The sequence below is a fragment of the Anas acuta genome, chromosome 4, assembly GCF_963932015.1.
Source record: "Anas acuta chromosome 4, bAnaAcu1.1, whole genome shotgun sequence".
NCBI lineage: Eukaryota > Metazoa > Chordata > Aves > Anseriformes > Anatidae > Anas > Anas acuta.
The window spans coordinates 39,585,456-40,434,156 of record NC_088982.1 but is presented as its reverse complement, the minus strand read 5'-3'; the positions used below and the strand labels follow the sequence as shown (position 1 = coordinate 40,434,156).

Below are 848,701 nucleotides of genomic sequence, written 5' to 3'. Positions count from 1 at the left end.
ATAAAAATCATGCGTGTCGGTACCTATTATGCTGCAATAGGGTGGCAATACCACCTGTAGTCCCTCAACATTTTTTTTCTTGTTTGTTTTCTTAAATACAAAAAAGTGCACTTCCTAATTACATAAGGGATATTTTATAGCCATCTAAATATTACTAGTCATATCAAGGTGTTTATTTATAGCATAAATAATTATTATAGTATCCTACAAGCAAAATATCCCCTTCTAATTTATGCAACTTTCATTTATGGTGGACAAAGTGAAAAAGAATGTGAATAACTTACATGATGTGAACAGTAAAGTGAAAACATATATGCATGTAATTTTGAAAATACAATGACGTAACTGAAAATTCAAACATGACCATCCCGATTTGAAGCAACATAATCAAAAATTTTTGTGGCTTCACAATAGCTAACAAGAAGTTTGGTTTTCTTGTATTCTTAAAAGTTTGCCCATAGACTCACAAAATTAATTTCTTTGAAATTGATGTTACTTCTGTACACCCGGGGAGCAAAATGGATCCCCAAGAATCACTACAGGAGAAAAAGTGAAGTGGGAAGGAAGAAGGCTCTTCTAGAGCAATGAGGTGTTGTGGTAACACAGGAATGCTGGATTTTTTGGAGGTAGTCTTGAAAAAAGGCTGTTCTTGCAGAGCCAAATCATTCCAGCAAGGTGCCCAACCAACTCATCTTATACCCAGCTTTCTTCTGTAAATTTCCAAATGGTTAAAGATGAGACTTCACCTTTCTTTTCTCACATACTGTCTCGGTATAAGATCTTTTCAAAGAACAGTCTTGAAATGAAAGCCTTCTGATAAGAAATCTGCATTGATAAGAGTTATTGAAGCATAACAATTATTATTTAAACTGAATTCAAAAATGTTTAGAATCCCTGAAAACAAATGTACAGGCAGATACAAAGGACAATATTTTCAATTTGAATAGTGTCTCTTCCTGCTGTGCTTGATTTTTTACTGGAGGGCTGAACTGCCATTCCTTCAATTATCAGCCTCATAAATTACCGCACAGGAAAATGAGAGATCTATTGTTTTCTTCCTCTAGGTGCAAGAATGGATATAAGGAGCTGATAAGCAGGTACAATTTTAGCTCCCCCCACTCTCACTGTGGCAGCCAGTGGAGCTAACTAAGGAGAAAACAGATTTCTGCCTCTGAGGAGTCACATCCCAGTTGTATCACTGGTGTTCATTGCTGTATACCAAGAGCTGGGGCATTTGAGCCGAGGTGAGTTTTGATCTCAGTGATAGTAGCTAGTAACAAAGTGCATAATTTCTGAATAAGAGAGGACAGTGGGGAACTTGTGTGATGAGGGACTTATGTAAATCTCTCTGGTATATGCTAGGAAGGTGCATTTCTGTAAATTACAATCTTTTCAACAAATTATACACAAAACTGAATTTGGGAACTGTCCTGCCCCAGTTCTGTAACAACACATAAACCAACATGCAAGTCTGAAATAACTATATGGCAGAGTTATGGCTGTAACAGATCACGTCATATACTAAACATGTTACTAGGTGGGCATTGTGTGCCTTCTGAAAATTTAGGCATTTCTTCTTCATGGTTAGTATAGCACTTCAGATAATCTGTCTCTTTTTTATTATAATACAGTACAGTATGGTACATTGCATTACGTTATAATGTGTCCTAAATTATAGACTCTTCAGTTTAGTTATTAAAAAAAAATCTAGCATCTCAAAAATGCTATTTAATTTCTAGACACATCTGGAGAAAGATTAATATTCCAGCTTTCAGAAGCATGCATAGTATTTTGGGCAAGTTATAATTTATCAACTATTGCCATTTAATATGAGCTACTCCTATTTGAAGAGATAGTGTTTCCAAGCAAAATCATATCAATTGCTAAGTTAGGAAAACTAAAACAAAAGATGTTTAAAGCTTAAAAATGAGTAGGAATATGTTTCTGAATCTGTGAATAAAGCTATCATAGAGTGGAGCACAGTGGAGTTTCAGCTTTTAGCTTTTTTTAGCTTTTTTTTTTTTTTTTTGGATTTGTGTGTGGAACCTCAGATCTTAAGTGTTATGTGTAGTGCTCTGCAAACAGACACAATTCTATTTAGACTGCATGCTTGAGTATTGCAGCCTAAAAGTTTTCCAGGATCCAGGATTAAGAGTTGCTCCTTAAATTGCATGACAAATACAGAAAATCCTACTCAAATAAAGCAAGTATGTGAATAAAGCTGCCTAACATCCCCAAAGGCATATCCTCATTGTAATGGTTCTCTTAAGTTACATTTGTGTTTTTTTTTCCTTGAGTTAAGCAACACTAAGTACAGCAACTAGACCACAAAAATCTCATGGTCCACACTGCCTCTATGGTCACTGATGTAGGAATACCACATGCCAAACACATAAAACTGTTAAAGAATCTATTCCTTATTTAAGCTCTCAGCTAGTTAGCATAGGAATAATTCTCTACTTAAATGCTTCTTTGAAGGGAGGTGTTGTGCCAGCTGACTTTAGATGACTAGGCATTTTCTGACCTAGGTAGCTGTAGTCCTGTACAGCACCTTGAGAGACATCCTGAGTTTGGTGCTTTCTAAATAAGCCAATTAGCAGAGCTCAGAAAAGCCTTTTTTTGGGTTTATCCCTGGCTGCACTGGACATGCCTCCAGCCAGGATCCTTATCTGAAAGCAGTGTCATTCTTAAGTTTAAAGCACACCAAAGTGTGTTTTTTGTGTGTTTTTGTGTGTTTGTTTGCTTCTTTGTTTTTAATAGACAAGCAATTTATAAATGTTTCTCATCAGAAATTCCAGAACAGTGAATTGAAGAATCAAACATTACAAGAATGAAACCAAATCACTTTGATGATTTGGGAGCAGGGTGGGAGGAATTCTTGTCTTCAAAGCAAATAGTTTGGCAAAACAATTTGCTCAGGTCTATCAATCTTAGTCTGTGAAGACAACATCTCTGAGGTTAACAGCCTGCTTTGCCATTTTTATTAGATCATTTAGAAGTGCAAGGAAATTAGATTCTAACCCATATGGTGATGCAAATAAGTAAGTTCTAATAAAAAGAAATGTAGTCAAATAGTCATGGCCATGTTCTTCTTTTTCTTCATTAACATGAAATAACCATGACACGTGTACCATACTTCTCATTTAATATTACTGTTTTATAGTTTCATTGTATTGTAATATATCAGCCTCTTTAATGCTTATAGTTTTTGTGACAAAGGTAGAAATCGCTCAGTGGAAAGCAGTTGCTATATAAATGGAGGGAACAAGATGTTTAGCTTCCATGTGGATGGACTGGAAACTTAAACAACAACAACAACAAATTCTGTGTAACGTCCTGTAATTACACACAAAAAAGGATTTTTTTCAAAGTAGTTTAACTTAAAATTGGTTGTTCCGAATTCAATGTTATCTTTAGTTTTGTCATATTGTGTCCAGGTTACTAGGGTATACGAAGAGCTTTTTCATATATTATGACATGCTTCTATACAGTTGAACTCCTGCATCACCACAATAGAGTGCTCACTCTTTTACATGAGGAAAAAGAAAAAAAAAGGGCTTTCTCTAGAGGATCTTAATATGTGACATACTATGAAAAGAAAGGATGCATGCAATGGGAGTTATCAAAACCTTGTATTGCTAATGAAAAGACAGTGTTGTGAAAATTACCACCAATAGTTAGTCATTTATCATTTCAGTCCTGGTTGTTGTTTTTTTTTTTTTTTTTGTTTGTTTGTTTTTGATAGCTTATTGTTCTCAGATCAGCAATTTTTCTTGTCTTTTTTTTTTCTTATATTTCCCCAGAGCATCTGTTATTCAGAAGAAACAGCTCCCTCTGAATGGCATGCTATTGTTTTCACTGGCAATGCATGGGACACAGAAATGCTTAGTATACAGAAGAATAGAGATTCACTATTTTTAACTTCTACTGCTCACTCTGAACCCTTCTGTCCTCTGTCTTAGGACTGTCTAGCCAAAGTCACAGAATTTCCTTGTAGGAAATCACAGAATCACATGTAGAAATGAAATGTGCAGGGAATTTCCAGTCTCAGGATGCATGAAGTGTGTATTTCATGCATCCTGAAAATAGCAAAAGAAAGGATATTTATGGACACAATTTCCAGTATCGGGCCATTCAACTCTTTGTCTAGTGTGCAGTTCAGATGAATCTTCTATATCAACGTCCATAATGGGATTGACTCATAGATTCAAGCAGTGGTCCATGTAAGCAGAGACCGTGAGGGTGACATGGCTGCTACTCAGACCCACGGCCAGTCCAGGCCCATCCGGAGGGAAGTAGAAAGGTCCACGGTTCTGTATGGAAGTGACTTTTAGCTGTGTGGAAATTTCAGTATGTTCCTTACCTCTGATTTATTACTTCCATTTTTAGTTACTGTCCAAGGGGATACTCAAGCTGTAGAGATCGGCAAAATACAGAAAAAACAAAGACTGACTTCTGCTTTGTGTCTTAGCACAGAGTGCAAAGCAGCAGCAGCCCTTTACATTGCAGCTGCAACAAAGTGCTTTTGAACTGGGGAAACTGACAATGAGCCAAAACTTGTCAGTATATTAGAGATGTGACACTGTGACATTTCTTGTCACTTTACGAATATAGAAATTACTGGCAACTTGTAGTTTGCTTGTTTTACCTCAGGATTCCTTCTGAATCCCACTGGATTTACCAAAGATTGTCTACTTTTGTGTAGCTCCCACTGTAACTTATTTCCTTTCTTCAAAATGTATGTTGTGTGGCTTAGCGGAGGGATAGAACTGGGGTCCTGCTGCTGTTGCAAACTACTTTCTTTAAACCCTTCCATGTGCTTATACCAGTGGAGTCTCTGTGATTACCTAGATTTACACTACATACAGCGGGTACATACAGATTGCATGTATTACTTTATTCATCCCTGGGTGCCTGTATCAAATCAGTTTTAATCTACTCTGATACACATATCAACAGAAACTTAGACCTAAGATACTGATAAAAACAGTTGTCTTTTTGTATCCCAGAGCAGCAAGAGATCCATTTAATCTTCAGCAAAGGGAAGGACTTTGTCTTTGCAATAAATTTATGAAAAAGTGATTTGAGGTTTTGCTGATGGTGCAAGTTCATAGTACCCTAAACCACAAGGTCTTGAAAGCTTTTTCCATCATCAGTCACCCAAATAAGCCTTTGGCTATATTGACCAGCATTGTTTAAAAAAAAACTGTGTGCTCTACTTCAGCTTAGAAATGTAAGGTTTAGCTTAAAATGACTTTTTTTTTCTATTTTTTTTTTTCTGATTTGTACAGGGTGAATCTATGAAACTGGTGACCTCAAGGCTGACTAGGGAATGTAAATGTCCACCGTGTGACTGCTGAAGGACAGGAAGTGTAACTCGAGGATTGAGAAATAATGGAAACATAAATATAATTCATGTTCATTTAAAAATAGTTACTTCCTCACCTGAGAAGAGCTGACTTGCTGTGCTCATTCACGCTGTGATTTCTGTTTGTGTGTTAAGGGGTGGGGTGGGGGGGCTCTCTCTGTTGTTTTTTTTTCTTATGCTTTGTTTTGTTTCTGGTGATTACTGAAGACCTGTTCACATTAATAGGAAGCTCTTATAGCACTAATCTCTACCTACTTTTTCTCTACCAAAGAAAATTTTAGATTTCATGGTCCCATTGACCCATTCTGTGTCTTTTGAAGAAGTGTGCTGCTGCCTTAAGGAGGCAATTTCACTCTCCATAAACTTTGATCAGGAGCAGAAAGCTTCCTGTGCAAGTAATTCAAGAGGTAATGCTGGATGTTGTCTCTGTCCAAAAATGTTTGTTAGGATCTGAGCTTTTACCAAGGACTCGATTATTTACTTGCTTTCCTCCCACCTCAGCAGTGGCTGTCCTCTCCAGAAGGTGGTCTATGGCTGGTTATGCCCAAGCAATATTTGAGCGCCTGAGTATGCAGATTTTCACTCAGCCTTTCTGTGCTGTAGTTTGGGCCACTTCTCCATTTTTTCAAGGTTATTTTGCTGTCTGCTCTTTCCTTCCAAAAATGTTACATTCCTTTTATTTCATACTTTCTGAGATTTCATCAGCACGATATTCATTTGATTGTTGTGTTGTGAGAGAAAATGCTTAAATAGTATTGGGTGACCCACCTGTATTCATTCCTTTATACTACAGTAGTTTCTCTGTGAGCAGCACTTCCAAATCCAGCCTTCCAACCTGTAGTGCCCACTCATGCTGGCAAATTTGTTACTTGCTTATATTAATTACATATGACAGCATGTCAGAAGTCTTACTGGAGTCAAGGCGACACGACAGCTATTGCTTCTCCTCTGTCATTTAGACTTGTTATCCTGTCACAAAAGGAAGGATAATTTGGCATAATTTCTCCATAGCAAAATGTGTTGGGTTCTTGCTCACTGTGTTCCCATTTTCTCCAAGTGTTTCTTCTGGTAGTTTTTCAAGAGTGGGAGATTATGTCTAGACATAATCTAGACAGACACGCTGTGCCTATTTTTCTACCAGTCTGGAGCCTTGCACATCAGTCAGAGTTTCTTAAAGAGAAGGAGATGGGAAGCCCACACTCAGCCAAACCAGCACTCTGTTAGCCCAGAATTCAACCTGCCTACCGTGCACTGGACAGAAGCACCAGGGGAGAGCAGGAGAGGAGAGCAAGGATAATGGAACCCTTCCCAGGTGGTACCCTTGTGTCCTCCACAGGTCTCTCAGGTCTTCTTTCAGGCAGTACAATTCTGCAAGCTATCACATCGATTTGCATCAGATCTTAAATATGGGCTCTGCATGGTTTGTAGTTCCTACTTGTTCACTACTTGTTCTCTACACTTTTTCTGCTAATAAGAATGTGCATCTGAATTTTTTTTGGTGACATGATCCATTCTTTGTCATAAACTTAAACTTTAAAATTTTATCACAGAAGCTCTGAGTGATTTTCAGTTGTGACATCTTGATAAGTCAAATTAGATATTGTTTTTGAAATACTAGTGTACCTAAAAAATATGATAATGCCTCTTTTTGTGTCTGGTAGTAAATGCAGTATGTCTCTTCTACAATATTTCCATGGGGTTGGAAAATAACAACTGTTTCATTATATCAGTGCCCAGTTTGGCCCCAGGTGAGGGTACGTTTGGCTCGTGAGCCAATCTGTGCTTCTTTTTCAGAAACAACAAACCTTTCTGTGTAAATATTTGGATATTTGGGACTGGATTTTTCAATAAGGTGAAGGACGTTGCTTGACAGACTGGCTAGTCTAGTCCTGTAAGGTGTTGTACTAAATGTCTATGTTTCGTTTACCCTCATGTAAATCGTTTGTTCACACTTCAGGTCTTGACGTGGTCTATTGCTATAAATTTGTAGATTAGATGAAAATTATATTAGATGAAAATTAGATTAGATTAGATTAGATTAGATTAGATTAGATTAGATTAGATTAGATTAGATTAGAAAAATTAAATGGAGAATAAATAGAAAGTATTGTCTGATGATGAAGTATACCCTTCATTTTGTATCCCAAATGGAGGTTCTAAAGAAATAAGAGGTAATAGTAATTTGTTTGTATACATATATATATACATACAGTGTGTACTGGATACTATTAAGTATATGCAACTTCAGGATTTTTTTTTAATTAAGCTTTGAAAAACTTTCAACATGTTTTTGTATTCTAGACATTAAGCTTTCTTCTGTGGTTTCTATGATCCATGTGTCAGGTAAGGGAACATCAGCTAGTATAAACTAATACTTCCTCTAGTTTTGCTGCTACATGATCACTGTCTTCCCGTACAAACAATTTTGAAATTTTCACTTCCACAGAAATTACCCCAAACTCTACCCAAAGCAAAATATTATATGGCTTTCTTTTCAGCTGATATAGTGGCTCATGGTGCTATAACAAATAAACAACAGAATGCTAATTGGCATCTATGGAATAGATATTTATAGGAAAGGTCAGTTTTCTAAGATAATTTTTCATTTGGAAAAAGTTCACGTTTGCATTACTGTCATGTAGAAAGATAAAAGTATTTTAAAGAATGAATGTCAGGATTAGAAATCATGATCCTGTGGATGAAACCATCAGCACAGAATTCTTGATGAGAATTTATGGAAGACCTTAATATCTAGGAATTACAAGGACAGAAGAAAGCTCTGACTTTAAAGATTAGACAATTCCATGTGTCAGATTGGCCGTGGGGGTTAGCAGATATGCAGATATGCTTTAAGGCTTTAAAAAGATTTGTGTTCCAAAAGATACAACCAACTTAATTGGTTTTCTAGAACCTTTGACTCTGTTCAGTGTGGGACAGTATGAAATAATAGACTGCTATAGTAAAGTATACAAGCATTATTGCAAAATAGAAGAGAGGTCAAAGGAACATGTTGAAAAGAAATAGAAACAGATTATTTCTAAATTGAAAAAAAAAAAAAAAGATAAACACTGAGAGGAGCTCAGTAGTAATTTCATGTTTCAGGATAGTTCACTAAAGTTTGTAAGTTTTTAGACAAGATCCAGTTCAATAAAGCCCCAGTTCAATAAAGGTTATCTTAAATTCTCTTAGCCAGATAGTCCGGTATCTAGTATCCCAATTAAAATGGATTTTCGGGTGGGATGTAGTTTTTTTTGCAATTAAAATAGTCAAGTGTTTGTTTTTTCTCATCCTATTTTTTTTTCACACCTCTTAGAAGCTAAAGAGATGGAGACACTCCAGTCTGTAAGCTTTAAACCAAAATGTTATTTTGCAGTTGGTACAGAAGTTGTATGTCATAAAATATTTTGCTATTTGTGAACACATCTTGACATTGTTAAGATTTATTTCTTTCATGTATTTAGAATAAGTACTGCAACTTCAGGTGTTTTCTTTGTCTCATGTGGAATTGAAAAGTACAATATATAGTCCAGAAATTAATATTTGTTTGCTGTATGCTATTCCTAGTAAGTAGTATGTGAAACTATGTGGTAATGTTTGTTCCTTGTTTACATGAGCTAACCAGTATAAGCTTCCTGTTCTTGACTAAACAAATCTTACAGTTCAGTTTCCCTTTGCCTGTAAAGGAAACCATTGTTGAATGAAGGATCTTAATGAATACTAGACCAAAAAGGTGCATAGTTGAAGAATTCACTTATTTGACAACCATGTGTCAGCGAACATGTGACATAATGCTTATAATCCCGCGTAGCCCTAAACTTGCTGAAAAGTGCCTTGTCTGACAGAAAGCTAACTGGACAGAATCTTTGCTACTACTGTAGCTAAGCGTGTAGTGCACGTGTTTTCTGGACTGCGCATAAGTCAACTTCTTTCAGACAACTAAAGCAACCTGCAGCAGAAAAGAAACAGGATTGATCAATTCAAATAAAACCTTATCTTCTTACTATCAGTAGCATAACTGAACTGATACTTCACTTTGAGGTATAGATGAGAAGTATTTGATTTCTAGTCTGTTGAAACAAGCAGTGTTTTTTCCCCACTGGCTTTGAGGAGCATCAATACTCAATCACAAAATATAATTGTTTGAATGGCACGTTCTGCTTTTGCTACCGATTTTAGGAAGATATATTTAGGTTATACATAGTGGCGTGAATATAATGAATATATGTATATATTTGTATTTTTATTTCCATCAACAATCAAAAAGTGTCTTAGGTAAGTCTGAACAGGTCATAACAACTTCGATGTTAATCCTTGTAAGAACTTCTCTACTCAGGGAGATTAAGAAAACTAAGACAAAGCAATTATAACAATATGCAAAAGTGAAAAGTGTAAAACACCTATGGCTTCCCATTTGGGAATTAAGTTACTTTAGCTCAAACAACTTGAGCTAAAGTAAGCTAAGGTATACATTTCCATTCTAGGGGATTGCAGGTGAGAAATGTATATACCAGCCACAGGTTTTCACCTTTTGATGGGATGTCATCTTGGGAACTGCTGAAATAATATAATTCTTATCCTGCAAAGTGCAGTGTCTTTCAGAGTTCAATATGATCGTTTTGTTGCTATTTTAACACTTTCATTCTGTCCATATCACTGAGTATGGACAAAGCGTAAAATTCTTGCTTTACCAACTACTGTGAAGCAAGGATTGTATAAAGAGGTTTTTAGTTGAAGGGTGTTAATGTTTTCAATCCTGGCAAAGGAGTACTTGCTGTAACATTTTCTTTTAGCCACAATGATTACTGTGAAAAAAAGATTTGAATATGAAGAAATTTAAATTTCTGAGTCAACAAATACAAAATGAACCTTGTATTTATTTAAACCATCTTTCCCTCCAAATTGCCTTTATCCAACTTTGTTTCTCTTGCTGTCTCTTCAGGTGTTTTTGCTTTTCTTGTTTCCCACTATATATACTTGTGTTGGTTTGAAGATGTGTTTTGATGATTTGTTTGGATGGATCAATTAAGGATGAAATATATATTTATCTAGAAATATTTGTTTGTAGAGGCAGAGGAAACTGTGTAATTTTTCATATGTATATTCAGTAGATTGCCTGTTGTTTATGGTACTGTTTTATATCATAATTTAGAAGTCTGAATTGTCAGATCTGACCACCCAAACTTCTTTTTCTTGATGAAAACTGAGCCTTTCTGTAAAATTCTTGTGAACTGGAATTCTTTTCAAGGTCTTCTCAGCAAATCAGTCCAGTGCAATTCGAAGTGCTTATTATTATTTTCTTCTTTCCTTTTTGTAGTCACACCTTTATTCTGATATCATATTTTCTCATCTAGTAGTCGCTGGTTAAGTAAAAAAATTCTCTTCATTTTTGGTCTTAAGTTTTTAATTGTCACTTTCCCTCTTAGATTTCATATGATCTCCTGAAATGTAGGCATATATTGCCTCTACAATTCCATTCTAGCAGTCTGGGTTGTTATATGGTGTACTTCATATTCTTTTCAAGCCTATATGTTTGTCTATTTGCAGTCTCCGGTAAAACAACATAAATTTATTTGAATATGCTAAGCCTTTTGAGATTATATTTCTCTATCTTTTTGAAAGACTGGTCTTTTTACTCAGTCCTTCAAGTTGATGAGTTTAACAGATCAACCTGTCTTGTAATGTTTCAGAAACCAGCCAGAAGCAAAGATCTGTCACAAGTCTACTTAATTAATTGTCTTACTAACCAATTATCTGTGCATTATGGAAGAGTCTGTAATATCAAAGTGCTGCTCTGTAGAGCCTTTCTGACTGAAAGTAATATCAGTTATTAATAATTGGACTCAGGACAAAGGGGACTTCTGGTTACATGCTTAAACCCAAACCTCAAAATGTAGTTTTCATATTCAAAAAGTGCTATTTTTTTGGCAACAGAATGAAACGTAAACCATGCCCAGTGAGAAGGGTATCTAATACCTGTTCAACTCTAATATCTTTTAATAAAACTCTCACTTTGAAGCCAGTAAGAATATTAGGTTGACTGTGGACACATCCAAGCTCTTCTGGAACAAGGTATCTTAAACCACCATGAGACACTCCTGTACTTCATTCCTTTTAACTCCTTTTATGTTTTTCGTTATGATCTTCCTGTTACTGAGAGCTCTTCAACCTTCCTGCCCTGAAAGTGATGACAAACTGCTATGCAAGGGACAGTCTCCTAGATCTGAGCCAGCACCACTCCATCTGCAGTTTAGCAAGGGTTCATGGAAAAGTAGCTGGACCGGAAATTATTATTAAAAGTTGATTATGTCATCTATTTCTGAGAAATCATTTCATTTATGCATAAAATTGCATTAGCCAGACTTAACAGGACTTTTATTTTCCAACAGCATGGAATTTTATTTTTTTTTAATAATGATGAATCCCAAAGGTGTCTTTTTATAGCTGCAGTGCATTGTCTGCCTGCAGTCATGGGCCTTCCCCCAACTTTGATCATTGTCTTATCAAACAATGCTACTTTTGTGAACTCTATGCAGAATTTTAGTATGGCAAAATTTCTCAGAGGACACATTTTATAGCTAATCTTTGGTAATCGTCACTTAATTTAATTGAAGAAGAGGGTGAGAGGGCAAGAGGCTTTATTACTGCTGTGTGGTCGGAGCATTGTATCATCAGCAGCTAAAGTGCTGTATAATTTGTTTGTAGAGTTTTACCTTGTAATATCTCTAATTGTGTGATATCTCTAACTAGTTTTCCATGTATGTTTGCAAATTTTATTGTTAATAACAATCCTAATATGGTATTCATTAGCCTGTTAATTACATTGTCATTTAGAAACCCTTGCTTCCAATTAGCTTTAATGACAACATCAGAGTCATTTTTCTGTGCTGCCATTTTTGCACAACACTTTCCCATTTAAACTGCCTGCTGTTCTATCTTAATTAAATTTAATAACAGCAGTGGTAGTTTATAGGGGACTTTTTAACCTCATTTAATGTCAGACCATTTATACTAGTTTGAAGTAGGCACTGAAAACGTTTGCATTAATCCAATTACTTTGAAAATGAGCAGACTTCACTTGTGTCAGATGATTTTATTACAGGCAAAATCCCCACAAAAGGTCAAACTTGCTACCTGTGCAAATATGTAGAAAAATCAGAGTTTCTTCTAAGTACACTGAACATAAAGTTAAAAATCAACAACAGAAAGAAGGAGTACATATTTTTTTTAATAGCAGAGGAAAAGGATGAAAAAGCTGTCAGTGTCAGTAATAACTCAATGTTGCCATTCAGGCCGTACTCCAAGTAGAAACCAGTTTGCAGTTTTGTTTTCTTTGTTTAAACATGGGATTGCTCCACAGGGTCTGAATGATACACTTAGCATTATGAGGCACCCTTGAAGTTACACAGTGAGACTACAGTTGTGGCTCTTATTAAAAATAGTCTTTTTAGTCTGCACATATTTAAAGTCCTTTGCATATGTTTATCCATGAACTGGTAGGAAATCACAGAAAAGCAAGATTGAAAGAGATACTAGAGGTCAGCTAGTCCATCCTCTTCCTCAAGCAGGGTGTTTAAACCACTACCATTTCTGAAGAAAAGTTTGTTAGACCTTACAGTCCTACTTTCAGAAAGATTTTGCACCTTCTATGATGGGCTCTGATTGTACAGTCAAATGCTGTTATGAAGACTGCTCCAATACTGACTGTCTCTGAATTTGGAGGTGATTGCAGGCACCTTTACCCTAGAATATTATTTGACTGTATAGAGGCGTTAAGCTTGACCGTGATCTGGAAAAATCCTATGGTCCTCTCAAGATGTTGCCTAGAGCTCAGACTTTGTGTGCAGAGTATGATAAAGAAGAAAGTGGAAGTATTTCAGTGATCTGTCAAAGACGGTAGCTGCCAGCTTGGCATTTTGAACTTGTGAGATACAGCAAAGCCAAAGAGGGATGCAGTTCCTCAGTTAGAGGTGAGAGGGAAAACCCAGCTGTAACTACAAGATGAGACACAGGCAGGGATGATGACTGTAATGGAAAAAGTCTGTGCCTAAGAGGCTGAAGGAGCAAAATCCTTGACAGTATCATAGGACTATTGTATCCCAACTGGTAAGTAAAGTAAGAAAACTCCAAGACGGTAATAAGACAGAGGCAGAAACTTGTCTCTAGGGGCTTCCTTCTCTGTAGCAAGCATAACTCTTGGAGATTTCAGGAGAAGGAAGAGGAAAGTGTATATTTCCTTCTCAGAGCACTGTTTAGGTCTTGCTTACCTCTCTTTTATTACACACCACAGTGGTGTAACAGGCAGCTTTCTGCTCAGCCTGATGAACTCTACAAATCCTGCTGTTAGGCTCATAAGTCACCCCTAGATCTGGCCAACAGTTTCAAGGATGTTAAAGTCCTGATTGGGTCTCCTTAGTACCAGATATAAACAATACAAGGGTAGTATATGCTCTAGTATTTCCTGCAGGTAATTTAAAGTATCTTTCATGGCTGAATTAAAAAACAAACAATAGTAACAAAAAAAAAAAACACTTATCTCCCTTTGACCTAAGTGATTAGTATTAGTAGCTTCCTAGGATTGCTTCTGGGATGAAGACAGATGACTCAAAGTTAGGCTTTATCTGGGGTGTATTTTTGTTGGATAAACCAATTTACATCCAGTCCTATTTCTCTGAACATCCCTAATAGCTTCTCTTGCTTTCCTGATATGCCATGCCACAAACCCCCTGTCTTACAGGTATTGCCACAGGTCCAACTTCTCAGCTTTACACATTTAATTAATTTCCTGCTTGGATGAAAAACGATAGCTTCCCCTTGTGTTTGCAGCTTGTGTATCTTAGCTGTGATGGGTTAAGTACCTCACACCTGTGTTCCATTGCTTACAGCCGCTTCTGTTACAGAAAGGAGCTTGCTGTTTGCACTCACTGAATTGGAACAAGTACTTTACTGCTACTCTGGTTTCAGCTAGATCTACGCTTCTTCTTGAGAACATGAAGAACTCCCATTAATAATAGATGCAACTTACTGGGGCTAACAAGATTTTTTCACCATGTATGTCTGCATGATATATGCTTTGTCTTTTATAAAATAAAATGCTCCCATCTGATTTTTTTTTTTTGTTAGTAACTTGCAGAAAAACACAGGAAAATAGATTTACTGTTTTTTGTCTTTTATAAAATTGATACTAAAGGAATAATTTGTCTGTGCTAACATAATAGTACTTTGCACTGCATAGGCCCACCTGGAATGCAAGTGATCTCTGGGGAGCCTTCCTTGCACTGAAGTTGCACAGTCATGTCAGGGCCATAGATCTTGATAGCCCGAGCCACAGTGTCATGTGGAGAAAGGGCCAGATGTAGTACAGGAGATGCTGTTACCCTATCAGTTTATACAGGAGTGTCCAGAGACAAAGAAGAGACCATCCTGCACCACCCAGCAAAACATTTTGTGAATATGGTCCATGCAGTAATTTCAGTAGATACCTCAGGGAACAATGGTCCATCTGGTCAGCAGCTCCTCAGTTACTACTAATACGCACTGACACACTTATTGGATAACAATTTTTTTTTAATGTAGTAACCACACTTTTGCTCTTTGTAGAGTACATATAACAATTGGGGTCATCCGAATGACTACCATGAAAGAATTAATAGTATTATAAATGCTGAAATAATAAGGATATCTTAAAATAACATAACCTAAAAGTTAAATGTAGATAATGGGAAGAGTGTCTTCTAAGTTTGATACCTTGCAGTCCTAGCTTGAAACTGTTAAAGTTTCCTTTATATGTGCCTGCAAACAGGCAAATGGAAAAGGGCTGAGAGGAAGTATCCTCAGTACTAGTGTTACTGGCTGTTAAATGGAGGATGCTATTTATTAACCTTGACAGTAAGGCAGAGAAGAATATGGCTGTGTGGTGCAAATGCAGATCCCTGAGCTTAAAAAGTTAACTCGTACCAAACAAAATTATCCTGGAGCTCTCCCTAGGCTCATTTTATCTGTCTGGGAAGTTAGCACAGCTACATCATTCCTGTTAGATTTTGAAGGCCAGCTGAAGTATCATTGCACCATGTTCTTTTCTACAGGGAGTTTTCCTCATCGCTTTCTGTCTACTTTCAGGCAAGCTGAGCATTCATCTGTGTCCTTATCCCTCTGCAAGTGACTGTACAGGGATCTGAGAGGGTGAAAATTAGTAGCCAGACTTGCACGTAACCTAGCTGTCCAGAGCTAAGAGTGTGAATGAATATCCTTTGTGTGCTTGCCTGTGTAGCTGCAGCAGGACTGCAATATCAAAAAACAGATCATCACTCCCACACTTCCATGCCTATCCTTAAATAGGTATTCCTGTGGTTTTTTTCTTCCCTCCTCTTACTCAATGTTTTCTCTTCATTCTATTATCAGTTTTCATTTCAGCAGATTTGCTCTCCAGACTCTTGGTTTATTAATTTTTGATCTAATATTTATAAAAAAAATAAATTAAAATTATACAATTTATTTATGGAAATATCAGTCTCACCCTGGTGCCTTTTCCCAGTAGGTCTCTCATGTTATGGCTTTGAGCTTTGTCCTGACTTTAGGTACTGTGATGAAGACAACGCGTATCTGCAGCAGATCGTGTGGGTAATGAACAGCCTAGCGAAGAATTTCCACAACATCTTCAAGGGATGCATTAAAAAGTATCCTAAATGATTATGTGTGTCTTGTGCCCATTTGCCACATTAACTGGGATTCATACATTGGCAAAGAAGGTGGGGGGCAATTTTAAGAAGTGGGAAAGAGTTAGCTCCTGCGTGTCCAGCAAAAGCTCATGGGGAGTAGCTTTGTGTCTGCAGCCAGTTCTCAGTGTACTTGTAGGTGCTGTTGGTATCTTGCAAAGCTGAGTTCCCTCAAGAGGCAAATAGAATTGCAGAAGGCTTTGCTGGGATCAGACGACAAGAATGTGCTTTGAGGCACGTTGAAATGAAGAGAGGAGGTGAAAGTTAAAGGCAGATAGAAGTTGGGATGAAATTTAAATAATATAAAAGCAATAAAAATAATCCTCAGTGTGGCTCAAAAGCAAATAAAAAGGATACTTCGGAATTACAAATGACACATAGGAAGAAAGGTGGATTGGTGAAAAGGAGGGCAGGTAAGAAAAACCCTGCAAGCTGATGTCTATTTGATATATACGTATCTATTAAGCCTGTCTGAATTCAATAGCAAAAAAATAGAGTAGTTTGATCCACGCCAGTTTTACAAACCAGTTTTATTGCTCAAAACTTCTAAAATAAAAGGTGAAGATGGATCACTTGCATGTTTGGTGATGTTAAATCTGTGCCTTGTGTATAGTTGAAGGTCTTTTTTGTCCAGTTTAGGAATCCTGTGGTATTTGTTGCCCACCTGTCAAAATAGCTTTTCAGATGGATTTTTTTTATTACCAAAATGAAAAGGGAATGTATACAAATATATAGCTTGAGAGTGAACAGAGTTAAAGGAGTTGGAAGTAACGGATGTAAATTAACATAACATGCCCCAGAAATAACAACTAGAGTTGTGAAAATGTGCAGTAGACACTCAGACATTTTCTAGTTGGTGTGCAGAACACTGAAGCATAAACCAGCTACAGGCAGGGGAAGCAAGCAGGCAGAGGTTTGGAGAGTACACATTTAATGTGGGAAATCCTTCCTGGATAATTTGTCTATTTGTGAAATTTATTGTAGTGCCTCTTCCCTTGTTCCTTAACATGGAGTGTCCCCAGAAGGAGCATTATTTAACTGATCATTTAACTAGGTATTTAGAGTGTAATTTGAAGGTGACATAGATTATATGCGCTCTTTCAGACGGGAATTGACTTTCAGACATTAAGGGAATTGACACTTGTAAAACCAGGTATTTCAAGGTGTTGAGCACCCTAAATTCCATTTAATGACGTGATAGCCAAGGACAGTGAGGACCGTGCAATGCGATATCTGTTTTCATCCCTTACTGATGCGATGCCCTGTAGAGGCATTCTAACTAACTAGGCACCCAACAGCAGGGTTTTCTGTCTCTCTTATGGAGAACTTCCTTGGTTACCAACAGGAATACTGAGGACATGGAAATGGCTTAAATCTGTTTCAGGATATACAAACATAACTAAATACAGGCTCACATCTGCCCTTCTCATGAGCACAGCTGGTTTTTTTTATTCTCTCTTCTGAATGAATATTGGCATGCCACTGACCATGAACATGTTTTCTATACACTGTTGCTACTACAAAGACGCCTCTTTTAACACAAGCTAGAAGAGATTTTTCTCTGCTCCTTTTGACTTCTAAGTATAACTAGCAGAATAAATCAGCAGAAAACGTCCTCTCTAATATTTTTTTTTTAAACGTGAATTTTGCTATATACTGCAAGATCTTTCTAACTGCCAGATAAATGATATTCATTTCAGATGAAAAATGTAATTAATTGGGAAGCTTAAAGGATCAATTAACAGAAGAAACTGTATGAAAGCATCTAATTGCCTTGAGACTAACTTACCATTTCTTCTGAATTTCTTCCTGTGTTGGGAGTGCATAGCAAGGTTGTCCTCAAAGCTCTGGTGCTGGTTTTGGGGAAACAAGTGTACTGAAATTTGCGTTGGCACTCTGTGCAGTTTGTAACAAAACTTTCCACTAATAACTTGTCCTTCATTTTTAAGGTATAAATAAGTCTGTCCATGTTTGAATAACTTCTGAAAATGAGAGGAATGTTTTTATATGTGCCACTGTTCTGTTGTTGTTGTTATTTGTAACAGGATTTTAACTGCCTGGCTTTTCCGGCCCTTGGGATTCCTCTGCTTGTCAGCACTGTGTGCCTGTCCTTTCCCACAGTCTGCTTCCACTGACTTTCTCTGTTTTGTTAATTTTGCTGTTTTATATCTCCTATCTTTACATTTCTTTCAGTTATGAAGCTTTTTGCTAAAGATTCAGACAGGCTTATTCAAACTTTTCAAAACAATAATTGCAGTTCAAATCCAATAATTCTGGAACTTGCCAGAGGACAAATTTTACCTTTAGTTTCTGGAGCCAGCAGGGAAAACTGCCCAGTGGCACTGACTGCAGGACTTCTATTGCTGCACTTACTGCTACTGTTCTTTGATGTGTTCTGAGAATTTTTGTAATGAACTTTCTTTCCCATTCCTTTAATTATCTGAGGTTCTTCACACCACTTATTTCTTCTACCTTTGAAACCTCCAAAAAGTGATATGCTACTAAGTCAGAGCAATAAAACAATAAAACATATGGAGACAACTTTGGGCAGTATGAAGCTAGCTGGCTAAAAAGATTTTAGGAAATATATCTTTTTTGCTTGGGAAAAAAAAAAAAAAAAAAAAAAAAAAAAAGGAAAAGCTTGATGGAAAGTATTTGAAAGGATTAAAAACAAATCCAGATATTAAAAATAAAAGACATTGCTTATATCAGTCTGTGATTCCCAGCTGTTATCTGAGCCAAATACCTGATTTTAACACAAATCACATATAGGTATTTTGTTAATGATCCTGGGTTCCTTGAAGTTAACTTTTTTTTTTTTTCTTTCACTATCTTTAGTGATCTTGATATGAAGTCTTATTTGATTTGTTGCTTAATATTCCATATATCTTTGGATATCCTAAGGGATTTTTTTTTTCAGAACACTCACTGAATGCAGCCATATGAGGTGTGTGTGTGTGTTTTTTGATTGTTTTATAAGACAAATTATTTTTAGTGGTTCTAGATCCTTTTCTACCTACAAGGTTTACAGCAATATCTGCATGTGTTTTGATTACATGGAAAATTAGAACCCTTTTTTTCCTAAACATAGGCACAGAAACTGTGTCTGTCACTGATAAACCTGCAAGTTTTCTTCTGGCTACAACAAATGCCATCTTGATTTATTTATTTATTTTTCCAGTAGTCTTACAAGCTGACTGGTCATAAATTTCTATGCAATGATATTCCAGTGTCACTTGACAACCTGCTTGTTTGAGACAGAATAATGGTAGCACAGATTTCTCAGCAAGTTTTGGCTTAGCATCCTTACTTCTGTCACCATACCTAGCCTAGTAACTTCTGTGCTTTTTGGTATTTGTATTTTTAGCAAGCATAGAACTACTCCTGTTGCAGATTAGTGACCCAAGCAGCTCTTTGCAATGCAGCCTTCATCTAGGAGTCCTGAGGTGGGATTTTAAGAATTCACACATAACATATTGCTTCTACTAAATAAGCTTCCCATGGGAGATATTCCTTCTGCTTTCTCAAAATGGATGATAATTTAATGGTTTTGAATGATAGCTGTCAAGCACTCATCAAAATTTTGACAAACAGTATTTCTTCTTTTTGATGATTTCTAGGCAATTACAGCCATACTTATGCAGTACTATTTACAGGGTAATGGTTCTATGGTTTATTTGTTTGTTTCAGAAAATAAAATTATGAATGCTGACCCACTTATTTCTTCTCTGAACAATTTCTGGAAGACTTTTTGCAGTCTGTGCTTTTCCACAGGAAATAGTCATTTGAAAACTTTTATCTTGCATTTTCATTATTTAAAAAGTAGAAATGAAAAAGTAAAATGAAAAAATATTTAACATTTTTTCTACAATTGGATCTAATTGCTGAGATTGCCACAAATAATATGGGGGTTAGTCAACCAGATTTCAAGGTGATCTATTCTAAACATGCTTCAATACCATAATACTACTTTCCTGGTATTTAGAAAGTTTTATTTTATTTATTTTGATTAGATCAAAATGAGTTATCCCTTTGATTCTGTAATCATGGCCTGCTAAAACAGACTGTAATTAAAAATCACGTAATGAGCTTATGTGCTTAAATCAGTGATAGCAGTTGTTCAATTTTATTGCATAATTAATGTCGAAACACTTATTAAAAATTATTTACATTTGCATATATGAATCAATAACGTTAAATATTCCTTTTAATAATTTTAACTTCCTGGGTACTGTGAAACATGCCTTTTCTTACCATTTTCCCTCTCTGTTCGGAACTCTTGTCTCAGAATGAAAAGCAAAATCCCCTCTTAGACCTGCTGCTACAGGCAAAAGGAATGGGCAAGCTTCCAGACACTCACTCACTTCTGAAGCAGAGGCAAGCTGCAGTCTAGTAGAGATTAGAAACAGCTGTCCTGAGTTGCTGAAGAGGAAGCCCTTTATGGGAAAAGTGTACTTTGCACTTGTGGAGAAGTGGTGGATAATAGAAAGGAAGTAAGAAATACAGTGCTAGGACACCTTGGCTCTAACGACTCTAGTGCTACAGCATTTCTTGATTAGAGTCTTGATCCTAAAGCACTTCCATTACTTTCTCAGAAACAATGAGATCCGGCAGCAGAACAGAGAAAATACTGCACTAGAAATAGTGTCAGAACCCTACTTTTAGCATCAGATTTCCTTTTTGCACCAAGAAGCCACCTCTCATCTTATCTTTGTTATTTGTTGCACTGAATGTTTCTAGAACTCATCTACTGGCCAGAAACATGCTCAGGAAGACTGTCTCACCAAAGTACCTGGCAATAAGAAAGCACAGAACTGTATGGCATGGCAGTTCAGTGATGATACATTAGAGCAATAAATCATCAAAATGAGACTTTCCAATGATACATTACTGAAAAGACCATGTAGGCCAGAAGTAGATTAATTTTAATCATGCAATCTCCCCAGCAAAGGCACACATGGTGGAAGTGGGTGACATAAGGCTATTAAAAAGGAAAGAAAATGGGATCATAATTACTGTCCCTCTGTATTCACCACAGAATACAGAGTTTGTTTCTTTTCCTACTTTTTGTCCTTAATTTACTTTATCCTGCTGATGGATTTTTGTGATTGAATTAAGTTTACCAAGATCTGACAAAGCTGAACAGTCTCTTGCAATCGAGTGACAATGTTTCTGGGTATAGGCTTTGAAATGACTAATATGGTAAGGTATGGTTCATGCTATTTGCAGCCATTCTCAGCTAATGGCCTAGAATCTTTTTTGGGGATGTTATTTCACTCTTTTGCTATTTTATTGTTCATGCATAGCTTAAAGAGTTCTGAGACTTAGTTTTCCTTACATAGTAATCACTTAGCAAGATTTCAGAAGATGCAAAAGACGTTAGAAGTGAATAGACGCTAAGCTGGTGCAGCCTGTATAGCTCCAGTGATCAGTAGATCTGCATCTCAGAATTTGAATTTCAGGAATATTCCAAGTATCAGCATTTTCATCTGTAATCTATCTTACTTAATGTTTTTTTCAGGCAGTTTCATGCTGCATATTTACTACAGCTTTCTTCAGCCTGGCTTAAGTGTTTTGAGGGAAGATGATTCAGCAATATCCTTCTTCATAGGTGTTCTGTGGTATAGGTGGTCTTGCCATTCACTAATTGCATAGCTTGGATAGTTGAAAAAATAAAATACTTTACAGAATTAGCTGCAGATCTAAGTGGGTCATGCCATGAAAATGTCTTTGATTAAAAGCACCAGAGATACTTCTGTATTTGTAAAAAGCACTTCAAACACAAGTACTAGAACTGTGAGTGTTAGAATATAATAAACACTTTTCTACCCAAGTACATGTGCTGAGCAAATGCCAACAAGGAAAGGGTTAGCTGAATGAATCAAGAGATTAAATATCTGTACCTTCAAAACAGAACTGAAGTATAATATGGTTTATTTTCATGAAGAAAAAAAAAGGGGGAGAAAAAAAAAAAGCTGATCTTCATTTTCAGGTACCTAAGGAGTACTGAGAGTGTATATTATTACATCGCCAGCTGCTCTGAATTTACAGATTTAGATAATCAGAGGACTGGAGCATTTTTCTTATGAAGACAGGTTGAGGGAGTGGGAGTTGTTCAGCCTGGATAAGGGAAGGCTCAGGCGAGACCTTACAGTGGCCTTTCAGTACCTGACAGGGGCCTACAGGAAAGCTGGGGAGGGACTCTTTGTTGGGTAGTGTAGTAACAGGACAAGAAGGAATGGCTTTAAACTAAAAGAAAGTAGGTTTAGATTAGATATGAGGAATAAATTCTGTACTCAGAGAGTGGTGAGGCACTGGAACAGGTTGCGCAGAGAAGCTTTGGATGCCCCATCCCTGGAGGTGTTCAAAGCAAAGCTGGATGGGGCTTGGGCAGCTTGCTCTAATGGAAGGTGTCCCTGCCAAAAATAGCAAGGGGGTCAGAATTCTATGATCTTTAAGGTCCCTTCCAACCCAAATCAACCACTAACTGCTCTTGTGGTTGTAGCACTAGTGAGTACAACTCACTAGGCTGTAGCAACCTTGCCGGAGTTACAAGACAACAGAAACAGTTTAGAAACACAAACAAAAAATAATTGTTAAAGCTCTGCAAATGAGGGGTTCTGATGTACAGCAGAGGGTTCTCTGTAACACTTCTGTCAGCTGGTTATACCGAACTGTGTATCATAGTGGCCTACAGGCTTACCTACCACAGGAGTAAAACAAGGTCTATAGGTTTGGTTATGAAATACTGAGAGAAGAAAATAAATTGTGAAAATTTCAGCATGCCAGTCCCTCAAAGAGTACAGTTTCCTTCTTTCTTTCTTTATTTATTTCTTTGCTGCACTGCTTGTAATGAAAGTGTCCACATTTAAGAATCAAAAGGACAGATTTTCTGTGGCCATGATAGCCTAAGAAAAATATTTCTAAAGAGAGGCAGTCTTGGCTGTTTCTTTTATATGCTGATCTACTGTGGAAGCAAAAAAATGCGAATCTGGGGGAAGCCTTTTCAAGCCCAGAACAGAAGAAAACATCAAGGAAATAAACTGAAAACTGTTGCTGTATGTTTAAGTTAATTGTCTCCCTGGTGAAGATAATCTAAGGGGAGTGGTGTGGGAGAGGGAAGTGTCTAGCTTTACAGAAAGAAGGGAATCTCCTACAGCACTGGAAATAAGTTCATTATGCCCCGTGAGATAAGGATATGGGTAATTATCAGCAGTAGAATAGCGGGAGGCTGACAAGAGGAGGGAAGGAGGAACCTAGTATTGTCCTGGAAAGCCAGCATCTCTTAGCTCCACAGCTCTTATTCTGGGTAGTGTTACCGGCTAACCCCTATGCTCAACCTGCAGGTTGTTTGCAGGTTGCCGTGGAGGATCTGACTAAGCAGCAATGGTGGTGTTGTTTCACAAAAACAGTGCAAAAATAACGTGGTGGGATGTGACCTCTATTGCCTGGGAGAGCTCAGATTAGCGCATGCTGGTTCTCTAATTTTCCATGGGTAGTTCCTATGAGGACACAATGTGCTGGATGAAATATCTTACAATTTGAATTTCTGTAATATTTGCTGTGGGAAATATATTGACAAATTGAGTGTTTTTGTCTCTGAGTGATCTGGTTCTCATGATGTACAGTGACCTAAAGGAAATCTGCTACTGGTGATCAAGTAAGCCAAATCTCTGAACTTTACTTAAAAGCTAGGAGAGAGGTTCCTGGGTAAAGTTTTTGCAAAATATTATGACACTGTAATACTTAAGTCTTTTTTTTTTTTCCTTCACTATACTTTCAGTTTAGGGTAGAATATGGCAATCAGATACATATTTAGTGCCAGTTTATCTTTTGCATCATTTAAAGTTTTTTCTGCAGTAGTCAAATGACTTTTTCAAAGGCTCATTCATCCTCCAGAGCAGAGTTCTTACTGACTTCCCTTTAGATGGACAAGGTGAGCTTTATGAGTATTTCTCAGTGCTTATGAGAAAAATAGTGACATGAGGTAGCTAGTGGTAATTCCCTTATACTTGTCCGTGATTTTGTTGTAAAATGATGTGGATTGTTCTTTAGATTTCCTCTTCAGGAGCAGCATTCTTTATTTTCCTTTCAATTTCCAGTTGTCTGTTATTCTTTGTGTTGTCGCATATGTTGTAATATGAGAACAGCACAGTCATTGTGTTATTTGCTGCAATTGCTGTCACATTTTCTCCCGTGTATTGGAATTCAATTAGCATGTGTTTTCACTTTGCTGATGTCACTGATATTAGCAGCTATTTTCCTACCAGTGTGTGTTACATCTCATGCTGGTTAGTGAGAATATAAGCATATCCCAGGATAGCAGGTAATGGGCAAATCTAATGGATTAAATTAATGCCTGTTGTAGTCTGAACAGCTTCAGCTAGAATTATCTCAGGAATTAGCTTGACCCAATATGTGAGTAGAACTGTTATTATCAAGAGTACTAGTGATAGTTTCTCTCTTACTTCTACTGTCAGAACTAAATGCAAATTTTAGTCCTTGTGGGAGTGATCAAGGAGAAATCAGCCCTCACTGAAATGAGTGTTGGATGTATTCCTCACACATACAACCAGATCCTTGGCTGGCATTAGCAGCCCAGTTATTTCAATGCATCTGCAGAATCAAACATCATTCTCTAATGACCTCCAAGAAACCAATATTACAGTAGGTTTTCCACTATGTTTTTAGCACATGTAGCACACTATTTAATGGATAATCTATTGTTTTATGCCGTACAGGCCAGAATGGAAGCTAAGTGTTAGGCTGCCTTGCAGATGGTATGAAGCCAAAATTAGTCCTGATGCTGTGCCTCTGAGGTTAGTAAGAGCAGCAGAATTGCTCAACAACTGGTTAGTAGTTAAATGCATGTCATTCTTTCTGCTTGATGAGATGCCTGCCTTTTTTGAGGACATATTCATTCTAGTTATGAAGAACTTCAGGTTTTTTAGTTTGTTTTGTGACTATTGTGACTATCACATTATGAGAACTCTGTCTCTTGACAATCAAATATGTCAGGTGGTTTGCTGCCATCAGGTTCTTAACAATCATCTTAAAGACTTTGTGGTGGTTTTCTGAAGCACATGGACTTATCTTTCTGATATTTCCTGAGCTGTGAGTTGCTATTTTACAACTGTTGCTGTTGTATTACATTTTGTTAATTAATTGCCATGGTATGAAGATTGATGAGTTAAGTAAAGTAACTACACTTTTACTCACATTTTTTCAGAGCACAAATATGGATTTTATTTTTTTTCCCAATCAGTGCAATGTAGCTTGTTGTCTGAAGAAGGGAGTTGGAGAAGAAGCACTGTGATAGTATGAGAGAGAATATTCATTTCTGCAGAAAATCTACTGTGCTCTAAAGACCTTATATTACTACAATCTTTTTATGTTTTTCAGACTAATAGAGTTACTGCTAATGTGATCTCAAAGAGAGTAGAAACAATATATGAACATTTTTTTGCAATTTTTTCCTGCTTAACAGCTCTTTCACTTTCCTGGTTAGTCTACCATACCTGTAACCATCTTCAAAATCTGGCAATAATGCAGGTGTCAAAACTGGCTTGATGTTTCAGTAAGAAGTTATCCCTAAAAGAGAAAAACATTCAATGAAAAACTATTTAAAAAAAAAAAAGTGTCAACATTGACTGACTCATAACAACAGAACTGGCATGTGAGCCCTACAAATCTTACTCTCTTTAATCTCATTCCAGGAAAAACAAGCAAACAAATACACACACACCCTGTACCCACCCCCCCACCCCCACCCCCCAAATCAACATGGGGCCTGGCTTTCAAAACTGTTTTTTGTTTGCTTGGATTTTATTTATTTATTTACTTATTTATTGGGGGGGGGGGGGGGGGGGGGGGGGGAAATACATATATATATTCTATATTAGGACAACATTTCTCTTGTTCTTTAGTGTAAAAAGGCTAATGAAGAAGATAATGTTTTGTTTTCCTGAAGTGGAACATTCTGCAGTCTACTGTGCTGTGTATTTCAATAAGCTTCTTTCTAATTGCATATCAGCTGTCAGGTAACACCCTTCCTTCCAAGGGAGGCAGTGTATTTGCTTAAAGCTCTGAAGTATTTAGATGTTTCCCCAAAAGGGTATTTTAAGATAATCTTCAGAAACCAGCAGCTGTCCACGGTGTGTAAGAGGAACACAGATAAGACTTAAGACAGATTCTTGCAGTCACTGGATCTTTTCATGCCCTTTGAAAATTAAGCCATTCAGAGAGGGAGCCTTTTCCTGGGGCATTTTCCTAATGTTTTCCAAATGTTGCCTCATATCAGCCAAATGGCCGGAGCCTCCCAAGAATCCTATTACAGAAGTACAATTTTTTTGTTCACTTCCAGTGTATTTAGCTGTATTCCTGATGAAGCTGTAACTGACAGTGTCTGTTAAAGGCTTTGCTTATAGACTTCACAGTTGAAACTCAAACCATTTTCTTTCAAGGTGTATTAGAAACCGAATGTTTCCAAGTGTTACTGCTGCTGGTTGCTTTGTGTTGCAAACGGTTAATCTGGTTTACGTGACACATTCCTTAATCAGCAAGGAAGCGTGCTTTCTTCATACCCTTATACTAAATTCAGCAGGTGTTCAATGAATTACAATTCAGCTGCTGAAGCATAGCTAGCTAGGGCTTCTTTGGATATCTATATTTCACTTATTCCACTATCCATTTTATTATCCACTACACTTGACCAAAACTATGAAGAAAACAGGAAAATGGAAGGAGGGGAGAATTCAACAGTTCTGTAAGACTAGGAGTGATAGCCAAAACCAGCTATGATAGAAGTTAAAAATGGATATACTTAAACCAAATTGAAGCCTGTGCATGTGTGTTGAACATATGCTGAACTTTCCATCTGAGGGTCTCGATCATTTATACAAATGATCTGAATGAACATAGGAGTTCACTGTGTACTACATGCCTGTTTACAAAGGTGCTTCAGACATAGTTTGTAGGTCCAAGTAAGTAGTGTATAATTTATTGAGATTTCTTCTCAATCTTTACCCTTTCTTTCTCCACCTCCTGTTGCCCCTGTCTTTGCAGCTTCTTTGTTGACAAGTTTGCTTGATTTTTGTATTTTTTTCCTTGTACCATCTATGCCCTTCCTTGCTGGGATGAGCGTTTTGTGGACAGTTGTGTAAGGAACCTGAGTTTTGTTGCCAGGCCACTGAAGCTTATGTAGCCTTGTTGTTGTGTTGGGAAACATGATTCTGTTCTCTCTTCCAAGGGCATGGGTAAATGATGTCTGAAGGAAAAACTGTTCTTCCATAACAAAACTGGCAGTAACAGCAACCAGTAAAAAATTTAAATGGGTCACTAGTGAAACACAGCTGATTTTGTTCACTTGGAACAAGAAGTCACTTGGCGATAAGAAGTGATACATTATCAAGGAAGAAAAAAATCATTTGGAACCACTCCACCCATAAAGCTTTGTAGTATTAAACCCATTTTCCTGGTGTACAATGTGTTCATGTTTCCAACATTAACTTCCATAAATATTGATAAGAAAAACACCCACAAATTTGATAACCTGGATAATGCATAGCTACAATTCATTAATTAAGCATTATTTCATAAATCTTTTCCCTTTTGAGGCAACCCAGGAAGGCAACTGTAGTTTCTACACACCTTTCCCCAGAAGTAGTGGCAGCCTGTTAGTCTGTTGTACAAGCAGATCCACATAACAGCTAATCCAAGTGTATGCATTTATACCGTGGGAAAGCTTCTAACAATAGTATAATTAATCAGTGTATGTATATTTGCATAATAAGTCAACGTACATGTAGTCAAGACACCGTGTATTGCCTTATCCATTCGAAATATTATACACACCTGTTCAGAAATTCCATTTTTATAAAAGAGCTAAAAATATTAGAACACATTGTTCAAGGGACTCTTTAAAGCTAAGTCCCCATTCCAGACTTTGTTGCTATCAGTGACTGATGAATTTGTTTTGTGAGCAATACCCTATCAAAATACCAGTGAAATTTGAGGGAGTTAGCATCACCACAGGTGGGACCTGCACAGCCTGCAACGCGCTGCCCAGAGGTCCACTTGGTACTGCATCATATCAGAGTTTCCAGCACCAGGGGGGCATAAGATTTCCATAACATGCTAGACAATTACAAGAGACATTTTAACACACTCTTAATTTTCTTTTCTTTTCTAGGCAGCCTTTGCACTCCAAGCCTAGAAACTGCTGTTCTGAAAGCAAATGTTCTTGCCTTTGTGCCCAGGTTGGGTATAGATGGTTTGCTCTGGCTTAAATTGCAAGACTGCCCATACCACATAAGCAAAATATCTGCCTCTTTACCATATCATTAGTTCTTATTCATCTCTTTCTCTCTCTGTCCATCACTGCAAAGCACTCTGGAAGTGGTGGAGGGGCTCCATACTCCAGATGTCTCAAGGGCAAAGAGCTTTGCTTTCATTTTTGTCCTCAGGCACCAAACTTAAGCAAGGCTCCTATTACAAGATAGTGGCAGAGATTCATACTAAACATAAAAGTTTCCAGAGAGACTATTAAATCAGTGCTGACCTGATTTTAATAGCACATAATATTTCCATGGATTGCAAACAAGTAAACAGTCTTTGACAAGTATTGTGCATAAATTCACTTAAACATAGAAAAGATCAATAAAGAGTCAGAAAGTATGCAGAGGCTATTTTTTAGAGGTGGGGGGGAATAAATGTTTTGTAGAATCACTTTACTGAGTTAGAAGCTTTTTGCATCACTAATGAGCCATTCCATGTCTTGGACAGCTCTGCTATAAAATGCTATTGGGAAAGCTTTTTAAAAACCTTAGTGTCATACATAGTCAGGATCAACTGGGACAAATGTACTTCAAAAATCATGTAAGTGACCTGAAAGGACAGTAGAAAGTTTGGCTTGGATTTAGTCCTCTTTCGGATGTGATAATGCCTATCCACAACTGCTAAAATTGAAATACTGCATATTACTCTTTTGTAGAAGGTCACAATAAATACAGGAGGTAAATGGGTGTACCTCTTGTAGTAAATTGTGTTTGAGATTACACTGAACTTAAAACAACAAAGAACTGGCAATACAGCAGTACTATCTAAATATTTTGCTCATTTGGGAAGAATTACTAGCTAGTTTGGAGTCCAGTGTTGCTGGTGACATGCCTAAAAGTGGCTGGTGTCCCAGATGGAAAGTAACCAAGCCATAATTTGCTGGACTTTTCTTTATTCTTTTCAACTAAATCTTACCTTGTTTAGACAACTACTTACTCCTCAGAGAGCAGTCTCTATGGCACTTGTTCCTGACAAGCATGGGCAGCTCTAGAGTGTGTTTTGGCTCAGTGAAAACCCGATGGAGAGAGATCGTTGTGTGCTGACAGAACATTTACAGGTCTGCAGAGACTTTAGCAGTGTATCTAGGTGTACTGCCTGCCCCTGCAAACAGTGCCTGCTATGCACATCTGCCACAGTCAGTGAATTGCCTGATCATCATTGTGCTATATCCAGTGCTATGATAAGCAGCAGGATGTTTTGTTGTGAGCAGACCATGGATCCACTTTGTGTTACAAAAGATTTGCTTCGTGCATAAGAGCAGAGACTATACCTCATTTTCCATCCATACACATTTATGTGCACGTGTCTACTCACTTACCCTATAAATCATTAGTTTTACATCAGCTCTGCTGTTCCCAGGCTGCCTTTTGGGGTACAAAACTGTTGCTGTAATGGTTGTACAAGGATGTAATATTTCAGAATTGGTGTGTTGTTCACAATGATTTTACATTGGTTTTCAGATTTCAGTTCTTGAGTCTAACTATTCTCACAACATTCATTGTAAACCAATTTATTTGTTTTAAGCTTCACAAGTTCTGGGAGTCTTATACAGTAGCTGAAGTCTTGTGAGTATACCTCTAATGGTTCTTAGTTCCTCAAAGGATATCTGATATTTAAAGGACATCTGTTTTCTTCAGCTACAACCTGTAAATCCTTGGTTAACATTTCCACATCCAGCACTTTTAATATTTATCATACCATGGTGATTTCTTTCTTGTCCTCTCCTAATTTTAGGTGGGAGGGTTGCGTTATTTAAGACAATGAGCCTGTCTGGATCCCATTCAGTTGACATGGAGTCCTTTGACAGGCAACTAAGGTCCTGTCTTCCATTAATAGTTGTACCTGGTGATGTGGCAAAGGTTTGATTGTCTGATTTCTATCTTCTGTCATGGTAGAAACCCTGATGGTTATCATAGTATATAAAGTAGGAATGCTTGTTTGAGCATGCCTGGTGATCTCAGTTATTTACAGTATTCTTCTGCTCAGAGGCTTCGGGTTGACATCAGTTTTGAAGATGTTACGATGCATTTGCTCCTCATTTCCATGGTTCTTCTCTGCAGCTCTGCTTGGGTTTAACCAACTTCCATGTTGTGAATCCTGTGCTTGGGCAGGCTGGGATGGGCTGACTGATACGTACAGAGGGGTCTGCTTCTAAGCTCAGTTTCCTGTCCTGGAGACCCTCTCCTTGAAATGATAGTAGCTATTTAGAAGGAGATCTACTTTGAGAGAAGAGAGAAACTTCCTGATAACTATTCTTCCCCACCTTGTCTGTCAAATGCAATCTGATACCTAATGCAATATTTAAGCCCGTAGTTTGCCCTGCCCTGCACTCCAGCCACATTTGATATTCTGCACATCAGCCATAATATGTTTTAAATGACAACATGACTTGCTGTCTTGACTCTTCTTATTGGAAACTGCATTTGTTCTTTAGCTTCAAAATTAGGCTAATTTTTCCATCCAATTATTGAGTCTAATACTGCTGCTTTACCCGTGCTCCTGAGATTACACATCAGCTGCAATCAACTGCCCATTGTTTATATGCCTTGGCTGCAAGGATGGCAGCCAGCTTCTGTAGCCTGTGAGTGTGTGAACTGAGTATCTCTACAAGCATTTGTCACACCCCAGAAAACCTCCCCTTCATTAGCATTGCTTCATGACATGAATTACTGCTTTTTTTTCTTGAGGTAGCTGTGGCAACAGGTCCTAGAACTGCTGTTTCTCATAACTCTTTCATCATTGCCTCTTAGCTGCATATTTATCTTCCTACGTGGCATGATGTTTCCACAGAATATTTCCTGGCCCTCAACACTTCCCTCATCACTGTGTCCATGTTTTTTACTAGATCTATTTTAGCTTTAGCCTGTGTAAATGTTCCATCTCAGTGGTCCTTGCTAGAAAAAAGAGAAGATGCACCACAAATAGCATCTAAACAAGCCCAGGGACAGAAGTTAAATGCTATAAGAACATCAGTAATGGGTTTAGCCATATGCTCATCCTTTTTCACCCTACTGGGATATTGTCTACTGCTGAAGAAAGAGGGAGAAGGGCTAGGGAAATTCCAGCTGACATTGAAATACACTTCTCTACTGATGTAGTTAGTGGCAGGGTACCAGGTGGTGTGCAATGCACTGAGCAGATTCATTTTTAGGAGTTCAGCTGAGGCCATCTGTTGACTGTATAGTAAATCCAACTTCAGAGTTTCTAGGATGGGATCAGAGAGGTTCTGCCAAATGGCAAACAGCAGTGATCCAATGCAAACTCACATGGGCAATTTGGATTTGTTTAAAAGCAGTAGGTTTATCAGGTTAATGTTGTATTAGCATGTTCTATGTCAGATCAGGTATTGCATATTCTCACAAAGCCACTATAAAACACACTCTGTGGTGTATATTCTGGCTAATGTGCCAGATACACTATGGCTGATCAAGATTAATTAATACTGCTGGGTGATTGTGCACAACCCTGCCCCTAATGACAGCGGACCAGCAGTGACAAATAACACTAAGAGCACTTGAGCTCTTGGCAGAGCTCATGATGTAGGTGTGGCTATTCAGTTCTCCTGAGCCATGTCTAATGTCATGTAGGGAAGCTGGAAAACCACAAAAACCTTTAAGCCCACAGAATTAGCATCTTTCTTCTTCAGGCTTAGCCAGAGGACTGTTTTGGCTTTGGCCTCTGTGGGAAATAGTTCCCACATGTTTTTTTGATGTTTCTGTAGCTTTGCTTCCAGCATTCAAAGGCAAGAAGTTCACCCCGAGTCATGAGGATGCCCATGGTAGATTCCTGTTGTAAGGCTCTTTTCCCTGCAGCTTTTTATGGACATGTAAGAGGACCAAAGTTAAACTGAGATTCTTACCCTATCCATGTGGCAATGCAGAATATCTCAAGACAAAATAGTGAAAGGCAAAATTGCTTAGGCATTGCCATTTCTCATCCACACATTACAGAATTCCCTTTTGAATGCTTGTGTGCTGCTGGATCTGTTACAAAAACAAAGAGCTATATTTCTCAAGGGTAAATGTCCTCTGACCATATCCTTTGAGAAGAAAAGATGTTTTTTTTTCTGATAAATTGCCAGCTTGTCTGGGGTCATCACTCAGAGTAGCTCAGTCTGGGGAACCGGATTTTTGTTTGTTTCTTTTAAAGAAAAAGCCATACCCTACAACCTGTTCTCTGGTCAAAATTCTGTTTTGCATGGGCTAATAGTCATTGGATGTTATTGATGGGAGTTATAATTAGAATGCCACTGCAGAATGAAAATGTAGGCACCATCCAGTCTCTGCCTCTTCTGCTGTTTAGCAAGCACTGGGTGTCAGCAAGAGATATTTGAATCCATAGGATTTAGCCACCTTGATCAGTTAATGTCACAAACCCCATAGTTTAGGCTCTGCATTATTAAGTATTATTTCTCTGCACATCTGCTTTTAACCTGTGTGCATTAAAACTGATTTGGACTGTTTCCTGATCAGAGCACACTACTGTGTTTCTTTCATGCAGTTCAAATGCCACAGGGCAGTGTCAGAGCAGCTCTGCTGGCTGAGTCCCACTGACTGAAGGAGACAGGGAGTAACCCTGCCTGAGATCCCTGCTGCATATTGAGCTGGGCTGTCTCCTACAGAGCCATGTCCTTGTCTTTCTCTAGGCACTCCAAGGAACAGAGATCTGTGTAGAGGTGCTCTCAGTACCCGACTTAGAGGCTCAGAAAGGATGGCCTTTGAGTTTGAAAGCTGGTCTTGCAATTGCTCAAACAATTGCATGAGCAATGGATATGATTCATCCCATTTTATTTGGGGTGGACCTATCTCAGACACTTTCCAACTCTGCCTTTTCTTAGGATCCAGAATAGTTCTGAACATCATGAAGCATGGGAACATTTTGTGTTGGATCTGCCAATACAAGCAGTTAAAAAGAATCTGTCTGGGACACAGTTGTCTTGTCTGCCGGTAAAGCTTTGAATCCCCCAGAACAGTTTTGTGGCTTAACCAGGCAGACAGCTGAACACCGTGCAGCTGTTCACTTACCAACCCCCCTGCAGTGGGTTAGGGGAGAAAATTGGAAAGTGCAAAAACTGGTGGGTTGAGGTAAGGACAGTTTACTAAGAAAGAAGAAAAAGAAACAAACACAAGCAACAACAAAAAGAATAAACAAAGCAAATGACACACGTTGCAATTGCTCACTACTAGCCAGCTGATGCCCAGCCAGTTCTCGAGCAGCAGAAGCCCCCCCTGGCCAACTCCCCTGGTTTTATAGCTGAGCACAATGCCATACAGTGTGGGACATCCCTTTGGCCAGCCTGGGCCAGCTGTCCTGGCTGCGTCCCCTCCCATCTCCTGGTGCACCCCCAGCTTCCTCGCTGGCCGAGCAGCACGCGAGGCTGAGAAGTCCTTGGCTCTGTCCAAGCGCTGCTTTGCAACAACTAAAACAGTCTAAATCTAAAGCACAGCACCATACCAGCTACTAGGAAGAAAATTAATGCTATCCCAGATGAAACCACAGCAAACAGTTAAAACCCACATCCCGAGCAAATTGAAGAGGCTGTTTAGTTCTCCCCAGGCTGTGTGTTGGTGCTTCATCCTTGTTGCATTAAGCAGTAGTGCAGGCTTTTTTCTTTTTTTTTCTTTTTTTTTTTCTTTTTCTGGCAATGTGCAAGCCAGAACATGCTTCTGGGCTCTTCTTTAGCCACTGAATTCCCATTTGTGTGCATAAAGAAGGAACTTCATCTGTTTATCTGGTCAGGACCACGGTCAAAGGGGTGAGTAAAAAGTGGGGCAGAAGTGATATTCTTTAATTTCATTTCTACATTCACTTGCTGTTGCACTTTTTGGGTCAGGAAAGACTCTCAGACAGTCCCCAGGTCTTGATATTTCCCAATGCTCAGTCTTGTATGAGACTGACACCCGCCTTTAATCATTGTATCCCTTAACAACCTCCTAGATAGCTCCAGGGGACAATTTGGAGTGCACGGGTTATACCATATTAGAGTGCATCTGTACTATTAAGACACCTGTCCTGGGTGACAGGCAAAATCACAAAGCATGAGGAAAACATTGCTCAGATGGGCTTCATTTAAGCAGTTTGTGTCACTACTGGGTTTGTGCAGCTGATCTTTTTTACTGCCGTCTGCCTTTTGGCTATTCAGAGAATTAAAGAGCACACAGTAGTACATTACAGAGGTATATTATATCTTCCTGTACGAAAACACCACCCTAATGGTAGCCACATTTTGAAATGGAGCCCTTGCTGCAGTTCAGCTGTTTAAGAAGGAAAAAAAAAAAAAAAAAAAAAAAAAAAAAAAAGAGCTCTGATTTTGAGAAAGGTATGCCAAGCTAAATGCAGTCATTCAAGGTACCAGATAAAAGTGGGATGAACTGTCAGTAATGCTGGAGACCTCAGTCTGGGTCATTCAGCAGAGGGAGTGCTGGAGGTCTCCTCTGGCTAACAGAACAGTTGACAAAAGGTGGGCTTGACCCAAGTGACACCAAAATTTGCCCAAGCATGGCTCCTTATTTTATGTGGAACGCTTCAGAAGCACAGCTGCAGATTCTGCTCTCCGTGGAAGATAAAGGAGGAAATCTACTTGCTACGCAGAGCCCAACACTCACAGCCTGCCTGGGACCCACGGTGTGCATCCAGGCATTGACCCTCGGACTGCCCTGGCTACAGCTCTCAGGGTGTGCCTTGGGCAGCTGTGCACGAGCCGATGATGCCATGAGCTGCCCCTTGAACTGCAGTGTGAAGCACACGTGGATGCTTTCTGTGCTGGGTGTTAACCTTAGAGCACCATCGTCGTAATCTGCTCTGAAAATGGAAGGGATTGCACTGACCAGGCCCTGGGTGTTCAGCTCTATTTTCCAAGGCACCCAGCTTTTCAAGGAGTGAGGGGAAGACTGCACTTTTAAAATAAGTAAATAAATACATAAATAAAACCTGAAATATTCTTTGCTAAAGGCTTTGGAAAATTTACAGGCAACATTATGTTGTTTATTTCAACAGAAAACGAAAGAAGTATCTTCAGAAATTCCGGTTAAACGTGGAAGGAAAAACTAACCTTAAAGAGTATGTGGGAAAGGAGCTTTCTGTAACCAAATGCTTTTCCATATACTACCTGTTCACAACATTTGGACCAATTTCATGAAGTGCCATAGCACTGTGATTTGATTAGTATTTGGATCATTGAAAGCAGCAGATTTGTGGGAAGTGATAATAACAACCAGGCCAGACATTTGGAAAGAGGGAAACTTCTTGTAATGAGTTATTAAATGTGTTTTCAAATTCAATACTACAGAGGTGTACTTAGAATCCGTATTTTCTGGGCATGTCATATTACAAGGTCTTTGTTTTTCCTCCATATCATGTGCATCCTCACATTTTTTCCTGTATCAGTTTTCTCACAGTTACTTTGAGTGATCTCTCTGTGCAACTATTTTTGATTAAACCTATATTTGTATTACTTACAGATGCCTTTGTATTATTCCCAAGAAGTTTTTTATGTTGACATCTTTATTTGTTGTAGTTTATGTTTTGCTTTCATGGGTGGCTATGGTTTTCCTGAAACGACATCCAATTTTAACATAGCAATATAATGTCAGTGTTAAAATGGTCATAAAAAAGAAATGCTCTTTGATCATTTAAGCTTCAGAAAACAAAGAGGAGGCTATTGTAAATGAAATGTCTCCTTGGAGCTCAGGCAGGATTTGGCACTCCAAGGTCTTGCTCCCACCGCCTCTGCTCACCCTGAGCAGCCCCAGGTTTCCAAGAGGCAGCACTCTTTCAGGTAACTCGGGCTGCTCACCTGGTGAAAGACTGTTCATCAGGGAAAAGGGGAGATGAATCTAAGGGTCCACCACCTAGAATTCTTCTGCAAAGATCAATTACTACATAAAAGAGCCCAGTAATGAAAAATGAAGTTGCTTTTGTCCGGGCCATAGGGTCCTGAATGGTCATTCCCATTCTCCAGGGCTAATCTCTGAAGTAAATGGTTTTCTTTTTGTTGACTGTCAGTAGCGTGCCACTGTGCAGTGACCTGGCTGTGTGAGTGTTCTGGGCCTTGTGGCCTCTGCCAAACCCATACACGGTGCATCTCCTGCTGACATGCAGTGGGTGAACATGGGTGAATGCTCCCTGCCATCAGTTCCTTTCAGTCTGAAAGGAGATCAGCTCTGGGCAAGCTGGGATTGAGCATTTTGTCACTGCTTCTTGAGAAGTGGCTTTAGGTGCCTGATGGCCAAATCATTTCTTGCTGGACTTCCTATTCTTACTTCTGAACCTCTTTTTCGTTTTAGCAACAATCCTTTGCTCCACTCCTTCTCCTGCCTTTTTTTCTTTTTTCTTTATTTTTTTTTTCTCCTCTCCTTACCTCTTCCTCTGTTCACAGGATATGGCTTTACAAGCATGTGTGCACACAAACACAGGGAATATAAGTAGTCTGCATCTTATGACCTACATTCTTCCAGTAGGCACCTACAGACATTGTCATTTACCCAATTCCTCCCAATTTCAGTGCTGTATAGCCTGCTCTCAATCCCTGACTAGTTACAATGATGTTGACATCTGAGCAGTGTGCACACACACTTTCTAGTATTTTTGTCTTCAGTGGCACATATTTAGTATTACATTTCTAAAAGACATCAGGCTGCTTTCCAAGGCACTGTTTCTTTGAAAATTACTGGTGTCAGTGAACGATGTATGAGTAGGGATTGTCTGTGCAGTCATGCCGAGTCTTCCCCAAATAATGATCAGAATGGCTAAAGTAAAAACCTGGAATGTTATTAGAAAGCTTGCCCTGGTCAAGTGACAACTTTCATGTGGTGGCATGAAATTTTTAATTTACATGCACATTGACAATCAGCCCCTAATGTGTGCCCCAAAAGACTGGAAAGACAGTGAAGGGAGGAATCAAGGCTACCCAGAAGTCCAGTCCTTCCTACCCTGCAGAAGCTGTTCTTTGCTCTTGCTGTCACACTGCACAGCATGGCCATCTCCTTCGTCACAAGGCTGCTGACTGCAGTTTGGCTCTGGAGAAGAAAACCAGTTGCACAGACTCTGTTCTGTGTACAGCTACACAAGTTGTTGTTCTGTGACAATTCTTCATGAATAAAAAGGTGCAATGAGCAGGTTCTCACTGCAACAAACCCTGCAATGCTTTGGCAGTGTTTTCACACCTTATGGCTGGAGGCAGTCAAAAGGAATCATACCTTGGGTGTGTCTGACTAATAAAGCAGAAGGGAAGGCAGCACTGTTGCTGTTTCTCCCTGGTCCTTTTAGGGACTTTTATTTCTTTCTTGCAGAACAGCCCAGAAGCATATCAGATGGTGACTGCTTACAGAGCTAATCTAGAGTATCACAAGAGATAACCCAGGGTATCACAGTGATCATATCCCTGAGGCAGTTGGCCAGGCAGCAAACCACTTTATCCTAGTTGAAGGGAAGAGCCAGGGATGTTTTCAAAACTTCATATAGTCTCAGTACTCTCTTGGGTGCATCAGGAAGCTGGGTTTCACCCACATGTGTCTGAGGCTTCACATGGGACAAGGTCTTGGGCACAAACCTCTGAGAAGCTTAACCTTTCATCTTGTAGTGGAGTGTTTCTAGAGAGGTCACACTCTTTAGGAAAAAAAGCCCAGCCTGCACCTTGTAGATCTTGTAACCTGAGCACCTGCTAAGAACATGAGCAGGTGCAAAACCAAAGGGAGTGTCCAGCTGAGACTGAGAGTTAGGAATAAGCAAAAAGGGAGTGACCACAGAAGAGGGTAATGAGTCGCTGTCAGGTGTCATGTGCATGGGCAGGCATCAGTAAGTCTTAAGGAGGAAGTTAAAGTGACTTTGCAGATTTTCTTTATGGGAGGCTTTTCCTTTACAAAAGGAACATGATAAAAGAGGAAGGGGCTGTGCTAGGGAGCACCAGCAGCTGGTGCTTCTTGGTCAGCTGCAAGCAAGTACTGACCAGTATATGCTTTAAGAGAGGCGGGCAATATGAGGTACAGAGCTTGTCTGATGCAGTAGGAGAAGGAAAAGGTAGATGAGGGATGTGTAGTAAGTAAAAATACAATAGAAGTGATAAGTCAAGATAATTTTTATTGTGATGTGTTAAATGGTTTAGCAGGGAAAGCAAGTAGATTTGTTGAAACCAGAAAGAGGAAGCTTCAGCTGTCGACATGCAAGCCAATGAAGATCTGAATAAGAGCTTTAGCAAATAAAAATGGGCTGGGTCTTCAAGGTAGTAAGCAGGAAGAAATGAATCAGCTTAGTGTTAAACAGGTTGCTTCTTCTCTTGCCAGCTGTGCATGTTGAAGAGAATGCTTTTTGCCATTCACAGGTAATTCCTCTTACAAAATTACTGAACGTTTCCATGCCTGTGGATATTTAGACATGGTTACAGTTAAGCTAATCTAATTATTTCAGCTCCCTCTGTTTTGGTTCCTCTTGTTGTTGGAATTAGTTCCTCTGCTACAATCTGCAAGCTTTTGCAACTTTTGTTTCAGTCATTATACCCAAGTAATCATTATGTCAGCATGAATGTCCTCCCAGCTTGCACGGTTTTTCTCTGTAGTTCAGTCTTAGGCCATATAAACTGAAATCCTGTGAGAAGTTTTTTGTTTAAGAGCTCAAAGCTTTAAGACTGCCTAAGCTGTGTTCCTCAGTTGTCTTCTTGTTTATTTCAAAAGCTTATGCAACTCTTTGCCTTTTAAAATCAACCCTAGGAATACTTAGATTAGTGTCAGTGGGGCTGATCTGAGTAAAGTTAAAGCCTTGATAGTACAGAGCTTACTTCAAGAATCCTAAAAATTGGCATAATATGAGCAAAGACCAATTCTTCTTGTAAACCATAATGATGATTTTGGTAAGGGACACTCTTCAAAAATAAATAAATAAATAAATAAATAATAGTATTTATGTTCATTCAGCTAATATCAAGGTTTGCTGGAAAAGATTTCTCTCTGGAACCATGAGAAACTGCTTAAACTCTCAGCTACAGAACCACAATATTACCGTATAGTATGGAAGAGCGATTTCAGTTACAGAATATGTTACTGGGGATCTTCCAAGTGTAGTTTTTGTGATCTTTGTTTCACATAAGCTGTTGGATTCATCCTTATTATATGTAACTTACAGTGAAAGAAATAACCCAAGGTCTGAAAGCACAAGAGAGGTGGTAGGACACACCACACCAGAGGAAAATGATTAGCCTGAGGAACTGTTAACACCAAAGCCAGTTGTCTCTCCTGGTAGACATCAGTCTGAGAGGAACTGACACCCAAGTTGCTGTAGGGAAGAAAGGTATGATGCCTTTGGCTTTTCTTTGGTTTAGCAGTTTGTTTTCGTAGCAAGGTGGGAACAGAAGTCAGCTTTGGGCCAGAAGAAAAAAGAACATTTTGTATTGCTTTTTATTCTCAGACAGAAAGAAAACTTTACAAGCTGTGTTAATGCTTTTGTTGATGGAAAGTACAGAGGAGGAAGCATGACCATGGGGGAAATGGGAAGAAGGTACAGATGTTACAAGACAGCCCTGCTCCTCCTCTTGCTGCAGGGCCTGAGACTGAGGATCCAACATATGATCATATGATGCTACTCACAGAAGTTTTTTAATGACACATGGGGCTGTGGAAGTCAGGCTAACATGTAAAGGCGTGCCTTCAAGCTACAGTCTGCAATTTCCCTCATCTTTACAAGATGATACAAGTCTGGAGAACGTGAACAAGGCTGATGCTGTGGTTCTGCAGTCGCTCTGTCCTGATACAAGCACAGACTGCTGCCAAAGAGATGGAGCTGGAGGTTTAACAATAGTCTCCTCTTACATTTGCTCAGGGTAATGATAAAGTTATGGTTCCAGTGAATTCAGATTCATTTGGAGGTGTAGCTGGAAACAACTTCTGTGCTCTGTGACTTGTTCTGAGACATCCTACTCGCAGGGCTGCAGGGAGATATAAGGTCCTGAGGCGCAGCGTGCATGCAGCTGAGGTGCAGACTTGTACTGGGGCTGGCACAGATGTGTCCATGGTTTCCTTAGTTCTCAGTAGGATCCGGCTGTCTGACGGGCTCCAGCCTTTCTTGCCTTGGTACAGACTGCAGGAAGTAGGGATGTGGAGTCTCAGCTCCCTTCACTGCTGCTGCCTCTCAGGATATGTCCTGTCACTGTGCTGCCTATTAAAGGTCACCTCTTGGTGGAAATGGGGCTGCCAGTTTAGCCAGATGCAGACTTCAGGACAGGTACAGAAAATAAGTATTTCATAGTTATCAGAAGAGAGGTACAAATCTAGAGAAACCATACAAAACCACCTCAGATTTGCAAATACAATACACAGGAGAACTGTATGTACGTAGGTGATCCCCAATCTTGGTTGCTGACTTGGTGAGGTTTCAACAAGAAGGGAAGCAGCAATTTTCTGTCTCTTTAGCTGTACTTTATTACGTGATTATGGTATTCCACCTACAAAGGAAAACAAAATGATTTCACCCCCCTTTAACATTTCTTTTGTGGTGATGCTTGAAAAAACGCTGATAATAGGCTGTGTACTATGGTACTGCCTACCCTACTGATCACTGCTGTCTCTCATTCTCACCACCTGTTGATTTGTGTTTTATAAAATATGAAAAGTAGAGATTGTCTGTGTACAAAATCCAGCAGAGTACAGCTTTGATCTGTGACCAGCTCTAGTTATCAAACTCATTAAAAATAACATCAAGGTCCTTGAGCATTTTTTTGTGCAATCATGTCCCCACTGTCAGTTACTACATATTTTCCCCAGTGTCTAAAGAATTCTGTCACTCAACAGGTGCACAAATAGCATTCCTCTGTTCTTTCTGACTACTTCTGTGAACCATGTTGAAAGATAACATACTAGAGACCTTTCTTTTTCTGTCAAACTGAATTGCAGATGGCCAGAGGTTCAGAATTACAAAGGTAGGAACTGAGAAAAACCAGAACAATGATTTGTGTTTTACCTTAAGATCAGCCAGACTAAAACTGGGCTGCCTTATTGTCAATTAAGGAAAAGCAGAACTGGGATGATACCATGGCATACTAGGCTGTAGGTTTAGCGCTATCCCAAGGTGTGTGACTTCTTTTTTATGAGTGCAGGGATTGTGACTGTTGGAATTTTATTTTATTTTTTAAGTCCTAGGATGTGGGCACCATTTCAGCTTTCCTGCACAGTGTAATGCATTGCCAGTAATGCATTATATAATGCATATCTGCCTACAGAGGGGAATGTAGCACAGTGAACATGCACCTATGAAACTTACTGTTCTGTAAGTGTTAATTCAAGTTATTTCCCATTTGCTTCATCATGCTAAATCAGTCTATGTTCCTGGAATTCTCATGCTTCATATAAAATCTTAATGTATCTATAGCCAAATCTGTGATCAAGATATCCAAAATCACAGTCCTCACGAAAAGCAATCCACACCAAGTCACTGTCTTCATACTGAGTTCCCTTGGAAGAAAAATATAGAGGAGAAAAAAAAAAAAGTGATCTCACCGTCTCCGTTTTTTTTCCCTAGCTTCTCAGAAATAGTTCTATCAGAACAGAATAATTTCAGTAATATAAAACCTGGTATTGGAAGTTGCTGAAGAATTTGCTTTGCTTCATGTTCTTCGTGCAGAGATGGGGGGGGAAAAAGTCATGCTGCCTCTTAGTCTGCAATGCTGACTGAGTAAATGAGGGGGAGACAGGCCAGCATTTTGTGTTTTCTGGCTGGCTAACTGGTGATGGGATAGCCAATCAGGTAAAAAATAGCAATAACATTTTTTAATCTTTGTTAGATGATTTTGGATTTGGTAGACGTTACTTAGAAAGCATCTGACCATAATCCCTCTGTAAGTGCACAGCAGCCTATAAGTACACATATTCACATTCTGCACACTGGATGAGAGAATCACATTTGTCATCGCTACTGCAGTGCTTCTGCCAACAGCAACCGCAGCTCTTTTCGCTCTACAGCAGTTGCAGTGTATGCTGCAACAGCAGCCAGCAGCACTGTAACATAAATGTGTCAAAAATCATACTTCAATTTAATTGCCTATAAAACTTATTCTATAAAAGAGAGGGAAAGTATTCACTATTGCTTTTTTTAAATAGATCAAATTTCAGCAATAATCCTGAAAGTTGCTTTACCTTTGATTTAAAGGATGCAGGATAGGCCTGGATAGTCTCTAAATCAGCTGTCCACTGGTAGAAAGAGCTTGGTCCCACAGCAAAGATTCAATGCTGTAATAAAAAAGTCTCAAGATAGTAGATTTTTCTGCTATAAAAATAGAATGTCTGTTTGCCTCGCAATTATGATGTTATCTTGACTCTTGTCTCATATATCACAGCCATATGGAAATTAATTTTGTGTGAAATTTAGGATGTGTTCATTTATACTGTCCTCTTTTGAGAAGGCAAGAGTAAAAGAGCATTGACCTTTTAAAGGTCCTAAAACTTGTTTCCAGTGCTTTCATATTGTGCCCTTGTTTTTGACTTCTTTTTATCCCCATCAGAAAAAAAAAAAAAAAAAATGCATCCGGCTTTCTTACTTTCTTTAAGAATTGTATTCCTGTAGGAGCTACAAAGGACTTAAAATCTCTACTTATGCTACAAGTTAGTCCAATTTTCTGTCTGTAGGGCTTTACACCACTGCCTTTATTTTCTCTGTGCAACCTACTTCAGGTAGGCTTCCATTTCAAAAGAACCTCTTCCACTTGAAAGCACAGTTTCTTTTCTATCCTTCTAAATAATTCTTGGAGATCATATTTCCAAATTATGTAGGCAAACCTCCACAAAAAGTAGATCCTGTCAAAAATCAAAGTTATGAAAATGACGTTCTCTGGCTAGTAGTGTCTGGGCATGTTACTAGGAAATATAAAGGCAAGAAGGTAATACAGTCCCAAGTACTTAGGAAGTCCTGTTGAGAAGAATGGCAGAACTAAAGAATAGAGAAGCCATTTGATGAATGTGTTTTCAGCAGCAACTTGCAGTACAAAATTCTCTTGCTGTGTATCTTCTTTTCAAGGTCCATTTTATGGAGATAGTGTATGTGTATCTCACATGTACCAATTACTGCCTAGCCCAATACCATACAAATTTATATATATGTATATTTTACGTATTTAACAGATATATATATATATATATTATGTTTTTTTACACATATACACATAAATTTGTATGGTATTGGGCTAGGCAGTAATTGCTACATGATGACTTGGCAGTAATGAATAGTGAGATTCCATAAATGAGCATTTATGAAAGTATTTTCTCTCCTTTGTGAGCAAAGCTCCCTTTTTTAATTAAAAGAGAGAGGGCCTTTTGTAAAGAATAGAAACCACCCAGGTTAAACTCCTCTTCTGAATTGCCTTTCAGAGGAACTCTTTCATACCTACCAAGAGACCAGCCTCCTGGTTTTGACATCACGATTAAGTCTCCAATATTGGAATACGCCAAGATAAACATCTGTATAAACAGACATTTATGTGCATAAGCCTGTGTGTGTTGAAACTAATTTTGAAAACAAACTCTCCAGAAGCAGACGTTTCTTTTTGTGAGGCTTATTTCACACTTCACAGTTCATTTCACCTGAAACCACCTTTTCACACCTTCTGTGTGGTTGTTATTCACAGACTACAGAACCAGGCTATATCTGAATTTGGGCATGGTCCCATGCTCGCGGATTTGAGTTCACATCCCCACTTATGTCAGTTTAGAGAAAGTGAATTCATAGTTTATTCTGATGTAGAGATTTTGGGAATTACTTTGCTAATATTTTTAGTCAGACATAACTTGATCTCCATTATAATATCTCAAAAGAAATAGTAAATACTGCTTTCATTAAATACGGAGTTATTAGACTGCTATTTTTTCCATGTAAATTCTTTTTTTTAGCTTATTTAAATGTTTTGTTTGGAAGAAAGAATCTCCACTTGCTAGCCACTGAATTTTCAAGGAGCTTATTACCTCCAATGAGATGAGCAATGGTGTGGAATAATTAAACTTACCTCCTGCTAGCAAATGGGAAATCTTTCTATCCTATTCCTTTTGATTTGACCTCTGACTAAACATATTTCTCTTTGCTACATGGATAGAATTTCATCCCCTGTATGCAATGTCATGCTTTATCCTGGAGGATGCAGTGATTTCTGTGGCATTTTTTTCAAGACTACGTTTGCAAGAAAGGAAATGTGATCTTTTCTATTGTTAAATGAAGAATTTCAGCTGTGCAAATCCTTGTTAGATGGCAATAAGATCTGATTTTTATGCCGGTGTGAATTGATTTCCATAATAGAATTTCATTATTAATGGTTTTTAATGAAGATGTGTTGCTTTGCTTATGAGTGTTGTGTTTAATCATATAAGAAGTCTAAATCAAGCTTTCTGGTGGTGTAACCCACCGTATAAAGATAGCTCTTGGGAAGCTTCACGGAGTGTTAATTCAGACTGAAATGAAGATGGATAAAGCTTCTATTATAAATTCTACCTTAGTAACCAGGAAGAAAAAATCCACTACCTAAAAACAAAACAACAAACAAACCTGTCAAATAAAAAGGTTGCCTATCAAAGTGAGCCATAGCCTAGTTACAGTATGACATAAGTTTGATTTAGTGGTATCCAGTTATTGCCTGTAGGTAACTGGCAGTCTTCTACAGCAATTCTTCTTTCTTCTATTTTTACATCATTTGAATGCTTTTGAATATTGGCACCCCATAGACCTAAATAGATTTGTAGATTTATAGGACCTGTGATTCTGTGTGAGAAAAACTGCATGGGAACCAACAGAACGCACTTTCTCACACCATCCTTATAACATTGTCCAACTGGGTTTGATCAGAAAGAAAAACAAAGAGAATGTATTTCCTCAAAATGCTAGGGGCCTTTCTCTAAGGACCTCTTGTTCTTTTTCCCTGATCTGCTTATGCAATTATAGTTTAATGCCAGTAAAAACAGTCTTACTGTAGAGTGTCCCCACCACTAGGCAGGAAAGTCATTTCCCTGTCTTGATTTGTCATTCTGACCCTTGTTCCTTTTCATTTTCATCTTCTTCAGTAGAGAAACTTGTCTGGCAGGGATAACAGAGGAGAACGTGTGGGCTCAGGTCCCCCTGTGGTAGAGAAGGCAGGATTAAATGAGGGTCTCCTTGATCCTGAGGGCATTATCTCACCCAGCTCTGATAGGAACACCACTCTGGGATTCTCTGCCCCCAGCCAAAAGAGGACTTGTTCTCTGCTCAGTTTTTGAAAGAAAGAGACTGCCACCTTTCCCCTTGAGAAGAAGGATGGAGGTATCTCCCTGAAAATCCCTGAGGAAAATCCCACCTCTCCATGCCAGCTTTGCTTTCTGACTCCCACAGGCACCGACCTCCCTGGGGAGTGTGAAGCACCATGCTCAGGGCTGCCTAACTGAGATCAGGTTGCCTCCCTGTGCACTTTGGAGACTGCTTGCACAAAAGAAAGCTGTCTGTGCCCTGTCTGGGTTCTGCTTCCTCTATTGCTGAAGAGAATGCATCAGCCAGCGAAGAGTCACCTCCTTGTCAGGTGGGTGTAAAAAAGTGTTACAGAGCCAAGCACTTCAGGCTGAGTCTCTGGATCCTTCATCACCACTTACTGAGGACAGCCCAAACAGCCCCCTGGGTTCTTCCGTGGCATTGGGCCATAGAAACAGATCTGGCATCAGCACATTCTGCAGTGCAAGTGAGCTGCCCCATGTAGGGCCCTTCCAAGGAGATCTCATTCGAGTCTGAAACAGCAAAACCCATTGGACTTTGCCTTTTTCTCCTGTTGGCTTCACTGAGCTGAAAATTTACAAGGTTGACAGGGTCTAGCTTTCGTCTACTGTGATATCACTATTAGACTGTGATGATAAATGAGGTGTTCTTCCTTGGAGAAGTTAACTTTTGCAGCTAGCCTTTGCTACCATTTTTTTTTTCTCATGCCAGGCCAAATGCCCTCTTGTTTGTGTCCTCAGACTTCTTGGAAATACCTAAAGACCTTGTGCTCCTCTAGTTCCACTGCAGATGAGAGAATAATCAAGAAAACAATGAAGGACAAAGATGTGGAAGTTCTACCACAATGAAAAATCATCTTCTCTGACTTATTTACTCAGCGGCTGTTTTTTGTTAGAAAATAGATGTCCTTTTGTTTAAAACTAACCTTGAATAAGCTTGAATAAGATTTCTGCCTTAAATAATCTTTAAGATTTTGGTGCATGTTTTCAAATATAACTGCAAGGCTTTTGTGTTTCTTCTTGGTAACAAGAAAAAGCACAAGGTCAGAGAGAGTGTTTTATTCTCATTGCTGTAATATCATTTACAATCGAAAAAAGGTCTTAGGGCATTTCATTGGTTGATTTGTCTCCAAATTTTCTTGTATTTAAATGATTCCAGCTTGCATACATCTTCATTGCTTGCAAAATAAATCTCAATTGAATTCCGAAATGCTATTGGCAGGGGGCAGTTTTTACTTCAGTGCTCTTGGCTCAAACACCATTCTTGCACACTAGGGGATTTATTTGTAATATACTTCTTCTACTACCCTTGGCCTTCCAGAAATGACATGGTAAATGACAAATACATTATCTCCCAGATATCAACGATGTTTCCTTAAAATTTGAGCCAAGGCCTGCTTTTCAGTGAACAGCAGGACAGAGATATGCAGAAAAGCAGGATTTTGAATAATTTTAATGAGGCTCATTCTGCCCCAAATGCTTCTTTTTGTTGTTTTGTTTTTTTTTCTCAACTTTGTGCCACTGAATATTTTCAAATCGTCATTTCTAGACCATTAAAACATAAAAGAAAACAGCCGATGCAGCTAACTACAGAGGGATTTGTGAAATAATGAGTCAAGATGGACTGCAAGAGCCTTTTAACTAAACAAAGCTTAGACATGTAAGCATCCATTGACTACACAGGTGAGCTATGAGCAATGTAAAGAGGACTTAACACACTACCGACATGTTTGAGCTGCTCCTAAGTTTCAAGACTCTCTCATTGAAATATCAGAGCTGGGACTTCAAAATGTTCTGGTCTCAGTGAAGTCCCAGCATGTTTTCTCTCCATTTCTGGCTTTCATGGCTGTACTTTAGAAAAATGCAGCACTGAGTCTAAAGGAAACTCAAGGAAAGAACCTTATGAACCCCAATTCTCGAAATATCACGAAAGTATACTTAATTTTGAAGCTTGAAAATTGAAGGTTGACTTTCTGAGAGAGGTCTAAAAACCTTAAAAATACTGAGGTGCAGTAATAACCTTAAAAGACTGTAAAAGGGAAAAAGCTCAGGTGAAGCAGTATGACTATGAAAGACAGTTCTCGCACAGAAATTCTTGCAGAATATTGAGAAACTGCTGACATGAACAGCTGGCAAGGTATTTAGCCAATTTCTATCTAATATGCTCCTTCTGCCAGGAAAAAATTTGCCATTTGTTATTTTTCAGTAGTAACAGTTCTGAACTGTATAAAAAGAGGAGTAGTCATAATTCATAAATATGTGAGCTTAAAAATGAAGATAAAGCTCCAACTACTGGTAACATATATATGTAACATTGACTTGAATACACATTTATGTATACAAAGAGTTTCCCAATTTCTAAAGATGAGTTCCAAAGCACATTAAAAGATATAACTAAAAGTAGAGCTGACTGCTAGGCAATAAAACTGAGGTAAAGGCAGCTAGTGACATATCAGTACAAAACAGACTGAAACAACCTGGTAAATTGGACAGTGGTGAATAACAGAATTCAGAGGAGAGGTTAAGGATGAAATATCCAACTTGCTAACAGAACAAAACAAAAGCTTTATGTGCAATCCTGCTACAGATATATAACATTTACTTAAGTATTTAGAGTTCTTTTGTTGAGCTTTCATTAGTCACTGTAAATTGGAGATCAGTGAGCCTTGCTTCAATATAAAATGAGTTAGATACAATGATAATTAAATTTAGAGTTTTAAATAATGTAATCCTGAGCTATAGTGGCTTTTTAATGGAAAGGGAAAAAAAAAAAAAAACTCAAAACATGAGTTAAAAATGTAAGAGGAAGTAATCTTATGGGAAACAAAAAGCACATAATTGACCTCTGACATATGCTCAGTATTCAAAAAGATATGGATTAACTTAGTTTACTAAATACTTAAACTCCCTTGCGTCAGAGTTAAGCCCAGTATCTAATGAATGGGACAAAGAGAAACTTCTCCTGTATGTACCTGACATTTCTTTGTTGCCAATAAGTTAAGTTCTTGGGGTTTTTCTCCTGCACTAGCTTCTGTCAGGAGCAGATTGCTGGAGCTGATTCTGGCTGGTAATTCAAGATATACTTCTGCTGTGCAAGTAAGTGAAAGGTGAAGCAGAAATGGTGCAGAAAGAGAAGAGAGGGGTAAAGGAAGCAGAAATATTTCCCCCCCTCTGAGAAACTGGTTACAGCACATGCATGCCTTTGAGAAAACCTTTGTATCCCTGCTGCCCCGTCTTAGTTCAGTCACCAGAAAGAAGACACGTCCCAGGTGACCCATTAGCCAAAAAAAAAAAAAAAAATAGGATCCCACAGGCCCTCTTATATTTTTGTGCTCTACACAGGATTCACATCAAAGGGAGTTTTGCTTTAAAAATATGTTTCTTGTTTCTATGGCACCTTCTTTGTGAGAATGCTAATGTTCTTTTTATAGCCAGGAAACGATTTTTTCAAGCCTTGGCCAATGATCCAGTTTTTTTCAGTTCCATTCCAATAAAGTTAGTTCTTCTGAAGTCCCCACGAGCACAAACAAGATAGATTGTAGAAGACTCTAACAGCAGACTCTCATTTCGCTGGAGTCACAAGCAATGCTTTTTTATCCATATATCCAGCAGCAAAAGTCTCTGATATGGTAATTTTTACATCCTTTAATTCCTATTCTCCTCCTTCCTTTGTATTCACCTCAATTTATTTAAAACGAGGGATGCGCAGCTGTGTATGTGCTTTTCTACTGGAGTGCCAAAAGGCAATATACTGCACCCACCAAAGAACACTGGAGGCTGAGGCTGGCTTAGGATACACACAGGCCAGTCTGAGGGATTGGGAACAGTGGCTAAGAAGGGAACCCATTAAGAGAGGAGCAGTCAGGCTGCTCTTGGCAGGGTGGATTGCTGGATCAGGTTTGCTGTTACCACCTTTTTTATCTCATCCTTGCCTTATAAAAGGCACCCACAGCTGCCATGGACCCCTTGTAGTCAGCTGAATAAGCACAGCTTCTAGTCTTTAATGATTCCTTTCATAGCTTTTGATTTTTCCTGTCAACTCAGAATTACTGTTTTGGTAATACTTTCACATGCTGTCTTCCAGGGGTTCATACCCATTTATTTTTTCAAAAGCTATTGAAACAAACTGAAACAGATTTTTGGTTCCCTGGTACCTAGGTTGTTCTTGAAAACTTTAAGCTGTAACACATCAAAATTAAGTAAAGAAATAAATAAAAAGTTCATATGTGCCATTTTAACAAAAAAAAAATAAAATATATATATATATATATATATTGTTGAAGTTGCAAGCTTTGACATTCATCCTGCTCAAAGCAGCAGGATTACAGCATGAATGTAACTAAGGTCTGTGTTAAGCATCACGATCAGAACAGGCAGCTCTTTGTAGTTCAATCACAGTTACAGTACAGAAAATTTCATCTCAAGAAAGGGAATATTGAAGAAAATATTTTAATTTTATAATACTTCATGTAAGAGAGAAGCAGCCTAGAATGCACATCTGAGACTGCATAATCTGGGAATTAGGTGGAAAGACAATAGAAGTAAAGATGCTTTAATTCTGAAAGCTGAGTGCTCAAACCACACAAAAGACACTAAGAAAGTGCTACAGAAGATAAAGTGAACAAACTGCAGGCCACATAATTATTTTCGCAGCAGACTCATTAAACAGCTACCAGCATGCCCTCCTGCCTCGTCTGGGGATGTTTTGACTAAATCTAACAAAATAATGGCAGCAGTCATCTCCTTTTATAGTCACTTGTGATACAAATTGGATGTGGTTTCAAGTCCATGAAGGAATTGATGGTTCTCATCAGTGGTATTTGACTGTCAGATGCAAACCACCTGGCAGAGATGCAATCCTTTTGAAAGCAACTGGAAAAAACATCAATTTTTTCCTAGACTGAGAAATCCTCAGGGAGGAAGCATGCTGAAATGTGCATGTTTGATATGTTTCTTTTTAAGAAGAAAGGGATTTTTTTTTTTTTTTTTATCATTTCAGGTTGATTTAGAAAAAGGTACCAATGCTTTTGGAAATTTCTCAAGCAAATCACTCAATGCACTCTTCCCTAGCCGAGACATCATCAGGAAGCAGTAAGGTGAGCAATGCTAACTTTGGGAGCTGTTTCAAGGCACTTTTCCATTCACTATTTCTTTTATTCCTCACCATAAATATTTATTGTTTTTAAAACTTGCTTACAAAAGTCAATTAGAACTCAAAACTTAATTATCACAGGTCTTTACATGAAAATGATTCTCAATTTTAACGTGTCTAGTTTAGGCTAGTACTGCTAATATAAATGTTTCTTTCATCCTCTCCATAACCATCTACAGAAAGTAACCTGGAGCCAGAGCTTCACAGTTAGGTCTGTTGCACCCATTGGCTGCACAGCACAGTTTTGATTACTATAGTCATGTTTTATGTCCGTGTAGCATACAGCAATGGGTGCAATTTTAGCAACTTGTAGGTTTTAACTGTAGGAAAAAGCTGTAACATCTCCCAGAAGAATAACCGTGTGATAAAGTTGCAAAGTGAGGTGAGATTTCTCTGTATGCTTTTTGTATGCTATTGAACAAAAACATAAAGCAGTCTTCCTACTCCTTTAGGTTATAAGAAATTGTGAAGGAATATTTAGTTCCCCTCCCTGACGTACAGAAGTCTGTTGGTCTCTGCTAATAATCAGGAGTGTGAGTTCACAGAAATCTTAGTTGGATTTTCTGGATTTAAATCAGGAATATCTTTGAAATCTGCTTTTATTTTTGGATGTGAGCTTTGGAGTACCTCACCCTTGTTGTCCCAAATGCATAGCTACATACCTACCCCTTAGGGGAGAGGAGGAGGCATCACCTAGAATATCTGAGTAGGATCATGGTGGTCATGATAGAAAATGGATCTAATGTTACAAGGAAGCTGCGAGCCTACAGTAAGCATCCATGGGACCTCTGGGTAGAACTAAGAGGAGCTCCCATTTAGCTTTGGATAGCTGTAGCAGGAGACATTAACACCAGTGTACTACAAACATGTCCACCACTGGAGATTTCTGCTCATGTTGGATAGCTAGCAAAATACATTTGTCCCTCACCTTCTACAGACAAGGAGCTGAAGCAGTTGCTGGCATAAGTCAAGATGGTGCTGTTGAAAGCTGTTTCTGCTGAGAGAAAAAAACAAGATTCCCACTGTGTGCAATATCTATGTCTTGTCACACTTTTGTGAGGGAGAAAAGTTTTGAATCTCCTGGTGTTTCTGATCGCTTCGCAAATTTATGTCCTTTAAGGTGAGGAAGGACCATTATTCTCTGACCATGCCTCATGTGGGTCACAGACTCTCAAGAAGTTAACAGTGCAGTGAGGCATGTACCTTGCAAGTTAGGAATAAGGACAAAATAAATCAGCCAGAATGAAAGCCCTGGAGTGTTTCTCCTGCTGAAGCCATGGAGGGCAGGAGGGGTGTGCTTGGTGCCCGGCCAGGCGGCACTGACAATGAGCCTGCTCCTCAGCCAGCCCAGGCTAAAGGCCCTGTCTGTCCCGTTCTAGGGAGGGATGGAGGCAGCAGTGCTACCAGAAATATTTGCTTGTGACAAGGTTATAAAGTGGAAAATGTGATCTTAATAAGCTCGTTAGGTCACCAAATTCTAGTGGAGCAGAATCTTTCAGTTTTGTTCTGTATTTTTTTCCTTGATGCTACATGGTTTGCAAGCTTAGGGTAGCTGAAAAATCCAACTTTAGAGAAGCCTGTTTTCACTGGTGGCAATTCAAAATGTTAGACTTATTCAAAATGACATTTGCATGTCTAAGTGGATAGATCAGTTTCAGTGTGTGAGATAGAAAGTCTGCTCTCATCTGTCACTGAGTTTATGGAAGTGTATCTTCTTGGAACCGGCATCTTTTTTTTTTTTTTTTAAGATCCTTACAAGTTTCTCCATCTCCAGTTAAAAAAAAAAAAAAATCAATATTCTGTTGACACAGTTTACCATGTTTTTTAGTCTTTAGAGTAGTTTGTTGGACAATGGCTGATTTGCTGTAGATTTCACTCTAAGATTATGTTAACAACAGGTCATCCAGACTATTCCTCCTTTATGCTATACCAAGAATTGCAAATATTCTTTGTGTACTAACCTGCAAATATAAATATAAGCCCTGACCTTTGTGAAGCTGAATGCTGGATGTGATAGCTGGCAATGTCCTGCATCTTACAGAAAAATTCCTTTTCTTCTTCAGTCCTTAAGAGATCTGTCTTCCTTGCCTTGTCTGCCCCACTGCCTTTTCCCGCATGTTTGCAATGTAAGGGCTGCTTCTGTTTCCACTGTTGCCTCTTTTGTTCTGGATCTAATGGAGTCAGCCCTGAGACTGAATTAACTTGAGTGTGTGGCCTGGGTCTGAGCTAGCATGACTGCGCCACAATCCCAGCACTTTTTTGGCTGTCTCTGCAGCTACTGCCACTGCATTCAGTGGAGCTGGCAGATGCTCTTGCCGCTCAGTCCCCAGAAACTTGTGTCTGTCGATATTGACATCAAGGGTTCAGCTGGGACAGTTTCTTGCGTCAGGATGGTCAGGAGCACAGGTTACAGTAGCTATGAAGGGCACAGCAAGACAGCTCCTTGCCACCTTCCTCACACTCGTGGGGACCCAGCCCCTCTCCTCTCTGCCCTCTGCAGCTGAAGGCAGATCGATCCCTCCATGCCTCCAGCCTTATCGTCATTCCCCTCAAGTCCCAGAGGCACTGACCCACTGTTTTATCTGAAAACTTCTGGTTTAAGATGTGGTCTAAGGAAAAAAGAACATTCCTTTTCTTTGGGGTATATATTTCCCCCTACACATCTCATTACAGCCTGCTCTGTTTAAACATCAAAAGTGCTTGTGTAAATATATACAACGAGGCTAAGTGATTAGAATAATCTAATGCAAATTTCAAAGACTCAGAGCAGATCTGAGAAATCAGCGCTGTCATAAGTTTTATTTCCACAGCTTGAATGGAAATAATATAACTAAAGTACAGGTCGTACTTCAAAGAGAAGCGGTGTTGAAATTCTAGTCAGTAAGACAATTGCTTGGAGGTGGGAAGGGGAGCATGGGGCACGGGGGAAATACTCTTTTTTCCCCAGCAGTAGATGCATTTTATTTGCTCGTAAACACCTTAGGAAGTAATAACGTATCCGCGAGCGACGAGGCACTCTTTTCCATCAACTTCTGCTGTGTGCTGCTTTCACACACCCTCATTTGTCCTTCAGGACTGAGTCCTGCTTCACCCACGGCCCCCAGGCTGACGCTCGGCCTGGTCCCTCAGAAGGTGCCTGTGGGGGCGGCCGCCACCAGGAGAGGAAGGGAGACGTCTAATGGCACCCTGGGTCCTCCAGGCACACGGATACATAGGAGCTCAGCCACCAGCTTGACCAAGGTGGGTGTCCCTGTTCTGCAAAAGTAAGCCCAGTGTGTCAGCAAAAGGCCATTTCCCAGAAGTGCTGGGCGGATTCCCTGCACTCAGGAGGAAGGGCTGGCACATCCAAGCCCTGGAAGCCACTTCCTATAGTACAGCAGCAGTCCTGCAGTGCCTATGGGCTGAGTGTCCATCCTGCCCCCTCACCTCCTTGTGGCTGAGGGGAGGGTGCAGAAGGAGTGAAGGTGTAGAGGCACCACATCTCCTGTCTGGCGGGGACACGAGGGATCCTCATTGAAAGGCCTGGCTCAAACTCAGTCTTTCACAAGGCTGCTCAGCGTTCTCCCCAGCAGCAAGCAGCAAGCTGAAAGCAAGCTTCATGGCTGTGGAGCTGTCAATGGCTGCCTTCCCCTCAGGGAAGTATAGTGTGGAGCTGATGGTGCTGCTGGCCCTGAGCTGGGCCTGAGCTGCCCACCTCCTGCCCCCCAGCTTATCCACAAGCAGAGGGGGCAGCCCTGTGTCCCAAAGTGCTCCTTTCCTTCTTGGCCATCATTTCCACCCAAAGTGCAACTGGTCAGGGAGCTGGTGGAGAGGTGACACTTCAGGGCTGGAAGGAAGTCTGTTTCTCATCCTGGGGACAAGGCATTTTCACACACACCAAAAGAAAAGGGGGGCGGGGGGGAGGGGGGCACATTTTTAGACCAGTATTAGTCAAACAGTTCAGAAGTGAAAGCCTTTCCCTTAGAAATGCAAATCATCTGGACTGCTCTAACGTCACAGGGCTCTAATGATCTTAAAGCACTGTCTTTATGCTGTCTGTAAAACAACCATAGCCTGAACTGTGAAGGACAATTTCAAGCAACGTGGGGAAGCAATAAATATTTGAAGACAAAATGGAAAGAAATATTTATTTAAACACTCATGACATTATTTTTATTTGCATCACACAGAGCATTGACCAGTTCTGTGTAACCTTTCTACTCCCTAGAAATTGTGATGTTCCACTGTAGCAAATGCACAGAGTTTAAGGTCAATGTCAAGTCATAAAACAGCTACAAGTGCAATTTAAGCATTTGCAATTATGGGCAAAACAAGAAAAAAGGTACATTATGCTCCATCTGGAATTCTACTCACTCTGTAAACAGTGTTAATAAAATACAGATGCAACTCAGGCCAGTGGTAATCGAAAGTCATTAACATCAGAAGCTGCTCAGTGGCCTGTATGAATTGTATTTTGTTGGTCTTAGACCAGTGCCCGTTAGACAGACATCTACATTAGAGCCAGCGCCTTTGTGTCATTGGCAGGGACCAAGGGCTGTAATGTGTTTTCCCTCTGAATTCCCCTCTTGGAAACAGATCTAATCACTTTTGGACAACGCAGGGTCCTTTCTCCCTGACACTGCTGGTGCTCACGCCAGTACATGATCTTTGAGGGCAGGACATCCATCTGTGGGGCTGCTGGGCCAGTAGTAAAATGCAAACATTCGTGGGCCAAACGAGGGAGCCACAGCTGCCCAAAATGCAGCAAGTAAAAACTGTCAGACCCCATTTTACATGGAGAGAGGTGGTACCTCTAGCCCACCTGCCCAGCCAGAATCAGTCCCAAATGCTAAATGCAGCCAAATGCATCACTGTGGGAAGAAAAAAAAAAAAAAAAAAAAAAAAAAAAAAAAAAAAAAAAACAAGACAAAAGCAAAAAAAAAAAATATTGTGCCTGCAAAGCAGCTCTCTGGGTGCACAACACCCAGCATGGCCAGGGCTTTGCTGTCAAGAACAAAAACTGTGCATATTCCGCTTTTGCCATTGGTCTTTGGCCTTGCACAAGGAACTTCTGTGTCTGCTTTTTGCCCCTTTTAGAGCTTTGTAAAGTCCTTGGGGCAGTGTTTGTCTGCTCTGATGCCCAATATGAAGTACAGCAAGGCTTTGCAGGAAGCCTCTGTAATTAAATGAAAAAGATTTGTAAACACATCTCTTCTTTGCTGTGCAACTTTTCCCTAACCTACCTGTGATTTTAACCCATGGGAGGCTGCTAACTTCAGACCTTAATACTGAGGCAGCATCGCCCATACCACTCCCTCTGGTTTCTCCTCTCACAATAAACCAGCCTTCACGTGCAGCTAGCATGAGGAAGTCTCCATTTCCAGCCCACGTTCTGCAGGATCACCCCTGTGGAGAAACATGGTCATCTGCTACCAGCTGAGTGTGCCTTACCCCTCCTCCCAGCCTGGCTTTCAAGCCTCGTTGGATCCATATGCTTTGAATGATCAGACTGATTTTTCTCCTGGTTTCTGCATGGGTATAACTTGTGGCTGTCTCATCCATGCAAGGAAAGCCATATGCTCTTGAGTACCAGCAGGAACAAGACAGGACAGATTATGATCTTCAGAGAACTGCATCTGCCACCAAAACAGTATGGCACCTATAAGAGCTTTGAGTTTTCCTGTTAAGACTCATGTTCTTCTGTGACATGCCCTTTTGCACTCAGATTTGTCATGCATCGTACAAGTTGGGAATCATATCCTGAGCCATTAAATCCTCCAGTCATATCTTGAATAATATGCTTTGTAGAAAAAAATTCTTGAAGACATTTCTGTGAAAATACAAGTAAATTTGTTTAAAGCCGTAAGAGTCCGGAAATATGTATTCATTCACTGGGATGCTTCAAAAAGAGTACAAGGCTTAGCAAGTGAAAATAAAATAGGTCTGATTTATACAGTAATACAGTAAAAAGACTGTGCAAGAAAAATGCAAACAATCATTTTATATGTGTTTATGCACATTAACTCTCTAAGTGATTATACAGTCTCTAACATCTAGGTTTTCACGGGATTTTGTAATGCTTCAAAGGAATATAGCTGCAAATAGACAAGTATATGTTTCATTTTGGTAACAGCAAATGCATATTTTTGCTTGCAGAACCTGCCTCTTCTGTCAGTTGTACTTACACTTTTGTCTGCTTTTATGCTGATAAAATGCCACTGACGTCAGCTACAGCAAACCTTCATGCTTGATATATGTGCGAGCAAGAAGAGAATCAGGGCCATATTAAACAAACAAATGTCAGTCATCAAGGAGTAAGTGCTCAGAGAAAAGGTGAGTGAAAGGGGCTTGGTGGAGCTCTCCCTACATGTTCAAAGGTAATACGTGGTTGGGTTTATATAAATAAAAGTCAGGGGGTTGCTTTCTTTTTTCCTTGTGTGCTCTTGGAGGAAATGTTTTGAAAGGCTAAAGCCACTGACATTTTGGTGTTGTGAGAGTGAGAATGTAAGTTAGAAATTAATGGAAGTGCTCCCCTAAGTATATGATCCATTAAGTTGTTTTGCAACACTGAGAAATGAAGCATGGAGTATTTTGCTGAAGGCAATATCCCATGGGGATGAAAGCAAGATTAGGATCTTTCACAGCAACAGGCCAAGCTCTACCAGTAAGTACACAGCTACAAGTCCAGAATATCTCCAGTCAAGCTCTGCCAGTAAGTACACAGGTACAAATCCAGAATATCTCCAGTCAAGCTCTGCCAGTAAGCACACAGGTACAAATCCAGAATATCTCCAGTTTAGTTAAAGGGATTGACTGACTTTACACGGATGTAATCAAGGACAAACCCAGGGCCTGTCCCCCCAGTTTGGATGTCTGTGGGCCCATGTACCAAATGCTCTGAAGCAGCCTATGGCATCTCCCTGGCCTGTATGCACAGAATGTCAGTCAGATACAGGGGCAATGCAGCAAATCAGGGACTTCTCCTGAATGGCTGCCTGATCTCAGGTGAGGGATGCCTTGCTCAGGATTAGGGTTAACTGCAACTTTCTGAGTGGGTTTTGGTTAATTCAGACTGCACCCTCTGAACAAAAAGAGATAACTATGTACCGGAGAAAGGGCACTGCATTATCATTCTGCAAACAGCGTTCGTAACAGTCAGTCATTAACGCTCTGCCTGCAGCTCCAGCACTGAAGGACGGCATTTCAGCCTGTCCTGGCAGAACAGATCAATTACCAGTTTTCCCTGGGATGCGTCTTGATGTTGCTGCCTTTCTCCTACAGCTGCCGACTGCCCGTGTGGTAGCTGCACTGCTCAGCAGTTCCTGCTCTCTCTGCCAGGCGTTTAGCTATTCAGCTGGTGTTCCAGTGTATTTGCTTCTGCCTTGCCTACAGACCTGAAGGGCAGGAAGAGAGCCTGCCAGGCTTGGCCCGAGATGGGTCTGGACGGCTGTTTTTGGGGCTGCTCAGCTGCAGGATTGTGTTTCAACTTGGAGGATGGAACAAAGAGGAATAACTCTCAGGGGTGTTTCTTTACACTGGATACCTGAATCCTGAATGCAAAGAGAAACCGAGCATTAAAAAATGCCAGGTTCAAAAAGCTGTTGGCACTGAGCACGGCTGATCAATGGTGTTTTGTTGCTACAACAGGAGATTTCACTAAAGCTCTTTTCCCTTGGTCTGCTGCCAGAGACCGCAGAAGAGGTCTCCGAGGAGCTCAGAAGGGAAGGTAAAGGAGCCTGGAGGAGAAATTCCTTTGTGACAGTGACTACAGACCAAGAGAAACCTCTCAGCTGTGTGCTGCAGATACATTTTTTACAGACAAAAGCTCAGTAAACAATAAAAGCAGACAGTAAGCTGTTGAAAAGAAAGGTAACTCAACCCTCAAATATGCTTTTCATAGCATCCCATCTTCACATTTTGTAAAATGACAGGGGAGATGAAACACATCTAAAGACAGTTAGGTACCCCTCCACCTTTCCCTCCACACTGGGCATAGTGGGATCTAAAAAGCAGATGAATTATTAAGCAACAGTGGCCCATGGTATGGGCTCTCTCCTCATTGTCAGTTCAAAAAGAGATGCGATGGAGCAGGAGTTTTACCCTACTGAGGAGTCTTACCCAAGCCCAGCAAGGAGCTTGTAGATCATTGTGCTTCAGCCTGGCAGAGACCCAGGTGACCACCACGTTAGAGGTGCAGCAAGTCTGATACTTCCATAAACTGATGCATGCAAGGCATTCCTGGAAGGCAGTCGTACGGTCCTGCTCAAAGACCAACATTCCCAGGGTGCAGCAACCTCCCTCCTCTCCCACTGGGACTGAGGCACAGCAAGTCCAGCACAGACTGGCCTTTTTTGTGGGAGGCATTGGATCCAGCTGTCAATAGATGCCAGACTTACAACATCAGGCCAGACGTTGAGAGATGATGTTGGCCTTACTGTGCACAACACAGTCTGTGCAGAAGTACTGTGCCCTCTATCAGCAACAGATTCACCAGCTATTCAGAAATCCCAGGCAAATAAAGCAATTCCTCAGAGTCCAGCTGGATAAAGTTTGGAGCAGAATGAAAGAACATACCTGGGGATAAAATGGACTCTACTTCTATTCCCCCACCCCTGTGAAATCCATGAAGGATGTTGTCTATTCAGGAATGCCATTGGAAAGCACCACATCTGACCGCTGAACAGCCATAGGCAGCTCTTTTACAGCAATTTCTCCTGCACAGGTCTCCAAGTGCTCTACACAGAGGCTCGGCCCTGCCCATCACCTCTTCTTCAGAGGCTGGAGAAGCAGCAGCATGGTGAGGAGACTAGTGGGCCCCTTGACATGTCAGGGCTGGATCTCAGCTTGCCACATGCAGGGGTAAGACACCCTTACTGCATCAAACATTGCAGAGATATGAGTCAGGAGCCCATCAGCTTTGGGTACCCCAGGCCCCTACAAGACATACCCAAAGGGGCTTCCACCCACCTGGCCTGCTGCTGCCTGCTGCTGAGGTACCAGGGGCTTGGGAAGACAGGGGCTCATCTGCTGGCCATAGAGGGTCTTGTTCTCACTTTCCAGCTTGACCAGGTTCATTTGCACAAGTGGAAACCACACGCATAAGCTGTGTGGTTGACGATCTCCAGCCGTGCCTCTGGTGCAGTAAGGGAGCTGTTGGGGGCAGCAGGGCATGAGCAGCAGCCCCCTTCAGTGAGGGGAGAGCTGGGCCCCCTGCCGTTCCACAGGCTTCAAGTAACCCTGTCTTCACAAGTGTGTCATGCGTGTTTTGAGGTGATTTTATGTTCATTTCTCTTCTGGAAATAAAACAGATGCTTTTAATAAACAGGCAGAGCCCTTGGGTGCTGCATCTTTTAAACCAGATCAGAGGGTGGCTAGAAAACATCTCTTGTTATGAAAACTTTCACCTTACCTCTAAAGAAATACATTTGCCTGATCTATCAAATATAAAAATACATCTTAAAATGTCTATATTTTGTTTTTCTGATATTTACTACATCTTCAGACCGTTATTCTGCCCTAAGCTGCAAAATATAATTTTAGTTAATAAACCTCTCTTTCACCTTACAGTGCAGCCCCATTGAGATCCCTCTCCTTTAAAAGAAAATGATTTGATTTTTTGGCTGCTGGGGGTGAGGGAGAGGAGAAACTGTTCGGAGAGGAAGCAGGATTGCTTTTGTGTTTTGCCTTCCTTTCTGGGCACGTAAAATGGAGACAATGAGTAAACCTTTCCCATCTGTGACTGTATGCAGAAGGAGGTTACATTGCCTAGAGCAACTGCAATAACTCACTTGCCACTTTTATAGAACTCTCTGCTTTATTAGGTTTATGCTGATAACTTTATAGTTACTTTCCAGGCATATAAAAAGTAGGTAATTGAAATCACAAAGGTAGCTTAATACCTGAGTTATCATGTAATCGCTTGGGTGCATTTGAAACTAGATTAACGCTGTGCTAGCTCTTTCAACTGGCCAGAGACACAGTTTATGTACCAAGTAACTGTTTGCCCTGAAAATTGGACAAGTGACAGCAGCGGCTTTTTTCCTCCCAGTGTAAGTTCTGTAATATTTAGGAGCATAAATCATAAATCTGCTGATTAAGGTGCAATGGGATAAGCCTGGAAACCTCTTGTCTGGATTAGTGGCACTGGTAAAAGCAGAAAATTCTGCGAATCTGCTGGATCTTGAAATCAGGCTTATTTATATCAAAACTTAGTGCTTTCATGGCTTACAAGCACAGATGGAAAAACAGCTTTCAGCCTTTCGGCCATGATGAAACATTTCACGGTGGCTAACAGAATGCAAGAGTGAAATGAAAGACTCTCCGTCCATGGCAGGAATAAGAATAAAGACCAGGGACCTCTGGTGCAGTCCCATTTAGGATTAATCCATGTGACTGTGAAAAGTACACACTTCCCACACCTCACCATGTATCGCACTATACAGCGGACCTGGGAAATCCTTCCCCTGGCACCCCTCCTTTATCTCTCACATCGCTAAAAGGCCTTCCTTCCACCAAGTCTTGTATCAGTTCCCTCTCCCCTGCAGAACATGGCTGCAGCAGCAAACAGCTCAGCCAGGCTGCCAGAAATGTCCGATGAAGATGACAATAGAGGGCAGCTGAGTGTGGAAGAACTGCTTCCAGACTGGGCACTTAGAACTGATATATTTTGTTGTTCGTGAAGTAACGGTTGGAAGATACTTGATATCTTGATCGCATTTCGAACTTTCCCACATTAATTGCACAATTTCCTTCATTTAAAGGACAGGTGGTTGTCATTTACTTCTTCCCCGCACTAAACACAGAGACTATCTGACCAGAAACTTAAGTGAGGTTTTTTTAAACCATGGCCTGCTGATTCTATCTTTGTGCATATTCAATGATTTTGAATCTCAGGATGTGACAAGTTCTGTTTTTTGTTAAAAGAAACCCAGAGCATGCAAATGGCTTTCTGTGCTCGTCTTTCTGTTCAGCTTCAGAGAGAAAAACAGTGTGCCATTCGCTTTGGTGCGTGAGGCTCTGTGCAGAGGTGCTGCTTGAGGGAGTGCAAGCTCTGTGAGCAGCAGGAGCGTGTGCTCTCTGCCTCGGTCCCTGATTAGACCCCATCCTTCAGGCAGAAATGGCTCCTGGAAGCCAGCCACTGGTGCTGGGCTGAGCCTGCCGAGATAGGAATCGCCTTCTGCCGTTCCAAGCTGCCAGCAATGTGTAAATAAAAGTAAGCTCTATTTGGACTCTGCGTCACTTAACCACAGCACAAAATCAACTTACGGGGCTTCACGTATTGGATCTCATGTGCTAAGAGATTGCTGTTGGTGCCAGAAGGAGCACTGACATGCCAGAAAGGGGAACGCAACAGTGTGGCCCCTGCTGCAGCTGAGGGGTGTCCGAGCCCCAGCTGGGAGCCAGCAGACACCCCAGCAGGTCCTGATGGCCCAGCCAAAGAGGAGGTTGCCCAAAGACCATGTTCACCCAGTCCACAAGCTGCATTTCAGTGACACCCAGCTCATCTGAACACAGCCAAGGCTTACTGGGAAGCAGGTAGCTGTCCAACTGAACCTAATGGGGAGTAGGCGGCGGTGGGGTCTTTGGCAGCAGGCGAAAGTGCAGGGATGGGATCAGGACTGAAGTCTACGGAGTGCCACAGGGCAGGGAGCTGGTGGGCTGCAATGGACAGGTTCATGAAAACCTACACAATACCCATCCTGCAAATTTATTAAATGTGGTTTTACAATATTTCTTGTAACTCAAAATGCAGACGCTACAATTAGTCCAGTAAAGAACACGACAGATCATCTGGCTTTTGTTTTCTCTTTAGGATATTTCACCAAAGGACCTGAGCCTGGATGGAAAAAGAATACCATGCCCTGTGGCTTCGCGGGTCAGATCCCTGATTGGTGCGAATGGCACTTCTGTGTCAGCTCCTGCAGCGCCTGTCGCCCCAGGATGTGCTCTCCTACTGGGCTGCAGCTTACAAGACCAGCAACAGAGCAAGTGGGAAGACCTCTTAACTTTCTGTATGAAGCTGGAAGCAAGCTGATTATGTGAGAACCAAAAATCTCCAACAGGGCAAAGATTTTCAGATATGTTTAAATGGCACTATAGGGGCTGTGGCTCATTTTTTGCTGTTAATAATTTGATACAGCTGTAACGTTTATTTTAATAATACCCAAAGACAAATTACAGTATCTAAAAAGACCAGGGTTACATTTTAGTTTTCTAAAAACTGAGATAGTCTTATTAGTATATTATAAAGGTATTGTATCAAGAGTGCTAGTATTTTAATGATAAAACACCTAGGGTCAGTAGAAAATATAGGTAATCTGTAAATTCATTTTAGATACAATGAAATAGCATAGTGTAAGGGGTCTGTCACATTTTAAATAGGACAAACATTATTTATACTTCATGCTGCAACACTTTTTCTTCTGAGGTAAGAAGCAGCAGGAAGGTGCAGCAGGACTCTTATTTGATCACACAGCATCTGCAAATGTGCAGGGGGGCCACAGCAGCTCATCTGACAGCAACAGGCAAAGGCTGTGGTAATTACGGTGCTTGCTGATGCTGAAGGCAAGCTGCAGAGCAGCCATGCTCACCTGGCCCATCAGAGCGGGGCTGGTGGGGACCTGCTAAAGGGCCACAGCTGGAGGGGAAGGTTATAAACAGGGGAGTGGGCAATAGGGGAGCCACCAGCCCTCTGGTGCAGAGGGGCATTGGCTGGGATACTGCTCCAGAGCTGTTTTCCCCATGGTGAGTGCTGTTTTAGCTCCATCTATAGGGGGAATATGATGGTCGGGTGCAGCTGGTGGCAATAAGCGGAGGTGTTTCATGGGCATGGAGAGCAGGGGGAAAGCCAGCAGTGGAGAGTGCTCTCCCCTGGCAGCGAGCTCTGCGCTCCGAGGACAGCTGTGTGGGACTGTGTGAGGTTACTGTTTCTGTGTCTGGCATCCCAGAGCTGAGCTTGGGGTGAGGTTTGAGCATCCTGTGGTGCAGCAGCCCCAGAGGAGCCCAGGAATAGCAGGCATACGTTTGCACTCTAGTATCAGCACTGCTTTGGACACGGGGCCACCCTCAGTTCCTTAAACCATAGTCAAAAATGCTGCTTGCTGGAAAGGTTTCTTCAACTGTTAATTTGTTGATGGCTTTGTGAATTCTTTGATAAAACAGGAGCTGTGTCCCTCTGAAGATGTGATAAGCCTAGATAGTACCTGCTCTGATTTATGTTGGCACTATCTGGTTAGAAACCAGTTCTGATGGCAGATCAGAGGAGTGTTTTTGTGCAGCATTAGCGGTAAATGTCATGACGGGATCTTACTTTGAAATATTTGTAATGTCAAGCAAGTGGGGAAAATATGCAAGGAATGTAATTCATCATCTAGCTTCAAAATCATTATTTACGTTCCAAATCCAATTGTAGTGCTTGTCTGCATTAAGTGTCTCATAAGAAACTGGATAATGCTCCTTGTGAATTTCTCGTGGAACTGCTAGTGCTTTGGCAAACAAAAGCCCCAAGGTTAAGCTCTGTGTAATGCTCCCTTGGCCTCTGTTTCCAGACTTAAGAGGATGGTGCAGGAGAAGCCAATTGCAAGCATATGGTATTGTCTCTGCATCCCTCTGTTCCCAAGCGCTCAGCAGCACGGCTTTGGTTTTCAGCTGTTGATATTGTAACATCTTTATTTACCTTCTTGTTGCTGTTTCTTTTTCTCACATAAATCCACACTCAACAGATTTTTATTTTTTTTTTCAATAAGGAAAAAGCATTGATAATGACTTCTTTATAAACCTGCAGATGCGGTCTGTTGTCCCTAAGGCAGAAGCAGAGTGAAAAATACCATTTTTGTAGGATTCAGCTCTGTAGGAACTGTTTTTCCAGCCAAGACACATTAAAAGGCAGGTAGAGGCTGCAGCACTTGGGTTTCTGCTGGCTTCCAGAGCAGTCTAGTGAAAGGTCACATTCCAGTTGTTACTGCCACAAACCAGCAGGAGAGCACAGTGTTTTGAATTGATGCTGCCATCAAGGGTGAGGTCCTTTGCGCATCTCTCCTTCTGGTGGGAAAATCTCAAAGGGGTTCATCTTCTCTCTGCTGTCAGAATAAGGTGCTGAATTTAAATCAGGTTGGAGGCAGTCCAAGGGTTATGTGCCTGACTAACAGTGATTCGCTTTCAAAAGAATTAACCTCTTTATGCCAAAAATAAAACAGCAGGAAGAGCATTGGGCAACTATAGCAGGAAAATGTTTGTAGTACCTGCTGAAGAAATTTTGTGGGTCTCTGACATTCCAACCCTGCAATAAAAAATTAAAATAAAATTTACTCAGTGGTTTTGTAAGGTGAAAATCAATCTGAAAACTTATGGTAGATGTCATGTAACATCATGATGAAGTTGAGATTACTTAGACCCTGTAGGTATTCACTACGTCTTATTTCAGAAAGAAACAGAAGTGAATTTCCAATTCCTGTTAAGTTTGTGAATAGTGTGGAGGAATCACTCTGGCTTCAAAACAGGAGTTAAGAAGAATGCAGCAAACATTTTAGTGTGTGTTTTTGTTGAAGAAGGATGGGTGTACATAGATACAAAAGGCTTTCTCTTGCTTCATAGTTGTTTCTCTTCAGAAAACATTCAGTGTGGTACTCAAAAATTAGATGATTGTAAACTAACAGCAAAACTGTGTGCTTATTGGTAGCTTCATTTGTTGAGAGGCTGAAATGTGATTTTATTTTTTCCCTCCATATTGCATCAGTATCTAATCAAGTAAATTGCTGCAGAAGATAAAGTACAGGCTTGTGAGCCTATCATTTGTTCAACAAAGGGAAACTAATGGCTTTTTCATGAAATGATTCTCATGTCTATGACATTATCTTGCTGATTCTTTTTTGTCTATTCTGGCTATGAAAGCTAAAAGAAAACGAGGCCCTGCTTCAAAATTCAGATGTGTGGTAGCTAATTGCAGTACACACAAATTTAATAAAGAGGTGTCATTAGTTGTAAAATATCTTTACTCTAGTGTTTTCTGGGTAGGAGATGGAGAGGCCAAGCTGCAGAGGACTATTGCCAACTGGATCACTTGGGCTGATTTTGTTAATTACTGTAGTGTGTTTTTTCTTTGCATACCTACAAAGCAGAGACGATAAAATTTTTCCCATAATTGCCTTGAGCTTTTAGCAAATATTTATGGAATACATGTAGACTTCCAGATGAATAATTAAATTTCTACATCTTGTTAAATGCTTTGCAGAATTGTATCTCTTCCTGCTTCAAACAGCTTTCTCTTTCAATCTTGAAAAGACCTTACATAAGAATTGTTGAAGTTTAGGGCTAACATTTTTATGCTAACGATACTACATTATCCTCCTGTTAAGCATTGTTCCATCTTCCTCATTTAAGCTTATCCTTGTGTTTTGTTCCATACCACCTCTTGACAATTTAAGATGAACTGCAGATATTAAAGAGTACTAAATTGCTCCCACTTGGATAAATGAGAGCTTTGCTATTGGTTCCTCTGGAGATAGGATCAGGACCTTGATAGATGCATGTAATGTCTTGTAAGACATGCTAATATGCTTTCTGCCTCAACAAATAAGACTCTAAGCACTTCTGAAGCTTGTCATCTGGTTCTCTGCAGCATGCATGCTACTACCCTATCAGCTGGCAATTGAAATTGTTCAGCACATAAAATGATCTTCACATTAATTTGCTGGAAACAAAGACAGCATCCCTGCAACAGGATGGACCAAATGACTCCCAGTCACAGGTACTAAATCACACCTGAGTACAAATGGAAATGCATTAAATCCACATAAATAGCCAATGAATTCATAATGAGCTGGTGCTGTCACCATTACAGCAGACTAACACCAGGAAACAGCTTACAGATGTGGCCAGAGCCCTTGTTTTTTTAGGTCCGTAGGCACGGATAATAATAATATGTCTTTGGCTGAAAGTCTAGTTATGCTTTATTTAAATGGTCATTGAGGATGTGGAGAAAACTGAAGTGTAAGACTTTATGAAGCTCTTGATTTTCTGGAGTAGCATATGTAACTCTCAAGTATTCCTGATTACGTATTTAAATACTACCCTCCTCTCAGCTCAGGATTTCCCTTGACCAGTGACATTGTTTTCAAATGAAAAAGTCTCGTACAATCTCAGGACTGTATTTACCTGCGTCTTGCCCCACCAGGAAGCGCACTTGGCATTACCGCAGCCCTAAATACGTGCAGCCACGCGTGGTTGGTTGTGTGTGCCCAGGCACTAAGTTCTGGGCTGAAGTCACTTGAAGAAATAATCTCTTTGACAAAAGCAGCTCAGCAGTAGCCTGAAAACACTTGGTGGATTGTGGCAGTGCCTGAACTAGCTTGAGATCATGTGAGATGTAAAATGTATGCCACCAGTACCACAGCATCCTCACCTTAAGGTTTAGCGACAGCTAACTTGGCTACTGACTTTGAAAGAACAAATAAATGGAGCACTAATTTATCTGTTAGATGTGGAGATGGCCTACAGCCCCATCAGTGCCCTACTAGCATTTCTCCAACATACTTCAAAGTAATCGCAGTGAAGAAAGGCACGTTCGTTCTTTGTTTCATCCTTTACCTGCATTTTACCATAAGACAACTAAAATGATGCAGTTCCTGTGAGCGCAAGCTCTGAGTTACTATTTTAGCTTCACTGAGTAAGCGAAGGAGGATGAGAAAGTGCAACCTGTAGCAGCATATCCTGCCTGTCATAAATTTACCGACCCCATCAGCAGAAAGCATGGTCATGTTTGTCTTTTCCGGCTTGAGTCCACCAGATCACTTCAAAGCAGCTTAGACTTGATTGTTCTAACCCCTCAAAGGCCAGCCATCACGAGTCTAAAACCTTGGCCCTGTTTCCAGCCAGGTTCCAAGTTCAGTGGTATGAAGACCAGAATGAAGAGAAAAAGCAAATAAATGCCTCTGTCCACTGAGCAGTGACCCTCTAAATTACAGCAGATATCCTGAGCATCTGTGTAGGCAGTGCTGTGGCCTTCTACTGCAGTGTGCTAGGAACATGCATTAGCTCTGGAGGATTGATCTTGCAACCAAACCATCAGTGCAAGGACATTTCAATGAGAAAATGAATAATTCTTTACTCTGATTATGATGATTAATTCTGTTACGTCAGCAGCCTTTGGCACAAACAGTGACAGCAGCAGATTTCACATGAGGGGGAAAAAATCTAATTCAAGAGCCAAGAACCTTAAAGGGGAATTTTGTGTAGTTAAGTAATAATATTAACAAATGACACACAAGCAGTTGTAATTTAAGTATGTCCAGAATAGCACATTTTTTCCTCAATCCTATATAAGACTTTATAATGACATGTAATTGTTTTGTGCTCGATATATTAACCAAGATAAAAATTGATTGTTCCTGGAATTGACCACTGACAGATGGACTCAACTGTGAAGTTTTTGGACCACGTGAAGCTCAGCACAAATTCTATCACAGGTGCCAATTTCACAAATCAGTAATCACTGCTGGACTGGCAGGCATCCTACTTCCCTCACTTCAAGTTTGGTTATGCAAAAGACTAATCAAGACATCTGTCAGGTACAGAATTTAAGATGGATAGGTCTTCGCTAGCATTTAAAGCTAGTTGTCCTTAGAGTTTTGTTTTTTGAAAGGGATTTGACTTTCAGAAATTTTTAACTGAGTTCTTTTCTGATTTGGAAGGCAAGCACTTAAAATGCACTCATAAGGTCATCTTACTCTCCAGTGCAGTTTGTTTCCTGCAGTTGTCATAACCAAGTTGCCCAGTTTGTCAATTTGTTTTTGTCTTGAATGAATTCCAGCTCATGTCTTTTATGCATTTGGTATGAGAGGCATTTAGGAGACAACTATCAAGGCCAGATTCCTTGCTCCTGTTTTGTTAGTGAATACTTGTTTGGCAGTCCTAGCATCATTAAAAATTATCCTCAAATGGGATATGCTCTGCCAACATATGACCCTAATCTGCTTGAGCAACAATAGAAAAAGCATTACAAAAGTACATAATTCTACAATCAGTTCAGGTATTTGATGGATTACAAGATATAGCTCTCTTATAATTAAACGTGGCATTTAGAAAACTGGAGTAATACTTCAGGTGACTGTCCTTATATCTTGGGCTGTCTGCTGTTAGTCACTATCTTTCCAATGTTCCCCTACAGAAGGAAACTGAATGCTATTACCTACATTTGTAGATTGGTAATGAGTATGTAGTTTCAAATCAAGAATCATTTCCTACACTTCTGCAAGCATCACCACCTCCGCTCAGGTGTGCTGATGACTTGCCTTGTACCAGTGCATTTGCGCAGAACAGTGTCTGAACCCAGCATACCTGTATTTTCCTTACCTTGTCAATTCATACACAGGGTTTTTTTCCTAATGTTTTTTTTATTATTTTTATATTATATGCAAAGAGAAGAGTTGTATGCTTGGCATGGAATAAACCTGTCTTCTTTTGATCTAATGAGAAATTAATAGATTTTAGTGGGAGAGAAGATACACCGACATTTGTGTTGAAATAATAATTTTGGCTATCTGGGGGTGCATTTTTAATAATTATATATAGCCCCAATTATTAATATCTTGTACTAAAAATTGCCAGAAGGATAACGTTCAAGTACAGAGAGAACTACATTGATCCGCCTTACCCACGTAGAATAGGAAGTTATTTTAATGCCAATTTACACTGTGTGCAAGCTGCTTTCCAACTATTCGGAAGTCATCAATAGTTATCTCAATTCATTTGAGAATGCAGTTGACTTTTATTGTGCAGAAAAAAATAGTCTACAATCCACCAATACATTAATCTTATGAAATCAGTTAACAATTATTGTAAAAATAACTTAATTTCTGATGAGCAAATGGAAACAAGTTGTACAGCCCTCCCACATTCCTATGTTGATAGAGGTAAACAGCATTAAACTGTTCCACTCAGTAGCTGAAGGACAATACCACTTCAGCTGGTTAGGGGAATAAAAATATTCCCATTTTCTCTCCCAAGTCGCAAACCCAAGAGCGGTTTATACCAACAAATGTCACTTGGAGTTACTAGAGATGTCCCACACTCTTCACTCTCAAACTGTGATATGTAAGTACCTGATAAAACTATCCTACTGGCATGTATACAACTCATAAGTGAAACACCTGCTTGGCTCCTTCCCTATCTTTTTTAGCCCACTAGCATGCTGAGATTAATCTTCAGGTTCCTCATAATGTGCATACCCACTAGCATAAGTCCTTCCTAAACTCAAGTTGCTGAATACATCCACGGTCTCTGTATCAGAATCCTTCCCTCCCTCATCATTGTCATCTTCATCATCCTCTTCTGCTTCGTATTCATCATATTCATCCTCACGATCGCCTGCATCTCCAGCCTTGCTGGAGGAGAGGTTCTTCCAGTAGGCATCATAACCAGAAGCTCCATCTGCATCTTCACCTCCAGTCTGGCGGCCGAACTTCAAAGAGCGTGCTGCAGGTAGAGAAAAACCATCATGCTCTCACTCCTCAATACCAATTTGAGCAGTGTCTTGACACTTCTTTTCCGTCCAGGTTTACTATCCAACTAAGAGCACACAATGCCTGTCAACCTTTGTCTAAATCTGACATTTTCAGATTAAATCCATCCTCCAACAGAACCTTTCCACTACATGCAGTCTCCCTCCATGCAGCAATGTTTATATAATCAATAACTGCTTCCAGAGTACAATTTAGATTTTAGGATATACCCCCAGTACTCCAGCCAAGAAAACCTGTAATTGGATGTGCTCCACGAACACAGTACTTATTCTAATTTATTAAAGAGTAGTTAAGAAATAGATTCTACATGTGTCATCAAATGACACTTCTAAATTCATTAGCCTGTTGTTTATAACTGAAATTAAGGCTTAAGCGGGGATCTAAAATCTCAAGCTAAACAGAAACTTTTACTGTGTTAGAATCAACTAACAATTAAGAATGACTGCTCAATTCTAGAGACATTTCTTTTTCTCATAACAAACACAACAAAACTTTGTAAAACAGCTGAAAGTAACCAGATTTTTCTCAGTGTTTCCATGCAGAAAAGTAGTCACCAGTGATACCTATACAGCTTGTTAGCTAGAGAAGCAGGCTTACTTGACATGCTCAGGTCCTTTGTCTGCTGAGTTTCGTGGCCGCATTTAGGGCAAGGAGGCTCTTTTCCCTTTTCCTGCTTAAAAACCTTACTTCGCACGTGATCGTCACAGAAACAAGCCTGTGGGGTGAAAAGAGAATGAAAAGGCTAAATGTTCTAATCATAGAATCTTCAGGAAGAAGCAGGCAAAAATGTGTCTAACAGCAGCAAAATTTTCTGGTTGGGATTAAACTTTAATGAGCTCTTATCTGCAGTGGAACTGGAATCTGCACACTACTTAGGAGCTGAACTGCCGTGTTAAATGTCGTTTCATGGTTACCTGGGGTAGAGACTGCAAAAAGGTGCCGATAAACAGGTAGAAATAGTAACATGTTCAAGGACTGGATTACATTGCTGCCCACAAGGAGCCTGGCACTTCCTGGTTTACCTTGGCAAGCTTAAATAAAATACAATCAGATACGCACACCAGAACATAAATATGCAGCGACCCGAAGGCAAGAATTAAATTGAAACTTCATGTGTTGAGCACCAGGGTGCCAGTGAAGATATATGGAGAAAGAAATAATTTGAATACAAAATTGATGCTATGGTGACTCTGGAGGAAAAAGAAAAAAATGGAGGGCAAGAAAAATAAGAGCAGGCAATGAACCAGTACCTGGAGAAATCTGGGCAATGCTGATGGTGAAGCAGGTGGTACTTTTTATACAACATTACTCCTGACTGTGTAAAAACAAAAACCTGTTTTTAACAAATTAGCCTGTGCATGTGTAAAACTGGAGATAATTCTTTTTGGATTCATGCTGCAGTGTTTTCTGGTCAGATCATCACTTGACTGTTTGCAAAAACTTTTAAAATTCTCTTAGCTTTATGATAGACCAAAACATATTCCAAGCCTTGGATTCTGTTTAAGAACATAGATTTGTCTTTCTGAAAAGGTCCAAAAATGGTACAGCCCCAGTTTAAACACAGAGCCAAAGTCAAGATCACCTTACCTGGTATGAGGATGCACAACAACAGCTTGTGGTAACAAGCAAACAAATAAAAGACTTGCATAAGTCTATGCCCAAGCTTCAGAAACTAATACAAAAACTGAGTGTTTTTGAATAATCCAGAGGAAATCATGACAAGATTTGGTACTGGCCTTGGAAGTTAAGGAAAACAAGTCTACAATCATAGCTACTTGCAACTGTCTTTACTCTTTACCTTACAACGCAGGCATGAATGCTGCCCAAGCCTGTTACAGGAAACACCTGCAGGAGAAAATCAACATGTAAAACTCATTACTTGGAAACTGCAGATCTGTAATTTTTGTTAACATTCTGTAGAAAAAATATGTAACAATGCAACAATTTGGGGCATTTGTTTTTAACTCCCTGAAAAAGTACACTTTGGAAAAATGAATCAGTTATTTTACCATCCAATACCTCCTTGATTCTATTTTACTAGATCTTTCAAATCTAAGCCTCTGTGCAATAAAGCAATTTGATACAAAGTACAAGTTGAAGAAGGAGAAAGTGTAATCGCTCTTGAGTTTTCACATTTTTAAAAACAGAAGTTCCAGATTCAGTTTGTTAAGAGATTTTCTTGCTTTTTCTTGTACCAGAGTGTCACAAGGAGGAGCACTATCATGTTACAGGCATCTAAAAAAATGCTCCAGCAGCCTTTATCTCATTTAAATGAAACTTGAGGGCACTTAAAGCTTGCAAATTTCAAACCTAGTAATGTTATTTTGTTCTGTATTTTCAGTCACATCCTCAGTAAATGTACTTTATTGCATACAACTTCATATAAAAAAAAATTTGCATCTGTGTTAACGAATGACAGCTGGTACATGAATTGTAAAGAGTGGAATCAGCATTTGCAAAATCTAACTTGTCTTGAAGCTTCAAACTGGTTTCTTCATTCCACTAGAGGGAGTATAGTAAAGGCAACTACACAGGAATTGCTAGCAGCATGAGGCTGGGGAAGAGTTCTTCCTCAACAAGCACCAATACATATCTTGTCGTGAGTCTCTGTGCACATACTCAATCTCTCCACCTCACCTTACACCTATGATCAAAAAGCTTTTGAATCTGAAGTAAAAGAACTGAGTTTTCCACATGAGCAGGATAGCTGTGCGAGTCAGGACTCTGTCATGCATTGAAAGATAAAATTGCAAATGCTAATGCATATATATTTAAAAATTTCTAGAGCATCTCTGCATTTAAAAAAATTGTGTTGTAAAGTAACAGATTTTTTTTCATAGCCAGAATGGGTTTTAGACTACAATTGTATGACCACATTTAAAGTTCACATGATTTATGAAAGGTCATGTCTTATATTTCTGCCTCTATCAAGACTGCATGGTGCCACAAGATGCAGAACACAGTGAAAACCCTCAAAAAGGACTTTCTCCATTCAGGGTGTGACATCACCTCTGTGAATTAAAAGCTTCTAACAATCAGTGAAAAAATATTCTTGTGGAACAGCTGTTGTTGCTTCAATATTGCTATGCAGGAAGACATTCTAGCAGAATACATCAAGGAAGTCAGTCATGAAAATAGTTGGCAGACAGAAAAGGATGAGAGAGAAAAAGGAGATAAGAAATTTCTAAAGACAGACTGTAAAACTGAAATTCCCAAATATTCTGAGTTGGGAGAATCAATTAGGCCAAGAGACAAGAAGTCTTAAACTACCTGTTTTTTACTCAGTAAAAGTGTTCATGCGTCAACATTTGATGAATCTGCTGACATACGTGTCCACAGTCCACTGGTCAGAGAAGAAACTAGCAATGAGTTCAGGCTTTGGATAAACGTGATTTTGTCCCCTCTATGCTCACTCTGTCCCAGTAAACCTGGTGATCACTGCCTCCTGAGTCATGGCCTTCCTTGGGACTTGTTGCTTTTGCAAAATCAACAGGTGCCAACTTTTCACCAACATACAGACCATCCTTTTGTACATCCAGAGCAATCTGGGATGTTTTAGCCAGGCTAGATACAGATGGCAGGACATTAGGACAGCTGCTTTTTTTTGAGAAACAGGTATCTAGAAAATAGCTCATCATACAGTGAGAATTGTGGAAAAGAGCTCCTTCTTGCCTGCAGAGCTTTCAGGACTAAAAAATCAGCATTAGCTGGTCCAGGTGGTCAGATGTAGTCCTGGCCACTGTAAGAGGGTAACTTTAGACTGCCACCTATGATCTAACAGTGAGAAAGGTCACAGAACAATAGCCTAGTCTAGATATCATGAGCAAGCACTTAAGAAATGAAAGCTGTTTCCTCCAGAGCAAAAAGCAGGCTATTTAGAAAAGGCTCTGGAGAGCATTCTGGAACACAGAGGAAGTGATTTGAGGGTCTGTTTAGCTTGGGAGAAAGGGACTGCAAACTACTAACTTACATTTAAATGTCTCTGCTTCCAAAACTTGGCAGCTGGCTTGATGTTCAAACTGATCATCTTCACAGAGGAAATTGTGGCAAAAAGAACAGGCAAACATTCTGCCTCCTAAAAGATTTATCAAGGCAAATTAATCAGCAACAGGCATAGGCTCCAAGTTCTGCTCCACAAACAATTTAGGCAATTCTATGTAGTTTTGACTGAAGCCTAGTTCTCCCCTCCATCACGGGCTTCAACAAAAACTTCTAAATTAGACGCTAGCATCCATTATTACACTGAAAAATACTACGTTTCCTACAAGACAGGATAACATAAATACAAAACAAGTATTACTCCTAGTCTTTTTTTATTCAACTATGACATTTGAGTATTCTTAAATGGTATCAGACATTCTCTCATCCACAGTCTCCTTCCCTTCCATTCCCTCACCTCTGATGCCCACTAAGATACACATTTTAAAGGATTCCACAAATGGAGGTTAGTATGGTTTGCCAAGCAACTGGGAATCCAAATACCTGAACTAGTGCAGATGAAAGGATTGAGAATGGCAGCAAATTGCATGTTGACAACCAGATGCAGTGCTTAATTATGTGAAGCATTCAGCTGATAGGACAGTTAATTACATAAGTGTCCCTGATTTAAGCACTGTGTGTTCTCGGGCACATTATTTACATTCCCCACTGCATGAGGTCTGTTTTTCAACTGGGGAGAATGCTTTGCTTTGATCAAATGTACTCAGCAGTGAAGATTAAAAATGCTATGTTAGGGATATGGGTGCAGTAACTTAAGCAATGTGAGGGAAAAGTATAGGTTAGTTTAAGTGTAAGCTACCTACCATGATCCCAGACAGTTCTTTCACACTCAATACATTCTGCATCTGCAAGAGGGCAGATGCACGCATGTGTGCTGAGACACTTCCTCCCGTGACACACCCAAGCCTCACAGAAATCACAGATTGCACCCTGCAATTACAGAAAGATAATTGGGACTTTTACAATATCTAGAGAAACACTTATTCTATAGCCCTGAATGCATTCAAGTATCTGTTCTCTCAGTGGGTTCATTTCAGGTGAGCAAGAGAGTATGAAACAATCAGTATTGCAATCAAGCCACTCCAGGGTTCATCTTCTTTTGTTTGATGTTCATTTGTGCACAACTAAATATAACAAGAAAAAAACGCTTTTTCCCCTTTTGTTTTTGCTTTTTAAATTTCCTAATTTAAATCTTATATGTGAAAATTGTCTTCTAGCTGAACCCTGAGATTCATAAATTATAGCAATATTCTTTGCAAAAATACAATTTCAAAAATAAAGCCCTATATTCGGATAGCTGAAATCACTTGTTCAGATTTTAAACCATGCTATATTAGAACACAAACTCCACAAAGTTCAAATTACTCATCAGAAATGAAATCATATTTTTTCACTTTAATTAAACTAAGATCTACAGCTAAATACTACAGTTTTGTATAGTTGAAGAAACCTCATATGTAATGAACTACCATGTACATGCACACACACAAAACTAACAAAACAATAGTGAATCCAAACTGATGAGGTTGAGTTTCCAGCATAACTGAAAAATCAGCTTGTAATGGTAAGATAAGAGAAAAATCTTCACGTGGTACATGCTATCATTGCATAAATTTGTTATATCTTATTTTAGAAAGATTTGAATAAAGAACCCCATACTGCAAAAAAAGGCTGTCATTTTGTATACGTACCACCATTGCTAGTCCAGTACTGTACACACCAGCATGTTTTATGACACAGTCTGAAGACTTCATCATGCATTTGGTTTTTCCTGTTTAAAAAAAGAGGTAAACAACCAGGAGAAGGGTATATAAAAAAATCAAGAAATTAGAAAGAATATTCACATAAGAGCAGCAATTAAATCAAACACCAGTACTTAATTCTGTATCTAGGTAAAAATAACACAAATGTTTGCGAACTGTAACCTAACCTTGTATCACCTTTAGATCAAATTAATTATGTTTTGTTTTCAGCCAAAATCTCTTGCCCCAGTGCTGAGATGAGGCAATCAGTTGTCTTGCTGTATATTTTGAGCTATGCTGAATATATTGGCAAGAATTTTAAATGTCAAAACAAAAAACAAAATAAAGGTGCAAGTCAAGCAACAATATCTCAAAAAGTTGCATTTAAAATTACTGCCAGCTTTATCCCTCCATAAAAGTGATGTGGCCATAGCTGAATATTTAGATACTTTCTTTTTGTGTGTGTGTGTATGATCTTTTTTTGAAACATATGAGATGAATTCCTGGCAAAATAATTCTCTTTACGTGCAGGGATTGGATGGGACTAAAAGCCACAGTCTGCACTTCGAAGTCATTCTGATACACGCAACCAACTAGGGTGACAACATTTCCTTAATCCTTGCTTCTGATGTAAGTAGCTCTACCACAAAGATCCATACTCCGTATGTAGTTATGCACGCAAAAAAAAAAAATGTAATTAGCTCAGGTTATTGCACTGGGATTTTTATCACGGGTTTAAGATGAGCTGCTGCAGACCCCTTTGGTGTCTCTGTTATTTCCTCCTTAGAGGAATCAACAAAAGGATGTTCCCTGCAAACCTACTGAAGAGCTAACAAATCAAAATTCTACTCTGCAAATGCAATTAAATCCCAGTATGCAGCATCAGCAGCAGAGTTTTGATTTAATCGTGTCTCAGATGCCAAATGGCACTGAGGGATGTCCAGATCAGATCACCAGTGATCAACATGAGGTGGTGGGGATATTGCTGGGTCTGGGCCAGTGCAATATAGCTACCATGCTCCCATCCCTCAGGGACTTCTCTAGGAAAGATAATGTTTGTTTATGGGGCCTGTCAACAACACTTGATTAAGCACCAAACGGTTCTAATAGTCTTTGTCCTGGCAAACCCTAGAGGACCCAGCATTGTTTTGTGGTTATTAAAAATGCTTTTGTTTCAGAAACATCCTGCAGATTAAGATAAATTCAACATATGGGAGTCAACTTCAGATGTATAATAGACTGTAAAATACACAACGTGTTTTTAGTACTTCACTACGTGATGACAGAAGGAAGACTTATGAAGGGTGGTGCGCTGCCATTGCACACAGTCAGCCTGGCTTCCAGACACGCTCAGTATCTGCAGGTTCCAACAAAGGCACTGGAAGCTGCAAATGTCAGCAGCTCTGAGCTGAGCATCAGACTACAAAACAGCCAAATTGCTTAATGACAAATTGAAAATCTCTGAGGATGTGTTGAAACAGTAAAACAACAACAATCACTTCAAAGTCTAAAATGATTATTAACTCCCCGCAAGCAAACAGTTGTTTACGTAAATGGGCAGTTTAGCATGATTCAGAACCCAGTTCTATCACAAGTAGACTTTCTCTTTCTTCTAGCACATAGAGTTAACACAAACAGCTTATGTTACAAAACCATGTAAGGAGAATAATGCACTGTTGTTTTAATTGATATCAATGATATTATCCCCAAAATGCCATATGTATTAGTGCCTTTTTGGCAGTCAGCTTTTTTTAATCTTTGTTGTCACTAGGAAACAATACTGTATATAGTAAATCTAGGGAAAAAGTCAGATGTTCTCAGTCCCAAAAGGCAGTGAGACAAGTTCTTCTAAATATCAAATACTGAAGACAAGCCCATGGCCCAGACTTGCAAACCCTGGAGGGTCAGAGGTATATGCATTAGTTTGCATGATGAAGCAAGAGCGTCTTCTCAAGGAGGATATTCACATTTGGAGCAGGTTTAAAAGAACCTGCTCCAAAAATTGCAAACATATTTTAAGACAAAGGTGCTATAACTGCTAAGAGTTTAAAAACACAAAAGGGACTGTGAAATAGTATGTTTACCTTCACTATTTCCACTTACCACACTGTGCACAAATGGGTAATTTTTGAACAGAGTTACAGAAGTAGCAAAAAGCTCTATTCTTCTGTCGTCTAGGCACATGGAAAAAAAAAAAAAAAGCATTAAACAAGACTTGCAAAATGTTTGAAACCAGTTAATGCTAAACTGATGGTTTTAGAAAGGGAAAATATTTACCTTTGGCACTTATCACATTCCTAAAAAGAAAAAAAAAAAATACTAATAATTATTTTTATTCTGTATGAGCATAAAATGTACAGACCCCTCAGAAACTCTGAATTAAATTCTGATTAGAAACCAAACTTTTTATTCAAGTATTATACTTCTGATGCAAATGTAATCTTAAATGTAGAGGAGGAATGGTATTCCAGAGGTATTAAATACAGTTAATGTACTATCACTGGTTTTATGTAATATAAAATCAAGTATTGTAATATAAAATTTTAAGTTATTTTACCATTGAAGCATTACAAGGATGTTTGGCTAAATCTATGTTGGCTTTTGAAGCCCTTATCTGCTTTTCACGTTCACGACGGTTCTCAGCTTTCTTACGCGCTCCAGTCTTCTTTTTAGGCATTTTTCACCGTCTGTGGGATAGAAAAAGGTATGTAGTGAACACACGCAACATGTACAATATACAATACATGTTAATGCACAGATATAGATGACACATCCAGCACAAAACCTGAATCTTGGAGTTACCATCTGTTAATTATGTTTCATCTCCATTCGCTTCCTTTTCAGAGTTTCTTTTCAAATGTAGAATAAGGGTCCAGTCCCTTGGAAGAATCATGTGTTGAACCATGAAGAACCTTGTGATCTGAAAAGAACTTTTGCTGTCCTGCCCTTTGTGCTTAATTGTCTTTGAAGTGCTTTGCCTTTGAAATGTTATGCTTTGTATAACTGTTTGCAATGGGCCTCTGTTTTAAGATCACCTTGTTGCCTGTTTAATAAGGACAATATTCAGCTCATTCTTGCTTCTCTCTTCTCATACTCACTAACTACTTAAATCAGTTAAAAAGCATTCTTCAGGTGAGTGAGTCACAGTGTACTGCAAACATGCAAATTTCAAGCTTTGTGAAAGCTTAGGAAGCAAAATGTCACTATTCTAGACTTAAGAGCTATGACAAAGGGATGTTTGAACTGCAAATTTATCATTCTAGCACATTAGTAATAATGAGATGAGCATGCACTGCTCTAAAGATGCCACTGATTCCCAAGAAGGGTTTATGCTAATTTAATTGCATCTCATCGGATGTGTCTGTTTTAACTTTCCAGGAGGGAACCAAGGCAATGCAGTGGTGAGACTGTTGGTAAGTCGATCAGACCGCGGTGCTCGTCATCTCCACAGTGAACTCTGTGGACTTGCAGTGATAGAAGGAGAGGCAACTCCAACTTGTCATCTCAAAACCTTCATTTCCACTTATGGAATTTTAAGAAAATCGCTATAGATTTTGGGCTTGGCAGCAATCGGCCCACATGATGGGACAGCTCTGTCAAAGCAAAGTTCTGCTGATTCCAGTAGGTCTCCAGGTGGCTACAAGGGCCACTGGTGTGAGAGGGAACCGGAGGTACCTGCTCTCCCCAGCCTCATCCCTACCTCCCATGTAGGCATGTGTGCTGGCATCTGCAAGGACAGCTGCAGCATCAACAGGCAGTGAACTGTAGCAGCTTAAACTTAGAAGAAAAATTGGTATCTTTTCAAAAGGTCTTATGAAATAAACCCAACAATCCTAACTTTCCGGAACAAAGAAATATATAGTCCTGACCAAATATTAAGATTTGTTTTTGATGGCACACATAAATCAGTTTGCTCAGCTGTAGCATTCCGCGCCCCGTTTATGTTCTATTAGTGTCATATTATGTAGTCAAAATGGTATTGCTAAGCTGCCTGCTGGCAACTGTCATTATTCTGGAGCATGACATTTCTGACACTGGGAGTCCAATATGAGGTTGCACGCTAATTTTCAAGCTGCTTGAATGCTGATTTAACAATAGAATTGAATTGTTAGTATTTATACCTTTACTTCTTCACATTACCTCGTAATCGAAAGCACTGAGAAGACAAACCACCTTCATAAGAAACAGTCCCTCAATGACTACTGAGGACACAGATTATGAGAAATGTCAAAGACAGGAGTTCTTTAGAAAGCCGTGCTATCAACAACAAAAATGCAATGTCAGGTTCTTTTAACAAAGCTATTAAATTAATCCAGGCTCTCGAACACCAAACAATAAACACCACCACCCCACAGATCAATATTCTATCACTCTTTCCCTCTGAGCTTCCATGTAAGATGTTTGTCTTTGCCCTAAATTATAGATTTTTAGGGAACTGGCCATCTTTTAATTTTCTGACTACAGCACTATAGTGCTATGATGTCAAAAATTACGATAGTAAAAAATGTTGTTTACCTGCAATTCCTTTCCAATCAGGGTATTGCACCTTTCAAAAGTGTTGATTAGTATTTAAAGTTCCTACGCAGGGTGTTGTGCCTACGGTTTTGACCATCCTGTAATCTGAGGCCGGTGGATGACCCAAAAATATATTTAGGCACCACTGCACTGTTCCCTGATGTTTGGACTGGAAATGAGAAACGCACAGCACTACCTGCCACGCTGTGTGTGTGTGTACCCTGCTTCTTTCCACCTACACAGATACCAGAGCAACCACCCAGGACACAGCAGGTCCGTGCCTGGATGCCCCTTCAGTCCAAGAAGGCACGAACCTGCTGACCTACAGAGCTCCTGACCCACGACCAGGTCCTGAACCCCCGCTCCGTCTCTCAGGGCAGCACCCGCAGGCCCCGGCCGGGCAGGGCGCCCCAGCAGCACGCCTCCCCCCGGGGCAACGCCGCCCGGAGCTGCCCCGCACGCCCCGCACCCGGCCCCCGCCCGCCGCCCGCTGCCCACCTGCGCCTGGGCGCCGCCCGGCAGCCGCTGCCCGCTGCTCCCCCGGCTCCCGGCGGCGGCCCCCGGCAGCGGGAGGAAGCCGGCAGCGCTCCTCGGCCCGGCCCGGCCCCGCGCCGAGGCACGAAGGTTCCGCTCCAGCCGCCGTTAGGGCCGTTAGGGCGGTTGGTGGGGGCCGTTGGGGCCCAGCCTGCCTCAGGGCCGCGTAACGCCGCTTCCCCGGGCTTGCGCCTCCTCGGACACACGCACATGCACACAAAGAGCTGCTGCCTCCACATGGGTGTCCGGGTCCTGAAGAGAAATGAGGAAAAAAAAACCACGTCTTAAAAGAGGGTTGCTTTTTTTGCCGGCCCTATGTAACGTAACGTTTCTCCTCCCTGAGAACGTTCCCTCGGCATTCCGGCGGCTTCCTCCTCGCTGGGGATGTGCTCGGGGTGTAGCTGCGGGTGGCATTGCTCGGTGTCACCCCATCACTGCTGCCTGTGCGCTTCATGGCAGTTGTCCTTACACTTTCACTGAAGAAAGACCAACTGTTAGGACACGCTAATTGCAACCATGACTTGTGACTGTAACCCCTTAAGGATGGCACCTGAAGAGTTCTCTCTGAAAACCTTCATTAGTAGCTCCATATTTTCTCAAAATAAAGCCTTGCCTAATCTAACAGTAGGCATACAACACAGCAAGCAGGGATGTGATCAATCCCATTACCACCAAAGCCCTTGCTGCAGACCAGCCTGCCTTTGGGGTCTGGATCTGGGTCTGTTCCTCAGCGTTTTCCACTCCTGTCCTCACTGAGCTGCCCGGAGGCCTGTGACCTTCTGGTGCCTGCTTGATTTCTGCCACCACGGCCAGCTCTGGAGCTTGCTTTGGCTGGAGCACCTGGAAGATGTCTGCCCAAGGTGAGAAGGGTACAAAGTTTGGGGTGAGGATGGCTCTGTGGGCTTGCTGCACCCCTTTCTTTTTATGTACCATGAGGCTTTGCTGAACTCCTCATTGCAAACAGCATACGACGCAGTAGAAACAGAAAGGACCAAGGATGTCTTTGATTCCTTTTAATATTGTAAGTTCTTCCTACATGCATATTTATTGTTCTTGTGCATTTTGCCTAGAAACCCCTTGTGGAAATCATTACACGATGTATCTGATAGTTATTTAAATGAAGACGAGTGGAAGGATCAGAGAGCAGTTACACTGCAATATAATTCATTTATAGCCTTTTGCCTAGGATGAGAAGGGTATGGTACATATTTCATATGCATTAGTCTTAGGGCACTGGTGTATTTCTAGCGTGCTTTGATCATCCGTTCAGGTGGGTTAGTTGAATTGCTCCACACTGGGCTTGGTCATGCATTTCTTGCTGGACGTTGGCTGCTAGTTAGGTATGTGATCTTGGCTTAAAGAGAGAGACAGGTATTTGGTGGGCACCACTGCCTTCCCATCGAGATTCTTGTAACTTTGGGGAGCTCAGGGTTGTATCACATAACAATTTATGTGCTTGTCACGCTTTTCCAATAACACCAGGTTATTGGGATGCACAGAAAACTGTGTTATTGTTTAAGATAAAAATTCATTATGATCACTTAACTGGACATTTCTCATTATAAGAAAGTGTACGGAGAAATATTTTTTAATTATTGTCAGTAACCATGGCTGCATACTATTTAATTAACACCTTAAGCAGAAAATGTGATCTCTTGCAAGGCCTTAGAGCTTTTCGTGTCTTTCTCACTTTTCTAATGAATGCCCTCACTTTTCTTAATGAATGCCATGAATCATTAGTATACTTTTATTCTGGTTGTGACCATTCCAGTTTGTTTTAAGCAGCCATGGATGCAAGAACACAGTGAGAATAACTAATAAAGCATTGGGGAGGGGAAAAAAAAAAAAAGACAAAGTTTTAATCTCTTTTAGAATAACTATTCTAGGCTGCTAATCCACTTTCATGAATGAGTGGAGCTGCTGAAGAAAAGACTTGCAGATACATCCGTGGAAATTACAGTTGTCCTTCCATTTGAATGTGCATTTTTTATATAAGCAAACATATGAATGAAAAGGAAGAAAAAAGCTAGGGAGAAAAAAAAAAAAAAAAAGGAAACATAACAGGGAGGTACACTGCCACTAAGATTTCTATGTTAGTTTCATGTAAGTGGCTTTTAAGTAGCTTTATTTTATCCTGGGAAACTGTTACCTGTCTTGCTTATGTTTCACGAACCACCCTCTAGATGGCAGGAGTCGGTCACTTCAATCATGAATGGTAAAACATCTTATTTTCAGACCAGGTAGAAATGGCCCAGGGCTGTAATACAAGTGAATAAGAGAAAATTAGATGAGGATAGCCAATTTAGAGCTCACGCAATTTCCATTAGCAATACTGGGCTACTCTCTAGGGAACTTGCATGTAATAAAATAATATGTGAGAATATTGCAGACTTTTTTTTTTCCAAAGATATGTGCAGAAAGTAGTGAGTCACCCCCATATTAAAAGGTGTTTTCAGTGACTTCTGTGTGAGCAGCCACAGAAGGAGAGTGTGCATCTGTCTGAACTAAACATCTTCATTCCGTGTTATCCTACAGAGAATCAAAATACATAGATTACTTTGTCATACATCAGTTAGCAGCTACTGCCTGTCTAGCTGGCAAAATAGGACAATACTCTGTGAGGGCCTCCCTGCGTTGCCTGACACAGGTATTTCTGCAGTCTAGAGCTTGCGGGACAATACAAGTGATAGTGACTGCCTTAACCCTAGGCTGAGTCCTATTACCTGCAGAGTAAACGCTAGTGAAAATGTGCAGAGGAAGTCACTCTGGTAAACTAAATGATGCAGGGACAGCACAGCTGGTCCTGGTTGGTATTAACCTGTTAAAGGTGTCCCGGCAGCATCCATTGTTTTTCACTTCTGTTTTCCCTACTACAGTGCCATGCATCTCAAAAAGATATTTTAACCTATGCAAAAGGCCACAGCGTGCTAGCAAATCAGAATCCCTGCAAGAATAAATTCTGTCCGGAGTGCAGAACAGCCAAATTTTAGACAATTTCTTCCTATCTTGCTCTCTTTTCCATTTACCTTTTTGAAGTCTGGCAGGGCAGAGCAAAATGTGGTTTTCATACTGACTGTTGGTCAGATTAATGTTTTTTTTGCCAGTAAATTCACAAATTTCAAACTGGAATAATTCAGCAAAAATTAAAAAGTAAGTGCTGGGAACTGTTGGCTGGGGGAAGGTGGGAGTTGCTTTTTGCGTAGATGAAGCTGGGTAGCACCACTGCAGCATGGTGATGGTGTACCAACTTCAGAACTGCCATCGCTCCCTCATCTACTCTTCTCATAAAACTCATGTCTCTCCAGTGAGAGCTGTTTTTGGGGATGAATGCTTATTTATTTCATAAGCTACTCAGGTAATAACAAAGGGTTCCTGCCATCTTGCTTCGACTATTGAAAATTATTGAGATCAGAGAGGAAAATCAGGAAATGAAGTGCTTGTACAGCCTGTATCAGGGTAGCAATATTCTGGGGGAGATAGGACCTTTGTATGCAGAGACGCTGGACTGTGGCTTGGTGAGAATGAAAGATTTTTACTGCGTTTTGCTGTAATATTTCAGTCCCTTTAAAGATACAATAATGCACATTAACTATCGACTTGAAATAAATACTGACCTGAATTGTTGTAATTTACTTTTACTTTAATGCACTGTGATTTCTTTTTCCTCTAAATAACATGCTTGTTGTGATCTAATTAAGCCCCTATTACCTACCTACCTATTACCCTAATTATCTTCATTATCACAATGTCTCCTTGCAGCATTCAATATGTTCGCTTCCCTGGGGGTTGCGTTGTAAAATGGGTGCAGCCTATACCTTTCTAACTGACCTTTGAAACAGCATACATCAGATTTAATTTGTTTTTGAATCCTGGCCTCGCAGCAACTGACCTTAAAAGTCACGTCAATATTTGTTTGATCTAAGATAGTTTTGTCTGTAGATATGTATCCATGCTGATTTAACTATATAAAGAAAAAGGAAACAAATAAAAGAGCTTGAGGCAAAAATTTTTACTGATGTAGAGTGAATTGGCATGTTCAAATACCATATTTTAAAACAGGCCTTCCAGATTCAGGTGCTGGAAAGACTTTTTTGTAAGTGTTCCACTCCCCTGCCCCTTCTGTTGTACCTGATACTTATAATCATTAATCTTACCCCTGCAAAAATTATTTCCCAATAAGTTTTCTAAATGGTTATTTTGTCTGGTCAAATTTGAAATTTAATGGGGAGAAAAAAGGAAGAAAAAAAAAACATGAGAGAAAAGACAAAGAGACTTTGCTGTTAAATGATTAGCATCCTTGTTCAGGGAGCCCACTCAGCTGTCACTTCTTTATTAAAATCTATTAATCTTTCCTATGATAGTCAAGTTGCACACTTCCACATTTCTCAGATCACTTCAACATATAACTGAACGGCATTTTATCATGGTAGTTTGTTGGTTTCTTTTTCCTTTTTTTCTTTTTTTTTTTTTTTTTTCTTTTTGAATATGAAGGTAATGAAGTAAAGCTTAACTTGCTGGGATTTCTGTAAAACATTTAATGTGGTATCATATGTTAATTATCATAGGTTAATTAACATTGGGGTGAGGGAATAGTGCAATACTAATCAGTTACCCATTTTCTAACAAAAGGGGTAAGCAATAATAATTTGTGATGGGATATGAACTTGGCTGGTGGCAAGTTATTAGTATTGTTTCTCTGATGAGATTGTAATGCCATAAATAATCTTGCTTCTCTTCCATCTGACCCCATCTAAAGGCTGGCACATGATGATGAATTTTCTGCATATGTGATTCCAAGGGGCTTTGGGAGTGAAGAAGAGGAGGGAGATACCTGTTAGAAATAAACAGGAGCACCTGTGTGACAGAAATGGGAGAAGTGAAATAAAAATTCAAGGTCAGGCTGGATGACTAATGACAGGAATTTCTGCCTTGGTGCTGGAGGCTTGTAAGATGGAAGTGACAGAGGAAAATGAAGGATGTGAATGTTTTAATTGGTCACAGGATATGAGATTAATTCACCTTGCTTCAGCTGTCTAATGATGAGCTCGCCAGTCTGAGCTTGTTGCCCAGGCTCTCCCGCTAATCGGCAGAAAAAGATGGGCACCTGAAGGAGGTCAGTCATTTCTCTAAGGATGGGACGATGGCTCTGTTCAGACAGCTAAAGCTAGAGCCTGTGAAACCTGTCTAGGGTGCCTACTGGCTGCTGGTGCTAAAGAAAGTAAGGTCCTAGGGCGTGCTGAAGGTGGTGTTTCCAACAGACCTAGGGAAGAGTTAGTGGTATTAAAAATGTCTTACAAGACGTTATCTATAATCTCTAATACTGTTATGTACCATTGTTCAGCCCTGATCTAAAATGGAGATAAGATAAAAGATGTGTTGCACTGTTGGATGCTGAAGCAGAGAAGAAAGAGGGACTCAAGTTTCTGTAGGCCTCCCGTAAGTCTCACTGTGCGTGTGTACCAGCTAATATCCATTTATCCTCCGTCGAGAAAAAGAATTCATATGGACAAGTGGAAGGAAACTTTGCCAAGGTGATCAAGCAGTTAAGAAGCATGTCACATGGGAGGAGGCTAAAAAAATGTCCTGTACCTTGCAAAATGCAAGGTCAAAATGGGGTAGGGTGGCTTGTAATCCATCAGTCAATGCCCCAAGTAAGGGGGAGGGAGCAAAAAACCTGTTCTGTCACGAGAACAAATGGGTATGAAACTTTACAGCCTGGGATCACACGGTACAAGAGACAAAACAACAATGGGAGAGTGTCAAAATTCAAGGACTGTAGTGTGTGATGTATGAAGACATTGGAGGTTGTTTAATCTGGGGAAGGGAAGGCTGAAAATATCTAACTGCTGTCTTCAAGGACCTAAGAGAATTTGTAGATAAGACAGACTCTTCTCAAGGGTAAGCTGTGAGAGCACGAGAGGCAATGGTCACAAGCTGCAGCATGGGAAGTTATAACTGGTGTATGGAAAAAATTGCTCAGAGTGATGGTGGTTAAGCGTTGGAAAACCTGTGCTGTAGCCTCACATCTTGATGACAAGAAACTCTCTTCTCATTTAGAATGGATGTTATTAGAATAATAGAAGAAATGAGATTGGAAAGGACCTCTGGAGGTCACCCACTCAACTCTCCTGCTGAAAATTTCCACATCAAATAAGGTTGGCCAGGCCTTGTCTTGCTGAGCCTTAAACATTGTTAAGGGTGGAGATTGCACAACCGCTTCGGGCAGCCTTTTCCCAGGCTTAACAATTCTCCTTGCAAGGACCCAGTGTCCACTGAATAGGAGGATCCTGCTGACTTCAAAGGCAGTTTGACTATGGCTTAGATGAGGCAGAGTATTTCTTTTTGCCATTTGTTGCCATGCTTCTGAAAAACTGGTGGTAAAAAAAAAAATAAAAAAAATCAGCATTTCAGCTGTTCCACATTTTCCCTCAGTTATCAAGCTGCATGACATTTTCCCCTCTCGTGTCACTTCCTACAAGATAGCAATCTTTCTCCTTTAATTGTGCCTTTTCCTCGTTCAGCAGCATTCAGTTGTAGAAAACTTATGCAAATACGAAGTGAATAGTGTTGCTGTCTAATTATAGCTCTATTTAGATGAGCCTAATATCAGTGGTACTGAGCACTGGCTGAATTAAATACTGAATATATTCAGCTAATGAAAACTGAAGGACTGGTTGTTCACTTTATGGTATACAACGCGGGGGGGGGGTTAGCTGTTGATCTATCTATGGGACTGAAAGAGACCCTTTGCATCACCAGTTCCATTCCCTGATATCATAGGGAGCTCCCATGATTTCTTTCATAAACTTAACCAGGTCCTTTCTTATTTTTCCTGACTGAGTTTTTGAAAAACATTATGGCTAAAGAACAGAATTGCACCCAGTGTTTTTAACAGCATCGTGCACCAATTCATCATAAAGCCTGTTTGAGGGAGCATAAGGGGGAATTGAAGGGTTTGTCTCAAGTATTTTGCTGCATTTATGTATTATTGAAAGCACTGCTGGAAAACGGCAACAATGATGTACCTGAGGTAAAACTACAGAAGAAGGACTACAAAGAAAAACAAGCAGGTTCTGAAAATAACATCCTGGATTGGCATCCAGTTTCTTTACCAATTTCTCCTAGGTTATTGCCCTCTTTGACAAAAGGAAATTCCCTCTAAGTCATTGTGCCTGTGCATTCCTTGTGCTGAGTGCAGTGTTAGTATCATCAGGGTGTCTGAGGGGTGGTTGTCTTATTATCCCTATTGCTACTCTCATACCACTGGCCAGCCTGGGAATCTGGGCAACTACCCAATGATGATGCCATCTTCAGCCGAGATGTGGTTCTGTGTTTTATGTGAAGTTAAATATTTGTCTACAAGGAATGGGGCCTCCAGGCTGAGTTTGCTATTTGCCTGATGACAAGCGAGTGAAGTTAGACAGCAATAACTTTCGGTCACTGCCAGCTTCTCTTGGGCTGACCCACTCCAGGTTGAAGACCTTCCAGGCATGCCACAAAAGCTAGTTGTGTAACAGATTTGGGCTGGAGGATGGATGAGTTGCCCCTGGCAGTCAGTGTGTTTCTAAACCACTTCCATTTGTATCGTTAGCTGGCTGAAGTAAAATGTTCTTTCTGTTTGGTGGGGTTGGATTTTTGTTTGGTTGTTTTGTTTTTTCAAGTGGCTGCCTGGTGAAATTTATTTGCATGGTGGTATTTTTGTCACCGGTCAGTTCACTTTAAATCTAATTAGTTTCAGAGAACTCAGACCGTTTAAGTGAGCACACCTTTTTTCCATTGTTAAATCCAGCTAAAACAGCCTAGAATAAATTGGAGCACTGGCCTAGAAAGGAAAGGCTTCACAGCCCATTACCAGTCCCCTGAGCCTTCTCATCCCTCTGACTGTCATATAATGTTTGTTTAATGTAAAATTTCCATATAAACCAAAACAGAATAAAAATCAAAAAGCAGAACAGCAGCTCCTTGGCGCTGAGACGTTAAAATGTGAAGGTAGTGAAAATGAGATCTTCTTTCAGAAGTGCATTAGTGACGTTAGGGAACCCTCAGCAGGGAAATGCCACAGTGGTGAGAAAAGGCAGGGCTAAGAGAAGGAGGTGGGTGAGTGCGTTTGGCAGCGTGGGCTGGAGCCGCTGGGGAGTTTTGCTTTCAGCTGCGAGGAAGAGGAGGCCCTTGTGGAAGCCCTCGAGGATTTCTAAAATAAGTGCTGTGGGCCAGGCTGTTGCTGTGCATGTCACTGAGTGTGTCCGGGCAGGAGTGTGGCAGCGTGTGAGTTCCTGAGGATCGCTATGCATAAGTAAGCACGTCATTTTGTGAGCTGCTGAGGATCTCTACGCATGAGTGACTGTTTCTGTGCCTCAATATGAATAAATAACATCCAGAGCCTCCAGTCATTCTAAAAAGGTTTAATCAAGGCTATCAAATAACTGGATTATCAAAAAAACATAGCTTGCTTAATTTATTCATGAGACGTCAGGGACTGAAGTAAATTCAGTGTCCCAACAGCTTCTCACAGGTCTTTTAAAGTTCGCAGGAAAATCAAAGAGACTCCTAATTAAGATCCTTTAAAAAAAAAAAAATGAGATCAGCTGTGTGAAAGGTAGAAATGATGCACTTGGAGTCCTGAACGCACAACCCCTGTTGTGGGTGCTCTGAAGCTCAGCAAGTGTCTCTGTGGCCACTGGTGGACTTGTCTAGCTTCGCACTGCATCAGGCGCTGGCTGTAACATTCAGCCATTGCTGGGGTGGGGATTGGAGGTGCTTGGCAATGAGGACAGTACATGTAAGGTAGGAGTGACAGCCTGCAAATATTTGCTGAAGGTACTGGGAGAATGCAAGGGAGAGAGTTCACTCGTTGAGCATGTGTTAACATTGCGCTCCACCTAGCTGCGTTTTCATGCAGCCCTGCCGAGTCTGGCACTTCCAGCGAGATGCTCCCAGGGTCTGCCCCTGCGTCCTACTGGGACCCAGGGGTTCATCTGTGTCACTGTCTGCCCACGTGCAGGTCTATCCTTTCTTCTCCTTCTCTTGGATGTGATCACTCCCACTTACCAAGGTCTGGCCTGAAGGGGGTCCTGAAAGTTAAAGAAATGATAAATTCTTTCTTTTCGGTAACCTCGATCTGCCATTACATCAGACTTCCTTGGATTCAACTTCACTGGTTGCTTTTCAGCCTGGTGCTGATCTCATCCACGCATTTGAGGGCTGGCAGATGGCACTGTTTGCATCAGAGGTGAAGCTGATGTAAAGTTTGGAGTCATTTTCTTACTGTTTATATTTTATGCTTGCTGTGTAGCCATGGAGAGGCTTGCAGGGAACTCTACGTAGCACAGCCCATCTAAGAACAAAGCAGTTACTGAAAGCTAGTCAAATACTATCAGGAGAGAGTTTGCTGCCCTATCTCTGTTGCGCAGCTCTCTCTCTTGTGGAGCAGCTGCAGCTAACAAATAGCATGTGGGAATACTACAGGCATCTTCAGAAAATAAGGATGCGGAGATATATGCAGATAAACATGAAATACAATTACCCAGCTTGGAAATGGGTTGCAACACTTTTTTTTTTTCCCTTTCATTTTGGGAATTTTACAGAAATAGGCCTTCCACTTCCATCCTCTGACAGAAGATATCCCCTCCTATAGCCTAATGCTCATCAGCAGCACTCAAAAGCTTTTACTTATTATTGACTGAAAGATACCATCCTTGCTGCCTGCTGACTGATGTGGCTGTGAGGTTTTCCCTAGCTGAGGCTTGTTGGCAGTTGATTGATGAGCAAAACCTCTCAGCCAGCCCAGGGGTGTCATCGGGGGGTGTCCCTGCTGTGGCTGGCACCCAGGAGTCTTTCCTCCTGCAGGGCCTCCTCTGGCTAGGCAGCTGCTTGAGCTTGTGGTGGCTGTGCCATGCTGTTGGCTGGCATCCCAGCTTCTGTCCTGAGCTTGTGGGACTTGGACATGAGCTCAGTCTCTGCTTCTGGCTGTGGGTCCATGGCCATGTAACCTTGCTCCAGCCCTTGGCCGGAACGAGTGGGCAAGGTTGCTTGCACGGCCTAAGGGTGGCACTCTCATCTCCTCTCAGCCCACAGAGTTGCAGCATTGCAGTGGCCCTGGAAATCACCAGTCATTTGTTGGTCTGTAAAACTTGTCTATTTTCTGCATTTCCAGCTGTGTTTGCCTTGCAGCTTTTCATGCCTTCCATGCTGATCTCAGAGATGAGTCCTGCAACCAGGAGAAAAAGTCAAATTGCAATTCTTCCTATGCAAGATATTCCAGTTGCTGAATATGTCATATTATTATTTGTTTGCTTGGAAGCAGTAACTCGTTCAACAAAACTGAGCAAAAGCAGCTCTGTGGGCGAGAGAGAAGGAAGGCCACAGAATATGGTGGGTGTGGGGGTGCTTCCCTAAGGAGGAACTGTGTTGAGAGAAGAGGGCGAGGTGTGCAGTCCCCTGTCATCTCGAGAAAACAAACTTGGCCTCATATCATGAAGTGAATGATAATGAACTTTGAACTACCTACAAGGGCCTGGATTCACCACTGATTGCAGAGCTGTGTGGGAGCCATCTGGGCATAAAAAAAATTGATTCAGCAGAGTTAAGAAAGCTAGTGTAGCTTTGTAATACTCGAGCATTAATTAACAAGATCTGTGATATGAATATTACTTAGCAGACAGTGTTCAGCTGATGGAAGTGAAAGATATGAAACTTTACGTTAAAGCTAATATTACATATAAGAATTGAGAGCATTTTGCCTGCTCAAGGTATGTTGAAGTTTTCATGTGAAATACAGTTCAGATGTAAACAATTGGAGCTGGTTTTGTTACACTACAAGGAGTAGCTCTAAAAAGTTAGAAAATTATAGATGCTATACTTTTTTTTCTTAATATAACAAAAATGTATTTCATTAGCTCTAGTAATGTAGGCAGAATATTCAGAGTACTTGAACGTTAGACTATGAATCACAGTGTGAAAAAATAGCAGACACTAAATGAGGAGAAAGTCATCCGTTTGATAAAGCTACTCATTGCACTGCTGATTTCAAATTAAATCCACAATACTGTACTTTTCTCATATATTGCATAAAATTATTCAGAATATCTAACACATTTTGCCTGCATTGCAACTTAAATGTATATCAGCTGTACATTTATTTCTCCAACATAATTCTTTTTCAATTTGAATCTCTATTTCTCAAATGTTAGTTGAGAGCAATACCAGATAGAAAAATTGTGGGCTATTATGGATAAAATCAGAAATGAATATTAATTTGGGAATTCTTTATTTAAAAATCATCTTAACATACAACAACAAATGCACTCTATACTTAGAAACTTTGCATGTAGAAATATATCCATGAAACTAATGAAGTAGCTTTCTTCCCTTTCAGGGCATCTGTGCTGCAAGCTTTTAGTGTTTCAATAAACTGTAAATTTTCCTAGCTGCTCATGAGAGTAGCATGACACTGGTGCTAATTGAATGGTACTGGATTCTTAGCTTTGATCTGTGATGAGGTTTCCATGGCGATATCACCAGATGAGACTATGACCACTACAATAATTTCTTTATGCTGATGTGATTCTGATCTGCCTACCTAGCCAAGGATAAAATCCCAGCTTTACTGAAAATGAATGGGATCTTGATTTTTGGTTTCAGTGAATTTGATGTTGTCTCTATCATGACTGGATTTGGAAACATGCTCTGGAGCCATGTAGGTCCCAGATGGACTTTGCTGACATTCAGACCCATTCCCAGACTTCCCATGTCTCCACAATAAATAAGTTATGCAAGCCATTTCCCTCATAACTCAGACGCTTAATCCATGCCGATTTGATTTCATTGCATAGGAGCCCTTAGAATGGAGTTGGACCCTGCTGCGTGAGGGATCACAACAGTATGGAAGATGGTTCCCTCTAAAAGAGCTTGCAGCTGGATACATGTGACCTTGCGAGAAGGAGTGGGAAAGAATGCGGTAAGAACTGGCAGTGGCCAAAGCATATTGGTTGCCTTTCTTCATCAAGTTGGATATTTTGCAATTTTAGTAACTGCCATTGGGTTTAAGAAGGCTTTTGAGTGAAAACAAAGTGATACGCTCTTCTGCATGAAGCAGGTGGAAAAAAGTGTGTCAGTGCTTTTTGGTGACTGAGTGAGTGGGCAGCACAGGCTAGCAGCATGGGCAGAGGGGTGGCAAGGTGGCTGAGGATGCTGCTGTGGCAAACCTGAGATGCCCCTCAAGGAGAAGTTGTTAGCAATGATTTGGTATAACCAGGAAGGGAGACCTGGCAGAGGGATATAAGAAAAAAGTGGAGAAAGGGGCAAGATAAGATGATGATCCTTCTTATCACAGTACTCTAAACTGACCTAAATGTGGCAATATTGCTTTTGCCAGAACAAGACAAAAGGAAGCTCCTGTAAAAACATGAGATGGGCAAGGTTCCTGTTATGACATGAGGTGTGTGCCTACATAAGAATTTTTAGGTGCAGGTGTGGGTAAGAAAGTCTATAATTTTCAAAATGTTATGCAAAATGTAATTGGCAAGATTCAGATGTAATCAGGGTAAGAGAATCTGTGCAGGGTTCTGATTATAAAATGGTTTTCAAACTTTTCTACATCCTTATGCTAGTGGCACAGCTTTGTATCAGATTACAAAGTAGAGAGAGAAACACTTCTGTGATATTTTAACTTTTTTTTTTAATTATTATTATTGGTATTGTTTGTTTTCACGTTGAGAATGGGACAAAGGACAGTGGTCAAAAGGTCTTAAGTGTGTGTGCTGTGATCTTATCATCTTTTCTTATTGAAAAAAAAAAGACGACAAAATAATCTCAGTTTTGTGTTTAGCTCTTTGACTTGTTTAAGTATGGAGTAAATCAAATGCACGTGTAGAAACAATGTTTTTCACCCTAGACTGCTCAAAACCTGTTCTCATGGAGCAATGATGACCTCTTGTGGTCGCATGGTTGAGCTTCACGTTTGTCCTACATACGGAGTTCGAATTTTTACTGAATTTGTGCAACCCCAAAATTGTGACACTGTGCTAGTCTACAGAAAAGTGCCATATTTTCACTGTCTGTGCCGACTGAAGTACAGGGACTAAAAGTTCTGCATTAGTTGGTTGGTGAAAAATGTATTTCTAAAATACTCTCTTGTAAATATTCTAATTCACACTGGCTAGCATTTTTAACAAAACTGCATGGTTTGAATGTTCCCTTAGGGTTACAAAATCCTCTTTAATCATATAAAAAGCTTGTAATTTTTAAGTTGAAATTGTGTTCAACTGAAAGTCTGAAAGTTAAGAAAAATATTTTGACTGACTTGAATTGTGGTTTAAACTCTCAGTGGGTATCAGGAAGGAAACTTTTGTATAGTATCAAAATCATAGCTAGTATTCCTTTCTGCCTCTTCTAGGCAGAAAAATTCTAATCTCAAAAATTTCTAATCTCAATGTGTCAGTAAAGAAGCACATCTAAGACTCTCAATATTCTTGGGAAGAAACTCTGGGTTAGAAGCATACATCATCCAGACTTCATTACCATGAGATGTCACTGTAACTGTGGGTATTGCAAAACTCAGAGACTGGACTGTGAGGTATTTCAAGTCACCTCTTTCTGGTGGCTGATGCTAGCACAAAACAAAGGTCTTGGGCTTCAATATGTAAGCCTTCCCTTATGGAAGGCAGTATAATATAAGCTGGAGGCAACAAAGAGAGGAAAAGTCACCCCACACTGGCTTATCGTAGGGCTTTTTGTAGTACGTTACCATTCACAAGTGGGATGCTTTTCCACATAGACTGTATGGTAGCTAAAATACATCCATTTCCAAGGTCCCATAAGTAAATCACTATGTTGCGTATCAGAAAAAAATGAACAGATTGAACTATCTATGGCATTGCAGCACACCATATGTTTATTTTCCACTTACCCTCATGGCTGTATCTCCATGTCTAGTGGGCACAATAATCTAGTGGCATTACCCAGCCTGCCATCCAAGGCTAATTAAGGTGCACAGGACACCAGAAGGTCTGCAAGAAAAATGAATTTGTAAACAACTGCACATGGACATTACTACACAGTCAACCAGGTATGAAGCAGTGGCTACATGAAAGCGTGGTCATTGTCTATTCCTAATCTATGTCAAGGCCAGGCACTTGTCCATTGTCCTGACTTTCAGGTGCTCAACAGACATTGAGCACAAATGATGGGATTTCCTTTCTTCTTTTTTCTTTTTCCTCCCAGGGGTCAGTAGCCCTCCAGTTCAGAAAGGCAGAGAAATGCTGTTCTGTGGTTAGTTCTTGTAGGCTCCCAGCTTACTTTAAAACATTGTGAGCAAACAAATATTGGTCAGATCTCTGGGGCCAGGTAAAGCAGCCTGAAACAACTTATGTGAACAGCCAGTTCTTCAGGGGGCTGACCCACAGCCACGGATTAGCTCTGAGGATGTCTAGCAAATACTTCCTTGTACAGAGGGATTGGCTAGCTACCAGGTACCACATAATTGCCCTAAAAGCATTAAATATATTTACAGAGTAAGTGGAGCATTTTCATGTTGTTAGATTTTTCCTTATGCTTTAAAAAATAGAGAGGATATAAAGGTGATTCCTGCTCAAAGAGAGGACACTCATCCAGATGACCTTTTAGTAACACAAAAACTGCCAAATGAACCTCCTGATCCTAAGATATTGGAATAAAAAGAAAATAAAACAAATGGTAGAACGATGGCAGAAAATTCACAAGTATAGCTACCTCTATGGAAAATTACACACAGATCACCAGGCATACAGTCTTCTACCACTCTTAAGAGTGTAAAGTAATTTTTCTTGGTCATGGACTTGCTTTGCTCCCTTTGCACCTGAGAGTTGAGGAGAGGCTGTGAGGTTTCTCCTGCCTCAGGCTGGAGAGAAGGTCTCTGCTTTCTCTGAGGACTTTGGAGGTCCTAACAAATTGAAGGGTTGGGGGCTTCCTGACAAATCATTTCAGCCTCTTGTCTTTCAAAAACATGTCTAAAGGCTCATTTTCCAATAGCTGGTTTTCTATGACCTGGACTGTGAAAAGCTTGATGTCAGATAAATACAACAGAATATTTCTCCTAGATGTCTCCAGACCATTCGGAAGCAAACATGCATTTGGGGAGAAAACTTGTTCTGTTTGATGCCTTATGTGTGTCAGACTCACAAACTGGTAGTTTTAATCAATTACTAAACCAGACACTCTGTTTAGGACAAAAACGTTCAAGGTAAAGAAAACAGAATAAGGCTGCGCCTATGAAAAAACTAGGGTTCTTCTACAAAGGCATATTTTGCAGTTAGATGTTTTTGTCATCTACAACCTCAGCAGAGCAGCCTTACCACCTATCAAAACATTTTGCTAATTTTTGTTGATAGATTGAATAGTAAGAGGCAAATGATTTGTAATTGAAGTAATATTTGCCTATGTCCATGGGGAGCTTTGGAGTCAACTAATGCGTACAAATCTACTTTGAAGACCAAAAAATATTTTTTTAAGTTTTAGAAGTATAATGGAGTAGAACTCCAATGCAAATTCGTGAAGTGCTAACAATTCGAAAAAAAAGGTTTTATTTTTTAATGGCTTATAAAACATGGACTTAGGAATGATATTTAATATTAAAAACAATATTAACAATTCAAAAGGTTAACGATATCATTAGTGTTATAGAAGATCAGATTAGGTGATCATAATGGACCCTCTTACAGGAATCCTAATTAGACTTGTCTGCAACAAACACAAACAAACCCATACTGACTCCAGAAAAGCCTTTTACTCTCCCAAGATGATGTTATAACGAACCATTACATTGACTCGTGTGACAACAGAACTTTTAGTCTCTTTGCACAAAAAAGCTTTTAGACCAGATATTGACCAAGGCATATGCCAAATAAAGGTGCAATGTAATAAAGGGATTTGAGCAATTTGAGTTTAAATTGTGTCACACAACAGGCAGTATAATTTCAAACTGTTGTGCTCAATTTTATATTAAAAAAAAAAAAAAGGAAAGAACTAGAACTTGATGAGCAAACTTCCTTGAACTACTTCTTTGCTAAAAGTACTTATAAATCATTCATCAGTTCTTACCCTACATGGACCACTTCTCTGTCATTCTAATTGTAGTGATAAACAGCCTATAAATGTATGAGATAAGAGAATATGATACAATGGCTAGGGCTATTATCTAAACTCTAAATGAAATGTCTGAACTATGAGTGTTGAATTCAGAACACTCAGTTTTTAAAGACCAGTCTTATAGGAGGAAACATATCTAAAGTACAAAGGGGATGAGAAGTGATAGCCCAAAATTAATAAAACCAACCTCAGCTCTATCAAATTTTAAATAACATCTATATGTACTTTTTCTTTAATTGTGTGTTCAAAGCATTCATGGGCTGCATCTCAATCTAGGTAAGGAATACACTTCCACTGAATTTAAAGAAAAACTAGGGAGAAAATGAGAAAAGATGGCAAATTTCCAGTCTTTCATCCTTTTCATGTGCTTGGCATCCTTAGGATTCAGCTCAATTTTCATTCAAGCCAGTGACAAAAACACCATTTCAAGAAGAATTTATTATCTACACTTGAAAATGCTTCCTCTGAAGACTTCTAAGAACCTATTTACCTGCAGATTTGAGCAGCAAACATTAATGGCATATGCAGGAACATAATAAAATATGCTAAGTATGACACAGCTACACAGCATTTCGGCCATAACCTGTAAAGATGAAAGTCTGGGCATAGTGCATGTATAAAACTGTGACAGCACCATCTGGTGTCTTTCAGTATTACTTAGGCTGCTTTTAGGGGAGGAAAAGAGAAGAAAAAAATCCTGTCAACTTTTGAATTAAGTTTGGATGTAGTCAGAGTCAGAAGTCCTGGATCATCTAGTCCAAGCCCTGCTATTGCATGCGATCATTTAATAATTCCCTCACATCTGTTTATCATGCTGTCTTTAATACCACTGTTATAAGTTTAGTAATTAGTAAATAGAGTTAGTATAGGATTCGTATTTTGTAAAGGTAATTAGAAATTTTCTTGCCTTTTTTGTTGTTGTTGTTGTTTTTTGTTTTGTGTGTGTGTATTCTTTTATATATGATCAATTTACAGGCTGTTTTTCTGCTGTGTTTAGCCCTCTGGATGTACTACCAGATAGCAGCTGTAGTCCCTTTGGTTTTCCCCTGCTGTGAAGTCTTAAACTTTCTTCCAAAAACAATTTTTCATTCCCTTGCTCTCCTGGTCACCCTTTTATGTATCTTCTCCAACTGCAGTTCCTTGTAGGCAGACCAGCACGGGTGACATCTGGCAGGTTTTTGAGAGGGCCACGTGTGAGGTGATTTGTATCCTCATCACTGCTCAGACTGTCTCCTAATGCATGTTAAGGCCTTTAAGGCATTTGAGGTTTTTTGTTTTTTTTTTTGTTTTTTTAATGGAGTCTTTGTGATATTGCTGTCCTAATAAACCAGTATCCCAACCACCGAGCTTCCAGTTAAGAGCAGAAATTTGTAGTTTTAGTCTGTAAATTCATGACCTGGCATTACACATTATTGAATTTCATTGCATTTCTCTCTCAGTCCAATCAATATAATTATTCTGTATTCCATACATGACTTTCTCGCTATTGCCAATGGCACCTTATTTTATGTCATCAATAAATTTCATTAGCATTTTCCTGTTTTGTTTGCATGCACCGCAGCCATTAGTGATAATATTAAAGATGATCAATCCCAGGACTCACTCTTGAAAAAACGCCATTAGTAACCCCACGCATCTTTTTCAGCACAGCATATTACTATCTTCGATTTAGCCAAATATCTATATTTGCTCTAAAAATCTTTTTTTTTTTTCCCCTAGCAGAGACCTGTGTGGCATTGTGTAAATGCTCTCTATAAGTTCAGTAGCAAGGAATATCCATATGGAAACATGTCCAATTAATCCAGGTATGTGCCACCTCGCTTTCAAGTGAGATTGGGAATCTCTGCATATGTCTGAGTTGAGACATAAACTTTCCCACAGTTATCCTGGGTATACTATTCTTCATTATTCCATTCAGAGGTTTGTAGGTGGGAGTCTTAACAAACAGGAACTACTCGGTGTCACTGGGTATGCTCAACTTTTGGTCTAAGTGTGCTAACTTTATCAAAATGTAAAACTAAAAGGAGTGTCACTTGTATGATCTTGCGATTTCTGAGTCATAGCTAGGATGTGCACATGTAGCCTGTCCCCTCAGTGCTGGCAATTAAAAGCTTCATTTCAGCAAAGGTAGAAGAATTTTAGAAGTGTCCTTTCAAAAGCTGGGCCTCCTACTAGAAAAATCTTTCACAGTCGCTATCCCACCCAGAGCTTGTGGTGTGGCACTGCTGAGATGAACGTTGCATGTTCATCTGCACTCTCTTCTACTGTTGATTGCCAAAGGAGCAAGACGTCTGTGAGAATAACTTTGACTGTTTGTGTACATATTACTTCTTCTGCAGCACATTCACTGAAATGTTTGTCAGTTTCTAAAACATTGCTAAGCAGAAATCTGCTATTCATTGAAAAATGCCTTAATATTTAATATATGCTGTCCACAGTAGTCAAGATCAGTGTTTTCCTGCACAGAGACTGAACTGAGTATTTCTTTTAGTCATTAGAGGATGGCATATAGCTGGCAACTTGTACTTCCAAGATTTATCATTATACAATGCAAGTTATGAGCCACCTAATTAGCATTTAGCATGACTCTCTTTATTCAGATATTCAGAAGAACAGATAATCTCTAATCACACATTTCTATGCAGCCTCTAGAGCAAATTCCACTCTTTTATGCAGTTTTGGCTAATATGTTTCCAGTTTGATTTTTTGGGAGGAATTTTTTTGGAAAGAATCTGTATTATAAATTACACCTGCTTATAGGTTCTTTGCATTATTTCCCCTGGACGATTATTAAAACACTAGGAACTGGCACCATTTTGGAGCCTGAATTTGTGTGTGTGAAGAAATTCTGCCTCTGCAGGACTGCATTTCATTCTCTGCACACCTGTCAGCACTAGACCAGTTAGCACAGATGCAGATAAAAACTTGATCCTTATCCCCAGACAAGCTAAAGGCTGCCTCCAGTCAACGTGGCTGACTATTCAGAAAGAAGATGAAGGTACATAGATCTAATGCAGTCCCTGCCCATCTGCCTATGCTGAAGGTGGTAAGCTTAATAACAGTAGCTTTTTAGGAGAAAAGGAGCAGTAGCATGAACACTTGAAATCAAGAGGTTTCTGGTGCAGTGCAGGAGTAACCAGCCAGTTGGGATGGCAGGCAATGCCAGCCCAGTGCTAACACCAGGGCTACTCTGCAAAGCAGGGGCTGGGTTATGTCAGTTCACTTTTTCTCTGCGTGATTCGCTGAAATGACTCCCTTTCAAGGAGAGCAAGGAAAATAACCTAGTAGATGAAGAAAGCTAACCTTTTGATATTTTCACATTGTAAAGGAAAAGACAGTATTTTGTCTGAGGGCTGAGTAAGCCTGTACATTAAATTAATGATAAACAAGAAAAATACTGAAAGTTTAAGGGAGGTGAGTGAGCTATCATGGAAGAGAAAGAAATGGCACAAAAGAGACATGTTTCTTTCAAATGTTTTTATTTTAAAGAGGCTATAACTGAAGAAGGAACAGGCAGAATGGTGTTCATCAGCAGCAATCTCCTGGGTTCTTGTAGTTTACAAAAAATATCTATAACAAAAGCAGACACTAAACAAATGTGATAAGACATGGCAATTTTGCCTCTGGGACACAAGGAGCACCATCTCACTATGAAAACTTAATAAGGATCAAACAAGATAAAGCTCCCTTCAACACTTTTCATAATTTTTAAATGAAAATGTCACTTTCCCTATAAATTCTACTAAACCTTTCCTATAGCAGCAGTGAGTTTATCTGTCTGGAACACTTTTTTTTTTCCCCCCTCTGGAGCTTTACTTTGAATATTTCTTTAGAGCATCAGAATGTTATGAAAAATATTAAATTGACCTAAGTAAATGAAACCAGAACTCCAGTAACTAGTATAGTAATTCAAACGATTTTGCAGAATAATGAAGGAGCATTCAAATCTAAGGCAGGATTCTGTGACAAGCAATATAGCTATTAGCGTATGAATAGGAAGATGGATGGAGTATTAACAGTGTCAATTAGGTCATGAAAAGATATATTGCTCAATTAACTCTCTTAATGAAAAAATGTGTTGTTTTCTGTAATGCAAAGTATAGTATTAGCAGCAAACGGGTGAGGCGAAGGTATCACTTTACCTTTTGTGTGGCTTCCCAGTGTTAACATCTCTTCTGTGCTTCTCCAGCTGTAAGCAAGAATCAATTTCGGTTTCATAGCTAGGGAAGGAGAAAGGCCTCATTTTCCTGAGCACCTGTAGAGATCATGTTTCAGTCAACTCTTCCAGCTGTCCATCAGCATCAAAATGCCTTCAGGCTGCCTTGGAGTTAGCTCTAACCCCAAGTCTCTCTGAGCCCACACCTGTTGGGGTCCTACCCCTGTGAGGGCTCACTGTGTTGAATGCGGGGGGAACAGAGCTGCCCCCCGATGGGACTTCCCCCCTACCCTGCAGTGTCTGTTTTCTGTGGGTTTGCTTTTGCCTGCGTCCGGGTCAAAACAGAATCGCCAACATTTGGGTGCATCTAGGTCCTGTATTCAATAAGGCATCATGTTTGCATGCTCTGAATTGCTTGCTGAAGGTGCTTGCCACTAATGATAAAGGGAGCCAAAGCACCTAATTTAGGTGCCAGCACACCCTTAAAAATAGCTGGCAATGCTACCTCAGGTATAGCCCAGTCATTCTTCTGCATTAAGATGCTGAAATTCCAGGTAAATCCCTTCTTTATCAGAATTTAGACAGCCTAACCTTACTTTAAACCTTCACCATTTTAACTCTTGACAATGATTGTCCAAACAGGCTGAGACAAAGGTCCACAAAACTCCATGGGATCCCCTAACAGAGGGGCGACAGCCTAATAGCCTGGAGGAGATTCCTCTCCTTTAACAGAAGCAATTTCTAGCCATTCCCTTTCAGACAGCTTGAAATTTTTGTAACAGATACAGTCTAGCATAATGTAAATGTAACAAGTTCTCTTCTGAACCAAAAAGAGATACAAACTAATGAATTTTACATTGTGAAAGGGTAAATTAACAATGTATTTATTTCAGTACATAATAGAGGTAGTCATGTAGTGAATTTCAGTTTGTCATTTACTCATAATCAGCTGTTACCTAAAGCCATCTTCTGTGTTCTGTATGTCATGAATCTGGAGTTCTCCTGGAAACAGTCTTTTGAGAGAAAGGATTGTCCTTCTGCATACAATTGATACCCTTATATACATGTGAAAAAAGAATAGAAATAACATTGCAAGAACTGTCCAGATTATTCATAGGAAACTGGAAGAACATCAGAGGAACCAAACAAGATAGAAAGTTATCTAACAACACAGCAAATGTAATTCACTGTAACCAAAGCGTGGAAAGCACACAGAAAAGCAGCTGATCACACATTGCTAAATTCCAAATTAGTTGGGCCCATTCAGAGAGAAGGCTCAGGCAGAGGTGAGCTTAGTGTCAGTATCTCAGTCAAGGGGTGATTCCTTGAAGTCTCTACAAATCCTGAGTTTTTAAAAAAAAAAAAAAAAAAAAAAGTGTTACAGATCCTGTAAAATGTTTTTCAATAGTGCGTAAACATAGAGATTGTGCTTTTCACTGTTATCCAGGCTAGGTGATGTGTGATCATGCTGGATGAGTGCCTTTTATGTGTCTGCAGAGGCCGGGGGGAGCAAAAGTCTCAGGGTTTGGGTTTGTTTTGTTTTGTTTTTCTGAAGAAGAGCATAGACTAGGGTAAGGTGGTGCCAAAAGTCGTGGGGGACTAAGAGGAAACATGTTACGGCTGCTTGGATGTTTATCCAGAGTATGGTGTTCTTGTGCTGGGCCAGACAGGCTCTCTGAGGGGCAAGGCAAGGGGAGAACCTCAGATGTTCCTATGGACAGAAACAAAAAATAGGGAAGGACCATCAGCAGCCGTCTGTGTGACTGGAAATCAGTGGGTTAACCTAGTTAATTGTACTTTGGCTTTTGGCAACAAAAGTAATTAAATAGTCTGTTGTTTTGATTCATTTTAAAGTGAGAAGCAACCACTAGATTGTAGATTCACTCTGAAGAATTTCATACTTGCACTTCAATCAAGTGTTCCTTCCAGGGGTACCTTTTGTGTTTGATTTGAACTTGTCTTTCAATTCCCAGGACAGTCTCACTTCAGAGTTTTCTCCAATGGACAACCACCTTGATCAGCTACCTTGGCTATAAGTTACATTGTCTAGTTTAAAATTGGGGTTCTTGTTATGCCTTTACCCCCTAGCTTGAAGAGCCTGTTAGTACCTGCTGTTATATGCCTGTGATGGTACTTCCATAATGTGATCATATTGCCTTTTTTCTTGAAAAGCTGAATAGATTGGGCACCTGAAATCTCTCCCTGGAGAGGAATTATTTAAAATCATTTTTAGGTTTCCTTTCTTAACCTTCTCTGGTATTTCAATATCCTTTGAAAAATGCAGATACCAAGACTGGGCAGCTTCTAGTATCTGTCTCAGTGATGCATCATGCAGAGAGAAAATTGCTTCTCTACTCCTACTTGTTACTCCTCTGGAACATCTGAGGATTGCTGCATCCTTTTCAGGCCCTTTCTTTCCTTTCCTTAGGAGTAAAGCACAAATCCTTCCCACTCTGTGTGCAGGATAACACACACACACCAGTTCTGCTCCCAAGAGGGTGGTGGTTTCATTAATATTTTTGTATTGAGTTATACTTCAACTAAGCTCATCTTACCTGCTTCTTCATGTGTTACATATGTAATAAGAATGTCATGTGTTGTTACATAGCACACCTTTCAAAAATCTGTTATGACCATGGCTGTGTAACTTAACTAACCACACAGATATTTCCTCTCAAAAATATAAATCATGTTTTCTTAAAACAAACAAATACACACTGTCTGGCATCTACACAACTGATTTTTTTCTATCTTATTTTCCTTGGGATTTGTTAACACTGGACTGACCAGTCTGTAACTAAGTGGCCACCATAATTTGGTTTTCTGGATCTTTTCAGGAAACTAAGCAGTCAATCTTTCAAGATTTTCCTGTTATGACAAGATTTATTTCAAGTAGTGTCGGAGAGCTGGGTATTTTCTCCACCCCCTGCCCACTCGTTTGGGATTCATGTGTACCGTTTTTCTGGGTTGGCTGGTTTTTGTATGTTCTTAGGAGTTGCTTCTTAATCTCTATTTTATGAGTCAATGATCTGAGAAATACATTCTCCTTTTCTTTCCAGATATAAAACTGAAATATTTATTACCCATTTATACCTCTTCTGCCTTCTCCTAACAGTACTTCTTACTCTTCCAAATACACAAATGCTTTATTGCCCCTAGCCCTGCCAGACATGGATTTTTCCCTGCTGGATTTTGCTGCCTTTATGAAATCTCAACACTTCTTAATTAATGTTGATTGCCCTCTACTTTGCTTTCTCAACATTAGTTTTACATGGTAAGTTTTTCATCTTAATTGCTGACTTCACTTCTCCAGGAATGGGCTTTCAAGCAAAATTGTCCTCTTGATTCTTGGTAGATTTGCAGCTTTTTGGTAACCCATTATACTTCCGTATACATTTCTCTATTTTATTCCCATATTTGTAACTCTTCCTCAGAAAATCACTTCTTTTTTTTTTTTTTTTTTTAACTTTGGGGAAATAACCTATTCAAAGCACCGTGTGTGTAAAACGTGGTTAAGTCTGTCGACCAAAGCCAGCTTAGATCAACGGCAGCTATGAACGTGAACTGGAAACGGGAAAATATTGCCACTAGCGAGATACTTATGCATCTCATCTCAGCCAAAAAGTTTGCCATTTCTAGCACCACATTTTAAAAACAAGGTAGCTAAAATAGGTGATATGTGTTAATCTTGTGAGATGTCCTTCTGTTACTGAAGGTAGTTACGGAAAAGCAGAACTTTTGCTGCTCACTTGCACTAAGAAGGACAGAGTCAGTTGCTACCTGACCTTGTTTTATATCGATATGAAGGGCATTTAAGTCTTGGCCAAAAGTCTTTTTTGGGTGTTTTAAGTGTTAAAATCCACAAATCTGGGCTTTCTCTGAGCTAGGATTAAGCTTATTCTCTTCTGCCCGTATCTGTTGAGTGTTTCCAGATTGCTGCTTTGTCATTTTTGGAAGCATTAGATGTTGTGCTCATGCTGGTAGCTCACCTGATTTTGGTGAACGTGCTCGTCTGTGATGTTCACAGTAAGTTAGTCTGTCTGTATTTTATAACCTGTATGCATGCATTTAAATCTATGTAACTTTGGAAGAGACACCAGTGACTATCCCTCTCTGGGGGAAAAACCTGGTGGGTTTTGCTGCTGTACATGACAAGGTTCGCGTTTGCAAGAGCAACAGCAGTGCCCTCAGGACGTTTCTGTCTTTAGATCTGTCTTTAGGATCTGTCTTCAGGAGGAACCGGGCTGGGGGCGCCCCGCCCGCCGCCGCCTCAGGGCCCCGCGCTCCCCCTCAGCCCCGTCCCCAGCGGCCGCGCTGCGCGGGGCCCCCGCCAGGTGCCGCTGCCGGGCCGCTCCCCGGCCCCCGGCGCCCCGTTCCCCGGGGGGGCCGGGCCCGGCGCCGGCTGGAAGCCCTCCTCCCCTTCTCCCCTCCTCCCCTCCCTCCTTCCCTCCGCTCCCCACCGCCGCCACAGCCCCGCTCCTGCCCGCAGCGGGGAGGGGACGGAGGGGAAGGAGAGCGGGGGCGGCCCTTGGAAATCAAACGGCCCCGCTATGAATTAGGCAGCGGGCTGCGAGAGGGGAGGGAGGGAGGGAGGGAGGGAAGGAGGGGGCCCCCCGCCCTCCCCCGCACGGCGCCCGGCGGGAGCAGCGCCGCCCCGCTCGGGGCACACACACACCATACACACACACCACACACTCACGCCATACACACACACCACAGACACCGCACACACACCGGGAGCAGGCGGCGGGGGCGGGCCGGCCGGCTGCCGGGGGGGGCGGGCGGGTGGGGGGGGCCGGCAGATGAAGATGGCAATGTCTGTGATCCAAGCGTGCCGCAGCCTGGCTCTCTCAACATGGCTGCTGTCCTTTTGTTTCGTGCATCTGCTGTGCCTGGACTTCACCGTGGCCGAGAAGGAGGAGTGGTACACGGCCTTCGTCAACATCACCTACGCCGACCCGGCGGGCGGCAGCGCCGAGCTCCGCAGCGAGAAGAGCGAGTGCGGGCGCTACGGCGACCAGTCGCCCAAGCAGGACGCCCGCGGGCAGGTGGCCCTCTCCGCATCGCCCGCAGACCGCTACGCCTGCGACCCCGGCACCCGCTTCAACGCCCCGGCGCCGGGCAAGAGCTGGGTGGCCCTCATCCCGCGGGGCAACTGCACCTACAAGGACAAGATCCGCCACGCCGCCGCCCAGAACGCCTCGGCCGTCGTCATCTACAACGTGGGCTCCAGCAACGCCAACGAGACCATCACCATGCCCTACGCAGGTGAGGCTTCGCCCCGGTCGCAGGGAAGGTGGCCTCGCACCTCCCGGATGGTGGCACGCTGGGCTGCAGGCCTTGCCGGGCAGTGGGTGCCCATGGTGAGCGATGGGTGTGCTGCCGGCACGGCTCCAGGGGAGAAAAGTTTGGGAGATGCAAAGTTTGGGTTGACTGGAGGGACGGATGGGACCCCGAGCCCGCCACGGGGCTCCCGTGTTTTGTTGGGTCCTCCGGCAGGTGCCCTGTGGGAGTGGGACCTCCTGAAGAGGAGAGCGGTGGTGTTTGTGGTGTGTGTGTAGCAGGAGGTGCAATAAAGTAGGGGCACAGTGTTCACTGTCTCACCTGTGACAGCGTAAAAGCCATGGGATCAGGCAGGAAAGCCAAGTATTCAAGTATTTGATTTGGTGACAATGTGGGATGTTTTGTCCAGGACTTGGGGGGCTTCAATCGCCAGGTGAGCCCTCTGGTGGGGTGCTCACAGTGCCAGCACACCGGTACTTGGGTCCCAAAGTGTGCTCCTCAACTAACGCAGCAGAAATCCAGTTGTCGGAAACAACACGAACCTCTGGTTTTGCCCACAAACAAACCCACTGTTTTTGTAACAGCATTGGAGCTGAAATAGCATAGATTTAAAAACAGATCACCGGATTTATATTTAGGGACGGTGTTTTGTGCCAGGGGTCACTGCTCTTTTATACCAGCAGCCTGTTCTGTGAGGACTGAAATGCCACCTATTGTGAAATTTCAGTTTGGTTTGCATCCAGTAACTAATCATGCCCAGCTGCTTCATGCCAGTTGAATCTTAGCAGAGTTGGGGGTAAATTGAAACACAGAAAGGCTGCAAAATAGGCTCTTATTCTAATGACATTTCAAAGTCTGTTAGCAAAGTAGCTAGCACAGATGTGCTGAAAAACAATTTGTTGCCTGACTAACGCTACAATACTGCTGATGCAAAAGCAGTGCTTTTCCTTTTGGAAGGAACCCCTTGCGTGCCGCCTCCTGAAGAGATTAACTGTTTATTTGGGCACGTTCTTTTTTCTTTGATTGGATCGGTGGAAGATTTTCTTTAGCATTTTCCATTGGCTTTGTAAGACAAGGAACTCCTAACCTCTTGAGCTTCTTAAAACTGTGCTTTATAACCTGCATGCGGTTTAGTAGCCGTTCAGATAATAGTTCTTGCTACTTTAAGTATGACAGATTATTTACTAAGCAGTATAACATAGTAGGAACTTGGCATACTTTCGCACCCTTAAAGTAAAGCTTGGGCTGTTTCAAAACTTCAGATGCGTCGCTTGTGCTTGTCCAGTAAATTTCTCTAAAACTGCCAACATGTTGGATCAATTAATGGTTTGCCTGTTTTTAAAGTATGCACTAAGCTGTTTTCCCACACAAATGGTGTTTTATTAAGGAACAGTGGGAGTAAAAAATGTCTAACCTTTTAAATGTTAGAGCTTTTGTTTATTTTAAAATCTAAAATGAAGTAAGCAAGGAATCTTTCTTAGTGAAAGTGGCCTCAGCTTTCTAAAATCCAACCGCTGTATAACTTATCTCGGGGGCAGCTTCTTTTATATCATATGACTGCTCACAGCTTATTCTGAGAATCCTTTCTCAGTACCGAATTGATACCCAGCAGTGTGATTGATTGTACAGTTGCTGAGGCTGAAATGAACAGAAACTTGCAGAAAATAATCTGGACTTGTTGAACACTATCAGACTGAAGGGCTTTGCTGACTGATTGTAGGAGTTTGTCTTCATTTTAAGGATTTTTGTTCTGCAAACTTGGAAAAACAGTTGGTGGTCTTGTGTTAGTGAAAACCTGCCCTCTGCATACAGTCAAAATTGAGGGGAATTTTGGAGCTTAAGTTTGCTGGAACAGAAGGAAAAATAAGTATTCTTGAACAAATAATGGACAAACATACAGAGATTCAGAGCTGGATTTACCTTTACTCTTCTTTTTGTACCACCATTGTGCTGGGGCAAATTTAACATACAAGCTGTGTAAAACTGTCTTTCTGACTTGCAGCCTTTGACGTTTGCTCAGACCCAGTCTAAATGATAGCACAGGATTCAAGGAAAGAATGAATCAGGTTTCTGGTTTCTGAGTTCAGCAGCATCTGTGGTGCTCTGCCCACGCCAAATCCTGGAGTGGGAAGAAGAAAATTCCATCCTGGAAAATACTTGTAGGGGGAGGGGGGGGGTGAAATATGACCTAAAAAGCGATTTAAAAGTTGAAAGAAATATGTTACTCTTTTTTTTTTTTCCTCCCACAGATTTTTTTATTGAGGCTTCAAGTAAGCTTTAATAAACTCCTTGTTATATAGAAAATGCTATGTCCTGTTGCATAACAATGTGGCTCCCATTCTCATGAAGAACTGCTGGTCCTCCAGAGACAGATGTCTCTTTTCCTCATGTACATCTTTCTCTTTTATGTGTTCTGCCTTCTTTCTTTTACCGTCATTTTATCTCCTTGTGTTTCTCTTTCTGTTTCTCTCTCCCCACGTTTATTTCTTCATATCTACTCCTATGCTTCATTCCCCCTTTTGAGCACGTTCACCTATTATTTCGTAAGCTATTGCCCTTGCTGCCTTTTCCCCAAAGCTCTCTTTCTCCTGCCAAAGATTTTTACTTAACAGCTGTATCTTCAATTATATTTCCTGTTTTCAGCTACAATGAATCTTTGCTAAAATACACCTTCTGATCTTAAAATCTGCAGGAATCTGCAGCAAGATACTTTTCTTCAATTTGAAGGACTGTAGGTGGTTGTCCCTTTGCCCCTTAAGCCCCCCACCCCCTCAAATGGAAACCAAGGTGGTATTATACACAAGTCCGTCATGCAAAATCTTTAGCTACAACTTCCCAGGATTAATTTATAGTGCACCAGATGGAACAAACCAAGTGCTCAATCTGAAACAGTTCGTTCACCGTGCTGAAAGCCTTTGCTCTCTTGGAGTCTCTTAGATCGCTGCTTGCACATCCAGATGAAGAGCTGTAACGTCTGTGTTCACAGGGAATGCAGAGCTCTCTGGTTTTCATGCTTGGACACACTTAGGTTCTGCATCATAAGATTACAGCCTTTGCGAATCTTTATTTTTACAGGCTTGAAGTATGGTATAGGAGCTTTGGGTTCAACTGTGTTTGCTTTTTGACTAAGTAGGTTTTAACCAGAGGAGGAACGAAAACATCTAGGATTTCTCTTTCAGATCCTTTTTTGTTTCTCCTGCATCAATTTTTCTAATAATAAAGAAGAGATGTTCTTTTTATTCCAGGAAAATAATCCATAATGTCATTCAGGGCTCTGATTGGCATTTTTTCTTATTTGGAACAAATTAGCTGTCATTTAGGTTTGAAAAGGCTCTAGCAACTGTGTCTACATTTAATAACGTATTAATTGGAAGTGTGCTCGCTACCTGTCTTAGCAGATGCCCTCTGTGCTCTATGGAGACACGAATGGGGGGCAATTTGAGAAGATAGCTGAAGGTGGGAGACTCCCTCTCTCCAGCTGTCATTAGCTATGGAGGGAACCTAGGCTGACCACCTCTAATGTAGGTACCTAAGTCAGGTGCTTGGGTCTAGGGAGAGATGTTAGCTGTGCCTGGTACACAGTTCATATGTGGGTAAAAGTCAGATCTGCGTTAATCGATACCACGTGTAACATTCAGTTTGAGTTCTGGAGTGCATCAGAGTATCTCACAAACTGGATATGATTAGTATATGAAGTAAATTGCATCTTAAGGACTTTGGACCACAGTCAGATGCGAGTCAGGCAGTTGTGCATTCTCTGTGTTCCGCTCTTGCAGTGCGTGCCATCATAAATTCGCAGTCGCATGCTGCATGTACGGCAGGCTGTTCTCAATGAGAGGCAGATGCCTTGCTGTTTTTTTGTGACGGCTCATACATACTGTCAGCAACTGTCAGATGCAGCTCTGAGACATGAATCTCCTGTGTGGTCTAAGATGGCTCTGACTTCTTCCCTTCCTCCTTGGCCCTGAAGTGCAGCATGTGTGCACCAGATTGCATGAGGGGAGCATGGCCATCCCATTACAAAACCCAGCGTGTCCTTCCACACATGGCCAGCCTTGATCCATGCCTGTTGAGTTCAATAACAGCCTCTTCCTTTGTACTCAGACTTTTGTTCCCTGATCAATGACTAGTCTTGCTTTTTACATATTTGGGGATTTGGTGTTAGTAGTTTGGGCTTTGGGCTCCTCTGTAGCTGTACAACTTGTACTCATGTGCAAATTAAACACTGAAGTTGAAGATTTTTCTCTTTACAGGCATAATCCAATGCTGTAGCTCCCTCATTTGTTCTTTTACTAAAACAATTGCTTTCTTAAACTTTTGTTGGATTCTAATGAGGAAAATGTGCTGATAGCATTCATACTGAATTTATTTATGGATCATTGTGAAGTAATCAAGTGTTGGAGATATTGGGCTTCCAGGGCCTGCCATAATGTTCTGTTCAGGCACCAGGATTCAATCCTAATAGAAACTAACTAAATCAGGGAGGGAGGTCGGTCTCAGAGACGTACTGATGTCTATTGATCAGGGCACGGTTGAGGTGTGCAGCCATCCCTAGGGACTTGGAGGATCTCCTGGATCCATCATGTAAGCCTGGCTTTTAGCAGGTTTTGTAAATCCACTTCTTGATAGTTATCAAAATTGGAGTTTTATAATGTTGACTAGAGCCAGCAGCAGTGCTGACAAGCTGTCCCACTGCGTTCACTAGTGAGTCACGCTTCTGCCTACTAGTTCTGCTCTGCTTTAGTGCTGGACCAGTGCTAAACTGGGAGGAGCTGTTGACTCCCTCAAGAGTAGAGAGGCCTTGCAGAGACATCTTGACAGACAACAGGGCTTGGCAATCACCAGTAATATGAAGTTTAACAAGAGCAAGTGATGGATTCTGCACCAAAGACAAAGCAACCCTGGCTGTATGTACAGACTGGGGGATAAGAGGCCAGAGGGCAGCCCTGCAGAAAGGGACCTGGGTGTTCTGGTTGATGACAAGTCAAATGCGAGCCAGCAGGGTGTCCTGGCAGCCAGAAGGGCCAACCATACCCTGGGTGCCGAGAGAAGGGATTGTCCTGCTCTGCTCTGTGCTGGTGCAGCCTCACCTTGAGTACTGTGTGCAGTTCTGGGTGCTACAGTATAAAAAGGACATAAAACTAGTAGAGAGTGTCAAAAGGAGGGCTACAAAGATGGTGAAGGCTCTAGAGGGGAAGATGTATGAGGAGTGGCTAAAGTCACTTGGATTGTTCAGTCCAGAGAAGAGGAAACACCTTATCGCAGCCTACAGTTTCCTCAAAAGGGGGAGAAGAGGGGCAGGCGCCAATATCTGCTCTCTCGTGACCAGCATTAGGACCCAAGGGAACGGCATGGAGCTGGGACAGGGGAGGGTCAGGCTGGGTGTTAAGAAAAGATTCTGCATCCAGAGGGAGGTCAGGCACTGGGACAGGCTCCCCAGGGCAGTGGTCATGGCACCAAGCCTGCTGGAGTTCAAGAAGCATTTGGACAATGCTCTCAGACATAGGGTCAGATTTTTGGGTGGTTCTGCGTGGAGCCGGGAGGTGATCCTTGTGGGTCCCTTCTAACTTGGGATGTTGCATGGTTCTATGGATTTCTCTATTGCAGATGTCTTCAGATATGCCAAGTTGTTGGGGGCTTTGTGATGTTGGGTGACTTGTTTAGCTTTAGATGAGTTTGAAAGAATGAATGTGGGGAGACCAGACAGGGACTACAGGAACAAAATACTATGTGGGGCAGCTGTTTCAGTTCTGGGCCACTGATTTTGGTCACTAGATGATACACCTTTTGCCTTGTTGCATCTTGCATCTTCTTTCAACCTTATGGCTGGCTTATCCATGTGTGTCTCCTTCAGAGCCAGTTGCAGTCAGTGGGAACACAGCAAATCCACTGAGCTTTGGGTCAAATTGTAAGATACAGCCTTCCCTCCAAACCATTGAAGTATTGGTTCTTTGAAAACGTGTTGATCCTCCAAGGGTACTGATTGCAAAAACAGTTAGATTTCTGTGTGCCATTTGATTACCTGCAGCATTTGTTCACAATGATTTTCATATAAGAGTTGTTTTCAGCTCTCTGCAGTGAAGTGACATGGCAAGAAGAAAAATTTCCGTAGAAAAGGATCTATATCAGCATTGATTCTAACTGCTGCCTGTTAATCTGGAGCATCTCCTTTTGGTATATTGTCCTCAGGAGAACGGTTTGCCCTTGGTGAAGTGATGTTTTGTCTCTGTTTGCTGGGTATTTGGGCTTTAAAATGGCATTTGTTAACTTGGGTTATTAGCGTACTGTGGCAGTCTGTGGCTGGTGTGTTAACTCTATTGTAGCTCGCTGATTCATGCAGATACATTTCCGTGCTGTCATGCTCCATGATAGTCACAGAGCACACGACCACTTGCAGCAAAAGGGGAGAGAAACCTGCAGTTAGTTCAGCGGTGTCTTTTCCTGGTTAGAGAAGGGAACGCTTTCTACTTTTCTCATGTAAGCAGAGGACTGAAAGAACCCACTATTATGCCAGATTTATTTGATGGAACTCATCGCGCGTTGTCATGTGAGATGACTGAGTTTCGAGTAACCTCTGCCTCCTAGCACCACAAGCTGGGCTGATGAAGAGTCAGATCTTTATGAAGGGGTAGTCCAATGACATCTCCACTTCCCAATAACTTCTGCATAGCTGGCCTGCACAGAAACAGCATTCATTTCAAGACAAGCCTCACTTCTGCCCTTTCAGTTGCATTTGAGTACTAGTCACTTGATGACTTCTTTGATACAGAAGGGAGGAAACAATACAATCATTGACTCGTAGAAATTGGATATGGAAGAGACTGAGTAGTCCATGTAATCTGTCACCTTACTAATGCAGGACTGCTTTCTGCAGTATTGCCAGATACAGTGGTTTTGTGTGTTGTTTTTTTTTTTTTGCATAGCATCTTGCTAAAGGAGTCTTGGGATGTACCAGAACCAAACGCAGTCTCTGAGCAGCTGCATGGTGCTGAGGCAAGAGAAGTAATGTGTAGGAGGATATTAAATAACAATGCTGTATCTTGCAATAATATTTAAATCTCATTGCTGAGATGACTGTGGAAATTGAGGCATAACAACTATAACGTAAGGTTTAAGGCCAACCTTAACCATCATACCGTACAATTTCAGGGAAGTACATGGCAATTGCACGAAGAAAGACAAGGCACAGTGTTTTGGTTTCTCCGAGAAAGATACCTAGGTGGACAGGGCTCGTCAGCCACTGCACAGTTTGACTGGGTCTTGAATGTGAATGAGCAGGGGTCAATGAGTTCTCTGGCTACCCTGCTTGTGCACAAGTGCTTTTAGATGTTGTGTCTCAAAAGGTAATTCTATTGAGAGCTAGGTTCTCGGTTTTCTGGAGGAGAAAACTCAAATCACTCAGATGAAATCTCAGCTTTTAAAATCTACTGTATTAAATCGACCAGCTTTACCATCTGACTGACTGTCTATATTAGTGGTTCCCACGCATTATAAATCTACGTGTTGGCTAATGAAGTTGGTGTGAAATCAAGCCCATCAGCAATAGAATTACCATTCTTCAACACATTTTGTGGACCCATTAGAAATAAATCTCCAGCTGGGAGAGGGTGAAAATCACTGATTTAGGTGAACTTACTATCCTGATGGAAATAATACTTTTTAGTTCAGAAATGAGCATGTGGAAATATCTCTTCTTACAACAGGTCTAGTAGATGGAGAAAGGTTGTGAAGGTTGATTTTCCTATGAAACAGTAACACTGTGCAGCTGTGTTTTACAAGAGAGGCTTAACAAGGGCATTATTTATATTTTGGCTCCTCTTCAATAAACTCTGAGAGAAACCTTAGGAAACTGAACTGAGGAGAGCTGAAGGAGATGATGAAAAGATTAACCTGTTTGTTTTACTGCTATTTTACACGGAAATATGAAAAGCTAGCATCTTTTATTCTTTGCTACTTACAGATAAAATAGCTTTTTCAAATAATTATTCATTTCTTTCCCTTCTCAAGAGTGACTAACAAATAACATCAATAAGTTGAAGTGCCCGTTCATTTATTTCTGACAGTATAATCATAGTGATATTCAATTATACTGCTAGACCTAAGGGTCTGTCAGAGTTTTGATCTCCAATTTGATGTTTAACTGTGTGTGTGTATCTAATATTCCCTGCTGTAAATTGGGAAGGTAGCCCATTTGTTTTAACCTGTAATTTATTTTCAGTTGAAGACAAAACTGAAGGAAGAAATGTTTGTTTTTCTGGTTCCCAAAACACAGAAACATAACTTCTGACCTGGTTTGAGTTTATCTTGTGTACTTCTTAAGCACAGATAGAAGCATTACATCTGCATAGGAACATAATTTCTCGAGGGATATGTGGAATAGGTTGGTGAGTGGTCCCTTGTGCTATACACTTAACGAGACATAGCTTTTAAAAGTGAATTTATAATCCATAGTGTCTAGAAGCCTATATCATGAGAGAAGACCCCTGGTGCTGGGTAACGTGTCAGTTTGCAATATGAGGTCACACAGCAGGTGAATTCAGAGTGAGGGAGAAGCCAAGAGGCAGCAGAGCTTAGCATAGCAGGCAGCGGTACTGGCGCTCCATAACAAAGCAGTTCTCTGTATCCTTTTCTACCAAGTAAGCTCCCTGCTACTGACGTACTTGTCTACGAACCATCACCATTTGTCCCTGAACATTGGCTTAATGATATGGAATATTATTTTTTTTCTCATAATTTGTTTTATACCTTGGGCTTTCTGCCTTTTAATACATTCTTTGGTTTGGCTCTTACTGTTTGCATCTCCTTGCAAGGCACTTCTTTTCTGCAAGTCATTGTAAGAATCTCTCTAGATGATGTATGAGGAGAATTATGCATCACATTAATCCGTAGCTTCCATTGTTGTAAATCACACATCATTAAACTGTGCTCTTGTGTTTACTGCTTGATCTTGCAATCCTAGTCAAAGTATTCATTTCTAGTGCAGTCGCTGCTACAGTGTGTTGAATGTGTCTGATGTTATACAGCAGCACTAAGACTGGACTCGAGCCTTGTAGATGGATTCATCTTCAGTTAACACTTCTCATCGTCACATTACTGTAAAATATATAGCTGTCAGTTTAACAAGTGTTGTGGGTTGCCTGGGTTCAGACCAAGTACAATAAGCTTTATGGTTTCATTCTTCTGCTTAAATTGGTTTGTTCACATAAGAAGCTTTTGCACCTAGTTTTTACTCTCATTTTAGCGAAATAATTCTATTTCCTCATGATCAAAGCCCAGGGTGTCTAACAAGCTTCACTGTAAAAGATTTCTTGGATTTTCCTGTTATACAAGAGTTCGATAACAATATCTGATAAAGATCTTCCTGGCTTTACATCCTGCAAAGCTGGCTAAAATGTTAGTGTTCCTTTTTCCTTTTCCATTTCAGTATTTTCTGTTAAAAGATGGAAATGCACTTCTGCTTCTCCTTCGGCCTTTCAGTAATCTCTGTGTTAGAGAACGTTAAATCTGTGGCCATGTCTCTGGGGCATGTCTGTTGGTACTGAAATAAATAAATAAATCTTTGAAACAGAACAGTCTGAGGCTGCAGTCTCATTCGTGAATTCAAGATTTCTGCTTATACTTGTACAGAATATGCTTTCCCCTCTTGTGAATTTTTAAGCTTTTATGATGCGTTTGCTGTCTCCTAGTTTTACCTGCCAGTATCGTGCTCCTTGACTGAGGCAGCTTTTGCAAGATTGTGTAATCTTGGTGCCTGGTCTCCTATCGCTCTTTATATGTCTATGTGTTTAAAGCACCATCTGGTTGTCCCTGAAACCTGTACCTTTAATAAATACTATACCAAGGCTCCTTATGCTGGAATTCGAGGAGCTGAGTGAAATCACTTATGTCTTGCTATGATACTGTCTTTGAAGTCTTTCTTTTGTCTTATTTTTCCTTCAATCCTCTTCATTTTCTACTTATTTTTCCTTTGTTAGTGCGTGTGTTTGTTTTTTTTTTCTTTACTTTCCCTGGTTACAATAAGTCTTTCCCTTGGTCTTTGCATGTATTTCTTTAAACCTTTTTTCTTTTTTTTTTCTTCTTACCTTTTTTTTAAACTTTTTTGTTTTATTTTGTTTTACATCCCTCCCTTTTTTTTTTTTCCCAACCTTACCTTTTACCCCATTCTCCCAGGTTGACAAAAATACCCAAAGGCCATAAAGGAAAGCAGAGCAGGACTATGCACTTTCAGTTGCTTTTGCTTTGCAGCTGGCTCTGGGTTTAAAGAGCATCTGCTGGCTGCTGCTCAGGGTTGGTCTGGAGGAGTGCGACACCAGCGGTCAGGAGGTGCGGCAGTGCTGCTTTGGAATGGAAGACTACCAGTAAGACACAACACATTTGCTATGCATAGAATGGCTTTGTGCTGAACACTCATAAGTCTTTTTCTTGAATTCTTAAAAGACTAAATTCTGCTCCTCTATGAACCGAGGAGGCATATCCTGTTCTTTCATGCTTTTATGGAAGAAGATGAAGTTTCTCCTGTTGGGTGCTAGGAAAACTAACTGGGACTTTTTCCGGCAGAATGTTTTTTCTTTAGTAGTGAAATGGACTTTCAATTTATTTAAAAAAAAAAAAAAAAAAAAAAAAAAACTTGCTTTGGAAAGATTTTGCTCTCCAGAAAAGATCTTACAGTTCTAAATTTGAAGAAAGATTTCATTTTAGTAAATACTTGGTGTCTAAGAAATTCAGGTTCGGATATGGTTTGGTTTTCCTTTCCTTTTTTTGATGATATGTTACATTTTTAATCAGCTTTTCTCAGAGAAGAAGTCATGTTGATGGGAAAATAGCCATCCAAGTAGCTTGTCACCTCTGTAAGATCTTCAGAGGTGAGATATTCTTCCACTCAGAGGGCGTGTAACTTATTTGACCAGTCAGCGTATCTTCATCCCCTTTTCAGCTCTGCACAGATTCACATTTCTCACTGGTACTGCCCCCATCTTTGACATGTTCTTGTTTGCTGCCTTGTTGCTGTTTGTCCCTGCTGCCTTGACAGGTGCTGTGAATGTTTCCTGAGATGATGAGGATCTTGGTTGCCTTGTGCTTGTATATCTTCTAGTTGCCATTCTCAGTTTTGCTCGTTGCCTGGTGTTTGAGGATTGCGTATTGTATTGATCATAGACTACTGCCCAGCTGGATCCATAAGTGAGTTGGGGAAAGCTACCAAAGAGCTTGACAGTAGGGGAAAGTAATAAGTTACACCTAAGGCAGGCAGGATCTGCTAGTGCATGCTGATTCTTCAGGGAACTCATCTTTCCTTTCCACTCAGGGCCTGCTAACCCCTGCTTACGAAACCACGTAAGAATTTTTGTTGTTGTTGTTGTTTTTTCTTTTTTTTTTTTCTTTTTCTCTTGAGATGTTCTCTTGTCTTTATCTAAGTCCCAGACAGCCTTTGTGGTCGGTTGGTTGTTTGTTTTTTTTTTCAGTCTTACTCTACTAACCAGAACCTACTGAAATGGAAATTATGAGGGAGGCCATGACCTATTCTTAAAAGAAAAATGGGACTGTATAATTATTTTTTCTGAATTTATAATTTCTAATGGTTGGTAGTTCGAGAAAATTTTTGGTAAGGGAATTGATATTATCTGGTCTCTAAATATGCATGACCTTTCAGTTCTTTTTATAATTAAGGGACATGAAACCCTTAATTAAGGGTTTCATTCCCATTAGCTGATTTATATAGCCTTCTTTCTGCTATTAGACTTACAAAAACTAATGAAGCAAGCGCTGAATTTTTAGTATAGATTTTTGATTATCTTGTACATTTGACACAAATTTGTTCTTAGTCCTGAAGCAATGAAGTGCTGGATCAGCACAATGATGTTGGTCCTTTCTGGACAATTTACTTGATGTCAGTAGTCCAGAAATATTTTTCATCAATCCCAAGATAACTGCTAATTCTGTCAGAAAGCTGTTGGCTTTGGCATTGCCTAGCCAGATCTATATTTGGATTAGCCTGCAGAACATGGATACTGTGCATATGTAAAACAACAGACACTTTAGTAGTAATGTTAGCAGGGCAGAAAGTGTAACTGTGTCTCACCCCATACATAGATCAATATGACAACTTCTAAAACCTCTTATTCACAAATGAGACATACTTAAAAATCACTTCTCACTTTGCTAAGATGGTGATTTTGCTGTCATAAAACTCACTGGTAGCTATTTTAAAATTTAGCAAAGACATTATTTCTGATACCTACATTACATTAAGGTAATTTGGAGAAGACTTCATGTCCCAATTGAGGACAAGGTTTACATAAATGCTTATCACTAAGCTTGCATTTAGTTCTTGCAAAGAACAAGCCAGAAGTTGAGCACCTTGACTAAGTGTGGCTGAAAGTGGTTTTATGGGAAAATGTCACCTGTGAAATTGGCAGAAGTGTCTGATGTAGCCCAGAGGTTTGTTACTAAGAGCAATACTGGGGTAATCTTGTGGTTCTTAATGCCTCCTGTAACGCTGCATTGTGAATAGTCAACGGCCTTACAACAGAATATTTTTTTAAATAATATGTACATGTGAAATATGTAAGAAGCAGGTGTTTTATAAACACCTAATAAAACGGATGTTTTAATTACTTTTCATTTCTCCACATTGATTAGTTTCTGCTTTCTGGGTTATCACATGTCTGCATCACCCTGAGAAGCAGAGGTGCCTCCCAGCTTCCAGTGGCACTCTTTCCCTTCCGACTGGGGAAGAGTTGGCCACCCAAACTCTTCAGAACCTGGTTGCTGTCTCTTCTTAACTCCATTTTTATTTGATGTCTGTTACCAGTGCACGCAGAGGAACAATCTTAGTTGTGAGAAGTGTAGACAGCTTCTTAGGTATTTGCAGATTGCTTAGAGATTTACATTAACCAATCAATTCTACTGGCTAGTTGAACTAGAGAGAGAAGCTTGTGTAATTTAGGATAGCCACACGTATTTCTTGCTAGTCAGGGAGTTGCCTAATTTGCAACTACATGCATATCTGAGGCCTATCGGATACACTGCAGCTCCATACCCTATGCCTATTCCAGTTTGGGAATAATTATTGCAATGTTTTACAGATTTGGTTCCAGTAGATAAAGTTCTTCATCCTCCCTTGTGGCCTTATCAGTCTGTCAGCTTCATTTTGTTTTGAGAAACTCAGGAGAGCTTTCTTACTGTTCCCAATGGTACATGTCAATTTTGAACAGCACTCACAGCCACTTGCACGATTGTTTAGGATAGGGTAAGAGGATGGGAAACTGTAACTGCTGAGGAAGAAAGTGTAAAATTAACAGATATTCCTAACAAGTTAAGTGCCATTTTTAGTTACAGAGATCTGTCCTGAAATAATACAGTCTTAAAAAATTAATAATTCTTAATAACCTTTAAATAAGTAAGGGTGTTCCAAGACAACTGTTCTACCAGCAGTTTAAGGCTTGCTGGGCCCAACAAATATTCACATATAGTATACATGTATTAATGAATACCAGAGGTGACTCAGTAGTGTGTTCAGTGCTTTGCAAATCTGTATTCATCAGCACAAGCCTCAAACACGCTCAGTTACCTCAATGTGAATGGACATCGGTAGCAGTGGGGCTGGTTGTGTCTGTCTGTGGGTGCTATGCTTTTCACTGGCCTGGGCCTTAGTTTAACTTCTCATGCTTCTCCTTGTCTAAAACAGCAGAATTGTAATCCACCCAGCAGAGACTTATTGCAGGCTTGATTGATTTTAAAATAAGGCTGACGTTGATGCTATTATCCAACAGTCATCTCCACCTACTGGCACAGGCAAACTTTTGGGATCTGAGAATGCGTTAGGTTTTTAGTCAAGTACACAATATTCAGACAGCTGAAAAAAATCATTTTTGTTTTCCATCTTTAATAATGATAATTACCCTATTATTAAAAGGAATAATATACACAGCATTTAAGCACATGCAGGCTCTCACAGTAAAGAGATTGTGCCTTTTTCTTGTGGAAAGATGTTATACTGTGCAGACTTGGTGTCACTGAAACTGTAATAATGTATGAAGTTTATAACTACTCTAACTACTTTGAAGAAGCACACTGCTTGGCTGGAAAACTTACAGGAAGTTCACAGGAAAAAAAATCTCCAACATCAATATGATGGTTTCTATAATTCTTAGTTGGGGTTTTGGGATTAGATTGGGCTTCAAACTGAATTTTTACAAGCCATATTTTGTGTATGCAGACTGCTTTTAGGCCAGCTCAGATGTGGGTTTCCAAACTTTTAGGTTAGCTACTATCCCTTTAAAAGTCTCCCAAGTCCCCATTCCATTTTATTACTTTCTTGAAATGTTATGAAGAGAAAGCCAATAGCCACCCTGTAAAATTCCAACCCCCAAATATTTCCTTTAGAAAAAGCATTGTAAGTTAGCTGATCGCCAGCAGTGCACTTACCTATGCCATTAATTTGTAACTTCTGCTTCTGAAATCCTAACCCTGCTGAAGTCAGTGCCAAAACTTCTGAAGGATTTCATTTCTAAGTAGTTAAAGCAAGAAAATAAATATCTGAACTCATGATGTATCTTCTGCTGCTTCTATAGTCTTTAACACATTGTTGTCAAGTGCAGCAAAATGCCTTTTATCATGACCCGACTGAAATAACACCAGTCTTGCAGCAGCAGCCTGGGTTAGGAAGAAATGCTCTGTATTTCATATGATCTGCACACATCACTTGGATCCCAGCAGCCCAGCAAACAATACTGGGGCTTCATTAAGGTCATGTTGTAATTGAGTAAGATTGCAGGCCAGCCTGAGAGTGTCTTGAAGCTGGAAGTATTACTTTCCATGCTCTGGCTCATTTAATGAAAGGTCCCCCTATCCTCGAGTGATTGTGTAAATTGTCGAGCCATTGTTACATTTATGGCATAGGTAGAAGTTTAATTTTCTTGACTTCTGAAGTGCTTGAGAATATCTTACATATATTTCTGACAGTGAACTTCAAGACTAATTTTTTTGAAACCTACTGACAGCTAACATTTAGTTCTTGCAAGTCTCAGGGCTTTTGCATGAAATGGAAGGAATCAAGGGAGGGTGTGTGTGTGTGTGTGCTAGAGCTGTGCTGCTGGAAGAGGCTAAAAAGCTTGGTTTGCAATCCTGGTAGCAGGATTCAGATGGCTGCTAGCTGATCTCCAAGAGAAGGGATCAGCCGAGCTCCCGACAGCTGCAAGAGATGTTACTGCTTGCCGAAAGTCATAGTTCAAATACAAGCTTCTGAATCTCAAGCAGGTACTGGCTGGATGCACTGCAAAAAGACCTGTCCTATGCCAGGAGGGTGAGAGCAGTATCGTTTTCACACCTTTCTTCACTAACTGGTATGCTAAGAAGGAATGGGAATGGTGACAGCTTTGTCACGGGAGGAATGCTTCAGTGATTGTTAGGTTGTTAGGAGAAGGCTCAAAATTAGTATTTGCAGTCTCCAGGGAAGGAATAGAATCCGCATTTTATGCCACCCATCTGTATGCTGAATAAATGTGGACTGTTGCCACAGAAATACAGAAACAAATCTATCCACATTAAGCCGAGCAAAGTAAGCAATTCCTTACTTGTTTCCAATCTGACCACGTTAAGATGGCATTTAGTGCAGGCCGAGTTTGTTCCAAACAGAAGATTGGAGTAGTTGTAAGATCTCAGAATATGTGACTGGTTGGTTGGTGACTTTTTCCTTTTTTTCTTTATTGTCCTGGAAATAATGTTCAGCTGCGGATGCCACAATGCAGGAAATACTGCATGGCACTTTCAGCACCTTTCTTCTAACATGCATCTTGTGTTTCGAGTGATGCTGATCTGTTTTGAGAGCTTGCGGGATTTTCAAAACCACTGCTATGTTAATCTCATTTGGCTCCTATAACATGCTTCAGATCATTCTCTGTTTTCAGGGTCTGATGACAAAATATTGAATGGTGTGATTTGTACTGTAAATGGTTTATTTTCAGTGTTCACTATAGCTTCGTTTTGGAAGCCTGTGGTTATTTAACCCCTTTGCAAGTCTTCAGCATGCCTTGTGGTGAATCTGCTAATAGAGATGTTTGCTAATGCGAAAAGCTCTCTCTTTCAGTTAATGTAGGCTTTGCTGTATCCTAAACATGCTTTGCCTTTTGATCTCTTTGATACAAATTAATTGTAGGTGGCTAAATGCAGGCAGAGATATCAAATGCACAGCTATGCCTAAGAGAAATGTAACTATTACATAAAATTATTAGAAATCAAAGGAGAGATCCTGATAGGTGATTCAGCATGGAAATAACAGGGTAGCTGGAGTTCATGGTTTAAGCTGGTAGCTCTGATCTGCTGATACTCAGGCACTGAGTCATCCAAGGCACGAAAGCTAAATGAAGAGAGAGAGAGCATAAGCTGTGGTGCAAGAACCAGGGTAAAGGGAATTACCCTCCTTTTGTGTCCTCTCACGTATAGGAAGAATTGGTCTCTGATGCAGTCTGAGCATAGAAATATATGGGCAGCAGGGATATTACTGGCGGAAGGAAATTGCCAATAGCTACCACTAGGATTTGTCCCTGGGAGGCTAGATGTGGTTTTTTATTTGTGTATTTGGGGGGTGGAGAGGAAGTTTTTTTTTTTTTTTTTTTCTTAAAGGGGAGCAACTAGGCATATCATATCATGTAAATGTCCGAAACAGTATGGCACTGCATCTGAGTTACATATTCAGAGAATAACTAGGAATTGTGTTAACAGCTTAATATAAGCCTTGGACTCACCTGCATAACTTAATTACATCTCCTTCACATCTTCAGCTGTGTCTCTGTAATACAGTTTGATAAATTTGCTGCAAGGTTTGGTTTCAGATCACCTTAGATTTGAAGTCTTTCATACCAAATTCTTGTTTCAAGTCACGTAAAGAGTTGTGAAATTCCCATTTGATCTAAAATTCTAATTGGAAATTTCTGGCCCTGGTACATCCTCAGATAATCAGTTTTTGGTAGAGGAATACAGCACTTACCCTATCTGTCATAGATACAGCATGGAAAACCCTTATAATCAGCAGGTACTATAAAGAGACCTGCCCTGGCATTCAAATATTGAAAATAAGAGATCTAATTAGCAATGTACTGTGATATCAGCATTATGTTAAGTGCAGTTGTTTCCATCCTCCTCAGAGCCTGCCTAAATCTCAAAGAGAAATGGTAGAGATGGTGTAATGAACCATGTAACACCATTGGTCACAGCTGTACGAAATGTAACGTGGGCAAAAATGGACTGTTCTGTGAAGCCTGCAAACGGTGAGAGGGAACTGCCAAATGCTTTGTTTTAGAAATATGAGCACCTGCAGCATGCTCCGAAGAGATCATTTCAGTAGAGCATCAGGAATTTGCCTGACAAGTATGTGCTAAGAGGAATTTATTTGTGGCTGAATGGTATTGCCATGTTCCTATAAAAGGAACAGTACAGGGGAAGAACTCTGCCTGCTTAAAACAGGTTTCGACTTATTTAAGCATACAACTTCCATTTAGGCATCTAAATACCGTTTCTGGGAGTCAGTAGCATGAAACCTTTGTCCGTAGATGAGGGTGAGAGTGTAAATCTAGGTGTTCTTATTCACACACCCACTTATATTTATAAATAGTAGCTTCTTCCAGGGAGATTGACTACAATAGATAACATGCATCTGATCTTGAACACACAGATGAGTCAAGGTTTGTGGACATCTGATGTAGTTATTTTGCCAATGGGTGATCAACGTAGACAGAAACAGCCCTATTGCATGTCCATACAGGATGGTGGTAGTACTCCTGCTGGTTGCTTTGGGATTCATTTCAGCTGCAGTTGTGTAGAACATGAGAAAAAACGGAAAAAGAAAAAAAAAATTGTTTTAATTTTCTAAACTGCTTTCTCAAAGCTGCTTTTCTGTGCTCTTTTCTGGGTTTGGGGGCAGGGAGGGGAGAGAGAGGAAGAAAAACTGACTAAATTATCTCTGGTCCTTAACCTTGCAGGTCTTAGAATTTAAATAAAACGTGTTATACAGTCAACTTACAATGCTGTCCAGACCTGCAGCTTGTATATACAGAGGTGTCACAGAATGGGGATGGGAATTTGCCTTCTATTAGCATTTCAGAGTACTAGAAGCAAGAGACTCCATCTGGAGATGAGTTTCTCATAATTTCTGGGTACAAAAATGAAATAAATGTTGCTACCGTATTGTTCCAACTGCTTGATTAGAAATGAGTCAGAGTGGTCTCTGTGTTCTTCTCCATCTGGATATATATATTCCATCACAAAGCTCAGATAGAAAATTTAAGAATTCTGTTAAAGTGCTTAGCTTCTCAACTCAAAAGACACGGTTGTTTGTAGGAAATCTACTGTAGAGATTGGTTTTACAGTCTTAGGCCCTCATGCTGAAAATGCTCATGCAGGCAAGTACCTCATGCATGTAATGAACTTGCTTGATCTATTTATACCTTTACTCCGTGGATGTTTGTACCCAGATGGTGCTCCTTAAATTTCAGTGGGCTGTGTGTATGAGCAGCAGTTCACACTGCGGATCACAATGTAGGACAAGAAAGCAGGTAGCAAACAAATACACTTAATTAAATAGGTGTGACAATTAGTTAATGCAGTACTTATGACTTTTTTTTTTATTGGTGTCTCTCTGCAAGAAAGATCTGTAGCTGATATAACTTGAAAAATAATACATAATTACACTTTTTAAAAAATTGTATGTCTTTCTTTACAAGGATAAATAAATAGCCTCCATTTTTAATAATGGCGAAACTGACCCAAAGGGTGGAGTGGCCAAATTATGTGGTGGATCAGGAGCAGAATCCAACTTTCCAGACTCCCCTTCTCTTGGTAGCAATAGATCACTCTTGTCCCTGCAGCACCTTGTTTCTCCAGGCCTTTTCTTTGCCAGCTTTGGTTCGCTTTGCTTACACTTTCCATATGCTTAAACTCACACCAGGGTTGATTTGGATTTCTTTTACAGGCAAGATTCTCTGAAATTTTCCTTGATGTGTAACTGGAGTCCATTTGTATTCATTTCTTCCATGAGCTATTCTTGTGATTCTATTTAAAACGTGTGTGTATGTGTGTATATATATATATATATATATATATATATATATATATATATATATATATATATAATTTATATGTATATTCTGTAATTCTACTACGGATTGTTTTCAAGCTACTACCTTATAGTTCTATAAGTCTCCTAAAGATCTCACTGTAGCTGTGAAAGGGAAGCATAAGCCAGGCAAATAATGCTTACGTTAAGCTATAGTTGGACCAAATGCATTTCCTCGTGCATCTCTACTCCAATTGAAGTAATTGATTTCATTTTAAATGTAAAATTTGACTAATACACTTTTCTTAGATGCTTTTAGCTAATGAGTGGCATTTCATCTGCTGATATCCTGATACTTGCGAAGGGTATCTGGTACATATGAACACACCTAGGGTGGCTAATTTTAAAACGTACATAGGCAGATACTATGAATATGTGTAAGGATGTCTGCAGCTGTCTTTGGAGGGTTACAAATGAAAACTCCCTTTGAGTCCAGGCTATAAATGTTTTGGGTTTTTGCTTTTTATTTATTTATTTTTTCCTCCTGTGCAGCAAGCAGTAGGAGGCTGGCTTCCCTTGTGCAGTTTGTCACTTTCAAAAATGTTTGAAAATGTAAATGTAATGATTTATTTGGGCACAGTGATTTTCATTTATTTTCTATTACTTTTAACAGGACAAATTACTAGATTAGGATTACATCAAAGGAACTGTAAGATTTATTAGCATTACAAATCTGCTTCTTGATCAGAAGTATTCAGCACATCAATTCAGCATATCACGTTTATGGTGATGAGGTGAATATATTTCTGTAGCGTGAATGAACATCTCAGGTTTTAATGCAGCATCTTGTACACTGCTAAGAACTTGATTCAGTAAGTAGCCAGATGAGGTGCCAGTTGTAAGCTAATAGTAATTTACTAATAGTAACTCACTAGCTGTAACTCAGGAGTTGTTAAAAGCTATAAGGCACCAGAGGAGAATGGAATAATTCCTCTTGGGGCATAACACTCACAGCAGTGGCTTTGTCTTTACTGTCTTTACATTTGTCATATAACCTTTATTTTAGAAAACGTTTTTCCACTGTTCTGAGGAGACAGTTGAAATGGAAAATATCCTTTGAAAAAAATGTGCAAGATCGTTTTAATGGATTTTTTAATTTTTCCAAGACATTCATACAGATTATGGGCTTTAAGAATGTTAGAAGTTTTACACCAGTCTACTCAGCCTTTCTTGCTCTTCTGTCCATGGCACTGTCTGCTTTATTGTGTTTATGAACACTTCAGATAGGCAGATCTGCAGATTGTCTGTGGAAGGACTGAGACAACAGGAGAATTAATTACCCAGTGTAATTAAATTTCTTCAGAAGCATAGATGCCTTAGCAGTCTCTCCCCATCCTCTCTTACTCACTTCCTTGCTTGTCTTTCTCCAAGCTATATATTTCTCTCTCACATATTGCAGTTTTATGCCCTTTCAGCTGTTCCAAAATGAGCATGGCTTAAAACAAAAAAAAAATAATTGTTTTTAGGTCACATCAGACTTGCAGCCCGTTAGTACTGTGTTGGCCCCACTGAACAATAGGTGAGTGGTATCGCTGCAGCAGAAACAAACAGCTGCTGCTGAAGAGCGCCAGGAACTTCAAAAAATGGCTTTGTTCCCAAAACAAATGCATAGTGGAACTGCATATGGATTACATCTTGAGTTGAGCATCAAGTGCAGCTGTGTTTATTACACTGCCTACAAAATAGAGCAGTAATGTGCAGGCAAAGCTCAAAAGCCCCTTAGCGGCTTCCTAATCTGAGGTCAGTTGAGAAAGGATTCCCCTGTTTCTGGTTTCAACTTCCAGCTTAGAGGAAGGCCCCTGCATAAATCTGCTGTATATTCAGATGTCATTGGAAGTGCTTTGGGCTATAGAAAAACAGCTGATAGCTTTGTTAGAGGAACAGGGGAGGGGAATTTGTGTAAATAACATACGCGTTACGTGTGGGTGTAGGACTGTGTCCATTTAGGGTATATGCCCCAGCTTCCCAATGTCAGGCAGCTGGCATAGTCCTTCCCTACTGTATATACACCCTTAGGCTGTTCATGCTGTTTGTGTCTGACGGCACTTCTATCACACCAGCTGCAGCTTCCCTCTGCCCAGATCTTGGCACGCCCTGCAGTTTGGCTAGCTTGATGATATTCCCTATGCCAGCAGAGCTGTCTCTTCCTCTAGAACATTTATCATACCCTTGATGACCTCCTGTCCCGTTACCAGTTCATCCTTGCTTTCAGTCTCTTTTCTGACTGTGATTTTGTCGTGTGCCACACTGTTGCTAGGCATGAATTTGCTTTTTCTTAGCTGTGTGCATGCCTGATCATGCTTAATCGATGTTTTTCCTAAGGGTGGTTTCTAATCTTCTTAAAGAGTTTTAGTAGCTGCAGCTTGTTGAAACAGCTATGATGTTCTGCCATACAGTAGAGCTATATGTAAACTGTCTACCTTTTTATCCAAAACATTGGGGGATGGAGATCTATTTTCAAAGAAAGGTAGCTTAGTCCAGGGAAGGGCAGTTATGCTGGAAAACGTATGAATGCATCCAAGGTAAATCTGTCTGTCTCTTTTTGGTGGTGGTGGTGGTGTTAGTTCCAGATATTGTGTATAAACGACGTGTTCATGCTCATGCTTCATGTGACATGGCTGCCTGTCAGGTTATCTCCTATCCATACCGCAGTCAGATGTGGAGGAGCTGTGAATGAGCTGTATAGTAAGCACAACTCTTCCAAAGTAAGCTTTTCCCATCAAAGTAAAAAGTGTCTTATCTTGCCCTGTTGGCATCTTCCTTCTGTCCTTTATGACTTCAGTGAAAAATCAGGATCAGTTGTCTTCAGTGTTTCTTTTGTGTATGTAACAACTTGCTTCCCCAATGAAGCTTCAGGGAACCATTCTGGTTTTTTTGCTCCAATCCCCTATAGTCACCAGCCTTTATTTATAGATCATCAGATGCTCTTCAGACCTACCAGAAGTTTGCTTAGATAGCAGAAAGTGAACTTTGCGAATCAAGTCACGATCTTGAAAAGCTGCCTGAAAGTCTGAGTCCAGGTCAGTCGTGACCTGGTATTGATGGCTGGCTGTATTGCACAGACCTGAACTGGCATGGGTATAGTGCAGGCTTACTTTAAAATCAACGTAGACCTTATTTTACAGGGGTACGTCTGATCAGCCTCAAACACGAGTAACCAGCTGCACACCTCTTGCTGATGGCAGTGAATTATCTGATTACATTTTTGTCCATATTGCACTGGCTTGGTAGTACACAGCTTCTCTCCTTTTTTCACGTCTCTATTTATGAGTTGTAAATTTACAGAACTAATATTAAATGTTCACAAATGAAAAATAAATCTTGTTCTAAAGCAACATCCAATTTTGAATAAGACAGTGAATAAATCTGTCTTTAAGATTCTGGACACACTTAGAATGCATTTTAAATGATTAAAATCTTTTTTAGGCTGTATCTTTACTGCTGTGATGTCTCCCTGTCACAGATGTGCTATTGATTCATTAATGTGATTTTCTCTGTAATTTTGTTAGCAAGCTTGGTGAAAATTTGTGGTGATTGAAAAGAGAAGATAAAAAGTGAAGGTTTTCGCTAACCACAACCAAGAGTGGGCAATATTTTGTCTCAGCAAATGAAAAGTATTTTATTTTATTTTATTCTGCAGAGGGGATATGTAATATACTAAAAATGCAGCTTAATATGCTTCCACATCTCTTTTGAAGAGACATCAAGCAAAGCAGAAGATCTGTACAGCATCAATGTACTTGGCCTCGGTATTGTGTAAACATGGATTATTATTTTTTGGCTCTTTTGGTCTCCCACAGAGTCCAGGACATACTTTAGATTTAAAATATGTGCTTGTGCTGCACTTGAGATGGGCTCTTTGTTTATTAGGGAAAAGGAACCTAGGTATTTTTTCATTTACCAAAAGGTCTCTGGTAGACAGCAGAGAACAGCAGCTGCCTTCATTAAATATTGTTTTTAATATATCAAATGCTGCAAATTAGGTACAGATTAGGAGAAAAATACTTTACCTTTTAGGTCAGTGAGGATAGATGAAGGGTTAAAAAGCTGGTACTAAACTCTTATGTAAGTATAGGCTTATTGTGAGGCTTTCTATCACCAGATAGAAATCAGTGCTACTAAAAAATACACCAACTATCACAAAATCTTGTTATGAAGCATATAACCAGCCTGCAATAATTATATCTTAATGTAAGAAGAATGCACTCTCCTTTTCTTCTCGATCCAAAACCAAAACTAGTTACCACATTAAAAGACAAGAGGTGAGTGTAATTAAAATTTAGTGTGATCTTACTCCCCTTCTGCTTCCAGTATTAGTTTTCTCAGTGCCATATGCACCAAAGGCATTACGTACAGTGCTAGTAGTGCTGATAACTGCTGGCAGGAGAGCAGTGTATGACCTCAGGCATTTGTTTATTTTGTGTGATGAAACATAATCAGTAACACAGCTGAGTGTCCAATGCATACCTCACCTCAGGCTACCTATGGAGCAGCAAACTTTGAGCACCTCAGTTGTCCTGTCTGAAGTCAGAGGAGCCAACTTGTTTCTAAGGTTGGGCATGTAGTCAAGTGCCCTGTTGTACCAGGGTCTATGACAAGGAGCCTTCTGAAAGAAGCTGATAACAAATTTCCAGGTTTCCTTCTTTGTCTCCAAATTGCATGTGCTGTGCCATCGTTTCACACAGTTTCATTGACTCATCAGAGGCTGGTTGCCAACACTGTGCTTCATCTGTTACTGCCAGGAGAAGGATCTTGTGAAAAGGCAGGCGTGTATGCTACGGGGCTATTCAGAGCTCCAAACAGGAGGAGTGCTGAGGAGGAGGAAATAGAAACAGAAATGACAAAAAGCTACAGATGTTTGGAGAACCAGAAGACTAATGCAGGATGCCAGGAAAGACCAGATAATAGCAAAAGTAAGTAGAAGAGAAATACGCGGGGGTGTGCAGTTGTAGAAAATCCTTAAGAAGGAAAAAGAAGGTTTGAAATATTAGTCAAGATAAGAATTTTCACCAGGCCTTGAGTAGATTATGGCGTTTCCTAAGGTCATTTCTGTTCCTCCAATGTTTGGTGGTTTGATTATATTTGATAAGGTGATTTTTACTTCCTGTTTATACTCATTTTCCCAGCTAAATGCTCATAAGCTAGCAGAAGTGTCACAGGTTTATAGCCTTATATGCGATTATCTTACTGTAATATTTGGTAGCATTCAGTAGAAAAGAAAAGCTGGTAGTCCAGCATATTTGAAACACAAAAAGTATTTAAAATGTTTGTTTATCAATATTCTGAAAAGAAGTATCTGTTCTTCCCTTGAGGAATGAAGTCCCCCTCTGCACTTGTGGCCACAAGGCTAACATAACGAACGCAGGATGATAAATTGGGACCGAGCTTTGTCCCGTGAGCTAGCTTAGGACGTGCTCACCTGGAAAAGAGGGGCACCAGCTGGAGCCAAGCCTGACGAGCAGGAAGCATCATGTCATGTTGCTGCAGAGACCTAGCCTTGGGCAAGCTCTGTAGCTTGCCCCAGTGTGGGTGGCTGAAGACAGCTGCTCCAGCAGCCAAGGAGAGCCGGAGGGCGCAGGTCTCCCTTAGCCACCCCGCTTGCTCCCTGATCCTCACTCTGTTGCTTCACGCCAGGAAATGGTTCCTCAGGTAGGCAGTAAAGCCAGAGCAAGGCAAAGCCACTCACAGACTCCTTGTTTTCTGCAGTGCTTTTAGATACAGCGTCCATGTGTTAGTAAGAAGAAAATGAGTTTGAATTTCCCTATGAAATATGAAAAGAAGGTAATCACACAATGCTTCAGAGGTGCGGGGCTCTGAGATATGTTCTAATGCTACAGCTGTCAGCCCCTCTGTACACACAAATACCACACTGTCAGAATTTAAGAGGGTGAAATAGGTTCTCATTTTAGGTGAACAAGAACTCCAATTATAACCTCTCGCCATTCCAGTTACTGTAATCTGGGTGAATGTGTTTAACAGCAATTGGGTATGTGGCACAAAAAAAGCTCCTCTGCCTTTGGGGTAGAATTACAGCGCTAAATACAACATCACGCTAGCTGTGCGAAAGGGCAGAAAAGACCCTTCTGTTAGCCACCCTGTAGTTCAGTTTTTATAACTTTCTTTTAATGTGTTTTTTAAGGTTCAATTTGTCATTCTTATTCTTAGTCCAATCAATTTCTCATTGACAATTGGTCAAAGTCCTACCCAGCTTATTGACAGCTCCCCTGTTTTTTAAAAAGGAGGGCTTATCATTAGCTAAAGAAAAATAGCCATGTTTCAATGTGCCTGAAATTTGGGAGATTAGAGCACGTGAAATCATGAAAGTATTTTGATATCCACAATTGCAAGCATAAAACTTCAGCTGGCATTTTTATTTCTGAAGGCAATTGCTTTCCTGAAAAAATTATTTAATTGGTAGCAGGGTCAGCAAACTGTTTCCTAAATTGTAGATGGGATCCTGAAAAATCTGTTTTGCAAATAGGTCCTCACAAGAGAACATTCATATATTGAAGCTAATAAAACTCTTCCCCGGCTTGATGGATCTCATTGCATACAGAGATAAAAATCACAGTTCAAAATTGTAAATAATTAATTTCTTTAAAACAAATCATTTGCATTTTAATTCCTTTTTGAGATAGTTTGACATCACAATTAACATTGGTTATAAATTTGTATTTACAACCTGCTGCAAATTTCTGTACTACTTGTATAAAAACAACATTGCCTTGTAGCAAGATGGGCTAATTTTTTGCATTCAAATCTATGCAATTTTAAGATACTATTTATGTCTCCATTTGCACATAATCCCAAGATTTAGAAAGTGCCAATAGGCCCTGGAAATATACAGGTGCCTGGAGTGGAACAGTAGGTGTCTGAGGCAAGATGGAAGAAAAGGTATGCAATTTTACTTTTCAAGGGGAGCCTCTTATCAGGAAAAGTAACTTTGGTGTGTATCATCTTATACCAAAGACATCCACCCTTTATGGAATCAAATGAATTCATGCTTATGGTAATTTTCTCTATGATTTTGGAAGGTCAAGATAGCTGATGGTTACTACCTGTTAGTAATAAGCTCCTGCAGCTCCTCTGTGCTTAAGCCTGTCCCTATTTTAGTGGTGCTGAATGGTTGTCCACATGAAGACTGGAGAGTACTGAAAGTTTACCAGTGGTTAGTGCTTAGAACAAAGCTTGACTTGTATGTGTGCTTATTTTCTAAATATAGGATCTATTTTGACCTGTTGATTAAGAACATTTAATATGCAAGTTATTAAAAAGCACCAGTTACATTTTCATGGGTCTCAATTCTCTAAAATCCCTTGTAGAACAAAACTGTCTATAAAAAAGAGCCTGCTGCTGCAGTTAGTAGTGATGAGTATTATTATATACTTCACTTGTAGCAGCAACAGAAAGCAATTTGTTTAAAAACATAAAAACCTGTGTGCCTACTATGGGCTTGTGTTTGGTAAAGCCTAGCAGTCTTGTGTGTTTGTGTTGGTCTGTGGTTCTTTTTTTTTTTTGTTCCTTTATTTTCTTTTAAAGGTCAGCATTGTTTATTTCATACAATATCTGTTTCACGATCTAATAACTTTTTTTAAAATACATGAGATGCAATACCTATAAAATAATACACCTCTAGAGTAACTCTAATACACTCGCATATTTTAATCTATCAGTCATTTCATCAAATTCAGACTTGAAAAAATAATCCATATCTGGGCTTTGTGATAAAAATAACAGCGGGATATATTTTGATCATGAACTAAAATGAAATTCAGCAGTCTGTCAACACTGTTGATATATTTCTGAATGCCATTTAATCTGGTAATGAAAGACACAGTATCTTTTTTTTTTTTTCTGCCATGCTTAACGGGAATAATTTTTCAGGTGCTAAGCACCTGTGGCTCCAAATCAAACTGTAAGTGCCTTGTCTAGCATAAATTGAGAATTCTGCTTCAATCAGAAATGCTCTTCAACAAGTCCTTTTTATTGCTGAGATGACTGTCTGCCCTTGTAAGCTCTTGACAGTGCTATTTTGGGATAGTTTCACTAGTTAGCTATGGAATGATTGGAACACATCTTAACAGCAACAAAAAACCTGACCTAAAACAAGTACAGTTAACTCTAGCACTGATGTGCTGGTAGACGATTAAAAATCACGTTGTATTTGCTTCAGAGGAAAAAAAAATCAGAGAAAATAATGTGGATGAACAGCAGAAGTGGCATTTACAGCACGCTTGCAGACTTAATTCCGGATTAAGCTTTACTGTCTGAATGCCAGTGCACTCACTTCCTTACCATAAAAAGATCCTGTCTGTCTCTTTGCTTTTGATTGCTGTAATGTAGAGAAAATGCTCGCTGATGGAGTAAGATAGAAAATAGTGTTGCAGATTAGAGCAGTCAGAATGTGGAATGCCTGATGGCTTCTCTGTCTGAGAAATTATTCCTTTATGCATTAAAATTGGGCTTGGGGAATTTTTTGCTGTTTGTTTGTTCTAATGGCTGCATTCTCGTTATTGATAGAGAAATACATATATGAGAGCAAGGTTTGTTTTCCCACAAAATGAGTGCTTAACTTGTCCCCCAGTAATTGATGACTGATGTGACTGTGTTGTGCTCACATCCAGCCTAAAATTATCAGGAGAAATGCAAGTGGAGCTGACAGCAGAAACTTTTGCATACTTGCCCTTTTCCTTCCACCCGCCACTGCAGCTCTCAACTTGAGGAACAAACAGACTTGGAGAATTTGAACAAGAAATTACATTAAAGGAAAAGCCAAGCAAATACTGTGTGTGTCACAGAGTAGGTTGAGAAAACTGATGCTGTCTTTTTGGAACATCTAAAATCTAGTAAGTTATCTCAGCATAGCTTCAAGAGGGGGAAAAAAAAAAAGGATCTGTACCGTATACTTTGTGCCATAAATGTATTTTTTTTTCTAGTTATACAGTAGGTTTTTGTAGATGCACTTTTGCACCAACTCTCATTGAAGCAGCAGCCTACTCGTGAATCTTACAGAGTGTGGTGAGTCAGCCAGGACATGCTGTTCTGAATGGATGCTGCAGTGCTCATCTCTCATCACTTAGGATATGCAGTAAGATGCACGCAGCACAGCCTCTCACCACAGGTGACAAAATGGCACGTTTTGGGGGGCCAAACCTGCTTATACTGATAATAGATGCTATTTTTGTTCAGCGCTGAACTCAGTCATCAGGCATACTCTCTTTTGCCAAACTGCTCTGTCCTATGGAGCAGAAATTTAGTAATGAGGTCTTTGGATTAGCTTGTTTTTGCTGTGGCCAAGTTCAGATTAAAAGTTTGGCAGTTTTCTCTGTGTTGTGTTTCCAGCATTGTCTAAAATACAAATTTTAAAATACACGTTTTGTATGTGTGTTCTTTTTGCATAGGTGTGAATTTTCATTTGCTTGCTTTAAGCACGTTGAGCCGTAGTAAATTTGTTCTCCTGCATACCGCTGCTCCAGGTTGTTTCAGTTTTAATGAGATGATTGACATTATTATGCATGCTATAATTTGATTGAAAGCTGTAACAGCTATGTCCTTTCATGATTCAACTTTCCCTATGAGCATGATTTTTTTTTTGAGATGCTTAGCACTTGCAACCTTTTTTTTTTTTTTTTTTTTTTTAGTGGAAACAGTGAATTTTCAGGCCTTTTGAAAGGCAGCTCACAGATTACTCAAAAGTAGCTGTGATCCTCAGAAGCCAATTTCTTGCCATAATTCAAAACTATTGACAAAATAAAGGTGATTATCTCCATGCAAATTCTCCAGTGTACAATTAGGAGCATCGAGTTTTGAGTGCTTCAACAATCAGAGTGATTGTGACCATGGAAAAAGCTATAGCACACCCCAGCCTGCTTTCTCCCAGAAAGCATCACCTTCAGTTTAATAATGTCAAACCTTGAGCAACAAAAGCATTTTAAACTGGACATTTTTCTAGCTAGTCCTTTGCACCATTTGTATTGAATGGCTCCTTTTTCCCATCCCTAAGTTTATTTTCCTCATCACTACTTATTTATAATGATGTGCTCAGTGATTCAGGCCTATTAAGGAGATTATTACAGCAATGGAATAGTTTTCATTTCAGCTTGCTCAGAGAAGAATACAAATACCTATAAATAAGCAAAATTCATCTATTATTGCAGAGGCACTTAAAAGCCAAAGATACAAACAAAAGCAGTTGATGATATGCAGACAAAAGATGTTTTTATTTATTCCAAGTCATGAGATTCTGCTCCACAGAACATAGAAGATTAAAAAAAAAAAAAAAAAAAAAGCTTTGGAAAAAAAAGAGTGGAGTTAGCAGAAGACCAGTTTGGGTGGAGAAAGTTGGAAAAGGAACATGATGAGTTGCATGTCACTGTCACTGGTGGAAAGTTGGAAAGTTGCTGTAGTCACCAAGTTTTGGACTCTCTGCATCTTTGGATTGTCCCTTTTTAAAACTGTAACATTGACCAAATGACCTTTAGCAGTTCCAAGGGACATGAAGTCCTTATTATTTCTGAGTGTTGTGTATGTTTGTTTGTTTGTTTAAGGTGTAACAAGGCTTGTTGGTATGGAGACCTGGAGATCTAGATACTAAGAACACTTGTAACATCCTAGCAGTGGTAATGAATTGATCTGCCTTCCGTTCAGGGTGGACTGAATACCAGGAGCTTCTCAATGTTTATTGATTCGGTTTTGGAGAATTTCCAGTGTGATAGCTTTGCAGCAGAAAGTACTCTAAAATGGGACATACTGAGGACTTGAGTTAAATGTAAAGTGCCTAAGTGACTGCAGGCCACAGTGGGATAAAATTAAAACCTCATAAGGTTCTTTGATACCCATTCATTTTGCCTGATGGTATTTCCTCTGAAAAGTTCGGGCAGCACAGCAGTGGCCTGTAATCAGTAGCTCACAGAGCACCAAAAGTCAGGGAGATGCAGACCCAGGGGAGCACTGAGGGCAGCTGGTATTCCCCGTTTCCAGATGTGCTCCATGCACTCTCCATGTGCTAGGGGTGAGTGTGCAGGAGTGGTGGCCAGTGGGAGGAAAACCAGAGGCGTTCTGCATTGCTTTGAGTTTGTTGGTTGGTTTAATTCACATTTAAGTTTAAAAGAAAATCGCTGCTGTTTGTATTATTGACAAATAATGCTGCGTATGAATCAGTTGGAGCTAAGTGCTGCTTAGCTCATGGGATCTGAATATTTTGGGAGGATGCGCACATAGGCAAATAAGGGATTGCAGCTGTAGTTTCAGGAATTAGGCAGGTTTGCAGTCCAAAAATCCAATTTGGGTAACATTTGTAAAGTGGCAGCTCTCACACTGGACCTCTGCTTTCATGTGACTGTTCACAGACTTCCACAGAGTTTCTGATCCAGTCAGGAGTCTTTCCTAGCAGATTGTGTTGTGGAACTGGGACATCAGTCTTAAATGTTGGCTGTGGTTGGTCTCCATGTCTGTGCCAGGGCTTCTGTGCGGTTGGGAAATGTTTGGATTTCATTGTCTATTCAGCAATTAGGTAGTGGATGGAATATTTCTTAAATCACCCTTTAAAGACCTCCTTTTCAGTCTTCCCTTCGCCCGTTCTATGAAACAGATATGGTATTTTAAGCCATGCCTGGCTTTTGGATTCTTGTAAAGGGGTTTTTGGTTGAAGAAGGCACTGCTTTTCCATGAAAAAGACATTCTCTTTGAATGAATGTTTAGTCTGAGTTGATGGAATTCAGCAGAGGTTATGTAGTGCTGCTCAATGACCAAAGGTGCATGGGGCAGGTGTAAAGGCAAAGTACTGGTCTGTTTTTTGGAAACTTATTTCGGATCCAGCTCCTCCAGTTCAGTGTTAAAGATGGGCTGGCAGTGAGCTGTAGCTAAGTCATACAGAGAGACAGAGTTGCGTGATGGAAGCATCTGTATGTGTGTACGAGCGCAACAGGAAGGAAGGAGGGATTTTAGCTTGTTTAGAAAATAAAATGCATCGTTAATCTAAATATGACAGTAGCATAAGCTGTGAGAACTGCCTTCCAAACAGCGTGCCATGAGCCTGCTTTGTTTGCTGCTCTCTGCCAGCTGCAGTCACATTTTTGCCTAGCTGCTGGGTTGTTTCCTGGCACCTGAAGGGACCCACTGCAGGGGCAGAGAGGTGCTAGTTCTTCCCCATTCCCAGCCATACTGAACACTGTGGAGAGACCTCATGCCCTCTGCTTGGAGTCTTAGAAAGAGACGTGTGAGCTGTGTATTGGCATGGCAAAGCTAGCAGAAGAGGATTTGGTAAGAAAAGCCTGACTACTAAAGCTGGTTTTGTTTCATTCGTATTCTTGTTGGGAGTGATCTGTGGAATGGTCATCTTTCTTTTCTGCTTCTCTTCTTCAAAAACTAGAGACAAAGATAGTTACAGGAAAGAATATGAACACCTGATAATTTCAGGTATTTGTCATGCGCTGCTTTGCATACATGGCAGTTTCCCCCCTTCCAGGAATAGATGTTTCTCCTTTAAACACTCTGCAAGTATTTCATTTCAAACAACAAACAGGGCATGGGCGAGAGAGTGCAAAAGCTAAAAAAACCTAAAGCAAACAACAGTTACGCACAAGGAATGCATGGAGCCATATACATAGATACACAGGAAGTTTTTAAATAAACCAAATATAAATACAGAGGAAGCAGCAAAGGGTGAACTGCTGCCAGGAGGTTGCTTATATAATTGATGTGCCTGTCTGTGAGGCTGCTTTTTCTGTGGTTTGATATATAGCTCCACTAATGAGGCAGGTCTCAGTCCCAGAATTTGGTCTCCTGTTCAATGTGTAAGATTTAGATAAACAGCTCCATGAGGAATATGCCTGCAGCCTTTTGGAAACGAAACGCAGCTCTTCTAGGCAGTGTTCACTGTTTCTTGCTGGTTTCTGGGCCACGCTATCTGCCACTCCCCATTCAGGGAAGGATGGCAGTGCAAGTTGGTACAAACAGAAAATTAAAGTCCTGTTGTGCACACAGTGATTCTCCTCTCTGCTCCAGCGGGAGTCATTATGTTTATTTCTAGGTATTTCCTCATTGCTTTTGTAACCAAGTTCTCATTGTGCCTTTGCAAAGAAATTGTTTTCTTCATCTCATGCCTAAGTAGGAACTTGGGCCCTGATCTCACAGGCAGGTCGATGTGCTGATGAAGTCCATGAAGGTCTGAAGAAAGAATGAGGCTCATAGCTGTGTGACTGGAAGAATCAGGCTGTTTTGCAGTTGTGCCAAGCCATGGTACTGGTGTTTGAAAAATAAGTGAGAAGGAGGCTAAGCTGAATAATACATTACCTGGGGCCAGTGAGATTACTGGTTGAAAGCAGACTTTACTGTTGTATTTTGTTTGAAGATTATCAGGTTATTCTTTTTTGTTGTTGTTGTTCTCTTATTTTTCTGATGTCTGAATTCTCTGAGTCTTTGTGCTTTCCTTGTAAAGTTGTCCCCTTCTTGCACACACGTGCATACACACACATGCAGGCTCTTCTCATAGGACTGTTGTGAAATGCTGAAGTTCTAGAACTCCATCATTCCCTTTCAGAGGGGCAGAAAGACGAGAAGATCCTTAGGATTTCTGCTTCCTCTTTTGCCTCTATTTCCATCTTTCCATTTCTTGTCCCAGACAAGAATCTCACAAAGCAGTATATCTCTGCTCATGGTCACTACTACCTCAGAAGACATTAGGATTGCAGCAGCCCATTCATGAGGGAAAGAATCTGTCAGGCCCTGCCAGTCAATGAGCGATTTGTCCCCACCACAGTCCCAGGGTCTAACACAAACAGATGTGTTTTGATGAGCTTTTTTAAATACAGTTCTTAAGAGAAAAATATCTACTGGTAACTAATAGCAGACCTCTAATATACTCTTGTTTCCTAGCACTCTGTCTTGGATTCGTGTCTATTTGTTTGCTAATTTATGGTCTTGAGTGAAAATTAGGAGGCTTCAGATCTGGAAATGCTGCGCTTTAATCAGTAAGTTTGAAATAATTACAAGTGTTTTGCAGTTGGCGTGCTTTAGACAGAAACACAAAACTAGTTTAGAGATACAGACCCAAGGCTCCAGATGGATATCCGGAGTTAGGCATGACTGTGAAATACATACCTGAAAAAGAGATCCCAGTGGGATGGGACAGCATCTGTTTGTGGAGCCAAGAGGACTTGCTTTTGTGCTCTGCCAGACTTTGCTTTGCCACTTCATATCAAAGCTGGCATTTAAGCCTTTACCTGAGGTATGATTCCCTAGTATTGGAAAGGCACAGACAGTGAAAAAAACAGGTGCCAAGCCGTTAGAAGGACATGGTACTTCCAGAAAAGATGGGTTATATGCATGCACTCTCAGGTGCAAAGTATACCAGAAATGTGAATTAAGTCTTCACTGTCTAGAATAAAACCAGACAAATTTTGGAGCAGGATTCAGTCACTTCAACACAGATCTCCAGTACCATTTTAGGCATTGTAGTGTGTCCTGCTGCCTAGTGGTGCTCGGGGCTCCCGGAGGCCCTGCATCAAGCCTGCTGGCCCTCTGTGGGTTTTTCTTACACCCTGAGGAGTCTAAAGTGGCACAGGGCTCCTCTCTTTGAGCCCTTAGACTTGGTGGCAAAAGGAAGCTTCTGGTGGGGAGCTGTTGGAAGAAATGCCAGGAGTGTTGGGCAGAGCTGAGAGCGCAGCCAGAGCACGTGACGAGGGGAGCGCGTGTAAGGCAAATAAAAAGAAGAGTGTAGGTGCTGAGGAACAGGCAGATAATTAAAGAAACTTAAAATATAGTAGCCTGGTTTTTAGGAATTGACGTGTTTCTTGACAGAGTCACATTAACTGCTCTCCTCCTGCAGCAACAGAGAAGTAGTGCAGGCTGGCTTTGTCTTGCAGGAGTTCTTCTCCTGTGTACAGCCTGCTGTTCTGTGGGGAAGGTTTGTTGGCAAAATTCATCTCCTCCAAAGGGCTCGCGGTCTGTAAGCTCACATATTTGTCAATACCGTATGTGGCTTATATGAACCGAGTTGATGGTTCAAAAGTGTTTTGAAGTAGATTGGTCTTGGCATAAGGAGATATTTTCAAGGAAATATAAAGCCAAAAATAGAGGTAAAGAAAATAGATGCGGCAGAGCTATGACTGGGGAGTCATTAGCAATGATGTCACTAACTAGGCCACGCTTTAAAAAAAAAAAAAAAAATCCAAATGGAAAGAAATCTAGCATATGTATGCTGCAGTGGGAAGCGAGATCTGCATAAGCTACTGAGAAGCGAGTGCCAGGATTGTGAATTTCAATAAAAAGTTCATGCATTTAAACTACTGGCCGTAGGCAGAACAGTTTGGGAGCACATCAGCTTGCTGGCCAGCAGCTGCGTGGTGAGGAGCTGCCACGACGGGAGGTCCCGTGCTTGGCTGCACGTCCCCGCGGGCTACAGCTCGCTGTGCTCTGCCCTGCCCTGGCCTGGTGCTGTCTCTGGCAGGCTGTCAGCGTGCCCAGAGCTGGCTCCCAGGTATCAAGTGAAGGACTGCTATGTGTGGTCAGTACGTCTGTGTTACTGTTTTAAGCTTTGTAAAGAAAGATGACCACTGAGTACGTTGTTTAAGCTGTGTTTCTGCTGGTGGTAAAAATAAATTTCCTGCTTAGCACAGCCATGTCCCTTAATGTCCCCCTTTACCTCTTTGGTATTTTTTTCTTGTTATTCCATTGATTACAAAATAACATACCTGAAGCTTTGCGGCTTTTTCACAAAAATGGTGATTTCTGTCGCCAAGGGCTACCATCACACAGGGAACAGAGTCCTCCTACTCTGGCAGTGAGGAAGAATAGACTCATTTAGTTCTGTGAGTGGCCCCGGCTGTTCGCAGCCAGGTGCTGCAGGATATGCCCAGGAGCAGGTGCCTCAGTGCCTCACAAGGTGCCACATCCAGGACCGTCGTGTGCTAGCAGCCACGCACCTAGGAGGTGAGTGGGCACAGGGCAGCTGCATGGGAGGTTGCTGAGCGGCTGGGAGCTCTCCAGAGCTCCCCAAGTCTGCATCTGGGTCCAGCCCTCTGCAGCCAGCATCTTTGTTGGCTCTTGTCAAACATATCAATCATTCTGGGTGTAGCTAGTGCAATGCTTGTGCTTATGCTCCCAAATATGCTTATGCAAGGCCCTGGTGTCATTTTTTTCTTTTCCTAGGTCTATATCCGTGCATATCCTTTTCGCTGGTTACCTTTGCTTCCCTGCTTTGAGAAACGCTTGCAGAGGAGCTCAGTGCCACAGCCACTGCTGCTCCGCTCTGTCATTTGTAAAGTTCAAGTTCTTTTCCTTGACTAATATTTCGGTCATGAGTAAATATCATTTACAAATTCTGTGTCTGTCCTTGACAAGGTGAAGTTATTAAGACTCATTTACAGACCATAAGAGGAGATGTCTGGAGATGAAGTCTAGCACTACTAAAACATTAGTATTATCTCTGTCTGCTTGCTGCTGATCAGTGCTGTAGGGTGAGAAGACCTGTGATATATGTTCCTATCTCATCATCTAAGAATTTATTCACATGAGTTTTACGAGCATTAGTCTGAGCTGGAAGGAGGAGAGAGACAGAATGAAGACATGCCTGAGAAGTTTATGTTGCAATTAGACATATGAAAGAAAAAACAAACCATGAATACTAATGGTAGGGAAGCATGCAGATAGGTTAAGTAAACATTCAGCTGCCCAGTTTCCACATGGAGAAATGTGAGTGTTGAGAAATTTAAGTGTTGCTTAGAGGATGTTTTCCTTGTGTTTTCCTTCTTTTTGTTGTCGTTTTATTATTTTGGTTAATGTATTTTTTACTCTGTTCACACCAGTTTTGAACTTTCCATTTCAGTGCTTTACAGAAGCTTTTTTTCATCCTCATCACTGCTGAGGGAAACTACTGTAACATGACTTTTGTAAAGTAGCATTTGTGTTGCAGAGGACAAAACTGTTGGGACAGTCAGTCTTCTGAGTTTTTAGGGCTGAAAAATCTCCCCAAACAGAAGAAATAGTTGTGATATTACATAATCCTCCTTAAAATACATTAAGAGTTCTGATTCCCATATAGTTAAGTTTTTTTTGTTTTTTTTTTTAAGGGAATAGATACAATTTTTTACATAAATTTGAGTAAGATTATTACTCTTATTTGTCTAAATATGTATCTGTGCGCATAGCATTGCTTATGCATGGAAAACAACTGCAGGATATCAGAAAGCAAAAGGAGAAAAAGTGAAAAGCCTTTTCTTTGATGTTCCCCTCTTCCCTACGCACCCTATTTCAGTCTCCTGGTATGAATTTTATTGTAAGTATCCTTTTCAAAAATGTCTTTTACCTACGTTACCTACTCTGTCCTCATATATTTGACTTGAGGCCTCCAGGTCTTTGAAAGTGCAGTGTTTTCAGCACTCAGCATTCAAATTCTATCAGTTAAGCTTCCCGTTCCCACCCACAAGCTGAGAGAAAAAAAGTGCTATAGGTTCTTTCTTTGTCACTTTCTCGTGCAAGACTTGAAAGTGCAGTCATTTAAGCTTTCTCATTTTTTCTTAAGGCTTATTTTCTTCTTTCTGCCCAGAAAAAGCTCTACGCTCCAGAAACATCTTTTAAAGAGAGATGAGGTTCATACATAATCACTTAATTTTTTCCCTCCTGAACAGTGTCCTCTCAGCCCTTTGGCACTTCCATTTAGCTGCCTGACATTCAGATCAACTTTAATGTGAGGACTTGATTTCAGGGGAAAGATGGATGGCTTCCCGTCTGCCCCATCACTACCTCTGAACCAACCCTATGCCCTCGGCACTGTAAGAGGTTGCTGCAGTGTCCTGCACCCACTGAGTGCTTTGTCAGCTGTCCTACACAGAGCTTCAACAAGGTGCAAGAATGCACAGCTTCTGAAGCAGGATGCTAAACAGATGATGCTATATTTCAGGAAAGACTTGCAGAGCTGTGTGTCTTCTAGCTTAATTTGTGATGATGTTTGCAGGTAGAAAGCATGGGCATATACAAAAGTGAGGAGGGAGAAAGCAAAACCACCAACTTGTTAAATATTTTCATGAGTTTTTCAACCCCGATCAGGCCTCCCATTGCAGTCAGGTTTTCCAGCTATGTATATGAGAAGTTAATCAAGCCCAGTACATGGAAATTGTGGGTACAGTCAGGTTTTTCATTCTTTTTCCACAATGTGATTCCAGCTCATAAAATTAACTATACTTGCTACAGAGTCTTAAGAGAAATTTAAGACTGTAGCTGTACTGTATTGTCAGCCTTGTCATTTTCCTCTCAGTCATTTCATGTGTTTCTTTGAAGCTTTTCTTTTTTAAGCCATTTCTTACACTGTGGAAATGAAACTTTCACATTAAGTGTGAAATAGTCTCTTTGTCAACCAATAACTCATTACAGTTCTGCTGTGCTGTGGATGGATGTGTTCTTTGAAAGATGAGCTGTTGTTTTTGCTCTGCAAACTTATTCTTTCACACTTTATACTTGTTAGAGAAAAGGTACAAGATTTTTTCTTTTCTTCCTCTTCTTCCCCAGTGGATTATTAATGAATTATTCATCCATAGCTCTGATAAGAGGGGAAAAAAAAAAAAAAAAAAAAAGAGTACCTGAATTCCCCAAGACTTTCATTTTGTACTGCTTTTCACTATGAAGTGTTGCATACATCCAGACCTGGGAACAAGCACCACTGACTATACAATACACGATACACGATTCTGGAAAGATCTGTAAGTGTGTTTTAAGTGCAGAAGCCATTGACTCCAAAAGCACAGTTACTGGTAATAAACATCCTGCATGAAGGATGGTGAATTCTTCATGTGAATATATGCACATGATGAATATAAAAGAGCAAGGTTCCATGAAAAGAAGCTGGGCTCTTTTTTTTATTTTACCAGCCTATAGTTCACTTTCTCTTGATTTATTCCCTTATTTGTCTTCATTTTTTCCTCATTCTCTGCTTTGTGTGCCTGCATATAGAAACCTGTGATACTTAATGATGGTAATAGAGAGAAAGGCAATAACTATGCACACTTCAAATCTCTGTTGTGCTGCTGGGACCAGCCTTTCCAACACAGCATTCATTTCAAAAGAGCTTCCTTTATGACAGAGAAGTCTTTTAGAAAATTTCTTAAGAGACTTTGTGCTTTGCTGTGTCACTGATGCCTTGTATTTTTATGCTATGTTAAAATGGGGAAAAAAAAAATAGGGCAATTGGAAAAAAAACGACCTGAAAGGTTTTTATTTCTTGCTGTAAGGTAGCATTTCTGATGGTATCCTGACTTATCGTTTAGTCTAAAGAATGATAATGGAAGGAAAGTCATAACTGAAAACGAAATACATTGTGATCCAAGATTCAAGCAAGATATTCTGCCACCAGAGAACCATTGTTCTGTGTTGAACCATTTTTTTTATATTTAACATGGAGTATAATATGTCAATTGTGAGTAGTTACCATTAGAATTATAGTACAGTTCCCATAATTGTTTTCTTTTACATACAACAGATGTGGATTGGTTTCTTTACGAAAATGCATGGAAATGGCAGAACACTGTCAACATTTTCATAGGTCTCATTTTTTATTCTCCAGCAAAGTTTAGTTAATATTTTAACATAAATATACAGTTTTTTTAATTCTATATTAATGTGGGTGACTTACTCTACAGGAAACAAATTTTTGGTTGATGTCTCTGATTTTCTTTATTAGATCCATGAATCCTTGTACCAGATTTCTCTTACTTTTTAGTTAGAGAGGAGTGCAGAGTGCTGTTGTGAGCAGACAGCTCTAATGATGGTGTTAGAAGTTCTGACCAATTTTCTGAGATGAGCTGTAATGAAGTTACTCGTGTTTAAATGCAGTACGCACATTAACATCAAACAAAAGCAAAATTACCAATACTTGAAAACTCCTTAGGAGAAAAATTGCTGTTTTCACTTGAATATGCCGGTGTTTTCCATTAATATGGAATGTCATTCTGATGTAAGGTAATGCTAATGCAGTGTAATTTGTACCAGTAGCTGGGTTAGGGATTGCGTGCTGTCAGCTTGTTGGTACAGTAATGCCCACCAAATGTGTGAAGGTTTTCTTTCTCCTGTACTCTTTCATGGATGCAGTATCCCTACCAAGCAGCCTTGCTGTGTAAATGGACTGCAGGCCCGGATAGCACCAAAATGTTTGGTTTATGCTTAGTCCCAGCAGACAAAACAGGCCTGTTAAGTCGACCTTGCCCATAACAGGATGGAGGGATGAACGTAGGTGGAGAAATGGGAAGTGTTCAGCCCCTCTTTGTTCATTGTTTACTGAATGTTGGAAAGCTGACTTCTGTTGTTTGTGTGGTAAGTCCAAGAAAATAGAAGGCATACAGAGCTATCTTCCATTTCTAGTTAACAATAGTGGCAGGCTGAGAAGCACAAAGGTAGAAGAAATTCTTACTTACTAGTCATAAAATGTCATATTTTGCCACCTGCTTCATGCTCAACAGTTATTCATCCTGTCAGGTTCCTGACAGAGCACAGCAGAGGTGGCAGGATTAGGCCCAAAGTTTGAGTGACAACCTTATGCTCTGTTTAGCTGCAACATTATGATTTAAATGGAAGCTGATTGGTTTGGTATTTTCAGCCTACATCAGAAGCTTTTCCTTGCAAACTGTTTGTTATGGGAAAGAATAATTAGACTGTCTACTTTAATACAGGATTGCAATTGAAAACTGCACCAAATACATGTGCAGTTATGGAGCAGAACAGGTCTATCGATAGTGGCCAAATTGACCTGACGTCAAGGTCATCTATCAAACTAACTTGGGAAAGGCTTTCCTGGGTATAGTGCTTGGGCTTTGCACACTGTAGGGAATGGTGGGCCTGCTGAATACCGTATTCCTAAATAGCGCAGTAAGAAGCTTTGAAAAGTGAAACACAGAAAACCATAGAATATTTTCAGTGGCTGTTTTTGGAGAGCATAATGTAATACAGTGCAGGATGGTGTGATGAAAAATGTCATTGAATGCATCTTTTGCAAGTCTGTAACAAAATGCAGCTTTTCTACCTTTGAACTTCTGCCACCCTTCCATTTCCTGACTTTAACAAAATTTAATTTATTGACACATGCTCTTTGTAGATTTACTGGGCACACAAGCAACAACACCCTTCCTTCCTTTTTTTTTCTCCTCCCCCATGCATTTATTAACTGAAGTACCTTATGAGGAGGATCCACAAAAGATGATGGTGAGACGTTTGGTACAACGTGCTGTCCAAATCCTTCAGTCCAGCTGCCTTCAGTGTAGACAGGAGGAGGAAACTGAAGAATTAGGTTGAGAAGCTAACCAGGCTGCTCCCAAATTCTCTGTTCTTCTGAACCTGTGCCCTCAGAGTGAGGGCCTTGAACACTTTTCCTTGAGAGCTCATTAAAGGGACACACTTCTTTGCTATCTGGTTTTGCCTCTTCCATTGGTTTACATTATGTACAAGGAGCCTCTGCATTGAAATGATTTTTATAGCATGTTAAAAAGGAAAGGTAACTTTATATGAGGAATGAAGAATCACATGCAGTAAATCTCTGTAGCTTAAAAGAAAGGAGGATGGCAATTTTTTTTATCTGTGGCAGTGCTAATTTTTTGTTGTGAGTGTTTTGGCTGATTTACCACTTTACAAACTGAAAAAAAATGCTGTTCCTTAACCAGTATCTGAGAAGTTGTATGCTAATGTTTTGAAGAAAAACTACTGTGGGAAACCTTGAAGGCCACACACATACACACACAGAAGCGGGGGAGTAAAAGCTCAACCTCTGTTTTTTGGCAATGGCAACATACACATGGATCATAAAATACAGAATGCCTGAACATGCACGCCTGAGGCATGATATGTGAAATAGTAGATATGCAATAGAGGTTTATGCAGGTTTTCTCCTATTTTAGGCTGAAATTAGTGTAAAAAATCTCTCATAACCAAGAAAACATTGGATCAGAAACCCAGCTAAAATTTTGTGGTCTACAGATAAGTCTAAAATGTCCTAAGAACATCTTTACTACAGAAGACATTTGACCATAAGAAAGACTGTTTGGGACATTTTTTTAAAAAATATTATTTATTTATTCTGTTGGGGGTATCTTTGGAAATCTTGCCCTGTTGGGTATCATCTTTGTTTTCCTTAGATAACAAACATAGTCCTCAGAGGTTTGTTGTGTTCAGATCCAAAGACCTGGCTTTGGATTTTGTGTTTTAACAACACAGAAGTGCATGAATTTCTGAAAGTTCTTTGCAGCCAGGAACAACTGAAGTGCATGCTTATGGAGAAAACAGCCAGGCTTCTGCTAGCTGAACTGCACTGGAAGAAATTTGTACACGTGGAACTCGATTCTGTCTCCACTGAAGTTGATGCATTTTTGTTCCAAAAAGAATGGGATCTGCTTTGTTTTTCCTTTCAAAATTGGAAACGAGTCTCTTACAGACTTTGAACTCTGTGAAGCATTGTTAGAGACTTTTTTTCCATTTAGTATAATCTCTGCTTCCACTTTCTGAATCTTTTTCTTTGCTTGTTTGAAATGGTTAGTGGTATAGCTAGAAAAAATATGTGCTACATGGGTTGGGGGGAGATTGTGTTAATTTTTAAAGAGCTGTTTAGTTGCCTGACATAATTGCAAGAGTACATTTCTAAATCAGTAAAGGCATCAGACTGAAAATGATTCACGCAACTTTAGCTAGAACTAAAAAGAACTAAAGAGAACGTTACTATGATTTCAGAGCTGTTTTATGGCAGTATAAATTCATGGCTTTCCAAAAAAATAATAATAATAATTCTGAAACAGTATTGTTTCATTGAATGTTGCCTGTAATTTTTGTATGGCAAAGAACCAAAACATCCCTAGGAAGCTGTATGTTTGTTTGTCTTTTTGTTAACAAGCTGTTGGCTAAATAAAGTTCCATTGTTGAATGACTAAGACAGTCAAATATTTACGATACAGACATAGAGCAGTTCCTCTTAAAAGCTGTGTAAGAAACATCTGGCCAAATGACTGAACGTCTTCTGTAACAGGGTCTTTCTGGGATTAATGGTCAAGGATTCTGACTAATTGTAGGCAGTAACTCTTAATGAGTGCCAAATGTGCACCTGTTCACCTCCCTCTCTAGGCTCTCCATACATATGTTGCACGGATGATGTGCTGGCGGGTGGTTGTTTTGTACTGCAGCTTGAAGGTCATTTCTCCTGCAGCTCCGTTTTATCTTATTTCACACATCTGGGCTCATCATGAACAGAACAGGATACCAGAGCTGTTCAGCTGTAGTATAGTGGTCCAATGTATAGACTAAATCAATTCCTTAGGCTCTGCTTAGAAATTCCTCTGTACTAGACAGTGTAGCCAGCTGTTCTGTCAGTTTTTCAAAACTTCGGTGATTCCATTCTGAGACGCCTTCCATACCATCCAGCATGTGATGTTACAGCCTAAACAAAGGAAAAAGAGTTTGCACTGAAGATTTAAGGTCTGGATTCTTTTCTTGTTTTAAATGGATTTTATGCCACTGCAAGGAAGCACGCTTGGGGAGAAGGTGCTCTGCAACCCACAGTCCACATGTAGCAAAACTTGCAAAGAGTAGGCCTCAAATACCCTTTCCAAGCCCACTCAGAGCAGATCTCATTCCTTTAACTAATTGCTAAGGTAGCTGTGTTAAGCCTTGTCTTTGTTCCTAGGGTGATAAACGTGCTTACAGAGTGAAATTCCCTCACCTGCACAGTCCCTATGGGCCAATTTAGGGCCTTCCTAGGTGTTTGGGAGACTTTGAGCACGCAGGTTTGTTGCATGGAGAACCCACGTCACATATGCAAGTGAACGTTGCTGCCCAGGGAGAGGCAAGTGTCACCCTGCACATGCAGTGCAGGCTCCTGTGTACCTGCATAGCAATGTATCTCCTGGCTATAGGGATCTCCTAAAGCTGGAGCGCAGGGATATAGGACTGTGAAGACATCAGTGCTTGAGTTCCCAGGACAGAGATCAAATTGGGCAGAATCTCTTACTGACAGCTTTCTTCAAGTGCAAAGAAGCAATGAAGGCAGTCCTTTGAAAAAAAAAAAAAAATTGGCTTCAGTATTGTAATGCAGATATTCCACACGGTTAAAAAGTGAAACAGAACAACCTAGAAAATAAAACCTAGAAAGAAATTGCCTACAGGTTTCGGGAGCTAAAAGTAGTGGCCCTTACCCTCAGTTCAGTATTATGAAAACTGAGTTGTTAAAAGAAAAGTCAGTAGGGTAAAAGTTTGATTTAAATAGTTCTCTAATGACTGCTTTAATCCATAAAAAAATTCCCGTTCTGAAAGGTGGCATGGGACAGTCTGGGATATGAATTTCAGAATCATGTATTTCCTCGTACCTCTGCATATATCTCCTTTCCCTTTTGCGCTTAAGAGCATAAACCTTAGAGTCCTTTACAATGCTTATAAAACACTTAGTCACATAAAATAATGGTTTTGTTTTGGAAGCCCCGACAAAGCAAATCAAGATTCTTTGCACCAGTGTAGTGTGTAAAGGGATAAATCACAGAAAGCAAATTCAAGTCCTAATTTTGAAAAGCCAGTGTAATGCTGTGATGTTTTCAGCTTGTTGCTGTCCAGCTGCTCTGGAAAAGCAGCAGCTGCTATGCTCCGTTGCCTGGTTCTTTCCTGGAAGGTGCTTTATGATTTAAATCACTTCTTCAGATGGAGAAAAGCAGATCTTTAATTCAGCAACAGCCGTTTACATTGACTTGACACCAAGAAGTAAAACCAAATGGAAAGGATCACTGCAAAGATAGAGAAGAATAGACTTAATTAATAAAAAAAAAACTGCTGAAGGCAAAATAAAAAAGACGACATGCTGGGGTTTAGCAGTCTACTTTAGGACATAAAAAACATAAGTTCAGTTGTTTTATGCAATCAAAGGAAAAACGGCTGTTTTTTTAACTTGCAGTGTTTAGCACTGTAGAATAATCTTGTAAATCAGAGAGCAGCATCCGTGTGCTACGTGGTATCTCAGGGAAAGAGCTGTCGCCATATGAAATCCTTTTGCCTTTTTTGGCTGGAGAAGAAATGCTTCCAAACTTGGTGCAAGGCAATAGGAGGACCAGGGTGTGCAGCCTTGTATTTGTGACTTTTTACACCGTGTGCTCTTAGCAGCATGTGGCATGGCTGCTGGGTAGCCTTCCCCCCCTCCCCAAATCAGATTATCTAACAGTTAATCTGTTGTGTTGGTTCCGGGAGGGAGCTGAGCGACAGCAGCTCATTCAGGAGTAGGCTCAGGGAAGGAGGGGGGAGCACTTCTAAGAGCAAGCTGTTTGAAGCAAACATTTTCCTTTTAGCGATTCGTGGGATTAAATTTCAGGCTGATGTCTATGGAATTTGGCAAGAGCAGCCAACACGTTCATCCCGTTAGTTTTTCTCCTTAATTTCTCTTATGGAAAAAAAAAAAAAAAAAAAAAGAGCCATGCTTTATCACTTTATCACTATGACACTCCTCCTTTGACCAGCTTATAATTCTGTGATTACTCTTCTTCATTACCTTTTAATGCTGACCAAAGCCTATGTATTTAGATTCACAGTTCCATCACCTGTCTTGTGTGTGTGTTTCTTCTGAAATGAGCTTGTGTGCTACTTTTAACTTCTTTTCTTTCTCCATAAACGATGATTATTTCTCAGCCTATGCGACCATGCACATGGAAGCTATGTAACAAGTCTATTTCATCCTGACTTAGGGGAGAGGTGGGAATACGTCTTGTAATGAACACATGCTTATTACGTCGGCTTTCCCTTGTTTCAGTTAAGTCCATTGGTCTGGAGGTCTTGATATGAGTCCTGAGTAACAGTGCATGTGGTGCTGATAGTTCGTGTAATGTCTGAATACTGAAGCCTCCTGTACTTGTCTGCCTTTCTTTCCAAGATACAAAGGAGGGCAGGGAAGATCTAAGTCTAATTAGAGTGAATGAATCTGTGCGTTGTCAGAGGCTTTGCTGTCTCTTATCCATATTACTGCCACAGCTGAGGAGCGCATCACAAGGGCACCCTGGTGCGGACCCTGAGTGCTTTATCTATATAGATTACTGCAGCCTATTTGCACAGGGCGAAGCCAGACTGCAGCTTCAGCTTTCAGGAAGCCTCCTCACAAGGGGAAAACAAATTATGTTAGCTAACACGTAGCAAGTGTCGGGAGGTAAAAGCATAACGAAATTAAGACAATGTGCAGCTCTCACAGGCTGCAGCAAGTGGGAAACTGAGAGATAATCAGAGCCTGGTAACAAGCATTCAAACTATAGATACCTTGCCTTTTCCAGAGCTGCCTTTCACTGTAGTCTCTGAGTTGAATGGTGTAAGAATGTCCTTTGCCATCACAGAGTTGAGGTTTCAACCAGTAGAGACAGGGCTGAACTAATAACAGCGCAGAGGACAAGCCAGGGACTATACAATCTTGCCAGGATAACAGGAAACCTCAGCATGGAGTCATAGGGTCACAGTGCGTGTACTTTATTTGGGAGTGCTGTGTTTACTTAGCTGGACCTGCCAAACTTGTCCTAACCGCTGTAGGGAATTGGCCTGTCTCACACACCTGTGTAACTTGCGTCTGGGTATTTCTGCCCGTGGTGAGTGTATAAATTGCATGGTACTTCTCACCGTGGTGTTTAGAAGATCCTGAAGGCAATAGATTGAGAAGTGCCACGTGCCCTTTCTTTCAAAAGAAAGGACTTGGTAGCACAAAACTCTGGGTACAGCCGCGATTCTGGTAGGGAAGGAGAGGGCAGGGTGTCCATTTATGAATGCGATGGCTTTCAGGATTTTCCAGGGCTCTGAGTAATCTGGGAGCTGACACAGTCACTAAAGAGGCCCCTTGGGAAACCGACTTGATACAGGTGGATTTTTAGCTTCTAGGTAAGTAGCTAGGTGTGTCACAACTGAGCCTTCTCTGTCTGCTCTCAAAGGTGGTGGTCCTTCATCACCTCTGCAGTTTTTTTCCAAAGGATGGCAGACATCGGCAGCTAGAGCAGTCAAGGTCCTTCAGTCTTCTTTTTTTTTTCATCCTGAATTCACTTTTTTCCATTTTTTTTCCTGGCCCACCCTATGTATGACTCTATTCCTGCCCTGTTATAAGTGTAGCCCTTTCACCCTTCTTTCATTATCATAGTTAATCAGTTTCTTTCGAAGTCAGCAGCTGTCATTCTGAGGGGCTCAGCATGGAGAGAAACCTCAGAAAGTGCCACGAGGTCTCCAGCTGCACCCCCAGCCCTCATTGCCTCTGATTCAGCAAGCTGCGCTGAAGACCCCACCAAAACAAAGTGCCTGCTTGGCCATCTGAAGTTCAGGCAGCAATTTTGTTTCATTTTGAAGCCCACCATCAGCCTCCGTTGGCCCAAGATACAGGACTACAAAAGTCGTCTTTCTTTACAGTTCCAGATTTGTGCCTTTTTTGGGTCAATTTCTCCAGCTTCTTCAAACTGGACTCGTGTAACTCCAACAAAACCAGTAAGGTTTTGCCAGTGGAGCATTTGGCTAATACTGTACACCAAGCAAAGACATTTTGAAGATTAATGATCTGCATGTCATGAGTATGTAAATACTTATTATTTGCTCACATAACAGGTTTTTTTAAAGTGGTGGCTTTTGACGGATACAGTTCAATTTTCCAACTGTTTATTTCTAAAAATGAAGAAAATGTAGGGCGGCAAAGGGTAAAACTGATGCTTTGTAATGTAACCGAGTTGGTTTTAGGGGAGTTACGGAATTAAGCAGCTACTGCAAGATGTAGAAAGTATTGTGTTAGTGACTAGAAATGTTAAGTCATGCATAATTCAAGACCAAATCCCCTAGGAAGAGTTCACATAACATACATAAACTGTTGAGGGTTTAATAAACAAGGAAACTGAAAAGGGCAGCATTTGCTGTAATCCAGATGTCTTGTTACTGCACACAGGTATTTCCAGCCAAGTGCAGAATGCTGCATTTAATGCTGAAGTATAGCTGAGTGAGAAACAAGATGGGGAATCGGTAATATCTCAGTGGTTAAGCACGTTAATAATACACCAGTCCTCTGTTCCTAAACCACAAAAAAAAAAAAAAAAACTTTATCAAATCTATGCAACCTTTTTGGATTTGCTTTTCCACTCTGGAGTAGTGATAAGAGAATTTCAGAACTGAATGTCTTAACTCCCTGTGCTCCAGCTGAGCAGCGTGTGTTAGCAGCGTGTGTTAATAACTACAGGAGGCCTTGCCCGTGTACAACCTGCTGGTGTTTGCCTTATTTTCTACTGACGCTGTAGGCCCCCCACATGAAAATAGCGATATGAGAATTTTAATTCATTCTATAATGACTTCTTCCCAAGAGCTTGGAGAAATGGACATTTCTACAAACTTTACATCGTGAAAAGCTGTAGTGAACCGCAGGTTGCTCCAAGTTAAAGAGGAACTAATCTGAAGTAATACCATTGATCCAGGGAAGTTGCTTTGCATTATTTGGCCCAGGTGTTACTTTTGTTTTTTTCCACAGCTAAATCACACGTGGGAATAACCAGTCACTAAATGTAGATCTTCAATGTGGTAGGTGAACTGAATTCTTCCTGTGTTTTTTTTTTTTTTTTTGGGGGGGGGGGTCATTCTGCTCTTTAGCATTTTTGGTAATACTCTCAGACAAGTTTTATGCAGCAGCTATCATCAACTTGCATAGGCTACTGCTTCCAGTCAGAAACAGGACTCTGTATTTTTGGGGATAACTTATCTGCCCCCCTTCTCTGGTGTTAGGTGGAAGTCAGCTTTGTTTGTCTCTTTGTGCTGCTCTGTTTTGTGCTAATCTGCCTGAAATAGAACTGATTTAAAAGCTACCCACAGTATGTTCTACTAGAACAAGTCTGAAGATACCGCACAGAGTCAACTGAAGAGTACCTTAAATGTTTGCAAGAGTTTTTTGGGTGTTTCTGGATGTCTCTGAACCTCCACACATATGGGGAATGAAAATATAAAGGACTGACAGATTTCAAACCTCCAGGTCATTGCAGCTTACTGAGATAATTGCCTAGTGACCTCCCTTTTGGATCCTTGACAAAGACTGTCTTTTTAACAACATGCACTTCTGCTATGACCTCTGATTAAGGAGATTAAAAAAAAAAAAAAAAAGAGAGAGAAAAAGAAAAAAGAAAACTATTCCACTCATGGTCTTTCTCGCATTCCTTCATTCCTTGTAAACAAGTATGTTGCTAAGGTGGTCATTCTTCTTCCCTAAGGGTTTTCTGTAACCACTTTTTACAAATTACTGTAAACTGAAATGAACAGCTTTGTGGTTAGGAGCAGCCTTTGGTGTGTGGAGATCAAGTTCCTCTATCTTCTGCAGATTTTGGTTAATGAAAGTGTATGAATTGCCTTGGAGGGGATTCATCCTTTTTTTTTTTTTTTTTTTTTTTTAAACCCAGTTTGCCTGAAGGCAAGGCCACAAATCTGAATGAGTCAGGTGAGATCCATTTATCATTGAAGAAGAGAGCAGGATATTTGCAAAGGGTGAATATTTAATCTTTTTGAACTGCAAGAAGAGCCTTGAGATGGTTAGCTTGTTACCAGCTGGGTTGAGGTGACATTAATTCCATGTTAGGATTTTAAATCAGACTACTCATTGATTTCAATGGGAGCACACCTGAGCACCCTTTTAATTCTGTTTCTGGGCATGGACTCATCCAACCTACATGTATGTTTAGAGTATTAAGTTTAACTTCTCTGTGTTTTTCTCGTCTTTCTTCTAAGATTTAAATTGCCATGTTCAGATTTTGAGATGAAACTCGCAAGCAACTGATCTGTAAAATGCAGAATGCATTGTTTCTATGGTTTTCTACATTTTTTTTTTTTTTGCAAGTACATACCAGCTGAATATTTTTAGGAATTACCATGATGCCTGTAAGTGCTACAAAGTAGTAACTGAGAGAATCTTGTAAAAATAGCATTGAAAGTAGACCTCAGAAAGTCATTTAGGCCATCTCTCTACATTTTAAGGCAGAAGCGACTATAACCATTGTCCTTATAGGGTACAAGGTCGGTTTGTGTTTTTGTTAACATGAGTGCTCTTCCTCACCACACCAGTGCCCTTTCTGTAGTGGTTTAAATGCTCTTCAAAATGCACCAGGATTTTAAAAAGGCATGGCACTTACTGAGCTAGGTGTACTTTGTTTTGCTTGCACATGTGATGTACAACTGTCTGAAACCATTTCTCCTTATGCATGATGCTCCGTCTTAGGTTGTTAGTAACCTGACAGTGCTTCATAGAGCTAAACAGCAGCCCATCAGCGAGGAGGAAAGGAAGTCTAGAAGAATTTACTAACAAATCTGAAGTCTTTGTGCATGCACTTTGTTGGTTATTTCATTGCTGTGTGTGTTAAAAGAGTGTTAAAAATATAACCACTGGATTGGAGAAGACCTTCATTTGTTTGGGGGTCCTTTTGTTCTTTCTATTCTGACTTCCGGAAGTGTCTGTACAAATTTCAATGTTTCAAGTATATTTTTGGAGTAGAAGAACTATGCATGTTGACATTTAACGTACCAATGTCTGAGGCTACCAGGCTCACCTTCTGGGGGTAATTTTACGTAAATTGTGGCTTAGTAACATAGTGTGTTACTTACTGACTACATTCTTTTCAAATTTTGGTATTTCCCTCTTTTATTTCTGAACTTCCTTCATTTTGTGTCATAAATAACATTAAATTTGCTGAATTGCTGCCCTTGAATTACTTCAAGATGGGGTGAGCAGAAACAAAAAGAGAAGTGAGAGGGGATTTATTCAAACTTAACTCAAAGCAAGTGGCAATGTGAGAGGTACTGCCCTAAACACTAAGACTTCTAAAACATTTACAAGAAATAAGGAACTGAAGTTCTACTTTAAAGCCATGCTGAACATAAGCAGAATCAGAAAATTTAGGAGGAAAACCATGGTATAACAGTGCTGCTGTCCCATGACACAGAGATTTAAACACCCAAGCACAAAGACAGCAGCATTATTATTGTTAAATGTGTACATAATGCAGCGAGTTTGCATTTAAAAAAAAAAGCAATGTACGTCATTGTATTCTCAGAATTACCATCCTTTGGGAACAGGGTCTCTTGGGAAATCATTTTTCCCTTCCACGAGCTTTGGCACCTGATGCAGGCACAGCTTTGATGCAAAGAGGCTGTGTGCTCTTTGTTTCTGCTGCCCTTTCCTTCTGTCATGCCTTGCATACGTGTTACCCAGTTCTGCCTGCTTTGCATTCACGCTGTGCTCCTGTGTGTCATAAAAGCCCCAGACCCATATTTTTGAGCCTTCTGCTGCATTCACTGTAAGAATAATGCTGAGGTTTTTCCTAGGCCCAGAGGATTACTGCAGAACTTTGTTTTACGTTTCCAGATCAAGTACAGACAAAATGTCTATGTTCTTTGGAAATCTTACGGCTTTTCAAGTACAACACAAGGTGCAGGCCTTCCCTTTGTGTGATGGTGACTCTCCTCATGAAACCAGGATGCTCCCTGGAGAGCAGATAGGGGTGATACAACAACTGTCTGGTCAGTCCAGAGTACTCCCCATGGGGCAGGACACGATGCTTTATTTCTCTATTTTGTTTGCAGCCTTATTGCAGTAAATATCTCTAGAATATAGATGTATAAAGACGATTCCAGAAGAAATGTACTAAAGCTGTTTGCAAAGAAAAATGCCTGAAATAAAATTGTTGGCTGATATGAGGGAGATTACTCTTCACTACCCTCATGTTATAAATAGCGGTTTTAAGAAACACGAGATTTTCATTGCCTAATGTGGCACATACCCACCAGAAACATGCAGTTGTGTGTAGATGCTGCATAACCTGGAATGTCCAGAGGGCTCCCTCCATGTGAATCGTGTGTTTTCTTAAGCCTGCATTTCCAGTCAGGATACTTGAAAGGCTAAGAAGCATTGCGTATAAGCATAAAGAAGATTAATTTCTCTGTATCATTCAGTTACGAAACACAGGATTTGATAACGGTAACATAAAAATAATGGTGTCTTTAAAGAGAAATAGAGACGTTGTATCTGAAAGGCACATCAGAGCTATAACCTTTTTCTTCTCATCATGCCTGTGTTTGACAGCGGAAAAAGGATAATACCCTGAGCAGATGAAGAGGGATTTCTTTGTCTGTGGGGGGTTTATTCTTCAATAATTATAACTTCTTCTAAGTAACTCTTTGGGAATAACATCTCTGAAATGAGATTGTGGAGTTGTTTTAGCCAGGTAGTATCTGGTAGTGATGCATTCAGCCACTGTTTAAAATGGCATTTCGTGAAGCCTGCAGCTCTGCTTCGCTGACAATGACAAGCTGTAAAACGCCGAGACGTTCTGTAGCGTGTTAAGAAAATGTTTTGCTCTTGCACCTGCCAGGACATTTGGGGCCCTGTTCCCTTTCTCCAGGATGTCTGTAACTTCCATACATAATCAATAGGAATTGCTCATATCCTGTGCTAGGAAAATAAGGCCTGTAAGCCAGTCTGTTAAAACCTGTTGTCTAAAGGGCAATGCATAAATAATAATGCCCAGCTTTTTTGTTTGTTTGTTTGTTTTTCAGTAGCAGTGTATGTTTTTCCTTCTCTTCAGTACCTGACATAATTGGCCTTACATATTAAAGGTCTGGTCCTGCATCATTATAAGCCAACGGGGGATTTAGCTTTCATTTCATTGTGGGGAAAAGGTGCGTGACTTCTGAATGGTAATACATAGCTGTCTTCCCTGGTTGTAATGGGGGAAAACAGGTTTCTAAGGTGTTTGCTTTTCATGTATTATAAGTGTGCTTTTGAGATGCTTATATTACTGTCATAGCTAGGCGTGCATTATAAAGATTTTTAAAAGAAACTATGTATCCAAGCTCCACATAAATTTAATAAGTGTAAGATCCCAGAGCATAATTGTTTCTCTGTATTGCATTAGAAAGCATTCCCACAACTTTCTCCATGTGAAATCAGGATAGAGAAACATTTTGCCTCTATAGAAGGATAAATATTTTTCTCTGGGACATTTAGACTTTCACATGCTGTTGAGGGTTGTTTTTCTTTTTTCTCCTGTGAGGAGGCCTGCTTATTCCAAACATTTTCAGGCCTGATGTGTAGTTTTAGCGAAGGGCGGGTGTATCTTGCAGAGCTTGAGGTTTCGTTACCACTGCCAACTATTCCCCGGTTCACATGGTTCATTTGTCTAGTTCAAGCCTGAAAAAACACTTCTCCTGTATTTCAGTTGTAGAGTTTTTTTTTCTCTTTTCAGTTTGTTTTTGTTTGTTTTGTTTCTTGTCCTGAATCAGGATTTCTGCTGTGTGCTGGAGTTGGAACATCACCTTACAAGAGGGTGTACGTGTTTGGTAGCACGCTGCTTGTCGTGCCTCTGGTCTTGCCTCCGGAGCCAAGGAGGACCAGCTCTATGACTATTATGAATTCTGTAGTGAGACTGCTGCATGAGAATGGCAATCTTTGGGGAACTTCCTATCAAATATGCTCATCTCAGCACTCAAGTTACTTTAAGCCCAAAAGCCATTGGGGCTTACAGTTCCAATGGCAGGTGTTGGTGACTGCCCTGAATCCAAGTACTTCCTCAGCGCTTCCTTGGACTTTTGTCCATGTGGAAAGAAACCCAGAACTGTTCATATTTTGTCAAATTTTCTTCTTGCAGTAGCTGAGTGTGTTTGAAACTAGACCTCCTAAGCTTGCCACCTCAAGGTTGCCAACCTTCTGAGAAGCTGGGGTACGTGTTTAGAAAATTGCAGAGGAATTTTTAGATTTTTATAATCTGATCTGTTTAGTACAGATCGTCAAGTGGCAGCCAGTTTCTCCTGTACTAGCTGAACATATTATTCAGCTCAGAGGACATGCTCAGTAAATAAATAAATCATTTCTCCCTGTTTAATCACTCTCACAGTTGAACATTTTGTGATTTATTTATGATTTGAAAAGCACGCCTTAAGACTCCAGCTGTTGACTCTCTGCCTTTTTTCTGGGTAGTCGAAGGCCCTATTGCTACCCATTATTTTCTGTCACTGAGGGCACGTGCACAGATATGTTAATGGATACATATAATCAAGTCACCTCCTGGTCCTGTTTTCAATAAATGGAGCTCTCACATGCTTCAGGCCTCCCTGCAGCTGTGAACAGTCACATTATTCTTATTTTACTCTCAGTGGCTCTTTGCTTCTGCTTACTATTTCCTGTTTATAAATCCCAGGATCATACTTCTTTGCCACAAGGTTATCCTTGAACTCCATCCTGATGTGGTGCTTTTATTTCTTTGGTTGGCTGTCCAGTCAGAATAACTGCTTTCCGTATTTCAGCCTCTTTTTTTTGTTGTTGTTTTTTCTTTTTCTATTTTTCTCCCCTCTCAATTGTTTGCCTACCCTGCCTTCCTGGTTCCTAGAAACAGCACCTTGGTTGTAGGCAAATGCTTGGCAGTGTGTATCGCCCAGACCATCAGGTGAGCTGTGGCACATTTCCCCTGCAGTCAGTCTGCTTTGTTACACTATTTCCTATAAGAAACAAGCTCTGCGTGGCTTGTGGCTGCATTTTGTTCAGGAACGTTGATAGGTGTGTTCTGGGAATCACACAAGGTAAATTCAGGAGCTGAGGTATCAGAAAAATGTGCCTTATTTTGCAGTGTAAGTCCTTGGTAGGTGGGGCTGCTCTGCTTTGTGTTTATGTGGAAGAAAGGGATTCATAGACCTGCACGTGGGTGAGCTGGGAAGCCAGAGCTGTGTTCCCAGCTCTGCTACTGACTTTCCCTGTGACTTGGACACCTTGCCCTACTCTAAGCTGATAAAGTTTACGTGATGTATTACAGCCACTGGAGAAGACGGCAGTGTTACAGCTACAGGGAATGACCTCCAGCCTTTCGGTGGAATCAGAAGATCGTTTCTAGACAGGGTCAAATGCAGAAAAGCAGAATCTGTGGCACCAGACAATTTAGTTCAACTCATCAGTGTACTGATAAAGACTGGCATAGACAGAGCTCAGCACACAAGGTGGTAAGCAGAGAATTTTAGCTTCTGCTTCATATTCTTCGGCTATGTGAGGCAGGGCTTGGGTTGGTTACTTATTTAGATTGAACAGACACAGACGTGGTTAAATCAGCCCTATGCTAGGCTACAGAGCTGGCAGTTGAATCAGTCAAGTATTAGCAACTTCCAGATAGCTTAGTTGGGGTAGGAATAAACAAACAACAACCAGTAAAAATAATGCAGGAGTCCATTTAAGCAAACATCCCCTTCCCCCATCCATGTTTTTAGATGTCTTGTTCTCAATTTTGTGTCAGTTGTTCTCAATTACATCTCTATTCATGTTCTTTTTTATCATGTAAACCAAACCAAATGAGTTGTGTCTTCAGAAAACCCCGATACCATAGTTAAAAATGGAGTTTGTTGCCTGTGAGACCTTATCCCCGATGTATGAAGCAGCACTGGAAGTTTGTTGTACTCTTATGTTCTCAGAAGTTGATATTCTTACAAATGATTTTAAACTGGTTTGCCCTAGAGAATTAAACTATATCAATTGTAAATCCAATTTTATTTAAGCTTATGCCTGTTCATAATGCAGGAAAGACCTAACATTTATCTTCTGCTTGTTGTTTTTTTTCCTTTTTACATTAGACATTTTAAGTGTTGTTTACCTAAGGGGTTGTATGGACAGCTGGAGAATTGCAAAACTAATGGTATTAGGGAGACTAATGAAATAAAAATTGATTTCTTGAGGAGGGATGTGAATTTCATTCAGTCTGAATAATATGTCTTAGCCATGATTTTTGTTTTATTTTTACTAGTTCTACCTTTTTGATTTCAGTATATGGAACAGGTCCCTTGTTTTAAGATGCCTTTAACCATAACACCCAAAAAGAAAGGTCCAAAGATTCATCAGGGTGGCAGGTTTCTTTTGCAAGGCTCTCAAGCAAACAACATCTCTCCAGCAAAAACAAGGCAGACTTTATTGCTCTTGATTCTATCTGACGTAAAGCAAAATAAGACATGTCCCTCTCTATTTTGAGGTGTGTGTTTGATTTTTATTTACTTAATCCAGAAATTTGCAGACTTTAAAAAATAGCTCATAAATAACCAGGGGTTACAAATTCCCCCGTAATTGGTTTATGGCCTTGACCAGGCTGGGGCCAGTGGAAAAAGCTGCGACTGTGTCAGGGGACATTTCAAGGGAGGCAGCTGACAGCATTGCACGTTTCCCCTCCTTTCCTTCCCCTGCTCCGCATCCCTCGGTACACACAGGGTGACTTCTTTCCCGTTCACTACAGACCTGGAAGAGGTACGCAGCTGGCTCCTTGTCAGGGTCCTTTCTCGGTGTGGCTCCTTGCCACCCATGGCATCAACACCGAGTGTGAGAGGAGATCTTCCTCCACGGTAACACTGAACTTTCTGAGGGGTTTTTCAACTTCTGTCCAGCCTTCAGGAGGTCTGATGGGAGAGTGCGCTGGCTGCCACATCAGCAGTGCAATACAGCTGGTGTTTGGGGAAGTGTCTGAGGCCACAGCAGCCCAGTGAGCTGAGATTTGACATGGCATAGTGTACAGGAGGGCCTGCCCTGGGACCTGGTGCCCTGTCGGTCTGCCTCCCATGGCTGGCCTGCAGGAAGGTCGCTGTGCAGGTCCCACGTCAAACTTGCTGGGTCCCTAGGAGCACATGTTTGTCCAAGGGTGGGCAAGGACTACTTGAACTGAGAAATAAGGAAGCTTCAATGTTGCTTTGTAGTTTTCAGAATGATTTTGTTGACAGGGATTAAAAAGAAATGTGGGCTAATTCTCCATGAAAGCTAGACACCCGCCTTTGCAGAAGGCACAAAGTCTCGTGGCATCAGTTAGCCCAGTGACACTAACGTGAGGTGACAAAGATGAAGGCTCCGTGACTTACACGGAGCATAATGACTGAAGACTTTTTCTTCTTGGGAAAGTTTGTCTTTAAGATGGCAGCAACTAGAAAAAGTGTTGGCAAACCTGCCACTATAAATCAAACCTATCCATCCCCTATATGGAAAAGTATGTCCGAAGGTATGGAACGGCTTCCATATGAGGAGCGAGTGAGTGAGACGGGGCTCATTCAAAGAGATGACTAAGGGCTCCTATCACAGAAGTCTGCAAAACTCCCACAAAAATCCAATGATAATGAGAGATGTTCAACTGCTTTTGGAGGCTTTGGCAATGTGTCAACGATAGTCTGGCTCAGATTTGGCTTATTTGTCCTTTTGTTCCACTTTTACAAGTCATTTCCAACATTTTCTTCTTTTGCTCCATTTTCATTCACTGTTCTTATCGGTTATTTTTAATCCCATCACTCTGCACAGAGTGATAAAAGCAGTTAGTGCTTTTACACCTCTGGGGAACTTTTATCTGAGTAAGGAGAGAGAAAATCCCCTGCGGCAATTTCACAAAGTTCCAGGATTGCTGCTACGAACCTGTTCCTTGCCCAGCTGATTAGGGGTCACTTGAACTGGAACTTGCCCAGCAGTGATGCTCAGAACCACACCAAATTTACAGTGTTGTTTCCTAGCTCTTTGCTCTTTCCGTCACCTGTGCTTTTAAAATGGCAAACAGCTCTAGCCCACTTGGAGCCAGCTGAGCTATAGCATGTGGCTTCAGTCACAGTTGTCTCAATGTCTTGGTTTGCAGGGTTTCTGTGTCGGATTAGTAGGTGAGGGATTCTGAGGGCTGCTTTTGTGCAATTTTGTCTTCTCTGCAGAAGGAAGTGTTAGTGTCCTGTGAAGCTGCTCTGATGGTCAGGTTTGACAGTGCAGGCAGAAAATGTGCTGGACTTCAACTGGGAGCTGATGTAGTCCTGGTCATGGGGACCAGTGATGAGAGACAGTGATTAAAAAACATTCATCTGGTCCCCCTATCTATTTCCTATAATGAATAGTTTTCAACCAGAGTTGTAGATGAGCCGTCATGGACTTTTCAGACATGTTAAAATTGCGTGAAACATCATTTTAGAACTCAGGCATTTCAGCTGAAATGAGATTTTTTTGCAGACATGTCTCTCTCCCTCTTCCCCCTTCCCTCCCCTTCTTCCCTCTTTCTCTTTTCTCCTTTTTAATGGTTTAGAAAGTTTCTAATGATATTTTACTCTCCAGGGTCAAGTTTTGTTTATTTCGCATATGGCAATAGTAATTTTTTTAACATCTCTGATGTTAGGAGTAAATGAGCAGGATTTGTCACTGCATCCAAAAAATCACTGATTCTGTCTCTAAATTTAGAAGAAAAGCTGTTATTAATCTGCATAGTAATGGCTACTTTTGTCTGTGTATAGTCTCGTGGTTATTTCCCAACTTTACATGTGTTTTCAATAGTCTTTGCTCATGAAGTTCACAAAGCACAAGCAGAACGTAACTCTATTAGCAGGACATAATTCCACATAGGTTAGTTAATTACGCTATCAGCAGCTCCAGTTACTTCCAGCACCATTTATTTCTTTCCCCCGTTTTATCTCAGTACTCCACGGATCTTCGCATGCCCATAGGTTTTGTTTTTACCAAATGTGTTCACGTACTGTCAAGGTATGGGCTCAAAGAAAGAGGAATTCCAGGTCCGTGCTGCAGCTAGCTGTGCTGGAGGTGGCTGGCCGAGTGTTTGCAGTGGGAAGCTGTGCTTCTGGCCATGTTTCACCAACTCACACCCCTCTCAGCCTCTGGCACATCCCTGTGCAGTGTGATGTGGCCTTGAGCGGTCACAAATGGGTAAGGCAACAAACTCAGCATGCATTTCCCCATGAAGGGGCAGGACGATGGCAGCATCCAGCAGCTCCTGCCAAAGTGCCCTGCTGTTGAAGGAGAGGGCACCAGGGGCAGGCAGGGCAGTGCCCAGGAGGATGGGAGCAGCCCCAGCTGTTCTGCTTACTCCTCTTTCCTTCCTGGCAGAGTGTCTGGGATGTGGCTGGGATCTGGATGCTCTGCACTTATCTTCAGGGAGCCTTTGTCAAGTCACTCGACGTGTTTGCTCTAGCTTCCCCATCTGTATATTTATACCTGCTCTGAGAGCGCCAGGCACAGTGACTGGCTTGTGTTTGCACTGCACTCCATCCTGACTACTTCAGATGCTATTTAAGACGTATTTGCTTTTGGCGTAAGTCCACCGGAGATAGCAAAGCAGATTCTCTTTGGTAGTGGGCGTGTTTTGAAACAACCCTGAAAAGGTTGTGTTTTGCTAATAAATTATCCCTGCAGTGTGTTTTGCTATGAGTTGGAGCCTATCCTAGCTGTAAGACCTTGCCTGAAGGATTCTGTCTGGCCACCTTGCACATGAAAAAAACACAAAGCATTGCAAGGCAAGTCCCAGAACAGAGAATTTATAGCAAATGACACGTGTCATTAAAACCATACAACGTCTGGAAAACAGCGGGGATTTCTGGAGACATCTTCAGTGCAAATGATTAGCAGCTATAATGAAACTTTCCTGGCCACGATAGCAAAGTCTTGAAAGCATGTGCCTTGATTTGGGCTGGGGTCTGGGGAAACCTCTCGGAGAACCACCCGTTTTCTGTAATTAAGTGTGAATAAAGAACAACACGTTGATTAATTAGCATTGGTTAGCTCAGCAGACTGATGAGCTGACGCTGTGGGAACCGAGCCCAGGAAAAATGCAACTATCATGCTGTTTGATTTTGTAAGTTTTATAGCTCTTTACTTCTTTTTCCTTTGCTGCAGTTTCTGCATAAAATTAGAGGAAGTCAATATATTCTGAGCTCTTACAGCCTTGGCAAGATCAGCATTGATTACAAAAACATGAACAGAAATTTCTTTGTCCCTAAACAGTAATAAACAGTGGCTGCGACTGCTTTTTGCTGGAAAGATCACAGCCAGAAGCATCTTGCCTCTCCTGGTTTTAGCATCAAAAGAAATGAAGCGAGAGCAGCTCGGCTGGAGGTTATTGTTGTTCACCTCAGGATGAAAGCGAAAACTTTCCTATCAGTTATTTAAATACTGTAGCCAGTCATTAACATCAGCGGGTCTTTTTTCTTTACAGGTCACTTAACTATCCTATTAGATACTTGCACTTCTGCAGTGAAAAGTGATTCGTGACCAGATTGTCTAAGGAAAAAAAGAAGAGTTTGTGTCAAACTTTCTTCTGGTAACATGGAAAAGGAAAGGCTGGAAGGAAAAGGTGTCACTCCTCTTTCCAGCAGGCGCTCCCTTTTCCTTAGACTTTTAAGGAGCTCTGATTTACAGTTAAATGTTTTGGGAGATGGGTGAGGGACCAAGGAAGGCCCCAGCAGTGCCAAGAGGAAGCAAGAAATGAGGCAGAGGAGAAGTTGAAGGAATATCCGTCTGCTTTTAAACGGAGAGATAGGAAACCAATGTAGAATGGGGGCGGGAGGAGATGAAAGCACCCACATCGCTGCAAAGCAAGGGCTCTAGAGTAATTAGGAAAATAGAGCATAGGGTGAAAACTCGTGTTTTCATGCATGTTCACCAAAACGGGGTTGCATGCAGGAGGCATGATGCAGCCCCAGGTCAGCCTTGCATCCTGCCTTGCTGCTGCTGCTTTCTGCTTTGCTCCGGTGTTCCTGGGCCCTGGCAGCAGCTGAACACTAAATGCTCACAGGTAGTGCCCAGCCCCCAGCCCACCCCACTGCCTCCGTACCTGAAACACACCCAGACCCAGGACCGTCTGGCCCGTGGTCCTGTTTCTAATAAAAGAAAACAGTAGAGCTGTCTGGAGAAGTGTATAAGCGGGGTGAATGTTTAGTCCTGGCTCCCCAGCCTCCAGCATTATATGGTTCCTGGGTATCTCTGCCATTTGGTAGCTCTCAATTTTGCAACACCAAGACACTGTCTCTTAACTCCTTGTTTTTGCATGTGAGGGCCTTCCCATTTTATTCAGAGCTGCCTTTCTTCTTTAAGAGCCTTTGGTGAGAAACCTCACTGAATAACTTTGCAGTACTTGGTCCGTAGTTGTCCATTTCTGTTATGAAACCTCATTAGAAATTGGTGTCCTTTCTAGTCCTCTGGCACTGAGACAGCTTTATGCAAGAGGTTGTAGATCACAGTTTGTAGTCATTCCACCTATGATATATGCTGGGGTATTACTGCTACTTACTGGGTCTTGCTCTTTTCTTTGCCATTTTTTTCTATAGTCCCATTTTCTGATACTTCAATTTGAGACCAATGCCTTGAATGCCCCATAAAAGAGAGTTCCTGCAGGGAATTATCCTTTTACCCAGTTTGATTTCTTATAGGTAATGCTTCACGGTTAGCCTTTGTAAAATTCCGGGACGTTGTTTAAATGGTGTCTGTGCTGCTGCTTTTCTGAAACAGCTGAAGCTCAGAAATGAGTGTTTGTTTTTTTCCCGAAAATATTGTTTTGGTTTCCAATTACAAAATGTAATTTCAGCCTATGTTTATTGTTAAAGGAAAAAGAAAACATGGATCAGCTGATATTCTGATCAATTTATAATCGTACCATAAAGAACAGAAAAGCTAGGATTGAACTCTCATTGGATCGTCTCTGAGACTTGTTACTCTTGTTGCAACTATGAAAATATTAGTAAAATTTATTTAGTGTTAACATTCCATCGAAATGCCATCCGATTAACCTGTATACTATTTCCTGTGTAATTTAACCGTGAAGAAACCAAACGAGATTGTAAAGCAATGTTATTTTCAATGAGAACAAAGTCAGTAGCAAAAGGTAGTGTCTTATACTAGTCCAACAGACCAGTCTTGGTTATATGCTCAGACAGTCACTACAGCACTGTTACCATGGGTTATCATTCTCTTTGATACTAGGCTGAGCTGTTTATTGTTCTGGAGAAAAAAACAATACTGTTCTTAAAGTCTATGCTTTGCTTTACGTTTGCTTTAAAATGTTACACATAATCCAGATTGTATTGTAAAATCCATTCACACAGATGCCACCAGCAACAGGGATATGGCAGGAAAGCAAGCCCATGGTTGGCAGCACATGAAGTCCTTGTGCAGAGAGCAAGCACTGCTGAGCTCACTGGGAAGTATGACAGCCGAAATGGCTCGAGCTGCACGGGGCTGCCAGGACCCCCAGACCCTTGCTGAGCCCTGGGAGGGTGCTCCAGAGCTGGGCACTTCCAGTCTGTCACATTGTTCAGGTTTGCAGGTACAAAATCTGTGAAAGGAAATACTTCAGATATTTAGATTTTGATGTACAACGTAAGAGAAATCCATATTTACACATTGATAGGATATCTTGGAGAAGAGCTATGTCCCTCCCAAATTGGAATTCTATTCAAATAATTCAATTAATTACTTTTCTGACTGACTTCTGGCTGTTGCCAAGCATGAAGAATTGTATCTTCCAGGATGTGTCAGAAACATGCCACTTCTCAGAGCTTCAATCAAAACTTGACAAAGCATTAAAGAAGCAACCATCCCCCGGCTGGGCCTGACTGCTAATTAGATGAGTAGAGGACCGGTTTTAGTATCACCCTGAAGCTCTCAGAGGAGAATCAAGAAATGTCATATGTTTCTCAGCAAAGCCTGTGGTAGCCAAGGTAGAAAATCTTACATTCATCTTCTGTTCATGAAATCTGTCCATTTCTTGAAATGTGAGTGCTACAGAAGCCACTGTTACAGAACTGAGGTCTTTCTTTTCGCTGTCACCACTGAATAGATTGTTACACTTGAAAAAGTTTGCAACTTGGCATAAAAAACATCCCAGCTGAACTGTATTTCGCAGCCAAGTGCTGTGGGGAGAAAGAAGGTTTGGAGAGGCTTTTCCAGGTATTTTTCTTAGCTGCACATCTTGCCATTGAAAACACAGACTTCATCGCTGCCTTCCTCCTCTGCTGTGCACCGTCACATGCAGGTGGCAGAGGATGGCTGGAGCTTGCTGCAGGCTCCCTCTCCCTCTCTCCTTGCTGTGCGGTTCCTCCTGTCGTTGGCCCATGGCAAGCTGCTGCTCCTTGGCGTGCAGGCTGGGGTGAGGAAGAGTTCAGGATGAGCCTCGCAGGATGGTGTAGTGCCTGGGTGATTCAGTGTCATTGCCAGAGCAACTCTTGTTAAGTGAACAAAGCAGACGCAGCTTGGTAGGACTGTTCTGCCATTGATGGATTAGTCACAGGGTTACCAGTTTGTCCCAGTGACAGGGAAATAAGCTGGGCCTGTACGTGGCACTTCAGCACCGTCCTGCTGAGCCAGCAGTGCCTAGGCCTGTCAGGCCCCCATGGGTATCATGCCAACAGTGGTCCTGCCGAGTGCATGGGGTGCTGAGCACGGAACCTGAATAGCTGCACGTCTTCTCCAGCCAGAAACATTTGGTTAGGTGAATGTGCTTCAGCAAGTTGAGGTGAGTTAAAACATCCCAAGTGCAGGCGAGTTCTATTTTATTTGTTTTGTTATTGGCACGTAAGGAGAGAGCATTGACATGTTTAATGTTTCTTAAGCCAGAGAAGAAGAAAATCCATTCACTACAGCCTGAATACCTCTGGTTTATGAGCCTTTGATTCATCCTGACAACTATTTAAAAATTAATTTCAACCTCTGCATTAATCTTGGCCAGAAAAAGAAAAGAAATGTGTTAGGTAACGAGTGCCACAAAGTGCAGTTACCATTGTGGATGTGTGCAATGAAAGGCACAGTTAGCATTTAACTCACAAGAGAACCATTAGCACATATTACCAGATACTTGAAGTCCATTGAATAAATGTGTACATGGGCATAGAAATGCATCTCTAATATTATTTCTTCTCTTTCATATGTATAGTTTTCCTCTGTGTCAGAGCATCCCATGTGTCATTAGATACTGAAACCAAGGTACTACAGACATTTTGTTATGTGAGGGGAGAAAGGGATGTAAATTACTTTTTTTTTTCTTCACAATATTGGTCATATTTTAGATTAAAAAATTAGATTAATGACTTGATTGATCAAATAGCACTCTCTATAATGCCTTGGAGAAATTATTATAAACTCACTAAAGGGCTAAAAATAAAAACACCATCCAGATTATTATTTGTTGCTGATTTGGTTATTTTTTTCCAAGAATGCTTCATTACAAATGGTAATGTTTTGCAAGAAAATAACCAGATAGCCTGCAATTTGAATATATTAAGTATTTGAATAAATAAAAGCAGCTGCTTGCCTCTTGCAATAGCTGTCTTCTGACTTTGCATTTCTAAACGCCTTTTTGTTTAGCATATACACTTGGCCATGTCTTTTCTTAGTATCTTGCATTTTGTAATATCTTGTAAAACGCCCTAGGCCAAAGGTGTCAAAAGATCATCCTAACAGTGAGATGGAAGGAGGAGAAAGAGAGAGAGAGAGAAGGTAGGCATGTGGTTGCACTCCTGTTCGACTCCAGTGATGTTTCCATCATGAGTTGAAGACAGAAAGCTGCACTATAGCTTGATCAGAAAGTGCACGCGATGAAGAACAGGAATGAGGTTAAATTTATCCAGGAGATGATAATTTTTTTCTCCCTCTTTTTCATTACTTTAATATTAAAGAAAGAAGATGAGACACTGTGGGATCCTTGTTTTATTATTACAAAAAAGATTAATTCCATCATCAGTTGAATCAGTTGAATGTAATTCTTCATTTGTAGCATGTCATATCTGGCCTTTGTCCATTATATCTGGTTGTCCAGAAATATACTGAGCTATATTCAGCTGTATTAGACATAATTAAAGATACTAAAAGCATGTTTTTAAAGACATTTTAGATTGAAGGTAAGTAAGCAGTTAAGATAGTACCTGTATTTTCTAGTGGAAATATTTTTGTCTGTCTCTCCTTTTTGTAGGGGCTTTCATGTCTTTCATACAGTGTCCCAGCTCATACTGCAGATAATGCTAGGTGGCCATACTGGACAAGTGAGTGATTAGAGTGGTGGCTTTTGAGAGGAGCGATGGATTTCATTTCAGGATTTCTGGTTGTGGGATTTTTCACTGGGGGTTCTTTGTGGTTGTGTGTGAGGTGGTTGCTTTGCTTTTCTCATTGAGTGATTTGAAATTGTTATTTTTCTTCAAGAAGGGAAAGAGAACAAAATAAGGCATTTGAACAGCTGTGAAAAACGTAAGCACTGCTCCACACAATTTATCTTATTGACTCTAGTAAATTGACTGGCATGGCACATCATCAGTGCCCTTCTCAGCCACTTTGAGACTTGGCAGATTCTCCCTAGGCTGTTAGGGTAATGTTTGCATTAGCCCTTGGTAATAATCCGAAGTGTTGCAAAGGCAGGTTTATTTTCCCTGCTGAAGGTGAACCCTTACTTAGACACCCCCCCACCCCACCCCACCCCCCCCCAAAAAAAAAAAAAAAATCAGAAAATGATAAAAGCTTTACAGCCAAGTATCTCCAGGAGGGTTAAATTTCCTATCACGGCTATCTAAAATTCTTTTGACGCAGCTAAACCAGTGATTCCACCCAGCTCATTGACTGGCCTATTCATAATCGGGGAAGTATTCCTCTCCGGAGACTTCCCATCGTAAATGTGGTGCAATTTGCACTTCTGCTCCAAGACTTGAGAAAGGAGGGTTTGGTTCCCAGCTTTGCGGCATATTTTGTGTGTGAGTAGCAACAGTCTGTCACAGCTATTTCAGTACTTCCAGGCAATCCAGGCACCCAGCAGAACTGGAAAGAAATTCCAGCACAGTTAGCATTTTCCACTGAATGCCACCCGCCTGTCCACTTCAATAAGTCTGAAATTCTTAGACTCCTCCTGCAAGCTCTTGGTACCTAAATGCCTTTGAAAAGCTGGTTTATACCTCCCGGGGGATTTGGTGGAGAAACATCTGAGCCAGACCACAGGACCTGGGGCACAGTGCTGCTCTGGGGGAGGCTGGATTGGGTCTCAGCCTGGAGGAGGATGCTGTCAGAAATGCAGTCTCTGTTCATGGCCAGGCAATCCTGTCCCACCTCAGTGAGTGTGGCAAGGCAGGCAGCTTTTTGTCCTCCTGCCACAGTCAAAATGCAGGTAGCAGTGGGGTTTACGACATGCCAACTGATCTTCTGGGATTTCAGCTGATGAAACACTCACCTTAGCATCATCTCTCTGACTTGAAACACCCCCAGTTTGTACCTTCTTTTCTAAATTCCAGTTCATGATCATTGTGTATGCTATCATATCTGGCGTGTTTCTACATTAAAGTCTATCTTCTTTGTCCTTAGCTGCTTAGTACAATTGAGGATTTGACCACTGCAAAACATGGGTTAGCTGTAAAAACAATATACCCTTTTTTTTTTTTGAAGTGAAAGAAAAATATCCCTAATATTAAACCATAAAGGAGTGAGCTTATATATAAAGCCAGAAGAGACATCTAATAAGCTGCCCCATCCCAGAGAATTTCAGACTGAATTTGTTGTTTACATAGGGCACATAAAAGAAAGAAAAGTAGTTTCAATAGCATTTAATGCAAATAAAATGAAAACAGTACTGTACACAAAGAAAAACTGATGCAGAGAAAAGGCTTGATAGATCACTGAAGGGCCTGATTTCTCAGGCCATGGCTTCAAAAGGGGTAACAGGATGGTAGGAAGTCCCTGCCCCGTCCTATTGATGGGCACTCCTTTGCCACCTCAGCTGTATGGGGCTGATAAGTATATGGCTGTTTGCCACCTCAGCTATGCCAGGGGCTGATCTGTGCTGCAGTAACATTTATTTTTTTTTGTAAATTAAAATGATGCTGTTGACTTTCAATGTGGGTATAGCTCTTGTCCCTGCAGCCTTCTCCCATCACTCATCCTGGGTGTAAACAGCAATGCTTTGGTGCATTCAGCATGAAACCATGTGGGGATCTGTGATTGAAAGAGTTCCTGGACTGAGCAGGGGTTTGGAGGGGCTTCTCTGACTCTGTCAGAGCTGTGGCCATGCAAAATGGGCTATGATAAGTGCTTGGGGTGTTGGAGGGAAGGATGCTGGCTACAACACATCTCCCTTTCTGCAGTGGTTACAGCAATATTCCTCTAGGTGAGCCTCAGCAGAACTGGGAACCTGTGTTTGTCAAACTGTGAAACACATTTTAATTAACTCACAGAGGTGAGTTTATAGAAATACACTGTGTAACTGGTTCCAGTTGAAAACTTCACCAGATTCATCCAACTTACCTTTGGATGAAAATCAGGAGGAGAAAATGGAACTTTTTGATACTGATTTGCTTTTTTTTCCACTTGCCTCATCATCTTATCATTTTCTTTTATTATACTCACCTGTTCTAATTAAAGCTTCTTTTCTCTCTCCTATACGACAGGCCTAGATGATGTTGTAGCAATAATGATTCCTGAACCCAAAGGAAAAGAGATAGTGAGCCTCCTGGAGAGGAACATCACTGTGATGATGTACATAACCATCGGGACACGCAACTTGCAGAAGTACGTCAGCCGGACCTCCGTGGTGTTCGTCTCCATCTCCTTCATTGTGCTGATGATCATTTCGCTGGCATGGCTGGTCTTCTACTACATCCAGCGATTCCGCTACGCAAATGCCAGAGACAGAAATCAGGTAAGAAGGGCTGGAATGGCTCTTGTTTCCAAAAAATTCACGGTGGAATTCAGCTTTAAATAACTTTAAAGTAAAATTTGGGGAAAATAAATGTGTGGTTTTAAAAGAAAAAGAAAAAAAAAAAAAGAAGAAACAGTGAAAAGAAGGGGGGTTTAAAAATGCTTATGTATGGGAAAAGCCAAGACTTCTATCAATACAGATGGGACTGAGGAAAAAAGAAATTAATGACTATAAAGTGTATGTATTATGGGTTGTTGTTTTTTTTTGCTTGCACAAAACACACAGGAAGCAGCCAGAAAGAGTCATGATGTTTATTACCAAAAAGATTCCTTTGGTACACACAGCCAAGTGACATAGAAATGTATATAAATTAACTAGCAATCCGTAAGATCAAAATGATGTGAAAAATATACTGTGGTATGTGAATGTCTGTGTGGGAAACAAGGGCTCACAGTAAGCAGAGAGATTAAAAAGAACAGGAAGTGTTTTCATTTTCATGCTTCTTCAGAAAGGCCTTGAGCTTGAAAGGGAGTGTTCCTGTTCATTTGACAATTGTCCCTGAATGGAACAATTAATTAATGCTGTAGTGATAGCCACTAATATTAGTAAATCTTTGCTTTTGGTTTTGGCATCTTGTCTGTGTCCCCCTGCTCCACAGAAGAGACAGAAACTTAGAGAGCTGGAGAGAAGTCAGCAGTATTCTGTGGGAATGGGTGCTAGGTCCTGAGGCTCTCTCAATTTATAAAGCACCATGCATCTTTATGGTTGTTCAGCAGTGAATAATAATAGCAATGTTAATAACAAATTTAATCTTTTCTGGACTGGATCCAACTATCTTGGCATCAGCAGAACTGTGAAGCTGAGGCTTCTACATTTCATTCTAATGGTACAGTAGAAAATATTATCAGTGTATGAAATCTGAGGAGATAACCGTTTTACTGCAGGAAAAATAATGCGCTTTAATTCAGAGATGTTTCTGGACCCTTAATAAATTCCTGTTGGGGCAGGGGGAGGGCTGGCTTGCTTGCTCTGCAGAAAGAAGTAAAAGAGAGTGTTAATCATCTTGTAGAAGAAAGTACTGCTGCACTCTAAAATATCCTGAATGTATAGGGATCCCTCACTACCCCCATTGAAATTCAGGCGTCTTCTGAGATAGGGAGCAGCTGCTCTGTATTTACACACAGAAAGAATGTATTTTACTTTTAAATGTACACCATGAAATTTTGGATAGTAAGAATGAGACTATCCCAGCTGGAATTTGAACATCACTGGCAGCAGAATCACTGTGACTGTAGCGGCTGTGATAATTTTTAGATGCTTTGGCTGCAAAAGCACATGTGTGCCTAATTTATGTACGTGAGTACTGTAAGCGTGCTTTCAATCAAGTAATTGTGCAGGCAGATTAGCAGAGTAAATAGACATACATAAACATGAAACCCAGCAAAATAAGAAGCTCCCTTCAGGTAATATGCGGTAGTTTGGAATGGACTGGTTTATGTGTTCAAGCAGACTTCCTATTCAGTCTTTTCTTTCCAAGGTTTGAATGAGATTAATTTGTGTACAACCAATTGTCCTGTGCGGAGATTTTAATAACTTTGTAATTAATACCAATTCTGTTCTGGAGAAGAATAAGAAAATAGGCCTCCTAGGCAATTATTTATTAGTTATTTTTTGCCAAAGCTTTATTAATGATACAGGGCAAACCAGAATTTCTTTATGCAGTTTATTCACATGATTTTGCCTGACATCTCCTCTAATTAGCTCTTACTTTTGTTAAGAAAAATGGTGTATGATACATTTGGATAAATCTCAACCATTTGTGCTGGTGAGCTTTTTAATCCTGGCTATGGACTAGAGTAATGTAAGTAGCTGTCAGAAGAGCTCAACTTGCTCTTGCCCTTTCCATGAGGGTCCTCTCTGCTTCCTCTAAAGTTCTGCTTTTTTTTTTCTTTGACACGTTTTCTTGTAGCACAAGGATGGGAGCACAAAGTCCTTGGATATTCATATAAATACAAGAGAAACATTTTTTATTGCTTTTTGGGGATATAGTTTAGAACATGGTTCTTTTGTCATTTTGCTCAAAAGCTTTTGCCATTCTAACTTGCATGTGTCTGAGTAAAGGTATTGAGCTTACTTGTTGGAAAGCCTTGCAGGTGTTTTAAGGCCCTTCATTGCTGGCCAACTTTAGGAAAGATGCTTCCTTCTATTTATATTTGATAAACTCTGGATAAAGTTTATCTGATGGGTGAGGTTGAAATGTTTGTACAAACAGTTTCAAATGAAGAGGGACCCAGCTGGCCTATTTAGTGAAAGCAGCGCTATCAGTTGCTACCCCACGGCACAATAAAGTCTTACTGTGCTTACTGCCCATCTCTCTAACTGCAAAAAACTGATTTATTAGATTTCTGTTTTAAAAATAAAAAGGAGGTTAAATTCATTTTGACATCTGAATGATTTTAAATCCTGCAGTTTTAAAGCAAGGTCTTGTGAGGGTCAGTGTTGTCTGTGTCAAAGCAGAACCTCTGCTTACCTCTTTGTTTACCTCCATCACGCATGCCCTTCCTGGGGCTGTTTTATAGCCAGGCTGCTACCCAGAGCAGGTCAGGCTCCTCTGAATTTGTAGTTTTGGCACTGTGCTGAGGGAATGGGACAGGGTGGCTGACTGCTAAATACAATCTGCAGAAAAAGTCATTATCTGCAAGTAGGAGGGGTGTTGCAGCACTGCTGAGCAAGGTTTCTGAATATCTTCCATTGATCATTCCAAGCCTCTCCCTAAGTCATCTTCCAAGCCTCTTCCAAGCTGACCCACTTTAACGATGTCTTGCTTTCCTGCAAAATATGGTGCATCCTTTGGTCAAGCCTCATAACCACATCTGCCTCCTTGTCTTTTCCTATATGGTCACCCTCCTTTCTAGGTCCACTTCCCATCTTATACACAGCTTAAGTTGTTGATCAGGCAGTAATTCCAGAAGGAGCTGACTTAATTGCCCATCTAGAAAGTGGTAGGTCCTGCTAATGAGACAGGCAGCTAGAAAGACTGAAGAATCTCCTGGATTCCACCTGTGATTCCCCAGTGAAGTGAAACCTGGACATACACCTTGTACATCTTCACCCATCACTCTTTCACCACATGTGCAAAATCCAGGTTCATGTGCCAGAAGGGAGACCCAGCTCACTTCAGCTAGGTGCTTGGTTTAAGCGTATGGAGAACCAGGTCTGCAAGGCCTGGTGTCCTGATCTGTTCATGTAAATGTTAGTGGGGAATTTCTGTAGTGGATTCCAAAACTGTCTTCCATTATGGGCTTGTGCACCTGTAGCGTGTCAGCTACAGCTACAGTCACACTTCCTACAGTCATAGAAAATATGGTTACATTTCAATTTTGATTTTAATGTGTTCAATTTTTAGCACAGACAGTCTTTAGCACAGACAACTCTGTGGTTACATATGAAAGTGAAAGGTAGGTAGTAATATTCACATGGCTGAAAAAAACAACTTGTTCTCCTCTTTTCTCACCTAAGAAGATGGCCAGCAAGTAGGTGGCTGCCCTGATGTTACATTCTTTTGGTATTATGACGATGAATTTGTGAAAGGAAAGCATAGCCAACATGCTTCCTCAGCAGCATGTTCCTGAAGCCCTCCTGAAAATGTGAGAGTATGTCCACGAAAGACTGTGGGACTTGTTTGCATCAAGCAACATCCGGTTACAGAGCTAATTGAAGGTGCTTTGGAATTACATGACAGGGTAATTCAGCAAACTGTGACTTGTTGTCTCAGCCCTGTAACAGTCAGGACACAGACTTAAAAAATAAAATAAAATAAATCTTTCTGTTGTCAGGCAACCACAACATAGGAAGACAGCAAGAGGGAGATGTTTAAGGTCCAGACCTGTTTGCAGGATTTCTTCCATGTTGTTTCTTCCCATTAGCTTCTTGTTAAGTAGTTTCCTCTAAAAACATTTTGAAACCAGGTGGGCTTCATGCTTTTTGCAGGATGGCAAAAGCCAAAGCAGGAAGTTGTCCCACTAGGGCTGTGGAAGGACCTGTGCATCCTGGTTTAGGGTAACAATAACCTCCAAGAAAGGATCATAGGATATATGACAGGCATTGTATGGAGGGTCAAGCAGTTCTCTGAGAAAGAAGACCGGTGGTCATGGCTTTGCATGAGGGTTTGGGGCCATTGAAGAGAGAGATGAAATCTTTGAAGCGGGCTTGGGAAGATGCTTCCCATGATGAAGTCTGCTAACTTGATCTGCGGTACAGGAAATGTCTTATACCTCATCCTGATGGTATAGCTCATTCTTCTCGAGGCACAAAGTGATCTCCTTCCTCCAAAGGTAATAGTTTAGTAAGGCCATTAAGAGAGGAGCACCTGTAATTTCTCTTCCACAGCACCTGCTGTCATTTCCTTCCTCAGGAATAGACAAGTGATGCTTTCCATGCTACTGTCCTTTCTTTTTAAATAGCAGTGCCATCTCCACAAGACCACTGCATCTTGTATGCTTAACTCCTTCCAGTCCAGTATTGAATGTTGCAGCCTTGGTAATGAGATTATGGGATTTATGATTATAAATCTCTAAGCTTCACTTTAAACCCATAAACTATTGTAATGCCTCTTATCTTCTAGGGACAATGATTGGTTAGTGATAGCATGCTTTGCCTTTCATTCAGATAGAAGAATCCTTGAAAGTATGACTTTACTCCAAGATATTCCTGTTCTTTCAAAAATTAAATAATTCTCATTTGCATTTAAGTCATGAACTTGTCTATTTAAGCTAGACAAGAGAAAACAAACATGAAAACAAGCAGATCAAAGATGTACATGAGTCTTTAATCTTGTCCTATGCCCTTGAAGAATGTGCAAAAAAAAAAAGAGCTGAGACATTTCATTAGTTTAAGTAATAATAATGATAAAAAGGAATCACAAGCAATTCCTGAAGGAGGACGCAATGGCTCTTGTCTCGCTGCATGTTATCAGTCTTTCTTTGATTTACATTAAAGAAACAAATAGCTGGCAAGAAATGTTTCCAGCTCTTGTCTGATCTGTTTATTGAAGGGAGACTGTGAGCAAAAATGTACCACAGAAAAGATGTTGTGCAACTACAAAAAACTCCCTTACATGTAATAATTAGCTGTGCCGAAATGCTCGTATGTGAATCTCATATGATAGCCAAGATCATTTTCACCTCTTTAGCCAGCCCTGAAATTGCTCACTGCTGTCGGTATTGCACGCGTTTTGTCAGTCTTCCATGTCTCCAATCTAATAAGCTTAGCCTCTAAATTAAATTCGGCGATTTTAATTGAACCCAAAGAACAACGTGGTAATTTATTAATCATATCTGGGTGATGATTAGCTCCCAATTTACAAACAGCATCCAGCTTCCTTCCAGTTTTGGCTCCGTGCTCTCCCCCCCTCCAGCTGGAAGCCCTTGCCGCTGACAGGCCCCTCTGAACTCTGGCACAGGCAATGTTCCCGGCCCAAAAAGTTGAACGTCTTCTGAGTCACCGGAGCTCCCGAATCTCCCTCCTAACTAACAGCACATGGCTGGAAACATGGACGGGGGCCAGGGGAGGTGAAAAGAAGAGTTTGTCATCGGTGGCACCTCGGGGTGCACTGTGTCATAAACTGTTATAAAACTGACAGGAAGGCATCAGGGTAGGTGTTGCTGTGTGATCCTCTGTAAGATAAGAAGAAATGGGAGAGAGCCCAATGGGAGAGGTCACCAGTATGGTCTGGGGACAGGAGCATGCAGTAAACGAGGAGAGGTGGAGGGAACTGGGCTTACTAAGCTGGGCGGAGAGGAGGCGGAGGGGCTCTGCCTGCGGCCCTCGGCAGCATGAGGCATGAGGCAGCATTGGGCTCTTCTCGGCGGTGCACAGAGAAAGTGTAACAGTCACAGACTGCAACAAGGGAAATCCCCTTTATATGATGATAATTAAAAAGGCTGTGAGAGCGGTGAAGCACTGGAACAAATTATCCCCAGACGTTGTGAAATCTCCCTTCCTGGAGATAGCCAGGACTTGACTGGACACAGCTCTGACTTTGAAGTTGACCCAGCCTTGAGCAGGGGGTGGAAGCACATAACCTCTGGGAGACCTTTACAGCTTGTGAGTCTGTCTGCAGCTCTCCTTGTTGCGTTAGCACAAGCGAGCAGCCAAGTCCTGAGAGTCTGTGTCTGTTCTGATACAGGCACAGGCTCCACAGCACGGGCTGCAGAGGTAGCTCCACAGGGTGGAGGACAGGGTGTTTTACATCAGGCTGTTGTTCCCTGCTTTAGTCCTGAGTGGCAGTGACCCTGTCAGCACAGTAACAGTGTTTGGGAAATACGTGAGAACAATCGGAAATGTCACATGGTAAGCAATTCACAGGCTGCTGGAGGGGAAGATAGAGTGGAAAAGAAGTGAATGGTTGTGTATGGATAGGATGTTACTGCAGGACTACGTAGTACTTTACCTGTAAGAAACTGCAGGTGCTTTAGCCTCCTTTTTTTGCTTGCATTACTCCTGTAAAGTAAGCAAGCTCTGTATTGCAGGAAAACGAACCAGCAGAGAAGATGATTCATGTTTTTCATGGTTAACAAGTTATCACCTCAGTTGCAGCACTTAAATTTTGCTGGTGATCATGAACCAGACCTGGTATAAAGACCTCCTGAATCTTAAGTGTAGCGTTCATTCTGCTTACCAGCCCAGGCCTTGTTTATTAATGTGTTTTTTATAAGTATAATTAAAAAAAAGGAGAGGGGAAAAAGTAGGATTCCCAAGCAGCAGACTTGTTACATACAATTCTATTGACTTAAATAGTATAGGTGCCATAGCCGTCACAATGGGCTCATGCAGTCTCCTCTGGAACTCCATTAGCATAGCTTTGCCTCATCAGCCCTGGGTTACCAACAAGCCTAGAATACCTACTGTGCGCTTACTCTGAGTAACAGCGTGACTGACCTCATCTGTTTACATTTATACGGCACTGTCCTGTTTCATGTGCAGTTGCTTCAGATTATTAAGAAATCTAGTGGAAAAAAAAGCGATGAATTCTGCATGAAGAGATACTCTTTGCTTAAGAACCAATTTTCTATTACAGCGCCGGCTTGGAGATGCTGCAAAGAAAGCAATCAGCAAGCTGCAAGTCAGAACAATCAGGAAAGGTGATAAGGTAATTTTTCAAATTGCTCATTACCAAATGAATGTCTGCATCGAGTATTCCTTCAGACCACTGGGACAAAGAGGCAGAAGAGAAATGGCAATTGCTTATTAAGCTTGTGCGTATTCTCCAGGTGGTGGAGCAATACTGGTAAGCAATTTATGGATGGAATGAGGTAGGGAGAGGAAGAGGTGAAATTATCTGAAGATGCAGAAAATCCTGAAAGTGCAAACATGCTACCTAAATCTGTGTGCTTTTCAAACTGGATGTGTGTTGAAAGTCTGACATACTTTTCTTGAAATGTATGATTGATTTTGCAGCATGCATCAGTGACTGTTTTACTTTGTCACATAAGCTCTTGTATGAAGAGATTAGCTAACAAAATAAAAAAATGAAAATGATGAATGTTCTCTTTCCTGTAGGAAACTGAGCCAGACTTTGATAACTGTGCTGTTTGTATTGAAGGCTACAAACCCAATGACGTTGTCAGAATTTTACCTTGTAGGTAAGTTAAAGGCTGAAGATGCCTTAAGCTCTGATAGTGTCTCTGCTTCAAAAGATGGCCTCTGTTCTCAGAGTATCGCTCTGAGATTGTCTGAGAGCTTGGTGGAAAAAAGGAGAGTTTATTGTTATGATTTATTCCAAATCTATTCTATAAAGACATCTGAAATGCCTATTTATTCTACTTGAAATTAAGGTAGCGTTAGTGGTGGTGAAAACCTGAGTTTAGCATGATGGTCAGAATTTTTATCTGATCTGGATATCTAACAAAGTTTTCAGTAAGATTTTTAAACTGAAGAGTTTGATTCTTCTATTTTTCTCAACAGTTTAATAATAATCTAAAATAACACCTTTAGAAGAACTTGCCACTGACTTCAAGGTGAGTCCTGGGCTGAGCAGCCAGAGATAGAGTGGGCTAACTGCTCCCCATGGAAAGAAACTAGCACTACATTTGCTGTCCTGTGTCGTGACCAGGTGTCCGGAGAGGGATGACTTCTATCAAAATAAATAAATAAATAAAGTTAAGTAGAAGCAATAAACCAAAAGGAAATGTGAAAAAGACCATGTTATCTATTGCTGCCATGAAAATATTCGTAGGCATTTAGGACATAGAGGACATAGAGGTGACAAGAGCTTATTACAGTTGTTCTTTCTAATTTCTTCCCTTCACGTGACCATGCCCAGTGCTGCACGCACACTCACAGTGATGTCATGCAGGAGTGCAGCCTTTTGCCACCTATAACAGCTGTATTCACCTCTCTGTGTCATTTTATTGTCATCCATGGAGTGTTAGCTAACAAAATATTTCTCTAAATAAATCAATTTCTTAGGAAATTTCCTAGGAACAGTGGTTCTCCCAAGAGAGCAAGGACAAGTGCTTTTTACCCTAGAAAGAGTGATCTCAAATGCAGTATATATAGAGCATAGATTTTTATGGAGTTTCTTCTATTGGATACATGTTCATTGGCTTGAGAAACTGAAATATTTTTTTCTTTTCCTGCTATGTTTTTCCCTAGTAGATATTTGAATGTTACAAGCTGTCCATTTCTGTTCATTCATATGACTCATTAATCTGTTTACCGCCATCACTAAATGGCAAACAAAAAGCAACAGATTAATCATAAATTTGACCTACTCTAAATCCCCCACAATGACAAATTGCATACGAACTCTTGTTTTTCTGCAAACACACACTTCATGAAGCAGAAATACAGACAAAAATGAGAAATTATCAGAAAATGTGAACCTTGCATTGGCATCAAGCCTGTTTTCATAGAAGCATAATAAAGTTTGGAAATTGTACATGATAGAGACAGGCAGTTTTCAGAGGCAGTTATACAACAGCAAAAAAAAAAAAAGTCTACTCTCTAGCTTTCATTTGTGTCTCTCCTCATAATTCAGTGAGGCTCCAGTCAGATTTTGTCATGCACAGTGTTGAGTCAAGCAGAGTGAATAGGAAACACATAGTTAACAGGTGATGTTCAGTTCTTGGCTGACTTAAAAGGTCGCTTAGAAAATGACTCATGCTAAAAGGTTAGCAGCAGCAGATCTGTCTTGTAAAATACTCACAGTTTGAGCCTAAGCAGTTTTGAATTATAAAAACTAAAAGATCTTTCTCAAGCCACTACTTCACAGACTTCAACAGGCTTTACTGTTGCCCAGATTGTGAGGGCATTATCTTAAACATTAATTCATATCGGGTTGGACTTCTGAAACTGATTCTTTCTGCTGCTGTCAGACTTTTCTCCTAAAAAACAAACAAACAAAAGCACTTTCCATCTCTGTTAAGTGAGTAGGAGAGTGTTATATCGTTATATCTTGATAAAGACCTACAGACACTGTAGGTTTCTTCCTCCAGCATCCTCAGTTAAACCGTTTGTAGTTTTTAGTAAGGGAACTGCATTAGTCAGCCGTCTGTAATGAGAGGCTGGCATTTCACTGAGCCTTACAGAAGCCAACACCATGACACGAGTGCTGGCTGACCTTAGTTTGTCGTCTATCCAGGAGCTGCTCAAGATGTAGAACTTTTAACCTGCATAGCCAAATGTGCTTCAAGATCTGCAAATGAAAGAGGATGCTTTATCCCATAGGCTGTGCTGGGAAAACCACTGCTAGCAGACACGCTCAGCATGAAGCCCTGTACATTTTCAGTTTTTTTTGTTTATTGGTTTGTTTTGTTGTTGTTTTTTAAGGCTGCTGAGTCCTGAGTCTAACTAAGAAACTGGTACCAGAATCCACCGGCCAGTATTTCAGCATATGAGCTCTGAATTCATATAGACAGATGTTTACTAGCACTTAAGCTGTTTCCCCAAAGCTCCTCTTTTTGCAGTTGGCAGAGAGCTGGCACTGGGGTAGCCTGTTGTGAATATAGCCCACGCTGGAGGGTGGAGAGGAGAATTCTAGTTAACTCATACTTCTGCGCTTTCATCTTTGGAAGTCATCTCCCCCAGCTGACCATATGAATAAACTTCGCTCTACAGAGTGTATTAAATAAACATATACTGACACTTGATGGTGAGGGAAGTGTTGGCTTGCAGCTGGTTTTATGTTTAATGGTAGCAAGCATCACTGAAGTTATCTATGAGGGCGCTGACACAACATCAAATGTAAACAAGTTCACTGTTCCCATAGTGACACATCTTGCCATAGCCCTACTTCCTTCCGCTTGTTCTCCATCTCCAGCTTCAAAATTCTTTCATCTTTTCTGTACGTTCTTTGGAGAAGTTCCTGATAGTGGCAGACCTTTTGTCTGCCTTTTACTTAACTTCTCCTAACTTTACTAAACTTCCACAGAGAGGCAAGACAATTCTTTCAACGTCATCTCTACTGAGAACTTTGTTTCTTCATACCCTCTTTTTCAGATTGTTCCATTTCTGTCACCAACAAATGGTCGTTCTGACTCTGTTTGAGCTTGCACAGCTCCTCTGAACCGCTGCTGAACAACTGTGATTTCACAGAGTGCTCCACTCCTTCCCTCTCTTTTCATTGGCCTCCTGTGAAAGTCATTTCATCACAACACTTCTTCCCTTTTATTCCATTTTCCCACTTACCCTCATCATCATGTTCCTTTGTCCTTCCTTCTTCTGCCTTAAAAACAAACAAATAGTAGCACATACGCATCCTCTAAAGCCCAGACCTTCTTGTAAGGTACTGCTCAGCCTCATACCAAAACTCTTCTCAGTCCTGTGCTGCTGTCCCATCTCTAATCCAAGCAACGGATGCTTTTAGTCTGGGTCCCTGGGAATGTATTTTTCTTTCTGCTTTTGCCTCCTTTTGTCTAAGCTTGCATTTTTCTTCTGGAGAAAAAAAAAAAAAAAGTGTGACTGCTAGGTTTGTTTGCGTGCAGTTCAGAAAGTTGGAACTAGGACTGGAAGGTGGGAGGAGAGCAGTTCCCCTTACCCTGGAAAAAAAAAGCTTCTCATAATTGTTAGCAAGTCAAAAGTTTTACAAGAGTTTTACAAAGATAAAATTATTATTATTATTTTTGGGCTGAGCCCAAAATAAATCTTTTTTTGTTGTATGTTTAAAATTGCAGCTTTAAAGAACATTGAAATGCATTTCAGACAAAAGTAATCTCCCGTTAAAAAATATTAAGTGCTAATTAGATAACACCAAATGAAATGCTCTGGGATTTTGAGATTCTTTTCCTTACTTTGTGACTCTGAGTTTTACACAGCCCTGTGCAGTAACAACCACAGAGAAGTGCAGGAGGGATCCCAAGAGGCCACCACCCCCATGGTGCGGGGGCATTGGCTGTGCACGTGTCATTCTTGGGAGTTATTTTTCCAACACACTCTGCAACCTCTGAGGATGAAGACTTTGCAAATTCCCCTGATAATTTATTGCAGTGCTTTGCCACCCTGACAGCGGTGAAGCTTTTCCTATTGTGTAACCTGAATCTCACTTGCTGCAGTTTGAACACATCATCGTGTCTGTTAGCCCTAGGAGAGGTGAAGAACAGTTTGTTTCCTTTCTGCTTATGGAAAACTTTGTCTTGTATGAGGATTGTTACAACATCTCTCTTCTTGCCTTCCTCTTTCTCAACTAATCAATTATAGTTCTTTTGAGAAACTTTTCAACCCATCCAAATCAACATAGTTTTGCAATGCATGTGGTTGCACACAACAGGAAAAAAAAAAAAAGGCACATATTTTCTTCAGCTATGACTTTCATCAAAGCCATGTTCCAAGCTTGTGTCTGAAACATCTTTCTTGCTGTCTCCCTGCATGGATCATTACTTCTGAACTCATCCGTGGTGCTTCTACCCTGTCCTTCCTTTTAAAACTTGAATCAGTCAGAAATGTAGAGAGAGAAGGATTTTTTTTTCAGTTGATCTTTTTACATCTTTGTCTTAGTGTGTGACTGAAATATCATTGTTGCACTCTCATTTTATTTTGTGCTGACCCTTATTTTAGCTGAATTTAGATGGTAAGCTTATCAGAACATTGATCAGTCAAGGATTTGTTGAAAGCCATGTAGATAGTGTTATAGCTAATAAAGAGTAAAATAAACCTTCAAATCCTAATCTGCAAAACCTGCAACGCTGCTTTTCCATACAAAATGCTTACATGTATGGAAATAGATAATATGAGCTCTCTAATTGTATAATGTGGTACAAAACTTTTAAAATTGAAATCTTTATCTGATTTTCAGTAGCATTCCATTTTTGTGTTGATTTTTGTCTAATAATCAACATCCTTTCATTGTACATATTAAATCTAAAATTAATAGAGCCATAATACACTGTGACAGTGTAGTATTGGGAAGTGCCAAGTGATGTGATCTGTCATGTATTTAAATTACTCAGCAGTGGTAGGGTCTTTACAAGATTGTTTTTTGAAGCCAACTTTAAAAATGCTAACCTTCAGTTTTTGAAGTCTTTAAGCCATGAAAATTCCAAGCTTTTGGTGATTAACAAGCATGATGAAATGCTTTAATATGAACCACAACTTGACTGAGGCTTGCAAAGCTACAACTTGAAAACAAGAAGGGACCTTCTTGTACAGTAACCTGGCTCGATAGAAGTTACTTTTTTTTTTTTTTTTATCTGAAACAGATTTTGTTATCCATTTTTTAATATCTTAGGATTTTGGATTTTGGCACAATGAGCTTCACGTGTTTGCAGTTAAGCATATTTGTTTATGGATGTGAGTAGATGATAGCAATTAGTTTTCTTTGTGTAAGAATTGTGTAGTTATTTCAAATAGCTGAAAAGGAAGACATTGACTTTCAGTACTCTTCAGGAACTAACACATTCAGTTTCTGTTGGTTAGACTTCTAAATGTAAAATTGCACATCATTGTACTTTCACCTATTCAAAATGCTTGCCTGATGATGCGCTGAATATGTGCCTCCTGAGATAAAAGGAAGGCTTATGCAGGACAGAGATGGAAATTTAGCGCACTGTGTTTTTCTCAGGTCAGACCAGCCTTGTTTGGAGGAGGGTTGTGAACTGTAGTAGCCTTAGTAGAGTAGTGATTTGAACTTAAAATATCACAATGCTTCGTTTGCATCAATCATGTTGACATGCAGGATCAGATGTGGTGTGACAAAGTTTGGTATCACAGCCAACCGATATAATTAGAGTAGGTCAAACTTCCAAGAACAGATCTGCCCTTTCCCATAGTTGTGTGAAGTCAGACCAAGTACAGCAATGTCACAATTTGCCACGTAGCTTTGTTTCTCAAAGAATCTGCTTCTTCTAGAAGTAGTGAGAAAAATATTCAAATGAAAAGAATAAAATTCTGAGATTTCACTTAGTTTTGGCTTTGAATTTCTAACATTATTTAGGACTGAAGCCAGCTAGTATGCCAGCCAGCTAGTACGTGGGCTGATACCACATTAGTAAGAGCTGAGGTTGCAAATCGATATTGATAAAAGTGCACCTCAGTATCTTCCATCCAAAGTTGAAAGGCTATGTGTATCTTGTTATGAGAGAGACGCTGTGACAGGGTACAGCAGCCAGCCCATTCAGCTGAATATGTTCCACTTAAATATTTAAAATTATTTTGGTACATTAACTGTGATTCTGGCTCGCTCAGAGATTGCATTTCCTAGTGGAGGCTGGCATATGCTGCGATATGCCCGCTCCAGGTGGAGCGTTGGGCTGCTGTGAGCTGTGCCCACCTGCTGTTACCTGCTGGGTTTGCGTGGCTTGGCTGTGCAAGCAGTGCAAATGGGTCAGTGACAGCACAGGGAAACAGAAGCTGGAGATGGCTCAAATGTGAAAGTTCAAACAGACTGAAATGTGACTTTCAGGCGCTGCCAAGTAAAATGTGGGACACCTGTTGCCTTAGGAAAGTCAGAGCTGATCTATATGTTGTTTCAAAACAAGTCTGAGTGTTCACCTTTCGGGGCAAGTTTGTGTGTATAAACCCTCATTTTCCAGAATACAGTACCCTATTTCCATTTTGCTTAGGTTATTAATTGTTTAGAAAAGATTTATTTTAAAAATGTTTTAAAATATGCTTTTTTTTTTTTTTTTTTTTTTTTTTTTTTTTACCAATTTTCCAACATATTAATATAGTTTCTGAGGCTATGAGTATGGTAGGAAATTTTCCCTTTTCTTCAGAAGGAGGGGAGCCAGCCAAAAGCAAACTATTCCAAGCCGCAGAACACAGAAGTAGAGAGCAGGTGCATTGCCTACAAGATAAGCCAATGGTGCACTACTGTAAGCCCATTTATGCCACCTGTGGATTAAGGAAAAGAGAAAGAAGCAAGAGAGAGGAACTTCTCTGCCTTAGGCTGAGCCTTAGCTTCTTCATTTGACCTCTTCACCAGCATTTCTTAAATCCTGAGCCCCACATTCCTGCATTTTTGCAACATTCCCCCTCTACAACCATAGGATAACAGAATATGCTCAGAAGAGAAAATACAGCTGTCAGTCAGGTTTGTACACTGAATACTTCCATGTTCAGTCTTACCTTGTGTCAGGCCAAGGTAGGTAAGTTTTCAGTTCCTCTGCCTGGGCAATGTGTAAGAAAAGTGGCCCAGCAGCCACATGGCTCAGGTAGTTCCTCAGTGGTCACTTCACATGGAGCATGGGATTAGCAACAACCCCTTAAGGGCTGGAATTGTTTAGGAGCTCACTTTGACGGGCAAGTTCTAAAGAAGGGAAGGTCAGGGATTTCAATTTTATTTAGGATTTATATTGAAATACAAATTGTTGAAATTATATAGGATTTCAACTTTAAAAATGTTACCTTGATTTTCCCATTTAAATGAAGAGTAGCTTTTTCTTTTTTTCTTTTTCTTTCTTTTTTTTTTTTTTAATTTTTTTACTTGCTTTCCTTATGTGTGCATCCTTAAAAATAAAAGCAGAACTCCAATGGCTTCACCTTTGTGTAAAGTGTAATCCCATTTGTCTGCAGAACCATCAAGAAACAGTAATGTGATTTCACCAGCAAGTAGGTTCTGTTTACTGACAGCCTTTAACATTTAAAGAATATGGGTTTTGCTACTGCATTTTGTTTATTTTTCCTAATTCTTTTTATGTGTACATCTTCTTTTCCAAACTCAATTGAGTAATACTGTGTATTAGCACTTGACATGCTGCAGAAATCATTTTAAAGCTTTGTCTGCATAGGATATGGACTTGCTGTCCTTGCAGAGGTCACAAACCACACCATTTGAAATGCTTGCACTTCACTGAATACAGAAGTGTCTGGTACTAAGTGATAAATTGTGCTGTGGTGGATTTGAATTAAAATGTCTTGTTTCTCATTGCAGGCACCTTTTTCACAAGTCCTGTGTAGACCCCTGGCTGCTAGACCATCGTACCTGCCCTATGTGTAAAATGAATATTTTAAAAGCTCTAGGGATCCCGGTAAGCATGTTGCATAGGAGCTGGTTGGGGGAGAAGGGAAACACCAGCCACTTGGTTGCATCCCCAGTCCTTTGCCATTCTTCTCTTCCTGCCACATTATTGATTTGTTAATTAATTTCCTAAGGGTAATAGAAGCTGAAATGTGTGACTCTACCTCTCTCCTGCATCCCACTTTTATTAGCAAAAAAGGATGTGTGTTGGGTGTTGGGGTTTGTGTGTCTGTGACTGCCCAGCCCGGCTTATCGAGCAGGGGATTGCTTACTGGGGTTTCAGATTTATACATTGTTTTGTACAGCTTTTGTTTGTGTTTTAAATCAGGGCTGGTTTGTGTTTTTTGTTTTTGTTTTTTTTTGGTTTGTTTGTTTGTTTTGTTTTTTTAATTCCACACTCAATTCAAATATCGAAGCAGAAGGTCTACAGATAAAAATTTCCCTGATATACCAGGTGAGAACAGCTAATTGCTCATTTTAGGGAGCCAAATCTCTTTTCTGTCAGATTTGTCTTAAAGTCTATCTGTAGCAAGCTCTGTGCTACTAATTCCAATTAGGAAGATGTCTACCGGTAACTAAGCACATGGCAGACCCCATGCTAAAAGAGAAATGGTTAAGCTCTTTGTACTTGATACAATTAGGTATGGTTAGAACTTGTTAAAAATAAATCTTTTTAGGTTGCTTGTTTCTATCCAGATCGTGTATGTCCTGTCTGCTGTAGTTTCCTACCAGCACTTATCGCAGAGAACAGGGGCTTCTCCAGGAAGAAGTGAGTCACTTCTCACAGCGCGAGGCGTGCCATGTGCTAGTGAAGTTCAGTACTGAAACCCTGGTCAGTACATGAACAGGTGCTGTAAATGCCCTCCCCAGTTACAGATGGTGACACGCCAGCTCACATATGAGAGAGCTGTATACAATAAAATAGATTGCAGAATCACAGAATGGCTGAGGTTGGAAGGGACCTCTGGAGATCATCTAGTCTACATGTTAAGGTCTTCCAGCAAGTTTAGTACCATCTATCAGTATTTACATCCAGAATATGGCTCTCAGACTTAACTGGCAGCTGCTGAAGGCTAAGCATGTATGCAAATCAAACAGGTTGTCTGAGGCTGGGTACATCAAGGGGACGAAAAACATGCCTACAGACATTGTGCAGAAGTTTTGATTTGCAAGACTGGCTTTACTATACATCAACAGCTCTGTAGCAGCAGGTATAGAATCTAATTGCCATGGTTAGGAGTTAAAGCATCGTTCAGTTTCCTCAGCCTTCGTTTTAGCTCTCACAGCCCCTGGTGTTCTCTCTGTGCTGTGTGGCAGAAGGGGGATCCTTTCTGCTTCCTCAGTGAGAACTTTCCACACGGAGATTCAGTGGAAATAGCTGTGCTGATCTTGTAATTAAGGATACTGTTGTAACCCACATACACAACTGGGTCAAATTAAGATTTCGGAGTCAGCCTCAGCACTGGTCTGTCTTAACATCCAAGTGTTTGATTTTTAGTGTTAATGTTCCACTAGCCAAGTTTGTTCAAAGGATTTTATTTTATTAATTTCTGTAAAAATTTTCCTAGCATGTTCTAAGATGACAAACTGAAAACAGCCCGCTCCATCATTTGGAGAAAGCATACTGGCTGCCACGTGCATGAGGCATTGGTTAAAGTTAGGGAGGGAGAGGGAAGAGCTGCGTGTTAGCTTTACCCCTTGAGGTGAATTACAGTAGGAACGGTTGTCCATGGGAACTGGGAACATATGGTAGCCTTCATGTCAAGGGTTTCTTCTGGATGACAGCAAAAGGAACAGGAGTCTGAGAGCATCAGGTAGCTTGGGGGTTTAAAATTCTTGTACTGCTATCAGTTCCTGCTCTGTTCTCTCTGCTTTCTCTTTTTAAAATCTGCCTTAACTTCAGCTGCTGCTTCTCCTATCTTGTCTCCTGTCCCTGCTTCTTCTCTGCATAGCCCCCTCCTGCCTGGTGTCACTGCCCATGCTTCTGCTCCCCGCTCATCTCACAGGACCTCTTCTCCACCTGCACAGACACTGAGCATCCTCACCCTTCTCCTTGCCCCATGGCAGCAGCTTAGGGCAGCTTGGGAGGGTGTTGGTCCTGTGCAGTGGTTTCTGGTGGCACAGCCAGCTTCCTGGCACCACACAAAGCCCTGTTCTCATTGGAGACTGCAGTTGCCAGTCCCTAATAAGCCACCAGGCTCCATCAGCACACATGAACTGATTTTTTCAGAGGCTCATAATTTAGCCAGATGTCAGTGGGCTGTTGTGGGAAAAGACATTTCCCGGGAAGAAGCTGTAAAGCTCTAGGGCTTCTCAGCAAGAGGTGGCAAACGCTTCTGTAGAGTGGATAAAGCAGAATGCCATTCCCTAACCACATTCTTGAGCCTTGCTGAGCCATCTTAGCTGAAATTTCCACACAGAGAAAAGAAGCCTTAGGCAGGCAGCAGTCTCTGATGGGAAGCTTGAGCACCAATTTGCCAAGGATCTTTGCAGATTTTACAATGGGAGGAATGAGGAAATCTTACCATCAGCAGGACTATTAGTTTTTCTACTGCCAGCTGAATGCTTGTCCTATGGTTCTCGTTAAAGAGCTGGCTTGTGCAACTGTAGATAGATTGTGCTTCATTTAGCAGGAAGACCTGGGATTTTCCAGGAAATGATTGGTTAAAAAAGAAATTTCTAAATATTTCAAGTCACTTCACATCTAAACTCTCCATTTAATTTGTAACAACGACTTCAGATTATCTGCCCTAAAACCAGGATCTGCAGGCTGCAGTGAGGCACTAAACTGTCTGCGCTGATTTTCACGGTAGCTGAGCATCCTAACATCCCAGCCTTTCACCGTGGCACTCTGCAGCTCCAGAGGATAATTAACTGAATATATATCAGCAAATGTTTGGAGTAACCTTTTCCACCGTCTCTGTGCTGGTGAATCCAGCTCACAGACTTTACCTCTTTTGGCTGTAATATTTGAAGTGAATTATCAGTGCAAGTGACTTTCACTTTCAAAGACCTACATTGCTTTTGGGAAGATCATATCGCATAAAATAGTTTCCTTCTGCTTCTCCCTCTTTTCTGCAAGTATCTGCTGGATAAGCAGACAGCTGCATTTTTGGCAGCAGATTGGATGACTTGAAGCTATTCACTAAGAGCCTTAGCCAAGCGCTCAGAAGTCAATACAAAGCCTTCCCTTGACTTTAGTGGAATTGTGCCCTCAAAGCACTTACATGCAGGGAATGAGTGAAACCAATATAATTAAACTTAGCAAATGTATCTGGGTCACCCTGACAGCAAAAAACTTAATGTAGTTTTTTCGATCAGTATTTTATATCGTTAGTTTTATAGTATGCTGCCTAATTTGCGATATTTTTCCAACTAAAATGATTCAGGAGTAAAGAGATTAATTATATCAAGCAATGTTATTTTAGCATCTTTTTTATGTTTGGTTTGGATTTCAATTATTTTTAAACATTTAAAAGTTAGTGATAAAGCCCCATTCTAGGAATAACTGGAATCAGAGCAAAGGACAGACAACTGATCCCCTGAAAAAAAAAATCAAAATAATTTTTCTTAGAGTACAAAATAAAAAAGCAGGTCTTTTTTCTTTAAGATAGACTGTCCTCAAAGTCAAATGTAATTTTAAAATGAAATTCTGAAGGCATTTGTTATAACAGCTGAGGGTGAGGGAAAGAACGGTAGATCTAATGAATGATTTGGATCCAAGGCCTACAGATAAATAATTGGTGTTTCACTCAGAAAAGTACAAGTTTGGTGGGCTTCATTAAAGTCACATGTAGCTGGATGTGCCTTTATCCCGGTTGTGAGGAGCTCTCACTGCCTGGGGATTAGGTTGGAACCAAACAATGGCAATTATAATTTTTATCCCAAACTTCAGCTTGTGGATACAAGTCATATGAGGATTGTGTAAAGTTCACGTCTTTTTCATTAGGAACGTTTGTGAAAAAATACTCAGGAGATGGCAGCAATCAGACAGGGAATATATGGGAAAAGAGAAAACATAGTAAGGTCCTACTTCTGCAAAAAATGCAAGCATATGGTAACCTCCAGAGTTCAAAGGGATTACCCTTGTGCTTAAAGCTAAGCCTCTGTTTATGTCTTTGCTGTATATTTTGCTTACTTTCTAGATGGCTGCTGTTGGAGGCAGACAGGTTCTGAAAATTTTCAGAAATGCCTTAACAAGTGAGACACCTGAGCGTAGCAAAAATCAGATCCACAGAGCAGGTTCATCACCTCTGACTTTAGCCATCCAGATACTGGATTTCCAGCCTAGCAGCTTAAGCCCCTCTCTGTTTAGTGGTGAGCAGTAGGAAGGTAGAAAGGGCAATTCATAGCACTTAACCATAGGGCGGGATGAATCACACAGCAAAATTATCTCAGACTATTGAAATTAGAGGAAGCCCAACTGACTGATCCAGATTAGCCTTCTGACTCCTGGACAATAATGATAAATGTGAACAACATACATCTATGTTTCCTAGCTTAACAATGTATCTACGTCATTGCAGCTCAACCTTGCAATGCCCCTTTGTCATTTTGGGCCTGCCAAACAGTATCCTCGTTTCTGAATTATCCTTGCTTTTTGTTATGGTACATTAAAACTTCAAGTCCAGATCTTGAAATAGTTACGCAAAAAAGTTTTCTCCATGCCTTGGGGAGAACTAGACCCAGCTGTGTGGGATAATGGCACAAGAATCTGTTTCCTCTGAGAGCAAAAAGAACCTTTTACTCCTGTTTTACACCAGTGTTTATGGGGAGCTCCATAGAAGTCACTGCTGTGTGAAGGGGAGCATCAGACTTTTAAACAGGTCTAGAGAAATCAGGGGTAGAAATTAGTTGACTTCTTAATCACCCAGCTTGAATGTAGTTGTCTTGCTGGACAAACGGTCCTCCCTATCCACTTGAATGCTCAGTGTTCTCCCCAAATAGGTGCTTTAACATTAAGGATGCAGTGCAAAAGGTGCACGCTAAAACACCCTCTCATTGCTTCCCCGTAAGCTCGGTAGAAAGGCAGGCACCTGACTTGAAAAGCTTGGATCGTTCTGTAGGGGTAGTCATGTTCACTATAAAACTGCAAGAAAGAAGAAATTACAGAGAACTTGCATCCATGCTGTCTGAATCGCAAACCAAAGAGGAGTCTGATCCACATAAAACTCTTCAATTTTCCAATATTGTTTGTTTGTTTCTTTTCTCATCATTTTATTTATGCAGGAAATACAGCATTAGCAAAGAAAAAGATCTTTTCATGTTAAAATACTGTCTTATCAACAGTTTTAGCTTCTATTTTCGCACCCCACTCATAGATGCGCCCACAGGCAGTTCCGTGAATTCCTATTTCTGAAAGCTCTGATATCAGCTCAATAAAATGTATATTGAGATAAATGATAATCATCCCCCTTCAGCTACTGTCTGTGTTTACATTCGTAATCTGACTCAGCAATCTGCCTGTGTTGAGCAGATCATACCAATAAGTGAACTATTTTTTCAATTTACATGCTCCCAAAACCTTTAAGAAGTAAAAATAAGGATATTTAGAGATTGTAAGTGACAGTCTAGCACTGCATATTTCCAATGCATGCTTTGGATCTCTCTTCCAACAGATTGCATTAATAGGTTTTAAGCAAGCAAACTGTGCGTGTTTATTCATCTTATGTTGCCATTTTCAGTACTTGTTCATAAGCTGTTCCATGGGAATCAAGAAAATGACAATAGGAGCAGTGGGTTTAAGAGAAAATGAAAAAGCCTAAAAAAAGTAGGAGCAAGTAAATGAAGTGTTTTTATAAAATCAAAGCTCAATTTTCTTCTTTCTCTTCCCATTAGCCAAACGCGGATTGCATGGATGATATACCTCCGGACTTGGAAGCATCCATAGGAGGACCTCCAACCAACCAGATAACAGGAGCCAGCGATATAACAGTGAATGAGAGCTCTGTTGCTCTGGATCCCCCGGTGCGGACTGTGGGAGTGCTACAAGTCATCCAAGATGTAGACTCCTTTCCCCAGGCTGGGGAGAGTAACTTCACAACAAGCAGTAAGTTCCTCTTTCTGGCAGAATTTGCACTGACAGAAATTATTAAAAACCTGAATCACAAACCGATATTTAATGGGGGAAAATGGCCTTTGAGGCCTTTTTTACTGGAGCAGTGACCTTACCTTAAGCCAAGTGGAAATCTACAAGGTAAGTAGATGTAAATATCATGTCATTCTGCTGCACTGCAAACACTCCCAGCCTGTGTCCGAATCTGTGTGTAGGATAACAAACTCTAGTTGGAGTCCCCCACATGGACAGAAGAACAAGCTATTCCATTCAATACAAAGAAGTACAAAGTTTTGGTCACCTTCAGGTATTGTTTACATGTCCTTTGGCCTGCCTTTCTTCACGGGGCTACAAGACCATATGGAAGTTATTACCTGCATATGATAAAATAAATAGTAAATGCAGCAATCGCTTCCACTGCCTTTGGTCAAGAAAAAAAGAATGTTGAATTCTGTTCTTGCCTTTCTCTCTATCTTCTTACGCCAGCTGAAGCTTGTCTGATTATTTATTCATACTTGAATTTCTCATTTCATAAGGATTGATGGTCCTGTACTTGAAAACTTGAGTACGGTGAAATAATGCTGCCGATTTGTACTAAAAAGGAGAAAATTGGAGGTTTTCAGTGTAGTTTTTGCTTGTTCAAGAGGTGCCATTTGAGCTAGTAACCCACAAAATGTCTACATGGCTCTGTTTCTAATGTTTCTGATGTTCATTGTTGAAAATCTACTTCTGACAGTTTGAAAAGAATGGTTGTCAGCTGTTTTGAGTGAGGATTGTTTAAAATTCTCGCTTTTAGGTAAAATAGCAGATCAGTAGAAAATACATATCTGTTTGATACCAGTTGGTGCGTTAGTATTGACAAGAATATTGTAGAAAATCATAAGATATACTTGAAGGGAGGTAGGAGAGTGTGATAAAATACAGGCTTGTATATGTAACCAACACAGCTTCTGGAAAAAAAACAATACTTTCAAGCATTTTTACGTACTACTCTGACCCTGGGTGTGACACCAAAAAAAACGTGATGTGTAAAAGATTGGAGAGACATGAGAGGGCTAGGCTGAAATGATCATATTTTCCTTCATGTTGCAGCCACTGTCATGGCAGTGAAAATAACTTCTGGAAATACCGGACTTGTGACCTTAGGCATAAGTGACCCAGGAGTGGATTTTTAAACTCGTCTTTTGTGGATTAGGTACTTGGTTCAGTTTGGGTCCTTTTATGGTCAAAATACTGGATCCAGCAAAGGGTGTGAGCAACAAGGTTATAGACCCAGCTGTGATCCGTGGCCAGCCTGTCAGCTGGTGGGATATGACTTTCTCAAGCCTCCTTGGGTGCTGGCAAGGGCTGTTCAAAACAAGATGTTATTTTGTTCCTTCCAGTAATTGTTTTTAAATACATTTGAGGCTGATTTAAACTGTGAGAGAAAGATTTTGCCACAATGCTACTAAAGGCTGAGATAGACTCTGGTCTCAATGCTCGTGAGGCCAGCAGCTCCCCTGGCAGATAACTACCCTTGTCCCACTGTTCTTTACGAGGTCCAGTACTGAGGTAGGGAAGAAAGGCCATGGTGTGTCCTTTACACCCACAGCTGTTTGGCCCAAATTGAGAAAAGCCAGCAGCCCGGTGTAAAGTCCAACATCAGGGGCAGTTCATGCTTTTCATCCCAGTATCTTGGCATGCCAAGAAGCAGTTCTTTTGGTCTGTCGTCAGTGGTAACAATGGTGTCGAGGCAGCCAGGGAACACAAGAGCTCAGTAACTCTCCAGCCGTGGTCTCCCCCTCCAGGTTTGTTTTGAGAGTTTGCAAAAGTGTTAGTGTCCATCCAAACACATTTGTTCTTCATTTTCCATGTTGCCAGCTAAGTAACTGGTTGAAAAGTTGCTTTGAGCCAGAGGAGCACAACAGGGCTGCAGATGCTTTATTTTGCCTTCATGCCCTCCCTTTTTTCCATTGCCTTTGATGACACTGGGCAACAGTCCCTAACACCAGGCAATCCTGAGGGCTGACAGCAGAGTCCATAGATGAGAAACTTGCACCAAGGCCAGAGGGTCTGTCCCGACACTCAGGTAATGAGGCAACAAACCACAGAGCTCCCAGAGCTCACTCACACATCATTGGTATGTTGTAGCCAGGAATCTTCGTCTGGATTTCTCATCTCACAGTGGAATACAGAACTTGAATATTAGTCAGTTGTAGGTGTGGAAGTTTACATGCTGTCATCACCACATCCAAAGTGGTGCAATTTGCAGTAGTTCCCAGCAGCAGAGCCATTTGGTCTCTTTTTGTAGTGGAGCTCACAGTAAAGATGAGTTCCTTGGAATCAGCCCCCAGCTTCCAACCATCAGTGCTGGGAATTTGTACCTCTAGCTGGCATATGTGGCTTTGAGGCTGTTCAGGCACTCTGAAAAGTAGAGCTTAGCATCTCAGGCAGCCTGAACTCTAAGCCAGTGAAAGCAGGCATCCAGAACCACCATCTAGTTGTGGTATGAAACCAAATGCTAACTAAATCAGAGGGCAGCTGTAGCCTAAATAGCTGGGTCATAGCTTTCATATAGTTGGGACCTAATAGGCATTGCGGCTGCATATTGTATTCAGGCTTTGTATTTCTTATTTCCAGAATCCTCATAGTTGCACAAGGCTAAGCGTGCCCTTTCTGTGAACTATCCTGCCTGGGAATTCATACGTGCTGACGCTGATTGCTCCTAGGAATTTTTGCTGAAGTTACTAGATTCTGGCCTCTTTACATAGCATTGGTGACGGAAACATACTCCAAGGCTGAATCTGTGCTAAATGTTTTTCTTCCTCTTGTTTCTGAATCTCTGTAGACTGCCTCCAATGCAGTCTTGACGTGGCAGCCTTTACCCAGCACCGCAAGCACCCATCTTTGCATCCCTTCTTTTTCCTGGCAAAGTTCAGTGGTCCATGATATAAGGGACTTGCTGCCTCTTCCCACCCATTTCTGCAATACTTTTTGCTTAATTGCTGTTGCATCCTTTTGGTTTGTTGATTAATCATTCTGGTATTGTTTTCTTGGTTTGGTTTTAATTTCCCTTTCCAGCAAGCGTTCAGAGCCAGAAGGGCTCCCACAGTGTGTCTGGAGGGAGGATATTTCCAGAGTACTGTTCACATCGGGTGAAATTCTGTCTCCATTGAAATCTGGTGGCAAAGCTCCCACCTACTTCAGTGGGAACGGTTTTTCATTTCTGGAACTCGAACGGTGCTTTTCTTTTTCTTTCTGTGAGTGTGCTCAGCAGACATTTCCTCTTCTCTCCCTCCCTTTTTCTCCCCGTGCTCCTGAACAGATGATGGCTTCCAAAGGACCCTTGGCAATGCAGTGTGCTGCAAACATCTGGATGGTCTTCACATGGGGGGGGGCCTGTCCCTGGGGTTCTTTGCTAAACCAAACTTCTCCGGTGTAATAGCACTGAGCACTAAAAAAATGGACAAGCAGTACCTCTCAGCTGGCTTCTACCGAGATCCAAGCCCTCATGGGCATGTCTACAGGCCAAAGGCAGTTCAGTATGTAGTCTTAGTGACTGCCTTGTGGTGGGATTTCATGCAGGATCCTGGGATAGCGTCTTAAAATGTGGTATTTCTGTAATCAGTTGCTGAAAATGGATGGATGGGAAAAATGAAAAACTGGAATTGGGGGGAAAAAAGGAGCATGAAAAAAATGAGTGAAATACATAAGAGTTCATCTCAGCAGAGTTTCCTGCTTTGACCTATTAGAGCAGGTCCAGAGGAGGGCAAGAAAAATTACCAGAGGACTGGAACACCTCTCCTATGGAGAGAGGCTGAGAGACTCATGGCTGTTTGGCCTAGAGAAGAGAAGACTGGGGAGAACTTCTTGCAGCCTTTCACTATATAAAGGGCACCTACAAGAAAGATGGAGAGAGACCCTTGGGTATGTAGTAACAGGGATAATGGTTTTAAACTAGAAGAAGGTAGACTTAGATGATGTATAAGGAAGAAGTGCTTTACTGTGAGGGTGAGGCCCTGGCACAGGCTGCCCAGAGAAGCTGTGGATGCCCCATCCCTGGAGGTGCTCAAGGCCAGGCTGGATGGGCTTTGAGCAACCTGGTCTGGTGGGAGGCGTCCCTGCCCATGGCAGGGAAGATAGAACTAGACGGTCTATAAGGTCCCTTCCAACTTAAACCATTTGATAATTCTATGAGTCTATTAATGTTCAACTTTCAAGATGGTACGAAAGAAGATAATGTAGATATTTTTCCCCAGTAATGCATCATAGCAATTTGTGCTGCCCAATTTTTTAGTACTGAGTTATACAAAATGTCAATATGACATCTTTGAAAAATCCAGCACGGGTGAAATTTCCTGCTTTACAGACATCGTGAGTGTGAGCTAGACTAAGGCTTAACTTGGCTAAGGTCTGAACTTGAAGAAGTTCTGAGCTGCACCAACTTTGGCAGAGTGGAAGGTGGATTTGGGATTTGATACTTGGCAATATTATCTGGGTCAGGCTCAGCCGGGGTTGAATGATATGGTTTAAAAATGTAGTTCACTGGGAAAGTAGCGTCTAAATGCTTTAAAAGTTGTGTGATGCTTGCAAGAGAAAAAGGAGATATTTTTTTCATCTTTTATAGCATCTATGATCATTAATGTCCCTCAGCCTATGTAGTATTTTATAATCTCTGCAGTAGATAATAGGCACTGACTGAGTCTTTGCTCTGTGTTGGTAAATACCCCTAGATTTTCAATTTAGACAAGCTTTTATCCTCTCTTCAGTGTGATGTCCTGTCATTACTGCATGAGGCCTCAGAAATCCCACCAGTACTGTCTCTGTAGCTGGAGTAAAATTCATAAATAATTCTACTGCAAAGACGGGCAGAGGTTTTAATATGAAAAACCACAAACTCTCCCCAAAGGTGTCTCATTACCTGCAAAGTCTGCTGAGTTTGGCAGGCTGTAGAACAGCATTGGCAGTCCAGGGAATATCAGCAGTTCCTTTTCTGCCTCCCATTTTGTTCCTTCCTTAAAACCCTGCCAACAAGTAGCTTGTCATGACTGTTAGGACACTTTCAAGTGTCTTCGATAGCTCTTCATTAAATCTATTAATATAGCTTCTCAAGTAATTATTTTGATCTGTGTATGTCTAAAATGTCTTTGTGAAGAATAATCAACCTTTGGAAGAGGATGAAAGTGCATGATAAGAGTCTGATCCACTGTTGTCTTGTCACCACTTGACTGTTCTTCTTTGCTATTAATAGTGTTTTTTTTTAAGCAGAAGTAAAGGGGGAGGAAAAGGTGGGAAAAGTCCCGAGACAGTAGTTAATACGGAAAGTTATTAACACTTGCATTAGCACCTAACATGGTCCTGGAGACAGAATGCAGGAGGGACCTAGTTAAAGACTGAGCAGATTGGGTCCCATGTGTCTGATGTATGACATAAGTCCTGGTGGCTCTATTAAAAGCTTGTGCGGATGTTGCACTGAATAGTTATCATGGACTGAAAATGCCAGTGAGCTGAGGTCCTACATTCATTTTGAGACTCGCACCAGTGCCAACATAGCACTGGTGGTTTGGAAGGCCAGCAGTGGTTTGAAAGGGTCACTGGGTGAAATATAGCAGGCATTAAAAATGTTTTCTGCATTGTTACGTATACCTTAAAGACTCCTGCCAGGCTGTGTGAGTGGATAGTTTTTTGGTTATAAAACTGCTCTTCTTCTCCATATGTTGAGACGTGAAATTCAAAGTGTTTCTGTACAGCAAATAGCAGAAAGATGTTCAAAATGCTGTGAAACAAGGACCAAATTAAAATCTTTTTTTTCGTTGTTGGTGTTTTTTGTTTGGTTTTCTGTTTCACATCTGCTATATGCATTGTCATTGGATATAGAGCAAGCAGGAAACTATGTTTTTTTATCAAATGTGTCTTATTCCCCTTAAACACGCTGAGCTGTCCCTGTGGCGTTATCAGGGTGTACAGTAAGTACATGTGATAGTGACTGCATCTCAGCCTACAAGACTTGTGCTTCTCTCCTGCAGAAAGCCACGGGGCAGTGGTAGAGGAAGATGCTGGCCTAGACTTGGTTTCTGGAAGAGGGCGATGGTCTTTGCCTAGTGGTTTAGACATAATTGTGAGAAAAATCAGCATCCCATCATGATGTCTATGAAATTCTGGGGCAACAAGTTTTTAAATCATTGCAAAAACAGATCTGTGGCAGCCATGCAGCCAAGGCTGGGAAGCGTAAGAAGTAAGTAACGTACTTCAGTAGTGAAGGCTCCCATTTATATGTCTCTGCATACCATTGCTGTGGCAGCTACCAGCTTGCCTCTCTCTGTCACAGATTACTTACTCCTGTCTCTGTGTTACCCTTCTGGTGTGCGCCTATGTTACGAGCCCAATCCAGAAGCTAACCATTTTTTCCTGGGTTATTTTCCATTTGGATCAGTTCCCTGATGCAGAAGTAGTTGTGGCAGTACAACAGGAGGAAAGAAATGTGGAGTACAAGAGAGGAGGGTCAAATAAGCCAGCTTTAACAATGTTATTGCCTAAAACAAGCTCAGTATCTCAGAAGTACAGCTAGACCCTACACAGCTGTCTGTTTTGCCCAGAAATCAGAGTAAACAAGAAGTTTCAAATTTCATTTGAATAATCACACCAGAGTATACAATCATCTTGTTAATAGTCTCTGAATATGAAAGACATAAGGGATTTATTATCTATTATGATGAAACTCAATTAGTAAGGAAAAGTGCCATTGTAAAAATTGTGATGGCACACAAATATGTCCCTAGAAATACCATTTCCAGTTGTTCTGCTCGTGCATTATATATGTACAGGGGAAAAGGGGACCTGAGGACTGGGATCAGGGTGAGGTAGCTTACATCTTTATTTATACTTCGCTGTCTCAGGCAGGCATCTAGATAAAGCATTGAACAACAACGTGTTTAAAGAAAAATCGACAAACAATGTAGAGTCAAATACAAATCTGAACTGCAGAGAGATGACTTAATACTAGTTGTTCTCTTTGATTTATTCTTGGAGAATGAAAGCCTTGCCTTGCAAGAGATGTTCGGCATTTTACTTGCAAGCTGCTTGATTATTTGGGATTCAATCTCACATCTCTAATGTCTGTGGAGTTTTTGTTCTCATCAGTTTTTACACAAAAGCCTCCACTGAAGTCATCAGGAAGAGCTTTTTAAGTTACAATGTGCTACAGAGATTCTCAATCTTTTTTCTGATCAATTCAGGAACAAAGACAAATGGGAGACACAAGGGACCAGCTGGGATCAGCACCTGAAAGTAAGAATTAAGAAGTCAGACCAAGCAGCAGCCCTGTAGCTGGGCAGGCAGAGAAAAGGCAGGCTTCCAGGGTCAGTCCTGCTGGTTGCTGCCGTTGTTTCAGGCAGATAAGCAAAGCAAAATTAATGCTTGAATGTACTGCACAGACCCCAGAAGCCCCTGTCAGGATCTACTGTAGCAGTCATTATATATACAGATAGTAAAGGATGGAGCCACTTCTGAAAAATTCATGGGTAATAGCACATACAGAAAGCAAACAAATCTAATAAATTTAGTGGGGAAAGGAACGACAGTGAAAAGCCAGCTGTGCCTATGGGAGGGTGAAAGCGTGAGGCTGAAATACTGGAGTTGCTCGTAGAAAGTAGTGCCGTATTTGCCGCAGTCATCTTTGATGCTGCTTGCATCGCTTCATAATGGAGCATACATTTGCTTCAGCACTCTCATAGTGTCACGACAAGTTTGAAGGTGACTCAAATGAAGAAGTAAGCCAGGCAAAAGCTCTACTGTTGTGCTATTTCTAGTCATGTTTTTTTTCTCCTTATTCATCAAGGCTAGTCAGTGAACATGGGAGAAAATCATTTTGCGCCTGGAAACCATCTGGTTTCTCACAAGCATTTAAGGGACCACAAGCGTGCTTACACATGCATTTCATGTGTCGTAACCAGCAGGTCTGAGTTGCCTTTAGAAACAGAGTAAGTGAAAGAGCTGTGTGTGTGCCTGTGTGGTTTTGTTTGACAGATAAATAATCTTTCAGGAGATTTCTGGCCTGCAAGAAACATCCAAAAGTGATGTTCTTTAAGTTTTCTCCAGATTCTTGTGGGACAGCAAAAAAGAAAAGGTAGTCATATTTGCTCATGGAAGGAGACCAGTCATGTCCTAGCGTGGTTTTGAGACAGCTCGTTCTTTTGTTACTTACCTCCAACTCCAGCTGAATTCAGGGTGCTTCAGAGATGCTTGAGGGTGACCCCAGCAACCAGTCAGTTCACCTAGATGAGAGAGTTCTCACTAAATCTTCAGGAACTTGACTCATCTTCTTGTGCCGGGCGTGGGCAGTTTTAACCGAAGATAGCTCCTGAAGCTGATGCTTTGAAACTGATAGGCCAGGTGGAGAAACTGGCTTATGGGTGTTTTTGGAGAACATGAATGACCAGAAGAAATGTAGGTAACAGGCAAAGCCCAACATCCAAAAGGAAATATCCCAGCTACTGACCTGAGTATTAGGAATGGATTTTCTCCTGCCTCAGAGTCTGGGGAGATGAGGGAGGTGGGTAGGCCTTCACATTCTCAGATGCCGAAAATAGGGCCCACACACTTGTGTTTTAGCCCAACTAGATGCCATTTTTGCCACTCCACTGACCAGGTCAATATCCTGAGGAATATACTCAGGCTGTACTCAGCATAGTGCACAGGGGCATCAGAGCTGCATTAATGAATATCTAGGCTTCCGGAGTGCTCACGGAATATATGATGGAATATCCACTCAACTCGGTATGTTATTGTGACTGTCTTTTGCAAGTGCAGACCTGTGACTGTTCTTTTCATTGTAATTCATATCAAACATATCTATCTGAGGCACTCAGAGAGCAGACAAGAACATACACTCTGTTTTGACAATAATTAAAGCCTATGTTAATACAGATATTAACGTGCAAAACAACTTATCTGCAGATCTCTGTGGTGAATTTCTGTTATGTTTGCCACTATCTCGGTACCATAGTGCTGTAAGACAGTGAAGAGCCATATTCCTTCAGGGAGAATGCATTGAAAATGTGTAGAACAAAGATACTACTAGCAAAGTCAGAGAAGCATAGCAGAATATGAAAAGCACTTAGCTAAAATAGCTTTATTAGATTGCAACATCTCAGTGGAAAAAAAAAAAAATCACCCAAAAAAGGTTTCAGATCTGCCAGTTCCTTTTGCAGTTAGGTAAATACGGCAATATTTTCAGCTGCTAATATTTCTTTGGAAGGCAGCCTCCAAATGTGATGTCAGGTACATACGACAAACCTTGCTTCAGGTTTTGCCTCTTGTGCAAGGGATATTGAAGATGAGACATCGCTAAACTTTATTACTCCTTTATAATTGCTTTTTGAAAAGGTAGTGGCACCAGAAAATTGTCTTTCTACGCATGAAAAGCTATCAGTCTGTAAGGCCAAAATAGTCTCAGAGTAGGATACTTTAGAAAAATGACCCTCTGCAACCTGCTCTGGGAGATGTAATGTGCATTCCCAGATGCTGAGCAGCCTGCAGCCTAAAGGTACACTTTTAAAAGAAACACTTTTTCAGAAAAGCTGTGATAGGAAGACTATATTTTCAGTTGTTCACCCTCAAAAGTGCCTTGTTAAACTACCATATTGGCTGCATATTCCACAGGGTGGAAACAATTACATTTGTGTACAGTAATTTCTTCTTCTGTCTTTCTTAAATGAATCCTAAAGTTTCTTTGTGATTGTGATTGAAACATGCAAGTTCACTTTTCTTGGAGAAACAGAAAATACACTGTAAATTCATATTCAGCTTCTACCAGTCCTCTTTTCAGACTACGTAAATAATGTAACAGTATTTTACCTTTAGTTTACAAAACTCTCAAGGTCTAAATAGTCTTCTGGAACCACCACTGCTTGAAGAGTGGAGTTGAAATTGAAGAATTTGGATGGAAAAGAAGGGCAGAAGGGGTTAAAACTGAACTTAATTTCATGAAATGTTGATTCTGACTGCAGTAGTGTTCCCAAGAGAACTAATGAATCAGTGCAGAGGCATTTTAATTCTTTGAAGTTCTATGGTTGGTTTCCAGGTTTTAAGACAGCTTTGGTATTTTAACTTTTCCTGGTACCTGTCAGTGCATATCTCTTTCTTCTACATCTCTGAAGAGTGTGAACACTCACAACTCAAAAGAAGCTGGAATAGGAGTATATATTCACAGCAAGATTGAAATGGACAAAATCTATTCATACAGGGAAACAGTGTTTGAAAATAGCTCTGTTCCAATTTGAAGATGTACTTGTGGAGAGTTAGGGAGGTCTTGATCTCCAAGTGGCCTGATGACCATATTTTATTGTAATATTCCAGCTGCAATTTGTCAGAACTTAAATTGACCTTCCCTTCCACTGGTCAAAGAAGAAACTCCAGAAGTGGATGTCTCTGTCTTGGCCTTTTTCTTGTTCTCTTGAGCATTTCAGTAAAAATCCATGATGAAACCAAGGAAGGGGGGTTCTGATGCCAGAAGCTGCTCACCTGAAACTACATTGTGACTGTAAGCTTATTTGAAGGAAAATTTTAAATGGGCCTAGGTTTATGTAACCTAAGACCAGTTTCCTATTGATGTTCCTACTGGGTTTCCTGCTAGCCAGCCCCAGGCCTTCAGGGACACTTGGCCACTGACAAGTCAGACTGGGTGCTAGGACTGAGGTGCCCTTGAGGCTGGATCTAGTGGCATTTGGGTGAGACCGTGTTAGTCTTGCTGCTTATTGGCATGGTTGCCTCTCTCTGGGTTTTAATTGTCACATCTTGCATTTTGGAAGTGGCTAAGCAGAGCTAGCTTTGTTGTGATGCTACTTGTGTGAACTGAGAGCAAGAAAAGCAAAGAGGAGCTGGTCGAAAAAGGAGAGGGAGTTTGCTTTTACCCATGCTTCAGGGTGATGAGACAAAACAGTTGGCCACACATGTCAGGGAGTCAGATCAAGTTAAATTGTGCCATATCCTTGTTCATAAAGGTTCATTTGGGTGAGGAAAGGGAGATGGGCAGGAAGGAGAAAGGGGGTTAATTAAATTAATTAAAAATCTTTAACTCAATATGCTCGTTAGTTTGGTTTCAGTTTATGTAAAGGCTGACTTTTTTCTTTAAATAAGTGATTTTTTGTGGATGCATTTTCAGACAAGATTCGAATGTAGCAGGCCTGGCCTGGCAGATCTAAGATTTATTTTTTAATAGGAAAAAACAAACATGTTGAGCTACTGCAGCGTTGTCAAAGAAATGAAACTGTTGACCTTTTTCTTTATGAACACTTTTCTCAGTTGTTGTTCTGTACTCATATGCTTTTATATGAAAGTGCATTAATATACACAGCCTAGCTTGTCGGGATGTTATCTGGTACACTAACCCTGCTAAGAGAAGAGAACATTTTGGATGTTTCTTTTCCAAGTAGATGGTAATTCTCTACATCTCTTAGCCATATTTTAATCCACACTTCATGTGCCTGTGATGAGTTTAAATATGCTTGGTTTTCTTTCCTTATAGAATGCTTTTGGTTACATCAAAAATATTGCTAAATCCTTTAAGCAACCTGTGAAAGCACCTTAAAGGAGACACAACAGTCCTTAGATGTTACTTGTCCAAAAATAGTAGGTTTGATACGGTCTCCATACCTTTTTTTTTTTTTTCTGATTCCTAAACTAATGGAAAGGGCCACATTTCTCCCAAAGACAGCTCTGTATATACAAATTAAATGAGATTCAATTATTTAGGCTGACAGGCAGTCCTGGCAAGCATTTCTGCTGGATACTCTGGACTGTTTTCAGCTATGTAAGTCTACTATTCTCATCCTACTAGTACTCAGTCTCAGTTATACAAGATTTATAGATTAAACCACCGCTGAGAGTGTCATACCCCGCCTGTCAGTCCAGGTGTCCACAACAATTTGAGCCATTTTGCATCCCATGCTAAGTGCCAGCCCACGGCCTGGCACAAGTCACGTGCTGCTTACAAGTGCCCTGTGCCACACAGGGACCTTCATGGTATGTAAACCATCTGAACAGTGGAAAGCTCTTGTTTTAGGAAGTATGGAGTGCAAAAGTTCACATTTTGATGGGGAGAATGCAGTCTGTGACCAGGGTCAAATTCAGTCCTCAGTCAGAGCAGAGATGGCCACAGCCATGGGTGGAAACTTGCTGATAGCAAAACTATTGAGTAGGCAGCAGGAAGAATCAGAGCTGGAATAATTTCTGTTCAAAAACTGTATAATTACACCAGAATCTAATACGTGTTGCAAGGTTTGATAGGTTTGTGAGGTTTAAAAGAAAGGAGTGTTAGCAGCTGAACTCATCTGTCATCAGAGGATGTAAAAAAAAAAAAGTTTAATCTCTGTGGGTTGATGTTACATGACGGGTTCTTTTGAAAAGTAGGTGTGATAGCTTTTAACTGACATCTGGCTGCAGTTCTGCACTGACAAAGAGATGAAGTAAGAGGCTGGGGAGCTCATACAGTGAATGATACTAATTCCTAGCCAATCTGAAAGGGATTATATTGTGCAGCCACTACAATAGTGGAGAGTAGGCTCAACTACCCAGGACGTCCCTTGCAGAGTAAGTCTCCTAAGGCTTCGTCTTTAAGTTAAGAGAAATATTCCACATTTAAAAAAATAATAATAATAATAAGTTGTTCTACTGTAGCTGTTTTGAAGCATGATTTCTGTGCTATCTGCCCTTTCTTGCTATTATTTTATTAAAACAACATCGTCACTTAGACTCCAGAGAAGATGAAAAATCTGAAAACAGTGAAGCATTTCACATTGCTTTAAAGGAGACATTTATGGAAGCTCCAGCAGTTGGTACTGACTCATCTGCAGTATTTGCCAGTGTTCAGTGAAGGACAGGGCTGTGCTCTCCATGTGTGCACGAGGGAGGACAGGATACATGTACCTATCAAGAATGCATCTGAACACAGCGCGCAAGAAATTAAGTTGAGACTGTTCTCAGTTAGGGTAAAATTTCCCTATCTAAGGATTCTGTGAAACTGAATGTTAAAGCTTTCTGGTGGAGTATTTAAGTAGTCCTTAGGGCCTCAAAAGTGTATAAAGGCTGTAAGAAACTTGTAGGAAGGAAATTCAAATTAGAAGAATATGTTACTTTGAAAACATCTAGAATTTATTTAAAAAAAAAACTACTGCAATTTAAATGAAATTAAGGGCTGACACTTTTGCATGTCACGTTATTTTTCTTCATTAAGAATGCACATATAAATGGATGAAATTGTTTCTTCTGTATGGAAGGCTGAATGTTCATGTTTTATTTAATCGATCATCCTATTAATTCTTTAGTGTTCTGTGCAGGCAAAAGCACTCGGTTAATCAATTGGATTGGCCTCCTCGTGTATTCAGAAGAACGTCTGTTTACCTGCGAGCCCACCGCAGCATTGCAGAAATAGTATGGCTATGGGGTATGGCTGTAGTCATCTGTTCAGGTTCTTAATTTGTTCCAGTACCTGTGTCAGAGGTAGCTGCAGGACGTGGCATTGCTGCTGATGCCCTGTCTTCAGAAATGACTACGTCTTCCAGTACATGGTGGGGCAGGGAGCTGGGCCAGACACTCTCCAGAGGTCCTCCCAACCTCAACCACTCTCTGAAGCTGGTGAGACTGGAAAGCGCTCTCATTGCTTTTAGACAGGGGACCTCTTACAGAGTCACCGAGACACTGTGCAGTTGAGGCTCCATGGTTCTGTTCTGGTTTTTTCTCAAGAGATTTCTTGCACAGCCAAAGTGCACTTAAATCAATGTTTATCTTTTGAGCTACAGTAAGTAGATAAGCCATGGCCTCTAACAAAACATATAATTGAGCTGTCCAATTCAAATCAGGTTAGACTGTCCTGTAGAGTTCAAGAACATATTTTCACTGGGTTGTTTTGCTGTTCCTGTGATGTGTTCTCCATTTTTATGGACTTATAGAATTGATCTTTAACCTGAGCAAAATACTTTGGTCAAATGTGTCCCAGTGTTTTGGGGGCATGTGTCTGACAGTCCTACAGGGGCATGAGCACATGGTGGGAGACTGGAGATGGTCAAATCCTGCAAGTCCACGTGTGGCTGGTGGAAGGCAAAACACTGCTTTCACTGCGTGGTGTCAGAGGAAAAGGCAGCAGCAGAAGAAGCGTGACACAAAACGTTACAGTCTCTGTGTTTGTCTGCTGTTTGTGGGCAGCCCTTGGGTAGTGCAGAGGTGCTGGACCTTGTGGGCGGATGCCCACTGAATGCCATCCTAATCTGCCTGGACTTGGCAGGCAGAGCAGTCCCACAGCTGTGCCCTGCCTTAGGCACTGGAGCTGTTGCTGCAGCAGAGCCATCCCCATTCTCAGGTGTGTTGTTCCCTTATACTAGGCAGGAAGGAAGACTCTTTCCCCTTAAGGTACAACTTATACTGTTAAAAGCTGTATTCTGTGTAAGAGTAAAGATGACATCCCATACATTGGTTCTTCCACCATGACTGTGTTTTGTTGGTGCTTTTTTTTCTCTTTTGGCTTCATTACCATGTGGATTTTTCCATATTTAATGAGAAGATGTCCCTGGGTGGAGTTTTTATTATGGACGTTTCTAATGGGTTGAAATTTCAGCCAAGGATCATCATCACCAACATGGATGGTGAGAAAGTGATCTGTACTGACACACACAAAATTCAAGAGCCTGAGAAGTGCTGGGCTAATGACTTGACCCTTTATCCTTGAAATGTCCTGAGATCCCAGGTGGAACCTGTTGGAAAGAAGGCAGGAGAGACAGTAGGAAAGATGATGTGCATGCATTTTGTTCAAGTAACCTCACCACTGCTGGGCTTTTCAGCAATCTCCTTGTGTGTGTTTTCTCATTAAATCCTCTAATATACATGCACAGCCATTTTTGTGATGCCTTTGCACAGGGCTGTTTGTTGTAACTACTCTTGAAAGTTCAGTCTATGATTCATCAGTGTGATGGTTTGCTAGTGGCCTCGCGTTTTGGAGAGCTTATGCAGTAAATGGTATTTAAAGAGGCAGATTTGAAAATCGCACACGTGCTACCATGGTGAGCAAGCTCAGCCAGACTCGCATGAGCTTGTTGAACCCCCTCATTCAAGAATTAACAGGAGTTCACTTTAAAGCAAGCTGTTGTTTTCTCTTACAGCTGTGTGCATACTTGTAGTTGAGGAAGCAGTTCATGGTGATTAAGCAGAAATGTTTTTTTTCTGCTTGTCACAGCAGCCTACGTTTGACAACAGGTTCTCACAATTAATTGCCCCCATGCAGATTTTTGCTGGCTAGTAGCCACCTTGTACATGAGCTGAAGTGAGAGTGAGAAGCTCCTGGCGTCCTTGAAGAAAAGCTGCAATAAACTGATCTCTCTTAAAACAGCCTCACCAGATCTGGATCTGCAGGCCCCCTTCGATGCTGTAGTCTTGTGCCTATGGTTTGCTTCTCCAGGCCCTAAACCCCACTGCTTGCGTTCACCTGAGTCCCAGAGGTGGCATTCCCAGGCATGCCATGTCTCTGGCTGTCTTTGCAGGATCCAGCAGTGCCGAAACCATCAGGCACAGCTCGTAGCAATAGGCTACAATTTCCCCCAGGTCCATCTGGACCAGCAGATGCTGCGGAGCCCCAGCCAACACCCATCTCTACAGGCGCTGTGGGACAGGCTCTTCAGCTGCTGCAGCAGGGAGGAGGGTGCCCGTGGGGCGAGTATCCCTTCCCTCACTCCTTCCAGCCAGGAGCAGGGCACAGAGCAGCAGAGCACAGCAGAGCTGCTGTGCAGGTGTGCTCAGCAGGGACCAGCAATGAGAAGGAACGACCTCAGCTCTGTGCAGCCACAGCTGCCAAGGAGTCCCCCAAGGAGATGTCACAATCAGACCAAGAAAAAGGTTTTGGAAACCCCTAGCTCACATTGAGCCTTCTGCTTTGATATTGTATCGTGCCTGGGGGGACTGCAATACCTCTGTGGTGTGGGATTTGTGTGGCGTTGGCCAGGATGTCTCTATATCACTCTGAAAGGATGTTTCCTCCTTGTGCTCGTTAAGAAAAGAACAGAACTGAAGTTTCTCTTACCATTAGGTGCTTGTTCATTGAATCTAGTGCATTATGCGTCTGAGTCAGACTGTAATTTCCTTCTGCTTTCAGGCTTGCAGGAAGCAGAGTGCACTGCTGACATGTGCTCTTAAAATATAAACAGAAAAGTTCAGTGACAGCAGCAGTCACCAGTATATAGCCCATGGAAACTGTGATATACAGTTAGATTGTGTGATTATGCTTCTTGTATGTAAAATCCCTTTATTATGCCAGCCTGCCAATAGGCCGTAGAGCATGTAGCACATGCTGGTGTTACGCACTTCTCACCTCAGCTACTGGAAAAGTCCTTGCAATATTTCTTATGTCCTATTGACACAAACAAGCATGATCATTTTTAACTTCATCACTTAATGCTGTTTGTTTTGCAGCATCACTGAGGAGCCCTGGTCATTCAGCAGCTGCCAAGAAACAAAGTAAAAAAGTGGTCTCCAGGGCTCACCTGGCAGTTTATAGGTTTAGCGTTGCGGTGCAGCAGGGACAGCCTGCAGATGTTGAAAGGCAGGGAGCGCCCCTTCCCGTCTCTACCTCAGTATGATTCTCTCCTGAAGTTGGCTGCAATACTTGCCCTGTGTCTGAGCCAGCCTCTTCAGCTGCTAACCTACAAAACCTTTTGTTAAGTTAATTTTCAGTCATTTTTGTAAATTAACTTCCTGGCCAAGACTTCCTGGCCAAGCAAAGGAATGGCAGGGCTGACTTCAGGGTAGGTGTCAGGAGGGCAAACTAAGGCAGGGGAGCTGAGCCTTGCTGCTCAGATCTGCCATGCTGCTGGTACACAAAGCTATAGTTCAGCTACCTCAGAAACTAGGTCTGCATGCAGAGAAATGAAACAGAAGAGTAACAGAAATGATCAAAGAAAAATGCCTGCACGTGATGTATTCATAGCGGTGCTTGGGAGTGTGTGATAATAGGGAGTATAGTTCAGTCTGGGCCTAAGAGACTTCTTGTAATTTGGTCAAGAGTTGAATTAGGCTTTTTGTTTAAAGTGAAATGGAAAATTTAATTTAATGTTTCTTAAGATTCTTAGAGAAGTGTAGGAGATGTCAGGATGTTACCAAAAGCAGCTAAAATCTTTCACGATTGAAAACCTTTAAGTCACTAAGGTCCTTAAGATCAAAACTGCCATGTGGTTGCAGCACAGTTCTTTGGTATTTCTGAATCTTTTTTTTTTTTAATGAGATCTTATTTTCTGATTTTGAATCAATGCCTGAATAATTTCATGTGTTCTAAATAATAATTATTTTTAACATTTATTTCTCAAATTTACCGTGGTCATCAGATGAACATGCTCTCCTGACCAGAGTTACAGCTGGTGTGGCATGTTGGCACTGACAGTGTCTGGTGGCAAATGGTAAGAAGGGCGTGCAGCAGCATCCCACTGCTGCTCTCACCTTCCAGACAGCAGGAGGGTTCAAGGAGGAAGGGAAAAGCAGCTTTGAAGAAGGTATAAGAGGCTGGACACCCTGCTGCAAAGGAAGCAGCATGGGTCTTGTCTGGCAATCAAACATGGGGATTAGCTGGTATGAGAGAATAGAGGGCAGTGCAAGGGACCTTAGCGTGATGACTGCATCAACTGTTCAGATAATTTCTCTTATTATATTTTGACTGAGTTTCCAAGCGACAAGAGGAAAGACCCAAGGCATGGGGAGAGAGAAAATGATATTGCAGTAACTAGGCCACAGAAGGAGTTTCCCTGCTGGTCCAAGGGCAGGAACATAATGAGCATGACCTGTTAAGAGTAAGGAGAAAGAGGAAAGCATACCAGAAGCAAAAATTCTAGGTTTTCCTGTGTCGTACTTGGCAGAGGCATGTTCATTGTACCACAAAGAGGGCTGGCAGCTCCCCTCTGAGACAGCTGATCAAGAGTTCCCAAAATGTCAGCCAGTTTCTTATAGGCAGAAGACAAATCACCAGTGTTGACTCCTAAAATGATTTTACTATGTGCTGTGAATTTCAAAGACTTGTATATTGATTCACAGACAAAATACCAGAGAGGTAGTATGTGCTCATTAAAATGTATATACGTATATAAAATTAAAAAAAAAAAAAAATCCAGCCTATCAGGTCCAAGTGTCACCATGCAATAACATCTGGTATGTGTTCTGCCCCTTCTGCTCAGCTAGAAAGCAAATGTGTTTGCTATCTGTTCCATGTGTTTTATATCATCTGTCTTTATTTATTTATTTATTTATTTTCCCTTTTTGGATAGAACATTTGGGTGGTGATACTTTCCATGCTGTTTATTAAAGTGAGTTTCCTGGTCTTGCCAACACACAAGATGTCTCCTCAGGTAACTGGTATTAAAGTTTATTGCCAAAGTATAACATGTTCCAAATTTAGGCTTCAGAAAATTGGTTACGTTACTAATAACATGCCCCCCACCTTTTTTTGTTTGTTTTGATGCTTGACTTGAGATACCTGGATACGATTTCCAGAAGTGCTGAGTACTTACAGCTGTACCTGAAGGTCGCAGAAGATATGCCTGGGGCATACAATGTGCAGGTTAATGCTGTAGCTGAAAATCAGTTGTAGCATGTTTCGTTTGAGCACCCAGAGTTGGTGAATACTTTGAACAGTGATGCTTCTACCTCTCAGTAGCTCATCTCTAGAATGATGACGATGCTACCCCTTCATACCCATGGTGTTTGAAGATGAGGAACTGCATCTTTGGCTGTTTTCCATGAAAAGATGCTGTATTTTCTCCAAAGATGTATCTCCCATGGAAAGATTAAAGAAAGCTTGTTACCCTTACACTCATTAACATAACACAAGTTGCCTTTGCAAATGATATTTGTGTTTTATGTCACGTCTAGGCCCACCTATGAAGGCCCTCAGCTGCTTAGATCCAGTTAAACAGATTCTTGAAACGATTTCTTACTGAATCTTGCCAGGTCACAGCGTTTGGTTCTTTCTGGTGTGCTGACGTTTGGATAGTCTTTGCAATGTGCTTCAGATGCTGTCTGCATTATCCTCAGGATGAAGCAATGTTGCCATTAGTACAGTCACAGAGCTCTGGCTTGTTGTCTGTGGAACAGACTCTAACCTTTTCTTCCAAAAAGACTTACTATGCTCAAGTACTTTTCCCCTTGCTGTGCAGATAAGTTTGTCTGCAGTGCTAGGGAATACCAATAAAACACTTCCCCAGGACTATGTTCTCAGCTGCAGCCAGCCAGACTTCTTCATCCATTTTATTAGCCTCTGTGTACAAAAGAACCGTGTTAGTAACAGGTTTTTTATAACCCTCTCCACTCAAACATAATCCCACTGCTTCTTTTGCATTAGAGATTTTATAGGCATTTTTAGTGCCTTTTATTTCAGTTGTTTTGTTGGTGCTGTTATGGCCTGATCTAAAGTGTTATGATTATCAGGATGATATGGAAGGAATTTGGCACTTATTTTATAAAATGATCCAATAAAAAGTGTTGGATGATTAATTCGGGAATAATTTTAAGAATCAATAGTGTTTTTACAGAAGACGGTCGTAGCAATAAAAGAAGTATGATTGGTACTGTTGTGGAACTAGTTGCCATTTGAGGTGCTAACTTAATAGGACCGTGCTCTTTTTTTTGGTGGATCATAAGCAGCAAAGCGATGCTGTGGCAAGGTCGTGCTGAGGGGGAGCAATAAGCTCTGTAATAGTGAAGTGCGTGCTTGGGCAAAGAAAAATGAGGGCTCTAGAAATGTCTCCTCTCTCCTGTCATAACTCAAATGTGATGGATAGCGTGTTCGGGTTGTTACACTGGAAGCAAAGTCTGAAAACCACTGCTTGCCTTGGCAGGTCACTGTGGCGTTGTCCTGACCAGAATCTGTTTTTGTAAAGGTCCCTTATCGATGCCTCTACTGACCCTGGATGCATTTTCTTCTCGTGTCCTCAGAGCTACAACTGATGGTCACATTCCTGTGTTCTTCTGGAGCAAAATGCTTCGAGACACATCTGACTGGGGACAATGTTTTTTTAATAGAAATGAGCACCAGACTAGGATAAGGTTTATGCCACCACATAAATTTTAGATATTTTTCTATACCTGAGGGCTAACCTGTCACCCAAGATTGTGTGAATTGGCTTGGTTCTACCTTCAGAAGATGAAGTGGTATGAAATTGGATATATTTCACAGTAGTGAAAGTGTGAAATGAGTAATGAAATAAAGCCTATTTTTTGCCATATATTTATTGTCAGAACCAGGTTTTGGAGTCCCATTGTCTGCTCTGCAATTTCGGCCACCTAGAGATGAGGTAATAACTAATAATATATTTTTTTTCAAAGTATTTAATTAGATGAAGAAATCAATAATTGTTCATTTCTCCTCAAAGCTGGGTATCTACTGTCAGGAATGGAAGGTCTGGGGAGAAATAAGACTTGTGCTAAATGCTCAGCATTAAAGACAGGCAAATAGGTTACACCTCAGTCAGTAGCACGATAGAAGCTTTTTTGTGCTCTCTGGTTCCTGACATAAGATGAAGAAAATCATTAGCAGCTGCGCCGCTCTGTGCAGTGGTTTAATTGCATGCAGCGCAAGACTGAGCTCTTAGTATGCTGAATTAGTTCACGGAGCGCTGATAATAGATGAGGGAAGGGAGGCTGACTCCCAGCTGAATAGTTCATTGCTGTGGCCCATGTTTTTAATCCACAAGAATAGGAGATTGCTGCCTTTAGTTACACTTTCAGTAGATGAATTACACATTTGGTGACAGCTCTCATTTGACATGTAATAATCAATACTTCCCTACTTACTCCCCAAAGGATGTAATAGCAGAGAGCTACCTGGAGGTCCAGAGGAGGAAAGAAGTCTGTCATCTTAGGCAAACCTTACAAGCATTCAATGCTGAGCAGCTTTAGCTGAATAACATTTTATTGTATTTTTTTTTCTGTCGATTTCCTGGATGCAGATTGTTTGCAGACCTCTTAGCCCAGCCAGCGGGTTCTGCAGCTTTACCAGCCCTGTGAGCATGTAGGGAATCTCAGCATCTGGGGCAAGGAAGAGCAATTTTAGGAGAGCCCCACTGCACAGCCCATGTCCTAGGGATGTCAGAGTGCAATCAGATGCAGCCTCTTTGGAAGGAGTACAGTGGGGAGCAGGAGTGAGGCCTCAGTAAGTGCAAAACCCACCACAGTTTCAATGATGTGCTCCTCTTCCTTGCTTAAGTCATTACAATTACATCTCGGTTTGTGCTAATGCCTGTATGTTTACGTGCAGCATGTGGCATTTTTGTAAATGCACTTTTCACTCAGTGCTGAATGCTTAAGTCCTTCCCAAGACTCTTGCAAATAGTGTCAAATTCTTAGAAACTACAGCCTAACTTTTTTCTTTTGGCATATTCATTAGTCTGTGACAGCTACACACTTACTCAGCGTCAGGAGTAGCAGCAGCAGTAGATAACCATTACTAGTGTGTAGTCTTACTAGTGTGAAGTCTTACTGTTTTAAAGCACCCGGGTAATTTGCTATTTTCATCCTTGTTTGATTGCAGTTATACTCCAATATAAACATTCCTTAATGAACTTTGCAGCAAGTGAGGCTTTACTACTGTTGCATAGGGCAGTTCCACATCTATGGGGTAACATTCTTCCCATGTTAGCAAAAATAAGTTTGAAGTAACATTGACTAGAGAAAGAGTTTGCTTTATTGTGCCTCTCTCAAATGAATGTGTGTCAAGGAATGTAAGTAAGTGGAAAAAGTCTGTCTGGAAGTAGGCAGCATGCTGTGGTGTATTGCGTTTCGCTGACATGAGAGGAATGTGGCAGGGAGGTCTACAGTTGCTGGCTGTAGGCACTAGCGCTCAGACTGAGAAGCAGATTGGGATGTGCCTTTTGCTTCATTAAGCAAAAGGCTTTATGCCTCTGGCGTGAAATGCTATAAAACACGGTGGAAGTATTATATAGTATTTGTTATTAGGCAGGGCTGTCAATATTAAATATCCAAAATCACAAGTGATACAAAATAAAAATGTGTAAATATTTGGAATTAAAAGTTTAATAAATAAATTCCTTTTTGCTTCTCAAGATTTCTTTTTAAGTGAAAGCTGAGACCTTCACTGAAAAAGTTGAGATCCTCACCTTACTTCAGAGCTCCAAGACAGACAATAAATTTTACAAAACTAGTAAAAATGTGATAAAAGTTCTCAACAGTGAGGCAGGCATGCCCTGGAGAAGCTGTGCGACTGTGTAAGCTTTGTCACTGTAAATGGGAGCCAAAAGCCAGGGATGCAAAATGCAGGCCAAGCTCCTGGCACTTGCAGTTTGCTTACCTTTAACAAAGGTCCCTAACTGTGCTGGCTCACGTTACTGAGCAGCTGGCCAACAAAAACCCTCTCACCGGTCTAGAAAGGCTGTGCTGTGTGGGGGAGGCAGAGCAGAGCAGTTTGAAGACTTGCAGCCAGATCTGCACCCAAAGATCCCAGCAGATGGTGTAACCTCAGCAGCCTCCCTGAGATCCGTCATGTGCGTGTTGCGGTCAGTAGTAGGACTCTATTTACAGGACCGAGCACGTAATGCTGAGGGATGCATTAATTTCCTTGTCTTGCCTGCATCTGCCAAAGAAATGTCAGCGTTGATTCTGCAGAAGGGAAAGGAGTGAGGAGTGGTGATGTCCAAGTTTTCCTCCTCGCTCTGCTGAAGCAGCGGGCTGCAGCTTTAGGATGTTGAACAACTGTACTGTTAACAAGTGAGGGAGATGGAGCGTCCACGTTTCTGGGCACTTCTGCAGAACTGGAGAAGCAATGCCAGCACGTGGACATTTTTAGGATCCTTTGTTCATTTTTCTTACTGACCTGCACTTCAGTCCCAAAGAAAATAAACTGCAAAGCCTGTAGGAGTAAGAAGGAAGAGTTGCTGTAATTATATAAAGTTTTTAATGTAAAATTCAAGTTTGCTATTTTGAAAAGCTTGTGCTTCTGTACTTAGGTGGGTTAGAAAGTTGGTAGGCGAGCTGTAGATCTGCTTTGTTCTGTCCAGTTTGAAGGCAGTTGAGATCTTTTTCTGCTGTGCAGCCCAGGAAGGAATGGCAAATCTTGTAGTAACGTTTCAGTACCACAAACACTTCTCCCTTGGCTCTGTGACACTTGGTGTTGGGCACTTGGACTGCCCATTCAGCATGCACGTGCCTCGCTCCCACCATTCAGCCCATTCTTTCCTGCATAGCTCTCATTCAGATGAAAATCACCTTTCTCTCTAAACGCTCCGAGCAGCGATTTAACACTGCCATGCCTTGGGGACGCTGTCAGGAGATTGTCAACTTTCTCTTGGGTCAACATTTAAACCACTATTGTCATTGTTTTTTAAGAATTGTATTAGTTATACTGACAAATTCCAGTTCATCACCGCTGGTTCCGGTGGTCTGGAATCAGATGGTTCTGGCTCAGGGAGCTGTGACCACTGCACTCGGTGCTCTAGGCTGTGGTGTTGTACTTCTGCACTCTTGGGTCTAGCAGTTCACCCAACGGGTCCATGTCATTGGAGCCCACTGAGGTCTGTGTGATGTACCATTCAGTTTGTAAGGACCTACTCCACCCCCAGGAGAAATATTTATAGTCTGAAGCAATGCCTTGAAGCGTTTTGCTACTGTCATATTGATGGGGGGAAAAAATGCACAGTTATAGAGAGGCTGTATGTATTAATTATTTATCTTGCAATCAAGAAAGTATAAAAATAATCCAGGGTGAAAAATGGGGAGGGTTCTAAAGGAACACGCTGGTTCTTTCAGTTTGAATAATGCAGACCTCACTGAAGCTTTCTCTCCAGAACATGAGGTCTAATCACAGCACAAATAAATAAATGCTTTTTCTCTGGAACTGACTTAAAAATCATGTAGCTCTTGAGAGAAGACTAATTGTGCTCACTTAACTTCAAGTGAATACATAAACTGTGAGGAGTTATTGTTTTCGTGGCTTCCCTGTAATCTTTCATATTTGTTATTTTTTAGATATTCAACTTCTAGACTTTTTAGCATCAGTCAAGCTCTGCTTCTATTGTCTGAAAAATAAATATGCAAAGGAAAAACTGCCACAGATTTTAATACCTTGTATTGTTACGGTGTAAGTACCATCGTTGTAATTAAACTGCTTGAACACAGAAACCATCAACTTCTTCTCTCAGGGACTCAGCCACCCAGGTGATTTTTGTGCCTTTGAAAATCTCCCCAGAGATCCAATGCACTCTGCTTCTCCTGAGTGTTCTTGAAATAAAATTAGCTTTTAGTCCTTTAAAATCTGTTGCTTTTATCTGCTACTAAATACATACAGAGTAAGCGCTGCAGGATCAAAACAAAAATAAGTTATTCCTCCCACACTTGTAGTTTTGATGGGATTTTCAGTTTCGCAAAAGTCAATAATCTGATTCTTTCTGTATTCGGGATCGTGGCGAATTAAGGTAGGCCCCTTTGGACTGGATCAGGAACCTACAAGGTGCCTGGAAATCAACGCAGAGGGTGGGCAGAAAAGGGGCCTGAAAATGAGAGAGAAGGCACCAGAGGGGGCAAGTAGCCTGGTCTCATGTGCTGGGGCAGAACTAATGACTCCCATGTTGGTCCTTCCAGCAATTTGCCTAGCAACCTTGTGAAAGCCTCTGAGAACATAATTTATCACCTAGTGAGGGTCTGGGCAGATTTTTTTCCGACTAGAAATTTTCCCGATGACCAACCCGTTCCACTGTTCCCATGACTTTGTCCTTACCTTGTTGCCTCTGGGGGAGAGAGTAGGATGATGGCAGGACAGGGAGGGGGAAGAAGGTGAGGGAAGTGCGCAGGTGTGTGAGAGGAGGGTCATGGGGATGAAAGGCCTGAACAGAGAGCCCTGGGAGGATGAGGAAGGGCAGAAAGTACTACTCATCCAGGCTCCTTGTCATCATGTTTCTCTCTACAGATGGGGTCGAATCTGTGATGTTTTTGAAATGTTTTAGATATTGAGTAAGAGCAAAGTTTGGAAACTGAGCACAACCTCAGCTGTGGAGAAACCTGGATCTGCCTTTGGGTCCTATCTGCAAACCTGAAAAATGGTAATCCTTTGACATGTAAGCAAGATGTGAACATAATGCCTTTTTCCTGTCTTTTCTACCCTCACAGATGAACAGGAGCCAGCAGTCAGCAGTGATTCAGATATTTCACTGATTATGGCAATGGAGGTTGGACTCTCCGATGTGGAGCTTTCTACTGATCAAGACTGCGAAGAGGTGAAGTCTTGAAAAACAAACAGAGCTCCGACACTAAACTACAGGGGAGGGTCACAGGGAGGGACCGAGTCAGCTTCCTAGGATTTGGACCAGTCATGCACATGCCTCCAGAGCACTGTCACTCCTGCACACTCCATTCTGAGATGGTCACGAAAAGCAATAGCAACAGTTGTGTCTGCCTGGATGCAGTTCCGTCATCTTACATACGTTTGGTTTGTTCACATGGGAGATGAACACTTCCAGTTTACCCACGTGCTTGAGAGCAGTCATGTAACTCTTCATGGCTCATAAATACGCAACTGAAATGACAGCTTGAGTGTTTTCTACACTTGTTCGCTCGGGTTTTTGTTTCCTTTTTTTTTGGGGGGGGGGGAAGACGTACGTTTGTTACATTTGTTTGTTTATAGTTTGTTATGGATAGACACACCGTTTTTGTTGACTGACGCCCAGCTTTTTCAAGAGTTCGATCCAGAAACCTGAATTCCTGTTCACTGGTCACTTCGTGATCCAACTCCAGGATGTGTCATTGCCTGTTGCTTCTTCATGAAGTACACAGGGCTTCAGAAGGATGGTGCACCAGCACCCTGTAATAATGTGAAGCCTGCTTTCATTAAGTGGAGCCTTTGAAACTGTGTATTCTGAAGGCCTTTATCTGTAAGAGAGCTCTGAAATAACAAAGATTGCAGAGATTTGGTTTAAAACAGCATTATGTTGACTTTTACATAGAGCTCTATTTGAGACAAGTATGGTGCAGTGTGGAGGGAAGGAAAGAAAAGCATTAAGCTTCACCCTATGCTAGATGTATACTACCAGTAGCGGTCAGTACATTGACAGCCTTCCTTCAAGTTACAGGGCTACAGCAGGAAAAGATCTAGTGTAACATCGCATCTTTGCTTAACTTTGCAGACCAGATCTGCCCAGTAGATCAGATTCTGGAAGAGTGTCTGAGGGATTTCCAGAGGGTGCTTGTTAACAGCTGTGCATTATGCAGACAAAAAAAATGTTCTTAGAAGGGGTCTAGAGATGCTGATATCAGTGTCAGAAGTTGTTGATGAAGCAGGAGGCAGCCGGATGAAATGTTTACTTACCGCTTTGTTTTTGTTTTTTTCTTTCTGCGTTTCTCCTTTTTTTTTTTTTTTTTTTTTTTTTTTAACTGCAGCTTTTGCCTGCTTGTTACCCAACACAAGAGTTCAGGTGGTTCATTGCCCTCCAGAGTCCCTGTTAACATTGCTGCAAGCATAACAGAATACTTGCAATTTATATAAGTATGTATACCAAAACATTTCGGGTAGGGAGGAAGGAATTTGTAAATAAGGAGAAGTAACGCAAATCAAAATGTCTAAATAATAATGACCTGTGATTATTATTAGTCCATACTGAATTTTCCAGGAAAAAAAGCTTTTTTTTACTTGTTCAACCTATGATTTCATTTTTCAAAATATTCAACTGTGAAAAAGCACTCTTAGCTAACTGTTTTACAAGAGTAAATGCTTTCTGTTGACAGTCAGATGATTTGAATCACATTACTGGCTCCTGAGTAGGTCAGCAGAATCAATGATTTGTCTTATATCGAAATTTCATGGAGAGGTCAAACATCTTCGCTTGAGTCACAGCAGCATCTCAAAATGCAACTGTTAGCGTTCTTGCTATATTTAATCTTCCTTGTAGATTTATTCATTAGCTGTGGAAAACAGCTCCCACCCAAAATTCATTTTATCAGAGCTTATTCAGGAACAAATGCAGTTAGAACCATCCCTAACATTTTGGACAACTTGCATTTTTATTACAGGAAGAAGGAAGAATTATCCTCCATACTTTTGGTTCAGTTCATTTTATAGCTTGTTTTTTGTGATGTTCTTAGTCCCTGAATTGCGGGGTATGTTTGAGGCTTCAAAACCATGATCCAGACATGTGCTGTTACATTTTTATATGCCATTCAAAAGAACATCTCTTTTTAATTAAAGAGATGCAAGCAGCTGGAAATCTGTTGTAAAAAGGAAGTTAGAGACTGTTCCGGAGGGTGCGGCTGAGTCACTCTCGCCAATAGTTGTGGTTCTGTTATCACATTTTCCTTATTCTTTAATACCTCCTCTGTTCCCTGCCACTCTGGGAAAGGCCCACACTGTCAGGGGAACCGATGCTGAAATCTACCCCTTCACAAGAGTTCACACAAGGTACCAATCACATCAGCTCCACTTAAGCTCTGGAAGTAATGCTGAAGTAGGATTTAAGTGGTGCTTATACCTCATACTGGCCCTCCACATAGGAGGGAAATTCATTGTGAGTGACTTCAGGGGAAAGAGAAGCTGCTTATATACCCAGTCAGGGCTCCCTACGGAAAGAACACACACCGGCACAGTTTCTTCCCTAGCGCTGGAGCCTGGGTGCTACATGTCACAGGAACATCACGAACACGATGTCCAAGTTGTCAGTGATCCTCTAACATCTGCCTGCAGCACCCAGCACGCAAACAGAACTCCTGGCTGAGTCATTTGGGTTGCAGAGGACCTGTCACAAAGTCTTCATTTTATTTTACAAGCTGAATTAACTTAATGGACAAAATGACAGAGTCCCCCACAGCACAGCAGAGCAAGCGAGGTCTGCATTTGCACAAGAGGCTGGAGGAAAAAAAAAAAAAAAAAAAGCAAAAAGAAAAAAAGCAAGGCAGGAGGTGATGCTGAAGTGGGTCATTTGCAGGCAAAATCCGTAAAGGGAGCTGTGCGCAACAGGACAGCACACAGACTGTAACTGCAACCCTCCCCATATCTCTAGAAGCTGGGAAAGGGTTTTGGGGAGGGATCACACTCTGCATGCTCTTTCTGTAAGTATCCCATCCTAGACCTGGTCCTTAAGGGGCCAAGGCTGGCCAGGAACAGGGTGCTAGGCTGGGTGAGATGATTTTGTGCACCACCATATTATGGTCTTTCAGAAGAGTCATCCTAGCAAATCTGGGTCAGGAGACTTTCAGCTTTTGTTTTCCAAATTCTGCAGTTTTGCTCAGGAAAGATGTTTCTGTCTCTCTCCTCAGGTGTTGTGTAGCTCTGAGTGCTGTTATGTGATAACAAGTGCAAGGCCAGGTTACACAGCACTGAGGGCAGAACTTAGAAAAGCACTTAAGTAAATGTTTTAATCCGTCCTTGTTCAGAAAAGCACTTAAGGCTAATGCTGGACTTGCTCTGAAATCACATTATTTTCAACAGGTCTTCTATAGCATATTTAAGACTGAGTCAAGTGGAAATGTTTTCCTAAAGCAGGTCCTGGCTCAAATGTCCTTTGTGTATATAACCTGTGAAATGCCTTGGCAATTTGAGGTGCTTCATGAATATTAAGACCCCAGAGGTATGTTTGTAACACATGTGAAAGCCTTAATTCTGCAGACCCTCATGCCCATGCAGTTTTGCCTACGTGAATCCCTCCCCTGTGATTCCTCTTAGGGTAAAACTAAATCTCCTCATCAGCAGGTTTGGGCACGATCGATCCCTTCCTGAATGTTTTGTGATTCCTCTGTACTGCTGCCCGCCACACCAGGGCTCTGGCATTAAATAGGTGGGATTTGGATGCTGTGGGCACAGCCCTGCCTGCTCAGAACAGAGAGCAGCCTTTAGCATGCAGCCAGGAGGAAAAAAAAAAAAAGTGCTCAGGTGTGTAATTCTGCACACTCGTGCCATGATGTGGATGGCTTTGCTTGCAGCAGCCACTGCCTGACAGCACAGCTGGGATGGGGGACGCCTCCTGCACGGGGCTGGTGGCCAGAAGGAAGCACAGCTCTGAGAAATGTTCTTGTCACTAGGCTCATTGTGTGTCTGTGTAAACTCTTCCTGTTCCTGTCACCTGAGGCTCTTTTCTCTTATTTCCCGTTGGTGAGCACAGTGCGGAAAAAGCGCCAGCTTGTCTTCACTCTGGCTGGGTTGCAGGAGGAAAGCTGGACAGGCAGAGCCTGAGTTCCCTTTGGTTTTCATGGGTTTCACTGAACTGCTTTCCCAAAGGCCCGTTCAATAGGTAGAAGACGTAAAAAGTTGCATGGGCAGAGTTTTGTGCTCAAAACCAATCTCATGTGTGCATGTTGATGTACAAGACACCAGTTCTGCTGCTTCCCTTCCTCAGCTCACCCATTCTGCTGCAGGCACAGGTCTGGCACTTGCTGAGAGTTCGAGGTTTGTTTTTTTCCCGACTGCATCAAAGCCTCAAAAACAGGACAGGGACAATGGTAGCATGCAGTTTGTTCTTAAAGCAGTCTATAGAATTAAAATTCCACATACACATATACAAGTACATTGATACAGCTATGGAAACTGCATTGTAGTGAAAACAGAAGCTGCTGCCATATTTAGAGTGTTTCCATATGTGAGAGAAGCTGGCAATAAAGAAAAAGGCTTTATAGAAGTAACTTGAAAAAAATACTGAGATCGTATACTATGAGAGGTCCCTAGGATCTCACTGCTTTAATTTAGTGACGTCTGGGTCAGGTCCAGAGAATGCTGTTGCAAGAAAGTCCATACTTTGTCTCTTGTTGAATGCCCAGTTTGTGATACCTCCTTACTTTGTTAACAAAATTAACCCAAGCACTTGGAGACAGATCTAGCTCAGAATTCAATGTTTCACAAGGAATATGCATTTTGTGATCCGAAGTCTTTGTTGTTGCACCTGTTAATCCACCCTCTCTTCCCCTTTGCTAAATAAAAAGAAACGCTTGTCCAACTTGAAAAATGTTGAGCTCAGAAGACGTTTGCATACAGAAGAATTGCCATGGCAGGTATCTGCAGATCACTTAACACCTCTACGTGCTTTTAGTCATCAGTACACAGTGACAGATTTTCTGTAAAACATGTTACATTTCCCATTCTGGTTAAACCTGGAGTGCAGTCATCATATGAATTTTCCATTTTTTTGCCTTACAAACTTTTTCCTCTGAATGTATGCTGCAGCCCCTTGAGGGGATTCAGTGCTTAACGGGCAAAGATGAGGGCACGAGCCTTCGTGGATAATCTCCAGGCTGCAAGCCCTTATTGTGACGATTGGTCTGTACTGAAACAACAACACAGGTTATGTTCAGCAGCGGGAGATGCCTTTCAGCCTGGGCAGCGGGCAGCTCCTAGGTTGTGTTTGTAAGAGGCTTGTTCCTTCCTGGTCATTGTCCATAGAAAGCTGATGAGCATAGAGTGTGAAATAAGCCAGGAGTGCGAGTTTACAGTCTGTGCAAACCAAGAAAACAGATAGTCATTTATGGCCTTCTAATTCACTAGCAATAATGGAGATTTTTTATTTTTTTTAACCCATTGTTCTTGTAGAGCCCGGTTGTAGGTTGAAAGGTTGAAAGTTACTGGTCTGCTAAAGCTGTGGGCCAGGATGAGTCCAAACAGAAGCAGGAGGACGTGGTTTGCTCTTGCGATGCATCCGTTTTGCAGGACTGAAGCAGCAGAGAAAAGCAGCCTGTTTCTTGCCAGCCCCAGGCACGAAGGATTGCGCTAACGTGAGCCTTGGCTGCAGGGAAGGGAAACAGTGGGATCAAACTAAGGCTGTGCAGATCCTACCTTCGCCCCTCTCTGGTAACTTCACACTGACCTCGCGTAGCGCCCAGCCGGAGGGAGGCAGCCGCAGTGCAGAGGATCAGCGCCCTCGGGTGCACCCTGTGCATCATCCTGGTAGCATAGAAGGGCTCACCGATAAATGTCCTGCAGTATGGCTCAGCGTGGGGGCTGAGGAAGAGGCAGGCCCTGGGCTTCGGGCAGATTCAGGGGAACCCAACCACTTCGTAAGCGGGGCTGCTGCTTCACTGAGGAGCACTGAGTGCAAACAGGCTCGTTTGGTTTACAGATGCAGCATTTGAGCGTATATGGGGCAACCAGTCTGACAGATAGAAATCAATTCAGTTCAAGCAGCAGCAAACACCAACATAAGGAAATATTTTAGGAGAAAGGGAAAATGAGGGTGGAGGTGTTTTAGCAGACTTTTTGAATAGGGACAATTGATCCAAGACAAGCAGTCCTTTCCTTCAGACAAGCCCTTACCTGAACTAATTGATAGCTCCACAGCTGGCAGGGGAGCCAGGTGGGCTTGCGGCTGCGGGTGCAGCAGCTGGGGACGCCGAGCGAGGGCCAAGGGTGCCCTCTGCTGCGCAGCTGCCACCTACCAGGCAGGAGCAGCTCCCAGCGCTTTATCTTCCCTGGCACTTCTGTTCTGTGGAGAAAAAAAATAATAAATAAAAATAAATAAATAAAAGCTTTCTGAGCACAAGCTGTATTTCAAAGAGAGAAACAGAGGAGATGAGAGGAATGAAAGGCGTTGTGGAGTTTGAATGGAAAGTCAACGGATGAGTTTTCCATCTGAAATTAATCTTGCCCCTCCCAACTATTTTAATTGTGAATTGGTGGAAGTTTGTTCTTTCTGGAGTGAATGCCAAAAAAAAAAAAAAAAAAAAGACAAAAAGAAGAAACAGAATTTTCCCTTTTTATTTCCTGATTTTTCAGTCCTATGTAGTGTTAAAAATAACAAGATCAAGGCGCTTGGTTGCTCTGAATGTATACGGTTATTATAGATGTCAATATCTAAATGTTTTGTATGTATGTAATACCACCCTCACTTCTTGTTTCATGTTTAGGAACCTGAAATGACTGTACCGTTTTGTAACTAGAAATGTAAAGAGGGGATGGGGTGGGAGGGTCTGTTATTTTTATAGCAAGATGTTCCTTGTATTTAGCGAGCATTTAAAATGGTTTTGTACTTGTCCAGATATACATTCCATCCATTTCCAGAAGAGAATTATTTTTATTTAGAGTAGTTTATAAGCAAACCAAAAAAAAAATAATAAAATAAAATACAATGTCCCATTTGTACACAGTTCATGAACATAGCAGAAATATTCTGTTTTCCAGTGATGGCTCCAAAGTTTTTCCAACAATGTCTTCTCTCACACACTGCACAGCCATACCAGCAAATGCCAATATTAAAAAGGGAAGGAAAAAAAAAAAAAAGAACAAAATAAATACCATATGCATCAGCATACAGCTTACCAAAATAATTTCCAGTTAGGAGACAATGTTCTGTATCAGTGAAATTCTCCCAGGCTGCTGTCGGTCCAGCTGCGGACACCGGGAGCGGCTCTGCTTCAGCCCTGCCCCTGCCCAGTGGGGCTGACAGCCCAAGGAAGCTGGGGGGATGTGGCAGGGTTGTTGCATACATGCACACACACACATATGTGAACTCACTGGCACGCCGCATCTTCTGTTGTCTGCAGGTCCGTCAGGACCGGGGCCTGTTCTTGGCTGAAGCTCTTGCTGGTACTGCCGGCGCTTTCTGTAGCCTGACCGTGTTGTGCTGTTTGTGACGGTGGGAACTACCCTTCAGCTCCACGAATAAAATAAAGTTCCTTTCTTCAGGTTGCTACACTTCGGTGTAGGAAACACCTAGAGAAAGACCAGGGCAAAATCATACTGTAGCATTTGCATAGGCAGTTCTTTTCCTTAGCTTTTTTTTTCCTGCTACCTGTGAATTTGCTGCCAAAACAGAGCAGTAGCAGTTTGTGAAGCAAGCCTTTTTTTCTGTACAGCATTGCACATATAGTTTAACTCTTTGCTGATACTTTGTAATGTGTACATCTTCCCTTTCAATGCACTTTATCTCTTGAAAAATGTGGGAGTCAGAGAGCTACCACCTTAAAGGGATTTGCCTGAAATCATGGGGCACACACTTTTTTTTTTTCATCTTGCTTTGTTATATACTGTAAATGCTAAAGAGCATGGACAGTGACTCAGCTGGGGGAAGTACCAAAATGTTAAGGCTAATATTTGAAGCGTTATTCAGTAGTACAATACGGCTATTTTTGTTATATAGAAGATTATAATGTAAATATGTGAGACTGTGTTATTATGTACTAGTAAAATATTGCAACTATCAAAGTTAAGATTGTGAATTCTGAGGAATTTTATTGCAAGTTTTTTAATAAAACGAATCTGATTACTGTGTCATACGTATTTTCTAACAGACAGTAAAGCTGGCATTTCCTGATGCGTCAAAGTCGCTGATTGTTTCTCACTGAACATGGCTGCTGCTGCCTTTGGCACCGATGCAAAGCAGAAGCTCTGGCCAGGAGGGACCCAAGCTGCAGCCTGGCCTCCAGCCGCAGCTGCTGCCCTCACTCTCCCCATCCTTCAGCTGCTTTTGGTCAGAAAGCTGTGGCTGGGCAGGAGGTGAGCACCTCCGCATCCTGGAGGAAGAGCTGGGGTCACCCTTGGCCCTGGGCAGCATGTGCTAAAATAGCTTTAAGGTGCGACGGCTCTGCCGTGCCACAGAAAGCATTGAACCGCCCGTGCAAGGAGTTGTCTGGCTGCTCTTCCCTGTCCCACTCGTCCCCAAAGGTGTCCCCTGGGCTGGGGGCAGAGGGCAATTTGAGGTATCACCAGCCCAGGATCCTGGTCTGTGCTTTTCTCCCTATGACCACGTAGTTGCCGGGCGGCCACAGGAGGGAGCAGGCCCGGTTCGCTCGGCAGGCAGCGGAGCGAGTTGCTGTGGGATCTGCACACACAACGCAGCTGCTGCCAGTGCTGCAGATCGCGTGGGCACAGCATGCTCGGGTATCGCAGCAGAAGTAACCCAGTGCGCGGCTGCTGGGAATGGCAGCAGGGCTATAAATAACGAGGAGTGTGCGGCAATTAATTCCAGGATGCAGGCACATACTTACGGCTGGGGTGACATCACTCTTCGCCACTGCGTATGGGCTCTGTCTCTACTCAAAGTGCAGCAATAAAGCTATGCTGCTCTGTGCTTTTTTTTTTTTCCTCCAAAGTCAAATTGTTCTCGCTCCTGTGATTGCAGGAGGTGACCTTCAGACCTGTCACAGCCAGTGGAGAGGACTCAGGACTCAAAAGAAATTATCCAGATTTGTACTGTGCCAGCCAACCCAGGGTCCCTCCTGTCCCGTGATACCCAAAATGTGCTAGGAAAGCAAGCACGCTTTGTGCTGCAACGCTGAGGGTGCCCTAAGGGATGCTGCATTTCCTGCACCGAGTCTTGGGGACTCCCAGGAAAACAGCTCCAAGAAAGCAGCAATGCCACACGGGGTGAGCAGGTCTGGGGGAGGCCCATGGGGAATAAGAGGATTTATGGTCCAAAAGAAATCAGATGGGTTGGTGCATTCATATCTACCATAGATCAGCCACAAGAAGCCAGTGCTCAGTCAGGGAGGGTGCAGTTTTGCAGCACACTCGTTCCTCAGCCTCAGCGCCCCATGCAAAATGAGCAGAGGGCAAGCCCTGGCCACGGCTGAAGCAGGGGACACATCACCACCTTCACGTGCCGGGGCCACCCTGTGCTGCAGGCCACCACCACGCTCCTCTGGCCATGCTGCTGGACGTCTGCCCCTCAGCACCCTGCCTTCGCAGTCCAGCCTGCCCCCTGACAGGTCGCAAGGAGAGGCTTGTGCAGGGGGGCCGGCAGCGGCAGCTGAAGCCCAGGCAGCTGTCCTCCTGTTCTAGCTAGGAGCATGGTAGCTCCTGGCAGAGAGACAGAGCAGACATCTGGGAGTGGTAACGCCTCAGTCGTGTTGGCCGAGCCCCAGAGCTCATCTGTCAGAGCCCAGAGCTCAGGCGAGGTTGTTCCTCTGCCCTGCTTGGGGCAGCCGTGCTGGCTCTGGCCCACAGCCCTGGCCTGCATCTGACTCTGAGCAGACGCCCATGAAGGCACAGCACCAAAGCAGTCGCCCCCTCTGAGTTGCTCCTGGCTTTCCAGACATCCTGCACGTCCCAGCTGCAGGGGCCAGGCTCGCTCAGTCATGTTTTGTGTGGACAGGACACGGGCACATCCTCACCACTTTTCTCCAAGCCCCGTGGGCCCCTCTGGAATTGCGTGGCGTGGCCAGAAAGAGGAAGGTTCAGGGTGCAGGCACAGTAGTGCCCAGGCTGGGGGCAAGGCCTGTGGTATTTGATGTTTCCTGCAAGCCCTCAGCTTCTGGTGGCAGAGGGGAGGCAGTGCCGTGTGGGGCTGCAGCCTTAGCGACTGAGAAGTGTTGAAAAAATTGGGCGGTAAAAGCCCCAACCACATCAGGCCTCGCTCAGCCCTGTTCTCTCTGCGAGGAGCTCCTCACACGGACACGTCCCCGTCCCTGCGAAACAGGAGTGCTCTTCCCCAACAGGAGGCTCCCTCGCCCTGCAAATGCATCTCCCAGCCCCGCACACCGTGTGCCGAGCCGCAGCCATCGCCTCAGCTGCAGTCCGGTGGTGGCGGTGGGTCGCTGTGCTCCTGTCTGCTGGGACTCCGGTGGGCTTTTCCCCAAATCAGCAGCCCAGCCTGGCTGCCTGCATGCAGAAAATGCCACCTCTTGACTAGGCTTTAACCAAGGAGTGTTTAAGAAGCAAATCGGTTGAACTTCTGTGGGTGCACACGCTCGTATCCATGTAGGAGCGGGTTATTTTGGCGTGGCTTTGGTTGACAGAGGCTCACAAGAATTGCCCGGGCTGCCCCGTACAGGGAATCCCACTCAGACCTGAGTGGGGAAAAACCCATATCCAAGCGTGGCGCACTTTGTGGGGGCCCATGTCTCACATCCCACTCCAGCCCCATATCAGAAGCCCTGGGCTGTATGCAGACACCTTCACCTGGGCACAACCCAGCCAAAATTCAGGCGCACATCAGTGTCACCTTCACCCAGCATCTGCCCCATGCTCAGGCCAAATTTCAAGCCCACAAGGTAAAACACAAGCTGTCAGCACAGCCTCAGCACATGGACTACTTCATTGTACCTCTGGTGTCCTGTTCTCAGTGTGGCTTGGGCCTCAGAGCCAGAAAAATACCCAAAAATGGAAGAGAAAAATCACACAAGAATGTGTTATTTTGATGAGGGTGGTGGTTTGGGATTTTTTATTTGTGTGTAATAATTGCCCCAAAGGCATAGAGAAGGGGGATTTTCTTATGGAGGACTGACACTGAATTTCACAGCCTTTCAGCTAGAAAAGTGCTCTGAAACAGCTCATCAGCACTGGGAAAAAAAAAAAAAAAAAAACATTTCTCCTTGCCTGCACTCAGTGGGGTCCTAAACAGAAGCAGCTGGCAGGGCTCCCCGATGCAGGTGCATGCAAGGCATCGTTAGCAATGGCCAGCACGGGTCAGCTGTGCTGCTGGGCTGTGCGGAGGGGGAAGGCCAGCGTGCTGGGAAGGCGTCTGCAGGACCTGTGGGCTGAAGGTATAAAGCAGCCCTAGTGATACTGTAGAAGGAATTTGTTTGTTGTAGGGGCTCCTTTTGCCTCTGTTCTGGGGGAAGACAAGGGTTCAGCGCAGCACCAGGGAGAGGTTCTCTGGGATGACAATGAAGGATTCGCTTGTGCTTTGGCTGGTAGGAAGCTGGGCTTTTTTTTCCTTGGTAGGCTGTCACCTGTTGGAGCAATCAGCCCAAGTTGCTCTTTGTGTGCTTCTGGTGTGCTGCTACCTAGTGCCCTTGGCCTCGCCTGGGCTCAAGGCATGCTACTTACTAAAATGTGACTTTTTTCCCCAAATACCTGGGGGTGGGAACTCCCTGCTGGCTGCCTTGTCCCTGGGAGCCCCTGCAGAGGAAGGATCCTGGGGCGCAGGTGTGAGAGCCAGGACACTGCTTGTCATGGGTATAGCAGCATTATAAGGCCCTGAGGATGTCAAATCCACCTCAATTTGTGGTCTGTAGGACCTCAGGCAAACATATTATTGCTGTTTGTTCACTCAAGAGAAGCTGTCACTGACTGAGAGCATCCTCAGATGAGGGGCACGTAAGCAGTAAATTGCCTGGTGTTTTGATAGCTATTGCTTGAGCTTTGCACGCCTGTTTTGTCAGGCTTCATAAGTGGTGAAGCAGCTCCATCTGACCGTGAGAGATTCTCTCTTTTGTGCTGGAGATAATTTTATGCAGCTGTGAGATCATCTCCCTGGAGAGTAGGTCTGGCCAGCAAAGGAGCAAATCCACGCTACTGCATCTCACTCCTCATGTGTCTGAGAGGTTAAGCAGAGCAATTCAGAACTGCACTTGGCCGTCTCCAGGATGTGAAGTCTGACTTTGCACAAAAGGCACATTAAATCCAAACCGTGTGGTGTGTAAATATAATTTTTTTTCTTTCTAGCAATACGGTGTCAGCTTGCTCTTGTTAGCCCTTGATTGTAATACCAGAAACCTTCCTAAGTACTGTTATTCTTGCTGTTATTAGGTTATATTATCTTTTCTGTCCATTCTCTTCTTTGGATGGAAATAGAGATTAGCCTTGCTCTCTAGATTTTGTAAAGCTTGCTGGTAGTCAGGGACTTGAATGCTTTTCTTTTGTCTTAAAATACTTTGCAGGAAATATGGTCATTCTGATTTCTCCTTTCTCCCTCACTTTGTTGCATCCTTTGTAAGGTTCGTGGTCCTCTGCTGCCAAATAGGACATGCACAAACTGTAGTTCAGAGCTTGTATGAAGGTTGTTCAAGCTCAAACAGCATTCCTGCTTCCGTTTAACCTTTTTCAGGAAGGTGACATTGACCTTCATTTTCTTTTTACTTTTTTTTATAAGGAAAAAAAAAGCTCCCTTTGCAAGGCCAAATGTAAAAATACTTATTTTTTTATAAAGATCTTTGGTACTGAGCTTGCTGGAGGAGGATGCAGTGCTGTGCATACTGTATGTGGCTTTGGGAGCTTCTCTGTTTTTTTTTTTTATGGAAACCAGTGGAGCTGGGAATCTGGGAATTAATGACCTGGGGCCACTTGTGTGAGCTGGGATGGGGTTGGTGAAGGAATTTTCTGCTTGTCTCCTCTGCCACAAGCCTCATTCAAACCTGTCCAACAGGGCTTGTCAGGCACTGTGTGGGCCTCCCAAAGCCTTTCCCAGTCCCTTTTAGTCTGCTGGGAGCAGCCATCTGAAAGCACTTCAGGTGGTACATCAAACCTGAGGGCAGGAGCCCTCTCTGCCTGTCCCTCTGAGGTCTCCTATCGGAGAGCTTGCAGCAGGTCACTGGCACAGGGCAGCATGGTTACTTTGGTGCATTTTGCTGTTGCTTTTGTCTCTCCTTTTAGTGTAAGCTTTCAGACATTCTCTTTCTGGTCATAAATGAGGTTATTTTCCATAGCAATACCTTTCTGTGTTGGTTATGCTCACAACCCTATCCTGGTTTTTGTTCATCACAAAAAAAAAAGGAAGCAGAAGAGATGATTATGCTGTGTTTGGAGCTCATATATGAATGAGCTTGAAGGCTATCAGGCATATCCTGTGCATGAGTTGTTTTTCTTGGTTTATGGGTTTCTTTGACAGGAAAACTTTTTTTTTTGGATGTGACAAGTCTGTAATCTCTTTTCAGTTCATGTCTACAGAAGTTCAGACCTGGTAGCCACCTGTCTCCTGCACTAATAGGTGTCACCCAGCTCCATTTATCATCTGCTTGTGTGCTTGCTCAGAGTACTGGAAACCAAGGTTACTGGGCAATGTGATGGCAGGGGAAATTTGTTCTGTACAATAAGCATAATACAACAGGCATGCTGGCAATGAATATTAGGGAAGGTGATCACTGTACTTTCAGGGCTGTGCCTCCTGTGGCCTGTTTTTGGGAGCCCCTGGTGCTGGAAATAGCACCAGGATTCACATTAGTTGGTGTGAAGTCTTGTGTCTGCAGTTCTCTGGTCACCTCTTGTCAGAACTCAGAAAACCTGAAGCTTTCTGTGAAAAGCACCCCGAGAGCTGCAAGCTTTGTAGGCCACAAAGCACTTCCCCCACCCTATCGCTGCCATTAAGGGTGGATATGAAAACTTGTTGTATGGTTTGTACAGGAAGCTTGTACAGGAGATGTGTAAAATTCTGTTGTAGAAAGCAATCATGTAGTTATTCACTCCTGTCTGAAATGAGGGCATGAAAGAGATGAAACCTAAGAGCAATGAAAGGCAATACTATAATGCAGTGCCCTATCGATCTGTGGATTTCACTGCTGCTTAGGATGACTGGCCCACAAATAACATTGTAGCTTTACTAATTAGAACTTAAATCTTCATAAGATGAAACCAAACCAAAACACAAGCTCCTTACACTTAAATATTTCTACTGCTTGTTTCTTGGCTGGTGGGGTCCTGAAGAAATGCTTGCTGTGATTCATGCACTTTGCTGCGGTGCCCAGTTACATGCATTATGAATGTTTTATGTCTCACTCTGATGTAAATCGATGTAGTACGACTGACTTCAGAGGTGGGCTGCCTCTGCTGTGGGCTCAGCCCACTCCCACCCATGTTCTCAGACTCATGTTTGGGGCAGGAGCACTGGCAGGGATCTTGTTCAGGCAGTAAGATTGAAAGACATCTAAGAAACAGGGTAATAAATGGAGGAAAATGGCTTCTAGGGAGAATAAACCAGATGAGAATCTCAAAGCAATAGGGGAGCTGGCCCTGAAGCCTCAACTCCCACAAAGTGTCAGGGCAGGCTGGAAGGGCTCTGGCAGGGCAGCAGGAGGGACGGGGTTTTTAGCAGCCCTCCTCCTGCTGGTGCCTCCACTCCTAGCAGGCAGGCTGGCTGTGATGGCTTAGAGCTGCCTCTGCTTCTGCAGGTGTCACCAATTTGCAGGCAGTCAGGGCAGCTGGTGGCACCATGGCACTAAGTAAATGACTAATTTTAATTATGATCTGCTACAGAGCTGTAGTTAAAAGCACTTTTCTTAATTTCAAACCCTAGTTAATACATTGATGTGTAATACCCAGCCCAGCAAAACCCAGATGAGAGATTAGCAGGCCGAGCAAGAATGAGAGTTGGGGGATGAGAGATGGAAAGGTGACAGACACATGCTCGGGGCATTTGTGCCAAGCAATGGGTGACTGCTCAGATGACTTCTTCCCACTACAAAGCCAGAGTTTCCATTGCACTTCAGACCAAATATACTTCTCCTGTCTGTTATCAGAAAGGGAAATAACTAAAAATAAAACCCAGGAACTTCAGGAGGCAGGGACTGGATTCTTGGGAAGTTTTTAACTACTTTCAGCTCATTAAAGCTGATTGATGGAGGCTCAGGTACTGATCATTTTTTTCTGGAGAGAAACCCCATGCCAAGGAACTGCTTCTACTCCAGCTGTGTGCTGCTCGAACAGGCAGGCCCTAGAGATAGCACAGTGATGTAAACCTGCAGAAAACCTATCTGCTAAGGGCATCCCAATCAGCCCTTTCTGAAATGATGCATACCAAAGCTGTGGATGAGAACAAACCAGTTCACAAGACGGCCTTCTCTAGCACCTGCTTTCCCTCTCCCCACACCCAATAGCTCCTCTATTCTTGGACCCTGCTGAACAAAGTGTGGGGGGTTTCTCTCCATGGCAGCCACTCTCAGGGAGGCCAGGTGAGGAATGAGGTGAGACAAGCAGTGGACTCCACTACACACAGGATGCAGGGGATTCAATTACCCATAGGACTGGGTGAAAATTCAACATTTTCTCTTCTGGGTTTTCAGTCACTTCTGGAAACAGCATTCACAAGGCTCCATTTTGCTTCTACCAGGTCACTGATGCATTATGAAAACATTTCTGTGACAGCCACGTAGAAAGGTTTCCCTTCTAGTTGCTAGTACCCCACTTCCTCACCGTAACGCCTTGCTTTCCGTGTTTACTTTTCCCCAAGAAAGCCCTGAAGGTGTGTGAACAAAGCCTTTGCCCTCTTTGACTTCCTTTCCCTTCTTGCACGATGCTTCGGTGCAGCTCTGAGAGGCTGTGGTATCAGCCTACAGGGATCCTGCAGGCTCGGTAGCACAGCGTCTGAGTCATGCTCTAAAAATAGCCAGGAAAATGTCAGCCTCGCCAAAGTCATCGGCTGATTAACAGTGGAGATGCGTGATCCCAGCTACCTCCAGACAGATTCCTGATATTAACTAGATATCTGAGCAGTTCTAATTATAAATATATAGGTAGGTGCTTCATGTTGAAAGTACTATAAATGAAGGAGGTAATGCAGAAATAGATTTTCCTATCATAACGAAGCAGCCGTACTTAGTGCTGTCGTGCTGCTTCTTGGTGAATCTGGGGTGCTTTCAGTGTAGGAACTGGGGAAACTGCTGTGTTTCTTGGGTGAGCTTTCCCATTTTGCAGGGGCACAGAGGTAAACTGATGTGCATTATTGCACACCGTGTTGAGGTGGTGGCTGCAGATTTCCTGATTCGGTCCATCCATCACCGGGGTTTCTCCAGCAGCATGTGCAAGGAAGGCTGTCACTGTGTCCCCAGGACACAACTGAAGCAAACAGCTACTGGCTGCTTAGTCTGAAGTGATCGTTTCAAAACTGGCTGGTACTGTGCTGTCCAAGGGTACACCTGCATGACATCTGGTGCAGCCAGGAAGGTATGAGTGACAGGGTGGTCGGGTGGAAAAGGGCTAGAGGGGCTGGCCAGCTGGAAGTGTGGCACATCCTTCCCAGCAAGCCCATCAGCAGTGCTGTGCCCAAGCTAGTTATCCTGGGAGCAAATACTGCCTGTAGCAGTGCAAGTATGAACGGGCATGTTCTGCCCCTGAATGGGGGCCTTAAGTCAACCCATCAAGGAAATGGGTTTTGCAGATTATTTTTAGGCAGTATGTTAAGTTATATGAAAGACGTCTACCTTGGGTGAATAGCTAAACAGAATAGCCATTAATGGCAGGAAGGAAAAACAAAAAGCTTTTAACCTGCTATTTCCAAGGAGCTTTTCTTCAGAGGAGGAGGGAGATGCAACTCCCCACCAGACTTCCAGACTTTCATGCCTGATGCAGCACAGCAGGATGCTCTCTGCAGATGCACACTGCAAATAGCTTTTCCACCTCATACATTATCACCTTTCCCTTGCACATCACAGGTCTGGCAGGCCAACGAGCTTGAAACCATGGAGAAGAAACCATGCTGGGTGACCCCCCTCCGAGGCCCTGGTGCCAAGCAGTTGCTGGGGGGAAGAGCTGCTGATGCCCCAGCATCAATCCCACAGCACTTGTTTTTTAGGGATGGACCTGCAGCGTTGCCTGAGCCAGTGGCTGGGAGGGCTGGGTTGTACCCATAGAGGGCAGGGTCAGGCTTGCTACGTGCTGGTGCTGCAGAGGTGTCCTGGCAAGGCCAGAGCAATTGGGCTGCCAGCCCTTACACAAGTGCCACTGTCCCTCAGGAGCTTCATGTTGCCCTGAGCTCACTGCCTTGCTCTTCTGACTTATGGGCGCTGGCTCACGGAGGAGCTACCTGCTTGTTGGTGTTGGCTTTCGAAGACCCATGGGTGGACCAGCACGGCCTCCAAGGCTGATGCTCAGTGCGTTCAGCACGTGAGACAATGGGGATGAGAGACTTGCACTCCTGGGCCTCTCTGTTCCAAGCTGATCATTTCCATTTCTTGTAGAGGAAGCCTGACTCTTGTCCAAAAGTACCTACCTCTCTTGGCAAACCATGAAAAATTGTCTGTGTCCCAGCAGGGCTCAGTGGAGCTTATTCTGAGGCTTTACATCTGTACCCATCACTTGCAGTACTGTTTTAAAGCTCTCTGCAGCAACCTCAATTTTTTTGAGTTCCTATCCAGGCCTAGGGGTGATGAGAGGTGGAAGGGCCAGAGAGCAGCTATGTGCTACACAGAAGAGATGGGTGGGGAGAGAGGGGACTGCTTGATGCCCTCTGAAATCTAGATGCTGCTGGAGCAAGGCGAGGCTGGGGATCTGGATCTAGCAGTACCAGAAAGCCTGTGGAAGTGACCTGGCTGGTATCTGAGCTAGTGTAATTATTAGGAAGAGGTTTAAATGCTCAAAGAGATTAAATGTTTAAATCTTCTATTGTTACTACTTACCAGTGAAGTGCATAGTATGAAAAAAAATATTTCTGCCGAGGGACTTGTAAATAAGTATTCTTCCATGACCTCTGAGCTTTAGTAGATGCACTTTTATAAGCTGAATAAATGCAAATTAGCAATAATATTCCCCTGCCTCAGCAGCCTTCAGTCTTGCATGGAGGACAATGAAGGTGTGGCAGATAATGGAGCGTGTTTATGTATGCCAGGAGAGGCCTGTCCCTTCTCAATAATCACAGAATAATTTTGCATGCTATCTTGGTATGGTAATATACTTTCACTGTCTATCAGTTTTCCTCTCCAATGTAACCCCCTCTGTCATCCCTCATAAATAACTCTGAAAGATTTGATTGGTTAAGCAGGCGGTGCTGCTTCATCAAATAAATATTTCATGGGCACAGATAAGAGAGGAGGAGGGAGAGGAAATCTCCCCTGTGCTGGGCCTTGCCGTCCTGTCTGCTCTTGGTCTAATTTCAAGCAAAACCATGCTGGTGAACATCTAGATATGAATGTGAGGGGGGCAACTGGCTACCCAGGCTGCCAGTATGAAGGCAGACCAGCCAAGTTGGCATGCATGGGAGCGAAATATCCAGTAATTAAATATGTATCACAATAATCCAGAGAAGCATCTGAAATACAACAGCATAAGCCTGATATGCTGATTTGCAGCAGGCAAAAGCTGCGGCTGCCTCCGTGTTCTCACTCCTGTCTTACCCTGGTCTGCTTCTGTTGAACTAAGTGACAATTAGTGAACAATGGAAAATGGACTGATGCATCAGGCCCAAGCCTCCAAATTATCAGTGCTGCCATGGTCATTAACTAAGACACAGCAACTACAGAATCACTTGGAAGTATAACAGCAATCATTTTAAATTTTGTCCTGCTACAAAGTACAGGTCCACATATGTACATTAACATAAGCTATGAATTTATTGTGTGATATTATATCTGAATGGTTCCCTGCAGTATCCCTTCTGAGGGGAAAAAAGAGTTCCTTAGACCAGATCAATATAATTTACTTTCAAATTTATGAAAGTGAAATTGTTGTTAAATGCATTTCTGAACGTGGACTTATTTTGGAATGATTACACAGGTTGTTCATTACATTCCTGTTTCTTTTAACAGATAACTCAGATCCTCTGATTTTTTTTCTCTTCTCCCCCATGCTACTCTTTCTCCTTCTCCAATTACTCTTACACTGAGCTGCTAAAGAGCACACAGGAAATACTGAGACATTAACTTACAGCTGGCTGCCAGCCCATGAAAAGCTCACTAGGTCATAACATTTTTTTGTTAGCATTGCTTCCTTTGCTTTTTTTGTTTTTGATTAGTAGTGGTATTTTATTATCAAGACTATCTGAAGGTAAAGGACTCTACAATTCAGCATTTTTTTTCTTACAGGAAAAGTAGAGGAAACGGGTACGTGAGGTGTGTGAATATTTTGAACACTCTCTAGCTGTGATTGGAACTGTTTCATATATACATTAAATGTCATGGATTGCCTATACTACTCATTATCCTGATGAGGGCCTGTATGGAAGAGCACTCTTGAGGTCCCTTTGCATTAAGAATGTGCAGTTCTGCATCTGCCAGACTAAGTGAGACAACTAAGTTTAAACTGAATTTACCTTATTGGTAATCACCTATTACAGGAAATGACCAACAAGGGTGGTGATCATTCATGTTATTGCTCTGTCTTGTGTTTGTCTCCTGTCTCAAAACATGAGAAGTTCCCTTTGTGTTTCTTGGGACACTTAATGTCGGATTCAGACCTAAAGCAAGACCAAAACCATGTCCAGCATAAATGGTGCATTTAGCATTATAGAGGTTGTAGAAAGGAATTTCAGATGATACCATGGGACAAGAAAACACTCTGAAAAAAATAACATGGAAGGACAGTGATTGCTTTGCTGGAACTTGTGTGCAACAACAGGATGTTCAGCTGCACAAAGTTACTGTGTGCATGTGTGTGAGCCAGTGTTCATCCTCTATAGGAACTTGCTTCAGTTTCAAGTTTTCTTCCTTATCTTTTCTTGCAATTTAAAAAGAAAGCCTAATCAAGATACATGTGACTTTCAAGTCTCTGAAATGTTCAATGTCTGTTCTTGCCTGGAGAAATTACAACTCATCTTCTCAGAGCAAAACACAAATAAAACAAGTCACAAGGCCATACGAAGAATCAAATGTATTACTTGTGGCTTCGTCTTTCAGATCACAACAAACTTACTTCTGAGGGTGTTTTCCACTATATAAATACATATATATAAATATATTCAAAACTTATATTCTGTATAAAAACCTATTGAGGTTATATATGCACCTTTTGAAATATCTGTTAGGACTGTACCTAGTTTAAGGATTATTTTATGTAAAAATAAATCTTTTTTTTTTTTGTGAAGTGGATTTGCCATTTTGATGTGTTTGCTGCATGTGAACAGGACAGAGTGGGGGAGAGGCATTGTCTTCCCTCTTCCTGGCCCATGCAAACAGCAGGCTGATTATATAGACTGGGTTATAAGCAACCCCACGGATGTGTGTGAGGGTCAGAGTTACAGAGAAGGTAAAGATGCTCTAGAAACAAAACTGCATGTAGGGGCTGTGCATCAGTCACGTTAGTGATTTATTTCTTAAAATCTGCCTCTGAATGGTGCTCTCTTCTGTTAATCACAGAGGCATAGACTGAGCCAGCTGTGCAAATTGCAGAAACTGGGAGTGCAAAGGCCAATCTCCCATCCCTACAAGTGGGTGCCAAAAGGATATTGTGCTGTGGATCAGTGTACATCACCTGCACTCCCACTGCTCTCTTGGTGACACAGTCTGTCCTTTCACTCCCAGAACACAGAAAATGGGGACAGGAGTGCCTCTAGGTTATCCATGGTGTCTAGTTAAAGGACTGCATAAGCTACTTAAGGAAAAAAGTCCATGGTCAGCAGGTATTTCACTAATATTTGGCATCTCCCAGAAGGGGACAATAACAGCATCTGTTGTACAAAGCTGTTAGTAATGTGTACATTTATATTTCTCTACAGAGTTAATTTTATATTATGTGTAAATCAATGGATTTTATCAGTAAGGGATTTTAGAATATAATAGTTATTTCAGAATTTCAGAGTTTGTGGTAAAAATATTATTAATTAAAAGCTGTGGACTTCTTTAATAGAAAACTTTAATGTTTTGCACCCATATTTATTTCACTTTGGAGTTAGTCTAAACTAGAGTATAAATTACTTAGAAAGGAGATTTACCTGTTCCAATGTTGGCATGAGATACTTTATGGACTAATACTTCTAAACAAAGATTATAGCCTAAAGATATGCTTAACTACTCAGCATAGCTGAAGGCTAAGTAACAAGTGTTGTTTTACCTGTTGTAAAATAATTTTGTGCTTAGTCATACCTAGAAAAATGAATGAAAGTGGTGCAAGTGGTTTCCTGTTGTGGTTATGTACCACTAAAAACTGTTTCCTGGATGCTGTAGAGAGAAAGTATGTTGCTTCAGTCTGATTTCTTCCAAATCTCTTTGAATTCTTCTCCACTTTCTTCCATCTACTTTCATTAGGTTCTTTTCAGCTTCTCTGCTTTTGTTTACACCTCTTTTGTCCTTAAACTACTTCTGTCTGTGTTCTCCCCCTTCTATTTCTTCCATCTTTCTTTCACTTTCATTTGTCCATATCCAAGAATGGGCTGAAGAACGATGCATCTTCCTCTTAGCCTCTTGCAAAGATACTGGACTGGCTCAAAAGCAAAGTTTTGCCCTGAGCTCAAGCAGTGATATATGAGGATGTCACCAGCAGCAGTAAAAATTTTTGTATACTTGCATCCAAACAGGGTATGAGCCTCCACCAAACACAGCTGTGTTGGTTTTAAGTGTTTGCTGTTTCTGCATGTGTGTATGGGAATACGTAACATGGCGTTTTGTACTGATGTATTCTAATCTAAAGCCACAAATACAGGGAAGCTTGTCTTTGCTTGAGGGGAGACTGGGGGAAGATGTAAGGATGCCTGAAAAGCAGGCGAGTACTGAGTTGGATTAACCTGGAACCTAGGTCACATTACAGCTTACAGTTATTTAGGCTAGCTCTAGCTCAAAATACTTCTCAAATCAGAGGCAGTCTGTGTGATGGTGAGGAGACTGGTTTAGAAGCTGGCCAGTTTCCCAGAATAGCTCTGCAGTCAGTAAAACCAGGCATCTTGTGCAGAGAAAAACTCTGATCCCAGATTTTAAGCAGCTGCTTGGTGGACAGCCAGGAGTGGGATGGAGGAAGAGCAGCAGCCGGGAGTCTGCCAAAGAGATGCTTTTGTCTTCAGTGCTATATTTGTGTGTGACTTACTGCAGCTTAATTAACAAGGAAACAAAGATGAAGACAGGCTCTCTGTAGCTGTGCCCATGTGGCATCTGGGTCACATCAACTAACCTTCTCCATCATCAGAAACAACAGTGGGAGCTGGCTTTTCCTAGGGTGGCAGGGTAAGGTAGCAAAGACTAATATTGTGATGAATGTAAACAGGACAAAATAACAGATGTTAGCCTTTTAATTGGATACTACCCTAAAATAAGATATTTAATTTTACCTTTTGAGGTATCTCAGTGGCATATAAGGCTTGGAATTCCCCAAATCTTTTAGTTCTTACATGTGAACTTTGACTCTCCTGTTCACCTTATTTTTGAGACATTTAAAACTGCACCTGAACTGCATCACTAAAGTGCAATTTGAATTAACACCAGATTTTTTTGGGTAGAAGTTTATGTTGAATAAAGCTCTTATTCCTGAATACTGTTTTCTAATGTGGCTCTCATGGTGTTTTGGTATGTTCATTTTCTTTTTGAATTAAAAATATCTATGTATATGTGCATGCATTCTTCTATGTTTCAGAGCTAAATACACTACTATTGCCTACGTAGACTAGGTAATCTGTGAAACTGAGAAATATGACAATGTGATCTAGGTCAGTATTTATTTACGCAGTCTACTCAGGAAATTAGCACAAACAAATTTGAGTTTGGTTTTATGAGGTTATGTGGATCAACTGCTATGGCAAACCTGTCCTCCAGGGTTACCCAGAGCATGATATTGCAGGGGACTTGAATATGTTCAGCTGGAACTGATGTGAAGCTTTCAAAGCAAGTAAGCTCTGCAGATTTTAGTATCTTAACTCACATTGGTGTTTGTTATTTTCAATAACGAGGCAAATAACTGGTAAACAGTTAATAAAGCAAAAAGAAAAAGCCCCCCCAGCTGTTTACACACAGTCTTTGTACAGGCTAATCCCCACCCACAAACTGTCACCACCTCTATGCCAGCATTTGACAAATTAATGTGTTGTTGACTCCCTCCATAACCACATGGGATTATTTGCTAAGGAATAAAAGGCATTACAATTAAACACAGGAATTGCAATCACTGTAATACATTATTGTGACTCTTATTTATTGACTCAGTTTGCAAGCTAAACGAGAGGGGAAAATTCTACAGTCTGCTCCATGATGTCTCCCTACCCAGCTATGCTTATGAGATTTCTGAGTCACTTTTCAGGTTTCTGCTTTCAGCAACCAGAGCAACTGCTGAAGATCCCAGACTTTCCCAGAGTAATGCTGAGGAAAGCTCTAGAGTAAGCTAACTACAGATTCAATTAACTATGCAAAGTATTCACTACACAAGTGAGTAAATGGATTGACTAGCACCTCAGCCTCCTGGTTTTCTACAGATCTAACTCAGGTTCAGTCCTTATTTCTTATCAAAAGATGTTTCTCTAAATAATTTGCACTCCATTTTAGCATAACTCAGATAACAAAATGTACAAAAAAGCAAGGGATGTCATTGGAGGGTAAACAAAATTTACATTGAATGTAAGGATAAACAAACCTAACTAGTTTATGACTGAGCAAAATTAAGTCTTATGGCATAGAATAAAGTATTCAAATTCAGGTGCTTAGCATAAGTAGCTCATGAAGAGGTTTAAGGTAAGTAATCACTGAGCATTAACACTCTTAAAACCAAATTAAGTCCAGCAGTTTCTCTGTTGTCCAACATAAATTGTCCCTCAGGAAATCTATCATCTCCACCAGGAACAAGTTATAATCGCATGCTCTTGTAATTCACACCACCAAAATTTTCAGAATAAATTTAATTCCTTACCAGTGCAGTTCTGAGCTTTCTCACTCCTCTCACTCTGAAGAAACAGCACCAATGAAGCTTCTTGCTGAGCTGGTTCAGTGACTGACTGCTTGCTCCTTAAGGTGCTAACAGGAAGGTGCAAAATGAAGTTGGATTGCTGAACCTGAAACAAAGAGGCAGATTGTGCTGTTACCAAAATGTGTCCCACCCTTTTTTCTAGTATCTCACTGAAGTATGGCAACAGTGCCTTTTTTCAGGACAGTTGCTTTTAAAAATATCATCTGGTGTCAAATCTTTGTTGGTTTTCCTCTTAGTTTAGTAACATTATCTCAACTGTGTGCAACCTCCTAAGGCCTATTCAAATAGGCTGTTTTTCTTCTCAACTTTATGATTGTCAGATTTGTTTGGTTGTAGTAAACCTCAATAATGTCTTCAGAATTTTAGTTGTTGGGTTTATTTAACCTATTTCCATTCCACTGGAAGATGGCTGATGTTGAAATTTTGATACTCATCTGTATACTGAGGTAGTTCCCACATTTCAAAAGAACAAGCTTTGGTTAGAGTGCTAGATCTAACAAACCATGGATTAGTTAGTCTATCGCTGAACTTTGTTGCAATGAGGGAATGATTTATCTGGGATAATATTAAGAAATATTTACAGGAAGGGAATATAACTTTTTTTTTTTTTGAACAGTAGATGGGTGGTCTCATCAAATTAAGTCCAGTCAAATAAAGCTTGCTTCTTTTTGGCAGGATAAAAGCTTCAGCCAATAGAGATAGAGTTGAAAAATGTCTGGATTTTGCCAAAGCAATTCTAATTGTAAAGACATACAAGCAATTAACTTGGTCTGAACAACTGGGTACGAAATGAACCCACAGATTTTAGAACAAGGGGATAATACTGAGTGGGATGGTTTGTAGCAGTCCATGTATCACTTTAATAATCTAAATGATGAGGATTGTACTAAAGGATTTTTACTGACAATGTTTATGATTGACACAGGGATAAGCAGGATAATAACTACTGGTGTAAGGTCATTGCTATAACAAGTCACAGATCGCTCCACTACAGTCCAGCACTGAAGTCCATAAACCAAATGTAAGGCAAAGAGCACCAGTTATATCCAAAACATGGGTGGTTGCTTTAGAAAGCCCTTCCTGGGTGAAGGTTTAGAATAAAGCACTTCGTGTGTTCTCAGTGTAGTGCTATGTCAAAGCAAGGCGTTCCAGAAAGAATTTCTCAAAAGCAGCAAGGATCTTATTTCATTTTGTTTAAAAAAAAAAAGGTAAAGCTTTGTTAAAATACTGTGTCCAATTCTGATATCTACTCTTCAAAAACTGTCAGAGTTCAAAGGATAGAATAGATATGGCAGGAGAGCTGGTAAGTCTTATCTGATGCACATCACCAAGCGAGGTAGGCCACAATCCGACATGTGGGTTGTGGGCAGATGGCTACCTCAGCTGTGAAGAGCCTAGTATACAGCAGTGCTTTACAAAGATTGAAGCAGTTGTTACTGTACCTAACAGCAGAGTTAAATACAATGCCTTGCCAAAAAAATAAATAAATCTTGTTTTTTATCAATAAACTGCATGTTTTCTGTGGGAGACCAGCAGAATCTAACAAAAAACTGGCCTAAAAAAAACTTTCATTCAAAATGAGAGCAAAGAGTAGTGAGTGGCATACACAAGAATAGTTGTTATGGTTATAGGGAAGTGTAAAAATGCATCACAGAACGTGAAACTGCTTTAATTGGCCTTCCTTGGAAATCTAGATTCTTCATTCAGACTGAAAGCTGGAAAGTTTGTCCTGAATTTGACAGTCTTTCCAGGCAATGAAAATATGCTGGGAAGAGAAGAGACAGCTGGGTATTATCTTCAGAGTTGGTGTTTCCTGTCAGATATGCAAACGTAGAAGAATCTAGCTGTAACAGAACAGACCTCCTGGTGTGATGCCTTTAGGAAGGCATATCTAGTCAAAATAAAAAATAGTTCCTGTCTGAATCTCCTGACAGAGGGTCAGGTGCTCTCCCTGCTGCCTTGCTGTGTGCCTGAGACCCTCTGAAGTCAACACTGCTTTTCTGTTCAACCTCTGTTGTCACAAATTCAAAATGAACCACTACAGCTTGGTGAAGATCCACCGTGACACTCTGTGGGTACCTGGAAGAAATGCTGGATGTTTCCTTTGTAAGAATCACCACATCATTAAGAACAAAACACCCTGCTGCTAGTCTGTTACTTTGAAATCACTTTCAGCTCAAGCAAAATAAATAGGGAAGCCAATAAATGTTTTTGTTTATGGCATATGAGGCCAGGTAAGAAAGGTTACAGAGGACAACCTTTTTTTTTTTTAAAAAAAAAAAGTGTCCTTGTTCTTCAGCAAATTAACAAATCATAAAATCTTTTTTTGGCATCCTTTAATGAGATGCAGATGTTTATCTAGCCTCTGCAGTGAGGGTATATGTTGTCTTCCCAGATTGCTTTCATGCTGGTGAATGTACCCTCTGTTTTTGCTGAAAAACTCCAGGGACTTGTTTGGGTTACTTTCTAATACCTTTGCTCTATTTCACCTTGAAATGCTTTGTTTCCAGATTTCCTTGGGACATTTATTGATGCTGTCTTCCTGGTGTACTACCTGCCTAACCCTGGTATGGGATAGTAAATGGTACTTTTGGTGGCCTGGTACTGAATAGATACCAAAATCCTACAGAAAGTAACTCTTTTCTATCAGGCAGGTTGTGTTCCAGTTGGCTGCAATATTTCACACGTGCTGAGTGTTATACTTCATAAAAAAAAAAAGGTACATCTTACAGCAGGTGCTCAGCAATTCAATCAGTCCATTAATGGCTCTTGAGACTAGACCCAAGGATTACAAAATTATTTTGGAGTGATAAAGGGCCTGAGAGTGAGTGGCCCTGGTTCTGAGTCTGAAGGACACTTATCAGAGCTGGGAAGTGGAAAACTGCAGATAGTGGATGCTGAGATTTGAGTACTTTTACTCACATCCTTGCAACAGACTTCCTGGATGACCTGAAGCAAGAATTATTTCCTATGATTCAGTCTCATCTGTAGAAGTGCCTGTAATATGTACTTGTAGGAGCATGGTAAAAGTGCTATCATTATTTTTGAATGCTTCTAGTTGCTTCAATAAACGGTGTTACAGGCATATAAACACGAAGTTTTGTGGCAGGTGAGTTGACCATGCACTAAGAAATCTCAGATCCTTTTCTTTCTTATGTCCTGTTTCATTCCACATAGTAACTAACACAATGCCCTCTGGCTTTTTAAACCTTTGGCAACATTTATAAAGTAAAACACATGTCACAAAAAGCTCAACACCAGCTGTCTCCATGTATAAATAAGGTGTTGATTTATAGCAGTCCAAGGAGCTAAGTTTCCAGATAGTGATGACTAGGTGCTTTCCTGTGCTTAGGTATGCCCTTGTACAGGACCTGTATGGCTATTGTTCCAAGCTGAACAGTGTGTACATTTATCAAAGATAAGTTTTTACGTGATATTTTATCTTTGCTCCTAGCCAGCTAAATGGCTGTCTTGTGCCACTCACAAATGCCAGTTAGCTACATTTAAAAAAGAGGCCAATTGTAAGGAGGTGTTCGGGGGAATAAATAGCAAAATGCCTGCTTTACTTTATCTTTTTTCCTAGTCGGGTACTGTTATTGTCCATTAACCTGATGACAATGCACAGAACGGCTAGCATCATGTTTATTTTCTTCTCCAAGGTGTTTATAACATAATATTATAAGAAGTAACTAATTGTTTTGTATTAATATCTGTTCCTGATTTAACCATTCCTTTAATACATTCTTCCAGATTGAAGGGCATGTGTTGAAGTTTTAAATCTAATGGCACAGCGACTTTCAAATACTCCTAGTTAGTATTAAAACCACACGTAGGTTCCAACCTGATATAGTTTTGTTTGTTCCTAACACAATATTGCAATACTAGCTGGGTCAATTATTCAAATGCTGACTTTTCTGTTTTCCATTTTGCATTTACGATTTAAAAAAAAAAGTCAATTTTAAAGTCCATTTTAAAAAGTCCATTTTTAGTCTATCCTAATTCTTTATTTTGTTCCCAGACTACTGGATAGAAACTTGTTAATGGGCAACTAAAATCCATAAAAAAAAAACGTGTAGATAAGTATTTTACATGAGGGATAAAAATGCATGTTTGGCATATAGGAGATAATATTTGCATTAGCTTTAAGAGAAAGGTCAGCCATGATGGCGTAACAACTGTTTTTTCATTACTGTGAAAGCGGCTCAAATTTCTATTTAAAAATGCTTTGATGCTATCTACAACACAGCAACAAAGCAACGAAAAGACGCAGTATAGCATAATTTTAAATGTCATTACTTGAGGGATGACATCTTGCTTCTTTCCAAATTTATTAAAATATTGCAGAGCGCTTAACAGAAATAAATATAAAGGACATTAAAAACTATGGTTTTGGTGTTCTTTATGCCATTAATGTACGTCATTGTAGTCAGATGTAAAACAGACTAATTGGTGCTATTAAGGCCTGGCAGTTGTTTTCAGTGCTCACAGTTCTGCATACGTAACTGTCTGTGCCCAAGTTAGGCATGGGAGACAGGAGGGCTTCCTAACACCTGCAACTGATTTTTTCCTTCTCAAGGAAACACCAGATTAACTCCATTGCTGGCTCTGGCTGCAGCAGAATTACTCAGTTATTCTTCAGGTTTGGTTATCCACTGACCTAAAATGCTAGTGCTGTCATAGTAATTCTACTACATGTTGTTGGCAGTGATGAAAGTACAAGAATGTAATGCCATCCGTGCTTCTGTGACAACACAAACATTTACGAGCCATTTGTGTGTGACATCCTGCCTTTAGTAAAGGAAGTTACTAAGAATTTTTGCTATTACTTTTTGCCAGGTTAGACTGAAAGTTAAATTTTACTTGTTATATTACAGCATCATTAAGGTTGGAAGAGATCTCCAAGATCATTTGGTCCAACCATCCCCATACCACCACTGTCACCCACTAACCCATGTCCCCAAGCACCACGTCCAGCCTTTCCTTAAACACCCACAGGGAGGGTGACTCCACCACCTCCCTGGGCAATCTATTCTAATGCCTGACTGCTCTTTCTAAGAAATATGTCTTAGATAGAGCTGGTCAAAACAAAAACAAAGCGAAAATTGAAATTTCTTTCTGAAGTTATAAGAAATTTGGTCAGTTTTTCTTAAATTCTCCTCCTCATTGTCCAGTGAAAAGGGTGAGGTCGTTTCACCAACGTTAGAATTCCAACTAATACGATTCTACCATAAATTCTGGAAGGCTGGAGAAGCCTTTCTGCGCTCCTATTGGGATCATATTTCCCTGCCTTAGTGACACCAGCAAGCATTTACCGTGGCACGGTGCGAATGTGAGGAGCGCTCCTCAGCCCGCCGCCTCAGGTGGCAGTCACCTCTCCGTGACAAGGCACCAGCTGCAGGACGCCCCTACTGTAAAACCAAGGGCTCTGTGGAAAGTTTGTGGCTGGATCACGCCGCGTTCGTGATTTAGAGACTTAATGTAGTCGGTATCTCGAGCTGCTCGGCTAGGAGCGGCGGTTGGGCGGGCCGTTGCGGCCGTTGGGCGGGCCGTTGGGCGGTGCGCGGCGGCCGTTGATGTCACCGCTGCCCTGGGCGCTGCGGCGGCTGCTGCCGGGGCCGCCCCTCCGCGCCCGGCGGCGGCAGCAGCGCCGAGGGCATGCGGCTGCCGCCTCTTCCCCATCCTCCTCCTCCCCGTCCCCGCCGTTGCTCGGCGGCCGGGCATGGTGGCGTCTGAGGCGGCCGCCGCTGCTGCTGCTGTGCGTGAGGCCCCGCGGGGCGCACGCCCTTTGTCCGCGGCGGGAGCATGTGGGTGAACCCCGAGGAGGTGCTGCTGGCCAACGCGCTGTGGGTGACGGAGCGGGCCAACCCCTACTTCATCCTGCAGAGGAGGAAGGGGCACGGCGGCGATGGAGGCGGCGGGGGACTGGCGGGTAAGGCCGGCGGCGGGGCAGGGCCCTGCGGCGTCCCTGGGCGCTGAGGGGATGCTCTGGGGCTGGCCCTAAGGGTTACGGGCGCGGAGCTGCCGCGAAGGCGTTGTGAGGGTGGGTGCCAGCGCTGGCCGTGCCCTGCTGCGTGAGGGTGTGACTTGTGAGGTTCTCGGTGATTTGGTGCTCCTTAAAACGAGACCGAGGTGTAAGTCGTAGGTACGTGCTAATATAACGCATTGACTTTGGCTTCTCTCTATTCTTGAGGATGTCCTTGTAAAGCCTCTTCCACAAATGCTTTGTTTTCAGCCACTGTCAACTGGAAACACTTTTGTAGGTGTCTGGCTCCTACGTATGTTGGTCGCCTGACAACTGCAAACACGACAACTGCATACACCCATTATTGTAGACCTCTAGTCATTTTTAGGTAACGTGTACACGTTTCCATAAAACCTGAGATACGGAACCCAGCGGTGTTACCATTGGTCCTTCTTGACTTGGTAGGAAATGCTCAAGCTCCTTTGCTGAAAACTGGTTTCTTCCTTCCCCGCTTGCATTGAAACCAGTTACTTAGGTTAATCAAAATAAGCACATGGACGGCATCGATGCCTGCTTCAAGGTCCTGGGTATATTTACCAGAAGATTAAGTGTTTCTTCAACCTCTGAATACTCTATGGACCTGCAAACAATTTATAATCTAAACTAATGCATCACTCCAAAGTGTTTTTTCATGTAGGCCCTTGAGATCTTCAGTGTCAAAGGTTAATCAAGCCCACCTTGTCCTTGTGTAGAAAGTGACCAGCAGTCGTTTTGCATTGGCTGTAGATTTCTGTTGTTTTCCTGTATTTTTTTTTTTTTTAATCTTTGAAATTATGGGCAGTGTTGACAAATCCACTTAAATATTTCTTGCCTCAAAACTTTACCCCTGCTGTGTTTACTGAGGAACTGTTTGCAGACACTCCTTCCTTGGATTGCTTACTGGCCTCCAAGGTCTTTTTCTTCTGTTTTAGTGGAGGTGGTTTGAGTAGGCGCTCCTGTACCTCTCTGACTTTGTCACCTCTGAATTAGAGATTGTTTGAAAAACCCAGACAATCTTCCAAACACTTCAGTTCCTGGGAAGCGTTTTGAGAATTTTATGTTCTTTTCAACATATTTGCAGTGTGTGTATATCAAGGCCATGTTGCAGCAGTACACGTGGTGTGATAGATGATACCCCTGTACAGACAGAGATTGCTTTGAAGATCTTCTCCTTTGAGTGAGAACAAGATTCATAAATGCATGCTCCTTGTTTGTGAAGCTTAAATAAGCTGACAGCATTTAGCAGCAGTTCAGAATATAGAAACAGTTCTATCTTTGTTTCTGCATTTTTCCCCCTTGATATTTCAGTTTTTGTCCACCGCATCTGCTATTTTAGCATGTGAATGCTCTCTGTGTAGTGAATATTGATTTAGAAGGCACAAGTTCTAAGCACGTTTTGAAGATGGCTTTCCAAGTAGCTTTTTTAGGGTCTATCTGCATGGTGTTGCAGCTGCAATCGGATTGAGGTAATGGCAACAAGTAGCTAAATAATTCCTACGTGTTTTGTTTGCATGTTTATATGATGCCTGGGGGGAAGAGCTGGAGATTTTTTTAGTATGTTGCCAGAACCATAGCTAAACAAGCACCCAGCACTAACGTGTGGGAGTTATCAGCGCTGGCAGTATCGAAAGCCTCTATGGGACCTTGTCAGACCTTGCCACGTTAGTGCGTGGATTTGTGATACAGTGGTGTATAAAAGGTAGGTGAGGAAGAAAGAAACGGCTGTAGAATAGCCAGACCACTCCCAGCTTGGTAGGCATGATAAGAAGAGGAACTTATGGTTATTTTTTTTCCCTGGAAATACCAATCCTGGAATTTTGTGCTGGTTGCTCTAACAGCTGTGGTTGGCCCACTGAGGGCCAGTGCAGGCAAAGAAAGCAAGTGGCTCAGTCTTGATAGACAAGGCTAGCTAAAGGCAGAAGTTTAGGGGGACCTAACTGATCCCGAGAGTTCAAAACAACAACAACAAAAACTTCTGAATAATTAATGGGATATATAGTTTCTAACAATGATAGCACTTAGGATGACACTGTGGGAAATTCTGTAGATAATAATGATATAGCTCCAGTGACGGATTTTGGAGGTTATTAGGTCTACGTTAGAGAAACAGGGGGAAAAAAAAAGGACCTTTTCATTTTTTTCTTAATTTACTTTTCCTTATTTTTCCATTCTGTAGTGATACAGTGCAGAATTTTTTTCAGATAACAGCCTAAAAAGGCATCTACCCATGAATGTTGTGTAAAACTTGGCTCATTGCTTTGTGGGAAACAAGATCACGTGTCCCTGAATTTGATTAAAAATATTGTATATAAAATCTTCATTGTGGTTCAGAGTGGTCTGAATTTATGCATTCAAGAGAAGATGCAGGTACAGCTGTCACCTTTTTTTTTTCCTTGTAATCTAAGTTCTGCTGACTTGTGCTCCCTCATTATTGACTGAAGGCATTTGTCTTAAATCGTAGAATGATAATTGACTTTCAAATTGATGGGAATGTGGGCTCGATGACATGAGATGGCTTCCCTATGTAACTTAAACCGTAGTTCAACAACGAGAAGCATTGATTTTCTGGCATTGCCTTCAAGTCCAGGGTTGCTGTGAAAATAACCAGTAGGCAGACAGAGCTGGACTAAGTGTAACGCCCTTCTCTCCGTCTGTCTGACTTCAAAGAACATAAATTGGGGCTGCACCGCGGTGCCATTGTGTAGGTAAAGCTGAAGGAAGAGGTAGAGTGCTTTCCGAGGTGGCTGGGAATGAGGGGGAAGCCGGTGCAGACTTCTTGAGACAGCGCTGTGGTTGGATGCTGTGACTGCAGAAATGTGTCTAAAGGCTGCCAGGTCTCAGTGTTACCCCTCCTGCTGTGCAGGGAGGTTACCATCACCAGAGCTAAGTCCAGAGGAACGCATCTTTCAGGTTTTTTCACACACTGTAGTCTAAAAACAAGTAGTTTATATAGCCTGGGGGGTGGGTGAAAGTAATTCTTATGACTTTGAAGAAGAAGAAGAAGAGCAGTACTCACATTACCTGTTCTTCTGGATCTACTCCGAGTGCAGCAATCCTTTGCTGGAAAGGTAGTATCAGTCACTCAGGGATACGTGGTGAAATCTCAGCCCTTTCTGCACAGATCCTTCTTTCTTGGCCTCCATTTACGTAAACTAGTAGAACAGAGAAATCCATCTTACCTCAACACTCAGCTGGACATTAGAAGCATTTTCTGCACTTACTTGTATATTGGATTGTAGCATGTTAGAAGCATGATGATCGTCTTGTTCTGTGTCAGGGCAGTGCCTAATTATTGAGTCTGAAGAAGTCATCTCTGCTAACAAGATGTCTGAATAGTCAGTCTGCTTAAGAGCTACAGCTTTTTTACTAAGCTGTGGTAAGCCATTTTAGACTGAATTAGGGCCTGGACACTTTTAAATGATTGTGTATGTGTCAGCAGCAGCCACTTCACTGCAACTTTCCTTTGTAAGCATGCCTTAAGTGAAGGGCTGGTTAGGTTTTGTTTTCAGTTCTTTGGACTAAGAACTACAGGAAAGACTTGTAAATCGGATTTATTTATTTTTTTTTTCCTTTTTTCATTGCTGTTCTGCGAACTTGCATTATCTTACATGCCGCAATAATCTTCCAGGACAAGACTGAAAAATGTACTTCCCTACTTTAAAAATGTTTGATGGTTGATGAGCGCTCTCCATCACTAAATTGTTTTGTGCCTTGCAAGTAGTTCCTTTATCTTGTTTCTGGGTGACGCTCATTCAGGAGTTTCAGCTTCCTTTTGTTGACCGACAGGGAAAAATTATTTTCTTTCCTCTTTTGAGTTTTCTCAAAGGTGACAGCTGTTTTTAACCCTCTTCCTCATAACTATTTTGCTTCCTGGTGGTCAGCTACCTTCCCTCTATAGGCCCGTTCTTTCTTGAGAGGGGGTCCAGTGTGTCATAGGGCAGCCTGTATCAGCTGGACAGAACGTGAAGCCACCTCCCTGCCATCATTTGGGCATTGTGCACTGTATGGCCGTGCTACTTTCGTGGATGTGAGGGTCTTGAACATGTCATAAAGTTTATGAATAACTAAAAGGCTCATTTTTTTTTGTATGTGCATGTAAGTGCATGTGGCATACTGATACAACAAAAAGGTAAAAAAAACATTATCTGCTTTCTGCTATCGTGTGGTAATGCTTGCCAAAGGCTTTTATGTGGGAACAGCATTGCAAGGAATTAGTGCAACTAATAATTGACAGCAAAGCAGCATGTTCACAGCTTACAGGAAGAGACAGGGTGTGGTATGGTTAATTTGTGGAACTGCTGTGTGCTTTTTGCCTGTGTACATTTCTGTGTGAAATGGACATGAAATTCTCATTAATTTTCTTTAACATCTTGTTACTATAAAATCCCTTTGAATCCGAAGGCAAATAAATTGTTTATCTTAGTTTGCAAGAACTGTTTTTAGGAATGAATTATTTTGCAGATACGGCATTTATGCTTACAGCTGGGACAGTGCATGTGTGAGAGATTCAGCACAAGTTTGTAAGTCTGGGAGATGTTGCCAAAGATGATTCAAATGCTTAAGCAGAAGAGAGCAGATGGAAATTTGCTGACTGCTGGTGGTAAAAGAAATTGATGAAGTACTATCTTTCTCACCAGCTATTTTTGCAGAAGAGGTTATCGTGTAATTTCCTCGTTGGAAAGTCAGAAAGGAGAGGTTCTGAGCTCAGCTGACTAGCGCAAGGCATCAACGTTGAATCTGATGTCATTTTTAATCCTGTGCAGTTTTCTAAGTCAGAACGTTTTCCTGCACCCTCACTAGACATGGCAATTAGTAGCTCAGATTTGGAGAAGAAATTCTGTCATGCTCTCAACCTCCCAACTCAGAGGTTTGAGGAAGGACTTACTTAAAAAATTGTTTATGCCTGACATTAGAAAAGCTTTTGACCGGTGTATCATCTTTGTGATGAGAAGATGGTATGTGCTGTAATAAACGTGTTGCTTTCTGTCCTCATTGACTCAAGTAGTTAGGATTTTACATGTCAAACTTGATGCAACTCGCTAGAAAATCTGCTTTCCAATGTTTGAAATGGCTATCAAAATACACACAGCAGCACTTATGTAGGTGGTCAGTCTGTCTGTTAGCTTTCCATGTCCGTTTGGCTCTGTTATCTGGTGTTGCATCAAATCTCCTCTCCCACTGTTGAGGTTTCTTACAAGGATTTGCCATGGGTATATCTGCTTCTTCATACTAGTAGATTTCTACTTCAGGAAATCCAGATGTCAAAGAGCTGAATTCCTTTTGGTTCTCTGGATTGACTCACTGATCTTTCTGCTGAATCCCTAGGTGTTTTCACAGGTGCTTAATTGGAAGGTGTCTCATTTCCTGTTTAATGCTTCTGTTGATCTCTGGTTCTTACAGACGATGTGCTCTTTGCATAGATACAGCGCCTGGGATGAAAATTCTCAGTGTTCCTTGGTGCTTGTGCAGCTCAGGTTTCTCTACCAAAATGCTTCTTGGCCCAAGACTTTCCCTGATGTCACTTCATTTTTTACACTTTGAGTAATGTGACCCATCAAGGCCTCTGAGCTGTCACTTGCCATTTTTGCCTTCTGACATCATTTTTTTTTCTTGACAAACAAATTCAGTAATGTTTTCTGGACTGCTATTTCTCCTGAGATCTGTTTGTGTGAAACCCTGTTGGAAATGTCACACAGGACCTTGATGTAATAGGCAATGTCAAGGTCTCTTGGTAAATTTTCTGCATTATACCAAAGTTTGTATTGTTTAGATGCAGAATCTATATGCACATATTTGCTATATGCAGAATCTGCTCAGTTCTCTGTGTTCTTAAAACTTGCAACCTCTACTTCTTTCAGTCCTTCATAGCATCGCACTGTAGTATAGCTTTGACCTGTAATAGGCAGGGGTTGTTGCTGTCACTGACCTTACTATAGTATAAAGACACAAGACATGTAAAGGCCTTTAAGCATCCCATTGATGTTTTCTCCAGCTTTCTGATTACCTGTCATACTTCTGATGTCTGGTCAATGCTGACATTCAATAAACTACACTTGCATTTGGCTTTCAAATCTGGTGCTGAGGTGGGTTTAGATTTTGGAGCACTTCTTGAAAATCTTCTGTCTTTTACTTTCTTTAAAAAAAAAAAAATAAAGGTTTTAAGTATTTCTAGATGTAACTTACAAGTCTGAAGCCTTTCCAACTTAGAGGTCTGTACCAAGCAGCAGCCTTAATTTAAGCTTATTAAAATCAAGTTCTTAAAATTTTTTTAGTTCTTTTCTCACTGGTGTTCAGTCAGAGCAGTTTTTGGTCTTACTTTAGGCAAAACTTGGTTTTCTTTAGATTTAACGGGTATTTGATCATGCTTGCTTCAGGATTGTTCCAAAGTTCAAGGTGAGTTTACTGTGCACACTTCAGTTGTTGATCTATACCACTGATTTTGTTGGCTAGATTCAGTTTACAATGTTTATTCTTCTTAGTTTGGCAGTATTTAATTGCTTGTACTTAGTTGATTTGTTCTTGAGGCTTATGTCTTGAGGTGCAGATGCAGTTGATTTAAGTTTTGCTGTTGGGTGAAATCTGTTTAATTTGCTTATGCTACTCAGAGTGGGGTGCTATGTAAGAGCTAGTTTTGAGTGAAATTCAGTGACTTCTGTGCTGTTTTGGTCAATGGTTGTTGGTCATGCTTTTCCTAAGTTGTTTATTTTGCTTGTTAAAACAAACTCATAAGGAGTAAATTTTGGTATTTTTTTTAATCAAACGTTGAAAGCAATTGTTGACTCTATCTGTATTCTTAAAGTTTCTCCATCGCTTCATAGCCTGGTGTGATTGACAAGATAAAAACAAACTTCTTTTGTTCATGTGTGTGAGATTTTTGTTTGTTTTGGTGCAAATGTCAGTTTTCACAGAGCAGTAAGCCATCACACACCTGAAGCTGTCACGCATGGCCTGTTCCTGCTCATCTCTCCACCCAGCCTATGCTTGGGCTAGGATTTCCTTTCAGTTCAAATCTAGTGGGTTTGTTTCTGGGAACTTCTTCGTTGGATGTATTAGAGTGAGTTACTGTACTTGGACCTTTAATCGTTTGTAAACTTGGCTTCAGTGTAAACAACGGCAATTATTTCACTGTGTGTATATGCATCCATATCTTTATGTAGCAGTTGGTATAGATTATAATGCATATTCTGTTTTATCTTCTCTGGTGAGGAGAAAAGCAGCCAACTAACTTTTACAATGCTAATTTTTTTTTAATGATGCTTAGGAGATTACACTGATAAATGTAATTACATCTGATGATTTAGGGTGCTTCAGCTTACCATACAAATTTACAAAAAAATCTGAAAGCAGGAAGTTGAAAAAACAGTCAAATTGGGAATAGAAGCAAGATTCAGGTTTTTACAGGGATGGTCATCAGTTGTTCGGACACCTTGACAAGTACTGAACTGGACATCCAAGTGCTGATCACTTTAAGATAGCTAGAAGAAAATCTGTTTCGATGACAATTGTGAAACTTGAAGGGAGGATGAAAGCTTTTTCCTTTAACTGTCTAAAACTGTAGTAGTCAAGCTAGGTCACCACATTGGCCCTACACAAGCCTTTTTTAAAAAAAGGTGATATTTTCAGTCTTGTCTCATCAGTATTCATCATCCTGAAGACAGAAGCAAGTACCATGTTTGCTGCTTGTCTTGCTAAATGTCACCGGAGTGACAGAACTTCCTCAGTGTCTGTTTCACTGATATTTGAAAACTTCTGTGAAGTTCAGTGGTAGAAGTGGGCAACAAAGTCAGAAGTTGAGGAAAACTTAGCGGATCATAGATTTTGGTTCCAGAGGAAGAGTGTTTTGTGTTTTTTTTTTTTTTTTTGTTATACATTACATGTTCATATAAGTCAATGCTATATAACCCATATGGAAGTCAGCAATCAAGTATTTAGGTACTGTTTTGCTTTAGTTGGTATGAATTTTACGCATACAATGCAAAACTGATAAACCTTCCTGATGTTTCAAGTGTGGTGTTCACAGTGAAGATGTTTTCATGCTTTTGAGGATACTATTACTAGGATGGGAAGCTTAATATTGTAGTTTATTTGAGTGGTGTATAATACTTACTGTTCATTTAGTCTATTCCATGAAATGAAATCAATTAGCTTTGTCCCTCCCCATTTAACAGGATTTGTCCATAATATTACCTGTGGAGTTCAGATTGTTGCTGTAGGCTGAGTTTCGACTGTCAAGTAATTGGATGACCTCCTCCCATAATAACAAATGAGTGAGCTAATTATGTAAACACGTGGACTGCCTTGAAAAAAATGGAAAATGATTCATATAGTGTCTAGGCAAAACAATAGCTTGTACTGTACATCTTAGCTATGTATTCTCATGAATAATTGTTTTTACAGTCCAGGAAGTAATATTTAAACTTTAGGAAGAACTTTTTTTTTTTTTGTCCATGATTTTGATATGAAACTGAATGCTCTGGGTGAAAATATGGCTGAAGCAGGCCTAGTTGAATGGGGCTTTCTCAGAAATCGTCCAACGTCTACAATCCAAATAGGTCCCTTGGATGTTTCAGATTTATGGCCAGACCTGGTTATGTGTCCATCTTACATTAGTGGAGAGAGAAGGGGTCATCAGCAGACAGCAAGTAAGGGAATCATTTAAGCGGTATTTCTTTTGTTTACCTGGAATGTCGCTATGCCTGTTTTGAAAACTTCTTACTAATGGCACGTGTCTTTGCCATCTTTCCTACTTGCGGTGTTGAGCTCATATATGAGTAGGCTGCTAATATCCATGGGACTCATTGAGTAATAACCCATGAGCATGACTCCAAGTCACTGTGTGACCTGTAAGAAATCTTAGTTCTGTTCAGTACACTTCTGTTTTTCTCTAGGTGCTAAAAAGATGAACATGTGTGGTTTGTTTAGGTGTTTAAGAAGTGTTTATTTTTAACAGAAGATGTCCTGGGAGGCTGTCAGGCTGTTGATTATGTTAGTAATGGTTTGTCAGCAGTCTTCTCTTGTAAACAGTTTGTGTAAAATTTTCCGTAATAATGATGATGAGTGATGTGATGCTTTTTTTTGATTGTTTTAGGCTATGTGATGGTGTTATTAGCACAGCAAAAAGAGATGCATTAAGTGAAAATGTATCATTTCAGGCTGCTTCCACAAAGGAAAACAGCCAGGCAAGGTGATAAAATTCAGACCTCCGACAGACTCAACAAGGGCAACACACAGGGTATCTCTGTAAGTGGGAAGCCAAGTGGCAGCAAATACGCCTTGGTTTCTGCTGTCCCCACCCCCGGCTCAGTCCATAGCAGTGGCAGCTGAAAGGGTACAAAAAAGGGGAGCAGGGAATAATAAGTAGGAGGCAGCTGGTGCTCCTCTGCCCTGCATACATGCTGAGTGCTGTGACTGCGTAGTTCTTCAACCTCCCCTCCCATTCTGCCTCCACTGGGACTCCTGAGAGCTATTGACTAACCCCTTTTGAGCATCTTTGCATCTGCTGGATTCTTGGATTTTTTTACGGTGTTTGTGGCTAGTAGTAGTGCAGGGAGAAGGATGTAACAGCAATGGGGGCAGGGTAGGGCTCAGCTTTGGGAGCCAGGGAACGACACATGGTTGTCATCTGGCTAACTGGAGGAGAGGAGGGTGTTTTCCTGGGTGGCGGCAGCAGGCACAGCAGTTGCACCAACTGCAGAGTGACCTCATTCCAGCTCTAGGCAAGATTTGATGCAGGTTGCCTGTGACTCTGAAGAGTGGATGTGTTACAGATTTCTGCTGTGCGCTGAAAGCACCTGAAATTTAAGGACCGCAAGGTTAAAGCTGAATGGGAAGTGTCACTGTCAGTTATTGTCCTGAGCTTTTTGATAGGTGGTGCTTTCTGGGCAAGAAAGCCACAGCTGCTGGTGGTTTTTATGGTCTGAATGGTCACTGTATATTGTTGTTCATAAACAGTAGCTAAATTGGTTTTGGTGTTTTAAGAAGGTGCACTGGAGGTAATACATAATCTAGGTCTTCACTCTTGAATATGTAACCCAATTTACTTTGAGAGCCTTGTTTTTAGCAGGTAAAATGTGGGGGCACACACATAATTATTAGATTGGTGTTGGAGGGGTGGTAGAAAGGTGATAAAGAACACTTGATTTGTGTGTTTTATTTAAAATAAAGCATAACTGTTGATAATACAGGGCTACTGTTTGTCAGGAAGACAATCCTGCTGTAACAGCAACAAAAAAAAATTTATAGGGTGCATAAACGTGCTTTTCCTTTTAATGTAAAAACACCAGTAATTGAAAGAAAGAAAAAAAAAAAAAAGCACCCTTGTGGATTCTTGTGAGGTTAAAAAAAAAAAAAAAAAGTAATCACTAGTTACATTTTTAGACATAAGAAGGAGGAGAAACATACCTGCAGCAAATATCTGTGCTGTAGTCATCAAGCACAGCAATATGTTATGTAAATATTCAAACTGTAAACACATTACTCTGCATGGTTTGGGTACCACAATGTAAGAAGGACATAAAACTATAAGAGAACCCCAAAAGGAGAGCTGCAAAGATGGTGAAAGATTTAGAGGAGAAGACAGGAGTGGCTGAGGTCCCTTGGTTTGTTCAGCCCACATCAGGCTGAGGGGAGGCCTCCTGGCGGCCTGCAGCTCCCTCACAGGGGAGCGGAGGGGCAGGCGCTGAGCTCTGCTCTCTGGGGACAGCGACAGGACCCGAGGGAACGGCATGGAGCTGGGACAGGGGAGGGTCAGGCTGGGGGTTAGGGAAAGGGTCTGCACCCAGAGGGTGGTCAGGCACTGGGACAGGCTCCCCAGGGCAGTGGGCATGGCACTGAGCTGCCAGAGTTCAAGAAGCGTTTGGACAACGCTCTCAGACACAGGGTCTGAGTTTTGGGTGGTCCTGTGTAGAGCCAGGGGTTGGACAAAGTGTTCCCTGTGGGTCCCTTCCAGTTCAGGATGTTCTGTGACATTGTGACTTAGACAGCTGTTTGTGTTCATCTACTATAAAGTGTGTGTGTTTTCCGTGGTGGTGGTTTACAGTGTACCAAGTTTCTACTGCAGAACATCCATTGATTTCATGACAGTTTGTTGATCATTTGTAAGCAGTCTGGACTGTAAGCTGTCTGGGATGTTGGTTCCCAGAGAGAGGAGAGTGCAGAGCAGTGGTGCTTGGAAGAGGCTGTCTGAATCAATTGTGCTGGCCTTGAAATGAAGATAACCTGCCTCTCTGGGAAATAGTTTGGTCAGATAGGAATCATTTGGCTTAAAGGGGTCCATGTTATACAGGAGGTCAGGCTTCATGTGGTAATAAATGCTTCTAGTGAAAAACACTTCAGAAAGTGGTTGCCCGTGTAAGGATGCAAGCACAGTAAGTCATAAGGTAATGCACAATACAGACACTAATCTCTGCACTTTGAGGGGGAGTTATAATCATTAACACAGCTCAAGACTAAATGTGAGGTACAGTGGTCAGATAAATAAAATACGGTACAATTTCTTCCTTCGGCGTGAGTTGCATGGGGTAACCAAACCACTTTTCAGTAACACCCGCTAGTGCACTGTATGTCCTTCCAGTAATGTGACGCAAGAGCAACTGCCCAGGCTTGCTAGCCAGTTGTGGCTGTGGCTTCCCTGGTTTCAGATGTTACATGTCACCGCTTCGTATTTTACAGAAAAGAAAGAAAATATTGAATGGTTTTCTGGTCTTTTGTGGAGAGTACAAGTATGCAAAAGACAAAGCTGATTTTATTCAAAAAGTTCTCTCAAACAAAATGAGGATATTATCCCTCCCTTTTCTTCCCCCTTCTGCCCCATGCCTAGGTATAGCTACTCTAGAAATGTGGCCTGTGTGATGGGACCACTGCTCGATATAAGGTTACTTGTGCTGGAGTGCCTTCAGGGTCGGGGCTGTCACCAGTCAGTCAGGCGCTAATCCCACAAACTTCAACATGTGCTTTAGATCATTGCCCATGAAACTGCTCCCTTGAACAAGGGCTTGCAGGTTCAATGTTATTACGTTGGAAATTCCTTCCCTTACCTCATTGTAGTCAGAAAACTGATGAAACCACGGGGAAAAACCTTGCAATCAGTGTAATCACGTGATGTGATGCCTGCATAATTCATTGGCTCGTGCCCAAGGACCAGTCCAATCTAAATATGATTCTTTGTTGCTTGTTTCATTTTTATGTGAACTTTCAGTTATTAATCATATTTCAAAAGGTTCTTTCTGTATGGGGAGTTACTGAGCAATATTAAAATAAATTCATATTCTTTTTATTATAATGGTGATCATTTCAAGTAGAAATTCCTCTGATTATTTGAACTGCTGTTTCTTTCAGTTTGGTTGTGTCATGTGTCTGCCTTGAAAACAAACAAAAACCTGACCTCCTGTGCAAAGTGGGACAGTTCCTGAAGGATAACAATCAGGGATAATTGTATAATGACAACAATAAATATTAATTGACTTTCATATATAATAATGCATAAATTATTTTGAAGTATCACATTTATCATCTATCAAAATAACTATTTCATTATGTAAGTAAGATTTTACTGATAAACTCTGTTGCAATTGACTGGTAAGCTGGACTTTGAATTTTCCATGGGGTCTTTTGGAGTTCAGTGAATTTTCTTCCTTTAACCGTTCTTCAGGGATATTTCTACAGCCTGTTCCTATTCCTGAAAAGGGACTGGGCAACTCCTCCATATTTCATCTTTTTTTTTCCCTCTTGTTCCATGTATAACATCTCTCTGTTTCAGTGCTGCGTAGTCCTATTTTTGTTCATGTGGCTCTCTCCACCTTTCCTGAATATGTAGCTCTATCTCACATTGTTTCTGTTTGGTGGGGCAGGGGAGTGTTCCTGTCCTTCTATCTCCAGTAATGAGGGAGGAGGAGATAGGATGGGGCACTTCTTTTAACTTGATGTCACTGCGCAAGTCAGGTTTATTCTAGCTCTAACCTCAGCTTTGTATCCCTGATTTTACAGCTGCAGCACCCCGAGAGATCTAGTGATGGAATCAGTAGGGCCACCCTCAGACCAACATGCTTGGAAATACAGTACAAGGAAAGAAACAAGCATGTTTTTAAAGATCAGAGTGACTTAACAGTGTATCTGTACCTCAGAAGATTACATTTGGTCAGTAGATGACTTTATGTAGATGCTGCATCAGGCTTTTTGTGTGTTCAGTACTGTCAGTAGACACGTGAAGCTGCAAAGCATGAAGAATCTTTGGCACAAGCCCTGCTATGAGTTTGCAGCAAACCCAGCGGATATGTTCAGTGTAGTGTTTGGCTTGGTCTGTGATCCAGTTGAGAAATGCTGTTAAGCTCACGACTAGCTTTAAGCATTTGAGACATTTGCTTGTAGTTGAAAGTGTGTATGCACGTGCTTTCTGGAGCAGAGCCACACTGTGTCTGTGAAGGCTGAATGGAGAGGGTGAATGTAACAACAAATTGCAAAATGCTGGAAGGTGAAAGGAATGTTTTAACCTGCTTCAGTCTGCTGAGTTTGAAAGGAGTCAAGATGCAACTAGGAAGGCTGGTGGCAGATTGATCAAAGGCAGCTTGTCAGCGTACACCAATAATCAAAAGACATGAGAGATGCAGTAGTAACAACTAAAGCTAGCTTGACTAATGAACACTGGGATATTTTATATTGTGTTATATTCATATCCTATAACAAGCACACAACTTTCTAGTATTGCTTGCTAATGACCGATAGCGTGTCCAGGCTTGTTTCTCATTATTACAGAATTTGTGAATTAAAACATGGTGAGTATCAGTGCATCAGGCAGGAATAGGTTATATTTGATCTGGCCTCTGAAGATCAATGTATAAGATTTGTTTTCCTGAACAAATAAAAAATAAAATGGGGGAATCCCACATCACTGATAGGTGGGGTATTTCCAAATGTCAGTTGCAGTTCTAATTTTTTGGATTTGCTAAAATGGAAAATGGGTAGTGCTTTTATACCTTTATAATGCATAAAACAAAACTGAAAGAGGAATAGCTAGGGAAGCAGTCTTCTATTCCAGTCATGACAATACAGAATGGGGAACTAGTACAACTATAATGGGAAGAGATGAAAACAGTTGAAACGAAAAGAGGATTTTAGCATCAATGTTTTAAAATGTTTTTGGTATGTGCAGTTTATTTCAGCTATTTAAAATATTTTCTGCCCTAATAAATACTTGCAGAAAAAAAATCTTGGAAAGTTCATCCATCTGTTCTTAGGATGTGAATTTGCTGAGAATTTACTACCCACATCTCTGCAGGGAAGATGAAAATTCTATGTGGAGGTGAAAAGGGAGAAATCTTTTGCATCTTTCAAGAATAAATAAGGCATCTGGTGGGAGAGGGTTTTGATGGGGTTAAAATTACGTTTTGTATGTGATTTCTTATTAAAATACCATTTAGAATTTACAGAAATATTGTCAGGAGTTATTGGTAGCTCTTGGTATGCAACTGTTGATTGCCCCTTACTAGCAAAGAATTTTCAAAGCTACTTTGGGAAAACAGTATGGCTTTGTCTTTCATCAGTATCCTTTCAGCTGAAAACCAGCTTGACTGTTAGGCATTTTGATCCTTTCTACCCTAAAAAAAGCAGACCATTAAATAGCATAATTATCTTTGCTGGAAGTCTTAGTTTTCAAAATTCAGATGTCAGCTAGAAAACTCTTCTAGGGTGTATTATCTGGGTTTTTCTTTTCCTTTTTTTTTTTCCCCCTCCAAGGCTCTGAAAGTAAAAGAAGCAGAAAAGACGTAAATAACTTTTAAATACAGTTTTATAAAACATATCTTCTTTGCTTCAATTTGTCTGACATCATACTAGGATTGATGTATGTTTAGAAGATGAAATCTTGTTGAAACTGAAGATGTTTTCTCTGAGTCGTTCTTTAGAATGCAAGGGAACAAGTGTGGGGATGAATACATAGGTTTGCCTTTAGTTGTGAATGGTGGATCAAGGTGTTAGGAGCATGTGAAGCCCCTTCCTTTGGGGTCTTAGAAGATTAATCGCTGTGTATTTATGAGAATTTCCCTTTCTGTAGGTCTCCTTGTGGGTACTCTTGATGTCGTGTTGGACTCCAGCGCCAGAGTGGCACCCTATCGAATCCTCTATCAAGCACCAGACTCCCTGGTCTATTGGACTATTGCCTGTGGTAAGGACAAACATAGTGACATGTGGATTTTCATTCTTCCTGGGTACTGTGCCACATAACTAACAGCATCCTGCCTGCTGTGCACAGTCAGTTTAGGACAAAGAAATAGGTCAGGATGAAAACCTGCTCTAGTGGTTAAATTAGGAAGTTCCAGAGCATCTAATATTCAGACCTGGATTGTCAGCATGTGTGTATTTGTTATGCTCGACACTGACTAAGTAAAAACAGAAATGGTAATGGAGCACGGAGAGTTGTCTTGTTATTTCCCACCCTTCGTCTCCCAAATGCTTTCTCAGGGAAGCAGTCTACTGTCCGTGCCTCCTCCATGCCCATGGCTTAGTCCTGCAGCACTTTTGAAATGCGGCGTTCCTGGGTGATGGGTGTCTCTAAAATGTACAATAGGAGGAGTGCCTGGGCTGTGGCTCCCAAATTAGCTGGGCACCTGGCTTCCCTTGAAACGGAAACTAGGAAGGTAGTAAAAACCCAGCTCTCACCTAAATGCTGAATATGGGTATGGCATTTCCTGGATCGCAGCCTCCTACAGGTTAAATACCGTCTAGATCGCAGGGATGCTCACCTTCTGGACAGTTAGTTCAGACAGTGTTGTCCTTCTAGCTATGTATTTAATTTCAACCAGGCAGTAGCTAGATTAGAGTTAAATACAGAAGTGTATATTCGTAGAAGGATGTGAAAACCCTATAAAGAGTTTTTGGTAGTCGGGGCTCAAACTTTGACATATCTAGCCTTAAGACCATTTCTTCTGTCATTATCATAGTTGGTAAATCAACGAAGTTGCGGTTTTCATAAACTAGGATATTTGTGTACATCAGACCCTGTAAATACTAAATGCTTATTTCTGGGGTCAGGTACATATTGCAAGTAGTGTGAAGTAGCCTGTGGTTAGTCTCTGCTTCTGGCTGCCAGCTATAAAAATAGTGCCTGAAGCTGAATACAGAAAGTCAAGGTTTTTTTAGCCCTGATTCACTAAACCTGTAAGGTCAGATCTCTCAGTTTGATATTATTGCTTTGTCAGTCTTAGAAAATGAAAATTTTTGAATGCAACACCTGTATTTTTGAAGTTTCAAACAGTATTCTAGGCAGCAGCCCAAACTGTTCATTTGAAAGAAAATGGAGAAAGAGGACAGTTGAGGAATGCACACATGCCGGTCATTTCTTTAATAGACTGTCAGCTCCTAGCATCCCCAGTGCTGCCTGACATTCAAAATACTGGTTAATGAGGCTGTAGAGTTCTGGCCTAACACTGCCCGCTCCTTTGTGCCTATTATCTCAGTAAAATGTGACATGGACATACTCTGTGTGACTGTTCCTCCAGACAAACCCTCTCTCTTGGGAAAGGAAGAAGAGGAATGGGTGAAGCTTTGCCATAGATCTAAAAATGATAGCAGATCAAAGCAGAGTCTGCTCTTGGAAGCATGAGACTCGTGTATCTGACAAAGGTGGTATCACAGCTGTGTTGTATTCTGTATCCAATAAGAAATTTTTGAATAGCTTGTCTTAACACAATTATTTCTTGAAACTTTCAATAGTGTAAGACCTGACAGAGGGCATCAATTTAAACAGATGTTTTTCCCTTTACGCCTACAAGTATCAACCCCGTGATGATTTTAACTTGTATAAAGTAATTTGCCTTTAATGGCAGCTAATAGTAAAAGCAGATATTAATGAAATAGTCTGTTATGAAGGTTGTTTCTGAATCTTCATTTAACTGTTTGCTTTGTACTGTCAGCTACTTTGCTGTGACTGTAATTGATGAGACATTGCAGTTCAGCTTTCCTGGGATCTCAGTCATGAGAAAGAAGGGTAAAAGTGCTTGCCAGTAAGTCTATTTACACTATTTGTGCACAAGCAGAGCTAGTTACAGATGTATGTGAGTTTTCATCCTCCTTTCACCAGAGTATCAGTGCACAGCCATGAGTAAGCACCTCTGTCCCAGAACCTTGAAAGGGAACAACTGAAGACACAAATTTCCTCACTGTTTGTAGGCTCCCCTCCAAAGAAAATAATGTGTCACTCTCTAAGGAGCCTTTCTTCAAAGGTGTTCATACCATGCACATATTCAAAAATTAATTTTTGAGATTTTTGGAAATAGACCATGTAACTTTTCTTTAAGCATGTTCGCATATTTTGTTGCATGACACCTACAGATCATTATTTTTTATCAACAATGTGTGTCCTCAGGTTACAAGGGGCTCAAAATGGAAGGTGGATGAGTTGTGGCCCCAAAATAAACAAATATACCATACGTGTAGAAACTTATGCTACTGAACTGTGAGGGATTTTCGTTTCTTTTCTGTGACAGATCTTGCAGTTTTGAAATGTAGAAATATGGTACTCAGTTAACATTTAAGCTGTTTTTAATAAAAATGCCCTTCAATTTTGAATCTGAACCCTAACTGAAATTGCTAACCAAGTAGTTAATATATCTGTTTCCATTTTTTGTGGACAGTTTCTTGAATTTTTAACCTTATAATACCAGGCTGTGTGATTGGCTTCATTATTTTTGTTTTGTATTTTTGTAAGACTGCAGTAGCTCAGGCTTATCCCCTGAAGGGAATAGCGTGACTCTTAATGGGAGGTAAAATTTTACAGAGCAAATCGTTTATCTCTGCAGCCTTGATGCTGAGCGGCCCAACGTTGCCTAAGGCTCTGCACTGTGATTATTTTATGAACTCACAACTACAGCAATTCCTTCTGAACTGATCAAGGGTTGTTACCATTATACAGGGCATTAAGGGATTTTGCTGCATTTACCTATGCGAGTGATTTGTCCTACATTGTATAGCTGTCCCTCCCTGTTCCCTAGGGGTAGACTGCCATTTACTTGGTACTTGTAATCTCTTATTTTTACGGAGATTTGTCCTATTCTCCTATGCCTTCCACAAAGCAATAATCTCTGCCTTCAGTGAGTAGCTGTACAGAATGACTGGAACAAATGTGATTGCTTCCTGGTTCATTCATACCACATGACATTTGATCTTGTTCTGTACAAGACTCTTCTGGGGGAAAAATAATCCAAGGGGTTTTGTTTGCTCTGAAGTGACTTAAAGTGATGTTTGGAACCTAGATTTGTTCATTTTGTGTAGGAATAGGAATTTGCTTTGGTATTAACTCTATGTATATAGGCTGTATGAGAATGCTAGCTGGTTAGATCTGAGGCTTTGTAGCTCTGTAAGTGGGCTTGTTTACAGCACTTCTCCAGTGCAGTGTGATGTTGAACGTGTCTGCTACAGCTTATAGTTCTGTCTATTGAACTAGACTGGAAAGATGATATGAAAGATGTTATTGATGTCTTTGCAAGAGCAATTTAAGACACACAAATTTTGTAACAGTCTAGAAGTTGAAAACATTGTACATGATCAGCCTTGTATATTTTAATAGCCCTTCTGTGCTACGTTCCCATCCCAAATCTGCTAGTCCTTAATTTCAGGGAAAGGGTGATAGTATGTACGTATACCCTGTTCGAAAACAAACAAGTTTTTTAGTTCCTATTCCAACTGTAAAATTAGTCATCCTTACTATGGCTTTGTATATTTCAAGTGTAGAATCATTGCTGTAGGTTTTTCATGGTAGTGGAATTTTACGTGCATTTCCATACAAGTTTCTAAATCCATATTTCATATGTGGAAAACAGAACATGGATTATTGTAAAGCACCAATCTTGAAACTGCATTATATGCATTGGGAAAGGTCCACATGTTCTGGTAAACAAAGAGTTACAAGTTTTAGAGTGTATATATATACATAATACACGTGTGTGTGTGTGTGTATTGTCTCTGTATATTGAGCTTTAAATGTTTTCTCCTCCTGCTCTGCACAAACTGAGGTTTCTGCCATTCCATTCCTGAACCTGCTGTTACTGGCAAGAACAATTTTAGGCTCCCTGAAGTGTTACAGTTTCTCTTGTAGTGCCTTCTGTAAATTGCAGCAGTTCAGGTTGACTAATAAGCATTTCAGGTAAGTATGTACTTGGGAGAGAAGACTGGACATGACACATTAATTTTCTTCTCAGTCCTGAATATAGTCATGTCTCCTCTGTACCTTCACATCTTACATTTGAAGGGTTCTGTTGCAAAGTGGTGTAACTGTTGAATGTTTGTTTTCTTTTTTTTTTCTATTTTTCTTTCCCTCAGATTTAGAGGTATTGCTTGATTTACCTGAAAGGCCAATGATGGTAAAATATTGAACGCTTCTAACGTGCTAAGATGGGCAAAGGCTTGCCAGTAGCAGAGTTAAGAGACCTAGAGTTTAAAATATCACAGTGAAAATATTTCTTTAATCCTTAGTAAATAAAGCAAGGAAAAAGGTCTAGACTGTGAGGAGAAACGGGCTAGAAATTTTCTGTATCATATCTTGATTTTGGCTTGCTTGCACAATCTTCTGTAGATGAAACTGTCTGGGAGAGTTCTGGAGACAAAAATCAGAATGGAGATGAGAAATGTAGGCAATGAGATAGGAGGTTACAGGTTCAGGATGCTAACCATAGCTGTTCAATCACAGAATGGTTTGGGTTGGAAGGGACCCTAAAGCCCACCCAGTTCCAACCCCCTGCCATGGGCAGGGACACCTCCCACCAGACCAGGTTGCCCAAAGCCCCATCCAGCCTGGCCTTGAACGTTTCCAGGGATGGGGCAGCCACAGCTTCTCGGGGCAGCCTGTGCCAGTGCCTCACCACCCTCTGAGTGAAGAATTTCTTCTGAATATCTAATATAAATCTGCCTTCTTTTAGTTTAAAACCATTACTCCTTGTCACTATACTCCCTGACAAAGAGTCTCTCTCCTGCTTTCCTGTAGGCCCCCTTCAGGTATGGGAAGGCTGCTATAAGGTCTCCCCAGAGCCTTCTCATCTGCAGGCTGAGCAACCCTAGCTCCCTCAACCTGTCCTCATAGGAGAGGTGTTCCTGCCTCTTGATCATCTTTGTGGTCCTCCTCTGGACTTGTCCTCTGATTGTATTCCAGAAACACTATTTTTTTCTTCATTACTTATTGCTGAGTGACACGGAAAACAATTGTTTGTGTATTCAAGATTACATTGCATTCTTCTATAAACAGCAGAAACATTTATGTTAAAATAGTATAGCACCAGCATGGATGATTTGTGCCTAGTTAAGTTGGAGAGTTTATCAGCAACAGCTAGTTGTAGTTGTCACCATTTTCTAACAGTTGTTGCATGTGAGCAGCTATGCTTTCCTGCATTCTGTAGGTGTTAGTTAGCACATAGATACATTTACTTCCTAGTTCTGAGTAAAATGAACTGAGACTGTGATTGAACAGAACTGATGAGGTATTGATCTGATTTCCTAGTTGGATTGACATGTTTTTGTCAAGTTTCATATGTAGATGTAAACATGCAATGTTTGTTTTCCTGAAAATACTCCTGAAAGTCTCTATTTTGACACAATTACCTCAACCTTCTCTTTTGGTGGAGTCTTTTTTTTTGAGTGCCCAAATTTATTTTTAATTTGAGATGGTCAAAGAGAGATACTGAAGAGCACCAACAACTTTATTCTGCAAGTTATTGAGAACAGAGGGACAAAATGGAAGTTATGTTTATTAAAATCACATCTCAAGAAAAAAAAAAGGCAAAAGTTTGCATGTGTTAGCTCTAGCTCATACCAGAAGCTTTTTCTCATTCTTGTTCAGAACATCTTTACAGACTACATGTATATTGCTTCATCAATATCAGAGATCTCATTTGGCCCCTTTTGGTTTGCTGAGAAAAATTGAAATTTAGTTTATTCTTTCACCTTGAAAAATAAACTACCTTTGACAATCCTCCCACCCCTAAAAAGAAATAGCTTTCTTGGAGGTCTTTCAGCACCCTTCTTTTTATGAAGAGCCATCATAATAGACTTAGAATGGAAAAACAATAGAAAAACGGTCCTTTTGAGCATTGCTGTTGTGATTTCATCATTGGCTTGTAGTTTGTATGTAGTGTTGAGGAGTTAAGAATCAAATGTAGAATATACAACAGTTGTTTTTTGTCAGTTCCCAATAGATGTGAGTAATACCTTTGCCAACTCTTCAGTGTGATGCTGTGCAGCACAGCATCGTTACTATGTTTGGAATTCTAAATTTAGGATTTTCTTGCTCATGATACTGACATAGGCAGTTTGTGCTTGTCAGAGTATCTTGAAGATTGCCATCTACTTACTATGAAGTTAGAGGACCATAGGGAAGAATTTTGTAATTTCCAAGGATACAGCATTTGTTATATGGCAACTGCTGTTACTGGCAAGTTTTATTTAAGCCATTTATTTATTTATTAAGAGGACATAGACATTGCTTTCTTATTTTGTGATTTTTTGTTTGTTTTATATACAGGTTGCTCAAGGAAGGAAATCACTGAACACTGGGAATGGCTTGAACAGAATTTGTTGCAAACTCTTTCTATCTTTGAAAATGAGAATGACATAAATACATTTGTCAGAGGAAAAATACAGGTAGCTGTATTATTGTAAATATTGCTAATGATAGATGTGATCGCGGATGGAAGACTATTATGACTTCTAAAGAAATATGACCTAGTATTTCCAAGACTGCTCCATATTGTTGAAAGCAAAAGCAGATTCCAAATAGCAACATGTTAGTAAATATAAAGGAAATTGGCATTAGTGCACATTACTACAGCAGTACAATAAAAACAATATTATGTGCAGGGCTGTGAACATTAAAGCATTCTAAAAAAATTAATCACACTGTTGTTTCTGTCTTAAGTTTTCTGAGTAACTGTCATTGCAAAGCTTTGACTTCCTTTTATGTGTGTGTATTGTATAATACCTTCTCTTCTGTGCAGTTAAATCCCTTAGCATTGGCATTTGTGATAGTGTTGGGAGATGTTGATTGTTTTGGATTTACCATTATATCTTTTCCTCCTTATAGGAGAGAAAATATCTATGCTGATAAATGTACTTCATTCACACTAAGAACTGCATAAAAATAAGTAGTTTGGTAAAAGATTGATTATAAGCAAAATCACTGTACTTAATTTTTGTGTATTTTTAAGCATTGACTTTGTTAAATTCTTCTTTTATAATTTCAGGTATTAGGTCAACTGTTTTAAGAATTTCATAGTTGGTAGTTTGGTTTACTACTTGATCAGGTATTAGGACTATAGATGCTCATGGAAACAACCTATGCTAGAAGTCATTTGTGAAATGTAATCCTTTAAGGAAATTGTTACTTCTTACACTTTTAGAATATTTTCATACTTTATAGAACATTAAAAATTTGTCCAACAAATGAATGATGGTTCACTGTCTTGTATTACACTTTCCATGTAAATGGACCTAGTTGAAGGCAAACAGTATCTTTTCTTTTTATCTCTAACATAGAGGGCAATTAAAAAAAAAAAAAAAAAGGAAAATAAGCGAGTAGAGCAGAACTTCAATATATAGCACAGAAACAACTGTAGTCATTGAGGTATCAAAAAGCAGATTTTCACTGGACAGCTGCCACTTCAGATTTGATTAAGATCTTCTGCACCTAGAAGTGTGAATGGTTTTCCATCCTGATGGTTATCCTAATCTAATATTTCTTTTCTTCTACTTCCTTCTGCTCAAGATCTTAAAAGGGATCATTCATTAGGAAAATTATCAAGTAACTTTTAAAACAGATTCTTTTTTCCTTCTTCTTAGAAAAAAAAATATCTAGTGAAATCCTATCCCTGTCTCCTCAAGGAACATGTTTGTCTGAAAGGGGAAAAGTTGACAAATCACAGGTGCTTTAAAGAGTAGTTAGGATTAAAGATAAATTTGTTAATTTTAAACAGGATCCTAGCAAAGCAGCTAAGTGGTTGATGTTTGATTACTTCTGGCATAGGCATGGTGGGGAGCAAGGTAATCAGAAGACAGCCTTGAATAAGGTAAATAACTATATAGGCAGAAGGATAAGTGAAATACTTTGACATCACAGTTAACTCTTGTGGCTTTTGCCCCTGACAGCCATGGTAATAAGGATATCTGATACCCTATAGCACCTAACATGCTTTGTACGTCTTTCGCTGCCTTCTAGGGCATTATTGCTGAGTACAACAAAATCAATGGCATCAAGGAGGATGATGATACAGAAAAATTTAAGGAAGCTATAGTGAAGTTTCACAAGCTGTTTGGGATGCCAGAAGAGGAGAAACTAGTAAACTACTACTCCTGCAGTTACTGGAAGGGGAAAGTTCCCCGTCAGGGCTGGGTCTATCTCAGCATTAATCACCTTTGCTTTTATTCTTTCCTCATGGGAAGAGAAGGTATGTTTTGCAGTGAAATGTCTGTGCATCTAAGAATTGTTAGGAAGTCTTCTGTAGTTTGTTGCTGTTAGCTTGTTGACCCACTTGAGATGTCATTGCTGTAATGTTTGAAATATTTTGATGTATAAAAATAAAACACTAGAGGATCCAGGTGATAAACTGTACAAATCTTTTAAACTTCAGCCAGTGTTTTGACAAATTGGAGGTCCACGTAGGAGAAATACTTAGCTTCTTGCACAGAGGTTTGAACTTTTTTTTAATACTGCGTTGTATCCTGATTGTTGTAGTATTGGCAGAAGGATTCCGAAATGCTTGTGGTTGTACGCTGTGACATGAAATAAAAACCTAATTCTCTCCCAAACATATTGAATATGACATCTGTGCAATACTTTAAAAGACAAATACCTATGAAACAACATTGGGCAGCATTTGCTTGAGCAGTCTGTGTAGTAGGAAAGTCTGACTAAATGCCTAGACATTGGCAATATTAAATCTATCATCCCTGAACAGACTGATCTTGTATACACAAACCCTTTCATGATTCTTGTCTGGTTGCTCAAGTTCTTGATTTTTTTAATGAAGTGTGATGCAATATTTTGATTAAATTAGGGCTTTTACAAAATACTTTTGTAAGTGATAAACAAACTGTGAAACAGTTAATTGTATTGTGGAGTAGTGAGAAGCCTGTCTGATGTGTTCAGACTACATTTCTTTGCTTTCTTAGGAAAAAGGATATCAGAGTATGAGCAAGTACTGTAACAGTGATAAGTTATGTTAGCCCAGCTAGCTTTGTAGTGCTTATGTGTGATATTCTGTACAGAACTAAATGGCATTTAAACTCTTACGTACTGTGTGTCAGGTGATCATAGTTTGTTTATAAAAGCTGTGTCTATTTGTGCTGTCCTCCCAACTTTTTAAGATGCGATAAAATTTGAGTTGAATCCATTTTATAGAAAATGGAAGATAAATGCTTTCAAATATGCTATTTTTTTCACTGAGTCTTTTTTGTTTGCTTCTGTTCAGCAAAGTTAGTTATCCGCTGGGTTGATATTACTCAACTTGAGAAGAATGCTACTTTGCTCTTCCCCGATATGATCAAAGTGAGCACAAGGTCCAGTGAACACTTTTTCTCAGTATTCCTTAATATCAATGAGACATTTAAACTAATGGAACAGCTTGCCAATATTGCTATGCGACAACTTTTGGACAATGAAGGGTTTGAACAAGACAGGTCATTACCCAAGCTAAAAAAGAAATCCCCAAAAAAAGTATCTGCACTGAAACGGTAGGTAGCACTGGCTCTTAGTCATTTGCTTCTTCTTATTCCTTTTACTTACAGCATTTTGTTTAGAAGTTTTCTAATGTTGTTGCTATATAGTGTTATTCCAAAAAGAAATGATTGGTTCTAGGTGATGACAAAAGGTGAGGAAGTATTTAGGTATGATTAATTAGTCTTCTGTTGAAGTAGGAACAGAAAAATATGCAAATATGCAAAATGAGACACATTTGAGTCACATTCTCACTTGTTCAGCAGCTTTTATGCATCTCTTGACACTGGCTGCATTAGATACCTGTTGTAAGGCTTCTTTAAGAAACATGCCTAACATTCATACTTGGCCCTATAACTGCAATTAAAAAATTACTCTAGATGATGAATTCCATCTAGAACTTATTTAAAGTAGTCAAGCTACAAGCAATGAAATGAAATTCTAGGGCATGAAATATAGTCTGGAATCTACTTCTTTCTATGGATATCATACTGCAATTTAATAGTTTCTTGTTAATTTTTTCATTGTATGGTTCACTAACATGATCAGCATATAACAGGCTGTAGTCAGTTTTTGTCAGTAGTTCTCATTACTTGGTGATATCTGACATGCATTTAATCACTTAGGTTTGTCTAATGTTTTGTAGTACAGACCCATTGCTGTTCAGTGTTCTGCACTGATTGCATTAGCAAGACTAAATCCTGAAATTAGTAACAGATTCTAGCCCTAAGGATTCCATTGTGTTCATAAATCCACATCAAAGAAACATTTTTTTTTGCATAATATTATGTGATCTCTTGTATTTTTTTAATGATTGTAAAATCATTTAGGTTGGAAAAGACTCTTAACATCAAGTCTAACCATACACCTAACACTCCAAATCTACTGCTAGATCATTTCCCTAAACAGCACATCCACAAGTCTCCTAAATACCTCCATGGATGGCAACTCCAGTCTACCAGGGCAGCCCGTTCCAATTCATAACCTGCCTTTCCACGAATAAATTCTTACTGATATCCAGTCTAAACCTCCCCTGGCGCAACTTAAGGCCATTGCCTTGCATCCTGTTGCTGGATTCACTGTGTGCACTTGCAGAAAATAGGACCAAACGTCAAAAAATCACCTGGTCTGTTCCCTCAGAGAATTCAGGGTCATTGTATCCAAGTCATTTGTGGCAGATATTTTTTTTCATGTAGTCTTAAAGTCTTCCAGCAGGGGAGATTATACATCCTTTACAAATAATTTCTACCATGTATTGTATGCTCAGTGTTTAACCGACTTGTATGTTGTAGGTAACTTGCAATGGCTTGTATAAAAATACACCTTAAGATGTATTATGTACAGCTGCCTTAAAACAGAAGGCAGCTTTTTGTGGTGTGTTTTTTGTTGTGTGGTTTTGTTTTTTTTTAGGGATCTTGATGCCAGAGCAAAGAGTGAGAGATACCGTGCATTGTTTCGACTTCCCAAAGATGAGAAATTAGATGGACATACAGACTGTACTCTGTGGACTCCATTCAACAAAATGCATATTTTGGGTCAGATGTTTGTTTCTACAAACTACATTTGCTTTACTAGTAAAGAAGAGAACTTGTGCAGCCTTATTATCCCTCTTCGAGAGGTAAATACTTGTATATGTAGACTGATAGGGCAAAAAATAAAGCAATACTGTATTGGAAATTTCATCCTAGTTCTTTTCCCCATACTTCTTTCTCTCACATAATTTGTTATTTACGTTTCTGTGGTATATTTTTTGTGTCTCGTAGAGAGGGACGATAAGACTTCCTAGATAGATTAGTGGAACTTCTATTAAAGAATCTATCAGATAAAATTTGCTTCTGTCAGATGTAAAGACTTATAATACTAATGAATTGAATTGTCTCTTCATGCAGACAAACTTGCAGTCATTTATTCCTGTATATGGAAAATACTTGCCAGCATTTAAGAAATGCTTTTGTGCTGCCCTTTTAAAAGTTGTTTGCTTAAAATACGTGTTCAGTAAAAATAATTAAAGTTTGAGGCAACAAAATGAAATGTACTGGGGAGATTTTGTATGATTGATTTGCTTTGTGGTTTGATGGAAAAATGCGTAAAGTCTTGGGAATAATTGCAGAGCTCAGGTAAACGAGGACAGTTCAGTTTATCTGATGAACCATGGCATATTTAAAACACTTTTTTTCCATATGTCATTAGGAGTAAACACAAATAGTATTTGTTTGGAAACCTTGAAGTACAGCTTCTCCAAGGTGTGTTGCAGTGACCTTGGTTGCTTGAGGGGAGACACTTAGTTATGATTGTGCTATTGTGCTATTTGTCTGGAATTCCGAGGAAGCAACAGTCCGTTGAGTGTTAGAGAAGGACTGCATTTAACTGGACTTCTTTCCCTGGATACAAATTCAACAACTATTTTTGATAATAATATGCAGTAGTATGGGGTTCAAAGCTTTAAGAAATAATTGAAGGAGTAAGTGTTTTTCTTCTGAACAGGTAAAGTCTCAGCACCAGCAAGGAGAATGGTAACACGCAGGATAATGCCAGCCATTGGAACAACAGAGCAGTACCGTTAATAGTTATAAGGGGAGCTTTCTATTTAATTAAAGTGTTGGTTCAGACCCTAATTCCAGTGTTCTGGAACATCCTGGAGATGTTTTGACAGATAAGGCAATAACAAAGCATTGATTAAGAAATGATGATTGGAAAAGATTTTTCAGCAGCTGCCTGCACTATTCACTGCTCCTAGTAGGTGCAGGCTCCAAGATCAGCACTTCAGATACTTGTGTGTCTCTACTTGAATAGGCAATAAGCAGTTTTCAGCTCTCGTTATAGCAGAGCATGCTTGCTATAATGCTTGTCCCATGCCTCTTTAAATTCTTCTTTTTGTGCCAATTATGCTCAAACAGTTTTGAAGTGAAATAGAAAAACAACATAGGAACACTCTTTAGCTAATTACGCTGTTGGTGAAGGTCCTTAAAGTCCATGAAGAACTAACGTATTTGCAGTTAAGAGAAAAATAAATGGAAGTTGACAGGACAGAGAAGTGATTTAGGACCTGAGCTTTTCATTGAGGTCTTTAAATATATCTTCACAGGAAATGTGTGAAAAACAGTTATCTTATCCTTTTAGCTAGAGAAATGTGAATATTACCACACTAATGTCTCACCATTGATCCCTACTTTAAATTTAAAAAAAAAAAAAAGAAGAAAAGACACTTCGGGTGAGCCAAAATGTGCCCTCTTCTATTCCAAAGGCAGTAAGACAGTTATTGTTGCCTGGGAAATTGTTTAAAGCCATAGAAGTTAAAAGTGCTTTGAATTATGCCTTGTTTTCTTCAAAGTATGAACTGCACAAACTGGATTAATTTGTTTTTAAGGCTAATAATTGGTAACGCTTAGAACACACAGCTGTTACAGAATTTGTTCATAGTGTATGACTTTTCCCTGAGATTTCTTGGTGTAAACGCTTTACTAAACGTTCAGGGAACTTGTGCCCTGTATTTGGTAGATTGCAGTGTGAGTACTATTTACAGGCTGGAGTTCACTTAGATTAGCGACCAGACCACTAACAATTGAAGGTCAAACAGGAACCTTCACGTCACAGATTGGATGCCTTCCTTTGTAAGGAAAGGTACGGGGTTAGTTTCCCTTAGTTGCAAGTTTCTATGTGTCATGAAAATGGAGTTGCAGTAACAGTTGTTATTAGAGTATGCAGCTATAACATAGTAGAACAGGAGTGTTACTTAAAAAAAAAAAAAAAATCACGTATGTTAGCAATAAAAAGTAAGCAAGTAAGTTTACTTTGAAAACAAAGCCTGAAGAAAATAGACTAAGCAGTGCAAAGGAGTTTTGCTGGAGAATATGCAGAAGACAGTTGTAGGGGGATGACAGTCTTCATCCTCAGACTTGTGAGCAGTTGAATCCATACCCTGTTTTCCAGTAGGGGGATGTTCACGATCATTTGATATAGGAGAGGAAGGGACAAGAGTTTATTGTCCTTAGTTTCTTAAACCAAGCAAGTTGCTTAAAGATCTTAAGCTATAGCTAACTGTTTCTTCCTAGGTGACAATAGTGGAAAAAGCAGACAGCTCCAGTGTGTTGCCCAGCCCGTTATCAATCAGCACTAAAAACAGAATGACGTTCCTGTTTGCCAACCTGAAAGACCGAGACTTTCTTGTACAGAGGATCTCAGATTTTCTGCAACAAACAACTTCAAAAATATACTTGGAAAAAAATATTTCTGGAAGTTGCATGAGCTCTGATGATGAGGTATGTGGAGGGGAACGGGAATCGTTTTCTAAAAGGGAGTTTCAATTGGTGTGATAAGACAGAAGACAAAAACCTTTAAGTGCTATACCTTTGTACAGACAAACTTTTATACTTTGTACTGCTGTTAACTTCCCCTAAGCTGTACAGTTAAAATGTTATGACTAGAATGTCTTTTTCATGTTAGAAATCATTGTTGAAGTGGAAGAGTTACTTTAACTCCTGCTGCCACGTTCTGACACCAAAGTGTATCTTTTTTGAAAAATAGCATGGTTAACTATCTGGTTAATTGAATAATACTGTTTAATAATACTTGCCCAAGTCAAAATATAATTGTACAATTCTAGTATTTAAAACAAACAAACAAAAAAACACAAAACAAAAAAAAACAAACAGTTAATATAAAGCTATTTTAATGCAAGTCAAACTGCTGAATTGGATACTTTGATTCTTCAGAGAAAGATGCGTGAGATCATAAATACACTGTTCCTGAACTTCAGAACATTTGAAGTAAAATCAATCCTCTTCTGGACAACAGGTGGTCCTGTTCTGAAATTCTTTCCTATTTGCCTATGCAAAGTAAATAGTTTATAAAGTGGTGGTTAGATGAATGTTTCTCAGATGCTCTGAATATCAAGGCTTCTGTTTGAATTCTTAGGTTTTATGTGTGAATTTAGGTGCTTCATATCACAGCCTCATCAGATCTGTTTAACCCAGCAAAGCTTAGCAGTTCAGGTCTCTAAACAGACAAGGTTTTTGTGCTGTATCATTTTGATTTTATGTAGGTAGACCTCATGTTCCAACTCTGTACTAAACCATACCTTAGTATTGCAATGAATAGCCCTACCCTGCTGGCCATATAAATCTGAAAAGTCAGTTTTTGACATGCTTTATTGGTGGTAAGGTAATAATCTGTGTGTTGTTGTTGCATTCCAAGGCACATATGCATGTATGCATAATGCTGAAACTTCTTGCCTTTTCCCTAAGTGGAACTTCTTTCTCTACCTGCGGAATTACAAGCACAAATTAATAATTGCAATCATTATTACAGTTAGTAATATGACTACATATGTAGACAAGCATGACTGCTAATTTCAATTTTAGGCATGTAATGTGAATTGCTGTATGAGATCTTGACTGTAGTAAAAGTTTTCAAAGCTGTTTGAGAAGTTAGAGTCCTTTTTCTCCAAAATATATTTCTTCCAAATCACAGTCTGACAGTGTTCAACTCAAATTTTTTTCAAGTGAGGAAAGCAAAATAATTGAGGAAACTGCAATTAGTTTTATTATTTTATACCGGTTTAAATTATGCTTTGTTCTTACTCTGATTGTATGTGGGTGACTTAATTTGTTCAGTCTGAGTTAGCTGTTAGCATACAGAAACTTTGAAGAGAAAAAGAAAGGAAAGGAAAGAAAGGAAAAAGTCCAGACTGATTCAACTCTATGCCTGTGTTGTTCATGACTGATTTCTGCAGGTGTTTACAAGATCAAATAGTATCATTTCTGCCAGCACACATAAAAGCCTCAGCTCTGAGTCGGAAGGGGAGCGACAGTTCAATCTCAATGGCAATGGCATTCCAACAGCAACTCAAGCTTTAATGACTATGTATCGGCGGAGGTCACCTGAGGAGTTCAACCCCAAGCTGGTAAAATATGTCTGAGTGCTGTACTGACTGAAAAAAGTTGTTAAATTATGTGATCTTTAAAATGCATCCTTTTGACCCAGCAGAGTTTCAGTCTGCCACAGACCTGTCTCTACAAGTGGCAATCTTTTTTTTAAAAACAAAACATTTCACATGTGAGAGTTTGTATGCCTGTTCTCAAGTACCACTGCTCTAATAGTATTATTTTAACAGTTAGAATACTGGAATAGAAATTAAGAAATGGGAGGAGGCAACCCATTAAGAAGGGAATTGGACTGTAGCCATGTTATTTCTTGCTCCCTTGGAAAGTTAGAACATTACAGGCTTTTAGCACTTCTCTTTCAAACGCTACTAAAAATGCTAAGCCCCATCTTTATGCATGTCTTTCATTGCTGTTAGGCTAAAGAGTTTTTGAAAGAACAAGCCTGGAAGATTCACTTTGCTGAATATGGCCAAGGAGTCTGTATGTATCGTACCGAGAAGACGAGAGACCTTGTGCTGAAAGGCATTCCAGAAAGCATGAGAGGGGAACTTTGGCTTCTGTTTTCAGGTAAGTATTAATTCAGAACATGACTGTGGGATATAAGCAAAAGCATGAGGGGAGAGAGGATTTCAGAAGTATTTAAGGGTGTAGTTAATAAGCATACAAAAATATTTGGAGCAAGTAAGGCTGTGTGTTAACAGGCACAAGACCGGTTTAGACAAGTTCTGTCTAGATGAGAAGACATCCTTTCTCAAACAAGGCTCAGATAACTAGGGAAGAATATAAAAAAGCAGAGTGTATACTCTGTTACCGGAAGTCAGCAGTGTAGGGGCTTCTAGATGTTCAAAAACTACCAGCAGGCCTACTTTGCATTTGTTTAATCATTTCTGAATCCAGTTAGTCTTGTGGCCTTCACAATAAGTTCTTGCAGGGAATTCCAAAATTTAAGCTTGTTGCTGTGCTCCCAGTATGTGAAAAATAGTGAGAAAATATTTTCTGTCCGTCCATCTTTTCTATGCTGTTGAGGATTCTCTACATCTGTGTCCCCTGAGGGCATTTTTTCAAAGCTGAAGGGATTTATTCATTTTGTTACAACTTAAATGGATATCAGTCTATACCACAGGTTTTCTTCCTACCTTTCTGCTGCCTGTATGCTTTCTCTAGCTCCATCCCTTCATGAGATAGTTACCACAGCTACCTACGACAATTAAGATACGAGCACACCAAGGACTTTATATGATGACATAAGGATACTTTTTGTTTTGTTTTCCATTTCGTTGCTAAAAATGTTTGATCTTAAGTCATCTTCTTGCTGCTTGGCATGAAACAGATGTTTTCAGACAATATACACAAGATGCACAGATCTGTCCTGCATCTGGCTAATAGTTTGGACTAGTTTTCACGGTATAGTTATAATCAGTCTTTTTCAATGTGCGTTACTGTATGCTGGCACTTGATTTCTTTTGTTGCTGAGACTGTCATTTCCAGGTAAGTTTTGAAGTTGCCAGTGAAATCTTTTAGTGGCCCTGTGAGTGTGTGATAGTAACCCTAAAACAGACTAAGTGCCATGCCCAAGATGACAGAGACATTTTCAGAAGAAGGAACAGACCTCAAGAGTTCCCGTCTCTCGCTTTTGGCTGAGATACTGTACTTTCTGCAACCAAACATAATCTACTCCCTCCTCAGGGCAAGTAGCTTTCTCAGATGCATGTTCTGAGTTATTTAGGATAATCAAACCCACAGCTAGATGCATAGGAAGCTCATGATACCATGTGATTGCACAGCTTTTTTTGTTTTTCATGGGGTCTCTTTCATCCTGGATGAAGAAGAGAGGCTTTATTTTTTTATTATTATTATTTTTCAAAACCTTAATATAAAATCTCTCTAGAGGAGAAGACAAGATCATTTAAGCATTATACTCTTTAAAAAAAAAAAAAAAACCATGTTTACAAAACTAATGTTTCACATTTGTTTCAAAGTGTGGATTGGATTTTAAAACTGATGTTTGAGATGAAAGGAGAGCAGAAGATAATCATGTTGAGATATTGTATCTGCTAAGCCTTTCTTTTTCTTGTGGTTTTAATACCATTCTCCCACTCCCAGGAGCCATTAATGAAATGGCCACTCATCCTGGCTATTATGAGGACCTAGTGGAGAGATCGATGGGGAAGTATAACCTTGCTACAGAAGAGATAGAGAGGGATCTGCATCGCTCCCTCCCAGAACACCCTGCTTTCCAGAATGAGATGGGTATTGCTGCTCTAAGGAGAGTGTTGACAGCTTATGCTTTTAGAAATCCAAACATAGGATATTGTCAGGTAATTGAAATACCTTGGCATTCTTTCAATTTCTGGAATTCCAGTTCTTTCCTCTTATTCCTGCTTCTTCAGCTGTGCACTTTTGGGTATCTGGCCATGTAAGTACACTGATGCTGGTATAATGCTGTGAAGAGAAGCCTCAGCACTGCAGAATTACAGTAGTGCTGAGGTCAGAGGGATTTGACACAGGGGCCTATTCTAACATAAGTATTAGCAGTACATGCAGAGATGTGCATAGTATTCTGTAGGTATATTTTCTGCCTCTAAATCTAGAAGCTGGGCAGAAGATAACTACAGAACTGTCCTGAAGTGTATCTACAGAAAAAAAAAAAAAATGATCCACAAAGGAAGGGTTCTTCAGGAACTCTGTTAAGCAGAAGGAAAAGAAAAAAAAATCTAATTACTCAGCCTTAAGTTTTGGCCTTCTTACTGAATTATATTAGATATAACAACCCTCCAAAACCTCCTCTACTTTTTTCAATGATGCAGTTCAATCAGGCAAAACAAAACAAATGTAAAACAACACTCTAGAGCATATCAGTGTACATTGCAACCATATACTGGTACAGTTAATGCTGAACAGTACATCATTTTAGAGTTTTTATGCCTGTGATGCAAGTCAAGTTTCCAGTCCCAAATCATTCTTTCTCTCTACATAACTTTCAGTAGTCACCTGGGGCCATTTTTTGCCTTTTTTTTCTTCAAATTTTACCTGTTTTAGTATAAAGGAAACTTGAATTCATAAGTATTAAGAAGCCTACCTAATGTCTGACTGTTAATACTGCCAGATGCAATATGAGTAAGTGGAAGTATAAGCAATTCTTACAGACACCATCATAAATTATTTAATAGCAAATATAACACTAATACAATACAATACCATTTTTTTAAAGGTTGCTTAACAGAGGATCAGTAGAAAGACACTGTTTCTAGTTCCTAAACCTGCCATGGTAATTTTTAAGAGCCTTGAGACCTGGTCCATGGCATTGAGAATACTGATTCATGGTTACAGTGAGAATTCAGGCACTGAAGTGTTTCATACACGGTAGACAAGATAAAAGGAAGTAAGACTTTGACAAAGTTGTAATGTTGTTCTGAATCTAAGTTGAACATTAATTGTGTTTCAAAATAGGTTTCAAATTCAAAAAAAAAAAAAAAAAAAGGAAACAAAATGTGTTTCAAAAAAAATGTTAATGAGTCAGGATCTGAAATGAGACAAACTGAGAAGAAAATGGTACTGAAATACTTCAATTTCGTCAGGCTAGCAGAAGTCTGAGCAAACAATTCAGAGGTCATTGTACGATGTTGTGATATTGGAAATGGAGGGAAACATCTAGAAAAAACTGTCAGGTGAACCGTTGAACATGGAGAGTGAACAACAAGAGACTTATGTTTCACTACGCTGTGTTTGTTTGTGACTGACACTATTAACAGACAGTTGTCTCAGTCCGTAATTTTTATGTACTTTGCACTGGCAGAAAGCATGGGGAGTGCAAACTACCTCTGCGAGTTCAGTGGTCATCATCAGTGCTCTAGGAGGCATTTTGTCAGTATTGGACTCAGATTCCCTAAGAGCAACAACTGGCAGAATATCAGTAGCAGTGAAACTGGATGCTTGCAGACCTCAGTAGAGCCCTAATTACACAAACAAATCTTGTGTGGTTGTTAGTTGTTTTTGTTATTTTTTAAAACTAATTTTTGTGGTTTATTTAATGCTTTCTCAAGCTGTTCTGTGAGCACTGGGAAAAGTTGGGGGTCTGCAAGGGGATATTTAGCTAATTTCCTAACTACAGTAAGCACTTATTTGCCCACTTAACTGTGTTAGATATTGAAGAAATGGGTCTAGCAAATTGTATTTCTTTCCTTTTAGGCTATGAATATTGTCACTTCAGTACTTCTCCTTTATGCAAAGGAAGAGGAAGCTTTCTGGTTGCTGGTGGCTTTGTGTGAACGTATGCTACCTGATTACTACAACACAAGAGTTGTTGGTATGTTATGAAGAAATCTTCTAAAATGGCAATACAGAATTACCTGAGTTGATACTTCTCCTATTGAAACAAATGTTTGTGTAGATCCATTTGTGACATAGAAACAATTATGAACGCTCACGGTAAAACAGCATGCTCAGCAAGGATAGAAGCAATTTCCTAAACAGATACTGTGCTAGTTAAATTTTTCACTTACTTAGGATTAGATGCAATTCTAAAATGGGCTTAAGCAGGGTAAATCCAAAAGAGATGAGAGGCTAAAATTGGACTTCTAGATGATCCAGGTATCTAGCTAAGGTGGAAACAGGAGCTTTGACAAGTTACAGTAGAAACCTTTGTGTCTGTTCACATCTGATTCGAAAGAGTGACAGTACCTGAAAGCTGTTGTTTGTCAGATAGCAGATGCCTTGTGTATGTGAAAGTAGAAGTTTTCTTTACTGTAGCTTATCAGTGTTTGAGATATTCATACAGTTTTAGAAATTACTCTTCTTGGCCTGCTTAAGATACTGATGTTATGGCTTAGATATGTTTCACAGAGGGTTCTTTTTTAAAAATTAATCCATACCCTCACAGGCACGTCATTTTGGCTGCATTGAATAGGTATTGCTGAAAAGTATTATTCTGTTGGCAGTATTAAATACTGAGACATAATATGCTCTAGGACCTATAGAAATTATGTTTGACAATTTGTTGGTTCTTAGTTGAGTGTGTAATTAAAACAACAAAAAACTTACTACAGTTCGATTTGCATGTACAGCTTAATAGTGAAGTAGAATTTGATACTTAACCTGAAAGCAATAAATTCATATAAGAATCATGTAGAATATTCTTTTTTGTATCAAGAGATGGGGAAAAAAATACATTTTTTCCCCTAAATGACGTGGTGTTCAGTTCCCAAATTGATGGACGTTTAACCTTATTTGTTTTCAACAGGAGCATTGGTGGATCAGGGTGTCTTTGAAGAGTTGGCTCGTGACTATGTTCCACAGCTTTATGACTGTATGCAGGACTTGGGTGTAATATCCACTATTTCCCTGTCCTGGTTCCTCACTCTTTTTCTCAGCGTAATGCCATTTGAGAGTGCTGTGGTGGTTGTGGATTGTTTCTTCTGTGAAGGAATAAAGGTGATATTTCAGTTGGCACTCGCTGTCCTCGATGCTAATGTAGATAAGCTGCTCAACTGTAAAGATGATGGAGAAGCCATGACAGTTTTGGGAAGGTATATATTACAGAAAATAAAGTTTCTTCTTTTTTTTTCGCTTGCTTTTCTGATTTGTGTTCAGCTACATTGAAATACTCAAACCAGTGCACTAAATGTAAATCTTCCACGTCTTGAAGTCCTTTTCCACCCATATACAGTGCTCTTCACATCATCTTAAAATAATGTTTAGTGACCAATAAAATAAATTCTTCTGTCAAGATGTTCAAATAAACTTCCCAAACCTAGTTATAGAAACTTATTTTGGTTGATTACATAGTTTTTATTACATCATATTTTACTTGCTATCACATAAATGCTGCTAAGAAAAAGGCTTACTCTCAAGGGAAATTGTTTTGAGAATGAAATAAACAGAACTCAGACACGTTAGGTAGGCATAAATGCATTTTAGTGAAACAGGAGGCCAATACACAGGCTTGGTTGAGTCATTTAATGTGAACTGCTACTGCTGTAGGTAACCTCCAATTTCTTGACATGCACTGATGTCAAAAATCATGTAAATTCATTCAATTTACATGATGGTTTTTACATTTAGTTGGTATGTAACCCGTATTCTACCAGCCCTCAGAAATGAATCTTAATTTTCTTTTTCTCACCAGGTATTTGGACAGTGTAACTAATAAGGACAGCACTCTTCCACCCATTCCTCACCTTCACTCATTGCTCAGTGATGATGTAGAGCCTTATCCCGAGGTGGATATCTTCAGACTAATCCGATCTTCCTATGAGGTAGGATAGGATTTCTCAAGGGAACTTGCCAACCTGCAATAGTTCTGCTTTATAGAGGATTTTTGGTTCTTTGTAGTTTGGCTTTGCTTGGAATTGGAAGGACGTGAAAGAAATACTCGTCTCAGAAGGCCAAAATAGGCTGGGGAGTTAGCCTTTTTTTTTTCTTTTAACTTTTTCAGCTGTCTTGCATAGAAGCATACTGCATCACAGGAGAGCAGCTTGTGACCAAAAAGTAACTTACAAACAAAAGGCTGAACTTGTAATTCACAAACTGTTAATTTTATTTTAAGTTTTTTCATGTCTTTCCCAACTGGAATGTCAGTGAAATCAGTGGGACTTCACTAGACCTTGCCATTATCAGTGGAACTTTGTTCTTTTTAAGTTTTCAGCTAGTGCTGATTGGTGATAATAGAGAAGTTAGTGACCCAGTGTCACAAAGATAAAATATTTTCAAGTGAAATGAGCTGGTAATAACTAATACCTGTAAAGCACAGAAAAAAGCTTACAAGAAAACTAAAACTTGTAAATGAGTTTCATTGGCCTTAAATTAAAAAAAAAAAAAAATCAATTAAAATATCCCTGATGATTACACTGATGTTGTTTTTTATTTAAAAAAAAAAAAAGAAGTAACTTAAAGGAGTAATTCTTAATTTCCTTTTTTCCTTTCCTGTATTGACATACAGACTTACCTACATCTTGAGCTGAAAACACTAGTTATGTGTTAACAATATGACAAGTGTTTCAGAAGCACTTCCTATGCCCCTAAACCTTCCATGCTTTATTAATGTGGTTGTTTGTCGTTCAGCATAGAATATACTGAGGAACGTTTTACTCTTGAGACAAGAATATGAGTAACAAATACATTCTACTATGCCAGTGATTTCTTTATTTATTGAAAAAACTTTTTTGTAAGTGATTTTGTATGTTTTCTTTGAATTTGGTAATCAATTCAGGAGCCTAGTATTGTGATAATTACAGTAGAAGTGACTGAAATAGTGCAAAATTACTGCAGAGTTAGAAGCCTGTGCATTGTTCACTAGCTGTCGGTGGACTGTAAATTCGGATTTTCAGAGTTGTCATGTGCTTAATTCCTCTTATTCCTCCAAAACAGAGAATTCTGCCTGATTACTGGTATAGATGTGATTTCAGGGGCACAAAAAGCCTCTTTTTTTCAAGGTTTTATGACCTCTTTGGTACTTGATGTCTTGGATGTTTATCATTTTTTCAGAAGACCTTTTTATTTTAAAAATATTCCAAGCACATAAACATCTTTTTACTCCTCAAGGTACATGATAAAGGTGCAAGTAGCATCACAACTTCAGTGCTAACTTGGCCACACAAGAATGTGCTAGATGCAATTGAATTGGCAAAATATAAATCCATCTTGCCACAACCCCTCTTAGTTTTACAGGTAGCATTATTGGTTTTGGTGCTCTTCTGTGCATTTCTAAGTGTGTTACAGGTGTTTTCTTGGTGGCAAAAAAACCTTATAATTCATAAAAAGAATGTTAGACAGTAGTTATTTCTCTGTATATGAGAGCATGGAATGTTATTCCCAGTAGGCTTTTGTCTAGGATGCTTCTGTAGTGTTTCTAGGAGCTCCCTGAGACTTGGGAGGGGAGCATTGCAGGGGCAGGGGGGAAACCTTCTGAAAGTAAGACTTAGGCACTTTTGAGAATCTTCTTCCTAATGGAAGTTGCATTCCTGTTGCTTAGTTTCAGATGCTTTGGAAAGTAATGAACTGCTATACTGTCCTGTAATAGCTGTTACAGATCCAGTTAGTCTGAATATCTTCTTTGTGTTGTGGCAAATAAAAGATGTTCCAGGGTAAGCTGAAATAAAACCCTTCAGAAGGAGTTGTGAAACGATTTGTTCACAGCAATTTGCCATGGAAATTTCTAACTACTGAGATAGAAATGTGACGATTTGTAACTTAATAAAGTACTTTCAAAATAAAATAAGGTATTTGGGAAAAATAGAATCTAGTGACAAATTTATGAAGTTTTCATAACTTCATCATGTGTTAGAAAACAGAAATAGCTTAGTGCCTTAGCAGCAGTTTGAACTGTACCACTTACGATCCTTCACAAAATTAAATTAATATATTGAATACATCAAAGTAAAGCCTAGTACTAATACCCAAGCTATTCTGTCCTCCTTTTCTTTTTCTTTTTGTCTTAAGAAATTTGGAAGTATCCGAGCAGATTTGATTGAACAAATGAGATTCAAACAAAGACTGAAAGTTATTCAAACCCTTGAAGATACTACAAAGCGCAATGTGGTAAGTACAGAAGTAACACTCTTGACAAAGATTAAGATCTGTCAGTTTCTGAAATGAAATTAGCTTTTCATGATACATGGGTTTCAAATCTCTATCTGTTAATGTTATGTTTCAAAAGGTACGAACTATTGTGACGGAGACTTCTTTTACTATTGATGAATTGGAGGAACTGTATGCTCTTTTCAAGGTAAAGCTGAAGTGACCCTGTGCTTGCAGGAAAAGCAAATGTTTAAACCTGATATGGGATTGGGTATTTTAGGTTTCTCAAGGCCAGGCTGAGGGTGTGAAGTTACCATCAGATGTCTTAATGCAAACTTGAGTTAGCTGCTAAATTGCTGAATATACAAAAAACAAACAAAACAAAAACAGGTTTTAAAAGCTCAGGAAAGAAATAATGCACTAAGTGATTTGCCTAAGGGAGGAAAAAAAAAGGAATATGCTGATGTAAACTAATATTACAAAAAAGTGAATATAGAGGTTTCTGATCAGTTTTTAGAAACTTATGTATGTCTCTCTATGCCTAAGTTTTAGAATTGATCATGGAAACGTTTTATTCTATTACTGATACTTTCATGTCACACTAGCTGATTTTTGTCATTGTTAATGCTTTAACGTATTGTATGGAGATATAGTGGCACATAGTGATATCTTAGTAATTGGTTGTACATACTGGTTTACATATTCTATGGAAGTAAAGATTTCATGAGACTTCCCCTCTTCCTGACTTTGTGTGGTGAGGTTGAAAGGGGTGACTGAGCATGACGTGCCTGTGTATATGCATAAGTCACAGTTGCTTACTGCTCAGTTCAAAACAGGTATTTCATGTTTCATCCATACGTGAGGCAGAAAAACTTTTACTTTATCTTTTTATCTTTTTTCTTTTTTTTTTTTTTTTTTTTTTGTAGAGGGAAGTGACTTTGTGCTGGTTAGAGGAGAAATCTCTTTTGCAGAATTGCAAGGGCTATGTAGATGGAAATACATCTGCTAGTCTTGTGTTAAGAGGGTGCATGTAAGAGATCTGTTCTTTTATCATTGCTAAGTGATGAGTTGTTTACAGAGGTGATGAGAATCTCACAGCGTTTGCCTTGTGTCCAGGCAGAACATCTGACTAGCTGCTACTGGGGAGGAAACAGCAATGCTATTGACCGGCATGATCCCAGCCTGCCTTATCTGGAGCAGTACCGTATTGATTTTGAACAGTTCAAGGGGATGTTTGCTCTTCTCTTTCCTTGGGCATGTGGAACTCATTCAGATGTATTAGCTGCACGCTTATTCAGGCTTCTGGATGAAAATGGAGACTTGCTCATCAACTTCCGTGAATTCGTGTCTGGGCTAAGTAAGGAGAATTCATAGCACTCTTGAAATAATATGACCAAATCAGTTGGTTTCTAAAGGGGATCCAGTCTGTCACAAACAGATGTTTTATTAGTCATCCGATAACGAGTTTGTTTGACATATGCCAGTTTGCATAAGTGAGTCCACCTGTGCTTTAAGAGCTGTGCATGCTACTGCGGAGTTAACTTGATCATGCCTGTGGCAGTGGTTCCCACAGAGGTTCAGGTTGGACTCAGTAGGTGCATCTAAATTAGGCAGTGGTGTATTGCTCTGGGAGAATAACTGCACATGAACAAGAACTACATACCCACTGGGATCCAATGCCCACACTGTGCATTTCACTGTGGTTCTCTGCGCACCCACGGTGTGATGGTCACAGCCTCATGCCTGTACACCGTATGTGGTTCAAGTGAGGTTCACAGCTCTCCCAGGAAGCCTAGCTGAGAGCTCAGCTGTAGGTCTCCCTTAAATTCCTAAGGGAGTGCTTCACTTAGAACCTTATGAATCCAAAGAAGAAAATTCTGGTAGTCTGCGCCTGTAACAAAAAGTGTCTCTCTCTGGATTCTAAAAACAGCTAATTCATATGAATTGGCAGCTAAACCATTTGTCGTTAGGAGGTCCGAAACCTCCTTTCTGTTGTGGAGGTATCTCTGGGCTGTTGCCCACAGAATATTTCTCAGGATTATCTCAGAAGGAAAGTAATGACTAGCTTCTCCTTTCGTGATTTTTCTATACTCAGTGGGTGCTGGTGAGAACAGACAGAAAACAAAAACTTCAAAAAGGATGGTGGTGTCTTTCTGTGTTGTGATTGGTAAGACTTGCCTACTTTTCCACTTGATTCCTCAGCTTCTGGTGGAAAGTGATACCTTACGTGACCATTTTAGCTGTGTTCTTTCTGCTTGCCACTGAAGTACATGTGCATCTAAAAGACCTAATCCAAGAAGAGGATGCTTGTGGGACATCATCAGTGCCAACATACCGAAGTGCTTTGTGGCTTAATTGGAGCCCTTTACAGCCTCTGTCCAGCCTGCAACTGACTTGTTTTTGCTGTAGCTTTATTCCACCTTGATGCAGCCTTTTGTAGGTGGGCATGGTTCTGAAGAAGGGCTAGCAATTCAAGATACCATCTGAAGGAAGTGGTGATGCATGAAAGATGAATTCTCAGAGCGAACTTCTAACTTTGTAGAAGTTCACTTTTGACTGCATTTTATAGTTAAAGGTGAAATGAAAAAAAAAAACACTACTTCACAAAATACTACTGTCATATATTTTCTGTGCACACCTGTCTGGATTTCTCTGATAACTGACTCACAAAAATGTCCTGCAGCTTGCGTGCTTAATGGTGTGGTTACTTCTAATCAAAGTATTTTCTTTTGGGAAGTCTTTTTTTTTTCTCAAAAAACAACAACAACAAAAAAATTTCTGTTGGTCTTTGAGTTATATTGCACTCTGTCATTTGCTCCTTAAACTTTTTCAGAAATTCGGAAGTGTGTACCTTTTTGCCAGAAAACTGCACACCGTGATCTCACTTGCCCGTTTAACACTTTTACTACCTTTTTTTTTTTTTTTTTTTCTGAATAAATCAGGAGGTGTTACTCCCTGATAGTGACTAACAAACATCTCAGCCCAGTCCTGGCTGATTTCAAGGCAGCCTGTTGTTTGCCCTAGCTTTACTTTTCTTTACTTTTTTTTTTTTTTTTTAAGTGTGTGAGAACATTAAAGCATTAGTGCTGCAAATGCAGCCTTGCAATAAAACCTCTTTACAGCAGTGGTAATACCTGTTCTTTTGTGGCTGCAGAATATAGCTATGTGATAGTAAAACTAATTGCACACAAAAACCAGTGCACCATGATGCATTTCTGAATTGTATTTGAGAGACTGCCAGGTAGCCCTAATGGCCTTCTGAGACATGACCCATGGTTAGTGCTTGCAGGATGCTGTTAGTAACAATCAGCCTGTTACTGGTTCAGACAGAATTTTTTGAACAAATAATGAGTAATGAGAACAAGGAACAATATTGAACATTGTGAACAGAAATAAACATAAGCCAACATGACTGAACTAAAACCTTTGATGGGCAAAGCAGACAAAACTGCTTTTTTAACAAAAACACAGTTTTCAGGAAATCAAGCCCAGTGTGGCATATGTTGAAATTTAAAAATCAACCTCAACCCCACCCCTTTTTTTCCATAAAGCAACACATTCATGGTGACAAAGAAAACGGTCAATAAAAACAGCAGGGGATTTGTTTGAGTTTATTTTTCCATGTCCAGGGACTTAAACTTCTGCTAACAACAGCTGCTTCAGTCTGCCTCATCCACCTAATATGCCTGGGCTAGGAGAGTTACCCAAATATGGGGTAGCATCTGCTGGAGGAAGGCTCATCATCTCAACAGAGGACCGTGTGGCCTTTCTTTGTCACTGCCCTGGAGAGTGTACTCAGAGGGATGGGTATTCTGAAGGTGACCTGTGGCAGGATCCTATCTTATTGTTATTTCCAAACAGCACTATCTGACTCTGGCACTGCTTCGTTGAGTTCCTCTTTCCTAAACAAACATCCTATTCATGTGCTTCCTAGTCCTGGACCATGTTGGAGGATGCTTATTGCCTGCTGACGCAACCCTGGCTTCTGACGCATTTCCTTTTCACTACTGTTTTTCAATGGCTTTAACACATGTAGCCACAAGGATTTGCTCCCTAAAAGCCTCTCTTTGTTGCTACTGACTCCTTCCAGCAGCTACATGAAACATAAATAAGAAGGGCTGTTCTATGTGCTAGCACAAGCACATGGTTCTTTCTTCCACATCAGCATGAAACCCTTGGGGTATGAGAGAGTTGTAATTATAACTGGGAATCCTTTTCATAAACCTTGCAGTGAACAGCTCAAGAACCTCCTACTTCAGGTGCTTCTAAGGCCTCAGCTGAGCAAAGATGAAAAAAACTAGCATTTCTTGCTGTACATTTACCCTGTATCATGTTATTGGAAGTTCAGACAAAAAAAGGTGTCTTGATGAGTTTGCTGTAGGAGGTGTGCTGCTCAGAAACAGCTGTCATCATTAGTTATGAGCAGTTTGGGATATTCACTCATGAAGAAGCTCACCTGCAACCCCATACCACGCTGGATTGTAACTCATCTGTTGTTGACTCAGCATCCCAGTAAACTAGGGAGATTTCCATGTGGACTCAAAGTGGCCCCCTACCTCCCATCAAGTGGTTGGTTCTGTGTAATACTCCCTTCTTGGAGCATGTGGCCATTCCAGCTTTTCGGTAACTGCTGGTTCTTGCGGCTCTTGCTGATCTCACAAAGAAGTCAGCACCAAGAAAAATGTGTCTCAAGGAGTACCTGAGTGTATTTTATTTTTTCTGAAAAGCTTTTCATGAAGTGTTTGTGGCAGGAGAATGCTGAGAAAGCAGTGTGTTAACCTCACCACTCCTCCAATGAGCCTTGTGTCAGCTAACTGCTGTACAAGTACCCTGCGCCCTCTACATGTGTTCATGAGAGGGACAACTAAGGCTGACGTTTGTATATTGCTACTCGTTTTTATATTGACAGAATAAAGTTCTAACCTGTTTAATTACTTTGCTAATGCTCTCAAAGAAGACAGAAAATCTGTGCACATATGACATGTGCAGAAAGGACTTGACACCTGCATAGTGTAACAGAAGGAGACGAGCCAGTCAGCTGTTCTTCCCTCTGCAAAGTCTTTCTGACCTATTCCCAGGAGAGACCCAGAGGATTATCTCTAAGAGCATCCAGATGGTATCTTGTCCTGCACTGTGTTGTCTTTATTCACGTACATTTTGAGGAGAAAAAGGGCCTAATATTAGGAAGCACACATGGATCCATTTGAGGAAAAAAGAAAAAAAGCAATGACACTTGAGCTTTTTCAATTCTCATCACACCTGACGATAGGGAGAAGAAAAAGCCAACAGATGTCACAAGATACCCTGTGCCCTGAATCCTACATGTATTTTGCTGAATGCATCCCTAGCCACTGCTGGAGGACTCAGACCTGCAGCCTGTTCTGTGCTTGGGTTATTTCATGTAACCTTTGCCAGTGCAGCACGTCACATGGTACCTGTGTGCATAACCTAAGGCATTGTTTCACCAGAAGAGAAAACATCATCTGCACAGTGTGGTATACCAGATATGAACATAAGGAGGTTTTGCACTTAGAAAAGGCACCAGGTTACAAGCAAAATGGCTAATGTAGATCACAGAATCACAGAATTTCTAGGTTGGAAGAGACATCAAGATCATCAAGTCCAACCTCTGACCTAACACTAACAGACCCCACTAAACCATATCCCTAAGCTCTACATCTAAACGTCTTTTGAAGACTTCCAGGGATGCAACTATTTCTTCAGCCTAAAGTATATTTATTGCAATCATAAGCTTTTCTATAGACTGGGATTGTACAATCCATATTTTGTTGTAGTTTGCACAGCAGAGGTTGGTTGACACTGTAAGGTAAAATAAGTCTCTGCTTAACCTTGTTAATGAATGTTATTTCATTAATTTATTTATGACTTGTATGTCATTAAAAGTATGATTTATGAAGAAGTCTTGTTATAGGTCATTTCAGTACTTTCAAAGTAACTACCATCAACTTAATTAATACAATAGTCTGCAACAAACTGCTTGGATTTCATATAGCTAATTTTAGTGTAGGCCAGAAAGAAAGGATTTGAAGTGGATGTTTTGATAGAGGGTATTGTGTAAACATCAGTTCAGCTCCTGGATGATGAGTAGTGTTTGCTTGAATTTCTTTTTTTTTCTTTTTCCTCATAAACATTAAGTCATGTGATGTTGTTATTGGATCCTCACATTATGAAGATTAAGTCCACACAAAAATGTCTTCTTAACTTTTAGCTGGAGGCCTTTCTTAGTAGTAATATGATGACCATGGGATATTTTTAAGAGTTACAATGTAGACATTTAATGAAGAACCTAAGGTTGAAGTACAAAATTCAAAGTAAGTTGGTCTGTGTTTTCTTGGTATTTCTACCACAGGCTGTATGATCTTAGAATTCAAATGATTGCTTTATGATCTGTCTTGGGCTGTAAAGGGAGTATAGCACTTGCCAGAGTAAACGTAGTAGTTTGTAAATGCAATACTGTAGCAATAATAAATAGAATGGTATTGAATATTGAATACTAACATATTGTATATAATACTGTTTAGGTGCAGCATGCCATGGAGATCTTACAGAAAAGCTAAAGCTGCTGTATAAAATGCATGTTTTGCCTGGTAAGTAAATTATATTAAAATAGCTTGCTTTTTGGTGAGAATTGAAATTTGGAGCAGAGTTGTGAACAACCATCTGTCCCAATTAAAATTAATTTGTATAAATTATTTTATTTGTTTATGCAGTAGTAAGAGATCTGTTGCCTTAGTCAGAAATGGATTTAGAAAGTCTGAAGGCACCATGCATTCCTCTACTGCTCCTGTCACAAAATGGCCATTTGTATGGATTTCTTTCAAGTTTACCTGGGCTTGGTGACTTCGATACAACAAATACAGTGTTCTTTAGGGTTCATTACCATAATACACTTTCTTTGACAGTAAAGGTAGCTTAAAGCATTCCTGTGTGCCCTGGTTACTTGTTTCTGTCCCCAGCCCTTCTAGCATTCCCCACTGGGCTGGTCCAAATGTTTTCAGAAAGAGACTGTTTTAAAATCCAGATAATTTCACAGGTGAGTTCACTCCTTGTGCTTTGATTGCTCACAGCTGGGTTTGCTGGAGGTAGGCTTGAGTGATTCACTAGTTTGATTAGAAACAAACAAAAATTTGTGGAGCAGAAGAGGTCCATTTCTAAGAATGTCTGTTCTGGCATTCAGGAGCTGGTAAGCTCATACCAAATCACAATAGACTGTTGCCAGCTAGGAAAGGGTTCACATCCTTTTTAGGACATGCTGAGCTGTGCAGAAGAATGTAATGAAAGTTAGACTTGGGAAGATAAGCAAGCCAGCCTCTGAAGGCAAAGAGTTAGTAATGAGTCAGACAGAGATGGATTTGGGGGTAGTGGAGCAACGACAACAAGGTAGCAGTAGATCCAGTTGATTCATTTCCCATGAGTTGAATAAGGATGATCCCCAACCTTTCACATCCTCACTCTATTACTTCTAGAAAATGAAATTCTGAAGTCTTATCAATAGGAATATGTTCTAGTTTTTAATTAAAGTGTTGAGTTTTTAATGAAATAGAGTTTTATGATATTGTTTAGATCCATCCCCTGAGCAAGAAGAGCCAGACTCTGCTTTTGAAGCCACACAGTACTTTTTTGAAGACATTACACCAGAATGTACGCATGGTAGGCATCTTTTGTTTTGGACCTGAAAAGAACAAAATGTATTTCAAACACCATGCCTTCTTAAAAAGCTACTTTTTTTTATTGTGTTATACACTGTAAATGAACTTTTTTCTGTAAAAAGAAGTATGTGGCCTTTGTATGTAGTTTGGTATCCTTAGAGGTGTGTGTGTATGCTAAGGGGTCCCCTGGGTTGTGCTTTGGAGAAGTGCTCTCAGAATAATGTCATCAGTGTGTTACTGTGGAGTTAATTTTGTGATAACTTCTGCGTAATATTTCTTGATGGAGAATGGCAATAAATATATTGGCTTTCATGATATATTTGGATCACAGAACTCAGGAAATTAAAAACTGGAGGCAACAGATATACCAAAATGTAATTCAGTTGATTCTCCTTAGGTGCTGTTTGGGTTGTGGTAACACAAGCTAATAATCTTTGTACTACACAAACAAAACCCAAGAGGGTCCCTGTATTAGTATTTATATTATGATAAGGGATTTGTGAGCACACTTTAGAATAAGCAAAAATTTTGGTTTAGTCTCATCATTTTCACTCTGCGTTTTCTGTAGTGTGAACATTTTATTTTGCACTGTACACATGAAATGTATGTATGCAGCTAAGACTACACTGATCTCTCTCTCTCCCCACCTAGTCGTTGGCCTAGACAGCAGGAACAAACAGGGAGTAGATGATGGGTTTGTTACAGTGAGTCTGAAAACAGACAAAGGTATGCATACATCTTTCATTTCTTGACAAAACGCTCCTTTTGAAAATGGAAAAAAGTATTAATATAAGGTTTCTTCATGGACTTTTCTGCATCTCTGGTTATGTTGTACAGTAGGCAAGAAGAGTTCACAAGAGAATCGGAACTACCTGAGAATGTGGAGCCAAGAGAATAAATCCAAAGCAAAAAACTCAAAGGACTTGCCCAGGCTGAATCAGGTACTTCTGCAGACACATATTTTTAATGAACTTTAAACTTTTTTTTTTTTTTGCATACCTACAAATATTCATACATTCATGTTAATTAAAGGTTTTATTTTGAGGCAGATGCTTTTTTTTTTTAAAACAACAACAACAACAACAACAACAAAAAAAAAAAAAAACACAGCAGTCAGCTGAATGTAGACGTTAGTTGTCTTCAACATACTGGCATTCAGCTCCCAAAACATCCTAAAAGTGAGATGCACAGATAGGAATGATAATTTTTTATTTAGATCTCCAGACAAAGGGTAATAGGACACAGAGTATTACCAGCTACCACATGATGTCTAATACACATTACATGCAAGAAGCATTTTGCATTTTGTAATTCATACTGTCAGTCTTTTTCGCATTAGATTTATTGCAGTGAAGGAGGATAAAGACCCATTGGGACAGCTGTTCCTTACAGAGCATATAGGGAAGGTGTACTCCTAGAACAATACTTCTTACTTCAGGTAGCCCTAAGCAAATCTCCTTCCTATTAGTCAGTTTTGAATTTTGAAAGGCTTGCATTGAACTGAGTTACCACTGCCAATTAAGAGAGTACTGCCGGTCACTTCCTTCATTTCTCATTACTTGTCATTAGTTTTATCAAGCCATTAGTTATACTTAGTATTCCTCCAACAAGAAAAGCCACCAAAATTAATGCTGTGTCTCACTGCTCACCCTCTGTTGCCCTCCTGTGGCTGCAGAGAGATATATTTGTCATATATTGTAAGGAACAACCAGCAGTTTATTGTAAATAGCTGAGACAGGCAGGCAGCAGCACATCTGGCTGTCTAATCATAGAAAGTGCTTTCTAGACTATACACCGAGTGTTTTCAATTTCAGTTTAATCATATAAACAATTGTGTCTTGCCTCCATTCAAAACTTCTTTTAAACTGATATACTAGATCTCAAAAGCTGAATTTGTTTTCTGCTCTCTCATTAATGTTCTCTCCCTCTGTGTTTAGGGACAGTTCATTGAACTGTGCAAGACAATGTATAATATGTTCAGTGAAGACCCCAATGAACAAGATCTGTACCACGCTACTGCTGCTGTGACAAGCTTGCTTTTGGAGATAGGTGAAGTTGGTAAGCTCTTCACGGTGCAGCCCACAAAAGAGACAGACAGCAGCAGTAACAATTGCAGCAAAACTATGCAGAGCGAGCTGTTTCAGAAAAAAGACAGCCAGCAGTATCCCCTTGAGCAGCACAAGCCATTCCAAGGCAGCCTTGCTACCAACGATGAGGAGGTAGTTTGCACCGACAGCACCCTGGGCATGCAGATGGAAGACATTAAGCTCGAAGACTCTTCTCCCAGGGACAACGGAGCCTGCTCTTCCATGCTCATTTCTGATGACGATACAAAAGATGATAGTTCGATGTCCTCCTACTCGGTACTGAGTGCAGGTTCACACGAAGAAGAAAAGCTGCACTGCGAGGACATCGGTGAAGACACCGTTTTAGTACGGAGCAACCACACCACTTCTCTTCGTAGAAGCACTAGCATTGACAGAGACTGGGCCATCACCTTTGAACAATTTTTAGCCTCCCTTTTGACTGAGCCAGCACTGGTTAGGTACTTTGACAAGCCTGTGTCCATGATGGCTAGGATTACTAATGCTAAAAATGTGAGGATGATGGGTAAACCAATAACCTCGGCCAGTGACTATGAAATCTCTACTATGTCGGGATAAAAGGCAGTTGGGTTTTTTATTTATTTTTTTTATTATGTATTTATTAGTACCTGGCACAGGCCCTGGTATTTTCAAAATATAATTGTTTTCACTAATGTGAAAATGTTGGGGTGCAAACTTAATTATCTTGAAATATAATCACTCTTTCTGTGGGAAATATTACACGAATGCAAATTTTATTCAAAGTACAGAAAAAAATAAGTTGTCAGTGAAGTGTGTGTATTATTAACCTTGCTGTCAATATAAAATGGTAAAGATTAGTTCTTAACTTCTATATATAAACTTAATGCCGATATTTATGTGTATTTTTAAAATACACATATATAGAGATCTGATTATTGGGAGAAAAACAAAACAAAACAAAAACAGAAAGTACCTAAAATTTAAAGGGACACTGTCAACCTGAATAGGACTTCGGGGTGAAATAAAGTTCCAGGCAGCATTCCAGAAGTATAACTTTATTTCATACAACTATTTTTTTTTAAGAGGGTAACATTTTTTAATGCATGCTTCAATTTTATTTTTTGAATACATGAAAAATCACTTCACTGATACCTGCCTGGATCATAATTTTCCCTGCATGAGAATGGTACATTCAGAAATGAGAAGTGCATTCCAAGTCCAGCTGACATGTCAGGCAAATGTGGTTAAATGTGATGATTTTTGCTCCAACAGGACTCAGAGCCCATTTGCCTATCTCTGGGTTCAGCCACCTCCAGCTTTACCAAACCCAGCAGAGGGAAAGTCCTTCCCCAGCAGTGGCCACCAAGGGAAATTCTCCAGCATGACCATGCCTGGAGCTGTCTGTATTCCTAACAAGTAGACTTGGAAGCCTTGCTGTTGTGCTCCAAATACAGTGTATGCAGGTACCTAAACAGATCGGTGGAGTCCCTTTTAAAAAAATGAAAGATGTTTTTAAAAAAATAAATCTATAGCTGAATCTACAGCAAAAATAGCTTAGCTCTTAAAACTAACCTTTACCACCAACCTATTATATCCTTGTTAGATTAAGAAGTTAAAAACCTGTATTGCATAAGTCTTCATTTACAACGGTGTAAAGTAGAAATAAGGTAAAAAATCTGCAAGATAATGTAACTGAATGTTTAAGTCTTACTGAGAACACTGTCACTTTATATAAAATAAATAGTATCCTGTATCAGCTTACTGAATAATATGTTAAAATGAAAACGGGAGCACCTGCACTTTGAATCCTTGCTTCTTTTATACAGATATTCAGGATTTTTTTTTATTATTATTTTGTTAGCTGTTTTATAATTCATATTTGTTCAGTTCTGGATCATGCCTATATGCCTAATCTTTGTTTGCTGTTTTGAGAATATTTTCTGTAGAATACTGTTGATTTTTTATACTCCTGTATATTGCATCCATGTAACTTGCAGATTTTTAGCTGAAGCTGTGTTTAATTCTTTTGTTTTAAAAGAATGCTTTTAAACTGTCAGATAAAGTGGTTTTTAACCACAAATAGGGTAATGTGAACAAATAAAATACACTGCACAGATGTGATTTTTAACTATTAAAGTCATGCTAGAGGGAAAATAGGTGATTGGGTTTTATTACAGAGGCAAATGATTTTGAATCTTCAACACCAGTTTTCAGAACAAAAACATTTGTTGTTTCCATGCCTTGGTTTGTTTGTTTAACACTTGAACATGTTTAATTCCATCTGCAACAAGCAACCCATGTAGAGGCCTCTCACGCTGCCCAACTTCTTGAAACATTTTTGTGTTATGCTCACATTTGGTGAAAACAGTTGTTAATACTTTTTAAGACCCACAGGTATTCTATAAACCACCTGTGTTTTGCTGTAGCTTACTAGACATGCTTTTAAGTTTTTATATATTAGAATGTTTTTCACAGGGTAAGCTGTCAGCCTCTTAACCATGACAGTTAAAGAACTGGTAATATATATCTATTCAGTAAACAGATTTATTTTTTAATTTTACCATCTCATTCTCTGTATGTGTATAAAGTTAATTTGGAAAAAAAAAAAAAAAAGTTAATCTGTTAACTTCTGAGCACTTTGAGTTAATGGCTGTGCTCACATATTCTTGCCTCGATCATTTTACTTTTCATTTCTTGCGAGTAAGTTGGTTTACATGCATATCAAATCGTGACATTCATTTGAAGCTGCAATCACTGTTCTGAAGAATATGACTTTGGGTGCTTTAATTTCATATGCCAGAACAGGGTGCTTGACTGTAAATGCCTGGCAGCTAATAAGTTATCACAGAAATCTTCAACACTTCCTTAAGCAGGCTGAACCTTTTTCAGTTTGCAGACCCCCAAAATATATCAGCAGTCTCCCACACAGCCCTAGAGGTGCACAGATCACGGCTTTTATCCTGAAGTTCTGTTGCTGTTACAGCTTCTGTTAAGGAGAGGCATCCACAAAGATCTCTGGTGTTACAATGTGGTTTATTTTGTGGAAGATTTCCTTGCCATGCTAGCGCAACTGTCTCAGCAAGGTTTTTAAATGTAAGCCACATCATCTTGTAAGTGTTACTTTGCTAGAGGAAGCAGCCACGTGAGCTGATTTTCTCCAGATACTTTGTAAGGCTGTTCAGCTGGCCAAGAGCACACCCAACGGCCACCTGGTAGTTGGCTGTTTGATGGCAAGGTCTGCTGCAAGCTGGTGAGAAGAAAGTTGCTAGAGTTCATTTGACCAGTACACAGTCACATGAAGGCCTTCAAGAAAACGTGAGTGAACATTTAAAGTCTTACTTGTATGCGTGGGCATGCTGTGGAAGCAAATCAGCTGTTTGATATGCTTTGAGATAGAGACTGGTTTTAGTCTGTGAATTATAGAGTTTAGTTAAGGTTGTTAATCTTGTAGATAGAAGAAAAAAGAGAGGATAAGATCTCCTTCCTTTTTTGGAACTGAAACTTGTGACTGGATGCTGATAAACTCTGCTTGTCTGATCTGGGGGGGAGCCAGGTGGTCAAGGGGGTGCTGCCTGCAAAGAGACAGCAAGTGATGGGGAGTGGGAGGTTGTTTTATAAAGCTCTACTTTAAAGGGAGGGGGAGAAAAAGTCACTAAGAATCTACCCTTCAAGTTATTTCACCATAGTGTATGAAAGTTGAATGGTACCTCTTTCCTTTATCATAGTACAGTACCTGAATTCTGGACATTACAGGTAAAGGTTGTGTTTGGGGGCATGTAAAGGCTTATGTCATGTAACTTCTTAGCAAGCAGATGGAAAGTGTGTGTGTTGGATTTAAACCTACTGAAAAGTTGATGTCTAATAACTCAAAAGAGAAAAGCATCTTCAGGGGACCAATAGAGTGGCACTGGAGCTTGTATTACAGTGGACGTTACGTTTCAGGTACTGCACCATTAATGAAGATAGCAGAGGATATATGGTGTGTAGGTCGGCTATGGGAGCAAAAGGGAATAGTCTTAGTGCAGTTGGTTGAACTAAGAGAGAATGCTTTTGGTTGGTAAGCTGTGTGCCGTGCTTGGTGTTCTGTAAGCTTCTGGATCCCTCCTATCACAGATTTTCTATTACTTGTAGTTTTGCAGCAGCATTTTAAGACTATGGTAATCGGGCCTCCTGGCAGTAGGTGCAGTACAGAAACAAACAAGAAACAAAATCAAGGCAGTGTACAAGCACCTTAAACCTACAACCTGCCTAGATGAAGAAGCAATAGATCAGAGAAGGCACCTGTAGCTGCATATCCATGCCTGACAGGTAGGGAGCACAGCTCACCATTTCTTTTCCCATTTAGCTTGTAGTTGTGTTGATGAGCTCCAATGGTGTTACTCTGCTGCTATCCCTGTCAGTTTATTCTCATATGTTCTTGGTAATTCAGTAATGTGACTATACGCTGTAATTAGAAGATGCCTTTATCAGAAATGTCATATTAACTGCATTTAGAAAAAAACAAAAAACAAAAAACAAACTACTACCACCTTGATGCTGTTGCATCCATTTTTGTAAGAAAAATTTGAGTAGTCGGGCTTAGACTAAAACCTCTTGAAACTGAGATAATACGGAGTAGTGTAGGAGTTGGTAGGCTAGCTCACCTGTGGAGAGTGCCTCAGTATCCTAGCCTTTTGCATCAGATTACAATATGCTGGGCTTTCTTTTTGGCCTGAGACATCAATGTCTAAGGCTGGTCTGGAACAAAAGCTTGCCAGTTCAGATACATGTGGAGGCGTAAGTTTGTAGCAAGAATGAAACTGAAGCAGTTGCATTTATTACTGAGCCTTAGCCCATAGTTCAAAGAAAAGATTTTTCTTTCCACTAGAAAATAGCACTACAAGTCCAACCATTGTAACTTTTTAACGGTCAGTTTAAATGGTGGTTTATTCAGTGTATATATAAAAAAAGAATAGTTCAGTATGACAGATTCAGTGAAAATATAGATTAGCATGAGGGCAAACAATTAGAACAAAATATGGCGTAAACAGTAAAATAGAATGTGGCTAGTAATAAAAAATGTGTTACATGCTTGTACCAGCAGTGTCATTGCATAAGAGTGTTTCAGTGCTGGAAATAGAATGAATGAAACATGGAAAGTAAGTTATTTTTAAGTGCAATGAAAGATGCTCTCAAAAAGTGCTGGAAGGTAATCTCCCAGAGCATGTCCTATTAGAAGAGAATATACCACAGGTTCTTCTTTTCTAGCATGCTCCATCTGTTTAAGCTTCCTGAATGCCTGCTTCCTCATCCCTTTTTCTAAAACAACTGGTATTTACATAACTGACCAACTGTACGTTTGGGGTTTTGTTCGTCTTGGGGGTGGGGGAGTGGGATGTTTCTGCAGTGCAAGGCTTGTTCTATGCTTCTGAAGCAGTGTGGGGGGAGTCCTACAGGTAAAATCTTGCAATTCTTGTGTAGTGGCAGTTTAGTACACTGATAGAAGCATGTGGTCTCTAAAATTTGCAAGTAGAAACAAAAGCCCCATGAGAAATACAAATAGAATTTGAAAACTAAGTAAATATTTTAACATAGCCTGTATGAAGATGAGTGCATGGTGGAAGGGGTAAAGGAAGTAAAAGATCCTTTCTTGGTTTGGGGAGAGGGAACAGCCAGACAACCAAAATACATGTAAATCAGGGTTTCCCGTTTTCTCTGGAAAAGTTTGCCGGAGTTCCAGCTGTCAAAGTTTGTTCCTGAGCTTTGCTCTCCTGAACAAAAATCCTTGCGCACTTAATGCAGAGAAGGCTTGTCCTAGCCATTCAAACAAAACCCTTTTGTTTTTATTGTTCTGTTTTGCACACGATTATCAAATGGTACTGGAGACACCTGGTGACAGGTAGGAGCTGTAATAACCACCTACTGCCAGGTTCTGCTGCAAGTAGGGCATGGCAGTCTACCTGTGTAATATTGTCTTATATTCTATAACCTTATTTGTGCTGTCCCCCTAAAGCTACCAATGTAGTCCTGTAGCTACAGAGACTCAGCAGAACAACTCTTTGCTTCCTCCCAATCCAGTATGTTTTTTGTGTATAATATATATCAAGGAAGCAAGGCTTGCTTTTATTGGTGTGGACCAAAAGAATTTCGAAAGAGAGAAAGGGATGCCAGTCTTTTGAGTCAGGTGTAGAACAAAGTGAAGGAGATACCCGGAGAAGCCCCTTAGCTAATAAAGCAAAAAGCATTTCCTTTCAGTTCAGTGTCGTTAGTCTCAGCAACATGCTGTAGCCATGACTTTGGCTAAGAAAAACATGTTTCATGTTCATGAAGAGGGAGGGAGGAAGTGTTTAAAGGTCACAACACACAGAAATTTATCAGATGTGTCAAACTGACTTGCCTATTTCACAATTTTCTGTTAAAACAGATACGAGATTTCAAGCAGAGTTGCGTGTAAGAATTTCTCTATAGCACCAGAAGGATCTTGAGAGTTTGTGTAGATCTGATTTACTGTTCCAGTTCCTTTCTTCTGGTGTTTGATTTTTAAATGCCTATCTTGGATTCTGATTTTTAAACTAGAAAATGTGAGACAACTACCTTTTGTTCTTGCTGTTGATTTTTGCCAGTTCAGCTTCCACACACACAAATGTTCCCCTGTATACCACTTCTACAACTTGTGGTACAGGGCTACTAGGAAAGACAAAAATGCAAACCCAGTAGAAGAACCTTAGAGAACTCTAAAATGAGTTGTCAGAACTGAAGAGGGGATTAGAAGAGCGTGATAAAGCCTTCCCTCATGTCGCAGTATGTGCTGAGAGCATGGCCAACTGTACACTGCAAATTTTCTAACAACCATAGCCATAACACGCAAACGTTGACAATGTTATAGAATAACTCATTCTTTATTTGCTACCATTGTAAACATCTTTCCATTACACAGACATCACCGTTTACATTATTGCTTTTATATTGTGGTCAACAGAAATTCTAATTAGTATGCAGCTATCTAAGCACAGTGTGATAAGAAGAAACTGCCCACAAGCAGTCTTGTCGTCTTCCTCTCCCCTCTCTGCCCCGCAAAAGACAACATATAAACTGGCACAAAAACATCAGTCCAAAGACCGATCACCTTTCTACTACAGCAACACAAAACAGGTATGAACAAAAAAAATATTTACTAGCTGTATTTTCAATAATACTGACTACTGAACTCCCACGTAACTAAATACAAATGTTTCTGTTACAATAATTCCTAAGACAAGGTTAACCAATGGGATTTTTGTTTTCCATCCTAGTTCAAAAACATTTTTTTCTCGAAGAGTGAAAATCCAAAACTATTTATGTGAGGTGCTTAAATTGGCCCCTTTTCTATAGGCAAAATGTCGTATTTTTACAGTATCAGATGACAGAAGCACAACTAGTTTAAAAACATTCTTGTTTCTTCTTAAGTAGCATTGTCTTCAAATCATGCTTTCCAGTTAGTCGGTTACTTAAGAAGCAATGTGCTTGTTTATTGAAAGGCTACATTCTATTGTTATTTATAATAAGCTTCTACTTCAGATTAATTTACTCATGGAGTGGCACCACATTTCAGACATATGCTGGAACAACAGGAAGGGAGGTAGTCTGTTAAACAGTTGCTACAGGTACAAGAAAAATAGAGAACTGTGTTGTCTTAAGTTTTATTATTTTCTAAAATATTACTGCTGCATATAAACAATGTAGTGAATGCTTTGACGATGCAGCACATAACAGTATGTACAAGTTCTAATAAGGAAAACACGACAGTTAATAAATAACAGCAAGAGAATTCAACAAGGTTTTAATTTACAAGAATCTTAGAATAAACTACAAGCAGTAAGTTCTGATGTTCAACAAATTGATTCTATCAACTTGCAGAAAGGTGGCCTACCTCCATTGTGAATCTTAGGATTGTCATTCTGTAAGAGAGTTAGTACAAAATACCACTGACAAGTAAAATACTGTTCTAAACACTCTCTTTTCCCTTCCCTAAACACAGCTTCACTTTCCCCCCTCCCATATTCTAGTTACCACCATAATACAATTACCCTACCACTGGTGCAAAACAGGGAGACCTGGTACTACTCTACAAAGAGTGACTTAAACAGAAGGACTGGGGTATTTTATCACACAAAACTACATGCAAATTCTAACCGTTTACTGGGAAAGTGTAGTGGAGCCTAACAAATACTCATCTTAAACAATTACTACACACAAACTAATACGTTCCCATATATCTCACTCATTTTTTGATAGTTGGGTTTACTTTTTTTTCCCTCGTATGCTGACACAGTTTAATCCCAGGTCACTTTTTGATTTAAAAAATAAAAAGCTAATGAAGATGCATTTCATGTAGGGCTCAACCTATGTTCTACACTAAGATGTCTTAGCTGGACAGGAAACCTAAAACTTGATGCTCAAAAAGCCTCAGTAGTAGTTACGTAGCAGTCTCCTTATGACCAAGGAGCTGAATACAAATTTCAAGACTGGTAAGACTGGTGTGGAGATTGTTAGAAACCGTTGAGGGGGAAAGAAAAAAAAAAAAAAAAAAAGCTTGCAGACTCCACAGGAGAGGCTTGTTTTTTTCTGGAGATGGCTCAATCAGTTTTGTTAATTGTTAGCAAGTGGTAGGGGGAAGTAAACGGGATTCTGGGATTCCCTTCCTGTTGCTGCTAGACATCTTGGGGTCACTTCTGAAATTCAAAAGAGTCGTCTCATATTGCTTGCAATGGAGATTTACAAGCAATACCAAAATTATTAAAGATAAACACGAAGGAAGCTGGGCCTAGGAAGTAGTAATTAACTAACTTTCTAGCTGCAGAGAGTTTCCTTTCTGCTCCCTTCCTAAGCCAGCTGTTAGGAATGTTCATTTTCTGCAGGGGGTCAGAGAAACAGAGCTGCAACACAGGTTCTGAATCCCAGAATGCTCTCTCCAGGATCTCAGCTCTTCCTTTGGTAAGAATTACAGAACTCCAAGTTCGCAGGAACAGCAAAAGAACCAGGCTTCTTGTGCACAGCTCTGTTACCTGAGAATCACAGAGTGGTTTGGGTTGGAAGGGACTGTAAAAACCACCCAGTTCCAACTCCCTAGCCATTGGCAGGGACACCTCCCACTCGACCAGGTTGCCCAAAGCCCCATCCAGCCTGGCCTCGAACACTTCCTGGAACAGCTTCTCTGGGCAACCTGTACCACTGCCTCACCACCCTCCAAGTGAAGAATTTCTTCCTAATATCTGATCTCAGTCCACCCTCTTCTAGTTTAAAACCATTACCCCTTATCCTGTCACTACACTCCCTGACAGAGTCCTTCCCCAGCTTTCCTGTAGGCCCCCAGTAGGCTTACAGGTTGCTGTAAGGTCTCCCCAGATCCTCTTCCTCTTCTCCAGGCTGAACAAACCCAGCTCCCTCAGTCTGTCTTCAGAGGAGAAATGCACCAGTCCCTTGATCATCCTCATGGAAATCTATCTGCTTAAAAGCCAAAGCATAACCATAAATATATCCTACAAGCATCTTCGCATTACTTTTTTTTTTTTTTAGTAGAATAGTGTTAGTCCAACATAGGTGAGATGAACCTCTCTCCACCCTGTGCATGGTAAACTCAAAAACTGTTTGTTACTATACCTAAGGCATCATAAAAAAGTAAACAGAGCTGCTCTACCACCTCCATAAATATATAGTATACAGTGACCAGGTGCTTTCCCACAAACAGAGAACACCAACATTTAAGGGACCAAGAGTAATTGGGTGCACGCAGTGCAAAAAGTCACTATTTATACAAGACAGAATTACCGAGGTGGGAAGGCGCCTCTGGGGACCACATGGTCCAACCCTTGCTCAAAGCAGGGTCACCTAGAGCAGGCTGCACAGGACCTTGTCCAGTTAGGCTTTTAATCTCTCCAGGGAGACGTAATATTTTATATTAAGAAATGTATTATTTATGTAGTGTAACATCACTCATTACAAAAAAGGGGTTCATCCCTTTCCTCTCCTGTTCAGTATTTGTATTCTTCAGGACCCTCTTCATGATTAGTCATTGACTGTAAGTTAACTAATTTACCTGAGATGATTTAAAAATAAAAGATGAACCATGAACACTTGTATTAGCATACAAGTTTTGTGCCAGTGTGCTATTTATATACTGAAAGAGTTTTTCCCAAACAACTTGAGCTTCTAAGGCTATGATCTGGTTACAGAACCAAAATAAAACACTGATTGAATAAAGCAGAAGGCACTTATTTAATAGTAGGTTTTGGAAAATGAAGTGATGGTTGTACCAAATCTGTTTAAAGCTGCTTTAAGCAATAGTTAGACAAAATATAGATATGAAGTCCTATTGATTAGATTGTCTGAGGATGCCATGATTAAGGAATGTGTCACAGTTGCACTTACCCATGCAAAGTGCACTTTTATTAGAGGCCAGTATTAATTTTCAAAACATAGGGGCTGCATCTGCAATATTTATTTATTTTTTTTAAATGAGTGAACTCACTCTTGTACTTCCCAATGGGAATTTCTCATTAGCTGATAAAAGAAAGGGCTGACAACAAAGTCAAGCAGTCTGAGCAGCTGAAGTCAGATCAGAAAGAACGGAAAACTTTTATAGCAGCAGTATTTTTAGAAAGAGTAGCTTTACTCTGCGGATCAGATCCTCACACCGTTGACTTATGGGTCTTTTTTTGTTTTTGTTTGTTTGTTTGCAAATTAAGCTTTTTTCCAAGCATAGCAACTTGCTGGTACAAATCCACAGACAGAAACTTCCTTAGCCAGAAGTAATTTGTAGTAAGTACATAGTAGCATGTAGTATGTTGATGGATTTAAGTCTCTTTCCGAAACTGTGACTAATACATCCCCTTCATCAACCTCTTCATTATGGAAACTTAACATTGACAAGTGGACTACTGACTATGCATACAGAATGAGGACGCAAAAAGCTTTAAACCAGGAACATTTCAAATAGAAAAAGTTTTAAAAGACAATTAACAGATAAACCTATTAATGAAATGCACGATGCAGAATAAATATCTGCTTTGTGTTCCTGCACCAAGAAGTATAAAAAAAGAGAGCAAGTGATCCAGGGATCTTCAGACTTTTGGGTTAAAAAACAAACAAACCAACACAAATAATAACCCTGTCCTTTGGAGAGTAGCATATAAAGAGCTGTAAACAGAGGTTGATTGTCCAAGCTTTCTTAACTGAACTGAAACTTTTTTATGTAAAAAAGTTCTATTGTTATACAGTTTTTGGTGAAACTTACAAAACTTTCAGCCAAATGAGTAATTCTGTTGTTAATGCAGAACCTGATATATTGCAGAGGAGTTAAGGTTTCTTTTTATCTCCCAAGGTTAATACCGCATCATAATCCAGTAGAAGACCCTTAATTTTTTCATGGAATTTTTCTCTGTACTGGTTGAAGTGCATAATACTTTCTGGTTCTTCTTCAAACCAGAACTTGTCAAACTCATAAACCAGATAACCTAGAAAAAAAAATAAAATACAGATCTACAAAAGTGAGCTCCACAATTTTCTGCCTTGAGCTAGTTAGATCTACAATGATCCTTTAGACTTTGTCCAATTCCTAAAACAGTAAGTGTTTTATCCTGGTCAGCAGCAACCTTTTGCACGGTATAATAATAAATCTGCAAGTACTGTATTTTCAGACTGCAGATACAGAAATTCACCTAAATTTATTACTGAAATGTACATTTCTGTAGCACAGTGGTTAAATAGTGGTTACATTTCAAGTACCTGGTCCTGAAGGTAAACAGCTTGCTGTGGGGCTAAAGAGAAAAAAGCAGAGGTGTACTCCAAAAATAAATCGACCAACCAAACAACACTTTATGTTGTAGGCATACCCCCAGTAATCAGTACTAGAAAATCCACAGATACTTACAGTAAAATTGATGGAAATGTTCCATTTGTGGCAATCCAGAGACTACGTTGTACAGATGAGGTTTTAAATCACCACTCTTAAGTAAGCTGTATGCCATTTCAGTCAGATTAATTCCAACAATTGCATAAGAATATCTGCAACAGTGATCAATCATAGTTCATGTTTTTACCTTATGGATTGAAGGACTTTTAAAAGCTTCCCAGAAACAGTTGGCATTAGGATAACTGTAAGAATCAATTTTTCCTATAATACTTGTCAACAAGCCAACTCTGGCCTACAGACCCCTTTTTCAGTTTGCTGGTGTAGCTAACCCTGTGAAAGTTAGTTATTAAAAAACCCTCTAATTTCCTATACAGTAGTATGGTAAATGCCTCTGTTAAGCAATGATGAGATGGAAAGGGTAATCAATATTGACCCAATATTGCTCAATTGAAATCATTACATCTTCTGGAATATCAAAAATAGGGCATCAAAAAAACTATTGAAATATCAATAGAATGGTCATCTCAACTTATTTCTTCGTATCAAAAAATCTGTTTTTCTGCTGCACAGTTAGAAAGTATCACATCACAGATTGCTGAAGGACTATTGAAACAAGTGTTTAAAAAAAGATGAATTTATTTCAGTGATGTATGTATTTAATTGATGGAAGTATCTTATTCATGATCTAGTTGCATACGATTAATATTCTTTAGAGTTGAAGTCAAGGAAGTTTCCTTCTCTTGGTAGGTGATTGAGCTAACTGGGGACTAGATGGATCAGATGACACATACAGATTTACTGGCTCTCTATCTTTGTATCTGACTTGTTTTAAAATATCTTTTCCTGTAAAATGAGTGAAGCATTTTAATACATAGTGTTCAAAGATGAAGTAAAATGCTGAAACGAGCAAAACATCTACTTGTATTTACTTATTACAGAAGTCTAGAAAAAAGATTAGATTAAAAGGTAATTTATGCCATCCCTACACAGGATCAATAAGAAAGTGAAAAATACATATTCACTTCTAAATCTATTAAAAACACAGCTATGATGTTATGTGTTTGTGTTAACCAGAGTCAAAATTTTTGTCCCAACAAGTCTGTTCGGAAAAAAATTGCAAAGTTATCAACCTGAAAATGATCTGTTCCGTTTCTCAAGCCTTTCTACTTTTTTTTCCATCCTTAAGTGGAAGAAACACGAATATTTTCCTTTTTATTTTCAGAAACAGTACTTGACAATTCTCATGTGCTCTTCTACAGAAGAAGTGAAAAAGAGTCATGACTTACCCCAGCTTTGGGTGATTTGAACGAGAGAGGATCTGACGAGCTTCATTGGTGTAATGCTTACTAAAATACCTGTAAGTGTGAAACAAGACCTTTCATTATTTTTAAGTTCATACAAAAAAAAAAAAATTATGAAAACATATAACTATAAACTAGAGCTGAATACTACTCTGTACTAAAAAGGTCACAATGTGAAAACAAAGGAAAAGTATTTTCTTAAAAAATTAAATTCTATTCAGCTTATGCAATTAAAAAACAAGCAATCTGAACATCAAACAGGAAGTTTACCTGAGTCTACAAATTAGCTTAGCAGAGGTATGCAAATGTGTTTATTTTTCAATGCAGTAATAAATTCAGAAATTTAAAAAGCTTTCAACAAGTTACTCTCCAAGTCATAGCCTATCGAATTGATCATATGGTGACAAAAAATAAGGTGTCTGGGGCAACTTTGTTTCTCCCCTCACCTCTTGTCTCTACCCAACTACACATTTACAGAAGTGTAGCTGCTAGAAACATTCGACTTATTAACAAATATTGTTTTTCACTGTACCTAAGCCACCATTTGTATTTGCTTTTATTCAGTCTTTATTAAAAATAGCATTAACTAATGAGAATTCATAGATACTGAACATTAGTTACAGCTGAACCACCATAGTTCTTTTCACTTACACCAGATTCACTAATCCCAGCAGGCCCATCCCTCTGAAGTCTGTTTTGGGGTCATCACCTTGGAAGCCGATGTCACACCACTGCTTGGTGATTCTGGCCTTCAGATTTTCATGAGGCATCAGCAAATTCCAAAGCTGCACAAATATGCTACCATGTCATGCATAGCTACTGAAGTATTCTAAGTCACATAATTCAGAGCACTTGCTGCTGCACACTAGAAACCATTCACCACACGATAGGATACAGCCTGCACGCTCTTTTCTGTCAGTGGCAATCTGGAGTCATGCTACAATAGCTTAGTCAAGAGGTTATGAAAATGATTACATCTAACATTAAAAGTGATAATTTCCATTTGTTGGCAAAGCCATTATACTGACACTGTAAAAGCCAAGACCTGTTGCATTTCAGAAAATAATTGATGCATCGTATTCCAACTGGACAGCTGTAAACTGAAATACAAATTCACAAAAAATGTTTGTGTGCCCATCATGCTGTTGTCTGTAGGGATTTGACACCTACGGACAGCAATGCAATGTGGGGATTTGTATGGCAAGTTGGAGGAGTTATGAAATGCTAAGAAAATAACATGCTAATATATTTATGAAGTAGAAGTTATTTAAAATAGACTCGAGCAGAATTACCTTTGCTATTATTTATACTGATAACTGAATACTGACAGATTGAAACTATCCTCTTTGACGTTGACTAGGATGTAGTAATAAGAAAACACGAGTGGTGTTTTTTTTTAAAGTAATTATTAATTAAGAAACTTACAGAAGTCTGCACAAGGTTAAATATCTTTTTAGTTAAAATCCTTCAGTAACCTGTTATAAAAAGTGTTTTGCTGACTGTTAGGTCTGCTTTACATAACATACATGTAATCCCAGTACAAGCAACACTAGTTTACTAATTGGTTTCGCTTTGACATTTTATTTTAATCAGCCACTTCTATAATGACTTGGCGGTTCACAAGTAGAAAAGAGCTTTAACTAGGGCATCTGTTAATAATGCAAAGAATTTCATTTATTAGTAGTAACTATTGGACTTGACAGTGGGGAATGGGGAACAGCTTTTGTATTTAAAAGATTTTTTTTACCTCAATTAACTGTTCCTCATGTTCTTCATTATCTGAATCATACGGGACCTTCCTCAGATTTTCCACATTCAAGTAAAGTTTTTTATAACCTGTTATCTGTAGCAAGGATATATGCAAATTTGTCTTAAACCTGAAATAATAACAAATAATAGAAAATACTGAGGCATCGTTAGCTATAAATTCTTGCTTGAACAAGGAAAGTTCTATCAGGTAAACACAATATAATACTTAGAATTAGAAAGTGCTTTATGATTACATCTTAAAATTCACCATATTGGTTAAGCATACTGCTTTAGGGGTCTTACTTCTAATTCTGAGTTTACAACTGCAAAGTCAGGCCCTATTCACTTAAATATATGGGGGAACATACCCTTACTAAAATCTGTGGTGACACAGAAAAACTCCTTGTATCATCCTGACTACTGTACCCACAAACATCTGCCCACAAACTTTTTATAAGCCTCAAAACCAAACTTTGTCAGAAATCTTATACCTTCAAAATGTTTCATTGAACTAAAATTTTGATGATTCATAGTTTTCCTCTCAATCATTCATTACTTCTGCAGAGAAATGCAAACCTCAATCTGCTATCACTATACTCTCAAAAATATCTAAACAACTACATAGTTCATGTCTCAACTTCTGTAATACTTCTTAAAAGCAAGGAATAACAAGTGACCTGTGAGATACAGAGGCAGTTATCTCAAATCCATTGCAATTTAAACTTTGCAATGCATTTCCTAGAACTGAAGAGGACATAGCCAGACCTTATTTTCTAGCTTCATTCTAAAGACTTGAATTGCTCAAGTATTGTATCTGACTAAACAACAGCAAAAACACGCTACGAAGTGAGAATTATCTGCCTTGAAGAACCTTTGTTAGAGTTCCAAACATACCTGATATCCTTTTGTTCAATTTTCTTTTCTTTCATTACATCTTTGACACACTTCTCCACTTCGGCTTCATCAACATGTAGAGCATTTCTTAAAACCTAAGAAGTTAACATAGTCAAAGTCCTCATGATGAATGCAGAAACCTACTTGTCACCTACTTGACTCTTGCTGTTTCTCATTGTCTGGATGCCTGGCCCAAGTGTATTCCTTCAATAAATTGACTGTTCTCCCTTTTATATCTTTTTAAATGCTTATAATAATTATGCTCAAATCACTTTTAAAGATCTGTGTAATTAGATAAATGCATTATTTGTAACTACCAACTATAAATATTGTTTTTCTGTATCAGACCCGCTTTTAAAAAAAAAGTTCAAGTTTAGGTTCTTGTTTGCTTTCAAATGCTGAATTGAAAGATGTTCTTCCTAACCTAATTGAAACAAATGCATACTGTGCTCTACTGTAACAAAAATACTAATTCTCTCTAAAAATCACGTTGCAGTGATTAGCTAGAAAAGGAAGAATGCTCCGTCACCTCACTACCTAGAATGGAAAAGTTTCGTTCAAGATGCACAGATGTGAGGGCTTAAAGCGTTAACTACAATGTCTAACTGCCACGGAACAATCGGCAGGAGTTTGTTAGTTAAAAGTCTACCTGCAAACATGCATTACGTTTTTTCCCCCAATTAACTGAGATGCTGTTGTATATACTCCATATAATTTGCTTTATCTGTATCATTTACCTGTACTGCGTTTCTGGTTTCTACAAAGCCAGCAAAGAAGACTGCTGTGACAGGGAGAACTGACTCTCAAGAACACAAACTCAGTACCATGACTTGTCTGACTCTGCTACAGAGCAGGTAATCTTTCAGAGGAAAAAAAGTGAACAAATGTTTGGAGTGATATAATGTTATTCTTGAAAAACCCTGACTAATCCTAGCATGCAGAACCCAAAATGTTGTTCTTTTCTTTCTGTCTCTTGTTCCTCGGCTTTTTCCTTCCCCCAAAAAGCATGTATTCCTTTCAGGCACCTGTCTCTGAAATACATGTAGTTTGTAATACAGCTGAGTCTTCATGTATTACCTTGTTCTTTGATGATCCCAGTGAATGCTCTGCAATAACAATAATTTAAAGAAAATTAAAAACAAATTCCGATGGAAGTGTATTTTTAAGTAATTGACAATAGGTGTTCTTGTAAGTATCATAAAACGTTGAGTAACTTTTTGATTACATGTATCGAATACTTAAATTAACCTTTATCAAGCAACTGAAAGGCGTAATTTACGTAGATTTTCGATCATCCTTGAGTGCAACACCGAAAACAGGCTCATTATTCAAACCAGCGGTCAGCAGGATTTACTAAAAAAGAAGAGGTGTCAAGACAGAAATATCTCTGCACATTTTTCCATTCTTCGAAACGCCTTCTTGTTTACGACTGAGGAATAAGGAAGCAGAGCAGGTTTCATTATTTATTTTTTTTTTAGAAAAAGAGCTACTTTTGTGTGAGAAAAGCTGCGTTAGGGGGGTTTCGAGGTCCCAGCCGTGCAACCCCGCAGCCCCCAGCGTTATCGTTACCGATGCCGAGCGTCCTCCGCGCCCCCTCCTTCTGGCCGTGCAGGACGCGCTGCAGCTCGCACTTGCCGGTGAGCAGCCTCACGACCCACTTGAGCCAGAACCGCACGTAGCTGCTGTACAGGAGCCCCCACAGCTGCAACAACATCTGCGTGGAGAAAGCTCCGCGTTAACCCCCCGCGGCCGCCCGCTGCCCGCCGCCCCCCTCCCCGCTCCCCAGCCACGGCCGCGGCGCCCACCGTGCAGCCGCCCTCCGGAAGCCGCCCGCCGCCTTCCCTGACCTGGAAGTGATGGCGGGGGACGACGGAAGCGGCTGCCGGCCGGGCCCTTGTCGTTACCGGCCGTGTCCCTGCCGCTACCGGGCGGGTGCCTGCTGGCAGCTGCCCGGCCGGGGTCGTGAGGCGAGGCGAGCGCCCACAGCGCAAGGCAGGGCGCTGGAGGGGGCTGCTGGCACCCCCGGTCCGTGCCTGGTCATGGAGTAACAGCCATTAATGTTGTAAAAGCCCTCCAAGATCATCAGTTCCAGCCACCTGCCACCGCTGTCACCCACTAAACCATGTCCCCAAGCACCACATCCAACCTCTCCTCAAACACCCCCAGGGACGGTGACGCCGCCACCTCCCTGGGCAACCCAACGCCTGACCGCTCTCTGAGGAGAAATGTCTCCTCATTCCAGCCTAGCGTTGCTCGGGGCCGCTTGTCTGTGTCTGAGGGCAAAGTGAGCGGTGTGCTTGTCCCTCTGGTTAGGGTTACATGTATGTTCTGAAATGTGATCGGGAAGGAGGTGTGGGTGTAGTCAGGCGAGGTGCTTGTGAGGAGGGTGCTGGCCGTGGATCCTGCTCTGCCGCTGTTGCACATAGGTGCAGCCCCAGTGTTTCAGTTAGCCCCGGTAGGCACCTCCATTGTACAATAATTAGTGATTATTTTAAGCACGCTTGGCTCAAACAGTTCTGTGGATGGCAGCAGGAAGAATTCTTTTTCTTCTGTGCTGCACTCAGAGCTTGAGGGGCTGGAAGGGATCTGGCAGGCTTGCTGGGCCATGGGCAGGTACCTCTCCGAAGGGAGGAAATGGAAGTACCTTTCACACAGCATGAAGGGCCTGGTGGCCTGCGTCCCACGGGATTTCGGAGGGTGGGCCAACACATCTATTGTTTTACCATTCAGATCGGTGCACTTACAGGGGTGAGGAGTTTCACATGAGGGAGTCACTGATCTGAGAAATTCAGGTGTTTGACCTCAGCTCTGATTCCAGCTCCTGAAAACTGTGGGGACGGGTGGTGCTAACAGGCAGCAGGCACTCAATCACTCTTTCCAGAGTGTGGCTTCATAAATGAGCAATCTGAGTCATAAAACATTGGTGTGCTACAGGATAAAAATAAACTAAGAGGTGTTTCTCTCTATTAAAAAGTAAATTTACTGGGTGGCAGGAGGGCGTGATGGCTATTGTCAGGAGATTCCTGGTGTCAGCAGCAGTGGGGTGTTACGGCTTGACTTTGGGATGATGGAGGAATTGCGACAACATGAGGAAATGCTGGTAAGAAATCCAAGGGCAGTCAGGTCCTTCTGGTCAGTCTTCGTGCCCACACGCTGATTGCTCCGAGATAGCTGACGAGGAGCTGACGAGAAGCTACCAGAATTGCTTGGAAAGTCCTGCAGGTGCATCCTTTAAGTGAGGGGCTGTGCAAACAACACTGAGGGAACTTTCTAGCTGATGGCTACCAAAATAATGCCTTAATACTGTCTCATTCAAGCGTTCAGCTTTGTTACATCTTTTATTTAATTAAACAGCTTTTTAACGATTTGGATGCTTTTTTATTTTATTACTTATTTATTTAGACTTAAATAGAACTTCCTTTTTGCATAGATTCTTAAGAACCAAAGCAACATTTTTTTGTACCACAGGTTCTGGAAGTTGTTCCACTTTGTTTTACAATAATCTTTAACAGTAAACATGCATAGTACACTATTGTTTTCTCAGTTGATTCTTACTGTTTCCAGTCTCTACGATGGATGTGAAAAATATTTGGCATTGACAATACATTGTAAAATACTTTTTGTGTTGTCATTAAACTTGCTGGGGTAAGCTTGAAAATTTTGTAGGTCTTGTTTTACTTGAAGTGCTTCTGAAATGCAAGAACTTCATAGAGGCAAGTTTTAATCTAGCTTATAACTTTCTCACTCATACGATGTACTTAAATCTGTGTTTTTGAAATGTAAATTCCATAACCAATTATTGCTTTAAAAATAAAGCTTACATTTTTGACATTTTTTTCACAGCTCTGTATAAGTTATTAAAAGGATACAGAGCCTAATTACTGTAAATATGACAAAAGATAAAGGTGTTTATATATAAATCAGTGATTTTGGGTGCATTAATTTCATGTTGAGTTCCAAACTTGATCTTGATCATCTTTTTGGTGTACAACAAGCAAGTGAAAACTCTTGACTTAAACCTTCTTTACACAACTGAGTGATCCAGTAGAGAATGTGGCCAATTTACCCAAATGTTACTACTTGACTCATGCAAGACCCTGCTGTATCATCATGTTCAGTCAATTCATCATTTTTATTAGGACGTTCAAAAACATAAGGGGGTAGCTTAAAAAAAAAAAAAAAAAAAAAAAGTTCTAGCTTAAGTTCTAGCTTATTCCTTTTGTGTTCAGTGGTTGCCTTCCAAGGCTACCTTCGCAGAGACTTTGAGGGAAAGATAATGAACTATTGTTTACCTTTTAAAGTTACCTTTCTTAAATGATAGCAGGGCAAATAAAAGGGGACTTTAACCAGCAATATCAGCTGGATCTCTGCACTATCAGAAAACTTTCCATGGCAGTGACTATCACCTATTGTTACCAGTAGCTATGCTTTGTTCGTGTACCCTGTAGATGAAGGACAGCTACAACTTACACGCAGAATAATCCAATAGTTGTTTCACCCATGAGTGTTTATTTTGTCAAATATTTATTTTAATCTTTCTTATCTCTATGTTTGCATACACAGAGATGTGTGAAAACAACACTGAAAATGCAAGACACTCAAGTTACATAGCAATGTACAAGAAAGGATTTTCATTTAAAAAGCATGAGGACAAGCATAGAAACCTTGTCTTGCAGGTAAGCTGTCTCAATGGAACTAGCCCACTGAATGACTGACTTGCTTAGCAGGTGGTAGGGGTTCCCCAGTGTGATGTTCTATACAGTTGTTTATTTTTTAAGGTTATTAGTTTGCCAGAAATGCTGCTGGGAGGTAAAACTGGTCTGAGCTGTTTAGCCCCCTCCAAAAACAAACAAAAATACTGCACATTTTATTTATTTATTTATTAGTTATTTCTTGAGTATATAAAATAACATATGATGAGAACACTGGGAGGAAGATTTTAGGAAAACATGAAGCAAATAAGAGGGCTTCTTTGCAAGTAGGTCCCAAGGCAGTGGAAGTTCATTATGTTTCCAGTGATCTGGTATTTTGATTTTTTAGAGGAACAGTTAATGTACTACCTCATCAAAAGTTAATACACCAGTCTAAGTCAGCATTAAGTAAATGATCACCACAATTCAGCATGGCTGAGTAGTAACTGTGTCTGCTTTAGAGTCAGCCTCAATAAATAACATCTAATGCATTCAGTGCCAGTCTCCACAGATGTTTCCTGTACAGTATGTAGTTTCTACAAGTGTGTGATGAAAATATTTTTCTTACTGGCTCTGAAAATGGACTAAATTAAGTGTGTGTTAGCTTTCTGTTATTCATATCTTTGGTATCCCTCCTGCTTGACAACATCAAATACTGGTTCACATTGGCTCTGTAACAAACACACACCGGCCAGTCAATTAACAGGTATTTAATTCATTACATATGACATACTTAATATTTACTTGTTCCTCTCAGGTCTGAATCTCTACTTTACTAAAAATGTGCCAAAACTTACATTGATCTTCCTTTAAGGGTATTGTCTTGGTCTTTTAATGTGTTAACTTGGAGAGAGCAATGCTGATGAGCAGGCAATAGAGCATAAGAGCACTGAGTTGTAATTATGTTGGTTAATAACAAGAACTGTAAACATTTTTAAAGTAAGTGTAGTTTAGAAGATTTTTCAGTAAAAATATCAAAGCAAGATACAGTCAGTAACAGAAGGAAAGGGGAAGTTTAGTTTAGTGAATGAGGACAGATCAGGAATAGGGAAGCCTAACTCCAGGTTTCCTAGTGATTCAAGGAGCTGTGCTGAGATTTGTAGCTCTCCATTTGTATCCTGATGCAGGCTACTTAGCACTCTCCTGCATTATTAATGAGTAACATTCACAATTCAAAGTAATTGTTAAAGGGAGAAGTAAACCCATCCACGTAAAAGTTCAAACATGGGAAGGTTACGCTAACTAGCCAGAGCAGCGATGGGAATTTTGATAGTCTAAGATTAGCTTTCAAAAGACGGTGTACTTATAATGTTAGTGTAGTAATAAAGAGTGGAGCATAGAGGCAGTGATCACGTTAGGGCTCCAGCATAGTTGTGTCCGGACACCAAACAGTGCTGCAGGTTTGGGGTTTGCTTTACACAACACTGTTCCAAGTGATTCAGTGTTTTGGTTTAAGATGAGATGCAGTTGTTAAGTAAGCTTAGAGAAAAGGAGCTATTGTGTTAATAATACAAGCGTATTTTTATAAAGCAAACGATAGAAAATACTACATCATTTAGGTAAAAAAAGGTGATGAGTAATATACGGTGGCAATAAGGAAACAGCAGATAGTAAATTACTGCTCTTATCAGCTAACAAAGTCCAGTATGATTTCTCAATTGGTCCTTTATGTCTTTGTGATACCAATCTGGAAATTATGTTTTTTGTTTTTTTTTTTTTAAATCCCCAATTTGAGTGGCTTTGCGAGCAGTTGGTGCAGGTGTCCCAGCAAAGGAAAGGCAGGGAGAGGAGGGCTTTTTTCACGTAAAGCTGGGATGCGGCTCTGAAATCTGCATCCCCCCCCGGCGTTACAGCCGCCCTGTGGCCAGCTCCTTGTCCCCACGCGTTGCCTGCCATCAGGGGCACGACGGCAGCCGCCGGCACGTTAAGGCTCAGCCGTGCAGGCAGGAATCCCGTTAGGTTCGGTGCTGCGGGAGCCCCCCGGGCGCCCCTCATCCCCAGTGCCCCCCGCCCCGAGCACCTGAGGCGCCGCCGCCTCGTCCCGCTCCCGCTCCCGGTCCCGCTCCCGGTCCCCGTCCCCTCGGCGGCTCCTCCCCGGCGCTGCCCGGCCCCGTGGGCGCTGAGGGCGGCGCGGCCCCGCCCGGCGGCTGCTGCCCGGGCTGTGCCGGGGCTGTGCCGGGGCTGCGGGAGCTCCCCGCCGGGAGATGCGGCTCCGGCAGGGCCCGCTGCTGGCCGCGCTGTGCCTGGGCGCCGCCGGCTCCCTGCTGTGGTACGCGGCGTGGCCGGGGGGGACAGGTGAGAGCTGCCAAGGGGGCTGGAGAGGCGAGGGGGGCGCTGCCGGGGCTCCGCGGCCGGGCGTGGGCGCAGGGGACACGAAAAATCCTGTCCTGTGCCCCTAACTGAGCTCTTCTCCTAGGGTTAGGATGGGGAGGGGGCGAGCGCCGCGGTTTTGTTTGTGGTGGTACTCGAGGAGGACAGAGCAGCGCTACCCGTGGTGTTTGTGCCTCACCTGCAGGCGCTTCCAGCGCTACGAGGGATTGCTCAGTCCGCAGAGAGGCACCTGACCCTTGTTTCTGTTTATAAGCGGTGCGCCTTTTAAATGGGCTATGTAAGTGGCACCTGCCAGATCACCTTAAGGTCCTCTGAGCCGGCGCAGGAAAGGTGAAGTTGATGTTATTTTCCAAAAAATAAATTGATAGTCTCTCCCAGTAACGCCTTGAAGGCTGGCAGACAGCTCGTTAATGTGGCAGTTTGCTTGGGATGGGGCAGAAAGAATGGGTTTTGAAGAGTTTCCTACATACGCGTTCAAAAAGGTCTGGCTTTATGGATGCAGAAGAATTAAGCCAATCAGTAATGGCTGGGATGAAGACAGAACTTGTGCTAGCTGTTAGATTTTGCTTATATTGGTAGGTTTTGTGAGCGACTGAGGTGCCAGTAGAGCCCTCAGCCTCGTAGTGCAGTGTTGAATGGAGCTGAGGCAATGCCGACCCTCCTGCCTTCGTTGTTTCTCCTCAGCTAGGCAGCTGTCGATCTTACAGCACTTGACACTTTTTTAAAGTGGCATTTCTGCTACGAGCAGGGAATGATAAGCAAAGAAAAAATAGGGTGTGTCTTAAGAAACTAAGATCTGAAAGATAATAGAAAGAGAGGGTTTGTCCCAGCCACAGCCTACATCCATGTATCACCATGTTCTTTCGTGACTTCTATTTTATGGCTAATTTGCTGAAGTACCATTTTCAATCACCTTTCTTTTTGACCTTTCTCTGCTGGTGTTCCGTGTCTATGGCTTTGTTTGTTTGTTCCTTTTTTTTTTTTTTTTTTTTTTTGGGGGTGGGGGGGTGGGGATGGTGGTGGTGATGTTTCCTTCTCTGTGTGTATTGACTTAACTTTTGTCATTCCACAGATGTCTCCTTCTCCACAACAGAGTAACTAATTCTTCTCAAACGATGTATTTTTCTATTTATTTTAGCACCTTTTTTTAATTAACAAACTTTTAACCGTTATTAATGTTAATTTACAGTGTTCAACGAAGAGTAGATAATTGTAAGTAAAGGTGCATGTGGTAAATGACTTTGTATTAAGTTTATTTCACTGGAAAAGTGCAATTTTTGTTCTTGAGGGGTGCTAGAACACAGAAATGTCCTACCTATATCAAGAAAACCCCCAAGAACCATCCTATGTTGTTACTTTTTTCCACAAAGAGGAGAATTGGGAGCAAACCGAATGCTGCTCCATCATTATGACTAAGACATGACAATATCTAAGGAGCTGAAACAAATCTCTTTCCCCCACAGCAGGCATATAGCTCTGCTTAGGTATTGTTAAACTTCTTCCCGTCCTCCCTGCTGAACTTACCCCTCTAGCAACATGCCTAGAGCAGTGCTGGAGTTCCTACTTTTCTCACACCTCAAATGTGATCCATTTGTTTTCTTTTCTAAAGCCTTTTTCACTTATCTCACCTGTTACTGAGACGTCAAGTACTGTCTCTAATGCTTATCAGCTCCCACTTCTTTTACCTGTTTGTCAGAAGTTCTTCTCTGTCTCATTTTCTTCTACACATTTGTGCGATTTGCAGTTACTCCAGTTTGCTTCTCTGACTTACCTATCAAAACGTGCCAGCTGGTCTTGATCTTTGAAATCAGTTTCACACTCAGCAGTTGCAGTCTGTAGTGTACACTTTGGTTTCTAGACATTTATTGTTTCTTGGATTGCGTTGATACTGGGATCGTAAAAAAAAAAAAATAAATTTAATTTGTTTTACAGCTATGACAGGGCATCCTAGCTTCATACTCTAATATGTGAAGTATATAATAGCCCTGTAAACCAGTGTTTGATTTGTCTGCTGTCTTAGAGCCTTTCAGCCCTTCGGTGTTAGCCTGAAGTGTAAATCACATATTAGCTCTGTCCTGATTTCAGTGTGTGGGGAAAAACAAAACACAGAGACCTTTAGATGCCTTATAGTAAGGGGCTAGCTAGCTTGAGAGATTATAATTGAAATTTTGAGACTTAATTCAACAACAGGTAACTTGAACTGGCACAGCAAGGAAGATGTTCATGCATAACTTACGCACTTTAAATGAAAGTACAGAATCTGACAGTCATTAAACTTCAGCTATTTTGGACTCTGATACTGTCTTATTATAAACGTTTTAGCTATCCTTAAAAAGCTGTGTATTCATTGTTTCCATTGCTTAATAAATATGTACGAGCAGAGGTTTCAGTTTCAATAGGCTGACTATTTTGTGGCAGAAAAAGTAATTACAGAGACAATTGGTAGTCACCACATCTTCAGCAAATCTTGATACTGCATCTAGGCTTGTATGGTGATTCCTTTAGCATCCTCTAGAGTGCTTGTAAACACAGGCTGCTGTTAGCCAGTACTCGGTTTGACTGATGTAGCAATACCTGCTCCACATCCTGCATGGTTTTGCCATGAGCTTCTTGGTCCCTCCCCAGGCCCTAAGCAAAACCTGTCTGAAGCAAGCACTTTGCAACTGAGGATAGGAAAGGCTGTTATCAGGATGATGCAGATGTTCCTACTGTTATGCAACCGAATTACAATCCACTTGTTAGTTCACCTGACCAAAAGTATTTGCTCTCATGTAAATACTCTTTATATACATTTGTAGTTATAGCAACTAGTAAATAACTTATAATTTGTGTAGTGATTTTCTCACATGGTTTTATCCATGGAAGTATTAATCAACACAAAATATAATAGGTATAAAAAAAAGTAGTAAGGAGGTAGCAATTTTTTTTTCTCCATTTTATAAACAGTAAAGAAGGCAAGAGTGCATTCTCATTATGAATTTACATGAAGTTTCTTCTCTGGAAAGACTATTCCCAAATAAAAACTTAGAATCATTAAGCCCTCCAAGATCATCTGGTCCAACCATCCCCCTACTACTAACGTCACCCACTAAACCATGTCCCCAAGCACCACATCCAACCTTTCCTTGAACGCCCCCAGGGACGGTGACTCCACCACCTCCCTGGGCAAACCCGTTCCAGTGCCTGACTGCTCTTTCTGAGGAGAAATGTCTCAATTTCTAACCTAAACCTCCCCTGGTAGAACTTGAGACCATTTCCTCTAGTCCTAGTCTAGTCAACTTCAGTGACTTGACTGAATAACAGTGACTTATTTATTTATTTATTTACTTGTCACAGCAGCAAGGTAAATAGAATCATCTCATGGGGCAGTGCTTCTTAATGTTGCCTGTAAAGGTAACAGGATTAGATCCCTTAGAATTGATTTATATGGTGTTGATGCCCTCTTCACCTAAATTTGTGGGACGCTTAATCCAAGTAAATTAAGATTAAGGTTTGTCTGGAAGTTAGGAGACAGCAACACTAAAATATGATGTCACATGTAAGCATGTTAATATAAATGTCCAAGCTTCTTAGTATGTATGGTTTGAGACAAACATTGTGAAACCTGTGTTTCTCTATGTATCTCTTTAAGGTTGGGGAAAGAAAAAGGGAGCTGTTCATGTTTAATCACACTCACAGAAGTATACTTAAGGTTTATCGAATTGTCTAATATAGTAAATGTTTCATTATTTCACAAGGCTTAACATATCAGCAAGAAGGGGTGCAAAGGGTTACAAAGAAGTTTCTAATGAATGCCAGTTGTTTGCAGTTGAAATAATGTAATGTACGTGCCAGTACAAACAGCAGGCTACATGTTTCTTTCCTTTATTTCCACTAACCTTCTGTACGTGGTGTGACATTGCTGCTGCTGGCCAGCCCCTGCTGTGCACCCAAGTGGAGCTCCCTGTGTGATCGTCATTTGTGACAGAGCTCTTTGTGGGTTTCCTATCCAGACCCAACTGGCACGCTGTGGCCTAAAGCTTCAATTAAGTAGTGGCAAATTGATGGGCTGATAAGGAGTCTTGAATTACACCGATCTCATTTCAGCCAATACAGCTTGTTCGGTTTTATGAACAAGCAGAAAAGAGTTTTCCTGTCTTCTCTAGGCCTGTTAGGCAGTTTCCAGGCACCAAGCCCGGGCACACAGTTGTCCAGATCAGAGGCTTGAATGATGGTCTACATCATCCCTCCTGTCTTTGCATCCGTTTCCTTCCAGTGGAACCAAAAGCATACAGAAGTTAATACACAGCCTGGTATTGCCCCAGCACACAGTTGGGATGTGACCAAAATGCACAGTGGGCATTATTTGGTTTCTTTACGTGGTTCTCCATTTCAGTCTTTAAAAAACAAACAAAACAAAAAACAAAACAAAACAAAAAAAACAACTACAACAACTTCAGATGGAACTTGAGACTGAGTATTCACTGGTCCCAAATTTTATACCAAAATTTGTTTCCAACACTTACAAAAGCTGTATGGCTTTACTGGCTTCTAAATGTGTCATTTACTAAACTAAGAAACTGCTGCTTTTTGCAGTTAATTTAGGTGGAATAGTGGCTGCCTTGTCTTCAGAAGTAGAGGAATTGAGTTATAAATTCTAAAAAGATTCAGGTAAAAACTGAAACTAGTTAATGTTTTTTTTGTTTTGTTTTGTTGAGGAAGGAATAAGGAAAATTTCTGACCACTCTTTGTTTGCTGCACAGTGTATTATCACGACCTCTACTTAAACAAGTGTAAACATGACCTTCATGCTTTCCTAACGTTGTACACTCAGTCTTGAGAAACACTTTTATCTAGAAATAATTTAGTTAGTTGATAGGCATTTAATTAAACGTGTGTATAAACGTGTGATTGTTGCTACATCAGGCAGAACAGTAAAAATATATAAAATGCTAACCGCAAAGAAGCAATAACCATTTAATTGTCTGAAGTGAATGAGTACTTCTTATTTATCTGATAAAGACCATATTCAAATCAGAATTTTCCACTGCTAATAAGAACCTTTATTGTGTCCATAACATTGCTATGATAAAACCAAAGGATACTAATTATGGGCAAACACCAAAGTATAGCTATTCAATTCATACATTTCTCCACTTATTTTAATAATGCTTTCTACATAGAAATGTTTTGGCTGAATGTTTTAAAATCCCTGTTCACTAGGTTCTCATACAGGAAAAGACATAGCTATAGAAAAAGGACTGTTTGTCAGTGTTTTAGAAAATATTATCAGAACTCTAGTTGTTTTTTCTCTAAAATAAGTTTGTTTCCATCTCTATTTTCAGTTAGATACAGAGTGTAAATGGGGTTAGTAAAATTGATTCTGTGCTAAAACCAGTAGCGACTCTTTGCTCTTTATGGAATTTCATGTATATTTAATATTCAGTTATTGACTTTGATCTGTTTTAACTTCATGAAGTTTCTGTTTGTTTTGTCTTGTTTGTTCATTTTAGTATTGGAAAGTGATTCTGATTCGATTCTCTTCCTAGTTGCTGTGTGGAGGAACCCTAGCTTCCCACCAAAAACTGCTGGCACAGTCTTTACTGGATGTCACTGTGTTAATAAAACGTTGCCCTGCTGGCCTCCGCTCTCCTGAAGCTCTTGATGTGGAGACTGTCAAAGACAAGTAGACTGACTGGGAGAGCATACTGCTGCCTGGTTACTCGGCCTAGCTAGACGCCTGTAGAGCAAGCTGTAAAAACACGGTGAGAGAACCCTCACTGCATGTTAAGCCCCATAGTTTGGCCTGCCAAGCTTGCATGTTTGACGCTACTGCATCATAGTGGGGCAAAGGTTTCAACCAGCCAGCTGAGGCATGTGCCTTAATTTTTCTCCTCCTTCTACTTCTGGACTCCACCATACACTGTAGCCATAGCCTCTGTAGCCCACTTGCTATCAGGGGGCAGACAAAACATGAACACTGACTGACTTCAGAGGCTCCTGAAAGTTTAAGATATGCATTAGGACCTGCTGTGTCCTCTAGTTAAGGCTCAGCAATTGAGGCTACCCCAGTTTTGGCTCAGACTATTCTTAAGGGATAAATGTACCTAGTGCAGGTGACGCTGCTTCTGGCTTCATGGTAGTTTCTCTTGGTTATCTCTAGCCTTCTGGCAGGGACAAGTCACTATGCTGTAATGCTATAAACAATGTATTTAACAGTCATACACAATTTCAGGGAGGTGTCCTTATCGAGGAGGGTGCTTAAATACCCTTAGACTTTAGCACATTGTTGAATCAAAGTGTTTGCGTAAGAACGGGCTGTTCGGAACTAAGACAGACGCATTGTTTGGGGATTTTTTTCTCCTCATTCTGAAAGAACAACACTCAACTCGTTATATGTCTTACGAGATTTAGAAGTCATGTTATTCTATTCTATTTTAGATCGGTTACAGGAAGACAATAAACCTCCACAGTTATTAACGCAACGCATGCCTCAGTGGTTTAATATGCTTCATTAACCCGAGCAGTGGTTCCAAGTGCAGTGTATGACAAGATCTTTTGCAGTTGCTTTATATAGTTTTCCTTAAAGAGGGCATTAACCAAAATTCAATTTCCAGAAGGAAGTGTCCATAGGTATGGTAGAGAATGTAGCTTGTCATCAAGAAATAGGAGCAAGGGTAACTGCTAGACTATGGGGAGGGAAGTTCTTCTACCCTTTCTGTCATCCCCAGTTTTCCTTTTTTTTTTCCCCTCCTTGAATATTAGAAGGGGGTTTTGATGATTGTTCCAGAGCTCCTTACATATTCCTGGAAATCTATTGTTAATAAGACTGGAAGCATTTATGATAATAGGAAATATGTGTGTGTGGAGCTAAGCAAAATAATTGTCTGAATTTCAGAATCAGTATTTGTTTTAGAGATTAGTATTGTTTCTAAACAACTTCAGTTTCCAGTGCAGAAAGTTATATTTATGTATATATGAGGAGATAACACAAGATTACAGTTAAAACCGCTTCAAGTATTACCATTTTAGAACTACAGCACCCAAAAATATATATGACAGTGTGTGAAGGGTCAGAAGAAATGTAGCAGAGCTGAAGATTCATTGCAAAAGCTTTAAATGCTGCCTCTGATTCTTGTTGTTTTTCACCTCGGCTTTTAGCTAGTATAACCCCATTGACGTTTCCTGGTAGGATTTTCTTAGCCCATCACAGTGATTAATCCTCAGCTCTCCAAGGGGAAATAAAGCCTTTATCTTCAGTTATTTTTTGTAGTTTTGCCATGGGTCTTCATCTGTCTTTTTCTCCTGACAGTCCCAGTTGCAGAAAGAAGTCTTCCGAGAGGTGTTGCTAAGTAAGGCTATCACTGAGGACAGACAGAGTGCTTTGTGATACATCTGAGGCTCCTTCGTCCTGGCTCTCCCAGCTTTGCTAGAGTTATATTTGTGGAAATGCTCCGTCTGGTTCTTTCTAAGCAAGCTAATGGAAGGCATTGTTTTGGTTCTGTGTACATCTGTAGAAATTTAAGGAGCAACACTTTCCACACACATACTAAAATCTATCTAAGCTTAATGACCATTTAAATATTTAGGGTATTGAGCTTTGTAAATGCTTCTAATTTTATCTTCTTAGTTTGATAAAATTATGTCAGTAATAAATACTGATTATGGCAGTTTCTTCTTATAAAGCAAAATACAAAAAGTTTAGTACTGCATTCCAAACATACATTTTATTTTTTGCCAAAGGTTAAAATTACAATTACTGTATCTTTAATTTACATACTGATATTAATGTTGACTTTTTAACTGAGACCACTAATAAAAATAATAATAACAGTAATGCAGATCATGTTTACTATTAAAATACTTTTCCCTAACTGCTTCCTTCCTATATCTCTTCAGATTTTATCTTCTAATTTATTGATTGACTATTTGAGTTAATGCAAATGGAATTACTGTTTAGCTAAAAATCAAAATCATTTCTGATTGAAAGGCCTCTGCAAACAGTCACCAATTTGTATTACGTGCACATTTTGCCCTTAGTCTCTTCAGCAGGCTAGACTCCCTGGGAACTCACTCTGCTTGGAGACAAGAGTAGGTCCTAGAAAGACACTCCTGCCAAGGTTCGGACTCAGCACAGTCCATGAATAGAATGGCAGTGTCTGTATAAAAACATTTAACTTAAAACTACTACCAACAAAGAACCAGCTTTAATTATAAAACATTGTAAAGTGGAGATCCTATTCTTCACTGTTTGTTTGTTTGTTTGTTTTTTCAAAGCACTTTTTTTTTCTCTGTTAAAACTCTCACAAAATCCTTAATTTGCCTGAAATTTTAGTGCTTTTTCTGATGCGTATCAGTAGCAAAAGTTATTTTTAAATAGTTGACCTTGTAAAGTTGTTTCTGGCAGCAGAGAATCTTTTCATATTAAGTTGCATGTCATTATATTGTCAAACAGTAAAATAACTCTTTGGTTATTACCGTGACGTTTGATTTGCATGCGAGCATGCCTGCAGAAATAACATAGCTTTGAACAGCAATGCTCTGAAATTTCACCTATTCTTTTGATACTATTTTTTCATGGGGTTCAGTTCCTCAGCTGAGTACACAAGCGTGTTTTTTTCCAGGTGGACCTACACTAACCCAAGTTTGAAAATTTGGTTTACCTAGCCTGTCAGTTGTATGGAAGCAATATCTATTTTATTTTTGTTTGCTAAAGACAGTAACTGCTTTCTTTCTCTCCCAATGTTAACCATGCCATCTAATGCTCTCTACTTTCTTTGCTTTCTAAGTGAGTAGTATTATTGAAATGTTTCCTTACATTAATTTTAACAAGTCTTACAATCTTTGTTTACATCGAGATGAGGCAGCAAAGGGTTATGGGTCTTGTACGTCATCTGTGACAACTGAGAAGTCCTGTGTATGCAATTAACAGTACTTGCTTCTTATGAATGTGGATCCTGCCTAAACATAACCTTGACATCATCTGAAATGATGGAGAACAGCAAAGGCATCTGTTAACTATTACAGAGAGTAAAGTGTTTCTAATAATCAGTATGATTTGAGGGTATTTAGTTAGAGGCGGGCTATAAATTATGAAGACATCTTTCAATCCAGAGCACAATTTCAGTTGTTATCTAGAGAATTAAATATATCAATATCATTATATATAGCTCATATAGTATATATCGATATATATATATAGTTCAAATAACCATCTCTACTAATAGTTTGTATACTCCAGACACTTTTAAATCATAAGTGAAGACTGAATACCTTAATATATTTTTTTTCAATCTTACTAATGTTTTATACAAAGTAAGACACTACATAATTACACTCTTAAGTGTGACAAGGGGTCATCTGCATTAGATACCAAAAATGTTGGGTTTACTGGATAGTGCCTTTACTTGAAACTCATAGTCTGGCATTTATTATTTTTCCTTGTTACAAATGTCATACTCTAGTTCTTGGCTTCAATTCCAAACCTTTACCCAGCAGTGGTGCCTAAACTCCCTACTTCTGAATGCTCTTCCAGGCTTCTTCGTTCTGTGAGTAAAAAATTGAGTGATTTCATACAGTCTTACAGTCTTGGTCATGCATTCTTTTGGACTATCTCCTATTCTTCAACTTTCACTTTATACCATCATGTATATTGTATGCTCACTTCTCTGAAAAGAAGTTATGTTCTCATTGCAGACAATGACCTCGCCATGTATCGAAGCCAGTTTCTGGAACTCCGGCAAAGACTGCTGTATGCTGAAAAAGAAAATAATAAAAGATCCCATGAACTGAGCAGTGCCCTGGATGAAATTAAACGTATAGTTGCAAAAAGAATGAACTCGACAACAAATCATACAGGTTTGTATGCATGAAAATCTACTGTGTTAAAATTTCTGGTTTTGTGTGCTCATGTTTCTTTATCATTGGTGTGAGGAGAAAAAGTAATGCTTTGTTGATAGCAATATTAGGTAAAAGTTTCTATGGAATGAAACCAAAAAGGTGGTAAAGGAACCTGTAACCCATCTTTAAATAGTATCAGTTGATAATTTAAAAATAAGGGGAAAAAATAAAAGGAACTGACTGCAGTGGTGTCATAGGGGCAAGCACAAGTCAAACATGTAATATTGTTAGTTAATCTAGCTTTTTACAGTGTTTGAACTCTGTTACTGACAACTACAGAACACTGAATAAGCTATTTTTTCTAGCTTTTACTATACCACCACACGCTGATAATATTAAGACCTAATCTGGAAGGCAGGTACACCTCCTCGTGTGTTGCACAATCCTGGATCCCTCCTCTCCAGGTGAGGGATGTTTTTGCCACGAGTACTTTGCCATCCTCTCTTGTGCTGGGTTTCCTTCTGGTAAACCCAAGGCACAGCGTTGTGCATGGCGGATGCACAGTCTCATCCCCGCTGGCAGACTGCATGCAGCTGCGTGTTTGCCTGAACCCAGGGGCTGAGAAGTCCTGTGAGGTCCTGCTGGCTAGGTATAGCCTAGGAATCTTCCTTCCAGAAATTATGTTTATCTTGCAAGTAGTTCGTTAACAGGAAAATGTAAACGAATGACTTTTTTTCCTTTTCCTTTTTTTATATATTTATTTATTTTTTATTAAAATGAACAAGGAAGGCCACTGCTTATAAGTGAAGCCTGTTTAAGAGATGAAACACAAACCTGTGAAGGGGAATTTCTGTGCCTTTTTCGTGTGTGAGAGGAACACCAAAATGCAATCAAATTCACTGTAGTGATCTGGCTTCTTCCCATCATTTAATTAAAAGTTCACATTTATTTGAAAAACATATTATATCTTTGCCTTACGGGCTATTGTACATTTTTACCTATCTGCACCCTGGTAGTTTCATACAACAGATCAGTCAATGCAATTCTGTTCCCTAAAAGAAATGATGTAGTAGTGCAGGATCTACCTTCCTCCCTGTTTAGACTGCAAGACCTACTTCTCTGGGGAGAGAAGGAAACCCAGAAGGGGGTGTCTCTGCCCTGAAAGCATTCCACAGCACACTCAGACTTAAAAAAAAAGTCTGGATGCTACTGAAAACTGCTACTTTAAAAACCTTGTTTGCATTCAGTACAGCAGGGTGGTATCTGATTAGAATAGAGAATTAACCAGGACTGTTGGAGAGGGAAAAAAAAAAAAAAAAAAACAAACAACAAGGTGCATTCTGGTTTGGGGTAGTTAGCTTTTCTTTTTTTTTAATCCTGGTCTTCCCTGCCTCTCTTTGTTTGTTTATTCAATATTCAGTGGGACTGTTCAGATAAGTACAAGCAAATGTTTAACTGTGGGGTAGGCCTTCTAAGTGTTAGACTGGAGAGTGCATTGTCAGCCACCAGTAGTGTCGCATGCTGTAGACAAAGAGTTATTGCCTAATGTACAATAGCAGCAGAGGAAGGAGAATGCAAGTCTTTCCTCTCTGCTTTTTACCCTTACTGAAAACAGCTGAATGTGAGGAAATGTTTAAGTTTTTGCTTCATAGGGTTCAAAGCAGAAATTTGTTAAAATTGCTTAATGTTTTTTCTTTTTATTTAATTTATTTTGTATACTTTTATTGTATGCAATAAAGGCAAAGTCCTCCACAATAAAGCCCAGCCCTTGATAGATACTACTTTCTAATAAGAATTGAAGTCCCTAGAAAGTTGCAAAGGTGTCTAAATGGGGGGAAAAATGCCTCTGTGCAGCAAAATTTGAGTACATTTAATGACAAATCACCCTGAAAGTCTGTTAACACAATTTTGTTGGCTGAAACTAATTGAGGTGTTGTTCTGATACCATGTAGTGTGCCAGCCTCTTTGCACAACTGATAGTATCTGGAGGAGGCAACCACTGAAGTAGGAATGACTCCCTAGATAAATTCATAGGAGCTGTATTTTCTTTCAGTTTTTCTGTATTTTCATGCACGTTGTAGGTAGCTAGTAAAGTCAGTAGCAGAGAATGACTGCCAGAATCCTAGTGTGGGAGCCATATGTCATGAAAGAGAGATTTCAGCCTTAAGGCAACTGGTAGAATAAAGCCTGGAGTGACCTTCGGTTCTGTTTCCAGGAAGTTTACTTAAAGATAAGAAAGGCCATTTTTTATTCTTCCTACAATGAAATGTAGTCTTCATTTTAATCCATTCAATTATTTTTTTTTAATTGACTTGTGCACATCTTTTCTGATTCTATGGGTATCTTACATTATGTTTTTTGCTTTTTTGAAATTGAATATATAATTTTATAATTGAATTTTTATTGATTAAAGAATCAAGTTGTTCAAGCTTTCAGTAAATTTATTTTAAAGAATTTTCACTACTACTGGAGCACTGGGAATGTGTATATCAAGGAAGAGAAACTAGTAAATGATTGGTGTCTGGTTTTCATATGGCTTTTTAAAAAATAGATATATTACTTTTATAAGGTCACACTTCAGTTATTTCAGCATGAATAAACTAATTATTTTCACCTTCAGTTTACTCTAGTGAACCAAAATAAATATTCCTTATTTTTCTCCAAGCTAAACAGTCTTTTGTTTCTCATGTTGGTTTTTTTTTTGTTTGTTTTGATTTTTTGTTTTGTTTTTGTTTTTTTTAAAGGCCTGAATCTTGTTGTCTCTTTTACCATAGGACTTTTTATAACCTGGGAACTTCTGATTGAACTCTGAAAACCACTGTGCATTAAATTCTGTGGAAAGCACTTAACTTTCTTAAACAATTAAGAAAGTTATTAATTAGAATATATATTTGTTTAAAACTTCTGTAAACAACGTGTGCAAAAATTGGATTTATTTTTTTTATTTCCCCACTGCTTTTAAAATAACTGTTCACTTGATTTTAAGATGGCCCAGTTCTGCAACTGTTTAGGCACAGAGAAATGCAGGCGGAGCTCCCAGGACATTCTGGCATGGAGCTTTGCATGATCTCCTGTGTGGTGGGTTCGTACTGTGCCATCCTCAGTTTATCTTCCACAGGAGGGGCTCAGGCTGACTGCAGCACATACGTGCTGCAGCATTACTGTAAACTCTCCTGTGAGATCTTGTCAGGCCCATTTCTGAGACAGACAGGAGAAACTAGGACAGTGGCATTAGACTGAAACAAGACTTGACCACCAGGCAGGGTAATTATTAATCGTTATGAACTATGTGGCATATAGTCATTTTTGATGAATGGTTCTGATTGAATAACCTTGTCTGTGGTAATCTGCTAATATTGAATTGAGGAAAACAGCTATAGTAATAGCTAGTTAAAATAGGTAAAGCAATGGCTAACAGCTTCTTATTTTATGTTTCTTTAAGATGATGAGAAAGTATTAAACCTCACCAGAAAACTTCCCCTGCACCTTACAAACATGTACTACTACCTACCTCATCTTCGAGAATATGAAGATGCCATTTTTCCAAATGTTATTGTTGGGCAGCAGAGAACTGGAGGTAGGAAATAAAATTCAATTTATATTTAATGCATGTTTTTATATTGTATTAAATTCTAGCATATTCAAAGTTGGGTTGGGAGGGTCCAGATGCACAGGTAAGCAAGCAAAAAAAAAAAAAAGTTGGAAGAAAAGTAATAAGTACTGAAAGAACACACCATGTTTAATTTGTAATGTATTGGTAAATGAAAATCACAATAGCAAGACCACGCTTTAGAAAGTACAGGTTGACCTTCAGCGTGTAAGAACAAAAAAAACCCCAGTGGTTTAGCAAGTTACGTGCTGGAAAAGAACATTGGAACTTCTGTATTTTCGAGTTGACACTGGCACTGATGATAAAGTCTGGAGCAAGTCACTAACTGCACCTATTCTTCAAAATCTTTTGCTTCCTTACCAGCCTCCTAAGCTTGTTGTGAATGGGAATAGTCTGTAAGGACTAAGTATCGCATAGGTTTTTTGAGCCATATGTGGTCACTGAATTCAGTAATGCTCTCTCCGATGAAAAAAGAATGGTCCTGCTTACCAGCTAATGATATTAACAGTAGCACTGTCTTTGCCAGAGTCAATTTAATTTCCTTTCTTCTTAATACTGATTATGCACGCATTTCTTTGTTCTTATTGACTGTGTTAAAGCCATTGGTTCCTGTCAGTTTAACTGCTCAGAAGGATTTTTGAGTTAGATTCCTTTCTGAGATACTCTGCACTCTTGTCCTGTGAGAACTTCCTCACTTCAGCAGCATTGTTTTAACTCTTAATACTCTTAAATCTCCAACTCCATACCAAGAGCTAGTATTTGTTTTGCAATACCCACTTCTGAAACTCAGTAGCAGATACATCTGTGTTTACCAGAAGTAATATCTGAGTTCCCAGATATTTACCATCTACCTAGTGTAGACTGGTGCTTGTAACACAGACACAGGTATCTGTAACCTAAATCTGCCTGAATATCTTCCAGGTAGTAAGTCAAATGCTGTCATAGTCAGAATATGGGAATATGCTGACTAATTTTTCTGTATCCTTATAGGAATATTAACTGTCACCAAGTGAACTAATTAATGAATGTTCATGGTAGCAATTATTTTCTAATGTGATAGTCCCATTCAGATGTTTCCAGTCATGTCAAATCAAAATTAAAATGGAATTAAAGTTTCCCTTTACCTGACTTAAGACGATGTGGCTTTTCTTTTCTTTCTTTGCAGTCTCACTGGTGATGGGTATTCCTACTGTGAAAAGGGAAAAACAAAGTTACCTGATGACCACACTGCATTCCTTGTTCTATGAACTTTCTGAAGAGCAAAAGAATGACTGTGTAATAATCATCTTTGTAGCAGAGGTAAGTTTTTGCAGAGAGGGAAAGCATACTAGTAGAAATACAACATGGAAATTCATGTCTTAGTATAATATTGTAGGAGATGCTGCAGTATACCAGGCCTTTGTGAGGGGTTTCTTCAGTGCTGGAGGAGATACCACTTAATGTCTTGGTCTTTGTATGTGGAGAAAACTGTGCAACTCAGATGGCTGAAGGGGGGAGGGAAAGTCATATTACGTATATAAATACAGTTGTTGGAGTCAGATTTTGATATAAAATCATATGAACTTACTATTTCTGAAAGTTGTGCTCTACTGAAAGAATGAAAAGTAAGTCCTTCACAGAAAAGTTTCATAGACTCTGAAAAAAGTAAACTTATTCTGTCTAACAAAAATATGGATTTTTTATCTGCCATTTTGAAATCATATATCTTGCAAAGTACCTTGACATATTGGAGACTATTGTGAAAAAGAAAATCATTTTAAATCATTCAGAAATATGAATATTCCATGTTTGGAAAAGTAAACATTTCTCAAGGTAGAATATTAGAGGTAAATTAAATTTTCCTCCATATTTAAATTAAATTTTAAATTAAATTTTAAATTAAATTCAAAAATGTCTTGAGCGCATTGGAAAAAGCTACAGAAGAGAATTAGCTGTTCGTACTTACTTGCAGGTGAAAGACTGTGCAAGTATTTAAAACTCATGTTTATTCTTCATTATTTCTTTGTGCTTCCATAAACAGCATTAAATTTCACCAATGAATTGAATGTATGCTTAATGAATATATTCTTAGTGAAAATATGAAGATATTTATTAGGAGTTAAAGCTTGCTTTTTTAGTTGAATCACTACTTAAAACAACTTTTGCAATTCTAACACTATCAAACAGACCGTAGTTCACTTTAATAAATTCGGTCATGACTTTCAGGTTTCTGTTTGGATAACATGATAATTAGGTCTGATTTTACTGTCTCTGTTTCCTCCTAAGTGTAATTTTCAGAAGATGAACTTACATTATCGTTGTTTATTTCCTAGTGAAGAGTCCTGGCACTGTGAGCTTTGCCTAGCTGCCATTTGGATAAACCTTCTATTACAGTCCTTTAGAGAGTTCTTTGACTGGGGGTTAACTTCTGAATTTGTACAGTTTCCCACTGTGGACAGTTATAAACTGCACTTTTAACAAACAGCCTAAGTTTTATTAGCAGTCCAATTCAGCCAATTCAGGATTAAAATGCTGCTGTAAGAATGTCTCTGCCCTTTCTATCATCCTCAAAATCACGTTCATGCAGCCTTCATTTTTCAGCCATGCAGTAAAATTAGAACAGGGTGATTGTGCTGATATGGGAAGTGATAAGAACACATAGTTATGGGAAAAGTGCAGGCGTGTTCATTGATCATGATAGGACACCTTTCTTTTTCCCACAAAGCTTTAGAAGATTAAGGTAATTGTTTACATTATGAGTTAAGTCAGAGTAATTTATTGTCTGGAAGTGATTAACAAAGTTTCTGGTATTTTTTCTTGCCACAGTTCTTTACGTGTCACATCACTTTTATACATATATATATATATATATAAATATATTACAATTTTATTGTATAATTGGTAATGATTACTTGTGTGTTAAAAAAAATAATAAAAAAAATCTTAATTTCCAAGACAGGTATTATATTGCTCTGGAAATCACACATCCATTAAACTCACAATTGCTTAATGTTGTTAACAGAAGTGTTTTCCACACTAAAATCATTAAATTTATGAAACATGAGCAATGAATATGTCCTCCCAGACTAGGAGTCCTAGGTTTGTTACCTTAGGAAGAAACTCTCTGTAAATGTTTTAGGTATTGTTAGCTTTAGAAAATTTTGCTTAGGTGGCTTTTGTCTACAGTCACAGGCCTCTTTTGTGACTTTTTGGATGATTAACCCAAAACAGTTCGTTTTAGTTACAATTATACAACTGTGCTTTTCTGGCATAAGTGAAAGCTGTAGAATAGTTTATGCAGAAAATGGCTTGGCCACCTGCAGAGGTAATAAAAAAGCAAAATGCCATACTGTCCTGTAATAGAAATGCTACTGTAACATATTGCTCTTGCCTGGAATGAAATGAATTAGAAAATAAAAATGAAGTATTTGTATGTAAATATTTCCTACAAAATGTTGCTTAATGCTTAATACAGACATGGGTGACTTGAAAACTCGCTTCTTTTCTTTAGGTCAATGAAGAATACGTTAACAGTGTTGCAGAAAGTGTTAAAAGCAGGTAAGTCCTATACAGTGTAACTTTCAAAAGCTAATAAACACCTTTTGAGCTTTTATGGAAAGAATTAGAGCATTTCAGCAATAAATTACAACTCCACCACACTGAAATGGAAATGCTAAGAAATGAGGCAGAGGTGCTCTCTTAGTATGTGTGAACACAAGGATTCAGAACTCAACTATATATATCAGTTTATTTTCCTTTTTCTTTTCATAAATATGCTTTAGCTAATCAGATGAGGTTTCAGCTTAAGCATCTGATAAATATTTTCTTGAACCTAAGCCTTTTCCCTGTGAAATTAATGATGCAATGTAAAGCACCTGGGGCTACATCCGTGTATTAGGTCTCTTCTGACTTCACAGCCCTACAATGTATTCTGATGTTTATCATGTTTTCCGTGTGTTCTTTTTTTCCTTGTTTGCCTCTTTTTCATGAAGGAAGCAGACTTTGGGCAGTAATCAGATTATAATAAATGTGAAACACTATTAAATGATGGGTAACACGAGATGGATATTCTTTGCCATGCAAAATTAATGTCAGTTATCAAATGAAGGTTTGGATCCCGATGCAGTTTTGCTTGCTCTTACCATTCTTTCACATAGATATTTACAACATGTGAAAACCCTTAAGTACTTTGAGAAGAACACTACTAAATTAAAGTGCTGAGGTAAAAGAATACATTTGTTGGTGGATTCATTTGATCTTATGAAAGCTGCTTTCTAAGAAATGGCACAGTGTAGCTAACAGTCACAAAACAGATAAGGCTAAGGCCCTGAAGCACAGTTGAGTGATAGAAAGCAAGATAATATCTGCATTGTGTTGCAGTGCTCACGTTGCTAGTTTCTGTGGTGCTCAAGCTGCTTTGTGAGTTAGTTACTCTGACAGAGCCCCAAGTTGGCCAGCATTTGAAGTTAAACAGCCTTTTCCCCTCTGTCCTTTAAAATGACTGCATCAGTGCTCTCAATCTAACAGTGCTTTCTTAGAATACTAACAAGAAAGCAAACAGGTGAACAAGCTCCCCAGAGGGGTTGCCCTTTTCCTTCATTTTGGGGGTTTTGCTCCTCCTGTTCCACCCAGGTTTCCCAGACTGCATTGACTGTATAGTTTTCTCCCCAAGCTGAGCCTACTGGCTAAGTAGTATCATTAGCTTCCTCCCTCCAGACGGTTTAGCTCAGCTAGGAGTACTGCAATTTGGACAAGATCAAGATGCAGTCCTCCTCAGTACTGTTTAGGACCACAAAGTAAGATATGTACAACAACTTCAGCACTTGCATCATTTTATGCTGTCCTTGTGGTTATTAAAAATAGTTTTGCGAAGTGTTGTTTAACACTTTGTCAGTGTTATATGGTAAGATTGAGACTGCTTTTCATAAACATGCTTGTGCTGTAATGCACTTATTTTTTAATGTTAGCCTTTTTTAATTAATTACAGAGAATGGGGTACTCAGTTCTGAGAACTCCTTATTTCAGTGATCCTATAACAATTAAAAACTATTTGTTTTTTATCATATTATAAAGGTAAGGTATACTTGATTTACAGGTCTGGCTCCCTAAATTACGTGTTTTTTCAATTACTTATAAAATGGAAAATGTACGATTTGGAGCTGAGACCCAGACTCCATATACCAATCCCCCTTGTTCCAAAACAGCATCATTTTGGCTGGAAGGTAGAATTAGAGCAAGAGGAAAGAACATGGTGGCTCTCACGCAGTTGCGTATAATTCTAGATAGCGGGTTTGCTTTCATGAATTACTGCTGTACTTTGGCAGAATTTCTGATTCACTTCTCTAGTTTTTCTGTGACTTGTATGAGTCACTGTCTTGCCTGTTCTGATGCTTGTCAGGGATCCCTTCTTGGTTCCAAATGTCCCTAATTGGCAATACATGTGAAAATGTTATTTTCTAGTTGTAAATTCTGCTTCTGGAAGAGCAGACCTAATTTTTGGGAGCTGCTGTCTGTGGTTGCAGTCAAACATCTTTTTTGAGGAATGGGGTCTCACTAAACTTTTCTTCACAGTTTCCCCAAAGAAATCCAGTCTGGTGTCCTAGAGATCATTTCTCCTCCTGCTTCTTATTATCCAGATTTTTCCAATCTGAGGAAAACATTAGGAGATTCAGAGGACAGAGTAAGGTAAGATAGCTGCATAAAACCTAAGAATTCTTTTCTAGTAGTATAAAAATGGAGAATGCTGTGGAAGTTAATGTTGTTTGAGGTGATAATGATCTTTGCATTTCAGAGCTAATGGACTTCAAGTGCACTCTTATTTATTTATTTATAACTATTATGCAAGGAGCTCTTGAGAAAGGTGCTGCACATCAGCTTCAAGTTGTCTCTGGGCATCTCACAGGTTTTAAAGAAGATGGATAATGTGTAGAGATGATAGACTAGATGATCTGGTGAGAAAGGAAAAATAGGAAACTATTTTACCGAACAGATAAGGGAGAAGCTTTAAGAACACACAAAGGAAGCCCTATGTGTCTCCTTAACTAACTCGTCAACTAATGTGGGTTTAATGACCTAACTCGTGGTGATTATGGACATGTCATAGTACTGTAGATGGTATATCCTAACTTCTGGTGATTTCATCCAAATTCACAAAGACAGGTTATACCTTAACAGAGTTGATTATTGGAGGAAAATCAATTTATTTGGAGGAAAATAAATTTATTGGAGGAAAAAAAAATATTTTGACCAACAATAACTGTAATTTATCAGAAGAAAAAATGTCTCTGGGAGCTACACAAACAGTGCCATCAAGGAAGCTGAAGTGAAATCAGCAAGTGTATTTATGCACGTATAATTTATAGATAAGCCCTGTACCTTCTAGAGCATAAACATGCATACATACTGTATACTTAAGGTATGATTTGATTTTAATCAGATACATTGTGAATACAATCTTACGTTAATTGTTTTATATAACATTAAAACAAATTAAAAATAATTGTTTTATGTATAAATAACTATCTCAAGTCTTAGCATTGAGTATTAAATGTCACCTTCATCCTTTGGTAAAATGAGATATTGTACTTCATAGAGAAAAATCTGTGCTTACATTTAAATGAAAAAATGAAGTGTATCAACTAGTTTCTGTGTTGTTGATCGGTAAAAACATTCAGCTTTATAATGTTGTGAATCACCTTTAAATAATCATTGTGTATTAGTTTCTACTGTTCATAATATAGTGAGTAGACTCTTAATAATTTGACATGAATATGCTTATTAAACATTTTATTTCAGTAGAGTTGATACAGATTGGAATGTCTTGCTTAGTTAACATTAACTTTTATGGGAAAGTCAAATTATTTACTAATGTTTACACTGATTACAGAGGAAATTTTAGATCAAAAATACCACTTGAGTACCTCTTCATTTTTTTCTCTTAACAAGGAGTTAGAATACTCAACCTTATGATTTTACTGTTCTAATGTTTTTATTATACAAATAACTCTTGGAATCCACCAAAGAAGATTTTCAGAATTTGCTGCTTATATTTAGGTGGAGAACAAAACAGAATTTGGATTATAGCTTTTTAATGCTATATGCCCAACCTAAGGGAACATTTTATTTACAGGTATGTTCACATTATCATTAACTTGCTGCAATACATCTGTACTGCTTATTAGCTTTGGCAATTTTAATTTGTTCCTAAGGCCTCAAAAGAAAAAAAAATACCATTTTCCATGTATTTTGCCTGTACTCTTTACAAGCACCCATACTATTTCTGTGTTTATATACATCTTGCAGCTAGGTATTTGAATAAATCTATCCACGTTCCTTCCTGACATTTGTGATGCCAAAGGTAATTGAAGCATTAAACCCTTATTTCTTTAGGTTAAGCGAGTCAGAGGTCAACGTGTTTTCACTCGGTGCATAAAGACAGGATAGTGATGGTAGGTCCATGCTATAGCCTGGATCGTCATGAAGCAAAATACCATCAAGAACTTTTCCAGATAGGGAAGTGTACCAGTATAGTGACACTGGAGTCAAGGATATACTGCAAATTGGTACGGATCCTAAATTCTCCAGATGATTTAAGATTTTAAGAAGATCCCCAAGCATTCAGGGTTAGATTTAGCCATCATTCTAGATTTGTTATAATTTGCACTCCATAATGATGAAGTTTCAGAACACTATTGTGACTTGGGCAGCTTGGTAGAACCCATGTGATAAAAGGAACAGTGGCAATTCTGGGAAGTGAGTTTTCAACTCATTTTCAAGAAAATCAGGTAAAGAAATGTCTGGTTTGGTTTCAGTATAATTTAAACCAGAAGGCACCTGGTGCAGAAATCTGACAATGTTATTTTTTTTTTTCTCCTGAACTGAGATGAAATTTGAATCAGAATATGGAATTTTTCTTTCATCAGAATTTTCAAAAATTATCATGATTGTTTAATAATAGAACCGTACCGTTTCTCATAGCTCATGAATGTCAGCAGTTTTTAAAAAGCTCAGAACAGCATTTTGCTTAGTTCTTAATTTTTTCCTGAGTCTTCTGCAGCTCAAACAGTCCTCAGGCTCTGTATCACATAGGTACTTCACAAAATTCCCAGAAGCAGAAGAGGAAACCGCAAGAGCAGGAATCTTGTACAATTCTTTTCAGAAGTTAGCAAAAGCACATTTGGGCTGGGCTACTCGAGAGTCTATGGTCCACTTTCAAATTAGGTACAGGTACTAAGAAGACAAAGAGACAAAAAACAAAGAGAGATGTTGTCTGCTAAACACATGAGAGTTACTAGAAGATAAGGTATTTTCCTGGGATTTTTGTATATTTAAGAACCCTACCCAGGTTTAGTAAGTGCGCCTAGCGTATTAATGCCTAGGCAACATGGTGAAGACAAATGTTAAGCATGCTGGCAGACACATATTATCTCTTTCTGTTACCAATGTTGTAGAATTATGAAGTTTCTAAGCATTCATATTTGCCTGGAAATGACCCCTGTATTCTCAAATTCCTTTAAAAAAAAAAAAAAAAAGAATGCGTGTTTTCTTACCTGGGACATCATATAAGGACTGAAGTATGTCATTTGGAGTAAAGCCTGGGTTGTAATGGTTTGGCGATAGTTATTGCTGCATCTCTTCACCTTTATTGTCATTTTTTGTGTCTCTCTCTAGTGGTTTTAAGGCCTGAGCAAAAGCTCAATTAAGTCATTAGGACTCTTTTTATTGATATGTTTTTCCCAGTAGACTGTAAGTTAAGCCTTCTATTTAGTAGAACTCTAGAAGGAATAACTTTCATGAAAGTGCATTTTTATCTGAAAAATTCTTTATATACGACGAAAAATAAAAAGGATTTTAATGGAATGAGCTAGTAGAGGTTTGTTGTCTGTGGAAAATGAGAGAATAAGATTTTTCATTCACAGATTTGTCAAACACTGATTCAAAACAGAAAAATATACTAGTATAGAAAGGAAGATGTGTTCCTGTCTGATGCCTGCACTTCCACTGTATGCTACCACTTTTTTGTCACTTCTTTATTCTGCCTTCTCTATGGAGATAGTACACACACCAAAAAAAAAAAAAAAAAAAAAAAAAGAGAGAGAGAGAAAAAGAAAGACATTAGTTGCCTGTCTTCTAGGAAACTGACACGGCTTGCTATTGTGTATGTATCTTTTTTTCATGAAAAAGCACTGATGAGTAAAGGGAAATTAGCTGTGGCCACATGTTCTGCTGGTCTTTAGAAGGCAATTGGGCTAATGGACTAGACAGTTCTTATCATAAATTTCCTGAGCAAGCTGTGCACAGCCACTGCATAACTTCCTTTAGCAGATAAGAGCATATAAAGAACAAGTGGCTGTAAGCTGAAACCAGAAAAATTCCAAGTGGGTACAGTGTATTGAATGTTAATGGTAGCTGCACACAGTGTAACTTACTGAAAAATACCCGATACTGAAATCCCCAAGCGATGGCAAATGTTCTTCAAGAAGCTATGCTTTAGCTGAATGCAAATCATGAGGCTTAGCACAGGGCTCATTAAATTACTTTGCATGGCCTTGTTGCATTTGTCTGCTCCAGAAGAGACCATTTCAGACTTCTTAGTCAAAACTACGTGCAGGCTGTGAGCGTGGCTCTGAACGTCAGAACCTCTATGTTTGTCATCCCTGGAACCTTTGTATGCTTTCTTTTAGTGTTTCTTTGTACAGTAGTTTCACCAAATGTTTAAGATACTGCGCGCTCTGTTTTTCCTCCTTTTTTTGGGTGTCCCCTCAACTTCTCTGAGGGTTCTCTGAAACTCTTCCTGATTCTTTACCTTCTCCCTTTACATGTAGCCCCTGGATAATCCTCTTAGCTCATATAATTCTATGCAACACTTCTTGCAAGTTGTTGGTTTTTTTGTTTGTTTGTTTGTTTTGCTGTTCTCTTCTGCTTAACTGTCTTCTCAACTCAAGCCTCAGATCTCAGAGTCTGGTAAGAACAGTTCATCTTGATATCAGTTCATCTCCATTTTTTGATATCTTACTGTCAGCAAGCTGCTGTCAGCAAGCTAACAAATCTCTTAATCATGTCTTTGAATTTTGTTCTACTTCCTCCTTGTTTCAGTGTTGACACTTCTCCCCCACCAGCCTTACACTTACATGCTTGTAATGGCCAAATTCGGCTAAAAGCTGTAGGCCTGCTCCCTCAAACTGCTCTTGCTGACACTGCACTGAATCTGTTGAGGGTGTAAAACTTGCAGGAAACCATGCATTTTTTCCCCATAGCATTTGTTTTCTACCTATTTAGCTCCCTGACCTAGATTCCAATGCCATCAGACAAGCACCAGGGCCAATAAAGTACAGCGGTTAGATCAAATTAACTGTATTGTTTTGCTGTACCCCAACAACATTTTCTGAAGGCTTAGACTCCTCTTCCTGCGTTTTTCACCTCCATACCAAATTCAAACCCTGTACTACTTGCTCCTTAGTTATTTCTGGAATCTGTTTATTTGTGTGATTGATTTTAAACTCCTTGTTTGGAATTGTTATCCACAGCATTGGTAACTGGCATAGCTTCTGGCTTTTCATATCCCCCATTCTTCTCTGAAAACTGTGCAAAAACGCTGCCAAGTCCTTTCCCATTTCCTTGATGGATATCACTCTCCTTCTCTGACTGTCCTTTAGTTGGCTTTACTGTCGAGTTTGGTTTCAGCCTTTACAATGTGTTGAGCTCTATGTATTTCTCTTCTTCAGTGTTTCACAGCGTGTTTCTTCTTCCATGACTAGTATTCCCTGAAACATCTTGCTTTCCGCTAGCCCCTCTCAGTAATCATCCCCAGTTCTTCTCCTCTGTCACTTTTTAGGTATGATAGAGTCTGCCCAGGCTAATCTGCAGAGCCTCTGACCATCTGCTTTAGGCGCCTTTCTTTCCGAAGAATTAGCTCCTGCTGCTTATCAGTGCTTATATAACTTCAGTACAAAATGTCTATCATCTTCCTTAACCTCTGTCTTTTCACTTAAAGTTTTCTTGTATGTGGTAGCCCTATAAGGTAGGGAGAAAAAATGAGAACATGGTGTTGTAGTCAATCATGTAAATAAATATTTAATGAATGATACTGGAACAGAGAGATATGTAGAAGCTAAATAGCAATCCACTGCAGTTTGGCACAGCTTCAGTACAAACTGTGCAGCAGTCATGCACAGTGCGGTTATCACTCATGTAGCAACATCGCCACCTCTTCTGCAAGCAAAGCCACCAGCTGCCTTTTGTTGTTGTTGTTTTTCCCAGTTGGAAGATGATATTATAGCCAAACCTGATTATATTCAAAGTATAAAAAAGTTTGCGGCTCAACAGTCCCAAGAGTGGATGATTCTTGAGTTTTCCCAGCTTGGATTTATTGGTAAGTACTAAGGCCTCAGGAGGGTCAATTGATTTGGAGCTATGTAAGTAGAGTAGGTCTCATTCAGAATTACAGTTCATACATGGAAGGACTTGCATATCAAAACTTCCCTGGCTCTTCAGCAAAACTCCCACTGCAAGCCCTTTACTTTCTGTGCTCTTTGGCACTGTCTTTTTAACAGAATATAGGATCTATAGTTGGGTTCCCATAAGAAGCTAATTGTTCCACATCAAGGTACTACATGCTCCTGCAACACGTAGCCTTCCTTTCAAGAGTAGAATTTGCACAGTTTATAAAATGTTTCCTTTCTTTTCTGGAGAGCATGCATCCCATATTGGTAGTGTGTGTGTGTGTGTATATATATATATATACACACATTTATTTATTTATTTTTACTATTTTTATAATAGTTTCCTATTATATTTTTTCTTAGGTTATAACGCAATTTACAGGTGATATTGACTTGTGATAACACCTTATATGTGTTAAGTTAAACAAAAAATCTAACAAGATCTGCTAATAAAAATAGCAAGAGAAGTAAATTAATAGTGATAGTGTTTTAAAGGCAAAGTATTTTATATCTAGGTCTTAAATATATTCAGTATACTATTACCATTGAAACTGTATGCTTAGCATTTTGAGAGATTGTTCAGACTTTGTTTAATCTGACGCACTGATACAAGTGATGGGCAGACTTGTGTTTGAACTAGGACATAATTGCATGCTTGATTACTCAGCTGGTTGACTGTGTGAGAATATCTCCAAGTATGGGATGGAAATCTTTTCAAAATTACAGCAAGTTGGAGAACAAGCAACTAAGTACCAAAGCTGAAGTCTATGTAAAATTTCCACTAAATATCAGAATTGCATCTGTGTATTTAAGGCTGAAATAAAGATAAAATGGTGATTACTGTGCAGCAATAAACATATTTGAATATGCACCTTCTTGTCTTGCTTTCAGGAAAACTGTTTAAATCAGAAGACTTGCCGCTCATAGTGGAATTTTTTCTCATGTTCTATGAAGATAAGCCCATAGACTGGCTTCTGGACCACCTGCTCTGGGTCAAAGTGTGCAATCCAGAAAAGGATGCAGTAAGTATCTCTATGAATTTATGAATACAGATAACATTCAAGCAGTCTCTGTGACCAAAAAGAAACCCCACAACATTTTGAAAAAGTGGAATCAAAATCTCTCAGATGACTCAAGAGCTGATATAGACCTTCACAGTGTGTAACTTTGTTGGAACCCACTGGGACGTATGGAGAGATCTGACTCACAGAAATTCAAGTTTCCACATCAGAGCTGTTTTACATCTGTCAGCTCAGAACAAGGTCAAGTGCAAGTGCTCATCTTCCTGCAACTAGTCATTTTATGCAATCCTGAAGCATCAAAGAAAATTTTGAATATATAAACCTGTATGGGACTGGCACTTCTCATAACCTTTTACTGACCTTCTAATATGAAAGCTTGTAAAGCATACAATCTTAAGATCAGAGTTATGAATTTTACATATCATTTCCTTTCTTTCAGGAAGCAGAACTTTTGTTTTGTTTTAAATCATTTACTGTCTGGGAAAAAAATCTCAATTCTTTGCTTAAAAAAGAAAAGAGGGAAATATGTAGACTGAAAGGATGAAATGATACTTTTTACTGAAAATGAAAGAGAGGCTTGTGTTGAATTGTAAAAAAACAAACAAACAAACAAAAAAAACACATTTGTAGCATTGTAGGTGAACCCGATGACATGTTGACATGTTAAGGATTACTTTATATCCCTTTGACTTCTTTAACTAGCTTTTGGTGATGGTCACTACGCAGTCTTGCTGTATAACAGGCTGTGCCACAGAGGAACTACCAGAGTTTCTCTCCTCATTTTTTAAGGTTCAAGAGGTTTTTTTTTGATTAGCGTAGTGAGTTCCCACACCAGTTGTTTGCATTTGTGTTATTTTTGTGTTGATAAGGAGGAGGAGACAGATAGGAGTTCTGCAGAGCAGGAGAGTTGAACAAAAGGGGCCTCCTCTGCTACAAATGTGTAGTGGAGGTAACTCCTGGGGACCGCAGAAGTTGCCTGGTTTTACACTTCAGTAACGTCACTGAAGAGTCTCCATTCCCAATTCATGCAGATAGGATTAAGCTTTGAAATTATACTTTTCTGAGGCTGGTTTATAGGAGTTAGTGATCCATAAGTACCTCTATTTTATGCTCTTGCCCACCTGCAATAACTTTAAAAAACAAAAGTTAATATCACCCCTTCCAGATCTGTCTCACGTGTGCCAACCTCAACTCCTGTCTATTAAACATTCTACTTTCATTTTTAAATGACTGTACTAGTTTATTTCATATATAAATCATATCTGAATCATATCTAAAACAATGTGGTGTTCCTGAAAGGCAGGCAGGTGGATTGCGCGAGCCTGCCCTGGCCAAACCAAAGCGGACTAGTACCAGCAAGTTTCTAGTGAGTTTCACTTCTGCAATTGCAATTTCAATTGCTGTGGGTAGTAAACAAACATTGATTCAAGCCAGCCTTGTGTTTTTCACTGGGAAAGAATGACCAGGGACAGAAACCTACTAGAGCTGCTCGTAAGGGTACAGAAAACAGGGGCTGGGAGAAGGACAAGGATCGCTGCTGATCTTCTTCCCATATAGATTAAAGAAATGATTTGAAAGCTGGGGTTTCCTATAGAAAGGTGAGATGACAGAGGTCCACGTGCTTTCCCTCTTCCAAGCAACTGAGCATGTCACGGAGTGATTGCACAATATGCCTCATGGGAGAGTCAGTGGGTACCTGTTCACAGCTTTTATATGCTGTTCCATAATGATGGGTGTCTGGCACATTTTCAGCTTGGACTGAATATTCACATCTCAAGATCCAGCCACTTCTGTCCACCAAGTTGAAAGATGATTCCTCAGATCTCTGTGTGGTTCAACAACTTTATCATGTGTACCTCCTGTGAACAATCATCTGCCAGTTTGACTAGCAGTGGCATATCTCTACCCAGTGGAGCACAGGGACTAGCGGGCTGCAAAGATGAGAGCCGTGGCTCATCCAGGAGCCTTGTTTCATTTTCTGTACAAGTGACTACAATGGGTCATCCCGTTGTACTAAGTGTGCTCGGCTGCTGCCGTGGCATGAAAAGAGATGTATTAGAGACTACATTATTTTAGAGGATGAACCGGCAACCCAGTCAGGAGAAAGACTAAATTTTTTTTTCATAGCAGATATACAGCACTTTTTCCAAAGAAAAAGCTGCCAGTAAGTCAATTTTCATGTGTTGTGTTCTTATGTTGTTTTGCTGAACATCTGCTGTGGACAAATATAAAAATACTTAGTTCTGCTGAGATCCTTCTTCCAGGTGGTTTTGTACTTTTAGTTAGCACTTCTGTGAGAACCATAAATCCCCTATGAATTTTGCTATTTAAGCCAGCTGAGTGAAGATTATCACTTCTAGCTTTAGAAGGCATTGATATAGTTATGTAACATTTTTCTTTATAGAACTGGAAGTGTGTTATTGAAGACATAAACACGTTACCCTCTAAAATCTGAAGATGTGAAACCTGTGATATAAGAGGTTAAACGATCTTCCAAACTCATGCAATTATTCTGTGGCAGAACCAAGAGTCTCAGGGAGTCTAATTTTTACTCTGCACTCTTCTGTGCCATTATGCCTCATTATGTCTTATAATACGTCTTATAATTATGTCATTATATCTTATAATATGTCTTATTCACATAAAACATAATTCGCATTATGTCTTATATGAACAAGACATAATATAGTATAATATTGTAGTGTGTTTGCTTCATTGTATCTAACATTGATGCTCTATGCATATAAAGCAAAAATTGCATTTAAAGAAATTATTTGCTATCATACAAAAAGAAGGAAACCCCCAAGTACCAAGTATAGTTATTTAATTCTTTGGTGTATATATACTGTCACAAAGTGTATATAAACCAGAAAATGGGGATATAAATACAGTATCTAGGGGATTTACTTAGTTTTAGGGTACAATATATGTAACATATAATATGGTACTGTATATTATATTATAACCTTCTCAAACATAGCAGAAAGAGCCAAATGATAAAGATGGATTCTGGTTACACTCCTATCTCAAGACAGCGAGTTTTGGTCAAAATAGAATGATATGGCAAGGCCAAAACTTGAAATTAAATTTGACAGAAACAGGAAAAAAAAAAACACAAAGCACACACACAAAAAAGTCACTTTCAGATCTGAAGTGCATTTTTGTTGTTCCAAATGCAATTGATGATGGGCACAGCACAGAAATCCCTGAATTGGTGGTGGTTGAGCCTGAAAGTCTACATAGCACCATGAGTGGAATTATGAGCTTTTGTCTGGAAACTGTATGTGAAATAAGGTGTCTGTTAATCTAAGGATTACTCATGTAAATATGGGTTAAAAACCTGGCCCATACCCTCAATGACATAATGAAATCACCTGATTTGTTTTCATCTCCTTTATTAAAATAAAATTTCACCCTTTTTTCTTTCTTTCCAGGCACATTGTGAAAAGGAAAAGGCAAAGATACGTATCCGTGCTAAACCATCTCTCTTTCAGCATATGGGAATTCATTCATCATTGTCTGGGAAGATACAGAATTTGAAAGTATGGATAAGAAATTACTGTTGTATTTCTAAATTATATGCTTTTGTTCTGGCTTGTTTCTCATATCGGTATCAAGCATTTCATCTTTGGCATTAGTTGGCACTTGCATTTCCAAGAAATGCTGGCTTACAGATTGGTATGTGTGTATGTGTGTAGTATCGATCTAACGTCTGAGTTACAGATAGGACAGACTGCTTCTGCAGAAACATCTTTGAATCTCTGATCTGAACAATTGCACTAGTTGCAGTAGCATTTCATGGTGTGTAGGAATCCTCCGCACAGTGCAAGGTTTTGTGTGCCATGCACCATACAAACACGAAGGGTTATGATGGTCTGTTTTGGCTGAATAGTCCATGATACCAACAAGGAGGATTACTAATAAGAAAAAGTTAGTGGTAAGATATGGGTATAGCTCTGCTGATGGCAGTAGGTTGTTAGAGTTTGGAGGGCAAGCAGTAGATCTGCCAAGTATCTGATAAGTTAAAGAGCAGTGAAGCACCAGATTTCAGGGATGTTCTGTTAGTGCCATTTAGACCACTCGTGAGATAATTAGAAATGCACCATTGGATCAGACTGGGTGTTCAAGTTGCCTCTAGCAGAGGCTAATATTGGATGTTCTGGCAGGAGGTATAGGAGACAACCACAAAATAGTCTACCCTGGAGATGTTTCTTTTTCAATCTAGACAGCTGAGAAATAATCAGTACAGCTCAGCGTACAAACTATAACACTGAGTTTCAGTGATAACACTGAAATGAATATCCTATTTCTATCAGAAATAGATGGTATATTTTTTGACACTTTTGACAAGTACGTGTTTTCTGGAATAGTTACCTGTAATAATTCCAAGATACTGGAGCACTTCTTTTTATTGTATTTTTATGAGTGTACTTGCATTTCTTTGTATCCAACAGGATAAAGATTTTGGCAGTAATGTGCTATATAAAGCACATAATAATCCGCCTGCAAAAGTGTATACAAGCCTAAAAGCATACCAGCAATATACCTTGGAAAAAATTTATGAAGGAAAAGATTATTTTTGGGCTTCGGCTCCAGTGGCTGGGGACTATATCAGATTCACCTTTTTAAAACCACTTAAGGTAGAAAAGTAAGTATTGCTTGGTATGGAATATGGTAGCTTACATGTATTCACTTTGGAAATGACTGAGTCTGTTCAAAATCACTAGTGCTCAACTGCTTGCGTAAAGCGTGGCCTGGTTACTGAGGAGTTGCTATGATTTGCTATGTACCTACTCCCCTTCTTGAATTCCACTCCTCAAATACATTTCTTCCATGGTAATTAGACGGCTTTTTTTTTTTCTCCTTTTATTTCTTCATTAAAATATTAAATAGCTTACAATAGCTCTCAAATGAATTTGGTTTTAACTAACGAGTTTCATCAATGAAGCCAGTGAAAGCTTTGTTTGTAGAGTTGCCAACAGAAAGGCTGTTGGCATAATGTTAGCTCAAAGGTCACGTCCCAGGCACTTCCCAGTGCAGGTGAAAGCACAGAGCAAGTGTGGGGAAACAGTGAAGAGTAAATTAATAAAGGTGGAATTCAGTTGCAGATTCAGAAACATGAATGTAGTATCTACAGCAGAGATGTCTATGTAAGGTCGGTGCATAAGCTCCCACTGTACGTGATGGAGAGCAATCTGCTTGATACAGCCAGTGGAAGCAAGACAGATATTCATCTTATCCATTTGGTCATCTGAGTCATTTGCTGGACTTCACTGACTATTTTGAGTGTATTTGTATTGCCTATGAACACATAAACATTTGGGTCACGGCCAGACATCTAACTTTGAGTTAGGTGTTTGTAACTGTAGCTAAGTTCCACCTTAAACATTTTCTCATTCAAAGAGATCTACCCCCATGACTAACCTGTGAAAATGTACAGCTAATCTTATAATACTTGGTGGATTTCTTAGGTCTCCATTGTTTGATTCATACTGAAGGAGGAAGGTTAATGCTTCACATTTCTGTAGCTCTTTTCAGACAAAAACTAAGAACTCTAATGCCAGAAAATCAAAACCAAATTGATTTTTTAATCTCACAGGTGTTTTTGCTCAATGTTAATAATTCAAGTCATTCTTTGACATTGCTGTTGCTCATTGGCAACAATTGGAGTTCATTTAGAGCTCCTGAACTGATCAGTATTGATAAAGAGGGGGAGTCTCTTGGCATGTAGCATATAATCTTCTAAAGACAGGTATTTTTTCTGTCACTGTATTTCAGAATCCCATCTTACCTAGGCCTTAGGATGATAGGAGTGAGTTGTAGAGTGGATCTTCCATAGCCATTTAAACCTGGACAAAGTAATTGTTTTGGATTTTGAGCACTGAAAGGGAGGAATGCTTATGTCCATCGTTCCAGAGAAAGATGACTTTAATGCTTGTTTCAGTTAAAACAAAAAGGTTTTAATGTGGTTTGGTCACACACATCAATGCCTACTTATGTTCTTTGTAGCCCACAACTGATTAAAGTGAAGATGTTTAAAAGTTTCCTTCAGAAAAGGAAATACCTGCAAATAATATACCTTTTTTCATCAGGTACTTCTTTAGAAGTGGAAACATAGAGCACCCTGGTGATATACTACATGACACTACTGTGGAAGTGTTGCTAGCTGATGTAAGTCTCTTATTTCTACCTGCAACACAACGCTATTTCAGTTTAAGAATGATATTTGGCATGAAAGGTCACGTCCCAGAAAACACTGCTGAGTATTGTTTTCTTTGTTACAGGAAGCTGAAAGAGAAGGATTGCTTGACAATGGAAGTGAATTTAACTATCCAGCAACCAAAGACGGATATTTAAAGATAGGTAATTTGCTTATTGTCACTTCAAAACCAGAAATTTTGATTTTCCATGTAAAATGCTTCTGTGTTTGAGAATTTCATTAACCCTGTAATAAATGCACCATTGCAATGTAGTAACTAGCAAAGAAAACAAATATTTTGCACTGCTGCTTGTTGTAGTATGTGGTTTGACCATTGATGATCCTATTTTGTTTTAAATAATGAAAAACCCCAATGCTGGTGGCAAAAGTCAGGACATCTTATGACAGGAAAAACTTGGCCTCTGCAAGGTTTTAATAGGGTGATTGATTCTGGTTTAGATTTTGCGGCCTTAGCTAAAGAAAATGATTCCTTATTGATTATGACAGACTTAACTTGTGCTCCCCCCTGAAATCAAGAGATAAAACATAACACAATGCATTTTTGCCCAACCCCAGCTTCCCTTTCTTCCTTCCTCAGGGTAGCAATTGACTTCTGTAAGTGAACTGCAGATTCTCCACAAACCTGCCAAAGCTTGTTGTCTACTGTAACCTAAACTAAAATATCATTACGTGAATAAAAATGAACTATTGGGAGATCTGCTTTGCTTGCCACTTTTCTTCTGTCTCTTCTATCACATAATTGCTCTTTTTCCCCCAATGAGCCACTTTCAGCTCACCATCACTTCTTGCTTGCTTTAATTTACCCCCACCTCCTCTTGGCTGTTTTGTTCTAGAGATCGAAAACCAAATGTTGTTAACTCCAAGTTGTATGTGCAAGTTCTTAGGAAATGAATATCGGATGCAATGAGTGTTTTTCTTTTGTCTGTGCTGATTTTATGCCAGTTTGACAAGGGTACCTAACAAGCGTAGAACTAGTGAAGGAATATATTAGAATTGATCCATGATCCCTTATATCTCTTTTTGAAATAGTTGTACGTATCAGAAAAGCTCTTCTGAATTCTTTAACGTGACCCGTGGGTCAGACGTGTATTGTCAGTACTAACGTATTTATTTTCTAACATTTGTAGCTGCAGGTTCCTTATTTACTTGTGCTCTTCTCCAGTTCCTAATTGTTTTAGCTGAATAAATGAATCCTCATGTACAGCAGAAATTATCTTGTTTATACCTTTGTTTTTCAGCAGCTACAGTTTGAACTTTTTCAAATGACTTTTTTCCTCTACTGTTGCATCCCTGGTGTTAATTTATAATTTGTAATTTAGAACTTTCACTAAGTTCACCTGGAAGTATATTTCATCCTAATATAGACTTGTACTGACGTTGTTTTATTTTTCACTTAGGGGCTTTTGTAAATGGAATTGCAGAAGGCAGCATCAACCTGCCAAAAAAGATACAGGCTATTCGTTTGTCAGTCAATTCTGATTCTCCTGTGTGGGTAATACTTAATGAGGTAAGCATGTTAATAAAAGGATTTTAATAAAAGCTTTATTAAATCGGTTTTAGTTCCTCCTATCATATAGGAATTGATGGTCATATTTTTTTATCTAATTTTAGTGGGATTCTGTGTGGGGAAAAAAAGTACCCAAGTGGAAAAGTATATTAATTACTAAAGGGAGGAGAATTTACTTATTTTCTTCATACAAAAAGTGTTGAAAATGCTTAAATGGGATAATTCTCCAGTTTTTGCAATGCTGTAAATATGGCCAGTAGAATTTGGGTCATGATATATCAACCAACTGAAGGAGGATTTTCTAGCATTTTTCAGTCACCATTTTGGATATTAATTACTATATGCAAACAGATGACTTTTTTTCTTTCAAGTATGAATGAAATGCCTGAATGTGTGTGAACCCATAAATAGAAAACATTCAGCAGAAATCACTGAAGAGAATTACTGTAGTCATACTTGGAAGGAAGGAAAAGCTAATGACTTAGGAAACATTTCTGCACATTTTAGAAAATAATATATATGTATTTTTTGGTATTTTTTTTTCCCAGGTACTTATTGAGACATCTGAAAACTGAAAACTGGAAAAAAATATATTTTTGACATGTCACTTGTTAATGGACTTGCTTGAAACCAGGCTAACAGCAACAAAAACCTGAGTGGGTACAAAGAACAAATCCAGACCCATTTTATTCTTAATACTGTGTATTGGGAAAGAGTGGAGATAACTGTTAAATATTTCTATAATATAAAGAATATTAAAAGCTGTGAAAAAAATGATCACATTAGAAAGTTCCATAAACTGTTATTGACTAAGCTGTTAATTTATATACATATAAAAAATAAATCCCATCTTAGTTTAGCAACATTGATTATGTATTACTATAAACAATTGATAAGGCATTACAGGTTGTCTCAGGGACTAAAACATAAAAGTAGGACAAGTTTCACTAGAACTAAACATGTGGGCATTTGGGGAAAATATTAAGGACATGGTTTGTAACTCCAGGAAGAACACTGGTTAGTTTTGTAAAAAAAAAGTTGTCCATATTCCTTGCAAGTACTTAGAGCAGTCCACCGGAGAAAGGAACAATTTAACAACATGAAAACGTATCCCAAAGTTACCATGTGTTTCAGCCTTAATGTAGCATAACAGATACTTAATATATTTCTTTAAACGGGAAGTGCCTACAAGTTACCATTTGCATAACTTGAAAATTAAATACGTATTGTTGAAAGGAGTGTAAAACTTTTATGTGAATCGTGCATTGAATTAACTAAAGGAAATAATCAGGGTATCACATGTAACTATATTTTTGTAGAAAGAAAATCTATTTAAATAAAATTTTGGATCCTGTTATTTGATCGGTCTGTCCTGATACTTCAATCCTGCTCACGAGCCAAAACTCAATACAAGTTTGAAAAAACAGCTAAACCACTGTAGCCTCATTTGAAGTGTTGCTGGGAAATTGCGCCTTGGATGTCTACCTGTGATGTGCAGCATTCCGGTATTGCTTCCTCAGCACTTGAGGCACGAGTGCGCCCTCATTCGCCAGCACAAGCATTGCATCCCTAACGTTATAAACTGCACTGTACGCTTTGTATGGGTTTGTGTTAAATGGGTAAAATTAATGCATAACAGTATTTTTAATATTAGAGTATTTCATTTAGAATAATATAGAATGAGTTCTCTTGCATACATTAAAACAGTTCAGAGGGGAAGTTTTTTAAAAGACCATCTCCAATAATAGTTTGATAATTTACAATACTTAACATATATGCTGTGATGCTATATATGTGTGTATATGTGTAAATACATGTGTTATTTCTTGGATCAAATATTGCAGCCTTCACTTGGATAAGAATTTAACACAGGTTAAGAATTATTGTAGTAATGTGAGGTGCTTGAAGATGCACAGAGACACCTTTATTATCCATAAGTATTTAAAAGTAAAGGGAAGGTTGAATAACACTGAGAACACTGGATCATTAAAATGCACTAGCTAAAACTACAGCTAGGGATTGAAGGGAAACAGGTGGCTCTGCATAGGGCTACATGGCACACGAAGGGCAGAGCTCTGACCAGGATCAAAATAGCCTTTATGATTTTTATTTTTTTTTCTCTGCTGATACAGGAGTCAGAATGGCATATAACTGTGAAAACTTGTATTAGGGAATAAAACACAACTTACGTTACACTAAGGGGAAATAAATGATTTTTGAAGTCATTCTTGTCTTAACCTGAAATGCTTTAGCATCTTTGGGGAAGAACAAACTGACCTGAATAGGGTTTACCCCTATTTATTACCCTCTTATAAGGCATGATGCACCTGTTATCAACATATGAAAGAAGTAGAAATCGAACTGCAAGGAGCATTTATTGTTGAACATCTTGCTAATTAAGTACTATATGTAGTAGAAACTTAAATCTTTTGCTATTGCTTTCACTGGAACAGTCATAGGCTGGGAGCAATGTCTACATTTGGACTGTCTAGCAGCCAGTCATTACAGGTAAGAGATATTGTATAGGATGAAATTTCAGGTCAATTATTAATCAATGAAAACACAAAGTACAGAGGTAAAAGATTTTGTTACCAAAGCCTTTTATTTTCACAGTGAAATGAAATTTGTAACTGTTGAAGGATAATTCCAAAGAGCTTATCGGAGTACCTGAAATTATATTAGGAAGTGACTGGACATTTGTATACTTTTTTTTTTTTCATTCTGTACATCCTGCTATGTACTTCATTTATGCTGTTTCAGTTTTTACTTATTTTACCTAATCATTGCAATCCTCGAATACGCTTTGATGTAAATGAGCTTTACAGATGTTGAAAGAGTAAATAACAAATGCTCGCTTATGCACGGTTGAGTCAAATTTTGCGTAGTCCCCATTCTTCCTGGTGCTTTATGGAGTGCAGAGGTTTTTTGGCCAGTCTGTAGAACCTCAGCTCCTCTACAAAACTGAAGGAACCTTGTGAGACGAACTCTGGATTTTCACTGAAGAATTGATAACTAAGTTATGAGTGCTACAGCCCTAGTAATTTTGAGAGAACAGTGTAACAGAAGTATACTTACGTACTTTTGCATGTTAATGTCAACAATTAGCTCTGGGTGTTCATAACAATCTCTGTTATGCATGGAGTGGTTATATTTATATAGCCTTTTGATCCTGAAAGGAAGCTCCTATCTCTGGTTTTCCATTTAATAAGCTCTACTGAACCTGCACGCACCTTCCCACACCACGTCTCTAAGGCCATATTAAGGGCTCCTCAAGAGAATTTTCAGTTCAGGTAACTGACCTATGGGATACAGAACATTCTCTCACTTTGCAGGTGACTGTTTTTGTGCCATAGGCGTTCTGATTAACTTACAAAACAAAGACAGTAAGTTAAAAAAACAACTCTCTTAAGAGGCATTCCAGGTTCCCTACCAGATCACTGACCTCTTTCATTAGGGTATTCTACTTCAGTATTTGCATGTGGTTTAATACACAGTCTCCAAAATATTGGCTACCTCATTTTACATGTTCATAATTAGGTTAAATGCATATGTGGGAAGAAAGCCCATTTTGCAAGCTAATTCAATACTAATGATGATTTATTGTACCCATTTTGATTTCCACTGAAGTGAAGTTATTAATTTCTCTGAGCAGTGTGACTCTATTCTTGTCTTAAATCCTTTGAGGGACTTTTGAAAGGGAACTGGTAACATTTGTTTGTGATACAAAAGGCAATTATGAACTTGGCTTTACTGATCTTTTTTAATGTTTTTATTTCCATTAATTATCTGAGCCCTAATCTCATCAGTGTTATTGTGACTCTTTGTGCAGCTAAATACAACTACACATCTCCTCTAAATGCAAATGGAGGATAGATTTACACTGGGAAGAGACTAGGCTCAACAGGAATATCTATTAAAATTAATTAGGGGAGATTTAATTTAAAGTTGAAGATGGATTTGCTTACTGAATTTGAAATTTTCTCTCCCATTTGCATGAATGTTGAGTGGATAGCATCCCATACACAAGGATCTTAATTTTCCCCAATGTTTACTTTTTGCATTAATCTGTCACACATCTGTTAGCTGTCCTATTGGTTACACAAACTGTGTTCTCTGAGATTCCTGTTTCGGGTTGTTTATAAATATTATTTATTTTCATGAGTGGAAAATTGCAGATGTATCTTTCATAGATGTCTTACAATGAACAGTAGGAATATTAGAAACGAATTATGCAGTGAGCAGAATTCTTGAATTCTCCAATTACTTCTAAAAGGACGTACACGTATGTGTATCTCAAGCTGCAGTGATAGTTTTCATCTGTCTTTTTTCATGATGGAATGCACAAGAACACTCCCCACTTCCTGTTGAGCTGGAGGTGTCTGAAGATTGAAGATTCTGTGGGAGTATGGTGCTGTTTCAGAGAAGTACATTAAATAAGGATTTGAATTGAGGCTTAAAAAATCCTTCTGATCAGTATTAGCTACACCTTTACAAGAGAAGAAATGGTGTGGCTTTTCTATGACATTAGTATACACTGTTTAAGTTGTGATATTTACATTGATCTTTAGAGCTCATAATTGAAATTATCTATAGCGGTCATAAGTTTTGATAATGTTGTCAAAGAAGAAATCAAGTTTGAAGCTTTTGCATTAGCTTACACTGAACTTATAATGCTTGAAAAGTGGAATATCAAAAAAAAAAAAAAAGTTCAAATTACATGTTCTAGTGTTAATTCCAAACAGTTCTGAGTTATTTATTTAGGCTAGTTAGCAAACTAGTATGTGGTAGAAAAAGCAAGTAGAGACATCTATAAAAATTACCTCAAGTTATAAAGTATTTTATGTGGGCCATAACTGTTACATCCGTAAGACTGTGGTAAGAATCAAATAATGTAAAACGGAACCGGTACAGCTTTTGGCGAGGAGGCCTTCTTTGATGATGTGAATTGAATGACGCAACGTTACATGGAAACACCGTCAACCCTGATCTGGTTTGTCACTAGCTGCACAGCTCTGGTGCCAAGAAGTTCCTAGTGGTCTCTCAAGGAACTGCTTTTCTCTGTGCCATCTCCACATTTTGCATACTGCTGCCATGTGTCGTGTTGTAAATTCTCTCAATTTGTGCAGTGTCCAGAATCACAGGGCAGTCCCTCTGCTTTACTATTCCTGGAATCTGTGTTGGATTGCTTGACTGAGTCTTCACGTCAGTAAAGGGTTTTGTTAATTTGACCTAAATCGTTTCAATTAGCAACGGAACAAGGGCTGGGCTTTGAACAGCCTGCTAAATGCTCAGAGGTGCGTGGTTACCACAGCGAGTACATCTAAAATCCCAGTGACTACGATGGCGGCTGACCTTGGAAAGCCCACAGCGGAGCACGCATTTACTGTTTTAAACACCAATTTGACGGAATCCGCCGTTCCTCCTAACACCTCCCCCCAGGCAGGGCAGAGCACCTTACGGAGCTTCCCCTCTCCCCTCAGCCGCTTCCCGCGCGCCGCCGCCATCTTGCCGGCCTTTTATACCTGCCGGTGGCCCCGCCCCGCGACCCGGCCGCCGCGAGCCGCGGCACCTGCTGCCGGCCGCCCGCGAGGGGAGCCCGGGAGGGCGCATGCGCGGCCGGGGATGCGCTGGGGGACGGCGGCGGGGCTCGGAGGGGAGCCGGGAACCGGGAACCGGCCGCGGGCACGCGCCCACCGGTAGGGCCCGGCGGCGCGGGGACGCGCTTTGTAACTGGGGCGGGGGGGGGGCTGCGGCCGTGAGGGGGGGGCGCGCGCGTGTGGGGTGTGGGGGGGCTCCTCGCGCGCCGGCCGTTGGGGACCGTTGGGGACCGTTGGGGACCGTTGGGGACCGTTGGGGACCGTTGGGGATCGTTGGGCTCCTCCCTGGCTGTTGCCCCGTGTGGAGCTGGTAGGTGGCCGCCCTGCGCTGCTGGGGCTGGGTGAGGAGGGTGCTCAGGGCAGCCTTGCTGCCTGCTGCTTGAGGAGGTGGTTGCAGGGAGGCTTGGCCCTCTTCTAAGTGCGAGTTCCCAGTCATATTAAAGATCCTGGCTGTTATTTAGTTCCGCATCGAGTGGGATAATAACCTGCGATGCCATTAATTTGACAGCGCACGTAGAGTACTGTAAAGACCATGGCACAAACTGCCATGCTTGTGCCTGCTGTAGAAATCAGACCAGGTGCTCACAGCAGGGCCAGCTCCTCAGGCTGAGCGCTCGGGGCTTTATCCCCTCCGTGCTGGAGAGCACCAAGGGCTGAGGCTGCATCCGAGGCAGCCTGACCCACTGCCTGGCTGCTCTCATTAGGAACAGAAATGCCAATACCCCATCAGAACCTTCCATCCTTCGGTTTGTGCCTGTTGTCCTGGACCGTTGTCTAGCACGCGTCCCACAGACAGTGGCTGATTACTTCAGAGGCAATAATATTGCAGCACTGCTGCCGGTCCCAGGAGCCTGCTCTACAGCAGTACCCTGGGCTCGAGTGTCTCTCCTGATGCATAGAAGCGCTGTTGTTAGCCGTGTTCCCATAGTGAGGAGACCAAGCTATACAAAATAGCTTAAAATTACAAGTGTGAAGATTTTCATGGATGTTCGTGTGCTAATTAATCTTTAAAATCTAGTGGACTTTCTTATTAAATGTGTAATATTTTGAGTCCAGAAGCTCTTTAGGCGTAAAGATTTATCATTGTAAGACTGTGGTTATGAACAATTCACAAAAATTAAAACATTTAATGGTTTTGTTTGGGTTTGTCCCTATCCGGCAATTAAGCAATAACTTAATTGTTCATGGTATTAGATTTCAGTGTTTCTGGAATATCTTAATTTGGGATGAGTCAAAGAAGTATGCTTTCCCTGGTTGAAGGGAAAATAAGAGATGTGATTGAAGACTGAATGACATTAGGAGTGTCCTTGGCTAGGATCAGGGAGTTGCTATGTAGTAGGCTTGAGTGACTTGAAAAAGTGCAGTGTGTTGAAGGCTTCAGGAGTTTTAGAAGGGAACTGTGTGGAAAGGTAGTTTCTTGGATGCCCTCACTTGTCTGTGTATGAAAATAACAGAGGGAGGCTAGTTGTAATAAATTACAGCTATGGAAGTGGGAGTAGGCATTTTGCTTCATACATAAAATGCAACTGAAATGTGTTGATGAACACGTGTCTGCTTTTTATTTTCATCTGCTTTAGGAGAAGAGGAGCAGAACTGCATGACAAACTACCTTAAGTAAGGTAGGGCAAGTTCATGCAAAAAGTTAATTATAATACCTGACTAATACATGCTGTTGTAGTGGAGTGAAACAGTAATGTGTAATGTGATATCCCTTAACTGTTTGTCCCAATGTGATGGTTAAGAACAAGAAAATGGGCATGGTAAAACTGAGTGCAATAGCCTCCAGACAGAGGTCTTCTAAATTTGTTAATTCATAGACCTCCCTGGCCAGTTCTAGAACTTGAAATATTCGTGTCCTGAAGATTTAAAGTCATTCAGCTTGTTGCATGTAAACATGCAACCTCATGGCACGCTTTAGAAGCAACGCCTTACAGCAACAGGCTAAATGTCACTGTTTGTCTTTCTTTTTAAGCTTTCTGTGGATAGAAATTAACAATCAAAGGATAAACACCTACACAATGGTATCTGGAGTCTGTCTTCCTTCTGTTTCCAAATTCAGACAAAAGCAAGTTCAGAAAGAAGCACGTTTGGCAAGACCTTTAAGAAGACTTGCGTAGGCACATGCTTGGAATTGCATTGCTCCAAACTATTGCGTACTTCGATATAAAACTGCATTTGCATGTATTTTAGCTTATGGATGTGAAGCAAATGCATCTGGGCAACAATGTTTTCTTTTTCATAGCAGTACAGATTGAGAGGTTGAGTTAGTTACCTGCTGTTGATATTCATACTTTTGTTAATATTTACAGATCAGTGATTTGCATGTTTCCCTGAAATTAGAAGGGTACTTTCCCCTCACTATAGGAGGGATACTGAGTTGCTGGAATCTATTTAGAGAAGCGCAACAGAGCAGGTGAAGGGACCAGGAGACAAGGCTTAGCAGGAGCAGCTGAGGGACCTGGGGCTGTTTAGCCTAGAGAGAAGGAGGCTGATGGGAGGCCCATCGCTCTCAACAGCTATCTGAAGGGAGGTTGCAGTGAGGAGGGTTTTGGTCTCTTGCTCAGGCGACAATTAATAGAACTGGAAATGGCTTCAAGTGGTGCCAGGGAAGGTGTAGATGAGACAGTAGGAAGAATTTCTTCACAGAAGGGGTGAAGGGGTCAGGCATTGGCACAGGCTGCCCAGGGAAATGATGGAGTTGCCATCCTGCATGTATTTGACATGGTGCTTAGGGACTTGGTTTAGTGGTGGACTTGGCAGTGTTAGGTGATGGTTGGGCTTGATAATCTTAAGGGTCTTTTCCAGGCTAAATGACTCTATAATTCCAAGTTTAGACTTCAGAGCTTACTGGATAATTAGTAACAGAAGAAGTTCTCTGAAACAGTCGTGTATCTTCTTTTGACGCTTAAAAGTTGGAGTTAATATCAACTCTGCGTTCCTTTAAATGTGTACAGTGGGAGAAGGGCCAGTAAGTAATGATCATCATTTCTTATTTTTTTTCTTTCCTAGATAAAATCATGCGTAAGATTGAACTAATATTGATAATATTCCACCAACAATAATTGTAATTTAAAACTTTCAGTTCTTCAGATAAACCAGGATGCATTTCCAGTGGGACTGGCTGTGCTTGGGTGTCCTGATAATTGGCTCAGTAACTGCAGAAATCGAAAATGAAGAAATTTTGGGTGCAGATGTTGAAGTGGAGGATTTTGACAAACAGTCTCAAGAAGCTGATGTTGACGAAGATGAATCTTCCTTAGGGGTAAAATTATAGATGCCTTTAGCTAAAGCTTGTGTACTTTTAAGTTATGTAGTTGTAACTAGTAGAAGAATCGGTGCACAAATTTATTTTAAAAAGAGCAAGTCAATATACAGTTGACAACTTGGTGAGTGTCAAACTCACCAGAATGAGTTTTTTATTTGTTGTGTGTGCCTTAAGGATCCTCCTGTATCAAACTGTAACCTGTGGTCAGTAGTCATGAAGAAGGTCTTGCTAGTCTTTCAATCTAGGTATGGAACCTTGTGTCTAAAGCCCTCCTTGATAGATAACATACCCTGTAGCCTAACATGCTGTTGCTAGAGAAGAAAGCACCTTATGCTTAATGACATTTTTCATTTAGGTTGTTTTCTTAATGTCATCAGTCACATCTGCCTTTTAACACAGTCTTTGTTCCTAGAAAATCTTTGTGCATTTGTCATGCTGTGCTTCATAATAGGTTTGCACAGTAGTCATAGATCGTTTTTTTCTTTTTTTTTTTTTTTTAACGGTGTAGCCCAACTGTAATGTGCCAAGTAGATAGGAAAACAAAAAAATCGAATTGTGTATTAAAAAATAGGAAGCAGAGAACTGGTGCAAGTTGTGTAAATTTTCTGTGTTTTCATGTTACGCACAAGATGTGTAACGGTACTTCAGTTATGAGGTTTGACCACAGAAAGCAAATTTTTAAGCTGTATCTATGCTTTTATCATAGTATCTGAAACTCTCTGCAGGTGCTTTCAAAGATGGTAAGCTGCTAGGGCACAAAAACAGAGATGAAACAACTACTCATAACCGCATATGCATTTGAGCTCTGTACTGTGTTTAGTAGGAGGACCACTATTTACTTTTCAAAAAACTGGGGAAAAGTGTTTTTCTGATACCTGAAAGTGAGTCTAATACTAACCTAACAGTCTCTTTAACCATCATAAACATACCACTAGAAATGAAACCATGAGATCCTCCTGCCTTTTAAGAGCTCTTAATCATAGTCTTGATTTGTTTCTGTGCTATTCATCGCTGTCCCCTGGTCGCACGATGCTTCACAGATATGAAATTGCACACTGTTAGAGGAATGCACCCAAACTGTAGAAATGAGAGGGCCCCAGGGAAAGAGTGTTTTATTCCCTTAAGTGTAACTCTGGTGGTCTGGCTGGGTGGGCTGCTTCTCAAGGTATGATAGTGTATTTCAATTGAAAAATAGAAATTACTGAAAAAAAATGAATTTATGATATGTTATATTTGTAAATGTCTTTTAGATTGTGTACCAGACGCCAAAGCCAACTGGGGAAGTGTATTTTACAGAAACCTTCGATGGAGTATTGACAGGGTAAGCTGCACCTTAAATTTACAAACTTTTCACTTCAGCAACTTAACTCACAGTGGCAGGACTTATTTTATATTCATTTTTCTGCTAGTACATTAAAAAAAAAAAAGTTCAGAGTTTAGAATTGAGAAGGGTGGTCATACTTGCTCCAAATTCTTCATAAGCTTAAGCTAAACAGTTGACGTTTCAGGCATGTAGCTATATTTTGTGATATAATGAAACCTGTAATAGACTCTGGATTTATGGACGTTAAAAAGTAATGCAATGCCACTTGAATTAAAAGTGAACTGCAAGGTGAGGCGCATTGCACTGCAGTAGCTTACGGAGTCAGAAATTGTTAGCGAACTATTTCTTCTTCTTCATGTATACTTAGATTATGTGCAAGAAGGAGGCAGCACTTTTCTACATTACAGATTAAAAACTCTGTTGGGGAGGACTGTATTTAATTTATGGTACTGCTTCCCGTTGTGCTTTTATACTATCGAGGGGAATTAGATATTTATATGATTGCTGAAATGTTCCTAGGTAGTTTGACCACACTGCACTGATATTTCAGAAAAATATTAAGGTTTAGGTCAACAATTCTTAAGCCAGAAATATTCAAGTTGTCTGCATTTTCTGTTCCCCCCGCCCACCAGTACAGCAATGTAAGGTGTAACTGCTACTTGGTGGGTGGACAAAATACCTTGTTTTGCAAGTGATCATGAAAAAGGTATATTTGTATGTTACTAAAATTAAAAGAACAAAAACCAGCTCTCATGAAGTGGCAGCCAGCCAGAGGTGAAAGGAGATGCAGTAAGATGCATCTTTATCATAGAACTTAAAGCTGCTTATTTTTGTCTTCCTGTGAAAAGACTGAGAAGCAACAGCTGTAGGTGTGAGGTAAGCTATCATAAGACACCTGTCTGATGAGGATGTACAGCATGAACTTGAAACCTGGTACCTGGTAGCAGGCACCAGAAACTTTCACAATATTGAATCTTACTCCCTTTTTCCAATTGTTCCTACTGTTCTCTTCTGCAGGGTTACGAGGAACTTCAGGCCACTGAACATGGATTTGTCATTTTTCACATTATGTTCTTCGATTTATTTTTCATTTTTGTTACATATTTAGACCACATGTAGAAGGAAAATAATTTTCTATAAAATTTTCATCTTCAGCATGTCACTTCTAAATGTTAAGAAGCGCAATACAAAAGCAGTACCAGTGATGGTAGGAAAAATGATTAAAAAGAAAAGGTGAAAATGGTGGTTTAAAAAAAAACACAACAAAACAACAAACAACTGGAAACTTTGATTAGTATTAGTTATTTTAGCATTGGGCTTTCCAGAGGAAGACCAAGGATCTAGCTTGCCATTTATACTGTGGTGCTTTTCTACCATCTCTATTAACACAGATATGGCTGAAATTCAAGCAGGAAAGATAAAGTATTCATCCCTGACATACTCCATGCAGAGAGTCATTCAGAATGAATGAAATTAGTTCTCTACAGAAGTCACTATGATAATATAGCATTGTAGTTGATACAAGGAAGAGTTCAGCAACACTGTTGGCTTAAGATATTCCTGTGCGTGGCTCAGGATAGAACCACTGTATGACTGAATGAGGCTGGATTGCCTTTTCTTTTTTCTCCAAATGAACATTTTGTACAGGGTGTGTGCATATCTTTATTTTTGGTGAGCTGATTTTGGTAAGCTGCATCCTCCTTGTTCAAGGAGATCTGTCAAGGAGATCAGGAGTTTGTCCTGTTATAATCCCCGTGTGCGATAAAATTTGAGTCTGCTTACTGTGTAATTGCACTTGTCATTTGGAAACTTTTATTTCTTCCCTCCCTCCTCTTCTGTGCACTGCTACTGTTAATATCAGATAGCGTTAAGGTTTTAGTGATTTTTTGTTGTTCTTTATCACATTGAAGGCTTTACACATGAACTTTGCTATTTTCAAGTATTACTTCAAGTGTTATTTCAAGTGACATGCTCAAGTAATAGTCTTTCATCGTCAGCCTCAGCTTGAAGATAAAACTGAAGATTATTCAGAGTAAATGTGAATTACTTTAGAGTTATAATTGTATATTCATTTAGATTCTTAGGAAATATTTCAAAATCGATGTTGTGTTAGACTAACACTTAAATTTTTGTTTCACATTCTTTAAATTACACAAAGTTCCATAATGCTGACTGTCAAAATCGGTGTCACAGATTCACATCCTAGCAGCTAAATCTGTTTTTCCTGTGCTTGCTGAATAATAGAGCTTTGCATATGTAGTTAAATGACTAGTACCATTCTTGTTTTAGGTGGATATTGTCTAAAACCAAGAAAGAAGACACAGATGATAACATTGCTAAATATGATGGTAAGCCTTTTTAGTGTTTACTTTCACTACATAGTTTCTGATGTTCTGTTGCTTTTTGAGAAATAACTATCCCTTACACTGAACTTACCTTTGAAAACCTAGATGACGTGGATCAACAGTATGTTACTTTGTATAATGACTGTTACCCTGAAACTGAGATATGAAAGGTTGCTGGTTTGGTTACTTACCATGGAGATAAATATTTCTGTCATCGCAATAATTTTACTGTGATGTGCTAGAACACATTCTGACATCTGAATATTCAGGATTAATTGTTTATGAACAGTGCCTCTTGAAAACTACGTTTTCCCGAAATTGTCAGATATTTACCACTTCAATTTCAGTTGTAAAGCACATTTCTAAAGTAGCCTGTTCTATGTCTTTGTATCTCCTACTGATGCAGCAGTTGATCTCAAAGCTTAGCCTCTGAACCAAAAATAATTGAAACTGAATGAATGTTGTTTTTTTTGAATACTTTTGTCAGACTGTGCTTGAGTGTAGGATTCTCCAGTGTTTCTTGTACAGTTTATTCTTACAGTTTTCTAAAGAAAATAAAAAATAATTGGAAAGTGAAAATGAGGAAGTTGTTTGGATGATTTTTGTCATTTGGGCTTGTATTTGACTTGTACGTTCCTGGGCTGGAAGTAGCAAGGAATATGTGTGCTACACATTTACAATCTCCAAAATGCTGAAAGCTGATGTTATCTTAACTGGCTAGAAGCAATACCTTTTTGGTGAAATGAGAGCGTGGGCTTCTCTGTGTAGAGCTATATATATCCAAAATGTAGGTCTCTCTCTATCTAAACTGTATTCTTGATTCCTTTGTACAGTATTGCAATTAACCAGAAGTTCAATGGATATTCACACATGCTAAGGATTGTATAATAAAAAAATAAATTTGGGGATGTAAAAATATCCTATGTTAAATGTATAAGTTATTCTATTTAATTTCATTGTTACGTAGTGGATTATGGTAAGGACTTAGGTAAGGTAAATCTTAAGGTACGGAAAGGTAAATCTTTCTTCCCTACCTTGGGGTACGTGGCCAGCTTTTTTTATTCAAAAATTTGTATTACGTGTGAAATTGAGGTTTTGATAGCTTTCTTTCATTTGGTTATAGCAGTTATGGAAGGGTGTTATGTTTTCTGTGTTGGAAACGTCTACTTGAAAGCAGAACCTTGTCATTTCTTGTTGCTTGTTCTACTTGCCATATTCCTTACAGTCTTTATCCCTAAGCTTTCTTCCTTCCTTGCTGTCTGAACCAAACCATTTCGTTAAATGGATCTCATTTTATGGTCTTAACTGTGAATTGGAATTCTAATGGTTTCTAATTCTTGAAAAGTACTGCCTAAAACACCGGATCAGTGTTTCAGTAGAAAGGTGTGAGCATCAGATTTGTGTGCCATAAACATTCTTTTTGTATGTAGTTTATTAATGTTTAGAGCGGTTAAAGTCTGGAGATGGGTGGGCTGAGCATGTATAATTGTTTGTATCCAGAGTAGAATTATTAGTATTGAATTGGATGATTATTATTTAACTTCTAACTTTGACATCAAATGTCAAGATGACTTCTTTACTTTTGACAATTAGTCTTATATGCTATAACTTTTTACTTACTACAAGGCTACAGTTTCTTGACTTCTGATTTTTTTTTCAAAGACTGTATGTTTGTTTGTTTTAGGAAGATGGGAAGTAGAAGAGCTGAAAGAAAACACAGTACGTGGAGACAGAGGATTAGTGTTAAAATCAGTGGCAAAGCATCACGCAATATCAACTATGTTAACAAAGGCATTTATTTTTGATAATAAACCTTTGATTGTTCAGTAAGTATTCTCTCAGACTTTTTACTTAATTTTTATTATGCATTAAGTCAAGAAAATAACGTAAATCCTTGTAAAAAAAAAAATACTGTCTTTCATGTAGCATTGGCTTCATATCCAGAGCTACCAGAACTGTAAGTATGAATGATATAATAATCAAGTAAAATTGTAATACAAGCGTTAAGAAGTAGTATTTAAACTGTTATAGAATATTTTGGACAGAAATTAATACTTTGTGAAATTTCTTTAAGAGCTAATCAATTTTCAGTCTTAGATCTAAAAGATCTAAATCATGTAATTTGAGTACAGTGTTTTTACATTTGCAGAGTATTTCTGTGTAGATCAGTAAAACTCGCATCTTGCAAGTATTATAGCAGTATTAGTGATGAAGAGTGTCATGACAATAGGACTTTTTTTTCTGACAACAGACTAGATTTGTTGTATTTACAGACATATCCAGATAACTCCTCAGCTAAATTCAGTGTGTTATATGGGCCATTTCAAAGATAGCACAAACGTTTTAGAACTATTCCTGATTTCTGCTTCACTTGGGTGTTTTGCACGTTGGTCAATACCACTTTGAAACTTTTCTTACTGGTGATGCCAACAGTATCTAATGTTACTGTGGCTTTTTTTGGCTGACACCACTGCTGTGTTAGTTTGTGTGGCAACTAAAACCTGTTTGGTCATGTAGAAACGTTTTGACAGTAATGACTAATAAAAAAAAATGAAGTGGCTAGTTGATGATATTAATGTATTCTTCTCATTCTGGAGATCAGAATTGAATTTGTATTTGTCTGATGTGGAATGTTTTTTTAACTTGCTCTTTGCTCAGATACGAAGTGAATTTTCAAGAAGGCATTGACTGTGGTGGTGCATATATTAAACTTCTCTCCAGTAGTAATGACTTGAATCTGGTATGTCCTCTTACTTAATGTTTACTGTTGATTGCTCATCTGAGGAATTCATAATTGTTCTTGTGCAGTGTCATTAGGAGATTGGGCAAGATAATCATATATATATATATTATAGTTTATATATATTACAAAGCCTTCATAGTTGTGCATTTTACTGGAATATTTGATAACATTATTCTTGTTAAAATTAGCATTTATTTTAATGAAAAATGCGGGTAGTCTGAAATTTAAAGTACATTGTTAAAATCTGTGTTCACACAAAAAATCTCAAAATGTGAGTTTCCAAAGATCAGAGAGAGCAGTGTATGGATTAACATATTCCTCTTAGTTCTGTACGAGTGATACTACGTTAGCTATTAGTCTTATATCTAGGACAATGGAGTTTTGTATCTGTTTAGTCTGCCTTTTTGCAATAACACAAGCCATAGAATTTCAACTCATAACTTGTGAAACAATTTTTTTACTGCATGGCATACAGACTGTCACCTCAGAGAGGGATAGAATGTGGATTTAGAAACTGCAAGTAATGAAGTGTCTCTGTATGGGGAAGAATTTTTCTTACCAGGGACGCTCTCAGTGATCAGGTGTAAAGTTGATGCTTTGCTATACATAGCAGCAGTTACAGAATAGTTTTACATATTTGGATAGACTTGAAATGACCAGTCAGGATTCAAAAATGGGAAGGGTACTTCCAGTCATGAAGCACATTGCTCTGGCCATTCAAAAGCTGACTACCCTAGCTCCTACGCTACAGTTTGGAAGCTAATTGGTGGTGTTGACCCAACATTCAGTACTAGACAACATTCAGACAGAAGTTGATGAGGCAATCACAGTTACAGCTAGTACTGGCTTTAGAAATTGTTGGTCTTGAGATGCATCAAGCTATCCTGTTTGCTCAATAAGATTTGGTAAGGTGGAAAGGCAAGTTAATGGAAAAAGAAAAAATAGAGACTAGTCTTAAAAAAAACTTGGAAACAGAAGTGTGGGCAGAACTCATAATTTCCTCCCTGGGTGAGATTTTCCATCTGTGCTTTTATTCCTGAGCTCTCTGAACATATCTACCATTGCTGCCATGACCCACGAAGCTACAACATTGTAAGTACTGAGCAGAACAGCATTGTAGTTGCTTATTGAGCAAACTTAAAAGGATAGAATTGCTAGCTTGAGGGGAGGTGGCATCATCAGCAACCTGTTTGGATGCTGGATTACCCAATACTGTATTGCAGTGAAGTGTGATGCCTTGTTTATGTGCAAAAGGAAGGGAAAGTTGCTTGGACAGGCTCAAGGCATTGCTTGTCCTCACCTGCAACTCAGCAGTCAGAAGGAACCTCTTAACACTGGGATTTTTTGTGATGTATAAGGGGTAATATGTGCGCCTGCAAGAGTCTAAGAGATGATGGCATGTATAAGAAGTTTCTTGTAAGCATTCGTGAAATATTTAAGTAAAAGCTTTAAAGCAACTTCCAAATGCTTTTCCTTTTTTCTCAGATTTGTATGCCAGCGTGAGTTGTACTCAAACTTAAGTACTAATAGATCTGTATTAAAAATACAGATGGTAGGAAAACTAGTAGAGGTAGGGCATCTTTCATGATGGAAAGATATGTAAATGATACTAAAACTGAAAAATCTTACTTTGTAAAAGAAGTTGTGAGACCAAGACACTCTGCTCAGTTACACATGAAACTGAAATTCTCCAACATCTGTTGTCTTATTCTAGAAAGTGAACAAAAAGACTGCAAATGCAAATTTTATCTTTTTATGACCTGGCTCATGGTTCATCCTATACATTTTTGGGTTTTTTTTGGTAGGTTTGAGTCAACATTTTCTCTTTCATGTCCTTTTAACTTCAAAATTGAACATACTGGAATAATCAATTAATTCTTGTTAATTCTTAACAGCGACATTTTCAAATGAGGATGAAAGTTATAGAAAAGGACCGAACTTAAAATGCGTTCATTTCTGTAGTGCTTATATCTAAACTGAAAATGTTTAACTTTGTATTCAATAACTGCTGCATACTTGAAAATACAGATTCATTGCAAACAATACATCTCTGTTAGAATATTTCTTGAAAGACTAAAAGTTTCAGAAATCGTGATATTTCATCAAGCAGTTGCGTAAGAATATAGCACGATACTGTGTATTCCAACTACAAAAATCATCTAGTTAAAAATAAAATCCGAACACCTTAATGCACCATACTCTGAAGGAAACTATATCTGGTGTTTTCAGGGTTATTTATTGTTAGTGTGGAGCAAGAAAACAGTGCTGAAATACTGGATAATACCCTGTTTACAGTCTTTATTGAAATGTAAATTGCTATGAAGAGCAATAGTTCCCTTCTGGCTTTTAGTGTAGTGTATGAAGAAGGGTATAGATATTTGGATGCCTTGATTTGTGGCAGGGATTTCCACATGATGTGTAAGAATAAGGCCTAAGTAAGCATATTCTTCTTCCCTGAAGAAGCTTCAGTGATCTCTGTGGTTAGACTGCTCCCTGAGAATGGAAAGCATCTAACAACATGTGGGGGGTGTTCATTTCCTTTCATGATTTACCCTACCAGTTGTCAATGTTAGAGCCGATGCTTCATGAAACAGCTTTTAGAAAAGGGGAATTATGATGTGTATATGCTACAGTATCGAGGAAAATAGTACCTAAAATGACTTCGTAAAATGTACGGTGTAACGCATGCTCAGCTTTTTTGCTTCTACAGGAATACTTTTTTGACAAAACACCTTATACTATTATGTTTGGACCAGATAAATGTGGAGAAGATTACAAACTACACTTTATCTTCAGACATAAGAATCCTAAAACTGGAGAATATGATGAAAAACATGCAAAACGCCCTGATGTAGACCTAAAAAAGTTCTATTTGGACAAGAAGACTCATCTGTACACGCTTGGTATTGTTTAAAATCTTACAAGTTTAAATCAGAAAACAGATTAAAAATTAGTTTCTGAACTTAGTTCACTGAAGCTTTGTATTTGACTCTGCTTTTTGTTTGTAATAGTCTGTTAATTCTGGGGGATGGTTGCTTAATGATTTGGGCTTAAATGATTTAATGACTGAGCTTAACTGCAGGGCATAAGTGGCTTTGAAATGCTGCTGTTTAATATTCAATTACGGGAAAAAGCATTACCAGCCTTGGCTAGCCTTTAACCTGAAGAACTGATTAATACTTTCAGTACATACTATGATAAAAAAAATCTGTTAAGAAAGGTATATGTGTGTATGTATGCACACACACACACACATTATACACACACACACACACATATATATATATATATAAATATATATAAAAGTCCAGTATTCTAGGAAAGGATCACGAGTTTACTGGAGTTCAGTGAGATCTGCAGCACATTGAACACCACTCTCCTCTGTGCATTGAATTCCCACTAATGCCTGCATCAGCAGAGGTGTGCATGAAGATAGGTTGCTGCTTTCACTGGAGATAAAAAAGATGAAATTTGGTCTGGTTTTAATCCATGTGACATCTGTTTCTGTTCTAATGAACAGTATAGCAGCAATGGAAGTTTAATTTCTTATTTTTTTCCCCCCTTGTTCTAATTTCTGAAAAAGAACAAGCAGTCAGAGAAAATGGGCTAATCTGTGGTATACTGCAAATCCAGCCAAATTGACTAGACTTTAGAACTTCCATTGAATAATAGTAATGGAATAATAATGGAAGATGTGCTCGACTGCCGTGCCATGGAAAAATGTATTGTTCTTAAAATAACTGACAGTAGAGTGCTACAACAAACCGTCACTTTTAGATCATAAGAAACAAAGCAATAGAACCAAAGAAAACACAAAAATCCTTCCCACCGTCCTATTCTTACAGTAAAGGAATGAATGTGTTCCTGTATTTGGGCTGTTCATTAGAGATGATGATTAAAGATATTTAAATTGCATTTATTCTATTATAATTGCTCAGCTAGACCTCGGTACAGCTTTGTACCATCTAATGCATTTGTGACCGATAACATAAGTAGAAAAATCAATTAATTTTATTGTATCTAAAATCAATGGGGTTTTAATTTTTGCATTTGTTGATGTTTTAATACAATTAAAAATTTTAAGCTGCAAGAGCTTAGTTAGGTATTAACAAATCGTCACTATAGGTGTGTTACTCTGGTTTTCATCACCCATCTTCATAAAACTGGAATAGTATTCAAATTAGTAATCTTGCTTGTATTGAATGGACATTTAAATATACTTGTTAAGTGCTAATAATGTGCTCACCAGTTATTAGACATGGATCTGGATCCAGTTTCTGTTATTGAGTCTGACACTGCTCAATTCTTTGACCATTATTTATCAGGTTCTTGCTAAAATTTTTAAAAATTTGAAGAGAAATTTCTCTATTCACCGTCTGGCAATTAAGGGAACTGGCTGTCAGATATTTGAGTCGGAAAGAAAATACTGTTTTCATGATCCTTCAGCTGTGATATTTACACAGTTCTGGTGTTTTCACGCTTTCAAGTGTGGACTTGTAACTTGTTAGCAGAGATGATTTTGAGGTTGAAAGTTTGTCTTTTATTGTCTTTGGGAGGAAGAAAAAGAAAGCAGAATTTTGACTAAGTGGTAGGTGTTTGAAAAACTGTTAGCATGTGTTTTGAGGTGTTTCAACAATTGATTTGCAGAAGGTATCATTTTTCTAGTCCTGATACTGGTCATGACATTGCTACAGTGGGAACTTTATTGTGTCCAAATCCAGTACCTGAATGGAGTGAGGAGTCTGTCTGCTCTTATTTGTCTATGCATATTATATAGGTGTTGGTTAAAGGTAAATTAATTTGTAAAATTAATGTTTCCCTTATTTCTTAAATACTTTTTTTTTTTTTTAATTTAGTGCTAAAACCAGATGATACATTTGAAATGTTAATCGACCAAACAGTTGTCAGTAAAGGAAGTCTCCTTGAGGATATGGTTCCTCCAGTAAACCCTCCTAGAGAAATAGAGGATCCTGCTGACAAGAAACCTGATGATTGGGATGAAAGACCAAAAATACCTGATCCCAACGCTGTCAAACCAGATGACTGGTAGGGGCAAAAATTTATCTGTACAGCAGGTTATTCTTCTGTAAGACTTGACTGGCTTTTTTTGCTAATGACAGCTAGGATATGTTTCACTACTAAAAGTACTAATACTTCCAAAATGTAATTGAGATAGGAGTACAAGGATCTGGTCATCTTTTAAGGAAAGAAATAATAACTACGCTTTTTGCTGATTTGTACCCTTTGTTGTTGTAGTTAGTAACAAAGATTACAATACTTGAAAGATTAGAAAGAGTTGTGTTTTGTTTTTTTTTTTGTGTTTTGTTTTTTTTTCCCACTATTATATAAGTACTTCCTCCTGTGTCAAGTAGTGTTCATAGAGCATCTCAGAGGAGGGAAAAAATTAAAGGGGGAGACCCGATTGACACCTGCTAGTTGATGGTAGCAATTTCTGGGCTAACTAATGCCGTGCAACAAAGTAAACATAGTTTCAAAATTTATAAACAATTAATCAGATACCTAATTCTCATTATAGGTGTGTCTAATTCTGTTGTGCCATTGAATATCATTCCTTTCATGCCAGTTGCAGTCCTCTGAACAGAATACTGTTTTAAAGTCAAGCTGATGTATTTTCTAACATTAATCTGTAATTGAAGGGATGAAGATGAACCTTCCAAAATAGAAGATCTTGATGCTGTTAAGCCTAAGGGATGGCTTGATGATGAACCACAATATGTTCCAGACCCTAATGCAAAAAAACCAAAGGACTGGTAAGAACTTGATTAACTAAGTGCAGTTTTGTTAATGTATTTTGCAGATAAGCCCACCTATTCTCTGGCAAATTATGAGTTGATTAGAGCTTAACTCAAATGTCATTGTATTTTAATGTAGTAAGTTGAAACATACAAGGTATGGCCAAATATTTGTTGATTTGGGGAGCTGCTTTTAGAAAAACACACAAATGTCAATAATTGCTAATTGCCTTGTATTCTGAAGATTTGTAAACAAAAACAAAGTATTAAGGAACCTGATGAAAGGACTGAAACTGTTTCATGGCTTACCAAACTGTTTCATGGTATCAACATTATAAATTGATACATGAAGTTATATTGTGGTCTGAAAGCATGTTGTAGTGAAGTGTTGCAAGCTGTTTGCACCTGCAGGAGTATAATTACATACAGTTATGCTGTATTTACAAACATGTGGCTTTAGCACATTTTATTTTCAGTACTCTGGAAATACACTTTTTTTATTTTTGTTTTTTTTATTGAAGCATTATGCTGTTGGGTAAACTTCTATGGGCTGATCTAATAAATTCGGAGGTTGTTAGAGCAAAATGTATGGAACCTAACTTTAGACTGAAAGTTAGTGTTCAGATCAGTCTGAAATCAGTTGTTTGTAACTTTCTTTCTGTAGGGATGAAGAAATGGATGGGGAGTGGGAAGCTCCTCAGATCCCTAATCCAAAGTGTGAGACCGCACCTGGTTGCGGAATCTGGGTGCGTCCCATGAAGAATAACCCAAAGTATAAAGGAAAATGGAAAGCACCTATGATAGATAATCCTAATTATCAGGTACTAGCAATATTGTAGGTTATTGATAAGGAGGTACAGAGTTCAACCAAGCAGGCAAATCAAAGTAGTGTATTTATTTGGTATTTCATACAGTATATTTATTTTTTACAGTGTGTCTGAACACCCTCAGCAAACATTTTCAGTTTTTTATGTATTCACCTATAATTTTTTTTTTATTTAGGTATACTGTTAGACAGAAATACTTCCTGTATTAAAACAATCTCTTTTAAAAGTTGGTACCGCACATTTAGTATGCTCTATAGCATTTCATTTAGAATAAAGTTGTCATGTAATGAACTAGTTTATTTTTTACTGGGTTTTAAGTGTGAAAGTTATAAATTAATACATTTTATTTGATAAAATAAAAATGAAACCCTGCAGTAAGCAGATTAACTTATTAATTCTATTTTAGTGGAAGCATCAATTTTGGATAATTAAATTATCCCCTCCAGATATAAGAGCAAAGCTGGGTATTAGAAAGAGTTACTTTGTATTAATTACAGTTGGGGACAACTTGAATCTGATTTATTTTAGCTTAAGATCTTAAGCAGGTTTGTAAACCAAAAAGCATATGGCTTTAACTAATTTGCACAGGTATCATAAGGCTGAGTTTTTCTTCCCTAAAATTTTCCCTAATGTTTCTGGTTACAGTAGTTGTCAATTTATATGAATATACTAGTGTAATAAACTTACTTACTTATGCATACCTGAAGGGACTGCGTGGGTCACAGGGTGTAGTTCCTCTGCAATCTTAGGTAACCAGACAATAGAGACTTAGCTCAGAAGAGCCCATTTCCGGCCACAAAATGTTGACCAGTGAGTGCACTTAGAAAAATGTATATGCTATATTGATGAACAAAAGCCAAAACTATATTATACGAGGAGATGTTAGAGGAAGAAGTAATACCAGTGTCTTATTTTCCTGCAGTATTAGGAAATTAATAGATTTATTCTTGAAAGTTCACAAAGACTATGCTCGGCATTTCCACTACAAGGTAGAACAGAGGTGCTTTGTGCAGTCAGTTAACTACTGTAACCCCATGTGGACAAAAAGTTTTGAATTTAAGAAGTCTGCCCTAAGCCTGAAATCAGAGACCTATCTGCCAAAATCCTATAGGCTGTTTTCAGCTCAGTTTTCCTGAAGGTCAGAGACTACTCCATCTCTTTTTAAAATCATGCATTTAAAAGAACCAGAAAGCCTTAATTACTTTAAAATGTATTTCACGGTGTTGGTGTTGTTTGTTTTGTTTTGTTTTATTTTTTAAATGGTTTTGGGGAATAGATAAAGTGATTGTATTTTTTTTCTTAAAAGGGAATCTGGAGTCCTCGGAAAATACCTAACCCAGACTATTTTGAAGATTCTCACCCATTTGAGATGACAGCTGTCAGTGCTATTGGTTTAGAACTCTGGTCTATGACATCTGATATCTACTTTGATAACTTCATTATATGTTCAGAAAAAGAAGTAGCTGATCGTTGGGCAGCAGATGGCTGGGGCTTGAAGAAATTAGTAGCAAGTGCTAATGAGGTATAAACTTCATTATGTTTGTCACTACTTTTGCCTACCAAGGAGGAGTGCTGTTGGAAGAATTTTCTATCAGTTAATGCTGACACAATAGAATTTACTGGCAATTAGTAATCTTAAATCATGGCTATTCAGTTTTTTTGTCAAGTTTGTCTGATTTAGTTTTCACAGATCTCTTTTCTCCTGAAGTTAAAAGGGTACAATGTTTTCCTCAAGCACTTAGCAAGTGTCTATAACTTGATCTTAATGAGTCTTCCACTCTTAATGGTGGTACTAGAATTCAGTATGTCAGCAAATGAAAGTTGAATTATTTGCTCAAAAAGACCTTTTATTTTTTAACTTCTCACTTTTGGACAACTCCTTTATATATGTTTTTAGATGTGTTTCCCTATTATCAGGAATGGATGATAGTCATGTTTTTTGTGTTTAATACTCTTAGGACTTTGGCTGCTCAGATGTATATTATGCAGCTGTGACAGTAATGTGCATATGTATATGGAGCTGCATGTGTTCTTTTGTCTCTATGTGTATCCCCTTTTTTTTTGTATACCGCAGTTAGCCAGCCACCAGCTTTTCTAGATCTCTACCCTGTCGTAGGATGAGTTTGTCCTAACATACGGGATCATGAGCCCCTCTAGCGGCCGCCTTTAATGACTGCAGTTTAGAGAGAGTAGTTCAGTTGGAAGGGACCTAAAAAAGATCATCTAGTCCAACTGTCTGACCACTTCACAGCTAACTAAAAGTTCAAGCCTATCAATGAGGGCATTGTCCAAATATCTCTTGAACTCAGACAGCCAAGGGGCATGAACCACCTTTCAAAATATACATAGGTAGATGTACCCTTTTCAGAGTCTAACTAGACTAGGCACTCTACCTCCCTACCTTCTTCTACTATATAAGTCAGAACTTGGTTGGGAAGACATTTTACTCCCTGAATAATTGGCTGTTGGAGGAGACAGTGTGGTAGTACACACAGAGCAAGGCATTGCTCTTCAGGTTGCTTGCAGCTCCTGTGAGGTTCTTGATGCTTTGGGAGACTTCAGCTGAATTAGCACAGCATGGGGAAAGAGCAGAATAGTCGGGGAGGGTGGAAAGTGTGAGGTTGTGGAGACAAGTGTCACTTCACAGAATTGAGTAGGGGGCAGCCTAGTAGTTTTGGAGTACCAGCTTTGTTGGTTCTTTCTTACTATATGCTGTTTGCTAGGACTTGCATATGGGCAGTCTGACAAGTGGTTGCTTTCTGAAGTTGGAATCCAATACTTCGTAATTAAAAAAAAAAAAAAACAAAAGGAAAAAATGTTTTTCTTTAGGCAACATAAAATTTAAAATACATACTTTATAAGCTTACCAAGGTGTTCAGAGGGATGTAAATGCCTTTTTTTTTTTTTCCTTTTTAAATGTAGCCTGGAATGTTTAGTCAACTGGTGACAGCTGCAGAAGACCACCCGTGGCTCTGGGTTCTTTACGTCTTGACTTTAGCACTCCCCATTGGTCTAGGTGTGTTGTTCTGCTGGCCAGCAAAGGTTAGAGAAACTCGGTGCATTTTTATTCATTTTGATTCTTAATACTTTATATAAAACTCTTAATACATGTGAAACAGTATGCTCTTTTCCTGGGCCATTAATATTAGTTAGCCTACAGTGGCTGTTGTGTTTAATTCTTAATCTGAGTTTCAGTATAAATTAATTTTTAATTTCTTGTAGAAAACAGATGAAGATATTGAGTTCAAAAAACCTGCTATATCTAAGGCAATTACAAAAGGAGAAATAAAACAAGACAGAGAAGAGTTAGAAGATGATGAAATAGATTTAGAAGAAGAAAAAGACAATGAAGATATTGTTGAAGATGGTAAGATGAGCAAGCCAGTCTGCAGTTCAATAAATATCAAGACATGAATAGGAATAGGTCATGGATTGTATTGCAATAATTGCAACCAGTTGTCTTAAGACTATGCAAAATCTGTTGTCTTCTCTTTAGTGATTGGCATTCCATGGTAATAGTGTTTTGATAAATACAAGCTGAAAGTAAGGTTCTCCTCAGCATTTCTTCACTCTCAAGAAATTAAAGTGCTTTTGGCAGACATAAGTCTTTTCACTTATTCCTCTGTGGGAATATATAATAACCTTGAACTATTTTGTTGGCCACTAATTTTTAGTAACTCTTGTTGAAGTCTGAAAATATGGTGGATGTGAAATACTAATGTCTACTGCTTGCTTTGTATTGCTATCTAGGAATGCATTGCTAGCCTGCAGAGGCCTGTCCTGCTCTTCCAAGGGAGAAATGAATGATTAGTAGGTTAAGATGCACTTTGGCATTCAAAGATTGACAAAATCATCTTTCATTACTGTATCAAATACAACTGGTACTATTCAGCTATGGCTTTGATGTTGTGTTAGCATTTTCCAAAGTCTCTAGTTAATGAATGGAAAGTGAATCACGTAACTTATAGTGTATTATTCTGACTTCTATGAGAAAATCCTTAGCCTCAGACCTCTGCAAGATTCTGCCTCTTATCTCACTCTTCTTTGGTAAAAACAAAAATGTTGTAAGTGACTGGCATCAAAAGTTAGAAACCTAGCAGACATTCATGCTTTTTTGTTAGTAGATAACTCATTTTGTATTACTGATTGGAACTTGGAGATTTTTGTCCATCTCTGCACTGTATGTCATGAGTATTGATGGCGTTTACCTGTATGACTTAATATTTAATTAATTAACATTTATTTAAAATGTTCCCGTACTTACAGAATTGAGTGCTTTGGCATAATGCTTTACCACACCAAATTTAGCTCATCTGCCTTACCATTAGAGAGCCTTACCTAGGCATTAACTATTATAGTTATGCTAAATTTATTTTTTACATTAATCATGAGTTGCAGGTACAGCACTCCAGCATTGTTATCTTCCTACATTTTCTCTTTGATCTTGTTCTACTTTACATGCTCTTTGCCTATGAATTGAAGAATCTTTTTTCTTTTGCCCAGTCTTGATGGCTTGATAGGTACTTCTTGTGCTTAATGTACTACTGTCAGCAAGGCTGTATGAGATAGCTGTATTCCAAAATTATTCTGTCAGACCACTTCAGAAGATGCTGTTGGCTCCCATCCCATCTTAGCCCTTTCTGCATCCTTTACCCTGTTCTGCTGGGTGTTTGACACTCACTGTTACTGCATTAAGTATTTGCCTGCCTTTTTAATCTTTTAAGAACTTCCAGTTAGATGTGTTTTTTATTATTTTATTTTTATTTTTTAATGTGGGTACATATGCATCTTATTCTGTGCTGTGTATTTCCTACCTTTTCCTCATTTCTTCAAGCTAACTTTTGCATTAATGGAAGGATAGGAGAAAGGATCATTCTTATGTCAAAATATGGCCCCAAACTTACAGGCCTCTAACATCATAGACCTCATTCTTAACCAATGTTCTGGTGTAAAGTGGGAGCAGAAGGAAGTTTGATACATCAGTTATCCCCTCAAAATGTCACCTGCTGTAGTTTCCATTGTAACCTGTAGAAATGACTGGTCTCAAGCATCTAGCAGTCCAAGGAGAGCATCATACATTCCTTAAGCTACAGACAATTTCTTTATGCAAGAAGACTTGATTAGATCACCATTTTTTCCCTTAGTTTTTAGTATAGAGTTTGGCTTGAGAAGGAGGGGAACTTCAAATTGTCAGGGGGTGTGGAGACTTAGTTCTTATATCTCCGCTTACCTAGTTGAGTAAAATCAGTGCATGTCATGTCGTATGTTAAACGGTACATTTGAAAGTTAGATATAAGGCCTAGGCAATCAGAGAGGAAAACTTCAGCTCCCACATTTTTAAAATTCCACCTGGAACAGTGTTCATGTTATTTCAGAAGTACATTCCATTTTAGAGCTTTACTTCTGGTTACTAACCTGAATACAGAGCAAAACTAGCATAGCTAGCTTTTGTATGACTCTTCCAAGATTTTCAAGTAAATTCCAGGCTTCAAAGAGGAAAGGGTTATACTTTGCTGTCAGGTGACTTTCTGGGTTTTTGTGTCTTCAAAAAGAATTGCTTAGCTTCCCTTAGCTTTCTGTCTCCTCTTACGTTTGCAGGTTGAATTCTTCCTTTTTTTCTTTCCATCACTCTCTTGCCTCCTCGTATCTCAAAGCATAGAGTATTTGTCTTCTGTCTTCTATGATTCTTTTTGCTACAGAGAGAAGAGAACCAGAGGAGACAAAAGGAGAGTTGGTAAAGGATACACAGAAGATGGAAAGGGAGGCTTCTCCTTCAGGTACTGGGAAAGGGAAGTAGTTTGGGCCCAGACTTGAGAACGGTCTGTCCTTTCTCTTTTTTCTCTGCTTCATTGCTGATGGTAGAACTTCAAGCTGGTGGATGCCAGCCTTCATCAGATATGGATGTGAGTTTCCTGTGAGATCTCTTGACATGGTACCTGTAGTCATCAATATTTTTGTACTAGTTTCTTCGTTTGGATCCTAATCACTTTTGCAATTCATTTGTATTCATCTGCTTCTTTGTTTTCTGTAGTTGAAGATAACTGGCTTTGAGCCATGAAACACTGGATGATTTGAGAGACATTTTTTCACAGGGACTTTAACAGCATGGCACAATTGCAAGTTTCACAAACACTTGTAGATTTCTTTGGCTCCAGTAAGAATGAATTGCTGGCAGAGTGCTTCTTGAAGGGCACTGTCCGTGGGACTGAATTGTATATTGTGTTCTATGTTAATTTTTGTGGCATAGCTAAAAGATGATCTGCTCTTGACTTGTCCAGTAATCCGTATTATTCTCCTGGCATTCCTTACCCTCTAGAAAAACATCCCAGGGAGTAAAAGAAAATTTCAGGAGCATAGTCTGAGCCTTATTTATTAAGTTACAGACATTAAATTATATAAAATACTGATTAAATTAGAATATATAATCGTTAATACTATATTTATCCCATTTGGGCTTTTAGTACTTTTGATGTCTGAACTTTTCTTTTTCCACTCTACTGAAATGAATGCTTACAGGAGGTTCTGGATTTGTATCACTTGAAATTTCTAACTGCTTGACCAGAATATGAGCAAAGGCTTTGTGATTTTTTTTTTTTTTTTTCCATGCTTCTTCCTTAAGAATTTATTTTTAGAACAGAAATCTTTGTCTACATTTCTCGAAGACTGTGGACTCCACTTTTTGGTCATATTTCTACTTTTGATGCCAATAGTAGAGTTGTATTAGTGTAGACATGTATCAGGTGTTCTTAAAGGTGGGAAAACTCTTAGACCTTAATTAATTGTGCTCAACTGATTGGCTCAATTTACTAGTATACTGTGAGCAAAGGTTTTTGGTATCTGTATGCTTTTGTTTGGTCATTACTGAGCTAAGCAGTGCAGATATTTATTTATTTTTTACATTGAAGTAGTGTTTATGAGATGGGGCATGACACGAGAAAGGTAGATAGAATTGAGCGATGTTTGGGGTAGTCATCCTTTACAGCTGTTTTATTACTATTTTTAATTGTGCCTGTTCCATTGTAATATGCCATCTCATATCCTTGTTGTCAGGTGTAGCTGTGATTTCTTGTTTACTCTTTGATAGAACATATTGCAAACAGGTCTCAGTTTCTGGGAATTCTCACTTTGAGTTCTCAGTTTGAAGTAAAGGAAGAGAAATGCCAAACCCACGTAACATTTATTTGAATCGTGCTGTGGTTGCTGAGTTCCAGTTCTTGTAACGAACATAGATAGCTAAAATGTAGGCGTGGGAGTGTCAGCTTGTAAGTACTGAGGCCCAAAGTGGAAATCAGAACATTTGGGTGCCTGGTCACCTTCTCAAAATGTATGGAATATAGATAACCCCAGAAGAGTAACTTGTGTTAATCAGAGAGCAGCTTAGAATTTGCACTGTGTGGTGCATTCATTGCTCCCTTTAGTTCAGTGCAGTGACGCAGGTTCAGTAAGAAAGTAGAAGGCAGTTCTGCTTTGTTTTAGCCCATAGTTTATCCAGGGAATTGTTGGAGAGTAGAAAGCTATTCCCCTCCTCCCCACCCCAGTCCTCTTCAATTCATAGATCTACCTGACGGCAGGTCTCGCAGAAAGCTGGCAGCTTTTTGTCAATGGTTTTGTCCTAGTAGTACAAGCTGGACATACTTGAGCTACAGGGAAGTACAGTGCTTTTCTGGCTAGTTTTTGCTTTGGAACAATACATAAATTTGGAGTAAGTGCTATGCTGCTTAGCCCTCAACAGCTGTACAAAACAGTATGCCAAAGGAACTCCATGCTGACGAGGAAGATCCCTTAGGATGTGGGTATCCCCTGAGGTGGGTGACTGATGACTGTAGTATGTACTTGGCTATTTGAGTCAGAATTAAATCAGATTTGGGATATTCATGTTGTCCTATTTCATCTGGTCCTATGTCTGCTCTTAGAACTGTCTAATGTGACAAATAGAAGGACTTCCCTAAAGGAAATCAACTGTACGGCAGAGTGTATACTATTGTGAAAAGAGACTAGGCTGAAAATTTTAAATTTAGAGATCAAATTGGACAGTGATAGATTTATACCAATTCATAAGAATTCTATTCTCTTTATCACTCATGTTTGTATGGGTTATTGCAAACAAGCAGTTCATTCTAAAACTGAAACTGTCTTCTTTTTCTTACTAGTGTGTCTGCAGTGATCATTCTATGATTCCATGATTCTTTTTCTTACTAGTGTGTCTGCAGTTCATATTTATATAGTTCTGTTTACAAAGTAAAATTAATTTGTCCTGCAGAAGATGAGGGTGAAGGTGTTGAAGATATTGATGAGGAGGAAGAAAATGGAGTTGCAGATGGAGGTCAAGAAGAAGGTGATAAGTCAAATAAATCTGGTTCAGAAGATGAGGTGAGTTCTTTTCCCCTGTTTTCTTCTTGCCTCTTTCCATCATCACAATTCTAACAAAGCACAGTTAACCTACAAGAAGTTTTTTGTCTGTTGAGCCATATAAGATATTATGCGATGGGAATGTGTTCTTACTTGAATTTCACACCTCCTGTACTCTGTATAGGCTTGTGACGTAAGTCTCTTTCTGTGTCATTTTGGCCAGGAGGTGGTATTTATTCTCAAATACAGCTATAGTATAGGAGTGATCTTGCAGGTCTCTAAACTTGAACTATTGCTACAAGTATGTAGTTTTTACAGGATTGAGGTTTTTAAGAGGTTGGTAACTGAATTGTAGTTTGAAAAATCAGATGACAAGGTAAGTGTCCAGTCTTTTTTATCAGGCTACTTAATTGCTTGGACATTTGCTTCCAACAGAATAGCCCTTCTGTGAGATCTAGAAAAGCCATAAGCCTTCAGTTATCTGTTTTAATCATCATTATTATTCCAAAATAAGGTTTTAGGCTGAACAAGATAAGTGGTTTTGAATTCAGCACCTGCAGTTTCATTTTTCTTTTGCAGGTTAATTCAGTGACCAGATAGTCTGATTATTAATTTTATTTTCTGGAAAAAAAAAAAATAATAATAGAATGGAGTTTGTCTTTTTTTTTTTTTTTTTGCTAATCAGGCACTCATCATACTTCCATTTAGAAACTATAGTATGTCTAAAACGCTTTATATTCACTCACAGTATTTCTGTTGGTCATCTTCTTGTGCTTTTGACTCCCTAGGTAATTGTCTTCCCGGATGACGGGAGTTGCTTAATGTAATGTTAAATCCTTTTTATATAAAACTTCTCTGAGAGTGTACGTTGTATGAGATTGCATTGCTTCAGCACTGAAATTCTTCATTACTTAGCCATTACTCAGTACTTCCTCTTGTTCCCATAGGAAGCTCATTTTTCTTGTGCATTACCTAGGAATACAGTCTGATGAACCCATTAAGATGCGTGTGATTCTTTATGAAAGTAGTAACACAATCTGAACATGTATATTCCATTACACAGTATCAATCACAGTGAGCTTATGGCTTGCTCTTATCTGGGCATTTGCAGGGTGTACAAGTTTCTATCACTTAGCTAGTGACCTACTTTGGAGATGTCATGTGTGCCATGTTGTCACTCAGGAAGTGCTGCCTTCTGAATGAGGTGCTTGCCCTTGGGAGGTGCAGGAAAGTGAGGAAGCAATGCATTGTCTCTGAATGGAGCTCCTGTAGGAAGGGCTTTTTGTGGACCTTTCTAAGCCAATCACTCCAAAGAACAAACACCTGATTTAAGAACAGTTTGTTCTATTTGTACCTCTCCAAGGCAGGCAGTTAGAATGTTTTAAATGCTTCTTGCTTAAGAAGTGGAAATTAAAATTAGCATAAGATTAGCACTTCAAGGAAATTGCTATAGTCATTAAAAAGTCCATGCTTTTAAACTGTTGAGTAAAGGAACAAAACCAAATTTCTGATGTCAGTTTAGATGCACTATTCTCTTCCTTCTGAATATAAAAAGGAAAAGCCTTTTACCCAGTTTATTTATCACTAGGGTAATATTGCAGGGGGAAAAAAAAATCCATCATTTAAGTGTAGTAGCAGGTGATACTATGATTGGGGGGGGGGGGGAATAAAGTAATATGCCAGTTTCAATAATTAAATTCAAATTGCTTTAAGATGCTAGTGCTGAAGTGGTCTTTTTTTTTCCTTCAGATGAAAGAAGATGATGAAAGCATAAGTTCTGGAGATGGTCCACTGAAATCAGTGCGCAAAAGAAGAGTACGAAAGGACTGAGTTATTTCCAGCTAGTATTTTTAGGTCTAGATAATAGTAACTTCTGGCATGTCACTGCAGCAGGCCTGACAGCCTGCAGGTTCCTGAGATTTGAAGGGAGAAATGAGACTCATTGCGACTTAACCTCTTTTAAAGCCCTAACCTGTTTTAACCTTCCCAAACGTCGATTCCCTTTTTTAAGAGGAAATACCATCTGTGATGAGTTAGCTGATGCTTCAAATCTAGAATAAAAGTGAAATTGATTTAAAAGTTAAGATTCTTAAGATTTGAGGATTCTTAGAAATTAGTATTAGTTGGAGATAAACTTTTACTCTAAATATTTTTAAAAACATGAATAAATTATAATATTTTTGCAGCTCTAGCACACATTTTAGCTGTTGACACATTTCAGCTAAAAGAGGATTGTGGTATAGATGTAGCATCTACAGCAGTTCACACTGCTAAGAGAAAAGATGTTTTTTTTCCTGTGCAGAGCTAAATGCAATAATTGTTTTTGTATGATGATTTAGTGCTGGTAACAATTTTTATTGTACATTATTTATTTCCGTTGATACTGTTACATGGGTAGTCATCTGTTCACTTTAGACATTGGTTACAGTATTTTAAGAGCTATTTCAAAATAGAATACTCATAGAACAAGTGGTTAACTAATGTGACTTGTTTTGCTTTTTTGAATGCAGATATCAAATCTACAGAACTGAAATACAAATGATTTTTTTCAAACTTTTATAGCTCTCATGTTCCAAGACAGAACGGTATAGGCTTTGTTTATAGAATACTTGCTAAGTGTACATTACATCCTGAAAATATTTAATAATTCTTGCTTAACATGGAATTTATTAACATAGATACAAATTTTTGATGGATTGTTTTTTTTTTGTTTTTTTTTTTTACAGATGTGAGTACCTGGGTATTCTCTTAATATAGTTTAAATAAACTGCGTATCATAAGAAAAACTTTGTTTTGTTACTGTGTTCAACTGTATATTGAAATAGTTCAACTGTATATTAAAACAAACAATAAAACCAGTTACTGGAATCCTCTCGCTGCTTGGCAGCTGCCTATACTGGTGGTATGTAAACTGCTAGCAAAAGCAGTCATGTGCTGAAACCAGAGAAATACATTAGTTTATATTCAACCTGACGAATTTTCTTGTGACTGGCAAGAAGTCCATTCACTTAAAAAGAAATATCTTCTCAGCATATGAAGTCAACAACAATTTCATAGTTTTGTTTGCTCTGATATTACTTGATAAGATATCTTTAACAAATGAATGCTTTTTAACAAACCTGGATGAAGAAGCCAGCCAACACAAATACTTGTGTTGAAGTGTTCACACGAAACAGAATCCAGTATTCTTGGCTTTTGGAGAAATACATGGAAGGACGTGGCAAAGTGCAACGCTTTCATCTCCTTCATTTATAGTCTACATGCAAAAGGTACGTAATGACTCCAGATTCCCCCTTCTGCCTGTGACTTTTCAATAATAAATAGAAGCTGTTACCAGTGAGGTGTCCTGTTGGCAACAAAAGGACCCTGAGCAGTGAGTATGGACTGCTGATTACTGTGACCTGTCAGGGAGCATTTCAGCACTGAATTTGATTGAATTCTGTCTGAGCCTGGCAAAAGTCCTGCGGTGTTGCTACAGCATTTGGGTTTGGGCTTTGGGATTGTTTGGGTTGTTTTTGTTTTTAAATCACTGCACATTGATTTCTTGGTAATGATACAGTTACTTCGGGGATTGGTCACCTTATAGGGGATGCTAGTCTTCCCTTAAGTTCTTGAACTCGGATTTGTCTTCATTGATGCCGTATCAGTATCTTTTGTATCTTATTTCAAGAAGGACAGACTCATTTATTACAGGTAAAATTGTTTTAGGAGGTCATGATTCGAGAGTGCTCTTTGCAACAGTACTGGCTTTGTAAGGCCTATCTCACTCTTTAATACTGGCTTAATGACTTCCATTACCTGGAACCTGCAGATAAAAGACATCCTCATGCACATCAGTTTACTTGGATCTAGTCTTACGCTAATAATTAGGGGAGAAATATCAGAGCTTAGGAGACTTGAGGCTCTAGATGAGAAAAAAGGCAAAAGAGGAACCCTTCTGTTGATGCTTTTAACTCTGAGATTTCATCCTGTAGTTTCTGAGTGTAGCTCATTTATCACCAAACACATTTCAAGAAAAGTACTTGATCCTGGTTGCTTGAAATTAATCAACTAATGGTAACCCTCTTACAGGGTGCCTTGCTATTAAAGCTGTCAGTCATCTTTGGAACCACATGAGCAGCCGACCTCTACAGCCTGCATTCCCAGCAGCTATGCCACAGCTGAGTCAGGCAGCCTTACAGACAGCAGCAAGGCCCAGATGGAGAATCTTTACATTCACGGGAGGCTATGTAGGACTGGGGGAACATGGGAGGTTGGTTTCTTCCAACTTGATTTCCTCCTGTTAGCTTCCCCTGTCATAAAGGCATGGTGAAATAAGAATTCCAGTTTCTGTCTAATGTTAGAGCTAGCTAACTATATAGGAAAAGGTAAAATCTTCTAATTTAAAGTTAACCCACATAAAGATTAGCAAGTTTTAGTTTTGAGAACAGTGGATGCTGTCTGCCAAGCCTTTTGTTTTGTTTTGTTTCCTTTTAGTTTGAACAGCAAAGTATACTAAGATTCATGGGTGGAAATACCAAGTGAGTCAGGAACTGGAAGCTTATGGAAAACGGTAATTAACCCAGTTTTAATCTCAACTCTTGATAATTACATCTCATCTCTCAGACACTTCAACTGTGTAGAAACAATTAAGATAATAGCAAACCTACTTTTCCACCTTCTGACTACAGATAGTTGCAGGAAGTTTTAGGGTTTATAAATACTGAACCAAAGTGAGACAAATCAAGTTTTTATTTAGTGTAAAGTCAGAAATACAACATCTTTAAAATGCTCATAAGTTAAATGAAGGCCACAGCAGTGGGATGTAAAATGGTATATAGATGAAATGACTACTATATACAGACCGATAGATAAAATATCACTATCCAATCTTACAATACACAACTGTGATTTTAAGATTACGTGATCTTGGGAGAATTGCTGAAGTCTAACAAAGTGCATGCTCTGTCGCCACTTGGTGTTTGTGAGTATCTCCTACAGTGCAGATGGAGATGTGGAAGTGACACAGCTTTAAAGCTAGGATGGCTATAATGAAATAAAATTTTTAGAAGTCAAGTGCTTGGGTGTTGTTTTTTTTTTTTTTTTTTTTTTAATGCTCAAACCCTGGACTAGCCATGCAATTTATTCTATCTGCTAGAAGTTCTTGGACGTATTCAAATTTTCATATTGGCAGTAAAGTGACAAAGCAGTCCAGAGACATTTACAAGTAATGTTAGATGGTTACAGGACCCTGTGACAAAAACAGTATCAGCTACTTGTGCCTTGGCAGGTAAAACTTTCTTCATAATCTGATTTCTTGACACAGACTCGTAAGCAGCCTTTGAGACAAACTGTTAGTGCTTTGTTCGCAGTCATTTGACTCTGCTGACACTCCAGTGAGTGCTATACCAACCTGTATGGGAGGACTCTCCTTTGGGAGGGGGAGACCTCACACTATCAGCTTACAGTTGAGAAATAGCAGCACTTAGCTGCCAAGAAGTGTGTTTTGAGATGGACTTATTCTGCCGTGACATCCACTGATTCACTTCCTGCAGCTTTATTTTACAGGATCCATCACAACAAAGTTGAATGGCTTCCTCTTTTTAAAAGCTAAAGTAAAACAGCTTCATTACGAGACAGACCTCAGCTTTAGGTAACATCCGTAAACAGGTCTGCCGTGGTGCTATATGGCAAGGTGAAACATGCAACCGAGTACTGACCTAAAACTTACGTTTTGTATTTCAGCTTCTGCTCTTCCTTAATACTGATGATGCTAGACATACCCCTCTATGGGAAGTGCTGGTGCCCAGAATCTGGGCTGAGCTCCTTTCCAAAACCTTCTAGCAAAACCAAGCCAGTGAAAAACAGGATACCTTGATGCTAGGCATTGCTCAGAGCAGCACAGATTTAAGGCAACAGCCGCTGCTGCCTCTTGTGCCTTGGATGTTTTTGTGCTGCGCCTCAAGAGGTGCTTCACAAGCTCCAGCTAGCTCTGAGTCAGGTAAACAGCTGCTCTAAGGCCTGAAGCGAAGACAAGTTTGGCACTTCAGGAACAAAGTAAGAAGGTGGTAAGGAAAGACTTGTTCTTATTACCTCTCTGCACATTGTTCACAATGAGCATGAGGACGAACACTGCTGGCTTTCTATTTCTGTCAAGCTTATTACTTAGTATATTTTTTTTTGTAACTGTTAACTACACAACTGGAAAACTTCAGGAAGATTACACATTATGATGCAAATGATCATTCTTTGATGAAACAAAGAAATAAAAATGGTTTGAAGGGTAGATCTTGCAAATGAGACACATTAATATTGCATCAATTTGGTATTTACCTGATGCTCATTGCTTATTCTTGTTCCCCTTCCCTTACCTTCGTCCTTCCAAAAAAATCTTGTAACTTTGTATGCAAACCCTGCAAATTATGTCATATTGTTTCTACTTCACAGAAATTCCTAACTGGTTTATAGGCTTCTGTTTAAAGTTACTTTGCAGAGATATGGACAGTACTATACAGTAATCTAACTATACTCGAGGTGAAAAAGGTGATGCCATTAGACTTGGAATAGTTTTATCAAGTAAGTTTTCAACACCATTTTATAACTATTATTTTGCTAGTCAAGAACACTACCCTAAGACCTCAAAGAGAGCCAACATACACATGTTTAACCTGACAAACTGAATCCAGTTTTTAACAAGATATGCTCATTTAAAACAAATATGAAAATCTAGTAAGTCTCTATACTATATTTGCACATTGCTTAATCTTAACAATATACAAACTTATGTCTCCTGTTCATGATGATGTTCTTAATTCTGCTTATCACTGAAGTTTATGCTTTTCAGGTATCCAGTAAAGCCACAAACTAAGGTATTTTAGCTCATGAAGCCTATGCCAATTAAAACAAAAAAAGACAGCAGCAATACAATGACATCATTTGTGAGTCAACCCTTACTTCCTTTTGCTTTTTGTGTCAGTGGTTTGGAAAACACTAGATGCTGACATCAGATTTTCTATATACTGTCCAAGAACTTGGTTTTCTGATTTCAGTTTCAAGTTTTCTTCCTTAACAGCATCTACTCGTGCTGAGAGATCTGCAAAGGTGATATTATAAGAAAAAAAGTTAGACAGTATTGCATATAATAACAAATATATTTTATGTTCCTACATCAAACCATTCACATCTCTTAATATGTGAAACACTGCTTTAAGGTATTACCTTGAATACCTTAAGGTATTACCCGTGTTACTCCCAGGTTTTATCTAAAACCCATTTTCCCTGAATTACATTGTAGTATAGTATTTTATGACAAGCGTGTCACACAAACTAATTGCTAATCTGTGTTCTCTTGACTTTTTGAATTAAGTTACTGCAAACTGAGCTATTTGGAAATGGAAGTCCAGTGACGAGCAGACTTGAGGACTGTGTATTACCAGAATCAAGCAAATAATACATTGCAGAAAGAGGAGGGGGGGGAAGTGGCTGGCATCACTAAGACTTCTGAGACCTTGTCTATGTACCTTCAGACACGTAAGTGACACACATCCAGACAGCAGCACTCAGCCTAGGCCAGGGCAGAACAGCAAGGTTCTCCTCTTCTGCTTAACATCATGCTTATCAAAAACCTGAGCTGCCAAACTGCTAACCTTCGAGCGTGTGCTGCAGTTCCAAAACCTGGTTAATAAGCCGCGTTTTCTCTTCCAGCTCCACCTGATTCTCAGCCTCCACAGCTGCAACAAATCACAGGAGCTTTAATGCAACCTCTGGCAGCGCTGGGCGCCACGCGAAGCAGACAGGGCGCCGGAGAGGCCCCCAGCGCGCCGTTACCGTCCATCTCCGCGTTCATCCCCGCAGCTCGGGCTCTCCCCGCGGCCGGCCGGCGTCGTCCCGAGCGGCGCTCTGCGGGGGGAGAAGCGGAGAGGGGCGGTGAGCAGCTCCCGGCCCCAGCCAGCGAGGCCGGGCTCGGCGCGGATCCTTCTGGAAGCGCCTCCCGGGCCCCCCCGTTAAATAACGCCCCCCCCCGGGCACGCTTCGGCCCCGTCTCCCCCCTCCCCTCAGCCCCGCAGCCTCCACCCCTGCGCCCCGCGGCCGCGCCCCACCTCAGGCTCCCCGCGGGCCGCCCCGCGCACACAGCCCCCGGCACGGCCCGGCCCGGCCGCAGCCCTGCGCCGAGCTCCGCAACGCGCCTGCGCGGGGAGGGGCGGGAAGGGGAGAGCCGCCTCAGCGGGGCCGGGCTCCCCTCAGCACCGCTCTGTGCCCCCGCCTGCGGAGGGGGCGTTACAATGAATAATTTGTTTGTTCTTGGAGCATGGCGAGCCTTGCCTAGGGACTTCATACGCTTCACAGGAGAGCTGTATTTGCCCCTTCCGTTGATTAATTTGTCCGAACAGCAGTGCTGCCCCTGGCTCTTGTCTATGCCCTCACATAAAGCACCATCTCAAAGCCTAGGATGGAGGGGCAGCAGTACTGGGTTAAATGCTGATTACGCACAGGCTTGTGCCAGTTGGGTCACTTTACTCGGCAAAGTGATTTGGCATAACCTGTGTTCACAGAGCTCTTCTGCTTTGTTTTTGTTTATGAACTTACTGCTTTCTACTTCAGAGGAAATATTCAGTCTAAAGAAAATGAAACGATATTAACAAACTCTGGAAATTAACTGTTTTCTCTTGTGGAGCAACGTGACTCCATACTAACACCCAGTGTGCAGTTTTGAGAAGAATTAAGAGGATTCTCTTTATTGGTGGAACATCTGAGCGCTGCCCTCAGTAATGCTCTGCTGGTGAGTTTATTAAACTGTTTGTGCGCTTACACACTAGGTCACTTGCTTCAGGTAAGTGGGTTGCTGACTGAAGAGTTACAAAGAAAGCTTGTAATTTTTACCAGTGTGTCAGAGCCCTTGAAGTCAAATCTGAACCGATCAAGATCCAGTGCTAATCCCTTTCTGTCTTACTAATTCATTTTGTATCTTCTAAGGCATTTTGTCAAAGCCAGGGGGCATTCATGGTGTTGTCACTTATATTACGTTCAATTTAGAAGAACAGCACCTCTCACTTTACAAATGTAATTATCTATACTTACACATATCAAAAGTTCCAATTAAGATTTCCTAAAACTAGTTGACGTTGCTGGCAAAAGGAATTAATTTACTCAATTTCACTGCAAAACCTTTTTTTGTTTAAAATAGCACCAATCTCCCTAGGAGATGAGGCATCGTTAATCGTTACCCTCAATGCGTGTATCTGCACGGTTACAAAGCTACAGGAGGTTTCACTCACACCGTCAATCTCATTGCCCTGGACTCCAATTCCAATAGTCCTTGCTGCTAATGACAAACATTTTTCAGATGTTTCGTTTCTAAAAGTCTGGTGTATGTCCTGTTTTTCCATGGTACACAGTGCAAACCAACAAGCCTTTCACTTCCTTTTTGGCACCGTTACAGGCACCGAAGGCGCCTGCGTAAACCGGCTGGTGACAGAGGCTTCACTGTTCACCATTAGAATAGAAACGTATTCTCCTTTTCATTAACAGAAGAAGTTATTGTACATATTTCTAAGATGTTTTCTATTTGAGCTGTACTTTTTTCTCCTTTAATATTTCCACAAAGAAAAAGATGAAAAGGATGACAATTGGCTTCATACTTTTTCCCTGCCACACCCTTTGCGTCAAATCTTCATTTTTTTTCTCTGCAGAAATGACAGCCTCTGAGGATTTTTTTTTTGTCATCTTGCTCTACGCTAGAATTCTGTGCAGTTATTGTTACTTTTTCCCAGCACCCTCAAAAGGCTTTTGTAGTACAGAACATCCTTGTACAAATTTACATGTACAGCTTGAAGAAAGACTTCTGTCAGATGCAGAATATGAGTAGTTCTTAGTTTGCGCTTTTTCCAACCAAATCAAATTATAAAAAAGAACAGCTATTTTGGCTTACATTGGTCTAAGTATCATCTCTGTCCCTATTTATTGACCAGGCTTTGGCTGTTCTTTAGGCCCCATATGAGAATGGATCCTTGCCAGGTGAAGTAACCTGTGTGCATTCAGTTGGGGGGAAAAAATCCATTTTCTTTAGAAAAGCCTACAGAAAGGAAGCCTAGAAGGCCTTATTTTCTCTTTAATGCTGAAGGGGTCCTCCTTCCAATGAAACTGCATCCTGACTTCTGCAAGGTTGTGCAGGAGTGCAGAAGTTTCCATTTTTACGCTAACTCCACCAAAATGCATTTCTAAACAGAATGGAGAACTGAACTCCTTGCAGTGTTAGGCTGTGAACACCAACGTGCCTGACATAATGTTGGCCTGTGAACTGTCTGATCTTCCTTGTAATCATCAGCTGCAGGTTTGGTACAAATGGTTGTGGAAGGACTTTTAGTGAGGTTCCACAAAGCTTTACAGGTACCTTGGAGATGAAAAACTATTTTGCATTTCTTTAAGCTAGGCCTGAAAATTTAGGGGGTCGTTTCTGCTTTTTAAGAGGGTTATGTGTAAGAAATGCAGTCATTAAAAATGGCTTTCTGGAAACTGTATTTGGAGGGGAAAAAATAAGAAAGATAATTTTGGGGTTCCTTGCAATGAACAGAAACTTGACTTACTGAGCGTTGGTGAGAAGAGCAATGCAGAAATCTTTGCAGCTGTTGGGTGTCATCTCCCTGCTTTGTTTTATTTCTGGTTTGATTTCCTCTGTTGCTGTGCTTTTCTTTTGAGGGAATGCTATCAAATGCTGAGTTTCTTACTGAAAAAGGTATTACTTTCACTAAAGATTAAAATATTTTCACCTTTTAAAAAGTGCTGTTAATGAATGCTTTCCCTTGTTTCAAGTGCTCTTGATATTGCTATTCAAATATTGATTGAGAAGTTTTTGTCTTGCTGCCCTTTTATGTTCTTCTTGATTTACATGAGAATGATTTTTTTTTCTTTTTTTTTTTCTTTTTTTTTTTCTTTTTTTTTTTAATACCTGTATATTTAACAACTAGAAAAAGGCTGCTGTTTTGGAAGAACAATAGCTATGAAACATTCATGGATTGCACTCAGTTAATCAGGCTCAGTAACCCCTGTTGCTTTTCCACAACAGCTTTTCAGTGTGCTAAAGGATCTTTGATATGAAGGCTGTTTTCCGATTAGGTTATCAGACTGTGCATACATAGCGTGTTGCTCTGCTTGTCCTTGTGTAGTATTTTTGTCAGTATGCTCCAAGAGATGGGGGAAAGCCTTATGTTAGTCCTGTTTCTTTAGTCCTTGTTTGAGATTCTGTTGTCCACCTTAAGGAAACATGTTCTGTCTCACTGTATAAAACTTTTTGTTGTCCTCCCTGCTCTTGTGAAATCAATCTTCTTCTCCAGGCAGGCAGTTACAGCAGCGAGACCCATTCTGTTTGTTAGCCTCTGTGCTCCGAAGTCATGGTAATTGGTTGTGACTTCAGGTGGGAGAGGAAAGGAAGACTGCTTGCTAGAAAGCATATAACAGTCTCTTCCTGATATAGATTAAAAAAATTTTTACACCTGTCTTTCTGGCCTCTAGGTGTTGCCCTCTGGCAGAAAAAATGGAGCAGGGCTATCGTATTCACCCCATGTCTTACTGTATTCTGTCTATATGCCTTCACGTTAGAAGCTTGCTTGAAAACACCACTTATTCTCAGTTACCCTGAATTTCTTTCTGTACTTGTGAGTGACTCTCCCCACCTCATTTCTCTTGGGAGTGGTGGAAGCTCTGGTATTAGTATCAGATCTTGCATAAAGAAGCTTTGTTTGTGTCCTAACGAGAGAGGTTTTAATTTTCTGCCCGTGTTTTCTCATGCGTGTTAACATTTTCCAACCTGCAAGGGTGCTGAGGTTAGAGAAGAGAGGAGGCTTGGGGGAGAGACCGAGCAAGCAACACAGCAAAAAAAAAACAGCTGAGACCAGGCAGATTCAAGCTCATGCAGCATTGTGGCTGCCACGCGAAGCCTCGACAAGCTTGTGTGCTGCCCCTCATCTCTTCCTGCCACGCTACCGGCTGTGTGGCGAGTCATGAAGCCATGCGGTAGGGCAGCTTTCCCTCACCGTTCCGCTCCTCCTCACACAGAAAGAGCCAGACCTGCAGAAGCAGAGGGCTCTCCCGACAGCACAGCTTGTGGCAGCGTCTGCAGACTAGCCTCATGACATCAGCACGGGGCTATGCACTGGATGAGCTTATTGCATTTTAAAGATCAGCTCTGAGGTTTTTTAAAATACATGGTAAAGGCAGCAAGTACACTGAATTCATTAAGCTAAAACAACCAGGCAAAGCAAAACAGTCCTCTGTTTGAAAAATAAAACATAAAGGACTTGTAGCATTCATTAATCAGCAATCCAAATTTCTAGCTGGTGTAAATTAGCACAGCTGCATGATGGCCGATGATATGATCAAGTTGATACTCTGGCCGCACCTTTCTAAGTAAATTATTGTCAATTAACTCAATTTTTTCCAGTATGTAGAGCTATCGTACTTCCCATTCCAAATCATTTCTGTTCCACAAACTGGAAGGGCAAGGGGAGGTAATCTTTGCTTTTTGTAGTTTCCTTTAAAATGGTTACTGCTTAATAGTTGGGGTTCAAGTGGATCTGCTCATTTCAGTTACCACTTAATTTGCATTGCTTCTTGTGAACTCTCACTAGAGTATGTCGGAGATCATCACTATGTTCAGGTGGAAGGGCCAGCAACATCTGTATTTTCTTTGAAAGAGGTAACTACTGTTAACATTTCTGTAACTTTATATACCGTGAAAGGCTATATATTGTCCCATGGTGCATGTATTACCATACGTTATTATAGCAAAACTCTGGCAGGCCCCACCTCCCCCGAAATCTCAAGTCTTAATTAATCAAAAGGCTTATTCAACTGCAGAATTAGAAAAGTTGCCATGAGGGTATTTTCTAAAGACACATTGTACCTCATAACTGGGATCTACAGATTGGTGTGCTCGCACGGTATTGTTACCTGGACCATGGAATTTGTATTGTATCAGTAGGTAACCAGAGCTTCTTACCTGAATCATCTGCCAAAGAAATGTTGGTGAAAGTGCCGTCCTCCTCGTCCAAGGGTAAATCCATTTTGCTTCCTTCTCTCGAAGTTTTCTGGGAAGTGCATTAAGCATGGCCGTTTGCAGCCATTTTTCAGTGCGCACGTGACTTCTCCTGTTAAATCCTTAATGAGTCCACCACGGAGGTGTTACCCGATCCTGCTGGCAACTACACACGTCGTGCTGTGCGATATCTCGGCTGAACCTTGAGCTCCTTTCCGGAAATTGTTCAGCCAGAAGGCTGAAGAGCTGTAGCAGCTTCGTCAGATATGTGCTGAGCAAACGCTATTATTGCACACTCTTTCTGTGAAGGAGCTGTGCCTTCACCTGAATTGGGTTTTTGTTGGTTTTGTTGTTTTTTTTTTTTTTTAGGGCTGCGTGTGGTGATTCGCTGTTTTTTTTATCTTTTGATAAGAAAAGATGGAAAGTCTTAACATTAAATGTTCAAAAATGTTACTCGTGGCCCAAGCAAACGCAATGAACAGATTTTGGAGCCACCATTTTAAAATATAATCTTCAAATACTTAGGAATGTGAGTAATTTCACTTGAACAGTCACATCAAAACCAATTGGCTGAAGTGTACAAGTTAGTTATATGTGAGCATGTGGTGTTCTCTGATAGTAGGTGGGAGGAAGGAAGAGAAAATGAGATCAAAGAAAACCCCGCTTGTGAGGGCAGTTTGTTTTCGCTTCTTAAAGAAAACTGAACATGGTTTGAACATGTATTTAAAAAAAAAAAAAAAAAAGAAGAAGAAATACATATACATAAAATAGCTTCCTTTTGCACTCATGGAATAGAATATTTGTTTGCAATTAATTTAAAAGTATAAATGGCCCTGGTCTTGATTAAAGGGTGTAGTGAACGGTGGAACCACTTCCTGCTCAGGGGGTTGCATGTTCAGAGTCCACCTGACTTGGATCTTTTTTAATCAAAATTTGTATTCAGAAAAAGACCAAGTTTAGGATGTTGACAATTTTTTCTTAATTGGGAACATCTCTGGAGTCTTGCTGAAAAATGAACTTAGTTTTGTGAAGCATTGCCCAACTTACAGAAATGGTAAATGCAATGCTGTTTGGTTTTTCTTCTGATCCTTTAACTGCTTGTGCGTGTGGTTTTAGTTTTGATAAAGCTTTTCTGTTGATGTCGGTGAAGGCACTGAAGACTGATTTCAGAGATTACTGAAAATCAAGCATGTCTTGCATTTTCAGAGTAATGGTGAGTGTTACTCAAACTTAGTTCTTCTCCAAGTGAAGCTAAAAATTTCCCTTACTGAGCCTGAACAGTCAGTACGTTGTGTGCTCAATCAGTTCCGCTGGTAAAAGTTGGAGTGCATGGTCCTTCCTGTATGATTTTCTGTACAGTTTTAAATTAACTTGTAAATCCCAAATGAGAAGAATGGGAGAAAGGAGAAAATGGGCAATTAATGCAATCTTCCACAGGTCCAGTGGGGGTTCAGCTGTTGTTCACTGCTCTGCTCTTGGCCACTGCTGGTTGCAGCTGCTTTAATCCTTATTTGTCGTTGTGTTGAAATTTGATTGTTTTTGCTCTGGTGGAAAGGATTCCATATCATTTTTCCTCCTCCACTGTGATGCAATAGCATGCTTCAGAGCCCTCCCATTAAAGGTAGGAAGCATTTTGTTCTTTTGTCTTTGTCCTTTATGCTTCTCAGACATGTTTTGTATGGTTGAAGCGTTTCAACAACTCTGCTTGGAAGGGCATATCCTACAAGCTCCTGCAATTATACATTCTGTACCTCTGAATTTTGTAAAATCATACAGGTGTAGAACTGAACGTATTGTGTCTTGTCTGAACTGTGTAACTCTCATCTAAAATGTTTAATTAGCTTCTCTCGCCTGTGTCAATATTGTTCTGTTGTATTGGCCGTACAGCCTCCCTCTGGTAGGTGCAATTTCCAGGTAAATCATTAGCAGGTTTTGGACACGGGCTCTCGCAGTAGCGTAGTGAATATGGATGTTGTGCAGCTGCTGTTCGTGCCTAGATCAAAGTCATCAGTGGAAGCGCTGCAGAGTAAGAGCTGTGTTTTAACAGGAGCGAGTAAGAGAGGCTCCTCAGGGGGAAGGTGGGTATGGTTCATGGAGCGGTTTGGCTGCCTCATGTGGGCTGCTCTGATCCATGCAGCTTCTGGAGCCAGAAACAAGGTTTTTCACGTTTCACACACACACCTGCATTTTCTGTGATGTTAAAGGCACTGCAGTTACAGCTGGAGCTTGTTTGGCTCCATGAGTGCCGTGGTCAGGAAACTTTCTTTGGTTGGGGCCTGCTGCTTAGCAAAATAAGGTCTTTGGATAGGAGAAGCCATGCAAACGTGAGGTAGAAGCACCCCTTCCTTGCTGTCCTCACGCTTGTTTCGTGAGGAAGAGCGGAAAGGAGCAGCTGCAGGCAGAGGGGCTGACCAACGCCGAGCTGTGTGGTGGGCTTCGCCGTCAGCACCAAGAGTTTGGCCATTTCCACCTTCACTGGAGAATGGTGGGCAGAAATGTGAAAGTTACTTTGGTTATAACATTTCAGTTCCTCTTTCTGGGGGTGTCAGTACCACATTGAGTAGGGGCCGGGGAGTACCTGGCAGCTGCGTGGCTGCCCTCGGTCAGAGGAAGCTGAGGGCCGGAGCAGGACGGGGACAGCCAGTCCTGGGCATCGGCACCAGCACAGCCCTGTGTGGGGCCTGTCGTGGTGAGTACCAACAGCAGGCACACGAGCAGGTTGCTGCCTGCCTGAAAGCAACAGATCAATGCCCAAGGACACCTTCAGCTTTGGCCCTGCAATGATTCTCCAAGCTCAGGATTGTGTAATTGGTAAGGCCCCCTGTGTAAAATTGCAGGAGGCTCCTGGTCCTCCTGTGTAAAACCTGTGTTTAGATGTGCCTGGTTGTGGCTTGTTCACGTTTTTAATTCTGTAAGTGGCATGTAACTAATTTGCTCATTGGAATGATTTAATGGTGACCTGAAAAGGAAGCTGGCTGAGAGTTAAGCACAGATGTGTGAACGCTGAGCTGAAACACAGCGTGCGCCGTGCCCCCTGTTTCTGCTAAGAGTGTAACAGTGCTTGTATCTCGGTCGAGGTAGATTTCAATAGGGCTTAACCTGTTTAGGGCCCAGCACTAATTCGCTCTTATGAACTGAGCTATAACATTGCAACTTTCAGAAAGCCCCTCCGCCTCCCACAGTTGTTTCCTGTCACAGTGCTGCTCTGTTATCTCTGGGAGTCCCCAGCTGGGGTACCTGGCGGAAACACTTCTCAGGGCTTCTCTTTCAAATATTTTGCTAGCTTGGAAAGCCAAGAGGAAAGAGTGGGGTCAGAGACAGGAGGTTGGTCAGCCAAGAGATGTTTTTGCTGTGTACCACTCAGCAGACCTCCTGACCCCCTGTTCCAAAGGTGTAATTGCACAGAGATGCCTGGTGCTGCTCTGATGCTTTTTCGCTGTCAGTAATAGAAAAGATTTTTTTTAGTGAAGTCACAGAAACGCTGAAGGCATGGGTTTATGTTAATTTCAGAGAATAGTGGGACATCACCTCCGGGCAGGGGAGATCCGTGTTGTAACGCAGCTTGTGGCTGACGTTCTGGTGGGCTCTGCTGATTTGAACAGGAGTCCAAGATAAAAGCAAGTTCTGCAAACGTGGATGTGTACGAGGTAAGCGGCACAATGTATGGAGTGAGTAAGTAGGGGATTCTGCAGTAGGAAAAGGATTTTTATATCCTTAGGAGATACACTATCCTGCTTTTATCCTGTTTAAAAACATGGTATTTGTTTCTAGTAAGAATTTGTGAGTGAAGGGGAGAACCCAGCTCTGACTGCATTATGTGCAATACACATTTGTATAAATTTGCCAGTATTTTCTTGCATACAACAAAGTGTTTGGAGTTATTTTTCTTACACAAAACGTTCTAAAAACGCATCCACTTCATCAGTTACACACAGTCTATAAAACACAACATTTTAAAAATATGTGCCTTGTTAGGAAGTGACAGCTGCCAGTGCCTTTCTGTCTTGATGAACTTAGAAAGGCACCGTGGCACGTGTTTAGTGCATGCTAATAAAGCAGTGCTAGTGCTAGGAAATTCACAGCATGCGCCAAGCTCGTCTGACTGACACCGTGTGACAGTAACCTACTTGCAGAACAGCAGTTTACTAGGGCGGTGACAGAAGTAAGTGTATTAAATGTGTCATTTGCAGATTTAACCAGTAAGCTGAGGTGCACTAATGCTTGTCGGCAAGTCTCCTCATTGTATGTGCCCTTCCCCTCCTGCCTCAGCACTTACCCCAGTTTAGGATACTCACGAGCTATGTTGTGTAAGTCTTGCAAATTTGGAGATGCACTCCGAGGGCATGTGATGCAAATGAGTATCAGCATTGGCAAATGCTGCTTCTGAAGCTGCGCTGACAGCTGGCCACCTGGAAACCAGCCATGACAACTGCCCACTCGCATTCAGACCCGCTCACTTATTATGTTTAATTTTGATAAATGTGTACATGATGTTTTCTGCCTGATTTTTTTTTTTTTTTTTAAGTTGGATCTAGACCTCTGCTGTCTGAAAATGAGTGACTTGTTCATAACATCTGGAATGTGTGTCTTAAAATAGACCCACTTTCCTTCACACTTGTCCATTCTACTCTCAGATTTCCTGTCATGCGTCTGTCTAGACTTGGGGAACATTTGCCCACTAAATTAAAAATAAAAAATGTGCTTCTCCAGAGTACTTCAAATACTCCTTGAAGTTTTAATCTATTACAATTCCTGTAAAACTAGACAGTGAATGGGCAGTTATTGAGCCGATCTATATTTTGCTAGTGTGTGAATTATAGCTGTGTGTTCCATTTCCCTCTCCTTTCTCTTTCATTTGATACAGCTTTTCATAATTCTTAACTAGGTGACTCGGCACGTGCAACATGCAGCAGAACAGGACTTTTCATTGGACTTTGGGAACAGCTAGGGATCATCAGTCTGCTTTTCTCTGAACGAAAGCCCATTCTGCTTCACTCCTGTAGTTCTGGAGATGGAACTAATTCAGGAACAGAGCTGGCTCAGGTAAATTCTCCGTATGTAATAATTGTTTCATTGTGTTCATTAAAGATACTAGGAAATTAGTAGTTAGCTCACTGGAGAGTACCAGTTTAGAAACTGACAATAAGCATTTTTTTTCTTTCATCACTCTACAGTCATGCTAAATGTTTCTTCCACCACCTTGCAATACATTGATGCAGAAAAATGGGCAGCACATAACACTGTTCCAGGGTATCTGTTCCTTAGGCTTTTGATGGTTCCTTACACTTTTCTCTGGTGTGGTTGACCATTACAATCCTTCTGAAGCGAATGTGGCCCATTAGAGCATAGGAACTTTTCCCTCTTCTCAGTCCTTCCTGGAGTCCTCCAGGTCTCTAACCAGCTAACCTGTGCACTTCCTCTGTTCCACAGGGCAGTTAAATGGAAAATACTAAAATACTTCAGATTTTAAACATGTGGCCATTAAAATCGCCATCGTTAAATGGGTGAGGGAGATCTAATCAGTTCATGAATTTAATTGTTGGTTAAACAACAAACTAATAATAGATTTTACTGTGCAAGAGAATTACAAAATTGGGTAGATCTCGATACAGAAACTGGCTTCAGAAGTACTGCTAGCTGCAGAAGCACAAGAAGTTGGCTTTTACTAAGCTCTGTGCTGCAGTGGCAAGACAGATACCAGCTTGCATTCCAATAGTGTGTCAGCACGTAGGCTCCTCTGTATCTTCTTCATGAATCTTAGCACTTAGCGGGGGAAAATAAGGAAGTTTGAAGTATTTTGCCATTTCAAACTTACTTTGAAAAATCCAGCTGTGGTCTGTGGCCTAAATTCTGTCTGCCTGGGGCTTGATCAGCTTCGCTGCAAGTACTCTAACTGGGATGCCTGCTGTTGCTGCAGGCTTTTAAAGAGATGGTCATGTGGAACAGCATATGCTGGCCTTGCTGACTTTGTGCACCGAGGGAATTTTGTCATTTGTCAGTTTTTCTGCTGCTGTCTGCCTCCTGGCCTGCCACATACCTGAAGCACTTGCCAAGGCAAGTAAACAGGCTGCCACGCTTTGCCTGCAGAGCTGCCAGCGGAGCACTGCAGAGTGAGGTGTCAGTCATTCAGCAGTCAGATTTGGTCATTCAGCAGTCAGATACTGAGTGACAATGAGAAGGACAAATTCTTTCATTGTGTATCTTTGTTGTTGTTGTTTTGCAAGGTCACATATTCTACAAATGTTATTGACATTCTCCTACTGATGCCTCATTTGAAGGTCTCTCATTTCCTGTTGTTGCATATCTGGTCTTTAAAACTCTGAGATTATTTAATGCTCTTCACAGAAATCCCCAGTATACTGCAATCATGTGACACGGCTGCTCAACCATTTTTGTCTTGCTTGTTCCTGAATGTTGTCTATTTAAGCTGCAGCTATGCTGGTTTTTCTTTAGTACAAGTCTCCTGGAAGGTTATTGCTGATGGCATCTGTGGCTGAAGCTAGGCTAGAGAGATGAATTATTTAAAGTGACAAATGTTTTTAATGGACTTTGATGATCAATAATGCTTATAATAATACAATAGCAGAGAAATCACAGCAGAGAGAGACCTCATGCATGGGAGAAAAAGCACAGTTTCTAGAAGAGATCTTTTGATACATTTTAGCCCCTATAAAACAGGCTGTATCCCAGTGACTTTAATAGAGTTGTGTTCAGTGTCATCCAGCATTATTGCCAGAGCTTAGTTTTATTGCAAGTCTTGCAATAGTTGGTGTTTTCTTAAAAAGTTCAGCTCCTGAAATTAAAATAATCTTATATTTCATTTTTAAAAATGCAAGACTTGTGATAAAAAACTTTAAAACTGTAAACCCTGGCAGAATCTGAACACAACTGAGAAATATCAGGAAGTATTAAGGAAAAAATCTGTTATTTTAAGCCATATTTCATGAGTCATAACACTTAAATGGCTGTGGGCTTACTTTGTTCCTGTATCTCAGTGTTTGAAAAATACTTTATTAAGGTTCTTTCTTTTATCTGAAAGTTAATTCTTTTGAGACTGTGGAAGAGGTTGTTATGAGGTGGTGACTTTTATATGTATGTTTTGGGTTTTGGGGCAGTTCCTTTGTGAGCTTTCCTGGGTGGGGAGCCTGTCACAGTGGAATGAAGGTTTCCAGTTTTGATTTGGGAAAGCTGGAAGTAGAAGGGGGAAGGAGACAACAGTGTGTATGAACAAGCTCAATTTCCATGCCAAGTAAATTATTTAAGAAGGAAAGAATGAAGCTGTGATAGTATTGCCAAACCCAAAGATTCAAAAATGCTATTCTGTAAATGATTTAGCTTCAAAAAATAATAAATATTGGGATTGTTTTATTAGCCTTTGCATTCTTCAACTATGAGCATTAGTGCCTCTAAGATCTCTTCAGACCTGAGCAAATCCTTTTTTATAGAGAGTCAAAGCAAAGATATGAAAGCATCCCAGATCGGGACTGGATACTGGAAGAAATGTCCCACTGTATTAATGCAGTCCAAGATGAAATTGTGATGTGTCATTTACTGAGAGCTAGCTGCAGGGCCTGTGCAATAGTAACTACGTGCTGTATGCAAATGTCTTGCTATCCAAACATTCACCGAAAGCCAAGAGATGGAATAGTTGTTTTCAGACATTGCACGTCTAGTGGTGGAATTTCGGACCAAAAAGTTTACCAGGTGAAGCAGCAGCAGCAGAAAGCCTTGCTTGGTCTGTGCCCCAGCTGAAGCTCCTCTATGACGTGGGGTGGATCTGAAAGCTGTTCTCTCACAGTAAAGAGACGGGGAGCACGGCAATAACACAGCTGTTCCTGTGGGGTTGGCTCTGCTCTGTTTCACTTGAGGAGATGCAGTTTTAGCTGCTGAGGGGGATCAGACCTTTAATGCAGTTTCACAGGATTAGTCACAGAACTTTTTACCTAGCCAAATACAGGGCAACCCTAAACACCCCTGGTTTTGTGTGACTTAGGGAAGAATGTTTCTGTGGACTAAAGCAGAGCTGTGACATTTGTTTCGCCCTTCCTCCCCTCGTTATATTGCACACTTCTCTGTATCCCAGTTCCGTGCTTACCCCCACCTGTGCTTCTCTCTCTCTGAGTACCTTTACCTTTTCTTTCCCTCTCAGCCCTCTTTACCTGACCCTGTTTCTGTCATCAGTCACTTAGTGCAAGTCCTGACTCCTGCCGAGTTCTGGAGGCACAGTGTAGTAGTCTGCTTCCCACGGGGGCAAATTATTATCATCCGATGGGCAGCAGCTCACCCCTATGCCGTGGTTCACAGCTCCCTGCTCTTTGATCATAAATACGAGGCAAGAGTCTGGTACTTGCTCCTGGGGGAGGGAAGGGAGAATTTGGCTGTGTATTTAGGGAAATTATACCGGACAACTTAACATGAAATGCTGCCTTTGTAGTGGAGGATAAAGAATCACTTTGTAATTAGATTAGGAGTTCTGTCCTTTGGTAATGAAATGCAGCAACTTTAGAGATGGCATCCAGCAAAGCAATTTCAGACAGAAAGTGAAGATTGAGCCTGCCTGTGCAAGAAATTAATGGATAAACAAGTTCCCTAAGGTCTGTGGATTGTTTGTAAGGAGGGTTTGTTAGTTCTCTACATCCAGCCCCTGTATGAAGAGCCAGATCTTGAGGTGCCTACTCAATTTAGCCTTTGACAAACTCTGAGGAAGAACTGTGCAAAAATGAAGCAGTTTCTCAGAATGTGACTCTAACAGCACTTTTTTCTCATTAGTCAGATCAAACTGTCAGAGGGTGTCTTTGCCTGACAAAGGGAAAAAGAAACATATTTTTTCTCTTAATGCTTTTTTTTCACAGAAGGTCCCCTTCATCTTTGACTTTCCCACTAGACTTCAGTCCCTTCCGTGCATTAGTTCCCGGCGGAGTGACTCCCACGCTCCTCCAGCAGCCTTCCAAATCAACAGCCTGTCCTCAGTGATGAGTTTGACATTCATTTATGCTAATTATTCATGCTCTGTGTGTTGTATACTTCACATGTGTATGGAAACCAGATCTCTACAGCTATTTTGTTTCATTAGCTGAGAGGGATACCTACATGTTTTCTGAAGTCCACTGCTTTGTATGCAAATTATCCCCTCTATTTAAAGTAGGGATGACATTGCCAAGCCTTTTAGTGATGTCCAAAAATGTCTAAAGTGTGCCCATTCTTTCAGTTTGGGGCTGGTTCCAAAGACCACTGCATAGTGTTGAATTCAATAAATAATTCTGTCTACAGGTCCATGGCAAACATTGCATGAGATTATTTTATTTTATAGAGGGTATTATCTTTTAGATAAGATTTTAAACCTGTGTTGTTTTTTTTTGTTTTGTTTTGTTTTTTCTGAATTTTGATCACTGATGGTGCTCAGACTTCTAATTCGATTAATTATGGTTTATCTAGCTTCCAGCTTTCACCTGTTTTTTACACCTTACATAAGCTGTGTTTATATACATCTAGAAATAACAGGCAAAACTTTTATACTGTTTTATAAAGCTACCTACTGTTTTTTTTCTTTCAGTATGTTTCAGCTTTGTGAGGGGTATTAAAATGGTTCTCTGTATCTTACAGAAGGAAACTAGAAAGCTTTCACCTTGTGATTTATAGTACAATTGTACTCTGGTATATTAAACCAAAACATGGTGCGCAGTTTGTAAGGCGTTTGCAAGATGGACCTTACATAGGAATCAGCTAAAGGATGCGATGCTTTGCTGTCAGACATCGACCCTCCAGACGCAGATTTTGCTGTTATATTCTGAGCTAGCTGAAGAGTGTTGATGTCTGGTCCAAAGGAGGGCAGTGTTTTCATTTTTTTAAAAAGGAATGTGTTTCTAGCAGTTCGTTTGGAAAAGAAGTCTGATTGAGAGACTGTTCTACTTTTTTTTCTTTTTTTTTTTTTTTTTTTTTCTTTTTAAATTGAAGATGCAGTGACAGTTCTTGCTTGGGTCATCAGAGAGCAGGGTTAGCTCCCATTACCAGCAGTAAATGGAGAAGTACGTTTTACTAATCTGTTGCCCTGATATTATGTCATTGATTTTAAATTATGAATGAGGCAATGAGTATTTCCATACGCTCAGAGGGTAGTTCACAAAGGTGAGTTAAGCGAACACGTTCTGCGGTGTAGTCATGGCACACTAGGAATGCATCTGTCAGCACCCAGTACTTAAGGGCGACCTCCAGGAAAGATGATGAGGGATTCTTTATCAGGCAATGCAGTGATAGGGCAAAGGTTATTGGTATTAAACTAAATGAAGGTAGATTTATGTTAGATATTAGAAAGAAATTCTTTACTATGAGGGTGGTGAGGCACTGGACTGGGTTGCCCAGAGAAGCTGTGGATGCCCCATCCCTGGAGGTGTTCAAGGCCAGGCTGGATGGGGCTTTGGGCAACCTGCTCTGGTGGGAGGTGTCCCTGCCCATGGCAGGGGGGTGGAACTGGGTGGGCTTTAGGGTCCCTTCCAACCCCCAAACCATGCTGTGTTTCTATGATCAGTTACTGCAGGTGAGCCAGTGAAGTTCAAGTGTAGTTCAGTTGCTTTTTATCCTGGTAATACACCTAATATTTATATAACGTTTTTGTAGATATAATTAAACCACTTTTTTGTTTTGTTTTAAGAGAATGTATTTCTGAGCAGAATAGAAAGGGGAACTAAACCAATTGATAAAAGCTCCTGATTTTGGAGGGAATGTTTGGTTGGCTCCAGGAGTGTCAGAGTAATAAAACTCAGCAATGAATTCTTACTTATGCAGAGTCAAGAAAGTCAAACCTCAGCATTTCTAGCGCTGCTTTTTGTTGTTTACCTCTAATTAATGTTAGCATTTAGCATCTTATGAACTTAGTATCTATCGTGTTTGTATTTGGAGATAGGTCGGTTGCTATTCAGTCACATAAGGTCACTGTATTCAGGACTCTTAGTGTGGTGCAGACTTGAGGCAATCCTTGCAGTTATTCTCTGGTAGCTCAAGCATGTGGGCATTCATTAAATATGGGGGTAATTAATGCAAAAATCTTACAAATGCCATGTCTTTAACATAGTTTTACTGTGACCTCTTTTTAGGAGGGCTTGAGCTTTCTTCTCTATATGTTGGCAGTTGCACTGTATGCAGCTTCACTAGCTACGTATCGCATGTAATGCAGCAATCGGACTTATTTATGTTTTGGAAACAATTTTAGTGGTGTTTGGAGTTATAAGTCATTTGGGATAGTATAATTAAAAGGGTGATTTTTTACAGTTTTCTTCATTTCCTGAAAAAAAAAAAAAAAGTATGGTGAAATTAACATTGCACCTGTTAAGAGTGGGATGAGAACAGAGCCCAGTAACCTGGCTGATGAGCTGCTCTGGTTAGAGAGCCACCCTTTCTAACTCAGCGCGGTAACTCAGGGAGAGAAAGGCATTCTGAATGCCTTGGTACTTCCAGGTACTTCAGTTTGTTCTGCTGCATGAAAACAGGCAGTGACAAGGTGTGTGTGTGGGGGGGGAGGAAATAGGAATGCAGGAAGACTAGTGAGAGGTAAGGAGAAGAGCCATGATACATCTTGGAAAGCCCCACAGTATCACATATAAGATAGAAAGCCGCTGAAATTAGCAAGGGATTTGGAAGGAAGGTATTTGGATTTACAGATTTTTTTTCTGATTTCTATGTCTTCCAAAGCTTATTGAGAAATGTATTCAGTTGACTTTGAATTGTTTTCTCAGCTAATATGCCTTAGTAGACAAGATTTAAATTCATGGCAAAGGGATATACTTAGTTACTAAATAGTTTATTCTTGTAGCAAAAAGGTAAAACAAACAAATAAAGAACACTTAAGATACTTCTAAGTTATTTAAAATTTAAAGAAACTAGAAACATACAAGAAAGTGTAGTCATACAGCAGGCTTTCTTTTAAGCATAAATAGAGATGATCATCACTTCTTTGTACAAAATGGTCCTTTCCAGCCTGGGCTTTTGAGTGGAATTATGGAAATAATAATGAGAAGCCAATTCAATACAAATGTTTAAAAAAAAATATATCAGAAATTTTATTAATTTTCTGCTGTTTCGATATTTTTGTAATAATGTGCCCAAACTAAAGTTAAAGATTATAGAAAAGAGAAGCAGTATTGTTATTGATGATATTTCCCCATACCTCAAACTACATTTTTTATTCAAATACCATCATTCAGTACAAGGTGCTTTACGAAACAACCTGATACTGTTGACAGAAAGGGACGTAGTGAATAACTTCTTAAGCTGAAGTCTGGAGTAGAACGGGGAATGCTTCATGAGTAGGACATTTTCCCATGTTCTAGTCAGTACTATGTACAATAAGAAATACAGCTTCAGAAGAAATATTATTTATGAGCAGTGATTAGAGGGATTTTACAGCTCTACCTTCTGGATATTTGGACTAGGCAAGTAGCAAGGATGGAGGAGAGTTATGTGGTATGCTGAAAGCAAAGGGATGAAATTTAAAGGGGGTAAAATTTAATTCAGATCAGGCTGTTTTGACTGCAAAACAACTGTAGTCGGGTTTTAACAAGCATGTATGTCTGCTACATTGCTAGAAGCTCACAGAACCCAGACAGTGAAATGCTAGGAAATGTGCTGCTGGTGAGCATTAGACTGGGTTGCATAACTGGATCTATTAGATTAAGTCATGTGGGACAAAGGATAAAGAAAAGTTCTGCAGATGGACAGGTGAGCTCTATATCTCAAATACTTCACCTCATGGGACAACGTTAAAAACTTTTTTTTCTAAAAGTTTCCCACTACCATATTTGCTGTCAGAGTAAAATTTACCTCTGGATTTGAGCTAGAGTGCGGTAATTAGTGAGGTTTGTTCTTATAACTCTGCCAACAGTCTTGAGAATACGTTGGGGGATTTTTTCCTCATTTTTAACTCTAAAATAGAGATGTTTTGGCAAAACCCAGATATGACGTTTTTCCTGAAATAGTACCTAGAAGTATTTTGATGTCCTTTAGAAATGAGGGGGTGTGCCAGCACCATTTACATAAATGTAGCCCACTGTACAGATATGACTTGAGCTTGCTGGCAGCTCCTACAGGAGTTTCTCAAAGAACCTCTCAGCCTTTTCAGATTTGTTATTGTTGATATTTATGTTGTGTACCTGATCCATGGATAGGTATTTCTGTGTTTGCTGCTATACCAATACAGAACCAAAAGGTTCTGTATTGGCTCCAAAGAGGGTGCAGGTAAGACAAACTAAAATGAGGAGGACTCAAGAAGAAGCAGTGGGATGGATAATGCTGACAACGTGCCAGGGGGTATTTGCAGCATGCTGATAGTCTGACCATTGTCAAAGCTTTTCTTTTGGTCACCAAGGGGGGAGAGCCTTCTGAAGGGAATTGTGGAGAAAGGTAGCGGGGTAATATTGCTGATACCTTGCAACTATCTTTGGAGATCTCCTAGTCACCAGGGGAAGCAAGCTCAGGAATATATCGAGTAGGTAGGCAGTTTTGCATCGTGGTGCGACCAGTACTGAGCACCTTGGCGAGGCACAAGAAGAGGAGGCAGGAAGAGAACTGGGAAACCTCAGAAATCGAAATGGGCAGGTTGTGTTGGTAGCCGAGAAGCAGCTGCTCTTTGAAAGTTCTTTTTACAATAAAAAGGCTGGCCTAAATGCGTGGCTCGTTCTGTTCTTGAAGAGCACTGGGTGATGTAAGCAGGAGGAGCAGACAGGGAGATGCTCTGTGGGACGCAGAGGGGTGGAAGGCAGCAATGGCAGCTGTTTGGCTGAGTTACTTCTCTCTGGGTCAGTCACTGCAGCACAGCTGCGATGTCCCAGCAGTGAGGTACCCGCTGTTGCTTCTGTCTTCTGTGGCACTCTGCGTCACACCTGGTATCTCACAGTCCTGTCTCCAGGAAATAGTTTAACAGCTGGAAGTATCACTGAGACTAGCAGTCCTGTGTCTTTTCGTAGGATATTTCCCATTTCTCAGGGCAAGTTTGACTTTGCTGACTGTTACCATGTCTAGCATCTGTTGCTAAAACAAATTAGCTCCAGGAAGTAAAGATACAGATCTTAAAAACCAGCTTCAATAAATGCCTCTGACTGCTTTGTGAAAATTTCTGCCTGTAGTGCTGCCTTTATGAGGAGCCCTGTATATACACAGCGCTCCCCAAATGTAGATGAGTAATTTTTAAAAGAGATGGATGGCATTTAATTCCCTTGTTCCCAGCAACTGTAGGCAAACAGCCTTTTACTTCGTGTCCATTTTCCTGTTGTTCATGGCAGTCAGGAAAGCCAGGACACCCATGACTTCATGTGAGGAAAGACTTTGCCCTGGAGTACCTGCCCTACCCAGTCGCTGTCTGCAGAATGCTTCTCGGAGCTTCAGAACTTCTGCTCTCATTTGGACACACAAAATCATCTAACCTGCCAAGCAAGGTTATAGATTACACAATAACCTATTTTCTGTTACCTGGCTAAGTTTTTTCAATTCCAGGAATCAGGTGAGGTCTCCTGCAGTCATTAGAGAAGGAGCAATTCCTTTCCTGTCGGATGCGTTACATCAGATTAACGTGCTGTTCTCAAATATTTTCAAGGACCTCAGGTTCCTATACGTTGCTTAGACAGCTTGTGGAAAAAAAAAAAAAACACTGAAACATTCAAGAAATAATGCTTTGTTAGTTAAAATAATCCATTGCTTCTCGAGTGGCCCATTAATTTCACCCATAGTTCCAACGCTAATTGAGAGACTTCACTAGCATTTGACTCTTGAATTATGTTGGGGTTATTTTATACCTGGGTTTCATATTTCAATAAAAATTTTATCAGGAACAGCAATGTTCAAGTGTACGTGCATTACACTTTTCTCTCTGTGGGGTTACTGCCATGGCCATCTGCCTCAGGACCCAGGATTTGCCATTTGTTACTCATTACCAGAGAGCCATTCCTCTTTGACCAAAAGCGATTCAAAACTTTCCCATATGTATATTTTAAATATGTTGTTTTATTGCCAGCTAAAATATGTTGTTTATATTGTTGAAGCACAATTGTTTGCCTACAGATAGATAGTCAGTAAAAACAATCACATTTTTATACTATATAGTTATGTCTGTGTATCAGAACATGAAGTGGACCAGTGTTGAGGGCTTCTGCAAATCCAGTTTGAACTAAATTTTCTTGCTAGTTTCTGTAGTATTTGCTGCTTTTGCACAGAAGGTGTGAAAACGGATTCAGGAGTCTCTCTTCCACTGCCTGGCTTATGCTCTAACAATGCAGTTGGGTTGTAAAATAACTCCTTTCCCCTCCCTGAGTTGAAAAGCCAGCTCAAAGTCTGCTTGAAAACGTGAGCAGGCTTCTTGCCCTGAGTGATGTTTAACCATTAGAAGGTGACTTGTTTACGGTCAGTATTGAGCTGTGATTTGAAGAGGTGCATCAGTAGTTGTTGTTTTTTTTTTTTTTTTTTTTTTTCCAATACAATCATAGGACAGAGTAACACCAACAGTGACAAAATGATGGTTTGGATATGACTTCAGGTAGATACACCCAGTACGGATCTCTGGATGGATCTCGTGTGTGTTACTTTCATGTGATGGCTGGAGTGCTGGAATGTTTTGCCCAGATGGAACATTTTGAGAGCTAGTACAAAGAAACAAAAACATCAGTGTGCTTGTTTGTTGAAATGCTCCTCGAGGTTTTTTTGTTGCTTTTTATTTTATTTTATTTTATTTTTTAAAGTGCACATGTGTGCCTGGGGACATTGTCACAGCTGGTAACCTTCTGTAAACATGGGGATACCAGATGAATGCTTTCTATTTGTGTCTTGCACTGTTTGGCATAACAGTAATATGACTAATTATGTAATAAGGTAATGATTTGCTTTAAGACTCGCTTTGGGCAGGGAGGAAGATGTATGACATCCTAGGCTTCTCTCTCTCTTTCTTTTTCTCTCTCCTGCTTTCATCCTGGCAGCTGAGGAGCCGCACAAGATTTTCCCCCTCATTCTGCTGTCTGCCAGCCCCTTGGGTGCTCTTTTAAACCTACCTCAAAGTCATGATCTAGTTAAATGAAAGCTGGTGAGATCAGAAAATGGGCAGATACAATGAGAAGCGCCACTGCACGCAAAGATGTCTGGTGTAATTTCAGTACCTCTGCTGATGTAAACTGTAGCCTTAGCCTGCTGCTGGCTGCATTACAGGTCATTGTTGTCTTGCCATACTAGAATTGTGGTGGCAAAAATAATATTCTTTGCTATTTATTTCTTTTGATCAGTGCTATTCTGGGGGCAGGAGAATGGGAATGCTTCCTAGGGAATAAGAGAGTAGAAAATCGGAAGACAAATTCAAACCGCTTCCCTGATAAAAATAATAATAATAATAATAATGTTTAGTATGAGTTTGGGCAAGGTCATTAGTGGATCTTGTCCTCTTTTCCCTTTCTCTGATTTGGGAACATGCTTTCTCCTATCATGTGTCTGGTGCATCTGTTCAGACCTCTCTGTAGATCTGTTTGTTATTGTACATTTGTACAATACCAATTTTATTTGGGGTTAATCCATCCCATTACTCATCTGTGTTTGTTCTCATGTAAGTACTGCAACAGGAAGAGCATCTAAACATTATCAAATACTCATTTGCATTTGTTTAAAAAATCTTCCCACTTGCAAGAGAATATCTGTTTGATTATCATATATTAACAAAGTTTGAGCACACTTTTCTTCAGCATCTCATTTCCTTGACAACAGATAGTCTTCCATTTTAAAAAACAGGTGTCTTATAATTTGGAGGGCTATAGCACAATACTGTAAATCAGACCTTAGCTGAAAAGTCTCTACCCATTATTGTGTGGCTTCCAGGGTTTTTAGACCTTCAGATTTTCAAGAAATGTTTAAAAAGTAAAGAAAAAAAATAAAACAGCCACCTCCACCTATTTGCCTATGTTTTCTACTTGTTTATCTTCAGATTATGGCATTTTTGGTTCTTTAAAGCTAAATTCAACTGTGTGGTTATTCTTTTGGAAATAGATTGTAAATGTTTAGTCCATTGATCTTTTGTTTTGTTAGTTCAACATACAAACTATAAACCCATCTAGCTGCTTTTCCAAAGATGCAAGCCTTCTGAAGCCAGCTGCCTGCATCCTCAGTTTAATGTTGCTACTAGTTTTTATCGTTATCTTCTGCATTTCCTCGTAAGACAGAATGCTCATTGGTGCATTTTCACCATGCCAGGTTTTGTGTTCTTCCTCATTCTGTTGCATCGTCCTTTTTTTTTTTTTTTTTTTTTTTTTTTTTTTTTTTTTCTCCTTCTTCCTCAGTATGATCTCTTTTAAAATGGATGTTTCTCGGTTTATGAGATCCTCATCTTCTTGCAATCATCTAACCCAGCTGACTGCATTGTTCAAGATACGGTGATTCTAACGTGATTTCAGCCTATCTCTGGAGACTAGTTTGGCAGATAACTTATAATATCTTGGTTTCTTTCTACTGTTTGTATTCTAAGCAGAAGAATTTAGGAATTTCACCTCAAGGTAAAGTTTCACAAAACAACAAGGGTTACAGATTAATTTAAATGGATGATGGTGTGTACCAATCTCTTGGATTTTTTGCAATAACTACTGAAACTGATCTTATGGCTTTATTACAAAGAATAGGAGGTGTCTTATGTCAACAGTTGGCTCTAGGAAGTTTTGGTGGTTTCTGTTTTTTTTTTTGTTGTTGTAGTTTTTGGACAACATAAAGCAGCACTTTGTGGCTGGAGAACATCCAGAAAGTTAAGTAAGTTGTTTATATTTACAAAATATATTTTAAAACAGGGTTTTGTTGATGTAGACAATACCAGGTGAAGACTGGCAATGAAAAACTTATCGTTAGTTTGAGTAGAAAATTTTGGTTTGATGGCATTTTTGTGATCATGTGACAGGAGAGGAACTTATTGTAGACAATACAAGGCAAAGGGAAAGCATTTCTCTGAGTGAAGAACCTTTGTTTTCTAGAAAACTTGTGTTGGGTCCTACAGCTCTTTTCTCACCTCTTCTGGAGACAAATGTATGTGACTTTTGCTCCAGATCTGGTCGTTTAGCAATTATTAATGCTTCGGCAAGCAGTAGTAGCCTTGGTACTAACAGGTAATCAGTACATCTTTGGCCACTGGAGAGCATGACAACTCAAATTAAAGAAGTGAGTTGATTCTAATCATTGTATGTTAGGACATGAAAATACTGTGGCTTATTTCTTCTGAACACTATTCCTTTTCTCTCCTTAGAAATAATGTCAGGCGGTGTACATAATCTGATGCTTTCTTGTTTAACAATTGTATTTTTCAAACAAATGATGCCTACAAGAATGGTTTAAAGATGCATAGAACATGCATTATTTTTCTTTCAATTATTTTTATTCTTAATGTCTACTCAACTATATTCTGATCAGACAAGTTATTTATGCTTACGTAAGTAACCAAAGAAAACTTGCACGTTATTTACAAAGGCTGTGTGGTAACTTGGTATCTTGACAATTTGCTTTTGTTTTATTTGCCTGCCTGTGACTTTTGCATGAGCAGCATGCTTCTAAAACACTTATTTGCAGATGTCACTTTAAATATTATTTTCCAAGAGTTTATTTTTCTTAGAAAACAGATGTCTGTAATTATCTTCTTTGACCTTCGAGACTTATCAAAGTCAAATAGGTAATCATCCAATCAGACGGGCTATCATTATCAGAAGAAAAGTAATTATAATCTGAATATGTTTGAACATGATTATTACAAGCCTTAAACAGTTACACTTCTGATTGGGGCAGAACTAAAGACATTATCACTTCATAATTCACATGATGTAACTTCACTTATCCTTGTAATTTTGGAGTATGAAGAGCTGAATTTACTGAACAGTGCGGTTCTTTAAACTTGAAAAAAATTATGTAATACCCTCTCTAAAGCCAGAAGAAGGATTCTCAAGATCTTTATGCTGAAATTAAGGAAAGCTCTATTTAAGAACACAAGAACTAAAACACGGTATTGGAGAAGTCTCTAAAAGAGCGGAGGAGTGCAGCGTGTGTTTGTGTATGAAAATGCACTTGGAATAAAATGTTTTGCTACTCTGGGTCCAATTTAACAAAACACTGAGAGTTTCCGTGGTTCTAAGCATTTATATGATAGCTTTGTGTCTCCTGGGGTCAAACCCAAAGCTAGCATATCTCCTCCAGTGCGTATCATCTCTTAGGGGACTGAGAGCTGAGGAATGCTTTGCTGAGCACAGCTTGAAGGACACGGTCCTTGGGCTGTGCTTGGCTGAGGTCAGTGAAAGGAGGACCGTGCCAGTCCACAGGGGCTGGCAAGTTCACCCTGGGCTGGTGGGAGCTGCTGCTGGGGAGGAGGGAGTTAGACTGCTGTAAGCCTTGTAAGTGCAGTTGTAGGGGAAGACAGAAGCAGATTTTCATCTGATTCCTGATAGTTTGGCAAATTGTGCAGATAGGGAGATTTGTTCTTAAAGATGAGAAAGCACAGATATGTGAAAAAATGAAGTGAAGCAGAATAAATGGTGATAACTGAAGGATGAAGGGAAGAAGGGGAGAGGGAAAGCTCTTAAATATACAGGGCTGCCCATAGTGAATGTTTTGATTGCTAGGGTGGGAGATCTGACAGGTGACAGCTCAAGCCTCAGAAGTTACAATGGATTCATGGTGAGAGAGAAGATTTATTTTAAGAAGAAAAATCCTCAAGGGACTGCACCTGCTGAAGTTTGTGTAGGTCTGAGCGGCACCAGGATTGTGTTCAGTTGCTGAATATCCCTGCACTGCAAGAAGTAACTGTGATGGCTGACTTCACGAAATGTGAGCCAGCAGAGCTAGCACCAGCTGGCAGAAAAATGCTCATCTGGAGACGGTCATGGGTCTGTTCGGTGTACTTCAGCACCGTGCTGAATGCTCAGGTGAGGTGCAACACGATGGTCCGGGCCCTTCTGCTTGGGAATCAGAATGATTTTTCCCCAGCACAACAAAGATGTGAGTAGTGTTATGCTGGGCCTGCACAAACTGGGTATGTGGAGCAGGGGCTGGCTAATTAAACAGCTGCAAAGAGGGCAGAAGCTTTTCAGATCACTGGGGAAATCTGTCAGAATAATGTAACTGCACTGTCGGACGTTTCTGGAGTCTTGCACATCTCTGGGAAAAATTATCAGCCTTAGATTCTCTGTGGACCATTGAAGATCAAATCATTTTAAAGGATGAAGAAATAGATTCTTTCACAGCGGGATATGGCCTGTGGCAATATTAATATTTTTTGGCTTGGGCCATGCTTCAGAGGTTCATACAGACTTGGAAGGAGCCTTTTTACAGCTAGGAGATGTCTTGGTGCTCAGCACTCCTCTGAAAAGGTATCAGTACGCTGACAGATGATGATTTAGGACAACCTGAAGGCTACCAATCTGAAATGAAAACAAAATAAATGGCAGTTATTCTGTAAGAGAGAAACTACCCTCCGCACACCCAACGCGACAAGAATTCACTTGGATGAAAAGGGGTTGCAGGGGCCTGAAATTCTGCAGAACTAGCTCCCCCCAAACTCACAGGTCTGCAGACATTTTAAAGGGCTTCATTCCCATTACAGGAGGTTTATCTGTAAGCTTACCCATATTTCAAAACGACTGCACAGGCCGGATGAAAAAGGGAAACCATTCCAGGAGTCAACAGCATGATTTAACATTTTTCAGCACTGAGAAGGGAATTTGTGGCTCTTTCAGCTCACTCATGTTTCAGAGCCCTTCTGATCCGGGACTCCACATGTACAACTTAGAGACTGACATTGGACACAGCGATGTTGCCAGCTTGCTGCAAGAGAGATCTGAACTCTCCATGGAGAAATTAGTTGCACTATCTGCAGTTTATAGCAGTCAGTTTTCAGCAGTAGGTGAGTGAAGGAAATTCTGTAGGCAGGAGATGAAGTGCCATCACCGTGGTGGGGTCTCTGGATGCAGGAACTCTCAGGACATACCACTGTGTGACTGGGAACATCAGGGGTGTGATGAGCTGCTGTGATTAGCTCTGGGCTTAAGCAAAATAATGCTCGTGGTGTCTGCAGACAGCATTGTGAGTGCTTTGTTATCTTTCCATGTAGGAGAGCAGGGAAATGGCTGTGAAATATAGCTGCTGATAAAAGCATGGTGGTCATATTTCCTCCTTGCTTTTCAGAACTAGAAAAATCCTCATCCCCTGGAAGGAGGAACACAGAGATCACAATTAGTCTCTAGTGCAGTTCAAAGTTTCTGTGATAGCAGAATAATGTATGATTTGCAAACTTAGTTTCTAGTAATGAATCAGAACAAAATGTTCATGTTCTAGTCTAGCCAGTCCACATTATGAATGAAAGAGAAATACCCTCTCCTGAGCTGCTGAAAGAAAACTGGGAGAGAAGAGGAGGTGAAAAAAAGCTATAGAGTGACTTGGATGTGGTGGAAATCTGCTTGGGTTTGGATCGTGAAAATGTTCTGATAAAAATTCGGTATGTATATGAGTTCTACAAGTCAGCTGTTGAATTGTTTAATTTTATCCTGCGGGGATAAGTCACTCTCAGAACTGGCTTTTGGGGACCTCACCAGGGGGTGTGTCTGAAATCCCAGCCAGTCATAGGTAAATCATTGGGATTGCAAAACGATGTTTTCCTCAGCCTTATGGAATGAGTTCCTTTCAGCAGTATGAGGATCGAAATACTAGAAGCTGCAACCTGTGGTAGCATGGCCCTCATGGCAAAGACCTGTGAAAAAAACGGCACGGGAGATGAGAGATTTACCTGTTGCTGACTGCTGATGTTGAATCTAAGGCACTGAATGACAGATGTGAGTGACGGTACTTCAGACATAGAAACTGAGAACACCAGTGAAGTGCATGCTATTTGTGAGAGGTAAGAGAGCTCATTAGAGCACAAGATTGATTAAAAGGCAGGCTAGGATTTCTGAACAAGACCGATAGATTTTTTATTTTTATTTTTTAATATGATTCTGGTGTATTCACAGAATTGCAACTTCATTTTTTAGCAGAGAAATCTGTCCTCCCATAGAAGTATTCAAGCTATCACGTTGCTCTCTGCAGTTTGGCCCTCCCTGAAGGGGCAATGATGTGTTTAATCAATCAGTCTCCCCTGGTTTATTCTCCTGGATTTGCAGTAATCTTGACATTGCTTTCCTAACACCATCACATAGCAAGGACAGCCTGATGTAAGCCTGGAGAGCAAGATTTCTTCAAGATTTATCACAGGATTGCTAAAAGCTTCAATCAATAAAGTTTGGCTGTTCCTTCTAATTTCTTTCCTATCTATATTTCAATTCACTTTAAAGACAGTCTGTAAGAGTCCTGGGTGAAAAGGTCTCCCTGGGCTTTTTCACTTTCCACAAATAACTGAAACCCATGTTAACAAGTTATTATACAATGAAGAATTTCCTGTGCACTGTCCTTTCCTCAGCCACCTAACTCCCTGATCAAGGTAGAAAGTCAAAAACAGATGGAACACCTCCCTCCAGAAGCCTATTCATAAACTCTCCTTACATCATCTTTTACAGAGTTGGAGCTACTCATTTCTATTTTACAGTTTGATTAACCTTCACCAATTAAAGCAATGGAGTGCATATGAAGACAACTAATTATTGATTATTTCAAGGTTCAGTTTTATCTTCTTCAGGGCCTTTCTACAGTTCTTTCAAAGCTCTTGAATATTTAGATGAAGGAAGAAAATATTTGGGTTGTGATTGAGTACATGGAAATTATTTTACTGACAGTTCTTTAAATTCTTCTTTATTTTTTTAACAAACTCAGTACTTGTTCTTGCCAGTTGTTCAGGCATTTTAAATTTGCTTCATGGGTAATTTCTTCCCTTCCTTCTCATTTTTTATTGAATTAAATCACAAAAGTCCCTTCCCGCAGACTCACCTTGACAACTCACTGCAGTTTGTGGCTTTTGTTACTGCTCAGCCTCACTACATGCCATAAATTCATGCATCTGAACAGGCAGTCATCTTTCTGGAGAAATCAGTCCTTCCTTTCCTTTTGATTTCATTGTCTTGCATTACAGCTGCTTACCAAGGATTTTTTTTTCACAGGAAGTTACTTTTATCTGGTCTGAAACATTCTACTGTTTTTATCATCTTCACTGCTCCGTCTTGCCCCAGAGCTACCTGTGGCCACACATTTCCTTTTCTTATGTTTCTCAAGGAATGTAACTTCAAAGATTTACTTGAAACAGCACTGTAATTGGTAGTGACTCCTGTTTTGAATATATGGGATACGGTCCATTCTCTAAACTACTTAAGTTACAGATTATACAAACCAAATAACTGAGATCCCCTCTTGATGTTCATCCTAACAGTTCTGAGCCCTGCATTGTGACTGCACACTGCTGTTTGTAGACAGTCAAGTGTGTACTCGTGGAGCTGTTAATTGGGTAATAAAACTAGTGTGTGTCTCCCAGTTCAAAAGCATTAATTCTTTGAAGCCAGCAGCACTCAGCCTCAGTCAGCCCTTAAATGCAGTAGCAGGGCCTGACATGGCTGGAGCAGTGTGCACGTGGTCCTCTAACTTACAATAATCTAGCATCTCTAACTCAGAACGACCTAACATTCAAACACATTTAGATTCAGCAATGGTGGGTTTCCTACAGGATTCTTTAATCATCAAGAGAAGAGTATTCCATGCTCAAAGTCTCCAGCAGCTAACAGCAGCAGCAGTTTTGTGAGATAACTTCTCTGGAGGGAAATTACTGGGGTAGGAGAAGTTGCACCTAAGTATGATTTTATGTAGGTGCAAGCTGAACTAGAATTTGTCCTACAGCTTTTATAATCCAAGTCTTGCACAAAACAATTGGTGCTCTCTGAGAAAGTTACTTTCTAGTTCTTATTTATCATATTTTTACTTCCCTTTTGTGTTTTGTCATAAGCTGTCTAACCTAGCCTTGTAAAGTGCCCTTTGAAAAATCAAGTGCCTTTTCCCTTTAATTTCCCATATTCTGTCTCATTTACCATTTTTTCCTTAGAACTTTTTCCACGTTATTTGTGAATAAAATATAGATACTCTACTTCTGTGATGATCTTAAATCAGGGCTGCATTTATATTTGTGTTGTTCAGACCATGAATGCACCGATCACCCCCGCTTGCTGGGCTTTTTGTTCAAGTCATGCATGGTTCACTCGGAGTGTACAAACTCGCTTCCTTTGGGATGAAACGAAACCAGCTGTGCACTGAGGCGTCAGTGTACTCCAGGCACTAAATGGCATCTGGTCCATAGGAGCTCGTGTCCTGCACTGGCGGGGGAGAGAGCGAGCTGCTGCAGGGTTCCTTCTGGATTGCAATAAGAAAGGCCTGTCAACAAACAGTGTGCTGAAATACTGTTTTAATAAGATAGTGGGTACATCTGATGTCCCTTCAGATGCTGAGCATCCTGCATTTGTGCATTTGGACGGACCTGGGATGGATTTTTCTTATGGCAGGCTGCACAGATCCGTCAGTGTAGAGGGGCTCTTCCCACCTGTATCACGGTGCCTCCTATTTTGTTCAAATCATGGTTCCAGCAATCTTCTCCTGACAGCCTGGAAACGTTACCTGTGTTATAATATCCACCAGCTCACAGCACAGGCTGGCCCAGAGCACACCATCGTTACGGAGGCTACTCCATGCTAATGCACAGGCCTCTCGAGCCTCAAGTACAAGGCCCAGGGGAGCAGACACAGCTCAAGGTCAATTACTCCTTCAGTACAGTGTCTTCTGCAAGGCTCCCAGCACAGCTAGTCAAAAGTAAAAAATACTCTGAGGTGTATATGATGTAGCTGTCAGATTCTCGGTGCCAAATCTTTCATTTTATGTGTTCCTATCAGTCCGTGCTGCTAGACAATGGAGGCAACAGCCTTGATGTATTAAAAAGGATCTATAGTTCTCATTTCTGGTTTTGCAGAGGTATTGTAGAGTCGTGTATCATAGAAACTTCCTCATGTTGTCTAAAAAGTAATTTGTCTTGGGATGGGGGACAGAAATTACAGCAGTTGTATTTGCATTGGGTGTCTGTAGCTCTCAGAAGTAAGAAATGATTTTGGAACTTTTTTAGTTGCTTTTATCAGAAGTTGTTGACCTTTCTGTATCTTACTGAAATTAATCATAATTTACTAATTCTAAATGTTTCTTTCTGTTATCATAAGAGACATTCTTTTTCACCTTTCCTTCTAATTTTAGCATTGACTCGACACTGTGCATGTCTGCTTCTCCTATTGCAGAATTCGTTACTTGGTTTTAAACAACCTCCTAAGCTTTTCTAAGGAATCTAAATTCACTCAATTAATTAAGTAGCTTATCTAATTGTGCTTCAAAAGTTCATCTGTTCTGCATCACAGCTAATCTTGAAACTTGGCATGAAACTATGCACAACTTATTTTTGCATTATCACGCTGTATTCTTCAGAAAGTGTGACAGGAAGGTTAGTGTGCCCATAAAAGTTACTGGGCACATTATTGAAAGATGGGGGACTGGGAACTAGTAAGCCTTTAACGTTGACTCTTGGAAATCCCTGAACTACAAATGGTTTATAGAGATAGCAAGTCGATAGTGATACTCACCCTCTGCATCCTTTGGGGCTGCTGCTGGAGACAGGATACTGGGCTGAATGGAATTTTTGTTAGATCCCTTATGGCTGTTCTGATGTGTTATATCAAACAACCTGCGTCCTTTTAAGTGTGTTTGCATCATTACATATTTGTGCTTCCAGACGTCTTCATCTTTCACTAATTGGACAGAGTACCTTCTCTTGTGACCAAATTTGGGACAACAAGAACTTGAACCTGTTAAATATTCTAGTAACAACAGCCCTGTATTTTCTGTGATATTTGCTGACAGTTCTTCAACTTAATGAGGATTAATGGCCTGTTTTAAGGAGGCTTTTTTGCTCTAATATGTCTCACTGACAAATAAAACAGTCGGTTGCTTCTGAATCATTTTCAGCTTTGAGAACGGTCAATATTTAGTAAATTATCATTAACAATTCTAACAGTTATTCAAACTAAAAGTATTTTTCTCATAATGCAATATAAAGACGTAAGGACACTGACTAGTGAAATTATTATTGAAAAACATTCTTAAAAACAAGTGCATTGAGCATACAGTTTCTATTGACACTCATGTATGAGAATTTTTATGTGTCTGTCCATACTCTACCTGCACACAACTGTGTTGCATTAACCCTACTATGATTGCAAAGTCAAGTATACTGAATTGAGGAGCATCTCAATCAATACCTTATATTAATTTTATCAGTTTTGTTTGTTCATTGTGGCATGCAATTTGAATACCACTGTATTCCCCTCCTCCCCCCCATTTGTCTCATTGTCTAGAATGGACAGTGTTACACAGAAATAAATCTTCCATCAAGATGTGAGTTTGTAACCCAAAAGGTACAGGTACCTCTGCCAGTGGTGTGCCCAGCATCCCTACAAGGTTTGTACAATCCAGCACTGAGCCCTCTGCCACGTTTTCATGGCTACAGAACCAATCCATCAGGGTTATGGAAGTGCTCGTCTGTGATACAGCCTCTCCTTTTGCTACAGAGACTTACTGAATGTTTTTAAAATGTTTTGACTGTTTATGTGTTCAGCGTGTGGCCTGAGGCCTTCCTTACAGGTATGTATCCGTAGCACACCTGAGTGTTATGGAGCATAGGAGTTTGTATCAGAGGATGCAGGGAGGTTGCTTTCAGGGATGCTTGCTGGGCAGGATTCCCATGTGTGAATGAACTAACACGGTTTTATGGAGAAAAAATGAGGTGTAAAAATGCTAAAACTACCCATTAATTGCAAGCACCTAATTTAATGTGCAAAAGGTCTGAGATTTAGAGTACTTAATGTATAGCACTTCCGTAAGTTGAATGCCCAAGTGCCACCGGCTGCACCAAACCGTGAATGAATACACAGTGTGACAGCAAAACAGATGACAGCCAACTGAAACTGGAATTACAGGGAATATGTGGGGCAGGAAGAAAAGCACAGGCTTTACCAGGGTATTCTTCAGGTGTCTTAATTGCAACATACTCCTTTCTCTTCCTGCTCCACATGCTGTTTTCTATTTCCAGTGACAAATGAAGCAGAAGGGAAACGGAGAATAGCTATTTGTGCTATAGAGCTTAGTTTATCACCAGAGCTGCTCTATTTAAACAAGAGGATTGTGGAAAAATTAGCACATGATCATATAATTAGTGTCATAATGCATACCCAAAAAAAAGGCTGCATGGTAACTGTAGTTCTGGCGTTTGCTAATATTTGAGCACATAATATGGCAAAACTTCTCATTGTCTTTGGATGATGCTATTCTGTACTCATCACATAGTGTTATTATATTATACTATCACGTATACACATCATCCACATTTTTTTTTTAACTTTAGATCTCTTACAAGAACTTGAATTTATTATGGTACATGCTAAGGGGTGTGCATTCACTCTTTGCCCACTTCCTAATACTGCTCTTGCTTCCTAATACTTACTGCTTTTGGATGCCATCTCCTTCCTTTGGACATTTTGTACAGTTTTGCTTTCTCCCTCTCCTTCCAACAGAGGAACTCTCATAGATATTCTAGCATCTCATCACATCTAAACGCAGCTCTTCCTGCTGGATTGCAGGTGCTGTTCCTTCACCTAGTGCAGTTACCCTAATGAACCAGTTCCATGCTCACATTTAATTTCCATCTCTGGAAACTGCTTGTCAGGATAGTCCTTGTCTGTTTTCTTCCCTACTCCAGTTTTCAGACTGATCCTACCCCCAGACAAGCTCCTTTTTCAAAATTAGAGTCATTCTAGCCTTGTTCTTAACCAATCTGTAGCTGATTGAAGAAGTAAGCCTAACTCCAGTTTGTGTCTGTGATCTGAAGACTTCGATTAGGTGCAAATTACAAATTTTGGGTAGAACTTACAAACTTGTTTTATTGTTGAATTGTACTATTACGTGGTGTTAACATGCAAGAAAGTATCACAAGCTCTAACTGTGAGCAAATGAAGAACTGTTGATGTAAAGGGCTCTGCGAAACAAGGAATGTTACTGAACAATAAGTTAACAGAAGTCAAGGAGAACTGACTCCCACAAATTTTCCCTCTGAGGGATTTTGAAGAAGGTTGAAGCATTTTCCCAGGAACAGAAGAGATAAGGCAGTGATAGTGCTGCCACTTGAAATCTTAGAGACTCGCTCACAGTCTCTTCTGAATACAGATTCCAGCAACTCTATCAAATACGAAATTCTTATTCTGAAGACAGGAAAGATTTAGAGGGTATCTACAAAGACTCCGAATTCCATAACACAGGCAGAGGACTAGTTTTTGTTAGCCTTGGTTTTGGAATGGCTGTGTTGGGGGGCTGAAACTCACATTCAGAAATCTTTAGTTTAAGTTGTTAAAAATTTTGCATGAGATAGAAGTTGAAAATAATTATTGCCAAGTATTCAGCAACTCTACTGATAATATATTTGATTGTCTCTTCACAGCTTTTGCTTATCATTGTGAGTGGTGTGGGGTTATTTTTGTTTTGTTTTTGCTTTCAATATCAAAGGCTATATATGATACATCTCGCAGAGGAGGTCTTTGCTAAGCTCGAGTGAACTAACTGCCTGACTTTCTTTGAATCCCTACATGTTATAATCATTCTGCACATATCTGATGATGTTTTTGCAAAACTTTTCTCTGCATCTTCAAATATACTAGTACAGCATAGAGAGCAAAGTAATTCCAATTCTGTGTAGGACTCTAGTTGTTAAAATAATATAAACATGCTTTTAATTGTCTTCTGTAATGTTTGTCTTTAGCTTTAATAAATGAGAAGTAATCACTTTAAAAGCAGTGCTTTATGAAAAGGAGCAATGGAATGTAGCAGCAGATCTGATGTGATGTCTTTGTAATGATTTTTTTTTAGGAGAGAATGTTGATTGCAATGGGTTTTGACTTAAGCTAGGTAAGAATTAGGGATTTTGTGCTTCTATAACTGCTACCAAATGCAAAAAGTCTCCTGAGAGCTCAAGAACTTGCAAAGTATTAGTGACTTAATTGTCTCAGCAGCTGGTATGCTAAAAGGAAATTATTTTTCAAATTACTTTTCCAGGATTGTGTTCTTAAACATTCAAATGCAGATGCACACGTGAGGAACAATGTACATGTAAATAATGCCAGTCGCGTTAGTAAGTGATACGTGTATACGTGTGCTCAGGAAAAATATATGTCAAACTGGACCTGAAAGTGCTATTTGATAGTGCAAACAGCAGGCGTGAGGATTAAGTTCCTGCTGAGGGCCAGGGAGGGTTTTCCAGCATCTTTTGATAGGCACTGATGTGTACCATAGCCACGCTTGTGCCTCCTGCACTGGCCCTCTTTGTTTTCCCTGTGCAGGGTTTCTCTCCAACACTCTCACCATCCTCTTATGATAGGGAAGTTGGGCTGTGAGAGATGGCACTGGTTGCTGGAGATGCCAGGGGGTTGGAAGAGCAGGACCCTGCTGTGGCAAGGAGGGGCAGGATTTGTTTTGCATGTTGTTGCAGAAATCTGCAACAAGGAAGTGTTTGCATTAAGATGATTAAGAAGAAGTGTTTGAATAACACTTTTAAAATTTATTTTAATTTGGAATCAGTGTGTTTAGTGGACCTGAACTGCAGGTATCTGTCTGGATTGTACAGTATACCATGTTTACCAGATTTTTCTTCTTTAAATATAAACTATTTTAACAAAAAAAAGAATGTTTTAAAGTCCTAGTGAACATAAGCCATTGTTGCATTTCAGAAGGAAAGTAAATAAGGAGGTACTTCAGCTATGCTTTAGCTGGACAGGTCTTACAAATACTCACTGCTCCTGTTGACAGTATGTGTTCAATAATTGTTTTGAGGAGCTAGATTTTTTTTTTCTTTTTTTTTTTTCTTTTCTTCAGGAGGTCTTTCAATGTGTGTAAGTGAGCTGGCAGGATCATTGTTTCTGAAGCAGAAATTTCTTCTGGTAAATTTCACACAATGAAAGAAACTTGCAGTAGGACAAAATGTAATAGTTAGACTTTTATTTATTTATTTATTTTAAACCCAGGGACATTTTTCAACCCCAGTATTCTACTGAACTGCAGCTCTGTTGTGTTCCTCATTGGAAAGAGCTGTACTTCTCTTCCAGGCAGAGATCACGGTGTGTTTGGCCTATAAACTTTGAGAAGAAGGGAAAACAAATCACGCTAGTCAAAGCAGCGCAAGTATGAAAAAGAAACTGAAGGTCTGGAAATATTTTACATTTGCATACCACCTCCTTTCCCAGCATCCACAAGGTTACAATAATGCATTACAGACTCACTTCATAAATTGTGTATTGCTACCTCCGTTTTATTGACGGGGAGCTGAGATGCAAAAATACTTTGTGGCTTCTTAATTCATGCAGTAAGCCAGTAAGAAAACTGGAAATAGTACCTCCCTACCCCCTTCTGATCCCTAACTGCGTTTTAAGCAAAACAGCATTTTTTTCTGTCATAAAATAGTAGGAAAAAAATGGAAAGGATCTCTGGCAGTCGTAAAAGTTCATCCCCATTAAGAGTTCCACTGTGTTTATGTCAGTCTTGAAACATTTGTTTAACCTCTTCTCTTGTGACAAATATACCACAACCTCTCCTGGCAGTCTTCCGACATCTCTCTGTGTTTATCATTTTAAAAGTTTGCTGCAATTTAAATCTATTACTATTTGTTCATGATGGGCATGGAGAACAAATTACCCCCTTTCTCTTGAAAACCGTGACTACACTTGTGAGTCTTCGCGCCTTGAGATGAAGCAATTGCGGTTCTTTTGAGCTTTCAGTGTAAGTCATGTTTTCTAGCCCTCTGATCATGCTCCTTGTTCCCTGCTGCTCTCTCCAGCCATCTCGATCCAACTGTGCTTGTTGTGCCTTCCCTGCAGGATGACATTGCTTATTCGTGCTGCTCGGCCTGTGGTGGAAGCCCCTTTTCCTGCAGAAGGGGCGCCCACCCTCAGTCCCCAGCCTGTGTGGCAGCCTGCTGGTTGTCACGCAGCTGATTCGGGGCTCTTCCCGTCTCATTCCTGTTTTGTGCATCCCATCCACCAGCGGAGAGCACTCGGAAGACCCTTGGTTTGCTGGGGTACAGCTGGCCTGGCTCTGTATTGGAGGTGTAGAGGTGAGGAGCATACAAAACAGAGATGGGGCACTACTACTGCAGACACTGTCCTAAAACAATTCATTTTATAAATTCTTCCATCTCAAGCGTAAGTGTGAGGCCCTACAAAAAGAAGAACTGAATCAGTTTGTCTCCAAACACGCTGTGTGAAGCCCTGCCCAGGTGGGGGCCGGCTCGGCGCAGTGCTGCTGCTCGGCCCCCAGATGGCGGCCGGGGCCGGGGCCGGGGCCTGGCTGTGAGGCGAGGCGAGGCGAGGCCGGGGGGCTCCAAATGTGCCCCAGGGCAGGCCGAGGCTGTGGCTAAAGCTCCGTGGTGGTGGTTTGGGGTGTGAGCTGCCAGGCTAGGTGCTGCACCGCGAAGAAATGCAGCCTTTGGCAGAGTTTTCCTGAGGTTGCCAGTGTGCCGCTTCCTGCCGTGAGGATCCCGGGTGTAAGGCAGGAGCAGCACGCCACAGGGGCTCGCTGCAGGAGGATGGGAGCTTGCACACTTTCCCTTGGTGTGTGTGTTCTCCGACGCCCTGTTTCTCCTTGTATTTTTAGGGTTTAAAGTGTGTTGAGGTATCATGCCAACTCAGAAGCAACATGTGTTTAAACAACACTTCAAGTCGGGGCAGCAGCACGGGTGCTCACTGTGGGGGCCTGGCACATGCTGCCTGCAGCCAGGAGGGCGCTCCCTCTGCAGCGGCCTCTTGGCTCAGGTGCTGAACCCTTCACACCCCTTCGGTCCCCTCCCAGCGAGGTTTGTTCCACTGCTGGAGCTGTCTCAGCACAGCCTTCCTGGGCCACGGGCTGTACAGGGAATCTAGTTGGTGCTGAGGACAGTGCTGCCTGCGTTTCAGGATGCTTTGCGGTGTACTGGCGCTGATCAGGAGCAGTGGACTGAATACTTACTTGGTTGTGGCTGGAACATACCTTCCAGTTTAGCTTCGTTCAAAAATAATCCAGTGTCAGACTGCGACATGAACCAGCCATCACAGAGTGATCAGGAGAAATCTCTTTAAAAAGCACATTCATGACATGAAGTGAAACTAACACAGATGTACCCTGTGCATGTTTTTCTGGACACTTTGTCCTCCAGTCCTACAACCCTTACTCATTTCCAGCACCCTTTATGTAATTCACCTATTCCATGAAGTTTAGAGGAACTGCTGGGCCAATCCTTGGAACTCAGCTGTGATCAGCTGCGATGGAACAAGAGCTTTCGAAGAACAGTATGTCTTTGTGGATTTCAGAAGGGCAGATAACTGCAGCTTTCTTTCCAAACCTGAGATCAAGACCAGGTAGTGGTTATTTTAAGTGAAGAGGATAAGATTTTTCAGATGTCTGTATGTAAAATATACCCCCTTTTTTTTTCTTTATTCCCTCAGTGTCAGATAGAGGCGGGGAAAAAAAAGTAAGAAAGGTGTAAGCCTGTCTTTGAAAGTTCATAGAATCTGATTCTATCCCTCTTCTTCATGCTGAGCAATATTGTAACAGTATCTACAAAATCTACCTCAATTAAACAGTATCTGTACAATTTCCATTCAGTATTTGGAAATTTTAATGTGAGTACCCACGTTGAGCACATCTGATCCTTGCTAGAGGTACATACACAATGCCTGTTCACACTTTTAATGGGTTTTATTCTTATTATAGAGTATATGTATTCAAATAAAAAGAACCTATCTGTTTTCATTTCTGAAGAGCATTTGCATTCTGTGCTGTGGTAAAGAGGTAAGTTATTCTACAGCATTTGCATTTAGTAGGGGATTCTTACAGCTGATGCTGGATTGTTGTATTTTGTACTAGAACTGGCCAGTGGAATTACCAGTGAATCACTGAAAGCAGAGATGGAAAAGCCCAATTAGATCATCTAGCCTTTCTCCTTCCTGGTATAAGATTATTGTGTACCAGATACTTCAGTGCTTTTTCCAGTGTAGTTTTAAAAGTCTCCAGGGATGTGCCTTGTGTCTCTTCCTTCAGGCAAATATTCCATAACCTTCTGCACTTCACCGTTAGAAATCTTTTCCTGAGATTTGACCTAAATTTCTCCTTTCTTAAGTACATTCCATTTGCTGAAGATTTATTACCTTGAACCATTCTAAGTAATTCCAGTCACTCTTTGATATTGACATCTCTAACAGGCTGTGTTCTTTCTTAATGCTTTGTCCCTTAATCAGAACAGCTCTCCCTGCTTAGCCTGTCTTTACAGCCCTACACCGCCTCTACTTTAGCCTGTGGGCTAGTAAGGATTTTTTCTATATTCATTGCGCTTCCATCTTATGTTCATTTTCTCGAGGCTGACTTTTATGACAGTGACTTTTTCATGATTAACATGCCTGAAATTGCAGTTTTTCTCTGAAAGAAAATTGTAAAAATGCTGTCATTGGGCACTAGGTTATTATCTTCTGAAGATGTACAGATAGAAATAAAAGATTATCTCTAATTACCAGGCCTGCAAATTTAGCCAGAAACTGTCTCCTGCATCACACTAATACATTCTGATTTCAGGGTAAGTTAATAATGGCTCATGATGCAAAAGGAGCATAAAAAAATCTTTCCTACTCTGCTGTGCCAAAACTAGGATAGCAGTTTCACTTTTCTCTGCTAGTTTTTGCTCTTAGCAAAGAGTTAGCCAAGACCAAATTCTCAGTGAATATGTGGTAAACAGTTCTGTCGAGTTTGAAGGTAGCAAAGAAAAACATGCTTTCAAGTAGAAATCCTTGTCATGATTACCACTGGGACATTTTCTCCAGAAATTAATTTGAAGGCAGGGGAGTGGGGATATGGGGGGGGGGGGGGAGTTTTGTAAGTTGTGAAGTTCTGACTTCTAACACTCCATCAGCCTTTACAAGCTTTTAATTGTCAGGTTTTTGGGGGAAAGGGTAAGAGGCCCCAAACCTGCAATTGCATTTTCTCTTTTATGAAGGTTGGATTTAGCGATCAAATCACATTTGTTGAAATAAGATACTCGTTATTTTTCTAAAGTCTGACAACACTGTTGACAATTATTGCTAGACTGTCTGGAGAGACTTGCTGGTACATGTATAAATCTTGATAGAAATTTACCTTTTGTTCCTTTGCTAAAAATGAGCAACTCCCTAGTTCATATCACACTTAAAATAACATTTTTGCTGCTTTTACCAAATTCTCAAAAAGATAGTTTGCTGGCTGATTCATGGTCCTGAGAGTTCTGCAGCTTGACTTTAGCTGGGGTTGGACTCGCTTGTTTCACACACTAAAATAAAACAGGAGAAGGAGTTTTTGGTTGGTGTATTTGTAACTGGAAAACAACTTAGTTGCTATCAAATTATCCCAGTGATTACTGTGCAGAGGAACATACAGAATATACGAGTACATGTAAAACACACAAACAGTCCTGACTGAAGCAGCTATAGTATGAATCTGCAACTTTAAATGTATTGAAAGCAAAATGGAAATGGGACGTATTTTTGCGTATGAAAAACTGAAATGGAGACCTTTTGTGTTTCAGGCTTGTATTCATAGACCCGTTGTGGAGTTTCCATCCTTGGAGGTTTTCAAAACCCAACTGAACACAGCTCTGAGCTCGTGGCTCAGAGCTGGGGCTTGGGGTAGGTCATCTCCAGAGGTTCCTCCTGACCTCAACTAGTCTGTGATTCTGTGCTTTGGTTGGCAAGGTACTGATGTGATACCAGCAGTATGACAATTATGTGACAAGGTCCTCTGAGTTTGCACAGTCAGTGCTTTATGTTAGTGGTGTGAGAGTCTAGACATGATAACCAAACATTTTTGTTTATATTTTACGGCTATTTATAGTCAAGAGCCTAAAAATTTTCCCATAGCAAATCCTATAGCTAAGGCACTGAGAGCTGCAAATTGCCATAAATTAAAAGGTCAGCTGAGCCCTTTCTTGCTGAAGATAACATTCAGAATGAAAAATCAGGATTAGAATTTTATTTGAGACGTATGAGCCCAGCCTTGATGGTGGAAAAAATGGAAATGTGGATTAATCTTAAAGAACGCTAATAAGTAATTAAGTTTCATGAGGCTATCAGAAATTGAGAAGGCAGAACAAAGAAGTGGGCACTCCAGCTGTGTATGTTTATGCCTCTATGGCCTCTCCTGCTGCTTCACCACTTCCCTTACTTATCACTGACACCGGGTCACAGTGAGTACAAAATGCTGCCAAAGTGGCATTGTTCGCGCATGCACTTTCCCCTTACTACCCTGTGCCTTTCATAAATTACAACAGCCTTCATGGCAGTAAGAAGCAGGCTCTTGTGTAGCATAGAGCACCTCTTCCTCCAGTTCTTTCAAGTATGCTTCCTTGTATACCTTTGCATACCTCAATCCCTTGGGTTTGTATTTTATTCTTCCTCTATTGCTGTAGATAGTGTATGTGCCCTGCCTAGTGCGGTGTGCATTTCTCTTTCCTCCATTCTTTCTTCCTTTCCCAGTTGCCTTGACTTAAAATGGAGCTTACAGAGTCTGGACTGCAACTCTTTCACAGCCCACTTTATCGTTTTTCATCCCTTTTTCAGTGAACCGACTTTCCTACACTCCCCTTTTCAGTGTTTTAGTGCTGTTGTTTTGTACTTTGTCTTAAATGAGACCCGAGGATCTTTGACCTAACTTGTGTGGTAGCTATAGCTAAGTAATATTCTTCCTTTTCCCTTTCTCAGCCACCTGGATTTGACCTGTATTTGTCTTGGCACAGGACAAACAAGCATGCCTGGCATCTCCACAGCTCGATCTTATGGCCCCGGGAAGGCACATCAGTGGCCAGCTTTTAGATTTCTTAGCCAAAAAGTGAACTTAAGCTAGGCCTTAGATCAGTTCATCTCATGTAAACTTTAAAGTCTTCAAATCCTGGGGTGTAGGGCATATATAGTCTCTAAATTTCCTGGTTCAACTGAATCCCTCTGAAGAAAACAGTTCTTATTTTTAGTACTGCAGATCATATGTGGGGAATCTCACTGTGGGATTCCTGGTAGATGTAAGACCATCTTCATTATCAGCTTGTCGTAATTCTTGAGCTTCGTGGTCCTTTTACTACTGGTCTTTGCTCTGAAGCTCATTCACAAAGACACAAGTCTTATTTGTCCATTGCCCAGCAAGGAGGGAGAGGAAGCATCAGTTAGTAGTAACAGATCTTTGCCCTGATTTATGTTGCTTTTCCCATAAATGCTTTGTTTCTTTTTCTCTGGCAGGGTCTCCTGGTAGGCTCATCCCACTTTCAGCCAGTATGGTAGTGTAGCTACCATATAGCCAGTACAACATTCTTCTCCAGCAATGGGTTTGTGACTCTTTCTCCCCCAAATGTTGAGTTTTGCACGTGTGATATGAGGAGTTTTGTCTCCCTGGCTGAAAAATGACCGGTTTCCACTGCTTAAAGGTCACAGCAGTTTCTGACCTCACACATTTAGACAGGGTCTTGGACTACATCACGGCATTCAACAAAAAGGGTGTCATTGCTTCCAGTGGAGTTTGTGCTGTCAGAGAGCAGGCAGCAGTGTCGGCCTCCCTTCGGAGCACCTCTCCTTTTCCAGGCCGCCACCTGGAGCTCTTCTACCAAGTGTTAGACCAGCATAAAGGATTGTAGTGCATACGTTGTATTTGGTAAACGAGTCCTTCCAGTCAGTGTTCTCTGCTTAAGGCTCTGACACACAGCTCCAGGGTTCTTGTTGCCACTTGGAAATCATGTGAAGTGGAATATGTATAATAGAGAGACGCATTTGAGGGAGAAAAGTTGATTTACCAATAACTGAGCTCTCTGAGAGCATTTTTTCCTTGCGCATTTTCCAACAGTAAAGATGGTTTCATGTTTACCACTCTCCTCTCCTTCCATCTGCTCATTTCTGCTCATTCATTCCTCCTTTTACCGCAATTTACCACCGTTTGCTTCCCTCTTTTGCCAGTGTTATTTGGATCAGCTGGAATGGGATCAGTGAAATGAATTGGGATAAACACACTTTTTTAACCTGCAGCCATTCAGCCTGACAAGCAGAGGAGGGCGATTTCTTAAGTCTGTTTTAGTGCCAAAGCCAACATGCAGAACTACGGTCAGGGAAGTTGGGAGGATGCACAGCTCTTGCTGCCTGCCGCCCTGGTGTTGCAATAATAAGCAGAGAAAGGTCAGTGTGTGTGCTCTACAGGCAACACCAGTGCTAAAGCAAAATACAGCATGAAAGCTGGGGTGTCCGAGGTGTGCTTACACCCACAGGGAGAGTGCAAACAGCGAACCTGACAGGATTCCCGTACAGCTACGTAACTTTATCATGGCATAAAAAACATCATGACTTTGGAATGACAATTTCATTTACTGTGCTGGCTTTGCTTCTCTACCCTGGAGGAAAATTAAAGTGCTCTTATCTAATTTTTATACATTCAGAGTGTGAAATGCATTCTGAGACTGCACCACGCTCCTAAATCACTTGGGCACTTGTTGTATTTCCATGTACTGCTATCAGCCATTGCATGTGGATGGGGCTGATGCTGATGTGCTACCCAAATGTGCTACCCAAGAGCCCTGATCACATATGGCATGTTTATGGAGCTCCTTTTGCAGGAATTACCACTTGTGACATTGGTGACTCCTTACCAGGAGCTTTGGCACAGGAGCAAGGATTCTCCTTTCCACGGATAAAATTCTGCGCTGCAGCTGAACCTCCAGGTGCTACCAAGTGCAGCTCAGAAAGAGTCTTAATTTGGGGCTGCTGCCTGGGCAGGAAGGTGCTGCCTGTGCTGCTGCGAGCAGCCCCAGCAGCTGGTTGTAATTATGCACTGCAGCTTCAGAGGAAGTTGCTGGCTGTGGGGAGCGTGCAGTGCTTGGCTGCAGATCCGCTGCTTTTAAGGACACAATGGAGGTGGAGAGAGTGAAAACAGTGGCACAGAGCGGAGGGGAGGGCGAAAGCCTAATTATCCCCCGCTTGAACTAGCTGCCTTTTTGAATCAATACATAGTTGTGAAAGTCCCTTGGTAGATGTAGACCCTAAGTGAAGTCAGATGAGGGAATGGGCACGTTCTCATGCCAGGAACTCCTGTCACAAAGGACTAAAACTTTAATAACAGAAAACCCTCTAAAACTATCTGGAAAGAGATTTATTATTTATTTTTACTACTCTACAAAAAAAAAAAAAAGTTTAGACTGATTTACGTCTCTTGGAAAGAAAAATTACATTGAGCTGACATATTGCAATGACTATTTTTGGTCTTACCATTTAAAATTATGGAGTTATAAATAGAGCTGTGCAAAATGCAGCTATTTTGATTCTCACTGGGGTTCACACAAACATTGTCTTTGGTTTCAATCATTGGATTCAGCCCTCCATTCAGTGCTGATTCCGCTTTGAATGCAGAGGATTCCTTACTTTTAATTTTTAAACAGCCAGATAACTTTGGAGTTGAGCAGTGTTTGCAGACTCCGGACCTTAAGGTATGTATTGTTCCAACGCCACCTAGTAATTGTCTCAAGCTCACCAAAAGAATTGCAAAAATTTGTGTGAGGCTGGCTATAGTCCTGGTTTTGCAATGAAACCCACAATGAGGCAAGTTTTGTCTGGCGTTGGGCTTTGTAACAAAAGCTGTGGGTTATAAATCTCAGGAAAAGAAGATTTGTAATGGAAGTGGCCAGTGAATCCTAAATAGCAACAGAACGTGTTGCTATGAAATGTGTATACCTAGAGGGGGGAAAAACTGATCCTGCTCTTGATAGAAAAGCAGCAGCTCACTCGGAGCTATTCTCAGATGTCAGAGTCAGTCATCAACTCCCCGGCCTGTGGCTGCATCCTTCTAAATTTTGACCCCTCTAGGCAGCCATGATTTATGTCATTAGCAGATAAAGCAGCCAAGGTGCATAGTAGAGAAAAGATGTAAAGGTGGGCAAGATTTTCTGCTGTGCCAGATAATATCTGGGGCTACATCAGAGCTTGGACCAGTAATTTTCTTTTTTGTTTCCAAGATGGAGATGCTTCCTGGGGCCACCCAGCTGAATGATCTTACCTCTTGAAGTGTCTGATTGTTTCAGGTGCTGCATAAGTGCATCAGCAGTTCTTAATTCCCTTGACAAGCTTGTGCTGTTCTTCATACCTCATTCCTCAGAGTGCAGTGTGTGGATGCTGTGTGTGGCTGGGCAGCTGCACGGAGGCAGAAGGCAGGGCTGCAGGGATCAGCTAATGTGTTGTTTGCAGGTGCTCTGTGTCCATTGCTGCTGTTCTATACAGTAAGTGGAATGGATTTTCCCATACCGTTTTTCTGTGTTTATGTTGTCCAGTTGTTGCAGAAAGGTCAGATAATCTAAGAAGCCAGTGGAAAACACCAACAGAACAGAAATCTGAAAAGATTAGCTCATAGGATTTCTTCCCAAGACATAGCAGTGTAGGAGGCTTACTAGTAAGGGTTTGGGGTGCTTTGATGGTCCCAAAACTTCCTAGAGGACCACCTGTAACAGGTGAAGGTAAGAGCAGCCCCATCTTGCTATGGACATGTTTTCATGCAGCTATCTCATACAGATGTATTGAGTAACTTTTTTTTTTTGTTCCATAATTTATTATAAATTCCCACTGATATTTTCCCCAAACAGAATTATGAGGTTAAAGAAAATAGCTTTCAGTTTCTTAAAAATTCCTTGCCAGTTTTTAAAGACCTTGACATTTTAACGTAAGTAATGATTACCATAAAAAGGCTGTTTTTGTGGAGCCTGTAGCTCTAGTAGCTTGACAGAAAACAATGACTGCTGTGCAGTTATGACTTGGAGCTGGTGACCCAACTGCTTGTGAGGAAGTACCAGTATCTGGTACTTAAGAAACAAGCTCAACTGCTCCAGTTTCCTCCTATAACCCTTAATGATCATCTGAAGCTGTTCTTTTCAGTAGCTGTAAAAGAGTCCACTGCTGGAAAAAAGTTGTGATATTAAAGCTATTGGGAACATCTCTGTAAGGATTTGCACGAGTGACAGACAGACAGCAACCAACCTTCTAAAGGCCCCGTATTGCACAAGCAATTCACACAACACTTGAGATCAGATTCATAGAGGCATGATGCTCTTCAATAGTTAAGCTGTCCTCAGACCTTTAAGGCAAAGCTCTAAGTACTTCTGGATGTGCTTTCAGGCATCTTTTTGTATTCCACCATTGAGCAAATACACAAAACGGTGTGTTATGGTGTTTCTAGTTCACAGTTATTGCATGCCTCCTAGTTTCTAATGCGTTGAGCCTTGCTGGACACTTGTGAGGCAAGTGGGGAGTTACAACTTGAGCTAACTTTAGAGGTTTGTGGTGAGTGCAGGGGTCTGCGGTCAGGAGGTGGACTGAACCATCGTAGTGCCAAGCTATTGTGACATTGTTTTGCACTTTCGCTCATAGAATATGTAAGAATGAGTATTTTGTACTGCTGAGAGCCCAAAGTCTGCTTTAATTTACTCAGTTATATATATGTGTCAACACACAAGAATAACTTCACAGCTTTCAGTAGAATTGCTCCAGAGAAGTAGGCTTCCAGAAGAAGCCTAACTCCAAAGCCCATCGTGTCCCTAGATATTTCTTAAGGTCGTGCTAGATCCTGTCTCCTAATTAGCCTGCCCAAAAGCTTGCTGCTATTCCCATCTGAGCATGCATTAGGTTTCTGTGGAAACCAGCCTGTAGAGGGAGCAGGCTGACATCAACATTGAGTGCAGATTTGGTCAAGACCTGGTAACTCAGAAACATCAAACATCTCCCAGTTTACGTGTAGTCAAGGTTACTTGTGGAGGTGAGAGGTAAAGAGAGACAATCTGTAGCTTGTAAATCTGTATTGACTTAGCTGAATCAGTAGTCTAATTGCTGGAGATAACTGTATCTGCATAGCAGAGCAACAAGCATTATTTTATGGGAGGGCCATAAGCGTGCCTTCTTGGTACTTAGCTCAGGCATATAGTATTATGGACAGTTTGACCCAGAGGCATCACCTGTTTGCTGGTGGAGTTGTTTTGTTTGGTTTTGGTTTTGCCATGAAAAAATTGCTTTTAATAACATTTCCCAGACAGTAAAAATGAAAAGGTACATATTTACTAGCTGATATGTTGAAAGAAATTAACACACAACTTACATTCTTTCTGAGTTAGTAAAGTGCAAAAAAAAAACCCTGAAACTACAAAACCTCTTTGGCACCCAAGAACTTAAAAAGAAGTGGGGCTTTTTGCCACTTTAAAAAAAAAAAAAAAAAAAAAAAAAAAAGTGCTTCTGGGCTGAAACGTTTCTACTAGAGCACATTCTTAGGGCTTTTAAAACTGCTAAAAAAAAGTTACTCTAAATGGAAGCAGTGACAGATTTTTAAGTATAAGGAGTAGCATGAATGCTGACAGAGGTTTATGAAGTCTGGGGATGAGTTTTGTTTAGGGGTAAATGTAATAATTGAAGATGCAGGAGAGATTCTCTTAATGGCAGAAGTAATACTGGTGGAGAAATGGTCTGAATTTATTTTATGTAATACTTTTTTTAATAACAATGTCTATTAAAGACATCTGTTGAAAGTCTGTAATGCTGATTTAATAGGGAGAAAGAATAACAAAGTTCTTTAGCAATCCTGTCTTCAGTTTAATATTATGGACTGTTAAAAGAGGGTTTATGTGTGCAACATTATTAACTGAAATTCTGCTCAAATTGAAATCAGGCCCACAAACCCTGCTTTCTTTCAGTACCTGCTTGGGTTTTAAAACAAGTATTTGAAACTATACAAGAGAATTAGTGTGCTCTTACTTCGTTTAGGATTTGTAAAGGCAGTCAGGGTAGGTAGGTAGATTTGTAAACACCTGTACTCTCGCTTCTGCTATGTCACTTCTTTCTGGCAATGTCAGAGTGCAACAAAAAATTATCGATTTCCTGTACTAAGTCATTACTCTAACTAGAGAGAGAAAATCCACCTCCAAAGTGACTGAATTATCATTAGTAATAAAACACCCAGTGTTTTATACTGGCTTTGTCGGGGCTAAAAGATACGTGCCTTAGTTATGAGAGAGATGGGGCAGGCGGCAGTGGGGATGGAGTCCCAAAGGCCATGGTCTAGAAGAGGCCTATTTACAGAAATTAAATACTGAGTTTAAAGTAATCATGTCACTATGTTTAACACTGTTATTTTTTAAAAAACTGAAATGATAAAGATTAAAATAAAGTAATAAAGCACGCTGTGTTTTTATCGCTTGAATTTGGAGAGGCCTCACGTTTTCCATGCCTGTAGCCTTGATGATTCTTTTGGCAGCTCTGCCAGCGATAAAAGGAATAACTCACCACTGTCAGGGAATTTGGCTGTTTCATCACTGACATGAGAGGCCAGCATAACTCCATGGTGATTGCTGTCTAAATGACTTATGTAGTTTCTTCATATACTTTTTGATTGAAGAGTGATAACTCAGGCAATGAGTTATTTGGCATCAGCCTCAGAGACAATCTGTTTTCTTTTTATAAATCCTGAGGCACCTTTCAGCCACCCATTTTTAAATAAGACTATGGTGGATCAAGTTCTAATGTGCCTGGCAGACTTAGCCAGAGGACGGTTAAATTAGGCTTTGCTGTCATTATTTTTGCTTTGTTTATTTCCTTATTTTGTTAAATGAGTGTTTGAGAAGTAGTGTTGAGAAAAATGAGAAGTGGGCTAAAAGATTGTGTTTATGTTACAACGTAGGGGTATGGCCAGGCATCTCATTCCTGGTGGCAGTGGCCACCAAAAGCAGACTGCATCATCTGAGAGCCCAACGAGGGAAACATGCACCAACACCAGCCTAACTCCATAGCCTGGGATGTGGAAGGCACATCCAAGAGCAGGGAAAGGTGTAATTGACATCTTTAAAAATACAGCTGAATACAAATCACAGCTCAATGTCCTTTTTAAAGGTCTAAATGTAGAGTACCATTATGCAAGATAGCAAGTTGCTGTGCATTAGATTCAGTATAAAACAGGTTGATTTAAGCTGTGAATCTGACAGGATTTCATGCAAGGTTTTGCCAGTCATTTGTTGGAAACAGAAACAGTTTCCTTGCTGCGTAACAAAGATGGTTAGCTTTGATGGAGTTTTGTTTGCAGGGTTCTTAATGTGACCGTGGAGGGCTAAATATAATCTGAAGGGCTGCAGAGGTGATGAGTGTTTAGACTTCACCTTTGTTAATGTCTGCTGTATGCGTGCTGTTACTGCTTTCATTAAAGTGAGCCAGTTAAATCTTACAGAAAGGGTTGTGGTTAATATTTACGTGAAACCAGTCAACCTCTTGTGTTTCCCTCTCTTCTTCTTCGCTTTGGCTCTTTAGTTTAGACAGCAGTAGGTGATAGGTATAAGTGAGCTTTGCAGTATTTATATTACAGTAATGCACAGGGCTCCAGCCAGGATTGGTATCCCTTTATAGTAGATGTTATGCGCAGATACATGGACGTGATTTCTTCTTGAAAGTGTGTACAATACAAGAAACATCTTCATCAGGCATGTGTCACTATTTGGGTAATGAGAGAAAAGATACCATCTTTTTTTCAGATTTGTTTATGCTTTGAAGTGACAGTGCATCATTGTATAGTTACTTTCAAAGGCTTCTAACTATGCAAAGGTCAGTATTTGTCAAAGGAAAGAAAAGAAATTGAATGATACATAAGGTGAAAAAGCTAATGACAGAGCAGTTATATGTACAAATGGAGTCCTATCCATTTACCTTAATGAGGAAGTCCTTTGAATTTCACCTTGGTTCATTTCATATGGGAGGTTCAATTTTGGGTCTAAAAGTAGCCACTCAAAGCAAGTGAGGAGAGAATTGACAGACAAAGGGTTGTCATTCTTACCTCTCTCTCACTCTTGTTTTTATCCTTTTCTATTTTTTTTCCCTTTCATGTTTGTTCATAGGCTTTTATTTGTATTCCTTATTGTTTGGGAAGTGTTTCTTCGTGGCAAAGGGACTCAGGGCCTTCCTCACTGTCCAGAAACAGACTGTTAGCTTTTTGATTCTGAGCAGTGCTCCAGAACTCATAGCAATCAATAACAATTCCCAAAACATAGGGCATGTTTTGAGACACAAAACAGTCCATCTGTACTACCTATACCATGTGGACAGTAACGAGAGCACCTCCTGTGGATAAGAAGACATCATTAAGTCTGAGAAGTAGAGGTCAGGAGCAGTCAGTCCATTGGTATGCAACCATCCAACTCACAGGACTGTTTCAGTGAGTGCTCGCTCCATTGATGCCATACTTACCTACACGGTGCTTACAGTAGATCCTACATTCTGTTCCTCCTTGGTTCTGTCTATGTGCGGGTTGCACAGAGGTCCAGACTTTCAAATCTGAATTTGCTTTCAGTGATTCTGACATTCAGATTATTGACATTTGATTTTTCAACCTGACAAAAACTCTTTTTTTTTTTAATTCATGTCCATTCTTTCTTCACAGCAAAATCTGCCAATCATGGCAAATTACATGAATGATTCTGTGGAGGCTGACACAAGATTGCTGAACTCATTTTCATGCATGGCTAAACAGAGAATTGAACCTTGTGCTCCAGAAGTGAAAGGTTAGTGATTTTAGATAATTTTAAAATGATTGTATAGGAGTTGATACAGCTACTGTCAGTCTACCATAATCCTGTTCTTTGTTGAATTTGCCCTTGCGGAGGCACTGCTTTCTGCCAGTAATTAAGGGGAGACGTTGCTTTCAGAGATGCTGATTCAGCAGAGCTAAGAGTCAGTAAATTAGCAATGTCTGTAAGGGAATTTTAAATATTGGTAGAGTACCAAACTTCTATTGTTACAGTGTCTTGGACGTCTAACTCCAATTAAGTTACTGCACCAGGCAACGTGGGAGAGATGACAGTTCTCTTTTTGAGTCCCAATGAAGAAAAATGGGGAAACTGTATCCAGTTTTTGGCTCCTTAGTGTCACTGCTATGAAACTATGTTGAAGGACCATGAAAGAATAACTAAGTCTGTATAGTTAGTATACATTATACTGGGCTGTTCAGTCAGTAACAAAACGATGTAGACTCCAAAAGAACAATCCATTCTGCTGATTTAGTATCCTAGCTATTTATGGAGTGATAGTCCTCTTCAGGTGGCTTCCTGGCTTTTTCCTGTCTGCATAAAGTTAGATGATTTCCTAACTATGGTATTCAATTTCATTAATCTTCACGGGTCATGAGATGTCTTTTATGCGCATAAAGGTGCCTAATCCATACAGTAACTGAATGCTGTGAAACTAACATAGCAATTAAAGAGGAATCACACTATTAAACACCAAAGAAACCCATATTTTGGTACAAAACAGGTAAGATGGAATTAAATGGAGTAACTCTGGGGTATACCAGCTTGAGATGATACACAATGCGAAGCTTGACTTAGTATCAAAGCATTACTAAATAAAGCTCCATTTAGTGTGTGAGAGTGCTAGAAAAGCTGACAAAACACGACCCACTGGGTAGTCTATAGTACAACTCTTTCTTCTATATGGAGGTAAAGTCTGTGACCCTGCATTAACTGACAATTAGCAATGTCTGATATTGGTTGCATGTCTCATAGGATAAAGAACAGGCAAAAATATATGTATAATAGGTTTCCATGTTACACCACAGAAAGGTTAAAAGTGCTGTTATTTGCTTCTTCTTTTAAGGGCTGCTGTTTATAGACTGTGTATTTATGCAAAGGTGGTGCTTTGGTATTCTTGGTCTGTGGTGCTAGATTTCTCCAGGGTATTTACTGCATACATCATAGGAGCATCGGGCTTTGTGTCTGCATTACCTTACTTGATCAGGGTGCTGTGTTGAACTAAGAAATGTAAACCAAGCTGAAGCAACTTACAAGTGAGTTTAAATTATCTATTGTGTGAAAATCATGCTTGTTATATTGCTACAACACAAATACCGGTTACATGTAGACAAAAAAGGCTGAAAACAAACATGTAAATGCCTCATCTGGTCATGCTTACTACAGTAAAATTAACTATAATTATGATAGCATGATTTGAAAGCAATACCTCCAATAGTCTGCGAAGTTAGTGGTTCCTGGTAAATAAAGGCGATACCAATATAGGTAGCAGATTGAAATGAAGAATCATAGATACTGTCTCGTCTTTGTCACTTCTTTGTTCTGTGGCTCATAATTGCTGTGCAAAGAAGGATAATAATGCTTAGAAGGATTTGAGAGCTGCATGAAATAAATGCTAATTATTATCAGCGTTCGTTTTAGGCAAAATCTGAAATGAGATCAAATCCAAATGAACCCTCGCTCGTGTCTGGTTATATTCACAAAGAACCAGACGTTCTTTCACGGTTGCTTCCCCATTTAACAGCCACATCCGCCCTATATTGCAATTTGTGTGATTATATATAATGAACACATCTATATACATGCGTGTATATCCATATATGTGTCTTGCTAAATATTAAAACCACTCTTTAAGAATACCTGTAACACTCTCGGATTTAGTATCTTTCGGGAGCTACAGAGGCCAAAATAGCTGCTGCTGTGTTCATTTCAATATGAGGAGACTTACCAAGAATAAACAAAGAGTTGTGCCCAAGACAATTAAATCTGTGAAGGGATCATGAAGACTACGAACAGGACACCAAACAGGAAGCACAGTGCTAATGCACATGATTTGCTGGACATCCATGAGAGAGTTAAAAGAAGCCGTCGTGGCCAAACTGCAAAGAGAAGCTGTTAGAAAGAAGGTGAGAAGCTGAAGACGCAACTAAATGAAGAAGACTGAAAGGATCATAAGCAATGACAGATACAGTATTAACAATAGTATTAGGCGGCCCACAGATGAGGCCAAAACCTAGCTTGCTTAAAGAATCAAAAGTAGTTCAATGTCATTCTTCCAGCGCATCAGGAGAGGAAAATGTTGTCAGTGGGACTGGATATGATAATGGTATAAAGTGAACTCTTAGGGAGGAAAAAGTCACTGGGGAGAAGCTGAGCTCTCTGCATCCTTGTTCACTGTGGAAGAAATCAGGGAAATTCTTCAACCAGAATTCTCCAACCCTTTCAGGGCATTCAGGAAACTCAGCAGAGAATTCCTCTAAAAAGAGGCAATGATACTAAAGATAGATGAGTCTCCAGGATCAGAAGAATTCACCCAAGAATTCTTTAAGAACTCAGGCGTGAAATATCTAACAGCAGCATGTAACCTCTTCCGTCAATATTCCTCTGTACATGAAAATCAGGTATCAAATGTGGTGTCAGGCGTTAAGAAAGGTTCCATGGCTGTCCAGCAAACCTAAACTTGACATCTGTTTCAGGTGAATGAGTAGATGTTGTAATAAGAGTTTGAATTAGTGTCTACTTGAATAAATACGATCCAATTATAATGAGAGTTAACAAAACCCTCAGATTTCTTTGAAGGGGTCAGTGACGTGAATGTGGAGTCAACTTGAATTTACAAAAGACTTCTGACAGAACTTCTTATCGAAGTGTTTCAGGAAAACCAAGCAACATAAGGCTGTTGCTTGCATAAGAAAGAAGGCCCTGGAATGGATGACAACGTGATTTACAAGACTTAAACACTGGATAGACCATCACTGGATGGAAGTAAATGGTCACTCCTTGCAGAGGAAGGAGATCACTTGTGACGTTCATACGGTATATGTGTTGGGACCTGTACTGCTCAGTATAGTCTTAAATCATAGAATGGCTTGGGTTGGAAGGGACCTTTAAGATCACCCAGATCCAACCCCCTGCCATGGGCAGGGACACCTCCCACCAGACCAGGTTGCCCAAAGCCCCATCCAGCCTGGCCTTGAACACCTCCAGGGATGGGGCATCCACAGCTTCTCTGGGCAATCTGTTCCAGTGCCTCACCACCCTCGTCATGAAGAATTTCTTATATCTAATCTGTGCCTACCTTTTTTTTAGTTTATAGCGGTTACCCCTTGTGCTATTAATGACCAGGAGAAGGGAAGCGATTGGTGAGGTGGCAAAGCTTTGCTGGTGATTGATAGGAGGCTATGCAAGGTTGTAAGGACAAGGACAGATTATATGGACAGTAGAAAGATCTTGTAAGACTGTACAGTAAAAGGATAGGTGCAATTCAGTGCAGATGAATGTAGAGTGACACACTTGGGGAAAAACAACCATAACTTCAGATTTTGGGTCATTTCTAAGCTGGACCAAATTTCTTCAGGAACCAGACCTTTGGGTTACTGTAGACAGTTCCATGAAAATACTGGCTTAGTAGAAAAAGGAAAAAGAAGAAAAAGGTAATAGGTAATGAATTATTAAGAAGCAAATAGAGAACAAACCATAAAGGATCATTATGCTGCTGTTGAAGTCCTTGTGGTACATAAAAAATCCAACGTTTGTACACTTGAATGATGCATGAAGTTTCATCTTGGAGAGAACATACTAGAACCGAAAAATATTCAGAGATGACAGGGATGATCAGACATACACTGTGATGTCCATGCAGTACTTAAGGAGCACCATACATGGAATAGCCAAGGATCTTTGTTCTGAAGAGACGTGATTGGGAGGATGTAAGAAGACACATACAGAACTGAGAGGTCTGGAGAGCAGTGGAAGGGGCTGGGCTTTTCACCCTCTCTTCTAATACAAGAATGAGAGATATCAAAAGAAGCTTGTAGGAACAAACCCAAGGAACTGGTTCTTCAGGCAACCCACGTGGGTCAGTGGCAGTACTCTTCAAAGAACCTTATGGATTGAGGAGTTTGTGGAAATACAAGGAAATACAAGGAAACTGGGTAGAACCTTGGAAGAGGTGCTGAAGAGGCTGCTAACTAGATGATCACATAACCTACTCTGAGCATGTTTGAAGGCTGGGAGGCAGCATGTGCTCACCCTGTGCTTATTTTCCCCAAGTGTCCATTCAGAGTTTTGTGATAGATGCGCCTGTGGGCTGAACCAATGCAGAAGTTCATACGTAACCTCCATACACCAAAGTCAGGATTAAATAAATAAAGTTATTAACAGCTTAAATACATGTATAACTTTCAAACTCCCTAAGTAATCATAATGTTTCAAAAAGTTAGGGCTGGAAGGGACCTAAGGAGTCACCTAATCCCTTCCCCTGTTCCATGGATGGCAAAATCGATTACATCTGTGTCCTTAGTGACAAATTTGTCTACCCTGCTCCTGCAGCTTTCAATGATGGAGACTCAACAGCCTCCATAAGGCATCTATTTAAAGTCTCACTATTCATACTATGAGAGGGATTTTTCTCCAGTCTAACTGGAATCTAATCAGCTGTTGTTTGCTGTAAACCATTAGTTAACTGCAAGCCTGAGCTAAGATGGGAGGCGTCCTAGACTTCTGATGAATGTTGTCTAGTGACTTTGGTGGCTCTGGAAATAGCCTGGACGCAGGCTTGGTTTTCAATGTAGCTAGTAGTTACTGGCTTATTGTACTCTGGTTAATATGACCGAGTGTGAATGGGGATTCCTTCTGTATGCTTTTAGGGATTTTCAGGTTATTTTAATGTCTTGCCTCTTTAGCATTTTTCTAGCTTCAGGGAAACTTTCTCTGAGCAGTGCTTTCTAAACACAGCATGTTTTGACTTAACTTCAGCAAAGGCTGCTTGAAAGGTGTGTCTGCAGAAAGAGTGGGACAAGAAGACTTTTAAAAGATTACTGAAAAACAACGTGGTTTTTTTTTTTTTTTTTTTTTTTTCCCTGTAAGGCCTTGATTTCTGGTTTTGCCAATAAATTTACTGAACTTGTGAGTTTGAGATGGAATGTTTGAACTGTCTTACGCGATGCTGCTCAGTTCACTTAAACACTCCTTCCTGCGGGTGATCACTTACTCTGTTCCTCATCTTGTAGGTACCTGACTTGAGAAGGAGGTTTTGACCAACAGAAATGCTAGACACCTTCAAATCCAACTGAAGTTGATGTGGGCTGTTCTTATAATACACAGTGTACTTTAAGTTGTTTAAGTCTCTTAAAAAATCAGCTCAAATTAAGCATTTTAGCAAACTGTTTAAGCTTGATTTCTATGTTTCAGTTTCCAGTGTCTAATATGATTAAGAGTCCTGTCCTCTCACTTGCAGTAAATTGTGGAAAATCAGTTTATCGATATGTGAAGCACTCAGGAGCAGTAGTGGTGGTCATTCCGAGGAAATGAATGTCTGCGAACAGGGGCTTGGATTAGTAAATAGACATGAGGTCATATGCAGAACAAAAAGGGAAAAAAATGCATTAAATAGCTGTTTGCTGGTGAGCGCTGACAATTCTGTGTACAGAATGAAGCAAACATCCTGTGGAAAAATAGTTGGTAGGGGTGTATCTGAAAACTTCATCATACTGTGGATTACACAAGGAAGCCAAATAAAGATTGCACAAGCGCTTTGATTTTGGTGGTTTTAAGCTCATTGACTGCAAAACTGCAACCTCAGTGATGTACTTTTAATACAATATTTTATGTGTGCCATATATATTTGTAGACTGCAAACTATAGCTGTTCCACTGTCTGGGGAGCCATCTGAAGTGGTCCAAAATGTTATATAGCACCCTGCGGCCGCATCTCTTGCATCAGAGACATTTAAAAATATTAAAAATCATGTATATTTGTAGATTGTAAACTCTAGCAGTTGCAGTGAAACAATGGCAATAGCAGCCAGCACATTGGCATGGGGAGGAATGTAAAGTATTTCTCTCTCTTAACAATAACTCTAACAAGAGTTGCGAATTTCTGTATGGATTGTATGTAGGGTAGCTGCCCAGAGGCTGGGTGAGAAATAGGTGCAGAAGGGATGGACTGGCCCTCAAGGTTTTGTATATACTTATTTAGCTCTGCTGTTAAAGACGAGTGAAAGCCTGTGGGCTGCCCTCTGTGCACGAATAACGAACAAACAGAACACAACGCTTGATATTTCTGTTCACGTGCCTTAAGCACAGACCTATAGTTTGTATTCTTCGTAGGACTATTACCATCAATATAAAGTCCAAAGTAGTTTTTGAACTTGGGCTAGAAGGTTGAGAGGAAAATTCTCTTTTATTATGCGTGAGGCTGTCTGCTGAGCCTATAGCTACCAAACCAGTGAGGTTTATCAAAGAGAAAAATTTACAGTTAAGCTCTGCCTTCTCAAAGCTTGAGGAAGTTCTGTTAGCACCGAATACCTTTCTGGACGTAGAGGCATTTACAGTCTGGAACCTCATTCAGATTTTTCTACTCTTAGAGCACCTGCGAAAGCTTTGCCATGATGGGTTGTTCCTCCCCTGGCTGGAGGAGACATCTACTTGTTTATGTCTTGGCTTTTTCTTACTGGTGGCCTGGAAACTTGCTTGAGTATGTAAATCTGTTTATATAGCTGGTGATAACATACGTGGAGTGAGTCACAACGCAAGTTGGTTTGCTGAATTTTGCATGCATATTTATAATCACGTAGTCATGTGTTACGCTATCACTGGATAATCGAATACTAGGTTCCCCAAAAGCTGGGGCAACACTACACAGGCATAGCCCCTGCTGCGAAGGGTTAGATACTGAGGTGCTTGGGGAACAAATCTTGCCAAGTGCCAACTTCTAGAATTTTTCTTGTACTTCCCTTGCAAGAGTGGCCCATGCTGCAAAACAGAAGAGAATTGAAGTAAGAAGCTTCCTTTAAGCAAAACATAGGTGTCTAATCACAAACTTACTGTTTTTGCAGTCTTGTGACCTATCTGTAATCATAACAGGAGGGAAGGAGCATGCAGGTCAGGTCCTTTCCCCATGTTTCAGCCCAGATTCAGTGGAGTACGTGTGCGTCCAATCTGTGTGTCTGTCCTGCTGTAATACCTTGCTGAACTGGAGCTTTCGCTTTTGCTTACAGCTTGAAAGATTTTGTAAAAATTCTGACTTGGATTCCCCCTGTTCTACAACATGAATCTTATAGGCTGGCAGGCACATAGTTTTCAGGGTGTTTTGTGTATATATATTTTTTTGTATTTACACACAGTGATCGTTCCACTTCCTGCAGTCTGTCTTAGAGTTCTGACTTCTGCAATTTTAACTGGCTTTTTGATTTTCTTTGTTGCTTCCCCTTCCCCCCTTCACTGTTTTGCCCTTCTGTTCCTTTTCAACCTCGGTGACTTTTCCCTTAACTATTTAGAGCAGCTTCTTTTGCTCCAGACGCGGTTCATCTCTTGGAGAATTCCTGCAGCTCTGGATCTTCTGACGACCATAGCTCGTGGCCACCCCAGCTGTCATGAGAATTTTAGCCATGCTGCTATGCCGTAGCTGGATTTCACAGGCTCATTCGTGGAGGCTGTGTTGTGTTTGGTTTTGTTGTGTTTTGAATCAGCCCGCCACGATGTGGCTTTTCTTTTAACTGCTCTGGAGAGGACAGTGTTATTCTCTTTTGACTACAGGTGCATTAGGCAACATGCACTTCGGTAGCTTACGGGAGTAACTCTGAAGTACACCTGATTTGCTCGCTTACATAGCACTGCACCCAAGGGAACCTTCAGCAGAAATCTTTTGAAACCCTTTTTATTGTGTAAGGATGCTTCGTCCAGACCCAGGAGGTGTCTGTCAGCTGGCTTTCCAAGTTCCATTCAGTGAACACGCTGAGCTGTGGAGGCCGGGTTAGGCTTCCAGCAGACACCCGTGTCACCGTGCCGTGCATCGATTTAGACATAAACCGTTTAATTAGAGTTGGAGCTTTCAGAAAGGTTTCTACCCAGGTGGCCACTCAGAAGGTTAATCTGCTGCCCGAGATGGTTTGAACCTTGCTGCCACAAAACCTGCAGCTTCCAACCTGAGTGGCAGCACCAGGAATTAAATCTCTGATTCCTGATACGGTGGGATCCATGTTTATCCTCCTGGTATTTTTAGTGTTGCCCATCTAGTGGATAACCCCTAGCTCAGCTGACAAAGGGGAAGTGGTTTCAGTGTGTTGCTCTGCAAAGACTTATTTTCTATATTACTTCTGGAGCTCCTCCCACTAATATGACTAACTAGATTATCTGTAAGGCTGTACTTGTTCTGAAGCCACTATTGATTAAATGCTGAGATGATTTTTTTTTTTTTTAGAAGCTGTCACTGGAACATGCTTAGGCTGCATTTGCTGTCAGCTTAACAGTCATGTTTCTGTGTCTTCCTCTAAATTCCTCTCCCAGCTGGGCTCTTTCATATCTTAGCATTAAAATAGATTCTTCCTAATTAGACAGATCTCTGTCATGATAATCATCTTGAGAACGTATGCTGTATTTTCATACTGCGTATCTTTTCACAGATCGGGCCTGCACTTTATAATTTTTCAAACTCGTAACTCACTGAATAGATCCTTTACCAAGCAATCATCTCCTGTAACCAGCAATTAGCGTCCCGTCAGCTGATACTGGTAGGCATTTAGTGTTCAACTGCTGGCATCAGCAAGTTCATCTTATATCACTTGGAACTCCGATGTATGTGATTCCTTTGAAATTCCAGTCGTGACGGTCGTTTCCTAAAGCTGATGCTCGGGAAGAAAAGAGCGTAGAGCAAGTGCAAATATTTCCACGTGCAAGGTGAACTGCTGCATAACAAGGTGAGTGCTCACAAGACCATGGTCATGGATATAAGTGCACACATCTATCACGAGTGAGTCTGTGCGTGTGTCTGATTGCAGAGTTGTTTGGTCAAGGCTGCAAGGAACATCTGTTTGGATGACAAGAGGCAGTAGCAGAACAGCACTGAAGTCTCTCTCTTCCTTGCCTTGTCCAGGCTACAACCTGACATCTTTTTTCAGCTTATATTTATTCAGACTCGCTGGCTTAGCAGAAACGTTGTCCTTTGCAAAAATTGAATTTAAATAGTTCCCTAAATAGCAGTTTTTGGCCCCGTTTCTTCAGAAGCTGGTAATTGTTTGTGTAAGTATCCTTAAAATAAAAGCGACGCAAAAACGAACTGTGAAATCTCATCTCTATTATGCTGCTTTACAATTGCCATTGAGGACTTGGTTTTAAAAGAAAACTCTCCTGTTGGATGAAAATTGTTACTTGTAGCTCCTGGATTCTGAATGACAACTGCAAAATGACACAGGAAATGGACACTTTTATGAAGTGCTAATTCTGTTGATCGTCTTGGGACATGGGGATACTGCCCTGTCTTCTGCAAGGTTGTGCCATGGACTAATGCCAGTGTCACCACTTCTGCTGTTAACATGAATGGGGAAACAGAGGGCTACAAGTTTGCTCTGCTTTGTTTCAACCTCAGCCAGTTCAAACCTATCTTTTGATCAGCATCAACCGTTTTTAGAACGTATTCGGATGTTTTTCACAGACCCGATGCTGCATCTGTTTGCAAGGCTTCAAACATTAAGCAGGGGTTCCTACCAAACTGTTGCTCGAATCATCATCCCCTGGTGGAAGCAAAAGCGGGAGATGAGAGACTTTAAGAAAAAAAAGTCTAAATTCGGAATATGCTGGGATTTAATTCCCTAACGATGCAGCAGGCACTTAAGCAGCGTGTGGTGCTTGCTGCCCGAGCGCTGCGCTGGAAGTTTAGGGTGTGTTACTCCGTGCGGGCTGAGAAGTGGCGCTGGCCTTAGGCGTAAGGAAAACAAGACAATGCCTGGGCCGTGCCGCAGGGAGCAGCCCCTACAAGCAGCAGTAAGAGCACAGGGCTCACCGGCAGCCTTTCGGCGTGCACCTGCGTGTGCCGGGGCTGCGCGGCGCGTTTCGGTGCGCGGGCGGAGCTGTGCTGGGAGCAGCGCTGCAGCGAGCTGCGGGCTGCAGGGGGCACTGCGGAGGAGCCCAAAAACTCCTTGGAAGTTCAACCTGAGCGCAGCCGGCCGAGGCGCTGGCCTGCCGGCGCTCCGTTGCCATCAAAACGAGCGAGACAGCCCCCGGCTCTCCCCGCTGCCTCCCGCACTCGCTGCTCTCGCTCTGCGTCGCTGTCGCGACGGGGACGAGGTGACAAGCAGCCGTCCCCGTCGCGACAGCGGCTGGAGCAGACAAAGCCGGCTGCGGAGCAGTGCCCCGCACGCTGTGCTCCCCGCTTCCTGCCCCCCTGGGGACACCGGGGGGGTGTCCCCGCGGGCAGGAGCCCCCGGCCCCGGGGGAGCCCTCCGGGCCGGGTGCGGGGAGCAGTGCGGGGGGAGCCGTCCGCTCCTGCCGGGCGGCTCCGCGCCGGGTTTTGCACCGCGTCCCCGGGTCTGCCGGCCCGGGGGAGCCGCCGCCGTCCTGCTAGCGCTGCGCGGGCACGGCGGGAGGAGGAGGAGGAGGAGGAGGAGGAGGAGGGCGCTCGATCATTGTGATGGTGGCAGGAGCGGCGGCAGGAGCAGCAGCAGCAGCAGCAGCAGCAGGGCGCAGAGCGGAGCGGAGCGGCGCGGGCTCGGCGCTGGGGCAGCGCCCCGGAGCCTCGCTGCTGCTGCTGCCCCCCCCGGCCCCGACCCCGGCCCCAGCCCCGGCCCCGCGGCCGCTCGCCGGGCTCCCCCCCGCCGGCATGCGGCCGGCCGGGCAGCGGGCGCGGCGCGGCGGCGGCCCCAAAACTTTTCTCTAGGCGGGGGAGCCCCGCTGCCGGCCCCCCCCCGCCCCGCTCCGCTCCGCTCCATGCCGGGGGGGCGCGCGGCGCGTGCCCGGCGGAGAAGCGGGGGTGGGGGGGGCGCGCGTGCCCGCGGCCCCGCGCGCGTGCATGCGGCTCGCTCCCCGGCGGCGGCGGAGCGGTGTCCGGGGGCAGGAGGCGGTCCCGCGGCGATGGGCGATGGGGGGCAGGCAGCGGCCCCGTAGCGCCCGGGGGCGGCCGCCCCAGCAGCAGCAGCAGCCCCAGCAGCAGGAGCAGCAGCAGCGGCACCGGGAGCAGCAGCAGCAGCAGCAGCAGCAGCACAGCTGGCCGTGCGGGTGGCCGCGCCGCCGGCGATAACCTCCCGGCACCTCCGCTCGCCGCCTTCCTCCCTCCCTCCCTCTCTCCCTCCTCCTCCTCCTCCCTCCTCTCCTCCTCCTCCTCCTCCTCCTGCTCTCCCCCCCCCCGCCGCCGCTCGCTCCCCGCTTGATGTTTTGGAGAGCCTGGAGGGGGATCGGCTGGGGGCGCGGAGGGACGCTCGCCGGGGCTCGCCGCTTGCCCGCTACATGCCGGCGCCCCCTCCTCCCCCCGGCGGCCCCGTGAAAAGTATCCCGCCGGGACCCCGCAGGAGGCTGCGTGCGCGCCGGGGGCAGGCTCCAAACTTCTTCCAAAATAGTGCGCGCGGGGCAGGCGATGGGGGATTTCGCGGCCCCCGCCGCCGCCTCCAACGGCGGGGGCATCTGCATCAACAATAACCTGGGCGGCGGGCTCGGCGGGGCCGCTCTCGGGGTCGCCGGCGCCCCCCACGGCCCGCCCGCCGCCGCCCCCGGGAACAATGCTGCCGGCGGCGGCGTCCCCAAGCACAGCACGGTGGTGGAGCGGCTGCGGCAGCGCATCGAGGGCTGCCGGCGGCACCATGTCAGCTGTGAGAGCAGGTACCAGCAAGCCCAGGCGGAGCAGCTGGAGCTGGAGCGCAGGGACACGGTGAGCCTCTACCAGAGGACGCTGGAGCAGAGGGCCAAGAAGACGGGCGCCAAGCAGCAGCAGCAGCAGCAGCAGCAGCAGGGCAAGCAGCAGCAGGATGCCGAGCCCGCCGCGGCGGAGCAGAGGAACCACACGCTGATCATGGTAAGGGCAGGGGGCGGCCCGGGCCCCCCACCGGAGGGGAGGGAGACTCGGCCTCGGGCACGGAGCGTGTGTGTGTTTGGGGGGGGTGTTCGCGCAACTTGCATGGAGCCAGCAAACTTTTTGTTGTGTTTTTTATATTATTTTTTTTTTGAGGAGGGGGGAGCGGGGCCGTGGGGTGCGTGATTTGGGGCTCCCCGCCGCCGGGGGAGGCCGGCAGCCGGCGCCCCAAGCGAGAGCAGGCTGCGCTGAGCCGCTTCCTAAACTTTGCTCGGGTTTTAAGGAGCTCGGCGAGCGGCGGGGGGGTTGGGGGGGGGCAGGGGGCGGGGGCTGAGCCGCACGGAGCGGAGCCGCGAGTAGGAAGCGGAGTTTCCCACTCCCAGCCCGCTCCCATGATGAATAATCAAAGGCGGCGCGGGGGGAGCCAGCGCCGGCCTTATTTATAGCAGGTCGCGGCCGGCGGCACGGCTCGGCACGGCGGAGGGGGGGGTCCCGGAGCCGCCCCCAACCTCGTTCTCTGCCGGGCAGGGGGCAGCCGGGGCCTCGCCGTCTGCAGGGCGCACAATGGGCGGCGGAGCCCGGCGGGGAGGAGGAGGAGGAGGAGGAGGAGGAGGAGGAGAGGAGGCGTGTGGTTTCCAAGCCCCGCACGTCCCTCCCTCGCTCCCTCCCCTGCCGCGCGGGGGGGTCCCGCAGGGCGGCAGCTGCCGCCGGCCCCCGCGGGGGGAACCGTGACGGAGCGGCGGGGGGCGGCCTCCCCAGCCCGTCCCATCCCGTCCCATCCCATCTCCAGCCCGTCCCATCCCCGTCCCGTCCCCTTCATCCCCGGCTCGCTGCCGGCCGCTTTGTCCGCCCCGGGCGGGGAGGTGGGGACGGGGCCGGCCGGCGGCAGACAAAAGCTGGGCGCTGCGTGTGTGTGTGTGTGCGCCCCTAATCCCCCCCAGCATCCCGGCCAGCAGGAAGCGGAGCAGCCTCCCTGACATCTCGCCGCCTTCCTGGCGGCTCCTCCGCCTCCTCCGGGGCTCTCCCGGGGAAGAGCCGGGCGGCCCCGGCCGAGCCGAGCCGGTCGCTGCCCCCCTCCCTTTCCCCTTCCCCTTCTCCTCCGGGGGGGATGCGCAAGGTGCCAAAGTTGGAGGAGCGAAGTGGGCAGAGGAGGGCTCCGCGGTGGGGGAAGCCCGGCTGCAGGGGAGGGCAGGGGAACGGGAACGGCGGGGCTGGGGCTGAGCTGGCAGCCCGCACGCCATTTATCTCTGCTCCGTGTGCACGGCACTCCGAGCTTAAAGAGAAACCCCGGCGCTGTATCGGGAAGGACCCTTTGCCACCAAGCACTGCCTTACTGAGACCACTTGCAAGAAGCGTTGTAGCAAAAATTGGAAGTGTGATCTGCGCCGTTTCACCTGTAGAGCGTCGATTACAACCTGGGAACAGGAGGGTGGCTGCATAGGCACGTGAAAGTTGTATTTAAAACCTGGGAAACTGCTCCTTTCAAAGCAACTGGAGGGTATTCTCTTTGGGACTTTTATGGTACGAACAAAGTTCTTCACTTCTGGCAAGCACGAGTTTGCTAAGTTTCATAGTTTAAATGCATCGTGATTTCCATTTACTGAAACAGTTCAACTTTATATAATACTTTATTCCGGCTTGAGAAAACACTAAACTACGTTGCGGTTTTCTCCCTTTCTCTATTCTCTGGTGACCTCCAGCTGAGAGGTTCACAGTGACACAATCCCACGGGTCTGCTAGCGCGTTACTCCTCGCACAAAACCGGCGTTAAATCCTTCCCTCCCATTATCAGAGCGCGCGTTCTGGAGTGGAGGCAGTCGGTTAGGACTCACGACAACAAATGCAGTGAGAAAACACCGTCTGCGATGCTTTTTCATCAGGAGGGCAAGGCAAATCCAAGGAAAGTATTACCGGAGCGTGTGTGTGTGTCCCTCCAAATTCAGAGACGTGGGGCTGGGCAGCGAGGTGCCCAGCAGACCCTCCCAGAAAGTGGGTAAAAGGTGTCTGGAGGAGGTGATCGTCACTGAAAGACATGCGCTCTGATTTTCTTCATTGGACGGAGTAGGAACTCTCTGGCACATACAGTGCTCCTTGTCACCACCCCCACGCGGTGCACCCTCTCTCCCTGAGTTCATGAAAGGGATTGTGCAGTTTCCACTGTTTAGGACTCCGTGTCAACTGACAGGCAGTTATCAATGGGAGCCTTTTGTTGAAAAGGCACGTAGGAGCACAGGCTCGCCTGTACTTCGCGAAGTGCTGAGCTACGCTGAATTTGGGTCTTGATACAGAGCGAGCTTTCACTGGCTGAATTTTGGAGTATCTCAATTTATAGCTAATTTAGCCTATCCTACTTGGGGAGAACAGGGGGTTTCAACTCTAGTTTGCTCCCATGCAGGCATCGATTGGGATGTGCACAAAAATTAAAATTATTTATAAATAGCTGGGAGGACTTTTTTTTTTTCCAGTCCAACCTGGCAAAAGCCAAAGTTGTTTTCCGTGCTTTTGAGCTGGATTATTAGAATGCTGTACCAGCTAGGCTTTCAAAAGAAGTGTGGGGAAAAATTGCAGGCCATCCAAAACTCTGCTGCTCATCTTCGGACTGGTTCCAGGAAACATCAGCGCATTATTTCAGTGCTTTGGTTCTTTGTGAGCTAATCTGCCCTCTCAGTTCCTGCTTTAAGTGCAGGAGTTTTCTGGCTCTCCATCCCTGGTATTGCGTGAGCGTGGTTCCGAGGTGATATATGTGTGTCCGTATAATATAAATAATAAATATTTAGTGTATAATAGCGTATATAACATACATATTGCCAAGTGAAATCGCCTCTCTGTCTTATCCCCGACGCTGCTCTTCTTATTGGGTGTTCTTGCTGATTTTTTGCCCAGTGAAACGCTACTTCTGTAATTATCACATTGACCTTCTGATGCACGTTGATTTGCATCTCAGCTCTACTGTAACTTAAAAAGGGTCTGGAGATAATTTTTCCTATTTTAAAAGCTCTTCAACTCTTTTCTTATTTAGCATCACTACGGGCTTGATAGCCACTGTCAAACTGACCATTCCTAACCCTAAAACTAGCCCTTAGGAAACTGAGTTTTAAACACCATAAAATGTTATTTAGATCATAGAAATTAGTGACGGAAGTCAAATGACCTATTAGATCATCTTTTCTGTTCCCCTGCCAAGGCGTAACTATGCCAATTCGGAATTAGTTTAGAGTTAGAGAAAACACGGCTGGCAAACACAGTATTTTCCAATACTGCTTTTTATCCATCCCGGGCTAACGCGCTGCCTCGTGGAAGTCAATGGTCACGTTGCTCTACCTGAGGGAAGGGAGATGGGCAGGCCGGTCCCTTCAGCCTGCTTTGCCTTGGGACAGAATGGCACGCTGAGAATTACCGAAATCCGGCTGTGTCGCCTCCTCGTTGGCAATGCTCCAGCACAGGGAAGTAGTTTCCCCCTTCCTTTCTCCTTTTTCTTGGAAAAGGTATCCCCAGTGGCATGCATAACTTCTTGGTTTCCCTCAGTGACTCATGGCTAATTTTATTCAAGATATCGAGTGTTGAATAATGCTGTCCGTCTTGCAAGCGTTTTTTTAAAGCGTACACCTGCTGTGTTGATGGTGCACCTTGCTGTAGTTATTGTGTGCCTTCATACACCTGAGCACAGCTCTGGTGCTCTTCCTCAGGTGGTGTCGTGGTGTAACTCACTCAGGCGTTTATCGGTTACATGGTAGGAAAGGTCTATTTCTCTAGGATTGCAAGGATGAAAAGGAAAAATGGTATTTTGGATACTTTTTATTTTCCAGAAGAGGTCGGGTGCTGCAGTCCTTACTCATGCCTGATGACTAAATAGGCTGAAACATCTCTTCAGTTTGTAAGCTGTGTCTGATCTTGTTCGCGCTGGGGTAAAGTCAATAGTTAATGCAAAACTGGGATGATACCAGAATTAAATCCCAGGCCAACAACGCTTCTTATTTTTCATATGCCTCACAGAAGGAGTCATCGTGCAACCCTTTTTATTTTGCTCTTCCTCTAAGGGTGGATCTTTCTTATTCCACAGCCTCTCCCATTTTTCTTCTCCTTTTCATACCAACTCATGCCTGATGCTCCCGTGCGATCGCTCTCCTCTAGGACAAGGAGTTCTTGCGTTGACCTCCTTTTGCAGCTCGTCAGCACAATAGATTCCAGCTTAGCAAATGGAAAGGAATGGAGAGACTCTTCGCTTCAAGCACTACTAGTCCCTCATGACCTTCGTGTGCCCCGACTGAAAGTGTCTCTCTAAAAGATAGTGGGCTGGGTCATTACGAGCCGGAGCCGGAGCAGGAAAAGTTGTGTTTTGACATACTGTAGCCAGCCCCGGTGAAATCCACGCTTCAGCCTGACAAACAGCACGTGTTACAAGTCCCGGAGTGAAGTTTTAGGCGTTGTGAAGTTCAGGAAGAATGACTCTGGCTGGAAGGTGGCCAAAACTCATTCTGCTAATGCAGAGCCAAAAATATTAACACGTGATTGTGTAGGGACAATTGGTCGCTCGCATGTAGGTTAACCTAAATTTGTGGTAACTTGACCTATAGCTTAAGGTTTCACAAGTGGCTTAAGCTGGTGTAAATCTGAGCTGCCGCCACCGAGGAAGTCTCATCTTTCATGCTCTTGTCAGTGGCCGCGTTTTCTTGCCGCCTCCCTTTGCCAGCTCTGTCAGCTGGCTCAACCTACCGAGCGGGTAGGGAGGACGGAAACATTTTTTTTTTTTTCCCTTTTCTTCTGGGTTAGTGTTCAGCTGGGTCAGAGCCATGGTTTGTTTGACTGTCCCTCCCATGGGCAGCACAGTCTTACAACACCTTAATCCTGTTGTGAAACTTCACCCTTATCCCAGGACAGACGTATCGAACGTGTGACCTGAAACATGCTTGCCTGCTGCCGTACTTTTTTTTTTTATTTGAGCTGAGTAACGCCGGGGTAGGTGGATGCGATTCTCCTGTCCCTTAATTCAGGCACTGGCACAGGAAAGGCCGCGAGAAGCAGCAAAAGTCAGAGTTCATTTTTCTTTAAACACTCGCGTGCACATGCCATTTGCTTGCATATTACTCCAGTATGTATAATTCATGGGAGAGATGTGCTTGGATTAGCAGAGGTTTAAGGACAGGTCTGACAGCCAGGAAGTGCTGACTGGAATCCTTCAAGCACACTGTTTTCTGCATTGAAATGTGAAGTACAGTCTCAGGCTGAAGTTTTGAACCTGCAATCAGTTTTCCAGTCAGGGATCTCGCAGGCTGTTCAGATAAGGAACATACTTGTACGTGCAGTGGGAATTGGGGAGGCTTAGCAATCTGAAGTATTTATTTTCCTAGTTTGTCTAAGATGGTGAATCATAAAACCATTTAATTTTGATCACTCTTTTGCTTCCCCCTCACGTGCTTCAGTTCCACAGTGTTTGTAGTCTGCTGTTGTTTGCTTTCTGAATGCTGGAAACCCGCTTTTACAGGGGGTGAGAGAAATTGTCTTTTTAAACTGGCAGTGGCTAATGAGATAGCAGCGGCTGATTTTTTTCTTTTGCCTACAGGAAGGGGCTGAGCTGCTTTCTTTCGAGACTTCCCTCTTTCACATCGATTTTGTTTGCCACCACATACAGTGTAATTGGTAAGAAGATATGAATACTTTATTGTTTAGTTGACCTGAGGGAAGAGACAAGTCTGCCCGTAGTCTCCGTGCGTTTTCCGTAGATGTCTGTGACTGTTCAGGCCGCTGGCAGTGGGGATGATGGGTTGGTTTGCTTGTCAGTTCTGCACAACCACAGCATGCATGGAGCACAAAAGAGGGTTGAAGTTATGACTTTCAGAATAACTAAGCTAATAAACAGAAAGACCAACAGTTCCCATGCTTTCTTTCCCATATTTTTTTTTATCAGGGCTGCTTTTTGTAAGGTGTTTGTATAGGGCTCTGTCCTGCAAGGTCCTCAGCAATTGAAGCTTGGTGGAGTTGATTTTTAACTGGTTGCAGGTGGGGCTGCTGGGCTCTGCCTCGTGCCCTCCTCCCTTCTTCACACTAGGGGCTCCTCCCTGCATTGCTTTAACTTTGTGCTGTGCAGGGGCTTGAATAAGGCAACTCCAGCTTCATTTTCCTCAGGCGTGGGGATTCGGACAAGCAGCCATAAATACCTCCGCGCAGGGGTACCTTTCCTGCCTTGTCTCCGTGCTGCTTCTGAAGGATCTCCGGCCTGTTCAGAGAGCCCTGGGATGCTGCACGCCTAGGTAAGGAACAGAGAATTGGTCCCTGGCTTGGCTCTGACCCTGGGCCTTAGCACAACAAGCAGCCACCGTGCCCACATAGCTATATTTATATAGACCAGTAGATGTGCGTGTGGACTGGCTTTTACACCGTGCTGTACATGACACAGTGAAGGATTTGTGATTAGTGTTGGCGGTGGAGGGGGATGTACTGAAATGATAAGTTTAAGATCCACAGATTTGTATCCATTTCCTGTATTTTCAGCTTCCTTTCTTTTTCCTTTGGGTTGTACCTAATCCACGGTGATCTTATAGCACTTGTTCATTGTGTTTAATCTAAGGGAGGAAGGGAGTTGGTTATGGCAGATGAAAGAGTGGAAGAATTATGAAAAGTAGTGGAGGTGTTTGCTTTTTTTTTTTTTTCCAATCGTTTAAGGCATTTCCTTAAGGAGGATAGAGCAGCACTTAGCCAAGAGAGAAACCGTAGCGTTTCCTATCACTTCTGTTTATGCAGAGTATTGTGGTTACAGATGCTCTAGTATTTGAGAAAATGACTTTAAAATATATCTTAGCTGGCAGTAGTTGTCCTTGGACTGCTAAAAAGATTGTTACATTTCAGATGTGATTTTTGCTGTTGTTCATTTCGGTCCCAGCAGCCGGTGGCTGTTGTTGTGATTGCTCTGGGTTGCATTCCAGGGCATAAGGGAGGCTGCACGGGGAAAACTGCTGCAAACATTAAACAACCAACTTTTAATGATGTTTTTGGCAAGCGTTATCTTTATTTGTTCAACATAGCTTTGGTTCTCAGTGAAGCAGTAGCCTTGAAGACTTCAGTGGACTCATACTTTGGCTGTAGGCTGAACGGCAGCCGCCCTGAGCTCCAAAGGGGCTGGAGTGCTCTGGCGTGTAATCCTTCACTGGATGGGGAGTAATGGTGCAAAATTGTTTGTGAGTCCTTGCACTGCAGCAAGTTTCTGGGCTGAGCTTGTGATCTTTGCATTCCAGTGAAAGCGGAGATGCCGTGCGGAGGTTACAGTGCTATCTGTCTTCATTCCTTGATGACATAAATAACTCTTAGCCTACAAACTTGTTAGCATGAGATTATTCAAGGTCTGGATTGCTGCAGCTTTGAAAATTACCCTTAGAGAATTTGGCTTTGTTTTTTTTTTTTGTTTTTGTTTTTTTTTTCATCGGGCTTATTTTTTTCTAACATGTTTAAATGTATATTCTATGTAATGCAAAATAAGGGAAAAATTTTATTTTCTCTCCTTCATTTTGCTTCTTAAACATTTTCTGCCTTGGTATCTACACCAGAGTTCGCTGCCCTTCTCAGTAACACTTCTGTGGTGGGAAATGGCAGCAGCGGGTAGTGACAATGGAGACTTGTGAGTGTGGGATAGCAAAACCAAAACTGATCTGGAGGAGCGAAGTCACAGGCTTCCCCTCAGCAGTTGCTGTGGTGAATCGTGCGGCAGCCTTACCGCCGGAGAGGGGCTCTAGGAAGCTGGCACAGGCCCTCTCTCTCCAAAGTTGCTATGGATATTGAACACATGAAATGCACTGTTTTGTTCCTTCATTTTGCATCCAAATACCTGCTATCTTGAGAAAGTGATTCCTCGGGGATGGCGAATCTGTCTTGTATGGCCTTCTTGCTGTGAAATCCCACGCTGCTTAAAGCTGGCGGTGGGGCCGTGTGTGGTACCCGCTGGAAACCTGGTGGTTGTGTGCAGCTGTGGTTAGCCTGGCAGTGAAAGGTTTCAGCAGTGCCTGGAGCGCCCAGCAGGGCTCTTGCAGAAGGTTTTTGGGAGTGCTGCTACCTGCAAGGGTGGTGTGGTGACCCAGAGCTGTGAGAGGGCTGAGGGGCACGGCCTGTCTCTGAAGCAGGCGTCCACGGCACTTGCATCGGGTAGGTCGTCCCTCTTCTTCCTGTGAGGGAAAAAGTAGTGTTTGTATGTCATTTCCTGGTTTCCTTCCCTAAAACTGACCAACTTTGCTCTCTGATAAAACGAGGAGAGACAGTGTTTTGTTTACCTCTGCAGTGTGATACAGGCTGCTCGATGCACTTCTGCTCATTTATAGTTCCACATAGAATAATAAACAGGGTGAAATAATTATGAAAGGCCTGCGTAGATGGTATTGCAGTTCACAGAACGTGGTGTCTTGACGTACTTATGGGATTAAGGTGATATTTAGGTGAGATGGCAAGTCCAAGGTAGAGCATCTCGTCTCATGCATAGTTCTGTCTGCCTTCTGAGTCCCGTTCTGGGCAATATGACAAAGGTTTTTATTCAAGTGCTCCAGGAGAAAAAAATCACAAAGTATGTAGCTTTCTAATACAAGAATTAGTAAAGATGATGTCAAGTATAATTTTCTGAATGGATTTTTTCATGAAACTTTAGTTTGGATGCTGACTGGAATAGGTGATTTGGTGATACAGTAAGTTAGGGATAGGTGATTCGGGAGTGTACTTCTGTTCATTCTCCCCCTCCTTTCTTGGATGCTTTATTTCAGAATTAACTTGCTCACCAGAACCCAACTCGTTAGCACAGCAGGTAGACAACAGCATTAGGGATAGTGGTATTTCTGATTCAGTGTGTTTCAAATGTTGAGTTCTGCTGGTAGTTACTTGAGAAGATGTGGTTCTGGTTTCAGAACTGTTTCCTCCCCAGATCTGTGATGTGTGTTGTGGATGGCGATCTCATAATGAGCATATGTCAGAACGCCACGTAAAGAGTTAACGTGGATTGGCTCACCTGCTCAGAAAGGTCGTGGCAGGAGTGAGTTGTGCTGGGCAGATCAAGTACCGGTAGGATATGGCAGAAACTCCACCAAAGTGCTTCACCTCAAAATTCCCCCCCCTGCTTTTGGAATGCTTTTAATTTATTTTTATTTTTTTTTAAGGTAAAAGAAACTCTTCTGAGCTCTTCATTTACAAACTTAGATGTCTGTAAAGGCAGGAAGATGGCCAATTAAGGGAGAAATAGTGATTGTCATATGCATGGGGCTCTGTAGAGGAAAGTAGCATAAATGAACTTGTAAGAAAAAAATCATTATTTCAGAGATGCATTTTTAAAAAATATACAGTTCTTACATGTCTCAAGATTCAAGATGTAAGCTGAAAATCAAATGTCTTTCTTGTTTTGAAGGCAGGAAACAAAATGTTCGAAGCTGTTTAAATATGTGATCAGTTTTATTAGAGCAGTATCTGTGTGATATCAAAAATATTTTTTTTCTTAGACAAGATCCATATACACTTAATATTCCAATACACAAGGGCAGAAATCTTGCAAAAATTTAATAATTCTTGCTTTTGGTTTAATTGTGGTTGTTTTTGTGTGCGTATTTTAGCAAAGCTGCCTGTTTCTGGTTTAAAAAGGTATAACATCCAGGATAGTTGTCTTACAGTCATCCTAGCAGAGATGGATTAGTAGCCTGAGTGCAGATGAGCAAGTCAAATGCATATGGTGCTGCAGTTTATCACAGAGCTCTGCAGCTCTCTGGGTACTAATGCAGCCGCTGTGCTCACAGGTGGATCATGGTGAGGCTGTCTTCCATAAAGACCATATAGTGCTTTCAAAAACAAACAAAACAAACAACAAAAAAAGTGTGTATGTATATATCCTATTTGTATATGTATATATGTATCCATCCTGTTCTTAGTTGTATCATATTTTCAAAGCCGGTTTCGCTTAGAAACTTGCGGAGAAATTTGCCTAGAATGGTTTACATCCTTAATCTGAGGATGAAATTAGGGAAAAACACAGTTTGCTCTGTTTTTTTCTTGGAAGTTCTTGAAGCCATTGCAATGAGGAACTTCAGTGCATTTGAGTTACACGTCATGATCTGCCATTTGCGGTCTCTCTCCCAGCAGTGGGAATGGGGAGGATAGGGAAATTAAGCGCTTTATTACCTGTGGAAAATGGTGCACTTCCCACGTGCTTAGCCGTGTCTTGCTGCTGCGTGCTGAAGGTTTCATCCGCACTGAGCACGGTCTGCCTCCCTGTAGCCTGCTCCGCCGACAGGAGCACAGTGACGGGGACATGTGGCATGTCCCTGCTCCTGTGTTTCCAGGACTGCTGTCTCATTCATCATAGGAGCAGTAGGTACAGGAGTTTGCCCTTGCTGTCCTGCCGCATGCTTCCCATTTGCAAAGAAGCAGGAAGGCGCTGCACCAGAAGTGCAGAGACCCAAGGAAGTGGGTTTTAAATCCACGAGGGCATTACAGCATGTTGTGCTACATGATTTTCTGCACTCCGGTTAAATTAGGTGGTGACGGATGTTTTGGTTTTGCTCTGATCTGAGGAATTCAGAGCAGTTTGCAGTGGCACGGGTAATGAATTTGTATGACAAAGTTACTCAGCAAATGTAAACCCGCAGACAGCAGGCTTGCTTCTCGTAGTTACCTGTTACGTATGTCTTGGAGGCTGCCAACAGGCTGAAGCAGTTCACGTGAAAGCTATTGCCCAAGTGACCTCTTACACATTAGCAATGAACACATGTGTGTATTTTAGGTCCTTCATGTCCAAATCCTATTTGCATACTTCTGAAGTTGGTTAAGTGGGATGGTATGTTTTTTTTTTTTCCCCAATGGATTTGCTTTGTCTTGATAAAACAAGCTAAATTTCAATATATATATATATTTTTCTCCCCAGATGTATCCATTCATTGCTAACGTAAACCAGTTTCTGAACTTGATTGCTGTGGGAGGTAGGAGGTGATGCGTGTTTCTCAAACCAGTGGAACAAGTGGAAAGTATTTCAGGTAGTTCACAGTGGTTCAGAGGCTGGCTGTGTTCCTGTTTTCTGGTGGATCTGGAGAGAAATGCTGAGGAGTGCACTGCAGGCCTTGTTTTACTGAACAGCTATGAGAGATTTCCTTTCCCTTGGGTGGTAGTGCCTCTTATTTTTGGAAGGGAGAGGATGAGCTTCCCTCCCTGAGGTCAGACTGCGCTACCGAGCAGCGAGGGTTTTCAGGAAGATTTACAGATTTGACAGGGCAATAAGCCATAGACACAATCGTATCCTTTCGTTGGCTGAGCTATCCTGCCTGTGCCATGGTGTGTGAAGCAGGTGGTTAGCACTTCGTGTCATCGGGGTGGCTAATTTAGATGCATACTGTTAAACAGGTGAGCTTGAAAATTAATACCATGTTTCATCAGACCTACTTGGACCTGCACAACCTGGGCCATTACTGTATCAGGCAAAGCAACTGAAATTTTTCCGTAAGAATGTCTCAAAAGCTCTTCAGAGAGTGCTTTGTAATAGGATTTGTATGATCCAGAAAGGTGCCTTTTCCAGGTTTAGAAATAACTTTATTAGCATTTGGATAGATGACAAAAATGAGTTCTATCTGCAGTACTTTTTTGTTTCAGCCATAATACTGAGCTGACAACTTCACTTAATTACTGAACTACATAATGCTGGAACTTCAGTAAGGCACCTTATGCCACAGAGCTACCTCTCCTCGTCCCAGAGGGTGCCAGAAAGTGCTGGAGATACATATTCAGCTACGTATGTCAGTGTGTTACCTGTATGGGAAGTATTTGTGCTCAGATAAGGCAAATTTGACTTGCCTTCATCACAACAGTTTGAGTTTTTACCTTGAGGTAAAAACAAAGAAAGCTGTAGATGCATATTGTTGGAAGAGCATGGGAGAAGACATTGAGTTACACACCTAAGACGTAGGATGCACCATCCCACAAGTGAGACCCATTTCTTTCCCCCAGAGAGAACAGAGGGTCTCAGGTATTTTGGTAATAGTAAGTAATAGTGTACTTATTTGCCTCTCCGTTATTGACAGCAGTGTTTTTATGTATTGCTTCAGTTCCTTTTGTTGTTCTGTAAATATCGATATAAATCAATCTCTTATTCTTCGTTGTGTTGTGAAGGGATTGTTTGTATAATGGGGTATTAAAAGGGCCATTTAACTTCATTTAGCTCATCTCTGAGAGACAGGGCTTGTGAGGAGAGGGAGAGTAAAAGATACCCGTGGAGATGTTCAGTCCAGAGAAGATTACAGAAGTGCAAGCACGGTGGTAATATTTGGAACAAATCTTGGGAGATGTCTTGGGAAGTTACTACTGACAGGCCCAATCCAATACTTGCATAAAGAGCTATGCTAGTTCTTGTAATAAAGTGATTTTTGGCAAGCTTTTAAAAAAAAAAAAAAAAAAAAGGTTAATTGCTTATATTTGAGTGTTTGTAAAGATGATTTTATTTGTAACACTTTTTCTTGATCTGATGTCAACAAGTGCTGGCTCTGCTTTCCCAAACTCCCTATCTGTAGTTTTTATTTTAGAATTTAGAAATCTAGAGCTGTCATTTCTAACACACAGCCTGCACGCCGCTGGGATCGTGTGACACTGAGTGGCAGTTAAGAAAAGCAATTTGAGTAAGGGAAATTTCTGAAAGTTATCTGCATCTTTGCTGGGAAACCCCCCGCTCCCTCTCTGAGTGCTAAAGATCCACAAATTGTAAGCTTTTCAAAACTCCTGATACAGGCATTAAAAGCTGCATGGTGATTGTAAGGTGATATTGCAAGTTTGGGAAAGATTGGATTCAAATGATTGTTGAGGTGTGTGGCCTGGGCTCTGACTGAAAGAAAGAGGATAAAGGATTCAGGAGTGCAAACCAGAGCACTGCTTTTGGCTCCAGTGGCAGAGACCTGTGGCTGTCCTGCAAGGGGAGGAGACCCAAATCTTCATGGTTCTCGGTGTTCATGTGTGAATTTTATTTGTCTGGGTGGTAGAAATGCCAAAAAACCACATAAACACTGCATTTCTAATTCCTCACAGTGAACCTGAATGTACATTTCATAAATATACATACGTTTATGTGCAGCTGCTATCTGACTGGTTTCAGTGGGCACAGATGATGTCCACTGATGGTTCAATTTTTATTAAGAAAACATATTTTCACAAGTGCTTTATAATAATAAACATGTCACATTGCTCAAAGGCTATCATTCTTTGTAGCAGAGGATGTTGTATTTGGTTTTTAAGTATCGGAGAAGAGACGTACAGCTAGTCTCTACCGTGTGGTAGCCTCAAACCAAAATTGCTCATAAGACAGGATAATTCATATAGGGAGAACCTTGCAGTGACTAATGGGTTTATTTATGGTAAATGTGTGTTTTGACAACTGGGACCATATTTTTAATTTCCGTTTGTAAGGTGGAAGTTTGAAGAATTGGAGGGCCCTGTCACTTCAAGAAAATTATGTGATTGGAAAAAGTCTTCATTTCCTCCAAAATCATTTTTCTGCAGAGGCCTTTCATCCTGGCACGACTAAGTTTAATTCTTCCTAAGGTGGTGGTGGAACAAAAAAGAACAAAAAAAAAAAAAAAACAAAACAGCACATCTCTCACTGTGCAACAGGGTTTTTCTGGCTGCTTCAGTTCAGTATCCCCTATAACCACCACGTGGGTTCATCTCAATAATGGCTCAATTGCATATGGGAGATGAAATTTCAGAACTAGGCTGAATTTTAAATATTTTTAGTGATGGCTTTCTTCTCTCTGGCTGAAGCCTCTGTGAGGTGGACCACTGCTTTTGTGAATACTGGGCTGCGATCTGGACGTCTCATTGAGCAGGGTGTGTGGGAATGGAGGAAGGGCAGTCTCTTTCCAGTGGTGGTTCCTGAAGCTTTCTTCACTTGGTGCGCTGTTAGAGGTATATTCTGAACCATGCAGCAATGAAGGTGAACTCTCTGGGAGAGGACATCCCTCTGGAAGAGAATTCAGACTTGACTACTCAGCAGAGGTGGCACAGCCCTCTTCCAGAAAGTGATTTGATCCTGTAATGGTTGATAAACCTGAGCCAGAACGCCTGAGGGGATTTTTTTTTTCCCCCAGCCAACTTTAGTATGGATTCCAGAGGGTTTGTCATTCATTGCATAATTCAGCCCCTTGCTGTGAGGGCAAGTCCAGAGAGGCTGCTCTGTCAGAACTGGTGCTGAAGGGCTCGAGGAGTTGTTAAGGGCCCCTGTTTGTGGGTGAGTTTTGGCCCAGCTCATTGCTGCAGAGCTGCCTGCTGATCCTGGTCACCTCGGGCACAGCAGTGCCAGCTGTGTGGTTTTGGGGCAGTAACACCTGTTTGTGTTAGTGAGTGATTAAGCACTGGGAAAAGGAGCGTTTGTCTGCCAGACTAGCACATACTAGTTTAGTATGTTGGTACGAGCGAGTACTTCAGGTGCCTTGAGGAATTAACCAAAACAGCTATGAAAACTGAGAATTAAAAGTCTGTTCTTAAATTGTTGCTGCTGTGATCCAAGCTCAGGGAAGTCTGATCCGGAGTTACTGACTGCTGTGGGATTAAAACTCTTGCAAGGTGCAGGACTGTAATGGATAATAGTTGGAGTCCATTCCCACAAGTTAGAAAAAAACACATGTCCTTGGGATTGCTACGGTGAGCAGGGGGAAGCCTTGGCGAGAAGCCCTGAGCTCTGCCCAGGCTGCAGGGGCTCGGGCAGCGGGAGGTGTGCGCTGCCCGTGCTACCCCTTGCTTGCTGTGCTGTCAGTAGCCCCGAGCGAGAGATGGGTTTTACGTAAAAGGAAGTCGCTTTAATTTGAGGGGAGGTTTTATGTTAACTCTTTTTTGTTCTCTAGCTTGGGTATTTATTTAGCTTTTACCCACTGCTAGAAATCCAGCCGGTCGAGAGAGAGCGCAAACTTCTCTGAAAGCTGTAGGAGACAGAAAACAGCCGAGAGGTCGTCCTGGCTGCCGTCCAGCCTGTGGGAGTCCTGTGAAGCTACCGGTAACACGCGGGGTTGTGTAACCACCGGCACTGATGGCCGCCAGGCAGATCTGTTTCGCTTCGGCCAGGCCCTTTTTCCTTTGTGCCCGTGCCGTTGTGTCACGGGAGCTGCAGGAGGGAGCCCGGCTGCATCCAGGGGAGCTGCTGGCGGGGCTCAGCACGGTGCTGCTGGGACTGAGCCTTGAAGTGCCTTCCAGCTCGGCTGTCACGTCAGGAGCGTGATGGTTTTTATGCGAATTGCCTTGCTTTTGTCTGCTTCTGTAGGGACTAGGTGGTTTGGAGTGCGTAACTTCTCGAATTTGGGATTAGCGATTGGAATTTGTCTTTACAAAATAACACATGCTGTTGGTGACCATCAAGCTGAGAGCTGTTCCAGATGTTTTAATGTGATTGGTAAAATCACAGCGATGGCCAAAGTACTAGTTCCTTCTGGGGCTAAACCACTTGTACAAAATGCATGTCCCTTTCATACTCCACCTCTGATATTCTGATTTTATTTCTTTGACCCCATAATTTTCCGGGGTGGCTTCTTTCAGTGGGCAGCACTCGGTGCAGTGAGAGAGCTTCAACACCAGCTGTAAACCAACCAACATAATGTAGTATTTGTGCGTGTGTTTGTTTATGTTTTGGCACAGCCTGAGGGGTGACAAAGGCTTGCAGATTCCCGGCGTGCTTTAGCCTTTGGCCACTTCTGCATGCACGTGTAACTGACCACGCTGTACTATGCCCTGCTCGCTCAGCCTCTGCTCCAGAAAGTAGGCTGACAGAGGCAGTGAGGGAAGAAGTCACATCTAAGACAGAGGAAGGGATTATGCTGGTAATAGTAGCAATTACTCTGTGTCTTTTTCCAAAGAACTGCTGCCATACTTAGTAAAATAGATTAGCCCAGATAAAGGAAGAATTTGACTTCTTTTTCTGCAGTCACAAATGATCCTGTTCCTTGCAAGCTGAAGGAGGAGACAGGGAGGCTAAAATTGAGTCATATCTGTTGATCACTACAGAGCTGTCTGAAGGGTTTCTTTCCTATTTCCAGTAGCACCATCCCTGTCACAGTGAAGAAGCAGTCCTGGCAGCATCGCTGCCCCCCGCATGCGCTTTCTGTCTTCATTTTCATGCAGTGCACCTGCTTAAAATGTCTTGTCTTACTACTTGGATTCCTTCTGAAACAAGACAGATACGGGGTATCGTACCCTAATGCTCCTTTTCCTCAGGTCCACACAGCACCCTTCCTCCCCCAGTGTTGGAGGTCGTGCTGTTGTCGCTCTGTTGCATTCCAAAGAGATAGTTCAGAACTGACCAGAATAAACCGATGGATAGGGATTAGTATTTCATTTGTCAGCTGCAGTTACTCCTTAGAGTTGCTGTGTTTATGCTCATCTGCAAAGGGCTTCATTTCTACTGCCCTGCTTGGGCCCTCGTTGGACACGTGTGTGTGGGGGTAGGGTTTTAGTTTTTGGTTTTTGTCTGTCCCACCCCTCAAATGAGGATGGATAAACATCAGTAACCTGAATCACCCGGTTCTCAGTAACTCAGATTTATGAGGTCAGTTAATACATTAAATATATTTATTTATTTATTTATTTATTTATTTAACACAATTTAGATGTGTAAATAAGAGAGCTTATGTGTAAATGTGCTGTCACCTGTTAAAATGATTCAGGCATAAAAAAGCAGCTAAGTGCTATATTTGTACTGAAATTTTAAAGGAAATCAAACCAGCAAAGGCTAACATCTAGGAAAAAATCTGGAACAAGATTGTTTTAAAATACCTAAGCAAGAAAATAAGAACCTACTGGGCTGATATGGTGTCTTTGTGAGCTTATTCTGTTCAATTAGTGCCTTTAAGCCTGAAAACTGGTTCTTGGGAGAGCAGGAAGAGACTTCTGCTTCCCACTTACATACTGGAATAGGGCAAAATACAAGGTATCCACTAATTTTAAATTTCTTTAAATACAGAGTAAAGCCAGTTTGAACTCCTCTTCTTACATAACAGGTACACCAAAGGTATTTTTAAAATTAATTTAAAAAAGAAAAGGTGGTTTGCTGTGCTTTAATAGAATTTCACTTTGTAGCAATCGCCATCAGAAAGTTCAAAAGAGAAAGAAACTGTCTTGCAAGAAGTATAGCCTTTGTGCAGCTGCATAGTCCTTCCATGTTTCAAGAAAATGTATCATACTTAATGCAGAGGACATATGGGGTTGTCAAGTTACATGTTTTAATAGTTACCAACCAGGCAGTATTGACCGTTCCCTAGGAAAAATAATTATATATTAAAAAAAAAAAAGACTGATTTATTCCGTTCAGGGTTTCCTGCCTGGTAATTTCAATCCTGATTAAAATCAGCAATTTAAATCACCTTGATTTATATCAGGCATTCTGTCTTCAAAGTAAGTGGGAACAGGATGGGGCTTTAAAACCTCCACCATTTAGTGCTGCACTTATTCTGTCCTCCTAACCTGAGTCATTTACCCTGCCTATGTGATATCTATATCTGCTTCCTTTGCTGTGCTCATCAGTCCAGATATCTACCTTTAACTTCTTTTTGGTGAAGCTTATATCAGAATAAGGAGTTTAACATTATAATTCAGATTGTAACGAAGCACAAAGATGTAATTTATGCAGATGTAAATATTTTGTATTGTAAGGAAACTTATTTCTGTACAGCTTATTTCTTTTAAGTTTTTACTGTTTTCAGTTCTGTTCTTTTAATTTTTACTGGGCTAAAATTCAGGGAGACCTTGCTGAGATTATTTTTTTTCCTAACGAAGGACATCAAGATCTGGCCTCCACTGTCCCGTTTCCCTCAGCATGAAATCATAGGAGCAAATGGGGCTTTTCATGCTCCCTCCTCCAGATCAGATAGGCTTTGTCCATGCTCAGATGCCAGGTGGTGAAGGTGTGCATAGCAGTCTTTAGAGCAAACAGACTTAATGAATGCTCTGTTCTGCTAACCAGGGTAAATTGATTAGTTTTATTTAGCTAAGTTAACTCTGTTTTGTAAGCTATCATAATAAAAAAAAAAAAATCACTTGCCAGCTGCAAGTTCAGAATCATTTGTTGTTTTACATATCAAAAACATGGAAGAAAGATAAAAGCGTGAAGTAAAACACAGCAGTTGAAGTGTGAATTGTTAAGTAGTGGTCTGCTGTGTTAGTAGGTGTTAGAGGGCAAACTTGTTTTGGTGGAGGATTCTGGAAAGCACTTTTTTTTTCTTCCTCCTGAATAACTACTGTGCGGACATCGTAACAAAAATATATATATTTGTGTTTAAATTCAAAAATAATGCCCCAGATTTCATTCCACAATGTTTACTTTAGAGTTAATTAGCAGGTGGCTTTGAGGGTTGTGAAATGCTGATATCTTCTCCAGAGTCTTAGTTTCAGTGCCAAGAGAGTTAAGGGCATGAAAACTAGCCATTTAAAGAGGAAAAAATCAAATGTAATCAGGAAAGTTTGAAGTACCAGTAGATAGCTTCAAGTTGTGATGTTCAGCTACTGTTCGGTGTCTGTTAGCCGGTTTCGTTGAAATACATCTTTTTATCTAGTGTCTTCGTTATTATCATCTCTTATCTGTGTATTACAATAAAACTGTCAGTACAGATCGAGGTATTTTTCGTTCACCAGTAAGTGTAAAATCTGTGTTGGATTTGCTGGGAACTTTTTGCTGATAGCTGTCTATCCTTAGATGGACACGGGTGAGAAATATGAGTGTGTTTGGAAGTAAAACTCCTTGCGGAAAAGCATGTATGTGGGGATTAAAAGAAAGAAAATATTTGGCGGATATTTTGCTTTTTTTGATGGTGTAGTTCTTGCTGTAGTAGAAAGCAGAGAGGCAGTGGTGAGGCTTTAACCTTTCCTAGAGAGTTCTGGTACAGGGAGGCTGTGACTATGTTTGGGAAGCACCTCGCACACCTGGGATGCAACATGGATCAGAACGAATAAGAAGCGCGGTTCGTTGTGGTTTTAATCAATAAGATTTTCACTGTGCTGCAAGGAGGTGTGCAGAGGCAAAGACGAAACATAAAATTTGAGGTTGCATTTAACAGAAGCGACTGAAATGAACAGAGTTTAAAGGTTATGTAATAATATATAGCACGATACACAGTTTTGCCAAAAATGCTAATGTAAGTCTATGTTTATCTAATGAAAATGTAATTGGTACTGCTGCCAGTTCAGCACTCTGTCGAGATCATCTAGCAAATGCTATTTTCTATGGACAGAACCAACCTTTGTATTTTGGGAATAATTTCAGGGTGGTTTGCTCAATGTAATGTCATGGGCCATATTGGAAAGTGCTTAGCTGGAGGCTGCTGGAATACCAGGCCCACTTTTAATTTGTAAATGCATATATAAGAGAACTTATTTTCTCTTTTGCTCTTTGGAGTTAGGTATTAAGTGCAAAACAATAAAATATCTTTGCATATATTTCCCCTGGCCCCCTGAATCTATGATTAGGAAAAAATTAGCAAATCTTAGTGACCAACCTTTCCTTTCTGACCATGGAAAAAGATCAAAATCTAGGAGACTAAATATAGAATTTCTAAAATGGGACTGTGGGAAAAATGGGAAAATGATGACATGCAACAGATTAATGTAGAAACATGCGTGTGGCCTGCTCTCCTTTTCCTGGTTACATTTGTACTGTAGCCAGATCCAGACCTTTTCTCTGCAGGCTCACATTGCATCAATATTCTACATAAAATGAAGTCGAGAAAAATGAGTCGCCATTGGATTTTTTTTTTTGTAGGAATAAAAATGCGTACATAATGGAGTAGCATAAGAAATGACCTGCCAAGCGTCACGGTTGTTAAGAAATACCTGTAGGTTTTATTTCTGTATTTAATGACATCTGGAGCACTGGCAGTCCTCCTGTGGCCCAAATCCAACTGGTATTCACAGTTGGTTCAAAAGATCTTGCCTGTCTATGAAGTCTGGGCTAGATCTTTTCTATCTCAGATAGCTAGAGCATAGATTTACTCCACCACAACTAATATTAATTATTTTATTTAGTTGCTGTAACTGAAAGAGACAATAATAGAAAAAAAAATTCAAACTCCCCCACCCCCAGTGAAAAATGATTTCCATATTTGCTAGAAAATACTTCAACTGCAGTTAAACGTAGAGTTTTCTCTTGGCACTGGTAGGCGCGGTAACTCCCAGCTAATCTGGGCTGAGGGCCTGATCCAGCAGAGACCTGGAGCAGGTTTTGTGGGCCAGCAGAAGGTGTTCCAGGCAGAGATTAGATTCGGCACTCTCACCTCTGCAGGATTAGGGTTTAACATGAGATGTGTTAATGAGGAATATGAAAATTCACTACGAGGGCAATCTATTAAGGAAGCAGGAGAGGAGGAAAGCCATGGCTCCTGCGACTATGGTGTCTAACTGTTCATGAAACCAGGGTGGAAAGAGAAATTAAACAAGCAGATTTAGCTATGAACATTTAGGGTCATAGCTTTACAAACGGTGGCTCACTAGGAAAGAATAAAAGAAGGTATATTTCTAGAGGAGTTTGAAGCAGTACTGATTTACAGAGAATGCATTGTTGGTTTCTTCAGAGCTGGTAGCTTGTTGCGTAAGTCTTCACCTTCGGTAAAAGCTGGGCTTTTCCAGGGGAGGTGTCTGGCAGCCTGTAATTTAATACCTCTCATTACTCATTAGCAAAGGCATCCAGGTTCACATTGTAGGTGTTTCCCTTTAGACAGGCTTCACTTCAAAAGACACAGTTGGTTGTGATTTGTGGCTTTCTTTAGAACTAATATTAGTTTACTTGTTGACATACAGGAATGGTCACTGCTGAGAATTTGTGATTGTGAAATAGTCTGCTTTCATCGGTCACATCTGTTAATTGGTGTATCTTAGAAAAGGAAACATTTTTATTAATCCTTCTCACGTATATTCTTTAGGATTGGTCTGATGTCTGCCGTAGGGAGATAGGGCAGGAATGCCTTGGCTTGCCTTTCAGGAAGGTGAAGATCTATTAGGGGATTTCTTTTGTTTATTTCTGCAGAAAGACTGAGCGTTGATTCAAAGTTACGTGGGGGTTGGAGGCTCACCAGGCTGTGTACAAGTACCAGATCTCCAAAACAGTCGGTTAATGAATACACTTCTTATATTGCAGTTGGCAAAACCATCCTTCACGCACATCTGAGAAAGAAGTAGAAAGGGAATTTCAGTCCTGTAAGTCCTTATCTATCAGTCATACTGCAAAAGAAGCCTTCTTAGGACAGGTCTCACTGAAGTAAGGAAGTTTCTTGGCTTCAGCAGGAGGCCAGCAGTGTGAGAAGCACATGCTTATGGTGAAATGAACTAGGAAAGTGTTGGTGGGATTAGTCCCAGCTGCTGCAAAGCACTGGTTCTGCATGCTGCATCAAGCTGGCAAGCCCACACACCCCTGGACTTGTGAGGTTTTGATATATGCAGAAAACTGCAGTGTAAGAGGTTAAACTTAGTCCTATTGTTTAATTAAAAAAAGAAAAAGTCCCTCAGACTAAGGTTGATGTTGGGTTGATGTGAAGCCTAGCAGACCAGTGTGGTTATGAGCACAGGATGTTGCATCTGTATGGAAATGAATCTGAATAAATTAAGCCTGGGAGGCTAATAAATAAATACCAGAACAAAAATGCAGTTAGGTACTCATTAACACGTGCATTGACAATGAGGCTGGGGATGGCTAACTGACGTGTCCAGTTGGACGTGACTGTCCGGTTGAACATCTGACTCGCTGTTTATGAGCGTGGTGGCTTGTTAATACAGAACCAGTCACTGCGTGCACGTACTAAATGTGCAGATACATCCGTATCTGGTGTTTTTTGCCTGAAAACACCTCATTTGGCAAAGCAGGTGCCGAGTACCATCTCTCTCCTCTTCAGTGTGTTACCAGCTACAGCAGTGGCCTGCAGCTGCTCTGAACTGCCTGCTGAAGATGCCCGTGCTTACGGAGGAGCAGCGTGGTAGATGAGGAAGTGCATGATGTATAGGTGTGGGTCTCTTCGGTCACTGATGTCCTTTCTCTGGTGATTCCCCCATTTCTGAGTATGATTCACATTTCTGTGTTGTTTCTTTTTTTTTTTTCTACTGTTTTCATCCTATAAAGGCTACTGGAAGCCAGAATATATAAATAGGTATACATATTGTGTGTGTGTGTGTGTGTATATGTATATATATACATATAGTATATATATAAAGAGAAGTTATATACAATTTCCAGAGCAGCGTGGTTTGACTGGTGGGATGTTGCTCTTGTGCAGGCTAGAGGCTCCTTGGGTCATAGTGCTTTCCACATGGGTTTAAATCTATGGCTGTTCTCTGCGGGAGTGAGAGTGAGGGTTTTAACAGGCCAAATGCCTCAGAAGAGTACGAGAGGAGCGGTTCTGCTGTCTGGCGTTTGTATTTCTGGTGTTTGTGCACTGGGTCGCCGCTGCCAGGCCAGCAGCCTGCCTTCTCCATCTGGCCCTTCCCGCTGGCTCCTCGCCAGCGAGCCGCAGCGTGAAGCTGTTGTCCGTGGCCACATAGAGCGAGGACGGCGTCTCTGGTGTGTGCACGAGATCCCAGCCAAAGCAGCGCCTGCAGGGGTCCCTCTGCCCTCCCCTCCCCCTGTGCCGCACATGACAGGGATCGGGATCCTTGTGGCCTGCCCAGCTGCTGCTCCTCGTGCAGGGCCATGGGGTGCCAGGGTGGCAGGGTTGGAGCAGAGGTAGGCTCAGGACCTTTCCTGGCCTGTTCCCCGTGCGACTTCTCGCTCCGGGCCAGTTGTTTGCAGTGCTGGCCAAGATCCTGGCTGGTGGCAGCGTGTGGCTGTCCCGCTGCCTCCTGGCCTGTCCCCAAGCACGGGCCTGGAAGTGTGGAGATGTGCTGCTTCGGCGCTGCCTCTCGCCTCGTGGTGTCCTTGGTTTTCAGACTCTGCTGGAACTTGCTAGGCGAGATGTCTGCTGACCACATCAAGCTCCAGCGACGCATGCTGGTGTGGCCCTTGGCTGGCCGGCCATTCCTCAGCTCCTCACAGGGAGAGTACTCGGCTAGTCATGAATGGAACAGTTTATTCTTTCAAGCTATTAAAAAGATCATTAATTCTGATTTCCCCCCCCCATGTTTTCTGGCTGTAGATTCTTAACTGTGACCAGAGCTTGTATTTCATTGCAAATTTGTAATAATTAGAAAAATTCTTGCATAATAAAAATTGGAGCATGAAGAAAAGGGAACCTAATCCTTATATTTAGCTGAACTGGTGCTGTGGTTTACTGGATTATTCTTTTAGTTTTGGCAGTGGCTGTGGATACCTATTCATTTGCCGACCATTTCATTAACAATGGCAGGTGGGTTCTGTCAGACGAATTCAACTTCTTTGTCTTCCTTCTGGACAGCATGCCTGTTGTGTATTCTGCACAGGGATATTTATCTCAGATTAGCATTGACGGATAGAGCCGGCGTGCTTCTGTGAGAGAGAGAGAATTGGTTTGCAGGCTCTACCTATTGGTTATGCATCCCCGTATGAATTAATAGGGCTTTAGCAAGATTAAAAACAGGAAGCGGCGCCTCACTTCTAATACCTCTTCAGAGGTCAGATGTCACACACGCAGGAACTCCAAAAGACATGAATCTGTGGCTTGTACAAGGGTGAAAATCTGTTCCTTGCCTTGATCCTTCCCATGGAAGGGAGGAAAAGGAATTTGGGGCATAAGCTTGAGGGGCTGGGGCCAAATCTTCTCTGAAGAAGTTCTGAAGTGAAGCATGTGTGATGCGCTACCTAACCACTGTTTTTTTAAGCTAATGTGGTGTTTTTGATAGTACTGACATGCAAGTGTCGTAGTAGAGGAAAATAGTAAGACGCAAAGGGAATAAAGATGAGGAATCTGTCTGAGACACCATATTTCTGGATCTGCGAAGTAAAAAACAGCTTGAGGACAAGTTCTACCTCCTGGTCATGGAAGAATCAGCCAGCTTCCATTTCAGGTGGCTGGACCTGCTTAATTCTTCGTTGGGAGACATCCAAGCAAAGCCATGGTGCTGGAGGAAGAGTTGTTCGCAGTGCTGTAGGTGGCACCCTTCCCTTTGAGATAGTGCTGAACCAGTGCCAGAAGGAAGGGGTAGGGGGCACTGCCGATAGCAGCCCTGGCCCAGAGGCTCTGCTGGTGCAAGTCCGCCGAGGGGCCTGCTTTAGGCCGGCGGCGAAGTCTGTCCCGCTGTCTGAAGAGTGTGGGGTGAAAGCGGGGCTCTGGCTCCTCGCTGTCAGCAGAGACCCCACAGCCCATGCTCTGTGGGCTCTGCTGTGTGGGCTGAGCCCCCTAGCAGGCCTGCTGCCCCTTCCAAAGCCACCCCGTGGTTGGCATGGGCAGCGTTGGCTCTGGTGCTCAGCCGCAGGATGGCTGCCTCTATGGGCAGGTAGAGGGTGCGTGCTGGCATAGTCTTCCTGCCGTGCTTGGGAAGGGAGAAGCAGCTCCACAGGAGCGTGGAGATGGTATTGCATGCCTTGGTTATAGCGCTTGGTTTGGATCACGTGTTAAAAAGGTGCTCGTGAAGTCTCAGCCTTGCTCCTCCTGAAGTTTGCCATGACTGCTAGAGGTAACACCAGCATCCAGGGGCGTGCTGGGACTGCGCTGGGGCTGAGGGTCCTCAGGCCTCTTTGTGTTCTTGTAAGTCCAGACCAAAAAAGACTGGCTTTTTATTTACCTTGTGGCTCGGGAGCTGGGAGTTAGGAGCCGGGGGCCCAGGCGCACAGTCGCGTTACTGTGTGCCGGCCGACCCATGGCAACAGCGCGCGGCGGGCGCACGTAGGGCCTGAATGGGGCATTCAGCTCCCGGCGCTGACGCTGCGGCCTAAAGCATCCAGCTAAAAATACGGCTCTAAAATGGGCGGTCAGCTGACATTTCTATTTACTAGTGTGGTTTGGACACTGGTGGATGAAACTTTCTAATAAATGACTGCATCCTTTTGTCTGTCTGGCTCTGATTTATGGTCATTTACTAACCCAGGAGGCATTGCATGCCTATTGAACCGGGGCTTTGACATTTTGACTGATCTGTGTGAAGGTGCTTGGAGGAGCAGGAAGGATTGGGACAGGGAGCATCAAGCACAAGGCAAACCTCCTCTCATTTATTACGATTATGACCTGGTCCTCCAGGAATAAGCTCTGCCAGAAGGTGTTGCATTCATATCCAGCATGGGATGAGGAGCCAGGGCACGTGCTCCCCGACATCTACCATGGTTCAAAGCAGGTGCTGCAGGCATTTGCCACTGGCACGTTGCAGTCTGTAATGTGGCACTCCTCTCAGTTCCCTATGAGGCAGTTATGTCCCCCTTCTGCAGGTGCAAAGTGAATCTCATTTTCCCCTGACCTCCTGTGCTGGGGCAAAGTGCTTGATCAGTCCATCCTAATTATGGCTGCGGCCATGGCTAAAGGAATAACATTTTGGCATTCTCCACTGGAAATGGAAAGCACACGGTGATCTTTTAGGGATGGCAATCAGGAGGCACGCAACTGCGAGGCTATTCCCTGCACGTCTGCTTTCAAAGTGAAAATGTGTGGGTAGCTGGGAATTTTGTCAAAGAGGTGAAGTGGGGAGGAGGAGCTCCACTGGGCTGTCCCTGGCACAGGGTTCCCTGTCCCACTGACTGGTGCTCATCGGAGGAGCCATGCTGCTCAGCGACGCTGCTGCTCGGTGCGCTATGGGGCTCGGTTGCTTTGATAGGAAGAAGTTTCCCAGGAAGGGGAGGGGAAAAAGAGGACAGCTGATATCTCCTCTTCACCTTCGGTGCAAAGCCAAGAGGATCTTAAGTGATGCTCTACGAATAGAAGAGAGATTTTCATTTATCCCTCCCGGTGGTTGGTTCGTTCCTCTCCTTCTGATTAGTCCTTAACACTGCAAAGAGACAGTTTGCTCACACTGCTACATTTTTGTATCAGTCACAGCCTCTCTCTTCTCTCCTCCTCTCCCTCCACCCCTCGCTCCCTCCCAAACCCACTCCAGGCTTCTTTCGTTACGCTTTGGGTGTGGTTTATTTATTATTATTATTATTATTTTTTGCGAAGCAGCCATGTGAGAGGAATAAAATAATTCTGAAGAGCATTACATGGCGAGAATTTTGACAATGAGTGGAAGATTGTAATTACTCTCTTCCATTAGACTCAGTGGCTTTGGGCAGATAAGCCGTATTGAAACGTGTGACCAGGGCATGGGATCATGGATTGTCTTTCCGTGTTGTCATGGCGACAGTGATGCAGGTGGCCTATAACTGCCTGCCTGTCAGATCTTATACATCAAACTGCTGCTAAGTGAAAATATGTTGGAGGCACGGGGGGGGGGGACGACTGCCGGCAGTGTTTATAGGATCAGGTGGAAGGGAGCTGGGCAGCTTTAAAAGCAGCTTTTTGTGAGCGCTGGAGATGGCTCGGGGACGGTTCTTTGGAGTGTTTATGCCTTCTCATGAGCAAAAACAATTTGAAAGGGGAAAATATATACAAATATCCGTCTTCGTTCTGTCTCTGCCTCTTTCTCAAAGTCAGGATGATGATAGCGTTAGGCTTAGATGGAAAAGAAACGGGCAGCAAGGCAAATGCTTCCAGCTGACAGCTGGATGAGACGCCAGGACCCGAGCGGTAACGGAGGGAAATGCGGCGCGACTGCTGGCGGAAGGCTGCCCAGGTGGAGAGAGATTAAAGGGATATGAAAAGCTAAACTGAGAAATAGCATCTTAAACTCGAGATGTCTTACAGAAATCGTCTATTAGATTTGCAGCGAAGTAATTTCTCTCTCAGAGCAGTTATCTGTCTAATGGGTTTGTAGTCTCGTTCTGTGAAGTTGCAGATAGCTTGTGACTCTCGCCCCTTCCCTTTCCAGCCGGTAGCGCCTCTCCAAGTGCTGAGATCTCTAGTAGCTCCTGACATTAAAATTAGTTAATCTGTGTAATTTTGCTAAGTGTCTCTGCCTTGTACTAGATATTGACCTGCCTCCCTCCATTCTCTAATGGAGACAAAGTCTTTGCAAAGAGAACAATGAAAATGGTGGTCTAAAAAAAAAAAGTTAAACTCGTGCTCTAATCAATTGTGAAGTACTTGTTTACTGTAATACTGGGTCCACGGGAACTTAGTTGGGTGCCTTTGAGGTGATTTTGGTCTTGGTAGTTTATTCTGATCTGAGGTGGAAATAGTATGGGAGATCCTATGGAAGATGTGCCTGCCGCTGTTGTTCGATGAAGTCTGCTATGTATTACTTCAGATATGCTACTGATGGTCTATCCGAAGCATAAATTTGTGTCCTCTTCACTCTTTTGACTAAACTGTACATGGAAAAATCAGCATTGCCTCAGAGAGCACACAGAATAGGATTTGGTTTCCAACATTAGATCCTACGTTTCATTTACTCTGATACCAGCTGTCCAACACAGCAAGGAGGAAAGTGGCTTCTTCTCTGAGGTAGCAAATGCTTGACAAACCCCACTCAGCTACTCATCGTGCCCCAAAAAGGTATGCCTCACAATCTCAAATGCAGCAGGAAGCGTTTTTGAGGAAAAAGAACCCAAACCTCTCAGCAACTGGAAGTACTGAAGATTTAAAACTGCTTGAAAAAGTAAAGTTGAAAAGTAAGGCAGGCATTTGGAAGAATGCATCTGATTATGCACTTGGCTAAGCATTGTGGTTTTTGTATCACCACCCTTGGAATCACATCACCTTTCTCAATATCATGAACAGAAAAACACAAAAACCATCATAATTGAGATGAACAGTTCTTAGGGTAAGCATAGTGGTCAGCAGTGAGGTTGGCATTGCTGAGGCGTGGAATTGTGAATCAGAAAACATCAGCCAACTGTTATAAATATCTTGGTTTTATCAGTTGGAAAGCACGATCAATCTGTGGCTATAATTTTCAAGTTTTAAAAAATATATTTTTTTTAAAACTTCCTGGTTTGGTGCTTTAAAAAAAATATATAAAATACAATGAATCTGCAAAAAGGAAAACAAGGTCTGGCAAAGTTGCATTATATAAAGGAAAGTGGAGGGCCTCCTGGGTTCTTTCCCTTTTTGGTAACTGATTTTTCACCATGCATGTTCCTTGACCAAGGTTAGGCCTGTGCCTTGGTTCTAAAGTTTCAGTGTTTTAGATGAAAGTGAAGGATAGGGTGGCACAAGGAGGTCCTTCAGTTCATTGTGTGGCTCTGGGCATGCAACGTATTCTTCCTTTTCTTTAATCTTGGCTACTACATTTGCAAGGGGAGTGGTGTGTGTGTGTGTGGTTTTTTAAATACAGAATTGAGGGAGTATTCCTGATGGCTCAAGCATGTGAAAAAGAGTTGAGCACTAATGTTTCTGTTCCCAGCTTCGCCACTGAGCAGTGCACCGTGGAGAACATGAAGCCCTTTGAGCTTTGGTTTCCTGCACTTTAAAAGTGAGATGAAACGAGGACTGTAAAGATGAATTAGTGTTAATAAATGTTAAGATCTTTGCTTCAGAAGCATTGTGGAAGTACATCCTTGCCACTGCTTAAGTACTTTAAGGACTGAAAGCATATTTAAAGCAGTGATGTTTTTTACCATGTGCCGACTGTTGGGTAATGGTACTTGCGTAACTCAATAAGCATCCCAGTAAGCCATGAGGTTGCCTTCAGCATAGGTTTGCTGATAGAGAGCATCTTAACGGAGATTTTGGCTTCATCTGTGGTTCTCTTCAAAAGTACGCCGGTGTCTTTAACTTCATTCATGCCCCAAATGCATTAGATTATCCTGTATAAAGACCTGCATCTTTAATATCGTTTTGAGATCATCGAGAGCAAAAAAGCCCCAGATGTATATACAAGGGTTTTCTAGCTCGAGAAGAAAAGAGCGTATTTTAAGATGATGCCTTAATTCATGTGCTTGAGGTGCTTCATTGTTTTTTTAATCATAGGTTGTTGGTACCAAATTAGCATTTGTAATAGTTTTAGCATTAGTATTCAGGAAAAGTCTGGGTAGGAGGGGGTTGTTTTTGTTGTTTTTTTAGTGGTTTTTGTTGTTCTTTTTCTCTTGAAGCTGGAACATAGAGATGGTTTGATGTGTATGTTTACAGTAGCTGCACACAACTTTAAAGAACAAAAATAAGTGCAGAAATGTAGCTGCTATAACCATTTCCTGACAAACAAGATGGTCTGGCTGCTGAACTAGAGTCTTGTTTCTGGCGTTGTGAATCTGATAATGCAGTTTGGATGTTAATTTGGAAGTAACCACGGAGGCTGTAGGCTGGGCAGAGTTATTACCTCATTATCCATTGCTCAGGGTTAGCTGTAAGGTTTTGACCATCTGTGCTCATGCAGAGAGGAGGAGGGAAATGGACAACACAGATTACAGATTCCAGTCTGATAGGGATCCTGATCAAGTTTGCTGTTCATTGCGGAATGACAGATCCCCCTGGTTTTCTGTCATCTTTTCAGCTCAGAATAGTGGCTGCAGCAAGTGCTTGGTAGAGAATGTGCCTCGTAAAAGGCATCGGATAGGGGTGCTTTCTGTTTTGAACATCAGCAGTGTGTTTTTTTCTGAAAAATCAGAGTCCTGGCTCTCGAAAACAATTTAATCACACTCTAGGGCAAAATAACTAAATAAAAACACTATTATTCCATCCTCAGGTTTTGGGATACAATGCTGGATGTAAATAATTAATAGGAAACCACTCCGCCATCAATCCCAGCACCAACAGGCTGTAGCAGCCCTGTGGTTGTCGCGCTTACAACAGCACACGTTGTTCCACAGCATTAGTAAAAAGAAACCAGGACCCGTGCGGTGGAGCATCGTGAGTCTCGTGCCGTCCTGCTTGCTGCGTTAACCCACAGGAAATATTCTCTACGATACCTTGTTCACTGACTGTGCTGTGGATTAAAAAAAAAAAAAGGGTACTTGCAGCACCTTTTGACTCGCTAAGCATCCCTGAGATGTTTCCTGCGAAATGAGGGAAGCCGGCAAGGAGAGCATGGGTGGCTGCCGCTCGCAGTCCCTGCTGCAGAGCGGGGTGGGGGAGCTTCCTGTGGCAACAACAAAGCCAGCAGTCATCAGGATGCTTGTCTGCCATGGAGGAGTGTCTGTGTTTGGGTGTGAGCTGCGTTTCCTGCCTCCCTGGGAATCAAGAATCATTTATTTTGGATCTCGGAGGGTTTCTTCCCCTCCCCGCTCTGCTTAAAGCCTCCCTCCCCCTCCTTCCTGCCACCCCCAAACACGCTGCTCAGTGGGCAGGCTTTATGTAATGAAATCATGTGCCGAAGAACAATGGCATTTGCAGGAGTCAGTGGTGCAGTTTTAGTTCAGCTGATGAAGATGTCTCTCGGTGTGGTAGCGCCCGGATGAATGCAGTGTGATACCTGTTTTGGTGGGGTGGATAGGAGTAAGTTTGGGCTCTGGCATTGTGCAGGCAGAGACCCAAGTGGCACATCAGCCTGCTCTCTGCGTCTCCTCAGTTTGTGCACGGCTTGGAGTGAAGATGCAGCCTTTTGTCTGCCTGGAAATGCTCCTTGCGTGTTAGATAGTGCTGGAAGTAAGGGCACGTCAGGGGTGTCTGAAGATGAGGCTTTACAAAGGCCATTCTGCGTGCTTGGGGATGGGGTGAGGAGCAGAAGGGATATTTAGTTCCCTAATGTGCATTTTCAGCCTGTGAAATAACTGAATATGTTGCTGTATTGGAGCAGATGTGATATCCTGCGTTAAACACAGTGTCACATGCAGTGTGCCTGCCTGTCCTCTCACAGCTGCTTAGCGTGAGCCTTAGTGCTAAGCCATGTGCCACTTAAACCAAGTGACTGTGCCAGGAGCCTTAAATCCCCTCCTGGTCAGTGCGCTTCCCTGCGCACTTAGCTCAGCCTGGTTTAGCTCGTTTGCAAGAGATAAAACAACGCAACGTGCACCTCGCTTAGGCTGCACCGACATGGGAAAGGAGCCCCTGGTCAGTCTCCATTAGTCAGAGCCATGCTCTCATGCACGAAGCAGTGAGGAAAGACTGCTTTTTAGGAGTGGTGAGCCCTCAGCTTCACGGATGTCAGATGGGCGGTCTTCTTTCAAAAGTACTCCTGCCCCAGTTGCATCCTTTCCCCAAGTTTGATTTTTATTTTTTCCCCACTGTGCATCTTCAGAAGCCCAGCCAGGTCTCCCTCTCCGTGTCAGCCTTTGTCTCCTTTGTTCTGCCAGCGATGCCAACGTGGACACGCTGTCAGCCCGAGCACGGCCGTGCCACGAGACAAAGGGGATCGGCACGTGTGCTTCCAAGTGCGTGCTCCTGCTGGTCAGCACGGGTGCTGGGCCAGCCAGAGGACAGCCAGAGCTATTCACATGTTAACAAGAAGCTGTCATTGCTGTACAGGCTAGCGTGATTTATCCTGGCTTCAATATAGCTAGCAAAGGTAAAAATTGCAATGAAGACGCAGCAGTCACAGAGCCCATTGCCGGGGCTGACACTGTTCAGTGTCTGAGTTTCTGCTCCCTTCAAACATGCAAACGGAGGCTGGGGCTTCAGTGGGCAGTTTGCTCACTAGCTTGAGGGGTCCTTCATATGCCTTTGGGTTATCATCTGCTGGGGTCGGCAGCTCTTCGTTCCTGTCTGTTTGGGAATAAACCTTGCACAGTCCAGGAAATTATAAATATACTGAAGAATTAAACGCACCTGCCCTCGGGGAGCAGGGCGAAGAAATCCAGCAGCAGAGTTTTCCCTTTCCTTCTAGCAGCAAGAGAAGAAAGGTTAAGAAGGCCTCTGCCCAGGTGGTACAGGAGGTGATGGTGATGAGTGCTGAAGCTTTTGTGCAGCTATCTTTTGATGAAGGCCCACACAGATAACAGGCCTCACGTATGCTCCCACAAGGTAATGCTGTAACTGTTCAAACCTATTAAACCTTGCTGCTGCTGCTCTTGACTTCCTTGTATTATTAGGGCACTAAGAGCTTAGCCAAAGCCCCGGACTCTTACGCTGTAGGAGCAGTACAAAAAGACAGTTGTTGCAGGTATGAAAAGAGACAACAGATGGATAGCAGGCGGAGAGCAAAGTGGCGGTGACAGGACACGGAACAACATTACAGCACTGGCCTCGCTGCGTGGGCAGCTTAGCGTTCAGGGCTGCCGCAATGCTGGGGAAGAGAGGCTATGAAATAGTCTTCCATAGGAAGAGAAGTAGCTTCCTAGACAGAGGAGAGCTGGAGAACAGTGAATGTGATCTGCGACACAGTCAGACCAACCAAACAAAAACACAGTGCCACCTTGTAGAGCATTTGTGATGGTTGTTGCGGAGCCAGGCTGCTTGGCAAGGCAAGAGAAAGGAATGCTGAGCTTTGTTGCCTCTTCGCTGCCAAAGGTGAACGCTTCTCCAGGCAAATTCTTGTTTTGTTTAAGTGTCCAAGTGCACTTCAGGGAACTTCTGGAGTCTGACTTCTAGGCACCAGGTTTGAAAATGAATAACAGTGCTGGAATTGTTCCTCCACAATGGTTGGTGCACCAACCACTGTAGACTGGGAAATTCTTCCAGACTTCTATCTGCTAGGAACAAATAATTTCCCTGAGTTTCTTTGAGACAGTAGGTGATGAAGAACAGGAGCATTGTCTCTGAATTATATGTTTTGGGACGACAAAAATAAGAGTCTTTAAAGAGGTGTACTTGGTGCATTTACAGCCTCAGAGATACAGCAACCAATTTGTATGTGAAGGTGAAAAATTGCATTGAGCCAAGGTTTGACTTTACATCCTTAATTTTCTTTTAATAGAGTTTGCATTGTACCGTTTAGTGCTTCTTTGCTTTTGGGAATCGGAGTTGTTAAGCCATCTCTTCTGCATTTGTCAGTATTCATGAACTGTTGGGACTTAAGAGATGTTTTATCTGCTACGTGTAATAAGCATTGCTTGAGTGGAACACGCTGGCAGTGAGGGAGTTGAAGCATGTAGCAGAGACTTCTGTTTGGTGCCCCTTTTGTCTTCGCAGCCTGTGTGTGCTCCCAAAGCATCGCCATCTTCCACCTTCACCTAATCCTCTTTCTGCAGAACTGGAGCAACAGGTGAAAGAAGCTTTAATTAGAGACCAACATTCAGAGTGTCTTCATTGCCGCCGAGGTCACCATTACCCGTATTCTCAGTTGCTGACTCCTCCGAGGGTGGCCTAGTTCTTGTCAGCGCTACATTGCAAAACATTATTCCAGTCCATTGAAGTGTACAGAGTAATAGCAGTGGATAGCCAGATCGTCACTGCGCGTTTAGTCTGAGTGTTTGTAACAGACACTTATGCCTGCGACTTTGGTCCAGATAGCTTGGGTAAAGAGAGCACTTTGCTCAAGCTGGAGTCCTCCATCAATCATATATAATCAAGCTGTGTTAGTTACATTTTACAGCTTATCTTCATTTTAGCGTAGCTTAAGGTTTCAACAGTAGATGGTAAGTGGGAAACGGAGAGCAGACGTAGAAGAGCAGAAAATGGTGGTGTGGAACTTGAAGCAAAAGAAGCTGGTAACCCACAAAATAAGAGACTGATGGCAGGGAGAGGTCTCTTTTCCAAGAGACCAAGTCTGAAACTGAAATATAGCCCCGCAGGTGCCAGGTACCCGAGCTTCAATTAGGTTCCAAGATAGGTGAGTGCTGGCTGCCTCTGGAAATCTGATTGCTGTCAAGATGTAAGTTATAGGCAGGTTTCCTCTGCCTGCTGGAACAATTACTGATTGCTGTTAATTAAATTAACTGACCAGTGGGAGGAAAAATGAGACGTATGCATTCTCAGCTGTTTCAGATGATATGTGCCTGCATGAGAAAGGGCTCTGCCTCTGATGCAACACTAAATTACAGTCCCCAAAGAACAGTGCTTTGTCCTGCATGAATTGAACAAAAATAAACAAACGAGACCTGTATTTTTTGTTGCGATTCTGCCTGTGTTTTTCTTATTTTGGACTTCTAGAAGACTATATTCATTATTCACCCCAGAGCTGGGAGTTTCGTGCTGTCTGACTCGTATTTGTTCAGGGACATGGGGCAGGCAGAAAGGAAGCTGTCTGTGTTTGTTGTGCATTCCATGGTCCAGGATTTCAGCGCAGTTTGTCTTGCTTTCTGTAGTTTAGCATTCAAATAATTAGTGCCACTCAGCCAAGGCCATAGTCTATCTCAGTTGGGAGTACCCAGCACAGCCCTCATAACCTAACCAGTGAAGCAATTGTTTTGTCTATTGTTCCTGCTGTCTGCTGTTCAGATAGCATAATTCTCTGAGAATTCAGCATAAAGGGGGATTGTGTATGTGAAGATGGTGGTGCTAGATACTAAAACAATTAATTAGGCTGGCTAAGAGAAGATCTAACGTCCTTCCAGAAAAGTACAAGCGGAGGGTGTTGTGTGCCTGTTGGTACGTGACGGGCAGATGCTGTGCCTTGTTGAGGGAGCAGCCGTCGCTGGCTGGGATGGGAGCACGTACATCCCTCTGGTTGTATGGCAGGGATGCTGGCAAGGGAGAGCAGCAGCCACAGGGTTTAGTCAAAGCTCCAGGAGATGCGATAGAGGCTGCCAAAAATGTGCGTGAATTCAGGTGCTGTGCTGATGGGTGCTGGGCACTCCATACCCAAAATCTTTTAGGTATCTGAGAGTTGGCTGGGCACGGTTAACAGGGTAAGGCTGGAGCAAAGGGTATGGGCAGAGTCACCTGGAGCCAGCCTTGGTCTTCAGCTCCTGCCCGGCTTGTCTTGCTGCGCCACTTGGAGAAGCAGTGGCAGTCAGCGGATCCATCCCAGGTGATTCCAGCAGGCATTTCTTCCCCAGCTGTCATTCAACCTGTCGGAAGAAATTCCCTCTGTGGAACTTCTCCTCCACCGAAGAGCTTTGCTGCCCGGATCAGACCACAGTTCTGCTTTTCAACGAGCAGAGAAAATGCCTGTGTCTCAAGTGCAGATTTAGACGTGGGCAGGACTGGATTGGTAGACGATGAAACAAAAGGCTGTGTTACAGTTTGCAGCAGAACAAGCTATACTTTAGTAACATGGAATTGCAGAGGACCATGGGGTCAGCCAAGCCAACGTGAAGGAGCGTGCTCGGCGTGGCGGTGGCACTCTGGAGAACGCCTGAGTCAGGAGTTGTGCGGGTGTGTGTGGTGGTGGTGGGAGGGTTTGTGCCAGGGACCCTGCTTCAGAGCCTGGTTTGCCGTCTGGCTTAGCATTTTTGTGCCTGGTGATAAATGGAAGGTTCCAAATCACCATTGTGTTGGGAGTTAGTGCAGGGGGAGGGGAGAACTTATTCCCCATAAAAGTTTCTTTTGTCTCCGAGCCAAAAGGAAAAAAGAGCAGTCTGCTGGCTCAATTTAGCAGATAGGGAGCCAGTAACTGATCAGCTTATTAATACAGAGGGTTTCAAATTATACAGTCCGTCAAAAAAAACAAAAAAAAAGGCATTTAAAAACACTTCAAAAAGAAACAAAGGAAAGGGCAAATTACTTCTGTGTTGACCTTCAGTTAAGCATAGTTCTGCTTTGGCTGCTTAGGGTGTAGAAGCTGCTTTGGCTTGTTTAAGTATCCTTTCCTTTTTCTCCAAGGAGAGAGGTCCTGATGGTAGTGAAAAATAAGCTGTGTGTATGTGCAAGCCTTACATGCGTGTGCTTTTCCTAATTGGGAGCAGCAATGTAGGTGCGAGCAAATCTGTCTTCCATTGCTTTTCTGGCGTCTAGTTAAGAAGAAAAGACACATGATGTATTTTTGTTTTGGTCTGTTTTTAGTTCTGGTTTCCTTGAGTTAGCATTGAGCAGAGCGCTCCCCAGCTCCGCTATGGAGAGTTGATAGCCCTATGATTGCAGCTCATCGGTGACAAACAACCGAGCCCTAACACAGTCTCAAGTAGGAGGTAGCATTTGTTCTGCACTAGCTGGCTATTTGTATCCCACTCCATTTGGGCAGTGGGTGGACAGTCTGAGTTGCCCACGGAATTATTTTCTCTGTCACTCATGGGAAAACCCATGGACATGCATCTTGTCAGCAAATAAAGCCGATGGGTCCATACATCAGATTCTTTCCGTCTGCAGAAATCCAAAGAAATCCTGTTTCAGTCACAGAGGCCGTGTTGAATGAGATCTGGCTGGAGTGGCTCTTCCCTCTCCTCAGGGGTAGCGGCTGTGCCTCATGCGGTGATGAGATGTCAGGGAGCGGGCTGACGAATGGAGGCAGCGCTCACTTCCCTGTCAGCTCGGAAGACTGATCCCTGAGCTCAGATATGAGTAAGAGCACGGGCTGTTTGAAGTGCCGAGGCTCCTCTAAAGCCGGGTGGCAAATTTCAGTTGTGATGCTTTGCCAGTAGGCAGGGTTTAACCTTTCGGGAAGGGGATCCATTAAGTACTGATGAACTTGCACAATACTGGCTTCAGCTGCACGGCCTGGGAAGCAAAGCAGCGGGTGTGGAAGGTGGAAATGCTGTGCTGCCATCTCCCTGAGTGTGCCCTCTGGATTCCCAGCCCCACTGGTTGCACCCTAGAGCTGTTCCATCCTCTTTCCTCCTTGCCCAAGCAAATACCTCCAACATGCCAACGTGTGCTTTTTGTTTCCCAGTAGGGCTTCCTTTGTCTCCCGTGACTCTGCCTACCCCTTGTTCTTTCTCCCTCTGTGACTGTGTTTTTTTGAATCTGTGCTTTAGCAAAACCTCTTCATTCCACTTGAGCTTCCCGTGGAGCTATCCTTTATCTCTCGCTGCACTTTGTGTCAGGGCAATAACGTGTGCAGGAAAACAAAACTCAGCCGCTGTCCCTAGAGCATGACTTGCACGTCTGCTTGTTTGTGATAGATCCACATCCTTTTCTTCCGAGTTAAAATTTTGGCCTTTAATTCTGGCATCTTTCATGGCAGTGGCTTAGACACAGCCTGTAGTTTCCCTGTAAGACGACGGAGCTGATGTATTACCACGTCCTGAAGAAACACACCCAGCGTCTGGACATCTCAAAAAGCAATTGCTGAGTCTCATAATGTCACTTCTGAATTTCTGTGACATACTTTTCTCTGCCATTGCCCCTTCCTGTGTAGAGTGCAGCAATAAGAACAGATATATTTGGGGTTTTCATTCCGTTCCTTTGAACGTGTGATTGATGTTTTGAATACCTTCCCTGGGTGCTCCCTGTGCTGTTTGCATCCTGCACAGAATAATTGCTATTACAGCTAAGGTCCTTCCCGGCCATGTCCTTGCCATCTTCAAGGTTGTGTCCCCCATCTACTGGGCCCACACAGCAGGCTCCGCTCCTCACTTGTTGCATTTCCAGGAAAGGGCCTTTTGTTGTCATCCTCTGCGATCTTTCCCGTAGTGGCAAAGCCAACTTGGTGCTCTCCTTGGTGGAGAGCAGTGGGCTCTGGGGCTGCTGACGGCACACGGGGCGACACAAATGGCAGCAGTAATTGGTGACAGATAGAGACCGGGTGGCGGGGAGCGAAGTGCCGAAGGGACAATTACTGCAGGCATCCTCCAGCGGCCCGAGCAGCAGCCCCCTTTGGTCTCCGCTTTAACGGAGCTGCAGCGCGTTAATTGGAGTGCTTCTCCGTTAACACGTCTCGCTCAGCTTCTTGTCTGATTCTGCTTAGTGGGGAGGTGGGGGAAGGCTCCTCTTTGTTGAGGTGGCTGTTTATTGTTAAATCCTATTGAAACGTGTGTCATTTGTCATGTCTTCTCCTAAGATTGACTAGCTGCTTTTTTTTTTCCTCCTCTTAAATGTAGGAGCTGTTAGGAGACAAATAATACAAGGTAGATGTAGCATTAGCTGCAAGTTACAAATGGGTTTTAGTATTCCTGATAAGCTGTAGATCCTGATGCTTTCAAATTAAAAATACACTGGTCTTTGTGAAATGTACAGGGAATGACGTATTTTCCGAATATCTGAAGAGCAATTGTGGCAGTGATCTGTTACATTGATAGACTACTCAGGCTAAACATGTATATCTTCTATTTTCTTGTGTATTACAATTTATCCTTGATTTGCCAATTATTTTTGTTGTTAGAGATTCAACAGATTTATATAGTGCTGACTAACCTGAGGTATAGTGTGGAAGACTGACTGGTATCCTCGGTGTGTTTCCATCCTGACTTGCCGGATGAAAATACTTGGCTCGCTGTGGCCGTAAGTGACAACCAAAACTTCTTTGTCTAGGTTTTAAAGACTGAGACTAAAGAAGAGAGTCCATGAGCAAGAGACTGATGCTACTGCAGGGTAGGCTGAGCTGACACGTCTGAGACGCAGGCAGTGCGAGCAGTCAGTGCTGTAATACTGGCTCATAACAAACTCCATAGAAAACACAGGTTGGATTTACACGTGGAAAAGTGATGCACTGCATAAAAGATTCCAGGAGCTCCCTTGCAGGAGAGTTTCAGCGCGAAGGGCTATAAAGCAGAGAAATGGCAGGGATAAAAGTTCCAGGACAGACCATAAAGCTGCAGCAGTAAGTAGTGTGCTGTCAGTCTCTGGATCAAAGTGGTGACAGCAAGTACAGCATCTCAAGAGGAGTGTAAAGAGCCAGCAAAACCAGCCAGGAGGGCAATAATGGCCCCATCCGCCTCCTAACATAAACAGGTTGTAAATGACCCAGGACATAGCGTGTAGGGGTGGGTGAGGAATCTGTGAGGGCTCCAAGCAATGACCTTTTGGATTGGGGTTGTTTTTGTTTTCTGAGGTACTCAAAGGAAAGGCTGCCTTGAGTTTTAATGAGGGATTCCATTCCAGAAGTTAGCGTGGCTGGCCCATTTCTATGGCTTGTTTTATGTCTTCCCTTTCTGAAGATAGCTTCTGGATGTGGTTACACCGTCCTGTCTTGTCTCGTCTTTTAATTGCTAGGTTGGGCAGGACACTGTTGGTGGGAGACAGCTAATATGACCAATTGTAGGGGGAGAGTGACAATTGTACTGAAAAACATGACACTGTTACAAAGCTTAACACTTGGGTACCTATGGCTTAAACACGTTGTGTCCAAGTGTTCTAGCATTAACTTCACCATGAAGAATAGAGGTAAAGGATAGTTTATACAGAGCTTCTGTTTTTAAGAAAGATACAGGATGGAGCAGAATAAAACCACTCTTGCATGGTCCTGATCTTGGGCTGATTTGCAGCTTGAAGCAACTTCAGCATTGTTTATGCAGCTGAGTGGCACGATGTGCATGTAGAGATGACTTCCATTAGGATAACTGGTCAAGACCCTGATCCTGTCCTACCTGGCCTGTTTGCTACACTGCTTCTGCATGGATAGCTGAGGTAGTAGCTAGCCCATGATGCTTTTCCTAGAAAAAGGGTGTTGATGATGATGTCTAGCCCAATTCCAGGTGCAATAATTGCATTTTGTTCAAGTAAATTCTCTCCATGATGTCACTTTGCAACTCGCATTCTGTTGTACACCATGTTTCCATGTGCAGATAAACAACTTCTGTATATCCTCCTCTTGTTTGTGGCTGATTCACCTCTGTGAATGAAACCCTGTATAGTTTCCAAAGCTCCTTGGGATCCTTCAGTGTACATAGCATCTTTTAGATAAATGTTATTAACCTTAATGTGATGCCCAGCATTGAGAAGGGCTTTTTTTCAAGAAACAACTGACAAAACATCAAGTTGCCACTGCCAGAATAGAAAACTGCAGAAACTAATTGAAAAGAGCTTGAAACAAAAAGTTAAGATGGAGTAATCTGTTGACTATTAATACAGGGAAGACCAGCTTCTCTCTTAGTGTTTGGCTGCGCTGAACTGCTCTGCTTTATCCCATTCTGAGGATCTGTCCGAGGAGGGGGAAAAAAACCAACCAACCAAACAAAAAAACCTTATTTGTTAACTCCATGGTTGCAGGGCATCTCTGCATCCGTCGGTTTGGTATTACTAAATGTGATTAGATGTTTGTATGAAGAAAAGCCTCATGCAGAATGATGACACATCTTTACAGTGAATAGAAGAGAAAGGAGAATTAGAGAAAATAAAATTAAAAAAATACTTAAATGCTAAGGGACGAATATTCAGCCTAGAGAAATCACTTGCGGGGGGGTGTAAACTCAGCACAAGTCATGCTGTAGAGTGAAGTGCATGGTTTTGTAGGAAAGCTAGAGACCAAGATGGATGAAAGGAAGTTAAGGACAATTTATCTTTTTTTTTTTTCTCTCTCTCCAAGAAGAGAGCAATTTCTTCCAGAGTTATATTAGGAAATCCACTGGAGAGCTGATGAGCCTGAATAGCTCAGGAGACTCGAGGGACAATCAAGAAGAGCAAATTAGAATGTAAAATATTTTTTTACACTGGCCTTCCACACGGAGGATACCTCTTGAGCCGAACATTACTTTTGGTACAAGTAAAGAGTTGGCAGGAGTGAATATACCATAAGATCTTCTTGAATCACACGATTTAGCAGGCAATAATAAAAATACGGATAATTGAACTCTGCTGGTAGTTTGGCCCCTTTATGCCCTGGTCTATGCTTCTTTTTCCCTGTCTTCAAAATGGAACTTCTATTTAATGGCATCCTTTTTGAGACTGGGCAATACCTGTATGTAAATGTAGAGCTTATCAGTATTTTTAATATTTGGACTGTATTAATGTATGAAGTTGGTAGTTAATTTCTTTAGCGTTAGTTGGATTACCTCCCAGAAAAAAAAAAAAAAGGCAAGCCATAAATAAATGCGATTTAATTTACCATTACAGCTGCGATGAGAAGAATCTGGAGGATTGCCAATGTTCTTACGGAGGTGGGAAATGATAAGGGTGGTCCAGAGAGTTATAAACTCACGACCCTCGTTTAAGTGCCTAAGAAAATTGTTGAGAAAGTCATTACAGCTGCCATTAAAAAGTACCCGAGGCACAAGCCACTGTAGCTTTAAGTAACTGTAAACTTTGGCTAATGTATTAGAATTCTTTGAAGAAGTTAAAATGGTGAATAATGAAAGAAATGCTAGAGCCACTGTAACTGAGGCTCCTGGAAGGGTTTTGGTAAAGTTTCTCCAAAGAGGCTGTTAGGGAAAGCTGGTGATCATGAGGTGAGGAGAGTCTTGCAGTCATACCACAAGTTTAAATGATATTTCAGGTGGGAAACAAAATGTGGAAATTTTTACCAGGGGAAAAGGCTTGTTTGACATCCTGGGAAAAGAGCAGAGCACCTTGGGGGCTGTGCTACTGTGCTGAATGACAACAGCACTAATCATCTGCAGGAGGGGCTACCAGCACTTCAGAGGCATACAGCGGTGTCTTTGTCAGGCAGTCCTGTGTAGAAGAGCTCAGAAACCTACCTGGAGTTGCCAAAGAGCTGAGTGAGTCCTGCTGAACCCGCAGCGTGGGGCAACTCCCACTGAAATGTAAGGACTCTGACAGCGGTGCCCAAAGATAAAGTAAAACCAGACATAAATATTGGGCACTATGTGCAGGTATCTGTGGTACAGTTTGTCATAGTCAGTGGTCAAGGTGGTTGTTCTTTTCTTCCTTTTTCCTTAAGTACAAACAAGAATCCAACAGATGGATTTGCTGTCTATTAATGCCTATTAACTTGCTTTAACCCCTGCCTGAGCCCACTTGTGATGTTGGTCAGCACCCACCAGTTTTCCGCAGCTGTGAAGTTGCACAGTAAGCAGCCTTTTCTGTTGTCTTCAAACCTCCTCTGAAAGGCTCAGAGATGGCTTGCTGAAAAATGGGGCAAGACAAACATTGCTCTTATGTTCAGGTTTCCCTCTCCTCCACTTCCAGCTTCTCCCTTGCCTGCTCTCTGCATCCCAGCCTTTTTGTCTATCGTTAGGCCATCTCAGGAGCTTTTTTCCCACTGCTTGTAAGAGTATTTTCTTAAACTCCCTAAAACGCTTCACTCAGCTTTCCACCCTTTTTTGGGGGAACCACTCCCTATGGTTGTAAACTGTCCCACTCATGAGATGTGTTTCAGAAACTGGAGGATTTCTAAAGCGTGCGTGCAGTTCATAAGAAAACAGGAGAGGTGCTGAAAGCCCCTAGTAAGAGTCTCTCCGTTTGGTACTTCAGCTGTGTGGCTTCCCCTGCCTCTTACAGGGGGTGCCTCCGGATGCCTGCCTGTCCATGGATCTGCTTTTTTCCTTGGGCAAGAAACGGGGGCTTAGAGGCTGACAAAGCGCGGCTGAACCCATGCCTCCAGATGTGAAAAGCTAATGCATTCAGAAACTGGTGTAGTGAACACTCCTGCATATAAAGGAGACACGTTGGGGGGAACACAGCAGGAATTCTTTATCTGCTGCAGCTCCCCAGCCTGCTCCTTACACTTGCGCAGCAAATCCCATTGGCCAGCAGCTCTCAGGCTATGTTTTTTTCCCTCTGGGAGCAGTCACTTCAGCTTATCCCTTTGTTGCCATGGCTTCTGTCTTAACTTTACTGCCCCTCTCCATTTGTCGGAGTGGGCCTTCAAAGCAAAACTTGCCATTTCGGAGAAGGGCACCTGGCAATAAATTAGGTGAGGGCTAGGGTGGGAAGCATAAATCTGAGAGCGGGAGCAGGAGTTTAAACAACTTCAGCCCCATTCCTGAGGAGCTTTGATGATGCTCTGCCCTGTTTGTCGAGGTGGAGAAGGGCACACACTGGGACTGTGGAAAATATACCTGTATTTTAGGCTACTGTTCAGGTGAATTGGCAAATACAGGCTGTGCTTACTGGGGCACTGATGAAATCTGGTCTGCCTGGATTTGGTGCGCCTGGCTACGAGGCAGAAGCAGGGTTGACTCGATCCCTGATCTGCTGTGGCGCTCTCTGCCTTGGTCCAAGCACCAAAATGTAGCCTCAGAGCGGGGTGGTGCAGCCTTCAGGTCGGAACAGTTCTCTTTCAGTCTGTAAATATTTTAATGAGTTGCGTTTTTTTTTTATTATTTTATTTTATTCAGATGTTTTCTGGGGGGGTGGAAGTTGGTTTTGTTTGTTTTAACACATGCCTCTTACTAGGATCGCTTCACACAACCAGGAAGAAAAGTCAGCCCTAAAAATTCAAACCTAATGCTTAAAAGTGCTTAAGAATTCAGTCCTAATGCTTAAAGCCTTTTTATTTTTTTTTATTTATTTATTTTTTTGCAATTCTAGTAACAAAGTAGGCTCCAGCCACTTAAGTGGTCGATGTAGAAGTTGTTAAGCCAGAGGACAAACAAGCTGACAACCACGGCCCTCAAGAGGACAGAGCTGATGTGAAATCTTGTGAATTAAACTAAAAAAAAAAAAAAAAAAAAAAGGCAATAAGAAATAGTAAAAGTTTTGGAGACTGTGCTTTGCCCAAACTTGCCTGCCAGTTAGGGTTTTGTAACCACGGTGTCGCTGTGTTATAGCTGGCTCTTTCCGTGCAGTGAGTCTGTAGTACTGGTAGAAGTTGACTGTATTAGCACCGTGAAACTGGCAGTTCTTGAAACAAAAAGGCATTCTGGAAAAAAAAAAGTGTTTTTTTTTCCTCATCCCTAATGTATTTCCATTATGGTGCTTATAAATGTTAATTGTCTGAATAGCAAGTGTGAAATAGAAAAAAGAAACAAGGGAACATGGCTCATGGCTCTTCAAAGGGAAAGAAAAGCCTACCTCTAATTAGGTACAACTCGTGTCAGAGTTTTGCCTGATTAAAGCCAGAAAGCCGAGGAGCATTGTTTTCCGAGTTACTTCGCTCTGCTGTATCTCATTCTTCAGCTTTATAATTCATATTCAGATTTACCTGGGAAGTAAATGAAGCGTGATTTTGAGGCACTAGGCTAAATTCACCCTGCTACAATCCTAGCAGAATCGTGCCGAGGATGAATTTGGCCCAGGCTTTCTGTGCTTACTGAGAGAAAAATCACAGCCTAATTGGGAAGGGAAGCATGGAAAAATATCTGAAATAGCACACCAGCAGCCTTTCTGAAGCACTTTTATTTGTATTCCCTTCCCATCATTTTATGTTGATTATATTTGTGTTAATTACACACATTCCCTTCTTCTTCCTTGCAAGCTAGCCATTGCAGGGGAAATGTATTTGCACATAAATATCCTTACAGTATAAAAATTTTGATTATAGTCTTGTTTAATGAAAAAGCTAAACATCGCTTGCAACTACAGTTGTACGCTATTTAATCAGATCTTTAACACTTGTAAACTGAAAGGAGAAATTTGGATTGCTAAATTTGCTCTCCGAATAGGGAAGAAATAATAGAAATAATTTGGTGGGTTGGTTTGGGGTTTTTGCGTGGAGCTGATGGTGAGAAGTTCAGATAACTCCTGTCTTCCCTAAGAGATGTGGCATCTCTCTACTGGCTCTTAAAGGCTTGGGTGTGCCATTTAAAATGGTTCTTGGTGCATCAGGTCGTATGGTCAATGCGATCTGTAGGATGAATACAGATTTATCACGTGTCCCTGTCCTCAGGGGCATGCACAGAGGTGCTCCGGAGCTACTGCAGCGTGACAGAGAAAAAGCCGATCTGCTGGGCACTGCTGGTGTCATTTCTCCAAGCACGAGAGCTTTTATGCCTCCATGCAAGTTCGCCAGGTAATGGCAGTGTGAAGGCAGTGTTGCAAGAGGAGCTGCTGCCTGGCAGTGTGTGTGTGCTCCGGGCTGGCCCGCCAGCGCTGAGGGCAGGCGAGCCGGAGCAGAGCCGGGATGGCAGCGGCCGCCCTGCTGCTGCCGCCCCAGCCCTGACCAAAGCCGGCGTCCTCCTAGCAGGTTCAACTGCACTCGCCAGTGCGGGCGGTTCTCCAGCCAGAAAATAGCCCACACCGAGGAAAAAAAATGAAAACCAACAAAGTAAAGGTAGACTTCTGAAGTAAAATGTTGGAGTAGTAAAATCTCATTCTTCTTTACCTCTTCAAAAGCACAAAAATGCATATTCCTGTGTCAGTAACTGAACATAATGGAAATTACATCTGCTAATAAGAGGTTAGCCGTGCAAGGAACTGGTGGTTTGGGGAAACTTCTCAGTAGAAGAAGTTTCTCTCTTAAACTATCATCCAGATTAGCGAAGCTGAATCGAGCTGGATCAGGATATTCTTGTTCCACCACGGAGGGGTACCCACAACTGCTGTTCTTCAGGATCCATGGCTGTGCTGCAGTTTCACGTCCTACCTTAATCTGAATTAATGTTCAAGTTCAGGCAGGTTCTTTCGCTGGAGGAAGCAGGCTGTGTTAAAGTAGACAGAAAACTGACTATTTGCTGCATGTGATTAAACTTAAATTAATTTCAACATAAATACACCCACACATGGATCTTCCTGTTACACAAAGCTCCTAAGAGTTATCATTAGAAAGTGGAAATGTTGCCATCCCAGCCCTGCTAATGGAGGGACAGGGCTTCGTGTCTCAGCCTGATCCCAGCCCTACCCTCCCTCATGACCACAGCCAAACCTTGGCAACGAGCGTGGCACCAGGGCATCGCTTCTGGCCGCAGCAGCTAGAGGCATGACAGCCCGGGATTCTGCTCCCGTAGCTGCCCCCTCTCTGCTGCTCACCCCACCGAAATTTGCCCTGTGCCTTGCTGTTACTGAATGCGCAAGTGGGCCCGCTCCTGCAGCTGCTCGCCTCTAGCTGAAACTCTCTCTCCCTCTCCCCCTCAATAACAGCACCCGAGCAAGCTGCAACGCTGCTCTGAACTTGTTCTGGCCAGTTTACCCAGCCAGCCTTTTCCTAGAGATACATTCCTGTGGCTGCCTCAAGCTTCACAGGAGGAAAAACCTTCTTGAGCTTCCCCCGCCTCCCCAGGCTGTGCGTGGGGAAAGGTCAGATCATCTTTTCTCCTCTTGCTTGCTCCCTGGTCTCGGTCTCTTTCTTCTGATACAGCTCAGGGAGAAGAAGAAAAACAAAACACCCCTCCCTCCCCCCCCCACGCACACACCCTTTTAAGTGTGTAAACCCAGTGTGTTTATAGGAGAAGCTGTGGGATGAGAAAGGACAGAATTTGTCTTCCAAACTTTTAAATTTAAAAGAAAAAAAGGCATTTCCTTTCCTCTCTCTCCTGCTCAAATTAAACACGTTTACACAACAAAAACAAATGGTTGTAGGAATGGAGGAAGAGGCAAGCTGAAGATTGTGCAACTCAATCTCTATAACTTCATTCTCAAATTCCCAAATGCAGAATTTCTTTGGAGTTTCACTCTGTGGAGAGCTTTGCTAACTGGGGTTGCTGATGGAAGTGCATTTACAGCACCTGATCCAGGTTAAGCAGATGATGGCCCCGTTAACTGGCAGCATAAATGGCCCGTGAGAGCCCTAACCAACAAGGGGTCATCTTTGTGAGCTCTCTGGAGAAGAGTTGGTGGAGGAGGTAAGGCTGACCAGGTTGGTCTGTGTGCTAGGGCTGGTGCAATATGGTCTTGTCCTTCACTCCTCGTTGTTTTGGGGCATTAATGTAATGAAAAATCTCCCCTCCTTCCTCCATGCAAAGGTAATTATTTTGGTGTGTTCCCATGCAACTGCTTACCCTCTGTTTGTGATGGCTGCTGAAAATGTGTGCATGCAGAGACGTGCTGACTGGGCAGGCCTTGCTCGGCGCAGATGATTGGGGAGGTTATGTACCATTCGCAGCCCCATGGCAATGAGCTGCTGGGGGCTCCAGGGCAGTGTCACCACCCAGGGCAGGCTGTCCCAGGGCTGCCGTGGTCTCTGGAGCTAGGCACTAGAGGGAGATGTGAAGATGTGATCTCGCCTGCGTGCCCAGGTACCTGGGAATCCCCTGCCAAACCGTCCCTGGGAGCTCCAGTAGCACGAGAAGGGTCATTTGGTAATTAACTGTGAACGCTTGCCTGTTCAGACATAAGCTTGGCAGCATCTGGCTCAGAAACCTTCATTATCGAGTGTTTTTAACGTTTTGGCTGTAAGGACATAACTCAGGGACTGTAACAGGCCTTCTCTTTCCGGGTGATGTCTGCCCTGCTGTATTTACCCCCTGTCTGTGCGTGAATGCCTGCTCTACAACACAGAGGGCGGTCTGTTTTCTTGAAAAGACAATAAGATTGGCCACTAGCTCATATTTTGGTGAGATTTCAGACCAGTTAACAGCTTTTTCAAAGCTACTGCACCCCAGAGATCAGCAAGCAGGTACTGAAAAGCAGAGCCCACTTCACCACCAGGCTCCTCACAGCGAGGAGGAGCATCATGCAAGCACGTGGCCCGTGCTCTTTCAAGGAATGGGACCGAGATGTCAAAGCAAGTTGCCCTTTCGGTATAAACCACATGCCTTGGGTCTCACCTTTGAGGAGGCCTGATAACGTGCAGAGCAGCACAATGTCCCCAGCGGGTGTACCTCTGCCCTTCTGCGGGATGCGTGCTGTCCTTCTTGGTGCTGGCAACGCGGGGAAGCGGGTTGAGTGGTTCTGTCCTGAGGCCGTGGTAGACCAGCCCTGGAAACAACTCAACCGCAGTGACTAAAAGTTTCCCCAGGAAACAGATTGAATCCTTAGCAGGCAGGTGTTTTATGGGCTGATAAAAATGATCTCAAAGGCCAGGAATCAAGCTCGCGAGCAGAGAGAGCAGAAATGATCGGTGGCTGTTGCTCCTGCTGTTGGGAGTCAGAAATCAAACTGAGGGTTTAGTGCAAAGAGGGTTAAAACACCAGTAATTCAGTGCCTACCAGCTGGGAAGAATAATAAAGCCTGCATTTCTGTGTTGGTACAGGGAGAATGCTGCAGAAACAGGAATTTTATTACATAATTATGCCTCCTACATAAAGCTTTAGAGGGGGGGAAGCTGGCAGGGCAGTGCATCATTAAAATGACACAAAACATGCTGCCACAATCAGAGTCCTGCGTGTGCTCCAGCCCATACAAGGCGCACGTATCCTTCCCATCCTTGTGGCATTCCTGGATTTCGGTGGGCTGACTTCAGAGCCATAGAAGCTGCAGGTGGAGGGGGTGCTTTGTGCAGTTTGCTGTTGTTTTACAACCCATTTAATTAGGTGAGTGAAAGGCAGGGGAGTGAGACTGCAATTCTGAACTCAGGAACTGCTGACTTGAGCACCCTCCCCTTAAGGGCAGCAGGGCTCGGGCGTGCTGCAGGGTCCGTACAGTCCTCCAGTCTCATCTGCAGTCGCTTTGTGGGAAGCCCTTTGCCGCCTGTAGGAGCGTGGCTCACGGGCTGGTGGAAGGTGCTGTTGTCAGGAGGTGGCCCACCCACAGCAGGAGGCCATGAACAGCACTGGGAGACTGAGGAAAAAAATGGCTTTGGTAATTTTAGTATAGGCACATAGAGAACTTGATCCCAAAGCACTGGGCAAGCCAGAAATCATACTGCTGTCTTTCTGACTGGAGGGAGTGGTGCTTTCCCTGTTCTCCAGGTGAAGACGCTGATGTTGAATGATTGCAGTTCTGCTCCAGAAGTGGCAGCTCCATGGATTTTCTCCGTGCACGTGCTCAGGGGTCTGTCTGATGAGATTTGTAAGTGTTTTCTGGTGCCTGCTCCTTCCTTAACACCCAAAGCACAGAGTTTGGAGGCAGCGAGAGGATGTTTCCTTTTTGTGTGCGCTGTCAGCAAGCCGCGGATGCAGCCGTGAAGAGCATTCTTTTATCTGGTTTTTCAATTCTGCCTAAGCCAAGACTAAAGCACGTTTTCTGTCCTGAAAAGCTTACAGTTAAAGGGTTTCATTCAGAAAAGTATTTAAGCCATCTGTATTAACGACAGCGTTTAAGTAGGCATTTAAGTACATGTTTGGACTGTATCCTAATAAGGATGCTTTGTTGAATGGGGCTGCCATAGACAAACTGAAGACAAGGTACAGAATGTACGTTAAACACCTGGGGATGCCTGGCAAGCGTTTTGCTGCTTCCATTCCACTCTGTATTCCGTTTTGTTTTAATTGATCCAATTTTTAGTGTTTAGTGGGTCAGATGGAGCTGGAGGGAGGCTCGCACTCCTAGCACCAGTGGCATAGGGAAGACTGAGGGAGCACGGGGTGCTCCTCTGGGCCCCCCGCTTCTTCGAGAGGCTGTGGGAGCACCTCCTCCTCTATTTGCTGTGGCAAAAGGCAACAGTTGTTGTGCTGTCTTTGTTTAGGACCCCTTTTATTTTCCTGTGTGTACCCCAAACCCCAGAAATCGGTACATCAGAGCAATGCGCAAGGCTTCCAGTCTAGCATACAGCTGGTCCCGAGGTGAAACCACCTCATCAATTCCCTCTGGTTCAAGAGGTCTTTTTCTGGCACCTCTGGTAAGTCCTTACTACTCATTTCAGTGACACAACCAAGATTATTTCTCTGTTGGAGCAGTAAGGCTGAGTCTATTCTCTGAGGAGGCCCTAGCACAGCACAGTCCTGGGCAGTGACCGTGACACAAGAGGCAGAGGGAAGCAGACCCCACGGTGGGGGTTGAAGAGGGATGAAGATGGAGCTGAATAGGCCACACACCACACTGTATTTGCTGCCCAGCTATACCCAGTTCCAGTCAAATGTAGCTTGCTTGCAGGCAGGCCATGTCCTGTGCTCTGTCTGATACTGCTGTGCTGGTATGCACGGCACAGCTTCTAGGTACAGCCCAGCAGTGAGCTGTTGTGAAGCTCTAATTTCGCCTTCGGTGAGTAATAAGTGAGTCGCCAGTCTTTCAAGTGACTGACTTTTCCAGTAGTGAACATGTTCTCTTCCCCTGAATTATGAAACGAGAGCAAAGTTTGTGACACAAATACGAAGGAGTGGAGGAGGGTGAGCAGGTCTGTGTTTTGTAAGAGATGGTGCCCTAGTACTTCCAACAGTGAGAGCAGAGTTGAGAGATCTTCACTCAATGTGGGGCAAGGTAACTTTGAACTCCACTTGTCTTCATGCCCAGCACTGCTGGCTTTCTGTTACTCTTCAGCACGTTAAAAAAAAAAAAAAAAAAAGTGTAAAGAGTCTGTTTCTGTTTCCATCCCTTCCACAGTTCTCTGCTGGCCAGGATGCAGCTGATCTCCTGAAGTGCTCTTGAGGGGATAGGATAGGGCAGATAGGAAATCCCTATTATAGGATTATGGTAGACAAGTCATAGAAATCACAGTGGGCAGAAAGAGCAGGCCCAAGTTCATGGCTTTCACAAACCAGAGTTGCCCCTGAAGTTGAAAAGTGGGGGCTCTGTTTAGCAGCATCACCACCCGCTGTTTGCAAAGATGTTCCGCTTTGCTCAGCGGCCTCCCTATTGCTGTAGCTATAAATAAGTACCTGTCTTTGTGTGATGTTCATGTTTAAGCTTATATATAGCCCTTCAGCTTAAATATAACAGGGCTCTATTGAAGGAGACAAAATCCTCGTTATTCTGTTCGTGTCCTATCGCAGTATAACTTTGATGTTGGTGTGCACGGGTGTGTGTGCACGCAGCCGTACGGTAACACGAGCAGACACAGGGTAAAAGACCATGTGGATATCCTACCCTGTTTCTGTACTTGGGTGTTGGTGTAATTAACTTTCATGATGTAAACAGAGTAATTTTTGTACGGTTGGAGTAGCAGCATGGCAAAGCCCCATCTGTTTGCACAAAGAGACTACAATATATGCGTGTGTGTTGCTAACTTTGGTCATTCCAGATTCGCTTTAGGAATCGCAATTTCTAGACCTCGCAAAGTGCTTCTGAAGCTGGTTTCCACTTGGCATTTAGTATGTAACCATATTTTAGCTCCAGCAAGCTTCACAGTATTTTTTTTTTTTTTTCTAACTGGATGGTTTCACTATGATCGCTGTATAGAGTGGCTGTGTTTTTCTGGGCATGGGAAGGCGGTCAACTATATAAAGTTGACCAAGACCAAGGAAAGTAGCTAACCTTTATGGCGGTGGTTTAAAATAAATAAATAAAAAGGAAGAGGGAGTAATTGGCATGGGAGCTGGCAAATATTTAGACGCTGTGGATCACTTGCCAAAAACAAGTGTGATTCTGGGTGCCCATCCTTTGCGCAGAAAAGGCTGCTTTGGAAACTTGCCAGGATCTGAGGGGTGTTCCCCACTTGCTGATTGTGGAGCAGGTTAATGATTTAAGTCTGTAGCACTTGTGGTTGCTTTTGCTGGTTACAAAGAGCCCAACACATGTTTTGGAGTGTAGTTTCCTCATTGCTCTTGTTCTCTGCAGGCTCTTGAGAGAGCAAACAAAACTGGTTAGGAGCTGGGCATCTGCTGCTGCCAAATTGTTGGGGAGCACCAGCACTCACCCCGCAAAGAGGCCATGTGAGCTCCCTGCCACGCTGCGTGGAGGTGGCTACCAGCGAGGGATTTTCACAGGGCGGGTGCTTTTGCCCGCAGACATGGGGTTAGTGATTAGCACTCAGGGGTCCTGCGCCTCGGGGAAATCCGGGGCTTTGCACGTTACCTGGCCTCAGCCGAACAGTGAAATGGCTGTGCAGGCGCTTAGGAAATACCAGGTACAGTGCGTTGGTTTATACCTTGGTGGGAAAGTTGTGAGTTAATGAGGCTTTGCCTCATATTTGCAATGATGTAGGAATGCACAAACAATTACTTACTGTGGCTCATCTGAGTCCCGGTAATTTGTTACGCTTGTAAACTTGGCTACTTCTGTGAGCTTGCAGACGAGTGAAATCCACAGCCTGCCTTATTCTGTAGATCTTTAAATATCTTTGTTGTTATTATTATTATTTATTTTAGCCGATTTGACACCTGCCTGTTAATCAAATGGATATGTTTTTTAGGTTGGTGAGAACGCTCTACTGTTGGATTAGCTGTTTTCAGAGAAAATTATTATTTTTCTTAGATACTCGCTGAACCCAGGCAAGGAGTCTGTTATTTCTCTTTTCTCTGAAGTCATAGGTAGCAAATGCTTTTTGTACTGGGCATAAATAATAGCTGGTTTCAGTCCTGCTTGCACGGAGGAGTCCCATTCCGTGGGAAGCGTTGGTGTTTCTGGAGTCGAAATGGCAGAGAGAGGAGTCTTAGCCCCTGTATATTTGCACAGCACTGGGTTTCCAGGGGTGTTTCTTTCTGTCGGTGCTGTTTGCTCGTCTGTTTTAAGCGAACAAGAGCAGAGGGGTGGGAGAACAGCATCCAGAACAGAATCCACCGCCACCAGGCGCTCGGTGGCACGAGGCGGAGGAGCAACAAGGAAGCTGGCTCGCGAACGTGCTGCGAGGGATCAGCTGAAGGCGGCCGGGCTTTCAGCATGCTGACCGAGTGTCAAGGCTGCAAATGGGATTACAAAGCAGTGACAACTGTGGTGGCTGTTGTTCCGGGGACACCTGTTCCCCCAGTGCTGGATGCAGGCTAGCGGCCGCTCAGGATGCCGAGCAGTCACCAGATGGCAATGGCTTTCAGTCACCGTGCGCTTTTTCTGGATTGGATCCAGCAGGGTAGAAGGGATGCTCTTTGCTAGCAAAACAGCTCTACAAGGGACATTTAGCTCTCAAAGGGGTCCAAATAAAGAGGTTTGTTAATGAATCACAAAACTCTCTGCGTGGAACAAGGATTGTCCCCAAAGGTTAACCAGGTGCCAGGGTCTAAAACAACCACTTGGAAACAAATGGTTCCACCGCCCAGTTGTTAATGGGAGCTGCTGCATGACGAGGAAGCTGGCCATAAAAGTTGAGACCAAAATGTTTCTAGCGTCCAAGTAACTTAGGATGGGTCAGTGCGTTTGTTCCTGGTAGAAAGTTTCCAGTTGGATATGGAGAAATTTCTTCCCCCTGTAAGTAGTATGGTTGTATGGCTTCCTGCAGGACACTGAACTGCCCGATGTTTGGGAAGTCCCAGGGCCCAAACCTGTGAATGGAATGGGGAGGGTGGAGTGGAAAGGGAGTCCCTCGAGTGGCCTAGACTTAGCAGAGCTCCTCCGAAGTCACTGGAGCAGGCCCTTTGCTGGCACAAGCAGCTCTGGCTTCATCAACATCATACGCCCTTATCCTCAGAAATGTAAATCAGCAGAGCTCCCTTGGCCCTGAGAGTGTTTTAGACCACTGTGAAATCCAGAACGCTTCTGAAATGGTGAAGAGGCAGTGATTTATCATAGCCCAAACATCCTCCCACTGATGCCTGTGCTGCCCATAAATCTGCGCTTCCTAGGTAGGACGGTAACACTTCTGCTCTGTCTCTCTGTTCTTCAGATTGTTCCATTTGGCACGCGGTTCACAATAATTCTCTTGAACACATTACCGTTTCTGGTGACACCATAAATCCTTTTTTAATTCTGGCCATTTGTTGCCTTCCCAGTCCTGTTTCAGACTTTTTTTTCAGATTTCTCATGGTTTTAATCACAGATTGCTGCTGGGATGGCTCTATTTCCTGGTGCCAAGTGATTAGCACATTAAGGTGGATATCTGCCGTGATTTACTCCCAAACTGTCCGAAGGATTTGTCATATGGGGAAAGTGTTCCTCCTTCTAAACATCTTACCAACTTTTATTGTTCTTAATTACTGCATTATTTTCTTCATTTGGACATCCGTATTTGCAGATGCCATTTTAAACTCCTCCATCACATCACCTGCTTGATGCAGGAGGTTCTCAGGACCTTGATAAGAAAACGTTGGGTTGTTTGACTCTCACACGCAGCATCCACACTGCAGTCATGCTTCTCCTTTATCTGAGTATTTTAGAGAAAGGGTTAACGGCTGTACTTGTGTGGCTAACGAGAATTACAGGCCTGGCTGCTAATTATCTCCTCTGGAGGGTCAGTCTTTCCAAGAATCAGGTTATTAAAATGAGATATCTCTCTGTCTCTCTCTCTCTCACATGCTTTTTTTTTTTTTTTTTTCCCTAGAAAAAAATTGTGCAGGGCATGAAAAATCCGGTATATTGTTTGAAGTGGAAGAGCAGTTTTTGATTATAGGTACAAAAAATGTTGGGTGAATTTCTCTGTGGGGAGTTTAAACAGTAGTTTTTACCCGTATAGCTAAAATATAAGAGTCTTTCCTGGACTTCTTTTTTTTCTCTCTTTCTTCATTTTATTTTTGCTGGAGAGGGAAGTCCTCTCCTCTCCCTACCTGGGACAGTTCTCAGCTAATGATACACGTGCAAGGTGTTTGAGCCCATCAGTAGTCCCCTGGGCAATGTGGCTTTCTTGCTTGTGCCTCTGTTATCTCCGTTTGATTGTAAACAGCGAGAGGAAGCTTTCTCCTTCAGTAAGCTGCTGTGACTGTGATACTGCTAGGTAGCAGGGGGCAGGGGGATTGAAGTTGATTTTTTTTTTTTTGTGTATTTATGAATGCAGCTGCTCTGCGCACTTTGATATGTAGTATTTGTTTTAGATATCCCCGTTTCAACTGCTGCTAGACCTAGAGTAGGGAATGTGCAGTTGGAAATGCTCTTTTTGGGTGCCCTTGTCAGCACCTGCCTTTCCAAACTTAAAAGGGGGACTGCTGAATTGCTGGAATTTGGCTTTTAATTGTCACGAGAATGACACGTAGGGCTCGCAGGAAGACACCCCGTCTGCCTGCTTGTAAGCCTTTATCTCTTAGCAGCTGTTTGCCATCAGCAGCCATCATTTTGCTCCACTGGAAGCTGATTTGGGGACATGTCTGTCCGCATGCTGCGGGTGCCAGGGCTCGGGGCTGGTTTCCCAGTGGGGCAGGACCCTGGCAGCCAGCCCCGGGCTCAGGTGGGCACAGCCGCCTCTCGGGTGGCAGAGGACATCACGCTTGTCTAGGGCCCTGACCGACTGCTTCGGCTCCCCGGCAGTCCTCGGGCTGTTTCACATCCTGACTTTTATTATCTGAGGATTATTATCAGCAACAGATAATTTCCCTCAGTCACAGAGACGGCTTTTAATTCATGCTTTCTTGGGCTCGAGACGGGGTTATTCCGTGCTATCTGCTTCTGCTCTTCCCCTCCTGTAAGCAAAATCTAAAAGGCGCGGGGAGGCTGATGCCCAAAATCAGCTTTTCAGAGCAGGGAAAGTCTTCAGCGCTCTCTGTTCAGCGGTGTGTCAGTTGTAAACTCTTCACAGTGATTTATAAAGCTTTGCATGGCCTTCGACTGTCTGATGAAACTGTCTTGATAACCACCTACTGCTGCTGCCTTACTGACTGTCTGTGGGACTGGATTTCGCTCTGCCAGTCACAGAGCGTTTTGCCATTATTCTTCTGCCTTGTGAAATTCTCTCGCCGTGATAAGAGCCATCATTCCGCGGAGGCTTTGAACAAGAAATGAAAGTCTGGGTTTTGGTGGAGCCACTTGACACCGGCAGCGAGTTTCGCAGCCGGCGGTGTGTTGCCAGGGATGGAGTGACACGAAGCAGCACTCCCACCAAATGGTTTGGCATTGCTTGTAAATGGGTTTTTATGATAATTTTATATGACTTTTTTTTTTTTTTTAACAAACAATTCATGGTGTAATTAGAATGAATTGAAGGCCAGAGGTCGACTGGTGGGGCTTTTCATTGTCACGCTGCTATTTACGTACTGTCTGGTTTAGCAGAGTTATCTCAGCTGCCTCGGGTTTCATATCTAGGAGAGAAGGGAGTATCCTTCCAAGTCCTCTGCCCCACATGTGCCATGAGTGTGCTGTGAGGATTAGTCACAGCAAAACACTTCGGAGTACACAGGGCCTGGTGACCTACACCCAAAGGAGGGTGTGACCCCACTGAAACTTAGAGAGCTGTTGGGATACAATGAGGCAGAGAAAAGGCTCCAATGAAGAAGCTAAGAGGTCCATTACAAAAGCAGTAAGTCAGAAAGCCCTGTTTTGGTGCCAGGTCATATTTACACATGTAAGTCCTCAGTGGTAGTGTATAGGGTGTGCCTGTTAGCAAGATCACATGGCAATGTTTCGGCTACCAGCTGTGTCTTTCAGCAAAATACAGTCATTCTGTGTATTGGCTCAATTTCTGTTATCAAAACCAGTATGGACCTCTTAAAAGCAGGCTTTTGCTTAAAGAGAATCCATATAAAGCGTAAGTAATAAGCAGACCTCAGTTGTAGAAGCGGTGGGAAATTCCTTTGACTGCTAGGAATTCCCCATTATTAGCACTATGAAAATCCTCATGTAAGCCTTCCCATTTAGTTTACAGAAACAGTTGCTAAAACGAGTGGCATGGAAAGGTGGGAGTTCAGAGCTAGCTGTTATGTGTAGACAGAGAGAAAGGTGACACTGGCGGTATGGTGTGGGCATGAACCAGGCTAGGGGCTGGTTGGTAGGTGGTTTCTTACTCCTGTCCCACCAAAAAGAAACACAAACAACAAGGCAAAACAGCAACAACAACAAACCCACAGAACTGAAATCAGATCATACGCAGAGGGAGGATGCGCATTTCGGTTGCTTCTACGTTGACATCTGGCTGGCTTGAGCCGAGTTCCTTCACTGCTCAGGAAGAAGAGAAGCTGGAGCTGGGTTTTTGCAGAAATCCAGGCTGTTTCCCAGCGCTTTTGTCATGTGGTTTCTTCTTGCTCTCAGCATGCATTTCTATTTTTCCTTCAATGTGTTGAAAGGAGCAAGTTTCTTTATGAAAATCTTGTCTACGAAGAAAAATCCTTCCCTCTAGTGTGCTTAGCTTTATCAACAAAACAGCAACTAGACAAAAGGAAGGTGTTTTTCTTCTAAAGAAGTATATATTGTTTTCATTAAGGCAAATCCCTTACTCTCCCTTACCAAATGAGAATCTTTAACTCCAAAGAGAAGAGTATTGATTTGCCTCCTAGAGTGAAATTGCTGAAGCTTATAGGAAATGTGATGTTTGTGTTGTTTAAAAAAAAATAATAATAAAAAAAATCACTTAATGACTCCCTTCCCCCCCTACTTATTCCGGTAACTTAAAGCACAAATTAACAGGTGGGCTGTTAGCAGAAACAGCTTTTCCTCGGGTCATGCCAATTCAGAGCCAGACGTGCAAGCTTTTAAATGGTGACCGTGCATGGGGAAGCTGTGGGACACCCCTGAGTCTGCGCAGATGCCCCGGGATGCTGCTCTTTGCAGGTTGCTGTGCAGGTGGCTGAGGGAGAATGGCTCACTGCAATCAAAATACATTTGGGAATCAAACGCTGAGGGAAAAGGCCCCAGACATGCTGACAGGCTGAGTGTCCCAGTGCTGCAGAGCAGGGACCCCCGGTATCTCAGCTCCATTTTTTTTGTCTTCTCTGCTTAAAGCACAGTGTGCAGACATGAAAACGGGATGTTGGAAGCCTAAAGGTGTTATTGGGTCCATGCCTTCATTTCTGTTAACTGCATTGATCTCCTGAACAGACTTGATGCTCGTGAGATGATGGCAGTGATGACCTTGACTTCATGAACGTATCCCACTAGAAATCCTCAAAGCACCTAATGCCGAAGTTTCCATCTTCAGTCAGTTCTTTCAGCACTAGCAGCAGGCTGAATTGACATGCTTCAAGTAACTTCCCTGCCAAAAAGTGTTGAAAAGCACCTTCTGAAACGTGCATCTAACTCCCAGATAGACTTTTTTTTTTTCCAGTCCTCAGATCCCTGGAGCTGGGCAGGTTTCCCCTTCATGCTATGCAGCCGTGCATGCCCAGAGCAGTTCTGCAGAGAGCAAGCCGGGCAAACCCCTGGTGAAATCAGCAGCTACCCCTGTCATCGGCGAGGCGATGACAGGCTGCAGCCCTAGGCGTAGGTGGTGCTGCAGAGCCGAGGGAGAACTGCCCAGGAGAGTTGGAGGAGAAGGGACAGCCAATCCTCCAGGTGTCCTTTGCATGCAGGTCATCCCATTTGTGTGACAGCAGACCAACACAAAGTGAGTTTTAGACACACAGGGCATCTTCTGGTGCCCTGGAAAGCAACCACTTTGCCGCTCGTTGTGTTACCCCGCCTGGGTGAGCTGCTCCATCAGCTATTTCTTGTTCGTTTGTGTCTTGCCACTGGGCTGCTCCTGGCAGCCAGCTTGTCCCAGCTCTGCCCGGTTGCTGCACGCTCCAGGCCTTGCTGGTAAGGTGAAGCCATACAGAGGGAATAAAAGGAGAACAGTGCCCGCAACTCACAGTGCGGTCCTGTTCCTTGAAAAATATAGGTTCCCCTTTAACAATCGCATATACGTTTCGGATATATTGAATCTAAGGAAGTACCATTTCCTCTCCTTTATTGCATATCCATTGTATCCTTGAATCTAAGGAAAACGTAATAGAATTGTCACACAAAAGAGGTGAAAAGGATAAAACAACACACTTGGTTGCTTTTAAGCCCCCCATTCTCAATAGCAAGAGGCTCCCGGTTGTTTTTTTACCTTGTCTTTTTAGAGCTGTAGAAAACTGAGGAAGCTTTTCAGCCGCTGCGTTTCAGCAGCCAGTGGCACTTTGCAGAGCGGGTTTGATCTGAGAGGCTGGGTGTTCAGACTTGGAAAGACTTAACGGTGATCCCTTCCACCCAGAGAAGAAGTTAAATTTAGTTTTAGAAGTCGAGTTGAACAGAAATGCTGGGAAAAGTTGGGAAGAAGAACCGGGTCAGTTATATTGGCTCCAGGACTAATTTCTTTGGGGTGGGGTGGGGAAGAAGGAGATGTGCCTTACGTAGAAGGGAAGGCTGCCGTCCCCAGTGCGTGCTCAGAGCTCTTCCACAGCATGGGCAGGAAGGAAAACAGCCGGTGCCATGGGAGGGCTGTGGGCTGGGTGCTCCCTGGGGATGGATCTGCACCAAGTCTCCTACATCTCCGAACGGCAGCGTGAAATAATCTCTCTGCTCACTCATTTCCCAACGCAGGGGCTCACGGGTCTCTTGGGTTTCATAAAGGGACTAAGATCTGTGAAATACATATTTCTCTCGTCTACACCTCTCTCTGCTGCTGCTTTCCCTTCTCAGGAAGAAAACTGCTGGTTAGAAGTAGCTGGGACAGAAGCTCGTCCTTCTGGAGGCTGAGTAACCCCACAGGCAGCGTCCTACTGGACTTGGTCAAGCTTTGGATTTTTTTTCCCCTAATAGCCATTAGGAGAAAAGGGAGATGAAAGTAAACAACACATTTGTCCTTCCCATGTAACCTTAGAGTGGCTTCATTCCTCTCCCATCCTTTTTTTCCTTCTAACACATCACCCTTTATACCTTTATTATTTCAAGCACAGCAGATGCTCCTTACACCTCGCGTTAAACCCGGGCTTTATTGCAATGGCCTGTTGCCGTTCAGAGGCTCTAATTAAGCCTCTAGATTAGAAACACAGCAAGCCGAGCCTGATCTGCTGGTGGGAGCTGGTGGGACAGGGATCCCCCGTGCTGTCCCTGCCCTCCCTGGAGGCAGGCAGCGCTTCCCGGGGGGACCCTGGTTGGCGGTGGCAGAGCACATCCCGCACACCTTGCTCGCTCAGGCGCACGCACACATCGCTGGATAGTTTTGCTGTCTGCCTCCTCTGCTTGCTGTTGCTAAGTGAACAGCTCTGGCTCGCACACGGAGCGGAGCCAATAGCATCCTGACCTCCGCAGGCTGGTAAAAGCTGAAGAAAGGGAATCCAGCGGCGCTGTCTTTTCTTTGCTCCCCCCCTGCTTTCGCCGGGAAGGGGGAGGGAAGAACACAGGATGGTGGAGATAATTCATAATAGCCATTCATGTTCTGGAGATAAATGCAGCAATACCTGGGGAAAGGAAGAGAATGTGATGCTCCTCTGTATTTATAGGCGCGCACACAGGCAAAAATGTTTTTCCGTGCGCTGTGAGCTCCAAGCTGTGATTAAGAAATGAGTTAACGCAGCGAAGTTATTCTGCTGTGGTCTTCAGTGCTGTTAATCTCCTGCTAATCACTGGTACCACAATTTTGGGGGAGACTCATCTCTCCCTCAGCCAGAGAAACACCGAGGGGACTTTGTCCTTCCCCCCACTAATTATGACATGTGTATCACATAACTCCTGCTTCCCTGCTCCCCTTTATGACTTGCTGGGGTGGGGGGTGTTGTACAGCACCCTGCAGGCACTTGCTGGGTTGTTGCAGTCCCGCTGAGCAGCCAGCCTCACGGTGAGTAGCTATAGGAATCGACCACCCTGTAGTCATATTTCGTGAAAAAAAGAAATAGGTTATGGCTCACTTGCTTACAAACAGAGCACAGGATTTCTGTGGTTGAAGTGCTAAGCTAAAGCATGTGCTTGGTAGCTTAACGTTCAGTGCTAACCTGCTGTGTAGCCTCCTTGTAGGTTATTTTTCTTGTATTTGAAGTTCTCCCTATTTAAATATATTTGCATCTTGATCACGGCTCTCCAGGCACAGCAAAGAAGTGAGCACGTCTTATCTGTAAGCCGACAGTGCCGGTGACAAAGGGCTGCTGAGAGGTGCGTGCTGTGCTCAGGCGGGTGGCTGCAGGTATCTCTGAGCCTGAAAGGGAAGGAGGTAACCCTCGTGTTAAGGTGCAAATGAGAGGCAGTGTGAGTCTCGTTTGGGTGCTGTGGCCACCGAGTTTCCCTGGCTGTGAAACCCGGGGGAAATATTGGGCAGGCAGACTGCAGGGGCTGGGTGCCCCCCAGAGCTGGTGGTTGCAGCCAGTGTGCAGCGTAAGCCTGTGAAACTCAGACATGCCATAAAGAAATGGGATCTCTCACAGAGATTCACCCTTAAATTGATCCTTTAAGCCGCGTCGTGACCATTAGCAGAAGGTTCATTGATGGCTCTGATCAGCAGCAGCGAAGGGCTTCCCGATAGCCGAAAAGGATGAGCTCAGGCTTCTCTTTTCTTCGTCTGCCAGTGACAGATGAGCAGAGAGCGAGTTCCGCAGCATGTCACAGCGCATAACGTAACCTGCAGGCTGTAGGGAATGCAAGAAAGCACGTGGACTGGACCCCAGCAGGGTTCAGCTTTCCACGTGGTGCTGGAGTGGCTCTGCTCAGGCATCTCCCCCTGGAGCAGGGATGCGCAGGCAGGGCAGCGTTTGGTGAGGATGCCAAGGGCAAGGCAGGGACGTGGGGTGGAGGCTGGTCTCCTGTCGAAGGAAGAGAAGCCCGAACTGTGAATCAGTCCAGGTGATGCCACCGTTTCACAAGAGGCCAGCGGTGCTTTGCTGGGTGTTCTTCAAAGCAGAGGTGGCTGTGCCTCAGCCAGGTACTGTGTGAACCACTCGGGTCTCTTGTGCTGTGATTGTGACCACCGTGACCCTGGCCTTTTCGAGCACAGAAGCTGTCTGTAAGAAAGTAGCTGGCAAATTTGTTTAGTGCTTTGCAGAGCTAATGCCGGGCTTGCCTCTTTAACCCCGCTGACTGCCGTAAAGGAGTGATAAAACTCTGAAGATCTTGCCACAGTCAATAATTCTGCATTGTGCGATGAAATATAATGTTACAGCTGTCACTTACCTTTAATTAGCAGATGACACATTGTCAATCCACACTTGTCAGTCCCGTTTTAATTCCCAGTTTTGCACACCTCCCTTTGCAACACTACCAAATTAACTGCCCTTACGTAAAAAATAACTCGCAGAAAGGCGCAGGGAAGTGCACTTCATTTGAAAAACAGTTCTCACCTGCAAGTTTCCCGAAAATGAAGGAAAGGCCTCTGGATAAATTCCCGTTGGTGTGTCTGCTCAGTGACTTGCCCTCTGAGATACCTTCTGCCCTGCCTGCCTGGCGGGGGATCGCTGGTGCCCTGTCCCTAGGCAAACATGAAGATTTCCCCCTCCCCCTCTGCAGATTTGTTTTAATTCTCCTGTACAAAATGCGCTGTGTTCAGATCCATTTGTCTGCCTCAGCTGCCGCGCTGTGTGCCGTTCCCAACGTGCCTATCACCATGGCATCGAGGCGCTTTTTAATACGTTCCCTCTGAAATTTGCCACATGTTTCAGGCTCCAGCTTAACAAAGCCGGGGTGTAAGGACGGGCTGAGGTCTGGGATGGTAGTTAGAGGAGAAAAATAGGTGTAGACACCAGCATGGTTACGTTACTGCCGGCCTGCCTCCTCCGCAGAGGGCTTACACCAGTGACGTTTTGGTTTGCAAACCGAGGCTGACTTTTTGCCCGTTCAATTTACCCTCTGAACCTGGAACTTATCGATTGCCCTGTCACTTCCCATGACTGCACCACCCGCTAATCTCTTCAGCCTTCCCCCTCCGTTTCCCCCTCTGACACATCTTGCTGGGGTTTTGTTTGTGTTAGGCGAGTGTGAGCGTAAATAAATTGCCGTATCAATTGCTGCCCCATTGTCGTCGGCTCCTGCGAGCGCTGCTCTGGCACACCAGGAAGCTCAAATTGTTTAAGTTGATTTGGCAATTAACTCAAATTCAGCTAATCGGGAATATAACCTTGCAACGTGCCAATTTAAAGACTTTCTGCGGTGTGACTAAAATAACTAAATCAATTCGGGTACCGGTATTTTATTTTTCTTTCCCCCTTTCCGTAGCATCAATACGCTGTCGTGCAGTGCAGCAGCATGGAGATGTGGGCTTGGAAACGCAGTGTCAGGATGTATGCTGGCTGAGCTTGGGATGCAAGAGTTTGGCAGTGGCCCTCCTGGAGCCTGGGGGACAAGCAGCAGCTCGGGGTGGCTGCTGGGACACTTTGTGCACGGGTGTCCCCACGGTGTCCCCATGTCCCCTCCTTGCTGGTGCTGTGCTCCAGCTGAGCTGAGGTTATGCCTTTGCTTTGTGATGGATACAGAGGGCTTAGGGTGTGATCCTACTGAGAGCAGGGCACATCTGAACAGATTCTTGTACATGTGCGTGTGTTCGTGCTGAAGTGCTCTCTGTCCCCAAAATCTTTCTGGGAAAAACAAATATTGACGTCCCCTTGCCTTGCGCGTTACGCAGGTGTTTGTTTCTGACCTGCCGGGCTGGAAGTTAAAGCCACTTTCTGTAGGTTCAAAAGGATACAGCTGAGGTGAAAGGAGGTGGAGAAATGGCGTGGTTTTGCCCTCCTGTGTCGCTCTGTAACCGCTGCTCGGGGTTACCTGAATTTACACAATTCCTCTCGTCTGGCGAGTTCCAGCGCTTGAAAACCTGTCCTTGCTGCAGGAGAGCAAATTTCAAGGCACAAAATAAGTGTACGTAACATAATATAATACAAAATGGTCTGTGGCTCTTGAAATATTTAGCAGTGTGAAGTGGATCCCCCCCCCCCCGACGTTACACCAGCGCGCAGGATTCCTGTAGTGCCACGGGATCGCCATCAATCACGCAGATAGGGCTGTCAGCTCCGTGGGCTCCACCAGAATTGCTAAGGTGCCCTCTGCAGAAGATACTGTGGCTAATGTCCTCATTACCAGCTAATTGGCTAAAGAGACTTCTCGCACATTGCATTTAGTCTGATTGATAGTTTTCTATCACCTGATGGGTGGAATGGACAGCCAGAGCAATTATCACAGCAAAGCCTGCGCCATACCCCGAGAGTTCAGGCAGAGACAAAAGGCCCTTATAAGATTACGTCTAGTCAGTGCCAGCTGGGATTTTGTTAGACTGTTAAATGATTTTTTTTTTTGAAAAGCACGATTGAGAATGGCTTGAACCTTGTGCAAGCCAGGCGAGCCCCCTGGATGCGCAGGGCTCAACGCGGACAGAGGCAGCTCGAGGTGCCAGCAGGCAGGGATCTGTGCCTGGAGGAGCCTTGTGATTCCCACCCTGCCGGGTATGCGCTGTTTAGATAGCAACCCGTAGACACGGGGCATTATTCAAATTCTTCTGGTGCTTATTTTTCCTTTCATGTAGCTCTAACAGTTTTGCAGGAATGTTTGTGCAGTAATTGAGATGGAAAGTGTTTTCTTTGTAGTTAGCGCTTTTAGTTCTGGAGCCTTTCCTTGAAACGAGGAGGCAGCTTTCTGGGGAAGGGGAAGGACACGTTGTGCAATTCCCTTCCAGGGCTTTGGGAACGCTGGCAGCGTCTCCAGCACCCGCAGCAAGCCTGGCATCCCCTGGCTTTCCACCAGGCCTCTGGACGTGGCCTCGGCTCCGCAGCCAGCCGGTGCCCCTCAGCAGGACGGGCAGCACGGCACGGAGCCATCCCTCACGTGGTCTCCTTTTGGCTGCTTCTGCAGGAATTTGGCTTGAAAAGGTTGAAGAGGAGGGCGGGAGGACTGCTGGGCATGGACAGCCAGCACAGCCCTCCTGGCAGAGCAGCCGTGCCCAGCCTGTCTCCGCTCCTTGTCCTGTCCTGCCCAGCCCTGCAGCCCCCCAGTGCCACGCTGCTGCTCATTTGTAGTGGAATGACTTAAAATAAGCTTCATTAAAACTATAATGAGGACTGGAAGAAAAGACATTTCTCAAGTAAGGGCGTTTGACACATTAAGGAGGGTTTGGCTTCCTTTTCTTACACAGAAAGCACGCGTGTGCCATCCTTCCCCCTTGTCCACTAACCTTTAGCATACATCCTTCTGCCTTCACAAAGGATGTCAGGAGGAGAGGTTGGGCTCTGTCCCCGGGACCTGGCAGTCCGAAGGGACTGGGAGGAAAAAGGAGATGGGTGAAAGGGCAGAGGGAAAGAAAGGAGAGAGCCCCCGTCTGATAATCAGGTGGCTGTGTGCATGCAAACACCTGGCTTGTGTGTTTAGTTATGGAGAGCGTATAACCTGATGCTCTTCCTGAGCACTCCAGGAGGGCTGAGTGGAGTTAAGGGAAAAAGTGCTGGAGCAGTGAATCTGCTTTAAATCTCCTCGTGTACTCGGGCTGTGCCTGGCTGGCCCACAAATTATATCTTTGGGCTGCTGCGATGGCGAAGCAAAAGAAGCACCGGGCAGTGCTGACCCGCAGCTATTTTGAGCCAGACAAGTTTGAAGCTGAGCTCTTCTTTCATCCTTGTTTGTTAGCAGCTGACGAGGCCGATGGAAGCTGTACACATCCCTGCGCCGTTTTTTGGGCAGCACTAGCATCGTGGCGAGCCTGCAGCCTCACACAGCCTGGTGAAAGCCAGGCAATGTGTAACTCAGCGTGACACAGGGCTTGTTTGTGTTGCAGGATGTGTCCTCCTGCATTAGGATGTAGATTAATTGCGGGCCAGCCTAGGAAACACCACGAATGTGCATGCCAAGTGTTGGTGCTTTGTTTTTTGATGAATGCACCAAGCCAAGTGGGCCGGCGGGTAGGTGCAGTTGGTAGCCCCAAGAGCAACCAAATGCTGCTCCCTCACAGTGACAAAGCACTCAGCAATGCAGCAGGCCTCATCTCCTAATGTCCTATGCAGTTGGTTCCCTTGCATAGACGGGCTTTGTTTCTTGCTCCAAAGTTCATTTCAGTTCATTCTTGAATATAATGCGGCTCCTCATCGGCTGCTCGGTGATAAATACATCAGAATAAAACTTTAATGAAAAAAAAAAGATAGTGTTCTGATCAGAATTAGACCAAAGCGTTTGCTTTCGAACTCAAACGGGGGACGTTTGGTGTAACTTTGTTGTTCTATTAGCATTTTAATGGAAAGACTTCCCAGGCCTTCCCTAAAGGTGAGGGGATGAGCTGCCTTTTAGAAGCTGTGCTGGAGCAAGGGATGCAACCCAAGATGCAGTAATGCGTGCTGCCTGCCTGCCCTAAGGGGACTATCACTGGTTTCACTTGTCAACTGCCTTGCAGCTAAGTGCATGAACTTTGTGTCCTCTCCGAGACATATGGGGCCTGATTCACACCTGCTAACTCTGCCACTTATTGCACTATATCCAGCTTGTACTGGATCGAGCCTTGCTTTGAAAGTAAGTTCATCAGCGACTTGATTTTGACGTGTTTACTTTTACCAGAACAGCCATAGGGCTTGCAGGTGCTGTAGGACGGGGTCCTGTGTTTCGGGTGCCTGTGCCAAATACCGAACGCTCTCGGAGCAATGTGCAAACGCCTGTCCTTGGGATGCACGGCTACATCTTCAGGAGGCTCACTGAGAGCAAATATCAGCCTTGATTATTTAGTCAAATCAGGTGAAAAAAGACCCAGCAGATGTAGGCACACAGAGAGCTAAAACACACTAGCACAAGGAATGACTTTAAAATAATTCTCTGTTTCAAAATATTTAGGTAGGAATTAGATTACCCTCCCCTCACATTTGCAGTCAGACTTTGCTGTCCTTCCGCAGGAATTTACAGCAGCATCCGCAACCACGAGGCAGGTTCCTCGGCCTTTGGGCTGCAGTTGCTGTCTCCCTTTTGTCTAGCACAAAGCTGCACTGCTGCCAATGCTGGGGGTCCCACGTACAGACACTTGTTCCTGCTGCTTCCAAATTTCCTACAGCCGTGCAGTCAGCTGGCTGGTAGAGCTGATCTACCATTGTGCTGTCGTGAGCTGAAGGATGCTGCGAGGAACAGGCAGCAGTGGCAGGAGGTAAATCCGAAATGAGGGCAGCGTTGTGGTCCAGGCACCCCTCTGGCAACGCAGCCTGTAGCTCGGGAGAGTTAAAGCAGCCTCTGCAGCGCAAAGCGGGTGCAGGAGGGGGTATGGCAGTGCTTGTGGCTGCAGTGGAACACGCCTCAGAGTCCAGACAAGGTCTTCAAAGTTTGGGCTGAGAAAGATTCAAGCAGGATTTTGGCAACTGGACAAAAGCATGGGATCTTCAGAACTGTTTTTAAAGTAGCAGACAGCAAGGGATGGATGTGGAAAGGAAGGCTGTAGCAAAAACACAGCATTTATCAATTGATAAACGATCATTTGTCAGTAGAGGAGGACTCCTGTTCTTAGCAGCTCCTCTGTGGGAGGTTGTCACTTGTGTGCTCAGATGTTTTCAAATCCGTAGTGACACCATGCCTTGAATGCTGCCCCTGCTTGGCTACCTGGCTGTATCTCTACCAGGGGAATCGTGTGAAGAGGAATGGAAAAGAAGTATTGGAGTGTCGGGGGGGCTTCTGCACAGCTATTTCCAACAGTTTCTGCTGCTGTAACAGTTTTTCAAAAAGTTTACTCCAGAGCAGATTATACTTTGTGCCTGGCTTAAACTTCTAAAAGCACAGACAGCAAAATTATATGTGGTAAGGGAGAATATTTAGACCACATCTCTGGCAAACTGAAATCTATGGAAGCAAAACAGGACCTCTAAGGATCTATGCTTGGGCTGCTTGATTTGGAAAAGGTATCTGGCTGCTCCACGCCTCCAGCTCCTTCTCCGTGTTGTCTGAAGACAAAGCCAGTGGTTTGTAAAGCTCCCTGATGCCTCTAGGGAATGGAAGCGTGTTTCCAGCAGCGATGAGATAGAAAAGGAAAGCAAGCTGATCTTACCAGCAAGGGAAGGACAGAAGGAGGAGGAGGATAACAGGGGTGCACGGATGGGAGAATAGGTCCAGAACAAGAGTGTTATAACACGGTCTTACCAAGCAAGTTAAACAAACCTTTTTAACGTCACTTCTCTCTCTGAGCATCCTTAGAATAGGCAGAACGAGGGAGGAAAAGCTCCCGAAAAGAAGGAAGAGAAGGGGAAATGGATGCTCATGCTATTCCAAGGAAATAGGAATTCTGGGTTAAAAACCAAATCTGTCGCAAAAGAGGAATTTAGATTGATTTCTCTGTCTGTAATTTACAGAAAATAATAAATTGGTGGTTTGCTTATTGCATTTTGTGATGAACACACACAACTGTTGGGCTAATGTAAAAATGGCATTTCAGTAATAATTATGGATATCTTGCTTCAGCCTCATTTAGAAACATGTAATTGAAGTGATAGATAGATGTGGCGCTTATAAATAGTTTAGGTTTGCTAATGTAATAATGAGCACTTCTTTCATTCTCGCTTTCTCTAGTTTTCACTTTCTCCTACGTGGTTTTGCTTCTGAGGCGTGCATATATATACATTTATGTGTATATATGTGTGTGTGTATGTGTTTGTACCTACCAAAAGAGGTTGTTGGGGACAGGTCAGCATTTGAGGTCCAACTAATCGGGTCCAGTCAGTGTGACTTGTTTCCCTCAAGCTGGGAAGAAAATCCCTTCTTCTCCTGGCTTCAGAGCAAGCTGAATAGGTTTCCTGATGTCTCCCCAGACCAGAATTACCAGTGAGAGGTTATAGGTGGGAAAGGAGGGTAAAACTCAGCATTTTAAATGGCAGGAAGGCGGAAATGTAAATGTTAGGGGCAGATGTCTGGCCACAAGGATATTGTGGTGTTATCCAGGGGAAACACCTTGGTGCTGAGGCACAACTCGCCTGCCTGCAACTGTGGCACCTTTGTATACCCCTGATGAAGCATTGCCTACCTGAAAGCGCTGGCTCTGTGGTGTGTTTCGGGGGATTTTATAAAACATACCCAGTAATGGGAATAGCTGTCCACTGCACCTTCCCTTTCTGGGTGATGTCCCAGCCCCCTGCAGCCTGCCGCCAAGCCCTTGGCAGTGCAGCAGCGTGGTGATGCTGCTCGTGGAGCTGGTCGGTCACTCCCGGTGCCCACTACAGCAGCTAAAATAAAACCCATTAGGGTGTGCATGGGGTACGGTGAGCTTTGAATCCCGAGGATGTGCCGTAAGAAACTTTGAGCGGCTTTCCCTCTCTGTGGCAGCAGATAAGGAAATTTACATTTCCACTGTGTGTAAGAAACCAAAAAGATGAATCCCTGCAGCACGGAGTGAGGAGCATTGTTCCCTTTGTCTGCTGAGAAGTAGCTGCTATTTATCTGTGAGAGGGATCCACAAGTCCTCTCCAAAGGTGAAATCCTCCGTATTTCTTGAAGATGGAAATAAGCATTCAGTGACTGACAAACAGCTGAGTTCTCTACAACACCGATTTTTCTTTTCCCTCCTTTGTTTTCCAGCTTGGTTCTTCCAAGCAGTGTGAAAATACCTTTGTCCCCCTTTCCCTGCTCCTGGGATGCATTATTCTTCCCAGAGGCCAGGCGGGTGTTTGTAGAAAGCCACTTCTGTGGGCAGATCGTGCCTGCTGAAGTAGGGCTTTGGCTGAGATAGCCCAGGCCTCGTTAATACTTAACGTGGAGTAAACACGGCAGGTCGTACCCAGCACTGTTAACCCAGCCCCGCAAACCCAGCGCCAGCATCTTTAGCTGGCAGAGGTCAAGTGAAAACAGGGCTGCTGTCTGAGAGAAGGTTTTACTTTTTTTTCTGTAAAAGAGGCAGAAACCCGAGATTCCCAAACTGTTGAGGGTTATTTTTGGGCTGAGCAGAGCACGTTGCCTTGCAGAGAGGCTGGACGTACCAATTCCCTGTTAAACTGGGAAGCCCAGGTGCCACCGTTCCTTCTGGAGCCTAAACTCAGAGGTATTTGGAGGGGGAGAAGCAAGAGGGTGGCCTGATGAGAGTTGTTTGGAGTCCTGTTTGTTTTATTTTTACGGTACAGTTGCTTCTTTACAGGCCATCCCTTTTCCCAGTGCATGGCATTATTTCTTTGTTTTGTTACCTCTTGGGTAAGGTTGCTGCACCTTGGCATCACTTGCCTCCTGGAAATGTCAGCCCTTTGTTGTCGCACTCGCGGAGTTTGTGACAGCTGCTTGAAAGGGAACTTTGCAGGATAAACTCAAACAGCCGCAAGAACTTAAAGTATCTCCAGTGAAGCACCTTGAATTGTTTGCTGTGTTATTCAGCTTGGCACGTGGAAAAACATGTCTCTCCAAAGCTGTCCTGGGTTTCCATTAGCACAATCCAGCCTCACTCAGCAGAACCCACTAAAAAGACAAAGCATCTGCTTGCTCCATCACACCAAACCGTCCCAAAGGGAACCAAGCACCAACCCCTCAACCAGTTTTGTCCAGGCTATGGGGAAAATCAGTGAGGAAACAGAGTCCCATCACCAAGCCCCTTGCAGAAACCATTCCCCTAGTGTAAACCTCCCAGGTCACAGAGGAGAAGCGTGACACCTGCAGAAATAGGAAGGTTACGTTAAGGTGGGACCCCAGCCAGGTGGTGTTTATAAACTAGAGAGATCCGGTGACCTGAGGTGAGCTCATGGGACCACACAGATTTTACCTTCATGTCCTTTTTGAGCTGAAACACCTGCCAGCATTTCCAGTCCTGAAAGTGCCTGGTGCAGAGCAGGTGTCGGCCACGTCACCTTCACCAGGACCTCACCTGTGCCCAGAGCTGAAGCCCTGCTCTCTGCTGTCAACTGCTGGCTGGTGGGAAAACTCTCAGCGTAGGTGTTTAGGACCTACTCTTGTAGGTGTGCTGCTTTTTCCAACTTGTAGGACTATCAAGGGAGAGAGGGTGCCCGGCAATACGCGTGTGCTGGATGCAGCCTCAGCCTAGTAGGGTCCTTTGAGATAAAGGATGCCACGCATGATGATGCCGATTTGTTTGAGTTCTGCCTAAATACAGCTAAAGCAGCACCGTAACCAGGAGGTGGGCTGGGCTGGCTTGCAGGTTTTCAGCAGGCTGCTTACTGTGTTTTTCGGCATGGTTTAAGAGGCGCTCCCCAGCTTGTGGCTATGAACATCGCCTTCCCAGCGCGCGTGCAATCTGAATTGGCGCAGAGCAACTTGTCAGAGTCTGCACCCAGTCTGCAGCAGGAGCTCCGGGAGAGATGTGAACTGCCTTTGTTCTTTGCAGTGGGGGTGTTAACTCTGAAGTTTATGATAATGTACTTGCCAGCATTGTTAATTATTCCACTGCAAGGAAGGAGCTGGAGAGCCTGCACGGTTTGCTCTCGGGAAGGGTCTTGTTTCGGCGAGCCCTGCTGCCTTGGGGAGGAGTCTCCTCAGTCCCTCACCTGTGGCCTTCCCGTTCCTCTTTGATACAGACAGGACTCTTTGGAAACCTGTGTTAGCAGGCTCTCCATGCTTATCATGTTAAAGAAATGACTATTTTTTTTCTTCCAGTGGATCCGCACGATTGTGGAGCTCATTAACCTGAATGGCTCAATTAGCCAAATGCTAACCTGCTGCCATCACTGCTGCTGCTGTCGCTGTTGCCACTTCAGAAATCGTGTGTTTCTTGCCTTTGCTTTAAATGTGCCACTTCTCTTCATCTCTGGGGGAAAATATCTGGCGTGTGCATTAAATACATAGAGAGGTGCAGATATCTGTCACTGCAGCAGCGACTGCCATGCCACGAACTGCATGCAGCTCGAACAAGGATGCGCTCCCCGAGTAGCTGGAGGGAGAACTTTCCCTGTAGGGCGAGCAGATCACCGCAATGAGTGTGAGATTCACATGCTCCTCCTTGTCGTGGTGTTAACGAACGTTTTGATTTTATCTGAATATTTTAAAGCGCCTTTTGGGATGGCTGTGCAGCAGGCGGGGTGAAAACGGGCTGGCTTCACCCGATTATCTCCCCGGCGCTGCATCCCAGCCCTCAGCTGCGGTGCCACGTCTGGTCTGTGGCTCTGGGGCAGCGGGGCTGCAGCTGGCCGTGGAGAGCAGGCAGTGATCAGCACGGGGCCTTCTGATCCTTCTGATACCCGATTTCACAACGGGATTTTGGTTATGGGAGGCTGGGCAGTGATCAGCGCTGAGAAACGGCCTGACACGCCGCTTGCTTTAGGTTATTCAGCCACACTGGCTCGTGTTTCAGCTCTCAGAAGGCACGCCTCATGCTTTGGATGTCTGACATGTGACTTCTCCCTAACTGACCGGCAAGGCAGAACGCATGGTTTGTTTGGATTAGCTTTTCCTCTCTTTTTCTTAGGAGAATAAATAAAGCCACCCCCTTTTTGTACCTCAGGACCGCTTTGTGTCACCGGCCCCTTCTCCAGGAGCTCCCTCAGTGCAAGCTTTTGTTTTAGAAAGTAAAATAAAAATGGGAAATAGAGTTTATATTCCTTTGGTTATGAAAACAAGAGTCTAAATGTCAGTTGCCGCGCTGATTTTTCCTAAACATGCAGCATGTGCCTGCGCAAGGAGCAGAGGTCACGCAGTGCCTGACTCATGCTGGATGAAATTGGGTTTTGGAGAACAGAGGGAGAGGGCTTACCTTCCAAGTTACTGTCAGCCCGTGGCTTTGGGGTGCTGGGTGAGTTTCTAGCCTTTCTGAAGCTGATTGCTTCAGGCGGGCAGAGCTGGGTGTCTGAGAGACTTCACCCAAGGGCGTGCGCTCAGTCTGAGAAATATAGACTGGCTTGCTCTGGGAAATGGTGCAGAAAAGTAAGTAAAAAAAACGCAGGAAGGGAGGGGTGCTCTGTGCTCCTCAGCCTCCCTGTCCTGATGCCCACTCTTGTCATTGCACAGGGGCAGCAGCCCGCCAGGGGCTGGGGCTTCCAGGTCGCTCCTCTCTCGAGCCAGGGCGCTGTGCAGCAGGGTGCGTGTGGAGCAGCCCGCTGGGTGCTGATCTCCCTTTGTTCCTTTACGCCAGGCATGTCATTTAGATTCACCTCCATCCCACACAAACCAGGTCTTGGAATTATCACACTGCGTTATTACAGAAAATGATTTGCATCGGCAATGCTTGAGCTTAAGCAAAGGATAGAACAGGCTTTTACGATGTGCCGAAGTGCGGCACTTCATGGCAGCCTCCCTTGGCTGCTCCTGTCCTAGGGGATGTTTTACTTGGGCCCTTCATCACGTGTAGCAGGGGCAGCAGCAGCGGGATGGGCTCCTGGCTGCTGAGCAGTGACCTGGGCCGTTGCAGGAGCTGGTGCGGTCACAGTGGTAAGGGCAGAATGAAACCCTATTTCTGATCTCTCTTGGTCCTGTGTTTTGGTTTTTGGTCGCAAGGGACCCGTTTTGTGGGGCAGGGTGGAATTTAGTGGCTTGATTACGGTCACGCTGCCTTCCCTTCCCTTCAGCTCTGCTCATGGCTGGTGTATGGGCCACTCGTGCTTACTTTTTCCACGTTTATAAGTTGGAAGAAACACGTCAGGGATTTCTTGCTACATCCCTATCTTGAGTTTGCTGCCTTGAAGCCCTTTACTTCGTATTTCCTGAACAAAGGGGGAAAGCCATGTCTAGAGCAGAGCTCTGAACGTTACCTATCCAGCCCGGTGAAATAAAGGCAGGCAAATGCCCCCCCCTCCCCGAACTTTAGGTTAAAAATTGAACTACAGCAAATGAGTTAATTCCTTGTCTGGTGGACAGCTCTGATTTGTCGTAGGGCTGTGCACAGAAACGTTGCAGCTAGGAGCGTGCCAGGCTTTATTTGCTGGTTGGTTGGATATTTATGTCAGGTTGCCAGGCAAATTCCTCTACTGCTGTGCTGCAGGCAAGGTCTTGGGGGTGGGGGAGACGGGTAAACATCTTAGAAAGATCTAAAGGTGTAGGAAGAGGTTTGGAGGAACAGAATGAAGAGCTGGGTTCGCAAGTTGTAGAAGTTGCATCTATTTTTGTCCTCTGTTGCTGGAGCAGAGGGATGCAGGACCGAGCCAGGTTAGCAGCTACGCTCTCCTCTACCTCTGTGCCGTGAGCAGGCAGCATCTAATGCAAAACTTCACAAGCCAGGCAGTCCCTGCAGTATGATTCGAGTTTATGTCTCCGCCTGGACATTTGCATGTTTATGGAGTCCTGCGTACTCAAAAACCTATAATAATTTCACTTAAAGTCTCTGTTCTGCCAGTGCAAACCACCCAAAGTAATTAAACAGACAATAAATCTATCTGCGCTCTGTGCAACAGTTCCCTTTTCCACCCTCGGCTGCTGCTTTCTGCAGACTGCGTGTCACTCATCAGCTTCAGCCCTGTAGTTTATGGTGCTGGAGGATCCTCTAATCACCGCCGGAGTGCTTGGGAAAAGCTGGAGGCTTCCTCTGGGTTTGTGAGCCCGTGCTGTGATTTACTGGGAGACAGCGCGTGCAAGCCAAAGCAGGAATGTTCTCAACTGAAAGTTAAATCGAGACATGGAAATAAAGGCCAATATCCATCTTTTATACACGTAGTTACCAAACGGCATCTCCTTTGTCGGCAGCACATGCGACAACAAACTAGGCATGTCCCTAGCTTTTAGCTACCATACATGCCGGGGCATTCTGCCCTGCCAGACGTGCTCAGAAATAGCTGAAGTGATTAGAAATGTGTTTGAGCAAACAGAAGCTTTTTTTTTTGTAGCAAATGTAATTGCTAGATAAACTTGGGGGTTGCAAAATGCTGAGGTTTAGCACTTCTCTGGACAAGCTGTGCGCATTTGTGAGACACCCAGCACATGGGAGGCTGTCAGCGAACCACTACCAGAGGCGGTCGTGACTCACCGGGGTTGAGAGTCCTGAAGGGAAATCGTCTTAGGTAATCACAGCCTTGCCACGTCAGGAAGGCATGTTCCCCTGGTGCTGCTCGTTCCTCCTTTTTCAGACTTGGTCGAAAATTGGGTTTATTTCAATCTGTTCTACCTAAGAAACGATAAATTTGTGTGTTCGATCTACTGATAATTTTATTTCTCTTTTGGAGAAAGGCAATAGGAATTAATTCAGAAGGTGGGTTGTGTATCTTTCATGTTTCCTTAATTATGTCAGAACCGATCCTCGTGCTTTGTTTAAAGTTGTGATAAGCAAGCAAGTTGGATCCCTGCAGTTACTGAGCAGCTCCTTGTAGGCAGCTAGAGCAGGTACAGGGAGCTGCTGTGCTTGCGGCAGAAAGAAAAGTTGTGGGAAGATTTGAAGAGCAGGAATTTTTACTGAAACAACTTCTGGAAATGGCCGGCCCAGGAGAGAGGTAGCTCCCGGTTTATTTATGGAAGCTGATAATGAAATGGTAGATAACAAGCTAGCATGATGTACAATCGGGAGGGATGAACCTGTGCTGGAGATTTGACAACACTACTCTTAAAAATATTTACTGCTGCAATTTAAGTGGAGAGTACCACGAGAAGCGATGCTTTATTTCTGTCAGATGGCCTTCAGTATTACATAAAAACAAGTAATTTAAATAGTAAAGGTTCCAGTAACCATCATGCACATTGATATTGGACTTGGTGCTTACCCAGACTGTGCCTAACCCTTCTGCCTTTGCTTTGGCCGGGAGCCTGGCCACGTGTAGCCCTGCACTGCGGTTTTATTTTCCTTTCCTACAGCCCCTAGCAGGAACTGCAGTGACCCTCCTTGACATCTAGGGGGGATGTCACTGCTTGTATTCATTAACAGCCTCGGTGGCTTCGGAGCAGGGTTGTTCTGCAGCTGGACACGATGGTTCCTGGTATCGTCACTCTGAAATACGTGCAGTTGCCCAGAGGTATTTCTGAGAAGGCAGGACTTGCTGTTAAAGCCCAGCGGGCTTGTCTGGTTGGTTGGGTTTTGTGTGTTTTCTTGGGTTTTGTTTTTAATTTCTTTTGAAGACGGTGGTAAGATTCATCATTTGAATCAGTCTCCTTCGTTTTAAGCTGCTGATAAAGTGGTAGCACAAGGCAAGAGGGTATTTGGTGGTGTGTCCATGTGTTGGGAAGCAGAGAGGGAGTAGGGCATCCCTCCCTGTAGGGCCAGTTCAGCAAGACATTTTGTCAGGCTGCATCCCTTTGTTTGCACCTACATAAGCAAAGGAATCTCCTAGGAATCTCCCAGAATGAAATGCTGCGTGTTCTGAAAGCACTGCTCTTGAGGAAGGATGCCCAGCACTTCTTTAAGTAAAATTGGGCTTGGAACAAATTGCAATGCAGTCAGGTGAAGAAGACCCATCACATGTGGAGGAGGAAACCTAGAAATTGCTGTAAACCAAATAGCCCTGCAGTCAGACTCGGCAACGGGCCTGATTTTGGATCCTCCCTTCTAGGACCTTCCAGCTTTCCAAGGCAGAGAGAAGCTTTTCCACAGGGAAGGATCTTCCCACCGCGGTCCTGACGGGATTGCCCGGCAGCTGCATGGGGTTACTAAAAATCCATTGTACCAGTCATTGAACCAGGAGTTCAAATCATGCTTTGTGCTTGTTTTAAAGCATGGCTGAAGCTCAGGTGTGAATTCGGTCCCTCCCCAGCAGGCAGATTGACAGCACTTTGAACTCGCCTCTGTCCAGGACTCCTGTCATGCCCACTCCCTCATCCTTCCTTGTAGAGCTTAGGGATATGGTTTAGTGGGGACTGTTAGTGTTAGGTTAGAGATTGGACTCGATGATCTTGAGGTCTCTTCCAACCTAGAAATTCTGTGATTCTGTGATTCTGTGTTGGACGGGTTGCGGAGGTGCTCGTACTTCATCATTGACCCTGCTGTGTGTCTCACATGTACAACTGAAAGGGAACTCTGTTTGGTTTGCCTTGGTTATTGCTGATAATTCAATTTAGAGCAACACTGCATCTCTGCTGCAAAGTTAAGTGCTAGCTTCTGGTTTAATCCCATGGTGCCAGCGTTTCTGTCCCAGCCTTCGTCGTTCCCTGGTGAGCACTGGGTGTTCTTTGTCTGCGGTTGCTTTCTTGTGGCGCAGACCTGCTATTTTCATTCACTTTCTAATTCCTTGCTCTCTCTTTCTTCTGCCTGTCTCCCTCCAAATCTGTGGTAGGTGATGCATGTGTGCAGGAGGGGCTGTTCCTAATGAGCTCCCAGGCAGAGAGAAGGCAAGATAGATCACTTCTAAAATTGAAAGAGAAGGGTGGGGGTGGGGGTTTACACTGAGGGGCACTGTATTTTTTAATAGATTCTTATTTAATTAAGAACACTTCTGGAGGGATGAGGGATGATGGTGTCTTTAGGAACGCATTAGAGAACGGCAGAGCAGTTGTTTAGATATTTTTCCCACAGCATCCTGGGATTTTTGGCTCTGGGAACTGCCTTTGTGCTTTTCCTTCAGGTGCTCTGGTTAATAAAGAGAAGAGCACAACCGTAAACCCATTGTCAAGTACCCGTGTCGTCTGAAACACGTTGAAATGAGCTCTTTTTGTTGCACGTGTGAAGTCTGGTTCCTATGTGAATAGGCACTAAACGTGGGGAAGAGCTTCTAGGCTTACTCAGCTGGGTCAAATTGACTCGGTTTGAGAAAGAGAAGGCATTTTTAATCAAAAATTCACAAACAGCAAAGCAGTATCACCTAAAAGTAAGAAGAATCGCCATTATAAGAGATGCAACTGAAGCATCACTTTGCCATAAGAAGGATTTCAGTGCAGGTTATGATTTAAGACAGAGAGAAAAATGGTCAAACTTGAGGAAAATCCTGATCCCCCCCTAGGACAGCTGCGGGACTGATGTGACATTCAGTGCCAGGAGTTCGCCCTCAGTGTCCAGCGTGATTTTGCAGGGTGGGTGAGTAGACAAGCTCCTTTTATTTGTGAGCCACCCAGAAGTGAGTAAGCTGAAATAAGACCTACTTTACCCATCTAGGAACCAGTTAAAACAGCGCTTGCAACTTCAGGCACATCACGTAGCCTTCGTGGTGGCAGCAAGGTTTTAAGAGTAGATAACAGCAAAGGCTTGAAGAGGAACTGGTTGTGTTTCCAAAAGGAACAGCCAAGCACTCCGAACAGCCTTGTCTTACCCTTTGGTTGTGCTTTCTACAAGGATGGGCCAAGCAGGCTGCTTTTATACCATCTTGTATTGCATATGCACAGCTCTGCATGTCTGTAGTAAATTTGGGGATGGTAAAGAGGCAGAGGGTTGGCTTATGGTTCGTGTTGTCTCTATACAAAATACACAAACCTTTTCCAATCCGTGTGATAGATGAATGAAAGAAATTTGGAGCCATACACAGACCCAGCAAGTGCAAGCTCAAGGTAGGGGTAGGTTCTTCAAGGAAATGCATTGATGGCCAAGTTGCTCCCTGCTGCCTGGCATGCATGTGAAGCCTTGCAGGAGATGAGCTCCTCTGCCAGTTTGTGCTGGCACTGCTCACGTGCACAGTCCTTCATCCACTTCAGTCCAAAGCAGCTGGCTTCAGTCAGCTGAGCAAAGTGTTTGCTATTTGCAAAGCACAGAGTGGCGTTAACTGCAGCAAGGTTAGGGAGCCCTGCAGCGAGCTCGCTGCTGGTGCCAGAGGGGCTGCCAGCCCCCGGTGCCTCGCTGAGCCCATCCCTGCTTGGTGCAGCATTTTCCAGGACCGAGCAGTGAGTTTCTGTGCCATCCTATCTGCCTGGAAGCTAGCCACAGTGGTTATTAAACCTACATTTATTTTTTCGAATATATATCTGCCCTCTATCCTCATTATCAGTTGTGATTTTGCTGACTTCCCTGCCTTGTTTTCCCTTTCTAAAAATCAGAGCAGACCCTTCCCACCCTCCATCGGGGCTGTGCTAAGTGTCAGTGCAAACCAGAGGCCATCTGAGAGCAGCAGCAAGCGTGCCCATCGCAGGCTGCTGCCTGAGCCCTCTCCAGCACCACGGCACGCAGCGGGCCGGCTGCTCACGGGGACATCTCAGCACAGGCTGGGTAAGCAGATGCAGTCCATCTAAAATATAGGGAGTTCCTTGTAATCGCTTCAGAAGAACAGGAGTTTGTTTATTTTTGAAGCAGTGTTATTAGCTCCAGGTCCCGTTGTATCCTAGCAATTTGGCTGTGTCAGAGATATGATTAAGCTGCAGCAATGGGACTCAAGTAAAACTGCCAGATCCCATTAGTAATATAATTGGGGTTTGCACAGCAGCCATTTCCAGCTTTTTCTACTTAAGGGGCTGTCGCAGATTCAGTTTTGAGTCCTCGCTCCTTTTCATTGCAGGGACACAAGGGGTTATAAATCGGTAGTTACAATTTGTTTTAGCTGGAGTTGAGGGATTAAGAAGTAATTCTGACCATCGGCGTTGGTGTTTGGGCTGTGGCTGACAGCAAACGGGGTTGGGGCTGGGTGTGCTCTGCTCTCCGTGAGCCCCAGCTTTGAGCTTGGCTGTACGTGTGGCTGAGCTGCTGGATGTAGCATCTGTGCTCCGTGGAAATCCCCTGCAGAAAGCTGTCCCTTAAAGGTGTGGTCTGCACCGAAGGTGTCCAGCTGTAGTTCCAGGGGTGCTTTTGGAGCAGCACATAGGGCAGGATGTTTTTCGGTGAAAGTGAGGTCCAAACCGCCACGTTTCCCTCATCTCTGAAAGGATCCTTCTCCTGTCTGGGACCAAAATGTTCTCTCTCTCTGGTATTTAAGCGGCTTTTTCCTGTTGATTATTTTTGTTAAAAAATTAAAAAGTGCAGTGGAATCTAGTTTGTTTAAAGACGTTGGTCCAGATCCACTAAGCACAGCAGTAACTGCATCCAAGTCCGCTCTGACATTTGCCTGAGACAAGTCATAGTTTCTTTTCAGCCTTTTACCTTTAAGCCTCCCAGCCCGGCGCTTGCTGCCTTGCAGAGAAGCTGTTTTTATGATTTGCATTCTTGACCGTGAAGAATTGCATGATTTTTATTAAGCAGCTCGAGAGATGTCATAAAGAAAAAAAATATTAGCAGGCGCTACTTAGCCACATGTTTTGTTTCGGTCGGTCCCACAAGTGCTAAATTCTGGGTTTAATTTCATTACTGAAATTACAGGGCCTTGTAAAGATCTGGCTGCGCTCCCAAAATGGCCTCTTGAAAAATACCTCTGGAGCTGCGGCCGCGCCAAGCAACCTGCTGCAGACAAAGGTCTCGAGGTACCGCTGGCAGCACGCGGGGCTTCGGACTTGCACAGGCAGTGCCTGGCTTAGTGTTGGCTTCCTCGGGAGATGCAGGCAGGCCCCAGTCTCCTAGCCAGCCCCGTGGCAATGAGGTGGGTGAAGCATCCAGAGAGACCCGGGATGCTGGCAAAGCCTCAGAGACACCTGGAGATCTGGCAGGTGCTGTCCCCACTTGGTTTTCTCACTTGTGAAGACAAACCGTAGTAGCAAGGCTTAGCGCCTGTGCGTGCCTGCCTGTGCATACACACACGCAGGGGCTGGTAAGAGCTGAACAACTCGTCCTGATTTGTACAAACCCTGACCCAGAGCGCCATCCTCCTTGGAGGGATGCAGAAATGTGAAGAGCACTGTTAGCAGGCACTGCTGGGTGTCGCGCTCCCTGGCCACCAGCTGACGGCACCCAGCTGAAAGGCTGACGCCAAGCCCGACGTGCCTCAGGTCTGAAGCACCAGGGGAGCAAGGAGCTGCTTTCCAGGGAGCTCTCTATCAAGCTGTGCCTTTTCTCTCAGCTCTTCCTAGGAGCTCGGGCTGAGAAGTGCTCCTGGAGTGAGTCAGGTTGCTTTTGTGAGTCCTTTTTGGCTACCGTGTCCTGCATTTAGCTTGGAGAACTGAACATCAGCTTCCAGAGTCGGATTTAGATGTCACGACAGGAGCCCCAGACCAATACAGGATTCTGGTTTAAGCTTAACTCAAATTCCTTAGTTTGTTTCTTTTACACTTAAAAAAAAAAAAAAGTTTCTAGACTTGAGCACCTGCAGAAGCTTAGGAGCAAAAGCCATGCAATTTTTCAGAAGCACTGAAGTTATATCGCTGCTGATTTCTAATTTGTTTTCCTCAAATAAATAATTCCCATGGTGACCAGGAGCAATGAAAAGGCGAGAAGGTGCTGGATGCTGGTGGTAAAGTGCACCTACCCAAAGCCACCGTGTACCAACCGCATTTTCAAAGCTACCCATGGTAATTTTCAGTCCCTGGCTCCCATGTGAGTTATTTTTGACAGATTCTGCCAACTGCATCCTTTGACATCTGAGAATGAGGGCAGTCTGTCAGTACCTTTTGAAAGAACATTTATCCTCATCAGAAAGATAAAACTGTCAAAGGAACCCGGAGACATTTGTGGAAATAAATAATGATTCAATATGCAAAACTAGTTTTCGAGTCCCCGCAAAAGGTAGGAGAGGCAAGTGTCTGAGAGTGGCATTGAGCCTTCAGATGAACAAGGGCAGGGAGAATAGGGAATGACACGGTGAATTAAATATTCCGGAGGACTTAAAAAGATAGGAATTATTTTATTTCCGAAACGTTTACTTAAAATACCAATTTATCAAGGATAATCTCTTTGTGGCATTTAGGCACTTCAGTATGCACCTTCGGTGGCCGATGCCAATACAGTGGAATAAACGCTGATGGTCTTGGTGTTGTATTTTGGAGGAGCCGGGAGAATGGGCAGGCTGCGAGTGTCACAGGAAAGAATTAGTTTATTGGATTTTTAGAGATCTGAACTATATAATGGGATGGAATCATGAGTTACTAGTAATTGCCTCAAAGCAGCCCTTAGATGGAGCAGGCGATGAGACTGAGAATAATGCAAGTTGCATGAAAGCAGCGAGCTCTCTGGTGTCTTCTCAGAAGTTCGTGGCCAGCAGACTCGCTGGGAAATCATTCCAGCTTGCAGAACACGAAGCTCTCTGCTTTCACGGCTGTTCGCAGGGGAACGGGATTTGCTTCCCTGTTTTCTGCCTCTCACTGCACTTCAATTGAACGTAGGGTTGGTTTTTTTCCTTGTATGTTTTAAGGTAAGCACTGGAGTGCATTTCATGCTAGAAAAAAGCACCTGACTAACATCCAAGCTACAAGTGCTTGTGGAAGTGCTTGCAAGCCCTGGCCACATGTCAGGATCCACTACAACACTTGAATCCTTCAGTATTCACAAGTGAATGAGTTGAATATTGGTAATGAAGGTGCCTGTTTCTCCATTCTCACCCGGCAGTGCTCCTCTGTTCTGCTCTACTCCAGGGCTAAACAGCAGGGCTGGAGAAGAAACCCCCAGGGTTGTGGAGGTCTTTCTCCCAGAGCTGGCACTGTGGGGTGGGGAGGATTGAGCTGAAGCTGTGGAGGCTCAGAGGAGGGTAAGCTGCGCCGGCTTGTCAAGGGCCATGCTCTGTCAGGCTTTGATATCTCTGAGGATGGAAAACCCACGGCTTCTCTGGGCAGCCTGCTGCAGGGCTGGACTCCGCTCACATTGAAAATCTTTCCTGATCTGTAAGTGCAGTTTCCTGTTTTGCAGTTGGTGTCTGTTGCCCCTCTGTCTGCTATTATACAGGCTGCAAGGAGACAGGCTACACCCTCCCACTAGCAGAAGACAGCAAGAAAGCCTGCTATTTTTAGGGCTGAACAAGCTCTGTCTGTCTCCTTACTGTAGGCAGCCATGGGGAGGACGAGGTGACGGCTGGAGCTGTGGGCACTCGTGCTGTCCCTGCTGCTGCACAAGGAGATTTCGTGCAGACCGAGGTGCTTTTACCCCTAGCAGCCTTGCTTTGTGGCATGGTTCTTCTTCTCATTCTATGCAACGAGCACATTTTGGCTAAAAATCCCCAGAGCGACTGCCTTCTGCCCTCTGGAGCAGGCGCGGCACTGCCGCGTGCCGGTGAGGTAGCCCCGGGACGGAGAGGAGCAATCCCAACACACGGCCTGCAGGAACATCTGGGTGGCACAGGTCTGCAGGGCAGCCACTTGCTGGGTTGTTATTGTCTGAAAATGAAGGATTTTCTGCTGTTAATATCCTGCATTCGGGGAAAGGGCTGCCAGGGAACGTACAGTCCTCTGCAGGCCTGCTGCAAGCTCCCTTCAGCCAGCTCTGTTTGGTGATTCCTTCAGAATTTATTTTTCTTTCGGTGAGTGAGCGTAGTATGGGTGAGAAGGCATTTCTGAGCGCCCTCCATTTTTCCTGCTGATCCCCGTGGTCAGTCCAGGCGCTGTGTGCCATGCGGCACGAGGAAAGGGGTTCCCAAGGGAAGAAGAGCTGGGGTTAGGTGCCTGGACTTCCAGCTGTGGGGGCCGAGAGCAAAGCCCCAGCTGGGGCACAGGCCTGTGCGAGCTCCCTGCTCACCACTCAGAGAAGGGATTTCCTCTGTCAGATACAGCAATACTTTTTCACCCCCTTAAGGAAAGGGTGTAATCTCCTTAAAGAAAGGGTATAATCTCAGGTATGTGTAGCTGCCTCGTATCACTGTGCAATTAATTTTTTATTTTTTTTTTTTTACTTCTGCACAGGAATAGGGAATGAATACCCTGCACAGTTAATGCAGTAGATTTGTGTGTGTGTGTGTATGAACAAGGCATTAGTTATTTTAAAACAAACAAGCAACAACAACAAAACCACCACTACCATCCTTATAAGAGGGAGCTGTGGTTTAGCCTGTCTGAGACAGGAACGTTTGCCCTGATCCTGCGCTCTCTGAAAGCAGGGACTAATTTTTTTGCTTGTAAAAGCTGGAAAGAGGTCAACGTCTTGAGCTAATGGTAGCGATGAGGAAGGCAAATCACCCTGGATCATAGGTCAAGCCTGGGAAGTCACGTCAGGAGCTGGGTGGCCTGTCACACAGCCCTCTGGAAGCAAGCTCCTGTGGTGGCAATACATTTTTTTTTTTCCTGTTACCAGGCAGTCTTCAGGCAGTGGTGTGGCTCCTCCAGGTGAACATCTGGCCCCAGCCTTTCCCAGATGGCTGTAGCATCTGTAAATTGTCTTATGGGAAGGATGGTGCTTATTCCTAAGCAAGTGGGGTTTTTAATTACTGGGCAGGAGGTGCTGAGGGGGTGCGGGGTGAATTTCCACGTTGACTTTGCGGATTTTGCTGGTGTTAGGCTCTTGTCTCATCTCGCCTGTGGGCAGCTCCCATGTTTTCAGTGTCAGGATTGTAGCCCTCGAGCTGCTGAGTGCTAAGTGCATTTGATCAGTATCATTAGCAGCCCCAAGTAATTGATTATTGTCCGTAGCTGAGGATTCAGAGTGAGCGCACAACCAATGGCAGCCACTTAATCTGTCATGCCTGCATGTTCTTGTCCTCCCGAGATCTATCAGCTGTGCAGCATCTGACCCCATCAGGAAAATCATCGATGGCTGCTTTGTATTTCCAGCCTGCAGTGTGCCCATTATGTCTCTGGGATTAGCCACCTGAACTGGCTGCAGCGTACGCAGGAAAGGAATGCGTGCTGGGGACGGCAGAGTTTGGAGATCTTGCTTCAGTCTGCCTTTTCATGCAAATCTGAGCTTGGGTTTTTGTGGGAAGAGGGGGTGGTCTTTAAATGTACACTGTTCAATTATTTTTCTGGTGTTAGTATTAATTGCAAGACTCAAAATAGGTTGATTAGAATAAGACCTCACAGAGGTGTTTATAATTCAGATTTTAGAGATGTGACTAATGAATAACAACCACAGCTAATCAGTTCTCAAAACTGATGGTAATGAGCAGAAAAGGGGGAGGAAGCCAAGCTCTCGCTCTGCTAATGCATTTTTTCAGTGCTGCAGCGGAGGGTGGCGAGATCTCTTAACAAGTGTTTGACTTGGATGGAGTTCTTGATTTTTTCACAGGAAAAACCGTTTTCGTTAAAGCAGTGCCTAAAGGTTAATTTTAAATAACCAGTTGCCAATTGCAGCCTTTAAAGTTAGGATAGTATTTAATTGCTCGAGCTGTTGAGAGATTTGAGGCTTGTTAGGGCATCGTTGGGCCCTTTTATTTATAAGTTGGGTTTTTCTGCATTCACAACGGTTACAGAAAATGACAGCAGTGAACACTGGCGTCCTTTATTCACAGAACTGGCACCACGGGGGCGTTGGCAGTGCATTTTTCTCTCCGTTTCCAATATTTTTGACCTTGGTCAAGGTCACTTCTTAAAGACGAGAGGGCACAGCAAATCTCTTGCTGCATCCAGCCAGTCCTTTGCTGATGTGCATGTTTATATTTAACAGGGTTCTGAATTTACTGCCTGGAATAGGAATGAACCTGAAAACGCATCAGGTTTTCTTCAACTGGAAGCTCAGGCAAAAATGATCCACGCTGGAACCAGGGTAGTGATAACCTTCATCTTTAAAAGCCTGTTTAAAGAATGCCTCTGAAATGAAGGGCAGACTGCTTCGCCTCAGCTCTCTGTGTTCCTGCCACGTGCTGGAGTCTTGAAGGAGAGAATTTCCTACCCAGCCTTCAGGTCGTGCATTGCTTCTTTTACTTTTTTGGTTCGTTTTTCTGATGCTGAAGGGCACGTTTTTAATCAGAGTGCGTTCTCTGCAGTTGAGCAAATAATTTCACTGGTGCCAGCGAGGCTGTGTATGGAAGGCAAGAGAAGAAACTGGCCCAGGTTGGTGAGGTACTTGTACGCATTTCAGAGCCTTTGGGGAGGCTCTGCTGATGCCCATCGCCAAAAATAAATAAATAAACACACTAAAAATTCAGGAGCCCAGTTTTGTCACTTGACATACAGCTGAGCTGCCAGTTTGTGCATTTTGTCCTTAGATAATACCACAGAACACAGCTCGGTGTGGGCATGATGATGAGGTTCCTCTTTCAGCCGCAAGCAGTGCGGTTTCTAAATAAAGCTAATGGTGGAAATTAGTTGTATTTAGTACTTCGAGTACTGGGGCAAAGCGTACCCTCCGGCCAAGGTTATTCCAGTCACTTATGTCCGGCACGAGGCTTTGGTGAAGCAAAACTGGCGGCTCTGTCTGTCTGCTGCCCTTCGCGCCGTGCTCTCGCAGTGGATGTGCCGGCAGCGGCGTTTGTGGGAGCTGGCTGGGAAATGAGGCAGCTGAGAACTGCTGGTTGGGGGCAGCAGGAAGGAATCAGGGGGCTCTCTGGTGTGCAACTGGGTGAACGTTGCTCCTGAGGTGAGGAAAGGTACAGGAAAGAGCTGCTGGGAGAGGTGCAGGGTGCATGTCAAATGGCCAGCTAGAAATAAGTGAGTATGTTGATGTGTGGGCATACGAGTGTTTATGCTTGAGAAACAGAGCAGTCATCTTAGCAAAATTTCCATTTTAAATTAACTTTTCAACTCCAGAGGCATTTTTATGAATAACTTCAGCTCTGTGCCCAAAGCTGAGACTCTCGTTGCACAAACAGTAGTAGGCACCTGTCTGTAAAGTCTCTCTGAGTCACTTCACACATGCAAATGTGCATGTATCATCAATCGCTCTGCCATGCAGATGCAGAATATTCTTGTCATGCGCAGCTTTGCAGAAGCCTACAGTTGTCTGTGATCTTCTGAACTCAGCTGAAGTTCCAGCTGACACGAATGACACCGGCCACTGCAGCAGCTCAGTTTTTGCCCGATGTTAATGACTCCCGCTGGCCATTGAACTCTGCTGGATGCTTCCTGACACCTGATGGACATTATATCGGTCTTGCAGGATTTCAGAGTTTATTTTTTTGTAGAGTTCTGCCTGTTGCTAGCATTATTGCACTCAACTATGTTTCAGGGGTCCTAAAGCTGCCTTACTGCACTGGCACCAGTCCCAGCTTCGCTTCCTCTGGGTGGGCTGGCCTCGTGGGCAACCCTTGTGTGCCCTCTGCTCTGGAGGCTGCGGCACAAGCACAGGCCCAGCAGCACTGGCATCCTTCCTGGCTGACGTTTTTCGTGAGAAACCAACTTTTCTTTCTAAAGGCTGCTGAAGGCCACTTTGGTTCCTGGGCAGTGCTTGCTACAAAGAAATGCTTGAGCATGGTCATCAAGTCTCATGAGCTGTAGAGAAAGGAAGGTAGGTGTTGGGAGCAAGGAGGAAGGAAGCCTTAAACAGTGCGTCCTCCTTTGCTTCAGCTGGCAGTGCTCTGAGGAGGAGAAGGCCTTTCTCCATTGATTCAGCCTCCCAATTTATTTGCTGTCTGCCTTGACAGCATAAAAATAGCTGGGTTTTCCTTCCCGTAAGTTCACTTGGGGTTTATGGTTATGGCTGTTGATTTATTGGCTAAAGTTGTCTATTGTGAGGTGCCTGGGTCCATTACATACACCAGGGGTCTTCCAAGGGAAAAAATAAAAAAAAAATTAAAGAAAATATTGAGGGTAGGGAAGATATTGGTTGTGTCTGTCTGTATTAACTGCAGTTAAAATTGTAGGTAACTGAAGCGACGTGGAGTTTTGCATAGACCTGTAACTCCTGTTACTATGGTCTGTTGCCTGGTGGCAATTTGCTGCCTGTGTTTGAATTCCAGCAATCGCCACTGTCTTTAAATCCAAGGGAAGAGGATGTTTTTAACGTGTTGTAGGCATGCCCATGGTTAAGCATGGAGACTCATATCTTAGCACGCAAGTCAGAGGCTGGCTGTGTGAACGATCCATGTAAATGAGTAATAAAAGGTGACATGAAAGACAGTTTATGTGCCTACAAATAGCTTTCGGCCTGAGTCTGGTAACAAAATAGAGCTCCTTTTATTCAGCCTTATTTGAGGCCTCCTTAGCGAAGGTGTTGGCAACAGCATGTCAGGCTGTAACATTTACTTGGCCTGATAGTATTGTGTGAGAGGGGCTAACGTGCGTCTATATTGGCACTAAAGTGGGATAATCAATCGAGTTAAGGCACTTCACTGGAAACAGCATCTTTTCCCTCGTCTGAACAGTCCCAGGGGAGATTTCCTGAAGTTCAGCGCCTGACACTGTGCTCTCGAAATGGAGGCAGCACAATCCTGTCTTATTTTTGCTTCTTTTCCGAGCATGCCATGGAAGCAGGTTAAATTTGGCCACGCGGGCTGGCCAGGCGAACCAGCTGTAAATAACACCGGGGTGCGAAGGGTTTCCTTCTGCAGAGCTGTGCCACGCTGGAAAGGGTCCACGGGGCACCGATGGGCTCGTGGCCAGCCGAAACAGCCAGCCAAGGGAGCAGAGGCTGCATAAAGCAATCTTGGGATGGTAGCTATCTAATCCACTGAAGTGGATTTTTGTTTTGTGTGCTTCTGGTTAGGTAGCCGGGTAGGTACTCAGATGACAGGAGTGCAGGAATACCTAAATTGAACAGAAAGAGGCATTTAGGCTTCTAAAAGCATGTAAACCTTCGCAGTTGGAGTACACCTGGGCTGCAGTTGCTATTAATGTGTCTAATAGGGGCCGAGCAAAGTCCCAGGGCTCTGAGGCAGCAATTCACCGCACTGCGGCTCTGAGAAAGTTTTGCCTCTATATAAACAGAAACCCGAGGAACCTTTCTGAAATATTTTGGCTCTACAGCATGACTAGCAAAGAAATTCTATCATTAGGATAAATTTTGCTGGAAATGGCAAATTTGTTCATGCAAATAGTGAGCTCACCTTTCAGAGTCCCTGTTGAACTGCAGTGATCCCAATGAATTCCAGAGGTACCCAGGAAACAGCGAAGCAGCGATGTGGCCTCTTGTTCTTAGCAGTGCTTCCCTCCTTCTTTTTTTCATTTTATTTCCAGCAGAAGAGCAGATAAAAATCAGAGTGTACTGTGAAATGCTAGTGGGCTGACTGTTAGTAGACCCTTATATATCCTCGGAATAAGCTTGCTCTTCCTAAATAGGAAGCACCAGTAGATTTAGTTGGGTTTACACCAGGATGGAAGAGACAAAAACTTGGGCTTGTATTGTTACAGGAAAAGGCAACTCTACACGAATGTGAACAAATGCACTTAATTACCTTTTACATATTCCTGGCATTCAGAGCACCAAAACTACTATGGACGATAATGCTGCTCCGGGAAGATTTATTTGTCAGCCTTTTAGTAGCATGCTTATAATGAAAAATCTATTTATTTCTCTTGTCCATCAAAATATGACTTGCCTTGAGCGGACGAGTAAAATTTTGCAACTCGGCATTAAAGTAATGTAATTCCCTACACAGCCCCAGCATCAGTCAGCTCCTGTCTTAATGCAACTTGTGCTGGGGGAGGCGGCTTGTTTGTGCTCTGGTTTATTGCTTTTAGCTGGTGTGAGCAGCAGAAAGACACCAAAGCAATACCCTGATTTACGCAGTATGGCTTGTGTTGTTCCTGTTCCCCCGCAGGGTGTTTCCCAGGCCTCCCTTCACCTCCCACCCTTGTGCTGCACCTCTTTGGCTGCAAGTCACCTAGGTTGGAAGAGACCTCCAAGCTCAGCTGGTTCAACCACCAACATCACCCACTAAGCCATGTCCCCAAGCACCACGTCCAACCTTTCCTTGAACACCCCCGGGGACGGTGACTCCACCACCTCCCTGGGCAACCCGTCCCAGTGCCTGACTGCTCTTTCTGAGGAGAAATGTCTCCTCATTTCCAACCTGAACCTGCCCTGTGTTGTTCTGGCCAAAGTGCAGGACCCTCCGCTCCTGGTCTCTGAGCCTTGTTGCAGGGCCGAGCTGCCTCTCTGCCTGCAGGAAGGCGCAGCCAGCTGGCTGCTATCCACAGAAGTTTAGGTATTGACTGCCACCTTTCTGGTCTCTGGGGCAGCCCTGGCTGCTCGAGAGCGGGTGGCAGGAGCCCCAGCGTGCAGCCTCTTTGCAGGACAAGGCCCTGCTGCCTTGATGCGATCAGCTCGGGCCTAAAAGCCCTCAAATTGGGCAGAGGGGAAGTGATAAACGACAGCAACGAGCACTTGGGCCAAGGATATGAAGGATTTGCGGTGGGAAGCAATCAGTAATGTTAAAAGCAAACAAACAGGCAAGCCTCACAGTGTTTTGGATCGCTGTGTGTTATGAGAAATTCCTTAGGCCAAGCAGCTTCATTTGTACATTCTCGTTGTAATTGCACAAACCACGAGACTATAATTTAAAAAACAAAAACAAAACAAAAAGCCAGCGGGGGGCTTCTTTACTGCTGGGGAAAGAGGAGTCGACTCTACACTTTTGTTCCCTTGCAACAATACGTAGGGTCTGTGCAGCGCTGAGCTGCCTTGCCTGAATGTTAAATTATAACACTTGTTTTACGCTTTATTTCTGTGTGTTGCGTGATGCAGTTTGTACCAGCAACATCTGAATGCTTTGGCTTCCTTTGAAAGACTAGGAGAGTTAAGGGTCTTTCATGAAATAAAAGAAAATCCCCAAAATAGCCTTCTGCAATTTCTGAATTGTATTCTTAGCTGCATTAGCATATAGCTGTAGTTAATTCATTTGCATTAGTGAAAAAGTCAAAGTGAGAGCAGAACGAGGCCCGCTTGCGAATCGAGCTGCGATCGCATCTGATGCAGCTCAGCCTCAGCTCTGTGCTGGGGGCTGGCGTGTTGCTCGTGGTCACTTTGGCTTCACCCTGAGCAGTACCTGTGTCACCATCACCACAGCTCACAGCAGTGCTCTGGGCACCTGGCTCCCATGGATCTGGGGAGGAGCTGGGTGCTTCACTTGTGTAGGTGCTTCTGAGGTCCCGAAGGATGATTTAGTGAGGTCTCCAAGGAGAATTTTTTTCCCCTACCTTGTTATCACAGTTATCTTTTGGCCAGAGCAGGACTGATAACCCATAAAAACTCACAGCAAAACTGTAAATCTCTTGCTATGAACGTGATTTTTTTGTTTTAATCTTTCAGAGACCTTTATCTCAACAAGGCACTGAGCTACTTTTTTTTTTTTTAAGCATGCTGCCCTTTAACTGTAGTTCCCATGAAATGGCTGGGTCCTCATTTTCCTTCTGGTTAAGGAAAAAAAAAAAAAGATTAAAGGACATGTATGCATTTCAGGGACCTTCCTTAAACCATGTGTTATTTGACATACTTTCTATTGTGTCAGTCCTGACCTCAGATCTCTCTAAACTTAATAGTTCCAATCTTCTAAATCCTTCCTCAGATAGGAACTTCTCTGTGGCTGTAACAAGTTTTGTCCTTCTGTATCCTTTCTGAAATGAGTTAGTGAGCACTTGAGCTCGAGAGCGCACGAAGGCTTTACATAGGGCTTTAAATTGTTTTCTTTTCCTGTGTTAACACATTCTCTCACCCTGCTGTCTCGTTGCTTCGCTAGTTCTTTGCCATTCTGTGCAGAGCAGGTGTTGTTGCTGAACCGTCTGCATGCTGCCCGAGTGTTTCCCAGAGCAGTGAGAGTTAAGCTAACCTCCACCGGTGCGTACAAGCGAGCTGCTGCTCTTTATGTGCAGTACCTTGCGTTTGTCTGTGCTGAATTTCAGCCGATCGGGGAGTATTTCCTCAACATCTTTGGAAATTACATAGTCATTGACTGAGGGGGAGAGAGAGGATAGAAATTAAACGGTCACAACATTTGCTGAATATTTACTGGTGGAGAGGGAGGGCTCCTCTGAAGTGAGCCCAGTTTCTCACAATCTCGTTTCTCTGTGCCGCCCTCTGTCTCTCCATATCGAGTGACAGGATTAGGGAAGGCATGAAAGACATTTCCTTTAGTTGTCTTCATTTTGGGATGACCGGGCAGCGTGAAGGTTGTGCTGCTGGAGTTGTGGGCAGGGACTGTTCCAGGACACACATTACCCACAAGTACAACCTCTCTGTCCTGATGCAGGGGAAAAAAAATTACTGTTCCCTTCCGCAGACGCATGCTTGCATCCCGTTAGGAGAGGCACTGCTCTGTCACCTGATGCAGTGGCATCAGGGGCACCCATCCTGGGCAAAGGCTGCCTTCTTGGATCGCAGAACCAAAGGGGAAACTCTAACACCTGTTGGTTTGGGCTGCCTCTAGTTCGTAGACAGCCAATTTTGAGTCTTCATGATTTTGCACAGTGAAAAGCACTACCAAGGAAGCTTGTTTCTGTTTTGATTTCTACCAGCCAGAATTCAGATAGATTTTTCCTTCTCAAACACCAGAAGCTTTGTAGTTGTCACCACTTGCCTCTCCGTACCACAGTTCCACTGTGTTGACTTATTGACCAGGAAGCAGCAGGGCATGCGAAAGTTCATCTTCTGGGAAGATTTATACGTAGTCTTGCTGCAACTTAATTGATATTGTGGATTTATGTAAGTGAGTGCATATGTATTTAGGGTATGTGTCTGTAAACTTCCTAGGCAGCCTGTGGCAAATGAAAACAGAATGTTTCCAATGTGTTTCTGCCTGTGAAGACCAAACACACCAGCTGAGCCATCTCCAGCTCCCGGTGCCATCCAAGCCCCAAACTCCGCGTGCTCAATGAGTTGGGGCGAGACGGGCTTGAGCACCACCTTTAGCTGCAGGGTTGGCATACCAAGTGTCATTTATGTTGCGTGGGCTACTTTTAAGCCAAACTCTCTGCGTTCTTCAAAGCAAGTTTCTGTCATTCCATGCCGGCTGTTCCTGTGTTTGATGCGGCACCAGAAGGTAATGCAGCACACTTTTACAAGCATCTTTCTCGCAAGTGTGCAGTTTTGTTCCTGCTCCCGCTCCTTCCTGTGCACCCATCTGCTGTGGGGCTTGTAACTGCACAAATCCCTCCGCAAGCAAGCAGCAGCCAGGGAAAAGAGCCCGTGGCTGATGGTGAGATCAGTGCACGTGCAGAGAGGAAGGCTGGCTTGGCCCCTCTCCATGGAAAAGACCAGCTTGTCAGAGACCTGTGGATTTCAGTTATGGCCTTTACTCTGACGTTGAATTTCTCAGGCTTTGGGGAAAACCTAAACACTGTAGTGTCATGATTTCATTACATCTGCTTTCCCTTTCTCCCTACAGATTTAATTCTGAGCCTTTTCTCCCTTCCTCCCCGCCCCCCCTTTTTTTTCCTCCAAGAGCACCCTCTCTTTCATGATGTGCCTTCTCTCGTTACTTTTCTAAGATGCCCTCTGAACCAGCGTTATAGATCGGCATGTCCTGAGGCCTCCCTGCGTGGTACTAAAGTAGTGTGCTGTGCATAAAGTCATCACCAAAGGTCCTGCCATAGCCTGTTGCAAGATGGGTGTTTGGAAGGCGGTTGGTTCCTTCTTATTTTCATCAGGAAAAGATGAACCGTGTTCAATGTTGGATTGCTATTTGAAGAGAAATCACTGAGATGCCATAATGGGAATACCCAAATCATAGGCTGAGCTCTTCCTCCCGGGGTCCCAGTGCAACTTTGATACACAGACTCTGTCAAAAGGTTTTGAAGGCAGGCAGCCTGCCAGGGGAAGATGAGCAGCAGGAAGTGGGGGAAGATCAAGGTATCAAAGGGGATGGTACTGACTGAGGAGAGGGCTGCAGCGCTGGAGCTCCCCTGGATCTTTTCCTTTCTCCTTGCCGGGATTCAAGAGCTGTCTTCCCCCAGTAGAAATCCGAAGGCAAAGCAGCAGGCATTAATGCTTCCTGCTCTGTCAAGATGTGAGCAGCCCACCAGAGCCCAGGGAGGAGGGAAGAGAGAGGGAGGTGTAATTTACTTCTTTCTTACAGGCTTCAGTGAACTTGGCTCACCATGGGTCCCTCTCTTGTACTTGTAAAATGCATCTGAATTGGGTAGCCGTATAAATGGGATGAATTCCTGCTCTGTCTTGAAGGGCGCAGAGTGGTGCTGGCTTGCTCTCGGGCTTGCTCAGATATACATTTCATATATCACTTACCTACCACGCGGGGTGGTTATAAGGATTAATTAGTTAATGTTTGTACAGCACTTTAAAGATGTAATGCACTATTAGGCTCCAGTCTCTGCTTGATGCATGAGTAGAACAGCCATTAATGCTAATGGAGGCTGCTTGCATTTCTCAAGCAGGGAATACATAAATGCGAAATATAATTGTGATCATTATTGCATTTCACAATATTACTTGATCAGCCTTTTGTAATTTAACTTAATTTTTTAAATATATAACTTGCAGAAATAATAAAAAAAAATGTTCTTAATCTCGCTTTCAACAGCAAACTCTTTCAGCCTGAAATCAGCAAGCATCCTTCGTGCCTCACGTTTCATTGTTTTCTTCTCCCCTTTGTATCTTGTGTATCATCTGACCGGAGGTGGCTGTCTGCGTTCTGCAATTGGCAGAGGTATCTCGCTAGCTAAAGAAGCAAACTCCCAACACCTAGCACAAATAGTATTTGATTACTGCTAATTACAGTGCTGTCACATAGACAGGGGGAAAGAACGACGGCTGGCTTTGTCAAATAGCAATGAAATAACCCGCTGTCTGTCTACTGACTTAATGGCTTTAATTGCCAGCGCATAATCAAGATCTGGTGAATTTGTTTGAACATATCAGCAGGCACCAAATATTTCAATTAAGATCAAGTTGTATAACTAGTGTTGCTCTAGCTAGAGCAGAATTCTGGCAAATTCGGATTTTTGAGGCTCACAAAAGGGTACCCGTTGGCAAGAGCCTGCCAGCAAACCGACAGCTGGATTTTTTTCAGAGTTTGAGTAACCTTCTCCTCTGTTGATGCTCCTGGAGCCTTGTAGGTGGTTCTCTTTTATTTATTATTTTTTTTCAGCCTGGTTTCTGTCTCAGGCTGACGTCCAGCAGCAGAGCCCATGCACTATGGGCTTTGTACCGTGACCTCTTTCCCCAGCACACCCCAGGCACAAGGTGTGAGGTCTGGGCCGTGCTGTTGTGCCACGGGGACAACTGCTGTGTCCCAGAGGGACGTCTGTCCCAGGCTCCAGGAGCAGCATGAAGCACAAGGCAATCCAAATTTTCCCCACAAAAAATCTGTGGCCTAGCACACCAAAGGTGGTCATTTTCTTCCATGGAAGTGCTAGAGCTTTTTTGCTTCTGTCCCTCTGGCCAGAGCAGTCTTTCTCAAGAAATCAGTGGATGTTACAAGAGAAGGGGTTTGGGGTGAATGCTTGAATTACGTTCAGCTTTGACAGCTGAATTTGTCCCAAAATATCACGAACCACTTTATTTACATCAAAGCCTCAATCAAAGATTTTTGCTCTATCTTTGAAGGAACCTTCCTTCAGGGATTCACGCCCATTCAACCAGATCATTAGCAGCTGCTTAGGCACAGGAGAACAGGTCCTTGTGATCAAATCTGCAAGACCGTGACCCAGACTTGCCTTTGCTCTTTCATTAACCAAGGCAATGGGAATCTTGCACCTCTCCAAGGCTTTTGAGTGCTGTGTTGTATAGACCGCCCTTCCCTGTCCTGCTCATACATGATCAGCTTTGTTCACACGCTGTTCAATCCAGCTTTGCTTGACCCCAAGATGTAGCTATGGCTGATCTTCTCCCTGCCCCTGTGGAGCCTGTATTTTAGGGGTCATGTTCAGCAGGCATGAGCTCAAAAGCAGGTACACAGAAAATCCCAATCCCTCTCTGTTTGCTCTGAAGGACCTTCAGAAAGTTGTACCCACCTCCTGCCTAGTTCTGGCAAAGTTAGAGTCAGTCGTGCGTGTGTTCAGTGGGAGCTGTCAGCACCCTACAACTCTCCAGATCAGACCTGGAGCCTGAGAGCTTTTTTTTTGCCTTTTTTTTTTCAAGTTGAAGAGGAGGAGCTCAGACAATGAAACTCTTTGGTGTTTTGCTGCTTCTGGATGTGTGTGTGTACGTGTTTCAATGAATTTCCAGTCTGAATGGGCTCTGGATGTGGGTCAGTTAAAGATACAGATAAGCTGATATTGTAATAGCAGGGTAAGGCAGAGATGCCAAGCAAGGTCAGTGGGCTCGTGTATTGAGGAGGCCAAAGAGTGGGAGTGCTGAGGAGGGCCTGTGTTCTGAGTGCTCTTTGTGCTCACTACCCTTGAGTCTAAATTTAACTGAATTCAGGAAACCTTAATCACAAAGGAATCTTTTTTTATTTTATTTTTTTTAATATCAGATTTTCCTTTTTTTTTTTCCCTTTCCTTTTCCAGCTACTGGATTTTATTGTCCAACTAAAATAACTTTGATACCAGTCACAGTTGTATTGCTCTGAATGATACCACCCAGAACTCTGTTACCTGCTTTCCATCCCTACCAGCACAGATGCTGGGACAGCAGCTGCCAAACCATTGCGCAGAAAAGCCACGATTTTGATGGATAGGGAACAGTCAGAGTTCCCAATTCCTAGGGGGAAAGTATCCGAAGTAAACAGAGGCTTTGCTCGGTGCTCTTTTGCTAGCGTGCTTTTCGTTTTCTGTGTCTTAGCAGTTCTGTTGCACACGGGTAGCCCCGTAACAGCTTCCCCGTTATTAAGTGCATCTCCATTCCCGACTAGACGCACACCCACCCTTCGGAGGATGCTGTTTCTCTTGGTGCTTGGCGGTAGGCATGGGCTCTTGGATTATAGGCCAGATGCTTGGGAGGGTAAATTAGCACAGCAAGCAGCTGCTTCCACTTACACCACCCGAGGACACATCATTTTAATTTTATATCTACCTTTTGTGCATTTTGTAGCTCCACGCAAACTTTGTTAATATCGTTATTGGGAACTGTATCTTCATTAGTTTGTCTCGCCTATCATTTTTCCAGCATTCCTGTCTTGTTTACTTCTGCTCAAAAGCTGTGAGCTTTGGTAACTTTCCAAGTTGTCATCTTAAGCTTCCAAAATCACCAGATTTCTTTCGTTTGCGAAAGTACAGTCTTTGAAGTGTCTTGTACTTCCTGGCAAGGAGGTTACAATGAGCTTTTTAAAAAAACTTCCAACTCATTTTTCCTCCTAATTATTCTCCCCCGCCTGAATTAGTCTGTACCGATGTGTAAAGCTGCACGTCCTTGGGAGCTCTGCTAAGGAGAGGTGCAGTTCAGCATCCTGCTCTCAGCTCATGTCACTTTTTAATATTAATGAGGTGTAGGCATTGCCTGGATAGCAGCTGTGTGAAATCCTGAGGGTTTTTGCATTCCCTTTTAAATTTGGGGGAAAAATGCCTTCCTGAAGTGGTCCTACTGTAAGGAGTTGTTGGGGATGTGTGTGTCCGTACCGAGAGAGATGCTGAGGGTCGTAGCAGAGAGCTTGCAACAAGTGATGCCGCACAGAGCACGGGGAGGAGTGGCCGATGGCTGGCTCTTCACGGCTCCCTCCAGTATTTTGATTACTTCTCTAATTCTTATTTTATTTTTGCTGATAGAACTTTTGTTGGATGCCCTTCCAGAGAAAACTTGGTAATTTTCCTACGTAGTTAATATTCAGATATAAAAAAAAAAAGAAACACAACACTATTGCAGTTTAAATGATGAATAGATGCTAATTTATACATATATACTTATACTCAGAATGCGTAATTAATGATCTTCTGTGTCAGTCACGGCTATGCAAATGACTGCATTTTGCGACTCCTGCCATAATCGCCTTGCCCCGTCTGCCTGCAGTTTGGGGGAATGTTTGTGCTGCAGTTTAGCAGGGGTCACAAAGAGGCTAAGCAAGGAAACAACCCGCAGCCGGCTAACGTCTCACCACTGCAGCTGATGTGGCATTTGGGTCGTGCCTGTAGTCCTAGAAGAAGGAATGGGAAGGGCACGACTGCTTTCTAGCCACGCTGATGAATCCAAGCCGTGTAGATCCTGCTGGCTTCTGTGTGTGCTAATGGTAGGCATACGAAGCAAAATCCCTTCCTTCTCGTGCCCAAGGGGCCAGGGTTCAGAGGCTGGCACCCTCTGAGGCACATTTAGGGCAGGAGCCAGGCTGGAGGATCCGGGCAGCTCCCCGGGGAGCTCACCCATCCCCACCCACTGCATGGGGCGTGCGCCGTGCCGCAGCAGTGCCCGAGGTGTGGGTGCTCATCCCGAAGCCGTAAATTCTCATCTTCTTCTTTAAAAACTGCCTGCATCCATGGCAAAGATTCATAATGTATTTTATTAGGGCTTCTGGGTAGATTTTGCTACATAAATAATTTTACCTCCCGTAATTACAGAGGACATTAATAAAAGTGGTGATTTTTCTACTGAGATACGTATTGGCATTGAAGCTAGTCCAAATTTGCAGTTCTTGGGATTTGGACAAAGGAAAATGATCAGGGTCAGTTATTTTTATTGCTGTCTTTCTGGTTTCTTGGACTGAAAACAGCTGTGAGGAGGGGGAAAAAAAAGTCTAAACCTGACAAATTTCATGCAGTTACGGGCCTTGAAAAAGAAATTTTAAGGAATGAATCCAGGGGAGCTTCTCTGGCTGCCCAGCGCTCGTGTCAGGGTGATAAATGGCCTGGGGGTTTCCTCACCCACAAGTTACGACCATCATGATGTGGGCACCCAGCAGCCCCGTGACACCAAGGGCTTCATCACCGCTGGCTGACAGCCGGCTCTCGGCACAGGCAGGGGCGAACTTTGGGTGAGGAGGATCCAGGTGGTAACCCCCAGGGAGATGGAGCACGTGGTACGTGCATTCATCTTAGATAAACCGACCCCGGGACTTTTAGTTCTGGTGTATGTGTGCCTGTTAGTGTTGGAAATACTATCATTGTAGGAAAAAACAGGGAAGTTTCATACCAAGCAGGGCTTTAAAGTGCAATCAGCAGCTTGTTTCTTAGGTTTTCCTTGAATTTGGGGTACTCAGCGTCCATCACCTGTAACATTACCCATACGTGACACTGGAGAAAGTCTAAATTTCAGGAGAAATGGAAACTTCTGCTAAATGGGCAGCTCGTTGTGTGTATTGTTACAAGTTACTATAGAGAAGCTTTCCCACACAGATGGGCAATTTCCAGCGGAATGGTAAGAAAATCTTCATTTGGTTCTTTCCATTTTCTAAAAAAAAATAATACAAAAACAAAACAAAAACACAACAGCTCTGCATCAGCTTGGGAATTATAGGGAACAACAGCCCATGTGGCTTTGTTCTGCTTCTTCCATCTGCTGCTCTAGAAGAAAGAGCATCCTGGGGAGAAGGGCTTGACAAGTTCTGCCTGCGAAACCAGGAGCAAGTTGTTACAGAAGCTCGGATTTAAGAGGTGCATTTAGTGCCTGGGCTGGTGCATTAATATTTTTCCTTTTGCACAGGGTGTTTTAAAATTCAGGTAGGGGTATTTACATATCTGAATGTATGATTTTAGGTTCCGGTACCTCAGAGGCATGGCAAACCCAACTTTGTGGTGGTTTTATAAAGTCTTTATTGATCATTCCCAGGCACTGCATTGTTCACCTTGCTTTCAATTGCTGCCTAGAAATAAGCAAATAGGAAACAAAAGTTGCTCTCGGAGTTAAAACCGGGGAGGAGAAGTTCATGAAGCTGCTGGAAAAACAGCCCAGGCACCCTGAGCGAGCCAATCGCAGGGAAAGAAATACAACACTTGGAGTGCGAGAGGCGCTCTCCTTCGCTCTTCGCATGCGTCAGCCACAAAAATAGAAACCTCAGGAACAAAGCTCCGTTGGCTGAGGAGAAAGGAGGAAAAAGGTGAGGCTGCTCCAAGTCGTGCTGATCACATTCCTCCCTGCGATAGCCAGGTTACCTTGGGAGTTACCGCGGCTGGAGCGCAAAGTTTGAGCCTGCACCTCCTGACGTTCCTACTCCTGTTTCTTCCCCTTGCCGGCTCGCGTTGGCTTTGTGGTCACTTTTAGCTGTGTCAGCACGTTGGAAATTGCTGACAGTAAACAGTGAAGGCATGCATGCACGCTACTGAAAAAACCACAAGGAAAACAGCCTTGGGTAAATGGTGGATTTGCTCCCTGTTACATGTTCACAGCTCCCAGGCACTGTCTGGAGCCTCCTGCAGAACAGTGTTTGGAAGCTTTTATTCCCAATTTTTACAGGGAGTTGATGCAGGCTACGCAGTAGCTTGCCTTTCCGTGTGAGTTTTGGTACGTGCAGTAGGGGAGAGGTTTATACGGATTAAATACCGGGCTGGAGAGGGCAGAAAGGGAGGTACAGCTGTGTTTGGGGTTGTCTGGGACAGTGCAGACCAGGGCACGAGGCTTCTCTTGTGCACCAGCCCTCGGTGGTAGCACCGTGCTATCCCCACATTTCTCCACCCACCTCTGGGTTCAGCGTGGCCAGGCTGGTCAGTGTGCCTGGAGCCGAGGGGCTCTGAGACCTGCTGGCTCAGAGCTCTGAGAAATGCTGGCTTCTGTCCATGCCGAGCTCACCTAGGTGCTGCACCACTACATGGAAGTGCACACAGCCCCCCGAGCCCTGCTCGGAGCTGCCAGAGGCTCAGCTCAGCTTACAGAGTGCAGAGAAGGGCTAGGCTGGACTCAATCAAAAATGGATTTTGCTGGGAGCCTGTTTCTATTTTTATAGGAGTTTACCCAGCTGCTTCGGAGCCACTGCAGCTGTCTGAAGCAGTTGCAGCGCGCACCTTGCTGGAAATGCTTGTTCTGCCCCGTGCCATGTCACCAGCAAGCCAAGTCTACCTCCGTAACAGCTCTTGCCCAAGGAGCTCCTGCAGCATGGGCATCGCTGTGGAGGATGAGCCAGGAGCTTCTGTCCTCTTCCCTTCCCACTGCAGAGGTGGCGCAGGACTCGGGATGAGGTCTGCAACCTGAACCAGAGAAACAGAGATAAAACATGGTCTCATTGCTCTGGAATTGCAGGATGGTTTCTTTGTGGAATTCAGCAGTTATTCTGCCATCATCTGATGCAGCTAGGACCAGGATTTGGGCTTGATCTATTTCAACAACTTCTGTTTAAGAACCTGGTTTCCAAACTCAGTTTAAACTTGGTCTCACGCTGCATTTTAGGATGAACTAGCTTGAGCTGGCTTAAATCTCTGCTTTAGACTGAATTAAACAAAGACAACCCAAAGCTGATGGGGTCTTAGCTGGGTTGCTAGCTACAGGGAAAATGCCATGTGAAACAGCTCCTGAAAGCTGGGAGGAGAGATCGATGCTCAGGGAAAAGCCAAGGGATTTGTCTGCCCTTGATGCTCGGTGTGCTCTTCTGTCTGCTCACACCGTCAGTTCTGCCCTTGTGTAGTGCCTGCCCTCCTGCAAGGGCTGTGTAGGTAGCAGCAAACCCAAATAATTTGTTTCCTGACACTAGAGATTGCCTTCAATCCCTGCTGTAAAGCTCCCGACATTAAAACCCCCAATATTTTTTCAAGAATTCCTAGGAGGCTGCTGGCACATAATGACTAATTTTGTAAATCTTGCATTAAAAAGGGGGCTGTACATCGGAGAGGCTTCTGCTATATTTAGAACAAAACTTCATGCTCCCACTGTCAGGATGTGAGCTTAATTACAGCATGCTGCAAACTTTGCTTTTGTGAAGGATATTTTTCTGCGCTGCTTGCTTCAAAAAGCACAGTTTTGCTGCTATTTTTATGATGCTTTTGTAACAGCAGCAGGAGTTGAAACGGGTTCGGTGAAACTGGAGACGGATCCTCTGACACACCAGCAGTGATAGCAGCCGTGCGGTTCCCAGCTCGTAACTTCTCACCAGCTGAAATGAATCAATGGCAGGAGGAAGGCGTAGCCCGATACTGGTTGGGTTTTCTTTTTTACTCCTGTAACTCGTAATTCACTTTTCTGTTACACCCCAAAATTATCTGTTAGGATTTTGATACGGATCCACTTCTGCTGCTGTGTTTGTGCTTGGGTAACTGCTGGAGGATTACAGCAGAAAAAATAAAACTGGTAAGTTAGCAAGTTGTCTAGCCAAGGCCATTGAAAAGGTACATGCGATTCAGGCCCCTGTGCGTTTCTCCTGCTGGGGTGGCGTGGAGGCAGTGAGAGGGAAATTGCCAGGCAAGGCCGCAGGGTGCTGGGCAGGCAGGCTGCAAGCAACTGGGCCACCGGGAGCTGTGGTGTGTGGTCAAAGGGGTTTGCAGGTCCACGGGCAGCCTGCACCTGAGAAATGAGCCCTTAAAGAAGCAGCATAATGCAAAGGCAGCAGCGTCTGCTTTGCTCTTCTGGTATTTTGATTTTTTTTTATGTTGCTTGGACCCGTCTTTTTTTTTTTTTTAAATAATGGTAGTGGAGAAGTTTTCTGCAAAATATTTAATTTGTCAGCACGTTACACTAAAAGTAAATATGACATAACTTACTGGAAAAAAAAAAACACATTATTTTCAGTTTTGCAAATAGTAATGTAAATGTTAAATCCACTTTTCTTTTTCCCCGTTGGTTTTTAAAAGGAAAATAAAATAATTGGCCAGATGTCTTTGAGATTTGATGATAGATTATGCAGTACAGAAGCTTGACACCCGGTAGAAACGCTCCTTTCTGCAAAGCTTTTATAATGTAACAATATAAATTCATGTATCTCAGGTAAACTGTTTTCCTGCCCCCATGGGATTCGCACAAATTTCCCCTATTAGCATGGTGCAAGGACTCTGTTGAGACTGCTCACCTGATGAGCAGGAATCGACACAAGTGGCATTTGCACAATCCCAGCAGAGAGAGACGCTGGCTGCATAAAACAATAACTGAAAGCATTTTTAATTTAGGCAGGGCCGTGCTCAAAGCCATTCCAGCACCTCACTAGAAAACAGCCGTACTGCCAGAGCAATAAACAGCGCCGATGGCTGGGGGTGGGTGACATAATCCGAGACCATGAGGTGGTGTTGTGTCTATGCTCGGTGTCTCGTGGCTTAGTTTAACATGGCCTGGCAGCCCTGCCCTCAGAAGGTGCTCGTTTCTGAGGTGCAGGGCGAGAAGCCCCCTCGCCGCCTCAAGCACTGCGTGTCTCTCGGTTCCCAGAAACTTTCTCAAGCAGCACCGCTATCAGTGAGTCGAGCAAATAAACCTCGCTCGTCCTTGGTTTCTCTGGGATTTCAGGCTGCTGGCTCAAACGGTGCTTCTCACAGGACAGGAAAGAATTCGCTGGGCTGAATTTATCAATTATGGGCCAAATATTGACATTTTAATTCTCTGCTTACCTCTTCTAAGACAATACAAAAACAGAGCCAAGACCTTTATAATTCCTTTTTTGTTTTATTGACGGTACGCCAGAGCCAAAGTGGCATCATGTGGGAAAGTAAAATGAATATTTTGCCCAGAACAACTTTGGTGTATTTATCTGTTTCTTTAAACCTAATCTAAGACATTAAAAAGAAGCTTTCTGTCCCTGGGATCTGAGCAGTAGTCTCCAGACAATTCTCACCGCAATTAAGACTTACATAACTATCCGATTGTTAGGAGTCACAATAACAAACCAGTGAGGGTGAATGTTTGGATGGGAAGAGAGAGAGTGAGAGTCTTGTCTTTCCATGGGCTGTTTAGAGGAAAAACTCTTCCACAGAGGCACAAAGCTTTTGGGTGAGAAGGGGTTGAACTGGAGATTTAACACAGCTACACAGAACAAATGTTTTGCCTAATACCTTGCTCAGGACATTGTGGAAATGGCAAGGCAGAGCATTTCTTTGCTAAATGCCATTCTGTTTGCACAAAGGTCTTTTCCTCCACAAATTGAGCTTGGCTGATACTGAGAAATACTGACTTATTCAGGCAGACCGCGCAGAGGGTTTAGTAAGTAGAGCAGTTTTACCTACTGTTGGTCTCTCTCCATTCCCTCCGTTCCTTAAAGAACATCTCTGCAGAAGAGGTAATTTTAAGTGAGAAAGCTATAGTGTGTGTTTGTTTTTTTTTTAATTTTTTTAAATTTTTGTCCTGAAAATTAAATCTCCTTACTCCTAGTCCCAGAACAAAGTCTGTTACTTCAGGGACAGCCGTATTAGTGCTATTTGTTGTCTCTTTAACGTGTTGCTGCTTCACTGCATGGTTCCAGCTGGCACCCCAGAGCTTGGTGTGGCAGGGGTGGCCAAGGGGACCATGGGCACCCTGAGACCCTCTGACCTCCAGCTCCCCGGGGAAGTGCAGGTGTGTGGAAAGGAAGAGCAGGGAAGCTCTGGAGGGAGCGATGTTCTGCCTGCCTCCTTCCTCCCGTACACAGCAGGGATTAAGTCTTTCCATCACAGACCAAAAGCATACCAGGTCCGAGCTGAAGGTCACTTCTGTTGCTTTCTCTGTCCAGCCCCTGGCACGGTGACAGCAAGGTTCTGGTTTCAAAACACACCCAGAGGGACCTCGGGAAGCAGCAGCACATAAAGGTCAAGAGCTGCGTGTCACTACAGTGCATTTATCAGACCCCACGTTGGACTGGCCTTGCAAGCGACACGGGCAAGAGCAGAAGAGAGCATTCCCCTTTCCCTGCTTTCTTAAAATGAGTGCTGGGCAATGCTTCTGTTGTTTCTGAAACCTCCCAGAAATAAACATCAACACTAGCCACAGAAGCAGAGCTAGCAGAAGCACAGCCTGTGTGTACGTTTGCTCCATGGGGTTTCCTCTCCCCTCCTGTCAATTATTCTTCGGAGGAGACTTTTCTGACTGAAACAATAGCAGGCTCCTCTGCCACTGGCTCTGCTTGTGTCAGCCCACCAGCAGGGATGCTTTGTAAGCCAGAATGAAGACCAAGTCCCGGAAGACCAAGAAATCAAAATGAGAGGGTCTGCCCACAAAGCACGGCTCAAGTTTTCTCTAATTTCGTGGCGTTCCCAGCTGGGTTGTGGTCACGGCTGGCACAAGACAACGGGCTCCTGGTGGATCCCAGCCTTCGCCGCCGCGTGTTGCTTGTCCAAAGTGCAAACCAAATAATCTTGTATTGGAAAGGCTTACAGTGAGGGTCTTGAACTGTTTCTTTCAATCTGGACAACTACTGCTGCTAGGATCTGTGCGTGCTTCTGAGGGAGAACAGCAGAAAACCCACCACGCATACAGTGCAAACCTTGGCATTTCCGCGGGCAGAAGAACTGTCAGCCTGGCCGCTGGTACAAAAGTGCCCAGAGGAGCATTATGTTTGCCTGGTTTGGGGTTTTGTTTCCTACTTCCTACAACACCTCCTTGTGCAGAACAGATGCAAGGCAAAAGTGCAGCTGAACAGATGCAAATCAGGTAACTTGGAAAGACCTAAAACGTGTAGTGACCTTTCTCACACACCCATATGCTTCACCACGTACTGGGAGGGAGGGAGGGAAGGAGGGAGGAGACTTAGAAGCAAAGAAGTAATGTAGTGGTGTTTCCTATATAAAAAGAGCATCCCAGCAGCATGTAATCTGATTTTGATGTTGATCTCTGGGTCCCTACAAAGCTCCCATGGCCACCTACCAGAATTGCACTACTCGGAGCAGTTCACACCAGGGTCTCGTGGTTTGAAATGTCTGACAGGGCTCTCACAGGCCCCGTGCTACTTTCAGCTAGATCGCTTTGAGGCTTTCTAAGGTAAACCTAGTACACTTCCCAGTGTGTTGTAAACGCTGTGCCATGAGTTGCAGGGATTTTAGGGAGATGACTGCGGTGCAGCACGAGTGTGGGACCAAATGACCAACAGCGGGCACGGTTTCAACTGTTTGAAACAAAACTAATCCTCCCTGTGTGTTGGTGAAGCTCCTCGATCGCTGTGTGCCTCTCCCAATTCCGCTCCCTGGGCCGCTGTCGGGGTGTTGTGCGAAGTGCTGTTTGCAGGATATGAATAGCATCCAATTTGCCTCTATTCTTCAGGCTTCTTAAAGCCTGAAAACAAACGTAGTCAGCAGCTTCTGCTGTGAGTTTATTAATGCTCGGGCATAGAATAACATCCCCATTAGATATCTGCTGTGGAATAAAGTGCAACTGCTGACTGCTCTGCCATTTCTGGGCACCATTATGTGGTAGATCCGTGTGGTTAGTGACAGTAAATGCCAGTCTAACGTTGCTGATTTCGAGGCAGTAGCTATTGATGTGAGCCAGCAGGAGCAGGAAGCATTTCCCAAAGCGTCTTTCAGCTTTGGGGTACCTGTATGTTCAGAGGCCTGGTGCTCAGAGATCTGATACTTGGCATTTTTCAAAATCCGACTCCTTGATACGTGTAGGTGAGGCAGCCTTAGTATATCAATTGTTCTGGAAATGAAAAGGTAGGGGTTGTGTGTTGATTTTTCTCTCCTGTTTCTGTGACTGACAACCTGAAATTCACCTTCCTTGGCCAGCAACCTTGTCTTGTGCTGAGGGACCTACGCTTGCCTCCTGAGGGCCTAGAAACCAGGAGTGGAGGTGACAGCCACCGCTGTCACTCCTCTCCTCACTGCTGTCCCTTGTTCCTCTTCCACATCCTGCTCCTCCTCCGTGGAGGCCGAGCTGCCCACCCGCTGCAGGGTCCTTCCCTGGGAGTTTGGGAATGGCAGACCTAGCGTTTAGTCTGCATCTACTTGTTTGGATTTCTAATCTGATGAAACCTTGCTCCAGACTCCTCTCTGGAGGAAATGAAGGAGGAAATGGTATTTTCTCCATTTCCTTTACCTCGGTGTCGCCCTGTGCATCACCTGATGAGCAGATACTATGCTTGAGAAACACTTAGAGGATTTTTTTCCCCATTTTTTTTTCCTGACAAATGTAGACTCTGTCGATCCTTCCATTTCCCTTGAAAGTGTGAGTTATAACGATGTTCAGGGTTTTTAATCTAAGCAGATTACAGGCACTGGATGTACGGACATCAATTTATTACATTTTTCTTCCATAATATTGATTAATGGGAAATTTTCTGTGTTGTGTAGGCCTAGCTTCTGGAAAAGTCTATTTTATTCTTGGGAATGATTCACTCGTACTGTAAGCGTATAGCTATGCTATCATGGCACATTTTGTTCAAAGGGGACGGGAAGGAGGAAATACTTGCTGCTCTAAACCTCGCTGTGGTTTTTTTTTTGCATATCTCCATGGGCCAGATCTCAAGGATGGAAAGCAGTCAGTCCTTTCTGAGGATCATTTTAAATCAAAGGGGGAAAATACATTTTAGGCGAGTAAGAAGTATGCAGCGTATGCCTTCAGGTGACTGAACCTCCAAAGTTGGGTAACCACTTCCTCCTGAAATGGAGCTTTCCATGGGACTTCATCTGCAGCGGCCCTGTCCGTGTGGCTGCTTTGTTGATTGTGCTGCTCCATGTCCCAGAGCTCGGTGGCATCAGGAGGCAGGAAAGCTGGTTGTGGTGTTAAGGAAGGGTGGTAAATCATCTAAAACAAGGAAGAGAAGAACCGTGACCCACATATAGGGGATATTGAGAGTGCAAAGCTCTTCTCCGGCTGCAGCAAGAGCTGATCCTTGCGGGGTGCTGCGTCTGCCCCTTCCTGCAGGACTCAGCCTGCAACTTCCTCCCGGTACTGCATGCAAGCAGGCAAGTGGGACGTCTGCCTTTCCTGTCAATCACAGCCCCCCAAGCAGCAGCAGAAGGACAAAATTGGCAGGATTCTTGTCAGTTTTGCTGCTGCCCATAGGGTACTGATTATCATTAATGAGTCTTATTGATTTCACTGTGCAGCTTCTTGGGAACAACAGGAGCAGCCTGCCTGCAGACTCAGAAACACAGCATGCCAGTAGGTCGTGTTTGGAAAGTTATCTGTGCAATCGCAAGGGCTGTTTTTTTTTTTTTTTTTTTTCTTCTGTTTTGTTTAGTTCAAATTAAAGGCTAGATTCTGCAGAAGCTGATGATTTCGAGAGCCACATCCTTCCCCAGTCGCATCAGGAAATCATTCCACTTACCACTGGTGAGTAGGTGAGTGGGCTCCTCAGGCTCTCAAAGAAGCAGCGCTCTCAGCTTCGAGAGAGGAAAGGACTTGTAATGTGACAAGGGTCTCTCGGGGACCTCTGTGCATAATGCTTTCAGGCCAGCCTGGTTCTCGTTTTGGTACTGGCTGGCCGTGACTGCTGCACTGCTCCTCCCATGAGGATGATGCTCTTTGCCCCGTCTTAGCAGCAATCCCTGTTGTAAGGTGCTTTCCTGTGGAAATTAAATCTTCAGGGTCAAAGCCCCGGCTGAAGCACAGTGCGTGGAGGGATTCCCCCTTTACCTAGACATTATGTCTCCAGCTCGTCCTCCCCCAGCTCTGGGAAGCAATGCCAACAAAAACAACTGCTGTTTGCCTGCCTGCCTCTTTGTCTTTTGCCATAAAACTGAAAATAGGACAGTTACTGTGCCCCCTCTCCTTTTATTATTATTATTTTTTAAGTAACAAAACAGCTGTTTCCCAACAAGTTCTCCTCTGGGTTGAAAGCCCCAAATTTCTGCCAAAGCAGCCGCCAGGCAGTCTCTAACTAGCCACGCTCAGGCCGGTGGCATCCTGTTGCCTGCCCGGTGCTGGGACCCACAGGGGGGTTGCCATTAACTCCATCCTCTCCCCGTGAGTTGTTCTCTCGCGCTGTGAAAGCAGCTGAGGAAACAGCCTCCCCCCACGTGCCCTTTTATTAAATCAGCCGGCGCTTCCTCCCGCTGCCCCCCTTGTTTTAGCGGTGCGAGTGGCAGCGTGTCCAGGCGGGAGGGACGGCCGCCGGGTGACATTTATCCGCCCGTAATCAGCTCTCTGGAGCAGCCCTCTGCCTGCCAGCCCGCGCTGCTTAGGATCACAGCGGATTTCTGACCTGCCAGAGCTTCGCTCGGAAGGGACAGCTTGAGCCTTAAGCCCATTAGCCAGGGGCTGGCCCTCGGCGCTGCGGTGACGGGTGGCTCTCAGCCTTGCTGAGATGGATGAGCTGGGAGGGCAGGTTCCTCTTCCCAGGTGCTTCCCCAGCTCCCAGCTGCATGCACGATCCCTGTGCTGTGGAAGTAGGGACTTCAGCCCCGTCAAGGTTTTGGGGCACAGCCGTGGGTATGGGGCCGAGCCAAATGGCTCAGTGGTGTGACCCGGCAAGGCAAACCCCCTTTCCCTACAGTCCCGACGGTGGCTGTGGCCATGGCCGTGGCAAGTGTTTAGAAAACTTTCCTCAGCACTCGCAAAGCTGCCCTTGGAGCAAGGCCATCTTATAGAGTCTGCTTAAAATTAAAAAATAATAAAAAATAAAAAGAATAAAATGGAAACATTCCCTCCCGCCCCCATCTCCTCATCTCGCACTTAAAAGCAAAGGAAGTAGAACATTTTAAAGAGGCTTTGTTTCTATGGATTAAATGAATTGAAATACAGCTGCTTCCTCCCTTGATTTTCTGCCCTCGCCCAGGTAAAGAGCTGATCCATTGAAATATTGACTATCATTAGTCTGAGGTCTGGGGTTTTTTCATCTCTCGATGAAGCACAGATCTTTTTTTGGTTGCCGTCAACCTTCTATCGTGGCTGTTCCCGTGTAACACTTCCCCTTTGATATGACAATGACTTTGCACAGGGAAAGGACCTTTCCCAGAAGAAGAATTGTTTCAAGAACTGATGAAGGGTGAAAAGAAATTGGCAGCATATCATTAAAAAAGCTGAAAGAAAGACAGCGCACCTTGGCATATAGGAGAAGGGGGAGGGAGGAGGCTCTGAAGGCACTGCTAAGAGGCCAGCTTAAAGCCCTCTTAACAATGTGCAGTCGCTCTCCCCGGCTCGCCCATTGATTTCCTCCTGCCCTCCACAGGCCTGGCTGCAGTTAAACCTTGTGTCCTCCACGTGATGCCGAACCGAATCAGATTCTGCTTTTAGTTGTTCGATCAAATTTTCCTTCCTTGAGCTTAGAAGGCACACTTGGGACTTCATAGTAATTGCCTCCCCACGCTGAACTGCTGATACCTTTATTGGATTGGCGTAGGGTTTCAGAGGACTGTGTTTAACATGCAGTGAGCCGCAGCAATGCAAACAGCTCCAGTGTTTAAACAAGCATCCATTAGGCCAGGAAACAAGACAGTGCCAGCCCATTTGGTGCTCTTTAGTGCTGGCAGCTTGAGGTGAGCGGTGCAGCAGGGCTTGCAGGATGGGGGAGACACGAGTGCAGCGTCAGGAAAACAAGCAGAGCATCTCTGTAGGGCTGTGAGAAGCCAGCGAGGGGGGGGGGAGGAACTGTTGCGACTGGGGACATGTGCAAAGCTCATTAATATCTCATTATGTTCGAATCGCAGTCTCCCAGCAGATTGGCATTAACATGTGATGTGCTGGAGGAAGGGGCTACAGGAGAGCGGCAGGGATATTTTAAGCAAGCTGGTTTATTTTATTTTATTTTTATTTTTCCCTTTACATTGAAGAAGCGGAAAAAATAGCGTGCACGAGGCAAGGTGCCAGCAGACCACGATGTTTTGTGCATCAGCCCAACGCAGTACGCTCCACCAAACAAGAACCGTGCTCCGCTGGGCTTATCGTAGTCCCCACCAGCATCACGCAGTATTTCTAATAAACCTCCTTTCTTTTCAGGAGTGCTTAACTCAGCTGTAAAATTTGGCTCAGCGGGAAACTTCCAGCATTCAGGAGCTAAGCCCAGGATTAATTCCCCCTACCCCAACCGGACGGATTGGGAGTGCTGGGGGTGCTGTGACATTTTGCTTCCCTCTGTAAGTCCGTAGAGAGAATGATGTTGGAAATACTTTTTTTTTTTTTTCTCATGCTCTTATACTGAAATAGCTTTTGTTTTATCCTTAACTGGAGCATTGCAGTCATTAGCTTATCAGCTGATAAGCTGCAGTCATTAGCTTATCAGCTGACATCAGTGCCCATACTGGCTTCTGCAGACCACATACATTTTTCTGATAAGATCTTGGCTGCCATGTTACCAGGCAAATAACCATTCGTTTTCAGGCCGGTTATTCCTTGATTCTCTAGACCCGAACCTATAAATCCTCCTAGGAAATGAAAGACAACTCCCAACAACGGCTCGCCCAAGGAAGAAAAAGCGTTCGGGGACTTTTTATAGCAGGCTCTCCTCCCTGTGCTCACAGTTACTAATTGCCTGATTTATCTCGGGAAACTCTCATTGAGAAGACTCCAGGCAGGAGAGGGACGGAAAATGAAGTGCTGTTGTGCTCTGCAGCACCGGGCTTTCAGGCAGGAGGCTGTTTTACTGACACGTACCAATGAAATCTATGTTTTTTGCTCCTCTGCAGACAGATAATCATTCTACTATTGCATACAAAAATCATTTTAATAGGTGCTCTATTTGAGGAGACATTTATAGCCAAACTGTAAGAAAATCATTCTCGTTCAATTCCTTTTGTGCTACGAGAGCACAGCAACGGTTAAATTAGCTCTGACTCTTACAAAATGCTTGCAAGCCCATAGATCTTGGTTCAGACTGCATATTATGTTTGAACTTCATTGCCCAGGCTATTTGTTATGTGTTTATCCTTCTTGGTAAACTTTCTTGTACTTTTATGGAACAATATTGGAGCCCTCCAGTGGCCAAACTAATCATTCTGAGGAATGGAGTTCAAGTTCTGCCAGGGAGGTCGATTATTTTTCTCTATTAAAAAATTAATATTGTGATGTTTTTGTATGCAAAATTTACCGAGAGTTTATTCAAGTCACAGCGGCTGATGTGAAGAGTGAGGAAAGCTAGGAAAAAGAACGAGTAGTCTCTTTGCATATCTAGGATCTCCATGTATTTATTCTTCCATATTTTCAGGAATTTAATGAGCTGATTGTTTAAATAAATTCAGTTAGATTACATTTTCTGAGAGGGCTCCTTTGTGCATATAAAGCAGAGAAAACACATTTGGGGTAGCATGACAATTGATGTTTCCTTTCCTCTCTGTGCTGTGGCTGTGTGGCAGGTCTGTTGTCTGGGCACGACATCGTTCCTATGAGGGGCAGCAGGATGAAGATTTTGGCTTTAAGGCTCCCTTGTTGGCTGCTCCCGTTCCCTTTCTGCCCATGATACCCACTGTAGGTGTGAAATAATAGATTTTATTTATACTGTATGCCATGGACACTAGTAAGAAGGCTACGTTATCAGTTCTCCTTGTGAAGAATGTTGAGGTGTCCCCTGGCAAAGCTGGCAGCTAAAATTGCCCACGTGTGCCTGCTCTCAGTTGGTGTGACAGCTATCACAGCTATTCCTTTCCAGCACCGAGCACCCGGTGATGCTCCCTGGGAACCCCAAATCGGATAGGTAGGTCACGGTAACGTTGGACTTTGGGGAGGAAGCAAGAGGTGACCAGGGGATGAGGAGGAAGGGTGTTCATTTGTTTGTTCCTTGATAGGATGACCAGGGTCGGACATTCAGCCCGTGTCCAAAAAGCAGGTAAGCAAGCTGAGCGCCCGAGGTTGTTATTCCTGCACTGCCTCATCTTTACTCAGGGGTCACTGGAAATGGGTTTGTACCACTCGGTGTTACAGAGCTGCAGCTTTACAAAATCGTGTACTGCCACCAAAACGCTTCAGGATGAGAACACTCGAGAGCTGGCAGAAAGGGGTTTCTGTTTGCTGTGTAGCGAAAAGCTTCTAAGTGGGTTTTCTTCTGCAGGCACTGTAGATAGGAGAACAATTGTAGCAGAGCATTTAGCCCAGTATCCTCCCTGCAACCTGGACCAGGAGGCAGTGTGTAAGGAGCGGAGCAGGCACAGCCTTCCCCAGCATGCCTGCCCCTCTTCCCCCAGCACCGCTGTAAGACCCACTGGGTGAGCCCAGCTGTCAGCAGTTGAAGGTTTCTTTTTATTCTTACAGGGTGGGGTGAAAGTGAGGGAAGCCAAGCAGCTGAGCTGCAGCAGGAACCTGTTGCTTACGCTGCAGATGGGGGCAGGTTGTGCAATTTCCTTGGGCTGGCAGGCGCTGGGATTCCTGGAGCAGCTTGCGGCATCGTTTCGCCTTTCATGTTTTGTGTGCGAGTCTGAGAACTGCTGCAGGAGATGGTTGCCCAGCTCCAATTGACTTTTTGAGGGAGCTGCTAATGAGGTCAGTTTTTCTCATGGCTTTTCCAGGACCTGTGAGCACCAGCAGAGCAGGGAAGAAAGTGCTGGATAGCTGGGGAGAGGCTGAGCGCAGAGCACACGCTGAGGCTGGGAGCAAGAGGTGGCCTCGGAGCTGTCGGAAGGAGGCTAATGCTTTGCTTTCTGCAGTCATGTAGCTATGTGTGAGGCACAAGCTGTGAAAATATGGGAAATTTTGACAGGAGAGGAGGGTTGATGGGAGCAAGCGCTCCCCCGCCTGCCTGGTGCACCTTTCAAACCCATCTCCAAAGCCTCCCATCACCACCTGGAGCTGCCGCCACAGCTGCTGGCTTTTTGTAGCCTCCTCTGATGGAGCCACCACCCAGACCAGAGCTTCAGGGGTCCGGCAGAGCTGCAGGAAGGCGGAGGAGGCAGGCAGGCGGCGTAGCTCTTAGCTCCTCATGGGGCAGCAGCTCCAGAGCAGCGTTATCCCCAGGGGCTCCCGCCTGTCCGGAGCGGCGCTGCGTGGGAGCTGGGGAAGCTGGCGTGCACGGGCTGTGTCTGGCAGCCCTGCTGTGCCGGGACCGCCAGGCCAGCCTGCACCGTGCTGGGGCTGAGCCTGCAGCTCTGTGGTTTGAGCTTCTGCTGGGCAGTGGCTGCCTCGGGAGGCGGCGTTCCCAAGGAGGGCACCATGCGCTGCTGCGGGACCTGTCCCATCCCTGCGGCTCCTCAGGGAGCCTCTCACCCAGTGTCTGTGAGTTATCTCGCTGCCTGGTAAGGTTCCCAGGTCCTCTACTGAGAGAGCAGCCTCGGGTAGTTTGTGCTGCTGCGGGGAACACTGGAAGGGGAAGAATATCTGCTGGAGGTGTGAGAAAAATCTCCAGTAATTTTCTTCAGACAGGATCTTCTCTGAAGCTGTTTTATTCGCGATTGCAATGCTGAGCACCCTGTCAATCAGGAATGCAATTTAGTAACCAAATCCTAACCTTTTATTCCCCATTACCCGATGCCTGATCACCTCCCGTGTTTCCTCACTGCATGAGCACTACAGGTTCATGAGCTACTCAACGCTCCTCTACACCCTATATGTACAATTTTTCTGTTTTTTCAACCCTTTAATTTCTCCTTTCTTATGTTTTAAGAACTTGTGATCTTTGTTTTACTGCTCCCACACTGCTCATCCTGTTTTTCTCCAGCTCCTACCTTATTTTGGAACAGTGAGGCCTTCTGCTGTCCGCTTATCTACTGAGCATTTCTCCTTATTGTGACTACACAGCTACCTTGGGATACAGAAAAGTGATTCTCTCCTGCAAAAACACAACTGTTTCTCACAGTAGGTTCAGGCATGGCAGCGCTTTCTCGCTAGCAGGGAGAGGAGAAGGCTGCCACCACTTTCCTGATGAGTCAGGGAAATCCACTCCGCCTGCAGTGGTGAGTGCTTCGTGTATGGTTGTTGCGGTTCGGAGCCCGGGGTCTGGCAGTACCAGGCAGCTTTGGGTTTGGCAAAAAAAAAAAAGAACAAACAAAAAAGTGACTTCTGTCCCCAGGCGTACCGAGACCACGGTCTCCTGCAAATCCTTGCTGCAGCCACCAGGACCCAGGACATTCAGGGTCGGTTCTCGGCTTGGTGTCTTCCACCTGGCCTTGAAAAAAGTCACTCTGGAGCAGCTGTGGGTTGGGAAGCTGGGCCCTTAATGTAATTCTGAAATATGCTAATTGCCAGGCTTTTGTTTTCATTTGACAGTTTTGAAAAGCTTAGAAGAAAGGAGGAAAAATAAAAGAGCATTGTAAATAGCCCTAGGAAAAACCTCAACCTGCTGCCCATGTAATTTCCTTTATAAACAAACTCTCATACTAGGGGCGGCTTTATCACCCAGCAGATTTGTGCACCATTCTGCATGCCTGATACCTAGTCGATTTTCCATCTTTTCTCGAGCATGCCTGCTCATTGTTGAAGTTGTTACTAAGGTTACTGCCGCTGTTATTAAATAAGGAAGAAGTGCTTGCTTATCCCAAAGCTTGTATATATTTCTCTGCTATCTGTGTGTCTAATTAAGCATAGTTTTTCTCTCTCTCCAGACTGTGCTTAGACCATCGTGGTTATAAGGCTGCTATTTATCTGTAATTTAAACTCCCGGTCCCTCCTGCTACCTCTCCCTTTATCTCTGCCTCTTTTAAATAGTCCAGAAGTGATTAAGCATGTAGATAACGAAGCAAGAACTTGGACCTGCACAACTTTTTTTCTCCCTTGGCATTGCAAGAAAATAAGCGTCTTTCCAAGAGTGCATGTAATACCATAATTACAGGCCAAACTATGAAGATTTCTTTTTTTTTTTTCTTAGAGTTTGGTGGGACAAAACTTAAGCCTCTGGAAATGAAACTGGAGGAAGGACTTGACACCACACAGACAGAAATCTTAATTAAACACAGATGTCAACAGCAGCAACATGTAATTAGTGCCCTAATTGTGACTGGGCACGTCATCTTGGTGGCTTGGGGAGGATCCAGATGCAGGCATCTGACTGTGGATGCCTCCCTTTGAGCTAGCTACCGGGGCTGCCTTTAAGGTCGGTGAAAAGAAAGACACTTCTAGAGCATGGCTTATGTCACTCCTACCCCAGCTGGGCATAGAGGATATGAATCGTGGCCTTAAGACTCCAAGGAATCAACTCGTTCTTGCCTGCAGCTTTCTTATGGTGCCTGCAGGACTTTGGGGGCTCTTGCTGTCATGGCTGTAGTATGTTTGTTTGTTTGTGCTTTGAGGAAATGCAAGACATTTTATATTCCCATTGGCTGGGCACAGAATTGGAGAGATTTTAATTGAGTTTTAGGCATGCTGCTGAGTTCATACACAACTTCAGGCAAGCTCCCTGCTCTCTGAAGTCAAATGCAGAGGTTTAATCTGGGTTTACATCTGAATGGCAGACGCCATTTAAGTGCTAAGTGATGGTTTGCATTTCTTTAGGCATACAAATGATTTTTTTTTTAAATTTTAGATTTAGCCCAGCTCAGTTCTTCTCTGAGACCCAACTCCACTTAATCCTGGTAGTAGCCCAAGAGCACTTTATCAGCAGACTAAGGAATTGGAAGTGCCCTGGTCCGAGGTGGCTTGTCACTGCTAGGCCAGAAGAAAAAGTTGGGAATGCAAAGTCTTTTCAGAAGGAAAAATAAGATGAGAGGAAGCCCAGTAGGTGAATGCACAGCTGGTTTATGGTGCATTTCTGTGGCTTATCTAACAACAAACTATAATGCCTTGTGCTTCAGACCTCTGAGGGGTTTAGTAAAGAACCGTGGTGTTCTCCGTGACTCAGCCTTGGATCTTATTTACCTAGAGCATCTAACAATAGAAAATGTTCCTTTGTCTTTGTTTATTTGACACTGTTAGAGACACAAGCTCTCAGAGGTGAACAGGGCTTGAAATCTAACTTTTGTTTGGATTAACTGCTAATAAGTGCTTAGTACCCATGGATGGCTGTGACACAAGACCATAAGAATGTCATGGCAGCAACTGCATGCATATGTGTGCTCGTGTGGAGAATACAGGGATTATTTTTCTCAGCCATCCGATGAAAAAGGTTAAAAAAAATAAGTGTTGTGCACAATGGCCATGCACATAGCTGCAGTTTCTTCCTTTGGAGGGCTGTTTTCAAAACACACAGATTAAAACAAATATCTGTTGGTATGTGGGTGCATGGCCACAAGTAACTGGGAATTTGTCCTGTTTAGCAGACCACTGCCCACCTCTCTTTTTGTCAGCTTTTCGGTTTGTGAGGAGGCATCGTGAAGCATTGTACACCCTCGGGATTTTTGCAAACTTTTCTAGCTATTGCTCCAACTGAGTTCAGCTTCAGAGCAGCGAGCAGCTTGGGGAATTGCCCTGCAGGCGGGCTGCTGTGCTTAGGGACGCTGTGTTGCTTGAGACAAGCTGCGAGTAGAACTGAGCACCTATATGTATATACGTACCTGTATGGCTTAAGAAGGTAGAAATGTGGTTTTCCCTCAATAATAGCTAACATTTTTTCAGAAACGTTCAGTGATGAGCTACCCTGGCGATGCGGTACCTGCAAAACTTCACAGAGCAGCTTTAGGAGGAGGGCAGAGCAGCAAACGCGAGACTCCTGTTCACAAGACTGGCTCCTGCTGAGGTGCTCAACATCAAGCAGCAGGTCACATCCAGCCTGTGGGCTCTTCCCCGCCTGTCAGAGTAGTTTATTTAGATTGGGCACAGGCACCTTTCTTCTTGATGTCCTTCAGACATCAACAGCGAAGCGTGCTCTAGGCCAGATGATTTCACAGGCGCTGCTGGCATTTGCTGCAGGCAGCTGCCTTTTCCGGATGCCTCACAGCCCGTTCCCCAACACCGGTCAGGTGCCACCACATCTGTGCCCATGCTGGGCATCATTATCACGTGGCAAGCCAATGTGCATTCACGCTGCTGAGGAAGCTGCTGGGGGCACTGGGAGACGTGGTCCACACCGCTCACTGTATGGGCATGAACAGCCAGGAGCAAACACTGAGTCACTTGGGCAGATTTCCTGCAGCTGCTCTCTTCCCTAGGTGCTCCAGGTGCGTGCAGGGAGAGGAGAGAGACACCACATTGTGAAAGAGCGCATCCTTTTCAGCATCTGCCCTTTAGGAAGCACAAAGCCAGTGCATATATGCAAATCAACAGCACTGTGCACGTATTTTCAGCCTAGGAAGGGGATGGGATTTATGCTGGGGTGAAGATGGCTGTTACAGAGGAAATAAGGAAGATAAGACCCAAGCAAAGGTCTCAGATGGCATTGTTGGTTGCATAAATTGTTCTTTATATTTTAGATTGCTTAGGGTGCACAAGGAGAAGCATGCGCTTAAATGCTTCGCTGAATCAGAGCCTTGATTTGTTTAAAATCTCTTTTCTTCTTCTTTATACTTCTTCAGCAGACGTAAATGGTGCATTTGCAGTTCACCCCGCACAGCAGGTCCAGCCTTGGGAGTCTGTGACTGATAATCGCCGGGATCTGGGAGACCAGACGAGTACTTTTCCATTAGTTGTTGTTGCGTGCCTTTGTGAGACTCAAGGTCAGCTGGAGGTGAAGGCATTGAGGCAACAAAGAAGTAAAGTTTGTGTGGTTTGCTTGGCCATATTTAGGGCAAAACTGCTATTCACTTTTTTTTTCTGGCCTTTAGCCCGTGGCAAATAGCTCTCAAACAGTGCTCAGAATAATTCAGAAAGTGTCTAGGGCATCTTGTGCAATTCTCTTACCCCTTTAGTCTTCACAGATCTTCAAGGATCCTGCAAATTTTTTTACAGTGCTGGCTATAACTTGTACTGAAAGGAAAAGGGAATGTAAAGATTTGTTTCATCAGAGTTAGTGTCCAGCTCTGAAGAAATTTTGGTGCAGAAGAAATGATCTTACCAACTGGACCCTCAGCTCCCAGTGAACTTCACAGGAGCTGAGGGCTTCAGCACATTGCATGAGTGGGCTATGTAAGACCCCAAAGGTTTTGTAAAGGAGTCTTACAAAGCTGCTGCGTGCATTCTAAATAGATATGCGAAGGCAAGGTAAACAGGCTGGTCTAGCATTACTCTTTCCTAGAGATGGATCGAGCTGGGTGTACTGATGAGGGAAGTGTTGGCGTGAAGGGAAAAAGAAGAAATCCATTTTGGATTTTTCCAACGCCCAGTTTGTTGTTGTTGTTTAATGGCCTGTACCTTAGCACACTTCTGCTTTCTGGCCCATCTGGCCCATGTTTCTTCTTTTTCTTTCTTTTTCCTGAAGGACATGGCTCAGGAGCATAATGAGAATTAGGGCTTGGAAGAATTGTGGTATTACCTCATCAGCATGCCAGAGATTTTCCCCCTTGCCCCCATCATGGCTGGATCTCCTTTGCAAGGCCTACTGCCCTGTTAACTTCTTTAACCTGTACATAGGTAACCTACAGTCCTTAAAAGTATTTCTCCTCACAAAGAAGTCATCAGGTCACCTATGTCCTCAGACAAGCTGCACAGGCCAGGCACAGGGGATGGCTGGGGAAGAGGAGACAGGCTTGTGGAGAGAAATTCTGGGATAAATTAGCCACTTTGTTTGCAGCTGTCCTGGTTTCAGTTAGCACAGAATTAATTTTCTTCCTAGTAGCTGGTGGAATGCTGTGTTTTGGCTTAGAAGAGTTCTGATAACACCCCGATGCTTTAATTGTTGCAGAGCAGTGCTTATACTAAGCCAAGGACATCTCAGCCTTTTGCTCTGTCCTGCCAACGGACAGGCTGGGGGTGCAGTAAGAGCTGGGAGGGGACAGACCCAGGACAGGTGACCCAAACTAGCCAAAGGGGTATTCCATACCATCTGACGTCATGCTAAACAATATATAGGGGTGGCTAGCCGGGGGGAGGGGTCCGGACTGCTCGGGGTTAGGCTGGGCATCGGTCAGCGAGTGGTGAGCAATTGCATTGTGCATCACTTGTTTGTACATATTATTATTATTTCCCTATTATCACCATATTATTATTATTGTTATTATTGTTATTATTGTTATTATTGTTATTATTATTTTGTTATTATTATTTTCCTGTCTTATTAAACTGTCTTTATCTCAACTCATGGGCTTCACTTTCCATTTCTCTCCCCCGTCCCAGAGAGGGAGGGGGGAGGGTGAGCGAACGGCTGCGTGGTGTTTAGCTGCCGGCCGGGTTAAACCACGACAGCAGCATAGTATCTAACTTGGCCTGTTGTTGATTCACAAGATTTTTCTTTTATATGTGATGGTTGTGGAAATCTGTTAGTTATGATCCTAATGCATTTTCCACTGGAAGATTTTTTTTTACGGTGGTGGAACCCAAAAAGGTGACTAACGTGTGGGCTTGAACAGGTACTGTATGTAGACTACTTGGCATTCATTCCCATCCTTTGCTGAGGGTATCGAACATTTTGCTTAGAAAACCATGAATTGAACTTAGTGGTGTGGAAGAATCCCTGCAATTACTTATCCCACGTTGTTTTGAGGAACCCCCGATGCTCCTTCATGCAACTATGGCATAAGTAACCATGTGGAGGTGAGGTGGTGCTTGTTGGGAGTTAACATAGCTGCAAAATGAATGGGAGACAACTGCACGGGGCGAGTTCAGCCTTCTGGTAGCTTGCTGAGAGTCTTCTGCACATCATATGCTAGACTGGCTTCTGCAATGAAGGAGGTTGAATAGGAGCTCACGGTCCTCAGAAACCAACAGGGTGATAGGAGGAGTGGTGGCGTGCCTCCCTCCACCATCCCGCATCTCTTCTGTTTGCTTCCTCGGCATTTCGCTGCGAATATTCTTGATAAGTATGTTATGCATGTAGATTGCACCATGGCGGTACTTTGCATGCAACTGGAAGGTAAATTGCTTGCTCTAAACATAGAAGGGGCTCTTTCCTCAAGCGCCTAGACAAGATTTCAGTCTCTTGATGCTGAAGTCATAATCAGAGTTCGTATCTACCACTGCCTTTTAATGACAAATGGAAGCACAGGCAGGGGCAGAGAGCTGCTGCTCCTTCACAGAGCACGGCAATGGTTTTCTGTCCCGAATGCCCCTTCACTTGGCAGGCAGGGTGGCACAAGCGCCCTGCACTAGCTTGCCAGGACTTGTGCCCATTCCCAGGATGATCCAGGGCAAGATTTTCCCCAGGAGACAGTTTGTGGTGTCGCATAGCAGGTTAAAGAACTAGTGAGTAGGGACTGAGCAGCCGTGGTGCAAAACCAAGCACGTGCAACGCCGCTGGTTGTGCTGCTTTGCTGCTGCTCAGTTTAAAACACGAGCTTCCTGCGTTTCTTTTGTACCCTCATTTGCAGATCTTCAGGAGGTACAGCTTTAATAATCCGCAGGCTCTGCTTTTTATCATTAGTTTTTCTCCTGTCCAGATACAAAGCAGATTGGGTATGTTTTCAAAGGGTGGAGATTTATCAGCACAGCTCCCAGACAAGTCAATTAGAGGCTGCCTGGCTAAATCCTCGTAACACGCTTTGAAAGCGTGGCTCCTGCCGTCTGCGAGGGCAATGCCGGCAGAGCGCAGCTCAGCCGTGCGGTGTGAGAGACAGGAGCAGGCCCTGCCAGCTAAGTAGTTTAGCACTCAGGCTCTTAGCACCTTCATTAAGACTTTTGCACAAACAGAGGAGTGCTGGCACTCCGTACGTGACGAGGTTGCTGCTTCGCCAGTGTTTACCCAGTTGGGCTAAAGCAGGATTAGGTTGGACGGACCTAAAGAGGAGCAAGCCATGCAGATCGTGCGCTCAGGCTGGAAGGCTGCTGACAATGATGACAGCATTTCATCCATGAAATAATTTGTGCTCTGAAGTCCAGTTAAACTTGCCAATAATTCCGCATTGAGAAAATTAATTGCATCCATTGCCTGTGTTTTACTCAACAGCTTCCCCGGGGACCCTGTACTCCAAATCTCCTCAAAGCGTGTCATTGAGCGTCTCTGCATTCGTATTTAAGTTGGAGTTGTGTGGTGGGAGAGAGGGAAATTACAAAGGGAAAATATTTTAAAGGCAAACTGGAATTGATACATAAGATACGTGCACATATGTCTTCAGAAAGAGCACAGCTGTTTTTTTTTTCCCAGCCTGTTGTAGACGTACACGATTTGAGCAGCGAAGTTGGATGTTTTGTATATATTTCTCCACTACTTCGTGTATACATTTCTCCACCCCTGCGTGCCTCGTTAGTGAGGCACTCTCCACTCTGTTAATTCCTACAGCAAAAAATGCCTGTCTCCCAGCAGCGCAATGGGGCGGTTTAGAAGAGTGCAGTAAACACCGGTGAAGACGTTTGTCTTGATTATTTTGCTGAAATTAATATGCACGGGGCTGGAAGCCCTCTGTTATCCCACAGCTCGAGCAATGGAAGCACAAAACTTTGCACAGCGATCGGGCAGAACTGAGCCTAGGGGGAGGCACAGATGCAGGCCTCTCTGTCTCCTCCACAGAAACGTGTCTCCTTCCCTTCTCTTGCTCTTCCCTCTCTGGAAGCGCTGATGAAACTCCTGCTGCTTCTTGCTTTTCTCTGCCTATTCCAGCCCCTGTGAGCATCCCCACCCCGCTGACAGCCAGGCCGGCAGCTCCGGTGAGGGCCCTGCTGCTGCCTGCCTCCCATCCAGGTGGCCACTGGAAACAGGAGCTCCTCCTGTCCCACAGACCCGGCTACCAAGCGAGGAAATGGACGGGGTTCCTCACTGCTGGCTCGTTCAGGCTTCTGAAAGGCTGTCGTGCTCTCCCCAGCATGACACCTGCAGCAAGGTTAATTAAGATTATTAAGAGGCCGCTGTGGAGCTGAAGGACCTCAGACGCCGGTCAGGAGAGGTGGCTGCGGTGCCCTTTGGCACTGATGACTCCTTAATGTCCCTCTGAAGTGGCCCAGCAGGGGCGGGGGAGCAGGAGATGAGGAATGCTTTCGGGTGCCGAAGCTGGATCTGGGGCGTGCAAATGGCGGTGCTGCTTATTCCTTCTTGATCTCAGGTGGGGTGGTTATGCCTCTGCTTAGGAGAGCTGTCAGGTCAAATCCAATTGCTTAGTGTCACCTGCCAGCAACCCCTGGGACGTACCGCACTGCCGGTACCATCTGAGAGCAGCACAAGATGCTCAGGGGTGAATTGCTGCAGCTTTTGGGGTGCGGGCTGGAGGCGGCGTGCTTGGCGGAGCCCCTGGCGAGCTCGAGGGGAGGAAGGGAGCAGAAAGATGGGGCAAGCTGAGGAAAACCTGGGAGAAGAGGTGCTGAGGTGGGCAGACTGATGGGAGGGCAAGCAGAAATCTTGCTGGGAGGGCCCAGGGTGGGTCTCAGCTCTCGGCACCACTGCCCAGCTGCTGGGTGAGAGCACCTGCACGGGCAGCCCCAGCCTCCTGCTCTGCGGGCTCACAGACCCTCCGGCCATCAGCTGGATGTGGAGCTGTGCTAGGCACTGCTGGCTGTGCTCAGCCTCGACAAGCAGACAGAGGATTTAGTCTCTGCGCCTTTTTTTCCCTTTCTTCTTTTTTTTTTTTTTAATTTTTGAAAGAGCAATAAAAGGACTAAACAGCCGCCGTCCTGGTCACTCCCCATACATAATTGAAATAGCTGCCCACTGAAGTCAGCGTGAGCAGGGGGATGGGGCCGGGTAAGTGGCTCTGACTGTTGCTATAACAACAGCACCTTGGTCTAATTTCTTTTGAAAAATGAATTGCTGCTGGTGGGATGAAGCGAAGCAGCTTCTCCCAGCAGACGAAAGCTCTGCCGACAGCCTCGCCGCTCCCCTGTTTGCGTGTTGGGAATGCTGTGGCATGGCCCAGCCACTCTGCCCAAAACTTCAGGACAGGTCAGATGAGACCTTTTGGGTCCACGTGTGCCTGTGTGCTTGCGTGCACAGCCTCCGTCCTCCTCCATCCCCCCCCAGTCGAGTCATTTAACAAGTCAACACACTAAAGTTTGACCTTTTCCTGCTCTGCAACAGGAGTTTCTCCAAAGGCATATAAATAACAGCCAGTCCTGCTTCACCCTGTCTTCCGCTCTGGGACAGAAACCCGCTGTGAAATGCGGTTCCATCGGCCAAATATTTTGTGTAAAGAAGGCTAAAGGCCTATGAACCTGGCAAGGATTTTATTTGTATTTTATTTTATTCATTGAGAGTCTTGTCCTAGACACAGATCTCTAAGGTGCTGCTAATATCTTCACGATGCATGCTGTCAATTACTTGCACGAGCCATATTCTACTTCTTAGAAGGAAGTGGAAGACGCTTTACAGGAGAATATTTTACTTCAGGTTTCATTTTTGCAGAGGGAAGGGGAAGTGCTGGGATTTTTTTCCCAGACACTGCAATCCTGATGCAGTAAGCTGTTTGCCAGAGTATGCTCAGCGTACGATATTCAAGCCAGCCAGTAGTTGACATGGTTGTCAGGAGTGAAATCAGGATATGAAAATGAACACATGCATTGAAATAAGTTGAGAATATTTGTGTGGTACCTAAAAGAGATGCATCTATTGCTAAGGCCCCCGACCCCTCCAAAATGCTGGAGCTAAGATGCTTCACCAGCTGCAAAGTTTGTTTACAGCATGTTCCCTTCAAATAACCCTGTTTATTATGTTTCTGCCTACCTACACTTGTTTGGTGAAGAAAGAGATCAGATTTTTCTAGTGTTTGCTAGCCCCCAGTATCCTAAAAAAATCTGAAGGAGAACAACGCGGAGCAAGAAGCTTAGAAAAATAGGGTTCATTTTGTTTTTGTTTGCAACACGGCAAGATTTCTGTACGTCTGATATTTGATGGAAAATAGTTTCCATCTTGAAGCTGCTTCTTGTTGTAATACATAATAAACACAGTTACTAATATTTATATACTAAGCCTGCTTTTACTTTTGCTAAAGTCCTTGTATATTTGTACAGGGGGACATCCAAGTTTCAGAGCATGACTAAATCTTCAGGAGCTGGTATTTTTAGGGCTGGTTATTTGCCACTAGATAGTTCTGATTCTCTTGGTAAACATTCATGTACAAATAAGGTGATGGATGCAGGATAAATTAACAAAAGATATAAAACCTGAAAACATATCGCTCCCACCCATATTTTGTAAGGGATACCTTCAAACCAATGTGAAATGCACGGAGTCAATTTTGTAATATTTCTCAGGAAATAGCCACTCTTACTAATCCCTGGTGTGTTATTAAGACAAGTGAAGGTTTTTCTTTCTTGTGTGAACTGTTCTTTGTGTCCTGAAGTCTGTCCCAGGTCCTTTGGTATGAGCATTCAGCATTTTGCCAGTATGGTCTCGGGGCCAAGCTTTGGACGTTTCTTTGAACCCTGTTTTAGCGCATACGTGCCACTGAACTTAGCAGCCGTTCAGTGGCTGCTTTGCTGACATGGAAGCAAAGAGGGACAGCGCCTTCTTCATGAGACTGCTTGGGACCAGAGTGAGGACGGTGGAGAACTGTTAATTGGGTGAGAGGCCCACAAGGTACCCCACTTAGATATGCCATTGTAAGCCATTATACCAGCTGCATTACCACACACCTGCACCTGAAGGCAGCTTTTCTTCCCTTGTTCTGAAGAAAGGGAATTTGGAAGCAACTCTGCTCTCCTGTCCATGAAGTGGTACTGCTCCACACCCACACTGTCCTATCCTTGTCCCCGGGGTGTGAGCCAGGGCCAGGCACAGCTCAGTAAAACAAGCTCGGGGGCTTGGTGGAAGTTTTCTGCCGCACGCCAGCGATGCTGGTTAAAAAGCAGCAGGGAGCTGCAGTGCTGCACAGCGGTGTTCAGCTTAACACAGGTCTTCAGGGGAGGGGATGGAGGAGGTGAGAGTTGTATTATAAGCCCCCATGTGGGATTTGATGTTTCTCCTTCACACTAGTCTTTGGGTGTTGCCTTACCTTCTGCATCACTGTTAGCTGGCACAGCCTGCCCACGGGTGGTAATTGCCTTATGAGGTTGCTGTTCCCATGGGATGGAGAGAAGGGAAAGAGATGGCTCTGGCTGTGCGGCTGCGTGCTGTGCAGCCTGGTGTGCTCGCACCATTTCTGACTGAGGTGGCTTTGTTAGGAAGGCCACATCTGTACGGAGGACCAGCACAGGGCTTAGCATCCCTCAAGTGCACAGCTGGGACCATAGCCACGTGTGCACAGGCTGTGTCCTTCTGCATCGTACCACAAACAGTGCACACAGGACCGAGAGGAAAGAGAAGGGTGCAGCCTTCTCACAGACTCCCCTCTGAATGAGGATGAGATGATGAGATAGGGATTTGCTTGCCTGTTCTACTCACGGGATGAAAGGGGGGGAGCTGGCTCTCTGGGATGGGAGAAATAAATGGGATCTGGGTTGTGGGAAGAAAGAAGGTTGAGGACCTCTAGGTTAGGGCAGGGGTGGGAGCTGAGTGTCTGGGATTTTCATACCAGTAAAAATACTTTAAAAAATTGATAAAATCTCATTTTTTTTTGTCCTCTATTGTTCTAGTATCAAGGATGCAAGTGTGTCCTGAAGGAGCTCGCTAGAGCTATGACCTCTTTGCTTCCTCTCCTCCCCACTATTGTTTTTTGCCTTAGCTAAAGAGGGCTGCTTTTTTTAGCCTGGTACATAAGCAGAGAACTTAACTTTTGGTGTGGTAGAAGACTGTAACGTTGCTTTGGAGTTCTTTTAACCTAAAGTAAAGCTTGTATTAACACATTATTTTTTATAATATTCATACAGCTAATTTGGTTGCTTTCCGGGACTTGCCTTGCTTTGTTATCATTTCTATTAGTTATTTGTCTTGTATGTTAGCTCCTAGCTTCTCTTCTTTGCTGGCCTTTTTTGTGATTTGATTGCGTTAGCATCGTGCAAACTGCCTGCTATTTTTTAGAGTAGATTTTTTTTTCCTCATTTAAAACTGATTCTCAATATGTTTGCAGCCAAAGAACAGAGAGCTAATCAAATGAAACGATGTTAATGAATTTTCTCCAAAAATTTTAGTGTCAGCAACACACGTTTCAATACAAGTAGTCAATCAGTTGTATTGCAGGTATTTTTCAATAAATAAATAAATAAATTACAAAATTAAAAAAAAAAATCAGAGTAAATAGTAAATTCTAGTGCTTTATTTCTTCTATACATCTAATTTGAGACTCCTTTAAGGAGTCAAACCGTCAGAAGACATTACTGAGTGTTTTGTGAAAGCAAAAGTTTCACGACTGTATTAGGCACCAAAAAGTTGGAATGCTTGATTTGTTCTCTAAAATTTGGGTAGTTTGGAGAGTACAGACGTGTTTTACAGTTCTGTGACTGTGGGCCTGTGCTCTCCTGTTCAAGGCCAGGGTGTGTTGGGGTTTGGGGTTGGGTGTTGGTTTGTTGGTGTTTTGTTTTCATCTGTCTTCTCAAATTGATCAAGGCATAAAAATGAAATCAAAGAAACTTCCTAATTAGTTTTTAAAACTTGCTGTCTCGCAGTCGTCTGAGTGACAAGCACCTGTCACAAAGCTCATCAGCAGTATTTTTTTGTCTCTGCAGCTGGTTAATATTTTTTTCTCTTCTTTTCTTTTAAGCTTCAAGAGACAGTGAAAAGGAAGTTGGAAGGTGCACGTTCACCCATCAATGGGGAGCAACAGAATGGAGTTTGTGATGGCAGCTTTTCTCCAACCAGCAAGCGGATACGGAAGGATGTACCAGGCATCGAGGCAATCAACAGCTTGCCTAATAATTTGCCTTTGCCTGCTGTTTCTCCTCTTCACCAGCTTGACATGAAAGCGTCCCTGCCCCTGCAGAACAGTGGAACTCACGGTAGTGGGCTAGAAGACTTGGGTAAAAACGGCGGGCTTTCGGAGATAAAGCTCCCCGTTAATGGTTGCAATGAGCTAGACGATGGTTTTAATATCCTGCAGAACAAGGAGCTAAAGCAAGAGCCTTTGGATGACCCTACCTGCATAGACACTTCAGAAACATCTCTTTCAAATCAGAATAAGCTTTTCTCGGACATTAATCTGAATGATCAGGAGTGGCAGGAGCTAATAGATGAACTAGCGAACACTGTTCCGGAAGACGACATACAGGATTTGTTCAATGAAGACTTCGAAGAGAAGAAGGAGCCAGAATTCCCCAGGCCTGCCACAGAGACTCAAGAGAGTGCGAGTGTTAAAAGTGATCCATCTCATTCCCCATTTGCTCATGTTCCACTGGGATCTCCCCAGGTGAGGCCTTCGTCTTCTGGTCCTCCGTTCTCAAATGTTTCCACAGCCTCTAGTATAACTTCCGTATCCAGCGCTCCACCAGCTCCAATCCAGGCGGGCTCACCAGCAAACTGTGTTGTTCAATCACCTCAAACTCCCAACCAGGCCCTCACGCCAGGCCAAACTCAGACGCGGTCTGGAAATGGCTATCTTATGAACCCAGCAGGAGCAACTGTGGCAGGATCAGGGCCTGGGCCTGTGAATATGCCAACTGCAGACTTGTCTCCAGCTGAGCAGCTTAAGCAAATGGCTGCACAGCAGCAGCAGAGGGCCAAGCTCATGCAGCAGAAGCAGCAGCAGCAGCAGCATCCAAATCAAGCCTCAAGCTGGTCACCTGTCGGCCCTCCATCTAGTCCCTATGGAGGACCTTTCAGTGCAGACAAACCAAATAGTCCAATGATGTATCCCCAAGCCTTTAACAACCAAAACCCAATAGTGCCTCCTATGGCAAACAATCCACAGAAGACCACAATTAATAACTACCTCCCTCAGAATCACATGAATATGATCAATCAGCAGCCAAATAACCTGGGCACAAACTCCTTAAGCAAACAGCCCAGTATGCTTTCTTATGGCAACACCAAACCTCTGACCCACTTCAATGCTGAGCTGAGCCAGAGGATGACCCCGCCGATGGCAAATCCCAGCAAGAACCCCATGATGCCATACATACAGCAGCAGCAGTCCCAGCAGCCCCAGATGCAAGCTCAGATGGCGCACCTGAGCGAGGAGCAGAAACGCATGCTCATCATGAAGCAGAAAGGAATGATGAACCAGCCCATGGCATATGCAACACTTCCTTCCCTCGGTCAGGTAAGCGTGAATATGCGATATGCAGACAACCAAAACGGTCGAATACAAAGGTTTAATAACTCTTTGTATGGTCTCCTCGTCTTCTTTCTGTTGGAAAGTATGGGATGTCATTGCAGATGCTTCTTGGATTTTCATGTGATATTGGAGCTTGATCATTTTATGAAATGACTGAAATGATGTTGTGTTATATTTAAGAAATGTTAAATGACCGTTTTTCTGAACCAGCACTGTTTCCCTGTGCTTCTACTGATGAGTGCATAGGGCCACTTTGGGAAGCTTTGGTTCTGAAGTTATTCACCTCCTTGGGGAGTTTGTTTCCTTTTCTTGTTATGTAAGATTTGATGATTTTGGATCCCAAACCACTGTATAGCTTAGCTTCCACAGTGTAGCTACCATTGTAACACAAAGATGGAATAATTGGCCCCTTCCTCTTGGGGTGAGGATCTAGCCTTTTTTAAACAGTGTATTTGGCATTTTGGTTCAGGTAATAAAGGAAGGACATTGTGGGTGCTGAACGTCTTTGGTTTCCATTGGAAAAAGTAAACATAACTGAATGCTTTTAGTGGTGCTTGAACCATGCCTGAAATTAGATGATTTATTTCAGGACTTTCAAGAAGTCTTTAGCAACCTCAAGTATTATAATGTTGTGAATCTGTACAGTCTTCTGACTTACATTCATCAAGAGGCTAACATGGCATCTGTCTGGCTTGTATTCCATGCTGACCTCTGGTGTAGCAGCTGCTAGGCTTGTGGAATAGTTTGGAATGAGTTAATAATTGGTTTGAATAATAGTTATAGTAACACCAGGCAGCCCTATCACCACCTAGGTCATCTGGGTATTCTTGCTTGAGCAGGCTCTGTAAAGATCTGCACGCTGGTGTAATGGAGAAGCTAGAGAATAAATCTTCTGAATGTTGTTTTAAGGTTTTTAGGAAAGAATTAAAGTTAATAATCAGTTCACAAAGTAGGTGATGCCTTCGCAGAAGTTATGTGCCACCAAAACATGTCAGGAATTCGGATATAATAGTACGCTAATAGAGTTGTTGGTTGATAGTTTTAGTGTAACATCATTTTACAAATTCCGCTGTTTCCACGCCACCTACAAGGAGTACTTCCTTCTGAGCATGGTTTAACTGTGACTCACGCTGTAATGCATGTAGAAGTACAGAAAAAAATGTCGTTTCTTCAGGCCATAGTTTGGGAATCTACCAATAGGAGGAGCAGGAGCTTTGCCAGGTCAGAGGCCATCTCATATTATTTGAAACGAATTGCAAAATCCTCCTGTTTATGGTTCAGGATGTGTTGTGACAGCTCAAAGGTTCATATTTCTATTTTAATTCGGCTTGCCTGCTGCTTTAGAAATCGCCAGTCTGAAGCCTCTTCCTTTTGTGATGACTTATCTAGAGAAATGCTGTGATAATGACACAAAACTCACTGTAATCTGAGCTACAGATTTGTCAGGTTGTAATTGAGAGGCATGTAATGTTTGGCCAGGCGGTCTAATGCTTTATAGTTTCTTTTCTTTGTTTTTGTTAAATCTGTTGAAGTCAAAGATCATCAAACAGTTGAGAGGAGGAACTGCCTATGTGAAAGAGTTAATGTCATCCCCTCCATTTCATAAGTTGAGAAATTCATGTTACTATCTCGCTGCAGTTCTCCAGTGTGAACAGGAAGTTGAGATTTCATATATCTAATCTCACTCAGTTCCTTTTTTTAATGTAGGAAAAAGCGAGATGTTTGGATAAAACTAGACTTTCTTCCAAAGCCAAGACCAGATATTAAGTCATTTCTCTTTCTCGTAAAGAAGAAATAAAAGACAAAACCCCATTTTGTTATATAATATGTGCAGTGTACATTTCATGACCCAGTAGGGATGAAGGAGCCTCTTGCTTTATGTAGATACAGTAAGGTCCCTTCACTACTTGTGAAACCCACTTGTCTACCCAGAAGGGATTTTGTTTGGTGAGGAAAGTTGAAAAAATGGATTTCTAACTAATAAAGTATTTCTTCATTCCTTCCCTTCCTGCTTCCCCAAAAAGCATTTCTCTGGAAAATTGGAATGCGTTATTGTTGCGAGATGTGCTTGGTAGAAACTGATTGTTTTTGCAAAGGTGGCAAAAAGATGTGCTGATATTCTTGCGTTGAATCCAGACGGATGCAGATTATCTGATCCTACTACTTGCTGCAGGACGTGGACGGTCAGAGTTGCCAGATCATGTACAGAAAATAAGGAGATTGCACCCTTCAGTTTAAAACACATTTCTGAGCATAAGGGGAATGTATCTCTCAGTGAGTTGATCGTTTCTGCTTTTGTTGTAGTTTTGGTCTTTGACACAGAATTGCAAAAGAGTGTGTGTGTTAAATAATCATGAGGATTTAACAAATGGCATTCCAGGGGGAAAAAAGTTCCAGCTATTCTGTTGTATGGTTAGCACTGACTGTGTGTTTCTGACAGGTGACCGCTGCAGGGGCATGCTCAGGGCCCGAAAGGTGATTTAGGAACATGAGGCACGTGTGAAAGACAACGCCTGGTCTTATTTTCTGTGGTCCGCAAAATCCGAGCATGGCTGCGTTGTGTGTTTGCATACACATGCACGACATACGTTAATTAAACTCGCATCCATTTTGGCCGTTCTGCTGCTAATGAGCAGTAATGTTAGTCAGCCATGGCTCCGATCATGTAGCGTGCTTCAGAGGGACGCCATTTTGTCAGCTCAGCTTGCGGACACGCTGTGGAGGTCACTAGCCTGTGGCTGTCCTGTGAACGTGTCTGTGAGTGACTGGTGGTGGGGTTTGTGTCCTGGGGTTGCTGAGCCAGAAGCTCTCGTAAGGAAAGGTGGCATCTGGAGAGGAAGCCATTTAGCTTGGTGTCGGTGCGAGTGGCCAGACAGGCAGAGTGCTCACTGAGCAGCCTCGCTGGCAAAAGCTTGTGCTTGGAAATCCCCACTCCTAGCCCTGCCCCACATAACTCTGATCTGCCCTAGAACTGGGTATTAGCTTGTGAGGAGGCAGCAAGTGTTGCCCCTTAGCCTCGTCCTTATCCTGGGTGCTTCCTGCATTCTTGCTTAGCTGGGGCTACAGGATAAAACATCAAGCACAGATTTTTCCTGGGGCTGGAAACTTCTAAGGTATTTGAGGACTTGAGGTCTTCTGCTGTTCGGTGCTTCCTGTGTGGTAGTGAAAGGAACTGGTTTCACACCAAGGTGCAACAGGGGCTTTCTTAGACTTGTATGTGATTTAAGAAATAAAAGCAAGCCTAAAACAACCTTCTCTCTAAACATTTAGACCTTTGTTTAACCTAAATTGTTCCATTTAGTTTTTGAAGGTATTTGTAAGGTTTAATGGTAGTCTTTTTTTTTTTCTTCCTTTTCTTTTTTTTTTTTTTCTTTTTTAAACCAAAAGTAGTTTCAAACTGGGGAAAAGTGAAAACATTTTCTTTGGAAAAATTCAGAATCATTAATTGTGCCTGTTCTTGGTTCCAGCTGTTCAATATGTATGCATAATGGTAAGAGAAGAAAGCAGCCAAATGGAATAGATGTTGAATGGCTGAGCGAGAATTTGATGTTTGGAGCCAAGTGAGGGAGGGAGAGTAATGAGAGGTCGAAACAAAACAGAATTCTCTGTGGGTGTAAGAAAAATAAAACTAGACTGCAGCTCTTTGCCTGCATGCGACTGTGAGGATGCTGCAATTATCGTTCTTATTGAAACCACTAGTTATGTTGTTTGAAATTGGAGGGATGTGAATGAAGAGGAGAAATGACACCATACTGGAAGAGCTACCTTCAAATTCTCTTTTCTGTCTTTTGTTTTAGTCTTATAAATTGAAGAAGCGTCATCTGTTCAGTCTGTTTTTGCATGTGAAGGATGAAGGGAGATCTGTGTCCAGAGAACATTTCTGAAATGTTATAGTCTTCGTCCTTTCCAAGTGAAAAGGTGTGTTTCTTGCTGGAATAGTAAAAGACATTTTATGCTTTCCTGAAGGTTATCTTTGGGATAGTGAGAAAAAAAGATTAATGTTCTGGGATTTGCCTTTTTTTTAAAGCCTACCTGAAAGTAAAGAAGAAAGGCTACAGATCCGTATTCACTGCATGAAAGTGTAGCAGAAACGGAACCATCTTACTAGATTTTAGGGGGAAACAAGCTGGAATGGAAATAATGACTGACACTTTGAGGATCACTTGCTGAACAACTTACAGAGACATAGTGAATGCCTGTCGTTGCTGTGTTTGACTTATAAACATTATTTTCTTCAAAAGATTTGCACTGGAGTTCAAATGCAGTGCCAATTTATAAAGACTGGCCTGGCCTTCTAGTACTTCCCTTTCCAGTACCATCTGCCCATTTTCTTGGGAAGGAGGTCATATTAGCAGAAATCACAAGAAACAAATATTGGACAGTATTTGGCTAAGATCAGATCTCCATAGCACAATCCTAAAAACAAACAGAGAAAAAACCTTTTAGCTTGCTGATATTTCCTCGTTAACTATCTTTCAGAACCTGTGTGTATGTACTTTTTAACCCAATACACCGTTTGTTCATTCCATATACCTACTGTTTTTCTCTAATACCAAGTTCTTCTCTAGTCTAAGCCTTGTAAAATCACAGGATAACTGCACTGCTACCATGTCCCAACTGGATAAATAATCTTACCGTAAGAAAGCCATGGCTCTTTGTTGTGAAACCTACTTTTCTGAAACCATGCTGACCGGTATTCCTGTTTTATCCTCTGAGTCACTTCTGATAGAGAGCTGAAAGAAATTGTTGCATTGTTTTGCTGGAGATGTGTCAGAATAAGCAACCTTTTCCTCATTTTGAATATCGCAATTGTAGCGGCAAGTCTTCAATTCTTAGAAATTTCTACATTTTTCCAAGATTTGTTAAAATACGTTGCTGTGTGATTGGCTTCTGGTCTAGTTTCACAAAGACTGAGAGCGTGAGTTATTCTTGTCCATAAATAAGTTGTCCTACCTTACTTCTAGAAGCAGAAATTGTCTATTTCTGACTGTACAAGGAGCATATTTGATATCCTCTACTTTGGAGTCACCAGAATAGCATATTACTTATCCCTACACAGTCTGGATTGCAGCATAAAGAGCAGTTTGCTCTGTTGTTCAGCTAGGCCTGTAAGTCTGGCGACACAACACGTGCCAACCAACACTCCTGAAGTTTCATTAGCTACAACTGTAATCTCAAAGCATGCTGATTTCGAAACATCCATAGCCAGTATTATTTTTACTTAAAATGCTACCCCTTCCTGCTTCTTTTTTGCTACTTTTTCTTAGAGTGCAAGTTGTCATCATCCATTTAAGTTTTCCAGTCTTGTAACCCATTCCACATGCTTTCAGCAATACCAGCCACCATCCATTTCTAACTGTTCACAAGCCTCTCTAATTCTTCATCTCTTTTATCCAGAGTCTAAGGTTTCCATCCTGGGCAGGTCATGTTATCTGCTTAGTGTTAAACAATACAGAAGTGTCTACTTTCAGTTAAACAATATTTGTCCTTGTGTCATTTCTCTAAGACTGTGACGGTCCCTAGCTTTACATTTTCCTGGAGGCTAGACTTACAGAGTACTTTTTGTTCATTTATTTTTATTTTCCTTCCGTAATTCCCAGGTTTGCCAGCTAGCTTCTCAACATCTCAGAAATATTTACTAGACCTTTATTTTAGAGGAGTCTGTGTTCCTATGTTTACTTTCATGAATATATAAATCCAAATGTCTCTAAAAAGTCGGTTTGTGCCCTATAACACTGCTGGTACTAACTACTCAGAAATTGTAAAATTGCTTTAAAATCGTGGGCTCTTTCTAGTAATACATATTGAGGGTGGTTGGAGCAATAGTCCTCCAGATTTCCAAACTGTTAGGATCCTTGTTTTCCTACCGTTCTTTACCCATACAGGACAGATACACTTTTTAAAGTAAAGCTTTGATTCTCCTATACCACCTTGACTCAAGGAAGTGAAACTTAAAGGAAAAATATGTCAAATCTTACAGTAACATTGCAAGGTAATGTAATACTTAGGATTTTCCTTACCCTTGGTTCAGTGTCCCCTGTTCTCATGCTGCCCAGCCGGACAGCTAAGGTGATGGTGTCCATCTCTTGTCCACCCCTTGTCTGCCTCTCCTGCTCTTTTTGTCCTCCCCCACGATCCACCAGTGTAAACCTCTTTCCTGGAAGCTTCTCCTCAGCCATGTTTGTATTTCTAGCACGTGTCACGCAGCCCTTTTAGAAAAGACACCTCGCAGGAACGAATCACATTGGTTCCAAGCGGCTGTCGGCGGCGAGGACGCGGGTGAAGTAATTGCTCGGCACAAAGAGCGTGTTTATAAACGGCTTCATCTGCCACCAACAAGGAAGCCGTGCACGCGTTTCTGTGTGTACTGGCTTTATTAGACATTGCAGCTAACAGGAGTAATAAAATCATCACCAGCTCCTGGCCAGATGTAACAGCACAGCCGCGGCTCTAGGGAGGCCTCCACGTCGTCCCCATGCCAGGAGCACGAGGAAGATCTCACCTTCCCTTCTCATGCTAACCGCTGCCGAGGTGGGTGGCTGGCTTTCCCTTGCCAGTGGTGGCAGGCAGACAAGCCTCGGCACTAATTTGGGAATAGAAAGGGCTTTGCTGGAAGGCCAGGGGCCGTTTGCAGCTGTCCGCCCATTTCCTGTGCAGCAGGCGATTCAGGAGAGCGATACCTTGTGAATAAGCCAGCCGTGAGCAGCAGCAAACACCCTGTGCTGTGCTTCACAATGGCCTTCTGCCTGCTTTGGCTGTTGGGTTTGGGCTCTGAAGGTACCCAAACATACCATCTTTCCACAGAAGATCCATTTAAAGTGTCTTTTTTTTTTTTTTTTCCCCGCTACCATTTTTAAAGATGCATTTATAAATAACAAAGTGATTAGTCTTCATTAGGCACGTGGCAGTGAGCCTTACATCGGTGATGCTGGGCACTTAGAGCTCGCTGTGCTGATTGTAAGGGGTTACCTGCACCGCCTTCAGCCTGCATTTCCACCCCGACCCATGCTTCCACACCTGAGGGTCATTTTGTGTCTCTCAGCTTTGTTAAATTCAGAACTGCCTCTGGACTCCGCTGTCTGGCAGGGAACAAACTGTTAGGGAAGTCCTTTGCTATAGGAAAGCCTCTTCCAGATAGTCTGGAGCTTGTTCTTCAGTGTAAGTATATTGCTCTCGCCTTTCCCAGCCTTTGTAAAGAAAACTGGAAACTGGATTTAAAATTAACTCTCTTTCTTTCTCTTTCCATCTCTTTTTCCATCTCCGTCCCACAGTAGGGGTCTATATGAACCGAGCTTTTATTCCAAGCAAACTTGTAAATTTTTTATTAGCATCAGAAGAAGAGGCTCACTTTGCACACAGAGAGATTCTTCCGACCAGAATGGCTCTCGAGTACGCAGTACCGTCCCCTCGCTCCCTTTGCTGCAGGGATGGGAGGACTCTGCCACGTGCGTTTCCTTTGGTTTTTCTGCCACAGACAGTGGTGGTCTCCCAGCCCCCAGCCTGCTTTTTTTTCAGGGACCCAGTCCCTGCAGCCTGACCCTGAGGCAATGTCTGCCTCTTAAGGAGCTTGCAGCAAGCAAAACTGTTTATCAGACGATGGATCAATAAGGGTTCAGAGGGTACAGGGTATCCTGTAATTAAAAAGCCTATTTGGAACTATTAATAGATTGTGGTTACCTTAAAAACAAGCTCCATCCTGTTCTTTTTTTTTTTTTTTTCCACGTTTCAGCCTGCCTTGTTTTTTTCCATGCCATGTAGGCTCCTTCCCTCTGCCCGTAGCTCTGCTCTTGGGAGAGGCGCTGAGAGGAGGGCTGGGGAGCTCCCGAGGCTGAGCATCGGGCCAGATGGGGAGCAGGGGATGACACCACTGCCATCCCTCCCGATTACACACACTGACAGCTTCGTTTTGGGTAACACGGTGAAGTGCTCAGAATACCAGAAATGCCACAACTGAAGTTGTCCGCAGCTATCTGCGCTACCCTGGAAGCTGCAAGAAGTGGCAGGAGATGAAAAAGGATGCAGGAAGAGGAGCTAAAACATACAGATATCGTACGGGAGGCTGAGCACTGCCAGAAAGAGCGAATTCCCTGCTGTATCATAATCCCCGGGCTCCTTAAGTGTTCCCAGCGATGCTGAAACAGGCTGTTTATCCAAACACATGAATGCAGTTCAGCTCTTTTGCCTGAGGAGGAGGACATCAGTAAATACCGATTAATGTTCCAGCCAGGAGCTTAGGTCCAAATAATACTTTTCAGAAGAAAAGTAATCGGCTGAGCTTTGGTGGCTCATTGTCACTCATCTTTGTTTACTGCAGTTCATGGCTTTCAGCCTGTTAGCAGTCCGAAATTGTGTAATACCTCTTGAAAGATAGCCCCAGTAAGTGGTTAAGAGCGCAGCTTTGGAGGCCTGCGTTCAGGAGGTTCTGCCAAATCCCAGCTGATGCATCTCATTTGCTAAAGAATGCGGCTTCTGCGCTCTCAGCAAAGATTTCATTCCTCATGGGCAGTGGGAAACCTGCCCTTGCTCTGTTATTGTTCAGCAGCTTAGCAGTAAGTCCGGGACAGCCAACTTTGTTACTATGGAGAGAAGCCGGTCTGTTGGCTCCTCGGTTCCTCGTCCTCGCCTCGTGCTTGCATGCATGTATTCCTGGGCCCTCCTGCCCTTGCTTAGCTGCTTCCCCTGTGTGTGAGGAACACTTTGCGTGTATCAGCCTGCAAGCCTATCTTACACCTCGTGAAGAAAGCACCCATCCTGTGTCAACACCTCGTGCCAACAGGTGGCTTGCTCATTTACACCCGGTGGGAGCTTGTTAGCAGCTCTTACTCTGCGGTGAGAGTGGGAGCTGCCGAGGCAAGGTCAAGTATCTGGTAAGAAGGCAAGCCCACGTCCAGCAGCACTGTCACAAAATCATGTTTTAATGTTTTACCTCGCTCTTTTTCACTTCTGTTTCACACTTGTGCAATATTAAAGTCTACTCCTCGCTCCAGAATCTCAGTCGTTGGCTGCTCATGCTAGCAGCCTGCTGTAAAACCTGCTCTGCCAAGTTCCTCCCCGCTAGCTAAAAGCTCTGTTTGTTAAAAATAGAGGCATACCTGTAACCTGCCGTTTGTTGCCTTATGCTGTTTGGAGAAATTGAGGGGGAAATAAAGAAAAGAAGGAAAAAGAAAAAGAAACAATTTTCAAAGGGTCGGCCTAGAAAGCATTTAGGGTCTGCCCTGAGAAGATACCTCCTCATCCGATGTGACTTTCCTTACAGGCTTGAGAGTTAACCTTCTCAAAAGAATCTGCATTTTAAATTGCTTTTGGTGCATAGTATTGCCTAGAGAAAGGAAAATTCATGAGATTGCCCAATAGGCATGGTCTAGGGAATTATTTTTCCAGTGTGTGCTTCTCTCCCTCTAAGTCCGGCAGTTCTTTTTAAGATCTGCCCTACATTACGTTTGCTCCTTTTCTCTCCCCCTGCTACTCCACGAGCCATTTTTCTCTCTCTCCCTCTAACCTCCCCCCTCAAGCTTGCCCTCTGTTTCCCCTCATTCAGCTTCTGCTTCTCTGCCTCCCCTTCTTGTCTGCTTAATAGCACGGGGCTGGGTTTTGGTATTGTCACAGCGTGCAGGAAATCGCTGAAGACACCGTGGCTTTGTGTGGCCTGTGTACCTCTGGCTGATGGAAATAGGATGAAATATTTGTTGTCATATTAAATGTTTTTTTAACCAGTCATGAGACAGATGAAGGACTGGGGGATCTTCGATATAATCTCGCTAATGTGGTGGCACCGTCCCTGTGATAAATCTGGCCGCTCCACCTTCAGTCTGCCCACTAATCCATCTCGACCAGGACTTCAGCGTTCAAAGCTATGGAGCAGCCCTGCTGGATTAAGGTTGCTTGTAGCATACCCTTATTGTAGATGGCTAAAACAAGCAAAAAATGTGTGTAGGAGTTTTCTATTGTTGCATTGCTAGTGGCAGGCAGTTTCCCACACCCTGAGGTTTTGTTCCTGGCAGTAAATTAGTTTTATAAGCCTTGATATTCTTATAGATGGAAAAGTAATTTCAAGTGATTTTTGTTGTGACTTTTAAGCTGTGTTAATGATACCTTCTCCCGCCCTTCTCGTGGCGTGAAACTGTTCTCATCGTTTGAGGATAGCTTCAGTGCTCCCACAAAGTGATGTGTAAAACAGAAATATTTAAGGCCTTTCAAGACCTTTTCAATATGTATGTCACAAAGTACCTAACATGCTATATGGATATATAGTGAAATTTACTGTACGTGGGGTTTTTTGGGTGGTATTTACCTGCCTCATGTTACCACGTAGGGGTCATTAGGCCAGAGGCAGGTGTGCAGGATGGTACCGGGCAGCCTGCAGGCCTCGGGCAGAGGAGGCTCTGAATTTCACCTGGAGATTTCAGAGATGAGAGAGGTCTCTGGGTCTGCTGAAGCAGAAGTTTGTTTGCTCTCACCCAGTTCCTGCACCTCGTTTGCAGGGGGGTGGCGTCCTTGGCACAGTCCCTGACTCTGGTTGCATACAGGGTGGGCTGCGAGGGTACTGCTGAAGGGACACAGGTGTCACCTACAGACAGGCTCACAGTTTGCAGGAACGTCGGGAGACCTCAAGAGAGCTCCTGGCACCGTGACCATGACCTTTGTGCGGGCTCCAGCATTGCAGGTTAGGGCTCTACTTTCCTCTCCTCGCGCTCAGGACCCCTGCTCTGGGCACAGCGTGCTGTGTCAACAAAATGCAAAGCACTGATGTCGACAAATGAGCCGGTTTGTTCACGCTCATGAGGAGCACGTTCCTCTGGATGAAGCGTGGCCATTTGGAAAATCCTCCTAAGCAGCCCTGAAATCCAGGTCCTGCTGAGGAGGCAGAGCCGTGGGGCACCGTGTTGTTTTTAAGGCGGTCTTTTATCACCTCGCAGATTTTTTCAAAGCCAAAAATGCAGGTTAGTGCGATCGATTTTCAATTAATTGAGAGTCACATGGCCTCTCTCTCGCCTTCCTTTTCTTTACCTCTTGCACCCCTTTTATTTTCCTGTTAATAGACCATGTGCTGCCTTTTCAACTTGGCAAGAGCTTCCTCACCTCCACAGCCCCCGTCAATGGGGGCGCTTCCCCAGGGCTTGCACGGCCTGCCCCCTGTGTGGTAATGAAACTGGGGAAAGGGGGTGGGTTTTCTTCTAGTTCTTGAGGATTAGATTCTTCTTTTTCAAAGGCTTTTTTGGCCTCACAAAATTAGATCACTGCTACGCGAAAAAACAGCCCACTGTGATCATGGCTTAATAGCACAATGCCAGAGCTCCCTTGAATGTTGTTCCCATCTCTTCGAGATTAAGTGAGATCCAGTGGGCTGGACCTTTCATCTGCATGATAAAGGCCAGCGAGGCAGCTTGTAAATCCTTTCTTTCCATCTTTACGCCCTGCAGTTTGGGACCTGAAGGCCTGAAATAATTTTTGCTTGCTAAGAAGAAACTTTCTGTAATCCATGAGGAGATGCCATTATGCTAATTAGCGCTGTTAGGGACAATCAATGCGTGCGTGTCATCCAACAGCAAGCGCCGATCCCCTCACAATCAGCAATTTATCATGCCTTGCCAATGCAGGAGGGCTGGCACTATTTTATCCAGATAAATTTCTCATTCATTTAGTCAGTAAATCATGGTGCACTTCATGAGAGTCATTTTTAATGTGATTGCGTTTTGTTAAGTTTTAATCACGCATAATGGATTTTATCTGGCAACGAGGTCAACTGGTAGTCTCTGCCTCTGCCGTTTGTGTCCTACCCTCCCTGCATGGAGAAGTGCGCGGCCGTACCCGGGCCATAGGATCATTGAGGCCGGAAAAGACCTCTCAGTACCAGGCTGGGGGGAGACAGGGAAATCCAGGAGGCTCGGGGAGATGAGCTCTTGAGAGTGGTTTCAAGCAGCCGATGCTCAGCTGGGCATTTACCCGAGGTGGCCCGTGCAGTGTGGGTGTGAGGCCTGGAGCCGTGGGGGTTTTCTGAGAGATGGGCTCTTTGCCTTGGCGTCTTCATCTTGAGTCCAAACGCTGTGTTCTGCTGCACCTTGCTTGTTCTTCAGCTGATGGAAACAGACCTGTTGCCTTCAGCTGCAGAAGGAAAGTGCCCTGGATCCCCCTTGCAGTTTCAATGCAACGCTGTTGTTCTTGCTCATTTTCTCTGACTGGCTGTGGAGAGTTTCCACCTGCTTCTCGTGTGTGGTTTGATTTTTGAAGCAGGCCACGATGGCCTTTTTTCATGCTTTTCTCTTTTGGTGGTCATTGACCGAGTCATCAACCTTTTTTCCTTGCCACCCTTCATGCTAGGAGTTTTACATTTTGTGAACCAAAAAGTCGTTTTTTGGGGGGTGTCATCAGACAGCTCCTGATCAGCTGCTTGGGCTGGGTTGCTCGTCCGGGTGTGGGGAAGAACCATATCAGTCCTCACTGGCTGCGTTCTCTGCCTTCCTTCAGAGGACTTCATGTAAGATCGGTGTATCGTTCAGAAAGCTGCTCGGGTTCTTCTGGGATGAAAGGTACTGTAAGAGTATAAACCCCTTTTCATGCCCCAGAAGGCCAGCCATCAATCATGGGACAGCCATTTCAGTCCTTCCTTCGGATTCCTGATCTCCTTCTTTTGTTGCTCTGCTGAGAGCGTGACAATTTGGAGACTGATGACCCTTCCTCGTACCGCAGCACTGGAGGGGAGAGAGGCAGAATTAATTGTCCGTGACTTTCGCGGGAGCTTTTTCCTGCTGTACCAACCTACAGGGACACCTTGTGGGCCCTAACACTGTGATTGTCCGCCCTGCTCTGACTTCCCTGCAGAGCCCGCCGTGCTCCTCAAGGTCTGCTTCTCTCTGCTTACACTGCTGCATCTCAGGCACACTCGCTGAAGTTTTGCAGAAGTCACGTCAGAAAAGAGCTGGGTCTTTTGTTTGGTAAATGGATGTTGAATAAACCTCCTCTGTTTTTTTGTTAATATTTAAGAGAAGAGCACCCCGAAGACATTTTATATCTTAACAGGTTTGTAGTGTATCTTTCTGTCTTTGCCCGTCTCTCTAATGCAACTTTGCCTACAGCCCCATGCGTTAGCAATGCAAAGCAGATTTTGAAAGCCAAGGGAATCCAAGCCTTTCCAGATGAACACTGTGATTTACAAAAAAAAAAAAAAAATCTAGAAAGAATAAAGGTTGTCCAAGTGGCATATGGCATGACAGTGACCCTGCTGTAAGGACAGACGTACAGAGCTAATGGTAATCCTATACTGGAGCCAGATAACATCCTGAGGTTAGGAAATCAAAGCCCCATGCTTTGGCTTAGCGGAGAATTAGCATGTGGAGCTTGCCTTAGCTCTGCAAACAGGGCAGTTTGCTTCTTCCTCATGCTGCGTTTGGGGCTTGCAGCCTTGGCAGCAGCGAGATCCTGCCCTAGCTTGTGCAGGAAAATCAGACCCACGGGTCTGAGCGGGGAACCGAGCACATCGAGCGAGGCTGGGGCGGTTGGGTGGGCTCAGGGATAAGGTGTGAGTCCACTAGGAGCTGTGCGGGACCATTTCATGGGGTCGAGCGCAGTGCAAAGGCACATTTGTCTTCCAGGGAGAAGCATGTGACATAATTATTTCCCTGCCTAGTAGCACGCAGGCATGGCTTGGCAGCAAGTGAGCGAACCGCTTGTTACATAAATGCTGTGCCCTCCTTCAAAACACCAACTTGCAGTCAGGCAGTAATAAAAACCAAAGTTTTTTTTGCATTTTCTCACCAACTGCCTCTACCTTGCCCCCAGCTCACCTCTCAGCCCCACTGCATGTAATTTTGTTTTTTCCCTCTTTCTTCAGGTTTTAGAAGATATTTATCAGTGTGATCTTTCTTAGTCATTTTCGGAAAGAAAGTAGGTCACATCTTCACATGTACTCAATATTGGTATCAGTGCTTGGAAGAATGGACACACAAATCCCTTGGATAGGACCGTCATTTTTGGGGGTGCAGTTTTGGATGTCTTGGTGGCATTTGGGTAGGGTTGATTCTTTTACAAGGCAAGACAATCCTGGTTGTAACAAGTGTCAACAAAAAAGATATTTTGAGCATATTTATAATATTTCTTTTTATATTTACTTTTATTGTACTACAAAGGAAGGATTTGGGTACAGAAAAAGCACATATCGCTGTCTAAAAGCAACATACGGTTTAAGAACAACAAAAAAGTGCTTATTTTGGATGGAAATCTCCTGGCTCAGTTGCAGAAGGTGGACAAGGGTCTGAAGAATATCTTGTCGTTATTCTTAAGCATATGCACGTGTTTTGTATTGGATGATCAGTGGTCAGGAATGGGGCTCCCTCCTACTTTTTTCTATTGCATATACAATGACGTCTAAAGAACTTGTCCCCATAGTATCTGAACTTCATCTACAAAATTAAGATTATGACAAAATTAAGGTATCTCAGTCACTCCAAAGGTGAACTCTTTTATCTACGTAAAAGGCACACATCAGATTTTTTATTTTTTTAATGTAAGTTTTTGAAAGAATTTGGGTTTTATTCCTTCTTTTAGAAATGAGTTGTAGTGTTTCTTGTTGTTTCTCTTTGCATTTTGCATTCGAATTGTGTTGTTAAAAAAATTCTTTCTTTCTCTGCTTTTGTTTTGCGTAATCTGCTGCTTTTTTTTTTTTTTTCCTCTGTATGTAGAGTTGCATTCTCTTACTTGGAATAATGTGTGAGGGGGGAAAAGATGAAACTCATTGAAATATTCAAGCAGGAAAGAGTCCACTTATACCATCCCCTCTTGTTTTTGACATTGTCGCTGGAAGCAGGAGCGCCGAGGTGGCCATTTCTGCACACACAGGCAAACAGCCATCGTGAATATTTAAAATCCAGGCTGCTAGCAGAGTAGCCACATCATATTTGTTGCAAGTGATCGATCACTAACAGTTGGAAACTCAGGGACTGGGAGCTTCTATTGTACATTGAAGAGGATTATTTCATGTAGTTGAGAATCCCTGTCAGAATATAGAAGTGTATTAGCAGAGAAGGCGTTGCACACCCTAGGGTTCCTTGCAATATCCAATTCACTAAACACACACACTAAGCAGAAATCAGACTGAACAGCCAAGATTTTAGCTCTCTGTTGCTTCTTTTGGATCAAGCACGTGAACAAAAAACACGACATGATACTTGCCCTGCCCTTCTGATCCCTGCACAGGTTCTTCTTTGTGAAATGTGTTTTGTTTCAGCTCCTGATAAAGCTGTTTGTAATATGGACAGGTTGCTCAGTAATGGCGTTGTGAAAAGTCTTTTAATTGCTGTATGTAATTGTTTATCGATGTTCATGTCGAAGAAGGTCTTCGACAGTACTTCACAGTACTTCTGGTGGGAGTGCTAAAAATTAATGTTAATAGAGTCGTAAGAGCGGAGCCAATCCATCTGTTCTCGTCCCCTTCTCTGGGCCCTAGGTACAGCACCTCAGTGCACACTACTTACCGTGTTCTCCAAGGGAAGTTTTTAAAAGGGCAGTGATGCCCCAAATCCTACAGAAAGCGCAGGTTGGTGCCCTAATCTCATTTCATCTTTTAAAAAATGTTTCTCTGCGCGTCCATCACTTTTCTCTTCCAAAACCTGGCTAGACAAGAGCGCTCTCCTCTCCCCAGCATCAGCTGATGCTGAAGGGACAATGCACGGGGTGGTGTGTGCTGCCTCGCCTTCCACTGCATGGTCACTGCTGGCTGCCTGATGCTGTGTGCAGAGGGCGTGCTTTGGGGCAGCTTTATTCCTACCTTAGCCCGAGCAGGCAGGTACGGCTGCTGCAGTGCCTGGAGCTTTTGCTCCTTGCTACAAAAACAAGACCATATTCCTGTTGCACCGATCAGACACTTGGATATCTACATATTTTTACCATTTCCCGGTAGGCCAGTTTCTGGAAACTCCACTATCGCTGTGTTATTTAACTCCATCCCCATTCCAAACACTGTACGAGATTTTTCCTAAAACACAGCTTTCTTAAATCTAGTCCAAATTCGCAGTGGCAACAACGGCATCTGAGCTTTGTCCACAAGGAGAGTTTATATGTAAAGATAACGTCTCATAAACAGGGTCTACATCACTTGAAGATATTATTTTGTGAAGACCTTCAGCGGGCGTTCGGTTTGCTTAAGGAATCTTCATGGCCAGTCTCATCAGAAGCACCGACAGATAAATATAATCCCTGCTGCTCTTCTCATATTTCGGGTCTCACAGACACTGTCTGTTAGCCTCCGAGATTATCAGTGCCAAATTCAGAATATGGAGGGAGGGGGAAAAAAAAACAAGAAACATAATAAATGTTTCGTTTCACCTACTCTTCACCTTGTTTCTCTCACAGTTGTGCCAAAGGGGCTGTTGCTCCCGATGCTGCCTCTCCACAGTCTGCGTCAGGACCTGATGTAGCACTGGCGTGTTGGAAAATTCCTGTGCCCCTGGGGTCTTCAAGATGAGACCCAGGAACCATGGCACTTCGGCTCAAATCACTGCTCTTACTAGAGAAAGCTAGATGTGCTCGGAAACGAGGGTGTAACTTTTTAGAGAAAGACTGGCAACCAGCAGAGGGTTGCAGCTGGAGAAGATGGTTGGTTTTGTTTTTTTTTTCCTGGAACAGATCAGCACTTTTTGGTCATCTGAGTAGGGCAGGAAGGCTCCTGAGTAGCAGTGCTGTCTTAGCAGTGTGTTGTCAGTCACAGAGTAGAACTGCTTGGGACCCTTCTGAATTTCTCAGGCATGGCCCCTCTTTGGTTTGGAGGTTTTCCTCCAGGTTAGTGCATGTCCTTGGCCTCCTGCCTCTCAGCCCTGGCTAAGCGTTTGCTCCTTTACTCTGCCTGACAAAAGCACAGCAAATGGAGGGGAGACCGAGGCATGCTCAGATGACGTGGAAACCTTACAAAATTCCTGTGTTCTCCATTATTCTCATACCGATGAGGAGTGGAAGTCAGTTCCCCTCTGGTTGAGCAAATAGGTGATCATGGAGATGTGTGTCTTGCTATAGACCCTTTTGATTTCATAGCCCTCATTTCCAATGCAGCTGCTTTGGCTCATTCTTAAATCTTAGACTCCTTCCTCTCCACACTGGCTAATTTTTGCAAAGAACTAAAAGAAAATGAGATAGATAAATGAGCCAAGGACTAGAATCCATCTGAGGTGGCAAATACTGCAGTACTCATCAAACCCTACCTGAGGAGGAAGATGCCTTTTGCTGCCTCATCTGTGGATGTCCAAGGCGTGATGCCTCCAATCTCCTTGGCCTTACCCGTGATGATTGCATGTCTTTTTCACTTCCAGAATCATCTTGCTTTAGGAAAGAGGAAATTTGGTCCTGACAAGCTGGGAGACTGGTAAACAGCTGAGAGCATGTAGGAGGTGTCTTCAAATGTATATTTCTACAGACACAGGGAATTTCTAGGCTTTCTTATTTGTGAGCTAGGATATTCTCAAACGTAGCATTATTGGCAACTTCATATCAAAATGGATTGAAATACAGAGTTTCCTCTTGGGCTTGCATCAATCCACCCCACATAAAAAAACAAAACACTGTCCCCACAAACAAAGCAACAACAGCTTGAGCTGGACAGCTTTAAATTTAGCTTAAAGATTTTGGGAGAGTGTAGGCTTTCTTGGATACAGGGATTCCACTTTTCAGTGTAAGGAGAGGCTGCTCTGTGTGGTCTGATCGGCAGAAGAGAGCAGCAGCAGGAATTAGAGTGAATTTCCCCTCATCTGTGGAGAGATCGCATTCGAATTCCACCTTGTTAAATGGCTGGCTGAAATTGGGCATGATTAATGGGCAAAATGAAAATTAGATTATGTGTCTTTACTCTTCCTGTGACCTCTACTTTCTCCTGTATCAATTGCAAGCGATCTGTTTAAAAAAAAAATAATAATAATCCTGCATAAATATCCTGAAGAGATGGGGAGAGGAGAGGAGAGGCTCGTCACCCCCGGGTAAATCTCATGCTGCCCCCGCAAGGCACAGCCTCCAAGGCTGCATCCAGCAGTATCGAAGCCTGAGGAAGGAGTCACAACGTGGAACAAACCCCAAAGTTTCAGGCCACCTGTCAGCAGTCACCACATATGGCAGTCGCCCATGTGGAACTGCATCCTGTGGGGGATTTGGTTTCCCTGCTCCAGCTGCATGCAGGAGCTGACCTGTGGCTCGGGTACAGGCAGCCCTTGTGAACAGATGCCTCCCTCCTCCTTGAGGGAGCCAGGGGTGTGTAGCCTATCTTTGGACTTTTGCATGGGCAATAAATTTGAAGACACAGGTCCTAAAGGCAGAGGCAAATCACTGCTCACCCAGAATGCTTGCCTGGGGTTCTTGGGCAGTTTTGACATCCCTCAGTGCTGCCTCATGATCTGAATGTGGTTCCCTGCACCCATTTGGGGCACCTGCGCGTGTGGAGGCACCGCCAGCCTCTCCTCCTGTCAGCCTCCAACATGCCAGAAAGCACAAGCTTTTCATTTTCGGTGCGGACCACTTGGGCTGTGTCCTCTACATTTCCATTCCTGGAGGGAGCAATGCACGCGTGAATCCTGCATTCACCCCAGAGAACTGAAAATCACCATTGTGCGAATTGCTACCCGAGTAACCTCAAGGGAAGGGCCAGAAGGGATGCATGCCTTCTTGCTACCAACACCATAAAACTAAGAACAGGGTCTGACACCAGACTGTGAAACCGCTAATTCTCGTCTTTTTCTGTGCGGCACCATTGGTTTTGGGATCTCAGGCAACATGGTTTCATTTGAAGAGATTTAGGTGCAAAACCTCCAGGGGACTTCTGCTTGCTCCTGGGGCTCAGAAGGGCTGATGAGTGAGTGGGCACCGTGGTTTGAGCTGCAGGGCACAATCCAGGTTTTCCAGTGTGGATATTGGGTGTCTTCTTTGGAAGGCCTCAGGTCCTAGTGTCCCAACTTCTGTAAGAATCTTATTTTTTGTGTTTAAAAATAAGTGTTATTTAGCAAGGGAAAGCTTGAACCTGGCACCTGCAACAATAGGCAGATGGGAAAAACACAAAACTTAAAGCTGATGATACTAAATGATGCTATACCCTAGCATAAGGGTAAGAAAAATGCTATGAGAAACCTCAGGGTTTCCCATGGGAAACAGTAAGTAGGTCATGGGCACGCTTGGCATGGAGGTACATAGAGTTTCCTTTAAACTGAGCTGAGAATCAGAGGCTTAAAGAGGAGGCGGTTCTGAGCAGAAGTCCTTTTTCAGGGCTGGTATGTTTATCCTCGCTTTAATGAAGTTGTTTGCCCACCCTTAAGGGAAATGAACCATTTGTGCTGCTCCTGTCCCATTCCTGTTCTCACCTGGCACTGACCCGAAGCCGGGCAGTACAGCATCGAGGTGAGCAATGATACCCTCAGTGTGGACCCAACGTGGCCTCTTTCTGCCCAACACGACGCGATTCTCAGCAGGTTTGTTGGGGAGCCTCCTGCCTAATTAATAAATCCCAAACCTGCTGCAGGACTGCTCAGCCGGCACTCCAAAAGCCTCTGCTCTGCTGATGCGGGCTGTGGCGTGAGGCCCTCTCTGTGGTGCCGTGCTGCAGGGCTCGGAAGGGACAGAGGACACCGCAGTGCTTGTCCTTTGGCTCTTTCATGCCATTTTCCCCTCAGTTTCCGTGTTGGAGGTCTTTGTGCATATCTTGTTGTCTTCTAATGGTTCTTGTACGGGGGGAGCCCTCTTTGTGTGTGTGTCTGCTAGAGCTGCCTGCTCCTGCAGTGAGAGCCCTACCCAAGTGACCCTCCTCTGTAGGATCGTAGTGGGAGGCCAAGCGCTGCAGCTTTTATCTTGGTGTCATGAGTCAAGGTCAGCCTGGTCCCCGAGGAAACTACCTGTCTCCTCCTCCTGCTGTGGTTTTGCAGGGGCTTGCCATCCGTGGTTGAGCTCTCTTTCTGCAAAAACAGCCTCGTGTTTAGAGGGGAGGTAGAGGGGAATTGCGGAAAACAGTGGCCCGCATCTCACATGAGGTTTTGAAGCCTGTTCTGTAAAGGCTCCCATTTTCTTATGACTCAATTGCTTGAAACGGCAAGTTTAAAGCTCTTTGTACAGGTGCAGGTGTGCTTGATAGGTGAATGAGAGTTGAATGCAGGTATAATTGGGCCCACATTTCTACGCAGGTATTTTGGCCAGACAGTCAGCTAATAGCTCCAAATACGATACTCTGCCCTCTTACATCAGTTCATCTGCCAGTCAGACATGCTTAACAAGACGTATGCTGCTTTTTATGCACATAGCCCTGCTTAATGCTAAGGATCATTATATGTGGAGAGCTGTCCTTGCTACATCCTTTTGGAATATCCTCTCTGAGGAGAGAAAGTTGCTGCCCATGTAACGTGGCTGTCCAGAAGCGCTTGCAAATCTAACACTTCAATTTGCTTTTTAGGCAGGGGGTGGGACACTCAGTTTGCCACTATCCCCTAGTAAGGGAGTAGGTGTCTGGAAACCCTAAGTTTGCTTCTAGCCGGTAACACAGCCGGCCGCACGGCACTCAGCGAGCCACTTAACTTCTCTCTTTCTTCTTTCCATAGTTGTGGAACAGTTTCCCAGCATATCTCGTCTTTTATGTTGTCCATCTGTTCGCTTCTGTGCTTTTTTGGCCCAGGATTTCCATTATCCCTCTATCAAGGCATGTTGTCAGGGCAGAAGGCGTAGCGAGTAGCGACTGCCTGCTCAACATATAGCAAACACGGGCGAAGAAAAGCCGCGCTTTATTTACACAACAGCTTCAGTCTGTGCCACGGCGCTATATTAAATGCGCAGGAGGCTCGCAGCGGCGCCGCTACACATGTTCGGTAATATGCGTGCTCCATGTGTTGTTTTCTAGCCTCCTGGGAGAGCTTGCCTGCTAAAGTTCTGCAGTCTGGATCTGCTGTGTGTTCGGCGTTATTTTGGTACCAGCTGATAGCATAAAGACTGAATAAATTTGCTGCACGTTAGACGTGGCCCTGTGCAAATAAATGTGCATGTTAAGAAACCCCTCCATGACATAATTAGTTGTCTGTAAGCCGCGGTGTCATTGTGCGGAGTAATTAGTTCTGTTTATTTAAAGGAGCCCTGGAAAGCTATTAGCAGTTGCCAGTGGACCAACACGAAGAAGAAGAAAAGATAAAAACCCGTGTGTGGTGGTTATTAGTCTCTTCATCATCCTAATGGACAGCTTGTAAGAAATTGGGCTCCCTATCACTGGCAGCGAGTCACGCCGATCGTACAGGGGCATGGTTTCCTCTTGCTGGTGATCAGGGCGCCTGGCGGAGGGCTTTGGTAGGATGCTCATTTTTATCTGCTAAGTACACGATGCTTGTAAAAACAGCGGTGGCCTTGTTACCACTTGACTTGACACTAGTTTTAGCTGTTTACATTGACACGCCACTACACTTCTGAAGCTTCAGCCTGGGGTCGGATTCATTAGAGTACTTCAGAAACGTTGCCGATGCAGCATCTGCTCTGATTTCTTCGTGCTCCCTGCGTCAGGCAAGGGGGACAGAAGTAGCGTAACCTACGGGGTGATCTTCACTCTCCTGTCCCTTCCGGGGGGGAATAGCCCAAGGCCTTTGGAAAAGCACATGAGGTCTACTTGCCTGTAGTGGGGTGCTTAGAGAGGGAAGGGAACCCCGTCTGTTAACACCTCGAGGGAGGAACTGGAAACTGGCTCCAGCATCCGTGGCACAGAACTGGTTGGCAGGTCCATGTCGTAGCGTGAACATCTCTGAGAGAGGTGGCTCAACTCTTACACAGACGTCAGCCAGCTGAATTGGACAGGGTTAAAAAGAGTTGCAGCTACAGCAGTAACTTCTGAAACCTGGAAAATTTAGTATTTTGTGGTTCTTTCCTACCAGATTTCTAAACCACCTTATACAGGCTATTAGTGAATTATTTCCCTATTCCGTAATTCTCTAACTTGGCTTATAAATTTTACAGAGAGGTTATTAGCTATTAAGGCTTGTGACAAATGACCTGGGAGAAAGAGAGAAACTTGGTTCAACTTTTCTTCCCCTCCCCCTGGATTTAGCAGCTGTGCCAAGTCTCACCTTTCTGGCCAGCGTGCTCTAGGCTTTTGTAAAGATGCAGGACCCCACAGAGCAATCCCAGGCTCCAAGGAAATGGTCCCTCTCCTGAGGGGGAGAAAATCATCTGCTACTCCCCACTGAGGCTGCAGTAACCCTTACGTGACGAGCCTCTCCAGTTAGCTAAAATAGAGGATAGAAGTGAGATAGGAGCCTTGGCCTGAGCTGCAGTTCTGCAAGTGCGTCGCTTTGCTACCATCAGTGAATGTGCAAGCTGGAAGGATTTTGGTGGGAGCAAAGCTGCCTCTCCCAGACCCCACTGGCTTTTGCAAGAGGACATTGCTGCCTGCAAAAAGGAAAGGGTTAGTCTTTAAAAAGTGTTGGAAAACCTCTGGCAGTGGTGCATGACTATAATCCATCTAATATCTGTCAGGGCTCCTTTGTCTGAGTTCCTGCAGAAGCCCATTTTTGGATCTCTGTTCTTCAAGGTGTCCTGGGCAATTTCTGTTCACAAAACAAACTGAAATAAAACCCCATTAGATAAATAAGCAAATCCCATCTTCTCAGTACCCTCCGATTTGGGTAGTAGGTCACGTTATGTGTCAGAAGCTGTCCCTTAGCTGATCTTTTGCTTCTGGATGCTGTCACTTCTGCATATCGTGTGATATAAATCATACCACGAGGAATCTGAAAGCAGCAGCTCTCTATAGCAAAATTGCTGTATTGTTCTCTGAATTCACGCTGCCGGTTCTGCTGCTTTTGGCTTGCATCCTGACCACCTTTGCATGTGGCCATCCTGTCCTGTTCAGAAATCAGCCGTGCTCTAGGATTGCTGCATGCGTGATGCATCTGTAATCATTCCGCCTGAAGGTGTGGGGGAAGGTAGCCAGCAAAACATATGAGTAAGATTTTTGCAAGCATCCTTTAGTCATTTGTCGTGAGTTGCTTGTTTCCATGGGAATTAGCAAGTGAGAGAAGACACAAGTGAATCTTATTCCTGGCTTTAGCCTTCTCTTGCCTCCAGTCGGACTGCATCAACCTGCAGGACCTATAATTTAGACCCTGGGGCAACTGAGAGGGCTCGTTTTCCTTTTTAATTATTATTGCAGCGAACAGATAGTGACCTATCAAGGGAGGAGAGGAATCGTGTGCTTACTTGTTAGCATAGCACACTGCTGCAGCCCCAACTTCCTCGTGCGGCTGTAAATATGCCAGGCCTGTCTTTGTGGTGAACCACAGATGCTCTCAGACTTTTGAGGAGCCTGGGGAGATGATTCCAGATCCTGAGGAAGAACAATTCATCTCTTTCCCCATCCCCCTATACATACATACACCATCCCCTTGTCTCTTTTTAGGTCATTTATAATCAGCAGTCATGGAGCACTGGCCTCATTAGTGATATAGCCATTCCTTCAGTGCTTCAGAAATAATCATTTAGAAAAAATGCGCGGTTTTCTTCCCTTGAGAGCCCATGAGTGATGAATTTATTTCAGTCTGGCTGTCTTGCTCTGCCTTATTTCCATATTTATTTCAACAAATAATGTACTAGGGGAACAACAAAACGCTCTCTGTGAGGCAGGCAGGGAACCTGGCGGGGAGGGGTTAACCGGGGAGATGGCATCCCAAAGCTGGGGCTCAGAGGGAGACATTTTTATTCTGGGTCATTTTGTAGTGTATATACTGCCTGAGTGTTTGTGTTCGTAAAGGTTTAGACGCCCTGGGATTTGGAGGTTGATTTATTCAGGGGCACCGGTTAGAGAGCAGCCATTGTCCCCCAGTGGTCCCAGCCAGTGACCTTCCTCCTGACAGGACCGTCCCTTTTGTAACGGTGGGCAGGTGATTAACTTCCCGTTCTGGCTAATGACTCGGGTCTCTCACAAGCAAGAGATGCTAATTGTGGCCAGAGCGGTGCTAATTGTGAACCACCAGACGAGGCGGGGAGCAGGCCCAGGGCACTCACAGTCCAGCCCTGTGTGTGCTGCACCTCCGGGAAGGGGAGCCTGCAGCTCCTGGAAACTGGCCTCATGGAGGGACCCAAAGAGATGATTTTTATTCTGGCAGCACACGTTTTGGTGATCGAGTGTTACACTCTGGAAGCCCGAGCACTAAGGCCAGAGGCCAAGGGCTGGAGGCAGAGCTCCCGTCCCTTCCTGCCAGTGCCACCTTGGAGGCCCCGCACAGCCCAGCAGTGCCACCACCTCCTGGTGTACGGATCAGAACTAAGCGCAGGCCATGCCTCCGAGCTACCTCAGGGCATGTTGAATTCCTTGAAACGTGCTTTCTAAGGACAGACCTTCCCAATGGGCTTCCTGCTAGCCCTCTTAGCGCCCCTGCTGCTGACCAAATGAATCCAAGTACGTGGCATCACTTGGTGCCGTGTGGTGGCAGGCCCAAGCCAGATGGCACACCATGTGTGGTATTTATGGTGTGTTTTCATGGGTACTTCGGAAGGGGAAGGCTCAGCCTGCCCTCTGTCAGACTACAGCCCCTCTTCTTCCCTGCCCCCCTCAGCCCCGGCGCAGGGCCCACAGGCTCACACACGAGGTGTTATTTCTGCTACAGCTCTGTGTGTGCATTTCGTTTGTTTCCTGGGAGAGCTCTTCTGAAGCTTCTGGAACTTGTCGCTTTTGCATGTATCTGTGAAGTATGTGCAATTTGCCTTGCTCCGTGCTTTCAATTCAGATTTACTTGCAGGTAGCATTTCTGCACAGAAGGCCTAGCACTTGGCTGCAGAGATCCGAGCTGTTGTGCAAGTAGCAGCCCCGTATATTTTGTGTACGTGCACACATGTTCTTAATGCCTCTTCCAGGTTTTGTTTTTCTTAGTTAGCATCACATTCATGTCCCTAAAACTGTTCCTCTTTTGGCTTGTTAATTGATAGCTATTCCCAGAGTTTTCTTTTCTTCCCTGTCCTTTTCACACCAAACTTCCAGAGGCCCAAGCTAACTGGTTCTCTACCAGCATTACTCTGTTGGGTGAGGGACTAATATTTAAAAGGCAGTTCAAATGCTGCTTGTGTCAACCTTCAAATTTAAAGACAAATACCCCCTCCAGTCCTTTTCTTTAAGGCAAAGCGATTGTTTTCCTCTTTTCATCCAGCCTCTTAATGCACTGCTCTCCGATCACCTTGGCAGCAACACTACAGCCAGGCAACAGGGAAGAAGCAGCAGTTGGTTTACTGCCTTCTCCCCCAAGAAAAGATCAGAGCATACATCTGTCTTGCTTTGGGGACAAGTGTCAGCAGCTCAGGAGCTCTGAGGAGGGTGTAACCGGGAAGCCTGTTAACGGCAGCACCTCCCTGTAAGAAATGGATGCTCTCAGGGGAGGAATTTAGCACTTTGGTCTTCCCAGCTGCCTGTTGGGAATGCTTTCAGCTTTTGCACAGTCATACCTCCCTTGTCTTTGAAGAATTTACCTAAGAGGAAGCATAGAGCTGTGTCTTTAATACCCTTAGCTGGTCACCTTTATTTTATAGTTGGGAAAAATGGCTTGAAAAGCTTTCACATCAGGCAACTGTAGGGGGAGAAGGATGGATTCTCAAAGAGAGCAGGTGTATTTTACTTTGCCTTATAGGTCTCAAGAATATCTCTGCTTTCTGACAGAGAAGCTCCTGAAAGTCTCAGAGACATTTTTTCATCTTTATTGAAGAGCTGGAAGCTTTGCATTTACAGAACAGATGTCCTTTGTTACAAATTTTTCATTCCTTATTGAAATAGATATGAGCAAGAATTCACACTACACAAACTCAGGGGGAAGCAGCATTTTAAATGGGATGATTAAAAACCCTTCCTTCTCCCATTGCTTCATTTTTCACTTTTGACTCCTGTGATGTCACCCATGTGCTCTCCTCCAGTTGTTGTAGCTTTTGCCGGAGAAGAGAGGAAAAGCTCACCTTGGGTGTCCATATACAATGTGAAAGGCAAGTGAAAAATAAAACAGAGGAGGGGGATATACCTTTTAATCTTTTCAGATCAGAATGAACTCAGGATCAACCCTGGGCCTCCACCCAATGCGCTTTCTTGATTCTCATTAAGTTGAACTTGCGATAACCTACTGTAAAACATTTAGTGCTTCAGACACCAGAGCAGGCTAAGACGCTGTGAAGAAGATAAGAAGATCATGTGCAGATGAATGATCAGAAGCTATAGGTCAATACATACAACAAAAACAAGGCTGACGCTAAGTTCATCATTAAGGCAGTGTGGGGAGGAGGTTCCAGCTGCACAGGCAGGGAAGGAAGACCGTAATTGAGGTCTCTGGATCTTACACCTAACGTGTTAGCCAACTAAATCACAGTTTACACCAAAAGGCTGCGAGCATCTGTGAGCTATATGGCTGCTGGTGATATTAATTTACTATAAATCCTTCCTTGTAAGCTCTTTGTAGAGTTACACACTGTGAGCTTCTTTTTTTCTGCTAAGCTTTTCTTTTGTGAGGGTGAGTTTAGGGCTGGTGAGGAGAGGCAGCCTGATGTCCATGGAAAATGAAATCCTGTATTTATCCATAGACTAAGCGCCAGCTGTTACGGCAGAAGAACCCACCGCAAGATTGAATTCAGCTCACTCAGCCCTCTCCTTCCCCTTGGTTTGCCTTCTCTGGTTGCCTGTTGTGCAGTGAAATTGGTAAGATGGATGTATCATCCATTCCGAGTTAGACTGACACCATTCAGTTCCCCAGATGCATTTTAATTGCTTTCCAGGTTTTGTCAAGCACAGGGATATCGAGCCCCTTGCTTTAATTCTGTCAGTCAAATCGGGTGCTCCTGAAGAGCTTGGCAGAGTTTTGCCAACTGGGGTACGTGCCAACTGCTCGCAGGGCTCAGAGGGGAATCTGCATCTACCCACGGAGAAACCCTTCAAAACCCTGGCCAGCTGCCCTGGCCGCTCTGAAGACAGCACAGGGCTAAGGTGCTGCTGCTCGTGGAGGAAAAAGAGGGAGGTCCGGAGGCACCACTCACCTCCCACAGCCAGAGCTGCCCCAGGCAAAGCTCGGGGCTCTCTGCGAGGCCCTGCTGGAGGGTCCCCGCCTGCCCACGGCCAGATGGTACAAGCCCCGTGCACAGGTTACTGCCAGAGAGGCTGTGACCTGCGATTCACGAATGAGGCGACGATAAATATTCATTCTGGCCCTAAGAAGCACCGAAGCCTTTGTCAGGAAAGGAGGATTGAAACAGAAACCACAGAATGCAGACCAAAAATTGGAGGAAGTGGTGAGCATTTTAATGAAAAATCCATTAATTTTTCCAGTTGCTTTTACTCCCAACCTGGCAGGAACACTAGGTCCCAATGCTTTTTTTCCCTGTTATGTTGGTTTGCCAACATCTACAGAGGCTAGTTTTAAAGTTGAAGCAAAAACATCACGCTTGCGCTACTTTTCCTGGTGTTTCAGCCTCAGGTGGTTTTGCTTTAAGCTGTGAACACAAACCAGCTGCCTGCAGTGCTTCCCTTTTTCTGCATCTGTTTGTGTATCGTGCAAGGGAACGGAGATTAATTGTATTTTTCTTCCCCTCTAGATCTGACCATCTTGAATGGCTGTAACACCTGCAGGATATGGTGCGGTCAGGGATTTAGATGGATTAATATGTCCCTCTTAGCCTGTAACCAAATGCAGGAAGAAATCTCGTCCCAAAGCATCCTAGCTCTCTTTAGTTTGGCTGCTGCAATTCTGTTTCTAGACACCATTGGATTTCTACAGCTTCAGCTTGTAGGTGATACAAACAGTATCAAGCAGTCCTCCTTACCTTCCTTCCCTGTGCACGGCACTTAGTTTTACTTCAATTTTGGGAGTGAGCAATTCATCACACTGAGCAAATTCTGCCCTAATCCACAGGTTTCATTGTATTAGCAGTTAAGGTGAGGCTTTCACGGGGAAGTCCTGGAACAAAAGCAGTGCCTCTGGTTAGGGGGCTGATCGGCTGTCACTGAGCAGCCAGTCTTTGTTTCTAGTCTGCCCTCCTCTCTTAACCACCTAGCCATTTATTTGAATTGCCACCGCACCAGTTTGGCAGGCTGCTTACACCACCTCGGTGTTCTGTTGGGCTGGGCCACCAAAGCATCCCAGAGAAGCGCTGCAGGGATGTGGCTGCACGCGGGATCAGAATTAGCTGCGGGTAGAGATGTTCTCACGAGAGCTCTGCTCTAGTGTCAAGCCAAGCCACTGCTCCCCCAGCAAAACCACTTTCAAACCTTTGCAGCCTTTGCCTCATTTGACATTTAACCCAGCTTCGCTGAAAAGTTTGTAGGTTTTTTTTTGCCAGGACCTACTATGATCAGGATTTAACCCTTGTTAGCTAGCACGGTGCTGAACGCTGTCCCTTGGGTTGCGTACTCAAAGCCTTGATATCTGATTTGTGTTGTGTTATCTGAGCGGATTGCAGTCGTGCTGGAGCACAGGGCCCATTTTGGTATGCGGAAAAGTAGAGACGAGATTTATTTTCTTGCAGCTTCCTTCAGATTTCTAAAAAAATCTGTGGGAGGTGGTGGGAGATGAGAAGTCCTTGTTTTTAATTCATCCAAGGCTAAAATTAAATTGGTGTAGGGGATAATAGCCTCTAACAAAGCTGTCAGACCAGCAGGTAAGGGAGATACAAACAGCGATGGCAGAGGGGCTGCAGAAACCTGCAGGAAAAGTGCACTGCTGCGCGCCTGCTGGCACCGCCACGCTCCCTCAGCAAAGGCAACGCTGGGGAGAGGAATTTGGGGCAGAGCAGGCATCACGGCCCGGCATAAGTATGGCAGCATTGCGTTAGGGTCTGCCTTTTGGAGTGACTTTCCTTTTCCTTTTCCTGACCGACAGCACCGTGGCCGCAGAGGCGCTGGGTACGTCCTTGGGTTCCTCCTGCGCCTCTCTCCCGGCCCCCTCTCCATCCTTCCCCCCCTTCCCCGCTCCCAGCACTCCTCGTACTCCCCACTGCCCGCACCGAACATGTACAGATTTTACGGTTCACTGGAGAATAAGTGGCTGTCATTTCACAGACGGGCCAGGATGTAATTAGCCACAATGCATCCAAGTAATGGAACAGATGTCTCTTTGTAAACCCCGTTTGCTGTTGCACACTGTGTGTGTGTGACCTGCCGGCTGCTCGGGGCGATTCCTCCCAGCCCCCTCCTCCTCCTCCTCCTCCTCTTCCTCCTCCCCTGCTCCATGCTGCTGCTGCTGCTGCTGCTGAGCCCCGGGCTGGCTGGCACGGCGCGCTCGTCTCTTTGCTGCTTGTTTTTCTCTCCTTCTCGTGCTCTCGTCTCTCCCGCTGCAAGGCCACTGATTATGTGACGGAGTGTTAGCAAGCAGAGCCTGCGTTTATCGATGGAGTCATTCAAAATAGAAAAGGTGATACCCCTCTTATGAGATAATTGGCAGTTTCAAGTTGCTCTTATTACCCGATGATAATACACCAGGAAAATCATAAATTACTGTTATGATGCCAGCCTCCTCCTCTCTCTCTCTTTTTTTTTTAAACCGAAAATAAAATAGCTGTGTTCTCCCTGAACCCTCAAATTAGTATTTACATTTTAGATAAGAGATGGGATATTGGACTGATTACAATGCGATAATGCACACAGGCTGACGGCAAAGCAGGCAGTCTCAGAAGGATGCCTGGCTGACTCGGCGAGGCTCTGCGATCCAAACACCCTCACGAAACTTAAAAGGGGGCAAATCCTGGACCTCATTTCCAGGTTCTCATTTTCTAGCGCAAGCTCATCTCTGTAGGATGCTGGATAACTCTCTGGTCCGTGGCGTTTTTTCTCCTTCAGATTTCTGAGACACCTTTTCAGGCCATATTTATGCAGGTTTTCATTCTCTTAGCTCACCGTGTCTGTGCAGCTCCTGACCCCCCTGTACCTTTCCAGCCAGCACCCCGTGCCATGGGGGGGAACAAAGGGAACTCACAGCTCAGCCAGGCCACAGAGGAGCAAAACACCACCAGCAGGCACCGGCTTCCAGGGGGAGACACCTAATGACAGCACGAACAGGGAGAGCACTTAGATGTGCTTGTGTTCCTGGTGCCCCGGGTGCTTTCTTTGTACAGATACGTTTGTGTGTCGGGGTGCTCACGGTCAAATTGTTTATGCAACCCCTGTGTGTGTGTGTTTTGTGCTTGCATGTATTTGTGGTTTATTCTCACGCAGATTTCCTGAAGAGGAAAGAAGGCAAGCCTCGTGCCCACCAGGGAGGACTTCCCCGAGCCACCCGTGGCCAGTTTGTTGTGTTTTTTTTCTTTTTGCTGCTCTAGTCAAATGCTGATCCCACCTGCGTGGATGGGAACGAGCATTAACCTACATTAGTGGGAAACAAAAGCCTGTCATTTGTAAGATTTTTTTTAAATTTGTTTTAAAAATGATCTTGTATGTTCCTTGGGCTTCGGTCAACGTTGTAGTCTGTGTGGTTGTTCTGTGATGAGGGTGATATGTGAACAGGATTTGGGACTGCTTTCATCTGGTCCCTGCCTTTCAGGAGACAAAACTTAGGGGTTTTAACTCTGCAACACAGTAAGATTTCAAAGCAGATGTGATGGATCGATCGAGCTTTGTCTTTGCCTTGTCTCAGAAGAAACAAGCCTGGTGCTGCAAAATGCAGGATGGGCTCGTGTCAGGGGGCAGGGAGAGTTTCTGTCGGGGTCTAAACAAAGGTGCTCTCTGCAGCCTGAACTGGAGGTGTCCTGAGGGTCCCTCGACAGCAGGCACTCACACAGCTGCAGGCACTGGTGACAGCGAGTTATCCCCAGTAAACCCTCTTTAAAGTACATCCAGTTGATTTGGTGAGAAGTCGTATTTTGCAGCGTGAAGAAGGACTTTTACTCCCAAAGCCCTTTCCTGCTGACCCAGGAGAAGGGCTGAGCTGACACCGTGAGAGCAGCTGACTCACAGCACCTCGCGTTCGTGTTCCTCGATTTCAGACAAGCAGCAGGTTATCACCAACACGCACGAACGTCTTTAAACACGTTTAAAGCATGCCTCTAAGTCCGAGGGTATGAGAACAGGGCTCCTTTTTCCTCTTTTTTTTCTTTCCCACTTGCCTTGAAGTAACCATCTGTATGGAGGCCAGTGACACGACAAAAGCTGTTTGTGTGTTACTACCTACAGCTGGAAATCGTCTTTCCATCTCCCCCTGAATGGCAGGGCACTGCTGGAGCCTTCTTGTGCTTCCATAGCTTCTGCCGGGGCTGCTTGCATTTTGGGGCCGGAGCACGTGCAGCATCCCTCTGCCTGCGCCCAGAGGAGGACGAGGGGAGGGCCACAGGACGTGGAGTTATCCCCAGCCATCCGGAGCAGGCATCACCGGTGCTGCTAAATCCTGCCCGCTAAGGAGCCGGGGCTTTTTAATATGCAAGTGCTCAGTCAAAGAAAGTAAACAGACATCTCCTTCTGCAGGGAATTACTAGACAAACGTCTCCCTCCCCTCAGCCTCCTTCCTTCCTCCTCCCTTCCATTTAAGCGTAGGAAATTCTGCTTGCTTTATTTGATAAAGAGGAGGAGGGGAAGGGCCATGTACTGAATCATGGTTAAGCTGCTGTCTTCTACCCCAAGACCTTTCAGTCTGGATGTGCTTCATTAGTTTGATAAGCAGACACCAAAAAGGGGGAGGGGTGCGGGGCTTGCGCGAGGGGATCTGCCTAGGGGCTGCCTGGAGGTTTAAGACGATGAACTGCTAATGATGTTGAAGCCCTACCTTTTGGGGACCTGGGCTCCTGCAGGAGAAGCGGGCCCGCTGCACTAATTGTGCCGCGCTCGGGAGCGTGATGGAAGGGGACTCGCCAGGCAGCGCCGAGGGACGAAGGCAGGCTGGGCTCTTCCCCCGAGCAGCCCCTCGCCGCTCCTCCCCCAGCCCGCCGCGCTTCCCTGCGGCAGGATATCTGGCATGAAGTCATCCCAAATACCAGGAGATAGCGTTGGGAGACGAGATGAATTCGCTGGGTCATTTATTGGAACAGCCTCGCAAACTACACACAGATTTTAATGACCGCTGTCCGCGCTGGCAGCGCGCGTTTTGGTGGACGGCTACCGGGAGCACCAGCCCTGCTCGTGGGGGGTTCCTGCTTGGGGACCTTGCTGCCTTCCGCGCTGGTGGGACTGCAAACCCCTTCTGCTCCCGCTCGCCGTGCCCTCTTGTCATTGCTGTTGACTCATCAGGCTGAAGTGTCTGAGCTTAATTGAAGCAGTAACAATGCAATCAACATTTCTCGCTATTTTTATCTGCCTCTCCCCCTCCCCGCTGGTTTTTTCGGCTGCCTGACGCGCTATTTCTGGGGCTGAGAGCTTGGCAGCCGTGCCAAGCCTCGCACGGGGGGGACTGACCCGCGGGGGGAACAGAGCCCACCCAGGGCAGCTGGGGCTCTCGGCGATGCTGGGCTCCCCGCATGGCACTCCTCATCCTCGCCGTGCTCCCCGTGTGGCACCGGCAAGCAGCCCCACCACAGGGCCGTGCGGGTGAGCCAAATTGGCATATCATTAGCTTAACCCCCTTCCTGGAACAGGCAGCGGCCAGCTCCCAGGCGATAAATGTGGCCAGGGACGGGGAGGAGCAGCTGGGCTTGGTGAAATCTTCACCAAGCTGATGGCGAAGGCACTGCCTTGGTCCTTGAACGCCAGAGCTCTCACCCCTGGTGCCAGGAGGGGGGCACGGGGCAGCCGAATGCTTTTCCTGAGGCTGTGCTAAGGAAGGATCTGCAGCAGTCAACTTCTGCTGGTTTCCAACACTGGTTTTGTTTCCCTCTTCTCCCTGTAAGCACCCAGAACATCCTGGCTGTGTCACTTCTTTACACGCTGCTACCCCGCTACACAGGGCCCTCCGTGCCAGCTCGGAGCCGCACTCGGGGCCTGCCGTGGTGCGGGGATGGAGGCTCGGCACTGGGGGAGGCAAAGCTGCGGCCTGGGTGGCTGCAGCCGAGTGCCATGAAGCGCTGCTCGGAGCTGCCGGGAGCGGGGGGCGCTCTCAGATGTCGGCTCCTTAAAAATGGCCTCGCTTGAAACGTGCACGGGGAGAGGGAAATGGTTTTATTTTCTCTTGCAGGAGGGGCTGCTGCCCTCTGCTCGCTGTGGCGTCCCCCCCTCGTTCCGGGCGGCGCCCCGAAGGGAAGGTCTTTAAAAACAAAACAAAAGGCAGCTGTCAGTTTAATCCGGGCTCCCTGATAAAATTCCAGCAGAGTCCCTTTTTTTTTTTTTTTTCCCGAGATGAAATAAGAACCCTGGCAGGCCCTCTCGACTGGCCATATAAATCATCCGCGGTAATTGCTGGGAGAAAGACGAGAGCCTCGTGGGCGCGGGGAGGGGGAGAAGCCCGCTCCCACCCCAGCCAGCACCCGCACCCCGCTGCCGGGGGGACCTGGCCCCTGCCCGGGGAGTTACCTGGGGCCAGATAAATAACAGGGCTTCCTGCCGCCCTCCCTTTCTTGTCCGTCCTGCTTTTATCACCCTGGAGGGTGCTCACAGCTGGCAGAAGCCTCCCCCCCGGTTTGCCTGTTACTTGCTCTACAGGCACCCCCTCCGCAAAAAGCTGGGGTGAGCACAGCACAATTGGGAACAGCGAGGAGCTGACCAGCTCTGTGTGAGCACCGCGTGCCGTTTCGCAGCTCCGGCATTCAGTTTGCTGTGCCATCTATTCTCCCGACTCCCTTTATTTTTCCCTTTCTGTTCTTACCACTACTGAAAAGCATATTAAACTACATTTCCCGCTGTTTAAAATGAAACCGGGGTCTAAAAGCGCCTTGCCTGTGAGAGGAGGATGCTAAAAATCATAAAACAGAATTAAAGTGCCTGCGCCCTGTGGCACAGAGCCTGCAGTTCCCCTGGGGGCTGGCACTACAGGGGTTAGTGCAGCAATGTGCACACGTTGGGTGTAATGCACAGCCTCGTGTGATCGGGGGCGTTTTGGGAGTGCCAGGAGTAATTCCCCTTCTGGTGAGGAGTTGCTCTTGTGCCACTTCACCCTTTCCTTTTTGACTTCAGGAAGCCCTTACTGCACCTGGAGGCTTGGCTGAGGTGTCACAGCTCAGCCAGAGCAGCCAGATTTGGGGGAAGACGCCTGCTTGCTGGCAGAGAGCAGGACGCGTGCCCTGCTCTCCGACACAAGCTCTGCTCATGTACGAGCTGCTGTGATGAGGCTGCAGCCCCTTTCTGCCAACTGGCCGTGTGCTCTAAGCCAAAAGAGGTGAAACCTTACAGTCAACACGTCCACCCTGCTGAGGTGGACATGTTGGGAGGACACCCAGGACAGCCACTGTCCCCAGCTCTCCAGGAGGAGGCAGAAACGTGGGCACCGAGATGATGGAGAGGCTCGGAGCTCGCTGCCTTTTGTGGCTGCAGGGCGATGAGCAGCCATCCCATGCAGGCTGCCCCATTTTGCCTTAAAACCTGTCGCTCCCCAGAGGCTTTTTTCCACCTCCCTGGGAAAGACATTTGCCTCCAGTCACTTCTTCCAGGCAGATCCCATCACCGTTAAGAGGCCTGTTACCAGTCAGCTGTTGACAGCAGGGGCTTTTTGCAGGTGGGGCTTGTCTGCGAAACACATTTGTTTCCACTTAGCCATCTGAAACATCTACCTTGGGTGAAACAGGCAGGGATGCTTTCTGCTCCTGAGCCCTAGAGGTAAAGATTTGCAAGGGCTGCTGGCATCCCATAGGGGTAACCACCCCTAGTGTAATGATATTAAGGCGAGCAAGCTTCCTAGGCAGAAGCTGGAAGCCACCCCCAGAGCACAGGGTGGGATTTCTGATAGCAAAAACCAGCACCTTCTGGCCCTGCAGAGAGCCTGTACAGGTAAGGCCCAGTTGTGGGGGCTCCCTGATTTTTCCTGGGTAGCACAGAAGGAGGAATAGAGAGGAAACGTTACAGAAGATAACATTATGTGTGCGTGGGGTCAGGCAGAGGCGTTGTACTGGCATTAACCCAAACCCCAGTATGGTTTTTAACCTCTGCTGTGCGAAATGCATAATCCAGGGTTATCTTCTAGTTAAATGTAAGCAGTTGCAAAGTTTCCAGCTGTGAGCGCAGCATGCCCCGTGGCTGCGGTGCCTGGATGTTGGCAGATGTGTGCGTTACCAGCTGCCACTCGGGGAGCAGGATTGATGGGCTCAAATAGCAGCACAGAGCTGTGTCTGAAGGGTCGTGGGGGCTCCTCACAGCATCTCTTCGGGTCAGGCTGTCAGTTCTGCCTTGTGAGCATGTCTGGGAGGTGGTGGTACAGGTATGTGTAGATGCAATGTGGCAGAATTGCAGTTTGTTTTTTTATTATTATTTTGCAGTTATATTAGAATAAAGTTTAAGGCTTGTTTCAATCCATTATGTAAGGTCATCTATAAGCTACAGATCCGAGAGCAGCTCGGTTAGTTCAGGATGATATACTGGCACTTCTGGCCCCTCCTCTGAGGCTGTGTGAGGTATTAAAGCAGAAAGCCTCGGAATCTAAATGGTGTTTCAGCACAATATATTTCACTCTATTTTCCCTGGAATGCCTTTTTAATGACAGTACAGAAATCTCTGCGAGGTGTACTTCCACCCCTATCTCCATACTCCGGTCTCCTGCATTTGTACTCACGAGGTGCATCCACTTTGTTCTCCCTCGCTTAGATCAAGCAGATTTTATTTCAGCACATCTCTGGCTACGCTGTGCCTTACACCTGAATAATCATGAACTGAATTCCCAATTAGCCTGCCTTGTGCAACTAAAACCCTGTTGATTTCAACAGTGTAGTCTGGTTTAAAATACACAGTGAAACCGCTCTCCAAGTACATCCCAGGGGGACCTTGTAATCTTATTAGATGCACCTGCTGCCATTTTATTTTAACCTCTCAGTTTTTCCCTGCAGTGTAATGAATTCAATATCCCTCTGCCACGGAGAGCCATCCCGAATGAGCTTTGCTGTCATTGTTAGGAGGAGCAGCCCCACTCACAGCGCCTCCCTCCTGCTCCGGCAGCCCCTCGGTGGACCCCAGGCAGGTGGGTGCCCCACGAGCATCCCCCAGCGTGGTTTTGGCCCAGGTGGATGCCAAAAGTGCCCTCTGTGGGGCCCGGCATCTGGCACAGAGCTGGGCGACCCTCACAGGCTGCAGGAGCTTGGCTCTAAATCTTCTCCCGTGGCTGTTAGGTCAGTAATGAAGCAGGACACAGAGCGCTGCTGCAGTTTCTGGGATGTCAGGCCTCTCGGCTGCCGGCTGCACAGCTGGTACTCCTAATCAGCTGGGCAGGCACCGTGCAAGTGTCAATTTTAATAAACAGGCTTTCATTTCAAATGGGATGTGTGTTTTACACGCGGCCAGGGGGCTTCCGACCTGGTGAGCTGCCCTGTCGTGGCCCCTCGCTGCCCACCTGTGGGGGGGCCTGTAGGGACCAACCTGGGTGGGAGCCAACATCCCGTCCTGCATAAAGCCCCCAGGGGGAACAGGACTGCAGACCTCTGCCCGGGAGGTTCTCCAAGCTTTCAGCTCAGGGACTTTGTGAACTACCTGCCTTTAATTAGAGGCATCCAATTAGCAGTGGGTTGGTTTGGGTTGTACCCAGCTCCAAGACAGGATCGGGAAGGGTCAGGACTGTAGGGCAGCTGCTTTGGGAATAAGCAGGGGGCCTGTGGCCTGGCTGGCATCCTGCCAGGAGCCTGGCTCCTGTGGTCCTGCCATCCCTGCCAGCTGGGTGTGTTGTCTGTTGAAGGTGGGAGGATTAAAGGCAGAAGAGGAATAACGCTGATCTTGACACGCTTCAGTCGCTGATGCGGAGTTACGGGCGCAAATCCATTCCCAGGAAGCCACCAGTCGGATCTGTAAAAGGGCAGGAGATGAAGTATTCCCAGCAAGAGCAAGTAAATCACACTGGGAAGGAGACAGGAGGAGAGGGAAGGCCCCCTGAGCCCCATGCAGATGCTGCCTGCTCTGTGCCAGGGCCGGCAGCGATGCAGGGACCAAGGCGATGCTCGTGGCACCGCCTGTGGGGCATCAGCGTGCTGCCCTGTGTGTGCCTTCGTGTGTGTAGGGTTTTGTGTTGGCCCCATGTTACTGGGCTTCTGTGAAGCCGGGGGTCGCTGCTTGGACACATTTTCCCCCCTAGCAATCCCTCATTGTCGGGGCTTCGATATTTTCTGGAAACGTGCAATGTGTGCCTGGCCATTTCCCTCTGTTGAGGGGAATCGACGTGTGGGTTGTAATATGTATTAATTCCCCGGGGGGACATTGAACTGTTTCCTCTGCCCAGGTGGAAAGGGATAAACACAGCCACTGACATGCTGTTTAGTCTGAAAATAGCCCGCTGAATGCATAATGAAGAGCCTCCCGAGGAGTTACTCTGCATGTTAAAATGGTGTTCAGCAGCCTGTGCTGTCACACAACATAATTTGAAGATGAATGTGCATCCAATCAGCCTGCCGGTGGCTGACTGTCACCGTCTGGCCATGAGCACTACCTGCCCGTTCGGCAGCAGCTCCATGAAGCACGGAGTTTGTCGGTCCCCAAATTACGCCTCGTGCGCGAGCAAGACAAACGAGGAGCTCTGTGCTCAGCACCCGCTCCATCCTCAGCAGCCGCTCGGCTTTCACCAGCGAGGACAAAGGAAAATGAGCATTTTTCTGCAGCAGGGGGGAAGCACACCCCCAAATTTAAGCCTGACAGCCCAGGTTTCTTGGGGCAGGCGCCGCATCCTCCCGTGCGGGCGGTCCCCGCCTGCGCCGCGGTGGAAATTGTCAGCCTTGATCCTGTAAAGCGTGAGCCGGCGCCTGAGCAAAACGGCTCACGCCGGAGTCAATTGACAAGTGGCTTCTGCTGTTTAATTCACAGCCCGGCAACAACACTTGCATGAATGATATGTAGACACCACTTTTGTCTGTGAGCGTTTGACAGCAATTAGGGCTTCACTCCAGGGGCAGGCCATCACGCTAACGCTGGAGTGCTGCAGGAGGAGGTGAGGGTAAAGAAATTAGCCATCTGTCTGGTGGAGCCTGTATCCTCCAGGAGGCAGTTAGATGTCAACAACAGGCGAAATGTTTCCATTCGCATTGTCCTGCACTCCAGCCTCGCACAATGGCATGAAAGGCGCACACAAACCCCATTCACAGCCAGCCGCACAGCGGGCTGCCGCCAGCCACCCTGACAAACGCTCCCCAGGCATTGTAGGCAGCGGCAGCTGAGAGCCTGCTCCCCCTGTGCCTCTTGCAAAGGTGCCTGGCAGTGCTGGATGTCCTGCGGTGGAAGGCCAGGAGGGAGGCACGTAGGTGTTTAGCCCTGGAAAGCGGGGACTGACTGCTAAACGAGGACGCGAGCTGGCTTTTAGACACCTCTGCTCCACCTGCTGCGTGGCGTCTGTGGGCTGAGTTTGGATGAGCCTGGTTCTTCCTGGTAGGAAGATGTGGCCAGTGGTGGAGAAAGTATCCTTTATTTTATATAATACTATAAATATTATATGTTATATGTATTTAATATTATATATATAGTGTATATATATAAATATCTATATATAGAGATATATATCTATATCTATTATATATAAATATAGTATTATAAATCTATTATATATGAATACAATATGATATTATCTTTATATATAAATATTTTTTATTTTAAATATAAGAGCAGCTCCACTGCTGTCTCAAAATGAATCAGCTTTTGCCAGGAAGCTCTGGAGGCTGCCTTTGAGAAGCGCTCAGCACGTGCTGGTTGGTTTGCGCTGGGGTACTTGTGCTGGGTGTGTGTACAGTGATCTGCCAAGTGAAACGGGGAGCCACCAGCAAAGCCTCTCGCTCTGGTCTGACAGCTGCCTTCAGGAGAGCGTCACTGGACAAAAATTGGTGTTGAGTGTTGCTGGAATGAGTACGTAGGTCTTTCTTCTCTAGAAAATAGTGTCTTGTCTGGAAAAACATGGAACGTTTTTGCTGAACATAGGAAGATGTCTGACAGGTTCAGTTTTATAAGTGCTTTTCTCCCCAAGTATTTGGCAAAACTATTATTTTTTCCCTCAAAAGAAGAACCTGTTGTGATGACTGCTATGCAGTCGAAATGGTGATTTTTCTGGGGAAAATGAACTTTTTACCCAGTCCCAGTATTTAAGTGACAACTCTGTGTTAGGTTGTGCCCATCAGTGGAAGCACGTTGTGAGGCCGCAGTTGAGAAGTGATGTCCCCGTTTCCCCAGCCAACAAGACCGCACGTGGCCTTTCCAGCACCACAAGCAGCGTCCAGTCAGTGGCCGGAGGTGGTCAGAGCTAATTGCTCGTTTTCCCTCAAGAAGTAAGCTGGCAGCCTGGGGGCCGCTTCTTACCGCGGCTGTTTGGGAACAAAGCTCCGTCAGGCAGCCCTGAGCGTTGATCAGAGGGCTGTTCCTGTGTCATGTACGGCAGTCACAGACGTGGTATTTCAGTCACTGAAGGGCCCTGCTGAGCCCTTCTCTTGAAACTCACTTCTCAAGTCAAATTTGGAGAGGGGGCAAGCAGCAAGATGGCTGTGTCTCGGGACAGGGGCAGCCTCTGATAGCAGACAGATCCATCTTTCTCTTATGCTTTCCTTTGCTCTTTCAGCAACGTTTTCAGACCAAGTAAGTGTTTTATCCTGCCGTGCTTCTCCCTCGGAGCTGCAGGGTGCATGGTCCACGTGGATGTTTGTTGTGGTGTGAGGGGTGGCCAGCCAGAGCGCACCGCAGCGCGACCTTCCTGGCATCCCATGGGACCAGCCAAGGAAAAGCCACTTGTCAGCAGGCTGGGGGAGCTGCAGGAGGAGTCGGATGGCATCGTCGTGTGCGTTCTTCCTTCAGGCACTGTTTTACTTGTGCTGCTCGGCCCTGCGACGTCAGGGGTGATAGAGAGAAGAATAATAAACTAAATCGGCGTCCGGGGGTGTTGGTATGCTGAATAACATTTATCTGAGGAGGAATTTATCATCCTTATCCCGGATGGGCTCGAAGGGCCTCAGATCTGCAGAAAAGCAAGAGCAGAGGTTGGTGGGGGCACCTTCTCCTTACCCAGTCGTTAGGATTTAATTATGTATTCCAGTAACAGTCAGTACCTAAAATAAGCAGAGGGCTGGCACGGCGAAATCCTCTGACCCTTTAGAGACCTCCGCATTCCTCGGCAGAAAGAAAGAAGGGAAACAAAAGATAAAGTGGACAACAACAGCAGCAAAACCCCTGGTAAAAAATGGGACAAGAAATTAGAAGAGAAGGAGAGGAATAGATATGACTTGTTTCCTTTTGTGCTGTGGATTGGTTTTGGATGTCTCCCTGCAGCTGCCGCTATTGCTGCTGCTGCCACCGTTATTTATTATTCATTATTTCAGCACAGCCAAGGAGCAGGAGTTGAAATGAACTCAGGAATGTGACATCTGATAACAGATGATTTTGAAGACTGCCCCCCAAAATAAAGTTACAAATCCACATTTCAAAGGATAGTGATAGAAGATCCCACTGCAGACGAAAATCAAATCAAACCAGTGGGTATGTGGATCTGTAAATAAATGCTGGTGCTCTTTTTCTTTTTTTTTTCTTTTTTTTTTTTTTTCCCTTAACCAAGCTGACTGCTGCACCTTCAGTAACCTTGGCATGATCGCCGTGCTGCACAGGTCCATCCCCTGGCACACGTACTGGCTGCAAGGCCCCGACACCAAACCAGTGGCTGGGGACGTGCACAGACATGAGTAATGAGCGGGGCTTCTGTTTCAGAAAGGAAAGGGCAGAGGTGGCCCCATACTGTACGCAGGGTTTTGAGCTGTCTCATCCTTCCGGGCACCCCAAATTCTGAAATGGCTTCTGGGAAACTAGAGAAAAACGCGTTGGTTGTTGGTGTAAAAGATTAACAAATGCTGAGCATCAAAAACCTACTGAAGTGATGTTCATGGTATTGAAATGACGAGTAGAGGTTTCCTGAGAGGCCTTTTTGGTGAGGGTGCAGATGTTTTGGTGATGGCACTGGTTGTATGTTACTGGGCCATTTGCCAACTTCTTTCTGGTTGAGATCTCTGGTGTCTAAAACGGACAAGTTTGTTGGTGTTTGTCCTGACTGGATCCTACAGGACAGGAGAGGTCTACAAGGAGAGGTCCATGCATGTGACCGCATGTTGCATTTGCGAAAAGAGCAGTTTCTGTAGCAGAGAAACAACCATAAGAAAAAAAAATGAAACCTTTCTCCTGGAGCTTGGTGCAAAGCCTCCCTGCTCTCCCGAGTGAGTCCTCAGAGTTTCCACAGAGTGTGCGTGTGGTCGAGGGAAACGCTCGCCCTTTGCTGTGTGGCAGCAGGGTGGTTCCCTGTGCCCTTGGAAAGAGGCCTTTGCTGAAAACCAAACAGCAACAAAAACCTTCCCGTCAGTAAGCCAGAGCCCGCTTTTCTGAAAGCATACGTGCACATCCATTGCTTTTGGCACAGTCTTTGTGCAGGCGTCCAAGAACAAATTTTGCCCTGAACACGGTGTAATGTGTGTGGAAGAAGTACCAGTGCTTTGCACACGCGTGTCCTGGGGGTCTCAGCATGCCCCAAGTGTTACCCCTCGTACAGGTACGTTCAGGATCCAGCAGTGGGTTAGCAGCCACCGAAGGGCTGCGTGTGTTTCCTGACTTCCAGCGCACCAGGTAACTACTTTAACATTGAAAAAAAAAATCTTAAGATAAGGTATTAAACAAACTGCAAATCCTATCTTTCATTTCTAAACATAACTAAATACCATCATAACTAAATATTTAGTTATGTTGGCAACACTAGAAACGAAGTTTTAATAGCTTTCTACATCAATTTACTTCATGTTTCTGGGTTTCCAGGCTTTGTTACTGAACATGGTGTGTCTCTGAGCAGCACAGTCTCCCTTGCTGGCCCTAGCCATGTATAAGCACGGTGGTAATGTTGTCGCATCTCGGGATTTTATCTGCTGGTTTTTTGTCTGGAGACTTTGATTCCTGGAGTCAGGTGATGGGATGTCTCACCTCAGCTTTTTTATTTTTTTAAGCAAGTTTCTGTAGTCATGGATGTGAAGTTTTAGGTATCCAGAGAGGCATCTGGAGCCAAAACAGCTGCACGTGTGTTGTTAATGACCCCAAGCTGCACCAGGGGAGGTCGAGGTTGGACTTTAGGAAGAGCTTCTCCACAAAGAGGGTGGTGAGGCATTAGGAGGGGCTGCCCGGGGGAGTCCCCATCCCTAGTGGTGTGTAAGTGTGGACGTGGCACTAAGGGAGGTGGTTTGGTGATGGGACCTGTGGCATGTGGTCCCCTGTTGTCAAATGGCACAGCAACTTAACCCCAGGTCAGGCTCCGCTCACTGCAGCTGTGCAAATGAAAGACCACAGGTAAAGCCTGCTGCGAAAAACACCCACCACGTTTTTCCTTTCTAACTACTTTTACTTCTTTCAGATGCAAAAGAAAGAGCTGACAGGGAATGCTTTCCCTTCCCGTAAATGATATTTCAATACCCGAAATAGCTGACGGTGTCCCTCTGTACCTCACATCCTGACACCGTGGAAGGCTTGAGCTTAACCCCGGTAGTTAAGCTGTAATTGTCTGAGCTGAGCCGGGGGGAAGCTGCTGAGAAGTGACACACGTCTTTTTTTTTTTCTGAAATGTCACTCATCCAATTGGCTTTTAACAAGAAGGCTCTCCGGGCCCTCTCTAGGAGGACCTGTCTGCTAAGGGGCATATATCACAAACTTCTTGATCACCTCCTCTTCCAGGCCTTTCATTGTTGGTTAAGGAGCACTGATGTGCTCCCAGATCCCCTCGTCACAGCAATTCCTGCACGTTGGGCTAAAAGGTCCTCCAGGGAGCAATCCTGTGCAGGCGCAGGCTGAGAGACGGGCTGGGTGATTGCCTCTATCTCTGCCTGCTGTGATTGTGCTGCTGGTGCTCTCTGCTGCACGTGACGCCCCTCCAAGCAGCGCCCTGGGAGAGCACTCCTGGCAGCAAAGCTCAAAACGCGGGGATTATCCGAGGAGAGCCTTTCTAGCTCGACGTGCATCATGGAACAGAAAGTGCAGGCACTTGAACCAAAGCAGCAGTTTAACCTGAGCACCTGGCGTGTGCTCCAGGGACCACGGCTCGAATCCCAGCATCTGCCAGCCAGGTCACAACTGGGCCCGGTGAGTTTTGGGAGCTGTCACCATCCCAAAGAGCCGCCCCAGGAGAGGGCTCCTGGGCCAGGAGCATTCACGCTCCTGGAGCAGTGCCTGCAGGCAGAGGGCTCCGCATGGGCTTGTGCTTCTTTCTCCAAGAGGTCTCATGGCACAGCTTCGATCCTGCAGGGGTTCAGTGTTGGCAGCACCGTGCTGTGCCAACGGCGAGCCTCAGCATCGGCCCTTAAATCTCCTGGTGGCACGGAGCCTTGCACAGGCGGCTGTAAGCAGGGGCCGAACGTGCGCCTGGTGCCGTGCAGCACTCAAATTACACCTGACAAAGAGGAAACAGATTGTCGGAGGGGGAGCGCGCAGCTGTCAGCTCCCAACAGCCGTGACAGATCTGCGGGGCTCTGCTGCTCGGGCTCACCGAGCTCTGGAGACAGGGACGGGCTCATGTCAGGATGCAGGGAGCTGGCGCTGCCTGGGACACAGCAAATCCCTCCTCGCTGGCTGGGCGGCCTGCCTGCCTTCTCCGGCCTGGTCCTGGCTGTCCACCGAGCCCCATCCTTACAACTAGCCTTCTCCCGTGCGGGGTTAACACAAACAATTCCTGCACACTTTGTAAGACTCATCCCACCCGTCTACTCCCTCTGGCTGAGTTAACGACCTGTCTGGAGGCGAAGAAACTCGCCTGTTCTTGTGGGATGGGTCAGCTGCAGGCAGCGTGGCATCAGCCCCTTTTAGCTTGCAAGAAAACAGGTTAATCTTATTTAGATTAACAGAGTTGCTTTTTTTGGTATCAGCAGCCTGCAGGACTCCAAGGGCCGCGGCACTTCCTTCAGCAGCTATTGACAGAACACTTTGTATCCTGAGGAGCTGGCCCAAGAGGGGCTGCTTGTTTACATTTCCTCCTTTTTGATTTTGCTTCATGAACACACCCGGCTGTCCTGCCACTGAGCAGAGGGAGGTGTGCTCCGGGTCGCTCGCGTTGCTTGGACCGGGCAAAGCCTTCCCCAAGCCGAGATGAAATGCAACCTGCCAGCCCTTACTCGAGAGAAAATGATAAGGTGGAGAAAGAAAGCACTTATGAACAGAGAGCGAGAGCTGGCTTTACATCCTGTCCCTTCTTTATCTCTGCAGAGAAGGGTCTGCAAATGAGGACCCTCCTGGGCATGGGAAGGGGCTGGATCGCTTCGGGACTATCCCAGCAGGAGAAGAGCCACCTCTGCTGCTCTTCTGAGCCCGGCGGGTGCACCCTGCCTGCCGTGAGCCCGGCACAGAGGGCTGTTTAATTCGGCCTCCCCGCCCGTTTGAAAGCGGGCTGCCGAGCGCTCTGACCGCCGCGGCTCCGCTTGTACAGCTGGCCGTAAATTTCCGAGCGCGCGGCGATATCTTTAGCTTCGACTCCAGAGATTTCCTGTTGAGCTGCAAGATGCAGTCCTGCGAGCACACTGAGGCTAAATATACCCTCCCGGGCTGACACGCAGCCAAATAAACAAGGGCAGTGTCAACACGAGCTTTTTCCAGTGCTGAACGGGTCGAGTTATGCTCAGAGAGGTGGGGCCTCCCTCGATTAATTAGGCAACTCAGTTTGTTTTGGCATTTAAATGATCTTCGGATCTCTTTTTTTGCACTGGTGTTATTTGTGTTCTCCTAGAAAAGATGGTAAAACTGATGCTGCAGCCCTGAGCTTTAGCTATTGAGTCAATGATGGATGAAAGCTTTCATCTTATAACTGTGGCTTCAGGAAAATGCGGTGGCTTGCCACCTGCACTAGCCAGCATGGCCACAGCCTTTAAGAAAGAAGAGGAGATTGATTCTGAAGCTGTCTGATATTGGCGAGGGAAAATAATGGAGAAGACATGGAAAAGGGGGGCACAACACTGGGTTGCTTTTGAGTAAAGCCTTGGGAACAGGAATTCCTTTGGTCCTGGATCTTTAGAGGTGGTTTTATTATAATGTGGCTGTTAACAGTCTACATACTCATCTTAATTTTGCCTAAGATACCAGATGTATTTTTAGGCCCTAAGAGATCGTTTTGAGGGGAAGGAAAAAGTGAATTAGTCCTTCAGCTTGCATACCTTGCTTTTGCTGTTGTAAATCCTGGGTCATTTCCCTTTGTAAGCACGTGTCCGTGCCCAGCACCTGGTGAAGACGCAGCAGCCCTTCCTCTTCTGCAGCTGCATTTTGTTGTCAGTCTGAGCAAACTTGGTGCTGCTTGGTTTTCGGAAGGCCTCCAACTCTCAGGTGAGCTGAACCTGGGCTGCTGCTGCCTCTCGCAGCCACTGCTGAGAGCCATGAAATAGGGGGCCCAGCGCTGCAGTGAGGAGCAGCAACGGGAGGGCAGGGAAAAAGGAGAAGCTTTGAAGACCTGGGGCTCTGCCTTGTGTCTTCGCTGATTTTGAGTGACTGGTCAAAGGAGCTGGAGTTTGCTGCAGGATCATTGCTGAAAAGTCACAGGGAGGAAGAATGGGTTTTATTTATGGTGGTCTGTTTCTTGCTGGACATCACCACCACATTGTTTTTCAGGTGGTGCTTTTGGAGAGAGAAATGTCTCATCAGAAGCAGCGAGAAAACACGCTACCTCAGCTCAGAGTCATGGATTATTTTGGAAGAAAGCCAGCAAAGAAAACATGCCACTTACAGTTAAATAAAGATAATAATGCTAATTGATAAATGTAAGGCAACAATACGCATCACTAATGTGTTGTGCCTGCTGAGGAGCTGAGTTGTTTTCCGTGGTGACAAACCAAATGCAGATCTGCAGGTTCTGCTACGAGTCAAAGTTGTTTGACAAAGTCATTGCCACACTGGTTGAGAATCACAAGCCTCTTCATAAAGCTGAGCTGCCCTTGTTAGGGTGCACAGCCACTGGGATAACGGTACAGGGACACGTGAGCGCTGCGGTGATGCTGCTGGAGATGTCCGTGGCGTGTAAGCTGCACAGCACTCAGGAGTCCTGACACTTCTGCCAGTGGTGTGGCCTTCCTGCTGTGGCTCTGGGTTTCCCACAAAGGAAATTCCCCAGATCACGCCCTGACTGCTGGCCCTCTCCAGCAGTCCCTAAGCTGTCTCGGAGAAGAGGTCTGACAGTTTTGGAAAGCACTGGAGTTAGCCCACTGAATGCACTCATTGAACAGTAGGTGTGCATTTTTGTAAATACAAAACCCTGCGCGTTTAATGTGCAGATAAATCATCAGTAGAGTCTTTCTGACTTTGTGCCTGTCTGTGATAACGCTCCCTGATCAGCATCATCTGCTACCTATCTCCCAGCACTTGTTGGTAGCTGGTCCCTTTTGGTGAAGTGCAGGAAGATGCCAGCACGGGGAGGGACGGTGAGTGTTGGTCTGGTGGGCACTGCAGTGGCCAGTCTACATTGCAGGTGATATCTCGGTGCTACACGTGTTCTCATGCATAGTATCTAGGAAATCAGCTTTGGCATCGCTAGGTTCAAGCCCAGTGAAAATTCAGCAAAACGTTGCCACCCAAAAGGCACAGCTCACCGTTTTGGGGGCCTTCCACCCGTCCTGGTTTTTAGGGGAATATTTGATGACTGAGTTAGCTAACTAAGCAACTGCGCTGCTGCAAGCAGTGACCAGCCCTGTTAAACTCGTCTTAAGTAAGACTGGTGATTCATTAGGTGCTTCCTAGTCTGTTCCCAGCTTATTGTAGTGTTGTAGGTGGTTTTGGAGGAAAAGAGTTTTAAGATGCTAATGACAGAATTACAGCTACAACCTAAGGGGAGGGGGAGGCAAACAAAAGAAGGATTCATTAGAGAACAAAAGAAGCACTGGAGGCTTTGAACCTAGGAGTCTCCCACACATTAACTAGGTGTACTGCCAATGTGCTACAGATGTGCATTACATGAACACATAAGGTAATGATACGTCTACAAAGGGCTGAATGTATCTGTTTGATGTTTTGTAGTGAATTATAGTCAAGCAGGTGGGAAGCTGCAAACTCCCCAGTCCCTCCATATGTCAGAAATAAGATCCTGAGAGGTCCAAAGATATCCTCTGCGGGTTTTGTAGCACTGCAGCTTGCACTGGGACTGGCGTGCCCTCCGGAGCAGCGGGGATGTGCGGCACGCAGAGCCAGCAGCCAGCCCTTGCTTCGCTGGGTGGCACTGAATCAGCAGGAGCCAGGATGTGAACAGCACCCGCGTCTAAACAAGGAGAAAAACGTGCAGTCCTACCCAAAATAATTGGGCAATTACTGAATGCGGTCACAGGAATGTGGCTGCTGTGCCTCCAACCCCGGGTGTGGCAACAGGGAGCCCAAGCTGAGCTACTGTCATTAAAAAAGGGGATGTGTGAGTTTGCCCAGCAGTCTGGTTTGTGCTCCGCGGCTGGGAATGTGATGGCATCCGTGCCTGGGAGTTTCTCTGGTGCTCTCTGAGCAGAGCAGGGAGCTGTGGCTTTTGCTAATGGTTTCTGCAGCCGTGAGGTTGGACTCCTGGTAGGGCTGGGCCAAGAAGATCCAAAGGGAAGGAAGAAAGGGGATGGGAGTCTTGGAGCTGCAGAAAGATCGGGGTGCGAATGAACGTACGGTGCAGATACCTACTGGTCTGCAGAGGTGCAACCAAATTACTGCACAAAGATCACATTTTTCAGATGTAGATTTATTTAGATCTCAGCACGCACCTACACAGGGTTGGGTGTTCTGGTTCTCTTCCATCCCCAGCTATTGTACTTTGGTCTCTCGTGGAGCATTTGTTACTGGGGCTGGCTAGGAAGGTCTTTAATTGCAGGTTTCTCCCTTTCTCACTGTACATTATGAAAAAATACAGTAAGAGCATGTGGATGTTGGACTAGAGGAGGTCACCAATAATCTATGCACCTGCCAATCCCATTAGCTCCTTTGGATTTTGCACTGTGGGGGCCTGGAGGAAATATGGCCTAAAAATAGCAGTCCCATCTTTATGAAAAGGAATCAGGCAAACCTTCCTTCAGCTGAGCCGCAGCTGCCGGAGCGCTGCGAGCAGCGGTAATAGAAAGCTGCAGCATGGAAGCACTTTTCTGTTCTCGGGAGGCTTGATTTTACAAAGGATAAAGAGTGATGGATGAGAGATCGGCCCTGTTTTAAGTTAAATAACTTCGATTACCACCTCAGAGGAAGCAGAGAGATTCTGTCACCCCATCAACATTTCAGCTGCGTGCGGAGCACAGCCCTGGTTTGGTGGCTGGGATTTTCAGAGTCCCCAGTGCTCTGCCACTTCCTGCTGTTTTTTCAGCTCAACATTTAGCTTTGGCACTCAGGGACACGGTCAAATTCACTGCGATGGGAGGGCCAGTGGTTATGTTAATGAAGGGCACCGTTCTTTGCAAACAGCTTTTTCTTAAGAACTTCAGCCGAGCTTCTCTGAGGTTTGCATTTTTCCATTATTTTTTTAAGGTATCGAGATAATGAAATTACAAAGATGAAAGTGGGGGTGGGGGGAAGCCCAACCCAAAGCCTGTGAAATAATTGCTGCATTTTTTCAAAAAAAAAAAAAAAAAAAAGTCTGCAGTCTTCATTCACATTACTGATAGCTCAAACAAGGCGCCGCATTTGAGTGGCAACTGCACCAATTAGCACCGCTGCCGCTGGTTTGTGAATTGCATGTGAAATGTAGAATTTGTCCAGAAGTGCTAATGCAAATTGCTCAACAAAAATGTGCCCTCTGTGTCAAGTCTTTTCACTTGTTCTGACACACTGATGTCTGCCCAGATTTCTCTGATCGGCAGATCCCTCTCTCTGCTGACAGCTACCAGAGCTCATAAAGCAATGGAAATATTTCTTGTTGCCATTAGCTGTGTTTCTGCAGAGCGGGTTACAAGCTACTGCTGGGACTGGCTACTCGCAGCACAGCATAATTTTGACTTGTATTTGTAAGGCATCGGACTCCGAATTTCTACAATTAAGTGCTAAAAGCTCATTAAATGCCCAAGATTTTACCTGCCCAGGAGTTCAAAGACCTGGTGCCTGCCACGGCGGTAATTTGGTCACTTTGCATGAGTTCAGCATCCTCTCTTGTTGTATGGTGATAACCTTTGTGCCTTGCCACATGAGGCTGAGTTACAATTGCCATGGGAGCAGTAACTTAGCATTTCCTGACTTTTTCAGCCTACGATATCTCATCCTAATATTGTATCCTTTAAAAGGAGAAGTGGAGCAAGGGCACATTGAAATTTTGGTGTTCTCACACCCACAGAATATAAAATAGCACACCTAGCTGTACGCGGACCTTCAGCTCTGTTGGTAACTGCCTGTGCTGTGCTGCTGTGCTCCTGAGCCCAGGAGCCCCATTGTGCAGGGCTCCCTGCAGATGCAGGATGTAAATATGTTTCCTTCCCCCCAAGTGCTTCCAACCTGAGTGCAAGATGGGAGATAACGCAGGGAGACAAACACACCAGGGAGAGCAAGGAAGCAGAAGAGGCCGGCGGGCATCGTGGAGACAGGAACTTCTGCAAAACTCCTACGAATCTGACGGTGCTGGGGGCAGAGGTCGGGGTCAGATCTGTGTGATTCCGAGACTCTCCCAGAAATGAAGAGGAAAGCGTGAAGGCACTTCTATCTAGAACATAACACGTGGAAAAGAGGTGGCTGTGATGAGGTGGGCTCAAACTCTCAGCAGTGAACGAGTGTGCGAGGCAGGATAAGCTGCAACTGGGTTTGAAAGCAGAGAAGGGAGCTAAAATCCAAAAGGAAGGGAAGCCAAGAGAGGCTTGCAAAGAGAGGGATGGCACAGCCAAGACAACAGGCAAAGAAAACACCCTGGGCAGCAGCACTCTGGCTGCAAGCAGAGTAAGATTGCAAGCACCAGGGTGCGAGGTGATGGGAGCCTGGCTGTGGGGCTCAGCAAAGACAACAGGTTATGTGCTGGGTGACAGGAGAGTGGTGGCGTTGTCCACGGGGACTGAAGCAGGGAGGGGAGACAGAGGGAGCAGGATTAGAGCCTGCTTGGAGAGCGAGCTTGCTCAGAGATCCTGGCAAGAAGGAGGGGAGAAGAGGGACGAGGGCGCAGACCTGCAGAGCGGCGGTGGGAGGGTGAGCAGCGACCGACGGGTCTGAGTAACGCTGAGTAAGGGACGGAAGGTGTGGGAGACGAGTGGGAGCGCTGGGGAGGGAGCAGGGTTCAGGGGGGGCTTGGTCAGCAGCGCTGGAAGGAGTTGACAGGCGATGGCAGCCAGCCTGGAGTAATTGCGCAGAGCCTCAGCCAGACAAAGGCTATTAGAGACTCTGTGATACTGGTTTCTGTGACAGGCAAGAAGCAAAAGCCTCTTCGGAAAAGAATCTATGTTGGAGATGGAGACTAAATTCAGTCCAAATCATATAAATCATAGGCAGCGCATTCGATAGGCTTGGAGATGACAGTGAGAAGACAGATAGGGTGGGAGCTGGAGAGGCACTTGGAGTCAAGCATAGTTTAGATATTTCTTTTTTTTTTAAAGCAGAAAGATATAGCATGCTTGTATGGTGAGGGGAAGGAGAGTGAAATCTTAAAGAATAAGGAGGCAGATGGGGGCAGGGGAGATGAGAAGGCAGGAGAAGCAGGAGGGCTGGGGAGCAGCAGCAAGGCTGCTGGAAGGAGGGGAGAGCTGGGCAGGAGGTGGAAGAAAGCAAGCGGAGGGGAGGGAAGGAGGCAGACCATGTCTTGATGCTGAGTTTCTCGTGGGAGAAATCAGCACCATCCTGCTCAGGGACATAACTTCGGCAAAGGCAGGGGAAGGCAAGGCCTGGGGAGCGACCTGAGGGCTGCAGAAAGGCAGCTGGGACTGCGTGTGAGGGCTGGCTGGGCTGGCAAACCTGAGTAAGCGTTAGGAAAAAGCACTCATGGTGTGCAGGAAGCTTTAAAAAAAAAAAAAGTTTTAAGCTTAACAAATAGGTAATTGTCTCAGAAGAGGTATTAAGGATATTCAGAAAGCCTCAGAAGTAGTGAATAAGGGCTTAATCAGCAAAGGAAGCCATGCCTTAGAGACCTCGAAGTCTGGGGACTGCCTAAAGCCAAGCTGAGTCAGAGCTTGCAAAAGAAATTAATTCTAGAGTAGGGGTTTCCTTTGCCGGATACATGAAGGAGACCTCAGAGAGCAGGGAGGAACCGTGCAGCGAGGAGCATGTCGAGGCTGAAGCCCAGGCACAGCCCAGGTCAGAATTGCTCGGCTCAGTTTTCATGAGGGCGAGCGAGGCTGGATGTCAGAACAGGGGCCGGGTGGCTAGTGGAAGCACAAAGAGCACGTCCAAGGTGGAAGAGAAATCAAAAGGGCTTCGAGTGCTGGCACTGGGTGAAGGGCAGCTTCGATTCAAGGACGTTGAAAGCACGAGCTCGTGAAATCACAAGCCTGGCACGCCACCCCAGCCACCTCGCCTTATCAGCTGCTGGTGTTCTGAAACCACAGCAAAGACGGCGAGGCATCGCTCGGCAGCTGCAGCAGAAGACCACTTCCCTTGGCCTTGCCAGCTACCTTTTGGAAACATTTGGCCTTCAGTTTTAGGCTGAAATACCTGCAGAAAGGCTGCACGGACAAGTGCCTGCAGCGACAGGGGAGTTACTCCAGCTCTTTGAAGCTGGTGTCTGACAGGGGAAGATCGTGGAATTTGTGCAGGAATCTGTACGTTTACAGTGCTCATCACAAGCACTACTGGGGCTGCTTTGGTGCTTTCAGCAGTCACACACCGCAGCGGTACCGCGAGCACTAGGGATGTGGCACATGCGCTCCCTGACCCCGTCTCTGCCAGGACAGAAGCCAGAGACAGAGTCACTGACAGGGCAGAAAGGTCCCCAGCGGCACGGAGGGAGCTACTTTGTGAGAGTCCCGAACCTCTGAGCTGAATTTTTGTGAGGATTTTTTGTGTTGCCTTGGCAGAAGCAGCGATACGGGGCAATTGCAGCCTCGTAGCGATTTTTGAGGTAAGTCGCCTTCTGCATACGGGAAGGAGAGCATATGGCCCAGTGTGTTTATTTCTCAGCCAGGATTCTTTCGGGCTTGGCAAATTACACGCTTCTCGCCGAGGATCAACACAAGTGCCAAGTTTGTTTTTTCTAAAAATGAAAGGGATTTCATTTATCACAGCACAGGGGAAAGGATCTGAGAAACGTCCTTAAGCGCGAAAAATACCTTTTGTTTATCCTCAAACAAAACACCCAAGGGGGAAATTGAACAAAAATTTCACTGAGTGGAAAAAAAAAAAAAAAACACCACACAAACCAAACCTCTGCAGCCATCCGCAGGAGATGTCGGTCAGACAGCTGTGGTGCGGGCCCAGGCCATCAGAAGGAAAGGGATGGCCTGGTAATAGTTTGGTGTTTGCTGCTGGAGCATCTTTTCCTGGTACCTGTGCTTTCCCCAGGCCCCCAGTTTTTCCCTGTACATAGTAGAAGTTTCTCTTTCTCTCACAGCCTTTATTTTTATTGTGTCCTTTCCCCTCCGTTCCCCTTTTCACTGGCCCCGTGTGGCTGTTTATTTAAACCATTTGCCTGCTTTCATCTTCCGCTTTTCTTCTCTCCCCCTTCTCAGGGGCTCTCTCGCCGTGATTATCCTCGCACCTCACATCTTTTCCTCCCTTCCTCTGCCCTATGGACTCGCAGGGGGCACTGGTTAAAGCTGCAGCCTTTGGCACTGCCATTTCCAGCAGGCACCGGCCTCAGGGCCTGGTGTCTCTGCGGGCTCGGCCCTCACCCGGTGCTGCTGCCAGAGCACCTCATGAAGGCCTGGTAAATGTGCTGAGGGATCGCCTCTGGTGCCCCGGGGACATGGCAGTGCCTCTGGAGGGCCTCGCCCCCAAAAACAAAACTGGAAAGCGGGAGCGATCTCCCCTGCAAAGGGGAGAAAGCACCGGGGCTGTTACTTGTAAAAGAGGAAACGAGCCTGTTCTAATTAATCTGGTCGAAGCTCGGTAGCATTTCTGAGTCCCTCCAGGATTTGCAGGCTGCAGATGCCCTGCTGGGGCAGAAGTCGGTGCTCCCAAACAGTGGTGGTGGAGTGACGAGACGCTCGGCCCTGTGCACTGTGAGATCAACTCCGGGCAGACTTTAGCTCCGAAATGGTGTCGAGGAAACACTCGCTCATTTTCAAATCCTTTCTTATGTACTTTGTCCCCAGAAGTAAAGAAATCAGTCCCTCTGATGAACCCACACAATCCCAGAAGTAGCAGCCTGACAGACAGTGTTTGTTCTGCGGGAAGAGTAAACTGCAGCGAAAAGATGGGGAGGAGAGATGCAGGGGAAGGGAGGGCAGAGGAAAACAAATTGGCTGCATGCAGAGGTTTAGCGTCAAACGTCAGAGGGATCTTGTTCGCTCAGATACTATATGAAAGACCATGGCAACCGGGGGCCCAGAGAGAGGAGAGATTTGTAGCTGCTCCCCGGACTGGATGACAGAGGAAATAGGTGAAGCAATCCACCCTGCAAAGCCCGCTGGGGGCTGCGGAGTCATAAAACAGCCTAGCTGTCCCTTCACCCTGTACACGGGCTCGTTCGAGGCAAAAAAAAAAAAAAAAAAAAGAAGTCTGAAGTGAATGAATTTGTAATTCAGTCAGATGGGACCATGCTGCTGAGGGCGGCTTTGCTGTGGGCAGCCAGATTTAGAAAGAGGGATTAAGATCCCTGCCGGACACAACAAGTAGCAACATTACAAGGAGTTTACGGGGAATGTTTTTAGGGGAATATAGGAGGGCGCATTTATGTCGCTCTGAAAACACCGGGTGAGATTATGGTTCATTGTACATGGAAATGCAGTAATATTTTTGATCCCAGTAGTAGATTGGCACCCCCCTTTTTTTACACCTTGGGTACTGTGTTCAGCTTTGGGCCCCTCACTACAAGAAGGACACCGAGGCCCTGGAGCGTGCCCAGAGCAGGGCTACGAAGCTGGTGAAGGGCCTGGAGCACAAGGCCTGTGAGGAGCGGCTGAGGGAGCTGGGGGTGTTTGGGCTGGGGAAGAGGAGGCTCAGGGGAGACCTCACTGCTCTCTACAACTGCCTGAGAGGAAGGTGTGGGGAGCTGGGGGGCGGCCTCTTCTCACAGGTAACTAGTGACAGGACTAGAGGGAATGGCCTCAAGTTGCACCAGGGGAGGTTCAGGTTGGCAATGAGGAGACATTTCTGCTCAGAAAGAGCAGTCAGGCACTGGGATGGGTTTGCCCAGGGAGGTGGTGGAGTCACCATCCCTGGGGGCATTCAAGGAAAGGTTGGACGTGGTGCTTGGGGACATGGGTTAGTGGGTAACAGTGGTGGTGGGAGGATGGTTGGACCAGATGATTTTGGAGGTCTTTTCCAACCTTATCGATTCTGTGCTTCTGTGATCTACATGTAGATATACACATGCACAAGCTGTGACGAGATCCCCATGAGGAAGGGGCAGTGACTGCCAGAGAGGCAGCAGCGCGGTGCAGCAGTGCCAGCTGCCTCTGGTGCCAGGGAGCAGCAGCTCGGAGCTGTGCAGAGGTGAGGGCAGGCAGCGCTGCGATGTCTCGTACATCACAGGCAGGTCGGCTGCACCACTAAGTTGGGTTTATCCAGAAAGGCTGTCGTCTCTGAAGACATCAGAAAGTGGAGATCTGCCATTTCTGGTGGGTAATGAAATCACGGCGTAAAAATGTGATTCTTCTTTCTGATTTGAATCTGTCTTTGGCTTCCAGCCCTTGTATCTGGTTTTGCCTTCTTCACTAGATAAAAGAACTCTTTAAAGGATTTCTTCCCTCGTGAAGGTATTTTTATATGCCATGGTCAAAGCGTCTCTCAGCTTTCTTTGAGGTAAGCTAAATGATTGAGCTCTTTAAGTCTCTCACTGGAAGACGCTTTCTGCCTCAAATCATTTTTGTGTCTTCTTTTTCTGCTCTGGCTCTGAAATGTAGGTGCCTGACTGTACACATTTTTTCTAGCATCGTTCTTCTAATGCAGTATGCAGGATAAGCCACCTCCTGGCTTCTGTTTGCTCTTCTGCTCTCTGTATATTCAGGGGTTGCATTACTTCACATCATACCACAGAACGGCACAGCGAAGCTCGTGTTCAACTGTCTGTTTTGCACGTTAAGATGCTGCTTTAAAGTCCTTGTTTTTTTGGAAAACACCTTGTCCCTCGAGGTGGCATACCCACCCCTGATGGTTTCTGGTCCCTGGGGTCCCACTCTGATCCCTGGGCCTCCAGCAGAAGTGGTGTGAGCTGACAACATCTGAGGGAGGAGGAGGCACGTGTAAGATTAGAGACAAAGAGGAAAATACCTTTTTTCCTTCCCCTTTGTCCTCTTTTTGAAGTCACTTGTGTTTGGTGTGCGTAACTGTACACACACCACCCTGAACTCTGAGGAGGACCCCTCACTGCAGCAGATCCTTAGAAATAACGTGGGCAGAGGCGCTGATGAAGCAGCTAGGTCCCTACAGAAGTTTGCCTTACTGGGTGCTCTACAGCTACGAAAACCTGCCCAGACGTGTCACACAGACCATTTGGAAATTCTGCCTCTTTCTTGGCTCCACGAATGGAAGCTCGACTCTGCCTAAATCCGGTCTTACTACCAGGTGCAGAGCACTCGATCCTGTCCCTGGGCTGCATTGGAAGGGGGTCGCTGAGACTGTGGGGAGCACGGGGGTCCCAGTGGGTTTGGACTCGGGCACGGCTGCCACGCAGCAGCAGGTGAGGAGCTCTGCTCCCGGACACCAGGGAGCATTTTCCTGCTGGCAGGGGCTTTCTGCCCAGGCTGCGCTCCTGTTTTCGGGACACACAACCCAGGGCTGCTCCCGGTGATGTCAGCGGGGCCTTTCATCATTGTTTGGGAAGAGCTTTGGCCAAAAATAATGGAAAGGAGCAGAAATATTCCGGGTGGGAGGGTGGTGTTCTGGCTTGATGAAGAACGCCTGGCCTTAGATCTGTTATTAAAGCTGGAAACAGGAAACTTTTGCTGTGAATAGGCAAACTCCTGTACCCAAGAACGGCTGAGCGCACCGCTCTGGAAATGACACCCCCGTGCTAATCTTCGTGTTTCCTCCAGCTGCCGCACGGGTTCGTGTCAGCTGGCGGGCCTTCCTTCGGGGCTTTCTTCCCTTCCCAACCCCGCAGCTTGCAGCGTAACGCCCTGTGGGACCGAGCTGCGGCGGCACCGCGGGACGGGTTCGTGCCTGCGCTGCTTCCGTGTGCGCACGCAGCGAGCCAGGACACAAGTCACAGAATTTCTAGGTTGGAAGAGACCTCAAGATCATCGAGTCCTGCAGCAAGGCTTTTTTGAGGCAGATTCAGCCAGGTTTGGGGCTGCAGCCCCGGCAGCAGCTGCGCACAGAGGGTTGGGGGAGCCCCTGCGGGTGCCACCTCCGGCTCCCGTTCCCCCCCCCCCCCGGTTCCTTTCCCTTGCAGTAGCTGCAGCAAAGGCTCCGTGACTTGGCAGCGCGGCCTCGCTGCTGCCTATAAATGGAAGCAGTTGGCTGGTTTCCCAGTATCACACGAGATAGCCCTGTGCAGCCTTATGCAATCCCCGGCCTGATGACTTCATCGGGAGCTGGGGGGGACGGGGTAGGAGGGATCCTCAGAAGGGTGCTGCGTGTCCCCCCGGGCCCCACGGGATGGGGATGGTGGCAGGGTGAGGGCAGCGAGGGGAGCGTCAGGCCACGAGCCTACAAAATGTGGTGTGAAGAAGGAAAGTGGGGGTTGTGGGAAGGCTGTTGGGGTGGGAAGGAAACTTTCAGACCAGGGGGACGTGTACATTGGGAAGGGAAAGCAGCCGAGCACCGGAGAGCTGCCTCTCAGCGGGGAGCCCTTCGGGAACTACCGGTGCAAAGTAGAGATGTGGACAAATTGTATTTTCTTGTTATTACCTCAAAAGGGTCCTTGAAAACCTGACCTTTGTGACCCTGAGCCGAGCCAAGCCGTGCTGCCCCGGTCTGGCAGCGTCCCCTGGTGCTGATCTGAGCCGTGCCGAGCCGGGCAGCATGGGGAGATGCGGGGGAAACGCGGGCTGGGGGAGGAAGATCCAAAGGAGAGGGCTTCCACAGAGACTCTGGCATCCTTGCTCCCATCTCTTTTTCTTTTCCCAGCACTAAAAGACAGCAAGTTGCATTGGGAGCACAAAGAGAAAGCAGGGGGGGTAGGAGAAGGTACCCGTGGCATCGCAGATGCTTGTGTCCTCCCAGTGACGAGCTTTTGGTCCTTAGCTGTGGGGTGGAAATCATAAATAAACACGCTGTGTGCGTAAATCCTGAGCTTCTGGTGCAATATAGGGGGAATTAGGGCTCTTCACTGTGCCTGCCTACAGCCTCAGCTCCTGAACACAGAGGCCTGCGTGATAATGCTGGCGTGGGGAAAGGGAAGGATGTGGGAAGGGAGAGAAACGAGGTTTATTATCCCCATGATGACAGAGGAAAACCTTGGAAAAACATCTCTCTCAGGTTACTTAGCCTGAGTGATAATAAACCTAGTGCCCAATTCTGGTATCGTATTATTAGCGAATTGTCAAGTGCTCTTGCTTTATCTGGGGGGCCTCTGAACTCCGGGTTACGACGTGAGAGCCAAGGAACCTGCCACCTGCAGCAGACAGCGTGAGGCACAAGCAAGGACTCTTACTTTCTTCCAGCTCCAGTCCTCGCCCACAGACTCGAGGCATATTGTTAACCAACCATGATTTCCCCAGCCCGCGAGCGCCCTCAGTAACCAGGCTCTCTCTCTGTTTGTGCAGGAGCAGCACCAAGTGGGATTGTCTCGGACCACAGCACCTATGCAGCCTTCCGTCCCACCGGGCTCCAGCAGCGTGGTCACAGGCACGAGCTCCGGGGGTCCCTTCCTGGGAAACCAACCGCAAGCAGCCATCATGAAGCAGATGCTGATCGAGCAGAGAGCCCAGCTCCATGTGATGGAGCAGCAGAAACAGCAGTTTCTCCGAGAGCAGAGGCAGCAGCAGCAGCAGCAGATCCTAGCAGAGCAGGTACAACATCTGTTTGCCTCGAGCTCTGCAGCACGTGCTGGTATGGCAGCATGGGCACTACAGGCAGTACAACACCAGCCCTTCCTTTTACAGTCAGAAATTCTCTCTCTGTGGCTTACATCATGTTTTTTTCAGCAGTGGTTATCAAAGAAGAGGCATGTGCCTCAGTCCTGCCATGACCTTGGCAAATACTACACCTTTTCCTAGCTGTGGACATGGCAATTGCATGGGGTTTTAGACACTGGGAAAGTTAGCTCTTAACCTACTATCTCATGATGTATTTAGTCTGAAGCAGACTGGTACGGTGAGAGTTGCTGCTGCTCTCCCCTGTAATCGGGCTCTGCATTAACTGGAGTTAGAACTTGCACATGTTGTATAGCCGTAGGAGTACTGATAGCCTTCCCCTCGTTGCGTGGTCCATATGAGAAACAGAAAAATTCTCCCCCAGTGAACAGGAAGGATGCTCCTAGAAATACTCAGATGCATGAATTGGTCCAGGGGTGAACAAATGCATTGTGAGGATGCAGCAATGATCCCCCCACGTGCATCAGGCCCATTCAAGTGCATTCACCCAGGAGCCAGTCACTGAGACGACAAGTCTAAAAGTCAGTCCTTAAGCTCTTGGCTTTCAGGTGTGTGCCCAGTGAGATTTCCTTTATCTTTTTGATCATTTGTAGCACATGTTTACGAACACAGGGATTAGTACTTGCTTCTTTCCCATCTTTGCCATTCTCTTACCTTTATTACTCAGCTTTGGTTTTGAACAAAGCATTTGTACAGCTTTAGATGAAGCAAAAAGATACGCCATTCTAGTAACTGCTTAGTCAAGTATACTCTAGGCTTTGAAAGCTCTGAAAGCTTGTTGTTGTTGTTGTTGTTGTTGTTGTTTTTAAATAGCCCTTAATTCTGTTTTAGATGCATGAGTATTCATAGAAAACAACCACAGATGACCAGTGTGATCTGGATCAAGCGATAGAGGCATTTTGCAATTGCCAGCTCCCCAAATATCATTCACTAAAATAGTGGAGGAAATGTGCCTTAGTAGCCATTTCTGGTTTGGCTAGGTAATGGTCGTAGGACATGGTTCTCAGATGAGGATGCAGTATTGCTTGCAGCTGAGTGCAGGTGGGCTGCAGTCTGTTACCATGAATAAATACATGCAGACCCTGTCAGGGCTGGGGAAAGGAAAGGGTGTGTGGATACAGCTGCACTTAGACCTAGGTGAACGCAGATATCTCATATCCCTCCCTCTCTTTTCAGCGCGAAGACAGTCCCGTTTGCACTTTAGAGGTCAAGATGAAGTGCTTGTAAGCAAGGAGAGTTGATGTTAGCCTCAGTGCTTATTCCTTTCTGAACCAGAAGGAGTCCATGTGCTGAGTAGCCCAAGTACTCTCAGGAGCACTCTTCAGTTGACTCTGCTTGTCTCCAGAACAGCTTGCTAGATAAGAAACACTGCAGTTCTGCTGCCGTACTCTTGTCACCAGCCCCTTTCCAGCTCTCTAATTAATTAATCATCTTTTTCTCTTCTGCTTTCTTTCCCTTGTTCATTTTCAGCAGTTGCAGCAGCAGTCACATTTGCCTCGGCAGCACCTGCAGCAACAGCGGAGCCCGTATCCAGTGCAACAGGTCAATCAGTTCCAAGGTAAAAGTCACGCTCTTTTTCCTAGATTGGAGACAAAGTATGTCCCTGCAGCGGGCATTTGAAAGTTCATGTGTTTTGTGAGGACATTTTGTGTTTTGTTAAGCAGTGTGCCAGAACAGCAAGGCAGGCTGTTGCACACTTGCGCATAGTGCATATTTTACAAAAGGGAAATGACCAGTTTTGAATATTTAGTTATGTTTCTAATTTCCTTTCTGCTCCACTCAGCAAAAGCTGCATTTTTCATTTGACATCAGTTTTGTCTCCTTGATTCCTGTGTTCTATGGATTCATCTTGTTTGACTTCACTCATCCTACATTTTTTTCAGCTATTGTCTCTCCCTGTATCCTGGTTTTACTCCTCTTCATTTCCCACTTTGTTTAATTTGATGAGCAGGGACTTTCAGAGAGGTCATCTTTATCTAGAGAATGACCAAAAGAAATGTCTGATAAACGCCAGGTGTGGAAAATATAGAGAAATATCTGAGATGAAAATGGAGATTTTTGTAATGAACACAAAAAAGCAAGTATTATTTCGGTGTGCTCATAAGTAATTGAAGAATGCATGGGCAATCATTTTGGTTTAGGAAAAAAAAAGTTAATTCTGAGCTTCTTAAGTGCAAAACATCAGCTGAATGTCTTCACTGACCATGGATTCTAAATAAATGTGGAAGTAACATGTTCAGTGTTGTGTATTCATGACAGTTTCACTTAACTGCAACAGAAAACAAGGGAGGCAAGCATACTGCAGTTCTAGTGTTCAGGAAGTGAACAGGCAGCCAAATCCTCTGCTGATATATAACAGGGTGGCTCTTTCTAATTGCCTTCTGATTCTTGTCTTTGGCAGCATAAATTCTATATGAAATGATTTTTTTTTCCCCAATAATTAATTTGCAAAATCAAAGTGTATGTGTGTGCACCGTCATGCATTATTTGAGAAGCATATGTAAAATCTTTCTATACTAATGCTTCTTTGAAACCTTGCCTTCATATGTATTATTTAAAAGAAATGCAGAAGAGAGTTCAGGCTAATGTGTGACAGAGCAGGAATTCATTTTCATAAACGAACTCATTTAAATACAAATATTTCACCATTTTTTCTGTTTAGTCACGGGAACGCAATCCAGTGCAGTAGGTTATGTGTAAGTGAGACCAGAAGGTGGCCCAACATCTTAAAATCTGTTACATCTCTCTTTTAACTGCTTCTTGTCTGAACTCCTGCCTCTTATGCAGAGCACAGTAGTGTAATGTGAACCACCTGCTGGTAGTGAGTCCCTTGGAGGTTTTCAACGCCAATTTCAATTTAAAAGTAGCTAGAGAGACATTAAATACATTTTTACCATTATCTGTACACTTCAGCACTTGATGAAATCACTGTACAAAAAGACATCTTCTAACCTTGGAGGAAGGAGATGATCTAAATTTAAAAAAATATAAAATCAAGGGGACCCCAGTGCCAATCACTAAAAAAACATCTTATTTGCAACATAGATAAAATAAAAGCTGCCAACACATTTGCCCTGTGCAAGTGAGATCAAGATGGACTCCCTTCATGCTAAAAAAAGGTTTGTTTGTCTATATGTTGGAGAGTTGAGCTAACAACATCCTCCAGAAGCTTGCCCTGCTGCAAGAAAAAGGAGGTGTAGCCATCCACTGCATGATGTGTGTGAAACTATGGGAATGACACTTCCTTTCTTTGTACCCATTTCTCATGGTAACCCAGCCAACATAAATAGCAGGGCCTAGTATCCTCTGCTCTCCACAGACATTCAGGTATGTTGTCTGCTACAGCAGCTAGGGCTGATTTAAGAGCATCCTGATTTTTTGTACAGTTTCTGACTCTTGCAGCAACTTTTTAACATCTACGTTTTGCATGTACTAATATTTGAGCCAGGAGTAATTGCGTGCATCATGCTGTTGGAGTATACCTGCAGAGTATTTTATTTAGTTCGGTATGGTATTGACTCAAAACCACAATGAACCCATGGCATCATCAGAGCTCCGGTAATTGTTTTTAAATAAAGGTAGTAAATACAGAAGCATATTGGCTTCCCAGAAATCGATAGCTTCCCTCACCCCTCAAAGGAAGACACAAGCATAGTTCAGTTATCTGCCATGGTGTGGAATTTAACAAGGTTAGGATTTTCTGGTTTCCCATCACTGGCTGAAGGTGGACTAAAATGTGCTTATAATATCGATTCACTAATACACTCTCCCTGCTTTAAATGTCCACAAAAAACAATTTTTCTTCTTTCCAAAGATTTAATCAGTAACAATGATATAGAAAATCCATTCATTTATGCCTCCTGAGCTATTAAAAAATTGATTGGCCTTCTGAGTCTGACATTTCCATTTTCAAGGCTTACTTTTGAAAGACAATGGATATATTTAAAAGAGAGCTTCAAACAGTTAACTGAAGTTCAGCTCTTTTGCTTCCATTGAATGCAAATGAAAGTTTTTGCATTTGCTCAGTAGAAGCTGATTTAGGTTTATCTGAAGAAGATTGAGTGCTACCAAATGACAGTGTGCATGCAACTTTTGAAAGTCTTAGGAACTAATTTTTGCCCAGAGGAATGTGCCTGTTGTTACTCACCCTGAGGAAAAGAAAAACACCACCAAAAAAAAGAAAGACTCATATTTACTTTTGAAAGGGAACTTCTACTTCTAGGTCAATCAAAAATAAATAAATCAATTTTTGGTGACAGGTAACAGAAAGACAGGCCTATTTTACCCCTTCAGCACCAGTGTCTTTATAGCGTAAGTACCTATTATCAGGAGAGCAACCATGGCTGTAATCACATACCAGATATGGAATCACGTTGCCTTGATTCTTCTACAATTCCCTTTGGGTACGAATCCCAAAACAGCCATAACTGAGAATTACTCAGTGAGTACATCATTGGCCTTTTGACCTTGCCAGCCTTACGGGAAATTAGGCTGCCCGTCTGTATCGACAGTACTCTGCTGAGCAGTGTCCCACCTAACACACTGAATGCATGACACCATCGGTGATTCCTGTTTAGGGTAGCACTCAAGCTGTGTTGCCTCTCACTCCCAAGAAGGGGCTTGGTGGGTCAGCACTGAGGCTGTAGCCACAGTGATGTGGAGGATGCGTAATCTCCAAAATGCAGCTAACAGCAGGCAGCAAGTGTGTCTCCCAAGGACAGTTAACCTAGTTCTCTGCTAAACTTCACATGAAACAATATCCACTCCAAAAGCACAGCAACCTGAAATCCTTCTGTGATGCAGGAGGCTCCTACGGATTCTCTCTTATGCAAAGGTGTGTTGATTTGTATAAGTTTTACAGGATTGTGGTTCTTTCTTAACCTTGCTCCCTTTTTGGTGTAGGTTCTCCCCAGGATATAGCAGCTGTGAGAAACCAAGCAGCACTCCAGAGCATGAGGACATCCCGAATGATGGCCCAGAATGCGAGCATGATGGCAATGGGTCCTTCCCAGAACCCGAGCACGCTGCCCACCACGGCAGGCCAGTCAGACATGAGCATGGCTCCCTACAGCAACGCCTCTTCCAGCCAGCCAGGAATGTACAGTATGAGCACAGGGATGAGCCAAATGTTGCAGCACCCAAACCAAAGTGGCATGAACATGGCACATAACGCAGGCCAGGGAACAAGGCAGCCTGCCTCCGGACAAGCGGTGGGAATGGTCAGCAATTTTGGTCAGAACATGCTGGTAAACTCTGCTCTTCCCCAGCATCAGCAGCAGATGAAAGGACCGGTGGGCCAGGTCTTACCCAGGCCACAGGCACCACGACTTCAAAACCTGATGGGGACTGTCCCACAAGGAACACAAAACTGGCAGCAGCGAGGCTTGCAAGGCATACCTGGAAGGACTAGCAGCGAAATCGGGCCTTTCAATAATGGCACAACGTACCCGATGCAGCCCGGGCAGCCAAGGCTGTCCAAGCAGCATTTCCCGCAGGGACTTAACCAGACAGTTGTGGACACAAGTGGGACAGTGAGAGCCCTGAACCCTGCGATGGGGAGGCAGCTGCTGCAACCACTACCAGGGCAACAAGGAGCCAGCCAGGCCAGGCCGATGGTAATGCCTGCAATAAGCCAAGGGGTCCCCACGATGTCGGGTTTTAGTCAGCCTCCGACGCAGCAATTGCCAGGTGGTAACTTTGCTCAGAGCGGCCAAGGCCAGGCCTACGAGAGGAATCCCACTCAGGACATCTCTTACAGTTACAGTAACGAAGGAGCAGGGGGGTCCTTCTCCAGTTTAGCAGAGGGTGCAGACCTCGTGGACTCCATCATTAAGAGCGGACCGGGGGATGAGTGGATACAAGAACTTGACGAGTTGTTCGGAAACCCCCAGTGAGTGGGCTTGTATAGTCTGGAGCTTTGGTTGTTACGTTTGGAAAAAAAACAGAGTCAGATGTGCTCCCCATCCTTGGATTGTTGGTTTTTTTGTTTGAATTGGTTTGGCTTGGGGTTATTTTGTTTGTTTTCTTTTGTTTCTAATCGTGCAAACCGAGCTGATCTGTAGCCAACGTTGGAAGATTCAGGTGACGATGGAAACATCGGTATCACAAGACTTCCACGAGCAATCTCCGTTGCACGGCAGCACCCGCTGCACGGGTGTGGGGCAGGATGGGGAAACTGGAAAAGCCAGCGGATGCCTCGGGTAGGGAAAACTTGGTCTTTCCCGACTGAAGTGAGGCTTCATTGCACAATGGTGTGGGGTGGTCCCAATATCTCCCACCTCATGTAGCTGTAAAGGCCGCAACTTTCAGAGTAGCAGTTGAGAGCGGCCAGGAGCAAAGCCTAAAGAAGCCCACAGGCGATTGCACAGGCCCCGGTCAGAAACGGGCTTAGCGCTGGGTGTAAAAGGCCTCAGAGAGCCACAGATGGGCTCTGGGCTGTCAGAGAGGACACGCAGCACACAGGTGACAGACCGAAACAGTCACAGAGAGGTCACCGTTTTCACTGCAGAGCGATAAAAATCCAATAGAGGTGTAGCAGAACATAAACTTGGCAGTACAGTGAGGACAGTCTGATCACAGGCTGGAGATGGCTTCGGTGGGTGGGTTAACGTAAGGAGCTATGTGGTCCCCTTGGGACTGGCAGTAGCACGTCCCTGTCAGAGCACTTTGCTCTGCTGTATCTGCTGTATCTGTGCCTGCTGCCTGGGACAGCAGAACAGCAGCTGAGTGCTGTTAAAGGGCTACAAGGAACCAGCGAAGGTCTTAAGCAGGTCCCTGTCTCTCCTCCCTCTCCCATATGTTTTCATATGTTCCCCTCCTGTCCTTCAGTGTAAAACAAGGTAAGCTCACTGCGCTTTTTCTCAGGTGAGCAACAAACACCACAAAGGGGCAGGGAGCAGAGGAGAAGACAGGAAGGAGGGAACGTACAGGGAGGGCCTGGCAGGCAGAAATGAATTTCTTCTCTCTTGAAAAGTGCAAGATTGGCAGGTACTGTTACCGTGGGGTGTCTGGGCTTTCGATTTGACATTATGTGCTACCCGGTCTTCTGTTTTAAGCAGGTGCTTGGCCTAATCTCCCTGGTTTGCTGGAATAAAATTCAGTGCGGTATTTGAAAAATGGGAACTAAGGAGGGACTACAGCAAAGAGCATTCATGAATGGGTAAAATAGTTGATTTAGGTATTAAAAACACCGGGTCTGCCCAAATATGCTTTTAAGCCACAGAGATGTATCACTGTCTCCACTGTCTATCTCCACTGTGTGGACCGGCGCTGAGCAGCGCTGCAGTGAAGCGGTGATGTGGCTTCCAGGGACGCCGGCCATTCTGAATGCCTAAGGCAGCAGTTCCCAAGCCATGGTCTGAGGGCGAGGGAAGCTGTCCTCAGAAACCTGCCATCTTTTCAGATGGGAGCTGGCCACCAGGGTATGTGGCGGTGTTAAAAAAATGGTAACAGCAGTCCGCAGCCCGAAAAGTTTGGGAACTGATGCTGGCCTCCAAGAGCACATTATGTGCTCTGTGGTGAGAACATCTGCAGTGTACACATGCCGAAGGCCACAGGAGCGAGGGGCTCGGTACCTGGCACCTCTGTGTCCTCCCTTCCCCTGCGGGGTATCACTGTGCATCGCTTGCAGGAGCGGGGCCAGGCGGGCCTGGGGCCACCCCAGCACCTGGGTACGTTCCCTGCGGTGCAGCGACCCCTCACAGGGCCTACCCAGACACGGGTTAAATGCTGTACTGTAGACAGGACAAGCTGTGTTTTTAACTTGGACTAGCTGGCCAGGGCGAGCTGTCAGTTCAGCTTGCCTTGACCACCGATTTTTTTAAAAAATCCTTTAGTTACCATTCTTTTATCTAACCCCTTTTTAAAACACAGCGCGAGGCCCCATCCCAGTTCCTGCTGAAGATGACAGGGCTTTGCCTGGCCACAGCTTCAGCTGGAGCTGGGCCGGGCCCTAACACAGCACAGGACAGCACCAGCCACAATTTGCAGTCCACAACCACCTTGTGGGCTTGTAGCAGGACGAGCCTGAAGGAAGGGGCAGCAAGCAGAGAGCCGGGCACACAGCGGCCAGGGGTCTGGGGATGCACAGCCACCACCCCGCAGCCCCGACCAGGCATTCCCGTGCATTAGGCAGATGCAGGCTTTGGTGAATGAACGCTGGTGAACGCCGAGCCTCTGTTGTTGTAAAGCTTCCTCCAAATACTCCGTACTGGGACCAAGTACTAGAGAGGTAGATTTTAATAGATTTGGGGTTTTGTTTCTTTCTTTTTTTTTTTTTTCTTACTATGGTGCTGATGTATATGTAATGTTAAAAAAAAAAAGTTATTTGTAAATATGTTTTTACAATTCTACAGATATCACTGGGTCTACTATCTGTAAAATATATACATATAAAAATATATATATATACTGTTTGTTTAAAATAGAGTATTTTTATTTCATTCCTTAACTCATCCTTACTGCAGTGGTATTGCACTTCAGATGACGTCTAATTACTAATTTGTACTGTATCCCTGATGGCAACTTGCTCCATTTTATTCAGATTTTTCTAGTTTTCTGTTTTTACTTTGTACATTAAGCATTGCTTATTTCCTTTTAAGACCTGTACAGAGCTCTGAAAATGTAGAAAAAAACTGATGTTAACATACCACTTTTAAAGAAAAAAAAGAAAAATGAGAAAAAAAAAATCAACAAACAACAAACAAATAAAAGATGGTTATCTGAGTCTTATATAAGGCTGGTGTGTGGGATTATGTCAGCCCTGGTAGTCCTGCAGGCTACCCTGGGGAGAAGGAAAGGGGCCCCCAAAGGCTGTGCCAGCAGTGGAGCTACGGCACCTCGGTGGCACCCCTACGTCCCTGAAGGTTGGTGGGTGCCCACGGGGCGTGCTGGAGGCAGCAGCCACAGGTGACTGCAGTTAGCTGCCAGGTGGTTAAGTGCACAGCCAGGTGTAGGCCATTCCTCTGAGGTCATTTTACCTCAGCGAGGTGTGCTATAAAAGCCCTTGGGTGGGGGTGAGGCCAGGCCTATGCTTGGGCAATTGTTATGGGGGATCCTCTGGCTTCCTTGGAAATCTCCCCAGGTCTCTGCCTTTGCTCAGCCAGTGCCATGCAGTGGGGAACCACTTTCAGGGGAGGGTGTAGAGTCTTGTGGCTGCAATCTGGAAAGGTGAGGTGGGCTGTTCAAGGTAAATCCAGGTGGGTTTCAAGACCCTACACCAGTATCTCCATGTTTCCACCCTACTGGAGAGTCCTGGCAGATGGGGTGCTGGACCTCTACACGCAGCTTGCAGAGACCGGCTGGTTTGGGCAGTGTGTATGGCTGGGCTCCAAGTAAAGACTTCAAGGTGAGGTTCCCCTTCTCTTTCCTGTCAGTCCTTTGCTGTTTTAATGCATCTCCTAGCAGGTGAGGCTCCCGTTGATCCTGTTGCACTCCAGCTTTGTGCTGCTAGATGACACCTTGTGGCCTTACCCCATGGTTTTGGGCATGTGAAATTGTCTGTGTGACAACAGCTTATTCCTTTCTGTGGCGTAGATGGGTTGTGGGAAGCTATCTATAAACATGGCAGGCATTATAACAGGTAAGCTTTGAATGGAATAGTGCTCAGATGTCTGCTTCTGAAGCTATCAGCAACTTCTGGGCCTCCTGTGATCTGTGTTTCAGGCCTGTTGGGCGACTTGGAGCTTTGTCCTGGTTTTCCTTAAGGTGGCAGCGCTGCCTGCTGCCTGTCACTGTCTGAGGCCTCACTGGCAGGAGGGTTTGCTGCCTTTCTGCCCGTGGGAGGACAGTAAATGGAAGCATTCCCAGTGATCGCTGTGGTTGTTAAACTTGGTCCTGTTTTGCTTTTTCCCTGTACCCAAATGCCAGTGAGCTGCCTGTTCACTGCTGTGACCTGCTCTCCCCTCAACAGCCCGTACTGCCCCCCAGTCTTACACCTATCTACTTGTTTCCTTTGTTGTTTCTAATGCTACTTTGGCCTTTACCACACGCAGGTACTAAATTATGCCCCTTAATCATGTTAGAGTGGCTGTGACGTGCTAGCTTCTGCACATGCAATGTGTCTACTTTTTTTTCATGTGGAAGATTATTAGGAACCTGATCCCACACTCAATTATTTTGGGCTTGGGTTATCAACCCTTGCAGATTTTCCGAAAGACTGTGTTCTCCGTACAGGCCTGCCTGAATAGAGCTGTAAACGTGGTTAGCGTTTTTGGTCAAATTCTATATTCAGAGGCATAGCAGGGAAGGCTTCAGCTTGCTGGCTGTAGCTGGCATGAGTATATTCAGCATTCCCTGTGTAGTTTGAATTATCAGGAGCTACCAAGACAGTCAGTTATGGTCTTTGCATCTCTGTTCTTCTACACAGTTTAAATTTGTCATCAGCACACTTTAAGCCCTTGGTGCTAAGCCATGACTTCCCCCCCTCTCTTAGCAGAAAGCTGTTTTCATAGTCAGTTTGCTTTTCATTGTCACTTTGTTTCCTAGGACTTCGGCCATGCTGGGACATTGGTTTAATCTTTCCCACACCCCAGCCATCTGTGCCCTCCTGGGAGACAATGAAGGAGACCCAATTGTTAGCTGAGCATCTGTGCCTTCTCTTTGTCTGGGCTGGGTCTCCCTCCTGCAAGTGGCACATTGTGGGGATGGCCTGTCTTGAGAGGCTTTGTGTGAGAGCTGGGATCTGCCTACAGGAGGGCCCCACTTCTACCAGAACAGTGTTTGAGCATGTGCTGAACTGTAAATGTGTGTATAAAATCAAAAGGCCTTTGCAGAAGTGTAGGGTCAAGTGCAGCTTTCAATGTCTTTCTGAAGAAAGCAGTGTTTCAGTATATGCTTAAGCAGCCTCCTGCAGTGGGATTGGATATACTTGCAAAGCTGAGACCTTGCAGCGGCATAATGCATCAAATCATTTTCTTACGTTTGTGCAGAATGGATGGCGCTGCTGGTGAAAATGAAGAGGAGTGAAGGAGGACTACACTGGAGGCACTGAGAAGGCCGAAGGATGCTGGGTAAGATGGGCTGTTGCTTGCAGTGCCAGTTGGAACTAAGTTTCTGAGAGCTAAAACCATAAATTCCCTATGTAATTTGTTTAGGGTTTACAATACTGTATGGGGAATCAGAGCATTAAGTTGAAAATGCAGATGTGACATGCCAATCTGTCTTTATGACTCTTCTTCAGCAGCACAGGGAAGAAAGAAAGCATAAACAGCTCAGAAAAAGCATACATTTTACACTGCAATGTGGTGCTAGTACAGAGTTGTGATACTTTATTCACATGCACCTTATCTTTGTTGTGTCCAGGGAAACCATCTGCATTATCTTCTTATCTTCTTTTTAAAATAGTCTTCAGAACATTTTTCTTAATTTCTTCATGATTCTGAAGTTCAGGTATTCATCCAGAAAGCTGTTGACAATCCCAGCTGCACCCAGGGTTACCAAGCAAGTCAGAACTATCAAACTCAAATAAAAACCTGTTAACCTAGAAGTAGAAAGTAGAAAAGTAGTGTTACAAACTGTACATGGTCTGTTTACAGTGAAACTTGCTGCTTGCCCAGCTCAGTTAAGAAAAGCTCTTTACACTCAGAGAGGATCACTACTTTAACTTTGAGTGTTTTGGTAATTAACCTTTCCCACGTGTGACTTCTCCTAGGGGAAGACTCCTAATAATGTCTACAGGGAAGCTCTTCCCCCAGTGTTTCTACATATTCATGTGAAGTTGGGATCTTCTTCCATGAAGACCTACCTCATCACATAATGTGAGCACCTATAGGGAGAACCACAAGCAAGCATGAGCACCTCACTGCAGCATTAGATTTAGGAGTGTCGGGAAGGAAGATGTCAGGGCTGGAGGAGAAAGAGGTGTGCATGTCTCTTGTATCAGCACCTGTCGGTCAGATACTCTCCACTGAGCTGGGAGGTCTGGTTTGGTTATCACTCTGCCTTGAAGATGGCTTTTTGAACAGGGAAGGAAGGGTGTGATCCTGAAACTTGGCTATTAGGACACTCATTGGGTATGGGGGTCAGATTAATTTATCTTTACCAAAATAACTTCTTCAAAAGAAGCCTGACCAGCAGGTTGAGGGGAGATGAGTCCCTTCTTCTATTCTTCTCTTGAGACACTCCCACCCCACCTGGAGCACTGCATCCAGGTTTGGGGCCCCCAGCACAAGAAAGAAGCAGACCTGTTACAGCAGATCCAGAATAGAGACACGAAGATGGTCAGAGGGCTGGAGCGCCTCTCCTACAAAGACAGGCTGAGGGAATTGGGGTTGTTCAGCCTGGAGATGAGAAGGTTCTGGGGAAACCTTATAGTGGCCTTCTGGTACTTCAAGGGGCTTTGTAAGAAGGATGGGGTGGGAGTTCTTTTAAAAGGGCTTGCAGTGATAGGACAAGGGGTAGGGGTTTTAAAGTGGAAAGAGGGTGGATTTAGATTAGATATAAGGAAGAAATTCTGAGGGTGGTGAGGTACTGGACCAGGTTGCCCAGAGAAGCTGTGGATGCCCCATCACGGGGCTTGGAACAACCCGGTCTAGTCGGAGGTGACCCTGCCCATGGCGGGGGTTGGAACTGGGTGGGCTTTAAGCTCCCTTCAATCCAAACTGTTCTATGACTCTGAAATGTAAAACTACCCCACAGGAGTCTGGGAGAGCACCTCAGCCCTGAAGCAGAGGTGTTGACAGGCACACGACAACAGGAACCTTCCTCTGCACGCTCTGTTGGGCTCAGTCTTAGCTGCCTTGGTGCAGGCTCTGGTCCAGCAGATATGTTATGGGAGTTGCTGCTGGACTGGCCTCTGCAGGCAAGGAAAGGTCTATGGTGACAATCCCATCTCATAAGTGTAGGTCAGAGGAACTCATCAGCCTTCTGTTTAGAGCTCCCTATACCCATGCCCACTAAATCTCACTGGTGCCTAAAGACATGACGTGTAGCTTTTCAGTACATGCAGTGTTTAAATGAATGAGAAAATGGTGAAGTATGAGATGTTTTCAGTGTCAGAAGAGCATGAAAAAAGTCTTGAGCTTAGCCTTCTAATCATCTCTTGGAGCCAGCTGGAGGGAAGGAAAGGGATGCAGCTCACTGGTGAGGGCCTCTCCAGCGCAGAAACAGAGTAGAAGGTGCACTTAGCTCACGTGTGCTTAGAAATCCAGCCCTGGCAAAACTGAACTGCAATTCTTGTAGCCTGGTGCACTTACATGTGTCGTAACCAGCTCCTTCAGCTCAGGCCACGTGGGCAGGTTTGTCTTTAACTGCCACGCCTGCAGTTGGTGATTGCAGTTGAGATTTGGTGTGCAGGCTGATTACCTTTGTGCCTCCAGGAGGCCTTGTAGCACGTGGTGTGTGCTGGGGCACAGCCCTGCACGCCTGACTGGTGTAGAAGCACCTGCTGGGGGTTAGCACAAGCAAAGCCATTTCCCAGGGCTGCCACACTGACTGTCAGCACCTTCTGTCCAATGCAAAGAAATCAGAGTTTCACCAAAGTGTCAAGGCTGTCTAATAATGAAGCCAACCACTGTTCTTAGGCTTCCTTGGCAGGATGAATCTCTAGGCCTGAGAGTAATGAAATGAATAATGGGAAAGATTTCTTAAAGCTTTTTTTAAACAAAGGACTTCTTATCTTCTTGATTTATGTAATCCCTTCTGCTGTCTTTTTCCCACTTATTTTGAGGGCTCTGTTCCCCAAATTTCCTTGATAGTTGCTGGTCTTCTGGTTGGTGCTCACTGCATCTCTTACTAGGAGATAAAGTTATCTCTGTATATTAAAAAAAAAAAAGCTCTGGAAAACAGCTTCATTCTGAAGTAACAGCTCCTCAAAAGAGGATAAGGGATTGGTGGAGGCTGTCATGAAGAGACTGACAACATCTGTATACAAACTGTGGAAAGTAGCCCCACAGCCCAGCCTTTGCTGCTGCAGGGCTACTCACTACCCAAAAAGTGCTGTTTGCAGTCTGATTGTTTTGCATCTTTCTCTAGAAGCATAGAGCCCAAGACTTTTATGACAAGCATGTATTGTGCTAGCCTCTTCTCATGATTGTTATGTGTTGTAAGAGGAGCCTTAGGTCTGAACACATAAGGCGGGACAGAGGCTTCCATGAAACACGAAATAAATCGTGTTTGTATGTGTGCTTGTGCACTGGAGGGCTGTTCTGCCAGTGTCTGTTGTAGCAGGGTCCATAGTACCAGATGCTGTACACTTACACTCATTAACTTATGTTTATCGGGAGCTGTGTCTCTTATCTGTGTGGTGAAAGTTCATCAGCCTACAAGGGCAGATATTTGCTTCATTTAGTGCAATTGTGTGGCTAGAGTAAAGGTCTTAATGTGACAACTTGAGGAAAATGAAAACAGCAGGCAGGCTGCTACTGTGTGTGCCTTGCCCGAGCAGTCTCCCCTTCCCACATCCATCCTGAGCTGCAAAACTGCTCCTGTTTTCAACCTTCTCTGAGCCCAGGTGCCAACACGCTCAGCACAAAGCAGGCACCCACGAGGCAGGCATCAAACCTTTCCCCTTGTGACCTGGAGCATGTGCACCTCTTAACCTAGGCTCCGGCTGTAACAGCCAGCCTGCTTCCCCCAGGGTCTGCGCCTCAGAGCTCTTGCTGGCACTTTACACATGTTGCATTCAATTACAGTCACTTTTCTCTGCCAGTCCTTGGCTCCCCGCCCAGCTTCAGAGCGCAGCCCGGGGCTGTCGACCTGCCGGCGAGGTGATCCTTACCTTCCCTTCACTGACTGCGCGTAACCGTGGAAGTACTTGTAGCGGGCGAACATGTACAACAGGCCCAGAACTGCGGCTACTTCTAAGAAAGAAAAGATTAACGGGAAAGAAAATGAGGATCACAGACAGTTGCTTTGCTTATGTTTTCTACTCGCACGTCCCTGGGGACTCTTCATCGCTCCTCATACCCCAGGAAGCCATGCTGAGGAAAAGCATTTGAAGGAGATGCGAGTATTCAACATTCACTGCAGGAGGCTTTTGTCAGGGGGTTGCTTGTAGGGGTGGGCTGCAGGCCTGTCCAAAAAATCTGACAGCATTCCCTATAAATGGCTCTGAAGACCTGACAGGAATGTTACCCCCAGCCCAGCTCGGTGGCTGTCCCAGGGGCAGAACAGTGTCGGAGCAGGAGCACCGTGGCTTGACCCGGCTGTCATCCTGTATTGTTATGGCAGTTCATGTTTAAGGGGAGTATTTGTTTTGGAGAAGAGTTTCTTATTTATGTTGTTAATAACCTGCTTTGCATTTATATAGCAGCTTTTATCCAAGGACACGAGAGAAAGCTGTAGTGAATGTTAGCTTTCTGACCTCCCTGTGGGAAAAGCATGAAGCTACCTCCGCCTGATAGATGCAGCGGGGTGTGCGGGTCACTCGCCTTATCCAGGACTAAGCAGTGCTGGCGAAGCTGCTTATGTCCTCTCAAACTGCCTAAGTGTTACAGAGGACAGCTGTTACTCTGGTCTGGATTAGCTCCTCTTAGTGTACCTATGGGAGATGCCCAGCTGAAAAAATTACTTAAAAGGGTGACTAATGCAGTCCTCTTCTTACATTCTTTAGATGTAGAGCTTAGGGATATGGTTTAGTGGGGACTGTTAGTGTTAGGTCAGAGGTTGGACTCGATGATCTTCAGGTCTCTTCCAACCTAGAAATTCTGTGATTCTGTGATATGGCAACGCGTGCCTTCCTTGATTCAGGTGTCTGTCTAGGAGCACATGTACTGTCTCCCATCCAGTTTGTTGACCTAAGTGGAGCTACTCTGGATTTACACTGGAATCCCATATAGCTGCATTCCCTTTGCCACTGCACCAAAACAAGAGTTTAGAACGCTTGGACAGAAATGCCAGCCTGCTTAGGTGCTTGGGAAGGCAGAACAGGTTTTCATGAGTCTCCTTGCATAGCTGAAGTGCAGGAGCTATGGCTGGTGATGCTGCTGCTTCAGTGCAAAGTCACAGAGCAAATGAACGAGTCACAGCCCGGCGGTGGTGTGGCTCATCTGGGATGTAAAATCCCACCCGTTTGCTGGCTCGAGCTCCATCTCCTTCAGTCAGGGGTCCAGCCACAGGGCTGAGCGCTCTGACTTGAACCTTCTCGGGATGTGTCCTCCCAAGGATGGTAGCTCTGCTTGATGTCCTGTGAGGATTGTCCCGTAATGCGCAAATAAGTGTTAGTGGGAGACATCTGGGAGCTGCTTTTCTGAATGATTCACCCAGAAAATCTTCAGTGGATTTTCTGTGAATGAAAAATATGCCATGTACCACGGCTCCCTGGCTTGCAGAGAACAGTAAAGGCTGGTGGGGCTGTGTGAAAAGGCATGACTAATTGGGGATTTCAGTGCACTGAGCATTCCTTCAGGAAGCCTAGAGTAAGGTAAGAAGTGAAAGGAAGGCAAAAAGATGTCTACAAATAATGTACCTCCTGATAAAACTAATTTTAGAAACTTAGGTAAAACTTCTCAGTCCAAGAGAAAAACAAGAACTGTTTACCTTGGTTAAAAAACCACCCTGTGATCCAGAGGAGAGTCATGAATATTGGATAAAACTCCGCACAGTTTTGTCTGCAGAATAAATTGGAAAAAAATGTTACTCTGGAACAGAACGATGGGTGGGATTTTTCAAGGGCAATCAGCTTTGACATGATTTTCTTCTCACTAAAGTTAATGCTATTGAATCTAGTGGGAGCACAGTCAAGCTGGAATTAGGCACTCTTAAAAATTCCCTTCTTTGTAATCTCAATACAAATATAAACTATTTCAATTATTTTCTGTATATTTAAACCTAAGCAAGGATCTGTATCCTGGCTACATGGAAACGCTTCCCAAGGATCCTAACTCAAGTGCCTGTGCAGCAAGGGCAGGCAGGATTTCAAGCACGTGGATGCGATGTTGATCGCTTTCCTCTGTATTCTGTGTGCAACTTGTGTGGGTCAGTGTTCCCAGGGCTGTGAGAGGAAGCGTGGAGCTGTGTGTGGGCAGCGTGGATTGCTCTGCTGAGGCCAGTGCCTTTATGAAGTGCTACCGGGCGTAGGCAGCATGTGATGGATCTTCGTGTGGTTAGGACAATAGGGGTTTTATTTGTTAACATCATCAGTTTTCATGCCAGTATTTTGTTGGGACCTCTTTTCTTGGTTGTTCTGAATGAGCTTGTTGTTAATGAATTAGGCAACCTTCTGTGTCTGTCGCTCTGTTATCTAATATTTAATATATCCTACGTCATCTTGTTGTTATTGTCATGCAGTACAACTACAGTTGCATCAGAAGGCATTGTTTGAAATAACACCATGTTACATATATTTGTGAATGGTCATTAGCTAACCACCAGCTGAAGCCCTTTAGGAACGTGTTGTCACTGTGAACAGGCTGCCTCACAGTTATCTGCTGTCTGTGCTGCTGCCTTCCATGTGTTGTGTGATAGCCACAGGCCAAGAACTCACAGCACGGCTTGCTAGATCCAGAACATCTGAGTTCTGTAAGTTACAGTCAATTAGTTCCTAGCCTTTACTTAGGTTTGGATAATCCGATTGCCTGGTTTCATCAGAATTTGAACTGTGTTAAACGAGCTGAATGTACCCTGTTATCATTAAGATAATAGCTGAGCCATTTGAAAAGTGTTCTCTTCATTATTTTTTCATTTCCTGAGCAAAGGATGCAACGAAAAAGGTAATATCTTAAGATAGTGTTTTTGCTTATCTTCTGGGCTGAATTGTTATTCATTGCCATCATCTTCATGATGTCAGGACTTACTGCGCACGAAATGTTCTGTCAAACTCCGGAGCTCCAGTGACAGCTGGGGGCATGATCTTGTGCTTCATCCTCGATCTCCCCACCAGCCAAGCAAAATGACCTGTAAGCAAGCATAAAGGCTCAGGGATCACATGCTTCCTCTTTTTTGAAGAAAAAAAAAAAAAAGACAGCTCATTTGAGTTTCTAACACATCTGTTTTACTTTTTTTTAATAGCAATCATTGTTCTTCTGTTCTTTCTGCTTCATCTGATGGAAATAGGTGGATGCTAGAGAAACTACTTTTTCCCTACAGAAGTTCTGGTCTTGCCTTCAGGAGTAACTTATGAGGAAGGGGAAAAATTGCTATTTCAGTGCTAGTGGTCCACACCTGTTTGACTTTAAAAGTTTCTGGGTACCTGGAGTTGTTTTCCAAGCCATGCCATAACCACCCTGTGTGAGAAATTTATGCTCTACTTTTACCTTAACTTTATTTGGATCCAGGAACAAGACACCCACCTGAGCTCACTAAAAAAACTGTCTAACAGGCAAGCCCAGAGCATGCCTTCTGCCTTCCCTTCAGAGAAGAGTGGCATTAAAACACAGCTAGGTATATCAGTGGTGCTGCTCTGTGCACATCTTACATCTTTGCCTTCTCCCGAAAATGTATCTTTCCTTCTGTCCTCTCCACATGTAAGTAATTACTGGTAGCCTTTCCCCCCAGAGCACCTCGCTACAGCACCTCTCATTGTATTTGTACCCAGCGAGCCCTCCTCCGCTCCCACCCACGCTCCTTGTTGTGCCTGATCCATCCCAGTGTGCCACCCCGCAGCACTTCCAGGGGGGAAGCGTGGTGGTGGGGAGGCTGGGGAGCGTGCCTCGTGGAGACCGAGACTCACAGGAGCACAGGGGTTCTTTTAGAAGTGTTTTCCTGGAAAACACTGAAGTTGCTTTTTGTCTTCTGCCACTCCTGAAAGTGTTATTGTTGTTATTTTGTCTGGCAAACGCTGCCTGGCTCATCAGCCAGAAGTGGTAGGTGAGTCTGAGTGTCTTGCAGCAAAGGCATTTTTACCCAGCAATGTGTGCCTTCTTTTTTTTTGCCTGCACTGAGCCCTACAAGAAGCCTTACAACCAGTCTGGGACTTTTTTTTTTTTTCTGCTGAGGAACTAAGGCAAACCAAGGCAACTCACTGCATCCAAATTAGCTCAAAATAAAAAAAAGCCTTGAAAGGGTGCTGGATGGAATAAGCCCGCTGAGGAAAACAAGGAGATTAAGGCAGTGCAGGGGCCAAACTGTTCCTGTTTGTTCAGCACAACTAACCAAAGCAAATCCCCAGGGCCGTGGTGCAACCCTGGCCTCAGCCGTCCCGTGGGCTGCCCTTGGTGTTGGCTGCTCAGCAAGGAGCTTGTCTGGGGGGCAGAGATCACACGTGGGAGCGAGGGGAGGGTGGGTTCTCACGTGCCAGTGAAAACCAAGCTGGGGGACCAGAGGCATGCCTGTCACCTGAGAAGAAAAGGTGAACCCCATGTGCGGAACAGGGCAGGTGCCAGCCAGGGACTTAAAAAGAGCTGAGGGGACAAATTGTTGCTGTATTTCTTGTTCACTGAATGCAGCCTGCCTTTCAGTTCCATCCTGGTGAAAGGAAAACAGCGATGTAGCCCCAAGCGTGAGTTCTGTGGTTGTTTTAACAAGGGCTGAAATAAATAATGAAGCAATGGGACAGCTCTGCTGCCTGCCCACTGGAGCTGCTGTTGTGAGCACGCCAGAAAGCATTGCAGCAGGAGGAAGTAAAGATTTCCCCAGCCTTTTCCTTCCACTCTATCGATGTGTTCAGTTCTAGCTGGCTAAATGACATGGCTGTGGTAGTTACAAAGCATATGCAACTGGCCTTTGCTGGCCTATTTTTTCTGCTTTCATTTTCAGGTGGCATTTACGGTTACTGTGTTAATATCTTTACACCGGAAATGCAGGATGAATCAGGCTTTCAAGGAACATTACTCAAATATCTTGTGTTAGAGCCTGTAGAGAGGCTGATACTTTTATCATGGTGTACGATAGTGCATGCTAATTTGCAACTTAAATAAATCTTTGAATAACTCATGGTTCTGAGACACAAAACCTTGTCTTTCTGTATCTCTGATGATGGTTAAGAGAAACCTGACTTGAGCACTGCTTCAGAGAGGTGGTCTTGCCCGTTAGCAGCTTCCTTGCTCAGAACCAGAGACTCAGCAGAAGAAACGGAGGAGCAACCAGTGCACTAAGCGCTGTCTGTGTTGCATTTTGTTTGCAGCAATTGGTCACGCTCCGCACTGCATCCCATCCCTTACATGAGCTGGTTATAGCACATGCTTACACTACCAGCTTCACAGCGTTCAGCTGAACTCACGATAGTTGATCGGTGGTGGTTTATCCATGCTAAAAGTAAACCGCGCTGTGATTTAAATCAGATTAGCAGATCAGGTTCTTACAAAGGTTTCTCTCTGGGCTTGATGTTGGACTGCCCAATGCGTAAATCAAAATCCAGGTGATCCTGGCTTTTCAGTGAGTTTTAACTAGAGTAACTAATATGAACTAAACATCACAAGAAAACATTTTCTTCCTCCCTTTCCCCTTTTGGTATCTGCACGTTTCACTGTGTTTTCAAAATGCACTGGGTTTCCAGATAATGTGTGTTTTTGTTTTTAACTCCTAACGCTTCTACGTTAAAAGTGAAGGCAGGCAAGTTGAGCTTTCACAGAAGTTGATGGTAGGTATTGCCAGCAGCCAGAAATAGCAATGTTTTGTGCAGATCACAAGAGTGTGTTGCAGCTGATCTGATGACAGAAGAAGAATGTAAATTCTTTTTACAAAAAAAGTGCTTTCTATTTGCTTTCTGTTGTGTTGGAATTTTTTTTTAACCTAGAAGGGATCACGTTCTCAGGCTATTTTTTTTCCTGCTGAGGTGCAAGTGTTACTTCAGCAGCCGAGGCTTTCAGCAGAAATAATCACATTGCATTCGTTAAGTTGCAGTGCTATAGGTATTTGGAAAAAAGATGAAGCGATTACTTTTAACTTGCTCCGAATCACATCCTAGTATACTGCAAATGCCTTCAGAGATCATCATGATTCCTGATGTGAACACAACTACATGAATCAATGTATATAGAAGAAACTAATTGCAAGAAGTAAAAATGCCACCACAGCTACGTGAGAGATGCCCATCAAAAAGAGCACTGCAGATTTGCCCACTTCTTTCCTGGTCCTTGATTCTTGAGGTATATCAGCAGGGGACAAAACTTTTCTTTAAGGTCCAAATAGACTTGTAATGAGGAGGATGTACTGCAGAACACCTCCTATTCTTGCTGCCTGGTGTAAAGGTTTGCTTTCCTCTTCCCTTTCCAATACTTAGCGTGTGTCTGGCTATTCCAGGCAACAGTTTGTGCAGCGCTTTCAGTCCAGCGGTGGTGTACTTGATTTGACAAATTTACTCTCGCTTTTTGAGGTTTTGGGTTGCGTAGCTGCCTAAATAAGAACTGAAACCAAGACACAACGTGGCTGTTGGGTAACTTCACAGCTAGTTGCGAGCTCTCACAATAGCACGATTCCAAAGAGTCAGCAAACAAAACAGAACTGAAAATAAATTGAAAATAAATTACTTTTCCCCACGGGGAAAAGTAATCTGTCCCACGGAGCCAACTCCCTCTCGGGCTACAGAGAGGGCAAACAGTGCCCCAGCGAGAAGCGACTTAGGAGGCGCCAGGAATTAAAGTTACAGGACAACCAGTTTGTCACCACAAAACATCCAGAATCGGCGGAAACCTCCCCAAGCCCCAGCCCCGCAGATCTTACTTTGCTGGAAGGCAGAGAGGAGGGAGACAGCGGCCAGCAAGGTGAAGTCCCCCATGGTTCTGGCCACTTCCGCGTGCGAGCAGGGTGTGTGTAGGGGAGGGAGCTCGAGTGAGCAATAAGGAGCCAAGGTGGGGAATTGCAGTGCTTCTCGGCACCACAACAAAGGAAACAAAATAGCCTGGCTTTTTAAAATGAGTGCAAAATTACAGCCATTTTTCTGCCATGGAAAAAGTTGAAATGCAGCCAGGTGGCTCTGCCTGCCTCTTGCCTGCGTGAAGGCACAGCGAGAACAAAACCAGCCCTGCCTGCCCCTGTGGCTTCAGCTGCTCTTTTAAGTCTCAGACTTCAGTCGTAATCTCGTTGGGGGTGCAGACTTTGTTCCCTGTTTGTACAGGGTCTCGCACAGCGAGGTCTGCGTCCATCCCCGGTGGTGCTGCCCTAAAGGAGCAGGTGCAGGAGCTGTGGCGGGGGAGCGCAGCTTTGTGCTGTCCCTACCCTTGATTTACGGTTTTGCTGAGCGTGTACAGCTTGGGCTCTTGTGGGCGACACGACAGCCACTTACAAACAATCACTGTGCAGGAGGAAATCGCTCAGGGTAGTTCAAAGGGTAAAGCAACTTTGAGAGAAAAATCTCCACTTGCTTTATTGTCTGGAGTATGTTTCCCGGCGTTTATGCCTGGGACTAAAATGAGGAGGGATTCTCTCAAGGATTTTTTTATCAGCTAGCCTTAGCTAACAGGACACTTAATGTTGTTAGCCTTTAAGATCCCATGAGTCCTCCAGAACAAAACCCGTGTAATTTTTTTTTTGTGAGATTCCAGGATTATCTGCCTGCATTGTCTCCAACTGGCATTACAATGGGGTATTTCCTCGACGTTAGTCACATATATTAATTTTGAAGGCAAAAGTAAAACTTTAAATCATTTTTTTTTCATTGTGAAAATTGCCACGCTAAAATCTGTTGGGTATTAATTCAGTATATTATTCTTTCTAAAGATTAGAACAGTAGATATGCTTTAATAACAGCAGCTGGGTGTTTGTACTTTGTAACTCTTTAACTGCTGATTTATGCACTGTATTTACTGTTATTGTAGTAAGGGGCTGGCCTTCTGATAAGACAGCTCTGCTTCTAGGGGCTGGCTCAGGAGTGATCAAAGCATCAACACCCTGCTGATATGGGGGAGTGATGGAAAACAATAACATAGGGCTGGCAACTGGAAAGTCTGAAAGGTCAGTTTGAAAACTTAAGCCCATAAGAGCTAAGCATTTAAGGCTAGCTGATGCTGAAGTCATGTTTTCTTTCCAACTTCATTCAAAGTATGTGAATTTCAAAATGGCAATGACATGTTAAGTCCACTGAAGTTTGATTTAAAGGTAGGCAGGAATATAATCTAGGACGGGGATTAAACCCACAGAATTTTTATAAATTACGTGGCCACTATGGCAGAGATAGGGTACACTTAAAACCATTTTCAATTTCTGCTGGTAGCAGGGAGTTTGTAGTTGCCTATAGATTTGTATTGCCATTGGTCATACATGGTCCACAGACAATTTTGTTATAGAGTTATGCTTTCTCCCCGTAAAACTCAGTAACAGAAAATCGGATCACACACAAAATAAGGCTTTTAGGCTGGGTCCACTTCTGACTGTGCAAATACAGTAGCATCTCAGATGCCCAGAGCTTTTACAATGTGTGTAAGCCCCAATACATAAGTAGGTGGCAGGATAAACTAGGAGGTTCCTTCAGTTATGTCAGGACATTTTGGCAGCTTGTCTATGGCTGATTCCTCAGCTTGCTCTTGAGGAATGTCATTTGATTTTGTACTTCTGCTGCTTGCATGTATTTGATATGTGCTTTGCTTATCTCTGCTGTTGTAAATGCATGTGGCTTCTCCAGCTGTCTAAAGCCAAATAGCAAGAAGAGAGGCTCTGAACAGTGAAATTAGAAATACTGGTGGGATCTTACCACGCTTAGGTGGTGTTGTCCTGTACCATGCTTCCCCTGTGTGCTCCACAGGGACAAATGGGTCTCTCCCAGTGCAGTTTCCAGCAGTGGAAACTGAGCCATTGGGTAGGGAAGGGACTGGCAAATCTCACGGAGCAGCTGCACCAGATCTGGGAGTCTGTGTAGCCACAGGATTTAGGGGAAATTCTTGCTGACCTGTGCTTCCCTGGGAGACCTCTGCAAGAAGGCTGGCTCTCCTGCCTGTAGGGAAGCTGCTGTTGACCCAGCAGTGAAGGCAGATCCCAGCAGGGTGGCAGAGCTGCTGTCACAAGAGAGCAGATGGTTGGGGTAGTGAGACCAAAAGCATTTTAAGCATGAAACCAGGCTGATCAAATAAGTTCTTTTAATGGAGTTACACTGTCAAAGCTGCTCCGTTTTTGTCTCTGGAAGAGCTGAAAAGAGCTTTGCAAAGGGCAGGATTCGGTCTATGCTGGGGGTGTAACTTCTTAAAGGCCAGAACCAACTGGCAGTGCAGCATCTTTTGTTTTTAAACACCTCTAGGAGACAGGCTCTGAAGAATAGAGGCTCCTGGCTGGAAGGGAAAACATCTGAACTCTCATATATTTCACTGGAAACATTTATAGGGTAAATCAACACTATTACAATGTATGAGGCTAGCTCATGTGTCAAAAGCAGTTTAGCTACAGCAGTAACAGAAGTGAGCTCTGGGGTTTATTAATTTCCTCTATCTTAAAACAATATATAATGAAGAATGTGGGTCTGCGTGGCGTTGGGCCATACTCAGGCTTTAAAATTATCAGAACTATGAAACAGGTGAAAGAGGAAGAAAATACTTTTATTCCTTCAATATCCCTCTTGCTACCCCCTAAATACTAGTTTGTCACCCTTGTCTGCCACTGTCATATTTATACTTCACTTTGGCCCTCAGAGGAGGGATGAACAGTCTGTTTTAAGGTCTGATTATTCAGAGTCCCTGCTTTGCAGACGTTTTACCAAACAATAAAACAGATCCTGTTTCCATCCCATCCTCTGAATGTCAGTGCAATGAGCTCAGACTATTTTTGGTGGTGGTGGCAGAGCAGATTTAAAAGGATTAAATAAAGTAGTAGCCAAAGGTTTGGAGTCTTCCCCACTATGCACCTTTTGCAGCTTTATGTCACCTGCACCAGCACAAGTCAGGGAAGGACTGGTTCATGGTGTTCTTGTCTGGGTGTACAAAAGACAGATGTGCTTTAACACCCATCATTGTTCATCTGTATTGCTATATGCACATAAATTATTGCATGCCCACAGGCCTCTCACATTTCTTTGAAGCCTTTGGGTATCATTAATTTATTTTTTTTTACTTTGGATGCTACAAGAACATATCTGGGGTGCAATTCTGGATTGGGATAGAGCAGAGTATATATTTTACATGTATTTATGAAACAAACTCTGCCAATCTTGCAATATATCCAATTGTAATCATCCCAGGCTTTCAAAGTAGCAGCAAAAAGCAGAGTCTGGAACACCATGAGAAGTACTTTCATCTAATTACAATGTGGTGTTGCTTTTTGTTAAAGCAGTATTTTTTTTTTACAATCCCACATACGCTTCTTTTTGTCCTTAAAATGTCTTCACCAGGTGTCAGCTCAGGGGAGCTCAGTTGCAGTGGCTTGAGAGGGACTGTCAGAACCCTGTCAGGAAAATGGAGAATGAGCACATCTGCACTGCGGTGTAAAGGCTGCATGTGTGGGGTGATCAGGGAGTACCTGGGGCATACAGCTGGGTAGGAGCTAAACGTTCCTCACTCCCCATGTGTCAGACAACCTCCTAAATTAAGCGTTTCTGGAACAACCTGTAAATCTCCAGAGAAGAGGCACAGCCTGCCTCTCCCATTCAGCCGAAGAGGAGGAAATGCACTATACAAAGCTATTTCCCATTCTTTTCTTTGACTTGCCTTGTGAGAGACTTAATGTGTGCCACAAAAGCTACCAGCCTGGAGACAGGGTGTTATGGCCCTTGCAGTCACATAATGTTTGAGGGGAGAGTTACACTAACTCACATTTCTTTTGTCAGCGCATACGATTATGCCTGAAGATTAGAAGGAACTCTCCTAGATTCTTCACCCTATGGAAATCAGAGTGGTGTGTGCTCGGTGATTTGCTCACAGGCTAAAGCTGCTGTGGCCCAATATGATCATCTTGCCTGACTGCCTGTATAATACAAATTGGCAGCATTTCAACAATGAATAATAATAACTCATTAATAAGTTATGGGAGCTGAGAGTCAGTGGTGTTTCCAGACGTGAGAATAGTTCCTGTAGCACACAGCCCCGCTGGCTCTGTGCGTGGTATCTCTGGTTTACAGCAGGTAGTCTTGGGAGAATTGAGGGCTGGTCTGTGAGATGCAGATCCTGCATGACTTATGTCTGGATCAAAAGGAGGTTTAAAGTCTTTCCTGTTGCTATTGACCAATTGGAAGCGGATCCCCATGCCAGCGTGATTGCTCTGATATGTGGAATGCAGGGGATTAAAGGAGATTCAGCAAGAGATTTGAGGACATGTTGGTTGTACATCTTTTGTCTCCCTTGCAACTCCTAGTAGATTTGAGGCAACATAGCACTTGCTATTTTTTAACTTGCTAACCCTGGAGAAAGATCTTTCTTAATTAGTAGATGACTTCAGCTCTAAGGATTCTTTTCATCCATACTTGCGTAAGGAAGTTTAATTTCATCTTTGTAGAAATCAGCTGTGCTTAGGAGGCAAGACGTAAATTGTGCTGGTGCTATGTATGCTTATGTTCAGCCTTATCCGATGCCTCTAGGAGATCGAGCAGATCTTAGCATTTGCTCAGGTAGGTGGTGAATCAGACCCTCCCTCCTGGCCAGCTCTTCCATGCAGCTTGTGTTACGGGCGTTCACAATGGTGTGCCACTGTTACTGCCTGCATCTTCATCCTCTAAGAGGCTGTTGGTAGCGTTGGTGCCCAGTGGCAGTGTGATGCTTGCTTCACCATCACTGCAGCTACCAGGGGAATATAGCAGAGCCAGTCCTTGGCATAGCTGAAAAACTGACACTCTTCCAAGGTGCCTGCTCTAGTGAAGCATTCAGCTCCTCCTAAACTTCTATCAGGTGGGATGCCCTGTTCCCTGAGACTTATTTGGGAGTCTCATGCGATTTGGCCATGCTAACAGAGGAGGCCAATGGCAGGGACAAGACCTGGAGCCAAGTACCCAGCTGCTACCCTTGAGTTGTAAATCCCAGGCCCCGCGCCGTCCTCACATTTGCTGTACCCCAAGTGGCAGGTTGGAGAGCACCTGGGGACCATGACACAGCTCTGCTGAGAAAGACAGTGTACAAAGCTGATGTTGTTGGTGCTGTATGTGAATGGGCAGGTCTTGAGAACACCCCCTAGAGAATATCTTCTTTCTTATCATCTTTCCTTCGGTTCTCTCTCTGACCTGTGCAGACTCAAGTCAGGTCCAACCCTCTCACATCTAAGGCAGGCTTTGATTCAAATTCTCCAGGACCAGTGATATTCCTGATGCATCCCGTGACCCTGTGCTCAGCTCCTGCTTCATTTGTGTGCCCTCAGAGCGGCTGTGCTTCGACACCCAGGGCCCGGCCACCATCGCCTGCGGCCTGGCAGGGGAGTGGGCCGCCATGCCGTGTGGCGTTGCTTAGCAACTCCTCCGACAGCCATCTCCCCTCCAGCGCCTGCTGAGCTAAGCACAGCGCCTGGGAGCAATATTACAGCCGCGGTTGCTCCCGTCGGTGCTTGCTTATTATTTATGGTTATTGCCGTGAAAGGGTTTGGAAATATTTCTTCACATCCTTCCTTGTTTAAGACAGATTTTCTTACCTACTTCTGTGGCATGCCTGCATAATTAATGAATGGTCACTGCTTTTTGGTGTACATGGCATGCAGTCTTAGTGTTATTTTTTTTTTTTTTGAAGTAGTTGCTAGTTCTGGACGTTTCTATTTTTCAGCCCCAAACTGTGAAACACCCAAGGCTTTCTACTCAATAGTGTAAAAATCTGATGTAGCAGAGTCCAGCTCAACTGCTTCAAATTGTGGCTGACACTTTTATGTATCCATACATTTTAACAAATTCTGCTCTGAATCACTTTGTGTCCATTTCAACAGGACATTGGTGCTAACATTAAGATTTCCAAATGAAAACATTTCCATGAACAGAGAGAGAAAGCAGCCAGGGCTTTTCCTGATGTCTGAGTCTCTACTTTATCTGTCTGCCCTTTCCTCCTCCACACTAAGTCCAGTTTAGTCTTTCTGGATTGCATTTGTGGATGTGCTGAAGAGGAACTATAGCTTCACTTGTGTTCTGTTTTTTTTTTTTTTTTTTTTTTTTTTCTTAAAAGACTGCAGCAAGAAAGACAAACTTCCTTTTTTTTTTTTCTTTTCTTTTTTTTTTTTTTTTCCTCTCCTCTGATCTTACACAGAAAATCCTGCTGAGGTGCTCCCTTGGCTTCTCCTTTCTTGATAAATATTTGTTGCTCAGGACAGATCTGCAAGGCTCTGTTTGTGCTGCTGGCTAGTTATGTGCTGCTGGATCGTCTGCGGAGCTTTGATTCAACTCCAGATAGGTTTTATTCCATTTGCTAGCACTGAGTGAGTTTCTAGCTCGTGAAAAGATCTGACAGGCAGGGGAGAAGTTTGTTTTATATTGGAGCAGTGCTCTGCTGTGACACATGCATATGTATATCTGCCATTGCCCTCTGCTGGGGTATGCCAGAACTACTGGTGCGGGCCCGCAGCTAGCTGAGCTCTGGAGGAGCTGGTTTAATTTCCTGAGTAGAAATTCCTTTCCTTTACTTTAAGAAATTACCTGTTTTGGATGCATACAGCTGCCTGGCAAGCAAGGTAGGTGCTTTTGTTCAGCGGGTGACTGTCATGTAGCACTCAGCACAACAAGCAAAAAAGGAGCTAACCTAGCACATAAACCAAACATCCACCCCGCTGGTTCACAGGCTGTGGGGGAACATAAAAGCCATCTCTGTTGTAAAGCAGAGTTTAAAAAAAGAAAAAAAATGGGCTGTATTTTTTTTTTTTTAACTCATGCAGCTCTTTTTATGATCGAGCTGGCTTTACAGTTGGTAGGTACCTATAGAGTTGCTCTGCTCACTTGTCACTATCCATTTTAGGTTGTATGTTTGGTTATCATTTGTATATTTTAATCTGTTGGAATTGAATGCAGGTACAGTTTCTGGGCACAGTGCTGAGGTATGTTGCCTGATCTACATCTCTACGCAGCACGAGGGTGAGCAGAGGAATGAAACTCCCAGTCTAAAAACTGGAAAAAAAGATGGAAGAGTCTGAATCCACTTTTGAATCCAGTTTTCCCACAGCTGGGGTTGTTAAGGTCAGCCTTTTTGAAAGGGCTTTATAGAATGAAGGCCTTTGAAAGGCCTTAAATGAAGACCTTTATAGAAATGAAGGCCTAATGCTAAGGCACCACAACAGAGAGGTACACCTGTGAGGAAGCAGCAGCTCCAAGTTCTGTGGGATTACACCAGTTGAGAAGGAAGACAATGATATGGCCTAGCTGTTCCTCAGAGAAGGAAAGCAGGCCGTAAGTCCACATCACTTAGCCTAGACAGACTGGTGGTTTAGGAGGAAGTTATCTGAAATCAAACCCAGACAGAAGTGATCTGTGGTAGCAACCCACCGCCAGCCATTTCTTTCTGGAAACTGCGGCGAAGAGGAGTAAAGGCATGTTTTGTGCAGGTTGGTTGATTGTGGTTTTTTGTTTTTAATTCACACTCCCGTTGAAACACAGACTCCTCCATGGCCAAACTGAGAGACCTGAGAGAGTTTCACGGCTGCGCTCACTAAGTCACCTAGTCAGCAGTGGCTCTGCACTCCAGGTACGTACGATAACTTATGAAAGAGGAGTCCTGTAAAATTCTGCAAAGACATGTAGAGAGTGCTTTGAAATTCGTGAACAAACACAGTCCAGTGGCATGTAGCTTTTGGTTGTCTTAATCTTGTAACTCCCCAAGAATTTTCTGGTGGTTGTTTTTTTCTGGGAAAACTGGGAACTACAGCGTTATACATCCATATTTCTGCTGAAGTGCAGCTACTTGAGGCAGTACTGAAGGGCTAGACTCTCAGAGCCAGGTATAACAAACCAGCTCTTTGTTTCTGGTGGCCTGTTCCTCCCTTGCACCTCTGTGCACCACCTGGAAGTTTTGTTGATGCAACCAGTGTTACCCTGTAAACCCGATGAGAAGGCAGGAGGGACAGCACTGGCAGTAAAGAGGGGAAGGAGTATCAGCTCAAAGCATGACCTGATAAAGCTCATACAGAGGCTAGTAGGAGTTAAACCATGTAAAGTGGGAGTGCAATTAATGTGTACTTTTATTGGTCACCTTACCCTGATGGTTGTCTGGATCAGATAATATCCCTGTGCTGACTGAATTGCCCTTCTCAACACAGTGAGCTGGTATTGTAGAGTACAGTTAATTGCTGATAAATTAGCAGATTTTGAAAATAAAAGCCATTCCAGTTCTAGAATGGCCTTAATACTCTTTGAACAACCCAAATGTTTCTCGATATAGTTCATTTAACTAGCTCCAAAACAGGGAATGTAGAAATAGGTAGCATTGACTTGGGACATTTATTTTTAGGTAATACTTTTTGTTCCCTTTTTCAGCATCAGAACTACTTTCATCTTCTTCAGAGGCAGAGTTATAAATATCTTCCATTGAGATCGTGGGCCTCTGACATGAGTGTGGAGCAATTCTCCCTGCTGCACATGACAATCATATTTTCTTCCATTCCACAGCACTCTCACACCCCTCTGATAGAAAATGCCCTCTCAACTCCTAAAATCCATTAGTTATTTTCCTGAGGAGGAAGGGGGGACTCCTGGGAAGCTATAGAGCATGTGTTGTATCTATCAAATATAATGTGTTCCATTTCTGCCTATTCCTAAGCAGCATTATGCACTTCCTTGCGTTTCAGAGGCTTGATTCTTCTTTGTTTTATACCTCGTGTAATCAATAGCACGTGCAAATTGCTCCTGTCCTTGCTCTCCTTTACTCACTGGTGCCTTATGCAGTGAGGTCCTTGCCCATGACACTGGTACCATGGTGGCTTCAGAGTGACAACACTATTTGTCAATATATGTTACACAAAGGACCGCGCAAGAAAGAATTGAATGTCTCTATCAATCCCAAATTCAGTTCCTGCTCTCAAAATTTGTCACAAAACCCAGACAGACGTGTAGCCCCTAGCACTTAGCCTGTCTGACTATGTTCTCCTGCTACAATCCTGTCTGCACCACTTGTCAGAAAAAATGGTATTTCTGATGGGGACTAGTGGGAGCTACACACAAGTGCTTCATGCATTAGCTGCTATTTCTGACCAGGAACAGCTCAAGTGTGACCCGTCTCACAAGGCTGGTTTACCGCTTCTGCAAATTATTGAAATGCCCATGGAGGCATGGCAAGCGCGCAGAGAGTTTCCTTGCCACTTGCAAGGAGAAAGTTGGAAATGCAGCACCCAAGGCAGTTCTTTTCCCTTACCTGCATCTCAAAATGAGAAGGGAGCAAAGAGGAGGTGAGAGGCTGCAGGTTCTTTGCCGAAGTTGGGGAAAAACAATGCTCTAGAGGAGGACCAAGTGGCAAGTTTTGGTCTATTTTCTCTGACTGGTACTTATTTAGGACTAACTTGCTCAGTTAGTGGTAAAAGAAAAATGACTGAAGAAAATAACTAGGCCTTCCCTTACCATTTTATTGATTATTCTATGGGCCAAAGTCAGGAGTTCAGGTTGGGAAGTAGCATTTCCACTATCTTAACTTTCACGTGCACCATCCTATAAATTGTGCTTAGTTTCCCTGGTGGTTAGAGCTATGCACACATTACCGTACGTGGACATGATTGTATAAGCAGTGTTCTTTCATAAAATATAGCTTGAAATAATCACAGGATGACCATGGGCATAGAATATTGGAATAGACTTCCAATACAATAAGTTGTATTGTTCCAGTATCGTTCGTGATTTATGCTAGCTTGAAAGCAAAGAAAAGCACTTTAGGTCACTTTGGAACTCTATCCCTCCCTAATTTCCTGGGGGCATTATTGTTCTTTTGCTTCTTAATCAGGATCTCATTTTTGGCATTTGCTAACTCTAGTATTATTTTCAGATGTTGGTACTGTTTTTACCTGTCACTCACTCTAAACCTTACTCTTCCCCAAAGGGCTTCGGAAGGAGGCCAACTTTTTAATGGGGAAAAAGATTAATATCCCGAACATTTTTATATTTTGAAATTAAAGCACTGTTTCTACTTGGGGAATAAATTGATTTTACATATTGGTTTAAAATGCAGAAATTAAGTTTGAAATTAAAGTTTGTTTCTTTAAATAACTTTTCTGCTAAAAACACACTAGTGGAAGTGTTCAGATCAGTGCAAAAAACAGGTCTCTCAACAAGTGTGTTGCTTTAATCCCTGCTTTTTGCAGTTTTGAGTTTGCTCTATTGCTTATAAGCTAAAAATTTAGGGATGTAGTAATCTTGAGAAATTGTGCCTTTCCAGCTTATAAACCAAAGTTTATAAGAAGAATAAAAAATTGTATGTTCTTTTAAAGAAGAATAAGGCAATTTATACAGAACAGAGAATGGGATGCACTTTTTTTTTTTTCGGCCATGTCCCTATATTAACACAAGTCATGAACTCATGTCAGATCCCCTTTATTTCAAACTTCAGGGATAACTGGGAAGCATTCTCTACAAGGACTACAAGGCAGGCCCATTTCTTCTCTGTTGTCCAAAACCATGTCAATGTGACAACTTCCAGGACTTTTTTTTTTTTTTTTTAAGACCACTTGTCTTTTTAAGAGAAGTCAATGAATTAACACTTCTGTCAATGCATACATGCCACCTTTTGAGTGTGTGATGTACTGGCAGGGTCTGTAGATTGATCAGTGTATTTAGTACTGTTGTCAGGGCCCTACTTCTAAAAGAGGAAATGAAATACCCCTCATTGCTTTCCCTCTTCTGCTTGGCTGTTGTAATTCCCTAGCATACAGCAAGCATGAAGGGAGAACTGGAATTAAAAAGTACATGTCTAAAGGAAAAATGTAGTAGCAGAACACAATCTGAATTAAACCATTGCCGGCTACCACCTGGAACATTATTATTATACGGGTGTTGAGCTGACCCTGCTTGAAAAGCACAAGAACCCCATGCCCTAGACTTCAATGCCTTTAACTGCTACGTGGCAGCATTCACTTTCCAATTGAAGTCAATGATTTCATAGCTTTGGGGATCTGGCATGTGGAATAAATTTGCCACCGTCATAGTTTATAAATGAGCGTTGCTATTTCACGGTGCTAACAGACCAGAGCCACTTGTCTGCTCCCTCCCATATAGGAGCAAAGTGTTCATAATGCACAGAAAGCCTTTCCTGATTCTAATGGATGGTATCTCCTTCTGATGACTGAAACCTTTGCTATTTTGGCACCAAGTGAATGCTTTTCTCACTGTTGCCAGGCTCTGATTGTGTTGGTTTTTGTTTTGTTTTGGTGGTGATGTTTGTTGTTTTTTTTTTCCCCTTGCTAATCTGAAGAGGTACCCTTCAGTCAAGAGAGGCAGTCTAAGAAATAAGAAAATCCTCTCCTGCTGTAAACCTCCGAGCCTGTGTTTAGCATAGAAATGAATTTCATGAATCAGATTAGGAAGCGGAAGGAAACTGTATGAGCCTAGAAGAGCCTCAGAGCCAGCATGTACACAACGGGAGCACTAAAGACATCTGGCCTGGGCAGGAGAGCTGTGGACTGATAGCTGAGATTTGCCCCAGGCAGCCCCTTGCTTGCCTCCCTTCAGGGGCAAGGTCACCAGGCACTTTGCCTTGCTTTCCCCCACTCTGTCTTCTGAAATAACCCGTTGCACTGCGCTTGGGGACCTGGGATGCTGATTGCCAAGTGTTGGCATTTCTTCGTTGGTGAGTGGTTGGTACCTCAGGATTCATCCCAGTGTGGCTGTGACTTGGTGCACGGCCATCTCTGAAGCACCATTTAGTCATTAGCACATTCCTAATTTGTGCTGAAGCTTGTCCCCAGGTGTGTGCACAGCTGCAGGGGCACAAACAAGGCGGTGGCCCCATAGCCTGCAGCCCCATATGGGGCAAACCCAGTTCCCTGTCTGTGTGTGCCAGAGCTGTTGGTTTTTTATCAACAAGAGGGTAGTCTCCGGTTTGCTGGCTTTACCTCCTCTGGTTTAACTGAAGGGCTAGGGCCTCTGCTTTCTGAAAATCAGCTTGTCCTCCAATGCCCTCTGGTGACGGGAACTAATTAGATGCCACTGCTGTTATTGAATCCAGTTGCAAAACACTAATGTTGTTTTATCCCTATTACATATTGTAGGCAAATATTACAATTTAGCACAAACAGGAGTCTGTGATTCACTAGTTTGCATAGAAGCCTCTCTCTAATTGCTACAGAACTTCCTAGGAGTGCAAAAATAAACATGTTTTAGAGATGCCGTAACATAGAGGATCTCCAAAGGTGATCCTCTAAATATTTTAGTCCTGATCCTTAGTGTACTGAAATGCACAGTGACCAGCTGGTAAATCGTAAATAGTATTTTTTACATAAAAGTGCAAAAATCCTGAAAAAAAATCCGTAAACCAAGTCAGACTTCTGTTTCCTGAGCCTAGTGAGCTTCTGTGTGTATTGTTTTTATTATTATTATTATTGTTTCTCTTACTATTTTCAATCTCTGTTCTTCCAAAAAATCCCAGAGATGACGTGCTTTAAGAACAGAGTCCTCCAAGAATGTGCGGCTACAGCATGCCGCCAGACTGCGTGCTTACAGCTCCGTTATTAACCCCTGACACAGGGAGTTTGTGATCAGAACCGCCAGCAGAGCCTCGACTGCAGAGGGGACGTAGGCCCAGGTATAATTTGATAAGCTACTTGGGCGTGCAGATCCACAGCCATCAGTAGCTGCTCCCAATGGCACCAACCATCCACATGCTGTGTCTGCGGGCTCCCTGTGCCTGTGGCTGGCACGGGGCTGCTTCTCAGCACTGCCCTTTCGCCTGCAGCAAAGCAGCTGTGAATGCCAGGCAGGATTGCAGAAGCACGCCAGGAGTTATGCTCCAGCCTCCGCTCTGTGGGACGCTGCAGAGAGAGGGCAGTGGGGATGGGAATGTGTGGCAGCTGCTGGCTTTCGGCACCCTAAGAGGGAGATCTGGAGCCTGAGAAGTTGTGCCAGCCTTCCTGCTTTGTGTTAGGGGAAGGTCCTGCCCAGGACGGGTGCATCAAAGAGCATTTGTTCTTATGTGTATTGGGGTGCTGCTCTGGAGGAAAGATGGCCAGAGCAAGCTGGGTGTGCATCGATTTTATCCCTCCTGCACAGTCAGGGTTTGTAATTCTACATTACAAATGCGTGCAGTGTCCTTTCTGATGGTACCTGGGCCTCTTACCTTCACCCCCAAAACAGCCTCCTTGCCCTTTGCATACTCTGTAGACTACCAAACCCATTGCTTTTCATTTTACATATTAAATAAACTTTTGCTGTAGCCTTTCATCTCTCCAACAAAATCACTGGAGCCTTAGAAATAAAGACAAGAAGTGACAAGAAGTAGGCAGCGTTCCATGAGCTTCTATGAGGAAGGAGATCCATCTTAAACTTGAGCTGGGTGCAGGCAAGGAATGTGATATAAACCTGGGCAGATTACCTCACCCACGTGCAGCAGAAGTAAATCTTTTGGATTTACAGGTGGGTGCCTGCTCATAACAAGCAATTACCATTGGTCATAATCCTTCTCGGAGTGTGTGCAGGGTGACTCAGTTCATTCGATGAGTTATGCTGCCAGTTCTCCCTGAAGCACAGCTGCCAGAACTGCCAAGGCTGGCCCCAAGCTTTCTGGGTGGGAGGGCAGATGTCACTGCAGCTCTTGCCTTAGCTCCTGGTAACGGGCTGGCCAAAATACCTGCCCACCCCACCCCGTCTTTCTGCGCTCACTTGGTAGGTCTGCAGCCCAAGAAGCTCCGAGCTACCAGCAGCACCTCAGATTTATATAACCGAGAACCTTAAAGCTTCACAAGCATTAATTTAGCTTCAAAACAGGTTGCATGGACAGGATCCCACATCTTCACATCTATCCACGTGTGTTGTGGATACACTGAGGCATGCAGACAGAGAGGAGCTTTACAGATGGTGAGAAGCTCTTCAAGCTTGCCGGAGGGCTACGTGTAGGTTTTTCAGAAGTACCTAGAAGTGGTTTTCTCCTGCACAAGAAGAAGTCAATGGCTGTAAGTAGACCTGTGCCAGGGCAAAATGTTATGAGGAGTGTTGCCTGAAATGACCTGTAGCAGGCTCCCTGGGGGTCTGTCACGCAGCCAAGAATAGATCCTTCATCAAAAGAGCATTTCCTCTGCCCCTAGGTCTAGTGATACTGCAAACCTTGCATTTCGGAGGAAGGAAGAGATTCAGCGTCTACATTTTTAATTGAGAATTAACCCAAATTTTGAGTTATTTGGAGCACTGTCTCTGTGCAGGTGCATCTCCTTGCTAACATGCTACGGGCCCTCTCAGCAGAGCGCTTATTTTGATGGCTTTATAGCCAGACTGGCATGCCTCCCTGAGCAAGCCGATCCAAACGCAGCCCTTCCTTCAGCACTAGGTGGGTGCATTAAAAATCATTCACCGCTATATTGTCAGCATACATTTGGAAGCATTGCTATTAAGGAAAAACGTAGCGAGTGCTCTCAGCAGTGTTTGGAAGCAAGTAGCGTGCGCAGCTGTTCCGCAGCAGTAACTTTAATTTTCTGCTGTTGCAGGGCACAGCTGATCTAACATTAACTGTGGATTAGCCCAATGTCAGAACAGCCCTGAGAGTTTCAAAAGAAGGCTTGTGTATATGGAAGGAAAAAAAAATGCCAAGGAAAAAAAAAAATCTGCCCAAGATCTGTTGGCTTGGAGCAGTTGCTCTAAACCTTGCCTGAGCAGGAGCAGTAGGAGGCAATGCCAGCTCCCACTAACACAGGATGCCAAACAGGTTGCTTGTTGTTGAGGCACGTTGTCAGCAAAAGCACAGAGAGCTGAAGTTACCACAAACGGGTGTCCCCTGGGATTGGGTTGCTGGTGACCAGAACAAACCCAGCTTGTCACAGGGGATCTGCACACACGAGGCAGCTGAGGGCTGTGCAGACTCACAGACACATTTTGCCAATCCACCTGTCATATTAGTAATGTATATATAAGATTTTATTTTTTTTTTTTGAGCATTTTATAACAGATCTGTAAACTGAAGGTTAAATAAAAGCATATAGGATTTTCGTTTCTGGAGGAATTAATTGCTGATTTGTTGAGCTCTGCATAGCCCCTGTTTCAGTGAATTGAAAGGACATGATTAGGATTGAAAGGACATGATTAGGACTATTGCATTGCATGGAACCTGAACTTTCTTTATTTTTTGTTAGTCAATCAGACCAGTCTCTGGGAAGGGTGGTCCTGGGAAGCTGTTGAAAATTGATGAAAAGTGAGGGATGTTCATAGAAACAGAAAGCTGAAGATGGCACATCTGCATTCTGTGGAACTTGGAAAAAATTAAACAATGTTACAATTGAATGTATATTTTTATCATTTTAGCTGACTTGCTGGGTTTGCCTTTATATATACATCCTCAGGAAGAGGGAGGGGTTTTTGTTTGTTTGTTTTTGTTTTTCTTTCCTGTTAAACACCTGTGTACTGCCTGGTTTATTTTACAACCAGTCCACACCAAGACAGACCAAGGAAGAGCCTACTCGTGGCACTGTGAGACAGAGCTTGCATGAAACTGCTGAAAATCCAGTGGAAAGGGAGACCATCTGTGGTGGAAGCTGAGGGCTCAGCATTTGGAGTCGCATCTGGTGGCACCTTCAAAAGAGCAGCAGAAGCCCCGATCCTCAAGGGCTTCTGGATCCCAGAAGCACACATGGTTCCCAGAAGTGATGGTTGGTACCAATTCTTGGATCATGGCTCATTGGAAAGCTACAAGTTAACCCCGCACGTCCCGCAGAGAGAACAGATTGCAGAATTGGAAGCAGGCAGGAACCCATCTCGTTGTAAACAAGTGTCAGAAAGTTTCTGGTTAGCGTTTAGTCATGCATTTTACAGCACACAAGTCCAGCATTATTTGTGCGCATCAGCTTGGCTTCCTCTCAGCCTGACACAGAGGCTTACGTAACTGAAATCAAAGCCTCGGAGCAGCAGTGCTGTAGCTTAACAAAAGGGTACAAAATGACACTGCTGTGCCCAGCTCATGCTCTGACAGGGTCTTTACAGTAACGCATCTCATTCAGCACGACTTCTCCTGAAACGAGATACTTTTAGCAGGCTTGTCATGGCTTAAAAAATCCTCGCTCAGCGCTGAAGATTAATACTCACTCTCAGATAAGTAAACAAATATTAGCGGGGGTTTTGTGGATACAAGCAAGCAGCAAGACTTGAGTCTGCCTTTGGCCTTCTTCTCTTGCCAGAGGATTCTTCTGAACTGAGCTCCAGCAAAATGTGCATGGAGCTGCTCTGCAGCACTCTCAGAACTCAGAGCTTGTCTCAGCAACAGGCAGGTGCTGTGCAAAAAAAAAAAAAAAGTAGAAAAAAGTTCTTTTATTTTTTAGTTTTGTGAGATTCCTCTTACCAGGAAGAAGCCTCCAGAGGGGGAGTGAAGTAACTGTTCTCACTGGCAGAGTGGAGCTTTCCATAGCCGCGTGTCAAAAGCTTTACTGCCAGAGCTATTTCTAAGTGCATGTTTATTTCCTGAGTGCCAGACGCTGATTTTGATTGGCATAATATTTCCATACATTTAGCTCTTTGTGTTTATTTTGTTTATTTTGTGGGTGTTTTGTTTATTTATTTTTAGAAATCCCAGTGTACCCTTAAGGTTATATCGAGTCAAACTCCCCAATGGATACACTCTCCTTATCTCTGCAGACACCCAATGCCACACTCACCAGTGTGCACTAGGGCACAAGCACCTTTCCAACCCCTCATCTCATCTCTCCAGCCACGAATGGGACTGGCAGTGGCCAGAAGGGCTCCAGCTGGCTTTCCCTGTTCTCCTGCAAAGGCTGCTGGGCTGTTCAGGCTTGCAAATGGCACCTCACTGGAAAAATAGCACAGTGCTGTTCTGAGAGAGAAAATACCAAATGCCAAAGCCCTACTCAGTGGAATTACATGACAAACCACTATGTGGAGCCAGCCACTAATTATTTGGCTGATGAGAAAACTGGATTCAAATGAGCTTGTTGCCAAAATTTCAGGTGTGTGAGCTCCCCCATTGCCTGCTAGTTCACGTCTCTCAGCAGTCCAGACATGGGATAATTTCTGCAGTGTAAATCAGATACACAAACCCATAGGTGAGCTTCATGAAGTGGTGCTGCAGAGACAAAAAAATATATCCCTTCCCTGTCTGTGAGAAGCAATTCTCCACCCCAGTCTGCGTGTAGCTTCCTCCTGCGCTTCCATCTACTTTCATCCTTGTTCTGCTCCCATCTAGTCTAAATTCTTGCTGCTTCTGAAAGGGTACTACAAGTTTGCCAGACTAAACAAGAGAGCAGAGCACAGCCTGAATGTCATTGCTGACAACATGCTGTGGTTTGTGTACTATGCTCTGGTGGATGCAGAGCCTCCTCCCATTACTAGATTAGGATGGAATTTGATTTAGAAAATGGAATAGCTTCTAGGTAACGAGAACATTCATAATGCTAGGAAATATGATACATTTCCCCAAGCTTAGGCGTAAGAGGTAATTCCAGATGTTAAGGAAAGACGGGGACAGCGAGAAATGCACACACCAAGGAAACCTTGCCAGTTGCACAGGACTTCCTCTACTGACGTGCCATAATGAGAGGTTTTGGACTGAAAGTTCAATCTCAGCTTTGCACTGGAAACTTCCCTCACCGTTTGCTCCATTACTTAATGTGGGCACTTCTCTGAGGTTCCAGTACTGGGTTTAGAGTTTTTGTTAAAGGCAGTGTACAGGCCAAAAAAAAAAAAATAAAAAAATCAATGATAGGAGGATGAAGGCATTTTTTGTTGGAAAGAAGCTCGAGGAAAGAAGAATCTCAAGAGTAACTCAAGTTTTTGTAGCAATGTGAGATTTATCTGCCTTCTTCCTCCATTATCTCCATAAATAAAGAGACAACTGAAATACAGAAGAAAAAAATTCTGAAGCCCTCAGTAACCAACTCAGGTGAATTTTGTATTTGATGCGTGGAAAAAAAAAAAAAAAAAGGAGAAAAGAATGCAAATTGTTACTGCTAGAAACCATAGGACACCTGCTCGGGAGTGTTATTTAAACACAATAATCTTTTGCAGGGCGTTCAGTGGCAGAGGTAAGCCTTCTGTACCTGGGGAGCAGCTAGGAAAAACAGCATTTGGGTCTGTAAGCGGTACAAGGCACAGGGTGTCTACCTAGCAGGATATTCATTTATACACTGCAGTAGCTTTTGCGTGCTGTGATCTTATCATGCAATAATTTGGTAATGTATATCCATATTTCCTCCCCTAGCATCCTCCCCTTGCTGGATGTCTCCATCAATAGGAAGCAATATAGCCTACTGACAGGGAATCACCCACATAAACTCTTCAAGTTGATGAGCTCAGGCTGCTCATACAATTTACACCTGAAAAAGGGCATTCGTGGAGGCTGGTAAGGTACCTAATGTAGCTAGTAAGGCACGGGGGAGGCACTCGTCGTAAATTATCCACAGGGAGTCTGTTCCAGTTCCATGAATAAAGAGCCCAATCTCCATTAACCTGGCTGTAAAGAAGTGTCTTGAAAATTGGACATTCAGGACGATGCCTTGTCTCTTCTTCTAAGTGAAACACGTTCATGGAGGAGTAATTCAACATTCGCTCAGGATAAGCAACCTGAACACAAAGTTGTCTCTTCCATAGCTGAGGTGTACTTGGTGCTCCTAGGGTGCGGAGCTGATCTTTGATTTTTCACTAGGTTCATTGATTTTTTTCCCCCTTTGAATGCAAAAGGGAAGTCTTAGGAGTAGAGATTGAAAGAAATCTACCTGAAGTTCCTGGTAACTTTGTGATGAGGCTGGATATTTCATGTGCTGGAGGAGCCATATCTCTCTTACAAATGCCTGAAGGAACACACAGAGCAGGAGTCACCAAGGAGCAAACCACCGTGCCTTGCTTTAACCCTCAAGGACCACCCTTCAAAAAACAGAGTATCTCATGAACATGTAGCATTGCAGCCTGAACAAGCAACAGCCTGGAATGTTGTTAGGGTTATTTCTCCTTTCAGCAATCCAAGTGGTTTTGGGAAGCGGTCATTCCCTTTTCTCTCTTAATAAAGCTCGTCCTACTTAGAGATGACATGAAGCATTTGTCAGAGACTGTACCTGAGCCCTGCTTGGGTTGTGAGGCAGAAAGGGCAGCCTGGCAGGGAACAGGGGCAGCGGTGGGCTGGGAGGCAGCTGGAGGGGCTCAGTGCTGGGGGAAGGGAAAAGAGACAGGAGAAAGAGGGAAGAGGCCTTAAGGAAGTGAGGGAGGGCAGTGAAGAGGATGAGTGGAGATTTTAAATCAAGAAAAAATGCTTCCTTCCAAGCCCTCCTCAAATCTCTGCATTCCTCCTGCTGCTCTCAGCAAGCAGCTTCGAGGCCCCTTTACAAAACTCCTCCCCACCCCACTGCCTCCCCTGGGGGTGACAGTCATTAGTTCTGTGGCTTAGGAGCACAGCTCAGCGTCACTGTGACACTTTGGCGGCGGCGGTCTCATCGGCAGACAGATGACGTTATGTTAAAACAGTGTTGCTGCTCTCCCAAACTCAAACACTCCATTTTGGGAGTAATGCTCTGAACACGTGAAATGCTGTGTAATGCCAAGAGCCCTTCACAACAGTCCGGTGCTTAATAGTTGGTGGACACTTCAACAGTTTTAGCCCAGTTCTCTTTGCTCTCCTGCAGCAGAAATGGTAACAGCCTAGTGCCACGGCTCTGCTGCAGAAAAGTTTATTAGTGCGGGGAAAGCTCTCATAAGAAAACTGGTACCTTTGCATGCAGCGAAGCTGTTGGGTGGTGAATAGACTAAGCAAGGCCTGAAGCTGCCTGGGAAAGGAGCGGGGGGAAAAGGCAGCGCTGTAATCATGCAGCAGGGCACGGCCCCTCGGGAAAAGCAGTATGTGGTTGTGTAATTAAAGACGGGAGACTGGCGTGTACACAGAGCGGGGCACGCTGAATTGGATGGGTATTCCTTACATCTGGAGAGCTTGTCCACCTCAGCGTTTTTACCGTGTGATTTTTGGACAGCAGGTAGGGGAAGAGGGTATGTGTTCAGTAGGGACGCTGCCGTCCCACATCTCCTGCAGGTAGGCTGCAGACCCTATGTACACTACCATGCTGTTTGTGCAGGTAGCTGGCAGCAGGGCTCTTTTCCTTGGCTTCTGCTGTACCCCCAACACCAGCTGCCTCCCAGCCACAAGGCTCCCGCCTGTTCCTGCACCAGGCACACCGCCTCATCCCCTTTCTGCTCACCGGCTGTGCCAAGAGCTGAGGCACATCGGTTGCCTCGGTTTCCTGTTTGGTGGGTGAAGATCAGAATTGTTTCAAGTATCCTGGCTTTAATTCTCTCGCCTAAACAGCAGTACTGACCATCGCTGCCTTAAATGAACCACCTGCGATGCAAAAGCAAGCCACTTGCTTCTCCTCGAGCTTCCTGCACTTCTCAAATCCTCTCCGAAGCTCTTGAGATTAATAGTTTGTAAGTTCTCGTGTCAATTAGGTCAAATGCTAACCTCATTAATCTCCCGTTTAAGGATTTCCAAACCCTCTTTCTGCAGACATACCTAATTACTCGCCCTCACCAAGCTGCCACTGCCCTGCTTTCCTGCCGTGGTGTTGTCCCTGACCGTCACACCCGGCCATGAAGGCTCCAGGCCGGGCCCAGAGCTTTGGGAACACTGACACCCTACAGATGTTGTCACCCATCCTGCAAACCCCAAACCTGGGAGCATTTATGTTCTGGCAGCTAAATCTCTCCGTGTCAAGGACCGGAGAGAAAAGAGCGGTGTCACTGTGGGCCAGGGGTGTCACAGTGCTGGTGTGGGCCCACAGGAGGGCCGGCTTTGGGGTGACCTGGGGGGTGTGCACTGGGAGAGGCGCTACGGGGGGCCTGGGTGGCGTTTCACAACACTGAGTGCCCCGAGGGTGTCAGGCTGGATGGGCTGGGTTGGGTTTGGGGTTGGGTTTGATTTGGATTTTGTTTGGGGTTGGGTTTGGGTTGGTTTGGGTTTGGTTGGGTTTGGGTTTGATTTGGATTGGGTTTAGGTTTGGGTTGGTTTGGGTTTGGGTTTGTGTTTGATTTGGATTTAGTTTGGGTTTGGGTTGGTTTGGGTTTGATTTGGGTTGGGTTTAGGTTTAGGTTGGGTTGGGTTGGGTTGATTTGGGTTTGGTTTGGCTGGTTTGGGTTTTGATTGGGTTCGTTTGGGTTTGGTTGGTTTGGATTTGGTTTTGGTTTGGTTTAGGTTTGATTGGTTGGGGTTGGATTTGTTTTGTGTTTGGTTTCGTTTGGGCTTGTTTAGTTTGGAGTTGGGTTTGGCTGATTTGGGCTTGGTTTGGTTGGTTTGGGTTTGGGCTGGGTTGGTTTGGGTTTGGATCGGTTTGTTTTGGTGTTGGGTTGGGTTGGTTGGGGTATGGTTCAGTTCATTTGGGGTTTGGGTTGGGTTGGGTTCGGTTTGTTTTGGGTTTGGTTTGTGTTTGGGTTCAATTTGGCTGGTTTCGGTTCGGGTTGGGGTTTGGGGAGGGCTTAGTTCTGTTGGTTGGGGTTTGTTCGGGTTCGGTTCGGGTTTGTTTATTTCGGGTCTGGGTTCGCTCCGCTGCCTGTCCCCGCCCTCAGCCCCTCTCCTCCCTCTCCCCGCCGCGCGCGTCCCCGCGCTCTCCCCGCCCCTCAGCGGCGTCGCTGTGCGCGCCCCCGCGGGGAGAGGCGGGGCGGCGGCGGCGCGCCCCGGGCCGTGCTTCCGCGGCTGCGCCCCGCCCGCGCCCCGCGCCCCGCGCCCTGCGCCCCGCGCCCCGCCATGGACAGCGACGAGGAGACGCTGGAGGAGACCGTGGAAGGTGCCCGCGGGGCCGGGGGGGGACCGGGAGGGGACCGGGAGGGACGCGGGGGGGGGTGCGGGTGCCGCATGACATCAGGCGGCTTATGCAACCGGCACATGGCGGCTCCGGCTCCGGCACCGGCACCGGCATCGCCCCCCGCCTGCTCCGGCTGGGGGGTGCTGGGGGGTGCTGGGGGCGCCTCCCGGGGCCGGGGGCAGCCCGGGCTGCGGTTGCTGCCTGCTGAGCCTCAGCATCTTTGTTCTGCAGCCAGAGCCGAGGGCTCCACACGGGTAAATTGCAAAGCAGAGATCCTCAAAGCGCCCCGCTCGCCTCCTCCTTTGGCTCTGAAGGAGCAGCAGGAGCTGCAGGGTGAGCTTCGCTCTGCTCGGGCTTCATTCGAGCTGGACGCTCGTGTTCTGCGAAACACAGACCCGTGCCCGTGAGGGTCTGAGTGTGTCACCCGTCTGCTGTCCCCATGTGCAACAGCTGTAACGGGGAAAACCGATACGGCCAGGGGCATAGCCCGAACACACCAGAAAGGCTTTGGGAAGCGGCGTTTGCAAAACGAAATAGCAAAATGACCGACATATCCTGAGTGCAGAGTTCTGCGAAGATCACATGCTTTTATTTCTTTAAATTCCTGCGGATGTAGCTACGAGGTGGCACACCCACATTGTTGAAAGACGTGTATTTATTGTTAAAAAATAAATAAATAAATGCTTGCCTTGCTCAGTGGGTTGAAGTGTAAGTCTGTTCCGTTCTCACAGGAAATACACATTTTAGATAAATTATTGTATTTTTGAAACCATAGATTAAGACAAGTTACAGTAGTACGAACCTTATTTCATGTAGAAACACTTCTATGTTTTCCACTGCTTCTCCTCTCTCATGTTTCTCATCTGCTTTCTTGTATCCTAACCCTTTTTATTTTTTAAGTGTAGTGTTGGCTGTACCAATCTCTGAACGTTTTTCCTAACAGAAGTGGTTTGATGAGGATTACAGTTTTATCCTAGGGAGCTACAATGTTTCAAGCATGCACGCAGTCAGAACAGAATTGAACATGTCTGTAAAGTTTAACGTGTTTCTTTGTTCTTTGTCTGGGTTTTATTTCAGGGCATCTAGATGACGATGGGCTGCCGCATGGATTCTGTACAGTCACCTACTCATCGACAGACAGATTTGAGGGAAACTTTGTGCATGGGGAAAAGAACGGCCGTGGCAAGTTCTTCTTTTTTGATGGAAGGTAGACACCGACTCTCTGATTTCCTTCTATTTCCTGCCTCCTGCTTACCGTGCTTTGAAAGTAACCCATATTCCTCATATGCTTCGGTTTCCAAACAAGCTTTCTCATTAAAAGCTGTAGTTGTAAAGTTTCCTATTGCTGCTGCGGTGTGCAGAGTGCTGACAGGGTGCCTTTGTGGGCCTGGAGCTGTGTACGTAACACGAAGCCCAGAGTTGTTTCCTGGTGGGAGAGAGCAGCCTTGTGAGCGGTCTGAGTGCTGTAAAGTTGTCAACTAATTAGAGACCTTAAGAACTGGGATGTGCTCAAAGCTATTGAGAAAACATTCTGGCAGCTGCTTGGGCTGCAGAGTTCAAGTCCATAAGTACAAGTGGGCTTCTTTGTGTGCCTCGTAGCCCTGCACAGAGGATTTGTGGCCCTGCCAGGCCCACAAATAGGTGTAGGGCCTCTCTTAGAAATTGTTTAGTGGTTAAAGGGACCAAGTTAAACACTGCTGTTTTCTCCACTCTACTTAATCCTTTGCATGTTGCATGGTTGTGGCCTGATTTATTTCCAGAAAAGCCCCTGTAGCTTCCAGCCTCTTCACAGTGGCAGTGAAATCGGGCTAGTTCGTGCCTGTGCGTGTGTTTTCTGAAGTCTTCGTTATGAACACCTTGTGTGTCTTCCCCCACCGGCAGCATTTCTCCCTGCAGTTGCTCAGAACTGCCTCCAAAGGAGCAGCAGATGTATAAAATGACACGATTCTTCGTGGTTTTGCAGCTGTCGGTGGCACTATGAATAGCAGCTGTTAAACTGACAGTCGTGCCGGGTCTGCTCTCCCCCTGCTCAGCGAACTTCTGAGCAGGAGCGGAGGTATTGTGCTGGCTCAGTGAGTCAGCTCCTTGTCTGTATTTGCCTTTGCAGTTGCTTCATACAGGAGATAGTGTTGTTTTTTTTCATGAGAAGGATAATATTTTTATTCAGTTATGCAGGAACTGCTTGGGCCTCCGAGCCTGGATGAAGAAAAATCCCCACTGTTGTTGGTAATGGGCTTATTAAATCTTGTGCAAGTAGCTGAAAATCACTACTGCCCAGCAGCTGACCTCTGTAAAACAGCGTGTTTTTTTTTTTTTCAAGTTGGCAGACAAGGTCTCTATGGACACATGTACATAACGCTTCTGTGCTTGTTGATGATCTCAGCAGAGCAGTCGCTGATTGTACAGTTAGAGAAACTGACCCACTATTTTGTTTGTAGAGCTGCTCCTCCAAGTAAGCCAGGGTACAGGCAGTGCTCTGTGGGAAAACTCGGGCTGCTGCCTGTGCTGAGCCTTTTCTGTACCTCTTCAGTGTTGCCAATTCTTCCTTTTTTTTTCATTTACATAACCCCTAAAAAAAAAAATGGAACAGTTGGCTACTGTATGACTCCAGGAACTAACAAAATGAAAATACACAAAAATAGTCTGTAATATGGTTTTGGAAAATGGGATATTTTTATAAACTGGCCTATGTTTATTTTAATTTAGCTAAAGCAGCCTTAACCGAGCAGTCGCTGCTGTTAGTAAAAACATTGCAGCTTACCTAGCTCTGCCCACACAGCGAGAGTAAGGTGTGCTCAGGAGTGGACGGCTCAGGTATGCTGAAGGAGGAATGACTTGGCACAAAGCAGGACGTGCTGTTTCCATTAACCGTGCCTTGAGCAAGGCTGAGTGTTTGTGAAGAAGTCTTACGAAGAGAACTGAATTCCAAAAATTTCTCAAAACATCTCTGCCCTGCGGTATTGTGTGCCTCAGTGCAGTCAGTTGGTTGGTTTCGCGTTGCCTGGGTCTGTTTCCACTGTGGGTTATTTCCCTCACGAGCCTGCCGGTAAAGGCTGAGAGCTAACTGCAGTAGGTCTGTTGTTTGGGGATGGTTGAGTCCTATCAGACGCCGGAATGGCAGGAATTGTTTTCATTTGTCAAGTGTTGGGAAATAGCATCAGCTGCCTGTTTACCTTGTTTGCCTCAGTTCAAACGTCTCCCTTTTTTTCAGAGTAGCGATTTTCCTCCTGTTGACTATTTACGGGAATGAAAACCTGGACTAGAGTATCAGTTGTTTTCTTTCTCCCCCTTCAAAAATGCAACAAAACCCAGCGTATTGTTTCAGAGAGAAGTTTCACCTCTGGCACACTCCCTCCTTTGGATCTCATACGTGAACTTTCACTGGTGCTTATGCTTGCTGGAGAGCCCTTTACTAAACACTTTGCACAGTAGCTCTGTGTGAGAGTTGTGCTTCGCACTGAGCTGCAGCTGCTGTTCTCTGTTAACTGGAAGCTCTCGTAAAGTAACAGCTCCTGGATAGCAATAGAGAGGGATATTATTTTTAAGAAAGTTTTCAATATTGCCATATGCGAGGAAGGGTGTGTAAATGGGTCAGGGCCTGTTGATGTAACTCAGTACCTGGAAGCATAGTGCATTGTGTGTCCCCCCAGCATTTATCACAGGTTTATTCTCTAGGTAGTGGATATTCCAGATCCACGCTAGGCCTGGCAGCGAGATCTGAGTTACAGTCAAAAAAAAAAAAAAAAAAAGTATTTTCTTTGCATTTCTGAAGAAGCGTTGTAATTTAATAGTTCAACTAATGCGATTAAAGCTAACAAGAAGGTTGTTTTGTTTTATTTCATTATGGAAACTGGGAGTGACTTCTTTTAAAGAATGATCTGAAATGTGGACTCCATGCGTGTTGCCAGCTACGGTGAATTTCAAAGCTGGTGACCTGTGATAAACCCGAGCAGAAAGCCGTGTCGTTTGCAGCCAGATAAGCACACGGATTTCTGGTGGTTCTCATCTGCTCCGCTCCTTCCCCGTGCTCTGCTGCAGGAGCTGTCTGCACACATCTGTAGCAACCAGCATCAGGAAATTCATCCAACTGAAAAGTAAAGCAGCTTTCCTGCCCCGTCCCCCTCTGCGTCTGGTTTGTGTTGTCTGCTGGGGCACGGCGTGCAGCGTGGGGAAGGGAGCTGGCTGGAACGGCGTTGCTGTGAAGGCAGCTGCATAAAACCAAACCTGAACTCTTGTTTCTAAACAGTGTCTGACACGAGTAACTTACGTCCTTCTATTGTCGTGTGTGTTCCCATGGAAACCTCAACCAGATTGCCAAAATTTTGTGAAAACAAAGAGTGAGGTTTTAGAAACTAGGAAGTTACTTCTGAGAAAACATTCCTTCCCCAGCCCTCGACAATGTTTTGTAGGACGTGTAGAGTCTTGTGCTCCCAGGCAAACTTCGGGCTTATACCACAGATGCCTGCATCAGAAACAGAATTATGCAATGACAGTGCGTGTGCTGCAGCTGGCTGTTAGCTAAACGTGCTGGGGTAAAAGCCAGGCAGTTTGTATTTCCTTACACTGGCTCTAACCTGAGAAAGAAGTACCTGTAAAGGAGACTGTGCTCAGTTAAGCTTTCATTCTTTGTGGTTTCCATCAACAGCGTTTTGAAGCAGGGCAACAAGGCAGAACATGAGAGTATTACTGCATCCCTTCTAAAGGGGTTGCAAGACAAAACCAGAGTGAAATCAGTGTGTCTTTGTTCAAATCAGAGTGCAGCACTGGTTCTGTTTGACAGGCTGTGCTCCACTTCAATAGAAGTGCATGGGAAAATGACAGTGCTTTCAGCAAACCCAGCACAGGCTGCTGCTAAGCATATTGCTAGGGAACTAGCTTCGGAGCAGTGGCAGGCTGCAGTTTGTGCTCTGTTACTGTCCACCTGTGTGGCAGAGCCATTTCATCATACCAGAGATGTCACCAAAGATCCAAACACAGGAGGCAGCGAACCCTCAGGTGAGGGCAGCTTTCCGTAGCGATAATTTCTTTGACCAAGAGCAGTCTGTTTGTTGCTTTAATTTGCTACCTCAGCCTGTTAAAGCAGCAGCTCAGCAGTGCAATTGAGGTGAAGAGGTCTGTGTACACACACTGCACCCTGGTGAAAGGACAGCGTCAGACGCAGGGCTGTGTCATGCCTCCTTCTTGTATTGGGGAATAGTCTTCCACTGCTATTTTCTTTCTCTTTATACCAGCACCCTGGAAGGGTACTACGTTGATGATGCCCTGCAAGGCCAGGGAATCTACACCTACGAGGACGGAGTGGTCCTTCATGGCACGTATGTGGATGGGGAGCTGAATGGGCCAGCCCAGGAGTACGACAGTGACGGGCGACTGATATTCAAGGGGCAGTATAAGGACAACATTCGACATGGAGTTTGTTGGATATATTACCCGGTAAGCCTGACCTCCTGCTCTTTTATTGCAGAACAGTACCCATATGCATCCCTCTTTTTTCCATAGCTGAAGCAAACATCCACCAAGAGCCAGCTATCCAAAGGTCAGCACACAAAAATACGGGTGGAATATTTGTGCATTCTGGTTTTGGATAATCCGAGACACAGCCAAAACTTTTGAGTGTTGAATGTTTGTCCAGTGGGCAGGATACGGTAAGGCTGTGACGTGCCTTTATCATTTTCATGTTCCTGGGAACCCAGACCCTTGGAAGTGCATTTCCATGCACCTCCTCAGGAAGGCCGGGCCAGTGATCCTGCCACTTTGTAGTGCTGACTGCAGGTGAAGAGCACAGGAGCTGTGCAAGCTATTGCTCCTGGTTAGCAGGGAGAGGAGACCTTGTCCTCTTCTGCAGGGCGCGTTGTGGCGTCTGCCTTGGCACAACAGATGAGGTGGAACTGGTGTGAGAATTGTGCCTCTGAGTGGGGGGAGTCTGTTCATGAACCCAGGCAAGGTTAGGTCTTTCTGATTCTTGGTTAAAAACTTGGGTGTTCCTCTGGAAAACCCTGGAGAATTTTTTGATATGCTACTTAAGGCAACAATGGTACTACTGGCTTTATAGGTGTTTGTTTTTTTTCTGTGTATGCATTAACTTGGGCGTTGATTCACAAACGATTCACATCAAATTTTTGTGAATCAAAGCTCAAGACTTGTGTCACACAGAAGGAAAGACCTTGTGTTTTGGCTGTGTCACACTATGTGGAAAAGCCAGTTAATTTCTTGCATTGGTTTTATCCTGACTGGAATTAGGCTTTATCCAGTTTCTTCATGTCACTCTTTCTTACTCCTTGTCACAAACTCACGTCTGAACTTACTGTAGTTCATTGAGGTTGCTTCTTTAAAAAGTCAGGAAAAATAACTCAATACTCTGCCTTTTCTTTTTTGTCCACGCTTTCAGGATGGAGGCAGCCTTGTGGGAGAGGTGAATGAAGAAGGAGAGATGACTGGAGAGAAAATAGCCTACGTCTATCCTGATGGAAAGACTGCGTATTCTGGAAGGTTCATAGATGGGGAAATGATAGAAGCAAAACTGGCAACTCTGACATCTGTAGAGGATGGGAAACCTCAATTTGAAGTAGTACCAGGCAGTAAGTCCAGCTAACACACAAACTTGTGTTCTTCCTTGTATTGGAGCCATTTACTGCAGATGGCTTGGTCTGTATAGTATTAACCAGCGCTGGCTGTGATGAGAGAGTAGGCGTGTTAGTGAGAAGCCCTCTTTCTAAACTATAAAGTTGGACAGAAGAGCACGAGCGTGGGGAGAGATTTGTTTGTTCTGCAAACAAATGGGAAGTGACCCATGTGGTGGTGCTGCTGACTTGCATTTCGTAACCCTTCCCTGGCAGGCTGAGGGGCACAGTCCTGCTTGTCGCGCTCACCGTTGCCATCTGGGTCAGCGTGAAAACCTGCTTAAGGGTGTTAATGCTGGCACAGCTGCCAGCTTTGTCTCGTTAGTGAAATAATTGGGAGTGGAGAACGGGGGCTGTGGTCTGGTTGTAGCTCTGTCAAGCTAGTGCAAGCAGTGTCGCTGCTGTGGATGTTTTGCTCTCTGTGTTATTGTGCTGAAAGGACGCGGGGACTGGCATTAGTGAACTAGATTCAGCAGTTGTATAACAACCTGACTCACCAGCACCCTTCAGCCTGCCTGGTCCTGCTGACACAAAGAGGCTATGAAAAGGTTAGGGTCAGGGTGATGCCTGTGCCCACGCCGTGCTCCCTCTGCGGGGCAGTGGCGAGTTGGGGCTGTAGTTCTGGGGTGATTTTGTTGCTCTGATGCATAAGTGGTGTTTTGGGGGTGAGAGGGCTGAGCTGTGGACAGGGCTGTGAATGTAAACAAGAACCGTGCTGTAATACTGACTGTGCTGCCACCAAGGATCGTCTCCCTCAGTATGAAATAAAACCCAGTGAAAAGAGGATGGCAAGTGAGGGAATGCCTGTGACCTTTTATTTTCTTATCACAACCTCTCAGATGTGATAGCAAATCAAATTTTAACCTAAAAACAAATTGAGAGGGCACAGTTGCGCTTTGTAAATAGGATTCAGTTGCACTCTGTATGAAGCTGCCTTCAGCCAGAGCAGATCTGTTTTTAGAACTTGGATGCTGTGGACAATGGTCTTTTATCAGTCCTTAGTATTCTGGGTTGTTTTTCTCCTTATTTCCACCTGCATCTTAACCTATCTCCCAGATAGTCCTCTGGCACAATAGTTGATTGGAGAGAGATGTAAGGGTATAATTAGAGCTGTACCACTGAGTTGCTTATTAATGGCAGGAAATAAATGACTGTAGCAAATGTACTTTGTGATTACTGAACATTATCTTCTGGCTGAAGTCTATTCTGGTTTTGAGCTAGAAAACATTTCATATATGAAATAGTCCAGCATTTTTTAGACTTAATGTGTTATTTATTTAGTATATCCTTTTTAAATTTTCTTTTACGTTTTAATGAAAGACTCTGTGAAGGGTCAGTTTTGGAAGACTGTCCTGACCTTTAAAACTTGGTAGTTTAAAGACGATGCATCCTCTTGTTGTGATTAATATACTGCTACTCTGGCATGTTGAGGGGAGACAGGTAATCAAGAAATGTAATCTCGCAGAAGTCCTTTTGTAAGTGCAGTTCTATATAATACCCTTTTTTTTGAAGCATGACATTTCTTGCAGACATTAAAACTTAATTTTTTAATGCCTTGATTGCATTTAAGGTTGCCCATTAGTTTATTTATTTTGATTTCTCTTTCTAGGCCCGGTGTACAGTTTTGACAAATCTACTTCATCCTGCATTTCTACAAATGCACTTCTTCCTGATCCGTATGAGTCAGAGAGGTAGGCATTTTTTTTCTTCTGCCCACTTTTGATGCTGTCAATACTTCTTTGCTGTAGCATATTTAGGCCCTGATTTTACAAGCCTTTTCCTCATTTAAAATAAAAATTGTTTAAGGTTTTATGTGGAATCCATTATTATACATCAGTAAATGTGACTTGAATTTCTTTGATTTACACAACAAAGTTGCACTCCAGTGGGTAGAATGCAGCTGTGTGTTTTAACAGGTTAAAACAGGATCTCTTTAGCATTTCAAATGCACGTTCAGTACAGTACCTGGACTCCACTAACAGCCCACATCTGTGACATTCTGAACAATAAAGTGCACTGTTGACACCCTAGATCCATAACTAGCTTCAGGTTGCTGTGTGCTGCGCTCAGTGGGTCTCACTGCATGCGTTGCAAAGTTTGCTGCCCTCCTTCTAGATGCAGCAAAGCGCCAAGAGTAAATCATCAAGCTGGAGAGATTCTTTTAACACTCCTGTAATGTTACAGCACATATTCCTCACTGGATATGTTCCGCAGCATGTCTCATGCCAGTCAGTTGGTGACACTCCTTTACTTCTTCTGCGGCTAGCCCACAGTATATCGCATAATTTACTTTTTACCTAAGCTTCAGAGGCCTTGCTGTGTAGGAGTCTTAGCTGTAGTCTTTTTCTGATGCTCCAAAATATCTAAACAAGTGATCAGTAAAATGCGGGCATTTGCTTGGTTCAGGTACTTGAAGATACAGGGATTCCACCTTGAAAACTCTTCCTCAGTAGAATACTGATCTGTGCATGTGCACACCAGCAACCTTGGCTTAGTCAGAACCTCCGGGGTTCTGATGTTACTGAGGGTGTTCCTGAGGTAAAGCCCTAAATGAGTAATAATAACCTGCCAATGCAGTTTCAAAAAAGTAGTTTTTAGACTGATAAATAAAGACTGTCCCTGTTTACCACCAAACCTCCATTTTGCCAAAATAGAGAGTGTATGGAAGAGAGGAAGGTGAAGGGATTGCATTCGGAGGTTATGAATTATTAGTTTTCTTATTATATTGAGTTCTTAGCCTTTATGCCATTAGTGTTGTGATGTTGCTTCTTGAAAATGAAACCTTTACACAGTCACTAATTCATGTTGTTTTTCCCTTTTAGGGTGTATGTTGATGTCTCTCTCATTTCCAGTGCTGGAGAAGGATTATTTTCGAAAATAGCAGCAGAAGCTAGTACAGTTATGTCCTTTTACAATGGAGTGCGAATTACACACCAGGAGGTAAAGGAAAGAAAATCAGTCTGAATTTTCATTGCTCCTTCGGAAATCTTATTGTAGGATTTTACACCCACTCCCCTTCCTACCCTTAAGTTTTAATAGGATGGAATTTAATTGAAAGAAAATGAATGTTGATCTTTGTTTACTTTAAAAAAAATCACCACCAAAAATGCCCACCCTTACACACAGGAAAAGCTTTAGTTGCTTATATTTGAACGCATTTGCTTTCAAACTGCTGGCCAAGTTGACCCCTCTCCACACACACACTGGATTTTTGCCTTGCAAACTAGGTAGACAGCAGAGACTGGGCCCTCAATGGAAACACAATATCCCTGGACGACGAGACAGTGATAGACGTGCCAGAGCCCTACAACCACGCCGCCAAGTACTGTGCCTCGCTGGGGCATAAGGCCAACCATTCTTTCACTCCGAACTGCATCTATGACCCGTAAGTAGTCATCTGTTTTGAAGCAGAGGCTGCAAGGCTGTGCTGCAGCCTGCAGTCTGGGTTTGTAGGGTGCTTCAGGGCAGCTCTGGGGCTGGGAGTAGTGGGTCCCCCTGCTCAAGTTCATGCTCTCCTGCTGAGTTGGCACTGTGGATGCGTGTTGTCTTTTCAAACTAACCCCATGGGGTAGATTCGAGTTTGCAACTGTACTACCTTTGTCATGAATTTCAAGAGCTGCCTGTCGGTTCTGACATGCACAAGCACTGCTCTCTAAGTCCTAGTCAGACTCTGAACCATATTTGCTGAACTGCAGAAGCTTGTTGCAGAAGCAACACCATCAGATGTTGCTGTCTTGTCCAAAACATGAAAAATAAGCATCTTGCTGCTTTAGAGTTGGTGCAGAGCACTAGGAAACTTCTCATATATGCAAATACTCAAGGATGTAAATATTTTCATACCAATGTATGAATGGACAGACCTGTGGGTACCTAACTGGAAAACGGTTTTCCTTTATTAAATATTAAATAAGTTGGTTTCCTTTACTGTTGGGCCCTGGGAGAAGATTCACAGAGGTGTGTTATGACTGGCAGCTAACCTGTACTGGGGAAATTAAGATGAGCAATTTTTACCTGCTCTCTGGTCTCACATAATCTATAGCATTCTCTAGTTATCCAGCTATTTATCACTGCAAGCCCAAGGCATGTGGCAGTGATCAACTTTTAATTTATTCCAAGCGAGCAGTGTTGTAGGACTTTTGGAAAGCTTCAAGCAATACAGCTATGCAAAGCTGTTCTGATAAATATGTGTCCTCATTACTGAAGCCTTTTTAAGGTTGACTTGAAGAAATCTGCTCATCTAACATCAGAGTACATGACGTTACACTCAGCTGTGAGTGACATTTGTGAAAGGGGCTAACCGAGTCTGTGAATTGACCGCTGAGCCTAGCGAAAGTGTTTGTTCTCTGTCTAGGTTTGTTCACCCTCGTTTTGGGCCAATCAAGTGTATCCGTACCATCAGGGCTGTGGAGAAGGACGAGGAGCTCACGGTGGCTTACGGATACGATCACAACCCCGTGGGGCAGAACGGGCCAGAAGCACCCGAGTGGTACCAGCTGGAACTGAAAGCTTTCCAGGCTGCCCAGCAAAAGTGAAGCGGGAGCTCCTCCTCAGCTCAGCAAACTCAAATAGAAACTCGGATCTATGCACTACCTTTCTACTGAAAACTGGACAACCAGGGATTGTTCATGCTGTTGCATCATAACTTTGCATTCTGTGTTAAGAGATAAGTTTCTTGCATACTAACTAGGTTTGACTGTGTTACTCATAGCAGATTTAAAATTAGCTAGCGTTGCACCAGTCTTATCTGGAGAAATTATTTAATATTCTATACAAGACGTGATATTCTTTGGTAGCTTCTGCTTTTGCACCATATGCAAAGATGCCAAAAGACTAGACAGAAAACTAAAATGGGTATATCGTTCACTTTTAGTCGGCAGACTTAGTGTTGCTCTCTATCTGCCTAGGCATTATTGTGCAACTGCATTTTGCATATATGCCACTTGTGATGATAACAGTAATATTTTGATATTCTCTAATAGTAGCATAATTTTGCCTTTTTAAACCTTTGATCTGAATCTTGCAATAGAGCAGTTTATTAGCATATAGGAGGCTGGGTTTTAACTCCCCTTTCCTCTTGTCTGAACGTTGTTCTTTCTACAAATCCTCTTTTGCAGGAGAAAATCCTTTCTAACTAGTGGAAAGGCTTGTGTGTGTATGTGAGAGTGCTGTGTGTTGGTCTCTGTGGCTCTCTAAATAGTATAGCAACATGTCCAAACCTAATATTTATCTAGCCTTTATGGCTGGCTTATTTTATTTAATTTATGATTACGACACGCAAATGAAGCTGTTCTTTGCATGAAGACTTTCCGAAGGGAGAAAACAGATTTACTTGTTGAAGGACTTTCAGAAGTAGGTGTTCTGGAAGGCAGACACTTGAACTGCATTAGTGTCCGCGAGTTGGTGTACGTATTTCACCAGTTGTTGAGGCAGAAATTTTAGCAGTGAGACGCTTGTGTCTCACGTGGGTGCTCCTAGAGGAAGTGCGTGTACTCGAGGGCAGGCTGCAGTACTGGGTTACGGGGCGCTGTATCTTTTCTGTGTGTTCAGCTGACAAAGAATATAGCCTCGTAGCAGTCTTTTAGCAGTACTAGCTTAAGACACAGTGAATTAATACAGTACGAGATGTCAAAATAAGATTTAAATAAAAGAGAAGATTGTTTTTGGAAGACAAACAATGAATGTAAAAACATCACTCACTGCTCGTATTTAGAAACAGCAGTCAATCCATAGCTTTGTTACAGCCAACAGTGGGGGCTTGTGAATATTCATCTGCAGGGTTGTGTTCTGGGGTTTTTCAGGGATAGGAGAGTTGTTCATTTTTCTGGATACTGTACTGGTCTTGCCTAATGCTGTAGAAGAGAGAGATAATGTATCGTTTCAGTCTGGATACTGGAGCCCCTTTGGGTCTACGACCCTCTCTTTTGGGTTTAGCAGCTTAGGAACAACTCAGATGCATTTGCAACACTTTCTTTAAATGTTTGTAGTTAAAACTGTTTGTATATATGTAACATAAACAATTTGGAGATTAGACCTACCTTTCTATTGCAACACACTAGCTTGGTTGCTTGAGTGGCTGGAGGTGCCTGGCTGTCAGGGGAGCTGGATGTGGTACCTGGAGGTGGAAGGAGGAAGCTGCTGCTTTGTGCAGCCCGAGGGTCTTTGCTTTGGCACGTGTACAAAGCTAGGAATTGTACATGCAGCCCTCCTGGGCGTGGGGCTCTGCTTAGTTCCTCTGACTGCTCACAAAGCTTTTTCAGCACTTTACTGTTTAAGCTCTCACAAAAGCAACTCTGTACGTGTGCTGGGGTTCAGCTAGGCTCGGGGCTCTTTGACTCTCTTCCAGCAGTGATCTGAGAGTGCGCTGCAACACAGCCCTTCTTGTGCTGGGGACTCGTGCCACAGCTCCACTTCTGGTCCAAGGCAGGTGGCTGGCAGAGGTGATGTCTCGAGGACTCAGCTGAGCGTGCAGGGAGACAGGACTGGGTCTCCAGGTGAGGGAGACTTGGCAAAAGCCAATTGTCAGCACAGCTTCAGCAAATCAACCCCAGAAGGAAATGTGTGTGTTTTGCTCTTTCTCTGCCTGCCCACAGGTTATTATTTTAGGTCGTGGCTGTTTCAGCCATTTGCAGAAAGGCATGTCTCTGGCAGGAAGCTGTTGTGTGTGTCTCGTGGATTATTCTTCCACAACCGAGACATCTAAAAAGTTAGGCTCGTGTTTAAGTGCGAGGAAGAGGAGAGGGAAGATGCGTGGCTGAATGCAGCTGGTTGGGCAGTAACTCCTTCCACATTAACCTGCTTTCCTTCTCAACAACCCGCTCCGGGCTGCTCACCTCTTCGTGCCAGCTGGAGAGCTGTGCTTAAAATGTTCCGATCCCTCAAGCTCCTCTGGCTTTGTTCCTGATCGGGCTCTGATTCCTCTCTTCTCCTCTTCACGTAGACTCGCTAATTTTAATAGATTTGTCTGCCTTCATATTGTGTGATTTTAGAGAGAAGTAGAAGACAGGGTGCTCTTTGCACATCAAGTTCGGTGATTGCATTCTAAAATAGGGAATTCCTAGAATCAAGGCACTCAGGTGTCCTCGGTGTGTTCTCAAAAGCCACTAATTTGGCTGCAGTCAGGCAGATGCTCTTGCATTTGTAGCCTGCTAGTTTGCAGCAGCTTTTGTCCGTGTTAGCTCTACTGTCCTTTTTCTCTCTGCTCTGTTAAAATCTTCTGGTCCTCCTATAGACCCCTTCTTCAGTGACCAACCTATAAAAGTTGTGGTTATGAAGCTGCTTAGGCTTGATTCAGGACCAAGCCTTTTAATTCTTCTGTGTTTTGTTTCTCTTTGTGGTCTGTTAGAGCGGAGACAGTTGGGATGGTTTTTACCACAGGACAGTGAAAGGGCTCAGAGCTCAGCGGGTCCTTCAGAGGTTTTTGGGAGATGTGCATTGGCAGCCACAGGTTTAAACACAGGTTAACTACGTAACTCCGAGTAATGCCTTAACTTGGTCAGTGTGTTCTGCAGCTCGGCTTCTGGGGCTCTCTAGGCAGCGAGACCAGCTTAGCAAAACTACTTATCGGTAGTAACGTGAGACCCACCCCAAAACTTGATCTTAATTTGGAGCAGACAAAATTGTCATTTTGCAACGCGATCTTTTTGAGCTTGCTGAATGCCGCTGACTGTTTGTGAAAATGCAGTAAGTGAAGCAGCTCTGCTTCGCTGGGGCTGGCCCAGGGCCTTTCCTGTTGGAACAGAGATTGGAAGAAGAGCTGATACCTGTCAGCTGAACCTGTGTGGCCAGCTGGGTCTTTCCTGTACCCTTTTGGGGAAGACATGAGAGAACTTGAAGTTGCTGCTTTTATCAGGTACATGTCAGTTCCCAACTTCCACCCTTGGCCTGCAGGACTGCAGATGGCTTCAGTGTAATGGCAGGGTTGTTAGTGGAGCACCTTCTTGAGAAGGAGCCCGTATCAGCCTGTGTTAGAGGCTGTTGACTGTCTCTCTGAAAAGAAAGCTTAAATCGATCTCCCTGCTATGGCAGCACTGTGTTTTCTCACCAGGAATAGAGAAGCCTAGTTTTAGAAGCAGTTAATTTTGGAGACGAGAGCATGGGAAGTTACAGCTGAGAGCTACCTGCTGCAGGGTCATGCCTCTGGGTAAGAGGGAAAAGGGCTTAGGCATAGAGAAGGGGATCTCATGCCGAGTCTGCTGCTATAATGTGACTCTCTGGGATCTACAAAAACACCTAATTTTCCTTCACAAATCTGAAAAAGTTTTTTTTCAACTTTTTTTGCTACTAATTAAAAAAAAAAAGCCACCTTATCCTACAGAAATGAAGTCCTAACTGATGAAAGAGTCAAAGAAGTCCGTGGTTATGTGGAGCTTCAGCTGTCAGAGTGATAGCTCAGGTAGCTCTTTGACTTTTCCTGCAGTTGAGACAACACCTGTTGGATGGCCCTTGCTTTTGTCCACATGCAGCTCAAGCATGGCAATGGGTGACTCGCACAGGTTTTGGCCACTTGGGAGGCCTGTTGTGTGCCCTTGCAAGGATGCTTGTTTCAGGAGCGACTCGATAGCTGACTCTTTAGCTGAGCCTTTTCAGACGCGGAGCTCTTAGTGTTGCACACAGCCAGCAGTGGCTGTAGTTTCTTTCTCAGGGCTGTTGTAATTCTTGGCTGGCGTGGAAGCGAGAGCACCCGTCAGGATTTCTTGCCCTCTGCTAGGTGCTCGAGGAGCAGAGCAGCCAATGGCTGGTACAAGAAACCGAGAAGTGGTGCAGATCCTCACTTGTCTGTTTCCTTCCCCTGGCTCTAAGCCACCGCGGGGCCTGGCTGCAGGTGGGTTGTCCCCGTCGCACCCGTCCTGCAGTGGAAAGCAGGGCTCACCACTTCGGTTGTGCCAGGAACTGTACAGCATCGTTTCTGTCCCAGAGGCCTCTCTGATTTTTATCCTTTTATTTGAATCGACAGTACTTTGGAAAACGCTTCAGTCGTGACGAGGTAATGAGTTGTACAGAGCTGGTTATCTGCTGCTTTGATTTCCTCTCACACAACAGAATTCCTGAAGCTGTAGGTGTCTGAGGAACTCACCTCCAAGCACTTAAAAAAAAAAAAATTGCTTTGAAAACAATGTTGCTGAAGTGTCTCCTTACATGCTGGGATGCTGCATTATACGCCGCCTCCTCGCTTACACCACGTTGTCATATGCTGAGAGTATTTGGGTGAGGAGCGCAGGCGTGGGAGCAGCTTCACCTGTGGATCTACGTGGGCTTCGTGCTCACCTGTGCCCCCCTGGGAGAACTTGTTCTTTTTGCTTTGTGTACTGGAAACACGGGAACTATATTTTTGGAAGAAGAGTTTCTAAGCAGTCTTATAAAGAATTTTCTTTTGGTTTTATTTTTTTTCTAAAAAGGTGCAAGATTGAGTGCATGTTTACTTGCCCCAGATCAAAGGTTTTGAACACTAAGGTCACTATTTGTTGAATGGACCCTCCTCTTGGCGCTCTTCTGTCTTCAGGCAATTGAAGCTCCTGCCCTCTCTCTCTGCCAGTTCTACTGTAACTACTGTTTTTCTGTTTGTTTCCAGGAGAATTATATATACAAAAGTTCAAAGCAATTAAATGTTCAAGCCATAAAATCATGAGTGTGGGAAGACCCTCTTCACAAGTTTTAACATATTTGTATGTAAAATGATGTTTGTATGAAATATTTTCATGGTAGAATGAATATTTAAAAAAAAAAAAATCCACTAAGATCTAAACCAAATTTAAAAGGATGTCTTTTTGTAAGATGCAAGTGTAATTGGTTACCAATAAGTAGTTTTTTTTAAAGGGGAGATGCAACAAACTATTGCAAATTATAATTGCAAATGGTCGTTTCTGCTATTTGGGAAGGTATTTATGCAGCGTTACCCACGGCTGTCATAAATCATTGCAATAGCAAGGCCAGTCACATCTTCAGGACATACCTCCCAGCTTGGCCCTCGGTGGTGTCGTACGGGCGGACCCATCCCTTCCTCCCGCGGTTTCCTCCTCCTTTTCCTACTGTAACTGTACCCAACTTCACTCCTGAGCTAAGATCCAGACTAAACTTGTGTGTTACTCAACAGTTTCTGCTGGGCCTTCTGCTATTTTAATACTCTTTAGCCCATACTTCGTGGGTGTCTCTGTTCTGAGGAACTAAGTGCTACAGAATAATCCTTGGGGTGAGCTTATCCACGCGTTAGCAGTTAACCCCGGAGTATTTAACTTGTATACAGTACTTGATAGGTGTTTTATGACATTTGTACTCGAACTATGAGCCTTACTGAACATCTGGAGGTTTATTCATGACTTTTCAAAAATGGATAACTCTAAGAAAGATGTTTACATGAATGGTGATTGCCCTTCCTTTGATGTTATGAATGAGGTTTTTATAGTGTGTTTGGGTGTATGTGCAAGGAAGCAAGAAAAAAAACAAAACAAAACAAAAAAGTTTCTGGGGAAAAAAATAAATAAACAAAATAGACTTGACAAACATTTGTAATAAGTGAATTTTAAAGATCGCTTTAATTGCGCTACGAAGGCAATGCAGATATTAAACTATTCAAGAGAACGGCCGCCTCCCTGCCTCTTTCTCTGGGGGTTTCTCTGGGGGTTTCTCCTCTCCTCCCGGGTTACCTCAGGGCCCGGGGGCGGCTCCGAGCCCGGCCTCGCCCCGTCCCCGTCCCCGTCCCTGTCCCCGTCCCCCGCCTCCCCGCGGGGCCGTGTCCCGGGGCGGAGCCGCGGTGCCGGGGCCGTGCGGGCGCTGCGTGCCCCGGCCCGGCCGGTCCCGGGGGGGGCCATGTCTCGGTGCCGGCGCTCCGGGGATCGGTACCGGTACCTGGTGTTCTGGCAGCGCCCCATGGTGCCGCTGGGGCTGCTGCAGCTGGCGCTCAGCGCCCTCTGCGTCGTCAGCGGCTTCGTGGACGGCGTCTTCAGGACCGAGTCCGCGCTGGGCAGGACCAGAGCCCCGGTGTGGGCCGGCATGGTGAGGCTGCGCCCCTTCCCTTCCTTCAGCTGCTCTTTTCCCCCGCTGCTGCCTGGGGTGGGGCAGGCCGGGGCCGCTGCTGTGGCTCCTGGCTTCCTGCTCCGAGCCCAGGTAGCGCCAGCTTCCTCCTCCTGCCGCCCCGCTCCTGGGGCCCGGTGACACCGGTTTCTACCAGGTAGTGCAGAAAATGGGGCGTCGTGGCAATGGCCAGGCCTTCCTGCAGAAGCCCAGTGACCGCAGAGGCCGATGAAGGTTAGGAGGGGAGCGCGTGCTCAGCACTGAGGTCTCCTCCATCTCCTGGTGCTGCTCCGTGTCCCACTGGGGTCCTGCACCCCAACCCCTTACATCCCGGTGATCCGCCACCCCAAGGCAGTGCTACCAAAGCACACACTCCCATCCTGAGCCTGCCGGCCTTCCTCCAGCGAAAACTTTCGTCCCTCTGCAAGCTGCGTGATGGCTTGGGAAGGCAGCGCGGGCTCAGCTCTGTTATGTGAGGCCGCTCCCAGGACTGCTGCCGTGGGTGCAGCTGGTGTGTAAGACACGTCTCACGCAGCCCAGCATCCTGCCGCTGCTCCTAGCCTCCAGCAGATGCCTCAGAGGTTAAACGCAGTAGATCAGCAGCTCTCTTCCCTCTTTCTGTTTGTGATCTGACAGCTCCTCTGGTCCCAGCCTTGAAAACGAGGGCCTTCCATCTGTTCTGTGGCACTTTATCTTCAGAATCTGATACGTGTCGTCCAGTTACCAACTCCTTTTCTGGTCTGCAGGTCATGGGAGTCCCAGGCGTCCTGGCTTTGTTTTCCTCTCAGAGAAAGAACCCCGTTCTCGTAAGCTTTGGGGCTTTGTGGGGAGGGGGGCAGGGGCAAAACGTGGTCGGGGGCAATTGAAAGCTCTTTAGGTAGGAAAAGAACTAGCTGGTTCTTCTGCAAGATGGAGAGCTTTATTGCTGTGAGTTGTCTTCATAGAAAAGGCAACATTGTTAAGCAAAATGAGGCTTCAGTGTTACTTCACTTTGTAATGCATAACATGAGCTATGGCTCTAATAGACAAACACCTGTAGAAATGGTGGCTTTTGAAAAGCCAGCCATCCTGGTACTGCTTCCTGGTATTAAGAGCTGTGTACACCAAGATAGGAAGCGAGTTAAGTGACTTGCATTTCCTAGATAGTTCCTCCATCCCTGTAAGCCCAAAAGGGGGATACTGTTTCTTAGTAAGAGGACCCTAAGAACAAAGTATTTCAGCCCAGCTTGCACCTGTGGGCCAGATTTGGGCTCAGTTGTATCTCAGCAGTTCAGTATCATGGAAACATTTATCGCACTGCCTGTGGCTTCCACCTGCCTGTTGCTACTGGATACTTCGTGTTATGGGAGGTCAAAGGCTGGTACCTGTCACTCATTAATTAATACCTTTTGTTTGCAGTAATGAATTTAATTTACTAGAGGATAGTTTAAATTCCTTCCTGCCTTCTTACTCTCCTTTAATTTCCTTATACAGGTGAACGTGCTGATAGCTGCATCTATAATCTCTTGTGTTGCCATCCTCATTGTGATAGCTTATGGCTCCCTGACACTGGGCTATGGGGAAGAGGAGGACCTAAGCTTGCACCCAGCCCACGTTATCCACGCGGTAAGTACCGCTCGTGCCCATCGCTGGGGAGCAGGACAGGCCAGCCTGCCACCACGCATGCTCGTATCGCTTCCCACCGCGTGCTGTCCAGGTATGAGCCTGGAAGTGGTGAAGCCAGGTTAACTGCAGGTGCTGCACCCAACAGGTTGGGCTTGTTCTAGGAAAAGAATCATGGTACCCATCGTGAAAAGGGACAGTCAGTGAACGTATCCCTGGCCTGCTCTGAGGCAGCGCTTGCTAGGCTCCTGAGTCCCTTCCAGCCTGCCTTTCAGGTGATAAAGTTAGAGCAATTACACATCAGCTGATTAAATCCAGGTGTCGTTTCAAGAATATCCCACGAGTAAATGGAAAAGGAATGAGTTAGCCCTTTTATACCTCAAATCTTATGCAAACCGTGACTTCCTGTGTGTACGAATACCTCCGAGGTAGATGAAAGTATTCACTACTTTATTGCAGGACAAAGTCAAACAGGCTGGTGAGGTGCAATGTAGCAAGATGTATTTCCTATTTAGTGTGAAGAGGAGGAGCAGCCGTTCCTTGGATTTCTACTCATTGTTAAAGCCAGAGCACAGCTATTTCCAAACCCGATGCGTTTGCATGATGTCTTAAACTTAGTAAGAACCCTTACCTTACTGCTTGCTCTTTTCCCATTTGGGGCTCACACTTGGCTTGCTCTTCAGCACACAGGAAGAAAAGCTTTAAATAACACTGCCTTTAAATCAATGTCCTAACATATAATCATAGCACTCTTGCAGTAATTAGAGTATTTTTGGTTCACTTTTTGAACGTGGCTTGAACGTTTCCTTTTTTTGCTTGCAGAAGTTCGTACTTAGCAAAGTTGTCAAGGGTGCTAGCATCACGATGCTCATTGCATCGATCTGCAGTACTGTCGTCGTGACGATTATTGCTTACTTGGGATGCCGAAGTCTTCCGTGCTGCGCGTGCTACGATAGCGTAACTGGAATGGTGAGTGAGGAGTCTGGGAGCACCGATTCATTTGCACTGAATGTGGGTGGTAGGGGAAGAAACTGAGGAGATGTGTTGTTTTTCTACAAACCTTAATTTGGCTTTACCCCAGTCATCCAGTGCTAACTCTATGAAATGAAGGGGATGTTAGAGGGATTTTACAGTTTTCTATTTTTTCCTTTTACTTCCACCTTCTTTTTTATAGTGTTGTGTTAGACCTAGCATAAGTTATCTTCATTTTCTAAAACATTGGTGCTGAAGCTACTGCGGTGCCATTGCCTTTGAGTTCCTGCTCTCCCCTTTAAACCAATGATTGCTCCATGGTACAGCATTTCAAAGACTTGCTGGTACTCACAAACCAAGACGCCTCATCCCTAGAACTACAAATTCAGTAGTAAGAATGTCCCAAGCACTGTGTATGAAGCGTAGTGTGCAGGTATCTGTAGGGAACCCTGTTTTACTGTCAACCTTTGTGAAATCTGCCTCAACTCATGATGAACACACTGTGTCTCTGCCAAGTGAGCTCAGTGAATACCAGCTGCTTCTGTACTAGAATAATTCTGATGCTGTATTAAAGCACAAATATCTGACCATCTTACTTGATAAGAACTTCATTGGTACATCTTATTTGCAAGACAGCCAAGTGTTTGCAAGTGTGTGAGGCAAGGCTGCTTTAAACTTTCAAGCTAAAACTTGTTGAAAGGAGTGAACTACACAGGCATTTTAAATGCGTTCAGGTTTATCTTCTTGAACAAGCTCACAAAATATCTTTTTTAATGGTATTATTTCATTTGTAGGAATGGTTGCAACCTAATGAGGACCAGAATCAGGCTCTGGAGATGGTTTGCGCTGTACAAAGTGAGTAACTCTTCCCATCCGTATATTTGGATGTTCACCAGGGGTATGGAAGGAACATGCTGAATAAGCTTTACATCACAAGCCAACATCCTGATAACCAAAGTACTCTGAGCCAAAAGAACTCAGGATTTTGTGCAAGAGTCAATAGCAGGTTTAATGATTTCTTCTTTCCTTCCCCACACAGGTCCGGGAGACAGAATTTTCAATTTCCCAGATCGGTTTCCAGTCCAGGACGTTGACACAGAGGAAGACACATCCAAACCTCCACCATACATCAGAATGACTTGAAAAAGCGATAGAACATTTTAAAGCTACTAGTCTAAATGTGTAGCAAGATGGATGTGAGAAGTTCTTCATCCTCAAAACAGCTGTGCACTTTCCCTGGGCCTTTTAAAAAGCACCCACAGAAAGAACTATTGACTGCCCAGTGGTCAGCAAAGATCCCAGTGCAAATGGAAAGACTACAGATATTTTTGGATGTTCAGACTTTGCGTAGTTAAAATACCTCATTGTTTCTGGAAAGCATGAGCTTTTTTCCTCCAGCTTTTGTACTTAATTCATGTTTTATTCCTCTAGAATTCATCATGCAATTTGTCTAGCAGTGCTAGCCTGATGCATTCAAATATTAAATACTATTAATTTTTAAAAGAAACTGTTTTTGGAATGTTCCCCCCACCCTTATCTTCTCTTCCTCCCCCATTGAATTATCTGTCATGAAGGATCCAGTTTATTATTCAGCTTCTGCATACTTTCCCTCTCTCTTGGGGGGCTGGGGCACGTAAAGTTAATGGTATGAAGCTTTGCCAATGCCATTCGGACACCTCTGTCTAAACAGTGTTTATGGGGTGTGTTCATGTCTACGTACAGTTAGATTTAGTGATGAGTGCTTGAAGTACAGTAGTTGCAGTAGCTCCTTTTACAGAGTAATTTACCTACTTTGAATTCAGTTTGGAGTTTCTCTATTTTGACATTGGAGACTGAAAGTTTTTTAAAAAAATGGTTATTTTGGGGCGTGTTCTGCTAAATTGTGTTATAGTTCAGGTTCAAGGTCCTCTGTTTGAACCACCTACAGCTCCCAGTCAACTTGCACTGGCTCCTGAGGTGCATAAAATTCCCCTCCATGCTTTATGGTTCATTTCCAGATAGGCTTAGATGCGCCTGTTGAACAAACACCTCACCTGCAGGCATTGAACATGAAGTGGTGGATCATTTATCTCGCCACAGGGGTTAGTCCAGCACATCCATCCGAGCAGGGCTGGGAAGGCAAGTTCTCCTCTTGAGAAAGCGGGAGGACACCATGGGGGCCTCTGAGGCACGTGTCTCCAAAGCCTTGGCTGTATGTCTGTCCCAAAGGGCTGGGAGCTGTACCCCTGCCTTTGGCTACCTGGCAAAAACATGGGGGCCCTGTGGGAGCCACCCTGGGGAGGTGGCGCTCTGCCTGCAGCCTCCCAGCTGCCTGGTGCCTGCAGCAGAGCTCCAGAGATGAAGCAGTGGCCTCAAAGCCTGCTGGCACCTCCGTTTGCAGCTCCTTCCTCTCTCATCTAAATTAGCTCTGCTCCGGGGAAGAAAGCAGCAACTCTGCTTCTGTTTGCTCTAGCAGGGCTAAATAAAATTAAACTTTGTACGTATACAGTTGTCCATCTGCATTGCAATACCTATGAAGAAAATAAAAATAAAAAACCAACAGCAACCAGGGATCTAGAGATCACAGATAAAAAGGATTTCATATGATGTTTCCAGCCTCTATCTGCCTGAGGTTTTCCTACTTGCATTTGTATGGGCTGGAGGAAAACTATTCAATTAAAAACTCACAAAATGATAGCACCAAACCCACTAACTACAGGTAATTGGCCAGTTAGTTAGAATCTACTTTCAACTTAAACCTGCCTGTATTTGACTTTTTTTAAAAACATTATTTGCCTTTAATATAGTAATTGGCAACATGAGGCAAAAAGTGACGCTGTGCCTTATTCTGTGGTGCAGTGCCTGTCAGCAAGCATCAAGACACTGAGCATGCCTTTTCCCATCCTCAGCTGCTCCTGGCACGGCTCCAAACAGCCTGTGATGACTTTTCCCCACCTTGATTAACACAAACTGCTGCTCTCATCCATTAAAGAGAAGTACCACTCTCTGGGAGAGTCACTGTGATTGCTAACACCTGAAAACAGTTTGGCTTTGATTCTTTTTTTTTTTAAAGAGATTTTTTTGCCTCTGAGGGAGTAACTTGCTGGAAGTATTTTGTTGCTAAACGCCCTGCTCAGCCACTGCACCACCACTGGGTGGAAGTTACAGCCCTGGCCGGGGGTACTGGGCCGTGACTGTGCCTTAGGCTATGGGGTGCTGCATGCCTGGCGTGAGTCACCGGTGTTCAGCGTCTGGTTGAACAGAGAAATTAATTCGATTTTATGGCAAGCATGCAAAGAATAAACTTCAGCAGTCCTTGCCCTAATCCAGAAATGTTTTCACCAGCTCTGAGCGGTAACTCCTGAAGCGAGGAGGTTATGAAAGCAGCACCGGGCCTGCGGGGAGGATGCGAACAAGGCCGGGGCAAGTCAGGTTCTGCTGGCACGTCGCTGGTACACGCACCGAGGAGCTGGCTGCTCCTCCTGCTCTGCTCGGGAAGCAGCCGAGAGGTGGCATTTAGTGGCAGGATGACCCCCGCAGAGCCCTGCCCTTGCAGGAGGTGCTGCTTTGGCTTGGAAACAGCCCTCTCAGCATATACTGGAGGTTGGGTGTGTAAAAGAGCAGTATGTCTGTCCTACTTCTAAACTAAACGTTTGCAATTGATGCAGCAGCACCTATAAAGCTCTCGATGCCTGGATATTTCTTTTTCAAATGGGTTTTGCTGATCCTTCCATGATGCAGTTGCAGCACTGCTGTCACCATGCCAGCATGAAGGCACCTAGGATCCCTTACAGCTACACAATGCCAACGATTCTGCTACAAAAGGAGAGCTGCTAGAACAGAAACGGCTGCACAGTGGAAACCGGTGCAAACTGTATACCAATTTCATTGGTTAGCACTGCAGAAAATATATTTATTTGTGATTGCGGAGCCCGGTGCTATATTTAGTAGCCCGTTCCACATGCGAGCTATGGTTCCCCCCGAGAGCCTGGCAGGCTCTCCAGGGACATTTCATGCACTGCCTCACCCCCAGCTTTCTCTGATGGAAGTCAGATGGATTTTGTTGTACACAAACACATCCACAACACCTCCAGCAGAAAGGCTTCGAGGCGATTATTCCCCACAGGCTTTTTCCCCTTGGCAAGCCGCTAGTAGCTGGAGCCGCTGCCCTGCTGCCTCCCCGCCCCTAAAGGCTGCCCTTTTTGCTGTGGGGAGGGCAGGGAAGCACAGACACACGCCAGGATGTGGCCTGGCATCCAGCCGTGGTGCTGACAGCCGGTGCACCGCAACACAGCGCCGGCAGGACAATGTGCACAAAGCCTGGGGAAAAAAAGGACACGTCCAGCCCCCAGCTAAGCTCCCAGCCTGGTCTGCCCTCAAACTCCCTGCACACACAGGTGCTGCACATTGTTTGCAAGCACCTTGTGCTTCCACCACTGGGAAGTGTAACTAAAGGCATTCTGGAGAAGAATGGTACTTGCAAATGTGCCTCATGTCTCTCTGAGTCCAAACATCCAGCTCTTTTCTAGGGCATGGTAGAAAGCTCCTTTGAAAGGCATCACGTTCCCTGGCTACACATCCTGCACAACAAAATCATACAGCCATCAAGCAGGTCATGCTCACCTCACGTAGCATTGTTTGTATTTGTTAAAGATATGACTTTTACATTTAGAAATGCTTTTCTACCTTGGGTAAGCTTAGCAAAAATGCTTCTTCATTCCCCAGCACACAGCACAAGCCTGCAGGATGCCCGGGCTATGCAACTGAAGGATGCCAGCATCACCACTAGCACGGCGTCACTAATCAGACGGTGTAATCAGCAGGTTAATCAGGGGAGCTGTTCCTGCGAGTTAACGTTCAACTAAGAGCAAAGTATTTGCTGAGGCCATTTCCTTCTCAGAAACGTGGGGATGAGAGACCAGCTTCAGGCACATTTCTGACAACTACCTTCTTGGTGGCTTTGGGGTTTTGATTTTTTTGCAACTTCACTTCCACTCTTCTAGTCCAGTGCTTACACGGTGCTGTCTGACAGTTGTGATGATGTACTTTTTTCCTTGACCTTACTTAATAATACAAATATTCAGGCAGAAACAGAACCAAAGGTTTCAGACCGACGTGGAACACCCTGGGCACAGTTTGCCGGCAATGTACAGGTTGAGACTCACAGTTTGCCAGCTCCACTGCTGTTTGTCCTCCCCTGCCACGAGGACATCTACCAGAGTTCAGGGTCGTGGCAGTGGAAAGGAGTCACCACAGCGGACACAAAGATGTTTCCATTGGGCTGGCAAAAACCAGTGAGAAGCCAAAGGACAAAAATCACAGCACTGCATGAGCCATATACCTCTCAGTTCTACCATAGAGCACCTGAAAATGCAAGTCAGACTTCACTACAGGTAGGGAAATGACTCCAGGATTACATATTACTTGTTTCTTAGAGAAAAATGTCTGATACATTTACTACACAAGGGTACCAGTTTACAGCAAAACAATTATCTGGCTCGATAAATCAAAGTTTTCTTACCAAAGCCTTTGCTTGGTCTCGGTGGCTCTGTTGAAGCAATTTCTTGCATGAATCTCCTTGGCTCATTGCTTCCTTCTTTTCTGTTAACCTGTAATACATGCAGATGTAATGGTAGCCACTAGCCAAATGAAGACTTCCAAAGAGAGCTTTTAAAGAGCCAGGAAAACACAGAAGTAGTAGTGATCAAAATAAAGTGATATGCTGAAAATAGAATGAGGCATTGGCCTGCACTTGAAAGGAGGGAGGTTTGATCTTCTTTGCTTTTAAAGACAACAGATAACCAGGTAATACTACCAGAGCACAGCATACCCTTTTTGGACTCAGTCCGTATGATTTACTGTAGTGATTTCTTCTCCAGTACAAGCAGTGTGTAAGTATGGGGAAAAGTCCTTAGTCTTAATTCTTACGTGAGCAGGGCAAGCCTATGAAATCAAACATCATTTCCTACTCTTCCTTAACAGTTTTCTGGAAAAAAAGCAACTGCTTTGTCCTGCACCACTTCAGGTAAATCTGGTTGATTGAAACACACACAAAATCTACACAGTTTCACTTGCATTTCATGGAGTACCTTTATGAATTGTTGTAGTGTCTTTTTTTTTTTTTTTTTTAATTACAGCTTGGATACTTCCAGAAATGTGTGTCTTTTCAATGGACGTGACATTAATAGCTAGTATTAATTAAAAACAAACAAACAAACAAAACATACTGAAGTTCTTATTAAATATATCATACACCATATATATCGTATTTCATACTTATATTCTGATCCACTACATCCTTTTAAATACACTTTTTAATCACTCAGTTGCTGTATCTGTGGGGTTTAGCCTCAAACAATACGACCCATCAGCTCGCATGCACCAGGCACTGCCTCTTGGCTGTTCCTTCCCCTGTTTTTTCAGCTTCGCGCCCATGGCCACGCTCCCTCACTGGCATGAGCCGGGCTTTGTACAGGAGGCTGCATCCCTGGGGAGTTTTAGGAGCCTTTCTGAGCTGCCCACAGAGCAGTGCAGCAGAAAAGGTGACAGAAATCACTCCTGTGCCTCTAATATATGCTATTGTCATATATAAAAATCACATACATAGATGTTTAATATGAGCAGAAACTCTAGAAACTAGCTTTAGATGCTGCTGCAGTCTGAGGAAAGCACAGCCATTGCAAGGCATACATGCCAATCACAAGGGCTGCCAACGCTGTGCTTTTTCACAGCAGCACCACAGTGACTCAAATATCAGCTCGGCATTGAAGTTAGTACTTCGTGGTAGTGATGAGGATGAATAATCATACACAGGAACTCAAAACCCCTCTGATTAGCAAATGCTCTTTTTATGCGCAGCTGAATCGTTAGCTGCTGAAGCCAGGAGTCCTTTATTGCTTCCAACTTCTGAGTGGGTTAAAAATATCTTGAAGTAAATAGAAAAGTTGTTGCACACATTTTAGGGCACGTTTAACCTTATTCCTCATTGTGTGCCCTTCCTGGAATAAGCAAAGCAACTGAGAACTACAGGCAAGAACAGCAACACCTAACCCCCTCTGGATTAGTTGTTTGGTTTTTTTTCCTACATGGGTGTGTGGGGTTGACCAGGCTTTTACATATGTCAGACCACCCCTCCACCTGAAGCACAGCCTGGCAGATAGGCAAGGGGCAGTGCTAAAAACTCAGTTACGTGCTTTAAAACAGGACCTAACATGAAGGTGCTGTATAATAAGGTGGATTATGATGGGTAGATACGAGAGAGAGGCTCCTTGAGCTCTTAAGTATTGTTAAATACAGTTGTTTTTCCTCAGTTCTCCGGAATCAAGTAAATACCTGAAGATTCTGTTGGTTTTAGTGTGTGTATTTTTTTATTTTGTAAGCAAACTATGTTTTCAGAATCCATCTCCTTGTGGAAACAGAAAACATGAGACCCAAATGCACCCTACTGGTTTCAAAATAAGATGCAAACAGACAGGAATCTAAAACATACTCCCCACTTTATTTATTTTTTTCTTTCCTTTTTTTTTTTTTTAAGATTGATCATTTATTTCAAAGCCAATCTTTATCATTAAATTAGGGAAAGAGAAACGAGGCTGCTTCTTTTGAACGTTTGCGATTGGCAATACAAGCTTTCATGCAGCTGATGTAAGGTGAGCTGCAAGTTGTGCCACCTGCATCAAAATAAATAAAAACGTTGCTGGAGGCAAGCACAGCACTCTTGGTAAATTCTGAGCTGCTGGCAGGCTGACCTGTTAACGCTGCAATGGCTAGGGGCACCGTACAGGTGTCCTAATGGAGCCCAGCCCAAACCTGGAATGTCTCTGCTGGTACCAAGACACAAAGAGTATGTATGGGTGCTACCAGAGAGACCTGATTACCCTAAGACTCCAGTTGACATTCTTGCTGTCAAGCTCCGAGTTGCAACAGCCTGTCTCTGGTCAATGATTGTCACTGTACCTCTGTCAGATTACATCAATTCTGGGTTGTTTTCCAGGGGTGAGAAGAATAGAATGGAAGCAAAGCGGATAACAGGTTTCTTTAAATGAGCAGTGATACTGCTGGGAAATTTGCTTTTCATTAATTTTAAATTATAAGTTTTCTACAATTCAAAATTCTCCTTAACCAGAGGCGATTTAACACAGACAGAAAATAATACATGTGGATAATAGCTGCACCGAACACAATTATTGACTTCAGTTACTGCATTCAGTCCCTGCATCTCCAGCTGCTTTTACATGCCTTTCTTTGGGCTGTGGGAGTATCTTCCTAAACTACAAGGAGCTGCCTTCAGAAACACACGTCAGCCTCTTTGATTCTGATTTTGCAGCTGACTGGCTGCACAGATCTCAGTGAATCCCAAGCGGTCACTGGAAAGCAGCAGCAAGTCTTTCCCTATCAATGTCGCTTCACAGGCCTCACTGATGACTCCATTCAGCCGTATGATTAAGTAAGGTCTTCCTTTGGACTTGCAGTGTGGACCAAAACAACAACAAAACAAACAAACAAACAAACAACAACAAAAAATCAATAAAATCCACTCCCTTTTCTCATCCTCAAACTCCAGAGTTTTTTTGTGAGTACAGCATAAAGAAATGAAATGCAGGCACTTGTTCTCCTTACAGGTCTCTCTTCAACAGACTTCAGTGTTAACTATGATCCAGACCGGAATGAGCATTTAAGTTTTCCTGCAGTAATGTCAATTTCTTATGTTATCTACAAGTCTAAGATTACATTGCTGTTGGATGTTGATTTTCGTACAAAACCAGACTGCCATTTTCTTGCGGAAGTGAAAATATTCACCAAGAAGGGACTGGCTCTATCTAAGTTATTTTATGGACTCCCATATTAACCATGTCAATCAAAATTAGATGTTAATTAATTTTTAGATTGTGAAGGCATGCCAGAGATGAAATAAAGTGAAAGACAATAGCTCATTGCATGTTCTCAACTTCTCTCACCACAGCTGGAAAATTGTCTTTTTAATTATTGCTTTATAAAGCTGGGAAAAATGGCAAAGCTCATTGGGCTTACATGGCAAGGTTTTGGTAGCAGGGGACTGCAGGGGTACAGAGCCATGTGGGAGCCGTGCTTGAAGAGCTACTGCCTGTGGGCAGCCCCCACAGGCTCAATTTGGGAAGGATGGCATCCCCTGGGAGGGACCCCGTGTGGAGCAGAGGCAGAGAGTGACCGTGAAGAAGTGGCAGAGACAAAGAGTTAGGGACTGACCGCAGCCCCCATTCCCTGTTCTTCTGTGCTGTTCAGAGAGGAGGGAGAAGAAGGTGGATACGGGGAAGGTGTTTATATTTTTTATTATCATTTATAATTTGTAGTTGGTTTTTTGTTTGTTTGTTTGGTTGGTTTTTTAACTGCTCTAGCTCGTTAGTAGCTAGACTAGGTAATATATTCTATTAATCTCCCCATACTGAGTCAGTGTTGCCCATGACGATAATTGTTGAGTGATCTTCCTGTCCTTATCACAACCCTTGGGCCCTTTTCCATGCATTTTCTCCCCCTTTCACTTTGAGGAGGGGGAGTGAGAGAGCAGTTGTGGTGGAACTCAGCTGCCCAGCTGGGTAAAACCACCACACAAGGGTGGAGCTATTTCAGCTTTCACATGCTTTGATGGATGTGTACTTTAGACCCTTTATGGGATTGGCTTTTTTTTTGATTGGGAGAGATTACAGTACACATAAAAAAGCACCATGGATTTTGATGCTTCTTGGTCATAGCTTCACAATGAAGTAAAGGAGAAATGGAAACACCAAGAAAACTCAAATGTGCAGCAAGTAAGCATATGTACGAATACTAAGACACATTTAAAGTTTGCATGTCATTCTTCTGCCTTCCTAATTTGAAGGTAGCCTTCTTCCCAAGTAGTGTAATGGAATATAGTGCCAATCTAAGATGAGGATTCACCATTGAATCACATTGATGGTTTGTCTACCAAGGTCCTTTCTGGTCATTCCGTTGCTCCACAAGCATAGAGCAAATACATTCAATAAATACATTTTTTCAAAGTCATTCAGTAGAATTAAGTCTGATCAGTGAGAACTCCAATCATATTGAAAGATGCAAAACATCTCCAAAATGTGTTCTAGCTTTTTGTTTTAAATAGACTTTTTATTATGTATGGAAATAGAATAAATTCATAGATAGAACATAGATAGTGAAATAGTACAAGATAACACCGAAGATGTATGAATATTCTTATGTATCTGGGCAAACAGGCTACGATATTTACCAAGAAGCCCACTTAACATCAATTGGAATTGAAACCTTGCTGTGTGTGCACGTCTGCATACATCTATGGAAGCCTGCAAGACTATTTTTTGAAAGAACTAAGCTGTATCTGAAGTTAAGAGCATTTTTTCATTCAGAAAGCTAAGACTATGAGAAATGAGGTAAGCCTACGAGAAATGACAAAGATTCCATAAGGGTCTTGATGTGTACTGAGGGGCCAGTAATTGGCAGTTTTCTAGAACTTCGGATAAGTCCAGAACACACTCCGAAGCATCATGTGGGTGTTTCAGATGCTCCGAAACAACTCTTGAGACCTTGCAAGAGAGGAGTGACAGTAGTCCAAGTACTGTGACAGTCTTTCACAAAAATTGTTAGCCACACATACAAAAAAATAAGAACCCTTTTACCTCCCTTGCTTATCACAGTTTATTGTGGATTTTACTGTAAGAATTGGTATCATAATTCCTAGAACAATTACTGAAAAGAAGTGATAACAGTTTGTGGCAAAGCCAGTTTATTAGGTTTCTGGGATTGTGTCTTACCCTCCCCAACACATACAAAATAACCCAACTTTACAATTTGGTAAGGTGAAAATATGTATACAAAGTAGTCGGTACTTTTGACATCGATTCTGTGGGCAGAACATTACTACTGAAAGCCAGGAAGCACACTGAATCCTGAATCAATGACCACATTACCTTTATGGCAGAACCGTTAAAACATGCTATGCGCTGAAGACAAGATTACATAGTTAAAACATTTTCTTTACACAATTTTAATGACATGAGGGCTCTTATTTACAGGTTGCGAATAACTCAAAGCTTAACAGATTTGCAGATGTCTGATATCAAATTTAACATTAACACTGTACCTACATAATTTCCTTACCTCAGCTCCCAACCCGACTGACTGACTGACTTTGGAATTCTTCATTCTGTTTTTTATTAGAAAAAAAAAAAAGTTTGCTGACATACTTAGTACTATACAAATAGTTAAGATTGATACTTTTGAGAAAAATGAGTAAGAATGTGAGTGAAAAATAAATTGTCCAAGAGGACTGTAAACCATGTTTATTTATAATATTATACACATAAGTGTAAGATCAATCCTTTTCTAAAAAAAAAGAAAAATATTAAGGAAACTCATGTTAAAAAGCTGATTGTTTCTGAAAGGACTGTAAATCAAAATTCTAGTCATAAAAGGTTAAGAGTGAATACAAAAATTCCCTTTAACAACTGTTGCATAAACAAAATTACTGTCATAGTTGTAGCAGCTTTATATGGAAAAAATATTATATTTTGTTTAGATTATTTTTAAGCATCCTAAACATATTAGGCCAAATTTAATGCTATTTCTAAGTGTGAAGAAAAAAAAAGTCAATGCATTTTTCCCTTTATCTATAAAACACTTGCAATAGGATTTAGACCTTAGTAATTTTAATAGTTCAAAAGTTAGCTTGCTTCAGTATTTTGTTTCTAATAATCATTAGGATGGTGACTTCTAAACTGGGGCTTATATTTAGTTTCCAGTACACTGCAAATCAAAAATCTTCGTTTTTACTTAAATTCCTTTAAAAATTAAGTCAGAAAATATTGTTTGATCGTGGCATACAAAGTCACAGACTGAATTCTATGGATTACACTTCACATTATGTAGCTGTGTGCAACCTAGCACCATTTTTGCTATGAAACTTGACCTTCACAGAAAAGAACTGAATGAAACGGCTGCAATTATGAGAACACAGAAGAAAATGGGTCTAGAAGAGCAATTACTAACTCACATTAGTAATGCCACGGATGCCCAACTTACAGCCATGACATGAGCCAAAAATCTGTAACAGATTTGGCAGACTTTCTCTGTATTTCAGAATCTAATTTATTTTGCATTGATACGTATTTAAAGTAAAACCCATATTCCCTACTCTTTAAATGGATGATACTGTCTTACCATTATGCAAGCAAATCGACCTTCAGTTACGGAAGCTGGTAGTTCCTTTGCACAGAAGCCTTCACATATTCTAGCACAGAACAATACAGATTATTAGACTATGGTGGCCTTGACATTTTCAATAAATAAGGCACAACTTTGTACATCAAAACGGGCATGAGAAGTAACATTCTGTCCTAAGCATTTTCATCCTTAAAATGTTATCAAGTTGGTTTGTCAAATGGTGTTTTTCTCAAGACAGTTGAAAAGCATCAACACTAGCATCCTCTGAAACATGTATCTTTTCAAACCGTTACACTTCTGGCAACCTCACTCCATTTCTTAGTTTCTTAAGTGTTTTCAGTTACACTGGGACACAACTCAAACACAGCATCCTTAGAAGTCAGTCCTCACTGAATATTGAAGTTTTGGTAAGGCCAGAGAGGCTGTGGGTAGTTCTAGTCCCAGATTTTCCCCCATATCCTGTGCTAAAGGACTTTTTGTATGAAGGAATGCATAGTTTAGTCTTACACGTTAATTATGAAAAATTAATGGACTTTTAAGTTATCAGTTAATCGTCTAGAGGTAGGGACAAGTTTGTCGATTCTCTTACCACTGCCATGAAGAAACAGACAAAGTTTACAATGGAATGACATGCCATGAAAGCCAGCAGTTTGCACTTACACTGAAGCCCAGACTTTATCTGACAGTCCTGTTGCTTGTTTATTTTTTAAATAAGTAGGTATTTGCTTATCAGCTTGCTAGCAGTCATCAAATATTCCTTCAGACATTAAAAATCTCCCCATCTCCCCACTCACTGACCTGAAAAAATCAGGCTATCCGGCTGTCCCAAAACACTTTTCCTCCTACATTATTCCAATGCAAGTAGCAACCAGAAGTGTTAGTAAACTGTCTTACTATATATAGCTTTACCACAAGTGACAAAAACGATCTCAGGCAGCAAGAGCTCAAGAAGAATTGCTTTGTCAATACTTCACTTGAAAGTTTACATTCCTGTATATTTATAGTGAAACTTCAGTAATTCAGAAAGTACGACTACAAAGTGCAAGAAAATGAGACGGGCACATCTACACAAGAAAAAAAAAAACAAACAAAAACCAAAACAACAAAAAAAAAAACACAGTAAAGTGCCAAAAAGATTTCCTATAATTGCTACCAAACCCTGGATCTGTGTCAAGATCATAATTTTGGAGCATTTGCAAACAAGACAAGGTGAGAGCTAATAAATAGCGAGATTTAACACCAGCAGGTCATGGCAGGTTTTGGTTCAGGCTTTATATGTATTTGATCGCGATCTGGGGGTTGACTAAGCATTAATGGCTTGTGACTTTTAAGCTTGTGAGCCAGCGTCATAAATATGGCCTCCACATGGTCATTGTCATTGGGGTTTTTGGCAGAGGTTTCAAATAACGGCATACTGTGAGTATCAGCAAACTTCTGGGCCAAGTCCGTAGGTACCTGAATAGCACTTCTCAGGTCACATTTATTTCCAACAAGAATCCGTGGTATATCGTTGGCAAGGAGGTGTTGTTTGCATTCTTCTATCCATGATGGCAGACTGTGAAAACTGGCAATGTTTGTCATATCATACACAAACACGACAGCGTGTACGTTCCTGTAATAGTGCTGCACCATGCTCTTTCTGAAGCGCTCCTGGCCTGCTGTATCCCATAGCTGGATCTGAAAACGGAAGGAGAACAAGAGAAAAAAATGTTTTATTACTTTTGCTAGAAAATAACACCTATTATCCGTAGCTAGGAAAGTCACGAAATTACAGGAAAACGCTCTTCAGAATTAATCATACTGAAAAGTTTGTGCTGAAAAAATTATTGCTTTTATGCAATTTCAGAAATTGTTGCTTCCAAACCTGCCTGCTCACAACTGAAGCTACAAAGAAATTAAGATGCAGCTTGAACACAAGTACAAATTTCTGAAGGTTTATTGAAGCAGGTATTTTGTAAGATTTTTACAAAAACAAATACTGAAATCTTGTCAGTTATGCTTTTCTTTGACAAAACACAATACTTCACAGCATAACTCTCAGCTGACATGATTTTTTATTGCCAAAAATAATGTCATCTTCCCCAAAGCGTTGTTCTTATCATGAAGTTAATTGTGTATTGTGGTAGACTCATGAGAAGTAGGAATAAATCAAATCATGCGCGAACAACGAAAACAAAATAAACAGGACAAAGAAGTCTGTTTCTGTAGCCTATTAGAATTAAACTCTCCTATGAATTTCAAACTTATTTAATACATAAGCTAGGACCATACTGTGCTTTGTAGCATAAACCATGCATAAGAAAAAAAAAAAGCACAAAACTTCTGTTTATCATGATATTGTTATTTCCAAGTATGCGCTATTCTATCCTAAACAGACTGAACTCATATTTGTTCAAAACCTATTCAGTCAGTGTTACAGACAAAAACCATTAATAAGTGAAATGCTCTCAAACACTACTGAGATCTATTCCTAAAACCACCACAGAAAGGTACGGCCAATATTTTCCCTTGATGAAAACTCCTGTGCACACAGTTCTGCATACCTTTGATCCAGATGTTTCAGTAAAAACTTAGTCAGAAATTCTAAGTGTCTTGAAAGTTGATTTCTTTACAGTTTTTACTACTGACTTTGACATAAAAAATGGAAACAAGGTGCTAGAGAAACCTGCTAATGGCAAGAAGCTAAGATGTATCCCTGACAGACAGGTGAGTTACAGTACCATATAGAAAAATAATCTGGAATAGTAGGAATAGGGTGAAATTGAACAGGAAGAGATGCAAAGCCTTGATAACGCAGACTAATGATGAAGACTTCTCCTGCAAGTGCAGGATTCATCCGTTTGGAAACGACTAAAATGGATGATGATCCATATACACGAGTCAATCACAGGATGTTATGAATCACTAGTGTGAAGGAAAAATAGTAAGTGATATTTCAGGATGGTGTGACTTTTTCTGCAATATTATGTTCAACTCTGGTCACCCAAGCTCAAGAAAAACCTCAGACCAGAACTAGTGGAAATGGTAGTTACTGGTTTGATCAGGGGAACAGTAACTTTACATGAAAATGATAGAACAGCTTGGACTCTGTAGTCTAGTCCAGTTATTTGCAGCTTCTGACTTATAAGATCCATGTACCGCTTCTAAAAGCGTCATTAAGATTATGAAGAAAAGCAAGGCAAGGCACCCTCGCCTCTGACTGAAGACAGTGGTAGTCATCTGCAAGTTACATCATCCTAGAGCAAATATCTCCTTTTTGCCAACTCTGTTGTGCTCTGAACACAGCTGACTGCATCTCTGTGGCAGCCTAGAGATGTAAAGGCAGCCTACAGAACTAGACTAAATACGGGCACCTATATTTACACCTATGGGTAAGACTCATTCACCTACCCAAATGAGAGATAATTCTAGTACTATGCACTACAAGAATATTATAAAGTCAGGAGATTCATGGGGGGAAAAAAAAAATCATTAATTTGGGCTATGACAAATTAAAGAAAAAAAAAAATCACAGGCTGAGTTGTTGCTTATAGTCAGACAACAAAAAGGTGAGGAATCACTCTATACAATCTCCCAGAACATTATATCCAATCTAATGTAAAGAGGCAGTTTGTTTTCAGAAGCAGCTGCAGACTCTGAGGTTATGCTTCTCTCCCCACCTCACTCAGAGAGCAGAAGTCAGTCACGCTTCGGTCAAGCACAGATCCTCAAGCTTATTGTCAGCCTTGGGTAGAGAAGAGGAAATTAAATTAAAGCTTTACATATCTTTCAAGTTAAGCTGAAGCAACACCTCCTCCTAAATGTTATTTCCATGCAGCTTTCAAACTTGAAACGTGTCATCTCAAATAATACTTTCCCAACACTGAAGGTTTTACACTTCAGAAGTTTCTTTGTTCCTTTCACCAGGTGAACTTGAGCAGACCATCCCATTTCTGACACCCTCTCCCCCCCAAAAAAAAATATTTGCTCTACTGAAAAACACTGGGAAGGATCACTTTTAGAGATGTGCACTGATGAATTAACATTAAGATTATTGTTTCATGATTATTTAAATACCATCCATCATCAAGGAGGCACACTTATTATAACAGCCCTTTAAAACATGGGCTTTGAAAATCTGGTTTAACAGCTTAATTCAACTAATAAAAACTGAGGACAGAACCACTTTGTCACACTCCCTAGGAAAGACAAATGGTACTTAAATACATCAACCCAGCTACCACCTCCCACCTTCTGACTCCTTTTTGTGGATCCAAGAAAGATTGTTTTCTGCGCAAGGACTCCCTTAGCGTGCATGGCTTATAAATGCTGGTAAAAACACAACTGCTGGTAAAACACAAATGCTGGTAAAAACACAACAATAAAAACAAAATGATAAACTATGCCTCCTTTAAAAGATGGAAAAAAATTGCCAACAGCTCAAAAGAGCAGAACACGATGTTTGGACTTTCTTCTTTGAATTTCATCTGCATCCTTTGCTCTTTTAATGTAGGTCAGTAAAGAGTGACATCATTGTTTTCTTCGATTTTCAGTGTGTAGGTCATTTTAGGCAGAGGGAAATCTAGAATGCAGTGTTGAAAATTTTATTCTATTCCTCACATCTAGGCATTGCCGTTTCAAACAAAGCTGTGAGCCTACTGTATAACCTACACAGGAATACACTCGTCCCTATGCCTTGAATTCTAAAAAACTGTGTGGGAGACCCCCGGCAAGAAGAACTGTGCTTGTATTACTGCCAATGACACAGCGTTTTTCCAGCTGCAAGGGAAACGCTCTCTGTACTGTAGCAGCACAAGAATGACCATCCAGCTGGCTGGGGGAAGGGAGAAGAGGGAATGAGAAGAAACCAATTAATACTCTCTTTCAAAACACCAGGAAAAATTCCCCTGCTCTGAGGGCCTGGCCCTTCAGGGCACAACCAGAACAGCAGCCATTCGGCTCATCTCACCTCCTCTCTTTCCTGGTTCAACAGGCATTGCTGGGGAGATGCTATGAGAAAGAAAGGCAAAGACGAGCAAGAAGAGGTGGCAAAGAATAAAAATTGGTGTGTGCTCAATGACATGTGGCATCCTCCCAACAGTTACAGCCCTGGCCGTAATGATGAAGTTTATTTATTTTAAAGCTAAAAGTAAACTTCCAGGGAAACCAGGAGTCCGAAAAGCATCTTCTCCTCAAGAACACTGCAAAACCACCTCCCACAACCTATGTAACAAAATGGCACAATAACCAATGTGAAGCATCTTGGAGCTGTGAATCATTTTATTTATTTATTTATTTTAATTCCCTGCAGAATTGTGGGCACAGTCCAAAGGTGGTAAAAATGCCAGGCAAGAAGATAGTGCTGACAGGAAGGTGTCCCTCATGAGGTTCCCTTATGCTCTGGATAGCAACAGAGCAGAGAGTGCAGAATATCAGCTAGAAGCCAAAGAAGTGTTATTCAATGGTTTTATAAGGGCAAAGAGTAACAGACTCTTACTGGTACTTCTTTTTTAATTGAAAACGACATAGGGTTAAAAAAAATGGGGAAGACAGGCAAATGGACAAATGGAAGAAATGGCAAGTGTGGGGGACAAATGGATAGCCTCCCCCTCTCCAACATCTGTAAGCAGTGAGTAACCAAGGCAGAACTATAGCTTTCAGCTGCCTGTCAGCTGTAATTCCAAAGCCTGGTGACAACATATGCAGAAGTACAATTCCATCACTACTGCTGCTCCTTTTTTCCACGCATCTGCTAAACTTTGATCACAGAAGCAAAGTAACGTACAGAAGGGAATTTTGCTTAAGAGATGTTACTGCCAGCAGCCAAGCTGCGCTGGTAAGCAACCAGTGGTTCCATCTGCAAATAGCTGCTAGGATCACAAGTAGTGCTTACGCATCCCTCTGGCAAGCTAGGTACGTTTCATATACTTTTAAAATATGTTTTAAAGTGCAAAGAAGGTGAAAGAGCATTCATCTCCCCTCCCAGATTTTCACTGCATTTGGATTTGTACAAAAAAACTTTGGCTAACCCTGTAATCAGAGCAGAACACCCACGAAACGTGAGCCAAGCACCCGGCCTGTCACCGTCCAGCCCCGCACCGCATGCAGCAAACCACCAGCACCCTACAAAGCCCAGCTGCCACACGGCAGCTCACTGCTGTTCGGCTCCTCGGTGGGATGCCACCGACTATTTTCAGCAGAGCCACCGCATCTTTGCGCTGCTACCTTGATGCGCTCGCCGTCGATGGTGACGGCCCGCTCGCGGAAGTCCACGCCGATGGTGGCCTCGGTGCGCTGCGGGAAGCGGCCGGCGCAGAAGCGGTAGGTGAGGCACGTCTTGCCCACGTTGGAGTCGCCGATGACGATGATCTTGAAGATGCGGGAGCGCGCCGGGGGCAGGCTGCCGCTGCCCGGCAGGCTCAGCTCCAGCGACGACTCCAGCTCGGCCGCCGCCGCCATCATCGCCGCCGCGTCCCCCCCTCCCCTCCCTTCCCCTCAACGCCTCCAACCGCCGCCAACCGCCCCGCCCGCCGCCCGGGAACGGCCGCCGCCGGTCGGCAGCGAGCGGCTGCGCCCCGCCACGTCACCGCCACGCCTCTCGCGAGAGCCCGGCGCTGAGCGGCGGCCGGTGGGGGGCGCGGCGCTGCCTGAGGCGGCGGGCGGGGAGGGGGTGGCGGCAGGGGTCGTACGCGAAATAGAATCACAGAGTCACAGAATCACAGAATTTCTAGGTTGGAAGAGACCTCAAGATCATCGAGTCCAACCTCTGACCTAACGCTATCAGTCCCCACTAAACCATATCCCTAAGCTCTACATCTAAACGTCTTTTAAAGACTTCAGGGATGGTGACTCCACCACTCCACCACTTCCATTCCAATGCCTCACAACCCTCTCAGTAAAGAAGTTCTTCCTAACATCCAACCTAAAACACCCCTGGCGCAACTTCAGCCCATTCCCCCTCGTCCTGTCACCAGGCACGTGGGAGAACAGGCCAACCCCCACCTCGCTACAGCCTCCTTTAAGGTACCTGAAATAGTCAAGAGGAAGGCGAGTAAAGGGGTAGCTGAGGCAGATGAGTGTCAGTGCCCAGCTCAGCGTGGTATAAAACAACCCAGAGTGCATCAAAACCCTGCGTCAGTCGGCATCAGCCCTGCGGGGAGTCCTTGTTATTCCTGTGGACCACCCCAACACAAAGCAGTTGAGAGGTGCCTCAGCCCTGCAGCACTCCCCTAGGATAAGGTGCCTTCGTTTATTCTGCCAAACCATTCATTCCACCAAAAAAAAGAGGAGTACTTCTGGTGGAAAATTACGACTTGTGGAAGATGAGGAGACTGTGCCACGCTTGCATTCCCATGACCCTCCAACACTAGTTGCTCCATCTTGCAGCAAGAATGTAAAATGACTGAGGGAAGGGAGCAGCAGTAAGGGTGCCTCCACAGCCTAACGGCTACAGAGCAGAGGGTTCCTAATTCTGGTGGGAGATGCTCTGATCCGGGCTCTGGCTAGCACGCTAAAAGGAGATTTTAAACAGCTGCTCGGCAGGGTCTGCCAGCAGCTCGTTTAACCAAGTTTGATCTGGGTTACGCCAAATTGAGCTATAATTAGATCTGAGCTCTCAAACGGCTTTCAAACATCATTTACTTCAATAGCTAAGACTCTGTCACTGGCAGAATCCATACACCACCTAGTGGCTGAAGGCATCCTTAGTTAAGAGATTTTTGTGCTCTAATTTTGCAGACACCCCCAGCGCCCTGCCTGTGACTTTGCCTCTAAATATTGTTAACGACCCTCTGAGTTTATAACCCAAACTTCTGTTTTGTCAGCCACACAACAGGCAGCACTGCCTGCACGGGGATGCTTCTGAGAACTGCTGAAATCTGGCTTCTGAAAGCTGCCCACAGGCTTCACAGATACAGAACTTTTGACCTTACTCTGTACTGCAGACTTCACAGGCGTCCAGTTTGGACATTAGGGAGGCTCCTTCCAACAGCTTAGTTCCTAAAATCTCCTGCTGGGCCTCAGTGGGGCCCCTGAATCCTGGTGCTGACAGCACTTCTGGCTGGGAGGCTCCATTTTTGGGGACCTGTGAAAGTTGGGGCACTGAGAGGCCTGGAGAGAGATTTTGCTCAAGGTTTCTGGGTACAAGTACTCTTTATTTAAATGAGTGCATGATTATTTCAGGGGAGAAAATAAAATCCTGAACAGAGTTAATGAAGCGTCTCATTTACTTAAGGTTCCTTGGTGGCATTCTTGATGTTCTTGCAGCAGTGTCCCTTTGAGAAGTCCACATGAGTACATGTGGGCGTTTTAGCTGTCCTTTTTAAACTTCCCTATTACCCCAGTCATAAGACTTCCTGATCAGCCTTTGCAAATCGTCCCAGATTTAACATCAGGTGACTTCACCCATCCCACACATTACTCCTTTCTCTTGGAGAACAGTCCCTCCAAAGCAGGAGCTTTGGGGTGGTTCTCAACACAAAGGGGACAGTGGCCACAGCCTGTTCTGTGCATGGTGGTTGGATGCCACCAACCCCTCAGTTGTAGGTGAGATGGAGGTGGAAAGGTCAGTCACTTTTAGCCGGACAGATGCGCAGAGTTCATAGTTTCAAGCAGTGCCCTGAGCACGGTACACATCCATTAACATTACAGGTCAAACCTTTTCCTTCAGTACGCATCATTTAGTCCCACTGGCAGTCGCTCAGCAGGACGACAAGTTGTGTTTCTATCAGCTATATTTTGAGCAGTGGGAAAATAGATTACACACGAAGGGATTCATGTAAACAGCTGCCTTAGTGGCCTGCTGAGGTTTGGGTACGTAAAATCCTGCAAAACCTATACTGTGTTGTTTTAGGATGAAAATTTTAAGACTGTCCTAGCTTGGCTGGATCAAAAATATAGCTAGTCTGCTCGCTGTGGGAAGAGGAAGCTTAAGGGAAGGATACAAGACCCGGGGGAGAAGAGCCTGTTTTTACACTCTCACAACTTCTGCTGATCCACAGTGAGGGATTTCGCAAACAGAAACTGAATCAAGTCTATTCTACTTAAAGGCTACCTTCCTTCATGTGAGAACAAATATTGCTGACACACTTCACTTGTGAATTAAAACTGGCCTTAAAACTTGTTTTAAAGATGATCCTCTGATTTAAAATGCTCTACCTACAGCCGTAAAGTAGAAAATCCATTGTGTTTAAAGCACCATTTTAACTTCAAGTATATCACAACATTATAGAGTTCTCCAGTTATTTTGGAGCAACTACGTAGGAGCAGTGTACAAATGCACTTAATAGGTTGTAGGATTTTTAGATCAATCCATGCAGCTGTTACACAGACAATCTCACTATGGCTAAGTCAGGAGCATGCAGAATGAGGTCACTCTCTCTGTTTACTTCTGGGGAAGAAAAAAAAAAAAAAGGAAATATTGTCATATGACACTGAACTCCAAACAAGAGAGAAAAGTCAATAAACAATGAAAGTTACCGGTACTTGGTAGAATTCCTTTCCAGCTTTCTGTGTAGGGAGTATTCACACGAGTATTTGAATGGGATTTGTGCATCTTTTGTAGTAACTTCTCCCTGTGAAGGATAAGAATCTTAGAGCAACATATGCACAAGAGATATCTGAATTAAAAAAATAAAAATAAAAATCAGTAAAGCCTAGTCTTTTATTTCTACACCAAGGTAGTGTCCAAAATAATCGTCAACTCTGATCCTCAGTGAAACTTCCATGTCATGTTTTCACTGTACTTTTCTACCTTAGGCTATTCTATACCACTCAGTTGCCCTGAGGTGAAGTACACAGCCCCTTTTTTAGCAGAGAGTACCAGCCCTGAATAAAATGTGCTAGGCTACAATATTTCCCAAATACGAGCTGTAACAGCACTTTCCAAAATGTTGAGACGTATTTTCAATGACACAGGAAAAAGGGAGTTTACATTTTCCTAATCACTCTCCCATTTTGCCCTCGAAAGCATCTATTTTAGCTTAGTGTAATTGCATATTACTTCCAAATTCGAATATCTTTTCCGTCCATAAATCTGAAAACCTTCAGTTTAAAGAGGCAAATAACTGGAGAACATGTTTTTTATTTACACCATACAGGTACAGGACTGCTGTACGTTTATCTGGACTTCCCAGGCAAAGACTGCATACACAGCATGTAGCATGTACACAGTAAGTGCAATCCCAGGAAGCGCTGGCCTGCTATACATATGTTGTACAATTTGTGCAGGAAATTTGATTCTGAGGCATCATGGTGCAGGTATCCATGGTCTGCCTGTTTCTAGGAAATGCCTGCTACACGCTGTGCTGGTAACAGGGAAATGGCAAGGTGGATGCAAGTGCCTGGTCCTGGAAATCCCCACAGATGAAAATGCCCCGAAGTCTGGCAAATACAGGGATATGGCCAAAGAAGCTCAGAGACGCAGCATTTCCTGGCAAATTCTATATAAGGGGAAGAAGGAACATATGGTTCCTTGGAGGTCCTCAGCAGTGAAATAATGGGATACAAGCTCAGATCTTCTTAATTAGTGATGAGTTAAAAAATGATGTTTAATGCAGTAACTCCCATACAGTAACATCTCAGGAGAATCTCTTGGGCTCAAGTCACTTTTGTACTTGCTATTTCAGTGTAGTACTGGAAATTTCATCACTTCTGTTCTATATGTGGTGATAAAAATGTTGATTAGATCATTACATTTCATCCAGTGCTGACTATTTCTGGATGCTTCTTTCTGTAAATTTGGAGACTAGCAAAGTAGTTGAACTTAATTATAGTAACAGAATACATTAAAAATGTTTCTTGCTGTATAAGCATTTGAAAAATCTTTTGTTTTTCTTCTTTTCAAAGGACAAGTCCTTTTAATATGCTATTCAGCTGAGCTTAGTGAGTGAATGTACAAGAGCCGAAGTTCGAAGCTATTTTTGTTTAGCAGATGTAGAGAAGCCTAAAGAAGAAGGAATTCTGAAAATAGTTGCAAATCTCTGGACTCACTCAGCATTTCAAGAATAGTTATTTCTGTCTTCCCTTGAAAACAGAAGACTTGTCAGTCACATGAAAATGTAAACTGTGTTCAACATCTAAAATGATGTCTACCAGGTTTTAAGTTACGGAACAAATTATAAAAAAAAGTGTAAGTCTTGGACTGTCTCCTGCTTATGATGCTCCAAAGGGGCCAGAAACTTTCCAGGTTTGTCCTCCTGATGCTGGTAGTTTCATGGCAATCCATTTAAGCATTTTTTAATGTTTCTGTGGAGATACAGCACTTCTGACTTCTGAACTCTTCTGGGAGCTTAGGCCTTCAGTGCCGTCTCCAGTCCTCCATGTCTTGAAATTGTGTGGTTTTGAAAGGAAAATCTCTGCTGTTGCAAGGCTTGACTCTGCAAGTTTCAAAGAGTTGGACCTTTCATTAACAGGTTCCTTGATGATGAAACACAGGTGGCAGGAGTGTGGTAGCAACACAGGACAGCTTTTTAGAAAGCTGCATTTAAGAAGCCTGTATAAACTGCATTTAGGAACCCTGTATGCCAGGTCCCCAGAACAAGCTGAAAAAGAAGGTGTTGACACACCCTGTTTAAATCCCAAAGCCAAGCATTTAATCTGTCTTTGCACTGAGATGAAGTTTTGAGAGTCTCTTTTACTGCCAGTGCCTGGAATGTGACTTCCTCATTCACTGCTGTGCTCTTGTTCTTATCAAAACTATAAACCTAAAATCCTTAATGAAATTAAAAGAAATTGAAGTTTTTTCCATGTCTGGCTTGTGCTTGGGTTTTATTTTTATTTTCTTTTGCATGGCTGATGGGAGATCAGTGACAGTGTTCAGCTTAGCGTATGCCTTAGGTTGGGTGGTGATGGGCCTCACCCACCCGCCTTGCTGTAGTCATTACTGAAATAAACCTTACACCCCCTGCCATGACAGCCTGTGAAGCATGGCCAGAGAAAAACTGTACCCTTCATGCTAAAGGCAGCACCTGCAGCCCCTCGAGCAATATTTTCATAGGCACCATCACTTGACGCCCCTTTTCATACGAGCTGGAGCAGCTGTGGGGTTGGGCCTTCAGTGCTTGGTGGTCGGGGTCCCTACAGAAGCGTAACGCCACTGTGACTGAAATAGCTCACCGTCAGGCCCGCTCAGGCAGCTGAGGAGCACTCCCACCTCAGGAGGTTGTCACAGAAACAGGGGCTTGCAGCACACACCAGACCTGCACAAATGCTGCCTCCAAAGGCCCTGCCCCAGAGCACGGAGGAGGTGGCACTGGGCCTGTCCCCAGCTGAGGGGCAGCAAGGCTGCTCTGAGGTGTTTTGATCCAACAGATGTGCTGTAAGCCCAAAACCATGCCCACGCCTTCTCCCTTCCTGCTCTGTGCCCCAGGGCTTTCTGCATGTGTGAAGGAAGCGCTGTGGGAAGGTTCGTCAAATGTCAGGGAGCTGCTATATTTACCTGTGGGTGACACGGCCTCCGATAAATCAAGGTTGGGCAGCAAATAAACCCAGCTGCACTGTGCTCTGCCAGCCATTTGCCCGCCTGGGTAAGATCTAAGTGGGAGACCCTGATCCCTAGAACTGTTTGATGTGAGGACATACAGTGCATTTTATTTTCTGTCATCAGTTTGGTTTTCTTCAAATAGTACAATATCAGAGTATGGTTTCGTGAATTATTTCTACACAAACAAGATTTCCTCCTTCTTTCCCTGGACTCACATTTTTATCGAGGGCATAGTCCTTCTCCCATTTTAATTAAAACATTGAATAAAAAATCTGATCTGTGAGCAAAACTGCGAACTGTCCCCACTTCTGTCCCTTTCGGTAAAATCCTGCTGATCTGGTAGCAACGTTGGTTTTGTTTCCAGCAGGAATAAGATTGAGGGTTGCAATAAAGTCACCGTGACCTTTATAAACAGCAACCCCTTCCTCTGCCCCGGTCACCAAAAGCCTTGCTGCCAGCACCGGCTGCTGGTTCCCAAGCAGATGCTGGAGGCCCCAGGCGGCTCTGAGGACTAACCTTCCTCTTCACTGCCCCAAGCACGCTTCGTCTGACAGAACATCCCTCCTCAAGGCATCAGCCACACAAATCTGCTTTTTAAGGAGGCTACCAATGAGAGGATATTAGAGAGCAAATAACACATTTTCACTATCGGAAACACTAAGATCTTCCTGCAAAGAATGATTTATAATGTATGTAAGAAAAAGCAGAAAAATAAAAACAGCCCAAGCACCTGATATTGTTCACATAGAAAAAAGGCAGAAGCTGTATTTTCCCAGTGGTTTGTTAAGTTGCTCCTTTTGCTACCAATTATTAAGCTTCTTACTCAGTTCAGGGTTCCCACTTTTATTTATTCCAGTGGTGTCAGTCTGTCTTTTCCCATTTCTCAAAGCGCAGCAGCAGCCCATGTCTCGAGGCGTATGACTCAGCCCTGCATGCATATCACTTCGCTTCCTCAGTTTTAGCACATCCGCAGCACAAGGGGTTTTCTCCACTGTCCCCTTCCCTTCCCTTTCGGGGTTTTATGTGGGGTGAATTTAGGTCAGCATACATTATTCACGCAGCATGCACGCACTTTGTGTACCTGTCAATAATTTATAAAAGGCGAAACGTGACAGGAGCTGCAAATCGTGTTCCCTCTATCCTCAGTTGCTTTCCATATTTTTAGTTCAGACTTTCAGGGAACTGAGAGAAGAGATGATGGGGCAGGGGGTCAGTCCCTTGTGTTTGAACTATTGCATGAATCGTGTTTCAGATGCACGAGGTGGCTCAGCACAGCCTGCAGTGCTGCTTTACCTAACATACAGCAGCACGAGGACGTCTCAACCCAGTTTTGCCCAATAAAAATGTAAGTGTGAGGAGGAGTATCCATTGGACTTGGTAAAGGACTTGTGGTGAACGGATTCTTGTCAGGGGACAAAAGAGGAATTTAAAAGCACAAACAAGACCACTCCACAACAAAGCCAACACAGACTGCTCCATCCACAGTAGCACAGGAAAGCGCTAGGCCAAGCAGGACCCCCCCTTCCCCTGCTGCACAGCAGCTCAGGCAGTGCAGCAGCCACGCAACCCACTGAGAGCATCACTTTGTATACATTACTAAAACACACACACAGAACAGAGCAGAGCACTGACAGTGTCCTGCCAACTGCATAATCAACCAGATGCTTTCTTTTTTCCTCTTGTTTATTAATGCAGTGCTTATTCACCTCTGCCAGAACCCCTGAGGTTTGGTGGTTGCAGGAGGGGGACAGATCGGTGAGCAGCACGCATCTCTTGGGTGCTGTGAGGGCCGAAATGCCTGCAGAGAGGCTTTGTCTGCTGCTCCTGCATGTGTGACCTTCACGGCAGTTTCCAGAAGCACAAGAGCAAGGTAGAAAGATCCTTTATACTTGATGAAATAGATCGGTACTGATGAAAAGTCAGACCTGACAGCTTTATGTAGATGAAATAATGTATGAACTGCCATGCTACCTTCTCTCCTCATAAATCTTCTGTGCCTTAAGTCCTCTTGTGGACTAGTCACGAGGTGCTGTTCCCATCAGTGGGAGCATGGAGTTTGAAGGTTCAAGGAAGGCAGCTGCCCAGAGCAAACGCCCCTCTTCCCACAAAAGAAAAATTAAATTTCTGAGGACATTTATAAAGAAGAGATTTTTTTTTGGTAGGGTATTATTCACGCAAAGCAACTTTTACTGCAATAAGCTCCCGTTTCACTTCCAAAAGTGTGAATATGAAGATATTTCTGTGATTACTTCAATATCTCAAAACAAAGCAAAGACAAAACAAAACAAAAACAAACAAGACACCCAATCGCTCAAACAAAAACCACAGGAACTGATTATTTTTAAAAAAAAAGCATGGAACCTGGAAGTTGTTGGAGTTCTTTGTCCTCATTGTATACAGTGTTACTCACTATACACTGTAGTTACAATTTTCCCCAGGTAATTTTAGCAATCTAAATTTAGCAATCTAAATGTTAACTTCATATGATACAATGCTGTGTCAGCTGCTGACTGGTTACTTTCCATCTCATTTGTCCCCTTTACCACATTATTTTGTCTGCAGACTGATTGAAACCACAAGAAATGGGGGAATACTGGGTCAGGAGAGCTTTGGGGTCTTATGGATGGGGAAGAGAAGGCTACCAAGCTCCCTGCCGCCCCTTCAGTCTAGATCTGAAGAAAATAGCAAATGCTTCCTCAGTGAACTTGCTTCTCAAACCCTGTTCTTATTCAATCCTACAGCAAGAGCATTTCCCAAATCTCCATAATTGGGTCTTTGTAGCATGAGAGCAAAGCACCTTTTCACAGTACATATATAAGCAGCTCATAGGGTAGGAAGAACTTGGTGAAACCTTCCTGCCAACTTGGTTCTTTCCCAGCCTGACTCCCAAGGTAGCCAGGTCCTTTCCCCTTTTGGCCTTCCTCCATCTATGAGGCCCCCACCCCAATTTGTGACCCATCAGCACCATGGAGCTGCCAGCATCACAGCCAGCCAGGAATTAAGAGAAGTATCCATGACTGCTGCCATTCAAGGCATGATTTATTACACAGCTGTTAGGCATCTGAGCAGGACACCGAACCCTACAAGGAAACACTAGTACTCGTTTACAAACAGAACTCAGCATTTTTATTCATTGATTGACTTCCTGCCAGGTTGGATATTTGCTATCACCAGAGAAGAGCGTAAAAACACAGTACAACATTGGTAACCAGTTAGGAAGGCTGGAAGGGAAAGCAAATCCCAGTACAATTGCAAGTTACTCGGTGGACTTCCATAATTTAAGATCTTCGAATGGATCAGCAATGAAGCAATAAATATGCTGCCGCACTGAACCAACAATAGGACTTTCACTAAGTTTGTAGTTTATTGCATTACATTTTAAAACTAAACGTATCCATCGTCATACATTTGTTCACCAACCAGGTAAATGACATTTCTTCATATGTTATGTGCTAAATGGCTAAAATTAAGCAGTAGCTGAACTAGGCTAGAACTAGTAGAGGTAGATATTGAATGGGCAGTGCCAGGCAGAAATATTTTGTAGAATTTTTACCTTTTTATGGAAAATTAGCAGATGTAACGTTTTTGATTAAAACAACAAACATCTTAGGGAAGCTATTCTAAGATGCTTTGGATTTTCTAGTGATATTTATCTTGAAATATTCTTACAGACCCTTTGATATGGCCCCTTGTAAACCGGACAACCCTTGCCCTCTGGGTTTTCTGCCATCATTTACTCGAAGACCAACATACAAAGCTAGAATCTTTGTGAACGTGCTACTGTTCGCTTGTACCACTCTACAGTAATACACATTTACAGCTTCTTTGACACGGGAGACTGCATTTATAGTATTTACAGCTTCAGCACTTTCCAGTAACAAAAACGATACTTGTATACTTAATCTAAAACAGGATTTCTATTATGTCACCTCCTCATAACTCCTTCCAGTCTCCTTTTGCCAAGCCACTGTAAGCAGTTTCTCCTCGCCATTCTCAATGCTGTCTGTAAGCTCTTGCAAAGAAGAGTCTCTGCCTGAGACAAGCTGGTTTTAATGCCTAAATTCCCAGGAAGTATCATCACAATGACATGACCATGGTTTGTAAAGGTGTATGCCCTTTGCTCCTTAAAACATCAGAGTCCAGTTCATCACTGGAACACTCCTAGAAGTGAGCCTTTCCCAAGCTCAGCAACCATTTCCATCTGGAATAGCTTTCATTAACACACTTACAGACCAATTCCTTACTGCTACCGCTGTCTAACCACGCTAGCTTTGCATTTTTTTCCTCCGCAGAACCACAAAGCAGGAGGTCAGGAAGCAGTCTGTTACCAGACAAGCACAACTCTTACTTCCACGCAGTTTGAGCTGCTTAACATGATCAATCAGGTACAAACCACGTTTTTAGAGCAAACTTCCTTAAGTAGATAGATAGGGGGAGATTTCAAGGCTAGCTAGCTACTCAGTACAGAACAATTACAAAAACATTTGAAGCAATCATGAAAAAATCATGAAAAGGGAAAAATAAAATCATTTTCGCTCAGGTACATTGAGCTGGATTATCATAATATCAAACGTTTTAGTATTAGTGGCATATGTCCAAAGCACAATTGTGGTGTATGGGATGCTAGCACTACAGGAACAATGGCACCATTGCTCAAACCCTCAAAGGCATCATGTAAGACTAAGATCTTTTATTTTAATTTCTTCATTTGAACTTGCTCACGTGATATTGACATTGTATTTGCACCTCTGGTTTCTCAGGCCTGATCTCACCCTACTCTCACTGGTACTTTCTTTCTAAAAAGACAAATACAATTCTGTCTGGCTGAAGAACAAGGTGTCACACCAACTTCCAGGGCCTACTGTTCAGTTGAGAATCCCCAGACCTGTAAAAACAAGCCGCAGCAAACACTAACAGATTTATTAGGCTAACAATACGTACCTTATCTAGCCTTAAAGAGCTCCCTGGAAAAGCCTGGAATTTTCTCCCTATGCTAGGAGAAAAAACAAGGGACAGATTTCTTTCTGTACTCAAGATGCCACGCACTAGGAAATCACAAGGAAATGAGTCCTCCCCGACTATCATGGAAGTACTAAGACCTCTGCTGAAAAACGTAACTTTAGAAGAATATGAAGGCTTTTAAGGCATTTAAGATGCAAAGTATAAGAAGAGCTATTGAATAGATCATCTTGAGAATATTTACTGGTTTGTACACATACCTCATGCCTGAATATTCTGGTCTGCAAATGAAAAAGGAGACACTCCTCACCCCGATCATCTTAGGGCAAATCACCACTTTCAATTACTTGTGATTCAAGTCCACTTCTCTGACACTGCTTATGCATTAGCACAATTTACCGTTTTCGTCTACACAAAATTTTATTGTGTGAACACCTCCCCCCGACCCTCCTATAAGAAAAAGATATCCATGGCATGTCATCACCCGTGGTGAAAACACCTTTCTCCAGGAGAAACTGGAGAACCAAGCCAAAGCCTGTCACTAAAAAGCTGCTCTCTTGGTCGCTCTGACCACAGCTGCGATCCCTGCTTGCCTGCTTTGGCAGCTGAACACCAATGATCATAATTTTGGATCTCACCATGCAATGGGAAGTTCCCACTGTAGTAGTAGTACAGAGTACCATGCTACACAGACTACTCCTTGCATTGGATTATAACTTCATTTCAACCTCTTACAAACTCTTCCACAGGAGTCAACCTTGCACCTAACATGAGATGTGTGAAGATGAAGGAATTACAATTCCTACGCCAGCTAAAGAACCTTCTTGTCCAGATAAACTCTTCGCTTAGTTTCATTGCCTGGGACAGCAGTCTTCTGGAAAGGGATATGCAACCTCTTTAATCTGAAAGCATCGCTTCTGAAGGACCGTGGATGCCTTTCAGCAAGGTTACAAGTGTCTTCGGGGGAACTGCAACAGATGCACACATGGAAGTTTCTGGAAGGCCCACAGAAATAGCCTTTCCCACTTGCATAATGAGGGATAACTTCTTGCTTTTATTTCATCTATTTCAACACAAAAACAGGCAGTAAAAAAAGTAAAGGAAATAATCCCATTTATAGGCAGCACCCAAAAAAACAGGATTTGAAAAACAAATTTTGCTTGACGCAGTTCGCAATCTGTTTAAAAAAGTGAGCATTCATCTGCCTCCAGCTAAGCATCAGAAGCCAGGAAAACGGCAGCAATACTCAAAGAGGCAAGGCCAAAAGCTCATAGCTCGTGTATGCAAGATTGAGCCATCTTCAGTAGTTGCAGAAGACATGCAGTCCAAGTATCTCAGGCCACAGAAAAGACTGAGATCTAGACATTAAATACCAGAGTCAGTTAAAGGCTCTACAGGTATTCTAGTCCCTTAAAGCCCAGCGGATTAAATATACAAATACAGCAATACAACTTACATTTCCAACATGTACTATACTACAGACATACACAAGGATAACCTAACCATGAAAAGAAAGTGTCGCTGAATACATAAGAAACAAAAAACTGCTCTTCTGACAGAAAACTACAAACCTCAACAAATCCTCCTAGATTTCTGAACTGCACGCGTCAATCACTGACATCCATGATGTGGAAGAGGAAGGCTGTGTATCCACACGACAGATACCCTAAACTGAACTCCTGCAGCAAAGAAGGCACTCACTTTATAAGCTGTAGTTTATTTTCTGCTCTGTTTTATGATGAGCCTATAAAAAAAAACATTTGAGCACACAGCTGTATTATTAACACAGTAGACTTGTAGAACATAGCTTGACTTGGAAAATAAAATTCAACATAACATTGGTGTAACTTAAAAGCCAAGTAGTAAAGCATTCTGTGTTATAGGACTTCCCAGACATTCAGTATTCACATATAATGCATTTGCACTTTATACTCAACATCCACCCATCAGCAGTGACATTATTAGCATAACTGGACAGCACAGTAAGCCAACCCTGAGCTGCGCTCTAGTGAACCCATTCATTTTCAAAGTACAACAGAGATTGGTTTAAATATTCACACAATTGTTTTTCAAAACATTTTATTGCATTATATTTGGTACCTTATGTTTGACAAAGGAAATTACATCTGTAACTGCAGGAATAAGAAGCTGGTCTGTTATTGAAAAAAAATCTTGGGCCCCTTAAAAGTTACAAAGTCTTGGGCTTGCCTGAAACAACTGAGCAAGAAATATATTCTTAGAAATGTAGGGCTTCAAGTATTACAAACCTGTGACACTGTGGAAAAGTTCCAGAGGTATCTAAACTGCAGCACTTTTTTTTTTTTTCTGCATAACGTGAACAAGGCCTGCTGAGGTTTTAAACTATTAGTCTCTTGATCAGTCAAAATGGTAGTCAGGAGTTCTCCTCTTTGCAACTTCAAGCCATAGTATGTTCTCATTTTGTTTTCACTCTGTGTGAAAAATGCATGCTATCTTTCTAATTAGTTGGTGCCACATCACAGTGCATAATTTTATTTGGTTCTTGCATTACAGTTTTAAAAAGTTTGGCCAACCTACGCGGATAGGTTCATCTCAAAAACAGCAAAGTTGGTTCTCCCCGACCCACCCCCCAAGTTTAATTCAGAGAGATATAATTCCCACTGGTTCCTTCAGTTAAAAACTGTGGTGCAAGAACACCAAACTGATCGTGTACAGTGATTTTCAGAGACACAACAAGCTTATTGAACACACTATGTTTTTTTTAATTCTGCTTGGTATTGGTATGTCCCAGCATCCACAACATAACGCGTATGTTGTGGGTTTCTCTGTATATTCTGATTCACATTGCATACTTCCTATGGACAGAATCATCCCCGTATCAAAATCAGTCAGATGCTAAAGCCCCAACAACTCTTTGTGCTCAGTGAAAGAATCCAGTGCTAAAACAGCATTTTTGCTGTCTGAGATAACAGTAATCTCACAAGACAAATTTAAAGTAATATTTCTGCCACACACCTGCTCTGAGGGCTACACACCTCCAGATTTCATATAAATTAGTTTAAAAACATGGGTAGGTAGGTAAGGATAAGGGTTTTTTTTCTTCAATTTTAGCAGCTTTTAATTTTTAAGAAACCGAACAACCTATATCCAGTAATATGTTAGATATTTTATATATATACTTTGTCAGCAGGATAAAAAAAAGTAAAACTATTTGAAGGCAACATTTTTTTTTCCTTCCATTCTCTGTGTAAGTTAGAACAATTCAGCAGGTGCGTGACAAAAATATTATACACCAGATATGGTCCAATGTCATTTTTTTCCAATAAAGTTGTTCATATTTCATTGGCCAGTTCTTCAGGTTCTGCAGAACTATCTCCATTAACTGTGATCTTCATATCCTCTTCATATCCAGGGGGCATGAAAGCCAAAGCATAAGGGAAAAGCTTATGACAATTTGCTCTGTAAGTTTCAGATGCTTCTTTACAGTCTCCAAGGCTACCGTCACATAAAGCTTCTAATACCTCCATACACGTCTAATTAAAGAGAAAAATAAAGAAGTGTTATGGTTTCTTAAACGTTCATCTGAACACTCACAAACAAGCTATGTAATACTTCAGAGAAACACAAATCCCAAGTACTGCTTTCAGGTTTCTGTCAGTACCAAATGACATTTTTCTCACTAGACACAGTATGAAAGACCAGTGCAGTTTGATTCAAAATAACGCAGTTTAAGCAGATTTAAAACACAGCTGGAGATCTCAACTGAAGATGAAAATACTCACGTCACCTACTCCTGATTTTCCTTTAAAAAATTTAAAATGATTCTCACTGGTTGGCAACCAAGAACCAGGCTCACTTACCATTAAATGGGTGTTTTAGATTGATTCCCCCCAGATCTTGAGACACACTGAGTATTTAAGCAATGCGTAACATGCATGCCAATTTTAATCTTCACAAATAAACCAATGAATCCAGAATACATACTATAATTTCCTAAAACTGATTTTTGTGAATGTGCTTTCAGACAGAAATCAGAAGAATCACGATTGTGGAATTATATCCCACAATTATTTTTTATTTAATTATTTTTTTTTACATTTAAGGGAGTATGACTTACTGGTGTGTGACTAATTACCAAATTGAGCCAATTTGGTTATTTTCACATCCTTCACAAATATCCGCAGTTTCATATTCATTTTGTGAATTAGAAGAGGAAAAAGACTTCTTGTTTTTTTTTGGTTTTCAATTTGCATTCCAAACATGAGAAACTGAGCTAGTTATTGAGCTTCACTAAAGCTCATCAGCATTTAACATCCTTTACCTCCATGCTATTGTATCTTTCTTGTTTTTGTTTTTTTTTTCCAAATCCTCTGAAATTTACTACAGCTTTTATTTGTTGTATGTATTGAGGTTAACTACTTGTCCTCCTGCTATGGGTTTCTGAAGTTCTCTTCAGCAAGCCCATTTTTCCCCTTGCACTTGAGCTCTGTGTGACTCTGGTGTCTATAGAAGGTCAAATGTATCCAGATACATGCCTGCAGTGTGCCCTGAGACAGTTGGTCTCCACTAAAAATGAAATGCAATTTCTTTCCTCATGAATGCCTTTCAACAAATGCCCAGACTCCTTCAGATTCCCTTATTTTGAGGGCACTTCCAGTTTTCCGTTTAGAAGTTTAGTAGAAATCAAACTGCTTCTTTACATTAGCATCAAGAATGCTTAAATCGAACTTCTTCCATTTTCTCATAATGCTGCATATGTGATTTTATACACTGCTGTGTCAGTAGATGGTTCTTACAGTCCTACCGAACAAGATAACATCTCCAAAACCACAAACTATTTTTGATTACATTTTAATCTTTCTCCAGTCCAATTCTCAGGAAAAAGAAAAAAACAGCTACCATGCAAAAATGCTGCTGAAGGTAATTTATTTTTCTTTTCTAAATCTATTTATATTCTATCTTAAATAGTTTAAGACTATTCAGACAATAGCAACAAAAAAAAAGTAAGTTTACAGGGTGCTAAATATGCATTTAGTGTGTGTAAGATCTGAGTTTGTGTCCCATTTCCAGATCAGCTACAGAAAAGACCTGAATCCTCTATATTCTAAGCAAGCTTAGAAGTCACGACACTGTCGTTTCTCAACCCTATCCTCTCCCTTTTGTCAAAATAATCTATTAAAATACTTCCCCATTAAAGTTCTACTGAACACAGCATATTTCCAAAAATGTGTTTTGGAAAAGGCTTATTTTTGCTCACAGAAGAATAATTTGACCATAAAGTTCACCAACTTTACTTGCAGTAGATTAAAAAAATCCAAGTCCCCAGAAGTAAAGAGCAAAAAAAGGAAAGAAAACAGCAGGAGAACTGAGAGAAATGCTGTGTACTACAGGTTGCAATGCCTGTGAAGGAGTCTCTATTAATTAAATGCTTTGGCACTTCCTTATGCCAAAGGAAATGGTTTGACAGGGATACAGAAATACTTTTAAAAAGTATAGAAAAATGAAACATTTCTTTTTGCTTGCTTTATCAGCTAAGGTTCTGCCAGTGTACTATCATATGAAGAAAAAAAACATCTTTACTAGTTCTTTATAAGGAACGTATGAAGACACTTAAAATAAATAAATAAATAAATTACCCCCTCTTGAATGCTTTGAATTGCAAGCCAGGACTGGCAGCCTCCACAGAAGAAGGTGGAAGAGGGGGAGGAAAGGATAGGAAGGGGAGTGGTGGTGGCTTATGGAGGGTAATCCCATGACTGCCAACATGGAGCAGAGCTTCAAAGTTTAATGAGCTTTTTATATATCTACATATTAAGATCAAAACGTGCATACACACCTTTTAATAAAACTAAAAGTTGTACAGCTTTCTGGGAGAACAATTGGAAAACCTTCATAGTCTGAGCCACTCCCACATCACAGTCTTTTCCCAGTGAACAGTCACTTGTATAACAGCTAAAGCTCTGACAGACTGTACCTTTCCTTACTAGGGAGTGCGAGCATTTTTACTGTGTGCATGCTCTAGTGTTTGATAAGGTTTTCCATTGCTTAAGGCAATAACATGATTTCTGCTGCTACCTAGTTATTTTCATATTATGACAAAACTACATTATTTAAAATGTTCAAAAAGAACAGAAAATGTTTCAGTTCAGACGAACCTGAGAGCCTTTTCTCTTACATGGCAACTCAACCTCCTTACCATAAGGTGCAACAACCATTTCAGCTTCCTCTTACCTACAGCTTGCATAACCTTAAATAGATACACAAGTAGTAGTAGTTCACAATTCATAAATAACCGTTACCTGAAGATTTCTGTTAATGAGGGATTCATCGAGGGTCATTGCCAGCTCCACCGCTCTTTTCTGACTTGAAGGATCTAAATAGTACATCATTTTGGCAGCTACAATAAGAAAAATAAACTTCATCACTCAATGGAAGACCAAAAGCATACTATAAGCAAATACAGAGACAGTATGATTAAGAGGCAATACTGAACTGTAAAGTTGTAGTTCAAAATGGAACCACTCAGAGCATTAAAAAGTTTTATACCTGAGCAGTTAATAGTAGATTTAAAGCTACTCTCCTAAGTGCTAGACAAAGCATTGAAACTAGGCCACTTCTATATTGCAGGATAGGAGCATTTTGCAGCATCCTCTGGAATCACGTGCAGTGAAGGGAACAAGTCAGACCTTCTGCAACAGACCAGTCGCCTCTGGCACCAGCGCTCATGTTTCCTTCACACAGAAACTGGGGCACAGAAGAGATGTGCACACGGAGCTCTTGTTATAATACGGTAACAGGACACAACCAGGACACAGCTCCAAGTCCCACAGCAAAGGTGTAGCCGAAGGGACATGATGTCAGAAAAGATGCAAAGAATGAACTCACTGCTTTTTTGTGGCCAGGTCTAGGGTGACTGAGACACAACAGTAACACTGCCCCCCAGTGTGGTTTACATCCTGTTTCCCATGTGGTACTGCAATACTGTACTGCAATTGCTACTGACAGACAGCCTCTGTAATTGTTGGGTAACCAGCACTGAGCTCCCTGCGTTAGGCATACCAAGAGCTCTTAGTATTAGCTGGCTTGCTGGGCACTCAACACCTTTCATCTGGCAGTCAACCTCTTCAAATATATTTATTAGAAAACTCTGCAAGTCTGAATAATACTTCACATACTAGACTATCTATTTCACAGATGCATTAAATACAGTTACAGTTTTATGATGCATTTAACGTATATCAGAAATTAAAACACGGCAGAGACATTCAAAAACTTGTAACTTAGCAGCACATGGAAGAAATGAAAGAAGCTCAAAAGACAATCTGATGTTGTCACAAAAAAAACGGGAGAGGAAAAGCATTCCTGATAGAACAAGCAATTTTTACATCACTGGTGCAAATATTGAGAGGCCTCTGCTAGATTGGCAGAGAAAATACAGAAGCTGTGCAAAAAAAGGCTAAAGGCAACATACCTGATAACCTATGTGGTAGTGAGTCATAGTTCTTTTTAAGGAAAGCTTCATTGAAGTTCTTTGGATTAGTTGCTCCAAAAAGCCGATTCATTTCTTGGTTTAACACTGTTCTAACCGCATCAGGCAGATCCTTACTTTCAGATACTATTGAATTGGAAAAAGAAGTTACTAGAAGTAATCACAGTAAAATCTACTCTCCACTATTATTTTTTGTCATGTTTAAGTTATTAGTATAATTGAAACAAAATGAATCTCAAAGGAAGATGCATGAAATAAGAAAAAGGTAACTAAGTGGGATTGGTTGGAGAAAGTCTAACTGCAACAGGTTTCTGATGCTTAGAAAAAAACAAGGCTGTTTTACTCTGATAAGTCTATTAAAGCCTATCTCAAAGACTGATATCATAAAAGTCTGTTCTTCAATATATCTAGTCTTTAGTCATCAAGAAGAAGGGTGACCTCTGGGGCATAGGAAAGGAGAAAAACATTCTAGCAAAAGAGGACACGGTTCTAGGCTATCTCCTCACACACTTACAGGCTGTGAGCAGAGAAGCTGCATTCCTTCCTCAGCAGTTTCCATTTTCTGCACTGACTCAGCTCTTTTAGGAGGTCACCATACTGCTCATAGCTTTAAAAACACAAACTTACTAATACTTGTTGAAATAATTACTAAATCCAGCTGCAGTCATAATAAGCATATTTAACCTAAGTCAGCTGTTTAAAAAGCTTTCTAAATTAATAGGTATTCAGAATTAACTGTGCTAACAGTACATATACTAAAAATCCATGTTTTTGTGTAGTTAGGCATCATCTGGAAACATACAGATCAAGCCATATATCAAACAGATCCATACCACTGCTGAAGAGATGAATCATACACTCATGAAGCCAAGGATGACTGGAATCAATAGCAAAGGCTCTTTTCACAGACTGAAGCATCAAAAGGAACTTTTCTGGAAAAGAAAGTGTTGGCAAATAGTCAAATACTGTAGCTGAGACTCAGGGCAGTATGTTGCAGGAATATCTTGCATTTCAAATTAGAGTGATCAGAACAAAATAAAAGTGAGTACTGCATCATTTTTTATAACACATACTTATTTAATTAGTGCATTAAACTTGTTAAACTGGTAAGTAAATTTCAACATACGTAATTCTCAAACCATGATATTTAACTGATCCCCAAAAAATTAAAAAAACAAGTACTTCAAAAAAAACTCATTAGCAACCACACACCACCACTTTACAGCATGTAGTTCTGCAAACTATTGATACAAACAAGTAACTAGGGCAAGTGCAATTTGGGATAACTGGTTCTACAGTCTTATGGCTTACACACGAAAGAAAATAGATAATCACCAAGTGCTCAAACTTCTGATTTGTTACAGAACTCTCATGGCTGTGGCATTGGTCCAATGAAATAATGTGTCTATACCGTCTGATGACTCACATCTCACTGCTTACTCAAATGCTAATATACAACTCGAAAAACCACAATTGCTTCATTTTGTTAGCTTTCTCACCTACCTTTTCTAAAATAAATCTCGAAGGCAAAGAGATGTGTCTCTATTTTATTCTTCACTAAATTCTTCAAAGGTGTTAAAAATTTAATGGCTTCTTCCAAAGGTGCTTCAACCTATAGATTCCGGGAAGGACACACAACACTAAGTTACAAAGCTTAAAACTAAGAACTAGCTCTCCAGCAACAGAATTAGGAATTTTTGATTGAGTCACATCAGAGAGTTACTCTCATAAGGTAATTATGTAATAATTTAACAAGAACCTGTTAGATTTCAAACTCTGCATCTTTCACTCAATATTGGTGTCTAAAGACAGACTGTCAATTCTAATTGGTTTGCGGTGGTTACAAATCACATTTTCCTACAAAGATACATCTCTGCCTTCTATCACACATTAGCAGTAACCATTGCAGCTGAACCTGCGTTGTAACACACAGTATGATTCTCTATGGTATTCTACACACACAGGCCCAAAATGTTGATAAATAATTGCTTCATGCTCCTGACAGAGTCTGTTAAAGTGAGCTGCACGTGGGTTCCTGACAGCTGCAGGCCATGGCAACATTCCCAGTTAAGATACTAATGGCAAGCGAAAAGCAATTAGATACTGATAATGGTCAGTGGGTCTTCACTAGCGTAACACAGTAAATGGGTGGCTTTAATGCAAATCAATTCTGTACCTGGATTCTTTACAGACAGAACTCTTGCATTAAGAAGCCGAGGATAATTAGAACAAGAAATGCCCTGTGAACACAACTTACTCTCTAAGAACTGGATACAGAATTTAATTGTTGCCTGCCCACAGGGCTCAGAATGTTGAAGCAATACATTTCATTGCACCGCGCAAGTAACTGGTGAAGACAATGATGAACACCTTACATAGATCCTGCTAATCACATACTCCATCAGTTTTCATTAAAAAACTGCATGGCTTATACATGCTGTTAAGCATTCACATAAACCAGTCACAAATCTGCATTTAAAACTGTTTGAAACATAAAATAAACCAGATTTCAAAGCTATGACCTCAATGCCAAAGCTATCTTTCATCCACCAAGGAAGCTGAGGTTCTGCTGTTTCAGGAAAATTGTTTGCAAGTGACCAACTATGTCAAAAATGGTCTTCCAGCCCTGGGAACCAACTGTATTTGAAGCTCTCCAGATCAACATTCCAATATCAAATTTGCAATATATTTAGGGAAGATCTGCCAGAGGCATGTATTATACAACTGCAACTACTCCCTATAATCTATATAGGGCATCCTAGGATTTCCTGGGATATCCCATGACATCTTCTACTCCAGAGCTCCATTTCATTACATTCCAATCTATTTTGATCTTAATTAGCACCACAATGAGAGTGCTTCTTCTTGCAACCAATGAGCTAAACAATAGGAATGCTGATAATATTCTTAAGCAAATAGTAAAATTTTTAAAGTTACTTCCTTCTTGGCTATAAAGCCACTCTCACCTTTCAAGGTGAGATTCTCCCCAAGAACCAGTAATATTTGTTATATGTGCAATATGAAGAAATGTGTTATATGTGCAATATTCATCAATACTTGAATACTATATTACCATGAGTAGAAATTATTTCCAGTTGTTTTTTCAAATGCTTTCCCACCTCTTCCAGGTACAACTTCCATCACAACAATACTTCTCCTTTATCCATCTCTACAAGTCTTAATCCAAATTTCAAAATCCACCTCAGTCTAGTCCACTGCTGTTTCTAAATAGCTTCTTTATTCTTTTTTTGCCTTTCACTTTCAAAACAAACGCAAATAAGTCCTGCTAAACCATTTAATGTCGCAAAGTCTCCTCTTCCACAGAATGTCTATGCTTAATAAGTAAAATTGATATGGGCCATAAAGAGTGCAATGGTAATAATCTTACATACAGAATATAAATAATTATATCTGCTAGCTAGTATAGTCAGCAAGTTGGTGCAATCCACACATTATGATAATTATTTCACCTGTAGCAAGTGTCCATGACTTCAATTGCTGTCTTTCAAAACTAGGCATAAAAGCAGTGATTTAGTTACACGTTTGAAAGTATACCCCAACAATCCCTAGAAAATAGTTGTTTTTAAATGCTGCCTGTGAAAAGCAGACATACATAAAATAATTATCTGAATGTTTTTCAAACTGTCTGCATGCTCACGGTAACTTTTCTACGAATTTCTACAACTGCTTCATGTTAATATTAGAAAGCACCTTTGCCAATTTCTCAGGGATAAGTTCTTCTTTCGGTCCTCCAATTTCTTCATCATCATCATCTTTCTTCTTTTTCTGATTCCTCTGTTGCTTCTCTTTCTCAGCATTCTTCTTCTCCTCCTCCAGCTGTGCTTTCTTCTGTGCTCTTCTCTGCTTATTTCGTAGCTTCTTTAGCTCCTTGTCAGACATATTTGCTGTACACACACAAAGGGCAAAGACAGGCAATGTTGATGTCTAATGTTAACCTGTTGCCAGATACATCAACATTTCTTTCAAACTGTGTCTACTAACTAATAATGCTGCCATTACATTTGTAAAAGTTTGTTTACTAGAAACATTTTACTGTTTACCCTACTACTTTGTAATTAAATTCCTATGTGAAATAAGGAAAGTAAGGATTAGTACAGTACAGCAAACTGAGGGCAGGGCAAAGTAATTACCACATGACTTCACAAATGCCAGGAGTAACAGTGCACACCAATACATATTGATTTCTTCGTTTGGCATTACACAACAGAAGTGTTACATCTGACATATTAAATGATCTAACAAAAGTGTGAAATAGTTACATTTCAGTGTAGATAGTTCCAGTTTTGCTTTTAATGCCCTAGAGATATATTAAATTTGATTCATACTCAGATCCTCTCCTTGCTCCAATTAAAGCATAGAGAATTAAATGAAAAAGCAAATGAAAGCAGCTACAACAAATTCTATTACACTTCTACTCATCTTAATATGAACCTGAAGCCACACAAATGAGCTGAGATGGGAAATCTTAAAACTTGACAAATTTTTTTTTTTTTTTTTTAATTATTCAACAGTCTCTATTCATACCATTTGAGGTGCCCCAAGCCATAATCACTTAAGTTGCTCTCCAATCAGAAGATGAGCAAAAAAATCCCCAAAAACTAAGGATTTAAACACTTTCTACATTAATAGCAAGAGATGATTAAGATGTAGGGTGCTAGCTAGTCATACTTTTGCATACTTTTTTTTTTCTCTACCAGCAAGAGCCACTCTAAGCACACTTTCTGCTATCTGTTACTTCATGGATGAGCAACCATGAGAATTCAACGTTTTTTCAGCCATTCCATAACATAAATCTGTTTTTACTTATGAATTTTAATTTTCACTACAAAAAAAAAAAAAGCATTATTTTTCATACCTACATAAAAACTTGTTTCAGTTTAGCTTTCAGTAGAACATCTACTTTTACTTCCACTCCAAGTTACCATTTGAGTTGTGATAAAAAACCTTGTATTTGGTTATTATAAGAAACTTCCAAAGGACAACTATGAAGGCCCAGTATTCTTACAGTACATCCACTAACAAGTGAAACTACATATTTAATATATTTAATAAAGGATTCAATACCTGTATCAGCCTCGTGTTCTTTATTTTCATCTGTTAAGGGATTATCATGAAGTTTCAAATATATCTCTATGGCAATTCGTGCTGCTTTGAAGTAGAACGGATGTTGTCGAAGTACGTCTTCTAGTTTTAGCAAGTCCACATAAGACCTAAGAGTAATCTTCCTCATACAGTACGTGTGGAAGTCAAACTGGTCATCTGTGATTTCTACAAAATGCTAACACAACATCACATTATTTAGCAAGTACTAACAGCAAGATACTAACCTTGACTTTGCACATTACCCCCCCCTCCAAAAGGAATAATTTAGTAGAAGAATACTGTTTGACTACTGTTGCGTCTTTTAAAAAGATGAGTTAATAAAAAAAAAAAAGAAAAACAAAAAGCAATGGTGAAAAGAACAGATGACATCTTAGGTCAGAATCAAAACTCATCCAGTACACAACCTCTTAACTGTAGCTACCCTCTGACCATTTGCAGCTCAAAGGTTCCCCCTTTGCTGTACTTAAATGGCACTCATATTTTCTTCTATGAACTCACCTAATTTTTTTCAGCTTATACTTTTGACTTCCATTAAGTACCCTAGCAATGAATTCCACACTTAAATCACATGTGATATGACCAAATACTTCTTTTTGCTTCCTCATTGCCACTCAGAATCCCCTTACTTTTGTTTGAGAAAGAGTGAAAAGTTAATCTCCTCTTCAACTTGCTTCTCTAAAGCTTTCTGCAGACAGTTTTTAATCGCTTTACATCACAAGTCCTTGCACTATTAACTTCCTTTCTGTGATCATTTATCAATACATCAAACAGGGGAGACCCTAAGAGTCTCCATGTTAAACTCCTCGTAAAAACTGCCTTTTTTTTTTGTCCTTTTCTGCTTTCGCAGTCATGAACCAGCTAATCAAATCAATGAAATCAACTTTCCTTCTTTTTCTGAGACAGCATAGATTCCCTCATGTGAAAGCTGACATCAAAAGCATTTCTGAAATCCAGAACACCTCCTAAAGATTAAAGAGGCAACACTTTTCCTTACAAAAGCTTTGTTATGTTTTCTGAATACAACAGATTTATCTCTTGCTTCTGATCTTTACTACACCTTTCATCAATTAATCTAGTAAATACATCAAACACTGACTTAATTCCTTGGACGACCGTCAAAGACATTTTGAAGTCAACTCCACATCTACAAACCTCTTCTGGTACCCACAGCAAATTGCAATACTAGCAGTTTCTTAAATTATTTCAAAGGATTTTACACAAATTTCTGCAAAGGATTTGTGCAAATAAAATATGGGCCTGACCACTGTTTGTGAATCATTTTTCTGATTTGTTCTGAGAAGGAATTAGTCCTGCCAGCTGATAAGCATCATTGCTGAAATATCATTAAGTGTCCGCATTTGCAAAGAGGTGTAGCTTCCTACTAAGTCCTCCTTTCTGAGTACTTCTTTTATACCTCAAATGTCTTGTCTTGTTTTTAGACCCTTATGTGCTTGAAAAACAAGTCTTTTTTTTTTTTAATGGAAGCTTTCCAAACATTTTATCTTATTTTTTACCTTTGGAAAAAAAAAAACAACTTTTAATGTGCAGGGAGGTTTTATTCCCCTGTTTTTGGATACAATTTTTACATTAAGAAGTCTCTATATTTCTAATAGCTTCTTTTAACCTGTAGCTTAGTTTTTATTTATTTTTTTAAAGGAGAGAATATTATTTTATTAAATTTATTGTGGCCCTCAAAGACAGGTGACATCTTTCATTTACTTTAAGGCTGGGCTTCTTAGCTCAGCCAACATCTTTTTGGACTTAAAATACAAATACTCTTGGTTTCTGCCTAAATACCTGTATATTTTTAAAATGAACTCTACCAAAAGTAAGCTTATTTTCGGCTGTTTTCTGTTCTTTCCTGGATCTTTGAAATACTTAATATAACCTAATGCATGGTTTACAATGTCAGTTTTAGAAGAAAATGTAATTTAATCAACTTCCCAGCACCCAATGAGAAACAAAATCTCTCCAGAATCCATGCGAAGTATACTCTTACTGTTTAGAACAGAAACATATTAGCACAGTAAACTTAAGCTGGTGTTTTCCAACCTGGCCAGTTTGACTAGATACATACTCTCTCAATTTCATGGCATTTCTTAAGTGCTTCTCCAAATTTATTCATTGCTTTGTAAGCTTGCGCACATTCTGTCTGAAACCACATGCACTGCATTTCGTTCAAGTTCTCTACTGCCGAGGTTCCTTCCTAAAAGCAAAAACAGCATTACAGAAAAAAAAAATCTCAATTTGTTAGCCAGTTAAAAGTACAAATAAAAAGGCCATCAAAATAATGACCAATTTCAAAATTGTAGTCCTGAAAATTAGAAGTTGCCATAAAGTCATTCCTTAATTTGGCCCTTTTGTGCACTTCCACCCTGATCTTTATTTTATCATCTTCATATATGTGGTCCCACATTTCCACTGAATTTTCTATTTCTTCTACCTAAACAATGCTTCAAGCAATGAACAAGATGAACTTGCTTTGTTCATTAATCATGACTCCAAGCTGAAGAAAACTGTTCTTGTACGTTTCACTTTTTCAAAGACTCAAAGACACAATTAATAGCCAGGTAGTCACCACATTACTGTGAGAGTTCCTCATCTTTAGGATAGGAGATGCATTCACTCAGTGTTTTCAAAATGGTTTGCAAGTATAACATATTGCAGCATGAAGAGAAATTACAGAAAAATTTTATCACACAGCATGACACTGACACCTGCAGGATTTTTTTCCCCCCCTAAAACTGCCAATCTGTCTTCCAGAGACTTCCTGATCAAGCTAAGTATGGAAGTAACTGATAGGGCTTCCTGTGAAATAGTAGGTCTTTCTTACGGGATTAGCCCTATAGAGTGGTAGGAAAGCAAAGCAGTACTAGTAGCTTTCATCACTTCTAATTCAGAAACAATTACGGTTTTCTTTCAAATCTGGTATTTGTACATGCTTGTATACATCTGTAGAACTTATCATATACCTGTCAAGCTTAATGTCAGCCTCAGCTATTCACAGAGTTTGTGATCATGCAAAAACCAAGCTATTGAAGAATCAGCCAAGAACCAAAGCTGGGAAAGCGACAGATATTAGTCAGATAATATTCAAAAGGAAGGGTAAGGAGAATGCTTCAAATGAGAAAGAAAGGCAGTTTTCAAACCAGGCTGAGCTGGATAGCTAGAAGTCAGAAAAAAATTTCATTTTCATTATGCTTAATTCAGGTCTTTAATTTAATTTTTATTTTTATGAAGCTTGCACTTGAGCACTAGATGTAAGATCAAAAGGAGTTGAAAAAAGATTACAAAGTGCAGCATCATCAAATCATGCTTTTAAAGTTCAGTTCGGGGCAACCAGGATGCTTGCTTTTTTTGACATCATCTAGAAAATGCTTAAGGCATTGTGAGAGTGAATTAACCTGGATTCATAAGAAATTTTGCATCAACAGCTCCACATAAACCTACTGAGGTTATATTTTTTTTTTCCTTCTTAAACCCCATCCTGTTTGCCTGCACACACCCACTCACCATTTCAGAAAAAAATCTTTCCTTTTCCCCTTATGAATATCCCCTGTTCAACCTACACTACTCCAGGTTCTTCTTAGTCTTCAACAAAGACTAAATTGGGACAAGCAAAAATAACTTTACTTTGCAGGAAGGTCCCAAAAGTGTTTTGCCTCCCTCCCATTAGCAACACACAAGTCATACTGCCAGAATTAAAAAAGCTATCATTTGCCAAATATTCTGGAAAGACTGCACTGAACTATTTTGACTTCCAGCTGTGAAAGAACAGCAGCAAGAGAACTCAATTAAAAAATTAACTGATCTATGAGATCACCACACCTATCAGAACAGGTTACTGCAGGGACAAAATCTGCATTATACAGATTACTTAATTTCCTGCATCAGTTTTTTTTTCCTTGCCAACTAATTGGTTGTAAGCAGATGCAGAAAAAGATGCAATGCGCAGCTTCGTGTCGTCACTATTAAACATGGCCTTGGGGGTGAAAGCTTGCTCACAGAAGAAGGACATCTCAGAACGCCTCTCACCCGGAACCCACAGATAATTTATTTAAGAGAGAATTCTGACTAGCCTTAATACATTACTGTTAAAACGTGAAAGACAGGCTGCTTGATCAAATCTCTCAAGTATCCAATAGAATCAATATTAAACTCAAAGAACTCTAACAAAAAAAACAGTTCTCTCTTGAAAGGGCATCCTTTATTTCTCCTACGTGGCAAAAGAAATCAAACCCAGGTTTTAATGTTGCATTTGCACTTAACGCTATGGAATCATGCTTAGTAATTCAAACCGTATTACCAACTACCATTAGTAAAAGCAAGCAACCATTTTTGCTCTGAAACAGAACTTAAAGATTGTAATAAAGGCGAGTGGAAAGTTAAAAAAAATATTCCATAAGGGATTAGGCCCACATTATTCAGAAGAGCTATAGTTAAGCGCAACCAACCCGTGTAAACTTAGAACACATTTCTTCTGCTTCTTTAATGAAGTTTGCTTTCAACATATATTTCGCACATTTGGAGTTGATAAATCTGTCTGCTGTGTCCAAAGCCTGAGCCTCATCCATCCACCTTGCAGCTTCTTTAATATTTCCAGCATGCTTATAAACAAACAGAAATGAAAATTAGACTCGGGAAATATAAAACGTACAGTAGACCAACTCTCTGTTTAATATAACTAGTTAATTTTCTAGACTTATTTTTATAAATAGCTTTTCTCGGGAAAGTAACAGATCTTTGAAGAAAAAAGCAGAGTAACTACTTTCCATCATTATGGAGTTACAGGTCTTCTGGCACTAGAAGTTTTTCCTGAAAATACCTAAAACCACGTCGGTTTATCCCATTCTGATGGAATACCATATCGCAGTTGAGAAATTGTTTTTAAATAGTTAAGAAAAGAAAGGTGTGCATGTAATATTAAGTGGGTGACATTTAAAATATCAACTAAATTGATCAGGGTGATCTTTAATATGAAAATAATTGTAAATTGATAACCTACATCTTGCAGTAAGCTTGTCCTTTATTGTCTTCACAAGGGCTTATTCATGCACACTAAAAAAAGTCAAACCAGATAACCAATACCCTTCTTTCAGAACACACTAATATTCACTACAACATTTTCCATGGATTCTTCACACGTCTTTAAAATAAGCTTAGCACTTCAGTGTTTCACAGAATCACAGAATGTAAGCAAGTGTAAAAGTCTTTCAGCATGACAAAAGAATAACCTCTGATCACTAAGAGTGAGCCAAACTTACCTTATAGATTTTTGCCTTCACAAGGAACAGTTCTATCAAAGTGGGAGTACTTTCTATAGCAGCATTTATATATTCTAGAGCCAGGGATGGCTGTCCAATTTTATCATAATGTTGAGCCAAATAATACTGGACCCAGAGTAAAGTGGTTGGAGGTTCTTCTTTACCATCATCTACAGTAAAAAAAAATCAGAGGGAGATTTTTTTGGTTCATTTTTTTTTTTAAATAACAAGACAAAAAAAATGAACAAAGAACTACACATACAGCCACTGAAGTTAATTCTGCCTCTATATCAGGCTGCCACATCAGACCTGGGAGTGTTTCTGAACTCCTGGGTCCAGGTAAGTAACTTCTGAGTCTATGTTTTGACAAGACTTAGGCACATTTTCTTCCCTTCTCACACCATGGTTTTAAGGGAAAAGAAACATGAGTTAGCAAGTCAGAATATGGTTGCATTTTGGTCCAACTAGCCCCTTAGCTAGGGCAGCCCGAAATGCAGAACCACAGTGCACAGAGTGCACTGAACACAATTTTAGGTGAGGGATATAGCAAGAAGTTCTGCTGAACACCATGGTTGCACACTAACAGCGTAAAGCATTTCAGTACATTCGGCATTTACACTTTTTCAATCCACAGACTTGAGTATTTTCAAACAAAAATGTCTGTTCCATACCACAGCTTTAAAAAAGCTTTTCTGTCTCTACCTTTAACAGATTTATTGTCACTACTCATGTAAGTGTATCCAACAAAACAGTGCCGTGCACAAGTCAGTTTTCAAAGCTAGAGAAAACTTGCAACCCACAGTACTACTGAAGCCTTAAAGTTAAGTTTGCTGCTTAATTTTGAATATGAAGCAAAGGTGCTTTGCAGGGGGGTGGGGGAAAAGGGCATGGGGGTTCTGGTCGTGATAGAAGATTCCGGTTCGTCAGTTTACTTATAACTAAAAACGCAATTATATGCATTTGTTCATTTTAAGGCAGAAGAATGTTGTTTATTTGAATTAAATTTAATATCAAAGCAAATATTTAATTGAAATTATAGTAAGCTATCTACTCAAATAAAAACTTAACAAGCAATTTCATAAGGAAGAATGCAATTATTTTTGCAAAGCAGGGAAATAATTGGTTACAACTTCAGTAAAAAGTTTTTAATAATAACAAATATTCCATGAAGTTTTAAATGTATATTTTTATTCTTACTATCCTAATTATTACACCATTATAATCCACCTACCAAAACTTCAAAACCGTCTTTTGTTGATATTTTACGCAGATTTTTCTTGGAGACTTTCCATTACAACGTAATTAAGCTAATAACTAACGAAACATCATAAAAGTACTACAGAGGAAACTGTGAAGGTTTGATTCAATACATGTAGAACCACAACTCACAACAAAAACAGTAGTGAGCTGCAACATGGACAAGGTAGTGTTTGTTTTTTTAATCTCTCAAAGACCAAGCAAACAAACAAGAAAACCACACAAGGCAGACAAACCACCTCACTGCAAGCTCCAAACAAAAGAAACCCTGTAGATTGTCCTACCAGATCAGTAGGAAACATCAAATAAGTATCAATTCATTTTTGACAATGCTACAATTTGACAATGCTACTAAACATTAAAACATAGCTTTCAAATGTCAATTTCCTGTACATTGATCAACTCAAGCCTTGAAAATAAAACATCTGAACTCAAAACTGGAAAACAAATGATAACTGGATAGATGTGTACAGACTTAAAATTTGACAGCTGAAATACCTTTTAAGGATGATTGTGGTTTGGTTCTGTTTTGGGAACAGGAATAAAAACGATTCAAATTTCGTCACTCTCCACTGAGTCCCTGCCTCTGAATGGTCCTACAATGCTTATACCAGGCACCAGTTCCATGAAGTAAGATAGTTTAGCACTCACCATTTGGGTTAAATAACCTGCAGCTTCTTAGGGAGGTTTCATAACCTACCACGAGCTCTTCTATGATTGCCACCTACAAATGCAAGACAAGACAAAAAAAAGCTGTAAGCAAGATGGTATTTCATCTCAGTTTCAGCTACTTTGTGTTCCCCAGACTAGTTATTCTTGGTAAGAAAATTTTGCAATAACCTAAATTGCAACACATATGGGAATGTACTCAGTCTCTCTCCCCCTCTCCCCCACTTTTAATTAGTAAATCTTAAGGGTTTTTTTTAAGTGCATCTTTTAATTAGTAAATCTTAGTTTTCTACGTTTACAAACTAGGCAAAAAAGGCTATGTATGCTTCTGATTGATTTTTCTAAAAATACTAGAACAGAATAAACAGTGCTGACATAGTGAGCACTGAAGAAAAAAAGCTGCTCTCTTTAGTGTGTAACAGCTACTATCATGCTGTAATAGATCAAAATGATAATGTAAAAGTTGGATAAAAGAATATTACCTTATCCTTGTCTTTATATAATGACCTCAAAGTATTGAAGACAGGTGGGCAACCTTTGCTGAAATTCATCCTTAGAAACTTGTCCAGACATTCCTTAAACTTTTCACCTTGAGAAGAAAAAGACCTGTTGATTTTGTTTTACCACACATTACTTATCAATTGTAGGCTGGTTTTGCTGATAAAACACTAGCATTTAAGAAACACACGTGCTGATCATTACCTGCTCAAAGATGCACTTACCTGACAAGAAGTTTAATGGTAATCTTCTTGGAACTAGTCCTCTTGGGTATTTCGTCCAGGCCTCCTCATAAATCTTTAGCCTCTCCATCATATTTGCTGGAACAGAATTTTACAGTTTACTTTTTTGTCAGGATGGGAAAGTGGGGAAAAGAGATGATGGAAATCACTAGAACTGGTTAAGAAGAGTCAGAATGTAAGATCTAATGAGCATATACTTCCTAGAGAACATTAATTTCCACTTGCAGTAGAAATGATTTCAAATGTTCAGTATCCCTACATTCCTCTTCCAACTGTGGTTATAATTGCATGCATCTCATCTTAAAAAGAATTCTTGTCTTAACACTGTGCTAAAATTGTGAACAAAGAAAACCCTTCAGGAGAATCACATCTGTTTTTCCAAAACCTCTATTACCCATAACATAAGATTAAGATATGTGCAGAAACAGCTTGCTTACTACAATATATAAAATTATTACCTGGTTTAAGTGCCTTTTCTAGGCCTTTGTAGTAGGCCCAGTTTTCAGGATTTCTTTCTTGCAATCCTTTGTAGACATCAACTGCTTCTTCAAGTCTGCCAAGTTGAAGCAGGAGTTCTCCTGTGTGAAATTTAAGAAATTTTAATTAAGGTAACAGAAGAATGACGCAGTATAGTATTAATTACTCTACAGTGAAAGATTAGATAATCCTTGACTCCATGTAGATTCTAACTTCTTAGGAAAAAATGATCAAAGTGGCACCACAAACTAGCTGACAGATACTTTTCTTTGACAACAGGTGCAGTTAAAGTAAGATCCCACAACTCAGTCAATAACTCTTGAAACTTACTTGAAAATTTAATGTTAAAAGCAAGATGCATGGTTTTTTTTTTTCTCACTTACAGAAATGACTGGTTACTTTAAGCGCAGTTTTTACTACAGAAGGCAATTAAAAGCAGTACACGGTATTTCATGTGCATAGCATCTTGAAAACCAAACTGCAATTGCAGAGCTGCAAATAAAAGAATGGTTCTTCAGTCTGATATTTCATAAAACTAACTTAAATGTTTTAAAATCAAGACATCAATCTGATTAACAAATTCTCAAGATTCTACAAGCAAGTTTCCTTCTGATGATAATTCATTACAAGATACAATGGCTAGAACTAAAGTCTGGATCTAACTGTACTTGGCATCTTCACTGATGCTGGAGCTGGAACAAAATTCAGATTTCCTATCTCAAAGGAGAAAATTACACTTTACAACGCTTTGATATTTGTAAATGTGACACACTAGAAGATTATACACAAGAGGTGAAACAGTGTCATTCTAGATTAAGGTTAAGATTTTCTTAACCTGTTTCAAGAGCAAAATGCAAAAGTCAGTGTTAACTCTTCTCTATGCCATACAACCAACATGTAATTTTATCAAAACATGCCTCTTCCCACAGATAGGGCTGGGGGACTACCTGCAGTAAAATACACTTAAATTATTCCTCTTTGGTGGAAGTTACCATTTTTTACCATGGTCGCAAATGCCAATACTATTTCTGGGTTTTCTCAACTGTATTCCATCCATAATGGCTTTTGCACATACACTTGAAATTTAAAGACAGCACTCATTTATTAGCAGGCTTTTCTGTGGCCTGTGACTGCAGCTAAGTTAAAACCAACAACACAACAGCAGTACCCTACTGAAAGTGCACAGACTGCAAAGAGCATTTCCTTTTTTTCCCCCCCCCAGTAGTTCACTAGAATTTTATTTTTTTTTTGCAGGGGTCCTGTTTGAAAACCACGTTTCAGACTTTCAGCAAAAACTTGAGAACACAATGTGCCAAAGGTCTTTCAAATAAGTTGTAAAAGCAACTCCCCTTCCCCAAAACCAAAAGCCCATGCTATGTCTGAAAAAATAGTCTGCAGCATCATAATCCCAACACCTGTTTACAATCATATGCAAACTAAGTAACCCATTCAGCAGAAAGCTGCCTGCAGTCACTTTGTTTGAGGAAATACCACACAATTTTCATAGCATTGTCACTGGTCCATTTGTAGTTTGTTTGCACAACAGTGAGATTGTCCAGCAGGAACAGGGAGCAGGCTACTATATCTACATGAATACAAGAGTAAAAATCTCTGCTTCAAGCAATCACCCAAACACATTCCAGTGTGGGCTAAGAACAGACAGTAGCTTTGATAAGTTGGCAGTTTTACATAAACAGTGAGAGGAGTACTGTGCAGCATCATGCAGAAGAGGAACAAGGCATACTTTAAGTAACTGTACCTGTTAAAAGAGTCATAAGAATGATCTTCTATCATTCTGCAATTTCAGCAATGGAATGTAATATAGAGTACTATATTGTTCTGTTGTTATATGCTAGCATTATTATAATCCAACAGCAGAAGATTATATTGGGTTGCCCACCCAAAGGGTCTAGTTCCATACACTTTAAGAGCAACTGAGTATCATTAAAAGCTTTATACTTTGCCAAAGATTATTCTGCCCTTACAGCAAGTGGTCTCTGTCAGGACCAGTATCAAATCCTAGGATGGCACAGGTCTGACTGCACTAGCCAAACAATTTCAGAACAATTCAGAATCATCTGTCTGAAAACACTCAGCTCAAAAGTTTCAGAACAACATGTCTGCTGATGACTTCTCTACCTGGGAGAGGCATATGATAGACACAGCACAGAATTTAAACAGTTCTTTAATTTGTTTTTAAATTAAAGTTGCAAAAAATGGAAATAACTGACAGCACAGGCATTCCATTTTATAACCATGCATTTAGGTGTATCATTGAAAAGTAATTACCTTTAGTTTCTTCAACAGCCAGTTTATCACAGATCTGCTTTTCATAGGTACAAAGATGCTCCAAAGCTTCTTTGTTTAGTCCTGCCTCACGGAGGACTTGATTTTGATACAGCAGCAGTTCACTGTACTCATAGTCCACTTTATCAGGTGATGTCTACACAGGACAAGACACATGAGAAAGCTCAGGCTTTTAGAATGCATTTGGGATTTAATTCATTTGACTAACACTGCATAAAGTTTGCATATCATGACAGGAAATGTTTAATATTTGTCTTAGGAAGCAATCCACACAAGAAAACCATTTTCTCCTCTTACCTGCTGGGTCTTCCTAAATTCCTCTAAAATTTTTGCTGCCATTTCATAGTCTTCCAACAGATGGTAAGCAATAGCATAGCCAATCCACGATGCTCGCTGTGCTGGTCGGAGCTGAAGCAACTGGTATCTTGTTTCCTGCAAAAAAGTAGCTATTAATTTTCCTGACTTTATTCTGATGCTATACAGAATTCGTTATGCAATACTCTGTCTTTGGTGGTCTGATACTTAATGACTGTCATTAAAAATTACCTTTCTTTATGTAAAAATTAGTTTTGAACCAAAAAAAAAAAAAAGAAACTTTGAAACACTACAATGATCTCAACTGAATTAAAAAAAAAAAGTGTATTTTTACATCATTTCAAGTCAAAAAGACTCATGAGTCAGACTAACTTTGTTAAGGTTTTACATACACGCTTTTCCTGTATTACTGCTTGTGAACAGGATGAAATTAAAGATGCTTTTGTTTGAGCTGCAGGAATATTTATTATATAGTGACGTTTCCAATTCCCTTTGGAAGTATATATATATTAAATCATTAGAAATGTCGTTATGCAAAATAGGTCACGCAAACATATCCCTATTCTTTGGCCAGACAACAATTACAGCTGGAAGATGCAACAGATTTGCTTGGAATTACGCTGCTTTAATTTGACAGAAAAGACAGGACTTGTTTTGTTACATACTTTTGGAAGACACCTTCAAATACTTTAAAATAAAGAAAAAAAGTTACTACTTACTAAACAGCATAAACAGTCAAAAGCACAGATCAAAAAGAACTAAAAATAGTAACAGCAGTTCATTAGACTGCAAGAAGATCCTTTATGATATTATAAAATGTAGAAGCTAAAGCTAAGAATGAACAGCAAAAAGAAAACAACAAAAATACCCTCCCTCCCCCTAGTTGTATTGCAGTTCTTCATGCTCCTCATAAACTTGTATATGACCATTCATAGATTACTGGCAGGTCAAACATGTTAACATTTAACATGTTAACAATGAAACATGTTAACATTTCATCCTTAATGCATTCTATAAACATGTTTCTCGCATACTTAATTATTTATTTGTCATCACATTTATCCAGACGCCTTTTCAAAGACAATATACATTTACAAATGATTTTTTGGCACCTATGCTAAGTTTTGGCTACCATGTCTCAGTGAGTCAAATTTCTAAATTACTGAAAAGATTGAAATCTGATATAAAATATTATCCTAAGTCCCTTGGATAAACTTAGGAAGTTCAACATAGATTATTGCAGAGAAAAGGGATACCCTATTACACTTGTCTACATAAGCTTAAAAGCATACAAGCTTCCAGACACAAATACTTAAAGCTTTTTTCAACTCATTAATGTTTGAATTATAAATACTTAGGATGTCATATATCCCTCCATGGCACAGTAAGAAAGAAAAATATCTTCTGTAATTGTTCAGACTAATCTTAAATCTTACAGCTGACAGGAAACGTAAGGAAATGCGTGGCCCTTGAGGAAGCTGTGTCCTAATGCCCAGGTTAGATAGGAAACAAAATATGGCATTTCATGCAGCATACTTCTTGCTTAGTATTGTCAACCATTGCTGAGGGAAAACTAGTGGCCACTCATCTAGAAGAGGCCACTGAAGAGATATGCTAAAAAGTGATTAAAAAAAATTCAAACTCCTCTGCCTGAAAAACACTACTCTTCAGGACATGCAGGAATACCTCAAAGTAACTAATAAAGAGACCGTGGATTGTCTACAGCTGGATTATGCAGCATTAGAAAAGGTTTAGCAAAACAATTCCACAGTGAGATAAAAGAATAGTATAATATGTGTCTTAGTCTGTATACTTCACAGAAATTGCTCAGTTGTATGTCTGCTTTTACTTTCATGAAGTGTCAAGCACACAATTTTAATGCTGGATTTCACAGTCTAACTCTGTATACTTCTTAAAAGTGTCATGAAACAATTTACAGACTTTGCCACAATTCCCTAGAAGCTGATAATCTATGTAGTATGTACACTTACCCTGTAACCTTCAAGATCCCTCATTTGAATTTGTAGCAGAGAAAGATCTCTCAAAATTTGAAGATTGTCTTTGTCCCATTTCAGTGCATTTCTATAACATTTGATAGCTTCATCGTACTTCTTGTCTGACCTCTGAAGAAGGCCATAGACATGCCAACCTGGAAAACTCTGTTAAGGATGCTACTGAACTTGAGCAGGGAGAGAACATATGTAACATAGCAGTGACAGAACAGTTGGTAAAAAGCTCTAAAGCCATTTTATGTCATCACTATCATTACTTTTTTTTTTTCCTCGGCTATATGAAGAAACTGCCTGCAAACTAAAAATATAAAACAGTTCACCAGTTACATGGATATGCTGTAAACTCTACTTTTCACGTACTGGATGAGGAAATTGTAGTAGGATCTCTGAAAAAGACTGTCGAAGCTTAAACACATTTTTGAATAAGGGCTTAAATTAGACAACTGTAGTGCTTGCATTTCCAACACTTGATGTATATGACAACCTATCAATGTAATGGCAACTATTGTTTTTAGAGAAAATCACGCGCTTAAAAGCCTAGTTTGGCCCACCACAAGTTTAGAGTTGCAGCTTAATGATAAAAACAAATACATACAATGCAAGCTAGAATAACCTGAGTTAACTGTGACTGCAAGGAGAGCTGCAACTCATTTGCCCGTTAGACAGCTTAAACAAAATACTGTTATATACTGGACACAATTTTAAATTCTGAAATTCCAGTTTGAAGCATAATCATACCGGCTCTTGTAGCTACTCTATAAATCAAGTAATAGAGAAAAAAAATCCCATTCATAAGTGGAAGTTCTATTTCAAAAAGGATACATACATGACTCTTCAAGTCATTCCTTAGGCCTCTACGCACCAGTTCATATGCTTCCTCTTTCTTCCCTAGACAGTTTAATGTTAGTCCTTTCATCGCCAAGGTTTCTAAAAACAAAAAAAAACAAAAAAAAACACAAAGATGAAATAAATATCACTTATTCATTTTTATATGCTTTTAGGCTTAAAATATCAACTTTCAATATAGTATACATTCAAATTTAGACACCATTATCAACATCAAGATTTCACATTTTTTTTACATGGAAAATCAAACTAACAGATTATTCAGTTAAGTATGTCATACATGACAGTAATTATTTATTTTTTTTTCAGTATTTCTACCAAAAGTGAAGGCATTGAAAACTTTTTGCTCTACAAATATTTTGAGAAAGGAATCTTCTAATGTGACCACTCAAGCATCTATTCACTACACTTTAAGACTTCTACACATCCATCCGTGCCAACCTAGTTCACAAAGAAAGTTTTTGGATAACAGAAAAAGTTTAAACTCAGAAAGTAAAAACAAACTGAAAATACAGTAAGGGGCAAACACTGTCCTCCTTCTCTTCCAAAAAGACTACTCCTTCAGAAAAACTAACAAGACCACAAAGCTGACTGAACAATATACAAAGCTGAACAATATATATCTACCTCTGCCTTTTCTCTTGCACGTCTTCCTGATCATGAACAAATAATAATTTCCCTTGAAAAAGTGATTTAAACAATATATATTTCAGAAACTTGCACCATGTTATGACGACTGCCAGCATAAAGAATGGCAGGCTAAGACTACTGGTACAAACAATCTTTAAACTATAAATCGTAGCAGAAAGACTGCTTTTGTCATGGTGCAGGTTTCTGGACGCTCTTACTACTTTAAGAAAATCTGTTTTAAGGGCAAATTGTTAACTATAAAATGGTATATATATTTACAAAGCTTACAAATTGTTACTGTATCTTAAAGTATGTGAGGACGTACCAGTTGAAAACTTACCTCCATGTTCTGCAAACTTTGGGTTAGAAAGGATCTGTTTACAAAACTTCAACCCATTTCTATACTGTTTATGTTCGTAACACCGCTGTTGAAGAAAAACAGAATATGGTTATTCAAAATATTCAGAGTGAAAGTATTTCCTCCTGAAATTAAGCATTGGTGAAAATGTATTAATCAGAAAAGCTACTGATATTTTGATAAGCCCCATTTACCTTCCTGTAATTAAAAATTTCTGATCACCAGAAAAAGCGTGTCCATGAGAACACACATTTAAATGTATAGCTGTTTATTATATATTTTAATACAGCAATTTATCCAATATCACAGGAAATGTTAAGTGCCTAGAGAGATTCAACTTTCCTTTAACATATGAGCAATCCTTACTAAATAATGTATCTTGGTAAGCATTCATCTCACTGTAGCTCAATCATCTTTCACAGAAAGACCACAGGCATCTCCTATAACCATAGAGGATGGGGAAAAAAGTTGTTGGATCTTGGCTTAAACCACTTCTGAAAGCAACCTCTCGTATCAGTTTGAACACCACACAGATCCCATATATATCCAAACTTTCAAAATTGGTATACACTAACATTATTTTGCCATATTGCAAATGGTAACATAGAAAATTCCAATTCAAGTGATAAATCTGTTACGCAAGCCCCACAGGTGACACATGCCTATGGTATATGCCCTGGCATCTCAGACCTTGAATGTGGTCATGTGTTTAGAAGACCCCAAGTGCCAGTCACCCATTCTTTTACAAGTCTGCAAGTACTCATCACAGAAGATCTGCTGACAAGAAGCAGTAACTCAAGCACTTGAATCACGTGAATTGAAGCCTGAGTTAGAGATGGTGCCTCACAATCAGGGTGCGTATACTAAAGGAGTACAGAACAGTATTTAGCTACTCTCCCATTCACAGGGGAAGCATTTAGAACAAGCAAGAATCTGTCAATAATCAGACGAGTTAGCCTGCTCTCTATCAGTGCAGAAACAATTCTCTGCATGGTAGTACACAAGTCTTGCAGTGCCAGTGCTTGGAGTTACCATACAGGCCAAAGTGAATATGCCTATAATAACTGTATAGAACTTATAATTAATTAATCACTTTTGCAATAAGATTTCAGGACAACAGGAATCCCTATGTGAGAGCTATAATTAGAAACTCAGGGCCAGCAACCTTTACAGTTATTCCACCATCTTCTGAACAAAAATAGCATCCAAAGAATTTCTGAAACAGAATTTTGTTCAGACCAAGAACTGCTTTGATGCTTTCCACTAGATATTCCACAACATTTCATTATGCTTGCTGCCATTCTGGAACTGATTTAATAACTCCTACCTCACGCTGTTTAAATTCCTTAAGAGTGAAGGAAAAGTGAGTGAGTGAGAAGCATGCGCACTGATTTTGTGACAATAATCACTCTGGCAATACCTCCTGAACAAGGCCACCCTGGCCTGCCAAACTGAACAACCTGCTGAAAAACCTGCTAGAGCCAGAATTGCTACTGTTCTGTCTGTATTTCACCCCAGAATTGCACCACTGTATTTCATTATTCCCATTCAGAACTATATTTCACTTCTAACCTGAAAAATACTTCACAGTAATTAGGGAACAAGTAATACACTGTCAGCATATGTTTAATAGCATGTTTCACAGCAGTTTTTTATTATTGCCTTTGGTTGCCAAGAATGGAATTATTACTAATTCCTGGTGGTTTTTATTGCCGCAGATAGTCGTCCACAGTGAAGCTGAGTAAACCCCAAAATTAATGAATGGGTCTTGGTGCTATGAAGATTGTTAAGCGATCCGAGCTCTACCCGGATGCTGCAGTTCTCCAGCAGAACTCTACACAACCAGGGTTATATGCAACATATGGGCTGATTTTTGGGTGGTCCCACTTGAAGCCAGCAGTTGGACTCAACGATCACTGTGGGTCCCTTCCAACTGGGGCTATTGTACAGTTATGGGATACTTCATGCTAAGTGGAACACAGCTCTGACCTGAGGAAAAAAAATAAAATCAAGGCATTCTGCATGGCAGGTATGAGTCCCTGCCAAAGAGCTTCTGAACTGCTCAGGAATCAAAACTCCGGTACGACCTACCTTTGGCATCACCAGCTCAGAACCTCCTTCTTTCCAAACAGTGACTCAAAACATAAAGAGAATGCAAGACCTGTATCTACAGAGGTCCATTCATTAGGAGTTTCCCAGTTCCTAAAGATCTGTTATTTTAGCTGTTGGAAGCGTTTTTTGATTTCAAGTCAATTTAGAATATATTACAACTTCTTCCTTTCCCAAAAGCTCCTAAATGTTCACATATACGAGGTGTTAACAGCTATTTTACGTATATAAAATACTGGAAGTACCGTTTAAATATACATCACTATTTTTACACATCAGAACAGGCTTCCAGAGGTCACAGACTGAATATGTTAAAACTATTTTGTGTATCCTTTCTGCTAATCCCATATATTCTTTGCCAGTTTTCATTTTTCCAGTTAGACACCTCTGAATATACTTATAAATGTGCTTGTTGTGTAACATGAAACTTCTGCAGCTATTTTACCAAGATACTCATTATCACACCAACTAAAGCTCCTCCCCAGAAGATGACATCACATCATTCATCAGAAAATTCTTCCATCTTTCGAAATTTGGAGACATTAGACAAATACACCCACACCAACCCTTAGATATGTATCAATACCCAGAAAGGCATAAGCACAGACACACACCAGACAATTTCCTGTTGAGGAGTATTGACAAGAGAGCAGAGATAATGACCTCCAGACTTAGGACACCGCCACCAAGTACAAAACCCATGGGGAATACTCACACACACATCCACGCTGTTGCAGCCTCAGGTATTAACGTTACATTTCGTTCCAAGATACGCCACGTTCATACCTTGTCATTTCATTTTTGAGGTTTTTCAGCAAAGATGCAAACACCACAAAAATTAGGTACCTGCATGAAGTCCTCATGACTGGAATACTTCAAAGCTTTGGGACGTGAAACTACTTTTTAAAAGCCTAGTGAACCTTGCAAGACAGCTTTATGCTGTGAAGGAAGAGTCCTCCAGAAACGCAAACCACTGGGTGCAGCTAAGACCAGCACAGTCACCTGCACAGGATGCAATGTGCTATGCTACCCAGAGCGATCAATGTGAGTTCAGAATTCCCTGCTCACACAACTGGCTCAGGTGTACAGTGGAACAGGATTAGCCTGCAAGGAAGAGAATTTGGCATTATTTTGGAAAAACTATTAAAAAAATAAACGCTAGTATCAGTTTCTGAAGCAAATTGCTTTCTGTTTGCCTGCTGTACTGTAACGCTGAAAGACAAAAATGACATTTTGTATATCACAGCCTACCTTAACAGCACCCTAATTTAAAAGTTGAAGTGCAAGCCACACTCCTAATTTTCTCCATTTTATTTTACAGAGCTTGTCACTTTAACACGACAAGATGACACATGTAAAAGAAAAGAGATGGGACCAACACGTTTACTTTCACAATTAAGAAGATCTAAAGCGTACTACTATATGCCTTAAAATTCAACCCTTGTTTTCCTTAAAACATCATTGGCCTGATTCTGAAGTGATAAACGTTCAATTCCAGTTTTATTTAAGTCTAACAATTTGCCTGTGTGGGACTCCTTTCATTATGCAAGATGAAAGTGACGCAAAAAGTGGCACACAGGATGAATGAACTTTTAAAACCAGTTTTTTTAAAACCGGTTTTAATCTTTTATATCTGTCAGTCCACTGCCTCTGCTAATCTTTAAACAGAACCCAAGGAAGGAAGAAGCACTGTTGTTGCATATACCAACACAATCACTTTCAGTCACTTAAGCAAATTCTAAGAATTTCTTAGGTTTCATTTTTACTGAAATACCAATGCCATAACTCGAGTATAAGAGTAAAGGAATACACATCACTCGAGCACAGCCCCAACTCCTGGGGTAACTGGGAAGCCATTTGTAACAGGATCTTTACTGACTCTGGTTTACCAGTTCTGGAGGCAGGAGTGTAAAACCACGCGAGAGACAACAGCTCTCAAGTCCTGCTAATGAAGCGCCTGCCAAGGATTCCATCTTTCTTCACACTGCTCAAAACTAACCATGCAAACACATCAATAAGAATATATCGTATATGTCCCCTAAGGAGTCCCATACAAAAAGTTAGGTGAAGCAAACCCAAGGGGGCTTCAAGGAAAGCAGGAAGTTTCAAAAGTTGAAGAGTTACATGAACGTTATGGGAATGCTTATAAAGATGGCATTATCTACCTCAACTTCTCTGCTTTGCGTGGCTTTGGCATCCTGAAGAGTGCTGTTTAATGCTCTGTCTTCTCTTCGAAAGCACTGATGAGAACATGAACGAACTCCAAAAGTTGTTAAAAAAGGTCTATCACTATGTATTACTATGTATTAATGTATTACTTTCTAAGTACTAAGGGCCACACAAGTGAAACATCAAGGCTGAGGAGAGAAAAGCATGATAAGTCAAGGATCTTGCTCCCCACAGTGGTAGAAGGGTCCTGGGAAAGGACAGGACAGTGGTCAGGAGGAGGGACTCGGAGAGGAAGAAATACAAACGGCGGCTCCCTCTATCTCCAAAGACAGGGAAAAGGTTAGCAGGGTAACCACCTAGCAAAGGAAGATTAAGGGTTAGGTAAGAGGAACCTGTATAAGCTTTTTTTTTTTTTGACTGATTATTATTTACACCTTTTAGTAGCTACCTGCTTTGAAGAAGTTGGCTGAGTCACTTTAATCAACCATTTCTCCCAGCTTATGACACAATAGGATCAACTTTTTTTTTTTTTTTTTTTTTTGAAATCATCAGTCACAGAAGCTGCCGCCCAGGCACCCTCCCTGCAAGCAGAACTGCTGTTTGTTCCCACTTAGGTGGGTGGGAAAGCAGCAAAACCTGCCGCAGAAGTGGTGCGGCCACAGGAACTGACGAGCGTGTCCCTGCTGCAAGCCAGGCAGTGTCACAGGCAGCAGGGGTAGGAAGGGTGCTCCCGGGTTGTGCGATTCGCCTTTAAGTACAGCTGTTCAGACGCTGGCTATGAACGTGAAACCTTATCTCTGGGCAGTTTCATTTTATGTAGTCTAACAACCGCTCTTTCACCTTGAAGTTCAAGGAAAGTCAGCCAAGACGGTATATATGCTAAAAAACAGGAAATATTTGCGCACTGATTTTTTTTTCCAGGGTAATACAAAATGTATGATACAAAGCACTCCCTAACAGAGCAAATTCACAGAGAATTGTAACAAATTCTCCCTTTAGGCTGCAAAGAGGAAAAAACTTAGAGGCTTATACCCACTGAAGTCTGCGGAAAAGATCCCATCAACCCAGAGAGCACTGGACAGAAGCCAGAAATTACCAGGAACTGATCGGGCACTTTTATCACCCCAAGTGCAGAATGAAGAACTGGTCACAGCTGCACATACCCCCAGTGAAGTATCGTATGGTCTCTGTTCTCAGGCATTGCCAGATCACTGAAAGCATGAGCGATGAGAATTTCAGGTTAATACTTCTAGTCGATTTCGTTTTGTTAATTGAAGCATTTCAAATCTTGTAGTTTCAAGAATTTCCTTATTCTAGGTATACACACATTCTACACTTTAAACAGCGGAAAGAAGGGAATAAATCAAATCAAGGTCACATTACGTCCTGCTTCAGAAAAGACGAGATTATTTCACCCCAGCATGCCCAAGAACAGCACTCAGATTCCACTATCATTCATTCATGTATATAATTATCTCACTCCCTCTCCAAAAAGGTTATTGACTAGCAAGCTGTGAATGAGAGAGAAGGAAGCGGGGAATGCAGCACATGTCACCACAGCAGCTTACTGAACATTACTGAAATCTTATTGACATAAACCTTCCTGAAGCTGTGGCTTGAAGAACAGGGACAGAAACATGGAAAAAAAAAATCTTGCAGGAGAAAGGAGACAGGAGGTATTGAAAAGGGGAAGTGAAGAACAAAAACTTGCCTGGGAGAGAAAGCACTCAAGGGAGTCAGTTTCAGTAAGAGGAGAGAAAAGAATCAGTAAAAGTTAAAAAAAAAAAAAAAAAAAAAAAAAAAAAAAAAAAAACGAAACAGAAACACAGCTGTAGGAATAGGGATATCTCAAGTAGTCTCAGGACAAAAACACAGCAGGAAGTCTTCATCTGTGTAGTTGCTCTCCTCCCAGATGAGTAAGCCCACAGTAGTTATGGCCTGGCATTGGACTCTTCCTTGGGGACAGCTGCTCTACAAGAGGTTGTTCTACAGAGCAGAGCTGCCTTCTCTAAACAAAACTCCTCCGCATGCATCTCCTGGGCACTTACACTTCCAAAGCCCTCAGTCACAACCAGCTTGTGATTGCCTGACAGACAAGCGCTCCAGCTAGGCTTGTGACACGTCGCAATGAGAGAACAGAAGAGCTAACCATCTAAACAGTAAGGTTAAGCTGAATGCTTCAAAAGAAAGCCATTTGACCCCCTATCGGCACCGGTTCTCTTTTACCCATCTGCTGTCCTTCTGAGCTTTCCCTTTAGTAAGTTACCAGGTGTTTAAAAACATCTAATGAGCTTTTCCATACATGCTGCAGCCAGACTGACAGCCTACTCCAAACACACCACGATGCTTTTTATAACATTTAATTACTTTTCCGTATTTACAGTAAGGATGTAACACCTGCTTTAATTAGCGTAATTCTAAGAAGAATTAAAATGAGGCAACGTATCAGAATCACTTAAGACCCTAGCTGGTAAGACAGAGCTTGCCTTCATAACTCTCCCTTCCTACCCAAGTATTTATTCAACAGACTCGAGCACATAGCAATTGCTAGGCAAAGACTGAAAGTGAAATTAGAAGAGTGAGCGAGCCCATGTTCTCTAAAATCCAGGTCTGAGGTGGAAGGAGGACTCGCATTGCAGTGTTGGAGACACTGGAACTGGATCCAGAGACCTGGGCAGGAGCAGTCTTCAGCCAGCAGCTGCCTCGCACGCACACTGTCCCACCGTGCTCTGCATTCCTTCCCTGATGGCTCCCATCAAGAAAGGTGGAAAGACTCCACTAGCTATTTCCCTGGTGACCCATGAGCTTGTACACAAGGGAAAAGTGACAAGCCACGCTACTGAATCTAGAGGCACTCTCAAGGACTGCCAACAAGAGCACAGACATGATTTTTATCCAGACTTAATTCAGCGACTCATTGCTTACTTTATATATTGTATAGCCATATAGACGTTCACAAGTGCATTTTATAATTGGTTATAGATAATTGAAATAAAACTACAGCAAAGTTGAGCACTCAAAAAAAATCTCCCCCCAAACATTTATAACTGGCAGTAACTCTAGCAAAGCTATCATTATAATTTAGTCAAGGCTGTGACAGACTAGCCAAAGTAAGATCATCACTGAATGAGAACCAAAATTGGATTCAGCCTGAAGAAGACAGCGAAGATGCAACCTTAACTTCTCATCACTAGCCTACTGTACTCAACCCCTCTTCCTCAGCAGGTCACATAGCTTGTAAGTGCCATTGGTAAGAAGCCACGTAATTGATCGACATATATGCACAGGCAAGGTTTTTACTTGCATCTGAGAATCCCCAGTAGAAAGTACAATGGAGAGGAGCCTGTCCCTGCCAGAGGAGCTGAGGGATTCCACTTTCTGCTAACCTCTTCCCCGAGGGTTTGTTCGTCTTGAGCAGAAGCAAGGCGGACGAGTCTCAGCTCCAGGAACCAGCTCCTCATGGGACCGTGCAGCATTTCCCAGCAGCAGCCGTGCACACACGTGTTTGTGGCACCACATCGCAGCGCTGGCAACTACGATGCCGTGAGAGCTTCTGCAGCAGAATGCCTTGGCACACTTGGCCTTCACGTTAGCTGAGGCGTGCACTTACCATGCATGACATGCACGTCTGCCGCTGGGATGCTATCTGTTTCTTCCAGCACCGTTCAGATGCAGCAACTTACAGGCTAGCAAGGCCAGGCGCTGTGCAGCTCAAGGCTGTTTTCCAGCACAGTTATTCTCTGCAGCTAGACGAGATCAGGTCAAGTCACTAAGGTGCACTAATTCAAGCTAAATGTAGTAAAGAAGATTCTGAAAGCTGGAAGCATTAGGAGCAACCACTCACCGTGAGTTAGTGTGTCTTTTGAGCACTAACCATATCCAACAGCTCAACAGCTCTAGGCAAGGGCTTCAACCACACTGAGTCAGTTTCATGACAAGTAAAAGATGTATAAACCAGTGGACTGAAAAAGCAGTCAGACCTAACAGATACCTTAACGCTGAAAAACTCTGGGGCAAACTTGCATCGTTTTTTGCCAGCAGACTGAAACCTACCATCTTCTTCCGCTGCTGTGTGGCGTTAACTAACAGAATTGCTGTGCTTAAGGAACAGCTTCAGCAACTGCCTAACTGAAGGGACCAAGAAACCCTCCTCCTGCAGTGCCTGCCTTACTTTTTGGAATGATTGATAACAAGCATTCCTTGGTAGAATTTAACAATGGTACAGAACAGGTTCAAGCTGCAATTAGTTAGGAAGAAGATAAGAAATAAGCGGACCTTTCCATTTAATGTCGAGGCAGGAAAAATCAGCCTGTAGTTCTGAATTGGCCGCACATTCCTGCATTTGACAAAATTTCGCTGGCAAGAGCTGCTGACATGTAGTTAAATCTCTTCCAGAAGAAAAACTAGAAATTCTTACTCACTGAAGCAAGGCTTTTGCTGAAAAATCAATTATTCAACAACAGTTCCATCGGCCGCTACTTGCTTATTCTAACCTTTCCCTTCTTGGGAAAAATTATCATGAATCTGGCTCCGTGCAAGCTCAGATCAGCTGACTTTCTGCCCATTCCTGTAGATCCCCCGTGTTCAGGCTTCATCTCTGAATGCTGCACAGAACTGATTGTACCTCACAAGAGATCTGGTATGGATGGCAGGTATGTGGTTTTTCACCATCTTCTGAAAGAGTCAAGTAAATAAATAGAAATTCCAAAATATGATGCAGAAAATGATGAAGAAGCCCCCAGAAAAGGTCATTCCAGACTTGGACAAACATTTCAACTCATCTGTAACTCGTGACACAGCTGGAGACACACAGTGACATTTCCTACCTATGTATTATGTCCAGAGTATTCTTCACCCTTAGCTCTGAGGTATGAGATGTTGTCTTTTAGCTCTGAGACATTGCAAAATACTTCATGTGGTATTAAGATAAGGTAGGTTGTTCTTCAGCATTACAAGGCTTGCTAGCTTGATGGTGTGATATCGTGGGAGCAGACAGGTTCCCTGCAACGAATGGCACTGACCCCGGTTTGCAAGGTAGCAGTGAATAACCGCACATTTTCTCTAAAGGCCCTTACCAGCATTATTAGAAAAGATGTAACTCCTTTCATGGCTCTTGCTGCAGTGCCAAGGGGCTGCTGTGAAAAACAGATTTAAACATGGGATGCCCAGAAAGTGTAATCAGCAAAAATTCACTACAAACACCTTTGAAAAATAAGAAAAAAACACACAGACTTGAAAACTTGATTAAACTCTAATCAAAATAAATGACAATACCTATTGGCACAATACACTAGGTAAGACAGATCAATTCCATTGCCACAATGTTTCACATCAACACAGAATTTTGGCTATGAGTACTTACAGCCATAAAAAAACCAAGACTGATTATGATACTACAACCACTAAGACAGTAGGATAAATGTGTTTTTATCAGTAACACTTTCCTTTTCATTATTGAAACAGATAAGGAACAGAATTACAGTGTTCCTCAGAAACGTACAGCAGGGAATCCTGTTTGTACAGTTTCCGAGAGCCTTTATGACAAAAGTGACCTAATTTGGTGAACAAGCCCTAGTCATAGCAGTATTGCTCAAGTGATTCCTTAATGCTATCCTAGGCTCAAGCAGTAATTAATTTCTTTAGCAAGCTTGAGAAATATTTCTGGGAAAAAAAAAAAAAAACAAAAACAGAACAAACAAATAAATAAACAAAACCAAACAAGAACAGGTAAGACACAGCAACTCCACTTGAAGTAGAAGGTCCGTACTTTTTTTCCATCCCAATGTTTCAACCAAGAAATACTTTTTTCCTCCTACTTTCAGGAAGGCCGAGTGGGGTATTCCTTCTGGCAAAGGAAAAAGGAACGATCGACATCTCTGTGGTGAAGATATTGGAAAAGCCTTGTTAGCAATTCCATGGTTCAGATGAGATAATGTGTGGTGAAACTTCAGAGGCGAACACACTTGATTACTGTAAAGTCATGCAAATGCAACTATGATCGCATACAAAATGTGCTAATTTATTTGGTTACTGATAGAAGTGAAATTTTGGAAATTAGCCTTTAATCTTGACTCCAGATCACTTAAAAGGCTATTCCAAGTCTGCTGCCTCAGCAGCCTGAAAGTCAGCAGCTGAACTGCTGAGACAGAACATTATTTTTGAAGGACTGGTGCCGGCTGAAGTATTAGCGAAGGAGAAGCGCAGGTCTGTCAAGTTTGAAAGTGGAGGGACAGGGAGCAGAATCTGGAATGGAGAAACAGGAAGATGGCCCAGCAGGAGGGACTTGGCAGATTTACAGCAGAGCCACTGTAGAGACGCTGTTCAACAGGCTTTTTTATGTCATTAGGAAGTTCCTGTAGCTTGTAGAAGAACACTTGTCAACGCCAGCATGGAAAGGAAGAAGGGCTCAAAGACAAACACACTCACACACTGCATCATTACCGTAAAATTGACCAACTCCAGGTGAAACTCACAACTCCTCTTGCAACAGACACCTGGGCCCTTGTAACGCCCCGCTGGAGTAGCGCTGAATCAAACCCTCCGAGCACAAGGGAGCTGACTCTGAGATGTATGCCTCCCCAGACAGCACCAAGACCACGTATAATCACCAGTCCCGACAAGCTTGGGAGCCTCTGATCTGCATACAGCAGAACATAGAGGAGGCTAGGCCAGCACGGCGCCTGGCTGCTTCAGCACAGCACCTGTACGAGACGCGCCGCAGTTACGGATCACTGGAACTTTTTAAACCAGGCCTGAAGACTAGCTCCTAGCTCCTCACCTAATTCATCATTTGCATTATAAAATATTTCACTTACTGAAACATGGAGGAGTTGCTTTTTTCCTGCCCGAGCCTACCAGCTATGGTGAGATGTATTTTGCACCTTCTTGCTCTGTCTGAACACAGAGACTCTGAGAGTCACATCCTCTGCTGCTTCGAGGAAGTGAGCAATTTCCACGTAGTATCTGGCACAGCAAACAGCTTTGGATTTAATATTCCTCCAGCACATCTTCAAAATGTCCAACTTCTACATCCAAACAAAAGTTAATTGGATGTTGTTAATGGGACTTGGAAAATGAAACTGACCATATTTGATGAATGGTATCTGACCAGGAAGAGTGGCTGAGTAATTTGGCAAACTGCCAGTAAGATTCACCAGTTATATTTTATATAAATCACTCAGTCTTATTTCCTACAATTACTAGTCTTATCTTGTCTAGAAAGTACATTCAGCCTTCTGGGTACCTGGAAGTCTACTTTTCTACTCCTTCAACTCCTGCATTTGCTATTCTACCCTTTCTTCTACCTCTGTCTGCCTCAAGCCTTCCCGAGTAATCTGTAGGCAGCTCAAAGATTTTCTGTGTTCAAAAGAATGACATGGGCTCAAATATGTTCAAATGGATCAAAAACAAAGAGGGGGGAAAATGTACAGATCCACTTTTCTTCTTCGAAACTCCAGAGGACCTTTGAGCAATGGCAGCAGCACAGAAATATTGGTGTGTTGACTTGACATTAAGTATAAGAACAATATAACCTAGAAACTTTCTTTTTAGTGGAAGCACAAGTTTAAGCAGGATGGTGATCGATCACCCTGTGACTGCTTTTTTAATTCAAACTAATTGTGCAGATTCCCTTCTCTCTGCACTGCAGGAACACCAACCTGTGAAATACCATTCACGTGTTTTTTTTTCCCTATCAGAACCTCCACATACCTGTAAAGTGACTAGGAGAGGTTAGGCTAGTTAGCGTGTCGCAACAAACGAAGGCAAAGTGCACACCTTTCTGAACTCAGAATTTGTCATTTAGGTGGAAATGCTGGTTTGCAAGCCAATTTTTATGCAAAAGACACTTACTGATCATGCAAGATGTTTGCTACAAAACAATAAACCGAGAAATAATTATTGCCTTTCACTATGGAAAGGTAAATTCAGGCTAGGCAGCTGAGGGTAGTTTTTGCTAAGACTTAACATTTAAATTTTGTACCACAAGCATACTGAAAAACAACATAAGGCCTCAGGAGAATACACAGTGGATTAAAAAAAAAAAAAAAAGATGTTGTATACTTCACTTACAGGAATATAAAGCCACTTAGCTACTTAACTCCTATGTTTACCACTTCCATGAAAATTAGGGTGTGAATGATTTCACATTTCTGTGAGCAGCCTGTGTGTCAGTAATTACCTACTTGATGGGTAATGCATCCTTTCAATACCACTTGGGCTGGTTCCCAAAGCATCTGCTGATAAAAAAAAAAATAAAAAAATCCCAGGCTTGCTCAACGGGACAACTGCGGGGGCCTGCCCAGGCCAGCAGACAGCAGGCGCTGACCCGGGGGCAGCTAATCAGGCCACCTCATTAGGCAGCCCAAGTCCCACGGGTGAGCCAGCTGCCCAGGCGGGCTCTGGCTCCCCATCCTGCTGCTCAGCCACCCGTGGGCCCCCGGAGGAGGCGGCTGAGGACACGGCATCGTGGAGATTACAGCCTCCTGAGGAAGGGAAGAGCGAGATGGAGCAGCGGTACAGGAGCAGATAAGTCGTGTTCCTTTGGACTTGCGTTGATAAATGGGACTTCCTGAAAGACGCCTCACATTCATGTCTACCACGTAATCAAAGCCTTACAAAGTAGGGTCATTATCTACGAGGCAGACAAGCAGTTCATTAGCTGTATTTTCAGTGATGGAAACTGACTTCAACTCTTTTTTATTCACAAATGCACTTAATCACGGGGCAGCCTTAATGCAGGTTTATTCCTGCAAGACACAGAATAACCAAAAGCCAGAATAACTTTTAGTTCAGCCAGAAGCTGAAACCCCTATGTTTTCATTGAAGTTTTTCAGTTAAAAATGGGGCAAAATTAGAATTGCTTCACCCCACAGAAATCCGATTGGACGAGAGCAGACCTTTGTCTCTCCTGACCCGAACCAAACTGTGAAGCTTTACTCATCTCGTATGTGCCTCGCCAGCATTTTCTCCAAAAGAAACTTACTCCTCCCTTGTTCCTGCCCTCCGCACAAATGCTCAGAGGGCCACGTGCTGAGCCCTGGGACCAGAAATTAGAAAAACGTGACAGCGTTAAACACGGATGGGCACCTTGATTCAGTCTGCCTTGTAACCACACTGCTCATCCCCAATGGAGAGGAAAAGGAGGGAGTAGCAAGGTGATTCCTCTCCCAGCTCGCAGCGTACAAAGTTGGATGCTCAGAACAAGGGCTGGAGCTTTCCTGGAGACAAGCCTCGCAGCTTGCTGTACGTGCTCTGACCCTGATGGAAGAGGCACGTCTCGGGGTGAGAGGTCTGTGCGGATTTCCAGCCCTACAGCCGTGTTTCACGCCCACAGCACGTTTTGGGGAGCGCGGTGCCAGAGCACACGCAGCCAGCGCTGAGATGGCAGGCACGCACCCAGCCGCAGGGGCTGCAGCACCGCGTTACTCCTGGCCGCTGCGAGGACCCAACCCAGCCGGTTACGCCTTGCGCGAGCTTTTTGGACAAAAATCGAGTTTTTCTGAGAGAAAATTGCATGGAGCCTGACCCTGCTAACAGCGGCCTGGAGGCCGTAACCCCGCCGCTCCCCTCACCCCCCCGAGGCTCCCCGGCCCTGACTCACCAGGATGCGCTTGAAGAGCGCGTTCTCCTTGGGCGGCAGGCTCACGGCCGGCATCGTCCCCGCCGCTGCCGCCGCCGAGGGGGCGCTCCGGGGAGGGGGGGGGGTGCGCGGGCTGCGCCCCGTGCCCGCCGATCGCGCGCCGCCGCCGCCGGGAGCCTCCTCAGGCAGAGCCCGGCCGCCCCCTCTCCCCCGCCCCGCCCCGCCCTGCCCTGCCCCGGTGCCCTCCGCGCTGGGCTGGGCTGGGCTGGGCTGCCCCGAGCCCCGGGCGGCGGCTCACGTGGTAACCGAGCAGGCCGGAGAGAGGCACCGCCAAAATGGCCGCCGCCGCGCACGGCTTCCCCAGCCGGGTCAGCCCCCGCGCAGCGCCTGCGCCGCGACCCCGCGCCCGCCCCGCCTCGTCCCGCCCCGCCCCGCCTCGGCGCATGGCGGCTCCGCCCGGCCGGCAGGGGGCGGCCGGCAGCGACACCGCGCGCGGCAAGATGGCGGCGGCGCTGAGGGCGGCGGCGGGGCTGCGGCTGGCGGGGCCCGGGCACGGGCTCGGTGAGCGGGGACGGGCTGTGGGGACGGGAGGAGGGAAGGGGAACCCTGCTCGAGCCCTCCTCCTCCTCCTCCTCCTCCTCCTCCTCCTCCTCCTCCTCCTGTGTCCTGTAGCGACGTTGTGATTAGATCCCTTTCCTTTAGAGCCCTTTCCTATTAGCGTCGGTAATTGACTTAGCCGGCAGTTACTGCCGAGTAATTGGCACTAAAACCAAAAATGTTGATGTGTTCGGAACCTTCTGCCTTCACAGTTTTTACCCGGTCTGCGTTCGTAGCGAGAAAGAATAATTACGAGCATCCGAACTGGTTGGGAGTCGGCTTGGCCTTTAGTACCAGTGCTGCCCTGTGGGCTCTCGTAAGTGCTTTGGGTTGGTTTTGTTAAACTTAATTCCCAGATTGTAATGATCCGAAGATAATGGCTACAGCGTATTTAATTGATTGTGGCCGTGGATAGGCATAGCAGGTGTCAGGACTGAAGCAGCACATCACGTGTGGATGACTTACATGTATGCCTTCCTGTATCCATGTGGCAGTTCAATTTACAAAAATGAACAAGTTATTAAGCTCCTATTAAGCCGCTGTTGCAAACTTCACAACAGTCACTAGCGAGGAATGAATTCCTCAGGCCTGTTGGCATAATGCTTCCAGCATTGTTTTTCCTACCTCACTTTAAATAAAATTTCAGGATGTGCCCAAACAATTTTGGTTTATCATACTGTTCACGCGTTCTCTCCTTAACCATTTTTCAGCTGCATGCAGGTGATCAGGGCCCTCTTCTCCTGCACAAAACGCAGGTGCAGGATGCTGAGCTTCAGAGAACGCTTGGGCTTGATATTGATAGAGCAAGCAGGATGTGGTAGCTTTCCTGAGGAAACACCAAGGATAAGCAGCACTTGCACAATGACAGTGATTTGCATGGTGGGATGGATTCCCATCCCTATTTTTGGGGTGGTAGTGGATTGACAATAAAAGGGGGAGAAAAAAAATTGGCCAGCCAGCAGAAAATGTTGGAGGGAGGTGTGATAAAACATACCTTACTGAACAATTGATAATTTACACATGGTTTAACTTCTATCACCCCGATTCCTAACAGGTATATACTGGTTTACATTCTGAATATGGGAATTTAATTTCCTGCAGATTTGTTCCTACTCTGGTTCTAGTTGTATAGACATTTAACATATGCTACTTTTACAGCTATTCAAGCAGCATAATGAAGATGTAATGGAATATGAAAGAAGAAAAGAAGCGAGTAAACATAAGTGTACAGGATGTTCATAGTGAGTATGGACATACAGATGCTGTTTGACTTAAAAACCTGAATTCTGCAGATCTTTTTGACTGGTTAGTTCTCAAAGTCTTGATTGTTGGCTTTTTTTCTTCCCATATTATTTTCTTTAATATTTTGCTGTTCTGCTACTTCTTCCCCAGTTCTATAGTGACCGATAGTTTCAGGTATTAATTTATATGCACATTCACTGCCAGCTTTTTGTCTTGGATGTGCAGACTTTTTGAAAATAACATGTCTTACAGTGTCTGTAATAAATTTAGGTGCCAAAGAGAAAACCTTAGAGTGCTTTTATTAGCAAGGAGGTCAAGGTCACTAGAAATAGCTTCTATTTGCCTCTTTTTTTTAACAGTTCTATGGTGGGAACCATTTTTCTTAGCTGTCATTGTATGTTATGCATAAGAATGATATAAAATCAGTGCTTGTGGATTTGCGTTATTAAGCAAATTGTCCTTATTGACTTAAAAAACACAATTGTGATTCTGCCAGATAAAAATGTTATTGGAGGTCATGGCCTCAGCAGTTAACATGCTACTTGAAAGAAACAACCATAGGACTACAAGATTCTCTGTATTAGTTTATTTTTCCTAAAATATTTTTGTCCAGCTAAAAACATAGTACGTTGTGAGACCTTTCTAACCCACTTCATTGTGTGTATTTCCTTCTTGCTAATTTTGTTTCCCCTTCCTTAGGTTGACCAGAGGCTTGGTAAGAAATACCATCATTGGTTGTGTCCTGTGAATAAATGAGCACAGCAGAAGTACAAAGTATCTAAACACTTACCTGTTCATACATTTCATGTGCATTGTTACAAAATAAATGATAAAGTGTGGAAGAAACTTACCAAGACTCTTCTTGCCATGTATTTTCATTCTACTGGCTTTCATAAACTGCTTTCATATAGCATTTACCTTTTTCACAGTTTTGAAAATAATGTTCACAAACTGTCTTTATTATTATCTGGAAGTTGCATTACAAATTCAAGCGTGATTTAAGAGGAAGTTTAGCAAATATTTCAAAAATTGAGTGTTGCCTTGACATTATTTTCATGGCTGAATTTCCAAAATAAGGAAAGACAAGAATGACATTTACCAGAATCCTAATAAAATTGTAATTTGTATAAATGCCGAAAATGCATTTTTTTTACCTCACATGCCAAAGGGGAAGCTTCCAGCTCAGTTTTCACTAGATAGACATTCAAAGGCTGACACAGTGGTTTAAAGATCTACTGTAATTTGTTACACATCTGTTTGCATACTTGTAGTTCTTTGAATACTGACTATTGTTCTTCATTTCTTTGTGGCCTGGATTGATTTCTTTTTTTCCTGTCCTGTAGAACAGAAAAGAAGCATTATTGGAGATAATATAAAAAAAAAAGAAATATCCAACCATTAAATTGTGTGGGTTTGATCACTACTAGTATGTCCTTGCCAGTAAGCTTGCTTTGCTTTTGCTGTGGCATGGAAGATGAATGTACTTTGTGCTTACAGAAAGTGAGGATGAAAGTTCAGCCTTCAGAACTGTTTAACTGACCTGTGGCTCATTACTTTACCCCTTCCTAACTAGTACTGTATATTTCCTGACGGGCACAGGCGCTTTTCTGCTTCACAGCTCCCTGAGACCTGTCCCAGAGGGTCGTGCCCCGCTGTTCCCCAAGGACCCGTGCCGTGAAGGCGCGGTAGCTCCCAGCTGAAGGGGCAGCGCTGCGGTTTTGCAGTATTTCTGAAGGGCAGCAGAGGGGGAGTGCGTGCAGCGCTGCGCTCTGCCTATGCCTGCAGCCAGGTGCCAGCCTCCGTGAGCTGAGCGTTGTGGTGCTGCTGTGTGAGGCAGCACTCGCAGCCGCACCTGCCGTCAGCCAAGGGCAGCCAAGGGCAAGAAGCCTCCCGCTGCCCGTCCCCAGCGCCCTTGGCGTTGCGCTGCGGGCTGAGGGGCCGGGCTCGCTGCTCCTCCCGCCTGCGGGGCGGGACGGGGCGGGGTGGAGCGGTGCCGGTGCCGGTGCCGGTGCTCCCGCAGCGCCCGCTGCTCGCTCCTCGCTCCGCCGCCGCCATGTACCTGTGCCGGGCCGCCTCGCAGGCGCTGGCCGCTCGCCTCAGCCGGGCTCCCTCAGCGGCCGGCCGGCTCCAGCACCGCGGTACGGCTGGGGGGGAGGACATGGGACGGGATGGGGTGGGACGGGACAGGTGCGGCGGGCGTTGGGACCGTTGGTGCGGGGTCCGTTGGCGGCTGCCCCGCCTGAGGCAGGGGCGGGTGGTGCTCCTCACAGCCCCGCTTCATGGGGGCGGCTGTGGCGGTGTGTGCTGAGCGGGTTGTGTAACCCTGGTTTCGGGTGTGCAGCTAAAGGTCAGCGGCCGGTGCGCAACGAAACGAGGTGCGTTAAAAGGAAACGGCTGCTGGTATGTGGTACCGCTGCTGATCGTGACTGAATAGCGACAGATTAATTCTTTTAATTCGTGGGCAGAGCATGTCTCTGTAGGTGCCACCCAGCACCTGGAAGCTGATGCAGGCAGACAGCAGCTAACAGAAAATCTTACGCCCTTAGGAAGACCTCAGCCGTGTACCCCAGTCACGTTAGCCACCACACCCCATTTAGCCAGTTGTGCTAAACATTGCTAATCTACATCCCCCCAGTTTTGCTACAGCTCTGTTGATCGTCCCTTCTCATGTACAGCTCAGACTGCAAAATTCTGCGTTATGATCCTATTGTAGCAGCCATTTTACATCGCTATCAATAACGTTTTTTCTAGCACCGCTTCGCCAGATGTCATCTGGGAGCGTTCCTGGCTCTTCTGGAGAGAACATGATTTACTATCTCCTTGCTGGCGTTGCTGCTTTTAGTGGTTTATTTTATGTAAGTGATTGGCAGCGGAGCTCTCTCTGCTCCGTCCTTCTGTTCGCTGCTCTATCCTTCTTAGCTGATGTGGTTTCAGGCGTGTTCTGCACTTAAAAAATATGGTCAGGATGTAAACTCTGTCAATAAAATGTGGTTGTCATAGCATAGAGCTGAAGCAGTTTAACATAAAAATCAGTCCAAGAGAATTAATGAGACAATGTATAGTGCTTGCCTATTTTACTGTTATTTTGATGTGCATGGCTACAGTGATTCTCAGTGGGAAACGCATTTAAAGCCATGTGAAATGAATGTGTCTAAAGACAGAGTAAGGCATCTGTCTCTAACACCTTGCCTCTTCTTGTGACTACAAACATTAAGGACATACTGCAGAATGAAAGAGGGATGTGAACCCAGAAGGGGAAGATTATGAACCTGGTTAACTGGGGCAATAAGAAGGATATGAATATTAATCACTCAGAAAAAGCACGTTGGAGTTTTGTAAACACCAAGTTATTTTCAAACACATTCAGTAATCATTTTCCACCCTGCCTCTAAATATATCAGTCTCTGTGCTTCATGCCCCTAAAGCCTTTCTTTTATAGCTTTCTTCCCTCGAGATTTGAAATAGTGACTAGCACATCCCGAAGAGGTACAGGTTTCTATCTCCCACAAAATAATCCTCTAAAATGGTAAACAGCATCTGTTTGTTCAAAATATTATCAGATTGTGTGACTGCATGTCTGAAAGAATTTTAAGTTCTCTTGCAGTCAGCTGTTTGCATACCATAGTTTGTACAAAAATAAATATCTGGCCATATATATATTTTTTAATACTCTGTTCAATTCCTGAAACACTGTATTTTCTCTCTGACATCTACACATTTTATAAATAGGTAACGTGTAAATATGTTACTGAAGCAAAATAGATTTTTTGGATATTTTTACCTTGCTTATAATAATTTGATATGCCTTTTAAGAGAAGCAGTAGTACCTGTTTGAAACCCTCCTCTTTTCCTTTTTTTTTTTTTTTTTTTAATTTTGTAGTTAGCTATTAGTTGATGTGCAGCTATATTAGTTAGATATATCTTTAGATATGTTATTTTTCAGACCTACAGAACCGTTGGTTCCTCCCGCAGCAACTACATTGAGCATATGCATATTCTTCAGGAGAGAGCTGAAGGGCGGAAAAGCTCGTACAGGTCAGGCAAGGGTGAGTCGAGCTCTTCTCTTGTTCTCTGGGTACACGAGGATCTGGAGCAGATATCTGGATTATGTAATTGGGCCTTAACCCTGTCCAAGTCCAAGATCTGTGACTGGAAGTAAAGACAAAGGTGTTCTGCTCAAATTTTGGAGATGGGCTTAATGCTTAGGCAGTGGATCTGTCCTGTGATCAACCTGAGGTATCTTTGGATGAAAAGAGCTAATGTGTGAACCTTGATTTTATCTTGGGCATTTTCATTTGATTTACGGAAAGCTTAATGAAACGTGATTGAATGCACGATGCTGTCAAAATCAGTTCTGTTCTTTTGTGTTTGTTTTTTTTTTTTTGGTGGGGATGAGGGGTGGGAAGAGATAATATCTCTTTCTCAGCCGACAGTTTGGCTCCAGGCCACATGTCATCAGGGAATGCAGTTCAATCTTGATGTGTTGAGCTGGGAGAAATATCTATTTATTTATTTAAATATTCTAAATAGAACCTATTTCTTGTCCCACGACTTTGATTTAATCCTCTTCATTTTAGATTTAAATGAAAAACAGACACCACCTAAATGAATGGCAAATCCTTCATGCTTAAATAATTAGACCAAGTTAGTTCAAATACTTGTAGTGGAATGTTGTCTCTGTCTACATCAATTAGTGTTACAATGAAGTTAATCTGAAAGATAGGACCTTGGCAAGCATGGCCTTGCTATGAAAAGCAATTACAAAAATGCCTTGTTCAGGGTCTCTTTATGTTTATTGAGTTATCGCTAGAGCAACAACAAAAAACTTTTAAAAACATGAAGCCATAGCACTTGAAGCTATTCTTTATTTTTTTCAGAGGCTGACATCTAGAGAATTGATTTCATGTATTTGCATCCACACAAATAGATTTGACTAAAGTATGCTGAGTTTAATTTCTTTTTCAATGTGAGAACATGCTTTATATTGTTAGCCTCTAAAATTATTTCTTTAGGAAGTACTCTTCTTGAAGTTCCACAATGTAGCCTTTAGTTTGAAAGCTTTAAAGCTTTTTTTTTTTTTTTTTTTTTTTAGCTTTAAAATTACAGAACTTAAGATTTTAAATAACAAAATACTTTAATCTCCTTTCTTTTATGCATCTGGAAATAACAAAGGTTCTAAACTTACTCTTTGGATGCTGAGATGGCCACAATTTTAATGCAATCCTTCCTTGTCCATCAAACAAAAAATCTGATCAGGACCAAAGTACGTATTTCTTCCCAGTGACTTAGCCTTTTGCTGTTTAGGGAAGAAACAAGGGTTATGCCAACCAAGGCAGTCAGAAGAATGCGGTAGCAGTAACAAAACCTTCCAGGCCACTCAGAACGTATTCAGCATATTCCCCCTTTTCTTTGAGGGTTCATTTCTGCTAGGTACTGACTCTTAACCCTAGGCTACCAAAATGTCTGAGTAGGATACCAGCAGAGTCAGTGGTACTGTTTACCCATTGAAGGTTATAGTTGTGTTGCCTGAGATGTGGGTAAGAGTAGCCAGTGCTCTGTAACTTAACTGTCAGTTCAGGTACTCTCCAGATATCCCATATCTGATGCCTTGTGCTGCTTAGAAATTTATGTAAACGCAACAACCAATGGCAGATGATTGCTGCCTTTCATTATTGATAGTAAGAACACTAAAACACTTCTGGGGCCATTCAGTGAAGACATTTGACACTTTTATTCTATATTATTTTGGATACTGGACTCCTGGCTAGATGCTCAAGCCGGAGTTTTCAATTGGACTTGAGTGACTAATTCCAATTCACAATACAAAACTACTGTTGAATCAGCTCTTTTTAAATATCCTTCTTCATTCCCAACTGTATTCTCCCCGAAGAGGTTTCTATTCTTACTTTTCCTATGGAATCCTGTATGTGCTTTCTCAAAAAAATTAACATCCCTTCCTCCCCTTTTTTCCTGTGCCCTGCATAGTCGCATTTTCTTGTGTATCTTGTTGTGGTGTGTTACCATAGTACTGCTTTTCCCAGAAGTTCCACTGGAGTTTCTTTCTCCACATATTCTTTAGATTCGGCCAAGTCCTTACACTGTTTCACAGTAAGCATTGCTGATAAGAGTGATTAAAAATTAAGTTCTTGAAGTAATCTAATACTTTTTGGGATCACTTAAGTTCAAGCTTAAAATACCCTGTAAAACAGCGTTGACAATGAAACCAAATGGCAGATAGAAAAGTAGTATGCTAAACAGAATGTTCATGGTGTATTTGCTACCTATCATATGGTAAGAAGAACATTCTAGCTGGAAGAGCTTACTACTTGGGTGCAGCAGATCAGAGAGAGACTCTCTTGATCTAAGTAGTTTTCATGGTTTCTCTTTCTGAGGAAAGTTCTCCCCTTGTGCCCAAACCCAAATTGTCTATTACAAAAAACTTCATGCAGCAAATGGTGCTGTCAAAACAAGAGAAACCATCAAATACTATTCCAGGCTTGCTTGTTTATTAGCAGGTTGAAATCATATTTAATGGTATCTTATTTAATGATGAAATTAGACATTTATAAGAAAATCTAATAGCAAATTTTCTGTATTTCTTTTTAACTGAAAGCTACTCTCAAATGTAGGGAGGGATTTTAAAAAGCCCCTGGCAGAAGCCTGACTCAAAGTTGCAGTTGGAAATCTGGGACATCACTTGAACTGCAAAATGATGCTTGCCTTGTGGAACATTCTACTTGTTTATTTAGCAAATACTGAGCTTTGTCTTCCATTTGCTTGTGTCTCCTTTTAACTTATTCCGTATTTCCTCCTTTTCAGCAATGATTTTTCTTTTTACCTTAATGCAAGCTGATTCAATCTTTCTAATCTGTACTCTGCTTTTACACTTTCCAGACTAAAATACAAGGGATATCTCTTTCCAAACCCGAGGAAGTTAAATACAAACAAAGGACAGTCGTTCACCATTCACCTACCATGGGATGACTTTATGCCTTCTATTGTAAACTCCATACTTGTGAGACTTTATGAGAAGCACCTATGTTTGCAAGGCCAAACCATATTGAGCTATTACTGAACCTGCTTTGTAGAAGGCAGTTCTGAGGTTGAGAAGCTGGCTGTTCTGAATGAATGCACTCTATATCTGACTGTCCAATAAACTGTACTGAATGCTGAGCTTGGCTGTTAGTCTGTTCTTTGCGTAATCAATGTATTTTTCTGAAAGATAGCATTCTCTTAAAGGGACATGATCAGGTTGTGGAGTACAAAGCTTTGGTTTGTATTGAACACTGAGCAGACTTGTGTTAAAACCTGAACACAGACAGATGGCTTTCTTATGCCAATGCAAGACTAAGACGTAAAATTGATCTGTTCAGTTTTTAAACAAATATAAAAGAATAAAATAAATTCTGACTATGTCTCTTTAAGTTTTTTCTTTTCCTGTTTCTTTCTCACTTAGTTTACACTGTATTGCAAACTTTATTTCCAGTTCTGTTTTTCACTTGGTGAGTTGGGTCTAGTAGTAAACTTGCAATGAACACTTGCTATATAACTTTCTTGATCTTAGTGCGTATTTGCATGCTGTTTGTGCATCTTCTCTGCTGTTTTGTGCTGCTTGTAATGACTTGTCTCAGCTGAGTATGAAGTATTGCATGCTTGGGAAAAATTGTGATTTTTGATTTCTAGAGAGTCTGACCCACAGCAGTTAGGCAATTCTTTGAGACAGATAGGACTGTTTTAGGTAAAAAAAAAAAAAAAAAAAAAAAGTTGTAAGCGGTCATATCTCCAGTAAAGTGAACACTGTTCACTCAAAATTTTCAATTAATTTTCTGATTTATATACCTCGTTTCAGTAAGGGTCCCTTGTCTCATTCAGTCCCGCAGGTCTTATCTTTCTTACTTGGGTGCTATGGCTCTTGCAGTCCCAAGTATGGTCACAGCGCAGCAAGTATAACGTTAAAGAAAGCAGGATAAACAGGGACAGCAGAATACCTCTGGCAAAGGAGAGCTAAGAGATGGCACAAGACCCATCTGAAAACTAATTCTGTATTGGGCTCTGCCCTATTGCAGCTACTGCCAGCCAAATTAGCCACCTTGAATGTAGCCCTGCACAAAGTGAAGCTGCGCCTTGGAAAGCAGTGCTTCTGAGCTGTGAGCCCGATTGATAACGCACTACCTAAGAGCTCCCAGGTATGGTGGCAAATGTCTTATTCCCAGTACGGTAACGTCACTACTGGGTGCGAACAGGAGAAGAATCCTGCTCCCTGTGAGGTCAGAGTCCATTATCACTGGCCTTTTCATCAGAGTAGATTTGGAGCAGCACTTGGTCTGGTCTGGTCGCTGTCACATTTTATTTTTATCCTTCCCTGCACCCCCACCTCTCACAGTCACTTGCTTTAAGCCACACTCTTGCTTGCTACACTGAATCAGTTGTGGAACTTGGTAATTAAGAATATGGTTTCCTTATCTTGTAAACATCTGTTTTTTTGGTGTGACATTAGACAATAGGGGGGAATCATTCTCAATTTATTGACTTGGTTTGTAGATTCTGATCTCAAAGCTTAGTTAGCTTCCCATTTTTAAATTTAAATGAGGATGATCGTAAGAAGTAGTTGGGGAATTTGTATTGCATGCATGCACTTTATGCTTTCTTCATTTGTATTAAATAAATCCTTAAAAGGTGATGAAGAGGAAACAGCTGAAGCTGCTGGAGAAGACACAGCCACGGAAGAAGCTGCTGCTGGACCTGCAGCACAGGATGAGAGTTCTGGGGTGTCCCCAGAAGCTGGAGGGGAGAGTGACTTACCAGCTGCGGATGCACCCCCTGCTGTGGAGGGAGCACAGCGGGAAGTTGCTGCTAATTCAGAAGTTGCTGCTAATTCGGAAGTTGCTGCTAATTCAGAAGCTGCTGCAGTGCAAGGTTAATTTATGAATGCACTTTTGTGTGTGTGTATGTCGTGAGTTCTTAAACTCTGCTTCTTAGAACAGAACACAAAGAACAAACACCGGTATTCCTATTGGAGGCTGTCCTGCAGTGAAAGCTAATTCAGTTGTTACCTTGACGTATCGTAAGTGTTAAGGTAACAGAACTTTCAAGAAAGTTAATTTAATCAGTGTCTCTAAAAGCATGCTGCCTGTGGCACCAGAGCTAGTCTAAAACTAGAAGAATTAAAAGTTTGTTTTATGACCCCATTCTCCTTCTTCAAGATCTTAGTTAAGGTGAGCAGGTAATGTGATTGGTTAAACAGTTGTTCTGTGAGTGGATTCCTAAGGGTCCACGGCTTCACAGGCTGTTCCTAGGGTGTGCACACTAAATATAGCTCTTCTGTCAGTTAACTTCAGCGGAATTGCAAAACAACCAACATGTCACTATGGTCTTGGTCTTAAAGATAGATCAGGTTAAAAATTTCAAAATTCAATAAAACGTCAAACTGGCATTAAACACGAGTCATTTGGAGGCTACATATGCAGTATTTTGAATTCTGAAATATTTTTGTTTACCGTTCATTTTTAAAATCACGGTAATACAAGTATGCAAACCTATCCATAAGCTGCATAAAACGTAATTTTATAATTTAGTTTGATTTTTTTTTTTTGCAATCAAATTTATGTACTGCTATCCTGTAAGTACAGAGCAATGACTTTTCCTCTTTCCTCATGAATGATTCAATTAAGATTGGAAGGGATACACACAAAGCAATGGGAATTTCTGTTTAGATAGGAAAACAGCAAACACTTGCATCTGGTACGCAGTTTTTAAAAACAAAGGAAGCAATTGACAAGCCTATGATGAAGGAGAAACTTCACTGAATTTCTTTCTTTGGAAAGGAAGACTTCAGTGTGGCTGTACCATGTGTGAAAACCAATGAGAGTATTAAGCTTGACTTAAACACGGAACCTTTACTGTGTGCCAGTGGTTGACTTCTTTTTTGAGAAAACAAATGCGCACCTACCTGCATCTAAAATATGAGTCAAACTGAGTTTACAAGTGTTTTGGCTGCTAGTGTGTGGGGAGGTAATTGTAGTACCTTGGAAGGTATTAGCTGATTCCTGAATTGTATTCCACCTTTTTCCTTGGAGGCTCCATTGAGGTATGGGTGCATCTTAATTGCCTTTTTAACAAAGCAACTTGAGAGGTGGTGCAGCTCTTCAAATGGTTGACTTCTGTGAAAGCTCTATATACAAACGGGATTTTAATTCATGTGTGAATGGTTCCTTGTGCTTGTCTGCAAAACAATCCATTAAAAATAACATGTTTTAAAACAATACTTGGTCCAACCTGGTAAATGTAATAATAGCTCATAAAAAGTATGAGTAAGTATATTTGTTGTGATTATTACAGTTTACATAAACAAATTAATTATGAGGTAATAATTAAAATACCTACATCTTTAAAAAGGAATCTACTTCTGTAGAATATTTACACTATTTCGTTTAGAAAGGAAGCAGTCTGGTATATGCAAAGTTAGTGAATCACAGGTATAAATAGAGATTTTTTAAAAAAAGTCTTTACCTCTGTTGCTCTACAGAGCAACTGCAAAATTTCATTTTAAGAAGCGGACACTTGCTTGTATCCCGAAGTGGCTGAATATTCCATTCACAACGCTGATCCATGGATAGTTACTAATTGTTGGGTAGGGTGGGATCTTTGTATGGTAAATATTCTCATCTCTCTTTGGAAGATGAAGCAGCTAAGGCTCTAGAACCTTGCCTGAGAAATGTTGTGTGTACGTGTCTGAGTATCCAATTCCAGACGCAGTGACTTTTTGTAGTTGGTTACTATTTTTAGAAGAGCAAACCTGTGCCTTGTTACTGCTCGTGTAGACTGGGAGTCGATGAGGTATCGAGATATTACTGATTTCCTAAATCTATTTTCTCAGGCAACATACTGAAAAACCAGCACTAGAACAGAGCTTCTGTTGCATAGATATTTATGAGGGCCATCTCCTCTGTCAAATCTTGCTGCAGCAATTATTCTTTGCTGAGTGGTAAGCTGGCAGAAAGAAACCTGTGAGACGTAAAATTGTTGAGAGACTTCTGCTTGTTGTTCCAGCCATCTTCCTTCCAACCTCTCATCAGGAAATTACATGTTAGCAAGAACGTGTCGTGTCAAGCAGCAGCACTTGTGCTTCACCTCAGCGATTACTAGTGTCCGAGGCAAGGGAGTGCCCAATCTCTTTGGCATTTCCGGGGTGTTAAAACTTAGGATCTGAGAACAGTTTTCTGGTGCAGCTGGTCACTATTAAAGTCAATTTTAAATAATCGTTCCTAATAGTTGTGCCTAAGCCAAGGACGAACGGTGTGAATCCCATAAGCAGTTCATGTGAGGTTCCTCCTCTGGGGCTGTCCTGCCTTGGCTGCAGCGTAACCTGAATCCTGCGGTGGGAGGCTGCAAGGTCAGCGGGGCCGCCTGTCACCAGGTCACCTTAGCATGCCATGCATCTGCGCCTCCCAGCCAGGCCCAGCCTGCAGTAGAACAGCAGGGCTTCTGAGGCAGTTCTTTCCTCAGACCTCCAAGGAGCTGACAGATGCCTCTGGCTCTTGACCTCGTGAAGGCTTTAACAAGCAGCACACAAAAGCTTAAAGAAGTATCTCTTTCCTACAAGCCAGTTTCAATCAACAACAAAATTTAAATGTAAGAAGTTGTGATATTGTGAGCCAGAAGTTTTCTTCTCTGTATGCACTTTGTCCAGAGTGTTTACTTGCAGTAAACAGCTACTTGTGAATTTAAAATGTTTTCTTCTATTAAATTAAATTTAATTAAATTAAAATTTTATTTATTAAAAATATTCTGGAAATACCTTTCAGTTCTGTATTTAATAGTCAATCATTTATGGTTTTCTCTTCATTTAGAGAAAAAGTGTCTGCACTTTTACTAAGGCAGAGAAGTATTTTCTCTCAGAATTGACAAGGGAAATATAGATTTGAAAAAGAATACTTATTTAAATAACTTTTATTAGTTTTGTAGGTAGCTTGATACTACTTCTGCAGATGAAGATGCAAGTATTTTTTATTACCATCACACCTCTACTTTCTCAAATGCAATTGATTTTCTTAATTTATAAAGCTTGCTTTAATATTTTTAGAAGTGTAAAGTAGCCAACAAATGGACATTCATCTCAAGCTCAAGCATGCATAGATACATATGTATGTATGCAAGTAAAATGAGTGAGCATCTATGGATGCTCAAAAACCACAAAACCTTGGATGTAGGTACTTAAACAGGGTCATTTCAATTTTAGAAAGCTAATTATAATTGCACTTGGCTGAAATTTTCTCCTTGCTTCAATCTATGCAATTTACAACTCAGTATTAGTATATGGAATTTTGTTGTTGCTAAAAAAAAGTATTGTGTCACACTGTTACTCTAAATTCTGTTTTCCTGTGCTTTTTCTATTACTTGAGCAATTGCACTGTCACTCTTGGTTACTGCCTGATGCTGGTAAGTTTCACCCCGTTTTCCTTTTAGTGTACACTGTGTGATGATAAATAAAGATCAGTTAGTCCTCAGATAGAACAAATGCTATAAAACGCACAGATTGGCAAGAGACTATTTGGATTCAGCAGAGTTGTTGCATTAGCGACTGTCTTAGTTTGTTGGACTGCTGCTACAAACTTTGTTCCAACTCTGGTTTTGCCATTATCAGCTGGAATAGCAAAATCAATTAGCTCAAAGCCATTTGCTCGTAGACTTCTGTGGTATAGGTTCCTTTGTTTTTTGCAAGTAGTGAAGAACACGGTCTCTTCTCCATTTATTATTTCAAACACTGTTCTTCCATGACTGGATTTAGGAGGGGTGAGTAACTAGGTTTGGGGAGGATTAGTGTGTGAATGTGCCAGTGTTTTCTGTGTTAAGCTTTGAATGACATTATAATGCCAGCTGTCTGCAACCTAGAGAAACAAATGTAGGCTGTGCTGGGCAGGAGTTACTGCTTTCCGGACAGAACTTTTGCTGACCCCATCACACAATGATGCCAAGCAGATAAAAACACCCTGCGTGACCAGTGTACGTTGGTTTTGCTTGGTAAGTTACCAAACTCTGGGTGCGTACTCAAATGCCTTCTGATCTGCGCTGTGACACTGGCAGTATTTTGAGATTGCTGAGAACTCCTCAGTGATTGCTCATACTTAGTCAGAGGTTTTCATAACGATGTTGCTCAGTAGAACAGATGCATCCTCCCAGTCATTTGTTTGTGTGAGATGTAGGAAGGAGGAAAAGCTGTTCTACCTGCAGCTCTTTATGACCTTAAAGTCGTGTTGGGGCAAGATGCAGCACGGATAGGGCTGGACAGACCTTAACTACATCACCTGCCTACAGTTGGAGCTTGGGAAAGTGACTACGCTGTTCCTCTCCCCGCAGCCCTCATCCTTGCCTGTGTAAATCAGAAGCATCTCCTAACAGGCCTACTGTTTGCCATTTTTATACATATGGCATTAAATGGGTCTGTAGATAGAGAACGTTGTGACAAGACAAATAGAACGAGGGAAATCGGAAATCCTCTCATCTGACTAAATTAGTGCTTAATTGTCAACTATAATAAAGGTTTTCTATTTAGAATCTCCTTTTAGAAGATTTTTTTTTCTTTCCTCTTCATTGGTTATACTGGATGAAGTGAGCTAAATTAGGCTTTAGAAAATAGAATTATGAGAATGTTATCCTACAGGGGCAGCATCCATATCCGTGGAACTACTGTTGGCCATTTCTCCATCTGTCCCTTGGGCTGCTGTGTTTATTTTCCATCCTTTTGATTGCCATATATCGGCCACTGTTCTCTTATCTCTTCCTCCTGTTGTTCTTTCATAAAACTGAGCTTATAGATGAGTCATCGTAGCATAAACAACTGGAAAAATCTGTGGGATGAATATGAACAATGTTTAGAAAATAATTCTGTAGAAGCTGTGAGTATCTGAAGACATAAGCTGGTAAACAGACAGTTTTGACCACCTCAGCTGAAGAGAGACTTTTACAGCATGCACTAAGGGGTGGTTCCAGTAAAATGGAAAACTGCTAGTAATTCCCAGCCAAGGGTGCAAACAAGTAAGTGTGTGAGAACTGCTTAAAGTAACTGTCTTCCTGTTTGTCTACTATAGAGCAAGGGGACAAGTAGTTACTAACGGAATATTAGAGCTGACGAAATGGCATAAGGTGAATAATGTGTAAATGGTTTTCACCACTAAGGAGAAAATGGAAGTACTGATTTTACTAATAAAATATTCATAACTCCACGTCAAGAATAATAATAGTAAAAATACAATTTGAAAGATAACTTTCTTTAAATTGGAAAGCAAGGACTTACGTTGGTCAGCCTACACCATTAGCATTTATTTCACGTTAGATACTAGTACCCGTGGTACTTGAACGTGTTCTGTAAATACAGCATGTGGAGGAATACTGTTAGTGTCCTGCTTTAGAGAAAACGGCACCAGTGACATCTTTTTATTCCCCAGCGGTGAGAGTGCAAACCAGCACTGGGATTTTTGTATTAATTTTTGGCCAGTGTTTCTCACTGCAGAGAGAAACTTCTTTTTCCAAAACCAACAAATGCTGAACTTTGGTTGCCACTCGGGCAACTGTCTGGCATGGGTCAAACTTATCCAGGATCTAAGGCAGCCAGGTACTCCCACCTTTTGTGATCTATTTTGCAACATCTCACATATGCATTCTTGAGTTACTTTAAGATGTGTCAGATTTTAAGTGAATTCTATTTCACTGCAAGATTTTCATGAGCAGTTCTTTAAACTAAGAACAGGGAACGTTTTGCTCTGCCTATCTTAATGTTTCAGGGGACACCCTAGAAAACTTCAGTGGAGCTTAATGGGGAGAAGCTTTACACCCAAGGACTGTCCATAGAATACTGTTTCCTATTTTCAGTTATTTGATTTTTTTTTTCCTTTGGAATTACTTTGTGACATTGGTTATGTTATAGGTAGCTTGAAATATCAAAGCCTTTTTTGGTATTTTGGTTTGTGTGCATTCTGTGGCTCCGGGCAGATTCCATTCATATTATGCTGGCTATCTGGTATTATTTTAGCTTTATAAAGCCAAATTCTTCTGCAAAGAATATTTTCAGAAGTAATTGAGCATGACTTTCTGCATGAAAGATACCAGTCTCATCTTGACTGTTTAAAACAAAACACAAACATGATATGAAAAATGTCTGTAAGTGAAATGATTCACTCAGAAAAGTGCATATTTTTTAATGTAATTTAAAAATATTTTTAAATGGAGGAAGTGAATGTCAGTTGATTATTTTTTTTCTAACTGAAATGCACATTTTGTTAAAATGAATCAAAAGATCAGGATCAAAGAACAGGGAAAATTTACAGCTATCTTAGATTTTTTACAGCTAAGAACATTTAAAGCTATCCTACACTAGAATAGCTATAAATGTATTAGTAGGGAAATGCAAAACTGGGGAAAAATGCAGGCTGTCTCTACTAAGAAGGCTGTAGCTATCTTGTATGGTCTTGTTATGAAACTTCCAACCTGAGGGAAAAAAATCTCCACGTATCCCCAAGCAAGGGAAAAACTGAATGTAACTTTCTTTTTAAAATCAGGAACACCTCTCTTCTCCATGTATATTGTACATAAGAAAAGCATGCTTAAGAAAATGCTTCAAAAATACACAGTAAAATGTAAAGTCTTGTTTATTATATTCTTCTATTTTACAAGATTGTATAATTACACCTGCTGGCTATTTGTTTGGTTATCTATAAATTGGTATCCCTAGATGTCAAGAATGATCAACAGGTTTCAACACTAAAGCACTCTGTACGAGGAGAGCACTCCGAAGCAGTGCTGAGTCAACTGGCCAAAGGTAGTGAAAGTTTGGCTGTAGGAATGAAACTCTGAATTCCTGGAGTGCCCCCCACTCTCCAAATGTTTTTTTGTTTTGTTTTAAACTTGGACTTTTCTCTTTTTTTCACGCCGCTCCTAACGTGTCAGTCTCCTCTATTTGTTCGTATTAAGAGAAGGGTGTATTTCTTCACAAGGTAAAGTCCTTCACATGCATGAGGAAGGAGGACAGCAGTTCTTTCCTTTTTCAGATAACTTCTTTCAATGTATAAAATGTTTTGTTTGTTTTTCTTAGCAATTAATTGTTAACTGCTACTTTAGTGAAAGAAGACCTAACCCTCACATTAACATGGTTGATTTTCTTGAATTGCTGCAAGGTTTAAACTTTAGTTTAAGTTAGTACTAAAAAAGACTTCTGCTTTTTGCTTTTTTTTTTTTTTTTCCTAAAAAAGAAAAAAAAAAAAGTTTTGCTTCCAGAGTAATTCACACTTGCACACTAGACAGGGGAGTCAGACTTCTGACTCTCTGAGTTCACCTCTTGACAATGCTGACATTGCAGGAGATGAGTGTAGTAGGTAAAGAAGTAAACTTTGTTTTTAATTCTCTTTGATTTTATATATCTTATTATTTTTTTCAGGAATTATTACAATGAAACCTGTCAGGAAATAATATGTATGTATTTGACCATTGTTGGTTTGGTTTGTTAGCTTTGGTATGTGGTATGAAACACAATATGGAAAATTCAGCTTTATGAACACTGAACTCTAAAACCTGACAATATCTCCCATGCAGCAAGTGCTATCAGAAACATTATCATTTACAAAAACTTTGCAGGAGCCATGTTCTTAGCAGATTTCAGACCAACTGATCAGTGCCCACTCAGCTTGTGCCATCCCTCCCTTTCACCTGCCTGCTTCAGGACCACACTACAGCATATTGTTTGCCACGTGAGGGGACACAACTGCCAAGGGAAATTGGTTTGACCTCAGACTGGAACTCTTGAGTCCCAGACAAAAGTCCAAGTTGATCCTGCTTGAAAAGTCCCTCAGGACAGTTTTAAAGCTTGTTTAAAATGCTTCAAAGCTTTGAGGGATGATGCTATGCAAGCAGTAGGATCTGGATTCTGAAAGTGCATCCATATGTTGTTATTAGCAGGAAAAAATCAACCCATGTGTGTTTTTTTGCTGATTTTTATTTTTTATATTGTTAGCTGGAGTAAACATCAGTCATACAGGTCATACAAGTCCCTGCTTATCATGCTTCTCTGTTCTGCAGGGAGAATGCTGAGCTCGCTAATATTAAGACAATCAATGGAAAACCATGAGAATGCAGAAATGCAATGGATTTGGAATGTTTTCTGTTCTATTCTGAATGCAGAAATGTACAGTCCTGCTCTCTCAATGCTAGAGCTTGTAGCATTTGTAAGAGTAACAATTGTATCCTTAGAGATTGCAGGAATAAATATTTTACAAAGGAGGAAGCTTTTTTTCACTGAAATGATAGGAATACAGTTTTCTAAAAATTATACTCCTGGGTGGAACTGGATGTTGGACATAGTGCCTATAAGCTACTGGAGCTTCCTAATGCTGCTGCCTTGTCTAAAACCAAAACAAGCTAATTTCCTTTTGTCCATAAAATCAATTTCCTTTTTTATATTTACTTAACTCAAAACAGATGGGCTTTCATAACATAACTAGTTTGGTATTGTTTGGTGCATGTTTAATGTGCAGCTGGTTCTTGCCCAGTCATGTTTCTGCATGCACAATTTGGAAAGGCTTATTTCACCTTGAAATGGGTATCTTGTAAAGCAAAGGGATCTAAAACCCACTTAAAAGTGCATGTAATAATCTTAGGCAAAAATAGGGGATATTTTTGTTTGAGTTCAGTGTTACACTGAAGCAAGGGATATTATAAAGGTGTTGAGTTCTGTATTGGTGGTTGTGCAGTGACATCACGCCAGTGGCTTAAATAGCCTGAGGTCTTTGTACTCTCTAAATTTCCAGTATGTTATAATCCCTTTGAACACTTTCAGAACATCCGTTAATGCAATATGTATAGCCTGGCTACTTGCTGGTAAACATGATTAGTTTGATTTCTCTGAGGCTTGAAGTTCTTCTCAGTTAGCTTTTGTTGGAAGGACTAGAAAGCTAAGCTCCTAATTCAGATCTTCAGATGCAATAGTACAATGCTAAAATTATGAAGTGTACAGCTTCTGTAGAGTAATATGTCCTACAAAGATTTGGGACAGGAAAAAGCACTGAGTGAAACTGTAAAATTATGAAATCATTAACTGCAGTGCTGCTAATGCATGATGTACTTGTTTTTTTTGTTGCTGCTGTTGTTGGTTGTTTTGTTTGTTATTTACCAAATTAAGAAAAAAAATACCTTGAGAATATAGAAAAATTAAGAATATCAAGAGCATTGCCACTTTTAGATTTTATATTATCTGGGTTGGGGTGACAGTCATTTAAGACTAATTTGACTGGAACATTGCAAATAGGTGTTTTGATAAAGACGTTAAGGAGCTGACGTAGTATTGTATAATATTTATAAGAAAGCAGCTGGGCATTCAGTGGAGAGCATTATACAAACAGTACTTAAATACCATGTGTCTTCACTGCAGAGAGGCAGTTACACAAGGCAGATTATTTTCAGTCAAAGCATGTAGAAATCACCAGAAAGCTCACGTAAATAGAGAAAATGGGTCACAGTCATTGCTGCACAAAGACATATGGGGACTTTGGAATTTCAAACTGATCAGCCTTCGGAAAACTACACAATCAGTTAAGATGCTATAACACCTCTATGGCTCTATTTGAAAAATGAGCTTAAATTTTGTGGAATTGTAGAACTACCAAAAGTTAGAAGTGATTTCAATACACCCTCTGTTCCTCAATCAACTTCTATGGAGCTTCATGACAGACTTATTATCAGCTTCATGAAAACTGAATAGACAGAGAAGTGCTTCCAAGGATTATGAAAAACGAGTTATCACTGTACCTGGCACAGATTAAAATCTTCTTTTATGTAGCGTTACTGCAGTATTGTACATAGAACAACAGAGATATTAGGCAGCACTGAAAAAAATACGAAAAGCATGCAGATAAAAATAAATAAATAATAAAAAAAAAACAAGCAAGCCCATTGAGATTAAATTAATATTTAAGGAAACAAAAAGGAGAAACTCCTGAACTTCTTAATGCTTTGTGCTGTTAGCTGATCAATAGAAGAGGGAGATGTGATGGACCCTGTTGTAATCTTTAATGCCCTTCACAGACAAGGAACTGTGTCACGGACCCGATTCTGCAAGTGGTGGGTGACTTGTTCTCAAATTGCCAGGTAATCATTAAACTTGGTTTGCCCTGGGATCACAGGAATTCCCTAGAACAGGGAAAAATGTGTTTATCTTGTGAGCGGGACACTGCATTTGTTCCAAGACTGAGCTGTGTAAAAACCACCAAAAAATAGAGACTTGTTTTGGTACGTCAGATTAACATTCAAAATAGCAGTCGTTGTTATGGAGTTGTACAGCACCATGTTCAGGTTGGTACCATCTTTGGATGATATTTTGGCAATGGAAATAGGAAGAAAGCACACTGAAAATCTCTGAAAAGTTGATCAATATCGTTGAACAACAAAAACCACATGCAAAGACCCTTCCTGATCTGTATGCTCTATTGCATCTTTGACTATAAAGAACATGTCACATTACCATGCTGAACAGGATGATAACAATGTAAGAGCAGACCACACAGAATGGCTTATTACCTTTTTTTTTTTTTTCCTCCTTTCCTAAGTTTCTAACTGTGACAATACAGAGAAATTAAAATCTTGTTAGGTGTTTAATAATTTTCCGTACATGTCCTGATGTAAAGTACAGTTTTGTCAGGTTGCTGTTGGGCAACTTTCAGTTTAATATAGACATGTCAAGAAAGCTGTGGTGATAGCAACAGAATTATAAAGTGAGCAGGACTTATTTTCATGATGCATTTTCATGGTGCTCAGAACAAAAAATGACACCTAGTACCTTGTCATAAATGCAATAAGGAAAAAAAAAAGCTGCTAAAATGGTCTTCCTGGGCTAGTCTGAATCTTTGCTAGAGATAGTGTCTGGAGTAATAGATAATGAGTGGTCTAAACTGCCCCAGCTGATGCAGCCAGGAGCTGAAAGGAGCACTTCAGTTGTGGCATCAAAAAGGTTGCTCCTACAAAATTCTGTCCATGTGCACTCAAAGAATGAATGTGAACACCACTCCAGTTTCCAAGGAGGGAAAGCACTAGCTAGAGTTTTCTGTAGTAAGCAGGGACAATTACTTACAGGTTTTCAAAAATGCAAAGCCTAGGTTAGAAGAATATGAGAAGAGACATTTTGCTTGAGTAACATTTTAAAATGTGATGTGTTTGGTGTCCCTGTAGAATGTAGATACACAGATACACTAATAAATAGGCATCAGGAGATAAAATCTGTATCTGTAAGAGAATACACAGTTTGGAGAACACGTACCTTTTCTTTAGGACATGAAAACATCTCATGTTTATAGCTTTCTGCCCCAGGGCTAGGAATAGTCAGATACTAGTTGTGATATTTCCTGGAATTCCACTTGCAAAAGTGTATTTGCATGATAAGATTTAATCATCTCATAGGCTCTGTTGCCTCCAATTACTTCCAGCATGTGTGTTAGGCAGATACTTCACATTTTGTGAGCCTTGACTGCTTTCCCTTATTTGTGCCAGTGAATGGACAGGAAAGACAAGACAATTATCTCTCTGATTTGATTCATAGAAACTGTGAGTGAAGTCTTGGATGTTGCAGCTTCTTCTGACCATGAGGAAAACTTAGACAGTGTCAAGGAAGGAGTAGCCTCAGCAGCTCAAGAGATGTCTGACACAGCCTCAAGGAACCAGGACGCTGATGCTGAGGAGTCGGGGCAGACTTCAGAAGGTGCAAGAGTACAGCTGGGTCTGAAACCTTTGGTCTCTGAAAACCACCGGTGGCAGTTTGCACTGAACTAGCTGCAAGAGCGTGCAGAACTGAAGTGGCACAATGTGTCTGCTGGTGGTGACTGCGTTTGGCAGTGTTAGCAGAAAATTTAATGTTGAAGTGATTTGCTATGCATTAGAAATGGGTGCCAGTAGGTGGGCCATGGGGGCATTTTGAGCTCAGCACCCTGCCAAGTGGCTAGACATACAGTCCAGTAAAAACATGAAACTCTGCCTTTTGCTCTATGTGATGTAACACTTTTTCTTTAAAAAAGTCTGACTTCATTTGAAAGATAGAATTTTCTTAAATTACATTGCTGTATAGAAAAATGTAGAAAAAGATATTTATAAGCCTTACAATGTTTCAGTACGGATATAAATGATTCATTCTTATATTGCTCTTGAAGTTGAACAATATAATTGAATGCAAAGAAAAATGTGTGTTAAATCAACATCACAGAGATTTTCAAAGTTTGTCTGCTAACTCTTTTACAATTAGATATAAACAGTATAAAGACAAATGTCTGTATACCTGATATGACTTTGAAACTCATATTCCTTTAGTCCAAAAGACCCTTCTTATTTGTAGCTGAGTAAGTTGTTTCCTTTTCTTCTGCAGGTATACCATACAATGTTTCTCACTAGCATTTTGTCTCCATTTGCAGTTTCTGTGGACAAGGAGACACCTGAAGAAATTGCTAAGGAACCCTAAAGGTACATAGTGCAATTGCAGCATTGAGGTTTCCTGCAATTCACCTTTCTGTTTTTTTTCGGGTAGTGGTAAATGCAGGATGTGGCAAGTCTGCACGTGCACTCTGATGGTGAATTGGTATTTCCACACGTAACAAGTGCACTGTAAAAAATAACTTAACTGAAGCATTTCTTATTGGTTAGGAACATCTTTTAGAGGTTAGGGAGCAAAACTACCAATTGCCACACTGGTTATTTATTTCTGTCTTTAGCTTAGTTCCCTGCAAACTGGATTAAGACCCAAGAATTATGGTTCTCTGCAAGGCCAAATTTGTTCTTTGGATGCTGATTTCAATTACAGAGATACTGTACTTCTGGGATATTATGCTATACAAGTGACCCGCCTTTTATTTTTATTTTTTAAATACATTTTTCAAGATTAAGCTCTCTGCACTTTCAGTTTGTGCTAGGGGAAAATATCAAGTACAACATTGTTACTGGTTCTGATCCACCAGGCAGCTCCTCCTGAAACATGACTGATAGCCTTCAACTAATGTTGCAGTAGACTGGGATTAAGGAATACTTAGATATTATCAGTTGGACATGTTACTTCATAGAATAAAACATTTTTTCTGAGTTTTATTATTCTGTGTGACCCCCTTTCCAAAATGGACTGTAAGATGGTGAGAGAACCCTAAGGGGAAAGAAATTGATTGATAGATTGGCTGAGAAATGAACATGAAGCTTGGTAGAAAAGATACTAATTAGAATAGGGACAAATGAAAGCTAAGCAAATAAACCTTTCAGGTCAGGAATTCTCCACATTATTTTTACTTCCAGTTAACAATTCATGCATGAAATCTTGGAGCACCGGTGCAAGAGGAGAAGGAAGCAGAGCAAAGAAACTTTTATTTCTCAGTGTGTCCTCAAAATGTATGTTGTATGTCTATGAGCACTTGAAACATAATGGCACAGTACTATGAGTCGGCCTCAAGTGCAGGTTTACTTAGTCCATCATCCACTGCAATATAAATTATCTTAATGCCTCTTATCTTCATTTGATAAGAGGTAAGTTCTGTCCTTAAGCTGCATTAGTAAATAAGCCAAATGTCTTGGGTCTTTTTACATGTTGTTTTAGCATTTGAAACTAAGGAAAAAAATAAAACCAATGCCAACATTATAAAATAATTTACATAATACTTGTTCTTCTACCAAATACAATGTCTGTATTTTACTGGAAATTATGGTATGAAGGGGAACATATATCTAACGAATATGGGTGAGATGTGCAGAAAAGATGAAAGGGTGTGATTCTCAAAACTGCTGGTTTTGCTCAAAATGAAAGCTACAGGCACCTGAGGACATCACATCAGAAAGCCAAGATACCAGGAAATTCTCTCCACTCTGGGCCACACAAATGCGATAACATAAAGAAAGTAATAACGTTAGGAAGTGATTTGTTTGCTTGTTTTGTTTTCCTGTTAACATCTTGCAACCCTAAATTGTTGCACTGTTATTCCAGTTCACTTTCTATAAAATACTAGTTATTCAGCGAAGGGGTACAAGTAGTAGTAGTGGATGAAATCCTCAGTTCAAGCCTTGAATTGATGCTGAGAGCTTGTCTGGGTAAGAACTCACTGTTGTTCCCCTTAATTTTCAGAGTATAGCAGTTATTCTGTGTGTGGCTCTTGGCCCCATACTGACACTGCTATGAAGCTACGTATATCAGTAATCTCAACAAACACAATTGCTTTACCTCATGCTTAAAGTTAAGTGACTATTTGTAGGCATAAGGCTTAGTGAATCTGCCCAGCATGCAGGGGAAATCATTGACACCTGGGCAATGTGGCTGAAGATGAGGGATTCCTTGAAATTGTACTTTATCGCAGAGCAAGTTTTTACAAGCCATCAGATAAGTATGATTTACACAGCAGTAGCGTTTATATGCTGCAATCACTTAACTGATAACCTGCAGTTAAAACTACGGTGCGTGTTGACAGTTCCAGAGAAACAGGCCTGCTGAATGAAGTCTGTTGCTAACATCATTTACTGATGCTCCCTCTAAAACACTTTTTTTTTTTTTTTTTTCCTTTTCCCCAGTGAGCGGCACTGAAGCCCTTGAAAAGTTCAATGGAAATATTTGTGGCAATCAACCAGCCGATTCCTGTGTGAAACCTCATACTCCTCCCTGAAGATGCAAAACAATCCGTGCAGTTCGTCACACCGCACGCTACTTACTAGGACCAGTGTTCATTGCTGCAGCAGACAACCTAATACGATTTAAGTTGGCTAGGCAGACACTTATTCTGCAATTAACATCTCTGCTTTAGAAAGTAGCACCTGATAACATGTGTCAAAGTACCACCCAGCATGTAACGATAGCTAGATGTACCAAGAGAAGCAGTAGGCATAACTGAATCCATGTCAGGTGAACTTGTTTTAGCTCTTGGCTGTCTAGGTGTTTACTTTGATTTCCTCCTTTTGGTCCAAACTGTGGTGCACGATTATACCATTGTAACATTCCACATGGAGTAAAAAGTTTTAACTAAGCTAAAACCTTATAAAAACTACCTGGTAGTATTTTTATATTGGGTCACAGGGGGAAATAACAACCTTGTTTGTCTTAAGATTTGGATTTTCGATTTTTACCATAGGACATATGGCTCTACGAAATCTGATTTTCCTCCTGTGTGAACATTGTAGATGCTATCCTTCCTTGCACAACAGTAGCCAGGAGAAAATGTTTGTAAAGCTTCTGCTCTGAGAACAAGAACTGTGTGCACGCAGTAGCAATAAGGACTTTATCACAAATCACAGAAATGAGGAAAATCAAAGTAACGCTGGCTGGAGCTACCACGCTTGATCCAAGTGTTGGCTCCTGCCCTGGGGGTGCTGGGCCCCGTTCCTACCAACCCTCGTTCAGCTTGCTGTAGTCTTCGTGTTGTTCTGTCTTAGCAGCGACATTGCAGCGGTGGCATAACACGACGGAGGATTGAGAGAGCGCTCTCGTACGAACTGGGAGCAGTTCAGGCTCTGGTTAAGCTCCTCTGAGAGCTGGCAGGTGGCCAGCAAAATCCCCAGGGAAGGCTATGGCAGAGGTGTTCAGATGGACAAGGGTTCCTAGGGGCTAATGAAGAGCAGAATGGCTATGGAAGCTCAGAACAAGCTGTTATCTGTCAAAATACTCTCCCCCAGAGAGGGGCATTTTGCAACCTGGGCTAACTGTGAAACAGATCACAGTAAAGTTGCTACAAGGGCCTTTGCAGGCCAGTGGCCTTTTTTGCTCTTTCTCAAAATGTACAGCCACTAAATAACCTTGCCTTGTTAGTATTAATAATGGAAAAATCTATAATGAATAATTAGTTTGTAAGCCTGTGTTCTCCTAGCCCTCCATTCTGCTTTATGCAGGCACATGAATGAGTATCTATTTAAAAGTATTTACGGAGGTTCCCATCAGCTAAAAGCATTACAGCCATCAAGAATGGCAACAGTTCTAAGTGAGGCCCAAATAAGATTTATTATAAACAATTTCTATAGAAACTGTGAACTAAAAGGTGTATCTGTCTGCTTTCTCTTCGAGCAGAACTTTGGAAAGATGCTGAAGGGGAAATGATGGCATTTTAAAATTCCCACCCTTGCACAAAGAAATTCCTGCTCCTCCACCTGTCACACAGCAAATTATAACAGTGCTCCAACAAGAATGTGGCCTATTGTCCCTGCACCTGCTTGTAAGAACGACTGGAATAATGCTGAAGCAAAATCAGGCTCCTGAGCTTCAAGAAGCCCTTCCATAGCCTTCTACTTAGAGGATAAAGCCACTGCGATTAAGAGCATTTTTTTATTTTTTTTTTTGTAGACAAAGCTACTGGAATAAAAGTCTTAGCCTGATATTTTGTTGGATGTCTGTCTATATTTATCTGGTAGATTAAACATTCTGTGATGGATGATTTCTCTTAAATGTTATTTTTTATTTCTTCATTTTCAGAAATTCCCAGTGAAAAAAGCTCTGATTTCTACAGCTGGCTGTAGGGTTTCTGAAATTGTAGGATTTTCTGACTGTCCCTTTGTCTCTGGAATTGCTTGGGTATTGAGTAAAATATATTAGCCCATGGGAACAGTTGCATGAAGAATTGAAGCACAACCTTCAGGGAGCTTTCCAAAGCAATCTTCCCAGTTTCAAAAAAAAAAGTCATAATCCCGGGATCACCTGTATATATGCTTCATGTCAGGGATCCCCTTTAAAAAGAAAAAAAAAAAAAACAAACAGAAAACCACATCCAAAACCCCAAAGACACTGCTGTTTGAGGCCAAGGGAACTAGGAATGCATCATGAACTTTAGCTGTGATGACAGGTAGCACAACACAGTCTGCTTCAACACTTGATTATCCCAGATTAACAGCAGAGAGATTTTGTAACATGCAGAGGCTGCTGTGCAGAAATAAATAGCCAATTACTGCATGCAAAATGCCTTGCTGCTTTCTCAGAAATTCTTTTTCTTACTGCTTTAGGTGGTTGATCACTTTTATCAGCCATGTTAGCATGCAGTCTAATTACCGCCAAGATGAATATTTTTCTGTCCCTTCACCTCCAGAAAAGTGACTTTCTGAGCTGCAACACAAAGGCTGTGATGAAGCGTAGAAAATGGTGAAGAGAAACTCATTAAGAAGAACAAGATTACAGCAGATGTTAGAGGGAGATGACAAGATTAAAGGAGATGGGGAAGAAGGTGGTGTTTGACAATATACTTTAAAGCTCAGAATAAAACTCGAGTCCTGAATTTGTCCAAACTGCAGAATGCTTCTCTGCAGCCAGCAGGCTACCTGTGAAACCAGCCAGTGAAGCGTTTCACCTCCCCCTAGCGCTGGCTCTCGTGAAGGATCACAACCCGTCGCTGTTGGCCACAATTCACTTAGCTAAGTACTGCAGACAGGCAAAGTCTGTCTAACAGCTAAAGTTTTACTCTTTGTCAGTGTGTTGATGTCAATGCAGAGTTCCAGTTTTTACTTACTTCTTAAAAACTTAAGACTATTATTTAAATAGACCACTAAAACTACAAATTGGTACTCAAAATTTGGAAAATCTGGGAGTGAAATACCTTAACCAAGATTTCTTGTGCCAAAGCATCAAGCTTCGATGGGATAGAATAGTAATTTATTTGGCTTTCTGAAAGAAAAAGAACAAACCAAGCATCAGGGCTGTGTTTTTTTTTTTTTTTTTTTCCTGTGTTGATTCCTTTCCCTCTAATTTTGAATCAACTAGCCAACCCCAATTATTGCTATGCCAGAGAAGTGGGAAGGACACAAAGCTCCTAACAGCTGAGTGATGACTGAGGAGGTCAGTGATTTATTTTGCTGTGCTCGCTAGCAGGTGGGTAAATGTAAGTACATGGCACAGCTGAGTACCACTTTGGAGGCAGTAATCAGCTACTGCAGGTGCTGTTTCCTCTCTGCTGGTGGTGAGGGGATGGAAGGCTGAGCCTGTGTCACTGCAGGGAGAGTGCTTGGATGGCACAGCCATGTATGGGGAGAGGGGAGAGATGTGAGGACAGGAGGTGTTTTGTGCAAAAGGACATAGGAGCGAGCAGTGCTTATATCTGCCTAACATGCTGCAGGTACTTCTGCCCTTAGGAAAGGCCTTAGTTGTGTGCTTTGCTGTTGCCCTGCTTGCCTGCTGCAGCAAATGAAGGTGGCAGAATGAGGGAAGTAAAGTTTGTCCCAGAGCTGCAGCCACTGCCTGGCACAGTAGGTAACTGGATCTTCCTGCATCCTGGTCTTTGTTCCTTTGTTTGTGATGCTTCAGGAGACAGTGGGTCTTCTAGCTTTATTGGGAGGGGAAGAAGGGCTAAAACTAGAGCTTTCTGTGCTGGAGTTATTCCTGCTGTTTGTTTGAACTGCAGGTAATTAAACATATTGTTTAAACTGTGACTTGCTTTGTGGTTTAGCTATGTGCAAATGTATTCTGCCTCCTTGTGACTTTTTAGCAAACTCAGGCTGATAGTGATCAATGCTTGGTGTACAGGAGCTCTGAAAAATAGGAAGACTCAATGGAATTAAAGCTCTTCTTCATGTGCTTCGTTAATGATTGGTGTCAGCTCCATGTGCAGATCCAGTGTTATTTAATCACCTAAAGATCTTGGATGTTTAGTGAAAAGTAATTTTCCTTATTTTAAACCTTCAAGACTTATTAACCTTTCAAAGGACGTATCTGCGAGCTCTCCTTGTGCCCTAAGAAAAGTGCTATATGTTGCTAGGTTCTGGTGCTTTGTCTCAGGAAGCTCTGCCATCTGTACTTCATCCATTCAGTTCAGCATTGATTGCAGTATGTAAACCAAGGGAATTAAGGGGGAAAATATGGAGAATAAGTGGAAGAAGAGAGGGAGTAATATATATCAGGATCATAATTCCTCTCTGTGTCTTTCCTCTGTCTGTAATTAAATTAGAGAGGTCTGTGGAGACTTCATATATCACCTTCCCATAAAGCGACTTTCTTCTGGTTTCTTTCTTCCTGCATCAGGATATTTTATTTCTTCAGTAGTTACAGGGAAATGTTATTCTCCAGTGAGGGCTAATTGAGAATAATTAACTATTGGCTAACGTGCACTCACATCATCAAACAGAAGAGGGCACTAAATCAAAGGCAGTGGATTACTAAAACCCAGAACAGAGACAGCATCTCCCCAAACCTGGAGCTGAATAATACAGGAGGAAATGAATAATGTATGATTTTGCTCGCTAGAGAAAATTGGCTCTTTTTTTAATTCTTTTTTTTTTTTTTTTTTTTTTGCTAATTGTGGTTTGGAGAAAATCCAAATCATACAGATCCTTTTCGTCCCACTGTTGTAGTAAGCAATTCATTTCCAATGCAAACTATGTGGTGCTGAGGCTGTTAGAGCAAGAGAGACGCCAAACCTGGAGTAACTGTTCAAGGGCTGACAGCTCTTGCCAATGGGAGTACAATGAGGCTGGATGTGAATGTCTTTGTTGCCATTTAAATGATTAATGGAGTTGTATAAAATCAAAATCACTATGGTCTTGCCCCTTTTTGCTTATTTGCGGTATCAGAAGTAGAAGGAGCTTACACAAAGTGTTTGACCCTGGTTATAAACACAGAAGTACTCTGAAGCACTTGAAGTTGTAACTTAAACCTGTTAATAAGAAAAACCTTAATGATTGGAATTGTCCCTTCCCTCTCCTGTCTGCCTTCAGCATCTCTCTTCTCAGTCTTGTCTGAGGTACTAATTCTGAGATATCCTCACTCAGGCACTATCCACACGAAGACACTTCCTAGTTACGAAGCTTAGATGTCCATAAATGCAAAGTACTTTCAGAAGTTGAAATAATATGCTATGAAAGACAAATTTATCTTTGAGGACATTCTTTTCTTTAAAGAAAAAAACAATTGAAAATAAACTAGAATTACAGAATTACTTTTTTTTTTTTTAATAAATTCTTTTTTTTTTTTTTTTTCAAAACATCAGTTTTCAAAGGGCTCTCCTGTTTCAGAAAGGCCCCCGTTTGTGAGACTTCTGTTTAATGGTATGTCTAAATGAACAAAATCAACATGCTGTGTACCTCACGTGTACCATCCTCTAGTTCTTTGACATTTTTACACTTATTGTACAAAGTTATAGGCCTGGGGGAAATGTTTGTTGCTTTGTCACATGTAGATATTCAGTGGCCATTCCTAGGCTCAAAATTTCTGTGTTGCTACTTGCATTTGACAGGGATTGGTATTAAAGATCTGCTCCAGCTACCAGTATACTGTCAAAATAGCCATTCTTATTTCAGATCCCTCTAAGTTGTTCCACTGGGGGGGTTAAAAAAATAAAAAACTTACTGTCAGGATAGATTGGGAACTGGTCTCCTGACGTACTTTTCTTCTCTGTGCTGAGGGACAAGAACTAAGAGAGGTGATACCATACAGACTCTACCCCTGCTTCTTACCACCATTCTGTTTTTTTTTTTGTTGTTGTTTCCACCAGCAGTAGACACTGATTTCTCAGCTTAAAAAGTAATTTTTTTTTTTCCTTCCTATAAATTGTCTGGTAGGATCTTAAATAAAAGCAAGACCATTTAAATTCTTCCAAATTGTGCATATGAAGTGATTGCTGTAGCCTCTGTGGTGTGTGTGACCCTTTTGCTGTGCTATCAGGCCTTCCTCACGTCTTTTAATCCCGTAAAGCCATCAGTATTCCACTGTGTACCCAGATAACTCAAACGCTTTCCTTCTTGTGGTGGAGACGGGAAGTCAGCTAAAAAATAGCATTGCTGTAGCTGGTAAACAGCCATACACGTGTCAACACGTCAGTTGGCTGCTGTGGGTCAGCGCAAACAATAGCTGCTTCCTCCAGAGGGGACACATGCTGCTGGAGGTCTCCTCTGCTCAGCTGCTTGCGTTCCAGAAACTTACAGGAACTTAGCTTTGAGATTTCTATCCTGTTATAAAATGGGCCTCAAATTTGCAAATGATGTCAAAAGGGAAGGAATGGCAGATGGACAGATACAAAGATAGCTAGGCCTCAAAGCTTTTTTTTTAAGCTGAAAGCATAGCTTATTTTAGTGATGTTGGAAAACTGGACAGAAAGAACAGTATGCTTTTATATCACTCTGTAAACACAATATAGAGTCTACTGAAAGTTTACATTGAAAACAACACCAAAAATGCAAAAATCAATAAAACTAAGACCTTGTAATTTCTATTTTAGAAATTATCAATTTTTTTTTTTTTTTTAGTGTTGTGCTCTCTAGATTTTTCACAAAATAGTTTATAAGTCCTGAAAATTTATCCTAGGAATGGGAAAAAATAAAACCTTATTACACCTGTGGAGTTACTGCTACTTCATTAATAATGATTTGCAGAGTGAACTGTCTGACAGAAGGGTTGTGGGACCTTAACTCAATCATTTCTTTGCCATTTCTTCTGGGTCATACTTCTGGGTCTGAATCAGTGTAACTTTCCCCTTTCAACTGCATGACTGAGGGCAGTGAGGTTGGCATATAGAATTAGGCTACAGATTTTTGAGGACCAATGTTTTAAAAAACAACGTGGAGCACAGCTTTCTATAAAAGGGACAGAGCAGCATCTGCTGAAGTGCTGACCCTACGTTATCACACAGCAGTATCCCTGCAGCAGTGGTTTTGAATTGAATTGTTTGCAAGCCCACTTTATGAGTGGGTGATGGGGGCTATCTTTTTTTTTTTTTCCCCTTATAGCTGCATCATTTATGTAACTCCAAAAATAATCTTACTGAACTGGTCCAAACCCCTAAGTGGCCCTTTATCTTCAGTTTCAAGTTTAATATTTTTCAGCTTAGCTTTTCAACTAGCTTAAGTTAAATGAAAAGAGCTGTTCTTAAGAGAAATACAATTTTGCATATGGAGAGTTAATCTAATTTCATTTGAAAATAAAAGAAAGGATGCCATTGTGATGATCTCAAAACAATGCTGTTTTTCTCCACAGAGAAGCACAGGTCTCTGTAGTCAGTGTGTGTTTGCCACAGCTGGGGTGCCACTGAGCTTTCACTGAAGAGGGCTGTGCAGCTCAGCTCATTAGGAGAAAAAGTGAGAAGTGGGGAGTCACATAAATAACCCAGATTAGGGATGCAAAAATGCTTATACCTTGGCATCTGTGCTGAGAGTGAAGTAAAACTGAATAAACAAGAGGACTGCACAGGCCATGTAGCAGGAAAACAAACATTGGTGTTACAGAAGAGGTCACTTAACGTCTATCTTCAGAGCACCTCTAAATTTGCAACCTTGTGCCCAGTGATTCCATGAAGGAGCTTTGGAGATGTTCAGAGAAGCCTTAGCTCATATGACTTTTGTTTGGTTGCTCTTCTTAAAGAGGATCGTGGTTAAGAGGTTTCCTTCTTTTTCTGAATTTTAACTTGAACTCATGGAAAGAAAAGTGACTAAAGGAGTATGTCAGGTTAGGACTAATTAAGCATGGAGGTGAAGCTGACAGAACTTGGTTCTGACAGGTTGCAAAAGAAATTGCACTGATGGCTAAAATTCAGCTAGACTCAGCCCCAGCCTATGGGAAGGCAACTTCTGTCAGGGAGACCTCCTAACCTTTTCCTTCCTGTAGCCTTTTCCTTGACATGCACTTTCCTTTGCCCTAAGTAGTCTTCGTTTATTTTACATGTATGTTGACAGCTACCATCTCTGACCGAACTCCAATCCCTATAAAATGTGAACGTCCATCATCCACTGAGAATTTACCTTTACATTCCTGTCAGAAAAATAAACTTACATGCCTATACTTTAAAACATAAAATAATTACATTCCTAACACGCAAACATTGAATGCTCTTCTGTATATTCCAGCAGAAACATTGAGGTTGAGATATTGTTAATAAATGTTAAGATATCCCAAATTTCAGCACCATAAAGTAATAGTAAATCCTGTAATTTCCAACAGCCAGGTGTATGCTTTATTAAACATCTAGCAGGCTCAATTTGTGGTAAGACCTAAATTTTGCTATTACGTATGCTCTATTATAAAGTGACTGTTTAAGTTTACGACTTCCATGAGAGGCTGTGTTATTGATGTATTATTAACAGTGCCTGACACCTTGTGGAAGGTAAGAATCTCCAACGCTTCCGTGCTTCAGGGCACATACCTGGCATTTTGAGGGCCACCTATATTGTGAGGGAGACGTTTGTGCCCAAATATTTATACCTTGGAAGGCTGCATACCAGGTAAATGTAATCTAGGAGGGCCAGTCAGGTTGTGGGGCTGAAGGATCTTACCTCTTTAGGAAAGGATGCTGCTGCTGTGAAGACACGGAGGGAAGAAACACCCAGTTCAGGTGTGTAAGGAACAGGAGGAGCCAGACCTGTAGGGGTGGTGCAGTGGGAGCTGAGGGCTGGAAACTGGCCTTGGTGGAGGAGGAGGTGGAGATGAGTGCCAGGTGAGTGTTAGGCATGGGTGGTTGAATGGGAACTGTCAGAGAAGTGCTTTTGCACGCTGGTGAAGCTGAGCACACGTTGTGATGTGCTTTATCCGTGTCCTGCTGCTTTGGGGGTTCCTCTGAGGGGCACGTCAGACTTTAACAGCGCTGACACACAAAACCTTGAGGCTGCCGAGCTCTTTTGAGCACCTGCCTTCGCAACCTTCGTCTGCTTATCACAGCGCTGCGTTTTTTTCCCCTTTCCCCCCGCACTGAGGACGCGCCGCCTCACGACGGGTGCCGACCCCACCGGCCGCTCCCTCAGGCGAGCCTCGCGCCGCGCCCTCCCCAGCGGCTGCGGGCGGTTGCGCAGGCGCGGGGCCCGGCCGCGGCTCCCCGCGAGCATGTGCAGAGGCGGCGGGGGGGCCGAGCCGGGCCGGGCCGTGCCGAGCCGAGCCGAGCCGGGCAGGTTTGGCCGCCGCAGCCGCCCCGCCCCGCCCCGCCCCGCTCCCGGCGGCTCTGCCCGGGCGGCGCCCACCGGGCCGGGGCGCGGAGGGAGGCGGCCTGCGGGCACGGTAAGAGCAGAGCGGAGCGGGGCAGAGCGGAGCGGGCGCTGTCAGGCGGCTCCGCCTGAGGGTGAGGGGGGGCGCGGGGCGGCTGTCAGCGCGGCCTGGCCGAGCCGAGCCCTGCCCGGCGCCTTGTTTACCGGCGGGGGGGGGGGGCAGAGGCAGCCGGGGGTGCCCCCGCCGCCCTCACGCCTCCCTCGGCTGCCTGCGAGGCGCTGAATTGCCGCGAGCAGCTGTCAGCGCTGCGCCGCCCCTGTCGCGACTCCACTCTATCGCGACGCTTGGTCCGGCGCCCTGACAGCAGGCTGTGTGCGGCCTAACGGGGCGGAGGGGCGCCCTGTGTGTGTGTGTGTGCAGCTGAAGCAGTGGGGTAGTGGGGGAAGCTCGGGGATGGGGCAGTTCCACCCCGCCTCGCAGAAATACCCCAGGGTACGCGGGCATCGCCGTGTGGTGCTCTGGGGGGGGCTTAATAAAGCTGCCCGTCCCGCTGGGGGCTGCGAGACAGGGAGGGCTGAGCCTCCAGTTCTCACAGCAAAACTTTGCTTCCCGTGGTCTTAGGGAAGCTAAATGCAAGGCTTCCTATCCCCCTGTGATGGGGCTGCTCCGAGGGGCTGCCCTCTCCCCTCACTCCCTTTCTGGCATCATCACTTATTTTAGGAAGGGTGCTGGGAACAGGGAGATTTTTTTTTTGTATGATGGCCTCAGTGCCATGCTCTGTTCCTCTCAGGGGTTTCAGTGATACCAGGTTCAGAAAGTCCCCAAACTTCAGCCTGCTGTGCCCCATCACCGGTTGAGCCACCGAGGGGCTTTATCTCCGTAAAGCTAACTTAGAGGTCTTGCTCCTTTGTTCTCTAGGACATCCTTTGAAAATGAATCACGGATTTGGTGTGCACTGCTTCCTTTGTTTGTTTGTTTTAAACCTGCATCCTTTTTTTTTTTTTTTTTTTTTAATCTGCCCCTGCTCTTTTATTATGTAAAGTGATGAATAATTGTTCCCTGCTCTGGGCTGTGGGGGAGTGGAAATGGATGTTAAGGACCGGCAAGTGACATGAAGGAAGGAGAAGTGCTGGTAGGAAGTAAGGGTGGGCATGGGAGAGAGGGAAGAGAAGGTTTCAGGGAATCTTTAAATAGAGAGCAGTGGGAAGAGGGCCTGCTAATAGGATGAAGTACGGGAAGGGCCAAGAGAAGCGTGCTGAAGTCACAAGGCTTTCTGCAGAACGGTAAGAGTTTGTAAGTCATTATAAGCTCTTGGGGCTCATCAGCTTTAGCTATTGATCGAGGTTTCAGAAGAAACTGAGGATGGACAGATTTTCTGGTTAAATATATGTGGAAGTAGTTCCTCGAGTTTCTTACTGGATTGGGTACACCATTAACTCAATCCGACGTGATAATTCCTGTGCGTTCAGCAATAGGCTTGCTGCCATGTTAGATGGATGCTCCTGGTGCTCTGAAGTATGTTGTGGCCACTTTTTGTGGCCATACTTTCTGAACTATGCTTTGACCACTCCTTATTTTGACTTCTCTTTCTGTAACTTTCGGTGTAACTGCTAAGGTGCTATAAATTGTATGGCTGTCTGTTTTGTTCTTCTGAAGCTGGAGTTGCAAAGGTTTCCCTGTGACATCTTTTTGAGTGGACCCTGTGATTCTCTTTGATTTTTTTTTTCTCCATCAGCTGTTGCGCTAACTTGTCCTTTTTAGTTTTTAGACTAGTTCTGTGTTTCAAGAAAATGAAGTTAACTCACAGTTTCGCCTGCAGATGCCAGTGTAAATCAGTCAGCCAGAGCTGTGAAGTTGTCTGGGAAAATGTCTTAAGAAGAACTTTCAGTTGGCCAAACTTTTTTTTTTCTTTTTCTTTTTCTTTTTTTTTTTTTTCAGTGTTCTTTACTTTGTAGTATCAGAGTGATGGTGACAGGTCCTTGGTATGCGTGAGGTACTGCCCATGAAAGACCACCTTTGTGCCCTTGTGGAGCCTTGTTGCAGTTAAGGGGATTCAGCAGTGATCTTGGCTGGTGTGTTTCTGTGCATATAACATATCATTTTCAAGCTGACTTCTTTAGCTGGTTTGATCAAACTAAGGAAAGGCTTTCTTGAGAAAAGCTGTATGTGATGCTAATGCTGGCTACAGCCCTGCTCTTGCGGTTGCATCTGTGTAGGTATCTACATAAATCCGTCCTCAGGATTTTGGATGCCAGCTGAATAAAAGGGAGACATTGTTCCAGGCGCTCTTATGTTTCTTCAGACTGCTGTGGGAGCAGCTGCCTCTGATCACTACTGCCCAGTCTTCTGGATGTTTTTCTTGTTTTCTTGTGTGGGTACAAACGTATGCATTTTTTTTTTCAAGCACAGATGTTTTTGTTTGTTTGCGTATAATTTAAATAAAACTATACTACAACTATTTGCAGTATTACACACAGAGTTAGTCTTGAAGCCAGTCCTAAATAGCTTCTTGTTGAGTCTGGCGCAGGAGAGGTGCCATCCCTTTCATACCATTTTGCATTACTTCTTTAGTTCTGTTAAGCTGCTTGTTTGCTTCTCTGTTAACTTGACAGTGGTTGCACACCGAGGGACTGACTTAAAATTTGGTGTTTTGTGTGACTGCTACACACTTGTTTAAGTTGCGATGTGCGGTGTCTTTAACCTTGTCTGGTAGTTACCCAAAACATAAGAGGAATGTTTGGATTTCTTGTAGGCAGATGCTTGGGTACATAATGTAGACCTTCTAAGTATAGTCTTAATCATGGCAATAAGCTGTTTGGAAATGTTGTAGCCTTTACAACAAGTGCAGCCTGTGAAGACCAATGTTCTGTGTCTTTGTGTCTGTTGTAGTGATGAACAGAAACTTCTTGCTGTTGAGGTGAGGACTGTAGCTTTGAGATTCTGATTTATTTATTTATTTATTTGGGATGGGTGGGAGGGGGTTGGGGCACCTAGGCTTGTTTCTGTTCTCCTGCAAGATATGCATAAAAATAGTTGGGGATTGTGCAGCAAAGCTGTTTTCCCTGTTATAAGGGGTATTTCAAGCGATTTGGAACTAGTTTCTCTGCATTTTCCAGTGATTAGGAAGAACAGAAGCTGAATGTCAGGTCTGTAGTGAAATGATTTGGTCAGCTGTTTTGGAAATTTCAGTCTATTTATTTATTTATTTCCCCCCTCTGATGTAATTCCATGTTTTGCTTTGGTGTGAGCACCCACCCAGAAGTGAAGGAAGTGTAGTGCTTTTTAAGCTTTCTGTATGTTGTACTGTAACTCAACAATAGTCATGCTTTGATTGAGCTTCTGTGCTTGCTGATCACACCTTACTTAAAAACTCAGTTTTGGCCTTTTTGTCTTACATAAGCTTAGAAAACATGGATTTTGGAAGCGATTTTTTGGAAGTAGTTAGGGAGTCTTTTCCTTTTACAGAGGTTGAATGAGGTATTTCTTGCTTGGGAGAAGAGAGGATGGGGAATAGATCTGGTATTCTGCTGAAAGTCATGAGCAACATGGAAAGGGTTCCACATGAACACGCTGTGTAGTGAAGGCAGAGAGAGCCTACGCATGGCTGCTTCCTTCAGAAGGGGATGCATCTGCAGGAATCTGATGTCCACACACCTACCAGTCTGTGCCTCGTTCTAGCTTAGAGCTGCTAAGCCACACTGAGCTGCAGCTGTTGGTTTCCCACTTGCTGCTCGGTGGGCTTTTCTCTTTTTCCACCCTGTCAGGTTTTTGAAAAGTTTGCTGGATAGGAAGAGTCTTAGTGTAAAGTTCAAATCCCGATCTCTAAAGACTCTGGGCCTTTTGTATATTCCTTGTCTGGATGGTTCTGTGCCATCCATCTGATGATACCACCCCTTCAATGAACGCAGAGATGGAGCATCCTAGTCATCCCCCTGTATATTTCTCTCTGTAAGGTTTTTGTTCATTAGGAATTTTGCTGGAAAATGCGGATTCTGTAGGAGCATCTGTGCTCCTGCACTCCTCTAACTTCACTTCTGCAGGTAATTGGTTACTCCTGTAGAGATAAATCAGTGCAGAAGGCATCAAAACTTCTTGTAACCTAGGAGACAGAGAAATAGCAGGGTAGGTTGTTTTTTTTTTTTGGACATAATCTCATCTAGTATACCGTATGAAGTGTTTTCTGTTGCTGCGATCTGGCAGCTGTTTGGCCACCTGTGTGGGATTATAGTAGATTCAATATGAATGTACAGTGCGCACGGTCTAGTGTGCGGGTGGTTATTTGTGTCAACGCACTGCATGGGAACCAATTTAGCTTTGTGTCGTGCTTAAACTGTGCAGAAGTGCTACCTGTAGCGCTCTTATGTTCTTGCATGGACATAAGTCTGAGTTGCAGGAATAATGCCAGTGTTTGAAATCGATCGGATTAAAATAAGTTAAAAATAAATTTTCCTTTCTTTGGACTCCTCTATTGGGTTATGATTGTGCTTGGCAGTGTTTCTAATGTGGATCTAAATGGAAAACTAGAATAAAAAGGTCTGTTTCCAGGGAAAGTGTTTGTTTGTTTTTTGTTTCTTTTTCCTTTGGATTGGTTATTTGGGAGTATTCATATACAGCTGTTTTTCCACTCTGCATGTTTCTGAATTTAAAGGCTTTCAAAATGTGGGAATTGGTGGGCAGGTAAGGAGCAGGCTTTCTATGCTGCAGCCTGGAGGGTGACAGGTGCACATGGCTTCGAGGATGCTTTTTGAAGGCTTTTCAGTTTGAATCCTGGGGGGGGGGGGGGGGGGGGGGGGGAGGTCTTTGCTTTATTTTCTGCTGTTTCGTTAGTAAGGCTAGAATTACTTTCTGATTATTAGTCTTTCTTTGATGAAAAAGAAAGTAATACTACGTTGATTTTTCATGCAAGTGAAGTATTTTTAGGCATGAATCAAACTTTTTCTGAAGTTGAGTGCCTACATAAGCAAAAGCACCTTGCTTTTTTCTAAATGGCATGTTTTTTCCTTTCCTTTGGAATATGTCTTGTGCTTACTCTGCTGCTGCAATAACAACGACTTAAGGTGGTGTCCTTTTATTCAGTTTTGATTTCCAAGACATGAAGATGAGTTGCCTAGAAAGCTGCCGTCAGAATTTGTTCTTCTTGGCTACTGACTTGTTGTGCTGAGTTGGTTTGATAACAGAAATGCCTTTCTAAACCCCTTTTTGTGGCATGATGAAGGATTCTTAATACTTTTGGTAAATGAAGCTTTTCAAGCATCTTTTGCATAGTATTATTTTCTTGACTTTCTTAGTTGCCATCTAGCTGGGGAGAACAGTAACATTTTTTGCTTGCATACCTAAGCTATTGTGTCCATGAAGATTTTTCCTGTTGCTGCGTGAATCTGAGCTAGCATTTCACTGTGTAGGCAAGATTAAGTCAGTTGAAGCTGGCTGCCTGCTGTTGAGAAGCAGGATTATTGAGTTTACTCATTAGTCTATTAATTATAAAGTTCTTTCTTCATCATTGTGTGTGTTGGAAGATGCATTTTTTTTCCCCTTCTAGACCTCTTTGACTGTGTTAGCTTTTTAAAAAGGTGGATTTTATTAAGAATTGTGGGTTTCTGACTTCTGTTACAATGCATTGATCTCTGTGGAGTTACTTGCAAGGGTAATTGATATCAGATTGGCTTCTTATGCCTCACGTGGAATATGTGCTTTCTGTTGTACGACTACGAAGCCAAGCCTCTTAGTTTGCATCTTGAAATAGTAAACTGCTCTTCACGGCCCAGGGTTTATGAACACAGGTTATTTGTCTTTTGGAAAGACAGGATATGAGCAATAAGATTTATACAGAATAAATAAATAGCAGTTGTTTAGAAACAAAGCTCTGCAGTTAGTCTACTTTGAAGAAATTCACAAAGATGGAGGTTGTGTATCTTTATAAGCTAAAGTCCACAGTTTACTTCACTTAAAGTGAAAGTAAGCTTCACTTCACTTATGCTGTGAAACTTTTTTTTTAAATCATAACAATTTCCTCTATAGAAAAGAAAGAAGTGGAACTACTACAATGCTTTTTATTTCAAGTAAAACCGTAGGTTAGAAATTAGGTGTGTATTAGTGGGATGTATATTATATATGAATTGCTGTAGAAGGGCAATATGTTTGAAAAGTTGATGAAATTTAATGAAACTACAGGTTTATGAAATGACTACAGAACGAATAGAGTAAAAGAAAATGTAATTTGAAAAATATTTCCTGACTTAATAGAGAAACAGCTGCTGTATAAAAATCATACTAACTCAAACGTACATCTCAGAGTTTGTTGCTGTTCGACCCCAGTGAGAAATCATCATTATTTTGGCTGATTGAAAATATATAACTCTATTATTTGTTTTTCAAATTAACGTATGAAATTCAACAAATTGAAAAGAATGAAATTTATTACTGTATTATTAAAAGCAAATCTGAATCTTGTGTTGTATGACAATATTCAGTGTTAACTTTACCTAGGTCAGCACCATCTTTCTGTGTTGTGTTCACTGATGTCCTCTCTTGATGTAGAGATGCATCAGGCAATAACTTTTCTAAATGTTGAAAGTCTTTTGAGTGTAAACTGTGCAAATAACTTAAAACTATTTTGTGTTTCAGCCACCTGTTCCTAGCTGTTTAACAGAAGTGGATTGTGAATTTAAGCCTTTGATAACCTCAGCCTATCAGCATTACAGTCTTCGGGACAGATAGCAGCTCTCAAAGCCTCTTCAGGGGATGCACCATGACATCAGCTGTGATTGACACTGGAGGTCCCGGCCTGGAGTTCGACAGCAATGGAATAAAAAAAGAGGAGGTTAGAAAAAAAAAGAAAAAAAAAGAAAAACAAACAAACAATTTACTAACACACTTAATAAATTTTATCTCAGTTTGAAAGAAAAATTTACTGTGAACTCGTGCGTGAAATGGACCAGAGATTGTTGTATGGGGTATTATAGAGCAGACCATTTTTCAAGGATCTCTTATTTGATATATTATCGCAGGGGAGTGGAAGCAGTAAGCTTTGAAGTCTGTGGTACAACTGTGGACTGAGCTTACAAAAAGAAATTCTGTACTAAGCACCTCTTTAAAGTAAAGATCTCAGATGTGTCTTGAGGTAGGATGAGACAAGCAAAACAGTACAAGGACCATTTTCAGTGTATTTGCTTCTATTTTGCGTTGTTTAAAAAAAAATATATATTCTACTATCCTGTAGGTTGTGGTAAATTTTGTGTTTGGCAGAGTTCCACTCCTGCAACACTTGAACAGATTAAGTATGCTGTAACAGACATTTTGATCCTTAAACAAGTAGAGATAGGCATATGGGCTTTGAAGTAGCTAGTTCTTTTGTGATAGCTTATATATTTAATACAAAACATGAGTGTTCATAAGATAGAGGTCAGCCATAGGTATGTTGCAGTCTACAGGCAAAGCCTTGATTATGTTTCATGGAGAAGGGAGAGAAGAAATACTTCCCACAGCTGAGTGTCTTAACTAAAAAGCTTGCTGTTTTGCAGTATCTTAAAGTTGTCTGATGCTTTAAATCTCAAGTGCTCAGAGTCAGGAGTGAGATTCAGGAATGTCCCTCTGGTAGACAATAAGCTTTTTTTTTTTTTTTTAATATTTCCCTTTAAAAGAAAATTTCTTCTAAAACCCTTCAACATTGTTATTATTCCATAAAATATGTAAGAGCATAAAAGGAAAGTACTGATCTAGAGTTCAACAGTGCAGTATTTAGAGTTTTTTTTTTTTTTTTTTTTTCTTTCTATAGGAAAATGAGCCAGTCTCTGAATTCCCTGCAGTGATTGTGGAGCCAGTTCCTAGTGCCAGACTAGAACAGGGTTACGCTGCTCAGGTCCTGGTTTATGATGACGAGACTTATCTGATGCAAGATGTAGCAGAGGAACAAGAAATTGAGACTGAAACTGTGGAAACAGGTAGACTTATTTTATTTTCCTATTAGATTTTATTCTTTTAGAAGTTCATGAGGAGTGTGACTTTGGATTTAACTGCAGAGTAGAGATCCTGACCTGGTATCAGATCTGTTGCCACTGAAGTTACTTTTACTTGGCTTCAGTGGCAGCAGGACTGGGGCTTGTCCTGATAAAAATGTCACCCTAGGTATAGTGTAATGAATTGTAACGCTGCATGCCCTCATGAGTAGGGGAATCTTCATTTATGTGTTTGTTACCTTGTTATGCAGGGGTTTAGAAAGGCAACTAAACATGGAATTCTTAAAAATCAGCTGAGCCAGGAACCTGGTTAGAATTTAGTTTTACAATGTGTCTGAGCCAAGTAACTGCAGGGCAGCTGGCAATAGACTGCGCTGTTCGGTTTACCACATCTTCCAATTCTCTCCCCCTGCCCATGAGCTCTCTGCTCTGTCCTTGCTATCCTGCTTTTTTTTTTTTTTTTTTTTTTCTCTGAGAGTGATTTTAGTGCTGATTTAGTGGCAGAAGAGCATGGCTGGAGGGAATGGAGTTGAGCTGTCCTTTTATGGGCAAAAAGCCTAATAGATTGAAATCAACTCAGCTATATGGGAAGGTAACAAGTTATGAATGAGGAAGGCAATAGAGCTTTGGCGTTAAATCGACTGACCTATTTAGGGATGTGTCTATCTTTTTGTGCACCTTTTTTCCAAAGCACATGCTTATCAGCTTTGATCTTTCTGTGGGACACCTAAGTCTATTTAAACAGTCTGAAGAAACAAAGGCTGTGCTCCTATGGGAGCCTAATGACATCTAATTGCCAGGCTGCTGCTGTGCAGCAATTGCCATGGTCCCTCCTGCTTTCTTGTGCTTATACTTGTTGAACTTCTTTTTAACCATTTCAGTATGCTGATTTTGCAAGTAGAGAAGCCCTCAGCTGCTCAGTATTTTTGCAGGGTTAACTTTGCTGATTTACCATGCTGACATGGTTCAGCGAAGGACCTGATGAGTGTTGGGAGGGGTGGCTGCACACAAAGGGAGGACAGGTCCTCTTGGGCATTCGATACTGGACTGGAGAGACCACTTGAGCAGAGCATGGGGAGCTGACGTTCGTATCCTTGGGCTGCCTAATTTAGAGTTGGAGGTTTGAATTCATGATAGGCAAGACAAAACTGACAGGCTCTCCTCTCAGTTGCTTAACTTCATAGCCCAATAAATATAGGTGCATTCCCATCTGACTTGGTAGGTTGAAGTTCAAGTTGTTCCCTAACTAGTAGATGAAATTGCTCATATGTTTTCTGAATGTGGATGTTAATCTCCCGTGGCACTGCATCAAAAACTACATGCATCAACTTTATAAGATATGAATGAACTAATGGTTTGGGTTTTGTGAGAATACTTGCAATTCCAGTTTACTGGAATGTGTTTTGAATTAAATATGCCACTTAAGAGTTAAAGTAATGTAAAGAAAAAGTATGAAATGTGTATTTTTTTAAAAAACATATTTTTGACTATGGTAGTAAAATTTCTGAGGTTAAGGTAAGTGAAAAGTGAGGGTATTCTTCCCCAGAAGCTGAGTTTTATAAATTAAACTTGTATTTGACAACTGTTAAGTGCTTGTACTTTGATACCTTCTGCATTCAGAGATGTTGCTTTTTAAACATTAAGTATCCCTCTTCTTGTGAGTAAGATTTTGATAAATTGATGGCTAGGAGAACAGCACTCTTAGAATAAAGAGCTACTGCAAATTAACTCTATATGTTTTTAAGTATCACTTTCTGGCTACAGTAAATTGGTAGAAATTACAGTTAAAAATTCATAGTTCTTTTGTGGGGATCTTTCTTTTAAGCTGTTGTTTGGGGAAATACGTGACTGCTTCCAAGTCTTGATATTTGAAAGTACAGTCTTAAACTTTATGGATCAGTTTACACAATAATTTGGTGAGTTTGTGGCTGGGATTGTTACGGGGTGTGTCTTGGCTGCAGATGGATTGTATTTATTTATTTTTTAAATCTCAGAATACCTTTAGTATGTCCATAAAAATTTAGTGTAACAACATAATAAAATACTGCAGTTCATTCAAATGTTTAAAACTTCAATATTCTTGATACAATTATAAAGAAAGATAATGTGCACAGAAAAGCCAATTTTTAGTAGTGTAGATGAGAAATTAAAATATAATGATTTAAAACATATTAATAGGTATTATAATTTGTGATTCCAAGAGGTCTTTGGGGAGAGATATAATCTTTTCATATACTCCAGCTTCTCCTTGTTATTTGTACAGTATGTACAAAATCGATCCAGTGCAATTTTCATGATGCAATTATATATGACAGTGTGTAATGTTTCCAGATGGAGTTTTTAACTACTGTTGATGAAAACTGCTTGGATTAGACTGTTCCAATGGAGGCAGTCTTGTGGGGCATCATAAAGAATTCTTGACTGTATTTGAAATGACATTTATCCACTTAACATAATACATGTATGGTTGCCAGTATCTCTACTGTTGGCCATAGGTGGCTTTTTTTTTTTTTTTGCAACAAGCTGTTTGCAATTCTAATGACTGCTGATTTACGTGCTTTATAACTTCACAAAATATTTATTCCAAGAGCCCCGAGCTACTTTGCAGTTAATCTAATCCTCTATAATTTTAGTTCAATGCAACGTTTCTAGCCTTTGGAGATATGAATCAGTGTCCTTTGTGCTAAAAGTAATGGAGTAACTGAGGTGGTAGAATTTACTTAAGACACTGAAGAGATGATTTGTACTGTGCATTGAGTGGTTTGTTTGTGGCTTGCTGCTCTGTGACTGGATTTGAGACTGTGTGTACTGCAAGGACCGCCAGTGCTGATCCAAGGCAGAATCAAGACCTGTAATGTGGTTTTGTATTTAAAAAAAAAAAAAAAAAGTATTTTAAAAACTTACTGTTCATGAAATCATGATTCAAATAGGCTATATAATCATTATAGATAGCCATGCCTATAACTAATGATTTTTTTTAGTTAACTTGAGACAAGTCTGAAAGGCAAAAAAATATACTTCTTCCAGCCTGTCTCCCACTACTGTCTTGATTCGTGAGTCAAGTATAATTAATTATAATTAATCAGTTAACTATCAAATTAATCCATTAACTATAAAAATAAAATCTGACAAGCTTTTTTTTTTTTTTTTTTTTTTTTTTTTTTTTTTTTAAGAAACAAGAACCACTTAGTGTTTTGAGTTATATTTTTTCTGTACTATTCCAGAAAAGCTGCCTGATTGCTTGGAACAGGAAAAAATTCTTGATAAAAGTTTTCTAGGAAAAATGAAATACAAGATTTTTGATCTTTCCAAGTGTTTATATGACATTCTCAATGAAAGTAGTTAGTGCCTTTTTAATGTTTTATAGGTGAAGTGTAAGCCTTAGAAATAGTATTTAAATTTATTTTCTGATGTGTATGATATCACTCTTAGGCGTAATACCTTTAGATTATTGGGGATGGAGTCAACATCTTTAAAAAAACATCTTTAAATTTTGTTTACTGCAACAGTCCAAGTGTTTGTGTAATAAATAATACATCCTTCTTAATGATTGGTTTATAGTATCCAGTTTTCCTTGGCTTCCATATCCTGAGAACTTGTCTGTCCTTAAAGTATTTAGCCCTTCACATCTGTGTTTATTCACCAAAATTTTTGCAGCTAACCTAACAACATAAGGTGCTGTCGTTAAAGAAGCAACCACTCTGAAATTAAGTTTCTGTAGTTCTGTTAATTTGTAATGACACAGAACCCCTACTGTGGATGTGTGTTACTTAATGGGATAACCTAATCTTTGGGTTTGCCATATGTGCAGTGCTGAAGGTACCATAGTTAGGATCTGCTGATCTTACACATGGTTAATTTCTAGTCTTTTAATCAAACAAGGCATTAGGTGAGTGTGTAAGTGATAGGATAATGCTATTTAAAACTGCCAAGAGTTATCTGGAACTTCATTGCGAGAATTGGTTAGTACTTTCTGAACTCTCTTCATACTGATTTTAAGCCTACACCGGTGCTACTTTTCTTCTGTATTCCCTCACTTATGATGAATTTGCAAAACGGGTGTTACTTGCTTTTTACAGAACTTGTTGTACAATAGACAGCTGTTAATCAAATACTGCTGTACGTACAGTAAAACTTTATCCACCTGAGAAGTACACCAACATCATGTTGCCAATATATACCCCTGGTTTAATTGGTTCACTGAATTTAATTTCTTGCATCAATAGTGTTTTTCCCCTAGCTTTTGGTTAATCATCAAAGAGACAAGTATAGGCTTGGGATTTTTCTTTCTCGTAACCTTAAGATCAAAGAAGAGGAAACAAAACAACTGCTTTTGAGAAGTTGAGATATCATTTGACTTGTGAAGTGTCCCCACATTTTTGAATTTGATGTTCCATCAGAATTCCTCCTGTGGTATAAGCTGAAATTCTGTTTTAATTCTAAAAATATTATTGCCACAGGGGGGTAGAAGATCTGCAGGAAAATATGGGGATCTGAAAATGAGCCCCTCCAGGATTACCATCTGATGGAAAAATATTGGGCCACAAAGACAACAATGATGGTATGTTTGTCTATAATCTCTTAATTATTTTTTCCACCAGGAATTTCAGTTGAAGCTATCGTGTAAATTGGTAGTCATCCTTAAGGAGGGAGGAGAGGAATAAACAGTGAATTTAGGCTTAACTCCTCCCCTGATTTAAACAAATGCATGTATGAAATGTATATTTTTAAGGCAAATCTTCTTTTACAGGGGAAATTTCAGGTTATTACGCTGTTATCAGCATGGGAACTAGTTTTGTGTATCTGCGTAAAGTCTCTAGTTGTTACCTGTTCTGGTTTCTGCTGCTATTTGTCTTTTCTCATTATTATTAAAATTGTTTTCTTCTGACTTCTTTCATGTGAGTGTGAGCCTGTGAACTCTTACATTTATCTAAGACAAGTTTGCGTTGGTTGTTAAATATCACATACTTAGAACTTGACTTTAGAGCTGGTTAAAGTCTTACATTTGATTTTTGGCACGTGTATGTAGGGGATAACAAAAGCGATGTATCCTTCCTTTTGTCCATACGCTACTTGATCCAACTGCCTTTAGAAAAGATGAGCTAACATCCAGCATACAGTGGAGCTGACATATCCTATTGATTGAACTTTGTTTCTTTACTCTGATGGCTTGATAAGAATTCTTCAAAGCAGAGAACAGTTTGTCTGTGCTGACTAGAAACCAGAATTTGGATGTTCTGTGAACTTGGTTAAACTCTCAGCTTAAGCTGGCACCATCTTCATCAAAGAGCTAAGATGAAGCCCATTTGCTAGATAAAAGGAAAAAAAAAAAAAAAAAGAGATAAAGCTTTGAGTGAAGGTGGAGTACTTGCTCTTGGCCAAAAATTTGATGTCTCAAACACATTTGTGGACTAAGAATGTGAGTTAATTTTACACCATTTTTATACCATGTTGCTACTACATTGGTGTGAGTTCTCACTGCCATGAAATCCATTGCATTTTTGCTAGGTAAATGCCAATGACCGTGAAACAGTATGATGCCCCTTCAGTTGCACATGCTACTTGTAGCATTTAGGCTAGGGGCATGTATATCTGTTCTCAGCAACATTCTTAATTCAGAAACAAAATTTAACTGCAGCTTAAATTTTGTGTCATCCTTGCTGGTGTTTCCTTTTCTGAGAACTTAATGCAAAGAGCTGCACTATGGATGTTAATGTTTTTAGGTAACTGTAACGGACTGGTTGTTGGAAACAGTTCTTTGTAGACTTTGGGTTTCTACCTTGCTGCTTTTTAAGTGCTCCATTTGTGCTGAAAGAACACAGAGACTAAGTATTTGGTTATAAAAACTATTTTAACATACACTTTTCAGGCACAATTATAATTTATTTATTTATATATATTTTTTTGTGGCTGATGAGGCTAACCGAATGTCTTCCTAGAATGGGGTGTTGAATTAGACCTTAGATGTTTAGATTTGCACTCCCCTCTAAACTCCCAACTCTGGTTCCAACTGGGAGTAAGAAATTGTCAGACGTTACTACGAAAAGTCATTATACTGATGTAAGTTGAACCATTCTGCAGTTTGTATCTTGTAGTTAGAATGCACTGACATGCCAAAACCATCTTGGTGTGAGTGCACAAGTTAGTGGTCTTTATTGATCAAAAATATGATGACAAACGTGAAAGTAATCATTTTTAAAGGTGAACTGCATATTAAAAAGGAGAAGGCAGTTAATAAATACTAGGATCTCAGTAAAGCCGTGTGTATTTACAGGGGCTGAAGTTTCTGCTCAAAGATTCTGTGGATTTACAGAGTAGATGTTTGTTAGTACCAGCGAAGAAGTCTTAGGAATTGTAAATGCTAGGTCTTGAACAGAGTTGTTGTTCAATGGCGGTTTAGCTCATACGCCAGTCTGTTACCAGTCTCAAATGCTATCAATTTTGCAAACTCAGGTAATGTGCTATGGAAATGCCTGATTTGTGATGGTCTGCTAGACTTTCCTGAAGTTAAAGAGTTTAATTATAAGGCAAGGAATTCCATATTTCAGTATTTTTGGGGACAGACAAGTCTTTCTTGTTCTGCACTCACAAGTGATTGTGCTGGAATTTAGACACTTGTTATTTTGAACAACTCCTTTCTGTTTGCCAGCGGTACCAGGCATTCGGTATTTGCTGTCCTCAACAGCAGGCTACTTCTGTAGTTGCTAGAGGTGAATTTCTTCAGGATTCTGGGCAAATCTGACTTTCCTGTAACTGTTTGGAAATTGAAGGTGGCCCCTCTGCACTTGGGTCGAGACACTCCTGGAATTGTCACGTTACCTGAAGCTTTTTAGTTTGGTTGGCATTTGGGTATAGTTCATCTGTCATTCTTTCAATTTCTCATGGTTTTGCTTGTAAGCATTCATGTGGGCTGCAGATATCACCCAGTGACAGATTGCTGTCTACCCTTGGCTGTTTAATCAAATGAAGTCAAACCAATTACCTCTCTGAGAATTAATAACTGCTTAATGATAATTGCCTTTTCTGAGCATAGCATTATCATGCTAGAATACAGCCGGAATCTTCTGTGGCTAAAAATAGTTAAATAAACATTTTTCTTTCTGGTTCAGTGCTTGCCATCAGTGATGGGCAGTGAAGGAAAAAGGTGTTGTTAGAAGGCTGTAATTTTAGTATTTGAAGTTACAGAGCTTGTGAAGTAGCTTCCTGAGCTTTCCTGAGGGAAGCTAGAGTCCTTTGCCAGAGACATCTTCCATGTGTTTGTCAGAACTGTGATAGAAGAGGAAATTTTGCCTAGGAAACTGGGGAAGAGGAGACTTGTAATTCCTCTATAGTCCCTGAAGGTGACTCTTCAGGGAAGTGCTGGAGAGATGATTCCACTCCCACCAACTTCTGCAAATCTGCTGAAACTTTCCCTTTTTTTTTTTTTTTTTTTGTATTTTGATTTTTTATATCAGCTGTCTTGCATGCAATCAGCCTCATTCATTTTATTCTCTTCGATTGTCTTTCACTTTTTCAGAATAATCCATATGAAGTTTAACTAGTGTGATTTGCAAAGCCAAAGTGAAACTTGGTTCTTTTCATGTGAGCAGTTGTCTGTATCCCTTTGAGTTGATGGGTATTTTACTCCTGCATCCCTACACGTCAGGGGATATAATTCACTTGGACAGTATTCCTGTTGCCCAAGTTACCTATTTTCCAAAGACTCTGAAGTGAATAGGGATGGAGCTGTGTGTTTGCTGCAAATGCACTTGCTCGTTATCATCCTGAAGTTACTTATGACTTCCTACATTCATACGTGTAACTTGCATTATTCTAACACTAAAAGCCAATAATAATAAAAAGATAACAAATATATTCCTGCCTGACAAAGGATGATGCTGTTTCTATACATTTTTTCTACTTGACAACAGAGGAACATCAGTTAATTTGCGATTTCATTCGGTTGTATTACACTGTGGTAAATATTTCCTGCCACTTTGGGCCTCCCACCGCTCCTCCAGTGTGGCCTTTGTAGCCCTCTTTATTAGCCTTCTGCCTAGAAAGAAGGCTTTAAAAGAGAGCTTAAAAAATTAAGTGCACGTTTACTTTTTTCCCTATTGACTGTGTTTTTCCCCTGAACTGGTAAGATTTAATAGCATGACAAATCAATTGGTGTTTAACATAAAATACTGTAAACCATAGAGCTTAAACCCGAGGAGCTGCAGAACTTTCAGGGAAAATCGCATTCTTCCTTGAAGTCAGTGTTATGCTTGAATGCTTTACTTTGCCATTACTTGTATAAAAGTAAGTTCAGGGTAAAATTATCGTTTTGTAGATTTATTGTAATGGTCTACATTACAGTCTCGAAAATGTGTAGGCCTGTGTTTTTTCAGCTGATAGGAATCCCTTGGGCATCCATCTCTCTGTGGGATCAGACTGAAGAACTCGAATGATGTGTGCAGCTGTTCTCGGCCATTCCACGTGAATTGGCAAACACCACGCTGAGACTGCTGTGGTAAATAAATGCTGCTTGGAAAACTGGTATTAAGCCAAAAGCTTGATACTTTGTACTCTTTTTCAAATTATTATTATAATTCTTTTCAGATGCATGGTGTCGGTCAAAAATCACATGCGTGGGCTCCTTGGAAGTGCTTATTTGAAAAGTTTTTTTTTTTTTTTTTTACATGTTTTGTTTTTTATGCCTTAGGTAAAACCTCATTCTACTTGTAGGGGGTAGAGGGAGCAGCTGGGATACCTGCCAGACACTTTGATTTGTGGCTGGAAGTTGCAACCAGCGATGTCCTTGCTGAATTCCGTGCGGATCAGTAAGGCAACACAGTGTGAATGCATCTTTGGGAGGGTACGAGGGCGTGAGCTGCTGTTGTCACAGGCCGGGATCTTCCAAGGTGTGTGGTGGCTCGGCGCACCCTCAGCTGCCAAGCTATTTTAAGGGGTATTTCTGGTGCTGTGTGTGGCCCTAGCTGCTCGCTGAAGAGATGCGCTGGGTGATTTTTCACGCCGGTAGGTGCCCGGGCAGTGCCAGGAGCACACGGCTCACACACCGAGCGCTGAAACAGCCGAGCTAGCAGCGCTGCGGGAGGCTCCCACTTCACCTCGAGCAATCTTTAACCCAGGGCCGTGAAGTTTCATCGCGCGTTTAAGCGTGTGCCCCCGCGGGGCGCCTTCCCTCGGCCTTGGGCTCGTCCCCACCGGAAAAACTTCCGCGGCGCACAGCGCGGGGTCCCCTAGCGGCGCTGCTCCGCCGCCGCCCCCCCTCCCTGCAGAGCCGCGGCTGCCCGGGGGGGAGCGGACACGGCGTGTGCGGCACGGAGCGGGGCCGCGGGCTCCTCCAGCGGCAGGAGGGGCCCGGGGGGGCTGCCCCGGCTCGGGCTCCCCCCGCGGCGCGGCGCGGCACTTCCTGTCTGGGGCCGGCGGCGGAAGGATCGGCCCCGGCCGCTCCGCAGGAAGCGCTCCCGCTGCTCCCGCTGCCGCCGCGCTGCCCGCCCGGCCCCGCCTGGCAGCGCCACGGCCCCGCCGCGGGGGCGCGCCCCCTCCCCGCCCCCCCCCTCCCGCCCTCCTCCTCTTCCGCCGGCCCCGCGCGCGCGCCCGGCGGGCAACGTGAAGGCGCGGGGGCAGCGTAAACATGGCGGCGGCCCTGCACGAGGGGCCCACCAACCAGCTCGACCTCCTCATCCGCGCCGGTAAGGGCACGGCGCGGCGGGGCTGGGCACGGCGGGGCAGGGCAGGCGGGGCGGCACCGGGCGGGGGACGCGGCGGCGGCACCGTGCGGGCGGCACCTGCACACGGGGCCGCAACCAGGAAGTGCGCGGGGCGCCCGCCCGTCCCGCCGCCCCCCCCCCCCGGGCTGAGCCGGGCGCTGCCGCTGCACACGTGGGGGCCCCAACCCCCCCCCCCCCCCCCCCGACTCGGCGCCCCCCCCCCCTCCCGCCGCGCAACGGAAGCGCCGCGCTCCGCCGGGCCCCCGGTACCGCGCGGGGGGGTGAGGGGGGGGTGAGGGGGGAGTGCCGGCCGCGCGGCGCCCAATGGGGGGCGGCGGCGGGGCGGCGGGGCGGGGCGTGGCGCGGCGGCGGCCAATGGGAGCGCGGCGCGGCGGCGGCCGCCCGGGGCGCTGGCGGGGCGCGCGCGCGCTCGCGCGGGGCCGGGGGCAGCGCGGTGTAAACACGGAAGTGGCGCCGCGCAGCCACGCGCCGCACGTGGGCACGGCACGGCCCGGGGGGGGCTGGGGCTGGGGCTGGGGCTGGGGCTGTTTTTCTCCCCCGTCCTTCTCACGAGAGGTGCTACCGAGCCTGGTGGCACACGTCGTTTGGCCGAGCGTGCTTTATCTGCTCCTCTTCAGGAACAGCCTCCCGGCTTTCGCTTGTCCCATCCACTCTCTGTGAGCCTGTGCCCTCACTTCATCCTTGGTTCTTCTTTTCTAGCTCTATTCCTTACCTCCTGATGGAGTACCTGGATTCACTCCCATCCATTAATTAGACACTTTCTAGAGTGGCAAAAAGGTACTTTATGTAAAGCTTGCACTGAGATGTGACACGGTGTGTTTCCAGGTGTGTTGGTGCAGTGACGCTGCCTCATCGCACCTAAAAACTATCAGAAAACTCCCTGAGGAGACAAGTGCTGCTGAGCCCCAAACCCTGGGCTGGCTAAAGGAGAAGCTGGCAAGCTCAGAAGACTTCAGACGTGATGGTGGTGCTTATTTTATTGGGTGTTTTCAGAGATGTCTTTTGGCGGCGTTACTTTGTTAACTGCCATGACAGGCAGGCAGTGTGCGCTCTGTTCAGCCACAGGCAGCAGCGTTGATATTTTTTGCTTGGTATTTGTTAGATGGCAATTTCCACATAGACCTGGGTAACTTCTGTTGAGAAAACATCTGTGAAGTTTGTAATTTCCAATGTTTTCCATTTTCTGACAGCCAGCTAGTGTTCTTTCTTTTGGAAATGGGATGGCTACCTAGGGCAAAGGTGGGCTGGCTCCTTTGCTCCCTGGCTTTCTTGCTGTGCAATTGCAGCCTTGGTCCCTGATGCTGAGGGGCTTGTATCTCCTTTCCTCATGGTCTAGCCCCTAATCAGGTTGGCATAATACTGGAAAAGTACAAAGAGGAATTTAAGCCACCTTTATCACCTTGTTCCTGCTCTGTGCCAAGCACCTTGTGGTGCAGCTCACAGACGTTACCTGCAGGAAATACCTTGCAGCTTTGGGTTAAAGCAGGAAAACCTGGGATGCTTGTAAGCAGTTAGGAGTGGATGACCTGGGGAAGCCGATTCAGCACTCTGCCTTGCTGCTGAGACGTGGCAGCTGTGTGAAACCCGGCGGGTTCAGCACCCGGAGCCTGCACCCAGGCTGCCCCTTACCCCCGCGGTAACCAGCAGGAATGGAAATTGAAATTCTTGCTGGGGGAGAGGGTGGTGGAAAAGCTTTGTCAACCTGCTCTAAATCATTTTTTCCATGCTGCAGATTAATGATAGGCTAAATGCTGACTGGGAATTCCTGGTTTTGGTGTTGGGGTGGCACTGATACAGGTGTAACTGCTGGGCTCTGAAGGCCAGGGCAAAGCGTTGTCTGGCAGGTGAGGGGGAACCAAGTCACCCATTTGTGTGACACCCCACCACCTCAGAAAGAAACCTGCAGGCCGAGGGCTTCCTACAGGTGCTCAGCGCCTGGCCTGGGACACCCCTCAGCTGTATCCTGGGAGAGAGACACTGAGAGCACCCAGGGCCTGCAGGGAAAGGGCTCAGGAGCAGGCTGCCCTGCCCATGGATCAGTGTGGGTAATACCGACCCTTTCTGTTGGCAGGGTTTGCCGTGCCCTCAGGGTAGGCTTTTGTTGTTGGAGCTCAGCCTTATCAGGTGCCTGCTGTTCCAAAAGATAAAGCCCCCTAAATAGCTCGGGGACAGGGCTGTGGCAGAAGCCTCGGTGGGCAGCTGGGATGGTTCAGACCTTTGCTTCACCTGGGATTTTGCATTTAGGTCACCTCCAGGTTCAGGTCCTGTTACGTGTGTGTTCTGCTGCCTAGTGGGTTTTCCACTTTTGCTTTTAAAGTGGGATGTGCTGGGTCTTTTCCTCACATGTGCCTGCACAAATCTCTGTGTGTCTCTAGTGCTTTCTGAAGGCAGAAGCCATGCCAGGAGCGTGGCCCTGCTTCCCCTGAACAGCCGCCAGTTGTTCCTCGGACACTTTCGGTAACAGGATAGGAACCCTGGAGCTGTCGTGCAGAGCCAGTGCCGAATCCGCTTTCCCTCTCCGAGCCGGAGATAGGTGACCCTGCTCGGGCTAAAGATAGAGCAGCCCGGCAGCAGCAGGCAGATTGCCTTACAAGGCTCGGTAACGCAGCGGGGCAGCAGCGGGACGCATACCTTGGGCTGCAGCACCCCGTGCCAGGTGCCTTCGGGGTCCTGCTTCCCCACGTCACCCCGAGGTGAGGAGCTGGCCTGACAGGGATCAGACCCCCTGCGAAGCCGCTTCGTTTTCCTTGTGCCCAGCTCCAGCCGTCTGCGCCGCATCAGAGTTTCAATGGGCTCTCTCCAAGTTGCTTCAAATTAGCTTTGATTGATTGCTTAGCTCTCAGAAACTTTCTGAACTTGAAAAAAGAGACTTCTACCCTTTTCCCCTATTGCTTAAATAAAACACACTCATAGTCTTTGAATGCTTTGTTGTTGTTTTTTTTTTTTTTTTTTTTAACCCTGCTAAGCCCAACTCACAGATATTCTTAACAGCAGGACCCCAAACTGATATAACTGTTTTGCAAGCTCATTGTGTATTTATATGTATGTTTTTTGTTCAGATAGACTGAAAATCGGGAGAGAGGTGGCCTTTATATTGTAATGGGCTAGTAGCTGGAGATGGGATTCCTTTCTTCTTCTGCTGTGTCAGTGTGCAACCGTCTTTATTGCAATCTGGTGTATTCTGGTTAAATCAGAGGTAGAAAGCAAATCCCCAAAGTTTGCTGCTGCAAGCTCCTGAACTCCCAATAGAAACGGGGAGTTGGCTGTGAACCAGAAATCTCAGCTAAGAAGTGCCAGTGGTGGTTCTTGTCGGTTACTTGTCTCGTGTCTTCCCTGAACATTTCTGTTGGCAGCAAGGTGCAAAGACACCTGACAATTTGGGGAATCTACGTGGTTAAGATTGAATAGTGCTGTTGTACAGCGATACCTGTAGGCTGCTGTGAGTACTCTGGTCTCATTACACTTTTTTTTTTTTTTTTTTTTTTTTCCTTTTTACAGTGGAAGCATCAGTTCATGGAAGCAATGTACACTGCACAGATAAGACAATTGAAGCCGCAGAGGCCTTGCTTCATATGGAGTCTCCTACCTGCCTGAGAGATGCCAGGAGTCCTGGTATGTCAGCCACAGGTCCTGCTCAGGGAGCGGTTTATTTTTCCCACCTGTTAGTAAAACAACCAAGTTGGGAAACCGGCTTCTGTAGAGACCTGTGTACTGTTTAAAACATTTTCTTGCTCATTTCAGTCCTGGTGATTTGAGTTTTTCCACAATTTCTCCATCCTGTAACAAGCATACTTCCAGGTGGTACCATTCACCTGAGATAAGTTGTTGGGTATAGATACTTGAATAGTAACACGCTTAAAATGAACTTTTCCATCTGAACATCAGGAGACACTTCTCTGATGTGTGGGTGATGGAGCAGTGGCACAGGCTGCCTAGAGAGGTTGTGGAGCCTCTCTCCTTGGAGATCTTCAAAAGCTGCCTGGACGTGAGCTTGGGTGCTTGGCTCTGGGTGTCCCTGCTTGAGCAGGGGATTGGACCAGGCGGCCTCAGAGGTCCCTTCTGACCTCAGCCATTCTGTGGTTCTGTGGCCATGTTTTATGTGGCTAAAATAGAGTTAATTTAAGGGAAGCCAATTTTCATCTGTTCCTCTATTTTAGCAAGACTGAATAAAGTATGTTTCAAAGTGTTACCAGTTTAAAAAAAAAAGATTCCTTTAGCTTAATGTTCCTTCCAAAGTTATTTAATCTATGTTGGATGAAATAATGGGTAAACTGAAACCACAAAGCTACAGAATAGGAAATGGAGGTTGGGATGCAGTCCAGTCCTTAGTTCACTAAGGGTGAGAGATTGAGTTCTAATTTGTTTTGTTTAAAGCTGAGTTTAGTTCTAAACGCTATTTCTCTGATAATACTTTGCCTATGCCTAACGGTACTCACAGGTGTGCATGTTTTGGGGATTGATTTTCTACATGATAGTTTGTTGGAATAGAATCTTGCTATACTATTCTACATCTTGCAATACTATTCTACATTTACAGATACATTAAAATAATTGGGTAGAAACTTCATCGGATGCTCTTTTTTTTTTTTTCTTGTCTGTTTTCACAGTGGAAGTTTTTGTCCCTCCTTGTGTGTCAACCCCAGAATTTATCCATGCAGCCATGAGGCCGGATGTAATCACAGAAACTGTGGTGGAGGTATCAACGGAGGAGTCTGAACCAATGGATGCGTCTCCTGTTCCAACTTCCCCTGATATCCATGAACCGATGAAAAAGAAAAAAGGTGTGTATGGCTCTTCAGAGCAACAGTCTCAAAATTTATTTCTTACGTGCACAGCCTCGGTTGATGCAGTCGATAGGGGTGTAGGTAGGTTAGATTATCTGATTTCTCTGATCATTTATTCAGATTGATTGAAGTCTGCAGTGTGAATTCCTAGAGAATAAGGCTGTGAGAGCAACAAGAAGTAGCAAGAAAATACGTTTCACCAAGCCATTCAGGAAGAGAATGTCTTTTTCTATTTAACTGCTCACTGTTTTTTGAGGCTTACAGAGTGAAGGAAGGGTGAAGAAGGATTAAAAGTGGACTTGAGTGGGTAAATGTTGTTTCTCTGAAATATGGATATATTTGGAGAGCGGGTGGTCTCGGTGATCTTCCAATGAAATAGCAGGGAAAAAACATAAATTAGTTTACAAAGTCAGTACAAGATCTTCCTGGCAAGATAAATTCCTTATTAGTCTGATTGGTACGGCTTGGAGAAGACACTGATCAGGTCTGAGCATTCAGCTGCCAAATAGGGTTGCTCTGAAGGGTTGGCACCTGATAAGGTTTCTCTCTGGACTAGCAGTTTTCTTACAGGCACCAGTATAATTCACTTAGCCACAGGAATGCTTTTTTTTTTTTTTTTAATTAGGGCTTCCAGACACAGACGTGCTAAGATTTGCTTCTAGTTCAGGAAAAAAAGAAAGCCATGTCATGATAAAGTGGTATAAACCTGAGATCTGCAAGTCTGAGATCTGGTGAAAACACATGCGCGTAGCAGACAACAGTAAATGACATAAGCAAGAAAATGATTACTGCTTTTTTGTAGCTGTACATTGGATTTAAACCACTTGTTTATTTTCCATTGTCTGTTTGAATGGTCATTACTGAGCAGATGAAGTTACAGGGCTCTGCTCAGAAAGTTCAGAAACTTTCTGAACAGCATTTCGTAAGTATCTCTTCCTATTAAGTGGTCTAAATCCCAGCTGTTACATGTGTAAGGTCATTCAGCCGTGGTTACAGAGCTATAACTTATGTCTTCATAATTAATTCCCGTTGAAGTCAGTGTTTAGTGAGGAATATTGTTGATCAGCAAAAGTTAATGCTCGTGTGCCCGAGGGAGGAGAGTTAATCGCTGCTGCTTCCCTTGAACTGAAGGCAGAAGCTTGCACTGTTTACAGTCTGCTGCCCTGAGGTAGGATCCTCTTCCCTGCATGGGCCTGTTTACCTCGAGTGAAAAGGTCACCGGAGTTTAAAAAGATGAAGAAGCTGCAGGCCTCACTGGGAGAGGATTTCCCTGGCACAGGGAACGCAGGCAGCTCTAAGCCTGCCGCCTGCTGAGGAGTCCCCTGCTAAGCCGCCTCGGAGCGGTGTGCGGAGGGCAGGAGGCAGCGTGTGGGAGCCCTGCCAGCCTGCTGAGTGCTGGGGCAGCCTCGCACAAATGCAGGTAAGCCTCCAGAGCTGCCTCCAGCACTGCCCAGAGCTCCTGGCACCAGGGAGGCTGCCGTGGGGGCTGTCGCTGCCTTAATGCTCTGCTGGATGCGAATCCTGCGCGGCACAACTCCCACGCCAAGCAAAAGCTCGTCTGTAGCTTTTAACGGAGAGATGCAAAGTGGAAGGAAGTGCTTCTGGTTTCAGCTGTACAAATTTCTTAGGAAAAAAGACGCTCTGGTCAGCACACGCACTAGAGCCTCAGAAACAAAGCAGAAGGAAGGAGGAATAATAGGTTTCAGAGAAAAGCAGATGCTGGACTAAAAACATGCAATACATTGAAGATTTACTTCATATGTTTGGTGCGTACCTCATCTGCCATTACAGCAGCTGAAATTGAGTTAAAGCTGCCTATGAAATAAGCAAGCAAACACTGTATTAAATTGGATGTGCAGTACTAGCAATCTAAGAATGTAAATGTGTACATACCTGTAGCAAGGAAATAGCATAAAAAATGCACAAACTGCTTTTTTAGCAGAGTCAGACTACAAAATAGTTTTATTCTGCATATGATCAATCTTTTTTTTTCTGTGTCTTGTGTGCAGCTGGCCGTAAACCGAAGACCCAACAGTCGGCTATTTCAGATGGCTCTCCAGATCTAGGTATCAAGAAGAAGCCTAGAGAAGGCAAAGGTATAGTTTTCCATTTATTAAGTCTTTAAGATCATCAAGTTTATAAGTATTGAATGTCACAGGGAAAGCAGAGATCTTGAAAAGTTCGCTGACTGAGTTTGCGCTGACTTCGTTAGAGTTTTAACTTCATTTGATGTCTCTGAAGTTGTTTGTACAAGATGTAGCACAAGGCTGTGCGCAACTGTTTCCTAAAAGCCCTTAGTACACTGTGCAGTTAATAGGCTTTGTGAATTTTCATTTGCTTTGCGTTTATTGCCTCGTGCTGTCTTTTGTGGTTTGCGTTGTCTTGTTGCTAGGCACGTAATTTGTTAAGCTGCCACTGAAAGGCTTGTTCTCCAGCAGAAGCAGCTAATGGGCCTTTGTAATGCTGAGGGTTGGAAATGTGTTCTTAATTGATTCACAAACTTCAGCTGGGAATATGTTGCTTGACTAATAGATTCGGATTGGCTTAAAGGGAAAAACAAATGATGCTATGTTTCTCTGCTGCTTGAGTGAGGGGTTTACTGCAGAAGGGACACGTGTTTTTAATGTTTTTCATGACCAGCAGTCCTTTTGTGGTGTGTAAGCCCCGGCTCTTCGCCCAGCGGTCAGACAGGCCGGTGCACCTGCTGACAGGTTACCTCTCAGTTGCAGTACAGTGCATCAGCTCTTACCCTGGCTATAGCTGTAGAAGATGGATCTAGTTCCCACTAAACGCTGCTTTGAGATTTTGCTGCAGCAAATGGATTTTGGTGGTTTTCAGAAGCAGTGTGCTAGCTGAAGGACTGCGCAGCTGTCAGTATGGGAGATATATAGATGGATATAGATAGAGATTTCTTTGAGAGCACGGTCTCTGCTGTTCACCTAATTCCTTATCTGTGTACAGCTTCTGAGTTGTCATGCCTGTGAGCAGGCTAAGGAAGAATGGATGCTAGCTCATGAAAACCAGTACAGAAAGTAGTTCAACTTCCCTGCATTGCCCACTGTTGTTGGCTTTGGTCTTGGCTGTAGCAGCGGACCTGGATGAAGGGCACAGATCCTTACCTTTGTTGTGCCTAAAAGTACATACTTCGATTTTTATTTTAATATATATATATTTTAATATTCTTAAAGCTTTCTTTGTAATTCTGATTTTGCTATTAGAACTTTCTATTATTTGAGGAGTACTTGTGAACTGCTTGGTTCCTAGTTTGCTGCACAAATTACTTTGAGAAAGGAGGCCTGTGTTTCTGTCCAGTCCAGTCTTTGTCTCTACCAGTGATTTCTTTCTCTAGCTGTTCTGTTTCATGAAGTGGGAGATGTGACTATGTTTTGATAAATTTCTGTGGACCATTGTAATATATGTTGTTCTTATTCCATTCTCATTTTACTCTAGAGCTGGCATAAAATACACTTGCTTTCTTAATGTAGGATAACTTGATGTCCTGCAAAATAATTTGTTACTTTTTTTTTTTTTACTATTTATTTCAAAAAAATGACTTGCAAATGTAGGCTATTTTACATGTAGCATGTTTTAGGAAAGCCAGGAATTATTCCTAGCGCTGATTACTGTCAACAGAGTTAAGTTGAGGAGGAGGAGGACAGCTGGTTGTGCACAGTTGGAAAGGGGATCTCTCGTTGTCTGTAGGCACACGTTCCTGCATGCGTTCCTGATGCTCTCTGGTGCAAAGTGAAGCAGCTGTAAATATGATTTAATTGCCCCCTTCACTTTATTATACAGGAGGAACTGAAGACTATTTATTCAGTGGCATAAAAGTATTATTATTAGTCCTCACTTACAGGATTGGCAGTTTAGGTCTAATTTCTCTTTTCTTACTTTGTTTTTTCCTTTGCTTAAATACTCTTTAAGTGTAGTAGCTAGCATAAAGCTGCAGGAGATTTTTCCTTCCGTTGGAGGAAGCAAAACGGGCCTGGAGCCTCCCGTCATAGATGCTGGTACGAATGTGAGAGTTTGCTGCTGCACACGATGCCTTGTGTTAGTCGCATACTTTCTGGCTATTAATCCTTCTATTTTGAGACCACGGCTGACGTTCTTAAATAGCTGGCAGTTGTAATGATCAGCCAGCCACAAAAATGTCTTTCATTGTGCAAAATCTGCTCTATACGAAGCTAAGGCAGACAGGTAACAGTCGTGTCTGGCTCAGTGCCTGCTCCTAGTATTGGTGAGCTGGGGACCTCCTAGGAGTGGAACTGAGAACTGCGTGCTCTTAACAGGAGACTTCTCTCTCCCTGGCCACGTGCAGTACGCGTTCACTTCTACTAGGCTGGGCTTCCAGATGCTTAAGAGTGACCCAGATGTAAACTTACTCAGATTATATGTTCTACAGCCATGTCTTCGTGTTCCTCAGGGGTCTGTAGGCTTGGATTCCTAGTATTAGGGAAGTAATCGTTCTAGGGAAAATGGGCTTAAAAAATGGTTCAAAATTGTATTAAACGTTTCTAAAATTAGCTTTTGTGTTAAATGCATTGCAGCTACAGTTGGCAGAGCAGGATGCCTGTGGTATTGCTGGAACTTACTGGCGTAGCAGAGTGCTTCTGGGTAGTATAACTATCCCACAGCCTTCCTGTGGAAAGAAATTACTTAGGTCAGTAACAAGTAGGAGGGAAAAGAAAAAAACTGTTGAGTCAGCAGCACTGTTCCAGCAGAAAAATTAGGCACTTCAGGGAATGATTTCTCTTGAAGTTCATGTTTGCTTCTAAATGCTGTAGCCCACTTTTGTTTCTGCAAAGAATCTGTTGCAGACCTCTACAGGGTTTTTTGGTGAACCCAGGAATTCTGTTTCTGAGGAGCTAAAAGGGGAAGAATAAAGGATTAATTCCAAGGAATATGCTGCAAGTTACTATGTTTTCACTAGTAAAAGTCTTCCTGGTGTGAGAGCTTACTGGTCATTTGTTATATGCAGTTTGTCAAAATTATCCTTCCTGTACCTAAAATAGAGCATTAAGTTTATCTGGGATGTTTCCAGGATTCTGGAGTTTTCTTCTTGATTTCTTTTTCTCATATAGATCCTATTCAGATTTCTCTGAAATTGACAGCAGAAGCTGAATTTTGATAGCTCTTGACTCAGTACTTGTTGTTTATTGGAGAACTTAATGAAGTACATTTATGGTCTGTCTCTGAGGTGGTTATCCAGAAGATGGAAATTATAGTTTCTTCTCCTTTGAGGTTTTTCAAAGACAGCTAATGACCTGGAGTCTGCAACAGTGGTCCTTAACCCATCTTAGTGCATATTTAGTTGTCTTCAGCACGGCATAACAAATGCTATGCTGGGCTACTAAATTTCAGGTATTAATGACCTTTTGCACACACACACAAAAATACTTTATAATGTGTTTATTTTTGGCCTGTGGCACCTGCTGGGGTTTGGAAGCATGATGGAGAGAATTGGGATTACCATTCTGAGGTGGTTGTTCTTGTAGCTCTGTCTTGGTTTTTCCTTCCTGGATTGTTTCAGCAGTCTTCTCCAAATAGGAATGTGATCTGTGGTATTTCTTTGTTTTTCCTACCCCTTTTCCTAGGTGTAACTGGTATAGTCAGTGTCCAGACAACCCCCATATTATGTTTTATGCCATTCTGATAGTCATCATCCTGAACCCCATTTTGGGGCTTCTCCAGTGAAAATTGTACAGCCCTATAATACTTCAGAAGTCTGTTTGTTTCATCTTTTGTAGGCTGACTTCCTTCTGTACCCCCCAAATTACAGAAAGGTCCATGGCATTTCATCCATGTGAATACTTGTGGGGAGTAGTGGGATGGGCTTTGCACCTAGCAGGGCACTGGTCACTCTGCGGGGTAGATTTGGGTCAGGATGTGGGGCTGTCAGCAACAGGTGTGAGAGCTCCTTTGGTGCTGAAGTCCTGCACAAGAAAGCAGGAAGATCCTGGGCAGGAGGTTATGGCCCTATTGCAGTTTGAGATGGTTTATTATTGAAGTTTGTATGCCTTTAAAAATTTATTTATATCTTCTTGTCCATCCTTCAGCATCGTAAAATGCACTGGTATTTCCATTCCCTGCTTAAGAAAATACAAGAAAATTACGAGCTCTCTTCCTCTCTGCTGAGCAGCTGTAGGTTCTAATGACTTGGAGCACTCTCATGCTTTTTTTTCTCCTCAGGAACTGAGAATGTGTGCTGAATTGAAGAGGTTCCTGTGCTTATATAGCAGCTCACTTGGATTAGCTCCTTTCAGAATGTAAATATTTATGGAAGCTTTACTAAACAGACTGAATGAACTCTTGCAGGTTGCACTATTCTCTGCGTAGCATTCGCTTGCAGTTCAGGCCATTCAGAGTTACCTATATATGGAGAACTTTCTGTTGTCTTTAAAAGCGGGTTTCTCATATTCATATATTTTCTGATTATAGGTAATACAACATACTTATGGGAGTTTCTCCTGGACCTTCTCCAGGACAAAAATACTTGTCCTCGGTACATTAAGTGGACTCAGCGAGAGAAGGGGATCTTTAAACTTGTGGACTCCAAAGCCGTCTCCAAACTATGGGGAAAACACAAAAACAAACCTGACATGAACTATGAGACTATGGGGAGAGCTTTGAGGTAAAATATTCTATATGCTTAGCTTTGCTACTATAATTTTGCCCGTAGCAATAGTGCAAATTCTGAAAAGTTTAAGATTTTTGTCCACTTGCTGACTTGTCTGTGTAAAAAGCAGCAGTCTTGCAGATCTTACTGCGTTTTGTTACCAGTTAACTTGCAATTTAAACTCTGAAGTTCATGTGTAAAAGGTCATTTTTCATTTTTTTTCTTTTTTTTTTTTTTTTATCTGGAGGATCTAGCTATTATGTCAGTATTGTCTGCCAGCTTCTTTCTGTACCTTCTCACGTGTTAGGTATTGCTGTGAATGTTTTCCTGTTAGCACAGAATGAGCTTTTCTTTAAAATTTGCCATGGTACTACTACTAAATTGTACTTTTCTTGCAGATACTACTATCAAAGAGGAATCTTGGCAAAAGTTGAGGGACAGAGGCTTGTTTATCAGTTTAAGGAGATGCCAAAAAACATAGTTGTCATAGATGATGACAAAAATGAATCCTGCAATGAAGATTTGTCAATGCCTACAGATGAAAAGTCATTGGAGAGAGTGTCTTTATCTGCGGAAAACCTTTTAAAAGCAGCAACGTCTGCACGTGGAGGAAAAAATTCGTCTCAGTTAACCTGTACCAGAACAGAAAAAGCAGTCACCAGAGTCGTGAATATTGCCTCACCAGTGCATGATACATCATCATCTCATCCCTCAACTACCACTACTACTGTCCCAGCAACAACAGCTCCCAGGTTTGTATTGCCATGGCTTGGGCTTGTCATTTGCTAACGGCAGGGAGTCTTTTGGCTGGGAAACTGTCTTTTAGGTTTTGTTTTTACACTATAAATGCTGGAATTGTTTTCTGATTTGCAAGCAGCAATGGAATATGGTAAATACTGTGAAAGTTGAGATCAGAGCTGACTGTCAACGTGCTTGCCCTCAGGCATATTTTAAAATGATGTAGGAGGAAGTGAAGAGAGAGATAAATGCTGCTAAATTTCCAAACATGATGGATGCACAAAAGGTTTTAAGAACCTATTAAAAACCTTCACATTCTGGATTTGTGTATCTCCGTTTTCAGCTTTACTAGTATTACCCAGTGTTTTGACTTAAACATATGTCTTTATTTTGCAGGACTGTACGAGTGGCAATGCAAGTGCCTGTTGTAATGACCTCTCTGGGACAGAAAATTTCAACTGTGGCAGTACAGTCAGTAAACGCAGGGTCGCCGCTAATAACCAACACGAGTCCAACAACAGCGACAACTCCAAAGGTAGTAATCCAGACAATCCCTACTGTGATGCCAACCTCTGCTGAAAACGGAGACAAAATCACAATGCAGCCTGCCAAAATCATTACAATCCCCGCCACGCAACTCACACAGTGTCAGTTACAAACGAAAACGGGCCTGACAGGGTCGGGAAGTATTAACATCGTTGGAACCCCGCTGGCTGTGAGAGCACTAACCCCAGTGTCTATAGCTCACGGGACACCAGTAATGAGACTATCGGTGCCTGCTCAGCAGGCATCCAGCCAGACTCCTCCCAGGGTCATTAGCGCGGTTATAAAAAATCCAGAAGTTAAATCAGACACAGCAGCTATAAAACAGGAACGGGAAGTGAAAACGCTGCAGCTTGTACAAGAAGAGAAGCCGGCAGACGGAAGCAAGACTGTAACCCACGTAGTAGTAGTTAGTACGCCCTCAGCTATTGCCCTTCCTGTAGCAGTGAAAACAGAAGGAATCATGACGTGCGAGAAATGAAGAACAGGCTGCGTGGACTTCTAGACTGTTACTCGTTTGGTTATACTGACATAATTGGGGGAGGGAAGTGGACGCGATCACCAAGTTGAAACGGAAAGTTTGGAACTGTTATATAAACACGCGTATGTTGAAGACTTACTGGAAAAAAAAATTATATTTTCCCGTGTTTCAGTGGGAATTGAACCACATTGCTATGCTGACAGAAACTGCCTCTTCCAGTTGGGAAACGGCTGAACCTATGGAGAAGGAATGATAGAGAGACTGAAAAGGGACCAAACAGTTCACTACGTTATCAAGTTACACTAAGAGCTGGAACACTAAAAAAGAGCTGTGTGAGAGGTTTGCCTTGGTCTTTAGCTTTCAGGGGGAGAGGAAAGTCTCATTGTTAAAAATGGCAAATTCGGTGCGTTTTATATGCAAACCAGCAATCACTACTGTGTGCCCACAGTACTCAACTGGTGCTATGTGAAAAATTCTGCTACTAGGTATTGTAGAATGTGAAATATAAGAGGAGATTTAAGAGCTTCTAAAAGAAGACAGAAACCTAGAGGGATTTTTGTATCATAGCTTAAGCAGATTTAAAACGAAAGCCTTAGACTGATTTTCAGTTATCTTTCTTGAAATAAGCTAATGGCTTGTTTGTGTAAAGCTTTTTTATTAAAAACAAATTTTTAAAGAATCTTGTACCTAGCACAGTATTGTTATAGAATTACATGTAACATATTTTGTATGGTAGTTAAAGTCTGTCTAAATTTCTTAATTGTGGACAAAATGGCAGCAGGCTTTTGGCCTTTTGCTGTAATATGCCTGTGTCTCTCACTTAGCCTTGACATCTGTGCATACATTTCAGTTTCAGCTCTACTCTGTCACTTGAAAGGTCACACCCAGCATGAGCTTTTGTCAGGTAGTTCTAAACCTGTAAATTTTTTTTTAGTTAAAGAGGGAAGTACCAGTGTTCAGAATGAACTATAATAGTTTGTATATTCAACATTTGAAGTATATTCTATTTTGTTGTACTCTTGTTTCAAAGTGTATTCAAGTAGGTTTTAATGAAATATAGAAATGAAATTTAATTGTTTGGTCTGCTTTTTATTTTTAATATTTTGGTTTCATCTCTTAACCTTCTTTTCTGCTTATTTGAAATCTTCTAGGCATTCAGCCTAAGATAGCTGACATAGCGTGGAAATTTGGAACCCCCCCAATACTCCTATACGCTGAATGGCTGAGCAGCTCTCCCACACAGTACACTGAAATATTTTTCACGGAAGTATCTGAGAAGCTTGCAGTAGTTGGTGAGGTAACTTCTGACAGGGGTCTAGTTCTCCTGTGCTTTTTTAGGTGGGTGAGCATACTCAGTGCTCTTGCGTTGTAGCTAATCACATGAGTACTTGCAGTTTCTACTTCAGTAGCTTTAGAAGTTCCTGCCCTCCAGCTGACAGGTGGTAACTTTATGTGCACTCTCAGTTGCTTTAATGCAAAGAAAACAGGGTTTGCTTAAATGACTCTGAGAATCAATAACTTCGAGAGCTCTGTGAACTACTTAATATTCCTACAGCTACACCTTAATTTCCTAAGGCTGCACTGCAAAGTCAAGGTGGAAGTGAGCAGACCCAGCTACTCGAGTGTGCTCATCTCTCTGATCTCACTGAGGCGAGTAGAAAGTAGCGGTAGGTAGAAACTGTAAGGAAAGAGAAATAGGAAGTTGCACTGCTGCTTCTTTTGATGCAGTTATCTTTGACATCTCCAACTGTAAATATTTCAGCTTCTGCACACGTAAATGATTTTAGATAATATTTTTTTTCCTCTCTGAATGAAGTAATGATCTAAATAGGGTTTACATTTATAGTTGCACTTAGGCTGTGAGTATCAAGATACATCACTGCAGGGTAGGTTCGGGTGAGAACACGCAGTTCGTGAATTACTCGGTAGTTACAGCCCATGCGCAAGAGCGTTCCTTAAAATAGGTGCATGGCAGCTTGCCCTGTTTTCATGAGGATCCACGTGGGGGTATGACAGCAAACAACACAGAAGCGTCGCTTCACCTTGTGGGTACCCAGGTGCCCAGAGGAACCCCAAGTTCCTAGCGAGATGCTCTGGAAAGCCTTTGCAGCAGGGACGTGGGTCATCTCAAAGTCATAAAAGGCTAAGTGACCATGTAGGTACTTCATGCCTGGAGGAGCAGTTTTAACAGAAATACAGAACTGAGGTGTTGAGTAGTGATAAAGGAGGCCAGTGTTAAATAGTTGCACTAGAGTTCATTTTTTCATGTTAGCTTTTAATGCAGAAGAAGGAGTTACCTGCAGAGTCCTAGCAGTAAGCCCCATTCTTCCCTTGGAATGAAATGTGGGGATAGCTCCATACAGCCAAACCAGCCTGTGGGAAACTTAGAAGCCTATGGAGAAAGGATTTTTTTTGTACTCTAGGGAAGCAGAGTTTAAGAACAAATGAATGAACAACCTGAAGCAGGAAAATGAGTTTGGTGTAGGTGGCAGCAATCCCTTCCACCAGCAGTTAATCCAAAGAAGCAGAGGTTAAAGATGAACTGTGTTTCCGAGCCTGGGAGTAGAGGACAAAGACTGTCACAGGAGGAAGTGTACAAGAAGGAAGAGGATTTGTGCTGCCAAGGAAGAGGTAGGTTGGAAAGGGAAGCAGAAGGAAGCTGGGCAATGGGTAGGCTCATTGGGAAGTTTGTGAGGCAACTCTTCTGGACAAAGGGAGATGGAGCTGTACAAAGAGAGGCAGGCAGGCAATCAGGCATACTGTGGAGGTAGAACAGATAGGATCTAGATGACAACACGGAGAAAATCAATAGTATTTTTAAACCCACGTTTGTCTTTTCTGTAAGAAACACTTTTTTAAACGGCTGTTATTTGATCTTGTGTAAAAGACGCAGTATCTCACCGCATGAAATGTATATCGCCGGAGTATTTGTAGTTAAGACCTTTCCCACACCTAATTTAGATGCGCTGGAGGTCAGCTGGGGCCAAAGTGCCTTCCTGGAAAGGATTTCCAGCTGACGACCTCCTTCTCTTAAGTTAGATCCAGGACTTTGTGGTGTAATGGCAGGAATGAAAGGAATGGAGGAGCAGCTCCCTGCTGCTTGCCCGCAGCCGTGCCCCAACGTGCTGCAGCTACTGCCCCTGCTGTGCCTGGTGGCGGTGCTTTGGCTCTCTCCCCTGGCCACGCAGTGAGCAGCACACTGTGTACCAGCTGCCCGGGGATGTTTATCAGATGTGTTAGGTGCTGTGGGAGTCTGGATCTGTAGGAAGATGTGTTGTAACTGAGAAGGAAGGGGTGCTCAGCCAGGCTTCAGACAGCAGAGCCCCTTTTTGTTAACTGTATGCCTCTGTACCCCTCTCTCTTTTTTAATATTTAGCTGTTAGATCTAAATACAGACAGCCTTTCACAGGCAGGGATTTCAATGTGTTTGCCTAGGTGCAGGCAAGCATTGCTTGTCTGTGTGCGTGTGGCTCCTCTAAATTAATCTGAGATGAGTTATTCTCCAGAATTGTGTCATCTTGGTAATGAGACGTGCTTACAGGAGGCATTCAGCCTCTCCCTGAGGATTTCTACAGCTGAGCTGCAGAAGAGCAAGGTTCCAACCTGTAACCAAAATTCTTTTTTTTTTGGCAAAAACTTCTGCTGGCATCTCAGGTTGAGTGCTTCAGTGAAGGGTTCTGTGCCTTGGCACAACTCCAGCGAGCTGAGTACAGCATGCTGCTGGGGAAGGCTTAGGGGTCCTCCGCTAATTGATTTAATCAATTTTTGGACTTTGGAGAATTATGTCTGAGCTGATCATGGATCAGTGAGCCAGAGGTGGTCAGGTAGTTGGTGGGGAAGTGGCAGGGTGCCTGAAGCCTCAGCTCGTACCGTGACACATGCAGTGGGGATCTCGGTTGTGTAGGAAGGTGCTCACAGCCAGAACAAGCTAAATTCAATTTCTGCCTTGTAGAGCCATCAAATAGTAGGTATTAAGCTTATTAAATGGGAAAGGTGCAAGTGACAGTATCTACTTCTGATCTAATTGTTATCCAAGGCAGCTAGCTTTTTAATAAGCTTGCAGCAGCTTCTGCCTTTCAGCAAATTAACGAAGTGGGTCACTGCTTCCCTCGGCTAGCTTGAGGGCAGGGGAAAAATCACCACTGCTAAAGCCAATGCAGCTTCTATTCAAGATTAGAGCAAGGGATCTGTTGAGACTTCTAGCCTTGGTGTGCTTATAAGGCAGGCAGCTACAAGAAGGGCTTTGAAGAAATTTTTATTGTAAGAGTCATACTGCTGCACAAGAAAAAAAATAATTAAAACCCTTTCTCCTCCTTCCTGTGAAAAATATTTACTGTACTGATATTTATAGCAGGCAAAAGCATTGCACTGCTGCAGGCCTGCCTCTTGGTGAGTAAAACAAAAGCAAGGGCAATATTTCACTTAAGCTTTCCAAAACAGTCCATTTGCAAGAGCATATTTTATAGCAAGTACTGGAAAAAGGCTGAAACTGACGGGGAAATCACCAGTTAATTTCTGAGTCTTGTCTGCCTTTCCTTAAAATGTATCGGAAAGCGTCCACTGCTGTGTTCTAGCAGGGAGGTGTGATTTTCACATCCCCCCTCCCCGTATCCCTTCAAAATTGCCCTGTAAGGACATGAAGCAGGGACACTTAATGTCGAGCATCTGGGGTGAAATAAGAGTCCCAGCCTGTTTTACTTCAGAAAGGCTCTGCAGTCATCCTAGAAATCACGCTGTTTGTCCCCACACAATTCCTGTTTAAAAGCAGGGTCTCAGTAAAATGGTGTAAGAACCACCCAAATACCTCTATCCCCCTCTGGGAGTGGCGATGGGAGCGGTGTCGGTGCTGCAGCTTGGCTTGGGCTGGTACACAAAGGAAAAATAGAAATTAGGGGCTTTTTTGTTGGGTTTGTTTTTGAAAGTTGGCGCTGCATAATCTGGTTGCTAACACTGGAATCTGAACCTCTGGTCCATGATCTCCCCCAGAGCAACCCCTTAACAGTGTTCAACAAAATCTGCAGTCATGAATCTGCAGTCATGGCCCTCATCCTGCCCAGGGTTAGCAGCATAGCCCCTGTGCTACAGCTGTGCAGCACAGCACTTGAGGAGTTTGCCTAAGTGGGGTGTTTTTATATTTTTCAGATTAGTATGGAACACAAATATAGTAACTTATGGGTTGTGGAAAGCAGTCACCTGTCTTTTCTTGCTCTTCAGGTGATGTTTTAAAAGTTAAATGACAAACAGAGCTGCCTGGTGCGAGGAGTCAGCTGTGCTGTGCTTGGCAGTGCCCTCAGGGAGGAATCCTTGCACCCTGCTGTGCAGCTCTGGATGGGTGCTGGCAGGGGTTGTGGCTGCAGACAACTGTTGGAAGAGGAATACTTGCAGTAATGTAAGGTCTAGACTTCATCATTAGCTCGAGGAGAAATCAGCTTAACTTTTGTACAGGTAACACCTTTCCCTCCAGGCTTGCTGTGAAGTTTGGGAATGTGAGCTTGAGAAACACCACTTGCCATGAAGTCAGAGCAGTTGAGGCAATTTGTAAGATTAGGACCGCAGGGTTAGGGAAGTAGGTCTGGAAACTGTGGCATTGCTACTAATTTGAAGCTAGGAAAGTCACCAGTTGAGATCACCCATTTATGATAGGGAAGTGAAAAAAGATGGCAGTAGAGACATTACTTTTTTTCCATGGAATTTTATTAACAAACACCCAGAACATTTAAGTCTTTACTTTACATGGAAGTACCGTTTTATTTGCTCTGCCTCGTCTCTCCAAGCTATCTAAACGTCAGCCCAACTCCAGCTATTGGTCTCTCTTCTACCTTTTCTGCCCTTTTCTGGCACAGAGGCATATTTGCAATCCATCTACGCAATACCCACATCATACCACTGAGCACCACGCCACGCACAAGAGTTACCACACAACCCCACCTCTGTCATGGCCTGGGCACTGGGCCACAGAAAGGATCTGTGCGTGCTCCTGAAGGCTGCCGCTGTATGATTTCAGGTCAGGTACAGGATCACCAAATTTCCTCAATAAATAGGTTTTATCTCCTAATAAGATTCCAGTGTAGCTTTAGATTCTGAAGATAAATAAAAGAAGTCTTTCAACAGAGAGATTGGCCCTTTACTGAAACTGCAAAGTTAACGAGACAACTTTAAACCATTTAGAAAAGTAATGCTTGAAGCAGATGAGAAAATACTCTGTGGTTAGGCATGCCCTCTGGAGGGAAGTACCAAAGGGACAAAGGTGCCAGTTACTGTGTTTAGCTACAGGCCCTGTGTGTCAGGGACACACGCGTGCTCGTTTGGGCAGGCGAGGCTATCACTGTGTGACACCCAGCAGTGAGCCTCTGCCTCCTCACTTGCTCCTGCCCGAGGGGGCCTCCCTTACACTGTGCTGTCTATTCACTTTGAATACAATCTTTATCTTAAGTCATGTAAAAATTAGCAGACTACACTAATAGGCTCTCAGATTTGTTCATGTCTGAACTGCATTAACCTTCCTTTGTACTGCAACAGAGAGAGGTCGGAGAATCTGACTGAGAAGTCGAGCCTTGTTCCCTTTGGTACTGGCACAAGCCTAACATAAACAAAATTAGCATGCTGCCAGGGCAAGTTGTTTTACAAACACAAGTGCTTTAATTTAAATACTCAGGCCTCCGCATTCATTAGAGGATTACATCCTTAGACACAGGGGTTAGTGAAAGGATAAAACTTGTTTCCCTTCCAGTTTTCACACCCTAATACGGCAAGACCACCACCACCTCGAGAACACCGACTCCTCTCTTCCTCCCTCAGAGGCTACAGATGAACGAGCTCTGAAGGGCAAGCGTAACTCCAAACAAGTGCCTGAGAGAATGTTTAGTCAACAGTACTTCCTCATCTTTAACAGCTTCGAAAGGTCTCAGTAAAATAAAACAGTAGTGAATTAAGACACTGCAATACCGGGTGGCATTCCAACAAGTTATAGGAGTCTGTCAGGGTCTTGGTTAAAACTAAAGTCACACACCAGGGACATGTGATCTGAAGGATAATTGAACGAGGGCAGCCTGTTGGGCCCAATTTGCTCTTCAGTCAGCAAGCCCAGGGCTGAGTTTACGTTCAAGGCGTGCTGGGAATACCAGATATAATCCAGTGTGTGCCGGCACTCTCCCGAGGGCCGGATCTTCCAGGTGGTGTACGGCGGCTCCGACTGCCCGTCGGGGCTCAGCAGCTTGTACGCGCTGTTCAAGTTGAGGCTGGAGTTGGAAAACTCCCTGTAGACCTCCTCGGTCGGCTCCGCGTTGAAGTCCCCGCAGACGATCAGCGGGATCTTTGCCCCCTGGGTGATGCTCTTCAGGTTCTGCAGCAGGTCGCAGCCCTGCGCCGAGCGGAACCTCTCCCAGCCCGTGCGGGCCTTCAGGTGTGTGACGGCGATGCAGAAGAGCCGGCCGGTCTCGTGGCACTTCAGCGTCTGGGCGATGGCCACCTGGTTGGTCTTCAGCTTCATGGCGGTGAGGCGGATGTTGGCGCTGTTGATCAGCTCGAAGCGGTCCTTGAGGAAGAAGAGGGCGCAGCCGTCGGGCCCGTTGTTCCGCTCCACGTCCAGGCACGGCGACCACGGCTTGGGGAAGAAGGTGCCCTGGTAGCCCAGGCGGCTGAGCAGCGGCTGGAAGGTGTCGAAGTAGTGGTCGACCTCCTGCAGGCAGAGGATGTCGGGCTGGTAGGCCAGGATCTCCTCCAGGATGAGGCACTTCCTCTCCTCCCACTTCAGGGCCTCCATGGGGCACTGCACGAAGTTGTCCTTGCCTTCCCCGAGGGCTGCAAGTAGGGGCGGGGGTGGGCAGGGGTTAGCAGGGGGGCTGAGGGGGTGCCCGGCCGGGGTGGGGGGGGGGGTGAATTTGTGCCGCTTACCTTGTGCGAGGATGTTCCACTGCATCACGCGGATGGGGCGGGGGCCGCCGGCCGCTCCCTGCCGCAGGTCCACGAAGCGGCGGCGGCAGCGCGGCGGGCGGCGGCGCAGCACCAGGCGGCACTGGGCCAGCAGCTCCCGCGCCTCCAGGGGCTCCGGCTCCGCCTCGGGCTGCCCGCGGCGCTCCCGGGGCGCTGCTGCGGCTGCGGCGCTGCTGCCGGTGCCGCTGCTGCCGGTGCTGCTGCTCAGCGTCTGTGCCAGCGCGCCGTACAGCCGGCTGCCGCCGCCCCCCATGGGGCACCCTAAGGAGGAGGAGAAGCCGTGAGGCGCCCGCCGGGCCCCCCGCAAGGTCGCGGTGCCCGCCCCGCTGCCCCCCTCCCCGGTGCCACCTGCGCGGGGCGGTGGCGGCGCGGTGCTGGCGGTGGCGGCGCGGCGCAGCAGCGGGCACAGGCAGCGCGCGGGGCCCTGGTACATGGCACCGGCACCGGCACCCGTCCTTCCTCCCCCCCCCGGCCCGCAGAGTGGTAGCGCCCGGCCCAGGGCTCGGCGGAGAGCCCCAGCGCTGACGTCGGCGGGGCGGGGCGCTGCCACGCGCGTCACGGGGGGAGCTCAGGCTCGCGGCGCCGCCGTATAAGGCAGGGGCAGGCAGGCGGGGCGGTGCGCGGCGCCGCCCCTCGCTAACGCGCCCACGCAGCCGTGAGGGCGCCATGATAGCCCTGAGGGCTGTGGGGTCGGAAATGGTCCCCAAATCGCCAGTTCCAGCCACCAAACACCACTGCCACCCACTGAGCCGTGTCCCCAAGCACCACGTCCAACCCCTCCTTGAACACCCCCAGGGACGGTGACGCCACCACCTCCCTGGGCAACCTGTCCACTCTCTGAGGAGAAATGTCCCCTCATTTCCAGCCTGACCCTCCCCTGGCCACCATGAGCCACCATGAGGTCACCATGAGCCACCACCCCCAGGTGGGATGGCCAAACCCATCCCTCAGTGCCCCAAGACACCACCCCACCACATGCCGACCTCCTTCTGGCACCTTCCTCCAGTGGCCAGAGCCGGGCTTGGACTTTGCCCGGGGGTGTGCTCAGCCTCCTGCCCCGGTTGGCTGCCCCGGAGGCAGGGCTGCGGGCAGCTCCCACCGCCCGGCCCT

The 848,701-nt window shown here is 42.6% G+C and overlaps 17 protein-coding genes and 4 long non-coding RNA genes across 51 annotated transcripts; 12 read left to right on the top strand and 9 right to left on the bottom strand.

Annotated features, from left to right (window-relative positions):
- Positions 1 to 69,484: 69,484 nt before the first annotated feature.
- Positions 69,485 to 78,690, bottom strand: ZNF330 (zinc finger protein 330). The gene is made up of 9 exons (XM_068680824.1): positions 78,561 to 78,690; positions 78,281 to 78,300; positions 78,107 to 78,177; positions 75,953 to 76,032; positions 75,065 to 75,191; positions 74,233 to 74,337; positions 72,061 to 72,107; positions 70,860 to 70,977; positions 69,485 to 70,215 (listed from the first exon to the last, which is right to left on the bottom strand). The coding sequence occupies exons 1-9, from the start codon at positions 78,678 to 78,680 to the stop codon at positions 69,938 to 69,940; spliced, it is 966 nt and encodes a 321-aa protein (XP_068536925.1). The 5' UTR covers positions 78,681 to 78,690; the 3' UTR covers positions 69,485 to 69,937.
- Positions 78,691 to 105,767: 27,077 nt separating this feature from the next.
- On the top strand, positions 105,768 to 227,807 carry RNF150 (ring finger protein 150). 2 transcript variants are annotated; one of them, XM_068680821.1, is made up of 7 exons: positions 105,768 to 106,598; positions 172,861 to 173,111; positions 180,190 to 180,261; positions 180,672 to 180,754; positions 188,479 to 188,575; positions 194,404 to 194,614; positions 219,737 to 226,826. In XM_068680821.1, the coding sequence occupies exons 1-7, from the start codon at positions 106,133 to 106,135 to the stop codon at positions 219,853 to 219,855; spliced, it is 1,299 nt and encodes a 432-aa protein (XP_068536922.1). In that variant the 5' UTR covers positions 105,768 to 106,132; the 3' UTR covers positions 219,856 to 226,826. The 2 variants fall into 2 exon arrangements, with proteins under 2 accessions (XP_068536922.1, XP_068536924.1); XM_068680823.1 differs by lacking the exon at positions 105,768 to 106,598 and adding an exon at positions 130,298 to 130,634 and having other exon boundaries at positions 219,737 to 227,807.
- A 3,085-nt stretch (positions 227,808 to 230,892) lies between these two features.
- Positions 230,893 to 300,745, top strand: TBC1D9 (TBC1 domain family member 9). 3 transcript variants are annotated; one of them, XM_068680792.1, is made up of 21 exons: positions 230,893 to 231,016; positions 264,821 to 264,931; positions 271,274 to 271,392; positions 272,963 to 273,191; positions 274,215 to 274,476; positions 275,870 to 276,077; positions 278,512 to 278,718; positions 280,191 to 280,361; positions 280,758 to 280,908; positions 282,445 to 282,659; positions 284,530 to 284,647; positions 285,581 to 285,866; positions 286,466 to 286,595; positions 288,778 to 288,876; positions 288,995 to 289,063; positions 289,972 to 290,212; positions 295,398 to 295,463; positions 296,440 to 296,526; positions 297,177 to 297,251; positions 297,363 to 297,466; positions 298,463 to 300,745. In XM_068680792.1, exons 1-21 carry the CDS (start codon positions 230,926 to 230,928, stop codon positions 299,186 to 299,188), a joined length of 3,765 nt encoding a protein of 1,254 aa, XP_068536893.1. In that variant the 5' UTR covers positions 230,893 to 230,925; the 3' UTR covers positions 299,189 to 300,745. The 3 variants fall into 3 exon arrangements, with proteins under 3 accessions (XP_068536893.1, XP_068536892.1, XP_068536891.1); XM_068680791.1 differs by lacking the exon at positions 230,893 to 231,016 and adding an exon at positions 249,371 to 249,702 and having other exon boundaries at positions 297,366 to 297,466; XM_068680790.1 differs by lacking the exon at positions 230,893 to 231,016 and adding an exon at positions 249,372 to 249,702.
- Positions 300,746 to 301,490: 745 nt separating this feature from the next.
- On the top strand, positions 301,491 to 315,980 carry LOC137856014 (uncharacterized). Its single transcript, XR_011096135.1, has 4 exons — positions 301,491 to 301,906; positions 302,723 to 302,899; positions 311,683 to 311,817; positions 314,901 to 315,980. It is a non-coding gene; the product is annotated as an uncharacterized lncRNA (long non-coding RNA).
- Positions 305,451 to 316,509, bottom strand: ELMOD2 (ELMO domain containing 2). 2 transcript variants are annotated; one of them, XM_068680797.1, is made up of 9 exons: positions 316,252 to 316,509; positions 315,974 to 316,118; positions 315,482 to 315,510; positions 314,405 to 314,499; positions 313,509 to 313,638; positions 312,413 to 312,546; positions 311,747 to 311,815; positions 310,479 to 310,612; positions 305,451 to 310,062 (listed from the first exon to the last, which is right to left on the bottom strand). In XM_068680797.1, the coding sequence occupies exons 2-9, from the start codon at positions 316,116 to 316,118 to the stop codon at positions 309,905 to 309,907; spliced, it is 894 nt and encodes a 297-aa protein (XP_068536898.1). In that variant the 5' UTR covers positions 316,252 to 316,509; the 3' UTR covers positions 305,451 to 309,904. The 2 variants fall into 2 exon arrangements, with proteins under 2 accessions (XP_068536898.1, XP_068536897.1); XM_068680796.1 differs by having other exon boundaries at positions 316,210 to 316,502.
- Positions 316,510 to 318,974: 2,465 nt separating this feature from the next.
- Positions 318,975 to 356,381, top strand: MGAT4D (MGAT4 family member D). 3 transcript variants are annotated; one of them, XM_068680794.1, is made up of 15 exons: positions 318,975 to 319,080; positions 331,102 to 331,263; positions 334,688 to 334,822; positions 336,021 to 336,154; positions 338,346 to 338,392; positions 340,406 to 340,519; positions 341,888 to 341,963; positions 346,094 to 346,205; positions 347,167 to 347,297; positions 350,732 to 350,839; positions 351,752 to 351,945; positions 353,390 to 353,468; positions 353,582 to 353,660; positions 354,915 to 355,024; positions 355,573 to 356,381. In XM_068680794.1, exons 2-15 carry the CDS (start codon positions 331,116 to 331,118, stop codon positions 355,597 to 355,599), a joined length of 1,494 nt encoding a protein of 497 aa, XP_068536895.1. In that variant the 5' UTR covers positions 318,975 to 319,080; positions 331,102 to 331,115; the 3' UTR covers positions 355,600 to 356,381. The 3 variants fall into 3 exon arrangements, with proteins under 3 accessions (XP_068536895.1, XP_068536894.1, XP_068536896.1); XM_068680793.1 differs by lacking the exon at positions 318,975 to 319,080 and adding an exon at positions 321,221 to 321,390; XM_068680795.1 differs by lacking the exon at positions 318,975 to 319,080 and adding an exon at positions 327,012 to 327,170.
- Positions 356,382 to 360,565: 4,184 nt separating this feature from the next.
- On the top strand, positions 360,566 to 388,095 carry CLGN (calmegin). 3 transcript variants are annotated; one of them, XM_068680783.1, is made up of 17 exons: positions 360,566 to 360,720; positions 362,199 to 362,240; positions 363,704 to 363,883; positions 365,137 to 365,207; positions 367,500 to 367,558; positions 369,240 to 369,381; positions 370,214 to 370,295; positions 373,009 to 373,201; positions 375,155 to 375,344; positions 375,956 to 376,069; positions 376,716 to 376,872; positions 378,185 to 378,400; positions 379,801 to 379,920; positions 380,101 to 380,245; positions 382,578 to 382,655; positions 385,139 to 385,248; positions 386,977 to 388,095. In XM_068680783.1, exons 3-17 carry the CDS (start codon positions 363,722 to 363,724, stop codon positions 387,055 to 387,057), a joined length of 1,920 nt encoding a protein of 639 aa, XP_068536884.1. In that variant the 5' UTR covers positions 360,566 to 360,720; positions 362,199 to 362,240; positions 363,704 to 363,721; the 3' UTR covers positions 387,058 to 388,095. The 3 variants fall into 3 exon arrangements, with proteins under 3 accessions (XP_068536884.1, XP_068536886.1, XP_068536885.1); XM_068680785.1 differs by lacking the exon at positions 382,578 to 382,655; XM_068680784.1 differs by lacking the exon at positions 362,199 to 362,240 and having other exon boundaries at positions 360,582 to 360,720.
- Positions 388,096 to 389,940: 1,845 nt separating this feature from the next.
- SCOC (short coiled-coil protein) lies at positions 389,941 to 398,421 on the bottom strand. 2 transcript variants are annotated; one of them, XM_068680787.1, is made up of 4 exons: positions 398,201 to 398,421; positions 393,034 to 393,105; positions 392,853 to 392,936; positions 389,941 to 392,299 (listed from the first exon to the last, which is right to left on the bottom strand). In XM_068680787.1, the coding sequence occupies exons 1-4, from the start codon at positions 398,262 to 398,264 to the stop codon at positions 392,157 to 392,159; spliced, it is 363 nt and encodes a 120-aa protein (XP_068536888.1). In that variant the 5' UTR covers positions 398,265 to 398,421; the 3' UTR covers positions 389,941 to 392,156. The 2 variants fall into 2 exon arrangements, with proteins under 2 accessions (XP_068536888.1, XP_068536889.1); XM_068680788.1 differs by lacking the exon at positions 398,201 to 398,421 and adding an exon at positions 393,306 to 393,441.
- Positions 393,611 to 647,248, top strand: MAML3 (mastermind like transcriptional coactivator 3). Of its 12 annotated transcripts, none has more exons than XM_068680774.1 (7): positions 393,611 to 393,985; positions 403,122 to 403,279; positions 442,724 to 442,844; positions 579,935 to 581,428; positions 639,101 to 639,346; positions 640,901 to 640,988; positions 644,333 to 647,248. In XM_068680774.1, exons 4-7 carry the CDS (start codon positions 580,130 to 580,132, stop codon positions 645,322 to 645,324), a joined length of 2,625 nt encoding a protein of 874 aa, XP_068536875.1. In that variant the 5' UTR covers positions 393,611 to 393,985; positions 403,122 to 403,279; positions 442,724 to 442,844; positions 579,935 to 580,129; the 3' UTR covers positions 645,325 to 647,248. The 12 variants fall into 12 exon arrangements, with proteins under 12 accessions (XP_068536875.1, XP_068536880.1, XP_068536876.1 ...); XM_068680775.1 differs by lacking the exon at positions 393,611 to 393,985 and adding an exon at positions 401,747 to 401,883; XM_068680779.1 differs by lacking the exon at positions 403,122 to 403,279.
- On the bottom strand, positions 613,365 to 613,916 carry LOC137856010 (uncharacterized). The gene is made up of 2 exons (XR_011096134.1): positions 613,758 to 613,916; positions 613,365 to 613,607 (listed from the first exon to the last, which is right to left on the bottom strand). It is a non-coding gene; the product is annotated as an uncharacterized lncRNA (long non-coding RNA).
- A 1,200-nt stretch (positions 647,249 to 648,448) lies between the features above and the next one.
- On the top strand, positions 648,449 to 651,844 carry LOC137856009 (uncharacterized). Of its 2 annotated transcripts, none has more exons than XR_011096132.1 (3): positions 648,449 to 648,627; positions 650,359 to 650,439; positions 651,081 to 651,844. It is a non-coding gene; the product is annotated as an uncharacterized lncRNA (long non-coding RNA). The 2 variants fall into 2 exon arrangements; XR_011096133.1 differs by having other exon boundaries at positions 648,449 to 648,776.
- MGST2 (microsomal glutathione S-transferase 2) lies at positions 650,670 to 661,100 on the bottom strand. Its single transcript, XM_068680786.1, has 5 exons — positions 660,968 to 661,100; positions 657,163 to 657,262; positions 655,907 to 655,977; positions 654,147 to 654,228; positions 650,670 to 650,909 (listed from the first exon to the last, which is right to left on the bottom strand). The coding sequence occupies exons 1-5, from the start codon at positions 661,020 to 661,022 to the stop codon at positions 650,777 to 650,779; spliced, it is 441 nt and encodes a 146-aa protein (XP_068536887.1). The 5' UTR covers positions 661,023 to 661,100; the 3' UTR covers positions 650,670 to 650,776.
- Positions 661,101 to 682,838: 21,738 nt separating this feature from the next.
- SETD7 (SET domain containing 7, histone lysine methyltransferase) lies at positions 682,839 to 700,209 on the top strand. The gene is made up of 8 exons (XM_068680768.1): positions 682,839 to 682,996; positions 684,092 to 684,221; positions 688,246 to 688,447; positions 689,403 to 689,592; positions 691,244 to 691,325; positions 692,457 to 692,574; positions 692,862 to 693,019; positions 693,986 to 700,209. Exons 1-8 carry the CDS (start codon positions 682,957 to 682,959, stop codon positions 694,164 to 694,166), a joined length of 1,101 nt encoding a protein of 366 aa, XP_068536869.1. The 5' UTR covers positions 682,839 to 682,956; the 3' UTR covers positions 694,167 to 700,209.
- Positions 699,009 to 710,610, bottom strand: LOC137856002 (uncharacterized). The gene is made up of 2 exons (XR_011096131.1): positions 708,716 to 710,610; positions 699,009 to 705,725 (listed from the first exon to the last, which is right to left on the bottom strand). It is a non-coding gene; the product is annotated as an uncharacterized lncRNA (long non-coding RNA).
- On the top strand, positions 700,337 to 704,722 carry LOC137856001 (uncharacterized). Its single transcript, XM_068680769.1, has 6 exons — positions 700,337 to 700,623; positions 701,388 to 701,447; positions 702,115 to 702,246; positions 703,066 to 703,212; positions 704,010 to 704,070; positions 704,255 to 704,722. Exons 1-6 carry the CDS (start codon positions 700,438 to 700,440, stop codon positions 704,356 to 704,358), a joined length of 690 nt encoding a protein of 229 aa, XP_068536870.1. The 5' UTR covers positions 700,337 to 700,437; the 3' UTR covers positions 704,359 to 704,722.
- A 3,320-nt stretch (positions 710,611 to 713,930) lies between the features above and the next one.
- Positions 713,931 to 721,925, bottom strand: RAB33B (RAB33B, member RAS oncogene family). 2 transcript variants are annotated; one of them, XM_068680767.1, is made up of 3 exons: positions 721,588 to 721,925; positions 716,839 to 717,060; positions 713,931 to 715,450 (listed from the first exon to the last, which is right to left on the bottom strand). In XM_068680767.1, exons 1-3 carry the CDS (start codon positions 721,822 to 721,824, stop codon positions 715,442 to 715,444), a joined length of 468 nt encoding a protein of 155 aa, XP_068536868.1. In that variant the 5' UTR covers positions 721,825 to 721,925; the 3' UTR covers positions 713,931 to 715,441. The 2 variants fall into 2 exon arrangements, with proteins under 2 accessions (XP_068536868.1, XP_068536867.1); XM_068680766.1 differs by having other exon boundaries at positions 713,931 to 717,060; positions 721,588 to 721,924.
- A 12,939-nt stretch (positions 721,926 to 734,864) lies between these two features.
- Positions 734,865 to 774,475, bottom strand: NAA15 (N-alpha-acetyltransferase 15, NatA auxiliary subunit). Its single transcript, XM_068680759.1, has 20 exons — positions 774,149 to 774,475; positions 760,252 to 760,336; positions 759,258 to 759,362; positions 758,415 to 758,572; positions 756,406 to 756,540; positions 756,091 to 756,244; positions 753,783 to 753,902; positions 753,307 to 753,402; positions 753,067 to 753,173; positions 752,567 to 752,639; positions 750,659 to 750,828; positions 749,849 to 750,001; positions 747,472 to 747,600; positions 745,356 to 745,569; positions 743,982 to 744,175; positions 741,774 to 741,882; positions 741,104 to 741,202; positions 740,253 to 740,396; positions 739,081 to 739,178; positions 734,865 to 736,314 (listed from the first exon to the last, which is right to left on the bottom strand). Exons 1-20 carry the CDS (start codon positions 774,200 to 774,202, stop codon positions 736,114 to 736,116), a joined length of 2,598 nt encoding a protein of 865 aa, XP_068536860.1. The 5' UTR covers positions 774,203 to 774,475; the 3' UTR covers positions 734,865 to 736,113.
- A 55-nt stretch (positions 774,476 to 774,530) lies between these two features.
- On the top strand, positions 774,531 to 775,966 carry NDUFC1 (NADH:ubiquinone oxidoreductase subunit C1). The gene is made up of 3 exons (XM_068680765.1): positions 774,531 to 774,688; positions 774,937 to 775,040; positions 775,883 to 775,966. Exons 1-3 carry the CDS (start codon positions 774,571 to 774,573, stop codon positions 775,964 to 775,966), a joined length of 306 nt encoding a protein of 101 aa, XP_068536866.1. The 5' UTR covers positions 774,531 to 774,570.
- A 1,909-nt stretch (positions 775,967 to 777,875) lies between these two features.
- Positions 777,876 to 801,316, top strand: MGARP (mitochondria localized glutamic acid rich protein). Of its 4 annotated transcripts, XM_068680761.1 has the most exons (8): positions 777,876 to 778,104; positions 778,718 to 778,821; positions 779,910 to 780,012; positions 784,643 to 784,882; positions 796,542 to 796,700; positions 797,404 to 797,452; positions 799,529 to 799,570; positions 801,009 to 801,316. In XM_068680761.1, the coding sequence occupies exons 1-6, from the start codon at positions 778,020 to 778,022 to the stop codon at positions 797,448 to 797,450; spliced, it is 738 nt and encodes a 245-aa protein (XP_068536862.1). In that variant the 5' UTR covers positions 777,876 to 778,019; the 3' UTR covers positions 797,451 to 797,452; positions 799,529 to 799,570; positions 801,009 to 801,316. The 4 variants fall into 4 exon arrangements, with proteins under 4 accessions (XP_068536862.1, XP_068536861.1, XP_068536864.1 ...); XM_068680760.1 differs by having other exon boundaries at positions 777,877 to 778,104; positions 799,529 to 801,316; XM_068680763.1 differs by lacking the exons at positions 796,542 to 796,700; positions 797,404 to 797,452 and having other exon boundaries at positions 777,885 to 778,104.
- A 7,398-nt stretch (positions 801,317 to 808,714) lies between these two features.
- On the top strand, positions 808,715 to 840,732 carry ELF2 (E74 like ETS transcription factor 2). 5 transcript variants are annotated; one of them, XM_068680755.1, is made up of 10 exons: positions 808,715 to 808,895; positions 813,900 to 814,055; positions 815,448 to 815,643; positions 816,598 to 816,763; positions 829,996 to 830,109; positions 831,105 to 831,278; positions 833,291 to 833,377; positions 837,720 to 837,912; positions 838,296 to 838,649; positions 839,032 to 840,732. In XM_068680755.1, exons 3-10 carry the CDS (start codon positions 815,572 to 815,574, stop codon positions 839,657 to 839,659), a joined length of 1,788 nt encoding a protein of 595 aa, XP_068536856.1. In that variant the 5' UTR covers positions 808,715 to 808,895; positions 813,900 to 814,055; positions 815,448 to 815,571; the 3' UTR covers positions 839,660 to 840,732. The 5 variants fall into 5 exon arrangements, with proteins under 5 accessions (XP_068536856.1, XP_068536855.1, XP_068536859.1 ...); XM_068680754.1 differs by lacking the exon at positions 813,900 to 814,055; XM_068680757.1 differs by lacking the exons at positions 808,715 to 808,895; positions 813,900 to 814,055; positions 815,448 to 815,643 and adding an exon at positions 821,239 to 821,339 and having other exon boundaries at positions 816,624 to 816,763.
- Positions 840,733 to 846,275: 5,543 nt separating this feature from the next.
- Positions 846,276 to 848,155, bottom strand: NOCT (nocturnin). 2 transcript variants are annotated; one of them, XM_068680753.1, is made up of 3 exons: positions 847,940 to 848,155; positions 847,553 to 847,852; positions 846,276 to 847,459 (listed from the first exon to the last, which is right to left on the bottom strand). In XM_068680753.1, the coding sequence occupies exons 1-3, from the start codon at positions 848,022 to 848,024 to the stop codon at positions 846,624 to 846,626; spliced, it is 1,221 nt and encodes a 406-aa protein (XP_068536854.1). In that variant the 5' UTR covers positions 848,025 to 848,155; the 3' UTR covers positions 846,276 to 846,623. The 2 variants fall into 2 exon arrangements, with proteins under 2 accessions (XP_068536854.1, XP_068536853.1); XM_068680752.1 differs by having other exon boundaries at positions 847,553 to 848,155.
- Between the last annotated feature and the right edge of the window lie 546 nt (positions 848,156 to 848,701).

Bases quoted from the DNA above. Each gene is read 5' to 3' on its own strand.
- CLGN (XM_068680783.1), top strand. From the start codon at position 363,722: ATGCATTTCCAGTGGGACTGGCTGTGCTTGGGTGTCCTGATAATTGGC. The intron at 378,401-379,800 runs GTATAAACTTCA...TTTTAAATGTAG, and splicing joins TAGTAGCAAGTGCTAATGAG to CCTGGAATGTTTAGTCAACT. The intron at 379,921-380,100 runs GTTAGAGAAACT...AATTTCTTGTAG, and splicing joins TGTTCTGCTGGCCAGCAAAG to AAAACAGATGAAGATATTGA.
- LOC137856001 (XM_068680769.1), top strand. From the start codon at position 700,438: ATGTCTCGGTGCCGGCGCTCCGGGGATCGGTACCGGTACCTGGTGTTC. The intron at 702,247-703,065 runs GTAAGTACCGCT...TTTTGCTTGCAG, and splicing joins CAGCCCACGTTATCCACGCG to AAGTTCGTACTTAGCAAAGT. The intron at 703,213-704,009 runs GTGAGTGAGGAG...TTTCATTTGTAG, and splicing joins ACGATAGCGTAACTGGAATG to GAATGGTTGCAACCTAATGA.
- RNF150 (XM_068680821.1), top strand. From the start codon at position 106,133: ATGAAGATGGCAATGTCTGTGATCCAAGCGTGCCGCAGCCTGGCTCTC. The intron at 106,599-172,860 runs GTGAGGCTTCGC...CCTATACGACAG, and splicing joins CATCACCATGCCCTACGCAG to GCCTAGATGATGTTGTAGCA. The intron at 194,615-219,736 runs GTAAGTTCCTCT...CTACCCTCACAG, and splicing joins GAGTAACTTCACAACAAGCA to ATGAACAGGAGCCAGCAGTC.
- ELF2 (XM_068680754.1), top strand. From the start codon at position 815,572: ATGACATCAGCTGTGATTGACACTGGAGGTCCCGGCCTGGAGTTCGAC. The intron at 816,764-829,995 runs GTAGACTTATTT...TCCTTTTTACAG, and splicing joins GACTGAAACTGTGGAAACAG to TGGAAGCATCAGTTCATGGA. The intron at 831,279-833,290 runs GTGTGTATGGCT...TCTTGTGTGCAG, and splicing joins ACCGATGAAAAAGAAAAAAG to CTGGCCGTAAACCGAAGACC.
- NOCT (XM_068680752.1), bottom strand. From the start codon at position 848,024: ATGTACCAGGGCCCCGCGCGCTGCCTGTGCCCGCTGCTGCGCCGCGCC. The intron at 847,460-847,552 runs GTAAGCGGCACA...CCCTACTTGCAG, and splicing joins GTGGAACATCCTCGCACAAG to CCCTCGGGGAAGGCAAGGAC.
- MAML3 (XM_068680770.1), top strand. From the start codon at position 454,434: ATGGGGGATTTCGCGGCCCCCGCCGCCGCCTCCAACGGCGGGGGCATC. The intron at 454,869-579,934 runs GTAAGGGCAGGG...TTTTCTTTTAAG, and splicing joins GGAACCACACGCTGATCATG to CTTCAAGAGACAGTGAAAAG. The intron at 640,989-644,332 runs GTAAAAGTCACG...TTTTTGGTGTAG, and splicing joins ACAGGTCAATCAGTTCCAAG to GTTCTCCCCAGGATATAGCA.
- MGAT4D (XM_068680793.1), top strand. From the start codon at position 321,300: ATGCGGCTCCGGCAGGGCCCGCTGCTGGCCGCGCTGTGCCTGGGCGCC. The intron at 336,155-338,345 runs GTAAGTTTTTGC...TCTTTTCTTTAG, and splicing joins TAATCATCTTTGTAGCAGAG to GTCAATGAAGAATACGTTAA. The intron at 353,661-354,914 runs GTAATTTGCTTA...TTTTTCACTTAG, and splicing joins AGACGGATATTTAAAGATAG to GGGCTTTTGTAAATGGAATT.
- SETD7 (XM_068680768.1), top strand. From the start codon at position 682,957: ATGGACAGCGACGAGGAGACGCTGGAGGAGACCGTGGAAG. The intron at 682,997-684,091 runs GTGCCCGCGGGG...GTTTTATTTCAG, and splicing joins GCTGGAGGAGACCGTGGAAG to GGCATCTAGATGACGATGGG. The intron at 689,593-691,243 runs GTAAGTCCAGCT...TTCTCTTTCTAG, and splicing joins ATTTGAAGTAGTACCAGGCA to GCCCGGTGTACAGTTTTGAC.
- NDUFC1 (XM_068680765.1), top strand. From the start codon at position 774,571: ATGGCGGCTCCGCCCGGCCGGCAGGGGGCGGCCGGCAGCGACACCGCG. The intron at 774,689-774,936 runs GTGAGCGGGGAC...CTGCCTTCACAG, and splicing joins GGGGCCCGGGCACGGGCTCG to TTTTTACCCGGTCTGCGTTC. The intron at 775,041-775,882 runs GTAAGTGCTTTG...CTACTTTTACAG, and splicing joins GTGCTGCCCTGTGGGCTCTC to CTATTCAAGCAGCATAATGA.
- ZNF330 (XM_068680824.1), bottom strand. From the start codon at position 78,680: ATGCCTAAAAAGAAGACTGGAGCGCGTAAGAAAGCTGAGAACCGTCGT. The intron at 76,033-78,106 runs GTAAGTGGAAAT...TTTTTTAAACAG, and splicing joins ACCCATTTGTGCACAGTGTG to GAAAAACCAAATGCATGATG. The intron at 75,192-75,952 runs GTACGTATACAA...CTGTAATTGCAG, and splicing joins GTACTGGACTAGCAATGGTG to GGTGCAATCTGTGATTTCTG.
- RAB33B (XM_068680766.1), bottom strand. From the start codon at position 721,824: ATGATGGCGGCGGCGGCCGAGCTGGAGTCGTCGCTGGAGCTGAGCCTG. The intron at 717,061-721,587 runs GTAGCAGCGCAA...TTCCGTTTTCAG, and splicing joins TCGACGGCGAGCGCATCAAG to ATCCAGCTATGGGATACAGC.
- NAA15 (XM_068680759.1), bottom strand. From the start codon at position 774,202: ATGCCGGCCGTGAGCCTGCCGCCCAAGGAGAACGCGCTCTTCAAGCGC. The intron at 753,403-753,782 runs GTAATAATTTTA...ATTCTGTTCCAG, and splicing joins AGAAAAGGCACTTAAACCAG to CAAATATGATGGAGAGGCTA. The intron at 741,883-743,981 runs GTGCTTTCTAAT...CGGAATCTATAG, and splicing joins TCCCTGAGAAATTGGCAAAG to GTTGAAGCACCTTTGGAAGA.
- ELMOD2 (XM_068680797.1), bottom strand. From the start codon at position 316,118: ATGTTGTTGCAGCTGTGGGGGCTCCTGTACAGCAGCTACGTGCGGTTC. The intron at 315,511-315,973 runs GTAACGATAACG...TTGTTATTGCAG, and splicing joins GCGGAGGACGCTCGGCATCG to AGCATTCACTGGGATCATCA. The intron at 310,613-311,746 runs GTAAGTCATGAC...TCACTGTTGCAG, and splicing joins TCAAATCACCCAAAGCTGGG to ATATTCTTATGCAATTGTTG.
- MGST2 (XM_068680786.1), bottom strand. From the start codon at position 661,022: ATGGGGGACTTCACCTTGCTGGCCGCTGTCTCCCTCCTCTCTGCCTTC. The intron at 657,263-660,967 runs GTAAGATCTGCG...GCTTGCTTACAG, and splicing joins CCTCTCTGCCTTCCAGCAAA to GTCATTTTGCTTGGCTGGTG. The intron at 655,978-657,162 runs GTAAGTCCTGAC...TTTATTCTGCAG, and splicing joins GACAGAACATTTCGTGCGCA to ACAAAACTGTGCGGAGTTTT.
- MGARP (XM_068680761.1), top strand. From the start codon at position 778,020: ATGTACCTGTGCCGGGCCGCCTCGCAGGCGCTGGCCGCTCGCCTCAGC. The intron at 778,822-779,909 runs GTAAGTGATTGG...GTTATTTTTCAG, and splicing joins CTTTTAGTGGTTTATTTTAT to ACCTACAGAACCGTTGGTTC. The intron at 796,701-797,403 runs GTGCAAGAGTAC...CTCCATTTGCAG, and splicing joins GTCGGGGCAGACTTCAGAAG to TTTCTGTGGACAAGGAGACA.
- TBC1D9 (XM_068680790.1), top strand. From the start codon at position 249,576: ATGTGGGTGAACCCCGAGGAGGTGCTGCTGGCCAACGCGCTGTGGGTG. The intron at 271,393-272,962 runs GTAGCTGTATTA...GCTGCCTTCTAG, and splicing joins TTGTCAGAGGAAAAATACAG to GGCATTATTGCTGAGTACAA. The intron at 297,467-298,462 runs GTACTTCTGCAG...CTCTGTGTTTAG, and splicing joins ACTTGCCCAGGCTGAATCAG to GGACAGTTCATTGAACTGTG.
- SCOC (XM_068680787.1), bottom strand. From the start codon at position 398,264: ATGGATTTACCCTTGGACGAGGAGGACGGCACTTTCACCAACATTTCT. The intron at 393,106-398,200 runs GTAAGAAGCTCT...CTCCCCCCGCAG, and splicing joins TTCTTTGGCAGATGATTCAG to AGCGCCGCTCGGGACGACGC. The intron at 392,300-392,852 runs GTTAGCAGTTTG...TCACCTTTGCAG, and splicing joins ACTGCAGCACACGCTCGAAG to ATCTCTCAGCACGAGTAGAT.